This window comes from Pelodiscus sinensis, chromosome 5 (genome assembly GCF_052426305.1).
Source record: "Pelodiscus sinensis isolate ZL-2025 chromosome 5, ASM5242630v1, whole genome shotgun sequence".
NCBI lineage: Eukaryota > Metazoa > Chordata > Testudines > Trionychidae > Pelodiscus > Pelodiscus sinensis.
The window spans coordinates 117,928,784-119,082,216 of NC_143056.1; the positions used below are offsets into that span (position 1 = coordinate 117,928,784).

General features: G+C 44.1%; 5 protein-coding genes across 17 annotated transcripts; 2 read left to right on the plus strand and 3 right to left on the minus strand.

The window, feature by feature from the left end:
* The first annotated feature begins 21,035 nt into the window (after positions 1-21,035).
* MOB2 (MOB kinase activator 2) lies at positions 21,036-195,213 on the plus strand. 5 transcript variants are annotated; one of them, XM_075928198.2, is made up of 6 exons: positions 21,036-21,295; positions 172,131-172,220; positions 182,532-182,692; positions 183,624-183,717; positions 192,225-192,349; positions 193,965-195,213. In XM_075928198.2, the coding sequence occupies exons 1-6, from the start codon at positions 21,279-21,281 to the stop codon at positions 194,270-194,272; spliced, it is 795 nt and encodes a 264-aa protein (XP_075784313.2). In that variant the 5' UTR covers positions 21,036-21,278; the 3' UTR covers positions 194,273-195,213. The 5 variants fall into 5 exon arrangements, with proteins under 5 accessions (XP_075784313.2, XP_075784317.1, XP_006134998.1 ...); XM_075928202.2 differs by lacking the exon at positions 172,131-172,220 and having other exon boundaries at positions 21,042-21,295; XM_006134936.4 differs by lacking the exons at positions 21,036-21,295; positions 172,131-172,220 and adding an exon at positions 84,998-85,401.
* A 32,775-nt stretch (positions 195,214-227,988) lies between these two features.
* Positions 227,989-730,797, minus strand: BRSK2 (BR serine/threonine kinase 2). Of its 9 annotated transcripts, XM_075928205.2 has the most exons (22): positions 730,675-730,797; positions 729,251-729,685; positions 472,389-472,483; positions 392,134-392,219; positions 364,851-364,991; positions 346,331-346,447; positions 329,858-329,891; positions 328,897-328,965; positions 326,199-326,345; positions 308,391-308,422; positions 298,952-299,116; positions 297,652-297,749; positions 287,896-288,046; positions 282,492-282,557; positions 270,323-270,383; positions 267,064-267,271; positions 265,185-265,233; positions 260,092-260,215; positions 257,637-257,817; positions 255,657-255,746; positions 245,225-245,272; positions 228,480-228,897 (listed from the first exon to the last, which is right to left on the minus strand). In XM_075928205.2, the coding sequence occupies exons 2-22, from the start codon at positions 729,342-729,344 to the stop codon at positions 228,722-228,724; spliced, it is 2,232 nt and encodes a 743-aa protein (XP_075784320.1). In that variant the 5' UTR covers positions 729,345-729,685; positions 730,675-730,797; the 3' UTR covers positions 228,480-228,721. The 9 variants fall into 9 exon arrangements, with proteins under 9 accessions (XP_089634807.1, XP_075784320.1, XP_089634808.1 ...); XM_089778682.1 differs by lacking the exon at positions 282,492-282,557 and having other exon boundaries at positions 267,064-267,676; XM_089778683.1 differs by lacking the exons at positions 729,251-729,685; positions 730,675-730,797 and adding an exon at positions 474,505-474,785 and having other exon boundaries at positions 267,064-267,676.
* Positions 730,798-818,965: 88,168 nt separating this feature from the next.
* TOLLIP (toll interacting protein) lies at positions 818,966-862,267 on the plus strand. The gene is made up of 6 exons (XM_075928212.2): positions 818,966-819,123; positions 830,737-830,886; positions 834,612-834,794; positions 841,338-841,490; positions 843,158-843,248; positions 858,149-862,267. Exons 1-6 carry the CDS (start codon positions 819,091-819,093, stop codon positions 858,361-858,363), a joined length of 825 nt encoding a protein of 274 aa, XP_075784327.1. The 5' UTR covers positions 818,966-819,090; the 3' UTR covers positions 858,364-862,267.
* Positions 862,268-889,729: 27,462 nt separating this feature from the next.
* On the minus strand, positions 889,730-969,857 carry LOC102448196 (mucin-5B-like). The gene is made up of 57 exons (XM_089778830.1): positions 969,765-969,857; positions 969,180-969,372; positions 952,320-952,391; positions 951,643-951,904; positions 951,122-951,236; positions 949,819-949,909; positions 948,701-948,810; positions 948,255-948,471; positions 947,494-947,619; positions 946,818-946,935; positions 946,222-946,360; positions 944,607-944,717; positions 943,830-943,899; positions 942,834-942,971; positions 942,584-942,748; positions 941,637-941,731; positions 940,067-940,193; positions 939,039-939,294; positions 937,894-937,946; positions 936,317-936,417; positions 934,924-935,075; positions 930,952-931,090; positions 930,744-930,857; positions 930,038-930,217; positions 928,830-929,069; positions 925,711-925,867; positions 924,709-924,837; positions 923,732-923,876; positions 920,170-920,213; positions 919,874-920,068; positions 917,947-918,598; positions 917,352-917,479; positions 916,824-916,987; positions 915,659-916,089; positions 914,400-914,527; positions 912,924-913,051; positions 911,969-912,153; positions 910,956-911,083; positions 907,508-907,648; positions 907,404-907,456; positions 906,261-906,429; positions 905,479-905,723; positions 904,268-904,451; positions 901,998-902,199; positions 901,328-901,506; positions 899,956-900,025; positions 899,163-899,263; positions 898,281-898,312; positions 897,460-897,637; positions 895,850-895,954; positions 895,561-895,604; positions 893,425-893,547; positions 893,220-893,318; positions 892,619-892,747; positions 892,020-892,071; positions 891,566-891,671; positions 889,730-890,658 (listed from the first exon to the last, which is right to left on the minus strand). The coding sequence occupies exons 1-57, from the start codon at positions 969,855-969,857 to the stop codon at positions 890,460-890,462; spliced, it is 8,502 nt and encodes a 2,833-aa protein (XP_089634956.1). The 3' UTR covers positions 889,730-890,459.
* Positions 969,858-1,019,167: 49,310 nt separating this feature from the next.
* On the minus strand, positions 1,019,168-1,133,910 carry MUC5AC (mucin 5AC, oligomeric mucus/gel-forming). The gene is made up of 69 exons (XM_089778831.1): positions 1,133,775-1,133,910; positions 1,131,385-1,131,453; positions 1,129,490-1,129,564; positions 1,128,317-1,128,578; positions 1,124,787-1,124,901; positions 1,124,031-1,124,121; positions 1,121,206-1,121,315; positions 1,120,732-1,120,948; positions 1,119,797-1,119,922; positions 1,118,472-1,118,589; positions 1,117,744-1,117,882; positions 1,115,343-1,115,453; positions 1,114,248-1,114,317; positions 1,113,037-1,113,174; positions 1,112,256-1,112,420; positions 1,109,456-1,109,550; positions 1,107,779-1,107,905; positions 1,106,877-1,107,126; positions 1,106,245-1,106,294; positions 1,104,724-1,104,824; positions 1,104,427-1,104,578; positions 1,103,322-1,103,460; positions 1,103,104-1,103,217; positions 1,102,669-1,102,848; positions 1,101,646-1,101,885; positions 1,100,314-1,100,470; positions 1,098,170-1,098,298; positions 1,097,677-1,097,821; positions 1,096,517-1,096,560; positions 1,096,214-1,096,411; positions 1,085,214-1,094,159; positions 1,083,962-1,084,182; positions 1,081,369-1,081,543; positions 1,080,936-1,081,186; positions 1,078,869-1,079,052; positions 1,078,246-1,078,453; positions 1,076,790-1,076,968; positions 1,076,018-1,076,087; positions 1,075,595-1,075,695; positions 1,074,572-1,074,606; positions 1,073,893-1,074,070; positions 1,072,995-1,073,099; positions 1,072,700-1,072,740; positions 1,072,172-1,072,294; positions 1,071,987-1,072,085; positions 1,070,903-1,071,031; positions 1,068,457-1,068,514; positions 1,067,871-1,067,982; positions 1,067,016-1,067,266; positions 1,047,093-1,047,122; positions 1,044,809-1,045,501; positions 1,042,568-1,043,328; positions 1,041,563-1,041,731; positions 1,040,135-1,040,382; positions 1,037,095-1,037,278; positions 1,036,733-1,036,934; positions 1,035,947-1,036,125; positions 1,035,214-1,035,283; positions 1,034,293-1,034,393; positions 1,032,527-1,032,558; positions 1,031,978-1,032,158; positions 1,031,665-1,031,769; positions 1,030,811-1,030,851; positions 1,030,088-1,030,207; positions 1,029,470-1,029,568; positions 1,028,715-1,028,843; positions 1,027,419-1,027,458; positions 1,020,951-1,021,080; positions 1,019,168-1,019,613 (listed from the first exon to the last, which is right to left on the minus strand). Exons 1-69 carry the CDS (start codon positions 1,133,845-1,133,847, stop codon positions 1,019,346-1,019,348), a joined length of 19,248 nt encoding a protein of 6,415 aa, XP_089634957.1. The 5' UTR covers positions 1,133,848-1,133,910; the 3' UTR covers positions 1,019,168-1,019,345.
* Between the last annotated feature and the right edge of the window lie 19,523 nt (positions 1,133,911-1,153,433).

The window sequence follows — 1,153,433 nt, forward strand, 5'->3', positions numbered from 1 at the left end:
GAAACCCATAGGAATAGCTAGCAATTGAACTGCTGATCCCCAGGCTTAATGACAGGTCCTTCCCCACCTTTCTAGATGGAGTTCATACTTTCAAACATTTGCCTTGTTGATGACATAAGTCGATTGTATCTCCAGCGTGTTCTTAGCTCTGGGCTACCGTCCTTTGTTTTATGCAATGAGTTTTTTTCCTCCCCACAAGCTCTGAAAGACTTTCAGCGCTTGGGCAGACTTTATAAATGAATAACTAAAGGCTGCAGATATTAGCACAAACACTTGGTGCCAACAACTGACAGATCACATTTTCCCCTGCATCTACCAGCTCCAACCAGGAAATTAATCCACTGCTGACAGCAGCCAAATTAAGGAACACTCAGACCGAATAAATGTGTAAGGCATTCTAAACTGCCTCTGGGAAGCAACAGGAGTGTTTCAGGCTGTTAAGTGTTTCCTTTGTCATAGTAGCTTACACACGGGCAACTTCCATAGACACCACACGTTTAGTGGTGGTATTGGTAACATTCATTATTTCCCTTTAAGTGTTAGAACTGTAAGCTCTTTGGGGCAGAGATCATTATTTTGCTACGTGTGTGTACAGCATCTACCACAGTGGGGATCTCTGATGGGGACCACTGAGCAAAATCACAATACAAATGATAATCACATAACTAGCCACTATAGGGTTTCTTGTGTCTTCCTCTGAAGCAAACGGTAATGGTCACTGTTGGAGACAGGATACTGGCCTAGACGGACCGCTGGTCGGATCCAGAATAGGGCAATTCCTATCCTCTCATATCCCAATCTAGAGAACACCACACACTTGTTTTTAACTAGCAGAATATCCTTTTGGGCCCTTCTTAACCCAAACTGCACTGGGTTTTTTCTGTGAGGTAATCTTACTATATATTTTAGAAATGTGCATCTGTCTGTCCATCCATCCATCTGTGAGTCTACTTGTTCAAGAACTCCTCCTAAATGGTAAGAGCTAAGACCACCACATTTGGTACGTAGCTTCCTCTTACGCTAACTTAAAAGCAAGGCCAGGGTTTGGTTGTGCCAGGATAATGGGATGTGCCTGGAATTTGATTGTTTCTCTATGAAATGAAAGGGAGAGATCTGGCAGGAGGGAGTTATACTGTAGAATGACCACTGGGGGCATCAAGGGACCAGAGATGGGGACTGGGACAGCTATAACCCCACTGGGACAGCAGGAGGCAGAGGTGGAGAAAGAGACAGCTATCTACTATATATTTCAGAGACCTTGTCTATTTGTGTGTCTGTCTGTCTCTGTCTGTCCCCCAGCTGGAGGACCTGAGCAAAGCTGGGTAAATCTTCTAATGTAAGTAGTCTCACCAGACTCCTCCATTTGACTGAATAAATGGCACTGGGCAAAAGCTTTTCTCCTCTGTCAGATTCAACCCATGGTATCATGGTAAGAAGTGATGATCACTTTTAAGCTAACCCCTCAGTATAATGCCTCATAGCTATGTATTGCCAAAAGAGACTACAAAGAGGCAGCAGGTTGCTAACACTCTGTGTGGAATAAACAGAGTAAAACATGTACAGGGAGAGGCGTAGAAATATGCTGTGAATTTGCTCCAGAATAAAACTCTTTCTTATTTGTCATCCCCTGAAAAGAAGTCACACAAGAGCACAGAGCACTCGGACTGCCGATCCCCCAGCCCCAGCTGCTGTGAAAGGCCAGTCCCACTGTGTCTATACTGGGGTAGGCAAACTACTACAAACTGTTTCTGGAATCAGCAGTCCCCCGCTACACAGCAGCATGCCCAATCCCCTCCCAGTTCTATGGCTCCACCCTCAAGAGCCTTGAAACTGCCCAGGGCTGCACCCATCCCAGCTAGGGTGCCTCTTCCCATGGCAGTGCCTGATACGGCCACGTTGGTGTCACTACTGGCAGGGCCCTTAGGAGTCCCAGGTACCACCCCACTAAGCCCTTCCCCTGTGTCACACCTTATTAGTCCTCCCTCCCCCACCTTGGTAACATCCCTTATGCTACATCCCTCGAGCCATACTCCAAGAGTCCATCCGTCCCGCCTCAGCCTGCCATATCATTTCCATATGCAGATGTAGCCCTCAGGCCTATCCCTGGTCTATACTGAAGGCCTGATGATCACCCTTCCGTCAAGCTTAGGGTGATTGTGTGCCCCTGAAAATAATGAATGTCCCTGTTGGTTTAAAAAGCAGTCTTCCACAGCAAACACTCCTGCAGGCTTTGGCGAGGCAGCCAGAAAGAGCCATGGGCCAGCTGAGTTGGTGGAACTGACAGCAACAGGCCAGCTGAAGTCAGCTGAACCTGGCCTCAGGTGTCCCTGGCTGCTACTTGGCTGGACACCTTAGTTGCACATGCTGCTCTTTCTCTCCCTTGAGTAGGGTCCTGACCAGCCCAGTTTTGTGATGTTGTTCTCCCATCACATGGCAGCGCCTGTTTTCCTCCCTTCCTCCCTTCCATTTTCAGTAAACCTGCTTCAGAGCTGCCCCTTCTAGCTGCTGTGCTGCAGCACAAGAGAACTAAGAACCCCTCTTTGCCTTCCCCAAGTTGCCAAACCCCTCCCACATGCACCCTCCTGACTTCTGACCACAACTCTCCACTGTGCTCTCACCCTTCCATCACACCCACCTCCCGGTTCAGCTCCTGGGACAAAACAGTGAACTGGCTATGAAAATGGTATTCAAAGCCACTTCTCTCACCCCAACTCCCAACTATTCTGGGGGCGACGGGGAGCTTGGTTTTTAATGTGCAGTTGCTGTTTTTATATGACCACCAGATGGTGCCAGTGAGTTGCCTTTAAATTCTCTCTCTGTCTAGCAAACAGAATCCCTTCAGACCCAGATACAGTATTTACTGATGCAATACATTGGTCCATCAAAATCTGCTTCTTGGCTAGATTTACATTTTAGATTTCAATATTTTGATTTTTAGTGAAATGCTAGTGTAGTTATTTTGTACTGTTTTAATACAGGGCTCAAGCCATTGCTTAATTTGTAATGTATTTGTAATGTATTTTGAAATAATGGGCATGCTGTTAATATACACAGAACACTATTTCGGGATAACAGAGGTTATCCCGAAATAGCGCTGCTGTGTAGATGTACCCTAACAGTTACAGCTTAGATTGGGACTGAGACTGTACAGCACCAAAGCACCTAGTGGGGCTTTGGTCTATGACTTGGTTTCCTACACCATCCATTCCTATACAAATGACAATAACAACTGTTCTTAATTCCCTTCCCTATCTTCTGGCCTGTTTGCTCTGGCCGTCCGATGTTAGACTGGCTTGGATTGCTGACTCATGACATATTTATAGTGCTACACAAAAAGTTGGGCATTAGTTTTTCATTTTCAGTATTGTTTGTAGCACTCTCTTAGGGGTATTTTTTTCTTTTTTTCTTTCCTTATTGGTTTACACACACACACACACACACACACGCACACACATGCACATGCACACGCACACGGCATATTTAAAGCATCTGGAGATGCAATGTGGATGTGTGTTTACTCCCTTGCTTGTGCTCCAGCATCCATCATCAACAGGGGGGGCCCTAGACTAGCTGCCAGCAACGGGCGCCCTAGGTGAACCATGTAATGAGCACCCCCACCTCCAAACCCCTCAATGATATTGCGCCACCATTTGGTGCCCCATTTAACTTGGGGCGACTGCCTAGTTTGCCTATATGGACGGGCTTCCCCTGATCATCAAATTAAACCAGAGTAAGGAGGAGAAGATGCATCTTGCACCTCCTCTCTTCAGAGGCTATAGGACAATGTTTAGCCCCCTGCAGACTAAAGCCTCATTTGTGCCCAGGCTGCAATGGCTCCTATTGGGTTTTGCACAGACATAGAATAGCTGAATCCTAGGCATGCCCTAGCTAGAGATCTGCCCCCTTTCCTCTGTCCACCCATCATCTGCCCTCATTCCATCCTGTCTTGGAGCTCTTGCAGAGGCAGCGTAGTACTGGAAAAATGGGCTCTTTTTGCCTAGTGTAACTGGAGGCTATTCTCATTGGGAGTAGCTTTATATCTGCCCTACAGATACTTTGTTCCAAGAGGCAAGGCTGCCTCCCGCTTAATCCTGCCAGTGACCTCTCCCCCTGGAGCCACTTCCCCACTCCCAGCCCCAACTGTGGGAAGGGAAGATGTAGACGAGGGAAAGGAGGGGCAAGGTAAAAAAATACGGGGAACTCTGAGGTAAACACTAGTATTTACCTCAACCAAATAAATGCCTCATAGAATCATAGAGCTGGAAGAGACCTCAAAAGGTGATCAAGTCCAGCCCCTGCCCAAGGCAGGACCAATCCCAACTAAATTATCTTGTCAAGCCAAGACTTAAACACTTCTAGGGATGGAGATTCCATCACCTCCCTAGGTAACCCATCCCTCCTAGTGAAATAGTTTTTCCTAATATCCAACCTAGACCTCCCCCACTATAACTTGAGACCATTGCTCTTTGTTCTGCCATCTGTCACTACTGTGAACAGCCTCTCTTCATCCTCTTTGGAACCTCCCTTCAGGAAGTTGAAGGCTGCTATCAAATCCCCCCTCACTCTTCTCTTCTGCAGACCAAATCCCTCAGCCTCTCCTCATAGGTCATGTGCTCCAGCCCCCTAATCATTTTGGTAACCCTCCGCTGGACCCTCTCCAATGCGTCCACATCCTTTCTATAGTGGGGGCCCAGAACTGGACACAGTATTCCAATGTGGCCTCACCAGAGCCGGATAAAGGGGAATAATCACTTCTCTGGATCTGCTGGCAATGCTCCTCCTAAAGCACCCTGTTATGCATTAGCATTCTTGGCTACAAGGGCACACTGTTGACTCATATCCAGTTTCTCATCCACTGGAATCCCCAGGTCTTTTTCTGCTACTTAGCTAGTCGGTCTCCAGCCTGTAACAATGCTTGGGATTCTTCTGTCCCAAGTGCAGGACTCTGCACTTGTCCTTGTTGAATCTTATCAGATTTCTTTTGGCCCAATCCTCTAATCTGTCCAGGTCACTCTGGACCCTCTCCTTGCCCTCCAGTGTATCTACCTCTCCCCCTAGCTTAGTGTCATCTGCAAACTTGCTGAGGGTGCAATCCATCCCCTCATCCAGGTCATTAATAAAGATGTTGAACAAAACTGGTCCAAGAACTGATCCTTGGGGCACTCTGCTAGAAATCGACTGCCAACCTGGCATCGAGCCGTTGATCACTACCCGTTGAGCCCGACAGTCTAGCCAGCTTTCTATCCATCTTACAGTCCATTTATCCAATCCATACTCCCTTAACTTGCTGACAAGAATATTGTGGGAGACCGTATCAAAAACTTTGCTAAAGTCAAGGTATATATCACATCCACTGACGTCCTATATCCACAGAGCCAGTTACCTCATCACAGAAGCTAATCAGATTGGTCAGGCATGACTTGCCCTTCGTGCATCTATGTTGACTATTCCTGATCACTTTCCCCTCTTCCAAGTTCTTCAAAATGGATTCGTTGAGGATCCCCTCCAGGATTTTTCCAAGGCTGAGGTAAGGCTGACTGGTCTGTAGTTCCCTGTATCATCCTTCTTCCCTTTTTTAAAGATGGGTACTACATTTGCCTTTTCCAATCATCCCGGATCTCTCCCGATCTCCAAAGGCTCTGCAATGACATTTGCCAACTCCCAAAGTACCCTCGGAAGCATTAAATCTGGGCCCATGGATTTGTGTATGTTTAGCTTTTCTAAATAGTTCCTAACTTGTTCTTTCCCCACCAAGGGCTGTCCACCTCCTTCCCGTACTGCGTTGCCTAGTGCATTAGTCTGGGAGCTGACCTTGTCCGTGAAGACAGAGGCAAAGAAAGCATTGAGTACTTCAGCTTTTCCCACATCATCTGTCGCTAGGTTACCTCCCTCATCCAGTAAGGGCCCCACACCTTCTCTGATCACCCTCTTATTGCTAACATGCCTGTAGAAACCTTTCTTGTTACCCTTCACATCCCTTGCCAGCTGCAATTCCAATTGCGCTTTCACCTTCCTGATAACTCACCTGCATTCACGAGCAACATATTTATACTCCTCCCTAGTCATCTGACCAAGTTTCCACTTCTTGTAAGCTTCCTTTTTGTGTTTAAGCTCACCAAGGATTTCCCCGGCAAGCCAATCTGGTCACCTACCATATTTGCTTTTCTTGCTGTGCATTGGGATGGTTTCTTCCTGTGCCTTTAATAAGACTTCTTTAAAATACTGCTAGCTCTCCTGGACCCCTTTCCCCTTCATGTAAGCATCCCAGGGAATCCTGCCCATCAGTTCTCTGAGGGAATCAAAGCCTGCTCTTCTGAAGTCCAGGATGTGTATTTTGCTACTCTCCTTTCTTCCTTTGGTCAGGAGCCTGAAATCTACCATCTTATGATCACTACTTCCCAGGTTGTCACCCACCTCTACTTCCCCAACTAGTTTCTCCCTGTTTGTGAGCAGCAGGTCAAGCTGTGCATGGCCCCTGATCGGTTCCTTCAGCACTTGTACCAAGAAGTTATCCCCAACATTCTCCAAAAACTTCCTGGATTGTCTGTGTACTGCTATATTGGTCTCCCAACAGATGTCAAGGTGATTAAAGTCCCCCATGAGAACCAGGGCCTGTGATCTAGAAGCTTCTCTCAGTTGTCCAAAGAAAGCTTTGTCTACCTCATCCACTTGATGCAGCAGTCTATAGCAGACACCAACCACAACATCACCCCAGTTGCTTCCACCTCTGAATTTAACCCAAAGACTTTCAACAGTCTTTTCTCTCTCTAAGTACTGGAGCTCCGAGCAATCATACTGCTCTCTTACATACACTGCAACTCCTCCTCCTTTTTCCCCACACCTGTTCTTCCTGAACAGTTTATACCCTTCCATGACAGTGCTCCAGTCATGCGAGTCATCCCACCAAGTCTCCATTATTCCAATCAAATCATAGTTCTTTAACTGGGCCAGGGCTTCTAATTTCTCCTGTTTGTTTCCCAGGCTTCTCGCATTGGTATACAAACACCTTAGATAACCAGTTGATCGCCCTGCCTTCTCCATCTGAATCAGGGGTCCTCCTTTGTTGCTCGTTCCTTCTTGTGTTTCTTCCCGGTGTCTGACTTCCTCACTTTCCTCAGGGCTTTGGTCACCATCCCCCAAAGAACCTAGGCTTGCAAGCCTGCCCTCGAAGATGCTCTTTCCTCTCTTGGTTAGGTGGATCCCATCTCTTCCTGACAATCTTTGTGCCCGGAACAGAGTCCCATGGTCAAAGAAACCAAAGCCCTCTCTCCAACACCACCTGCGCAACCACACATTTACTTCCTCAATTCGACGATCGCAACCTGGACCTTTTCCTTCAACCAGAAGGATGGACGAGAACACCACTTGCACTTCAAATTCCTTGATCCTTCTTGCCAGTGCTACATAGTCTGTGTGACCCACTCAAGGTCATTCTTGGCCTGAGTGAAGACAAGGCTTTCCTCTTTGAGGGAGCATGGCCTCTTCAGACCGACACAGCTCTGGGAAGCAGCCATCAGGATGGTACAAATTTTCCCAGCCATTTGGAAGTAGGTTCCACATTTCCCAGCCTCCTCTTGCTCTTTTCCTCTCCTTGGCATTGGGGCACAATTTGGAAATGACCACACACAGAGATTCGTACCATTGGATACACTGTGTGAGGCTTTCAGACCAACTGTAACATCGTTTTCCCCAAGTTCCAATCTTCTCGTCCATTTGTATTGATAATACTCTGCTGGGCTAGGAACTGTCTTCTGATTTGTTCTGTATTTGTGCAGCATCTCACACAATGGAAGCCTTGATCTGTGAATGGGGCTGTGAGCCACAACCACAGTACAAATCAATAACAAGTTATTTTATTTTCAGAGTTGATTTTACGTATTACTGTCCATGAGGTAAGTAAAAATGTAGCAGCTCACTCTGGTAATGATTGTTTTGTCTCTGATATTTACATTAAAGATTTTAAACCTGTTAAAACTTCCTAAATAAATAATTAGTTGCTATATATAAAATTTAGCAATATGAGAAGATTGCCAGGGGTGGAGCAGGGAATAGGGAGAGAGATAAAATTGAGTTTATGAAAATGGCTGCTGGGCAGGACTGGATGACTTCCAAGCTCAGTGTGAGCCTGCTTCAATTTCACAGCATAATCTTTTGTGTGCCCTTAAAATAACTTCTCTTCTCAATGCGCTGTGGTCTCTCCGAAGCCCAAAGACAAACCTGTGCTTCTCCCCACACTTGGTGCTGAGTTGTCATCTGGGGGCTATTTTGAGAAAGGTGGTGTCACATGCATTGCAGACAGGCTACTGACTTTCATCCTGCAAGGCAAGGAGGCTGAGACTGAAAGGGGAGGCTCTGTAGATTCAAACCTGCCCTTAGTTAAGACGGTGTCAGGGGTTGGAAACAGGGAGAGAGAATTGTTCTACTTTAGACCTTGTCCCCTGCTAATGAAATACTGTTTTCCCTGATCCGATCTGCAGAGATGACACCCTCTTTACTCTCCGGACTACTGGCTCATGTGAGATGTATTTACAGAAGAACATGTTTGTGCAGAGCATTTTAGACAGATTCCTGTTCTCCTAGGCTTTCTTTGTTTTGGATGGGGTGTAGCTGGGGGAATATTTTAACACTGTCAGGGGAAGACAGTTGATCCTGCTGGGTCCAGTCCTGTGAGGCGCTCCTGAAAGGTGCTGAGCTCATTCAGGGTACGGCTACACTGCAGAGCTATTTCAGGATACCAGAAGTATCCCAGAAGAGCCATTCCACATCTATTGAAGCAGCCCATGATTTTGAAATAGATTTCAAAATAACGGGCCGCTTATTCTGACATCCCAGTAACCCTTGCTCCCAGGGCCGGCTCGAACCATTCCTGCGCCCCGGGCAGCAGGCGTGTGACGCATGTGCGGCTCCGCCCTGGGCGCACAGCGCATGTGCGGCCCCGCCCTCCAGCACGCTGCACCCCTTAGAGCTGCCACCAGGCGCCATGCACCCAGGGCCGGGGGCTGTGCGGCGCCCCTTAGAGCTGCCATCAGGTGCCACACGGCCCCCAGTCCTGGGCACGCGGCACCTGATGGCAGTTCTAAGGGGTGCTGCACGGCCAGGTGTGCGGTGCCCCTTACAGCTGCCATCAGGCACCCCTCAGAGGTTGGCACCCCGGGCAGCTGCCCAGCTAGCCCCCCCCTTAATCCGGCCCTGCTCGTTCCACGAGGTTTCAGAGACATTTCGGAATACCAAGTTATTTTGACATTTGGCGCTCTCTTGACAGCGCCAAATTACAAAATAAGCTATTTCAAAATACACTCGAAATAAGCTACACAATTTGCGTAGCACAAAATGCATAGCTTATTTTGAGCTAAAGGGTGCTGTGTAGAGGCACCCTCTATTCCCATTAGGGATGTTAGCGGCTAGCCGGCTAACAGTTAACCGATAAGCGATTGCCTGTTGGTTAACGGACCCAGATTCCCAGTTAACCACAACAAACCCCCTCCCGCCACGTGCTCTGCATTTAAAACTCAGGCCCCCCACTGATAGGGGCTGCTGCCCTGCACTGCTGCCTCTGTATCAGTGGCAGGAGCACACAGCAGCAGGTGGGAGTCCGTCTGTGCGGGGAGCTGATTTTTAAACCAGCAGCGCTGGTGCATTGGCTACTGGCCCTGACCGCAGGGGCATCGAATAACCATGTAACCGCTAATTGTTGCTATCACATGATGACTAAAATAAACTATTTCTAACATCCCTAGAGCCCATTGACTTCAGTGGTAATTCAAGTGCCCAGCAATTTGCTGGAGCAAGCCCTTTTATTGTCCTTCGACATATTGACTAAGTGCTGGCAGCCAGAGGAGCTGCGTACTTGTAGCTCTGTCTCTTGGAACTCTGGACACTCAGCTTGTCAGTACATCAAGCCCTTGGGCCAGATGCTGTCCAGGGGCCCATGAATCACATATGTCTCCATATAGCATGGCAATCCAAGCCCTCCATTTGGGCTTGCAGGTACAGGACCAGATCTTGCACGATAGGCAGCTTGCACATGTTCCTACACAGAGGGGCAGGACTGAGCCTGTAGCAACAGCAAGCTAAAAAACAATCCATGTGGCCAGAGTTTGGGAAGGGTGCTGTGTGGAGAACACCATGCAGTAGGTGCATGCATCCCTCTAGATTCGTTCTGGCTTCCGAAGGTGGTACTGGTGACTCAGTAAAGGGTGTTTGCCCTCTGGCTTAGTACAGTTCCAATCCCAAGCACAGGGCGTAAGGGGGTGCTATGCTGTAGGTTGTGATGCTGGCATCAATACAGGGCAGTGGGTCTCAAAGGGTTGTCCACAGACCACTAGTGGTTTGTGACCATCTTGCAGGTGGGCTGTGGGGCTCCCTCCCCCTGCAGTGGGGAGCCTTGCACTGGCGCTTGACAGCGGGTGAGAGGGGCAAGCCTTGTGGGCTGGAATCACAGCCAGTGGGATGGTTCCTGGGAGCATAGAGCAAGGTAAGCATCCCCCATCCTTCTCATGCCCAGACCCACACCCTCAGCCCACACCTGCACCCAACCTCCTGCCCAGACCCCCCCACCCTCAGCCTGCTCCTGCATCCTACCTGCCAGCCAGACCCTGCACTCTTATCCCTCCTGCATCCATTTTGTCATCATGGGTGTTTGGCTGGTAGTCTGCAGAAAGGCCTGTGTTGAGTGGGGTTGTCCAAAAAGTTCGAGAACCACTGATAGAGGGAAAGCAGTCACCTGACTTTCAACTTTATCAGACAGCTAAATTTGATATTTTCCATTGAACTTGATCCAGTACTTCACTGATCTTGTCTCTAACTTTATGAGAGACATGTCAAGAATCTGAAGTGACTTACAGGGTTTTGCAGTGGCAAACTATTGGAGGGAAATAGCCGAACGCTCTTCTTGCCTTCGCAAAAGTTTCCTGGGCTCAGTTTGGCTAAAGTACTCCGTACCTTGAAAAAGAGGGTAGCTGCTCCTTTTGCTGCCTGATGTGTCTTCGATGCCAAGTCCCAGAAGAGTTTCTGGCATGTGGGAGAGGGATGTTACAGTCATAAAACAATGCAAACAATTTCTGGGAAAAATCCAGTGTCTCCCTTCCCAGTTTTAGAGGAAGATGGAAAGCCCAAGTTTTGCTTCATGTGCAGAACATCTCACTTGATAGTGGCTCACATCCCACCCTCACTGAGGAGAGGATATCCTGGCATTAATTGAAAATTAAAGACTTTTTCTTAACATGTGCTTTCCTCTTCCTGGATGGATGCTGTGACAGGTTAAATAACACAATAGTTGATAATCAAGTAGGGTCAACCACAGTGAGTTACGTTGTATCATAGAGGCTGTAGCTGTAGGGTGGAGTGGTAGGTAGCAAATCCAAATCTGGGGAAAGGAGGAGCAAGTGCTTCCTGTGAATTACATCCCCTAGTTATGAAACTCCATGGGGTGTAGCATGCAGCTGATTGTTTTCCTGAGAAGACAAGTGAGGGCAAGCTGCTGAAAGTCTCCTGGGAGTGCTGAGTGGTCCATTTGATTCCCATTGAAATCAGTGGCAATCAGGGGACTTTAACATCTTGCAGATTCAGGCTCTAACACCATTTCCCATTTGCTGACTGTATGTATTCCAGTGCTGGATAAGAGCAGCAAGACAAAAGGTTTGTCTAGGCTTACAGCGCTACAGTAGCCCAGCTGCACTGCTGTAGTGTAGACACTATCCATGCTGATAGGAGGAATTCACCTGTCAGTCTCGTTACTCTAGCTCCCCAGAGGGAAGTAGCTTGGTTGCCAGAAGAATTCTATTGACCTAGAGCAGTCTACAGGGGGACTTAAGCTGATTTAACTGTGCTGTGCAGGGGTATGAATTTTTCACATCCCTGACCGGCGAAGTTAAGCCAACCTTTTTTTCTAGTGTAGACCAGGCCTAAGAAGTTGGATCCTAAACATGACCCTCGTCTTTAGCGCCAATAAAATCCACTCTGGTTCTAGCCTTGCCTGACTTTGTCGGTGTTCTGAGTGGCAAAACCTGACTGAAATGCATCACAGCTCTGGGCGTTGCTCTGTGCTGGCCCGTCACATTGAGGCGTGGCTTTGGAGAGGACTTGTTTCTCTCCCAGACCTCAGCGCATTCTTGGATAAGAAGGGGGCTATCAGATACTCTTCAGGAGCCAATCCGGAGGAGACTCATCACTAGGGCTGGATAAAGAGGTTGGTGAAAAATCATTCAGGTGGGCCAGTGCTGGGCAGACTATATCCAAGTCTGAGTTTGGTGGTGTCTATCTGGTCATTGCACATGTCTTCTTACCACCTGCGCTGGTAATAGTTCTATAGGACTGTCCCGTATAAGCAGCTCTAAGTAGGCAAACTGACCTCGCTAATGGGGACCAAAATGCACTAAGGTTGGTAGCATTTAACCCCTACACCTGAAACTGAATGTCGTTTACCTACAAATCACTTGATCTCTCCCTTCTTAAAATATCACTTCGTTTTCTTGTCAGAGGACACCATTTCCCAGGTGGTGAGATGTGCATAAATAATTCCATTACTGCACACTCCTTGATCTGGGGATCTGAAAGCACTTTACAAGCATTAATAGTCACAAGGTGAGGTAGGGAAAGATGACAGATAAGGAAGAAGAAGCAAAGGGTGGTTATTACTCACACAGTGGTTGATACAGAAATAGAACCCACAAGTCCATATGACCAGTCCCTTGCTTTAATCACTAGCAGTAAGTTCTCCTACAAAAGAGGAAGCATTTATTACTCTTTTGCTTCTTCTGTTGTCTCCAGAGGTTTACTTTAAGATGCTGCTGGTTTTGAGTAAAGTCTTAGCCTGACTTTCAGAAAGTCTGAGCGCCGACAAATCCCACATCAATCAGGGGGAGTTATGGAGCCCTGGGCCAGATTGTCAGGTGTTCAGCACCTTCTGTGGTGACCAGATTTTCAGAAGACCCAGCTCCCATTGGGACATCTAAATAAGAGCCAGGTTTTTTAAAGAAGGCCAGCACCCAGCATGCTGAGCTTTTAAAAAATTAGGCCAAAGTCTAGGTTTATTGTGGAACTTTGGTACACTTACCATCACCGGCTGCAACTAGTGTTTACAATCAGACATGATGATGATTTATTTAAAAAAAACCTCAAATGTTCCCGTTAGAAATAATGTTATCAATACCCAACATGATTAACAATCACATTTAGAGTTGCAGATAGTCCCATGTTGCAAACAACATGCACTTTTAAAAATAGCTATGCAGGAATTTTAATCACAACAGGAATAATAAACACAGAAAAAGGTGTTTTGTCCCAGGGAAGCCACATGTGGATGGTGCTGATTTAAAGAGCTACTGCCACATTCAAGACAACTTTGCAAAATATCCTCTTTGACCCCAAATCTATTAAATTGTTAGCACTTTTACTATATATTTATTTTCTTCCGTTACTGGATATCAAAATCTGAGTGTCAGCCTCAGATGACATAAATTGGTGTAGCTCCATTAGTTACTAGTTTAGGGTCTGGCTCTGAGGGTGCGTCTAGACTGGCAAGATTTTGCGCAAAAGCAGCCACTTTTGCACAAAATCTTGCCGCCTGTCTACACTGGCCGCGAGTATTTGCGCAAGAACACTGACTTTGTACTGTACAAAATCAGTGGTTCTTGCGCAAATACTCAGATGCTCCCGCTCAGGGATAAGCCCTCTTGTGCAAGTATTCCTGCGCAAGAGGGCCAGTGTAGACAGCCACGTTAATTTCTTGCGCAAGAAAGCCCGATGGCTAAAATGGCCATTGGAGCTTTCTTGCGCAAGAGAGCATCTATCTTTTGCACAAAAGCAAATATTTTGCGCAAAGGCACCTGCCAGTATAGATGCTCTCTTGCACAAATACTTTTAACGGAAAAACTTTTCCGTTAAAAGTATTTGTGCAAAATCATGCCAGTCTAGATGCAGCCTGAGTGTATAGTTAGTGGTAGTGGGATGAAACTAAGAAGAAAATCAAGTATAAGACAACCCTCCCCCCCAAAAAAAAACCCTTTCCTGACAGTGAGATACATTAGGCAGTGGAAGGACCTTGGTTTACCATCCAACCCCTGACTTTCAATAGATCAGTATCCTCCACCACCACTGTCTTTACAGGGTATATCACATATAATGGTCTATATGGTGGCAGAACTTTGCCTCCTCCCAATCCCCTAAGAATGTTTCTGAAATTCTACTCCTGGGCAGTGGAATACTCTGCCAATGGAAATACAGAAAGTTTCATTACTTGGGATGCGCAAAGCTACTTTGAACAAAACCCTAGTAATTATTCATTAGTACATACAACAATCTTGTACTGGCCAGGAGATGGACAGCATCACCTGCTAGGACTTTTCTCTGGGCCAGATTAATCTTTGGCAGCATCAATTACAGTGGAGCGGGACGGAAATCTTGCCGCCTGTCTACACTGGCCGCGAGTATTTGCGCAAGAGCACTGACTTTGTACTGTACAAAATCAGTGGTTCTTGCGCAAATACTCCGACGCTTTTGATGTGGAAACCATTTAAAATGGGAGATTCAAGGAATCCTTGCTAGCCACTCACCCCTTCTTTCTCTCAGCTGCTCTCTGTGGCTAAGTCTACGCAGAATCATTATTTTGGAATAAATGAGGTTATTCCGAAATAACAAAATGTGCATCTGCACAGCAAACCTTTATTTCGAAATAATGTCAAGCTGGAGGACTTCTTACGCCAACTCCTGTAACCCTCATTTCACGAGGAGTAAGAGAAGTTGGAGGAAGAGTGGTCTAACTCAGACTTCCTGCTGTGTAGACAGTGCCAAAAGCCGAGTTAAGCTATTTCGACTTCAGCTGTGCAATTGGCAGAGCTTAATTCGACTTTTGCCCTGCTGTGTAGACGTGCCCAGAGTCTCCACCCATCTGTGCGTGTGCGCGCGCACACACACACACACACACACACACACACACACACACACACACACGTCTACACAGCAGCTCGGAGCATATTTCCTAGCATGAGGAGACAGACGTGCGATTGCGCCGCTTGTCCCTGGCACACTAAAAACAGCAGTGTGGCCTTGATGGCACAGTCAGACACTCAGACTTGCCACTCAAATACAAACCAGTCTGACCCCCTGCTGCTATGTAGATATAGCCACCAAGGTGGAAGGGAGCGGGTTGTGGTTGGTCTTCTTCCTCTTTCCTCTTGAAGGGGAAAAAGAACCAGCCCTTATTTATAAGTTGTGTTGGAGACCCACCCTCACTTGTATGCTGCCTTCTGACTCAATCTGTCATTGCTGCTGTAAGACAGAATATTGGACTGGGTAGATCAGCTGATTGTCAGCACAGCACGGAGGCCATTTTTATTTTAATGAAGCGGGAATATTTAAATCCCCGCTTCATTGACTATGTCGAGTAAATTACTTTACATGGCTCCGTCGACAGAGCCATATAGTCTAGGCGCACCCACTGAGTCAAGTTATCAGATAGGGGGCAGGTTGGCAAGTTCCAAATACAAGGAGGGGTAGGCATATCTTCCCTCATGTAATAAACAAGTACAGAGGCAAAGTTCAGTTCCACTCTTTTGCAGCTGCCAATGCAAGATCAATGTTTGTTCACCTGTTAGTGCACCCACTGTGGCACGAAAAGTACAGTAATGATGATAAAATACACAGCCATGAATTAAAAGCAGTGATCAGGCGCAGCCTCGTGCAACCTACTACCTGGATGACTTCTTCCTGGCAATTTATCCTTTACAACTCAAGTTTTTTATCCAGCATGTGTATAAGCTCATTAAAAGCCAATACAAAGATCAGGTGAGAGGTCTTATGTGAGAAACATCTGTTCTCTTATCAGCCGCCTGTTTGAACAAATGTGGTTTGTGAGAAGCACAGCAGGAGAAACATTATGTTATTCAGATTGACTGTTTGATTTCAAGGTAACTCTGATAACACTGAGCTGTAATCAGTGGGGTGATGAACTCCTCTCTTCAGGAGTTATGGGAGATGATGTGGCTCCCCTGTTCAGCACTTTCACTTCTGCTTTACTGAGCCCTATGGGGCTTTGCACATGTGCAGAATCCCCATGCCACAGTTCTGGACTGATCATGCCCCTTTTCCCCTCCCCCTCCAGTCTGCCCTCTCCTTCCTCTGCCTATCCCAAGATGTCCTCTGTATCCAGAACAACTGCAGAGGTGGTGAAGTATTAGTGAAGCAGTTCTTCACTTGTTGCCAGTGTTAGGACCATGGTTTATGTTTGCACAGCAGACCCTTTGTCCCAGCTAGCCTAGGGAAAAGGGATCTTAGTATAATGATGAATCAATCCCCTTGTCAGTAAACATGGTACTTTATTGAATACATCCAAAGCCAAAGAGGTAATCGTCCGGACTCTGCAAACCCAGCATGCACAGGCCTCCTATTGACTTTTGCTCAGACTTGCTATTGAAGGATTTGCCTAACCGGTCCAAATAGAGACAAAGGGTAACAGTTCAGGTGTGAGCCACTGTAGAGATCCCATTACCTCAGATATGACCATCTCACTATTTTTTTCTGTTTGTCACATTTGATTGCTGCTGCCACACAAATAATGGCCCAGAAGATCAATGTAGGAAGCTTTCATGAAAGAAATGGGCTAGGGTTTTAATAAGACTTACAAATAGAAGAGGTTATGGGTAATAATTGAGGGAGCACGGCGCCCTTATGGCATCCGATCCTTTCCTGGGCTGGTGAGTGGAAGACATACCAGGTATAGGAATGTGAAACATTTTATCTGGCAGGTGTATTTCTGGAGTTCTCAATGCAATGAGATAGAATGAAGAAAAGGAAAAGTGTTTCTTAGTTATTTTGGCTTTTAGGAACCTTTGAACTTGTAATGTATATACAATAATGCTGTGATATATTGCCTGGTGTGATATACATGATTAATGAAATAGATGTCAATATTTCTAAATTCATATTGTACTGGTAATTTTCCTTTGCCATTGCCATATATTTTCTTTGCTGCAAACAGGCAGGAAATAGCTAATCAGGCATGACAAACTCATTGTATTAGGAGTCATTTATGGATTTAAATGGGTGTCATATGACTAAGCACCCAACTCCTGGTACAATGCACTCCATAGTGAAATTGGATAGAATTCATTCCTAACCACCCTGCCAAAACACCCGTAACAAAGAGAAACAAGAAAACATCATTCAAATGAGGGACATCTGTTCTTCAATGTTTGCAGATAATGACTGGATCAAGTGTGCATAGAGAATAATTCTTTTCCACAGATGATTTGATCTCGTATTTTACAAAATTATAAAAATTTAAAATAAAAAAAATCCCCACCCCACTTCACACTAGGTATATGGGATTTCACTAGAGAGAAGGGGAATGTTTCCTACTGCATGCCAAGTTATTTACAAATGAGAAACAGGAAAGACATTCAGGATATAAAGAAAAACGTTTTATCGGACAACATAGAGCACACACTTTGAACTTTGGTCTTTTCCGTCTCTACCATGCTATCTAATATGGCAGCAATGTCCAGAAAGGAGGTTTATTATGGACAAAGGAAAGGATCCCGTTTATGTCAATAGGATTCCCAACTGACTTAAATGGAGGATTCTGCTTAAAAACTGATGGCCCAATATAGCCCTTGGTGTAAAAATAATTCCATCATCTTTCCTCAGTGAAGTGAGGAATCATACTGCCAGCATGACAGGTACTCTTATCTTTGCAACTTCTTTTTAACTTTATGATAACACTATGACCTTCCACTGCATCTTTCATCTGAGCATTTATTACCCTTGGAGACCTAGCCTCAATTATCTCCTCTGACTCTGTGAGTGGAAGAGATCCGGAATCTGTTAAATTTGCTGTAAAATCAGTGCATGGAACAGCTCTAGAGTATGCAAATGTCCATGAAACTACTGTCCTTCTTTTTGTACACAGTTAGTTAAATAGTCAACAATGTTGACATTTGAACAGTGGTCATTAGGGTTCAAAATTATGACCTTGGTTTCTATGAACAAAACAAAGCATCCCTACCAGCAGTGGTTCCAGGCTGTCTGCAGACTTGGGCAGTATCATTGCATCTGCTTTCATCTGGTTTACTTGGAAGGTTCTCTTTGCACCCAGAGGGACTAAAGACTTCAATGTTTTAAATGAAAGATTAGATTCTGGAGCATGAGCTGCAGCTCATAAGGAAAAGTACTAGCTTGCTGACTACCCTTTATCCTGCTCACTTCAAGCCTGCTGTCTTCCTGGTAACTCTGTGGGGATGGCTACTGCTGATCCAGGGAAATTCACTGGTTTGCTGAAGGGACCTTCCAAGAGTGTTAAAGGGTTTGGAGAATAGAAATCGAGCCCCACAAATGAATAATTTGGAGAAAGTTTTGGGAGTTCTGTTTAGGGTACTGGACTAGCCCATTAAAATAATGTGAAAGTTCCTCACAATCTTTAATGTTTTTATTCTCACAACTCAGTTATGAAACAAGGAAGCACTGCTATTTAGGGGCTGCAGATGTGCATAAATATTGATGGTGCTCAGAATACCCAGAGCCCGTATCCCTCCCCCACTCAAGTTTCCTACAACTACCACCTGCCCAGGGCCCCGAGAGGAAGTTTGGGTGCGGGAAGAGTGTGGACTCTGAGAGGGAGTTTGGGTGCTGGGTGCAGGCTCTGAGCTGGAGCAGGGATTTGGGGAGAAGGAGAGGGGCACGTGCAAGAGGGAATTTGGGTGCAGGAGGGGTGAGGGGCTAGGCTTCAGGTGGGGCTCTGGGGTGCAGGCTTTGGGGGGGCAGGGAGGGTGAGGGATGCAGGCTGTGAGTGTGGGTTCTGGCTCTGGCCTGGGGGAGGGGGTTGGGATTCTGGGAGGGAGTTTGGGGGCAGGACAGGGGGGTGGGGGAAGAGTACAGGTTCTGGGGGGAGTGGAGTGCACAGGGAGATTTGGGGGGAGTAGGTAGAGGGATGCCACACTTACCTGGGGCACCCTCTCTGGCAATGAATCCAGGGACAGTGGGGGGTCTCTGGGTCTTGCTGCCCCCATGCACGCCCCTGACCCCTCACACACTCCCTTCACCTGTCCCCCAGCCCCATTTGCCTCCCCCAGGGGATTTAAAATGCCCTGGGAGCCCTGTCACTACCACCAGCAGCACAGTGGGGTTAGAGTATCAGGAAGCTGCTCTCATCCTGTTGCACTGCCAATGATGGAGGTGGGGGTCCCTGGGGCTTTTAAAATCACCTGGGGCAGCAGATGTGGACAGGGGATAATGAGAAGAGCAAGTGAGGCAGCATAGGAGGCAGGAGACACAGGAGGCAGGGAGTGGCTGGTGAAGATGAGTTTTGGTGGAGCCCAGCCCTGGGCCAGAAATATTCCTGGTGTCAGAGCACCACAGGCCCAATTTCTGAAGAGAAATTTTCTGGTCTTTGAAATTGATCAGCCTGCACTAAATGACAGATGTTAAAAAAATGCAGCCTTTCCCTATGAGGTTTGTGCATCAAACACGTCATTGTTTTTACAGTTGAGCACTATGCAGGGTCTATTAATGCAGGTCTTGATCATACAAGCTCTTATGTCCTTTACTAAATATTACCACGTGTGTAAACATTCATATGATTTGGGCTAGAATCAATATACTTTTCAGAAACCAAGCATAAATATTTAGAGCAAACACTTCTTTTGTGTTTATAAGAAATATGGAAAACAGATAAACAGGTTCATCAGTCTCTCAATCAGTTTTCTTTCTGAGTACACGTACCTCAGGCCTCTGGGATATCTCACACACTCCAAGCAGTGGTTCTCAACCAGGGGTATGTGTACCCCTGGGGTATGCAACGTTCTTCCCAGAGGTATATCAACTAACATAAGCTACATAGAAAGGACTAGCAAAGTTAGTACAAAAATTTCATACAATTTATGAAATTATATTGTTTGTATTGCACTATTATACAGTTAAATGTAAGTACAATAGTTATATACCAATTGAGTTGTTTTATAAATTAGGATTACCAGGTGTCCAGTTTTGAACTGGACAGTCCAGTATTTGACCTTTGTGTTTGGGAAAAATTGAGAAAATATAAATGAGAAAATATAAATGTCTGGTATTTTCTAAATAAGATGTAACGTAGATTGTGATATGTTAAGTGTGTCTGGTATTTTTGTTGAAACCATCTGGCAACCCTATTTCTAAGTATATGGGAAAATCATAAAAATGATAACATAAGCACTTTCTCAGTAATAGTGTGCGTCTGCTTGTTTGATTTTTGTAAGTAGATTTTAAGCAAGGTAAAACTTACGCTACATAAGGAAAATGAGACTTATGTACATGGGCGTTTGGAAAGGTGGAGAGCTACTGCTCTGTAGGCAGTGTACCTAGGGGTAGCAGGGACACCACTAACCTGAACTCAGGCACTCTGGCAGCCCCCAGCATGAGGTTTGACCAGCCAGGCAACTCTGCCTTCTAAAATCAATAACCAACTCACAGCGTATAATGATCATTAATAATTAAAACACCCATAAGTGATGGTAAATAATTAACTATGTAAAACCCATCACTTAGGTGGACTAATCCCCTAAAGGGCAGATCCGGAATAAAATCCCCTCGCAGGGATGGCTTGGCTGGCCCCATGCCATGATTACGCAGCAGCCCTATGGAACAAGTGGTTCCCAAACTTTTCGGCATCACGACCTCTTTCGGATTTTAGAGAAACCCCCGCCCCAAATAGCAGCAAAACTTAAGCGCAAAAAAAAAAAAAAAAAGTAACCGAGCGGGACCGAAAAACACAAATAGCAGCAAAAATTAGGGGGCGGAGAAATTGACGGAGGAGAAGGGGCTGGGTCGCCTCGCGCCCCCCAGTTTGGGAACCCATGGACTAGATGCTAGTCAGCTGGCCGGACTGGGGGCAGAGGTTCCGCACAACAGAGGTTCCACGTGTCCCCAGCCGCAGGCGCGGACTACATTTCCCACAGTGCGCCGGGCGGGGTCACGTCCGGGTTAGCCGTGGTGGGGGGCGGGGGCTTGTGTGTTTACTTCCGGCTTCCCCGGGAGTGTGGCTGAGGCTCAGGGCACCCGGCGCAGCCTGGCGGCAGGAGCGTGAGCGGGGCCGGGCCGGGCCGCCCGCAGGGGGCAGAGGAGGGCGGGGAAGGGGGGAGCCAGCGCCAGCCCCGCCGCCGGGGGTGGGGGACGGGGCACGGCCGCCCCATGCGCGGCCGGAGGGGGTGGTGAGCTTGGGCAGGACGCAGGAGCCCGCCCGCCTCCCGCCCCGGCTCCTCCCCAGCCCCGCGCCCAGCGCCACAGCGGAGCAGGCGGCACCCGCGAGAGCCATGGACTGGCTTATGGGGTGAGTCCCGGCGGGGGGGGGGGGCAGGCTGGGGCCGGGGGGTGCAGCCGGGGCTGCTGGCCTGGGTCTGGGGGGCTCGGGGGGGGGGGGAAGGGCTTCGTGAGTGGGGCTGGGGGCGCCGCCGGAGCGTGCAGCCCTGAAGCCGGGTGCGGAGCTGGGGATCCTCTTGCTGTGCCCAGTGGAGACGGGCTCTCTTGTCAGCACCCCAGGGATGGGTCCCGTGCAGGTTTCTCCTGAACTGGACCTGGCTTGGGAAGGACAAGGGCTAGGGGCAAGGTGCGTGTGGAGAGGCGGGTGGATCTCTCTCCTATCTGTGAATGCAGGCGAGACTAGCAGTGGCAATGTTTCCCTCTTACCTGGGGTCATGGGGCGCCTTTAAGCAGCTGGCTCCGTGAATGGGAAGGGACGCATTGCCATGAGCTAACTTTAGGTGATATGGGAACCCAGGGCCTTAGGTGGAAGTGCATAGGAGGACGCGGAGAACACAGAAATCAGTGCAAAACACCAGAGTGAAAGCCTCTTACTTAACCTTTCTCTGATAGTAGCAATAACATTTAATATAGAGACTGTTGGTTACACTTCAAAGGTGACAGTGGGTGAACGAAGGAGCATATACTGGGGTGGTAACAAACTTTGTTGTGCTGTGAGAAATATGGGCCACAGAGGTTGGGAAGCACAAGGAACAATGAAATAGCACAGGATTCCTCTTCCTGCTAAGGGACCAGAGAAATACATGACAACTCAATTGTTCAGGGCTGAAAGACAGTACGTGTGGTCTCCAGCAGTGACATTAAGAGAAGAAATACTGTATTAGAATATGCGTATAGGGCCACATAGTGTCAAGCTCATAAAATGGGATTATTTTTGGGTTCCTTGTCTATTGATTACTATTTGGAGGTTGCTTTACTGGCTTATACAGTAGGAGAGATGCAAAATAACTTTCTCTGTTCTGCAGATTAAACTGTATAAGAGCAACTAATTTCTCTCCTTTTTTGGATATAAAAAAGCAGGCATTGCAAGTCTCAACACATTTCTGTCAGCTAGTGAGATTGCTATTTCTGCAGCAGAACTTCAGCTTTGAATTAAGAGTTTGCCAAGATCTGATCTAAATGGCTTGGTGGGGAGTGGAGGAAGACACCTCAGCAGAGATTAAAACCAAATGAGTGCTGTGCCAGGAGACTTGGATAGCATGGGATTTATAGTGCTAATTACACAGAGACAGAAGGTAGAAAGCGATTTGCTGCTAGTTTTATGTTTAAAAAAATCTTAGCAAGAGGGACATACCTTCAATAGAAGGGAATGACCTGATATATTATCAGACTCCCAGAGAAAGAGATTTAATTGCTTGGTGCAGCAATTTTGCTGATGACCTCTACTCAGGTGAACTGTGAATAACTGTGTTGCAGAATCAGGTGGACAGTAAGTTTTGTGCTTTCGTGATGCTTGATCTTAAGTTAGTTGAGGTTGTACAATGTTTGATCCTTTGCATGCTACTTTATTATCTATGCTGCATCCTTGAGAAATTGACAGCTGTAGAAAATGGGATGACAAGTCTGCTGTGTTGCTGGTTATTTACTTAGAAAAACTACCAAGTTCTTCTTCTTTTCTGAGGATTATGACTAATAAGCTAATGGGCATGGACTCCTGAGTATTTGCTGGGAGATCATGTTCATTAGGCTTTCCTAGAACAAATGAAATAATAGAAGTATAGTGTTAGAAACATGCCAGACCTTTTTGTGTGGTATCCGTTGGAAAGCTGGCATCTTGCAGATTAGGTGGAAATACTTATTGGGTTCCTTTCGATTGTGCTTTTAGTGACTTCTAAGCCTACCATACTTACTTTATATAAACAAATCTAAAGAAACTTGAGTATCATTGTGGCAAGCTCAGTGGCAGGAAGCTTCAATTTTTTTTACAGTTTATCTCACTACTTACACAGAAGACTTATATGGCTTAAGATGGTTATTTTGCGCCCATTTTGTACGAACTGTGTCAACATAACAAAGTTTGGTTCTTGGCTAGTTGATACTAGACTTTCAGAGTATTAGACTATAAATTTTTCTCATCCCTAATCTTATAGCTGTTGGAAGTTTGCTGTGTATTACTGCTGTCATTGTACAGGTGATATTTCCACGGTGGGCGAATTCACATTGGAGAGGAGAACATCTCTATGACTACTGTATTCTAAATCCTGGCTTGTGCATGTTTGTTCTTTGCTGTTACTTGATATTTATGTTAATGACAAAACCTTACAGTGTGTACCTAGCAGTCTTTTGCATTGTCATAGGGTGTGTCTTCACAGCACAGTAATATCAAGTTATAACCCCCAACTTGATTCCTTTCCCACATACAAATCTATAGCTCAAGTAAACTGCTTTAAGCTCAAGATAGCTAGCCAGTACAGGGACTGAAGTAGAATGCTGCAAAAGTTCAAGCATAAGCTAGTAATGCAGTGGGGATACACCATGTCATCAGAAGACAGTGATTCGATTAGTACCATAGAATCACTGGACTGCGTGTAACTCATGTTTTGATTGTTGCTCTAACTCGAGCTAGGTTAGTGTCAGTGCAACTAAGCTGATTGTGCTAATTTGAACTAACTGTACTCTGGAGACACATTCTTTGTTTCAAAGTTTGTAGAAGTTTTGTGTATATGTTGCTGATAATGAGTAAAAAAAACAGTGGATATGTGGGCAAGGGAGGTGGTGGGGGAAGACAACAGCTTCTTGCAGTTTGTCAACCTGCAGCTCTTCAGTGAAGACACTACCTACTCCAGCAGGAGAGGTTCTCCAATCAATGTAGGTACTTCACCTTCCTCAGCAGTGGTTTGTTGAGAGGAGAAATGCGCAAGTGGTGTTAGGTTGGTTTAACTACATTGTTTAAGGACATGGATTTTTTTTTTTTTAACACCTCAGAGCAAGACAGTTTTACTGATCTAATTTTCTAGTGTAGACCAGGCCTCTGTCTGTCCAAGTTGTTGCTTCCCCCAGCAGTGTTCTGTGTGTTTGTGACAACATTCCTCTGTTTACTGAAAACTTAATGGGTTTTAGTTTTACAGCAGGGCTTTGCCTTATCTTCAACTAAAATTGCAACTGTTTCCAGCTCTTGCAAGGGAAGGGAGGAGCTGCAGAAAAGGGGCAAGAACAAAATGTTGCACTTTGGAATTCCACCGGTTTTTGAATGAATTTCCTCTCACTTCTGCATATCACTTCACCAAGTCTGTATGCTAATATCCTTCTGTATCAATGAGAGTGGTATGGAAAGAGTACTATTTTTATTCCTTCTCAATAAACTCTTAATACTGAATTAAATGTGTTAGGACACCAAACATTTTTTTCCCTCATGTTGTCAGTTCTTCTCCCCCCCCCCCCCCCTTCTCTTTCTTGAATGCTTTGGACCAGAAAATGCTCTACATGTTAAACTTCGTATCACTATAGAAACTAGCTTTCAAAGGCAAATGAGATTTCTTTGTTTAAAATATAAACTAGACAGCAGTTGCCGCTAATCATGTTCTAGCTTCCCACTATTCCGGCTCATCTCAGCTATATTGCACTTAGACCTCTTTATTCCTTAAAGGTCCTGTACAGTTGATTGTTGTGTTAGGCAGTGGGGGAAGGGGAAGTTCTAGTCATACCATGGAGGGCAGCAGCCTTAGTGTCTCGGATTGCTACAGAGCACTTAATACATAAATAGAAACTGGAGCCTATAAACAATAGTGAATTTGTCAAAGATTAGGCAAATAACAATCCTCAGGGCTGGCCACACACCAGAGCATTGCTGTGATCTGTTTGGTAAATTGTTGTTCTCTCAAATGCCTTAAAACTGTTCAAGTTCTAAGGAAAAAAAGCTGCATAATTAAGCGATTGGGATACATAGAATTGCATGTCAGTTTAAGATCCAAATAAATGTTAAATCTTTCCTTTCCCGCTTAGATGTCTTATCTTTCTGCTGAAGGGTTCCATAACAATGTTACTGTTTGAAGGGTGTGTTCTCTTTGGTATATATGTGTAATTACTATTAGTTACAGTCAGAGTTGGTCTGGAAAGAATAGAGCAATAAGTTGTGCAATATCTTGGATCTTTTATGAAAAGAAGGAAAGCTCAAAGTATTCCCATTGTACAAAGAAAATGGGTACCATGGTTTTGATTGGAGACTACAGATGTTTGGGGGGTAGTGTTCATTGATCTGATAAGAATCTAAGCTATACACTTACTATTTCATTTTGAAAGTAGACTGAATTGATAAAGATTTTAGCATTATTTATAACATTAAATGTAAAAGTAGCAACAAAGACCAACAATGTTCCTTCAGTTGAAGCCTTTTAAATTTGAATTAGGGGTGCAAAAACCTGTTTAAGGATATTTAAATTTAGATTAATCAACTAATCGAATAATCAGTGCAACTTGCATTGACTACTTGATGAATTGATAAGGGTGCCTCTGCCTTTGAAATGTGGCAAGAGCCCTGAAGCACTAGAGGAGTATTGGCCAGCAGGGAACTCAAGCAATTCCCCAATGGCCTGTGCTCCCTGCTTTTGAAATGTACAAGAGCCCTTTTGAAGGCAGAAGCGCTTCCAGTTCCCTACTGTGCCGCTCTGCCCATGGAGATGGTGCTGGGGAGAGCTGTTTTTTAAGCACCAGCAGCTCAGAGAGGCAGCAAGCTGGGGAGAAAGCGACTAACTGAATCACCAGTCGATTATCCAGTAAGCATATGCTTATTGGCAGGGCTTGACAAAATCTATCCAAATAAGCAGGCTCCTGTGGAGAGGAGGGGCGGTGCTACAGCCCAGCTGGGGTGGAGAGGAGGGGTGGTGTTACAGCCCAGCTGGGCTGGAGTGGTCCTGGCCTGCTGTCAGCCCTGCAAGGCTGCTGGTTATCTGGTTACCTGTAGAGGTGAGGCTTACCAGATAATCAGTTACCTGTTCACATCCCTAACTTGAATTTAAAACTTTTAATTGTAAAGGACAAAACCTTTTTTGAAAATGCTGTTGTAACAAGACTTAATTACTCTTTACATTTTGGATTCTGATCAGTTAACATCTATGCCAACTCAAGAGTGACTTATGCAGAGCAGCTTTACGTTCCACAGACTTAAAAAAAAAAAAAAAAAGAGAGAGAGAGAATCTAGTTTGCCAACACTACCTGTTAACCGCAAACTACTGCTTTATGGAAGGACTTAGGTGGTGGGAGAAAAATGAGTGTAAATAGTGAAATTAAAAAGAATGTAACTGTATTGCAGCAAGCTATAATGTTCCCTTGACTAACGTTTCTTTGTACTGTCATCTTTTACAACATGGAAGACCTTGCAACCTGAGTCAATTTGCTGCAATCAAATGCTGTCCTTAACACTTGTTTTCTTTTGACCATCCACAAAAGAGTGGAGTGAGTTGCAAATAGTCTCCTAAAACACAAACCTGCATAGTCTTATCAAAGAGTAATGTGTTCCTCCTTCACTTCCCATTCGTACTGAGGAGACTTTAGTGATTCTCCCCCCCCCCCCCAAAATAATTATAAGTTAGTTAGCTTTATCCTATAGTAAGAACCACTTGAAAACAAGTACTAAAGCAACTCTGTTCCTATTCCTTTTCATTTTGTCTCATCAGAACTCATCCTTGCAGCCACCAAAAGGCAATATTTGATAGCTCACAACTATGTCTTGGTAGCATTCATCTGTATCAGAAAAATGTCTTTAAAAAATATTTTAATAGGTTGTAACACTCGTGCAAAAAGGCTTGTTTGATCCAGGACTGAAGAGAGAGATGTCAGTCTACAGAGACTTGATACTAAGGGAGTTAAGAAGGATGGAAAATATCTGTTTGCTAAGGACTGAATGGCTAACTTAATATAGCTTCAGGGGGTAGTTGGGTTAGTCTGTACAGGGTAAACTTAAAAAACAAAAGGTCTGGTAGCACTTTATAGACTAACAAAACATGGTGGTGGTGATATGAGCTTTCATGGGCACAGCCCATTTCTTCAGATGACTGGAGTTTGTGCCCACGAAAGCTCATACCACCACCTACGTGTTTTGTTAGTCTATGAAGTGCTACCAGACCTTCTGTTGTTTTAAGTTTAACTAATATAGGCAAGTAAGCAAACTGCTGTAAAATGGTGTTAGCCTTTATTCATCTATTCCAGTAATGGGCAGCTTAGTCTAGTGATTTGGTGGCATGAGTGGCCCTTGCTAGACTGTTGAAATCAAGAGGGTCTCCTGGGATAGGGTAGTTTTACTATCTGCACTTGTGTACCTAGGATTTGTAGGGGGTGGTGACTGAGCTATAGCAGTGCTTTGTTTTAATGCAGAGGGAGCATATTGCTCTCTCATCAGTGTTGCATGCCCTTGTTTTATCTGCATGTCACTTTAGTAATATTGGGCGGGGCAGGGGTAACAATGTGGATGGAAATCAGTGGAAGCTGGCAACCTTGCGTGTGGACAGCACTGAACAAAATGTATCTTAGGCTACATATAGAAAATGGGCTGTATGTGGCCTTTGGGCCACAGGTTGCCCATCCCAGCTCAATTCAGGCTAATTACCTATATCCAATATCCAGTCCTCTGGACAAACAGACTTTTACCCTATAGGTGAGACTACTGTTTTCCAGATTCTTGTTTTGCAGCATTCAGTAGAAAACTAACTGGAGAACCTAGGACACAGAAGTTTCTTGGTATGTTTAGCTACTAGTTTTTCACTGTATTGTGAAACAGCAAGGCAAGTTTGTATCCGTTTAGTAAACCACAAACTATCTTTTATGACAAGATTGTCTTCAGTTGAACAAATATATGGGACTATCCATTTAACATTATTAGAAACGTTTCCCCAGGAAAGGACATGTTAAATCCATGCTCTTTGCGCCCAAATACACTTTTTGCATGTCACTGGACTTTGTACATACCTTTAAACGAGGGATTCTCAAATATCATTGCAGTGACCTCCTTATGCCAACAAAAATTACTACCTGACCCCAGGAGGGGGACTGAAGCCTGTATGCACCCAAACCCTGTTGCTCTTGGTGGGGCAGGCCAAAGCTCAAACCCCACTTCCCTGAACGGCCTGGGGGGAGGGGCAAGAGGGGTGGGAAAGAGAACCAAAGCTGATGCCCAAAGCCCGCATCTATGTATAACACGCACTTGTGTATTACCCACAGTTTTTCTATCGTGTGTGTGTGGCTTTTTTTAATTAGATTTCCCGCGGACGTACATAACCCACAGAGACTTCTGCCGCCTTCATAAAAGGCTGATTTTATCATGTTGGTCTTGTCATCTTTTAATATGAGTAAAAATCAACTTGCATAAGATGCAGACGTGTATACCCCATGGGGTGTGGGAGGGGCATGGTTGGTACAAACATGGATAACCCAATTATATTCGCTAATTCATGGTAGTGCTGATGCTGCTTTCATATGGCTTGGGGAGACTTACATCTACATTTGATACCCAGTGTGTTCATCAGCTCACTCCTGCAGCAATGTCTATCAGGCCCTAAGCAAAATAACTTGGATAAGATGTGCTCCATTATTTGTGGCCAGTGACCACGGTTGCATATAGGTGTCTGCCTCACTTTTCCATTTAAAGAGGGTTTGTCAACATCTCCCATGAGATGTTCTGAGGCAATTCAATCTATACCAGTCTTTTAGACATAAATCAACACTTGGTAGTTCCTCAGCAAGGTCAGTGACAAGCTGTTTGTTTTGAGCAGTTGAAATGCTCCATGTGACTGGCTCTCCATTGAATCTCAGCATTGATGCTGATGTTTGGCAAAAGTCAACATGGTTTCTGTAAAGGGAAATCATGTCATACTAATCTGTTAGAGTTCTTTGAAAGACTTAACAAACATGTGGACGAGGGGGATCCAGTAGATATAGGATACTTAAATTTTCAGAAAGCCTTTGACAAAGTCCCTCAGCAAAGGCTCATGTGTAAATTACATTGTCATGGGATAAGAGCATGAACGTGGTTGAGAAAGCAAGATGTCTGGGCAACTCGTCTACCCTGTGGAGGCTGGATGTGATAGAACTAGGAGCCAGTTGAATGGAGTCAATTTGAATGTCCCTGATGCTCTGCACATGGCATTGTTGAGTATCGAGGAGTTTAGTGTGACTGCTATGGAAACTGCACTGCACACAATAATTAGCTGCAGAATAGAGCAAAGCAGTTGATGTGGTTTGCTTATCAGATAGTTGACACACTAATCGACTAGTTGCTCCCACCCTCCTTGCTGCCTCTGTCAGAAAGAGGCAGCAAGATGGGGGGGAGAGGGAGAGAAGAAGGGCTGCTTTGGGGGACCCAGCTTAAAAGTTGGTTCCCTCCAGCTCTGACAGAGGGGGCGAGGCACAGCGGCAGCGTTCCAACTTTGAAATGTACAATAGTTCCCACTGGGGCTCTTGTACATTTCAAAGATTGAAACGCTGCGTGGAGCCCAGGGCAGGGGACTCCTCGCTGGCCCTGGTTTCCATGCAGCGTTTCAATCTTTGAAATGCCCAAGAGCTTCTGCTGGGGCTCTTGTACGTTTCAAAGGTAGAACGCCATGTGGCACTTCTGCCTTTGAAAGGTAGCAACAGCTGGGTGGCTCTTGCTATGTTTCAAAGCAGAAGCGCTCTTATTGACTAATCAAATAGTGGATGGAAATTACATCCACTATTCGATTAGTTGATAATCTGATTTTAACATCCCCAGTTTGTAGTCTGTGGACTGAAACCCATGATGGTCAAGCCAGTTTCCTGGTAAGCACAACATGAGACCTGACCTTGCAGTAGTGTTCTTCAGGTGTTGTCCAAGGGGCAAACTGTGGTCCAGTGTAATTCCAAGTTACCTTGGGTTAGCCTCATGGATGATGCTCTCACCACAGAACTGCACATTGAGTTCGGCATCTGCCTTTTTTATTGTTCAGATGGAAAGCTGTCACCATGGTGTTTTCCCCCTAACTTTGCAGTGTTGGAAATAATTAGCCATTGTACTTAGCTCTTGGGCTAGGATGCAGCTTAATGGTATGCAGGCAATTCAGCAGTTACTATACTAGGGATATCAGGAAAAGCTTGGTGCTTTTTCTGAGATATTAATCATTTTGCATGCTGGGTTTCGATTCCATTATTGATGAATTGTTTCCTCCTCTTATCACTGCAGTTGCATTACTCTGCATGTAAGTGTATTTTAGGTTTCCTGAAAAGAATGTATTTTGTGTGTGAAGCTGTTTTTGCTTTTTTCCTACCCAATACTCTCAATAGTGCTTGTATGCAGCCATACTTGGCTCTCTAAGTTTCTTTCCTGTTTGCTTTCTGTGGAGGGCATAGCAGCACAGGGATGTGCATGCCTGTGAAACACTGTTACTTTCCTAATTTACCCCTGCAACCGCACTGACAACATTGCAAGCGGTATATCTGAGATGAATGTGCCCCTCAGTCTATATTGAAAATACTTACTGTCACTGTGTTTCCTTGTTATATCTAACAGGATACATTTTATCAAATAGAATGGTACATTTCTGCTTAAATTCAGACACCTTGAAATGAAGTTCTTGCTGTCTTCACTCTCTTGTCAATGTGTTTACCCCCTATTCCTAGAACTTTACTGACCTCAGTAGTAGTGCATTAACAGATCACATCAGTTCCTTTGAAGCATGGACTATATTTCCATCAACTGATAAATAACTTTGAAGAAGATTCAGGCTTCTATCTGGGTATCAGAAATAAACTCTTTAAAAGCAGCTGGCAGTGTTTTAGTTTTATGGAGGACAGAGTATGAGGAAACAGGTATTTGTTAATTTAAGTTAATATCTTCCAGTTGACTCTTCAGACACAGGCCTTCACTTGGACAGATTCATTTCAAGGCTGTAACTATTAATGACTTCCACTTGCCCATTTCAATAGCATCTGGTTATATGGCAAATACTTGAAGCAAGTCAAGCGTTATATTAAATGGTCTACAATGAATAGTACAAACAACACATTTAAACAAACCATACTGTGCTGGTTCCCTGTACTGTTTACCTAATCATATACCTTAGCTTAGCAGGATACTGGAAAGAACTCTGACTAGCCAAAAACCAGGATTCTGATGTTCCCGCTCAGGAATAAGCCCTTTTGTGCAACTGTTCTTGCGCAAGAGGCCAGTGTAGACAGGCAACATGAATTTCTTCCGCAAGAAAGCCCTATTGTTAAAATGGCCATCAGAGCTTTCTTGCGCAAGAGAGTGTCTACTGGCATGGATGCTCTTGCGCAAAAGCACATGCCAGTGTAGAGGCTCTCTTCTGGAAGAGTTTTTGCAGAAGAACTCTTCCGCAAAAGAGTTCTTGCGCAAGAACCTGCCGGTGTAGACGTAGCCCTAGTGTATTACCCTGTGTCCTTTTCTGCAGCACACTATTTCTTTTGCCTATTTAACAAGGTGAGTCACTGAAACTTGTTTTCTGAATGCAGTTTTTAAACATCCTTGTTGTAGTATTCCACCCACTTGATTCTGCAATACAAAAAGCTAAGGCGGCTTCCCTTGCCTTAGCAATCTCTGAAATGAAGGCATGTGATGCCTTGGCAGTGACACACTGATTTTTAGTACTGTTGAGGATTGTTAAATCAGTGAACCACACGAGCTCTTCTTGGTGAATAAAGAACAAACTTGGTCCTACTGAAATTTTCCTGCCAGAGGTTGTTCACACATCATGGGCAGTTAGAGTCCTGGAAGTGTCACCATTGTCGAGACTGCCACTTCTGCAGGAGTTCTAAGTTGCTTCACTTCAGTTATGTGTGTCGTTTTGACTTTTAACCGTTCAATAGCAGTACAGAAAGTTTTGAGAAGTTTTTCTGCAGCTGCCTGCTGAAGGCAAGTGTGTATACAGGAGAGACCCTAGTCAGCGCAGCAATGCTTCATGGAAACTGTAAAGCTGGGTACGTGGCTCCTGTGTCAGAAGGATCAGTGGCAATAAAATAGGACAGTCGGCATTATCATTCTAGAGAATTATTTTTCTTATGCTTCTCTTACTAGTAAACAGATTTATATGAATTTAAGTTTCAGTTAAGTACTCGCTTTTCATCATGGTGTGGTAGCACAATAACAAGATCAAAAGAAAGGGGTAAAGAGGGAGAATCCTATCTGAATGTTGGATTTTTACTGTTACCATAATGCAAGAACAATGGTGTACTTTGATTAAATAAAAGGGCTGCAAGGATGTGACACCAATAAAACACAATACTTATTGTATGTAACACAATAAATCTGTGGAACTGAAAGTTGTATAATACCACTAAAGCAACTTGCTTACTCTAATTCTGTAAAGATTAGATCATATTAACCAGAGTGTTCTCTGCCTTTGCACTAGCTAGGATAAAAATGGCAAGCATTTTCAGTCCTCATGTGTCAAGGCATAAGCTGATCAGCCAGAACCAGGAAGAAACTTTCCCCTACAGAGGTTTATGCTGCCTTCTGAATCAATCCATCATTGCTGCTGTCAGACAGGATATTGAACTCGGTGGACCATTGCTCTTTTTCAGTATGTCTGGCCCTATGTTCCAGACATTTATCTGAAATATTCTTTCTTCCTGTTGGAGAATAGCCTTTCCTCCAACTTAACTGCAAGCTGAAATATTTTTACTATGTTCACAGTGGTATTAAGTGCACTAGTTCAGTAATTTATTATCTGGAAGTTTTAAAAAGTGGCAATTCCATGTAGGTGTTCCAAGTCTGACTTTTACGAGAAAGCATTTGCATTTCCTTGAGGTCTTTACTGGAGGCTTAAGAACCAAATATCCCTCTTTCCATGCTTTTTCAGAGAAGTTGAACTTTTGACAGTATCCTTGTTTTCGAGATATGGGTCAACTCCTATTGTCATGTTTCATGCCCATCCATGTTAGTCTCTAAAGATGCCAGGATAAGCCTGTGCTTCTGATGTTTTCTGGTCCCCAAACTTGCATTAAGTTTGAGACCGTGTCTGTCAATGAGCATATGTTAATTATTGTAATCATTTTATGATACTGGCAGAAGAGAATGGACAGAATTCAAATACATTCCGTTCCTCAAGTGACGATATCCAGTTGGATTTTCAGGAGATTGGGATATTTGTTCAGACTGTTGTATCAATCACTGTGGTATTTAAATTCCTCACTTAATTACATATTGAGAGCTATTGGTTGGCCAGTTGTGTTTATCCATTTTAATGTGTCCCGTGCTCATTTAAAAATTGAGATGTGAATGGTTAACCAATAGGAGCTGCTCCAGCTCCTCGCCTGCCACACCCCTGCTCCTACCCTTCAATCGCCTGAACACGTTTACCCAGTTAACCAATTAAGCAGGATTTTACATCCCTAATTCAAAATAAGAAAGATATTAGAATGTTCTGTGATATCAAATGCTTTACAGAAGTCTGGATTATATTAACACTACTCCCTTTCTTAACCAAACATGTAATCTCAAAAAAGGAGAGAGTCAGATATTAAGATACAGTTCCATAAACCCATGTTGGTTTGCATTCATTTTGTTCTCTTTTTTTTAATTCTCCATTAAGCAAATCCTATATCAGCTGTTCCACTAGTCATCCTGGTTTGTTTGTTTGTTTGTTTGTTTTTTAAAACTAGCATGACTTTAGCTTTTCCCAGTCTCCTGGAACTTCTGTGGTGCTCCAACACTTAAAGAAAATCAACATTAGTGGTCCAGCAAGCTTCTCCGCTATCCCTTCTTAAGCTCTTGGATGCAAAATGTCTGGACCAGTTGATTTTTTTTTTAAATGTCTAACTTTAGTACCTTCTGTGTTAACATTCTACACAACTAATTTCTGGAAAATGTTATCAGTACACACAGAAATTAGCAATCTTCTCTCCAAATACAGAAGAGAAATATTTATTAAACATTTCTGCTTTCTCTGCATTATTGGGATAATTCTTTTCCATTTAGTAATGGAGCAGTACTATTGTCAGGATTATTTTTGTTCCTTTACTTAGATTCTTACATTTTGTCCTAAATAATGGCCATGGGTTTATTCTTGTGTCCCTTGTCTTTCTCCGTCAATTTTCTACAATTCCTAACTTCTGATTTATGTTCATTACTCTGTGGGGAGGTACAGGCAGTCCCCGACTTACACGGATCTGACTTATGTCAGATCCGCTGTTATGAACGGGGCTGCCCCGGAGTACACGGACTGCAGGACCTCGCAGTCCCGCCGCCCGTGTACTCCGGGCGAGAAAAGCTGCTCCGCGTCTCCCTGGTCTTCAGACCAGGAAGACGCGAAGCAAAGCCCCGGAGGGGCAGCCCAGGCGTGCCTGGGTTGCCTCGCTGCCCGAGCCCCCCCACGGCTTTGCAAAGCCGCGTGGGGGCTCGGGCAGCCCAGGTGCCCCGCGGCTGTCCCGCTGCCGGCGTCCTCAGAGGCTTTGCTCCCCGTCTCCCTGGTCTGCTGGTCTCCAGCAGACCAGGGAGACTGGGAGCAAAGCCGCGGAGGACCCAGGCGGCGGGACTGCGTTGCGTCTCGGTCCGCTGCCCGCGTCTTCCTGGTCTGCTGGGGTGGGGGGGGCGCAGCTACTACGCCCCCCCCCCCCCCTGCAGCAGACTAGGATTTTCTCTGGACGCCTGTGGCAGAGCAGCTGGGGCGCTGCCAGTTGGTCCCGCAGCGCCGCTCTGGGCACTACTGGACCAACCCAGCAGCACCCCAGCTGCTCTGGTCCTGATTCAGCCGCTGCTGGTCAGTTTCAGCAGCGGCTGAATCAGGACGCCTGGGGCAGAGCAGATGGGGTGCTGCTGGGTTGCTCCAGTAGCGCCGCACCTCGGCGCTACTGGAGCAACCCAGCAGCACCCCAGCTGCTCTGCCCCAGGCGTCCTGATTTAGCCGCTGCTGAAACTGACCAGCGCTGACTACAGGAAGCCTGAGGCAGAGTTGCTCTGCCCCGAGCTTTCTGGAATCAGCTGCTGATCAGTTTCAGCAGCAGCTGACTTGGGGATGCCTGGGGTTCTTAGCTGAATCTTTATGTAAGTCAGAACTGGCATCCAGATTCAGTCGCTGTTGAAAATGATCAGTTTCAGCAGCGGCTGAATCTGGACGCCAGTTCCGACTTACATACAGATTCAACTTAGGGACTGTAGGTTTGTTCCTATCTTGTACGTAACCTGGGGACTGCCTGTATAAGGATCTTGTGCAAAAAGGGTTTTTTTTGCACAAAAAGAAAATGTCCACACTGCTTGTTTTTGTGCAAAAACCCCTTGCACAAAAACGGATTGGAAGAGGTTATGCAAATGAAGCAAAAGAAAATGCTAATCTGTGCTTCGTTTGCATTGCCTCTTCCAGCAAAGCGCATAGTGTAGACATAGCCTATATATCTTGTCAAAAGGAGGTGAAAACCCTCTCATCTTGATTTTTAGCTTATGTGCCTAATGCTGAGAGAAACTTTCCCCAGACCGGAATGGTTGATCCAGGGGGCTTGATGTGGGGCAGCAGCAGGGGTCACCCACACCCATACTCCAACTATGCAGTGGGAGCCAGAGCAATCTGACAGCCTGCTCCGCTTGGCCCCCCTGCCCATCTCCCAGCCTGTGTTATGCTTCACCTTGGCAGCAACAAGCAAGGTGTAGCGGAGCAGGCTGCCAAGTCAGTCTCACGTAGTGAATGTAGGGGAGGCCGATCTCTGCTGTCATCCTATGCCAGGCCCCCCTTGGAAATCCCCCAGGCCACCCAGGACTCGGGAGGGGGGGTTCATAGGAGGTCAAAGTGGTGGGACTATGGGGGCCCCCCCAAAGCATGTGACCTGGAGCAGCTGCCCTGAACTATCCTATGAAGGGGAGGACTCTGCTTAATACACCTGGTCAAAGGACCTAAATATTTAATTAGAACAAAGGGACATCCTTATTTTAAAGATGGTTGGAGGTTATTCCCCACAATTCCTCTCCATCCCCAAATGAATGATGAACCCATTGTCTAAATCCTACTTGTTCGTTCATTTCAGAGTACAAATCTAATATGTAAATTAAACTGAAACCTGTTTTGCAGATCAACTCTATTCCATAAATCAATTTGAAATGGATGTCTTTGCTGGTGTATTTTAAACTATACTTGTGTTGTTAACCAAAATGATGAGAGCTACAGCAAAAATTTACAATGAATTCCTGTGTGAAGATATTGGAGTGGTTGTCAGAATCTCATAATAACCTTGGGTGATTTAAGTTCTCATTGTCATACCCGTGAGGGAAACATTCACCAGTGAATATGTAATACAGTAGTTGCCGACCTTTTTTTTTTTTTTTTATTCTGCAGCCCGGTAAACCCATTCAGAAACTTTTTGGTCCCCCATTCAGACTGGTGACATTTTATTTGCATACTTGCATATTCATTATGCACATTTTTACCAGCAGTGTGCCATGGCCCGGCATCGGTTGGTGGACAGGCAGTTGGGAGCCACTGATCTAATAGAATTTTATGGTCTTTCCTTGTGTGTGTTATAAAATTAAGATATCTTGTAATAGGAGCAAAGGAAAGCTGTCGACTCTGGTGGGAATGTTAGTGGGGTATTAACAAAAGCCTTGTAGTTGTGGTGTTGAGCATGGTTTGTGTTTTCCCGGCTAGCGATCTTGGTTTGTGCATTCTGTGTGTTTGCTTCTGTATTTAAAAACAGACACAATAGGCAACAAGTTAGTCTGCTTCAAGCCTATATATTTCCTGCAGAGCTACTTGTCTAACCAGAAGGCAAAGCCAATAGCTTTAGCTTTATTTTTAAGCATAATCTTGTCACTCTCTTGCCTTAATGTTTTATCTGTTGTCAATATGTTATGTTCCAGGCTTGAAGCTCTTTCTTTACTTACCTTCCCAAAGCTCCAGAATCTTTGTAGCAGAATTAAGTTAACAACATGTATGCGGGAGTACTACCTGCACGCATCCTGTTTGCTATCAAACTGTAGCTGGATGAGGTCTTATTCTTGCAGCCAACATACTTGTTCAGTGCTGAGATAAAGATTCACATATTAATGTATTACTTACGAGTTTAGGAAAATACTCTTGTCTGTTGCTGGTGTGGGCTTTTTAGCTTGTTTTGAAATATTTTTTCAATATACATAAGCTTTTTTCAATTAGCATGTGATCTTGGGGATTGCCTCTGCATACACAGCAAGACTAAAACAATCTGACAGTGGTGTGAATATTCACTTTCATTATGAAACTACATAACCACAGGTAAGTGCAGAGAAAGCGCCTAGGGCAGGAAACTTAAATTTTGCCCTACATACAACTCTATTTATGTATTCTGTATGTGTAGATGACTGAGGTGAGCAACTCTGTGAAGTGCCAGTTAGCTGCAGTTGTGTGCGCGTGTGTGTACACATGAAAATAAAACTTTTAGTTACTAAGTTTTTCAACTGCCTGCTGCTGGTGACTCTCCTGTTGGAAATGACAATTTCTAATGGTATAGCATCCATTGTCAGTTTTTGTTTGTTTGGAAATTGTTTAATATATTAACAGATATTAAAGTTATAAATATTTTTTGTTGCTTGCAAACTCAATTCTAAAGCAACATGGAATCTCTATAAACTCATCGGTCTCCCACATTGGTCATATATTTCTCTGCTCTTTAGCAAGTTTAATGCCACTCGCAGGTATCTGAGAATTAAATAGTAATTTTAAAAACCTGTATTTTGAATGTTTATGGTATTTACCTGTTAGAACTTTGTCTGGTAGTCTGAACATCATTATACAGGAAAAACTAGCTAACTTTTTTTTTTTAATTGCATCTTATAACAAGTCATCACATTAGCAGTACACATTTTTATAGCGTTATTGGTCCTTTTTATTTTGTTACCTTTGTTTTTTATGGACAATATATATTGGGAATGTACAGAAGGTGTTGATTGGAAATTGTGACCCCCCTCCCAAAATAAATCTGTCTTGGTATTAAATTACTGATATGAGTTACTGATGAGTCATTCCATTCATTAAAATAACATTGTTTCATCTTCTAGACCATTGACAAACTGAACAGCAGTATCATATTAACATGTGATCTTTAGCCATTGTATTTTCTTTTGTACTAAGTGCTGCCTATATAATATCACTAAAAATAAAATAGACTTTCAGAATCACAAGTAAATGGAGCAAAGAACTCGGATGTTTTGCTGGCTCATTGTACAGCCAGAAACCTAAAGTAACCATTTGAGTACTACATTTATTGCTGGCCCTTTGACATTGCCTTAATTGTACAGAGTATATGGATTCCCTATAATATTGACACTTTTAATGTCTGATCTAAAATAGTCTTTGTCCAAAAAGAGAACAATCTTATATATACTTAGATGTTTCTCATACGTGCTTGAATGCTATTAATTTAAATAAGTTAAATCAGTGTTTTAATTTGTTTCAGTGCAGTAGTGGGTAGGACATGGGGGAGCTTAAGTTAAATTGCCAGTTCCCATAGTTTAGTTTCTTAAACTTATTCCTGTTGGGGGGGCTTAGAAGAAAAAACTGAGGCCATGTCTCCACCTACTGGAAAATTGACGCTCTGGCAATCGATCTTCTGGGGTTTGATTTAGTGGATCTGATAAAGACCCGCTAAATAAGACGCTAAGGGCACCTCCATCGGCGACTGTAATCCTTGCTGTTGGGAGGAGTAAAGGAAGTTGATGGGCATATTGCTTCCATCATCCACCTGCCATGGAGACAGTGCCAAGCTTGGCTTAAGGTATGTCTACTCCAGCTATGTTATTTATTTCCGTCCTTAACAACACTTTTTTTGTGCATTTTTGCAGACCGTACCACAATAATTTATGCTAATCTTACATCATGTGCTGGTAATTTATAATGTTCTGGGTTTTTGAACATAAGAATGGCCGTACTGGGTCAGACCAAAGGTCCATCTAGCCCAGTAGCCTGTCTGCCGACAGTGGCCAGCAGATTTGTCTCCTGCCATCCTTCTCCAGCCTCTGACAAACAGAGGCCAGGGACACCATTTCTAACCCCTGGCTTAATAAAAACCTCCATGAAATTATTAGCGTCTCTTTAAACTCTGTTATAGTCCTGGCCTTCACAGCCTCCTCTGGCAAGGAGAACCTTGCTTGTCCAAGGTTCCTATTAGGAATGTTAAATACCAGTTAATTTAATAGTTGAGTAACCTCATGAATTCTTTTCGGTTACTCAGCTATTCTGTAGTCCCTAGGGACAGGGCTGGCAGTCAGTGCACTCCAGCCCCACTCCCAAGGAGACCCCTGTCACTTTGCGCTGCAGCCTCTCTATCAAAGGCAGCAGCGTGGGATGTCAGGCAGGAGCTGGTCCATGAGGGGAACCAGCTTAAAAACCAGCTCCCCTTGAGAACCAGCTTCCTCCTCCCTCTTCCCTTCCCCCCCCCCCCCCCCATGCTGCTGCCTCTGATATAGGATGGCAGCAGCTTCTGGACCTGGTGTGAGCCGGAACTGTGCTTGGACTGCCTACCTCCTAATAAATGCAGAGTCGAAGCGAGGGTAGGTCTCTCACCCATCACAAACCAGGACTGAGGCTGCTGGCCAGCTTGCTTTAAATAAATAAATTACTGGCAGGGTGGGGGAAGGGAAATGCATGTAGTCTCAAGCAAAAGCTTGTCGGTTAATGCTAATTGGTTAATAGACTGCACTATTACATCCCTAGTTCCTATTACACATTCTGTGTCCTGTGAAGTATAGCAGGAATATACTCAAACTTTCACAAACAGAAATAAAATGCTGATCCTCAGATGAAAATGAGTAAATACTTTGCAGATCCCTAAGGTCTATCTCTTCCCCTATGAAATACTCTTCTGAATCTAGAAACCTCCATCTCTGTGATGGAATGTGTTGTCGCTGGTTTTACTGACTGTTAGTGCTCATGTTAAGGAAAAAAACTGAGGTTGTAGTAGATTTCTGACGTTGAGCCATACTTGGTCAATATCCTATCCTGGGGTGGGAAAAGGGCCTCAGCAGGCCGGATGTGGCTCGCCATGTGGGTTGATCCAGCCTGTGGAGGCCCCGCTGTTCTCCCGCCCCCAGGCCAATTAGGGCCTGGGGGCAGGGGGAAGCACATGAAGTTTCCTCTGCCCTGCCTGGAGCACGTGGCATTTAGAAGTGGCACATGCTCCTGGAAGGGTGGGAAGAGGCTTTGCGTACTCCCTGCCCTGATTGGCCTGGGGGTGGGGGGAGAGCATGAAGTTTCTTCCGCCTTGTCCCCGCCCTGTGAGAAGCCTGTGGCACTTAGAAGCGCCATGTGGTCCTGGCAAGGCAGAGACTTCACACAGTCCCCTGCCCCCAAGCCCTGATTGGCCTGGGGACAGAAGGGGGGGCACACACAGTCTCCTCCCAATGTCAAGGGCATGGGCACCTAGGGAGACCTTCTGGGGGGGGGCAAAGGTGCTCCCCCACGCCCAGACCAGTCATAGTCGGTGGGTGGGAAAGCAGGGAAGTATCTGGCTCCGCCCCTTCCTCTTGAGGCCCTGCCACTTCTGGTGCAGCCCAGGGCCACTTAAAAAATTTCTGAAGTGGCTCCTGGCAAAAAATTATTGCCCACCTCTGTCCTATACTAGAATTGGCAATCTGTCTGCCATCCAGCCTGTTTTTAGTGGAGGCAGATCTTGCAAAGCCCTATTTTTCTGTGTATGTGGGAGGGAGGGTGATGGTGGTGGGCACTTCTGGGAAAATAACAGTGAAATCGTTGTATTTAACATAAGCCCTGGCACGGTATCCAGAAATGTGCAGCACCAGGCTGATTAATATTTTTGGATTGGAGCAGCGGTTCATGGCATTTCAGTCCTTTTTTTCTTTTTTATCTGAAATTAGATTAGCACTTTGTTTTCAGTGTGTGCAACAAATTGTTCTTTTGCAAAGTGAATAAAGTATGACACCCAAGCTCTGCAATATCAGTAAAGTCCTACCAAATTCTCAACCATGGAAAAAACCTGTTATGGACTGTGAAATCTGGTCTTTTCTGTGCATTTACCCTATATGGCACCAGTTTCACCAGGGAGACTGGAATTTCTCAAACTGGGGGTCCTAACACAAGGGAGGCTGGTGGGGGGGGGGATCACAATGTTATTTTAGGGGGCATTGTAATATACTGTGCCAGGGCTTATGTTAAATACAATGGTTTCACTGCTGTTTTCCCAGAAATGCCCACCACCATCTCCCTCCCACATACACAGAAAATAGAAATTTGCAAGATCTGCCTCAACTAAAAACAGGCTGGATGGCAGGCAGATTGCCAATTTATAGTATAGGATGGGTGGGCAATTTTTTACTTATTTTTCTACCCTTATTTCTTCACTGCATTCAGAGCTGGATAACTAGAGTGGCAGCTGTTGCCCAATTCTGAAGGCAGCACCCCCAAATCCTGTCAGTATCCCTGCAATTACAACATTATGAAATTTCAGATTTAAATAGCTGAAATCCTGAAACTTGCTATTTTTAAAATGTATGACCATGAATTTGTTAGGGCCCTAAATATTAGACTCCAAGGCTATGTCTACATTATGTGAAAGATCGATGCTGTTGGGGTCAATCTTCCAAGGTTCAATTTAGCAGGTCTAGTGAATACCTGCTAAATTAAAACTGAGAGGGTGCCCCATCATTGCTTGTAGCTCTGCTTCTCCTGAGGCATAAGGAAAGCCAATGGGAGTGTCTGTTCCTATTGACCTCCTGCTGTGTGGACCATGATTTTTAAGGTACACATCTCAGCTACGTAATTATCTTAAGTCAACCTTATGTCTACACTTGCACCCTCTTTCGAGAGAGGGATGCAAATGAAGACATTTGAAATGGCAAATGAAGCCGGGATTTAAATATCCTGTGCTTTATTTGCATATTTGCATTATGGCTCTGTGACGTAGTGGGGGTACTTGCTGGGCTGTGGTGACCCCTGCTGTCTGGAGCAAGACCCAGCAGGGAAAGCCTCACTAGGCCAAGGTAATGCCAAACTTGTTGAACCAGTGGCCAGACACCCCCCATGGAGAGGAACAAAGGAAGGTGGAATGCTGCCCTGGCTGGGGGGCAGGGCTGGTAGAGGGTTAGTTAGTTCCTGGCTGGAAGGCAGGGAATAAGGAGCTGGGGAGGGGGCTGGGACTCCCCTATCTCAAGGGGGGGCACTGAGGCCTCTTAGCCCCAGTTCCTGTAACCAGATTACATCTGTGCTGCGCTGTGCTGGAGGAGCAATAAACCACCCTCAATTCCACTGTCTGGTGGAGTCTGTTTGTGCCATTTCGGGGTGCAGGAGACGGGGAACCCCCAACGCGCCGTCACAGGCTCTATTTTGAAATAACTGACGCTGTTAAGATGCGGTTATTTCGAGAGAAAACAATTCTCTCAAAATAACCCTTATTCCTCATACAGTGAGGTTTACCAGTTATTTCGAGAGAAGGATTTTTCCCTCAAAATAACCGCGTCTTAACAGCGTCTGTTATTTTGAAATAGCACTTTCAAAATAGTGCCATAACATGAATATGCAAATGAAGCATGGCATATTTAAATTCTGGCTTCATTTGCAATTTTGAATGTCTTCATTTGCATCCCTTTCGAAAGAGGTGTAAGTGTAGACATACCCCTAGACAATAAAGCAAGAAGGGACCAACATGATCATCTTCTCTGGTATCATTATCTCCTCTTCTTAGCATCAGATGGTGACAGAGCAATCCAACAAAAATCCCTGTTTCTAGTTATGGATGTAAGCGGCTAGTCAGCTATCTGATAAGCATAAGCAGAGGCAGCAAGAGGGAGTTAGCGGGGGAGGCAGGAATCCATGCTAGAGGGAGCTGGCTTAAAAGCCGGTCTTCTCTCTCTCCCTCCCCCCCCCCCCCCCCCTCAAGAGTCTCTGCAGCGGCAGGGGAGGCAGAATCACAGCAGGGAAATGGTGCGAGTGGGGACTTAAGCTGATACTGTGTTCCCATTGAGGTGCTTCAGTCTTTGAAATGTAGGAAGTGCCAGACAGCAGACTCTAGGATCAGATGCAGTGTAACTGGGCAGATATAAAAAGGAGGCCTATTGCACAAACTTTCTTTGGGGGAGGAGGGGAGCTGTTGATTTTATGCTCCTTTAAATGCAGAGAAATCTATAATCAGGTACTCTTAAGAAGAGTGTAATGAAGAAGAGAACAATGTTAAAGAACCCGTTTCCCCCACAGATCTCTCTGTTGCGCAGCAGATGGTGGTAATCTACTGGACACATGATGAGAGACAGTGAAACTGGGATGTGCAGCGTTTAATAGTATCCACTGCCCTACATTCCCAGACATCTTGTATGTGGCTATATGAGGCTTAACTCACAAAACAAACCCTCTCCCTGCTGTAAAAAAAACCCCTTCCCTTTACCTTAAACTGAAACTTAAACAACAAATAGTCTGGTAGCACTTTAAAGACTAACAAAACATGTAGATGGTACCATGAGCTTTCACGGGCACAGCCCACTTCAGACTGCCCCTCTGAAGCTCTTAAACTTAAAGAAACTGTTAATTCACTCTTTTCCCAGATGTGATGCAACATATTGTACAGTATGTAAGATCCATTCACAGAAGGTGCCTGCAATTTCTGGGTGCAAATAAATTCAAAATGGCCTTCAGTCAGAGAACTTTCTCTCCCCCACATCTGAACATTCTGGGTTTTGTGGCTTGAACTTTATTCCTATGCCGCTAGGTTATGAAAGGCACTTGTTGCAGGACTAAGTGTATTGTGAAACACGGTTGCGGAGCACAGCTCCCTAATGTACTGTGAGATGCAGCCCTATAGGTTTATCCTGAAGTGGTTGGCTTTTGTTCTGTAAAGGGTTCCATGGTTGGAAAGGGAGAGCAATGGAGCCCATAGCTCTAGAGCCAGGTTCAGTCAGATAGGTGAGAGATTTGCCTGGGAAGCCTACTAATTTTTAAGAGAGCTAGGCCAGTGAGGTAAGGAGAGTGGCAAGAAGTAAGTCTTCCTATTAAGATTTTTCTCATGGCACAAATAAACATTCTGAATGTGGGTATCTCCATGTTGTACTTATTGCGTCCCTGTTTAGAGAAGAGTATTACACTTGCTGCATCAGCTCAGGAAAAGTAAGTCAGGGACACAAGGCCTTGGTGGAGGGGTCAAAGCAACTGTGTCCTTGTCCAGAAGAGAGAGAGGATGTATGGCTTATAGGATTACCCTGTGTCAGATCATGGCAGTACATGCTTGCTAAATCCCTCTGCGTAGGCAGGAAGATGTAATGATGGATGGCTTATTTTAGGCCAACTGATTTAAACAGCCATTTTTGTGCTCTGTTTCTGCTGGAAAAACTTGGAACATTTGTGTGGCAAATTGCAATTTTAAATCTTCCAAATATTTATGTGGATTTTATTTTATTTTTTGAGCTGTGAGGGAGTAGGGGGTAAATCATTGGCTTCCGTTGCCATTCTTATTCTCCTTCTTCCCCCACTACACCTTTCTCCAGATATAGACTAGCTAACTTTGGACATAAAGGAGGACAATAAATCCAATTAAATTTATCATAGTATGACTTAAGGAAACCAAGTTTGTGAATGGAAATCTTTACTGTTGGTGATTCTTTAGTCTTCCCAAGAATTATTATATTTGGGGGAGATTATATCTTTTAAGGTGGGGTCTGCAGCCTGACAATCTATTACTGCACTACTATTCAACTCCAACAGATTCTCTTACGTGTGGAGTTTTTTTTCCGTGTGCTGTTTACTCAGCATGTGGAATAAATTGGTCTTTCACCATCCCACCAAAATTGAAAGGAGTTGAGGTGCTTGCATTGTAACAAATGTGTTCCTCCCCCCCCCCCCCCCCAAAATCAGCACCTGGGATTGTCTTGGTGTATGGGCAGTGTTCTGCAATATCCAGATAGAATCCCATTCCACAACCATGTTACCTTGTCTGTCAGCAGGTGGAATTGATATACAGGGCATGAGTTACTTCTCTTATTGTGAGTAAAGTGTAATGCTTCTCACAGTTTCCTCCCTGTATATTGACTGTCTCCAGAGGGTAGAAGAAAGACTTCAGCAATTTGGGGCTGTGGGTGAGACATGGATGGTACTTTCTTTAGGGCTCCAAAAAGCGGATGCCACAAGGAGAAGTATTTGTCTTGCAGTGGTTATGTAAAATAACCTCACTGTGCACTGTGAAAGTATAGGAACTGGGCTTATGCTGCATATTCGAGAGAACCCTGAACTTGCTCTCCTGCTTTTTTGCAAGTGATGCAGGTATAAAACTTGGAAAAGTTTAGAAAATGCTGAAATGGCTTATAGAAGGCTGACTTGTAACCGATACTGAACACTTATTATGAACATCTTGTATGTGAACTTCAAACATTGAAGTGTTTGTTACAATTATAAAATGCCTTTTCTTTAATAGTTCATACGTTCAGGTTTAAGTTCTTTGCAGAGATGCACCATACTTGGCGGTCTCACTTGAGCCTGGGAAGTGAGGCTCAAACTCCTGCAGCTCTAATTACAAACTTTGTTTTTCTCTCCACCACAGTGTAATTGGGAACATTTCACCCTGGGAGTGAATTTGGCATGGGGAAAGCTCTCTGCTTGCTGCCAGAGTAAAGCAAACAAACAAGGAAAACAAGAGAGGCTCCCTGCCTGCCCTTCCCCTTCCTCCCTCACTCTTCCCTCCATTTGTTGCAGTGAAGTGGCTGGCACCACTATGCTATGCTGTGGGGAAGATAGAATGTCCTGTCTGGCATCCACACAGATGGCCTGGAATCAGTCCATAGTTGGCAAGGGAGAAAATGCCACTCTCAGTCCTGTTCTCTTGATTATAGGGAGCAAAAGGCTAATGTCAATCAAATCTATTTCATGTTTTAAAAAAATGTATTGCAATTTTGTCTGTTGACTTCCCCATCTAATTGCCTAAGAGAACTGGGGCTTATGCACTGGATAAACAAACCCCTGGCTATTTATGTTGATCAAGGAAGGGCTCTATCATTAAGTGCCTCCCTATAGAGAAGCATACCCATTATCGGAGTAAAGGGCCGAATAGGTTTAAAAAAACCCACCATTTTTCTGCCTGTCACTTTTCTCCCGTCTTAAAAGAAACAGTTTGCCTCCACTTGTAATAATGATCACGTGAGCACCCCAGCCCAGCAAATACCAGTGCTGATCAGGTACCAGGTATAGCCAGTTGCTGTGCTTCTGGAGTATCTGAGTTTTTTCTGGTTTGGTGAGTTAGATCCACAGCTTGGATGAACCTAGGCTTTGGGTACCTTTAATGACTTCAGATCCAGCCCTAGCAAAATATACATAAACAATAACTTTGAGAGTCCAGAACTCTAAATCAGTTTTTGGTGTAGTACATTTTAAAAATAAGACTGCTTGCAAAAGAAGTGCATTAGTCATTCCAAGATTAAGTTCTTGTCAGGGTTGATTTAATTGAAGCCTTCCACACAGAACTGTGCTTGTAAACTCTGACTGTGTTGATCAAGTCTGTAGATAATGAGTAGGGAAAGTTTCTCTTTTGCTCTATCTCTTTTTTTATATTCAGACACTACTAAGAAAACACAAGACCCTACTTTTAATTGAAGGACGTGATAAGGCGATCTTATATCTATCCAGCCTGTGAAGTTTAGAGTCGCATATGGTTGTGGTAGTTAAAAAGGGAAGCTAAACTTTTGTCAAGTGAAGTGGATTTTAAAAAGAAAACTGGCAGTGACCTAATGGGCTGATGCCACAAACAGTCTTGGTAAGTAAATCTTTTAAAAATATAAGAACCTGACCCATAAAGCCGATTGAAATGACCGATCTTTATATGCATTTAGAATTTGTAAAATGCCCCCCTGCATACAAACGCCTAAGTGAAGTTAGGGAACTGGAGAACACTTTCCAGGGTACACTTCACACACTTTCAAACTTGCCTAGTCATGGTCTTCCCACAATCTATAAAGTCTTTTAAAAACAAAACAATGACAGAATCTTCTCATAGGGAACAGTGATCCCTAAATTAATGCATAAGGCCCCACAACAGATGAGCATGGTCGGCCTGAACACCGTTGCAGAGGGTTGCAACAAAGAAAGTGTTCCCTAACACCCATTCTTCCCTTGCCTGTAGCATGCAAAGTTAAACTGTGACCCCCCCCCCCCCACACACACACACACACACTTCTTGGCTCTTATAAAAGTGGATCTTCAGCTTCTATTGTCTGTGGGAGAAGGTGTGGTGTTGGCAGGCAGTGTAGTGTCATGGGTATGGAGGAACCTAGTCATAGATGTGGCGATGGGAACTGGAAGAGGCATAAGCATCTCTAGCTTGGCTGAAGCCTCCACAGAGCTTACTCCTGTGGGAACTCTGGATCTCAAATATAAAAATTCTACACACACTATTTGAAAATGCTAAATTATTTGTCATAAATTAACTGTGGAGGCTCCAGCATGACAGTGGGGAGAACCGGTTCCTGGGTGCACAGAGGTGGAAGATGACCCTGTAGTCGCCCCTATCCTGGGGACACTGGCTTGGTGGTAAAGCTGCACTTTCTCCTGACTAGGAATGTGTGACGGACCCTCCCCCCCGCTTTATGAAATGGACTCATGGACATGTATATACATAACTCAAAGGTGGTTTGAGCAAATTATTTCATGTAACCCATAGATCTTCATGTTATGATCTGCTGATTCTATTTATCTTACTCTGTTGTATGTATCATTTGTGTGTAAAATTATACACATGGACTGAGGAATACTTTGTGAGTTTCAAATGTGTGAATGGAAGACATGGAGGGTGTTACCTGCAACTTCTAGATGAGCCACTGTTAAACAATCTTTTGTCCTTAAGTATGAGCAGTGGTTGGTGGGAAGTGGCCTCAACTCCTTAAAAGGAATAGGAAAGGAGAGGCCTGGGTCTTTTGGCTGGGCTGCACCTGAAGGAAGGGGCCAGGGACCCCAGGGTGTGGAGGACAGCCCTGGTTTGGAGGGGCAGCTGGAAAAGAGGTTTTAGGGTGAGTTTAAGTATGTACTGAGGCTTCAGCATAGAATTAGCCAAGTGGTTTATTTCTTTTGATTTGTAACCTACTTTGCTCTGCATCTTTTCACTTCTTACTACAGGCAGTCCCCGGGTTACGTACAAGATAGGGACTGTAGGTTTGTTCTTAAGTTGAATCTGTATGTAAGTCGGAACTGGCGTCCAGATTCAGCCGCTGCTGAAACTGACCGCCAGTTCTGACTTACATACAGATTCAACTTAAGAACCCCAAGCATCCCCAAGTCAGCTGCTGCTGAAACTGATCAGCAGCTGATTCCAGGAAACCCAGGGCAGAGCAACTCTGCCTCGGGCTTCCTGTAGTCAGTGCTGGTCAGTTTCAGCAGCGGCTGACTTGGGGACGCCTGGGGCTGAGCAGCTGGGGTGCGGCTGGGTTGCTCCAGTAGCGCCGCTCCTCGGCGCTACTGGACCCACCGGGCAGCACCTCAGCTGCTCGGCCCCAGGGGTCCTGATTCAGCCGCTGCTGAAACTGACCAGTAGCGGCTGAATCAGGACGCCTGGGGCAGAGCAGCTGGGGTGCTGCCCGGTTGGTCCAGTAGTGCCCAGAGCGGCGCTGTGGGACCAATCGACAGCACCCCAGTTGCTCTGCCCCAGGGGCACAACAAAAGCCTGGTCTGCTGGGGGGGGGGCACAGCCTCAGAGGCGCGGGACCCCGCCGCGGCTGCGGCTTTGCTCCCAGTGCCCCTGGTCTGCTGGGGACCGTCCCCAGCAGACCAGGGGCACCGGGAGCAGCTTTTCTCGCCCCGGAGGTTGAGGTGGCGGGACCGCTGCCTGCGAGCTCCGGGGCAAAAACCCCGTTCGTAAGTGCAGATCCGACGTAAGTCGGGGACTACCTGTACTTAAATCCTATTGCTTCAACTTAATAAAACCATTTTATTTCTGTCAAATCCAGTGTAAGCAATTCATAGAGTCATAGGACTGGAAGGGACCTCGAGGGGTCATCGAGTCCAGCCCCCCGCCCTCAAGGCAGGACCAAGCTCCATCTACACCATCCCTGACAGATGTCTATCTAACCTGTTCTTAAATATCTCCAGAGAGGGAGATTCCACCACCTCCCTTGGCAATTTATTCCAATATTTGACCACCCTGACAGTTAGGAATTTTTTCCTAATGTCCAATCTAAACCTCCCTTGCTGCACTTTAAGCCCATTACTCCTTGTCCTGTTCTCAGTAACCAAGAGGAACAAGTTTTCTCCTTCCTCCTTGTGACACCCTTTTAGATATTTGAAAACCGCTATCATGTCCCCCCTTAATCTTCTTTTTTCCAAACTAAACAAGCCCAGTTCATGAAGCCTGGCTTCATAGGTCATGTTCTCTAAACCTTTAATCATTCTTGTCGCTCTTCTCTGTACCCTTTCCAATTTCTCCACATCTTTCTTGAAATGTGGTGCCCAGAACTGGACACAGTACTCCAGCTGAGGCCTAACTAGCGCTGAGTAGAGCGGCAGAATGACTTCACGAGTTTTGCTTACAACACACCTGTTGATACAACCTAGAATCATATTTGCTTTTTTTTTGCAACAGCATCACACTGTTGACTCCTATTCAACTTGTGGTCCACTATGACCCCTAGATCCCTTTCCGCCATGCTCCTTCCTAGACAGTCGCTTCCCATCTTGTATGTATGGAACTGATTGTTCCTTCCTAAGTGGAGCACTTTGCATTTCTCTTTATTAAACCTCATCCTGTTTACCTCTGACCATTTCTCTTAACTTGCTAAGGTCATTTTGAATTATGTCCCTATCCTCCAAAGAAGTTGCAACCCCACCCAGTTTGGTATCATCTGCAAACTTAATAAGCGTATTCTCTATCCCAATATCTACGTCATTGATGAAGATATTGAACAGTATGGGTCCCAAAACAGACCCTTGAGGAACTCCACTTGTTATCCCTTTCCAGCAGGATTTAGCACCGTTAACAACAACTCTCTGACTACGGTTATCCAGCCAATTATGCACCCACCTTATCGCTGCCCTATCTAAGTTATATTTGCCTAGTTTATCAATAAGAATATCATGCGAGACCGTATCAAATGCCTTACTAAAGTCTAGGTATATGACATCCACCGCTTCTCCCTTATCCACAAGGTTCGTTATCCTATCAAAGAAAGCTATCAGATTAGTTTGGCATGACTTGTTCTTCACAAACCCATGCTGGCTATTCCCTATCACTTTATTACCTTCCAAGTGTTTGCATATGATTTCCTTAATTACCTGCTCCATTATCTTCCCTGGGACAGACGTTAAACTGACCGGTCTGTAGTTTCCTGGGTTGTTCTTATTCCCCTTTTTATAGATGGGCACAATATTTGCCCTTTTCCAGTCTTCTGGAATCTCCCCTGTCTGCCATGATTTTTCAAAAATCATAGCTAAAGGCTCAGATACCTCCTATCAGCTCCTTGAGTATCCTGGGATGCATTTCATCAGGACCTGGTGACTTGCTGACATCTAACTTTCCTAAGTGATTTTTAACTTGTTCTTTGTGTATCCTATCTTCTAAACTTACCCTCTCTCTGCTTGTCAAGTATCAGAGGGGTAGCCGTGTTAGTCTATAAGGTGCCACAGGACTCCTCGTCGCTTTTGCAGATTCAGACTAACTGAAGTGTAGGAGCATAAGCTTTCGTGGGCAAAGACCCACTTCGTCAGATGCATGCATCTGACGAAGTGGGTCTTTGCCCATGAAAGCTTATGCTCCTACACTTAGTCTATAAGGTGCCTCAGGACTCCTCGTCTCTCTGCTTGTATTCACTACGTTAGGCACTATTGTTATCTGGGGGGGCACGCAGTGTGCACATTCCCCCTTCCATTGGTAAAGGTGGCTTACCTAATTCTTTGGGGTTTGATCCTATCTGGGGAGTGATAGCCTAGGAGGCTGGGCCCTTAACTGCACTCTCCTTGGACCTGAAGAGTTTCAGTGTCTGTACTGCTTCTCAGTGGGGGCTGGGACCTCAGCTTGGGACCTTGGCTGGAGGGGGAGATAGTGGAGCTGGCCCAGCAGGACCAGGCAGTGAGGAGCCCCAGAGATCCATAAGGCAAGTGGCTGTGGAGGCACCCCCGAGGGGCTGTTTGTGACCGCACCCCGTCACAGGATGTGAAGGGGTAACTGGCTACCTAGTAAGCATTGCCTTACCAGCATGCTTACTGGGGTATTCAGTTAACTGGTGCTGGTAGCACCCTGGCTATGGGCTACTCTAGTGACCCACTGCCTGTGTTGCAATGTGGTGGGCCGCTTAATATTTTAAGCGGGACATTGCATGAGGCCTGGGCCCATTCCAGAAACACTTCAGCATTCTGTCCCTTTGGAGTCAGGCAGGCTGAGCCCTGCTGGATCCCGATGTGGGGTAAAAGGATTCTGCATGGGGCATTCTGGATACAAGTGTCTCAAGGGGGATTCAAGTCCAGACGGCATCTGAATGCACAGGGGCTGGTTGCAGGGTTCCAGATGCAGGGGCAACAGGACTCCGTAGGGCATGTTCAGGCACAGATAGTTAGGGCTTGGCAGGGGAGGGGTGTGTGTGTCTGGAGAAGTGGAGAGGGTGTCTAGGTGCATCAGGCAGGGCTCAGATGGGTGGTCTGGATGCAGGGATGGGGGTCTGCACGCAAGGAGGTAGGGCTTGGGGGGCTAGCGTAGGGGGCTGGCTTCAATGGGGGGGACTTGGTGGGGGTGGGTCCAGATGGAAGGACACTTGGGGAGTGGAGGGCTTATGTGGGAGATGAGGCTCAGTAGTGAGATGGCAGAGCTGAAGCATTATATTGATTCTTTTAAAATCAACTGGGTTTGAACCAAGCTTGGATGCTGTGAGTTGGGAAGTTAAACGTTCATATTTTTTTTTTCAGACTTCCACCGACTAAAGACAAGTGTGTGTCACCCATTTTAGTATTTTAGGAAATTGACTTCAGTTGTCACTTTGTTTCAAAGAGGACAAACAAAAAGCCTCCAAGCTCCGCACTTTACCGTAAAGCATTTGATTTTTGCCAGGCAATTCCTCATCTCTGCCTTTTACTCCCATGAAAATACATAAAAACCAATACTGAAAGGGACATAAGAGATTCAGAGTCCTGAAAATCTCTTCTGCTCCCAGAAGCTTCTGTGCTGAATATCTCCTTAAACTAGTATATAGTGTCATTGTAGCAATGTCAGTCCCAGGAAATTAGAGCGACAAGGCAGGTGAGGTAATAGGTTGTCAAGCTTACATAGAGTTCTTCAGGTCACTTTGTGACCTAATTCAACAGACTATACTGTCTCCCAAGCCTAATAGGTGCACAACAAATTGCCATGTTCAGGAGTACAGTCTAATCTTGAGCATGAGCTGGTGTGCAGGGAAAGAGAGCAGTTATCCAGCAATACTTAACAAGTTCCCTTCGGACTGATGCTTGGAACAACATGGCCTAGCTATAAAACATGGAGGGAATATCTATGGTCATTCAAGTTCAAGTTGGAGCTCTGCAGAGGATGGCAGGTAAAAGGGAAGAGTGAAGAGTAATTCGGAGAATTGGAAAGGTTGAGAGACTGGAAATCTGATATACACCGTTTCACCTTGTTCACTGGAGTCAAGGATGGAAGTGACCTTAAAGCTACCACCATCAAATGGTGGTTGGGTAGGATGTCCATTTCCTATCAGAAAGGGGTACAGATAACGCTGAGCAACAAAACAGAAACCTTTCTTTGTATTCTCAGCGGAGGGCCAGGGATGAATGACTATGGGACTGAACTATGTTTTCATAGCAGCTCCTCCAGGTCCAGACTACGATATAGGGCCAGCATGGTGGAGCAAAGATCCATTTGTCACCCATTCTGTCTCTGTTTTATGGATAGAGAACTTCAGCTCTTAGAGCTACAAATTCAACAACTGTCATCAGCACTAAAGCCATTAAAATAAGATGGGGGAAATATTTAAATATTAAAGTGTTTATCATTATACTTCAGCACATCATACATTATTCAGTGTTTCTCCCAAATGGACAAACCTTACTGAACAGACTATAGAGAGACAGCCTGCCTGAGTAGACAAGGAACATTGCTGCAGAGCTTTGCCAGTTTTCCCTGCAAAGTGCTTTGACCCTGGAATGCTGCATTACTCTTTGGCAGTACTGACCAGAAAGAGAGTGGAGTGGGGATAACCAGAATCTGAGAGGAAGGACAGAACAGAGTTTAAAAGATTTGGGCAATTACAGTTAACACAAGTTTTCCACCACCATTTATAAAAGTGTGTGGAGGATCTATTGATGTTTGATTGCATAGGATGCAAGTGGGTCACTAAACAATTGTATTTTATTGTATGTAAGTAAATACATGGAATAGAAATGGTGGGGGCAAAATCACTTTTTGAAAAATTTCTGGAATACTTGGGTATTTACCCTCCATTCAGTGTAATACTGAGAGATAATTGATAGCAAAATAATGATTCCTTCCATTTGTGTTCAGGTATTTGACAGATGAGGTTTGTGAGGCAATATCTTTTATTGGACCAACTTCTGTTGATGAAAGAGAAACTTTTCAGCTTATACCGGGTTCTTGTTCAGGTCTAGGGAATGTGCTTAGGGTGTCATAGGTAAGGCAAAACAGATTCATTTTAGCGTGAAACCACATTTCAAGAGACTGTTTAAGGTGAAATGACCCATTAATATCTCTCCACACATGGAGAGTGTGTGTGAGGGGAAGCAGTGTTCAGATACAGGCATCCAGTCCAAAGGCCATCAAAGGTAAAGGGCGCCTTTCCGTTGACTTCAGTGGGCTTTAGAATTAGGCTCTCTGAATTTTTAAAGACAGTTTTACTTTGCATTGTAATAGCCTTGCTTACGTGCCTTATCAGCTCTCGTTTCTGTACATGCGCAGCCCTGAATCTTGGAAGATCTCTTGGAGTTTGCATGTGTTCTAAAGTAACATACTAAATATAAATTAGTGCCCTAACTCTCTAATTACCCAGCTAGCACAGTCAGCCTCTTATGACTAACACTGTGAGAGAGGACCTATACCTTATAACAGGAAGTGGGTGCTTCAAAATTAGGGATGTAAGCGACTACAGGCAGTCCCCGGGTTACATGGATCCGACTTACATCGGATCCCTACTTACAAACGGGGTGAGGCAACCCCGCACTAGCTGCTTCCCCCCAGCAGACCAGGGAGATGCGAAGCTAGCGCCCCCTCCCAGCAGACCAGGGAGACGTGGAGCGGCTTTTCTCAGCAGACACCTCAGCTTGAGAATAAAGGACTGAGGGAAGTGAGGTGTGTGAGAATAAAACTGAGCTCTGGAGAAATGTTTGGCTAGAGTTTCCCCTACAATATGTACCAGTTCCGACTTACATACAAATTCAACTTAAGAACAAACCTACAGTCCCTATCTTGTACGTAACCCGGGGACTGTTTGTAATTGACTAGTTGACTATCTTATAAGTTAAAGTGGAACGTGGAAATTCTTATTGGCTAATCGAATAGTAGATGGAAATCCCATTGACTAGTCTATTAGTTAATATTTAACATCCCTATTCAAAATAAGTCCACAGACACCTCCCATGACTAAGTCCTTAAATTTAACCAATTTATAATAAAAACCCTTGATGCAAGTGGTGCATTCTAATGTTTCTTCCTTCACTCTCACAGGTGTTTTTGTTTAAGAATAGAGACCCATTTCTTGGGAGGAGGGAAGGAGGAATAATTTGGTATCCTTTGGAGTAAACAAAGTTTAAAAGGCATGTTAAATATTGGACATAACCACCCTCCTGAATACCCATTCTGAAACCATCTCTGTACTACTTGTGCACAAGCATGCACAGAGACAATGAGCAGAATGGAATGCCAGACATACTCACGTGTTCCCGTGTAGTGGTTGCAGCCTAGAAAAATTTAAATCTAATATTACTATGCAAGTCTGAGTTTGTCACAGGTTTCTACGTGTATACACCTATACAGGCCACGTGAGGACTCTTTATCAAAGTATCGTATCCTATATATAGTTAAGAATAAAAAAGTGGTAAAAATAAGGGCTTTTAAGAGCCATGTAGCAATCATAAGGATACTCTCAGAAGTATTCAGCCGTATGCACTAATTAGTTGTTTGTTTTTACTGAGAATGTATTTTCTCTGTTTCATCACCTTAAGTTCCACCAGAAGGTAGAGTAACACTTAACTGTCGACCAGGAGCTTACAGTGTCTTAGCTTTCACTTGTTAGGAGTGTTCAGTTAGGGAAACCTTGGCTAGTGAGAAGGCACCCATTTTTATGAGCAAATACACATGATAGCTGCAGCTCATCTCCCCTTTCTCTTGACTTGGCAGGCAAAGGGACGCTGAAGTAGTGATGGAGAGAGCTGCATGGCTTGTTAGAACAAGGGCTGCTGCCCTAGCCCTATTGTGGTGAATAATGTGAATATTTTTAAATGAGGTGAAGAGGAAGGTAATATTAAAATAGTGGACCCCAGGCAATACCATTTGTGTAGTTATTAAACTGTGGTTTTACCCTGGTAATTACATTTGTGGTTTATGGAGCAAAAGAAGTGATGGAATACACAACAGGTAGAACAATTAAAGCACTAGACAGAGACTTGAGATTTGGGTTCTATTTTTGGCTCGGTCACTGACCTTTTGGGTGAACTTTGGCAGTTACTTCACCTTTTGGTAAAATGGGCAGTCTGCTTTGTAAGACTCTTTGGGTATGTATACACTAGCCCCCTAGTTCGAACTAGGGAGGCTAATGTAGACATTCAAAGTTGCAAATCAAGCCCGGGATTTAAATATCCCGCGCTTGATTTGCATCTTCCCGGCCGGTTGTCATTTTTTGAAATTTACAAGTCTGGACTAACTGCCCGTGTCTACACACAGCAGGGACCTGGTAGTTCAAATTAAAGCCCTAGTTCGAACTACCTGTTGTTCCACCTGCAAATCAAGCATGGGATATTTAAACCTCCTTGCTGGAGGAATAACAGGTAGTTCGAACTGGGGCTTTAATTTGAACTACTGGGTCCCTGCCGCGTGTAGATGCGGGCAGTTAGTCCGGACTTGTAAATTTCAAAAAAAAAAAGGTGACCGGCTGGGAAGATGCAAATCAAGCACAGGATATTTAAATCCCAGTCTTGATTTGCAACTTCGAATCCCTACATTAGCCTCCCTAGTTCGAGCTACGGGGCTAGTGTAGACATACCCTTTGAGAGTTGCTGAGAAACAGCTCAACTCGGGAATGGATAAAGCAGCCAACTTTTTTCAGAAGGTAACTTACATTGCTGTACTCTAAAAAAACAGACGCTACTGCAGGGTGCAGCACATCACAGACCTAAAGAAATGATACCACAAGTGCAGAAGGAAGACTCACAACACCAACAGGATGAAAATCAATGGCTGGAAGACACAGCAAGGACTAACATCTAAATGAGTCCTTTGCAGCAACCCGTCACTCATGCTTAGCAAGAGCAATATTTGTGCATCACAAAAGTAGAGCACTGCAAATTCATGGATGTCTGCTTTATATCTGCAGGTATCTTTATCGTCAGATGTGGATGCATCTGTCTGCAAAAATGAGCTGTGGATACAGAAGCGGATACACATTTTGTATCTAGAACCCTGCAAACTTTATATCTTTGGGTCTCCATATCCATGGATGTGGATATCCACAGATCACTTTTTCAGCTACAAAATTATCTGCACAGGTCTCTACACATGACTTTCATCCAGCTTTGGAAAGAGTGATCTGGTGATGGCAAAGAGATCCTTCAATTTAAGACTGATTCACTGAAGCTGAACTGCAGTCTGCAAACCTTTTAAGCCTCAAACTCTGTCCAGTGTTCTTGAAGAAATTTTGCTTCTGTCTCTCTCTGACTCTCAGAATCTCAGTTAATAGGTTGACTTGATTACTTTCCTTCTATTCATCCTGGCCTAGACACAACAGTTTATCATATTAATGTTACAGAGCAGTTAGAAGTTTTTTTGGTTTGTTTCATGAAATATGCTTACATGTACATGCACAGACCTGCAAGTCCATAAAGGCTGCAGGGTGATAAACTAACCAGCTCCTGTATTGCTCATGTTCTTTGGAGAGAAGGGATTAAGTCAGGGATGGGTAAAGGAGCCTCCACAGTCTGGATTCGGCCTGCCAAGCTGGTTGATCCAGCCCGTTGTTACGCTGGCGCTTCTCCGCCCCGAGGCTTATTGAGACCTGGAGAGGGGGGAGCGCACAAAATCTTCTCACCCTGCTAGGGGTGCGAGGCATCAGAGGGAACCACTGGCTGTTGTTTTAGAACAGCTGGCAGTTCTCTCTTGCCACCCTGTGCCCTGGCAGGGCAGGGGAAGGGAGTGAGAGACTTTGTGCACTCCCCCGCCCCCATGCCCTGATTGGCCTGGAGTTGGGGAGAGTGGGTGATGTCTCCTCCCACTGCAGCACCTAGAGGAAATTGCCAGCTGTTTTAAACAGCTGGTGATTCTCTCTAAGGGGGGGGGGGGGGTCAAAGACTTCACATGCTCCCCCACTCCTAGTGTCTGTGGGTGGGGCCATGTCCCTTTTGGGGCAGCCTGGGCCACTTCAGAAATTTGTCAAGTGACCCCTTTTAAAAATTACTGCCCACCCTGGATTAAGGAAATCAACCTGTGTAACTTACAGGTTTTGTTTTTGAAGTATGAAATCATTTACTTTATTTTTAGGGCTGCCACTTAATTGCTTGAGTGAACTGCAATTAACTCAAAACAAACTAACACAATTTAAGACAATTGCGATTAATCACATTCCTAATATAATGCCAATTTAAATGTATCCATATCTTAGGTGGTTTTTCTACATTTTCAAATGGATTGATTGCAATTAAAACATAATACAAAGTGTACAGTACTCACATTTTTATTTTGCACTGTAAAAAGATTTTTCAATTCAGCTCATACAAGTACTGTAATGGAATCTTTTTTGTGTGTGAAAGTGCAACCTATAAATATAGTTCTTTGTTTTGTTTCAGTGTAGTTATGTAAAAACAAATGTCAAATTTAGGAAATTACAAATCACTCTGTCCCACTTCTTCAGCCAGTTGCTAAGACAAACAAGTTTGTTTACATTTGAGAGAGATTTGTTTACAATGTCACTTTCAGGTGACAAGAAGCTCACTATACTATCTCCCATAAACTAATGGTGGTTAAATGTGATTAATTGTGGGTTTTTTTAATCATTTGACATACCTAATTTTTTTATGTTGAAGCTAATTTAGATAAGCTCTTTTGGCAGAATCTTTCTCTCTTCTCTTATTTGCCTGCTGGGTACTGCTAACCATGATTCTTTGTCAGTAACTTACTGAGACCTTGAAATTGCCTTCATCTGTTGAGTGGCATCGACTTATCTTCTCTTGTTGATTGTTTTAATCTACACATGCATATGGTGTATAGCAGGAGAGGTGGCATCTCTGAAAATAAGGATAGTTTCACCCTGAGGGTATGCCTACGCTTCAGGTAAACATTGCGGTTGGCCCATGCTGACTGGCTTGAGTTTATGCTGTGGGTCTGTTTACAGTGTAGACTTTGGGGCTCAGGCTGCAGCATGGGCCTGCAAGGCCACACTTGCAGTTATACAGTCCCCTAGTCCAACCAGACTGACTCAGCTGGCTGGGGCCAGTTCCACGCTTTTAATTGCAGTGTAGATGTACTGTGAATAATTCTTTCGTTGGACTTACTTTGTATCCACTCTTACCTCTGGCTCCAAGTAGCTCTTCTTGTGTGGCTGCACACTGCAATACTGTTTCCATTACCTCTCTAAACCAGGTAGAATAACTCTGAAAGGTAAATGCCTATTCCCAGCAAGCTAAGGCTCCTCTACGCTTGGAGCTCGGACTGTGATTCCCAGCTGAAGTAGGCACACAAGCATTAGCTAGCGTACTAAAAACAGAGTAGCCATAGTAGTATGGCCAGCAACCAGCAGTGATGGAATGGGCTAGCTGACCCAAATACAAATCTGCTTGAATCTTATGAGTATGTGCATTGGGTAGCTAGTCCCTGCCATCAGTGCTTGCCATTGTGCATGCTCCCATGGCTACACTACAATTTTTAGTGTGCAGCTAGTCTGAGTCCATGCCCAAACTGGAAATCACACCCTTATCTCTAAGTGTAAACATACCGTAGGCCTGCTTTGGACAAACAGCTGGAAAGACACAGCACCAGTGTGGAATACCTAAGGCTTGACAATCGCAAAAGGCTTCAGCGGTTGTTCAGTGCAGCTGATGAAGGCCCCTGGCATTAAACTATTCATGCCAATGGTCTTCAAGTTCAGCAGCCAAGAGACTCAGGTTGTTGCATGAGAAGGCAGTCTTCTCACTTAAAATGTGTCACACACAGGCTTTCATGCATAATCAAGAAAGAGTCCTATAGTGGTGATGAAGTGACTGGTATAGATGAACACTAGGAGTAATAGAGGTTGAATGTCTCTAATTCGGCTCCCTTGGAACCTGACGGGGGTTGAACCACAGGAGGTCAATATTATTTAGCAGCATTGCCACCATTTCTACTGGGCTCTTAGAAGACATTTGGGGTAAATTAGAGCTTCATATCCGCTCAGAACACTGAAAGCCAGGTCTAGTGGCTGTAATCAAACTATGGGACTGTGGGAAACTTGGCCGCACCCATAAGTGGACATCTAGTTAACTAAAATCTTGCCAGACCACAGATGTTGCTGGACCAGAATGCCAGACTAGAGGTTGAACCTAAAGTCATGAAGTTACATGTGACAAACTGGGATTCTGGTTGCTCTGTCTTGAATCCTGCAGCAGAGATATTTGGCAGTAATCCGATGACTGAGCAGACCTTTTCGTGGACGGTCCTGTGCATATTAGTAAGAGAAGTGACTAGAAAAGGTACCTAAATGTTGCCTGCCTAGCTTTAATCTAGATAGTTAACTGCAACTAGTGGATCATTATACAGTCGTTCTAAAAGGAAAAAAAACCAAGATTTCACCGGTAGCATGGAACATATGGCCCTTAATGTACAGCAATAACACCTCGAGGCATATGGCATTGTCTGCAAGGGAACTCAGAGTATTGACCTAGCTGCTGTCAGTGAAACCAGACTTGTAGCTGAAGGCTTCATAGAGGAATGAAGAGGTGGCTACACTTTTTTTTCTATTCAAAAGGGACAACAGCAGAGACAGATTTCATGGCATTGGTTTTGTTATTAAAAACAGCCTCATGAAACTGCTGAGAGACTTATCTGCGGGTGAAAAGGAATGCCTAATGATTCTGCAGCTTCCCATTAGAAAAGTTTAGGTTTGCAGCTCTTTTAATTGCTTATGCTCCAACCATGAACAATACAGAAGAAATAAACTGTTCTGTTCTGATTTGGATGAGATAATCAAATCTATACCCTATGGAAAAAAGCTCATACTTCCAGTAGACTTTAATGGCTGAACTGGAAAAGACTGAGGAGAGGAAAGGTATAATAAAGAACAGTAGAGTCAGAAAAATGAACAGCAGCAGTTTCTTTTGACTCAAAGTGTGCTGACCAAGGGCACATTACTATCCACAATCTTCAGGCAAGATTGCAAGCATCTGAGATCAAAGCACTGGCACCTGATTGACTGTATCATCATATTGCAAAGAGACATCAGGGACATAAAGATCATCAGAACGATGCACCACCCACATGATCAGAGACATTGTCAATTTATACATCATAGGGATATAAAATCCCAGTAAATAAGTTCAGTGGTTAAACATTAGGTTGACCTAACATTTAACCAGTTGACTAAGCGGGGTCCAGACTGCCAGGACCCAGTCCTCCATTAGGGTTAGGGCTGCCACTGGCTCCCAGCTCCAGGCTGGGATCAGCCTCTGCCGGATCAGCCCCTGCCTGCAATGGACCTGGATTCCTCGCGGACTGAGGCGTGATGTTTACTGGTTAACCTTTCACATCCCTAATACATTGCCCTTCAGCAGTGAAATAGCACTGAACAGATTAAACCAAAATTTAACATAGCAAAGTTGCACCAATTCATGCTATATTTGATGCTTTTATTGGGAAGCTTTGGGAAAGAACAGAGTGATCTGGAAGACTGATCTAATCATCTGACCTTTGTTCAGGAGTGGGATTCTTTCTAGGAATGACTATCCTAAAAATGTGTGTGTAAGCTTGTCTTACTGATGCCTATGAAGCATCTGATGCTCGTTTACCAACTTAGTTTTCAGGTGCTGTCAGTACTTTTTAGAAATACTATAGCACACACTGCACGTCAGTAGTTTTATTCACTTAGCTTGTGAAAGAGTAGGATCAGGACCAGGGTCCCTTTCATTAAGAAGATGGGATTAGCCCTTGAAGAATGTCACAGGAATTAATTCAATGTGGTATTCGAAGAAAGAGCAGACCGGAGGAGTGAAGCACATTTCTGCAAAAAAAAAAAAAAAAAAATTTAATGTAGCAGTAATCTTTTCCCAGCTTAAATAGGGAACAACATTTATTTTTAAAGGGAAAGATCAGTGGAATGTGAGAGAATGAGCCAAGGGAGTCATAGAATCCTAGAATACTAGGACTGGAAGGGACCTCGAGAGGTCATGGAGTCTAGTCCCCTGCCCTCATGGCAGGACCAAATACTGTCTAGACCAGGCATGTCCAAAGTGCGGCCCGCGGGCCAATTGCGGCCCGTGTTCCAGTTTAATATGGCCCCTCAGGTAATTTGGCACTATCTATTTTTTATGGCCCCCAACGAATCCATATGTATTGAGATTAATACATTGTAAAATCTCAGTTAATGTCAGTTGGTCTAAATCAGTTATAAATATATTTGGACACAACATATATACTTGGTGTTATGTTCCTGTTCATATTTTTTGAACTTAAAAGTTGACAGACAACCTTTATTACCAATAATATGTAATGTACTTTACAATGTTCCTGACATATATTTCAGCTTCCTGGATTTTTTTTTCATCTGGCCTTCAGATATGAAAGGCAGAGTGATTTAACACCTGTTTAGATTTGTCATCCATGTGACGAAATGAAAAGTATGCCGTTTGCAATAAACTTTAACTATTTTATGCAATTTGCATTTAATTTTAATGGTTCAAAGAATGTCAGGCAAAATGGTCGGCCCTCACGCATGTTCACTTCATCAAATCTGGCCCTCTTTGAAAAAAGTTTGGACACCCCTGGTCTAGACCATCCTTGCTAGACATTTATCTAACCTGCTCTTAAATATCTCCACAGATGGAGATTCCACGACCTCCCCGGGCAATTTATTCCAGTTAGGAACTTTTTCCTAATGTCCAACCTAAATCTCCCTTGCTGCAGTTTAAGCCCATTGCTTCTTGTTCTATCCTCAGAGGCCAAGATGACCAAGTTTTCTCCCTCCTCCTTATGACACTCTTTTAGATACCTGAAAACGGCTATCATGTCCCCCCTGTCTTCTCTTTTCTAAGCTGAACAAACCCAGTTCTTTCAGCCTTCCTTCATAGGTCATGTTCTCTAGACCTTGAATCATTCTTGTTGCTCTCTTCTGGACCCTCTCCAATTTCTCCACATCTTTCTTGAAATGGGGTGCCCAGAACTGGACACAATACTCCAACTGAGGCCTAACCAGCGCAGAGTAGAGCAGAAGATTGACTTCTCATGACTTGCTCACAGCACACCTGTTAATGCATCCCAGAATCATGTTTGCTTTTTTTGCCACAGCATCACACTGCTGACTCGTATTCAGCTTGTGGTCCACTATAATCTCTAGATCCCTTTCTGCCATACTACTTCCTAGAGAGTTGCTTCCCATTCTGTATGTGTGAAACTGATTGTTCCTTCCTAAGTGGAGCACTTTACATTTGTATTTATTAAACTTCATCCTGTTTACCTCAGATAATTTTGAATTATGACCCTATCCTCCAGAGCAGTCGCAACCCCTCCCAGCTTGGTATCATTCACAAAATTTATAAGCGTACTTTCTATGCCAATATCTAAATCGTTGATGATATTGAACAGAGCCGGTCCCAAAACAGACCCCTGAGTTTTGATTCCAATGGGACCTGACCTATCAGCTCTCTGAGCTTACCAAAATCCACCTTCCCAAAATCCATTGTCTCTATTTTGCTGTTCTCCCTTCTACCCTTTCTTAGAATTGTGAACTCTATGATTCATGATCACTTTCACCCAACCTGCCTTCCACTTTCAAATTCTCAACCAGTTGCTCCTTATTTGTTAGGATCAAATATAGAACAGCTTTCCCCGGTAGCTTTTTCAACCTTCTGAAATAAAAAGTTGTCTCAAATGCAGTCCAAGAACTTATTGCATAGTCTGTGCCCCGCAGTGTTGTTTTCCCAACATATATCTGGATATATGAAGTCCCCCATCACCACCAAATCTTGGGCTTTGGATGACTTTTTTAGTTGTTTAAAAAAAGCCTCATCCACTTCTTCCACCTGGGTAGGTGGCCTGTAGTAGACTCCTAGCATGACATCACCCTTGTTTTTAATCCCTTTTAGCCTAACCCAGAGACTCTCAACACCTCCATCTCCTATGCCCACCTCCACCTCACTCCAAGTGTGTTCATTTTTAATATAAGGCAACACCTCCTCCCTTTTTTCCCTGTCTGTCATTCCTGAGCAAGCTGTACCCTTCCATACAATCATGTGTATTATCCCACCAAGTTTCTGTGATGCCAACAGTGTCATAATTGTACTTTATTTATTAGCACTTCCTGTTCTTCCTGCTTATTACCCATACTTCTTGCATTTGTATATAGGCACCTAAGATACTGATTTGACCTTGCCTCCCAGTTTTGTCCTCACCCTCCTTTCTCTCTGCCATTATAGCCCACGCTCCCTCCCATTTCCCCCGTGGGCTTTGCTCACCTGTCCCTGTCGAACTTAGTTTAAAGCCTTCCTCACTGGGTTAGCCAGTCTGTGTCCAAATAGGGTCTTCCCCCTCCTCAAAAGGTGAACGCTATCTCTGCCTAGAAGTCCTTCCTGGAATAGCAACCTGTGGTCGAGGAAGACAAAGCCCTCCTGGCGACACCATCCTCGCAGCCAGGCATTCACCTCCAAGATGTCTTATAACAACCCAAATTCACTGTTTTGGAAGCCCAAATAAAGATTTTTTGTGATTAGAAATTCAGTTGTCAGCCTCTATAAGGGAATCTTGTAAATTTAAATAGGAGGTGTAATTTAAAAGGGGTCCTATGAACAGCTTATATACTGTTCAGTTTAAGGCTGTGCCCCTCTGCATAAGAATTGCTACTAATTTAAGAGAAACAATACTTCAAGTAAAATGAACCAGGCACTCTTACTGTCTCATATTTGCTGTTACAGTATGAACTGGCTAGTGCTAGACCTGAACGCGTCTTGCAGTGGCCACATCAAATGTTTTTAAAGTAAGCTAAATGGAAGGATTAAGGAACAAATAGTTTAAAAGAAGTAAGCTGAAATTTTTGTTTACAGATCTCTCTATTTGGGCTTCCAGAATATCAAGAATATACAACATGAATCATTTCCCTAAAATCGGAGAAGTGGATTTTTAAAGTCAGGTGGTCAGTGCTGCTTCCGCTTTGACTTTAGTTATGTACTTTGAAATAAGTAGCAGCCAAGTGGAAATAAATACATGCAAAGACACATTCTAAATTGTCAAAGGTTAGTGGTCCAACTTGGCTCATCTTGGGAAGTTGTTTATAGAAGTAAACAAGACACACAAATATTGGATCATATAAGTTAAGATATCTTGCAGTGTGTGGCTTCCCTATTATAACTGCTGCTGCCACCAGAGTCTTTTGGCCTTAGCCAGAGAGAAACAGATGACATCACCAGCTTCCTTGGCTGCCGCTATAGTTTGAACTACCACTGAATGTGAATCTGAGGTTCCTCCTGACATTCTCTCCCATTTTCCTTCTTCACATTATTTCTCCTTTATATCTGTCTTCTGTCTGGGTTAGGTGGCTGAGACAACTTCATGTTTGCAGCAATGTTGTGCTCTTATGACCCCCGCAAGCAATGTCTTGCAGTCCAGCACTGGTTCTGTGAGTGGACTGAGAGACCACATGCATGACTGTAATTTTCCTACTAACTAGGTTGGAAGCAGGAGTAAGCATCAGAGACTGAATGTGCATTACTATATATATAATATTTTTTATGGTAGTTGTGTTTTGTGTTTAAGGCTACAGGGTCTGACTTCAACAAATAAGATGTGTCTGAACTAACTTTCCCTTTTCTTCCAGAAAGGAGACTCAAAACCACCTAAAAATATAGTGAAATGGGGTTTCTTTCCTAGAAGAAAAAAGCACAAGAGAAATTGGTGTATTTTTAAAAAAAGACCTGCCTTCATTCCTTAAGTTCCAAGTGTACTACAGGTTTTCCATTTTCTGTACGTTTTGATAAAAGGTTAAAATGATTTTTAATTGTTGTTATAATGGCAGTAAGCCAGTGATAATTTTAACAGAATCCTGGGCCACAATTAATTTTTGAACATTGTATCAGTGAAAAGGCTTTCGCTGACTGGCATCTTGTCTGTTATTGGGAACCCCTTATCATAACAATAGCCCAAAGAACATAACAAACAATGCCATTTGTTGTTCATAGGAAACTTGTACAGGTTGTACCTCCCTTAGCTGGGACTTCCTGGGCCACAAAGCCCAGGAACAGGGAGGGTTGGTGTTGGGGCAGGAGCGCTGTAAGGGGCACTAGCAATTCGGATGGGAGCCCAGTGTCGGGGGAAAGGGGAGTGAGAGAATGGGCAGCATGGAGGGGAGCTTTGGCTCCAGTGGTGGCCATGGAGCTCTGCCCTAGCCCCGTTCTGGTTCCAGTGGCCAGGGAGCTCCAGCCTCAATAGCAGCCAGGCCGCAGAGCTCTGGCCCTTCACTGCACAGCTCCAGCCTCAGCCGTGGAGCCAGGCAGCTGCGGAGCTCTGGCCCTTCACTGCACAGCTCCAACCTCAGCCGTGGAGCCAGGCAGCTGCGGAGCTCTGGCCCTGGCTACAGAGCCAGGCAGCTGCAGAGCTGTGCCTTAGTTGGATCCCTAACCCAGTGGCAGTTCAGGCCAGGAGTGGGGAAGGGGACGAGGGGCGCCTCCCCTGGTCTGGCAAACCCCCTTTTTTTGGGACCAGTCCGGTCTGGAGAGTGCGGGACCAGCGAGGTCCAAGTAAGTTGTTTGCATGCCCACAAGCAAACACTCTTTTTGCTTAACCATTCATGAGAAGCGCCTTCACTTAAGTTTAGGCTTACCTCCTCTGCAAGAATGAAAGAACTGAAGTGATTCAAGGCTGCGATTTTTTTCCTTTCCTTCTTTTTGAGGGGGAGACTTTGCTACTAAGTGCCGTAGTTATAAAATATGAGTGGTGGTGTGTGGGATTTTTTTTTTATTTAAAACCAAATTCCTTTCTCACAATATATTAATAGCATCTAAATTGATGAGAAGCATAACACTTCAGTAAAGGAACTGAGGCATTTACCAAACAGGAAACTCTGTTATTCTCTTCTCTATTGCTTGTATTATTGCCTTTTAAGCATTCCTTCACATGTTGTTACTTACACAGCACTTCATAGATTCAGAATGCTTTACGAGAACTAAACAGTACTTCTCGCAACACCCTTGCAATGTAAATGTTACCCCATTGTAACAGATGGGGGGGGGGGGAGAGAGCCAGAGCCAGAGCCTGAGCCTGCCTGCTGGCCACAGAGGAAGTCCACGTCAGTTCTGTAGTTGTAACCCAGATTCCTAGCATCTGTTATATCTATCCAGAAGTGCACTGCCTCAAATGAGTCAAGAACAGCAGCACTGAACAGAGGATGCTGCTGATACTACTCTTATCACTAGAGTAATAGCATACCCCTGGAGGGTCGTGTGAATGGAAGCAAGTGGAGGACTGCCTGCATTAGTTCTTGTGGCTGTGTAACAATTTGGATAATCTCCCCTTCAGTAGAAATTGTTAGACTGAGGATCTATCAGGGCCGTTCTTAGGCATACACAGTTGTGTGGGGCACAATTGTACATAGTGCCCTATGTTTGTGCCTCGTGTCAGCTGAGAGCAGTGCCTGCTCAAACAGCCCCAATCCCCCACCTCTCCCAACCCCTGCTCCACCTCTTGGCCCAGGTGGCCCAAATCCTCACCTCCTCCCATCCCCTGGCCCCCTACTTCACCTACCTGCAATTCTGGTCCCAAACTCCTAACCCCTCCTCCTCCTTCCAGCCCAACAGGCTCTGGTGAGCTGTACCGTTCCCCCTTCTGTCTGTTCCCCCACCAGCCTCCCTGCTGTTTCTGCCCTCATAACTCTTGTCCCCACTGCCTTGAACACAGCCATTCCTGCGGAGCTGCTGCCCTCTCCCTGACAGGGGATGGAGGTATAGGTGCTCGGACTGCATAGGGCATCAGAAGTCCCGAGAATGGCCAGGGGATGTCTTGAGTGTGAAGCAGCATGTTTTGTCTGTCTGCCACATTTAGGATGTCCTGTTAGTCAAGAAGTCAGAATTATACAATTATGATGGCTTGCTAGACCAATACAGTATCTTACAGCTGCTTATCTCTTTGCTTTGGTCTCCGAAGGTGGGATTAGGGAGGCCTAAACAATAATGTACTATTGCTTAAAAGCACCCTATAAGGCAGAGGTGGGGAACCTTAGGCCCAGGGCTGGATGCAGCCCCTGGCTTGCCTGGATCCAGCCCTGCGGCTCAGCCTCCCCACAAGTATTGGAGAGCCCATGCTGGTGCTCCAGCCCCCTCCTCCCTCCTGTGGGGCTAGTGCTCACAAAATCTTCTAGGCTGGGCCCCCATGCTCTCATGTGCACGGGGAACGTGGGAGTGTGTGTCTCCTTCTCAGTCAAGGCCACGTCAGTGAGGGGTGTCTGTCTTTTCTCGTGTGGCCCCCAACTGCTTTTTCTGAGGCTCAGTAGCCCCAACCCAAAAAAAACTTCCCCACCCTTGCTATAAGAACTGCATCTGTGAATCTGTTGCCCCCTTATGGGAAGAGCATCAAATGGGAATTTAAATACTTGTGTACGTATTTAAGGTATGAGGGTGTATGTTTGCATAAGCATCTAACATAAAGGCCCCAATCACTCATTGGAGTCTTTGAACACCACAGTGATTAAAAATATTAATAAAAGGGAAAGATCTAAGTGTAGGTGGGACCACATTAAAGCATCTGTAGACAAATAGCTTTGATTGTTGCTGAATTGTGCTCATTGCTGTCCTTAGTCAGATTATGGACATCTACTAGGAGGCATTTGTTATAACTGTGGTACCAGAATTTGTAAACTGAATCCAATGAAATTGTGATACAGTCTCTGGCCTTTGGCTGGTGATAAGAGTGCTGTCACAACTGTTAATAGAAGTCATGTTGACTCTTCATTCAGTGTCCTGTACTCTTCACAACTTTTAAAGCCATCTAATAGTTGAAGCTCATTTGTGTCTGCAGTTCCCTGATCAACAGCAGTAACTTAATGCCTTCCCCCTCCACACCTGGTTCCTTTCAGTCAGTAGCATGGCTTTATTTAGTTCTGGGACACCACAAAACTTGGTAATCAAAAGCAGTTTAACTTCTTAAGCTGCACCCTATTTGCTGAGTTACGTCATCCCGAAACTTCATATGGAAGAAGAATTTCTAACATGTGCTCTTGTCCCTCTGTTATTTCTGACTTGTGATTTACTGTAAATGTGTCCAAGGACTGAAGTGAGGCATAGCTTACAAATCTATGAATAGTTCCTTGTCTACATTTTTAAAAAAATTCAGATTGAACTAGCTGAACCTTATGCTTGCAGGATCCAGTTGGCTGAAATGTGATCTTGGGTCCAGTGAATAAGGCACCAGCCAAAGAGAAAGGAGAGGTGTATTCCTTAGCTTGTGTGACCTTGGGCAAGTCACTTTATCTCTTTCTGTTGCCCTATCTGTAAAAAGGGGTACCTTTTGTAAATTGGTTGTAAGTCTGTGGATTGAAAAACCTGTGTTTCTGTTGGTCAAACCTGCAATGTGGTTCATTCACAAAGCCTTTTTTATCTTGTAATTTATTGCTGATTTGAATGATTAGGGTCTTAATGTCTAACCCTGATATTTTGGGGGTGATCACTAAGATCAATGGTATACTTGAGCTGTTTGTTTCAATACGAAAGATGATTGCTACAGTCACTTTCACAATGACTTATGCTCCTATTTAACTTGTGCAGAAAAATATTACCGCTAGAAGTCTGGCTAGTCTTTTCCTTCCATAAGTGAAACCTGTTGTAGCTGTGAATAACCCCTTGTGAATCATGCAAATTAGAATGCTAAGGGCTTGTCTTTACTTGCATATAACGAACATTAATTAACTATCCTGCTGTAAAAATATAGTGGAGACAAGGCACTTTTTCCTGTGAGATACACTAGACAAGTTCAACAAAGGCAATATTGCTGATCTTGCTTAGCTGTCTTTCAGTGAACTCTAGAAGTATCTTGCCTCAATTTCAGATTTTACAGCAAGATAACTATTGTGTGTTATCACTCTGTAGAACAAAACCCACCACCGCCATTGGTTTTTTGTTTTTTTTTTTAAAAAAAATTTTAGCGCTGAGGATGAAGAATGTGTGTGGGGTTGCACATGGTACTCCACTCGCACAGCTGCAGAGTGCGTCTATATGGAGGGAGGGAAGGGGAGAGGAACCTGTGGCACAAGTCTGCGTGTGGGTCAAATGTCACAGGTTCACAGGCTAACATTTAGCAGTATAAATGTGTTCAGTTACACTCTCTCCCTCTTCGCTGGGTTTCAGAGCCTGGGCTCCAGACAGAATGCCTATACACTAGGGATGTTAAATATCGGTTAATGGAATAATCAAGTAACCTCATGAATTCTTATCGGTTAGTCAACTATTCTATGGTCCCCAGGGGCGGGGCCTGCAGCTTCCTGTTGCCTTGCCTTGCTGCTATCTCTGATAAAGAGGCAGAAGCGTGGAGTGGCAGTAGCCGCTGTCTAAGAGGGGGAGGGGAGGGTGTCTGAGCTCCCAGACCCAGCCTACCTGCCCGGATCCTAAAACACTTTAAATGCACAGCTGCAGGAGGGGTAGGTTCTGAACCTGTCACAAGCCAGGACAGAACCGGGCTGCTGGCCAGCCTGCTAAAAAATGTAGTGGCAGAGGGAAGGGTGGAGGAAAATGGATGTAGTCTATAGCATTAACCTATAAGCTTTTGCTTATCAGTTAATTGAAAACGCTATTACATCCCTAGTTCCATTTTCACTTGCAAGGGTGAAGGAGCTATAATCCAATGTCTGGATTGGTGTCAGGGTGGATTAAAAGGAAAAAAAAAAGTGAAACTGGATTTGTGTTAATTTTTAAAAAATTATCATTAAAATACTTCATTTTTCATTTAAAAATAAGTTACAATTAAACCTCAACACAAATGCTTCTGTCTCTGTCTCTGTCTCTGTCTCTGTCTCTGTCTCTGTCTCTGTCTCTGTCTCTGTCTCTGTCTCTGTCTCTGTCTCTGTCTCTTACTTAGTTTCATAAATATAAGTCATGGCTCTAGATTCTAGTCTGTCCAGCCTCACTACCAGCTGTTGCTTCTTGAAAGTTCTGGACTTTCCATTTCTGTTTTTCAGTAGACCAATAAGTGCAAAGTAGGGATGTGAACGAGTAGTTGCTAGTAGGCTTATCGGATAATCTAGTTGGCTACTCACATTTCCCATCCCCCCTTGCTGCTTCTGTATTGTGACAGCAGCCCCTGCCGGGGGCGGGAGCAGGAGGGGAGGAGATCTGCACTCCCCACAGCCTCTGTCCGTGGTGAGCCTGGGCCTGCCGCAGAAGAGGCTGCTTCAAGGTAGCAGCCCCTGCTCACAGGGAATCCGAACTCCCCGCAAGCAGGGGTTGCTGTCAGAGCCTCTGTCTGCAGCCAGCTTGGGCTGCCGTGGACAGAGGCTGCTTTGGAGCAGAACCGCCTCCCCTCATCCCGCCCCTCCTCTAGCAGCCTCTGTTTTTTAAACTGGCTTCCCTCCTGGGTTGTCTCCCGCCTATCACCCTGCGCTGCTGCTTTGATAGAGGAAGCAATGTGGGGTGGCAGGGGGCTCCCCAGAAGTGGGGCCAGAGCACATGGGTTGGCAGCCCCAGCACTGGAAACTATTGAATAGTCAACTCACCACTAAAAATTCGTGTGGTTAGTCAACTATTCTATTACCTTCTGTGTAACATCCCTAGTGCAAAGACAGACACAAACTGGACAGGATTGTTTCTGTTCTGTGCTTATTATGTGGTGGACCTTGGGCAACCATGGCAGCGGAGCTAGTTAAGACATTGTTTTAAAGACAGACAATATATTGGAAAGGCCCGACAGGCAGCATAGAAAGGAAGAGTGAGTGGACTGAAAAAAGAGAAGGGAAAAAAAAAAGCGGGAGAGGGGCGGATGTTTTTCAGTACATACACACAGCTTCCTATATTTCCCCCTTGCTTTTGCCACTGAACTACACACAAATGATGAAAGTAAGAGACCCTATCTGGGAATATTTTGAAGAAATTATTCCCTGGGTAAAAAAGGAAAACATGTCAAGTGTAAGCAGTGCAAGAAGATGCTGGGCCTACTTGCAAGAATGAAACAGAAGGCTTGTTGGGAGAAAATGATATAGATGAAGATGTGGATATGGCAGAGTGGATCAACTGGTTAGTCTTGAAGAATGTGTTGCAAAGTGAATTAAGTTACTATCTCGTTTAGTATAAGTATGATTTGACAAGTAAGTTCAAGCTATTTGCAGTGTTGGATGTTGCTGGGGGGAGGGGCGGAGTTTAGCTTAGCGAATCCTTATGGCTTGTTTAATTAGCTAACCAGGTTTAGAATCTATCACTGAAGTATACAGTACAGGAAGCCGCAGTAAGAGAAATCTAGAGTTGCCATTCAGTATCACTTTCTTATTTAATCTTACATAATACATGTCCCTTATTTTGGAACATAGTGTGTATATACACACACTCTCAATCATCTGTCGACATTCTGCGGTAGGAATTAATTCCTAAGTAAGCCTTTTCAAGAGAAGGAAATCTGTGTCCTGAATCCATGTAAAATTGTTGAGAACAAAAGTTGGAAAACCATGTTGTCTGCAATAAACTCCTAATTATCAGATTTCTATCTCTTTAAAAGCTGTTTAAGCATTTGCAATGTTTAAAAATGGTATTTTAATACCTTTTTACAGCAATCACCTCCCCCCCCCCCCCACCCCCTACAACATTCGTGTGGGGCTGCCATGTGTTATTTCACTATCTCATGGTATGCGAGACCAGACTGGCTTTGTGCTATTTATAGATTTTGAATAGCTGAGCTCTATCTGTGGTTATGCACTCAGGTAACAGTCTCATTTGTCTACCCCATTGTTATAAATTTGGATTTCACTGTTGGATTTTGTTGCTTTGGTTCTATAAATGTGCCTCCTGTTGTTTTCAGTCAGTGGTGATAATTCAGTGGAACGATGTCCTTAGGAAGTATTCATTCCTCCAGCCGTCATAGGGAAGGTGACAAACAGGATTTTGTGTGCTCTGAGCCAAAGTGCAAACTGCATAGGACAGCTTATCTGAGGCGCATGTATTGATTTTGATTGAGGAGCTGTTTCTAGCAGTAAGCTCCTGAAACTGAGTGAACATTTGCAGTCATGTTCACATCTGTTGCTTGTGCAAAGAAAAATATCTCTTTTCACATTAGGGTTCATATCGCTATTCAGCCTCCAAATGTTTGCCTGTTATTACTTCATGGATATTGTAAAATGCTGTGCGACAGTTTCCCAGCTCATACAAGGGACATAAGATCCAAAAAGTAAAGTTCGGTTGCTTAATGCAGTAGTCCATGACTTGGTGTCCATATATTCGTGCTCATGGCTGAGTACATACAACATGAGCACTTCAGGCATGGGAAGACTGGCAGACAGAAGACACAAATAGCAATTTTTAAAGTAATTTTTATAGAACTAGTTCTGAGATTAGCAGGATGTGGAAGCAAGAATAAGGAGTAGCAGCTACTCCGGTTCAGGCCTGGATTTAGCAGTCTCAGGCTCAGTCTACACTGGTAACTGAATGACAAAACATTTGTGGTTCTGAGGTGTTAAAAATTACACCCTCACAGGAAAAACAAAAGTTTTGCTGACAAGCGCCTGTGTGAACAGCACTCCTTTGGCAGACGTGCTCTCCTGCCGAGAAAGCTAACACTGACTGTCAGGGGTGGAAATATTTGTCAGTAAAAAAAGAGACGACAGACAGCAGTTACTCTGCTCAATTTGTAGCTGTAGTGACACCAATAAAAAGCTGCATAGTGTACTGTAGACAAAGCCTTAGAAAACCATCAGTTCTGACTCTGCTGGATCCAGGAGCTCACCCGTCCCAGGGACAGGTATCGGAGGCAGCAGCGCAGGGTGACAAGAAGCTGGTCTGTGAGGGGAGCTGGCTTTTAAACTGGCTCCCCTTGCAGGCCATCTCCCACCTGGCACCCCAGGCTGCTGCCTCTAATACAAATGCAGCAGCATGGGGTGGCAGGGGGCTCCTTGGGAGTGAGGCTGGGGTGCCCTGACTGGCAGCCCCACTTGACTAGAGAATAATCGAGTAACCAATAAAAATTCACGAGGTTACTCAACTATTCAGTTAACTGCTACTTAACTTCCCTAGTGTAGAGCAGGCCTTAAATTAACAAATGGATTTGCTCATGAGCCTTCATGTGTAAAAACCCACTTCATCAGATGTTTTACCCACAAAGCTCATGACCTAATCCATTTGTTAGTCTGTAACAAGGAGCAGTCCTGTGGCACCCTACAGACTAACGTGACTACCCCTTTGAGACTTGTCCAAAATGGTAATACAGGCATGACTGGTGGTACTAATTTAAGGAGAGAACAAAAGGAATTCATGCAATTATAAAATGCAGTTTTAATCAGACTAGTTACTGTGTTGATACACTTACGTGGGCTTACAGTGAAAATGTGACTTTGAAACCATATGTCATATATATGCCATGTTGTGTAGATTGAACAGAGAAGATGAAGTCCTCTTCTGTGTGGCTTCACCAGGTGAAGTTTTATATTTAAGGGAGATTCTCTAGTACTGGGATGAAAGTTCTGCTCAACTTTACATAGGTCTGCTTGCTGGAATCAGTAATTTGGATCCTATTTTTCCTTAGCAAATAAGGCCTGAGGATGAGTGGTTTTTTTTTTGTTTGTTTTTTTTTTTTAAGGTAAAAGCTTGTTTGGATGATAAAATACTCTTTCCTTAGAGACAATATTCTTTTTAAAGAAACAGATACAATGGAAAAAAAGTTAGTGTCTAGGTTTGTACAGAATGTACCTACCCCCTTACATTTTCTGTGCATTTTAGGTATTTATGATGTTGTCCATCACCTTAATACCTGGGCACATTCCATATAAAAATAGATAGCAATTGTGAAGTTCCCCAGGGAACTTAAAGGAGTCTCTAGTACCTCAACTGTTTGAGGGCCAAAATTCTGCTTGGGCTAGGTTGTGGTATTTGGGGAGAAGGGTTGTTTTCTTTGGTTTTGGGGAAGTGTAGAGGGCTGGTAGGGGTTGCGGGGAAAAAATTGTTTTTTGAAGTTCCGTGTATGTGTTTTATTTTTTAACATGGGTAAAGTTGCAGCTCTTTAGCATATTTTAAAATCTTTCACAGTAAGATACTGAGAGGTCTGTTTGTGTCCATACAAACTAACCAAATGCTTTCTGCAGCAGATGTCAGAATGTTCAGCAGGTGAACTGTTCTAATTATCTTGAACATTCTGGGGTGTGGTTTTTATGATGAACTCACAAAGCCACAAAATACAATTCTCTGTCAGAAGGAAGGATTCCTACCTCTGAGAAGCCTTGCATGCAATGAAATTTCCTTGGGCCCAAGAGTGAGTACACCTCAAAAATAGTGGGAGGATACTAAAGCAGTAGAAGTGTTTTAGGGACCAGTCCCATCTGGTGCTGAGCACTTCTGACTCTCCTTGACACAGTAGATGCTGAGGGTGCATAGCACTGGAGAGAATCAGCCCTTATTTTCTCTATAACCAGCCACAGGCTCTGTTCCAACGAACTCTTGTATGTTCATTGTCAAAGACTGAAACTAAGCAATTGATTCTAAATAGAGCTATCGCTCTAGCTAGCATCACACAACCTGTTCTTTCCAGGAAACTGACTTCATTGCCCACAATGCAGCAGAGAGAGAGAGAGAGAACAGGCAAACCGCTCCCCCTGCAGCAAGCTAGTTGCCAGTGCTTCTATGGGATCAGCTCAGTATGATGAGCTTGGAGTGTTTTGGATAATTTCTTAGGAATGGAATCAGCCTGAAGCTATGGAAGCTTGCTGAAGTGCACAAAATGTTCTAACTTTGAATTTCAAGATAGATATTATTTATTATTTATTTATTTATTTATTTATTGTCAGCTGGGGATCTTGAACTGAGGACTTGAACTGAGATTCAGGCTTTTCAAGCTCCTGGCTAGCAGAAGCCAAATACACTCCCAAATATCATTGCTTAGCTTTGTTTGGAAAATGTTGTGCTTACGTCTTTAAAGACCTCACATTCAACAAACCCAAACCTTGTACTCCCTACCATTCCCAGCAGATCTGTCGTTCAGTAAACGTCATTTTATGCAGTTGAGAGTGGAGTGTTCTACTTTTCATCACTCTAAGGTGGTTCAGTATTTCAGGTAGCTAATATTTCAGAATATTATGAACCAGAGCCGATGAGAGACTTTGCTTGGCTCTGGTCTGTTGGAAGGAGCGAGTCTTGTCTAGAGCTAATCTCTCAGAGCCTACCCTTCAGTGCTGCCAGAGACACAGGGAACACTCTGCTGGGGACTCTGGACATGATATTAAAGGGCCTGCGTTCCAGCTAGGGATGTAAATGACTAGTCAACTATCCAATAAGCATGGGCGGCGAGGTATATGGGCTCATGGTGCCCATGCTCCAGCAGTATTCAGAGCCAGGGGCCCCGCTCCACCAATATTTGGAGCTGGGTCTCTTCCCGGCCCTGCCTGGAGCTCTGGCCCCCACCTGCCGGCTCTCTTGCGCGTCCTCCCACCCCGGCCCCCGTGACGTGTCCCCGCCCCCCCCCCCGGTCTGGTCCCGTCCCTGCCTTGTGCAGCTTTTGAGTCCGGCTGCTGCCGCCATGCGCGGTGTTTACAGGTGAGCGGGGAGATGTCCAGGTGTGATGTGACGTGACATCACGGTCCGGAACTTTAAAACTGCTCGGAGCGGCATTGCACCACGCGGCCTAGCTCCAGGTTCGGAGTCCGGGGACTTATGGGGCCTGAGTGCAGACTCCGGCCCCGCAAAGTGGAAGGCAGAAGCTAAGGTAAGGGGCTTGTGCAGAGGGGGAGGGGGAAATAGGGAAAGGGGTAGGAGAGGAAGGGGCTTGTGTGGAGGGGGAGGGGGAAGAAAGGGGAAGGCACCAAGGAACAGAGTGGAGGAGAGACAAAAGCCAGGGGGCCAAGTGCAAACAATGAGGAAAAGGGCAGGAGGGGAAGTGTCAGTGGGACGGGAGACAGGGTAATACGGGGAGAGGAGAGAGTAAGGGCATTGGGGCTAGACGGGGGAGCAGGAGGTGCTGGGAGAAGGCTTGAACCAAGGGGTGGGCATATGAGAGGTGAGGATGGAGCAAGTAATGTGTGAGGTCACAAATGGGCATGAGGAGAAGGAGGCAGAGAGTGGTGAGGGGGTGGGCATCAGGAAAAAGGGGGCAGGAGCAGTAAGAGAAGGGGGAGGCACTAGGAGGGTGCAGGGCTAAGGGAAGGTGCAGGTGCCAGGAAATTCTGGGGGTGAAGCAGAAGGGCAGACACCTGCAGGGGAGGGACCAGCACCAGAGGTGAGAGGCGGGGCAGGTGTGTAGAGAGAGGTGTTAGAAGAGGGAATAAGGAGGGGTAGCTCACATGATCAGAGTGGGACTGGAGGAGTGGGCACAGGGGGAGAGAAGGGCTGGTGGAGGGGGGCAGGTCGCAGGAGTCAGGACAGCAGAGCAGGGTGAGGAGTTGGGGGGCAGCAGGCACCAGGGAAGCTGATGGAGCAAAGGGAGGAGACATGGCAGCAGACGGAAAAGGTAGAGGTTTATAAGATGTTTATTAATAACTTGGGTGCCACAGTGGCACATCTAAACAAGCCACATGAACTCAGTACTGCTGCACAACACAAAATTCATTCTGCTCATGGGAGGAAAGTCTTAGGCTATGTCTACGCTGACGGCTTCTTGCACAAGAACACATCCACACTGCCATGTGCGAGCTGTGCTTTTGCGCAAGAGCATCCGTGGCACCTCTCTTGCGCAAGAAAGCTCCAATGGCCATTTTAGCCATCGGGGTTTCTTGTGCAAGAAATCCCTGCCTAGCATCCACACTGCCCTCTTGCTCAAGAGCTTACACCTGTTAAAGAGTGTAGCTCTTGTGCAAGACGCCTTCTCTTACCACGCCGTACTGTAAATTTTCTTGCGCAAGAGCAGGCAGGCAATGTGGATACTCTGGGTTCTTGCACAAGAACGGCTGTACTTGCGCAAGAAGCCGCGAGTGTAGACATAGTCTTAGAGGGAACACTTCCCCCAGCCTCTCTGCCCCTGAGTTAGTCACACACATTGGTTTAATTCAATTGCAGGGTAGTTGCATGAGGGGGGTTTGGTGGGGGCCAAACTAATCCCTGTTGGTAGGAGGATGGTGGGAAATGTCCTTCGAGAGGGGTGACATGACACCTTTTACTTCTGGTCATGTGTCCATCTTGCCCCGAGCGCGTTACCTCCAGAGGCCTGGTTAATGGGGGTCAGGGACGTGGTTAATGGGGGCCAGGGATTGTGGTTAACAGGGGCCAAAGGGTGTGGCTAATGGAGCACCACCAAAAATTATACAAACCTGCCGCCCCTGCCAATAAGCACATGTTTATCAGACAGTCGATGACTAATGACTCGACTAGTTGCTTCCCCAGACAGTGCTAGGGGAGCCAGCTTAAAAACCAGTTCCCCTTCTCTTCCACCCCCCTCCCAAATGCTTATTGGGTAGTTGACAGGCTAGTCCACTAGTCGCTTCCCCCCCCCCCCCCAGCTGCCTCTATCAGGAAGAGGAGTGGGTACTTAAAAGCGGCAGCATTGCACTGCCACTTTGAAATGCTGCCAGGAGCATGGAGCCAGTGGGAGATTGCTTGAGTCCCCTGGGCTGTAGCTACACTTGCAAGGCAGAAGCACCCTTATCGAGTATTCGATTAGTCATATCAAAATTTTACATCCCTAAAAAGAAGACTCTTTGGGGGTGCTTCCTGGGAGTGCTGACAAGGCCACTGATACTTGCCTTCCTGCTCTCTAGGGCTTCTCACCTCTGTGTCCTGCTGGACCAGCTGCCTGGTCTCCCCCAGCCAAGGCCCAGAGCTGAGATCACTGGCCCCAGAGAAGCAGTACAGACACTTAAACCATTCAGGTCCAAGGAGAATGCAGTTTTGGGCTCAGCTTCCCGGGATACCACTCCCCAAATGGGATCAGAACTCCCAAATGAATTCGGTAGGTAAGCCCCTTTAACAGTGAAAGGGGAATGTACGCTCTGGTTGCTCTCCCAGGAAACAATTTAAACTGGGCTTCATAGTAAAAAAAAGTGATTTTTATTAAATACAAGCAGTAGGATTTAAGTGGTGATAAGTGTGATCAGGCAGAGCAAAGTAGATTATAAACTTAAAATAACAGAAAACGCTTAGCTAACTCTGACACTAAAACCTCAGTACAAACTTAGTACAAACTCACCCTAAAACAGTTCCTTTTCCAGCTAAGCCTTCCAACCAGGGTCTCCCTCTCCCTGAGGTCTTTGGTTTATTCCTCTTGGGTGTGCTGTGCCATGCCAGCCTGCCAAAGACAAAGACCTGCTTGTTTCCTATTGTTTTAAAGATTTCCACCATTGCAGGAGAAGTTACCAGTTGGTTACCAGTCCCTACCAGTTAGGGAGGTCATGTGACTTCGCAAGACCAACCACTGCTAAGACTTAAGGAGAACTTACATATGATTTGCCCAGACATTGAGGCATCCCAGCATTGGAAACACCCTTCATGGCTTTCCTTTGCACATTCAAAACTATAAACCATTCCACACTCCATATCTCTAACTTTACCCACAGAATCATGCATGCACCAAAATAATACCAATAATGATACATACCCAGATAAAGCAGAATGAGACATTAGCATTGATGGGTTACATGAGGCAATTTGTCCCAACCGTCTTAGAGTTTTGTATATTTGTGTCCATAAGTCCATTTCATAAAGCATGCCGGGGAGGGCCGGGGGGCGGAGGGTCCATCACAGGGTTTGAAGCTGGAGTTGTACTTGAGAGCAGCTGTTGTCTCAGGCAGCTTCTTCTCCAGAGGGCCCCTCTTCCCTACTGGCCCTTCCACACTCAGGTGGGGAGAATTCATTTGGCAAACCACCTTCTGCTGCTTTTTCCTTTCATTGCTCAGGGCCCTCTGAAAATCCAAACAGGATTTCCTGCAGTGTCAGTAGGCAATCAGGGTGAAAATCCTGTTTGTTTCACCAGTTAAATGTAGCTTTAACTGGTTAACCAATTAACGCAGGGGCGGGAAAAGGGGAGGGAGCTACAGCTGACTGGACAGGAGCAGCCCTCCCCACCCACTGCTGGCTTGTGTGGGGTCCCAGTGGGTCTGGAACAGCCCTTCACCTATGGCTGGCCCTGAGTGAGGTAGTGAGCAGGGCTGCTCCCTGTTAAGTTACACATCACCTTTAAGGGTGGTGCTTACCGGCTAACAGATTACCTGTTCACATCCCTAATGGGCATCTGTTCCGTTTGCTGAAGGATGCAGCATTTATGCTATCTCCTTCTCTTGGTCCATACCCGTTTGGCAAGGTGAGAGGGCAGCTCTAGAAACTCCACCTTCTTTGAAAGTCTCCAGGTTCCAGGCCCTTAAAGATATAATAATGGATTGCTTTTAAATGCTGCTTCTTCCTGGGACCCCTCTCCTCCTCTTGTATCTCCTCAGGCTTTATGTATCAGAGCACCCCAAACTTTTACCGGGGCATGCTATGTGACAGGGAGCACTGACCAATAGGCAGTACTGCCCTTCGGAGTCAGGCTACCATGTCACAGCCCCCAACTATAAGATACTTCTGTGGTGGTTAAAACTCTATCTCTGGGGTGAGAGAAAATGAATAACTTTCAGCTTTTTGAAAAATTGTGTGCATTTAGGTAAATTCTGCTGTGAGGTGTGGGTGCTGTGGGTTGAGGGGTTTTTCTTTTGCTAAGGGGAGTCTCTTTTATAGGAAGATAGTGTAGCATAACACTGAATCAAGGTCTCCTACTTGGATGTAAGATAATATTAAGTAACTGGATCTTATTTGATTTATCAATACATACCAATGAGGTTCTTGCTTAGCACTTCCATAGTGCCTTTATATCTTTAAAGTACTTTTTATGAATATTTATTAGGCACATGAACAGATAACTGGGTAGCTGGTTTCCCTGCGTGTTGGGGAGGAGCGGCAGGGCGGGAACAAGGTCTGTCCACCTTGAGACTGCTGGCTCCCGCTGCTAGGCCCCTCTCCCCCATGCATGCGTGATCCTGCTTAATCTGTTAACTGGTTAACCGGTTCATTGATTAACTGGGATTTTACATCCCTAATATTTATAGACTTTGCTTTATTTGCTCATAAAAATCAGGGACATACTATGTGACTTCCCAAGGTTACATTAGGGGTTACATTAGGATTTATCTTAGAAAGTTCACTGCTAGGATGCCATGATAATAGATACTGTAAAGTACCTAAAAGTGAGGTAAGGACTTTAATGAAGAAACCTCTCTAATGCAATCTCATTACTTCCTATAAAACCTATAAAAAAATTAGTTCAATTCCATTCTGTTCAAGAGATTAGTTGCCCCAGGGAGCTTACATGATGGAAAGTTTTCTGTGAGCATGGAGAATGGAGGTTTATATTTGCATTGGTAAGGTGTGTGTATAAAGTTGTTGCATTTTCAATTGTTTCTGGTATTCTAGGAGCATAGTACTTTTTACTGCTTAATAGTTATAGCCATTGTGGAATCATCTTATTGATTTGTTAAGTAAGTGGGAAGATAAGAGCTCTAGTCCTGATATTGTGAAATGAAAGTGGCATTAATTTTATTTTTACCATGGAGTCAAGTTTTCATTGATACTCATATGAATGTTTAGAGTACAGTACAGGCAGTCCCCGGGTTACGTACAAGATAGGGACTGTAGGTTTGTTCTTAAGTTGAATTTGTATGTAAGTCGGAACTGGTACATATTGTAGGGGAAACTCTAGCCAAACATTTCTCCCAGAGCTCAGTTTTATTCCCCCACACCTCACTTCCCTCAGTCCTTTATTCTCAAGCTGAGGTGTCTGCTGAGAAAAGCCGCTCCGCGTCTCCCTGGTCTGCTGGGGAGGGGGGCGCTAGCTTCGTGTCTCCCTGGTCTGCTGGGGGGAAGCAGCTAGTGCAGGGTTGCCTCATCCCATTTGTAAGTAGGGATCCGATGTAAGTCGGATCCATGCAACCTGGGGACTGCCTGTATTGAGTGAGACTTGAGCAGTGTATTTTCAGTTAGTGAGAGAGCGAGCATGGGAAATGTTTACTCCCCTCCCCCCACCCCGTGGTGCCTAATAACTACCAAGGCAGAAGGAAGGCTCTAAATTCATTGTGAAACCCTTTTTATAAAACATGTATTTGGATAGCTTATAATTTTTTAAAAGAAGGTTGTTGATCAAACCTGGGTAGTGACCTTTGATCCAGTGCTTAAGAGATGTTTGCAGATGTATTTTTTTTTTAAGAATGGATAATAAACTGATCTGTGCATAACTAATACAAAGAACTGTTGCTGTTGGCACAAATCTCAAATAGCACCTAAAGAATTGCTCTGCGTAGCTCAAACTTGTCTCTTTTACTGACTGAAATTGAGCCAATAAAATATTCTCATCCACTTTATCAAATATCTTGGGATAAACATTGCAAATAGCTTCTAGTGCAAGAAGGTTGAGTCCCAACTTCTATCCCAAGTCCTTTTAGTTATTCATAATTTATTTTGGGGAAATTCCTCTTGGAATGCAAATTTGCATTGCTAATTCCAAAGGTTGTCATTTTCTTTAATTCTTCTGTTTGAACTATGATTTTGATATGGGTTGGAGGGGGAATGCTTCTCCCCCAATTTGTGATCATTTGGTCCTGGACAATTCAGTCTTAACTATTGGAATTTCTTGGGTTTTTTTGGTGTGTGTGTGTGTGTGTGTGTGTGTGTGTGTGTGTGTGTGTGTGTGTGTGTGTGTGTGTGTGTGTGTGTGTGTGTGTGTGTACACAGTACTTGGTCTCTTAATCTTGGTACTGTATTAACTTTAATTCATAGCATTTAAATTGATATCAGTTTTAAAAAATAACACTTTTAACCAGCCAGAATTACTATAACTGAATGTGAAGTGGGGGAGCTTGTCAGTTTGTTCACTTTGTGCATCTGACAGTGTTTCCCATATAGACTGCTCCTCTGTTTGGGATCATCTTTAACAAAGCAACAAGAGAGAGAAATTTCAAATAGATAAATTGGCAGATATGGTTTTGTGGTTTGCCACCCGTTAGTAATGAGAATGCACAGGTTTATTATCTGAAACTACATTAATCTCAAAACAAAATTAATAATACCAAATTGATGGTGTTGCTTTATGACATTGTTCCTTTAGATATTTCATTTATTCCTGTCCAAAAGAACTGCGGAAGGCTTAGTAACCATGATCTTAGATGACTTGTATGTGCCCTTTTTAGTTTGTTTGTACACCTGTTCTTTGTGCTTCCTTTGTCTGTATCCACCTGTTCCCACATCATATATTTAGATTACAAAGGGTGGACAGGAACCATCTTTTTATGCCTACCACTGTGGGTCTTTGATCTTTGAGGCATCTAGGCACCCAGCATGCTATAAAGTTCTAGACAAAACTTCTGATGCAGATACTACAATATGGAAAAACTTAAAATTACGAATAGTCTTACAGCACTTTACAGACTAACAAAATGTGTAGATGGTGGTATGAGGTTCTGTAGGCACAGCCCACGTTCATCTGAAGAAGTGGATTTTGCCCATGAAAGCTCATGATACTATCTACAAATTTTGTTAGTCTCTCAGGTGCTGCAAGACTTAGTCTGTAACAGAAAAAACTTAAATAACTAACACAGCTACTCTCTGAAACTACAGTATGGAAGTGTGTATCTATCTTTTCTACCCTCTAAACTTCAACATTCCCACAGGGAATGATATCCGCTAAATCTTACTAAACACATGGAATTACAGCAAAAAGAGGAAGTGCCAGTCACATTTAATTTTTCTACATAGAGAAAGGTGTGGATGTCACTGCTTTAGTTGTTACATTAATACTTTGTTCACTAGAGGGCAGCACTGGCCCAACTATCTTTCAAATAGGGAGAGAGGAAAAAGTTCTAGGTAGAATCCCTGTAATTCTTTTCATTTTCTAATTTCATTTTACTTATTGGAAATACAGTTTACATTTTATCTATGTTGCTTGGGGTGCTGGTGGTGGGGTTGAAGGCTGGGGGGAGGGAGGGTGTTGAGCAAGCCTGCTCCCTGTTCATCCTGAGGCAGCCAGTGACTTCTGTCCAGTGGGGCTGGGGCTGGGCCTGGGCCTGGCTCCCTGCTCCAGGGTTTTTACTGTGATTTGGTCTGGCTTGCCACTCTGTTATGATGACAGAGATAGCTGGGCCAAATTTGAATGAATGGTATTGTGGTTCTGTGTGCCAGGTTGTAACACCCAAAGTAGGAAGCTGGGTCCGGTCCCACAGGACAGTCACAGCTGCGGAGTGACTTGTGCTTTTTTATTTAGTTGGTTTTGTATGTGTGAAACGCAGGTGTCATTTCTAGCTAGAAGTGGGGTGTATGAAAGAAAGCTTGTTGGGGGGCTGTTGAGTTTTACACAGTCTAGCAAGAACAGAATAAACTTTGTGCATGTTTTCATTTAAATGGGACTTTAAGATTTTTGTCTTAATAAGTGGCCTGGGGAGAGGTTATGAAGGCTGCCAGAATGCTCAGGTAAGATCAAGATTGGTCTTGTTACAAAATTAATGAAGTCTATTTGACTATTTTCCTGCCCTTCTTAGCCCTTTAAAGTTTGGGCTGCCATATTTTCAGCCATGCGCAGAAGCAGTTTAGAAATGTCTGTCTTCGGTCCCACATCTTTCATCTCTGAATAGTGAGCCCCGTAGTTATCTGCTTAATGCTGTGCAGCAACATTCTGGAAGCTCTCTACTTGCTACATGCTAGGTCCAGGAAGCATGAGTATAATCACAGCTGCTTGCTGCTAGAGTAAACACAAATATTGACTCTAGGAGCCTATAATGTATTTGTAGCTATGGGTGAGCAGGTTCTAATGTTGACACTAGTGAATATGCCATTGAAACAGCAGACAGACATTTGGGCACCTGGTAGATTGCATGAAGAATTTTTCCTGACTGTTTAGCAAGAAAGCTGTGCCTGCAATCTTTTTTTTTTTAAATGATTTTTCTTTGCCATTAGTATCTTCCACAAGGTGGCACCATATAGATCTTCAACCAAAGATCTTCCTAAATTGAAAACAAGCTGAGAGGGGTGACTGGCAATTCTCTAAAAGCAAAAGCGGGTTTGGGGTGACTACTTGAGCACTTTCTAAATGTAAAGGAATGGGGTTTAGAAAAATCTCAAAAGGATACAATATTGAAATTCAAAATATTTACTGTATCAGACATAGCCTTAGGGTTTGGAAAAGTGTAAAATAGACAATGTGCTTATTATTCTAGGCACTGCATTGACACCTTAGCCTTGGGCATTGGAACTAACTGTTTATTTCTTTGCCCACTCTTGAGAGACTCAAATGCTTTTTAGGAAGGAGAGGACAAGGAGGTGTGGAGGGGAGTTTGCTAAATATTTTTTCTGATGGAAGCAGTGTGCTTTCTTGGAACAGACTGTCCTGAAATATGAGCTTGTAATTTTAGTGCCCATTAGGAAACTTACTGATAACAGCTACTCTGAAAGAAAAAAAGAGAGAGAAGCTACACCTTCATTTTTCTTGAGCAGCTCTCTTGTATGGAAGAAATCAGGGCAGGTATCTTTTACTGGGGAAGAGAGAATCCTTCTCCCAGTTCCCCACTCCTGCTAAAGTCCTGTTTTGCTGAAACCTGGAAAAGTGATCTTTCAAGCCCTATTCCATTTACCAGATCTTGAGGATTGAAAAGCTCCTGCACCTTTCCCTGAGGCTTTAGCACAGTACAGTCTGAAATATTAGCCTGAGGTTTTTTTAATCCCTGCCTCTATCATATTGGAAAATCCCTGCTGTTAAATTTGTTGGAATGGAATTCATCATCTGCTCATCCTGCCGTGGTTGGTAAGAGGATTCTTTTATATTCACGCGATACTGCAGACATGAATGGGCATGTATTGATACTCTATGCAGGCAAAAACTGGGAAGGGAGTTAGCTCAAAACTGTGTGGCGTAGGGTTGCCAATTGTCTAATCACATGAACCCAAACACCCTATGTATCCCCTTGCCCTGCACGTTCCACGAAGCCCTGCTTCCCTCACTCCATCCTCCCCTCTGTTGCTCACCCTCACTCACTGGGCTGGGTTAGGGGTTCAGTTTGTGTGGGGGTGGGCTCTGTGCACTGGGTGCAGAGGGCGGTGCAGGGCACAAGCTCTGGAGGGAGCTGGAAAGGGCTCAGCAGGGCCGGCCTTAAGGAAAACAGTGCCCTGGGTGAACTTGTGTGTTGGCCTTCCTGCCCCCTCTACTCTGGTCAGGGTGCCCCCATTTTCCTTGGCTGCCATGGACTCCCCTACCCTGTACCCCCATCCTGTGCCCCCTTTGCCATTAACTCCTGCCCCTAACTCCTACACTGTGTCCCTACCCCAGCATTTTGTCATCTTCACCCCAACCCCTGAACTTCCCTCCTACCTGCACCCCCAGCTCCAGCCCTGCATTGCCAGTGCGCCTACCACATGGACTCCCTGCCTGCCATCACCCAACCCCTTACTCCCAGGCACCCCCAGGGGCATCAGAGTGCTCCCCAGATGCCCTTAGCCCATTCACTTCTAGCTCACTGAGCCAGGCAATGCCCCCTCTTCCCTTGCCAGCCCCTCTCCTGTGGCAGCCATCCCCAACGTGGTCCCCTCCCCTTCCCCCCTACACACACAGTTCCCTGCAGTCCCCTGCCTGACTCTGTTCCCTGAGCTCAGTTTCCCCTCAACCCAGCCTTGCCCGGCCCCCACCTGCTCACTCACATGCTGCAGACTTTTGCTCCTGTCAGAGAGTGACACTGTCGTAGCTGAGGCTGGGTGGAACTGGGACCCTCAACTGGCTAGAGGGGCAGGATGGAAGAAGTGACTGGAGGGGAGGGGGCTGGATGGGAGGGGCAGAGAAAAGCCTGCTGGCTAGCAAGGAAACGGAAGCTGAGGGGAGGGGGAAGAGAAAAGCTGGCCAGCAGGGAAAAAAGAGCTGAGGGGAGGTGGGGTCAGACCCCATTTGCGGTGCCCCTGCAGCGTCCTGGGCCTGAGCCCGGATTGCCCAGCCCTATGGCCAGCCATGGGGCTCAGAGCTGAAGCACGGAGTTGGAGTGCTGGGGGAGCTTAGGGATGGGGTAGCAGATTGGGATGTGGGAGGGGGTAAGGAGTATACCCTCTGGGAGGGGACTCAGAAGTGGGCCTGGTGATTGGGTGTGCAAGGAGCTTTGGGATGCAAGTTTCTGCTGAGGCTTTTTCTTTGTGTGTCTCCCAGTCAGCACTGCTTTAGGGCTAAAGCAGATTCCCTGCATGGCTTGGGCCCATGCTGCTCCTGGAAGCAGCTAGCATGCCCCTGTAGCCCCATGTGGAGAGGGGGGGCTGGTGGTTCTGTGTGCTGACCCTGCCTACAGGCATTACCCCTGTAGTTCCCATTAACCAATGGGAGCTGTAGAATAAGTGCTGGTGGCAGGGCAGTGTGCAGAGACCCACTCCTTACCCCTTGCCTGATGACCACAAGGACATGCTGGCTACTTCTAGGATTGGCACAGGGTCCGGGCAGACAGGGAGCCTGCCTTAGCTCTGCTGCACCACCTGACTTTTAGTAGTTGAAAATCTCCTGGATTGGCTGCAGTCACTTCTGTGAGAGAGAACCCTATTACAAGAGACTCCAGGCAAAATCGGTAGGGATGGCAACCCTAGTATGGTGATGCTGTAACAGAAGAAGGGGAAAAAACAATAATCAGAATGCTTAACTAGTGTTTCATATCTAAGTTTCCTGCCTGAAAGTAGCTTTTTTTCTTGTGTCAGTAAGTGCTGGTGCCATTATAATAATGTTGCCATCTGTATGAAATAGTAATTCACATCTCTTAAATGTTCTGATATTGCATAAAGCTCTTACAAAACCTACTCCTTCACGTCTTTTGTAACCCACTGGTGAGGTCCTTTGTGAAAGAGAAAATTAAATAGCATTTCCTTTGGAATCTGTCTTGTCATTTACTAACTGGCTAGGGTAATCCAAGGACTGGGCTATGCTTCAAATTTTGATCAACAATAGTGATGTAATAAGAACGGCCATAATGGGTCAGACTCAAGGTCCATCTAGCCCAGTGTCCTGTCTTCTGACATTGGTCAATGCCAGGTGTCTTAGGGAATTAACAGAACAGTGATCATCCAGTGATCCATCTCCTGTTACCCATTCCAGATTCTGACACACAGATTAAGAACACCATCCCTGCCAATCTTGGCTACTAGCCATTGATGGACACTATCCTCCATAAACTTATCTAGTTCTTGTTTGAATCATGTTATAGTCTTGGCATCATCATCTGATAATGATTTCCACAGGTGGTGAATTGTGTAAAGAAGCTGAAAAGTCTCATCTTATTATTCTCTCCGCATATGGAAGCTGTTCTAAACCTCTTTATTATATTTTCCCTTTTCTGAATCTTTTTGAATTCCAATATATCTTTTTTTGGGGATAGGACAACCACATCTGTATGCAGTATTCAAGATGTGGGGGCACCATGAGTTAATGGAAAAGCAGTATATTTTCTTCTTATCTGTCCTTAATGATTCCCAGTGTTCTGTTCGTATGCTTGATTTCCGCTGCACATTGAGTGGGTGTTTCTTAGAGAGCTATGCACAGTGACTGAGATTTTTCTTGAGTGGTTGCAGTTCATTTAGATACCATAATTTTATATGTATCGTTGGGATTATGGTTTCTAGTGTGCATTACTGTGCATTTATCAACATCATTCAAGGCTGTAACAAATTTGCTCCCCGAGTGCTAACCCAACCCACTTGTAGATTTGGCAAGGTCAACAAAGGAATACTTCCATTGACCTAGCTACCACTTGGGGAGGTGGTTTACTTATGCTGACAGAAAAACCCCATCCATCACTGTAGAAAGCTTCTGCACTTTGGCACTATCACATCCCTATCTCTTAGTCCTCGCAAGGAGTCCAAGTATTGGTGCTGACCAGAGCAGCCCTCAGCATTTGATTTAGTGGTTCTTAACTAGACCTGCTAAATTGAACACTAGAACATCATGGCAAGTGGAGACATGGCCAAAGAGTCCTATCTAATACCCGTGTGAATATAAAGGGACTAGAGATGGCATATGTGTCTGTAGGGGAATTCAAGGGTAGAAGGAGAATGAGTGGTGGAAGTAAGGGAACTGAACATATTTAAAAGGAATGAATTTGTATGAAGCATTGCATAGTTGTTGTTCAGACCCATTCATAAGTGACAAGTAGATATGGCAAGAATGTCGGGATCAGGCTAACTGTTATGGCTCCCTTGAGAGTTCTAGAGTGCAGTTGTCGAGGAGCATAGGTTTTCTTGGGGCATAATAGCCAGCAGATGATAGTTAATTTACTTTAGATTTTGGTATGAAAGCATCAAAATAGCAACCGTAAAACAGGATCTTTCCGATTTTTTCCAGAGGGATTGATACAATGCGAGTCAATACCTGCAGCCACAACCTCCTTTTGAGAATTGACTTTAAATGGTTTGTTCAGTTAGTAAGTGATGGGCTCCTTCATTTTCTTTCTGTTCGTTTCATAGACTTCCTGTTCTCAAAATAGAATTTAACAGCAGTGCAGCTGGATAGTTTCCTAGCTGCAGATAAATGTGATAATCCCATTGCATTTACAGGCACAAGAGAGGTGATAGCATTTTGTTTAAAATAACAGTGGAAGGGGTCATGGCATGGATTGTGGGCACTGTCCATACAAAGCTGTTTGTCACTGCAACTTTTAATTTTTTTCCCACTTCTTCTGCCTTATTGATTTACTGCCTCATACTGCAGGTGCTTCTCTTTTTTCTTTTTTTCTTTTTTGCTTTGTGTTATTGATGCCTTTAGACTTTCATGAAACTAAAAGAGTAAACCAGACATACAATGCAAACTTTCTCTTGGCATTCCTGCTCCATCTATCTTAAACTAAGGATGTTAAGTATTGATTCATTTACCAGTCAAGTAGTTGATGGAATTTCCATCGACTACCTGACTAGTCGTTAAGGAAGGGCGCTTTAAGCACTGACTGCCAGCTCAGGCTGTGTCAGAGCACAACTCCTGGCTACTGGATCTGACGACAACCCTCACACTGTCACCCTGCATTTTTAAAGGGACACTGCAGCGGCAGCCAGGTTGTGCTGAGACAGACTAGCGGATAGGCTGCCGCTTTAAAAATGCAGAATGGTAATGTGAGGGAAAGGAGAGGAGGGGGAGGACAGCTGTTGCTTCTGTGTCCCTTTTAAAAATGCAGTGGCAGCATGAGGGTTGTCCTGAGACCAGTGGAAGATCCGAGAACGAGCCAGTGTCTTTGCACGCCTGCTCCTCTCTGTCCCTTTAAGAGTGGGGGGGAAGAGGCCGTGATTGAGTAGTCGATAGTGCTACCCGATAAGCTCCTGCTTATAGGGTAGTCGACTACTCCTTCACATCCCTATCTCGAACCAGTGCAGCGTTGCTGTTGCTATTACAATTCTGATCTTTATTTCAAAGGAAAATATCTTTGAGAGCAGACCGAGACTGCTTGGTTACCATCTGGATTTTAGTACAGGTGCAGGGTCCTGTTTTCCTAGTTTTAGCAAAGCTGATGGGCCACCCCTGTCAAGGTGCTGACGAATAGCATTCCCTCTAAGATTTTTCCAGGCATGAGCAGAGTGAGTTTTGGCTTATGCACCAATATTGAGGTCACGTGCGCTGGTTTGGATGTGTGCCACAATGGCACCCAATTTATTAACACACGTATTCCTGGCTGGGCAGGGCCCTGCCGCGCATCAGGTTGGTTCCCAGCCACTGGAGTAGATGCCCTCTAATGTGGCAGGTCCCTGCCCCAGAACAGGCCCCAGCCCCCCACCACGTGGCAGTCCTGGCCACCAGAGTAGGCCTCCCTGCCCCACCACATGGCAGTGGCAGGTCCCAGCCTCCTGACCCAGCAGCTCCCTCACCACTCTGTCTCAGCCAGTTCCACCTGCTAGAGCAGCCCCTGCCACGCAGCTCTCCAGAGAAGATGGGCGGGGAAAGAATTTTTTTGTGTGCAGGCGCGCACCTTTAGTGGGAACATTGCTGACGACTTGTTCCGTGCTATCCCTTTAAACGAAAGTGACTTTTCTCGTTACTGTTATCTCTGGTGGAAGAGTAGTTCTGAGTGTTAATATCAGAACCACCATTCTTCTTTCTCTCCCTCCTCAAATGTCTAATGCAATTAATTTTTTTTAAATGGTACCTCTTCCCACCATTTGCTTTCACATAGGTGTTGGATTTTTCCCCAGACACCTAATGGCTGAAAACTAAACCTACTATGCAAAGGCTGATATGAATTGATAGGGGTGGAGGAGAAGGAGAAAACCTCCAGGTCACAAGCTAAATTCAGTTTACTAGTGAAGGCTTAGGCCATGTCTATACTACCGCTTTTGTCTGTATAACTTTGTCACTCAGAGGTGTGAGGGAGGAAAAACACCCTGCAGAGAGACACAAGTTACACCGATATAAGGGCTAGTGTGGGTAGCAGTGTGTTGGCAGGAGACTTTCTCCCACCAGCATAGCTACTGCCACTCGTAGAGGTAGTTTTATTATGTACACAGGAGAGCTCTTCCAAGTGGCTACACAAGCAGCTTTATAAGTGTCACCGCTGCATCGGTAGATCTGTGCTAGGGATGTTAAAGACTAGATGACTATCCTATAAGCATTTCTTTATCGGATAGTCTTGACTAGTCGACTAGTTGATTTCCCCCATCCCCCCCTTGCTGTCTCTGAGAGGCGGGAAAGGGGTACTTCAAAGTGGCAGCGCCGCCCAGCTGTGCAATGCTACCGCTTTGAAACCCCAAGGTGGCATGCTGCTGCACAGCTGATCAGCAGGTCAGCTGTGTGGCGGCTGCCCCTTTAAAACTCAGACTTTGAAACATACTAAGAGGCAGCAGCAGAGCCGGGGGTCAGTTGGGGTCGCCTCAGCTGATTCTGGGCTCCGTGTGGCACTTCCATGGAACCTGGGACACATTCCGGGGAAGTGCCTCTCCGAGCAGGATCAGCTGGGGAGTCCCCTGCTGACCCCAGACTCCATGGCTTCGAAATTCTCTTTCATACATTTCAAAGGAAGAATGCAGAAGTGCGTATTGACTAGTCAATTAACCGCATTTTAATATGCTTAATCTGTGCTGGTGTAAATTTGTTAGTGTAAATATGGTCTTCCTCAGTAGGATGAGACCTTGAATAGTACTGTTAAGAGTCTGCAAGGAGAGGATCTTGGAGATTGTTCCTCCAAGTTAGGGTTTAAGTACATGAGCCAGACATCCTCGGGAAGTTTGTACTATGGCTGCAACCATTGGGTGAATAAGCAGAGAAGTCCAGCTTTACAAGGCTGTCAATCCAACACCTTTCAAAAGTTGTCCAATTTAAACAATTGAAGCAAACATAGCATAGCATATTTGGTAGGTTTTTCGTAGTTTGAACATACTCTGTTTAGCAGATTGAAGGGAGAAACACAAACTAATTCCTACATTAAACATGCCTGTATTTAACTGTTCTATTCACAATTACTAGCTCTCTTGTTTTGTTACAGGTATGTGCATAACCATTTAAAGAAATACACTTGAAGAATGTCCCTCAGACTTTTCTGTCCTTGGACCAGGAGCTCAGTTTCCTCTTTGCTGGCTTGAGCACTTCTTGGCCCACTCTGGCTATTCTCTCTGCTGCTCTCTGCAGTTGCAGATGCAGGGAATCTCCTGAGCTGGCAGGAAACAAGTTCCATTTCTGGTCTTGTGTCCACTCAGCAGGAAGGAGGTCATCGAAAAAGTAGCAAGGGCAGAGCTGGAACTGGAGAGCTGAGTACTGGAGTTTTTCTGCCCACTTGCAAGCCCTGTAAGGCCCCTTGGGGGATGGAACCTGTCAAACCTGCTTTTAAGGGATATTGCACTTTAACAGCTAAATATTGAGTAAGGACAAGACATAGTAAAAAGCTAAATATGAGGTGGAGGTGGGAAGGAAAGAGTATATTGATGGACATTCGTGTATTATTTTATGTAACAGTAGTCTCCTGCTGTTGTTGCACTTGAATAGTAGCTGCACTGCATTGGCATTAATAGGATTCCATCAACTCTAAAGTTGGCATATTTTTTATAATGATTCCCTATGTAATGTTTGACATTCAAACGAAGAAAATGCGTGAAACCCTGTTTGCTAAAGTATTTGAATGTTGTCGCACAAACAGTGTCTCATGCACCACACACAGAAAATGGGCCTACAGGCCACAGGTTGCCCACCACTGTGGTAGACCATTTGGATAGGCTTAGAGAGGTTAGAATTTAACAATGTACGGATTTGAGTGTCTCCATAGGAACGTTCCTTTTCTACCACATGTTACCAGTTAAAACATGAGTGGCTTTCTGGAACCATGATTTAGACATTCCTCTTTTTATTCGGGAAGTCCAAGTTGGCCTGGTTTTTAGAGTGGTGCTGGTGACTTGACTGATCTTTCCTGGGTAGAGTTGCTAACTCTGCCATTCTTAAAAGCAGTATTGTAATACAGTTGTATTGGGGCTGCAAGGTAGATGAATAGTTTGTTCATGATAAAGACCAAAATGACACAAGTAACACGTGACTTGGCTGGGGATAATTTGCCTGCTCATTAATGGGAGATGAGTGATTTAGCTGTTGAATAGTGAATTATTAAGCACCAGCCAAGGTGCATAGATGCCTGCTTGATGAGTGGTACTAGAATACTGGCTAAATGGTAGTCATGACTAGTACTCCAAGATGTTCTTGAAATAGTATGTGACTTTGTACATACTACAGTAAGTGCATGAAACTTGTACACCAAACTTCAGCATAATACTCCAGCTGTAAAATAACTGAAGAGAATATTGTAATGTTAGAAGATAGTGCCAAAAATGTGCTGGTATCTTGTCTTCCAAGGGAAAATACAATCCCAGCCCCAAGCACTGTAGCATTGTTTTTAATCTCTTAAGACATCCCAGTCAGACATAAAGTACTAGCATGTTTTCTCCCGCCTTTGCTGCCACACCTTTTGAAATGGTGCAATGAAACTTACATAAAGTCATTCCGTGATGCCGTGGATGGTGAAAAATCTTGTCTGTCTGTTAAGGTGTTGCTATTTGGTGCAATTGTCCCATGCTAAAGATGAAGAGGATGGTCAGAATACTATTACTCCAGTGAGTACATTTTAGTCTATAGTTCATGAAGTGTTTTTTCCAGGAGGATTTTTTTTCTCCGATGGAGACCAGAAACAAGGGCATTTCACTAAATCTGGAATCAAGAATGCTACTGAACAAATGGTCAGAGTTTTGGGAGAAACCGCTCACTATGCTGTGAAGAAGCTCAAGCTCTGGATGCCTCACACTGGTATCTGAGCTCCTTTGCTCCCTTGTTGGATTTTGCGAGAGAATCAGATCAGGTGTCTACAGGGCTTTGTGTCGGGAGTTTGTTGTACAGTGTGTGTCCCTGGAAAGCAGAGGCCATTAGAAGGTTTAAAATAACACTGCTGGAAGACAAAGAGAGTATTGAGGAAAGTTTAGAGAGAAATTAAGAGGGCTTCTGCAGTGCAACAGAGCCTTGTCTGTGTGATACTCAGCCTGCCTCCAACTGTTCCAATAGGCTGTGGAGAAGCCAGCCAAGAAAAGACTCTCCAAGACCTTGTTCCTTCTAAGCTGAAGGTTGCCATCTGGACAGAGGATGGCTAAAGGATTCCTGGAACGTATAGAAAGGAATCTTGAGGGCTGAAAATAAATGCACTGTGTCCAGTGGAGACAGGAAGTGTCTGAGACGTGGCAGGATGGCAAAGGGTAGCTTCTTAGCATTACTGTACTGTAGGTCAGTATAGCAGCAAGGATGAGAGGAGAGGCTGATGAGGAAAATCACTGTGTTGCACCAGCAGGCACACAGCCTTTCTTTTCAGGCCTAAATATAATCCATTTAGTGCTTGTGCATTAAGGTTTTTAATTCACAGAACTGTTTTATCTACCTTGTTTGTTACCAAAATACTTCTAAATGTTGTTGTTTTCTTGTATAGAAAAACCTCCTTTATCTGTCTAAAACAAACAAGCTTTTTAAAGCTCTTACGTTGTTAGCTGCTAGCAAACCAGTAGTTTGAGGGAATTTTTTATGCTCGTCATAGCATAAATCATTTTTCTCGCTACCCTAATTTTTCCTTGCTCCTGCCATTTAAAAATAAGTTTCACTGAATTTATGTCTAGAAAAGGCATCAGGCCTGATATGCTGGAATGTGGCCTGATGTTTTCATATGCAGCAGACGTTCTAACGTCTTTTTTTTTTCTTGCTCTGTCTCCCTCTCCCTACTCCATAGTAAGTCGAATGAACAAATGTCTATTATATTAAGGCATAGTAAGTGTGGGTTTAACAATACTTCTTTGCTTGTGAGAACAATGTCTAGAGGGTGTGTTAGTAAGTATAACTCGCTGGAGCGTAATTTTCACTTAGTCCTTTAAAAACTCTTTCCACTCTCAATGAAATATTCTAATGGCTATTTCTTCCTTGCTACACACAAACAATCCCCTCTTAAAGGGATTCTACTATAATCTGGGAAATGTTTGTTTTGTGTATTGTTTTATATTCTAGGAGGTAAAAGCTGAAATGAGTTAAGATTCATCCAATTTGATGGTCCATCCCTTTGCAGGAAGCCAAGCAGTGTTTGCGCAGGTGGAGGACAAAGAATTCAGGTGGGGTATGGTGGAAGTTAAGTATCTATGGGGAAGCAGTCAGGGCACACCTGAATTGGGGCAGAGTGGAGACAGGAGGGGCAGAGTGGGTCACACCACTTAGCTGGGGCTCTGGATTATCCAGAATGAACCATGCTGTAACTTTCTTTTTCCATGCTAATCAAGGACTTTCTATGCTGGGTTCCAGTTGACTAATAAAGCCATCCTGCTGGCTGAATCACTGTGAATGCCTGAGGAGCTGATTTGCTCCCTACGGATGTAAAAGTCACTGGTGACTATCCCGGTAGAACTCCGTGATCAGAGCTTACGACATGAAGCAGGGTAGGGGTGCTGGAGGTTCTGAGGCTCAGCCCGTGTAGGTGGTGAAACAGAGGGGCTTACCGTGGAGGAGGAATCAGATTCCCAAGGGGGTCTGGCCCACTGACAGAGTTCTCCCAGAGACTGCTCCAAGGATGGGGCCAGAGCACCAATCCCTGTGGGTCTGTGACACTGTCAGGTCATCACATCTATCTTGTAGATTTAAGAAGTTTTGTAACCTTTCTCAGATTGTGATGTATGCAGTTGTGCTTTAGTGCAGTGCTCTGACAGCTGGACTGGTCAAAAATGTCTTCAACTACCAGAAAAGGCCAATGTAGCTTAGTCACTACAAGAAGCTTCAACAACAAAAAGATTTCCAAGGTCCAGATGCTTATTCATGGTTCTGTCCTCACCTTTGTGACAGTAACCGAGCACCAGGGATTTTTTTTATGAAAGGGATTTGAAAATGAATTCTCTTTTGCCCTGTGTAGTGTTTAAAGGTTACTGTCTTTCCACTAGCAGACATTTCCCACAAACACAGCTTCCACTGGATTGCTGCTTTCCGGTCTGAGGCTACTGTGTCAGTGGATCTGTGGGATTTTTGCAGATGAAAGTTGTAATGGTCATGTATGGTATGTGTAAAAAGATGCATCTGTTTCTAGTGTAACGTCATGATTTTATGTTCAGCCTTTTGTTTGAGTGGCTTCGTTCCCTTGATGAATTCTCTGCGATAGTGAGGTTGCCCAGAGATGAGAATTTGCCATCACTTTGGGACTGTGCCAAGTGTTCTGTGAGCAGGGAGAGAGCAGGAGAAGGTGACCTTCAAACTGGACTTGTTTACTGGTCTGAAAACCATGCAGTGTTATCTCAAAGTAATGTAGGTGTGTAATACAAAAAATATAGTTCTATGTTTGTAAACTGCCTTTCAAACATTATCTACAGCAAGGGTGGACAGTAATTTTTGATGGTGGTCATTAAGTGGTCATGGGCCACACTTTTCTATGGAAGAGGTGCAGAGTCTGAGAGGGAGGTTGGGGTAGGTAGGGGACTGGGGTGCAGGAGAGGCTGTAGGATCTGAGAGGGTGTTTGGGTGAAGAAGGGGGTTATGACCTGGGGTAGGGGTTTGAGGGGCAAGGTCCAGGAGGAGGAGGTATGGGTGCAGGATTCTAGTTTAGGGGAAGTGTGTAGGAGGGGAGGCTCTGGGTGGGAGTTGTGACTTGGGGGAAAAGAGAGAGAGGAGAGTTTGGGTGATGATGTGGGGCAGGGAGAAGGTGTGGGGTGCCAGAGGCAGGCTCTAACTGGGAGGTACTTACCTAAGCGGCTCCTGACCAGCAGCCCTGCAGGACCCTGAGGCAGGCTTCCTGCCTATCACAGTCTCCAGCTGCTCAAATTGGCCAGCTCTGTGGATCTGCTCTTGGCGCTGATGAGGGGGGTGCAGCCAATAGAAGCTGATTTTGCTAGGAGGTGGAAGCAGAGCATGAAGCATCCCCCTTCCCTCAGTGCCTGAAGCAGAGAGCCATAGGGAGCAACCAGCCATTTAAAGCAGTCAGGAGCTGCTCTGAAGTGGTTGGCTGCTCTGTGCTTGGGGGTCGTGGTGGAGTGGCCTGCAGCAGCCAGATTAAGCTTGTGAGCCATATATTGCCTTCCCCAACCTACACAGTAGGCAGTTTTTGCTTAATTAAAATGCCTCCATTTTATGGATTGCGAGACTGGCAGAGCAGTTAAAAGAATTAGGCAAGGACATTGGCAATGCGGAATTATAACTTCATGCTTTGAGCCCAGTCAGACTGGCAGTTCATAACGCATTATTGGAGTAGAGGAGTATGTTCAATAACTTATTAGCATAACAGTGTTAGTAGGAAGAAAGTAAAGTGTAATAGAAATAGTTTGCTGAATAGTGATTAGGACATTTTCAAGTGAAAGATGGGATATTCGTTATCTGAGTGAAATGCAATACACTGGATTTGTGTGTAACATGTTGGCCGAAAACGCTTGATGTTCATGTCTTGGCAATGTGATCATAAATTGTCATTCAAGGAACGTAACAGTTGGTTATCTATTCTGGAGCCAATTCCGGTCTGAACTTAACATAAAATGGGGAATTTCCTCTTGAAAAGCTCTAAGATTATCTTAAAGAAATTTAAGAGGTTGATAAAGGGGATTGGGTGGGGACATATGTGATTTATTTTACAGGATCCCACTACTCACCAGTGATGGGTGGGTGGCTGGCGAGCAAGGATGAGGCCAGCAGCAGGACCCACCAGTATTGATGGTAATGGAAAAATATAAAAGTACGAGACTACGTTTTTAAGGAAGTTGGGACATTTGCAGGAGGGCTTAAATATGGGACTGTCCCTTTAAAAGGAGACTTTTGGTCACCCTAGTACTGGTTCAGGGACTCCGAATTTATTAGGGATGTGCCTTTTGCTGTTGCATTAAAAGCTACTCAAATATTGCCAATCTATGAACCATAGCAAACTGTTTGAATGTGCCCCGACTTGTTTAGAATTTGGCAGCTGAATTCTCCAGTTCAGACAATCTGAGTGTGCTGCAGCCTGGTGCAGAGTAGGTCTCTCCCTGTAATTGCTTCTCTTACTGGCCGGGGCCACTGTGGCATTGGGCACTGCAAAGGAGAAAAAACTTTCCTGTGCTCTCCACGCTCGGTCTTGGGCATCCAGGCACCACAGTAAAGGGAGAAACCATCTCTTTCGAATATGGGAGGGGAGGAGAAAAGAGGAAGAAAGGGTTGCAGGATCCTGGAGAAGGAGGGAGCTGAGAAGCGGGATGGGGGTGAGGGTGGGGGAGCCGGGGCTTGAGGGACTGGAAGAGTGTGTATGATGTCGTGAGACACTGTAGAAAAGCTATTGAATAAGGGAGGAGCACAGGGTTGCCAATCACTACAGTACTCTCCCCCGTCTCTGCACACTATTGCCACCAACAGATTACTGTGAAACTTACTGAGTGTGTGCTATGAAACCTCAGTTCCAGCATTTCCTAACTTGTCAGTGCTTTACTTTGTAACCTTAATATTCTTTTACTGTAACTTTTGGATGTAATACATTATAAGCCAGAAAGCCAAAAATTAAATGCCTGGAGAAACATTGGGAATCTTAATAAACTGAGGAGGTGCATGTTGCAGAGTTGCTATCTGACAGCTGAGTGAGAAGCACTATTGGGCAGTCCTAGGACACCCAATGCTGTATGTCTTTTGTTGAATCCTGCCCTCATACATTTGATATGAGGTTTGTGCCTGCCCAGAATCTGAAAGAGCTCACCTGAGGTTCTCTGACTTTTTCCTATAACCCATCATTTTTGAGTCACAGACTTTTACTGTTTCATTCCTGGATCTGGGGCAGGGATATATATATATATATATATATATATATATATATATACACATATACATATATACACATATACATATATATACACACACACACACACACACACGTAACTTTTTTTAGTCTTGAGGTTTACAGACAACGATTATTCAGGGTTGGAGGATGTTGAAAGAAACTAGCTTGTATTTATGAGATGTCTGACTGCAAGGAGGCAATGTGAGACACTTTCTAGTTTTCTCTATTTTTTTTTTTCTAGCTAACACAGATGAGGCTTTATCATACATAAGTAAATTTGTGTTTATACATCCTCAAAGCAGGATATTTCTTGCTGCCCCAGTTTGTCATTCTTCCAGTAAATGATCATACTCTCTCAGGTATGATGGAGACCTACAGTGAGGGACAAAGGTACAGTGTTTATAGGACTGTGTGGTCTGGGGACAGTCGCCCTATCAGGGGCGGCCCATCCATATAGGTGAACGAGGCAATCGCCTAGGGTGCCAAGTTAAATGGGGTGCCAAATGGTGGCGCAATATCATTGAGGGGTTTGGAGGTGCGGGTGTCGATTGCATGGTTTGCCTAGGATGCCAGTTGCTGGCAGCTTGTCTAGGGCCTCCCCTGCACCCTATAGTTGTTAACTTCGCTGTATTCACTAATGCCATCCTAAGCAATTTAATTCATTCTCTGCATCACTTTACAGAAAGAAAAGAAGGAAATATTTCACCTGCCTTGCAACCATGAATACCAACTGTTGGTTAATGATGTGCAAAGAGCTTTGAAAATCACTTTCTCTGCTGGCAGTGTTTCTCTTACTTGAAACAAAAAACAGGACTATGTAGCACTTTAAAGACTAACAAGATGGTTTAATAGGTGATGAGCTTTCGTGGGCCAGACCCACTTCCTCAGATCAAATAGTGGAAGAAAATAGTCACAACCATATATAACAAAGGATACAATTAAAAAAATGAACACATATGAAAAGGACAAATCAAATTTCAGAACAGAAGGGGGATGGGGCAAGGGAGGTAAATGTCTGTGAGCTAATGATATTAGAGGTGATATTTGGGGAAGCTATCTTTGTAATGGGTACGATAATTAGCGTCTTTATTCAAACTTGAGTGTAAAGTGTCGAATTTAAGCATGAATGACAGTTCAGAGTATTCTCTTTCAAGTGAAGTCTTAAAAGGTTGCAGGATGAGGTTGTAACATTCTCAGTACCTGGAGAAGTTCACGTAAACTATTGCATTCTTCAGGAACCAACAAACGGGGGGTCTCAATGCTTAGGGTAGGATTTGATGGTCTTTGTCTGGCTGAGGTGCCACAAGACTTGGGTGCTTGCTCTTAGCTGAAGCTGCGATAAACTTGTGACCACATAAAACACCCGTGTGCGACATTTAAAGAATTAGTCCCCAACCAGAGCCCTTGTTGGAGCCGTGGGTTATCTCTGGTCAGTTTATAAGCATGGGGATAGGTTTTTATTGTTCTTAACACGTTTTTGTCTGTAATGCTTTCACTTTAAATATACATGTGCTTGCTTATAAAGGGCTGCGTGGTAAGTAACTGTGGCAATTAAAATGTTTACCTTTGCAAAGTAGAGACATGAAGCAGGACTGCTTGGGCTATCTGTCTATTGCTGGAAGATATCCTAGTATAGCCAGGGTACTGTGCAGCTTGGAAATACACTGGTTAGAAGGGGGAGAGATGCGTATTTCCACCCAAGAGACCTAATAAACAAGAAGCGTAGAGCCTAGAGTAGGAATACTGGTGCAGTGGTCCTGAACGGTAACAGAAAGGCCATCAAAGAGCCACCTTAAAATCTTTTCATCTGAGTAGTTTAATGAAGGGTGCTTACACCCAACATGACTTGTCTAAATTATGAAGAGATCTAAGTTAGTTAAATCTCAATAGCTTTGCTTTCTGCCATGGCAATATGCTATTTCCCCATCAATCAACAGAAAGATTTAGGGTACCCTGTTTCCCCATCCCTTAACTCCAGCTCTGTAGGCATCGGGGGAGACCTTGCCACATGCCCACGTAATACCGTCACCTTGGAGCTGAGTTCCCTACCTCATTCAGGTCTATGGTCCACCCACAGCAGCTAATGGTTTTGTACGTTAGACTTGTAACAAAAAGGCATTAGGCTATGCCCTTCCCCTAGCCCAAGTAGGCTAGAAGTCGACAAGTGACTGCTTGGAACTTCCATTGAGAGAAGATCCAACTAAATGGAGAAGGGCAGAGGAAAAACACACAATTCAATCTAAAGTTGTGTGACAAGGTGGCAGGTAAGAATTTTCTGTGTTGGGGAATGGCTGGACCCACTGCCTGTCACACAAGGCACGCATTGTGTTACTGGAAAGCTTAGATAAAATGTTTTAGAAATGAGAGCTGAAAGAATATAAAAGCAAAAAGGAAGGGAGAGGGGGGGGGCAAGCAAAGTCAGGGCTGAGCCAAGCATATAAGATTTTATGTTTAAACCTTCCCAGCAACACCCAAGGCCTTTCTGAATATAACAATCACTGTGGTAACTCCAGCCTGTGGTATGACACTTCATGACCTAAGGGCATGGCTACACTACGTTTATAGCCGTGCAGCTGCCTGGCTTTAAGCGTTCTAATGTATCTGTTGTAAGCTAACAGGAGAGAGCATCCCACAGGGAGAGGACTCGTACCCCAGTCCTCTGGAGGAAAGCGGGGGGAGGGCATTCAGGAAAGTGCATGTGATTGGCAGATGCTGCTTGAGAGGAGGTGCTGTGGTTCCCTCCATTTCTTCCCCCTCGCCCTTTCAGCAGGCTCCCCTGGAAGGGGACTGGTTCCTTTTCCTCACCATGCTTGCCCGGGAGCACATGCTGCCTGAAGAGTGCAGGCATGCCTGTGTGCGGCACTGCTGTGTGTGTGTCTGTGACCTCATCCTCCTTAAGGCTGGCTTGTAGTGGGAAGGTGTCTCACCACAGGGTGGGGAGTCAGGCAGGCCTCTCCAGAACCTCTGTGAGCAGGAGTGCAAGGTTCCTGAATGGCTGCCTCGTTGTGGCTGTGCACTACGGTTTGGGGCTCCATGTGCACCCATGCACAGGCTGCTGTGTGATCCCCAGGCTGAGAAGGCTGGCTGAGGAGTGCACAACCCGGTGTCACCCACTGCCTCCTCCCACGTGTGTCCAGGGAAGTAATGCCACTCACCTGATGGGCCTTCCCCAGCTGTGTCCAAGCCATGGGTGACATCCTGGGAGGGGGCGGCACCGGCTCCAGGGACAGGCTGACCGCCTGGCTAGCGGGAATGGTGTCTGTGCTGGCCACCTCCTCCTCGTCCTCCTCCACAGCCACACCATCCAGGTGGCTGATGACAGGAACATCCAGGCTGGAGTTGACGATGAGGGGAGGGGAGGTGACTCTCCCAGGATGCCATCAAGCTGGGTGAAAAACTGGCAGCTCTGGGGTGCCATTCCCGATCGGGAACTTCTTTCCCTGGCCTTTGCATAGGCCTGGCACAGGTCCTTTATTTTCATTCTAACCTGGTCGAGAGTGTGGCCATGCCCTCTCTGGACCAGGCTGTCAGCCATCCAGCTGTAGACATCGGCATTTCGCCGTCTGAGGCAGAGATCCTGGATGTTGGAGTGTTCCCTCCATATCTCAGTGAGATCCAGGATCTCTGTGTCAGTACTTGAGGGCGCCTTCCTCTTTCAGTGCCTAGGCAAGGGTTTGGGAGGTGGTTGCCTGTTCCCCTTACAGCCGTGGGGGCTCGGAGAGAGCAGGGGATCTGTCATGACAACAGTGATAACTTAAATAGCAAAAAGTCTAGTAGCACCTTAAAGACTAAATAGTTCAAAGAGACTGATAAGAACCAGTAGTTTGCACTTGGAAAGGAAGATGATCAACACCAGATTCTACACAGGCATCAAGAATCATTATCACCTTCGTTGGTTGATAATGTGTGGTAATGTTAGGGCTCAGCTGTGTGGCGCTGGGCCTGCTGTATGCCACAAGCCTTTTCCCCTGTGGTTGTAGCTTTAAGGGCAATAGGGGAATTGGAACTATAGAGTTCTGATGAGTGTGGACAGAGTGGCTACCAGGGTATCTCTGGGAAGCTCTGGAGGCTAGTTACTTTGAAACAACTTCAGCTGCCCTGTCTATACACACACCCTATTTCAAAATAACTGTTTCGAAATAGCCATTTTTCCTTGTAAAATGAGGGTTACAGAATGCAGAATAAGAAGCCCGTTATTCTGAAATTATTTCAAAATAATGGGCTTGCTGTGTAGATGCTCAGTTTTTCAAAATAACGCTGCTATGTAGACATGCCCTTAGAGGCTCATTGAAAGTTACCATGGTTTAGAATAATGAAAATTGAGCTGGAAGCACTTCTAAAATCTATTCTTGAGTCTTTCACTTGCTGTGTGGCTTTACACAAGTCACTAATAATAAAAATTTAGCACTGGTACAGTCCCTTTTCATCCATAGATATCAGAGTGCTTCACAGAAGTGGGAAGTATAATTATCCCATTTCACAGTTGGAGAAACTAAGTCATAAAGGTTGAGATGTTCTCTTCTCTAGAAAGTGTGCTTACACTTTAATAAAAATAAGGCCTGTGTGGCTTGTCTGAGGCTACTCAATGAGTCTGGCAGAGATGGGAACTCCTTTCCCTCTGCCTTTTCTGCTGAACAATAGCTGTTCCCTGCCTCAATTTCCCCAACTGTAAATTGAGAATGTAGAATTCTGTATTCTAATGTTATTTCTTTGTGTGAGGCCTAGACTGACTTGTGTGAAGCATTTTTTTTCCTTTCCTTGAAGGCTGGATGATCTGGGTTATGTTTTTAGATAGGTCTGCAAAAACCTCATCTGGCAATGGAAACTTCAGTGCTTGTGAAAATATAAATAATAGCGGCCTAAGTCCAACTCAGTCATGGGTCTGTTAGTGTAAGTTTTATAAAAAGGCTAGTGTTGCTCATTTGGGAGATTCAGGCTGTTGCTTATGTCATCAACACATCATATATTGCTCACTCAGCGGTCACAAACTTTCAGAAAGGCTGTCTTGTATATGTGGGCATAGTACAGTAAACTTCCGATAATCCAGCACCTTTAGGACCCAGGGGGTGCCGGATTATCAAATATGCCGGACTATCAGAAGGGAGGGCTATGAGGGGTCTGGAGTGGGGTGGGAGGGGATGCCACCCCAGACCCCTCATAGCCCCCCCCCCCACGATAGTCCGGCTCTGCCCCAGGTGTCCCTGATTCAGCTGCTGCTGGTCACTTTCAGCAGCAGCTGAATCGGGGATGCCTGCAATAGAACAGCTGGGGTGCTGCCAGGTTGGTCCCGCAGCGCCGAAGGGCGGCGCTACAGCACCAACCCAGCAGCACCCCAGCTGCTCTTGGGGACGCCTGGGACAGAGCAGCTGGGGTACTGCCCGGTTGGTCCCGTAGCACTGCCCCTCGGGGCTGCGGGACCAACCCGGCAGGACCCCAGCTGCTCTGCCCCAGGGGTCTCCGATTCAGCTGCTGCTGAAACAGATCATAATGGTACACTTTTTTGGGGGGAGGGGGTCAAGGCACAAGGAGACCAGCTGTGTACAGTGCCCAGACAGACACACTAGAACAAAAGAATGCCCTTTTTGGTGATGGGCCATCGTCTTTCAGAGCAACTGGCAATGCTGCGGGAACAGGAGAGAGGCTGAGGGCCAGCTTGATTCATTATATTCCCTTATAGCTTTATTTATGATGTGAACTTTGTTTTTTACATAAACTATTGCTTTGATTTGTGTATTGGGCTATTTAATGTTTTTTATTAGTTTTAATGTCTTCATTATTTTTTCTGGATCCTAGGCTTACTGCTAAATAAACTGTAGGCTTTATTTCATGATCAAGGACAGGGAATTTCTAGAGCAATAGAAGCACATTGTCAGAAAATTCTGGAGGAAGGTAAATTTATAGCATCTTGAAATACTTTTTCTGTATTTACTTGAAAGAACCAGGGTCTGCCAAGTTTGCACTCAGTTGAGTGTTTCTGTGGAAAGGTTTTTGTCTTGCATTCAGGATTGGTACAGACAAACATTCTGCTTGTCTAGCCAGGGTTATTTTTGTATCTATTCTCAGTGGGTTGGACATTGCCCTTTGTGATGGACATGGAGCTGTAATTTAGGAATACAGTTTGTTGACTTGGTTATTTATCTGTTTACTGTATTAAACTAAACGAGTATATGAACAGCAGGCTATAAGGAAAAAATGAGCAGGAATGTAAAAGATCTACTTCTTATCAAACACTCCAGAAAGTTTAAGAGACAGTGGCAGAGCCATTGGCTCGGAGTAGCCTGGCTTGACATCCAGAGTTTCCTGGACTAGTTTTTGAGAAGCCGGGTAAAAGCGTGACAACTAATAAGACCAAACGCTTGAATTTCAAGTTGCTCAGTCGAAAGAAAAAATAGTTGTTGTGTAGCTGTTTGGAGAAACAAGCCTGACACAGGTGCACACTGGGGAATCTGAAAAAGCTAGTCATGCTTAGACCATCATCCCATGACTGTAGAATTTTAGGTAAGTTAGATATGTATAGGATGTCTTTTAAAAGTCCTTCACTAAATGATTTTTCTGCTGTTAAAACACTTTCGTTTTTTAAGATGTCTGTCTGGGCACTGTACACAGCTGGTCCGGGAAGAACTATAACACTTTTGATCTAGTGACGTGAAAAGGAATCGTGTATTAGTGTGCTTCAAAGAACTAGGAAGTACAATCCTGCACTCACTTCCTCCCCCTCCCACTCCAGCACAATTGCAAGGGATTAGTTTCTGTAAACTTGATTTTAGATTTTCACGTCTGATTTTTGAAAAGCTGTATGGAAAGTCACAAATAACACTACAGCCAGCTGTCTGTTTTGGCTAAATGGCTTAGGTTTTGGCGCTAGGTGGTGGGGCTCAGGCTTCAGCTTCTACCCTGGGCCCCAGGAAATCTAACCTCAGCCCTGATAACTACATTAAAATTGGATTGCGACCTACTTTGGGGTGCCAATCCACAGTTTGGGATCCCCCGTTCTAGATTGTTCTGCTAAAATGCTGCATTGCATTAAATGTATTATTAAAGACACTTATTATCTGTATTCATTTGACTAATTTTTTCAGATTTTAGCTTTATTTTGATCAGCCTCTGACACTTGAAATTAGAATCTTTCTCCCCCTTTCCCTCTAATGGGTCACTGCTGTGTGTGTGTGTGTGTGTGTGTGTGTGTGTGTGTGTGTTTAACTAACACCTAGACACACATGAAGACACATCTTCTTTCTGGGTTGAGAATCTGTATACTGTTTCTACTGCATATTCAGGATTTTTTTTTTAAAAAAATCACAGAATCCTATGGCTAGAGGAGACCTCAGGAGGTCATCGAGTCCAGTCCCCTGCCCAAAGCATATACAGCCGGTCCCCAAGTTATGAACAGTTGATTTACGACCAAACCTCCCATTAAGCGGTCGTAAAGGCGGTCCCGAGTTACGAACGTGACCCGCGCTTACGAACAGCGTGGTCGCAATGTAACTCAGTGGGGTCCGACTTACGAACATTTTGAGTTATAGCCAAGTGTTTGGTCCGTAACCCATTCGTAACTTGGGGACTGGCTGTATAATATTAGTTGCAAACTTTTTTTGTTGAAGTATAGTTGGGTGGATTTTACCAACTTAGTAATGAGTACTTAGCTAATGCAATAATCAGAAAGGTTGAGTTATAATGTGTAATCCAAAACTTGCTAGTGTTTTTTCCACTGGGTTTATATTCTGTAGAGCGTCATAAGTAATAGTCTCAGTCTGGCTTTTTTTAGCTAAACTCTCATTCTCAGAAATCTGTCTCCCACTCTGCCTCTGCAGTTCTTCCAGACTTCCCTCCTCCTGGATTGTATCATTAGCTAAATTTTGCAGCAAAGACTCTTATACCAACTGGGAAAACTAGGGTGGAGCAATTTGGCTTGTCAGACGGTTGCTTCCTGTTGGTCTGAAGGGGCAGTGCCTGCTCTAAATTACCTGCTTGCTGGTTTTGCACAAAATAAAGTACAAAAACCAATTCTTCCATTTTTTTTTCTTTTTATAACATTCTATGAACTTGTTTTGTTAGTTGGGATATGGGGGGGGGGGGAAGGGGAAGGATCTAATAGGTGTGTTCATGTATTTAATTTTCAGCTGCTTATTCTAGATACTTGTATAAAACTACTGTTAACATGGCCAATTATATCGCTATTCTTCTTAAACACTTTTTTCATGTGTAGCCCAAATATGTGAGTTTCTCATTAGGGTCTTGTCTTAACTCTATGTAGCCTCCTTTCAGCAGGGTAAAACCTGTTTTCTAACTCTTCAGGTGCACCTTGCTTATTTGTGTGCTTTTAGATATAAAGCTATAATGAAGGTCAACCTCATTCCAAGCAATGATAAGTATGCTTTAGCTCTGACATTAAATTTAGCATTACTAGAACTCGTCATGACATTCCCTCCAAAAGAGACCTGCCTATATTCATTCACTCTCAGACCTATCGCCAGAATACAGCAAAAAGCGTGGGATCAAAGCAGAATGTTTTTGTACTGTTGGATCCATGTTGAAAACTAGTTATTTCCTATGCATGGGATACCCGTTAAGAATTATAAGACAAATGATAATTAAGCTCTTAAATCGAGTTTTGTTTGCCTTTAGCTCTGAAACTAGATGTTTTATGTGTCTCCCCTCCCCAAACTTATAAAAATGTTGGCTTTTGTCCTGTATTGTCTGGACCCACCCTCTTCTATTTTCAGGCAGAGTGCACACTTTTTTTTCAGTTCCTTTCCTTTACCATAGACTCATAGGACTGGAAGGGACCTGGAGAGGACATAATTTTTGGACAGTGTCCTTGCTTATTCTGAAGCACTTGCATGTAGTAAGCTTTTCAGTATTGATGGCATCTTTACTTTCAACTAGGCAAACCCATTGTATATAGTCCCTTAAAAGTAGTGTGGATAAATAAGATACTACTCTGTGTGGCCTATTTTGTATAGGGCATGTAACTACAGGTGGGACTTCCCTGGTCCGGGACCTGAGTGGTCCTGAACTGGTTTTTGCTGGACCAGGAGAGGTCACGGCTCCCCTCCAGTCCTGCTCCCTGCCACTGGCCCCACTCCTGCCCAAGCAGTGCTCCTCACCACTGGGCGGGGACCAGTCTGGCTGCTCTCCCAGCCTCCAGAGCCTGCTGTCTCCAGCTGGACTGGGACTTCACTTCACTTTGTGCTGGCCTCCGTGGGGCTGCGCTCCCAGGTGCAGGCCCCACTGCTTTCAGCCTACGCTGGGCTGTGCCTGCCTGGCTGAGGCTGTGCTCCTGGCGCCTGCCGGCTGGTGCGCTCCTGAGCACCAGCCCTACTGTCTTTGTCCCGGGCGTAGGTGTGCTCCTGAATGGGGCTGCACTCCCCACTGTCAGCCCTAGCTGGGGCTGTGCTCCCCACCACACTGGTCTCACTGCTGCTTGGGGCTGTGCTCCCTACTGCCAGCCTAAACCTGGCCAGCTGGGGCTGTCTGGTCCAGCAATATCCATAGTTCTGCCGGACCATAGATGGACCATGGAAACTTTTCTTTTATCTTCTATACCCGTCCAGACCCCAGATGGGGGCACATCAGTTGGAAGTAATGGAGGAGGAGAGGGACCTTGGAGTCCTGGTTGATTATAAAATGACTGAGCCGCCATTGTGACATGGCTGTGAAAAAGGCTAATACGATCTTGGGATGTATTAGGCGAGGTATTTCCAGTAGGGATAAGGAGGTGTTAGTGCCATTATACAAGGCATTGGTGAGACCCCATTTGGAATACTGTGTGCAGTTCTGGTCTCCCAGTTTGAATTCATCCTTCTTAAACATGGAACAGGTACAAAGAAGGGCCACTAGGATGATCCGAGGAATGGAAAACCTGTCTTACGAAAGGAGACTCAAGGAGCTTGGCTTGTTTACCTTAACCAAAAGAAGGCTGAGGGGGGACATGATTGCACTTTTAAAATATATTAGAGGGATAAATACCAGGGAGGGAGAGGAATTATTTAAGCTTAATACCACCAATGTGGAACAAGACAAATGGATATAAGCTGGCTAGTAGGAAGTTTAGACTTGAGATTAGACGAAGGTTTCTAACCATTAGAGGAGTGAGGTTCTGGAACGGTCTTCCAAGGGAAGTAGTGGGGGCAAAAGATCTATCTGGTTTCAGGATTAAACTAGATGGGTTTATGAAGGGGATGGTTTGATGAGATAACATGATCTTGGTAACTAATTGACCATTCATTATCAGTGGGAATAGGTCAATGGAGGGATGATAGGAGTTACTATAGAGAACTTTCTGGGTGTCTGGCTGATGAGTCTTGCCCACATGCTCAGGGTTTAGCTGATTGCCATATTTGGGGTCAGGAAGGAATTTTCCTCCAGGGTAGATTGGCAGAGGCCCTGGAGGCTTTTCGCCTTCCTCTGTAGCATGGGGTACAGATCACAGCTAGAGGATTCTCTGCATCTTGGGATCTTTAAAGTATTTGAAGGCTTCAATATCTGAGATATAAGTGAGAGGATTATTCTGGGAGGGGTGGGTGAGATTCTGTGGCCTGCACTGTGCAGGGGGTCAGACTAGATGATCATAATGGTCCCTTCTGACCTTAAAGTCTATGAGTCTATCTACAGGGTGGTATTTCTTCACTAATCTGGGAAAGAAAACTCCAGTCTGAAAACTGAAGCAACACTTCCTTTATGTGCGAATTGTGAACTAGAGGAGCCTGCTAATTTTAAAAAAACCATTTTATACAGACCACTAGGATTGTTTTTTTCAGATAATTGGACCTTGATAGCACTCGGGGATCTAAACATCATTGTGGTGAGCTCTGGTTCTGACTGAGCATTTTATATTTAGATGCTGGTCTGCTATAATAGCTTTAGATAATGATATTAAAGAATGCATACCCTTGTGTTTCTGTAATCCCCAAAAAAGCACGGGCAAGTGGAGGGGAGGATGTGAAATGGAAAAGAGCATTGATAGGTTGCAGCAGGAGTAGAGTTTGGAAGGCTGGCAGCTGGTTGCTGCAGCTGAATACAGAAACATATTTTTAAAGTAGTGAGATAGTTAGTAAAAACAAAAGGCTCCTAAAATTGGTGGGTGGCTTACCATAATGTGCATCTCTTCTAGAGGAATTAAAGAACACCCCAAAATGGATATTTTTTAGCTAAGCTGACTCCTATCAACTTACAGTATGGGCTTCTGCAATGGCCCTGAATTGTCATCAGAACTAATGTTGTCTCCAACTCCATTTATTATTACTGCTGGTGCAAATTATTATACACTCAACTTCTTTCAGTCTTTTTGTTATGTCTGATGGATTCTATTTTCAGTGTTCAGTTGTTTCTCAATCCCCTCCATGTCATTCTGCTCAGTGGCTTGTTTCCCATCATGATAGCTGGGGAAAGACCAGATATTTGTTCTGATCCTGGGTTTAGGACTGCACCATTAGGAAGGACTTCCTAACTTTCTCTGCCTCCAAGTGGTCCACACAGCAAACTTCCTTTATAGGAGTTCAAACTCCTTTTTACAGCATTTTTGAAAGATTAACTGAATTGTCTCAGTCTCTTCTTTAGCAATCCAAGGAGAAAAACTGTGAAGCAGAACTAAAAGGGGGAAAAAATACCCTGTGGGTTTGAGGCAGGTCTGAAGGACATCATTAACTCTTCTTCCCCCTCAAATGGCTGGCAGTCAGCAGACTTCGGGAAACCAGCTTTCAGCTTTGGGTGTGGGCAAAGGTCTGTGCCAAGACAGTTAAGTAGACCATAGCAAAATTGCCTGCCATAGAGTGTGTGGCGGAGGCCTATGCTGAGATGTAGGCCACGTGAAAGCTCCATTCGCTGAATTTTGGAAGCCAACAAAGTTTCCTTGTAGCAATCCAAAGAAAGAAATTCCTGTTCCTAGCTAGCAGATCCAGGCTAAGATTGTTCAGACTACCACAAAACATCCCTCTTTCTGCAAGCTATTAATAATAATAATAATAATAATAATTAATAATTTATTATAGGTCCCTAGCAATCATGAAAAGTGCCAGGTCCTGTGATTTTTCTAATGGAAGTGATTCTCTTTGTCTCCAGTGGCTGCAGCTCGCTCATCAGCCTGTGCATTCAGTCCCCTCTCACGGTGGACCCAGGAGTAGAGGACATGGAGTAAAGTTAACATTCCCTTCCCTGGGAGGAAGATCTTCTTGCTTCCCACTTCCAGTTTCTAGGGGGGGAGGGTCCCACAGTAGGTCAGAAAGTGGCCACCCTTTTACTTAGGGAGCCCAACAAGATTCACACTGCTAGGATGTCCTTTCAGTCTCTCTGGTAATATACTTCCGATCACCTCCCTCACCCCCACGCCCTTCAGGGATTTGGACCAGGGACCAGTGAAGGATATTGTTCACAATCAGCTGTTAAGGAACAATACACGTTCTTAAAACTGATAAGAATCTCTCCGCTAAAAAGGAGAAATCTCTAAAACTTGAGCTAAGGGCCCGTTTCCTCAGATTCTCAACTAAACTTCCCAGAATTAAGCACAAGTGTGTCTGACTTCATAGATCTTCAGTGTCTTCAGAAAATGAAATGCCAAAGCCTGCACACCACCCCCAATAATCTGAAAACAAATCATGCTGATCAACCTCCTTCAGAGGGGCTGACAAGCTTGCAGGGCCCCTGGGCAAGACTGGGCCTTAGTACCTCAGGATGAGGCAGGGCCTCTGACAGAAGGGGTGTGTCTGGCGCTAGCTTTCCCCAGTCTGCTCTCAGTACTGCCTGAAGTGCACTGCCTAGGGCTCTGGAGCATGCTGTGCAGGGCTCCAGTGGTGATTTTAATGGTCTGGGACTCCAGTCACTGCTGCCACTGCCTCAGTAGCGGTGATGACCAAGAGCCCAGAGCCCTTTTGAATTGCCGGGTGCCAGACAGTTAGTTACCTCTTTGCCCCCCTGCCAGTGGGCCTGACATCATTAAACACCTTCGGAAACATGGTTTTGAGTGCACAAGTGGAGGGACTATTGCATTCCTCAAAAACTCCAGCATCCATTATTACCCTCGACTGTCCTTGTTTCAAAAGATGCTTACTGATCGTGTCTGAGAGATTGAGGTGAAATCTGTACCCCATAGCACTGACCTTTTAATTTTTATAACTGCTCTTTTAACTAGATCGTGATGTTTATAGTACCTGATTATTTCCATTGTTAGGTAATTTCAGTGCTTTTTTTGTGTCTATTAAAAAAAAAAGTGCTGGTACTCCAGGGGAAAAGTTGTTGAGCTCTGACTGAAGGTGCCGGTACTGTGTACTGGGCAGTACCATCACAAAAAAAGCACTGGGTAATTTCCTGCAGTGAAATAACTGAAATGTAATAATAGTTTAGTTCAGTAAATGCACTTCTACAGGTGTTGGGAATACGGCTGTCAGCCACAGCGTGACTGAGATATTGGCATACAGCATTTAATACGCTACTGTAAAAATTTACTGTACCTTTTTATGACTAATGCAGTAGAGTGAGATGGAACTAATTTATGCTTATTAACAGTAAAATGGTTCCATCTATTACTTTTCATTTGCTTTCAAATCTTTTAGAATTGATTCCAATTTTAAGTGCAAACTATTGTCATTCTCTTACCATAGTTCCAAGCATACTTTCATCACCATCACAAGTTTTTATTATTTAAAACAGGTGGCTATTGAATAATGAACCTCATAACAACTTCGACATGGAGCACAACAGAACAATTAGTATGTCGAGGCAATGAGAGAAAGGAAAAGAGTATCTGTAAACTAAAACAGCTAATGCCCATGTATGTCTTATTTGCCACCATAACTTGCATGTGAGTTTTTAATTGGAAGTTTTGCACTAACATTGCACAAGGAATTTCCTCTTGTATAAATGGCAATCACCATTGAGCTTGTTATAGTCTTCCCATTCCTCTGTGTGTCTACACTACAGTGTTTGAACTCAGGCTCATGCCTAACTCCTCTTCTGTATGCACGTGCATTGTGCTAACCCACGGGGGTGGAGAGTCCAAACTGAAGTCAAACCAGGACCCTGGGCTCTAGTCTTATTGCTTTGCAGTGTAGATACAGTCTTACTGGACTTGTGCCAAAAATATTCTATAATTCCATGGATTGATTTTTGTCAAGCATTCCTGGAGTGCAACACACACAAGGGCTAGAGGAGCAGCCACATTTTTGGTAGGAGTAGGAAGTCTGGGACATAGGTGGTTGTACTTGGGCTTATATAATGAATTGTAGATATTGGAGCCCCCGGTTGGGACACAGGATTCAACAAGTCCTAATGTGAGATTACAAATGAATGTAGACGCTCAGCCTGAAGTGAACAAACACAGGGTCTGTGAACTCGAGTTCTACTAACTTCAGGCTTACGTGGCAAGATAGTGGTACCCCTGCACATTTTAAGGCATGTGGTTATTTGTGTCTGTGGTGAGGTCCTCGCCTATGTCTGGGCACACACACGTATACACACCCTCCCACACATTTACACCCTTTCTGGTGATGCTCATTAAGTGCATTATGAAATGCAATTTTTTTTGTAATACTGAGAGAGATGAGAAGAGGGTTAATGTCTTTTACTGGACCAAGTTCTCTTGGCAAAAGAGAAGCTTTTGAGCTCCACAGAGCTCTTTGTACTAGTGTCAGTTAAAATAATAATTTGAAAACTGGTCATTTATTTACTGCTGGAGAAGTAGCTGGAAGAGTTTGCTAGTTACTAGTACAGCAGATCTAAAGTCATTTTTTAGATACACTTGAAAGTGTCATTACATTAAAAATATATCAGTGGCAAAAATATCCCCAAAGAGGATAAATATTCCAACATAGGTTGTGCAGTTTTGTAGCTTTTAATGAAGAAATTAAAAGGGTTCCGTAGTTTGTTCTTCACTTTAATACAATTTTTTCCCCAAGCTTACAGTGTTTGTGGGGAAAGCGTGTAACTTTTCGTCATTCCTGTCAACATCTTGATTTGTTCACAGGTGGTAAAATAATAAATACCTAGAGAAATGTATTTTCAATTTACATAATAAATACTATTCCAGGAATCGCATTGGGCAGCTGTGTATATATCACAGAAGGGTGGGCTAAGTGGGAAAGGAAGCAAAACAGCCTAATCAGACACAGTGTGATCCTGTGATGTATTCAGGGCAGATTGCCCAGGACTGGTTTGCTGGAAGATAATTTTCTCTGCAGTGTGCAAGTTTGACTACAGAGCTGCTTGTTTCAAACTAGCTTCCTACAAAATCTTTAAAAGGTTTATTTTGTAATTATATATGTCACCCTCCATATGGCTGTCTTTAGCTTGATATTTTTTTTTAAATGACTTGAAAGGAATGTGGATACTATTACTCTGGCTTTGTGCTGAATTCCCTTGTATTTTTGAAGCGGTGGTGAATATTTGAGTGATAAATAAGTGGAAGAGGAAATATCTGAAGATTTTCAGGCTAAATCGAAGAAGAGAAACCCCCATCAATAAACTAGATTATTGCACAAGATTTTTCCCTGGAAATCTGGGTCTGGTAGGACATCACACAACTCCTTAATCTTATTATCCAGTTGTCAAATTTCTGCTTCTCTTTTGAAAGGGAGGCTTTATGAGTTTTCAGGGAAGGGTGAGGTATTTTACACTTCAAGGCTCTTGTTTGCCTGGGCTGACTTCCTCTGCTTCCTGCTAATTGGCTCTGTTGGCTATTTCTCATTGTTCCTAATTGATGACTCAGAGAAACAGGAAAGAGAACCCTTGATTAACAAAAGAGAGCTCTACCAACAAACAGGTGCCTCTGTTCTGACTAAACAGAGGACAAACCATCATTCTGGATTTTTTCCTAAGATTCCTACCCGCAAGCATGAGGCTTAAAAGGAATGGGTCATACACACTGAGCAGGTAAGTAGACTACATGCATATTTACTTCTTTCACTCATTGAGATGGAATCTGCACAAAAATTCAAAACCTTTTTTCCGATGATAGGACATGTAAAACTGCAACAAAAATCAGTGTTTTGTCTTAAAAACCAAAGGTGTATGTCAGAATATTTATCATAGTGCATGGTTAAATTATATTTGGTGTTTTATGTTAGCCTTTTTTTAAATTATTTTTTAAAGTGTGCTCATCTAGAAGCAAAGAGGGGGAGTGATTGGTTGAAGAAACCGGCCCAGTTGAACATACAAAGCTTTAGGAAGTCTCTCTGGGAGAAGGATGAAGTTTAATTTTTTTCCTCTTTGTTTAACCTTTGTTTTGTAGTAAACAATTGTTGTTTGCTAATGAGCAAAATAAGAGCTTTGGACCGTTCAAACTCCTAGAGTCATCCTGCCAAATCTGTTTTTAAAAAGTCTGTTTTGTTATTTCACACAAAACAATTCTCTCATAAAAACAAGGGATATTAAGATGCAATGTTCTCTCGGTTAAAATCTCAGACCAACTTCTGTTAATGAGAGAGACTCGCTTTCTGGCTGCACAGAGCTCCTCTTGGGAAATAACACCATGTAAAGAAAACACGGCTTTAAAGGAAATATTGTTTTTGTGTTCTTCTAGCATGTTAGCAGAAAGATTTGCTCCTGATGTTTGCACACTTTAATTTGGAAGGCCATTTTTCTGTTTGTCAGTTGCATTGACAGACCTGTGGTTTAGGCTGCTTTGGAAGGCAAGCTGTAAAGGTCAACATGCTGGAATTTGATATGGTAAATGAGGACTTTCTGAAAAATCACTTTAAAAAATTGATTGAGGCTACTCCTGTCAAATGACTACTGAGGTATCTGTTTTCAGGTTGGTGCACAGAAGGTTGAAAGGGGGATTTTAACAGCTAGATGAGAGTATCCAAAAGTACTCAGTACATTCAGCGAGAACTGCACCCCCCCCACGCACATGCAATCTGCAGTTTAATAACCCCATTCAAAATATCCTGAATGAGTGGAGTACCCAGGATGACGTTAAACTGAATGAATAAAATATTAGTTTGGCTGTCAGTATAACTGATGTAACGTGAATTAACTTTTGATGTAAAGTCAGTTGACCTCTTTGAATCTAGCTGCTTAAATAGATACTTAACTTTCCTAATAAATAACCCACAGCTATTAAGCTAAATAAATTATGTATATTATTTACTGAAAGTGGGATTCGAACTTTGAAACATTAACCTTAAAACAAAAACACAGTTTTTGTTTGTCGTTTCTTGTATACACTGTGCCCCTAAATATTTTGAACTGACTATTATATTTTTCTAAATTAGCATAATTTGCAACAGTTTCTGAATTTAGTGAGCAGATACTGACTTCAGTGGAGTTTAGTGTTCAGATTTGATCATTATGCCAAGTCACATACATTCTGTTTTAATCAAAAATACCCACAAATCATTCCATGTATAATTATAAACTTCAAAAATGCATCACATTTAATAAAATACAGCATGCCAATTGGCAAATAGTTTTCTGCACGTTTAGTTGTATTACTGATTCCCCAGGCATGTATTCACATATGCCAACTTGTTTGTCAGAGGTAAATAATAAATTGTATTAAACTCTACTACAGTTGCTTAGGATAGAATTGTGATATGATTGGTTAACCAAGTTCCAGAGCTACTTATTTGGTAACAAGACGGTAAACAGATACTTATTCAACCCATTTCTGTCTTCAAGTTACAAGGCAGGATTTTTCTTGTGCCTAACATAATAGTTCTTTTCATTTTAGCATTTTTTTAAAATTATGAATGAATAAGTTGATGTTAGTGCAGTATGTTAAAGTTCTAGTTAATGAATCTTAACAAACATCGAAAGACCTATGTTGTTGTTTCATCAGAACCCTATTCCCTCTTCTCCAGCAGCTGAACTAGATTTTCCATGCCTTGATGTTATTTGTTTAATGTCTCTGAATTGGTCTGAGGCATGAGCAATAGAGATATTACTTTAGGTAGGGACACTGTATTAAGTATTATATCTTTTTGCTACTGTGTGAGCTTGTATCATTCTAGAAATCTAGGTACCGTTGTCTTGACTTGGTATCTTTTTGTGCTGAAACTTCAAACCCAGGTGTGAATCAACTTGTCTCATGCTACAGGATGGTTAGGTGCTGGCTCAAATCAGCCAGCTAACAGAAGTTAAAATACAGCTTGTCCCATTTACTCTGTCCTTTGCTGCCTCTTATTAAAGGTCAAAGGTTTCTTAATACCTCTTCAGGTATTTCATACAAACCATCCTAAGATGTCTAAACCTGTGGAGGTGAAGTAGAATAGAACCTTGGTGTTCAGTACAGCTGCTACAGGGGTTTTCTGTTGCTCTAGTTAATCCATCCATTCAGGAGGCAGTAGCTAAATTCATGGAAGAATTATTTGAAGTGCCTGAAATAAGAAATTTGAATTGTATTAAACATAATGTAATTAAACAATCACACTTGCTCCCTCCAGACTTCTCTCCTATTCTACTGCACTTTGTTGTTAATTAAGGGCAGAATGATAGCTGTTTGTTGTTAATTGAGGGCAGAGCCATAGCTGTGAACAGGAATCACTCATGAATAACCATAAGATTTCATACACTACATGGCTAGGGTTTTCACTGAACTGATATAGGAGGAGTTGTCGATTTGTGTGTGTGGTATGTTTTAAAAAAAATGGGGCTATGGCTACAGCAAGGAAGATCTTTATAAAACAATGAAATCTAGTTCAGTATATTTTTCAAAGAATCTGTCTTGAGGATGATTGCCTTCATTCTGCTAATAATGAAGCTGAGCCATAGGTGCCAGCATCATTTTATCACTTCTGTGATGTCAGCTTTGCCACTGAAATGCTGGTCTGCAATATGTTGCCCGTATTTCTTTGCATTGCATATTTTCCTGTTACAAATTGTAAGTTTTGAGGTTATCCTAACTCGGCTCATTTTGTTTGCTTACTGTTGTACTTATTGGCAATGAAAAATGCACCACTGCATTAACTTAATGTTTGCAAGTTCTGTGTTTTTTCAGTACTTCTTTCCCCTGATACCGTCTCATGCTGGTCAGCAGCTTTCTTGTACACGAGACTTGGGAAATCTCACCTGCCTCTCCTTCCTCCAGGTGTATCATTCTTCTGCTGGTTTAATTATAGCAGGATGTAAGACCAGCATGGATGCTGGGAAAAATAACTCCTGACCCACCTAGAGTAAGCATATACTCTGAAAATAATGGTGTGCTGGGCTCACTTAATCACTGGTGTCCTAAAATCCTTGCAATCTGGTCTGCTCACTTTTATACACAGTGATACAAAATAGGGATGTAAGTAACTAGTCATGACTCAACTAGTTGCTTTCCCCCACTCTTGCTGCCTCTGTCAAAGGCAGCAAGAGGAGGGAGCAGGAGCTGGTGCTAGGGGGAGCTGGCTTAAAAGCCAGTCCCCCTAGCACTGTCTCGGGGGGGGGGGGGGGGGGGGGAAAGAGAGACAGACTGAAGCAGTCCCTGCTTACACCGGGTCCCAATTGCTGTGCCTCTGCCTTTTAAATATAGGAAGAGCCCTCTTGAGGTCTTCCTCTTCCTGCACTTTTTCCTTTTAAATGTAGGAAGGGGCAGGCGGCTCCCCAGGAGCCAGTGCTTGCAAGTAGCCTGCTCAAAAGCTGGCTCCCTGCAAACACCGGTTCCTACCTGTGTCCCCCTCCCACCCACTGCTGCCTCTATATCAGATGCAGCAGTGCGGGGATGGGGGAGCTACATGTAACTGTTTGATTTTATCATATCCCTAGTCCACACTGTGGGGTAGTACCATTTTAACTATTCTACACATGAAAGACTTTACTGAGAGAGTTCTACAATACTGTCCCAGCAAAGAGGTTCCAGTTTTGCCAGCAAAACTGTGCTTTTGCTGGTATAGCATATTCTAGGCATACCTTCCCTTCCCTCCGCAGTGCAAAAAGCTGTATCAGCAAAAACGTAGTTTTGCTGGCTTAAGCTGTGTTTGTGCTAAGGGCTTTTGCTGGCACAGCTATGTTTTGTCACAGATTCTGTTTCATTACATCCCTAACCAACATAACTAATCAGAGAAAAGATTGTAGTGTGGTTGTGAACTAAATTGATAGTGTTACAAATGCTGCAGTCTTTTAGGGCTTCTGCAGTGTATGTATGGTGGTCTTCCCAAACTCAGTAAAATACTTCAGCACATCATATAGTACATACATGGTACAGGGTGAAGTGCTTCTCTTTTTCCGTTCACTCACCCATTTCTGGGAAATAGCCTATTACAGAAGGGAACTTTCCATTATTCTGTAGTGGGTGTGCAAGAGCTTGTGTACTTGCTCTCTGTTGCAGAAGTGCTGAATTTCTAATCTGTCTTGTGTAATTGGAGAATTGCACTAAAGGGATCAGTTAATTTAGTTACAACTGTTTTCTTTTCAGTAGTTCCCGAGTTTGACTTGTTGCTGCTAAGTTTATGATGGTTGGTTTGTACGAGCTGATGGAAAGAGGAAAAAAATGAAGAGTGATGCTGCATTGAGAGAGCTGGCAAGATGAAGCCTTGAAAATGAAGTGTTTGCTTTTAACCAGTCAATTAGTACCTTTAGTTGACAATTAACATTCATTTTTCTCTCTTGGAAAAATCTCTTTATTCAGCCTGCTGTGTCAACAGGCTTTATTGTAAATTTCAAATGCTGAGACACTAAAGCGGTGTGTTTCCCTCTCCAGTGCTATATTCTACAAGACTTTGATTCTTTTGTTTGGAAATGCTTGTTTGTGCCTTTTAATGTGTGGCTGGTGGTCTCTGATCGTTGGTGGCTGCTTTCAGAAGTGTACACAAGCCAGTATGAGGCACAAACAGCTCAACAAATCAATGACTCTACTTATGTATGATTCCATTGTATGGTATACAGCCATGTTGTCACTTCTTTACTTGTCTTGTGTCTTGTTGAGTTTGTTTGATCTAAACTTTTTTTCTCCCTGAAGAACATTTTAACTATCTAGAAATCATTCTCAAGAGTAAGTGCATTGAGAGTCTGTTGCTGTTTCTCTGGAAATGACATTCTCTGCTGTGATGTCTTGTTTCCAATCTAGTTAGCCCAACAACTAATAGTATGTTTGTTTGTTTTTTTTCCCTTTTAGGGTTTTTTCTTCCCAGCCTCCCTTGCTTGCTAATGATTGCAAAGGGCTAAGAGTTGAGCTTTCACAAACAATAGCCTTTAGTTACAATAAAAAATTTACAGGTAATGCACTGACTTTTGTAGATGGGGTAAAAAAGAGGGAATGGTTACCGGTAACTGGTGATTAACTGACTCCTGTTGCAATTAATTTCTTCAAGACCTTGCTTACTTAGGTCAGAACTATGGGCAACAATGAACATGGTGTGTGTACAGGTTTCCCACTGAGGAAACCTTTTTGAAGACTTTCTTTCAAAATTAGTTTAACAGCAAAAAGACCTAAGCGAAGGTGCAAAGGAATACCATGAAAAAAGTGAACACATTATTGAACTGACAAATCAGATTTAGTACAGAAGGTGGGGTGAGCGAGGGGGAGGGAGGGAATAGCTATTTAGAAGTCAATGAATGGCTAATCTGGGGTGGTAAGTGGGGAAGCTATCTTTGTAATGGGTAAGGTAATTAGCATCTTTGTTAAGCCCCATTTGTAAAGTGTCAAGTTGAATCCTGAAAGAGAGTTCTGAAGTTTCCCTCTGAAATCTGGTGTTAAAGTCTCTTTGAAGCAGGATGCATGTAGTAAGGTCATTAAGATTATGTCCAGGTAGGTTGAAATGAAAAGTAACTGGTTTTTCCTTGTGAAGATGTCAGATGTCTGACTTGTGGGCATTAATTCTTTGGCAAAGTGTCTGAGAAGTCTGTCCAATATACATAGCAGAAGGACACTGTTGGCACATGATGGCATAAATTATAATTCTGGATGAACAGGAATATGTGTACCTGATCATATAATTGACATGGTTAGGTCCAGTGATAGTGTCACCAGAGTAAATATGTGGACAAAGTTGGCAATGGGGTTGTTGCAAGGGAAAGTTCCAGGGTTGGTATTTATGTGGTATATATTCTGTGGTTGTTGGTAAGAATCTTCTTGAGGTTAGGTGGTTGTCTATAGGAGACGATGGGTCTGTCCCCCAGAGCCTCTCAGTGTAGTATCCTGTTCCAGTATAGGCTGTAGGTTATTGATAATGTGTTGGGGGCTATAGATGATGACTAGGGGTGTTCTGTTGTTGGTTTTCTTGGGCCTAACTTGAAGTAGATAGTTTCTGGGCATTAGTCTGGCTCTTTCGATTTGTTTTTTTTATTTCCCCCGGTGGGCAATTGATTTACAAATGCTTAGTAGAGATCTTGAAGTTTCTAGTCTGTCAGTGGGAGTAGAGCAGATGTGGTTGTAATGTGACCGATAATCTTCACGCCCTAAGGTGAGATTTCACTAGGATTTGCTCTGCAAATTGTAATATGGTATTAACAAAACTGCTTGACAATGTGGACTTGAAATTGGGCCTTCATGATTTGAACTGTACATTTTTGAATGATCAAATGTTTTCTGACACCCTTTTGATCAGCCAGTTACTCAGATCAGCAGAGCATGTAATACAGACTGCTACTGTAACTAACATAAGTCTGGAATGGTAATCCCTTAGTGCTAGACTTTGCTGAAACAATGCCAAGGTTTTTGACTTAAATGGAAAACTTGTTTTAAAGGCAAACTGTACAGTCTTCTCAAAAGCAAAAAGATCAGGACACAAGTGAAAGATGTGCATCCTTAATAGACCTCTGAATCTCTTGGGGCTTTTGTCACCCTCCGCAGGTCCCACCCCCATCATTTGGGAGTATTATAAATCTGTGATCATATTCTCCATGGATTATTTTTCCACTATTATGAACTGTACACAGCCTACTAATAATTCTAATATAGACTTAATTTAAAAAGTTTCCAGAAGTAGAAATTGGGCTCACAGCAGCAGCACCTGATACTTCAGGAATCCTCAAGTGTGTGTTATGTGCTGTCCCTTTTATCACACTGCTGCTGCTCCCCCCTACAAGTACTTGTTGGGCCTGGAAATCTTTCACTCTTTTGTATGTTAATAGTGCAACCTCTAGAAAGTGGTCATCTACATTTAATACAGAATCTAAACCAGTTAAAACGCTCTGATTAGGGCTGGGGTTTTATTTTTAAATAGGCACTTAGCATTTCAAGGTTGGCTCAGGATAGGATGGGAGAGAGAAATTATCACCAAGTTCAAGTCTTGGCATCTACAGCTGTAGGGATCACACCACATTCTGCACAGTGGAGAGCATTGTGGGAAAGGCTTATAGCAGGGTAAGGCATATCCAAAGGTGGAAGAGTACCCATTAAAACCCAGAAATGTACATATTGGTGTACACCAGAATCACCAAAGTCCTTAAATAAATTACCTAAGGAAAACAGGGGCAGCAAATTAACATTACTAGATTACTATCTTCTCTCCTTCGCCAGTGACCATGAATACTAAGAATGTGAGCAATTTCTTACTTCTAGGGCAATTTCTTACTTCTCTTCAAATGATATGCTTTAATGTTTTCAAGGATTTGGGTATTTAATGAAACAATACAATAACTTGCTTCACCTCTTCTCACACTAGACCCGATGTCTACATTTAGCATAAATGTAAGTTGCAGTGTCTTTGCCTCCTGCTATATTACAAGATTGAGGTTTGTTGTGATCTGACTATCGAGGCTCTTCTAGGAAAGGCAAAAAATGAAAATACAGATGCAAATCTCTTAATGATTTCTCTTATACTTCTCAATCCTCCTCTGAAGTTCAGTTTGCTGCCTCCAAAGAGACAGAGCACACATCAGCCTTTTAGTTTAGCTGAGGACCTTGCCCTTTAGTGCACAACACTGAGATGGTGGTTTAAACTTAAATTTTAATAAGTTACGATCTTTGTCTAAGCAGTGTTCTTATCTCTAGTCAGTTCCAGATATGCCTGGTTTTTGGGACAAGAGACTCTACTTTCATGAGTTTGAAGGGCACTGCTCCTCTTTTATCACCTAGCTTTTCTCTGGCTATGTCTACAGTGCAGTGCTATTTCGGGATAGCGGGGACATCCCGAAATAGCTATTCTGCGTCTTTTGAGCATGCCTGTTATTTTGCAGTATAACAGGCTTGCTCTTCTAACATCCCTATAAACCTCACTGCACGAGAAGGAAGGGACATTTCAGAATAGCAACTGATTTCAAAATAAGTGCTATGTAGACAGCACCAAATTTCAAAATAAGCTATTTTGAACTTAACTCAAAATAAGGTACGCAATTTGCATAGCTCAAATTGTGTAGCTTATTTTGAGCTATGGGTGCAGTATAGATGCACCCTCTTTGTGGTTATACTTCCCAATATTTCCCAAAACATGATGTCTCTGTTTTAAGGGCCAGGACAGCTTCCTGAGAATGCAGGCTCCATCCCCTATCATGATCCAGTAGCAGTTCCCCCCCGTTTAGCTTGATTGCTTTGTTCACTTTTATATGTAGATGTATTAGTGTCTGGTATTTTCTGGCTCAGTTTACATTGACACAGAAAAACAGGCGAAATATTCCTTTGTTTATGCGAGTTTGGGCTTCGGCTCCGCTTGTGAAACAACTTCCTGCACACATCTATAATTCTTCATATACTGTCCCTGTATACATCACACAGTATAATTAATGAGCAGCATGTCACCATCCTGCATATAATTACATGTTTCCTTTTAGATGTAGATTATGACAGTGTGTCAGGCCTGTTGTGGCATGGTTTATCTTCTGCAAGTTGGCATTGAGAAGACTCATCTGTTAACTCTGTTCTTTAAAGAAGAGATAATATTACTTTTAAAATATATTACTTGTAGTAATCATAGAATTCTAGGGTTGGAAGAGACCTTAGGAGGTCATGTAGTCCAATCCCCTGCCCAAAGCAGGACCAACCCTAACTCAATCATCCCAATCAGAGCTTTGTCAAGCCAGAACTTAAAAGCCTCTTGGGATGGAGATTTCACCACTTCCCTAGGTAACCCATTCCAGTGCTTCACCACCCTCCTAGTGAAAGTTTTTCTAATATCTAACTTCGACCTCCCCTACTGTAACTTAAGACCATTGCTCCTTGTTCTGCCATCTGTCACCCCTGAGAACAACCTCTCTCCATCCTCTTAAGTTATTGTTATCCTTAGAACATATCACAGACTGTTCTAATAGCATTTTTGAAGTTCACCATCCTTTAAGATAGGTCTTTGTTTTTTGGATCAGAAGTAGTCTCTAGAAAGAAATGTAGTGTTCATTTGGTATATGGTGTGTTCTCTGGCACTAAATCCTATAATTGAAACAGCATGGACTCATTTGCAAAATTGGGATGATAATGTCTTGTCACTTTCCTCAAAGGAGTGCTAATTGTTTGTACAGTGGTTTAAAAATGCAGATTGCTGTGTCAGTGCTATATGGTGTTGGTCCAAACTAGGCCTGTGACGTTCTGTTGGACATATGACATTTTGACATGCTAGACAGTGAGGTGGATTACAACTCAAAAACTAGACAGCTTTTTGTCCCTTTTAGATGGTGCGTGATGGAGAGAAACACTGAAAAGTCTAGTAAAAATATTTTTTTCAGATTAAATGAGCTTTAAATATTAAATAGGATTACGTGAAATATAAACAATTTAAGAACTATAGCAGAGCAAGAGGTAAACATCAGTAAATCCAGCCATCCTGTTGCTTATCTTAAAATAATTAATAGCCTTCATTTAACAACAAACCTTAATGGTGCCCAAACTCCACCTTTTCCCTGCAAAGTTTGTGTGGGAGAGACTTTTAGATCTCTCTGCTATTTCCTGTTTCCCAGACAAGGGAGGGGAAAATCTGGATGCATTTCCTCCTTTTGAGAAAGCAAGAAACAAAGAAGAAAACAGAAGGCAATGGCTATACATACATTTCAGCTCCTGCTAAAATAAGCTTGTGTTGAATGCACAAACTGTAGAAGACTAGAATATTTTGGCATTTAGCTAAAATGAGTATTATTATAATCAGTCTTACTAGAGGCACTTTTTGAAAACCTTATAAATTGAAAAAAATAAGGTTGAAACAGAAGACTGTCAGTTAGACCTAAAATAATTTCCCATCAAAACTGGGAAAACCTTACCTGGCAGGCTTTTGCCGCATGTCTTCCAAAAATACATTGCCCTTCTTTTTCACATACCACTCACTATACATCTAAGATTGTTTTAGGGGAATGAATGAATGAGAGAGAGGGAGGGGGAAGGGGGTAAAGGGAGAGGGACACCCCACATGCTCTTCATTGAAATGTAGTTTCTTCTAGGGTGTACCACAGAGGCTGTTTCCAATAGTAACCGTACACAACCATTTGAATAACAAGCAAAGAATAATATCTTTAACTAAAACTGTCTTGTAAAGTCTGAGTAGGTCCCCTGTAAAAATGACGAGTAGTCCTGTGGCACCTTTAAAGACTAACAGATATATTTGGGCATAAGCTTTTTTTGGATCAAAATTACTTTGTCTGATGCATGGAGTGGAAATCAGAGAGAGGGATATATAACCCTATATCTAGCTTATGGCTATACGTAATATAGATAGATAACTCTGATTTCCATTCCATGCATCTGACAAAGTAATTTTGACCCACACAAGCCCAAGTATCCTTCAGTCTTTAAGGTGCCACAAAACTACTCGTCTTGTAAAGTGATATTGAAATGCATGTTTAGGTTGGAAGCGTCACCCTCAAGCTTCCTTTTTCTGAGCCCTTCCCATCTCCCTCACTGATCAATAATTTTTCTCTTATGCCTTCCTTCCTTTTGTTTTGTTTTTTGTTGTAGCATAATCAAATTTACTTTAATCCCCAAACCCAGTACAGGTTCAACCTCTCTAGTCCAGAACTCTCTGGTCCAGCAACATCAAGTTGTCCAACATGATTTGAGTTAGGTGGATGTCCACTTACCATGTACTGTGGCCAAGTTTTCTGCAGCCCCATAATGTTTTTTTACAGCTACCAGTCCTGGCTCTCAGACTGTGTTTAGTTCTAATTTGCCCCTAAATGTCTTCTAAGAACCCATAAGCAGTGAAAAAGTTGGGTAATGCTGCTAGACGATATCGACCTCCTGTGATTTGGAAAATTCTCTGGTTCAGAACCATTGTGATCCAAGAGTGCCGTACTAGAGAGCTTCAACTTGTACACGCTACACGTATATTCTGTGGAAAAACTTAGCTGTGGCATTATTGCCATTCAACCATTAAATAAACAAATATTTAAATGAATAAATATAACTAGCCTAGCAAGCTTAGTTACTGCGCAGCAACCTGCTGAGTCCACTTTAAACTTTCTCACCCATATTCTCTACCATCATGCACTTTGTGCACTATGATGTAAAACACTAACAAATCAAAATGATAGTTTCATACTTTGTATGGGTATAGTTACTCTTGGTGTAGTTTAATTAGGGGTGTTAGCAAGTAGTTGACTACAGCCTGTCTCTGACTTACGAACCAGTTACGGACCAAGCAATTGGTCATAACTCGGTTTGTTCGTAAGTCGGACCCCATTGAGTTACACACGACTGCGCTGTTCGCAAGCACGGATCGCATTCTTAACTCGGGGTCCGCCATTTACGACACTTTTGGTCGTAATTGCGAGTGGTCGTAAGTCGACCGTTCGCAACTCAGGGACCGGCTGTATACCCCGTCCTCCCCACTGCCTCTGTCAGAGGCAGCTGGAGAGGGATAGGGGAGGCTGCTGTGAAATCCCCAAAAAAGGGATTTCAGAGTTGTTTTCAAACATGGGCATAATGTATCTTCCCCCTAACCTCATTCTCTGAAAAGGTTCAACCATTTCAGCTGACACTTTCCTTAAAATATTCAGCCTTGAGGTATACATTCAGCATGGGAAATTTCAACCCCAGTGGCTGAAATTTAGCAAAATATAAGCTGCTCAAAAGAAGATCTTTATAATGGGAACTGTCTGGCTACTTTAGAAGTGGGTTGTACCCACAAATGCTCATGATACCATCTGCATGTTTTGTTAGTCTCTAAGGTGCTACAAGACTATTGGTTGTTAAGTGTTTCCTATTACAGACTAACTTGGCTACCCCTCTGATACTTTAAATATAGGTAGGTTCTAGGGATGTGAATGACTAGTTGACTATCCAATAAGCATACGCTTATTGGATAGTCAACACGCTAGACTACTTGTGGCTCGCTTCCCTCCCCTCCCCCCCACTGCCTCTATCAGAAAGAGGCAGCAAGGTGGGGGAGAAAGAGAAGGGGTGCTTTGAAGCGGCAGCGCTGCGTGGAGCCCAGGGCCAGACCTTACCCTTGGTGTGTCGCTGCTGCTTTGAAATGCTGTATGCAGCCTGGGGTCAGCTGGGAGTCCCCAGCTGGCCTTGGGCTACACGAGGCATTTCAAAGCATCAGTGCCACATGGAGCGCAGTTCCAGTGGGGGACTGCTTGAATCCCACACTGAGCCCGTGCTCTCTGCAGCACTTTCGCCTTTGAAGTGTGGCACAGCCCTGGGGCTGTTGCCATACTTCAGAGGTGGAGGTGCCCTTATTGACTAATCGAATAGTCAATGCAAATGGCATCGACTATTCGATTAGCCAATTAATTGAAATTTTACATTGGTAATAGGTTCAGCACAACTGGATTTTTATTTTTATAATTCTGGTGATTAATGTTGAGTTTTTTATTTTTAATCATTTTTATTAGCTATCTTAAAGTTTACAGGTGCAGTAAGATAAGGGGAGGGGTTAGGGTTAGAACAGTTCTAACAGCCATGCTGAAGGGGGCCTGAGCCTTTTGGGGATTGGGGAGGCTGTGGTCCTGGCTCAGCAGAGCAGAGACCTCCAGCAAGGGCCACAAGGAGGAGGTAAGAAGGACAAGCCCATGGGCATGGGAGGGGCCACCCCAATTTTGAATGGCTCTTGCCTGAGGGTCCGCTGCACTCCCCTGGCTGAGTGTGAGCACAACCATTTCATTGGGGCTGCAGAGGGCTCCTTACATGGCTGCAAGGCCAGTGACATAAGGTCCTAGAGGGTATGAGGCAGGGCTGTGCTTCTTTGAAAATAGTCTGACAAAATAGGAGATGTGGTATCAAAGCAGATGTGCCAGTATACAGTAGGGCATATTTCCTGTCACATGAGGATACAATGGCTTTCAAGCTCATGTTGATTGACCTTAATGGAAATGAGCCAATAAACGAAGCACCAAAGAAGTGTTAACCTCAGTTTGCACTCGGGTATTAGTAATACAATACTTTGAAGGTAGAAGATTACATAAACAAGCTTTGATTTACCTGTTAAATAAAGGTTTAGTGTATAGTCATGTTTCATCCTCCAGTCAGAGTTCAGCAGTTCTTGGAGAATATGGGTGTGTGTGTGTGTGTGTGTGTGTGTGTGTGTGTGTGTGTGTGTGTGTGTTTTCAGAAGGGTGGGTTGCTGAAGCTTTCATTTCTATTTTTTTGTGGTTGAATTAATGTATTTTTCCAGTACACAGTTCACATCCTGTACTCACAATTAGGATGAGTTTTAGTATCTCTTTTGTTTCAAGTGTAAGCTTATTTGCTTCACCATGCAATTTGGTAGTTCTTTACAATTGCATCCTTTCTGCCCAAGAAAAACTTAATACTAGAATACAGGCAGTCCCCGGGTTACATGGATCCGACTTACATCGGATCCCTACTTACAAACGGGGTGAGGCAACCCCACACTAGCTGCTTCCCCCCAGCAGACCAAGGAGACGCGAAGCTAGCGCCCCCCTCCAGCAGACCAGGGAGACGCGGAACGGCTTTTCTCAGCAGACACCTCAGCTTGAGAATAAAGGACTGAGGGAAGTGAGGTGTGGGGGAATAAAACTGAGCTCTGGAGAAATGTTTGGCTAGAGTTTCCCCTACAATATGTACCAGTTCCGACTTACATACAAATTCAACTTAAGAACAAACCTATAGTCCCTATCTTGTATGTAACCCGGGGACTGCCTGTAGTTGGATAGTGCAGATCAGAATGCATTATACCTACCCACTGCTAGTTTTACTAATCCTGTCAGGAGCAACCTATTCATTGTCTCTTCTAGTGATTTCCCCCAAATCTCCTTCACCAAAAAATTAGACTAAAGTAGGCATGAGGCTTTTGAATGTGTTTGACTAACACTATAGCTTCACTGGAAAATTAATTTCTTATACTGTATACACTCAAAGTACTCCTCTCAAGTTAACATAATCTGAGTGAGAGCCACACTGCAATGCAACGTGCTGGTGCTATACAGGCAGTCCCCGGGTTACGTACAAGATAGGGACTGTAGGTTTGTTCTTAAGTTGAATCTTTATGTAAGTCGGAACTAGCGTCCAGATCCAGCCGCTGCTGAAACTGACCGCCAGTTCTGACTTACATACAGATTCAACTTAAGAACCCCAAGCTTCCCCAAGTCAGCTGCTGCTGAAACTGATCAGCGCTGATTCCAGGAAGCCTGGGGCAGAGCAACTCTGCCTCGGGCTTCCTGTAGTCAGCGCTGGTCAGTTTCAGCAGCGTCTGACTTGGGGACGCCTGGGGCAGAGCAGCTGGGGTGCTGCTGGGTTGCTCCAGTAGCACCGCTCCTCGGCGCTACTGAACCAACCCAGCAGCACCCCAGCTGCTCTGCCCCAGGCGTCCTGATTCAGCCACTGCTGGTCAATCTGCAGCGTCCCAGCTGCTCTGCTCCAGGGTCCAAAACAAAAGCCTGGTCTGCTGGGGGGGGGGGGGCACACTAGCCGCGCCCCCCCCCCCCCCCCCCCCGCCAAGCAGACCAGGGACACGGGGAGCAGAGCCGCAGCGGCAGCGGGGTGCCGCGCCTCTGAGGCTTTGCTCTGTCAAAGTCTCAGAGGCGCGGGACCCCCGCGGCTGCGGCTTGAGTCCCGGTGCCTGTGGTCTGCTGGGGACGGTCCCCAGCAGACCACAGGCACCAGGACTCAAGCCGCAGCAGCGGGCGGGTTCGCGCGCTTCTGAGGCTTTGCTCTGGCAAAGCCTCAGAAGCGCGGGAACCTGCCCGGTGCCTCTGGTCTGCTGGAGACAGTATCCAGCAGACCAGGGGCACCGGAGCAGCTTACGAACGGGGCTTTCTCGCCCCGGAGCTTGCAGGTAGCAATCCGCTACCTTGACCTCCAGGGCGAGAGAGCCCCGTTCGTAAGTGCGGATCCGACGTAAGTTGGATCCGCGTAAGTCGGGGACTGCCTGTACTTACATGTGGTGCTCCTGCTGAGGTAAGGTGAACTGCTTTGAATTAATTCTCAGTGAGTTATGGGAGAACTGTTTGTGTTTTCTGGATACCCAGGTGGAATTGTGGGAAGATATTGGTGAAGAGCGGCACTAACCTTTGTCCATACTACAGAGTGTTCATGTTAAGAGCTGATGAGTTCTGTTTTTTCAGGCTTTAGCCCATACCTCACTGTGGCTGGGCCTTATTAAGAAAGATGCTTTAGGGGCTGCACCCCAAGTCCCCAGGGTAACGAGGCTGACCCTGCAAAAACATGTACCAAAAGTCCAGATCTTTTTGCAAGGCCCCCTTAGTCCAGGGTTCTGGGGATGATGGCTTTGCATGCTGCCACTCCCCTCACTAGTGTGGAGCTGCATTACTGTACTAGGGGAAGCTCTGTCCCTGTACTGCCCTCACTTGCAGGCTCCACCCTCTACAGCTCCCATTGGCTAGGAATTGGAACCAATGGGAGCTACATGGGCAATGGCTGCAGGCAAGCACAGGGCAATGTGGGCTGTGCTGAGCCACCTGCTTCCCCTCCATGCATGACAAAGGGGGAGCTGCCCCAGGTAAATTCCCCATACCTTTGTCCCAGCCTTGAGCCCCCCAAAATCCTAACTCCCTCCTAGGTGGTCTGGGAGGGGTTCAGGGTTGGCATCTGGCCTAAACTATGAACCTACTCTAACTCCTACCCAGACCCCACATCCTCACTTCAATCTCCTGTTTTGAGCCCCACCCTAAAAGCCTCCTCCTGAGCTTCAGTTGGACCTTCACTCCCTCCCCCATGCACCCTCCTGCCTCAGCCGATAGTCTCCTGCACTCTGAACCCCTCATTTTTGGCCCCATCCTGGAGCATAGGATTCTGTTTTAATTCCTTAATACACCAAACTGCTGTGGTCCATGTACATGTGCTCCATCAATGTCTGGAGAATGAAGTACTAAGTACAGCATAATCCAAAACTTGAATACTCTGGATACTGGCCAGTCATTCTTTAATCTGAATCCATTGTACCATATTCCTTGGAACATATGAGTATTAGCTTGCACATTGAGTTAAAATGTTTTGTTCCCTAGAAAGTGCTGTACAATGAGTTGTGCCATTTCCAAGCATTTAAGATTTGAATTAAATGGATAATTGTGTACAGTCCAGTGTACCAACACCGGCCTCTTTAACATCAAAGTGAAAACTAAATTCATTTTTGTAATTAAGATTTCAGACATGTGAGAAGATGGGAAATGGTGGCTTACGCGTATGATGACGTGGGCGAAGGGTTTGTGTGTGCACACAATCTGCATGTGATAAGTTTACAAGTGCAGAAAGTAGAACATACCATGGACCCAACTTGCAATTGCTATGGGAGCCATGTCATTACTACTTTTGTATGTTCCGCTCAATTATGACACAGGGCATAGAGATGGCGTTTTTGTATTTTCTGTAAATACGCATTTTAAAGATTATTTTTTTATTTCAAAAGTTTAACTTCCCTATCACTTAAAAATACATTTGTAAGTTACCAAAAGTACTTCCTAGTCATACAGTAAGAACCCTCAAAGTAACAAACTTCAGAATTTGTACTTGGGATTGTATTTCTACCCAGTCCTTTCTGACTTGCATTTCGCAGTAAGTAGGTCACTGGAATGAGGTACTTAAATTCTTTCTGCAGCTATGTGTCTGCCTCTCTCGTGCCATTACATGCCCACTGTCCAAACAGGTTTTACATTGGGGTTGTAAAAGCAGTCCTTTCTCCCCTAAACTGGTTTTCTTCAGTATAAAAAGCAAAACAGTTCAAAGCCCAGCTGCAACTGGAAGCCTGGTTTCAGAAGTGCCTACAATTTTTGGTCTTAACTAGAGTGCTTATATATATTTTACAGCGTAGGAGCCTGGTGTGCACCTCTCAGCATGGCTTTAGGCTGGAAATTCTAGGTGTTTTGAAAATAGGCAAAGGTTCAGCATCCTGTTCTAGATTAAACTAATCCTGTAACGAGCCTAATTGTTAGGGAGGCAAACAAGTCCTAGGTTTGGGATGAACCAAGCTAATTCTGTGTCTTCAGAGTTCTGTGGCCTTGCTTTTAATGACTACTGTTAAGAAATTTGTTAGGTGCTATGAGTTGCACTGAATAGCTTCTACTGTTTAATCTTACATAATGTAAGCTGTGTTTCCACATGTATTTAATATAGCATGCCTAGAGAGAATTCTCCTCAAGCATATTAACAGTTACGTTTATGAATCCTTGTTTTCCCTGTGCTTCTTCAATGGTGCTCTGTGTCTGGGAAAACTCCAAGCTCGCTTAAGCAGTCTGCCCTTATTTCCTTCCGCTCCTTTCCCACCCAAAGCAGGGATAGGTTTGTCCAATGAGAACTGCTGACTCTGGGACTCTCCCCCTCTTTGCTGATTACACCTTGTTAACCCTCAGCCTAGAATTTCACGCAGCTTGCAATTTGGCTTCGTTTGCTATGCCATATCTATGTAAAATTGAAAACAGTAGTTGTGTTGTACACCTTACAGGGAGGAGGTTTAATGTATGTGTAGTAAGTAGTTCAGAATGTTAAATGACTCTGGGGAGAATTTCTTTGCCAAGTTTTAGAAGCCCAGCCTCTTTATATGAAGTTAGGGGGCCTGTGAGTTTGTGGGATGGAAGGAAAAGAGCAAGGAGTATTTCACTTTAGCTCTTCAGAATTAAACTACCTCATTGAGCAACCCATTTAAGCTTCAGAATTACGGCAAGAAAATTAAAGAAACAGTTAAGTCTGAGATGAAATTTCCTTCTACAAAATAAGTTATGGAAAAAAGAACAGTAGCTAGGACATGTGCTGGAGCTAAGGGTGCAGGGGTGCTGCAGCACCTCTGATTTGAAGTGATTTCCATTATATCCAGAGCTTGCAGTTTTGTTCATTGACTTCCAGCATCCATGCTGTAGACATTGATCCAGCACCCTTAAGGTGTGTCTACACAGCAAAGTTATTCTGAAATAACTATGTGAGTGTCTACACAGCAAATCTGTTTTGAAATAATTTTGAAATAACCGACGGCTTATTCTGACTTCTGTGAACTTCATTCTGCAAGGAATAACATCTGTTTCGAAATAAGGCACATGTAGATGCTTCGCTTCTGCTATTTCGACATAGCCCCTCACCAGTGCCATTCTAAGTTATTCCTCCTGCGGCTCTAAATCAAGATAGCATGTCTACATTAGGGAAGCCTGCCTCAGACTAATTTTGAGGCTTCCTTGCAGTGTAGATGTTCTATTTCAAAATAAGCAATTTTGGAATAACTATTCCGGAACAGCTTATTCTGAAATAGCCATGCAGTGTAGACCTATCTTTAGTTAGGAAAGACATAAACCCAGCACCGTATTTCTTACTGTCTGAAAGGACCGACTCACCCATGCTGCACTGAGGCAAATAATTTTTTTCAGTAAGATTGCTTCCTTTGACTTCTCCTAGTATTAAGCTAGACCTGTATTAATGCTTTCAGAAGGACATGTGTATTAGATCATCAGTGTACTTCTACTTTTTTAGTAGAAACTAAGTCTTACTTGTGGATTTTCTTTTCTGTTGAGGGAGAAAACATGGCTGTCTTTCTTCGAAGAGGAGAGAATTTAGAAAAATGCATTTTTATCTTGTCTATAGAGAATTTTGCCTTCCAGCCAGGTACTAGGGATGTTAAATATCAGTTAATTGAATACAGCCACTCTCCAAGTTACGAACAAGTTCCGGGCCAACACTTGGTCCGTAACACGAACTGTTCGTAACTCTGACCCCATTGAGTTACACGCGACCGCGCTGTTCGTAAGCACGGGTCGCGTTCGTAACTCGGGGACCGCCTTTACGACCGCTCCATGGGAGCTTCGTTCATAAGTGCGAACGGTCGTAACTCGGGGAGCAGCTGTAGTCAATTAACCTCATGAATTCTTATTGGTTACTCAACTATTCTATAGTCTCCAGGGGTGGGGCCAGCAGCCAGTGTGCTCTAGCTCCACTCCTGAGGAGCCCCTGCCACTCCATGCTGCTGCCTGCCAGGTGGGAGCTGGTTTAAAAAACAGCTCCCCTCACAGAGTGGCTGCCAGTGGGAGGTGGAGGCCTACCTCCCGGCCCTGGCATGAGCCAGAACTGAATTGGGCTGCGTGATTGACTCCCTAATATACGTTAAATGCTGCAACGGGACCCAGCGTGAGCCAGGACTAAGCAGGGCTGCTGGCCAGCCTGCTAAAAAATTTACTGGGGTGGGAGTGGAGGGAATGTGTGTCCTCTCTAGCATTAACCTATAAGCAATTGACTACACTATTACATCCCTACCAGGCACTAATGTTTGATTTGGCATTGAGCCAGTGCAAGGTTTTCACTAGAATTTGTAGGATATAGGTAACTTCTGTTGACTGCATTGAGACATACTCTAATTCAGAAGACTGGTCCTCCAATAGCATAGCAGCCCTTAACAACTCTTAGGCTTGTGCCATCTGGTGATGCATTATCTCCACTCTCAAACACCCTGCATGTTTTTTAGAAGTCTCCTATCCAAATTTGGGATGGAAGGGAGTACTCAACTACCGGATAAGCTTATGCTTAATGTGTAGTCAGGTTGGACACACCCACCCACAGCCCCTTCTCCCCCAGTCACATCAGAGGCAGCAAGGGGTAGTAAACAGGAGCCCATTGCTGGGAAGAGGGGGAGAGAGGTAGGGAAGTAGAGCTTCAGCATTCCTAGAGCCAGTGCAATTCGGGACTGATCAGTCCCAGCTTGCGCCGCCCCTAGGAGCTAACCCCACTGCAGCTCTGCAGTTTAAATGTAGTAGGAGCTGGGCTGCCTGCGCACTCAGCTCTTGATATGTTTAAACTGCAGAGCAGCAGGTGGGATAGCGAGCACTCTCCCTTTATCGACTAATCAAGTAGATGGAAATTCCATCCCGCTACTCAATTAGCTAGCTAATTGCAATTTAACATCCTTAATCCAAATACAAATCTAACTCCACTTAGCTTGAGATCTGACGTGATCTCAGCACAAAGTTATATAGGCACAGGCCTTTCATATGTGCTATAAGTTTTCTGATCAAATACTCGTGATTTATTTTTTGCTTAGTACTTGCAATAGCACTCGCATTGTTTCTGACGAGCTGGCTTTATTAAGCTGAACTCTTTTGTGGGTCTTGACTGCAGTGCAAACATTTTAATAATTTTTGAACAATATTTTGTGACTTTTTTGCAGGTTCATGTTGAGCTTCTTCTGACTTCTACACTCCAACTTGCTGCTCTTGCCCTCAACAGAATAGAAATTTGTTTCTAGTGTTTCAGATTTAATGAAGACATGATGTACCAGTCTCTTCTCTGCTAGGGGTGTAAGCGACTAGTCGACTACCCAATAAGTCTAGGCTTAGTTGCTTCTGCCCCCTCCCCCCTTTGCTACCTCTGCATCAGAGGCAATTAAGGTGGGGAGCCAGGAGCTGGTGCTGGGAACTGGCTTAAAAGCACTGTCTCCACAGGTGATAGGTAAGGGAGGCAGAGGCACAGTGAGGGAGCTCACGCTGGGTCCCAGATGCTGCGCATCTGTTTTTTTAATTGTGGTAAAAACCACCAGGCTCTTAGTACATTTAAAAAGCAGAGCTGCAGTGAACCCCCTTATCGACTAATCAAGTAGTCAATGGAAGTTGCGTTGACTGCTTGATTAGCTTACTAACTGCTATTTAACATCCCTCCTCTCTGCCTATTGCAGAGCAAAGCAATAGCTGAAGCTAAGGAACGTAGTTGCTGCTCCAAGTACTGACTCTTAACCATTGCCCCCAAGCTTTAAGAATACAGTAAAAGATTGATTGATTTAGATACGATGTTAGCTTTGGAAGTATTTATTAAATTTGATTAACATTCTAAAATCTTTGCATCAATTGAATTATGAGGCTTTTTTCTCAGCACACTTTGTGGTCAAGAAGGTATTTTCCCTTCCTGGAGTTGCAGGGTTGGAGTTGAAAGTACATTTCCGAAGTCTTTTCTCCTTATAGGGTCCCTACCCCAACACTAACCTTTTGGGCCTTTGGGTTGATTTCAGTCTTAAGGCCGATGTTAGGGTTGTCCTCTCCAAGGCGCAGAAAAATGGGCCACTGGCTGTGGGCCCCATCCCACTCTGGTTGCTGGTGAGACCTGTACCTGTGTGCTGGGACTGATCCCTCATTCAGCCCCAGCACTGAGAAGAGCTGCTGTGACCACAGCAGGCAAGGGCCAAGCACACGGCATGCATGCAGAACAGGGCCTGGGCATGGTCCAGACTAGGACTTTCCCAGGAACCAAGGCTGCTGCACAGGCAGCAAAAAGAAAAAGCAACATGCCACATCTCTGATGGGTAATGGGCAAAACAGCACAAAAACTGGCCACATCAGTTAAAAATAGGCAAGGTGGTGACCCTAAGTTGTCTACACAGAAAGGCAATGTGTTCTACAAGTGTATGGTGGTGTTTTTTTGTGTGCTTGTTTTTTTAAGCGCGCCCAGGTACTGCACCCAGCTAGTACCAACAAAAAGTTCCATAGTGCACTTTAAAATAGAACTGTGTTAAAGCACACTAGGGAACTTTTAATGCACAGCATGTTGGATCACTTTGCATATAAAGCCTGTACAGTGTGCTGCAGCTCTGTGTGGACAAGCCCTCAGTGTCTACCAGGAGCTGAGATTTTGGATTTGGATAAAACACAAAGTCCTTTTCCTCTCTTGCTGCTGTTGGGATGATCGCAGAATGAAGACTGAAATTACTTTCCAATGAAAATATAACTCAAAGGTAAACTAAATGATGCAAACATTGTTGCTGCTAATTCCTAAGTGGTCCCAGAGTGCTAGGGACACGTTCTGAGGTAATTAGAAAGGGTACTTGGCAAGGTAATAGCACAAGCACATTAAAATCAAACAAAAGGGGCAATTATCTAGCTGAATTGAAATATTATATGGCAGGCAGGGATACACAATCGACTGCAATTTAATTTAAAACAGAACTTTGCAATCTGACATTACAAGGCCTCACTTTTCATATAAATGCTGAGTTTCACTTTAATCAAAATAATGGCCTCTATTTTTGTTTCTTACTTTATTTGCGTGTCTGATTGGTTTTGACTTACTCTTTTCCAAGCCTCTTGATACTTCTATACTTCCCTGTGGTACCTGCCTCACATTGCTTTTATGGAACCGTGAAAGAGGCAAATAAATAGCTAATTGAGAAAGAGTTACTTATAAAATGGTTATAAATACACAAAGAATTATTCATTAGATGGCTAAATATCACTCCTTGGCTTGATGGATCAACATTCCCATCAGGGTGAGGTCTGAGTGTACATGGTATCAACCACAAAGCTCTTTGTCTTTGGTCTGGCAGTAGCTGGAGTTAATATGAAAAGTGTGCCTTCAGTACACAAAGTATGCATGTATTTTGGAACAGATGTCAGGGGTGCTCTGTCTTTGCCACTGTCTGCTAGATACCTTATGTCATCACTTGTGAGATTAACCTTAATAATTTATCTTATGTACTGGGGCAATTTATGCTCAGGTGTCTGATTCTGCTATCATAACAAAACACACTTTTAGCATACATAACCACCCTGCCACTCTCACACAGACTGTTGATAGCTGATAATTTTTAGTCTCTCGTTTCACCTTCCCAAAAAAACCTCATCCCTGAGTTGTAGGTAAGGGATATTGAGGAAGTTCCCATCTTACAAATGGGTTGTGTTTAAAAAGTTTGTTTTGTAAGTTGGTTGTTTGGAAGGCCAAATCCATTTTCCCATAGCAATAATGTTTATAAATGGTAGGTAGTTTCCCAGGCTGGCATACAAAAGCCTATTTACCACAAAATGTAGCTGAAATACTGTATATTTGCAATGAAAAATAGAATTTTTTTTTTAATTTAATCTTGAATGTTGGTGCTTAAGGAAAAGCAGGTTTAGGGGAGGATGAAAAGGTAGCTGGAGATTCTGAGGAGGAATTCTGGACATCCCCTGGTGCCACCCCTCCCCACAAGGGCTCTGTGATGGCTTCTGCGGCCAGTCCCGTCCCCTACTTGCCTCATCCCTTGCCTGCAGCACCCAGCCCTCGCTCACCAAGAGGTGGCAAGCAGCGTGAGTGCGGACCAAACGACTGCAGAGGAGCACAGGGGCTGATCATCTAGCTCAGGGGTTTCCAACCTGGGGTACGCATACCCCCAGGGGGTATGAGAAGCTTGTCAAGAGGGTACGGGGAATATTTGGTAAAGAACTAGATTATCCTAATTGAAATATTCCAAAAGTAGTAGTGTTAGTGAAAAAAGTTGTGGATTCTAGAGTCTAGAATTTATTTCCTTTCATATTGAATAGCGGGTTCGGGAAGGTTTACTAAAAGCCAAGGGGACATGGGGACCGAAAAAGGTTGGGAACCCCTGATCTAGCTAGTGGCTGGAGAGCAGTATTGGTTTCCCCTTAAAAGTACCGCTTCTCTCCAGCCACTGGCTGCACGACTGCTCCCTGCTCCTCTGGAGTCCTCTTCCTATCCCTGTTTAGTTAACTTAAAAATGAAAGTCTGCCAGACCTAGTAGAACCTTGAACCTGTGAAAGAGCTGTTCAGGTGGTAATGATGCCATTTAATAGGCATTTGCTAGCCCCAGGGATATATGTCAATATCATATTAGTCTACAACAGGACCTAAGTGTTAAAATTTGCTTTTAAAATATTTTGCTAGTGTGTTGCTGAAGTTTATAAAATCACATCTCTGCAGTTAACCAATAACATTACCTAATAAGCATCTATTTATGAGTTAGCCGGTTACACTCTGCCACCATGCATAATGAAACCCAGGTGGCTGAGATGTGCTTCCTAAACGGTTTATTTTCAGTTGAATGATTTTGAGGTATTTTAAATAAGAGCTGAGGCACAGCATCCTTAACTAAAAAGGTATTATGTACAATGGTACAGTACTGCCACCCCAAAGAAGAGATGCAGCTTGCCAAGTAGAAAACCGAAAGCTGGAGAAGTAAAGGAAAGGAAGGTTGCTCAGGGGCGGGAGGCACTGTTTCAAAAAGAACACTGAAAGAAGTGTGGTATAGAGGTTAACCATGTACAAATGGATTACAGATTGTGTGTGTCAAAGTGAAAAGATCATATCTTTTCAGATTGTTCACATCTTCGTCTCTTGTTTGACATCTTTCTTAAGAGAGATCACAAATTCCCAAATTCAGTGCTCTGTGTGAGGAGGTTGAGGTCTTCTATCACAGTGTGAATCTTTCAGCTTATTAATGAGGCAAGGAGAGGCCAGTTTTTTCATTAAAACCATGATGGTGGTGTCACAGCGTTTCATATTTATCTTTGTTTTGATCCATGAATTCTTCTTGCAGGTTCCCAGAGAAAACAAGGTTTTTCCTTAACGTTTTGTCAGTGCACTGCAAATTTTTTTAAAAGCTTACTGTTTTGCAAGGGCTAACTGTCAGTGTGGATTTTATTTGGTGAATAAAGTGTGGGGGTTTCCCTTGCTCCTGTTAGTTCCTTCTGTGGTTAGTCTACCTCACTCCATTAGTGTGATTTGACTTAAAGAATGCAAGCTTGTTCTATTATGGGGGAAAGTTTAGGCAGTATCATACTATTTCAAGAGAGGAGGATTTTGTGGTTATGGCACAGGACTAGAAGTTGAAGAGATGAATTTTGTTTCCATCTATTTCACAGACTACCTATGTGACATTAGAGAAGTCACTTGTCCTCTGTCTCAGCTGTTCACTTGGAAGAACAAGGATAAAAATACCTCCTGCTCTAATATTCCTCTACTTAATATGGATGTTGATGCTAAAGCTAATGCATTACAAACCCTTTTTAGATGTATGGCTAGAAGGTGCTGCATAAAAGCAGAACTGTATTCTTTCTCCCTGGGCTTTCTGATTGAGCCAATGGCTGGCTGGTGCAATTAGTTGTCCACAGTCTCCTGATGCACATTAATTAGTCATACTCTTATCCATTCTGATTCCTTAAAGTGGTGCATGCATGGCCATTATCAGTGGCATTGTCAGTGCTGTGCTTGGCCAAGGCAAGGTGCCCAGAACTGGACATAATACTCCTACAGGTGCATGCAGTAGTAAGACTGCTTAGAAAACCAGCTCTTACAGCTTCAGAGGAGTTATCCTGTCTCAGATTGCCACTTGTGGGTTGCGACTGCTCTGGAGGATAGGGTCATAATTCAAAATGATCTGGACAAATTGGAGAAATAGTCTAAGGTAAACAGGATGAAGTTTAATAAATACAAATGTAAAGTGCTCCACTTAGGAAGAAGCAATCCGTTTCACACATACAGAATGGGAAGCGACTGTCTAGGAAGGAGTATGGCAGAAAGAGATCTAGAGGTTATAGTGGACCACAAGCTGAATATGAGTCAGCAGTGTGATGCTGTTGCAAAAAAAGCAAACATGATTCTGGGATGCATTAACAGGTGTGTTGTGAGGAAGACACGAGAAGTCATTCTTCCACTCTACTCTGCGCTCGTTAGGCTTCAGTTGGAGTATTATATCCAGTTCTGGGTGTTAGAGAAAAGAAACTGCCCCCCCAGTAAAAAAGTTTGGCCAGGCTGCTCTTGTTCTGCAGTACTCCTTGAGAGAAACCGGCTGCACCCTTCCTGCATACCATTGCCTTTAGAAAAAGGAAAGGTGTGAAAAGGGGAAAATAGCCTCAGACTCTCCCACCCATCATCTTGGCGTGAGAACTGCGGGTCTTACCTGGTCGCATGAAACCTGCACAGTTTCTGCCCAACCCCTGGGACACAGACCCCCCACTTGGTGACCATTGGGCCATATATGGTAATATGCAAGCGCAGGAAAGCGATGTGCAGATTTGGGGATAAATACCCATGGCACAGTTCGCTCTAGGAGGTCTTCGCAACACACGTACCACCGTGCGTGTGCCTTCTCGTATACTTCAAAGTGCTGCCGGCCTGATCAACCGACCAGCCACCTCCCCCGACTCTCGGGCGTAACCAAGGCCTTCGCAACCGAACCGATATCTGTGAAATGTTCCGTGTGCTGTGTAAGTTGGTATGTATGATTTGATTTTTTTCTTGTTGTATAAGCTTAATGTTGTAGTTGTTTGTGGGTAGTACATAAGAGTTTATAGTTATCACTGTTATTTTATTACTGTAGCTGGATATTTTAAGATTAGAGACTATTCCCCTTGCCATTCCCATCCCTATAACTCTGACATGTTTTACTAGAAACCATAGAATAAATATAATAAATACTGTAAATTCATTATTAACACGGTCTATTAAAAATCTTAGAATAAATACTATAAATTCACCACTGTCATAAATAAATATTTTTTATTTGATAAAACTGTCTACCTGGTTCTGTCCTCCCCCCCCCCCCCCCCCCCCTTGGGTATTCATTATCGGACCTGTGATTCTCGTGACACTGGGCACCGCATTTCAATAAAGATGTGGAGAAATTGGAGAGGGTCCAGAGAAGAGCAACAAGAATGATTAAAGGTCTAAAGAACATGACCTATGAAGACAGGCTGAAAGAATTGGGTTTGTTCAGTTTGGAAAAAGAGAAGATTGAGGGGGGACATGATAGCAGTTTTCAGGTATCTAAAAGGGTGTCATAAGAAGGAGGGAGAAAACTTGTTCATCCTGGCCTCTGAGGATAGAACAAGAAGCAATGGACTTAAACTGCAGCAAGGGAGGTTTAGGTTGGACATTAGGAAAAAGTTCCTAAATGTCAGGGTAGTCAAACACTGGAATAAATTGTTCAGGGAGGTTGTGGAATTCCCATGTCTGGACATGATAAATGTGTCTCAGGGATGGTCTAGACAGTATTTGGTCCTGCCATGAGGGCAGGGGACTGGACTCCTATGACCTCTCGAGGTCCCTTCCAGTCCTAGTATTCTATGAGTATTCTTCGATACCCTGGAGAGGTTTCAGTCTGTGTTCTAGTAGAGATGTTAAATATTAGTTTATTGAATAGTCAATTCACCTCATGAATTCTGATCAGTTAGTCGACTATTCTGTAGTCCCCAAGGGTGGGGCTGGCAGCCAGTGCGCTATGGCCCCAGTCCCGGGGAGACCCCTGCCGCCCTGCGCTGCTGCGTCTTTATCAGAGGCAGCAGCGTGGGGTGCCAGGCGGGAGCTGGTCCGCGAGGGGTCCCAGTTTGAAAACCAGCTGCCGACATGTCGCCCCACACTGCTGCCTCTGATACGGAGGCAGCAACACAGGGTGGCTGCTGACCCCATCTGGGGGGAAAATGAGGCTTCTGAGCTCCCAGACCCAGTGCAAGCTGGAACTGAGCCAGGCCTGGCTGGCTCTTAATATGCTTTAAATGCAGAGTCACAGTAGACATAGGTCCCGGACCCAGCACAAGCCAGGACTGAGAGAGGCTGCTGGTCAGCCTGCTAAAAATTGTACTCGTGTGGGGAGGTAGGAAATGCATGTAGTCTATAGCATTAACCTATAAGCTTTTGCTAATCGGTTAATTGACTAGACTATTACCTCCCAATGTTCTAGCCTTGTTTAGAAGTTGATTGTGCTTTTCAGGGTCACAGTCTTTACTCAGAATTTTTTAGATTATGTGCACTTGAATATTTGAAGCCATTTTGACCCTCTTCCTTTTTAGTGATTTCACCATAAGATGATACCTTAGTACGGGGGCAGGCAAAATCGGATCCAGCCCACCAAATCTTCAGATCCGGCCTGCCATGATACTCTGCGCCACCAGTTCAGGTTCCCTGCCTGCTGCAACCCCACACATTACTCAAAATGACCAGTGATGAGTCCATGTGCATCTCTGCGTCACACACCCCAAAGGGAGGGGCCTCCATATACTGCCCCCACCCCCAACTCAGTCCTTAGAGCATACAAAACTCCTCTTCCTCTCTCACAGGGTGTGCAGTGCAGAGATGCACATGGCCTCAGCAGCTGGCCTCCGTGAGCTGCAGGCAGGGAGCCTGCCTGAATACCACTAGGCTAAATACTTTCTGATTTGAGCCTGCACCTAGCATCCCACCCCCTCATGTACCTCTACTCCTTGCCTCGGGTCAGTCTCTCTGAACCCCCTCCTATACCCATGCCCCTGGTCACAACCCAAACCCTCCGAACTGCCTCCTGATCAGAACTCCTTTGTCCCTCATCACAGCTCCTTCCCAGACCATATAACCTCTCCTCCACCCTAATCCCATGCCCTAGATTGGGGTGGATGAGATTTTTGCGGGGCCCAGGGCAGCACAATTTCAAGGGGCCCCGTTTGGAGGAAAAAATAGAAAAAAGGCGTCAAATGCGCAAATTGAAGACTGTTTCCATATTAAATGTGAATTGGGTAAATTGGATAGAAACTTAATTTTTATTTTAATTGCATTGTCAGTCATTCTTAAACAAAATTCTGCATTAATAATTAAAAATTTTCATTTGTATTTGTCTTCTTCCCCTCCTGCCTGCCTCTCTCTCTTTCTCTTCTCCGTCTCCTCCTGCCTCTTACTCGCAGAGCCCAAACGGAGCCCCAGCTGAGCGGCACAGAAATCAGCAGAGCGCCACGGCGGAGGGTGAAGGGGGGAGGAGCAGTGATGTACATGGCCGGGGGCGGGAACTGGAGCCTCTGTTACGCCCGTCGCTTCGTGTCTCCTGGCCATGTACATCTCCGCTCCACCCCTCTTTGCCTCCCGCCGTGACGCTCGGCTAAGTTCTGCGCCGCTCAGCAGGGCTGCCGCATGGGAGCAAGTGGCCGTTTGGGCTCGGCACAGGACCAGGGCTGCCAAAATTTATTTTGTAATAGTACCAAACTTTTCATGAAAAGGTACCAAAACACACACAAACCTACCAAATTTTAAACATCAATGTATAAATCTTATAAAACATCTTAAACAGGAAAAAATACATTTAACTTACATTACATCTTACTAAAACATCAAAATGGAGGAAATACATTCAACTTACCTTATATTTTGTTAAAAGAACTTTTTCGTCAACTGCTTCATTACTATACCTCTTTTTTGTTGCATTCTATCACAAAGCTCTTTTGGTGGATTCATGCAGTTAATGACTTGAAGTAAAGATGTCTTAAATTAATGCATTTAAGGTGGACATTTTTAGAGATGAGCAATTTTTAACTTTAATGTTGTTGAGTAAGGAGAAAACTCTTTCAGCAGCTGCTGTAGAGTGAGGCAATGAAAGAAGATTGATCATACATTTTGACAACAGAGAGAAGCGATATTCATCACCGCATTTTTCTTGAGATATGTTAAACCAAAATTTTTCAGGCATTTTTTCAGCATTAGGAGGTTGATCTTGCATTGTCAGCTCCCTCCATTCTTTATTTATTTGTTCATAATGTTCTTCATCGACTAGGTTAGAAAATTTCATAACTAGTGGGATAATTGATTTAGGCCTTCCCTCAATAACATTAGCTAGGTCCAACGCCTCAAGCAACTCCAATTTTGCAAACAATTCACAAGATAAAAAGCGCTGAAACATCTGCTTTGTAAGGCAAACATAGAAATTTAAAATTTTTACTCGAAATTCTTGCAATTCTTTCTGGGAAATTTTTGTTGAATTATCCAGGTAAATGCTTTCTACAGTGGCACCACAATAAATGTCATCTATTCTGAGGTGTTGAAGGATCATTAATATTGATTTTACTTACATCATTAGGTTTCAAAATTTCTCGCTTGATGAAATTACTGAGAATCCCTTTAACACTAGTATTAATAGAATTCCTTAACTTATCAATTCTAAATGTTTCTGCTTGATACTCCAAATTGAGCCTATTGATGTCAGGCAAAATGTAAGCTAAGAAAGCATAATACATTTTTGTAATGGGATTTTGTAATCCCTCTAGAATTCTTGAAGCCATAGGAATGCCATCTTCTAATGCAGCAGATGTAAAGAACAATACAATTGCAGGCCATTGTTCCAAAATTCTTTTCACCACTTGCTCAAGGGAAAGCCATCTTGTGCAGCTAATATGGAGAATTTTTTGAGGATTGGTATTTGTAAATGTTTGAAATTCTTTATATTCATTTAGGCGCTTAGGACTATTGCTCAAATATGAAAAAATATTTCTGGCTAACTCTTTTAAATAATGTGGCAGTGCAGTTCAGGCTTTAGAAGCACATGAGTGCAACGAATGGCAAACACAAGGTTGTATGAAGATATGAGGATTTTTCTGTTTTAAGAGATGCTGGACTCCTCCTTTGCTTCCCATCATAACACTAGCATTATCGCTGGCAAATCCTATTAGGTTGTCAAAGAGGATTTCTTTACTGTTAAAAAAAGCCTCTACGCAATTATAAATTCCAAGAGCAGTTGTGTCTTTAATTTCTAAAAGTGTTAGTCATTTGTCCACTGTTTTCTGAACTTCAGTATCATAATGTCTAGCTACTAGAACAAGTTGTTTGATAGTAGAAATGTCTGTTGTCTCATCAATAAGAGAAAATTTTGTCACCTTCAACTTAGATACTAGGTTACTGAAGTCATATTCACCGATCACATTAGAAAAAAATGTATGTTCCTTTGGTTCTAGCACACTTGATATCCTTTGCTATTTTTGAATCTGGACAAACATTTGCAACGAGGCCAGGCAAATGATCCAAAAGGGCTATAGGTAAATTGTGTTCTGCAATAAATCCACACAGTTTAAGCTCAGCAGCTGCTATGTGTGCTGAGTGAATAGAGGATGGACCAGGTTTCATAAAGTCAGTTACTTTTGAAGTTTGTTTTGTAGATTTTAGGTTTTTTTGATGCTTTTCTGTTTTCATTTCTTTCAATTTGACTTAAACTACCAGCAGTTTCGCAATTGCATAATTTGCAGAAATCTTTACCTGAGCTGTATTTACTAACTACTAGCCAGCCAGAAAATTTTTCATGTGTCAACAGTTTCGACGGCAATTTTCTCTCATAAGGTGTACACTTTTCTTTCTTTTTCTTAGGAGTGTTATCCTTATCATTTTCATCACTATCTGAACAAATATCCATATTTTTCTCTTCACTCATAATAGGTTCACAAAAAACGTGAAAACACAAAATGTTCACAGAGGACTTGTAAAAGTAAGCAAACAACGCCAAGTAACCGGAACACAGCGCTGTGTCACTGCAACTCAAACTGACGCCAGGGCGGCAGAGCCAGTGACGCGGCCACGTGAAGCGGGGAGGAATACATCACATGACTGCATCACATTACACAATACACAGTCTCCTCTCCCTAGTCTTCATTTGCATAATAAACCGAAGAGATATTAATGAACATGTATCAGATGTAAGAAATGTTAACGTTTTAAAAATGAGCATGGAACATAAAATTATAACTTAGAGGCTTCTGAGCAAAAATTTATAATAACACAAAATTCCTAAAACATACCAAAAATATCGGGCGTCGTACCAAACGTACAACAGAAGGTAAATAGTACCAATTTTGTACGAACGTACCAACTTTGGCAGCCCTGCGCGGGACCTATTGCAGCACTGGGCCCGGAGCAGCCGCCCCACTCACCCTGCCCTATATCCGCCGCTACCCTAGATCACAACCTCCTTCATCTAAACTCCCTCCAGGGCTGGCCTTTCCATGAGATGAACTGAGGCAGCTGCCTCAGGTGCCAGAATGTGTGTGTGTGTGGGGGGGGGGGGGGTGCTGCTAGGACCCAGAGTATAGAAAATTGTCTGTTGCTGGTGCATATGTATTCTCTCTTCTCTAGATGCACAGAGATGGAGTGTCATGAGAGGAATAGAACAGGAATAAGGCAGAATTGAGACCTTTCAAAGTTTTGGCCCAAGCAAGGGGGCATGGAGGTGTCATTTGAGCTCCCTGCCTCAGGTGCCAAAGTGTTGGCCCTGATTCCCTCACAGACCTCACGCTATCTACTGCACCCAATCTCCTACCCCAAGCTCCCTTCTACATCAAGCACCTCCTCCAGTTAATATCATGGAAAAGTGCAGCCCTAGACTACTTAGCAAATTCTTGGAGTGCCCCCTCCCCCATCAAAAATTGTCCACCAGTAGGTTACTGTTATGTGGGACAGTTTTGAATCACACTCTCGATTGTTAAAAGTAAGATAACTGGTTATTTGCCTTTAAGGGCACAGATAGATAGCAAATCTTAGAGGACTTATCAAAGTGTGTGCATGTATACAAATGAAAACTCTTGGCAAGATTTTTTTTCTAAATTCAATAAGCTAATTTTTTTCACAATGTATTTTTTCCCTTGGATCCCTGTTAAATCGTTCTCTGTCTTGCCAGAATATAATGCCAGTTAAACTATTGGCATACTTGTCCTCAACCTGCGAAGACTAGGCTTAGAATCCTAGAACACTAGAACTGGAAGGGACCTTGAGAGGTCATAGAGTCCAGTCCCCTTCTCCCACAGCAGAACCAAGTACCATCTAGACAATCCCTGATAATGTCTAGCTAACGTGCTCTTAAATATCTCCAGAGAGAGATTCTACAACCTCCCTAAGCAATTTATTCCAGTGTTTAACCACCCTGACAGGAAGGTTTTCCTAGTGTCCACCCTAAATCTCCCTTGCTGCAGTTTAAGCCCATTGCTTCTAGTCTTATCTTCAGAGACCAAGGAGAACAATTTTTCTCCCTCCTCCTTGTAACACTCTTTTAGATACTTGAAAACCTCTATTATGTCCCCTCTCAGTCTTCTCTTTTCTAAACTAAAGCCCAATTTTTTCAGTCTTCCCTCATAGCTCATGTTCTCTTGACTTTAATCATTCTTGTTGCTCTTCTCTGGACCTTCTCCAGTTTCTTCACATCTTTCTTTAAATGTGGTGCCCAGAACTGGACACAATACTCCAGTTGAGGCCTAATCAGTGGAGAGTAGAGCAAAAGAATGACCTCTTGTGTCTTGGTCACAACACTCCTGTTAATGCATCCCAGAATCATGTTTGGTGGCTGGTTTGTTTTTTTTCAACAGCGTCACACTGTTGACTCATATTTAGCTTGTGGTCCACTATGACCCCTAGGCTGTGTCTAGACTACATGGCTCTGTCAACGGAGCCATGTAAAGTAGTTTATCCAACATAGTCAATGAAGTCAATGTTTCACAAGGCATGAGGGAGCGGTTGACAAAGGCTTCACTTGTCGACCGATCCGCGTATAGACTGCTGTGCCGGATCAGCTGATTGTCGGAACAGCGCGGCGGCCACTTTTATTTTAATGAAGCGGGGATAATGTAAATCCCCGCTTAATTGACTGTCGGATAAACTACTTTACATGGCTCCGTCAATGGAGCCATGTAGTCTAGACACATCCCATGATCCCTTTCTGCAGTACTCCTGCCTGGACAATCGCGTCCCATTCTGTATGTGTGAAACCATTTCTCCAGTTTGTCCAGATCATTTTGAATTATGACCCTGTCCTCTAAAGCAGTTGCAACCCCTCCCAGCTTGGTATCATCTGCAAACTTAATACATAAGAACGGCTGTACTGGGTCAGACCAAAGGTCCATCTAGCCCAGTATCCTGTCTGCCTACAGTGGCCAACATCAGGTGCCCCAGAGAAGGTAGACCGAAGACAATGATCAAGCGATTTGTCTCGTGCCATCCCTCTCCAGCCTCTGACAAACAGAGGCCAAGGACACCATTTTATCCCCTGGCTAATAGCCTTTTATGGACCTAACCTCCATGAAATTATCTAGCTTCTCTTTAAACACTATTATAGTCCTAGCCTTCACAGCTTCCTCTGGCAAGGAGTTCCACAGGTTGACTACACGCTGTGTGAAGAAGAACTTTCTTTTATTAGTTTTAAACCTGCTACCCATTAATGTCATTTGATATCCTCTAGTTCTTCTATTTAGGGAACTAATAAATAACTTTTCTTTATTGGCCCTCTCCACACCACTCATGATTTTATATACCTCTATCATATCCCCCCCTCAGTCTCCTCTTTTCTAAACTGAGTGTACTCTCTATGCCAATATCTAAATCCTAAAGATTGCTGTAAAGGTTATAGTTGTGAAATCACCTCCCCCCCCCCCCCCCATTTTCCCTTCCTTTGCATACTCTTTCTGCCTCTTAAGGGATTTTTTTTTTAAGTTTATCATGTTAAAGTATATTTAGTGTGACTGGCCTGGACACTTTTATCATTTAAATTGGCCGTGCCCTTATGTCATGCTTAGGTCTAAAGAGCAGCATGATACCACAATACCTTAGTGATAATGAAGCATAATTATTCCCACATCTTGCAGGGCTTTCAACATGTTACTTCGTTAGACTTTGCACAAGCTGCAAACAATAGTGTGCTTGGTTACTGTCTTGAACAACTATGATCCTATAATGCCTACTTGGTCTTGTTTACTATTGACTGCCTGTGAAGAGGCAGATTTGACTTAATGCTCCTGGTTTTAGACTTTATCCTGACTCTGGGGGTAGCACCTATCTTTAGGGATTTCACTATCAGGACTTTGGTTATTAGGTAATTGTGTCTTTGCTGTGGATATTCTTGGGCTGTTCCAACTCCTTCACATCCACCTTAGCTTCTTCCTGCTCCACTTAAAAATACCTAACACTAACTATTTGTAGACGAAGTTTTCTTATGTTGTATTTGGAACTATTTCTCTTTTCTTTATATAGATTTTTCTCCCCCTCCCTGGGTTTTTCAGCTTGTTGAACTAATTAAAAATGATTGTGCAGTGTCTTGCAGGCTGGGGTGGAGGACTTCATAAGCTGATATTGTTAGACATGGGTTTTGCTGTGTACCACAATGCATCTTTGTCTAGCCTTTTGCACTGGGAAGAAGTGATAAAATATAAAGTTGGGTGTAAAAGTGCTGCTTCCTTTCCTCTACAGGGATTAGTTAATGAAATATATCTCCCAACACAGTACTGCAAAGAGTTTGGCTGAAAAAGTCTTGCTTATCCCCCACACTGCTACTCTTGTCTTGCTGCATGGCTGGCGCCTGTTTGAAAAGGCCAATTCAGATACTCCCTTATTGGCCCTGGCTCCTCAGGACTTGGCTCTAACTCAGAATATGTATTAAAAAGAAAAAAAGCAGCTGTTTGTCTTTTCCAGCTGAGCTTTTTTCCCCTCTTTTCTCGTGCTGCTTGCTAATTGGCTGAGGAAAAGAGGGAGGGAGGATTGGGTGAAGTAAGCTGTGTATACTCTGTGAATCTGGTTGGACTAGTTTTTACAGGGAGAGAGACTGAGAGGTGAGGCTATACTAGCCATTCCCCTCAGTTTTTCTCTCTCGTCCCTCATTTTCTCTCTATCATGGTTGGGGATCATTGTAACCTCTCTGGAGACAGACCTGTACTCTCCCAGAATCCCAAAACTGGATTAAGCTGCAAAATGGTTCTGCAGGCGGTGGGTAAAGTGTTAAGGTAACAATCAGGTTGTCATTTTAGAAATTATGGAAAAGGTGCAAGACAGAGTTGGGATGCACAGTAAAATGGGAAGACTTTTTACTGCGGGGCATACTTTTTCGTTTGATTTCATACACGAATAAGTGTGTAGTGGGGAAGACTGTAAAGATTATGTTGTAAAGTGAAGGTACATTGTGAGGGGGCACTTTAAACAATGTTGTGAGGCGGACAACTGGCGAAGTAACTATTGGTCTTATGCAACATTTTTAAGGAATATGAATCAAAAGCTGTGATTTGCCTCTAAAATTTGATAGTCATATAAATGTGGATTTTCTATTAGGCGTCTTGAATCTGCAGTGTTTAAAACTGTCCGATGTAATGCTGTGGTGAAAGAATTTAAAGGCATCCGAGAGTACAGAGTTTCATGGGAATGATTGGTGCATGGCTACTTGGGATTTTTTTTTTTCTTTCCATTGGTAATGTTACATGAGTAAGAAATTTAAGAAACTACATCATGCACGTGGCTTTTTTGTCTGTAAATTTAAAAAATATTTGGAGTAACAGGTTTGATGCTGGGGGGAGAAATGTAGCTTTTATTTCAGTGAACATGAGCCCAAATATTTCTAAATTGTGAAGAATCAGCACACAACCCCAAAGAGGGGCATTGTTGTATGCAGTTAACTGTATTTGGCGAGCCTGTGCTTGCGGCTGTTTCCTCTTATTGACGGCGAATTGTTAAAAATGTTTGTCAACAGAAACATTATCCCACGTCTTCCTTCCTTGACTTATGGGTCCTTTCACACCACAATCTGTGCTGTGAAGATGTTCATTGAATGTTGTGACAACTAAGTAAATATGGGAAAAGCTGGACTAAAGATCTGACTTTCACCTCTGCTAAAAACTGTGCTTAAGTTAGATGGGATGCATTTTTAATTGTTTATTTTAAAGAATAGGTGTTTTCCCCCTTCCCGCTTTCTATTTTGCTTGCTCTGGCATTCCCCTTTTCATGCTTTTTGTCTCATTGATACTTTCTAAGGGTAGGGTTTTGAGGAATAGAAAGTTCCTTTCCCACCTCTTCAACAAGTTTAGTTTACGGAACTTTTTCAGGTTCTGTTCTTTGTTTGAAAGTTGTTGGTTTTTTTTTTTAGAGTCTGTAATTCAGTGTGGTGGTATGCAATAAGTCCTATCTTAAAACACTTTAGCCAGTGGCTGGCTGTTTGTGTTGTGAATCTTTTTGAAGTTTTAGTAGCTGTTTTATTGGCCGTACTCCCAGATATGGCTAGATTGGTGCCTCTGAAGGAAAGTATTGCCAGAGCCATTGTTCAGGGTCTGTAATAGCTGGTTTTAAATATAGGTAACATCCCAGGACGAACAGTGAAACGTGTACATTTTTGTTTGGGAGCTGAATCATTTTGACCAGTCATAATGAACTTTGTCTTGCTGATTATTTTTTCCTATTTTGAGAATGTTTATTATATTTCTGCATAATTTTATTTTTGGTAGCCACAGTGTAATAATTTTGAGCTACTTGTGCCGTCCATGGCTTGTCTTTTTTTCCAAATTATATACCAGAATTCTAACGTGAAAGAAGGAAAAAGCTGCCCTTCTATATGTAATATTTGGGCCTGAATGATGTAGAAATGAGGTGGATTTTATCTTGACAAGGCTACTTGATTGGTTAAGTGTTTGTTCATAACATATGGATAAATTACTATATTTGATGTCATAATGCACAAGAACTTTCACCTGCTTAATACTTCCCATAAATTATTTTTCTTGTGTGTCACTATTGTGGCTTTTGTTTTGTTTTGGGGTTTTTTGCATGTCTGTTCTGGGTCATCAACTTCTGTATGCAAAAAGGGGAAAAAAAATTGAACTTGCCTCAGTCCCTGCCAGAGAGCAGTCCAGGTCAGCCTGTTTTGGATTTTGGACTGAGGCTCAGATTTGGGCTCACTTCCTGGATCTGCTGCAGACTCCTCATGTGACCTCCTATGAGTCACTTAATCTCACTCTGCTTCATTATGTGAAATTGAATAATATTTCCCTATCTCATAAGAGTGACAATACATTTGTCCCCCTATTAAGAGTTCAGATTCCAGAATAATGGGTAATATATAAGAACATGAGTTTGAGATTGGTCTAAGGTAGAGATAGTCAATAGGCGGACCACAGGCCAAGCACTGAGAGGCTTTTGAATAGACCATGGATTTTTTTATTTACTTGTCTATGTATTTTTAAAATATGCATCTGTCTGTGAATCTGTTTAAGAAGGTTAAGAGCTAGGATTACCAAATTTGGCATGTAGCTACCTCTTTTCCTAACGTAAGGCAATATCAGGGTTTGGTTGTTCCAGGAAAATTGAAAGTGCAGGAAATTGGACTATTTTCCCATAACATGGAAAGAGAAAGGCCCAGAGAGGAGAGAAATGTGATACTGAGAGTGGCCACTGGGGGCAGTGAGCACAAAGGAGAGCTATACTGCTGAGTGGCCACTCAAAGCAGCAGCACCACCAAAAGAGTGGAGGAGGAGGAGAGGGAGAGACAAACCCACCCACACCCTGGTGGGCAGAAAGGGGATAGGAGACAGAAGGCCCACCGGATGTGACCTCCAACCTTCACTCTTGTACCACACCCATGCCCCCACTCTCCTGCTCAGCTGCCCCCCCCCCCCCCACATCCCAAAGGCCTTGCCCTAACTGTTGCAGCCTTCACACTGCCAGTGCCTTCCCTGAAGGACCCAGGCAATGTCGAGTAAGTCTTCTACTTACCATATCATTACTACGAAATAAAAAATTAATAAGGAGTGAAATGTGCAGGTTTGTTACAAAAATTGTGTACAGGAAATCCTCACCATTTGTGGTGGATGCAGGAACATATCCACTGCAAATGGCAAAATCTGTGAATACTGGGAGCCACAGCTCCCAGTCCTCACAGTAAACTCCCTGTGGCTCCTGAACTCACTGCTTGGGATAGGGAATGGGGGGGAGGGGGAAGAGAGCCACAGGGAACTCATTACTGCTTCCCCACCCCTAGGCCAGGACCCCGCAAATATGTGGAACCACAAATAGCAATTCTGTAATCGCTGGGGTCTCCTGTACTAGCACTTCATAGCAACATGTGAGACCAATGATGCTCTTGGTGAAAGAGAGACATAGGCTTGGTTGTAGAAATATTTCTTCTTGATGATTGATGTCATTGGTTTGGTACTTGGCAGACTGCAAATGTAGGACGGAATGTATTCAGCATGGTTATAAATGTGAATTTCTTAAACAGTGCCAAGGTCTGTTCATTGTGATCGATGCCAAAGTTGATGTGAACTTATGAAAGACACCCATGATCGGTGACAGGTAACTTTTCGTGTGTAGATTGAGCCTTGAAACTACTTACGGTGAGCATCAAAGAGACTGAACTTAGCTGGGTGGAGAATTTGAATTTTGTGCATGTCGGTATTGAGTGTGTCAACAGTTTGCTGACCTTTAAAGGTTTTTCTCTGGCAAAATGAGAGCCTTACATTTCACACTGCTGCAACTCCACTGTTGGAAGCTTTGATGAAAAGGGGGCTCCTTTCAGAAGTGGCGTGCCCCAGCATACTCTCCTGCCCTGGGCCATGCCACTCTCCTGAGAGGGGCTCTTTCCACCAGCTGCCCTGGGTTACCAGGCAGGGGGAAGCCACACAGCTCCTATGTCCCGCCTCTCTGGAGCACAGCGGAAGGCAGGGTGGATAAGGCAGCAAGCATGTTGCTATGGGGAGGGGAGGGGAGGAGTAGCACTTCCCTGCAAGCAGGATCCAGTGTGGAGCCTCAGGGCTTCAACGTATCTCCCCCTCCACTTCCTCCTCCTCCCCCCCCCCCCCCCCCCACACACACAGAGAAAGCTGGCACTGGCTCCAATCTTGCTGGGGGCGCAATGCTGGATCACTAGCACGAACTCGCTGTTGTGTTCATTGCATTTGCGCGTGCCACTGAAAATCATCTTGCGGGCTATATGTTACCAGCCCCTGACTATGCCATTCCTACCTTTTAAGGAGCTGCGCAGGTTGAGAATTACAAGGGATAGTTTTTCTAGTGCTACTTAGAGCCTGCATTATGCTTCAACCACAACAAAATGCTTGCTTGTTTGATGTCATGTTTTACAATTAAGTTTTTCTCTGCACTGCAGTGCCCCCTCCCCACTCTGTTTTTACCTTCTCTTAGGCAGTAATATAAATTTAATTCCTCTTTGTTGTGAGGTGTCAGGTAATGTCTCCAAAACATGAGCGTGTGATGAGCAGAGAAAGATTAATGTGTAATTTTTTTTAAAGAGTAATAGGAGAGATTTTTGGGACAGAGGGGGAAAATGTGTTAGATAGCAAAGTAGGTGAAGAGAGAATGGGATGTCAAATGGTTGAATAGAGGAAAAGGAAGAAACAACAAATAATACAAGAAAATACGAATATTAATCCCTTATTGGAAAGAAAACGGGAAAACCCAGTGAAGCCAGGAAAGAAACATAAGTGCAACAAAAGTTGCAAATGTCAGACTACTTGCATTTTTTTAAATGAGACCTACTGTTATGTTTTAATATTCCTATGAGGGCCTTGTCTTTGGAGAGCTGTGCATAGTGCCTCATTTTCATCCTGTCTACATTTAGAGCCTGCAGACTTTACCCAAAACTTACTAGCCCCAGTGCAAAGCTTGGTAATTTTTGCTGAAGACACTGCACATTAAGAATACCATAACTTATCTCTACATAGCAACAACCTTTTTGAAATACGTTAATTTTACTTTTTCCCCCAAATATAGATGAAATTTAGACATGTATTTTTATGCCATTGTTGGAAAAAAATAAACAGATATAATTGTGTACCGTTTCTTCTCTTCTAGATAAGATGAAGATATTAGGGCTGGGTGAGTAGGGAAGGGAAAGGCAAAAATAATTATGCAGAAACATTGTAAGCACACTGAACTCTTCTTACCCATATCATATCATATGTATATACTCTTCAAATATTTGTAAAACTACGTGCACAAGAAAGCAGGAAGTTAGTATAGCCTGTTCATCAACACCTGCTTTTAGTCACCTTGAATAATTAAAAGATGAGAAAAAGTAGCAGTAATCTATCCAGCACACTTTTTTTATTCTGCTCCCGTTAGTCATTGACTTGGACTATCTGAACTCTTAATTCTTGCTCAGAGGTGTTTCTTAATAATTTTAAGACAGTTTTTTCTGCCAGTGTAAATATCTTTGCATGTGAATAGACACCCAAATGTGATTCAGAACCTGGTCTGTGGTATGTCTGCTTTTCCTCTGACAGCGTAGATCTTGTACAGACAATGTTCACAGATGACTTACTTCATTTATCATGTAGTATCTCTTCCCATGCCTCTGCATTTCCTTTTAAGTCTTTGCTGAAATCTAGTCATCCTGGGCAGTAGCCTTGTCACAGATATATTATTACGTAAATTGGGTCTGTCCTGAATTATGTCATCTAATGACCTCTGTTATACTTTATATCTACCTACATGGTTCACCTCCCGGAGACTTTGTAAAAATAGTTTACTTCAGACTCTTCTTTTTTGCTAGTGCTGCCCCTTTCTTTGTGGTCCGTTTTTTAAGGCCACTTGCAAACAGAAAAAGAAAATTATAAATGTCTGTCTGGGGTATCATCAAATCACCATAACTTGCCTTGATGCTTGATAAATGACTGCATTTTTTCATAAATTGATTTGTCTTTTAGTTTCAGATTCTGATAGTGTGAAGCACAGTAAAAAATATTGTAGAATTTAGGGGGGAAAAAACTCACACTCCTTTAGCTTTCTCTCTCCCAAATGGTGTTAAGGAGTTTAAAAAGCAAACAAAAAAATTTACAGCTGACATTGCAGTCTGTTTTTGATGGTATCCATACTATGATCTCCTACTGCACTGCTTTCTTATAGTTGAATGATCTCTTTGCTTCCTCTCCTTTCCCCACCTTTTCAGTTTGCTAAGTTAGTTTTCAGGTTAAGTGCTGGGGGAAGCAAAATGTTATCTGTGTTGGCCTTTTAACCATGTTAAAAAGCTTTATTTAAAAGCTGTTCTAACTGGTTTTTAATGAAGTTTGAAGTGTGCAGTGCAGACAGGGCCAAACAGGGTCTTTAAAAAAAATTCTAGCCTGGGTTAAAACACTAGCCTGGGTTAAAACACTATTTTAACTATTTGGGCTCGACTACAATGTTAACTATAAATGTGTTTTAATTGTGTTCCCTAGTATGGTTAAATGTAGATTGGGGCCAGAGACATGTAAGCTAAAAGCAGTTAGGACTGTCTAGGTTTTTGTCTAGTTTTTTCCTAACTTTTTTTGTGCTAAAAGAGTTTAAAGAGCAGTGCATGACGTATTGTCTGCAGTTGTAGTTCAACGTCTTACCTTTCAAAGTGAAACATGATTGCATTTTAATGAAAATTACTATTGGCTTCCTGAGTACATCATTGCAAAGAGAGAAGTGATGTGGGACTGAACCTTCTCTGACATTACAGAGTAGGCAAGATTTATTTTATTTGCCATTGCTTGAGGAGGAAGTAGTTTATAAGGGACTCTGTCTCTTTCTTAATTTGGTGTGTGAATCAAGTACTAGCAAAAATGAGCAATTTTAGATTAATCCTGGAGTCTGTAATGATGTTCCATGTATCCCAGAATGGATATGGTTAGGCAGAAGTAGTGCAGGCTTCTGCACACTGTGGATGAGACCATTATTTTAGGGGAGAGGGTAGCTAGTTCTCTAGATTGACTCAAAACATAAGAATGGCCATACTGACTCAGACCAAATATCCATCTAGCCCAGAATCCTGTCTACGGACAATGACCAATTCCAGGTGCCCCAGAGGGAATAAACAGAACAGTTAATCATCAAGTGATGCATCCCCTGTCATCCATTTATAGCTTCTGCCATACAGAGGCTAGGGACACCACCCGGGGGGGAAGGGGGGTTAAAATTGATTATTTAAAAAAATAATAATTGGATTTTATTTAAATCAGATTATGATTTTTTTAAATCAATGAAATACTAAATTTCTCATTTTAAAAATGATTTGCAGTCAAATCTCATCACAAACATGCTACACATATACTTAGTCTCATAAAAATGAATTAATAGCTTTAGTTTGTCCAGCCTCACTACCAGGTCTTGCTTCTTGTAAGTTCTGGTCTTCCAATTTCTGTTTCTCAGCAGATTTAAAAAAGAGCGAGAGTAAAGAAAGACTCCGGCTGGTTAGGATGTTTTTTGTTCTGTGCTTCTGTGGTGTACTTTGAGCAAGCATGGCAGAGGAGTTAGTTAAGACATTGTCTTAAAGGGTACGTCTATACAGCAGCACTATTTTGCAATAGTGGCCATTATTCCAAAATAACAATGAGTGCCTACAGAACAATTCCATTATGTTGAAATAAATTCAAAATAATGGACAGCTTATTCCGACTTCTGTAAACCTCATTCCATGAGGAATAACACCCATTCCGAAATAGCTATTTTGGAATAGCAGTAGTGTGAATGCTTCCCTGCTGCTATTTCAAAATAGCTTCTTCCCAGGGCCTCCTGGGGCTCCATATCGAGGTAGCATGTCCACATTAGGGAAGCCTGCCTCTGACTAATTTTGAGGTTTCCCTGTAGTGTAGACATGCTATTTTGAAGTAAGCTATTTCGGACTATTTCCTCCAGAATTGCTTATTTTGAAATAAGCATGCAGTGTAGATATACCCCAAAAATAGACACAGTACAGTATATAGAAAAATACTGAGGCAGCAGAGAAGGGAACAGTGGAGCAAACTGGTAAGAAAAAGGGAAGACATTATTCAGCAAGCACAGCTTCCTATATTCGCATACACTTTTGCCACAGAAAAACTGTCAGAGGGTCTTTCTTGCATCAAGAAGCCATCTGGAAATATTTTGAAGATTCCCCCCCCCCCCTCCCCCCCCCCCGGATAAAAAGAAAATGTGTCAAGTGTCCGTTGTGCAAGGAGGAGATGCAGGGCCTACTTACAACAATCAAACATCATAAGGAAAACTGCTCATTGGGAGAAAATAATGTAGATGAAGATGTAGATGTGGCTAAGTGGGTCAACTGGTTGGTTACTTAAAAAATTTGCTTCGCAATGCATCATTCTTCAAGTGTCTCTCACTCTCTATGCCTTTTAGGATAAGTGTGATTTGACCAAGTAAATTCCCAAGCTGTTTACTGTGTTGAATATTGCTAGAGAAAAAGTTTAGCTTAGCTAATCGTTATGGCTTGTTTCGTTAGCTAGGTTACTACTCAGGTATACAGTACGGAAAGCCGCAGTAAGAGAAATACAGAGTTGCCAGTTGGCCTCTGAGTGTATTTTCTTATTTTATATTACATAATATGTACCCCTTGTTTTGGAATGTCATGGCAACAGACCAGAATGGCGATACTATAAGTCTATTCCCTTGTTACTTTACCATAACTAAGCTATACAAGAGAACCCCTTTCTATACCTGCTTTCTCAAAAAACAGAAGTGCATGTGAGTTCACTGGGGCTTACTCCAAAATTAACTGCACTCGAAGAACACTCTTAGCTATTTTATTACTTGATTTAAAACAATAAATTTGTTTGGTGATTTAAGTGAGTCCACACTGACACCATGCCTGATTAATAGCCATTGATGGATCTATACTCTGTGAATTGATCTAGTTCTTTTTTGAACCCTGTTAGTCAAGGCCTTCACAACATCCTCTGGCAAGGAGTTCCACTGGTTGTGTGTTGTGTGAATAACTACTTCGTTCTGTTTGTATAGAACCTGCTACCTATTAATGCCATTTGGTGACTCCAATTCTCGTGTTTATAAGGAGGAGTAAATAAAGGAACGGTATTTACTTTCCACACATCAGTCATGGTTTTATCAATATCTCACATCCTCCCTCTCCCTCCCCATTCATCTCTTTTCCAAGTGGAAATGTCCCAGTCTTAGTAATCTCTCCTCATATGGAAGGTGTTCCACAATCCTAATTATTTTGGCTGCCCTTTTCTGAACTTTTTCCAATTCCAGTACAGGCAGTCCCCGAGTTACGCGGATCTGACTTATGTCGGATCCGCAGTTGTGAACGGGGAGTGCTCCGCGTCTCCCTGGTCTGCTGGAGACCAGCAGACCAGGGAGACGGGGAGCAAAGCCTCTGAGGACGCCGGCAGCGGGACAGCTGCGGCACATCTGGGCTGTCCCGCTGCTCGCGTGCTCCGCGGCTTTGCTCCGCGTCTCCCTGGTCTGCTGGAAACCAGCAGACCAGGGAGACGGGGAGCAAAGCCGCAGAGGACCCAGGCAGCGTCTCCCTGGTCTGCTGGGGGGGGGGGGGGGGGGGGCTAGTACACCCCTCCCCCCAGCAGACCAGGCTTTTCTCCGGACACCTGTGGTAGAGCAGCTGGGGTGCTGCCAGTTGGTCCCGCAACGCCGCTCTGGGCACTACTGGACCAACCCGGCAGCACCCCAGCTGCTCTGCCCCAGGCGTCCTGATTCAGCCGCTGCTGGTCAGTTTCAGCAGCGGCTGAATGAGGACGCCTGGGGCAGAGCAGCTGGGGTGCTGTTGGGTTGGTCCAGTAGCGCCAAGGAGCGGCGCTACTGGAGCAACCCAGCAGCACCCCAGCTGCTCTGCCCCAGGCTTCCCCAAGTCAGCCGCTGCTGAAACTGACCAGTGCGGACTACAGGAAGCCCGAGGCAGAGTTGCTCTGCCCCTGGGTTCCTGGAATCAGCCGCTGATCAGTTTCAACAGGCTGAATCTGGACACCAGTTCCGACTTACATACAGATTCAACTTAAGAACAAACCTACAGTCCCTATCTTGTACGTAACCCGGGGACTGCCTGTATATCTTTTTTGAGATGGCGAGACCACATCTGCATGCACTATTCAAGATGTCGGTGTACCATCGATTTATATAGAGACAATATAATTTCTTACTATTCATCCCTTTCTTAATGATTCCCAACATTCTATTCTCTCTTTTGATTGCTGCTGCACATTGAGTGGCTGTTTTCAGAGAACTATCCACAATGACGCCAAGATCTTTGAGTGGTATCAGCAAATTTAGACCCCATCATTTTGTGTCACTGCATCAGAATGTACTTTTCAATTATCAACATTGAAGGACCCAATTTAAGTTCCCTCCAAGCTGCACAACCATGCAGTTACCTATTACAACTCACACAGGATGAAGGCCACAGCAGACCTGCTGCAGAACAGACCTCACACAGCTCAGAGACAGGCACCTCTCTCCCAACCCACACCCAGCCTAGCTTGGACCAGCTGTGGAGTGGTGCTCCTCCCATGGCCTGGACCTTCTGCACCTATGGAGAGGTGCCTCTCACCTAATGCTGAGCTGCTGTGGTAAGAAAGGGCTGCAGGTAGTCCTCTCTGCCCAGGGTAGCCTGTATCCCAAAGCCCTCACCCCCAACCCAGTCTGCGTCCCAACCAGAGCTCGCTCTCTCACCTGCTCCTGAAACCTTTGCCCTAGACATGAGCCCCATCCCAAACTCTGGACCAGAGTGGGCAAAAGGGCCTCTGCGGTCTGGATCCTGCTCGCCAAGTGGGTGGATCAAGCCCACGGAGGTCCTGCCGCTCCCCTGCCCCCAGGCCAGTTGGAGGCACTGTGCTTTTGGATGGCCCTGTTTGCATGATGAAGAGTGGTTTTATAAATGTCAGCAAATAGGTTTTAGATGATTTTGATTCTAAAGAGGACTATACACATGGGGCAGGTAAGGGAAATGTATGTTCACAACATATTAGTTGGTTAATTAGCCCTATTTTTGAGCTATGGCTTTCAGAAAAGCTAGCTGTATAATAGTGCCTAACTACTTACCTCAATTTCAGCCAGCATATGCACAAGCTGCAGTATTTGTATATGCAGACTGTCTAATGACAAAACAAAGGAACAGTAGATGCATACATAACTACCCTGTCGCATGTGCAGTCATTATTGAACACACAAATTAGATGAAGAGTTGGATGCCTGATTTTGATTGGTTGATTTTTTTTTTTAATCTGATCCTTAAGGTAGCTTGTCTTATCTGTGTGTCTTTTTAATACAATCATGTTCTTGACATTTGATTAAATGAGTGAGCTCTTTGAGATACCTTTAACCTTGGGAAGCTAATTTTTTTTATTGCTAACAGTTTGAGAAATAGCTCTTAATTATTCTTTTAATTCTCCTATAGTTTGTAACTTTACACAGTACTCTAGGGATCACTTCTAATTTGGGATAATAAATCCCTACCCTCTCTCCATTTAAATAAATCCCTCCTTACCCAATTTACACATCAGTTGGTGAGTGTTGTGACTGGATCTGCAGGATTCCCCTTGGAACCACTGTCACTGTGCCTCCATAACTCTCCAGCCTGGGTCCTCAGTCACAACTATTCCAGTAAGCAGCAAACTCTTCCAGCCATTGTGATCTCTCAGCCATCAGCTTGTGGAGCCCCACACCCAGTTAAATTGCATGAATGCTCCCAGAGCCTCTCATAAATCATACAGAAAGAAGCTGCCCCAACCCATCACTCTAGCCCCTAGCCTTGTACCCTAGAAATACACCATCTTACATGCCTTAAGACTCCCTTGGATAGTGCAAGCTTTTTAGTTAGTTTGCCACTTCTTTAAAGGAAAGTAGACATACACCAGCCTTTGTAATCTGAGCTAGTATTCTCCAAACACTTCAACCAAAAAACGTTTTAATTTAAATATAAAATAAAATTAATTATAGAAAGATTTTTAAGTGAGTATAAGTAGCAGGCATAGAGATCAGAATTGATTACTTATGATATAAAAATAAATTGGCAGCTTAAATTCTGCAGACCAAGCTAGATTTAAATCAAATAGTCTGTCACTGTAATAGATGTTATCGGCAGCTTACAGTTCTCAATACCATTTCTCTCACTGTGTACTCCCTTCCAGTCGGGAACAATTCAAAGTCTTTTGTCTTCCAGATAATCTTTGACGATTTTCAGGGGGAGAGGGAAGAGGCCAAGTGACCCTGTTACTTTGTCCCTTGTTTATATTTTCTTGTAGATGCCAGAAAAATCTTTGCCCTGACTTGGAGTTCAGACTGTCCCCATTGCCTAAGTGCCATTTCCTAAGAAGCCTCTGGAGGAGAGGATTCTACTGGATGGGCCATTAACACCTGTTTGGGCTATCAACACCAGTGACAGTTGTTCCTTTCTTGCAACTGAAAGGCTGACTATTGGCATTTCCCAATCTCACAGCATATTTTAAAAAGTCTCAGAGGGGTAATAGAGAGGTAGCCGAGTTAGTCTGATCTTGCTAAAACAAAAGGAAAAACTATGTCGCACTTTAAAGACTAACATAACACATATAACAGGTTTTCAAACTCTGGGTCGGGGTTTGTAAGGGGCAGACCGCTAGCTGGCTGTGAGATGCTTAGTTGACTTGTGTCTCCGTGGGTATAAGTAATTGCAGCTCCTGCTGACTGTGGTTTGCTGTTCCCAGCCAATAGGAATTACAAGAAGTTGTATCCAAGTACCTGTGGAGGCACTGGTAAACAAAGCAGCTAGTGGCTTCTTGCCCTTACAAACCACAACCCAGAGTTTGAAAACCTGTGACACACAGCAATAGTTCAGATACAATGATAGTATAGTCAATTCAACAGGATATTAATGTGCAGCAGGTCAAGACTTTTAAATTATACCTTATGACATACATTGTACAAAACATAATCATATGGTAGTGGTGAATATTGGGATCTCAGGTGCTACTTTGAAGTATGGAGTGCTACAGTGTTATAACAGTTCTATTAGAAAGTTATCAACCATTCATAAGAATGGCCATACTGTGTCAGACCAAAGGTCTATCTAGCCCAGTATCCTGTCTGCTGACAGTGGCCAATACCAGATGCCCCAGAGAGAGAGAACACAACAGATAATCCTCACCTGATCCCTCTCTTGTCAGCCATTTCCAGACAAACAGAGGCTAAGGATACCATTCCTACCCATCCTGGCTAATAGCCATTGATGGACCTAACCTCCATGAATCTATCTAGCTCTTTTTGAACTCTGTTAAAGTCCTAGTCTTCACCACATCCTCTGGCAAGGAGTTCCAGAGGTTGACTGTGCGCTGGGTGAAGAAAAATATCCTCTGTTCATATATTTGGATATCTTTTGTTTTTAACCCTGATTCTGTAGGTAAGGTCAGGCCCTATTGGGATTAAGCGGGGGATAGAAGGTCCATTTGGCCCATGCCTCAGGAAGCAGAGGCCTCAAATTTTGACATTTTTCTACGATGTCATTTCCATTTATTATACACCTTCCAATTATCAGAGACGCAACAAAAGAAGCTATATATACCTGCAAAAAAGTGATTTAAATCATTGTGGGACATGAGTCCTTCCCCAATTTTTTGGTCACATCCAAGATTTCATAACTGGAGACACTTCTGTGATTAGTGATTCTGTGTTATGAAATGCTGTTTACAGTCTTTGCATAGTTTAGAGATTTTTAAAGTTGCAATTAATTCTGTTACCGTAAAGTGATTTTTTCCTTGCTCTGAAGATGAATAACTTTTAAATTAGATGTTTATCTCTGCATAGGAGACTTTCATGTTCCTGTTTTTTCTTGTCTTCATATACAATAACCATGTCAGGCTCAGCTGTAAGTTACCTCTTCATCGAGTTTTAGATTAATCTTTAAAGGCTTTTTTGTGGTCATAAACTTTTAATTCTACTTGTTTAATAAACTTTAATCTGTCAATAATTTGTGTTCATATTAACGCACCAGTTATTAGAGGAATTTAATAATGGGAACATGTTAGCAGATGAAATTTCAAGGCTGTAGGGGCTGTACTAAATAACACCCCCAAACAGTTATTATATAACATTCATTGTGAAGTATATGCAATTAACATTCTTTATAATCAATAGCCTTTAGTGAATTAATTTGTATCTTACTGTGTTTTAAAAGAACCCCTTTATAAAAATGAAGTGAAGATTTGAACGTGGTGCAAGTAAGAGGGTGAAAACAACAGAGTGCCATCAGAACCTGATATTGGACTTCTTGATTAAGAACAATGTTGCTCAAGTGCAGTTTATCAAAGTTAATTGTTTTGAGATTCCAAGTAATATACCAAAAGATGTTGAAAATCATGCTTTTCCCACTCGCCTTCTCACAGAAACTCTTCCAAATGGAGAGATCTACACAAAAGACTGGTTCTGCTGGAGCATGGAAAAGCAGGGTCTGTATTATGTACTCTGTTTCATTTTTAACAGTAATATTTCAAATGCATCAGTACTGTCTGATCCATCCAGTTGGAGCATCAGTAGAGGTTGGAGGAAGTTGAAAGACTGAATACCTGCACATGAAACTTCAGTATTGCATAAAGATAACTGTTACGTGGAAATCAGCTAGTAGAGCAGTACTAGCTGACAGTTCAATTGAAAACTTACTCCAAAGTAAAATAAACTCAGAAACTGATAACTGGAAAAAACTTGAGCGCATATTGAACGTCATTCTTTTTCTTTCTGAACAGGGATTGGCTTTGTAGGGTCACCAATACGTTGACTGGAACCAAATGGAAACTTTCTTGGTATACTTGAGCTTCTTAGCAAATATAACCCACTTTTATCAGGCCATGTTAGGCATGTTTGTGAATCACAAGAGAGCAGAAAATGCATGCAAGTCCATTATCTGTCTACCAGAATACAAAACACATTTATTGAGCTGTGGGACATTTGTGCAAACAATTCTTGAAGAGATAAGACATGTGGCATACTTTTCAACTCTTGATGCAACTCCAAACTTTTTTCATAAAGAACAGATGACCTTGGTTGTTCGATATGTTAAAATTGCAGGAAGTTCAAATTGAAGAATGATTCATTGTGTTAATTTCATGAAAAAAATGGAAAAGAAATCACTGCTCGTATATTAGAAATTCTGAAAGGTTTCAAATTAAATTTTCAAGTCTGCATTGGCCAATCTTATGACAATGGATCCAGTATGGCTGGAAAATACAATGGAGTACAAGCAATCCTTCTTGAGCAAAATCCAAACTGTATTTTCTCCAGTTGTGGCCACCACACACTAAGTCTCATAGGCGTTGCTTACGCTGAATCATGCAAGGAAGCAATCAAATACTTTGGAACAATCCACCTCTTCAGTAGCAGTCCTCAAAAGTGGCAAATTCTGAAGCAGCATCTACCTGTTTCCCTTCACGGCATGTCATCAATGAGATGGTCAGCAGGAATTGAAGGAGTTAAACCAGTTGCACAGCATTTGGACTCAGAGAGACTTTAAGTGAGCTTGAATCGCTTATACTCATAGCACAGGCTTGCACTGAGCTTAAGTAAATTCAGAAATATACCTGCAAATTTGAATGAATTTTCATGTCGTCCATGTGGCTAAGGCTGCTTGAAATTAGTCTTAGAATGTAGCTTTGTGTGCTTTAGTTACATGCTGAGTGGGATAACATTGAATGACTTCTTAAAGATATTCAAAAGATTCATGGTCAATGGGACACAATCCTTTGAGTCCAAATCAGAAGCACAGGGTATTGGTCAAATCTGGTTTTACATATCAATTAGAGTCACTGCAACCAATTTGTACTTTTTTTTTTTAATTCCTTTAGGAGTTCAGAAAACTAAGTGATGAGGTTCCATATTCAGCGGCTAAACAGTTTCAACAATGAAATTCAAAGATCTCTGAGATCGTCTTCCTGAAACACATACATTCTACCAACTTTAAATCTGACTACAAGCCAAAGGAACTGCTTCAAGAAATATTTGATCTCGGGCAGTCGATTGTATTTCCTAATATCACAATTCCATTACGTATTTTTGTCAGTCTCCCTACATCAGTGGCTTCAGGTGAATGCACCTTTAACATGTTAAAACAAGTAAAGAACTACAGTAAACGAACGATAATCTGGCACCTTTAGGACCCGGGGGTGCCAGATTATCAGATATGCTGGACTATCGGAAGGGAGGGGGCTATGAAGGGTCTGGTGTGGGGTGGGGGAGATGCCACCTCAGGCCCCTCATAGCCCCCCCCCTTCCGATAGTTCGGCTCTGCCCCAGGCATCCCTGATTCATCCGCTGCTGGTCAGTTTCAGCAGTAGCTGAATCAGGGACGCCTGCAACAGAGCAGCTGGAGTGCTGCCGGGTTGGTCCGGTAGCGCTGACCCTTGGCACTGCGAAACCAACCCAGCAGCACCCCAGCTGCTCTGTCCCAGGTGTCCCCAAGTCAGCTGCTGCTGAAACTGATCAGGGGCTGATTCCAGGAAGCCGGGGCAAAGCAGCTCTGCCTCCGGCTTCCTGGAGTCAGCCGCTGATCAGTATCAGCAGTGGCTGACTTGGGGACACCTGGGGTAGAGTAGCTCGGGTGCTGCCGGGTTGGTCCAGTAGCGCCACTCCTCGGCGCTGTGGGACCAACTCAGCAGCCCCCCAGCTGCTCTGTCCCAGGTGTCCTGGTTCAGCCGCTGCTGAAACTGACCAGCGGCTGACTCCAGGAAGCCAGGGGCAGCACAGCTCTGCCCCGGGCTTCCTGGAGTCAGCTGCTGGTCAGTTTCAGCAGTGGCTGAATCGGGGACAGCTGGGGTGCTGCCGGGTTTGTTCCACAGCCCCGAGGGACAACACTATGGGACCTACCTTGCAGCACCCCAGCTGCTCTGCCCCCGGCTTCCCTGATTCAGCCGCTGGTCAGTTTTAGCAGCGGCTGAATTGGGGAAGCTGGGGGCAGAGCACTCCAATGGTCCGGCTGCCCGGAGCACTTCCAGGTTCCTGATGGTGCCAGACCATTGCGAATGCCGGACCATCACATGCCGGACCATCAGAGTTTTACCGTATCATTCTGCAGTGAGACAAGAGCGTTTGAATTGGCTCAATACTTAACATTAACAGTGATGTTGCACATAATTAGTTTTTTCTTCAATTAAAAGCATTTCTAAAATAAAGAGTTTTGCGTGCAGTGGAAACTCACAATTAAAATTACATTTTTATTATACATGCTTTTGGTATAATGACTTAATTGTTAATAAATAAATGTCTCTAGTTCATTTTCATATATTCTTTTGCCTTTAGTGTGACCCTGTGGATAAGAAGTTAGATACATCTGGGGCTAGGCCCTCTAAACTCAAAGTGGCCCAGGCTTCTGTAATTCTCTGAGAGCCTGGGTAACGTTTTTTCATCTGTAATCCAGCAAAGCTAGTGGCAGAATTTTACTTTGCCTATTTTCCTTAACTGAGACTGCTACAATTTAAGAGTATCTTGTTACTTAATGTGTACTAACTGTGGTTTAAGCTCTGTAGCAACTTCTTCAGATACAAAATACCCTTTGTGTGTAAAGGGTTCTTACAGTCCAAATGTGATAGGTGACCAAACCCCTTTATTTCAAGACGTTTCATACCTGAATAGATGGGAACTTGCCCAGTGCTGCCAGAAGGGCTAAAGACAGCCCTTTACTGTTCCTCCTCTCTGGAGAGCCCCAGAGAGAAACAAAAACTATGACTGAGCTCAGCTGAGAGCTTATGTTGCACTGCTGGGGGGGGGGGGGGGGGGGGGGGGGAGAGAGGAGGGGAGAAGGGAGGCAATATTTTGGAATTGCTCAGCTCCTTGAAATGAATGTTAACATTAACTCCTTTGGACAGTATCACAGGAGCTGTATCGTCCTTCCTCATGAGTAAGGCACAAGTACTAAATTATCTTTGTGAAAGTAGATTTACAGACTTTTTAAATTGGGAAACTGTTTTTAAAATCCAATTACAAGTATATAGAATTATGCGCACACGCATCCACCAACCAAGTTGTTGGTAAGTAGAAATGACTGTTGCTGGCTTTGTCTGCATCACTAATGTTTTTGACTTGCAATAGATTGATTTTTTTTTTTTTTTTTTTTTTTTTTTTTTTTTTTTGCAGGCTAGTATAATGTTCAAAATTTGTGATGTATGATCATTGCTTGTAGGGGGAACAAGGTAACAGAAAATTCCAAAGAAAAACAGCTGCATCACAAAGACAAACTGGTCTAAACCCTGATAGCTGTTTGCAGAGGGCATTTGTCTTGAGTTATAGAGCAAAAAAGTCTCACTGCTAAATCTAGGTTGCCATGGTGAAATTATTCCCTGCTATTAAAAGCATGGTTCTACTCAACTCTGTCGGAATGGCAATGTGAAATTCCACATTTACGATGTCTCAAAGATTTCCTGATCAAATTTGCTCAGTGTACAAGTGGAAAAAGTAGCTTTGCTAACTGCCAGCCCTGTAAAGTCATCTGGGGTTCTGGGAGTCAAATTGAATCCTTTCTGGTGTGCACCGTGTCTGTAGCAATACGTTCTACATGCCACAGTCTCTCCGGGGTTACACCCATGCATCGCAATTGTCTTCAAATTCTGCCTTGAAAGAAAATAGGGCTACACATGAGTAACAAAGCAGAATTTGGTCTTGTAATTAGAATTCAAGTGATACATGAACTAAAATAAATCCTTCTCATTCTGCCATATATGTTGGCTCTGCAAGACAATGGGGGGTGGAAAAACAACAAAACTGTGTTAGTCATCAGATATGGCTGAATAAATGTACACAGGTAACAGATTCTTGTAAAATTACACAATTCTCCATCAATGTTAAAGGATTGCTGCAATCTAAAGAGATTTCATTACCGCAAGCTTTGGGGGGGGGCGGGGGGGCTGAAACATCTCTTTCCTAGCCCACAGTCTTCATATAGGTCTTTTGCCCAAGCTAGTCTCTGCTTTGAAAGTTCAAGTACTCCAGTTGTGGGATGCTTCCTATCTGCAGTCCAACCAGTTTGTGCATCTGTCATTCACGCTGTCGGTTGAAAACCTCTCTTTACCATTGCCTGAACCTCTCTTCTCTCCTGGTCTCATTTAACTTGGTAATTGTATTAACTCTGTAAAGCATTTTGGAGTAGCTATGAAAGACACTATACATAATAAAAGTATGCTCATATTTTGTTGCCATAACACAGTGCATATTCTCTCAGCAGTGAGTCTCTCTTCTTCTTGCAGTGAAGTTTTTCTGTGGTGCCTCCAAAGATAATTATTTTTTGTCCAATTTTTCTCATTTCTCGCACAGAGTAACTTAAGGGACGGAGCTGTTTGTGTAGTTTTTCACTGGTTAACCTGTGGTAAAGGTGCATGGGTACCAGTCATTGGCTCACACAAGTGCAGCACATCTACATTAGGGCTGTGCACCTATGTAACTACATTGGAGCAAAAATTGCCAGTGAAGATACATTCACTGACATTTTGTTCAAGTAGACTTGTAAGTGGTCAGTACTCCTGTTACATACCCCATTATAAAACATTACTAGATGCAAGGTGACCCCTGCCTCCCTTTGTCTCTCCCCTCCCCACCCCCAAGAAACTCTACCTACAAGATCTTTCTTTACCAGGCAAACTCTTCTGTCTAGTTGCAAGCTGGGGAAATTTTAGTTCACATTTTGGAGACTAAAAAGGAGCAGGTCTGTATTTGATATTACCGAGCCATTCTTCTACATGGGAAACTAATACAGTAAAATTCTTATCTTCTTGTTTTTTAAGTGGCTTGAATGTGTTAGGCAGGGGTACATGTCTAGTAGATTTCTTACGGAGATGCGCTACTTTGGTTAGTGTCCTGTTGACAAGTTGCAGGCACTTAGGAGTTTCCCAGCATTTGTGTTCTAAACTGATGGGATTTTGAGAGGTAAAGACAGTGATGCTGTTGAGAAGTTGCTGTGAAGAGGTACCTAGGACAAAATTCTCCACTGTGCCTACTTGATGCTACACTACTGATGCAAAGTGATAGCCCCATAGTAGGCTGTCATTCTAGTGTAGGGCAGGTGAAGCGGGGAGGGTAAGGTTCAAGTCACGCGACACATGCACAGTACAAATCATAAATATAGCTCATGTGGTCAGGACTTCACTAAACCTTGTGCCCTTTCAGATGGGTTCAGCAGGGTACACAGGAGGTGATGCAAGAGGCTTTAAACCCCTTTTGTAGTTATGATGCTGCTCAAACTAATGGGCTGAGCTCTTCTGCATGGAAAGGCCAAGTATCCTGACACTGTTACACTTCAGCTGACTTAGTTCTGTATGTTTTAAAGAAAAATATTTTACTCAATAGAAGCTTTTAAAAAATTATCCAGAGTGAGAAAAAACACAAATCTTGCATTTCTGGCAAGCTGCATTCAACTGAAGTTTGGGAAAAGACATTCTTGTGGGGGTTTTGTGGTGGTCAGGAACTGACACTATTTTGGATTTTTTTATCTTTTTTAATTCTTCTTTAGGGAAGCTAATTCTGATAAGTATTTATAACACTATTCCATTTGAACTATTGAATTTACCTTATACACAAACAGGTAATCTCTGGTCTGTGCGGAGACCTCTTGAGAATGTCCAAGTATTTGGAAGAGCAATAGCCCTCTTACTTCCCCAATGCTTGAATTAGTTTAACCATTAACTCACAGACATCCCACTCTCCCCACCCTAATATCATCAATTCACAGACACTTACCTTCCTTCCTTCCCTCCCCCCCCCCCCCCCGCATCCTCCTCCTGTTCTGAAATTTGATTTGTCCTTTTCATATGTGTTCATTTTTTTAATTGTATCCTTTGGTATATATGGTTGTGACTATTTTCTTCCACTATTTGATCTGAGGAAGTGGGTCTGGCCCACGAAAGCTCATCATCTAATAAACCATCTTGTTAGTCTTTAAAGTGCTACGTTGTCCTGAATTTTGAATTAGTTTAAGGTTTTATTGTAGTAGGTTATCTGGGTTTTAGTTAAACAGATTGCACTGCAAAATCTCCTTCAGGATAAGAAACCTGAACCCTCCATGTTTATGCTTATGGTTCCAACATATGAAGGCTTACTGGCTCATTGAGGAGGCTAACTATAGTTTGTGGATAGACGTTGGAAAGGAGCATTTAAAATTACTAAAGCAGAACTGTCATTGGGGCCATGCAGAATGCTTTTGTTTGTTTGGGTGGTTTCCTGCATTTTTTTGAGTTGTTCAAAGTATCAGTGTGAAAGTTTAACCCTATAGACAGTTAATGGGGCTTATCTGTTAACATTCACAATTGCACACAGGCGCCTAGGGAGTGGTCTGCCACCCTGTGCTGCTGCCTCTGTATTGGAGGCAGCAGCACAGAGATGGTAGCCAACTCCCTGGGAGCAGGGGTGCAGGTGTGCACTGGCAGCTGGTGCATGCCAGTAGCCAGTTTAAAAGCCAGCTCCCAGCACAAACCAGCTCCCAGGGAGCCAGTTGCTGCCCCGCACTGCAGGTGCATTTTTCAGCAGCTACAGGTTTACCCAATTACCTGCTTTTTAACATCCCCCAGTTGAAAGTGGCTGCATCTGTATTTCAGCACTGCCTCCTGGAAACATAGGCTCAAAAATATTTTGTTCTCCCCGGTAACCTTCCTTTCCTCACCCATGCACACAAATCCCTCTCCCCCACTCCATCAAAAGAGTTGATTAAAGGGGGAACACGAAGGAATGACATGTTGATTATACAGTCAAAAAGAGTAATCAACAGTAACTAAAAGGTGCATTCTCTAGTTTTGGGAGGAGGGGTGCTGGCGGATACTAGGCCCTCAGGAATTAAAAAGAGAGCTCTAGTTCAGTACATCTTTTACCACAAGAATGTTTTCTGTGTATTTTTCTAGAATTAACTGAGCTTCCTGCTAGCTCAGACTTGCTTCTGTAGTCATTCTTCCCAGGGGTAAACCAAAGGGGAAAGCTGGAATTACCTGGAAGGAAGATTAGTTCCAGAACCTGGGCAATAGGAAAGACTTATAATTGAGTCTCTTCTGCCAATAGACAACTGTTCTGATAGGCAGTTATATGTGGCTTGCCATGAATGTAACCACTATATTCCAGCAATGTAGTAAGTACATGTCCTCTTACCTCCTTCTCTGTTTTTTGTTTTTATTTTTGTTTTGTTAAAAGCAGGAGGAAAGAGCAGACAGGACTGGGAAGTTCTGCTGTATCAATATATTCATTTTGTACCAGCTGCACCCTGTTCCTCTTGCTTCCCAGGTGAGGCCAGCTGAAGCTTAATTTGGCCTCAAACTCAACATCTGTCTATAGAATGTAAGGGTTGCTTTTTTTAAAAGCAGCATTATGAAATAATGTTATGGCACTTGTCATCCTTAACATGCTTGCCATGCCTTGGCACCCGCTGTTTACAGCACAGCATCCGGAGACTAAGCAAAGATTGCCTTTTAAGGTAAAGAGCCGCTATGAGAATATGAGAGAGAAAAAGTTTCCCTGGCATGCAGGGAACATTCTTCCTTCCTCCTCCTCTTAAATAAACTATTAGTAACTTTTAAAAACAGAACAAAAATGAAAAAGCAAGGCCAGGGATGCTGCCAAAGACATTTTATTTTGAACAGCCCCCTTAGAGCTATTCAGTGACTGGGTTCTGGAAATGACTCAGGATGGGAGAAGAGAAGAATGAAACTTTGCGGTTTTGGGGTCTGTCAGAGGGCTAGAAAGGGTGGGAAATATAATAGATGCAAAAAGACTGTCTCTTTCCCTTCCCCATGCCCTTTGGAAATAATCTGGCCACAACAGTCTATGAACAAGAGTAATGGAAGTGGGGCTTCCTTTGTAATGATACTTTATACAGCCCTTCTATATTGATACTTTTTTTCCTTTCCACTCCTGAAAATGTGCGCACATTTTCAAACTTCTGTTGATATGTTGGGTTTAGCACCAGATGGCATCTTTCCTGATAGAGAGGCACTGACTTGGGTAATACAGACTGCTGCTGGTGAAAAAATGTATCCTAAAGTCTATACCTGAAATGCAAGGCCAAATATTAGTAACTGGGAGAGGTCTAAAGCTCTGCTATACAATATAGCAGAGTCCAAAGCAAAGGGAAGTTGTGGCTGCCACTTTGGCATTCTGGCAGATCATGAAGCCACAATAGTACCGTAGCGAATGTCCATGCTCTCATCTGCTATCCTGTGGAAAGAAAAGGAAGGGAGAAGCAATATTGTACGTTTTCATTATGGATAGTTAATAGTTGTGTAGGGAGAGGAAACATGAGAAGTGTCTCAGACTGTTGTCGGAGAGGTCAGAGTTAGTGGGTATACTTGCATCTTCAAATGCAACCCAGTATTTACGTTGCCATGTCTACCATAGAAATAAATTATTGTTGTTTTAAGCCTTTGATGATAAGGAGCTGTTCTGAAGTGCCAGAATTTTTTCTTGCTGCCTTGATGTTTAACTAAAGCAAGAAGCGTTGTTTTTAAGTGGAGGGAGGAGGAGGGGAAAAAAGGAGTAAATGGGGACTGTGGTTTGGCGGGAAGAGGAGGGTACAGGAGAGGAAGAGCTGAGAGTGGACTAGCGGCCCTCTCTCCTGTAAAAACATCAATGTTTGCTGCTTTATTGTTCTTGATGGGAGTTCCTTGTGTAGAATCTAAATGTTAGGTCATAAACTGTTTCCTTCTCTGAATAGATTCAAATCTCTGACACTTAGGCAGACTAACCCTATGCTGAAATTAATTGGTAAATGTGGTTTCCAGTAGAGGATGCTGCAGTTTTCCATTTTTAAAAATTAATCCCTCCTATAGATTATGCTGATTATGGGGGAAGGGATAATGGTAGTAAAGAAATCTGTTAATGGTTAACTTACATTTCACCATAAAGCCATGGACATTTTCCTGGATGGCTGGAATCTTTGGTATTGTCTTCTGTGAAGAGAACACATGAAGAAAAATCTTTTGCATCTTTTAAGTTGCTTATGCTTACTTTTTGCCTTTCACCTACCTCTCATTTGATTTATTACACAAGGGAGGTGGCAAGAGGAACTGAAATTAAAATATGTAACATAAACTTTTTGAATTGCATCCTTTTTGAGCTCTCATCCCTGCAAAATATCAAGGAAATCAAGACCTGAAAGACATGCTTAAAATATTGGCGCAGTGCCTGTATAACTCCACATTAGCTCATGTTTTAAGAGGTTAGCTTGTGTCTTTGGTGACTACTGAAAAGGTAGCATCTGACAAGAATGTTTCATGCAATAATTTTATCAGTTGATATTTTAAAATATCTAGATGAGTATTAATTCCTTTTTTTTTAATCTTAAACCTAAAATCCAGACATGTTTTGGCAGTGTCTTGGATTATGATGTCAAGATGTATAGTAGTATGGCAGTAAATGTGTGCAGGTGTGTAACGAATTACAGCATTTCTGGGTTGCTGAGTTTGTAAATCACTTAAACTGTTTCAGTTTAAAACTCAGCATTTCAATCCACATGTACATTTCTTTAATAGTTTTTGAAACCGTTAACATTTTGAAAATGTGCACATTTCAGACATTAGTATTTTGTACTATAGGTTGGACCTTCCTGGTCCAGCACCCTCCAGACCTGATTGGTCCCGGATGAGGGATTTTTCTGAACCAGGGGATTTATCATGATTTAGCCATTTTAAAATGCCTTTTTAAATTACTAGCAACAAATCAGTATTTCATTGGTCTCAACTCCAGATTCTTAATCCATAATCTCCTTTTCCTGGGGTTTGGAATGAGTTATGAATTTTGAGGTTTGGCTAATGGAGAGACAGGAAACCTGGCATAAAATGTCTATCACAGTTGCTGTGTCAATTTCCACTGAAGTGTCAAACTCTTTGGATTCTTGGCTTGGAATTTTGACATTGGATTACATTCTGGGGAGCCGAGGGAGTTGAGCCTTGCCTGCAGTTCTCTGCTCCTTTTCACTGTTCCTTTCTGCTCCTTTCTGTTATCACTATCACCTTAGATTTTTCAAGGCTAGTGATGAATGATGCTAGTAAAAACACCTCAGATATTGGTAGGGTTGATTGATTTAAATCCCGGATTTAAATCCTCAATAAAAAAACATTGATTTAAAATCAGGTTTCCCACGGACACGTTACATATTTCTTTAAACAATGGTGTAAATCTGATCACTGCAATATGTTAACTTACTCCACAGGACAGCTTTTTACAACATCTAAGAGGATATACTTTGGGTAATTTTTTTAAATAATTTGATGTTATTAATTAGGAAATAGTACATAATTCTCATTACCTGTGTCAAGCTGCAGATGCTGCAGAAGCAGTACATTAGGAAAGGTAAGAACTAAATCATACACATACAGTAACACTATTTTATTAAACTAAATATTAAATATTATATAAATGTTGCACACTTGCAATTGCAGCAGTCTTCTCAGTTGCTGGCAGACGATTGTCATTAAACTCTTTTTTTTTGTAAATTTTCAAATTATTAACTTTATCAGACAAGTCCTCAGAACACTAAATGTTTAGTGTCCTTTAAAACTTCTACAACTATCTCTCATTTTCCACAGCCCCACTTTCATCTGATTCCAAGTTACCAAAGAAAGCTAAGACAGACTGTGCTTAGAGTGCACTTAATTTGGAGTAAGCCCCACAGAAAGCAAGTATAGAATGGGGTTCCCTTTAATAGCCGAGTTATGATAAATCTATTCTCTATTTTATTTTATGGCATCACCATTATGGTCTGTGGCCATGAAGTTCCAAAATAAAGAGCATGTATTATTATGTGGTATAAAATAAGAGAATACACTCAGTGGCAACTGGCAACTCTGTATTTCTCTTACTGCAGCTTTCTGTACTGTATACTTGGGTGATAGATTTTTAAACCTAGCTAACTGATTAAACAAATCATAAGGATTAGCTAAGATAAAAAAATTTCTAGTAATATCCAACATAACAAACAGCTTGGGAATTACCTTGTCAAATCACACTTATACTAAAAGACTAAGAGAAAGTCTTGAAGAGTGATGCATTGCAAAGTTGATCCACGTTCTTCAGCCATATCCACATTTTCAGCCATATTTATTTTCTCCCAATAAGCAGTTTTCCTTATGATGTTTAAGTCTTACAGCCAGGCTGTGCATCTTCTTACGTTGCTTACACTTAACACATTTTCCTTTAAAAATTTCTTCAAAATATTCCCAGAAAGGGTCTTTTTTTATATTCAGAAGCCATGACAGTTTTTCTATGGCAAAAATGTAGAGGAATATAGGAAGGTAGGGGTGTGTGGGGGGTGGGGGAGAATAATGCCTTCCCTTTTTTTCTTTCCAGTCTACTCCATTGTTCCTTTCTGTGCTGCCTCCGTCCTTTCTTGTATGCTGTCCTCTGTCTTGAGATAATGTCTTAACTAACTCCTCTGCCATGCTTGGCCCAGGGCCACTACCACGTAAGCACAAAACAAAAACAACCCTATCCAGCTTGTGTTTGTTCACGTCAAAATCAGAAATGGAAGATCCAGAACTTCCAAGAAGCAAGATTTGGTAGTTAGGCTAGACAGACTAGAGCCATTAATTTACTACGGGTATGGGGTATGATGTTTGTGATTAAAATAAGTTACAATGAAATCTTAAACGAGGAATTTAGTAATTTATTTATTTTAACAAAATGAAATGAGTTGTAAATAAAAATCTGGGTGTTAAAAAAGATGTTTATCCTGGCCATTGGTGTCTGCAAAACTAATTAAGGTGAATTGGGAGCAATGGAGCAGAGTTTGCCTTTATTAAGTACATCCAAGTGTTAGATATATTCTGTGAATTGTGGTCTACAGCATCCTAGCAATAGGTACAATCAGTTTGCTGGATAAAACATTCCTAGAAGGACGTCTGCAGGTTACATGTTGGAACAATGGAATAGCATGATCCTCAACTTCTAGACCTCAGTGTAAACTGCTGAATTTGATTGGGAAGCCATTTAGGCCCAGTTTATGGGACTTAAATTTGTGAAAACCCCAATTGAAGATGCACGTCATCCTATTTAAATAACATCAGTTTAACACAATAAGTTTCTGGTGCAAGTTAAATTGATTTAAACGAGGTTAAACTGCATCTATGTTGGGTGGGGTGGTAGGGTGGTTGTACTAGTTTCACTAGATCAGTTTTAAAATCTGAGTTAAATTGATGCAACTTTTTAACATAGACAAGCCAGTTTCCACCTGTAAAATAGGGATAATGCTTACTTAACATGGTGTTGAGGCTAAGCAGTTGTTCAATGCTTTGTCCATGCAAAGCTCCAAAGTGGTATTTAGGCCAAAGAAGTTATTTGGCTTCTGGTTAAGGATATGAAAGAGAAGTGGAAGAGAGAGATGGGGTTTTAGATGCTGATTAACAGATATGACAGATGCCTGGGGAAAAGCCTTTTTTACTTCCTTTAACAAGCCACATTTTATTTTTCTTAAAGAGATTTAGTAAAATCAGTGACCCAGATGACTTACCACTCGTTGTGGTTGTCCTCTATCTCCTGTTTTTCAAGAGACATACTGGGCAGGCCTACAATTAAAATGTTTTCTCAGATGAATACAAAGCAGAGAGTATGGAAACCCTATGAGAAGAAGCATGGCTGTAATGAGCATCTTGTCTGGCTCAAGCTAGTCTGCTTAACCTCCTTCTAAAACATTTTACATAGTGACCTCCCTCCTGTCACCCTCTCTCTTTCTGCCTCCCCCTCTCCTGTGTGCTCCTTCCCAGTATGATTTGTGCCTGTGGGCATTTTCTTCAACAGAGCTCTTTTCTGATACAACCTTTACTGAGAAAAGTGTGCGCAATTAGTTTGCAGTCTTGCTTTACCTGTGAACAAACACAACTGAGCTATGTTTCCTCAGAGAGAGCAGGGGAAATGCAAGCTGATCTCTCATCACAACAGATGATGAAGAGAAAAATGCTTGGACTACCCAAGAAGGACCTTTTCTACTGACATTTAAGCACTGATGGGACAAATTTTCAGCAAGCCTCCTTCACTGTACCTAAATACCTATCAAGCAGCTAACCATAAAAAAAACAAATGCATGTGCAGACTCTGCAGGTACAGCTAAGGTTTGATACATTTAGACTGCAGAAAAGCGTAATTAGCAGAGTTCTCTCTGCTCTTTGTGTAGAAGGGTATAGATACAGAATTTGACTCCAGATTTAATTTACTTAGTGTTGACACTGCAGCACAATACTGTGAGTGCTGCTTTTTGATATGGTCAATCTTTTTAAGGGACTTTGAGACATTGGATCAAGCTCTTTAGTGATTACCCAGGTAGATGCTGGAGTCTGATGTTCCTTGAACTTTACTATGGCACTCCAATGCCCTGGTAATCATCCTTTCATTTTAATTAGCTTCTAATTTTGAAAGCCCCAAGAGCTACTGCTGCTCATACTTCTGGATAGACACCTCTATCAGTGTCTTCACCTGAGAATATGCTCTGGGATATCTTAAGACTGTATAAATCATTTTTTCTTATTTATGTGGCTTTTTATATTAAATCAAGGACATGGAAAGGGCTTCTGGACATGTGCTTTTTATAATTTATAAAAACCATGACAAATATTTCATCAAGAGCATTTGGATATGTTTCGTAGTGGGTGTTTTCCTAGAAGCAGCCTCCTGGCTGAAGTAACTCTAAACTTGCTGAAACAAAAGACAGGACTATGCAGTACTTTAAAGACTAACAAGATGGTTTAGTAGGTGATGAGCTTTTGTGGGCCAGACCCACTTCCTCAGATCAAATTGTGGAAGAAAATTGGCATGACCGTATATACCAAAGAGATACAATGAAAAAAAGTGAACACACACAAAATTGACAAATCAGATTTTAGAACGTGGGGAGGGAGGGAGGGAGATTAGTGTCTATGAGATAATGATATTAGGGGTGATAATTGGGGAAGCTATCTGATTTGTCAATTTTATGTGTTCACTTTTTTTCATTGTATCCCTATGGTATATATGGTCATGCCAATTTTCTTCCACAATTTGATCTGAGGAAGTGGGTCTGGCCCAGGAAAGCTCATCACCTAATAAACCATCTTGTTAGTCTTTAAAGTACTGCATAGTCCTGTCCTTTGTTTCAGCAAGACCAGACTAACACGGCTACATCTCTATTATTATTCTAAACTTGATGGAAGGATTGGGGAGGAAAGGAGGTGACCGCTTTTAAATCTGTGTTTGCAGATAACTATATTTGTCAACATTAAATTAATGTATGGGCCTCAGCTTGACCAGTTTATTTGAAATGTAGTATCAACATTTGTGTGGTTACTCAAGAGTGATGTTTGGTATTTTTGGTTCAACTGTCTGGCAACCCTATTAGCAGCATAAAACTGCTATTTGTATGCAGAGGTAAGCATTTTAAGATGGTGCATAGCCGTTTGTGTGGAGAAAGTTTTGAAACTTACAGACTCAGTAAAAGTAAATTGCTCTGTATTTAAATAGTATTATTTTGGATGGGAATGAGGGAGGAACAAATCATGTACTCACTGAGAAGCTGTCTCCAACCTCTGCACATCTCTTTCCCTTGTGACACCCCCCCACCCTCCATGCCACTGTCAGAGGGAAGAGGACATTGAATCCATCCGTCTTCCTTTTGCTCCAGTTTTAAACTGGTTTCAGTTTTGAAAACACCACATCTGTTGTCTAAATGCCCTGACCTATCCCCAAACAAGCTTTTATTTTGCATCTACGGTAATTTCCACTGAGACCCTGGACTGGTGTAAAGGTGCCTCTCAGAACCTGCCCAGGTTGTTTTGAGCAGCGGTAGCGTGATGTAGGTCTCTGCTTGGAATGAAGCATTTGTGGCCTTCCGTGCTTTGGGTTAGCTTGGGGCTAAGTATATAGTTTCACCTGGATTTATGCTGTCTACTGCCAGCATAAACTGGTTCCAAGACTGAGTATGGCATTCCTGCAAAAGAAAGAGGTCAAACAGGCTGCTTCATTTGTTTACAGTCAAGATACTTTGATTAAAAACAGTGACTCCTGAAAGACTTTTGGGGTGTTACTATAATTAATCAAAGATGAACACTTCAAGTTCTGTGACAATTCAAGTAGAACTAGAGACAAAGCATCCAAGTATATCTTGTGTGTGAGTGTGTATATATAGCTTTGTTTCTTAAAGCTGCAAATACATCTTTCCTGAACCTTTTTCTTGCCTGTAGCTTGACATATTTTTAGCTTCACGGCAACTGAAGAGATGAAGGCAATAGTTACATTTATCTTATCAAACCTAGAATGGTGTGGTTCTGACTTTGCAGGCCTCCAGTGTTGTACCTCTTTCCACTGTAAAACATAGGATTTCAACAGAGAAAATATATCCGAGTTGACCCAAAATGTCCCAGTCTAAAGAATTAGTTTTTAGGCCAGGTTCTGTTTGTTAGATTCAATAGAGAAAGCTTGTAGATTTTTTTTTTCTATTTAGTTTGAATTCGGTGTTCTGAATAACACAGGGATGGGCAATAAATTTTGACGTGGGCACACTCCAAGATTCTGGAAAGTGGTCGAGGCCGCACTCTTCCATGATATTAATGAAGGAGCTGCAGAGTCTGGGATGGAGGTTGGCTGCAGAAGGGAGCTTAGGGAAAAGGGGTGCGGGAGGGAGACTGGGGACTGGAAAGGAGTTTTGGTGAATGAGGCAGTTGTGACCTAGGGCAGGGACTGGGATGCAGGGAGTTGGTTTGTGGCCTAGGGTAGAAGGGGAGTGTGATCTGGGGCAGAGGATGGGGTGTTGGGTGTGGGTGCAAAAAGGGGGCAGAGAGTTTGGGTATGTTGAATGGAGGGGCAGAGGGTTGGGGAAGGGAGGGGCTGGGGTGCCAGAGGCAGGCTCTGGCCAGGAGACTTACCAGCCAGCAACACAACCAGCTAGCCTGCCTGCCTGCCCTGTGCCTGCATAGGTTGCAGAGCCATGTGCTTGTGTGAATAACTGAGTGGGAAAGGAGGGTGATGTGGTGCTTTGTGTGCTACCTGTTCAAACAGGCAGCTCCCATTGGCCAGTTTCTGGACAGAAACCGGCCAATGGGATTGTACTGGGGGCAGGAGCAATATCTGAAGCCTTCCCCTCAAGGATCACAGTTTTGAAAGAGAAATGGCCTGGCAGCTGCTTTTCTGAGCAGGCTGAGGGGCAAGCAGGGGAGTCTGCCTGAAGCTACAGCCTATGGAAGGCCAGCACTGTTCAACTGGAGTGGAAGGAGAGGAGTTAGGGGGCTAACCATAGACCTGAGTGAAAATCCCTGCTCTGCCCTAGATTTCCTGCATGCTTTTGGGCAAGTCCTTTAGTCTTTCTGTCTCTCCATAAAGCCACAAGGTGTTGTAATGGGTAGAAAAGATGATGAGGTGGCTTGGCAGGCCAGATCTGGCTCATGGGCCATATTTTGCCCATGATTCCTGGAATTACAGGAAGGCAGGAGCTGAGTGACGTGAGAAGTAGTATAATAAATCTGCCAGCCTTTGTATAGCTGGTTTTTTAGTTTACTTTCTTAGGCCATTCCAGCCAGTTAAAACATGCTTTAGTGCATATTTGCCTGCATAGTAAATGCTCAGTTCAGAACACCTGGTAGTCCCCACTCAGGAGAGGCGCAGAACTGGAGTAGAAAGGAGATTTGCAACTGAGGAAAGAGCTGCAATACACTGATAGAGCAGGGTTGGAGAGAAGCTTGCAAAGCATTTTCTTGTGCCATTCCTTCCTTTCCTCTGAATCTTTTTATTGCTTGCACCTAGCATCTTATCCCCTGCCCATGCCCCCTCACAAGTTTATATACAGCAAAGACTGTAGTAGTTTGCCTTGTGGTAGCTTCTGGAGGCCCCAACCAACCTATAGGTTTGTCTACGCTACTGGCCAGATAACGGGCAGTAATCAGTCCAGTGAGGAGTGATTTATCAAGTGTAATAAAGATGTGATAAATCAATTGCTGATCACTCTCCACATTGACTCTGGTACTCCACCTCAGTGAGTAGGAGTCAATGGGCAAGGATCTGTCAACGCACCTCAGTGAAGACACTGCAGTAAGTAGATTCAAGTATGTCAACTTCAGGTATGCTAATCACGTAGCTGAAATTGCATAATTTGGATCAATCTCCCCTAATAGTGTAGACTAGCTCTTGGTGCTCAAGATAAATAGTGCAAAAGATATATAAATTAAAACATCATGAAATTCATGAAGCATCCAAAAGGTTTTATAATGATATAAAAACACATAAAGTCACTAGATATGTGGTTTTTTTTAATTAGGTGAGCTTTATTATTGTGCCTTAATAAGGAAATTGGAGGAAAAAAGCAAAACACTTAAAGTTGTTTGCTTGGTGTTTTAGTTGCTGTAGGGTGGCATATCTTTTCTTTGCTAGTGCTGGGAGAAGGCTTTCCTGGAGCATACAAACAGCATAGACTCATTCTCTGTTTGCTAATATTAAAATAAATTAGACTATGCGCTACAAAAGAGAACACAGGCTGTTCACATGGGGGGTGGGGGCGGAGTTTGAATAAACCAGACCCTATCAGTGTTCTGTGGCTTGTTACCAGAAATAATGGTAACATTTCTTTCTTTTTCTGATCCATTGCAGGAAATCCAAGGGAAAACCAAATGGTAAAAAGCCAGCACCAGAAGAGAAGAAACTCTATCTAGAGCCAGAATACACAAAGTTGAGAATTACTGACTTTGAATTCAAGGAGCTAGTGATGTTGCCACGAGAAATAGACCTCAACGAGTGGCTAGCCAGCAATAGTAAGTAGTATGAACACAGCTAACAGCCTGATGCCCACATCCCAAAAGGGCATTTGTTTACATGTTCCTTTTTTTACTGGTTTCAACACTAAAGGTACATCTACACATCAGGGCTTAACTCGACATAAGCTATGCAAATTGAGCTCTGTCAGTTGCGTAGCTTATTTCCAAATAGTTTATTTCAAAATTGGGAGCGTCTACACAGCACTTGTTTTGAAATAGAGCACTCCTACTCCGACTTCCCTTATTCCTCATACAGTGATGGTTACAGGAGTCGGAGTAAAAAGTTCTCCAGCTTGATTGTATTTTGACGTTATTTCAAAATAGATGCCTGCTGGGAGCTCACCCCGCTCCCACCACTGCCACAGAGAGGAGGAGGCAGGGCAGTGCTGCCCCTCCCCCCACAGGGAGGGGAACAGAGAGGGCGAGTATGCACACGCACCCCAGCTTTCCTAGCCCAGAGCACTTGGGAGGGTGGGCGCTTTGGGGCAGTAACACTTTGCTCCTAGTATGCCTACAGCAGGCGATCTGGGGGCGGAGTATACGTGGGGCCATGCCTAGCCGTTGGGAAGGCAGAGCCTTCCCCTGCCTAGAATACCAGGCGCCCATGCTGCCTCCACTCTGGCCAGGGCTATGCCTCCCTGCTACCGGCCCAGCCCCTGAACTTGGCCAGCCAGGGCTTTCTCGTCCAGCAGTTTCCATGGTCCTGCCAGACCACAGATGTTGCCGGACCAGGGAGTCCTGGATTTTAGAGGTTCAACCTGTATTAAGACCTTTATAATGAGTATGTAATAGTTCTCTGCATTCATAGACCTACATACATTTAGGCCACTTTACCTGTTCATTTGCGAATTACCTGTCTGTGTTCTATTACATGATTTACATCTTGAAATTGAATTTTTCTTTTCTTTTCTTTTTTTTTTCTTTCCAGCAACGACCTTCTTCCACCATATCAATTTACAGTATAGTACAATCTCAGAATTTTGTACAGGAGAGTCGTGTCAGACCATGGCAGTGTGCAATACGTAAGTGACAGCCATCATGTGCTCACTGCTTAGCCTGCTCCAAAGAGCCTCTAGAATTGGTGGGGATGGATGTGTGGGTTTTTGAGGGGGCTAGATAGGGAACTAAGGGAGGGTTTCCTTATGATCTGCTCAGGACACAATAAATTCAAACTCTTCCTAGGAACGGCGAGGGTGGGGGGGGGGAGAACCCTGCTGATTCAGGAAAGGAGAGATGACCTCTTGGGAAAGCAACTTTGTGGCTTTGTAGAAGAGGAGTGGAAAGCAAAACTCTACAAAATGGGAAAGCTGATGGGAGTCCAGGAAGCAGGGACTCCCTCCCCATTCTAGCTGTTTCAGTCCCTGCCCCACTCTGATGAGTCCTGTCCCTGCTTCACCACTTCCTAACCTCATTGCACCCTTTCCCCCCGAAGCCATATGACCTTTTTTATACCGCGAACCAGCAAACTCATTCACAAACTTTTGGCATACCGGCAACATTTTATTCACATATATATTATTCAGATAATGAATATGCAAATAAAATGTTGCCGGTACACTTAGCCCCAGCCCAGCCTTTTGTTCCCCAGTGCCTAACACCCTTGGACCTCCACCACTATGCCCCATGACTTTTGACCCTTTAACATCTGACCCCTACAGCCCATGCTAACACCCTCTTGCCCCGTGACTCCACCCAACACCCACTTGTCCCCACCCCACCCCCACACTCCCCAGAGCAAGGCTGCCCCCACTGGGGGTTGGGAGTGTGGAGCCCCAACCAGACTGCCATGTTACCTGGGTGGGAAGGGGGAAACGTCTCCTGCTCCACTGCCTCAGCCCCGTACTACTGCCGGGCAAAATCAGCCACACTGAGCCCTGGCCAGGCTGGCCTCTTATCTGGAGAAGAGTGGGGAGCAGGGAGGGACTATCAAATAGTCGTGTAACCACTAATATTGGATGCGGTTATACAACTATTCGATTAATCACTATCTAGCCTCCCTAGACAGAATCTGAGAGCTCTAGCAGAGTCCTTCTGGCTTCTGCATTTGACTTGGACCCCGGTGAGTCTAATGCCAGCCCTGCTTGCTGAGTTATTTTGGCAGATCCCCTGAAACAGGTGCAGGAGGTCCCCCAGGCCCCCAGTTGAGAACTACTCTTCTAGTCTCTTTATTCTTGCAGTGGTCCTGGCCATCAGAGGAGCAGGTCTCAAGAGCTCTGCTTGATGGCAGAGGGAGTGTAGAAGCTAAAGCCACTATGACACAAATGAAGAAATAGGGCATACAGATTTTGGTGTGGATGTGTTAGTCTGATGCAGTGCGTTTGAAATGAGAGGAGAAAATTTAAAAACCCTCCATCCCTGTCACACCTCTGACTGACTTTTAATGAATTTTTTTAGCACTAAAAGCTTGATAGCACACTCTCAGTGAGGGAAGCGGCATGTCAGTGGAGCCTGTAACTTCTGAGTATTGATAGATGAGATTCCAAACTGATGAAGAGAGAGATCTACTGCATCTGGTCCCTCAAAGCTACTAGCCAGAAAGCACTCCACAGCTGATAGAAAGTGGCAAAAGGAAGTGAATGCAGATCAAGAGGAAGTTATTGGTAGGGTGCTATAGTTGATTATTGCAGGGCTAAGGACTGATATTAGCATGCCTGATGTTCTCACTTCTCCTTCATTGCTGAGGGAAACAGACAGGGGAGTAGCTGCATAGCTTAGGGCAGGGGTGGGAACCTCAGACCCAGGAAACAGATGCGGTCCCTGGCTTGTCTGGATTCAGATTTGGCCTCTGTGGCTCAGGGTTCCCCCCAGCATCTGTGAGACTGTACTGGCACTATAGCCCCCCTTATGGCCCCACCACAGGGCTGAAGCACACAAAATCTACTAGGCTGCCCCCCCAGTCTCTGGTGTTCCAGGGGAACGTGGAGAGTGTCTTCTCAGTGGGAGCCATGACAGTGAGGGTTGGTTTGGGGATTTTTTGCTTCTCACTTGTGTGCGGCCCCTGACTGAAAGTTTCCTGACTTCTGGCTAAGAGGGAACTCTATGGGTGGGGCAGGGTGCTTACTGCTTATGTTTTGTGGGAATTTTAGTATAGACGGTGTCCCTGGGCTCCAAAGGAACCACATCCTTGTGTAATATCTGAACTGAACCATTACCTTGATTTTTAGGAGTGTTCCATAATTATACTGTATTCCTGCAAATTCTAAGTTTTCATTTAAAAAAAAAAATTCTCTCTCTGCAACAAAACTGTCCCTGACTATGTAAATTGGTCCTGCTGCTGACTTTGGACAAATTTTTAAAAGGTCCCTAAGTGTCTAAGTGCCTAAAAGCCACCTTTATGCTGGACTAGTGTCCAAACAGGCAGCTATTCTGGAATAGCTGATTTTACTAGAGCTATACTGGTCAATTTCCCCATGTAGGCAAGGCCTAAACCCAATTGACTTCCAGTGGGAATTCATCTACAGTCATTTAGGCTGTTTTAACAATTCTATCCTTTGTTTCCTTGCATTCTGCCTGCTAGTTTAAATCTCCTAGTTCTGTCCACATGAAATCCCAGGTACTCTCTCGCCTCAGGCTGTTTTCCGTTTGCATTCAGGCATGCTGCTATTTCCTTTATCCTAAAGAAGCCTTGACATGAAGTAACTCGTAGTAGATTTTCTGTAACTTGAAATCTTTAAATCAAAATTTAAGGATACGAGTAACTCAGCCAGAGGTTACAGGCCTGTTGTGGGACTGGGTGGGTGAGTTTCTATGGCATGCGATGTGCAGACTAGATAATCATGATATTCCCTTCTCTTCTTAAAGTCTCTCTTTTTTAACAAGCCCTCTTAGTGATCTGCTTAGGTTTGGGGTTTTGATTTTTTTTTTTTTTTCTCCCAGCATTCATTCATTCATATTCTCTCTCTCTCTCTCTCTGACACACACACCTGACTTTTTTGCCTCGTCTACTCTACTGGAATTGCCATCATAAGTCATTAATGGCCCTGACCATTTATTTGTGTCTCCTGCTTCATAACCATTATCCTCTATCGTATGTGATAGCATCGGCTTCCTTTCTCTTCTTCAGACCTTCTTCCTTGGGTTTCAGGGCTGCCTGTCTTTGCTGGTTCTCCCTTTCCTTTTTGATTACTCCTTTGGCATTACCTGTCTTTTCTTCTTCCTCCCTGCCACTGTGAGTGCTCCTTAGACTTCTGTCTTTAGTACCCTCCTTTTCTTGTCTTCTGCCCACTTTCCATCACTTACTCCCATGGTGCATATCACCTTGCTGTGACTCAACTCCCCTTCCATCCAGGCTCAAGTCTCGCCCTCTGTCCAATCTCTCATTGCCAGATCAAAGGGTGCATGCGTGTAAGAGGGGCCACAGGGCTTTGCCCCAGTGTACCCTGTCAGAAGGTTCTGTCATATATGCCCTACAAAATCATCTCTCCCTGGCTTTAGAAGGGAACAGAATTTGGAATAGGACAGACCTTATCATAGTCTGGTACTGAATTCAATCAGGTGTATATGCACAGGGGCAGCCAAATTTTGACCCACTAGGTGGATGTTTCAGATGTGTGCAAGTGACTTACAAGCCTCAGTTCCCTTTTCAGAATTGACTTAGGACCATAACTTTCACTGACTTTTGAGAACAGGACTTAGGCTTCCAAGTAAATTTTTACATTGGCTTCAAGCGCTTTCCCTGCGTCCTTTTTGTCAGATGGGCTCTTTCTGTGCACTGTCCAAAGCAGGACTTTGCTCTCTCCCTGCCTGAGCTGGGTTCTTTGTGACTAACTCACTCTTTGGAATTCCTCCTTTGAATTTTAGTCTCTCTGTGGCTGTGGTGGTGAAGAATTGCACAGCTGCTTTTGAAAGCACAAACAAACCTTGATCACTCACTTACCAAGTGAAATCCGTAGCATGACCCCAAAGGTTTGTGTGTCCTCCTCACCTGGTCCCCACGATACATACAGTCTCTTTAACCCTGTCCACGTCCTACACAAATCAGAGCAGCATCAAGAGAATCTTCACACTTCAACATTATTCCCCTCTGGAGGGTTCAAACTCTGATTTTAAAATCAGGCCTGATCCCTCAGAATCCTTTGTGCTGTGAAGAGTACTTGGAGTTGCTCTCCATGGCTGTGGAGGATTTCTGCAGAATAGGCAAACCCTCTGCTGCTGTAAAGCTGGCATTGCCAGCTCTCCACAGCCACTCCTCCGTTTTGGCACGTGGGTCTTCCCAGGCAGAAAAGTGAAGCTAAAGCACAATGTGTTCCGCTGGCCCACAATTGCTGGAACTGCAAACCAGCATAAGTTAGCACCGACCTTGTGGCTGCCGTAACTTGAGCCAGGAGCTGATTTGCTCTCTAGCCGGTGACTTGTGCTCAGTGAAGCTGAGGATCCAACCCATTGTTGAAGAGAAGTGTGCTGGCAGTTTTTCAGGGAATAAAAGTGGTGGTGGGGAATACAGGTCCTTCTAGAGTACAAGATTGAGGGCACATAAAATGTGGGCCTTAGACACCTAGTATGGCTTTGCAGAGACTTGTTACTGCTGCTTTTCTGTTTGAACGTGTCAATAATGAATGCTGCTTTAGGGGATTCGGAACAAGATATGATTACTTTAGCACCATACAGTGAATAAGCTCAATAAACTAAAAAGCTATCTGCACAAGTCTTGAGAACTTCTTGCGAATTCACGAAAATCCTACCGTTTTTTTTCTAGTTTTCTCTTCTCTGATCGCTGAATGACACTGTGAGCTTACGTTGAAACTGCAGTTCTGTTGTGGAAAACAGGAGTAGTGAAGGTTGAAGGGGAAGTATTGCAGAAAGGGCTGCCAACCCTCCAGGATTATCCTGGAGTTTCCAGGAATTAAAGACGAGTCTTTATTTAAAGACTGTCATGTGATGAAATCTCCAGAAATCATCCAACCAAAGCTGGCCACCCTAATTGCAGAGCAGAACACAATAGCCACTAAGAGAATCTCTTGAGGTTTTCTTCTTCTGTTTAGCATTGGGGACATGAACAGCATCATTAGTGTTTCTAGAAAAGCATTGAGGACAGTGAAAACAAACTCACTTAATAGAACAAACCTAGAGAATGACTAAGGAATATGAATCCGAGTTTCTCAATGTGACCTTGGTCAAAATGCTTAATTTCTATGTTTCTCATTTGTAAAAATGAAGATACAGTAAAAGCTTTATCATCTGGCGCAGTGTTAACCAGAAAACTCTGTTACCTGGAGTTGCCCCCAGCTGATTAACAAAAGCTTGAATTTGAAAGAATGCTGGATCAGCTGCTGTCTCTGCTTCTGAGGTGAAAGCTTCCTCTTCCCCCAGAGTGGAGCCAGCAAGGGCTGCTTTATCTGGCACATTATCTACCCCTCTCTCCTACCATACCCCTCGAGTGTGGGATAGCAAAGCTTTCACTGTACTTCCTCTATCATCCCTTTGTTTAGGGTGTAGTTCTTATACATGTATCTGAAGAGACATACCCAAGCACTTAGAATGGTGGATCCCTGATTTTGGTTGGAGCCTTAGGTATTGCCATAATATAAATCAGTAATAAACACTTCACCTTTTAATGATTATAATTGTAACCCCCAATTGCACAACTACAAAAATGGGGCACAACTGATTAGGTGGTAGTATTGCTGACCAGGGTTAGTGGATCACAAATTAAATACAAGTCATCAATGTGAGGCAGTTGCAAGAAAGGCCGATATCATTCCTGGGGTGTATTAACAGCTGCATTGTATGTGAGACCCAGGAGGTAATTGTCCTCTGCACGGTGAGGTCTCAGCTGCAGTGCGGTGTCCAGTTCTAGGCAACACTCTCCTGAAGATATGAACAAATTGGAAGGAGTGCCAAGGAGAGCAGCAAACAGCGATAAAGGGGTTAGAAAATGTGACCTATCAGGAAAGGTTTAAAAAAAAAAAAACAGCAGTGTTTAGTCTTGAGAAAACTGGGGAGATGGTATTGTTTCCCCAATATGTTAGGGGTTGCTAGTAGGGATGCTAAAAAATGTTTAATACAGTAACTGCGTGTCCACTAAATATCTTAGTGGTTACAAACGCTGCAGGCTCTGCAGTTCAAAGCTTATCTTTATCTTGGAGAGCCTGCAGCAAAGCCACCCTGGGAGCAGGAACGCCAGCCTCTGTCGGCCCTGCTGCAGGGAAGTTACTTCCCCAGGTGCAGGCTGAGTGTAACCGATGAGCATCAGATTACCAGCTAAACCAGAGGTTTTCAAACTCTTTTTTTTCTCATAACCCAGTTGAAGGAAATTGTTGGTGCCCACGACCCAACGTAGTTTGACTAGAGTGTGGGCTCCTGTTGGGACTGAGGATGAGCATTTTGGGTTCTGGCTTTTGGGATATCAGGGCTGGGGCAGAAGGGACTTAACTTTGAGTGGCTCCTGGCCAGCGGTGCAGTGGGAGTGCTAAGGCAGTTTCCTGCCTCTCCTGGCACTGCAGACAGTGCTGCACCTCAGAAGCAGCCAGCAGCAGGTTCCTGGCCAGTGGGAGTGTGGAGCTAGTGCTCAGGGCAGGGGTAGTGCACAGAGCCCTGTGTGCTCTCTCTGCTTCTCTCCCGCCCTCAAATCTAGGAGCCAGGCCTACTACAGGCCACTTCTGTGACACAGCGCAATCCGCAGTGCCAAGACAGGCAGGTAGCTGCCTTACACCCCACCCCCCCACCACTAGTCACCCTGCGGCAACCCGGACCTGACATTCTGCCACCCAGTACGGGGTCCCAACCCGTAGTTTGAAAACCACTCGGTGAAATGGTTAATCACTTACAATCTAACATCCCTGGTTGCCACAGAGATTGGTGATCAATTGTCCTCTTTGTCCCCAAAGGACAGTACAGGAAAGAATGGGCTTAATCTACCATAGGAGAGAGTTTTAGGTAAGATCTTCACTAGTTATGAGGGGAGTTAACACTGGAATGGGCTTCCAAGGGAGCTTGTGGAATCCCTGTCTCTTCAGGTTAAGAAAAAGTTAGACAAACACCTGTCTGGGGTGGTCTAGGTATATTTTATCCTGCCTGGTGCAGGGAACTGAACTACACAATCCTTCGAGGTCTCTGCCAGCCCTACACTACAATGGTTCTACTCATTCTGTTGGTGGGAGGGAGCTGGTACCTCAGTTACAAACTGATCTGTCAACCACACGCCTCATTTGAAACTGGCAGTAGCAGACAGACAGATGAAGCTAATACAGGATACGCTGTGTTAAATGTAAATTACAAGTTGAACCTCTCTAGTCTGGTGCCAGACCAGAGAATTTGCCAGACCGGGGAGGTCAATCTTGTCTAGCGGCATTGCCAATACTTCCACTGCTTACTGGGCTCTTGGAAGATATTTAGGGGTAAACTAGAGCTAAATAACAGCACAGAACACTGAGAGCCAGGACTGGCCACTGAATAAACAAATGTTATTGGACTGTGGATAAACTTGGTCACACCCATGATAAGTGGACATCTGGCTAACTAAAATCATGCTGGGCCACGGATTTTGCAGGACTAGAGAGGTTCAATCTGTACCAAAAAAAGGGAAGTAGCATTTTTCTTCTGCATAATAAAATTTCAAAGCTATATTAACTCTGTGTAGTGTTAAACTTTTGAAAGATCAATGACGTTTTGTTCCGAGTTATGAACAGCCTCCATTCCCAAAGTGTTCAGCTGCTTCCCCCGCCCCCACCACTCACCCCATATAGGGCCCGATAACACACAGGGGCTGTAGTGCATGCAGCCCAGGGCCCCAAGTGAAGGAAGCCCCTGCAAAAAGGACTCCAGGCTGCTTAAAGCAAAAAGATCTGGACTTTTGGCAGCCCAAAGATTTCCCCCCCCCCCCCGCCCAGGGGCCCCCTTAGCCTGGGATCTTGAGCTGCCTGCACTACAGTCCTTTTCTGAACATGGAGGGTAAGTGATGTACTCAAGGCCTCCGAATGTGTCACTGTCAAGGTTGGGAGCAGAACTCAGAGCCTGTTTTAACCGTGCTGCTTCCCACCACTATTGCTAGCCCTTGTCTGTAGATTTTTCCTGTTTGGTGGTGGTGGGGGACCACTTGAGTGAGGCAGATCTTCATTCTGTGCTTGACTTAGAGAAAACTTGCCTTCGCTAGTTGTCCGTGTTGCTGGTATCGCTGATAGCACTGAGTGAGACTCTGAATGGTAAATGCTGCTGTTCTGTTTTCACAAGGGAGACAGCGTCAAGATTTCCTATCTAGGAAAATATCGTGGAAGGAGTGGCTAATAGGAATCCATGGCCTGTACTTCCGTAGTGTTATTGGCTCACTTAAAAGCCAAAACAGCTGGAAAAAATGTGTTTTGTCTCATGCCAGGCACTGGGTCTTGGAGTAAGTTTGTGATCAAGATGTATCCGATAAGCGTCCTTTTTAAAGGAAAAAACAGATTGCTGCTGCTGCTGCTGTGCTTACAGTTCAGTTAGAACTTCCAGCTGCTTGGCCCCAAGCCTGTGCTTGTGTGACCTGTACTTGTGTGCTGTAAATTGAACTGAGGGTCTTCCGTGTAACACGCAACACTGGCAATTCTTTCCACAGACAGTACTACTGGTATGATGAGCGGGGAAAGAAGATAAAGTGCACAGCTCCCCAGTATGTCGACTTTGTCATGAGTTCAGTGCAGAAGCTAGTGACAGATGAGGACGTCTTTCCTACCAAATACGGTATGTTTACTCCTGGGGGGAAGGTCGCCCGGTCTACATCGGTGAAAGGGGCTAGAGTTGGACTGTTCCATCATCCAGAAGTTAAAAATGGGGCCCTAGTGGTGAAGTGCACTGTGTCCATGCTGTCTCTTCTGAATTAGGGATGTAAGCGAATAGTCAAGTCACTACTCGACAACTTACTCCTCTCCCCCCTCCGCCTTTCTGCCTCTATTAGCAGGAGCCAGTGCTGCCAGGGTCTGGATTAAAAGCCTGTTCACACTCCCTACCCCCCCAAGCACCGTCTCTGCAGTGCGGGGGAGGAGGCAGGGGAAGCAGAGGTGCAGTAGTCCGGAACCTGGTGGCTCACACCGGGTCCTGGACCTACTCCTGCTGCGGCTCTGCAGTTTAAATATAGTAAGGAGCCAGGCTGCTACTACATTTAAACTGCAGAGCCACAGCGGGGCCCCTTAGCAACTAGTCGTGTACTTGATACAATTTGTATCGACTATACGATTAGTCAGTTACCCGCTTCTTTACATCCTTATTCTGAGTTGATTACTCGGAATTTGCTCATTTTTTCTTTCTGGGCTGAAATTTTGCATTTGATCTAAAGCCACCTAATGTCATCTGACAGCTTTCATAATAATGAAAGCCAGACATCTGGTCTGGGCTGCACCTAAATACTGGGTTCATGTTAGGAGCTGGGGTGGAAATAAAAAATCATCCCAATATTTGTGCCATCAAATAGCAGTTGTGCCCTGTATTGTGCTTGGTGTGTGTGCACACTTCTAGTTCTGCATGTGCATCATGGAGTCCAACAGGCTGAGCAGAGCCAGCCGAGGACTATAGCAACCTGAGCAGGCAAATCTTGGTTTGATGCTATTAATAACAGAGAAGTCTGTTAAAGGGAAAAGATTTTTCCATTTTGGGCTATGTACATAAGTTTGGCCATGGCACTCGGGTGCATATCCATGGGGCAGTATGCAACCGAAGTTGAGTTTGAGACATGTTTTGTAGCAGGGCATACCCTACTGCAGGGTGGCATCAGGCCATTAAAAATCCTTTTGTCCAGCAACCTAGACTAAGGAATCCTAATATCGCGAGTCTAAATCCATGCCTTTAGGTTATGTACTGCACACTAAAACGTGCAATGCACAGCTCTCTAGAGGATGCTCTATGTACTGTGCACACACCTGGGCTTAGACTTGTGATATTTGGTGACAGGTATGGAACTTTTTTCAGCTCCCCAGCATGGGTGTTCTCGCTGCCATATCTGTGCCCGGATGTGTGGACTGAAAAATTGGGGAGGTGGAGCGAAGCAGGAGGGTGGGAAGGCAGATAAGGAGTTGTCTGCCAGGTTTCAGACCCTCAAAGTAATGAATGTGGGGGGTTAGTCGCTTCTTGATAAACTTGCAAGAGTTGGCAGCCCTTTTTAATTTGGAAGAGGAATCAGGAATGGCACTTTTGACTGATGGATCTCCACCCAGTTAAATCCTGCATCTCCATTACTGCTTCTAAGATCCTGTCCTAAAAAGAAGTTGCACCTGTCTGCATTTTGGCGGGGACAAATGCTTTCCTTAGGCTGAAAGAATGGATTTGAGGTGTGTCTGAGGTTTCCCTTCTCTCCTCTTCACAGGCAAAGAATTCCCCAACTCCTTTGAGTCCTTAGTGAAGAAGATTTGCAAGTACCTTTTCCATGTGCTGGCCCACATCTACTCCTCACACTTTAAGGAGACTTTGGCACTGGAGCTGCATGGACACTTGAATACACTCTACATACACTTCATCCTATTCATCAGGGAGTTCAACCTGGTGGACCCTAAAGAAACCACCATCATGGATGACCTCACAGAGATCCTCTGTAGCAGCAGCGGCAGTGGGAGCAGTAGTAATGGGAGTGGCAACAGCAGCGCAGGAGCACAGAACCATGTGAAGGAGAGATGAGCCTTTCTATGGAGCAAAACTAACATTAACAAAAAAAACAATATTCTATATTCTGAGTGTGTGTATGTATATGTGCATATGTATATATGTATACAGACACACACAGCTGAAAGTTTAAGAAATTATGCTGCCACCGCAGGACGTGTATGGGACTGTATGGAGCTTTTGTTAATGCACCATCTGGTGGGAAGTTGCACCAATCCTATTTTATTGTTTTCCTCCTGCTCCTTCTTTCTTTTCCCCGTCAGATGGCTGACAAGTGCTGTTTTTAGAGAAGAACCATGTTTTCGAGTTGGGCTGCTGGTTTTTTTGTTTTGTTTTGTTTTTTGGGGTTGTGTTGAGTGCAAGCCCTTCTGTCTTTCTAGGATGGTGGTACTGCCATTTTAAAATATATATATTATGTTATAAAAAGTGACTTTTACTTTGAAGTGGCTTAAATGCAGATTGTTTTGGGGTTTGATTATTTTTTTGGTTGGTTTTTACATAGACTCCCCTCCCAATTTCACATAGAGTCCCCAGTCAATTGCATCTTGCCCTTCGCTGGCTTGGAACAGGAAGATGAGAGGCCTGGCTTGAGTGCAGTATCAGTAGAGGCTTGCTGCAAATGTAGAGGATGTGGTTCTTCATCTGTCTATGAACCTTCCAGGGGATCCATAAGCCTTTCTGCTTGTTGCTCCGACAAAACATACGTACTCGTTTCTCTGCCCTTTCCCTCCCAGCACCCATCTGAGAATAATCGCAGTGAGATTCCCGAGGGTCTGAAATCTGCGTGTAAAAGCCACCACCATTTATTTCCTTTCCGTGGAAAACGGGGCCGGGGGGTGAAGGGTGCACAGAGTCAGTCACTGGCTGTGATAGAGAGATGGCTGTTGGCATAAAATTATATTGTTGGCTTATTTTTAGTTCATCTGTTCAATAATAATAAAATAATTTCTATCCAGCACGAGTCTTATCTTTGTCTGGAGCGACACCCCTCACGACAGGTTTCCTTCAAGGGTGCAGAGGTTGTTTACCGGGTGATCACAGGGAGAATGGTTAGCCTGGGTGACTCTCGGTCGTCTGAGTTTGAAAGGATGTCAACCAACTTTTTTTTTTTTTTTTTTAAAGAACCTGTTTTTATTTTCCAACCCATAAACTGCATTTTGTTCACATTATGCATTGCTCTCGTAATAGAAATAAGTGCATACAGAGGGGGCCGCAGGCTAGGGATGTGAAAGGTTAACCAGCTAACTGGTAAGCACCCTCCTAAAGGAGTAATGCTCACTGGTTCTGGTTAACTGCAGGAGTTGCTCTGGCCGGCCAATCCATGGAGGGCCCAGCCCCACCCCAATCCTCCAGCCAGAGGTTACATGTTGGCTCCCTGGAAGCAGAGCTGGCAGGGGCTGCAGGCCTCGCTCCTGGGGAGCCAGCTACAGAGCATGCAGTGAAGCTGCCTCTCCAGGAGCGGGGCTGACAGCTCTTGCCAGCTCCGCAACCTTGGAAGGGGCTTTGCTGTGGCAGCAAAGCCTCCTCCCCAGATGTAGTGCCAGCAGGGGTTGGGGGCCCTGCTCAAAGGGAGTTTTTGCTGCAGGTATCGGTGTAACCACTGAGATTTTCAGTGATTACATGGTTACCTAGTTAGTGGACTTTTTACGTCCCTACCACAGGTTGCTAGGCCCTATACAAACAGGTTTGTGCAGTTCTTGTGTGGAACAGCTTATAGGGATGTTAGCTATCGTTGAACTGAATAATCGTTTAACTGCACCAAATCTTATTGGTTACACAAGTATTTGATAGTCCCCGGGGCGGAGGCAGCAGCCAGTGCACTCCTGGCCTCACTACCAGGGAACCCCCTACCATCCTGCTCTGCTGCCTCTGTATCAGAGGCAGCAGTACATGGTGGCAGCAGCAGCCTCTGTCCACAAGGGGCCTGAGCTCCCTGTGGACGGGCTGAGGTGGCACTGCAAAACTCCTGCCTTCCCTTCCCCCTCCCTGCTGCCTGTGTGGGAAGGAAGCAAGGGTGGGAGGCAGAGAGCTCTGTGGGAGCCAATACTTGTGGGGAGCTGGCTTAAAAGCTGGCTGCCCATGAAAACTGGCTCCCACCCTCTCACTCCCTGCTGCCTCTAAAACAGAGGCAGCAAGGTGGGGGGAGTGCATGTAGTCATTAGGATGAACTGATAAGCCCCGCCTTATTGGTTAATGGTTTATATGACTGTACGCTAACATCCCTAACCACTTATAATGTCAGACGTAACAAGGAGGACGGGGGAAAGAGATGCACACCGTTGTGTAGGCTTTCCATGCACCTTTGCACTTTCATCCCCAGTTTGCACATTGTTTCTTTCTAACTACATACATGATTTCTCACCTGTTGCTTGGCTTATTTCTTGCTGGCACTGTGGCAGAAGACTTGAGAGACCTTATTGATCAGTGCAGGGAAGATGTCAGCTTAAGATGTACACAAGTCTGTACCCTAACAAGGCTGTAGTAAGCCGTTATTTTGTATATACTCTCTTATTTGGACCCTATTGTACAACACCAGAGCAGATATTTGTCCAATAATTGCTTACCTCAAGGGACATTCAGGCTCTGATTGGGTGTCTTGTCAAAGCAGTGGCCATTTTGAGACTTTGAAGTGAAGGTAAGTTAACTCTGGGGGGGCTGATCTATTTGTGCTATCTTATTTCCTTGAGCATAAAGTTTTTATCATCCAGTATACTGGACAGCTCTATATTCAGAAATACCACTGCTATATTTCCCACAATGCCTGCTCAAGTTCAGAGACAGAAGACTTGTGACTGTTCTTAATTTAAAGGGGAAACCTCTTCCCTGATGGAAATTTCATTGCACAGTACCCTGCCTATGGTAAGTCAAGGGGAGACCTCTGCTATGAATCATATTAGCATTGGACAGTTACTTCCAGCCTGTACGCTGGTTTAGTAGGACACAAAGCTACTAAATAAATAAATTCCTAACATAGCCTAACTTTTGTAAAGGCACTAAGTATCTATGCATATGCCTGTGATGTCACCTAGCCCCACTTAAACCCGCCCCCCAAAAAATTCTTCCCATTGAAACGGGTGACTAAACAGTGTTATATGTAACACATTCTTCAGTTGCTGTCTCTGGAAGGAGAGGAGCAGTACTAAGTACGTAAGTGAGAGCTAAGAATTCATGAATTTTCATCCTGGCTGCACCGTAACCTCTAGGCAAGATAGCTAGGGCCAACTTCCCATAAGTAAATCGTAATTTTGGGTGCTGCCATTTTTGAGAGTTCAACCTGAGACGCTCCTTATAAGGGACTGATTTTTAGAACATGCTGCACATCCAGCTTCTGACAATCGGAGCCCATGAAAGTGTTGAGTTGGGCACCCTACAGCCTAGTGGGTTTTGAATATGTTGGTGCTAGAGCCCAGTTCTGCATTCATGAAAGGCAGGGCAAAGTTTCTGTTGACTTCATGGGTACTGGACTTTAACCATTCTGCTTGTATTTATCTGCATCTCGCATGGGACTGAATTTCTCTTGCACTGGTGTCTTACAAGCACTGTAGGGTAAGCTCATGCAGACGTTTACCTTAATTTAAAAGCACCTTCTGTGGTAAGTCAATTCCTTACCACCTTAAAGCATAATTAAACAAAACTCTTCTGTGTGCTAAGGCCCACAGCCCCTTTGGACTGAGACATGCCCTTTCAGCTGTAGGTTGGGGCCGAATCAGACCAGTCAGGCACTGCCGGTAAGCATCTCACTTCTGAAGTGCCTGTTCATTTTATCTATCTCCCCAGCAAGTCAGCCACACCTCCTGCCTGTAGTGGTTTACGGAGGAGACTTTCAAACTTCTCCCTAGCAATATTTTGGTCTCTGCCTTTTGATGACTTTGTCCTCAGTTCCAGCTGCCCTTTTCTGGGGCATGTGCTGCTTCAGGGAGAGAGCTAAAGAAGAAAAGCCAGAATCAAAAGACAGGCCTGTCTCTCCGAGGGGAGCCCAACCAGCTCCGGGATCGGGCTGCTCTTCCCAGGAAAGTAGCCAGACAAGACAGGAAAAACTGTCCCTAGGCATGTGCAGACCATTTCCGTGTCAGATGGAAGTTCTAGCCTAAGGCCATGGCCAGAGGTAGCAGTGAGCTCATAAGGAGCTTTCTCAAACAGCTCACTCTGTGCCTGCTGTCACCTCTTTTGTGCTTCCAGCTGATCCCTAGTGAGATGCCAGGGCTGGGACCTCAACAGCCCAAGTGGATTCCATGCACAAGAGAAGGCAGAGGGATTGTAAGTAGACCCTGATGACTCCAGCCAGTAAATCATTGAGAAGCCCATGCACAGAGGGGAGGGGAGATTAGGCTCTTTGAGGACAGGATAATGGCTAGTCAGGGGTTGGTCCTGCTGTTAGCAGGGGGTTGCACTCTAAGACCTCCTGAGGTCTCTTCCAATTCTGTTTCTATGATTTGAAATACTTTTTAGACCATTCTTCAGGGAGATGCTCCCAAAGAGGAGCTAACAATGAATAAAATCAGTGTTTGGTGTCCAGCTCCCCTCCTCAACTTCATAGAGTACCGCATGGCTGGAGAAAACACCCACGCCAGGGCTAGGTACTGATTCCGCTCGGCATGCACACTAGGGATGTTAGTGCATATATTCAGGTAAACTTGGCTGAAAATGTCCATGGTTACATATTTACATGTGGAATGAGAGGAGGTGGCTCCCTGAGAGCTGGTGCATGCGGGTAGCCAGCTTTTAAGCCAGCTCCCACACATACAGAGGCAGTGGCACAGGGGGAGGGGCAGGCAGTTACCCAGGAGCCGGTGTTCATGGAGAGCTGATCTAAAAGTTTGCTCCTACTTGCCCCTGCCCACCATGCTGCTGCCGCTGTATCCTAGGCAGCAGCAGGAGGGATTGAGGGGGGTGCTGCTTGTAACAGTGCATATTAACCGATGAGCCCAGGCTCATTGATGAACCATGTACACGTTTACACTGTCACATCCCTAATGCGCACACCTGAAAAACGGGACTCCTTAGGAAAGAAGGCAGGTGGGCCCAAACTCGAGTTAGGGGGATTGAATAATATATACATTAAAACAAATTCTATGTCCTCTTCCCCCCACCACCCCACACACAGGTTTTTAACCCCACCAGGCAAAGGACTGTGAAACCACACTTGGCAGATCTGTAGCCAGACAAGCCACGCTAGAGCACAAGACACTCTTTCTGCTCACTGTGAAGAAGGAAGAAAAGAATTTTCTACTGCACCTAAGTGGCAGGGAACGTGGGGAGCTGTGCTTCCCTGCTGCAGGGAGTCACTGTTCCTGGGTATGCAGGTTAATACCCTCAGCTTCCGTTGCAGAAGCCATGCTCCATTCCACCTGGCCAGGGTGAGCTAAGACGGGGAGCAGTCCAGCTATGAAAGAACAGAGAATGGGGTGGCTTTTCCTCCCTCCCCATTTCTTTCTAGGGGTGTTAAACAGTGGCTAGTTTCACCACGTAACCGTGGCGCAGGCTCTGCGGTATAAAGTGGGGGCAGGCAGAATCTGGTCCATGGGCCAAATCTGGCCCACCGAGCTACTGGATCCAGCTGGGCACACTAATCAGAGAAGCTCTGATTGCTGCAAAGTGTGGGGGCGGGAGGGAGCGGCTTTGCGCACTGCCCTTTCCTCCAGCACAATCTTGCAGTTCCCTTTGGCCTGTTTCTGGCCAATGGGAGCTGCCTGTTTGCAGAACTGGCAGCACACATGGTGCCCCTCCCCTTCCAGGCTCACAGTGTACAGAGCAGCCCACATGGACACACAGCTGCTTTGAGCAGCATGCAGGGACATGGAAGGCAGGGACTCTGGCTGAGGAACCTGCTAAGCAGGACTGCTGGCTGGGAGCCACCCAAGTAAGCACCTCCCAGCCAGAGCCTGACGCTGAAACCCTCTGCCCCTCCTCCTGCATCCCAATTCCCTGCACTCCTGCCACAGGTCCCAATCTCCCCAGACCTTGCAATCCAATCCCTTACCCCTTGGTCACAGCCCTGGTCCCCACAACCCTCCTGTGCCCCTCCTCCATGTCAGAATCCTTTCCTGCAGCCATATTCCCTCCCAGCCCCTGCACCCCCTTCAACACCCCAGTCTCCTGCCCCAAGTCACAGCCCCCTCCTTTCCCCAAACTCCCTCCCAGACCCCACAAGCCCCTCCTATACCCCAGTCCCTTACCCTAAGCTCCCCTTCTGCACCCAACCTCCATCGCAGACCCTGCATCTCCATTAATGACACGGAAGAGTGTGTAGCCCTCGACCATGTACAAACATTTTGGAGTGCTCCCTCCCACCATCAAAAATCATTGCCCATCCCTGCTATAAAATTTATACTGCAGAGCCTGCTGGTGGTAGCTGGTTCCCCAGGTGCCACTGCTCGTTGGAAGCAGCCTTGTAAAGGGGCTCCTGACACTCACCGGCTTCCACCCGCAGCCTTGCCCAGAAGGGCCAGCTACTGCCCCGTGTTGCTGCCTTTTATCCAGAGGCAGCAGCACGGGGCAGCAGCCAGCTACTCAGGAGCCAGTGCGCACTGGAAACTGGCTTTTAAGCCAGCTCCTAGCCCCACTCCCAGGGAACTGGCTTCTGCCCCATGCTGAGGGCTCTGATACAGAGCCAGCAGTGTGGGGTGGCAGCCAGCTCCCTGGGAGCAGGGCTGGGAGCCTGCATATAACCATTAACAGTAACCAATATGCTCAGACTTATTGGTTAACTGTTTCCTAGGGCTGTGATAGTATAACCATTTAAATACCTATTTAAGTTGATTGGTTAAATAATATAATTTTAATTGTTTAACCATGGAGGGCAGCAGGGGCTGCTCCAGGCAGGAGCCCCTGGCCGGGGTCTGGCCAGCCCATTGCAGGCAGGAGGGCTCATGCAGCCCAGCCTTCTATGGAAAGGGCTGCTCAGGCAGACCTGGGTCCATCCCCTCTCGGCTGTGGACAGAGGGCTGCTCCAGATGACCAGCTGGTATCCCACTGCACCGCAGGCGGGGGGGTGTTATTTCCCCCAGGGCCTGGCCCTCTGGTTAACCAGTTACCCGATAAGCACTAGCTTTATTGGCTTGCTTACCAGATAAGTTAACCTTTTACATCCCTATTTCTTCCTAACTCTCTTCCCACCATGACCACCTTCCATCTCTAAAGCCAGAAGGTTTCTCTTTGTGCACCAATCCTAACACAATTTGGTGACGTTACCACAGCTCTGTGGTGCTCAGGGACTCTGTTTTCACCTGGAAGAGAGGCTACCTTACTAGACGAGCCCTTTACAGGCAGGCAAGTCCTGACAGCCATCACCTGAGAGCGGGGTGGGGAACCCATGCCCCATAGGCTGGATCTGGCCCCTGGCTTAATCGGATCCAGCCCATGGCAAGTCGCTGTACCTTGGACTGGAAGCCCCAAGCTTTGGTGTCCCCCTGTGGGACTGGAGCACAGGGGGTGCAGAGTTAAAGGTAAGTGAGGGTTCTGTTTTGGCTTCACTTGGGAGCAGGTAAGAAGTGAGGTGGTGTGTTGGGGTTGATGGTTGTTTTGCTTGTGTGACCCTTGACCAAAACAAGGTTCCCCCACCTGCCTCAGACCCTCTCTTTCAGGGCATTATAGGAAAACAGAGACACAGTCCCCTGGCAGTCTACACCCTATGTACCTCCCCAGACTACCACAAGCATTACTTACGAGGGTGGGGAGAATGCAAGCATGGGCACGCTCAACCCAAGTGTCCCATGGCCGAAGGTCTTTCTGAAAATGATCATGGGTTATAAAACTGTTTCTCATGGGGGTTCGCTCCCTCAGATCACAGGCTTAGGCCGATCCAGACTCAATTATATTAGTGATGTAATGGAAAGAGAGGCTATTCCTGAGTTGTCTGTGTCCACTTTCAATCCTCACAGGACACTGTAAACAGAGATCACATGGCAAGGTGAGTTTAGTCCCTGAAGTAAAAGTCCCAAATGGGTCTCTGCAAACAAATGCAGGCAGGGTGCCGAGGCAAGAGCAGCGGCTGCTCTCCAGTCCTCACAGCTACCTGCATGACTCCCAGCCACTTCAAGCTGGAGTTAGCTCGAGAAAGGACCCAACAGCTTTCAATTCAGGAGCAAATGTGTCTACATTGTCCGCAGAGAATACCTAGCTGGGTAAGACCCCCAGGAACAGCTTTGTCTCCTTCCCAGTCAGGCCCAGCCAAAAGGTTTGCAGGGCCCAAGGCAGGACTCGGGGAGTGGGGCCCCGGGCCTGGCCAGCGGATGGTGAATATTCAGCAGCACGGGGCCTCAAAAGCTCAGGGCCCAAGACATTTGCCTTGCTCACTAGTTCCGGGCCTGTTTCCAGTAGCAAACAGCCCACAGAAATGCCACGACATGAATGAAACCCTCCATCAGCTACTTACATTGGATTGAAGAGTGTACCTGGCACCCAGAAATACCCTGATACGCTAAGTTAATTTGACAGGCTGGTGATTGACCTCTCTGCCTCTGGACCCAACAACAACGTGCGCTGTAGCCTCACCCTGTGCTAGGACCTCTCCCGTAGTAGAGATTTCTCTTTCCACCTTTCCCACTGCACGATGTACAATATCCAAACAAGAGGTTTTGTATGCTACTCCTTAGGACTTCCTGACTGCAGCAGCTGTGAAGGCTGCTTTGCTTAGCATTTGACCTTCTAGCACACAGGGCAGGGCTGTGACTCCAAAACCAATCATCCATCTGGGACCACACAAGTTTAAAATGGATAGTAGGATGAAGTGACTGTCGCTGTTGTGGACCCTAAAAAGAACATAGTCTGCTCCCCAGTGCAAAGTCCATACTTTATTGATGATGTTGAGTAAGTTGAAATGTGGCATTAAGTTCCCTTGGGGCACCTGAATATAGGCATCCAAGCAAAAAGGCCATGTCTCTATAGTCTACTGTTATCCACATATTGGAGGAAGTTTTATACAAAGGCCAACATTCCAGGCTTACATAGGGCTACAAATCTTATTCCATCCACAAAAGCACCTGGAACCTCATTCTGCTCCTTACGACAGGACCTAAATGGAACTTCAGCAGGATGGGTTATTCTATCCTCCTCCCCTCGCATTACAGCAGACCTTCTGGTAACCCTTGATCTCCAGATGAGTTTATGAAGCTGGGAGTCATCTTGGATGATATCCAGTACTGTACTTTGAATTGAGATGGGTAGTCCTCACAACTGGCATTGCAGTCATTCCCTAAGTCAAGAAAAATTCTTCTGCGGTTAAGCCTCAAAGTCCAGTCCTTTGGAGCATGGACAACTCAAGGCAGAGAACTCATGTCTCCTGTTCTTAGTTCTGTTTGGCTGCTACATGGCCATCAAAGCATGCATTCACCGAACGCATGTTTATATATTTGCGAGCGCTTGTCTGTCTTTGATAAAGAATTCCTCTGAAACAGTAAGAGCTAGGGTCACCAAATCTGTATACAACTTCCTCTTATCCTAACTTAAAACAAGGTCAGGATTTGGTTGTACCAGGAAAATGGGATGTGCCTGGAATGGGACTGGTTCAGTGGTTCTAGCTCTTACTGATTAGGAGGAGTTCTAGATCAAACAGACAAACACTCTAAAATAGTTGAAAGCAGATTAAAAAAAACCCCTCAAAATACATACAGGCAGTCCCCGGGTTACGTACAAGATAGGGACTATAGGTTTGTTCTTATGTTGAATTTGTATGTAAGTCGGAACTGGCTCCAGATTCAGCCGCTGCTGCTGAAACTGACCAGGGGCTGACTACAGGAAGCTGGAGGCAGAATTGCTCTGCCCCCAGCTTCCTGGAATCAGCCACTGATCAGTTTCAACAGCGGCTGAATCTTGAGCCTGGGACAGAACAGCTGGGCTGCCAGGTAGGTCCCTGCAGGACCAACCCGGGAGCACCCCAGCTGCTCTACCCCAGTGTCCACAACAAAAGCCTGGTCTGCTGGAGGGGGGGAGCGCACTAGCTGCGCCCCCACCCCCAGCAGACCAGGGACATGGGAAGCAAAGCCGCAGCAGACCCTAGCAGACCAGAGGCACCGGGAGCAAAGAGGCAGCGGCGGCGGTGTCCCGCGCCTCTGAGGCTTTCCTCTGGCAAAGCCTCAGAGGCGCGGGACCCCGCCGCCGCTGCCACTTTGCTCCCGGTGTCCCTGGTCTGCTGGAGACGGTCCCCAGCAGACCAGGGACACCCGGAGCAAAGCCGGGGAGGCGGAGAGGTCCCGCGACTCTGAGGCTTTGCTCCGGGTGTCCCTGGTCTGCTGGAGACGGTCCCCAGCAGGCCAGGGGCACCTGGAGCAGCTTTTCTCGCCCCGAAGGTCGAGGTGGCGGTACCGCTGCGCTCTGGGCGGTCCCGCTGCCTGCGAGCTCCGGGGCAAGAAAGCCCCCTTCGTAAGTGCGGATCCGACGTAAGTGCGGATCCGCGTAACTCGGGGACTGCCTGAACATACATAGAGTAGACAGAAAAGAGAAATGCAGAAAAAGTTTTGTAATCACTGTCGTTTCAAGAATAATGGTACATATGGTTCATTTCTAAACCTTGAAGTTTAAAAAAGCTTAACTGAGTTATGGACCTGAGCAACACCAGGTAAATTTGCTAGTTCTACATGTCACCTTATCCTTAGCCCATGCCATTTTATTTATTTTTTGGGTAGAAATCTTCATGCTTTAGTGCTCAGGAGAAGATGGTGGATAAAGACTACGCCTCACATTTTGGTGCCCCTATTTAAAGAATGATCCTGATTTCCCCCCCACAGGTACAGAGCTATGAAAAGCTGATTATAATGGATTTGTCGATTTTGGCCTGATAAACTCCCATATGGTTTTCCCCCCTTGTTTATCTGAAAATTTCCTGGAGATAACAGGATCAGCTAGAAGAGAGATGGAAATTGGCTTCCAAGGATTTGAGTTTGTCGTTGTTAGATGGAATTTGCCAAGGTCTACGATGTGAGAGATTGACGTGCTTTTTCTCAATGTATATTTCACAATTGGAATGTTGGGAAAGTAAATTTGAATTTTCTGGATGTGGAAGCTGCCTCCAACCAGAAGGGAACTGAGTGCAGAAGGAGAGATGGCAGGGGCAACGAATTCCCCAGATGCCGGTGCCTGCCAAGTCTAGTTCTGCCTGAAAACTGGCTGAAGTACCCATTCTAATATATCTGTGGACATTCTTATTCAAAGAAATGAAATTTTCAGGGAAGTTTTCATAAGAGCCTCTATACCAGGGATGGACAATAATTTCTGATGGGGGTCCGTTACAAGAATTTGGTAAGTGGTCCAGGGCAGCTCTCTTCCATGATATTAATGGAGGAGGTGTGGAGTCTATGATGGAGGTTGGGTGTAAGGTACTGGGTTACAGGAGGGGGTTGTGGAGTCTGGGAGGGAGTTTGGGGAAAGGAGGGAGCTGTGACTTGGGGCAGGAGACTGGGGTGCAGAAGGGGACGCAGGGTCTGTGACAGGGTATTGGTGCAGGAGGGAATTCTGACCTGGAGGAGGGGTACAGGAGGGGGTGAGGGACCTGGGTTGTTACCAAGGGGTAAGGGATTGGATTGCAAGGTCTGGGGGGTTATGACCATGGGGATCAGGGTACAGGGTCTGGAAGGGGGTTGGGATGCAGGAGGAGGGGTAGAGGGTTGGGGAGGGAGGAAGGGTGGAGCTAGTGTTCCAGCATCAGGTTCTGACTGGGAAATGCTTACATGGATGGCTCCCAGCCAGCAGTCCTGCCTAGGAGGTTCGTCAGTCAGGCACCCTGCCTTGCATGTCCCCTGCATGCTGCTCAAAGCAGTTTTGGGTCCATGTGGGCTGCTTTGAATGCTGCAGATCTGGAAGGGGAGGGGAACTTTGTGTCCTTTAAACAGGCAGCTCCCATTGGCCGGAAAGTGGCCAACAGGAACTGCAAGATTGTGTTGGAGGCAGGGGCAGTGTGCAAAGCCGCTCATCCCTTTCCCCAGGCTTGCAGCGTTCAGTGCTTTTCTGAGCAGTATGCAGGGGTGGGGCAGGCAGGGCTGGATCCAGTGGTCTAATGAGACAAATTTGGCCCGCAGCCTGGATTTTGCCCACCCCAGGTATAGTTGTTCAGAAGGGACAGGAGACCACCCTCCTTTTCTCTTAATTACTCCAGCCTCTGCAAGCAGCAATAGCTATGTTGGTAGGAGAAGCTCTACTTACAACACTACTTACACTAGCGCTTAAGTCAGCATAAGTTATGTCACTTGGGGGTGGCTAACTGGGGCCAGGTCTACACGGGTGGAAAGAATCAATGCAAGATGCGCAACTCCAGCTATGTCACTTACATAGCTGGAGTTGACATACCTTGCGTCAATTTTTTTTTCCTGGAACAGCCCCAAAAGCGGGAGGTCAACAGGAGAAACTCTCCCGTTGACTTCTCTTACTCCTTGTGATAGTGAGGAGTACCATGGTTGATGAGGGCACCCTCAGCATTCAATTTAGTAGGTCTTTACTAGACCTACTAAATCGAACCCCGGAAGATCAATTGACGGAGCATCAATCCTCCCATAAGTGGACACTTGGCTGGAGTGACATGACTAATGTTGACTTGAGCTGTAGTGTAGTCAAGCCTCAGACTGTGTACGTTCATGGGTTGGTGTGAATCCGAACTCCCTTCTCATTGTCCCTTCATAGTACTCCGTGGATTTAATAAGAAGATCGTGGCCATATGAATGAGGGTAATTGTTTGGGTCTTACTGCTCAAAATAAGAAAGGAACATTCCAGCTAGTTACAGGATTTTGATTGGATTAGCAACCCTCATTTGCTTTATTATAATCTCCCCGATGAAGGCAGATGCTGAATTACAGCTGGAGACGGAAGATTAGAAAATCCATTATAACTGTTTAATTGTCTGTAACTATTGGATTAATATTCATTTCTGATCCAGGTGCTACTGGGGTAAATGGCTTGGGTAGTTTGTGAGGAGTTTTTATTTTGCTTGTTCCCCATGTTGTTTTTTCAACACAATTGACCCCATTTTCTAAGTGCCTCCGCTTGTTTGTTTTTGATTTGTTTACTTGTCCCACAAGGAGGCTGCTTTGCAGCTGGTAGGAACTCGCACTTCCTCACTATTTGCTTGCTTCAGTGACACTGTTTCTTGTTCAAATGCTGCATAACAGAAGGGAGAAGAGAGATCACAGCTGATTCTTGGCACAGGATCTCACTGTATTTATTTGGCTTATTCAGTGTGGGCTCTAAGGCAATGCAGTGAGCAGGGAGGTCAATCTATGAAAGTGTCTATGCCCACCTGTCTCAAGGGGGTTTGTCCACTTGTCTCTTGTGTGAGGTCACGGCACGTGCTACTCTACTTGGTTGGGAACGAGACAGCTACTGGTAGGACAATTGCAATGCAGGAGGGAGAAAGCCTGTTCTTGAGATTAAGATGTTTCTAAATGCAAAAGGAATTGTTCTGGGAAAGTTCTTTGTGCAGGGTTAGATGTCATCACCATGGTCCTTCTGGCCTTGGAATTTGAATCAGGCACTGGACAGGGACTCCAACAATCTGGATTCAAACTTGTTCTGCAACAGAACTCCTGTGTGACCTTGGCCAAGTCACTTATCCTCATTTTTTTGTGGTGGGGAACTGAGGCAGAGAGAGACTAACACCGCTCTCTTTCCCTCAGTCCTTGTCTGTCTTAATTTTAGACTGTAAGCTCTTGAGGGCCAGGACAGTCCTTACTTTGTGTCTTTACAGCACTAACACAGTGGGTGAGCTCAGTTGTGCTTTTTTATGTAATAAAGCAGTTAATCTAGAGGACCTTGCAAATGGTTTGTTCCAGGATTCTCAGGACAGTGGTTGCTCTTCTCCATCTGTGATTAATTAGGAAGTTTTGCATCCTTTCCTCTCGTGTTTGAGCTGGATGCCTATCACGCACCTTACTGTGCCATTCTCAAAGGCTACCTGAAATCTGCTAAGTTAAAGTTACATGGCTATAGTGGAGTTAAGTTTAATTTGTTGGCATTCCAGACCAGCTGTGCCCAGACTTTAGCAGCACATGGAATACAGGGCATCCCCACTATGTCTCTCCAATATACATCAGTTCCATGCTAAAGTCAATGATGTTTGTAGGAACTGATGTGTTAGAAGTCCTCCCATTCCCTGCTCTTAAGTCGTGCAAAAAAAATGCACAACTGGAAGTCAGCTGTGGGGAAAAAATTCCTCACTTAAAGTTGTTTCGCTATAAGTCCAAGTTTTTCAGCACGTATCTTGGACTTACAGTAAGGACAGCTGGTAGCTGTATGTAGACTGTCACATGGGCATGTAGGCAATAATCTCAATGTTAATGCACAAATTGTCATTAATAAAGCTATTGATTCATGTTTGTTAAAAACTTGCCTGCATCCTTAATAGAATGGAAATACTTAAGTGCCTTCATATGCATGGTGCTTACGAGAAAAAATAGCTTTACTTTTCATTGTTTTATTAAGAGATGTATTTAAGCTAATTAAATAAACTACTTTCTACTAATAACTGACAGGCATGAGAAACATCAGCTAGAATCCCTCCTCCTCTCCTATAAATCTGTACTTATCACTCCGAGCTCCAGCCGCAGCTGCTAGAATATAGTTTTAGAGCTTCTATGTTGTTGTAATATTCAATGTAGGGTATTGTATGTGATATTTTGAAGATTTAAATGTTAGTTGTGATCTTTGTTTATAGTAGAGTGTTTGGGAGCAGTTTTAAATTGTGGGGGAAAGTTACTGGAGATTGTAATCTTGGGAAGCGTTTGGTTCAAAAGGCAAACACCCAACTGGAATGCATGCTCAGAGCCCGATGCCTCCCCCTCGTTAAGGAATGTGAAGCTATACTTTTCTAGGATCACAGAAAGCTGGGATGTGCAGCACCTGTTTGTCAGGACCACAAAAAGCTGGGTGAGCATAAAGCAAAACTTCAGCTTTAAACATACACAGAGAATTCTGATTCCTTTTATAAACATGCTGGAATCTTCCAAACGCAATTAGCGATGGCTGGCTATCAAACTGGAAGGCAGATCTAATGGGATACTGAAAGGATCTTCCCTGAGCCTAATGCTATTCAATACTTTTCTTAATGACTTGGACAATGAAGTAGAGAGTATGCTTATAAAATCTGTTGTAGGAGATGAAGCGAGGAGGAGTTGCTAGCACTTTGGAGGACTTTTAGCTAGATTCAAGGAGGTTAGGTCCACCAATGGCTAATGGGTAGTAATGGTATCCCTAGCCTCTGTCTCGAAATGGATGACAGGGGAGGGATCACGTGAGAATTCCCTGTTGTGTTCCCTCCCTCTGGGGCATCTGGCATTGGCTACTGTTGGCAGACAGGACACTGGGCTAGAGGGAACGTTTCTCTGACCCAGTATGACCGTTCTTATGTTCTTACGACAGGATTAGAATTCAAGATGGAGGACTGGTCTGGAATCAACAAGATGAAGTTCAATAAAGACAAGTGCAAAGTGCTTCCCTTATGAAAAAAATCAAATGCACAACTGCAAAACGGGGAATAACTGGTTAAGGAGGAGGATCACTGAAATGCAGTGGAGGGAGAGGTTATAGTGGCCCACAAACTGAATGAGCCAACAAAGTGATTCTGTTTAGAAAAGGCTCATATCACTCGGGGTGGTGGTATATGTATTACATGAGAGGTACTTGTCCCACTTCAGCTGTGCCTGAAGTTCTGTGGCCATTCTGGCCACCACACTTCAAGAAAGACTCAGACAAACTGGAGAGAATGCAGAGAGCACAAAAGGTTTAGAAAATGTGACCTATGGAGAAAGGTTAAAATATCTGGGAATGTTTAATCTCGAGAAAAGATGGAGGGGAGGGGGAGACAGACACACGCAGTAACAGGCTGCAAAATTGTGAAGAACTACTACAAAGAGGATTGCAATTGTGTTCTAGGCTGTGTGTTCCCAGTGAGGTGACGTATGCTAACCTTGGTCCACAGAAAATGCCTTTCAATTGAATATTAAATTCTTAATATTCATTACATGTGGAATAGTGGTAGAAATGTAGCCAGCCGTGTTAGTCTGGTGCAGCTGAAACAAAAAACAAGACTGTTTTTAATATTCATTAGGTTGCCTGTCTCAAGAGAGCTCCTTGTAAGTAACTGAATTTAAATACTCTTTAGTTTCATAAAAGTTAGTTTAAAATCACTCTTCTGCTCATTTATAGACTGTTTCTGTTATCCATGATAAGTCAAAGAGGACTCACCTTGCCTTAAACACAATTCCTTGGTCCACCTACAGAACTGTTTGATATGCTAAAACAGGACCCTCTACTAAAGTCTGCAGCATTATAGCATGGGTCTCAATTTACCAAGAGAAGAGTATCTCCACCAGAAACAGACACTCTAAAAAGGTTGATCTCTAAGCTCTCCATGAGAGAGGCGTACATGAGAGAGAACAGAAGCAATCATTGTTTAAAAGACAATTTTTTTCTTCTCTCTTTTCCACTTTTTCAAAAGGACAGTGTTAATAATTGGGATAGTTTTGCTGCTTTTTAAGATAACAAAGAAACCCCTGTGACTAAAATTATGAGTGTTGCATCCTTGAATTTCCATTAAAAAAGAATGATTAAAGTTTGGTCTACCATATTTCCTCTAAACGATAAGTCTTACTAAATTCAACTTAAAACACTCCCTTCTGTGCTATAGTCATGTCCCCATCCCATTTGTGACTATGCAACACTCCCACATCAAATGCATAGCTGGAAAAGAAACAATAGGAAAACGTTTCATATTTCCCATAGTGCTGATTCTCCACCTTGTTTCTCTGTTATGTGACCAGCCAGCTCTTGATCACCTATGGTTTGCAAGTCTATCACGAACACCTATTGCAATAGGCTGGGGGGTATGGGATAGGGATGTAAAAGGTTAACTGGTGGGGGCTGCCTGCCCTGAGCAGGGGGCTGCTCCAGCCCCGTGGGGCTGGTCAGAGCAGTTGTTGCCCATGGCGGGCCTGGCCACCCCTCCTCCCCTGCCAATGGTTACACGCTGGCTCCCCGGGAGCTGGCTGCAGAGTCTGCAGCGCAGCCTGCCCAGGAGTGGGGCTGGCATAGCACAAGCCGTAGAACTGCACAAAGTAATTCCTGCATCAAACCTAATCACTTGTGCTGGAGCTACAGCATCTCTTTTAAAGAGACAGCCTCTCATCCTCTCTGAATTTTGGAGCAGCCAGTTAAGCAGAAAGTGAACAGTTTTTCACTGGAACTGTGTCATGAGGCAGAGTTCACTGAGATAATTGCATAAATGTAACAGAAACCCAAACCAGAACTGTTCCTCATTCAGTGCCAGATCTGGTGCTGCAATCAGTATAATTCTACTGAGTTCAATATCTCCATGCTGGCCAGGCCTATAAAACCGATGTCAGATACACGACTCCAGCTACGTGAATTGCACAGCTGGAGTCGACGTACCTTGCATCGATATTCTGGATGGTCCCTCAGGAGATCAATATGAAAAAGTCTTTTGGTGGGGAAAAACTCTCCTGTCAACTTCCCTTACTCTTTGTGACAGCAGGGACTTTGGTTGATGGAAGCACCTTCTACATTTGACTGAGGTGGTCTTTACTAGACCCCCTAAATCAAACCCTGGAAAATCAATTGCTGGAGCGCTGCTCCACCAGTAATTAGAGTTAAGGCCTCTGCTTTATATTATAACGTGTGTTTGCTACGGCCTATGCTACACTGACTTCTAATCTATACTCAGTGGATTTGTCTTTTTCTAAATATTAAGAAGTGTCACTGAAATGAAATTCATTCAGAGAACCGAACAGAAGACTTATTACCTCGGTTTGTGTTTTCACTGTCTGAAGGGCTCGGCTACCTCACTAGCTGGGCAATGGGTATAAGGCAGGCTCTTCATGATTCCTTCTTGACATGGTGTGTTTGGTTAACTCTCACCTGACTTTGCCCTGTGTCCTGAGCTGAGCATGTCCTGCCCCAAGGCTCAGGAGAGCTTTTTGTACCAAGATGACACTGATCAATGGCTGAATGCTGCACAATGCACATGCTGAGCACTGCATGAAGAAGCACAAGGTAAAAAAGGCGGCGAGATAGGCAGGGGGAGTAAGGTGAACCTGACTCTGCATTAATGAGAGAGCTGCAGTTCTGACATCATGTTCCTCCTGCCCTAGCAGAACCTAGGCCAGCGCGGCGCAAAGGGCCTCATTAGCATAGGGAGAGCTGACTGCTTTTAAGCTCACCTCACTCCACCCCCATCCTTTTGCACCCATGTAAGGGAGACGACGTGCTGGGGCTTGGTGCTGGTTTGGGCTTTGTGACGCGGCCTGCACCTGCCACAGGACTTTCAGGAGGGTTCAGTACTAACCTACCTCGGCTTCCGCTGATGACTTGAGGAGTCTTTTTTAATGACTTCAGTGGGAGCAGAGGTGGGCCCACACTTGAAAAAAATCTCAGCCCCACTACTTACTCATTACCCCACTCTTCTCCTACGCAACCAAAGTCCTGTTTAAAACTACTTACTAACACCCCCCACACCCCTGCCACACACACAATACACTCATTATGGTGTGTTTCCATTTTTATGTTAAATTTACACCTGCCTCAACCCTTGTTCCAGATGAGCGCTCTGCAAGAGACAAAACAACTGCTGTTGCCATAGGATGTTGACTCCTCAGGCACATTTGTCATCCCAAAATAATGTTTAGGCGTCACAGTGAACTTATCATTTTTTCTCCTTCCCACATGCCCTTCTAGGCTGCAAGGAATGTGATCTTCAAACAGAGGACTATGATAAAATATACCCCCCGCACCATGTTATTTCATACCAGAAGGGTACACAGTAGGGATATGAAAAGTGAACCAGTTCACCCAGGGGTGGGAAAGATGGTATCTGCAGGCCGGATCTAGGCTGCAGCCGCCCTGATGCCCCCAGGCCAATCAAGACCAATGGACAGAGGAGCGCACAAAGTCTCCTCCCCCTACTGGGGGAGTGCAACACCAGAGGGCACTGCCAGCTGTTCAAACAGCTGGTGGTTCTCTCAGTGCCCTGATGGCTTCGGCAGGACAGGAGCAGAAGTCAAAGACTTCACATGCTCCTTCCTCCCTGGCCAATCAGGGTCTGTGGGTGAGGGAGCACCAAAGTCATCTGGCCCTGCCCTTCCAAAATTTGTAAAATGTGCCTCTTCCCTCCCTCCTCCCTCCCCCCTCCCCCCAACAAAATTATTGCTCACCCCTGGGTTAACCAGTAGGGGCTGGAACAGCTCCCCCTCGGGGGCTGTTTCTGGCTCACTGCGGACAGGTTTTCCAGGCATCCAGAGGAGTCCCTGTCTGCAGCGGGTGGGGGGTAGGGGGGTGGGCAGGGGTTGCTTCAGCCTGGCCACAATGGGAGTGGAGTTCCCCTCCCCTCCCCCCCCCTCCCCCCCCCCCGTTGGTTAACTGGTTAAATGTGAAGGAAACTTCATGGAAGGGCCAGTTTCAGAGGTCTAGACACAATTGGGTTAATCTAAGCCTACAGGGGGTTGATCTGCGTTTACATAGAACTCTACTGCTATCTGGTGGCCACAGGCCCCCACTGCACTCTGTCGGGTACTACTGACGTGGTCCCCGTAAGAGTCACTCCTGAGACTGGTTTGGAGATTTTAAAACTCATCTGTATTTTTCTTTTCTCGAAGTCTGCCATGCAAGGAACTATTAAGGCAGGACAAAACTCGGCCCAGCCAGACACTGTGCTACAAACAGCACGGAAGGGGTTTGAGTCTCCTTCCACTACTGGTTTTACACCAGTGTGACTCCAGAGTTACCTCTGAGTCACACCAGCATTAGAGAGACAAGGCCCATGTCCAGTAAGGTATCTGAGCATCGTATTGGGAATAAAAGCACCAGAGTCACACATGCCGAGGTGTCTCACGCCAGCTACCGCAGGGGCCTCAAGACAAAAACAGATACGTTTTAAAGTAAATTATATGTGAGATTTCCTAGACCTGCTTGCCCTTTCTGTGGGACAGGTGAGAATCAGGAGTAGTAATAACAATGCCTTGCTTTCATACAGTGCTTCTGATCAGCAGATTGCCAAGTGCTCAAAGTGCACTTTACAGACAGAGGCAGTGTGGCTAATGACTAGAACATTCGACCGTCCTGGACAAGTTCTACTGCAGATGTGGCACTGACCAGCTGTGTGACACTGGACAAGTCACACCACTTCTCTGTGCCTCTGATTTTGGTCCACTTACAAATAGCATGGGCTCCTAAATCCATTAGGCATTGGGACACTGAGTGCAGCAATGCCTAAATGCCTTTACAAAATTGGGACTGAGCTCTGGGGGGGGTAAGGATGGTTTATCACATATTTGGACAGAGTTGGGGCTGGTAAGCATTCCCATAATTCAAACTGTCAATGGAGTTACATCTGTGTGAGGTTTGAATCGGGCTGTTTGTGTACAGTATAATTCTGAAGCTGGTGCGTTACCCATTGCCATTTGCCAAACCTTTCTGAATTTTTACAAATAAATCCGTGAGTTGCATGTTGCTGATGCTTTACAGTCATCAAAACGATGGTTCAAAAACCTTTGCCACAGAAGCTATGTGTTTTGTGCAAAAAATGGGACAGACACCTATAGGACAGTGGTTGTCAAACGGCCGGTCATGACTCAGTACGGGCTCTTGGACTGTCAGACACTGGGTCTTGATGCTGCAGGGTGACCAGTGGGGGTGCTAAGGCAGCCTCCTGCCTGGCCTGGCATTATAGACTGCGTTGAGCCCCAGATGTGGCCAGCGACAGGCCCAGCTCCTAGGAGGTGGGGGGAAGAGCACACAGAGCTCTGTACACTGCCCCTGCCCTGAGCACTAGCTCCGCACTCGCACTGGTTGGGAACCTGCTGTTGGCTGCTTCTGGGGTGCAGCAGGAAGCTGCCTTAGCACCCCTGCTGCACCATTGATTAGGAGCTGTTTGAGGTAAGCCCCAGCCCTGACCCACACCCCAAAGCGAAGCTCTCATCCTCAGCCACACCCCAGAGCCCACACTCTGGTCAAAGCATGTTGGGTCACAAGCATCAACAGTTTTCTTCAACTGGGTCATGAGAAAAGAAGTTTGAAAACCAGTGCTATGGAACACTTTGCTGGAATAACAGCAGGGGTCCTGGCCCAATGCCGGGATAGCAGAATGCAGTGTTCTCCCTAATTGTTTCCATCCATGTGCAGAATAAATTTTATGTGCACTGAGGCAGGTGCAGATGTGCACCATCAATAGAAACAAAAAAGCCTAGCTGTGGGCACTCTGTTAATCAGCTGGGCAGCAGCTGAATCCCTTCTGCATGGCCGTGCAAGTGGATAGTGGACAGGGCACCCTGGCAAAATTTACACAGTTGATTCTTCTGCTCAGTTCAGTAAATGAAAGTACTTCCTGCTCCTGCAGTGTTTCCCTACATCGCCCTGCTCTCTTTTCATTTCTCTGTTGGTGCTGCAGTGCTACTGCCATCTGGGCAAAACTGCAAGGGAGGAGCACACCCAAGTCCTGCAGCCAGCCTGCAAGGGCTATAAAAAGGAGAGTGAAAAATTGTTGTAGGAGGACACGTTTCCTTTATACTCCCCAGCAGCTGCACTTACGAGTAGTTCCCACTGCTGAGGAAGAGGCCTACACCAGTGGTTCCCAGCCTGTGGTCTGCAGACCCCTGGTGGTCCGTGACAGTACTGCAGGGGGCCAATGGAAAGTTTAAAAATAAGGCTCCTTACTTTTCTTTTTCTTTCTTTCTTTTCCTCCCCGAGGGAGGCGGGAAGTCTGTGAAATCTGAATAGATTGAAAAGAGGTCCGTATGCTCGAAAAGGTTGGGAACCACTGCTCTAGACTAAAGGTGGCTGACATGCAATGGTTCTGTCTGCAAATAAACACGTTCCTCTCTCTCAGCTGACGAGAGCGCGTGTCTTCCCTGCCCTTGAAATCGCATTATCTGCTTTGGCTGGGTGCGCACGATAATAACTCCTGACAATGGCAAGAGTTGCTCTGAGCTGGTGGCACAGGAAATCCCATTTCTCAAGCCCTGTTCAAAGCCTGCCAGGCACTCACTCCTCTGTGGAATGGGCACTCAGTAAGATCATGGTGCTAAAAATAACCCGCACAATAAGGTGCACGTTAGGCCGAAGAAAAGGACTTACCCTTGGTCCAGTTTCCCCTCCGTGGATGGCCTCAAATGTCCCCAGCCAGTGCAGCTGCTGGGTTTTGTTCTCTGAATTAAACTAGAACTGCATCTGCTGAGGGTTTTATTTAATGAACTAGGAAGATTAAAGGGTGCAGCCAGAGGGGGAGTTACTTTCCAATGTTTAAACAAAGTGGTTGTTACTTATGGTTTCTATAATAAGCCCTTGGAAGTGAAATCTGCTTCCCTGTCATTATGAGCTCCTAGGCACATACAGGCAGTCCCCGAGTTACGTGGATCCGACTTATGTCAGATCCGCACTTACGAATGGGGCTTTCTCGCCCCGGAGCTCGCAGGCAGCGGGACCGCCCAGAGCGCAGCGGTCCTGCCACCTCGACCTCCGGGGTGCTCCTGGTGCCCCTGGTCTGCTGGGGACTGTCTCCAGCAGACCAGGGACACCTGGAGCAAAGCCGGAGAGGTGGAGGGGTCCCGCGCCTCCCAGCTTTGCCACAGCAAAGCCTCAGAGGCGCGGGACCCCTCCGCCTCCCGGGCTTTGCTCCGGGTGTCCCTGGTCTGCTGGGGACCGTCTCCAGCAGACCAGGGACACGGGGAGCAAAGCCGCAGTGGCAGCGGAGCAGAGCAAAGCCTCAGAGGCACGGCACCCCGCCGCCGCTGCGGCTTTGCTCCCCGTGTCCCTGGTCTGCTGGGGGGGGTGCAGCTAGTGCGCCCCCCCCCCCCAGCAGACCAGGCTTTTGTTGTGGACCCTGGGGTAGAGCAGCTGGGGTGCTGCCGGGTTGGTCCTGCAGGAACCTACCTGGCAGCCCAGCTGTTCTGTCCCAGGCTCGAGATTCAGCCGCTGTTGAAACTGATCAGTGGCTGATTCCAGGAAGCTGGGGGCAGAGCAATTCTGCCTCCAGCTTCCTGTAGTCAGCCCCTGGTCAGTTTCAGCAGCAGCGGCTGAATCTGGAGCCAGTTCCGACTTACATACAAATTCAACTTAAGAACAAACCTATAGTCCCTATCTTGTACGTAACCCGGGGACTGCCTGTATTGTGTTGGGCTGCAATGGTGTACAGGGTTGCTGACACACACGCTGGGCCCAAACCTGCCTGCTCACCATAGATGGCAGGTTTTCTGCTCAGTTTGCAGAATCCACTCCAAGGCCTATTGGCTCTGATCCCATTACTACTTTGAGTCCAGAGGTGTAGGATTCGGTCCATAATACATGAATAGTCAGAATTAGCACTGCCTGGCAGCCTTACAAATACTTGTTGCTGCTATTCCTTGCCTATGGACACATTCTGATTGTCTGGGCTGTTACAGATAATTGCAGTCCATTTTACTGGATCAATGTCATTACAGTCATCCTGATTATGGAGGAAATTACCACGGTCACTTGCAAAACCTGAAGCAATGTGCATTCTAGTGAGCTACAGCTGATTCTTTTTCATCCAAATTCTTCCTTCTTGAGTACTAATGACTAGTAAATAGTTATACCAAACCATGCCTGTTGCTCAAACAACCCATTTGTGGAATGCACATGGCTTATTCTATCTCTTAGACTACGCCTACACAGCGGAGCTTCGGGTCCCCAGGTGTAAAACAGGCACAATAATATCACCTCACATGGGTATTGTGAAAATAAATCTCTTAATGTTTTAAGGCTTTCTGAACACTATCTAACATCCCTACTGCAGAGGGAGGCTTCACTTACTTACTTACTTACGCTTTACACTGCAGAGCCCGCAGTGTGTAACTATGTAACCACTAGGATTTTAACAGTTACTGGGTTTCATTTTGAAGTGACTCTTTACTGAGCAGGGTTTGAATAGTGTGCAGTAAACAATATGCGGGGGGCTCACAGACTAAATGAGGAGGATGAGAAGAAATATTAAATAGCCACTCTTTTAATGAGCACCATCCATACTGTGTGCTGAATGAGGTAGGGGTGCTATCGAAATAAATTACTTATGCTTACGTAATTAAATACATGCATGACCACCAGGAGGCTGAGTAAGATTGCACTTTCAGACATATCCTAAATGTAGAGTGCTTGACTTGACAATTTTAATTTTCTTTTAATGTAGCACTTTGGCATGTAATTATGTATAAACCCGTATTGGGAGGATAAAGAAACCACTTGGAAGAACTTCCAAACAGCTGTTGTGGGGGGAGAGAGGAGAGAAATGAAACTTTTTTTAACAGTATGTGATCAAAATCTCTCAACTGACCGTCATGGTAAGAGTTACCTGCAATCCGGGCCAATCTGGCGGCATCTGTCACTTTTAGAGATGCAAATAATTTATATCAGAAAGGCAGACCCATGAACTGACGTTATAGAAAGCATCCTTAATGCGAAGAGATACAAGTCCACATTTCAAGTTCTCTGCATGAATGATTGTTTTGGGACCCTCGTTTTGGGTCTTTTCCTACGCACACCACCCCACCTTGGGCACTGACAGTTTAAATGATTTGCCAAGACTTCTAGGCTACGTCTAGATTGGCATGATTTTCCGGAAATGCTTTTAACGGAAAAGTTTTCCATTAAAAGCATTTTCGGAACAGAGCGTCTAGATTGGCACGGACGCTTTTCCGCAAAAACAAATCTGAGCTGTCTACACTGGCCCCTTTGTGCAAAAGCTTTGCGCAAAAGGGACTTTTGCCTGAACGGGAGCAGAATAGTATTTCCGCAAGAAGCACTGATTTCTTACAGTAGGAAGTCAGTGCTTTTGTGGCAATTCAAGCGGCCAGTGTAGACAGCTGGCAAGTTTTTCCGGAAAAGCGGCTGATTTTCTGGAAAAACTGGCCAGTCTAGACACAGCCTTATAGTACAATTATGACATTTCCTGAGTTTATATTTTTGTATGAACAGAGGAATCTGATTTAATCATAAACACCAAGCGTGATGACCTCGGGATGGCCCCTAACCCCAGGAGATGCTGTACAATGTCACCTGCACAGGGAATGTTGTCTGAAGCAGGCGGCCACACGCTCCACCATCTGCACTAGACGTTCACCCAAAAGACTTCCCCAGAAGAAATGCTGAGGCTACAAACATGACATCCTAGGAAACTGCACCTGCTATTGACTTTAACACGACATTCTTAAAACACCTTCCACCACTGAGGTTGCTTGGACCCTCTGAAAGTGCCTCCTGCTAAACAGTCTCTGTCTTGCCCTGCCCTCTAAGCTTGACTATCTTACTACAGCCGGTCCCCAAGTTATGATGGGTTATGGACTGAACACTTGGCCGTAACTCTCAATGTTCGTATGTCGGACCCCATTGAATTACAGTGCAACCGCGCTGTTCGTAAGCGCGGGTCGCGTTCCTAACTCTGGGACCGCCTTTACGACCGCTTAATGGGAGGTTTGGTCATAAATGCGAATGGTCGTAAATGGACCATTCGTAACTTGGGGACCAGCTGTAGTGTTAGTATCACCCCCAACCATGATGCGATCCACGTCCAGAGACTCAGGCTATGTCTAAACTATGTTTTATTTTCGAAAGAGAATTTGCGGAATTTGCATATCTTCTTCCGATCTCACTTTCGAAGATGGGTCTTTCAAAAGTGAAAGTAATCTGGATGCGGTTTTTTTCAGCGCCCCCCCCCTTCTGAAAAACTGCTCTTCCTTACAAAAGGAGGTTTATGTGGGGTTTTTTTTCCGAGAAAAGCGTTTTTCCCCCAAAAAACCCACATCCAGACTACTTTCACTTTTGAAAGATCCTCTTTCGAAAGTGAGATCAGAAGAAGATATGAAAATTAACATGGAATTTGCATATCCTCTTTTGGGACAAAAACATAGTTTAGACGTGCCCTCAATGTGAACCTCTTCCTTGGAAAATACCACATGCTACAAATTTATCAAGGCAACCTCAGGAGAGGGTATCTGCTGTAGTAACCTAACCCTCTCCGATTCTGAGAAATATCTTTTGCTACCAATATGGGCGTAATTCTCCATCCCATCCACTGTGGCCATCACTGTTCAGTGGCGGTGGTTCTCAAACCATGGTCCATGGACCGCTGTGAGCCTACAGAATATTTTCTGTTAGTCTGCAAAGATGGGCAGGTCACATGGTGCTGTCTCCAACTCCCCACTTCCAGCTGCTTTGACAGGTATGCAGGCACCTTTTCATTGCAATGAAGAACCCAAATCTGTATTAAAGCAGTAGGCGAGATGGAAAAGATGCCGGTTTGGCTGTTGGATCTATGGGAGAGAAAGCAAAAGTTTGCCCCCTGGACTGGAGCCGACAGCAGAACAGCTCCAATTAGCTCAATACTTTTCTCATCTCACTTCTCCAAATAAGCAACAACTGTGAGTGCCCCAAGACGGTTTTGTGAGGGAGGGGTTCTGTGAGATGGGGTCAGCAATAAGACTAGTTTGTTTGTCCCTGCACATGTAGCTCCTGCCTGATACACAATCCTGTAGAATTGGCACCTTTAGCACAAAAAGGGCTGTGCAGACAGACACACATACCTCACTATTTTTACCTTCCCCAGCACCTTCTGGAGGTGAGTGCTGACATTTGTCTTTTTTAAGACATACTCGCTGTAAACTAATTTGTTGCCGATTTCTCATGTCAGTCCTAGTTTAACACACATCACTGGTTTTCAGCTCTATGGGGTTTTCTAGCTATCGGACACAATAGTTACCTTGGGAAATACAGGGTGATGTAAAAGGTCCTTTCCCCGTTGCATCCTTTCATGCCCTCAGACTCATAGGGTACGTCTAGACTACAGGCTTTTGTCGACAGAAGTTTTGTCGACAGTATCTGTCGACAAAACTTCTGTCGACATAGAGCGTCTAGACACATTCAGTTCTGTCGACAAAGCAAGCTGCTTTGTCGACAAAACCCTGTAGTCTAGACACAACCCTACAGGCAATAACACCTTCTGTCGACAGAAGGCGTTATGCCTCGTAAAATGAGGTATACCAGCGTCGACAAAACTGCTGAGTTCTGTCGACGTTATGTCGACAGAACTCAACGGTAGTGTAGACGCTGGTATAGTTTTGTCGACAAAACTCGGTAGTCTAGACACACCCATAGAGAAAGGATCTACTCTTGTGTCCTGTATCTCACAGGTCACCAGCCCCTCCCCCCACCGCATACATACACTGAACCTAACAGCCACCATCAGGCCAAAGTATTCCAGCCCACAGTAGAATATTTTGTGCCACAGGCAAAGACTAGAAGGGACTGAGGCACACCAGTGCCAGGGGCCCCTTAGTCATTTGCCTGCTAAATATTGTGAGGATGACAATCCTCAGATAAACCCAGATAATCCTGGACGGAGGCCTGTACCCACCTACAAAGGCAGGTGATCCCTCCGGTCACTGGACATCTGACCGTGGGCAATTTTCTTCCTGAGCCCATGCAGGCGAGTGAGACCCCGAGCATGAACCAGATGAGCAAGAACCAGCCAGCTGAACACATGACCTGTTCCCAATGTTGTTTCAGGGGCTCATCCCACCTGACCAGCGGTTTGCTGCCCCATCCCCAGTGGGCTGGGTTCACCAGGTCAGTGGGGAGTTGGTGCCCCTCTCTCCAGACCCTCGGCTGTGCAGTCACAGGCCAAGCGTACATCCCATTTTTGCCCCCTGCACCTCCAGTCTCTTCAACAGCTCAGCCCCACACTCCTGCTTTGCTTGCCAAGTCTGTGCCTGCCCCCCTAGCCACAGCAGGTCCCAGCCCCTGTGCCCTGGTGCCCCTAGTCACAGGCCATCCCACCTGTGCAGCAGGGGTACTGGAACAATCAGTAGCATGGGCTGGAGGTGTGCCACGGAGCGCCCCTGCAAACCCTCTGACAGAAACCACATCAGAGTCATCCCAAACCCTTGGCCCCTCCCTCTCCTAAGCAGGCCACACCCCTCCCTTGCTTCTCCCCGCTGCCCATCACCAGGGTCCTGGCCTCTGCAGTCGCCAGCCCCTCCCCGCAGCTCCCTTGCATGGCCCAGGCAGGCTCGTCCCTCGCGCATGGTGCTTGTGGGCTGGGTCTGGCCCCATGTGGCCTAGACCGTGGGCAGGCCTGTGCTGGTAGCAGCCTCCAGCCCGAGCCCACTGTGCTGTGGGGGGGAGCAAGGCAGGTGGGTGGTTTGTTCCAAGAATCAAAAGAGTTGGCTGGAGGGGGGGGGAGGGGAAGTTGGCAAGGCTGCAGCAGGCAATCAGACACTCCCCCTCCCCCCTGCAAATCACGTTAGGGTTCAGTAGCCTCCCCCCCTTATGAATAGCTGTACGAGTCAGTGCAAAGGCAGCGCTCCTGCTTCCCACTGCAGGCATTGCCACACACTGCTCCCAGCAGCGTGGCTAGGGACGTGTGGCGCTCAAGGTGGTCTATGGGCCCTACTGCAGGCAGACATTGAGGAACTCAAGCTATCGCTTGTGTACATACAGACCCCAAGGGGAGACTGTCACCTCCTTCACTGGGGACTTCCAGAGAGCAGCCTACATCCTACTGTAAACTGACCGCTCCCATGGAGAATGCCTTAAAGGAATCCACACACATTCAATAACCAGGCAAGAGGGACACTGGCCATCAGAGCAATTTGTCTTCATGCGTCTTCTGTCAGCCTTCCATTGGGCAACCTGTTTATGCAAAGAGAGAATTTCACACCTATTCAACAGCTGGTTAAACACCCCTCAAGCCCATGACACTGGTCAAATACAGGGCCATTCTGCAGAGTGAAGACTAATCTAATCCCCGTTACACAGCAATTATCACTATACACGCTCATTACACTAACTTAGTTCCCTGGCCGATGTCCCAACAAAGTAGCACTATCGTCCAATGGACTGGGTGTCAGGAAACCTGGCTTCTCGTTTCTCCCCTGCCACTGATGCATTGTGTGATAGTTGATGTCACCATTTCCGATCTTTTCCTCTATCTTAATAGGAATAGTGACATACAGCTTGACTTGGTAAACTGTTTTGAGATGAAAGGTCAACATTTTTCAAGTGTCCATTTATATTGGGTGCATCTGTGTTCTAGCCTGATTTGCAGAGATGTTTGACAACTCCAGGCAAACTCCAATAAGAATGGTGGGTGCTTGGCACCTTTGAAAACTCAGGCTCTAGGTAGCTCAAGCTGGCTAGCCAAAAATGGAGGTGCTCAGAATGAGAAACATGCCTGAAGATTTTACCATGATTTGCCCAATCCCAAACAGAAGTTACATTCCCTAATGCAGGGGTGGGCAAGAGGTTACCAGCGGGCTGGATCTGACCTGCCAAGCCGCTGGATCTGGCCTGCAGCCGCCTTGCCAGAACCCTTAGGCAGAAAACAGCTCATACTTTAAAAAGCCAGTTGTTCTCTCTCATGCTGTTCCCGCCTCTTGGCAAAATCTCTTAGCTCCCATTGGCCAATATCTCAGTTTTCAGTTTCCAGCCAACAGAAGCTGGGAATTTTTGCTGGGAGCAGGGGCAGTGCAGGAAACCGTCTCCCACCGTCCTCCTTCTCCCCCGGAGCAGCCAGTCTGCCTCAGGTTTCTGCTGGTAAGCACCTCCCAGCCAGAGTCTGCCTTTGGCATCCCAGCCTCTCCCTTCCCCAACCCTGTGCCCCCCCTCCACTTACACTTACCCAAACCCTCTGTCCCCTAACCCCTCCCAGATCTGGCACTAACCCCTCCCAGATCTGGCACCCCAATATTGTACCCCAGCTCACAAGCCCCTCCTACCTTAGATCACATCCCAAAACACCGCATCCTAGTCCCCTGCCCTAGGTCACAACTGCCTCCTTCACCCAAACTCCCTTCCAGACCCCAGTCTTTTTTTTCTTTTAAATGGAGATTGCCTATCTCCTAGAATTGAACTGGAAGGGACCTTGAAAGGTCATCAAGTCCAGTCCCCTGCCTTCACAGCAGGACCAAGTACCATCCCTGATGAATTTTTGCCCCAAATCCCTAATGGTCTCCGCAAGGATTGAACTCACAGCCCTGGGTTTAGCAGGCCAATGCTCAAACCACTGAGCTATCCCTCCCCCCAAGTTTCCCTCTTGCACCCCAGTCCTTTACCCCACACTCCCTTCTGCACCCAACCTCCATCCCAGACTCTGCACCTTTTCCATGAATATCATGGAAGTGTGCGGCCCTCGACCACGTTCCAAACTCTTGGAGTGCCCCCCCCCCCCATCAAAAATTATTGCCCACCCCTGGCCTAACTGCTGTGCACTGGAGTGACCTTATGTTCAATAGAAATCCACGCCACACCTGGAGGAATGGGTCAGGCGTAAGCGCATGGGTAGCCATCAACGCGCACGCTGCCACTGGAGGCGTGGATACATGGTGTTTCATAAGGGCTACTGAGGAGCAGCTGGGGGAGGGAGTGGTAAAGAGGTGAATTTATGTTTTGGCTGATGGCTGTACAACTTCCCCCACTGTTCATGCCTCCTTTATCTGTCCTAGGCATGTGAATAGTTAACCGGTTAACTGGCGGCCCGCATGGGCCGGAGAAGCTCCCTGCCCGAGCTGGGTGGGGAGCTGTTCTGGCTAAGCCAGGTCGTGGTGCGGTGGGGCTGGCCGGAGCAGCTTGCTCCGCTGTGGGTGGGGGATGCTCCAACTTGACTGGGCCTATGGTGGGTCCGGCTGGACTGAAGCATCCCCTGCTCGTGGCAGGGGGCTGGGCCTGCTACACCATGCCTGGCTGTGGGCAGGGGGTGCTCTAGCCTGGCCTGGCTGGAGTGGCTCCTCCATCCGCCGCGCTTTAAACAGTTAACCGGTTCAACATACAATGTAACTGTCTGATTAAACAGGATATTACATCCCTGATCTGTACCCCACACGGCTTCTGTCAAGTCCTCACTCTCCCGCCTCCATGAAAACAACTGCAGTGTACCCCAATGGAAGGATTTAACACCGGAAAGAATCTTATTGGCTGAAAAGGAGCCAGGATGGTACCGGCCCAGAACAGATTGCTCGTCTCTCAAATGACCTGAAAGAAATGATTAATCCAGAATACAGGCTAATTTCGGAACGTTATAAAGTGAGCATTTTCAAGTGGGAAAAAATTCCTACCAATAAAATCCCAACCCAAGGCCATACCTCATAAGTCTCTCGAAATACACTTGACAAGGACAGTGCTTCAGAGGGAAAACAGAAAAAAATGGTTACTCTTCTCTTGACTCCAAAGTTGATAGAGATGGCTCAGATTAGTTATAGATAGCTCAGATTCCCACGGTATGGGGCTGTTCAGATCTGGGGCTTTGGTTTGTGCTGCTCTCTAATTCAGAGTCATCTTTCGCAAGTGTATTAATATAAGAACCAGATCCATATGGTTTAACTACTCTGGCTGTTTGTCCTTGCCCTGCTGGGTGGGTGCAGGACTCTGGTTGGTCAGGCCAAACATAAATCATGAAGTTATAACACACCTATGTTAATTAACATAATTTTATGATTAGGAGGAAGCTTGGATAAGTGCAAACTGCATTTCTCTGTCTAGATTTAAAAGGCCTCTGTACAGTCCTTACCTGAGCCTGGCGCAGGCAGGCATGGGGATGGATTCTCCACCGTAGACATAAACAGGACACTCCACAGCTAGTGTCTTTACTGAATGAATTTATTGGTTTTTGAACTAAAGTTGCTCACAGTTATTTAACAAGGGATACATCAGATCTTTTTGTCCATTTTAAACTGTTAAATAATGTCAGTTTGTGTCTGTGAGTGTGTGTGTGTGTGGGCGTGCGCGCATGTGTGTCTTCAAAGTACAAAATAGGAAGGCTAACAAGAGGTATTGCTTTCGTTTATTCTTATATCTTGTGTAAGTAATCCCCTTCCTGCTTGTACTTCATGGATTTTGCTGATATAGGTTTTTTTTTTTTTTGTAAATTATTATTATTATTTTGTATCGAAATCCCAGCCTTTTGTAGAGGTACAATGTAACAGAAGCATCAAAATCTATACACAAGGGAAGAGAAAAGAGGGAAAAGAGGATGGAGGTGGTTGCAGGAGATCCTGGAGGAGAGGCAGAGAGAGAGGGCAAAGGCAGGAACGACAACGAAAGCAAAAGAGACTAATTTACAGCAATGTCATGCAATTAAAACTGCCCCCCCTCCTGCACCCTGGCCTCCCCCTATTCCCAGCCATCACCCCCACGGCATCTGACATGCACACAGCAATACAATTTTAAGAATAGGAAAAAAAATAATAAATAAAAACAACCCCAAAATAAATAAAATAAATCTCTTCCATTGGGGGACAAGGAAAGGTCAAGAGTTAAAGGTCACCATCCCAATTGTGCCTTATTTTTTTTAAATCTTCAAACCTATGTACAAGTGAAACTGGTCAAAGGGGGAAAAACAAAGTAAACAACAACAATAACAACAAAAAGAGGGAAACTGTCCAATGTTATCATTTTAAAAAACCAAAAATTCTTGTGGTACAACATACACCCATAGGAACCCAACAAACAGCAATTGAAGGTCATCAGAGACTTGCACTCTAATGCTAACCCTACGTTCTTCAAACCTCAGTAAAGAAGGATTTCTCATTGTGTTTTTATCGTTGATGTGTACAACTGTGTTTGTTTTAACCTCTGAACTTGGGCCTGAATAAATTACACTTGGTCATGTAGCTCTCAGGGGGAAAAGAAAGACCCCTCCCCCCCAACAAAAGTCAAGTTTGCAAGAGGAACATTTAAGGGGTTTTTTGTACCTTTTTTCCCCCCTCTCCCCAAAATAAATAGGATTCAGTGTCGCCTCTACACAGTAATTAAACAAAACAGAAGATATATCTAACAGCTTATTTTTTAAATATATATGTATATATAAATAACCAAGACTAATAATAACTTAAACACAAAAAACAGTCCTCACCCTCACTCCCACCCTCTCCAGTCCCCTTTAAAAAAAAAAAGCTTTATAAAAATATCTTGCAGTAATTTTTAAAGTTTACAGTAGCTTTGTGATTAACTTGCCCATAGCATCGACCCCTCGTCTCAGACGAACGAAGTGCCAGTGGTATGCACATGCACACACATGGGGAAAAAAACCCTCCAAAATTATCCTCTTTTCTTCTTCTTCTGTTTGTTAAAAAACCCAATAAATCAAATAAATAAATTAAAACCAGCAAATAAATAATAATACTGATATTGATGCAGCACTAGCGACACGACAATTGTATCCAAATGCACGGTGTGGTGGAGGAGCCTGCTGGTGGAAGAAGGTCCCAACATGGCAGCGTGGTTGGAGGGAGCTGAAGAGTGGGGAGGCAGGTGAAGAAGGAGCAGCAGCAGCAGCAGCAGCAGCAGCAGCAACGGCAATTGGTGGCAAGAGAGACTGTTCTCGGCTAGGCAGAATCCTTTCTCTCCTCTTTTGCTGCCATATGTTGCCTTTTCCCTAAGCTTGAATGTTTGTTTGTTTTTCTATTTGTTCATTCCCCCCTCCCCGCCTCACAGAAGTATCCCCTCCCCCTCCAGCAGGTCGAAAAGCAAAATGATAAGAGTATAAAAAACAAACACAATTTAAATGAAAGGAAAAAGTGGGGACAGGAAAAAAAGGAGTTTGAGAAAATCCCACAGTGAAGCTCCCCGATATTGTCTTGGTTCGATGCTTTGTTTTTACTCACTCCTTGGTAGTTTTGGTTGAGACTGCTCCCTGGTTTCGTGGTAACACTTCCCCTTGTTTCTTCTCCCCCTCCCCCTGCCAGTCTGAGTTCACCTGCACAGATGAATGTTGTCAAGGACAATGGTGTCGCTCCAACAATTGCAACCTGCTTCCAGCCCAGACTGTACAATCCCATTACTGAGCCGATCTCCCTCATGGAGCACCAAAAAGAAAAAAAGAAAAAGTGTGTGTTGGGAAGGTGTTTGGGAGGAGGCGGGGGAGAAACCCATTTCCTGGGGGAAGAGGGGAGAGGCTGGGAACCTCAAACAGGACTGGTCCTTGGACAGTCTACATCGGTTTCCTTCCGTCAACAAGTGTCCGCAGAGCACAGAAGGTGAAGTCGTGGCTGACATGTTAACTTTTCGGGATAATTCCTGGTAGCAGAGCGGAAACAAGCGGTGTCGTCAGAAACAGAGAGAGCATGAACAGAACAAGAAACAAAAATAATAATTTAAAAAACCCAACAAAACACCAGGAGGGGAAAAATAAAAATAATAATCAAAATACAGGGAGATGAAAAAACAAAAAAACAAAACCAAAAAAGCCACAACCCAAGATCTGGTGAACTGGGTTTTGCCATCTGTGCTACCTTTTCTTTCTTTCTTTCTTTTCTTTCTGTTTCTGAGATATATATTATATATCATATATAAATATATATATGTATATATACACAGTCATTCCTTCTTACAAAATTTGTCTATAGACAGTTTTGTACTGTTGTGGAAAGGTATATACATCCTTCTAGTTTAGAGGCTAGCTTGCTAAGGAATATTCTTTCATTCTTGCTTGCTTTTTGTTTTTTAAGTTATTTAATTTTTTTAAATGTATTTATTTAAGGTTGGTCTTGTAGGCCGACTGATGAGACCATCTTTGCCTTGTCTTTGCCAGCAGGGTACTTATTGTCTCCTCTAGACCCATAGTCATTAGCATCGGAATCGCTCCGCTTGCTGTTTGCGCTATGCTTGGTTGGCGTGCCGGGGGGATGGCTCACCTGCCCGTTCTTCTCGTCTGAAAAAAGTTGTTTAATTACGTCAAAGAAGTTACTCAATGGGCTGCCTGGGTACACAAAACAGAAGAGACAAAAAAAAAAAAAAAAACACACACACACAGAGAGAAAGAGAGAGAGGAAAGGGAGAGAGAGAGAACAAACAAACAAATGAACAATGGGGTTTTTAACAAGAAGAACGTGATGAGAGATCCAGAGCCACGTGCATGGGGGTGTGTGGAGGATGAAGATGATGAGCAGGAAGAGTGTTAAGAGGGGACACCTCTGGCAGTGAAGAGGTGTGTTCTACTTGCATGCCATGTGGGTGGGAACAGAGATCCTAGCTAGCAGGGGAACTTCATGGCGACCTGATCCTGGCACACAGCACCATGTTGTGGATGCAGCTATGCATTGTGCTTAGATTGTGGAATTAGGTGTGAGTGGAATGTAACCCTCAGGAGATGCAACTCTTGTATAGCTGCACAGATAAAACGGGGGGAATTCATGCACAATCAGCTCTGCCTTGCCACCTGAGCAAGTGCTGGGTTAATAATGATGCTTTTCTTCCTTCAGGTATGCGGATTGGTCTCTCCCTGGCTGCCCGCGCATGCGCCTTCAGCCAGTCACTTGGCCTGGAACATCTGAGCATTGCAGGGGCCTAGCCAGATTGGAAAAGTTAGTAGGGCGGGGTTGCAAAGGAGCGATGCTCAGTTGCTGTGTGTAATAGGAGTCTGCATGGTTCTGAGCACCTTCAGTCCTCACCGACAACCGCAGGACTAGCGGGTGCTCAGCAGATTGCAAGACCAGGCTCCTGAGCATATGAGGTTTCTGGCCAGGATTTAACTGCAAGGACCACAAGCAAGAACTAGTACTGAGCTGACAGACGCCACTCTCTTACACACAGCTTTTGTTACTATGAGTGTCACTGTTACGGAGCTGAGAGCCAAAGGCATGGCTGGGGTATAGGCTAACAGAAAAAAGCGTTAGGAACCTTGGATGAATTCAGCACCAGATTAGGGCCAACCATGGCGCAGACTGGGTCCTGCACATCGGTCAGAACACAGCCTTTCCTGGCACCACCACAACTGCTTTGCCGTTGTGCCTTTTTAGAACACCCTAGAGCCATTTACTCATCATGCTCATTGCCATATGGTTCTCCATCACTGTCCCACAGCCACATTGTACTATGAGAGAATCCTAGGGTCTGATCCATACTGGTATAACGCCATCACTTGGGAGTGTGAAAAAGCCACAGCCCTGAGAGACTTATACACAGCCAATCTGCTGAGCATACGCGACTAGACAGTGCTGTCCCTGGGAGAGCCTCTGGGGAAGGGGACTAACTCTGCTAATGGGTAGGGCCCTGCACAGATACAAAATTTGTATCTGCAGCTGTAGCCTCAAAAATGAGCCAGGATACCTGCATCCACAGCTGTGGATACTGGAGGATATAAAGTGTATATCTGCAAATATACAACGTTCTAGATACAAAATTTGTATCTGCGGTCACATCCGTATCTGCAAAAATGAGCCTCAGCTATCCGCAGTCATACCTGCAGCTGCAGATACCCATGGCCATCCAAGGATTTGCAAGGCTCTGCTGATGGGAGAGCTCTCTCCTGTCAGCTTAAAAGCAGAGGTGGGGGACCCTTTTTTGGAGTCAGGGGGCTGCATACAAGAGAGAAGCAAAAAGACAATCCAAACCCCTCACTGACGTGGTCCCCGACTGAGAAGGAGACAGACACGCCCCACATTCGCCTTGCACACCAGAGCCTGGGGAGGTGGGGGTGTAGGTTAGTAGATTATGCTAGTAGATTGTGCTCTAGTTCCATGGTGGGACAGTTGGGGGGAGGGGCTGGAGTGCCAGCACCAGCTTCCCATTGCTGGGGGGGGGGGAGCGGGGAGCTCTGTGCCTCAGGGACTGGATCCAGGCAAGCCAGAGGAGGTGGGGGGGGGGGGGGGAAGCCCCCAGGCCTTAGGTGCCTCACCCCTGGCTTAAAGCATCTTTATTGAAGCACTACAGTGGCACAGCAAAATGCCAGGTGGCACACAAGTAGTAAATATTATAATGGACCATTCAGTGTAGAACGGTCCCTTACATTATGTGGTAAACAATCTGTTTGACTTTGCATTTTGCTGGTGTGTTTGCTGGTTCCTTTCCCAGAGCTGAGGAAGAGCTCTGTGTGGCTCAAAAGCTTTTCTCTCCTCAGCAGAAGTTGGTCCACTAAATGATATTACCTCACCCACCTTGTCTCTGTAATTTGGGGATTTCCTCACTTTACAAGGCACAAATATTATGTAAGGAGCCCTCATGAGCATGCATAACTATATGCCTGATTTTATTTGCTATGCACTATAGTATGTAACTTCATGGTGGACACATGCTTCCGCTGTGACATATCCCAAGAGGTTCACAGGGGCAGAAGTAATCAGGGTAGTTGGCCATGGATGGGCAGGTGATCACTATATCAGTCCCTGCTATTGCAAAGTGATTCAACTAAGAGCTAGACTGTGACTTTTAGGCACAGCCCTGGGCTAGGAGTGGTGCATGAGATGTGCAAACCCAGTACTAGCCCCAGGAGTCTTTGTGTTGCAGAGCCATGCCTGCGAGACAGTTTCAGGGGGCTGGGAGGTGCTTCTTGGCTGCTGGCATGGCTCAGCCACAAATGATGACGCCCCCACACTGCACAGATGTATTGCCCAGTGAACAGCTGCGGGAAGAGCCTTAGCACTATCCATTTGCCACCTCCTTGCTCCACATGCATGCATATCCTCACTGCTGCATGCCCTGACTCAGTGTCACGTAAGCCCATGTCAGGGCAAGGAGAGTTTCTCTTACTCTCTCATGCCAGCGTCTAGTCTGAGTCACAAGTCAGCGTTCTCATTGACTACAGCCACATCAGCATGAGCTCATGGGCTTGCTTTTCGCTTAAAAGCTAAGAAAGCTCTGGCCTGGTCATACATAAATAAGTGTCCACCCAAATCCCCTAGAAGTTGCAGGAATTGATGCTGGTGGTTCTACAAAGTGGTGCCCTTGGACTGATTTCTGAACCGCTTGCCTTGATGTGGTGCTGAGCTGCCCTCTTTCAAATAAAAATAAAATGGGTTCTGGTTGCTTTTTCTCTCAGTCATTGAGGGCACATCTAGGCAGCAGGGCAAAACTTGAATTAAGCTACGCAACTTGAGCTACTCAATTGCATCGCTGACATTGAAATAGCTCAAGTCAGCTTTTGGCGCTGTCTACACAGTAGGAAGTCGAAGGAAGAGCACTCTTCCTTCCACTTCCCTTATTCCTTGTGGAATCAGGGTTACAGGAGTCAGGGTAAGAAGTCCTCCAGCTCAACGTTATTTCAAAATAAAGGCTTGCAGTGTAGACACGCTCTTTGCTATTTTGGAATAACGTCCGTTATTACGAACTAATGCTGCTGTGTAGACATAGCCCCTAAGTCCCATGGCACCTTTCTTAAAAGCAGGGGCTGCTGGCTTCATTGTCCTAACAAATTTGGGTTAGGTAATGACATTCTGCCAACATAAACTCACCCTGCAGCCCCAATGCATAAAGAATTCTTTACTTTCCACCCTGCAGTATTGTTGTCTACTGTTACATGGCTGGTGCCTCTCCACCCGGAAATGGCTGCACTTCTGTTATGAGAGCAGGGATCTCTTCATATCAGTGGGCACCATTTCCCGCAGTTATCAGGGAGTAGTGCCTGAGCTGGCGTAGTGTTTCCTTACATTTTCAATTCAATACAACGTCAGTGTCTTAGATACTACCCTGGGAAATGTTGACATTTTAATGGCAATGACTCAGTTTGTCAAGTGCTTTTTCCTCCTTTTGAAACGTGCTAGACAGGCATCAATTGCGATTGTTAGCCACAGTTTTTAATTCAAGGAGCAAGGATGTATATGGTATTTGTGCCTTGTAAAACAGAGCTGCTAGTCTCTCTTCAACCCCAGAGTGACTGGCCAGCAGCAGTTCCCCCTCTGCATGCTAAAGGGCACTGTAAAATCCAAATGGCCGGCCTGCACAGGGTGAAGGATCCGCCTGTCTCTTCCAGTGTATCTCCTCTTCTGTCTCTATTTGCTGCTTTAAAAAATATAGTGTCTGAGTGCAGGTGCTGATTCTGTGCACTGATAAGCCAAGTCCAAGCCACCATTAGCTGCTGGACAGGTGGGACCTAGCTAAGATAGGACAACCCAGTCTGGATTCTGCAATCTCCCCAGCGTTCAGGAGGAGGGAGGATTCAAGTACAGGATTTTTACTGAAGCCCCTCATTAAGACTCAGTGAAGTTTTCCAAAGCTGGATGGCTTGTGGGCACCCAGTCTGCACAGACTCTTCTTTACTTGTAGGTGGTTACTCCCTTCCAATGGAAAAAACAAAGGGGGAGGGCAGGGAATGCAAGTAACACTCAGCCTTGAGTGCAGGACTGTGGACCAGGGCAAGTTCTTATGTGGCTTTGGACCCTCGTCTTCATACGCAAATGGAGTCAGCAGACAGAAAGAATGGAAGACAGCACTAAAAAAATGCTGGGTAGGGAAGGAAGCATGGGGGGGGGGAGTATTTCTAGTTATTCAGCTGAGTAGTTTATTCAACAGGCTTAGAGAGGAGGAGAGGGCAGAAAAAGCGGCGTTCTATGGGGATTAGTAAGGTTTAAGTTCTTTGCATAGACAGGTATAGAATAGACAAAAGTATAATTTGCAAGAATGGACCAATAAAACATGAGTACACTTTATATGTAAATGCTCTGCATTTGGTGAGTCCTGATACGGGATTTTAATCTTCACATTAAAATATGCAACTCCTTTGCATTCCCCACCCCCATGCCCTAGTGGCTTTCAAGTGTCTGGAGATTTACTGGGCCAACAGTATTTAATAGCCTGCCTCGTCTTTGCCGATATCACTACTGAATTCTTTATAATCAGCATTTTCAGTTAAAATTTTAATGGGAAGTGAGAAATCCTTAGGGATATTCAGAGAGAGCTATTAAAAATAGGCCATTTCTCTAACCCTTTCTTTCCTTTGCCTTTTACAGCAGCTGAGCTTGCAATTAAATAGTTTAGCTGGCAACGAAGAACGGATCCTAGGACAATCAATATGGACAACCACAGCATTCTATGGCATCCATATTCTTGCCTGTTAGACACTCATGGACTAATTTAGCTAATGGTCTTCGACTGACTAAGGACTTGCTCTATGGTGATATGGTTTAGAGATGTTGAGAACACCAAGATGAGTGTGGTTGTGTCTCCTAATGCCGGTTGTTAACTGCCTGGCCTAGTGGATTTCCTGGAAAATGGGTCATGAAAATGCAGCACTTAGTGGACCATCACTAGACTGTTTAGAAGTCTCCTGCTATTAGTACCTGGTACAAGCAGTGCTATATATCACATCCGCCAATCCAGCTCAGAGTCCCAAAGCGTTAGTGTAATATTTCTGAATGAGAAACAAGGTCCTGTGGCTGGGAGCTTTTTAAACCTCCAATGCAAACTCTGCTGGACACAGTATGAACCCCAGGGGAAGGGCAGCAAGGAGACTCAAGGGTGAGAAGGATCATAGTAACACAGGGTGTGTCTAGACTACATGCCTCCTTCGACGGAGGCATGTAGATTAGCCAGATCGGAAGAGGGAAATGAAGCCGCGATTAAAATAATCGCGGCTTCATTTAAATTTAAATGGCTGCCCCGACCTGCCGATCAGCTGTTTGTCGGCAGATCGGGGCAGTCTGGACGCAACGCGCCGACAAAGAAGCCTTTCTTCATCGGCACAGGTAAGCCTCGTGAAACCAGGTTTACCTGTGCCGATGAAGAAAGGCTTCTTTGTCGGCGCGTCGCGGCCAGACTGCCCCGATCTGCCGACAAACAGCTGATCGGCAGATCGGGGCAGCCATTTAAATTTAAATGAAGCCGCGATTATTTTAATCGCGGCTTCATTTCCCTCTTCCGATCTGGCTAATCTACATGCCTCCGTCGAAGGAGGCATGTAGTCTAGACACACCCACAGAGATTAGGTTTACAATCATGAGAAAGAGGAGACTGGACAGCGACATGATTGGGGCATGAGCATTTCCGAGCCGAATGGCAGGGCTGGATGTTGCAGATCTATTAGAGAAGGTAAACAGTTTGAAAACAAGTAGTGAAGCTATAGAGGGGCTGGGCACTGAAGAGGTGAAATAGAAATAGCTCTATGCAGAGGGTAATTTCTTGTGTGGCATAGACTCTGCGCAATGCTGCAAGAAGGCTGCAACCTGTGGAACTCCTTGCCAGAGGAGGCTGTGAAGGCTAGGACTATAATAGTGTTTAAAGAGAAGCTAGATAATTTCATGGAGGTTAGGTCCATAAAAGGCTATTAGCCAGGGGATAAAATGGTGTCCTTGGCCTCTGTTTGTCAGAGGCTGGAGAGGGATGGCAGGAGACAAATCGCTTGATCATTGTCTTCGGTCCACCCTCTCTGGGGCACCTGGTGCTGGCCACTGTCGGCAGACAGGATACTGGTCTAGAAGGACCTTTGGTCTGACCCAGTACGGCCGTTCTTATGTTCTTATGTTCTAACTGTGAATGGACTGGGTACAGCCAGCACTAAGAGGCAGGAATTGCAGACACCAGACCAAGGAAGTGAAGGGACACTGTCCAGATGGGCTGAGTGGACTCCCTCAGAACCCTATATTTCATTTGCCACTGCTAAGAAATCTGCTTGACAAGGACTTAGCAGCACCAACAACATCCCAGAGACCCTGGGCAAAGCCAACATGCTTCACGTGTTTATCGAAAGGGGAAGAAGAAGAGCAGGTGGTTATGCCAAGAACAAAATGGCTGCTTTGATCTCATAAAGAAACTCAGCTCCCTCTGCTGGAAATATCAGAAACAAAAAGAGGGTGGGAAGGACTTGCAGCAGCCCCAGGAAAGTTTTGGAAGCTGCTACCCGCTTACTGGTTCATAAAAGTCTGAGAGAGAGGAGGACTTACCCTGTCATCCAGTTAAGCAAATGGCAAATTCCCACAGAAATCAATGGAAACGTGTCCTTTAGAGCCATCTCTTTCAAATGTATGTGCTTTTAATAAACTCATCCGTGTGGTTTATAAACACAAATAAAATTACATATAGCAAATGTTGCGCCAGTGTTTTGTGTGTCTGTTAGGTAAAGCTCAAGAGGGTTTTGGCTCTATACAGCATTAGCTGTCTTGTTCCGGGGACGCTAATGAGAAGAGATGGATCTTACATTCCATGGGGAAGGTGGTGAGACCCAGGGTTAACCTGACCTCCAGTGTTCTTCCTGACTTCCCTTGCTGCAATTGTCTCTCTGACTCATGTCCTTTCCGACTGCTTCCTGAGTGCCTCTGCTGCTAGTGTTTCCTTGGATACCATGTGGCAAAAATCCAGCTCCCTGCACTAAAAGCATTGAGGCCCTTTCTGATGGGTAGTAACTTATTTCCCCTTAAACTCTTCTGGTCTGCTATACTCAAACTCTCTGGCTGTGTCTACACTGGCATGAATTTCCGGAACAGCTTAAAACGGTGTACTATTCCGTTTTCAGTTTTTCCGGAAAAGGAGCGTCTACATTGGCAGGCTGCTTTTTCGGAAAAGCCCTTTTTCCGGAAAAGCGTCTGTGGCCAATGTAGACACGCTTTTCCGGAAAAGAGCCCCAATCGCCATTTTCGCGATCGGGGCTTTTTTCCGGAAAAGACTACTGGGCTGTTTACACTGGCCCTTTTCCGGAACAGTGTTCCGGAATAAGGACTTATGCCCGAGCGGAAGCAGAATAGTTTTTCCGGAATAGCGGCTGACTTTGTACAGTAGAGCATCGTTGCTTTTCCGGAAATTCAAGGGCCAGTGTAGACAGCTCGCATCTTATTCTGGAAAAGCGGCTGATTTTCCGGAATAAGTGGCCCAGTGTAGAGACAGCCTCTGTGTGCAGCTGAGGTTTACTTTTTGTTTGCTTGTTTTGCACTGGCAGACTCCCTGCCTTTCAAACAGTGTGAACCCAAACTAGAGGACCTGCTGCAAGAGGCAATCTTGCGAGAAGTCTGAATTCCTGGCACCACGTGGGAAGAAGAGTTAAGCGTAACTTGTTCTTCCTCTCATAAATATTAATTAATTAATAATTAATTATTATTATTTTATTTCTCATCATCATCATCTAGGGGCCACAGTCAAGGATTAAAGCCCCATTGTACTAAGCCGTGTGGAAATACATAACAGAGAGAAAGTCTCTGACCCAGAAAGCTCAGGCATGGGAGGTGGGTGAAGGTAGGGCGGAAGGAGGCAAGCCCCCCAGCCCTGCCTCTTCTGGTCAGGCCTTACCCCGCCATCATCGTGGGGAGGTGGCTTGGCACATGGCCCCAGCCTCCTCAGCCCCCCAGAGCACGCTGCATCCAGCACCAGTTTCCCTGCCCCCAGTAGGCATTCTGGAGGCAGAGTATGGGCGGGGCCAGGCTGGCGGTTTGGAAAGGCAATGCCTAGCATACCCGACACACGTGCTCACAATCCAATAAAGCAAGACATGGGGGAATAAGTGTTTTCTCTCAGTTGCCCCTACCTCTAAGTCCTACCTATTCTAGAGGAAGATGATGAGGCCCTGCCTTTCTCTTTTCTGTCTAGCTGGAAGTCAAAATTTAAGAATCAGTGCAAATATTCACATTTTTCTCTTTGGTCTATTTGATTTATTTGGATTAACAAGTGAATGGGGAAGAAGCAAACATGTTCAGGTTGCCATCTTTTTGAATATGTAGCAAATACGATGTCACAGAGGCCCACAGCTACCACGTAGTTAGATTTAGATGGTGTCAGCGGCAGTTAAAGCCATTCCCCTTTTATTACTGCCGTGACAAATCTTCTACTAGGGCAGCTTTCTTCGTTTCATTGCAATTTGGTGTCCCTGCAAGGAGCTAGCCTATCTGATCTCCATGTGCGAGGCAGACCCCCCAGCAAATGGACATGGGTTGACAGTCCAGGAGATGGATGTCTATTTTTCCACAGAAGCGCTCCAGCTTTTCCAACAATGTGCCTGGCCTGGAAGGACCACTTCCAGAGGGAAGGGAAGGTCAGCTGCCGTGGTTCATTCAGTCATTAGCCTTTGCTGACACAGCTGATGACAGTGCCAGCTGAAAGCAGCTTTTGCAGGCGAGACAGCTATCTGCTAAGGACTGCACGGAACCCATCATATGCTATTTGTGTAGGTCTCAACCCCAGCTGCCGATGGTAACATTCGGTCCCTAGCCACCTGGGCAAGATGTGAACCCACGAACTAGAATTCGCCATAGCCCATTCTCCTGCCCAGTCCCCTAAATCACACAGTCTGCAGTGCAAGAGCCAAGTCCACAGTTTGCAAGTGGCCACATGTATTTGGGTGGCAATTTCCACCCCTCTTGTACGCACTCTCTATTTCACACGTACACAAAGAGAACCGGACTCCTAAATAACTGACATCCTGCTCAGCCTCCACTGAGTCAGGCAGGCCAGCTGCCATCAGGATTCTGTGTGGGCTGGGGTGGTGGCGGTTACACAGTGGGAGGAGGAGGGGTCAGAAATATGGGGCTCCTCTCGCATCTCCCTTTTCTGCTCCCATTTCAGGAGCTCCATCATCGAAGCCAAAAACCACTAGGAAAGATAGCCCTGGCCAAGCCACCACTGCCACCTAACAGTCCAGTGAACGGACTGGGAGGGGAGGGGAGGGGAGTGGAGGGAGCTGTGTGTGCATTTGAACTGCTGCTGCTAGCAATGCAGAGAGCATGCCAGGAGAAGGGGGGCGGGGATAAAATGCTTTTGGTGTTGCAAGATGACCTTGTAGCAAATGGGTTGGCCTTCAAACTTAGGAAATTCCTCACAGGGCATGCTTTTCATCACAGGATTCCGTTCTTCCTTAAACTCATGGCCATTGCCAGGAACACTGGTGTTGCCACTGTCCATTGTCTTCAAGGCCTTTGCTTTATTGAGCAATATTGTCAGCCAAGAACAGGATTTGTCCCATCCTACCAGATAGCCAGCTGTGAACTCACAAGTTCTAAGTTCCCCGAATGGTCCCCTTAAAGGCACCGGTGAAAATTTCCTCTCTCACCTTTCACCTCCTATTTCTTGTGAAGAAATCTCACCAAAAGTGTATTTTGTTTAAAAGGAAAGCCACTCCTATGCAGCATGACACGGAGACTTTTACATGGGGCCATGGGAGGCACTGGCAATGGCAATCCTCCTCATCCAAGCAGACATTTCTGAGTTTTCTGCAGGCTGACATACTGCTGTATTCAGAGAGGAAGGCTATGTCTAGACTGCAGGCTTCTTTCGAAAGAGCCTCTTTCAAAAGATCGCGTCTAGACTGTAGGCGGATCTTTCGAAAGAGAAATCCGCTTTTTCGAAAGAGAGCACCCAGCGAGTCTGGATGCTCTCTTTCGAAGACGGCCTCTTTACATTGAAGAACGCCTTCTTTTGAAAGAGGAGCTTTCGAAAGAAGGCGTTCTTCCTCGTGAAATGAGGTTTACCGCCATCGAAAGAAAAGCCGCGTTCTTTCGAAATAATTTCGAAAGAACGCGGCTTGAGTCTGGACGCAGGGGAAGTTTTTTCGGGAAAAGGCTACTTTTCCCGAAAAACCCCCTGAGTCTGGACACGGCCGAAGACACCAGATGTGGGAGACTTGAAAATCTGGCCTGAAGTATCACAATAGGAGCTGTTAGATGATCAGCTCCTTGGAACATTGGGCCCCAGTTGTAGGTGGTGAGTGCTTGGAAACCTGTTCTTGAGCTTTCTGGAAACTCTGACTCGTGTTTCTTGTGACAGTTAAATCCTGTTGGATTCTGATCTTTTATAGCAGACTTGTCCCCCACACCCACTCCCCGTATCAATCAGATTGGATCACTTACATTCGTAAAGGCCGAAAGCCTGCAGAAGAATGAGAAACGCCAGATTTGATTAAAAACCGGAAAGGTCCTTTCACTATAGCTCGCAGCATGAACATGGTGAGCCAACCCTTTCACTAGGGGAGAGCAGCCCACAGATACAGGCTCTTCCCTGCTAGTGCCCCTGTTTCGCCTCTCATGGGCGAGGGCAGAGCAAATGGCAGAGGGACTGCATAAGGAACAGAACTGCTCTGACCAATGCCTACATGGTCCGGGGTATTGTAAGGGAGCCACAGCTCAGGATATTCTCTGCCACCGCACCTCTGATTATTGATAACCCCGAGGGGTTCCACATTACTATCGCAAAGTTGCCCGCTTCAGCTGTAGTGTGAATATAGTCTAACCACGCTTCAACCACACAGCCTCTTGGAATGGTGCTCTGTGGTCACTGATACAGGCTGACACTTGTACACAGCCCAAGTACTGTCACTAGGAGACAGAAAGAGGAGCCTTCCCTGCAGTACAAGGACTATGCACAGAGATTCCCCGGGTGCTGAGTCAGAGGGGTGCTCACAATCCCTCACTCTGAGCAGGAAGCTATGGGAAGCGCTACAAGAAACAGGTGAGCGAGACATAAGAGTGAGACTGGGCTGGGGGGATGATGTGACAGGGAGCTGGTCACTGCTGTGCTTCTCCTGGGGTTGCACCATTTCCATAAAGGTCACTGACAAACCAAGGGCTCCAGAATGACTCGTGTTTCACCCACAGTGTCACAGTACAAATAGTCAGTGCAAGATGTATAAGGCCAGGTTTACATGGGGGGAGAAAGTCAAACTAAGATATGCAACTCAAGCTACATGAATAGCGTAGCTGTAATCGACGTACCTTAGCTCGACTTACTGCAGCAGTACCATTGTGGGAGGTCAATGGGAGAAACTCTCCTATTGACTTCCCTCCTCCTTGCAACCCCATGGAGTTCTGGGATCAATGTGGGTGCCTTCAGTGGTCAATGTAGTGGGTCCTTACTAGACCCACTAAATCGAATCCTGGAAGATTGATCTCCGGAGAGTCTCCGTGTAAGTGTAGACTGAGTGGACATGAAAGCTCTTGGACAATCTGGTACCAAAGGAGTTAGATTGAGTGCTTTGGGGCAGGTATATCTCTTGATATATTTCTGCGAAGTGCCAAGCCCAATAGGACGCTGATCTGATTTGGACCTTTAGCTGATACTGGAATATAAATAATCCTTTCTTTGTGTCCTCACAATCCACGGCCATAAAACTGATCATGATATAGTCTTGGGGCTTCCTGGTGGAGAGACGAAACATGAGAAAATAGGCAAAGACTGCTTTCCCTAGAGTGACAAAGAAGTCCGGTATGGGATCAGAAATCTTGGCTGATAAATGGCAAGCACTTCTCACAAAGAGAGGCAAGAATGGAAAATCAAGTTTTAGAATCAAAGGGACATTTCTGAGCTTCCTGCTGGCAGACAACATCCTGCTGAAAGGCGGTCATTTGTGACTCCAACAGAATTGGACATGGAGCGGAGAAGGCACTGTCAGCTATCAAACCCAGCTGCACAGTCAGCTGTAGTAATGGTTCCACATCAGAATAAAAACTGGACTTGCTGTTCTATAGCTCAAGTGAGGTTCTACTCTGAGGTAGAAACGGCCTGGAGCATTTCCATGTTTGTCATACTTCAGTGGCTCCAGATCAAATGTGTTCAGTTTACAAACATCAAGATTTATTTTTATAATCTTCCACACCTGAACCCAGATTCTTTCCAGGTGGCACATCATCACCAGTAAAAGCAAAACAAAATGGAGTCTGAAGGCTGAATTGGACCCTCTGCGTCCTCTATAGAACCCCTTTTTCTTCAATGGGACTGGCAGATGTAACAGGCTGGAACTTGGCAAAGAATTCTGTTGACGATGCCCCACATGGAACAGAATCCATTCTTTTTACATCTGTATTGGCTCTGCCTGACTTAACAAGAGTATAAAGTATAAGTATGAAGCTTATTTTGGTCAATGAAGTAAGCAGATTTGACTCTGAATACACACAAGAAACAAGTTGTTGAGTAAAGTGCCATTTTTCAGATGACAACTGCATTTTCAACATGAAGATTTTAACTTTTATGCAGTACAGGCAGTCCCCGGGTTACGTACAAGACAGGGACTGTAGGTTTGTTCTTAAGTTGAATCTGTATGTAAGTCGGAACTGGCGTCCAGATTCAGCTGCTGCTGAAACTGACCGCCAGTTGTGACTTACATACAGAATCAACTTAAGAACCCCAGGCGTCCCCAAGTCAGCTGCTGCTGAAACTGATCAGCAGCTGATTCCAGGAAGCCCGGGGCAGAGCAACTCTGCCTCGGGCTTCCTGTAGTCAGCGCTGGTCAGTTTCAGCAGAAGCTGACTTGGGGACGCCTGAGGCAGAGCAGCTGGGGTGCTGCTGGGTTGCTCCAGTAGCGCCGTTCCTCAGTGCTACTGGACCAACCCAGCAGCACCCCATCTGCTCTGCCCCAGGCGTCCTGATTCAGCCGCTGCTGAAACTGACCAGCAGTGGCTGAATCAGGACGCCTGGGGCAGAGCAGCTGGGGTGCTGCCGGGTTGGTCCAGTAGCGCCCAGAGCGGCGCTGCAGGACCAATCGGCAGCACCCCAGCTGCTCTGCCCCAGGGTCCAAAACAAAAGCCTGGTCTTCTGGGGGGGGGGGGGCACACTAGCTGCGCTCCCCCCCCCCCAGCAGACCAGGGACACGGGGAGCAGAGCCGCAGCGGCAGCGGGGTGCCGCGCCTCTGAGGCTTTGCTCTGGCAAAGTCTCAGAGGCACGGGACCCCGCCACGGCTGCGGCTTCAGTCCCGGTGCCTGTGGTCTGCTGGGGACCGTCCCCAGCAGACCACAGGCACCGGGACTGAAGCCACAGCCGCGGCGGGTTCCCGCGCTTCTGAGGCTTTGCTCTGGCAAAGCCTCAGAAGCGCGGGAACCCGCCCAGTGCCCCTGGTCTGCTGGAGACGGTCTCCAGCAGACCAGGGGCACCGGAGCAGCTTACGAACGGGGCTTTCTCGCCCCGGAGCTCGCAGGTAGCAATCCGCCACCTCGACCTCCGGGGCGAGAAAGCCCCATTCGTAAGTGCGGATCCGACATAAGTCGAATCCGCGTAAGTTGGGGACTGCCTGTAATGCTATTTTTTATTACACCACTATTAATTCATGTTAGAAACTGTGTTATACTTTGATTTGAGAAATTCCCCTTTCCCATAAATCAGTGGTTGAAATTAAAAAGCAAATTTTAGCTTATAAGGATATTATAAGTCAAAATATTTCATTTTTCCTCCAATAAAGTATGACAGCGAGCAGATGGCTGATTTTTAGTATAAATATGTAGGACAGCGATAGCTAGGGTTGCCAGGTGTCCGGTTGTTGCCCGGAAAGTCTGGTAATTGCGTTTTCTGTCTGGTAAAAAAACCCCAGAAAATACCAGACATGTAAAATGTTTTTCTTGGACAGAAGGCTGGTGGGGACATTTTTCCCCTGCTGTGTTTGGCGGAGGGTGTGGGGAAATGTAAAGGCAGAGTGACCTTTTTTTTTTTGCTCAACAAGTTTGGTAGTTTGGTTCCCTGGTTTTTTTTCCTCAACCAATTTTTTTCTATGCCATGTTTGGGATTTTTTGAGAAAGTATCTGGCAACCCTAGAGATAGCAGCATTGATATCATTAACAGACATGAAGCCCACATGGCAAGCTTCTGATTATTCACTACTATGAATAGTGATAACACTTTCTTTTTTAGTGTCGCGATTTGGGCTTATTTAGTCTGCAGAAGAGAAGAGTGAGGGGGGATTTGACAGCAGCCTTCAGCTTCCTGAAAGGAGGTTCCAAAGAGGATGAAGAGAGGCTGTTCTCAGTGGTGATGGATGGCAGAGCAAGGAGCAATGGTCTCAAGTTACAATGGGGGAGGTCTAGGTTGGATATTAGGAAAAATTATTTCACTAGGAGGCTAGTGAAGCACTGGGCTGGGTTACCTAAGGAGGTGGTGGAATCTCCATCCCTAGAGGTTTTTAAGTCCCAGCTTGCCCTGGCTAGGATGATTTAGTTAGGGCTGGTCCTCTGTTCTATTGTCTAGAAAATGCTTTCTTTCGCAGGGCCTTACTCCATTTTCTCTTCCCCTTGCTAGCACTGAAGCAAGCACTGTACCAGCAGGTGGGTGTGGCTGGATAGAAGGTGAACAGCAAGAAGGCATGCACTATTTAGAGAGAGCAGAGCACTGACAGGTTTTCTATGCAGTTCAATTGTAGGATGTTGCCAGTTCCAGGCAACTAGCTGCAACTTGAAAGAGAGGAGAGATTTCCTGTTCAATGATTTCAGAGAAAGAGAAAAACTTCTTCCATCGAAACTAATTTAATAGAAAGAGATCACGTGGATAAAAGGTAACAGACCGAATTCTGCTCTCAGTGACATCTCTGTAAATCCAATATTACGTCCATCATAACCCCACAGCAACTTTACTGAAGCTAAAGAAGTTACTTGGGATTGACAGAGTTGTAACCAAGAGCTGTATTTGACTGAGTGATTAGATACTAAACAGGTTTGGATTTTAGGCTCAGATAAAGAGCCGAATGTTTCAGGCCTGCCATCCTGGACTAGACACCTAAAGAGAAGAGGCTCTCTCTTGTGTTATTTCACGTACTTCCTGTTTCTGTTCAGGCCATTTGCACCAAGAGGAAAAACTCCCTCGGTGTATTTGGGCATTTCCACTTCTGTTCTCACTGAGAGGGGCAAATGCATAGGAGAAAAGGAAAAATCTCTCTCTCTTTATCTCTCTCTCTGTGTTTAAATTTAAATGAAATTCATGGAACCTCAAGCAAGGTAAAATGTGAGCTTTTTTGGGGAAAACAAGGGAATCCATCCCTAGTAAAAGAGCCTAAACTCTAATTGGTTCCAGAGGGGCAATATTGATCCTCAGAGTCAAAATATGGAACTATGCTAATTTACATCAGCTGAGGATCTGGCCCATAATGTGGGATCTGTCTTATGCAGTGGACTTCCAGAAGAAAGAAGGGATTGCCCCAGACAACATGGGGTTGGGAAAGGACAGAAGAGGGAGTGATAAGGAGAGGAATTAAAGTAGAATTCTCTCTCTCAGTTGCAGGAGAGACCAGGAGGCAGCAACTCAAAAAAGCAGGTATTGCAATGCACAGCCTCACCCACAGAGAGGCGACTTCAAAGTGAAGTCTGAGTCAAAGGCAAAAAAGCAAAAATGCTATAGCGGGCATGGAGTAAAGTGAGGGGAGCAACTCACAGGTTGAACAGCACATACTTGTGCTGTGCAGGGTGCAAGTGTGATGGGTTCTGTGCACAGGGGTATGGACGGGAAGGAACAGGTGTGCATATGCACAGAAGGTAAGTGAGAGGTAGAGGAAGTTGGTGGGGGGGGTGGTAGGTGTGCAAAAGGAGTGGGAAGAGAGGAGGATATTATGTTATTCAGCAGGGGTGGGAAGAGGGAGAGAAGGCAGAAGGCAAGTTCTTACCACATTTTGAAAGTCTGCCAGTCATCAATTCCACACAGTTAGTGGTGTCTGGATCATAGAATGGAAAGAGGAGGGAGGGAGGGAAAAACATAAAAAAAAAAAAAGGTTTCCATACCTCTGTGCATAAAGCAGTCACTTAGTGCATTATCTTCGGAAGCAGGAAACGCACAAAGCTAGGCGTTTACACAACCAAGCGCACCCCCATTTATGCCAGCAGAATCCCAATGGTGTCACCGAGAGCACAATCTGCCTCTTTCCGCCTCCCCCCATTTCCACCCACTCTCTTACCTTAGTGACCGATGTTGGACACAGGCATATCATGTCTTGGAACTATATCAACAAATCAAAACTCTCGAAACATATTGTTTCACTTGGCCAGTCACAAAAAAACGACCCTACGCAATCAAGATGTAGGGAACTATTCGACACTGCCCTGTTGGGAGCCCATCATGGCATATGCATACGACTGTGTATGTGGTCTAGGTGTCAGCCACACTCTTCTGGCATCCATCCCTCTCACAAAGTCACCTCATACCCTCTCAGTCACAAACAGCATTATGACTCCCTTACTCAGACAGAGTAGACCCTTATGCCTATAGATTTTAATGGGTCTTCTCACAGATCAAGGTGCAGTTAAATGTTAAAAGTGGCAGACTCCGGCCCTAAATCATTTTATGTATATTTTCTATCAGAATTGTCTATAGCTCCCATCGCCAGAGCATCCATGTGCTTCCACCCAAATCCAGGGAACGAGAAGGTGAACGTAAGCGTTAATGCAGCAAGATCACCCAGGCTGAGCATGAGCACATTGAAATTTCCATCAGGCAAAGCCCTCTCCCGAAGGTCAGCATTCCAGATTCCTCAGCATTTCGGAACCACGCTCAGAACCCAGGAACGTGGCTCCCAGAATGCTGGGCCGTCCGGAGTGCCCAATGGCTACTACGTAGCTAGATGATTTCTAATGCACTTAAATTCCACTGAAGTTGTCTTCTTGCTCTGACTCCGTACCCACACTTAGATACCGAAGTGATGATAGGCTTCCTGAGAGCAGCCAAGAAGAGGGCAGGTCTGGGTCACCTGTCAGCTCCCCTTTTCCCCAAAACACTGAGAAAAGTAATGAAAAAAGAATGTACAGGGCACCATGGCTACATCTACACTGGCATGATTTTCCAGAAATGCTTTTAACGGAAAAGTTTTCCATTAAAAGCATTTTCGGAAAAGTGCGTCTAGATTGGCAGGACGCTTTTCCGCAAAAGCACTTTTTGCGGAAAAGCGTCCGTGGCCAAGCTAGACGCACTTTTCCGCAAAAAAGCCCCGATCACCATTTTCGCGATCGGGGCTTTTTTGCGGAAAACAAATCTCTGCTGTCTACACTGGCCCTTTTGTGAAAAAGATTTTTGGAAAAAGACTTTTGCCTGAATGGGAGCAGCATAGTATTTCCGCAAAAGCACTGACAATCTTACATGAGATCGTCAGTGCTTTTGCGGAAATTATAGCGGCCAGTGTAGACAGCTGGCAAGTTTTTCCGGAAAAGCAGATGCTTTTCCGGAAAAAGTGGCCAGTCTAGACACAGCCCATGTGCCTGAGTAACATGTTTTCTTGATGTTAGCCAAGATGGGGAGATTACAACAGGTGTTTTCTAGAAACCATGGAAAAGGGAGAACATTTTGGGTCCACCGACACTGGTCAGAGTAGCAGAAAAGAACTTTCAGTGATCCCCAAAACAAAGCTTAGAGTCTGGCTGGCAGAAGTGACAGAGAAATCATACCCACCAGGCATGGGAGGCTCCTGAAAAAGGGTTAGGATTGGGGAAGAGAGGGAAAAAGGAAGGGGATCAGGGAGCAGAGGAGAAATAGGGTATATGAAAGGGACAGGGAGGGAGACTGTGATGGAGGCCTATGGCATGTGGTGGGGAACAGGGTACAAGGAAAAGGGGATCAGGCATGTGAGAAGGGCCAGGAGGTTTAATTGTCCTTTAGGCTCCTTGGCCATCCCGCCCTGGATATTCCTATGTGTGTGCTGCACAAACCACGTTCCTCACTGAAATCACATAACGTTTAGAATTTACTAGGATGCAAAGGTGAGTCTGCAAACAGCTTGGACAGAACTTCCTCAGCTGCCGCAAACTGTGCCCAAGGCCTCCAACAGCCAAACTACTGAGGGCCCACAGCACATTATTTATTTAAAATTTCATCCTTCACCATTCCCCTCAATACCCAGCCCCACTTGCATTGCTTGCTCCTGTTCTGGGGGAACGCTTGTCACTCCAGAAAGGATTGGGGTGGGGGCTGTTTGCCAGGTAAGTGCCTGTTCTACTGTGTGGTTTGGATTTACAAAGGTTTTCTTTTTCATGCTATTTTATACTCTATATTAAATAGTATTACAAACCAGTGATGGGACTGAGCTCTAGAATCTGGAGCCAGATTGCCAACTCCTAGATATTGATTCAGGCCCATCTCTGTTACACACTTCACAAAATTGCACTATTTAGTCAAAACGACTACGGCCCTCATGTGGTCCCCCAGGGTATGTCTACACTACCCTCCTAGTTCGAACTAGGAGGGTAATGTAGGCATACCGCACTTGCAAATGAAGCCCGGGATTTGAATTTCCCGGGCTTCATTTGCATAAGCGGGGAGCCGCCATTTTTAAAACCCCGCTGGTTCGAACCCCGTGCAGCGCGGCTACACGGGGCACGAACTAGGTAGTTCGAACTAGGCTTCCTAGTTCGAACTACCGTTACTCCTCGTGAAATGAGGAGTAATGGTAGTTTGAACTAGGAAGCCTAGTTCGAACTACCTAGTTCGTGCCCCGTGTAGCCGCGCTGCACGGGGTTCGAACCAGCGGGGTTTTAAAAATGGCGGCTCCCTGCTAATGCAAATGAAGCCCAGGAAATTCAAATCCCGGACTTCATTTGCAAGTGCGGTATGCCTACATTACCCCGCTAGTTCAAACTAGCGGGGTAGTGTAGACATACCCCCAGAGAGGAGGGACTGCCTCCGCTGTGTTCTTTGGGCGAAGTAACATCACCAACACCAATGCATGCTGGGACATTAAGCAGGACCAGTGATCAAATGAGGCTGGAGGAGAACATTTCTATGCCATAGTGTTCTACTTACTCAAAGTGCCCAGAACACATTCATCCTCACAACAGCCCTGTAAAGTACCTGAGTTTTATTATCCCCTTTCTACCAATGAGGAAACAGACACACAAGGCATAATGTATTCCCTGGAATAAATCCATGGACTTCAATGGATTTACAGTAAGGATTAATTTTACTTTGAGTTATTAAGGGATATTGCAAGATCTAAGAAAAACAGCTTTACACTAGCTGGGCTGGATCTGTCTTCAGTATAACTCCACTGATGCCAGTGAAATAACACTAGGGATGAATATGGGTATTGGGTTTTGATCCAAAGTCTTGATCCAAAGTCCAGTGATGTCCATAGAAAAGTTCCTATTGATATCAGCTGATATTAGATCAGGCCCCTGATGTGTATACTACCCCTTCTGCTCAACTGTTGGAGGTATTCACCACCTATTGCTAAAGCTCAGGGAATTTAGTCAACGATTAAGAGAGCCCCCCATTAAAGAAATTAAAACTAATTCTTAAATGGGACTTTTCATGCTTTTAAGTGCTGCTCCAACTCCCAGTGCAGTCAATGGGAGTCTTTCCATGGATTTTCCAGGGAATTGGCCTGGCCCCCTGAGCCACCAACACTCCACATGCAAAGGGACACATTTGGGTAATGCTTTGGAGGGTTTAGTTACTGGAGGTTTTCTCCTGAAATGGGTATTTCCATGCATTTGTGGATTTGGCTCAAAAACTTAATGTTACTTTCAATGGCTATTTTGGGCAAATATTGCTTATTTTTTAAAAGTCTCTTATGTCAGTTATCATAGATGTTTTTGCAATTTGATTTAGATCCCTCTAATTGTTAAATTGTTGTACTCTACATTAATTGCGTGATTCAACTGTAAAAAGGAAAATCCAGAAAACAAAAAATTATTGTCATGTGGCCTTGTGAATACAATTTGAACTTTAATATCTGAGCCATTATAAATATGTTTTTGTTTCTAAAATATTAATGGCAAATCATAGACCTATATGTGATGAATAGGGAAAAATGCAAAAAAAATGCAAAAACTCTTTTGGAGTAGCAGGAGCATGGAAAATATCTCAAGGGCAAAAACAAATAACTCATTTTGTTTCTTTAAAATGTTAATCCAAAATTGCAGTAACTGCATTATATATGTTATGTGGTACCAGTGATGGCATAGGGATCCATATTTAGTTCTTATGTCTGCTGCATGCACTACAATTTGTGTGTGTGTGTGTATTTTTTAACAAACACCACACAGATGCATTCTAGAAATTCTCCTGATACTGGCTGGCTAAAAATCCTTTCCCTGTCTTCCTTATGATGATCATCTGAATAGTCTAAGACATTTCTATCATACTGTAATGTTTGTCCTAATAAATATTCTATACTATAAAAGTTTCACACGCTAAAAATGGCGTTTTTATCCATAAAGCGTTTAACGAAAATCAACCCAGCAAATTCCAACTACATTTCTGTCCCTGGATAATGCTCCAAAACCCAATGCATGTACTATCCAGATGTTTTGCGAGGCACATGAGGGCAAACTCCAAGTGTTTTCTGCCATCTGAGAAGGGTGGGGATGTCATATTACTACACTTCTTAAAGTGCACAATAGATGTTAATTAAATCCAGCATGTTTCAGGAGGATTTGGATAAACTAGTTTGCATCAACACTAAGAGCAGACCTGAACCTTATTTTTTATTTTCATAATTTTGATGAAGTTCTGCACACACACACACACACACACACACACACACACACACACACACACACACACACACACACACACACAGGCTTAGTTTCCTGGTATTTCTGACTTCTGCTAACCCAGAATTATTTTCTTGTAAATTCCTGATGCTCCATTGTTATTTGCTCAGTCTTTCTAGACTGATGATTGAAATTTGCAATTCCTTTCCCACATTTGCATGCTGCAAGTTTCATAGCTATCTTCCTAGGTAATCTTTCAGGTTGTTACAGTTTCTGGGCAAAATGTGAGTGTCCAGCTATAAAAGGAGTCAGTATATTATATACTGGATACAAGTTGAGTGATATGACAGAAAGTATCCATACTGGTGTGTGTGCGCATCTGTGTGGTTTTTAACTCTGATGTATGGAGCTGGAATTTGAGAAGTTCGGAAGCCATCAGGTACCAAAGGGTTAAAACTAACATAAAAGAGAAAAAGGTAAACAAGCAGAAAGTCTACTGAAGAGAGGCAATGCTCAAAAGGTTATGTAGAGAACTCCCTTCTCAAGTAATAAGTCTCAGGAAGGAAAGGAAGGGAACAACTGATGCACAGTGAAATGATCACTGTCAGTTTCTGCAGACCGTCATTTAGCAGCGGTGTAAGAATGCATCAGGAAAGTGGAGTATACATTAGCAGAGAATGAGATTGTACTGGATAGAGACAAAGGCAAAGAGCTGAGATTTTTTCTCCCCATGGATATCCTTTTTGTTCCAGTATAGTGTAGTTTTGTCTAGGTCAAGTTTGAGTACTACAAGTGGAGTAGCATGTGGGTGGGATCAAGATGAATGCCCATGGAGCTGGTATTCTTCTCTGTCAAACTAGGAGGGAGTGATCCTTCCTGGGCGGTGCAGAGCATAATGGATTTATTGATGTTGCTGTTGACCCAGCAGTTAGAATGTACAGGACTTAATTCCTAGCACCACCTGGGGAGAAAGCTGATCAGTTGGGCTGACAGTGGCCAGTTGGGCTCTGTTTCTGTGTTGGATAGATAGAGTCATTTCATTTCTACTAGGGACTTCATTTATTTATGAATTTAATTAGGGAAAGGGTATTTTCTGACTTAAGTGAAGCTGAGAGGGGTTAAACAAAATGAGTCCCAAAAAAGCAAAATGAGAGTGCAAAGGGAGGATACTATCTGGGATGTGAGACCAAAGGGTGCAGAGGTGTGACACACTTATTCTGGACACACACACACACACACAGACACACACACACACTGACAATGCAACATCTGCAAACGCTAATGTGAGCTCAGGGAAATGAGAGACAGAGAAAGGTGAGTCCTGTTCTGAAACCCAGGCCAGCTGGTTTAGCAGGCTGGCATGTCACATAGTGATTCAAAGAAGGGCAGGAGAGAGAATAAACATCAGCGTCACGAGCCTACAAGTGCTCACTGATGCTGATGGAGTAAGACACTTTCAGCGAGGGTAATACTGCTCTAAACGTGATCCTTCCACACTTCCCACTTTATACATTTTTGTTCCAACGGCCCGCCAATAATGGCAGTTGACCTGGATGTCAGAGGACATAGTTGGTAGGTCTGTGACAGCAAGCAGGAGACAGAGGGATAGATCCTGCCAGACTTACTCATGCTGAGCTGCACCATGCTCTATGAGTCACACTGTTTTCAGTGGGACGATCAGCCAAGTAAGGTACTATCCAATGTGCAGTAAAACTGGAATGACCAGGGCTAGGATGCTAGGGAAACAGGCTCCCTCCCTACGTGGGAACCTCTGTCTTCAGCAGGCAGGTGCTGCTGTAGCCCCTGCCCCAGCCAGGCAGCTCCATGTGCGGAGCCCTGAGCCCCTGTCTGGGTGAGGCTCATTAAACAGCTGCAGGGCCGTGCTACCATGTAGCTTAGAGGGAACCTTGGCAGGTGTAGCTAACTGAGCCACCGCTCCATGCTGCAGAGGCCGTTAGCGTGAGAACACGAGCAGCACTGGGGACAAATTCTTGCTGCAGGAGAGGCTGACAATGCCCAGCCTGGTGTGTTAAGAATGTTCAGGCAGGCTCTCTCACGGCCAGCACCCCAGCAGCATGAAGCCAGCAGCCTTATCTTGCTGGCCTCAGTCGTTAGGGTTGGAAGCCATGGGAGAGGAAGGCAACTGTTTCTTGGGGCAGGAGGTAGGTGGGCTCAGTCTCACTCTCTCTTCCTTTTTAGTCAAGTACTCCCCTGGATTCTCCCTAAGATGCCGTCCTGGAGCAAATCATCCTTCTGAGTGAGCCTGGCTGAGCTTAGCCCCCTGCAAAACCTGCTCGGTGCCACTCCTGGGGCCACCATTCTGCTTCCCTGGCATCTCCAAGCCCTGCTACTAGATATTCTCAGCACAACTGCCTGTGTCTTCTGCGGGCTTTGGGGAGAGGGGGAGGAAGCAGAATGATCTTTGCCTCCCAATCAGAGAGACAGGCAGCTCATCCCATGGTGAGTCTTGGGAAGTTGCTCCATGACCGTCATAGCTGCCACCCATCAAGAAACATTCTTCTGCCCCACCTGAGCTCCTTTGGACTAGCTGATGGACCCTGTCACTCCCCTCGCCTCATCACATTTCACCCGCTCCAGTGCAGTGGGGGAGAGGTGCTCCATGGCTTGCCAGCATCAGATGCCGGCTGCTGCCTTAATGGAAACAATCCTCTTTTCTCTTTCTCCCTGGCCTGGTCCTTTTCTCCTGGCCCCAGACTCCAATCTAAATGTTCCAAGGGGCATCCTTTTTTCTTCATATTGAAAAAACACACACATCTTTTTGAGCAGACTATTTGACTGCAGGACTGTTTGACTTGGAGTCTCTCCTGTGTCCTTGTTATCTTCCCCTGCCCTGCTGCAGGGGATTCTCATGCTTCACTTCAGGAGCCCACCCATTCTGTTTCTGTGCTACGTTACATTTCTAGGCGTAATCCCCCCTGCTCAGTGACATGGAGCTGATGTTAAGGAATGGGCTGGGTGTCCATCGCTCCGGAGAGATTCTCAGGTGAAGTTTTAGACAGAGGAGAGAGATTCTGCATTTATAATTTGATTTCCCCATGAGAAAAGAGAGAGAGAGAGAGAGAGAGAGAGAGAGAGAGAGAGAGAGAGAGAGAGAGAGCAAAGCTGCGAGTCAGATCCCTTTCCCACAGCAAGGTTTGTGTAGAATGCTTTCCCTCACCTCTGAGACAGACAAATACATTTTGTTCCTCACACTGAGAAGACTCTCCAGTGGGAGCAACCTGGTTGTTTTAAACATGAAGGAGAAATAGGGTCTAAATATTTCTAGCTAGTGTCAGTAGAGGAAACACAGAGGATGAAACATAGTGCTGGTTAGAAGGCTCATGAATTTCTTTATGTGGGATTGCTAGGCTGACAGTGAGGGATTCCTTCCCCTTAGTGGCAAAGAAAGGGGGACCTTTTGGAAGAATAGCTGAAATAGTCTGAACTGGACAGATCTCTACCACAAGTGGCTTCTCTTACCACCTGACTCTCTCAACCTCACCAGAGAGGGCAGGGCACCAGGGCTATGTCTACACAGCAGTGTTATTTCAGAATAACTGATGTTATTCCAAAATAACATGGTCCATGTCTACACAGCAGGCAGTTATTTCGACATAATGTCAAAATGTCGTCAAGCTGGAGGACTTCTTACCCCGATTCCTGTAACCCTCATTTTATGAGGAGTAAGGGAAGTTGGAGGAAGAGTGCTCTAACTCGGACTTCCTGCTTTGTAGACAGCGCCAAAAGCCAAAATAGGCTATTTATACTTAAGCTACGCAATTGATGCAGCTCAAGTTGCATGACTTATTTTGGCTTTAGCTCTGCTGTGTAGACATGCCCCAGGTAACTGGTGAAGGAATGGTCTCATTTCTTCCTGGTATCCGGTTTAATATCATAAGGCTGGAAGTAAATAAAAAAGTACTTTGTTCCTTGAGAATAAGTTAACCTAAAACAAATCTACTCTAGACTTCCTGCCATTCTCATCTCATTTAGTGTCTCTTGGGTGGTGAAAAAAAATCTACAGTACTATGGAGGCAGGAGAAAGAAAGGTGGGAAATATCTGTCTAAAACTGAATGACAAATTCTGTCTTGTGAAAAACTCTCTACAAAGCCCTCCCAGATGGAACTGTCTCCAAATTTAATGCATTCACTTGCCATGCTGTCAGAGAAAGGGCAATCAAACCCATTCTTGGGATGGCCAAATTCCATTTTTAATTATAATCCATGGGCCAGGTATAAATTTAGGCCTCCATACCCACCTATGTCCCCAGCAAATCCCCCATTCACAGCAATGGCAGGTTTACACAAAGGTCAAGTACACAGTATGGCCCCTCTATATCTCTTTTGATTATTATCATTTTTCATTTGCTCAGTACTCAATGGAGTCAGTATCATTTAATGGGAAAATTGTCCCCATTGTTTCTTCCTTTTCCTTGTCTTCCTTTCCCATCCTCTTATCTCTGTGTCTCCTCTGCATGTCCTTCCCTGCAGTAACTCCAATTCCCAAACTTCCCACGGGTTTTAACTCTCACCTTCTACCCTGCTCTGGCCTCTTAAAAAGATCAGCAGTGACAGCTAATGTTGACATTTTAACGTGTCATTATTAGGCTTTAGGTTGAACACTCCACGGTGTATAATGGAGTGAGGGAGTTGGCCTATCTAAATGACCATTTCAGGCTCCCTGCAGGTATAGGCAGATGACACTGCATTAATTACACTGGGGTCTCATTTGGAAGAGTTTTTTTTTTAACAATCACTGGGGCCAGAAACTTGCTTCTTTTTTTTCTTTCAAAATGAAAGCTGAGATCTTGCTGAAGTACAATAGAAAGGCTACACCATAGGTCAACTGGGGAGGTATCTAACAGTAACTGGGGATGTGAATAGGTATGTGGTTACATGGTAAGCACCACCCTTACTGGGTAATGTGTGCCAGGTAATGGTTAACTGGTGCTCAGGAGCTGGCAGCCCAGCATGGGCTGGGAGCTGGGAGCCCCACACGGGGCCAGAAGTGTCAGACCCACATGGCCTGGCAGATGGAAGCAGCCGTTCCGTAGGCTGAGAGTAGGAGCCCTGTGGGCTGGGTACTGCTCCAGCCAGGCAGGAATTGTCCCCTGCCTGGGATTCCACTTAGTTGCTTAATCAGTTAAACCTAACGTTTAACCGGTTAACTGATTAAAAGGGACTTTACATCCCTAACAGCAGCACCCATAGCTGGTACCTAACAAGCCTTAACTGCCTGCTAAAGGCAGCTCCCAACTTTATTCCAGGAGTGGAGATAGGAGATCTTGGGGGAGGGGGAGGAGGAGAAGTGCTATAATCTGGTCTGTTTTAAAATGTCTCTATAGTTGGGGAGCTGCTGAAAATCTGCTTCCTTTGTGGGGGTTCAGATGGCTCTTGGGGTGGGAGGGTGGGAAGGGCTTCTCATTTTGGGACACTGGGGCTGGAATGTGGTAGGCAGGAGTAGGGTGGGTGGGTTGAGGAGAGTAATTGTTCTGTCTGAATGAAGCTAGTTTCTATTTGCAACCAGAGGGATGTGCTCCCTCTCCTCCCCCCGGCTGACAGGCACTTCACCTTCATGTCCTTGCTGAAGCAAATCACCGAACAGTGGAAACAACATACCTGATAACTGCTGCACTGAAGGCTGGTCATGTGTGCTTAACAACTGTGCCTGAATAGTTTCTACTACCCTCTTGAAGCGACGGCTGGGACCTGTGGGAAGAGAAAAGACGCAAACAGCTGTGAGAGGAACACTGCGGGAGGAAGAACCAGCATCTTCCCTGCAATCTCCTCCCCTCCCTTTATCAGACTGTGGCTGTGGTGCTGGTGTCTGACTGAAGAGCTACTGTACAAGCAGCACTTCAGAGCTATGATGTGAATGACTCCATGGAAGAGTCTAGCTTAGATGCTCCTTCCCCATCCTAGCACCTGAAATGTTCTGGAGGAGCTTCATTTTTTTTTCTTTTTAATCTCTCGCCTCCCTCAGATGGCTCCACAGCCCTCCAAGAATTAGGGTTCTCAGTGGGAATTACAGCAATTCCTTTCTCCAAAAGTTCCTATTGCCAGATCCATTCAAAATCTATTCTAACAGGGTTTTATTGGACTCTCTCAATTGTATCCCTCCTACCAACACCAAGTCTATCTGTATTCAGCCGACATTTATTTGCAGTCAACACCTCCACAAGGTCTAGCCCCTCCTCCGCCAGCCAAGGATTTAAAATCAGAAAGGTCTCCTCCCTCGCACTTGACAACCAGTCTGTGGAGAGCAAGTATGTGTCAAAAAGGAGGTGAAGGTGACACCAGTCAGATCTAGAGAGGAGGGGAGGCTCTGGTATTGGTGCACCGACTAGATTTCTGCAGCCACCCGCGAGATGGCTTGCTTTCATATTGGACCTGTTTGGGGAGCAGGGAGGTTAGATATTGTTTAATTTAATAATCGTGTAATCGCACCAAATCTTACCGGTGACATGATTATTCGATAGTCCCCAGGGGCAGGGCCGGCAGCCAGTGCTCTCTCAGCCCCACTCCCAGGGAGTCCTCTGCTACCCTGCACTGCTGCCTCTGTGCGGAGTGACAGGCATGTGTCAGAGGCAGCAGTGCGGAGTGGCAGGCGGGAACTGATCTGTGCTTACTGCTTGCCTACTGTCCGTGCGGCTGTCTCTGCATCCCGCATGCCCCTCTCCCCCACACTGCTGCCTCTGATACAGAGGCAGCAGCGTGGGAGGAGGGGGAGGTGGCTTCATGAAGCTCGCTTCCCCCACACCGGCTCCTGCCTGCCTTTCTCCCTGCTGCCTCTGTGGGAGGCAGCAAGGGGGAGGGGCAGATGGCTCCATGGAGCAAGCACACAGAGAGCTGGCTTAAAAGCCGGCTACTCATGCGTATCGGCTCCCTCCTGCCCACCCCAGCGCTGCTTCTCTATCAGAAGCAGCAGTGCGGGGGCAGGTGGCTCTGTGGGCTCCCACCTCCCCTACCTTGCTGCCTCTGATAGCTCAGGCTAATCAGTTAATCGTGTACACAACTGTACACTAACATCCCTATTGGGGAGAGAACTTACTGAGAACCTTTGCGGAAAAGGTAAAGGGGAGAGAGACTGCAAAGGGAGGGGGAGAGGACCCAGAAGAGAATCCAGGTTATTCAAGGGCCCAGTTCTGAGGCAGACTAACCTGCCTCTCTCACAGTGCGCCTGGCAGCCAGCTAAGACAGCAGAGTAGCTACACTGTTCCTTACGTGGTGGCTGGGTAAGGATAAAACCCTGTGAGTGGCTTCACAGCCCCTTGCTCAGAGACCCCATTATTTTGAAACAATAGGGCAGGACAGAGCATTTCAAGTCCAAAGCATGGCACAGCAGCAACTCTACCGCACCCATCTGTCTGACGAGGACAGCCGTAGCTGCTTCCCGTGACTTTCCCTTTCTCTCCCCAGTGCAGCCTAAACCACAGGATATCAAAACCATCACTCTTCCTTCCTATGCCCTCTTCTCCCAAGTGTCCCCTCTCTTCCCAAGTTCTAGGCTTTCATCGTCTCTGCTCCCATGTCTGCCGTCATACCCCAGCGGCAGGGCGAAGCCACCCTGCCCACGGGCTGCAGCCACTCCTTGGTTACCTGATAAAAGCGTGAAAGTGACTGAGTAGATCCCATTCTCCTTCTGTGCCTCACCCCCTTCTGTGTACGTTATGTCCACCTGGAACTTCACTGGCTTCTGGAAGACAGCAGGACCCCCCGTGGACTTGTACTCTGCGCGGAAACTTGTCTGTGAGATGACGCTGTGACTGAGGCTGGGAATCTGAAAGAGGGTGGCAGCAGCGGAGGATATGGTCAGAGGGCAAATGTTCTACTGAAGAAGAACTCTCTCTCTCTCTCTCTCTCTCTCTCTCTCTCTCTTTCACCTGTATGCCTGGACTCCCCAGCCACTGGAGAGAGCAAGATTGGCTGCCTATGGTCTCAACCTCGCAGTGCTGTGCACTCCTGTAAAATCGGTGGGAGTGGAGGCACTCAGCACCCCACAGGCATGCACAGCACTTTGCTGGATGAAGCCCTGTTGAAAGACTGCATATTTGTGAAGTGCCTGACACTCTTCGGTATTCCCCCTGCTGCGCAGCTGAATGTGGTGGGTTCTTTGACATCTCCCAAGCATGCATTTCAGTAGCTCCTCACAGTTGGGAGAGAAATATCAACTGGCGGTAGAGAACTCAAAGCAGCATACCAAAGAGAGATCAGGAAAATGGTTACTCCATAGCTGACCTGGACAAACAGGATCAGAGCCTGGGATTTCCATAGGGACTGTATACTACCCCCCACCTTGTGATCATAGGAAATAGACTGTGAGTGACTGCTAGGGCATTCCTGGGATTTTCACACTTGGGGGCAAAGTTTCAAACCTGTTCTGGACCTGGTTTTCAGGTGCCCAGGGCTGACAGCCAGGACCAGAATTCCAATAAGCTCAGCATCCAATAGTCTAAAAATCTTGGCAAGTTGACCACTTACCTGGGTGCCCAAAGAAGAACGGCATTCTTCTGAAAATCTGGCCCCAGAGATTCATTTTGCAGCTTGCTGCCTTATCTTTATTAGCAAGCCAGCTGTGAGAGAGCAGGTGGGGTATTCACAGTGACTGCTGGGCACTAAAAGCCAATGCATCAATCTCATATACAGAGCTGACTTCACAGACTTCATGTAAGGGAGAGGCATCGTTTAAATAAATGTTTGGTCATTTACAGTGGGAGATGCACACTAATGTTATACCCCATGCTTGCCGGTCTGTGCTGTGTGCAAAAAGGTTCAGGGGTCTTGACTGCTCTATGGCACAGAATTCATTACAGCATGTGTAACACAGAGATTGGTTTTCTGCAGACTGGCACCAATTTTCAATGTCATTTAGCAACATATATGAAATAAACTAAGCCCTACCCCAACTCCAATTAAAAAAATCTACCTAACTCTCTTAAAACAAACAAATAAAAAAACAAAACAAAACAAACACAAAAAAACCAAACCCAAACCCTCACATCTACTTCACTCTCATTTACATTTTCTTCATTTATACTTATAAGTAGGAGAGAATAAGTCTTTTGTGTCTGGGAGGAAGGGATGCCTTATGCCACTGATCTCAAGACCCCAAGGCTGCATCTAGACTGGCATGATTTTGTGGAAATACTTTTAACGGAAAAGTTTTTCCGTTAAAAGTATTTCCGCAAAAGAGCATCTAGATTGGCACGGATGCTTCTGTGCAAAAAGTGCTTTTGCGCAAAAGCATGCATACCCAGTGTAGACATGCTTTTGTGCAAGAAAGCTCCAATGGCCATTTTAGCCATCGGGCTTTCTTGCGCAAAAAATTAAGGTGCCTGTCTACACTGGCTCTCTTGCGCAAGTATACTTATCCCTGAGCAGGAGCGTCAAAGTATTTGCGCAAGAAGCACTGAATTCTTACATTAGAACGTCAGTGCTCTTGTGCAAATTCAAGCGGCCAGTGTAGACAGCTGGCAAGCAGCCACTTTTGCGCAAAATCTTGCCAGTCTAGATGCACCCCAGGTGTAGAGACCTTAAGCTGCAGACAGACAGTATCCCCAACCACTAATGCTTCAGCCCTAGGAGAAAATGGTTCATCTCGGTGTGCGAAGTACAAGGGAGATTTAAAATGAAGACAAGAAAGTCTGTTGTGAGACAAATTTCCCTGCCTGGAGCAAGGGGTGAAGGGAAAACCCCGAGTATAAGTGTGGGACCCAAAAAGAGAAAGGAAAAATAATGTGACATTAATCTAATGGAACAGTTGATTAAGGAATTGACTTTCTAGGCGCTGCAGCAGCATTTTAAGCTCTGACTGCATTTAAACCCCAAGCACTGTCAGGTCCATGGAAGACCGATTTAGTACTTTTCAAGTCCCCTTCGGAAATTTGGTACCTCACTAGGCTAGGTTTAAGTGGGAACCAGATGAGCAAAGGAAGTACTGCAGAAATGAAAACAATGGGGAAGAATTCCAGGAGATGGAGACACTGTCCAAGAATATGTGGGCTTAAGATGTCCTTGGAATTGAACGGTGAGATGAGTCTATAGTATGACTTACCGACAGGAATGCGTGCACAATGTCAGCCTTGATGGAGCTTAGTGGTTTATCTTTTATGACCACAAAGATCTGTTCTTCTTTCTCTAGGTTGATGAAGTTACCAAACCAGGATTTTTTGGCAAGTCTGGCATAAAGAAAAAAGAGAGAAGGGGGAGGGTTAGAACAGAAAAGCATTTCTTAGACAATTGACATTTGGATAAACATGAAAATGACATAAAGGGGCTGGGTTTTCATCACCCTACACTGGCCCGTATGCTGGAATTTCTGTGAGGTGTGAGTGCTTTTTCTGTAAATGGGAGCCTTGCTCCTGGAGAAGGGGGGAGGAATCAGCTCCAGCCTTCCCCTGGCAAGCCAGAGCATGGGGGAGCGAGGCTCGGGCAGCGTGCCGCTTCTGCCTTCCCTGATTGGCTGGGACCATGGGGTGCGTGTTTGCACCCTTCACACACACCCTGTGTGTATGGGTCTGCTACAGCTGGTGATGTGATGTGGGCTGGAAAACTGTAACTCCCTAAAATATTCATAGGCTGCTGTAACTAAGTCAGAGAGCCAAAGATTACCTCAGAGAGCAGTAAAAAGAAAGGGCCTCTCATTTAAATGGGTCATTAAGAAACTTGGGTTAGAATATGAAAAGAAATTACATACTAATTAGCTCCTGTGCCCCATGATGAAAGAACAACTCTGTAGGCCCCCTGTAAAGCTGGGGCAACCACTCCTCGCATGTTATGGGCTCATTAGCTGTTTCTACCTGGTTATCCATTTAAACTGTCCAGTTGTCTGAAGCTTGCATCCATCTTAATTTGAACTGGGAAATGCTCTCTCTCTTTCTCTTTTTCTCTTCTGGGGTGGGCCAAGATTTGAATATTTAACTGTGACACCATGTAAAACAATCTTTTTTTTTAAGTAAAAAATCACCTTGTAGGCCTCTATATTTATGGGTTTCTCGAGGACTATAATTCAAAAGGGCTCCATTTATAAGTACAAGAATGAGATCTTTGCCATCAGATCGGCAAACTCAGACGGAGAATTGAGTTCTCCGGAGAGGTCCAGCAGAGTTTTTTCCTTCTCATGAATTACCACCAGCAATAAAGGCTTTGCCCGAGGCCAGTTTAAGACCTCAGTGACACCTTACTGCCTGTAACTGACTGGATTTCAGTAATTTTGTAGGTGATGCAGAAGATGGAATAGACTCTGGCCGATCCTCCTGTCGCTATGTTGGCTCTGCAGAGCTAACAGGATCAGAAAACAGTACAAACTGGCCACTCTCTCTCAACTCAGCTAATCAGATTCTGCAAATAACCATGGAACAGAGCTGCTGAGTAAGAAGCTGCCCTTTCTACTTAATAATTTTTTCAGAGTAGAACTGCACTTTAAGGTCTGATTCTGTGAGGTGCTGAGCACCCTGAAATCCAACTGAAGCAAATAAGAGTCAAGTGCACTCAGCACCTTGAAGGAGGTGGTTAGCATCTTCCAGGATCAGATCCAAAAGCAGGCTTTGGGAGTCCAGCTGCCCCCTGTGCCCGGCAATACAAAAGAGACTGGCACTAGCAATCCTCTCTCTTGGCTGCCAGTCTCCTTCTCAAAGTAGGGCTTGAGGTAGGTGGACTCCTCTGGGGAAGCACCATGAGATCTTCAGCTGCAAAGTAAAACCAACCAAATGGGTGCCCACTTTTGTTGCTTTAAGAGCAGTAGAAATGTTGGAAAAGGCCAAATAGCCCAGGGGCATTTCTAGTCCATCCCCTCAGCCTGACTGTAAAGTTATTTCTCCCATTCAAAATTTGTCCATTCTCATGTTAAATAAAAAGGGGCTTTTTCCTCTTTCCCAGTTGTTTACTGCTGTTCACTCTGGTCTCTCAGGCCATGTCTACACTCAGTGCTTTTTTTGTGACAGTATTGCCTGGTACGCAATTGTCTTAAAGGGGCCGTGTCTCTTCAAAGGGCAATGTCGGCCCCATCCCAGCTTTTTTTTTCCTCAACAACTTTTCCCCTGGAGTATTAGCACTTTTTTTTTAACAAGAAAAGTACTATCTACACTACATGGTAGATCAATGCTGCCATGGTCAATCTTCCAGGGTTCGATTTAGAGGGGCTAGTGAAGATCCACCAACTCAAACTTATAGAGGTCGGCACCTGTATTCCTGCCCCTCACGGGGAGTAAGCAAAGCTGACAGGAGACATAAGCTCCCTGTGATGTAGTGGGGATTGTGCTCGTTTTGTTCACTTTGTTATGTTGTATGTGATTCCTACTGACCTGTACTGTTCTGTTGTAACCCTGTGTGTGTGCCCCAGTTTCCCTGGGCACTGCAGTGGTACCTGGCTAGAGATAGGAATGTTGGGTGTAGCTCTCCCTAAGGGGAGTCTGCTCCATCTTAGCACATACACAACAATAGCTCAGGTTGTCTTGTAACCTGAGTCTAGGTGGAAGATTCAACCAGGTGACACCTTCTACCTGGGAAGCTAGACTAAGGAGGAGGGGTTTGTGTGTGGCCTGCAGGGCTGGGACTGGTTGCATAATGTGTGAGTTACTCTCGGCTGGCTTAGGATGCAGGGAGGGGGCCCAGGGCGCTGGCCCTCGGCCCCCCTCTCCTCAAGTGGGATTGTACTGATGGCTCCTGGTTCCAGAGTTAACAAGCCTGTGCTACACTGTATCCCTGTCAATGAATAAACCTTCTGCTCTACTTGCTGGCTGGGAGTCACATCTGACTGAGGATAGGGGAGCAGGGCCCAGTGACTCCCCCACACTCCGTGACACTCCTGTCGACCTCTCGCTGTGTGGACAGTGATTTAAGATATGTCAACTCCAGCTATGTTGCCTATCTTAAGTCAACCTTCCTGTTTAATGTAGACCAGGCCTCAGTAACAAAGCCACAAACTCTTCCTCTCAGCTATCTAGTGAGGGACCCACACACTACAGACACTTTCACGATTTCTTTCTTTTAAAACGTATCAGGAGCAGCTTGATCAGCAGGTGGTTAGAGGCCGAGGGCACATATAGACTGCACTCTAAAATCGAAATAAGATATGTGATTTGCGCTACACAAATTGCGTATCTCATTTCTATTTTATTTCGAAACAGGCTATTTCAAAATTTGGTGCATCTACACGGCAATTTTGAGACATCTCTTATTCCTCCTGGAATGAGGTTTAAAGGGATACAGAAATAGAAAGAAAGAAAGAAAGAAAGAAAGAAAGAAAGAAAGAAAGAAAGAAAGAAAGAAAGAAAGAAAGAAAGAAAGAAAGAAAGAAAGAAAGAAAGAAAGAAAGAAAGAAAGAAAGAAAGAAAGAAAGAATCTCATTCTTTATTAAACAGCTACAGCAATTTGTCCTTTGTGCAAGCTCCTTATTTGGATCTTGATTAAGCAAGATACTTAAGCATGAGCATCACTTTAGATATATGATTAGCTCCATTGATACCAATGTGTCTACTCACATTGGTTAAGGTTAAATGTGTGCTTAAATGCCTTCCTGAATTGGGGCATTGGTTTAATACACCACTTGAGGCTCTATCCCTTTAGATTTTATTGCTAATAAATTAACTAAAACTTTTCATAAGAGAAAAAGACAAGCATTACTTAGATATATCATGATATATTAGCCAATCACTGGGAGCTTAGAATGAACGAGAAAGTCATTAAGAGATGCTATAACAGAGAAAGGAAACATATGTTTATCATAAAAAAGATGAAGTCAATAGAGTTCTTGATGAAGATGTCTTTTTTTCTCATGGAAAAAACCTCAAGATATGTGGAAGTAGGTGCTGAGAAACAAGACATCTATGGTTAAAATAAAATCTAGTTAATTTTTTTACAAGTTTTATTATTTTTTCTGCAGGGTACAACCCAATTGAACTCATTAATTCAGCAATTATACAGGAAAGAGATAGAGAGCCTTAAGCCTTGACTTGCATCCAAACTGCCTCAAATGACAAAGTCTACCTCACCACTGGCTCTTAAAGGAACAGTGTGAAGAAAAGATGGCAGGAGCTTCCACTGGTGAAAGAAAGAAAGCAAGAAAGAAACTTTTACAGCTTTAATACTCAAGACCATTTGGCATGAGTGTTTCATTTATTTCTTCAGGGTGAACCTGTTCTCTTTGCAAAGTTTCCCTAAGTCCAGCTTAACAGTAAACATCCCATGCTTTAAATACACAACTTGTTCTAATTTGCCTCCTGGACCTTTCTCTCTCTTTACTCCTCATTCCTGTCATCCTCCCCTCCCCTGACTATCCTCCACTCGCCTTGCTGGCGCAACATTGGAAATGGACTGCCGAGCTTTCACAAAGCAATGCCCTGGCACTGGTAAAACTGTTCAGGCAACTTTGAAACCCTAATCTTCATCTAGGACTCATGAATATTTCACACACATATTTCTAACAGAGGGCTAAACCGCATTGGTTGGCAGGGAAATTCGATGGGCATTGGATGTACAAACACAAGCTGTGAAAATAAAAAGGAATAATTTGGAATCTGTTGCATATACTAGGAAATGTTTAGAGTTCTGCTTCCTGGCAGCGTCTTCCAAGCACGCCGCGCAGTGACGCACATTAGAAATTGTTTAATTGTGCACTGATTTTTAGGAACATGCATGGTGAATATCAAACAGCCTCTGCAGCTCCTGGTGCTGCCAGGACCTATCACTGCATTCACTATCACAGGCAGTGAGTTTTTTTAATCTCTCCAGGAATGACTCTGTATGTACAATCCTTGGATCACACACTGTACCAGATGAAGTGGAATCCCTGTCATTGCACTGCTAAGGCCAATTACAAGAACTTCCTCCCCGAGATGATTTACTGGAGAAACACAGGACAACAGAGAGAGTGAGAGAGCAGGATCGTGTTTCAGAGCTGGCAAGCTGAGTGCCCCAAAGAAAATGAAGGAGGTTACGTGGCCTTTCATCCACACCTGTTGACTTGCACGGACTTCACTGGGCATTGGATTATGCCCATGGACCCTAGTGGAAGAGCCATTTTACACATCTAGACCACGTGCGAGAGCCTTTCAGGACCAGGAATGGACTGTGGTCATATCACACCATTCGGTACAGGAATGAAACGATAAGGTGGTGGGAGAAGTAGCATAATAGTGAATTACTTACTCTGGGGAAGATTCCGGGGTTAAATTGGACATCTCCTCTGGTGTAGGTACTGTATGATCGTGCACACACACAAAGACGGAGTGAGAAAAAGGAAATGGTAAATACATGAATCTTCCTCTTCCTGCTTCTATACCAATGAATAATCCTTGTACCAACCCGCCTTGCGTTTCTCCCATGCTCAGAGCTTCTAAAAACAGCAAGCTAGCCCTGATGTCTAGACATTGGTCTTGTGTTCCTAGATCACTGTGACTACTCTATTCTGAGGTAGTGATGCCTTCAGGATCTTACTAAAAGCCCACTGAAGTCTTCCATTAGCTTCCACCTGCTTTGGATCAGGCCCTTAGACTGAGCTTATCCCTGTGGTGTCTGAATCACTTTCTCCTTATTAATAAATACACGAAAATCAATGGTTTATATTTATACTTTGTACAATGCCTTTCATCTAAAGGCTCCCACATCCACTGCAAACACAGAGGGAATCCCTGGACTCATCAAAGCGCAAATGAGAAATTGGCATGCTGCTACATCAATCCAGCTGCATTAGCACTGTGCACGGAATCCAAAGAGCTCCTGTTAGAGGTACAGGCTGATGCTTGAGACAAAAATGAAAACTAGCTGATCAGCCCTTCCTATGAGCAGGATCTCTGGTTCACTGTCAGTTCTCAGTCCTGGACCGGCCATCAGAGTCTCTGACAATCAGGGCATCTATTTTAGATTGTCCTTAAGTGTGTTAGATGGTACTTTCCTCATAGGACAAACCCCAATACCTTGAGTGTAAAACCATAAGGACTTGGTTTAATTCTGACAGCTTCTGGCATTATGTATGTGACGTAATGTGCCCTTTACCTAAGAGGAAAAAGCCATCCAAATCTTGATGCAAACAACCATGTCCATCTTAGAACTCCAGGGTCTGTAAAAACGATAACTTTCTAAACAGACCTGATAGTACCGATTAATTAAGGGATAGTTTACAACAGTTAGGCTCAGGAGAAAAAAAAGAAAGAATTAAACAGGATTATGAAACCAGCTACCCTGTAGGGACAATTTCAGTCTATTCCCGCCAACTGGTCTCTCTTTGAGAGACAGCCAGTCCTGGAATAGCAGCAAGACTATAGCAGGGTAGGTTCCAGAAGTGAAGTAGTAGGAGATGCTGCAAGGCCATGATTGAGGAGCACTGGCAGCTACAGGATGGAGATAGCAGGCAGTGCGGCATGGGCGTTCAGGGTTGGAATAGGAAGATATGCTGCATCCCAGGATTGAGGAGCAGCAGCCGAGTACACAGAAGCTGTCCACTCTTGCTTTGGCCTTGCATCAGCTCCCTCGCTCTTTCCAACACTGAGGCTACGTCTAGACTGTAGACTTCTTTCGGAAGAAGCTTTTTGGGAAGAGATCTTCTGAAAAAACTTTTTCCGAAAGAGAGCATCCATCCTGCCAAAGCGCACTGAAAAAGTGATCTGCTTTTTTGAACGATAGCATCCACACTGAATGGATGCTATCTCGCATGTAAGCTGTGATTACTATGGACGGAATGGCCACCAGGGCACCTGTGCTTCTTCCTCTTCCCTCTTCACCCTTCCCCGTCCACACACGTCTTTTTCTGAAAGAGCTCTTTCAGAAAAAGGCTTCTTCCTCATAGAAAGAGGTTTACCAATGTTGGGAAATCCCCTCGGTTCTTTTGAAATCATGCAATTGCAATGTGGACATAAGTGAAGTTTTTTCGGAAAAACAACCGCTTTTCCAAAAAATCTCTGTGGTGTAGACATAGCCTGACAGTCACTTCTCTGCAAATGAGACTTGCTGAATCTCTTTGAGTTGCTAGTTCATTGCTGAACACTTGCTTCAATTAGGATATCCCCGTTCCTTTGGAGAAGAGACTCACCTTGCAATTTCCGGCGATGGAACCGAGGAGACCCCAGGAAGCTGTTCTTGATTGAGTTGAGCCGTGTTCTCCAGGGCATTCCTCCAATGCTGGGGCTGGATGGTGGCGTTGGATTGGGTGTGCCTGCAGGGCTCTCCTTTGGCGTATGGACGGGTGTCCCCTTGGGGGTAGGGAGGGGACTTCCCCTTGGAGAGGGGTGAGGGGTGACCTGTATGATGGGGATAGATTTGGTGCTTGGGTCAGTACTAGAAGGGAGTAATCTAACAGGAGACATAGGGTTGGCCTGCACTGTAGGAATGGCCAGCTGAGGGCTAAAGCCGGCAGTGGGTGGGCGGCCCTGGGCATTCTGCACAGGGGGATTCTGGGAAGAGGGAGCGCTGGCATTGCTGGCAGGGAGCGGGTTGGATTTGGTAGACTGGAGCGGTTTTTCGGCCAATTTGTTCTTGGATGGCAAAGTCTGCGTCTTTGGGTTGGACTGAAGTGTTGGCTTTGGTTGGAGAACATGTCCAGGCCTGGAGGCATTCCTACAAGCATCAGGGTCCAAGGAGACTTGGGGTCGGGGGGAGAAAGGGAGGTCAGGAGTCTGAGGGGGGATGAAAAACTTTCTGATAGGCTACAAGATAGACACAGAGTGTCCATGCACATCGAGAACAGTGAGACACGCACACAGCGGGCGAGCAGAGAAAGGAAAGTCAGAATAAACCCATATGAGTCACAAAGATGCATCATGTCACATGGAGACGTGAGAGATGGAGGTGAAGGGGAGGGTGGGTGGGAGGGTTGCAAAGAAACAAGAACAAAAAACAAACAAACAGAAAACAAAAAAAAAAAGACATGCAGTTAGCTGGGAACGCAGCATAATCAACAGCAGCAGCAGTGGCGGTAGCAGCAAGAACAACAGTGTCATAACAGGCTTTGTCATATTAACCAACTGTGTGTCAGCAAAGGAAAACCACAGAGAGAAAAGTAACATAAAGGAAGAAGGGAAAAAAATTCAAAATAACTAACGGGGGGGGGGGGGGGGAGGGGAAAGAGAGAGCGACATCCCCGGCATTGTTCTGATTGCCCCACAATGAGAAAAGCACAATGCTGAAGGGAGGTGAGGAAAGGGTAATAAGAGCCATTCAAGCCACACAGAAATTGAAGAGTGCCTAAGCTGGGCTTGCTTTTCTCCGCTCAAAGTGCCCAGGATCGAACACAGCAGAGAGATGCAATTCAAAATAAGTGTGTGGTGCACGGGGGTGGGGAAAGAGGTACACAGATTACTGCACACACCATTCGGAGACACCCACCCTACCCCCCGTCCTCTAACTCTGTCAGACTCACACATAGATTCCAGTCACCAATGAGGGAAAGAAAGAGCAAGGACAGAGCAGTACCATTTCATCCACCTTCCTCCCCTGGCCTTCTTGAGTGACATCACCCACTCCATTAGCTAGGAGGTTTTGGAACATGAAACAACAGGTATAGCCCTGGACCATGGGTCAGTTTGGGGTTTAATTTGCAAAGATCTATACAGAGAATTCCTGGGGGTCCCAGCAGGGCTAAATATCAGGAAAAGAAGCTTTCCCAATCAGCACTGAAAAGATACTCTCATGACACCCTGATTCTACTGTTCAGAAATTCACTGCTTAGTATTTGCTACAAAGTTCCAGTGTCGCATTCTATGGATGATGGAAGTGACTATGTAGGAAGACACAGTTTAAGGGGGAAAATAATTGCTCATAATGCATCAGTGAGAGAGAAGAATAAGGGAACAGAACTTTTTTAAAATAGATACAAAAGAAAAAAAACCCATCCGTATGTTTGTTACAGGAGCAGGCTGGGAATTGTAGTTCTGATGAATTAACAGTGTAATACACACATTCAGGGAGTAAAATCCTTTTGGAATACAGGAAGGATAAAATCCACATTTTAAAAACAAAATAGATATCCTTGCATAAAACATACTTGATTACAAGCACCGAAAGAATGGTAAGAATTCTCTGTCTATGCTCTTTGTTTATTTTGACCCTACATTCAGCTTGCTCATTTGGGGTCATAATAAATATATTTTATTATTCACTATTTATACTGCTGTGGCCTCTAAAAGCCCTAATTCAGCTCCTTTGTGCCAGGCACTATACATACATATGATGTAAAGACAACTGCAACCCCAAATAACTGAAAGGAAACCAGACTAGTGTCCATCCCTCTCCGGTTCTCATGTATTAGCACAAGCCTGCAACATTTAAAAATGCAGGGGAATGTTTTAAACCAAATAAAACTATTTGCATGACAGCCTAATTCAAAGTCCTCTGAAGCCAATGGGAAGCAGCAGGAGATGAACTTCAGGGGACATTGGATCAGACAAATTAAAGGAAAAGCAATAGATTAAAATATTTCTATTAACATTATGTTTTATAAAGACCTTGAAAATTAAGACAACCTGTTTCTTTTGATAAATTCCATATCACCATTAGGAATTAAAGGTCAAAGAGATGAGTAATGTGGATAATTTATGCTGGTCACTATCCGGAAGAGATTACCATCCATTTATAAGCAATTCCAACAAAAACAGGTTTAAAAGTAATAATTATAAGCACTCCCTTGCAAGTTTAGCAGCTCATATAATCAACGTATGATAGCTCGAGAATCAAACTTACAAGAAATAAAGCCATTCTGCTCCCTGTTAAACCACTAAATATCAGAGACTTCAGTCTTGTGATGTGCCAATTTCTTATTTCTTGTGAGCCCTCAAATCTATGTAATTTCCTTCGTTGAAGTCCTGTCTCACTGGAGGATGAAACCATTGTGCCTACTCCGTATTCAGTAGCATCCCCATTCTAGCTAGACTCATATCAGTCAAGCATGGTTCTGTACTAAGTAAAACCAAAGTGACTGTGGCTAGCATGATTTGAGGCTTCACTGTGGCTTTGTTTGAAGCAGTTGTATTAGCAGAACCTATGCTGGAGCTAACCCAGCAGGGTATTATGTGTCCCATCCCTGTTTGGTCATAAATATGGTTACAAGGCTGAGAATAAATGGGGCCATAGAGAGACTCCTACACCACTGCGGGTAGCACAGGAAATGTGTAGGATAAGAGATGCCGCACATGAATTTCTAAACAAAATCTCCCCAATTCAGGCACATTTACAACAAACCCAGGAAGAATAAAACATCCCACAACCAACCACAGCTCTACAGGAACAGAAGCCAAAAAACCACTGAGCTTGTCTGAGGGAACGGTACCAATAGATCCTGAAGTAATGCCACTTACCCTTGGACTGCTGAGGGGGCTGGTGGAGAGACCAGATGAAGCTCCGCTGATCGACCGAGACCTGAGTGGACACAACAGGGAGAGATGGCCCTCAGAAACCCTGGGCAAGGAACATCCACGGAGCACCCGCCACCGCATGCACAGGCATGATGTGAGGAGTGGAAGGGAGGCTCTCAATAGGCAAAATACCTGTCTCTTTCCTTACACTCTATCACGACACACCTTTCACCTCTCCCACCCGCCTAATAAAACTCTAAAGAAATTATGTTCACTCAGAGAGGACCCCATCACCCCAGAGGTCCTGTGTTAGCAGAGCTATGCAATGCCACCCCCTTCTGGGTCAGGACTACTTGCACATGGCCGGATACTGTTTCCTCCTGGGGTACACTAAACAGACCATGGCAAAAGCAGTCATCGTAAGCCCACTACCGGTGGTGAGAATTACTATCTGCAGAGTCTCACTTGCTGTGCCAGAAATAAAGACCCCAGAGATACAGAAAGCCACTGTCTGTGTAACTCACAAAAGCAGAAACTTCTACTGGGTGCCAAAGAAGGTTAAATCTGCAGTGCCCCAGATGCAACTATCTTCTCAAATCAGAGAACTGTCCCAGTGAAACCAAAGGTCTGGTCTATGGTGACTAGTTATTCAGTGCTGCACTACCATATCTAACTTCACCATGGAGCCCTCCCCTGGGCTCTCCAGTGAGACTTGCATCTGACATCACTGATCTCTGCTGCCCTCTGAGGAACTTCCCTTGGAGGACCACAGGCCCTTCTACCCATAGGAGTGCTCCTCACTTTGGAAACACTCCTGTTCACCTGAGTGGTTCCTCTCATGGAATCATCAGGCCTTTCCCCACCAATGAGATCACTCTGTTGGAGCAATGATCCTTCTGTCCATTGATTAAATTCATACAGGATCAGTGTCAGCCTGTCATTCATCGGGGTCCCATATGGTATAATGGATCATTTTAACCATCATTGAGCTCCTTCATGGGACCGCCTGATGTTCTGCTCACCAATGAGGTCACCCCATGGGCTCTCTAGTTCTCCTACTTGCTGATGAGATTCCCAATTTTGGGATCAACGGCCCTCATGCATTCAAAAAGTCCATTCTTTGGGACCAATCTGTCCTTCCCCACCTGCTGTCAAGGTAACCCACACAGAATCATCTGTCTTTATGCTCACCAGCAAAGGTCTCTGCAAAAACTGTCCACTGATAACAACAATCAAAACATACAAACACACTAGGCCAAAACCAGAACTGAAAGGCCATGCAGACCACACACATGAATAGCTCAGCAATGGAACTTCTCAAGAGCGAAGAATGTGACTACATGAGCAGTGACAATAACTGTCCCTCAGAACAGAAAATATTTCATGTAGCTTTTGAGCAAGTCCTCCCATGTTCGACTGATCCAGAGTGTTGACCATCTCTAGAGGTAGCTGCTTTGAACCCTCCTCAACTGGAAAGATTGATTATGTTGAAGAACAACAATTTTTGAAGGAGAAGACTATACTGGAGAATCAGCTCAACCAACAAGTGACAAAAAAAAAAATCTCTGTTCACAATCAGACCTATCAATGTGAGTACCATATATCTGTGTGCACACATATGGTGTGTGTGTGTGTGTGTGTGTGTGTGTGTGTATACAAGCATATACAGCTATTAGGGCTGGCAATTAGTTGCAGCTAATGCATGAGATTAATGCAAAACAAATTAACTAAATTAAAAAAATAGTTGCTATTAACTGCAATTTAAATCACATTGTTAAATAATAATAGAATACCAATTTAAATGTATTATACATATCTTTAGACTTTTTTCTGGAAAAAAGTGTACAGTATTCTGGAACACAAAATGTACTGTACTCACTTTAAATTATTTGTATTACAAATATTTGCACAGTAAAAAGATAAATAGTATTTTTTAAATCAAATATAAGTACTGTAGTACAGTCTCTTTAATGGAAAAGTTAAATTTACAAATGTAAAACAGTTTCTTATATAACTATATTCAAAACCAAAACAATGTGAAACTTTAGTGACTACAAGTCCATTCAGACCTACTTTTTTTTCAGCCAACTGCTAAGACAAAAAAGAGTGTCTTTCTATTTCTGGGAGATAACGATGCCTTTTTCTTATTTACAGTGTTACCTGAGAATGAGAACAGGTGTTTACATGGCATGGTTGTAGCCAGAGTTGCAAGGTATTTATGTGCCACATATGCTAAATATTCATATGCCCCTTCACGCTTTGACTTGTAGCTCTAAAGGTGAACTGAAATATATTATTACTTTTATCTTTTTAACAGTGTAGTATTTGTATATCTATCTATCTATATATCTATCTATCTATCTATAAAGTGAGCATTCTACATAATTATCTTGTAATTGAAGTCAATATATTTGAAAATGTAGAAAAAAATCCCAAAACATTTATAATCAATTTAAAATTGTATTTTATAATTATTAGTGTGATTAAAACTGTGATTAGTTTCACCTATTTTCAATCCTGAGGTTAAGATATTTTAAATCATTTGGCAGTCCATTAGTTATGTGCACATATACATTTTTGATAGTGTGTGTTTTGTAAGTATGAACAGCCTTCTAGAGAACACACAGCTAATTTAGAGTTAACTGTATCACTAATATATAAGAATAAGATTATAAATTTAGATTCGAAATGTTTTCACTTCCATATATTCTTAATAATAAATTATAACATTGTACAATGAGCACTGGAAGAAGGTTTAAACTAACATACAATAAACCCCATTCTGACAGTTTGTGTAGAATACAGAAACTCTCCATGGAATTTATTTCTTGCATCTTAATGTAGTCCATCACTGCATCTATACAAAACAAACTGGCCCAAACTTTGCATTTTCTTTTACCAGTGTAAACCCACATTAACTCCATTGCAGACTGTGGAGTTCTTTTGGGTTTACACCAGTGTAAATGAGAGCAGAATATGGCCTTCTTTATACTTGTGCTCCACTTTTGATGGACTGTTTTTATGTTACCTTTCTCTCTTTAGGCAACAAAGTACCTGGCCTTTGTTCCTCTCAACATTCAATCATGGTTGGAAGTTGATTTTTAACATTCACCTGAATTTCAGAATAGTTGCTTAAAACTTCTCCGTATGTTCCTCTTCCAAAAATTGTGATTTCTCCCATTATTCCAATTTTCCCCCATATTAAAAAAGCAAGTTGTGCTTTATATGGGGCACAACACAGCTGGCCCCATCTCCCACCCCTGTTCCTTAACACAAACAGTGGTTTTCAAGAAGCTGTAATGCAGTGAGCTTCCATCTATCTCAGGAGTCTGATGCAGGGATCAGAAGACAGGACTAGTATAAAATCTCATGTGAAATGCATTCAGTATTCACACTATTGCTAATTCAATTAGCCTTATTTCCACAGAGTGGCTACTGGTGATTTATAAAGAAACAAGTTAAGTGGTAAAGTGGTCCCTTTAATGTATCTTGACTTTTCCACATTGGAAATTCTGCTTGGGGTCAAAGGGCAGAGTTTAAGGGAGCTATGGATCAATTTTTAATGCCTCCAAAAAAAGAGAGATGACTCTTTTCAAATCTTTCCCCTTCACATAAAAGGGAAGGACCATTTCCATAATTCTCTCCTGTTTGCATTCCTCTTTCTAATGAGTCCCAGCATTTCAGTTTACCAACGGGATACAATTCCCAAGTAGCTATGAAATTTCACTTGTGGCAGGCTGTTCAGCTCTCACAAATAAAATAAAATAAAATGTCATTGAGTAAGAACGAGAGATTTTTCCCCTCCCAAGAAGACCACCTTCCTTGGGAAATCCATGAATCCAGCTTGTAAATCTATGGCAGAAGGATTATACACTGTTCTGCATCAGTCAGCCAGACACAGAATCAGAGCAGGGGCCAAGCATCTGTCATGAAAACTGGCCCAATGTTGCACTGTTACGATGAAAGCATAGAAAGTATGTAAATATCTGCATTTATATATTATCGTATAATGAAAGTGGAAGTCCCTGCAGGCAGTATATCAGCATCGAAGACTCCAATCGTACTTTGTGGGGAAAAAGGAGGAACATGGCAAACCACAGCAGGACAAATACCTTTTCTCTATTTAGCTGAAAATATCCATTAGTGTGTAACCATCTTAAAGTCTCTAGAGACATAAAGAGTCATTGGAAGGTAAGTATTATTTATATAATTACTCAAATAATCCCATACCTTATAATTAATAATGCCTTACATTTCTATAGATTCCCAAATGCAGGTAGTTCCCAAAGTGTTTTTACAGAGCGCATGCACCAATATTCTGTGCATCACGCTTTGGTCCAAACTACCCTGGAAGTGCTATATTGGCACAAAGCTACACTGATGCCTTTTTCACAGCCTTGAGTGATGCAAGAGAAATGGACTTAAGCAGCAAGTATTATCGCACAGGAGAGTCTGTGGTGGTTTACCACTACCCTAAATAGGTGCAGGAAAAAGCCTTTCGGGTGGCATTTTCAAAAACATCTAAATCAGGAATCACAACCAAGTAAGGGGGCATGGAATGTCAGGCACTGGGTCTCCTTGCTGCAGGGTGATCAGCGGGGGGTGCTAAGGCAGCTACCTGCACTGCACTGCAACCCAGAAGCTGCCTGCAGTAGGCCCAGCTCGAGGAAGGGGGGGTGAGGGTAGGTGGAAGAGTGCATAGGGCTTCACACACTGCCCCTGCCCTGAGCACTAGTTCTGCAGTCCCATTGGCATGGAAACTGCTGTTGGCTGTTTCTGTGGCACAGCCTGGGCTGCAGTGCCAGGAGAGGCAGGAAACTGCCTTAGCATTCCCACTGCACTGCTGACTGGGAGCCAGTCAAGGTAAGCCCCTCCTGTCCTGGCCCTGACTCCCCCCAAAACCTGAGTCCCCTCCTACAGCCCAAAGTACTCATCCTCAGCCCTATCCTGGAGCCTACACTCTTGTCAAATTACATTGGGCTGTGGTCATCAACAACTTTCTTCAACTGGGTCATGAGAAAAAGTGTTTGAAAACCACTGATCTAAATAATTTTTTAGGGGCACATATCCTGATAATTTTCATAGGGCCTTCTGCTCCAAAGCGCTTTTGAAAACCCTATCCTCATACAACACCATTCTATACAGGATATATATCTATTAGAAACAAGCTATTTCAGAAAGTTTTTAAAAATATGATGTTGCTATTTCTCAAACCTCTCCTCTGGTGAAGCCACCTTCCTTAGCAATCATCAGATCAAGTTGTGACTAAAATCAGTATGACACCATTTACCCTTGGATCGAAGTAATCTTCTTAGATAGACCACAGGCCTATTGATTTTCTCAATGGGCAACTTAAGTCAGTGAGTCTCTCCTAGTACACTGGAGTTCATTTGTTTGAATGTTTTAAAAAGCGATATAATTAAGAAAAGACAAGAGACGGGTTTTGTCTCTTTTCTGTCACCAGTTTCTGAAAAGCACCACCAAAAAATTGTTTTACTTCTGCTTAAAAACAGAATCCAGAGTTGAATCTACATCAGACTTTACATTCAGTTTCACTTTAAATAAAACTGGTAGATATTTAAAAATAAGATCAGTGATGAATTTGCTGCCAGGAAACTCATCATTTGGAATAAAGTGGTACATTTGGTCCCAGGGTCCTTGTACTGTGGCCTTCAAAAGTGCAGGATAATGTCCTGTAACCAGCATTTTAGCTGTTCACAAGCTGGTACTGTGCTTCCAAGAATGGGAGACTGCAGCATGCATGCAGCAGCATGCAGTCAGTGCATCCGACTTACATCCCTGGGTGGTGCAAACAGTGGCTGAGATTTTGAATTTGTCCAAACTCTGCTTTGAAAATCTAAGTGAAACATGTCCAGCCAGTCACTTGCTCATTTCTTTTAAAGCACAAATTAGGTCAAATTAGACATACCCTGAGCTCCTTCATGTTTTTTACCTGATCGTTTTAATTAAAATTCAAGATTCCCAAGCCACAAAAAAGGGTCTAAATCCCCCATAATGCCATAGGAACTGATACCCCAGAGACAACAGTCTTGTTGATCTGTGAACCTGTTAAAACAGGCTCTATCACCTAATCTCTCTTTAGCTTTTAAAATTGAGCACCAACTAGGGATGTAAAATACAGTTTAACCACTTAATTGGTTAAATGCTATGTTTAACCAGTTAACTGCTTAACTGGGATCCTGCTGGTGGGGTCCACTGCAGCCTGGATGGCCCACCGATTAACCAGTTACCAGTAATCATCACTCGATAAGGGTGATATTTACTGGTTAACCAGTTATATCCCTAGCGCCAACCAGAAACAATATTACAAGAGGAATAAATAGCGGGGATAACACCAATTATATAATATTAAGATGGCACCTCAGAGGGTGGTGCTGTATTGTCTTAATTTTTACTACAGGTTACCACATGCTGCTCTGAATTGCTACAGTGAAGTCACTGGGTCTAATCATAGTAATAAATCCTGCACCTTGTAGTATATGTCCACAGGATCAGGCTCTTGGACGCAGACACACATGGGGAAAAGAGTAGGGGAAGGAGGGAGTGTCTCTCCTCTGCGCACCGTAGGTGGTGTCATTACATGGCATCATCTTGTTTAATCAGAGTGTCATTGTTACACTTTATATTATGGTTCCATTTAGAATTGATTTATAAAAAGTTAATACATCACGACACTGTGGTGCTATTTCGGGATATATCTGGGATCCCGAAATAGCTATTCTGCATCTTGACAGCCCTCCCGTTATTTCAAAATATCTTTCGAAATAATGGGTGTGCTATTCCGATGTCCCTGTAAACCTCGTTCCACGAGGGTTAAGGGACTTGTTGGAATAGCGCTTTATTTCAAAATTTGGTGCTGTGTAGACAGTGTCAAATTACAAAATAAGCTCTTTCGAAATACACTCCAATTAAGCTATGCAATTTGCGTAACTCAAATTGCGTAGCTTATTTTGAGCTAAGGGTGCAGTGTAGACGCACCGTAAGAGATATTATATTCATGTTACAGATCTAGCATATGATATACATGATCATAGCTACATCATTAGAAGGTGCATTGTTATAACTAAGGCATCATTCTAAGCATCTACGGCTGGACAATCTATTACAATTATTATCCATTTATTAAAACATCAATCATTTATTATCTGTTTAATAACTATTAATAAATGAAACTTCATATAAAATGTGACTATATGCCTACTTGTATCAGAAAAGAAAGCACTTTGAAGGTGATTATTTCCTCATGGAAAAAGAATTTGTGATCAGAGGAGGGAAAATACCCAGGAATTATTTTAGACCATGTGTGGGTTTTAGCTTCATATTAGGGGATCAAAAGGACGTTGTTATTCAAATATCAATAATCAATCAGGTGTGCCATTCAGACATGAGAAGTGCAATAGGTGGGGAAGGCATTTTCATTCTCAAGGCATCTTAGTAGCTGCATAGTGTCAAAGATTAGTTTTGTGTTCCCTGAGATATTAAAAACAAACACAAGAAGTGCATAGAATCTCTCTCTCGCACACACACTAAAATGCTTCTTCCCACATCTCTTTCATTATCATAAAGTTTCATTTGATCAAAAACATACATTGATATTTGTTAACTGTGCAAGTTAAAAGATCTCTGCATAAGATATAACAAGTCCCACAACAGGTATAATCCAAAACTGAAGCTTACCCCAATTCATCAGCACTCGCCATCCTTGGAAGTGGGAAATAAAGAGGAAAGAGAGAGGGAGGGAGAGAGAGAGAGAGGGAGAGAGAGAAAGAGAGAGAGAGGTGGGTAGGGGGATGGGCGACGACATGGAGGCAGGTGGAGAGAAGAGTACGAAAAGCAAAGTGAAATACTGTTCAGAGAACTGAATGGTTAGAATTATTGGCACAGGTGCCTCCCGCTCAGGAGACCAGGAATGCTAGGGGACAGTTTCATTTACTACACAATGGTTTCCATACTGCACATAAACAATGCAGAAATGTCAGACTTTTGCATTTGGGAACTGGGGAAGAGAAGATGCTACGGTGTCCAGAGAAACCAACACTCAACTGAATTAGCTGGCAGAGCTGGTGAGTTGCGCTCCTTGTTTTGTTTCCACAGCATCTCCTAGGCTACGTCTAAACTGCATTGTTTTTCTGGGATACTGGAGGTAACCCAGAAAAGCAAAGCTACATCCAAGGAACGCATCCGCTTTTTTGGAAAAATTTTCAAAAAAGCGGACACGCTCTTTCGCCATCCCTGTAAACCTCGTTCTACGAGGAATACGGGATGGCTTGAAAGAGTGCCTTCTTCCTCAATTTAGCACTGTGTAGACGCACCAAATTTTGGAAAAGCCTCTTAGGAAAGTAAAGCATACCTCAGTCTAGACGTAGCCTAAGAACAGTTAGATCAGAGTGTTAAAAAGGAGGCTGATCTCATTACACCCATTCTGCTCAGTACAGTGTCTCTCTGGACCTCAAATTGGCCTGGTGAGAAGAATAATTCCCTATGCAATGAACTGTGAAAAGCATTGGTCCTTATAGTATGTATTCTGAGCCAGTCCATGAACCCAGTGGGTGAGACTAAGCTGAAACCATGCTTTGATAATAGTTTAATAGTCAGAGGGAGGCAGGACTTACATGCCAGGACTTATCCCTGGGGTTGCAAACCTGTGCTCCAAAATCTAATTTTTTAATTTAAAATAAATTAAGTCTACAGGCCTTAGAAGTTGCAGAGATATCCTTCCCATGTGAATAGAGGTGTGAACTGTTCATTAATCCCCATGGTATGTTGACTTTTAAGCTTGTTGGTAGCAATTCAAACTTTCAATGTTCTTAATTTTTCAAAGCAGACAAGCTCTCTGGTTGGGTTGTGAGCTAGACTGGGAGACTATCAATACTTATTATTTTTCCAATTGGATCTTTGGTTAATGTGAAAAGCTCTGGTTTTCTATTAAACCAAGCTCTTTCCAAGTAGTATAGAAATCTCTCTCTGTCTCTGTCTCTCTTTCTCTCCAGTTCCTGTAACAGGCTCCAGCTGCCAGAGTTACCCATGGTGGGTTAGTTCTTCACAAGATGATCACCACCATAAATGCCAAATTCAGCATTTGCCAGGTAGATTTCACAGTTTACTTATAAACACAGCCAGATGTGCTTCTTGTTATGGGAATGTTTCGAAGGCTGTGCCAGGCAACATGGGGGTGATCTTAAGAAAATGTAAGAGTCAAATAAAATAAAAAAGAAGACACTGCATTGTACGTTGACATAGAGGTGGAAAGAAGCATTATAGTGAGTGCTTTTTTATGTATGAGTGACACACCATTTACACTTTGGTTTGTAGTTAGAATTTGGACAAGATCCTAATTCATATGCATAGGACCAAATTCTGTTCTATCGGTGAAAATCCATCTAAGCTGATGTAACTGACAACAGGATTTGGCTTCTAATGTGTGTGTATATGTGTGTGTCTCTGTGTGTGTATTACATCCATACTCACAGGAAGTGTACTGAAATACATACATAATGTGTGCATAAAGATTTATCCAACTTTTCTTTCATTTTGAGTTGTTTTCCCCAAAGGGAAAGGCACTGAGGATTTTAACAAAGAGAACAGAAAGCAAATTGAGACTTGGGGAAAGGGAAAGATGGAAAACGAGGTTAAAAATTAACAAACCCAGGACACAGTAGACCCAGCAGTGCAGACATGTGCATTCCCTACAATATTGAAGCAAGTGAACTACGGAGCTGCAGCAAACCGGATACAGAAGAAGAAAAGCATTGAAAGGAGCAAGAGGGAGCTAAAAGAGAGAAAAGAGAGAGAGAGGAGAAGAGAGGGACAGTGGCCTCAGCTACTAAGACAACCATGTGCATCTAGAGGGGGAGGATCCTTAAAGATGCAGTATTCCTTTTAAAAAGATCAGTTAAAAAACTGGATAATGAAAGGCTGGCCAAAGGTTTAGTGACCACCATTAGTTAGCCCCAGAGGGGTCATTTTGCTGGGGGGGTCTCTTTGCTGCCCTTCCTTTCTCTCCCTGTTCTGTTAGCAGATCTGAAGACTATATCTTGTAGCAACCCATCCCACCCCCCATTCCAACCATGGAGGCCTTTTCATCCTAACACCCAGAAAGATGAAAATGTGGAGGGAGGTGGCAGGGAATGCGCCAATCCATCTCTTTCCTCATCGCTCTCCTTTCCGTAAATGGGCTCCGAGGAGGTTCTCCTGCATAAAGCCCAGCCCAGCATCTCTGAATACATCTCCTCTGTGAGGTAGCTGGAAGTGCAGTTGTGTCTTTAAGGGATTCTCCCAGCACTTCCTGAAGCGTCATAGTCTCCATCCTTTGCACAGCTGCAGAAGTGCAAAGGGACATGGAGCTGCGAAGAATTGGCAGAGAGCTCTCATGTCACAGATGAGATGAAAAGGCCTCTTTGTACCGATGGCCCAGTCCTAAATGCTGCAGAAAGGCTGTTTTTTTGTTTTGGTTTTTTTTAGCAGCCTTGGAATAATTTTGATAGGGCTCACCAGAAAAGCCCAGGCATTCAGGAATTCATCAGATCTTACTTTCTGCTGCAGCGAGGGATGAGCGTGGGGGGATATGAAACGCATGGATCTGTGAGAATGCTGCTGCAAGTTTTAGGAGCCGGGTTCGTGTGATCCACTGGCAATTCATTACCTCTGCCTGGATGTGAGCTTTCATGAGAACTTGACAGGTTGGGTGCACGGCTCATTTCTTGCTGGGACTCAGACACATAAGTGTCTGGGGTGCTGTCTCAGAATCTGTCTGTGGCAAACTCAGTGTTCTATTTGCTTCCTTTCTGTGGTTGTTTCTTAACAGGGTTCCATGGATTGATTGTCTCAGCCTGTGAAAGGCTGATATGGAGACTGTAACCCTCACACATGGGAAGTCTTCTCTAAAGGCTTGTATTTAAATGGCATGGATATATTAAACTGGAAAGGTTTCTATATAAAGGGAAGGATGGTCCTCCATATTTCTTCTGGACCCTTGAGAAACCCTCAACTTTCCTCCCACTTGAGTGCCATGGAGTAGCCTTCATCCTTCTGGCTGTGGATTTTGTTGCTGGCCCCTTTACTGGATGGATGTGTGGGTTAATGTCACTGTATAAATGCCCAGCATTATTGTTATTACAGACTGCTAATTGACAGTCTGAAATTGACACTGAAAACTTTGCAACTTATTTTCCCCATGAGACTTGCACATGGCCCAGTGGGCAGGAAATCCCATAAAGACATAATCACACTGGCTTGGGATTTAAGAGATAAGAACTAGGGATAAGGTTGAGTGTTTTTAAGCACTATCTTTATTGTGTAGCACATTAGGGCTCCAATATGGTGGGGAATTACTCATTGTGTAATTGGAGCACACTCTGGTGCTCAGAGTTTCACACTCTCCCTCCAACTAAAGTCTAAAATATTTTTTTTAATGAACCCAAGAGGGTCTATTTAAATTCCCAATCTTGGCTGCTTCTCTGCTCCTGCCCCACTTGCTTCTCTCCCTTCGGCAGGTGGGAACTGCCCTCCCACTTACTCTTTCCCATCTACCTGAAACTGTTTCCTGAGCCAAAGAGTTTGCAATGCCCTCCTTGAATCTCACCCATGAATATTTCTTTTCTTTTCTTCTCTGGCTGGTGACTCTACAACAGCCTTAAAGAGCCTGCCCCTTGGCTGAAGGCATTTTACTGCCGATTCGTCTGACAGATGGTGCCCCTAAAACTTCCCACCATTGCCAGCAGTGCCTCAGCTTCTCTGGAGTTAGCAATGATGGGAGTGTAGTGTAGACAGCGCTCCAAGTGGCGGCTGGACTTGTAAGGACAGTGTTTTCCTAAAGCAGGTAACATGGTGGTTTAAAATACCAATTCCCCTTCTACACTGATACTCCTTTCATTGGGAACACCCTGTGGTAGCAATAATGTGAAATTTTAGGGGGAAATCCTAGTACAGACACAGCCTGTGCATGAAAGTATTTGAGGACAGATTCATAGGAAGGGTTGTATATAAAAATACATAGCATGCTACTGTAGAAGACACAGAACCTCCCTCCCCCCACTCCCTAGCTCTCTCTAGGGCATGAGCAGCTGCATCCCCATATGGAGAAGATAAGTGCTGCATCTTTAAGGTCTCAGCAGTGAGGTAGAGGAGAGGAACAGATTGTCAGTGTTTATACCTTTCTTCTTTGTTGAATTTGGGATTGGCTTCAGAGATATCCAGGCTTTTACTGAACATTGTTTTACTATGGCAGGAACAAAGTGAGAAAACAGAGTTACTAATATGGACATTCACAAAAGAGATTCACTTGAAAGAGTCCCTGACACTAAGCCCTCCTGACCCAATGCTCCTTTATTAAAGCACATCTCCAAAACACCTTTCAGGCTCCTTTATAAATGGTCCCTCCGTCTCTAAAGGAGGCTGATCATTTCTTGAAGGTAATGAGCATCCTCAACCCCTCTGGTTTCACTGAGGTTAGTGCGAACGGAGGCCTTCAGCACACGTCAGTGTCAGACCACGATAGAAGAAGTATTCTCTCAGGGTACGTCTACACAGCAGAGTTATATTGGAATAACATCCGTTATTCCGAAATAATGGTATGCGCTGTCTACACAAGAAGCCCGTTATTTCAAAATAATGGGCTTCTTACTCCGACTTCCTGTAAACCTCGTTGTATGAGGATTAACGAAGTCCGCAGAATAGCAAATTATTTCAAAATAACTGCTGTGTAGAGAGCGCCAAATTTCGAAATATGTTATTTCAAAATAAGCGACGCAATTTGCATAGTTCAAATTGGGTAGTTTATTTCAAGGTACGCGCTACTGTGTAGACGTACCCTCACAGTTGACACCCTGTCAGTCATTGTCTGTGCCCTTCCCTACAACACACAAAACCTTTCTCCCCATTACTACACTGAAAACCCCACCCGGAGTTGCTCACACTTCTCACTGGAAATGGACCTTGCTAGAATGTAAAAATAGCAAAGCCCTCCTTGCTTCTGTTGGGAATCTGTAAGCCTTTCCAGGAAGCTATTAACACTAAGCACACTCTGGGCACACAGATTCAAAGCAGTCAGCAGATCTTCTTAAAGATAAAGGCTGCTTTTATTTTTCTACTCTTCATGGTTCCTTCCTGCCCATCCTTTGCCACTCCCCATCCTCAAAAAGGACCATTCTGCTTCCCAAACTGGGGTGAGAATCCCAGCAGTGGAGAAACAGGACTCTAAAAGCCTCACGGAAGAAGGTCTTTATTGTGCATGAGCTCTGTGTGATGTGGACAGCTGTTCTACACCATACAGCCTCTTCACCCCTCCCAATGTTCCACTGGTGCTCAGCAACCCACAAGGAAAAGAATGGAAGGAAAAGGAATAACTGATGGAATCCATGTTAGGATATTTGATCAAATGTTCCAAATCCTGACCCTTGCCACTGTAAAATTTTGCCACCCCAGCAGAGGTTCCAGCTGCTGAAGGCGCAACAGGCTCCACCTAGAGCAGGGGCTGTCCATTTCACAAGATATCTAGTGTCATGGGTTCTCGGATGTTTCTCCTGACAGGAGTGAGGTTTTGGCTTCTAGGAAGAGCCAAGCAATCTGAAATGGTGAGAACGACAAGTCCTGGCTGTAGTGAAGCTTAGGACCACTCTCTCCTGCTGTACATTTGGCCTGACTACTGGCTAGGTAAAACCAAACCCAATCATCAGAGATAGATGCCTTGGGGGTGTTGTGGGTTTTTGTTTGACACACACAGTTGGAGAAACAACAAGAGCGCACTTAGAAAGGGCACTCGAATTGATTCAAGCACAGCTGGATGGGCAGCAGCTTGTAACCTAGAAATCAATTGTGTGGGACTTCACTAGTTCTACTGTTCTTCTCCAGGACTAAGTCACCAAAGGACAATGCTTCCCACATGACAGGCCTTTTGCCAACCTGTTGCATGCGAGTCCCCTCGTTCAATATTAAGTGGCTACTCTAACGGGATATCAAACCCATGTCAAGATTAGAGGCTCTTCGGGCCCAGGCTGGGTGCAAGTATGTTGTTTATCCCTGACACATCCCACAGGTGGCTTGCCCATGCATCCCCTTCCTGCAAATAAACAGATGTTCACTCCAGTGGGACAAAAACACAAGTCCCAAGGGAGTGCTTTGCCCACTGAGCTAGAGACATGTTTCTGGTAGCTTGTGAAGGAAGCCTTGGGTGTTTATTTCCTGGTGCTTACACAGTCCTTCATCTCTAACTAGGATGGTCTCTTCACTTTCTCAGTGCAGTACAATCCTCCTAGAACAGAGCAGTGGGTATCCATCTGCCCACACTGAGAGTATCAGGGCAGTCCCACCCCAGGGCTAACATAAAATGCTGCAAAATCCACTCTCTGTGGGTCACTTGCAGCCGAATACTATCCAGCTAGCCTTAAACAACCTGATTCTTGGCTGCAGGCACCTGGCATTTTGTTACTGACTGTTCTGACAGATGGTGCCCCTGCCAGTAGTGCACTGTCCCCAAACACTCTCCAGGCAACAGCATTTGTTAATGAAGTCAGCTCATGTTATAAACGATCACGCTGCCAGCAGTTCACACTGTGCCCTCGTCATCCCCAGATGTGGAGAGTGTTTGAGTAATGAAAGCTAGAGCCTGAAACAGAACAGCGCCTTCCCCTTCCAGAATATGCACCACTGAATTGGACATCATCCCTCATAATGTCAGTGTGGACCCCTCCGCTGTCCTTGATCAGACCTGTATGTCTTGCTTCAGCTGAAATTGTCTGCTGCACACATATTCCCCATGTATCCCTTTTGGTAGCCCTGATGATTCTGGCTTGAGTCCTGTCTTCTTTAACCTGAAGTCATCCTTCATGGACATGGCGTCTATGCATTTCTCTCCAGTGTCTCTGAGATACTCTTAGACATTAGGGATGTGAAATATTGGTTAACTGAATAGCCGCGTAACCTCAGGAATTCTTATCGGTTACTCAACTATTCTATAGTCCCTGGGAGCGGGGCTGGCAACCAGTGTGCTCCAGCCCCACTCCCACAGAGACCCCTGCCATTCCGTGCTGCTGCCTCTGTGGGGTGCAAGACAGGAGCTGGTCCATGAGGGAAGCCAGTTTGAAAACCAGCTCCCCTCACAGATCAGCTGCCTGTCGCCCGCGCTGCTGCCTCCGATACAGTTCCGAACTTATAAGCTTTTGCTTATCGGTTACTTGACTACACTATTACATCCCTATTCGACATTCCCCTTGCGCCCCTTTCCACTGATCACTTCACATTGCAACATTTTTCAGTTGTGGGGGGAGAATGGGACATTGGAAGCAAAACAGACTAGGCAGGATAACATGAGCCCTTTCTTTAACTTTCTGACAACTTGGTATGGACTCACACGCAAAGGGGAGAGGTGACAGGGAGCGTGCCAACTATCAGAGCATATCAAGATCAGGCCAGGAAGGTTTAGGCTGGTCGAACGACTTGCTCCTAACTCAGTTTGTCTGTCTCATCATTATTCCCATTTACTTGTTGTTGTTCCACCTAAGTAAATGCTCCCTGCAAGCAACCGCAAAACAGTACAGAACAGCAACTTTCTAAGGCAACAAACTGTCCGTAGCTGGGGTGCTGAAGTCCACATGCTACGCCAGTGGCTGTCTTTTCTATGAGACATTCATGGGCAAACATGGCCTCCAGGCACCAGGACTGGATATTAAAGGTAAGATGGGGAAAATATGAATGTTTGATTCTAGTGACTACTGTTTGGTAACAGTTTGTTACCAAGGTGCTCAGCCTTATTCTTCATGCTACTTTTGACATCAGTGACCTATGTGAAATCCACTTTTCTCCAAAACAGCTCCTTGATCACTGGAGAGATCCTTTCATTTCACTGTCTTGGAGCGGGGGTGTCCTATCTCAGCTGCAATGAAGAACCTTCCAGACTCTAAAGGTACGTCTAGACTACATGGCTCTGTCGACGGAGCCATGTAAACTAGTTTACCTGGCATAATCAATGAAGCGGGGATTTAAATAATCCCCGCGTCATTAAAATAAAAATGGCCACTGTGCTGTGCCGACGATCAGCTGATCCGGCACAGCGTGGCAGCCTAGACACGGTGCAGTTGACAAGGGAAGCCTTTGTCGACCGCTCCGGTAAACCTTATTTCACAAGGCATACTGGAGCGGTCGACAAAGGCTTCCCTTGTCGACCGCGCCGTGTCTAGGCTGCCACGCTGTGCCGGATCAGCTGATCATTGGCCCAGCGTGGCGGCTATTTTTATTTTAATGAAGTGGGGATTATTTAAATCCCCGCTTCATTGACTATGCTGGGTAAACTAGTTTACATGGCTCCGTCGACAGAGCCATGTAGTCTAGATGTACCCCAAAGGTGCTACACTGCACCCTACACTCGAAATAAGATATGCAATTTGTGCTGCGCAAATTGTGTATCTTATTTTGATTGTATTTCGAAGTAGGTTATTTTGAAATTTGGCGCATCTACACAGCATCAAATTTCGAAATAACACACTAATTTGAGATATCCCTTAACCCTCGTGGAACAAGGGTTACTGGGATGCCGAAACAGCACACCCATTATTTTGGGATGGCTGCTTGTGTACATGCAGGGTAGCTATTTCGGGATATCTCTGGTATCCCAAAATAGCTGTGCAGTGTAGACGGACCCTCTATCTTAAGGATACCCAGCCATGAACCCCAGGAATAAATCCTAGCAGCTCTCGGGGAACAGCTCTCTTCACTGGAGGCCTAGAACTGCCGCAGCCATCCACCAAGAATCAGGCAATTCTAAGGACCTCTGAACTTCTTTATTCATGCTCTTCACCCAGCTGTCAGCCAGCAAAAAGGAGTTTCTGGGCACAGGAGACTCTTCCTGAGCAGATCTGAACAGCTGAGGGGAAAGACCATGTCACGAAAGCAAAATATAAGCTAAAACATTGACAGAATGTAAGTGTAATGTTCTTTGCTACAGACTGATACAGCTCTGTGCAATTCCAAACACACGTGCATTCTCTTAGCCATTCTCGGTGTGGGCCACCTGTAATGAGTGTGGAAGCTGTCTCTGTGGTGCGTCACAACCAGAAGGCCAACTCGCATAGCAGTTCCCCTGGCATCTTGGGGACACCATTCCCCCCGCTCCTCTCCAGCATATCACAACAGTAGCAGTTTCCTTGTGCATGAGAGAACTGGAATGATACGTACCCACCATGCTTAAGAAATCCAGTGAGCTGTGAGCATCAGGGGCATACGGAGTTTGAGAGCAGCTGTGGGAGGCAGCCAAGAGAGTCAGGCAGGGCTGCTGCAAGCAGATTCATACTGTTCTCATGACACCAGTGTCCAAGCTAACAGTAGGATCACGAGTAAAAGGGTTCAGTGGACAGGATCCTCAAGCCCTGGATAGAACTGATGCTATGACTGATGCCAGTACTAGCATCAGGGGTCAAGTAACCATGAGTGCTGCTGAATGTTTCTAGTGATGCTGGTGTGGATAGAAAATCTCTTCGAACTCCTCCTGTGTAGAGGGTGTAGAGGGGAAGTAAGGCAGGCAAGGAGCACCACGTGGGTCTTTCTTGACAATGGGAGCTACCTACCTCTGTCCATGCTGTGCCATTTCAATAGCTCTGCGAGCTGGGACCGGGGAACCGCCATCTGTCACGCTGAGCACTTCCATCGACTTCCTCTCTGGTCGCCGCTTCCCATGCCGGTTCAGCATGGGGGAGTCTACTCGCTTCCTGGGAGGATCTTTGTGCAGAGAGAATGAAGTCAACTGAATCTGGCTGTGACGCACCCCCCCATGCTTCAGGCTGGCACAGCTCAGCAGCCCCCCGCCCCTCAGCAAGCCCCCTCGCGCACCTCCCCCCACAGAGATAGGCCTGATTGTCCCCTGACAGAGGGGAAGAAACATCTGCAATCTCTTCATTCCAAGCCCCATGTTTCACCTCCTCACAGTGGCCAAGCATTCAAAAATCAGCCAACGCTGATCCACTGAGCATGGGAGGGGAGTGGAGTGAGTGGTGAGGGGGGAGGAGAGGGGGAGAAAATGATGTATGAAGAAGGCCTGAAAGTTTTGGGGTATCTTTTCCATCCACTTCCTTTTTACATTAAAAACTAAGGTCTTGCCTACCCTGGGTGACTCTATGGGGACTGGAGAGCTAGTGGAATGTATCTACTTATGGGCGCTTATGTGGTAGCATGACTGAACACTTCCCAGTCTGTAATGTGTCCATCCTCCCAACACTCTGGTGAGGCAGGCCAGTGCTACTATCCCTGTTTCATAGATGGGGAGCTGGGCCACAGGAAACCAAATTTCTAAAGGCATTTAGCCACAGGTACGTGCAGAGCAGCGCTGAGAGATTTTCAAAAGCACCAAAGTGCCTACTTCCCTTCAAAATCTGGATCTTTAGTTGCCTAAGTACCTTAAAAATCCAGCCCTGAAATGACCTGCACCAGGGTCACACCAGAAGTTTGTGGTGGCACAGGGGATTGAATCTGAGTCTCCTGAGTCCCCACCTAATGCCCGAAGCACTGGGTCATCCCGCCGCTGAAGGCAGCCCGCTCAGACAGAAAAGGGAAGCTAAGCAATTGAGAGGAGACAGGATTTTTTTTTATCTATGAAGACCAATCTAATTCCAGTGGCTAAGAAATACCTTAGAGCAGGGGAGGGGAAAATACAGGCAGCACCAGGCCGCTAGATCCAGCCTGTGGGAGCCTCCACCAGGTTCCCTGCCTACGCTGCCCCCACACACTGCTCTGAGCAGCTCTCTAAATGCTGCAAGCCCGGGGGGAAGGGGAGAAAGGCTTCTAGCACTGCCCCTGCCCCCAGCAAAGTCTTGCCCTTTCTGGCCAATAGGAGCTGCCTGTTTGTAGGCCAGAACTGGCGCAGGGGCATGGAAGGCAGTGACTCTGGCTGAGGAACCAGCTGGGCTGCTGGCTGGAAGCTGCACAGGTAAGTGACTCCCGGACAGAGCCTGCCTCCTGCACCCCAGCCCCTGCACTCTCTTCCACACTCCTCCTACAGGTCACTCTCCCCTCCCAGACCTTGCACCTCAATTCCCTACTCCCAGTCACAACCCAAATCCCTGCACTCCCTTATGCACTCCTGCTCTAGGTCACAACCCCCCTCCTTCCACACCCTCCTCCTGTACTCCAATCCCTTATCCCAGGCTCCCTTCTGCACTCATCCTCCATCCCAGACAACGCACCTCCTCCATGAATGTCATGGAAGAATGCGGCCCTTGACCACTTACCACATTCCTGGTGTAGCCCCCCATCATCAAAAATTATTGTCCGCCCCTGCCTTAGAGAGGATATGTTATTCCTCTTCCACTGAGATCGGTGAACTCACAGAAAATGTTCTCTGAGACCCTTCCCCCATAAAAAGTGCCTGTCATTAAACCAGGGGAAGTCAGATTTAACATCTCTGATGATAATAATAATAATTAATACATAGACTATCATCATCATCATAAATATTTATTCATTTTTGTTACCCTATCCTTCATTGCCATCTCCGCCCCCTTGCTTGTTTCACCTCTCTCTTATGTCTTGTCTTGTAGATAAAGGGTTCTCAATTTAGGGTTTGGCAGCTCTTAGAGGGTCATGAAGTTATTACATGGAGGGGGTTGCGAGCCATCAGCCTCTACCCCCACACCCCACGTTGCACCCAGCCGTTATAATGGTGTTAAGTATCTACAAGTATTTTTAATGTAGAAAGGGGAGGTCATACTCAGAGGCTTGCTATGTGAAAGAGGTCACCAGTTCAAAAGTTTGAGAACCACTGCTCTAGACCACAAGCCTTATGAAATAGGAACTATTATTTATTATATGTGCAAACAATGTGGAGCACAATGAAGTCCGACCATTTTTATTGTTTATTATTAACAATAATATTTCTTCTGTTAAAAAAAGAAAACAGAAAACCCAACCAATGGCTCACACAGGCAGCAAAATTCAATAGAACAATAATAGTGAATGACTTCAATTGTACTCGTATGAACTGATCAAATGTGACATTGGAACAAGGTTAACCGAAATAATTTCTTGACAGTTTTAATGAAGTGAACAGCTAAGTGAAGAAGAGAGGCTGTTCTCCGCATAGTCTTGCGTAACATACTACTGTTGGTTCAAAAAGTAACCGAAGCTGGGTCACTAAGCGACAGTGACCGGATAATGATTAGGTTCAATGTTTTCAGCAAAGGGATGATATCAAAGACTTGCCTGGGAACAATAAACTTGAGAAAGGGGGACTTAAAAATAAAATAAAAGACTAAGCCAGTCTGAGAGAGGCAATCTCAAAAGCAAGGAAAGGATAATCCTCCAATGTGGCTTGGGGGTTATTTTGGCAGAGTAACAGAGCCACACAAGGTCTGACTAACCCTCAACAACAAAGGAAACAAGAAGGGAGGAAGAAGCTTGGTCTCATTAAATGGCAAGGTTCAAGGGGGGGATTTGAGCCAAACCAGATTGAAATAGGAGACTTTCAGCAGAGGGAAATCCAGCCCAGGTGACATCCATAATATGGAACACTAAGTATAGCAAGTCAAATGTAATCTGGGCATTAGCAGAGAGCTAAGAGAGACTATGAAGAAGAATTAGCCAAAGACACAAATTATGAGACATATTGCAAATATATTAGAAGCAGAAAGTTTGTGGACGGGACCAGTGTTCCCTCTAAGATTTTCCATCCATGAGCAGAGTGAGTTTTTTCTTGTGCACCAATATTGATGTCACGTGCACTTGTTCGGATGTGTGCCACTGTGGCACCCCGCAGTTACTAACAAAATTATATATACAATTTAAATTATGTAAGGAAAAAAGTACTAAAACAAGGGTTAATTAACAAGGTGCATGACCCTGCACCCACCCACCCTGAAAACCACCCAACTTGTCACCCAGCTTTGCTCCCACCGTTCCTGCATCCATGGACTCCCCAACCCCTACACCCCCATTCTGTGCCCTTTACCACTAACCCTGCATTGTGCCCCCTATCCCCCTAACTTCTCCACAGTGCCCCATTCAGCCCTTACACTTTCCTTCCAACTGAGTCCCCAACCCCCTAATGCATATTTCCTGGCTTCTAAATGCTTAATGCAACTGGAGCAAGTAAAGCTTTCAAAATTTAAATTTAAAAAAAAAAGGGGGGAAACATTGAAAATACATGAAATCTTAGCTTTGTAGACAAAATGTAAATACAATTTTAATATTATCTTAAACTAGCTTTTGGAAAATTGACGATTGGTAAGGTGAGAATCAATATGTTGGTCAAAAGTACATAGACCAAGTAAAATGTGAGCACCTGAAACAAATCTTTACTTTCACCAAAAATAAGATATAGTTAACTTGTGAAGTAGTGAGTGGCAGCTTTTTTTAGACCCAAAAGGAGGTATACAGATCTTGCGCAAAGGGAGTTTTTGCTCAAAACAGACACGTCCACACCGCTTGTTTTTGCGCAAAAACCTCTTGCGCAAAAAGGATCGGAAGAGACTATGCAAATGAAGCACACGAAGCTGCTGATGAGCACTTCATTTGCATTGCCTATTCCACAAAAAGTTCATAGTGTAGACTTAGCCTAAGTGCATTTCCCTTTCAGAAAGCTAAAGGAAAATATTTACATTTAACACTGATTAGCAGGGAGAGAGTTCAGATCCATTTTAGACAAGCATTCAGACAGCATGTAATGATACTTTTATTCCTTTTATATTTCCTGTCTACAAGTCCCAAGCCTTAAAATTAATTGACCTTTCTGCAGCTCACCACCAGACAGCCATACACATGCTGGACTCACTTACACATGCACTGAATGACAATGCTCCTGACCTCTTATCTGACCACTGTGTGGGAAACTGAAGTTCATCACTTGACTGTTTGCAGCGAATCATTGGTTAGGATTTTTCTATACACAATACCTCCCTCTCAGGAGTTTTGGGCAATGCAGAGTGGTCTACGCTTGCAGGAAAGTCCCTCTACAAGGTGTCTGATATGTGAGGGAGCCTGGCTGTGCCCTGCAACTAAACCCTCAAAGGGGGGCAGCTGCCCCACCGCTACACAGCCCGGCCAGCTGGCCGTAGAGTTCCACCCACTGAGGCTGCCCCAGCTCCAGCCGGAGCAAAGTGGGGAAGCTGTCTGCCGCTATGCAGCCTGGCCAGAACCCACCAGACCACTAGGGTTGCCAGATGGTTTAACAAAAAATACCAAACACCCCAACACCCCGCCAAAATAAATAAATAAATAAATAAATAAATAAATAAATAAATAAATAAAGCAGCAGGAAAAAATACTGTCGAGGGAAAAAAAGGGGGGAGACCAAAGTTGTTAAGCAAGGGGAGCCAAAGTTGTTAAGCAAAAGTTGCACCACTCCCTCCAGTTTGGGACCACACACTAACTACCAATGCATCCACCCCACCCCCTGGGCCAGGCCCCCCAGTCTCCCCATCCCAATGCACTCACAACCACCTCATGTCCGGTATTTCCTGTTTTTTTTTTACTGGATGGCGCCCGCAAATACTGGACTGTCTGGGTGAAAACCGGACACCTGGCAATCCTACAGACTACTGCCACCTCCACCCCTCACCTTCCGTTCTAGCAGGAAAGTGATGGTGGTGAGCAGGTCCAGCCCACAACATTTTGGCACTGAGGCAGGGAGCTCAAATGACGTCCCCATGTCCCCTCGATTGGGCCAAAACTTTGAAAGGTCTCAATTCTTCCTTCTTCCTGTTCTATTCCTCTCATGGTACTGCAGAGAGAATACATATGCGCCAGCAGCAGACACAATTTTCTACACAATTTTCTGTGTCCTAGTGGCACCCCCCCACAGTCTGGCACCTGAGTCGGCTGCCTCAGTTCCCCTCATGGTAAGGCCAGCCCTGGTGGTGAGGGCTGTTGCACGGCTCTGCAAATGAGGTGGGCGGGCCTAAAATTTCTAGTGTGCGACCGTGCAGGCACGCAGCTTAGAGGGAACCCTGGATGGGACAGTGGGTCAGCTGAACCATCAGGAAGTAACAGGAGCAATGAAAGAAGATAGAGATGTTGTTGAGAAGCTAAATGATTGCTTTGCATTCAACTACACCACACAAGATGCTGGGACAATAGCTACCTCAAACCTCTTTTTAAAACATATTAAAGAGGCAAAAATGTCAAAAAAGGAGGAGCTGGAACAAATTCCTAACAGCAAAAAGTCCTAAGACTTCTGTGGAAAGACAAAGATAAAGTGGGGGAGCTGCTAACTAAAATATTGAATCTCTCCTTAAAAGCAGTTACTATGTCAGAGGGCTGGAAGGCAGCATATGTTGCACCTCAAAAAAAAGGGGGGTTAAGGGCGATCCTGGGAATTACAGGTCAGTGAATCTTACTTCAGTTTGGTGTTTTTCTTCACTGGTATAGATATATTTGGACCAAGGAATTACGAAGCATATTAACCAAGGAATATTGCGACAGGATGCCATTCAGGTTGTCACCAAAAGCTTAGGTGATGCGTAGGAATACCATGGATGGACACATACTGAACGTTCAGCCATACTGTCTTACAGATCGAAGTAGAGATCGATCTGTGGTGTGCTCAATCTGCAAGGAAGGTACTTCCTTTTGGGATCTGTCTTTCTGGTGCTGATGACAAAGGAACTAGCTTGCAGTCATAATTAAATACAGTTATCCTGCCCCAGGCTGAAGAAAGCTGCAAGCAAGTTGGAGGCAAGCCGGAATGTGTCATGGTTATGCAGACTTGAGGCAAGGCTGCTGGAGATTTGGAGGAAGCTGTGTGGAACCACACACGTTTTACTGTACAAAGAACTCCACAGTAGGAGGGCTAGCCCTGCAGACTCCTCACAGCTTCCCTACCTTCCACCACATTTTCCACTTAAAAGCTCCGTTTTGCACTGAAGTTTCCTGGGATGCAAGAGAAGACACGTCAGCTTGTCTCTCAGCTTCCAACCTCCCAGTTCCAATGCACCCTCCAAAGTCAGGGGAGAAACCCTCCCTGCAGAAGCTAAACCTGGGTTAACAAATCACCAACCAACAAGATTACACAGCCACGTGGAGAGAAAAAGGAGGAAGTTTCCCTGTGTGTGCACTTCTGCTCCTGGTAAAGCTTTGCAGGGAGAAAAGTAACAGAACTTTGATTCAAATGATGAAAAAGAAAAGCTCTTTTCCTACCTCTCTGAGAAAGAGATATTGGCACCCAGAGTGAAACAACCCCAAAAAGGAAACCAGGAAGGGAAGAATAGTTTATCTAGAGTCCAATTTCCCTGTTAGTGTCAGCTGCAATTCAGAAGCCTATGTTCACAGCTTGCATTTATTCTTCCCAAACCATAATGTTCAAAGAAACAGGAAGAGCTCAGTATGTGCGCATGTACGCCTATTTGACCAGTGCTCAGGCAACAGGCATCTCTGAGGAATGTCGCCTCTCAAAGCAGCTATGATTAAATCCATTATCATTTCCCTTTGCCCTTCCTCTTCTCTCTTTGTGCAAGGCCACTGCTAATGGCTAATGACAAGATATTCATCAGAAGCATGATTACTCTTAATTAAACTTTGCCCCATGTTCCCAGAGACACTGCTGGGAGCAGAGGCGACGGAAACCCCCTCTGGGAAAGAAAGTAGATCTGACTAACACTCAAATAATAATGCTTGAGGATTCTACAATGTGCTGTCTCAGCACAATGGTATATCTGGCTCAAAGACAGCCTACCTCTAATGGGGAACACTTTCTCACCCTGCGTAGAAAATTCTAATCCAGTATATGAACCAGCAAGTGAAAATGTTTTGGGAGTACAGGACTGGGAAATGGGAAGACATATTTAGGGCATAATTTTCAATTCATGGGAGGTAACAATTCAGTTACCTCAACTACTACTGTTCAACAGAAAAAGTATCTAGAGGGTATGTCTACACTGCATGGCTGTTTCGAAAGAAGCTATTCCAGAAAAAGCTTATTTCGAAATATCACGTCTACACTGCGGGGAAGCCTCAAAATTAATCTGAGGCAGGCTTCCCTAATGTAGATGTGCTATCTCGATTTAGAGCCCCAGGAGGCACTGAGGAGGAATAACTTAGAATGGCCCTGGTGAGGGGCTATTTTGAAATAGCAGCAGTGGTGTATCTACACATGTCTTATGTCAAAATAGCTATTTCAGAATAGGCGTTATTCCTCGTAGAATGAGGTTTACAGATTTCGGAATAAGCCGTCCGTTATTTCGAAATTATCTCGAAATAACAGTGAGCATAGATGCACCTTCTGTGACATAGGGGAGCCCTGTCCCTGTATTGCAAAACCACTTATCCAAGTCAAAAATCAATGAGTTGCTGTCGGAACACAGGAGGGGACACACACACACATACACACAGACACAAAACGTATGTGATAGTGATATACATGTGATTAAATAGATAAATTACAGAGGCATGTGATAAACTACATTCCAAACTCCCTGCAGCTTCAAGCAGGTCACATTGTTAAAAATCAGCCTGCCAGGTAAGTGTTTTATAGTTTCTTCCATATATGAGATTTCTTGGAAAAACTGCACAGATTTGAGGCCTAAAACATGAGTCTTAGAGCAGTGACAGATTTAAGGTTCAATATTTCATCAAACAGCAGAACAGGGAGAGTCCACGCATTTCAATAGGATAGGCAGCATATGCTTCTAGCCCTGAAGGTCAAGAAATACTAGACCTAAAAACACAACATCACTATGTATAAAAATGTTATTTTCAGGTCCTTTACTTAAAATGTTATAGATGCATAGTTTTGATTTTCTTTGAGTCATGCATAGTGAGTTGATAGCACTTAGGGAACGCAGCTTTTAGCTACAAGGCTGTGTCGACACAGTGCTAAAAGTCGACATGTTTGAATCCTGTTTTTTGGTACATTTGCCAATAAAACACTTCCTCCTATAAAGCCCCACTCACACGTGCATGTGCTGCAGCAAAACTTTTGTCATTCAGGCTTAAACACCTGTGAAGGACAAACATTTTCTCAATCAAGTGCAAGTGTATCCATAGCCTTAGACCATAAGCTCTTTGGAGCTGGGAATGTCTTTTTATTCTGTGTTTGTACAGATGCAGCATAGTGTGGTCTGGCCTATGTGGCTTCCCAATGCAAATAATAAGTAACAATAGTACTACTGGTGCACTACAGTGGTATAGGAGTACTTGGCTACATAGACAAAGGGATTCAGTGTATAAGCCCAATAAACATATTTGAAAATTGTTCTAAAATATTTAAAATACACTCAATAATAAGCTGTGTGGTGTAGTTAGTGGAGTGGGACTTATTTGGCATGGCCAATGTAACTAAAATGTGGTCAGCTGCATTTCAGACTGATTAAACTTTTCTAATTCACCACCATCTCTCCTTCACATATATATCTCTGAGTATCGTGTATATGTACATGTATGCCTAAATCTATGGTACTTGCCAATTTTCCCCTGTGCTCTTTTTCATTGAAATCTGATGAACACACTGACAAATCCAAATACAAGAAAAATAAAGCGCGTCAACATTTTTCACATTTTTTTTTTAAAAACATTTTCACCAAAATGTTGAATTTCAAAATTAATAAAAAAAAGAGAGAGAAAATTAGAATGCCATTTTGTGGATTTTTCTCCAAATGTTTTGAAATATTTCTGGTTTTAAAACTGTCTCAAAAATATTCCTTGACATTTTTGAAATATGGAAAAAACTGACATTTTCATGAACACACTCCAATTTTGTGGCCAGCTCTTTAGCAAAGTTTAAGTTTCCAATTTTTCAGACTTTTTTTGTTTTTTGTTTTACCTGCTTTTAACATTTACGGCAGGTTTCCTGATGTTCAGGAGGAGATGACCGCTGTCATTTCCTTGAAAGATCCTGATCCTACAAAGACTTAAATGCATACTAATCTGAACACGTGTGGCCAATCTATTGACTTCACTGGGAATACCTACCTGTGTAAAACTAAGTCTACAGAAAATTGGGACCTAACGGACAAGCTACTGAGCAGAAATACCTTGTCTAACTGATTAACTACCTTGTCTAACTGATTAACTACCCCTCTTTCTGTGCTTATATTTCAGATGGCGGAGAGGGTCTACACTCTAGACTGTGTTCTGAATTCTTAGTTAGCGAAAGCTCCTTCACACCACACTAGCAGTGTGAAGTAAATACAAAGGCCTGTTACACTGCCAGAGAGGTGTGTAGCTGAGAGTCAGATCTTTTACATTTAGGTCCACAGCAGAGCTGGCATCCTCAGGTTGTTGGAGCCTCACAGAACCTCAGTACTATCATAGCTCATGTCAGTCAAAGAGGGGAAGGAGAATGCCAACAAAAGGAAAGTAGGGACAGACTGAAATGGTGATGGCGATTATGTTTGATATACCTATTTCATTCCGAGGGGGCAGGTCCTCGTCCTCATGGCTGGGATACCTCTCTTTCCGATCAAGAAGAAGAAAATAAATCATTTTTTCTTGGTTTTCTCTGAAAAAAAATGAAGGAAGAAACCTTCTAATTGGCTGCAGATGACAGAAAAAATAGTGCAGATGACTCTTCCCCATCAAACACAAAGAGTTACAAATGCTCCAAATAACCCAAATCTAATTATCTCTTTTCTTATCTGGCCCTGGCACCACAGTATCTGAGTGCCTTGACAACATCAATAGATTTGATCCCCCCAAGGATCCTTTTAGGAAAGGAGGCGTACCACCATTTTACAGATAAGGAACTGAAGCTCAGTTTGAATACAAATGAGTGGCCGATGGTCATGAAGGAAGCTTGTGTTTGAGTCAGGAACTGAAGCTACAACACTTGACTCCTACTCTGGTGCCCATTAGACCAGTGGTTCCCAAACTTTTCGGCATCACTCCCCCTTTTTGATTTTTGAGAAACCCTCCCCCCACCCCCCAAAAAGCAGCAAAACTTGTTGAGGAAAAAAAATGGTTGCCCTTTTAAGAGCAGAGCAGGCATTGCCCTTTTAAGGTGGCTATTTTGAAGTCTGGCTGGGATTCTCCATCCTCCCCCTGCCCAGCCAGCCCGAGCTGCGCATGTTCTGGTGGACACCTGAGCCAGGAAAAACAGAAAATACTGGACATTTCACATGATATTTTCTGAAATTTTTTACCAGATGAACCAGGCTCTTTCTTTGGGGGTCAGGGATTGACCGGGGGCAGGGGAGGGGGAAAGGAAGGGGACTGGGTTGCTTCGTATCCCCCCATGAATTTCTTAATGTCCCCCACTTTGGGAACCTATGCATTAGACAATCCCTCACAACGCTTAGGAAAGCCGTCATAAGTATTTTATTTACCAACAGATGTGGGCACAGCACAGGGTATTTCCAACTTGGTGCGTATAAACGCTCACCTGCAGATATCAACTCTGGAGATTGAGAGAGGCAATTCTACCCTCAGTGGGCTGCTCAGACCCTGATCTCTGTAACCAGGATGCCAGTTGCAGTGGTAATTTATATGATGGGGGCACCAATGCTTTCAGAAATGCGCTGAGATCTCCCTCACTCTCCCAACTCATTAACATTGAACAGCCAGGAAAGGGGAAATGACACGCTCAATCTGGGCCATGTTTGCATCCGAGCTCTAGAAGTGAAAGGCTCCACATCCCATTGCTGAGCCTCTGAGCACTATAACCCTCTGACATGAAACCGATTTTACGAATGAGGGAATGCATACTCTTCCGACAACAGATCCTGTAAGAGTTTATTTCGGTCGCGGAAGCAGCCTAACGAGTGCATGCTGTCTAACACGTCTGGATCAATGTCCTCCAGGGAAGGGAGAGAACGAATCTGCACCTTTCGAGGAATGGGTTGCTCTGGTTCTGGTTCATTCTTACCACCTCTGCAATCAAGAAAGAGAGAGAGAGAGAAAGAGAAAGAGGTGAACAAGTGAAACAATTGCTCTGAAAACAACAAAGGGAAAAAGTGTCAAAATTCCACTGAGAAGTCTGACCTCACAAGGCAGACAGAAATTCCCTTCAGAACAATTTCACTAGGAGTTGAGAGTGATCAGCACCTTTCAGGATGGGGCCCTTAATGAGAAACTTCCCTGTCGAGGCAGAAAGGCAGCATGACTCCTCATTGTAACATGTGCCAAATAAACTAGCAGCTGTTCAGTGCCCTGAGACTCTACAGTGATGAATCACTCCACTCAGAGGTGCTGCATGAGGGGCAGATCAGCCCTTGGGCTTAGCAAAGTTGGACAATTTTCTCCCAAGTTGACATCATTCACCTCTAGTTACAACAGAGACAAGCTTCAGAGAAGTATCCATATAGGGGTTCAAACTTCCTAATGTGATTTAGGGTACCTCAATTTTCTGGTGCCCATCCTGAGAAATCTTAATAGGCCTGATTTTTAGAGGAAGGTGGTAGGCACATTCTAAAAACCCACATATGTTCTTAGGGTCTGTTTACAGTACACTGCCATAAGACATCCTCAGCTGGCCCATGTCAGCTGACTTGGACTTGCAAGGCTTGGCTTGTAGGGCTATAAAGTTGCACTGTACATGTTTGGGCTCCCTTTCATGGGATCCCAGTCTCCAGCCTGAGCCTGCATGTCTAACTGTGTATCTATTTGGGCAGTGCTTTACGGTCTATACTAACCACTCACCCCTGCTGTGGCCACGTCCACTGAAAACCACGAGATGGAGTCTAACCGTCCATAATTATAGCCCACAGCCTGAGCCCTCTGAGACCGAGTCCGCTGACATGGGCCAGCCGCTAATGTTTTACTGCAATGTAGACGTAACTCCGGCTACCTGTATTTAGACACCTATATTTGAAAATTCAAGCCCTAAAATGACCTGCCCAAGGTCAGACAACAGGTCAGTGGCAGAGCTAGGAATACAAAAGCAATCGGTAGCAGAAGTACAATGGTTTGTAGGTGACAAAAACAAGCTGACTGTACAACTATCTCCTTTCATTCACAGGAAGCAGGAAATATTGATTATTCACTGCAAAATAAAGAAATAAATAAAGCTCTGGATGTATATATAACATGCCAAGGTTTCATTCCAGATACAGTAAACTGAACAATATGACTTGAAAACACATTGAATAGCCTTTGAGTAAATTCACAGTGCATCAGCTCAGACAGATAGACTCAGGGCTGTGCGGTTCTTCCATGAGAAGGGCAAGGAAAAATCCTGTGCCTTCTCATGAGGCTCTATGGATGCCACGATAGTCGCAGGACTGCAGTAGCCTTTTGACATGGTGGTCTCCCTTCCTTTGCAGTAGGGTAAGGGTACCTGGGCAGTGCATTCACCTGTGGTACAGACCCCCGACTATGGGCTACAAGAACCTGCAGCAAATCTCCCTCTGTGCCCTTTGGGAGCATGCAGAGTTGGGGGACAGAATTTCCCCTTTGATGCTGGAGAAAATCATCCAAATACGTTCCACAAATAGTCACACAATTTAAACCATTCTGGGCTCATGCTAGTCCATGCATTCACACAGCAGAAGGATGGGGTATGGGTGTATGCTTAGTCCCTCAATGGGCTGCATTGCCAGTCACAATGCACAGGAGATAGCAGGCACCGCAGGGCCACACACGCAAGTGGAGACATGCTTTGCCCCACAAGGAACAGCCAGTGTAGTAGAGCAAAGTGCTGAGTGAGGAGCAAGCTGTGCTAGGAAAAGGCTCAGTACAGCTTATTCCTCCTCTATTTCCCGCCGCCCCTCCCAGTTTCCCAGGGAGCAAGGTCAAAGCAGAAACTGAACAGAGAGTCTCAAAGCCACAGTGAAGACTCTGTGTTGTGCTGGGGCAGGGCAAATGGTGGGGTGCCAATCCAGCCCATTATAAATGACTTTTGAGGCTGCTAAAATTCACTTCAAAGATGTATCCTCTGCAATGGTTCACAGATTGGGTGCATTACCATAGATCACTGAATGCACCTGCTGCCTAGAGACTGTTATTCTCTCCCATCTCGGTGTAGCCATTTTTAGCTCTGGAAAAAGAGTACTCAACAGATGCAGCACAGCAGCCACAAGTAAAGCCAGCTTACACAAAACACACGCAGGGCCTAATCCTAAACATATGGCCAGGCTGTGAATCCTTTATTCACTGAGGGTATGTCTACACTATCCCCCTAGTTCGAACTAGGGGGGGTAATGTAGTCATACGGAGTTGCAAATGAAGCCCGGGATTTGAATTTCCCGGGCTTCATTTGCACAAAGCCGGCCGGCGCCATTTTTAAATGCCGGCTAGTTCGGACTCCGTGCCGTGCGGCTACACGCGGCACGGACTAGCTAGTTCGGATTAGGCTTCCTAATCCGACCTAGCTAGTCCGTGCCGCGTGTAGCCACACGGCACGGAGTCCGAACTAGCCGGCATTTAAAAATGGCGCCGGCCGGCTTTATGCAAATGAAGCCCGGGAAATTCAAATCCCGGGCTTCATTTGCAACTCCGTATGACTACATTACCCCCCCTAGTTCGAACTAGGGGGGTAGTGTAGACATACCCTCAGTGAGCTGTTACTCATACAAATAATTCCATTGAAATCATGGGGTACTCTGAGTGAATTAAGTCAAACAGATGTGAGAGTCAGATAATGCTATTAATTACACTGATATGAATCCAGAATTATGCTAATTCAGGACTTACCGAGAGATTGACACTACAGAGATCTATCTCTTGGGGATTGATTTAGAGGGTCTAGTAAAGACCCACTCAATTGAATCCTGATCACGCACCCATTGACTTGTACTCCACCAGGTTGTGAGGAATAGAGGAATTGACAGGTAAGTTGAACTAAGGTCAATAAGGTACATTGACTCCAACTATATTATTCATGTAGCTGGAGTTGTGTACTTTAGTTTAACTTTGTCCCCTAGTGTAGACCTGGCTTCAGCATGCATCAGATTCTATCTCATTTACTCTGAGTAGTCCCTTTTATTTCAGTGGGTCTAGCTATGGAAGAAGGGAATACTTAACATCAGTAAAGGAAACAGAAACTTGCCTTCCGGATTTTCACAGGTATAAACAGGATCAGACTTTATGGGCACTACTCATCCAGGGTCAGATTCTGACTCCATTCCTCATGCTGAAGAGAGTCTTATTACACCAGTAGTCCTATGTAAGGAAATGGGAGCATCTGGAGGGAGGTTCTCCTCAGCATGAATAAGGGCACTAGAATTCTGATCTTAAGGGTCAGATTCTGATACACCTGCTCATGTTGAGTAATGTTCCACTTCTGGAGCAGTCCCAATCCTTTCCAAAGGACTACTCCTGCAGTAAATCGTTGCGCAAGGAGAGGCAGGGTTATCAGAAATCTAGCCCTAGGGCTGTGGTGAGCAAGCTGATGTCTCTGAACCCTCAATCATTAAAGTCAATGAAAGCTTTCTCATTGACTTCAGTGAGACCTATAGGATTAAGTCCTACGCCCAGCAGTAGAAGCCCACAGTATTTAGTTCTTAGGCAACTGTGGCTTTTGTTTCATCTGCCTGAAGTTCCCAACTGACAGGTGCTGGCTCAGTTAAACATTAAACATAAACATATGTTACAAGCAGATTTCCTCAGTGTAATTAACAGGGATGATAGAGAAATTAATATTTTTCAAAATCACCTGAGAATTTGCAGTCGCAACTAGGATCTCTAATTTGATGCAGCTCCCTACATGAAGCTTCATTTACATTAGTCAATGTCAGGCAATAAGCCACATCCACAGAGCGTTGGTGGCTACCCTTTGTGCACTGTGGAATGCCCTCTCCTTGTAAGCTGAACCTATCACGATCACACAAAATCAGAGTGTATATGTATGGACAAACTTTCAGACATCTTCATCAAGTACGTGGAAAATCAGTGGCAAAACTGCACATCACCTGCAAGGCAGTCACAGCATCAGAAGTAGAAAATCACCAGCTCTGTGCTATGATTGACATTATTGGATTGTCTGTTCTGATCCTCATCTGGAGTAAGGATGTTAAGGACTAGCTGTCTAGTTGCCTCTTCCCCCCCCCCCCCCCACTTGCTGCCTCCTCAAGAAAATGTTGACTAGTTGCAAATGTCGACTAAGCAAATGCTGACTAGTTGCTTCCCCCTCCTTGCTGCCGCTTCAAAGCAGCAGCGCTGTACAGAGCCCAGGGTATGGGCTTCATGCAGTGCTGCTGCTTTGAAAAGTCGTGGCGGTGTTTTAAAGGGGCAGCCCCACACAGCTGATCCTGGGCTCCATGCGGTGCTGCGCATTTGAAATCCAACTGTGGACTTCCTAGCGGACCCAGGGCTCCGTGCGGCATCTCCACAGAACCCAAAGTCAGCTGGGGAGTCCCCTGCTGACCCCGGGCTGTGCATGGCATTTCAAAGCGTGCAGAGAATCAGCTGAGGAAATTCCATCGACTGCTTGACTAGTAAATTAATCAATATTTAACATCCTGAGTCTGAAGCAAATGACATATTCATTGCACTCCAGCCCATGTGCATGCCAAACCATGTCATATATATATTGCACATACATTTTTTTTAAAGACTGGCTGAATGTAATACTGCTTTACAAATACTTCCTCCCTTGTGAGGGATGGTATGTGTAAAAGACATGATTCCAATTCATGGTGGGCTTTTTAAACCTCCCCACAAAATTTTAACCTGTATCTCCTAGATATGTACAATAAGCCTAATTCAGATCTCACTCATTTGCAAACTCAGTGGAATTATGCAGGTGCTAATCAAATCAGAATCAGTATCATTATTCCCCTTCCCCCTTTTTTAGTTGCTGAGCATGCTGCACTTTTGGTGCCATGATAGCTCATCTCATTCATCCACTTGGTTTACTGGCAAAGGTGAAAAGAATTAACGATCATCTGCTGATTTTTGGCAAGCTATGTTCTGGGTCAAAAACTCTCTTTCACAAAATCTAGCTGCATTTTGGAAAACTTATCTCAGATAAAAAAAATTCTCGAAAACATACACTCGAGTCAGTGGACTATCACATTACCATGGGGGTGAGTTGGACCAATACATGACAGTTTGGTGACTGGGCACTTTCTTTTGAAGGAGCTTGTGTTCAGGAACTTTCAGGGCCTGTAAGGGTGCGTCTACATAGCACTTTTACCTAAAAATAAGCTACGCAATCTACACTACGCACATTTTGAGGTTATTTCGAAATAGCTTATTTTGAAATTTGGTGCTATCTACACAGCACCAAATTGCAAAATAAAGTGTTATTCCGACAAGTCCCTTAACGCTCGTGGAACAAGTCGGTATAGCAAGCCCATTATTTCAAAATATATTTCAAAATAACGGGCGTGTTTAAAGAGGCAGAATTGCTATTTTGGGAGACTTCCAGTATCCCGAAATAGTGCTGCTGTCTAGATGTAGCCTAAGCGTGTGTGTTCATGTGCATGTGCATGATTACTCTGAACTACAGCTAAATGTTTTGCATTGATTTAACATGACTATGAGTATCCATTTCAAGAATTAAGTGAAACCACTGATCGAATGCTGAGTACAAGTTTAAAGTCACTCATCTGCCATCTTAAACTATCCGTGGCCATGAATAAAGGTTTTATATTGGAGTGTAATGTGCATTAAATCTAATAAATAGAAGCCTTAAGTGCTTGTGGTCTACACATAATTCCGTCTATAGCCACTCTCTTCTTGTTAGCATTGATAGACCATGCAAAGTGAGTGCAAAAAGGACACGAAACACTGCCCAGTCAGAGTGGTAAGCGGTTTATGCTCTATTTTCTCAGGTGAAAATGACTCCGTTAGGTGCAAGTTAATGGAGGACTGGGCACTCATTGCTAACTTTTATGGGTGTAAAATAAAGTCTTGACACTCCGACCCTTGTTTAAAGGGAAGCAGTGTAATCTTTCTGGGTCCACAGATGACCTGAACAATTTACATCTCACTGGGGCATTAACACTTATGCTTTAGTACAAAAATATAAAATGATCATAAAAATTTAATTTGAACTTCTAACCATTTCATTTCAGATCATGCAAGAAAGAAGGAAAAGGAACGTCATTCAGCTAATGGCGTTCCATACCGAGCATGCAAGAAACAAGTGGGATGATCCTATTATGAACATCTGCACAATCTATCATGAGCAGCATTTTAGTTTGGAATCTCAGAGGGTGGGATTTGGTTTGGGGGCACAGCGTGGGAGAATCCCGCTACATTCTGTTTTTTTCAATTTGGCCCATGATCATCAGTGAGGGTTTGAAACAAACAAAAAACCTTCTGTTAAAAAACCCCAAATCTTCCCTGATGTTAAAAAGTATCATGTCGACTGACGACTCCACAGAGCTTGAAAAATCTGTGGGCACAGTATTATATCATTTCGGGCAAGCTAGCAACAAAGCATGTGATCCTGCAAACTGCTGAACATCTTCAACTCCCATGCAGATCAACTGAGCCCAGTGCACACATTACACTCGTATAATAAAATCATAGGAAAAATCACTAAGGCTACGTCTACACTGCAGGGTTTTTGCACAAGAAGTCTTTTGCAGAAGAGTTCTTGCACAAAAACTTCTTCTGCAAAAGCATGTCCACGCCTCAAAGTGCATTGCTTTTGTGATGTGCTTTTGCTCAAGAGAGCATCCACACTGCATGGACGCTCTTGCACAAGAAATCTCTGATGGCCATTCACTGAATGGCCATCAGAGCACCTGTGCTTTATTGGATAGGCTCTATTTGTGCAAGAAACCACTGTGGAGTGTCCACACATGCCTTGTTGTGCAACAGCTTTAGCGCAAGAGGGAGTTAAGCCTTGTAAAAGGAGGTTTACTTACACCAGAAAAAGCCCTCTGTTCTGCCATTTTACTGAGAATTTACTTGCACAAAAGCGCGTTTGCGGTGTGGGCACTCCGCAGGTTTTTGCGGAAAACTGACCAGTTTTGCCCAAAAGCCTTGCAGTGTCGATGTAGCCTAAGAGGCTGTTTGTCTCCCAGTGAAAGGCTTAAAAAATAACATGACTCACAGGAATAACTAGCAGCATCCTCCAAAATATCTCGTACACTGTGGTGGTAAGGCTATTGAGACCTGGCTTTCTATAGCATAGAACCAGGTAACATACAGATGTACTAACCCTCCAGAAATGTGTAACAAAGAACCACCCCCTCCATTTATCACTTACAAAGGATTATTTTTAGTCTCACGGGGATATCATCAGTATGAAGCAAAAGTCTTATTTATCAATGTTTCATGAAGGACTATTAGAGACAAAAATGCAAGACCACTTTAAGAAGCCAGTAGGCTTCCATGTGCTCAAATAATCAGAAGCAAATGCTCTTTTCTATAGATTTCTTTCTTGTGACACGGCATGAGGCTGCTGCTGTCAGTCAAGCCATGGAGTTATCACTCATCAGCAGGTTATGAGGTCATGAGCTGGCATCTTAATTGATGGTGAAGAAGGGGAAGAAGGCCTATGAAATGATTGTTTACAAAAGCACCTTTTTTAGTAATGTCTCCTATAATTTCTCCTTATTTGGAGAAATGCCACACATGCCAGAGAGAAACCCTGGAAAGTCTGTCTGTCAAGAGGGTTTTACTAAGGATTTTGCTAGGGATTCTCTGCAGTTATTTGGGAATTCAAGAAAGTGTGTCTTCTAGTCTTTTGGGGTATGTCTAAACTACATCTCTTTTTCGATAAAGGGATGTAAATGAGACATATTGAAATTGTAAATGAAACTGGGATTTGAATTTCCTACACTTTATCTACATAATGGCAGCTGCGGCTTTTTTTTGAAAAGCCGCTTTTTGGAAAAAAAAAAAACAATGCTGTCAAAGCAGGGATCTTTTGACAGAAATGCCCTGTTTTGAAATGCCCTCATTTTTTGAGGGTTACATTATCTTTCAAAATGGGGCATTTCTTTCGAAAGATCTCCATCCAGACCACGTTTTTTTTTTGAAAAGCGGCTTTTCGAAAAAAAGCCGTGTTCGCCATTATGTAAATTAAGTGCAGGAAATTCAAATCCCGGCTTCATTTACAATTTTTATATGTTTAATTTACATCCCTTTATCGAAAAAGGGATATAGTTTAGACATACCCTTGCTGTTCACCCAGGAATTACCCTGGGTGAACAGCAAGAGACTAGAAGACACACTCAGACACAATACTTTCAGAAAAAAACAAGCAATTTGTTAGTGTGGGAAGTGGCACATAGTTAACCAGGGCCTATTACCATACATTCTTCTCTATGGCCTGGTCTATAGTAAACCAGGAAGGTCGGTTTAAGGTACACAACTCCAAACGCATAGCTGGAGTTGGCTTAACTTAAGACAAGCCTTGGACTTACCTTAAGACCAGCTGGAGTCAGCTTACCTTAAGACAAGCCTTGGAAGGTCAATGGGGGCAAACACTCCTGTTGACTTTCCTTACTCCTCACAAAGGGAAGGGTACCAGACATTGGAGGGGCTGCCCTTAGTGTTCGATTTATGGGTCCATACTAAGCCCATTAAATTGAATGCTAGAAGATTGACCTCCGGAGCGTTGATCTTGCACTAAGTATAGATGTGCCCTGTGAGGGTGGGTATACATTGCACCACTATTTCAAGATAACTTGTGTTATTTCAAAATAACAATATGTCTACACAGCCATTCCGTTATTTCAAAATAATTTCGAAATAACGGACGGCTTATTCCGAAATCTGTAAACCTCATTCTACGAGGAATAATGCCTATTCTGAAATAGCTCTTTTGAAATAAGTTTGTGTAGATGCTCCACTGCTGCTATTTTGAAATAGCCCCTCACCAGGGCCATTCTAAGTTATTCCTCCCCAGTGCATCCTGGGGCTCTAAATCGAGATAGCATGTCTACATTAGGGAAGCCTGCCTCGGACTTATTTTGCAGCTTCTTTGCAGTAGAGGTGTGCTATTTTGAAATAAGCTATTTCAGAATAACTATTCTAGAATAGCTTATTTCGAAATAGCCATGCAGTGTAGACGTACCCTGAGGATCCCTGGCCTGAATCTATGCAGAGGAGACTGTATTCACTCCATGGGCTAAAATCTCATCTTCATTGGACGTTCTTCCATTCACCTACTGGCCTATGCCTGCATGGAAGCTGTTTTCAAGTCTTCCAAGTCTATCCCTTTCACAGATTTCTGGATGACCAGATCCCTGTAAAAGGAACAATATTGAGGACAGTAAATAAGATTTTTTAAAATGTTACTTACATATACCATATGTGTTTCTGAATGTGTTCTAGCTACAAAGAAAGAGAAAACAAGGAGTTAGTACAGGGGAAAAAAAGAAGCAAAACCAAGAAAACTGCATAAAACAACCAAACATGAGGGTTGTCCGTAGCTAGGCTTAGGTCACCCTCCTTAGAGTCTGGAAGTAGGAATCTCAGTTGTGATGCCCTGGTGCAATGATCTGACTGCACCCAAATGATGAGTTTTACACAACACACAAAGCATCTGCTGTCTCTCCTGCCCCCTTCCAAATGGGCCTATTGCGCCGGACACCAAGAACAAAGGAGCAGGAATCACCAGGCATCGGTATAAAGGGTTTTTGTTTGTGTTGTTTTTAAATGGATACAGACAGTGTGATAGTCACAGGGGGGCCATAATGGATCTCCTGAAATGTAGGAAGGCACACATGCCATAATGACTGATCTACAGGGGAGGTGTAAAACATAGCTTCCATTAGGGTTCACAGGCAAGTGCTCTGAAAAGGAAGATTATAAATATTCCAGATGAAGTCAGCCCAAAACCTGCTTTCAACACATGCCTGCCTACAGGATGGCAGTGCTGCTATTCCAGAACCCAGGGTATTTTCTTATAGGATTTGTTTTCCTTTGTGATAGGAGATATGATCACAAATGTTAAGTCAGGTGAAGGCAGTGTGAGATTTGTGCTGCTTGATTTCCACCAGCGATTGATTTCCAGGTAGGCTACAAGTTCATCAAAACAGCTTTATCAAGATTCAGTGGAGTGAATGTATGGTACTAGAATTTATGGCCCCAGCACAAATCTTCCAGACTTCCATTTCCTCTGCTGGCCTGGCATCCTACCACCCCCTTTCCACTCTGCTTAGGGACCCATCACTACATGCTACACAAAAGGGAATGGCTGCTATGACTGACGGTGGACAGACAATGATAAATACAGTCAAGGACTGGCCAATTACTGAAGTTTGACAGTAGACATGCCTGCCTACAGAAGTTTCAGAGGGGTAGCCGTGTTAGTTTGTAACTGGAAAAACGTAAACAACCAATAGTCTTGTAGCTCCTTAGAGACTTACAAAATGTGTTGATGGTACCATGAGCTTTCGTGGGCACATCCCACTTCTTCAGATGAATGGAGTTTAAAGGGTCCAGTTTTCAAATAAATAGCACGGAGAGCCCTCTGTGCTCTTTAAAAACTGGACCCCTTACACTGCCTACAGAAGGCAAGCCCCAGAAGCTGTTTTGTGGCGGTAACATTTTCTCATAGCTCTCTTCAAGAAAGAAGCTCCTGACAAATTCTTTTCTACAGTCAACAGAGAGAACAAGCCCTGCTCAAATACACCTGGGCTATGTCTACACTGGCATGATTTTCCAGAAATGCTTTTAACGGAAAAAATTTCCGTTAAAAGCATTTTCAGAAAAGAGCATCTAGATTGGCACGGACGCTTTACCGCAAAAGCACTTTTTGCGGAAAAGCGTCCGTTCCAATCTAGACGTGCTTTTGCGCAAAAAAGCCCCGATCGCCATTTTAGCCATCGGGGCTTTTTTGCGCAAAACAATACTGTGCTGTCTACACTGGCCCTCTTGCGCAAATGATTTGTGCAGGAGGGCTTTTGCCCAAACAGAAGCAGCATAGTATTTCTGCAAGAACATTGATGATCTTACATGAGATTGTCAGTGCTCTTGCGGAAATTCAAGTGGCCTGTGTAGACAGCTGGCAAGTTTTTCCGCAAAAGCAGATGATTTTGCGGAAAAACTTGCCAGTCTAGACACAGCCCTGTAGAGAGAATATAAACTTGTGTGTCTGCAACAGCATCTTAGCAGGAACAACCTATTTGTAGATGCCAAGTGATTGTACCACATGAGGAACCTTTGTGTGTGTGCGTGTGCGTGTGTGCACGCAGGCTCACGTGCTTGCAGTGTAAACTCATGGGCTTCAGCAGTGTGTCAGTGAGAGGCAGAGGAGAGCTGGAAGGAAGCTCCTGTAATGTCTGTAAGATGAAATCAGAGGGCCATTAAACTGGTCAGAAAGAACGGAGACAGCTGTCCTGCCCTTATTACTTTCCACTTCATTTCCAGGCTAATGAGAACTGGCAAGCCAAAGAGAGAGACAGAGAGAGAGAGAGAGTTAGAGAGAGAGAGAGAGAGAGAGAGAGAGAGAGAGAGAGAGATGCTTGCAGACAGAAAGAAGGAGACTGACAGAGAAGGAGGAAACAGATTTTTGTATATTGCATAACAGTGGCTCTTCATCCTGGAAAGCCCAGCAGAGCACAGGCTGACTCTGAGAGGATCTGTTAAGTGTGACAGGGGTTTTCCTAGAATCCAAGGACCAGGAAGAAATGCAGCAGATGGGAGGGTAGCTAAGAGAGACAAAGGACTTTCTTTAGAACAGAGGAAGAAAGGGTTAAGCCTACTGCTTCTAACCGTATTAGCACCATCACACAAAAGGTTCCATCTGGCTTCCTCACCCTCCCTTTGGCCACCATAGAGCAGAAGCAGCAGCCATACTGGAGTGAAAATAAGAAGAGTAGGTGTGTCTGCCCCACTTACCACCTGGAGTTGTTCACTCACTGGAGCTCAGGTGTTTGGGCTCAAACAGGGAGAAGAGTCATGTTTGGTTTGCCCGTTTTGTTGGGGTAGGTGAAATGGGCTTAAGAGGAGTGGCCTTCCAACTTTTCCAATCTATGGCCCCTTCACCAAAACTCCTTTCCCATTCAGCCTTTAGTAAGGGCAGGGTGATGACCCGCCCGATTCCTATTTGCGAGCTGCCTCCCTGAATTAATTCATTCATGCACACCACCATGTTCTAGGACATGGGTTCTCAGCCAGGGGAACCCATGCTCTAGACAGGGCTGGGCAAACTACAGTCCGTGGGAAGCATCTGTCCTGTTGGACCTTTTCAGCTGGTTCCCAAGCTCCCGCTAGGGAGTGGGGTCAGAGGCTTGTTCCGCTCCGCCTGCCACTCCAGCAGGGAGCAGGGTCGGGGGCTTGCCTCACTCTGACCTTGCATCCCAGAGGGATCACCAGTGCGGAAAGCTGGGAATGGTCTGGGGACATGTTTCCAGGCTCCCCAGTTGGCTGGGGCACCTAGGTACACCCGTTTAGCCCAATGGCTAATCCACCACTGGGAGGAGGCTGGGCCAACAAACATGTATGGCCCACCATACAATTTGCCTACTCAGATGTGTTCCTCAGGCCTAAAGGTTTGCCCACCCCTGCTCTAGAAGATAGCAGCCTGTATTAATTAATTAGTATTATTAGCATTACAGTAGTGCCTAGATGCCCTAGATCTGAGCCAGGGCCCCTCTAGGCTAGAGCTGTACACACAGACAGAAAAGCCAGTCTGGCTTGCACTCGTCTGTTTCTTGTTTCCCTCCTAGAGCTCAGCAGCAGGGATTTCAGGTGGCCAATCACTACGCATACTTACATAAAGCCCTGTTAAAGGGCTATTATAAAGGTCCCCTTTACATTGTTGCAACAGCTTTCCCAGCATAGAATCATAGAATAATAGGACTGGAAGGGACCTCAAGAGGTCATCGAGTCCAGCCCCCCGCCCTCAAGGCAGGACCAAGCTCTGTCTACACCATCCCTGACAGATGTCTATCTAACCTGTTCTTAAATATCTCCAGAGAGGGAGATTCCACCACCTCCCTTGGCAATTTATTCCAATATTTGACCACCCTGACAGTTAGGAATTTTTTCCTAATGTCCAATCTAAACCTCCCCTGCTGCACTTTAAGCCCATTACTCCTTGTCCTGTCCTCAGAAACCAAGAGGAACAAATTTTCTCCTTCCTCCTTGTGACACCCTTTTAGATATTTGAAAACCGCTATCATGTCCCCCCTTAATCTTCTTTTTTCCAAACTAAACAAACCCAATTCCTTCAGCCTTCCCTCATAGGTCATGTTCTCTAAACCTTTAATCATTCTTGTCGCTCTTCTCTGTACCCTTTCCAATTTCTCCACATCTTTCTTGAAATGTGGCGCCCAGAACTGGACACAGTACTCCAGCTGAGGCCTAACTAGCGCAGAGTAGAGCGGCAGAATGACTTCACGAGTTTTGCTTACAACACACCTGTTGATACAACCTAGAATCATATTTGCTTTTTTTGCAACAGCATGTGAGGGAAGTGGTAGCTATTAATGATTTTGGCCAGAGGGAGATGATGTGGCCAAGATATGTTCAAGTCTCTTTCATGACTGTTTCTTTTACAGTCCTTCTTTCTGTTTCTCTGGGTCAGGTTGTCCTTGTGAGGCTGTGCTGGGCAGAAGTATCCGTATGGCTCAGGCAGTGTCAATTCAGTTTCCCAGACAAAGTGGGTCACAAGTTCATGTCCCAATAACAGGCCCTTCAGATAAAATGGTACCCAGAGGTTGGCCCTGCTGCTGGCCATTCCAATTTAAAAGATAACGATCCCTTTGCATTTGCCACAAAACCAGATCCAAGGCTGTGCAAGAGCTCTCTCCGGGTACGTCTACACTAAGCTAGTTCGAACTAACGCATCTAGAACTAAAAACTAGTTCAAACTAGCGTTTTGCTAGTTCGAACTAGCAAGTCCACATTGAGTGGACTCTGAACAGGGCTTAAGGATGGCCGGAAGCAGTGCCGGCAGGGCATAAAAGGAGGACTTAGAGCATGGAGATGCTGTCTCAGGCTAGCCGAGGGCTGCGCTTAAAGGGTCCCGACCCCCACCCCATCGGGGGCTCGTACCCCATTCCTCCCTCACCTCCTTCCACTTACCCTTCCTTAGCCCCCCTTCTTATTGATGTACAAAATAAAGATAACGTTTCTTCCAACATTGACTCTGCCTTCATTGAAAAAAAACTGGGGGAGACTGGGAAAAGGAGGTGGGAGAGGGGAAGAGAAAGGCTGGGAGAGAGGAGGGCAACTAACATGATCAGGGGTTGGGAACAGGTCCCAGATGAAGAAAGGCTACAGAGACTGGGACTGTTCAGCTTAGAAAAGAGGAGACGGAGGGGGGAGAGGATAGAGGTCTCTAAAAGCAGGGGTTGGGTGGAGAGGGTGCATTCAGAAAAGTTCTTCCTGAGTTCCCATAAAGAAGGACTAGAGGACACCAAAGGAAAGGAATGGGTAGCAGGCTTGAAACTAGTAAGAGAAAGTTGTTGTTCTTCCCAAAGCAAATAGTCAACCTGTGGAACTCCTTGCTGCAGGAGGCTGTGAAGGCTACAACTAGAACAGAGTTTAAAGGGAAGTGAGATAAAGTGATGGAGGTTGGGTCCATGGAGTCCTATTAGCCAGAGGGTAGGAGTGGTGTCCCTGCCCAAAGTTTGTGGAAGGCTGGAGAGGGATGGCACGAGACAAATGGCTTGGTCATTGTCTTCGGTCCATCCCCTCCAGGGTCCCTAGGGTTGGCCGCTGTTGGCAGACAGGCTACTGGGCTAGATGGACCTTTGGTCTGACCCAGTACGGCCATTGTAAGCTCAGGGCTCAGGGTCGGGGGTCTCAGTGGACCCCCTTGATTTTCATGCACACCTGGTCCTGGGTGGCCAGGCTGGCAGCTCTCCTGCCCTAGACGGCCACTTTCCTGTGCCTAGTGCGGAGATCGTGGACGAGGTCCACGATGTCCGCACTAGCCCAGGAAGGTGCCCGCCTCTTGCGGTCCAGGGCAAGCTCCCGGGAGCCGCCAGCCTGGTCCCGGCAAGAGGGGGTGGGCTGGGGGGCATCGGGTGGGTGGCTCTGTGCCGTGCCAGGTGCAGGGTCTGCTAGCTGGGTGCTGGCAGGCTTGCACCTGGCACGGGCACCGTAGCCAGCCCGTGCCCCTTTAAGGGGTCCGGGGCCGGGAGGGGGGCAGACGAGTTTCCCTGGTGTTGGCCAGAGTGGCCACCAGGGAAACCTGGGGAGGGCTAGCCTCCCACTAGTTCAAACTAAAGGGCTACACAGCCCTTAGTTCGAACTAGCTAGTTCGAACTAGGCGTTAGTCCTCGTAAAATGAGGTTTACCTAGTTCGAACTAAGCGCTCCGCTAGTTCGATTCAAATTCGAACTAGCGGAGCGCTAGTGTAGCACCTATTAAAGTTAGTTCGAACTAACGTCCGTTAGTTCGAACTAACTTTGTAGTGTAGACATACCCTCTGAGTGCACACTGGCTGCTGTTTGCCCACACAACTGCAGCGCTGCCCATCCTGACACAGTGATTGTGTGGTATGTTGGAGACCCCAAGTATGAACAGTGCTTTACAGACACAATCGCTATTCTGATTTGCATCAAATTGTTATGATGATACCGTACTGGTGTGTGTGCTGAGACCAATATCTTCACTGCTTCTTTTTTTTGAAAGGTAATTAATGAATGCTTTGTTGCTTTTCATCTGCATTAAAACGACAGGAGGGGTTATGGGAGGGCGATTGGCTTTGACAAGAAGGCTGTAGGCTTTTTAGGATGCAGTGCAGGAAAGGGTGAGCCACAGTGGGAGTTCATCTCACTCCGTCTGCCATCCTCTAAACACAATGTTGAAATGCATTTAAGTGACAAAGGCATTTAGCAGCTCTCCCAACAGGGAACTTATCACTGTTCTCACAGGGCTTTCCCCGAATGTAATGCCATTTTATGAAGGCTGTAAAAACGCTCTGTCCCCAGACCTCCTATCTAGTGCAGGCACTTGCCACAAGAAGCTACCTTTAAAACAAAACACCTACTACTTACACCGAGCCCATGGAGGCTTCCTCATGCTTGAATGGTGGCCCCAGGAAATGAGGGGGTGGGGATTTCCAGAAAAATGCACCATCCTAATTATTATGCTTATTTGTACTGCAGTAGCACCTAGAAGCCCCAGTCAAAGGTCAGGACCCCAATGTGCTAGGCACTACACAAACAGACCAAAAACATGGTCCTGCCCTGTGATGGGGTGAGCATACACTGCACTAGAATGTGAGGGGTGAAAACCCTGTGGGCAGAGGAAGTCCCGCCCCTTCAACCAGACTGGGCATGCTCCAAGTGCTGAGGAAGTATAAAAGGCCAGAGAGCAGCTCAGTCTGGGCATGCCAGCGAAGGGGAAAGTTCTCTAGACAGAGCTCCAGTGCTGCTGCAGCCCGTGTCCCACACTGAGGGAGCTGAAGTTCTAGGAGGCTGCCACAACTCAGCCCCTACGGAGACCCAGGGAGAAACCACCACCGGGGAGCTGGGAGAACCAATGGCTATGTGGGATGACGCCCCAGTAGGAAGTGACCCAGGGAGGGTGCAGGAGCAGCCTCTCCCATCCAGGTATTCTCAGTGTGTTTCAGTCGGATTCCCTGCTGACAGGGAGCAGTAGGCAGCCCCACCGCTCATAGGGCCCTGGTTTGGGACCCGGTGGAGCAGGGTGGGCTCAGGTCCCCCTACCAGGGGCTAACCCCAGTCATATGGACTCTGGCTGTTAGACCATACTGCCCTGAAGCCAGTAGGGCTTATTGACTCTGGCTATTAGGCCCTACTGCCCTGGCACAAGGACGCTCAGTAACTCTGGCTATTAGGCCCTACTGCCTTGAAGCCCAGAAGGCTTATTGACTTCAGCCAGTAGACCATTTTGACTGGCGAGTAGGACTACTCACAGACTTAGAGTTGTGTAGGGTACAAGAGGTTTATGGACTAGTGAGACAGCCATTGGTCCTACGGCCAGTCAAGCGGCAACCACACCCCAGAATAGCTCTATTCTGGTGATGGAGTGGGAATACACCGCCACATGCCTCAACAGCTCACAATCTAGGCACACAACAAGAGACAACAGAAGGAACCAATGAGACAATATTGGGAGCATGAGAGGCAGTGCCCCCGCAAATCAACTTCTTGACTGTCAGTGACAGGCCAGAGCTGCAAAGTTCTGATCCAAACCAGAACTCCCCCAAAGACTGTGGATTTTTTGGGGGGGAGGCTGCTGGTTTGGCCCATCTCTAATTTGTATTAATGCGAGAGTTCCCAATCTATACAAAAACACACAGTCAGTCCCTGCCCTGAAAAAATAAACAAGATAGACAAAGGGAACATCATTATTCTGCTTTACAGATAGGGACCTGAGGCAGAGAGATATTAAAGTAACATTCCCGGTGTCTTAACTGCAAGACCATATATAAAAATGAGGAAGGAGCCAAAGGATGTGTTCTCCTTTGTTAAATCTTCACCATTCAAACTCCGGGGTCCCAGGAGTTGTGAAAGCAGCAGCACTACATAAATTATCCTCATAAAGAAAAGAGACATGAGAGGGAGGGGGTGCAGGAAGATTGAGGGTTGTGGTGATTCAGGTTGGATGGTTTTCAGCAGGAATTCTTTCCTCAGACATTTGTCTAAATGGGGAAATTCACCAGAACAGTTATTTTAAAATAACCGTTCTGGAATGCCCTTTTGTGGACTTGCTCTTTTGTAATAAAAGTGACTTTTATTCCAGAATAGAATATCCACATAGGAGAGAAAAAACTTAATATGCACCAGCTATTCTGATCAATTTCCATATGTAGACAAGAACTCAGTAGGAGTCATCAGTCAAGAAAGGAAGCAAGAACAAACAGCTCCCTCCCTCCTCTACTTTTTTTTCTGTATCCTCTCTCCCCCCAAAAAAGTAGAATATCAACTAGACTCAATAGTGAGACCCCAAATGGTTCCTCCAAGAAGTAGGAATGGCCGGTGGCGGCAGCTATGAATAATTTTTTTGGTGGTGCCCAGAACAGTCCCAAATTCCTCAGCCTGACACCCATAACCAGCAGCAGCAGGCAAGGGAGAGCAGCCGAACTGCAGAGCAGCCACCAATTGCCCAGTGGGCAGGAAGGATGCTGCAAGTAGGCAGCTGGTGGGGCCGGAGGAGAGACCCATCCCCAGCATTGGTGAAGCCAGGCCCCAGGTCCAGAATATTCCTGGAGCCAGGGCACCACGAGCCCATAGAACTTGCCACCCCTGGGAACTGCCTGTAATAGAAAGACAGAACCTGCAACATAAGGCCTGGTAAAAGGCATAACTTACGAGGCATAACTTACGAGGAGAGGCTGAGGGATTTGGGCTTATTTAGTCTGCAGAAAAGCAGAGTGAGGGGGGATTTGATAGCAGCCTTCAACTTCCTGAAGGGAGGTTCCAAAGAGGATGGAGAGAGGCTGTTCACAGTAGTGACGGTTGGCAGAACAAGGAGCAATAATCTCAAGTTGCAGTGGGGGAGGTCTAGGTTGGATATTAGGAAAAATTATTTCAATAGAAGGGTGGTGAAGCACTGGAATGGGTTACCTAGGGAAGTTGGTGGAATCTCCATCCCTAAAGGTTTTTAAGTTCTGGCTTGACAAAGCCCTGGCTGGGTTGATTTAGTTGCGGTTGGTCCTGCTTTGGGCAGGGGGTTGGACTCGATGACTCCTGAGGTCTCTTCCAGCCCTGGGATTCTATGATTAAGCCCTGAACTAAAGTCAGGCCCTGCTGAGATAAAGCAAAATTAGCAAGAGTCAAGCTTGGAGCAAATGTCAGGCCCTGTTACAAAGTAAGGATGTTAAATTGCGGTTAATTGACTAGTCAAGTAGTCGAAGGATTTTCCATCGACTACTCGATAGGCACTTCCGCATTCCTCCATTGAAATGTACAAGAGCCCACCACTGGGGCTCTTGTACATTTCAAAAGAGGAATGTGGAACTCTGCCTGCAGCCCGGCGCCAGCAGGAAGTCCCGCTGACTCCAGGCTGCACGTGGTGTGCCAGCTTTGAAATGTATAAGAGTCCCCAGCGGCGGTCTTGTGCATTTCAAAGCCACAGCACCCTCATGGAGCCCAGGCTCAGCTAACACTCAGTCCCCCACTGACCTCGGGCTCCATGTTATGCTGCATGCTGCACAGAGCCTAGGGTCACCTGGGGATTCCCCAGCTGACTCTGGGTTCTGTGCATCATATCCCCAGAACCTGGTGTCAGCTGGGAAGTTCCCAGCTGACCCCGGACTTCACGGTGCTGCCCCTTTGAAATGCTGAGGCAGCATTTTAAAAGAGCAGTGACGCACAACTGAGCCGGGGATCAGCTATGCAGTGGCTGCCCCTTTGAAATGCCGCTTTGGGGTTTCAAAGCGGCAGCGCTGCACAGCTGATCCCTGGCTCAGCTGTGTGGCACTGCCCCTTTGAAGTACCCTTTCTTCCCCCTTTGCTGCCTCTATCTGGTAAAGGCAGCAAGGGGTAGGGGGATCAACTAGTTGACTAGTCCTTAACATCCTTATTACAAAGCAGATACCTGCTTGCAGTTCCCTGTCCAATACCAATACATGAACTCAGCAACAACAAGGTTCGCGGGGCAAAAACACAACCATTTCTAGGCACTAAGTAGACATTCCAGATGAGTGGCATCGCAGCACCCTGATACAAGGTTATGGTATAAATACACTCCTGGAAGATGATAGAAGAACACACTGACCCCTCTTAAAGATAAGGTCAGGATGCTGTGTGATGAATGGAGACGTATCGATCAAACCAACACGCACAAAGTAAAGGGTGGTAACAAACCACACCAGAATGGCAATACATATTTTGTTTGTATCAGTGTATAAAAGAGAAGTCATAGAGTGGATGTCTTTGTCTGGCCAGGGGAGAATGAAAAGTCCCGCTGTTCACCGAACTGGCCCATTGTTATGGGCACACATGTATTAAATGTGCTTCCAGCACTAATTCTGTGTTTTATCTGCTGTAAATCTGGCTGAGCATCTTCACCACCGAATGAAGACTTATGGCCTTTTTTTGGGCAGTTCAATCGGAGCTTACTGTACAGGCTATCAGGCCAGAGCCAGTGAGGCATGCAGAAAGAACATATACGCACAGATAATAGATAATCTTACACAAAAAATCATAGATCTCTTTTGCAGGAACAGCCAATCACTAGTGCAACAAAAATCAGTTTCCCATAGCTCCCAGAGACTTTAGTGCAATGAATACTCGCATCCTTCTTCATGGACAGTCAAGCGTGTCTCCTACTGCAGAAGTGTCAGACAATGGATGCACCTGACATATTTTGCAGGCTGCATAACACAACATATGCAGATTCTGCAAAATATAAGCCCTCATACTATTTTTTCCCTGACTCGTGGTTTTCAAAAATGAATGGTGTGTGAACAGAGGCACTGACTTCTTCTTAAATCTCAGAGGTGCGAACTGCTCCACTCCTCATTAATCTTAATGGGGTGTTGACACTAACACCCAATAAGAACAGCTTACAGATCAACATTAACTCCTTTGTTGTTGACCATTGTAGAGATGGAATGGGGAAGGGAGAGCGTGGAAAGCCCACAAGGCCGCGAGGTGGGAGTTACTATAAGGAAGAAAACTGCATTTGGAAGAAAAGAAGCGACATGGAAGATAAGGAAGAAGCAGCAAAACAGAGAAGGGATAAAAAAGGGCAAAAATAGTCGCACTCCCATGGTTGACATGTTTTCCCAATGAGTGATGCTGAACATGGCATTAAGGTACTGAATAAATTATAAATAGCAATAGCTTCAAACTTTATTACTACACACCATTGTACAGGCAGTCCCCGGGTTATGTACAAGATAGGGACTGTAGGTTTGTTCTTAAGTTGAATCTGTATGTAAGTCGGAACTGGCGTCAGCCGCTGCTGAAACTGATCAGTTTCAACCACGGCTGAATCTGGATGCCAGTTCTGACTTACATACAGATTCAACTTAAGAAACCCAGGCGTCCCCAAGTCAGCTGCTGCTGAAACTGATCAGCGGCTGATTCCAGGAAGCCTGGGGCAGAGCAACTCTGCCTGGGGCTTCCTGTAGTCAGCCGCTGGTCAGTTTCAGCAGCAGCTGACTTGGGGACGCCTGGGGCAGAGCAGCTGGGGTGCTGCTGGGTTGCTCCAGTAGCGCGGCTCCTCGGCTCTACTGGAGCAACCCAGCAGCACCCCCGCTGCTCTGCCCCAGGCGTCCTGATTCAGCCGCTGCTGAAACTGACCAGCAGCGGCTGAATCAGGACGCCTGGGGCAGAGCAGCTGGGGTGCTGCCGGGTTGGTCCGAAGCGGCGCTGCGGGACCAACCTGGCAGCCCCCAGCTGCTCTACCCCAAGGGTAGGCAAGAAAAGCCTGGTCTGCTGGGGGGGGGGGGCACTAGCTGCACCCGCCCCCAGCAGACCAGGGGGACAGGAGCAAAGCCGCCCAGGCGGGGGGAGTCCCGCAGCCTGGGCAGCTTTGCTCCGGGGCAAACGAGCAAAGCCGCCCAGGCAGCGGGACTCCCCCCGCCTGGGCGGCTTTGCTCGGGTGTCCCTGGTCTGCTGGGGGGGTCCAGCAGCTTTGCTGGACCCCCCCCCCCCCAGCAGACCAGGGGGACAGGAGCAAAGCCGCCCAGGCGGGGGGAGTCCCGCTGCCTGGACGGCTTTGCTCCAGGGCAAACGAGGGCAAGCCCAGGAGGACATGGGTGGCGATCCGCCTCCCGTGAGCTCCGGGGCGAGAAAAGTCCCATTCGTAAGTGCGGATCCGACATAAGTCGGATCCGCGTAAGTCGGGGACCGCCTGTATTCTACTTTGATCTTTGTGCAATCCCCTCATTGGCGTAAGTGGGAGATCTGATGTGGATTGGGCGTAGCACATTGTCCTACATTTATATGTTGCTCCATGGACCACAACTAACGTGGAATCCAGCTCTCTCCTTAGAATGAATTTGACACCCTAGCCCTAGTGCAATAAACAGACCGGTTCCATTTATATCTACAGCTTTGTCTACACTGACAATTTAATGACAAGCCCCGCCCCCTGAAAAACAAAAGTTTGGCCATGGAAAGTGACAATGTGAACAGCTCGTTGTTGGCAAGAGTGCTCTCCTGTCGACAATGAGAACTCTGCTCATGGGGAGGTGGGGGAAGTGTTTTGTCCTCAAAAGTATGGACAAACAGTGTTTATAGTGCCCGACTTTTTGTGACACGGCCGTGCCAACACAACCATGTTGTTAAAAGCTGTTTGGTTTAGACAAAGCCTAAGTGATGAAGATGCTTAATGGAAAGACAAATGTGCCATTGGCAGGCCGTGGGGACAGAAAACTGAGAGCCCCCAAAATAATGAAATACAGTTTGTGTCTAATGGGGAAGAGTTTTCTTGTCCTGCCCTGGCCCCCAGTAGCTTTTATCTCTTGAATAAATTCATTTCACATTCTTATTCCCTGTCCTCAAGATACCGTTTATCAATGTGCATCAGACCTGCTCACTTTTTCTGGTGGAAAAAATGAAAATAATTTTTTTGGTTTTTGATCAGGGATGAGGAGTAAGTCATTCCAGAATGACTTTTAACCATTTTTCTCCTTTATTGCATGTGCTTTGCTGCATTAAACAATGCCAAAACATTCAGAGCCTGCCCTATAAAATGAGAGAGCAAACCTTGCACAAAGGTGAACCTAAAGCCCTGACACATTGAAGAAGGTCCAGTAGTGTCTGACACCTGGTACCCTCAGTCTAGATTCCAAGACCAGAAGGTAACATTGTGATCATCTAGGCGTTCTCACAACAAATAGTGGCCACACTGATAAGTTTTCCTAAAATATTAAATTAACCATAGGAAAAAAATAAATATGCCAATACACACACCCAAATCGTTGTAAATTATTTATGTACGACTTTTTTTGCAGACTCAATAATAGAAACAATGTGCAGTTGTCTCTGTTCTTAACTGAACCTAACTACAATAGAAACACAAAGTGCTTTTCACATTCTTGTCTTTTTTCTTGTTTCTTTTGGTTCTTTGATTGCTTTCTTTAAAAGAAAAAAAAAAGGACTTGATAGCCCCCAAGTCTGCTGTGAAAAGGAATATTAACAAATTTACAAATATCACTTTTCACAGAATGTTTACTCAGCCCTGGCAAGCCTTGATGGGAAGGTGAGTAGGGAGACTGTAGAGGCCAGGGGCAAAAGCAGTGGGAGCCAGGGGTGATGTGGGGGTAGGCTCAGGGCCAGAGCCACTCCCCCCCACCCCCCCAACCAGGGAACAGAGCTCAAAGTCCTGTGGCTGGAGCCTGCCACCCTACCCAGGTCTGTACACAAGAATTTCTGTGCGGGTGCTTTTTTGTAAGCATGGGCAGGACTACAGCTCCCAGAGGCCCAAGGGCCTTCCCTTCAGTGCTGTCCAGGCATTGGCCGGTGCCTTTCTCTGTTAGCTCTAATTGGCCCCTGTGGCTGGCAGCCTGCAGAAGGGGTGGCTGCCATTTGGATCTGGCTGGATTTGCTGCAGGATGCTGGACATCAGTATCAGGGAGTGTGCTGGGGGCTAAGGATGTAGCTGGTGGGAGAAGGCGGGGTGTGTGCAGGGCCCAGCCCCGCCCCCGGCCTCGCTCCTGGGGGGGGAGGGTGGAATCAGCCCCAGCCTTCTCCCAGCCAGCCAGAGCACAGGGGAGGGAGGCTGGGGCAATGTACCACCTCAGCCTTCCTCAGCCAAGCCAGAATTGGCCCCATAGGGGAACATGATAGACAATGGGGAGAGGAAGGGTGCATTCACACCCTCTGTGTATGGGCGTGCTACCCCACTGGGTTGAAGCCTGAGCCCAGCAGTCTCAGGAAGGTGGGAGAACTCACTTGCTGCCTGTTCTTCCAGCTTTTATGTTTCTGGAGAGTCTGCTGCTTTGTCCTCCTCTCCTCCCACCACCGCCCAGGAGCCTGTGGCTGCAAGAAACCCCTGATGACTGCATGCAGCCATGGTGTCTACATTTGAGAAACAGCTTAACCTGACTGTATAACTCAGGCCATAGAATTTCCTCCAAACAGTTCCCAGACCATCACTTTCAGAAAGACATTCAAGCTTGATTTTAAAACGGTCAGTGATGAGGAATTCACCATGACCCTGGGGAAGCAGTTCCAATGGCTAATTACCCTCACTGGTGAAAACGTACCCCTTCATTCCACTCAGAACCTGTCTAGCTTTGCCTTGTGGCCACTGGGTTATGTTACATATTTCTTGCTAGGTTGAAAGAGCCCATTTTCAAATGTTTCCTTTGTAAGGAACGGGTAAACCTTCGAACTGCTCATCTTTGTGGTGGGCTCCAACACAAACTAGCAATCTCTGTGCGCAAACGAAACTCTAGTGGGGCTCTCACACACCCTTGCCTCGCGATCCCTGTCTGACAACAAAAATTACGGCAGCACCCCAGGAGCGGGGCCTGAAGCCTGAGCCCACCCGAGCTCTGCCATTTGCAGTGGGAGTGGGGGCAAAGCTGAAGCCCAAAGTCTTTAGCTCCCGGTATGGGACCTATAACGTGAGTCCTGCTGCCCAGGGCTAAAGCCCTTCTGGCTTTGGCATCAGTCCTGTGTGGTGGGGCTCAGGATTTGGCTCCACGCACCCAAAAGTCTAAGCTAATCCTGGTGACCCCATTAAAATGCACTGGCTAGATCAATCCCTAAATGAACAACATAGCCTCTACGTCAGGTACTTACATGGCCTCTACGTCAGGTACTTACATGGCCTCAGTTACCTTAGCATCTGAGCACCTTATCTTTAATGTCAGTGCTTTTTTTGTGACAGTACTGCCCGGTACGCAGTACCGGCACCTCCAGACACAGTACTGGCGCCTCCAGTCAGAGCTTACCGGGAAAGAATGGAGCATACCTGCACCTCTGTATGCAAATGTCTGACAGTCAGCTGGACTGTGTGCCTTAAAGGGGCCACATCTCTTAAAAAGGCAATGGCCGGCCCCACCCAGGCTTTTTTTTTTTTTTTGCTTTTCCCTTTGAGTACCGGCATTTTTTTTTTTTTTTACAAAAAAAGCACTGTTTAGTGTATTGATCCCCAGAAAGAACACCCCAGTGCGGTAAGGAAGTGTTGTTACCCTCATTTGAGATAGGAAACTGAAGCACAGAGACTAAGTGACTTGCACAAGGCAACACAGGTCTCTAGAAGGGCAGGGAATTGAACTTATGTCACCTAAGTAAGTCCGCGACTAGCGCTGTAACCACTGAGCCATTGTTATGGCAAAATTCCCATTGATTTTAATGGCACAGGATCAAGACCTTCTGGAGCTGCAAAATGCAAACCTCCATTTCCAAAATGCTTTTGTTTGAATGTATTAACCAACCCATTTTTTTGTTAAAAAAACCTCCCATTTTACCCCCTTCCTCCCCTGAATTTTACTGCAAACCAAATTTTCAGCAATGTTATATTTACCATTTTGATGATGTTTTCAATTAAAATATAGAAAAAAAAGCATGAACTTCACACACAGAATAAAACATGTTGACGATTTGTTACTTTTTAAAAAAAAGAAAAATGGTCTATTTTCAACCAATGAACATTTTTGTTTGAAAAATGTTGACCTGCTTTACTCATTCGTGGGGAGGGGGAAAGAAGCAGAGGGGAGGGAGGGAAGATAGCTCGGGATATCAATGAGAATTTGCAAAGCCTTTCACCTCTGCCTCACTGAATGGAACATGACCTGGTTTGGTGAGGAGTGAAACTTAAAGCCCACAGAGTATCTGTCAGGAAGTATTATAAAGTGAGTGTGGAGGTAGCAGGGGTTCAGTTACTTCCTCACAGACAGGTGTCTACTTTCCAAAGCCATCATCACAGCTGGTGAAGACTGATTCTGCTGTTAGCAGTCTCTGCAGAGGCACCAAGCACTGATCGGAGAGTTTATTTATAAATATTTTAACAGAATGAAGAAGCAGGAGGAGTTTTAAATTTGCATTTCTTTATACATCCTCCCACTCAGAATCTGCAAGCTTAGTAAATCTGTATAAAACCATCACTGGGGACTGACAATGTGATTTATGAAGGCCAAAATACCCACAGAGCCAGAAACCTCCACTGAACAGCAGGCAATCTTCCTCTTCAAAATTATTTTTATTGCTAGAATTTAAAAATGCTCCAAAACATTAACATGCTTTCAGTTATGGACATGATCATTCCAATACATTCAGGCCATGTCTACACTACACAGCAGATCAGTACTGCTGTGGTCGATCGATTTAGCGGGTCTAATGAAGACCCAATAAATCAAACTCAGAGGGTGCCCTCATCAGTACTAGTTCTCTTGCTACTCATGAGGAGTAAGGGAAGCCAATGGGAGTGCTGTGTGGACAGCGCAGAAATGTGACTTAAAATACGTCAACTCTAGCTACGTAATTAACGTAGCTGGAGGTGTGTATCTTAAGTCAACCTTCCACTATAGTGTAGGTCAGGCCTCAGAGTGCAAGGTCTCCAAGAGAGTGGTGGAGCCCACTTTGGGTACTGAATCTCAGAGGGTTCAACATGATAGGCTATGGTACCCTGGGCATTCTACATAAAGCATAAAGACTCTAGACGATATGGTTCCAAGGACCAGTATGCAGGCTTCCAGGGGATGCTATAAAGCACCCAGGACACAATACAGTGCACCCTGAAAGTCAGGAGTCCACAATGCACAACCACTGCTTTACTGAGAAATGCGAGAGATGCTGACCCCACACCAGGAAGGTGTGAAAGGGCAGTCCTGGCCCTTAACTAGCACATCGCATCTATGACAAGCCGACAGTCAGCCACGCTGAGGAGCCAGAGTACCAAGGCTGATTCCGAAATACACCAACAGAGTGGCAATGCCATCAGCAGGAGAGTTTTATTGCAAAAGCAGACGCATTTCAATAGAAAGGAAAATCAAAGCAGAGTAACAACACAAATCTAAAGTGACCTCATCATTTGTAAGCAAAGGAAGTCTGTGTCTTTCCTAAACCCTAATTCACTCCTTTCTTCCATGGTTCAAGGAGAGGAGCCTTTGGGCAGCTGCAATGTGGAGAATTACGTTAATTGTACAATAATATACATAATAGGGAGAGAATGTGAGGGGTGGGGGGGGGGGGGGAGGAAATCCCTCACACAGCAGTGCAGATAAAAAGTCCTGAAAGCATACTGCTCACATGATTTGCAGTGAATATTCTCTTACCGTGAGGCGTTTCGAGGCATCCACTTCAATCATCCCCCGCAAGAGGTTCTGACAGTCTGGAGGGATGAAATGTGGCATGTGGAAAACACCCCGTTTCACCTTCTCTAACAGCTGCCGCAAGTTGTCATCGTCAAATGGCAGGGCACCCTGCAGAGACATGATAATGCAATTGTGGGTGGGAGAGAGGGGAAAAGAGGGAGGGCAAAAAGTGAAAAGTTGAGGAATTTGAAGAAAAGAAAAGAAAAGAAAAGAAAAGAAAAGAAAAGAAAAGAAAAGAAAAGAAAAGAAAAGAAAAGAAAAGAAAAGAAAAGAAAAGGGTAACATCATCTGGAAGGTCACTATACTATTATAAAAAATGAAGCCCACCTTATTTACCTGTTAATAATTTCTTAGCATTGCTTTACTTTCTATTCCAACATGAAAACAGAATCTTGGACAAAGCCCTTTATAGCAAACTTTTTAAAATTGGAAAATGAACAAGCGAATAAAACATCATGCAATATATGGTGCTGCTTTCTTGGGCAAATTCTTAAAAGTCACAGGGATCCACTTAAATTCAACTTAATATTTATTAGCAGAGAAGGGGTCAGCAACATTCAAGTAACCACATCCAGATTAGTGAGAAGTGCTTGACCTAAGTCTGAAATGCCCCCCGCAAACAATCGAAAGTGGTCCCTAGGTTGCAGCTAGTGACCACAGTCACATTGTGCATTGTCTTTCTTTGTCTAGAGATGTAAGAGAGAACACTTGTCATGTGATTTTCTGAAATGATTCAATGCCGACTATTGTTTCTAAGGTAGGTTAAAAGCTGTGATTTTCTGGGGTCATCAACCAGGAGTTTGTTGGGACATTAGCAATATTCCAGAATTCCTTCCAGTATGCCTTAGGACGGCAGTAGGATGCTTTAAGAGCTTGAAGGTTTTGGTGGTCCACTGGATGGAAACATGATATTATAGTATCACCAGAAAATCGCTCTTCCCAAAAATTATTGGCATGATCTTAGTAGGTGTGCTGTGTCCTTGATTCCCGTTAAAATCCATGCAAGTTGTGTGTTCTCAGCAACACTTATAGCCAGGCTTATAGTCTGAATTTCAGTATTTCCACACTGTTTACTTTGATTCATGGAATGCTGGTGTAGAGTAATGCTATGTGTGTGTCAGACTGAGACCAACATATCTATTTACAGAAGCCACCAGAAGCCCATTTGATGCTAAAAATCATTGGTCATTACTAATCTATGTTTTTTTTCATACAGTGGACTAAGAAGCAAAATGCCTCATACAAATTACCTATCCCTCCAGTTATCTAGTTCCTCATAACTGTTCAGGAAATAAAGTGAAATCAATATTGAGAGTTAGGTACTTTGGTGAATGTAACATAATTCATGATAAAATACAGCATTTCCTGGAGATAGCAACTAAAGGCTGCTAATTACTAGCAATTGCTTTTATGGCCTAAGACTTTTTGTGGATGTTTCGCTTGATGTAATTAAGTTGGTGCTTGGCTCTGAGCATCAGTGATGGGCATGTTTTGATCACTCTACAGGGTCAGGTTTACACACAGAAACAACCAAAGACATTTTTCAGAGACCGTGGGGTACAAAATCTCAATGGGAAGCCTCTTGAGAATGGAATACGCACTCTGACAACTCCCGGACAGCTTTCCTGGGTCTCTTTTTCCTGTAGTTTGCAAAGGTCAAATCATGAGCTCCTGACTCAGCAATTCCCCACTCTCTTTACTCAGGCAAATTCCCATTGGATTTCAATAGATGTTTGTCTGAGAAGGAACTGAATAATAACTGTGCAAGGACAACAGAATATGTCTCAAGGAGTTTTATTGTTTGTAACTATAGATGGTCATTTGACATATTACACAAAAAGAAAAATAATTTCATACACATTACATTTATCCTACTTGCCACTTATGCTTATGTGAGTGTCATCCAGATTTTGTGTATAAAGCCAAATGGAGGTAAAACTCATTTGATTTCAAGTTCTGTTAAAATTTTTGTCTGGTTTTGGGGTTCATAACACCTCTGTAACTCAGGACCAGAAACCTTTTACTGAGCCAGGGACAAAATCTGAAACAGCATATTTTGGATGCCAGGAAAGGAATTATTACTTGTGTGGAAACCAGCTGAAAGATGGTACTTTTGGCTCAATTCTACATTCTCAACTGCACTAAATGCATTTTATGGAGGCTCAAAATTGGCATGAGCCACAGATGTTACACTTCACTCAGATCTTTACAAAAGCATTTGAATCAAGATGCATGCAAATGTAATTAAAACATATGCCAATCCAAACCACTTTCCTGATCCTGTGAAGTCAGCTGAGGATCTTCCATCCCCTCAAGTTGCAATCCTGACTATCCTACCCCTCGAGGGCCAAATTACATTAATGAGTATTTAAAAAGTTGCCCCACAATAAAAGAGTGAGTATACAGGGGAGCAATTTTCCCACAATCCCTTTTGCTCTGCTGTCCAGGGTGGCAGCCCTTCAAAGGAGAAGTAAAACATTTGTCAGGCATTTCCCTTTGGGACTGATGTAGAGAAATAGAAGACGCAGCTAAGAGTTACAGGAAGAGAGACGGAACTCAGGAGAGACTTACATGATGTCAGTAGACTTATGAAATACAACCTCACGGGGGGAGTAAGGGCCGTTTCTGTTTAAAGGAGGTAGCAAGGATGATGACTCACCACTAACAACGCAAATAAAATGACTCCACAGCTCCAGACGTCCGCTTTCCTCCCATCGTATTTTTCTCCCTGTGCAACAGAGATAGGAGTTTAGCTTATTAGTAAGAGAATTAGCCACCCTTGAATAATAGGGGAGAGAAGCGTGGGAGAGCTGAAGTTTTGATGCAAAAAGCTGCTTTCCTGGAGACCTATGTAAGTATTAGCTTTGGTGGGGCCCAGGGGTTCTTGGGAAACTCAGTGTTACAATCCTTGTTTGGAGGATGTGAGAAAGCAAAACCTGCAATATGGGAGGGAATGGCCACAGAGCAGTAAAAGCACTGAGGAGTCAGCACTTAATCAGAAATGTCAGAGATGCCTTGAGGACAGCAAGAAGCTGCTTCTCTCCTGGTTAGCTCTTTATGGAGCTTGGAATGGGTCATATTATTTGCCAGCATGTAATGTTTTCTGGCAATTCTCTCCTATTGATTTTCTGAGCCACTTGGCTTCATATTAGTGCAGAGCATCAGCAGTTGGGAAGCCTGGCCTTTGGTGTTCTGGGCCACCAGAGCCTAGTCAGCCAGCCTTCGAGGGGGAAAGAAAGAGTAGGAGAAAGGTGTAGCGCCTATGTACTCAACAGCAAGCCAGTGACAGTCCAGTCCAGCTTTCCCCAGCTTGAGGGGATATTCAGAGGCTCAACAGGGGACATGGAGACCAACGGAACACAAAACCATTGTACTTTTGGCTCATCATGCAACTGAAGTAGATGGGTCACCTGTGCCCTCCGAGAATGACATATGTTCATGACCTTTATGCTGCTGGTGAAACTCACTTTTGGGCCTTGTCACATGAATGGAAATGATGGTCCTATTAAGTATTTGCAGTGCTGACGGCTTTGGGATCACTCGTAGAGGGTGCCTGCTTGCATTCATATAATGAGTAATATGCTTTTATTTACAGATGCTGAGAGTTCAAGCTAACTTACCCGGATCACTTCAGGGCAGGCATAATGAGGTGACCTGTAAAGCAAAACAAAATCAAATGAGCATCTAAATCTATACGTATTAAATGCATGTGTAATCTGCCCATCACAGTGGTATCTGGGTGCTTCTGCATAATTTAGGAGATACAGAACAACATTCCTTTCTCTGACCTTTGCTTAAACCCCTTTGAAAGACAGAATCAGACCCAGGAAGTAGCCCCCCAGAAGAATAATCCTCACATATAAGTAGGTGAAAATCTGTGGTAACAAATGCAACTTCAGTTCGTCCTCTGATACATATCTCCCAGGAACAGATTTCTGAGTCCCGATCACACTTCAGCAAAGCCCATGGAGGACAATGAAAAGGTACTGATTTCAGTGGGCTTTAGAGGCCCATTGTGACCAGGGGTTTGCCGTGAAGAAACTCATGTTCTTGGGGACCCACTTGGAACCTAGAAGGTTTAGTTCATACACTCCGAAAAATGCATGAGCCTGTATTAGCCCACAACGCCCCAGCCTGGTGATTTACATTTCAGCACAGCACTTTTCTGCGGCGAGGATGCAACTACCAAAGATCACATATTCCTCTGGTCCACTTAGACTAGGATAGAGGCCACTGGGATGGACCCTTACGGGATTCAAATGCATCATGGCTCACAAGTGAAACTATTATGGCAAGTGACAGAGACCCTCACAGGAATTTCTACCCATTCTAAAACAACTGCAGAGTGGCCAGTCTTGGCTTAGGGGAGATTCAGGTCAGGGATGAAGACCAGTAACAGGCTTTGGGCTGGAGTCCAGGGCTGGACTAGCAAAGCAATTTGCAGATTGGAACTGAGGTGCTTAGTCAGAGCAGTGTGAGGACCCGAGGAGGGAGGTGAGTCAGTGCATGTGAGAACCAAAAACAGCCATTACAACTTGCAGCAGACAGGGTATAAAAACCAGGGCCATACGCAGGAATTTCTGTGTGTGTGTGTGGAGGGGGCGGGGTATGTGTGCTTATTTTTGTAAATGTGGACTGCAAGGGTGTGAATGCACCCACCTTTGTCCCCCCAGGAAGCGGGAAAATCAGTCCCAGCCTTCCCCCGGGTGGCCAGAGCATGGGATAGGGAGGCTCAGGCAGCACGGTGCTCCTGCCTTCCCCTGGCTGGCCAGAGCACGCTTACTTGGGAGACCATGGGGGTGCTTTCACACTCTTTGCATCCTCCCACGTATGGGCCTGAAAACAGTTTACATTTGACGTTCGACATTTGGTTCCTCCAGCCTATCGGCTAAGTCAGACAGGGCTGGCCTCTACTACAGATTAAGTCAATGTAACTTATATTGCTTGGGGGCTGTGTAAACAACCTCTCCTGAGCAATATAAATTACATTGACTGAAAGCACTTTCCACAGTGTGCTATGTTGGCGGGAGATGTTCTCTGGCTGACAGAGCTGCCACCTCTCATGGCGGTGGAGTCACTCTACCGAGGGGAGACTACTCTCCAGTTAGCATAGCTTGTCTTTACCCAACATGTTGTGGCACTGCAGCTGCTTTGGTGCAGCTGTGCTGAAGGAGGGTGGCAGGGGAGACTTGTTTGGAGTGAAGGAAATACTAGAGTCACAGTGGCTTTCTATGCAATGTCCTCTTGAAAAAGTGCATTAGAATGTAGGGCACCGTCAAGACACTTAAATGGACCCCATCACCATCGTAACTGAATTTCTCATGATTTTAAATGGACTTTAACCTCCTAACATCCCTGTGAGGTAGGGAAGTACTATCCCTGCCCTACAGATGGGGAACTGAGGCACAGGGTAGATAAAATGACGTGTCCATAGTTACATAAGAAGCCAGCCACCCTGCTAGGAATAGAATGCAGGTCTGTTCAGCTCCAGTTCTGTGCCCTGTGTGCTACACCACTCTTTTTACCCTGTAGTAGCAGACTATATCCCCAATCACATTCATATGATGACATTCATCCCTTCAAAAGAGAGGGGCCTCAGTACTGCAAAATCTCCATGTAACCTGCCTACCCACATATCTTCCTCTGCCTGCTTCCTCAAAGCATCATAGTCCTCTAATGGCCACCAGATTGGTAGGGAATCTTACAGGATTCTTAAAGGATTCCCTTTGGTGGAGTCTATTTGAGCTCTGACAGAAGCTAGGAGAAGAGGATGGGAAAATGACATAAAAATCCCATGGAACGCTAATCTAATCAGATGCATAGAAGCACTCACTAACCTTGTGCAAGGTGTAAAAAAAATTCCAATGAACTGTGGAACAAACTGGCTCACTAAATAAATGATGCCTGTGGAACTGGGGCATTTTGGGGGTTAGGATAGGTGGATAAAGCTGGGGGAGAGGAAGCTGGGTTAACCTGAGCATTCAACAGCTGTGTGGCAATTACCAAGAGAATATAGGCTTCTGGTATCACCACTCTGAATTCATGTCAGGGCAGCTGTATCTCTATGGCCTTATCTTGACTACATGCGATCCATGGGCTAGGCAGAATAGGTAGAAAAATTAATTTCCATGCTGCCAATCAAAGAGTAACGTCAACTGTTTTCAAGAGAAAAACTCAAATGTAATCAAAAACCTATTTCTCTTTCCACAGAGTCATGAATATTTCCTCGGCTCTTATCACTAATTATTCAATGTGTGTATGTCTAAGCAACTTTCTCTGCTTCTTCCCCCAGGCCATTCTCCTCATCTTTCGTCTACATCGCTATGCGGTAAAGCCACACTCTGCCTTTGATAACAAATAATATCACTCAGCAAGGTCAAGAAGCAGCTTTTGCCAGTGGGCTCTGCTGTGAAGAGGTACCCGTGCATTGCTTGGCAGGCCATGCTGACTTCCTGGGCCTTGCTCTGCCCAGGGTATCAATGGGTCACTGAATGGTCATTCTATTAGCCATGGCCTCTGGAGGACACAGTCGTTCTCGGTGTGGCCATTCTTCAGGCCCCAACAGCTGGAAGGAGTGTGTTCTCAGGAGTGAACTCACTCGGTCTCTGCTGGCCGTATGCCCCAAGTTTCCCAGGTGTGGTTGTGTTTTGCTCCTCCTGCAACTGGCTGGTGTTTCTGCTACTGCAGGGGCTACCAGAAGCTGCTTCTTCTTCTCCCCTGCTGCTCTTTCCTGGATCCCACTTGGCTTTCAGAAAGTCTGATTGCAGCTCTCTTGGCTGCTCATACCTTCTCCAACAGGTGGAGTGCTACGGTCTGAGAGAAAGGGGAGCCCCACAGGGAATGGAGCAAGAGGAAGAGAGTTCTGCCACAGGAAACTGTAGATGGGGGAATCCTACTACAAAGGAGACAAAGTGGCAGAGATGGACTTGAAAGGAGGATACCACAGTGAAGGTCTGGAAAGGTTTATGCGCAGGGAATTGGGCTATACTATGGTGGTGCTGGTCAGAGCTGGTCTTAGGGGCGAGCGAGCCGGGCAGTTGCCCAGGGCCGCCATTTTCAAGGAGCTCCCGACAGAGTCGGTCTTAGGGGCGGGCCATGACTGCATTTCGGCCCGACGTCCTGAGTCCTCCCCCCAGGTTTCTCTGGTTACTCCTCCACCCTTTTTTTTGTTTGACAAATTTTCCCCAGGTTTTTTTTTAAACTATATGGCAACCCTACGGGCGAGCTGAGCGGTCGCCTGGGGCCACCAATTGGTTAGGACCGGCCCTGGTAATAACTCTACAGGTAAGACTGAGTTCTGTTTTTCATATAAATCAAAGACTCAACCTGTTTGCTTTGTCTGAAAAAGACAACATATCCTCCCCGACTGTGCATCACTTCAGCATGAATGAGTTTGCGGAGAACTGCCAAGGAAACCCATTCATTAGTTTACACATTAAAAGACATTACGAATGGGGTGTTTTAAGAAATCCAGCATCTGTGGCAGTCTTTACATTGTCCCAAATGATCTTGATGAGACAATAACAAAGACACTTCCACACAACGATCCATAGAGTTAAAAGGAATGGACGTCGTGTACGGAAGAAAGTAAGTTGGCCTTCGTGGTGATGGAGGTGGGGGTGTGAAGTCCTGTCTACAGAGGTGTGAAATATAAGTGTGGGGGTATTGGAAAGTGAGCCCACCTTGCACTCACCTGCAGCAATGGCTCCTCTGACATGGGGTAGGCCTGGCTCCCTGCTCTAGTCCCTCAGCTCTCACCACAGTGCCATGTGACATGCGCATTTGTGCACAAGTGTGGCCCTTTCTCCCAATTCCCTGTTCCCTTTTTGGTCCCTGGTGGCACCAGATTCCCTGTCCTGAGCTGGGCTGTGGTGAACCAATACAATGATCTGCTGGACCAGATGAGGCCCATAGTGCCCCAGCTGCCCAAAGCTGCCTTACACTAACAAATCAGTGCGTTTGTCTTCACTGCAGTGTTAACCTGGGTGATCATTACCTGGGTCTGAGCAATTGAGCAATTGGGTTAGCCCAGCCTGGTCATGAGAAGCCCAGGCTAGCCTACAATGCCACACTTGAGTTATTTGGCCCACTCAGCCAAGTGTGTGACTAGCATTACTGGAAGCATATCTCATGGTTCTTCGCACTGCAGGAAGCTGAGCCATTCTATGACTCCTTTCCAATGAATTGCAGGAGAACTTGCCTGTCTTTCTGGGCACATGGTGGGAAGTGTGGGAAGGCCTTGGAGGACTATCAACACTTGTGTGGTGTAGCCTGCATCCCTACTGCAAAGTGGGTGAGATTTTAGTTCAAGTGCAAGCAGCACTTGAGTTTTAGACTATACATCAGGATAGACCCAACTAGTCCAGGTGCAAAGCACCATTTCACTCACGCCAGAAGACTGTGTATCTCAACAGGAGCTGGGTTGGGGCAACATCTGAGTTAACTTTACTTAGAAAATATGCCCAACTGCCATTTAAAGGCCATATTCACCTGTGCATATTTGGTACTTTGAGCTTTTCTGGTGTACTCGGCTATCTGTCTTAAGTTAAAATTGAAAAAATAAAAAGGTATAAGGTCGATACCATATAACTTAAAATAATTAGTAATATCACATGGTAGAATTCTATTTGGGTTTCTCATGCATCAACATCTTAATAAACCAAGAAAACCAAGAAAGTTTTTGCCAGGCAAAAAATCTGTATAAAGATGAAGTAAATGTTGAGAGACCATATTAGTAACTCCAGGTAAAAAACATTACAGAAATGTTGCAATTATCCCCAAACCAAGTATTGTAAACCTAGGAAATTCAGAGTTAAAGCTACTTACATTTTTGAAATGCAGAAAATTACTACCAATGTCACCTGCCCCCAAAAAACAACACACATACCGCACAAAAAGGACAATATAGCTGCAAAGTAAGTTTGTTAATTAATCATAGCTAGCTCATACATTCTACTAAAAAAATCACAAAATTAAAAAATTTATCATGATCAATAATACTGTAAAACAACAATACTAATTGAAATGTATTGTATGTTTTTGGATGTTTCTCTATATTTTCAAATATATTGATTTCTAGTACAACACAGAGTACAAAATGCACAGTACTCACTTTATATTATTTTTATTAGAAATATTTGCACTATAACATGATAAATGAAATAGTATTTTTCAATATGCCTCATAAGTTCTATACTGCAATCTCTTTATCGTGAAAATGAAACTTACTAATGTAGGATTTTTTTGTTATATAAGTGTACTCAAAACCAAAACAATGTAAAACTTTAAAGTCTACAAAAGTCCATTTAGTCCTACTTCTTGTTCAGTCAATTGCTAAGACAAATACATTTGTTTACATTTATGGGAGATAATGCTTCATGATTCCTATTTACAATGTCACCTGAAAACAAAAACAGGTATTCACATGGCACTTTTGTAGCTGGTGTTGGAAGGTTTTTATATGTCAGATACACTAAACATTTGTATGTCACTTCATGCTTCAGCTGCCATTCCAGAGGACATGCTTCCATGATGATGATGCGCCCTAAAAAAATAACGTGTTGATTAAATTTGTTACTTAACTCATTGGGGGAGAACTGTATGTTTCCTCTTCTGTTTTATCTGTGTTGCACCATGTATTTCATGTTATAGCAGTCTTGGGTGATGGCCCAGCACATTTATTTTAAGAACTCTTTCACATTGGATTTGACAAAACACAAAGAAGGTACCAGTGTGAGATTTCTAAAAAAAAAGTTACAAGTGCTGGATCCAGTTGTTCAAAATCTGAGAGTGACGGGATGTGGAATGTGCTGTCAGATGTCTTAAAAAAACAACACTCTGATGAGGAAGTTACAGAACCTGAACCACCAAAAAAGAAAATCAACCACACTGAATGGACACTATATCGCATTTAAGCTGTGATTACTGTGGATGGAGTGGCCACCAAGGCACCTGTGCTTTTTCCTTTTTCCTCTTCTTTTGAAAAAACTCCCTCTTCCCCATCCACACATGCCTTTTTCCAAAAGAGCTCTTTCGGAAAAAGCCTTCTTCCTCATAGAAAGAGATTTACCAATGTCGGATTTTTTTTCCAGAACACAATTGCAGTGTGGACATAAGTGAAGTTTTTCTGAAAAAACTCTGTAGTGTAAACATAGCCCCAGATGACGAAAAGAAACAAGCATCGGTCTGTTCAGTTTTGGATATTTATCGAGCAGAACACATTATCCGCATGGATGCATATTCTCTGGAATGGTGGCTGAAGCATGAGAGGACAGGTGAATCTGTAGCACATCTACCACATAAATATCTTGTATCACTGGCCACAACAGTACCATGTGAATGCCTATTCTCACTTTCAGTTGACACTGTAAACAAGAAGTGGGCAGCATGATCTCCTAAAAATTGTAACCAAGCTTGTTTGTCTAAACCAGCAGTAGGACTGAGTGGACTTTAGGCTCTAAAGTTTTACATTGTTTTATTTTTAATACAGTTATCTTTTGTACATATACATAATTAAACAGTTGTAAGTTCAGCTTTCATGACAAAGAATTGCACTATAGGACTTGTAATAGGTGAACTGAAAAATACGTTTTCTTTTGTTTTTTACAGTGCAAATATGTGTAGTAAAAATATACAAAGTGAGCACTATACACTTTGCATTCTGTGTTGTAATTAAAATCAATAGATTTGAAAAGGTTGAAGACATCCAAAATATTTAATTAAATGGTATTTATTATTGTTTAACAGTGCAATTAATTGCTTGATTCATCACAATCAATTTTTTAAATAACTTGACAACCCTACTGAAAAGTTAAGCCTTCAAAAGAAAGGAATTGCTGGAATTAAGACTGCACAGCACACACGGTGCTATTAGGTTGTTCAGTGGATGAAGTTACTGTTTGTAGTACTTCTGCCTCACTTGTTGTGGAAGTTGGAAGGCGTGTTATGAATGTGGGAACTGCAGAAAGAGAAAAGATACATTTCTGGTTAAGGCAGCTGGCTGCCACACAGGGGAAAAGAATTCTATCCCTGCCTGTATCACAGAGTTGTTATATAAAGCTGGGCAAGTTACTTAAACCACATTTAAACATGTGGACACTGTGTGCTTCTCATTTTCTGAGTACCCAACTTGAGACGCCTGCATACTCAGAAATGCTAACCACTCACAATTGCAACTGAGATCAATGTGAATTCTGCTTGTCACATACAGAATGCTTTAAAGTACTAACTACTATGAAAAACCAGGCACTAAGTGTCTCAAATTAGGAACTCAAAATTACTTGACAATTTTGGCTTTAATCTCTGTGTCTCAGTTTCCTATGTATAAAATAGGGATAATAATAGCATCTCCACTTACAGAAATGTTGTGAAGATGAAATTATTAATATTCATAAAGAACTAATATATTGTGGTGACAGCATCATCGAAAAGCCCAGCAATTGGAGCCAGGTCTGAAAAATGTGCAGTAAATAAGGCCAGAGGCCAGACACTGAATAATGAGGATAAAACAAAATATTGAATAGCTGCTCAATCAGTGATCATCATCCAAACAAGCACTGAATAAGGCAGGGGAATCCAGCAGTAAAAATAGTATTTGGTCACTTAATTAAAGACTGCATCATAATGCAGATACACAAGCGGGCTGAATTAAGGTTCTACAGGCAATCTTTAAAAAGGGCATTTCCTAATTTTTGAGTGCTTGATTTTACAATCTTGAAAATGTTCTTTTAACAGAGTTTCATAGGATGTGTTACAGGCAGGACTATTGCCTGATACTTCTGATTATAAAATCCGTTTGTCAAATGTTTGTCACTCTGTGAAACACACATGGTTGGTGTTTGCTTTTTGCTGAACGTTTTGGGAAAATTTCAGCCCCCAAAGTTAAGCTGTTTCCAAGAATGAGGGGTGTGAAAAATACATCATTTTGTCCAAGTTAAAAATTTCTGACAACCTTTTCTATGACAAGCTCCAGCATACCTATGTTTTGGAACAGGCACTTGAAATTTGGCTAGGGCATGGACTTTACATCATGGATGTGCCTTTTGCTTTCCCTGGAAAAATCTGTCCAAATATGGCAAAGTTTTAAGCCTTCAAAAAACTGCTCTTTGCATATGGCTCAATAGAGTTCCCATGTCATTCTGGGCAAATCATTTAAACAAAACTTTTCACAGATGGTCACATAGGGTGCGTCTACACAGCAGGGCTAAAGTTGAATTAAGCAATGCAACTTCAGCTATGTCAATTGCACAGCTTAAGTCAAAATAGTTTAATTCAGCTTTTGGCACTGTCTACACAGGAGGAAGTTGAAGGAAGAACACTCTTCCTCTGATTTCCCTTACTCCTCATGAAATAAGGGTTACAGGAATTGGCATAAGAAGTCCTTCAGCTTGACATTATGTTGAAATAAAGGTTGTAGTGTATATTAGTAACGGAATAATGTTGAAATAATGCTGCTGTTTAGAGGTACCCTAATTGTGGACTTCTCATTTTCTGGGTGCCTAACTTGAGATCTTGTGGCCTGATTTGCAAAAATTGCTAAGTTAAAACTGGAGTTTTGGGAATTCAGCTTTGAACAGAAGTGCTATATAATGCTAACTTCTCTGAAAATAAGGTCCTCGGTGCATCAGATTGGGCATTAGAAGATAGCAGGTACTTTTGACCTTAATATGTCTGTGCCTCAATTTCCCATCTGTAAATGGGAAAAAGAATACCAACTAATCCCACCGGGATGCTGTGAAAACCAATTAATTAGGAGTGTGAACAGCTCAGATATTATAGTGATGAATCAAAAAATTAATAATTCCATCTTTAGAGATAGGTCTGAATAGGGAGTAGTAAAAATGGCATGGGACCACACACTGAACAAGGAGAAGGAAAAAAAAAAGGAAATAGTTACTTATCAATTGGGCCCAGTTGGAAAAAAACAGTAGTAATTAAGAACTGGATCAACATGCATAACAAAAAGGGGCTGAGTTAAGGCTTCATGGAAAACCTTAACCCCATTTCCTGCCATCTAAATGCTTGAATCTGAAATTTTATATATGTAATTTTAACAAAGCGTGTGTGTGTATGTGTCTATATTTTATATAGACATTTATAAATAAAATGTATATATATTTTAGAGTATGTATGCATCTGTCTGACTAGCCGTGTCCATACATCCACCTGTGAGTCCATTTGTTCAAGAACTCCTTCTAATCTGTAAAAGCTAGAATCACCAAATTTGGTATGCAGCTTCCTCTTATCATAACTTAAATCAAGGTCAGGGTTTGCTTGTGCCAGGAAAATGGAATGTGTCAGGAATGGGATTGTTTCACATCAAACTGAAAAGGAGGGGTGTGATAGAAGAGACGGTTATATTGTAGAATGACCACAGGGGAGCAGCAAGCATGGGCCCAGTTCTACCCATGAATGACCACCGTGGGGCAACAAGCACCCCAGCCCTGGGGAGCGACTGCTGGCTAGAAGCATGGCCCCCACCATGCTGGCTTGCCCCTGGGAGCAGCTGCCAGATGCCTGTGGTCTCTGGGCCACTGTGCTGCCCTCCAGGCCACGGTGCTTGTGTAGTCCTCCCTGTCCCGGGCTGCCCCTGGGGAATCATGAATCTCTGCTGTGGCTTCATTCAGTTGAGTACTATGTTGCTTGCTGCAGATAAGAGAACACACCCTGTGCCTAAACTCATCTGATAATCAACCCTATTGATGGGGTAGACCAGGCCCTGAAGCCTCCTGCTTGAGGCCTGTGGCCTCTCAACACCCCTTCCCAGAATAGGACCATAGAGAAGACCTCCAACAAGCTAGAGTAGCTGTAGGAGGAACCAGCCAATCAGGGGTGAGGAAGGCCTATAAAAAGGAATTGCAGAACCAGAGCTCGGTGTTTCTGAAGCCCTGAAGGAGTGAAGGCAATGGCTGGCTGAGGGAGCAGCAGTACCACAGAGAGCTCCATATGGGGAGCTATTGGACTATAGTAGAATATGAAATATAAGCCCTGAGACAAGGGCGAGGAAGCTGTGTCCAGGAGGGGAAGCTCTGGAGGTATCACTCTCTCTGAGTGGGGAACAGACTTAAAGACACTGTGGGGACACACTATAAAGGGACACTAGCAGCAGGCACCAAAATGGGCCCCTGTTAAATGTGTACCCCAGAAGGGGTTTGTGAACTGCACGCATCCCTGTTGAGCAGCCATACTTATTTGATAGATCCAGTAAATCTGTAGGTCTGCAAGGGGTACTGGGAAATATCTAGTGAGAGAGCTGTGGGCAGGAGGCATTGGCTGAGCTGAGGTTAAAAGTAGCTGCTCTTTCTTCCTTCATTCTAAACTTTACTGGCACAAGACTTCCCTTCTCATTCTAAATAAACTTAAACTTAGAGATAATAATCATCCTTCATCCCATGGCCAGGGATTTCCCGTGGTGACAGTGATGTAAGGGGACTGCTGCATAGAGCCAGTTAATTGCGGAGCTGTCAATTGGAGCATAAGTTTCTGTACTGACTGCCTCTTGAGGGGTTGGAGCAATACGTTTATGTGTCTGCTTTATGTTAGCTACTGTTTCTTTTGGATACAAGGACTTGGAGCCAGTCATCACAGAGGCTAACACTGCTGCTGGATTGTCATTCACCCAGCTGCCTGCAGAAATCACCTTCCATCAGGGACTCAATTATTCTAAGCTGGGAGAAGAACTGGGAAGAGGAGGGGAACTGATTTTCAGGCTTCCAAAACAGCACAAGAAACAACAAGAAATCAGGAAAGATGATTACAAACTCCAAACAACCATAACTTAACGTTTCCTTTTATTCCCTCCACTTTTCTGACTCCCCCTCTCAGACCTTGAGATGGTGTAGGGTCCCAGCAAGTCCCCCAACCTCTTCTTACCCTTTTATGAGATGTCTGTAGAGATTATTATAACGTATACTATAGTAGCACTACGAGACCTCCAACCAAACCTGGGACATCTATGTTCAAGGCACAATACAAACCCATAGCAACAGACGTGTGTGCCCAACAGAAGTCACAAGCTAAGTAGATAAGACAAAGCATGAGAGATCAGCATGATCACCTCCCTCCCTTTTACAGATGGGGAACTGAAGTATAGAGAGATTAAGAGACTTGTCCAAGGTCATATAGGAAGCCTGTGATGGAGCAGGGAATTGAACCCTAAGTCTCCATACAGTGCTTTAACCAGAACCCAATTGCCCCTAGGAACAGACAATGTGCATTACATTTACCATTCTACAATATTACAACACAGCACAAGAGGAGAAATGGCTGAGGCTGGGATGAGGAAGCTCCTCTGTATTTAATTGCCTGGGGTTTTTTTGCCGGGAAAGTTAAAGATCAGAAAGAGATGAATACACCAGAACTAATAAAAGCTTGCATCCTGCAAGTCCCCAGCTCCAGCTGCCATCTGCTGGGTCTCATAGGGCTCCTCAGTTCTTGGAGAAATGCAAAGATTTGCTGTGCTACTCCTGCACTTGAGGGACTGCTTTTCCAGAAGAAAACTTGCTTTGTTGGACAGTTTCTGTTGCAAGTTGTGTTACCAGCCTCACAGTCATCCCTGCAAACCCTAAGCACTGTTCCACCTTGTCTCAGGGGTCTAGGGATGCCTGTCGGTTATTCCTCTTCATGGTGTATAATGAGGATTTGAGAGATACAGGTTTCTGGTAATGGGGATATATTGCAACCATGGTCTGACATACAGTCAGTTAGTGACAAATTATGTCAATGTAACAGCAAGTCCACCTCCCCCCTCCTCTTCCATGTCCTCCGACATGCATAAACACAATGCAATTGTACTTTTATCGTTTCCTTCAGGGACATTTTTATCCGTAGCCATCAGTGCTCCAGAAAACAATCTGTGCTGATCTAATGAGTAATTCCCATCAAACAGCAAAACTGAGGCATGGAATATTAAATTTCAGCAGCTACATGAAGGTAACATTCAGAGCCGTGTAACATTGTTTCTGATGCCAATTGAAGCTTGCTGACCTGAAATGCATCCAAATTATACACCGCAGTAGGAAGCTCGACCAGCATCGAAAAAGGGTCTGTGACTACGTACTCAAATGCTTATGCCGCACAGTTAAAAAGTAAGCTTCACCACCTCAGTGAATGCCATCTGATTCTCATGTGAGCATTGACTGGAGTACCTGGAGACTCTGTATGGATAGCAATGAACTTTCACAATTTCATGGCATTATCCATGTTCACAGTGCACATAAAAAGCCCTCTGCAAATCAACGTGGGGATGCCTGAAGAAGCCGATCGTTACAACTCAGTGGGTCAGCCACAATTCAGCCATTGTTTTGTATTTTAGCGATGGCTGAAAACACCAGCCACACACTGCAAGTAAAGGTAAAACTGTTGCCTTGAAAAGCTCTCACGTTGGTTGCTGAAATCTACAAGGGAAGGACAGACAGAATTCTACTGCTTTTCTTTGTGAATACGTGGTGTGCCATTATATATTCCTTCCCCTCTCCTTCCTTTCATCCCTAAACCAAACACATCGCAAAGCACCAGTATCAGCCATGCTGGGCCACATGCCAGGAGAATTAATGAAGTGGCGTAATAGCTCATATGGAGGCCCAATGGTTGCCGCCGTGCTTAAAATGCATCTGCAAGGCGGGGGATCACAGCATTGCGGTGTTCTGTTTATTACAGGCATGTCTCTTCCATTCCACTGATTTCTTTATTAGTGCGTTTTAGGGCAGCAACATGGGGGTTCACTCTGCTTGAGGCACTGAGGTTTGAATTCCAGCACTGCTGATGGAAGGGAGGTCTCCCTTCAAGGCGAGGATGCGCTGACAGTGCCATCCACTAACAATCACGGGATCCTTGCTGAGGGGTTCCCTAGGAATCTGAAAAATCCTGGAAGGCAGTGTAAGATTGTTTGGCTGGGGTGGGCGGGGTGGAGAAAGAGAGAGAGAGAAAGTAAGAGAGTTTTTTAGAAGTATATAGCAGTGTTGCAATAACTGAAGTGAGAATTTCATTTTTTGCCGGAGAAAGTAAGTTTAAGAACAGCAACTAGCAGTGAAATAGAGCCTCACAGTTAGACACAAGTGCACAAGTGTAAAGGAACAGGTGGATCTCAATCAACAGGTATTTGTCCACATCACAAACATCACCAATTATTCATTCATGCCTGGCATCCTTTACCCAGGAGAGGTTCAGGACTGTAGAAATCAGAGTGGAATGGGCCAGCATGGAAATGCAATGGCAGCCTTATGAAAAGACCCAAGACTAAAATGGCTGAATGTCCTGATGGAGACGCACAGACATAGTTGCGAGGGAACTGAAAATGGGAATAGCTGTGGCTACTGCATATCCAGACTAGCATAGTTGTGAGGGGAGGTTTGACTGGAAGAACGGGGACTATTGCAGGTCCGGACTGGTGTTACGCCGTGCGGGACCCTCGGTACTGCATCTGCAGACGTGCTGAAGGCAAGGAGTGAACTGAGCTGCATGGGAAGAAGCGTAGGAACCAGCCTGCACTGTGCATTGCTCGAAACACTGAGCTCATTGTGGTAAGAACCAAATTCATACCAGAATAGGGAATGAGTGTCGAGTGAAAACGCCCTATCTGGGCAATGCAGCTGTTTTTCAATCTGCCGCTTGTTTGATGAAACGCTCCAATTTAAAGTGGAAGCTCTTAGTGACCTTTCATTGGACAGCAACCGTGGTCAGGAAATCAATTCCATACGACGACCAGTAGGTGGTATCAGTGTACAGCAGGTTCCACAAGTGGTGAGTTTAAGTCAGTTGGGTTAATCTACAGCTGAGTCGCTGCCAGCACTGCCAGGGCCCTGAATAATGGGGGATCTCATTCTTACGTCTTTTAGTGATTTTTGAAGAACATTTAGGGATCCCAGTATCCAGTTTTTATTTAAAATATTTTTTAGTGTTTATTTTTGGCTGCTTTATTGTCATGGAATTTCCCAGAAAGACTGTGATTTCTAATGGGTTTAAATATGGATGGTAATGGTATAAACATGATCAGAAATCAGCTCCTCCACTGACAAATCAATGCAAGAGATTTTTTAAAATCTTCCATCTCATCTTATTGTTTGTATCCTACCTCCCCACCTTGTGTGTAACCACAGGCCCATACTCAGGAATTTCTGTGTGTGTGTATGGGGTGTGTGTGCTATTTTTGTAAATGTGCACCTCAATTTTTTTAAATATAAGAGTTCAAAATAGTCATGCAACAAGTGTGCATAAGAGAGGCTAATGAAAAATGTGAGTGGAAACAGTGATTGGTAAAATAATTTGGTTGTAACATACTAAAAATGTATTCAGTAATAAAGGTTTTATAGAAATTACCTTCTGGGATCTTGCTGTAATATTGTAAGTGAAAAAACAATATTCCAAAATACTGCAGTCTTTGTTGCAGTGAAATTATGACTTGTCACGATTATATGCATGGTTAACTATTTTGTCTTGGTGACATTAGTTGCCAATTTAGGATAATGTGGCTTGTGTCTCCATGATAGTGTTTAGAGCTGGTTGGAACTCTGGGATGAGATAATCAGCGTGGAAGTTCTGTAAGCTCCTTGCTAGGCATTTCTTTTGTTTGCCAACAGCCAGCGGGAAACGACTAACCCACTTCATCTGTTTCCTCCAAACTGGGACCCATCGGCACTGCCTGATATAGGGTACAAGGCAGGGATGTTAAATTTAGATTAACTGGCTAATAGAAGAGTCAATGCAATTTGCATCGACTATTCAATTAGTCGATAAGGGCATCTCTGCCCCAGGGCTGTTGCTACACTTCAAAGGAAAAAGTGTGGCAGGGAGCATGGGGCCAGTGGGAGACTCAAGCAGTCCCCCGCTGGCCCCATGCTCCCCACAGTGTTTCAAAGCAGCAGCGCCGCATGGAGCCCAGGGTCAGTGGAGGAATCCCCATGTGACCCCGGGCTCCATGCGGCACTGCTGCTTTGAAATGCTGTGTGCAGCCCAGGGCCAGCTGCATGCCCAGGGTGAAACATACCCAAAATGACTAAAAGAAAATGAAAAACTTAAAGAAAATTCATTTTGGTTTTGTCAAACATTTTGATTCAAATTTTGAAAAAAAAAATCTCATAAGTGTCTTAGGTTCACATCAATCTCCTCTCCCCCTTCAGGTGTGGGGGCCAAACAGGTTTGGGCTACGAGGGGGAGCCAGGAGCTAACAGGCAGGCAGCTCATCTGGGATGGTGAGGGGGCAGGGAGCTGGTGCACAGCTCAGCTGAGCTGCGAGGGGAGGGGCAGGAAGACAGCACAAGGCTCAGCTGAGCTGCGGGGGAAAGAGGAACGGGAGCTGGCACACATCTGGGCTCAGGGGGGGGAGGCAGGGAGCTGGTGCATGGCTCAGCTGGGTTGGGGAGGGTCTGGGAACTGGCACTTGGTTCATTTGGGCCAACTTCGGGAACTGCGAGGGGGGGGTTCATTTGCACCCTTTGCAGCCCCCCTGAGTACAGGCCTGAATCACGCAAAACCCAACTTCCTTCCATTCTGGTGCTTTTTGCTCCTGAGCAGTGAAACTGTGGGGAGAATGAGCATAAAGTGAGACCAGAGATGTGCAGCTGAGAGTCTGAGTAGCACAAAATTCCCTTACAAATCACTTACATTTTTTTCTCCCCGTGTATTTTTTTAAATCTACGTTTGAAAAATGATCACGACTGTGTATCCATTTTCAGTTCCCCAAGAATATTATATGGACAACGAGAGACATGCCAACATTTTCAGTAGTGGATTTTGGGTGTCTCAGTTTTCATGTCTACCTCACATAGCTTAACAGGGCCTGGCATTCACAAAACATTGAGCACTCACCTGCTTAAAAACCAGGCCTCTTTAATCTCTCTTATGGATTTACTGTTGTACAGAGGAAAGCCAAGCTTGAGGTAAGTGACCACAACTGAAATCACTGGACCATCTGACATATACATTGGTAATCTCGCCCCTACACACACACATGCATGTGCGTTCACCCTTTATCCCACAAAGAAAGTGTTAGCCCAAAGCTGGATGTGTCCAAATGCATCTCTACTTGGAGAGGGAGAAGCTGTTCCAAGACGTCTCTTCCAATCTCTGATCTCTGTTACACAGTCTGAGCCACTCACCCACAGCTGGTTTCTAACAAGCTGTCCCCGACCTGCAGTGACGCCATTCCAAAGTCTGCTATCCGGATGTTGTTCTTTTCATCTAGCAGCAGGTTTTCTGGTTTTAAATCCCTGTGGCTGTGGAGAAAGGATTGAAACATGGGTTAGAAGAATTCAGGGCAGCTCTCCTTCCCCAGCATCTGTTTATTTTGTTTCAGACAAGTTCACTTTTCTCCTCCTGGGGCAGAGGAACACACAGTCTTTGGAATGCTGCAACCAGCAGCTAACCATTACTGACCCTCTGAGGGCCTGAACCTGCCAGGCCCTAAGATGTGCTGAACATCTTCAGCTCCCTTTGAAAATGAAAGACGTGCATGGTACTCAGTTAGGAGTGGGATCTCAGAAGGCAGTCAGGGCTGGGATATCATAAACCAGCCCATGAAAGCAGGAAACAATAGTATCAACATGGTCTGTGGATGGAAGAAACGTCAGTGACTGATTTTCAGGTAAAGAAAGTCTGTCATATGCCTTGCTCCTCTCCCTGCCCAATAGAGCCTCTTTTTAGGAGTTGCTTGCCTAGGCATGGGGCCATAGGTAATTAGTTGGCATGAGACATTCCCAACAGGGGATGGGCAAGGTGGTGCTGACCTTTGGGTACTGGGTCATGATCCCCAGATGGGGAACTCCCACTATGGATAAAAGGTATAGATACCTGTCCCCGATCATGGCGGGGAAAAACTCTCCCAAAAAACTGGGGACCAAACTTGTTGAGTCACTGCGACTTTAAATCCCATGCTCCACTTTACACCCCACCCCCGCCAAACATGGCAGGGGAAGAATGTCCCCACCGGCCTTCCATCTGAGAAAAACAGAAAATACCGGACATCATATATGTCTGGTATTTTCTGTTTTTTTTTTTACCGGACAGGGGCAATAAATACCGGACTGTCTGGGAGAAAACCAGGCACTTGGCAACCCTCCTTGTCCCCACTCATCATCTCCTCTCTTACCCATGTCTGGGGCAGTTATGGAGCCACCATCTCATTTCCATGTTAGTTCTCATAAGTGTTTGTAACTAGCTCTTATCTAGCCTAGTAGTTAATTTTTAAAAATTTGGACAACAATTTGGTCAAAATTTGTGAGGTTTTTGTCAATTTTTTAAAATTGTGTTTGAGTCACCAAGATGACAAGTGCATCTTGACAACAAGGACGGGTTTTATGAGGGAATTCCTGTTGCCCATCCATGGTCTCTGCTTCGGTTAGGCTGAACATGTGCCTTTTGGGCCTGGGTGAGAAAAGGGCCAACTCTGAGACTAACTCTTTCTGCAGATAAGAGGGGCTCTTTCAATAACCAATCAGAAAATAAACCTACTGGAATCTGTTAGGGGGTGAAATTACTCAGCAGGAAACAAACAAACAGTCGCTGTCAGCAAAGGTGAGTTTTTATGACAAGAACTACAACCAGAAACCAAACAATAAATACCTCAGCTTGAAGGTCAAACCAGTCCAGTGACACTTAGGTCAGGTCTATCCTACAGGAAAAAGTCGACCTAAGATATGCAACCCTAGCTACGAAAATAGCATAGCTGTAGTCAACGTACTTTATGTCAAATTTCTGCAGCATCCTCACTGTGGGAGGTCAATAGGAGAAACTCTCCCGTCGACTTCCTTTAACACCTCACAAGCTGGTGGAGTGCCGCAGTTGAAGGGGGCGCCATCAGTGGTTGATTTAGCATACCTTTACTAGACCCGTTAAATCGAATCCCATGAGATTGATCTCTGGAGCGTCAATCTCAGGGTAAGTGAAGACAAACCCTTAGTGCTGACTTCAGCCTTCTCAAAGGCATTATCTCCCCTTTCCTCCCTTTATCCAATACTCATATAGTCCTGCTGATGAGAACAAGCACACGGGGAGAGAAGTTCAGCATTTCCCCTAGACCTTGTTGCAGAAACATAAAGGCTACGTCTAGACTGGCCACAAATTCCGGAAAAGGGATGCAAATCAGGATTTAAATTTAAAATTCCGGAAAAGGGATGCAAATCAGGTAAGTCAGCATAGGGAAATCCGCAGGGGATTTAAATATCCCCCGAGGATTTAAATAAACATGTCCGCCGCTTTTTTTCTGGCTTGGGGAAAAGTATTGCTCTGCAAGTATTGTATAAAAGTAGGAATAAGAGATCCTCCGGAAAAGGGCTTTATTCCGGAGGATCGCGCCAGTCTAGATGCTTTTTTTCCGGCTTTTCCCCAAGCCAGAAAAAAAGCGGCGGCCATGTTTATTTAAATCCTCGGGGGATATTTAAATCCCCTGCGGATTTCCCTATGCTGACTTACCTGATTTGCATCCCTTTTCCGGAATTTGTGGCCAGTCCAGACATAGCCAAAGTATATTATAATATTTTGGAAATTACCCTCTTTGCGTTCCAGGTCAGGCATCTAGAAACACCAATTAGAAAGGCAGCCCCCAAACAATTCAGTTCAGGTTTCATGTAAAACGCAGTGTGTGCTGCAGTAGGTCACATTGGGAGCACTAGGAAGCTCTACTCAGACCTCCAGCAAAGTGGGAAACATTCAATAAAACTGCTAGTTCTTTACCTTAAAAACCAAGACTTAACCCCTAATGTTTAAAAAGTGTTTGTACGTGTAATTACTATGCTGCCATTCTCATGCCTTATTGATGGGGGCAATGAGGTAACAAGATGACTGAGTGGTAGCATTTGTATCTGTAAATAATGGCAAACTGGAGGGCACTTTGTAAATCAAGCCCTTTGTGTATTGCAGTCTCCTGGTAACCTGGGACACCACAAGAATCAGACATGAAATGAATACCAGGATGCACTTAACCTTTGGTCAGATACCTTCAGCACATTCTAAAGCTTGTGAATGTGCAGTGACAGGCCAGGAAAGACCTACGGGCATGTCTACACTAGGAAATTATTTCAAAAAAACTTATTTTGAAATAATAACTACTGAAATAATGATTTTGAAATAGCATGTCCACACTACAGGGAAGCCTCAACATTAATCCGAGGCAGGCTCCTCTAGTGTATGTCTACAGTATGGAACAAAGTCGAATTATGATACTCAACTTCAGATACGTTAATTGCATAGCTGGATCGAAGTAGCTTATCTCGGCTTTTGGTGCTGTCTACACTGCAGGAAATCAAAGGAAGAACACTCTTCCTTTGTCTTCCCTTACTCCTTATGAAAGCAGGGTTATCAGCATTGACCAAAATAATCAGCCCCTTATTGCCAAATAATGGGCTTGGTAGTGTGGACACTCCACTTGTTATTTCGAAATAAGGGGAGTTACTTCAAAATAACTCCTTAGTGTAGAGCAGGGCTATCAATGCTGCCATCCAGGACAATGGTCTCTGATAGGTACAAGTTGCTTACACATGGGTCAGATCTGTACTGACCCAATGAGGAGAGGTTCCTGCCCTGACAGTTCATCATAATGAAGGACACAAAGGAGAAGCAGCCAGGGTCCTGAAGTGGGCTATGGCAGTTGGATAATAATGAGATGACAATGCATTATTTAATTCCTGTTCTCTAACTGGAATCCAGGATCGAGCTCATCTTGCAACTGAGTGCTGGGAAGGTTTCATCTAACTGAGAGCTGGATTAAAGGTTTCCTGTCTCAGCATTAGGCTATGGTGATGAATGACAACAGTGCTTGCAAAGTAAGTGTTGTTGATATAATGAAAGGTAACTGGAAACCTCTCAAAACCCCAGGCAGACTGTGTCCTTCTGTCTTTTGCAGTGGTTGTCCTTGTACCAGTCTCAGAGGCTTTTATTCAGGGCTAGTGTAGGCTTGGCAGAACTCTGGTGGGTTGTTTTTTGTATACTTATGAGAGATAATATCTATGTTTATTTCAGAGGGGTTTTTTAGATTTGTATTTAAATTTACACAATTGTGGGAAATTATGAGAAGATCAGTCAGGTATGTAATGGCAATAGATGTTGAGATTCAAAAAGTAAAAATGTTGTGAACCACTACAACACAAATTGTCAATATAACACCAAAGTATTGAAAGTACGTATCCTTAAATCAACAAAAAACCCTCTTTCACTATTCATTCCTTAGTACAGGAGTTCTGAACCTTTCTAAACTACTATACCCCTTTGAGAAGTTCGATTCATTCTGTGTACCCCAAATTATACCCAGAGCCGGCCCAAGCCATTTTTGTGCCCCGGGCGTGCGGTGTCACCCGCAGGTGTGTGGCACATGCGTGGCCCTGCCCCCATCCGGCCCGGCAGCACCGTGCGATGCCCCTTACAATCGGGCATCCTGGGCTATCGCCTGGTCAGCCTGTAGCTTGGGCCGGCTCTGATTACACCTCACTTAAAAGATACTTGCTTACAAAATCAGAGGTAAAAATAAAAAGTGTCACACCACAAAATTGCTGACTTTCTCATTTTTCCATATATTTATAAAATAAATCAATTGGAATATAAATATTGTACTTACAGTTCAGTGTATAGTATATAGAGCAATATCAACCAGTCATTGTCTGCATGAAATTTTAGTTTGTTCTGACTTTGCTAGTGCCTTTTTTGTTGTTGTAAAATGAGTCAAATATCTAGATGAGTTAATGGACGCCCTGGAAGACCTCTGCCCATTCACAGAGGTATAGGTACCTCTGGCTGAGAACTACTGCCCCGATTCCCTTTGTGACAAGCCTAATTCAAAAGTCTGCATTGTTGTATTTTCACTCTAATAGGTTTTCAAGCAGCATTTTCTCACTTTGCCTATCCGCAAATTTCTGTTATCACTGATGGAATTTTTTTGGTTGATTTGTGGAAGGTGAAATCGATGTTTACTGACATTTGCTGATAAAAATCTAATCCGTCCAAGCCTATTTATATGCCACAGAGGTTGGGGATGCCGCTTTTTGTTAAATTTGGTCTATTAGATGACTCATAAAGATGAAAGGCTAATAGCACTGGTAAGAACTGTGCCCCCTGTTCCCAAACTCTTATAATACAATATATGGAGACATACCATAGAACTGGAAGAAACTTTGAAAAGTCATTGAGTCCAGTCCCCTGCCCTCATAGCAAGACCAACTACCATCCCTGACAGATTTGCCCCAAATGGGCACCTCAAGGATGAAACTCACAACCCTGGATTTAGCAGGTTAATGCTCAAATCACTGAGCTATCCTTCCTCCCCCAAATCCAAATCTCCCAAACTCTTAGAACCTCGCCCTCGTAATCCCTACCAAATTCATGGCCATGAAAAACTAGTCACAGAACATGAAGTCTGGTCTCCATGAAGTCATGGGTGAGACCGGAGTTTCTCAGATTGAGGGTCCTAACCCAAAAGGGAATTGCAACAGGTGTCAAGATTATTTGAGGGGAAGATGGCAGTATTGCCATGCTTACTTCTGTGCTGCTTTAAGAGCCGGTGACATGAGAGCGGTGGCTGCGGGCTGAGTGTCCAGCTCAGAAGTCAGTGCCTTGCCAACAGCAGTGCAGAAGTAGGGACGGCATGCTGTGCTATTGCCACCCGCACTTCTGTGCTGCTGCCTTTAGAGCTGGATGGCCAGAGAGTGGCACCTGCTGACAGAGTGCCCAATTCTGCTGGCAGCAGCACAGAAGTAAGGGTGGCAAAAGCACACCATGTCATACTCACTGCTGCTCGCCAGATGCCCAGCTTTGGAGGTAGTGCCGGCACGAGCAGCAGCATGGAAGTAAGGAGAGCAGTGCTGCGATCCCCCTACAATAGTCTTTTGACCTCCCACACCTCTTTTGTGGGTCAGAACTCCTGTAATTACAACCCCATAAAATTCAGATTTAAATAGCTGAAATCATGACATTCATGATTTTAAAAATCTTTGCCATGAAACTGACTAAAACGGACCCTGAATCTGGTAGGGCCCTACTCATGACTATTCATCAATATTTTTCATTCCTGACCTGCATTCGACTCTAGTATTCCAATCCTCTCCCTCCCTCTTCAGGGGATACTATGCAGAAAGCATAATATGTGAGTGGAATGATACGTAAAAGAGCGCCACCTCCTATTAGTTCATATAAAAGCCATATATGCCCAACATGTGCTGCATATATATACTTTACATATGTAAATGAATGAATATAGTGCTGGTGAACAACTTGCAGACTGAAATCCTGTTTTAATCCTTTATTTTTTTTCCTGAGAAAACTATTTGCAAAATGCTTTCAAATATTTTTCCTGATTTTTAAAAATTTTGTAAAATTTAAATTAAATTTAGACATTTAAGTTTTGCCAGCTCTATAGTTAATCAAACATGGGGGAAATGAAATGAAAATTTTTCCCAATTTTTCTCCTTTACTCAAATTTTTAAATGTTGAAATTCAGAATTTCATCAACATTTCAAATTTTTTTTTAAAAATTGACCAGCTCGGCTTCATTCATAGATGACATGGACAATAGGCAGCATTGAGTCTTCTTGTACAATATCCCCTCAGGACACCCAAATCTGAAAAGCAAGGATCACTATCTAAAGGGCATAGTTAATCTATTGTTTGTGCCTGCTCGGCTCTTGGCCTTTGCGAGGATGCCAGTGACTAACAAATATGATGGTACAATAAATGGTCTGATAGCACTTTATAGACTAATAAAACATGTCGATGGTATCATGATTTCTCTAGGAAGTGAACTGGTAACATCACCACATTACTTTACATTAGACACTGGAGAGCTTTCATGTAGTTACAACTGTGGGTATGAATGATGGAGGCCAAATATGAGCTTAAAACAGAAGGCTCAGGACTATTTCTTAAGCTTGGATTCATCCCCATTATGAATGGTCCCATGATAAACAAACTCTCCCCTCTCCCCATGCCTCATATCTACCAGCCTTTCCAGTTCTATAATTTTTCACAATAGGAAGGAAACATAATATGAACTCTGAAGTAAGACTTATCCCCAGTCTCCTGATAGTGAGGTCTCTCCATGAGACCCTTTATAGCAGGGGAAAGTGAGGGGTGCTCTCTATGAAAGAGGGTAACCATGGCTCACTAGTGGCAGATATATCTTCTCACCCCACTCCCACAGCTACTGTTTCCTGGCTAGTGGGGTTGTGGGAACTGTAGAACTTTTATCCACAACCTGGACTTCATTCTTTAAATTAGACCAATTAGAAAAATTTGATGCCCGTGAAATAGCAATACATAAATAAATGTGCCACTCCTTTTCATTAGGGATGTGCAGGAGGCTGAGATAGAAAGGAAGTTACCCTGCTCTGCCCCTTCCTACTCAGACATAGGGCGGCTTTAGTGTTTTTGGCTTGCAGTAGTACTCAATGCATTGTAATGGAAAATTCAGTCCCCTCTGTTGGAGTTGCCTTGGTAAAGCCATAGAGGGATGGCCCACACCACAGCTGGCTCTTTGGATGCCATTGTCGGGGATGGGGTGGCATGGGCATGAAAGGAGCCCCTGACTAACAACAAGACTGCCTCAAACAATCTCTTTGCCCCAGACAGCTAGCAAAATAACATCAAAGGAAATGATTGGCCCTGATTCTCTCCTGTGCCAACATACACTTCGCAGTAGAGAGAGGGAGGGGCTGTCAGGGGCTCAAAAATTCAAATGTCCCAGCCCTGGCCCTGACTTAACCCTATTGGGAGTTACAGTTGGGGAGTTTTGTTTCCTCCAGTTCCTTTCTCATCCTGTTACTTTTCCCTCAATATGCCCAAATGCCAGTGCAAATTGCGTATCTTATTTTGATGCTATTTTGAAATAGCTTATTTCATCATTTGGCATTGTCTACATTAGGGTTGTTAAATATTGGTTAATTGAATTGTTGATTAGCCTCATGAATTCTTATCAGTTAGTTGACTATTCTATAGTCCCAAGGCAGCCACTGTCCAGAGGCGCGCGGGGGGGGAGGGGAAGGGGAGGGCGGGAAGGGAGAGGGTCTGTGCTCTCAGACGAGCCAGAACTGATCCGGGCTGCCTGCCCGCCTGGCTCCTAATACATTTTAAATGCAGAGCCACAGTGGGGATAGGTCCAGGACCCAGTGCAAGCCGGGACTGAGCTGAGCTGCTGGCCAGGCTGCTAAAAAATTTACTGGCAAAGGGTGGGGGGAATACTGGCAAAGGGTGGGGGGACCTATACGATTTTGCTTATTGGTTAATCAGTTAATAGATTATACTATTATATCCCTAGTCTACACAATGCTAAATTTTGAAAGAAAGTGCTATTCTGAAACGTCCCTTACTCCTCGTAGAATGAGGTTTACAGGGACGTTGGAATAGCGAGCCCGAAATTCTTGCTATGTAAACACAGGATAACTATTTTGGAACACTCGGGTATCCTGAAATAGCGTTGCAGTGTAGACGTACCCTCAAGGATCAGCTGCTACTGGGCTGAGCACGGTACACACATATGACAACTAGACAAACCCTGCCCCAAGTGACAAAGTTCTTAGTTATCCCTGTGATGTCTCTTTGTACTGCTCACGCAGTGTTAAGGGGATAGAATTAAGGCTGAAAATCTGGACCACAAGGGCAGGAACAGGATTGTTGCCACTGGAGACGGGACCCCTGCTCTGCATTTGCATTCCCCAACCTTGCTCTCATCAGCTCCTCCAAATGCCCAGGTTAGAAACGAGAAGGCGTGTGAAACAGGGGGATGTCTGCTATAATTTGCTAAGAACCCAGCAGCCTGGATGGCCTAACACATTAATATTCAGAAAGAACTCTCCTGTGCCAAAATGAAACAAATCGAAATAAAACCTCACCACATGTGATAATTACTTGGCATTTAATGGAACATTGCCGAATAAATGAACTTAATTTGGTCCTCTTCCAGCTGATCTCTCTGACTCCATGTCTTACACGACCTGTGTCACCTCTTTGCTCTGCAGGTGAATTGAGGACTCGTTACCCTTTCATCGTTCTAGAGGTCGAAATGCCCTAGGGCTTTCTCCACATTGGCTGGAAAGAAGGATTAAAGAAAGCCGCCTCTTTGGTGAACAAGCAGGGAAAATTCCCCTACAGAGAGCTACATACGCTGAGAAGGAACATGAAAGAGAGGGATGCCGCACGGCATAAAAGAAAGCTTGGTATAGTCCTATCTAGGCTAGTAGTATAATGCCCTGAGCCCCTTCGCCAAGACAACAGAGCAAGCAGCCAGCTACTAGAGCCTGAAAAAGGCAAGACTTCTGGAAGGTGCGTGTGAAAGAGAATGTCACAAACCACGCAATCACAGGAGGGTACACATTGTCTGACAGTCTGCAAGGGACTGCTGTAATACACGCACACAGACCCACAGACGGAGAGACATGCATAGACACATGGCACCAAAAGGGTGCTAAAAAATTTCATGCGAAGCGAAAGAGGGGTGGTGTAAGCATCCCAGGATTCCAAGGAGGCTCCAGGGGATGTAGTGTACAATTCTGTGGCATGCAGGAGGCAGAAGAGCAGAAGGATCTTCATTTGCATACATGCTTCATTGCTCCTCAACCACTGACTGTTCACACTTGCTCCCCAGTCATGCTCACTGATGCTCTCCAGGTGGCTGTCAATCTCCCCCTCACTCCATTTGTGAGGGTTCTGCTCTCCTACTCTCCGAAAACTAACTCATCTGTACGGCAGGCAGCAGCAGCATATTGGTGACGCTGGGTTTAATTTACACCTTTTACTGTCATCCAGAGCAGACAGCAGATCTTGGAGGTAAAGACAGATTTGTGGAATATTGAGCCCAGTGGAGCTATGCCAATTTACACCAGCTGATGAACCGGCCCATTATTTTAAAGTGATTTCAGAGCTGAAACATTCATATCGGTTTCTATGACAACTCTTTTTAGTTCACAGATTTCTAACCCAAGATACCCTTTAATTGGAGATATTGCCGGTCATTTCTAATACACAAAACCTTAGCCTCTTCACAAATGTTTTGCTAACTGACCCCTGAGCACCCAATAAAGTTAGATCACAGAATAACTATCCAACAGTATGCCTTTAAAGAGTGCTTCCCATACTGCTGAGTCTGCGTGAATAATTTATTATTAATAATTAATAATAATGAGGAACATCATTTTTTATTTACATGAGCACCAAAAATCTTTTTCATCTCATTTTCTATTGCTCCTGGAAACTTAATAATGGCTCCACAACTGCTGTGAAATTGAGATTTGTATGTGTACCCGTTTCCATATAAAGAAAAATCTATGGTATATCTTAATTAATGTTGCTCTGTTCTACTTTCTAACAATTTCATCAAGTTCTGTAAAATTAGTAGATACAGTTAAGGTCGGGGGGGAAACGGATAACTTTTAGCATATATTCATAGATTTTAAGGTCAGATGGGACCATTAGACCATCTTGTCTGATCTCACCCAGTTATGCCTGTACTAAGTACATGTCTTTCCTTCATTTGGGGCAATTTGTTTGAGAAAGAAACATGTTAAAAGTTATTCTCTTTTCTTCAAAGAAGTATAAGAAAGTATCCCTTCAAAGTTTTAATTATGCCCACATTTAACATGGTTCCTCCTTGTACTTATATTAGGAGTGCAGTATGGGAGGCAGATGACTAAGGATGCAAGTGAGTAGTGGAGTCAAGTACTAGACTATTCGCTTCCACCACCACTTGCTGCCTCTGTATCAGAGGCAGCAAGGGAGATGGAAACAGGAGCTGGCTTAAAAGCTGGCTCCCCCCAGCACCATGGTGGGGAGGCCGCAGAGTGTACCGGGAGAATTCCAGTCCCTTCCTAATCTCAGCCATCCTGCTGCCCTGTCCCATGCTGGGGAAGGAGAGCAAGAGGCATGCTTGGTGCCCCGTTCATGTGCATGGGCACAGTGGCTTTTGTGCTGGGCTGCAAGAGGGATAGAAGACACCCAGGTACCACTTGCTGTGGGGAAAGGTACAGTCCTCACTTTGCACCTTGCTTGAGGCAGGTGGGATGCACCCCAGCTCAGGCTGGGAGCACCATGCATGCTGGAGGGTCTTGTGCCTTCCTAGGGAAGCACTATTATATTTATTTTTTTCATTTTTTTACTAAAGCTGTAGGTGAGGGTAGGGGGAAAGGGACACTGAAGATACTGTGCGCAGAGACACATAGGCTGTGTCTACACTGCACCCCTTTTCCGGAAAAGGGATGCAGATGAGACAAGTCGGAATTGCAAATGAAGCGGGGGATTTAAATATCCCCCGCTTCATTTGTATAAACATGGCTGCCGCTTTTTTCCGGCTCGGGGCTTTGCCGGAGAAAAGCACCAGTCTAGACAGGATCTTTAGGAAAATAAACCCTTTTCCGAAAGATCCCTTATTCCTGATTTTAAGAGGAATAAGGGATCTTTCGGAAAAGGGTTTATTTTCCAAAAGATCCTGTCTAGACTGGCGCTTTTCTCCGGCAAAGCCCCGAGCCGGAAAAAAGCGGCAGCCATGTTTATACAAATGAAGTGGGGGATATTTAAATCCCCCGCTTCATTTGCAATTCCGACTTGTCTCATCTGCATCCCTTTTCCGGAAAAGGGGTGCAATGTAGACACAGCCATAAGGTGTAAATCTGGCCCTGCTTGCATGTTGACAAAGAGTTGTGCAAGAAAGGCACTAATAGGTACGAGCTGATCCATTTTATATTGATATCACAGGCCAATCGAGAAACAGAAGTGTGGTTGCTGACCTTGACTGCGTATTTGCTTGCTTCTCAGTCTGTAAACAAAGTTTTTCATGTGAATTTCCCTAATTTATAAAGCCACTGCAAACTGGAGCCAAAACATAAAATACCGTTAAGAAAGGGTCTTACAAAGAAAGATGAGAATGTGGTGAACACAAAGGCCGCAGTGTGAGTTTAGCTTTGGAAAAATGTCAATATTAGATTACTTGTGGCCACTGCAACCGAGCAAATCTGTAGTCATGTGTAAAACACACAGGACACTACCTAGCAAAGAACGTCACTAGTAGTTGACACAGTATTTTTTAATTGCCAATGCTGAAGTCAATGTTAATATTGAAGTAAAGAAGGCCACTGGAATCTGACAGATTTGCTGGCATGAACATGCATAGGTTGCTGGACAGTAAATTACGTCATCATAATGTTAACGCAGCACTTAGTGAATCAGCTGCCATGGACAAAGATTGCTGCTGAGTAAACAATGCGGCCCTGCTATTTCATTCCCACTACACTTTCAAACTGGCACAGCTCAAATCAGTTATGAAATAAAACTATTTTTTCTAAGACATTCCAACATGGAAAAAATATCTGTTTGGTATTTGTGTAAAGTACAACTATCCACACCCAAAGTCTAGTGTATAATCTCCATGGACACTGTTTGCAAAGGGGTTCTGGAAAAGAGTGAGGCATTAGGGACTCTATTTAAAAGTCCATCTGTTTTTATTTCCAAAATATATTTAAATACATTTGAATACATTTAAATATATTTAAATATGTGAGTCCTGCTTTGGGCAGAGAGCTGGACTCAATGACCTCCTGAGGTCTCTTCCAGCCCTATGATTCTATGACTCCTCTGTAAGTCACAAAGTAGACAGAAAATTAAAAGCTTCCCTACAGTCTCTTTTGTAGGTGTCTTTCTCTGAAGTAAATCACATAGCAGATATTCCCATTCTTTCACCTATTAAACACAATTCTCTGATGCAACGTTGACAATGACTTAGCTGTCACATCACTATAAAATAGAACAGGGATCTCAAAATCACGGCCCAGGGGCTATCTACGGGCTGGAGAATATTCATAATCTAGCCCGTGAGTCCCGGTGGCCAGGGGAACATATCTGTACTTGTTCTCTAAGCCCCGCCTCTTCCACCTGAGGCTCCACCTCTTCCAGGAGCACAGAGGTGCCCCACCCACCTTGCCCAAGGGCTCGGCAATTCTGTCAGCACCCCTTTTGGTGAGGCAGTCACAACGCGAAACTGAAAAGAGGGCTAATCCTAACCCCAACTCTTAGGGCTTTCTTTGTGGCATTTGTCACTCCCCCAGCATGAGGGGCAGCGTGGAGTGACACCAGAGAGCGCTCCTGGCAATGTTAGCAAGCACAGTCTCCCTGTGCATGGACTGCGTACATTTTGTGCCAGCCATGAAACTGGTCCAGGCTGTGTGCCAGTCCTACTCCATGGGTTAGTGAAGAAGTGGGGCAGGGCTATGACTCCGCCCACTTGCTACTAGGGATGTTAGGTAGTGTGTAATTGAATAGTTGTGCAACTGCACCAAAAAATTAGCAGTTACATGACTATTCGATAGTCCCTGGGGGAGATGCTGGCAGAAAGTGCACTCCCGGCCCCACCCCCGGGGTATCCCCTGCTAACCCATGCTGTTGCGTCTGTATCACAGGCAGCAGTGCAGGGTGGCAGGCACGCACTGGTATGCAAGGGAAGCCCATTTAAAAACCAGCTCCCCACTCAGACTAGCTCGCACTCTGCTACACCCTGCTGCTGCCTCTGATATGGAGGCGGCAACACGGGGTGGCAGCAGCCCTGTCTGTGGGGGGTCCGAGCTCCCCATGGACAGGGGCTGTTGCTGAGGAGCAGCCTCTGTTCACAGCAGGCCCAGGCTCACTTTGGACGGAGGCTACTCTGTGGGGTGCAGAGCAGCCTCCATCCGTGGTGGGCCAGGCTAGTTGCGGAGAGAGGCTGATCTACAGCAGCCTTCCCTTTCCCTCCACATGCTCTTGCCTCTTATAGAAGCAGCTGCGTGGGGGAGGGGGCGGGGCGGAGGAAGGCAAGCGGCTCCGTGGAGCTGGTACTCAGTGTTTGCTGGCTTTTAAGCCAAGTCCTGCCAACCATTGGCTCCTGCCTGCCCCCTATAGGAGGCAGCAAAGGGAGACAAGTGGTCCGTGGAGTCAGCATGTGTGGAGAGCTGGCTTAAAAGCTGGCTCCCCACACGTATTGGCTCCTGCCTGCTCCCCTTACCCTCCACATGGCTTCCTCTCTATTAGAGGCAGCAATGCGGAGGTGTGCAGGCAGGCAACTCCACGGGATCTAGTGCTTGTGGGGGGCCAGGTTAAAGCTGACTCCCTATGGGCACTGCCTCCTGACTCTGACATAATGGCAGCAAGGGGGAGGGGGAGGAGGAGGGGAATGCATGTAGTCGACATCCCTGCTTTCTACCTCTTCTGCCGAGCTTTAGTGAAGATGCAACTAGGTGCTTCTCCCGTCAGTGTGGTTACTCCACCTCACCAAGAGGCAGCAGCTACACTGATGGGAGAAGCTCTCCTGTCAACATGACGCTCTCTGGCCCGGGAGTTAGAGCAGTATAAGTACGTCACACGGGGTATGGATCAGTTTGTAAATGAGGCCACAGTCACCTCTGCTTCTTAAGGACACCCCTTTTTTCTCGCTAAGCCTTCCCTCCCCTTTAACAAACGTACACTGCAATATTCTACAACAGTTCTAGCTCACAGTGCTGTCACAAGTGCCACTGCTGTGACTCCCCAAGTACTGCTTGTATAATGACCCTTTCCCCACCCCATTAGTGGGAAGGATACAAAACAAAGCTCCTATTCATTGCCATAGCTCTCCTATGTCACACACATGCTCACACACTTTGGCATGAGTCCCCTCTGTATACAGCAGCAGACAGCCTCAGGCAGTGAAAGACGAGGCTCTAGTAATTGTCATTTATCAATATTCATACCGACCCTCAAACCTTGAAAAAAAGCCAAGCCAAAATCAAAATAAAAATAAAATGAAATAATAATCCTGCTGCTTGCTACCAGAGGGAATTTCCTCTCAATGTCACCACTGTGCTGCGCAGTAATTGGCATTATCAGTTATCTCTGAAGCTTAATAAGGTTTGCCATGGGCCCTTTTCCGTAATCATATTTTTATTTGTCAGTTCGCAAGATACAGATACCAAATAGGAGTCTGACCAAAAACAAAACAAAACAAAAACAAAAACAAAAACAAAAAACTCCAAATAAAAAAAACACAAAACAACAAACAAACAAACACAAAAACAAAAAACCCCAAACCACTTCAACATATATAACACACACACAACACAACTAAAACCAATCACAACATTGGTTGGTGATGTCACATACAGCCAATCAGGAATCTTTTAGCTGTTCTCTCCTATTTCCTTTCAGATTCTGTTCTCTCTGCAGTCTTTGCTTTTTTTTTTCCTGAATAGAAGGGTACTCCTCCCGGGAAAGCTTCCCCACAGCAGAGCTCCTAGCTCATTTCCTCCTGGGACTGGACTGGAGTAGCTCTCAGGTCCCACAAAGCCAGTGGCCAAGATGTTCACTACAGATTTTGGAGGTCCTACTTTGAGGCTCCTTACAGGACCCTGGTTTTCAGAGAGTGATGTCTCAGCACCTGCTGAACACAAGCTCCCTTTAAAGTGTATCAAGGTGGGCAGCCAACATCCTACGTCACCTTTGAAAAATGTGGTCACTGATGCTAGGACATTTCCCTGACTCCTGTCCTGAGACAAAAGTAGCTGTGAGCGCCCACATACCAGTGGTCCTATGCCATTGCCTGCACTCTTGAGAGAATCTATAACTGGGGTTGCTGTCAATTCTGCCACAGCCAAACTTACTACGACATCCTGTACAGTGACTGTGACTGACTGGGAGAAGCTCCAAGCTCCTGTGACACTCCCTGTTTGAAAAAAAAATTGGAACAGAAAGCTCATTGTGATTTACAGTAACATTCCAACAAACACAAGCACATTGCAAATCCATTTCGTGCCTTGCTGGGGCTGCTGACTTGAAAAACCTTCCTCACACAAAGGCAATTTCTAAACTATGGTTGAAGCAGAGCCCCTTGATCAATGGCCACTGTGGGGAAACCCTTTCAGATTCTCTCATCCAGCAATCCCGAGCCGTCAATAAATTCAAAGCGCTGAAAGAACTTACCAGGATGCTGAAGACACTGTAAACCTTAGGAATTTCTCTGTGCTCGGTTGCTCCCTCCTGGGGGTGGTGGAAGAAGACAAGGCATGATATTGGGTGGAGGGGCACAGAGCTATCAATCTATTCTGCTAGCGTGCTAGAGGCACTCACATCCAGTCATTAGCCAAAGGAGAAGCCTTCATTACTCAGCGCGGTCATAACTGGATAACCCGACTGATGAGATGATTTATCATCTTGCTGCCCCGCGACAGGGCAAGGTCAGGCTTCGTTGCTTAGGAAATCACATTAAATAGTTATATATTTAGAATCCTGATTTTTTAAAAACCTTTAGTGGTGACTGTTCAGACTCTCCCATCTAAGGAGTCCCACGGTTCTTATAGTGACCATGGAAGAGAAGCACTGACAGAAGTAGAGTAGGGGTTGAGGAGGAGACCAGACAAACAGACTCAGTTCTTCACAAGAAGAATAATGCCTCAACACTCAAATGTGTTTAATTTGAGGATCATTAAAAGAAGCAGTCATCAAGTCTTGAAAATTCGCCAGAAACCCTCCATTCTCCCGAATTACTTACTCTTTCTACAGCCTCAGCAACCTCCTCAGCCATGTTTATTAACAGCAGAGACACCAGAAGGCATCTGTCCATCTATCTACTTGTACCACACTTGTCACAGCAGTATCTAATTGCCAGGAGATGCATGTACAGTCCCACATGAGTCAGGCAAATGCCACAAACATCTGTCTGTAAATATTAATCTGAATTATTAAATGAATTACTATGAGCTGTGTTGGCACCTTTTTTGTGTGTGCTTCCTGCGAATATTGGAGTGAATGAATTTACCAGCAGCAATATTTGTGCAGACTGTCAATTATAAGAGAATAATGGAGAGTATTTGCAGAGTATGAATTCTGAATTTGTAAATGAGACTGTTGACACTTGAAACTTGATTCTGGGCAGATGACTAAGGAAAACATCCCTAATACAGGAAAGTGTTTAGGCACAAACTTAACTGGTTTCCTGAATCAGGGCTTCTAAGAGTTATGCTCTGCTGACCAGGAACAGAGACAACCTATGTGTCCAATCAAAACTAATTGTGGTCACACTAGCCAGCAAACAGCTCCCGTACAATCTACAATGAATTATTCTCAGGAATGTATTGCGAAAATCATGATTCTCCCACAAATGATTTACAAAGAAAAAAAGAAATGGAATTCACAGAACAAATTATTTGTCAAGAATTATCTGCCAACAGAGAAAACTTTCGGGATCTGAGCTAATGTTCATTGAAGTCAGTAGGGGAAGAGGGAACAGGCCATTAATTACAGTGGCGTTTCAATTGGACCCTCATGTTACTATTGCTCACGGTTGGCTCCCCCCAGCTCTATTGACAATCACAAACCTGTCCATGCTGACTGTGTACTATTCTTAGAACTCTGCAATATGGTCAGCTCAACCTCTGAACTGCTCCCCACTTTACCACCATTCCTAATATTGCCCTACAACTCCTTTTGACCTTTGAGAAAGGCTTATAGCCCTTTTCCCATTCATTAGTAATACATTCCCTTAGAAATGTCCACTTATTTAGACAATGAGGGGATCAGATGAGTCACTTTCAGTGGCCATTTCGCTATGGGCATATCTGCGGGCCATTCTGAGGATTGTAGTTAGTCAAACCAGAGGAATGTGGATAATCATTACACGATTATTGAGAAATAACTGTACAGTCTTTGTGCAAATCCCTGAGCTCTCATTGTCTAACAATGGCCCTCAGCCTATCAGAGGAGAGGAACATGCACGCTATACATAGTTATTCAGAAACAACTGTGCAGTCATTATGTAAATCACAGCACCTTAGCCAATCAGAGTGCATGGAATTGCATTATAGAGAAATAAGCGTGCAGTTACAGGTCAGTAACTGTAGAGAAACACCACGATTTGATTGGCTTGCAACAACTCAATTTCAGTATAATTTAAATTACCTGAACTTGTTAAAGCTGAAGTGGAAACTGGTTCAATTTAAAATGCCATCTGAAAGTTACAGGTTAAACCCTCACCACACTCAATGGTTAAATCATTCAGCTGAGTTAATATGTAACAATAACAGACTGATAAAGAAAATGACTCCCTACTGGAAAGGAAATTAAAGGCAACAGTGACTCAAATGCCCAGAAGGGGCCCAGCCAGGGCTGCCAATTGCCGGCAGGTTTCCCTATAACTAAAGGAGGCCATAAAATGACTTTGTTGTATTGATAATTGTCCTGAGCTTCTTCAGGGACTAGTCTTGATAAGGCACATATTATTCTCAGTTATTGGCAAGTGCCCCCAAGACTCATGGAAATGAAGTACTGGTCCCACAGGAATTTGATTTTCTTGGTTAAAGCACTCACTATAAACGAACGTGACAGCAGCTGCCCCCTCCCCTCATGCTCACCATGGAACAGCAGGCTTGCTTTCCAGTGGAAATCAGAAATGAGATTGTCTACATGCATCATAAACAGACCCAAAAGAAAATCACGGGCAATCTGCATGAACAATGATGGGTGTGACTGATGTGCACTCACAGAAACAGCCAAGAAGTCGAAGCAGCAGCATTTAGGTAGCACTGTTGCACCCCGACAGCTTTATAACCATAACTAATTAATAGCAAATAAAAATACAAGGAGCCCCAGCCCCAATGACTGCTTTGTAATGAGTTTTCATGCCATAGCCACCACTCATTATAAACTCGCGGTACTCACCATATTGAATGACTATGGCAGAAGTCTAAAGCGGAGATGATTTGTCGGAAGAACTTCCTGGCTTCTTTTGGCGTTAATCTTCCCTTTTTTACAAGATAGTCGAAGAGTTCCCCACCTGACACATGTTCTAGCACCAAATACCTAAAATAAATAAGTAAGTAAGTAAGTAAGCAAGTAAATAAATAAATAAATAAAAGTCTCTGGTAGCGCACACTCACATGGCTCTCACTCATGCTCTCTCACAAGGAATTACACTTTTGTGAAATACTGTGAAACAAGAGAATTGGAAAATTAGCAGCCGTGAACATTTTTAACAGGAGTGGAGTCAAGCACTGGATGGACTCCAGGCATTTCAGTGATTCAAAACAATGGAGCAAATTCAGTTTTCAGCATCCTCTGGGGAGGGATGATATCTGAAAAGCAATAATTCCCCAAAATACCAAGAGAGAAAGTGGGCAGCAAATTATATATGAGCTTCCAGCATAATATGGCAGCTGCAAAAACTAATGTAGAGTGAGGCTGCATATGCAGAGACATCAGGTCATTAACCAAAGTGGATGGTGATAGTTCCTTTTTGAAATGGCTTTGGAGGAACTACACTTACACAACTGTGCTCAGTTCTCGGCACCTCAGTACCACCCAATGTCAACAAACACGAGGGAATTTGGACAGCTGCTGAAAATAAATGGGCTGATTTATGAGAAAGTTAACTACATATGTATAGCACAAGAGCCCAGGTAAGGGCTCATTTCTGCAACCCTTACTCATGCTGAATAGGACTGTTTCACTTGTTTGGTCCTGCTGTGAAGGCAAGGCACTAGACTTGATGACCTCTCAAGATCTCTTCCAGTTCTAGTGTTCTATGATTAGCACCATTGACTTCAAGGGACATAAGGGATCGATCGGCAAAGGCTTTCATTGCTGACTGATCCCCGTCTTGACTGCGGGTTCATGCTGACAAATAGCTGAACCGGCACAATGCGGTGGCCATTTTTATTCTAATGAAGCGGGGGATATTTAAATTCCCACTTCATTGACTATGTCAGTATGTCTAATTTACATGCCTCTGGCGACAGAGGCATGTAGTCTAGACATACCCATAGATATCACCACTGTTGTTATAATAGAGATGTTATTGCTCTAGGACCAGGCTCTCTATCCTGCTCTATTGCTTTTGCACTGCTACATGCTGCAAAGGGAGAAAAGATGGCCTACAGATACATAACTGGGGATTCCCCTGGCTTGGGGAAGACTTGAGTGGGTGTACAGTCAATGTGCGTGGTTCCTATTCCACCCCTCCTGCAGCCTCTGGTATAAAGGCATGTCAGGGTGAGGGACAGGTAGTGGCATACCAGCTATCTGCATCCTATGCATAGTTTCTTGGGGTACAGCTACACTGCAAGCTAAAGTCGAATTAAGATACGCAACTTCAGCTACCTTAATTGCGTAGCTTAAGTTGAAGTACTGTAACTTGGCTTTTGGTGCCGTCTATGCTTCAGGAACTCGAAGGAAAGAACACCTTTCCTTCGATTTCCTGTACCCCTCATAAAATGAGGGTTACAGAAGTCAGAATAAGAATCCTGTTATTTTGAAATTATTTTGAAATAACACGAGTCATTTTGAAACAGCACTAAGGTGCAGACGTGCCCTTGGAGAATGAATTTGGATGTACTGACCCTTTAAGGGTCAGTGGTCCTACGCTACCCAAACCTTGGTAGGAAAGCATTCTGGAAAAGAGGGACTATTATATAAATCATTCCCTTTCTTGTACCAGAAACTGGCTGGTCTAGTCTCCCCTGTGGCAGTCCCAAAACTGGCTTTGGGATCAAGTGTAATTGGCTCCCTTGACTGCTCTTCCTTTCTGCTCTGCTCAGAAGAAGCAGGATACAACAGAGATTCTGACTTAGAGATTTCAGACATAAAACAGATGGATTGATTTTTTTTCCTGGGAGGTATAAAGATGTTTTTATGTACAAACTTGCAGACCCCCCCTCTACACATGTTTCAAATGCTCAGTTCCAGAAAATTACAAACCCAGCATTTCTGTCACCCACAGCAGGGACTGCAAAGCAATTTATTTTCATCAACTTCCTCTTATTAAAAACACCCAGCCAAAGTGCACCCAACATGCTGTATGAAAACTAAAACAAATGGAAAGACAAGGAGCATTTACAAGGGTATTTATTTTTGTTTACCACCCAGAAGCAGAAGATACAATAATGGAAACAGATGGGGGAAACATCTGAGAAAGATTTGTGCCTGAGATGAGTTCAGGGACCAGAAAAAAGCAGGAGACAAATGTATTCTGATCTGACAGATCCCTTCACCTGACAGGAGGAAGGAGGGAGACAAACACATTCCCAAATGCTGCAGGGGTAGCCAAGTTAGTCTGTTAGGGTATGTCTACACTACGCCGCTAGTTCGAACTAGCGGGGTAATGTAGGCATACCGCAATTTCAAATGAAGCCCGGGATTTGAGTTTCCCAGGCTTCATTTGCATAAGCGGGGCGCCGCCATTTTTAAATCCCCGCTCGTTCGAACCCCGTGCAGCGCGGCTACACGCGGCACGAACTAGGTAGTTCGAACTAGGCTTCCTAGTTCGAACTACCGTTACTCCTCGTGGAATGAGGAGTAACGGTAGTTCGAACTAGGAAACCTAGATCGAACAACCAAGATCGTGCAATGTGGCAACACGCAGCACGGAGTTTGAACGAGCGGGGATTTAAAAATGGCGGCTCCCCGCTTATGCAAATGAAACCCGGGAAATTCAAATCCCGGGCTTCATTTGCAATTGCGGTATGCCTACATTACCCCGCTAGTTCGAACTAGCGGGGTAGTGTACACATACCCTTACAGAAAAAACAACAAATGGTCGGGTAGCACTTTATAGACTAACGAAACATGTCGATGGGACCATGAGTTTTCACGGGCACAGCCCACTTCTTCACATGACCGGAGTTATGAATTTAACTTGTGGAGACCCAAAATAAATAGGAGAGGGGAAGGAGATGGGGGAGGGGAAAAAAGAGGGGGGTGGGAGATAGGGAGCTAGAGGGAATCAGTAAGTATCTGAAGACTGGATAGTTAAAACGAAGCAGATAAGAATCCAAGTCAATTGATAGTATCCTTCTGGACATAGGAGTCTACACAAAGAGCTGTTTGCACCTCAACGGCTGTTAAGTTGGTAGTGCCCCAACCAACTTTCATCATTCCCAAATGGTTAAACGTAAGAAATAAATACTGCCAGAACCACTCTACAAGTGCAGCACAGTTAAGGTTACAGCCAGAAGTTCTTATTTTCAAATTTGCTGCTGTACCAGGAAGAGTCACCAACCAACCCCATTCCTTGCATTGCAACTGTTTATTTTTATGATTACCCCAACTGGCAAGAAAGGTCATAGTTCAACTATCTCCTCTGTGCAAGCCAGTGTTTTGCTCTTGTTTTAAGTGCCGTGGGACAAGTACATTGTGGTATTTTGAATCATGCTGGAGATAGGACAGGGGTGAGGAATCTTTTTTGGGTTGGGGGCCACTGACTTACCAAAAATCATTCGGGGGCTGCACACCAGGACCTAGAGGGGCCAGGACCAGTAGATTTTGTGAGCCCCCAGGCTCAGGGCGGGGGGAGCAAAAACGAGGGATTCAATGTGTGGGAGAGGGCTTCTGTGAAGTGGGTGGGGGGTGAGGGGTCTGAGCCGGACCAGGATGCAGGAGCAAAGTAGGGCTGTGAGGTCTGGGTAAGAGGTAAGGTGCAGGAGCAAAGTGGGAGTGCAGAGTCTAGGCAGGAGGGTAGCTGGGGCTGAAAGGTCTGGGAGGATGGCAGGGTGCAGGAGTGGGCTAGGGACTGTAGGGTCTGGGCGATGCCGGTGTTGATGCTGGTGTTGGGTATGCACTGTGTGTGTGGGGGGAGCCCCCAGCCTTGGGGGCCACATCCAGGCAAGCCGGGGGCCAGATTCAATCCCCAGGCCTCAGGTTCCCCACCTCATCCATAACTAGGGCTCTGAGGTACTATAATAAATAAATAAATAAATAAATAAATAAATACAATCTGAGTGTTGCAGGACAGTTGTACCACTGTTAATTATTTTTATTCGTGCACTATCACTCAGATGGTCCCATGCTGTACATATATATCCTATCTTCAAAAGCTTACAGTCTAGACTAGAGTAGAAAGACAAAGAAACAGTATTGTCCCATTTTACAGATGGGAACTGAGAAATAGAGGCACTAAGGAGTCCACAAGACCAACCATCAACTTGCTCCACAGCTCTCCCTGATTTCAATAGAAAGAGACTGGAACCTTGCCTGGCTGTTCGCTGGTTCAGGGAGTAGGTGAACTACAGAATATATGCAGCTTGAAAATATGAACAAGGAAAGAGGAATTTTCCTGTGATTCCCTCCCTCCCTTCTGCCTCTTCCTATGATATTACCTCGTGTTATCATTTTGCTTCTTCTGTACTGCTTCCATTCAGTACATGGCCTGAGTTTCACATTATACAAAAGATAGAAAGCAGCATCTTTAAAGGGTGTTTTTCAACCCTGCCTAGGGTAAAACGGATGGTGTCAGTGATAAGCTCTCCCCAGTGGAAACCTAGCTGTAAAAACACACCATGCATCACTCTCTGAAAAGTCACCGCAGAGAAAACAGAGGCAAGAGACAGCCCCTAGGCAGCGCACTGTAGATCCACACACTGTGATAATCGCGATACACGAGCAGGGAGCCACCCTGAGGCTGAAAGACCCTGCCAGAACACTTAGCTCTCCTGTCTTGAAAGCACAGTACAAATGTTAACTCATCTAATCTTCTCACTTTCCTTGCGAGAGACACTTGGTAAGGGTCATCACCCTCATTTTACAGACAGGGGAGTGAATTGCCCAAGGTTACATGGCGAGTTGGAGCTGGGATTAGAACTCAAGATTTCCTGTGCTCATGTTCACTAGACCATACTGCCCTGAACATCAATCACCCCTGTTCCCTAGCTTTCACTCCTGTGACTATGGTGACTGCAGCACTGGTCTCTCTTTTTTGGAACACGTGGACTTGGACATAAGCAGCAGCTGTCAGGCATTCACAACTCCAATTGGCAGAGTGCACGCACCATTAACATGATTAAACATTTCCCCTACTGGGTGAATTCTTAAATATGGGGCAGATTCACTAATAGGCGAGGCCAGGGTTGCAGAATGCCAGCACCATGCATGCCCAGAATTTCTGTATGCCTCTGCTAAGAGCCAATACATGAAATGAAAAATTTCAAGGAAAGCTTCAGAGGCAAAAGAGACAAGACCCTGGTGTTTAAAGGAAAAGAAACTGCATGCTTAATGGGAGAAATTATTTCATCCATCGGAGGGGAGCAAAGAGATCATGTACAGCAGCCAAGTGATACTCCCCAACATGTTTTATTAATTTTATCTATCCCCTTTGCCACTTTTCCATCTGTATCCTAGATGCATCACCTCCCCAGTCAAAGCTAACAAGCTACTAACCTCAGACAGCCTTTAGGTATCACGTGAGAAGCCTGTGCAGCTTGGAAAAGAACTAAGGTTAGACTTTAAAAAAATCTTTGATAGAATCAAAGGACAGCAAGGGATTTTGAGAGGTCATCTAGTCCACTCCCCTGCACTCATGGCAGGATTAAATGTTATCTTTCAGTGTGGACCACAAGGGTGTGAATGCACCCCCATGATACCCCAACTAAGTGGGGAAATCAGCCCCAACTTTCCCCTGGCCAGAGCTCAGGCAGCATGTGGCTCCTGCCTTCCGCTGGCTGGCTGGAGCATGCTTATTTGAGGGACAATGGGAGTGGGGTGCTTTTGCACCCTTTGCATACATACCGCCCCCACATACGGGCCTGTCTCTAGACCTGTCTAATGCACTCTTAAATATCTCCAATGATGAAGATTCCTCAATCTCCATAGGTAATTTGCTCCAGTGCTTAACAGCCCCGACAGAAAGTTTTCCTAATGTCCAACCTAAACCTCCCTTGTTTCAATTTAAGCCCATTGCTTCTTGTTCTAGCCTCAGAAGATAAGAACATTCTTTCTCCCTCCTACTTGTAACAACATTTTATGTACTTGAAAATACTCATTATGTTTCCTCAGAGTCTTCTCTTTTCCAGACTAAACAAACCCAATTTTTTCCATCTTCCTCCATAGGTCATGTTTTCTAGAACTTTAATAGTTTTTGTTGCTCTTCTCCAGACTTTCTCTATTTGTCCACATTTTTCCTCTCCAGCTGAGGCCTAATCAATGCAGAGAAGAGTGGAAGAATTACTTTGGGTACATCTATACTACAAGCCTCTTTCAAGAGATCGTCTAGACAGCCACCGGGGTTTCGAAAAAGCGATCCACTTTTTTGAAAAAGAGCACCCAGGCAATCTGGACGCTCTCTTTCGAAAAAGCCCGGTTTGCATTCAAGAATGCCTTTTTTTCAAAAGAGTTTTTGAAAAAAGGTGTTCTTTTTGGTGAAAGTAGGTTTACCAATTTCTAAAAAAACCACCACGTTCTTTCAATTTAACTTCAAAAGAACATGACGGAAGTCTAGATGCAGATTAATTTTTTTCGAAAAAGGGCCACTTTTTTTGGAAAAACTCAGTAGTCTAGACACACTCTTCGTGTATCTTGCTTACAACACTCCTGCTAATATATCCTAGAATGATGTTCACTTTTTTTGCAACAGTGTCACATGGTTGACTCATTTGGTTTGTGGTCCACTATGACCCCCATATCCCTTTCTGCAGTACTCCTTTCGAGACAGTCATTTCCCAGTTTGTATGCGTGGGATTGTTCCTTCCTTATAGTCTGCGGATATTACCAAGCTGGGAGGTAACATTTGCAGACTTTATAAGTGTACTCTCTATGCCATTATCTAAATCACTGATGGACATACTGAACAGAACTGATCCCTGCGGGACCCCACTTGTTATCCCCTCCAGCCTGACTGTGAACCATTGATAACTACTCTATGGGAATGGTTATCCAACCAGTTTTGCACCCATCTTACAGTAACATAATCTAAGTTGCTTCTCCCTAATTTGTTTGAGAAGGTCATGCGAGACAAAAGGTTTGCTAAAGTTAAGCTGTATTACATTTACTGCTTTCCCCCCTATTCTGTTATCCTGTCAAAGAAAGCTTATGAGGTTGATTTGACATGATTTGGTCTTGACAAATCTGTGCTGATTGTTACTTACACCTTATTATCTTCTAAATGTTTGCAAACTGCTTGTGTAATTATTTGCTCCATTATCTTTTGGGGTACAGAAGTTAAGTGGACTGGTTTGTAGTTCTCCAGGTTGCCCTTATTTCCCTTTGTATAGAATGGTACTATATTTGCCGCTTTCCAATCTTCTGGAATCTCTTTTCAAAGAGACTAGCTAATGGCTCAGATATCTCCTTAGTCAGCTCCTTGACTATTCTAGGGTGTATTTCATCAGGCCAGATAACTTAAAGACATTTAATTTGTCTAAGTTAAAAATTACTCTTTTTCTATTTTAGCCTTTGATCCTATCTCATTTTCACTGGCATTCACTATGTTAGACATCCAATCAGCACCAACTTCTTGGTGAAAACAGAAACAAAGAAATCATTAAACCACCCAGTCTCAGCATCATGCTGAGAACTTTATAGCTGTGGGCCAGTTCCACGACGTTCGGGTTCTGAGCCATGTTTTCCTTCAGTGCTGTAGCTCGTGGCTCAGCTTTATTCCTGCTGTATGAAAAGTGACTACTAATCTGTGAGCTTGCTTTTCTTTTTCACTTGCAAACAACAGCAGCTGGGCCACACTTGGCCTGGCTTTTCCAGGTGGGCACTGTATGGGGAACGGAGCATGGAACCTCCTCCAGCCTTATGCGGCACAGCACATGAAAGAGCAGGTTCCCTGTGCTCAAAGGAAGGCTGGTGCAGCTCCCATGCTATTGGCACCCCAAAAGGGGAGAGGAGGAATGTCAACAGAGCCATAATTCCACTTCCTACTTGCTGGCAGACTGCAGGGCAAAAGAAGTTTGTTGCATCCCAGGAATGGCTGTATGGGCTCTGCTGCACCCTGGGGAGCTCTGGGAGAATGCCTCGGGGTGCTTGCTCTAGGGCAGGGCAGCTCTCTGACGCCTCAAGGCAAGGCTGTGCTTAAATCCTACAATCTAGCCCAGAGTAGTGTAAGGAAACGCAACTCTTACAGAAAGGCAGGCTGGCCCAAGAAGAACCAGATCCATGTCTCCCCAGGTACCAGGGGCACAATATCTAAGGATTTCATCCCAGTCCTGATGATTATAGAGAACGACGGGTTGTTTGCTAAGCCTTAGCAGTCCTGGCCAGTAATAACACATGCCTACCAGCAAAGTGTCCCCACAGCAGCTCAGCATTACAGCTTGGTAATGGATATGCAATTCATGTTTTCCCAGCCCTATAGATTTATAATACATCTGCCCTTATACAAATGAGATCCTGTGGGGCAGCACATACATGTATTATTTATTATTATTAGGGTATAAAGCAAAATGAGATCTTTCAATGAAACATTGTAACTGCAAAATAATAATTTACAATACTTAATAACAATAATTTGCAGTTCTGTGCCAGCGTTCATCAAAGGATCTCAATGCACCTTGCAAACATTTATAATGTGAGCCTCTCTCCTCCCTAGAATTAGGGAGATTTTATTATCCTCAATTTACATATGGTGAAACTGAGGAACAGAGAGGCAGTAATTTGACCAAGGGCTTTCAGCAAGTTAGCTAATAGTTGGGAGCACCCCTGACTCACGCTCATGCTCCAATACTGTAACATCATCTTCCATCCCAAAGAATTTGAAAGCACTTTTCAGATGACTGTCCAAACTATAATGTAATATAAAAGATATTGAAGGTACCTACTGCTGTAGCAGCCAGGCATCTGATGAACAGTAAACACTGCAAAAGAATAAATTAAATAGAACATCCCAAATGGGCAATAAACCAAAGCCATTTGGCCAGGAAAAAAAATCAAACAGGTTCTTCTTCTTCCCTCTGTCACTGTCACTAAAAACACAAATAAGTTAAAAGCTAGGCCAAATGGAAATGTCTTGCACAAAGCAAGTCTTGGGCTTTGATGGACGGCTAAAGAGACTGAATACATAAGACAGACCTTTGATGCTGCAGAGTTTAAGCTGATACCATGCCACCACAGAGTATAAGATGGGATGGTCTTTCTCTAAACTAAGCTCCAGACCATCAATGCTTTAGAGCAGTGGTCCCCAACGTGGTGCCCATGGGCACCATGGCGCCTGCCAGGGCATTTATGTGCGCCCACTGAGTGACCAGGACTGGCCCAAGCAATTCTTGCACCCCAAACCCCGGGCGTGGCAGGGCCTGCTCGAGCCATTCCTGCGTCCTGGACAGCGGGCGCGCAATGGATGCATGGCTCTGCCCCTGGGTGCACGGCGCATGTGCGGCCTTGCCCCCCGGCACGCTGCACACCTTACAGCTGACATCAGGCATGCAGTGCCTGATGTCAGCTCTACGGGGCGCCGCATGGTGCCTGATGGCAGCTCAAAGGGCGTGTGGCGCCCCCCCATAGGTTGGTGCCCCGGGCAGCTGCCCGGCTAGCCCCCCCCTTAATCTGGCCCTGCGTGCAGCACATGCGCGGCCCTGCCCTGGACGCGTGGTGCATGTGTGCCCCCCCCGCAAACACGGCACGTGAGCGTCCCCGCCCCCGGGCGCCCGGCAGCCTGAAAAGGTTGGGGACTACTGCTTTAGAGATTATTGTCAACACCTTGACCTGCCGATGGAAGTGAGCAGGAAGCCTGTGCAGGCATGAGACAGCTGTGTGATGAACTAGCCAGAGCTTCTGGGGATATTTCAAAGTTAGTCCTCGCACATAGTAATCCAGCCCAGAGGGGACAAAAGTGTAGCTGGTTATTACAGTGTCCTCTTGCAAGAGGAATGGTTGCTGATTCCCGGTTCACTGGGACTATCTAGGGAAAGGATTTGTTCTGCAAATCATTTTAGCAAAGGCTAGCATTCACCTTCCATGGATGATGCAGCTATACTGTCTCTCTCTAAGGCCCTCCTTTTCTCACTCCTCTAAAAACCTCTCATTGCCAAACAAGCACCGCCAAACACTAGGAGTTGTAGCCAGTTCACTGTCAGGCACATCACTTGATCAAGCACTGGCAGACTAATTCTGCATGAGAATACTCTCTGGATTTGAAGAGAAGGAAAATTAAAGCTGAGTATCATTCAGCCGGGGAGCATTAATCCACTATGGAAGTGCAGCAACTTCCGTAGCAAAATGCAGCATCAACACTACTGCAGATTTTAGGAAGGGAAAAGTAAGTGCTCCTGCTGAAAATACAAGAGAATGTTAACTAGTTTATCCAAACTGGATAACAACAGGATTTGCACCCTTACTCTCACAAAAATTGACTATGGGATTTTAAGAATCAGAAAAGTCACAGCTTCTGCTTAAGCGCCCTGCAAAAAGATGGCAGACCCATTAAGACAATATCCCCACCCCACTAGGGACCTGGTTACATACTGAGAGGGAAGATTGCCACTTCCTGCAGTACCTGAGTTATCTCTGAAGATTATGTCCAGTCCAAGCTGGATGACAAGCATCTGAGATTTTTATTACAAGATATTAAAAAAATATCTCCTCACTTAAACATTGGCAGGCAGGTGGTTCGTCTGTGCACGCCTCAATCTATGACTCACAGGGCGAGGGTCTATGGCTTGCAACTGGATGATCATAATAGTCCTTCCTGGCTTTAAAAATCTATGTCTTGATATCTGCACACCACTGTAAGGCAAGGACCTTTGAATAGATGCAAAGAACAACGTTCAAGATGCAGAAACTTAGCACAGATCCTATCGATTCAAACAGGCAAGGCTTTAGGCTTCTCTGGTTGAGCTGATGCCTACAGCCCATAAAGATCCTGCTTAAGAGTTGGCAGCATTATGGTGATGTTCAGCCATGAGGCAGGACACCTCACTGGTTAGTGTGGACACACTGGTAAGTGTGTTCTGGCCACCTTGACGTCTAACTATGATAAGAGACTGACGAGAAGAATGCTAAGAACAAGGAATGCAACACAGAAAATGGACAATCTACACTTGACACGGATTCACCATTAGATCAACATACCCAGTCTGCAGGGTTGGAGGCTTGACTCAAATAGTAATGGCAGATAAAAGGATGAAAAACATCTGTCTAAGCATCCGTCTTCCCCAAGTCCACCTCTTAAAACTTCCCAATCGTACCAGGTGCTTAGGCCACATGAATACCCACTTACAGTCTGTGTGAAGCTGTGGGCTGCATCAGGAATGCCATGCACCGGGCATACTCAGCAATGCCAGCAAAAGTCCAAGCAATCAGACAATTGCAACCCCCGCTAGTCCCCCAGCCCCAAATTCCCAGCATGTCACTCATGAGAGATTAACCATTCCTCCCAACCAACTCAGCCAAGAGCTAGAAAACTCATTATAGTTCAAAGCTACTATGCATTGATGAGGGTCTAGTCCCAAATGCCAGGTCTCTAGAGGTGAGCTCCCAGCAAAATACAGGCTTAAAGATTTCATCTGTAGGCTGTCGCTCTTTCTGCAAAAAGTTCTGCTCCCTCCAGCTCAGCAGGAAGAGGGTTAAAAACTGCCCAGCCTGGACTGACATATTGTAATTCTTTGATGGTTTTTTGCTGTGCCGTTTTCTATTGATTAAATAATCTCTATCAGATATTAAGCCCCTTGTTATTGGCGCAGCCAATAAATAATTCAGGAGCTATATAAATTCTTATGGCAGGCATGAATTTTTAAACCCTAATTTGGCACAGAGCCACGAGCGCTTCTTTCCCTGCCCCTGCAACAAAATGTTTGCTCCTGTGATTTTTTTGTAAAGGACCAATTTTAACCATAAGCTGATTTTTTTTTTGCTTTTGCTAATTATGTTTGGAATGGAGGGATGGGGGGTGTGTGTTGAGAGGTGGGTTTTGCTGTTGTACTGCTTCTACCTTTGATTTATTGGAGATGAGAGGTGTTTTGCGTGCTAACGTGGCTGCTATTTACAGTGTGTAGTCGTGCATGTAGCAGCCTCCTACATGGGCGCATGATGTGGAACGCATCTGGCTGGAGGGATCCTCAATACAGTCTGGGCAAGGGATGAGATGACACCCATTTGCTAGCATATCTGTCATTGCCTGATCTGGAACCCTGAAACCACCCCTAGTTCCTATTTTTAAGAGCGTGGTGCCCTTTTATTTCAAGACTTACATCTCTCTTTGACCTTCACTCAACATCATGGAACTGTTGTCACAAGGAGCAGGGTGCAACTCGATTTCTGAGTTAACCCCTTGCTGATGATGCACATGGTAGATCCAGGGGTCCAGTTAGATTCTCAGATGGAAGACTGGAGCAACAGACAATGAGGCAAAAGTTGTTGGGTAAGTCTAGTTCCCCTGACTGTACCTATAACCCAGGCTGGGCTTTTTCTGTTGGCCTTCTAGTCACATGAACGGGTTTTTGGTCTCTCTTGCTGTAACCAATGCATTTGAAAATCCTCAGAATAAAAGATCAAGACACTCTTCGGGTACTTCTACACTGCAAGCTTATTTCGGAAAAAGCTATTCTGGGAGATATCTTCTGGAAAATCTTATTTCAAAACAGAACATCCACACTACAGGGAAGCCTCAAAATTAGTCCGAGGCAGGCTCCCCTAATGTGGATGCGCTAGATCAAATTAGAGTCCCAGGAGGCACTGAGGAGGAATAACTTTAGAATGGCCCTGGTGAGGAGCTATATCGACATAGCAGCAGTGGAGAGTCCACACACACCATCTTCTGAAAGTGCTTTTTCGGAAGAGGCGTTATTCCTCGTGGGATGAGGTTTACCACTGTCAGAAAAAGCACTCTTATTATTTCGATTTTCTTTCGAAATAACGCAATTGCTGTGTGCATTGTTTTTCCAGAATAACGGCCGTGCTCAGTGACCTACTCCAATGTGATACAGATACACTATTTACAACGTCATTCCAGCTTTTGAAACCCAGGCAGGGTTTTCCCATGTGTGGGTCTAATTTTAGATGCCAGGGCTGTAATGAAAAAAAGACACAAACAGTGCCACTCCCCTCTGACATCCTCTTTCACCTCAGAATCAGTTCTCAGCAGAAATACTCATGATGAAAAGACAAACAATGTGTCGTAGTCTCATCTCGGAAGTCAGAAAGTTATAGGCTTTAAGCCCTACAGTGAGATGTGGGCTCATGCCCAATAGTGCCCTGCAGGATGGAGGAATGACTTCTTCAGTGTCTGGAGGGGGGAGTTAAAGAACAAATGGTGCTTTTCAAAGGAGTTGGGAATAACCGAAGCCCTCTGTTCAATAGGCTCCCTGCCAGTTAAAATGGGTTGTTGTATGGAATGCTTGAACTGGTTTGGATGAAATAATCAAACCTGAGCTGATATTTGGAATTGAGTCTGACATGTAAAGCTTAAAAATGTATGTCCCTCTATCTTACCAGGTTTCATAGCAAATTCTTGTGAGACAACCTGATTCTTTGAGAGAGGACCAAGCCTTTGAGGTTCACCCACCACTTGTAATAACATTCTGCAATGACATAGCATCTTTTATTTGGAGAGTGGTAAGGGCCAGGTTTCCCCATGAGCTCAGCATATTTGGTGCTCAACAGTTCTGGCCATGAATGTCCCAATTGAAGCTGATGGGGACTTCACAGTTTTGAGAACCTGGCTCTTGCTTAGGTACCCAATGGGACTTGAATTCTCCCCAAAAGGTGAGCCCCGGTCTAGAGATGAGGCACTTTGAAAACCTGAGCCCATGGCCTCTAACATAGTGACTGAATAATATCCTCTCCTCTCACTTCACAGAAAAGGAAACAATGCCCAAAGTCATCTGACTTGGCTGAGCTCAAGCTACGATTCAGAGTCATAGTCAAGAACAGAAAGCCGGTGCCCTGACGTAAAGACCCCGTACTCTGTGCCTGGACGCATAATGGCTTCTGAATTGTCATGCATGGTTGAAGTCTAGACGCTCTCTTTTGAAAAACGTTTTTTCGAAAGATTGTTTCAAAAAAGCCTCTTTCGAAAGAGGCTTGTAGTCTAGCCATAGCCAGAGAGAGAGAAAGAGAGAGAGAGAGAGAGAATGAATCATGAGCTTTCATGGGCACAATCCACTTCTTCAGATAAGTGGAGCAAAAGACACAGAAATCCCCAAATCTCCCCTCTTTTTCTCCTTTAAATTTGGGGGTTTCTGTGTCGTTTGCTCTACACATCTGAAGAAGTGAGCTGTGCCCACGAAAGCTCATGATACTACATATATATATACATTCTGTAAGGTGCTACAGGACCACTTGTTTTTTAAGTCTTTTTGGACTGTAGGGTGGCACCAGTTGATATGCTTAGAGCTCCTTGAATGGTAGATTAATTGCTTTTGTAAGATCCAAAGGAAAGCCCAGACTTACTGAATTATAAGATGCAGATCAGTGACTTAAAATATGATTTTAAATGGCTCTCCAGTAAAATATGCATCAATTGGTGCCTCAGGTGAAGGGCAGCATGTTTTTTGCTTTCCCTTATTTAATACACAACAGTTTTTAACAAGAAACCATTCCTCAGCGCAAAGGTGTAGTGCTATGAATGGTATGTACACAGCTCTCTTCTATCTACAAGCTACTTACATCATCTCTCCCCAGGTCTACTTCATGTGGGAACTTCTTTATATGCAGTAAGAGGGGGCAAAAATATGCCTTCAGATTTCTAAATGAGGTGTGTAAATCTTTTATATAATTGTAATCTGTGCGTATACCTAGACTAGACAGAGAATACTGAATAAGCAAGTACGAGCTATGAAAGAAATGGACATCCATCTGTGAATTATGAGGCTGTAATCCCACCACAGGGTTGTGACGGTGTTATAAACCATGAGGATTAAATAGAAGCCTCCAGAAAACCCCAGGTAGAAATCTAGCTCATGTATTTCTACACAACTCACCTATTTATTTTATATGATATCTAGACCTACTCTCTTGACCCAGGTTTTGTGCCTACTTCGATTTGCCTCCACCTCTCCTCAGCATTCCCAGCTTTGGCCCTCTACATCCCATGGAAAGCTTCGATTATTGTCCTATGAGCAAGAGAACTAAACTGTGCTTTCGGCTATACCAGTCTGAGTTGTTTATTTTGGAATTAGGTCCATGGCATTTAAAGTGACCTGCATATGGCCTGAGTGCCTGACATTCCCTCCAAGCACAAGAAGGATTAGAAGGGGCAAGGGAGGGAGGTGAGGAAGGGATGGCTACTAGCAAAGTTTGCTGGATGCTGTTTTTGGTAATGGATTTATATAGCAAACTCTACCACCCAGGCAGTACAGGAGCTTCCAGAGGAACCGTGGCTCAGAGGGCTGTCAGTGAGTTGTGATTCTTTTCTGGAGCTTCTTTTGGGGGTAGTGAGTAAGCTGCCTTCTTACCCAAGGCACAGAGGAAACGAAGCGGGGACTCTGGAGAGGTTTTGTTCTCAGCTTTGCTATAGACTTCCTGTGTGACCTTGGACAAATCACTTACGTTACGTCTAGACTGCAAGCCTCTTTTGAAAGAGGGTTTTTAGAAAGGCACTTTTGAAAAAGCGTCTAGACTACAACCAGTACTTCCAAAAAAGCAAGCCACTTTTTCAAAAAGTGGTCTGGATGCACTCTTTCGAAAAAGCACCATTTGCACTACATAGTGCCTTTTATCGAAAGAGCACATTCGAAAAAAGGCATTCTTCCTCGTAAAATGAGGTTTTCCGCAGTCGAAAAAACTGCCATGTTCTTTTGATTTACTTTCGAAAAAACAGAGCAGCAGTCTAGACACAGGAGAAGTTTTTTTAAAAAAAGGCCACTTTTTTCTAAAAAACCCTGTAGTCTAGACACACCCTTAATGTCTTTAGGACTAGGACTAACAGTGCTTTTTTAACGTTATGCGTTTAAATGATATGCTTTATCCCAGTCATGGAAAAAGGGACTTGTCAGAACAGATGAGACTTATGATCCATTTAGATCGGCATCCTAATTCTAACAGATTTCAGAGGAAGATATAAGAATCCCAAAGTAGGCAGATGTGAGATAATGTGCTGCCCATGAGGATCTTATCTTAATTTCTAATCATTAGAAAATACCTTATGCCCTGAATCATGATTTTATTTTTATCCCTTTCAAAACTCTTTGTTTGTCCAAACAGTTATACTTCAAGATAGTACGGATTAAATGTCCAGTCCCTCCTTGAATCTTACTGAATTCTTGATCTCAGTGTCATGTGAGAATGAGCTCCATAGTCTAATTGCATAATGAGAGAAAAAACATTTCCTTTTATCAGTTTTGAATTTGCTACCTTTCAATTTCATCAAACGCCCCCTTTTTCTTGGATTACAAGAGAAGGAGAAAGAAGCTGTGAGTCTACCATGCAGGGTACTCCAGAGAAATCTGCGCTAAGGCACAGTATCCGGGTTGTTCTCCATCCCATTCCTTATGCAGCCCGACATCTTGTTGGCTCTTTTTCCACAACAGTGGCACAATGAGCAGATGTCTTCACTGAGCTCTCCACAGGGAAGCCAGGGTCCCTTTTCTGAGTTGATACAGTTAATTTAGAACACTGCCAGGTACGTGAGTTCTTCAAGTATTTCCCTCCAGTGTGCACTACTTAGCACTTATCTGCAATGAACTTGATTTGCCATTGGGTTGCCCATTCACTTTGCTTCCTTAGGTCTCTCCCAAGTTCCTCAGTCTTTTCTGGACTCAAAATGGACTCAACTAGCTGAAATAACTGTGTCATCTCCAAATTTTGCTACTTATTGCTCATTCTCCATTCTAGATAGTTAATAAGTATATTAAACATCACTGGATAGAGTCTAGACAAGGCCACTGTTCCTCAATTCCCCATCTGTAAAATGGGGATAATACTTTTTTCTTGTTTCCCAACTTTGTCTTGTCTATTTAGATTATAAGCTCTTTAGGACAGGGACTGTCTCTAAGTAGGTGTCTATACAGCATGGAGCACAATATGTCCAGATCTCCACTGAGGGCTCTAGGTGAACCTATAAAACAAGTAAGAAACAACACTACTAAAACTATCTGTCACCAATGCTGTTGCTTTGTCCTATAACAATAGTGTTTTTATAGAGGGCACTGTACACAGTGAGACACGGGGTGGAGCTGTGATTTAGCCCTATGTATCTGGCATGATAGTCTGCTGTCATATGGTTAAATAAGACAAATCAGCGTGCTGGAAAGGAACTGAAAGCATTATAACCAACTTTGTCTCCTGAAATATCCCAATTAAAAAAACTGAACCAGAGTAGATATGACTGCCACAGTAACAGAGCCATGCTGCTGAATTTTTCTTATTCTTTTTAAACTCATTTTCAGCTCTAAACAAACTGTGGAAAAAGGATTTGATTCATGGCTGCATTAGGAATCTACTCAACCAAAGCCCCTTGTCACAAATTAAATCATAAACCAAAAGTCAAACATGATTTGTGAAATTAACATTTATCGAGGAAATACTCCCCAGTGCCACGCTGCGATTAGTCTCTGGCATCCGAAATATCAACCATAATTCATAAGCTGCCTAAGAAACCATGCCACTGCCACTGCTGTCAAGATGTCAGGGGTGATGGAAAGGCGCTGCGGCAAGCGGAGAGCAATTTGTTGCTGATGGTGAGGCTCACAATGCTTTATTTGTGCAAATAAAGTGCAAGTCACCTCAGCACCCTTCTTCATAACCTATTAGTACACACACGCACTTCCCCCACGCACACACACATTTGAACCTTGCACTGACCCCGTCTCTCTCTGCTCAATTTAACCCAAGGCCATGCCCAGTTCTAATTCTGACCAGTGAGAAGTGGCGCAGAACCAGCCATCCACCTTTTCTTTAAAATGATGACTAATAGGATTAATAATAATGAATAACCCTTTGCAGTTCCACAGTTATTGCCTTTCACTGGAAGGACCAAACATGTCTATGAAGTAGGCATGCATGATCAGTCCCATTTTAGAGAATGGGGAACTGAAACAGGGCTGGCAAACAACCTACTTTGGAGTTACACAGTGAGTCAGTTGCAAAGTCAGGATTAGAATCCAGGATTTACAGCCAAGATTTTAAAACCCGTCTTAGGGTATGTCTACACTACAGCACTAATTCGAACTAGTGCATCTAGACCTAAAAACTAATTCAAATTAGCGTTTTGCTAATTCAAACTAGCATGTCCACATTGAGTGGACCCTGAACCGAAGTTAAGGCTAGCCAGAACAGGTGCCGGCTGGGCAGCAGGTTAGGACTTGCGTGGAGCTGCTGCCTCAGGCTAGCCGAGGGCTGTGCTTAAAGGGACCCGACCCCAACCCCGGACAGACAGTTCTCAGGGTTCCCCGCTTGCTTGTCTACCTCGATAAGGGACAGCAAAGCAGTCCTGTCTTGGGAGTGCCCTGAGTGCCCGCACTCGGCACATCACAGCACTTGGCCATCAGCCCGGCTGCACTTGCCGCAGGCTGCCATCCGGGGGAGTCAATTGAGGGGCTGTTAGGATCCAGGAGACCCTGCAGGAGAGTTTCCACCCCGAGGAGCCCGCAGAACCACCCCAGTCCTCCCCATCGGGCGCTCGTACCCCATTCCTCCCTCACCTCCTTCCACTTACCTCTCCCTAGCCCCCCTTCCTGATGTAAAAAAATAAAGGACACGTGTGTTCAAAAATAGAAACTCTCTTTATTTAACAAAACTGGAGGCGGGGGGGGGGGGCGATTAACCTCTGGGGAGACTGAGAAAATGAGGTGGGAGAGGGGAAGAGAAAGGGTGGGAGAGAGGAGGGGGAAACCTGGGAGGAGGGAGCTGGAAGGGGGAAGCCAGGGGAAGAAGGAGGAGGGGAAGTATAAAACTATGGTATGCCTACATCTTCAGTACTGTGTACAGATGTGGTCACCTCACCTCAAAAGAGATGTTTTGGCCTTGGAAAGGGTTCAGAAAAGGGCAACCACAAAGATTAGGGGTTTGGAACAGGGACTGGGACTTTTCAGCTTACAAAAGAGGAGACTAAGGGGGGATATGATAGAGGTCTATAAAATCATGAGTGGTGTGGAGAGGGTGCATAAAGAAAAGTTCTTCATTAGTTCCCATAATAGAAGGACTAGAGGACACCAAAGGAAAGGAATGGGTAGCAGGCTTCAAACTAGTAACAGAAAGTTGTTCTTCATGAAGCAAAGAGTCAACCTGTGGAACTCCTTGCTGCAGGAGGCTGTGAGGGCTAGAACTAGAACAGAGTTTAAAGAGAAGTGAGATAAAGTGATGGAGGTTGGGTCCATGGAGTGGCATTAGCCAGGGGGTAGGAGTGGTGTCCCTGCCCAAAGTTTGTGGAAGGCTGGAGAGGGATGGCACGAGACAAATAGCTTGGTCACTGTCTTCGGTCCATCTCCTCCAGGGTCCCTAGGGTTGGCCGCTGTCGGCAGACAGGCTACTGGGATAGATGGACCTTTGGTCTGACTCAGGACAGCCATTGTAAGCTCAGGGCTCAGGGTCGGGGGTCTCAGTGGACCGCCTTGATTTTCATGCACACCTGCTCCTGGGTGGCCAGGCTGGCAGCTCTCCTGCCCTAGCCGGCCACTTTCCTGTGCCTAGTGCGGAGGTCGTGGACGAGGTCCACGATGTCCGCACTAGACCAGGCATGTGCCCGCCTCTTGCGGTCCCGGGCAAGCTCCCGGGAGCCGCCAGCCTGGTCCCAGGAAGAGGGGGAGGGCTGGGGGGCATCGGGTGGCTGGCTCATGCTGTTCCAGGTGCAGGGTCTGCTGGCTAGGTGCTGGCAGGCTTGCACCTGGCACAAGCACCGTAGCCAGACCGTGCCCCTGTAAGGGCTCTGGGGCCGGGAGGAGGGCAGAAGAGTTTCCCTGGTTTGGCCCAGAGTGGCCACCAGGGCAAGCTGGGAAGGGCTAGCCTCCCACTAGTTCAAATTAAGTGGCTACACAGCCCTTAATTCGAACTACTTAATTCGAACTAGGCGTTAGGTTCGCAGGTTTACCTAGTTCGAATTAAGCGCTCCACTAGTTCGAATTAAGTTCGAACTAGCGGTTTGTATGTTTAGCTGTTAGTTCGAATTAACTTTGTAGTGTAGACATACCCTTAGAGATTTGAGGGTGCTTCCATTTTTGGATGGTCAAACTCAGACACCTTAAAGGGGCCTGATTTTAATATGGCAGGTGTTCAGCAGTTTCTGAAAATCACGTCTTTTTAATATGGCATAAATTGGGCACCAAAAATACGACAGGTTGGATCTTCTTTGTCTGGCACCCTCAGGACCTAACCGGTCCCAAATGAGGATTTGCCAAACCAGGGGAGGTCTCTCTTCTCATGGCCTATGCTTCCCTGCTGCCACCAGACTAGGGCAGCCTGGCTCTGCTACTGACCCAGCCCCAGGGCCTTCTAGCTGTTGCCGGCCCTGCTGCTACCAGAGCTGGAGCGGCACGGCTGGAGCTCCACAGCCAGGGCTCTGCAGTCCTAGCAGCAGTTGGGGCCAGAGCTCCACAGCTTCTGCTGCGGTCACAGCTCCCTGGCCACGGCTGAAGCTTCATGGCTGCCACTGGGGCTAGAACTCAGTGTCATGCTGTGCCTCCCCCCATACTGGGCTCCCGGCTAAGTCGCCAGTCCCCCTCCCCGACCATGCTCCTGCCCCACCGTCAGACCTCCCTGTTCCTGGTCTCTGTGGTCTAGACCATGGATGTTGCCAGATCAGAGAGTCCCGGTTCAGGGAGGCACAACCTGCAGTGTCTTTTGAAAATGTTGCTGAAGTTACTTGGCTGGTACAGTCACATTGGTTCTTTGAGATGTGTGTCCCTTTGAGTGCTCTGTTGTGTCCCTGCACTACTGCTGAGAGAACTTTCCTAGCGATATCTGTTAGACCCACCATGAGGCCAACCATTAGTTACTTCTCCCCAAAGGAGTCATGGAGAACAGCTCGGAAGAAGAGGGGAAGATGGTGGACTGTGAAGCACCCATAGAGATACATGTTGAAGAACCATCGTTACTGCACCAGGTGAGTAACTTCTTCTCTGAGTAATGTCCCTATGGGTGCTCCACTGTAGGTGATTGTTAAACGATATCCCCGTGGGGGGCTGGGACTTCAGAGCTGAGTGAGGTACAGATGACAGCACCGTGAAGCCAAAGATGGCATTGGAGGAAGAGTCCCCAGTGACTGCATAATATTCTAAGAAGGTGTGGACTGACACCCATGTCACTGCCCCACAGATTTCTGAGACAGGGACATTCTTGTAGATAGTGACAGCTAAGGAAATCAACTTTGTGGAGTGTGTATTAATCGTATCCTTGCCAGAGGATGTGGTGAAGACCAGGACTTTAACAGGGTTCAAAAAAGAACTAGATCAGTTCATGGAGGCTAGGTCCATCAATGGCTATTAACCAGGATACGTAGGAATGGTGTTCCTGGCCTCTATTTGTCAGAGGCTGGGAACGGGCAACAGGGAAGGGATCACTTGGGGTATGTCTAGACTACATGCCTCTGCCTACATACCGACATAGTCAATAAAGCGGGGATTTAAATATCCCCCTCATCGTTAAAATAAAAATGGCCGCCACGTTGTGCCGGCTCAGCTGATCGTTGGCACAACGCAGCAGTCAAGTCGCGGATCAGTCAGCTAGGAAAGCCTTTGCTGACTGATCCCTTATGTCTTGTGAAACGAAGTTTACAGGATCGGTCGGCAAAGGCTTTCTTTAAATCCCTACTTCATTAACTATGTCGATATGTCTAATTTACATGCCTCTGCTGGCAGAGGCATGTAGTCTAGACATACCCTTGATGATTACCAGTTCTGTTCACTCCCTCTGGGATGCCTGGTATTGGCCTCTGTCAGGATAGTGGGCTAGATGGCCGTTCTTATGAGAAGTCCTATTACATATTTGCTAACATTGTCTAATGCAGTTTGAGACCCACTTGGAGAGCCTCTGGGCTGATATTGTAGAGCCCTGGGATCTTTCTGCAAGGGAGAGGAAAAGACCATGGAACTTCCTAAAAACATCTATCCTATCCAGATAGAAAGCTAATGCTCCCCTCACATCTAGAGTGTGTAAAATAGCCTCCGTATTGGGGAGGTTCAGAGTAGAAGGTTGGAAAGTGAATCACTTGGTGCATGTGAAATGGGGAGCTTAGGAATGAATTTTGGAGGTGGGCTGAGTGGAATCTTGTCCTGAAAGAATACCATGTAGAGGGGCTGTGCCATCAGAGCTACTATTTCTCTATTCTGTTAGCTGAGGTAATTGCTATTAGGAAGGCTGTTTTCATGGAGAGGTATGTAAGCAAATAGGAAGCCATGGGTTTGAATGGAGACCTGGTCAATCCAGGTTTAGAGTATCAGGGTTGTGGGAAAGGATTTACTATACCCCAAAGGAACTTTTCAGCGGTTGGGTGAGACAGCATTGAGTATCCTCCTACTGGCTGGTGGAAGGCTGCTATAGCCACCAAGTGTTAGGAAATTGTAAAAGTAGACTCCTTTACCTCTTAGATGTTGAGGTATTGGTTCTACGGCTCCTAATTGGAGAAAACAATCTACGTTTTGTGATAGTAGACTGTCATGAGAAAGGTCCCTGGACAGCGGGAGGGAAGGGTATTTCAGAGAGGATAGGGAGGTAAAATGGATAGATCTGTGAGCCCTACTGATCCAATGTTCTACGTTCTCAAGTTCTGTGGAACGTTGCCATACCGTCACCAAATGGGTGGATAGCGGTGGTCAGCTGCAGTGGTTGGGGATAGTGGTCTATTGAAGCTTCGAGCAACACATCAAAATTGGTGCTTGGAAATGGATAGCTGGGATGTGGAAAATTGCGGACCAGATGGTATATACCTTGGGAACTCAGTTGTCTTCCTCTGTGGTTCATAGTAGCACTGAATTGGGTGCATAGAATCCTTTTGTGTGTGAAGAGAGGAATCCATCTTCTCATCTTAGTGACTCCAAAGAAAGCTCTTCAATGCCAGTTGAATCTCTTTGGGGCAGCCTGACTGATGTAGCCCCTGCTGCGGAGATGGACCTGCCTGCTGTGTCAGCTGCACTGAGGGCAGGCAGTAGTGCAGGCATGGCCTCTAGTTGTCCCTTTTGAATAATGGTTAAAAATTGCTCATGGTGTGACTCAGGCAAACGGTTCAATGAAACTGTCCAGTTTTGAATAGGTTATGTATTTCACCCAGAGGGCTTTGTAACTGTCAATTCGAAACTGTAACATGGCCAAGACAAAAAGGTCCAAATACTTCTAGTCCCTATCGTAGGAAGTAGGCCTCGTCTGATGTTGATGGCAACGAGAATTAACAGCCATTCTCACAACGGAGTGAGATGGAAGGTGGGAGAAGAGGAATTCTGTCTCCCTTGGTAGGACATAATATTTTTTGTCCATCTATTTGCAAGTAGATGCCACTGATACTGGCATCTGCCATATGATTTTTGTGGGATCCAGGAGAGTCTCATTATTAGGGAGGGAATTTTTTTAGGAGAAGAGTGAATGGAGTATGTCAAGCAGTTTTTCATGTGTGTCCTTGATTTCTTCTAGTGGTATCTAAAGCGTGTCTGCCTCGCTTTCCACTGGGTCCTGGAATAAAAGAAAGTCATCTGCTAGAGATGGTGGTGGAGGCATAATGGCCTCATCTGGGGGGGAGGAGGAGGATATGGTCCTCAGAGCCACCTCTTCCTCCATGTTGCCCTCCTGACCCTTCATGACCTCATCTGGTGGTTTGGAAGCGCTGGGCCTCACAGCTGGGGGGGGGGGGTCTTGCAAGTTCTGAGGTGGGTCTAGAAGCCAGAGAGGCATGGGGGCGATAGGCAGCCCAATGGTTTCAGTATGGCTACTGGAGTGGTGGCATGGAGTCCAGTGGCGGTGTCCCTGGCTGACCATACCAGACATTTGTGGTGAGCTTATCTGAGGATATGCTCAGGGACTCTGTGGCTGTGTCTAGACTGGTAAGTTTTTCCGCAAAAGCACATGCTTTTGCGGAAAAACTTGCCAGCTATCTACACTGGCTACTTGAATTTCCTCAAGAACACGGACGATCTCATGTAAGAAATCAGTGCTTCTTGCAGAAATACTATGCTGCTCCAGTTCGGGCAAAAGTCCTTTTGCGCAAAAGCTTTTGTGCAAAAGGGCCAGTGTAGACAGCTCAGATTTGTTTTTGTGCAAAAAAGCCCCGATCGCGAAAACGGTGCAAAAGTGCGTCTAGATTGGAACGGACGCTTTTCCGCAAAAAGTGCTTTTGCGCAAAAGCGTCCGTGCCAATCTAGATGCTCTTTTCCGCAAATGCTTTTAACGGAAAATTTTTCCATTAAAAGCATTTGCGGAAAATCATGCCAGTCTAGACGTAGCCTGTGTGTACTGGGGCCATAAAGAGACTGGGAGGAGTCCTGCAATACCACTTTCATGGGTTTGCTGTCCAATGCTGCACTGCCATGTGGGGGAGCATGGCAGGGCAGTGGGGCAGACTCCTGTGGCAGATGAAGACTCAGTGCAGAGGTCCTGGTGCTAAAGAAGAGGAGACTCTGGTATGTCAGATTCGGGGCAATCCCGATACTGCTGGAATTCTGGTATTTCCAATCAACTTAGTGCCCCTGGCAGTACTGGGGTGCAAGAAGATCCTGCCCACACTGATTTCCTGGTGCTGGATTGGGCATCACTGACGATCCCAATGGATGATACCAGCTACATCTTATTAGAGGAGTACTTACTCCTGTCCTTGTTCCTTGGTGCTGTTCACTTCATGCCTGTGCCCACCAGCTCTTACAGGGGCATTACCAGCACCTGCTGCTGTAGTTCTTTGTGAGGCTTGGGTATACGGCTGGCATTGTCTCAGTGCTGACGGTACTGAGGACACTAAGCATGCCGAAGATTGCTTATGGCTAGCCTGGGGCTCACTATGGGGACTTTTCTTCAATGACTTAGTGGGCTCAGAGGCTGGTTTCTTCAACCCACAGTCTTTGGATGCTGAGGGCTGTGAGGAAGATTCACGTCTGCCAGGTGGTCCATGGTACAGTTCAGGAAAGGGTAGAAGTGCTGCCTCCATGAAGATGTCCTGACAAGACCAGGGCCTGAGACCACCATAGTCAGAGACCACCGTACTTTCGTGGCACATGGCCTTCCCCAACGCATTACATTTCTCAGGAGTGCTTGTCTGAGACAGGGATCACCTCTTTGCAGGAGAAGTAGTTCTTGAAGCCCCCTGAACTGGGACCACCCTGCTGGGGGAAGTGTCCCCCATAAGAAAATGCAGTAAAAAACAAAGTCTCTTTTTAAGTAAGTTTTTCATGGAGAAAAAATAAGAAAGCTACAATTACAACTGAGTGCTAGGAGATGAACCAGCTGTAGAAACATAAAGCAAGAGTGATGGTTGTAACAGACTGCAAATAGCTCCAGCTCTATCTGGGGGCAGCTGAAAAAGAGCTAAGGGGGGCTAGCCTTGTGACAGGGCCTGAGGAGAGAGAGCGGTTGTGCTGGCCTCACAGACACTGCTACCAAAGTTCTCTGATCAGCAGTGCAGGGACCTACAGCGGAGCATCCAGAGGGACGCTGTTTGAAGAAGAACCGAGAATTCTACGCTCTAACCATTAAACAGCACCATCCTCCAGGCAGTAAAAGAATCCTCTACTGTCCAGAAGGGGGTAAAAACGCAACCTACTTAGCAGTTATCTGCACACATGCACATAGACCATGTATTGACTGTTTATCCACTGGCTTATTTTTCTGTATCTAAGAGAAAAGTGATGCACAATGACTGTGAATGCTGAAAATATTAAGATCCTTTAATGCCAACTTCAACCAGCACTATTCAGCGTGGCCTTTGTTTTCAGTCCCCAAAACACACACAGCTTGTCAACGGACAGGTTGGAAATAGAAGAAAAAAGGGCTCACACATGAAAAAGACTCCTTTTCACTTAGCCAATAGGAAGCCTGATCCCTCCTTCCCCCGCAGCACTGAAATAAACAACGAGTTTTCCCATTAACTTCAACAGAAGAAAGATTGGGTCACTGCTTACCAGTGGTTCTTTTCCCCCAATTAAATCAGAATGCATTGGCTATAGAAATCCTATTCTTGTCTGTCATCCCACACTCCTATTACCACCCCTTCCTTGTAAAGAAGGCTGGATTATTAGGAGAGTTGGGGCTTCTACATCCTCAGCTGGTGCAAAATAGTCTTCAGAGGAGTCATGCCCAGATATACCAGCTGAGGATATGGCCCGTGGCATGTCAGTGAAGATATATGGGAGCCAATCTCTACCCAGAACCTGTGGCAAGCCATCTGGCGGCCATTGTTCACCACCCAGAGCAGGCTCTGTCCCAGAGGAGGCTTCAGAGTCCAAAAGAAATTACTGCCAGCTCTATTAAGCTAACCCTTGAATGCTGAGGCCTTGCTTCTTGGACTAGGAATAGGAATTCATTGCTCTCGTAACAAGTTTGGTCGTATGGTCGATGTGGAATTATTACATCCATTCAACACACATTCCTTGGTTCAGTGATTACACCCTTATACTGCTGTGACATTAAGGGGGGGGTCACTGTTGGAATGTGATTTTCAAAAATAGTTTAAAACACTCTTCCCTTGCTTGTAATACCCTGTTAAAAACCTGGAAATCTCATTTAACTCCCTACTGGATTTTCCATTTTCCATTTGGAAAACATTGATTTTTTTTTCAGTTGAGCCAAGATTAATGTGTCCTGTTTGTTTGACAACAATTTTAAATTATCTGGTACCTTGTCAAGCTAAAAAAAAAATCTGTCTGAGGACCAATATCACTGAAAGGTGTACTCATGTGGGCCTTACAAAAACCGTAGTTATCACTGAACTTATTGAAAATTAAATTAAATTTCTTGGTGAAAGAGTTGAGGTTTTAATTTAAAATATTTAGAAAAATATTTAAATTTAAAATATTTAGAACCTGGAGGATTTTATCTACCAGATTTTATCAGTTTTGAGGCAGGTCAATTTTGCAGTCTACAAACCTGGATTATGCCCCGTTAGATCAGCTAAATATTATAGAAAAGGTTTGTTTGCGATCTTACTTATTTTTAAAGACAGTTGAAGGGAGAAAACAGAGACAAAAAGGGGGAATGAGGAAATCAAGTAAATGAAAACCATTCCCTTCTTAGTCAAGTGCAACATATGGGCAGTAGAGTTCAGAGTGATCTCATTATGCTAGTCCATTCTACTTGCACTGTTATGCAGTCTCCAAACATTTCTTTCCACCCCCTCCCCGCACTCTTTCCCTTCCATTTCCATCCTTATTGCCCAACAAAAACTAATAATACCTACAAATATTTTTTATTTTCATAAACGTCATGCAGCTTTAAAACGTGGGGGTGTTCTATCAACTTCAGGATGGCTATTTCCCTCTCCACCTGGAAGAGAAAAGAGAAACAGAAGCGAAGGTTACAAGACATGTCTTAGGTTATATTTGAAATCATAACACACATTGTCTCCTCTTATCCATTTCCCATCTTTTTCTGAACCTCTCCTTCATGCACCAACAAGCAAATCCACAGAAACTACAATAAAAAAAACCTTTAAAAAACCAACAATGATCCTGGATCACCTTAGGGCATGTCTACACAGCAGCGTTACTTCGATATAACTCATGTTATTTCAAAATAACGAGGTGAGCAGCCACACAGCAAGCCCATTATTTCAAAATTATTTCAAAATAACAGGCTTCTTATTCTGGAATAATAAACCCCTCATTTCACGAAGAATAACGCCTATTAGAAATAATGCCTAATAGCTATTTCAAAATAGGGAGTGTGTGGACAATGCAACTGTGCTTATTTCAAAATAATTGGCCTCCAGGGTTTCTCACAGCTGCCCTGGTGGCCACTCTGTCCATACCCCTCAAAACCCTATAGTTTCTCTTCCCCTGCAGGGTTTAAAGCTGCAGCTACAGGGGAAATAGCTTGTGGCACAAGCTGGCCCTGACAGCCCTGTACCATACTGCAGGACCCATTTCTGCAGCAATAGGTTGACCACAGTGCTCCCATCAAGCCCCTCAGGGCTGCTAGTGATCTGGCAGGCAGCTCCCAAGCCCCTGCCCAGAGGCAGAAAAGGGCCTCTTCTTCCTGGTCTGGTGTGGAGATCCTGGATCTCATTGAGGTCTGGGGAGAGGAGTTTAAACCTCCTGGATCTCAACACCAGGCGCAGGAATGCCAATGTGTACAGCTGGATGGCCACCAACCTGGGTGAGAAGGGCCACTTGCGCACCCAGGAGCATGTGTGCATGAAAATTAAAGGACTCAGGCAGGCCTACACAAGGGCCAGGGAGCAGAGTTCCCACTCGGGGGCAACACCCCAGTCATGTTGCTACTTTAAACAACTGCACCGCATCCTGGGAGCGAGGGTCAGTCCCTTCCCCCCCTTGATTATGGACTCTGGACTGGAGACACTCATTGTGAGCCTCCGGGGGCAGGAGGAGGGGCGAGAGGAGCTGTGCATGAGGAGGAGAAAAAGGAGGTGGAGAAGGAAGACAAGGCCAGCCAGGACATGATGCCTACCAGCCAGGAAGTCATCATTTCCTTCGAGCCGGTGTCTCCCTCCCAGAATGTTGCCCAGGGTTTGGTCGAGGCTAGGGAAGGCCCATCAGGTGAGTTCCACTACTTTCCCTAGACACAAGCTGGGGGAGCCGGTGGGCTGTGAGGGGCTGCATGCTCCTTGCTCAGCCTTCTCGGTTTGGGGCTCGTGCAGCAGCCTGTACATGTGGGTGCACATGGAGTCCCAGTCCAGAGCGGACAGACGCATGAGGCTCCCACACAGGAACCTTTCACTCCTTCTCACAAGGTTGCTGGAGAGACCTGCCTTACTCCAGACTCCGTAGTGGGACACTTTCTCACCACAAACCACTACCAAGGAGGCTGGGGTCACGGACACACAAAGCAGAGCCGCACATGCCACAGGCTCATGGCTGCACTCTCGGGGCAGCACCCGCTCCTGAGCAAGCACAGTGATGTGTAGGACACCGAGCCCCTGCATGGGAACCTGCCGGGAGGGGGAAGGATGTGGAGGGGACCCCAGTAGCACCCTGCCTGGCAAGCGGCCTCTGCTGTTCATGCACACCTCCCGCAACACCCTTTCCCCCTGGCCCAGCGACCAGTGATAGAAGTTTTCTCTGTGGATGCAGCCACTGCCCACCTCCCACTTGCAGTCTCCTGGTCTGGCCGGCACCTTCCCAGGCTTGCTTGTCCCCAAGATGTGGGGGTAGTGAGGCTCCCCTGGGACGTCTGTGCCCCTGCAGGACAGTGCCCAGTGCCTAGGCCACAGATGGCCTTGCTCAAAGCACATCACCATCATGTGAACTGAGACCTTTCGGTATCAGCTCACACATGAGGGATAGGCTTCTGGCAAACTGTCTCCTGGGATGACTGTCCTTCTCTCTGTTCTTCACAGCTAGAGGGCCCCTCAAGTAAGGTGGTGGGACCACCTGAGGCAGGTGCAAGTCCCAGCCCCATCACTGAGCCCCTTCTCTCCCCTCCTCCTCCTACCCCCCTCTTCCATCCTCCCAGGTTCTTTCCCCAGTCCCTCCCCAGTTATATTTACCCCAAATAAAAAAAAAGACAGTTGATGGTTTAAAACCAAAAACTCTGGTTTATTGTATCTGCAGAGGAGAAGAGGGGGAGGAAGGTGGAACAGGATGGCAGGGGATGGGAGAGGTGGAGGAGGAGAAGCACAAAGGGGCCATGCAGAGGCCCCTTCTGGGGAGGCCCAGGGGAGAGTCTCACAGCTGGCATTGTCTGAAACTCTCCCTCAGGGCCTTCCGGATGCGCACAGGCCCCTGATAGGTCTGCCAGATGGCAGTGGTGTGTGGCTGCTCAAAGGCTCTGGCCAGCCACTTAGCCTCTGACCCCCGCTCTGGCAGGAACATCTCCCCCTTGTCCTTGCACAGGTTGTGTAGGACACGGCAGGCCGCTGCCACTTAGGTGATGTTCTGTTCGCCAAGGTCCAGGCAGGGAAAACGTGCCAGCGTGCATCCTCTGGAAGAGGCTGGAGTTGTAGAATACGCGGGCACCGTGTGCTTTCCCCAACCACCTGACGTTCATGTTGGTGAAGTGGTCTCGGTGGTCCACAAGGGCCTGCAGCACTTTGAAAAGTACCCCTTCTTGTTGATGTAATCGGAAGCTCAGTGGTCGGGTGCCTGGATGGAGATGTGGGTGCCATCAATGGCCCCTCCCCGCAGTTGGGGAAGTCCATGGAAGCAAAGCTGGCAATGATGGGGTCCACGTTGCCCAAGGTGATGACCCTGTGCAGCAGGATGACATTGATGGCCCTCACCACCTACGGGAGGATACAAACAGAAAATCACAGGGTTGCCAGAGCTCTCAGGAGGTCTCTGAGCCCAAGCCCCTTCTCACAAGCAGGAGCAACCCCAAATACCCCATCCCTGGCCGGGCTTTGTGAAAGCGGGACTGAAAATCTTCCAGGGAGGGAGAGTCCACCCCCATTTCAGTGGTTCACCACCCTCCTAGGACAATCGAAAGAGAGTCATACCTGCATGTGCATGGCCCCAACAGTTGATCTTTCCATGTCGAACTGGTTCCCAATGGAACAGTAGCTGTCCAGCAAGCTTCCAAATAGTGATGGCGACCTGCTTCTGGAGGGGATGGTGAGTCACATGCAGGTGTCCCCTAGCCTGAAGGGCAGGGCGAGCCACTTGCACAGCTCCAGGAAGATGTCCTTCCGCATACGGATGTTCTGGAGCCACTGCTGGTCATCCCACAGCTCCATGACGATCTGGTCCCACCAGTTGTGGTGCATGAGAAACATGCTGTGTGGGGTGAGGAGGTGCCCCAGAATGAGCTGCTGGTCCTGATCCTACAGTGCCAGGTGGGGAGCCTGCATCAACTGCACCAGAAGTTGCAGCAGGAGGTCTAAGAGCTGGCAAGTGCTTTGCAGCAGATCCAGCTCCATGGCAGAAGTGCTACGATGTCCGCCAGAGCGGGCAGTGAGAAGAGTTTGTTGTCCCTCAAGGAGGCAAGGCAAAGGTGAAGAGTCTGAGACACGGCTGTAGAGGGGAGCCCCTTTAAGCAAGAGCCTCAGATAGCTTCAGCAGCTTCAGGAAGTGACTGCTGTCCTGACGCCCTGCCTGTAGTGCTTCCAGGGGGCCTTAAATGCCATTCAGCCTCCAGTTAGTGTTGACGCGCTCTTTCGATATAATTCTGCACTATTTCGATGGGTATTTGTAGTGTGGACGCACTATTTCAAAATAATTATTTCCAGAGTTATCATTTCAAAATAGCTTATTTTGAAATACACACTCAGGGTATGTCTAGACTACACGCCTCTGCCGACAGAGACACGTAAAATAGGCTACCTGACATACTCAATGAAGCGGGGATTTAAATATCCCTGGCTTCGTTAAAATAAAAATGGCCGCCACACTGTGCCGCCTCAGCTGATCGTCAGCATAGCGCGTGAGTCAAGACACAGATTGGTTGACAAAGGAAGCCTTTGTCAACTGCTCCCTTATGCCTCGTGGAACGAGGTTTGCAGGAGCGGTCGACAAAGGCTTCCCCCTGTTGACCGATCCGCGTCTTGATTCGCGTGCTGTGCTGACTATCAGCTGTGCTGGCACAGCGCGGCGGCCATTTTTATTTTAACGAAGCCGGGGATATTTAAATCCCCGCTTCATTGACTATGTCAGGTAGCCTATTTTACATGCCTCTGTCAGCAGAGGCATGTAGTCTAGATATACCCATAGTATAGACATGCCCTTAGAGATTAACACAAATATATAAATAGTATCATGAGCTTTCATGGGCACAACCCACTTTTTCAGGTGACAAATATTTGTCATCTGAAAAAATGGGCTGTGACCACGAAAGTTAATGATACTATTTATATATTTTTGTTAGTCTCTAAGGGCATGTCTACACTGGAGAGTTATTATTTCAAAATAATAATTCTGGAAATAACTATTTCAAAATAACAAGGCAAGCAGCCACCCTACCAAGCCTGCTATTTTGAAATAATTGGCTTGTTATTTCAAAATAATAACTCCTGCTTGTGAAGAGGAATAAGCTTATTTTGAAATAGTTATTTTTGGAGTTATTATTTCAAAGTAACTTATTTTGAAATAACATGGTAGTGTAGACATAGCCTAAGGTGCTACAGGACCATTGTTGCTGTTTCTGTTTTTTTAGTTACAGACTAACACAGCGGAGTCCTAGAAACTACAATAATAATTCCCAGCATTCGAAGTGGCCTTTAGAAAACATTAATTCATCCTAACCATCCCCTCCCCTATAAAAGTTGGTAAATAATACTCTCCCTATTTCACTAAGCACTTGTCTACACTACAAAGAAGATCAAAGACACCACGGTTGATTTTCCAGGGTTCAAATTAGCGGGTCTAATGAAGACACGCTAATTCAAACTGAGAAAGCAGCTCCATTGGTGACGGTAGTCCTGCACCTCATGAGGAGTAAGGGAAGTCAACGCGAGTGTGTGCTCCTGTCTAACTCCCGTGGTGTGGATGGTGCCAAAACACGATTTAAGATACTTTGACTCTAGCTACATAATTAACATAGCTGGAGTTGTGTATCTAAATCAACTTTCCTCTTTAGTGTAGACCTGGCCTAACAAGCAAATTGAGGCAGAGGACTAAGCGACATGCCCAATCCAACAGAGGGTGGCAGAATTTGGCACAGAATGCAAGAGATTCCTGGCTCACAGACCTATTGTCATGCCAGGCCTGTCAAATGACAGAAGGGCTAACTCATCGGCCCAACTCCAATAGACTTCAGTTGGCCTTCAATGGGCCCCACTGTGCTAGGCCTTGCACATACACAAAGCAGGAGAGAGTCAGAGCATAGGGAGATTACAGTCTAAACAAAGAAGACAGATAAGTGATTGGAGAAAGGAAATACTACATTTTACAGCAGGTGAAGTGAGACACAGAAAGGGCAAGGTATTTGCCCATACTGCACAAGAAATTTCTGGCAAACCTGGGAACTGACTCCAGATTTCTGCAGACCTATTCCAGTGCCTTAATCCTAAAGTCATCCTTTCTCTCAAGCCTCGACTTATCCAAAACATACCTACTCTGAGGACTTGTCTTGATTGCAGAGTTAACTGTAGTTATAAATTGAGCTTTGCTCCCAACTTGAGTCCTAAACCTGACCCCACACACAAACTAACTCAGTGCTTTTGAATTGGGTTGGCTGGCCCTTTGCAAGTACAAGCTGCAGCTCAAATTAGCGCAACTCATCATCAGCTAATACATTCAGCCTGTGCTGCTAATACAATCCCTTTGTGTTGCTGGGTTGTTATACTGCAGTGTAACCTTTCTCACTCAAGACAGGCTAGCTAAAGAGGAGTTAATTCATGCAGGTGACTTTGAGTGGTGAGTCTAGATAACTCGAGTTAACTCTGCAGTGAAGAGATAGTTTAAGGCCAGCAATGCATGTGCAAAACAAGGCAACATGTACAGCAGCAAGACTAGTTTCAAAAGTCCATGAGGGCAGGCTGAGCCAACCATCCAAAAGAAGGATGGAATCTAATCAGATTTCACTCCCTTCCCCTGGAGAACAACTAGTTCCCCTGCAGCCACCATCCTCACAATCAAACCATTAGCACACTGCAGTGCTGTGGCAGAACAGCAACCCCCTAGAAACCTGACAACCCCCCAGGAACGTCTTCCCACACAGATTTATTTCTTGGTGTCCCTTAATTTGCTGAGTATGTTCCTTTACAAACTCTTAAGTCTAGAACTTCTCCTGACAGATGGGTGGATCTTTCTACATGGCACTTTGGGAGCTCGGGGTTCTCAGGCCTTAGTGATGAGGTTATGCCTCGCAGCAAACTCCTTGCCCCATAAACAGTCTCTGTTCTTCCAGCCTATTGAGAGAAACCAGTGAAATCATCCGCCTCTCTCACATTGGAAGAAAGGGTAGGTGCGCCTCTAGGCTCTTTCTTATTCTTTCAAGGGGTTTATTCCTAACAGAGCCAATTCCACACATGTGATCTCAGGAAGTATCTACTTCATAGCTGGGTTGGGGGAGATATATTAGCAGCCTACAAGGGAATCAATGACAGTCAGAGAGGAAGCAAGAAAGAGAGAGACAGTGTTTATGTGTAAATATTCATGTGGTGCTGCAAATCTCATAGAACTCCCCCATGAACCAGATTCAATGACACACATTGCTTGATGGTGATCACTCACAGACATCATCTTCCTATTACCACCACTAAGCAGGAAACAGAAATCCGTTCTATACAGTTTTATCCTGCAGCAATTTCATACCCAACACCCCCCTCCCCCGCGCAGCTATTGTACTACTGAGAAGAAGCTGGCTCACCCTGAGCTCTGCCACAAAAACCCAATGTCCTTCATCTCCCAAGGCACCTGTTGGTATTTGGAGGGGCCTCATTGGGTTCCATTTAAGGAAAAAATACCCCTAAAACATACTCATATTTACGAAGATTTCTCTGAAACCAATTCCCCCTTCGGTCTTCAAGTCAGAACCTCAGAGGAAGAAGCTGCCTACATGCAGCGTGGCTTGCGCCACTGATAGTGACGTGCCATTACTGGAGTGCAAAACCCTGCTAATGCTCCATGGCAGTTCAACCGCTCTGCATTCATTCCACTCGCTCTCCAAGGTCAGACCAGACCAGGGCAGGAGGCTGTGATTAGCGCTGTTGCGCCACATTCGGTAACCAAACTGCCAACTTTTCTGATGACTGCCTGATGAATCTGAACACATGTCCACCTGTCCATGGCAGAGTCTATCACTACCATCACAATTCATTCTCCATTCTATGTTTTATCTGGGGGAGTGATTTTCGCCTTATGGACACTCTTGAGTCATAATGCTATATGAAGAGCAACAGCTCTAGCTAATAATATTTGCAAACATATTTCCTGCTTCTGCTATTTCAGTGGGGAGGTGCCACTGAGGGTGTGTCTAGACTACATGCCTCCGTCGACGGAGGCATGTAGATTAGCCAGATCGGCAGAGGGAAATGAAGCCGCGATTAAAATAATCGCGGCTTCATTTAAATTTAAATGGCTGCCCCGCTCTGCCGATCAGCTGTTTGTCGGCAGATCGGGGCAGTCTGGACGCGCCGCACCGACAAAGAAGCCCTTCTTGATCGGCACAGGTAAACCTGGTTTCACGAGGCATACCTGTGCCGATCAAGAAAGGCTTCTTTGTCGGCGCGGCGCATCCAGACTGCCCCGATCTGCCGACAAACAGCTGATCGGCAGAGCGGGGCAGCCATTTAAATTTAAATGAAGCCGCGATTATTTTAATCGCGGCTTCATTTCCCTCTGCCGATCTGGCTAATCTACATGCCTCCGTCGACGGAGGCATGTAGTTTAGACGTACCCTGAGATAAAATGTATCCACGGAGCAGCAGGGATCTTCCATGGGGCAGTATCATGTCCTCTTCCCTTCACAGTGCAAACATCCCCTTGCACTTTGACAGACGGACGGACGGACAGAATGAGGGGCTAGCGCACCCTCAGCTGAGAAGAGGAATGGAGTGATCAGAGGTTTGAGGCATGCAGTGGACATGCACCTGACTGGCCAGTGGGTGGACTCCATCAGGGAGAAGAAAAAAGTACTGTAACTGCCTGCAGGCAGGTTTGAACATAGGACCTTGGGGTGGGGGTGCTCTTTGCAGCTTGTGCTATAAAACCAGCTGGCTCTCAGCTTAGGCTGTAGTGCTCACTCATTCTTATACTTTGCTGTAAGTGGTGTAAGTGCCACCACATGGGGGAATGACCCACACCCCATAGGTGTGTGGGTTACAGTACTACAACCTGATGAACCACTAACAGGAGGGAAAGGCAAGCGCAAAGATGCAGACATATGACATCTCAAATTAGACTAAACCACGCAGCCATTTTCAGGATGAGAACACAACTGTAGTGTAGGCTCCCAAGGTTATATAGAGCGTCCCCAGAGCTTGGTACTGGGCACACAAACTCACCTAACTTTTCAGTGGTTCAGATACTAGCCCTGCCTATACACAAGTACAATGACCTGTCCATATAGATAGAATTTTCCCAGTGCCTAGCACTAGACACAGAAAAGCTGCCCAACTTTTCAGCACATTCCCAGAGCTCAGACACTGGCATTCGGCACTAGAGCGGAGAGACTGACACCAGACAAACAATAAAGGCTACAAGAGGGTGATGGGGGGGACAAAGCATTTCTTGAGACGTCAAACAAGCCCCCACTTGTAACCAACACGCCCCTACTGGCTATGGAACGAAACAGGTGATCGTCTCTCTCTTTAGGGGCTCCCAATGACTGTGAAGGATGTTACACCTTGCAGATGACAAGCCCCGTGTTATCTAATCACAGCGGAGCTTCACTGCTTTTGAAAAAACCCCGCTGGTGGCAGCTCCTGCCATATATCCAGCATGAATGAGTGATGGATGGCAGCACCCACCCAAGGTACTCCTTGGTTACTAGCTAAGAGCGTGAGAGGACTGGGGGGCATGAAGAAGCAGAGATTTATCGCTATGTCACTTGGAAGAAAGGAGTCAGTTATATTACTAGCTGGTCTTGAAACAGGCAAAAGTAAGACATTAAAGCGATTATTCACTTGCAACTCCACAGCCTCATGCTCGGAAGCACTCCTTTAGCTTGGCTTCTGCCGGCTTCAGTAGTTTTGGTACAGGTTTAAGGAGGGCCCCGTGCTTATTTCTGCAGGAAAATGTATAACGACCTTCTGGTATCTGAAGTCTGAGGGGGGATTTGAGTTTTTATCTACATTTAGACCCCAAATCTGTGGGGAATGCCAAACTCGATACCACAACACCGTATTTCAGCACAATACTGGGTCACGCTGCTGCACTGCAGTCAGAAAGTCATTCTACAAGGCAGCATTTCCCAGTGGTTGGAGCAGGGAACTAATATTTTTGGGCTCCATTCCAGAGTTTGCAACCAGCTTGCTTTGTGACACTAGGTTGCTCTGTCCTTTGTCTTCCCCATCTGCAAAATTAGAGCAATAAAACTTACTGATGAAAGGTGCTTTATGAGTGCAAAATATTATGTGTTTATTATTGTCCATGCCAGGAGCCTGTGTAAAGGAAGTAGGCTCTGAAGGGTGTGTGTGCTAGGAGGGGAGAGAATGACACAATGTCTGTCCAGCAGCCTAAATATAGTTCACTCCGGGAACTGTTACAGCAGCATCCTACCCCTTCTCTCTGGCACCACAGAGCTGCAACAGACCACTCAATTCTCAGCTTACCACTGCAGTAATGAGCAATGTGTCTCTTAGACCCCGCTCTCCCATTCCCAGGGAGACACCAGGGGTTGGTAGGGGCGAGACAGAGCATGTCGCTCTGAGGAGTGGTTCTACTGACACAAGGGTGAGAAGGGACTACTAGCAATCCACACAGTCAGCAAACAAAATAGCCTAAGAGCAAATAAAGCAAAACAGAACTGGCCTTAAAGAGGGCACAACTCTGCTTTCTTCTCCTCATCCTTGCCAGCTACTGGCTTCACTTTTGCAATCTCTGCTCCAGCAAAATGCACGTGTCTCCACCCAGCTCTGCGCCGGTGAGGACAGGGCTAGGGACAGCCCTGCGGGGGGTATTTTCTGTAAAATGGATAAAAACAGAGGACCCCATGAGAAGTTCCTGGACACAGCCTGGGTGCCCCCAGCCTGCAGGAGACTATATCTGTGCAGCACTCCAAATCCTCCATGCTGGGAGATGAGTTACAAAAGACTGTAAGGTCAATAGAGCCACATTGCTGCCTTGTGACCTGGCAGGTGCTAATCACTGGGTTTTAAGCTGATTAGCTGTCCGGGAGCTCTGGCTAATAATGGAGACCAGCCCAAAGCCAGTGTAGCCCTTGGCAGGAGTAATGTAAAACGTTTACTTGCCCCCCTCCACCTCTATTTCTTTCAGAACGTGAGTGCCTCGGGCACGGACTGTGTGTGAGGAACACGGTGTGCACAGACCCAGCTCCTGTTGCAATCTCCTGCACGACACATACTCTGTTCTTTCTGGCACTGCCTTTGCAATACAGGAAAAAGGATCAACCAGGGACAGATTCCATTCCAGCCCTTGGAACTCTCCCAGGGTACGTCTACACTACAGCGCTAGTTCGAACTAACTTAGTTCGAATTAGTTAATTCGAACTAAGCTAGTTCGAACTAACGCATCTAGAACTAAAAACTAGTTCGAACTAGCGTTTTGCTAGTTCGAACTAGTAAGTCCACATTGAGTGGACTCTGAACAGGGCTTAATGATGGCCGGAAGCAGTGCCGGCAGGGCATAAAAGGAGGACTTAGAGCATGGAGATACTGTCTCAGGCTAGCCGAGGGCTGCGCTTAAAGGGTCCCGACCCCCACCCCGGACACACAGTTCTAAGGGGTGCCCCGCTTGCAAAGAAGTTCTGGCTTGGAGTGCCCTGAGTGCCCACACTGGGCACATCACACCACTCGGCCATCAGCCCGGCTGCACTTGCCGCAGGCTGCCATCTGGGGAGAGGGAGTAATTGGGGGGCTGCAGGAGAGCTTCCACCCCCAGAAGCCCGCAGAGCCAGCCCAGTCCTCCCCATCGGGGGCTCGTACCCCATTCCTCCCTCACCTCCTTCCACTTGCCCTTCCCTAGCCCCCCTTCTTATTGATGTACAAAATAAAGATAACGTTTCTTCCAACATTGACTCTGTCTTTATTGAAAAAAACTGGGGGAGACTGGGAAAAGGAGGTGGGAGAGGGGAAGAGAAAGGCTGGGAGAGGGGAGGGCAACTAACATGATCAGGGGTTGGGAACAGGTCCCAGATGAAGAGAGGCTACAGAGACTGGGACTGTTCAGCTTAGAAAAGAGGAGACGGAGGGGGGACAGGATAGAGGTCTCTAAAAGCAGGGGTTGGGTGGAGAGGGTGCATTCAGAAAAGTTCTTCCTGAGTTCCCATAAAGAAGGACTAGAGGACACCAAAGGAAAGGACTGGGTAGCAGGCTTGAAACTAGTAAGAGAAAGTTGTTGTTGTTGACAAAGCAAATAGTTAACCTGTGGAACTCCTTGCTGCAGGAGGCTGTGAAGGCTACAACTAGAACAGAGTTGAAAGGGAAGTGAGATCAAGTGATGGAGGTTGGGTCCATGGAGTCCTATTAGCCAGAGGGTAGGAGTGGTGTCCCTGCCCAAAGTTTGTGGAAGGCTGGAGAGGGATGGCACGAGACAAATGGCTTGGTCATTGTCTTCGGTCCATCCCCTCCAGGGTCCCTAGGGTTGGCCGCTGTCGGCAGACAGGCTACTGGGCTAGATGGACCTTTGGTCTGACCCAGGACGGCCATTGTAAGCTCAGGGCTCAGTGTCGGGGGTCTCAGTGGACCCCCTTGATTTTCATGCACACCTGGTCCTGGGTGGCCAGGCTGGCAGCTCTCCTGCCCTAGACGGCCACTTTCCTGTGCCTAGTGCGGAGATCGTGGACGAGGTCCACGATGTCCGCACTAGCCCAGGAAGGTGCCCGCCTCTTGCGGTCCAGGGCAAGCTCCCGGGAGCCGCCAGCCTGGTCCCGGCAAGAGGGGGTGGGCTGGGGGGCATCGGGTGGGTGGCTCTGTGCCGTGCCAGGTGCAGGGTCTGCTGGCTGGGTGCTGGCAGGCTTGCACCTGGCACGGGCACCGTAGCCAGCCCGTGCCCCTTTAAGGGGTCCGGGGCCGGGAGGGGGGCATAGAGTTTCCCTGGTGTTGGCCAGAGTGGCCACCAGGGAAACCTGGGGAGGGCTAGCCTCCCACTAGTTCGAACTAAAGGGCTACACACCCCTTAGTTCGAACTAGCTAGTTCGAACTAGGCGTTAGTCCTCGTAAAATGAGGTTTACCTAGTTCGAACTAAGCGCTCCGCTAGTTCGATTCAAATTCGAACTAGCGAAGCGCTAGTGTAGCGCATAGGAAAGTTAGTTCGAACTAACGTCCGTTAGTTCGAACTAACTTTCTAGTGTAGACATACCCCCAGGGATGAATTTGGCTCCTGGACATAAATACCTCTTAACTTTACTGGAAGGACGGAGATTTGGGATCTGAACTTAGATTGAAACAGAGTAGAAGAGCTGAGTCCCGACAGCTGGGGCCAGATTATTCAAAAGAACTCAGTACCTTTTGGCGCCTATTGGGTGCTGATCTCTTGAAAAATGTGGTCTCAGCTTGGGGTGCTAAGCATTTGAAAATCTGGCCCCACACCTATAATGGGATGAATTATATTGGAACTACTATCATGGGATAAACAATAAAGCCAGTACTAAGCGCTCCCAACCCCTGCTCTCACACAGTTGGGGTACATCTACTCTGCACAGCTATTTCGGGATAGCTACCCCACGTCTATGCAAGCCCGCTCGTTATTTTGAATTTTGTTTTTAAATAACAGGGGCACTATTTCGACATCCCGGTAAACCTCGTTGCACGAGAGTTAAGGGATGACTCGAAATAGTGCGTTATTTTGAAATCTGGCGTTGTGTAGACATGCCAAATTTCAGAATAAGCTATTTAGAAATAGATTTGAAATAAGATACGCAATTTGCATAGCGCAAATTGCGTATCTTATTTTGAGTTTAGGGTGCTGTGTCGATGCACCCTTGGGGTATGTCTACACTACCCTCTAGTTCGAACTAGGAGGGTAATGTAGGCATACCGCACTTGCAAATGAAGCCCGGGATTTGAATTTCCCGGGCTTCATTTGCATAAGCGGGGCGCCGCCATTTTAAAAACCCCGCTGGTTCGAACCCCGTGCAGCGCGGCTACACGGGGCACGAACTAGGTAGTTCGAACTAGGCTTCCTAGTTCGAACTACCTAGTTCGTGCCCCGTCTAGCCACGCTGCACGGGGTTCGAACCAGCGGGGTTTTAAAAATGGCGGCGCCCCGCTTATGCAAATGAAGCCCGGGAAAGTCAAATCCCGGGCTTCATTTGCAAGTGCGGTATGCCTACATTACCCTGCTAGTTCGAACTAGCGAGGTAGTGTAGACATACCCTTGGAGACTCTCATGGGTTAAAATCCAGATCCAAGTTTGAAACACAGTCCCACTTCTGCAATCAACCCTTCTTTAAAAGTGACCTTGTAGAAGGGGGTTGGATGGTTCTGGTGATTTTCAATCAGCTTGAATAATTTCACCTCTAGGCCCCTTGTCTGAATCCAGCTAAGGGGAATAGTTGTCCAAAAGCATATACTATCAGCTGCTTGATGACTCACTGTAGGAGGAGTTCTGTGGTGGAGTCCAGTTCCCAGATGGGAGGTGTCCACATTACAGAAACCCTCAGCACAATCACCACAGCGAGGCCTCCTTGCCAGCCATCGCAGCAGAGATGCAAGCATTTGGATACTGGGGCGACAGGCACTTCAGAAACACAGAAACTCAACAGAGGCCAATGACTGAATTGGCTTGGAAACTGAACCACCTTCTTAGCCCTTGAAGTGGTCCCTCACAGCTAAAGCAGGATGTGGACAGGATGATTGTGTGGAGGAAGCCTGCACTGTTGTTGTGGATAAATAAGGTTTTCGTATCCAACACAATCAATCCAGCAACTTTGATCCGCACCAGATTTCATTTAGCAAACAAATAGAAATGAGCTGCTCTTGTGATTGTTCCTCAGCCGTTTCCTTCCCACCATGCCCACAGGAGAAATGGGCAGCACAAGACTATGTCACATTGGAAAGTAACTTCCCTACAGCCACACGCTGCAGCTCATGGGTGCCTGGCAAGCTAATCTCTGCTGGTTGGCAGCTCAGAACTCCCCCTTTTCATCTATTAGGGTATGTCTACACTACAGCGCTAATTCGAACTAACTTAGTTCAAATTAGTTAATTCGAACTAAGCTAATTCAAACTAACGGATCCAGACTAAAAAACTAGTTCGAATTAGCATTTTGCTAATTCGAACTAGCATGTCCACATTAAGTGGACCCTGAACCGGGGTTAAGGATGGCCGGAAGCAGTGCCGGTAGGGCATCAGATTAGGACTTAGAGCGTGGAGCTGCTGTCTCAGGCAACCCGAGGGCTGTGCTTAAAGGGTCCCGACCCCCACCCCGGACAGACAGTTCTCAGGGGTGCCCTGCTTGCAAAGCAGTCCTGGCTTGGATTGCCCGGAGTACCCACACTGGGCACATCACAGCACTCGGCCATCAGACCGGCTGCACTTGCCGCAGGCTGCCATCTGGGGAGAGGGGGCAATTGGGGGGCTTCAGGAGAGCTTCCACCCCCAGAAGCCCGCAGAGCCAGCCCAGTCCTCCCCATCGGGGGCTCGTACCCCATTCCTCCCTCACCTCCTTCCACTTACCCTTCCCTAGCCCCCCTTCCTGATGTACAAAATAAAGAAAACGTGTGGTCAAAAATAGAATCTCTCTTTATTGAACAAAACTCAGGGAGACTGGGAAAAGGAGGTGGGAGAGGGGAAGAGAGAGGAGGGCAACTAAAATGATCAGAGGTTTGGAAGAGGTCCCATATAGAGAGAGGCTAAAGAGACTGGGACTTTTCAGTTTAGAAAAGAGGAGACTGAGGGGGGATAGGATAGAGGTCTATAAAAGCATGAGTGGGGTAGAGAGGGTGCATCAAGAAAAGTTCTTCATTAGTTCCCATAATAGAAGGACTAGAGGACACCAAAGGAAAGGAATGAGTAGCAGGCTTCAAACTAGTAACAGAAAGTTGTTCTTCACAAAGCAAAGAGTCAACTTGTGGAACTCCTTGCTGCAGGAGGCTGTGAGGGCTACAACTAGAACAGAGTTTAAAGAGAAGTGAGATAAATTCATGGAGGCTGGGTCAATGGAGTGGTATTAGCCAGAGGGTAGGAGTGGTGTCCCTGCCCAAAGTTTGTGGAAGGCTGGAGAGGGATGGCACGAGACAAATGGCTTGGTCACTGTCTTCGGTCCATCCCCTCCAGGGTCCCTAGGGTTGGCCGCTGTCGGCAGACAGGCTACTGGGCTAGATGGACCTTTGGTCTGACCCAGGACGGCCATTGTAAGCTCAGGGCTCAGGGTCGGGGGTCTCAGTGGACCACCTTGATTTTCATGCACACCTGTTCCTGGACATTATTCCGAAATAATGTATTGCGTATCTACACCGTAAGCCAGTTATTCTGAAATAAATTTGAAATAACGGGCTTTTTACTCCAACTGCTGTAAACCTTATTGTATGAGGAGTAAGAGAAGTCGGAGGAAGAGTTCTCTATTTCGAAATAAGTGCTATGTAGGGGTATGTCTACACTGCAGTGCTATTTTGGGATATCCTGAAATAGCTAGTCTGTGTCTTTTGAGTGCGCCCGTTATTTTGAAATGTAATGGGCTTGCTATTATGACGTCCCTGTAAACCTCATTCCACGAGGAAGGGACGTTTTGGAATAGCAATTTATTTTGAAATAAGTGCTGTGTAGACTGCACCAAATTTCAAAATAAGCTATTTCAAAATTGACTCAAAATAAACGATGCAGTTAGCATAGCTCAAATTGTGTCGCTTATTTCGAGCTATAGGTGCAGTGTATATGCAGCCTAGATGTGCCCAATTTTGAAATAAGCTATTTCAGCTTATGCTACGCTTATGCATAGCTTATTTCGAGTTAGCCCTGCTGTGTAGCCGTACCTTAAGACGCTTGTAACAACTGCTGATCCATCCAATATTAGGGACCCAGGAAGCAGTAGCAATGCCTCAGTGCAGCCTACAAGTTTCCCATGGGCTCTTACTGTGCCACAAGAGCTGCTAAACATGACACAGCAAGGAAAGGTACAGAGAGAGAAAGAGAAGCAAAATAGCGTATCGCTCCATCAGTCTCAAAGACATCTGTTCTCACCCGCTGCATCTCCCCAGGCACACTCCACAACAAAGCACATTACAACAAACCTCCTGCCCCCCTCAGTGAAGACAACATTGTCCTTTGCCTTGTGCAAGCAGCAGTAACGGCAGCAAATTAGCCCTTTGCTGCCGTCACCATCCAAGATCTCTCCTGGCAGGGAGCTGAGTGATCAAAGGCAGCAATGAAGGATAATTTTGTTTCTTGGTTATTTTGACTCTGTTGTTTCTCAAGTGCACCCTTCTCCTCCCCCATTCACTCCTGGAGATGCTGGTGACATGCCACAGTCAATCCATATTAACCAGAGGTTCCAGAGGCCAGGGTATCACCATAAATGGGAACTTCTGAAAGTGGCATTGTGGAAAGAGGCTGTTGTGTGTTTGGGAATAGAGAAAATAGCTCTGTGATGTTTAGGGCATGTCAAACAACTCCAGCTCTATCCTCTTTGCCTTTTTCCTCCTCTCTTTGGAAGCAAGCTCCTGATGCCCCTGAGTATGTCCAGGTAGACGAGTCAATGAACTGTAGTGAGCAAAGGAGATTTTGTGGCTCCGGCCAAACTAATGCTGTGTGAAGACCTCTCCTCTCTTTCCCACTCACAGTACCACGCAGACACAGACAGCTGTAAAAATGCATCTATGTGCATTCCTGATGCGTTTCCAATGAAGCAAATTTCTCCATCCTTCTTCCCAGGGACCGTCACATGAGAGACAATTTGTTCTCACATGAGTGTGCTACTGAAACCCTACAAGGCTTGGTTGAGATAAGCTGGACAGGGGCACAAGAGGACAGGGCGAGGAACAGGGGACAGATGTGAATCTCCAACCCCTCCCTCCATGTTAATGTGTCTCTCAGAGCATTCCCCCATTTTACTATCAGTGAGCAGTAATCACTGCTACTTTCACTGGGAGGTCAGTAACAGGACATCCAGTGACCAACTAATGACATTGGTACGTTAGTGAGTTTTGCACAAAGCACGAAAATCAGCAACACTTAACAGAAGCCCCACGCAAAGACTGTCGTCTTGCTTCCTAACAACCCCTCTTTAAATGGAAAATGAGGCAAACACTGGTGTGCAACAGTGGCCACTAGGCACAAATGATGGAGCATGTGATATCTGAGTGTCCCTTGGCACCTGAAGGGCATTCGCCAGCTCATGTGCTGGCTGTTAAACCTAAATATAAGTCTGTAGTTGTTGCTACCTATTGAAGCCATATGAAAGAAGAAGTGAGTAGGAAGCTTGGTAGCAGGGCTGTATTGACAAAGAGCCAGGGGAGAAATATCCTTTCTGCTCCAACAGAATATATATAACTAATAAGGATATAAAACCGTATATATTAGAAATGGGACAGACCTACAGAAACTTCTAGTCAGTCCACTAGAGAAGAATGCAGGATGGTTTCCTGCCTTTCATTATATCCTCCCGGGCTTTGTCTAGTCTCGGGGGGTATGTCTACACTACCACCCTAGTTCGAACTAGGGTGGTAATGTAGGCAACCGGAGTTGCAAATGAAGCCCGGGATTTGAATTTCCCGGGCTTCATTTGCATAAAGCCGGGCGCCGCCATTTTTAAAAGTCCGCTAGTGCGGACTCCGTGCCACGCGACTACACGCGGCACGGACTAGGTAGTTCGGACTAGGCTTCCTATCGTTTCACGAGGAGTAACGGTAGTTCGGACTAGGAAGCCTAGTCCGAACTACCTAGTCCGTGCTGCGTGTAGCCGCGCGGCACGGAGTCCGCACTAGCGGACATTTAAAAATGGCGGTGCCCGGCTTTATGCAAATTCAAATCCCGGGCTTCATTTGCAACTCCGGTTGCCTACATTACCACCCTAGTTTGAAATAGGGTGGTAGTGTAGACATACCCGGGGAGATTTTTAAAGGCATTCAGTGGCATTGGCCTCACTCTGCTCCTACTGAAGTCAGGGAGATGGTTAGTACTGTCTTCAGTGAGAACTGAGTTAGTCCAACTCCAGATCTCCAGCGGGGCCGACAGACTCACCAGGCCACTAAACAGATCGGGGTAGAAGTCGGCTCCATGGCCCCGGAAGGGGCAGGCCCTCAGCTGGAAGAGTCAGGGCCTGGGGCTAGCATTCCTTATCAGTCCTTCAGCACGGGGCTCTGGCAGCGATTTAAAGGGTCCAGGGCTCCAGCCGCTGCCACTGGACTTAAAGGAGCCCCAAGCCCTTCTGAATTGCTGGGCCTCGGGGTAGTTGCCCCCCTACTATCAGTGGGCCTGTCTAACTCTAAATTACTGCCCTTTACTTTTAAATCTCTCAAGTGATGGGGCTTTAACCGCACTTGCTAGCTAGCAGGCAGGAGCTTCACAGCGGGTTCTGCACATCTTTGGACATTTACTTTGCAGATCTAGTTCATGCCGGACTGACTGGGCAAGAGGCAGGAGGGAGAGTAACTTCATTTCTTACAGGTGCTGGTGTATTGCAACCTCCCCCCGTTAGGGTGTGGGCTGGAGTGCAAGGGGTTCAGGGCAGAGAGTTGGGCACTGTGAGGGGGCCCAGCGCAAGAGGTGGGGGGTGCAGGAGTCAGGGTTGGGGTTGTGGGAGGCTCAGAGCAGGGGGCTGGAGTGTATGTGGGGGGGTGCAGGAGTCAGAACTGAGGGGTGTGAGCAGGGGTTTAGGCAGAGGGTTGGGAGTGTGTGGGGGAGGGATTCAGGATTGTGGGTGGGCGGGGTGCAGAAGTCAGGGCAGGTGGCTGGGGAACTCAGGGCAGGAGTTGGTGTGTGTGGAGCGGTAGGGAGGCAGGGGGCTGAAGCACCTACCCTGAGGGCCCTGCTTGGTGCTCCCCTTCCTGTCACTGTCAGGGCATGAGAGGACAGCACACAGCTTGGTCACCCACTCCTCTGCCCTCAGCAGCCAGGAGGGAGAGGAAAACAGGGACGCTGTGAGCATCCCCCTCGCTCCCTGACAGTGATGGGAAGGGGAACAGCAAGCCAAGCAGCGCCCTGGTAGGAATCTCAGGGGAGTGGTGCTTCAGCCCCCCCACTCCGCCCATCTTAACGGACGCCCGGGGGAGGGGCTGCGGTGCTGAAACTATTTTTAGGGTGGGATGCTGAGCTGGCTCCCCACACACACCTGTTCGTGCCCCTCACTACCCCAGGCTGGGGGTCACACCGCGGGATGCCAACTCTCACAAACCAGACACCAATGCCACAAATGGCGTCCAGGATATCCATGCTGCCCTCCTGGGGCTGGCAGAACCGGCTGCAGGTCATCAGTAGGACCAGCGCCTAGGCATGAGGAAGCTGGATACAAAACCCTGGGGGTGCTGCAGCACCCCCTATGCCCTTACTTGCCACACCTATGCCGGGGGGAACTTTGGGCTGGGGCAATCCTGGACTAGTGGGGAGTGCACGCCCCCCGTCAGCCCTTTTACCCTGCCTGGCTGCCTGCTGCTAAGTGCGGCAGCCTGCAGGGGAGTCCCAGAAACCCAGCTGGAAATGTGCCACACCTCCTTCTGCAACGAGCATCCCAGCCAACTGGCTCCGTCTTGTCATAGCAGCGCACCGGGGTGCACTGCCTTGCTTTCATCTCTGGCACGTTGTCAAATTCTGTCTTTCCAAGACCTTTCATAAATGGGAGACTGTCCCTGCGTCTTAGCAGAAGCCACCTGACCTTCATCAGAACAAATTCATGATGAAAAGGAACCACAAAGAACTCATCTTCTCAAGCCCAAACACACTGGCTGCCGGTACTGAGGTATTGATAACTTTCTCTCTTCAGCTACCCATGTCTGTTGCAAAACAGGCTACCGGCACATCACAGATAGACTGCGGTAATGGAAACACCCCATCCAACATGCCCTTAATGCTCGGAGCCACAGCATGAGGAAGGCTCTAGGAATGTTTTGTCCCATTTTCTTTAGTTTTTCTCTCTTCAGCCGGGAGTACTCTAGTCTCAGAATAGCATATGTATCCTACTGAGTCACTGTTTACCTGTGCTTGCCCCAGAACTCTCCTGTCCCCCCTGTACAACACTATTGCAAAGGCTCAGAGTCGTTTGTTCCCCTGAAGGGGGGAGGTTTTCATGTCCTGGAGAATTAGTCACTGGCAAAGTGCTTGCTACTCAGAGGTCACACGGAGAGAGAGAAAGTAGCAAAGTTGTAATGATAAACAAACTAGTTTTCTCCAGTCTCTGACAGCTGCAGGGCTTGAGTGGCCTCACTTGTCCCAGGTTCCCTCGGCTATTACTGAAGGGAGCTGATTCCGCATAAAGAAGAAAATGAAAAAGATGCAGCTAGCTGGCACTAGCTCCCCCAACTCAAAGCAGGCCAGGATTCTCTGGCACTTGCACTGATTTCCTGCTGCCATTCCACCGTGCTTCCCGCAATCCTTTGCACTCTGCAACTACTTACAAATTACATTTGCAGAATGCAGGATTGGTTTGCTAATGATCTGCTCACCAACGAGGGGGTTAGACTTGACACAAACATCACCTGCACTGGAGAGCTAGATTAACTCTGTCCCCCAGTACCTCTCAGCCCCTCCTGCCAGCATCCACATCTGTCATCTGAGGAGTGCCTTGCTCCTGGATGCTTGGAATATGTACCGCATGGGCCTGAGAGTCAGGGGAGCTTTGCACAGCAATAAAATCACATCAGGGTTTCAGCATCAAAAGGCAGGGGCTGCTGTACATGTCGTCTTCTGTAAAAGCAGCAAAGAAAACTAATTATATCTCTTCATACGAGGCACAATTAGATTCTCTCGCCAACAGAGAAAACCCTTCCCTGAATGAGAACCTTTCACTGCCTCCCACACAAGCAAGGAAGAGGTGAAAAATCTGCTGAGGTTTGAAACCATGCTGGGAAAATCCAGCAGCCGCTTTAGCTGGGAGGAGGCAGTGTCCATGCGGCTAGGCTTACGTACAGAAACCTAATGCCGACATGCATTGCAAAGGAAAGTAACATGGAGATGTTGGCTCCATTCTCTACAGTGTTCTGCATGCTTGGGCACAAACCACCCAGTGGCACACAGGGGAAGGCTGATCGCTCCACCATCATATGTACACATAATTTGAGAGTGTGATGCTACAAACAGTGTTGCCAACCCTCCAGGATTAACCTGGTGTCTCCCGGAATCAGCACCAAACTGCCAGCGCCGAATGAAAGCAATCCTGGAGGTTTTATTAGGATATGTTAAGAAAATGACATGATGCCATGTTGGAAAAAAATCTTGGAATAGCTTCAGTCAGAGTTGGCAACTCTAGTTTCGAGAGCAAAATATGGCTTTGCACAGGGAGCAAGGGGTGGGGTGGGGTTTAAGGACTGCTGCCAGCCCACATATCTTCTCCCCCCATAAGCTGAGAGTGACACCTCCACAGCTGTACCTCTCCCTGCAGTCCTGGCTCTCAGAACAAGAAGCCCAAATTCTTATTTGCAAAGGCTAGTGAAGGCTGTTCGGAGCCCATAGAAGTGGGTGCAGGATTTGGCCTTTGTGGTTTGTTGCCAGTCTCAACTTAACAGCAAAACAGGATCCTTCCCATTGGTAGCAGCAGAGTGGCTGCAGTTTGCCAGGCTGAGGGAAACTGGCCTGTGTTTAGGATTTGTGCAAATGCTTCCTATAATGGATTTGGAAGGTTTCACAGAAGTTTCACTTGACTCCACATTTTGTTTTGTTTGCTCCAAGAGATTCAGTGACATTGACAAGTTTCTCCCATTTCCGCTGGGTCTCTAATTATTGCTGCATGCTGTTCTATTGAGGACAAGCTGTGATGAGATTAGCAGAATCCTGCTCTTGGTATGTAGGGGTAAATTTACACAGCAGGGCAAAAGTCAGATTAAGCTACGCAACTTCAGCTACGTCAATTGCGTAGCTTAATTCAGCTTTAGACGCTGTCTACACAGTAGGAAGTCTAAGGAAGAACGCTTTTCCTTCAATTTCCCTTACTCCTCGTAAAGTGACGGTTACAAGAGTTGGAGTAAGAAGTCCTCCAGCTTGACAATATTTTGAAATAAAGACATGTAGTATAGACACTCACTATGCTATTTCGGAATAACGTCAGTTATGCCGAAATAATGCTGCTGTGTAGACATGCCTTAGCAGTTAATGGGAGCTCAGTTGATTTCCTCCAGTTTTCTGGGTGTGTTATTCCGTCCTATGTAGAAGACTTTTCTGATTTACTTCTGAAAGAGGCTTTTGCGAAATATGATCCATCTACATGGGGCCAAATTTCAGAAAAAAACCCTCTTTCGGAATATCCCTTCTTCCTTGTAAAACAAGGTTTACAGGGATGCCAACAAAATGCGTTCGCTTTTCTGATTTTTTTTCAGAAAAGCGGATGCATTACTTGGACCTCTGGTATCCCGGAAAAGCTCTGCAGTCTAGATGCACAGTTGAGGGAGTTCTTCTTCTCAGTTGCCTGTAATTCTCTTTCCTGAAGTGTCTGGTAGTACCTTTTTGAATGAGAATGGCATCTCCCCATTTCCTGCCTTGGAATTCAGTATGTGATCGATTTTTCTACTCTTATCACAAAACTCCTTTTGTACCTTGCATTTTTGTGGTTCCATGTGCTCCCAAGTGCATTTCTGGGAGCATACCAATAGAACGGTGCATATTTATCAAATGGTAATTTTTCCTCTTTTGACAGGATTGCTGACTCCTCTAGCATTTAGGCCTATTATGATCAGATGTCCTGTCACTAGTGTTTTTTTGTTTTGTTTTGTTTTGTTTTGTTTTGGGGGGTTTTTGGCCAAGATTTTCAAAATGACTATTTTGGGGTAATCAACTTGAGACCCATTAAAGAACCTCAGAGGAGAGGTATGCAAAACATTCAGAAAATCAGGACCTTTTAAGGTTTCTCAGATGGGATACTAAAAAACTGAGGCACACCAGTCAGTTTTGAAAATGTTGGAGTGGACAAAACATGGTTCTGTCAATTTTCCTTTGGCTGAATCAGATCTTTCTGGCCCTGTTATTAAATGGTGAAAGTATGAAGAGTACTTTGTCTTGGCTTTTGCAGGTTTGCACTTCTTGCTCAGTTTTATAGCGCTTTACAATTTTTGGTATTCTCTTTCTCTTTTGGGTCAGGGATTTTTTACTTGTATGTCTAATACAGATTCTTCTGTTTTAATGTTGGCCCTGTGTGTGAAATAACCCTGTTTTCTCCATGCTCATGCAACTCTCTCTCTTTTTTGATGTTGTTGTTGTCTTTCCTTCCCAACTCCTAGCAATTCCTGGGCTGTGTCTACACTGGGCCACTTATTCCGGAAAATCAGCCGCTTTTCCGGAATAAGCTGCGAGCTGTCTACACTGGCCCTTGAATTTCCGGAAAAGCAACGATGCTCTACTGTACAAAATCAGCCACTATTCCGGAAAAACTATTCTGATCCCGCTTGGGCATAAGTCCTTATTCCGGAACACTGTTCCGGAAAAGGGCCAGTGTAGACAGCCCAGTAGTCTTTTCCGGAAAAAAGCCCCGATTGCGAAAATGGTGATCGGGGCTCTTTTCTGGAAAAGCCCGTCTACATTGGCCACAGATGCTTTTCCGGAAAAAGGGCTTTTCTGGACAAGCAGCCTGCCAATGTAGACGCTCCTTTTCCGGAAAAACTGAAAACAGAATAGTATTCCGTTTTAAGCATTTCCGGAAATTCATGCCAGTGTAGAGACAGCTCTGGTGTTTACATCAAGGCAACAAGGTAAACTACTAAACAGGCCACTACCTTGTCAGTCTTCTCATGTGTCATCATGAGAACTGTGGGGAACCTGAAGTGTTCCTCAAAAGTACCACATGCACAGCAGCTGTCACTCTTTGTGTTGCTGACCTGAGAGAGGATGTTTCCAACGTTACAGTTGAGTAGAGAAATTTTCTATTGTTAGCCAGTCTACTGTCTCTGCCATTAAAAGTCCATTCTTAGTCCCTTTAAAGTGGAATATACATGGTCCCGAAACATAGGAGTGCTGGTAGCAGTTGATAGTACTTAGTAGTAACTGCCATTGCCGGGATACATTGTTCCTTTAATTTTAAAATGGAACAAAAACAAACAGAAAGCAAAAACCAAAATGCAGCATTATGGGTAATTATGGGCTACATACGAAACCCTCCTGCTAGAGGACTGGGAGAGACGTGGTGACAGGAGGAAGGAGATGGATGGGTGAGGCATGGCTGTCCACGTCTTGCTTGAAATCAAGTTCACCGTCCTCATCTCACAATAGCGTTGTGAAGTTCTCGCCCTGGTTTGGCAGCAGTGTCAGTGTCTGCCTTCAGAAATCAAGTGGGGGTCAGATTGCTCTTCTTTTGATCCAGATGTCTCTCCCACCTGTGTTGTGACAGTTCTCTTTCTGCTCTTTGTGACCCCAGTCAGAATCGGAACCCAAGATTCCAGAGGCAACACATGAATGTAAGAACCAACAGCTGCCTCGGGAGTGAGCTTGTGTCTTAGATTCTGAACTCCAGTCCATTGTATGTTCGCGCTAGCTTGCCATACTCATTTATTCTGCCAAAGAGGTTTTCAAGTGATGATGTAGGGGGTTGCATGTGTGGGCGAATATATGCTTACCTCATAGGGGTCTTTCATATTTTTCTCACTAGGGATACTTCTATCCCCCTCCAAAGGTGCCCTGCTACAAGGCTGCTGCTCTCTGCCTTGCAGCTGTTCCCATAAAACCTTCCCTTTTCAGAGCCTACCAATAACGGTTCCAATTCACTGGGAAGCTCCAGTGCTGTCTAATTCCACTTACCACACACCTGACTGGGGATGAAATGCAACTCCAGGTCTGTTGCATACATCTGGTACCTGTCTACCAATGGCCTAATTTTGATGGCTTCAATACGTATTAGCCAGGATGGGCAGGAATGGTATCTCTAGCTTCTGTTTGCCAGGGGCTGGAAATGGGTGACAGGGGAAGGATCACTTGCTGATTCCTTGTTCTGTTTACTCCCTCTGGGGCATATGGCATTGGCCAGACAGGATAGAATACTGGGCTAGAGCGACCTTTGGCCTGACCCAGATTGGCTGCTCTTATGTTCTCTTAAAAATAAAACTGCTCGGTTTTGCAGCACTGACGCAGCGACAGCAGAATGCAGCTGTCGAGGGGTTAAAACGGGATTCGTATTTTATTGTTAACCAAGGTTAGAGAATTCCCCTCTCTCCTCCGCCCCCACCCTCCCCTGTGGCTCCCTGCATTTTCTTTAGCGTTGCTTTTTTCGTCTCCAAACCCACCCAATGCCAAAGGGTCAAGCCATGCTGCTCAACTCCTTTGTTCAGTGGAACAGCATGGGGGCGTGAGATAAGTCTTTGCAGGAGCTACCAGCACAACTATGATGATTAAGACATCAGCACCATTAAGAACTGCTGCCTTCTGTGCAGTCAGCTTCTCTATACCGCCCCCATTCCCCTGCTGTACCGGAGCAGCCTGCCTCTCCCTGGGGATCACCTCAGCTAGTTCTGCATCAGGGCTCGAGATCCCCTCCTCACCAACAGCCTGTCCGCTCATTAATCATTGGAGATGTGGTGGCTACTGCAGCCGCCGCCGCTAAACACCGAAGATGTTGTTTCTTCAAAGCTGCACAAAGCTTTTTCTGCTCTACTCTCCCTCCCCGGATGCCTTTAAAGGCAAAATCCTGTTTTTTTTTTGTGCCAGAGCACAGAGAGACTGATGTTCTGACCATAACCTTCTCCTTTTTAGGACACCTGTGATTCCCTCTGAATTGCAACCCTTCTAGACTCTGGGCTGCAGGCTCAGTTACAGAGAGACCCTTTTAAACTTCTTAGTCTTTGGCAGCATTAAGAGGCTTTAAAACACATTGAAATGACCCTTTAAAAAGGTCTCCTATATAAAAGGCCTCCCTGATTGGTGCAGAGGCAGTGCAGGGTCTCTGTGTTGACCCTGGGCCCAACTCCCAGCACAGGATATGGGCCAAGAACATGGCAGGGACATGCTGGGGATTATGGGTAGGGTGTATAGCATTATAGCTATTCTCTTTCTCCCTCAGAGTATGGGGCAGAGAAGATAGGTTAGAGGAGCTATGAGGCTGCTCTATCTTACACTGGAGTCCAGGCAGCCCCTGCATGGCCCCAGAATGTTCAGAGGGTCTTAAAGCTTAAGCCATATTTTCCCATTGCCTGCACTGGAAGAACGTAACTAAGAATAATTTCCTGCTACATTTAAGATTCTATTAGAGCAAATGTAAACCCTTTGCAATCTACGGGATACAATACCAAGGGAGATTCTGTGCTCAGCAATGAATTAGAATATGCTTTCCTGGGTAAGCGGTCCAGCAAGCAAGAGGTGGCTGCTACCCATCCCACATTACAAGGTTTATTTCTAATTTTTCCCTAGCCTATTGGACAATTATGGAGCCCTACATTTATTTTAGGGTGTCACTGAAGAGCACCCACACACTGGTTTTTGCTAGATACTGAGCTACCTGTACTAGAGAGCCAAGCATGAGCCAGTCCTTTTAAAGCTCCCCCTGATTGGTTTCTTTTCTTCATCCCTTTCCTATCCCCTTTCTTCTCATTCAGGAACAGTCACATCAGAACAGTGGTATTACCATGAGGCCATAGAGCCCAGGCCCAGATCAGAACAAACGAGCAGGTAGTGTGTTTTGGAAAGCACTATCATTACACTTCTCCCGATCGGGGATTGCTCCCAATCACTGTAAAGCAACCTGTCTATGTTGGTATAATTCAGAACTGGCATTTGAAATGCACATCCCTTCTGTAGAAAATGTCTTTTGAACTGGAATAGTTGAGATTTTCATATTTTATAAGCTGAACACTGAATCAAAGCAAAAGAACTGGTAGGCAAAATTTCTCCATAAAGGGAGAATATTTGTTAAAACCTCCACTGCAGAATTAAGCAATTTTACCTTTGAAAAATGCCTAAATGCTTTCAGTAATATGCTCCATTTTAATCGGCGTTTTTACCTATCTCTGGCATTTGTAGATATCCAGAGCCGCATTATGACTTTTGTGGGCCCTAGGTACTTTCGCCTTCGTGGGCTCCTTCCTCCATAAAAAAAAATATTAAAAATTATTTTTGATATAACTTTAAATACTTCAACCTTTTTTTTTCTGCTTTAGGCAAAATTTAATAGATTTTCGTGGGCCCTAAAAGTTTCATTTTTTTCTGATGTGATAAAAAAATTAAAACATTTTCTTTGACCCTAAAACTTCATTTTTTTCCTTCTGTTTTTAAAAGAATTTAAAACATTTTTGTGGGTCCCTAAAAGTATCGTGGGCTCTAGGCACTGTGCCTACTGTGCCTAATAGATAAGTCAGCCCTGTAGATATCCCATTGGGAAGTCTCTCGAGATGCTGAGAACTCCCCACATGGATTCCCCTGAGATGTGATATTTGCCTTTCAAAAGATGTCCTGTGGGTGGCAGCAGAAGTTAAGGCCTCTGTTTGCAGAAATGCTGACTATTTTTGGGTGCCCAACTTGAAACAGCAGGGCCAGAATTTCAAGTGCTCTGCATAGGGTTGCCAACTTTCTAATAGCACAAAACACGAACACCCTAGCCCCGTCCCTACCCCATCACTTTCCCAGGCCTCACCCCCAGTTCCCTGTCCTGATGGCTTGCTCTCCCCCCACATCAGGCACTTTCACTGGCCTGGGACAAGGGTTCTGATGAGGGAGGGAGGGCTCTCGCTGGGAGTGCAGTATGGAATGGGGCCAGAAATGAGGAGTTCAGGGCTTGGGCTGAGTAAAGGGTTTGAGGTGCAGAGGGATAAGTTGGAAGTGTGGGAGTGGGGGCAGGGCAGGAGGCGAGTGGTTTGGAGTGCAGGAGGAGGTGTCAGGTTTGGAAGGGACCAGGGCTGGGGCAGGAGGTTGGGGCCTGGGCTTACCTTGTGCAGCTCCCACTTAGTGAGGCAGTGAGGCTAAGGCAGGCTCCCTGCATGTCCTGGCTTCGTGCGGAGCCCCAGAACCAGCCAGCAGGCCCGGTGCCTGGGCCAGAGTGTGTGTGTTAGGATGCTCTGCATGTTGCTCTCACCCAGCGGAATCACCTTGCTTTCTCCATTAGGCCACTTGCAGAGCCAGTGCTTGGGGGCAGGGACATGGTGCAGAGCCCTGTGACCCCCTGCACAGGAGATGGACCTGCTGGCTGCTTCTTGGTCACAGTGGGGACTTTTAGTGGCCTAGTCACTGGTTGAAACCAGACACCTGGTCACCCTAGCTCCACACCCACCCTGGAGGTCAGATGTTCAGAAGAGCACAGCAGTCAATGAACACCAAATGTACTGAACTCTTAAAAGTCTGGCCCCTGCTGTGGGTACTGATACCTGAAATGTCTGACCCAGTGACTGCCAGAGAACACCTCAGGCACTAGGTGTCTCTGGGGAACACCTGGAAATGAAGTCACTCAGGATAAAGGGGCACTGAGGCTATAGTATCGTATATACTCAATAAGAAGCCCATTCGTTCAAAAGCTGCCGAAGTTAAAAAAAAAAAAAGTGTAAAAATCGCAATGACCTGTTCATAAGCCAACTCTATATCGGCGGTCTGCAAACTTCCGGTCCTAGATCATCAGCATAAGCCGCTGGCTTGTTGGGATGTTTTGTTTACCTTGAGGGTCTTCCAACATGGAGCTTCTCTGCTTCCATTGGCTGCTGTTCGCTGTTCCCAGCCAATGAGAGCTGTGGGAAGCAGCGCGGACCAAGGGACTTGTTGGCCACCAATTCCCGCCACTCCAGTTGACCTGGAATGGCGAACAGCAGCCACTGGAAGATGAAGAGCTCCATGGCTGCAGACAGTGCAGGTGCATAAAACATCCCGGCGTGCCAGCAGTTTGCCCTGCTGGGCTGGTCACTGCAGTTTGCCGACCCTTCCCCCCCAAGTTAAAAACAATTTGGTAAAACGCAATGACCCATTCATAAGCCAACCTCCGCTTTTTACTGCATCATTTTTACCCCCCAAAATCAGCTTTTGATCAAGTATATACACGGGACATTACAAGCACTAACAATCTTCTGTCCACAGCCCAGAGAGAATGGAGGCTTAAGGCAGCACGTTCAAAAGATGCTATTCAGGCTGGGAAGTTTGACCAGACTCTGTTGTGATGGATTTTCCTTGTCACTTGTTTCCTGTTCTACACTCACGGGCAGGCAGGGGAGAAGAGTCCCCAGGAGTCATCAAAAGCTGCCCACCCATAAGAGGGAAGTAGGCAGTAAGGGACGGTGCCATCCCAGGGAAAGACAGTACAGAGGGCTTGGGGGATGATCACAGGTCACAGAGAACGTGGACTCCTTAGACAAGTGAAAGCCTCATTCTGACAAGCAGGAAGCTTTTTCCTGACCACAGAGGAAGTTTAAACTATTCAAGAGACATGGAAATTTATAGGAAGGCAGCATTCTGTGTCTCCTTCTCTCAGCAGCAACATGGCGTAGGAGTAAGAAATGAGGCTTTATTTTTAACAGTTTCTAAAACAAGACCTTGGTTCGTTTGTCACTTTTTATTCCCCTACAAAGCCCTGGATAGAGACGGCTTCCCTTTACTTGGTATTTTGGATTGCTCTTGAAGCAGGAACGGCAGGTGTCGAGCTAAGTACATTGAAAAGTTTGCTTAGTTTTCAGGTGCAGTTTTCCCAAGTGCCTACTGGAGCAGGCTCCTTGGGGAAGTACCACAGTTACGGTATTCTTCTATCTCCCATCACAACAGCGCTCAGAGACAGGGGGAGGGATGAGTGGCACACGCAGCAGAGCTGTGCTAACCAAGGTCTTCGGACCACTGCACACCAGGCCCAACCTTGCACCTAAACCATAACCCTTAACTTGCTGCTCATTGTCATTCAGTGCCATGTGTCCATCAGGCTGCATGACACGGCTGGCTGTGCACTCACCAGCCACTTTGGAACTGCCGTGGAATGTGTTCTAACACAGGTGTAGCAGAGGGTTGAGAGCAGCTACCGTCCAGTAGTCTGAGGAGAAAGATCTGCCAGTACGTGCAGCTTCATGAATTGCGTGTCAGGAAGCGGGAGAGCATAATTAGGCAGCAGAAAGGAGGCCAACTGGGGAACAACACAGTGCAAGTGCTGAGCACTGTAATCTGCAATAAGAGTGAGTCAGACTGAATATTTATGCTTCCGTCCTGGTGAAAGTAGGAGGTAATTCAACGGGTCAGCTAAATCGTGGTTTTTAGACGTTAATATCAATAAGCATATTTAGGATCTTGGACCTTTTCAGAGGTGAGGACTGTTTAACCCAGAACAGAGAGAAGGGACAACTGAGAACCAGATCAAGGTTTGGATTCCACACACGCCCAAAGTTTGGGATGGGGTGTTCAGATTTGAGTGCAATTATAACAAAGGTCTGTGTATTCTGAGTATTTTTTACAGAGCCCTTTTTGTAGTAACTAAGCACTGAATGGGGACGGGATGGGAGGGCTGATGGGACTGATAATGGGACAGAGAGTCTTACATCTCTGAGTTACCAGCTCAAAGCTAGGCCAGATTGGTAGTGACCAAAAGTTGTTACTATTTGAAAACATGACCTATGAGGGAAGTCTGAAAGAACTGGGCTTGTTTAGTTTAGAAAAGAGAAGACTGAGAGGGGACATGACAGCGGTTTTCAAGCATCTAAAAGGGTATTATAAGGAGGAGGAAGAAAAATTGTTCTCCTTGACCTTTGAGGATAGGACAAGAAGCAATGGGTTTAAACTGCAGCAAGGGAGGTTTAGGTTGGACAGCAGGAAAATCTTCTTGAAAGTAGGAATAAGGGGTCCTCCGGAAAAGGGCTTATTTTCCGGAGAATTGCGTCTACACTGGCGCTTTTCTCCGGCAAAAACCCCGAGACGGAAAAAAGCGGCAGCCATGTAAATGCGAATGCCGTGGGGGATATTTAAATCCCCCGCGGATTTGCAATTCCGAAGTGTCTCATTAGCATCCCTTTTCTGGAAAGGGATGCCAATGTAGACACAGCCCTGATGTTCTGGTTTTTACACATCACAAAGGATTTGGGGATTCCATTCCAGACCAAGGGCTTGACCAAAAGTCCTTTGAAGTCAACTAGGAAAAATGCCCATTGGCTTCAGTAGGCTTTGGATCAGGCTTATTCTCACTAACAGACCCAGGGTTACTCTCACTGCTGCATCTGCACCAGGGGCCATTTCTGCAGCCATCATGCATCTGGAATGAGACCTTGGACAGCTGTTTGGCTGCTGATGTGAGGGGCTGAGCAGAACCAGCATCTCCCTTCTGTAGCTCTCTTGGCCCTGCAGTGCAGACAGGAACAACAGCTTATTTCTGTCAGCAAACTGAGCAGGTCTCACTTGGGAGATGAGTCGGGGCAGACACAGGCTGCACGAGGGTGCTATTTTCAGTTATTCTTTTTTCCGATTGGAATCACGTTTCTGGGAGTGGACCCATCTCGCCGTGAAGTCTAGTGGGAGGAGAGGAGATGGGATTCTCAGCTCAGACCAGACAGGCCGGCTGCTCTCTGTGCTGCACTGCTCTTTGTTGCTGTCTTTTTGCAAAGCTGCAGCCTCCGCTCCCCTCCTCCCTTTCCCAAAAATAAAGCTCCGTGATGTAAAACAATCCTTCAGGGCTGGAGGTGGAAAAAACTAGGACACCGTCATTTGGAAAACGCTCAGTACTGCATGAAATATTCACTATCGACTAATGCGGGTTTATCCGGAGGAGGTGGGGATCATTTTCACTGTCCTATGGATTGTTCTTCTGGATTCTTTTGATCAAAATAAGCGAAGTGCCTTTGTAAGCGTCTGTCTGACCCAGTTCTTATTTGCTCGCCTTTCAGTCCCCATCTCCCTCCTGGTTTATGAGCAAACTAACACTTGTCCTAAGAGTATCCTTGCACAACCCTAAATACTGCCTCTCTTCGTAATGGGACTAGAAAAAAAACAACCAACAATAATGCAGCAGAGAGAACATGCCACCAGGGCGATCCATCATATGTGCACCAGGGGGATGGGAAAGCATTGCAAATAGCTCACCAGTCCCTTAAAGGACCTTCCAGTTCTCTTGGCAGAAAAGGAAGGAACAAAATAAAGGGCATCAGAAGGACTTGCCTCACCCAGCCCCCTCTCTTCAATTCCTCATACTGATTATGCTGTATCTTGGGATTTCAAAGTGTATTGAAACTCTGATGCTTTTTTTCAATAGGGGAAAGAAAGTTTGTAGAAATGCAGATCACAGGGAGAGGACCAGAAGACACGGCGAGGAGGAGGCAAGACACTGGCGGCACATTGGTTTGATACTTCAGTTCAGCCTTTTACTGCTGGGATTGCAGCTCCAGCTGTACATGAAATGAGTTTGGTGGCCTCATCTCTGGACCAGTTTGAGATTTATCCACATCCCAATAACACATGTACCAGGTGTCATTTGTCAGCACAGTAGGCAGTTTTTCCGCCTTAGTAACGTGGGGTATGTCTACACTACCCTCCTAATTCGAACTAGGAGGGTAATGTAGGCATACCGCATTGCAAATGAAGCCCGGGATTTGAATTTCCCGGGCTTCATTTGCATAAGCGGGGCTCCGCCATTTTTAAATCCCCGCTCGTTCGAACCCCGTGCCGCGCGGCTACACAGGGCATGAACTAGGTAGTTCGAACTAGGAAGCCTCCTGGGTTCATGCCCCGAACTACCTAGTTCGTGCCCCGTGTAGCCGCGCGGCACGGGGTTCGAACGAGCGGGGATTTAAAAATGGCGGCTCCCTGCTTATGCAAATGAAGCCCGGGAAATTCAAATCCCGGGCTTCATTTGCAAGTGCGGTATGCCTACATTACCCTCCTAGTTCGAATTAGGAGGGTAGTGTAGACATACCCAGGGGGACTACTTGGGCAGAGAGGATGCTGCAGTTCAGAATCAAGGAGTACTGACAGAGCAGAGAGGGTGGGGGATCGGCCTAGATCAACAGTGCTGCATTAGCAGAGCTATATGGGGGACCCCTCAGAGCAGGGCAGCAAGGAGTACTGCAAAACTGAAGTACACTGAGAGAGCTGTGAGGGGGAATCATGCAGAATGCCTCTCTGCATATACCCCTCAGTGCAACCAGACTATAACTCTCATCTCAATTCAAATATGAACTAGTATTTGATGCACAAAACAAAAACCTACAGGGAAACCAGCAAAGTCTTCTAACAAAAAGCTTTTTCATGGAACAAACTCCCAAACCACTGAAAAGTAAAATTAGAATAGACAGATAATCTGCAATGAATCCATTTTCCACTCAACCAAACCCCAAACACATTTAATCAAACAAAGATGCAAATGATCACCTGCTCCAAAGAGCATTTTCTAGTGGCAGTGAGCTTGTGTTGCTGGTGGCTGTGCAGAGGAAGGAGCTATATTCTCCTCTCAAAAGAACAGGGAAGTCGTGATCATCTCATCTGGCATATCAAGCCTTCTCCTGCCATCAGAGGCAGCTGTTTTATTGCTCTCCTGGGCCATATTCTGAACAGCTGTCAGTTTCCCCATGCTCAGCAGGAAGGGGATATTTTATGGATTGATCCCTGGGTCGTTTAATGTCCATAAAGAGGCACGGATGGGCAGCATGCACCCCAAGTAATGGGCTGATCAGTGGTGATTCTGCATCTAATTGAACTCAAAGGCTGAAAGCCAAAGGTCACTACTAAAGACTGCCTCGCTATAATGACAGCAGCATCTATGGATAGAGCCCTGCACGGATGCAACATTTGTATCCGTATCCGCACCCACAGCCACAAAAATGAGCAGAGGATATCCATATCCACATCTACAGATGTGGATACCCGCGGATATAAAGCAGATAAACCTGTACATTTACTGGGTTCTAGATACAAAATTTGTATTCACATCCACATCTGTGTAGGCAAAAATGAGCTGTAGATATCTGTAATCACCCCCATGGATGTAAATACCTGTGGATATCTACAGAGTTGCAGGAGTCTATTGAGTCCTCTTTCAGTGGGAGGCTCTCAGTTTAATTAGAGGTGGGGTTATTCAAAGACTGTACTGCCCAGGTGAAGTTTTTGAGACAGTTGCCACGTAATGTTGTTATCTGTAGTGTCCAAGGGCTCCAGGGTCCTTTCACATCAAGTACCTAGAGCCAGAGAGAGTCCCTGCCCTGAAGAGCTTACAACTGAAATAAACAAAAGTGTGGAAAGGGACAGAGAGAAGCAAAGTGACAGGCTCAAAGCCAGTGGCAGAGCCAGGTCTAGCCAGGTTTCCTAAGTCATCATCTCATACCCTAGATCCGGTAGCATGCTCTCTCTCTAAAGACCTCCCTGGTCTGGCACTCTTGGTACCTGACCAGTCCTGAATGAGGGGATTTGTCAGACCAGGGGAGATCCCCTGCTACTGGCTTCTCAGCCCACCTCTCCATGTGACCCAAGCTGCCCCGCTGACCTTAGGCTAGGGCTCCGGCCCAGCCCTGCTTCTGTCAGGCGCCAGCCCCCCTGCCTCCTTAGCCGCAGCCGGCCCTGGACTGCTGCCAGAGCTCCATGACTGGGGCCAAGGCCAGAGCTCCACAGCTGTTACCAGCCCCTCTACCGCCAGACTGGAGATCCCCACCATGCCGCCCGCCCCTCTGACATGGGGCTCCCAGCTGAGTCACGGCTCCTCCTGCCATGCTCCCAGCACGCCGCCAGCCCTCCCTGTTCCTGGGCTCTGTGGTCCAGAAACATCCTTGCTCCAGCCAGAGAGTCCCAGTTTAGGGACGTGCAACCTGTACTGGTTTCAGGAGCGAAGTCACTTCTTCCAAGCTGCCTCTCCAGTCACATGTATGGCGCGAAAGAGAGAGAGAAGCCCCTGGCAATCCTTAGGACTGACATCCTTCAGATCCCTAGTGTTTATGGTCTTGAGGAACCACACATGTTCACTGTGCAGGCCACTGCCTCACTGCACAACAGGGGTGGGGAACCTTTTCTGGGTCGGGGCCACTGACCCCTAGAAAAATCAGTCAGGGGCTGCACACAAGTGAAAAGCCAACCCCCCGCAAAACACACTCACCCCAATGTGGCCCTCCCAATTGAGAAAGACACTCCCCACATTCTCCTCACACCGCAAAGCCATGGGGGGCCCAGGCTAGTAGATTGTGTGTGCTCCAGCTCCACGGGGGTCTGGAGCACAACTGTGGGCTCCCCAATACTGGGGGGGGGGGCGGATCTGGGCAAGCTGGGGGCTGCATCTGGCTCTTGGGCCTGAGGTTCCCCACCTCTGCTGTACAACATTCAGAAGATGAGGAAACCCACTCCTCAATTCCTATATACTTACTGAAAGCCTCCTCCCACCTCAAAAAAAAAAAGTCCTGGTACACGATAACAAGACTGAGGAGCTGATCAGAGGCAGCGCACAGCTGCATCCTGTGTTAATCAGGAGATCCAGTTCATGGCAACACACTCTGAGTCAGCCAAAACAGCCAGCGGAGAGCACCTCTCCGCTTGCAGCCTGCTGTCACTTAGTTGGCAGCCGAATGCTCTCTTGCGAATAGGAGCCTCTGGAACAGGGACAGCAGCTAGTAGACACCTGAAACACAGCTCCCAGCAGACGTCAGGTGTTTATGTAACATTCCTCCGAGCTGAGTAACATGCATTTTCTTTGAAAATAAAATCAGTGCATGCTTGGAAGGCCTCCTGCTAGTGACGGAAGTGCCTCCACTTCTCCCATCTGAAGGCAGCGTGTGGGGAGACCTGGTAACCATGACTCTGCTATCCTGGCATGTCTTGTCTGAGGGAGGCTCCACAAGAAGGACTCCGCTGCCCCACCAACATGATTCTTCAAGGAGGGTCTGTAGTTCGAACTTCCCCCAGCAACAGCAGGCAACAGTGCCAGGCTGCCCATTTTGAACAGAATGCCCTCTGCACCGCCCCCAGCAAGGGGGCCTCAGAGCACTCACAGAATCTGCAGCACTGGGAGGTTGGGTGTCTCTGGCCTTCAGCGTGATGGGGGGAACAGCAGGGAGGACCTACACAGGGAGCTGTCATATGGGGTCAATCAAAACCGTCTGGAACTTCAAGAAAAATGGAAGTTCAGGCTTAATTTTACACTGGTCCAGAAATTCCTAGTCATGTGTGTGTGTGTTCATTCCGGACAGGCTCTTTAGTGAAAAGTAAGTTTCAACACAGGTGGGGGGGAGAGGAGAGGGGAGAGAACACACAAAATCATTGGGTTTCCACAGAGTGCTGTGCACATGGGTTGAAATGGTCCAAGTTGCATGGGACTGAGCTTAGCAGTCTGTCCTCTACTGGCTCCCTCTATACGAAAATGGGTGTCAGTGGCATTGTCATCATCTAACATTTAAATAATATTGAGAGGGAGGAAAGCTCTAGGGCTCGGGAGAGTTGGGTTCACCTTCTGCTTGACCTTGGGCTAGAAACATCTCTATGCCTCTGTTTCCTCATATGTAAAATGGGAACAATGCTACTTACCTCCCTGATAGGAGAGAGGTGAACCTTTGTAAAGCACATTGGAATCCTCTAGAGAAAGGCACTGTGGTCTAGTGGATAGGGTGCTGGACTGGGCGTCAGTCCTGGGAGTCAGTCCTATGTTATTCTACTCTCCTGACCTGCTCTATGATAGTACAGCATGTAATGTCACCTCTCTCAACCTCTGTTTCCCTTCCTACCCTTTATCTGTCTAGGCTGTTTAGCCTGTAAACTCTTCTGGAGCACAGACTCTCTTGTTCTATATTTTTACATCACCAAGCACAATGGAGGTTTCAAACTTGATTAGGTCCTCAGGCAATAGAAATAAGTATGATAAATTAACATACATAAGAAACAAAGTAATGGTCCCTCTTTAGCCTCTTCTCCCCCACCACACGAGTTCTGGAGATAAGTAACTCTCCTCTTTCTAACTTGCACAGGGTGTCCTATGTGATTACTAATGCCGGCGGCAAACTCAGCTTCCTGGGGGTGACTTCTCTGGGGGTCACTAATGCTCGCGAAGCTTTTCGTATGCAGAAGGTGTGAACGGTGCCAAGTTACAAGCAACACCTCTGATGCCAGTATTCTCTTGGGGATTTCTGCAGTTGGCTCTTGGTGATGTAATTTATTAGTTTCTCTACCCCTCCTCGCAGTGAGGCGCCCTGTAACCCTCTTTCCTCTCTTCCAGGTAGACAAGCAGGGAGCACCCACAAACAGGGGTTCCTAATCCAAACGGAATGTACAGAACACCTGGGACAGGTGCAGAGTTCAGGGCAAGGAATAGCCCAGCCTGGAGTGAAATGCATCAGCCCTGGATTAGACAATGTGGCACTTTGCCAAAGAGCATTATCCGGGGAGATACAATTCCTGTCTCTGAATGCAGCAATGTCAAAAGTGCACATGGTTCAAAAGGGGAGGAAATTTGGAAACACGCAAGAGTACCAAGTTTGATGGACCTTAAAAAAATGGTACCTGTTCAGCACACCAATTCTTATTGAACTTTCACACACATACAGGTCTGCTCTTAACATGAGTCTTTCTGGAGTGAAACCCAGAAGAATGCCATTCAGGCCAGATGGAGGATTTCAGGGAGTGCAATGAATCTTTACTGCCAGTTAAATTGTTTTATCATTGGCTGAAGTGTAAGCATGAATACCACGCTAAACCCCATCTCCTGACTGGCTGATATACCTATCTGCATTGGCAGTAAACCCCATATCCAAGTAAGTCAGAGAAGAATGAAGGGAAGAAGGAAGAAAAGGAAACCCAGCAGCACTGACACACCAAGGCTGTGTCCAGACTCAGGGGTTTTTTCGAAAAAAGTAGCCTTTTTTCGAAAAAACTTCACCTGCATCCAGACTCAAGCCGCGTTCTTTTGAAATTAAATCGAAAGAACGCGGCTTTTCTTTCGATGGCGGTAAACCTCATTTCATGAGGAAGAACGCCTTCTTTCGAAAGTTCCTCTTTCGAAAGAAGGCGTTCTTCAATGTAAATAGGGCTTCTTCGAAAGAGAGCATCCAGACTCACTGGATGCTTTCTTTCGAAAAAGCAAGCCGCTTTTTCGAAAGTTCAACGTGCAGTCTAGACGCTCTCTTTCGAAAGAGGCTTGCAGTCTAGACATAGCCCAAGACATTAAATAGGTTATGCTGCTGTTCAACACCATCTCCATTGTAAGTGAGGGCTCTGCCTGCCCCATGTGCAGAATGCAATCAGCCCCTGGCACTCTCTCTATATACACATTATCGCTGTGTACCACACTCTGTATGTACATGGGCACCGACGAGTGATGCTGGCTGGCACACTCCGTCACCCAAATCCTCTTGTGACACAAAATCCCAGAGCACTCAATACTCACCTTGCCATTTATCTTTCCCAAGGACAACTCCGCTCACACACAGCAATGAAGTTTCTGCTTTTTACCCAATTTTTCCAGCTGAGTGAGCTGAGGCACATAGAGGTCAAGTGACTTGCTCAAAGCCACACAGTCAGTGGCTCAGCCAGCATTGGTTGGAGGCAGCATTAGGTGACTACTGTCTAGAGTGCCTATGCTCTATCCATTGGACTGCAAGGCTTCCTGGTGACTTCTAACACGACATGAATAACACCCAAGAGATAAAAAGATCCTTCTTTTTGCATGTCGGCTGTAACATGTGCAAGGCAAGAGGGAGCACAGAGATGCAACCGTAATGAGGGCAGGTGTGGGAATTTTCATTTAGGAGACAAACAGCTGCAGTTGATGACAGACGGTGCTAGTAAGTGATCAGCATTAATGAAAATGGCTTTTAAGTACACACCAGAGTCTTGGACAGGTAGCATCAGACAATTCCCTGAAAACATACTTTACACAAGCCAAAGAAGAGACCGCCAAGTGGAAACCAGACTTAGACTACAAAAGTGACTTTTCAAACAGCCAAGCTGACCTTGGCTTGTAGGAAAATCAGCTCCCACAGAGAAGAGAGACAGAGAGTCTACAGCACATGTGTTTTATTAATGATAGAGTTGTAGGTAAGGAAAGCTTCACAGAACACACCCAGAGAATGTGTCTATCTCCTGGGAGCAGCCCAGCTAAATGCAGTCTTTTATTTTTAAATACAAAGAGCAAAATATGCCAAAGAAACATGAAGAAGGGTAGCAACGAGAAGGCAAAGCTTATATTAGTTTTGAGCACCACTCCCTCCTTGCCCCCTTCTAACGTTTTGTCTATATAGGCAAATTATTCCTGAATAAGGTAGGATTTGAATTTAAAGCATATTAACTGCTCTGGAATAGCTTCCTTCATGCACACTCTTATTCCAAAACAAGGACGTTCACTTAGGCCTGGTATACACTAGACCAGGCAGGTTGGCTTAAGGTACGTAATGCAGCTATACAAAATGTGTAGCTGGATTTGGCTTACTGTAAGCCAAACCACCCAGGTGTTTACACTGAGGGAGGCCAATGAGAGCACACTCTCCCACTGGCTTCCTGTACTCCTCACAGAGGGTGTGTCTACACAGCACTGTACCTCGAAATTGAGCTATGCAACCTGTGTATCTTATTTTGATGCTATTTCAAAATAGCTTAGGGTATGTCTACACTACCCCGCTAGTTCGAACTAGCGGGGTAATGTAGGCATACCGCACTTGCAAATGAAGCCCGGGATTTGAATTTCCCGGGCTTCATTTGCATAAGCGGGGAGCCGCCATTTTTAAAACCCCACTGGTTCGAACCCCGTGCAGCGTGGCTACACGGGGCTCGAACTAGGTAGTTCGGACTAGGATTCCTATTCCGAACTACCGGTACACCTCGTGGAACAAAGCACCAAATTTTGAAATAAAGCTCTATTCCAAATGTCTCTTATTCCTCATAGAATGAGGTTTACAGGGATGTCGGAATAACAAGCCCAAAATAATGGGCTTGCTGTGAAGATGCAGGATAGCTATTTCGGGATACTAGAGTATCCCGAAAGAGTGCTGCAGTGTAGACGTACCCAGAATGAGGAGTACACAACACTGGCAAGAGTTGCCCTCAGCATTCAACTTGGGAATTTACATCAGACCTGCTAAATTGAACGCTAGAAGATCAACCTCCTGAGGGTCGATCTTCTCCGTAGCGCATACAAGCCAATGGGGAGCTACTGAGGAATAGTTACTGTGGACTAGCTTATCAAGTCCGTACGCAGGAATTTCTGTGAGGGGGTGCGAGCTGTGTGAGGGGCTGGTGGCTGTCCTGCCCCCGTGGCCCAGCCCTACCTTAGGCCTTGCTCCTGTGTGGGAGGGGAATTCAGCCCCAGCCTTCCCCAGCTGGCCAGAGCACAGGGGAAGGAGGCTGGGGCAACACGCCGCCCCCGCCTCACACTTATTTGGAGGACCATGGGGGAAAGGAGCGTTTGCACCCTTTGCACCCCTCCCCGCGTACAGGCCTGCTTATTCTATTAGCAGGTATTCTGACTAATTTCCCTGTGCAAAAAACCCCAAAAGGAAACTCCCAAGATCTCAAGCAGTCAGTGAGTTGGAGAACATGATCCTCCTTTTCCTTCAGAAAGACACCACTCCAGCCACTGTGCAAGGCCACCCACGATGACCAGCATGTACATCCAGAGGACGTACAGACCTAGGCTTCCGGATATCTCAGTTCTACAGCCATTTTGCGGCCTTGAGTAAAATCAGCTTGTCCCTCTTTGTTTCTGCGCCTGTAAAATGGGGAATATTAACGGTATGGAGAAAAATAAGTGTCACAGGAATGCACAGTCTGAAATGAAAAGTGCCAGGGCTGCAGCAGGTATTTGGGGTTTTTTACTTTCATAACTGATGCAGCGAGCCTGGAGGTGCCAGGCTATTTAACCGCCAAGTCCAGGGGTGCCAGGGCTCAGCCTGGGAAAGCCTTGGCACAAGTTAAACACTAGCCACATAGGATTATTATTTCATGTGAAAGGAGCCACAAACGGGGCAGGGTGATCTAGGCAGGGTGTGGGTATTCATTAGTGTGGGAGGCTCTGAAAAACAAACCCGTTGTGTCTTACTCACATTTAATGGGGGCAGCGGGGAGCGAGAGACTGTGTTCATACTACTGTCTGGCAAGTTATGTGACGAGCAGAATTCGGAAACCAATTATCCTCTCACGCTCAGCCACTCTTTCTCTCTTGAGTAAAATAGCATAAAAATGAGTTGACTAAGCAGATTATAACCCTACAGTGTTACAGAGGCACTGAGAGATGCAGAAGTTTTGAGAGCTTTGTGCGAAACGCAAGTGCTGGCGGGAAGTGTTGTGTAAGTCAGGTTGGAGCAGAAAATTCTCTGTCCCTTCCAACTGCAATGGGCAGGACCTAGAAGGGAAATCTCCCTGCCCTCTCTTCTCACCTCCTCTCCCTCCCATTCACATCATTCTGCTATTTCTGCATCTGCAGTTCTTTCTGTTACTCAACACAGGCTGCTAAACAGTCTAAAAATATGTCAGGCAATTAAAATGCCTGAGTCACAGCCGGTAGGCTCAGACTAGCAAGTGGGATTGCTGGGGTTTGGCACTGGCCTCTATTGGCTGCAGGTCCTAGTTGTGCTGCACCATCGCCAACCAACCACTTACACTTGCCTAATTCCATTTTCTGTAACAGGTGTAATTTCTATTAAATCACGCCAAAGGTGGAATCAGACACTTAGTGGACACAGAGAGGTCAGGGACAGTGTCATTATGAAAGAAAGGACATGACCTCTGGCTTTGCGTGTACATGGTGCATCGACACATTTCTAATGGTGCTTTGCTTTTGCCTGGTGACAAGACAGCTGTGGGTTTCTTTCTGGGCCAGCCAAAGCCAGACTCACTCTGCTATTCTGTTCTTGTGCGAAAGACACCCAGCTCATTAGGGGTAACAGTTGGTCAAATACTGCAAAAACAGAGCTTGTGTGGAGTGGACTCTAATGGCTCTTCAATTCAGCTACATTCGTGCCTTCTTTTGCTGACTCTTTGCAAACATGAATTCACAGGAAAGCCTGTTTGCCCAATTACTTAGGGAAGGGCTATTTCCAGTGGGTACTTCTACACTGTACGCTTACTTCAAAATAAGCTATTCCGGAAGAAATACTCCGAAATAGCTTATTTTGAAATAGCCCATCTACACTACAGGGAAGCTTCAAAATTAGTCCGAGGCAGGCTCCCCTAATGTGGACATGCTATCTCGATTTAGAGCCCCAGGAGGCACTCGGGAGTAATTACTTTGAATGTCCTTGTGGTGGAGCTATTTTGAAATAGCAACAGTGGAGTGTTTAGGGTTATTCCTCGTGGAACAGGCGTTATTCCTCGTGGAATGAGGTTTACGGAAGTCGGAATAAGCCAACCCTTATTTTGAATTTATTTTGAAATAGCAGAATTTCAGTGTAGATGCTCACATTGTTATTTTGGAATAACAGCTGTTATTCCGAAATAACGCTGCTGTGTAGACGCACCTCAAGTGAATAATACCACTCATGTGAGAACAAGAGCATCTGCTATTTGTTATTCATCATTCCTAAGTCTTTACTCTCCTGTTTAAAAAATTGTAGTCAGCCAGTCAGTGAGCTGAAACAATGCCCATGTGACTGGGGAAACCATGCCCCCACCACGTAATAATAAATAGCAAACAGCAAGGTCCTAATGCAAAGGGTTTGCAAGTAATCTATTTTGGGAAAATTGCCAGGACATGTGAATTCCTCAGATTATTTATTTTCAATGAATAACTCAAGCAACTTTGCCGGACAGTATTCTGTAGGGAACAATCCCGCATTCAGGTCAGTGGGATGGACAAGAGGAGATAAGAGGTCTATCCCAGCTGTCACTTTTCTGATCCAGTGAATAGAGCACACCTCAAAACTTGAGATGAACCCAATTCAGGTAGGATATGGCATGGCAGAGAGAACTAAGTATCACTGAGTTGTATATGACATCACTGATAGCCAGCCAAGGAGGTGCTCCTACTGCATAGTGAGATCCAAAGCCAGCTAGTAAATTGCAGGAACTAAGGATGCGTCTACACAGCAGGGCTTAACTCGAAATAAGGTACCCAAATTGAGCTACGTCAATTGCGTTGCTTATTTCAAAATAGCTTTTTTCGAAATAGGAAGCATCTACACAGCACTTATTTAGAAATAGAGCACTCTTCCTCCGACTTCCTTATTCCTCATACAGTGAAGGTGTGTCTAGACTGGCAAGTTTTTCCGCAAAATCAGATGATTTTGTGGAAAAACTTGCCAGCTGTCTACACTGGCCACTTGAATTTCCAGAAAAGCACTGACGATCTCCTGTAAAATCATCAGTGCTTTTCCGGAAATACTATGCTGCTCCCGTTCGGACAAAAGTCTTTTTCCGAAAGACTTTTGCGCGAAAGGGCCAGTGTAGACAGCATAGTACTGTTTTCCAAAAAAAAGCCCCGATTGCGAAAATGGCGATCGGGGCTTTTTTGCGGAAAACCACGTCTAGATTGGCCATGGACGCTTTTCCGCAAAAAGTGCTTTTGCGGAAAAGCATCCTGCCAATCTAGATGTGCTTTTCCGAAAATGCTTTTAACGGAAAACTTTTCCGTTAAAAGCATTTTCGGAAAATCATGCCAGTCTAGACATAGCCTGTGGGTTACAGGAGCCAGAGTAAGAAGTCCTCTAGCTTGACAGTATTTTGGCACTGTTTCAGAATAACTGCCTGCTGTGTAGATGCGGACTAAGTTATTTCGGAATAGAGCTAGTTATTTCAAAATAGTGCTGTGGTGGAGACGTGCCCTAACAAGGGAAAACCTCATAGATGGGGAGGAGAGAGAAATTTATTTTGCTGCATAACTGCAAGCTGGCCAAGCACAGGAATAACCCCTGGTAGCACACCGAGAATTCACACAGTATCTCAGAGCAAGTAAGCAGCTACAGTGATCTGTAGGCTGGCACAGGTGTGGGTGCTGATTACAGCTGTGCTGATAGAGGCAGAATTAACTCCTGGAAATGAACTGCCTGCCAGCATCTCAGGGAAGCCTGCCAGCATCTCAGCCCTAGAGCCCCTCAGATTGGGAATTCCACCTTCTTCCACCATGCATATGATGGTTTGGTGCCCCTTAACGATCTTCTCTGCTGCTTTCATGGCTTCCCTGATATACAATCCACCCGTTATTACCAATATTAAAAAGTCAAATCATTATTAAAGAAGCACAACTCTCTATTTATCCTTGGAGGCAGGCCACTGAACCTTTCCTGCCTTTTGGTTATAAAGTCAAGAGAGGGAAGGCTGCAAGAAATATACAACAGAACAAGAAACACTACTGCACCTGTCAAAGTCACCAGGAACCCTCCTAACACTGAAAATTAGCTGCTTTTAACTCAAAATGTCTAATGCTTCTTCTTGCAACAGAGTTTCTGTTCAACAGTCTGGTCCACACATTTGCCTTTCTTTCAAGAGCAGCATTTCAGGACTGCTATTTAAGATGCAGATCCTGCTTCAGCTTTGAGGGCTGGGGAGGGGCCTCTGGTGATCAAACGGATAGTTTCCATGCAACCCTGAGATACCCCACATCATCCCTAGTCACGTGTAAAAATTTACAGCTGGGACTCCAGGCTCTCATGGGCCATTTCATCCACTGCACTGAGCTTGATTCATAGATCGAAACGGAAGTGCGAAAGTGGCTTTGTACCTCTTCCATCCTGGGGTCTGCACAGGATAAGCCAGCCTAGGAGCTGCATTAAATTTCACCTACGTGTCGGGCGCTGAAGTAGCAAGGAACAGTTGAAGCACTGGAACACTGCAGCTACACAGATCCTCCACTCCCAACATGTCTCTTGGAGGTTGCCTATGAGGGCTGACACAGAGATTATTACACTTGTCAAGGACTCCCTCAATGCTAAGTGAATTCCCTGGGAAAGGGGGCTGATAGCAGCCAGTATATGCTGGCTCCTTTGATAGAAAGAGGTGGCAATGCAATGACAGAATTTGTTCCTCCGTTTGATGCTCAGTTTACCATCTAGTATGGCTCTGAACAGCGATATCCGTATAGTAAAGATGTACGCAAAAGAGAGATTCACTTTCTTGTATCCACTGCAGTGTAAAACCATAGTTATCACAAAGTTTCTCTCTATTCTGATACCAACAGGAACTGAGCTTAAGGGCAAACTCTTTTCATTCCCACTCATGTCAATGCAAACAACACACTTGCATCCCAGAGCAGAAATTCACTCAAAGTGCCAACCTGAAAAGAAATGACAAGTGAACTCTGAAAAGAAGAAGGGATGCAAAGAAAAACAAATGAAATACAAGAGATCTCAAGGTGATACTAAGGTGATGGACATGTCAAAACTTCAGAGACAGAAAGAGTAAGGAGAATGCTTTTTATATGTATAACGTTGTTTCTAGAGAGCCAGAGTTAAAAAATAAATGAAAACCGTTAACTAACCCAGCAATCCCCTTGTGTTAGCTAGGCATAATCAGATTAAAGAAGGCAGAAAAAAATCATTTTAAAATACATAAAAATGAATAATATAAATTAAAAAGCACCACAGAAGTTATGCAAATTGCATGCCACAAGGTTTTGTTTTTTGTTTATGAAGAATGTTTTCAATTTGATGGAGAGGCATCATTAAGGAGGGAATTCGAGGCATTTTAAACAGCACTGGCATTCATTAAGAATTCATTTTCAACAGGAAGGCTGGAAAAAAATTAAAATTAATGAGCAGGATGGGGGAGAGAGGAGGGAAACTTTGAAGATGACAGCTTCTTGCTAATAAAAGACATACTTGATGTTAATCAGAGGTGGTTCATGGCCAAGCACTACCCTCTAACTCATGATCAGCGTCTCCACGCCCAAGTCAATGTTCCCGTACAGTCCCTCTGCACCAGCCAAGTTTGCCCAGGCAATAACATAATTAATACCCCATTTTACAGCCAGATACTTCTGCACCAGCAGGTTGTTACAGGACAGGAATATGCTGGGGCCATGGGCATTCTTATAATCTGGTGACTCTCCACTGCTGCAGTGGCCATTATGTGGGCTATTGTGAGAGGCACAAATAAAGCCCATGCCAACAGGCTAAACTAGTCCCAGCAACATCTCACCAGGGAAGGTTCAACACTCTACCATTCTTCCTATTTTGTTGGGAAAAAGTCAACATGGTTTCTGTAAAGGGAAATCATGCCTCACCAATCTACTAGAGTTCTTCGAGAGGGTCCACATGCATGTGGACAAGGGGATCCAGTGCATATAGTGTACTTTGATTTCCAGAATGCCTTTGACAAATTCCCTCTCCAAAGGCTCTTATGTAAACTAAATAGTCATGGGATAAGAGGGACTATCATGGATTAATAACTGAATAAAAGATAGGGAACAAAAGTTAGGAATAAATGGTCAATTTTCAGAATCAAGAGAGGTAACCAGTGGTGTCCTGCAGGGGTCTGTACTGGAACCAATCCTATTCAACATATTCATAACAAATGTGGAAAAAGGGATAAATAGTGAGGTGGCAAAAATTGCCATTAATACTAAACTGCTCAAGATATTTAATTCCAAAGCATAGTGGGAAGAGCTTCAAAAAGATCTCACAAAACTAGATGACTGGGCAACAAAATGGCAGATTAATTTTAATGCTGATAAATGCAAATTAATGCATATTGGAAAACACAGTTCCAACTATACGTATAAAATGATGGGGCGTAAATTAGCTGTTAGTACTCAAGCAGTATTTGGAGTCATTGTGGATATTTTTCTCAAAATATCCACTCAATGTGCAGCATCAGTCAAAAAAGCAAACAGAATGTTAGGAATCATTAAAAAAAGGGATAAAGAATATTTTATTGTCTCTGTATAAATCCATGGTAAGCCCACATCTTGAAGATTGCATACAAATATGGTTGCCCCATCTCAAAAACATATCTTGGCATCAGAAAAACTTCAGAATAGGGAAACAACAATGATTAGGGATACGGAACAATTGTCATATGAGGAGAGAGTAATAAAACTGGGATGTTTTATCTTCGAAAAGAGAAGACTAAGGGTACGTCTACACTTGCATGCTCTTTCAAGAGAGGGATGCAAACGCAGCTGAGCGAAATTGCAAATGAAGAGTGGATTTGAATTTCCTGCGCTTCATTTGCATAATCGCAGACCGGCGCTATTTCAAAATACCCTATTTCGAAATAACTAACACTGTGTAGATGCGGTTATTTCGGGAGAAAACCCTTCTTCCAAAATAACCCTTATTCCTCATACAATGAGGTTTACCGGTTATTTCGGAAGAAGGGTTTTCTTCTGAAATAACCACGTCTACGCAGTGTTTGTTATTTTGAAATAGGGTATTTCGAAATAGCAGCAGTCTGTGATTACGCAAATGAAGCACGGGAAATTCAAATCCTCGCTTCATTTGCAATTTAGCTCAGCTGCATTTACATCCCTCTCTCGAATGAGGGTGCAAATATAGACATACCCTAAGGGGGAATATGGTCGAGGTCTATAAAATCATGACTGGTGTGGAGAAAGTAAATAAGAAAATTGTATTTTCTTGCTCCCCTAATACAAGAACCAGGGGTCACCAAATGCAATTAATAGGCAGCAGATTTAAAGCAAACAAAAGGAAGTATTTCATCACACAATTCAGAGACAATCTGTGGAACTTCTTAACAGAGGATGTTGTGAAAGCCAGGACATTAACAGGGTTAAAAAAAAAGCTAGATATATTCATGGAGGATAGGTCCGTCCATGGCCAGGATGGGCAGGAATGGTGTCCCTAGCCTCTGTTTGTCAGAAACTGGGAATGGGCAACAGGGTAGGGATCACTTGATGATTACCTGTTCTGGTCACTCCCCCTGGGGCAGCTGGTATTGGCCACTGTCATAAGACAGGATACTGGGCTAGATGAGGTTTACAGGCTCTGTCAAAAAAGGCTTTATTTTCGACAGATCCGCATCTAGACTGGCATTTTTTTTCGAAAAAACTACGTTTCCAAAAAAAGAGGTGGCCATGTTTTATGCTAATGAGGCATGGGATATTTAAATCCCTGCTTCATTAGCAATTTCAACGTGCCTAATCTACATCTCTCTGTCGACAGAGAAGTATAGTCTAGGCACACCCATTAAGTCCAGTTTCTCCTTATGGAAAGTGACAAGTGCCTAGACATCCCAGTTTAAATGAGACAGTCTCTTGCTATGTCTACACTATGGACCTTACAGTGGTGCAGCCTTACCACTACAGCTGTGCTGCAATATGGTCTCCCATATTATTGGTTTTTGTTGACCTAAGAGAGCTCTCTTACTTGCATAATTAAACCACCCCCAATGATTGGCATTAGCTATGCTGGCAGGTGAACCTCTCCTGCCGACAGCAGTGTCTGCACCAGCATTTTTACTGATCAAAGTTTTTTCACACCCCCGACTGATAAAATGTTTACAGACAAAAATGGTAGTCCAGACAAAGCCCCGGGGTTTTGTATGATACAACGGTGTAACAAGAATTTCTTTAGGGAAGTAAAGAGGTGTTGGGGTCACTGGGCATGAACCTAGGTAACTCGGGGGAGTGGAAGATCACAAGGATCGATGAAGCCCCCCTGCTCTAGGCCCAAGCACCTTAAAAGCCCCCCCTTCCGCCCCTTCCCTCCCCAGGCATAACTTTTCTCTGGCTCGCTAATAGCTGGGAACAGCAAGACAGACAGACCTTGAAGTTGCCTAGTTACTATCAGTGGTATAGAAGAAGAATTCAGATGTGTTTCTGTAGAGGGGAGGAGGCGGATGTCCCAGCGTGGGAACCTTGCTACAGTTCACTATATTTCTGCAAGTAAACAACCTGGGTATATAAGGAGGAAAAACTGCTTACGTTAGTGTGCTTGATCTGAGATGTCTAGTCTCCTGGCACCTATTTGAGCGTTCAAATAAACTTTTTTTGCTTCTCCACACTGGTTTGTTTATTCGAGCGCACACACCGGGCAACGAACCCAGCTGTTGCCCCCCTCGGGCACTGTGTGCCGGCAACAGAGGTGCTGGTTTTTCATTTCATCAGTGCAAACATTCTTTTTTTTAATCAACACAAAAGATTTGTTCTGATCATATGGTTATAGTTATACACAAAACAGGGCCATTCTGCTAGGCCAAAGCTTGTCAGACACAATGTAATAGGAGCCCAAATCCATCCTGTGCCCATGTGGGGAGCAAACAGATGGGTAGTCTTTGGTAGTCTCGCTGTTCCTTGCTTCCTGCTTTGCTATGGTGAAGTGAGGGATACCATGGCAATGGGAGAAAAATGCAGAGATTAGCTCTAAATCAGGCATGTCAAACTAGAAGCCTACTGAGGGCCACACAAATGAAAACTGATAGCTTTCGGGGCCACCTAAGGTTCCCAGATGGTTTTCAAGAAAAAAAAAAAGCATTTTAGGTGCAAGGCAGAAAGCACCAATATCGGACACCGGGCCACCGAAGAAAATGCATTTTGTTGGAAAGTCATAGCTATTTATTATTATAGATTATGTTTTAGGTATAGTTTATAATATTACAATAATTTGATGTGTAAAATTTTTATTTGCTCATATTAAATAATTTTAAATTAATTTTACATAATTTGTAATTTAAATATAAATTTAAGGTACTTTTAAATTTTGTATATGATACATAACTTGCTTTGTTGAAATAAAAACATGTATAGACCATGGTTAATCAAATAGAACAGGCTTCTGTGAAAATGTCAGATACTTTGTAAGTTTGAGATTTTGCATAAAGATATAATTATTCATGTAATTGCAAAAAAATGACATTTATTGATATAAAATTAATATAGATTATGTGATTTTATTTGGGAATAAATAAATAAAAACCAAAATATTAACAAAATAAACTCCTCCTCTCCCCCAGAGCCAGGCACTCCCATACCCCTGTTCTAACCCAATCCCCCTCGACTCCCCCAGAGCCAGGCCCCCCCAACCTAATGCGTCCCTCCTCCCCCAGAGCCAACCTTCCAAACCTAATGCCTCCCTCTTTCCCCAGAGCCAGGCTCTCCCAGCCCCCCAACCTAATGTCTCTTCCCTGCCCCACAGCCAGGCACTCCCAGTCTCCCCCAACTGAAGAACGGCTCTTGCACAAGAGGGTTTTCTGCGCAAAAAGGAGCTCTCTACACAGTTGCTTTTTGCACAAAAGCCTCTTGAGCAAAAGCGACTGCTAATTAATTATGCAAATTAAGCATGGTGATATTCCACACTGTGCTTCATTTACATAAGCTTTTCCGGAAGAAGGCTACAGTGTAGATGTGGCCAGAGGGTGGATGGGAGCTCCCTTTCAACTCCTAGGCCTTCCAGCGGAACTGTTACATGATAAAAACCTTTATTGCACTCTATCCAGTCCTCCCTCTCCATTGAAAGGGTTTCAGTGCCCTCAATGACAAGTTCATGCCTTAATAGCCATACACAATACCATGAGAAGAGGCATTTTACAATGCTATGTATGGACATGGCTCTGAAAAGAATTCGGGGCCAGACTTAAAGCCCACAGACATCAAGGGAATAACTGTCATTGACTTCAGTGAGTAGAGGATCAGGACCTTTAGTGAACATTCATCAACATACCAGTGGCTAAGTTAAAGTTACTTTGAAATAATAGGTCACAGTAGCAGAACAGACAGGTTTACAATTATATTATTACTTCTTATTAATATTTGCACAGCTTCCTTTGTAGTTTAACATCTTCCACAATAACGTATGAAAATGGGTTGAAAATTTCCCTTAAGGACTCAGTTGACCCAAATAGCTATTTCTCCTGTTCTTTGCTCCCCTATATGGTGCAGAGAGAGAAACTGCTGTTTCTTCTCCTTTTCAGTCCTGCAGTGCTACAGTGTGGAATTAATGCCTGGTTATCATGCAGTATTTTCTTTTGATAATGCTGGTCCCCAAACTAAAATAACTCCAGAGCTCCAGAACTTTCAAAAAGATCTGTCTCCTTTTTTTGAGAGAGAGGTAGGGGATGTTAGTACCTGCCTGCAGTAGGTGTGCTTAAAGCAGAGGTTGGGTGGTAGAGCGATAAGAAAAATGACTACATAAAAATGGTACTTTCTTAACCAACTCCTCTTGCTTGTTGTATATTCAGACTTAGTTCTGCTTAGCCAAGGGAAAATATCATTTTCAATACTTCAGTTAGCCCCACAGAAGTAGCACAAGCATGACAGAAGGAGCTGGTTTCTGTTCTGGCTCACGTACCCTCAATAAAACAAATTAATCATCAGTTGCAGAATCTTTGCCTTGAGGTATACAAAGATGCACCCTTGAGCTGCTACTTAACTACTCCAACAGTACATATGAGTTGGGTTAAGAATCCTGGTGGTAATGGATAAGTCAAGAAGAACCAAACTTGACTTTCAGAACCCAGGTTGGGTAATGTGTGAGACAGGAAATGAGGAAAGCCACAGTTTTTCTATTAAACTTGGCTGTGTCTACACTGGGCCACTTATTCCGGAAAATCAGCCGCTTTTCCGGAATAAGCTGTGAGCTGTCTACACTGGCCCTTGAATTTCCGGAAAAGCAACGATGCTCTACTGTACAAAATCAGCCGCTATTCCGGGAAAACTATTCTGCTCCCGCTCGGGCATAAGTCCTTATTCCGGAACACTGTTCCGGAAAAGGGCCAGTGTAGACAGCCCAGTAGTCTTTTCCGGAAAAAAGCCCCAATCGCGAAAATGGCGATCGGGGCTCTTTTCCGGAAAAGCGTGTCTACCTTGGCCACAGACGCTTTTCTGGAAAAAGGGCTTTTCCGGAAAAGCAGCCTGCCAATGTAGACGCTACTTTTCCAGAAAAACTGAAAACGGAATAGTATACCGTTTTAAGCATTTCCGGAAATTCATGCCAGTGTAGACATAGCCCTTGAGTTTAATTCATCTGGCAACACTTAAAACATGATAAACAGGGAAATTCATAATGCCATTCATTTTTATGGAGTCCCTTTTCAGAACTTTGCTGACCGTGGTTCAGATGATTCCCTATATCCCAATTTTATTCAATGTAGGGGAGAATCTAGCCCATGGGCAATAAAAGCTCTTATTTATATACCTTGCTATCAGATCTCAGTCTTCTGATATAGATATTTCCCAGTCTTCCCATTTGGGATAGTCCTAGCCCTACTTCCAGAATTCAGGAGGAGACTGTAGTTAAAATACGTTTGGTTGCAATTTTGCAGAGTCTTAAGAAATGATATAGGTCCACCTTATAAGCTAATATAAATCAGAGCAGATCCACTGAGTTCAATGGAAGGGATTTACACCAGCTGACAAGCTGGCCAATGACAACACAGACATTAACTATGCAGGGCGGGGCACTATGGTAGAGAGGATGATGAAAGAGTCAAGGAAACCAGTGTGAAGTCAGCACATAAAGGTGTGGGGGAGCACAAGGATAATATACTACAATGGAAAGGAACACTGATGGCAAATGGAACTACACATAAGAAGAACACAGGACTTAAAGGCAATGCTTGATCTGTGACCCTTGCTGTTGGCCATTATGTTCTGGAGGTCTCAGCTGAGATGGGAACAAAAGTTATAACCCGTGTGTGTAGAAAGCATACATGGAGCCCACTTCATCAGTCACACTATGCCTCTCTGAGGTCAGCAGATGTGTTAATGAAGTTGCTCTAATTCCCGCCCCACATATGCATTTGGCCCAGTGCGGTATCCTGAAAGTTCAACAAGAAAAGAAGCATTTTTTTCATCCCTTTTTAAAACTGAATCACACCCCATATCATACTTTCACAGGGCATCTAGTTTAACACTTCACAAAAGACACACACTTTCTGACATTGTGGCTTGAAAGCTCAAACATAGGTAGCAAACAGGTCCCTGTCATTCACTCACACTGGCTTATCAAGTCAAAGAACAATATAAGAACACAAATACATTACACCTCCAGAATAATAGGAATTTTAAGCAGAGGGGTGAGGAGATGCAAAAGGATGAGAAGACTGAGATTCACAAAGAACAGGGAAGGATCAGAGACTACATTGCTCTGTGAAGAAGAAAGTTTAGCTTAGCTTAGCTTATAATTGAGTGAATGACTGCACAGCCAGGAAGTGTCAAGAGCTGTTAATTGGGGACAAGAGGGAATCAGAGGGCAAACTGGGAAACAAGTTGTAGGTGAGAGGAGAAAAGCAGCTGTCAAAAAGCCTATTTTCCCCTTGGATTTTTATTTACCATTTAAGGATGAATTGTTGCAGAGCTAAATCCCTGGAATTGTTGGGAATTCACCACTGCCACTCCATGTAACACCTGGGTAACTCTACTGATCTCAAGCATGTTATATCTGTATGAAAGCGGAATACCACACTGGTGAATCAGGCTTTATAAACATAAATGTATTGGTTCTTCTTTGGCAACCACAGCGTGCATTCAAAAATCACCACCAGACTTCAAAGGTCTTTGGAGCAAGCAGGCAGAATTTAGAGATTGAGTCGAATCCCATTTCAGGAGGGAAAAAAGTTTGCTTTTGAGGCTTTCCCACTGTGGACACAAAGAAGGAGAACATCCCATTTTATTTAGAAAACTATCATTCCTGAGGGGTATTTTTAGCCCAGGCAGCTGCCTTCCTTCTCCTTTTATTCAGGCAGAGGGGAATTTTTAGAGTAATTATCAGATGAGTAAGAACCTCAAGATTTAAACCATTGTTATTTATAAAGCATCAAGTGTGGTGCACTGGGCATATGTTACACTGCAGTGTATTTTAGCAGCCATACCTCTGATCACATTCCCTTTCTAAACTTAATTTCCAAGAGCATTTACAACTCATATAATTTTACACTGAATTTACAAGTTCCTAGAAGGTTACATTACGTGAGATTTCATCTTTTTTTTGTCCTTTTTGGTAGTATAAACATATCACAAGGCTCATATGGAACACTGGACTCTGTAGAGAAAGAAAGACTAAGTTTATAAACTATCATTTACTATTGCAATCAATGCCCTTTGGTGCTTTGGGTGGGATGTCGAGATGCCACAGAACTCTCTGCATTCTTCTTGCATCACTGTGGCATGGACTGAGAAGGAGGTGCCCAGAAGCATAGCTGCATTTACCATAATGAGTCAAATTGGCTTTAAGCAGCTTAAACCAGCCACTTGACATTACCATAATAAAGTTTCAGCTTCTAAGGTTAACAGTCTTTGTATATGCACAAAGATTCCCCCTGGAAATCACTTAAAAATAAAAGCAACAAAAATCAACTAATCTCACTGGGAAGATGGTTATTATGTCTGAAAAATATATATAATGGGTGGAGCAAAATTGCCCGGGAATGAGTAAAGATCGTCTCTTACAGCAACAGGATCAGAATATCTACGGGATTTATTTCTCTTAAGGGATGTCAGAGGGGTGGGCACTTTGGGGCCAAATGCAGTCCTGGTGCAAGTAGTTGAAATTCCATTAGACTAGTAGGAGCTGCATCTGCTTATGCTAAATCTGACTTTGTTGTAACATCTTTCATTGTAGTTTTAACCCATGGGATTGTTGTATTAAAATAAATTAAAGACATCTGTGTGATAATTAGCAAAGTAACCTCACTTTTTACATCTTTGCCAGCTAACACATTTTAACCTGCCTGGGCACTCAATTGTGGATTTAAAATTAGCTATTCTTCTACAAAGAAATTTCACAAGCCAATTGCAGAGACAGCAAGAGGAACTGGTATTCATCTACAAATTTGACACTGTTTCCCTGGGCTTGAACAAAGACATCAACTGGATGTCCCATTATAAAACCAGTCTTCCCTGCCTTTAATAACTGCATTTTTACATCAAAACCTAAGAATGGGACACTTCCAGCCCATTTAATTAGCCTCATTCGCACACAACTGACAGATCCTACAATTAGCACACAAAGACAGGTCCTACAATTGATAGGTACTTTTTTTGGCTGTTATATATATCTTGCTTTCTGTTATTTCCACTCCAGCTCATCTGATGAAGTGGTTTTACCCATGAAAGCTCATGAAACTGTATATTTTTGTTAGTCTCTAATATGCCACAGGATTAGTCATTGTTTTTAAAGTTACAGACTAACATCGTTACTCCTTTGAGACTAGCTAACACAAAGTTATTCCTAATTTCCTGGCTATGAAAAATCAAGGTAATTGTCTCACTCTACTCAACACCGGTGAAGCATTAGCAAGAATACTTGGTCCACACACTTTAGGATAGACGTGAGCAAGTTGGAAAGAGTCTAGAACAGAGCAACAAAAAATATAAAAGTGTTTAGAAGACCTGACTTATGAGGAAAGATGTAAAAAACTGGGCATGTTTAGTCCTGAGAAAGGAAGACTGAGATAGACCTGTCTATATGGTAAAGGCTACTCTAACAAGGACAATGATCAATTGTTCTCCATGCCCAATGAAAGTAGGGCAAGAAGTAATGGATTTAATCTGCAGCAAAAGAGACTGAGGCGTATAAGGAGAATTGTGCAATCCCCATTATCACAAGTTCTTAAGAACAGTTCAAACAAACAGTTGTCAGGGACAATCCCAATTGTACCTACAAAATGATGGGGACTAAATTATCTGTTACCACTCAAGAGAGAGATCTTGGAGACATTGTAGATATTTCTCTGAAAAAATCCACTCTGTGCAGTGGCAGTAAAAACCAACCAACCAAACAAAAAACAGAATGTTAGGAATCATTAAAAAAGGGATAGAAAATAAGAGAGAGAATATCTTACTGTTTCTGTATAAATCCATGGAATGCCCACATCTTGAATACTGCATACAAATGTACGCGCCTCAGCTCAAAAAAAGATATTTTAGCTTCGGAAAAAGTTTAAAAAATGGAAAAAAAAAACCCCAAAACAATTAGGGGTTTGGAAAGGTTGCCATATGAAGAGTGATTAAAAAGACTGGGCTCCTCAACTTAGAAAGAGGAGACTAAAGGGGGTTATGATAGATGTCTATAAAATCATGATTGGTATGGAGAAAGTGAATAATGATAAAGTTATTTACTTTTTCTCATAACATAAGAACCAGGGGTCACCAAATGAAATTAATAGGTAGCAGATTTAACACAAACAAAAAGAAGTATTTCTTCATGCAGCACACAGTCAGCCTGTGGAATTCCTTGCCAGAGGATGTTGGTAAAGTCTAGCACTTTAACAGAGTTCAAAAAAGAGCTAGATAAATTCAGGATAGGTAGAAATGATGTCCCTAGCCTCTGTTTGTCAGTGGCTGGGACTGGATGACAGGGAAGTGATCACTTGATGATTATCTGTTCTGTTCAGTCCTTCTGAGGTATCGGACATTGGCCACTGTTGGAAGACAGGATACTGGGCTGGAGGGACCTTTAGTCTGACTCAGTATGTCCGTTCTTATGTTATGTTCTTATGTGTGTTCTAGGTTTACTTGATCCTGCCTCGGTATAAGGGGCTGGCCATGATGACTTTGAGATACCTCCCAACCTTATATTTCTATGATATTAAAACATCTACATCAAATTCAGTTTGGGTGCATCCAGGAGCAATCTTGAAACTTCTAGTTACCCTGGTTCTTAAGTTTCTGAATCAGCAGGACACCAATTCAGCACAATATACTTAATTTAATGTTCAAACTCATCCCTTTTGAAAAAAGTACTTAAACTTGTGCTTAAGAACCATAAGTCTTAAGTATAGGCTTAAATGCCTCGCTGAATAGGGATAAACTTAAGCACATGCACAATCAAGACCTGTATTCCTTCATTTCCTGCATCCTCCCAGTCTGCTCAAACCCAAATCCTGGATTTCTCTACAATGGACTCAGTTAAAAAGGCTTTTTAACTTTTTTTCCGAGTAGGTAAGAACTACTTACCAATACTTATCATACAAAATATTACCAAAACCGTCAATATCTTGCCTGTTTGTTAAAAAATGTAACTTTTTACTGCATCTTTATATTTACTAGGTATATTATTTTGATTGGCTGTTAAATTATTTTCTTTCAAGTCCTCTACTTTGTTCATGCTGGAAAAAATTCTTTCAGTAATACTGAAATCAACTGAATTACTCTGAATTCATCCCAGAATAAATGAGAGTAGAATTTATTATATGATGTTATATGGTTCTCAAATGGCACAGAAAATGCACTCTAGTTCTGCCTAAATTACATAAGCTCTTAGAGAGATAATAAAAACACAAGCATTTAGCCTGCATATATATGGTAAAAATCACAACAAAAATTGTTACATTTTCCCTAAACAAAGGCATCTAGTGAGGATAAGAGCAATGGCATCAGAGGAGCTGCTCCAGAAGGAGCAAATGTGGGATATTAGAAGGAAAAAAGTTGTATATTCAAGGCCAGAAAGTACTGGGCATGCAACATTTCAGAGAGTTAGGCAGTATAGTTTGGTGGGATGAGCACATGGTAAGGAGTCAAGGAGTTATGGTCCTGGCTTTGCCACTAAACTTTCTGAGTGGGCTGGGGCAAGTCAGGTCACCTTTATGGCTCAATTTCTGTAAAAGGGGGATAACAACTATTTGCTCCCCTTCTTCACAGGGGAGTTCTAAGGATTAGTTAATCTCTGTATAGTGTTTTGATCATGTAATGGGTAATATGAATACTAAGTATTGTTATTCTTATTACCACTTATTCTACTGGAGTGAAAATTGTATTGAAAAATCATCCGATTAAGCAACCTACTCTCTTAAGAGATCACCTTGAAGTATCCCAAGCATACGGAATATATAGGGGAGTCTTTCCACTGACTTACTGGATTTAGGATTATGTCCATATTGACTGTTAACTATGTTGTATCTTTATGAGAAGATCATGAAGCAACTGATTTTTGGAGGTTCTTTGTTAACTTTGCCAGTTTCACTGTATAGTGAATATTTATAACAGATACAGAAAGCATTCAGTACAGGATTTTCCCCTTTGCCTAAATAATCCTGTACTAACCTACATCAGAATACTGAATAAAGAAATTCTGAATAATAAATGGAACACTAATCATACAAGATTTAGGCAGGAAGAGAAAAATTAGGAAATACTATACTGTTATTCGTAAAGTCATGATTCACCCACGCACAAGTTCAGATTCTCATCTAGTATAACTTGGCAGAGCCCAAAGGAAATAAATGCAGCTTCACCGATTTTCACCAGTTACACATAAAGATGTGGCCCACTCGCTTTACAAGCCAGCTCACTCTGAAAATTAACCCACCTACTCACACAGTCAAACCTATATATGAGAGGCACCCTCTTTTCTAATGGCCAATCACCACATTCCACACACACATTCTAATATGATTGTATCTACCCTTCTTGTTAATATAGCATCCCACTCTCTCACTGTTGCTAAGGGCTTTGGACCATTATATAAGCTTATTAAGTAGCAGTCTATTCCACATTCAAATAGCACCCTGTCCACATTGGATTTTTTTTCTGAATAAGTGGGAGGAATTCTGCTGCTTATGACAGGACTGACTGCTCTAGAAATTGAAGTTCCCTAATTAGCCACAGAATAGGAACACGGGGTAGCTGCAGTGAAAGTCTGCCCAAACTAGCATATTTCAAGTAGATCTGGTTAAAAATGTTCTGACAAAAAAAGGAGTATATTAACTGGAAAATAGGTTTTCACAGAAATGGAAATTTTTCAAAGAGAAAAAACAATTTTGATGAAATGTATAGATTTTCCTGGGTATGTGTTCATTTGGTTTTTCTTTCCAGTTTGGGATTTGTCACTTTCCCACTCTTTGGCTATGTCTAAACGACATCCCTTTTCTTGAAAGAGGGATGTAAATTAGACACTTCGAAATTGTAAATGAAGCCAGGATTTAAATTTCCCATACTTCATTTGCATAATGGTGGCTGCATTTTTTTTCCCGAAAAGGGGCTTTTTGAAAGAAAAATCGCTATTTAGACGGGGATCTTTCAAAAACAAAACCCTTTTTTGAAAGATCCTGTACTCCTGAAAAAATGAGGAGAACAGGATCTTTTGAAAAAGGATTTCATTTTCAAAAGATTCCCATCTAATCAGGAATCTTTCTTTCGAAAAGCCCCTTTTTGAAAAAAAAACGTGGCTGCCATTATGCAAATGAAGCCCAGGAAATTTAAATCTTGGCTTCATTTACAATTTCGAAGTGTCTAATTTACATCCCTTTTTCGAGAAAAGGGATGGAGTTTAGACATAGCCTTTGTAACTATCTTCTAACTGGCAAAAGTGGGAAGACAATTAGGAAGTGAGGAAAAGTAAGGTGTGAACAATGGAGTTTCCCCACTTTATCAAATCTTGAAAATTCCCATTCCCTTTTCCCAGTGAAAAAAGGGAGGGAGTAAAAAGGCCACGAAAAGGGAATAGAAGGAACACTCTGAAAATTTTAAAAAAATAAGATTTTTTTTGGTTCACAAATCTAACCAAAATGACATTTGAAGTTGAGGTTTAATATATTTCAGTCCATTTCATTTCAAAATTTCCCATAGAAAAATGGAATGCTTTGACTGAATAATTTCAACATGGAATTTTATTCTCAGGAAAAATTCAGTGGAAAAATAAAACCTATTTTACTTTACAAGTTTTAATCTCAAACCTGAACCAAAGATGCTGCCTCTAAAGGCACATCTATATTCACAAATGGACCAATTCACAAACAGATCGGTCAACAACGGGTCTTTTTATACCAACACTTACAATTCTATGAGGACTTGTCTACACTACAAGAAGATTGAAGCTGCTGCAGTCGATCTTCTGGGGTTCAAATGATTGGGTCTACTGAAGACACACTAATTCAAACTGAGAGGGCACTCCCGTCAACACAGGTTGTCCTGCACCTGTGAGGAATAAGGGAAGTCAATAGGAACATGTGCTCCTGTGGACCTCCTGCTGTGTGGATGGTGCCAAAATGCAATTTAAGATACTTGGAGTCCAGCTACACAATTAACATAGCTGGATTTGCATATCTTAAATCGACTTTCTCCTTTAATGTAGACTAGGCCTTAAAGAAAGTGCGGCTGAAACTTGATTTCATCAAGTCTGTTGGGATGCTATTTCTGAAAAGAGATATATCTACAGTCCACACTGTACTTAAAGCAACAACTTTCACTGAAGATTCAGAAGAAACCATTACTGACAATAACAGGCAACAATGAGTCAATTTCCTTTTATACACAGAGCTAATAGGTCTCAGCTTTTCATAATGGTGCTGAAACTGCTCGTTCTTTCTATACTAGCAATTCAACCATTTTTAGCACTAACTGAAAGGAGACTGGAAAAATCCATTATTATAAAAACAACAAGCAGTCCTGTGGCACCTTAGAGACTAACAAAAATATATATAGTATCGTGAACTTCCATGGGAAAAACCCACTTCCTCAGATGATGAGCTCAACATGAAGTGGGGTTTGCCCATGAGAGTTCATGATACTCTCTCTCTCTCTCTCTCTTTCTGTACAGGAAACCCCCGAGTTGCGACCCCCTACACTTACAACCGTTTTTTAAGTGCAGAAGGGGCCGAAAACTCCCAACTTACGTCCTTGGCCCACATTTATGACTGTGCACAACTCCTATCGTAAATGAGGACTCGCGTTACAACGCCACCGACTTGCGATGCTTTCCCAGGCACCAATCGTGTTGCAAGTCAGGGGATCGCCTGTATATACTGGACTACTTGCCATTTTTAAAGTGACAGACTAAGACGGCCACCTCTCTGAGACCATTCCTGTAAGTTTGTAATAAACATGTATGCAAGTGACAGAAGCACAAGTAAGTTACTCAAGTGGCAAGAAAAAGATTATGCTGCTGTGTAGCATACTGCACTGGTACTTGGGCGATATGGGTTCAATTCCTGGCTCACCTAGTGGCTTTCTGGAGGTCTGCGGTGAGTTCCTCCCCATTCCTCTGCCTCAATTTTTCCCATGTGCAAAACTGAGATAATGATACTGACCCCCTTTGGAAAATTATTTTGCATCTGTGGATGAAAAGGGCTAAAAAAGAGCTAGGAATTTTTATTATAACTATACACTCCCATTTGGTTTATGTCGTGTCTGCAATTCCTCTTCTTGGGGAGCCCTAATTCCCAACAGTGGTACAGTCCCTTTATTTACCCTCCCCAGACAATGGGTGACTCACAGACCAGTGGGTTCTATGTTCTTAGCACTCAGTACAGGGGAGACCTCCTAGTCTCAGCTAAGCTTTCAGTTCTCACACTTCCAAAAGCAACTTGGGGCTTGGTTTGTCTCTTGTAAAGCAGAGCACCCAACATCACTCACGGGCTCTCTCTCAGGAAGAGTCACATATCTCCCTTTGATAGCAGGGAGAAGCTCTAATCTCTGCCACCTCCCCACCAGCCTGATTCATGGTGCCCAGCTCTTTCTCCTTGATTCCATAGTCCCTGCCAGGCTCCCATATCCCAACCTTGTACAGACTTTCCAAGGCCCACCCTTGGTCACTCAGACATACAAATCAGGTACCAGGTCCAGCCCCAAGGGCAGTGGAAATGCTACACTGAATGCAGATTTTCCTTCCTTGACGAATGTCCCCTCCTGTTAACTTTCAAGCAAGACCACTTCTGAAAGGGACAAGACAGTACAGTCAAAGGCTGCTAGCGGCTGGATTTAAAAATGAAGGGGGCTACTATAAAAGATAGGGAGGGGGATAAAATGAATATGTAATAAACAGAGAGGATAACGTTCACTTTATTCACTCACTCACTTTCTTCTGTTTTGAAAGTGGTGCCCGGGGCAGTGAGGGACAACAGGAGGTTAATGAAGGACAGAAGGGATTGAGGAAGGCAATTCAGGGACAGCTGAGAGAGTAGGAGGGTAGAGAGAAAATTCATCAAAGAAAAGAGATAAGAACATTAAAATGAGGGGATTTATTTCAAGGGTATTAGGAAGGAAATCTGAGAAGGAAAAAAAACTTTAAAAGTAGCTTTAGCACAAAAAAGAGATGGGTGATATGGCACTGACTTCCTCAATAGTAAGTTATTTATGCTAGACATCCTCCCTTACACACACACTTCATTTCTGCCTACTGATCAACACTATACAGCAGCCTCTTATATAGAAGTCATTGCAACAATCTCCTCTTCGATTGCCCGGTGGTACCTCTGAATCATTGTAGGATCTGACCCGGGAGTGAATTCTTTTAGGGAAGCCATAAACAGTTCCACTTCGGAGTGACATCCCTCCTTTTTTGACTTGCTTGCCCTGGTTAATCAGTTATACAAAACATCAGTCTGTTCAACAGCAAGCAACAGACAGCCACCAAACTGGTGAGAAAAACTAAAAAGCAACAACCCCAGAGGTTCCTGGCTGACAGGCATAAAATGAAACAGCACTGTTGTCTGTTGATTAATTTTGCCACTGCTGAAGTCTACTGATGTCCTTTTTGGCAATTGGGCCTGTCCTCTTCTCTGCTGAGAGCCAGCAGATGATCGTTCTGAGCATGCTTCTGCCTGTGGAAGCAGTAGAAAAGCTGGAGTCAGAAAAAATTCAGGACTGACATGCTGGCCTGTTAGCTGAATGTACAGAAGAGGCATCATGTGGGAAGCGTATCTTTAGCACTCCAGGTGTTTTAAGAGAAGCTCCTGCAAGTGGCACCTTCTAGAAATAGGAGGAGGAAACCTAACTCAGGTCTTTCTTATTAAGACTTTCCCATTTTAAAGGTTCCCTAACTTACTAGGAAGGTGGAAACCTCCATAGGCATTTCAATAGAAAACCATTGGGTGACCTTAATTTAGCCTGACATATTTGCCCTAAATTTTCAAAAGTGAAGAGGGAATTTGGGTGCCCAACTTAAAACACTTCAAAAGAGGCCAATTTTTCAAGCTATGTGTCTGTCCAGATCTCAAGTCGCTTTTGAAAATCTCCATCAATGGTCAACCATTGGAAACTCATGCAGATGCTATGGAACAAAAATGACACGGTAAGATACTGGTGCAAATGGCAAAGTTTAATCTTAAACTCCTTTGCATTTTCCTAGTGGTCTCTGTGAACATAGACATCTCCTCCCCACCCCCCGTATTTCTGCCTACTGATCAACTCTCAGGATGACTCTTGAATATGACTTTTTCGCTGATGTATGCTGATGCTACCATTACCCCTCAGCATGGAGCCATTTCATAGTCAACGCAGAGGCACGGATTACCATAATGTATTAAGTAGCCAACAGGAGAGGAAAGCAAGGTGTCCTAATATACAGACGATCAGTTATGTTTACACTGCTTTCTAAGAAGGCAAAAAATGTGAAGTCTATAATTATGTCAGTGTCTAGCACCTGGCCTAAAAAGAGAATAGGTGTTACCTTTTAGCTCTAATAAATAAAAAATGGTCTCCTATAGTGCAAAAAGGGGGATGCCAGTGATTTTGGAACTAAAGGTTACGAGTTCTAGGCCCCACTGCAATGCAGTGTGCGCAGTGTAGCTGAGGATAATAGTATCTGCCTGAAGAATGCCTCTGGACATAGGTCACTGACACGTGAGCATGCTTTATTGTATCCACAGCGAAGTTAGTTTCTCCAATATGCCAGGAGGCTGGAGAACATGTTCAGACCTGTTTGGTGCTTCCCAGAAGCAAAGAGGAAGCATACAAATCTGCCATTAGACAGATGAGCAAGCCCGAACAGCTGCAAACTAAAATGATAGCTCCATCTGATTGTTCTGGGCCTAACTGTTAACTGGATCAGGAGTCAGCCCTTGCAGTTTTTTCCTCATATTCTTGCCCAGTTTGTATGGCCATGTGCAGAGTGAGGTCTGGGCTATGCTGAAAAGCCTTGCTGGTGTAGCTTTGTCAGTTAGCCGTATGAAGACTCAGCCCATGCTGGCAGAAAAGTTCTTTTAGTGGCATGGTTTATACCCAAACCAAAGGCACTGCGGGGTTTGTAGCACAGACAAAACTAAAATAAAGTCTTTGTTTCAATGGCTTGTGTCTGATAAGCAGGAGGTACATTATAGTTCTTAGTGGGGCCTCGAAACATTGTGATGCTTGTGTCAGGACTCTATAGGTACGTCTACACAGCAAGCTGTTATTTGGAAATAATGTTGAGCTGGAAGACTTCCTACTCTGACTCTCTGTAACCCCCATTTCACGAGGAATAAGGGAAGTCAAAGGAAGAGTGTTTTTCCTTTGACTTCCTGCTGTGTAGACAGTACCAAAAGCTGAAGTGAGCTATTTTTACTTCAGCTACGCAATTGACATAGCTAAAGTTATGTATCTTAATTTGACTTTTGCCCTGGCCTCCAGTGTAGATGTGCCCTATGTGATCAGGAGAGCTTCAAAACTCAGTCATGGATCTGTGCTCGGTTCATCAAGGTAGGGAAGTCTGTTTAAAGACCAATGCAGCATTATACTGAGAAGCAACTCTTGCTATTCTAGTCCCATCTGTCTCCCAAACAAACGCTGCCAGTAAGGATTTGGGGCTGTGAAATATGGATTAACATGAACTGAGACCACCAAGGTAATTTCATTTGCAACATAGTGAGAGATTTTGAAGTGGAGGAGAAAAAAAATGGCATTCAACTGTTGCTCTTGCTTCCTATTGAAATCTGCTCCTGAAGCATGCATGCAGAGGCATGGCCCCCTCCTGTAACTGCTTACAGTTGTGCTGGGAACAGATACCAGCATTATGATTCCAGGCATGGCAAGACATGAAAGCAGAGAAGAGTTGCCTTTGATATATAAATTACATCAAGCCAAAATAGAGACTTTTTTGGCCCAGCACCGAGAGGAATGTCAAATGGGAGCTGTGGTGCATCCAGGGCTGGCATTCCGATTCTTTGGTCAGCACAGTACTCAGCTTACTAACTGCACGTGAAACCCATTCTGGGCTTTGTTTTCATGGAAGCTGGGTAGAAGAATCGAGAACAAGGAAAGGATGTGACAAACCACTCTGTCTTTCTGGTGAGATGCAAACTGAGATCCTGGCCCCTTGTGGTTATTACAGACCTCATAGGGCTTTCCATAAGAATTTGGGCTTCCTAAAATTTCCCACTGCAGAGTCAGGGATTAAACTGAAAATGAGCTGTCAGGAGCAGAGCTCTGGTAAATATTTGCAAACCTGTGATGCAGGAGCCCTGAGCTCCAGTGGCCCCATGTCATGACAACCCTCCCTCCTCTTCGCAGTCTCCAGGAAATACTCTATGGGTGCATCTAGACTGGCATGATTTTGTGCAAAAGCAAGTGCTTTTGTGCAAAATCTTGCCGCCTGTCTACACTGGCTGCGAGTATTTGCACAAGAACACTGACTTTGTAATGTACAAAATCAGTGGTTCTTGCGCAAATACTCCAACGCTACCACTCAGGGATAAGCCCTCTTGTGCAAGAGGGCCAGTGTAGACAGCCACATTAATTTCTTGCGCAAGAAAGCCCGATGGCTAAAATGGCCAGTGGAGCTTTCTTGCGCAAGAAAGCATCTACATTGGCACGGATGCTTTTGCGCAAAAGCAAATCTTTTGCACAAAGGCACATGACAGTATAGACACTCTCTTGCGCAAATACTTTTAACAGAAAAACTTTTCCGTTAAAAGTATTTGCGCAAAATCATGCCAGTCTAGATGCAGCCTTCGAGAATCTAAGCCCTATGGAGAATATCTTCTGAACCTTTCCACTTCAAAATTTAAAACCCTAGTGCTATTACAGAACGGCCGACACATTTCTTCTAAATCTCACTGGCATGGCAATGATTCATATACACTATCTATAAAGCATTTTCATCAGGGAGAGATGGATCACAGTCACATAAGGTGCCTGTACAGATGATCAATGCTGAAAAGATGGTATAGTACTAGGACTCTACCACAATCCAGTCCCTTGCCTGCACATACTGGATAAAGAAGTGTGTGACATGGATCAGGCCTGTTCCTGGGCTTATTCTGCAGTCTCAGTGAATATTAAAGAAACCAGTCTGAATCCTAGCTCCCTGAGACAGAAGTTTGGTGGGGATATGATGGAGGTGGTCAAAAAGAATGGGTAAAAAGGTGGCTTTTACAACACTCTTGCTTGGGCAGGGTGTTAGTATGGAAAGACACAGATGATAGAAAAGAGAAAGCCAGGCTTAGCTAAAGATACCCAGACTGTCAGAACCTTGAATTCTGAGACCCAGTTATATAGGGAGGTTCTATTTGACTACTGAGGCATCATAAGCCTGATCCAAAGAACATTGGAATGAATGAAAAAGCTCCTATTGACTTCAGTAAGTTGCAGATCAGGGTCTTGCACCATAGGTAATTGTAGGACTCAGAGTAATGCCTGATGGTGGTAAGCAGATTGTATGTGTGTTTGCAATTGGTACCATAGTTGTTTGAGCCAGACTGTTGTTATGTCAATTTGTGGAACTAAAAGCCGGAGAAAAAATAGGTCCAATTATTGCTATAACTTGCCCGAATGCGTCAATGGATCACTCTAAATTTAGAGAGCGAAAGGCACCCTGTATTGTTGACAGGTTTGTTCTTCTGACAGGTACAGCATGTGCTCCTGATTCTTGTTTAATTCTCCTACTAAAGAATAGCTCAAACTGTGCTGAGTTGTGGGTGTGGTGGAAAGAGGAGGAGGAGAGCGATTCTTCTCCGCAGGAAGATGCAATTATCCAACTTCTTTAACTGCTCAAACAGATGACAAGTGAGTGAGCTTTCAGTTGCACTTGCCAGCTCCAGATTAAAACAAAACACTCTCCATTATACATTCAGTAACAGATCCCTAGTCCCAAACTCCCTGCAGCAGGAGGGAGCCAGGGAAAATAACCCTTTTATTTCCCCATGTTTTCCATACACAAAGGTGTTTTTTTGTTTCTTTGAACTTAGAAGACAGAATCCCACTTACGAAGTTGTGCTGTGCTAAATGGGTTGTTGCTGGAATACAAACTAGGGTCGCAGAGGGGGGCTATCTCTGTGTTTGTGCACTTGAGCTCTTTGATGAGTGCCAATCATTCCTACAGTTTGTTCACCACCTACGCGCTGTCAAACACGCACACAGGCATGCACACGCTTCTAATCCGCTCTCCTCCAGAGGTACAAGACGACAAGCAAATTGTAATTCTCTAAGCTAAAGATAAACCAGAAAGATTGTTTGTGTGCGATGGGGTGTATGCACACAAGTGCAATCAGCAACCAGCAAAATGCCACCTGTATAAATGTGAGCTCAAATTTCTGTGCATGTGCATTATAACAGGGTCCACCCATCATGCAAGCATGCGTTGGGGGCTATAGGGAATCTTACAATCTCTACTCGCCAGTCTGTGGGTAAAGCAGCGTCCAGTAAGTGGCCGGAAATCAGACCTCTTCTTTTACCCCCTCCCGGGTGCGGTTCGCAGGTGGGTTGGGGGAGACCTAGGCCCGCTCACTCCTCTGGGTCCCGGCCCAGGGACCCCACAAGCAGCAGTTACCTGCTGAGTTTCAAATAATTAGTTGCTGTCACGTCCCTGGGCCACTTCTCTGGGATGCTGTTCCATCCAGCCCTAGGGCCTTGTGGTTGAGTTGAATTCCCCTTATCCGGAGCTCTGCAGGGTTGTCTTTGGCTTCTTAGCTAACCTTCAGCCACAGGACCTGGTTCCAACCAGGCAGGATGCCCAGCTCCCACTTGGAGCTGTCCAGTGTGCTGGTGTTCCCCAGTCAGCCCTGAGGTCTTCCTGGGTCAAGCTCCAGGAAGGAACTGACAGGCCCTGGCCTAGCAGCTCTTTTCATATCAGCCTGCTGCACCCTGATTGGCTGCAGCAAAGGCTGCCACTCTGTTCTGCTCGGAGGACCTTTCTACTCCTCCTGTTGCTGGCCAGGGTGCTGAAAGGCCTCCAGCAGGGATGTCGGGCTTTGTCCACTCAGCAACATGTAACTGATTTTCATATAAATCTGAGCATGTTAGCGTGAATGTGCACACTCAACAACATGGAAGAGATTGCCTGAAAACCTTGTGATGGTGATTCCAAACTCCACCCCACAGCGGTGGAAGGGGAAAGGTTAGATCAGTGTTCAGCCAGGAAAGCTCTGTGCCACAGGCACAATGGAGCATGCTCATGGGGAAAGAAGCAGTAGAAAGAGAGCTTCCATCCAGGAGTGCAGGCAAGGGGGAAGAGAGAAGTCATTTCCTGAAGGAACACTGCGCTGCAACAGTAGGGGAAGTTGCCTTTACTGAGGAGGTCTGGTTATGAGTCTTTCCCCCCATCTTTTTAGGCATCATCCGAGAGGTAGGAAGAACCCAATGAGGGGCACGTCCGTCAGCCCTGAGACTCTGGGGTAGAGCCCCGCAGCGGGACAGGGATCCCACAACAGGTCCGACAAGATCTATTTCTGTAATAGTGGGAACGGGTAAAATGTACTTTGTTGTGGGCAGAATTGGGTTGCTAAGAACCTCTCTCCTCCCACCCCACCAGACTGCAGTAATTTACAGGAAAACAAAATAAAGTTTAGCTATACCTGCAGTCTAAGCTGACTTTATTATTATTTACTTACTCGGAGTCTCTTTTTAAAATCTATTTCTATCAAACGCCTAGCACTGCGAGCAGTTTTTCTGTTAAAGGTTTTTCAAAAAGGAGTAATAATCCTGACATATAAATAACTTGTACAATATGTTTCAAAGTTCTAAAAACAGTGCTTTAAATGGTTTAAAAATCCATTTTTTTGAACAGCTTACTTTTTATAATCATTTAAAAAACAGCACTTTTTAAGCAAAATTGTGGTGTGATTTGTTTTGACATTCCATGCAATATACACGAGAGCAGCTTGTCATAAATAGATTTTAGCAATGTTAAGCAAGTTTTTCTTTTTTTTAAAGTAATAGGTGTAATATTTAAATTTAAGTTAGGAATAGAAAGATTTGATGCCTATTATAACAGGATTAAAAAGTTTTTACACGGCTTTAGCAAGATTTGGGTTTTTTTAGTAGTAAAAATTATGTCTGAATTATTTATCTCTATCTCTGTTAATTACCTTTTTTCATTTTAGTAGCATGAGGGAATCTGTCTCTCTTGCAGGAATTGCAGGATCTAAAGATTTTTTGCAGGCAGGAGTGGGATAAAAATGCAAGAAATAATGAGGGACCTTGTGGGAGTGGGTACTGCAGGCTGGACTGGGAGCAGGATTAAAAAAATAATCTCACACAAGGGCTCTAATATGGGGTTTGAAGCAAAGGACTATAACTAAACAGTTGCCATATCCCAAACCGAGACATTGGTGTAGTACAGGTTGGACCTCCCTGGTCCAGCACCTTTGGGATTTGCCAGACCAGGGAGGTCCCTCCCTTCCTGGCCCATACTAAAACGCTGCCTCCTCCACCCCCAGGCTCTAGCCTGACCCGCTGCTGCCTGGCCAGCTGTCTCTCACTGGGCCAGAGCTCTTTGGCTCCCACTGGCCCCACTGCTGCCAGGGTCGGGGCTGTGTGGCTGGGACTGGAGCTCCACAACCGGGGTTGCAGCTCCCTGGCTGCCACTGGGCCAGAGATGCATGCCACTGCCCACCCCCCTGCTACTGCCCAGCTGCTGGGGCCAGATCTCCTCGCTGCACCACTTGGCCCCGACACGGGGCTCCCAGCTGAGTCGCCAGCCCCTGCTGCCATGCTCCTACCCCACGGCCTGACCTCCTTATACCTGGTTCTGTGGTCCAGAAACATATGTGGTCCTGCCAGATCATGGATGTTGCTGGACCAGAGAGTCCCGGTGAAGGGAGGTACAACCTGTAGGACATGATTTAGAGGAAGGTGAGCAGGAGGTGCCCTGAACATAGGCCCACCCTACTGTTTCACGGTTTCACTTTCAGTAGGAGAGCCAACATCCCCAGGCTGGCACCCAGTGGAGCAGGAGTCCCCAGATCTTCCGACCCATGCTGGATTCCTGGGACAGGCAGGACTAGGGGGTAATCGACAAGGAAGCGCACCTAGCTGAACACCATTCAAGGGGCTCAGGACACACTGATCTAAAAGAGAGACTGAAGCAGCAGGCCCTGACCACAAGACTTGCTTGCCGTACCACTAATCCACCTACACTTAAAATCAAGCTCTTCATCATGAGAATAGTAACTCATACAAGCAGGCCAGTACAGTTTTTCTTAATCAGCAACTCTGACAGGTTTGTGGGCGGTTTTTTTTTTTACTTTTTCCTTGAGGCTTTTTAAGATACATGGAAATACTATTTTCCCTGTTATTTATTATTTTTAGTACATAAATGTCCTGGGTCTCCTGTGTCCTAGATTCACCTGAACGCAGTACATTGGTGAAATAAACTGATTTTCTGCTTCTCTGATCCTCTGTACCTAGTGGGAAAGATCTTCAGAGGTGCCCTAACATTCTTCCCACTTCAGTCATACAGTCAGAGAGACTAAAGTCTTGCATCCCACAGGAGATCAGAGCAGTATGAGGCAGAGAATAGGAGGGATTGAGCTGCACCAGTGCGTAAGGCCCCTGCAATGGTAAGGAAATGATTACATGAGATATACATCCAAATATATTCTGGCAACTGACTCATACCCACATTCTGCAGAGGAGCGTGAAAAGGTCACTGCCCCTCTTACCTGTGAGAAACTGCCTTCCGCACTCCTCATTTGGTGGTCAGTTATACCGGGGGTGGGCAATAACATGGTGACAGTTTGCCAGGGGTTAACCCCTGGTGGGCCGCCACCTCCATATTTACCTGAATGGCTGCAGTTACCAGCAATCGCAGCTCCCATTGGCCGCAGGTTGCCGTTCCCAGCCAATGGGAGGGGCAGAAAGCAGTGTGGACCAGGACACTACATCCCACAGTTCACGTTGGCCAGGAATGGTGATCCACACCCAACAGGAGCTGCGATCACCAGTACCTGCAGCCATGAAGGTAAATATATCAGGATAAGCGGGCTGCCAGGACCAAACCCTGGTGGACTGGATCCAGACTAGGGGCTGGTATTTGCCTGTCCCTGAGACACACCCAAAGCACGTGAACAGGGCCCAGCCAGCCACACCCCTGAGAGAATACTTGGAGCCACCTCAGAGTCCTGGCTCTCCCTATAAATGGTAAAACTCCAGTTGACTGCAACTGAGCAAAGTTATGCTAATGGTGGGACCATTTGAAACCCACTCCACTGGGTCTAATTCAACTCTGGTATAAGAGAATGTGACTCCACTGAACACTGAACCTTCTTACACTGGGGTTGAATTTGGCCCTGATGGGATCTCCAGACAAGTCTACACTCTCCTGCAGTTCAGATTACAGGGGATTGTATAGACATGTCCTAAAACAGAGAGAGAAAGAGAAAGAGATTAGCTTCTGTGTACCTTTGAGACCAAATCCTTCTCTGTATTCTCATACACTGATCCAAAGCCCATCAAAGTCAATCAGGAGACTTCCACAGATTGCCTTCAATGGGTTTTGGATCATACCCTAACTTAGCCATGGTGGTCTGCTAGTACAGCTGTGCTGATAGTCCAGAAATTAACACATGTGGAAGCTAGGCATTCCAAAAGAAAACTATGGGTTCCAGAATTTTTTCCCCCTCCTTGGATTAACAGGACTGGCCTTTAGGGCATGTTTCAAGGGCAATTTATTTATTCAGTCTTCCTGAAGGAAGGTTTTCTGTGGAGGTTGGGGAACTGAAGGTTTTTTCGGGTAGAAGGTCTTTATCATTATTAGTTTAAACTTTGTCACTTATTTAGAGCAAGTATGCCTAATTTTATACTTTTTTGTGCCTGTGTCTAGAAAGGACCACAATGTTTATTTAGCCTCAGCTTCCACATAACACAGGCTATAGGACTTTGCTGAATGTATAGTTGCCGTAAGCCAATAGCTGTGGTGGAATTGGAGCTTATCTGGTAGAAAAATATGTTCAGTCTTGATTTAAAATTTGGTAAATTGTTCCAATGGCTAATTACCCTCAATGGTAAAAATGTATGCCTTAGGTCTAATCTGAATGTGTCTAGATTCAATTTCCAGACACTGAAGACACACTTTTTTGTCTACTAGATTATACAGCTATCTCATATCAACTTTTGGTTTTCCATGTAGGGACTTAGAGGCTGTGGTTAAGTCACCCCTTAACCTTTTCTTTGATAAGCAAAATGAATTGAAATCATTAAGTCTTTCAACATAAAGTCTGCTTTCCAACCCTTTCATCATTTGGCTTTCTTGTCTCTAAAACCTCTCCAGTTTCTCAAAATCCTTGTTGAAATGTGGATAGTAGAACTAGACATAATATACCACTAACAGTGGCAATACTACCAAAGACAGAGGTAATATAACCTCTCTACCACTACAGGTTGGACTTCCCTGATCCAGCACCCTCAGCACCTGACTGGTCCCCAACAAGGGATTTGGCCAGACCAGAGGAGGTCGATTTCGGAACCTCTGCTGCTGGCTTCCAGACTCTCCTGGAGGGCAGCCAGCTTCCCAGCTGGGCTCCTCTTCTGGCTGCTGACCCCAGCTCCCAGGTTCCCCTCATGACCATGGACCCTGCTACCAGTGCCTTAGCCCCAGCTGGGCTCCTTGCCCCCAGCCTCCATTCCAGGTTGTGGCTGGGATTCCAGCCACCAGACCAACTCCACTCCTAGCTCCAGCCAGCCTCATGGCTGCCAAACCAGCTCCACTCCCAGCCCCAGACAGGTTCCTGGCTGCTGGCCCTCCTGTCGCTGGCCCCCAGTCCCAGCTCCACCCCGGCCACTGGTCTTCCAGGTGCTGGACTGGCTCTGCTCCCAGCCCTGGTTGGCCCCTCTGCACTGGACTCCCAGCCAGCCCCCACTCGCAGCCAGATGGGGTTCTCTGGGCCAGGGGTTCTCTGGTCCAGCCACATCCATGATCCTGCTGGACCAGGGAGTCAGCCTATACTTGAATTTCCCTGCTTTATAAATTCAGGGATTGCATTAGTCCTTTTGGTCACAGCATCACTCTGGGAGCTCAAGTTCAGCTGATTTTCCACCAGGACCCCTGAGGCTTGTTCAGAAGTCATTGCTTCCCAGGATAGTGCCCCTCATCCTGTAAGCATGACCATGCTCTTTGCTCCGAGATGTGTGACCTTACATCTTACAGGGACAATGATGAAGAGGGTCCACTCTTCCAACCCCCTTGAGATCGCAGCCTCAATTGAACGCCAACACACAAGGCAATATTTAAACTAAATATAGGACACATGCACACAAAGAAAGGCAAGTGGAGGTCAAAATCTCTGTCGTCAAGCCTTTTCCCACCTCTGGCTCTCAGGAACCCTGTGTTTCCAGGCAACTAATCAAAGGCCAGCTGTCTCTTTCCCGCTCACCTCTTACCTTCGCCTTGGTGCAACAACTGCAGCCTTTCCAGAAAAAAAACCAGCTAGGCATATTCTGACTGTCAGGTGACTTTCCTAATACAACTCAGTCACATCAGAGACTGCCCCCCACATACCGCCCTAACCCACAAGTGTTGATCACCGCTGCTTAAACCCAGAAGGGCACCTTCTTCTGCAATGTGGGGAGCTGTCCTAATCAGGATGCATACCTTACTTCTTGTTCTGAGAGTCTCCTTGTGGGAATGGGTAATACTACCATTGGTAAGCTGTTGCTCCAACTGCTGAAATCCAATACCTGTGCCCTTAGTATTGGTGATCTGGGCTACAATTCAAAATGATGATCATTGAACAAAGAAGCATGATTTGCTTTTAAGTTTCATTACCTCTGGATAGTTACCCCATCCTGAATTCTCCATTGCACTAAGTAGGGTTGCCAGATGGTTTCACAAAAAATACCAACCCCCGCCACCAAAAAAAATGCTAGGAAAAAATTCTGTTGAGCAAAGACAAAAAAAAAAAAAGCCCACTTTAATTCCCCCTCCTTCCGCCCCAGCATGTCCGGTATTTTCTGAATTTTTTTACTGGACCGAAGGCGCAAATACCGGATACCTGGCAATCCTAGCACTAAGACCACGTCACACCACTGTGGCAGTGAGTTATGTTCAATTTCCAGCTCCTTTAGACTGCCTTTCCATTGCCGCGGTAGTGAAAAGAGGCTGTAACGTAAGTGTAAATCATGTCCTATGAGTCTTCCCTATATTCCTGTAACACTGCTCTTTCTCTGGAGAGATATATAATGTTTCAGCTTAAGGATAATAGTGCTGACAGGATGCATTCACCAGTCTGTGGCAGTAACTTAAAGCTGCAAGTTAGCCAATCAGCTAGAAGGCCAATGCTTTATAATAATACTAGTACCCCTTGCTGCATTTATTCAGGGTCCCATGGGCTCCATGATTCCACTGCTTGGAACTTGCTGTAGAGTCCACCCCTTGAGGAGAAATTGTGCTCCAGAATCTAAACTTCCATTAAAAAGACCCCATAACTATGTTTCTAGCCCTTACAGTCACGTACACAATCTTGGATTCATGAACAAAGTACAACCCCATGCCTGAGTCTGCAGATAGGCTGAAACATTAGCTCTGAGCAGGGCTGTTCTTTGGCGCCCTATGTGATACTAGTAAACTGGTGCCTATATGCCTGTCTTGCTCTTAGCAAAACAAACGTTAAGTTTACAGTACTAGAAAACTTGCCACCAGCACTTTATTAAAACCAGTTTAAGCAAATTAAGCACACTACAACGCCGATGGACTAAGCGCTCTATTTAGCAATAACAGGGTTTTAGGAAAGCCCATCAAAATTTTTTGTTTCCTTCATGAAAACTGGCCCACTCCTTTCCCCAAAACATACTTGTCACAAACAACTGTCATCTGAATTTTCTATTTTTGGCTAAGGCATTGATTTTTTAAAAAATATTGAAATTGGATTCAGGATTGTTAGCAAGCATCTTTGTCATCTAACAATTTGGTTGCCAATCTCACATGATTTTGATAAAGGGATTTAAAATGTCACCAAGACGTTGGCAAAAAAACAAAACAAAACAAAAACAAGAGAACCGGTCCATTCTGAACTCTGTACAAAACATATGGTTGAAAAAAAATTGTAAAGAAGAGACAATAATCCACAATGAAAAACATCTCTGACCTGACAATAAAGTTCTATTGCTAACAACATGTTCGGGCTCAAAGCTGATCAATGGCAACATGGTAAACTGCTTTCCTGCATGGCTCACCCCCCAGCCAGCTGGTCCAATAGCTGCAGTGATGGAGATAGGTGGACAAATCCACCTCTTGGGGTGCAGAATTCCAAGAGCAGCAGCAGGTCAGGTCTTACCACTGAGCCCCAAAGCGTGGCACCTTGGGGACGGGGGAAATTGTGGGGATGGGGCTGCTACTCCTGCCCCAGGCAGTAAGTGGGGAACAGGGAAGTGAGGGGGATGAGGGGAACAGGAACAGCGAGGAGGCTGGGGGGCGGGGTGGCAGGGGAACAGGAGGAGGACAGTGGGGGAAGGAAAGGCAGTGAGGGGGCACGCAGGACAGCCGGGAGGCAGTGAGGGAGGCAGGGGAACCAAGGGAATGATGGGGAGAGGAGAGACAGGGAGCAGAAGATGAAAGAGGGGCAAAGAGGGGAGGAGGAAGCAGCTGCATGGTGCCCTCAAATGTCCTGGGGCCCCACACACTTGCGTGGTTTGCGTATCGGTAGGGACGGCCCTGGCTCTTAGAGTGGTGAAATAGTCATAGTCAACTCTAAGGGGGTATTTATTAACTCTGAAACCAAATAATAATAATAACCTGTCCCTACTGTTAGCAAAACTCATTTTTATCAGAAACATCCTACTTGTCTGTTTCTCTCACATCCGTCACATTCTTTCCACTTCTCTGTAGGGGCTCAACCCCACAATTGTTCCCAATCTATCTGCCAAAAGCTCCAACATCACCTCTGACAACTGATATGATGCAGGGAGGCACTAACAGTAGACAAGTCCATACACAACTTCCAATCTGCAGCAACACATGGACTGCTGAAGAATGCTAGCGATGAAATTCAAAAGGTCTTTTGTAGATTAAAGCACCAGGTAGCCACGAACACCATGTCCTGGCAGTGTTTGGAGGACAATAAAATTAACAACTCATAAAGTAACCAAGATCTAGAGGCTATAAATTTAACACGCAACAGACAGGCTGAGATGTTCAGAACTGACCGGGCGATTTAATCACACAACTCCTGTTAATTTCAATGGGGGTCGTGTGGCTCAAATCCCTGCTTGACATTGAAAATTAAAACCACAAGTTCCATATGTGCATGTTCATTAGTGGCTACTGATTCATGGACACTGGACTCTCCGGGCCAGGTTCTCCTCTTGCTTACACATAAGAAGTAACTCCACTGAAGTTAATGAACCAGGTCCCTATTTGGAGTGAACTGCCATAACACCATTGACTTCAACAGAGTTATTACCAATTTGCACAAATGTAAGTGAGATAAAAATCTGGCCCACTGTGTCCACAAATCAATGGATGTTCTGATTAACCCCCCCACCCTCAATGCTTTAGAAAATGGACTTGTGGACACAGATATGCCTAACTTAAAGGTGCTTGGGACAAATTATCTCATGTAATCCAACAAACTTCATGTCATAATTCGCTGGGCCTGTATATCACATTTTGGTGCATGTATCATTCTTGTGCGTGAAGTTAGAGATATGGAGTATGGAATGCGTTATGGGTTCAAATGTGCAAAGGAAAGCCATCAAGGGTGTTTCCAATGCTGGGCCACCTCAATGTCTGGGCAATCATGTGAAAGAACCCTCTTTTGTCCTTTAAGACTTAGCGGTGATTGGTCTTAGGAGGTCACATGACCGCCTTAAATAGTAGGAACTGGCCAGGTAACTTACTCATGTAAAAGGGGATCCATAAAACAATCGGAAGCTTAGCAGGGTCTTTGTCTTTGTCTGGCTAACATAGCATACCCAAAGGAATGAAGCAAAGACCCCAGGGAGAGGGAACGACCCTGGCTGGAAGGCTTAGCTGGAAAAGAAACAGTTTTAGGGTGAGTTTGCAGTAAGTTTGTACTGAGGTTTTAGTGTTAGAGTTAGCTTAGCCTTTACTGTTATTTAAAATTTGTAATCTACTTTGCTTTGCCCATTCACACTTATTACCACTTTAATCCTACTGCTTGTGCTTAATAAAATCACTTGTATTTACTATCAAGCCCAGTGTAAATAATTGTTACTTGGGAGAGCAACCAGAGTGTACTTTCCCCCTTTCATTGTTAAAGGGGGCTTACCTACCTAATTCATTAGGAGTCTGATCCCACTTGGGGAGTGGTAGCCCAGGAAGCTGGGCCCAAAACTGCATTCTCCTTGGACCTGAAGGGTTTCAGTGTTTGTACTACTTCTCGGGGGGCAGTGATTTCAGCTCTGGGCCTTGCCTGGGGGAGACCAGAGAGGTGAGAGGCCCCAGAGAGCAGGAAGGCGAGTGGCAGTGGCCTTGTCAGCACCCTGGAAAGTACCCCCAAGGGGTCCTCTGTGACCACACCCCATCACGGATGTTACCAAGATGGACGATCCAGCTCAAATCAGTTACACCAGTGCAAACATGGACTGAAGTCAAAATCAGGGCCTCTGTCTTTTGAACGGCTCTAAGACATACTTGTTGCTTCCACGTAAAAACAGTGTTGCAAACATGACAGATATAGTCCTGTGCAAGGAACACAGCTCTCGGATTTATCCACCACACAGAAGCATAACACCACCAAGTGCACACTCTACAGACAACCCAGCTTCGCAGTCTGCTGACAACCCAGTCCCTTTGATGAGGCAATGCATGCTCACACTGCACATTTACGGCAGCTTCATGCTGCACCATGCCCGCTCATGTGTCATCTCCACAGCGGCAGTTCTGTTAATTGAGACCAGCTGCTTCAATTCTGAATTATTCTCTCCAGAAATATTGATAGTATTACGTTATGATTAGAAAGCACTTTACCAAATGCCTCTCAATTCTGCAAAGCTCAGATGAGGAGCAGCTGTGGAGAGAAGGGACAGTTCCCTGAACATACAAAACAAACAAACAAACAAAAAGCGCTAGCTGAAAAAATACTGGAGAGAGAAAGGCTCTAAGAAGCAGATCCAGGCAGAATGACAATGGCAGCTCCCTGTAGGAAGGAGCAGCTTGCTGGGTGAGCTTATTTTAGTTTCTGAAGGGCAGATTTCTTCCTAAAGGGCCACAGTTCTGCACCCTTAATAGTGCAGGTGGAAGTGTCTGTTACATCCATTACAAAAGTAGATCCCATGGATCTGGGCCCTGGTTTGGGAGAATGCCTGAGGGCTTGCCACATTTAGATCCATTGACTGAGGTGAGTGGCCTCTTGGCAGAGAGCCAAGGTCTGTGTGGGGACTGAGAGGCCAGAGGGAGCTGTTGCAGGGTGGGACTGCCAGCTCTGCCCTGTAGGCTCTCAGCCAGCTGGCTGGCTGGCTGCAGCTGCATTGTCATGCTGGAGTTTGAATTGGGAGCAACTGAATTCCTCTCCCCTCAGTTAATCTCCTGAAGAACGGAGGATTAAAATAGCGAATAGGACAGTCTTCTTCAACTGAAGAGAAGCAAAGTTTTGTCTCTAATTTAAGACAATGGCCAATCCTGAAAAGACATTTGGTCACTACACTTATGTAACAGATACCCACTCCACTTCCTTATGCTATCGCAGCCTTTTTGAGTATGTAGTGGGGAACCCTAGGAAGAGAAAGCTCTGTGGGCAGTGGTGTGAAAGGTTCAGCAGGAAATCACAAGACAATAAGTGGTGTCCTGCAGAGAAGAATTTTGCAGAATCACACAGGGAACGTGGCATTCTTCAGCACTCACCCCTAGAAACAAGGTTCTGTTGCACCAATGCATCAGTCCAGTTTTACACTAGACCCATAGTAACAGAACAGTGAATCAGTTCAAAGTAAAGGGACCACTCTGCAATGTAATAAGTTCTGCTTCATCCCTCTCCATGAAACATCAGTGAGCTAAACAGTAGCTTTGATTCCAGTCACAGCACATTAAAAGGGTCTCACAGTTAACATAAAATTTACATTAAATAAATTCCTTAGCGATGTTACTAATTAATCGAAGTATTAAAGGTCTAGTTTAATGTTGCAGTCCATGTGTGCAGTTAGTTCGTGTTTTCATTTTCCCCCTCTTAGACGATGAAAATAGACTGTATAGTTGCCTTTTAAGTTTTAATTTTGTTGCCAATCTATTTCAGTTCCTGGATTTTGTGGACTAGCACCCATCCGTTTACGTTTGTAATGGTTGTAGGAAATATATCCTACAATGCTGCAGGTGGTTGTAGGAAATACATTGCTGAAATTCCAAAAATTAAAGGTTGAAAATACTTCAATTCATGTTACCCTCTTTTTTTTTTCTAAACCTAAAGCTTGGACCTAAAATTAACAATATGTTCCTTCAATGCCCATTTTCCTTCCACTTCCAGAGAGGTTGTTGTAACTATCAAGTACTGGAAAATACCTGCCACACATAAGCACACATACAACAAACCTCCCACAGTGATAACATATAAAGATGCATGTGTTCTTCCACTAGTGTCCAACGTGCCATATTTGCTTAGCAATGGGTCCGTAAACTGCACACCCATTGGCCAATTCACTAGTGCAATTCTATTGAATCCAATGGAGTTGCACTCGCTCACCTCAGGGCTGGATTTGGGGGAATTTCAGATAAATAAAACAGCAGGTTTCTTTTCTTTTGAGTATCTAAGATTGCTTAATGATGTTAGTTTAAGCAGCTGGCTGGTATTAGTTTGGGTACAATTTGTTAAGTAAGTTCTCCCAGGAATGAAACTCACTGGGCTATCCTTAGATGGTTTAAAATGTCCTGGCTCCATTGACAGGAATGTACCAATTTAGAAGAGACGAGGATCTGGTGCAGAGAACAGAAGGAACCATTCAACAGAACAGCAGTAAGAACACTCACGTAACCGACTAGATGTCCTCACCTATAGGCCCTCCTGCTGGAATGCACATGTCCAATCTCTGAGAGGAATGGGCATCACACACCCTCTGGTGGAATTTAGAACCTCAACACATGCATCTGCCATAGCACAGCAGTAACAGCAGCACTGAGGTTGGCTGTTAATTTTGCTCTTAATTAAAGCACATGCATACGCCTTCTCTTTAATTGCAGCCTCCTCCACCCCTGAATTATTATTATTATGCACCGTGCAGTTCTAGAACTGACAGGGGATGTTTGTTAAATATAATTAAAGATATAAATTTTGCATGGAACAGAAGTCACAGAGCCAAGAACTTTAGTCCTCCTCCCTCAAAATCTCCCATTAGAAAATTACCTTCATTAGCACTGACTCGCTGAGCTTCTCTCTGTTGACAATTTTTATCGCGACCTTTTGACATGTTACACAGTGAACCCCCAACTTCACAAGCCCTGTAGGAGAAACAAGGAAAAAGAGAAAGAAAAAGGAACAGTTAGAGACATCCTCCATTAAGCTCTTTGCCGTTAGCATCTTCTATGGCAGTTTGGCTACTTATAAGCTAATGTTTTTCCATTAGTCCTTCTTCCTCACCCTGAAGAGTGAATAAGCTGTAGAAGACCCTGCAGCACTAGGAGTTAACCCATGTCTACACTAGAAACGACAATGTATAGCTATATATCCATACACTACATTGGCAAAGCACTTCTAATGCAGACATCGCTCATACCAGTAGAATTGAGCTTTTGCCAGTGTGGCTTATTCCAGCCCCCACTGAGAGAAAGAGCTATCTGTCTCAAGAGCAGTTCTGCCCCTATAACTGTGTCTACACAGGGAGCTTTTGCCAGAACACCTATATATGCATCTGGGATCATACTCTTCACTCCACTGATTAACGGAGCTGTGCTGGCAAAACTCCCTAGTGCAGTCAGACCTGGCTTAAGGTCACTTCCAGTGCTGCCACAGTTCATGGGGGCTGTCACCTTTCTACTTCAGTCTCTCCCGCTGCACAAAATGGACATTGTGATGCAATGTCATCACAGCATGCAAAAACATCAACGTGTTCTGAGGCAATATTGCAACCCCATGATGGTTTCCTGGCCCAAAATAATTTGCAGGGCCATTGTATTGCTATACATGGAAGAAAAGGTGGGAATTCCTCTCCTACCATTTATCTAAATGACACCACAACAAAATAAAAATAAAACCAACCAATACCTGGCACTAGGCATATCAATAGCTATTACAATCTATAGGTCAAATTCTTCTTTCATTTACAACAGTGTAAATCTGGAGTGAGTCCAATGAGATCACCCAATTTATACTAGAGTCAGACTAGCATTTGTTCCTTTACCTCTAAACTTTCCTTCCATAAATTATAGTTCTGCTCTGAAACACAGCAGCAGAAAAACACCTTCTTACTCAACTAATCTACTTCCTGCGTGTATTCAGTCATATCTACTTGCCTGAGGGACTAAAATAAGTTTTTACTGCTTTTTACTCACATCAGCAGTGACGAGTCAACAGCTGCAGGAAAGTATGTCGGATTTTATTATTTCGTGAGCATCATCTACTGAACTGTCTAGTAAATGCAAATCAGTGCAACCAGAGCCAGTTTGGCCTATAAAGCCTTTATTATTGCTGGTGTTGCGTAAGATGGAAAGAATCCTGCTTAATTCTCAGAGCCCAGACTGGGATTACAGTTAGGAGGAAAAATCCATATTTTTTACTTATAAGCGGAATATAGTGGATTTGGAGCCATTAGAGACAATGAACAGGGGGACCCACAAGGTCTTTTCACACAGTAAGTATTCAGGGCAAAACCATACTTCCAGATGAACCCATATCAGCCCGTGTCTCGCAAAGATCTGGCTCTAATGGAGTGAATGGGATTTCTACCACTAATTCTACTTTTTATGTGACCGTAAGCCATAATTTGTGAACTGTGAAACAAAGCGTATGGGGAAAATACCCTTATTTGAGCCCAGGAAATGAACCCCACCATCTTTTTAGTTCCCTCCCTCTCAGGGGTGGCTCTAGACTAGCTGCCAGCAACTGGCGCCCTAGGCGAACCATGCAATCGGCGCCCCCACCTCCAAACCCCTCAATGATATTGCGCCATTATCTTGGCGCCCTCGGTGACCACCTAGTTCACCTATATGGACGGGCCACCCCTGCTCCCTCTTCTGCCATCTCCTCAAGTTTGTTGCAACTTTCTCTGTAAACACCACACGGCCCATGTTCAAAACTCAGCTGAACAAGAGCCGACACTGCACAAAGCAGCTTTATTTTTCAGACGTAACATAAACAAGTCACAGAAACAAAGAGTTCAGCAAGGACAAACCCCTTTGAAAGGAAGTACAGCAACAGCCTGCCCACTGCTTTGGGCAATTCCCAGTGCTTAGCTATGCGAGCATGCTGGGCTGACAGGCAAGATCGCACTGCCACATCTAAATTCAGTCCAATAAATTAGTACCATTGCTGATGCCTCTCATGGCAGCTATAATGCAACTGCTGCTACTTCTCTTTGGCTCCACTCCTTTGACTGGACAGCAACTTCTGGACACTACTCAGCTTTACGGGGTTTTACTCTGTGTCCCTTACTCTCCCCTTGCCTCCAATGTGAGTCAGAGCTTTGGATGGCTTTTGAAGAAAAAGTGCATAAACTCTTTGCATCGTCCTTAACTCTCTTCCTATATAAATTATTCTGGCTTATCTTCCAATTGAGTCCTTTGTAGCTGGATTCCCAGCATCCCACTGTTGCCACGGCACCACACTGCATTGTTGCACCACATAGAACATTGCCCGGGAGAGGAAAGTTAAAGTGACAAAAGACTAACCGGAAGCTGCAGTCCACTCCCCTATGGTTCTGTACTGAATTGCTAGTACCCAGGGACGGCCCTAGACTAGCTGCCAGCAACTGGTGCCATAGATGAATCATGCAATCGGCACCCCCACCTCCAAACCCCTCAATGATATTGCCCTACCCAGGGCCAGACTAAGGGGTGGGCTAGCCGGGCAGCTGCCCAGGGCGCCAACCTACGGGGGACACCCGGCTCCCAGCGGGCTGCAGCGGCTGCCTGGAGCGGGGGCCATGTTAACCCCCGCAGCACCGGCCAGCAGCGCCCTTCCCCCTGCGGCCGCAGAGCCCTGCACGGCCAGGCGCAGCCCACCCTGGGCAGGCCCGGGCTGCGCGCCATCGGCGGTGGCTGGGCCGACTGGGCAGCGCATGCACCGTGCATCCGCCCATGCGCCCTGGAGGCAGGCCTGCGCATGCACCGTGCGCCCGGAGACGGGGCCACGTGTCCCGGGGGTGGGCCCGCACATGCGCCGTGTGCCCGGAGGTGGGGCCATGCATCCCGGGGGCGGCGCCGCGTGCCTGGGGTCCAGGGCGCCAAAATGGCTCAGGCTGGCCCTGGCACCACCATTTGGTGCCCCATTTAACTTGGCACCCTACGCGACCGCCTAGTTCGCCTATATGGACAGGCTGCCCCTGCTAGAACCCTTGGCTGCAGGACTTGACTTTAAATGTGTCACTGGGAGTTACGTGAGATGTGAGTTTCCCATCTGTATCCCACACATGGATCAACATGTGCCATACAGCCAAGTCCGTAGGCTCTTAGGGTATGTCTACACTAGGACATTATTTCAAAATAACTAAATTCGAAATAATAACTCCCAAAATAAGAAAATTGAAAAAGCATCTCCTCGCTACGGGGGAGGCTCCAAATTAGTCCGAGTCAGGCTCTCTTACTGTGGGTGCACTACCTCAACGTAGAGCCCCAGGAAGCACTGGGGAGTAATTACATCGGATTACTCTGGGAGTAGTTATTTTGAATTAGCAGCAGAGGAGCATCCACACTACAGCTATTTCAAAATAAGTGTTATTCCCCAAGGAAAGCAGGAATATAGATTTTGAAACAACCAGCCCATTATGAATATCTCCCTCTCTAGTGCAGACCAAAGCTGAGTGTATTCCACTTGTGGATGATTGCCAAGCAATATACAAACTAGAGGGGGAGGGCAAGGTTTCAGTCAATAAAGATGCTTGAAGAACTGCAGTCCCTACAGCCACATCTGCAGAGGAGACCCGAACTAGCACGTAAATACATAAATAATATTTTGTGAATGGAACTCCAGGTAGCTGTCCAGTATTGGTACCTTCTGTGGAGGCAGCTTGTGCTCTTGTGGAGGGAACCCTTACTCCTTTTTGGGGAGGGATATGTGATGCTGGGTAGCACATAATGATGCAACCAGAAATCCATTTAGAGATTCTCTGAGAAAATATTTTTCCTCGTGGCCTTTCTGCTATAGTGATAAATAATCTTGGTGATATTCTGATTAGTTTGACCCTTTGCAGGTAGAATGCCAGTTCTATCTGACATCCAGAGAATACAGTCTTTTCTCATCAACAGATGCATGGGGTTTTTGGAAGAAAACCAATAAATGGATAGATTGGTTGACATGGAATTCAGAAATTACTTCAGGGAGTAAATAAGGATGATGGAGAAGAGAGTCTTTCTTTCTCCTTGTGAAAAATGAAAAAATGAAAAAACTTGCTCACCATTCTGGCCAAAGTAAAGTGACTAAAAATGTGACCTTCATGGAAAGGTGGAACAGAAAGCATGTGACCAAAAGTTTAAATGGTGGTATTGTAATTACTGGCAAGACAAAACTCAAGTCGGCTTTACAACTGGCAGCTAGGGCTTGGGTAAATCTTTATGGCCATGTCTACACTAGAAAATTATTCTGAAATTACTAATTCAACTTTTTAGTCGTGGCCTATCTCATATTTACTCCATTAATAAATGTTAAACACTGAGAAACACTACACATCTTGTACAAACCACAACAATGGGCCGGATTGTACTTTCACACTGGTTTCACATTGGGTTAACTCAATTTACTTCAAGGAATTTCTCAAAATTTACACTGGAGTACGAGAACAGAATTAGGCCTTACATATGTAAGCAGGGTCAGGATAAGCTCTACCCTGACATCTGTTGGTGAACTGTGGCAAGTCAGGGTCAGGATAAGCCCTGACATCTGGGGGTGAACTGTGGCAAGTGATGCAAAAAGACTTCAGGGGCTGATTCATTTGCATAGGCACGCCCATCCTGCCTAGTATGTGCTCTCAGCAGCCAAATGGTCACTTTGGCCACTGTGGGATCTCAAGTTTCTCTGTTATTGAGGCAGGGAAGATAAAGTGTTGATACCCTGATTATGTGAATCAAATAGTGGAACTGTTTCGCCATAACTAAGTAGCACTCGCTAGACAAAGGGCATGGGTTCCAAACCCAGTCAGACTGAGAGAGGCTGGGGATAGGTCTTTGTATCTGATGGTGGGGGCCCCTGTCTGAGGGCTCAAAACACACCAATTACACTGCCTCCTCTCTTGCTGACTTCACTGTGGGCCAATGGTGCACTTGCACAGAGGCTCTTCTACTATGAGCTGAAATCACTGTGTACTAAGGGGAGCCTGGTGCCATACTGCTGAAGAGTTGAAATTTACTGTGAGCTGAAATCACTGTTGCTGAGCTACTAGCAAAGCAGATTGTGGGACAGCTAGCAGAGCAATTTGAGGGGATGACTGGTGGATGCAGGTGAGCTGCTGGTGGGGATGACTGACGGGTGGCTGGTGGAGCAGCTGTGGGACCTACCAGCTGGTGGCCGGGGAGCATGGACCAAGGCGGGCTGGAGGAGCAGACACTGCTCTGTGGAACGGCTGGAGCGGCTCACAGGACAGCAGGTGGAGTGTGGCAGAGTGATTTGCATCAACGGCGGCAGCAGAAACCTATGGAGAGGCGGAGCCACCGGTGGACCGCATAAGGTATATCAACTCCTGCCCCCTCCATCGCACCCAGGTTGGAGGTAAAACCCTGCCAGGTGAACTTTTGAACCCAGGGCAGCACTGACCCGGGGCAGAGACTTTTGGGCTGCCGGACTTTGGAACTTTGGGTGATTTTTGGGTTGCTGGACTCGAGAGACTTTTGGGTGTTGGACTTTCGGGGACCTTGGGTGATTTGTGGCTGGGGGGTGGGTCTTTGCTCGTGAATTCAGATTCATGAATCTGAGTTGTGGTGTTTTCCCACTTCAATGCTGATGTCGGTTACCTTGTGTTATTAAAGATTTTCTGCTATACCAAGGCTCTGTGCTTGCGAGAGGGGAAGAATTGCCTCTTTGAGGCACCCAGGAGTGTGTGTAAGATTTCCCAGGTCACTGGGTGGGGGCTCGAGCTGGAGTTGTATTATGTTGTTGGGAGGAGACCTCTAGACATTGAACCCGGCCTTTGCTGCAATTAACTTGTCCTGGCAGAAGGGTTACACATATTTGAGAGTATTGGAATTACTCTCTCTCCCTCTAAGCGAAATTTAAAAATAGTAGGGGGCTGCACTCCCTGCTCATTATATTTGCCAATCCCCCGGCTCTCCCCTCACCTCCCCCGGCAACTGGGAGGGCTGGGCCAAGTCTGTGGCAGTCCTGGATCTCCCCCTTGGGCACCAGGGAAGGCCAAGGTCATGGCGTGGCAGCCCCGACTCTCCCCTTGGAGCACTTGGGAGAGGAGAGGGGGAGGCCATATGGCACCCCCCCAAGCACCGGGGAGGGGGGAGGGAGGGAAGAGGCCACGCGGCTGAGGGTGGAGGCAGGTAGTAGGATGCAGAGTGATGTGATGATGTCACTCTGTTGTCCCACAGGAATTTTTTTTATATATATAGGGAGACAAATAAAGGAAGGTTGCTCTAGTGCTTTTTGTGCTGTGCTGGATCTGCAGCTGTAAAGAAGAAAACATTCTCAAGAGTAGGGACGTAAGCGAGTAGTTCGGCTAACCAATAAGCCTAAACTTATTGATTAGTCATGTTGACTACTCATATTCCCCCTCCCCTTGCTGCCTCTGTATCAGCACCATCTCTGCGGTGCTGCCTCCCTCCGCTTCCTGCGCTGCTACCTTATCAGCAATCAGTGTTTGTGGCCAGCCTGGCTCCTACTACATTTAAACTGCAGAGTTGCAGCAAGGGGTAGCTCCTGGGCCCAGCACAATCCAGGACTGAGACTCCCTCCCTTATCAACTAATCATATAGTCGGTAGAAATTCTATCAACTACACAATTAGCTAATTATTCGCTTCCTAACATCCCTACTCAAGAGCTGCCAATCCAGCACTTTTTCCAGCTGCAAATTCACAGAATGATCTATATTTGAAAAAGAAATATTAAACATTTCCTTCTGATTTTTGCTTGCCAATGTAACACAATGGATGAGTGCAAGAGACAGAGTGGCTCTGTCTAGACTGGCATGATTTTCCGCAAATACTTTTAACTGAAAAGTTTTCCATTAAAAGCATTTGCGGAAAAGAGCGTCTAGATTGGCACGGACGCTTTTCCGCAAAAGCACTTTTGCACAAAAGCATCCGTGGCCAATCTAGATGCGCTTTTCTGCAAAAAAGCCCCGATCGCCATTTTCGCGATAGGGGCTTTTTTGCGCAAAACAAATCTGAGCTGTCTACACTGGCCCTTTTGCGCAAAAGCTTTTGCGCAAAAGGACTTTTGCCCGAACAGGAGCAGCACAGTATTTCCGCAAGAAGCACTGATTCTTATATGATATCGTCAGTGTTCTTGCGGAAATTCAAGTGGCCAGTGTAGACAGCTGGCAAGTTTTTCCGCAAAAGCAGATGCTTTTGCGGAAAAACTTGCCAGTCTAGACACAGCCAGTGCGTGTATGTGGCCTGCTAGTGGCTAGTGCACATAAAATATAAAAACCTACTACTAGTAGTTAAGTGAGTTGCTCTTTTAGTTCAAGCAGTAAAGGCTCACACTTCGGAGCTGAAAAGTCCCGACGGCTATTCTTCCTGATAACCCGTAGTGGGGAGTTGTTCAACATGGGTGGCTGGCAAGGGGATTTGGAGCAGAAAATCCAGGGTTCTATCGATCCTAACAGGCCATGGCAGAGGTGTTGTTATAAAATCCCTGGATTGGTTCCTGTTCAGCTCCTATTCTACAGTAAAACAGGCCAGTTATTAGGAGGCAGAGTTAAAGGAGTTCATTAATTCAAAGTGTGTTTGTACCACTTTGGAGTACTAAAGTGATTCATAGATTCTGGCCATCCACTGGTGCAGCTGCAGCAATGCAATCCCTAGAGTAGACAGTATGCTGTAATTTGCACTGGCACAGCTTCTCTGGGATTTGGGCAGGATGCAGCTGTGCAAACCATGCCATTGCCAATCTATCTTTAGAGCTTGAGCCGGTGAAGCTATACCAGGAAGAAAGCCCCAGTCTAGCCAAGTAATCAGTATTTTATCACAGAGACCATGCAGAGACAGTGACATTGTGGGAATCAAGTGCATACAAAGGTCACAAAACAATTCATCTAAACATTTCCCTCTCCCATACTTTGCTCCCTCCTTACTCTCCCCTAAAGGGATTTCCACAATCTATTTAGGGTTGCCAGATGGTTTAACCAAGAATACTGAACACCCTCTACCCAAAAGAAAAAAAAAACCCACCAGGGAAAAAACTGTTGAGGAAAAAAAAGGGGGGAGACCAAAGTTGTTGAGCAAAAATAAAAAAGGACCCCGAGAGTTATTAAGCACAAAAAAAATTAAAAAAATTAAAAAACAAACAGCATGGCCCCTTTAAGGAATGCCTTTGAGGCTTTTTGGCCCTAAGAGGCTGCTGGCGGCCATCTGTCATCTTGTCTTCCTGCTCCGGGCTAGACAGCTCCCCTGCGGAACCAGGTAAGCACCCAGGATTTTTGCTTCCTGGCTGGGAAAAAAAAATCAGAAAATACCGGACATTTTAGGTGTCCAGTATTTTCTGAATTTTTTTTACTGGACAGGAGGCAAAAAATACCAGACTGTCCGGGTCAATACCAGACACCTGGCAACCCTAGTTCTATTCCTGGATACTCAGGAACTCTGATGTACCAACATTCAGGTTCTACAAAGTGGGCTGCTACAGATGATTATATGATATGCAGACATTTGGCCTCAGCTTCAGCAGGGAAGAATTCCTCTAATTTCAGCTCGGAGGAAGTGAGTGAAAGGCTTCTTTTATAATTAAAAGTCATACACTGAAAATTCATAAAGAGCACATTGCTTCTTTCCACCAAACAGAAACAACCCCCTTAGCCCTGTATAATACAAAGGAAAGGCTGACAGGAGAACGAGTGAGGAGAAATATCTATGCATTCACATCCTAATGCTACAGTGTCCTACTAACAAACCTTTCGTTAAATCTTAGAGAGAGAGCCTAAGGCTGAACTTGCGCTGCAAAACAGAGTTAAAAGCTAAAACGCTAAGTCTTCTCTGCTATTCTAACCTGAGTTAGCTAACCCAAATTAAGAACACACTTTCTTTTTCAGTGTACACAACTCATCTATATGGGATTTAGTGCACTTGGCTGCCCCCGCATGACTGTTCAATCCAGAGGAGGACTCAAGGGCACCTTAGGCCTGGTTGGCCACTTCTTTACACCTTGCATAGTCATTTATATATCAGTAGGAAGTCAGTATAAAACCAAACCAGTAAGAATGGATACCACCTAACCTCAAGATGATTCTTACCAACAACCACAGGAAATACCACACTAATACCAACCCTGATACCTTCCCTTGCAACAAACCCCGTTGCCAGCTTTGTCCACATATTCATTCTGCTGATACCATTATTGGACCTAACCAAGTGAGTTATAAGTTCAAGAACACATATTCCTGCGAATCCAGAAATATAATTTATGCTATCATGTGCCGAAAGTGTCCGTCTGCTGTGTACATTGGACAAACATCTCAGACACTTCGCCAAAGGATTAATGCCCACAAAACAGATATCAGACAAGATCACAAAGAAAAAACAGTTTCTTGCTATTTTAACCAGAAAGGACACTCTCTCAATGACTTAACCACCTGCATTCTGCTACAAAGACCTTTTACATCTGCACTTGAAAGGGAATCCTCTGAACTGTCATTCATGTTAAAATTCGACACTCTCCGAGAAGGAATGAACAAATACTCAAACTATCTTACCCATTACCAAGATAGCTTCCCCAATTATCACCTCTAATACCATTAGCTCACAGACATCCCACTCTCCCCACCTCTAATATCATCAATTCACAGACACTTACCTTCCTTCCTTCCCCCCCCCCCGCATCCCTCTCCTGTTCTGAAATGTGATTTGTCCTTTTCATATGTGTTCATTTTTTAAATTGTATCCTTTGGTATATATGGTTGTGACTATTTTCTTCCACTATTTGATCTGAGGAAGTGGGTCTGGCCCACGAAAGCTCATCGTCTAATAAACCATCTTGTTAGTCTTTAAAGTGCTACATTGTCCTGCATTTTGCTTCAGTACAGAATGGTGATTCTTGCACAGGCCTAAATGACAACATAAGGTATATGGCAGTGGAAAATAAAGTCCCCTGTGTAATGTGGTAACGTAGGAGCTAGTGAACCAGAGAAAAGCATAGAGTCTTTCTGTGTCCATCAGTCCCACCACTGTCTACTGTGGGAGACAGGGGCGGATATAGGGCAGGGCGAACGGGGCAGCCGCCCCGAGTCCCGCGCTTCAGAAAGCCCCGCGCATGCGCCGTGGCACTGCTGCGCATGCGCATGGCGTCACTGCGCATGCACCGTGGCAAAGGGGGGGCCCCACGGAATTATGCTGCCTAGGGCCCCGCAAACGGTCATCTGCCCCTGGTGGGAGACATGCCAGAAATAATAGGGCAGTTATTTTTTCAGTTATATCAAAATCTTTGCCTCTTCTAGGATGCCAATAGGAGGAAAATTATCTTTTTCGGAAAGGGTCAAGTAAAGATCATGAATCAAGAAATAACACTGTTCTTTAAATATTGTATTTATAGTACATTCTGTGTTAATACACACGAGTCCTCCTGTTCTTCCAGTGTAACGGGAAACTTCATGTGTGTTTCATGATTCTGATTTTTAAAAAAAAAACAATTATGTAAATGATTGCATTATAAACATAAATAGCAATTTAGTTAAATTATGCCCCACTAATTAGGGGAGATGTGTTCAGATCTCTGGAAACAGAAAATGAATCAATGTGGTATTTGTAAATAGTGATAATTGCATGTATTAGGAAAACTTGAATTGCTGAAAAGATTTTAAATAATTTGATTCAAAAATATTGACTATAAAATGAGCACTGCATACGGTCCTTTTCTTGGAATTTAAATTTCTGTGAGCATGGAGTACTGAAGAGCAATCCCTTACAAGAGCCAGTTGTGGGAGCTGTTTTAGAAGCCCTCTTGGTGACCTGTCTGCCCAATTTGTTTTAATGTTTTTTTCTAATTGTTGGGAAGTGCCTTAGCATATCCAGGGCATTATTGCACCTTTTAAATCTTTGGTCAAGATAAACAGCTAATAGAAATGAACATAGCTTCACTGAAATCAATAAAGATGCTCCCATTTATATTAGCGAAGTTTCCATATGTATATATATGTTTTTAATATCACTTACTTTTTTTTCAGAGCTTCTGGACAGCTTTGGCTTTTTTACATCAGTGCCATACAGGCAGTACCAAGTTAGTGGAGAAGGGACACTTTAAATTATGTCCAGATAGCACCTTAAGTACAAGCATTGTTAAAATTAACAAGTGTGTTATTAACTGCTAGTCCCCAGTGGCAACTAAGTGGATAAAAATGCTTGTTTTATGCTAGATAATTTCTGGCACATGAATCAGCACAAATGCTGTACAGCATATTCAAAGAAGCAATACATAAGCAACTTTGAAGTTCTTGAACATTCTAAATGAAATGCTGAAGCCCAAGAGCTACATATGGCCACAGGGTCAAGTACTTCATGGCTATTAGAACCCGTCAAATCCCATCTCCACCCAAAGTAATGACAAAACTTAGAAATAACTGACTGAACCTAGCATGTCAATATTCAGTTCTACCTCAGGAAAAATTCTGACTGATTTCAATGGGAGTTTTGTCTTAGAAATATCAGGAAGGACCTTCACTTCGGAATAGTGTTGCCAGATAGAGACAATAGAAATAAAAAGTGCTGGTCACTATTAGATGTTCTGGCAGCTGTTTCAGGAAGGGTTGTTTGGAATGTTGAGCTGGTTCATGCAATTCTATGTCTAGAAACAGCAGTGGTCTTGCTCAAATCCATATGGGACATCTATGAATACATCAACACTCACAAAACCTTGCCCAGCTACCGCTCTCTGGAGAAACCCAAAGACTGGAATTGCAGGGACAGAATGATTTCTGTAGATAATGAAAATCAGAAAATGCTAATTTGCCAGAACAGTGGCGCTACTCACTGCCTTACTTAGGCTATGTCTACACTGGGAAGGTTTGGTGACAAAAGTGCTGTCGACATGCAAAAATAGCCAAAAGTGAAAACCGGTCAAACCGGTCAAAGTTTTTCTGCTTCCCAATGTCAACATTCCATGGTCACATTGCTAGCACCCTGTCGAAAGACAGAGCAAAGCGATGTGGGTAAGCATTCCATAGTGCAGTGTTGTAGGAAAGCAGAGCTGATCCCTGTGCTTAGCTCTGTGAGCTCTCCGTGCTAACGATTGTCAAAGCAGCACAGCAGTCTCTCCAGCCCTGCCCCTGCAGCAGCAGTCTGCCTGCTGCTGTTTTTCTAGTGCAGCAGCAGAACAGGAGCATTCCAATGATTTGTTCTTTGTTTATTCCCCAAACAGAGCAGCTCCATCAGAGGTCAGCTACTCTGTGGAACTTTGAAAGGGGGGGGGGCACATGTGTGCAAGGCAGCAGAGATCACAAAACACTGAGCACAGCCTTCAGGGACGGCATTGAGGGATACTGGTGGAAGCCAGTTCTCTCAACAAAACCAACAACAGAGTTCACACTGGCTCTTTGTCTACAATAAAGGGAGGAAAAATGACAAAAGTCTCTCGCAGGGGTGGAAGATTTTGTCGCCAAAACTGGTTGTTTTTCCCAACAAAAGTAGCATTGCAGTGTAAACACTGTCACTGTTCTGTTATCAACAAAATATGCCAACATAGACAAGCCCTTAGTCAACACAGGCAGCAGGCAGACAGACTCTGTCTTGTATCTTATGCCCAGCTTGTCCATCCTGGGCATGCAGGATAAGAATGAGGGAAAAAGTATCAAGAATTATATCAGACCTTGTAGTTAGGGGGATTGGCTACATTCCAGACAACTATCCTGCTCAGTTGAATTAGTACTTAGGAGTCTGTTCAGACTAAAGATATTGCTTTTGTTTTAATTTTAGTAAACTAATTGCTAATGTTGAGCTACACACGCCAGTATACAAATGTTTGTGGTTTACCCCAGGGCTTAGCCTAACACTGGCAATGAATTAGTCTGACTTAAAACTAGAGCAAAACTATATTAGGCATGCCCCTAGTAGTTGTATTTTCATAGGGGCCTGAATATGGCTCTGATAGTTTATATGCATGAATGTGTGTAATCACCTGTATGTGTACTTTTCAAGCACTAAACGCTGTGCATATAAATTTACACACACAAACTGGGGTTGGCTTTTGTATATCTTATCAGGTATTCCTGCCTGAAAAGTACATGCACAGATATGTATACAGATGTGCATCCCCTAAAACAGACCACTTCAGAAAATCAAGGCCTATAGCAAACCAAACTACTCAAACACACTTGAAAAGGTTTATAAATGGTGAGATTTCTACCCCTTTCAACAAATATCTTCAGATATGTTCGTTGGCTTCTTTGGGGTTAAATCAACTCAGTTACACCAGATGGCAATGCTGACTTCAATGAAGTCACTTAGGATTTACACTGATGTAACAGGGATTAGAATTTGGCCCACAGCAACTCAATTTCCACAGCTGTAAAATAAGGATAATACTTACTTACCTACCTTGCAGGGATTCTAGGGGGATTAATTGATTAATCCTTATAAAGAACTTAGAAAAAAAATCTAAAACCCTATGTAAATTCTAAGTATTATTACTAGTAAAATTGCATCTAAATACAAGTCTGAAAAGAAACATCTATTTCATTTCTTGTTACCAGCTCCTGTTCCATTCACCACATTTTTCTGGACCATGGCTCTCCACACTATGTTTCCTACTTAAATAGCTGCATTTGCAATAAGTTTTGTCAGAGTGTCTTGCTTATGGAAACCAATAATTGTCCTTAATTACTCTCTCCTCTCATTGAGCAGATGTTTATTTTTCTATAGCAATTGTTATCTCTAATTATTGTCTTTAAAATAAACACAGTTTTATAGCAAGTGATGTACAAATTATATGGTGTCAGTTCATAATTGGAAGTGGGGGTGTGGTGGGGTGGTTTAATCTATAAATCTAAACAGATGCGGATGGAGGTACCTTGCTCTGTAATGAAGTAATTTGGCCCACGAGCTGTTCTACAAAGATTCCAGTCTTGGAAAGCTGTTCTAAGGAGCCTGTGCAATAAATGCCTCTAAATTGAATAAACTGTAATTATAGTAGGAGTAATGCCAGAGTTCAAATTTTCAGCAAGAGCGTGGAGGGAACTGGTGCTCATTCACACCTCCTGGCTCAGAATACAATAGGAGGCATATATCAAATCACTACAGCTTGGATTCCTTCTCTTGGGGCTCAGAGCGGGGAGGAGAACATATCTCAGCTCACCAGTGTTAGGTTTGTGCCTTGACACAGCAATGCAGGATCAAAACGCACTGAAGTGAAATCAGCTCTAGTGATTTTTATCTTGCTCTCTTACTTACAATATTTTGCATATCAGTACTTCTTGCAAAGCCTTTATACCAGCTGCACAGAGCAAAGAATGCAACGAAGGAGTTCCTTTGACACTGTGCCTTCCTCAAGTTACTACGCACATGCACACATCCAAAGTGTTCCCCTGGGAAACCAGGGCAGAAACCTCAATGAAAACATTGCTGCCACCATTATTAAAATATGTTTGTTTCACCAGATGGAGAAAGAAAAAAAAAAGCTAATCTAAATAAGGCTGATGTTCCTTGGAATTTTTGACAGCTCGTGACTTCCTGTGATTTGGGCTCTTATTTCTGATCAGCTCTTCATTTCCTCACAGAACACTTGAGAAACCAGCCTTTGCTGCCACTGAAGAGGCACAGGTGACAACTTTCAAAGGACGTGTGAAAACCAAAGCTCCTCATGGAGTAGAGGAGAGGACAGTGGCTTGATTTTTTAATTAAACAGATATAACACTACAAAGATCTTCATGACTGCAAGAGTGAAAACTGCCCTTTTGACAGCTCTCATCCCCATTGGCCAGGCCTAGAAGCTGAGAGAAAAAACCCATACCTATAGCTGCTAGATGTATGCACCTCCTTGAGATCAAAGTCCACCTTCAGTCCTCATTAATCCATTACCAGTAGGTACCTAATGGCAGCTATTCTCAAGTACAAAGGGAAGTAGTTTGTAGTACAGCCCTGACTGTCTATGCCTCACACAATAGCTTTTAAAAAATAAATCAGTGTAATTAGGCAGCATCTAGGTAATGAGCCAGGTGTCCAACCTTGGTCTAGTGATCCTTTGAGAGGAGGATTGATGCTCTAACATGAAGGGAACATTATGGGACAGGAGGGAGGGTGATGGGGGGAGCACAGAGATTGATCTTCATATGTTTATTGAATTGATGTTTTAAGTCTTTGTTTCCTTTGTTCATTTCTCATGTTCCTTGCTCCCTTCATTATCATTGCTTTCATCCTGCATGGGTGTGGCTCCCTCACTGGAAAGGGTCTTCCCTGTCTTTCAGGGACTTGCCTTATATTTCCTTTGTTCCATCTGCCCTCTGTGAGTCCAATGATGCAGTCCCAGGCCTTGTTACATTAGCCTAGCCCTTCTCAAAATGGCCAAAATGTTCTTCATCCTGCAAGTCCTGGCAGTGAGCACAACAGAGCTGTGTAACTCCTGGCCTCGGGCACAGCACGGCAGGGGCAGTTTTTTATGCTCCAGTGCAAATGTGAGTGCAGGGCACACTTGACACCTCAGGGTCAGCACTCGAGGCCTGACCCTGCACAGCAGAAGTAAGGAACACTGTGCCTACGTCTAGACTGGCATGATTTTCTGCAAATGCTTTTAACGGAAAAGTTTTTCAGTTAAAAGCATTTGCGGAAAAGAGCATCTAGATTGGCACAGATGCTTTTTGGCAAAAGCGCTTTTTGCGGAAAAGCATCCGTGTCAATCTAGACGCGGTTTTGCGCAAGAAAGCCCCGATTGCCATTTTCGCCATTGGGGCTTTTTTGCGCAAAACAAATCTGAGCTGTCTACACTGGCCCCCTTGCGCAAAAACATTTCCGGAAAAGGGCTTTTGCCCGAACGGGAACGTCAAAGCATTTGCGCAAGAAGCACTGATTTCAGACAGTAAAACGTCAGTGCTTTTGCGCAAAATCAAGCGGCCAGTGTAGACGGCTGGCAAGTTTTTGCACAAAAGCGGCCACTTTTGAAGAAAAACTTGCCAGTCTAGACGCAGTGTGAGTATAAGCATCAAAAGTAAGGAACAGGATGGGGAGCACAGGGGATCCAAATCTTAAATCTAGTCCCGATCCAGCACTCACTCATGTCAATGGAAAGCCCCCTGCTGCTTTCAGGGGGCTTTGGCTCAAACACCTGTTAAGAACATCACAGTGTGGTCCCCCAGTTACTGGCAGGAGATATGGCCCAAGAGGAGAGAATACAGCTATTTCCCTTATTTGTATGATTATGATAAATGCACCTTTTCAGACTCAACTATCTTTACTCACATTGTGTCCCTTTTTAGTCTGGGCTCTTGAGCATAAGGGAGTAGGTGTGTCAAGGAGATTGAGATTTACTGTTGGTCCATGTGGATGACTACCTCTAGTGCTTACTGTATGTCAGTAGTGCCCATAATATTAGCTGCAGCTCAGTTGGATGGATGATTAGGAGCCAAAGCTTGGGGCAAATGGGTGGAATGCCCTAGGTTTATCTGGCAGGACAAGTTGGGAACACTTTAGCATCCCAGGAGCCTGTAATACATGCAGGAGTTTTAGTCCATTAGCATATATTCCTTTCAAAAGATTTCCATCAGAAGTGGGATCTGTGTAATCAGGGAACTTTTACAGGTAATTATCAAACAAGTTCATCTCATTGTTGATTTCACCAGCCTTCCAGGTTCAGTTTAGGGAAAGCCTGGCATTTAGAATGAATTTAAAAAAATGAGAAAAATACTTGACCATTCTTCATCTTCAATCTCAGGATCCCAAATTCTCAGAGAATAAAAAGTTACCAGTAATGGATATGCCCAGGTACACTACAAACAAGGTCTGAAGATTACCTACTCTTCATCTCAAATTTTCATAGGCCCTCATCTTTCTGACACCAACCAGATGGCCATTTTAAAAGCCTACTATTTATTCTACACGTCACAGCACAGGGATCAAACCTTATGATTCAATAGCATCACACAGAGATGTAGTGTTACGTTATTTCAGGGTCACAGGACAAAGAGGTTGCAATCTGAAAGGGAATCCTTTCCAAGTTTTTAGGCTGAGATTTTTTTTAAAAAGAGGCCTAAAGTTAGGCCAAAGCCCATATTTATACCATATTTAGTCAGTCATCAGGTACTGCTGCATCCTCTCTCAAAACCCACTGCTTTAAAAAGAGACTTACAGACTTCAGTTGCTTTCACACTAAAGAAATATATACAATAAATAAAAATGAAAGTGTACCCTCCATGCAGAAATGAGAGCCACACGACATACTGAGGAATCACATTATATATTTCAGAGCCATGTGATACATTTATTTACCACGAACCTTTGACCAATCCACATCTCCTTCAACCGTTCTTTTGACTCCATTTGGATTTAGCATTCTGCAGCCACAAGCATCTTCTAACAGCTGAATTTCTTCCCCCAAATGATCCCTGCCTGAGGCTTAGAACTGCTAAGATTCAGTCCTTGTTTTTTTTTAATATTTAAAAATGTCATCACCGTAATGGCTGATAGCTTGTGGCTCTCTACAGAGCTAGAAAAAAGAACTTTATCCTATTTGGAAGAGACAACTGCCGGCTTCCCAAAGGGGACTAATATGTCTTCTTGCCTAGATATGGCCAGAGATACCTGCCTTTACATTTGTGACACTTCTGAGATACACAAAAGCTACTTTAGGAGATTTTTAGACCTTTGTACAGTTTCATCTGAGTCCTGCACAGCTGAACTCACAGTAACTGAGGCATCAGAATTTATAGGTGGAAGGCTAAAAGAAGTAATTCCAATGCTATTTATAAGCCTCTCTAAAATCTTCCTAAAATAACATATGTGGTATATACATGATCATCATTCGAAATAGTGGGAATAATTCAGTTGTGGCTCGACCACTCATAAGCAATGTACCCATCTCAAACTCAAGCCAATAAACCCTTTATAGCACACTAAGCCTAGGTGTTATGGCAATACAAATAAAGAATAATGATAACCTCCCCCCGCCCGACTATATATTAAATTCAACAGTGTAAAGAAAATCTTCACTATCACCGCCCTCTAGACACAAGTTTCCTCTGTGACTGCATCATTATATTGTCTTTTCTTCATTCTTCCCATCTGTGACTGCTCCCTGTGTTGTTTTCACCTCCTGTTCTTGATTTGTCTTAGGTTGAAAGCTCTGTGGGAGATGAGATGCTGCCTTTATTTGCTTTCTGGGGCACCGTGTAATCATATGTCTGTGTAATAATAATACCCTGTAATATAAAATAGCTGACTTTGCGTCTGACTCAGCGTGAGACCTTGAGAAAGTCATTTAATTTTTCAGTGCCTTAGTTTCCCACCTGTAAATGGCTATATTTGCCTATCACAGAATGTTGAGAGACATAATTAGGATCTGACTCCTATTCTCATTGAAGATGGCAAAAGACAGAGCATTTGCTTCGATAGTATCAAGAATGGGGCTTCATGTTTATAAAGTTTACAATGCTGTACCAGTGCACAGTATTGTTACATAACATATTTATGAGATGCACAGTCAATATAGCCCCAATTGAGCAAGATACTTAACTGACTTCAGTTGGACTACTCTCATGCTTAAAGTTAGACATATGCTTAGGTAACTTGGGGTACGTCTACGCTGCACGCTTATTTTGAAATAAGATATTCCAGAATAGATATTTCAAAATAGCACATCTACACTGCAGGAAAGCCTCAAAATTAGTCCGATGCAGGATACCCTAATGTAGATGTGCTATCTCAGTTTAGAGCCCCAGGAGGCACTGGGGAGGAATAACTTAGAATGACCCTGGTGACAGGCTATTTCAAAATAGCAGCAGTGGTGCAGCTACACATGCCTTATTCCTCATAGAATAAGGTTTACAAATTTTGGAATAAACCATCTGTTATTTTGAAATTATTTTGAAATAATGGAATGGTTTTGTAGGTGCTCACAATGTTATTTTGAAATAACACTAGTTATGTCGAAATAATGGTGCAGTGTAGATGCACCATTGGTGAATCAATGTCTAAATCAAGAAGGCAGTAGGGAAAAATTGTTAATAAAACCCCCCTGTGGTTAAAAAAGTATTGGCTGTTTAATGTCAAGATCTACTTTTTCTTTAAATACAGCTCAGATACAACCTAGTATTAGTTTAAACCCAGAACAATCAAGCTTACCATTCATGGTATAGTCACAAAACCAATGAGATCTTCCATGCCCTTTAACGCTTCAGCAAGTGAAGATTTTTAAATTCCAACTTAATTAATATCACAACAAGTCTGATATCCCCCAAAATGGGAAATCTCTTGTGGTAGGTACTGGAGGTAGGCGTTTGGTACTGACAACCTCTATAAAAAAGCCAGAGGAGTCGTTCGCCACAAAATGAGGCCAACAGCTTAACACTTCACCCAATGGGCTGGTGCTGCTATAGCCTGCTGTGCCCTTCTGACTTTTCTTAATCCTCCACTGATAGATCCCTAACAGGATTTGCACTGACGGAAGAGATGCTGCTCTTCAGTAATGACCCAGGAGAAAATGTGGCTAAACTGCTCCTGCATCTAGGTTATGAACGAAATGCCATCGACTATAAGCTCTCTCAGTGCACCCAACTTCATTGGGTTTCTGAATGAAAACCAGGCTGACATGAGGGGTGGGGTTTGACTCCAAAACCTAGAAAGGTGCCTGTGTGTATCAACTAACTCACCCAGCGGAGGAGGCCCCACCCCCATAACTCTGCTGGGCATGCGCCAGGTAGAGGCCAGCTCTAAAGGCCTGTGGAGCTGCTCAGTCTGGGCTGACCGCTGCTGGGGAAGGGGGTGCTACTGGAGCTCCAGAAGAGGAAACATAAGCAGAGAAGCCACAAAAGCCCATCAACTGGAGGTGGCAGCCAAAGCCCCAGTCCGTAAGGGAGAAATGGAAAGGATTACCCAGAGGACATTGGTAGGAAGTAGCCAGGGTGGGGAATTGAACCCTGGAAGCTTGGCATGCTGAAGTGGGATTCCCAAGTGGGGGTCCATTCCACCCTTGACAGTGACCTAGGCTGGGACCCAATGGAGCAGGTGGGGTCTGGGTCCCCCTACTTCCTCCTCCTCAACCCCAAGAGGGGGCACACCCTTGTTGTTACAGAGTTTGGCTATTAGAAAGGGGCATTGTTAGAGACTGACTGTAAAGCCGTGCTGCCCTGTGAGAGAGGGGTACTACTATAGAGTCCTATAAACTTTGGCTGCCAGACCGCACCACCCTGAGAAAGGAGGACATTGTTATAGACTCTGGCTGTTAGGCCACACTACTCTGCGGGAGAGAGACATTACTGTAACAAGGAAGAAGGTGGGTTAGAAGCTTGCCCAACAAGGGCAAGGGTCGGCAAAAACTGCAGGTGACATGAAAGCACATGGGGTGGATGCTTTTTGAGGGGCCACTGAGGCTGGCCACCCTTCCCCCTCGGGAGTGGGCAAGGTGCCCCATGACAGTGCCCAATCCATCTTCCACGCAATTCAATGGAAAGAATCCCATTAACTTTGAATGGGAGTTGGATCAGGCCCTTCATCAGTACTAGATAGGCGCCTGTGCCCCTCTCTCAGGGCAAGAAGGTTACAAAGTAGAGAATGGCTTCGATCAAAGCTCTGGATGCAAAGAATCATAGAATCATAGAGTTGGAAGAGACCTCGGGAGGTCATTGAGTCCAGCCCCTTGCCCAAAGCAGGATCAACCCCAACTCAATCATCCCAGCCAGGGCTTTGTCAAGACGGGACTTAAAAACCTCTAGGGATGGAGATTTCACCACCTCCCCAGATAACCCATTCCAGAGTTTCACCACTCTCCTACTGAAACAGTTTTTCCTAATATCCAACCTAGACTTCTCCCACTGTAACTTGAGAACATTGCTCTCCTATGTGCCATCTGTCACTACTAAGAACAGCCTCTGTCCATCCTCTTTGGAACCTCCCTTCAGGTAGTTAAAATCTGCTACCAAATGCCCCCTCACTCTTTTCTTCTGTAGACTAAACAAGCACAAATCCCTGGGTACGTCTAAACTACATGGCTCCGTCAACGGAGCCATGTAGATTTGTTTTTTTGGCAAAGGCAAATGAAGCCGCAATTTAAATGATCGTGGCTTCATTTAAATTTACATGGCTGCCGTGCTGAGCCGACAAACAGCTGATCAGCTGTTTGTCGGCTCAGCGCGCTAGTCTGGACGCTCCCCTGCCAACATGAAAGCCCTTTGTCGGCAGCCCCGGTAAACCTCATCCCACGAGGAATAACGGGGCTGCCGACAAAGGGCTTTGATGTCGGCAGAGGAGCGTCCAGACTAGCGCGCTGAGCCGACAAACAGCTGATCAGCTGTTTGTCGGCTCAGCACGACAGCCATGTAAATTTAAATGAAGCCGCGATCATTTAAATCGCGGCTTCATTTGCCTTTGCCTATCTGTCTAATCTACATGGCTCCATTGATGGAGCCATGTAGTCTAGACACAGCCCCACAGTCTCTCCTTAGAGGTCATGTGCTCCAGCCCCCTAAGCATTTTGGTTGCCCTCCACTGGACCCTCTCCAATGTGTCCACATCCTTTTTTATAGTGGGGGGTCCAGAACTGGATGCAATATTCCAGATGTGGCCTCACCAGTGCCGAATAAAAGGGAATAATCACTTCTCTGGATCTGCTCTTCCTAATGCACCCTAATATGCCATTAGCCTTCTTGGCTACAAGGGCACACTGTTGACACATCCAGCTTCTCATCCACTGTAATCCCCATGTCCTTTTCTGCAGAACTGCTATTTAGCCAGTCAGCCCCCAGCCTGACTGTAACAGTGCTTGGGATTCTTCAGTCCCAGGTGCAGGACACTTGTCAAAATAAGGGGAGTTAGAAATAACTCCCCAGTGTAGACCATGGCTGACAGACTGAATTAATTATACTGAACCAGGTTGTGAGGCTAGAGCCATCATGATACAATTGTAAAAGACAGTTTTTCTTATCCCATGGGACTCTCCTCCACACAAAGAGCAGGAAAGCCAAAAAATTCTGATCACACACGTAGATCACAAACCAAATAATAATAATAATAATAATTAATACAATGGCTCTGTGACTTAGGGGAAAGAGAGAGCTAATACCCCAAATCCAGTTTACAAAAGGAAAGTTACTGGAAAAGGATTAAAGGTCCAAACAAACCTTTCTCATTTGAATGAACAGCAAAAACAGGCATATCACCCCCTCCACAACCTCCAAATGCACTACTTTGAATTTGGGAGAAATGGTTTGGGTCGTAATTTGGAAGTCACCTGTCGTTATCAAGGCTGGAAAGAGCAAAAACTGCTAGCTTATGGTACAAACTGCACAGCTCCTGGCTCACCATGTTTCTTATACAGAGAGCAGGGCATCAGAATCAATACACCTGGAAAGTAGAAAAGACCCCCAACTCCTCATTCTTTTACGGTAGTGTTTATGAAATACAATATATTATCACCTCCAGAGCTAGATCAGCTGTGTCTGCAAAACTAGAGAAAGAATTTCAATTTCCTTTCAGAGGAAACATGATTGAGCAAACACCGATACACAGGTGCACATGCACACACAGAGCGCTTCTGATGCATAGACACAAAACTAGGAATTCCTTCCCACAAAGTACAAGACAAAGAATACCAGGTACACAGAATCCACTTCGGCTCAAGAATTTGAAGTCACAACAGAGACCACTGGTTTTTAAACCACCCACAGCAGTTTGAAACAATGCTTCTTGGTAGCGTATCCCTATTCCAATTTTTCTCCCCAGGAATGCCTTACTGCAAGGCTACTCAACGTTGGAAGCCCCAGGAGCTATAATGATACAGCACATGCCAAGGGCTGCAACTTAAGTGTGGTTTCATATACATGCAAATATAAATGAAAATATATGCAAATAGCCTCTTTCACACTGATGGGGATGAATACAAAGCACTTCCCACAGTGCCCCAGCGCTCCTGGCACCTCCTCCCTGGGGGCTAGAAACACTGACACCCTGTACCCGTCTGTTCCAGCCAGCCCATCCACTTGCATCTTTCAATGATCACCCTGCCTGGGAGACGTCTCACCTTTGTGAAGCGTATTCCCAGTGAAGGCCATCTTCAAAGGATCCCACCCGCGAGCCCATGTTGAGCCCTGTGTAAACCCAACCTGCACTGCAGGCCACAAACAAATGGGCCACGGGCTGACCGCATGTTGAGTAGCTCTGCCTTACTGGAAGGAAAGTCTCAGGGGGTAGCCAAGTTAGTCTGCACAGGATAAACATCTGAAGAAGTGGGCTGTGCCCACAAAAGCTCATGGTACCATCTACATGTTTTGTTAGTCTATAAAGTGCTACCAGACCATTTGTTGTTTTTAAGTTTTTACTGGAAGGAGTGCAGGCTGGAGAAGATCTCACAGCTAGCCTTGTCTCTACTTCTCCCAGCAGAGCTTATGGGAAAGACTGGTATCGGAGAGATCTCAGGGCCTGATCCAAAGCCCAATAAAGTCAATGGAAAGCTTCTCATTAATGTCAGTAGATTGTGGATCAGATTCGCTGTCAAGAACTCACAGCTACTCAGAACCTGCACACCCTAAGAGATGCTACTGTAGGGAATGAGACAGAAGTGTTGATTGCAGAGGCACTCAGCTATGCCAGTCCCAGCTGTTCCTAAGAGTGGTCAATGTAGATAACCCTCAGTAAGCGTTAACTACTGGCAGAGGGAAGAAGTCTGCATTTTTAGACTAATCTATAGGGCATTTAACTTAAAATATGCAGCAAGCCCTGACAGAGAGGGGATTATGCTCCCCTCTGATCTCTGTATAACATTCTGACCCAGGCGATGCATTGGGCTGCTCTAAACCACTCTACATCAACCTCTTTGCAAATGCTAGTGCAGGGCTGAGGGATATTACTAAGGACCAGTGTTCTGGGATGATCCAGAGAATCTTCTTTTTTTTAATCCTTGGCTGGTATGCTTTGAGGAAGGAATACTCTCCCAGGTTAGACTGGCAGGGACCTTGTGGGGTTGATGTCTTTTACTGCAGCCTGCAGTGTCAATTGCCTACGGGGGTCATCTGGACAGAGCCACCTAGTCAATTCCCTGCAGTTGCAGAGGGCTCGGGCACTAGTGCATCTCAGTCCCGCCTGTTTTCTGCGGTGGCACACGAGAGCTGAAACTTCCGAGGATTGAAATGGCTTTGTCCAACTGATGTCATAAGGGTATCTCTGAGAAATGTAATGTCCTGTGATGTACCAGAGGTCAGACCAGATGGTATAATAATGATCCTTTCTGGCCCTGAGCTCTATGAAGTAGGTCAGCAACAGAGCCAGACAGAATTTAGATGCCCTGTGTCCCAGTCCAGAGTTCCACCCACTAGACCATGCTGCATCTCAATTACAAGGAGAGGGCTGCACAAGTGAATTGTTTGTGCCTTAAGCTCCTTAACAACGGCATGGCTTCTCGCTGTTCTCCAGCAGAGATTTCAGCTGCAGAAGGGCCTGGGCGAGGTTTTATGTGGACCCTTTTTACCTGGGGATCTACACTTTTGTGTATTTATGACCTCAACAGCACCCACAGCCAGTCTGTGACAGCTCACAGACAGAGGCTTTACTTCTCTCTCCTTCACCGCTCTGCAAGCCTCTGCAGGTGCTGGGAGGCAGTCCGGGGAAGGCAGGAGGAAGGGAGAGAGAAACACAAGGAAACTCTGCCCCTACATGGATTGTTCCTTTGGACAGGTAACCAAAGGGAAGATTAGGGGGAGGATATTACGAGAGATGGAAGTCGAGGAGCATACTGTTATGGCCCTCGTGGACTCCGGGTGTGGGCAGACTATGGTAAGGGCCGGACTAGTCCGGGAAGATAGCCCAAAAGGGTCCCCGGTGTTAGTCCAATGTGTCCACGGACATGTGGAGTCCTACCCCACGACCTGGACACAAATTAAGGAGGGTAAAGAGGAGGGCTGGTGCTATGTGGCCCTCGTGCCCCGCCTGGCGTACCCGGTCTTACTGGGGAGGAATTGGCCAGGGTTTGAGCGGGCCCTCTGGGAGTGGACAGATCCGGGGGGGGGGGCCATGCAGAAGGAGGCCCTTGTCGGGGAGGACCGTACAGAGGCCCCTCCGGCCCCGCACCCCGTAAGAACCGGACCGGTGCGCCCAACTGGGCTGCAGGGTCTGGGGCTCGATATAGGGGAGGTGGAGTGGGGGGGGACTTCGTCCGGGAACAAAGGGAGGACCCCCGGGTGGGGCCCGCCTGGGAGGCAGCCAGAGCCAACTTGGACCGGGGGGAAGAAGCTCACCCGGCCCCGCCCTACCCCTATTTTGAGATCCAGGGGGACCGGTTGTACCGCGTCACAGTGGGGAGGGGACCCGGGGAGATAGTGTCCCAGTTATTAGTCCCGGGGAAGTACCAGTACCGTCTCCTAGAGCTATCCCATGATAACCCCTGGGCCGGGCACTTGGGGTACGAGAAGACGGTACGGCGGCTGCTCCAGAGGTTCTATTGGCCCGGGATCTATCGGGCCGTGAAAGACTTTTGCAGCTCCTGCCCCGAGTGCCAAAGAACCGGGCCAGAGACGGTGCCCAAAGCCCCACTAGTCCCGCTCCCTGTGGTGGACGTGCCCTTCCAGCGGGTCGCCTTGGACTTCGTGGGACCGCTGGAGAAAACGCGCAGCCGCTACCAATACATCATGGTGATAATCGATTACGCCACAAGGTACCCAGAAGCCATCCCGTTAAGGAACACTACAGCACCTGTGGTGGCGGAGGAATTGGTGAAAGTCTTCGCAAGGGTGGAACTGCCCGTGAGTGAGGGCAGGCCCGGGCCCCCCTACTCCCTCCCTTGGCTGAGGACCCATGGCCGAGCGGTGAGGGTGTGCCGCTGCACCAGCAAACGCGCTACGCTCCCAAGTGGCGTGAGCCGCCATCTAGGACCCTGACATACGGGGTGAGGGGTTGAACCTTCCCTGTTGTGGACTGGAGTTAAGGGAGGTCGGACCCTGACACTTGGACTCGGGGGGGGAGTCCGCACCCCAGCAGAAGGAATGAGGGAAGCATTCCTACTTGGCAGCAAGACATGGTCATCTGGTAAAACTTCAGCTTTGTTGAGTTCAGTAGTGCTACAGTGGTTTACACCAGCTGAGGATGCAGCCCTCAGAGTTTAATTGATCAGTGTACTGTCTGATGTTGGCTGAACCAACTGGTGCAAGTGATCCAGGATCTACCCTTGGGGAACAAGTCTACAGTCCACTACGGACTACAGCTTATCTGCTTTTCTTTGTCTGTCTTCCAAATCAGCACTATCTTGAACACAATTTATTACAGTGGGGAAGGCACAAGGAAGGAAGATGGATCATTTAGTTCCCACCCCAGCTGCAGTCAGACAGGATAATAGATGGAGAATCAAGAACGGTGTTCTCCACGGGTATTATATGGGATGTATGGAAGGGCAGGACTCTGAGCAACTGCATAGTCCTTGCGTTACCCCAGTTAGGGAAATACCTTATCACATGCACTCCATTCTCATTTTAACCATCTTCTCCATTAGATGCAACGGGTCATGCACTGAAAATTCACGGAGCACTTTCTTGTCTTTGACAAATGCTTAACTCCATAAAGGAAGAAGCAAGTGAATCAAAACATCAAATGCAACTCTGACACTGCCTTAAAGCCACCCTTCTCACCAGCAGTCCCCAAACTAATAGTCTGCTGGACTGTCTTCAGATTTGGATGCAGCTGCAGACTAGTGTATTTTTTTTTTGCAAAAGTGTATCATGTTTGGTCTGTTCTCAGACTATTCTAATAAAAGAACAAAAGAACCATCCAGTGAGTTATTTAAGCTACCCGCAACATACTCTGTTAATTAACCCTTTGGTCACTGGATTACCATATTTATAGAAAGCACAAGGCCAGCATGAGATAGTCCTTCAATACCAGCTGCAGAAGTTTACAAGACAAATCCTCCTTTCAAGGTGCATTCCCCAAAAGGGCACTGAGATATTTCTCTTCCTAGGCTATGTCTAGACTGCAAGCCTCTTTCGAAAGAGGCTCTTTCGAAAGTATCTTTCGAAAGAGAGCGTCTAGACTGCACGTTGAACTTTCGAAAAAGCGGCTTGCTTTTTCGAAAGAAAGCATCCAGTGAGTCTGGATGTTCTCTTTCGAAGAAGCCCTATTTACATTGAAGAACGCCTTCTTTCGAAAGAGGAACTTTCGAAAGAAGGCGTTCGTCCTCGTGAAATGAGGTTTACCGCCATCGAAAGAAAAGCCGCGTTCTTTCGATTTAATTTCGAAAGAACGCGGCTTGAGTCTGGACGCAGGGGAAGTTTTTTCGGAAAAAGGCTACTTTTCCCGAAAAAACCCCTGAGTCTGGACACAGCCCTAGGGTTTTTCATGGCCTTTGGCGCTGCGAAAGATCAGTTAAGTCAAAGAACCACTACTTACCCTTCTCCCACTCTCATAACATTTCATTGCTCCCCATCAACCCATTTTCTAAATTACTGGAAGGAGTAACACAGTTAGCCCAGGAGGAGGATTATCAGCCCAAGAGGTTGAAGCTGGGATTTTCACTTCTGAAGTATTAAGTTCCAATTCTGGCTTAGGTTAGAAGTTAAATGAGTTTGATGGCCTGATCCTTGTTCCAAGCAGAGACATGAACTCATGACAAACCCAAGCACAATTCAGTTTGTAAGCAGTAAGTCCAGAAATGGAAGCTCAGGATTGAAACAGAACAGCACACAGAAACCTGCACAATGTCTGCTCAGTGCAGTTGTTGCTCTGTCTTATTTCATTTAAGTGCTAAATTGGCACGCCCTCTCTTCTGACCATGCTTGAGCCATTAGCCAAAGGAGGAGCTGGTGACCAGGTTGGTCTTGGAGAAACCGAAGTCAGTGATGCATTCACTGAATGTGCATCACAGCAGGAAAGGATGCTTTCAGAAAAGCAATTGCTTCACTGCTTGTCTCAAGCCTCAAAAAGATAACGCAACTCTTCAGGGGAAATGTCTTTAAAGAGAAAAACTTTTAATAGGTTAGAAAAAAGCACTGGACATATCAGTGCTGTATCAACCTATTATTACTATTAATTGTAAACTATTAATTGGAATCAGTAGCAGTTAGAGACACCAACTGAGGTTAGGGCCCCATTGCATGAAACACGGTATATAGACACATTGGCTGTGTCTACACTGGCACCCTTTTCCGGAAAAGGGATGCAGATTAACCAAGTCGGAATTGCAAATGCAGCAGGGATTTAAATTTTCCCCGCTGCATTTGCATGAACATGGCTGCCGCTTTTTTCCGGCTCAGGGCTTTGCCGGAAAAAAGCGCCAGTCTAGACAGAGATCTTTCGGAAAATAAAGCCTTTTCCAGAAGATCCCTTATTCCTGCTAAAAAATGTACTAGCGGGGGAGAGGGAATGCGTATCATCTGTAGCATTAACCTATACGCTTATCGGTTAATCGACTCCACTGTTACATCCCTAGGCTGTGTCTACATTGGCACCCTTTTCCGGAAAAGGGATGCTAATGAGACACTTCGGAATTGCAAATGCCCCGGGGATTTAAATTTTCCCCGCTGCATTTGCATGAACATGGCTGCCGCTTTTTTCCGGCTCAGGGCTTTGCCGGAAAAAAGCGCCAGTCTAGACAGAGATCTTTCGGAAAATAAAGCCTTTTCCAGAAGATCCCTTATTCCTGCTAAAAAATGTACTAGCGGGGGAGAGGGAATGCGTATCATCTGTAGCATTAACCTATACGCTTATCGGTTAATCGACTCCACTGTTACATCCCTAGGCTGTGTCTACATTGGGATGCTAATGAGACACTTCGGAATTGCAAATGCCCCGGGGATTTAAATTTTCCCTGTGGCATTTGCATGAACATGGCTGCCGCTTTTTTCCAGCTCACGGCTTTGCCGGAGAAAAGTGCCAGTCTAGACAGGTATCTTGCGGAAAATAAACCCTTTTCTGGAAGATCCCTTATTCCATTTCTGATTTTAAGAGGAATAAGGGATCTTCCGGAAAAGGCTTTATTTTCCGAAAGATCCCTGTCTAGACTGGCGCTTTTTTCCGGCAAAGCCCCGAGCCAGAAAAAAGCGGCAGCCATGTTCATGCAAATGCAGCGGGGAAAATTTAAATCCCTGCTGCATTTGCAATTCCGACTTAGCTAATCTGCATCCCTTTTCCAGAAAAAGGTACCAGTGTAGATACCAGTTTTATCACCTAAATAGATCAGACCATTAAAGGATAAGAGAAAGGAAATATTATTATCCCTGTCTGAAAGATAGGGAATTGAGAAACAAAGCGATTTAGTGACTTGGCAAAGTCGGTGGCAGTGCTGGAAATCCATTCTACGCTATAACCGTGTGACAGGCTGGCTATGGGTTTAGGTTATCACTTTAAGCAGGGGTCAGGGATAGATCAACAGAAGAGAATGAAGGGAAACTCTGGATTCTAAGGGGCATAGAAATGTCAAACTGCAGCATTTAGAGTCTCTCATAGAAAAACAATAAAGGCAAATGGACCCAGTAATAGTGTATTTTCAATTACAAAAGTTAGAGGCATAGGAGAAATACTTGGGTAATGGACCATCATTTCTATCACATCGTGGGCCAGACTCCACTCTCAGTTACACGGGTGTAAAGAGACAGTAACTCCGTTCCAGTCATTAGTCTTCCTCCAGACTTACACCAGCGTAGCTGAGAGCAGATTTTGACCAGCTCTTTCTGTACGGATGTGTGTTAATATATAAATTTGGTGAATGGCTTTACAGTTTATGTCCCATTAAAAAAATGAAATGGTAAATTGTGACAATAACCTTCAGGCAGGGGAAGAAATGTTGGTTTGTGGATGCAACAGTGGAAAAACAGTAAAAGCCATAAAGGAAAATCTCCGTCCTTTTCACTTTCACTCCTTCAGCCCCATCCTAGCAATAGGGCAGATTGGCAGCAAATTGACAGACAATATAGTTAAATGTACCTATTAGAACGGAGAAAGTTAAAGTGCTCCAACCACTGAAGCAGGGAGAGGGTATAATAATGCTCTCCACATATGTTTCTACAGACAGTCGCAGAGTGACTGTTGGGGCGAGCTTTATGTTGGTTTAGATTGCCTGAATATCGCCTCACCTCCAGTGTACTGGTAGGGCAGGTTTATTGTGCTGCATGTGCTCTGGGACAGAAAGGCTGCTGTAGAGCAGCAGGGATACTGACTGGCATTGAGGGGAAGTACATTACAGTAATCTCCATCTGCACAACACAGCTTTTGAGTCACTTCCTTTACAGCTCAATGGGCGCATCTGCTGCCCCTTTGCTAATCCTCAACATTGTTTAAAAATGCAGATGGGTGCCTGATCATGCCTCTTCTCTCACAGCGTGGACCCAGGAACAATAAAGTGGCTTGAAAGCACATGGACAGTCTTCCCTGACAGTCTGCTCCTCGCTCTTCCCGACTGGCCTTTGTGTAAAACCAGAATCTTTGTTTGTTAAGCGTTAACCAGCAAGAAGAGATTATTTAGCAACAAAAGTCAGAACAAGCAGTGGGAGAAATGGCTGTGACATTTGCAATGGCAATTTTCCACTGGTAGAAGCAAATAAACAGGAGACATTCAAGTCACTGGAACCCCCTGAGAAAATACAGCCACAAAACCCGAATGCTTTTTAAAAAAAAATATGGACTGCAAAAACAAACAACAAAAACCTAAATCCTATGTTAATGGGCCATGCACAGAAAACTGTTTTTAAAATCAGGAAATACGAGAGCTAAAGGGCTGCTAAATTCTGCCCCCTCGTTACACAGATGTAAAGCCAAATTTCATTGACTTGGTGTTACTACAGGTTTCTAGCTAATAAACAAGATCAAAAGTTGCTACAAGTGTCCTACAATAGTGAATTTGGCCATTTTGCATATAAAGGAAGCCACACTCAGCATGCCAGATTCCTCTCCAGTTGAAGTCAATCGGAGTCTGGGCAAGTCTGGAGAGGAGAACTCAGCCCATTGTATTTACTATTTCCTTTTTTATTGTTAAATTGATTAAATGACTTTCAGTCACATTCAGCGATCAATACTAACAAGTTACAGATTACTTTATTGATGGGGTCAGTGTGTCTCCCACAAATTCTCAATGTACAGTATTTGTAGTACAGGTGACGGCAAGAGAGACAACTGTGCTGAAGCAGCACAACCATGGATCAGAAGATGTCTCTGGAAAGGAGGTAAAGCATCAAGTTCTGGGTCTCACAGTACCATGATATTGTCACAGCGCTGTCATAATACATTCTGCTCCTGTGGGAAGCCATATAAGTGACAGGCTTCCCACTGGTGCTCGTTAGGAGGCAGAGCACACAGCAGGCATGCTCTGGCCTAGTTTAACACCCAAACACAACTTGTTGGAAGAGGCCTCCTTCCCCTGCAGTGTCCTCCTTTATTTGAGCCCACCAGAGATCATACCAGTAACTCTGTGTAGTCCAGATTTGCTGATCAAGGGCAGCCCAGCACGTGGTCGTCTCCTGCCAATTGCTTTCAGGGCAATTAAAGGGAAAAAGACTATGGGGCGAGACATTTCATCAGTGCACAGACACATACATTATTTGTCTCATTATGCAGATACAATGTGATTTTCAATTAGCTGTCTAACAGTTTGATTGAACACAAGATACTTTAATTATGTATTTCATGGACATGCTTCAAAGGTGCTGTTTCCATCTCAAAATAATTAGCCACATACACAGATAACTTGGAGAATTCCAGAGGGCCTGCAGTTACTTTCCATTCTTAAAGACGCAGAGTGTTATTCGAGCTTCTGAAAGAGCATGCACCAACTGGGGACTAAGGCTGGTTTATTTACTGCACCTAGGATGGTTGGCAAGGATGTCACAGGGGAAATGTGTGCATGTGTTTGGCTGTACTTTCCTCCCTGCCTTGAGAAACTGGGGGGAGACAAATCACCTTGATTTGATAAATGAGTAATTCAGAGTGCTTCTTTACTCTTGATTTTTTGATGTTCTGGGGGAATCAATCATGCAACTGCAAAATTGTAAGGGCTAAGTGTGCACACACACAAGGGAGTATAAAGGAGTAAGAACTTCTCCTGCCTAGACTGTAAGCTTCTATTGCTATGGACAAATATATTAATTATTATTATTATTTTATTTATTAACAAATAATTAATACTACATGTTTCCTTGAAGCCAAAGTCCATCAGTGCGGGAGTAGGCAGGACTCCCCAAAGCAGGTGAGTGGGGTATGGTATGGAATGAGGCAACAGCGGCAGATATAGGGCAGGGTGAGTGGGGCGGCTGCCCCAGGCCCCACGCCCCACGCTTCAATAGGCCCCGTGCATGCGCTATTACCTGGGGAAAACCAACGCCTACATCCTTCATCGGAGTAGTGATGCTAAAGCACGGGTATAACAATCTGCTGTTCGTATGGGCCAGCAGGAAATTATCTTGGGGCTATGTCCACACTACACATCTCTGTAGTGCATGTGTAGCTACACCCTACACTGCAAATCACACCCTGGCCACATTGCAGCGCTTAGCAGCTCCCTCCCGCCAGAACCTTTCCTCTCTGTCTCTCCCCTTCTCTGACCAGAGTCTTTCCTTGCGGTGTGAAAAAGCCCAGGGAAGCGTCAGGATGCTGCACTGCTAAAAATAACCATGCGGCCAGGGAAGAATGACATAGGCAAGTAGAGAGCCATACAGGGAATGCACTGAATAAATACCCACAGCTTTCAGGCATACCCTGCAGAAGCTGTGCCATGCTGTCTATGCTGCTAATTTTATCTGCGTGAACTAATTGCATGTGTATGTACATTAGGGTTGTTAAAAAGCGGGTGTCAGAGCCAGCAGTGTGGGGCAGCAGCCAGCTCCCCAGGAACAGGGCAGGAGCCTGCATGTAACTGTGAACGTTAACCGTTCAGCCCAGGCTTATCAGTTAACTGATAACACGGTTATACGTTCACATCTCTAATGTACATGACACAGCACTGAAAGAAAGGTGCAATCTAGATACATCCTGGGAGTAAGGAGGATTCAGAGAACAAACTGTGACCCACAGGTGAATTATGATGCACAATGTCTCCCAGTGTTACTTAAATGGCTGTTTCTAAAGTCACACTCTAATCCTCTACGTAGCTAAAGTAAAGTAGCATAAACTCTGGAAAGTCAAGTATAAAAGTAAGATCAGGCAGACTCAAAATAATTTGAAGAGCAGCTAGCAAAAGACACAAAAACTAACAGCAATATTTTTTAAAAAAATACATCAGAAGCAGGAAACCTGCTAAATAGTCAGTGGGGCCACTGGCTGACCAAGGTGCTAAAGGAGCCCTCAAAGACAATATGGTCACTGTGGAGAAGATAAATTAATTTGTTACATTGATCACTGAAAATGTCAGGAGGATTCCTGCACCTGAGCCATTCTTTTTAGGTGACAAATATGAGGAAATGTCCCAGATGAAGAGGTCAGGTTTTAGAACCAGAAATGTGAACAGGTAACAGATTACCCAGTAAGCATCACCCAGTAAGCATCACCCAGGTTACCAGATACTGGGCTGGGAGCTGGCAGTCTCCACTCCTCCGACCCCCCACTGGAAGTAACTGGGCTGGAGCAACCTCTGCCTGCAGTGTGGCATCTGCTCCAGCCTGCTTGCCCCCATTTAACCAATTAATCTATTAAACTTAATGTTTAACTGGTTAACTAATTAAATGGGATTTTACATCCCTATTTGGAAAAAAAACGATAATATAAACAGTAATAACAGGAGCAGTGGCATGCACCTCAAGGTTCTGAAGGAATATAAATACGAAGTTTCACAATTACTAATTGTGGTTTGTAACCTATCACTTAAATCAGTCCCTGCATCAGATGACTGGAGGGTGGCTAATATAATCCTGATTTTTAAAAAGGCTCCAGAGGCGATCCTAGCAATTACAACCCAGTAAGCCTAACTTTAGTACCAAGCAAATTGGTTGAAATTATAATATAGAACAAAATGATCAGACACATTGACAAACATAATATGCTGGAGAAGAATCAACATGCCTCCACTAAAGGAAATTCATGCCCCCATCTTTGGAATTCCTTGAGACCGTCAACTAGGATATGGACGAGGATGATCCAGTAGGATATGGACTTTCAGATAGCCTTTGACAAGGTTCTTTACAAAAGGCTCTGCAGCAAAGTGAGCAGTCATGGGATAAGAAGGAAAGTTTTGTCATGAATCAATAATTGGTTGAAAAGTAGGGGGAAAGGGTTAAATGAAATGATCAGTTGTCGCACTGAGGAGCAGTATCAGTGGGAACCTCCAAAGGCAGGGCTGCAGGGCACACAGTTTTCGACTAGAACACCTGGTTGACTGGCAGCACAATGGGGTCTAGTGCTAAGAAAAGCTCTCTCCAGCCCTGGCTCTGCGCAGTTCCCAGAAGCTGCCACCAGAGTCTTTTGGTCCTTACGGTTGGGGAGGCCAGGAGACTCCACACGCTGCCCTTGCCCCTGCCGGCACTGCCCCTGCAGCTCCTATTGGCTGGGAACTGCGACCACTGGAAGCAGTGGGGACAGTGCTTGTGGACATAAGGGCAATGTGCAGAGCCTCCCTGCCCACCCATTGTGTACCTAGGGCTGCAGGGATTTGGTATCTACTTCCAGGAACCGTGGTAAGTGCCACTGGAATTCTGCACCTTAGCCCTCTCCCATACTCCAACCCCCCCATCCCATCCTGGATTCCCCGCTGCACCCAAGCTCCCTCCTGGAGCCCGCACCCTGCAGCCAACTCACACCCTAACCCTCTACCCCAGCCCTGAGCCCCCTCCTATACCCCAAACCCCTCATCCCTGGCCTCACCCTGGAGCTTATGCCTCCAGCCAGAACTTTCACTGCTCCTACACCCCAACCTCTTACCCCAGCCCAGAGCCCTCTTCCATCCCTCAAAACCCTCATCCATGGCCCCACTCCAGAACCTGAATCCCCAGCCGGAGCTCTCAACACCCCTCCCACAAGCTAAGACAGTGAAAGTGAGTGAGGGTGAGGGAGAGCAAGCAATGGAGGGAGGGGGGATGGAAGGAACTGGGGACAGAGCACAAGGGTTTGTTATGGCAATTACAGACCTGCCAACCCTATCCCCCAAAGGGTTACTGAATCTGAGGCAAACAGAATTAGGCGCATTCATGGGGGATGAGGGAGCCATGACAAGTGTAAATGCTGCCAGGGGGATCATTCATTTCACTATAGTCGCAACACTGGTTGACATCTCTTTTACGAAACAGTCAACTTTTACACCAACTCCTTGGCAACTCAGCTATCTGTGTCAGTGTCAAGGCTCCGCTCTGCCCTTTCCCATCTGCCTTGGTACACAGGCATCTCGCTCTGCATCACACCAGCAAGGCCAGCCCTGGGAATGAGCTCCCTTTATGGAAATGAGAGCTGACAGGAAAGCAAGGCTCAATTTTGAAGGCATAGTGGCATCTAGTGCAATTAAGGATTTCAGTCATTCTTGCAGAAGGATTTTTTTTAATGCTTTTTTCCCCCTAATGTGGAACCACTAAGCTTCAGGGAATCATTTCAGAAGTTGTTACCGCTTCAAATTAGAGAGGCGCTTTGACACCGAGGAATGTTCTATGGACTATCATGCTGGAAAACAGAGGTACAGTTTATCATTTTAGTGCATCTATCAAGTCCCCATGCAAAGAAAAAGATAGAAAACTCTTCCACAGACAGCCAACCATCCCTGCATTTGCTAAATGGGATGGAGGGATTAGCAGGTGATCCTCCAAGAAATATGAATAAGCCTCATTTATCCATCTTGTCTTTACAACTCTTTGACAGGGGCTCTCTCTCACTATAATGTGAACAGAAACTACTACTGTGGAGCCCCAATCTTCGTTGGTGTCTGTAGGCCAGGCCTGGGCAACCTAAGTGCTGAGTGGGCCGCATGAGTGGCCCTCCTTCATCTCAACAGGCCGCAAGGTTGTCGTAACCAAGATGGTCTCCCAGGATAGGGTAGTTTTGCTAACTGCACTTGCGTACCTAGAATCTGTGGCGTGTGCCGACTGAGACATACCAGTGCTTTGATTGGATGCTGCAGGAGCGCACGGCTCTCGCAGTCAATGTTGTGTGCACTCAGCGCTCACCTCAGTTCACATGCCCTTACAATCCCAGAAGGGAAAAAAGTGATGCGGACAGAAGCCTGCAGAGTCTGGCAATCCTGTGTGTGAATAATGGTAAACAAAGTATCTCTCAGGCCACGCACAGAACCCCGAGGGGCTGCATGTGGCCCTCAGGCTGCTGCCCACCACTAGTTTAGGCATTTCTGTAATGCACATAATAATTAAAAGAGGGAGAATCAAGAGCTGTGATCTTTTTACTCCAAGGTTGCGTCTAGGCTGGCATGATTTTGCGCAAAAACTTTTAACGGAAAAGTTTCTCCGTTAAAAGTATTTGCGCAAGAGAGCGTCTATACTGGCATGTGCCTTTGCGCAAAAGATTTGCTTTTGCGCAAAAGCATCCGAGCCAGTGTAAACGCTCTCTTGTGCAAGAAAGCTCCAATGGCCATTTTAGCCATCGGGGTTTCTTGCGCAAGAAATTAATGTTGCTGTCTACACTGGCCCTCTTGCGCAAGAATACTTGCACAAGAGGGCTTATCCCTGAGCGGGAGTGTCGGAATATTTGCGCAAGAACCACTGATTTTGTACATTACAAAGTCAGTGTTCTTGTGCAAATACTCGCGGCCAGTGTAGACAGGCAGCAAGATTCTGCTTGCGCAAAATCATGCCAGTCTAGATGCAGCCCACGTCCATAAATCTATGCGATCCCGTTACTTTGAGAGGTGGCTGAGAGGAGCCCTATCCTATATGTTTGTTCTGGGCTACAAAGAAGAGAAGGTATTTCCTTTAGACCAGCAACAGGCAACCAAGGACAGCAAGTGGGACGCATGAGTTGCCCTCCATCTCAGTGGGCCACAGCAGCCTGTAGCCCACTGGGGTTTCACCTGCAGACCTCTGTCTGCCCACCTCCCCCACGCGCCTCTTGCACTGGAGCTGCAGTTTCTACTCCTCCCCCTCCCTTCCAGCACTTCCAGAGCACCACGAATCGCTCCTCCCTCTCTCTCCCAGAGCCTGAACAGTCGCAAACAGATTCATGCATTCCAGCTCTGGGAGGAGCAGGGACGGAGTGAGACTCAACAAGAGGCGTGTGGGGAAGGGTGAAAGGGGCAGAAAGGGGGTCTGTGGGCTGCAGGTGGAGCCCCAGTGGGGGAGGTGTAGCCCACCAGCCGCAGGTTGCCCACCACTGCTTTAGACTATAGCTGGGGAAAGAGAAGAGGAAAGATGGTTTTAGACACAGGATTGGAATTCATGAGGCCCATGCGGAAAAGACCCGAGATACCAAATCTGACAGCCTGGACTCAGGCTTGCAGTGCTCAGGTGGTGAGCCTAAAAATAGCAGTGTAGAAGTTTGGGCTGAGTCTGGATCCTGGGCTCCGAGACCCTCCTCACCTCAGGGCCTCAAAGCCAAGGCTCCTGCTGAGCCCAAACGACTTCACACTGCAATTTGACAGCCCCATAGCTCAGCCCCATGAGATGTGTGCGTGAGTAGGTCTATACCATGCCAGCCAACTCAGGCGTGTGGAGCTGTATCATATAGGTTGCCGAGCTCAGATTTAAACCAGAACTCTATGACCCTGAAAGGGGGAGTGTCCCTGAATGAAACAGCAATGAAACAGCCCTGCAGCCCAAACACTTCATACCCTCTGTGAGATGGGCTTTTCCTTTACCTTCAGATATTGCCTAGTATTGCCTAACTATAAACTACATCTCTTGACATGCCTCTTTATGACTGAGGGAGTTCCTCTTCTGAACTTGTTTATTCTCTAACCCTACATTCTGTTCTTCCCGTAGGAAAGAGAGCAAACAAACCTTTTTCCAAATGGCACATTATACATCAAAGTAGAGGGCGATGTACAAGCTTGCACAGAATATGGTTTGCTCCACAATGGATACATTATATGTGTGGTGCTGATATCAGTAAAATAAATGAGACTGTAAACAAAGCAGATACGGTTCTGCAAGACACATTTTGCTAAAATCTCGTCTTGGTTACAATGGCAAAAATCAGGTATAAGATAACTATAATCAGTGGAGTTAATCACAGTTTAAATCAGGGTAAATGAGAAGGACTTTTGCTTAATGGGAGTATGTCCAGCCTCTGACAAGGCAGCTGTAATTTCACAGTCACTTTTTCGACCATGACTGTACTCTGAACAATGACAGTGCCAACACTGCTTTTTAGAGTGATAACCCAACTCCTGAGCGGATAAAACTATTCACAGCATAGATCCTAATAAAAGAACCAGGGGCTAAAGCTGGATGCACTCAATTCACTTACAGCAGGGAAATCTGCTTTAGGACCTAAGCTTAGTGCACTGACTAATATGAAGTTTATTTTGAAATAAACAAACAGACCTTTGAAAAATGTTTCAGTCTATGGTGCAAACAGGAATTGCCAGCTGATAATTGGGAAGTTTTCATGCTTTTTTTGTGAAAGATACAGAACACGCGCGCACGGGTGGGCACACATACACACAAGATTATGCAAATCAAACAAAAGAAAAGATTATGCAAATGAGGACTACTCTGTTGCACACAAGCTCATGCTAGTGAGGAAGACTGCTCTCTTTCTGTGACAGCTAAAGATCACGCTAAGCCATGTTCTTGCCAATTTAAAAAATAGAATTCAGGCTCCCAGTTTCAGAATCACTCACGGAGAAGCCATGAATGCAGACTTGGTGCATCTTAGCCAAGGTGCCAATACAGCACTAAAAAGAGTCCAAAGGAAACATTTACCCCTGAACTGCAGAGCTTAATTCTCCCCATAGCCACAACCAGAAATGCTGTTAGAGGGTCAAATTCTGTTCTGTTATACCAGTGTTAGTCCAGAGTAACTCCTCAGATATCAGTTGACATCAGATTTGTATTAGTGTGATTAACACTGAAATTGTGCCTACTAAAACGACTATGTCTTTGAATATTGTAGGATTCCCTATTTATTCCCTCTGTGATTTCCACATTATTTTTGCTCAATTTACAAATCAAATAAACATTCCCCAGCTAGCTATTTTCTATGCTTTTATCATTATTAATAATCATCCTTTTGGGGGGATATCTTCACCAAGCTTGTAGCAAGGAAATTCTGGCATAGAGGTCTCTGATTTCCTAGCACCCTGTCCATTTGGTTTTAAATCTGTTTATAGTACAGAGACTATGATTGTTGCATCAATTGATCACTTTTTCTGGTAATGGGTAAAGATCTAAAGTATTTATACCAAATTTCTCAGATCTATGAGACACCATGAGGCACTGTTGACACACCTGTACATTCTAACAGAGGCAGATGAAGTTGCTCCTGCATGACTTGCTAAAGAGGTTCAAGTAGATAGTATTGGGATAATTCTCATCTGCCCAAAGGTCCCTCCATAGAGGGTTCTGTTACCTCACTTCTCCAATGATCAAAAGCCAGATAGAATTAATGGGAGACTTCCCATTGCTTCAAAGGCATTTGGATTAGACACCATTAGAGCACCGAGGCACTGGGGGCATGGTATCTTCAATATGCAAATGACATTCAACTCTGTGGCCTGACTGTACTGGGTAAAAGCCCACAATAGTTGGTTCTGAGCACAATAGTGGCTTTGTGCACCTTAGATTAACTCACTTTGCAAGTACCTAAATGAAACTGCCTGAAGACACTTTTAGAGCATGTCTACACTAGGAAATTATTTTGAAATAAATTAATAACTCCCGAAATAACTATTTAGAAATAAGCTTATTCCCCAAGGCTATGCCTAAAATAACAATTCCAAAATAACAATTCCACATTTTAAAACATGCCCGTTATTTTGAAATATATTGAGAAATAATGGGCATGCTATTCCAGCATCCCTGTAACCTTTATTCCATGAGGGTTAAGGGACTTGTCAAAATAGTGCTTTATTTCGAAATTACCTCAAAATAAGCTACGCAATTTGCATAGTGCAAATTGCGTAGCTTATTTTGAGATAAGGGTGCTGTGTAGATGCATCCCAAGAAAAACAGAAGTTATCATTTTGAAATAACTAGCCCCTTATTTTGAAATAACAGGCTTGGTAGTGTGGACGTTCTGCTTGTTATTTCAAAATAAGGGGAGGTATTTCAAAATAACTCCCTAGAGTAATCCAGGGCTGAGTATGCAGTAAGAGCATCCACACAGGGAGCTAGCCCAGAATAGCTAGTTCACTTTCAATTCACACCTGAGCTTGAATTTATACCCCGTGTAGACAAAATCCCTATGCCTTCATTACATCCGGTTCAGACACTGCTGTTGAGAAACTTACCAAATGTGTGGCGGAGGCTGTGACTAAACAAGATAAGAGGAGGTAGACTAGGAAAGATATAGATCCAAAGGACAGGTTGGGATACTGCCAACAACTTTAGTATGTCAGTAAATATTTACCAGAGAAGACGTAGCGTTGTCCCTTCAGAATCTTTCTCTGTATTCCCTGAAGCAGATAGCTCAGTGTGGAGCTGCATGATTTTACTCTCTAAATTATTAGAGGTTTCCTCTCAACAGGAGTTACAGAAGAAAGGCAGTTTGAATTACCCATGCTGTCTAGCACTTAAAGCAAACCCACTGATTGAGATTTCTTTCAAATCCATTGTCACACTAGCACTTCCTCAGTTTGCTGGGCATTTCCTTATGCTCCATCCATACTTTGTGTGACTGATGCGTCACTCCTGCTTCACAAAATATTCAGGTCAAAAGAAAATACTGATGACAGCAACTCACTCAACAAACCACAGAGATGGCGTGAGCCAGGACAACTAGCAGACGTAGACTGAATTCAACAAGAAGGCATAACAGATAGTTAGAATGGTTCTCTTTTCCTTCCCTAAACTTCTCTATCGTCAGCTGAAGGTAAATGGGAAGAGGGGATATTAACATACTACTATCAGTGCCTGTAAGAGAACTTCCCTCTCAGACAAAAGTTGTTCAAATGATCGCATTTTACTATCTGACAGCAGCAGTGAGCAGCTATGTTTGGTCAAACAATCTGGCAAGCTCAAGCTTTGTGGACAAAGGTCTAAAAAAAAAAGAAAAGCCAGTGAGTAGTCAGCAGAGATAGCCACCAAACTGGTCTCTTTACTGTGAGATCCTCCATCAGCCACCAACTTCACTTCCATTTGCTCTGCTCAGGAAAAGGCGAACTATGAAATAGTTCAGTTCTCCCTGAACCTTCTTTCTCTCACCTGCCACTACTGCAGATTTATAATAATTTTTTCACCTTCCACCCCACTACTCCCTCCTATCCTCTAGCACATGCTCTTTCCCCAAACACCACAACAGCTTCATAGCAGTTTAAAGCTCCTTTCAAGAAAACAAAACAATAATACTTCCTGTTAGATTCTGTCTATAGATGGAAGCAGCACTGTACACCCCAAGAAAACGAGACACAGCACCATTTGCTTCAAACTCAAATCCTCTTAGATCAACTTGGAAAAGGATTTTCCTCTGACAAGTAAGTAGGGCTTCAATTCCACAATCTTTCATACAAAGGGGCTCAAAGCCATCTATCCTCAAATCCCTGCATACACATAGGATCCTAAACTAGCCCAAACAACAACTCACCAGGTAAGCACAAGATGAATCAGAGAAGCAACACAGTTCAGTTTCCTAGGCAGCCGAATTGCCAATTTAGCACATAGTTGGGCAAAAAATAATCAGTGGGGGGGAAATAACTGCAGTTTCCCAACATACCACACCTCACCTCTCAGTAGCATCTGAGTCCTTTGGGATTTTTACTTCTCCAAAAAAAGCAGCTCCAAGGCCTGAAAACCAAGTCAGCAGAAATTTATCAAAGAGGCATCTTAAAACCTCTTATGAAGAAAAGTGAGTTATTTCTGTATGACGAGCGGAAGATCTCATTCTCATTGCCTCCCAGCCTCCTTCAACCAAATGTGCTGACAAAGAAATACGATTTTTGGGAATTTTGCTATCAGAGACTGCCTGTGAGGATTTGGGATTTTAGGAAAAACTATGTCACTAGGGGTGTGTCTAGACTACATGCCTCCTTCGACGGAGGCATGTAGATTAGCCAGATCGGAAGAGGGAAATGAAGCCGCGATTAAAATAATCGCGGCTTCATTTAAATTTAAATGGCTGCCCCGATCTGCCGATCAGCTGTTTGTCGGCAGATCGGGGGAGTCTGGACGCGATGCCCCGACAAAGAAGCCTTTCTTCATCGACACAGGTAAGCCTGGTTTCACGAGGCTTACCTGTGTCGATGAAGAAAGGCTTCTTTGTCGGGGCATCGCGTCCAGACTCCCCCGATCTGCCGACAAACAGCTGATCGGCAGATCGGGGCAGCCATTTAAATTTAAATGAAGCCGCGATTATTTTAATCGCGGCTTCATTTCCCTCTTCCGATCTGGCTAATCTACATGCCTCCGTCGAAGGAGGCATGTAGTCTAGACACACCCACTGAGGGTGGTGAAGCACTGGGCTGGGTTACCTAGGGAGGTGGTGGAATCTCCATCCCTAGAGGTTTTTAAGTCCCAGCTTAACAGAGCCGTGGCTGGGATGATTTACTTAGAGTTGGTCCTGCTTTGGGCAGGGAGCTGGACTCAATGACCTTCGCAGGTCTCTTTCAGCCCTAGGATTCTATGATTTGTAGGGCCAAGGGCTTGTATCCAGGACCAATTTTATCTGAACCAAATATTAGGTTAAAAGGCCCTTATTTCAATCCTATTAAGCATTATCACTATACTGTTTCGTGCCTTCCATCCACCATCATATAAGTGCATGACTTTAGTATATAACTGTAAAGCAACAGTTCTCAATCTTTTGCATAAAATGAGCCCATATTACAACAAAGGATCGTTTGGTGACTCCCTCCCATCCAGCCATTAAGTCCTTGGTTAAGCAAAGCACTTAAGCACATGTTGAAATTCCATTCAAGTTCACGTGATTTAAAACAGAGCATGGATTTGTTGAAGAAGGTTGATTTGTTGAACCAGGGCCAAAGAAAGGGAGGGAAGTCATGATTGCCACTCCCCCATCTCAGATGAGAACCCATGCTATAAAACACTTAGGGATTCATTTAAAGGAGGGGTTTGCAATCTCTGGGTTGTGGCTTGTAAGGGGGATGCGAGATGCTTTGTTTATCTGCACCTCTGCAGGTACGGGTGATCGCAGCTCCTGTTGGCAGTGGACTGCGATTCCCAGCGATTGGGAGCTGAAGAAAGCAGTGTGGACTGGGTTAGGCACGGGCAAACAAAGTGTCTCATGGACAGCTAGTAGCTTGCCCTTACAAGATGCAACCCAGAGTTTGAAAGCCCCTGATTTAAAGAAAGGCACTAGTGCACAGAGAATAAATATATGATCATATATGCTTTTGCTGTGTGGTAGTTTAACCTCTTTAGATTTTTCACTTACCTAACACCATAATTATGTTTTCCCTTTCCATGGAAGTACATTTACAGAATGCTGATATTAGGGTATATGTTGAAAAACCTGACTGGCAGTGGGACGTAGAAATCCATTCTGTTTTATTTATGCTTTTTCAGTATCTTTTTTCCCTACACATGAACTAGCTTCCATCTGCCAAAGCATCTCAGGATTATCAAACAGCTGAACTTCTTATGCCATTAGCTCTTCGGGGAACAGATTATGAGTACCGCAATATATGTAGCACAATAGGGCCTGATACTGAAAAGTTCTAAAAACAGACATTCAATGAATTGCACCCTTGATGGTGCGTTAAATACCCAATAGACTGTATACTGTAGTAAGATGAGGGCCTGAAACATAAACCCAGGTATCACAGGCCTAATATAAGGCCTGAGGATTGAGCCACAATGGTCAAGACTTCACTAATAGAAACAAAGTTAAGCTGTGAACAAGAGATAGGCCCTGCTCACAGAACTTGGCAAGAACAAGGCTGATATTATAGAAACACCCATACCTAAGAGGTGTTAGGCACAGGCCGTAAGCACACTCTGGAGGTTCAGAAAAGGGTGTAAACTGACAGCATGATAGATAGTGATCAAACCCCCATGTACAAGGTAAAGTCAGAGGGAGGCAACCTGAAACATCAGGGGTGATGTATAACTTGTTTGTACAGGTTGAACCTCTATGGTCTGGGACTCCCTGGCCCAACAACACCCGTGACCCATCAGGACCACCGAATTGCTGGACTAGAGAGCTCCATTGGTAAAGGCTGCCAGTGGCTGGGACAAGAGCCGCAAGTGGGGCCAATGGGGCAATGGAGCTCATGGAGCACTAGAGCCTGATGCCGGAGGGGCACGGAAAGTGGAGCCTGTGGGGCCACATAGCTCATAGCCAGTGGGACTGTGGGGCCAGCAGGGGTGCTGGAGCTCCTAGGGCAGCAAAATTGGTGGGGCCGTGGGAGCTCACGGGGCCCCGGAGCCCACAGGACTGCCGCAGCCATGGGGCAGGAGGCAGCAGTGCCAGCCAGATGGCCGGGGAAAGGAGCTCAGTGGGGAGGCTGCCCCCTCCACCAGACCTTCCCTGGGTCCAACCAGTACCTGTGTATAAAAGTGTACCCCAAAGAGTTGTCTTTATTCAGCTGAGGGGGCAGTGTCTCATTCCTGGCATTGACTGAACTGTGTCCATTGTCAGGGGATACATAAGCATTGAGGTTTAGTACAGTCTACCAACTACTATTATTGTACTTCGTTTGACAATAAACCTGGCCTGGTGTCTTCGATACTTACCTCATTTTGTGGTCTTTGAGGACCCTCTCGGGGTCTGCCGTGTTAGCTATTTGCCCAAGCCAGGATGATACACAGAGGAGGCAGCTGAACGGTTATTATCATTAATGGAGCGGGAGACCTGTCGCAACACCCCACCAGTGACACCTGACTACTGTGATAAACACCTCAGATATAGGGTCTTTTCCCCTAAAACAAACTGCAGCACTAACATTCCTTTATGCAAAGGCTCTTCTAGTTTTTGGTCACAGAGGGTGCATCTACACAGCACCCTCAACTCAAAATAAGATACGGAATTTGTGCTATGCAAATTGCGTATCTTATTTTGATTGTATTTTGAAATAGCTTATTTTGAAATTTGGCACGTCTACACAGCACCAAATTTTGAAATAATGCACTATTTCGAGACATCCCGTAACCCTCGTGGAATGAGGGCTACAGGGATGCTGAAACAACACACCCGTTATTTCAAAAAATATTTCAAAATAACGGGCAGTTTGTTAAGATACCTCAGGTATCCCGAAATAGCTGCGCTGTGTAGACATACCCAGGGTCATTTGATACTAATGTCAGCTTAAAAAACATGCCCTCAAACTCTTGACCAATTTAGAACATGGTAGTGCAAAATGTTCAGGTCATACAACCCTACCTTTATCAGTTTGAACATGTTTGCAATTCCAAGGACAGAAATTTGTTACAGAGACAGACTATAAACGAATAGCCACACATGGTAATAAAAAATATGCAGATTTGTTTTGACTGCCCACACTCTATGTGTATGACTACTTGACCTAGAAATCACTGATATCATCACATAGTCAGTGGGTCAGGAAAGCTGAGAGAATCATTTACAATGAATAATGTGCTCAATGAATTCAGCCTGTCATTCTCCTTGCATAATGTCTAGTAGCAGATCATAGTTTCCTCTCATTATATGTTACTTGCAAAAGCCCATGATGTAATATTCTTACCCATACTAACTAGCAGCCCCACTGAAGTTAATGAGACCTCTTCTGGAGTAAGATTCTCCTCAGTATGAATATGGATATCACAGTCTGGCCGTGGGTTATTTATTAGGGGTTTTAATTACTCTACAGACAGATTGAAAACACTTTGTGGTAAGTACTTGACTGAGTTTTTCAAATTCAGACTATGTTGAGTATTTGTGAAAGATTATGTAAATCATAAGGAATTGGTCTGTTCTCAAACTGGATAAGCAGAACTCATAACAGTAGAAGCATGTCTTTAAGACATCACTGAGGCTTGGCCTCTCTCAGGGAAAGAGAGAGATCGGTTCACCGAAAAACAGCAGGTAATCACAGTAGGGATTTTTACAGTATTTCAATCTTTTGCCTTTTTGAGACACTCAGACCTTGCCCAAGGTATCAATTCTAGAAAAATACAAATGTGTTAGCTGAATGTTGAGTATCAATGTATTTTTCTCTTGTAACTTTCACACAAAGTAACTGCATGTGTGTGGGCAGTCCTATATGGAAAGGTTCATTCAATGGTAGAATTGTTTAATCAATCTATGTGCCCACAGATTTCCAGCAAGGGCTCATGGAACCCTCACCCACACACTATGTCAAGCAGTGTTTCCTCATGTGTAAAATACCCCAACTGGGTTATTGATCTGTAATTCTCCACAAAGTAATTCATTGTACATGACCCTTGCCTCGCTCATATAATTGCTTCTTCTCCAGGGTTCTCCAAAGGGCTTGAGGAATCCCTGTCCCCCTGTTGTGTTATGTCCCATAAAAAAGCAACTACTTGGTGAAGAAATTTCTAAATATTTACGTGTGATGGCTGCATTTTGACCAGCACCCACAAACTGAGCCAATGACCTCCAAAGCTAACGGGCCAGTCTGTGGATCAACACAGAGGTGAACCTGTAAAATGCAAGCATGTGTTACATACTTCTTCAGCTCAAAGGAAACTAGGCACACAAGCATCTGAGGTTCACAGCAGTTTGAATCTCAGACACATCCTCTATTTCAGGACATCTGAGATGTAGGCCAACACACCATGGGCCTTCAGAGCTAAAAGCTTGAGCTGTGGGAGCTCGAGCTAAAGAACCACTGTGCTGGAGCTGGGGGCTGTGACAATTCATCTCCTATGCTGACTGGCTCAGATGAGGCCTGTAACATGCCCTCACCAGTGGGTTACTTGAGACACACAATTACAACTCTGGTGTTCATAAAAAGTAAGGCCAAAATGGAAATGAACATGTTTAAAACAAGTTAATTTTAAAATCTGAGCCAATACTGTGGAAAATTTCTGAAGGAGGTGTTATTATGGTTTCAGATTCATTATACTCATAAAAATAAAAAAAAAGTAGAAAAGGCAACGGAAGACTAATGGTCCCATATCTGCTAAAACTGAGTTATTTTCAGGAGCAGAGAGGGAGAGAGAAGGGAGAGGTAAATCTTTATACACTTAACCAGAAAAGAGGGAAAGGTAAAGATGAGAAGAGACAGAAAAAGAAAAGTGTGACTTTTCATACACTAAGAATAACAGACCAAGTCAGCTCAGCTCAGCCATTATTATAAATCTAGACTTACAAAGCGGTTATTAATGAGCCTGTTGTACAATACTATGATAGTACTGAAAAATATGCCCATTTCCTCCATAAGATAAATAGATGTAGTTACCTCTGTGTATACAGTATTTAGCTATGCCTGCTCTAAGAAATTCCCTTAATACAACAAATACCAGGGTTTGTTGAATTCAAATTTTATTTAGTTATCTAAGTCAGTTGGCAGTTCTATGCCATATGTTCACATCTTCAGCAATTGGGTGTTTGTCTCTTTCTGCAAAATGTGCAAGTTTTCAGAGAAGTCACAAATTGCTACAGTTACAGCCCCATTGGAATTCTGTTTGAGTCCAGAAGCTAACAAATTCCCTGATATTTCCCCCCCTAGGATGCCCTGGTGATTACATAAGTCCAATTAAACTTGGGTAGTAACCCATATCGACAAAGAGGGAATACAGAACATTTCTGGTGCCCAAGTGAGAACAGATGAGCCAGGCCTCTAACAGGGGCACTATGTTTCCTGTAGCAATTATCCAGCTCTGCTTAGAAGCAACATGCCTGGCAAAGTCCTTCGAATGATGCCATTAGGTAAAACAGGTCCCTGCAGCTTTCAGCTAACTTGAATTCGGACTATCACCTTACAAACACCTCTGAGAAAGGGCCAGGAGCATAACTACACCAGCAGATGTAGACAGTCACAATTTCTCCCTTTATACCACTTGTTTGGAAGAGGGAAATCTGAAATGTATAGATATAAAATCATAGAATCACAGAATCAAAGAATACTAGGACTGGAAGGGACCTCGAGAGGTCATCGAGTCCAGTCCCCTACCCCTATGGCAGGACCAAAAACTGTCTAGACCATCCCTGATAGACATTTATCTAACCTACTCTTAAATATCTCCAGAGATGGGGATTCCACAACCTCCCTGGGAAATTTATTCCAGTGTTTGACTACCCTGACAGTTAGGAACTTTTTCCTAATGTCCAACCTAAGCCTCCCTTGCTGCAGTTTAAGCTCACTGCTTCTTGTTCTATTCTCAGAGGCCAAGATGAACAAGTTTTCTCCCTCCTCCTTATGACACTCTTTTAGACATCTAAAAACTGCTATCATGTCCCCCCTCAATCTTCTCTTTTCTAAACTAAACAAACCCAATTCCTTCAGCCTTCCCTCATAGGTCACGTTCTTTAGACCTTTAATCATTCTCGTTGCTCTTCTCTGGACCCTCTCCAATTTTTCCACATCTTTCTTGAAATGAGGTGCCCAGAACTGGACACAATACTCCAATTGAGGCCTAACCAGCGCAGAATAGAGTGGAAGAATGACTTCTCGTGTCTTGCTCACAACACACCTGTTAATACATCATGTTTGCTTTCTTTGCTACAGCATCACACTGCTGACTCATATGTAACTTGTGGTCCACTATAACCCCTAGATCCCTTTCTACCGTACTCCTTCCCAGACCATCACTTCCCATTCTGTATGTGTGAAACTGATTGTTCCTTCCTAACTGGAGCACTTTGCATTTGTCTTTATTAAACTTCATCCTATTTATCTCAGACCATTTCTCCAATTTGTCCAGGTCATTTTGAATTAGGACCCTATCTTCCAGATTAGTTGCAATCCCTCCCAGGTTGGTATCATCTGCAAACTTAATAAATGTACTTTCTATACCAATATCTAAATCGTTGATGAAGATATTGAATAGAGCTGGTGCCAAAACAGACCCCTGCGGAACCCCACTTGTTATGCCTTTCCAGCAGGATTGTGAACCATTAATAACTACTCTCTGAGTATGGTTATCCAGCCAGTTATGCACCCACCTTATAGTAGCCCCATCTAAGTTGTATTTGCCTAGTTTATTGATAAGAATATCGTGCGAGACCGTATCAAACGCCTTACTAAAGTCTAGGTATACCACATCCGCCGCTTCTTCCTTATCCACAAGACTCGTTATCCTATTAAAGAAAGCTATCAGATTGGTTTGATATGATTTGTTCTTTACAAATCCATGCTGGCTGTTCCCTATCACTTTGCCACTTTCCAAGTGTTTACAGATGATTTCCTTAATTACTTGTTCCATTATCTTCCTTGGCACAGAAGTTAAACTAACTGGTCTGTAGTTTCCTGGGTTGTTCTTATTTCCCTTTTTATAGATGGGCACTATATTTGCCCTTTTCCAGTCCTCTGGAATCTCTCCTGTCTCCCATGATTTTCCAAAGATGATAGCTAGGGGCTCAGATACCTCCTCTATCAGCTCCTTGAGTATTCTAGGATGCATTTCATCAGGCCCTGGTGACTGGCAGGCATCTAACTTTCTAGGTGATTTTTAACTTGTTCTTTTTCTATTTTACCTTCTAAAATTACCCCCTTTCCACTAGCATTCACTATGTTAGGCATTCCTACAGACTTCTTGGTAAAGACCGAAACAAAGAAGTCACTGAGCATCTCTGCCATTTACAAGTGTCCTGTTACTGTTTCTCCCTCTTCACTGACCAGTGGGCCTACCCTCTCCTTGATCTGGTCACATATATTTTTAAAAACCTTTCGGCTGTGTCTACATTGGTGTGATCTTGCGCGCGCAAAAACTTGCTGCCTGTCTACATTGGCCGCGAGTTCTTACACAAGTACACTGACATTCTAATGTATGAAATCAGTGCTTTTTGCAGAAGAACTCTGATGCTTCCACTCAGGAATAAACCCTGTTGTGCAACTGTTCTTGCACAAGAGGCCAGTGTAGACAGGCCACATGAATTTCTTGCGCAAGAAAGCCCTATGGCTAAAATGGCCATCAGAGCTTTCTTGCACAAGAGAGCGTCTACACTGGCATGGATGCTCTTGCGCAAAAGCACATCTCTTGCGCAAATGCACTTGCCAGTGTAGATACTCTCTTGTGGAAGAGTTTTTGAACAAGTACTCTTCTGCAAAAGAGTTCTTGCACAAGATCATGCCAGTGTAGACGTAGCCTTGGATTATAAGGTCTTTGGGGAAGGGACCATATTTTTGTTCAGTAAGTGTCAGCACCAGGCCCCATGACAGGGGAAGGAGGGAAAAGGGCAACTGCACTGGGGCCCAGTGATTCAAAAGGGCTGGGGGCTCCCGTTAATAACAGCAGAAATGACAGCCAGAGATCTGGGCCCTTTAAATCACCATTGAAGCACCGCAGAGCACAATCCGGGAGACACTGAGGGCTGGCAGAGAGAGGCCCGGCACAGTCCGGGTGCCACTAAGGGCTGGTTTCCCACATCCCACCTCTTCTGACCAAGGCCCTGCTGCTTTTTGGAATGCAGAGCCCCATCCACCTATTCTGTTGGCTACCCTGGTTAACGCCTCGCACAATGGGGCCTTTTCCATGGTTGGGGATTCTAGGAGTTGCAAAAATGATAAATAATAATTATTGCATATGTGTCAAAGAAGAAATGTATAGCCTGAGAGTTTCAAATCTCAGTTTACCTTGCGCACATACACACATGTTGCAACATATAGAATAAAAAATAGCCTCATTTCTCCACACTGGTGCATGCAAAGTTCCAACTGCTGCACTGATTCAGATTGAGTTTGGATTTAAAGTAAAAAAATCAAATAAAAATTAAACGAAGGACAAAATATGCACACAGGACAGCCTGTAAAATTCAAAAGGATCCTTCAAAATGTAATTTTCTGACGCTTTCTTAATTTTAATTAAAAATAAAATAAATGCCAATTTTGTTTTTCTTTACAGTAATTAGCACACAAGAAGCTTAAGGGCTTTTATTAATGCTGAAAGAATTTGTGTTTGTGGTAGCAGTGTTGTTCTTATTCCCTTAAAAAGATATTTATAAATCAGAGGGAAAACTTTTTGAAGTGTGCAGTAGGGACTTCTTCTGCCCCATTCCTTGTGTATAACTTTACCAACGTGGTTTGACCAAAATGTAATTTTCCCCTCTAACCTTCTGTAGCATGAATCTTATATCAGTCAGAACCACTGGACCTCTCAGCCCAGTGCTTTACAGTTTCACTGGAGAAAGGGATGAGAAAAGAATTCAGACTCTCTGCGGATTGTTTTGGTATTCTGATCACCTTAGCACTCTCTGTACATTCCAGACGACTGCAGTTCAGTTCATGATGTAATTCAAGCATGAGGTGCCAAGCACTCTTCTCTGATGCGATCTGCATAGACATGAGCAAAATTGGTGGTGGGAAGGGACATGAGGGGATTTTGCAGAATGCTCCAGTTAATTTTTGGTTATTAAAAGCTTGCATCAAAGTCAGGAAAAATTTAGACCTAGGTCCCATTTGACCAGAACCACTGAATTTGAAAAAAGGTAGAAGAGGAATTTAGATAAACGATTTACAAATGCAGACAGGAATTTGATTTTTAGGGAGAAAAAAGCCACATTCAATGTCCACATCTGAAAAGTTCCAGGGTGGGGGCAGTTTGGGGGACTGAGCCGTTTCTACCACATTCTGGCCCTCCTGATGTCAGTGAAGGATTTGGGCTCCCGTTCCAGCAAAGCTCTTTAGCACTTAAGTTTCTAAGTTCATCCCTATTCAACGAAGTCCTAAAGGCAAGTGCTTAAATTTAAGCAAGTGCTTAAGTTTCATTGAAGTAAGTCAGCATTTAACGTGAGTGTTTAAAGTTAACCAAGAGCTTAAGTCTAACCAAGACTGAGACGATTCTATTAATGACATTCACAAGGAAATACAGTGTCCGCAAAACAAAGAGCTGAACTGCGAAGATGAGGTCAAGGAACAAATACAAATGGCAGGGAGGAATCTATCTGTTTATGACCTTCCTGATATAAACCCCATAGAATATGAGACTCATTAAACACTGGTGCAACTCTGGCTAGCGAAGTAACTCATCAACAAAAAGTCCAGTGTAGGCCGAGCAACTCATGCCTCTTTTCAGGGATAGAATAGTTTGCCAGAGAGAATAGTTAACAAAAACAGTTAACAAAAACGTATTTAATAAAGAATGTTCCCAACATGGGGATTCAAACTCATCTCTACAATCCTGAGTTCAAAGCCCAGAAACTGCTCGGAGTCAGTCTTTTCCTCCTGTTCCTGTAGTAGCTGCTTACATGGTCAGTCCTTCCTAGAGCACCTGCAAAAACCTGAGTTGTTTGACAGGCACAAGATAATGCTCTGCACTTGTCACACTGAATATCACTACTGCAAGCAATAGAATCATCCAGATTAACACAAGTGCAACTGCAAACAGAGCTGGGACCAATGCTCATAATAATTAATATTAATGCATAAATTGTTCCACAAGAGCTTTGATAGTACTCTGCAACAGAAAATCCCATGGTGCCCGAAAGGTTCCACAAAGAGTATCACATTTGCAATTCTGGATCAGGCTATGGGACTGCACCTCACAGATGAGTGGTTCTACCTTTGGATGAACTACGACAGTCTCTAATTAAAAACAGAAATGCAGAATATATGCTATAAAACACTGACTATACAATAAATAATAACATGGAACAATGAAGTAGAGTTCGTTTTATTACGATCCAAAATGTTTTCTCCCCCAGTGCAAATCTGCAGTTGAACAACACATCAAAATAATTTAGGGCTGAATACGCTATGGAGAATATACCTGCATAGCTATGCCAGCATAGTCCCTTCATGCAACCTACACCAGTGGAAGGAGTCATTCTGTTGGTGTAGGAACATTACCTCCCCAAACAAAGCTAGCTACTGTGATGGAAGCACTTTTCCATTGACATGTTTATGTCTAGACTGGGGTTGTGTCAGCACAACTATGTTGAGCAAGGAGTAGTTTTCTCACACCCCTGACCAGAGGTAGGTTGATATAACGTTCAAGAGTTGGCCAAGCCTAAGAGAAGAAGAAGCTAGGAAGATGCACTTACCTTTCATACAAAACTACACGATAGGAAACATTCACCCCGCCCAGAGTTCAATGAGCTGGTTCCTATTACCTTAGAGTATATCAAATATATATCTCAAAGCATTGCAATAAGCTTTTCAGACCACATGGCTTATTGTGTGCCCCAAATATTTCCCTGGGAAATATTTCAGAAAAAGCAATGATAATGACTTTAGAGCTAAACAAATTAGATGTGGGAAGAACTTACCCTAAATGAGTACCAGGAAGGACTGTTTTTTCTCCAGCAGGATCAGTACTGAGAAAGTCCCCTCTCCTTCAATATCACATCCTCTCTAGTGACCACAGGGCATTCTCCATGTTCCAGGGAAGTACAAATGTTTAGCTGTGGGGCCATTATCAGATTGGCAGCTGTGCTGGCAGGGACACATACTGGCTCTCTTGACAATCTGTGGGCCACTCAGAAATGAATGCAACCTTAAGTTATGCTATCTTTAACATAGGGCCTCTTCCATTCTCCTCTTCAGAAGGATTCAAGGGGCCAAGGAGCCCCTGGGAACGATAGCACCAATGAAGCTTCAGAACTAGAAGACTGGAAGTGGCACGGGGAGCTCAGAGCTGGTTAAAGGCAGGTCTCTTTGGTCTAGGAACCCCACACTGCATCCTTTTTGTAAGGGGGAAAATTCCCAGGTGCTTCTCCCCAATCCTCCTAAAGAAATGATTGAGGAGGGGGAGCCTGTCTCTCAGACTCCCTTCTCTGTGGGCTTTTCCATAGGAGCAGCATTTGAAGAGAAGCTGCTTCACATTTATAATCAAGTCCAACACAGCTGTATAGAAGATTAGTGGTGGGAACTCACGGATTCCAGGCCAGTAACTTAACCAAAAGACCATCCTTTCTCCCTACAAGTCTTATTAACACCTTATAAAACAGGAGCTGAAAGGTATGTGGAAGAGAGAAGAAAAACAAAATGGTCCTTTTGAGTTGTTTAGTTCTTTCAGCCCCTGTAGGATCAAGCCTTAGCTCTCCTAAAGGGAGGTCTCTCTTGCTTTCTTTTATCCTGAACACTAACCATCACCCAGAATCCGAAACTGCTTTCCCCATCCACCCCCCAGCCATCTGGCTATTGGCAATGATGCACAAAGCAAGAGGACAACAGCTCAGCTCTCACGAACCAGGTTAGTGCTTCGGGCAGAGGGTAGCAGAAACTGGTTTTGACAAGTTAACCATGCAAATATGACATGCAAGTCATTGAGCAAGTATCTATATGCAACTCTACAGAAACATTTTCACAAAGACTGATTTGGTGTGACACCTTTCATACTCATAGTTAAACCAGTCTCATTTCAGTAACACTTCAGAACAAAACACAAATACTGTTATCCTACCCTGCTTACATTTCACAGCAGCAAAATATCATGAGAGGCAGGGTTGCCAGCTTCCTAATAGCAGAAAACCCCAAACACCTTAGCCCAGCCCTTTCTCTGAGGCCTTGCCCCTCCCTCCACCCTTTCCCTGAGGCAGTAGCCCTCGCTCACTACACTCCCAGTCCATTGGTGGCTTGCTTTCCCCCACCCTTACTCACTTAGGTTAAGTCTAGATAGCGGTGCTATTTCGGGATACTTCCAATATCCCAAAATAGCATTTTCCGTGTCTTGAAAGTGCGCCTGTTATTTTGAAATATCTGAAATAATGGCCGCACTATTCCGATGTGCCTGTAAACCTCATTCCACGAGGATTAAGGGACATTTCAGAATAGCACTCTATTTCAAAATGTGGTGCTAAATTTCAAAATAAACTATTTAGAAATTAACTCAAAAGAAGAGATGCAATTTGCATAGCTCAAATTGCACAGCTTATTTTGAGCTAAGGGTACAGTGTAGGTGCACCCTTTCACTGGGCTGGGATGGGAACTGGGGTTCAGGAAGGGGGTGAGGGCTGACTAGGGGTATGGACTCTGGGGCTGAAGAGTTTGGGGATATAAGAGGGGGCTCCAGTATGTGGGCAAGGAATTCAGAAAGTAGGAGGGCTCTAAGTGAGGCTGGCAATGAGGGGTTCAGGCATGGGGGCTCTAGGTTGGTCCAGGTGTCGGGGTGCAAGGGATTCAGGCTCTGGCTTAGGAGCTCAGGCTCTGGGGTGGAGCTTAGAGAAAAGAATAAGACGCCAGGCACAGGATTTAGAAACAATGGATCAAATACATCTATGAAGAGCAAAGGGCATCACTGCCACTTTGTTTTCCACAGAGGTCTTTTTTGCGGGGGGGCAGGGGAAGGGGTTGAAGTTGTTAAAGGACACAAATCATTTCCCATATATTTCAGGACTCCTCCCTCTGTGAATTGTGTTTATGCACAGAAATCATAGCCATATTCCACACAGCCTTAAAACAGAGATGCACCGCACTTTAAAGCCGTCTAAGGCAAGCACTCATTATGTTTCTGGTGGAAGTCCAGTGACACATCTCGGCAGGATGCCTCTAATTCCCTCCCCTTCGCACTTCACGTTGAAAGCCACTGTCACCATCTCAGTCTGTAATCGAGGGCAGATAATCTGCCACAGCAGGAAGTCCAATAGGCTTCTTTTCTGTGCCTCCTTAGTGATGGACGCTCAATTGCATTTCACTGGAAATGGGAAATAACTTGATCCTGTGACCTTCTGTTTAGGATGGCAGGGTGCTGCTTACAGTATTGCCAACATTTTCAACTGAGAGGTATCCCTGACATTTTCCTTCAAATTCAAGGCAACCATATCCAGGGAAGGAAGGAAATTCCCAGGGGATATATGATTTTTCATGTTTATTTTCATGCTTTATTTCCTTTGTACTCTTTCCTATTGGAAAAAGAGAAATGTTCAACTTGTAAAGTATAAAAATACTATTGGAGAGAGGTAAGGATCAAAATAAAAGTGGGGAGGTTTGAACCTGCTACAAAAGACAAATCAGAAGACAAAAACTCCTACCAAATCAAATGGGCATCCAGGTATAAGCTTTATAATTATTACAGATATTCTGGAGGGTCAGGCAAAGCCATTTCACATGGTGAAACTCTGCTTAAATTCACTGTCCATAGTGAGATTTTGCAAAGACCATGGCAGCAAGGCAGGTTTTTTTTTACTGTTTACATATGTAAGGAAACACAAGATGGATCTTGGCTAAATGCCTAAAATATTGTATCGGTAAACAAGAAAAAGCTTCTTCATCACCATTAAATTATTTCTATACAGAAGTTTACTTGTTTGGCAGGGCAGAAACTGAGAAGAGAGTGGGAGAAGAAGAGAACAAAGCATAGAAAATTTGGGTTTGGGAAAGGAAGGAAGAGGGCTGTGGACCAACTGAATGAAATTTTCAGTTATATTAACTCCTTTCTGCTTCAAGAATCTTAATTTTGAAATGTTAGAACACTCCACTCAGAATTCTATTACATTCTCCTTGTGCCATTGCACCTGAAACAGAAGGTTTCAGTAATGTGTGAGTTTTCATGATTCCGTCCTTCTTATTGGATGCCTAACTGTTTAAAGGATTTAACAACAGTATCATTTTACAGTTATTACAGTTATTTGCATTCAGTATATTGCAAATCAATTCGAAGTATGTGATGGGTGCAAACAGCAGGAAGTAGTGGCAAGGGAGAAGAATTATTTAGTGAGGTTTGGGGTTATAACTCAGTTTAATGAGATAAAATTCAGCAAAATAAAATTTAGATGGAATATTAAGAACTATTTCCTATAAGCAATGTCTATTAAGCTGAACAACAATCTCCCAAGGGAAGTGGTGGAATCCCTCTTGCAGAAGGATTTAAAGTTCTGGTGAATATACTGTAGAAAACAATCTTTCATTAGCTTCTGGAGAAGGGGCAGGGTGATGTAATAGAGTTTTTCATCCTCCATTTCCAGTATTCTGTAATGATGCACCATGTTCAACTTGAAGCGAAGAAACCTCCTATAACACATCACACCTTAACATTATTAATTATGTGGAAGACTGATGTAACCAAGTCACCATGAAATATACAAGGGTCATACATCTCTTGCTGAAGCCAATAGCAAAACGGCCATTGATATAAATTTAAACAGAAACAGAATATAACTCAGCTGCCATAAATATCAAAGGTTCTGAACCACTCTTAGCATTTTACTTTATTCTGCTTCCTTACACTCCAGTTCAGGAAAGTACACCATTTCAGGACAGCATACTCTTAAATCCCCCTGAAGTCACTGTGGTCCTCAACAGAACGCACTTGCCTTATTCCCTAAAAGTCATTAATCAATACCCGAACTCTGAAATGAATGCAGCATCTGACAAAAGAACCAGGGGCCATCATTCTGGAAGAGATACAATCGAGTTGGGAGGGGGGACAGAAGTGGGTATTAAAACAGAACACTAAATCCTAGCTACAGTTTTAAGGGTTTAAAGAGAGAGAGAGAGAGAGAGAGAGAGAGAGAGAGAGAGAGAGAGAGAGAGAAACCTGCATGTATTTTCTCTTTGACCGTTATAAAACCTGGGATTATTTTCCATTATATAACTGCCATTCTATATAATTCCTGTGCAGCCATGGAACGGGGGGAGTGGAGCTAGAGAAGGAATCCTTTAAGGGCTCTATTAAGCATGGCTTGTGTGACCCTCTCTTACATTTTGTTCCACGTGGATCACAAACCAGCTCAAAAGCTCAAGTTGAAAGGGACAGACAGAGCTAGCAACTTTCGCCTGGTTTGGGGTCAAAGTCACGTGGAACTGCTGAGAGTTGCATTTGTCAAGTGTTGCATCACAGCTACAACACCCCAGGTTTGGTTACCTCGTTCCCAGGGTTAAACTTATTACTCATTGAGGGTAAGCACAGAAGCCTGGGATATAAACAGAAGTAAGCAGTCTTTGCTTGTGTAATACCACTGTAATTTGTTCGCCAGCATTTCCTTACCTCAGGGTACTAAAGTACAGAGCTTGAATAAGTGGTAAGAAATATGTAAACTTGCAAGTTTTTTTTCTTTGTCTCCAGCAAATAGCTCAGAGAACCTCAAACTGTTTGATGTTGTAGTATTGCAATATATCCCCTGGCATGAGCTGGATTTAGAGAACTGGCTACAGTTCTACTCAATACCCAAGGTAACTAAGCTTAAGTAACTTCATGCTGTAACGATGGCACAGTTGATAGCATTAGTAGATGGCCAGAGGTGAGTTTCTCAAACTGCTGATCCAGGGATAAAAGCAGACCTGTAGTCAGCTACTGGAAATGCTCACAGGGCATCACCTTCTCAGAATTGCGTTGGGTCAGATGCCACAGCTCGGTCGGCACAATAGGAACCAACTGCCCTTTGCTTACATGTCTGCTCCTACATTTCACTAGTCCTCAGACTGGTCTTCTGTTTTGTTTTGCTGGAAGCACCTGGAACCTGATATTCACTGCCATGCAGCTCGTGCAGTCACTCACAGCCCCTGTGCACCAGCATAAATGACAACACAAGGTGTGAAGTAAGGAAAAGTCAACCCCCTAAAGTCAAAGCTTGCATTAGTGTATACACTTTGCCTTAAGGTCATAGCTTCCTCAACAATCTGGTCCTTCTCAGGTTCCCATGTGCCTTAGTCCCTCTGTCGTTTGCACAGTAGCCTAGTCTAGTAATTACATGGGCCCCTTTCCGTCTATCAGAAAAGGCAGGGCGGTTCGATTCCCCTGATAACTGTGTCTGTGAACCCAAGACTGAGAACCCATGTCTAGGTGGTATGTACAGCACCTGCAACCATGAATTCTACACCCTCAGTAGCCACAGTGCAGTGACATATTTGGCAATAGCACAAGAAGGAAGGGGGGTTACATAACTGACCCTCATGATGAAAGTGCACAGTGAAATAAAAGGCCTCTTTATTCCAAGATCATGTTCTTACATAGTGGCAAATTCAAAGGTTGTTTTTTTTAACCTCTTCACAGCAGACTGGCTAGCCACAAGATACAGAATTGCCACCTTGCATTAAGAACTCTTATCTTAGCATCAAAACTGTAGCCACAGTCCTTGCATTCAGTAACAGCACACGATGCACATAAAGCAATGATTGGCTTTTCAGCCTCTGGGGATCTCATCATTTCAGGGGGGAAAAAACCACATTATCAACACTTCCTTCTGGACTAATCCTCATTTAAACTAGGCATTTTCTTTCCCCCCTTTCTCTCTGTATCAGGAATAAAAAAGACCCGCTGGCCAAAAATTAATATTTTTCTTTTAATTACTGGTGTAAAGCTTCACAAACTACCATGAGTGTTTTTTCTCTCTCTCTCTCTCTCTCTCTCTCTCTCTTTGAAAGTATTTGCTTATTAATTTGATTGGCAGCCAAGATGATGATGTGCTGCCAGCTTCTGTTGTTGATTTAGTTGCCTCAGCTAATTGAGTCCTGCAGATCAGGGTTGTATCATAAAATCCTTTGCTTCCCCAGTGTAGGATGGGCTGAAGCTCAGTTATGACATTAGGGTTTTCCCTCCAATATTATTTTTATTGTACTTTCAACCCACACAACACGTTTAGCTATAAAACACTCATTAAAAGCGAAGGGGGGGGGGGGGGATTGCATGGGCCTCTCCTGCCATCGCTCCCTGGGCCAAACCCAGGGGAAGGGGGGCATGCAGGCCTCCCCGCACTGGAGCTCCCCAGGCTCAACATAGGTGTAGGGGAGCCATGCAGGCCTCCCTCGTCGGCTCTCCCCAGGCCCAGGGAGTGGAGGGGAATGGGAGGCCACACGGGTCCCCTATCAGCGCTCCCTGGTCCAGGCGTGAGGGGAGAAAGGGGGGACCATACAGACTGGGTCTTGTGGGGGGCAGCTGGCGATAGGTTGGCTGGTCCCGGTGGTGCTCGTGAGGGGAGGGCCACGGTGATAGGGCAGAGGTGGGGAGGAGAGGTTTGAGACAAGGAGGCCACTTACCAGTTGCAGGGCAGATAGCAGAGCTCCAGCCTCAACTGGCTACTCCATTGGGGGGCGACTACACAGAAGCGCTAGCTTGAAATAAGCTATGCCGTTTGAGTGACACTTTGCGTAGCTTATTTCAAGCTTATTCTGAGATAGTCTATTTTGAAATTTGGCACTGTTTACACAGTGCCAAATTTCGAAATAGACCGCTATTCCAACAAGTCCCTCAGTCTTTGTGGAATGAGGTTTACCGGGATGTCGGAATAGCAAGCCTGTTATTTCAATTGCATTTTGAAATAATGGGCGTGCTGTTAAGATACGGAAAATGCTATTTCAGGATACCAGAGGGTATGTCTACACTACAAAGTTAATTCGAACTAACGGAGCGCTTAGTTCGAACTTAATTCGAACTAGTTAAACCTCATTTTACGAGGACTAAGCCTAGTTTGAACTTACTAGTTCGAATTAAGGGCTGTGTAGCCCCTTAATTCGAACTAGTGGGAGTCTAGCCCTCCCCAGCTTTCCCTGGTGGCCACTCTGGCCAACACCAGGGAAACTCTATTGCCCCCCTCCCGGTCCCGGACCCCTTAAAGGGGCACGGGCTGGCTACGATGCCCGTGCCAGGTGCAAGCCTGCCAGCACCCATTTAGCAGACCCTACACCTGGCACGGCTCGAGCCAGCCAACCGATGCCCCCCAGCCCTCCCCCTCTTCCCGGGACCAGGCAGGCAGCTCCCGGGAGCTTGCCCGGGACCGCAAGAGGCGGGCACCCGCCTGGTCTAGTGCAGACATCGTGGACCTCGTCCATGACCTCCGCACTAGGCACAGTAAAGTGGCCGCCTAGGGCAGGAGAGCTGCCAGCCTGGCCACCCAGGAGCAGGTGTGCATGAAAATCAAGGTGGTCCACTGAGACCCCCGACCCTGAGCCCTGAGCTTACAATGGCCGTACTGGGTCAGACCAAAGGTCCATCTAGCCCACTAGCCTGTCTGCTGACAGCGGCCAACCCTAGGGACCCTGGAGGGGATGGACCGACGACAGTGACCAAGCCATTTGTCTCGAGCCATCCATCTCCAGCCTTCCACAAACTTTGGGCAGGGACACCACTCCTACTCCCTGGCTAATACCACTCCATGGACCCAACCTCCATGAATTTATCTCACTTCTCTTTAAACTCTGTTCTAATTCTAGCCTTCACAGCCTCCTGCAGCAAGGAGTTCCACAGGTTGACTCTTTGCTTTGTGAAGAACAACTTTCTGTTACTAGTTTGAAGCCTGCTACCCATTCCTTTCCTTTGGTGTCCTCTAGTCCTTCTATTATGGGAACTAATGAAGAACTTTTCTGTATGCACCTTCTCCACTCCACTCATGCTTTTATAGACCTCTATCCTATCCCCCCTCAGTCTCCTCTTTTCTAAACTGAAAAGTCCCAGTCTCTTTAGCCTCTCTTCATATGGGACCTCTTCCAAACCTCTGATCATTTTAGTTGCCCTCCCCTCTCCCACCCTCTCTCTTCCCCTCTCCCACCTCCTTTTCCCAGTCTCCCCGAGTTTTGTTCAATAAAGAGAGATTCTATTTTTGACCACATGCTTTCTTTATTTTGTACATCAGGAAGGGGGGCTAGGGAAGGGTAAGTGGAAGGAGGTGAGGGAGGAATGGGGTACGAGCCCCCGATGGGGAGGACTAGGCTGGCTCTGTGGGCTTCTGGGGGTGGAAGCTCTCCTGCAGCCCCCCAATTGTCCCCTCTCCCCAGATGGCAGCCTGCGGCAAGTGCAGCTGGTCTGATGGCCGAGTGCTGTGATGTGCCCAGAGTGGGCACTCAGGGTACTCCAAGCCAGGACTGCTTTGCAAGCGGGGAACCCTGAGAACTGTCTGTCCGGGGTGGGGGTCGGGTCTCTTTAAGCACAGCCCTCAGCTAGCCTGAGGCAGCAGCTCCACGCTCTAAGTCCTAATCTGATGCCTTGCCAGCACTGCTTCTGGCCATCCTTAACCCCGGTTCAGGTTCCACTTAATGTGGACATGCTAGTTCGAATTACCTTATTTCGAATTAACTAATTCGAACTAAGTTAGTTCGAATTAGCGCTGTAGTGTAAACATACCCTGACATATCCCGAAATAGTGCGACTGTCTAGAGATACCCTCGGTGGTGTGGCTGCCCCTCGGTGGAGTGACCTAGAGGTCGCTCTGTAGGATAGCTCTCGTCTGTGTTCACCGCCCCCATTGGTCACTATGAGGATAGTGTCCCTCCAGTGTCTCCCCCTCCCTTTCCATGTAATGAAAAACAATCACATTCAAGGCACATCCCATATTCCTGGCACAATTCAACTTTGACCTTGATTTAAGTTAGGATAAAAGGAAGCTGAATATCAAATTTGGTGGTCCTAGGTCTTAGGCTATGTCTAGACTGCAAGCCTCTTTCGAAAGAGGCTCTTTCGAAAGATACTTTCGAAAGAGCCTCTTTCGAAAGAGAGCGTCTAGACTGCACGTTGAACTTTCGAAAAAGCGGCTTGCTTTTTCGAAAAAAAGCATCCAGTGAGTCTGGATGCTCTCTTTCGAAGAAGCCCTATTTACATTGAAGAACGCCTTCTTTCGAAAGAGGAACTTTCGAAAGAAGGCGTTCTTCCTCGTGAAATGAGGTTTACCACCATCGAAAGAAAAGCCGCGTTCTTTCGATTTAATTTCGAAAGAACGCGGCTTGAGTCTGGACGCAGGGGAAGTTTTTTCGGAAAAAGGCTACTTTTCCCGAAAAAACCCCTGAGTCTGGACACAGCTTTATTGTTTAGGAGGAGTTCTTGAACAAACGGACACACAGAGGCTGTGTCTACACTGGTGCAATCTTGTGCAAAAGCGCCTGCTTTTGCGCCAAAACTTGCTGCCTGTCTACACTGGCCGCGAGTTCCTGCGCAAGAACACTGACATTCTAATGTATGAAATCAGTGCTTCTTGAACAAGAACTCTGATGCTTCCGCTCAGGAATAAGCCCTCTTGTGCAACTGTTCTTGCACAAGAGGCCAGTGTAGACAGGCAACATCAGAGGCACTGCGCTTGTTGATATTGCTCTTGAAGGAAAACTTTGTGAATAGGTTAAAATAAGGGCTTGATGTTTTATATTTAACTTCATCTTCTTCTTTGATTTGTATAACCTTAGATGTTCACAATGCTGTATGCAATATTGTTGTAGCCATGTTGGTTGGTTCCATGATATTAGAGAGACAAGGTAGGAGAGGCAAGTTTTGGAAGAGTATTCTGAGTGCCACAGCTAAATAAATATAAGATCAAACAAATAGTCTAGCATAAGTAGTTAGCACATATTCTAATACTGTTCCTAGACCTGAACAAGAGCTCAATGTAGCTTGAAAGTCTGTCTCTCTCACCAACAGAAGCTGGTTCGATATAAAAGATATTACTTCACCTCCGCCATCACTCTATGTTTCCAAAGTACCATATTATATTACTCAATATATGATAGGTGAATGAAAAATGTTATAAAATAAAATTTAAGGCTTGGTCTATGCTTAAGTCTTTTTCCTCACTCTCCACCAACCAAGTCTGACAGCCAAAGCCCTAGTGTAGACACAGATATAACAAGAAAAAAGTAAATTTGCTGGTCTAATTTTTGAATTTGGAGAAACCACTAGAAGCTACATCTCCGCGAAGAGAATTTGCATGTATAGCTACAGCTATACTAGAGTCCACAAGTCTGAGGAAGCAAAGCGGAGGCTACTGTGAGAACTTAAAATCAGAATTTCAATCCTTTTCTACAATTCAAATCTCATTTTTAATGTTTCACTACTATAGTTTTTAGCAATTAGTTGTGCGTGTTTGTTTAAACTACCAACACTAAAAAGTGAAAAAATACATTACTTTTATCATGGTAATGCTTAGAAGCCCACATCATGTAAAGTGTTAAGCATAGGAAAAGACAGCTTTGTACCAACAATTACATATGCATTTATTTGAAGGTCTGAGCCTCCAAAATAGATAAACTCTCCTTAAACTTACCATAAATAAATAAAAGAAAGATAGTTAACAGAAATTCATCTCTGTGTTGAGATTAAGCATGAAACACCCCCAACAAAAGATATTTGTTTTGTAATGTTAAAAGGCCACTGAAATAGAAGTCTGGAATGAAAATGCCATCTCAAGCATAACTATAATAAAAACACTCATGAATAAGTGCATTCCGCTATGAAATAAAAACGGCAAAGTCAGATATAGACAAAGAAGAATTCTGAAAGGTAACCAAGACAGTAAACATTAAATGAAGGATTATTTTTATTTGACAAGAATCCATTCCAGGAAGAAATTGAACCATGGACCTACGACTCCAAAAGCAGTAAAGCAGCCTACTGAAATGAAGGTAAATCTGCTTTCTCTGCTAATAGTCCTATTTGAGACCTGTAAATTAGAAGAGAGGGAACAAAAGATACATGTATAACAAAGACTTTTTTTTAACCTTACAGGTCTTCCATTTGAGTACTGTCCAGAACTCCTCCTAATTATCTTTTGAAACTAATACAAATCAAACACATTCAGACCACTATTCGTGCACTGTCAATTATTCGGCTTCTGCCTCTTCACTTGCAATCCACTGTAGCTACTTTCACATAACATCCATGCCTCTGCTGTGGAATCAGAATGTTACAACTCTACCTTTAAAAATGTACAAGTCACACTTTAGGTGACAAGTTAAAGAAGGTTGCTGTTGCAGGAGAAGAATCAAGAAATGCTAAAGCTCTGTAAGTATATGAACTGGCAGGATAAACAGTGAGATTTCTTGGCCTGAAACTTTACTAGGTCCTAAGCTTCCTCTCCCTCCTTCCCTGTAGTCAGTGAAATACATCTGTACAAAGATGAAGATTATCATGCTTTAATACACCCTTAGGCTCCAATTCAGCAAAGCACGTAAGCACATGCTTAAGAGATTTACTGAATTAAATCCATAAAGTTACAGAAATTAACTTTCTTAGGACTAGACTAGGTCTTTAAGATGCAGCCCTGAGTAAAGGATGGTATGTAGAGACCACCCGTCCACGGGCAGACCAGGGGAGCATTCCGTTAGTGTATGGAAGGTGGGTCCATAAATCATAGAAATAAAGGGCTGGAAGGGACCCTGAGAGATCACCTAATCCAGCCCCCTGTGCTGAGGAAGGACCAAGTAAACCTAGACTAGACCATCCCTGACAGTTTGTTGTCCAACCTGTTTTTAAAAACCTCCAGAGACTGGGGTTCTACAACCTCCTTTGGAAGCCTATTCCAATGCTTAATTATCTTTGTTGTCAGCAAGTTTCTCCTAACCTCTAACTTAAATATCCCTTGCTACAGATTAAGCCCATTACTTCTTGTCTGACCTGCAGTGGACATGGAGAACAACAGATCACAGTCCTCTTTATAGCAACCCTTAACATATTTGAAGGCTGCTCCCCCACTCTTTCGTTTCAGTCTGCACATGCCCAGGTCTGTTTAACCTTCCCACAGAGGCCACTTTTTCTAAAAGTTTACCCATATCTGTTGCTCTCCTCTGGATGGTCTCCAATGTATTTTTTCAAAGTGTGGTGCCCCAAACTGGACATTGCACTTCTGCTAAGGCCTCACAATGCCAAGTAGAATAAGACAGTTAACTCCCAAGTCTTACATATGTCAATCCTGTTAATACACCTCAGAATATTTCCCTTTTTCCCAGCTGTATCACACTGACGGCTCATATGGCTCCTATTTAATTTCTGATCCACTATACACCACTTTACAGCATACTACTGCCCAGGCAGTTATGTCCCACTTCGTAGCTGTGCATTTGGTATTTCCCTCCTAAGTGTAATACTTTGCAATTGTATTTACTGCTTCACCTTGCTTATTTCAGACCAATCCTCCAATTTGTCAAGGTCATTTTGAATTCTAACCCAACCACATATCCTTTTATTCTCTGGCCCTCATGGTCCAATTTCTCCCAGGGAAAAGCACATCTGGTTCAAGCCCTAATCACCCCCCCAACTACACAGCGCCATGACATAAAAAACCCTAATGCAAGTAGTACAAGGGGAGTGAGGAGGAAGGCCTTATTCCTTCCCAAGCCTTTGAATAGCCATGTAGACCCATGTCTCGCAGTGAGCAATTATCAATCAATTTATTTAAAACAAGGCAAAGGCATTCATTCTCCTTCTGGATATAATAACATGCCAACTAAGATGGCTGTGAACTATTGTGGATAGGTCCCTGAAAACATCCACTCAGTGTGCAGCAGCAGTCAAAGAAGCAAACAGAATGTTAGGAATCATTAAAAAAGGGATAGAGAATAAGACAGAGAATATCTTATTGCCTCTATATAAATCCCTGCCTCCATGAATACTTGACTCTTGAATCCTGTGTACAGATGTGGTCACCACCTCATCTCCAAAAGAGATATTGGTATTGGAAAAGGTTCACAAAAGGGCAACAAAAATGATTAGGGGTTTGGAATGGTTGCCATATGAAGAGAGATTAAAAAGACTGGTACTTTTCATCTTAGAAAATAGGAGACTAAGGGGGGAATATGATAAAGTCATGACAGTTATGGAAAAAGTTAAGAAGGAAAATTTATTTACTTGATCTCATAACATAAGCACTAGGGGCCACCAAATGAAATTAATAGGTAGCAGGTTTAAAACAAACAAAAGGAAGTTTTTCTTCATGGAGCATACAATCAACCTGTGGAACTCCTTGCCAGAGGATGTTGTGAAGAGCAGAACCTTAATAGGGTTCAAAAAAGAACTAGATAAATTAATGGAGTCCATCAATGGCTATTAGCCAGGATGATAGGACTGGTGTCCCTAGCCTCTGTTTATAAAGGGCTGGAAATGGATGACAGGAGAAGGATCACCCCATATGGCCATTCTTATGTTCTTATATTCTTATCCTGCCACCTTCAATGCAACATCAATTAAAAAATTTAACTGAAAGGGGGAGGGGAAGCACCTTACCTATGCACACATTTATTTTTTGGCAGAGGGCAAGAATGGGGAATTTCTTCCTGAGAGGTATCTTTTGGAGAAAGGTATAAGCCTTTCTCCTCAGATGCTTAAGAAGGAAAGTGCCATCTTGACATTAACCATAGCATTGCTACTGCAAGGCTATAATAAAATGTTAAAGTGGCTGTGAACAAAAAGGGAGATGGAGGACTAAGCCAACACAGGTGAACAGGCACTACTTTGCTATTCAAGAGTAAAAAAATATATATTTTTCCATGTGACAGAATTGTGTCTCTAGGTTATAAATCTCAGTAGGTTAGTGTCAATACCAGGTCTGTTCATTCATTCTCCAGATGACATTTAAAAAGAATAGTATTAAGTGCTCATACAGAAGGCTTGTGAGATTAGACACTGTGGATATAAAAAGCCCATCTATTTACTTGTAGGCTAGATACAACACAATAATGATACTCGCCATCTTGGATTCCAGAATCTTCTGCCTGCCGATACTAATATGGTATAACATGGTAGGACACAGACACTTGTCACAAGTGCGATCAGACATGCTACATGCACTAATAAGGAAGTGTAATCTTCTCCAACAATACTGTTTAACTCATTTTCCAACTCTGAGACAACACTTCTAACTTGTGTCTAATTTTTATTTCCTCATGGGTAAAAATAAAACCATTCACAGTAATTTTAGTGTTTTAGGGTTGGTTTGTTTGGTTGGTTTTTTTAATTACCTCTGTGATATCTTCAGGCTGGGATGTATCCAACAAAGAACCATAAAGGAAACAGGAAGTGATTAGATAATAATTAAACACAGGGCTGTAATGGGAACAGGAAGTGGTGATTGCTACTAATACAGGACCTCCATGGGCCAATACAACACTTCCAGATGACATGTGGGAAAGTTTTTTCCTGCTGTCATCACTTACAAGATGAAATGAAAGACTTGGATGAGAATATCAAAGAGCTTTTTTTTAATGTTGATAAAGGCTTACAGTGGCAGAGCCCCCCTACAATTTAATGCTAGCAGAGACACACTTTTAGCCTGCTCCTGAGAAAAGTGGAACATCTCTTGACTCAAGCAGCTGTCAAGGGTGCTCAGCATCAGCACCGATAAAAATCTAGACTTTTGTCTTATAAATGTTATGGATTGACACTAAAACCAATCCAAGTGGACAATTATCTGTACTTGTGCACAATGGGGAGCCTGAACAAGTGGTGTGAGCCCCCCATTTGTGAAGCAGCCCCTCTCTCTTGGGGTGGAGAGGGCTTGCACATTGCTGTGCAGGGGAGCCCGGTGGATCTGGCACCAAAGAGCTCTGGAGCTGTGGATCCTCAGGTCTATAAGGGTACGTCTAAAATACATGCCTCTGTCGGCAGAGGCATGTAGATTTGTTTGTTCAGCAAAGGCAAATGAAGCTGTGATTTAAATGATCACGGCTTCATTTACATTTACATGGCTGCCGCGCTGAGCCGACAAACAGCTGATCAGCTGTTTGTCGGCTTGCGTGCTAGTCTGGACGTTCCCCCTGTCAACATCAAAGCCCTTTGTCGGCAGCCCCGGTAAACCTCATTCCACGAGGAATAACGGGGCTGCCGACAAAGGGCTTTGATGTCGACAGGGGGAACGTCCAGACTAGTGCGCGAGCCGACAAACAGCTAATCAGCTGTTTGTCGGCTCAGCGCGGCAGCCATGTAAATGTAAATGAAGCCGCGATCATTTAAATCGCGGCTTCATTTGCCTTTGCTGATCTGTCTAATCTACATGCCTCTGCCGACAGAGGCATGTAGTCTAGACACAGCCTAAGTTGCAGCTGCAGAGTGACTCCAGGTCTACTCTAGTGCACAGGGACAAAAAATTTTCTCTTGTCCCCGTGGAACCTCTGAGGGACTCAGGCAAGTCTGCTGCTCACTGTAAGTGGAACAAAGGATGGAGAAGCAATCTGAACTACTGCATAGCCCAAGAGACTATTTCTGGAACCCAGCTGCTACCCTTCCATTAGATCAAAGGGTGCATGGCCATTCTGATAATAGTTGGAAAGGAGGGTGACTGGTGTCATGCAGCTGGCTTACTTGTCAAAAAGGTACATGGGTCTGAGTCATGAATGCCTCCCTATATGGTCCTGGCTAGGATCTGTATCTGTTGAAACCACATACTTATGATCTTCTAGACTGTCTGAAATTAACCTGAAGTAAAAACCCTGTCTGATAAAGCTGTCTTTGGTTGCTTCTCGAGCTGGAAATCATGCTTTTCTGTGTGATCGCCTACTGCCTTTCTGGTGGGCTTTCCAAATATCCAGAAATAGCCAGATGACAAGTTATGTCTACACTACAGAGTTCTGTCAGAAAAACATCTGTTTTTCTGACAAAACCTGAGTAATGTCCGTATTGCAATCGCGTTCTTTTGAAAGTAAATTGAAAGAACAGAGGGATTTTTCCAGCATTAGTAATCTTCTTTCTACGAGGAAGAATCCTTTTTCCGAAAGAGTTGTTTTGGAAAAAGGCGTGTGTGGATGGGGAAAAGGGAGTTCTTTCACAAGAAGAGGAAAGAGGAAAAAAGCACTAGTGCCCTGGTGGCCACTTTGTCCATAATAATTACAGCTGACATGCGAGAGAGCATCCATTCAGTGTGGACGCTATCTGTCAAAAACGCAGCTTGCTTTTTCGATGTGATTTCACAGTGTGGACGCTCTTTCGGAAGAAGTTTTTTCAGAAGATCTCTTCTGGAAAAGTTTCTTCCAAAAGAAGCCTGCAGTCTAGACTTAGTCTCAAGGATTTGCAGTGGGAGTCTCTTCTCTATGGCTGTGTCCAGACTAAGGGTTTTTTTTTCAAAAAAAGTGGCCTTTTTTCGAAAAAACTTCACCTGCGTCTAGACTGCAGCCACGTTCTTTCGAAATTAAATCGAAAGAATGCGGCTTTTCTTTCGACGGCGGTAAACCTCATTGCACAAGGAAGAACGCCTTTTTCGACGTAGATCCGTCGAAAATAAGTGAGTGTGGACGCGGGGAGGCCATTTTTTCGAAAATAATGGCCTCCAGGAAGAAGCCCTGGTGGACAATCTGGGACATGCCTTGCATGTCTCTGGTTCCTGTCTGCAGCCATTTCTTAAAGGGACAGGCACCCTCACAGCCACTTGTGGCAGCAAAGCAGCCAGAGCACACGGCTGGTGAAGTGCAGCATGTCCCAGCCCCAAGACCCTCCTGGCCCTTCTAGAGAGCCTTCTGGGGACCCAACCAGGGGCTCCAAACGCCGGGCACCGTCATGATCTCGGCCAGAGCTCAAGACCCTTCTCGAGCTCTGGGGAGAGGAGGAGGCCTTACAAGCCCTAAAAAGCCGGCGGCGAAATGCAGACATTTATGGCTGCATGGCAGAGGCCCTGGCCCAGAAAGGACACTACCCCCGCACCCAGGACCAGGTGCACTCCAAAGTTAAGGAGCTGCGCCAAGGGTATGTGAAGGCCAGGGAAGATAGCTCCCGTTCTGGGGCAGCCCCCCACTCCTGCCCCTATTATACTGAGCTGGGCCAGATCCTGGGTGGTGGTGAAGCACGCACACCACGGCGTCTCGTGCAGTCAGGCTTGGCGGACCCTGTGGTGGACGCACCAGAGCAGGACCCAGAGCAGTCTGGAGACGGGGACATGGTGCCAGAGGAGGACAGTGAGGAGACGGTGACCCTCACCCTGGAGCCAGTCACACAGACCCCAGAGGCCTCCCAGGTGTCATCTGGTGCCGGAGATGAAGCAGCAGGTGAGTGCAGTGAGGTTGTGTAACACCTGGGGGGGGGGGCATAGGTGGGTGCACAGTGGGTGATGCACAAGGGAAACCTGTAATGCTCAGGCTGATGCCCAGGTCACACACGGTGTGACCTTCAGAATGTCTGATTCCCCTGTCTCAAGGAGAGGGCATGCCCTTTTGGACAGCTGTTGCACACATGACTGATTGTGATAGAAATGTAGCCGTGTTACTCTGATCTGAGGAAGTGGGTCTGGCCCACGAAAGCTCATCCCCTAATAAACCATCCTGTTAGTATTTTAAGTGCTACAGAGTCCAGTTTTTTAGGACTGATTGTGTCTTCCTCTTTTCCTCCACAGCTGGACCAGCCGTGCAAGAGGGCTGCAGCACCCCAGCCCCACCTCCATCTTGGGGACATGGGAGCCGCAGACACAGGCGTGTGTATGCGGACATCCTGAGGCAGCATGTGGAGGCCGTGCAGGAGCTCAACAACATCCTGCAAGAGAGGGTGGAGGCAGAGGATCGGTGGCATGACCGGCTGATGGAGGAGCTGGTCCAGCAGCGCACGTCCCTGAGTGCCACTCTCAGGGAGGTCTGTGGCTTGCCTGCTCCTGTGCCTGGTCCTGCTCCTCCAGCACCCCATGACCCCGCCCCACCAAACCCCCCTTCCACAGCAGCATCCCTTTCCCCCCTTGGACCTCCCTCTCCCCCAGTCCCCCCAGTTCCCCGGCCCCTCTCTCCCCCTGGCCCTCCTCTCCCCCAGGCCTCCCAGTCCCAAGAGCACCTACCCGCTGTTATCCAGCCAACCGACAGGTGCACCACTCGATCCCGTGGCCATGGTGGACCCAGAACACGAGGCCCAAGCAGGAGACTGAGATCAGGCAAGCACCGTGCAACCTGATCCCCTTCCCCCCTCCAGGTTTCAAGTCCCCTTCCCCCCTCCAGGTTTCAAGCACCCCCATCACCCCAGTTAAATGACAAGGAATGTGTTAAACAAAATGTTTATTGTACATAGTTTGCCATGAAAATATATTTCCTACATCAAAAATGAACAAAAGCTTTTTTATGTTTGCAACACTTATACTATTTTCCAGTGAGTGATATTTTAAAAAATAAAACAGAACTTATTATTTTGAGACAAACCCTGGTGTTTATTTCTCCAAACAGAGTCAGGAGATGGGTTGTGGAGGGAAGCTTCTATTGGGCCAGAGCCCAGTCCCCAGGCAGAAGCCCCTCAGTAGAGTCAGTGGCCTCCAATTGAGAATTGCTCCCGTAGGGCCTCCTGTATGCAAACAGCAGACCGGTGAGCCTGGCGGATAGCAGCTGTCTGGGGCTGGGCAAAGTGCCTCTCCTGACCATCAGCACCTGTACCCCACCCTGGTAGGAAGGCCTCCCCTTTCCTCTCCACCAAGTTATGGAGAACGCAACACGCGGCCACCACCTCAGGGATGTTGCTCTCCCCCATGTCTAGGCGTGTGAGCAAGCACCGGAATCTGCCTTTTAAACGTCCGAACGCACATTCCACCTGGTTGCGAGCCCGGTTAAGGTGAGCATTAAACTGCTCCTTGCTCGCATCCAGGTGGCCGGTGTAGGGCTTCATCAGCCACGGCATCAGGGGGTAGGCGGCATCAGCCACTATGCAACCGCAAAGTTGTGATGCGGGAAAAATGTTCCTGCCTGAAGCCTCCGGTAGAGGTACGAGTTCCTGAAGATGCGGGCATCATGTGCCCACCCTGACCACCCAACACAAATGTCAGAAAACTGGCCACAATGGTTGACCAGGGCCTGGAGGACCATAGAAAAGTAGCCCTTTCTGTTAATGAATTGGGCTGCTCGATGGGGCAGTGCACGGATTGGAATGTGTGTCCCATCGAGCGCTCCTCCACAATTCGGGAAGCCAAGGGCAGCAAAGCCGGCCATGACGCTGTCCAGATCTGGTAGACAGATGAGCCTGTTCAGAAGCTCCGAATTGATGGCCCTCACCACCTGCAGAACGAGACAGACAACAAAATGTTAGAAGGGGTGCCTTATCTCTTCGGAGGAGAACCCACCACCCACCTTCCCTCTCAAACACCCCGGGAATCCCCCCCTCAGAACTCCTCCCCCAACAATTCAGGGTGAGTGGAGTAGCTCCCTCCCACTCACACTCCACTTTGCCCTTCCTGACAGTCTCCCTTCCCCGCACCCCAAACTGTGACTGTCCCCAGACAATGACTTACCTCCATCAGGATGTATCCAACAGTAGACCTGCCCACTCCAAATTGGTGTCCCACGGAGCGGTAGCTGTCGGGGGTTGCCAGCTTCCAGAGGGCAATGGCAACCCTCTTTTCAACGGGGATAGCGGGCCGCAGGTGGGTGTCTTGCCGTTGCAGAGCAGGGGCGAGCCAGGTACACAGCTCCTGGAAAGTGGTCTTTCGCATCCGGAAGTTGCGTAGCCACTCTTGGTCATCCCAGAGCTGCATAACGAGCCGGTCCCACCAGTCAGAGCTGGTGTCAAGCCTCCAAAAACGTCTGTCCACAAAGAAGTTTGGAGGCAAGGGCAGTGGGGCTGCATGACGGACGATCCCTTCGTACCTCTGGTCTGGGTCCAGATGGGGAAGTAGCCTCATGACTGTGTCATGCAGATGCAGGAACACTTGCAGTATGATGGTGTGGGGCCATCGCCTGCCCAGGGGCAGCTCTGGCTCCATGCTGAAAAAACGGGTCTAAAACAGAAAAACCTCCACAGAAAAAACCTGCTGGGGTGTCCCAGGAAGCTGAGCACTCCAAACCAGCACTGCAATGCCTTGCTTACCTCCTAGAGGGACAGCAAAGGCAGCTGCAGAAGTAGAGCAACGGGTGTTCAGGGGCGTCCCTTTAACCACGCGTCTCTGCAAAGGGCAGGCAGCAGCACCAGGAAGGAAATGCTGCCCCCATGCCCTGACAGAAGCGGTTCCGGGTGGCTTTTAATTTCGAAAGAGCGTCCAGCAGTCACGACGCTCTTTTTCGAAAAAGCGGATCGATTTTCCGATCCGCATATTGTAGTCTAGACGCGCTTTTTTGAAAGAGGCTTTTTCGAAAGATACTTTCAAAAAAGCCTCTTTCGAAAGAGGCTTGCAGTCTAGACACAGCCTATTGGTGAAGTCCCAGTGCCCTCTAGCCACAAGAAAGAAAAAGGATTTCACGGATAACTTTACAGCTTCCAAGGAAGTATCAGCAATGAAAGAAGTAGCCAAAGATACTTTAGCTTAAGCAAAAGCAGTAGAAGAAACAAACATTGTCAAGAAGGCCTTAACATTTCCTCCTTGGGTGACATCTCAATCTTTCTGTCTTTATGACCCTGGAAGACAAGTCTTCCTCCCAGAGAATTTCAGTGTCTTTAGATGTTGAAGATTTCACCGCATTTTGTAAAATTAAATAGACTGCCTGTTATAATAGCAACCATCTTAAGGTGTTCTCTATCAGCTAAAATAATTCCTCTTGCTGCGGAAAGATGGCTCAGACTTAGAGGAGGAAAAGAGACTTTGGGCATGTCTACACAGCAGGGCTAAACTTGAAAGAAGCTACGCAACTTGAGCTACACTAATTGCATAGCTTAAGTTGAAATAGCTTATTTTGACTTTTGGCACTGTCTACACAGCACTTATTTTGAAATAGAGCACTCTTCCCCCGACTTCCACTACTCCTCAATGAGGTTTCTAGAAGTTGGAGTAAGAAGCCCGTTATTTTGCATTTATTTTGAAATAATGAGCTTGCTGTGTAGACACATACTGACATTATTCCAAAATAACACTGCTGTGTAGATATGCCCTTGGGTTGTGGTTCACTCTTCCTGAAGCTACAGATACAGTATTGATTAGCTTATCATTCACAGAGATCAGTGGGGTGTATTTATAGGGAGAAAGGGGCTGAGCGCCAGAGCAGACTAAAAATGGATCACTGGATTGGAAGAGAATGACCGACTTGCCTTTTCTAAGTCAAAGTCTTTGTGCTTGACAGTAATTAACTCCATCCTTTCTATCAGGAATGGTGAATGACTGAAGTGTTAAGAGAAATACCTATCTTTGTTGTCATTGGCAGCTCCCTTCACTGTGTAGAGATCTCCCACCATGGAGAATTTTCTCTATATGGTGACACGGGGGGAAAAAGGGAAACCCAACTAGAAGGAGTAAGAAAAATTTGTTGGGTAGGGAATTCCTGCTGCTTTCCACACTGCAAGAGAAACCTACTTTAAAACCTCTAGGAGAATCCCAGGAATATCCACAATTGAGGGCTGACTCTCCAAGTGCCTGACAGACACTAGTGACAGAATTTCACCTGGTTTCTAATGACAGTCACAGAGAGATGCATCTCCTTATCTTGGTCCTTTTTCTGCTCCGCTACCTCAGGCATAGCACAAAATAGCAGGTTTGTTCTGGTAGTGGATGAAGAGGCTTCAGCACAGATAGTGTATCAGCAGACTTCTGCACAGATAGTGTATCAGCAGACGATGCCCACTTCTGTTAAGATTCTGAGGTATTTTGGAGAAATCTTGTCATGGAGAAGTATTGTCTGGACAGCCGGTGTGGTAATTAGACTAGCAGACAGCCTTGGTTTGGTAGGACTTTCTACCATTTTTGATGCCACAACTGAGGATAATTAGAGTATGTAGAGGCAGGCCTCTCATCTTGCAAATAAAATTTTTTCAAGGTATCACAGAACCTGCTATAATTAACATAAACTCAATGGCTTCTGGTTACTTCCAAGGAAACATTATTGAAAAATAAAATGCTGTTGAGAATGTCCGAAATTGCAGAGTGGACTCTCTCAGCCAGCATGGGTCAAAATGAGGTGAAGGGCAGAATCAAATCAGATGTGACTGCAGCTTTTCCTTGTAGGAGTGTAAAGCTGGGTGACAAAATACGGTCCATGGGCCAGATCCGACCTGCCACTGTCCGATGGCCCTATGGAATGCTCTGCCGTGACCCCGCACATCAATCAAAGTGGCAAGGTGCAGGGGCCACGGGCTTGCTGAATGCTCTTTAGGAGGAGCCTTCATGCACTGTGGTTTCTGGCCAATAGATTGTGCCGGGATCAGGGTCAGTGTGCAAAGTATGTGGTGTGCAAAGAGCACATGGCCCCCACAGCCAGCCGCTTTGAGCAGCTTGCAGGGGTGCAGCAGGCAGGGATCCTGAAGGTCCAGCTGGGCAAGAGGCTGCACCTGGCACGCCACCCTCTCCAGCACCCCAACCCTCTGCCCCCTCAAACACATCTACACCAGGTCACATCCCAAACCCTCTGCATCTCCCACTCCCAGACCCTGCACCCTCATCTGCTGCCCTAGGTCACAACCCAACCCCTGCATGCCATCCTGCAACCCTGCCTCAGGTCACAACTCCCTCCCACATGGTGCATCTCCTCCTACATCCCTCCTCCAGGTCAAAATCCTCTCTTGCCCCCAAACCTCCTCTTGGACCCTATCGCCTGCCCCAGGGGATAACCACCACCTGTTCTAGGTCACAACCCAAACCCCTACACCCTCTCCTGCACCCATACCCCCTGCCACACCCTGCACTTCAATTCCTGCCCCAGGCTATAACTCCCTCATTCACCCAAACTCCCTCCCAGACCCTACACCCCAACCTGCACTCCAATCCACTCCCCCAAGCTCCCTTCTGCACCCAATACTCCATCCGAGATCCTGCACAACCTCATCAATATCATGGGGAAATGTAGCCCTTGACCACTTACCAAATTCTTGGCATGCCCCCCCCCATCAAAAATTATTGCCCGCCCCTGATGTAAAGTTAAGCCAACTATGAGAATTTCTGACCATGATCTCATTGGAGAATGCAGTAATTGATGGCAGTGTTATTAAAATTCACTGGTCTAAATTACAATGCCATTGAGAACAACAAAGGACCTTGGATCCATCACTTCTCAGGACTATTTTATTGAGCTTGCGTAACATCTAAAACTTTTAAAAAAAAGGTGGAGGTGAGGATATGCAGAAGGATATAGGAGTTATTTTTATTTGTATTTTCTGGAATTATAGCACATTTCTCTTTCTTTGTGTTTCTCTTTGAGAAGAAAATAAATAAAAAATAACAGAAAAACCTCTTATCCAAAAACCTCCAAAGCTGTAAAGTCCAGCTGTCCAAATGCTGCAGAGAAGGGCCAAAACTGGAATCTCATTTTTGAATGTCATAAATAAACAATAATTAAAATAGATGAATGATCAAGACTCCGGTGTTTCCTTAATGGTTTCAGGGAAGGTGGGGTTTTCCATATTTAGTTAAGTTGGGTATGAAAAATCTATCTGACCTTGTTTCAAGATACAGCACTTGTTTAACCAATTGAAAACATTGCTAATTGGCCCTGTGCACATACATGGTCACTTAATGGGAGTGGAAAGCCATTTGGTGTTGGAAGAAATAAGAAGGTCAAGGGCTGAAACATTCTAAGCCAACTGTGATGTGAACACACAGAACAAAGTATGTAATTATCTCAGGGCATGATTCGACCACCCGTACGTTGCCTGCGAAGTAAGTACATTAAGCAGTCCCATTGAAATCACAGAGCTAGGCACTATTTTATTAATGAAGGTGGCAGGATCTAGGTTTCAGTGCTGCTAGACTCCTTGAGCTAAATTTATCCCAGCTGTAAGTTCATTTATTTCTAGAGTGTATGCGAGGGATGAATTTGGTATACTATGTAGCAAAATACAGAGGTGTCTGGCATTTGATGCCTCTCTGGTATCACTATGTGACCCTTGAATAATACATCCTATGCCTTACTTGGAATAGGTACTGCATACTATTTATTTGGTCTTGTGGATAATTCAATAGCAATATGGGGGGGGGTGGTTTTTGTTTAATTATGTAACACAACTTTGATTATTTTCCAACAACTAACACAATGAAGGGCTTGAATGACACTTTCTGTTGTTATGTGCCACTTAGTAGGATAAAGCAATGACTGAGACCGTGAAACTGGGTTACTGTTCTTCAGATGAGGAAAAAACATATATGGAAAAAGAAAATCACACCAATGAACAACCACCACATTCTTCTGTTTGCAAAAGCCAAAGGAGTCTGACATGCCATGCAGTGACTGCTAACATTAGTGAACTCACCTTCTGAGATGACTGCAAGAAAGCCCCATATCTTAAAGCATTTTCTCATAATGGGCCATGGGCCTACTTTGGGAAAGCTACTACTGGGCCCACACTGCTTTGTTTACCTAAACAGTCCATAGCCATGGAGTCTTGTGGTCACCTCTGGCTCCAGTTCACCGTTTGCAGCCAACAGGAGATGCAGGAAATGGTGGCCTAGGCCATGTTGTTTTCCTTGGCTCCCCTTAGTTGGAAATGGTGCACCAGAGCCAATGGAAGCTATGAAGCTCTGTGGCTATGGACCCTTTAGGTAAACAAAGTGATGTGGGCCCGCTAGCGGTTTCCCCAAAGCGGGACCGTGACCCTATTTGAGAAACACCCCCTTAAGGAATCAGGAGCTCAATGTTCCAGAACTATTAGATGACTTTGTATTCCACTAGTAAGTATATTTATAACAGAGGATGTTTATGGGACAAGGACTGAGCTGAATTCACAAATTAAAACTAGAATTCCACTAGGTAAAGCGTTTCTTCAGACCTGACAGCATTATTTTGAAAGCCTGAGGTTTTGCTATTGCATTAAATCCAAGATAGCCCTATCTCAGGTAAATCACCACCACTCCTTCATTTTTTCTTAAAAGTAAAACTGAAATGAACTCTACTTGTCTCAGCCTGCAGATTTTAAGATGGAACGAGATAGGCTACAATTAAAAACAGAGATCCAACACCCTTGAGTTTTGTGTAGTCAATGAAGCATAGGTGCCAGCTTTAGTGTTCACAATAAGCAACTCACAAGGTGATGTGTGATCAACTCACCCACCACAAAGGACTGGCTTTTTGGGGTAGGAACTGTTTTTTCCCCGCTGTACAGAACCTAGCACAATGAAGTCACAAGATCTCTAAACAGTACTGCAATATAAATCAACAGTAATACTACTCGATTTGAAAATGCCACATGAATACCAGAAAAGCAAGATGGCTTACTACGTAAAAAAGTAAATATTGCTATTTTATATTAGGAGCTGCCTGCCCCACTGAGTGACGGTCGAATGAGTGAGTCCAACAAATTACCTTCTGGAGCAATGGTCTGAAAGACAGCACCTGGCGGGCTCAGTCATGGTGATAGAGTCAAGTGGAAAGATGAAGAGGAGTAGCGTTAGGAAAGTATTAGCGCTATAGTGGGCTGCAAATGGCTGATATGGATGAAAGAAACTCCTTCCTAGAATTCTTCATAGATCATACTGTAACACCTGTGCATGGAACGATACCTGTGGAACAGTCAGCATTAGCTATTTCTACCCCAGATCTCTCTGGTGCTCTCTAACAAGCCAGGGTTGTGCAATGGTACAGCTCTTGATAGGCTTGACTTAAACAGGACACAGGAATAGACTTTAAAAACAAAAACAACGGTTTAAACATTTGGGCAATTCTCAGGCCTTAGCCCACAGCACTGAGAACTCTGCATTATTTAGTTAAAAGTCTATTTGGGGATGTCTACACTACAGCACTAATTCGAACTAACTTAATTCGAATTAGTTAATTCGAACTAAGCTAATTCAAACTAGTGCATCTAGACCTAAAAACTAGTTCGAATTAGCATTTTGCTAATTCGAACTAGCATGTCCACATTGAGTGGACCCTGAACTGAGGTTAAGGATGGCAGGAAGCAGTGCCGGCAGGGCATCAGATTAGGACTTAGAGCGCGGAGCTGCTGTTTCAGGCTAGCCGAGGGCTGTGCTTAAAGGGACCCGACCCCCACCCCGGACAGACAGTTCTCAGGGGTTCCCCGCTTGCAAGCAGTCCTGGCCTCGAGTGCCCCGAGTGCCCACACTTGGCACATCACAGCATTTGTCCATCAGCCCGGCAGCACTTGCCGCAGGCTGCCATCCGGAGGGGGTCAATCGGGGGGCTTCAGAAGAGCTTCCACCCAGAGGAACCCGCAGAGCCACCCCAGTCCTCTCCATTGGGGGCTCGTACCCCATTTCTCCCTCACCTCCTTCCATTTACCCCTCCCTAAGCCCCCTTCCTGATGTAAAAAATAAAGGACACGTGTGTTCAAAAATAGAAACTCTCTTTATTGAACAAAACTCGGAGAGACTGGGAAAAGGAGGTTGGAGAGGGGAAGAGAGAGGGTGGGAGAGGGGAGGGCAACTAAAATGATCAGGGGTTTGGAACAGGTCCCATATGAAGAGAGGCTAAAGAGACTGGGACTTTTCAGCTTAGAAAAGAGGAGACTGAGGGGGGATATCATAGAGGTCTATAAAAGCATGAGTGGTGTGGAGAGGGTGCATAAAGAAAAGTTCTTCATTAGTTCCCATAATAGAAGGACTAGAGAACACCAAATGAAATGAATGGGTAGCAGGCTTCAAACTAACAACAGAAAGTTCTTCTTCACAAAGCAAATAGTCAACCTGTGGAACTCCTTGCTGCAGGAGGCTGTGAAAGCTAGAACTAGAACAGAGTTTAAAGAGAAGTGAGATAAGTTCATGGAGGATGGGTCCATGGAGTGCTATTAGCCAGCGGGTAGAAATGGTATCCCTGGCCTCTGTTTGTGGAAGGCTGGAGATGGATGGCACGAGACAAATGTCTTGGTCATTGTTTCGGTCCATCCCCTCCAGGGTCCCTAGGGTTGGCCGCTGTTGGCAGACAGGCTACTGGGCTAGATGGACCTTTGGTCTGACCCAGTACGGCCATTCTAAGCTCAGGGCTCAGGGTCGGAGGTCTCACTGGACCACCTTGATTTTCATGCAAACCTGCTCCTGGGTGGCCAGGCTGGCAGCTATCCTGCCCTAGACAGCCACTTTCCTGTGCCTAGTGCAGAGGTCGTGGACAAGGTCCACGATGTCCACACTAGACCAGGTGGGCGCCTGCCTCTTGCGGACCCGGGCAGGCTCCCAGGAGCCGCCAGCCTGGTCCCGGGAAGAGGTGGAGGGCTGGGTGGCAGCGGGTGGCTGGCTCGAGCCGTGCCAGGTGCAGGGTCTGCTGGCTGGGTGCTGGCAGGCTTGCACCTGGCATGGGCACCGTAGCCAGCCCGTGCCCCTTTAAGGGCTCCAGGGCCGGGAGGGGGGCAGAAGAGTTTCGCTGGTGGTGCCCAGAGTGGCCACCAGGGAAAGCTGGGGAGGGCTAGCCTCCCACTAGTTCGAATTAAGTGGCTACACAGCCCTTAATTCGAACTAGGCGTTAGTCCTCATAAAATGAGGTTTACCTAGTTCAAATTAAGCGCTCCGCTAGTTCAAATTAAGTTCAAACTAGCAGTTTGTATGTGTAGCGCCTATCAAAGTTAATTCGAACTAACTTCTGTTAGTTAATTCGAACTAACTTCTGTTAGTTTGAATTAACTTTGTAGTATAGACATACCCTTTTAGTTTTCCTACAGCTTAAACACTGAGGATTTGGCTCTGAATAAATATCCAGCACAGGATCCCATTGCATGAGGTGTATCATAGGTCAGAACTTGTCCCCCAAGGACCTGCTCCTTCAGCATCCATTGAATCAAAGATAAAATTTCTACTGACTACATCAGCACAGAATCAAGCCTTAATGGGCCAATTCTGCAAGTTACTGGTGCCATCTGAGAGATGTCGAGGCCCCTATTACTTTAGTGAGAGCTGAGAGCACTTGCAGGACTGGGTCTGAAATTACTGGGATCAGCTCTTTCAGTTACCAGGAAACGTGTCATGGTGCTTTGGTCCAGAGACAGGCTACAATATTTAATGAATTGGTAAAAATAGCTTAGAGCCTGTCTCACTACAACAGTTTCCTTATGAGGCTAAAGGCTATCCATACATATTCAATATGATTTGGAATATTTATCTGGACTATGCTTCTGACTGTTGAAAGGTGCTTTTGCTTCATGATCCATAATGTATCGTGCTACAGATGTTCTGGCACGCTGCATAGTGAAAATAAAGTAGAATACAAACAGCTCAACGTTGTTTGTTAAGTGGCACTCCCCTCCTGGCTGGCAGTTTGGGAGGGAAAAGAGCAGGCGTTAATTAAAAACTGCTAATAAAATCATTAAAATAAAAAGAAACAGTATGTGGTAAAGATCACAGCACAACTTCAAATGCAATATTTAGGGGGAGGAGCAGGAGAGAGATCTAAAGGAAAGGGAAGTATGAATAAATAAAACAGCAACAGTTTTATCCACTTCCCCCGACTTGCAATGTGGGAATGGGGAAAGGACGTTGCTATATTACATTCCTGTCCTAGACAGCCTGAATAATTAGTACTTTGAAATAGTGTGATAGGTGTTCCAATATCAACTATTCATCCTGGGGAACAAGCTAGGAGATACTGTTAGAAAAAAAATTAGGGGGAAGCGCCGCAAAAGAAAAGGAAGAAGCAACAGTGTTTGAATTTATTTGTCACTGATTCAGCATGTTGGCTGAAGTCAACCCTGTTACATGTAAGTTTAACAGTAAAGGCTAGTCTCTTCCATTACCACTTTTATGGTGTCAGACAGCCAGAAGAAAAATATTTGTCTAGGGGTAATAAAAACACTTGATTTCAGCACCATGGACAGGAGAAACCTTTTTGATCAGCCTAGAAATCAGAGGCAGAGCCTCTGAAGTAAGCAAAGCATTTAGCCCTGAATATCTCTGCCCTAAACATTAAAGGAATATGGTGAACCAGGGCTCACTCATCAATGCCACCTGGCAGATATTGATTCTACATATATTAATACACAGAATGACAGTTGGTGACTGAATAGAAGCTACTGAGCCTAAACATTTCTTGTTAATTCATGCATGTTCTTTTATTCTCTTCTTCTAAATGTCAACAGCTTCCAAATGGACCCTAACTCCGGGGCTTCTCAGTCTTTGTCATACTCTGAGCAGTAGAAGCACCACCATCACAGAGAACAGTATTTACCAGTTACAATTATGCATTTGAGAACTAAGATTCCTGGCTTCAATAAGTACAGTAGGTTTCTCAAAGCTGAGCGTCTGTGTTGAGCCGCATGCACCACAACTGTTCTTCATGCCTTAAAGGGCTAATGCTCTAAATTAACATGGATTTAGGTTTGCTCTTCACTATGGTTTCACAATCACAAGTGTTTGAACAACTCTAAGATGAACAGAAGTTTAGAGAGCACACAATTAAATGTGAGGTTGAGGTGATACATTACAGCTGCTTTGCATCACTCAGTGAATCCACTAAGGTCTTAAAGTGATAATTAAAACCATTGCCCATAAAGGTTAGGAAACTCTCACGAATTCATGTAAGCTTTCCTACCAGATTTTCTGAATGAATACAGTCCCCTTCTGCAGTCCAAATATGCACTTCCTGTGAAGAAAAATAGACTCACAAAACTAAAACTCACCTAAGTCAGTTTTCACCTATTTAATACTTCGCATTTTACAGCACCTTTCATGTCAAGATGACAAAATGTTTTAGAAATATCAACAAAATATATCTCACAACGCTACTGTGTGATTAGTTAAGTACCATGCCCATTTTGTCGAGGGGAAGCCTGAGGCACACAGAGGTTTAGTGATTTATCCGATGTCACAGAGAAAGATTTTGGCAGAATCAGGAACAGAATCTAGATATCCGGGCTCCCAGCTGTGTGTCCTCACCACAGAACAATCATTTTCTGTTATATATCACTTATTCTTCACCCAGCAGAATACTGTCACATTTTTCTCAATAAAAGCAAGTAAGAGCTCCCTGAAGCCTTCTTGATGGCAGTCTCTCTCTATTTTGAGCAGCTGATTTAGAAAACAACATTACTCAGCTCAGATGAAACACCTTCCAAACATGAAGTATTTTTCCATCATTTTATTCAAAAAAATACTGAATGAAATTTCAGGGGATTATAAAAAAAGTGAGCAACAGTTTTCTGGGGAAAAAAACCCACCATAGTTCTAAGCCATAAAAGAAACGTTCAAGAGGAAGATTGTCAGTACTGTAAGAATATTTCAAGTTCTCACATATCTATGTTGGAGAAGACGGAATTCTACTCTTCAGAGGCAAATCTCAGAAAAAAGAAGGTGTGTTCATAAACAAAATCCAGGAGACTAAGTTCCAACCTGGACCAGATTCAGTGGACATAAAATTGTTACCCTCTTTTTTTTTTATTCAAGGCCATTTGCACCATTAAAGTAATTACGAATATATATTTATGTGTATACATACACACACACACACACACACACACAAAAACACACACACACAAAGAAAATCTGATAAATACATAGAAATGAGCAAATTATTTGAAACAAGCCCTCTCTGATGTATTGTCCCTTTCTTCATCTTTTCTCAAACAAACTGTCAAATTAGAGAATTTATTTCCTAAACAAAATGATACATGATTTTTTTTTTAGCAATTACTTCTTGATGTGCAGTTTGGTAGAACTGTAGCTATTATAAGAAAATACATAATCTGTGCTAAAAACAACAACAAATGGTCTGGTAGCCCTTTATAGACTAACAAAACATCTGTGCTGTAACTTACATAACTTGCTTAACCAAGCAAACACCAGGAGAGCTGACAGCCTCCATGGGATCCTGGGCAAGCTGAGGCAGGGCAAGTGGCTTCATGCCCCTGGAAGTCATGGGGCCTTAGACAGAAGGGGCAGGGCTGGGGCAGCCAGCCTTAAACACTGCCCAGAGCATGGCATGTCCCTCCCATCCCTCAGAGCCACTTGGAGAACACTGTGTAGGGCTCTGATGATGATTTAAAGGGATGCGGCTACCGCAGTGTCAGTGGCTGGGAGCCCCATGCCCCTTTGAATTGCCAGGCCCTGAGGCAATTGCCCTTTTTGCCCCGTCGGCAGGCCTGCCAAACACAAAGGAAGCAGTGTCACGTAGCACATAACTAATCAACACAACAAACTGTGCCTCTAAATTTGCTTTTGGAAAACATTCAAACTAACAGTGCACTTTTCATGAGAGTTAATGGCTAGCGAAGCTCAAACACCTGAAAGTCGCCAGAAAGCACACACAAAAGCACCTGTCACACTACCAAACTGAAAGTTTGCTTGTTGGTTTGAGTCAATCTTTGCAGAAGAGTTTGTTTTCACTCTCTGCTCATCTTTAGCAAGAACCCTGAAATCTTGAAGGCTTTTACAGTATTGAAAAGAACTCAACAATTTAGATGCTTGATTCTCTTCCTATAACATTTCAAAGAAGTGATGTAGTGATGATAGATGGAACATTTCAATTTATAGATCATATTAATAGTTAAATAACTGGCACGCTACTAATTCTTTCTCTATTCCCTCTCCTACATGTTCTTTAATCTTCTAACTGTGAGGAGATAACATTTTCTTGTGGATTCCTACAGGCAATAAAATGTAACCCTACTTCTCTTTTGTAGTCATTCCTGTTTTCCTGCCTCCCAGAAAGACAGAACCACCTTCCCCTTTCACTCTTGCTACTCATGTCTCAACGCAGGTAATCTTAGCTCTGGAGTCCAAAAGGAAATAACAGGCAAAACCAAATGATGAAGATATAAAACCAGAAATCAAGCCAAGAAAGCCTCATAGCTGTGTCCCAGTAGGAGTATAGCAAGCAGCTGTCATTTGGCAGGTGATAGTAACCATTCAAAGAAGATGAAAAGAGGTACAGATTGTCATTCGCTATTTGCTTTAATACTATTGATGACCATTTCCCTGCAAGCAAGTTACTGACTTAATTAGACTTCCACAATCATCTAAGAAAGGGGACAGCACCCCGTTTTCCTCCTCTGTATACTGTGCAGTAGAAGCACAAAGCACTTTCCATGAGCCTGACGAGGAAGGTGTTTTTCTTTGATAGGCTTACAACACAGCAAGAAGCCATCTGCAGCCTGTGAAGACACAGGGCAGAGCCTGATTAGTAATTCTGTGCAGGTTTCTTATCTTCCATCACCAGCCTCCCCTCCCCCTTATTCCCTAGGAAGATGAGCTCCATATTCAAAGCAGCCTGGGGTCTCCAGGCAGAGAAATGTGCATGATTTCGAAATGGCATTAAAGCTGGAATAGAACTCCCAAATTACAGCAGCTGCTTACGCCCCTTGAGATGGTCAGCACCACCAGGGATGCAGAGGGTCTCATAATTCATTTCACCAACAGCAGCAGAAGCAGGGGAGGTTAAATGTGTCACTCCATCACAGCAAGGCACTGGGATGGGAGAAGCCATCATTCATTCTGTCAGCTGCCCACCTCCCTTCACCTAGCATCAGCAGGAGAAAATGGGGAAGATTTCCTATAACCATATGAACAACACAGTGGGGTACTGGAGGAGCTTATGCGTTTCCCTTCTAATTCATGCATTAATTGTCTGCAACTGCCCTGCTTGGTTCCACCAGCTCTCTTCAGACTGCTTCAGCTTTCTCCAAATTCTACATGCCTGGTCCTGCAACTGTTACTAATATGTGTAATCTTGAGGGCCTCCGTGAGACTACCTGTGTAAAGGACTCTTTGCATGATTAAGGACTGTAGAACAGGATCCTATCTGAATACAAGCAATTATAATTAATGTGGCATGTGGCATTTGTTCCAGCATTTTTAAACCCTTCTCTCTTGACTACCATGATGGACGAGGAAGGATTTTTACTGAATCTTTTTTTTTATTCAAATCAGTTTGGGTATGTCTACACAGCAGGGCTAAATCTAAAATAAGCTATGAAATTCAGTTATTTCAATTGCGTAGCTTTAGTTGAAATAGCTTAATTCAGCTTTTGGCGCTGTCTACACAGCAGGAAATCTGAGGTAGAGAAAACTCTTCCTCTGACCTCCTTTACTCCTTGTAAAATGAGGGTTACAGGAATCAGAGTAAGAAGTCCTCCAGCTTGCCATTATTTCGACATTATGTTGAAATAACAGCTTGTAGTGTAGACACGGACCAAGTTATTTTGAAATAACAGTTACTCCGAAATAACACCACTGGGTAAGCGTACCCTTTGGGACTTACTCCCTTATTAAGAAGCCTTTTTAAATGGATTGCCTCCCGATCATGTCTCCACACATTTCTATGCCTACGCTATTGTCCTGTGCATTTCTTTATTTGCCTGAGTTCAACTGAGATTTTCAGAATAGGGAGCTTGTTCTTTTAAAAAATTGTAAAGGTTTAGGGACATGTATAGCGCTATATAATTTCATTTAGAAGGATTAGATTTTTATCAGTAAATATTGATAAATGTCAATTTCACCACACACACACACACACACACACACACACACACACACACACACGAGATATTCCATCAATAATAACTGACATTTGTGGTTAGGTCAAGTGAGAAAAATTAGGCTTGGGAACTTATTAGAGTTTGATTTAAGGATATTTACTTTGTATCTTTTGACATGTAATAGTCACAATTTGTGTTTTAATGGTTACAAAGGTTTAACTTATTGAATTTCAATACCTGCAGTCATAAAATAATTATTGTCTGCCCTCCCAGAATTTCCTCTGTGAACATTTAAATCCATACAAAATGATTAAAATAGATAATTTTGCACAACGGTGAAAATTTAAATTGATAAAAATGGAAAAATGCTTAAAAATAAACCTTGATATTATTCATCACAATTATATATAAAATAAAAATCAAATGATTCCAAGCCTAAGTATAATAAATAATAATAGCATGACAACAGCACAGACTTTGGAAATGCACTAGCCTAATCTCAGGATTTTCACCCAACATTCTGGTTTTGGAGGACTACTACCCATGGGTCACAAATGCAAAAAGACAATGAATAAAAAAGAAGGAAATTGGGAATTCTGAAAAGATTGCATGTCTTGAGCCCTACCGTGATCCAGATGCACTTGAAATAGGAATAAAATAAATCCCTTCTTTTATTAATAAATTGAATTTTGTTTTATTAGTTTTCCCCTAAATGTTAGAAATGATGGATTGTCAGATGAGATGAAAACTCAAGCATTTCAATTTACCAGTGCAAACAGATACACAAGGAAGCAGCCAATTTCTAGGAAACTTCAGAAGCTAAATAGGATATTTTCGTTTTGTTACATAATTGCAAAAATACACACAGAGAGAGCCACTAAAACACAGAGACAGCAAATGAAATCTCTCTCCAAACCATGCACATTTGCCTTTCTTTTTCCTCCTATCCCAAACATAGGCAACTCTATAAATAAATTGAAATATTAACTGATGCTGTAATGCAGGTTCTGTTCCTCTACTTTAACTCTTCACACATTCATCAAGAGCTAATTTTGCGATATTCCGGTGACAGGAATCTTAGGGTATGTCTCTGCTATTTCAGGATACCACAGGTACACAAGCTGCCCATTATTTCGAAATATTTTGCATGAGGGATATGCAATGGCTAGAAATAGCTCGTTACTTTGAAATTTGGCACTGTGTAGATGCACCAATTTTCGAAATAATCTATTTCAAAATAGTTTTGAAATAAGATATGCAATTTATTTCGAGTTTAGGGTGCTGTGAAGATGCAACCTTAAGGAAAGAGTTAGTCCACTAACTTATTGAGAAAGCAGTCCTAACACAAAAGATTTTTTTCCTTGACAAAGATAACACTGAAATCTCATTTGTAACTAATTAATAACTATTTTTTTCAAAAATAAATGTTTCATGAGTTATGGCTAGATCAGATTTGCACTGTATTTTTTCCTAAGGCTTGACCACTGAATTCAGTAACCTTCGGCCTCTGATGATATGTGCCACGTACTCTTGCATAAAGTATGGGCAGACACTATGGACAATTTAAGGAAGGAAGAAGAGTTACATGAACAAATGCATCCCTATGTCTGCCAGTTAGCCACTAATCAGGTTCACACAATTGTACATTTTTTTTGACAGAGACAGATCCAGAATCCAAAGCATCTTTTCTTCCAGGTAGAATTTAACAATAGGGTTATAGCTAGAGATGTTAACAATTTTTTTTGTAAACCTGTAACCTCCAAAATTTTCAGGGGTTACATATTTACATGCGGGAGAAGGGGGCGGATCCATGGAAGTCAGTGCTCGCAGGAAGTAACTACTTGAGTTACTACTCAGCTATGCGATACGCATTTGCTTATCAGGTAGTCGACTAGTCGCTTACATCCCTACTCCCTGCATGTACCAGCTCCCACCTGCCACCCACCGCGTTGTTGGGGGAGCAGGCAGCAGGTGCTCTTTGGGAGCCTGCTTAAAAGCCGCCAGCCTATGAGCACCAGCACCCACCTGCTTACCCTTCCCGCCCCCCACACTACTGCCTCTGATACAGAAGCAGCAGCTTGAGGGGGTATTGTGTGTAACCATGAAGGTTAACTGATGAGCCCAAGCTCATCAGTTAACTGCTTAAATGTGTATCCTAACACAATCCTATATACAGCACCAAATGCAATATGAACTGGTTTTCAACATGATAATCTAAATCAGAGACTCAGAGGTGGGCAGAGTAGGATGTGTGAGAAGAGAGTTTCCAGCCCCTTCTTCCTCCAGAATATTTGAACTTTTGTGAATGAGAGTGGATTAGTGACACAAATCAGAGTCTTTCCATTGGCTTCAGTTGGCTTTCATTTGGGCCCAGAGGGAGATGGCTTCAAATCTGTTTCATGACAAGTGTGAAATGAGTTTAGAGGGTAATAATAACGTGAAAAGGTGGGAATATTCAATAAATATTTCTGTTCTGTGTTTGGGGAAAATAGATGCTATAAACATATAGTATGATAAAGAACTCTTTCATTTCTGCTAGTATCTCAGGAGGATGTGAAACAGCAGCTACTAAAGTTAGACATTTATAAACTAAAGACAGACATTTTTAAAGTAACTCTTGCATCCAAGAGTTTTAATAGAGCTGACTGAGGATTCTGATGGACCATCAATGTCGACTTTCAATACATCTTGGAACACCAGGAGTATTCCAGAAGACTGGAAAAAAGCTAAATGAATATTTGAGACAGGCAGCTATGCCATCATTGCAAGGGAAGTTGATGCCCAGTGAGATGACATCATTCCTACACATATTTACAAGAAAATGGTAATGGTATTCACCCTGAACTCATTGCCAAACTCATCCATTTCATCCACACCCATAACAATTTTACATTTAACAATAAACACTTTATCCAAAAATAGGCACATCCAGGGGATCGCCAGTATGCCAACAGACAACTTCAGCTACCACCTTCAGGCCATTATATTCTCTCTGGAACATGCCTACACACAGCATCAACTTCCCAGATACCACAATGAGCTTCAACAACGGTACCTTACAGTTAGCTATACAAGAAATCCACAAGTTACTACACCTACCTTCAAAAATGAAGTAACCACCCCCAAAACACCACGATAACTGTTATGTACAGCCAGGTACTCAGATACCACAGAATATGCTCCAGTATATACACCCTTGCTCACTGAAAACTACCTTCACCAATCAAAGACACTTCTCCAGAGAAGTACATCACATCATAGAATAGGATAGTCAGAACCCCCAAGAGAATCTGCTTCAATACAGAAATAAAATCCTTCTGACTTCGTATCCTCAAGTCTCATTTACAACCCCTTATTGAACCCTACAGAGGTATCACCAAAATATACAACTCATACTTGAGGGATCCCATCTCGGGATGTAACAGTGTAGTCAACTAACCAATATGCAAAAGCTTATAGGTTAATGCGATAGACTACATGTATTCCCCCCACCCCTGCCAGTAAATTTTTTATCAGGCTGGCTCAGTCCTTGCTTGTGCTGGATCCAGGACTTAGCCCCGCTGCGGCTCTGCATTTAAAGTGTATTAGAAGCCAGACAGGCAGAAAACCTGGCTCAGTTCCAGCTTGCTCCAGAACTGTATCAGAGACAGCAGCGCAGGGTGACAGGCAGCCAATCCGTGAGGGGAGCTGTTTTTTCAACTGGCTCCCCTCATGGACCAGCTCCCACCTGGTACCCCATATTGCTGCCTCTGATACAGAGGCAGCAGTATAGAGTGTCAGGAGGCGCCTTGAAAGTACGGCTGGAGTGCACTGGCTGCCACCCCCACTCCCAGGGACTACAGAATAGTCAAGTAACTGATAAGAACTCATGAGGTTACTTGACTATTCAATTAACTGATATTTAACATCCCAAATCACATCCAGGAAAAAAAAAATCTTTTCCTGAAACCCCCTCTTCTGTCCTTCAATCACTGTGCTCTCAGATGGACTCACACAGGAAAATGATAAAAGACAAAAATGCCACATCGCCTGTGGGTGAACCCTGCTCACAAAGCAATCACTCCATATCTGACATCTCAGTCTGCGTCCTCAAAGGAAACCTGCACAGCCCTTTCAACAGATGAGCCTGGGAGCCTAAATTCATAACTTTGCTAGACACTAAAAATCATGGACTGAATAGAGACAGTGGGTTGCCTCTTATTACAACAATCTGTAATCCACTTTCAGCTACCCTGGCCAGCTGCTCCCCCTCTTCTCCCACCTTCTTTTACTTCCTTGTACTAGAGAGGTGCTAACAGGCCTCTTTGTCTTGAATTGTCTCTTGAAATACCTGTTAACTGCTCAGGCTAAACAATCTGTTCCACCTTGTGTTTGGCAATGACACTAGGAGTTAGGCTTCCTCAACACTCCACAGTTGTGTGGCTAAAAGTCAAGCAGTGTCAGGGGAGCCAAAAGCCTGCAAGATCCCCTGGGCAAGGTGGAGGGAGAGCTGGCTCTGCAGTCCCAGAAGAGGCGGGGCCACAGGCCAAAGGGACAAGGCCAGGGAAAGCCACTCCTCCATGCCACCCAAACTGTGGCTCCCCCGGCTCCACAGTGTGTACAGTGTGGTGTTCTGGCAGTGATTTAAAGGGTCTGGGGCTCTGGCCACTGCCACAGTAGTGGCAGCAGCAGCTGGGCACCCTGGACCCCTTTGAATCACCGGTCCCCAGGACAAATGCCCCCTTTGCATCCTCCACCCCCCCCCCCCACTGGCGGTCAGGGTAGTGTAGCCTCTGTTTGTCAGTTCCTTTGCTGACAAAATACTTCCATCCCCAATGAGCAGTGTTCATGTTGTCAACATAAGAGCAGTCCTGCCAACAGTGTGCTATTCACACTGGCACTTCGGGAGGAAAAACTTTTGTCTTTTGAGAGGGGGATTTACTACCTCTGAAGAACAAAAATTTTGCCAGTGTAGACATAGCCTCAGTATTCTAGACCTGAAGAAAAGCACCATGTCAGCTTCAAAGCTCACCTCTCTCATCAACAGAAGTTGATCCAATAAAAGATATTACCTCATCCATCTTGTCTCTGATATCCTGGGACCAACATGGCTACAAAAATGCACAGACTTCTGTAAGGCATTTGATTTGGTAGTGCAGGATATTGTGATTTAAAAGCTAGACCCAGTTACATGATTAACTGGCCTGACTCAAAATGTAACTGTAATGAGAGAATCATCATCAAATGAGTGTTTCTCTAGTGGAGTACCACAGGAATCAATTCTTGGCCCTATGTGAGTTAACACAGTTTGTTAACAACTCATCACTGTTTGTGGATGAGACAAAAATTGGGTGAGTGGTCAATAATGAAGAGGACAGGTCTTTGATACAAAGCAATCTGGACTGCTTGGTAAGCTGGACACATGCAAATGATATGTATTTTAATATCAGAAAATATAAATGTATACATGTAGGAACAAAAAATGTAGGCCATATTTACCGGAAAAAGGACTCTATCCTTGGAAGCAGTGACTCTCTAAAAAAGATTTGGAGGTCATGGTGAACAGTCAGTTTAACATGAGCTCCTAGTGTAACATGGTAGCCAAAAGGGCTAGTGCAATCCTTGGATGTTAAACACAGAGCAATCTTGAGTAGGAGTAGAGAGATTATTTTACATCAGTATTTGGGACTGGGGCCACTGCTTTCAGTTCTGGTGCCCACAACTCAAGAAGGATGTTGATAAACTGTAAAGGGTTCAGAAAAGAGCCATGATAATAATTAAAGGATCAGAAAACCTGCCTTTTCTAGATAGACTCAAGGGACTCAGTCTATTTAGCTTTAAAAAAGAGGTTTATGGGCTGATTTGAATACAGTTTACAAGTATCTGTATGAGGAACAAATATTTAATAATGGACTTTTCCATCTAGCAGAGACAGATAACCGATCCAATGGTTAGAAGCTGAAGCTAGATAAATTCAGACTGGACATTTTTAGTAGAGATAATAATTAACCTTTGGAATAGCTTACCAAAGACTGAGTGGAGGTGGATTCTTCATCACTGACAATTTTTAAATAAAAGTTTTTCTAAAAGATACTTTCAGAATTAATGTAGGAAAGTTCTATGACTTCTGTTATACTTATAGCCAGTGGATCATTTTGCATCCATTTATCACTGTGTTGAGTTTTATGGTCAATTCACATGGTATTTCGTATGTAATAAATGTTTGAGAAATAGATTTAAGTTGTAGGATTATAGAAGTATGAGAGAGAAAGGTATTCAAGAGTGATGAGTGTATATTAGCTATTTAAGTAAAGCATGGCTGTAATTCAAGGCCTACAGGCTTTTAGCTTAGCCATACTAGGCCACACAGTTTAGAACAGTGTTTCTCAACCTTCTTTTATAAAGTACCCCTTTTTTTAAAAAAAATTATAAGTACCACCAGTACCTACAGTTTTCAGACACACAAAATTTTTGTCTACCGTTGCTATACATTGTTTAAACAACTTAATCGTAGCCGGGCGGGCGATGAAATTTTTGGATGTAGAAAAAAAAAAAAAACAATAAAACGCTGTAAAACTTAAAACAAAAATTCAGTTTTCTCCAAATTTCAGTTGTGTTGACGTACCCTCCCAGACTTCTCTCGAGTACCCCTAAGGCTAAGTCTACACTGCAGGCTTCTTGTGCAAAAGTTCTTGCGCAAGAGCGCATCCACACTGCCATGTGCTTTTGCGCAAGAGCGTCCATGGCAGGGTGGACACTCTCTTGCACAAGAAAGCTCTGATGGCCATTTTAGCCATAGGGATTTCTTGCGCAAGAAACCCCTGTTGCCCATCCACACTGCCTTCTTGTGCAAGAGCTCTTGCACAAGAGGGCTTATTCCTCATGGGGAGAGGAATAACTCTTTCGCAAGAAGCCCTCTCTTCTGATGCTTTACTGTAAATTTACTTGCGCAAGAACACGTGTGCAGTGTAGACTCTCCGTAAGTTTTTGCGCAAGAAGCCTTCAGTGTAGATGTAGCCCATGGGTTCTCATACCACTGGTTGAGAAACACTAGTTGAGAACACTTGACATGAGAAGGTGACCTAGGAATACCCTTCTGCCAGTAAGGATATATGATTATTGGAAAGAATGAATGAATGGGTAAAGTTCCAGTCTATGTCTAGATTACAGAGTTTTTTTCTGAAAAAGTCCATTTTTCTGAAAAAAACTTTTCTTAAATACACGCTGCAATCGCGTTCTTTTGAAAAAAAATCAAAAGAAAAGGAGTTTTTTCTGACATTGGTAAACCTCTTTCTACGAGGAAGAAGCCTTTTTCCGAAAGCGCTCTTTTGGAAAAAGGTGTGTGTGGATGGGGAAGAGGGACTTCTTTTGCAAGAAGAGGAAAGAGGAAAAAGCACAGGTGTCCTCGTGGCCACTCCATCCATATTAATCATAGCTTATATGCAAGATAGCATCCATTCAGTGTGGACGCTGTCAAAAAAGCAGATGGCTGTTTTGATGCACTTTGGCAGTGTTGACACTCTCTTTTGGAAGAAGTTTTTTTGGAAGATCTCTTCCGGAAAAGCTTCTTCCAAAAAAAGGCTGCAGTCTAGACATAGCTGCAGAAAAATATATTGCAATATTCTGTCCAAGAGCACATGACACCTGATTGTAACATCATAGTATGTCCTACTTTGACTGCAGGATACCATAGACACAGCAAATATAATGAAAATAAGTGGAACTAAAAAACTGCAATGAAAAATGGGGCATCCCAATATTAATGTGCAATGGAAGTACAGATATGGAAAAGTGCTGAAACCCTCATCCATACATGTAAGACATTAGGTATAGTCAGAACAACAATACAAAAGAGGTTCCCTGGCTGGGTAAAAGTGGGACAGAAGATCCCAGCATGAACCATCCCTCTATCAATGATCATTGCTGGACAGATCCATCAGACGCTAGAAATCTTTGGGGCTGTGAGTATGGCGACAGTATTAGCCACTGAATAGGTTTTTGAAGAATTTATACATGCAAGGGTAATAATTGTAACTTTATTTGCTGCTTTAATAAAAGCTGTAGATCAGATAAAACTTTGTACTGCTGATTGTATCTATGGTCATTATCAGGGCTCGACAAATAATACAATCTACTCGCCCATGGCAAGTAGATTGCAACCTGGAAGAGCCGGGTTCGGGCGATCTGCACATGCCCTGGTCATTATCCTCGGTCTTCATACATTCCTGGAGTCTCCAAATTTGAGAAAAGCACCAGAGACGATTTTCACTCTGGTGAGCTTGAAACTGTCACAACAGGAGCGGAACCCACTGTGAATTAATACAGACTCATTCGATTCAATTCAAATAAAGAAAAGGCTACATATGGACTGTCAGACTATATGATTATCAGCCTTTCTGCCCTTGGAATCTGCAGAAGTAGCATTGCATGAGTGTCAGTCCACTTCACAGAACTGCTGAATAATTTGGGACAATTACAAGCCTCTGATCAGGGCAAGGATTGAACTATAGTAGTGTGTGGCACCCCAGGACTTGACTACATTATCAGGACTATATAGAGACCCACTGTATCAGATAACAGCATATACTGCAGGTCAGCAATGAGATGCACTAGGACAGTACATGGTGGCACTTTCAGGTCCTCACTTTCTGAGCACTGACATATACACCACTTAAAAAAACTCAAGACTGTAACTCCTGAAACTTGAATAAAAAGAAGGCAGGCTGTATCCAACCAGAAGAGTCCATGTCTGCCAGAGAATCAAGCCTTCCCTGCCACCATATGGCAGGAGTGTTGAACCACGGCATGGCCTGGAGCACTCCATGTATTAGCAGTGTTGTCCCTACTGGCTCAGGTTGCCTGAAAGGACTGACATTATTTCTCGTGCACTGAAGCTGTAAGAGCTATCTCTCATTTGGTCCTCCACCAGAGACCCTCCTGCCTCTGTTTTCATTACTGTTACAAGAACCACGCTGACATAGTTTGAAAGGAAAAATACCATAGACACACTGCATTAAATATGATGACCAAGACTGGGATTATAAAAGGGTTTAAAAGAGGTCTTCTAAGGCACCTTTGAAAATCTCATCCTAAAATTGTTGTTAGTGGGAAGGTTCCAGTCAGGACTGAGGCCTCGCTCTGGGATACAAACACTTAGGTAGGTAGGACCACTGCTCTGAAGAGCTTAGAACCTATTTTGAAACAAAGTGCAACAAATGAGGGGAAAAGACAGTAGGATGAAAGCTGGGAGAGAAGATCATACAGTTATATAGATGGGATTTCCAGCATCATTGGAATATTTAATCTTACCCAAAATACATGAATAAATAAATGCCATCGACTACCCTGCCTGCCACTCCCCTCAGCCATCCTTAGCTGGCAGAAAGCTGGTCGGTGCCAAGTAGAAATGGCTGCTGAGGAGAGTTTTGAAGAAGGAAGCAGCCTTATGAATCAATTCGAGGAAAAGTGGTAGAGATGTAGCCGTGTTAGTCTGGGGTAGCTGAAGCAAAGTGGGTCTGGCCCACGAAAGCTCATCATCTAATAAACCATCTTGTTAGTCTTTAAAGTGCTACATTGTCCTGCATTTTAATTCGAGGAAAGTGATCCAAGCATAAAGGGTATGGTAGCAGGGAAGCTGACAAACAAGCACAGCAGGGATGCAACAAAGAAGGCAGTGTGTGATGCAGCGAGAGGAAGAAGTGGTGATGGCTTTGAAGGTGAGGAATGGGTTAGTTATTACATAATCCTATGTAGGATTGGGCTAGATGTCCAGGGGTGCACTGGATCCCTTCCAGCCTCACGCTTCTCTGATTTGGTAAGAAGCTTGAATCTGATATGTTGGAAAGTGGGGAAAATGGAAGGATTGAAAGAGGTGATGGTGTCAGAGGAGCAGACGCTGCTTAGGCTGGAATGGGGTGATTCAAGTCTCTGGGAGGTCAGATAGGGGAGGACATTGCAGTAATCAGTTTGAAAAATGAAGGAGGATATAACAAGGAAGTCTATAGTATGTTTAAAACATTTAGGCAGTGGAAGGACCAGTTAAGTTTTTAGGCAAGGAGATTGAATGAAGCCAAGCAGACCAACAATTTATGAAGGGTTCCCACAAGAAATCCTATATTAGTGGTACAGACCCAGGAAAAGAGTACTGTATTTTATGGGCCATTTTCTTTAGATAGTTTTATTCCCCAGTCTGGACATGATGAAACGTGGAATCCATTAGTAATCCTTGGCTCAAATGTGAACACCTACTTATAGAAAGTGTAGTGGGGAGTGAAATGGTCTTTTACACAGCTTCCTTCCTTCCAACATATGATCTTTTAGCATTACCCATTTCAAATGCTGAGAGGGAAATCCAAACAAAGGCTAGAATAAAGATTGATAAGTGCTGGCCAGTGTTTACATGAGATTTCTCCCTAGTAATAAAAACATGCCAGGTATAAGCTTCCACCAGAACCATTTTCCACTAATGAGTAATTATCTCTTCAAGTACTCCACGGGCACAAATACTAATCATTATGAGATGTTTACAGAAATAGCCAGGTGCCAGGGATACCAAGGCACTGTGGTGACCTTAGTGAGCTCTAAACAGAAGCTATAAAACAAGAGAGAATACTCACAGAGATAGGCCCTCTCACCAAAATTTTATCTTTCATATTGATTTATGAGGTGAGGATGCACTTTTAATGCTTCTGCATTTCTTTGAAGTGAAGATCGTGGGGTTTTCTTCTGCTTGTTTGTTTTTAATTGTGGTCTGTTTTTTGTATACGTTAACCAGCTGCTGAGTGTGGTAAAGCTCATAGAGGACAATTATCTTGACTAGAACATAAAATCATATATATACTAGCCCAGTGTCTGAGAGTCTGTAATGTTGAAATGCTGTCTGTTCCCTCTGGGGGGGCGCTGTTGCCTGAAATGCTGTCTGTTCCCTCTGGGGGGCGCTGTTGCCTGAAATGCTGGCTGTTCCCTCTGGGGGGCGCTGTTGCCTGAAATGCTGGCTGTTCCCTCTGGGCAGCCCGTGCTGCATGGGGAGTGCTGGGCCCAAACGGCTGCTTGCGCTGCTTGCTCCCCCGTGGCGGCCCGGCTGAGCGGCGCATAAGTCAGCCGAGTGCCATGGTGGGAGGCGAAGGGTGGCGAGGCGGTGACGTGCAGCATCACAGCGGCTCCAGGCTCTGCCCCCTAGCCGTGAACGTCACCGCCCCGCCCCTCTTCGCCTCCCGCTGTGGCGCTCGGCTGACTTCTGCGTCACTCAGCCAGGCTGCCGTGTGGGAGCAAGCAGCGCAAGCGACCGTTTGGGCTCCACGGTCCCCCAAGTGAGAAGCAGGAGGGGGAGGAGAAGTGAAAGAGAGAGATGGAGAGAGAGGCAGGAGGCAGAGGAGAAATGAGAGAGAGGGGGGGGGAGGAGTGGAAGTTGGAGGAGGAGAGAGAGAAACGGAATGAGACACCGGAGGCTCAGGAGAGAAGACCGACATGGAGGAGAGACTTTAAAATCCTGTCTTATGACGGGCTAATTGGCTAGTATATATAAAGAATAGCCATATGATGTGCAGGGTATAATTTTGGTCTGTGCTGTGCATGCTAAAATTCCCAGAGTACCAACCACTGGCTATCAAACAGTGGACTAGTCAGTCTATTAGCTTTGTTGAGTTGTCTTTGAACGGGGTAGGTTCCCAATAGCCAAAAGTCAATAGTGTTTTCAGTGGAAAGCCACGAGGGAAGTCACTGGAAGTTGTAATCTCTTTCTTCTCAGAGGTTCTACGACTGCTGCACTTGATAAACAAAGTATGGCTAAGAGTTTAGTGGTTTTAATTGTATTGCCTGGACTTGTGTCCAGGACTGCTGGACAGCATCTTTTATTTATTTTTTTCAGAAGTCCTCTAATTTCTTTTGCATGAAATTTATCTCTGAATGTCATATTCACAGTCATCTGGGTCTCCAACTGTGGATCTTTAGAGCTGTTCAGCCTCTCCTTAGCACTGTTGATGGGATGGCATTTACACAAAAGACCCAAAAAAGACACCAGAATGTGTGAGTGGAACCATGTCCCTCTGAGTTGAATGCTTGGTTGGCCAGCCAGAAGAGATTCAAATGCCGCCCAGTTGATTCTTGGGGTCTTCAAGGTATTTGAAGTCTTCAATATCTGAGATATAGGTGAGAGGATTATTCTAGGAGGGGTGGGTGAGATTCTGTGGCCTGTACTGTGCAGGGGGTCAGACTAGATGATTATGATGGTCCCTTCTGACTTTGAAGTCTATAAGTCTATGAGTCTATGATTAGCAAAGCACCCACAGTGCCCACGGTCAGCAGTGTGTGTTTCCACTGCGGTGCACCTCCACACAAGAGGCTGCTGGATGTGTGAGACACATGAGGTGTCTCTGAGAACAGTGTTCACAATGCCAAGGGAGGGAGAAGGGGTACCAATAAGAGAGGATTTGGGTAGATCGTGGGTGCAGGTAAAATGAGATCTGAGATGTAGCTGGGGAGCACAGCTGTGCAGAGCCTTGGAAGTAAGCATAAGGAATTTGGACTTTATACAGAAAAAGAAAGGAGTCATAGGGAATCAGTCAGAGCCGTAATGTGGAAGATGAGTTTAGCAGGGGCATCTGTGATGGGGGTGGAAAGATCAGAAGTGAAAAGAAGGGCTGGAAGCAAAGGATGCAGAAGTGGAGGCAAAAGCTGACTAAAACAGGGGCTAAAGGTTTAGTTGTAGTGATAGCCTGGAAGGGGCATGTTCTAAAGATACTACAGAGGAAGAGACATCAGACTTGACAAGAGACAGAGGACTTGAGAACATCAAGATTGCTAGCCCAGGAGAAAGGAAAGATAATGGAGTTACCAACTTGAGAGAGAAGGGCAAGAACAGGGAAGGTTTAGTAGGGAAAATCATTTAATTATCAATCAGGAAATTATAAACAGGGCCAAAGTGCAAAAATCTGGTCTATACAACAAAGATAAAAAGTCATGAAGAGAGAAGTAAAAAAAACCTTTCTGATAGGCCAAGGCAACCCTTTTAAGGGTGCCTACTGCCAACCACAGATTTTGTAAAGCATGTGAGTTTGCAGTGTTTTCCTTTAATCTACGTATCAATAAATGGGAAAATGTTGATGTATTTAATTTTCTGCCCATGTCATGTCACCCTTAGGCCTCTATATAGTGCCAATACCCCAAGCCAGATTGTGACTTTTAGGCATACCCATGAGAATGGAGCATATCTCCATAGGAGTGAATACACTACAATCCAGAGCTACAGTTTCCTCTTTGGTTGCTCTCTTATTACAAGAAGGAAGTAAACTGTTACTGATCTATACCAGTCCCCACTTTGCATTGGCTTAGCTGTGTTAGCCACAAAGAAAGACAAGGCTTTACCCAACTATTCAGGAGAGCTAGTAAGCAGAGGTTAATCCCATTTACACTTAGTAAGCCTAGATCCAATGTTTTAGTAACCTGGGAAGAAGTGTAAGAGGTTGCATCCTTACTCACTTGGGGAAGCACGTAGTCCAAGTCACAAACAAGCCCTTAAGAATTCCAGAGCATACAAATAAATCATATTTCAGAACCAGCTACTAGATGGGAAAGTCACTAATAGAATCCATTTAAGACTGAGAACAAACAATAGAAGACAAACTGTGCTAATTCACTATTAAAAACAAAACAGCTACCCATTCACAAAATACAAATATAAGAGAATCTAGAAATGCCTGACCAAAATATCTGCTCTCTCCCTTGTAAAGCAAACAATGCTCACAATTTGTTCCTGAACAATGTTCTTCTTAACAATAGCTACTGGATGTTGCTAGAAATACAGGCTATCATAAAAAGTTCTAAAGCTGACATGAAGTCCTCTGTAAACAGACAGAATGTCTGACAGGCTGATAACATTTCAGCCAGATGCCAGAAAATATACTGTAACAAATAACCTTGCATCGGCAGGAGATTAGAGTAGAACAATTCATATAAGTATATTATATCTCTAACTCCCATCACTCAGTGCTGGGTGCTGGAGTTTCACTATTATCCGTAGGAGTGAAAGGAGTCAGAAATGGTTTGGTGCTGACATTTTGAAATGCCTGGTCTCTGGCATTCTTGGGCCGCTAAGAACTTTACAGGCATGGGCGAGGCAAAGCATGCAAAAAGCAGGCAAAGCCAGATTTGGCTTTGTGGTCAAAGTTAAAGACTTCAGGGGTCTGATCTAAAGCTCACTGACGTCAGTTGAAAGGCTCCCATCACCTTCAAAAGGTGCTAGGTACGGCCTTATCTTCTGGTGAGACTGTTGACTCTAGTTTAGTTCTCTGGCCCTTCTCTAGTACTAAGTACATGCTCCTTGGGTCCTCTACATGAGTGATTAGTTTCATCCTTTCTTCTGTTTATGCAGTGCCTGCTATCATTTCCACTGCAGGCAGGAGCCTCATTTTCTGATAGCACTCTCATGTCTCCTAACCAATTTAAATGATCCACCAGTTAGGAAACTGCGCTGTTATCAAGACAGACATTTGTCAGTAGAGGATGGGACGGGCATTGAGGTTTGTAATTAAACATAAGCATTAACTGTCATCGCCATGCACCAGACAGTGATACAACCCTCTGCATTTGTCAGGTCAACATCTCTAGTGTGGAGGTTACTGTGGGGCACAAGTTGTATGTTTCTTCTTGTTTGCTTCCTTTTGTGTCTCTTCTTCTCTTGCCCCTTTCTGGTTTTTTGGAACATGATTGGTTTTAATATGTATTTTTATGTATTTATTACATTCACTTAGGGTGCTTCTACACAGCACAATTAATTTGGAAAAAACAATGCGCCAGTGTCTACACAGCAATTCTGTTATTTCGAAATAAATTCGAAATAGTGGATGACTTATTCCAACTTCTGTAAACCTCATTCCACGAGGAATAATGCCTATTCTGAAATAGCTATTTCAAAATAGCTGCAGCATGGGCTTTCCACTGCTGCTATTTTGAAATAGCTCCTTCCCAGTGCCTCCTGGGGCTCTAAATCTTGGTAGCATGTCCACATTAGGGAAGCCTGCGTCTGACTAATTTTGAGGCTTCCCTGTAGAGTAGATGTGCTATGTTGAAATAAGTTATTTTGGATTATTTCTTCTGGAACAGCTTATTTTGAAATAAGCATGCAGTATAGACGTACCCTAAATTATAGAGTAACCAACAGGCATCTGTTACACCTTATTGAGAGAATGCCCTTCAGGGTGTGTCTAGACTACATGCCTCCTTCGACGGAGGCATGTAGATTAGCCAGATCGGAAGAGGGAAATGAAGCCGCGATTAAAATAATCGCGGCTTCATTTAAATTTAAATGGCTGCCCCGATCTGCCGATCAGCTGTTTGTCGGCGCATCGCGTCCAGACTGCCCCGATCTGCCGACAAACAGCTGATCGGCAGATCGGGGCAGCCATTTAAATTTAAATGAAGCCGCGATTATTTTAATCGCGGCTTCATTTCCCTCTTCCGATCTGGCTAATCTACATGCCTCCGTCGAAGGAGGCATGTAGTCTAGACACACCCTCATAGTGGGCACAAAGAACTTTGCGAACGGAATGTCCTTTATATTATTTTTCTTTTTGCATAAAAAGGACATGACAAGGCAAAATAAAAGGATTAACTTTGACCCTTTTCCTCAGGCAAAGCTCTCCTAGTGCAGGATTGGCTCTATAGCTATTCAAAGACCAACAGAGTGCAAACCATAAGCATTATTGGGAATCTGCTCTTTGGTTCTTGTGTTTCAGGCCAATGCAGGGTTTTGCAACGTACTACAAAATTAAAAGAAACCTTACATATTCCTGATGGCAGAATCTGCACCTGTGCATTCCAACTACTTTGCAAACCCTAGACAAGACACCTGATTTCTTTTTGCATAAATGACCAGATTACAAAATCAGTCCTTCTCCCTTGGGACCCATGCACCAGAATGGCTGCAGGAGTTAAGATCTGATCATTCTGACAGGCTGTTTGAAATGAAAGGGTCAGTTACTGTTCTGGTCTGGGCAAGGGAGAAGTGTGGAAGCTGTCAGGAAATGACCTGAAAGACGCAACGGTCCCTGGGGGTATGTCTGGATGTGCGTCCCCCACAGACACACATCATCTCAAGGGCACTGCAAATAGTTCCAGCATCTGCTGGAGTGAATTGAAAGTGGTTTGCTGCACTTTGCCAATTATCCAAACTGTAGCGCTGAACAGTATTTGAACTCCATTCATGACTACATCAAAACTCTTGGTTGTTCCTCTCCCCGAGCCCCTGAAACCACAAAGTTAAGCTTAATGAAATATCCATACTCACTAAACCAAACTGAAAATGTTCTTTTTGTCTGAGGTTTGGAGGCTGATGAACCAGGGCCATCTCTTTGATGTTTTGAAAAACATCAAAAGAACAGACTTCTTACCAACATCATTAGTGAGGCGCGAAGATGTTGTTTAACGCACTGAAAATGCAGCATAGTATCCCCCAATGGACCTTGCCTTGTTTTTATTCCTTTTAAAATTTTTATGTGTAAATCTGTTTTGCAATTCTCATTTCCTGCCCCCTCTCCCCAAATCCCTCATTAAATCACTAGCAGAATTTTAGAGTGGTGACCAACTCTTCTTCCATCCTCAGGGGGTTTCATAAACTGTGCCATCTTCTCCACTACATGGAATGGTCACCAATCCTGCTGCAAGCTCTTGATGTCCTAGATTATATGTCGTTATATATGCATACACACCCAAACCAGTTGGCTACAGTAGTTTGATCAAAGATAAATATACTGGCATGGGCAGTTGGTATTATAGGAGGGGGGAAGGAATTGCCTTCCCACACCACCAGCCTGGCCCCACCCATACTCCACCCCCAGAATGCCTTCTGTAGGCATATTGGGGGCGGAGTGTTGCCATCGCCAAGCACCCGTCTTCCCTGTGCTCCACAGCTGGGGCCAGGTGCCACCCAACCTCCCTTTGGTGCTGAGCGGGGTGGCTTGGCTCCTGTGGAGAGTAGGGCATAGGCAGAAGGGGTGGGGCTGAGGATGGGGCTGGAGGCTTGCCTCCTCCAGCACTATCTTTACCCACCGTCCATATATACTGGCTATTGGATGAATACTTTTCGGTTCCCTCAGGCTGTGTCTAGACTACATGCCTCTGTCGGCAGAGGCATGTAGATTAGACACATAGGCAAAGTCAAATGAAGCCACAATTTAAATGATCGCGGCATCATTTACATTTACATGGCTGCCGCGCTGAGCCGACAAACAGCTGATCAGCTGTTTGTTGGCTCAGCGCGCTAGTCTGGACGCTCCCCTGCCGACATCAAAGCCCTTTGTCGGCAGCCCTGTTATTCCTCGTGGGATGAGGTTTACCGGGGCTGCCGACAAAGGGCTTTGATGTCGGCAGGGGAGTGTCCAGACTAGTGCGCTGAGTGGACAAACAGCTGATCAGCTGTTTGTCGGCTCAGCGCAGCAGCCATGTAAATTTAAATGAAGCCGCGATCATTTAAATCGCGGCTTCATTTGACTTTGCCAAAACAACAAATCTACATGGCTCCGTCGACGGAGCCATGTAGTTTAGACACACCCTCAGTGACCAGGGCAGAGGCACTGCAGAGCAATGGGGAAGATCCTGGTGCCAATTAACAGCTTGCCAGGAGCAAGAGAGAAACGGGCTAATCAGAACACCTGCAGCCCATTCAGGACCTGTAGGGCTAGTTTAAAAGGCTTCCCTTCAGGGAGGGCCGGGAGCCAAGGACCTGGAGTGAAGAAGTGAGTTGTGGAAGACTGGCTAGGATGTGGGGAAGAGGCAGGAGAAATGTACTGGGAAGGATTGGCTGGGGAAGTGATTCAGGGAAGGGCTGCAGCTCTGGCAGAAGAGGCAACCTATAGGAGAGAGTGTGCCTGGGTTCCCCCTCCAAACCTCCCCACACCACACCAGAGACTACCCTTGAAAAGGGAGGTTGGGACTAAGGAGGGGTTTCACCCCAAACCTCCTTGACTTGCTTCTGATGAAAGTGGCTCAGTTGTCTGTGACCCCTGGTCTCCAGCAAAGGGAGAAAGGCCACGCTGAGGGTCGCAGCAAGCCTCTGAGGCAAGCATTAACTGCCTAGGAGTGCAGGGTGCCTCAGGCAAAGCCGGAGCAGTGGCACAACACAAGTACCTACATAGCTCACAGCTCTCCATTTATTTCCTGAAACACTTCTCGGGAGAGATAGATCGCACGGAGAAGTCAAAGGAAGTCGGTGGAGCTTTTAAAAAACCCATTATAAAGCCAAAAAAGGCCCAATTCATCAATCTGAAAATGAATGACACTACTTGAAGGAACGGAGGAAAGCTCAGAATCCTCCAAACAAGCGAAAAAGAGTCTGGGGTGGTCAATCTCTGGGCGTATAAACCTGTAGCTCTGGAAAATGCATCTCCTTTCAGGATTTTAATTGTAAATATCAATTTAAAATGACCAAAAGATGAATATATGAATGAAATACATTGGGCAACTCAACACAGGTATCTAATATTAAATACTCCAATGATAGATAGATCTCAGCTTCTGATCAGACACATGTAAAAGATGCCTTTTCTTGTCAAGGAATTTAAGAAGTGCCTCAGCTATGGAAGAAGCACCATGTCAGCTTTCTTGAGTGGTACTGGCCTAGCTTTGAAAGAGTCCAGAGGAGAAAATTACCAAAAACACTGGGGAATCAATAGGACTCAGTAGGTGAAAGGCTTTGGAGCAGGATAAAGGAGCAGCTCCATAGGATACTAAAAACATTCCTAGAACCTCTTAGAAGACTCTCTGAGGGCCCTCCAAGAGGGTCCAGTACTGCTAAAATAATTCAGCTGGAGCTTGAAAAAAAATGGGTGAAACCTCTGGTTATCCAGTGGGAAACATAACATTCATTCCTGCACATAAGCTCCATCATTATGGGCTGCAGCTTTCCCTATCTACATACAATAAGGCATTGATGCAGTTACATGAACAGCTGAAATTGGGGTACACTACAAGGGTAGACTGAAACTGTTCAGTGCCATCCTTTCTTCTCGCTGTACTACTGAAGTCCCCAACTCTTTTCACAAGAACAAGCACAATTACAGTCTAAGAAAGATAAATACATGCAGCTACTTTTATCTCAGCAAAGATTTTATCAGGCAACCATGTAGAGTAGTCAAACAAACCCTAATTCAAAGGTGCAGATACAGCTTCCCAGACAAAAATGGGAAGTCTCAATTTGCTCAGAAAGTAATAGGCCAGTACTCTCTATTTGTTCTGTACCACTAGACATTTCTGATGTATGCTATAGGATGATTAGCTGCTGAAGGCAAAGGAAAAAATCTACCACACTGTTATCCAGCACTTCCAGCTTCAGCCCATGAAAAAGACTTTCCATTCTCATGTGGAAGAAACTGCTCCTAGAAATTATTCATCCAGACTAACCTGCAGGGATAGCATACATGCCAGATCCCACCCAGGTCTCCTGCAGGACATAGTGCAATCACAGGATAGTGAACTTACACCACAAGGCACTTTCACAGCATACACACTCATCGGCTACATCTACACTGGCCCCTTTTCCGGAAGGGGCATGTAAATTTCACTAGTCGTCGTAGGGAAATCCGCGGGGGATTTAAATATCCCCCGCGGCATTTAAATAAAAATGTCCGCCGCTTTTTTCCGGCTTTTAAAAAAGCCGGAAAAGAGCGTCTAGACTGGCCCCGATCCTCCGGAAAAAGTGCCCTTTTCCGGAGGCTCTTATTCTTACTTCAAAGTAAGAATAAGAGCCTCCGGAAAAGGGCACTTTTTCCGGAGGATCGGGGCCAGTCTAGACGCTCTTTTCCGGCTTTTTTAAAAGCCGGAAAAAAGCGGCGGACATTTTTATTTAAATGCCGCGGGGGATATTTAAATCCCCCGCGGATTTCCCTACGACGACTGCTGAAATTTACATGCCCCTTCCGGAAGAGGGGCCAGTGTAGACGTAGCCATCGTGTAAGAAGCAGACATCTGAGACAAACTCACTGCATGAATGGCCTGTATCCAGATTTCAACTTGGGCCATCTTCAGGAATTACTGCACTCAGTTCACTTTGGCTGTCTTAGGGCTTCCTGCTTAAGCACTTGGTTATTGAGGGTATGTCTAGACTACATGGCTCCGTCGACTAGACATAGGAAAATGAAGCGGAGATTTAAATAATCGCCGCTTCGTTTACATCAAAATGTAAAGGGAAGCCTTTGTCAAACGCTTCATTATGCCTCGTGAAATGAGGTTTACCAGAGCAGTCATCAAAGGCTTCCCTTGTCGACCGCGGCGCATCCAGACTGCCCCGCTGTGCCGCCAAACAGCTGATCGGCACAGCACGGCGGCCATTTTAATGTAAATGAAGCGGCGATTATTTAAATCGCCGCTTCATTTTCCTATGTCTAGTAAACAGTTCAATAGGAGGTGCTCAGATGTGAGGGTGAAGGCAACAGTACTGATCCAATCCACACTTCACCGACCTTTGGTTCAGTGTTTTTTGGACTGAAATTCCCATGCTGGTCCTGCACAGCTCTACTGCTGCCATTTTTAAATCCCAGTTTACAGAGGAGAAAACTGAGGTATAAAAGGAGAATTGAAGTGACTTAGATGCAGTAGTTTTAACATATTGACTTTTCCCCTCTAGAGATGTGGATTCAAATTTGCTTTAGGCAACAAATGAAAGGTATCCAGACAGTCTTGGTACAGTACCAAGGAAATATATGCCTGCCCCTCAAAACCATTTCCACATGAGTGCCGGTCCTTGCCACAGAGAGGCACAGATTGGATTATTGGGGGGCGGGGTAGTGCAGATCAGGAAGAAGTGTATGCATTTGACAAAGCATATGGGAGAAGTTTGCACAATAGTAGCCTGAAGTACTGCATGCCTGGCCCTAAAAGTTACCACTCACTCAGGGTATGTCTACACTACCCTCCTAGTTCGAACCAGCGGGGTAATGTAGGCATACCGCACTTGCAAATGAAGCCCGGGATTTACTCCATGAGGAGTAACGGTAGTTCGAACTAGTAACGAACTAGTAACGGCCTAGTTCGAACTACCTAGTTCGTGCCCCGTGTAGCCGCGTGGCACAGGGTTCGAACGAGCGGGGTTTTAAAAATGGTGGCGCCCCGCTTATGCAAATGAAGCCCGGGAAATTCAAATTCCAGGCTTCATTTGCAAGTGCGGTATGCCTACATTACCCCGCTAGTTCGAACTAGCGGGGTAGTGTAGACATACCCCCGGGCATCAAAAATCAACTAAAATGCTTAAAACAACAGAGACATAAAGGAGAGAGCCTCTATTTAAAGATAAGAGCAAGCTATTGCCACAGTGTTCATCTCTGTCACACATTTGATAAGAGAGTAGCCATGATTGGTATGTTTCAGAAGTACTCTATGGTTATAACAATATAGCTCTTCAATATAAATAGATCACTTTATAAAGTGTCTACTCTGCTCTTAAGAGCTGTGTTCTTCCTATCCAATACACTCAGTTTAATAGCACATTGTCCAGAACTGCTGAACTGGGGATGGCTGTCATCCTTCACACCCTGAACATACCCTTCTGACTGACAGATCAAGAAGCAATGCTGTACCCCTGCTAAAGAGGAAGGGCCTGGCATATGTGCACCTATATCTTGACCTCAGCATAGTCAGTCAAGTACACTGGAGCTACGCCTAGACTGCCACTTTTTTTTCCAGAATTTGCATACCTTTTTCCGATTGTTTTTTCGGAAGAGGCTTTTCCGAAATTTGGCCCGTCTCTGAAACATACTTCCCCCAGGCACTGGGAGCAGCCAGATGCTTAAACTGGCATAAGGCTGCGCTGAAGCAGTTGGCTGCTTTGTGCCTGAGGGTCCTGGTGGGGCAACCCATGGGCTAGATCGGCTAGCCTTCAGGCTGGATCCAGCAGCTTGGCAAGCTGAAAGTGGCTGCAAGCCGTATCTTGTCTGCCCCCTGCTTAAGGGTGCCTGCTGCTGATTGGGACGCATGAAGAAGATGAAGACACAAAGTGGTCCTAGCATTCACTTAGATGCAATGAAAGACCCTTCAGATGCAATAGCCATCACAAAATGGCTGAGGATGAGGCGGAGCCATGAGCTTTCCTACTGTATGAATTGGTAGCCACTGGAAAGCATGCCATACTCCCTTGTGGGCTTATATGCTCCCTATGAGGCAGCGTGGAGTGAGCTTAAACATCAAGCATGCAACATGGACCGGAAGGCCAACTGACAGGCTTTCCAAAAGCAGCCTAGTGATTTCCCTTTGCCTCGGCTTCTAGGTGTCCTATTTGAGACACCTTTAAAGAGACCAAAATTTTCAGAGGTTGAGTGCTCATCACTAAGAAAATCAGGCTCCTTTAAAGTGTTTCAAGTTGGGCACGCAAAAATAGAAACACCAAAAATTGCTAGGCACTTCATACAATCTAGTCTTAATTGTTTAAATTCCATAAGCTGGATTCTTCTATCTCTACTCACTGAGCTCAGTCAAAGCATCTCTCAGGGCAAACACTTGTGCTCCAAGAAGACACCTCTTATGTTAATTAAAAATGTGAAATGTTTCACATGATAGCTACACAGAAGGTCAGATTCCTTCCTCTGTGCTCCTGGAATCTCAGAGAGTTTATTTTTATACATCTAGATCCCCCAAATATGCCTATACAGCGATACAAAGGAGACTAGGATTCGCTGTTGCTATGTCAACAGTTACTACCCAGAAGGGAGAGGCAGGTACCGTAAAGGGGCGGGGGCAGGAGGCGGGGGAAAAGAAAAAAAAGGAGCCTTAATTAGCAACTTCCTCTTTTAAGCACAACTACAATGGAAATGTTCTGAGATGTGGAAATAAAACAAACCTTTCATTAGCATTCACAGTTAGTGGAGGTCTCTTTGCAAAACTCCTTGGCACTGACCAGCTGCATCTGCACCAGGAACAAAACACATCACGCTCACGCACTCCACTCTCCCAACACTCACATAAAAGAGAGAGAAATGTAAGAGAAGCTCTTTCTTCAGGAGCCTGGAAGAGGAGGCGGGGGGGATAGAAGGCAGGAGCATGGCTTCTATTTGAGACAGTTGCAAAGACTGATTCAAAGAGCGGCCAAACTGCATGTTCTAAACCCCAAAACTAAATCTCGGGGGGATTCCTGTCTCTAAACAAGATCCAGCCTGTTAAGATGGGCAAATACTGTTAATGGGCAGGAAGCACCAAAATAAACCAAAAGAATGGAATGGAAATTACTTTGGGGAATCTTTACAGAAAATAGGCAAAATATACTACTCAAGCAAAGAGTGACAACTTCACTAACTTCAGCCAGCTTCCGTTGGCCATTAACTCATCCCAGCATGTGAACAATATACAAAATTGAATTAGAACAGGTAAGCACAGCAGGTGAACAGAATTTTTATCTGGGGGAGGCAGAGCATCAGCTAGAAAGGGGAATATTTTAGATATTGTTTTTAGGCTATCATTTTTAACTTTTAACCAAACATCTCAGTCACTATAACCGTGACCCAGTAACAAACAATGCTGAACTTCACTTTCCATGTCTACAATTTGGGCAGATCTTCGAGATCTAAAGGAACAGGAGTCATAGTATTAAGAATTATTATTATTTATTAGTATTGAGGAAACATTAAAAATTCTTCTGGGTATCACTTGCAAGCACAGCACAGACCTTGCTCTTAACCAGAAGTGGGCAATAATTTTCACAGGGAGGCCACTTTGTAAATTTTGATATGTAGTCTGGGCCCCCCAGAATAGGCAGGACCTCAGTCAGAAGGGGTGGGTTGGGAGCTACAGAGAAAGGGAGAGAGAGAGAAAGAGAGAATGTGAAAGAGATATACTCTGTGCATGGGTGAGAAGAGACAGACTTTGTGATACATATTGAGTGTGTGTGGCAGTGTATGTGTGACAGTGACTCTGTATGTGTGCAACAGTGTGGCACACACCGGGTGTGTGTGAAAGTGACAGAGTGTGTGTGTGTGCTGACTGCTAAGGGGTAAGTTTCTGAGGGAAGCCATGCTTTGTCTCTTTAAGACAGGGAAAGCTGTCCTGCTCTGTTGTCTCCTCCCTCCCCAGCCCTGCAAAAATGGGGTATGGTGGGAGAGTGTGCATGTGAGAGAGAGAACAAGAGAGAGAGAACAAGAGAGAGAGAGAGAGAGCACAAACACTGAAATCTTAGAAACAGTGCACTGCCTCTTAAGACAGACACTCCTCTAAGTCATTTACCATTCATGACTCAGGATATGTCTACACTACAAAGTTAATTCGAACTAACAGACGTTAGTTCGAATTAATTTTGATAGGTGCTACACATGCAAACCGCTAGTTCGAACTTAATTCGAACGAGCGGAGTGCTTAATTCGAACTAGGTAAACCTCATTCTATGAGGACTAACGCCTAGTTCGAATTAACTAGTTCGAATTAAGGGCTGTGTAGCCACTTAATTCGAACTAGTGGGAGGCTAGCCCTCCCCAGCTTTTCCTGGTAGCCACTCTGGGCACCACCAGGGAAACTCGTCTGCCCCCCTCCCGGCCCCGGAGCCCTTAAAGGGGCATGGGCTGGCTACGGTGCCCGTGCCAGATTCAAGCCTGCCAGCACCCAGCCAGCAGACCCTGCACCTGGCACGGGATGAGCCAGCCACCTGCTGCCACCCAGCCCTCCGCCTCTTCCTGGGATCAGGCTGGCGGCTCCCGGGAGCCTGCCCACATCCGCAAGAGGCGGGCGCCTGCCTGGTCTAGTGCAGACATCGTGGACCTCATCCACAACCTCTGCACTAGGCACAGGAAAGTGGCTGTCTAGGGCAGGATAGCTGCCAACCTGGTCACCCAGGAGCAGGTTTGCATGAAAATCAAGGTGGTCCACTAAGACCCCCGACCCTGAGCCCTGAGCTTAGAATGGCCGTACTAGGTCAGACCAAAGGTCCATCTAGCCCAGTAGCCTGTCTGTCAACAGCGGCCAACACTAGGAACCCTGGAGGGGATGGACCGAAGACAATGACCAAGCCATTTGTCTCGTGCCATCCCTCTCCAGCCTTCCACAAACAGAGGGCAGGGACACCATTTCTACCCCCTGGCTAATAGCACTCCATGGACCCAACCTCCATGACTTTATCTCACTTCTCTTTAAACTCTGTTCTAGTTCTAGCCTTCACAGCCTCCTGCAGCAAGGAGTTCCACAGGTTGACTATTTGCTTTGTGAAGAACAACTTTCTGTTGTTAGTTTGAAGCCTGCTACCCATTCATTTCATTTGGTGTCCTCTAGTCCTTCTATTATGGGAACTAATGAAGAACTTTTCTTTATGGACCCTCTCCACACCACTCGTGCTTTTATAGACCTCTATCATATCCCCCCTCAGTCTCCTCTTTTCTAAGCTGAAAAGTCCCAGTCTCTTTAGCCTCTCTTCATATGGGACCTGTTCCAAACCCCTGATCATTTTAGTTGCCCTCCCCTCTCCCACCCTCTCTTTTCCCCTCTCCTATCTCCTTTTCCCAGTCTCCCCGAGTTTTGTTAAATAAAGAGAGTTTCTATTTTTGAACACACGTGTCCTTTATTTTGTACATCAGGAAGGGGGGCTAGGGAGGGGTAAGTGGAAGGAGGTGGGGGAGGAATGGGGTACGAGCCCCCGATGGGGAGGACTGGGCTGGCTCTGTGGGCTCCTCAGGGTGGAAGCTCTCCTGAAGCCCCTTGATTGACCCCCCCCCCTCCGGATGGCAGCCTGCGGCAAGTGCAGCCGGGCTGATGGCCGAGTGCTGTGATGTTCCGAGTGTGGGCACTCAGGGCACTCGAAGCCAGGACTGCTTTGCAAGCGGGGAACCCCTGAGAACTGTCTGTCCGGGGTGGGGGTGGGGTCCCTTTAAGCACAGCCCTCGGCTAGCCTGAGACAGCAGCTCCACGCTCTAAGTCCTAATCTGATGCCCTGCCGGCACTGCTTCCGGCCATCCTTAACCTCGGTTCAGGGTCCACTCAATGTGGACATGCTAGTTCGAATTAGCAAAACGCTAATTCAAACTACTTTTTAAGTCTAGATGCGCTAGTTCGAATTAGTTTAGTTCGAATTAACTAATTCGAACTAAGTTAGTTCGAATTAGTGCTATAGTGCAGATGTACCCTCAGATTGGAGCAGCTCCACTGTGTCCCTCCTTGACTCTGCTCTGCAGAGATGAGTTACAGTGCAGGGGGACACCCTGACTTCAGCACTCCCTCTCCCCTCCAGTCTCCCTCCTCCCCCCACAACTCTGCACAGCAAGCAGGAGAATCCTGGGAGCAGCTCGGCTGCAGTATGGAGCAAGGTGGGGGCAGGGGCAGCTGTACACACGCTGTGGGCTGTAAGTATGCACACTCTGATAATCAGCTGGGCCAGCCTGAGAAAAATGATTGGCAGGCTGGATCCGGCCCCTGTGCCTGATTTTCCCCATCCCCGCTCTTGACTCTAGTTGGACATTTGAGTACAGACAGGTGTCTTCCGCTATACAGGCAGACCCCGGGTTACGTACAAGATAGGGACTGTAGGTTTGTTCTTAAGTTGAATCTGTATGTAAGTCGGAACTGGCGTCCAGATTCAGCCGCTGCTGAAACTGATCAGTTTCAACAGCGGCTGAATCTGGACACCAGTTCTGACTTACATACAGACTCAACTTAAGAACCCCAGGCGTCCCCAAGTCAGCTGCTGCTGAAACTGATCAGCAGCTGATTCCAGGAAGCCCGGGGCAGAGCAACTCTGCCTTGGGCTTCCTGTAGTCAGCCACTGGTCAGTTTCAGCAGCGGCTAACTTGGGGACGCCTGGGGCAGACAGCTCGGGTGCTGCTGGGTTGGTCCAGTAGCATGGCCGCTCCTCGGCGCTACTGGACCAACCCAGCAGCACCCCAGCTGCTCTGCCCCAGGCGTCCTGATTCAGCCGCTGCTGAAACTGATCAGCAGCGGCTGAATCAGGATGCCTGGGGCAGAGCAGCTGGGGTGCTGCCAGGTTGGTCCAGTAGCGCCAAGGAGCGGTGCTGCGGGACCAACTGGCAGCGCCCCACCTGCTCTACCACAGGCCCCGGGCTTTGCTCCACGTCTCCCTGGTCTGCTGGGGGGGCACTAGCTGTGTCCCACCCCCCAGCAGACCAGGGAGACGCTGAGCAAAGCCGCGGAGGACCCGGGCTGGACATGCGGCGCTTCCAGCTGATCTGGAAGCGGCCGCGGGTCCGGCCCCGGGTCCTCCGCCGCTTTGCTCCCCGTCTCCCTGGTCTGCTGGCTCCCCCAGCAGACCAGGGAGACGGGGAGCAGCTTTTCTCGCCCCGGAGGAGGCGGGCGGCGGGACCAGGCGTCCCGCCGCTCCAGTCCTCTGGGGCGAGAAAAATCCCCGTTCGTAACTGCGGATCCGACGTAAGTCAGATCCGCGTAACTCGGGGACTGCCTGTACATGACAAAGTATGTAATGAAACGTTATAGTCTAAAAATCCTGCTTCCTGGCCATTCAGACGTAAGAAACAATAGATGCGTTGGAATCTCCTACAAGGAGTAACAACAGTTTCTTGCATTTACAGAGTAACCTATCACCCTGATGTGATCTCAAAATGCTTTCCTAAACTGATTGTGAGCCACTGCTACAATATTTCACTCATGCGCCAGGGTCTCACCATTAAAATCAATACCTTTGTAAACTGGAGTTATACATTGATGACTCAGGCCCTGCATATCCAGTTCTCTCATTAGTAATATGCCGCCTCTTTTGGAAAGAAATGTGGAAAATGTTTAAAAGCGCACAGTAACACTGCTGCACTGCTTATGGCAGGAAGATAGGGTATGTCTACACTACCCTCCTAGTTCGAACTAGGAGGGTAATGTATGCATACCGCACTTGCTAATGAAGCCCGGGATTTGAATTTCCCGGGCTTCATTAGCATAAGCGGGGAGCCGCCATTTTTAAATCCCCGCTGCTTCGAACCCCGTGTAGCGCGGCTACACGGGGCTCGAACTAGGTAGTTCGGACTAGGGTGTCTATTCCGAACTACCGGTACACCTCGTTTCACGAGGAGTAACGGTAGTTCGGAATAGGAACCTAGTCCGAACTACCTAGTTCGAGCCCCGTGTAGCCGCGCTGCACGGGGTTCGAAGCAGCGGGGATTTAAAAATGGCGGCTCCCCGCTTATGCTAATGAAGCCCGGGAAATTCAAATCCCGGGCTTCATTAGCAAGTGCGGTATGCATACATTACCCCGCTAGTTCGAACTAGCAGGGTAGTGTAGACATACCCATAAAGAATACCACATCCAGAAAATTCCGCAGGAGGAATTTTAGACAGGCAGGATATATTTACCATCCTAAGGACTGGGTCAAATATGCCTACTTTTGAGAAACGTGCTGTGAGATCTGTATGCCCCTGAGTAGTCAGAGGGTCAATTTAGTGCATCATCTGAAAAGTGGCATCTCATGAAGCAGTGTCTCCAGCATCATACTGGCTCCTATTTATCTGATATTTGTTCCCTGGGGAGAGTGCTATCTTCTGAATCATCTGACCCCTCTTTCAACAGCACCTGGGCTTTGGTGTAATCCCACGCCAGTGGCAACCAGGAGTGATCCTGTTTAACGTGCAAGATTCAAGAGAGGCTTACACTTGCCTGTTCACATGGGTAACAATAAAGTATCCAGTTCTGGGCGCCACATTTCAAGAAAGATGTGGAGAAATTGGAAAGGGTACAGAGAAGAGCGACAAGAATGATTAAAGGTCTAGAGAACATGACCTATGAAGCCAGGCTTCATGAACTCGGCTTGTTTAGTTTGGAAAAAAGAAGATTAAGGGGGGACATGATAGCGGTTTTCAAATATCTAAAAGGGTGTCACAAGGAGGAAGGAGAAAATTTGTTCCTCTTGGTTACTGAGGACAGGACAAGGAGTAATGGGCTTAAAGTGCAGCAGGGGAGGTTTAGATTGGACATTAGGAAAAAATTCCTAACTGTCAGGGTGGTCAAATATTGGAATAAATTGCCAAGGGAGGTGGTGGAATCTCCCTCTCTGGAGATATTTAAGAACAGGTTAGATAGACATCTGTCAGGGATGGTGTGGACAGAGCTTGGTCCTGCCTTGAGGGCAGGGGGCTGGACTCAATGACCTCTCGAGGTCCCTTCCAGTCCTATGATTCTATGATTCTAAAGCTTAAACTGTAAAATAGCTACCTGAGCTCCATGTGATGGCCCAAAAATAAATTCATTCCACTATAAGCCTGATTCAAAGCCCACTGCAGTCAATGGAAAGACTTCCATTGACCTCACTGGGCTTGGAATCCGGCACTAAATGGGCAAAGTGAGATTGATGGTGAACGCAGGATCCCATAGTCTGTGCTGGCAGGAGCGGGAAGTAGAACAACAGCTTTCACAACATCACCCCTACGAGCAGCTCACTGAGCAACAATGAGCTGTTGATACATTCGCGGATTTGTTCTGTGAAGTGAAGCAACACTGAGCCTGCAGCGGACAGAGCACCAGATTTGGGACTAGAGAAGTGTGTGGTTCATTGAGAAGAGTGTTGGAATGGCAGGTTATCATTTTAAGATTAGAAAGGCTTCTTAGTCCTGTTTGCAACCTAGGGGACTCCTCAGGGAAGCATCTGGGATAAACAGTCAATTGGGAGCTAGCAAGCCAACCATAATTTAGGGCACGCTATGCCTCTCTGCTTTTAGAGCATGGGTTCCCCGCCTCCCATCAATTCTCCCCCCTCCCCTCTCCAAGTTGTGCTGCTATTTTTGTTCTTTGGCATAAAGAAGTAAGTTACTTTTTTTTTTTTTTTTTTTTTTGCTCAACAAGTTTTGCTGCTATTTGGGGGAGGGGGACATGAGGGTTTCTCAAAAATCAAAAAGGGGGCGTGATGCCGAAAAGTTTGGGAACCACTGTTTTTTTTTAGAGAGAAACCTGCTTTGTCTCTCTCTTTTGGATTTTTGGCCGTTACCATTCTGAATTCTAAGAACTATCAGTGTTACATTGCAATCCTCCAGCAAGAGTATTGACAGTTTTTAATCTATCTCCTCTGTCTCTGTGATGTCAACTCAACAAAAGGGAGTAAAGGAAGACATCAGACAGAGGACTGTGAGAAAAGGGTAAAAGAAAGCGCAAGATACGGCATTTGGTAACAACTGGAGAAATTGAGGGCACCAGATAAACACTAGGGCAAAGGCAACCAGGAAAGAGAAAGGGAATTAGACCTGGGATAGGGAGAGACAAAATAAATGAAGGCGAGAGGAAGAATATGATGCTGCCAACTTAAGAGAATGCAGCTGAAAAGTATAGGTGGAATGGAGCTAATATTGTGACTCTGCCTTGTAACATTTAATATCTGACTAGCGAAGGAGATCCATGGTCATCTCCTGGGGCTCATATCTTACCCATCCTCCTGCCTCCATAAGTGAAATACAGGTAACAATGATATCTTTATGGCTTAAATTATTCCTTCTAGAACAGGATAAAGAATGATATTTATTGAGTCCCAGTGACCTCTGCTTATTGATTCGGTAGGCTGAACAAATATTCCAGCAAGAAAGACCCACAAATCAGTTAGATTTCTCATTCACTACAGCAAATGCTTTCCTCAGATGGGTAGCTGAGGTATTGATAACTAGAGCTGTGAGAATAACCAATCTTCCAGTTCAGTCATTAAAACAATAAATAAATAAATAAATAAATAAATAAACTATTTCAGATCAACATGAATTTTTTTTTAATCAAAAGAGATAAAAAAAATCTTGTCAGGTTGAATTACATATACTATTCAATGCAAAACAAAACATTTTATTTTGTTTGAATTTTGGGAGTTTTGCTTTCATTTTGCCAAAAAATAAAGTAAAATTCAAAACAAATTAATTTCAAATAAAAAAGTCAAAACTTCACTTTGAAAATAACAAAACAACTTTTTTGAAATTTTTTGGTTTGGTGTTTCTGTTTTTTGACCGAAACAATTAAGTTTGACAAAAGAATTTGTGAATTTCTTTGTTTGACCTAAATCTGTAATTTATAGCAAAAAAAAGTTGTGTCTAAAAATTTTTACCAAGAAACAACCAGCTAATAGGAGCTGAGAAATTGGCTTGGGGGATGAGAGGCAGCACAAGCCTCTCCCGTCTCCCGGAGCTGAGAGGCACATGGAGGGAGCATACTGTGTTTTCAACTGGTCTGGGGCTGCAGCAGGCAGGGAGCCCAGCATGCCTTGGGGGTGCTGCAGGGCTGCTGGCTTAGGCCTCCCAACCAGAGCCTGCCTCTGGCAACCCTGCCCCTCCCGTACCCCAACTTCCTCTGCCCGAGGTCACAACTCCCTTCCAGATCCTGTACCCTCTCCGACACCCCTCCCCCAGGCCAGAATCCTCTCCTGCTCTAATCCCCCCTCCCTGACTCTACACCCCAATCCACTGATCCAGGTCACAACCTCCTCCTTCACCCAAACTCCCTCTCAGACCTCACACCATCTCTGGCACCCTAGTCCCTTGCCCCGTGTGTGCTTCTGTGCCCAACCTCAATGCTAGACCCCACACCCTCTCCACAGAAAAATGTAGCCTTTGACCACTTTCCAAAATCTTGGAGTGACCCCCCACCAAAAATTATTGCCCATCCCTGATCTAGATAATACTTAATCTTGCCATGAGTGCAAGGGACTAGACTAAGATTACCCCTCGAGGTCCCTTCAGTTCTACAATTCTACGATACTATAATATATTTCCTTTTGTTTCTTTTAAATCTGCTGTCTATTAATTTCATTGGGTGAACCCCAGTTCTTGTGTTACTTGAAGAAGTAAATAATACTTCTTTGTTCACTTTCTCCATACCAGTCATGATTTTATAGATCTCTATCATATCCCCCCTTAGTGGTCTCTTTTCTAATATGTACAGTCCCCGTATTTTTAATCTCTCCTCATATGGAAGCTGTTCCAAACCCCTAATGATGTCTGTTGTTCTTCTCTGTACCTTTTCCAATTCTAATATAACTTTCTGAGATAGGGTGACCAGAACTGCACACACTATTCAATGTGTGGGAATACCCAGAATCTATATGGTGGTATTATGATATTTTTCATCTTATTTATTCCTTTCCAATGATTCCTAACATTCCATTTGCTTTTCTGACTTGCCACCTGCCAGTTTATGGGAGTAATCCTGTTTACTTCATTGAGTTCTGGAAAAAACCCTTAACCTAAACCCTCTCTGTCAAAAATGTGAAGCAATTTCACAACCCCTTTATGGAACTGCTTGTAACCATTTGGGGGGAAAAACACCATTAAGCAAACAAGCAAACCTGAAAGTAGCCTGTCTATGATGAAAATGTAAAATGAATGAGGTGTAATATGTGTGTGAATGTTCTTTGAAACACTCAATAAGTGTCTTCAGACTTTGAAACAATGGTGTTCTGCTAAGTGCTAATCCTCCAAATGAAGAGGAAGGAGGCTAAGGGGGAGACTGTTTAAATTATTAATATGACCCCATGCTTGTCTGTCTGGTTTGAACAAGGAGATGAATTATGTTGAGGGCAATGTTATTTTAAATTACTCTCAGCTAGGTTCCGCAAGTTGTGGAGCTTTTATTCATTTCCCAGAGGCTTATAGCTACATGTGTTCACAATCCCTTCCCTTCCTACATAGGTATTTATCCGATTCAAAAACATTTCACATATTAAAAAAGCATCAAATAGTGAAATTGCTCTGCCTGACCCAAAGATGAGAGGTCTAGAGCAGTGGTTCCCAACCTGTGGTCTGCAGATCCCTGGTAGTATGTGACAGTACTGCAGGAGATCCATGGAAAGTTTAAAAATGACAGTGGGCCCAATCCTTTCTTTAGTTTTCTTTTTGTTTTTCTTTTTTTTCTCCCCCAGGGAGAGAGGTCTCTAAAATTTTACTAGATTGAACAGGGGTCCGTATGCTCTAAAAGGCTGGGAACCACTGATCTAGAGAAACAGCCATGTTACAAAAGGGACAGGGCTCACGAGCTTTTAAGGCACAGCCCCGGTAGGGACAACAACATTGCCACAGCCCTGGGTAAGGTGGGGATGGGCTTGCTCCACGCCCACCGAAGGGGAAGAGCCTCAGGCAGAAGGGGGCAGGGTGAAGACAGCCAGCTCTCATTACTGCCTGGACTGCAGTGTGTCCCCCCCACGCCCTCCCCAGCCTTCTTTGGCAGCCATTTAAAAGGCTCTGGCCACTGTCACAGTAGCAGCGGTGGCAGTGAGGAACTTTGGGCCCATTTGTATCACTGGGCTACGGGGAAGGTGCCCCTTTTGCTTCCCCGTTGGTGGGCCTGCCCGGTCCTGTATGACAGGTGGCAATATGTGGGCAGAAAGCATAATTCATTGGATTGTCTACTAGACTAGGATTCAGGAAACCTGGGGTTTAGACCCAGCTCAGCTGATAATTTCCTCTGTGACATGGAGGAACAAGACACTTCACCTCACATGTCCTCCAGTTTCCCATTTGTAAAATAGGGATATTATTTCCTTACCTCACACAGGTGCTATAAGCATAACAACTGTGAGATGATCAGATACTACAGCTGCTACTGATTACTGTGGACTTTGCTATGCCAAAGAAGCTAGTACATGATGAATTATTATTCCAGAAAAGCTGCTACGGCTGTATGATGTTTGTCAGCTAGAATTTCTGCTAGCAGGTCTTTCCATTTGTCTGTAGTTCCTCCCCAGTAAACACCTCTCAACTCTTTAAAAAAAAAGATACCATTACATTGCAATTAGCTACTGGGTCAGATGCAGTTTATAAAGGACTGTTGGTGGTGAAGATAAAAGCAATACAAACCATTGGGCTATTTTTTCCAAACACAGCCTCCATCTATGTATGCACTTCAAAGGAGCTATAAAGATATGCGATAAGGCTCAAGATTGGGAGACAGAAAACCTCTCCACTTCCCCAACCCAACAACTGAAGCTATTAATCAGTCCCAAACTGCTTGGGATCTTTTTAAATATTTGTTCAAACAGAGATCTACTGTTCTATTTTGATTCCACAATTAAAAGGATTTGGAAACAGCAACTTGTCGTCATGGATTTGGGGGAACCATGAGATTGATGATTGCTATCCTTGCTATTGTGGCTACATTGCTATTTATACTAGCATAAGCTAGCTCAGAACTAGTCCTAATAAAATGTACATGAGCAAGGGAATCACACCCTGACATTGCTACACCCTGGCTTGTAGTGTAGATCATAGAATCATAGAATATTAGAACTGAAAGGGATCATGAGAGGTCATCAGGTCCAATACACTGCACTCACAGAAGAACTAAGCACCATCTAGACCATCCCTGACAGATGTTTATCTAACCTGCTCTTAAATATCTTCTGTAATGGAGATTCCACAACCTCCCTATGCAATTTATTCCAGTGCTTAACCACCCTGACAGTTAGGAAGTTTTTCCAAATGTCAAACCTAATCCTCCCTTGCTGCAATTTAAGTCCATTGCTTCTTGTCCTATCCTCACAGGCCAAGGAGAATATGTTTTCTCCCTCCTCCTTAAAAAACACCCTTTTAGGTACTTGCGCGTCTCCTCTCAGCCTACTTTTTTACAAATTAAACAAACTAAACAAACCCAATTCGTTCAGTCTTCCCTCACAGGTCATGTTTTATAGACCTTTAATTATTTGTGTTGTTCTTCTCTAGACCTTCTCCAATTTCTTCACCTCTTTCCTGATGTAGCCTCAGGGTCCAATTTGATCTTAAAATGGCTCTAAAGCAATGTAAAACCATTGACAAGGGTGTTTTCTTCAGATTTCCACTGATATAGGTGAGAAGAGACTCAAGTCCTCAGTTCTTTGGATCCTGACTTTTTACATATTCAGAAGAGAACTGTTCCTATTTACAGCATTAACTAAACAAACAATTTGGTAACTGTAACTATTGTTACAAGAGGTGCACAATATACCAGGTACTGAGATGAAACTTAAATAAGAGTTTATTTTTTCTTCCAATTACCAATTCAGCAGCTGTATATTTTAGAGCAATGTAAATTGCACTTCCACTAAGATCTTGGTTCCATTCTTGCTCTCCCACTGGCCTTCTGGGTAACTATACACAAGTCACTTCCCCTCACTGTGCCTCAGTTAGCACCTCTGTAAAATAGGGATAAAGATACTGACCTTCTTAATAAGGGTCGTATTATTATAATGTAGGCCTCTCCCTAAACCCATATAGATACTACACCTAATAACCCACTGACTCCCATTTTTTATCCTATAATTGCAGAGGTGTTAACTAGCCATTTCACTGTGAATGGTCCCTTGAAATATGTGTTAACTAGTTATGCTAAACAATCGGTGCCACCTTGTACTAGCAGTAAAAACTCTGAGTGCCTTTCTCAGACCTGAAGAAGAGCTCTGTATAGCTCAAATAGTTTGCCTCTCATCAACAGAAATTGGTCTGATAAAATATATTATCTCACCCACTTTGTCTGATAGATAATCTATGGGCTTATTTTTTCCAAACATAGCCTCCATCTATGCATGCAGAATTTAGCATATGCAAGTATTTGCATCCACATTTTTTGTGCACCAAGTATGAGAAAAATTTACACACTGTTGCTTGTCACATTTTGAAAATTAGACCTTCTCTCTCTCAATCTCTCTCACTTTTAAACAGATAGCTATGGATAAGTGTGAATCGTCAAACCTTTGTGCCTAAAGTCAGGCTCCTAAATCCATATGGTCTGTCATGGAAAACAACTTTGTTCTCTAAAATATGGTATCCTCCTGAGATGAAGGCCCAGCCACACCTCCGTTGCTGTGTTACTGCTGCTTGATGTAGTCTATTCAACTTATATTTGCTCCATTTTCAGACTGCATGCAGCACAGTTCAAAATCAGTAATCCTTTGGGGACAACTACACATTTAACAGTGGTAGGAAGCCAATTTGCTTGGGAGACTTGCTTGCTTACCACAAGTCATAAATGTATATCTCTTTATTTTATGGTTTAATACAGCATTCGTTATTATAGTATGAAGTCTGATGTCTGTTTTCTTCATGGAGCATCTCAGTACAAAGTTGAGCATACCTGTTTGTGAATATTCTTGTTTTGTGTCCAATTACATGATATGGTTCTTATACATGGAAAAAGACCACTGCTAACTTAGGGTATGTCTACCCAGCACACTTATTTCGAAATAAGCTATTTCAGAATGTTTTTTCTGAAATAACTTATTTCGAAATAGCACGTCTACACTACAGGTAAGCCTCAAAATTATTCGAAGGCGGGCTTTCCTAATGTGGACATGCTACCTCGATTTAGAGCCCCAGGAGGCACTGGGGAGTAATTACTTAGAATTCCCCTTGGAGAAGCTATTTCTAAATAGCAGCAGTGGAGCGTATTTTGGTGTTATTCCTTGTGGAATGAGGTTTACAGATTTTGAAATAAGCTGTCCGTTATTTCAAATTTTTTTTTGAAATAACAGAACTGCTGTGTAGATGCTCAGATTGTTATTTCAGAATAACGGTCATTATTCCGAAATAATGCTGCTGTGTAGACGCGTTCTTATGGTCCACATTCTGTGCAATGAAACATAACAGTCTAACCATATTCCTTGTGCAAGTTAAATTATCACTAAAACTCTGTAATAAGCCTCCATCCCATTCTTCATCTTCTGCACTTTTCTCTATACTTCAGAGAGCTAAAGAACCTCTCTCTTCATCTCAATCTAAAGAACAAAAATCTCAGAGATGGTCACTGTTCCACTATTCACGAGTTTCCAAGTTTGGATATCTAAGAAAGCCATTGTAATGCAGAATAACGAATCAAATGCATGAAAATAGTATAAGCAATGTGCATTAGAAACTTCTCAGAAAAAACCCCCACCCCAAACCCTTTCAAGTTGCTGCCTTCACCCTGTTTTAACGTCAAACCTTTGACATTCCAAGCGCAAAATACAATATGGTCTCACAGTGTGTCACATTACTGAATTCAAGGTATGTGTCAACTCCTCAGAGGAACTGGTCAGCTAATGTCAACAGCAGATGCCTGTGGTTGTTTCTATCAAAGCCCATGTTGCTTGAGGAAAAAACAAAACAAAAATATATATATATTTTACATTGTTTTAAGTTTTTATTTGTTTTCACTTATCTCGCAAATACATTTAAAATTGCTACTAAATGAAATAAGATTCCTCTACCAAAGAGGGCATTCCATAGCATGAGCAACCGAGTCAACAATTTCAGCTGCTGCCAAATTTGCAGTTAAAAAACCCTGTTCAACACAGTTCACTGTGCTGAATCTTGAAAGGAATGATTCCCAACTGCAGAGTTCAGACCTGAATGTGCAGGCCTCCCGCACACCACTGATCCAAAACCATGGCAGCTACGCATCTGTGCTCTCTAATCAAATCTCAGTTCAGGAAAAAGTATTCTGCCTGTCTGCCTCCTTCCCAGCTCCCTAAACAATACTTTGTGAGAGGGATGGAAGGCAAGAACAGACTCTCCACGCAGTATCTGCTCAAGAAAACAGTTTCTTGGCCCTCTGCCATAATACACTCATTCTTAAGAATGCTACTGTCTGCAACCATACCACTCAGGGCTGTGATCTACTCTGCTTTCACAAACAATATAGCGACAAGACCTGGTCAGCACTTGGATGGGGGATTTCTAAGAAAGTCTCAGGGAGACAGAAGTGATAGCATACTCTTCTTTCCTACAATAGGGAGACAGCCAGGTATAGCAGCGGTATAGACAGGACTTACTCCCAAGTTCAGAGCTTGCCAATCGGCTCAGAACCCTCCCACATGCACTGGAGCAATGCAGCATCCCACTGACCTTGTGTTTTCTCTCATACAACTTAAAACTTTTTAATTGTTAATCTCTATCAGGGGGCTGCGCCCCCTGCACACTGCACTCACCAGCCCCCCTCTCTCTGGGGGCAGGTGTCTGGCCAGGGGGCAGGAGTGAGCTGGGAGGTCAGGGGGTCTCAGCAGAAGGGGTGAAGAGGCAGAGGAAAGGGGGTTGGGTTCAGATGGCAGAGGGGATGTGGGACATCTCGGGGGGAGGGTGTTCAGATGGCGGAGAGGACCCAGTGCAGCCCAGGAAGGGAGGGATCAGGCTCAGATGGCAGAGGGGACCCGATGTGGCCCCAGGGGAGGAGTCGGGCTCAGGTGGCGGTGAGGACCCAGTGCAGCCCGGGGGGGAAGGATCAGGATTAGGTGGCGGAGTGGACTTGGAGCAGTCAAGGGGGCATCAGGTTTGGATGGCTGAGGGGAACCACCACAGCCTGAGGGAGGGCGGTAGAGGGTGGGGTCAGATGGCAGAGGGGGTTGGGCTTGGATGATGGAGGGGACCTGGTGTGTCTCTGGGGTGGGGGAGTTGGCTCAGATGGCAGAGAGGACCCGGCGTGGCTTGTAGAGGTGATTGGGCTCTGATGGCAGAGGGAACCAACCCCCATCAGCTCCTCCCCGTCAGCACAGCCCCCCCGGGTGTGAAGCGGGAGCTGGAGCTGGAGTAGCCGGCACCGAGGCTGGCCACAGCAAGCAGCTGAGGATGGAAGCGGAGGCAGGCGGCAGTGGCAGCATGAGAACGCAGATGATGTGATGACATCATTCTCTCACCTGGCAGGAAAAGTGTTTCTATAGAGAGAGAGAGAGAGAGAGACTATATATTTTAGTGAGTTAGTGTGTCTGTATGTCTATTCGCCTGAGAGTCCGTTTGTTCAAGAACGCCTCCTAAATGGAAAGAGCTAGGACCACCAAATTTGGTAGGCAGCTTCCTCTTATCCTAACTTAATATCAGGGTTTGGTTGTGCCAGGACCACAGGATGTGTGTAGAATGTTATTGTTTCCCATCAAATGGAAAGGGAGGGGTGTGAGAGCAGGGACAATTTTACTCATGAATGACAGAGAGGGAGGGGGCACCAAGTGCACCAACTCTGGCCCCTACCATGCCAGCCTGGCCGGAGAAGCAGCTGCCAGCCACTGCATGGCCTCTGTAGCATTTGGCCCCCACCGTCCCATGCTGTCCATAGAGAGCAGCTGCCAACCGGTCTGCACAGCCCTTTCCTCCCCAGGGAAAAGCCAGCGGGCAGCCTCCATGGCCCCTGCTGCCCTGGGTCAGCCCCAGGAAAAAGCTGGCAGGCAGCCTGTGCAGCCCCCGCACCATCACATGGAGAAGCTGGCAGATGGCCTATCTGGCTCCCCACTTCCTTGGGCTGGATCTAGGGAGAAGTCAGCCAGGAGGCTGTGCAGACATATACCCCACGCCTGGCCCCAGACCCAGGCAACACCAGGTAAGTCTTTTAGTGAAATATAAAGCAGGAGTCCTCACAGATTTTGCTCTTTGAAGATCCTTGTGCTCTCTTCCTCACAGCAGAGATGCAAAACCAGGTGTCCTGGCAAATACATTCTGCCTAAGTTCATTCCTATTCCTGTCTTTTCCCAAACCCTTATATAAAGGTAATGGGAGCCGCCACAGATCACCCCAGAGCTGAGAGAACTTCAGAGATAAGTAACTTGATTCCTGTATGTACTTTGGCATCTTTTAAATTTAAAGCATGGTATAACTATACTGAAAATACCTCCCAACCACACGCTGATTTCACATACACTAATGCAATCATCATGTGCTTCAACAGGATTTGCCCCATGATGATGGGGGGGCAGATTTTGGTCCATTGTCTTTGCCCTCACAAATAAGGATGGGAAAAATAAGTCCCAATACAATAGTGATTTTCTCTATAAAACTTATTAGGGAAGAGATCAAGGCTTTTTTTCCATGCCTTTTAATAAATAACCTCATTATAAGGCTCTTACACTAAGCTTCTTTCACTCTCCAGCAACCGGACCTGGCTCTCAATCACAGTAGACTTCTGCTTATCCAAAATCATCAGGTCTTGAAGAGAATTCTGATCTGAGAAATTTTAGATTGAAACAAAATGCTAGCTACAGTTTACTGGATTTCTTGCTTGACTGAGAACACAGCGGCCAGGAAGCACAGAAGTGCACAGTAAGCAGACTCCGGGCTCTCTCAAATAACCCATTTCAGATATGAGAGCATCCATCTGATGCCTAAGTCCCTGACCACATCTGCATAATGCAACCATCTGAAGTCAAGAAGGAGGAATGGAAGAAGAGAAATGAATAAGTAATGCATGCAGGGTGGTACTGTCATTTTCCACACTCTCAGGTGTGACAATGTAAATGAAAATGATCAGTGCTGCTGATCTGGTATCCAAATATATGAGCCAATCAAACTTGGTATGTTTTTAGCTGGCTCGGCAACTTCCACTCTCATCACTGCATCACAGACAGTGATACTCAACTGAATCTCCTTCTTCCTCCCCATTGTACCCTTTACTCCTCAACTGCCTCTCCCCAAAAGGCACGGGCTGGGTAGAGTGAAAATTGAATACACCCATAAAAACATTTTTTTATAACAACCCAGCCATGAAATTCATTTTGCTTCACTACCACTGGTAAGTCAGAAACTCCACGCAGCCTTTAATAAACTTCTCCAAGTGAGTGTGCTAATAACCAAATAATGTGACATTTCCGATAGTGAAAACTAAAAGGCAGAAAAACAGAAACAATTACATTAAAAAAATGAAAAGGGGGGGGGGGGGAGCTGAAGAGCTCTCCTGCTGCAAAGTGATTCCTGAACGTTGTGAACCAGCATGCCCAGGGGAGACAGATCTCCTTGGCCTAGAGGTGGCCAGGTGTCAAGATTCCAGTTTCCCCCATGTGATGACCTCATCCTGACATTACAAGAAGAGAATGGAGTGGTAACCAAGTGAGGTCCCAAAAGGTGTCAGAGCTGAAGGATGTTCCTTGGCTTCACTCAGCCATTCCTGCATGTTGTCAAATGGAAGGAACATCTCAATTATCACCAACCATCCTACAAAAAGTGTCTTGCCTTAAAGAAAAAAACATTTTAATGGAAGCTGCTGAGTTATCAAGACTTTTGAAAATCAGGTTGCTAGTCTTTAAATTAGTAAACATGGCAAGAAAAATTCATGTAAATAGGTGAAAATTATTAATTTATCTTGATTCAAAATTCATTGACTAATTTTAATTTTTCAAAACCATTTTTGTTCACGCTGAAAAAGGGGCTTTTTTAAATCTTGAATTCTTTGCAGAAATTCATTTTTGACCCAAGAATGGTCAGATGAGGGGAGACCAAAAGTCCAGCTAGTCCAGTGTCCTGTCTTCCGACAATGGCCAACACCAGGTGCTTCACAGGGAACGAACAAAGTGATCCCTCCCCTGTCACCCTTCACTAACCAAGTTGGCTAACAGCCATTGATCGATCTATACTCCATGAATTTATCCAGTTCTTTTTTTTAACCCTGTTATAATGTTGGCCCTCATAACATCCTCTGGAAATTTGCTATTTTTCAACAAAATTGGAAAATGAAAAACAAAAACTTTTTTGGTTTTATTTTTTTCTTTTTTCCTTATCTGCTCCTCCTTTCTTCCTTCTTTCCACTTTTCAGCAACAAAAATAGAAAGAGAAAAAATTGAGAGAGGCAAAAGAAAAAGATGAAGGAGTAGAAGATAGGAAATACCCCAAAATACCCCAAACCAGAACCTCCCCAAATTAAAACACAATTTTTAAATTAAAAGATTAAAATATTTTGCATAAAAATTGTTCACTTTTGAAACTGGAGTAGCAAAACTTACTTAGAAATTTTCAAACATTTTTCATAGTGTTTTTTTTTAATCAACTCTACTCTTGAGCTGAAGTCTTAACTGAAACTATGCCAATTTACATTAGCTCAAGGTAAGGCCCATCATCTTAATTATTTGCAGCATGAATATCTTTTTAAGTTAAGTAATAAGGACTTTTATGCAACTATAGATAGCTTGTGGCATCAGGATTTCAGCTTCCTGATTAGTCCAAACACACAAGAAAGAGGTCCAAAGTCAAGTTCTAAATTTAGATAATTTCTTAGATTTGTTTTTATATTATGAACTAGCAGATTTAATTTTTTTTATTTTGGAAAATAAAAGGAAAATGTACTTGTTTATTTAAATTACTGTATTTTTCAAAAAATGCAGTGTTATTTTCCTGAAGTTCATTTTAATTTCAGATTTCTTAAAAATGACTATTAATTTTTTTCTGTGGTTTTTTAGTAAATTTTTTAAAATGGGAATTCCATCTAGTGTATTTTTTTTCACTCCTATGATCTCTTATCATCTGCTATGTTTTAACAAAAAAGTGCTACAGTGAATATGATTTCCAATAACATTTTCGTTTAGTTTTCAAACCTTAAGCATTGATTTAGCTGTGACAAAACAGAGCACTGTTTTATCTCTTTTCTGTAAGGTTTATTAAGAAGCAATAATTTTCCAGGTTCATCCTATTTTTCTAACTCATCTTGGTTCAGTCTCTTTCAACATTTTTCAGGACTGTATCTTACTTGATGATTCTGTGGCTACAGGCTTCTTTCGGAAGAAGCTTTTTTCAGAAGAAATCTTCTGAAAAAACTTCTTCTGAAAGAGAGCGTCCACACTGCAGAAGTGCATCAAAAAGCGATCTGCTTTTTTTTGAAAGAGTGTCCAGACTGAATGGACGCTCTCTCGCATGTAAACTGTGATTGCTATGGACGGAGTGGCCACCAGAGCTCCTGTGCTATTTTCTTTTTCCGAAAGAACTCCCTCTTCCCCGTCCACACACACCTTTCTGCAAAAGAGCTCTTTCGCAAAAAGGCTTCTTTCTCATGGAATGAGGATTACCAATGCTGGAAAAACCCCTCTGTTCTTTCAATTTTCTTGCGGAAGAATGCAATTGCAGTGTGAACATTACTCAAGTTTTGTCGGAAAAACAGCTGTTTTTCTGACAAAACTCTTTAGCGTAGACATACCCTGTCTCTCTTCTGTTTGGTTTTTTTAAAAGTAATCCCACTTCAGGCACATCTTATTTTCATGGCACAACCGAATACTTACATTGCTTTAAATCATGATAAGAGGAAGCTGTATACCAAACGTGTTGGTTCTGGCTCTTATCACTTAGGAGGAGTTCTTGATCAAACAGAAAGATAGACAAACTCTGTAATATATATCAGTGGGGTAGCCGTGTTAGTCTGAATCTGCAAAAGCGGTGAGGAGTCCTGTGGCACCTTATAGACTAACCGAAGTGTTGGAGCATAAGCTTTCGTGGGCAAAGACCCACTTCATCAGATGCATGTACATCTGACGAAGTGGGTCTTTGCTCATGAAAGCTTATGCTCTAACACTTCGGTTAGTCTATACAGGGGTGTCCAAACTTTTTTCAAAGAGGGCCAGATTTGAAGAAGTGAACATGCGTGAGGGCCGTCCCCGCACTCTCAGCCCCAAGGCGGAGAGCCCGCAGGGCACACCGGCCTCACGGCGGCCCGGGGGCAGGGCGAACCCGCAGCCGAGCGGGGGAGCGGGGCTGCGGACGTGCCCTACAGGGCAGGCTCTAGGACCGCGGAGGCCATGGGCCGGACTTTGGACATGCCTGGTCTATAAGGTGCCACAGGACTCCTCGTCTCTAATATATATATATTCTTAATTTCAGTGTATTCAACTAGTTCAGTTCAATGATTAGTTCATTCAAAGTTGAGAAACAGATTGGGAGCTGAAAAAAGCAGGAAAACTTCTAACCTCTGAATAAAAATTAGGTTTGCGAGGATGAGATGTATTTTAAAATCTTCAAAGATATGGTGGCCAGAAATAATCAGTTCAATTTACGAACTACACAAAATACTTCCCTTATGTAATAAATCAGTTAATTTTAAATCAAAACATATTTTGATAAAACTTTCTTTTGTGTAACTAATACAAAAATTAAAATGTTGGCTTTGCACCTTTGTAACTGAATTCCTATTTTCATACAAATCTAGCTTGACACCAATCAGAAGAAAAAATATGAATCAACAAGTTTGAAGCAACAGAAAGAGTTAACATTTTATTGATATTCTCCATTAATTTGGAAAACAATTTGAAAGGATAATTAAAATATAACATTTAAAAAAATTGTGGCAGGGAGAGGAAAAGTAGATCTAAAGCCCATCAAAGTCTATAGGAGTCTTTCCATTAAGTACAGCAGATCTTAAATCAAGTCTTTTATGAAGTTCATGGAGTTTTTAGAGCTTTTTTTTTCACCTGATTGTTATTTTATCTTCCTTTGCTGCAAGATCCTGCTCTTATCCTTTCTTGTTATATCACAGAAGTGCTGACACACAACACTTTAGTCCATAAGCATTCTCAACCAAGGAAATTATTATATGAGTGATAAAGGAAACAGGTTAAAACTGGAAAGAAGACAAAGCAATTTTTTGGCTCATCATCATCAATCATCATCATCGTCAAAAAGTGACCAGAATGGAAAAAAATGTAAAAGAAAGTATTTTTACTTGGCAAAGGAAAAATCCATGGCTGAAGGCAAGTTAACAAATATTTCTACTTCAGTTCATGCTGGTGGCAATTTATTTTCCCAGCATGGCCTCTCAGCTTTAATAACCTGATGTCTCAAAAGCTTTTATTTCTCCACTCCGTGTGTCACTGCAAACTCTGGCAAACTGCTTGACCACAGGAAGCTTGTAAAACAACATCAGGACATTCAAAAGCACGAAGAAAGGAGAGGGAAGTAACTTTTCCAAGATCACTCTAGGAGTAAAAATTATAAGAATAAAAAAGGATAATACATTCACAACATCACAGGCAGAGGTTGGATTAAAAAGAAAAGAACTAAAGGTGACTCAAAACTAGAATCTTTTGTGTGAATCCCCCTGAACTTTTGAGGCTCAGATAAATTGATTTTAAGGCTTCAAGGGACCATTATGATAATCTAGTTTGACCTACTGAAAAACACAGGCCATAGGATTTTACCAAGCAATTCCATCAAAGCCTGTAACTTCTGGTTAAGATAGAGTGTATTTAAAAAAAAATCCAACCTTGATTTAAAAACTTCAGATGGTGGAGACTCCACTTCTTCCCTAGCTAAGTTATACCAATAGTTAATTGCTTTCACGCAAAAAATTGCAATTTCTAATCTAAATTTGTCTTGCTTCAGCTTCCAGCTACTGGATCTTGTTGCATCTTTATTTCCTAAATTAAAGAACTCTCTACTAAAACAGAACATTAATCAAAGCAAGGCTTAGTATCATTTTGCTAATTCAAAATCTGGTTGACAAGGTTTTCCAAGACCAAAACCACTGCAACTAGCTCATTATAAAGATGAGGCAAAAGCAAAATCTTTCACTCAAACTCCTCTAAACTTTGCTGGTTAGGATAAAATGGGACCTGGATTCAAATGACACCTGGTTTTGCAAAGTGAAACCCCAAACAACAAAATTTTGCCAAACCAAATGTAAAACAGAAAAATATTGGGAATTACTAAAGAAAAATGGGAATGAGAAAAGTGACAGGATGGCACTAATAAAAGGGCACATTTATTTAATAAAGGGAGGGGGATGAATTCTAACATTGTAGCCCACACATTCTGAGAACTTTAGTGATATTCATGGATTATTTGGTAGAAAGCTACTTCCAGCAACCACTAGCAGCTGTGTGGCAATAATAACCTCTCTCCTTTCAGAACATAAGGGGCAAACTTTATCTTAGATATTAGATCATCAATTTAGAACATCCATCTCCTAACTTAATAAAACAAACAAACAAACAAAAAACCCCACAGCAACTCAAATTGTTCAACCACACCTGTCCACGTCTTGAGCTGTGGCTGTCCACTTACAGCAAAGCTTTTTATAGAGAGACATATTTAGGACCGATTTTCAAGATGTGGCTTTTCTACATGTGATACAAGCAATAGGATTCTAAAGAAATAAATTCAAAATATCTACAGAACCTCATAGAAAATTAGATCCCTGTTGTATAATTTTACAGATTGGTTTAAAGATTCCATAGGTTATCATTTCCTAATCAGTTCAATAGGATTTTTCTATTAGGTTCATTTGCATATGGAAATAATTGCTCACAGTGCGGAAAAATAGAGGTCAGGATGGGCCCATTTCAAAATCTGGCCTATGGCATGCAATTATATATTTTCACATGCAAGCTAAATCATGCTGTTCAGCCACCCACTAGGGATTTCAGAACAGGACATTCAGAGCTAAGCCCCAAAGCAGAATAACAGAACAATATTTGCCCTTATGTACTCTAGGTAACCCTAACAGTTTTTTGATGTACCAGTTTGATACAAAACTGCCACATTTTTTACACAACCTGGTAAAGTGGTGTTGCAAAAGACTATAGGGAAAGAATAACTCTGGCAGGATATGTTAACTTCTGTGATGAGGCTGCATATATCTCCATAAAGCAAAATGTGTGGGGCCAGGAATGAAATGAGATGAAAAGAAAAAAGAAATATGCAAGCATGAAGACAGAAGCAGAGAAAGGTTCGGGCACAATTTGAAGGAAAAAAGGCCAAAAAAAGGAAGAAATGTTTTATATCATGGCTAGAGCAGAGGATTAAGAGCAAGGACTCTTGGGGTACGTCTGCACAGCAGCATTATTTCGGAATAAATGACGTTATTCCAAAATAACATAGTCCGCGTCTATGCTACAAGCAGTTATGGCGATATAATGTTGAAATAATGTCCAGCCGGAGAACTTCTTACTCCGACTCCTGTAACCCTCATTTGACGAGGATTAAGGGAAGTCAGAGAAAGAGTGCTCTATTTTGAAATAAGTGCTGTGTAGACACGCCCAAATTAGAAATGATATTTCGATTTAAGCTACGCAATTTGCATAGCTCAAGTTGCGTAGCTTATTTCTAGTTTAGCCCTGCTGTGTAGCTGTACCCTTGGGTACCAGCTTTGTCACTGATGCTCTGTAATCCTGGGCAAGTCACTTGCAGCAGCATCCTGTCTCCCGTCTTCAATCAATAGGACCACCCCTGTGAGTGAATGCTACAGGATTAGGCCCATTACCCTACGTCTCTCAGCTGCAATGTTGATTATAGGGTCTTATTTTCAAATGTACTGAGCACCCTCAACTTCATGTTAAAGCAATGAAGCGGCATGTATTCTAATGCTTCCTGCCTCACTGCAATGTTGTGAGTGTTAATTAACTCAGGCCTGTAAAACGTTTAGCTTTTCTCAGATAAAACAAAGTGGATGTGTAGAATAACATTTTTAATGGCTTGCCTTGCAGTGCAACCACTGTACTTCATCTTGGGGAAGGAGAGAAAAGTGGGTCTTCCAAACCAAATGAAACAATACATGTGAAATGCCACGGAGTTGCGGTTTTGTTTTGGATGAAAAAGAAGCTGCTCTATAAAATTAAAGAACTGAAAGGGAAGAAGAGGGGCTGGCCTGTTTGAAATGTGTAACCCATTTTCTTCCGGTTTTCACAGTGGAAATTAAAGGAATAAACCTTCTGCAAGAGAGGTGGTGTGAAAGCAGCTCTAAGAGCATGACAAAAACAGCACCTGAAAAGATGATAGCAGCACCAGCTGCCCACCGTCTCTACCCCCCTTCAATCGGGAGTGCACACACACACACACACACAAACACACAGATTGACATCTTTCACCTGATTAATCCTCTCCCAGGACAGATTAACGCTTATCTGCTCAATATCCATCTGCTTTGTGATTCCAGGAGATTGTAACCAATCCCAGGGCCTTATCAGTGCCACTTCCCCCCATAGGCAGATGGGAAAAGATGGAAATCATCATGGTCTATTTGTGATGGCTATGATGACACGCTATCACAGCTGCCTCTTCTCAATTGAGACTACAGAGCACGGACATGTTAGTGCATGGTAGCATAGTGAAAGCCTTCTTATATCTTTCTTTTTGGTTGCTGTTTCTCAGAATTAGTGAATGTAATGAGGAAGACAACTGCTGAACATCCTATTTCAAAATCAGGTTAATCCAGAAGGACCAGCATCTCTGCCATCACAAAGAGTTTGAATGAATTATCTAGGGCTGGACACAAAAAAGAAAACCCTGAACTATTAAAATACATCCTTGCCCACACCTTTGGAATTTCATTATAGAACTACCAGAACAACTGCCATTTTCTACAGCAGACTGTTATGCTATGACCTGCCCCTTCTTACACTGATGTAAAGCAGTGATCTAAAGGTGTTCCTGACCTATGTAACCACCTGCTTCTCCTTGCCTGCTCTTCTCGTGAGAGTCTCAGTTGAATACCAACATTTTATTTTAAACATTGAGAGGAGGATGTGTTACTTGTTTGCAGAAGAGTCCTGGTACATATCTCAGAGAGTCAAGCAAATGCCTTAGAAATTTCATACAAATGAAAAAACTTATTTCTCTTCCTTCCCATTCATCACCCTTCTGTGTTCCCTCTCTAGAAATAGTCTAGTAAATTACTTTACTGGCAAGAGTGTGCAGGGAAACAGCAAATTTTAAAGGGAGACCATCAATTTAATAACAAAAAAATCACATTTCTGTCTGAAAATCTCTTCCATACTATTGTTATAAGCAATATCCCAGACTGCTATATTTGAAAGATATTATAACGGAGAGGGGAAATATTTTTAAGTTTGTTTATTTAGGCCAATTCTGGGCACAGTTTCTTTCTTTCCATCTGCATGGTCCTATAGTTTCATAGTTTGTATGGCTCTTTCACAGTTTTTTAAACCTATATGGACATATTCTCAGTCAATGAACAAAGCCCTCAAATGCACTAAGCCTGAAGTCATAGCTGGCATCTCGTCAGAACTGAGACAAGCTTGCTTCTTTGAAGGTAGATCTGGCTAAACAAACCATCCACTGAAACACATCAACATATATTTATTTGGTAATCTCATCTCTGAAGATCTCAAAGAACTTTTCAAAGTACAAGTACAGGAATCACTTCATCCACCACTGAAATGCAGCCAACTCTGAGGTAAAATACAATTGTTTAGCAACACAGGGAAATATTATAACACAATTTAAGGCAGAATTTAACATATATTCAAATGACATTGCAGGTGGAATTAATACACATTGAACATACTTTGCCAAATTGAAAGTTTGCCATGACACTGGGTCTAACAACTTTTTTATGTTACATGCTCCAGTGGTCACTAGACACTCACACAGCACAGTGAGAAATGTGATAGTCTCAAAGAAAGAATACACAATTTAACTAGAGATACTGTATGTGGACCATTGTACAGTATATAATACCTGAAGGGAGGTGGAGAGAAAGAATGAGAGCTTATGATGATACTTTCTAAAATGGCAACTAATAGCTCTTTTCCATCAGACTTCCTGCATTTCTTCATCCATGTGATAAAGCTAATAGATTACAGGGAGCATTATATTTTCAATTATGCTGCATACTGCAGTATACCATACCATTAGTCCATTAATTCCCCGATGAAAATAGTTTGTGGACTGTAGCAGCTCATACATTTTAATGGGATATTCAATCTGTATAATATGTCACTTATATTCCCACTCCAAATATCACTGGGATGTCTGAGTGCCTGACAATTCTTAGTGTATTTATCCTTGCAACAGCCCTGTGAGGTGGGGAAGTGCTATTATACCCATTTTACAGATGAGAGACTGGGGCACAGAGAAATTTAGTGGCTTTTCAGAGATCACACGGGCAGTATGTGGCAAAGGAGGGAACTGTACCCTGGTTTCTGTATCCTAAGCTAGGAAGCAAATCACTGGAACATCCTTCATCTGCTTCCTACTAAGCATTTAAGACGGAGGCTTTGTCTACAGTTTAAAGCGCTGCCATGACATGCTATAATGCTATACCGTACTCATGGCAGAAGCACTGGGAGAGGAGGATGAATTACTTATATGTAGAGAAGATGAGTCCTGGTACATATCTCAGGCTACATCTACACACATGCCTCAAAAAAGGAGGTATATAGGATCTTGCGCAAAAGGGGGATTTTTTGCGCAAAACGGCCCCGTCTACACTCCTTGTTTTTGCGCAAAAACCTCTTGCGCAATAAGCATCGGCAGAGAATATGCAAATGACAGCACAACAATTGCTAATGAGCGCTTCATTTGCACCGTCTCTGCTGACAAATGGCTACAGTGTAGACGTCACCTCAGTCAAGCAAGTACATTAGACATTTCACACATATGAAAAAAATTATTTATCTTCCTCTCCATTCATCACCCTTGTGTGTTCCTCCTCTCCCAGCGCTCTATGTAAGCCACCTCCATGAGGGGAGTAGTTAACGGTGCTGGAAACATGGCTCCCCGCACAATTTCACTGTCCACACTGGCACTTTCCAGCACTGTAACTTGCTCAGCTCAGGGAGGGATGTTTTCCAAACCGCGGAGCAAGACAGTTCTATTGCTTATAAAGTGCCAATGTAGACAAGACCTAAGAGAGAAGTGACCAAGGATTTTCTGTAATTACCAATTCAGGGGGCAAAAGATCAATCGCTGAGAGAAAATTGTTCCTTGGGAGGCTGTTCGTGATCTAAGAACTCAGACAGTTAACAATGGCTAGGACTGGACCAATGACCTGTGACTGGTACAAGGCTTTCCTTTCTCTCTTGGGGCATGTCTATACTACACAGAAGATTGCAAAAGCGGCGAGGAGTCCTGTGGCACCTTATAGACTAACTGAAGTGTAGGAGCATAAGCTTTCGTGGGCAAAGACCCACTTCGTCAGATGCATGTAGTGGAAATTTCCAGAGGCAGGTATAAATATGCAGACCAGAATCAGGCTGGAGATGACGAGGTGGATCCAATCAAGGAGGATGAGGCCCACTTCTAGTAGCTGACTACCTGCCTCTGGAAATTTCCACTACATGCATCTGACGAAGTGGGTCTTTGCCCACGAAAGCTTATGCTCCTACACTTCAGTTAGTCTATAAGGTACCACAGGACTCCTCGCCGCTTTTGCAGATTCAGACTAACATGGCTACCCCTCTGATACTACACAGAAGATTGAAGCTGCTGAGGTTTGAATTAGCGGGTCTATGAAGACACGCTCATGCAAACTGAGAGGGCACTCCCATTGGTGCTGGTAGTCCTTCTCCTCAGGAGGAGTGAGGGAAGTCGATAGGAGCGTGTTGCTCCCATCAACCTCCCACTGTGTGGACGGTGCCAAAACACAATTAAAAATACTTCAGTTCCAGATACATAATTAACATAGCTGGAGTTGCGTATCTTAAGTCGACTTTCCCCTTTAGTGTAGACCTGGCCTCAGAGAGTTGAGAGAGTCCTGGAATACGTGGTCCCAGGCTGCTGTGGTTCATAGTCCTTCCCAGTGAGCATGATGGGAAAGGAGGCAGGATAAAAACTACCTCATAAATGAGGGAGACTTTGTAGAGCGTTGGTAGTTTTTCCCAGGACTAGAAAAAAATTAAATCTTTCCTCATTTGCACTTGTTGCTTCCAGCATCTGTGAGAGAATGTGGTTTCCAAGCATGACTTTAAAAAAAACCTGCTTGAAAGCTTTATTGGCTTTTAAAGAACACTTGGGCATGGTCTCTTTGTGGATCTACACCTGCTACATACTGCCTCTGGTATGTTTTTTCTCCCCTCACTTTCAATACAGGGCCATCAACTTCTGCACTGAGACCAATATGCCCTGTACCTAAAGTGCCAGCCTGGAAAATAAAATACAGTTTTAATGGAAGCCTGTAGATTATCAATTCCTCCCTCTACCAGAGTGTTGCAAGGTAGGCACGCTCTATCAATAAAGCAGCCATTCCAGCTGGGGCAGTGTGGCCTGATGGCCAGAGTCAATAACAAAGTCCTTTAAAGGCAGGACTGCATAGCTGAAGGGCTGGAGTCAATAACACCACTCACTTCTGGGGCGACGAGTGGCCTATATTGACTTACTGGGGTTGGAGGGTGCCACCTAGGGATGTGTAGCACTCAGTGAAAGGGGTCTTGGACCCTCCCTCCTCCTCCAAGTTCCAGCCCAGGGCTATGGCAGTGGTGGGGTTGCTCACCACAGAGCCAGCAGGGTTCCTCCTGAAACACTCTGACTGGTTCCTTGGTTCACTCACTAGAGAAAAGTCTAAGTCCCCAGGGCTGCTTCCTACCCTTTCTCCCTTGGCAATGCTCCAGGTCCCCAAGTACCCCCAGGTCTCTGGGGTCCTCAAATGACATAGCTCCTGCTGGCATGGTCTTTACTCTGGGCTCATTAGGCAGCCTGGAGTCTATCTGGGGCTTTGAATACCATGGCTCTGTCGTCAGGGCCTTTGGCAGCTCCCTGGAAACAGCTTGCAGTCTGTGTCCTCCTGCTTCAGCAGCTTCCCCACACTGAGGCTAGGTCTACACTACAGAGTTTTTGCGCAATAGCTCACATAGTGTTCAGACCTCAAGCGTGTTTTTGTGCAAATAAAAGGAAAGAACAGAGGGGTTTTTCCGATGTAGGTAATCCTCATTCTATGAGGAATAATTCCTTTCTGAGAAAGAGTTCTTGCGCATAAAGGTGTGTGTGGACGAGCAAGAGGGGAGGTTTTGCACAAGAAGAGGGAAGAGAAAAAAGCAACTTGTGCCTTGGTGGGCATTCTGTCCATAGCATCACTGCTTACTTGCGAGAGAACATCCAAGAAGTTTGGATGCTCTCTTGTGCAAAAGCACATAGCTTTTTCGATGAACTTTTGCAGGGTGGTCGCACTCTTGCGCTTGATCTTTTTGTGGAAGATCTCTTCTGCAAAAAGCTTCTTGCGCAAGAAGCCTGTAGTCTAGACATAGCTTGAGTTGGGCAGCTTCCTGTTATACTTTATATGTTCAGCAGAATCGGAAGCTGCCTCAGCCTGCAAGGTACGCTTCACTCTTTCAGGGCTGGTGTGGGGTAGGTACACCATGGCTGTGTCTAGACTGGCAAGTTTTCCCGCAAAATCATCTGCTTTTGCAGAAAAACTTGCCAGCTGTCTACACTGGCCGCTTGAATTTCCGGAAAAGTACTGACGATCTCATGTAAGATTGTCAGTGCTTTTCCGGAAATACTATGCTGCTCCCGTTCGGGCAAAAGTCTCTTTCCAAAAGACTTTTGCACAAAAGGGCCAGTGTAGACAGCACAGTACTGTTTTCCACAAAAAAGCCCCGATCGCCATTTTTGCGATCGGGGCTTTTTTGCGGAAAAGCGCGTCTAGATTGGCCACGGACGCTTTTCCGCAAAAAGTGCTTTTGCGGAAAAGCATCCTGCCAATCTAGACGCGCTTTTCCGAAAATGCTTTTAACAGAAAACTTTTCCGTTAAAAGCATTTTCAGAAAATCATGCCAGTGTAGACGTAGCCCATGTGACACAGAAAGAGAGAATATAGTCCCATTATAAGGCACTGATGCTCTCAGAACTACAGGTATATCTGTTGGGGTTAACTGAGCTCAGCTTTAAGGAGTAACAAAATGGTATTTCAGTACAAAAAGTTGTGTTAGCAGTGGAGCCATTAAATAACTTGCCCAGCTGTGTATTAAAGCTCACAGTTCCCTTCTTCAAAGCTGGTGAAACTGCAATAATTTATTCACTCAATATTTAAACTACTTATCCAAAGCACTATAACAATGTAAACAAATCTAATAAAGACTGATTAACCCATTAACTCCTGCCAACTATTTTAAAAATGATGTGAAAGGAAACCAGTAGAAAAACATGGAAGGCAGTTTTCCAACTGTTGCAATGTGAGTTACCAGCCAGAATCTCTCATAGTCTTATTACCTTTAGGAAACTTCCCATTGTTCTTTAATTTAAAAAGTTAGTTCTGCTTGGTAGCTTTTGAAATGCTCATTGTCTGCATCTTGCAACTTGTGATCCAGTACAACCTCATGTCTTCACTATTTACAGACTAGCTGGCAAACTGAAACCTTCTACACCTTATTTGCTGCCTGGCAGTTGAGTCTTGCCTATGGAGGCCAATCAGTTTCACAGGTTCACTCAGGTGGACAAAGGGAAAACATTTAGCACCACCCGCTTATTTTGTTCATTAAGTTGAGTTTTCTGGAAAAGAGAATAGTTTCAAGGCCTTGCCAATGGCTTGCTTCCTTGAATGCCCCATGGTTTGAGCCATTTTTATTTCCATCACTACCCTGCTTAATGACCCTGGGAAGGCAGACAGCAATGGAGGCTGCAGCATGGTTATCTTTCTCCTGTGGATTTGTTCCTATTTCACACTGCCGGTGAGCTCTTTCAATCTACTCCTCCCATGCGTTGTCTTTGTGCTGTCAATTGACCTAAGACACACAGTGCTCATACAGCTCATATGCCCTGCAGTTCTTATTGGTAACTTCTGGTACCTGTCTGGTCAATTCTTAAGGAGTACTTTTTGGATTCTCAGTGCACTGCCGTCTCTGCAGAGAACTGAGCAAGTGAGGCTGTCAGTACTGCATGGCCGCAATGTCACAAGTTATAACAGCATTTGCCCTCCAGGGAGTGTCCTCTTTCTTTTTCACTGTTCTAGCCATGTCTTCACCCTTCCTGAATCCCTGCTCTTGCGTCTTCTACTCTCCGATATAACATTCAAGCTCCAAAACACTAATTATTCCACAAACAGCTGCTTCTCTGACCTCTCCCCCAATAGCTTCTCTAATCCTCCTGGTCCACTCAAGCCTCTGCCTTGTCTACACTTTCACCTCCTTCACTTTCTCATGCCTTTGGACCTTCTTTAACAACATCCTGCATGGCTTAAACAGTTTTCAAAAACATGTACATCCACACACACCCCTTCCTTTGTGCTCTCAGAGGGTGCATCTACATTGCACCGTAACTCAAAATAAAGATAGGCAATTTGAGCTACGCAAATGGCGTATCTTATTTCAAAATAAAGTGATATTCTGAAATGTCCCTTACTCTTTGTAGAATGAGGTTTACTGGGACGTCGGAATAGCGAGCCTGAAAAATGGGCTTGCTGTGAAGATGAGGGATAGCTATTTCAGGATACTCCAGTATCCTAAAGTAGCGTTGCAGTGTAGACGTACCCTAAGAAACTTCTGTAAATCCAATTGTTTTGCCATGAATTCCAACAACAACGACTACATCACATTGTATCTGCCTAGATAGTAGTTATTTGTATTAAACCCTCTTGTCTCTTTAGTGTGTCCCTTCATCCAACAAATTGACTTGTTGAAAAGCTGTGTGTGCACACCTAATGGCACCACACACATGCAACAGCACAGTATACTTAGTTCTCAGGTTTCCAGGATTGACATGAACACAGAGGTCTTGCAGACAGATATGTTAGTTAACTTGCTAAATCTCAGGGCTTGTCCACTCGGTTCTGCAAAGGATGACAGAAGAGCTTGCTGTGATTTGTAAAATGCTCTGACGTGCCATGTTCTAATTGCACCCTGTAGACAACTGCTAGCGCAGGCGTGCTAAGTGGTACCGAGTTTGTGTTAACACAGGCCCTGCTGGCGGACTCTGTGAGGACTATCCAAGGCAGTTAGAGCACAGCATGTTACAGCATTTTACAAAGTGTATACCTCCAGTGTACTTTGCCAATGCCGAGTAGATAAACCCTTTCTTTTTGGAGACCTGTTAAATTTCTACGACTGTCAAATTTTATTTCCACTTGCTCTTTAAAAATATTTTTAAAACATCACGGTCTCATGCAGCTGAATTCTACGCAAATATATTATTTGTTCAAGGTATTTTAGGTCTTCTGTTGCCAGATACTATATGGAGCATTATTTTGTGGCACTGCCTACAAGGCTCTCCATCACTGCTTATCTCACAACAGTTTGTTTGGCAAGAGAATCAAGCTGTAGGCAACATTCCATATTTCCTGCTCTCTCTGAGAACGGTTTGTGCTTTCCCATCTGTTCGTCTGACTGGATAGATGTCTAGGAAGAGTAATGGCTCTCTCCCCTTCTCCCACTTCCTACATTTATTAAGGTTTCACTGGGGAGGGATTGTGGCATTTTTGCACTATTTATGTCCTGGGGACCTGTGTCAGGGACATGCGCTGAATGGCAAAGGAGCATCCGAGGAGCATCTCTTTGAGAGCTTGGTTGTATACTTTCCCCTGTATCTTTACAAAACACTGAATGCAAATTCTTTTCTTCTATGGAGGAGGGTGCTAATGGCCTCATGGTGGGCGACACCATCTGTGTCTGTTCGCTGAATGTGTTCCTGTTCGGGTGATTTGAACAGAGGCTGCACACACACACTGGCAAGATGCACAATGAGTTCTGGGCGCCCAGTTCACATTCCCCATTGGGCATTTATCACACGTGGACTGGCAGTGCATTTCTGGCATTCAGAGGCTTCTCTTGAGACAGTGTTAGCATTTTAAAGACCATACGCCTGATTCTGTTCCACTGAAATCAACAGAGTGATGCAGATTTATTGAGATCAGACTCAATGGTTTCTAAAGAGAAGAACTGGGCCTTGCCTGGCAAATCATATTGCATCCTCTTCTTGAAGAATCCCATTTCTAATGCAGTTAACGGCACAAAAATTTTGACTTTTCGCCAGGGCAGCTATTATATCTTATCTCTAAGCTAGTACCACTAACTGTGAAGTTAATTGATTTTCTTATGCACCTCTGGCTACAGCACTTATTGTTTCACTCTGTCGGGATCTCTGGTGTACAGTATTACAGGAAAGGAGAAATAGGCAGGGTCCAGCATTAATGGAATCAATCATTTATGAGTTTTACTGTTTCCTATACTTGATCACATCGTTCTTCTGTTATTGTCTGATACAGTGCACAGTGTGTCACCCTTAGGAGGCTTTGATTAAGACAGGGGGAGAAAAATGGACTTTCAGTTTTCATGGAAGGATAAATAAGGGAGACACAAGTCTGATCTGACCTGTCCAAGGGGGGAAAATCATGATGAATTATTTTAAAAATAAAAACACAAAGCTCTATTGTAGCCATAGAACAGGGCCATACTGAGATATACTGACTCTTTCCAAAAGAAAAACAGTATCTCTGTCAATAATCCATCATCTTCTAGGCTTCTTGCTTGTCTTACACCTTTACAATGATGTCACTCTATACTCATTATTGCATCCTTTCCTGGCTCTGTACATACACACCGCATGTGTGATTCTCACACAAAAGCACTTTTGTTAGGCTGAAGTTGAGGTTGCAGGCACATGTCAGTGGTTTGAATGCATATTACCTTATAAATGCAGAGTGTCATCACACCAATTGTTATTCTTTTCAAATAAGTCCGGTGCTAATGATACTAGAATAATTATCCTCCATGTAGTATCATGGTGTACCGTTGTGACAGAATGAACCCCTATATTCACACCCTACACATCACTGAAATAGTCTTTGTATAAAATATGCCTTCTTAAGGGATCATTTGGAAACTAATAATTCATTAGTCAGTAATAGCATATGAAATGCATGTAGCAACATTATATGTAAAGTTATGATTTCCCCCTGAATGATGCTGATGGCACATGTTCAAACCCATGTAGCTCTGATTAAGAAGAATTTAGTCAAGTAGGCCTATCTTAAACAAAGGGATGTGTGTTCACCTCAGTTTACATATTAGTAGGAAACAGGGACCTCAGACAGCAAGAGAAGAAAGACAGAGACAAGAAAAATCTGCATTTCAGCAAACACAAGTAAGAAGAAACACCTCACAACCTTTCCCCACCAGACACCATGGGCATATCTACACTGGAAAATTATTTCAAAATAACTAAATTCAAAATAATAACTCCGGAATTAACAAAATCGAAATAGTGTGTCCCCACTATGGGGAAGCTTTGAAATTGGTCAGAAATATTTTGACATAGTGTGTCCACACTGATTGGAACGTGCCTCAGATTTAGAACACCCGAAGGAGGGCCCCAGGAGGGCGGACACTTCCTGTGGCTGCTTGATCAGGCAACCTGTGACACGTGCTTTCAGGTGCTCCTCTCTACGACCACTTCTCACACACCACTTCTCCACTGCCTCCCCCATTGTGGGGCACCACATGCATGCAGTGTGCTCTGCTTGCCCTTGCGGACACCACAGCACTCACAATATGAACTGGAGCTGCTGCAAAGCAGTGCCAGGCTCACAGGCCTCATGCTGCGCATCAAGCAGTTGGTCCACACTGCTTGCATGCTGCTCCAGCAGGACAACGACCAGACCCAGCTGGAGGACCCCTTCACTCAGGTCCTGGTGCTCCTGCTACTGCAAATGCCCCTCAATTTCCTGGACACTGTCGAACACTGCTTCTGGCAGTGGGAAGACTAGTTCAGACTGCTGAGACCACGTCATCCTGCAGCGATGGGATGACCAGCAGTGGATGCAGAACTTCCGCATGCGGAAGGCTACCTTCTTCAAGCTCTGTAAGTGGCTCCCCCCGACCGTCAGGTGACAGGATACCCGACTGGGACCCACCATCCCCCTGAAGAAGCATGTCGCCATTGCCCTGTGGAAGCTCATCACACCAGACACCTACCGCTCCATTGGGAACCAGGTCGACGCGGGGAAATCCACAGTTGGGGCCGTGCTTCTGCAGGTAGCCAAGGCCATAAACCATGTGCTGCTATGGAGGGCTGTCACTCTGGGAAATGTGGACACTACCATTGATGGCTTTGCCACCATGGCCTTTCCCAACTGCGGAGGAGGGAGCCCAGATACGGCACTCACATCCCCATCCTGGCCCCCAACCACTGTGTCTGGGACTACATAAACAGGAAGGGGTACTTCTCCATGGCGCTGCAGACCCTTGTGGATCACGAGGGATGCACCGCCAACATCAATGTGGACTGGTCGTGGAAGGCACCCTACGCCTGCATCTTCCAGAACTCCTACCTGTTCTGAAAGATGCACGCCAGCACTTTTTCCCCCTGACCGCACCATCAGGGTCAGGGAGGTGGACATGCCCCACATCATCCTGGGCGATGCAGCCCATCCCTTGCTCCTCTGATTCATGAAGTCCTACACAGGCAGCCTGGACCCCACCAAGCAGCACTTCAACATCAGGCCGAGCAGGTGCTACATGGTGGTGGAGTGTGTGTTTAATTGTTTAAAGGAGAGGTTCAGGAGTCTGTCTCCTCACCCACCTGGACCTCAACGAGCACAACATCCCCTTCGTGGTGGCGGCCTGTGGTATATTCCACAACCTCTGTGAGATCAAGAGGGAGACTTTTGTGCCAGGGTTGGGGGGAGAAGCTGAACAGCTGGCCAGGGCTTACGAGCAGCTGGACACCTGTGCCATTTGACAAGCACACGGAAGGGCTATGCTCATCAGGGAGACTTTGAGGGAGAGTTTCAGCCAAGGCCAGCTGTGAGACTCTCCCCTGTGCCTCTCCACAAGGGGCCCTGGCATTCCCCCTGTTTGCCTTTCCTCCCCCACCTCTCCCTTCCCCTACCCTCCCGTGCCAACTTTCCCCCCACCCCTCCAGAGCAAATAAAAAAGCCTTTTTTTGTTTGAAAAAACAAGTCTGTTTATTTGGGTGATACAGAACAGGGGAGGGACTGGGGAAGGAACCTGAAATGGGTGGGCTCAGGGATGGGGATTGGACTGGGGTTCTCTTCCTCTAGGGGATCCCACGGAGTTGGAAGAATGGTGTGGGAGTTAGTGGATGCACCACACTCGCAGCTTCCTCTAGGGGATCCCACGGAGTTGGGAGGATGGTGTGGGAGTTGGTGGACGCACCACGCTCGCAGCTGGCCCAACTGTGAAGAAAAGTTACAAGGGCAGGCATCCCAGGAGACACCATGTATGAAGCCTAGCCCTGATCTCTTAGCCCACACCAAAGGTCTCAGTTCAGATGATGGTGATGTGCTTCAAGACCATCTGTTGCCTAGACAGCGGGCACTTTCCTGCAGAGGCACAGATGTCCCAGGGGAAAATGTCTCCACCCACAACTCAGGGACAAGCAGGCATGGGAAACTGCTGGACAGGCCAGGAGCCTTCAGGTTGGGGGGGGGAGGAGGAGGAGCAGGGAGCTCAGCTTCTTTCTGTGTCCTGCACATGCCTGGCCTGGCCCTGGTGGCATCCCACAGAGAGAGAGCTTTTATCCCTGCCCGTTAGAGGAGGTGGGTTTTGGGGGAAGTGTGTAAGAGCAGCAGATACTGCTTGCCGGAGACAGTGCTACTGGGGTCCCGTCCTGCTCCTCTCCCCAGCAGGATGAATCTCTTCTGCATTGCTGCGCCTGGCCGGGAGCAGATGCTGCCTGAGAGCGGGCATGACTCTGTGGCATGAGCGGCACTGCTGTGTGTTTCCATGGCCCCAGCCTCCTTAGTGGTGGCTCGTTGTGGGAAGGTGTGGGACAGGCCTCTCCAGGAATCTCGTGAGAGCATCATGAAGCTGAGTGCTATGGACTGACATTGCATGTGGACACATACGCACAGGCTGTTGTGCAACCCCCAGGCCAAGTAGACTGAGCAAGGAGCATGCTGCCCCTCACAGCCCATCGCCTGCCCCTGCTTGTGTATAGGGAAAATTATAGAAATCACCTGAAGTGCTTTCCCTGGGTTTCTCCTACACCTGGGAGAAATCCTGCGGGAGGAGGGGCTCGCTCCCGGGTGAGAAGCAGGCCCTGGCTGTTGGACCTGGTCGCCTGGCTGGCCTACCTCTCCTCTTCTTCCTTCTCCTCCACAACCCTGACCTTGTGAAGGCCAATGCCGGGTGTGTCCTGGCTGAACTCGATGATGACGAGGCTGAGAGGGAGGGAAGGTGACCAGCCCCCCTCACAGGATTGCATTGAGCTACACGTAGTAGCGGCACAGGTGAGGTGCCAACCCAGAACATCTGTTCTGTTCCCTGGCCTTGTTGTAGGCCTGAGAGAGCACCATGACATTCAGCCGGACCCGGTCAAGGGTCTGGGTGTGGCCTGTGTCAGCCAGGCTTGCGGTCATCCGGTTGTAGATGTCACTGTCGTGCTTTCTGGTGCAGAGATCCTGGAATTTGGCCTCCTCGCCCCAGACCTTGATGAGGTCCAGGAAGTCTGCACCAGTCCAGGCCGATGCTCTCCTGTGTCCTTGGCCAGTAACAACCAACGGTGTTGTGGGAGTGCTGTCAGCCATGGGGGGCTCAGAAGGAGCAGTAGGGTCTGCCAGGTCTCCCTCTACTGAAGCTGTATGGGACAGTGTTGGCAAAGCTCTCCACATGCCCCAAGCCCTTTTCCTGCAGCCTGCTGTGTTAAGCTCTGTAGAAGAAGGGGAGCAATGGAGCTGGCTGGTGTGGCCAGAGCAGCCACAAGTGCAGCTGTGAGAGGCCTCTGGAGGCCAATTATTTCGAATTAGCAGCACTGGATCACCCACACTAACGCTATTTTGAAATAACCATTATTCCCTGAGGAAAGCAGGAGTTACTATTTTAAATTAACCAGCTCGTCATTTCAAAACAACAGGTGTGGTAGGATAGACACTCTGCTCGTTATTTTGAAATAAGGGGGGGGGGTTATTCCAAAATAACTCTCTAGTATAGACCAGGGCCAAGTTGCCTATTTTAACTAGGGGCAACTCTCAGGCAAATGCATTTCAAAGGGTGACAGAACTATAAAAGTGAGGTGAAAACACCCCAAAGCATCTCTCCCTCGGCAACTCTCTCTTTTTCACCTAAGATGACAAAAGAATCAGCCTATGCTCTTTGGAGCATATTGTGACCAATATTACTGGGAACCTCTGGAAAGAATGTCACCTTGATCCAAGTCTAGTTTGGAAAGCATTTTATCTTTATTTTTCCTGTGACCACTCCTGACTTTATTACTTTATACTTATACTTACCTAAAACCTATCTCCTTGCAGTTAAATACATTTGTATTATTTCTTTAATTAATATTAATCAAGTGTGGGGAACTTTTCTGGGTAACTCCATTTGGGGTAGAAGATTCTTGTATGTTCATCCCCTGAGAGTGACAATGGACTTAATATATCCAAACTTTCCATGGGAGGGTTGGACAGTGCAGCACACATTTCTGGAGGAAAATCCAGGTCTGGAAGTGTGTGGGGATCACCCTGTAGGTAAAAAACAAAGTTGCCAGAAGCCAGAGCATGGCTGATTTTTGCTGACAGACTGCAGGGGTCAGAGCCGTGGCTATATACAGACACTCAGTAGGTGACCGGCATGCTATTTGTAGCAGCCCAGGCGGGAACTACAGCAGCAAAGCGTCATGAGGCACCCCATGTTGTAGGACAGGTAGTGACAAAGCCCCTCACTAGGCTGAATTGCACCTGGGAACGTTGAAACCATTCTATAAAATTATGAACAGTTCTATAAGATAGTTAGTGCTTTGAGAAAGAGATGAGCCTAAGCCTCCATTGCAGATCAAGTAAAGATCCCCTCTGTTCATATTCACAAGCATTAAAGAGCAATTTACAATAATTCTGTTGGTTTTTAAATCCTTCTTGTGACTGCACACAAAAATAAAGCAAGCAGAGATGGTCTGTGTGGGAAAGTGGAAAGGTATGGTACATTTCTCAAAAACACCTGTAAACTAAACCACAAGTAAGATCATACCAACCTGGACTGTTCCTTTAAGAAAAAAAACATTGTCTCCAATTGCATCATATTTTCCATGAGAGTCTCTTTGGCGTTAACTCAGACATATTGTCTGACTGTTAATTCACTGAAAACCTCATGTCACCAGAGTCCCTACTAGTCACTAGAAAGGCAAGCAGTGATAGAGCACCCCATTATTTATTATTTTATAGTAGCAACATCCAGCCATCAAATCAGTTCAGCGGAAATGAACTTCGCTGATTCCAGTTATGACTCAGAGCAAGGAAAGTCCAAACTCCTTCCTTCTGGGATCCATGCTGCATTCTCTGTCTGAATGAAACTGTAGCCAGAGCTGGAGACTGTGGCCCCATGGGAAGCTAAGTGCCACTGTGTAAAATTGCTTTGCAGTGCACGTGTCCTGCACAAAGCTGCCTCTGCTCCCTGCACCTTGAGTATCAGAAGGGATTTAATTTTCCTGCAAGAGCCCGTGAGAAATGAACAATACAATGTGCACAGTGGGCATAATCCTTGACTCTTGTTGACGCCACACAGAAATCCATTCTGTCTTCTTATAATCCTAGCACACAGCCAAAGCTTGCATGATGAAGCTGAAAGGACAGGAGCTATTTATAGCCTTTAATTTCACCCTGCATCAGTGGATTTTCAGGCACAGGAAACAGGGCTTTTAGCTTTTTCCTTTTTTAACCTGTTCAGTTCTCATAGCTTGTGGAAGACAAAATAGGTTATTTCAGAGTGGGTTTTTAGCAGGAACAAAAATAAACACAAAGAGAGTGCTGAAGGTGCGAACCCACTTTTTATTTACAGAACAGGAGGAAAGTGGCATTTCCCAGTGCTGCCCCTAGAGCTCTACAGATGTAACATGAACCAGGAAATGGAAAAGTAATGAAGATCATCACAGCTTCAGCCACTAAGGAGATTACGGATGAGTCTTTATTTCTCCCCCTCCCTTTTGCTATCCTATTTCTGTTCTCTCATTGTACTGTTAAGGCGGCTGTTCCATTCTTCCTCCTGCCCCTCAACAAATCTTTCAAATGTGGTTGCACCACTGCAGAGAAAGTGTGGTTGCACCACCTGCAGCTGCGTAAAGCAGGCAGTGAGCTGCCTGTAGAAGATAACAGACCTCCAGAGAGATGGGTGTTTCTTGAAACCACTCATTCACAATGCACACAGCACCAATCCCTTGCTAACAAAGCAGACAGAACAATTCAGAATGGTTAAGATAGTGAATTTCATGCTTCTGACTGCAAACTAAATGGTCTGGGCAAACATATTTTTTATTCAATGGTATTTTTCACTATTTTTGTTTTCACAATGGTTTGCTATTTCAGATGCAAAATGCAAGCTGTATTGTTTAGTTAGGACTGGTTGAATCAGACACATGCTATTGTATCTGTTCCCCTCGTGGGAGGACCACAAATTTTACAATCCAATTTCTGGTGAAAACTGTTGTGGAAAATTAATTTCATATTTATTGGCTATGGACATCCATGACAATAAAATGAGACAGAGACAGAGACAGATGCGTGTGTGTGTGTGTGTGTGTGTGTGTGTGTGTGTGTGTGTGTGTGTGTGTGTGTGTGTGTGTGCAGAGTCGGAGAAAATACATGGAAAATATTTTACAATATTCACCTAGCTTTAACTGCTAAGTTCGTGGAGTTCTCCCTCCTCTGAGTTCAGCTGAGAGCACATGCATCACAAGGGAAATGGGCATAAAACTGATCAAGCTTCTTACTTGGGCCAGAAAACGAAAAAAAGGCCATCATTGTTAGCTTGATTGGGTGCAGCCAAGATCAGAAAAGTGCTACCAACACCTTCATGGTGCCTCAGGGTACTCTATACAGCTTCATGTTCTTTTTAGTCAAACAAAAAGGCTGTACCTACATTAGACTTTTATTTCAGAGCAAGGTTAGGTAACACAAACCTTGTTCTACACAAACCCCTGGTGTACAGTAGGGAGTTATTTCAAAATAACCCCCCTTATTTCAAAATAATAAGCAGAGCATCCATGATCCCTGGCCCGTTATTTTGAAATAACAGGTTGGTTATTTTAAAATCTCTACTCTTGCTTTCCTTGGAGAATAAGCTTATTTCCAAATAGTCATTTTGGGAGTTATTTCAAATTTAGGTATTTCGAAATAATTACCTAGTGTTCGCATGCCCTAAAATTCCTGCTCCTGCTACCTCCTGTGGGGCTGCTCCAGTGACAGCAACCACGAAAAATGTTAACAAAACCATCTAAGCATAGACAAAGCATAGGTCATCAGGCAATGTAACATCTGATATAAAGTTGAAAAACTAGATAATTTCTTAGCAAATATCAAATTTTAAAAAATGCAGCTTAACCTGCAGCCTCACAGGGACTTTCAAAGGAAATACACCACTTATAACCTTTCCTAGATAACTTTGCTCTCTTTTGCACTTGCAGCTTTCACTATTGAGACAAAATTTGAGGTGAAAGTTGGAAAGAGATGAGAGCCCTTGAAAGTCAACCACATTTTCAGTCATAGTTACAGAGACATTTATTTTCTGTTATATCCCAAATTTGGGTCCTATGTTGTTATTGCAGCAATGTTAAAAACCCCAAGTGAAGGTAGGGAACAAATTGTGCTAGGTTTTCTACAGACAGGAAGATATGATCTGAAAAACATACAATCTAATGTTTTAAAAAACTCAACTAGCAAATGTAACAAATAGTAAGAAGAAAACGGGAGGAGGAGAAGTGTGATGAAAAGATAATTTGTATAACCATTTGATCTATGTGCAGATTGTGATGATCTTAGAATCATTATAAAGGTTTTTTGTTTTTGTTTTCTTTTATGAATTGTGCTAGCTGCTATCCTTAATCGCCACTTAACCCAGCCATCTATAGTTGGCTTATTTCCTGTAGGTGTCTCAGCAGACATAAGTCTTGAGGAAGGATTAGAATGAGAGAGTAGTGATTTTATAAGTTAGCTCAAGGAGTGTGGTTCCAGTGTGTGAAAACACATTGACATTTGGTAACCAAGTGCACTAGCTCTGAATTCTGATGCAGCCAGTTGGAATGCAAAACACAACAACATTCTTCTTGTACTTAACCACCAATGGAAAATCACTATAAAGTGAAATTAACTAGCTTAGCTTCCTCAACTAAGCTGAGTGATGTGCAATGAGGTAATACCATCAGTGATGAAAACAAAATGAGAATTTAAAAAATAAAAGTCGTTCCACGTAAAAGTGCTAGAAACAGAGTTACAAAACCTTAATTCAAATACACAGTAACATCTATCCTTTTATAGCAGCTATGTATTTTACACTGTGTGTGTGTGTGCCAGATCATTTTGCCTCTTAATTTATCATGTGAGGTCAGCTACCAACCAGACACATTTGATGTGGTACCCCCCCCATGCAATCAAAAATGACAGATTCTTCCAACACATATGTAGAAAATAATTGGTTATGGATCTATCTGTGTTGCCAAGAAGAAATGAAAATAGGTCATAACAGGTAATTGCTATCAATGTACTGCTGAGAATCAGGGCTACAATTACTAAATTTGCTGTGGTTTACATGAAACTTGTGAGAGGGCTGCTTTACTACAGCGTTTCTTGGTTCTGACTCTGAGATACCTTTGTGGAGGGTACTATCAGTTACTGTGAAGACTGATACACTCTGTAATGATAACACAAACTTAGATCCACTAAAGATTCAGTATCTGCCTCTTGAGCTGTCACGAATGGAGGGATCCGCTAGTGTGGCTTGCATTTCACACACAGAGATGTGCCTGAGTCCCATGCTGGTAGCCAAGTACAAACTTCCCAAAGCAAAGTGGTGTTTAGAATCAGGGGTTTTGTTTGGGACTATCCCTAGTTTTCAGCTATCAGGTATTGTAGAGGTGCAGATGTAACTCAACTCATTGGTAAGCATTTCACAGTGAAGTACTGTAAAGATACAAACCTCACATTTGAAAATTACAAGGAGGTATTGGAGAAATGCTGCTTTGTAAATTCATCATCAAGGATTCAGAGGGGAAAAGAGAGGAAGTTTCTATGTGCTAAGAGAGTTATGCATCTCATGCCTCATTATTATTTACAATAGCATCTTGAGGCCCCAAATGATATGGAGCCTCACTGTGTTAAGCACTGTACAAACATATAATAAGAGACAATCCTTGTCCCAGAAAGGTGAAATAGACAAAACAGACAAAAGATAAGAGGAAACACAGAGAGGTGAAGTGACATGCCTGAAGTCTTACAGCACTTCAGTGGCAAAACCTGGGAAATAGGACACAGGCCTTTTGGATCCTAGTGCAGTTGCTCTATCCACTGGGACATGTCTTGCTAAGGCACTTTCACTGAGGTACACTGCATAGATATGGCATGATTTGAAGGGATATGAATTTCTTTAGTGTTATTAAACCCAGTGGCTGAGTAGACCCACCCTGCACTTCCATACTGATAGGTACTGAGAAGTAACACTGGATTCCTGTTGGTCATAGGTGCAGGTGCAATGAACAATAATTCAGTATTATTCTCCTAACCAATGTCAGAAAGTATGGAATGCAGGATGATGCAACCATGCCACTCAACTTACCTTCAAAAAAATAAAGAACCAGAAACATTCAAAAAATTTAAAAAACAATGAATAGTCCTGCAGCACTTTAGAGACTAGCAAAAATGTAGATGTAGCTTTGGGGGCACAGCCCACTTCTTCAGATGAAATGAGTTAAGGGGCCCACGTTGTAAAATATATATAGAGAGAGAGGGTATGGGGAAGGAAAAAGAAGGGGAAAAAATAGGATAACATTTCAATTAGAGTGTCTATGCTAAATGAAGCTGATAGAGTGAGTACTAAGTAGTCTTAAGTACCCAGTGCTTGGCTATTTATGTCATTAGGATGTGGAATGTAACAGGTAATCCAGTTAAGGTCTTTGTTTAAACCTCTATTGCAGGTATCAATTTTGTAAATGAAATTAAGTTCTGTAGCTTCCCTTTCAAACATTCAGTTATTTCTATTTCTCATCTATTATATTTGGCACTTGCATGGCACCATCCATCAAAGTATCTCAAGATGCTTTACAAACATTATGGACTAGATTCCCTAGCCCCTTTCTGTAGTGCAAAGTGAGGGAAAAGCAGCCAGATCCTCCTGGCATGGGTAGTCTCCAGTGAGTGCAGAGGTAGATGGGGTAGGTGGTTCCCTGGGTTCTGCTCTAAGCTACACTGGAGCTACAGACAGTGTAGAACTGAGTCTATGAGCAGGGAGGGGCAAGGGACTCACGTGTGGCACATCCCTCTGGCTGCATTTAAGAATCTGATCCATAAATCCTCATAACAAGTGTGAGGTAAATTTTATGACTCTCACAGTAAAGAGAGGGAAGACAGTACAGGGAAGGTAAGTGTCTTGCCAGAGGCCACAAAAGCAGTTTTGTGGCAGAGCAGGGAATAAAATGTCAGATCTCTTCCTTCTTACTACTTTGTTTTAGACACAAGCTCATCCATTATCTACAGAATCTTCCACTATCCACACACAGAGGCTACATCTACACTGGCATGATTTTCCGGAAATGCTTAAAACGGAACAGTTTTCCGTTATAAGTATTTCCAGGAAAAGCATGTCTACATTGGCAGGATGCTTTTCCGGAAAAGCCCTTTTTCCAGAAAAGCGTCCGTGCCAATGTAGACGCGCTTTTCCACAAAAAAGCCCCGATTGTCATTTTCGCGATCGGGGCTTTTTTGCGGAAAACACTACTGTGGTATCTACACTGGCCCTTTTCTGGAACAGTTTTCTGGAAAAAGGACTTTTGCCCGAATGGGAGCAGCATAGTATTTCCGGAAAAGCGGCTGATTTCTTACAGTAGATCGTCAGTGCTTTTCCGGAAATTCAAGGGGCCAGTGTAGACAGCTGGCAAGTTATTCCGGAAAAGCGGCTGATTTTCCGGAATAAGTGGCCAGTGTAGACACAGCCAGAAAGTGGATAGTATCATATGTGACTTCACATTCTGCATTGGAAAGAATTTTGAAAGGCTTTTTCAAAAATGGTTGTTATTGCAATTTGGGGCACCTGTTATCTGATATTTTTATGTTTTTCATTTAGATTTTTCAAGCCAAGGGAGTGGGAGGCACTTCTAATATCTGAAAAATAAAACTATACCCCTTATTCTTCTCCTCACCCCATGCCTTCTTTATAATTTCCAAGAGTCTGATTTTAGGAGATACAATCCTAATTTATAAGATAAATTTACTGGGCCAGATCTCCGTTAGAGTAAATTGATACACCACCACTGGCACTAATGAAGCTTTGATGAGAGCTGGGCACCCTACTCTCTCAGGAACTTTTGAAAATTCCACTCGTGGCCAAATTCTTTTAATTACACTGCTATAAATCCAGATTTGCTCAGCAGAGTTACTCGAAATTTACAGCAGAACTTGATTGGTACAGTGCGTTCAGAATTAATTACAACAGAGGGATATGTGCAGTATGCTTTTCCTGACCTGGAACATTTCAGGACGTATTGATCAGAGTAAATCAGTGGACTGGAAAGAAGATAGGATTTTGGAGCAGAACATATAAGACGCCATATGAAAAGCTTTTTGATTTCATATCCACAATCACTAGTTATGTGAGATAACATGGTCATATACTTGAAGTGCCATGCCTTACCTTCCCAATAGATTTTACCACATCTTAGTCTGGCTGTTTAGATGTCCAGTTAATTTGAAATATGCAATCTACACCACGCAATTTATTGACTTCCCCTCACTCCCCTAAATGTGCTCTTGCTAATTGCAGTTCAGACAAACTTGCCACCTCCTGTCCTTAGTGAAGGGAATGTGGTTATACACAGTAAAAACAAATCAAGGCATTTCGTATGGATCCCCAACAGAGAACCTGCTGTAACATAGAAAGAAGCCTGCAGGGATGGCCTTGCTTTGAACAACAACAACAAAAATCAATGAATACACAAATGGAAATTGCATGACCACACTTGGAAAAATATTTTGTTAAGATGCACCAGCAAGTCAATTCTGTGTGCATCTTGTTATCTGAGTTTGATACCAGCAAACTTTACATAGAAGCTTGTGTTTTAATGAAGAAGTTTCTCGCCCCCTTTCCCCAGTCCAGCCCTTTCTCTCTTGCTGGTTCAGCTAAGAGGTCATAATCTGCTAGTTGTAACATCAGTGTCTATTGCTGGGGGGGGGGGGGGAGGGTGGTTGGCAACATCACAAAGAAAGGATTATGGTCAGCATGTGTATGATGCTGAAGCCAGCACAGAGATGCAGGGGAAGGCTTTGAAGTATGTACCAAGCTTTCATAAATAAATAAACCTAGAATATTTGGGAGCAAGGATTACAATAGGTTGATGGAATGATTCTGCATAAGCAGGGTTCTGTCTTGCAGGGGAAGCCATACAATTTGTGGGGGCCCAAATATTCCACAGGCCAACTGTGCAGGGCATTTAGGCTTTGAATAATTTCGCCCCCCTACGAAGGAGAAAGGACTGGCTACAACTTATTACATGGCTTTGTTAGAGACAAGTAATATTCGGCGACATACACATCTCCCTTTGCCACCTTTATCCTCGCTTCTCCCATTTCCAGTTTGCCTAAGACTGGTCAGTTTGTAACAAACCTTGCGCTCCCTACCTATTCATGAGGTTTTCTAGCCTGCAACGTCTGCTCACAGGTGGATCAAAACACCAGCAGGAATAGGAGCAATACAATTTTCCAAGAAGGAAGGGCAGCTAGGATATTTCATCTGTGAACATGAAGTTTTGCACTTTCAGCACAAAACCAGGTGAAACTCAGCAGATTCTACTGAGTTTGTTCACCCCCACTGCAATTAGTGACACTCAGGCATTTTAATAAGAACATAGCGTCACCACATGAGAGCATTCAACATAATCTACACACAAAATGGAAACTACTCCAACACTTAGCAGTCCCACCAAGTAAACACATATACGTGACAAGTCTTCATTGCTAGGCGTCTCCCTGAATGTACAGTGAGCACATTTGAGAAGTGCATTTGGGTTTTAGTGGCATTATTGATTCAAAAGACAATCCTCACACAGGTTGGACTTTCCCAGACTGGCACTCTCGGAATCTAACTGGTCCTGAATGAGAGAGTTTGCTGGTCGAGGGGAGGTCAATTCTGGCCCCTCTGCCTCCCAACCTGGCTCTGTTCCTCTTCTGACACCAGCCTGCTAGCTGGCTCCCCCCATGCCACTGGCCCAGCTGGGCTCACGGCCACAGCAGGGCAGACACACTTCCTGGTCACTGGCTCTGCGGGAGCCCACTGCCACACCAGCCTGCCACACTCCCAGATACCAGCCCCACCAGGCTCCCTGCCGTCGGTTCCACTGTCCTGCTGGCTGCAGTGGAGTCCCGCTGCTGTGCTGGCCCCCTGGCCGCTGGCCCAGCCGGACTCCCATGGCTGACTCCCCTACCGCCAGCCTGTCTGGGCTCCCAGACCACATGGAGCTCCCTGCTGCTAGCTCTCCACTAGGACTCTCTGGTCCAGGAACATCCATGGTCCGCTGCCAGACCAGAAAGTCCTGGTTTAAAGAGGTTCAACCTGTATCAAAAATGGAGAAAACCCCTGCCTCTTGTAACAGCTTTAAAAGTGGGATATCCTTTTTAAGTGTGCCTGCTGTACAACCTCAAACAGACCTGCTTGTTGTCATACTAATTTCTCCATTTCACACTGAGTAATTTACCGAGTAATTTTTATTTGGGGACACTGTCATAAAGAATACAAGAAATCATCCCACAGGAGTTTTATGCAGCTAGATGTATTCCCTTTAACAGATTTTCATTTCAAGATACTTACATGGTGACACACAGAAACTATGCACAGGTAACACAGAGATCATATTTATGACACTTTTTAACAAGATCTCCACTAAGTGTTCCAATAAGGAGTAAATGCCTTTTACAAGTTAGTTCACAAGGGTTCCATGTTCTACTGCCCTGGATGCAGTCTTATTTCTGCTACCGTAAACACTTTGAACATTGTGAATAATTAAAGATGTTAAATTAAATGAGTATTATTCATATGAATGAAAATAAGCCAGGATTCCTCCTCATCCCCATATTTTTTTCTGTCTGGTTCCTCTCCCTTTTTCTGACTCTTAAAGCCTCTTATCTAACTTTTCAGAGATAGCGCATCTCTTTGAGACATGCTGGAACAAGTGAGTATGACTGCCTAGACCAGGGCTACTCAACTTTGGAAGCCCTGAGGGCCACAATGATACTCACAGCACATGCCAAGGGCTGGAATTTGAGGCTGTGTCCAGACTCAGGGGTTTTTTCGGGAAAAGTAGCCTTTTTCCGAAAAAAACTTCCCCTGCGTCCAGACTCAAGCAGCATTCTTTCGAAATTAAATCGAAAGAACGTGGCTTTTCTTTCGATGGCGGTAAACCTCAATTTACGAGGAAGAACGCCTTCTTTCGAAAGTTCCTCTTTCGAAAGAAGGCGTTCTTGAATGTAAATAGGGCTTCTTCGAAAGAGAGCATCCAGACTCACTGGATGCTTTCTTTCAAAAAAGCAAGCCGCTTTTTCGAAAGTTCAACGTGCAGTCTAGACGCTCTCTTTCGAAAGAGGCTTGCAGTCTAGACATAGCCTGAGTGTGGTTGCATAGAAATAGCTTCTTTCACACTGACGAGCATGAGTACAGCCTCTCCTCAAGTTATGAATGAGCTACGGCAAACACTTGGACGTAACTTGATCTGTTCGTAACTCGGATCCCACTGAGTTACATAGCGACCGCGCTGTTCGTAAGCGCGGGTCTTGTTCATAACTCGGGGACCGCCTTTACGACTGCTTCATGGGAGCTTTGGTCGTAAATGTGAACGGTCATAACTCGACCATTCGCAACTTGGGGACTGGCTGTACAAAGCACTTCCCATAATGCCTCAGTGCTCCCGGCACCTCCTCCCCGGGGGCTAGAAACGCTGCCGCCCTGTACCCTTCTGTTCCAGTCAGCCTGTTCGCTTGCATCTTTCAATGCTCACCCCCCTGGGAGACACCTCACCACTGTGAAGCATGTTCCCAGTGGAAGCCATGTTCAGAGGATCCCACCTGTAGACCACGTGATGAGTCCCACATAAACCCAAACTGCACCACGGGCTGCAAACAAACAGGCCACGGGCCACATGCAGCCCACAGGCCACTTGTTGAGTAGCCCTGGCCTAGACTGAACATGAATCAGTACGGGTGCTAGAACTGAGGAAATAGGGTGGAGACGAGGGTAGCGTGAATATTCTCACTGTCAGCCCAAGAACAGCAAATACCTCATGCAAAATCTGTGTAGAAATACAGCTTATATTTCCTATAACAACTAAACTCTGGCTGAAGAGATGTTTCTCACAATTCCCAGACTAATTTCTTCTTTAGCACAGCTCAAGAAAGGGAAAGTTCAACTCCAAGTCAAAGGGTTCAGACACAAACAGGGGATTATAACCAAAACTTGTTTTGCAACAAAGGGGAGTAAAACCTTTCAAGAACCCTTTGCTCTGTATTCCACTCTACAGCCTGTCAAGACCATGGTTACAGGCAAAGAAGGGGAAGCTCATCTACTTGTCTCAGGGGCAGCCCGTGCATAGAGGCTGACAAGGTCATCGCCTCAGGCACTGCGTTCCAGGGAGCGCCCAATAATGACGTCACAGCATGGAGGGCCGCGCAGGCGGGGGCGCCTATCACGCATTCCGCCTGGGGCGCCACCTGCCGGCAGCCCGCTTCCAGCCGCCCCTGACTTGCCTGCTTGCTCCCTTCTCAGACCAGTTGGGCAAGAATGGTTGGTTAAAAAAAAGTCTGTATAGCGTTAATAGACAAGGTACCAGCAGATGGCACTCAAGAATATGCAACCTACTTCCTGGGCTTTGTAGGACCAATAAAACTTCTTCTAGTAGCACACTAAAAAATGGCTTCCTCTCTGCAGCTCTTTGTTACCTCTATTAGGGCAAGGAATGGACAATCTTGGCTTTGCTACCTTGCTTGCTGGCAGATTGCCCTGAAGGCAGCTAGTGATGACCTGCAAAACATACACACGTTTAACTTTATGCACTGCAGAAGATACATACAAAGGTAAGCACATGCTAAGTTTGTGCAAGATCAGAGTCTTAATGTTGATATAAGCCAGAAGTATATTACTAGCACCTGGGTACAAGGAGGAGGAACTGTAACTCAGAACTGTGTGTCTGAATCACAATTTCTTCCATGACTGTACCTGCTGCAGTCCAGCTTGACTGGCATCCTTGCACAGGATTGTGCCTAAAGATATAGTCTAGTCCATAATCAATTTATATTACAATAAACTGATCTTATTGAAAGAACTGTGGTGTCAAAACGGAGAACAAACTGAATTTGTATAAAATTGCATTCAATATTGCAATACTGGTCTGGGGAAATGGACCATCTTTGCCAGGAAAAACAGATCTGTTGACAGGTTTCTAATCTATACTGGCCTTACCCTGTGGGCCTTTTTGCCTCCACTTTATCACAACTCAGCCTACAAAATATATCAGGAAAACCATTGTAAATCCAGTTTAGAGTCTTGCAGGTGCAGAGCCAGCATGCTCCCTATCTGGCTCCATGTGATTCCCTGGAAGCAGCAACATAATCCTGCTGCTCCTAAACAAAGGAATGGCCATGGGGCTCTGTGTACTGCCCCCACCCCATGCTGAGTGCTGGCTCCACAATTCCCATTGACTGGGAAGTGTGGCCAATAGGAGCTGCTAGGGTGGCGACTGTGGGTAAAGGCAGCGCTAGGGATGTTAAATATCTGTTAACTGAATAGTCAAGTAATCTCATGAATTCTATCAGTTAATCGACTATTCTCTCTCCCCCGTGGGTTGGGCTGGCAGCCAGTGCGCTCTGGCCTCACTCCTGAGGAGCCCCCTGCCACTCCACACTGCTGTCTCCATATCAGAGGCAGCCGCGTGGGGTGCCAGGCGAGAGCTGCTAGGGTGGTCTGAGCTCCCAGACCTAGCACGAGATAGAACTGAGCCAGGATGCCTGCCCGCCCAGCTCCTAATACACTTTAAATGCAGAGCCGCAGCAGGGGTAGGTCCCAGACCCATCGCAAGCCAGGACTGAGCTGAGCTGAGCTGCTGGGGTCAGCCTGCTACAAAATTTATTGGGAGGAGGGAGGGAGAGAGGAAAATGCATGTAGTCTATAGCATTAACCTATATGGGTTTTTTTCTTTTTGGTTAATCAACTACACTATCACATCCCTAGGCAGCGCTCAGAGCTGCCTAGCTGCACCTCCACCTATAAGCAGGAGGGAGATGTTGTCACTTGCAAGGAGCTGCCCAAGGTGAATGCCGCCCAGATCCAGCACCCCAAGCCCATCTTGCACCCATACTCCTTCACAGCGCCCACATCCTGCAGCTCCACATGCTCCATCCCCTATTCCTGAGCTCCTTTCTGAACCTCAAATCCCTGCATTCCCAGCCTCACCCCAGAGCGGACACTGCCAGCCAGAGCCCTTACTCCTCCCACATCTGATCCCCGGCATTAGCCAGGAGCCCCCTTCTGCACCCTGAACCCCTCATTTCTGGTCTTACTCTGAGGCCCAGAGCCCATACCCCCATCCACCTATTTTAGCCTTGAGTCTCCTCCCACACTCCAAACACCTTTGCCCTAACCCAGAGCCTCTGCTCGCACCCCAAACCTCTTGTTCCAACCCTAGCCTACCCCCCTGCTTCAGCACAGAGCCCCCTCTGGTAAGTCTAATTCTTAGTTAACCAGAATATTTGACTAACCACAACACCTTATTCCCCCCAACGTGCCAGATGACAAAGGTTTTACTGTACAGTGAGGGAAAAGTTACAGGCATTGGCTCCTGCAGCACCAAAATTCACATTCCAATCATATCTAAATAAGGGTATGTCTACACTACCCTCCTAGTTCGAACTAGGAGGGTAATGTATGCATACCGCACTTGCTAATGAAGCCCGGGATTTGAATTTCCCGGGCTTCATTTGCATAAGCGGGGAGCCGCCATTTTTAAATCCCCGCTGCTTCGAACCCCGTGTAGCGCGGCTACACGGGGCTCGAACTAGGTAGTTCGGACTAGGGTGCCTATTCCGAACTACCGGTACACCTCGTTTCACGAGGAATAACGGTAGTTCGGAGTAGGACCCTAGTCCGAACTACCTAGTTCGAGCCCCGTGTAGCCGCGCTACACGGGGTTCGAAGCAGCGGGGATTTAAAAATGGCGACTCCCCGCTTATGCTAATGAAGCCCGGGAAATTCAAATCCCAGGCTTCATTAGCAAGTGCGGTATGCATACATTACCCCGCTAGTTCGAACTAGCGGGGTAGTGTAGACATACCCTAAGCTACCTGATCTTCAGAGGTTCTGCGTGCTCCACATAAGCCAACTTCAGACATTAATCTTTGAAAATGTTGGTCTTGAATCTGAGATATTATCAAGTATCCTCACTATAAAATCTTTACAAATGTTTTCAAAACTTACTCTTGTTAATATATCTGATTGAAAAATTCCAGAAGCTTCCCAGATCAAATCATTTTTACTTCAGCCTGTACATTTGTTAAGTTGTATTCTATAGATACATCTATACCAGCATCTCTGCTCAGAATATTGCTGCTTCATCAGCATTTTCAGCTTGGTGTGAGCCATTCTTTAGTCAAGACATACATTTGTCCGATGCTAGGTCCCTTACTTATTCATTGAAGAAAATAGTGCAGTGATTAAACGAAAGACAAAAAATGCTTTTACACTGTCCCAGTCTAAAGCAGGAGTAGGGATGGAAGGCAATTTTCAAAACAACAAAAGAAGAATTGTTTGTATTTAGCACCACCAGGACCATGTTTAATTGAAATCAATGTAAGCATGAGTCTGGGAGAATTATTCAATTAATCAATAAGCTAACAAATGGAGCAATCCTCTCAATGAAACATTCAAAGCCTCTAGCCCAACAACAGAGCATCCAGAATTTTCAGATTACAAAAAAAAAAAAAAAGTGGGACAGACATAGTACAAAAGTTCATAGCTGAAGTTGAGAGGGGCAGCAAAGGGATTATTTCTGGTCATTGCAACAAAGGGAAAGCTCCAACCTGACTTCCACTGTCTGTTGTTATATGGGGAATGTTTTTAGGATATTAAAGAATAGCTAAGTGTATCACTTGACACTATAAACTGAAACTATCAAATTGCATTAACATTCGGATGCAGTTTTTCTAAAATTCAATTGATAATCCAGCCTAAATCAGGCACAGGAACCTCCCAATGCAAAACCACACACTTTCACAGATCTCAGCTAATAATAGCAGCAGCTCTTCCTCAGCTACCAGAGGTGATTTTACTCAGGATATAGTATACACGTTACAATGTCTGCAGACACTGAAGGATGCAGATGATGTCTGTGTACACACACATACACATGAACAGATCTGCTTTTATGCAAGCAGTCACAACTCTTGAGTTCAGAAGAAAAATGCACCCACCTGAGCTGATTTTTGTCCCCCAGTGTCCGCACACTTTCTGGGCCATATTATCAACTGGTGTAAATCAGCCTAACTCTACTGCATTTAATGGAGGTATGTTTGTTTACAACACTGTTGATCACACCCAATAATATTGTTCTGTCTCCATTTGTTGAAGGGGTCTGTGGGAGTTTGGGATGTGAGGAAAATTCCTTTTTTTTCAACTAATTGAAATGACCCTCAGTTACCATGGTTACTCTGAAGGTATTTGAAGCCCGCCTGCATGATGCAATCGGTGAAATGACTAGGCACAAAAACTGATGTTCCCCTGAAAGAGACAATTCTTCCAGTACGGTACTGAAAAGCAAAGGGTTGTAAAAAGCTGACAGTGAGATTGTAATATTTAGCCCAGTACCTCCACCTCAAAGGCTTGCAGTGCTACTGCATTAGCATTTCCACTGTAGTTCACTTGGTGACACAGGGCACAAGTGCCTTTGTTTCAACAAAGCCTGGCGTGTTCACTCCAATGAGGCTTTAAGACAATGGAGAAATGCCATTCAAAGAGCAGGAAACAATGAGCTATTATATCTATCCCATTCATCTAACCTATCAGACAGAGAGCAAAAATGCCTTATTTCTTTAACATATTATGTCATAATGTGTATAAGAGTCTGTGGAAACTCCCTGCCATGCTGCTCCCCGCAGACTCTTAAAGAGACAGGATGCAGATACCGATTATTTTCTTCCCACCCCTCCACAATAGAATCATCAACCAAGACTGCAACAAAAGCACTGTTAAGCCATATTGAGTAGAATATATTAGTACACAAACAGCTCTCCATCTCTCCATAGCATGGCTATTTTTACACAAACACCAGGGTGGGTATGTTCGGCTCAATAAATCCCGTTATTTTAACACCCATCTAGAAAGTGCCAGAGTAACATTTTTTTAACACATTTTAATTCACTAACCTGCCCCAGGCTGATTACGCAATAACTTTACCATTCTCTCCTCCTCATCCTTTACCCTGGTACCATCTGTGATACCAAAACAAATAGGCAGAACAAGGAAGCATTTGTAAATAAAAGCCTACTGGATGAGTTTAGCTATATGATTTCCATTAATTAAGAAGGGTTTTTTTTGTAAAAGCTGTTCTAAAGTTACAGCATTGACTAAAATAAATTAAAAAACAATAGCTGTTGTTTCTTCCTTTGTTCACTAGAAAAGGCTTGGATTCAAAATACCACGTGTCACCCTGCAGTAGACGAAGATATAGTGACAACCCTGGCAGCAGGACAGAAAATTGCTGTTTGAGGCCCCAGTCCTGCACGATTGAAGCAATTGCATCAATTGCATAGCTGAAGTTGAAATAGCTAAATCTGGCTTTTGGTGCTGTCTACACAGCAGGAAGTCGAAGGAAGTACACTCTCCTTTTGACTTCCCTTACTCCTTGTAAAACGAGGCATACAGGAGTTGGAGTAAGACATCCTCCATCTTGAAATTACTTTGGAATAACAGCTTGCTGTGTAGATGCGCACTTTGTTATTTCAAAATAACATCAGCTATTCCAAAATAATGCCACTGTGTAGACATAGCCTATGGTGCCACAGGACTGCTTATTGTTTTTAAGGAAGCCTTGCAGTTCACCATTAAAAGCTGAGTCCTGGAAGTCTCTAATACTTCCACTTTTGACACCTCTACTCTAGAGCTGTGGCATCGTTTGAGGCTTGCAAATAAATTAGGTGACAACAACGCACCCATTCTATATCCTCTTTGTGTTCATCTCTGTAGGAACACTGAGCATTAGATGAAATTTGAGAGTCAAGCCAAAGGGCTCTGCATGGATTTTGCAAGCATGATCACCCACAGGGTCACATTTTCAAAAGTAACCTTTGTCACTGTGCTCAACAATTTTCACACTCACATTTTTGCATGTACCTCTGATCTGCATGGGCATATACTTCAATGAACGTGCTTTTTGCTTGAATCAAAGCTTGGTCACAAAAAGCATGAAAGTGCCATTCGAGAGGTGAGGATGAGCTCCCTTTGAAAACATGGCCCTGAACATTCAAAAGTAGGGATTTATCTTTTGAGGGCGGAAGGAAGAAAAAAGCTCCACAGAAGAAAAGTCTCCAAATATTAAGTTGTACATCTAGAAGAGAAGGTAAAAGACCTGAATGGTATCTTTTTGGCCATAGAGCTACATATAAAAGAAGCCCTTCCTCCTTCTCAAGATCTCAAAGCTGCAAACCAAGTGAAAATAGGTGAGCCCTTCTGACTGACTAATTATTTCCTTTCAGAAAAAATAGACATGATTTCAGCCCATCAGACAGATACTTCCGTCTACATCTGTCTTCTTTTAATCTCTGCTGACCATCTCCTCCTTACCCCTTCCAGTTCTATCAACTTTTTGTCACAGATGTCCTCAAGGCTGGCCAGTAAAGGCTGCTTCCATTGTAGTGGAGGAAGAAAGTACAGCTAAATGGAAGCTCATATTCCTATTTTACAGCACAGTGACGGAAGGCGGCAGCAGCAGTGCCAAGGGTTCAGGCACAAAATCGCTTCATATTATCAGCCTCCGCAGGGCAGAGGTGTGTTAACAGGATTTGGTTTGCTTTCCTGAGCTATGCACCACCGCAGATGAGGGAAAGCAAATGCACTCAAGAGTACCCCTTGGGTCCCTCTTCCGTGGCACACGGGTTTTCTGAACAAGTTGCAAGGCATCACCCAGGGGCTTACACACATTTCCTAGGGTTAATAAAGCCCAAACCCTTCAGCAACCTTCATACAGGGATCTTTATATGTACATATGCAATTCCTGTAGGGGGGCAGGGGTGAAGAAGGGGAATTTGAACATGTCCTCAACATTTGCATAACATGCTCTATTACTGAGCAGCAGCAGGAGTGTGAATGCCCTGGCTGTCCAGCATCTGTTCTTGTTTTAGCAGACAGAAGATGGTTGGCTAGGCTGCAGAATAAGCAGTAGGAGATCCCTGCCTCACCAAGCCATTCATACCTTACAGAAAAGGAGAGGAGCAGGGACTGCATTCATTTTCTGTGCCCTCCCAGTCATTGTGACATGGAGACTGCATTCAGCACTTATTCCTGCTCTGAATGACTATCCGGAGGGCTGCTCACTAAAGGATGAAGTCCAAAGATCTTAAGAGGAACAGAGAATTGTTGAGAAAAAAAACCTCTTATAATAAAGCCCTGTTTCCAATACAAAATCATATATTAAATGTCTGTGAAACCATTTCTCTGTGCTAAGGATCATAAGGTGGGCCTCTCAAGTTGTGCTTGTAACACAACCTCATGGAGGCACCAGGCAGTGCATAAAGCAGATCTGATACGTGCCCACTTCTGGCTCTTAATGCTTGCGTATGGAAGGAGGGACTGTTTTTAATAAACCTAAACTTTTCTTTTGCCATTTCCACCTGAGATGAGAAACTTGTACATGCTCTTTTTAATATTATCTTCACTGCAAATATAACACATTTCCTTGTTAAACAAACATTTAGGCTTTGTCTACACTGCAGGGTTTTTGCACAAGAAACTTTTTTGCGGAAGAGATCTTCTGCAAAAACTTCTTGCACAAAAGCGCGTCCACACTACAAAAGTGCATCGCAAAAGCAATGTGCTTTTGCGCAAGAGAGTGTCCACATTGCATGGACACTCTTGCACAAGAAAGCTCTGATGGCCACTTCTGTGCTTTTTCTGATAGACTCTTTTTGCACAAGAAACCCCTGTTGAGCGTCCACACACACTTTTGTGCAAGAACTCTTGTGCAAAAAGGAGTTATTCCTCGTAGAAGGTTTACCTACACTGCAAAAAGCCCTCTCTTCTGCCGTTCTACTGTAAATTTTCTTGCGCAAAAATGCGCATGAGGTGTGGCCACTCCGCGGGTTTTTGCACAAAAATGGCTCTTTTTGCGCAAAACCCCTGTAGTGTAGACATAGCCATACTGGAATTAGAAATGTGCAAAGCTCATTGGTTACTCACTTCTCAGGGGTTTCATACAATGATTCTTTCTAATTGTAATGTCTGTGGTACTTGCATCCTCCTATTTTCCTAGATTTTTTTTAGGGACCACCTCCAAGCAGGAGGTCTTGAAACACCTCAACATTGTAATTTTCCTCAAGGCTGCCAGCAGGTGGTGGGAGGGCAAAGTGCGCAGCTGCCCTGGACCTGGCGATTTAAAAAAGCCCAGGGCTCCAGGCTGCCACCAGCAGGAACCTCACGTGGCGCAGTCTGGGCAATGGTACAGTCTGGGCAATGCTGAGAGTTTGGTGGGGGAGGCTGCCCAAGTTCTGTTCCTTCTGTTGGAGACCCCACTGACTTCCCCTACCTTGCCCCCGGCCCAGCGAGGTCTGTCACCAGACCTGATCTGACTAGACTGCAAGATGATTCAGGTAAGGGCCATCTTTTAATCATGGGTGCATTCGGAGCCTCGCAACAATAAAGCCCAGACCCTTGACAGGGGGCCTTCCAGTATCATCCCAATTCGAATTAATAACAAAAATAATTTCTTGCGAGAATCAGAATAACTCAAAGTGAAACTCAGCCAAAATTAACAAAAATAGCTGGTTTGATGTCAAAACTGAAGGAAACTACAATACTTCTCACTGTCTCCCCCAGACAATGTTCAGCTTACATTCACCAAAAGGTCTGCAAAACATGACCTGAATTTTAGCTTTGTGACAAAGCCCCAAAGTGGCCACTGTCCCGTCCATCACAGGATCAGCACTGCACGGGACTTAAAAAAAACCCTATATTGATCAAGAAAATAATTATGCAATTTCATTTTCTAGTTTCATTAAGTGATGGAGAAAGATAAAGAAGGTAACTAAGCAATAGAGGAAAGGAAGAAAAGAATAAAAAAAGGGAATGAAGAAAAAGGAGTTCATTCAGAGGCCTGATAAAACTAATGCTCGGCATGCTGTTTTGCCATATGCCTCGTTATCTGTTGCTCTCCTTCTCAGATATGCACAACATCATTACATCCACCTTCTCTCTACCTACTTCCAGCTTCATAAAAAGGGAGGAAAGGACCATCAAATAGAGAGGGAAATAGCCTTATATTCCATAATAATTAGGGGTATGTCTACACTACAAAGTTAGTTCGAACTAACAGACGTTAGTTCGAACTAACTTTCATAGGCGCTACACTAGCGCTCCATTAGTTTGAACTTAATTCGAACTAACGGAGCGCTTAGTTCGAACTAGGTAATCCTCATTCCACGAGGATTAAGCCTACTTCGAACTTACTAGTTCGAATTAAGGGGTGTGTAGCCCCTTAATTCGAACTAGTGGGAAGCTAGCCCTCCCCAGGTTTCCCTGGTGGCCACTCTGGCCAACACCAGGGAAACTCTTCTGCCCCCCTCCCGGCCCCGGACCCCTTAAAGGGGCACGGGCTGGCTACGGTGCCCATGCCAGGTGCAAGCCTGCCAGCACCCAGCCAGCAGACCCTGCACCTGGCATGGATCGAGCCACCCACCCGATGCCCCCCAGCCCTCCCCCTCTTCCCGGGACCAGGCTGGCGGCTCCCGGGAGCTTGCCCAGGACCGCAAGAGGCGGGCACCCGCCTGGGCTAGTGCGGACATCGTGGACCTCATCACGATCTCCGCACTAGGCACAGGAAAGTGGCCAGCTAGGGCAGGAGAGCTGCCAGCCTGGCCACCCAGGAGCAGGTGTGCATGAAAATCAAGGGGGTCCACTGAGACCCCCGACCCTGAGCCCGACCCTGAGCTTACAATGTCCGTACTGGGTCAGACCAAAGGTCCATCTAGCCCAGTAGCCTGTCTGCCGTCAGCGGCCAAACCTAGGGACCCTGGAGGGGATGGACCGAAGACAGTGACCAAGCCATTTGTCTCGTGCCATCCCTCTCCAGCCTTCCACAAACCTTGGGCAGAGACACCACTCCTACCCCCTGGCTAATAGCACTCCATGGACCCAACCTCCATGACTTGATCTCACGTCCCTTTAAACTCTGTTCTAGTTCTAGCCTTCACAGCCTCCTGCAGCAAGGAGTTCTACAGGTTGACTATTTGCTTTGTGAAGAAGAACTTTCTGTTGTTAGTTTGAAGCCTGCTACCCATTCCTTTCCTTTGGTGTCCTCTAGTCCTTCTATTATGGGAACTAATGAAGAACTTTTCTGTATGCACCCTCTCCACCCAACTCCTGTTTTTAGAGACCTCTATCCTGTCCCCCCTCCATCTCCTCTTTTCTAAGCTGAGAAGTCCGAGTCTCTTTAGCCTCTCTTCATATGGGACCTGTTCCCAACCTCTGATCATTTTAGTTGCCCTCCCCTCTCCCTGCCTCTCTCTTCCCCTCTCCCACCTCCTTTTCCCAGTCTCCCCCAGTTTTGTTCAATAAAGACAGATTCCATTTTTGAACACAATTGTCCTTTATTTTGTACATCAAGAAAAGGGGCTAGGGAAGGGTAAGTGGAAGGAGGTGAGGGAGGAATGGGGTACAAGCCCCTGATGGGGAGGACTGGGCTGGCTCTGCGGGCTTCTGGGTGTGGAAGCTCTCCTGCAGCCCCCCAATTGTCCCCTCTCCCCAGATGGCAGTCTGCGGCAAGTGCAGCCGAGCTGATGGCCGAGTGCTGTGATGTGCCCAGTGTGGGTACTCCGGGCATTCCAAGCCAGGATTGCTTTGCAAGCGGGGCACCCTGAGAACTGTCGGTCCGGAGTGGGGGTCGGGACCCTTTAAGCACAGCCCTCGGCTAGCCCGAGACAGCATCTCCATGCTCTAAGTCCTCCTCTGATGCCCTGCCGGCACTGCTTCCGGCCATCCTTAAGCCTGGTTCAGGGTCCACTTAATGTGGACATGCTAGTTCGAATTAGCAAAACGCTAATTCGAACTAGGTTTTAGTTCTAGACGCGATAGTTCGAATTAGCTTAGTTCGAATTAACTAATTCGAACTAAGTTAGTTCGAATTAGCGCTGTAGTGTAGACGTACCCTATGAGAGAACTGAGTATAATAGGGTGAGATTACCATGTTATCACATAATATTAAGAGAACTCTGTGTAAGCTCAAAAGCTTCTCTCTTTCACCAACCAAAGGTGGTTTAACCATCTTGTCTCTCTAATACTCCATTTGCGAGGCAAAAATACCCAGACAACATTTTTAAAGAGTTTGCAGAAGCATCCAGCTTTATCCTAACCCTGATCACACTGAACTCAATCTTAATACTCAGAGGGAACAGGGGTAGACAAACACAAAGCACTTGTGAAAATTCATCTCCTAGTCTTTTGCATAATTCGGTAGACAGAAGGGACAATTCCTCTCCAACTGGATAATCTAATCTTTATTTATTATGCTCAAAATCTGGTTATTCCCAATGCGTCACACCTACAAATGAATGCATCATGAGCACATGTGGCAACAGCCACAGTACTTCACACCTTCTCTTTTCTGCTACTTACTTCACAAAATCCAGTGAACCACATCTCCTCCTGTTTACAGAGATCAATACGTGTAAAATTTGTAGCCGACTCTGGATTGTGGAATTTAAATAGAACAGAAAACTCATCTCCACTAGTGAGGTATAGCTTTTCAAAATTGTGACATCCATACCTCAATGTGGGTGAATCCAGGAGAAATGAAAGATTTCTCTTTAAAAATATGAATCAGAAAGCCAATTCATTTATTGATAAAAGATGTATAGTAGGTGAGTTGATTTGGGGGAGAAATATCTGAAGTAATAGTCTAAGTGTGCAGCTGTCCAGGGGAATGATCAGCTATTTGAGAGCTAAAGATGCTACTTTCACAACTCAAGTCAGCAGAATCTCTAGTATACTTTGGCCTCCGTGATTTCTTCACAAGACTTATGATTATGACTTCAGGGTTTGTTAAGCAGAGAGCAATAATAGAAGAAATGAAACCAATACAATGACACTTCAGACAGGTTGATCCCCAAGAACCTAAATGCTTATCATGGACAAGCAGTACATAGGTAATTTCTGTCTGTCTGTACATGACTATGCAGCTGAAAGAACAGCTGAAAAGCAGTTGAAGATGGAATAACTCTTCATTCCATGTGTTGTTTTCTTTGCTCTTATTTCTAAGATTAACCAATATTTCAGTTTGCATGCCCCGAGTTTCTATTCACATTTTGCTTTTCTCTTTCTCAGGCAAACTTCCTATTTATGACAATATATTTAACTGGGTCAGGACTAAGTAAAAACTGAGCAGGGAATACAGAATTTGGCTTCATGTTAGCAAAAAGGTCTCACTGGTATTATTGGAAAACTATGGGCCAAATTTTATGTTGATGGAACACCACTCTGTTCAAAGAAGTGACTCCAGCAAAAAACACTTTAATACTATTGAGAGAAGAAAACAAAGGAAACTGACTACAAAAAGGCAAGTCCACGGAGAAAACATAAGGAGACTGGCAAACCCACACAAGCAAGGAAATTCAAAAGACGTACAATAATTACATTCTTAACGCACCTCATTCTGTGCAGGGACAGCAACCCAAATATTATTATTATTATTATTATTATTATTTATGTATATTGCAGTAGTACCTACAAAGCCCAGCCAATAAAAGGGCCCATTTATGCCAGGCTCTTACATGGGCTAAGAAACAGTCCCTAAAAAGATTACAAGGTGTGTATTATTGTGGAATTCCTACAACAATGGGACATGAAGTAATGCAAGGACACAGAATAAGCTTCCACTATACAGTCCCTCAGAGTAATCAGGTTAAGATAGAAGCTTGATATTATTTGAACTTTGGGTATTTTATTATAGTACCTCAGGCAAGATACTTGAGTGAAGGTTCTTATCAGCATTTCCATTAGAAACACCGGCTTTTGGTTTAAAAAATTCCCTCCGGACTAAGAGAGATATAATAGATATACACCCAAATATCTATACATATACATACTGCCAGATATTCCAACCGAGGCAGTGAAGAAATGGCCTCACTATGCACACGACTCCACAGATTTCATGAAGGGGCATTTTTTATAAGAGAAAACAGAAAATGTTTAGTGCTTTTCATCTTCCTTCTTCCTTCCCAAAATGAACAGAACTAATCTCTCCACCACCACACTTTCTCCTTCCCTGTCAATAATAGGGAGATGTGACTCAGGGAGGGTTCTTTGGTGCCCTGACAGCTCTGACAGCCCTCATGGTTACAGCTCATTAAAAACAGTACAGAGCGTGACACCAGTGCTTTAGAAATCCCTCCCCTATGCCACCCTTTTCACATACATCTCCCAACCCTGGCTGGCTGCTCACTTTTTCCTCTTGGGATTGGGTGCCTGTCACTCACAGAAACAACATCACCACCAGTGAGTTAAAAATCATATCAAATTAAAACTCTGCTTTCTTTTATCACACATTAATTCAAAGGAGAAGCAGGAGACAAAGTAAAATATACACTAAAGGTTAAATTGAAAGTCCACTAAAGTTAGTGGAAATCTTTCCATTAAATGCAACTGGTCTTGGATCAGGCCCAGGAACACATCCACAATAGGAAATACCTTGTCTTAAGTGACCACTTTAAAGAATCACTAAGATTCCAGTATTAATTTGAATGACACTCCTCTAAGAGCAGCTTTACTGTCTGATTAATCTTTACTGGCCCTTAGACGGTCATTTATGAGAGGTCTCACAGTGTATGCCATAGAACTCTGATGCTATGGCAATAAATACTATAGAAAAACCAGAGATAGAGAGATTAGAGTTTGGGAAGGCTGGAGAACCAGTAGAACTAGAAACTTTACTTTGCTTTTATAGTCTTCCACACTTACCAGTGTGCTGATATTGGCAAAGGAGACTTCGAAAAACCACCCAGAAAATGTGCTCTATTCTATTCTATATAGAATCACATATTGCACTAAATGCAATGGCATCCGAGCCTTACAGGTAGGATTCAAACTCACTGATTTAATTCAGGTTCAATGATAACTTTAGGAGGTAACCTAATATTTAGTGTGCACATTCCTAAAAAAAAAAGCATTGATTTTTCTGTTTAAGACCTTGCATTAAAGAGTTGGTAGCTAGCTCAAACAGAGAAGGGGGGGAAGGGAATCAAGACTCATGGGCTAAACTCCCATTCCATTTCCACTGCTAGACTGAGACTTTTAATGCTGCTAAAAGAAAAAGAATGTGGGTGCCCACTTTTCATTAAAATCTCAACCCCAGGTTATAGGATAAACTATAACTGCCAGGTATTTTGTTCCATCAGACCTTATAATGCTCTCAGTGTTTTTAAATCACTAACTTCAAACTGCATCTTGGTGCCTGACCTCCCAGCCCTGGTTATCCAAAAAGTACATGCATGATTTGTTTGGACTCATTTTATAAGCATGAGAAGGATACGAAGAGGCTAGTAGGGACTCTGAAAAATTACACTGAGGCTTATCCTATTAAACACTCTGCTCTTGAGGGGACTTATTCTACCACTTATTTTTAAGCATATCTCCCCCACTGTGTTAATCAGGAGTTCTCCTGTATATCAAAGGCATGGTAATGGCCCCTCATTTTCCCATCCTGTTTAACTTTCCTTTCCCTCTCTCAAAAATCTTTTAAGATCTGTCCCCTTTTACAGCCTAGACATTGCATTCCATGTGCTAAATTCTAACATAAGCCATGAAACTCAAATGTCCTCAAGGAAGTTATTCCCACTTACACCAAGCCTGAATATCTTCTTAGAATGATGGTCCTTTTATCCACGCCCTATGTGCAGAAAGAAAATGGAAACTCTACACAAATATCGAAGATATTTTCTCACTGGTGAGTAATGATTCTATATTCCTCCCTCCTTTTCTTTTCTCTATCCACCTCTGAGAGTTTGGGAGGAAGATTAAGAATTTTGTTTTTTCTTTAGACACCTACTCATATCACAGCACAAAACTAGGGTTCCAGTGCACTCAACACACACTTTTCCTCCATCAAATACAGTCAGATACAATACACAGTTTAAGAGTATACAAAAGTAATATTAGTTCCCTCCATAAGCATCTGTATACTGTAATGTGCCAGATTAACTATTTATATCCACAATTTCATTCCAGATATTATACCTTCATCTTATACTCTTTCTATACTGCTTCTTTTCATACCTTGTTCTGCCTTGCACACAACTGCTTAATGAAATGACTAAAGTACTAATAAGAATCCTTGATCAGCCACTCAACTGGTCACAGGAATAAGGATATTTGTTATAGTTGTACTCATTTGATATTACTTGTTCCTTTCTAACATTAGAGATGGAACTAAACCAAAATCTCTAATGAAAATACTCCAGACTTTAGGGTATTTGAAAACTTGATGAGAATCCAAATTATGGGCCACATGGCCATCTTTAGTGAAATTGAATAAATAATATTTAATCCCATAACCTGATTAAACCTGAACCAGCTAGCATCTGCCTTTTTCTCTCTCAGGCAGGCCAGACGTCTGTGAGCCAGAGACAAAATTCACTGTCTGCATCATGCCACAGGCCTTTTTCATGAAAACATCTGTGGTTGTTATTTATCACACACAGAGCTGGCTACCAACTCTTTAGCCCAAGGCCTTAAAAAGAAGAATCACTGACTATTTAAGAATGTGCAAACTGAATACTAGGTTAACACCTGAAGTTACCAGACCAGTGCTGCAATTTCATGAGATTACTGGTTGGAAATGAGAACACAGCTATTATACCAGAAAAGGGAGGGGGGGGTGTAGGAGGGGAACTGATGATAAAAGGTTCAGTAAGAGGCTGAGGGGAAAGTGAGCAGGCGCTATGGTGATAATGTGCCCTATGCCATTACCTCCATAACAGAATGATAATCTCATTCAATAAATGGATAAGAGGAGGCACTGACAAGGCAGACATTTTATACACAGGCATTTTTCAACTTTGTTTTGTGTGTGGAATTGTTTAAAAATGATCCACAAAGCAACTCCTTCCACTCCTCCAAAAGAAAGCAGGTTTTTTGTTTTGTTTTCTTCCTTTCAGGCCAGCTAATTATTTGAATAATGAAAACTATTTCTTATCACACCTTCCTAGAAACCTCAACTTACAAATACTCTTCATGTTGATGACTGGTGCCACAATTTTGACAAGCAACACACAACTCTGGTAGAGACTCATTTCCTCAGATGAATGCAAACAAAAGTCACTTCACTGAATTTGGTACCAATTTAGATGGTAAAAATTCAGCACATGAAATTACCTTGGAAGTACTTAAGGGAAATAAAAGCCCTTAAAAGAGTTAACAGGAGTCTACTGGATAAGAGAGTGCTCATGGATGATCTAAACTGAAAGGCTGTGTCTAGACTGGCCAGTTTTTCCGGAAAATCAGCCTCTTTTCTGGAAAAACTTGCCAGCTGTCTACACTGGCCGCTTGAATTTCCGCAAAAGCACTGATGATCTCATGTAAGATTGTCAGTGCTTCTTGCAGAAATACTATGCTGCTCCCGTTCAGGCAAAAGTCCTTTTGCGCAAAACTTTTGCGCCAAAGGGCCAGTGTAGACAGCCCAAAGGCGAGCAGGGCTTTTTTGCGGAAAAGCGCGTCTAGATTGGCACAGACTCTTTTCCGCAAAAAGTGCTTTTGCGGAAAAGCGTCCGTGCCAAGCTAGACACTCTGTTCCAAAAATGCTTTTAACGGAAAACTTTTCCGTTAAAAGCATTTCCGGAAAATCATGCCAGTCTAGACGTAGCCAAAGAGTCTCTGTGCGCTGGAGGAAGAGATAGAGAGATTTTCTAAATAGAGAGATATCTCAGTTCCCCATCCCTGTCAAAAATGTAGCTAATACTTCTCTCCTTCACAGGGAAGTTCTGTGGATTAAAAAATAGTGGGCTAATTTAAATAGTTAATAGACAAATTGCATAACTTGTATAACTCCCTCAAAGTCAAAAAAGGTTACCCTAGGGCTGAATAAATCACACTGATTGAAACACACTTTGATAATGAAACAGGTTGTGCAACTACTAAATATTACTGATTGCTTGCTGACTACTCCTTGAATCCCAAAAATAAAACAATGTACTGTATGAAGAAAGAGGAGCCAGAGCAAACTGGTTCAGAAGAAAAATAAGATTGTCTCCTCTTTACCTAGATCACCAGTTTTTAGAGCTTTAGTCAGGGTTAGCTTCTCACCAGAAAATGGTAGCACGTACTTGGCTCAGTCCAAAGCTATATTTGAGCAAAGAAATCCTTGCAGCATTTTTATGCCTTCCTCTCTCAGTTCTGATGCTAGTCAAGACAGCAATGCAACACAGAGGCAGAACCAGATTAAGAAAGGGCCTTTGGGGGCTTAAGGGCAGGGCCCTGGCCTAAGGGAGAGCCCCACAAAAAGATCACCAAGCTGCCAAAAGTGCAGGTCTTTTTGCAGGGCCCTCTTAGCCCTGGGCCCTGGGCTGCAGCCACTGAAGCCCCTGTATTCTGGCCCTGCACAGTGGGGGAAGAAGTAGAGGATGCAGCTCCTTGTGCTGCTGTCCCACCCCTCAGGGGATGGAGCAGCAAGCTCTGGGAAGTTCAGTCCACACTCATACCACACCTACAGGCTCTCCCCTCAGGGATTAGCATCCAATGGAAGCTGTGGGTGGAGGAGGAATGCCTGAAGATGAGTGCAGGGTAGCAGGCGGAGCCACCTGCCTTCTCCATGGGGCCTGCACCACCCAAGAGGAGTTACTCCAGGTAAGCGCCTGCACCCCAACCCTTCTCCTGTACACCCCACATCCTACCCCGAGCCCTCTCTTGCACTCCATACCCCTTAGGCCCAGCCTGGAGCCCCTTCCTGCCCCCAAAACACCTCATCCCCAGACCCAGCCCAGAACTTGCATCCCCGGTTGGAACCTTCACCCAGCTCCCTATCTCACCCTGCCCCCCCGCCCATGCTCTGAACCCCTCATTTTGGCTCCACCCCAGAGGCTAAGGGGAGGCCACAAAATCTAATAGCCCCCCAGGCCTCCAGAAGAGTTAATCTGGCTCTGCACAGAGCATCTTAAAGCTACTGCTAGTTGAACTTGCTCCTAACAGCCATCAAGTTGTTCCACCAACCAGACATTTCTAAAGAGATGCACGGCTCCAAATATACACTAGTCAACTGATCATTTCCCATTCATCTAACTTGTCAACAACTCGTTGGACGTTGGGTTTCTGAAGACAAACTTAGATGAAGTTTTCCATTTTCTTTTTTTTTTTTCCTTAAAAATGTCTCCTGCAGAAATTAGGGAGACCTATTTTGTCTCCACAGCAGGAGATGCCAGTTGGTGCTCTCGACAGCATTTGAAAGAGACTCAGAGAACGTTGAAGATTTACTTTTGAAGGTCCCTGAGACTTGGTTATAAACTTTGTCTGCTGCAGGGCCTTGCAAATCCCTCACTGATTTTCTGTCTAGCAAGGTGTTACTTTGCCTGCATCTGATATTCCTGCTGCTGGTTTTGTTTCCCTGCTTATCTCTTTATAGTTATTCAGTGATAAGCATATGTGGCTTTAATTATGACTTCTGATTATGTAGAATGTCATAGTGAAGTAGCTATGGAGATATATAGATATAGAAACAAAACATTCAGTGAGGGACCTTATTTATAGCCCTGCAAATCCGCAGATATCCACTGTGGGTACATCTAGACTACAAGCCTCTTTCAAAAGAGAGCGTCTAAACTGCAATCACTTCTTTCAAAAAAGCGCTGTCTGGATGCTCTCTTTCGAAAAAGCACTGTTTGCATTCAAGAACACCTTTTTTTGAAAGAGCACCTTTGAAAAAAGGCGTTCTTCCTCGTAAAATGAGGTTTACCGTGGTCGAAAAAACCACTGCGTTCCTTTGATTTAATTTCAAGTAAATGCAGAGGCAGTCTGGATGCAGGGGAAGTTTTTTCGAAAAAAGGCCACTTTTTTTCGAAAAAAACCCTGTCATCTACACACACTGGCTACATCTAGACTGGCATGATTTTCCGCAAATGCTTTTAACGGAAAAACTTTTCCGTTAAAAGCATTTGCGGAAAAGAGCATCTAGATTGGCACGGAGGCTTTTCTGCAAAAGCACTTTTTGCGGAAAAGCCTCCGTGCCAATCTAGACGCGGTTTTGTGCAAGAAAGCCCCGATCACCATTTTCGCCATCGGGGCTTTTTTGCGCAAAACAATACCGCGTTGTGTACACTGGCCCTCCTACACAAAAGCATTTGCGCAAGAGGGTTTTTGCCCGAACGGGAGCAGCATAGCATTTCCGCAAGAACACTGACAATCTTACATGAGATCGTCAGTGTCCTTGCGGAAATTCAAGCGGCCAGTGTGGACAGCTGGCAAGTTTTTCCGCAAAAGCAGCTGCTTTTGTGGAAAAACTTGCCAGTCTAGACGCAGCCACTCTGTATGTCTGAGGACCATTTTTTCCAGATCACAGATTGGATGCAGATACACAGCCTTGCCAATGGGGAGAGGCAATGCCACAGGGCCCGGTGACTCAAAGGGACTCGGGTCTCCAAGTCACCACCACTGCTACTGCAGCAGTTGCTGCAGTCAGAGCCCTGGGCTCTTTAACTCACTGCCGGAGCGCCACTCCATGCAGCTCTAGGGGCTGGGACAGGGGGCTCATTGCAGACAGTACTGAAGGCTGGCTGCCCTTAGCCCATCTCTGCTGCCTGAGGCTCCACCCTCCCCACCTTGCCCGGAACCCCCTAAGGATACAAATTTTGCATTGACACCGAGCTCTACCTTAGTGACAACTCCCAGGATTCAATGTGCCTCCCTTCTCCAGCCCCCGCATATCCAAATTCCTGAGCCATGCCAGAGGGTAGTGGGGAGGGGTCAGAGGCATGAGAAAATAGGGAAAATATGCAGAATTAAGGTATGTAGTTGTGAAGAGGATTAGAGGAATAGTGCTTGGAGGTTTATGTGCTACTGTAACACAAAATAAATAATATTCCTAATAAAGTTGAGGAAGGGCATCTGTCAGGTACTCCAGCCAGAGACAAGTTAAAGAAGTAACACATAGTTGGCATCATGATTCGTCAGGGAACTCATGTTATCATTATTACAGAGCTCACAGCCCATGCCATGGAGCCAGTACTGGAATATGATCACAGCAGCATTATAACCTGGTGAGGTGAGGGTGTGGAAATTTGGGAGCTGTAGGGCTGGCAATGTAGCAGCCCTGACTTTGCCACACCCACTGTCCCATTTCACTGAATGGGCCCACACATCTTACTGAATTATCTCCCTCCTACTTTGAGATGTATTAATAGTGTGTGTTTCTGATGATCTACTTGGAATTAGTGTTTTCATTTGGAAGCCGTTTTCCAAGTCGCAGGGTGCCCATCGGAAGAAGTGGGTTGAGCTCATGAAAGCTCATGATACCATCTACATTTTCTGTTAGTTTCTAAGGTGCTACAGGACTTCAAGTGTACGTCTAGACTACAGGCTTTTGTCAACAGAAGTTTTGTCAACAGATGATGTCGACAAAGCTTCTGTCGACAAAGAGCGTCTCTAGACTACATCCAGTTCTGTCGACAAAGCAAGCCGCTTTTTTGACATGACAGTGTAGACACAAAGGACAGTGTAGATGCAATAATGCCTTCTGTTGACAGAACTCTCTCGACAAAAGGCGTTATTCCTCGTAGAATGAGGTTCACAGCCGTCGACAAAACTGCTGAGGTCAGTCGACTTTATGTCGACAGAACTCAGCAGCAGTGTAGACGCAGGTATAGTTTTGTCAACAAAACCCTGTAGTCTAGACGCACCCCAACTGTTTTTTAAGTTGTTAACCTCCAGAATAACCACAAACCATGTATGCCACCACGAGCCCTCTCTTCCACTCATCCACCCACTCCTTCCAAACCCAAAGCATAAAGCCTCCAAGCAGACAAAATTCCTGGATTGCTACATTATTGGAGGTATTCTGGGGTCATGCTCCCAGTTTAGATTGTGCCTGATTTTATTAGGTTATTATTAACTGTTTTTTTTTTCAATTTGATATTTTTAAATTAGCCCAATTCACTAACAATTTTGTAATTCAATACCGCAAGTTGTTTTTAGGCAGGGTGCTAATTTATGCCACACAATTTTGTACTGTATATTTTGTTTATTGTGATCTAATAAACATGGAATAAATAGAGAATTTCCAGTGGGAACTCAGTGATTTGGTGAGTTTAAAAGGTGCATTAAAAAGATATCTTAAAATGAGTCTGAGAGCTTGGATCACAAATTAGTTCACAAGTTAAATAAATTTGGCTATCTTAGTCTGGTACTGATGGACATTTGCCTGCCTCACATAAAATTCCCACGCGATGGGAACAGTTTTCAACCTTTGCTTATGAGACATGGGACTGTACTATAGGTCACTTTAGGCCAAGGTACATCAGCAGGGCTGTATGACTTTCCAGCAACGAAACAATGTCAGGTTGAAATTAAGGTGCATCAACTCAGCAGGGTAAGAGAACCTTACATACCAGCTGCCCACATTATGCCTAGTTCTACGTGCCATCAGTCTTGCATGTTCATGAATGCTATGTGTTCCCAAAATATTATTCCAAAGAGAAAATATAGGATAAAGAAGATCTGTACAGGGCTAAAATCAGGCATGGTTCACTCCAACTTCTGCAGACAACCCCTGGCACAATGAGAAGGATGGTCTGTTAAGACACTGATATGAGCATTCAAGAAATTTCAGTGTGACTCCTACCTGTGCCACAGACTTCTTGTGTGGCCCTGAGCAAATCACTTAATATATTTGTGCCTCAGTTCCCCATTTGTATAACAGGGAAGTTAATCATTCCTTTCTCTGTCTTTTTTGTTTAGACTAAACTTTTGGGGCAGAGATAATGTGTAGCACAATAGCATCCCAACCTCAGTAGCCTTTAAGTGCTACTGTAACACAAAATAAAAAATATTGACAGAGGCCCTGACATGGGAAAGTCGGCCAGAGGAGACAGTTTTATTAATAGAAAACTGCTGCAAGTGTGTTACCAGGTAGTCAGCACAGCAAAAGAAGTGGGCCGTGGTCACTGGGAAAAGGTTGTATCAAGGATTGTTGGGACTTTTTTTAATTCAGCTCACCTCCTCAACAATTTTGACCAGTGAGTCAGAGGAAGGCTGCAATTCAGAGCGATGGGGGCCTGCATTAGTAAATCTGGCCCCATTATTTAAAATTATACTAAGTGCTAAACTGGAAGAGTTGCAGATCTGCAATCCATTACCTCAAATTGAAGTAATAAAGCAACAAGAAAAAGCTCCAAGGTGTTGTGGGGGGAAAGAAGAGGTTTGCTCATTCCCTCCAACCCCCTAAAAAAGAGGAGCTCTATTCCTCGTCAGCATATTATTATACTTATTCCTCATCAGTATATTATAATAGAAGAATATAGCAAGAGAAGATAGAGTGATGCTCTAAACACTGTATAAACACCATAAACAAAGGAAGCCATTTAGATTTATGATTCTACATAAGCATGGTCACAATGCCAGGGATAATATGAATTCCTTAATATCCACACAGACATGACACAGATTTCCACTGGGATAGCTCCCTTTTGGAGACAGCAAGTAATTGAGAGTCTGTCCACTGCCAAAATATCATACGGTAATTTTAAGGTGACACACAGTTGTCTACAAGTAATAACAAAGAACAGCATCTCAGTCCAGTAGCCTTAACATATAGAGTCATGAAAGACAATTCAGTAAATTGTGGCTGTATACAAAATACAATGGAAGGGTGAAATAAGGAAGCAGAGACAAGAAGAAGAAAGATAATTCTATCTAGGCACTGATTTTGTGTTCTCTTTTGCTTGCTGCTCTCTTTCCTTTGTTCTCTATCCGTGTCTCCTCTTTCACCCACCGTGAAATAAGTCTGTTAATTGTTCTGTAACCAAAGTTGTCTTTCCCTTGGATTGACTGAGAAGGCAAAACTACTTTGATGACATTTTTAATTCTGGTCAGAGAGAAGAAGTCAATAAATTGTTCTTGCAGAAGTTGTTAGTGACCCTCAGTAAGCCCTGGGAGAAAAGAAGCAATCTCCATCCATTGGTATGTAGGTCTATATGTTTGTATGCATACATAAATAAATAAATAAATATCCCCAGTTCCAAAGCAAGCAAACAAAAGCAAATCAGGCAACTAACGATTCAGAGGAAGAGGAGGTACAGAACATGTGCAATCTCCATCAGTATGACTATTGGGGAGGAGAACAGTGTTTGATAAACTCGGTGGCTTTGGCACAGATCTAACCAAAGCAAATACCAAACAATGTAGCTTGAGGACAGAGCTTGTCTACCAATTGTGGTAACTGGAATAAGATGACAAGATGTCTCTGGGTGCCTGTGACATGCAAACCAATCCCATAAAATACTGTCAAGCTAGAGGACTTCTTACTCCAACTCCTGAAACCATCATTGTACGAGGAATAAGGGAAGTCGGCGGAAGAGTGTTCTATTTTGAAATAAGTGCTGTGTAGATGCTCTCTATTTCGAAATAAGACACACAACTGATGTAGCTCAATTTGCGTAGCTTATTTCAAGTTAAGCCCTAAGAAGGAGGCATTCTAGTTTTTGTAGAACTGATAAAATAAAATTAATATTGACAAATAAGGCTATCTGAGATTGTGATTTCATGTAAGGACTATCAATGATATTATCAGCTTGAAATGATGGCAATGGAACCTCTAAAACTGCCATGGATAGATATGATAACTATTGATACACAGGTAAACACTGTGGTGTAGAAAATAGCATCATTTTATAGAATCCACCGCGCTGTATCAATTCTAGGTGTCAGATTCCCAAGTCGATGGGAATTTTTAGACTAATGTCAATGGAGCAGGACTGAGGGCTTTAAGAACAGAGAACCAAGAAAAATCTTTGTATATAGTAAGATGACATAAGGAACAAAGAGAATGAAAAGAAAATACACACATGACCCTTAAAAACAAAAGAGGAAGCAAGCAGCTAAATCTAGTTACTTGTGTAATTCTAAATTGTTTCCTCTGGGGAAAAATATTTTTCTATTGTACCTGGCATATCTTAAAAAAAAATTACAATTCTGTGTCCAAGTCACAGTAGAGTTTAAAAAAAAAAACACCACCATCCAGCACATACACAGTTTGTTATTGCTTCACTTCATCATTGACTGTAACGTGAAAAAAAATCAATAAGAAGCTCATACAAACACATCCACCCTAATAAAAGTTATGGCTTACATATATCAAAACCTAACAAGTACGCTTGCATGCTCAGTGGAGAAAATCGCCACATAAAACAATTCCCAGAGAAAACTCCAAAAAGGTGCCCAAGGAAAGGACGAAACTGAGCGATGCCTCCATCAAAGTGTAGAGAGATAATAACTGGAACTTGCTATTACTATGCTGGACCTGATAGGCCCATGGTCTGATCCGCTGTTCAAATCCTATTTCACAAATGCCCCCAAACCTCCAGATGAAACTAAAAAAGGAGCCTAGTCTATAGTGGTAAGCCAAAGACCTGGGGTAAAAATTCTGTATCCCATTACCAAAGCTCTGAGCCATCAGTTTCTTAGAGGAATGGCCAAGTTTAACAAAAAAAGCAAAGCAACTACCCTACCCCTTAAATGACCTTTAGCAAGAGTTAGGGACAGTCACAGTCTCTGTTCTCAGGGCAACAAAAGAAGCTATGGAACAGTGAGCAGAAAATGTATGAGTATCAGGTTTTTTTTTGCAGATTCTGTTCTTTTAAAAGGGAAGTATATGGTTGAGAAGGGCCCCCCCCCCCGTCTGTGCATAAATATTACACTGCCTTTGAACTGTTAAAGGAGATCCCAGTGCAATCTAACAGATATTCCAATGACTATATTTAATTAGAAAAAGAGTAAATTACTCAAGAATAGCATGTCTCAGCTAAAAAAAAAAATTTCAATCAGCTAGTAAGCTGTAATATCAACTGCTCGATCATGCAGATCAAGAAGAAGAGAATTTAGCTTCCATGAGAAATCAGAGACTTTGAAAACTGATTTAAGGTAAGTTCTATATAGTTTTTGAAACACTGGTTATTTAACAAGTGGGTTAAGCATCTATTAAATCACAAAGGATCAGGCCATCACCTATGCAAGAAATACCCATGGGTTGAGATAGGAAAACATCATGAGGTTCTCTGACAATGTCCCCTTGGCATCAAGTAGGTTTGCTCCTCAGAACAAGTAAAAGATATGGCCTCCAAACTCAGTGGATCTTCTACAATTCACGGGGAGTGAGAGGTAGAGCAATCTGCATGAAGGCCCTGCTTCTCTGCACTGGCCATCCTTAAGCTCCCCTGCCAGCTCCAGGAAACATCTCTGGCTTCTCAGATTTTCAGACAAGAGCTGTACTCTCTCTGTTCTATTCTGCATAAGAGTTGGGGAGCATCATACAGGGGAGTAAATGGATGAATGTCCTTCCCTTCCTTAGATGGCCTACCCTGGCACCACAAACCTGTTACTTTGCAGTCTGGAGAGAGACAGAGATTTCGTCCCAACCCTCACAATGTGCTGAGACAGGAAAAGGTTACATTACATGGTTAATGAATTTTTCCATTATTCCAAAGGTAACTTTTCGAAGTATTTTACCATGTTCAAATAGGATAATCGGAACCTCAATTATCTCTCTTGCTGGTTCCCTATAAGCCATTGCAGACCTAGCATCTACTGAATGATCTGTGATATTTAAAAGAACATCAACTTGAAGATTACTTGGCTATCTGAAAAACTTGCATCTACTATTGTTACAATAGTGATACAAATAACGCTAAAACTGCTATAATTGAAAGATCTTAGAGAAGCGTTTTTTGTTTGGAGTTGGTTTGCTTTGATTTGGGTTGGGGAGAGGGATTGTTTTTCCCACTCTTATTTTTCAGTCTGTTCGTTGTGCATTTGTGATAGCACTTTATGTTTTCACTGCTTCATTGCTGGAACATACCGTGCAAAAGTTTTACTGCTAATGGTAGCAACATAGCTGAAACTGAAGAGTCATGCAGATATGTACTGAGAGAAAGCAGAGAGGAAAAGCAGTGGTCATGAGCACATCAGGTGTGTGCTGCTTACAGACCTGCCCAAAAAGCACTTCTAAAAAGCGAAGCAAAAATCTTTTAGCATGGTGGGTATTTTTAATGTAAGGCATAATGCTTATTGTACATACTACCAAAATGTTTTTAAATTAGATTGCTAAAAAATAACTTATTGTTCAGAGTGCCCCTTGAATGTTGTTCTTTCTTGGCACTGGGTACTACCTATTATTCCTGGTTGCTTTCCTCATATCCTATTAATAAATTGAGCTTTCTTTGTACTATTTTCCCAAAAGGCCAAAGATGTTTTTCAAATCAATTCTTCGTGCATCAAAATCAATTTCTGAATCTCGCATATCAGGGCAGCAACCTTCCACCCATTGAAGCTAGTCATATGCGTGTCTACTGCATGTTATGGGATTTAAAAAAAAAATTATGTAAGTGCCAGTGTTTAATCCTAGTACAAACAGGAGGCGTAACATTCTTTTGTAAAACCAGAAGCGAGAGGGATGGTACTGCGTTACAGACTCTGTAGTGTACACCCTAAACAACAGTCCATCAGCACTGACAAAGGGAGAATAGGATGGACCTAACTTCTCATCAGAATTGGGCATCAATACTAAAAAACCCACAAACGTGTGTACCATCTGGTTCCTATATTGGCTAACAGTGCCTTGAGTTGCTTCTAGATGCAGCAACCCTAATCTACTATCATTGAAGCCAAGAACAAAAATCCCATAGAGGTCTGTGGCACAGGACACAGCTCTGAGTCAATTTCCAAGAGAAAAACGTATAGGCATGTGGGGGAGAGGAGAAAGGTTTTCTGGTTGGTGTTGTTTGAGAGATACTATTGGAGGCTTGGGTGTTTTGCAGAAAGCTGAATGATATATGGTTTATATACAGGCAGTCCCCGGGTTACATGGATCCAACTTACATCGGATCCCTACTTACAAACGGGGTGAGGCGACCCCGCACTAGCTGCTTCCCCGCAGCAGACCAGGGAGACGCGAAGCTAGTGGGCCCCCCCCCCCCCAGCAGACCAGGGAGACGCGGAGCGGCTTTTCTCAGCAGACACCTCAGCTTGAGAATAAAGGACTGAGGGAAGTGAGGTGTGGGAGAATAAAACTGAGCTCTGGAGAAATGTTTGGCTAGAGTTTCCCCTACAATATGTACCAGTTCCGACTTACATACAAATTCAACTTAAGAACAAACCTACAGTCCCTATCTTGTACGTAACCCGGGGACTGCCTGTACTAACAAAAGCCCAGAGCTGCAGCATATCTAAGCTCCACTGGAAGATTTTCAGAGATCTTTAGTGCTCCTATCCTATTCTAAACCTTTATTTCCCAGGGAGCAATCAGGTAAAGACACAGTCCAGACTCATGGAGTTTCTAATCTTGTCCATGTGAAAAATCCAGGTATAAGAGATGATTTGCCCTAAAAGTTTCCACTCCAAAATGATACCATTGCCTCAGTGCTTAACAGAATATTTATTTATCACTAGCAGATTTCCCAGCATTGCTTGGGAGTGTAACTCAGGAAATGGTTGACTAGGTTTTGTTGGGAAGCAAAAGGAGGAGCAGAGGGGGGAGCGGGGCAAGGGGACCACAGTATAACCTCGTGAGGAGCTACACGGGAACGAGGGGAGACGGAAGGGAACCCCCAGGTCCCAAGAGGAGTTGCTCAGGGGAAGAGCATCCTCGGGCCCCAAGAGGAGACACACCAGAGTGTGGGGAAGGGAACCCCCAGGACCCAGGTGAATCAGTGTGGGGGTTGAGAGGAGGAAGGAATCCCCAGGTCCCATGAGTAGGCACAAGGCAGGGCAAAAGGAATCCTCGTACTCCATGGCGGGGTGGCGGGGGGGAGTGATACAGGGGAAATCACTAGAGCCCATAGGAGCCTCACAGCAAGGGGGCAATCTCCATATGCCCGTGTGGAGCAGTGGGAAGGGGGGAATGTGCAGGCCCCTGTAGGCAGAGGTGGGGGGTAATCCCCAGTACCTGTAACAGAGTGGTTGGGTGATGCCCAGGCCTTATAGCTGCAAGGGGAGGAATCCTTACTGGTAGAAGTTGACCTGGCCAGCAACATGCAGAGCCCGTTCCCAGTATTCTCACACGTTCTCTGTGACAGACAGCCTGAGGGACAGCTCTCCTTTTATAATAGTTTAGATTAGATTAGATTTTCCACTACTTTCAGTAGAAATGCTAATTTTCACAATATGCAAAATAACACGGTCCCAAGTCAGGAAACATACCAATTACCTCCAGTCATTTAATTGTTTCACTCTATCAGGCAGACCTTCCTCACATTACCCTGGCACATTTACTACTTCCCAAAATGCCATTCCAACTTACAAATGAGAAACGAAGAACAAATTGTTGTGAACCATGACATGGAATCTTTAATACTACAGCAGCTTTAAAACATGCTTGCCCTATAAGGACAAGTGTTGATGAGTTTCAGTAATAATTGAATGTTACCATAGGAAGCGTTTTTATACTGAAGCAGATATCAATGACCAAATCTAGTTACAACACATGTCTAGGGTATGTTGGCTCAATGGATTACTGCACTTTCTGCATTTGTGGTCAAATCCTGTTTTCTAACTGGTAGTGTCTGTTTCAAAGAAAACTCAGGATCAGGCCAGCAGGAAAGATGCAAATCAGGACTGCAGGTGAACTAGGTGAAATATAGTGGAAGTTTGCATTCACATTATATTTGGTTCAGGCTAATGTGAATTCTTCAGTACTTCATTTTCAAAATCACTAAATTCCCCCACAAATTAAAAGAATTACAGTGACTGCTACTTTATAAACGTTTACGTTGCTATTTAGATTAAGGTCCAATATGTACAGTGTATGCATGTATATAAATACATACATAAAGACATCTTGCTTTTTACATTTTCCAGTATCAGTCTCTTAAATACTATAACTATGGAAACTGGGTTTGTGAAAAAGAGTTGAGAGAAATCTCCACTGGGAAAATACATACATTGTCAGAATGTTGCCTATCACAGTATAACAGAGTGGTAAAAGGCAAAGAGAAGAATTTCCAGTGATGTCAAAGTGATAGCAGAGAAGGCTTTGAGAGGGTTTTAACTCAGTGAAGATTTATACCTGCCCTTGAAGAAAGCCAATTTGAGACCTAAAATAATCACAGCCTTTGTTTGTTTGTTTTTTAAATGTGAAGGGCTAATTAAAATGTTCAGTATCACAGATTGAAAAGGAAAAAAACCCTCTTCTATGGCTTTTTCAATACTTTATCTGAAGTCACATGGCTTTGGTTTGTGATCTCATTAGCTCACATAAATGAAAGAGGCTTGAGCCAGGACAGTACTTAGGTGAGTCCTCCAGGGAAAACTCACATGCTGCAGGATGTGATACTGGTAATATTTTTCAGTATTAGTACTGAACTAAAATCCAAATATGGTGATAAGGGACATTGCTCAATGGAAGGGGCACAATTTCAAAAGCAACAAAAATTAAAATCCACCTGTGTTCATCAAAGATTACAAAGCGGCATGTGCTTACAGTTCCCTTGCAGTTTTGATTGAATTCCATATCTATTACTTTCTGTTTGATATTTCCTTCCTACTTAGCTATTGCATTACATTTTTGTGCATTGTTAAACAATCACCACGTCTCAGTTCAAAGATGGCTGCACTTCTTCTGCACGTTGCCATGATTTATAGTCTGCTGTAAATGTTCTGGGTCGGTAGGTTTGTTTGTTTTCTAAATGAAAGGGGCTGTATAAATATAAGATCATTATCACTAGCTAAGCACAGTTCTCTCTCAGTTACAGAGCTCAGTTGATACTCTGTAGATTTATTCACTTAGAACAGGTTTACATGCATTGAGAGCAGTTAAGGACTACGATCATCTCCACCCAAGAGAACAGTTATTTCTTTATCAGACAGCTACCTAGCACCGTCTCCTAAGTAACAACAGTGTTGGGATCAATCGCTTCTCCATAAATATATTCCTTTAAAAATAGATTACTTCTCTGATTAGGGCTGATTTAGTTGCCCTCTTTCTCTGGTTAATAAAAGCCCCTTGCTGGCAAGCTCAAACCACAAGCACAGATGAAGGCGGCTAGTGGCAGTGAAGGGTGGAGGAAAAAGGAGGGCAACATATTGGAGATGAGAGAGTTTGACAGCCCATAAAGACAAGGAAAGAATTTAAGAGGGCATTTCTGGCCAGAAGTGACATTGATTCAATGAAGAGCAAAAACATCTGTTTCCTCCTCCTTTCACTTAACAAGCAAATATTCAGCTAACCAGACAGCTGCATTAGATTCTTCTGATTTTTGTCAGCAATATAAGCCTCTGGAGGAACCTCGAGTTCAACCCATTCTGATTTATCTCAAATATTTTATTACTAGGAGGATTTTTTATTCAAATTCGGCTGACCCTATGCCCCCCCCCCCATCTCCCCCGCCCCCACACATATTACAAAGTACATGCTGTTGTTATTCTCTTGAACTGTCTGTGTCACAATATGACAAACACACGAACATGGAAAATAGGGACAGGAAAGGGAATCTAGGAAGCAGACCCTAATTCCTGACTCCATACACACAAAACTAAACCAACTTTATTTCTGCTGGTTGAACTAAACTCCTAAAAGGTATGTTGCATGTACTTTCATGCTACCTCAGACCTTTAAGTGATCATAAGAGGAAGCTGCATACCAAATATGGCGATCCTAGATCTTATCCTGTAGAAGGAATTCTTGAACTCAAGCAGATGGACAGACAGACACACATTTCTCAAACAGTACTTGCTCAGATATGTAATTCACACATGTAATCCCATTGACTTTAGTGGGACTACATGCTTAAGTACTAGGCAACGTAAAGGATCCAAAATCACACTCGGTATGATGTGCAAAGCCCTTGTGTTCCTCTTTGCAACACATCCAGATGCAACTGTTCAGATGCTTTAAAAGTTAGCAACCAATGCCAGATTCTTATTTATGAGTAGTATGGATTTATCTGGGGGTTCAAGCTTCCAGCCAGCATTCTCTATGCGTGCTCATGTAATTTTCATGGCTAATACACTGAAATATACCAGAAAGTGAGGATATCATATAAGGCAACATAACTACAACAGAATTTCAACAAGAGCTCTGGCCTGCACTGAGCTTCATGCCAACAAACTCCTGCAACCATGCAGAACACCATTTAAGTCAATAGGACTTTATGCAGAAGCAGGAATTAGTACAGAGCTAAGTACATTGCTGAGGCCAAAGTGTCCTGGACTGCTAAAAAGTGCAAGTCTGTCAGTAGGTGAACAAACATGGTTTAAAAAAGAAAGCAATGACACTGCATCACAAAATGTAAGTGGCTAATTTATATCTCCAGTGCCATAAATGTGCATGGTACATTGACTTCCCTGTCTTCAGGAGCTCATAGTCTAGATTCAGTCATATGATAGCACTATGAGATGATATGTACTTCTTAACATATATTAAATTCATCATAATATTGTTTTTAGAAGAAGTCTTAGAATATGAGACCTTGAAATGATCCCAACACAATACCATACTAATCTAATGCACAGTTCTCTCTATCTGATGGCACTTAAGCATCAGCAAAAATAGCAATGACTCATGCCTTGCACTTTTCAACAGGAAGTACCTCAAAGCTCTTTATAACTTACATACCAAATATGCAGGAAACATTTACCCATTAGTCAATACAGAAATGCAGCCACATATGTAGTGGCACTGGACAGATTTTTAACATCACACAGCTATAGTACTAACAGTTTAGAATACAAACTAAGAATGCAGAGTCCAGCAGAGGCAACAGGATAAAATCAGGATGGGGTGGAGGAAACAAAGACTAAGATACAAAAAGATATTTCTATTGACTTGGACATGAGTTGGGCTGGATGTCTAAAAACACTAGAAACATGGTTAGAAAAATAACAAAATAAGAATTTATTTGGAAAAATGGAAGTGCATACATCTGGAGAAAATAGAAACACAAATAATTCATAGAAGGGAGAAATATGTGAAGCAATATTGCTGAAAAAGGCCTATAGGTAACAGCAAACTAGACATATGTTTGCAACGTGAAGTTTCAGCAAAAGAGGCCAGTGCAGTATGGGTTTTGGATTAGATACTGTTCCTGTAGTATGACTCTGCTAGAGTATTTCATTGTGTTCTAAGTTCTATATTCCCAGAAAGATATTGACAAATAGGAAGAGGTCCAGAGAAGAAAATCAAAATGATCACAGGGCTGAAGGGACTGCTTTATGGAAAAAAAAGTTATTAACTAAACATGGAGACTTGGCTAAGAGAAAACAAAAGGGAGACATGCCAAGAACATTCAAATGATGGAAGGTTGTAAAACCAATGATGGAGAAGAATGATTTCCTCTGGTAAACAGGAATTTAAGAGGGAGTAATGGGAAGAAATTAAGGAAGAGAAAAGGTAGGCCAATCATCAGGAAAAGCCTCCTGAATGTGTGATATATTCAGTTGTAGAATAGCCTCCACAGGAAAGTGGGAGAAGTCACAATGTCTGAAATTTCTAAAACTAGACAGGAAAAAAAACCTAGAAAATGTATATTAGGCAACAGTCATGCATTGGCAGCATGATGGACTGAGTGTCTTTTCCATTTCTAATTTCTATTCTTTGAAAATACAAGTCTAATGTAGGCCCATTAGAATGCAACTATGTAATCTGGAATTTGTCAATACTGGAATAATCTCCCCATTTTTGTAAACAATGCTATGGGATACCATCCATGAATCTCTAATATTATCAAGAAATATGTATGCAAATATATAAGCTAAAATACACATAGAACCAGAAAATACATCAATATTCCTTATTTCAAAATTTAGGAAAATGGAAGAAAAAAAACAATAAATTACTAATATACAAAACAAGATACTTTGAGCATTCCCATGAACCAAACATGCCAAAAAGTTGTTACATTCCTTTAAAAGGAACAGATTTATTATAAAAATATATGACATGAGTTGATCTACCCTATAATTTTTAATTCACACACTCATACATACACACTATTTAGGAAATTTGTTGAATTACACATGTAGAAGATTACATGAAGAAAAGAAGAAAAATAAATGAAACTCAACAGTATAAAGACAGATACTGTACTAAGAAAAATGCTCTTAACATAATGAGATCATAACACTAAGACCCCAGAACTTGTAATTTACAAGTCATTCCCTCGCTTTACGGGATATTTCCCTTCATTCATACATATACACCCAATCCATTACACGTTACAGATAATGTACATAGAAGACTTAATGGGAGAAATTCCAATAAGCATTTCATACAAAATAATAGAAATTATACATGATATAAGGGAGACTCAGCATGGATGGAGAAATCTGCTTATCAGGTACTCCACAGTATTCCAGCTATTTATGTAAAGTTCAAGCTTTATTATCTAGGAAAGGGGAAAAAGGGAAGTCATAGGGGAAGAAGGTTGCTCATGTGCTCTAATAATCCTGTGTGATAAAACATTACCACCAGCAACTCTTTAAATTCCAAAGAGTTCTCCCTTCAGTCAGATTCTGGACTCACTCATCCCTAAGGCATGTCTACACTAGGAAATTATTTCAAAATAACTAAATTTTATTTAATAACTCCCAGTTTTACAAAATCAAAATACTGTGTCCCCACTACAGGGAAGCCCCAAAATTATTCCAAGTCAGGCTCCATTAATGTGGATGCGCTATCTCGACTTAGAGCCCTAAGAAGCATTGGGGAGTAATTAGTTTGAATTAATCTGGGGAATAATTATTTCAAAATAGTGGCACCGAAGCATCCACACTAATGCTATTTTGAAATAAATTTCAAAATTAGCATTATTCCCCGAGGAAAGGAGTACAGATTTTGAAATAATGGGCTTGGTAATGTGGACGCTCCGCTTATATATTCGAACTAAGGGGAGATTATTTTTAAAAAATGTCCTAGTGTAGACCAGGGCTGAGAAGTCATCCCTTGCAACAAGGATGGATTTGGAAGAGGGGGTTATGCTGTTAGCACACAGATAGTGATGTGGCAGTACAGGAGGAAACTCTTTTACAATAGCCTTCACTGATACACAGCAGGAAAAATGTTTTAACATTTCAAAATCCATACTTCTTCCAGATCTCTGCTAGCTGTTGGTTGTCTTTAAGCAGCAGCTGTAAATCAAAGTTCGTATGCTGGACAGTAAATAGAAACAATGAGATGCCACTCATCACTGTGTCCATAATTCATTAGGAGTCCAATCCAAATTGAAGGTAATAAGATTCCATCCATTGATTTTAATGAGAGTTGAACGGGGCTATAGAACTTTTGACTCAGCCCACACTAGGATCAGGACCCTGAAAGATACAACTCGAGTTCATACTTGAGTTATTGATAGTATGGGTTTAGCATGTCTTCCTGATGGGGTGGTCTGTGTTCCTCTCCCCTCAGATATTAACCCATTACTATAATGAATTGTCTCATTAGAATCCTCATTTCCACTGCAAGGAACCTATCTCGCAAATTACAGGTTTCATCTGCCGCTAAAATCAATGGGCGTGGAGGGAGCTCAGGACCAATGTTACCTGTAAACTGTGCACTTTGGGAGCCACCCAGGAGAATTCAAATGCTGCCCAGCTGATTAGCAGAGCACCCACAGCTGGCAGCAGCTGGCAGCATTTGTTTCCACTGGTGGTGCACATCTGCACATTTCTTGGTGCATATAATAAAGTGTATTCCACACACGGATAGAAAAAAATTAAGGGAACACTGCTCAGGGCCTCCAAAAGGGCAGTCCTAAACTTTTAACCACATGACTTTCCTTACACTGCTTCCTCTGGAAACACAGCAGGAACCACTTTTCAGAACATGTTTTATGAAAACATTCAGGCTATAAGAACTCATTTCCAGGGAATAATGTTCTGTTTGTAGTTTTCATTTATGGAACACACTTAACTGGTGAAAGCTGCCAGGCCGCTAATCTTGAAGACTAAGTGCATGTCTACCTAAGACACTGGGGAGTTATTTTGAAATAACTCCCTTTATTGTGAAATAACAAGGGGAGTGTCCATACTACCAAGCCTGTTATTTCAAAATAATGGGCTTGTTATTTCGAAATAGTAATTCCTGCTTGTGAAGAGGAATAAGCTTATTTTGAAATAACCTGGTAGTGTAGACATAGCATAAATGTCGTCTACTTAATTGATCATTCTCAGTTGGGTTTTACAGCTTATGAAAACAAAGAACCCGTGAATGAGGACTTTTTGAAAATCAGACTGTGGATATTTATTTCTAATCGCCTTTTTTTGACTTTCATGTTCAGTTTACCATGTCTTTGTGAAGAGTGTCCTATTCTATCCACGTTCATCAACTTTGGCACATCTTATATCACTAATTTACCCAACAGAATGCTTGATTGTTGTATGGCCTTCATGCAAACTCCACTAAAGTCAATACAAAACTCTCACTTGACTTCAGTGGAGGCTTCAGATCAGATTTTATGAGAGCCTTGTGCTGCTTAAGCCTGCAGGATGATGCTCCTTAATGTACTTTCTGGAGAAAAGGACACGAGGCCACGTCTTGACTCCACTAAGAGAATGGGAGTTTTGCCACTGGTAACAGCAGGACCAGGTTATTAAGCCCACATATTCAGCAATTGCTTTCCAGGGCACTCTTATTAAAGGTGCCAAATTCAGAAAAAACATAACAATAACTGCAGTTTTTAAGAGATGACTTTCCCCATTTTTCCATATTTAGGTTCAATTTTTTATTTTAATAAAATACATCCCAGTATTTCAAAACAGAGCCAAGATCCAAAACCTTGTCTCATTTCTGTATTTAAGTCCTGATGTGGAAAAGTGCTTAAGCATGCAGTTAAGCATTTTGCTTGATCAGCGCATTATACATAAGTAGGGACATAATACTAATACTTTGCATTTACATAGCCTCTTCCAATCAAGGTCCTCAAGGCACTTGAAAAACATTAAAGAATAAATCCTCACACCATCTCAGTGAAACAAGTAACTATCCTTTTACATACAGTTATGTAATTTGCTAAATGTCACATCGTCAGGGGAAGTACAGCAGCAGAACCCAGAAGCCTGGACTCTCAGGTCCCCGTTCAGAGATGCGGATGGACTTGCTGGGCCCTGGACAAGGTGAGGTGGAGTGCTAGGCTCTGCACTCCCAAAAGGGGTGGGGCTTCAGGCAGAAGGGGCAGAATTCGGGGCAGAGCATGCCGCATGGTTCTCAGGCAGCCATTTAAAGGGCTCAGAGCTCCAACCACTGCCACTCCTGCAGAAGCAGCTGCCGGGAGCCTGAGGCATTTCTGAATCATCAGACTCTGGGGCAACTGTCCCCTTTACCGCCCTGCCTGTCGGCAGGCCTGCTCCTTTTTTAGCTAGTAGGAAGACCCAATCTGGATGGCCTGACTTTTTTACAAAAAACAGACTATTAGCACATACTTAACAGAAGCTTAAAATGGGGAAAGTTGTCCGCACCTCTCGTCTGCAAAGCACAGACAGAACGCCCTTCCTATCCATTTCCCAAGGAACAGGCACCAACGCATTGTTTTGAAATAGCCACCAGCTGAAAACGTGTTTTGGGGACAGGCCATGCAAATAAGCATGCTGGGCACTGACAAATGCAAATGAGTCCACCAAGCATTCCACTTTTGTTTCCCAAATGCCCTTCATTCTAGACTGCTACAACATAATTTTCAGCCACAAGATAAGGGGCTTCTAAGGTTACAAAATCTGTATTTAGTTTTTTAATCGATAAACACCTGATCAGACTATTATTTATTTGCGTTAGGGGTGGTACTTCAAGGCCCCATGTAATTGGGGTTTATACATATTCATAAATGGATATACTTGCTGAATATTCTCAGGGGCTGAATATTTTTTTTAAATTAACATAGACCGCCACTGTCAATAACGAAAGGCTATCATCCGTTATTAACTACTGAACACCCCCAAACAAAATCACCCCTTCAGCTCAACCTCTATGAGGAGTGATGAACCCTGAACATAAACAAAGCCAGGCCCTGGCAGAGCAGGAGGGGAAGCGAGCACTGGAACAGAGGCTATGTTTGAAACACCGTGTCTCCACTTCCTAGGCCTTCAAATCTAGTGACTGTCAGCAGCTGTCCTAGCTGATTTCAGCCACCACAGTGACACAGAGAGATAGCTCTGCCCTCCTGCCCCCCGCCAGGAACCACCAGCCGGGGGGGGGGGGGGGGGGCTGGACTGTGCAGCCCCAGCCCCTCCAGGAGGAGTTGACACCACAGCAGTGCCACCTTTGCTGCTCTGGGTTGCCCCAGTAAGGCCTCCCAACCTTCCAGCCCTCTGCCTTGACACCTCTGCCCTGAGTCCCCCCACACCTCCAACACCCTGCCCCCCCATACCCTGAGCCCTCCCATTTCCCAGCCTTCTGCCATGCGTCCCCCACCTCCTGCCCTAAGTCCTGTACCTCCAACCCCCTGTCATGAGCCCCCCATATCTCCCAGCTCTCTGTTCTGATGGCTACACTTCCCACTCCCTACCACAAGCCCCTACAAAGACATGGCTAATGCCAGGAAAATCATCTAATTGATTTATATTTGAATGCAATTCTTAGTACATAATTCTACATTCATAAGTTCAACTTTTGTGATAAGGAGACTGCACTACAGTACGGCTGTGTCCAGACTGGCAAGTTTTTGCGCAAAAGCACTTGCTTTTGCGCAAAAACTTGCCAGCTGTCTACACTGGCCACTTGAATTTGCGCAAGAGCACTGACTTTGTAATGTACAAAATCAGGGCTTCTTGCACAAATACAATGATGCTCCCGCTCAGGCAAAAGCCCTCTTGCGCAAATGCTTTTGTGCATGAGGGCCAGTGTAGACAACCCAGAATTGTTTTGCGCAAAAAAGCCCTGATGGCGAAAATGGCGATCGGGGCTTTTTTGCTCAAAACCACGTTTGGATTGGCCACGGATGCTTTTGCGGAAAAGCATCCGTGCCAATCTAGATGCGCTTTTACGCAAATACTTTTAACGGAAAAACGTTTCCATTAAAAGTATTTGCGCAAAATCATGGCAGTCTAGATGCAGCCTACTTGTATTAAGTGAATTGAAAAATACTATTTCTTTTGTTTTTACAGTGCAAATATTTTGTAATAAAAAATATAAAGTGAGCCCTGTAAAATTTGTATTTTGTTGTAATTGAAACCAATATATTTGAAAGTGTAGAAAACAAAAATATTTAATCACACGATTAATCACAATTAATTTGTTAATCATTTGATAGTCCTAGTTATGTCACTTCTCAGTTGGAAAGCTTATTTTAGCCAATTAGGGTACATCCATACTGGCCCCATAGTTTGAACTAGGGATGCAAATGTAGCTGACCGAAATTGCTAATGAAGCAGGGATTTAGATATCCTGTGCGTTATTAGTATAATCTCACCCGCGTGCTATTCCGCTCGCCAGCTGATTATAACCAGGAAGTGCGCTCCAGGACGCATTAGTTCAAATCAAACCCCTTGGTTCGAACTAACGTTACTCCTCATTTTTTGAGGAGTAATGTTAGTTCAAACCAAGGGGTTTGATTCAAACTAACACGTCCCAGAGCGCACTTCCTGGTTCAGATCAGCTGGCGAGCGGAATAGCACGCAGGCAAGATTATGCTAATGAAACATGGAATATTTAAATCCCTGCTTCATTAGCAATTTTGGTCGGCTATATTTGCATCCCTAGTTTAAACTAGGGAGCAAATGTAGACACACCGTCATACTACTCCTTTAAACTTTTAATAGTCCTGTACTATATATACAAATAACATTATTATAGAGCCACAACTACACCTCTGCCAACAGGCTCGCAAATCAAGGAAATTAGAGATCTATATATCTATATTTTAGAAATGTGCATCTGTCTGTCCATCCATCTGTAAGTCTTTTGTTCAAGAACTTCTCCTAAACAGTAAGAGCTATGACCACCACATTTGATATGAAGCTTCCTCTTATCATAACTTAAAGCAAGGTCAGGGTTTGGTTGTGCCAGGAAAACAGAAAATGCCTGGAATGGGATTGTTTTCTATAACATGCAAAGGGAGGGGGCTGATCAGAGGAAAACAATACTGCAGGGCTGGGTCTTGCCATCTTACTGGTCACTGGACCAAGCAAGTGCTGCTCCTGCCACCTCCCCTCCCCACCCTCCGCAGATCTTGGCTGCAGCGCCAGACGGGGAGGGGGGTGGAGGGAGAAAGGGGAAGAAATACTTGCTGGATGGGTAGGGAAGGTCCCTGCCAGATGAGAGGGAGAATTGGGGAGTGCCTACGCTGTCCCTGCCCCCATCTTGGGCCTTCCCCACAAACAAGCTGGTAGGTAGGGTGCATAGCCCAACACCCAACACCCTGACTCCTGCACCAACCACACCCCAGCCTCCTGCCCTGAGCCCCCACATCCCCAAATTCCTGCCCTTACTCCTTAACTCCCCATACTACCAGCCTCCTGCCCTGAAGGACTCAGGCAAAGCTAGACAAGGCTTCAAGTCTGACATATTGCTGGAGTAAAACGACTACAAAGGTATTCATCTTTTCTAAGAAAATCTGAATATTAAATCCTTGTCTTTTAATCACAATTGGAATCACCTTTAAATACATCTTAAACATAGTTCCAGTTAAAGCTATTTCTACCACACACAATCTAGGCTAAATTTTCAAAAAGGGCTGTCTAAAATTATTCTCCTGGACTAAAATACTCAAAAAAGACCCTAAGGCTAGCCTCCTATGTCTTATTTAGGCACCTATGAGTGGGATTTTCAAAAGAACTGAAATTTGGGCACTTAAACACAGACCATTCAATACCCGAATGGAACAAAATGGATATCCCTACTACCTATGAGTGTCACAAGTTAGAATTAGAACCATAACATACCTGCATACTGCTTCAAAGACATTTTAACACCAGACTTGAAAGAGAAACCTCTGAACTGTCATTCATGCTTAAATTTGACACTTTACGCCGGGGTCTTAACAAAGACGCTAATTACCTTACCCATTACAAAGATAGCTTCCCCAATTATCACCTCTAATATCATTAGCTCACAGACATTTACCTCCGCCCCCCAACCCCCTTCTGTTCTGAAATTTGATTATATGTGTTCACTTTTTTTGATTGTACCCCTTTGGTATACAGGCAGTCCCCGGGTTACGTACAAGATAGGGACTGTAGGTTTGTTCTTAAGTTGAATTTGTATGTAACTCGGAACTGGTACATATTGTAGGGGAAACTCTAGCCAAACATTTCTCCAGAGCTCAGTTTTATTCTCCCACACCTCACTTCCCTCAGTCCTTTATTCTCAAGCTGAGGTGTCTGCTGAGAAAAGCCGCTCCGCGTCTCCCTGGTCTGCTGGGGGGAAGCAGCTAGTGCGGGGTTGCCTCACCCCGTCTGTAAGTAGGGATCCGATGTAAGTCGGATCCATGTAACCCGGGGACTGCCTGTATATGGTCATGCCTATTTTCTTCCACAATTTGATCTGAGGAAGTGGGTCTGGCCCACGAAAGCTCATCACCTAATAAACCATCTTGTTAGTCTTTAAAGTGCTGCATAGTCCTGTTTTTTGTTTCATAACAAATCAGGCTCTATGTAAGTGTGTAAATCCTACATCTACTCAGTGGGCAAGACTTTCTGCTGTGAGGTTACAAGTTGCTTAGATTTTAAAACTATCTGACCTTGAAAGAAACAGGCTTCTTTTATCTAACAAACTCATGGCAAGTTTATTCCTGCTGTTTCTAATACTGAAACCAGTTATTTATATTTCTTCTCAGAAAGACATCATGGAAAACATGGGACTCATACTATTGGTTATAGCTTGACACATGCTTTGAGCATACACCAGTCACCTTTCACCACAGAGATTTGCTAATGCCACTCAGAACTGTATTGCACCTTCATGCTGATCTACAGACTGAGGGATGGGAGAATAATATTCACATGTAAGCCAATGAATAAATATGTATATGGAACACCAGGCCATTACCTATTAAAAGCCTACATGCAGTCTGGCACTGCCTCATAAGAGCATCAGAAAGAATCTTGAATCTTTCCCTCTGACACGTAAAAGGAGACCAAAGAAGCCCCGATCTTGGAATAGAAAAGATGCGGAAGGGGATCCTCTCCTGCTTTCAAATCAATAAGGGTATGTCTACACTGCCACCCTAGTTCGAACTAGGATGGTTAATGTAGTCATTTGAACTTGCAAATGAAGCCCAGGATTTAAATATCCTGGACTTCATTTACATGTTCCCGGGCTCCACCATTTTTAAATGCCCGATAGTTCGAACTACCTGCCCGCGGCTACATGTGGCACAGGCTAGGTAGTTCGAATTAAAACTCCTAATTCGAACTACCGTTACTCCTCCTGCATCTAAATGACAGTGCATTTCCAAAAGGTTTATTCCATTTACTCCACCCTTGCTTTCCTTGTACGCATTTCCCCCTTAACCTGTCAGTCACTCTTGCCATGTATATACAGTAAAGCTAAAGTAGGTGTACTAATAACTTCAGGAAGTCCATTACTATCTCCTCCCTTTAATAAGAAACACCATCCTCAGCCCACTCAAAGACAGAGCAGCACAGACAGTGCAGCATACTGTGAAAACTGTGGTAGTTTAAATTTACTCCCTGACATAATAAGAAAACAAGGAAACAACCGACTGCCAAGTATGTGTGTATTCTTTACAGGTTTTGAGACCTTTTGGTCTTAACATCTTTTTGTTTCTACAGCCTCCCAGGCACTGAAAGTTTAATTGAAATGTGTTTTATTCCAAGCTTCTCATTTAATCCCTTAAAAATAATAATAAAAAAAACCCAGGTTGCTGCTCCACAATGGATTTTTTAAAAAAAGCTGTATGTATGCATGTGTGGGCCAATTCAGGTGGTGTTGCTTGCAAAACAACAACAGTAATATAGTAATAATATAGAGAACAACCCCCACTGGGCTGAAATGGAACTTCAATGTGCAAAGCAATTTTATATCATTTTTCCCACCCACTACTCAAGTAAAAAATAGCTCCAGCCCAGCTGCAGACTAAACACACTGAGAAGGTGGTAACGTTATTTTTCTCTATAAACACCTTTGGTTTTGTTCTTTGCCTAGTGCTTTTTCCTATTATACACTTAATGGGAACCAACCCCATGGGCGGGGTATAGCACACACCAGCTTCTGCATCAGTCAACACAGGCCTGTTCTTCGCAGCAGCATTGTGGGTCCACTCACACTCACACTCACACCCACGTGTTTTTGAAATAATTGCTCATTTATCATTATGGTCACCACCTGGGTCCCTGCCAAAACTATAATCCAATCTCAAACCATGCATTCCTCCTCTTTCCTATCCCATTCTGGAATCAGGATGCATGGCCCTTGCAATGTACTGGTACAAGGCTAGTATTCATTCTAACTCCTCATTTTAAATAAACGAAGCACGTCAGAATGACTAACCATGTTCAATAGCATTCCATGACACTGCATGCTACTTTTCTCCCACTACTGAGAAATTAATATAATTTGAAATAAAGAAATATATTAAAAGGTGTAGCAGTGGCAGCACCAGACATCATGCAGGGATAAAGAACTTAATGGAGTTTACAGCAGCAACAAAAAGCATACATAGCAAGTAAAAGCTGAAAATATTATGGCAAATATCAATCAATTCATACCTATGCAAATGTTTCCTCACTGCTGTGTCTGCCCCACCAGCCTGACTTTCAGGAATACAGGGCTAGGAGCGATTTCAAAATTTTGGACATTTAAAAAAATGTTCTTTAATTATGTCTTCGAAACAATCGGGAGGAAGAAACTGGGATTTCCTACAGAAGATAGAGGGTGATGCAGATATTCTACATCCAGCTTTCAATAGCCATTCACAAGCACCTGCTCCCCACCAGCCCCTAGAGCACGAGAGTGACCCAGGTTAATTTCATGCCCATCACTGGGTCAGGATAATGGGAGGTGTTGTTTCCACTAGGGACACAGGGCAGTCCTTTTGGCCACAGTTACTCTCAGCATCACGTTATAATGTGCAGCAAAGTCTTATGGCCTGAGTGATAGAAACTCATGTCACTGTTCAAAATTCTCTCTCTCAAAAAAACGCATTAAGGACTCTTCATTATTTAAAAAAATGAAAATTAAGAATGAATTGAGAAAGAGAGAGAAAATAACCTTGTGCTTATTACCTGACCCTGAAATGACAGACACTATTTTGCTTCTTTCTAGAGGTTTAAGCTTGATGGTGAATCCAGAGTAAGGAAGACTATAGACTTGGCTAACAATACTGTGCCCTGAGCAAAGAGCCAAACCTTTCAGCATCCAGAGCTTTGCTTGGATATATTAAAACTAATTGCATTGTTGTGGAATGCAATTACCAGTAATTCATATGAAAACAGTCATACTACATGAGTGCCTCAGATTTCACTGTAGTCATAAAGACAAAATTTTCAACTGATGTAAAAATCCTATGCAGCATAGAGAGGGAGATATTAGCCAGGTTACTGGTTTCTCACAGTTTATGGAAGGGGACACAGAGGCCTGACTTCAAATATCTACATAGATTGCCTTTATTAGGCTTGTGATATTCATTACCTTATACTGAGGTCATCTTGTTCTGCCTGCTTAGGGTCTAGCATACCTCTCAACCACCTTATTCCACCAGTGCGTAGATGATCCAGCCAGACAAACCAAGCACTTATTAACTAGGAAAGTTTACAGTGAATACTTGTTCTTCAGAACCACAGCAGGCAACCAAGAAGGAAAACTAAAAATAGGCCAGGCAGAAACAAAACGACATTAAGACCAGTTCCAAGATCCACATGGCAGAATTGTTATGTGAGGGGAAAAGAAGCTGAAGTATTGTTTATGCTGGATTGACTTGAACTAGTAGCAGCCACTTTCTGAGTTTGGGAGGGGTAGCTGGGTTAGTCTATAACGTTAAAAACAAGAAGTAGTCCTGTGGCACCTTAGAGACCAAAACAAAAATGCTGAATCATGAGCTTTTATGGGTAAAACCCACTTCATCAGATGAATTCATCAATTCATCTGATGAAGTGGGTTTTACCCATGAAAACTCATGATTCTATATATTTTTGTTGGTCTCTAAGGTGCCACAGGACTACTCGTTGTTTTGCGAGTTTAGGGCAAGCAAATGTCTTCCAAATGAGATCTTGAAATGAGCCACGTCACCATAAATCACTGATTCTGTTTCACTAGCTAGCAAAGATTAAATTTGTCCCTGAGATAAGTCTATTGATTTCCATGCAGCTACAACACCATGGAATTTATTCCAATGACTGCAGCAGCGTTTATCTATGGCAGGAAGACACTCAGAGATCTCCAGTAGTATACTTAATATGCAGCCCTATGCTAAGTCACAGAACTGTGCATGCTGTACTGTAATCTATCAAAATAATTCTAAGTGTGCTATATGACTGTGCAATACACAGATACATTGGCAATAAAAAGTTCTGCTGAATTCCTCTTGCCAGTAGAGCTATTTATTAATGGCACTGCATTTGCAGTATAACTACACCTGCTTCATAAAATACGGAGCATAATAATAGCACTGATTTGGGCATATATGAGACAACAGTGACTCTTCTAAAAATGGGACAGAGTACAGGCAATTAGCACAATCGCTGGCCACCAGCTGCAAATATTCATGCCTTTTGTCCTTCCCACCATATTTATATTGTATTCTACTGCCACCTTCTTCCATTCCCGAGCTACATCTAGGATGCAGAGGAGGGCTTTTGTGATGATATCTCCACTTTGTTGCAAGTGAAGTAACGGTCCCCTCGTTGTATTCTGCATTTCAAAGCTGACCTGAGAACTTTAGAAAATCGAATACAGTCTGCCATGAAAATGAAGATGAATTGCGCAATCCTATCCTCCATTCCCTGACTGCCAATCACCTTTCATTTTCAATAAAGAAGGAAGGGAATGGACAAAATGAATCTACTGAGGACAGAGAGGAATGAAGTTTATTCCAGCCATACAGCTCATCTGAAGGCTTTCAGATTGAAGAAAATTTCGCTGTCTTGCCATGGGGAAAAACAACGGCCTACTACCACAGTGCAATCAAAGTTATGATGGAGACATATCAGTCACTGGTGCAGCACCTAGTGTATACTGCAAAGCTAGAACTACAGCTCTTTCCCCTCATTCTAGTTCATTAACAGTCATTAAATTCTGAGTTTTAGTTGCATAAAGTAGTCAAAGTGGCACCATTAACAATTAACAATAAAAATTACTAGTGATTTTAAGTGTGTCAATATTTTCTGGGCAACTATTTTCTGAAAATCAATGCCCCTTTAAGGTGTCTCAAGTTTGATTACCCAAAAATTACTAGTCTCCTTTGGAAATCTTGAACTACTTGTTCAAAGCACTTTGCAATGATTAACTTGTGAGGCATGCATATAAGTAGTTTTAGCTCTATTTTATGAAATAGGAGGCTGAGGGGAAATATTATTTTAAAATGCATGCAACTTTTCAAAATTTTAACTTACAGGAAACTGTATATCTGTTTGCAATACCATCTACAGAAGACTGGAAGCAACAATTTTCTCCATTTCAATGTTGACCTTTTCTGTTTTTCAAGCATGGGGCTCAGCCTGCCCTGTATTTGTATTACAGCAGCAGTAATCAACCAGCAGATCGGGATCTACCAGTAGATCTTGGAGCCTGTGATAGGTGATTCTGACTGGTATGGCCGGGAAGCTATCAAACACTGGCACTTCAGTTGCCTCTCCACCCACTGTCATGCTGCTCTGCCCTCTGCCTTGGAGCTGCCCCCGTGGGAGCCTCCTGCTTACTATGCAGGATGTGGGAGGGAGAAGGGAGGAGGGTGCTGATCTCAGGGTGTCCCTCCTCCCCCCACTTCTGTACCCTATCTCCACACATACAAAAGGGGATGGAAGGAGCTTGGCAATGCAAATCTCTGTCACTCTCCCACACTGTGCGTGTCTCTGTCATTCTCACAAACACACACTGTCCTGCACTCTCATCTCCTGACCCAACACGTATATAAGGGGTTGTTATTACTTTTACTGCTTGCAAAGTGGGTTATTTTTGGGTTTTGACTGGTCTGTGCATCTCATAATTTTCATTTCTCTCTTGCACTTACATTTAATCCTTTGAGTAGTGAATTCTAAAATGCCTAACCTGCTGTGGCTGGAGTCATTATCCCGATGGTAATTGCTGCTCATGGACGTGGCTGGCATGTCCCTGCAGCCCCTGAGAAAGGCAGAGCAGGGGGTCTCCACATGCTGCCTTTGCATGCAGAAACCACTCCTGCAGCTCCCACTGATCAATAACGGGGAACCATGGCCTGTAGAAGCTGTGGGCTCAAGTGCCTGTAGATGAGGGGCAGCACATAGCACCATGGAGCCATTGCTGTACATGCCAGCTTCTTCCAGGAGGAGTGCAGGGGTGCCCCGCTGCTCCACCATCCGGAAGCCATCTCAGTGACGTGGTGCTCAGCCAGATCCTGCTTCCTGAATCCCTCTCCCAGTCCCGAATCTCTTCCTGCACCCAACCTCCTGCCCCAGACCTGAGTTCCCCTGCATCTAAACTCCTTCCTAGAGCTTGCACTCTGAACCCCCTCCTGGGCCCCACTCCCCAATACTGGACTAAACCCAGAGCCCCTCCCACACTCTGAACCCTTTATCCCAAGACCAGAGCTTGCACCCCAACCCCATACCTCAGCCTGGTGAAAGTGAGTGAGGTTCAGGGAGGAAGGGGGAGGAAGTGAGCAAGGAGAGGCCTCAGAGAAGGGGTGGAGCAGAGTCGGAGCCTCAGAGAAGGGGCAGGAAGGAAGCTGGGCAAGGGATGTGGGTTTCAGGTAGATCTTACATTGCACTTACATTGAAAAAAGTGATCTTGTGGTTGAAAAGGTTGGAAACCACTCACTGTATTACAGCAAAAGACATTTTGTTTCCTAGCTCATTCGTGTGCCATTATCCCAAAAAGTGATAGCATTACTCAGGGAACAGGACATGATAGCTAACTACTGATTCAGAACCAAGAAGAGGGAGCAGTAACATTTTGTAGAATCTCCATCAAGACAATAATGGTGGTAAATATATATATTTTTTAGCTTTCATATAATTCATTCAAATAAAAACATGTTTTCAAAGTATGTCAAATATTGTCTAAATTGCTTGACCGGAGCTCCTTTACGAACTCATTATTAAGCTAGGGCTGATTAGGAAAGCTATAGGACAATTATCTGGAAACATTTTGCTATGAAAAGAGAGGAGAATACCTATTCTTTCTCCCAGTAACTTAATTATTCACCTTTCATAATATCTTTATTTTAATTGTGATCTGCTCTGAGTCAGGGTACCAACACTCCATTTATTTTCATAATCAGGTATGTGTATCCACTGTTTCTTGTTTTCTTCAATAGGATCATTGGTAAAAGGAAAGTTAGTAAAATATCATGCAAATGAAAAGAAAATCGACAGGCAATCGTTTTTGCATTTGTTGCCAAACAGGGATCAACTGTGAAATTCCACAGGCACTCAACAAAAGGGACAAATCACTGCTCATTAGCACACACTACACTTTGATTAGTAGAAAGCCATACAAAAAAGCAACTTGAGCAATCATAAAAATTGAGATAACTTCAACAGCTCTGCCTTGGAAGACACCATGAATTTGCTATGCTCATACTAGTCAGGGGCAATAAAGGTTTCAGAGGAGGCAGTTTTCATGGCTCTATCTTATCTATTCCTCATTGGTTTTTATATCAGGTAGGGTTGGTTGGTGTCGAACTGAAGGCATCCTTTGTTGGCTGCTGGCATCTACAGTAAGCACAACCAAGTAAATGAAGTGAGGGAGCTTAGAGGCAGGAAAAAATGGTAATCTAGAATAAAGGAGTTGGTGATTAATTTCATAATGTGACTCTTTGCTTCTGATAGTTGATTGCTCCTTTTGTCATAGTGCTAGGCACAGATGGGAGGAGAGCAGAAACCCAAGCACATGAGCATTTGATAACCTTTAGCACAGGACCAACCTAAAAATTCATTCCAAAACGGCACAACTTCAAATTTCCCATTTCTTTTGCAAAACTCTGCTATTCGTACATGGAATGAGAGCTTTAAATCTGATCAGTGTCTCTATTTAGCTAAAAACAAATCATGTTGGCAACATCACCTCACAAACATTTTGGAACAATGGGAAGGACAGAGAACAATGGCACCTGCTCATTTGTATGCTTTTGTTTATTATTGAAAATTAGAAGATGTACATGGCATTGCCCGAATCCTTCAGGGCAGGGGGCTGGCAGGGTGTGTGTGTGCAGGAGTTGGTGCAGAGCCTGGGGGATGTGGGGGACTCTGGACAGAAGGCTGAGGACATGGGGGATCCAGGAATCTGGGAGGAGGCTAAGAAAGGGTTCAGGACAGGGAGCTGAGGATATGAGAGGGTGCGAGAGTGAACGTTGGGGTAAAGAGGGGTTCAGGATGGGGATGGAGGGTGCAGGAGTCAAGGTAGGATGCAAAGATACACTTGGGACAGAGGATTGGGAGAAGGGGGTGCTCAGGGGAAGGGGGCTCACAGTAGGGGATGGGGATAGCTGCCTGCTTTTCCCCAGGGGTAGCCTGGGGGAGGAGGAGGAGATGGGGTTGCACAGGCCAGTTTGGTGGTGATGGGGGAGGGGCTATGGCTCCTCCAGGGGATGGCGGGGCTTTTTCCACTTTGCCATGGAGCTTTCTCTCCTCCCTTATTCTGGCACGGCTTTCTCTCCCACCCTCCATCTAGTGGGGCCTTTTTCCCCCATCTGGCACATGCCTTTCCACCCCATGCTTGTTCTCCCCCCAGTCTGGCAGGGGCCTTGTTTCCGCCCCTCAACCTCTCCCCCCTCCCCCTCGCAGCTGGCAGGGGCTTTCTGTCTCTCCCTGCCCATTATGGTATTGCAGCCAAGTGCTGAGGGGGGGAAGGGTTTGAATCATGGGGGGGGGGGGGGAGAAGGGCGTCTACCTGGTCCTGTGGCTGGCCAGATGATGAGCCCCAGTCCCAGCTAGTACTCCCCTGGAAGTGTGGCTGCACCCAGTGGTCACTCTGCAGTATAGCTCTCCCCTGTGCTCACTGCCCCCAGAGGTCTTTCTGCAGTTTAGCGTCCCTCTGAACAGCCCCAACCCTTTCCATGTTGTGGAAACCAGTCCCGTTCCAGGTACTTCACGTTTTCATGACATAACCAAACCCTGATCCTGCTTTAAGTTAGGAGAAGAGGAAGCTCCATACCAAATTTGGTGATCCTCACTCTTACCATTTAGAAGGAGTTCTTGACTAGATTCTTATATAGAAATATTTTTGAGAGGAAAAGAAAAACAAATGCATTCACACAACATGAGAAGAGAGAAGAACAAAGAAAAGAGCTAGCGTGGCAGCCAAAGCCAACCCTTCCCTTGTCACATCAATTCCATTTCTGAACAAGGGGACAGGGCTGTGATTTTATATCACGGACTCTATCTCTGCAGTGACCACAGTCACAGAACAATATTGACGAAGAGATGGAAAGGCTCTGATACGTTTAGGGAAATCTTCCTACTCTGACTAGTTTTGCTTTGTGAGATGATAAGTAAAGGTGTTATTGTTTTAACCCTTCGAAATCAAGCAGAATTACCTTTCAAAGCCTCTTCTTAGGAAATCAACAGCATGGCGTTCTGTTGCGAATGAACATGGCCAGTGCTTCTTTGGATGTGTTAGAAGTTTTCAAAATAAGTCTTAATATGAATATAAACATGTGTCCTAGGGAAATCATGAGACCATCCTCCCATAAGTGTTTCTGTCTTCCCTCAATTTCATTATTATTTAATTATTTGTATTACTGTAGCCTGTAGAAGCCTCATCCATGATCAGGGCCCCATTGTGTTAGGCATTATGTAACTATGTAGTAAGAGACAGAAGTCTTTGCCTTGAAGAGCTTACTATTTAAATAGAGAAGAGAGGCCATGGGTGAGAGAAGGGAAGTATTATTACTTCCACTTTACACATGGGGAATTGAAGACGGGAGAGAGATTAAGTTATTTACCCAAGAACATCCGTGATGGGTAGAAACTGAGCACAGATCTCCTGCTCCTGTTCTTTAAGCACAAGGCCATTCTTCCTCTCATTTCACCATTTGGAAATAGAGGCCATTTTTATAAAGTGAGGACCCAGTCCTGACTATTACTCAAGGCACACAAAAGAAAAGAAATTCTCTCTTGAGCCGGCTCATGTATGTCACTTTTTTAGGCTGTTTTGTTTTTCAGTAGCTCTACATCTATCCCGGACAATGGGATGCTCCTCTTTTTGCTGTTCTTGTTGGTGAAAAATGATGACATTTTCCTGCTGCCACAATCCCACTCTGCTTCAGTGAAGCTGGAAAACTGTGCTTTGGGCAGGACTAGTTGTTTCTTAAGGGTATGATGGTCAAGATAGCTTTCATAGCACATAGCATTCAAATAAAAGGATAAAGAAAGACAAATCATAGAATCATAGAATACTAGCACTGGAAGGGACCTCGAGAGGTCATCGAGTCCAGTCCTCTGCCCCCATGGCAGGACCCAGTACTGTCTAGACCATCCCTAATAGACATTTATCTAACCTACTCTTAAATATCTCTAGAGATGGAGATTCCACAACCTCCCTGGGCAATTTATTCCAGTGTTTGACCACCCTGACAGTTAGGAACTTTTTCCTAATGTCCAGCCTAAACCTCCCTTGCTGCAGTTTAAGCCCCTGGGAGATGGTTCAGAAATGGGAGGGAGCATGGGCTACAATGACAGAGAGAAAGGAGGGTCAGGGCAAAACTGGGAGGCAAGGTCAAATCAGGATCTTAGATGTCTATATATAAATGCGAGAAGTATGGGAAATAAGCAGGAAGAACCATGGATGAGATGTATGAGAGTGAGTGAGAGAGACTTCATTAGCTTGGTCAGGATGACCAAGCCACTTCCTATATGACCATTAAAGAGACCTCAGTCAATACTATACAAAGACACCAGCTACAAGCAATCAATCTGTTTTTTTGTGAGGCAATAGGAAGATGGTCTTGGTTCCCTCTGCAGGGCTGGAATAAATATTCCAATTATTCACAGTCCTTACATTTTTGACCCAATATAAAATTGGTGCAAGCCACAATGGAATCAGTATTTTAAAGGGGCATAGAAGGTTGCTTACTGATAAGAGCTATAAGGATGGAAGGACTTCAGAGAAAATTGAGAATTTTTATAATAGGCAGCCTCCGAGATAGCGATAAGGGATAGATGAATGGATTTGTATGGGTCTGAAAAGGCCCCCATTGATTTCAGTGGGCTTTAGATCATGTTCCTATATTTTATTCCTACCTCAGCCACAAATTCCTATGTGACTTTGGACACATCACTTAACATTTCTGATTCAGTTTCCCCATTTGCAAAATACTGATAATGATGCACATTTTACCTTGAGAAATTATGAAGTTGAATTAATTTGTGATTGCAAAATGCTTTGAGATCCATAGAGAAGGTGCTGTAGAAACACAATTAATACATTACTTCTTATTAAGAGACTGGCAATTTCTGTGTGAGAGCCTTATCTGAAACCTAGACACAGGATTAAAATACAGGCTGTACCTCTCTGGTCCGGCACCCTCAGCACCTGACTGGTCCCAAACCTGGGAATTTGGCAAACCAGGGTGGGTTAATGCTGGTTCTTCTGCTTCTGCCAGCTGCGGGGATGCACTCTTGTGGCAGCAGCAAGGCTGGCATTCAGCAAACAGGAAATGAGGGGAGGGTGCCTGGGAGAAGAGGGAGAGTGTCTGTGGAGCCCCACGGCCGGGAGCACAGCTCTTCCCTCAAGCATCCCTCCAGTCCCCACTCCTTTTCCCACCTCCCTGAGCTTGAGCGCTGTCCATGAGCTATTTGCGGCACTCCAGAAACTCTGACAGGCCGGGGTGGAGTTGGTGAACATGGGGTCTGGGCAGCAGAACCCACAGGGATGCCGGACCACAGATGTTACCGGATGACAGAAGTCCCGACTATAGTAGTCCAGCCTGTATATATAGCATCCATATACAAGCAAGAAACATGCAAGATTTGAGACATCTTTAAGTACATAGCTGTCACCAACCTACAACATTCAGATCCTCAGTGCTAAAAACTTAGAAAACTTCCTCTTACGAAAAGGACTGCCCATTATATATTAACTGACATCACTCTACTCCTTCCTTTGTTAAGTGGCAGTTCACTAAGAACTGTCGAAAGCCCCAGCTATGTCTCAAGATTTCTGTACACAATAGAAATCTCTTGTAAAATAATGTGATGTTTACATCACTTGTAAAATAATGTGATGTTCAGACCATTTTCATTTAAGTTAATGTTTATACATGCCATGCAAACACGGACAGACCCATGGTGCACTTGTTAATGCATAGAAACTCTCCAGTGCTCCACAACAAAGCTGAAACTAACAGACCAATAGACTTTAAGGTCATCAAAAGTGACCATTGTGATCATCTTGCCTGAGCTCTTGCACACTGCAGGCCATAGAACCTCATCCACTGGTCTCCTAACTTCTGGTCAAGTTACCAAAGTCCTCAAATAATGGTTCACCATTTACACCAGCTTAAACCTGTAAGGATATTTCTACACAGTAGGGCTAAAGTCGAATTAAGCTATGCAACTTCAGATACGTCAATTGCGTAGCTTATGTTGAAATAGCTTAATTCGACTTTCGGCACTGTCTACACAAAAGGAATTCGAAGGAAGAACACTTTTCCACTGACTTCCCTTACTGCTTGTAAAATGAGCAGGGCTCGACAAATTATACAATCTACTCGCCCGTGGCGAGTAGATTGTAACCCGGAAGAGCCGGGTACGGGCGATCTGCGCATGCACAGAACGATCTGCACATGCGCAGATCGCCGGACAGCGCGGCTGGCGAGCAGGGCTTGCCGCGGTTCAACGAGCCCTGGAAATGAGGATTACCATGATTCAAAGTAAGAAATCCTCTAGCTCAACATTATTTTGAAATGAAGGCTTGTGGTAGACATGCACTATGTTATTTCGGAATAATGTCAGTTATTCCAAAATAGTGCTGCTCTATAGATGTACCCCAAGGGACCAGTGCTCCATGCTGTAGAAGAAATCAAAAACTTCCCAGGGTCTCTGCCAAGTGTGGGGGGATTCCTTTCTGATCCCAAATATGGAGATCAGTTAGACCCTGAACATATAGGTAAGACCCACTGGCCAGACACCTGGAAGAGAATTCTCTGTAGTAACTCAAAGCGCTTCTCATCTAGTGTTCCTCCTTGTAACCATTAATAGTCATTCTCATCACAAAATGAAAAGTCTCAGATTGTAGCAGTATTGATATGGCGACATTAGAATATACTTAGTTGGCATCATGTCTGAAATGAACAAAAGTGCAAGAAAAAGAAGAGAGGAAAAATAGAGTGAGATAAGCAGAGAGGAACAGGATTTTAAATATTTCCCACCTTTTATAAAAATGCAAATTTTTATAAAAATAAAAATAAACACCTTTCTTGTGAGGATCTCACAGCAGTGTTCAATTATTAATGAAATAAGCCTCTTGACATCGCTGTGAGATTGATGAGTTTTATACCCATTGCACATATGGAAAACTGAGGCTAAGATATTTTCAAATTTGGGTAACTGTATTTATTTATTTAATCCCTGAAAGTCTCAATTCTCAGCAACATTGAATTCAGGCCACTTTTATTTAGGTGTCTGTGCACCTAGTTATGATACAATATGGATATAGGTACCCAGCTTTAGACAGCCAAGGTTGATGTGCTTGACATAAGTATTTTTTCACAGTCACACTGTGAGTCAATGACAGGTAAGGAATAGTACTCCCTTCCTGACTTCCCAGTCTTTTGCTCCTGTCATTAAACCACCTGTTCTCCATAGCTTGAAAGTGGGGTCCTGGAAATGCAGGGCATGTTATAAAGATAAATTGAAAAGAAAAGAGCTAGATTGCCAAAGCAGCCTTAAATTAGCATCCATTAGCATCTACTCTTCGAGCACTGTGTGCAAGTGACAATTCTACACCTAATTCCCATTATGAGTTTTGTGCGGATAAATTATTTTACTTGCATGCACAAGAAACAAGAGTCTCTCTCCCAAAGGCAAGAGGCAAAACTGCTCAGGGAATGTTTATGCAACAGAAGTTGTGCACAGACTAGCCTATCTGAGCTAGCTTGAACCCCTCTAGCACAGGTAACAACAGTAGTGAAGACAGCACAGCACGACTTTCAGCCGAGTAGTACAAGTCTGGTACAGGCATTGAGTACACACTCTGCTTTCTAACCTGTGATGCCCCCTTCACTGCTACATATGCATCAGCTGGAATTAAGCTAGTTTAGGTAGGCTACCTCATGCACAGCTTTTGCTCAGCAGACATACCCTCAAGTGGAGTTTATATTTAGAACACATGGACCTCACTATCCATGGCTGATTAGCTGATTATGCCACGTAAAAGTGTGGGCTTAGAGAAATGCTCTTCCCATTCTCAGTGGACATTTGCACATATACACTTATGACAGGAAATAATCCTTGGTATTAGATTAGAAAAAACTGCAATAACATTTCAAAATCTCAGGGTGGTTGGTCGGTGGGAAGGAAGTGACAGAAGACTACGAACAAGATCTACATTGACTATGTTATTGTACATCAACAATATTTTACATCAACAATCCATCCTGAGTCAATTAAAACCAAAAGCAAAACGATCACTGATTTCGCTGAGAACAAGAAAGCACCAGAGTTTTATACCATTTTTATACACTAGAAAAATTAAAATATTTTGGCCAGTATTTTCTATATTGGGTGCCATGATTTTAAAAAATAGAAGCCCAAATTCAATTCTGAAATTTAGGCAGGAAATTTTTAAGTAACCTGATTTTAAAAGGTGCTGAGCAATCTGAGCTTTCACTGAAGTGAATGGGAGCTGCAGACGTTTAGCACCTTTGAAGCTAAGAGCATTTTTATTTAGGTACCTACATATATTGCCTAATTTTGAGCACCCGTATTTAAAAATCTTGGGCATTACTAGATGCATTTATAAGGCACTCATCATCATAGTCTCCTTGTTCCTTGTATTATATAAACACTATCAGTGCATATAGGATAACTCTTCCTAAAAAGCTGCTATTATTTTTGTAGTTCCTACAAAAACTGAAACTATGTATAATTTTATTTGTCTCAGCAACAAAATGTTAGATTACTTTTCAAAGGCTATCATCATATTTACAATTGGGGATATTTTACAAATCTGATTGTAAACAGCTTTAAAAATAAAACAAATTTGAAGCAATACATGTTAATGTTGTCCCTTTAACAGGGTCATGCCTAGTTGTGGTGAGGCTGTGTGTGTTTACGAGGCCTTGCAGAAGTTTTGTAAAAATTAAAGGCTTAATCCTCCGCCCACTGAAGCAAACAAAAGTTAACCAGCAGCATCTCCTAATACACTCCAATTATACTTGTTTTATTACTACTAGATAATGAAACAGGGTTTAAACAGCTCTGTGTAGATAACCCCTGGCAACTAGCAGGATATTAGGGGGGGCAGGTTCACTAATTAAAATAACAGTGTTCCAAAAGATGGTGCCACATATGGAATTACAAAAGAAATTTTCTATCCAAGAAATGAATAGAAAGCTGGCTTTAAACATCCAGAATCTTTCCAATAGCTGGTTGGAGGTTGTTGGCTTTTAAAAAAAAAAGTCTTCGGGGATTATTGGGCATTTTATAATGTTCCAATTGCTTTTTCTGGGCACTGAAGAGCTCATGATGTCTTTGTATTACCCTATGCCCAAAGCCAGACACAAAGCAATGTCTCAGCTGACCCATCCCTGGAAGCAATTGGCTACATCTATAAATCAGCCCCATTCTCCCTTTCTCTGCACATCAATGTCACCAGAAAGTATCCTGGGACCAGAAGGGCAGTCAAGCTAGTGACAATGTTCAAACCACGTCAGTGGGTTAGTGAGCAACAGTGTAGGTGCTACAGTCTAATGAATCTGATATGTTTTCCCCTAAGGTTACCTGTGTTTCCCCAGAAGGATACCTGGGGATTTCATATGAAGTGGATCATCATGAAAACAATAGTGTAGAGAAGCTTTCATATCATTCCATCCATTGTTTCAAGAACTACCTACTGCAGAAGGTCAATGTGTCAGACAAGCTTCAAGGAGGAGGAATATAACTAAAGCTACTAACATATGTTTATATGGGACATAATGTTAACTCCTACTCAAATAAACACTCTATTGTCTCATTTGAGTTCTCTAGGCAGCAAGACACTAATCTTCATCATTACCATAATAACAGGCACTTCCCTCATATATAAATAAAATAATTAAAACTCCATCTTCCCTATTTTTTGTGTAACACAAGTATCAATTACTCCAGTTACTTATTAACCCAAGTATCACAATTAGAACAATCAGGGAAGCATAATGAGAAGAAAATGGGACAAGCTAACTGTCCTTCCAAACACTACAAGATGCAGGGCTCAGCCAGAAGAGGGGGAAAGGGAAGATGAAAGAGAAAGAGAGAGGAAAGTGGATTTCTAGAAAATGGAATTATCAATAATAAGTGATAAAACGAAACTATATTCCACTTTAATCTTACAAAGCTTGATCCAAAGTCCTTCAAAGTGTGAGTCTTTTCTTCAACTTCAATGGGTTTTGGATGAAGCCCACAGAGATTTAGAATCAAAAACTTAGGGCTTACTTGAGCTAGGGACTTAGCACATCCTGCAAAATGGTGAGTGATCTCCACTCCTATCGACTTAGTTATCTCATAAAATCAGGTCTTTATTCGGCAAGCTACCACCGAAAGTCTGGAGGAATGGCGCTCATGAATCAGCTCCAACTCATAAAATGTCTTATTACATAATAAAGATACCGAAAGAAATCCTTGGCACATGTTTCAATAAACCCCCCTTCCTTCCCAATAAAAAAACCCCATTTGATCTGAAAAATTAATCAGGAACTCAGTAGTATACAATGAATCATCCAGGCTATGTTAAAACTGCCCTGAGCTCCATGCAGTGGAGGAATCTTATCCTGCAAAGCTTTTCAGTGTGTTCATGGCTCCAGGTGCCTCTGCAGCATCCTGGTGGACTGCATTGGCCTTGCAGTAGTTTTATGAGATTATGGTTGGCCTTGCCCTGTGCTTTGGTTTGGTCCAATGCACAGCTACTGCCGCTTAATGCTCTGCAGGCTTCCAGTTTTTACTTAACAAAGGTTGCCTCCCACATGTCATATGTATTCAGGCTACAGACTGTTTAGCTAATATCTCCCCCTTTCTTTTCCCCTTCTCTCTCTCCCCGACTCCCACCTCCTCTTCCCCAGGAGAGAATATCCACAATGTGCCTATCGCTTGCTGAAACAGACAGCTCTGTTCCCCCTTGCCATCTGGTCATCCTTTGGTTTCTCAGCTGTCGCCAACATATGAATCCGTTGTTTTGACTAGTGGGGTCCTAAGGAACAAGCAACAGTGCAGATTGCAGTGAATCAGGATGCCCTTTTCTCTCTTCCTTAAAGCAAAACTCTCCCTCTAATTACGTGGGCTGCTTGTCTGTGAAATGCAATAGAAGGCACAATTCTTCCACCTTGTTCATGAGCTGGGAACTATGCCAGCCACACCATGCTACCCTGTATCTCAGCAAATTAGCGCATTTAGACAATGACTTAACTTTCTTAAGACATGTGTTCTTTCTCCTTAATCACCAGCAGGAGACCATTCCCTCTGTACTAATCACTAGCCTTCTACCTCCTCAAATTTAGCCCCCACCCTTAAACTAAAAACTACAGGAAACACACAGCTGGGATGCATACAACTATGTTTTCCAGAGGGGATGATAGATTTCCTAAGTCACTTCCTGCTAAGCTACCCCAAAGTTGGCTCCTTTTGTTTGAACAATTAAAAAAACTGATGCTGAGCAGCTTATGAAATATATCTAATTATGGTGAAAATGATTATGATGAAGTGAGAAATAATAATAGAAGAAGAATATGCTTGCTGGTGCTACAGCTAAATGGTGATGAACTGCACTGTCATGTAGGAAACACAAATCAGATCCCTCGCCTTGGTCCTTCATTTAGGCTGTGTCCAGACTCAGGGTTTTTTTCCGAAAAAGTAGCCTTTTTCCGAAAAAACTTCACCTGCGTCTAGAGTGCAGCCGCGTTCTTTCGAAATTAAATCGAAAGAACGCGGCTTTTCTTTCGACGGTGGTAAACCTCATCTTACGAGGAAGAACGCCTTTTTTCGAAAGTGCTCTTTCGAAAAAAGGCATTCTTGAATGCAAACAGGGGTTTTTCAAAAGAGAGCATCCAGACTGCCTTTCGAAAAAGCGGCTTGCTTTTTTGAAAGTTCCACTTGCAGTCTAGACGCTCTTTTTCGAAAGAGGCTTTTTCAAAAGTATCTTTCGAAAAAGCCTCTTTCGAAAGAGGCTTGCAGTCTAGACATAGCCTTACTGGGTTGACAATGCAGCAGAGGTAGCAGGTTCTGAACCATTCACCAGCAACCCTTGTGGCTGATTAAAGGATGACATCAACAGAATCCAAACAAAGGCCTAAATCCCAATGTCACACATATCCTTTGCAAGTTCAAGGCCTTGTATGAGGAATTTCACAACGCATGTAAACTGTAGAATCATATGTGTGGTGAGGAAAGGAAGGAACAAATAAGATTTGTAGGGTTTCCATAAAGGAAAATAAAGAAAAAATGTTTTTATTACTATTGCATTTGAAGCAGGCTGTGCTTTCATAACCCAACTGCACAGCTCTTTCTGAGATTCATTTCTAAAGCCCAGGATTTACATAAATAAATTTACTGCATTCCCACTGTATCACTAAAATTATTCACCTGTTATTCAAGCAGAAGAGTCACTTGTGCTACAACAGTTCAATGTATGTGTGTGTGTTTGTATGTCTAGCAACTATTATAAATTTAAACCTGTGTCTTTGAATATGTTAGCAGAATGCACAGAAACAGGGATGTGTGGAAGGAACAAAGCAAAAGGGAATTTTAAATTATATTGAAACAAAATGCTTCCTTTACTCTTATACTGTGAAAGGGACATTGTCAAATTTTCCTGTGCCATCATTAGGGGTATGAATCATTCATTGCCTGTGGGTATTAGTAGCAGAAGCACCAGGCCTCACACCTCCGGTACTTTTGTTCAAATCCCAGCAGGCAGGTAATAACCAAAGATATTTACACTGATATCTGTTCACTGACCTTTAGGAATTGAGTTGGTGGTCTCCCTTCAGCCCTTAGCAATATTTCATCTCACAGAAACAGCACTACAGTTTTGGCATGAATGAGCCACAGAAATTAAACTGCCCCCTCACGTCTAAAGATGATGCCTCCAGTGTCTTGAGTTACTGCATAGCAATGAGGCGTTGTTTATACTACAGGTTGGACCTTCCTGGTCCAGCAACTGTGGGATCTGACTGGTCAGGATGAGGGATTTTCCTGGACCAGGGGAGGTCTTCTGGTCCCGTACTGCCACTAGCCCCTCTCAGTCCTGGTTTTGCTACTGGCCGGAGGCCAGGTCCTGCTCTGCTGCCAGCCCCACTGCCACACACCGGGCCCTGGCCTCACCAAGCAGCCCTCTGTTGTGAGTTAGGCTTCCTGGCCTCACTGGGCAGTCCCACTACTGTGAGCTGGGCTTCCCAGTCCACAGGACTCCTGACCACCAGCCAGAACTTTCTGGTGTTGCAACATCCGTGCCGGACCATGGATATTGCTGGACCAGAGAGCCCCGGTTAATAGAGGTTCAACAACTGCCCCTGCTGGCTCTGTTTTGTAAACAAACAAACAAAAATAAATTCAGCAACTTTCCTAAGCACCAACCTGTTTACTTAAAATACAAAAATGAATAACCAAACCTGAAATACTCCTTTGCTAGGTGCAGAAATAGATTGGAAGGGAGCATAAGCAGCTTTAAGCTATGTTTGTACCTTCTGAATACAGTTTAGTGCAGTCCCAGAGTTACAGTGGCTTCCCACAGTATAGAAAGCTATGTTACAAGCATCCCCCTTACATGGGGGGCTATGAAGGGGCCAACCTACATCATGGACAACCAGGGGAAGGGGCCAGACTAGTTGGTTTATAGCCCCTTTGGGCTATTAAAACTGGGCGTTCAAGGAGATTTTTGTTTTTTTTCTCCAGCAAATGAAAACTAGAGAAAGTAATTTAAAACCTACTTGCTTAAAAGTATAATTAATTTAAAGAAAAATAATTTTAAAAAATGAGATAACTCTTTAATCCCCACCACCCCTCCTTCTCACAGCTTAAGTTCCAGCAGGCACAAATTGTGCCTGCTCACTTCAGAATGAACTGTCAAAATGAAGTTGCTCTTCTTGAGGGTAGAGAGAATGGGGTTTGGAATTTAAAGGCTAACTGGAGGCTTAGAATGCAATGAACTTTATTATACAGCTCCCTCAATTATACAAGCCCTTTAAAACATTTCATCATGCTTCCCCCTGGCACACCTGTATTTATTCCCCATAAAAGCCACTTGAGGTGTCCTTCGCTGGTACAGCAAAATGACCTTTAATTCACACAGGCAGGCACGTATACATAAATATATGTTTTATGTCCATTTATATACAGCATATATCTCTCTATAAAATTTTGTCAGAGGATATTTTATCTGTACCACTTTATGATTAGCTGTAAATCCCTTGGGGTTTTTTGGTTTAAATTCAATACACCACAAATCTGAGAAGAGCCCTTCGTCTCTTTATAGATAAACCAGCATATGACCCCCCTTCTTATCTGCCCAGCACAGCAGCCTCTCCCAACCTCCCTCGCCATCAGAAAATATATTTTCTATCTCCACAAAGTCAAGCCTCTGACAAGGCTTTTCCCCTTTCAAATGTCACCATCATTTCAGGCTTTTTTTTAACTTTGTCATTTTGCTAGGAAAATACTTTCCCTGAAAGCTGATGAATGGATGTGTTCCAAAATTATACTTGTGGAGAGAATGGGGTTCGGAAACTATATTTTTTCTCTCTTTGTATCGCCTCCTGCTCTTTCCACATCCTTCTCACTACACCCAAGTATCCAACACAGGATAAAAGAAAATACTCGGTTATTAGGTCTACTGTGGAAACAGTTGGATAATAACAATAGCATAGCATTGCAAGCTGTCCTATTAAAAAGTCTAACTGACTCATACTAATCAAGATATTTAGGCTCACAACTTTTCATTAAGACATACTGAAATGAGCAGCCAATTTGCCTATTAGACTGCTTTGGTATAAACCAACATCTCACTCCAGGGGGCAGACAGTACATCTATTTCTACTGTAGCTCATCACATGAAGGCTTAATACCAAAGTGGTGAACATAATCCAGAATGACTGGAAAGTTATGCTCAAAATGAGCATGAATATGAATACTGAAACCGAACCACTCGTCAGTCCTAGAAAGACGAGGAATGATGGTTCATTCTTCTCAGGGGACCGAGGTACATTTGGCAAAGCATTGATGGAAATTTTACTCTTCCAGCTGGCTGCATGATACCTGGCTTGTAGAGAGAGAGAAGGATTTCAATTTCCAGAGATACTTTTAACCATTCAGGATGACAGTAAATCATGTACTGTACTGCAATCAGACTCTTCCTTACCCAACTATAACTTACTGTAAGTGAATATATCTGAGTTACAACACATGGAAGGCCTACAAAATCTAACTCCACCATATTGCAGTGACTGCCCACTTTTTCTACCATTTATTTCACCCCTTATTTGCTACAGTAATAGTTCCAAAATGACAATGTCAAGAATTTAGATACTACTGTGATGAGCATGGGACAGATGTTAGATACTGGTAGCAAGCCAAAAAAAACAGACATTATTGTAGACTATGGAGTTCGGTGCAGTTACTGTACAATACTATTGTACATTTTAAATAAACATGTCACTCCTCATTATACAATTAGTGATGGAAATTAGACGGCAGACTAGCAACAAATGTACCACTCAGCAAGAGGAAAATCTTTATTGTGTGGGCTACTATGCCAAAAGGCATGTTTCCAAACCAGTAGGTGAAACCATCTCAGAATCAGCTTTTCAAAGAAAAACATTCACAGAAATCGGTGAAGTGATATTTGGTTTACCTCAGCACCTCAGGTACGATTGCAGTGGCTTCTGTTCACAGTTCACGGACACCTTCCCTCATCACCTAACAAATGTGGTTGTTGGGAATCTTTTTCACACCATAGAAAACAACAACAACAGAAAGGAGGAGGAAAGAATTTACCTAAGTTTCCCATTCATTTCTATAGGAAATCTACACAAAGAACTTTACCTCTATAAGTCATTGCTCTTACCAATTAACAACACTTGACATTAGCTATACCAAGTTGGTTCTAGCACCCCTTTAAAGAGTGTTGGATTTCAACATCTTTCTTTTATCATAAAACTAGATCCTGCTCCCTCTGAAGTACATGGAGTACTTCTGCTGGTGACTCCAGGGATTGGATTGGGTCTATAGCTGGCACCGATCATCGTTAATTTTTCTGACTGAAAACTAATGAGACCAATGTTTGGCTTTCACGTCCTTAAAGTTCTTTACTAAAAGAGAAGCCAAAAGGTATGTCCCTTGCTAAAGGCAAGTCACTTTCTAAAAGCCATGGTTTTTGTGTAGGAAAATAAAAGACAAGTAGATTTTTAAAAAATAGATACACAAATTACAAAGCATGTTAAGACTATAGTGACACAAAGTATGGGAAAATGAAGAGTTATTGAAAATACAAAATGAAACATATATTACAACAAAGTAAAATAACAGGTAGAAATCCTGTAGGTTGGGGTCAAAGAAAATATGTAACATTAACAGGACTCTGATGCAGCAAAGTATTTGAGTACACATTTAAGTCCATCCCTATTCAGCAAAGCATTTATGAGCATGCTTAAACTAAGTTAATGGGATTTAAGCATCTGCTTAAGTGCTTGCTCTAGCAGACCCTGAATTTCCAGGCTTTTCTTATGTTGTGCAGTTTCTCCCATTTAATTTATAGAGCTTGATCTAAAAATCAAGGACTTCAATAGAAATGTTTTTGCTCACTTCAGTGGATTTTGGATCAGGTATTAAACACACACACACACACACGGTTTAAAAGTAATGCACGCATTAGAGTAAGAGTAAGAAAGTCCATCTACAGCAAATCTGAATGCTTTAGTGATGAACCCATCAATCCAACTTGCAATAAAGGTCAACATGGGGATCAGATCATCCCCAAGGAAGCACATCTCTTTGAGTTACGTTCTTCCTGCTTTGAAGTGGATTGCAGTGAGAGCAAGAGGAATATCTTTGCAAGTTACGCCATTCAGAGCCCAGAGTGATGACAGGCTGATTTATCGCAGTTTCTGCCAATGATTTGCAGACAATAGGAAATTGTCAAAAAGATGTCAATGGAGCTTTAAGGGTTGCTTTGTGGAGTCATTCTGAATTAACTGCTAATAGTATGCTCTTCTTTCCTGGCTGATGAAAATCAAGCACAAAAGAGGAAAGCGCTTTTATAGAGTCATAGAATCCTAGAACTGGAAAGAACTTTGAGAGGTCATCAAGTCCAGTCCCCTGCCCTCACCGCAGGACCAAGCACCATCTCTAGATCATCCCTGATAAGTGTTTGGCTAATCTTCTCTTAAATAGCTCCACTGATGGAGATTCCACAACCTCCCTAGGCAATTTATTCTAGTGCCAGTTAGGAAGTTTTTGTGTATCAGTGGTTTTGAATTTTTCAGGTGTAAGTTGTCATTAATTATTATTATTATTGTTCCTTAGTAGCCATCAGAAAACCTATCCCAGACAAAGAGAATCCACTGAGTGCTCCTTTTTTCCCCATAAGCTTTTTTTTGATATCACATCACAGTTTTGGCACTTTATATTTCTGATCTAAATCTGAATACCTAGACATGCCATGACAACTGCAATCTCTTTGGGTATGATGGAGTTTCTTCACATTGTGAAGCACTTCTCACAAATCAATAGTTTATGGTATACCCATGAGGAAACTAAAAAATTAACTTGTGTCATTGTCACTGGGCCAGGCCCCTGCACTCCCCAGGTCTCTTCTCTAGTGTCTAGGTGCTTTACTATACCAGTGCAGTTGTCCCAGCCCTGCTGCTCAGCTCTGAATTCCTGTCTCCACAGGGGTTGTCAATTAACATGAACAGAAACACAAATGAACTGTCCCACCAGTGTGGTAAAGCTTTCTTCCTTCAGACAGGCTTCTGCAAAGCTGTGACCAGAACTTGGTTCACAGACTAACATGGAGAAATAGTCCCCTCAAAAGATGGGTCAGAATTAGGCCTTTCCTACCTTCACAGAGAGGCTGCTGGGCAGCAGTCATGAGAACAGCTCTTGCTTTCCATGGTTGCAGTTCTGCTCTCCTCTCTAGGATGCCACCAGTTGTGGTGTTTCCCTCCCCACCCCCCTTTAAACTTCTCCACCTCCAACCTGGTATCTCTCATAGGTGTGGCAGAGTGGTGTCACCTAACCCAGCATTAGATTACTGACTCCATGTGTCGGGTATGCATGCTCCTCACAATCACCTTTACACAGTAGTGTCTGGAACCAAGCTAAAAACAATATTGTACCTTGCATGAATTCACTGAATAGTTCAAATACAGGTGTGTGCTGTGTGCAGATAGGACTGAGAGAGAGGAGAAAAGTTTGTATGGCTGAAAGACAAGCTTAAAAGCCACTTTACCAGCGCTTTAATATGTTCAGCCTGGGAGATGCTGGACAGTTCCTTTTGTCTGCTAGAGACAAAATCATTTTCTCACTAACACATGATTTCCTGAAGTAGAAAATTGTTCAGACAGGTTACTTCTTAAGGGTCAAAAACAGTATTAGGGAGCTGAAAATGGGAGCAAATGCAGTGCAACAAATCATAGTGGTACAAGCCCATAAAATCACATGTATAATGCCAAAATCCTACTTTTGGGTCTGTACTTTAAGTGAAGAAGCTTGTTTGTATTCATGAAGAAAGTGGTAATACCCAATGTGCTTATGATTTTTGTGACACAAGTGTACTCTCAGCACTGGAAGAAGAAGATAAAATATCCCCCACCCTCCTAAAGTGTACAGGTGCTGTGAAAGGGGAGAGAAATATATTGCATTTCACTGAGTACTGATGTAGTTCAAGAAGCTACAAACAGCAATTCAGCACAGAACACAAGGAAGGAGTGATAGAAACTAGTGATACTAGACAATCTTTTAATCCATTTATTAAACTACTAGCAGTTCTCATTTAAAAGCACATGAAAGATCAAATACTTAGGAAAGAGAATTAGATTATCAGAAAGTCACAAATTATTGCTTATTGTTTGTATTATGGTAGCACTTATAGATCAGCACCTTGACATGCTAGATGCTTTTCAAAAGAGTAAAAAATACAAAAATAAATACATATTTTTAAATCACTGCAGACTTGTTAGCTTTGCTCTTGACAGCTTTTGCTGTTTACTAGATTTACTATGTAAATGATAAACTCTTCAAGGCAGAGATTGACTCTTACTATGTGTAAGTACAGTGGAGCACTGATCTAGACTAGAGCATCAAGACATTACTAAAATACAAATAATAAATAAAATGATCAAGGTGTTTATAACTGAATGAACTGCCTGCTCATTCCTTTTGTTCCAGATGTTCTGAGAAATCAGGAAGTGTGCAGAGGGTCAGTGAACGTAAGTGCTTCAGCCAGACATGTTTAATATTGGCTGCAAGTGAATTCGATCAGAAGAAACATCCAAAAGTGAGGACAGGTAATGAATGAAAGAGAAAAAGTAGTAATTTGACAGCCAAACCAATGGTGTCAGAGACCACACTGTATCATAAAAGTGACCCCATCATGCCATAACACGATTTGTTCTCACCTACGCAGGCAGGATCAATCCATGTTAAAATCATGTTATGTAAGGGTACTGCAGTTGCGGGATATGAAATAACTCGCACTGAAATCAAAGGAAATTCTATGAATCTTGCCAGTGGGAGAGGCAGAAGGGGAAGAAGAACTGAGCCCCAATGCTGTGACAATTCCACATCATAGTTATAACATAGTTTGCTCCCATCTAAACCTGGAAGAAGACCACTATGGTAAGAAGACTGAGATACTATTCTCTCCTAGCATGGCCAATGAATAAACGAGACTGTAGGAAGCACTAGGGACTTGTTTTTGTTATCACAGTTTTTAAGCATATTGAATTGGTGTGGCTCCTGGTTTACACTGGCATAAGTGAGTGAAGTATCAGTCTCTCACTACCTAAAATAAGGATGTGACCACTGCTGCCTGAGAATTCTTTAACCTGTCCACCACCATTTATAATTTTTTTTAAATCAACTTACTAATTATTTCCCTGTTCTGACAAAAAAGAGCTGCCACTGTTGACAAGGCTAAGGGCCCAATCCAAATCAATTAAATCACTGCAGAGACTCCCAGTGACTCCAGTGGAGTTTGGATTAGGGCTCAATTTAGTGAGTCTGACATGTGAAGAACAGGAACATAAAGTTCTACGCTGCAGTATTTCTGAGGCACAGACGCATGCCAAAGAAGATCCCTTCTGGAATTCAAATGTCAGATCAGAGGAAGCGCTGATCATCCCGCCAGTTTGGAATACAGTCAGGTAGAAGCAGTCTATTACCAACTTCATAGAAGCCTAAGAGGACAGTGTGAAATGCAAGCTACATCTTAGCTGGAGAACTCCACAGAAAATAATTTCTATAGACATTTAAAAGAACTTAAGAAATAAAATGTACAAATGACTGCAGAATGGTCATGAAATTAAGTGTCATCCCTATGACTGAAAACTAGAGCAAGAAAACATAATGCTGAGAAAAATCTCTGCCAGCAGCTGTTTTATTTATCAAGTATCAGCTACAAAAGAAGCTACTGCTGCAGCTTTGTAACCACATGCTGCACAGACAGAAGCCAAGGCGTAGTGATTTTATTAGTTTAAAGTGCTAAACTGGGCAAGAGATTGTTACCTTTCACCATCTGATAAGTGGCAGCTGGTGAGTCATTCTGAAGACTGTATTCCTCTCCCTCTCAGCGCTACAGTTATTGGAAAACTTAGAGAACCCAAAGGGCAGGACACATTTCACCTCCAAACCTATCAGTGTGGCTACTGCTAATGTTTTTGGGAAGACCATATTCCTCCTAAAATCAGGTAAGCGCTCTCAGAGCTAAGAAGGAGCAAGCAGTAAATGGAATTTGTCACCCCAGGGGTGAGAATTTATACTATAACAGTAATATTTAGCATTTATACAGCACTTCACGTGTTCAATGCACTTTACAAAACATTAATATAACAGTTCTCATTTTAAAATAATAAAGTTGAGCATGTGTTGAACAATAAAGGAATACACAGTAACACAGGTGCAGAACTTCCATGGGGGTTAAGCACCGACATCACAACACCTTGTTAAATACAGAAAGAAATACAGAAAGAAACCTTTTTTAAAAAGGTTTATTCTTCCAGGGTATGTCTACACAACCCTCTAGTTCGAACTAGCGGGGTAATGTAGGCATACCGCACTTGCAAATGAAGCCCGGGATTTGAATTTCCCAGGCTTCATTTGCATAAGCCGGGTGCCGCCATTTTTAAATCCCAGCTAGTTCGAACCCCGTGCCGCGTGGCTACACGCGGCACGGAGTAGCTAGTTCGGATTAGGCTTTTAATCTGAACTAGCTATACTCCTCGTGGAATGAGGAAAAGTCAGAGCAGTGCTGGGGCTGCTGTAACGTCCTACACACACCACTCTTGGGCCCTACAAGGGTGAAGGAGCTCTGACACGATATATGCCCTTCCTCTCCACTAGCTTCACTCTGGCAGGGGATTTTCTGATGCGTGGGGAGTTTCCTGCTACCACTTACAGCCAAGAACAGAGGCTGCTTCACAGCAATCTCAGGTAATCTGAGCCTTCAGGTTTATTACGAGTAAACAGTGAGGTTCTGCTGATGCTCTACACCCTCCTTCTTCCCATGCACAATAGGGTTGCCAGGTTTGGCCGGACATGTTTCTGGAGGTTTCATCACATGACATGATCTTGAATTAGAGAGTAAACTTTAATTCCTGGAGATTCCAGCCAGCATTACAAGTAAACCTCATTTGACTTCCCCACTTGACCCCGACATGACTCCTCCCCATCTCCAGCTTGGGACCTGTGCCGTCCTTGCCTCCTTCCCTTTCCACATGACCTGAGGTGATCTGATCTCCTCTTGCCCTGAATACCGATCTCTGAACCACAGGGCTCTCCGGAAATGCAGCTGCAAAAGAAGCAGAATATGGGGCTACCAGGCAGCCCTCCCCCGGCACAGCGGCATCACTCCCCAGCCTCTTCCATGCAGCTGCATCAACTTTCTCCTGTCTGGGGTCTGCACAGTCCCACTGCAGGACAGGGCTGGGGACAGTACACCCAGCGGTACCCTGTTCTGCTCCTGTGTCTTTCTAGTATGGCATATTGGCAATAAATATCTTAATGATACAGTGTACATGGCTGTACCAACCTACTTGCACCACTAATTTCAGGATAGTCCTGGAGGACTGACAACCATAGCAAGGCGAAGAGGGAGTGGTGACAGCCCTGTTTCCTGGCTTCAGTAATTCTCAGGGTCAGACCCAGGCGATCACACAGCACTCCTTTACTGATCTCTAGACACAGTGAAGTACTCTATACTGGCCCCATCAGAAGATTTACTAGGCCACAGACCTTCCCAAGCTGCAGGGGAGCTGTCATTCCCACAGTTGTATCAATTAGAAAGGTTCCACTTTACATTGTGGAGTTTTAATCCCAACCAGTGGGGGGGGGGGGGGGGAGAGTCGGCTCATCCAATCAAAACTCCAGGACTCAGTAGTGTAGGTCTACAAATCTTGACCTTTACTGATCATGTCTGCACCCTAGGTGAAATTCATCCCTTTGCAGACAGCTAGTACGAATCTTGTGCATTATTTAAGTGTCTATTTTATGGGCTCAAGTGGTGCATAACCCTTATGGTGGCCCTCTGCCCAGGGTTGAATTTCACTCAATCTGAGCACCCATGTAATCATGCATTCAAAAATTCCTGCGCCAACAAATACTAAATTCAAAATAATACCCAAGAAGAATTCTCTGGGATCAGCCTCTTTTTTTAGTTGTTCCAAAGTCCTGGGGCCTGATTCTGATCTCACTTATTCTAGTGTAAAAAAGAAATAATTCAAGTCAATGAGTTACCCGAGTGTAAGTAAATCAGAATCAAGACCCTCACCAGAATTTTGCAGGAGACATTCCCTGCCTAATACAGGGCATTCTGCATAGGGTGGTATTGGTGAATATTCATTCCAAAGTTGCATTGTAATCAAATCAAGAACTACACTTGTAAATAAGAAGTGTAATACTTCCCTACATACATGTGTACAGTCCCACATCAAAGAGAAATGAAGCACTTTCATGCTCAGTCAAAAAGATTAAAGAAAGGTGTTGTTTAAATACCAATCCATACATTCTTTTGTTCTTCCTAACTGCACTGTTCCAAAAATACTAGATGTTAGGAACTGCTCTTGTGTGACAACTGTACTTTCTTACACCTGGGTAATGCTATTATCTCCTGTGAAGTCCAACTCATAATCCCTGATTTGTGACATCATAACTATCCCCAAAGCAACAGATTGTGACGCTGGGAGCAGAAGACTGTCCTGTCAATTTGAATAAAGCGAAGGAAAAATGGATTTAGGAAAGGATGTGGGACAGCTTTTCAAATGCCTTCTATCCAACATGATAAATAAATAGTAAATATAAATAACAGATAAACATAGGGCAACTAAAATGGCTTGTTTAAAAAAAAATCATATATGATCTACTGAGTCTTGGAATTAGTTTACTTTTGAAAAGATCAGGGATCCGACCAGAAGAGGATCTTCATCCTAGAGATTTAAAAAAAATAAAGTTTTTATTTTCAGATTCATGGACCCCTGAATTGGATTTATTCTTGGTGGCACCTGCTTACATTTAAGAGAGGATATGCCAAAAACACAGACTGTGGAATATAATTACTACTGGTCTTGTTGTTTATTTTCTTGCATACGACTAAAGATGAAGTCAAGAAGCAGCATAGTCCATGGGTCATTCTAACCAGAAGGTGCAGGGGATGCACTCTTTTAGCAACTTTTTTTTTTAAGAGAGCTAAATCCATCTTTATTTTCTTTCTAAGCATGACAGAGACCTTCCAAGATGCAAAGTCAATTCTGAACCACAATTATTATTACCGAAAGCCTCTAAGTCCTGAAAATGCCATGTCAAAGGTATCCATCAGTGGTCAAAGGGTTCTTTGGATTGCCATTTAAAGGTCTCACCCCCTCAATTTAATTAAAATAAAAAATAAAGAGACGTAAATATATCATACCTAGGGCAGGAAAGCATACAGGCAAGCAAGCCATGCGTTACACATGTCCTGATAGATCGAGGGCAGAAAGAAAAGGATAAAATGGTCAAGAGAGGAGGTGGCTGGAGTTTGTTCATTAAATAATTATGGTTTTCAGTCCAGATTGCTAAGTAAAAGAGTGACTTCATATTTAGCAGATGCTGCTGTACAAATCTGAATTCACACAGATATCAACATGTTTCTCTGTCCTTCTCCAAACAGTGCTTCACAAGCAGGATTTTCAAAATCAGACAAGCATCCACTGAACAGCTGGACACAGACTCCTGATTTTAAAGCAATCAGTGATCACTGACCCCAGAAACATCCCTTCTCAAACTGAACCACCAACATTTACAAATAAATACATTAATTAAATAAATAAATAATCAGCTTGAGGGGATGATAAACAAAGTCTTCCATCTGTTCACAGTTTTCCCCCTTTCAACTATTCATTTGTTAAGTTGGGTTATTATTGTTTGGAGGAAGGAAGAAGAATCACTACAGCCAAATTTTTTCATGAATGTATTGCTCTGTTGTCAGGTGGGATAGGGAGTCTTGGGGGAAGAGGATTGGTTGTTGCTGCTGTTACTGTTTTTAAGCTTTTCTGGCACTGGAAAAAACAAATAAACACTGTTACACGTTGTCATATTCTGGCTGTTCCTAAAAACATCAACTAGCTCTCATAAAGTTTTTGTGATCTGCCACTCTAAAAGCACTTTGCTTACGAGGTATCATTATTACCATTTTATGGATAAGGAAACAGAGGCAAAATAACCAGAAATGATTTGCCCGAAGTCACACAACCGTCAAGGCAGAGATGGGAATAGATCTCCGGAGTCCCAGTCCTGTGCCTTCTTACTTGACCACTCTATCTTTCATTAAATAGGAAATAGGAACTAATACAGTTTTCTAGTACCTGCAAAGAGATATATAATGGGAGAAAAATTAAGTGACTCAATTAAAAAAACACAGTGGTCTCAGTCAAGGGCTACTTCAAAATATATTTTGTTTTAATTTTCAATTTTTTACTTTGAAAAGTATGATAAACTATGATTACATAACAGAAAGAGAATTAGCAACTAAACACAACAGTAGTTTCATTTCCCAAATATATTATATTAAGTATTTAGCAAATTATTACTTCCCACTATGGCATTAGTGATACTGAACACTGGAATCTTTAAACCCTGGATGATGATGTATCAAATTTGCGGTACACATTCTAGTGGTGGCAAAATTTCATTCAGGGAAGAAAGGGTTAAGAGGGAAATTTGATCCCTTATGCAGCCCCAGGAAATATACAGTGCCTCTGTAATTAATCTGACAGGCTACATCAGTTCATAAAGGGTGAAAAGCACCCCTATGCAGGAAGCTAGCCTAATGTCAGTCTCACTCTGAAGTTTCTCTTAAGCCCTCAATACAGGGATATAACAAAGCTAGATGAATGGGTAGCATGATTGCAGATGAAATTTAGCATTGACAAATGAATATGGGAAAGAACAATGTGAACTACTCAAAAACACTGCTGGGTTCTAAACTGTAGTCATTCAGGAAAAGACCTAGCTGGCCATCACTTTGGAGGCTTAATAAAAGTATGTCCTCAATGTGTAAGGGTGGTCAAAAAAAGCATTAAAATGTTTCAGGTTGACTGAAGAATGAGATAGAAAATTATACTTGAAAATCTGATAATGTCATCATATGTAGCCAATGAATACATCCTCACTTGGAATACTGAGTTCAGTTCTGGCTATTCAGAAAAACTAACATCAGAACTACAAGCTTCTCAGAGGTGAGCAACAAAAACAATTTAGAAGCAAGAGGATATTTCCATATGAAGGTGGAAGTGGGTCTGGCCCACGAAAGCTCATCACCTATTAAACCATCTTGTTAATCTTTAAAGTGCTACACAGTCCTGTTTTTTGTAAAGATTAGGGTTGTTCAGTTCACAAGAGGGGACATAAAAGACAAACAGAAGATGATGACTGGGTTAGAGAAGTTAAATCAGGCATCCTTATTGATATTTTTCCCTTTTTTGTTTACATAATTAATAACAAACCTATAAAACTCCTTGCCACAAGATACTACTGAGACTGAGAATTTAGTAGGTTTCAAGAAAGAATGATACATTTAGGTGGCTAATGATGAGAATATCCATTCCTATGTTAGGCTAAATTAAAAATCTAGTGATAAAAACTTTTATATTTCAGATTATAAACTAACCATTAACTAAGGGTATGTCTACACTGCAGTGTTTTTCCGGGAAAATGGCCATTTTTCCAGAAAAACTCTACTTAAATCCATATTGCTATTGAATTCTTTCGACAAAAAGTTGAAAGAACGGAGGGTTTTTTCCGACAGCAGTAAACCTCTTTCTATAAGAAAGATGCCTTTTTTCCAAAAAAGCTTTTTCCTGATGGCCACTCCATCCATACTAAGCACAACTCAAATGTGAGATCGTGTCCAATCAATGTGGATGCTATTTTTTGAAAAAGCACATCGCTTTTTCCTTGAGCTTTTGCTGTATGGATGCTCTCTTCCAGAAAAGCTTCTTCCGAAAGAAGCTTGCAGTCTAGACATAGCCTAAAGGAGGTTGGGATTTATTCCATAATTGTCCACCATAGGGTTTCTAGCATACTCTGAAGTATCTGATACTGGCCACTACTAGAGGCAGGTTACTGGATAAGCACTTTGATCCAGCATGACAATTTCTGTTCTTGCAGTGCCCAACAACAGCTGAAGGTGAGCTCCGAAGGCTGTGTCTGAACTCAAATACAATGTAATGTAGTGTTTGGGTCAGAGATCAAAACAGGGCTGCAAGGCCGGGGTTCAGTTTTGATGGTTCTGAATTCTCATGGGTTGTTCACGTGATTTTGGCCATATCCAAAATAGGTTCAGAAGACAGGACCCTTCCATTTTTGGATCTGACCATCATCAAAATCCTGTACATGGCTGGATTCAGATCTCAAATACAAGCCTTTCCATTTACCCCATTACACTCTGGAAATTCAAAAGAATTCAGGGTGGAGGTTTAAACTTTGGCCCTGGGCTAAGAATGTAATTTGTCTACCAGTTCACTTTATCACCTAAGTAAAAAGTTTGTTAATAGGTAAATGTTAATTTTCAAAAATTAAAACCCCTCCAGTCTTTTTAGGAAAAATATATACAAATTACAAAACCTGATATGGACAGTGCTGAATATAGGGAATTACTCATATGAATAACCATAAAATGAAGGATTATCCTTATTTTTCCAAGACTTATTTCCAACATGGAATTGAAACACTGCAGTTCATGTGCTTCTTACCTCCTGCCTCGTTCAGTCAGGTAAAAATCAGTTTGGCTAGCTTAAAGTTATCAGGATTTATGAGTGGGGGAGATAAGTCACTTCTGGACTAAAGACCAAGTATAAGAAATGTCAGCTTCTAGACTAATTCTCTCAAGGTATGTCTACACAGCAGTGTTATTTCAGAATAACTGACATTATTCCAAAATAACAAAGAGCTCATCTACACAGAAAGCCATTATTTTGAAATAGTGGCAAGCTGGAGGACTTTTACTCTTACTCCTGCAACCCTCATTTCACAAAGAGTAAGGGAAGTTGGAGGAAGAGTGTTCTTCCTTTGACTTCCTGCTGTGTAGACAGCGCCAAAAGCCTAATATAGCTATTTCGACTTCAGCTACACAACTGACATACCTGAAGTTGTGTTGCTTAATTCAGCTTTTGCCCTGCTGGGTAGACATGCGCTGACAAAACTTAAAGGCTGTGTCTACACTGGCACCCCTTTCCGGAAAAGGGATGCTAATGTAGACTTTGGAATAGGCAAATCCGCGGGGGATTTAAATATCCCCCGCGGCATTTGCATTAACATTGAAAGTAGGAATAAGAAATTCTCCGGAAAAGGCTTTATTTTCCGAGAATAACGTCTAGACTGGCGTTTTTCTCCGGCTTTTCCCCAAGCTGGAAAAAAGCGGCAGCCATGTTAATGCAAATGCCGCGGGGGATATTTAAATCCCCCGCGGATTTGCCTATTCCAACGTGCTACATTAGCATCCCTTTTCCGGAAGAGATGCCAGTGTAGACACAGCCAAAGTGTCTGTAAAAAAGGTGTTTGGATTGGAAGCAGTATCTAACTCCTAGCTAAAACGTCATTTCTCTGATGCTATAAGATTTCTGTCAGTTCAAAGAAAGTTTACTAAGGGGGAGAGAAAGAAAGGAGACTGGAGAAAAGATTATGGAAGTGATTTCCAGAGAAGGCAACAAATAACCATACTAGGAAGACATGTATTTGTAGAAAATGTTTTCCCTTATCTATATCTTTAGAGTCATAGAATCGGTGGCATAATTGTTTTGTAACTAATAGTTGGAATGAAAGTGGTGGCATAAATTTCAAAGGGGACGAAAGGATCTTGAGCCAAGCCTAGATTGCTCCAGCTTGCCTTTAAATAGACTCCACTGCTTTTCAATGGTTCAGTTTTGCAGCGCTGTCGGTAAGGCTGGGAATTAAGCTAAATTCAGATACGTCCAGCAAGGAGTGTTGCTGTGGGGAAAGAGGAAAATCAAAGGGTGAGAGGTAATGCAATCCTGTTTCACTGACCCGGTGAACACCTGTCAATGGAATAAAGGCCTCATAGCTGGTGAATAGGGAAGGGAGGGAAATCAGACAGTAGTGATATTTCCTGACACTGTCAGTAGCTCTTAGTATGGGTGCCAGAAACACAGAAGGAGAGAGAGATTTTTTGAAATCACAAAAGTAGGAAAAAAGCAGCTAAAAATCTGATCTCTCTTAGTCATCCACTTAGGTTTAAATAATTAAACTCTGCATTTCTGTCATCTGGATTACTTTAAATAAACAGCATGGTGATATTAAAAGTTTCTTTTTCTGTCACAGTTATAATGACATTGCTTTTGACTAGTATTTTCATATGTATTCTATATGTTAAAGTATTGGGTGTAGATCTGCAAATGCAGCAGATTAGCACCCAGAACATCTTAGGAGAGTTAGGTGCAAAGCTATCTCATAAACCGCTTTGTTTTCCCATGATATTAAGTCGTCAGTGTGCAGAACTAGCGCCACAGAGTAATTTAGAGCAACTTCTGTACTGCTCTAACTTATGTCAGCTGCTAATAATCTCAGGGGGCAGATACAGTAGCCATCATTCACCAGGACAAGGGAAAACTCTCCCTAGCCATGCACCTTTCATTTGCAATCAGGATACAGCTAGTATACAAGACACTAAGATGACTCTACATCATAGGGAACTCTAAGCTCTGGTGGTACAACACAAAACAACCACGGTGAGAGAATTAGGCCCTTTGTAGAACAATTGAACTTAGAACTGATAAATTCTGAGTTACATAAGGCATCATGAGAAACAAATTACACAGTTCTCCTCTCACAATGGTTTTCCACTGGTGTTAACTCCATTGACTTAAACACAGTGACTCCTGATTACATGGACTTTAGCAAGAAGAGAATTAGGCTCAATCTAGGCCCAATACTGCTGTCACTTATACCACTGCAAATTAGAAGTAATTTCATTTGAGTTACAGCAGGGGAAAACAACAATGTAATATCAAAATCCAGCCCAACTAACGTAGGATTCTCATGTAAAACAGCCTATTCCACCAAAGAGGCTGAAAGGTTCAGCACAGTAACATCACCATGTGAGACCTTATGATCAAAGATTTCTGATTTCCAGATGAACCAGTTCAAGTTAAAAAACTTCAAAACAATAGAGAAACAGCAGCTGTGTAATGTTCCCTAACAGGGCAAGTGTCAGGAAGGCCACATTACCACAAACTTCCAGGTATGAGAACAAGGTGTGGGAACAGTGAAGAGGAACTATTTCAGGGTTAGACAATTATGGAAGAATAGAAGGAAAAAGCACTTCAGACAGACACATAGTTATCACATATAATGAAGAACTGTTGAGGGAACATCAAACTAATGATGTTACTATCATAACTGAGAGGCACTTCTGTTATGTATCCATTTAGGTCATTATAACTTACTGAATATTCATTAATTAAACCCTTTGAGGTATAATTCCTCATGCCTGTTTACAGCCTAAAGTTGAATTTTGCTTGGGAACATGAGAGAAAATTTCATTTTGTCATTTAGAATAATCAAAATGTTCAATATAACCTATTTCTTACCAGTTGAGCTATGACTCACTTTCCTCACAACACCCCTCCCCAGTCTAATAACTAAAAAAGAGCTTCTTTAAGCTTTGAACTTGCCATGAGCTTCAGGCCATTTTTGCTCTCAGGGAAAAATCCAAAGGGTTTAAATAACCAAAGTGGCCTTGTGTTGGCCTTCTTCATCAGGGTGAATTTCACCCTTGGTTAGTCACACCAGCATAAATGAGAGCAGAAAAATGGCCCAAAGTCATCATTTAAGACAAATGCTATGAACACATTCCTTTGGTTTGGGGATAAAGTTATAAGCATTCCATATCTCTGTACCAAGCATGCACAGAAGTGATCTTCCACTATTCGCATGCACAGAGCATGTACTTAGAGCACAAATACCGGTGACAGCTCTTACGCCACTAACTTGCATCCTCACCAATATTGTCTCACTGTTCCTTATATGCCCCTGTTGGTGTTTTTACACCCACGTGTTGTCCCTTGTCTTATACAGGTTGCATCTTCCTAATCCAACACCCTCAGGACCTGACTGGTCCCAGATGAGGGATTTTGCCAGAGCAGTAGAGGTCATTTCTGTCCCCCCTGCTACGGGCCCCCCAGACCTGGCTCTGCCACTTGCCCCAGGGCCCTGCCAGCCCTACCAGGCTTCCTGGCCCCACCAGGCAGCCCCACTGCCACACACCTGGCTTCCGGCCAGCCTGCAGTGCTCCCTACTGCCAGCACTCCACTGGGATTCTATGGTCTTGGAACATCCATAGTCCTGCCATACCATGGATGTTGCCAGACCAGAGAGTCCCAGTTTAGAGAGGTTCAACCTGTACTTTGATCGTAAGCTCTCAAAGAAAAGAAGAATCTTTTTTTTTTCCCTGTATGCCTGTGAAGCACATTGCACAATGGCATTGTAGTTTGCATGTATTACTACTACTAGTAGTACTAATACAGGCAAAACTGTAATTGCCCATGTCCTGGCTACTGTGCATCTTAAATTTTCACCTTATCTTTGCATTATTATGCATTTAGTTAAGATAGCTTCAGTCAGGTCTAATGAATGCATTGCTTCTGCTTTTCAACTCCAATGTGACAAAAAGTCATTCTATTAAAAAAAAGATATCCAGGGGCCTATTTTTTTTTAAAGTGACATTCTAATAGCACTTCCTGAAATTGTAATAGTTTGGTCTGACTCTACTTACAGTAAATGACCAGCAACCTGCTGTAACCATGAGCTACAGTGAACTCATTTTTTAAGCGACAAGCAAGAAACTGAATAACTGAAACTGTAATGTTTTTGGTGGGTTAAAGGAAGAATATGATTTTCTTCTGGAAGAATATGATTTTCTTCTCATATCCTACTCGTCCCATAAATACATAAGAGTAAAATAAAAATAGTGCAAGATGTCCAAAGGCTTGTAGTCTTTGAAACTAAGGTTACGTCTACACTGCAGCGCTATTTCAGGATACCAGAGGTATCCCAAAATAGCTATTCCACGTCTTAACAGCAAGCCCATCATTTTGAAATATAACGGGCTCACTATTCCAATGTGCCTGTAAACCTCATTGCACAGGTAAGGGATGCTTCAGAATAGCAAGTTATTTTGAAATTTGGCATTGTATAAATATTGACTTGAAATATTTCAAAACTGACTTGAAATAAGCAACGAAATTTGTGTAGCTCAAATTGCATAGCTTATTTTGAGCTACAGGTGCAGTGTACATGTACCCTAAGAGGGCCAGACTCTGTGATTGCTCATACAATTTTTATACCTGAGTAATTCCATTGACTTCAGAGGGGCTACTTCCAATTTACACTAATGCAACTGAGAGAAAAACCAGGCCCCATTGGCATTTGCTTTCTCTAATCATTTTTCATTTATGTTTCAGATTACTGCACTCCTTTCACTTTCCCATTTCCTATTACTTTCTTTCCTCACCTCTATGTTAATATGCAACACAGATTAAAGGGATATACCAATTCAAAAATCATGGACCAGATTCTGGCCCAAGCAACAGGCCCTTTGTGCCATTTTGGCAGCACAAATGGGTTGTACAGGTGCCCTAATTAAACTGCTCAAGATTCCCTTGGCTTGGAGGCATACTTTGTTTGAAGGCTTATCCAGCGCTGGCACAAGGTGTATCAGGGACATGCCCAGCACAGATGATGTGACTGGTGCACTGCTTCATTCTGGTATACTCCAACTAGCAAAATGCCCCTTAAGAGGGAAAGCCTGAGGCTGTTCAAAATTATGCTGGGGGCTGTACAGTATATATCACCTTCCACATCCAGATCTCGCACTGAATACAACTCAGACACATTTGAAGATCAAGCCACATTAGTTGCCTGTCCCCAAATATATATATTTCCCATAATTTTATAACCGTGAAGTAGTTCCTCTTCACTGCTCCTACCACCCCATCCATTCTCATACCTGGAAGTTCAAAATAATGTGGCCATCTTAGCACTTGCCCTGTTAGGGAGCATTACACAGTTGCTGTTTCTCTAGTGTTTTACAGTTTTGTAACTTGATCTGGTTCATCTGGAAATCAGAAGTCTTGAATTGTAGCTCTCCCATGGTCACATTACTGTCCTAGTAATATAAGCATCTATATTTCTAATAACATTTTAGGTGGTTAAAAGTTTAAAGAATTTTTAAAATCTAATTTACTTGTCATAAGAACATAAGAAGGGCCATATTGGGTCAGACCAAAAGTCCAACCAGCCCAGTATCCTGTCTGCCGACAGTGGCCCAAAGGCGAGGACCAAAGACAATGATCAAGCAATTGTCTCCTGGTATCCTTCCCAGCCTTTGACAAACAGAGGCCTGGGGCACCTTTCCTTACCCCCTGGCTAATAGCCTTTTATGGACCTAACCTCCATGAATTTATCTAGCTCTTTTTTAAACTCTGTTATAGTCCTTCTTATTGCTTGTTGCATACCTTTCCTATTAGTAATGAACAATAGAAATCAACGCAGACACTTTCACTTTTGTTTAGAGCCAATTTCACATTTAGGCTCATGGTGGGTTTCAAACACTGCAGATGAATTATTATTGTTTTAAAACAATTGTTTTAATCGGGTTTTTTTTTTTTTCAAAAAAATCCTCTGGAAATCATCATTTCTATCGGCCTTGGGCTTTATAAAACTTGTTAGAAAATTTCAATTTTGGGCCATGTTTAAGTTGTTCCTGTCTCTTTATCTATCTTATATCTGAATCTAGCATTTCCTTTTGACATTTACTATAATGCTACAAAACAAAGGGAATTGGTCAAATTCATTCCTGATGTAGCTGCAAAAATTCCAGTGTAATTACACCAAGGATGAATTTTGCTCACCATCCCACAAATAGGAATAAACTACTGCAGTATTCTGTATCTTCCCGAGCCATTTCTGAGCTCCCCCTTTTGTTTCTCAATGGAAAGAGTCACCATAAGGCCAGTTCATCACTTAATCCCTTAAAATAGGCCTAAAGTAATACCTAGACTTTGAGCTGGCAAAGGAGTAAATTTTACCGTGTGTATGTGTGTGTGTGGGGGGGGGGGGGTACTGATGGGAAGGAAAAGCCACCAACTCACTTTTCCCATTATCAGGAATAATTCTCCAGCCATAAAGGTACAGTATAACCACCATTAACATCTGTAATATAGATTTTCAAGGTTACCCTTTATCAAAATTCTTGGATATTTCAATTTTCTGAACTTCATCATCAGCCCCTTCAGAAATGCCTGCATTCCGAACAATTCAGTCAGCCTTTAAAAATAACTCACCAGCCTCTCCACCCACCTCACTCCCACCCAATCCCTGCACCAGTGACATTTCTGGAAGCCAAAGCTTTCTGAAACAGAATCTGGTGTAAGCATCACACTGCAGGAGAAGCCTGTCACTCTTATACAGTGGCTGTTTTATTAACTTGGATTCACCTTTATTCTGGTGGCAGTAAGCAGCAATTTAAAAATTCCAAGGTCTTTTTAAAGTTTCTCAGCCGCCTGTCAGAATCTCCAAATTGCATTCTCAAAACACCAGAGGGCTCTTCCCTATAGGAAAATGAAGCTTTTGCATTTTAACACTGTAGTATAATTCTATCAGCTTTATAGGACCATAAATAAAGCTGACCAAATTATAAATCTTTCATTAATAGACCACATAGCATCATATAAACATAGTTTACTCAGTGACATTTTGTTTTACAGATCAGGGACAAATGTCCCCAAAGAAAGAAATGATGGAAATCAATCGGGCCAGGAATTGTCAAACCAGGAACATCGAAGTAATTTCTCTTGTTTATGTAATGGACTAATATAACTTTAACTTTAAATTGCAACAGTGGAGATTTCTGCATTTGTGCTGTCAAAATTACCATCCCCAAAAGGAGAGGCTGTGGAATGAGCGGGGAAAAGCTCAGGGAGACAAGAAGTTCACTTGGAAAAGAAGAAAGAGTAGTCTAGTTCCTCAGCTGGTATAAATCAATGAAGACAGGGGTATTAACGCTAGCGGAGAGAGTGGATCATCAGATCTAAAAACTAAGGCTATCCCGTAAACTGTAATAATGCTTATTACATTTCCATAGTTCATAATCACCCTGTTAATTAATCCCCACAGTGTTGTTATGAAGCAGGCATATATGTACTATATTATCAGTCATGGGCATAGTTTGGGATGTAGAAGGGGTGTTGCCTCCTGCAAAAAGAAAGCCTCGAGCCGGCATGAAATTCCCCCCATGCAAACATGGCCCCATTGACCTGACTGGAGCGGCTCCCCAAAATACAGACATTAAACTACCCCTGGGTATGTCTACACTACCCCGCTATTTCGAACTAGTGGGGTAACGTATGCATACCGCACTTGCTAATGAAGCCCGTGAAACGAGGTGTACCAGTAGTTCGGAATAGGCACCCTAGTCCGAACTACCTAGTTCGAGCCCCATGTAGCCGCGCTTCACGGGGTTCGAAGCAGCGGGGATTTAAAAATGGCGGCTCCCCGCTTATGCTAATGAAGCCCGGGAAATTCAAATCCCGGGCTTCATTAGCAAGTGCGGTATGCATACATTACCCCGCTAGTTCGAACTAGCGGGGTAGTGTAGACATACCCCCTATGATTATCATCTCAATTTTAGTGCTGGGGAAACCAAGAGAGAAAGATTAAATAACTTTTTTAAGGCCGCAGTGAGTCAGTAGCTGAGCCAGGATTAGAATTCTGAAGCCTCTAACTCCCAGTTACGTGCTGGTTCTGCTAGACTGCATTGCCTTCTGGTTGTGGGACAAGAGAGAAGTGGAACCTTTACCAATGCCTCTGCTGCCCTCCCCCAAATAGTTACTTAACATAAAACAAAATCCTGTGTGTTTAGTGTCATAGGACAATTGCGATTATCCTCCAACATCCCCAATGGGAATCTGAAAGCACAGCTTGGTTCAAATCCCCCAGTGGTAGCAGTAGTGGAAAAAGTAGTAAAGCCACTAGCACTTTTGCCACAGTCTCACCTAGGCTTTCTCTGAACAAAGGTAGATGATATAGTCACAAGAACAGCTCTTGTGCTCCCACTATTGCTACCACTCAAGAAGCTGCAATGTTGCTTGATCATCAGCAGGATATTTCACACAATGTCTAGTGCAGACTTCTCAAGAGGATTCACTGTAGGGGAAGTGGATTAGGCTATTGTAACAGCAATTCTGTTATAGTATTACTTGCTATGTCTGCTCTTCTGTATTGGCCTCATAGTTGAGCCTAGACTGACTTGAAGCACACTTAAGCACATGCATCAGCGTTAGGGGCACGGAGGGCTATCAGACTCTTAATAATTTGTAAAATGTTCTGGCCATATTTTCAATCTAAACTGAACTACTCCACAAAAACTGTTTATTCCGTAGTCCTAATTTACTCAGTTATTCACTGCAGAGGAAACAAAATGCAAATCTGGGCTTCTCTTAACTAGAATTTGGCCAGCAGTCTGTGTCTGACATCATCGAGAAATGTGTTAATGGGCCAAATTCTCCTCTCATAAGCAGATCTAAACTCCTTTGAGTGAGTAGGGTTGTACGAGTGCAACGGAGAAAAGAAACTGGCTTATCTACGCAATCAGTGGCAAAGATGCAATTGCACAAATGCAAGTAGTGAAATAAGCTAACGAAACCAAGAAACCCTGGGCTAGATTTCTCAATGGTATAAATCAGCACTGATTCCAAGGGTGCATCCCTCATTTACAACAGCTGAGGATCTAGCCTGCTTTTTTAATATTTGCATTTAAACTATGCTTTGAAAAGCAAATGAGAGGAATCCTGCTTACATCTGCTGTGCACTGCAGAGCATACGGATTCCCAAAAGCTATGCAACTCATGGCCATGCCTTTCCAGCAAAACAAATGCCTGTGTTTAACTGAGCTATGGTGCTTGTGTCATTGCCAAGTCTTAATATAATGCTCAGCTTTGTCTTTAGTGACCATTATTACATAGACATGCATAGAGAACTCACACACACAGAGAGATTCAATCTTCTTTCATGGCCTTCTGCAGCAAAAGCCTACTGAAGATAATGGCACTGTATCCAAATGTAGGCATAGTGAAAGCACAGAAAAAGCTGCCTTCCTTCCCACTCTCCCCTATGAGTGAGACTCAGGGCTTGTCTACATGATGCATTAGTCCACATTAGAGAGGTGTAAATTCTAGTGGGCACTAACATGTTGCTTACTAATTGGCCTGCTGGTGTGAGCAAGAAGTTCACTAGAGTTCATTAAAATAACTTTCTTACACTGAGGCCAGTTAATTCACAATACACTAAGGGTATGTCTACACTACAGCGCTAATTCGAACTAACTTAGTTTGAATTAGTTAATTCAAACTAAGCTAATTCGAATTAGCGCAGCTAGACCTAAAAACTAGTTCGAATTAGCGTTTTGCTAATTCGAACTAGCATGTCCACATTGAGTGGACCCTGAACAGAGGTTAAGGATTGCCGGAAGCAGTGCCGGCAGGGTATCAGAGGAGGACTTAGAGCGTGGAGCTGCTGTCTCAGGCTAGCCGAGGGCTGTGCTTAAAGGGACCCGACCCCCACCCCGGACAGACAGTTCTCAGGGGTGCCCCGCTTGCAAAGCAGTCCTGGCTTGGATTGTCCGGAGTACCCACATTGGGCACATCACAGCACTCGGACATCAGCCCGGCTGCCAGGGAAAGCTGGGGAGGGCTAGCCTCCCACTAGTTCGAATTAAGGGGCTACACAGCTAGTAAGTTCGGACTAGGCTTAGTCCTCGTAAAATGGGGTTTACCTAGTTCGAACTAAGCGCTCCGCTAGTTCTAATTAAGTTCGAACTAGCGGAGTGCTAGTGTAGCACCTATCAAAGTTAATTCGAACTAACATCCGTTAGTTCGAATTAACTTTGTAGTGTAGACATACCCTAGTACTCACTAGAATTTACATCCCTGTAATGAGAACTAGTGTATCATGTAGGTCAGCCCTCAGTTTGCAAATTTACAGGGCTAGATCTCGACCTTCATTCTACCAGCTTTGTATTTCTCTGGTAGCACAAAGTATAAAGAAATCCAGTTTAACTGGTTGGCTGGAGATTCCTCAAGCATTGGGAAATCCCCTCATGGCTCTGTACCACACTTTCTTCCTAAATGTGTGATCCTGGGATATGACCAGGGTGAGGAGGAGTTCCTAAAAAGGGTTGCTGCAATAGTCTCCATTTCCCAAAAAAGCTTCTTGTGGCCTTTGTAACTAGCTGCAATTTAGAGCTGCTATACTATTCACCTCAACTTTAGCTTTATTAATGATTTGTAGTAGTGTAAAACGAACAGGTCTCCACTGAGATCAGGGCCTCACTATGTTAGGCACTATACCAGTGGTCCCCAATCTTTAAAGGCTCCCGGGCGCCCGGGGGCAGGGCCACTCACGCGCCGGGCGCCCGGGAGTGGGGCCACTCATGCACCCGGCGCCCAGGGGCGGGGATGCCCTTGCACCCGGCACCGGCACGTGCCCCAGGGCTGGGGCCGCCCAAGCGCCTTGTGCCGTGGGCCCGGGGCCGGCGCCGCCGCCCGAGCTGAGCACCTGGGGCCGGCACCGGTGCCCGCATGTTCCCTGGGGCTGGGGCCTCCCGAGCACCGCGCACCAGGCGCCGGTGCGTGTTGCGCGCCTGAGGCCAGTGCCTCCAGTGCGCCGCGCGCCGGGGCCGGCCCAGGTTGTCGGCGGCGCACACAAATGCCCCGGCGGGCGCCATGGCACCCGCGGGCCCTGCGTTGGGGACCACTGCACTATACCTACACATAGTAAGAGGACAGACAAAGGATGCAAGTGGAAATAAAGCTACAGAGAGGCGAAGTGGCTTGCCCAAGGTCACTCAACAGGTTAGTACTTGAACTGGCAGCAAAACCCATGATTCCCCTGACTGTCCATTCATTGCCTTATCCCTAGGATTACACTACAACTTTCTCTCCATCTGGATCCTTGCTCTCTACAAATGTCTACCTGCTCCTCCTCCATTGCTGAGTGCATGAGGGTTAGGTGATAAATGTTGCCCTTGAAACCATGTCATTGGAAGATTGTCTAGAAAAGTCTTTTCTTCCTTAGGTCTTCATTGGCATGTGTGAAGCAATAATGATGGGGAAAGCCAAATATGGTTTCATCTCCTGCTCCATTCCCCAAGGAGTGCCTAGACTTGAGAGCAACAAATGTTGCACATCATGAAACTTTCCTGTTAAGTGAGATGACACTGCCCTAGAGGTAAAAAAACATCAGTACAACAACTGTAAGAGGGAAAAGGGGGCATCCGTTTGGTTTTCACTAAAGTTAGTGGCAAAAAGAATAAGGAAGTCAGTGAGGATCAACTAGTCAGGACCCCATGGCTTAAAAAGGGACAAATAACCTGGAGATGAAAATGTTGGTTGAGCTGAAGAAAGCTAGTCTGACAAACTCATAGGGTACATCTACACAGCAGTGTTATTTCAGAATCTCTGACATTATACTGAAATAACATAGTCTGTGTCTACACTACAAGGAGTTATTCCAACATCATGTTGAAATTATGTCAAGCTGGAGGGCTTCTTACTACGACTCCTGTAACGCTCATTTTACCAGGAGTAAGGGAAGTCGGAGGAAGAGTGTTCTTTCTCGGACTTCCTGCTGTGCAGATAGTGCCAAAAGCCAAAATAAGCTATTTCGACTTAAGCTACACAATTGACATAGCTCAAGTTGCATAGCTTATTTTGGCTTTAACCCTGCTATGTAGACGTGCCTATGGGGTCAAATGTATCCGTCAGTAGAGTTACCCCAAGGATATGCTTTCTCAAGGTGACAGTAGAGTTACCCAACGGATATGTTTTCCCTAGAAGGTTTAAGCAGGCCACAGGTGTTGTGCTGGCTTCTTGCACAGGGGTCAGTTTTCCCTCATAAAAACCTGCAAGCTGAAGTCCTCTTTTCCTTGCTGCTTATAATTTTTTACTATTATTATTTTATTTAACTGTAATACTCTGCTGTTCTGCCAAGTTTCACCTTGCAACTTTAATAGGTTGGGATGTTTTGAAGGAAGATTTCTCTAGACCAAATAATAAAATATGTTTTGCCAGGTTATCCCTCAAACATAATTACGATTCATAAATGGCTCTGTGTTTGGGTGCCAACAGGCAGAGCTGGTATGTGGGAGGCCCAAATTCAGATGTGACCTTGAGACTTATCTTGGTGGTAAGGCCTTGTCTACACTGGCATGTTTTCTTGCCAAAACCCACCTTTGGGTGACAAAACAGTGAGAGCGTTTACACTGTAATGTGACTTTTGTTGGGAAAAACATTGATTTGTGTGACCAAAAATAAAAAAATCCATCCCTCTGAGGGGCTTTTGTCTTTTCCCCTCCCTTTATTGTCGAGAAAGAGCCAGTGTAGACTCTGCTGTTTGGTTTGTCAGGAGAACTAGCTGAGGGAGCTGCTCCGGTTGGGGAATAAACAAAAACCAAATCATTGGAATGCTCCTGTTCTGCTGCTGCAGGAGGAGGGCTGCAGACACTACTGTGCTGCTTTGACATTCCTTAGCACAGAGCTCCCAGAGTGCCCCGGGAATCCCAAGAAATGCAGTAATCAGCTCTGCCTTCTCAAAACACTGCACTGTGGGATGCTTACCCACAGTGCTTTGCTCAGTCGACAGAGGAGCTAGCAGTGTGGCCATGAAGGGTGCATCTAGACTACATTCTTCTTTCGAAAGAGGAATGCAAATGAGGGAAATCGAAAATGCAAATGAAGAGCAGATTTAGAAATCTCGCACTTCATTGGCATAATCTCTTCCAATCGCTTTTTCAGAAAAATATGTTTCCAAAATAAGCGCAGTCTAGATGGGAATCTTTTGAAAAAAACTCTTTTTCAAAAGAACCCTGTAAACCTCATTTTTTCAGGAATAAGGGTTCTTTCGAAAAAGGGTTTTTTTTTTCAAAAGAACCCATCTAGACTGCTTTTTTCTTTCCAAAAAAATCGCTTCCGCAATCGTAAGAGATTATGCAAATGAAGCACAAGATTTGTAAATCAGTGCTTCATTTGCATTTTCGATTTCCCTTATTTGCATTCCTCTTTCAAAACAGAAAAACTGGTTTGACCGGAGTTCATTTTTGATGACTTTCGCATGTTGACAGCACTTTATTCGCCAAACCTTCCGGGTGTAGACACAGCCTAAGAAAGCGATGGCCATGCTATTTTCTCTGAATCCTTGCTACAGCCCTCCTCCCTCATTGTTTTTTTGTGGGGCAGCAGCATCAACAGTGTCTCTGGCTAGAAATACATATATATTGCTGGCCAAACATTGAATGTGGGAGAGGAACTGGATGAGAAGAAGAGAAGGAGCTGCAAAACTGGATCTAGAGTTATCCCTGGATCAAAATTAAGGCCCAGCAAAAAATGATTGCATCACTCTCTTGTCAATGCACCCAAGTCCATCTCCTGGCAGATTAGCATTTACAAGGCCTCACAGTAGGTTTCTTAGTGCCTATCAAAAGCAGGGCATTTCTGGACCAATACAGCTCACCCCCCAACTCCTGAGACCAGCTACTCCATAATTTGTTCATTTAATGGCACATTGGCTAGAGGACTGAGTGTATGGAGTGTGGGGCCCTATGCAACTACACAGGAATGACCCTGTGGAAACAATGCCTCTTAATATATTTGTAAAACATTACCGAAAACACACAACAAGCACACAGATATTTTCTGTCTTCCCAGAAAGCTTGTACTGCAAAACAGTAGTGAAACAAATCACAAGAGCCTCAGGAAAGAGAGAGCACGTTGCTGATAAATTGTGCAGGCAGCTAAAAAAGCACTTACTGAATGGATGCCTGAAACTTGTTTTCCACCAACCTCTGAAAAGTTAAAAAAGGAAGGTAAACACGTCACTTCAAACACAACCAAGATCCCAATATATAGCTCTGGATTGGATAAAAATATTAAAAACCACACACATGCACAGAGCTACCTTATTAAGACGCTGTTTTGCCACAAACCCAACCAAAATCTTTAAACGTTACAAATCTTGGTGTTCAGTTGCTAACAACAAAAATCCTTCCCAAGTTAACCATCAGAATGCAAACTACAAGGCTCTTCCATTGTCAAACCAGCAATTAACAAGGCAACAGATTCCCCTCTCTAATTTCTTATCTAATATATGCCCTTAGGTAATTATATTGGGAATCATTCCATAAAATCCTAGAAAAAGATTTAAAGGTGAAAGAAGTTGAGGCTTTTCTCTAGACATCTACAAAAGTCTTTATTTAATGAGGCCACATCTGTAACAGTATGAGCCAGATCGTAAGCCAAGGAATGCTTGTTGCACCTGGGGATAGGTGTGTATATAAAAGCTTTATGGCACCTTTCTGTTTCTCCAATGTTCAGTTCAGGTGCAGGACTAGTCCTAGTGTAATCCAGAGCAGCCTCAGAGCTACTCGAATTTACGCTGGCTGGCAATGTTCCAGAAGCTTCTGTTGCAACTGGGGACCAATCAGGTGTAAGGGGAGCCCTAGCTATATGCTCTTTTCCCATACAATGCTTTTATACATTGACAGCTGTAGGTAACCTTTTAAGAATTATTATGGTGACTCTATATCACTTGAACATCCCCCTACAGTAAGAGAAGCATCCAGTGCCTGGCTTGGCTGATTTTAGGGTTGCTTTCTGCCAGAAAAGTACAAAACTGTCCCATTCTACATAAGAATCATCATCTATGCTTAGCTTAACTTCTAAATATAAATATAAATATAGAGTAATTTTTATTTCCTCCTCCACTCATTATTCTGAGTCCCCCCTTCAAAAATCCCCTAACTCACCAGCCTCTGAACAGAATAGATTATTTTGCCACTTGCTTTGTTTAGAGGCTTTGTGATATTATCAGCTGTCACAGAATAAAAATTACTTGGTGTATACATAAAGAAGGAATTCATTTCAAATACGTTGCTTAAAAAAATAAAGTATACCACAAGTTACTTCAGACAGACATTGCATCTTCCTATGAATTTATACAGAACCTATCCCAAAAGAGCCTCTTGGTGCTACAGTAACACAAACAGCACTAAATAATATGTAAGTATACTTGGAAATAACTCTATATCTACAGTATGGTCTATTAGGGCATGTCTTCACTTGTTGTGTCGGAGATCAACATTCTGGTGTTCAATTTAGTGGGGGTAGAATAGACCTGTAAATCGAACACTGAGACGGTGTCTGGATTCCTTGCAGTCATGAAGAGTAAGGGAAACCGACAGGGGCATTTGCTCCGTTGGCCTCCCACAGTATGGATGGCGCCAAGCTCAGCTTAAGGTAAACCAGCTCCAGTGACGTATTCTATGTAATTGAAATTGTGTACCTTAAGCCGACCTTCCAGGTCTAGTGTAGACCTGACCTTAGAGTGTTATTTGCCCCAATGCAGATGGCCATCTTAAGTCCTATGCACAAATTAATATTCACTTAAACCCAATTTTGAGAAATTAAGTTGGGCTTTGGTGATTGCATTGATCTTGTGCTAGACTTCTGTACATGGGTGAACTTTTCCCATAGTGACTTGATTATGTAAACAGATTTAAAATAAAACCAAATAAAACTTTTGATGCTCATCATTATGTAAAAGTCACATATACTGTTCATGATTCATACCAACAGAACTGGGCGAATAATGTTCTCCAAATATTCAGTTGAATTTTTAAGTGAATTTTATTTGAACACATTTGTGACCCTTTTGTGTTTGTTATCTGCAAACATTAGATCATTTGAGTCTTACTGGCACAAATCATTATGGGAAACAACTCTTGAAACTGTCTACAGGAAACCAATTTTTAAGTTTGCACATGGAAATATTCATGCTAGAAATGGTCGCACACTCATCCAACCAGCAAACAGAAAACAGCCACTCCCTAATTACAAACACACAGTGACTGACGACCATCCATACTTATGACCAACCTCCCATTAACCCCATTATAATATTTTCTAGTTGAGAACCATGTACGTCAAGTTTTTCGAACAGCGCAGGCGGCGCGTTTAAGGGTATTTCCAACTTATGACCAAATCAAGTTACAACCAGGTGTTCGGAACGTAACCCATTCATAAGTCGGGGACTGCCTGTAGTACTTTGTAATGTATCCAACCAATTGCATCTAAATCTAAGAACACAACTCAATTCTTTGATTATTGATTAAGCAGGCTCAATCTATTTAGGTGAAAACAATCAAAATAAACATTTATCCAATAAACTAAAATGACAAATGAGTTTGAGGAAATTGCAATTGGCTCATGGACATTCCAGAGGAAGGTAGACTAAATTCATTGAACAAATTATTTGTGATAAAGTATTTGCTTCATTAAACAAACCTTGTGATAGAAGAATGTTGTCTGATGTATGAGAACTAAAAAGCTGAGCTATTTTGGCACTTTCCCACCAACAAAATGAACAGTTTTATCATTTAAGAATGTTAACACCAGTGCATTATTTGTAATAAAAAAACACACACCTGATGGATAGTTTCATTATGTAGTTTCTTAGAGAAGTAAAAAGTTCAATCCTTATCCATTATAATGGGCTTAATCCTGTTTCTATTGAAGTTAACTGAAGGCATATCTCATATTGATTGACTTCTGTGGGAGCAGGAACAGTACCTATAAACTAACTATGCATTCATAGAGCAGCACACTATGAACATCCCAAAATTAATATCTATAAATTCAACGCCTGTAATATCAAACATGTATGCTCCTGCCTTCAGTTCACCTTTGCTCAAATTGTCATCCATGTTTTCATCTCTTCGCATTTTGACTATTGGAAGAAGTCCCAGCTCTGCTGTAGCATGTGCAGATCTTACTGCCCACAGTCTCAAACATACAAAGAAATAACCTCCAACAGTCAATCAACTAAATTAGTTCCACATGCATTTCAGGATTTGATTCAAATTTAGCCTTTTCATTTTTAAAACTCTCAAGCAAACCTCTGTCTCTGTTCTGGTCTCTCCATTCACCAAATAACTTACTCACTATCCATTTATGTAATCTCAGTACTGTAAATGCAAGAGCCTTCTTTTTCGGTCCATTACTCTGGAATGACCATCCTGCATCCTCCTTGTTTGGTAGCCAATACAACTCAATTAGAAGTCAATGAAAACTACTTCCTTGGATTTTAACAGGAGCCGGATCAGACCCCCAGATCCTTTTAAATTTCATGTGAAAACCATTTTTTCTCCTTTGCCCATACCACTTCATTTCTCTCTGCTCTTTTTATGTTATTGATTATTATTATTATTTCAACAGTGCATCTATTATTTAATTCTGTAAAGCATTCAGCATCACGGTTTGCACAAAAGACTCTGTATGAAATTGACATACGCTATACTGAAAAAAGTGTTTCAGGATGTTGGGGAATCCAGAACATTCACTGGCTCATGACAACATCATAATATACAAATGCAGTTGTAAGGACGCATTTAAAATACTACCCTGGTTCTTCCAATGAAGCTACAAGTTATCTGTAGATCAGAAATAATTTCCCTACAGAGATAAATTCTACTGAGAAATGTTTTTATTTTTCTCTTCCTCCCTCATCATTCTAATGTATGGCCTTCCCCACTGTAGTGACACTAAATGTCATTACAGTGGTGATGGAAAGTAGGAAGCTTCTTGAGCAGCATGAAAACTGTGTTTGTGGAACAGCTAGTTCTGCAGCACTTTGTGACGTCTGAGATATAAAAAGAGTCACATATTCCCACTCATTTGCCAGTGTATCAGAATTTTAACAACTCTTGAGCAAAAGGCTAGCTGTGACTTTAAAGATCAATTAAGAGCCTGTTTTATTTTCACTGAATTCAGTGGCAGGTAGTAACATTTCCAATATTAAATGGAAATAAGACCGGGTCATAAGGCCTTGATTCAACCATGTGCTTTGTGCAGTCAGACCCCTATGAGCATGCTGGGCATAAAGGAATCCCTTTGCATATCGCACATTTCACGATCGGGACCTTAAATTAGATCTCTTTTACCTATCATTTGCACTAAATTTGGCAAAGAGGTGTTTGCTGGAATAGTTTTAAGAAAAAAAACTTTCAGAAGGCATATTTTTCAAATCCACTAACCATAGTAGGACCCACTTCAATCAGAATTGTAGAGCCTCAGCATATCTCTGAAAATCAGACTGGGGGTATCTCTTTGGGCACCCAAAGACCAAGTCACTGGAAATCAATGGCAGCTTTTTGACAATTCTTCCCTTATTGTATAATGACCTCATTTCTATCCATATTTAACATTGAGGGTCCAGCCATATATAATTGATTCTGATGTCAACATATCCTAGCAACATTTCATTAAAAACTTGTGCTTGTAAAACCTCCATTGCCTGAGACACTTTCCAATATTATACTTCTCATTGTGTGATTACTAATTAGTTCATCTCTTAAGTGAGAGATGCCCTAACAAGTTATCACTGAAAGGTATACAGATTCAAATAAGGCTCATTGCTATAAAGATAGCCTCTCTAATTAAAAACCAAGAGAGAAATGAGTTTAAAGATATAAATGGAATTTGCATGCATTTGGAAAAAATGGGTGTGAATGGAAACTTCAAATGATTTACATCACTCTGGCTAGATCCTCAGCTGGGTCAGGGACACCAAATTCAATGGAACCATGGCAGTTTACACCAAGTGTGGGTCTGACGCCTAGACAGAGTGGCCAGTTCTACCAGATCAGACAGACCGGATGCCACTGACGCAAGTCGTGTCTGGTTGGAAGACTTGGCAACCCTACAGAGTCCATAAAACTATTCATGACATTATGGATAACACTGGCGATACATATTTTTATAAAAAACAGAAGGAGCAGCAGGATCATGATTCTGCAACTATATAGCTCAATAACATACACGTACGTGATTGATTATTGGCTGTTAGATGTACCCTGTTATTTGTACAAATTGCTGTGCTTTATATACAACTGAGTGTACCCTCTCAATACAAAAGGCTCATCATGCAAGCTGTCCCAAGGCAGAGCTCCCATTGGCTTCAACTGGAATTCTGTGTATGGAATGCCTGCAGATTTAGGTCCAAATATCAGAGAAGTTGGGCAAGTAATACTAAATGGATTTCTAATGTTATGCTCTTTGCTTTCAAAGAAACTTGATCAAAGACTAAACTCCCAGTGTAGGACAATGTTGCTTTGCTTGCAGAGAAAGGAACATTTCAGAAATTTCAAGTGTGCTATCATTTGGTGCCAGGACAAACAAACAAAAATAGTACTGAAGTGTATAAGTTGCCCTTTAAATGAAAGTGCACACTGATTCACTGAAATGATGAAGCACTTAGCAAGGAATACTGCAATTCCTCATCTCTGCCTTCAATAATAAAAATTCACTGTAGTCAATCTGAATCATTGTAAAAGGTTTCAAGGGGAAAACAGAGGTTAACAAGGGCAAAAGAAAACTGATGAACAAAATACATTTCTGGAATTTAAAAAAGTGTCAAGAATACATGAAAATTTGATTTCACACAGAATGAGTGGCAAATGGAGAGCGGCTTCTGTTTAATCTGAATAATAAACTTGAATTAGTGTTCACATCCAATCTGTTTTCTTCTGGCGTGTATTGTACTACAGAGCGCATTCTTTTTGCTTATTACTGTTAATTACAATGAAAAATTATGATAATTAACTGCAATACAGTGTAATTCGATGAAATTTACAGAAACCAACCCCTCCATACACACCTGCATACATCATATATTGTCATTTTTACTATGATATTTCCTTATAATAAAATGTTATGAATATGATGATAAATTATTATACTGCGCCTTATATTCCTCTTCTCATATCCTACTACATATTCCATGAGCTACTAGTCCAGTTGCCAGAAACAATGAGACTAATACAACAACAGAAGGGCAATAACCTTACTATGGCACTCCAAATTATTCACATGTAGAATTCTTATGGTAAATTATTAAGAATTTCTTTTCTTAGCTCTTGTCCTCCTCCCAATATTACTGGAATGAAAACATTTTTCAGCATTGAGCTGCACCTTCCTTCCCTGCTTTCCAAACTAAGCAGCTTTAATCCTCTCTTTGTGACATTAATCATCCTCAGAAAGCCTGATATCTTAGCACTGTAGGCTCCTCAGGGCAGGCTTTACTTATCCTGCTTTAAATCAAAATCAGCATGGGTTAGCCAACATTTTGAACTGGATCAGAATACACCTTTCTGTGTCTGTTGTACCCATTCCCTTCCCATAATTAGATGTCATCAGCTTCCACTGAAATCATGGCACAATATCTGGGCCTCTTTGCAGGAAGCCGCAAGCTCTTGTTGGAAACACTTCTCTTTCACAGATGTTGAGAAAGAAACAGCTATAGCAGCTACATGGAGGCCTGAAACATGCCATTTGGAGTTCAGCTGGACATGAAAGCTCCCCTTTCATAGCCTCCTTTGTGAACTGTGGCAGATTCTGTTCTTGAAGCCCTCCCTTATTGCTCTTCCTTTAATCTTAAAAATTATCCAAGGCAGGTGAGAGCTACTAAGAGGTTTGTATAATATTTAATACAATTGGGAAGAAGAACAAGAGCCACATATCTGAAATAACTTGAGAGTAAAGGAGTTTCCATTTTAAAGAAAAATGAGTGATGTGAAGATCAATGAAGAAGGAAAAGGAGTTGATATAACTGGATTGTATATTTTCTTTCAGCTCGTAATTATGTTTTGCCAAATTTTCTTTCATCAGGCCCCCTGCAAAAACAAAACACACGCACACCCCACACAACCAAATAAGCCTTTATTTCCTAACCTTCCCAGCCTTAAACTCTTCAAACAAACTAAAGAAATTCATCATTGTGTTCTCCATCCAATTTCATGGAGTTATACTAGCAAATCACAGTGATCAAGCAGGTCCTCACACTACACTGTTGTCTTCTCATAAAAATGCTGCAGGTTCCCCATCCACTCTCCAAGTTAGCAGAGTGAGGGCTACATGCATACCTGCTATTCTGTATGTTCCCAAATCTGGCAGAGAAAATGCCAGAAGACCAGAAAGCATCTTTCCTATGTTTAACCAATTTAATGTTTAATGTACATTTAGCACCAATTCAGATTTCACTTCCATGCATAAGCTATATTATGAGGCAGATAAGATAAGGAAGACAGAGACTGGCATCAGCCACTTTTAAGCTTTATCCCTCCATCTTCCCTGAAACAGTGCATATATGTTATGTTTGTGGTTTGCACATACACTTGTGCAAAAAGCAGAGACATGTCTCTATAGATATGCTATAATATACAATTATAAAAGGCAACTTTCCTGCTAGTCCATTTGGTCAAATAACTGCAAAGCCCAAGAGCAACAACCCTGAAAACACACTCTCCTCTCTCTCCCCTCCTACCCTGCTGCCTGCCTGCTAGCCTCTCTCTCTCTCTTTCTCTCTCTCTCTTCTTCTCTCTTTCTCTCTCTCTCTCTAATCACTTAGGAAGAAGATAGGAAGATTATCAAGGGGAAAAAATTAACCAAAGCTGCAGATAACCCTTTAGAACCATAGTATCAGGTTGTGATATGGAGCATAAAGGTTAATGCAGATGTACTTGCATGAATCTCAGATGCAATTATATATGGGGGGTGCTGAGATAGAAATGGTGATGAAGGTAAAAAATAAATTTGTATCCGTAGGGTTGAATTTACGATCAGCTAGAGTACCAAGCAAGAGACCAGCTATGGAAACAGGATATGGATTTATCACCACCAAGACACTGACATTTTTGGTGGGTATTTTTATCATCATCATCAACATCAGGGCAGATTTTATGGAAACTACATCTGGAGAGATATGGGTTCACTCAGTAATATGAAGAATAAAGGTGGTGACCAAACAAACAAAAAAGACAGATACCTTCAGCAGTCACAGTATTTTAAAGATTTGGGGGGAAACAAAATAAAAGTCACTTTCATTTCAAGCCTATGTCATCCTCACATCCCATCCATATATTTCAATGGTTGCCATGGGGTTTGTGGAGAGAAGAAGAACGAATGAGGGGGGGTCATAATCAATCATCTCAGAAGAGCATTTCTTCTTACAGAGAAAGATCTGGATTTTGACTGTGTCCCTAAGAAAATTGCATACTGCAGAGCTGCTGCCATGCAGGGCAGCAAGGAAGCAGGCAGAGGAGAGGCAGCAGCTGGGGATGGAAACGCCTATTAAATCCTTTAGACAACAGATGGGCAAAGCTTGGCTGGGTTTTTAAAAAACACAATGCATCATGTTTTATTGTCCCACCATAATGAACAACACTTAACACCCACAAGCCCAAAGAAGCCCCCTATGACTGATTCTACCTCCCCCCTCCTTTCTAAATTATAACCTGGAGACTCAATCCACTTTTAGGGGTCCCCCAACCAAATCAATTTGTCAGACCCCACTGCTCACTGCACCTGTCACTAAAAAAGAACATTAAAAGAGGACAGGCTTTTGGCTGGTTTTTTTTAATTGCTCTTCCTTCCAATTACTGCTCCCCTGCCCTTGAAGTAAATATAACATCCAGGAAGGCAACCAGTGAGTCCAAATCTTGAATGCATTCAGGAGATCTAATTATGTCACGTAGGGCACAAGCACCTGCTCTCTGCTAATTCCCTCACTAGGTTTCCTTTTAATATTTCTTACCATTGTTCTTTTCAGGAAAGAAATCTGATGGGAGCCAGTTTCACAAACGGGGGGGGGGGGCTTTTGAAAAATAAATAAATAAAACCTCACACAGCTAGAGGGAATTCTGCGGCTGGCCACTTTAAAGAAAAATTCAAACTATGCCACACCAAAACATACCCGAGGACCTCCTCCATTCATATTTCCCAAATAACTACAGCAGCCAGTGCCATAGACTGCACTGTACATATTCTCTCCCACCAACTGCACCTTCAGGACTACACCCTTTTCAATCATGATGTCATGAAATACTGCTGGTGACTCTCCCGCCTCCCCACCACGTCCTTCTCCTCCTCCTCCTCTCCGGTATACACAGTGCACCTCTCGTTTCATTTTAATTTGATTAAAAAGAAAAGAAAGCAAAGTGGGGCAGTGAAGTACGGACATGAAATTGAACAGCAGCAGAGCCTCCCTCGTTTCCTCTGCATGCACTTTGACAGTCATCAGAACAACACCCCTTAGCAGGAGCGAATCCCACAAGGCAACCTATGCTCTAAAAACTAAGTAAATACATAAAGGCAGCGTGAACTACATAAATAAAGGCACGAATCTATTAGGAAGAGTTTCTCCACGGCAGCAACCAAAAAGGGAAACCCCAGAGCCTCACAACTCTCCATCCCCATCCGCTGGCTACCGCACCTCGCCAGGCTGCTGCAAAGGAACCAACCTGTCTGTCCTTTGCCCAAGGTTTTCTCCAAGCGATAGGGTCCAACGTATTGTGCATGTTGAGCTGCGCTGCCTTCTTTCCCCGTTGATGTCATTTCTACCCGGCTCTATAATTCTGCGATGCGCGGGTGGCGGGGAGCTGGGATCCCTCTCCGCTCGGCTCTGCAGTTCTTTAAATTCCCACTCCTGCAGCTGTGTAAGCAAAGCACCCCTTCCTTCGCCCTCTCTCCTGGCTGCTCCAGTCCCCTGGGCTGCAGCTTTTCTCTCCCTCCTTTGCCTTTGCCGCCTCTCGCTCGCTCGCTCAGTCTGTCAGTGTGGGATGCTGATGGCCAGAGCAGCAGCTATTACCAGTGGTCAAAGAGGGGAATCTAGGACCCAAGCCCAAGGAGCATGGTGCTGGTGATCGGAGCTCCGCACGCCTTGTTCTCACTAGGAGCTGTTCAAGGGAAAGCTAGAGCTAAAGCAGCGGAAGAGCTGGGGCCCAGAGCTCTGAGTGGCATCATAGGCAGCCAATCTCCAGCAACAATTCAGTCCCCCTCTACTCTCCCTCCCACTACCTTTCCTTTTCCATCAGTATCAGCAGCAGTTGCTGCCCCTGTCTGATACAGAGCATCATAATCAATGGAAATATCAATAAACCTATGGGTGTTAGTCTATTAATAAGGGAAATAATGAATGATAAATAGGGATTTTTTTAAAGTCATGTGCTTACACATAAAAATTTGTTTCTCTAAAAGACCCCTCCCCACAAGGCACCCGTCACTGCAATACACCCCTCAAAAGCTACAATTAAAAATAATGCTGAGGTTGTGGCATGATTTATAGGAGGAAAGAAACCAAAAGGCGCTTGTAAGATTTATGGATGCTGTTTCCAATGGGAAGTATTTCTATTCTTTTTTTGTTCTGTAAGGAGTCTTTCTTCAGAACCAATGAATATTCCGAAAACCAGGGCCTGACCAAGCTCCCAATGAATTCAGAGGGGGATTTGCTTTGGATTTCAATGGCACCATGTAGGACTTGATGTACAAACAAAATAAAATAAATGAATTAAAAATCCAGCATAAATGGTAGGTTAGTTTGTACTCACAAGTGAAATGCCAAAGATGAAATGAACATGGAAACTTTAAGCTCTACAGGTGGCCTATCCAGGATAGGGTAATATAAGGAAAGCTTGTACTGCTGCAGCCCACACTGTAACTGTTCTGCAAAGGGATGCCCTGATTCAGCAAAGTGTGTAAGCACATGTGTAACTTTAAGTATATAGGTAGTCTCAATTAAGTCCATGGAATTACTTATGTGCTTAAAGTTAGACACATGCTTATGTACCTTGTAGATTCAGGGCCATATAAAGGACTTCGGTGTCCAGGATTATTAAGATAATGCCTCTCTATGCCAAGAAAATTCACCCCAAACCCCTATACTTACTCTTTCTCTTCATGGGCAAAGCACCATTTTCCATCTCAGATAGCATCATGGTTGTACCTATATAAATGGATTTAAAGTCCATGGAAGAATCCTTCTGTGGATCACATCCACAGTGATGTAAACTGGTTGTAGTTCTACATTGCTAACACAGGCAATGGAGTAATTTTGCCCAAAAATAGTAGGAGAGCAGTGAGGGAAGGAACATAGAAACTATGAGGGTAGTCTATGTGAATGCAACATAAAAATGACCCCAATACAATTTCCTTTCTCCCCAAAAAACAAGACCCCAAAACATACCTTGACCTTCTCCTACCTCTCTTTTTATAGTGCTGCCTTGGATTAGCTACTGTCCTACACTGCTACAGCAACCTTCATTGTGTTGAATTTCCAGTTCTTCCAAAAGATACAGTTTCTCCTCTTTCCTCTCTTCCTTTCAAACTTTACAGTATCTGAAACCTTCTCAGGCTCTCCCACTGCCCACAAACTCCTCCAGGATCGTCTCTTCTTCTCCCAAGACTCTCCTCCCTGCCCCTCCTTCCTGCCAGATACCAGTATTATCTGTCCAGAAACCCCCTGGTGGGCAGTCCCCAAATTCGCCTCATTCTCTCCCTCATCTCCAAGACCCTCATTCACTCTTTCTCAAACTGCCTCCCCTCTTTCCTCTTTCCCCAAATTCCCCTCACAGCAGCCTCATAGTGCCTGTCCTTCAGTACCTCTCCCTCCTTCTCAGTGGCCACACATAGCTGTGTCTCCTTTGGCCTCCCCTGCAGTAATGTCCCATTGGCCTTGCATCCTTAACCCTCCCTCCACAGCACTGATCCTTTGCCCCTCCCCCACAGCCGTGCTTAAGGTTGCCTACTCAGCTGGACTGGACAGCTGCCATTGCCTGGTCCGTTGAGTTCGATTGCGATGGCAACCCTAGAGTGCTCCTTGTGCTTGCCCCCTCTCCCTCACCCCATAACACTGCCCCCTGTCCTTCCCCCCACAACCCAGAACACTTCCCCCTTGCCCCTTCCCCACAGCAGTGCCCCTTGTCTCTTCTCTCTTCTCCTCCCTCACACTACAGTACTGCTCCTTTGCCCCTCCCCCACAACCAAAACCAGTGCCCCTTTGCTCCTTCCCTACAGCAGTGCCCCCTTGCCCCTGCCCCTTCCCCTGCCAACAATGCCCCTTTTCCCCCTGCCTTGCCCCTCCTCCATGGCAATCCCCCTTGTGCCTGCCCCTTTTCCCTCCCCCCACACAGCAGTGCCCCCTTGCCCCTGCCCCTGCCCCTTCCCCTGCCAACAATGCCCCTTTCCCCCCTGCCTTGCCCCTCCTCCATGGCAATCCCCCTTGTGCCTGCCCCTTTTCCCTCACCCCACACAGCAGTGCCCCCTTGCCCCTGCCCCTTCCCCTGCCAACAATGCCCCTTTCCCCCCTGCCTTGCCCCTCCTCCATGGCAATCCCCCTTGTGCCTGCCCCTTTTCCCTCCCCCCACACAGCAGTGCCCCCTTGCCCCTGCCCCTGCCCCTTCCCCTGCCAACAATGCCCCTTTTCCCCCTGCCTTGCCCCTCCTCCATGGCAATCCCCCTTGTGCCTGCCCCTTTTCCCTCCCCCCACACAGCAGTGCCCCCTTGCCCCTGCCCCTGACCCTTCCCCTGCCAACAATGCCCCTTTTCCCCCTGCCTTGCCCCTCCTCCATGGCAATCCCCCTTGTGCCTGCCCTTTTTCCCTCCCCCCACACAGCAGTGCCCCCTTGTCTCTGCCCCCTTCTCCCTCCTCCACAGCAGCGCCACCTTGTCCCTGCCCTTTCTTCCTGCCACTTCTCCCTCCCCCACAGCAATGCCTATTTTCCCTGTCTCCTCCCCCACAGCAATGCTCTCTTCTCTCTTGCTCTTCCTGTCACAGCAGTGCCCCTTTGTCCCTTCCCCTTTCTCACTCCCTCCTCAGCAGTTCCCCCTTGTCCCGGTCCCCTCCTCTTCCCTCCACAGCAATGCCCTGATGTCCCTGTCCCCTCTCACCTTCCTCACAGCAATGCCCCCTTGTTCCTACCCTCTTCCCCTTCTCCCACAGCAATGCCCTATTCTCCCTCATCCCACAGCAAAGTTCTCTCTAACCTTTTCCATCCATGTGAAGGATACATTTTGTTATGTGCACCACTAATAGAAACACATGCTGTCAGCTGTGGGTGCTCTGCTAATCAGATGGGTGGCATTTGAATCCCTCCTGGGTGACTGCCCAAACACTCATCTTAAAGGGAACATTGCCCCTCAGCAGTGATTCTTTTTCCCTGTCCCCTCCCCTCTCCACCCACAGCAATGCCCCTTTCTCTTTCACCCCACAGCAGTGCCTCTATTTTATGTCCGCCCACCCACAACAATGCCCCTTTTGTCTCTCCCCCCACAGCAATGTACCCTTGTACATTATAAAATCATGAGTGGTGTGAAGAGGACCGATAAAAGTTATTTATTAGTTCCCTAAATAGAAGAACTAGAGGACACCAAATGAAATTAATGGGGAGCAGATTTAAAACTAATAAAAGAAAGTTCTTCACACAGCGTGTAGTCAACCTGTGGAACTCCTTGCCAGAGGAGGCTGTGAAGGCTAGGACTATAATAGAGTTTAAAGAGAAGCTAGATAATTTCATGGAGGTTAGGTCCATAAAAGGCTATTAGCCAGGGGTGTCCTTGGCCTTTGTTTGTCAGAGGTTGGAGAGGGATGGCAGGAGACAAATAGCTTGATCATTGTCTTCGGTCCACCCTCTCTGGGGCACCTGGTGCTGGCCACTGTCGGCAAACAGGATACTGGGCTAGATGGACCTTTGGTCTGACCCGGTTCGGCCGTTCTTATATTCTTATGTTCTTGTTTCTGCCCACTCCTACCCCTCCCGTTTCTATAAACAGGCCTGGGGGATGCATGGTAGAAGAAAGTGCTGTCCCAGTGAGAGTGCCTCTCTCCAGACTGGGCCAGGCCCCTGAAGCTCCCCAGACCCTCACTCAGAATCAGCCAGGGAGAGATGCAGACATGAGGGGAGTGGAGCTGGCTATGACAGAAGCCACAGCTGCAGCACAAAAACAGCAGGGGGCAGAGAGGAGCCGCCGGGGGCACCTTCCTCTGCCTATTGACCCTAAGCCTTGGTGTACACTAGGGAGTTATTTTGAAATACCCCCTTTAGGTCGAATTAATAAGCAGAGTGTCCACACTACCAGGTCTGTTATTTCAAAATAACAGGCTGGTTATTTCGAAAGCTGTACTCCTGCTTCCTCAGGGAATAATGTTTATTTCAAATTGCTACTTCAAAATAGTGTTAGTGTGGCTGATCCGCTGCTGCTAATTCAAAATAATTGGCCTCCAGAGGCCTCTCTCAGCTGCAGTTCTGACCACTCTGGCCACACCTGGCATCTCCACTGCTCCCCTTCTCCTGTGGAACTTAAAACTCCAGGCAGAAGGAAAGGGGCTTCTCACATGTTAGAGAGCAGTGAGAGCCATGTGTGAGACAGCAGCCACTAAGGGAGCCATGACTGACCTCAGCACTTACTCCATGGCTGCCAGAACTCCTGCTGTTCCCTGAGCTGCCACTGGCCAGGGACACAGGAGAGCTCCTGTCCAGACTGGTGCCAAAATCCTGGACCTCATCAAGATCTGGGGAAAGGAGACCCAATTCCAGGATTTCCATACAAGAAAGAGGAATGCAGAGGTCTACAGCCAGATCAGCACCAGCCTGGATGACAAAGGCCACACCCAGACCCTGGACCAGGTCCTGATGTAGATTAAAGAGCTCTGACAGGCCTATCACAAGGCCGGGGTGCAGAATGGGCACTCCGGGGTGGCACTGCACAGCTGCTGCTACTTCAATTAGCTGGATGCCATCCTGGGAAGGGGGCTGGTCACTTCCCCCCACCCCTGTCATCATGGAGTCCAGTCAGGACATGCCCGGCCTCAGCCTCCAAGATGGTGAAGTAGCAGACGAGGAGGAGGAGCAGGAGGAGGCCAGCCAGGCTACCATGCCCACCAGCCAGGACCTGCACTTCACCCTGGAGCCTGTCCACCCACCCTCCTCATCCCAGGATTTCTCCCAGGCTTCAGACAACCCAGGGAAGGCACTTCAGGTGAGTTCTATAATTTTCCCTATCTACATGTGGGGGCAGGCAATGGGCTCCTTGCTCGGCCTACTTGGTTTGGGGGCTTCACAAAAGCCTGTACACATGGGTGACATGGAGCACGAGGCTAGAGCACTTAGCTCCATGATGCTCTCACACAGGAACCCCTCAGTCCTTCTCACGAGGTTCCTGGAGAGGCCTACCTTACTCTGGCCTCCGTGGTGGGTCACCTTCCCACAACAAGCCACCACTAAGGAGTCTGGGGTCATGGAACCACACAGCAATGTCGCACACAGGGTCATGCCTGTACTCACACAGCATTTGCTCCTGGTCAAGTGTGGCGATGAGGAGGAGACTGATCCCATGCCTGGGAACCTGCCAAGGAGAGTAACAGGAGGGGACCCCAGTAGCACTCTCTCTGGCAAGCAGCATCTGCCGCTCACACACACCTACCCCAACACCTACCCCCTCTAGGGATAGAAGTTTTCTTTCTGTGGGACACCACCAGTGCTAGGCCCAGAGTATGCAGGACACAGAAGGAAGCCAAGCTGCCCCTTCCTCCCCTCCCGCCTGCAGGCTCCTGGCCTGGCTGGCACCTTCCCATGCCTGCTTGTCCTTGGGCCATGAGTGTAGTGATGTTCCCCTTGGTTGTCTGTGCTCCTGCTGGAAAGTGCCCACTATCTAGGCAACATATGGCCTTGCTCAAAGTACATCACCATTGTCTGAAGAAAGATCTTTGATGTCAGCTCAGAGATCAGGGCTGGGCTTCATACACAGTGTCTCCTGGGATGACTGACCTTGTAACATTTTTTCACAGCTGGGCCAGCTTTGAGCTTGGCACATCCCCCACCTCCCATGCCAACTCTGTGGAATCCACAGGAGGAAAAGAACCTGCGAGGACCTGATGCAGAAGCAGATGGTCTGCCTGCAGACCCTTATCTGGGGGTTTGAGGAGGAGCACCAGGAGTGAGCCACCAACTGGGAGGAGTGCCAGGCTGACTGGGAACAGCAGAAGGCCACCTGGGACCAGCATGATGCCATGTGTTCCTTCCTCACTTCAGTGATGAAGTGCATGGTGTGCATGCAGCGGGCCACCAGCCATCTCCCTGCTTTCCCTCCTCCCCCATGGCTTCCCCTATTACCCCCCCCCCAAGGGTCCACTGGGGTCCCAGAACACGGGATGGTGGGACTTTTGGGCAGCCAAAGCCTCCCGACCACCCAGAGGCAGGTGCCACTCCCAGCCCCATCCCTGAGCCATCATCCTCCCTCCACTACTGTCCCCCATTCCACATTCTTTACCCAGTCCCTCCCCTTTTGTATATCCCCTCAACAAACAGTCCTGTTGTTTCAGAAAAGAAAGCTTTATTATTTGCTCTGCAGGAGAGAGGGGAAGGTGAGAAGGGAAGGCAGGGGAAGGAAAGGCACACAGGGGGAACACAGGGGCTCCTTGTGAAGAGGCACAGGGGGAGTCTTACAACCAGCCTTGAACCAAATTCTCCTTCAAGGCCTCCCTGATGAGCACAGTCCCTCAATGTGCTCTCTGGATGGTGCTGGTGTCCGGCTGCTCAAATGCCCTAAAAAGCTGTTCAGCCTGTGCCCCCCATCCTGGCAGAAAAGTCTCCTCCTTGTTCTTGCAAAGGTTGTGGAACACACAACAGGCCGCCACTGCAAAGGGGATGTTACAAGTCCATGCGGGTGAGGAGACTCCTGAACCTCCCCTTTAAACAGTTAAACACACACTCCACCACCATGTAGCACCTGCTCAGCCTGGCGTTGAAGTGCTCCTTGGTGGGGTCCAGGCTGCCTGTGTAGGACTTCATGAAGCAGGCGAGCAAGGGGTGGGCTGCGTTGCCCAGGATGATGATGGGCATGTCCACGTCCCTGACCCTGATGGTGTGGTCAGGGAAAAAAGTGCCAGTGTGCATCTTTCAGAAGTTCTGGAAGATGTGGGCGTTGTGCGCCTTTCCCAATCATCACACACTGATGTCGGTGAAACGTGAGTTGTGATTCACGAGGGCCTAAAGCACCATGGAGAAGTACCCCTTCCTGTTAATAAAGTCTGAGGTCTAGTGGCCGGGGACAGGATGGGGATGTGTGTGCTGTCTATGGCCCCCCCCAGTTGGGGAAGCCCAAGGCCAATGCAAAGCCATCAATGAAGGTGTCCACATTTCCCAGAATGATGACCCTCCAGAGCAGGACTTGCAGGAGCACAGCCCCGACTGTGGTTTTCCCCATGCCAAACTGGTTCCCGACAGAGCAGTAGCTGTCCGGCGTGGTGAGCTTCCACAGGGCGATGGTAACACACTTCTGCAGGGGAATGACGGGTCTCAGTCAGGTATCCTGTCACCTGAGGGCAGGGGCAAGCCATTCACAGAGCTCGAGGAAGGTGGCCTTCCACATGTGGAAGTTCTGCAACCACTGCTGGTCATCCCATAGCTGCAGGACAATGTGGTCCCACCAGTCCAAACTCGTCTCCCCACTGCCAGAAGCGGCGTTTGGCAGTGTCCAGGGGATTGAGGGGCATTTGCCGTAGCAGGAGTGCTGGGACTTGGGTGATCGGGGCCTGCAGTCCAGGTTGGTCTTCATCCTACTGGAGCAGAATGCAGGCAGTCTGGATGAACTGTGCCATGAGGTGCAGTATGAGGCTTATGAGCCTGGGCACAGCTTTGCAGCAGCTCTGGCTTCATGCTTTGAGTGGTGTGGTGTCCACAAGGGCAACTAGAGCACACTGTGTCCCTTTGGTGTCCTGCCAGGGGGAAGGCAGAGGAGGAGCAGTGTGTGAGATGCAGCTGTAGAGAGGAGCACCTGACAGCACACATCACCGCTTGCCTGACCAAGCTGCCACAGGAAGTCTCCATCATCCAGGTGCCCTCCTCTAAGGCAGGCTCCAATCAGTGTGGATGCGCTATTACAAAATCATTCTCGCATTTTGATGCTTCCCTGTAGTGAGGACACGCTATTTCAATTTTGTTAAATCTGGAGTTATGATGTCGAATTTAGTTATTTCAAAATAATTTCCTGGTGTACACATGCCCTATGAGTGAATTATCGAGGGCGGAGGGAGGGAAGCCAACACTCTCAGCCTTGACTCCCCCAAGTAGCCTATACTCTCCGCTTTGCCCCCTTGTCTGCCTCTTCTCATCCATCCAAAAATCATGAGAGAAGAAGCTGTTGTCTCCAGACAGAAAGTGTGTGGCATTTGGGGGACAAAAGAGGGAAGTTTCTTCCCCTATCATTAGGCCCATAGAGGCATATAGGAATTACACTTCTTCTTTCACACCACTGCAGCTACTCAGATCCCTAATTTAAGAAAGTGTTAGATCAGAATCAGCTCCCAGAACCTAGAAACAGCTGAGTTATAGTCAGAGCATTAAAAAGAAAATCTATTCTAGGTTGTACACAAGTCCCACCAGCCACAAGCATTTAAAAAATGAAAGGCAGTATCCAAAAAATCCTGAGACTGCCTTAAAAAAATTTAAAAAAAATCTTCAAATGAAACATATAGTTCATGTTCTTTTTATTCGCTTTTTATGTTTTGAGTCTTTAGGGCTCACATTTCCAATCTTTTATCCACAGCTATGAGGGCTAGAAACTTACTTTAAAAAGAATAAAAGCTGAGATGCTAACAAACACATGACCTCAGGAGCTAGGCATATAAGAAAAATACAAAATATATTAAAACATGGAAAAACCACAAGCTGGCAACATTAGTATCACACGCTTTGGGAGTTTTACTCTAGTTCTGTGTAGACATCCTGCTCCCCAGACCCTAACTCAGAGCCAGACAGGGAGAGATGCAGAATACATCAAGTCAAATCACTATTCACTTTAAATAACCAGGCCAGATCCTCAGCTGCATTCAGCACAACTAAGGGGGATAGGTTAAGGTAACTGGAGCCATCCAACCAACAATTGAGCCATCATGCTACTTAGAGCAGCTTCAGGGCTGCTTTATACTATGCCTGGCTACTGTGCCCTCTTGGGTATGCCTGTATGCACACTAAGCCTGGCTCTGGTTTAAGACAGGCCCTCTTTCTGTCCACGCATAAATCAGCCTGACTCGGTTCAGGAGCCCCTTTGGATTCTGCCCTGCTCCCCCTAAGGGCTTCCTGGTGCTCATCCTGCAGCCATCTGAACTGCTGCCCCCTCTCCCAAACCAGTTAAACCTCGTGCTGGCTCCCACATCTGTTCCCCCCACCCTCCAAGCCCAGCTGAATTGCATGTCACCCTGCCTCTGCATCATGCCAGGTTCTCAGACCCCACCATCTCCTGCAGTGTGCTGGGACTCTCTAATCTTGGAACATCCACGGGTCCTGCTGGACCACAGCTGTTGCCATACCAGAGAGTTCTGGTTTATAGAGGTGCATCCTGTAAAACCCAGTGAGGTTATACCCACAAAAACTCATATTATTATATATTTTGGTTAGTCTCTAAGGTGCCACAGGACTACTCATTGTTTTTAAATTTACATTCTAATAGGGCTACCCCTCCGAGACATGCCTACAAAGTTATATCTGAGCAGCTAGCCTTGTTGGGGATCAAAAGGAACAGCAGAACTATGCAAAGAGCAAATCAAGCAGCTGAGCACAATCGACTGCAAAGTCAAAGATTCCAGTGGCACCTCCAGAGCTCCTTGTCTTCCTGCTTCTTTTATGAGGAATTTGACCGGGTACTTGGGATGATAGTGAGCACCGAGACCATAGTGGTGCCTGCCAATTTGCTGAGCTGGGATGGCCTCCTTACAGTTCCCCAGACACAGGCACTGCCAAAAGAAAGCCAGCCAAGGGCCGAAGAACAAGAAGTGATTCTGCTGCTGAGGCTGGTAACTGAAAAGTCTATGCTGACTGCATGGCTACAGCACAACCTAGGTCTGCCCTTCAAGGGGGTTGTTTGGGGACGGCCCTGAGGAGCAGCCTGCTGTGAAACTAGCATCAGAGCAAGTGCTAGAGGCAGAGTCACATAAATTCTGCTGCCGTGTTTGTTGTGACTAATTTATGGATATGAGGGATGTTTGGCTTGGGTTACTAATACAAGCCTGGGTTTTGGTATTCTTCCTGTCACCATTCTGCCCATGTCGGCGATAGGATGCCAAACTGTAAGACACTATTCAGCCACTAGGTGGCGGTGTGTGTGACTTATCTAAGGCAAGCTTGGCCATACTCGGGGATGTATTAATAATTAAAGCAGAGGTCTTAAACTCAATTTACCTTAGGATCAGTGCCGGTCCTCAAAGCCTTCTAGTGGGCCAGTGGGCACCGAGGACGGGGAGAGTTCTCCATGCATTCCCTACCCCCGTGCATCTCCTGGCCCCAGCTGCTGGTCTGCGTACCCCCTCACTTGCATGTCCCCTAGCCCCACCCGCCACTCCCAGGTGATTAAAAACATGCCAGGGGCCCCTGCCACTGGTGCCAGCAGCACACTTCTGGCTGCTAGCTCTGTGCTGCTGCACCTCCCTGTGGCCAAGGGGAGGTGCGTGCAAAGCCTCCTGTCCATATGTGGAAGCTTTGAAACTACGGACTCATTTTGAGAAAATGACTAGATATTCGTGATGCCAGCTCACCTGCTTTGATCACAAGTCTCCTGATAAATGGGGATTTTTTTTCTGGAAAGCCTCAGCCACGTCCACACACTGGGATCTCCCACCCTTGCCTGGGGTCACCGAAAGCAAAACCCCGTGGCCTCAACCCCTTGGCTGCAGAAGCATGTCAGCTCAGGAGGCTTCCTGGCCAGCGAGGTTCACACTGCAGCAATGACAGCCGGCATGGCTTCCTAGTCCAAGCGGCACCCTCTGCAGCTGGGACTATTGGATGTTGGGAGCCTTGATATCACTAGGAGCCGTGCATGCAGGTGAGTCCCTATGCACCATCCGCTCCCACAAGAGGCTGGCAGCTGCATAGGCCTGATTAAATAACTTTTTCAAAATATTTGTGGGCCATATTGGGGAAGCATTTGGGCCATGGATGGTTCACGAGACAGGAGTTTGAGATCCATGAATTAAAGCATCTCACAGAAGACAAGTGTTTTTTATCTCTGGGATGAAAGCTCTGTAACCATACCTGGTACACGACACCTTTCTCCTGACAGCACATGGGACTCAAAATGGATATTGCAAATGAGGAAAAAAGTTAAACAAGCACTTATCATGACATTTTTACTAGTTGCTTGCTGATTGTTGTAAGTTTGGGTTGAGCTCTGTTCCACCATTAACAGCCTCATGTACCTCTCTGGCCTTAGACCATGCCTGCACTGTCCTAGACCATTTGCAAACTGAGTTCCCCAAAAATCTCGCTGTTATGAGTCCAAAAAAACCGGAGCATGTATCTGGATCATTGCAGGCTTAAATATATGAGTCTAAACTATAACAAAGGGTAGCTAGCAAGCAGTGTTAGGACTTCCTATGGCTGGCAGTCTAATGTACAGACTCAGTGCATGGACGCTGGGTACTCATAAGAAGACTGTAGTGTGTCTCCATGATAAGACAGCATCCTGTTGATATGACCACAAGTTTTCACCCGTTGCTAACTGGTAATGAAAGTGAACTTCTCACAGAGGAGGAATAGCAGATGTTTGGTTACTTTCCAAAACAGGGCATACTTACGTCACTTCTGTAACTCAAGAGACTCCTCCATTCCCCAGATGTGCTGGCCAGTCACTAGATTCCTAAATATCACCTCCACTGGCCTGACACAGAAATCCACACTTCCACTCAGGTGATTCCAGAATATAGGTTGGATCTCTTTGGTCTGGCACTCTCAGGACCTGACCAGTCCCAGACAAAAGTGTTTGCCAGACCAAGGGAGATCTGGGAGAGAGGGGGCACCGGCCTCCCCACTGGGCTCCTCTCCCCAGCCTCCTCTCCCGTGAGCTGTGGCAGTCCTGCCGGAGCTCTTGGCCCCACCGGTCTCGCAGCAGCCCTATCACCCCACTGGACTCCCTGTGGCCCTGCTGGCCTTGGGGCATCCCCATAGCGTTGCCAGCTGTTTGGTTTTGAACTGGATAGTCTACTATTTGAGGGTTCTGTCCAGGAAAAAAATTAAGAAAATACCGGACATATAAAAGTCTGGTATTTTCTCATTCGGTAAGTTTTATCATTATTAGGTGTATCAGTACCTAGTTGTGAAATGCCTGGCTGGTAGACATGCTTATGCTGCGTGAGCTTGTCTACCAGCCAGGCAGTATGCAACTACGCTGGGGGGGAGGGGGGAGGGCGGGGCTGGGTCAGTCCCGCTCTCCACCGGTCGATTCTCTCCTCCTGATCCTCCTCTCAGCCAGCCCCGCTTCCCATCAGCTGGTCTCCCCCCCCCCCCCCCGATCTGCCCCAGCTAGCCCCGCTCCCCCCGACCAGTCCTGCTTCCCGCCAGCCGGTTTCACTCCCCCCCCCCCCACACACACATACACATCCTTTTGGCCAGCTCCACTCCTCTCCAGGCTGGTGTCCCCCTCATCTGAGATCAAGTCTGTCTGGTATATTTTTTAAGCCACCTGGTAACCCTACGTCCCCACCATACCACAAGAGTTCCCGGAAGCCCCCGGTGGCCCCGCCAACTATTGGCTTTGCTCCCCCACAAGTTCTGGCCCCTCTTCCAGATTCTCTGCCCTGCCAGCTGTGGACTCCGGTGCCCAAGATGGTCCAAATTGAGTTGATGGGAGAGTCTAGACCAGTGTTTCTCAGTCAGTGGTATGAGTACCCTTAGGGATCATCAAAACAAGTCTGGGGGGTACGTCAACACAACTGAAATTTGGAGAAAACTGAATTTTTGTTTTAAGTTTTACAATGCTTTATTATTTTTGTACTCTTTATACCCAAAAATTTCATTGCCTGCCTGTCTATGATTAAGTTGTTTAAACAAATGTGTTGCAATGGTAGAAAAAAAATTTGTGTGTCTGAAAACTGTAGGTACTGGGGGTATTTTTTTTTAAAGGGATACTTTATTTAAAAAAAAGGTTGAGAAACACTGGTCTAGACAAAACTAATCAGCAGATAGAGTTCCAGAAGGACCAGACTGAGTATGGGAAGAATAAGGGTGGAAGAAGGGTGACTAGAGTCAGAAAGGGATGCACATCATGAGGAGGGATTGACGATGGGATTCACAGGGCATGATCACATTTTCTCTAGACACACCACTCTAATATCCTTTGGGTTCTACAAAGGGATGGTAGAGAGCTGTTATGCCAGCTATACATAACCCAGGGATTCTCCTTTCTCAGCCGACGGTCAGGGCTCCCTATATCTGTCCCTTTATGACCGGCTGAAGTTCTTTTAAATTGTGCTTGGTTCTGTTACAGCAACTGAAGGAGTCAGGTTAAAACTTAAACAGTTACAGGTTTATTTGAGGAAGCTTATAAATCATATGGTTGCAATGGCTATTGTTCTATTTCTTAACTACTAGCAAAATATAGATCTTAAAAATGGTTACAAAGAAGGTAAAGATAGAAAAATAGAAATAATGGTACCAAGTAACAGCTTACTCTTTCTATGTGTACACTTAAGACAGAGGACCACATCCAGGTACAATTTTTACCCCCTTCTGGGCCTCTCGACTCCAGCATGTCAGGCCAGGGCCGGTCTCTCAATTCCTAGGAAAGACGAAAATACGAGGTGGGCATCCCCATAGAACCTCGGGAGGTCAAACACCTAACCCGACCAGCAGGTAGAGGGAAGAATGACACTCAAAGGGTATGTCTACACTACCCCGCTAGTTCGAACTAGCGGGGTAATGTAGGCATACCGCACTTGCAAATGAAGCCCGGGATTTGAATTTCCCGGGCTTCATTTGCATAAGCGGGGAGCCGCCATTTTTAAAACCCCGCTGGTTCGAACCCCGTGCAGCGCGGCTACACGGGGCTCGAACTAGGTAGTTCGGACTAGGCTTCCTATTCCGAACTACCGGTACACCTCATGGAACGTTCCATGAGGTGTACCGGTAGTTCGGAATAGGAAGCGTAGTCCGAACTACCTAGTTCGAGCCCCGTGTAGCCGCGCTGCACGGGGTTCGAACCAGCGGGGTTTTTAAAATGGCGGCTCCCCGCTTATGCAAATGAAGCCCGGGAAATTCAAATCCCGGGCTTCATTTGCAAGTGCGGTATGCCTACATTACCCTCCTAGTTCGAACTAGGAGGGTAGTGTAGACATACCCAAAGTGAGTATGTGCTGGACCCATCTTTTATACTCATGGGGTCACGTATTTCTCTTTCTTGTCTGTCATGCCAAATGGGGCTGGTCTGTCTTTTGTGAGACCAGTTCTTACAAGGGAGTTGTGAACTTAATTTACACTTGTAAGAGAGAATTGAGATGATTAAATTGGAAGTACTGGGGATTCTTTTCTCAGCGGGAAATTCCTCTCCCAGGGACTGTGTATGTGTTCGAATCAACATGGGTGCCAGCCAGGGGCAGTTCTCGCAGCCTCGAGGCCAGCTTATTGACTTGATCGCTCTCTCTCTCCACATATCTGTTTTTTCAGCTTCTCAGGATCAGATGAGCCAGCATAGACTATGCTGATTTTATTGCTCCTTCTCTGCCCTGTATGCTTCAGAGAGGCAAATAAGATGGATGATATGGGGGGTTAGTCTGTCTGGCTACATCCTTACACCAGGGAAAGTCCAGGTAGCTGATTACTATAACTCCATCACTGTAATGTATTCCAATTAGAATCCAAAGGTCTAGTGTTAGGTCTTAGTATAGTTTAAAAATTTCATAGCAAAACTAGGACACTACATGGACCACAGTAACAATTCTGTTTATTAAACCATCTACTGTGTGTCACACACAGGGCATGTCTACACTAGGAAATAGCTACATTTGAAATAACTGAATTTGAAATAATAACTCCCAAAATAACAGAATCGAAATAGCATGTCTCCATTATGGGAGAGTCTTGAAATTAATCTGAGACAGGCTCCATTATTGTGGATACACTATCTCAACTTAGAGATCTGGGAAGCAGTGGGGAGTAATTACTTTGAATTACTCTGTTTATAGTTATTTTGAAATAACACAGCAAAGTGGCCACACTACTGCTATTTTGAAGTAAATATTTCAAAATAAGCATTTTTTTCCCCGAGGGGTATGTCTAACCATTAGAGGAGTGAAGTTCTGGAACAGCCTTCCAAGGGAAGTAGTGGTAGCAAAAGACCTATCTGGCTTCAAGATTAAGCTAGATGGGTTTATGAAGGGGATGGTTTGATGGGATAGCATGATCTTGGCAACTAACTGACCTTTCACTATAGGTGGTAAATCAGCCTATGGTGGGATGATAGGAGTTACTATAGAGAACTTTTTCCTGGGTGTCTGGCTGGTGAGTCTTGACCACATGCTCAGGGTTCAGCTGATCGCCATATCTGGGGTCAGGAAGGAATTTTCCTCCAGGGTAGATTGGCTGAGGCCCTGGAGGTTTTTTGCCTTCCTCTGTAGCATGGGGCACGGATCACTTTCTGGAGGATTCTCTGCATCTTGGGGTCTTTAAACCATCATTTAAGGACTTCAATATCTGAGATATAGGTGAGAGAATTATTACAGGAGTGGGTGGGTGAGATTCTGTGGCCTGCATTGTGCAGGGGATCAGACTAGATTATCATAATGGTCCCTTCTGACCTTAAAGCCTATGAGTCTACTCAACAGCATTATTTTGGAATAACTGGAGTTATTCTGAAATAACATTGTGCGCGTCTACACTACAAGCCTTAATTTTTGAATAATGTTGAACTGGAGAACTTCTTACTTTGACTCATGGTAACCTTCATTTCACGAGGAGTAAGGGAAGTCAAAGGAAGAGTGTTCTTCCTTCGACTTCCTGCTGTGTAGACAGTGCCAAAAGCCAAATTAAGTTATTTTGACTTAAGCTATGCAATTTACATAGCTGATGTTGCGTAGCTTAATTCGACTTTAGACGTTTTCTGTGTAGACGTACCCAAAGAGAGAAGGAGTACAGATTTCAAAATAACCATCCCATTATTCTGAAATAACAGGCTTGGTAATGTGGATACTCCACTTATTATTTCAAAATAAGGGGAGATATTTTGAAATGACTCCCTACTGTAGACCAGGGCACAAACCTCACAGTTTAAATATTCAATATACATTAAGCAATCAGGTCAGCCCTCCAATCAATATGGACGGATTCACGATATGTGTTCCCAAATACAGATTGCTACTGTGACAGTCTTGTTTGGATAGTTTGGCGTTGAGTTGTTTTACTTGGTTTTGGTGACTTCTGAAAGAAGCAAACTTACTTAAACTCAGGCTATTGGTTGGAAGTTTTTCAGTTTACTTCTGAATTTCTACACACATTTCCTATTAATTTTATTGGGATTTGTGTGTCTAACTCCGCCTGTCAGCTTTGAAACTCTCAACCCAGGATTTTGCATGAATTCTCAGGTGGTCGTGACTGCCTCCAAAATCTACGATCTTTTGGCACCACCACAGTTGCCATTATTGTAATGCTGTAACCACAACTATGATGATGTGAGGAGTATAAAAAAGAAAGTAGCCTGTCCCAGTTGCCTTCAAATAAAACAAATCTTGAATTCTGTCTTGATGTTTTCCCTCAAATTTAATTAAAATAGGGGATACAGTAATCCTGATTTTATAATTATTTTTTACCATCTTTCCCCCAATATATATACACAGAAAAACCTGATTTGTGAGTCTGTGGGTGTGAACCAGCCAAGTGGAAAATCCCAGGATTTCATTTTCCCATTGTAGCAAGGTATGGCTGGAAGCCAAGAGGGCCAGCTGAAGAATTTGGTAGACATTGTTAGTTGATTCTGTTTTAGCTCTGTACTTTATTTGTTGCTCCCTATTGTTTATAGTACCCTGTTGACAGAGTGAACACAGCAAAGCTATGTTGTCCCTTTCTTCCTGGTAAAAGTTAAAGTTTGCTGTAGTTCAACAGAAGCTAACATGGCTGCCACATATACTTCTCTGGTAACTGGCATCAGCGAAGCTGACAACCTCCGCGGGGCCCTGGCCAATATGTGTGGGAAGGGCTCTGCACTCCTGGAAGGGGTGGGGCTGAGGAAAGAAGGGGTGGAGCTGAGAGCAGCTGGCCCTTATCTCTATTCAGAACACGACACACCCGTCCCAGCCCTTAGTGCTGGCCAGAGCATGTGGTGCTGTGCTCCGTCAGCGATTTAGCTGTGGCAGATGGCAGAACCCTGAGCCCCTTTGACTCATCGGGCCCTGGGGCAACTATCCTGTTGTTCCTCACCCCCCATCAGTGGGTCTGACTGGCATCACTGGATGAGTGACACCATATGTTGGTTAGACTGTCAGGATTGTTTGTACACAGGATCTTGAGTAATGAAAGCTTAAGTGTCACCTGCTTGAGCTAGAGGAATAAACTGTTGCAGATTCATTACCTCTTACATGGGCCATCCAATAAAGAATGACAAAACCTACTGTTTCCTTCTCTGGGTTAGAGCTAGCTGTGGGCATAGTGTTAATTAGCATATGTTTTCCAGCTCTGGAGTAAGTTGGTCTTCTGGGCCAGAAACTCTGCTCACGCAATGACATAACAACTTTACACTAGCTGAGAATTTGGCCCACTCTTTTTAGTATGTCACACCTAATAGTGACTTTCCATCCCTCCTCCTCCCCACTCCTCCCCCCCTTTTAAAAGTGTTACATAAAGAAAGCAGTAGAAAATTCTAAAATACAAGATTATGGTCCTGATTTTCAGAAATATTTACAGATGCAAATGACCAGTTATTTATTTAAATTGTCATTTGCATGTGCAAATATCTAAATTGTCTACACAACTACATGAACAATGTTCTGGGTGGAAATGAACAGATATGGACACTTGCAGCTTCTGAAAACCAGCCCATTCATTCTAAAAGGCATTTGATGTTAGATGATAGCAACTTGTAGACAGACCTTACATGTGGCTGGAAGTGAAGGTCAGATTTAAAGGCAATAATATCTGATGATACTGCATGATGGTATGAACCTTCAAGGAAAAAGTGAGAAAAACATCAATATTGTCCATATATAGTCCTATTGATGTTGTCTCTAGTTTGTTCCTGGTGGCTTCTGGGGGCCTTATTGATCTCAGGGTATGTCTACACTGCAAGCTTATTTCAGAAAAAGAGAAATTCTCTTTTGTTGGTTGAGGGTGGGGCTTGGGCCCTTAACTTTTGGCTCTGAAGGGAGGTACCTTATCCATTGTGCTACTGGAGGAGCCCTTCAACATCCTGGGCCCACCTTAGCTGTTCTTTGTTCGAAGGGTGCCAGGTCCATCCATCACCAAGCTTGTGTTGGATGACCACATTGGATGGGGGAGGGCTTGAACCTTTGACTCCAAAGGCAGGTACCTTATCCCTACATTCAGGCCCCCCCCCCCCCCCCCTTGTCTGAAATAGAGCATCTACACTACAGAGAAGTCTCACAATTAGTCTGCGGCAGACTCCCCTAATGTGGACACAATATCTTCATTTACAGCCCCAGGAGGCACTGGGAAAGAATAACTTAGAATGGGCCTGGCAAGGAGCTATTTCAACATAGCAGCAATGGAGCATCCACCCACACCCTCTTCTGAAATAGCCTTTTTGGAAGAGGCGTTATTCCTCGTGGAATGAGGTTTACCAATGTCAGAAAAAGCCGTCTGTTATTTTGATTTTCTTTCGAAATAACGCAGTTGCTGTGTGGGCACTAGAAAAATGGTGCAGTGTAGACGCACCCTTACTCTTGCTAATCCACACTCCTCATCACATGATACCTACATTGTGAAAATCAGCATCATGAGTGGAGCATCCATGACAACTTGGTTTGTTTCTCACTTGAACCCATGAAAGCAAAGCCTCCACCAGAACACTTGTAAATATGAAAAACAGTGAGGTCTCAATTATTTATTTGTTACTTAGATTTCACTGGAGGCACATAGTACCTTGCTTTTGGGATTGACCCAACAGTTTTGGCCTCTCTTCCTGAGCAGCTTGACCCTGCTCCCCCCCCCCCTCCACCTCTCAACCCTCTCCCCTAAGCCACCCACTCACAGAATCATAGATCCCAGGGTTGGAAGAGACCTCAGGAGGTCATCGAGTCCAGCCCCCTGCCCAAAGCAGGACCAACCCTACTCCTTCCCCTCCCTCACCTCTGAACTTTCACTCCAGCCTCGGGTTGCCAGATGGTTTCAGAAAAAATACCAAAAAACAATAACAACAAAACATGCCAGGAAAAAGTTTGTTAAGCAGAAAGAAAACCTCCACACCATGGCCCCTTCAAAAACCATGTCGTGAGGCTTTTTGGCCCGCCATCTTGCCTCCCTTTACTGGGCCGGACAGCTCCCTGGTAAGCACTAGGGTTGCCAGGCTGCCTCTGTATTGAGCTGGACAGCCTGGGATTTTCGCCTCCTGGCCTGGAAAAAAATCAGAAAGTACCAGACATTTTAGGTATTTTCTGATTTTTTTTTTTTACCAGACAGCAGGTGAAAATAATGGACTGTCCAGTTCAGTACCGGACACCTGGCAACCCTACTCCAGCCTTCATTTTCCTCCATTTTTGAAAAATATAATCATTGAAATAAAGAATGCACATTTTTCATTTATTTTTCAAAACAAATAAACAAAAAAATAACAAACTTCAGTTAAAGACCTAGGCACATCTGCTAGTTTATAATAAAATTTGGACACCTTTGATCTGAAACTTGCTGTTATTTGAATCTAGGTTATGTCCCCTTAGTGTGAATTACTTATACAATAACTCCCTCAACTATCTAAAGCCCTGTACATCCATGTTTTTGATGTCCCAGAAGTAATTTGAATAAAACAAGACTATGTTGTCATTGGATGCATCCGTTATCTTTGGGGATGAATGTAGGATGATTCCCTTATTCTGTATCGACCTGTGCTTAAATGAACAGGTAACATACATTTAGGTGTGTCTTTTTGTTAATTATGCTGGTGCGGTGTTTAGTGCTTTGACTTGTGTCCTCATTAACACTTGGTTTTACTTTTCTGTTTAAAAGGATCACTCAGAAGCCAATGGGAGAGTTGCCTGAATAAAAACAAGAATTTTCAATTAATTATGGTCAAGTCACACGATCAACTCAAGAAAATTAACCACAATTTAAAACATGAATCACGAATCATCATGGTTTGAATCGGACTGTTAAAAAGCAGACTACCAATAGAAATGTACTAAATATTTTTGATATTTTAAAAAATATTTTAAAATATAATTGATTTCAATTACAACACAGAATACAAAGTGTACAGGGCTCACTTTATATTATTTTTTTATCACAAATATTTGCACTGTAAACATGATAAAATAAATAGTATTTTTCAATTTACTTAATAAAAATACTCCTTATTTTGAAAGTGCAATTTAAAAATCTAGAGTTTTTTGTTGCATAACTACACTTAAGGATGGGGGAAAAAAAGTAAAACATTAGAACCCACATAAATATCAGTTCTCACTTTCAGGTGACATGGTAAGCAAAAGTAGTCAGCATTATCATCTGCAAATGTAAACAAACCTGTTCATCTAAGCAACTGAGGAACAAGAAGTAAGACTGAGTGGAATTGTAGACTCTAAAGTTTTACATTGCTTTATTTTTAGTGCAGTTTTATTTTCGTTCATAACTCTACATTTGCAAGTTCAGCTTGTATGATAAAGAGATTACACTACTGTAGCTCCATTAGGTAAATTGAAAAATTGTATTTATTTTATTTCTTTGTTTAGAGTGCAAATATTTGTAATAAAAATACATGTAAAATGAGGATTGTACCCCTATTCTGTGTTGAAACTGAAATCAATGTATTTGAAAATGTAGAAAACATTCAAAAATATTTAAATCAATGCTATTCTATTATTGCTTACAAGTGCAATTAATCTCACAATGAATCATGCTTAATTTTTAAATCATGCAATTGATTGTGATTTTTAATCACTTGACAGCCCTAGAATCACTATATTAATGGCTGAATTCTATCTAGGTTAAACTGTAAAGGCCCATTTTATGAGGGGGGGGGGCTATAAGTGCAGGAAGTAGGGTGCAGGGATGCTGTAGTATCCCAAGGTTTTGTGCCCAGTGTTCTAGCCTGTGGGCCCGCTGCTGCTCAGGGGCGTTGCTGCCGTCCCTGGAGTCCCAGCATTTGGGATCCTGGCTGCTGGCCCCAGCTCTAGGAGCAGTGAAGGGCATGGACAGGGCTGAGGGGGAGGGGTGCGCTTCAGCAGCACCATTCCAAGAATTGTTCCCGTGCTGCTGGGAAGGGACCTCCAAGTTCCCTGGGGCATGATTTGAAAAATGTGGCAAACCCTTATCCTAATATTTGTTAAAGGGCCCGCAGCTCTGGCTGCCACCACAGAACCCCAGGCTGTTTAGAATGACTGCAGGCGCACTGCACGGTGTGCTCCAGAGCTCTGTACTCAGGCCAGCTCTGAGGGCCAGCGAGGAGTGCCATACCATCCAGGCAGTGCTGGCTGCACCATCCCTGACTCTTCCATCCCATGCCCCGCCCCTTCCAAGAACAGGGAGCTGCCACCCCATCTCCCTCACATTGCCTAGAGGCCCAGCAATCCTGTCAGCTCCCCTGTCAGAGAAAAGAGGATCTCCTACTGAATCACCAACACCACTTCCAGTAGCAGCTGGATTTTCCTTTGAGGTTTCCCTTCTGGTTACTGATCAAACTCAAAGCTCTTTAGCTTGTGAGATGTGAGAAAACCATGAGCTGAGATGCTATGACCATCACATTTCTCAGTGGGGTAGATTTAGGGGCAATGAACCCCAGAAAATATGATTTTGTAATGCAAGGTTTTTCCTTCAGCATCACAAATGTAATGCTGTGTTTATGTCTGGCACTATCAGGATGTGCTATTGCTGCTAATATTATTGCTACAGATGCTCTTTAAAAAGAGGTTGAAAAATGTCTTAAATTCTAAACCTGAGGAATTATCAAACAGAGCCTCTGCAGAATATCAAATGCTGAAGCACTTTATTACCACAGAGCAGTGGTCAGTGAGATGGAATTTCAGCTCCTTTGAAGTCTGCACGTGAAAGACTTTTTAAAAATAAATAAATTTAAAAAAACCTTTCATATTTATAGAGCCATTTGAACACAAGGGGTGTGTCTAGACTACATGGCTCCATCGACGGAGCCATGTAATTTAGTTTATTCGGCATAATCAAAGAAGTGGGGATTTAAATAATCCCCGCTTCATTAAAATAAACATGGCCACCGCGCTGTGCCGACGATCAGCTGATCCAAGACAGCGCAGCAGTCTAGACGTGGACCTGTCGACTGGAGAAGCCTTTGCCGACCGATTCTGTAAACCTCGTTTCACAAGGGATAAGAGATCAGTCGGCAAAGGCTTCCTCACCCGACAGATCCGCATCTAGACTGTCGCACTGTGTCGGATCAGCTGATCGTCGGCACAGCGCGGTGGCCATGTTTATTTTAATGAAGCGGGGATTATTTAAATCCCCGCTTCTTGACTATGCCGAATAAACTAATTTACATGTCTCCGTTGATGGAGCCATGTAGTCTAGACATACCCAAGAAGATCACAATTCCTGGTTCTGCAGCTGACCCAACTTTTCAGAGGAAACAGCCTGTTGGAAAAGCCTATGGCAAAGTACAAGAGTGGGGAGATGAAAGTTATAGAGCCAATCAAAAGAAGAACAGCACAGTTCCTTTCAAATCCCCACCTGCTGGCTATATAAACGAAAATACACCCCACAACATTACACTGATTAAAATGCTAGAGGAGGAGGGAGACAGCATTGCCTACAGGCTGAATAACGGAGCTATAGGAAAGCCAGGACTCCTTTGTCCCTACTCCTGGCTTTGCCATTGACTCACAGTATGAGCCTGGGTAATCACGAAGCTTCTCTGTGTCTCAGTTTATGTCCCTCACGGGGGATGTATGAGGCATGACTGATATTTATAATAGATTTTGAAATCCTTGAATGAAAGGTGCTTGAGAAATGCAAAGTGCCGTCGTAGAGATGAACATTGTTCATTCACTGTTTATTTGTGTTTCACCAACTTAGAAGTGGAAACGACAGGCACTTAGATAAGTGGACTGGAAGACTGTCTAGTCTGAACTCTGTCAGTTCCATGGCGACTGAGGAATCCTCTTGCTGAAATGCTGCTCTGCAACTTCTTACAGCTATGCTCAGTGAATCCTAATAGATATCCCTACAGCTCTACTGCAGTAATAGCAGCACATTTGGAGGCATGGTTGGTTCCTCTTCATCAGGGAAAGAGCATTATTTTCTTAAAGAAGTAATACACCAGGTTTCCCGCTCTTTCTCACTAGGTCACACTCTAGGGGCAAATTGTTCTCATAGGTGTGGGAAGTAGAGGTATGGCAGGTGCTTCAGCACCACAAAGTTTTCCACCCAGCTTCCCCGCACCAAGGGGCTGGCCCCACCGCTGGTAACCAGCCCTCTGTCCCCTGGCCTCCAGACCTCTGGGGTCCTGCTGGCCCTGCCGGCTTCAGCAAACTTTGGAGTCCTGCCACCCGCTGTCCCTGTGGGCTCCACAGCTCACTGTGCGTGGGGTCCAGGCCACCAGCCCTGGAAGTTGTGTTGCCACTTCAGGTCCTGCCACCAGCCTGATGTTCTGCCACTGATTGCTCTGATTAGGCCTGGGGCTGCCTTGGGTGAAGAGTGTGCACCATGTGGAGAAATTCCAGGAAGCACTGTGCTTTGTCCTGCTTCCTGCCAACCAACATGGCTATATCTCTCCTCTCTTCTCTGCCAGTTCCCTCCTACCCTTTTGGGGTGGCAAGAGCTCCAGAAAATGCTGGGGATCAGTTTTGTGCCTGCAAGATGAAAGGACTGAAATTGTGCTTGGCCCCTGTATAGCGGCACAAGGGGGATCCAGGGTTACGGTTTCTTCTCTTTCTTTCCCTCACTGCCACCAAGACCAGGCAGGTTGTTGTAGGCCATTATGTGCAGACCTGAAAAAAATCTTCTAAGATCCATTCTGATGCATTTTATTATTTGAGACTTTTTAATAAGACCCTGCCACTGAACTGCTTTATTTTGTAATTACACAGCTATAAAGTACAAAGAGAAAAAAATAGCTTTAAGAAGTCCAAAGATGCTTGCTAAATCTATCTGGCTCATTCCTGAAAGGGAAAAAAGGTCTCAAGCGTTTACAGCATCTGCATGACACTTTGAAATAAAGAAAGTCCGTTCAGTTTGTGGCCTCATCAGGACATACTCATAGCTCCAATGTGCTAATGTGTTAATGTTAATGGAGATTAAGGAGAGACAAGACAGAACTGGGGTGGGTGGAACTGTTGTTGCCTTATATATTGAAAAAGTATACACTTGGACTGAAATTGAGATGGAAATAGGATACAGACCTGTTGTGAGTCTCTGGGTAAGGATAAATGAAGTAAAATACAAGGGTGGAATCATGGTAGGGGTCTATTACAGAGCACCTTACAAGAAAGAAGTGGTTGGTAAGGCTTATTTTAAACAACTGACAAAAATCATCCAAAGCACAGGGCTTGATGGTTATGGGGGACCTCACCTATCCAGACATCTTCTAGGAAAATAACACAGCAGGGCATGGACTATTCAACAAGTTCTTGGAATGGACTGAAGACATTTTTTTATTTCAGAAGTTGGAGAAAGATACTAGGGGGGTGGCTGTTTTAAGTTTGATTTTGACAAATAAGGAGGAGCTGGTTGAAAAATTGAAAATGGAAAGTGATCATGAAAATAGACAAGGAGTCCTGTGGAACCTTAAAGACTAACACACTTATTAGGTCATCAGCTTTTGTGGGTAAAATCATAAAATGAATTGAAGTAGAAATTATAGAATTATATATAACAGCAAAAGAAGTTACCTGTCAATTTTAAGACCAGTGTTAATAAAGCTAATTAAGTCAGGCTAAATGTGTCTCATTCATAGCATGTGATGTGGAAATGTGAATATCAAAGGCAGGAAAATTGCCTTTGTAGTGTGTTAACCAGTTAAGATATTTATTCAAACCTAAATAGATAGTGTTGAACTGAACTTTACAGTTCAGTTGAACTTGTAAATGAATTCCAGTTCTGTAATCAAGTGATAAAATTCCTTTGCAGAAGACTGGCTACTTTTAAATCCATTATTGAATGTCCAGAGAGGTTAAAATGATCCCCTACATGTTTATGTGTGTTACCATTCCTGATGTCTGATTTGTGTCCATTTATCTTTTGAAGACTGGGTTTCGCCGATATACATGGCAAAAGGGCATTGCTGGCAAATATCATATTAGTGGGTGTGCAGGTGTATGAGCCCCTGATGTTGTGGCTTATGTGGTTAGATCCTGTGAGATTATCGCTTGTATAGCTATGTGGACAGAGTTGGCAACAGGGTTTGTTATAGGGGTAGATTACTGAGTAAGTGTATCTGTGGTGTTGTGTGTGGCTGCTGGTAAGTATTTGCTTCTGGTTCAGAGCCTGTTTCCCAAGGTCTATGAGTGAGGGATCATTTTCCAGGATAGGTTGTAGATTGTCAATGATGCACTGGAGGGGTTTAAGCTGGGGACTGCAGGTGAAGACCAGAGGTGTTATGTTATTTTCCTTGCTGGGCCTGTCTTCAAGTAGGTGACTTCTGGGTACTTGTCTGGCTGTGTCAATCTATCTCCCTTAGGGTATTTCTAGACTACATGGCTCCGTCGATGGAGCCATGTAGATGAGTTTACTAGACATAGGAAAATGAAGCGGCGATTTAAATAATCATTGCTTCATTTACATCAAAATGGCCATCGCGCTGTGCCGATCAGCTGTTTGGCGGCACAGCGGGGCAGTCTGGACACTCCGCGGTCGACAATGGAAGCCTTTGTCGACTGCTCTGGTAAACCTCATTCCACGAGGCATAACGGAGCAGTTGACAAAGGCTTCCATTATCGACTGCGGAGCATCCAGACTGCCTCGCTGTGCCGCCAAACAGCTAATCAGCACAGCGTGGCGGCCATTTTGATGTAAATGAAGCTGCGATTATTTAAATTGCTGCTTCATTTTCCTATGTCTAGTAAACTCATCTACATGGCTCTGTCGACGGAGCCATGTAGTCTAGACATACCCCTACTTTCCCAGGTGGGTATTTAAGTTTTAAGTATGCCTGATAAAGATCTTGTAGGTGTTTGTCTCTGTCTGTGGGATTGAAGCAAATCCAGCTGTATCTTAGGGCCTGGCTGTAGACAATGGACCGTGTGATGTGTCCTGGAAGAAAGCTAGAGGCATATAGGTAAAAACAGCGGTCAGCAGGCTTCTGGTATAGGGTGGTGTTTAAGTGACCATCATTTATCATGAAAATAGAGTTCATGATTCTAAGGAATGGTAGTGTAGTAATATGAGAGCCTAAAACAAAAGCCCATATAGCTCAGGCCTGGTCTGAGGCCTCAGGCCTACCTAACAATGGACAAAACATGGCTAACATAAAGCAAAGCTAAGCTGTGAGAAAGAGGCAGGCTCCTGCTCATAGAACTTGGCATAAACAGGGCTGAGAGAGCAAAACACTAATTGGTAACAGGCCCAGGTGTAGAACAGTAATTCGTGCTAGATATCGACTATAAAACAGTAATTGGTACTGGGTATAACTTGAAAGCACATGGTACCCACACTCCCCACAGATACAGACTCAGGTTCAGGAAAGGGTCTACAATGGCAGCATGATGGATAAAGATGATCTAATCAGATCACAAGGTATGTGGTGATGGGTGGTATCTAAGCAATATCAGAGGGTGGCATCCTGACACGTCAGGAGTGATGTGTAACTTGTTTGTACCTGTATATAAAGTGGTATCTTGGGGGGACAATCTTTGGCCAGTGGGGGTGCGGGGGGAAGAGGGGAGCAGTGGAAGTTTCCCACTGGTTGAGCTGAGTCCGTTGTTAAGGGTACATAAGCGTAGTGATTTGGTAGAGTCTATTAATAACTATTACTGAACTTCGCTAAACAATAAACCTGGCCGGGCACCTTTGACCCTCATCTGATTTGTTGTCTTTGGGTGCCCTCTCGGGATCTGTGGTGGTTATTGGGCCCATATCATTGAGCACACACACGCAAGCAGCCTTTTGGTTATCATCATCAACAGAGCCAGAGACCTGTCCGGACACCACTGCAGTAAATCCTAACATGTGTTCCCTATAAACTGCTCAGCAGCACAGCTTCACAGGTGATTAATTAGCTCCAACCAGTCAGAGACTCAGGGCTCTGTGCACAGACCTCACTGACTGGGTGGGGCTGATTAATCACCTGTGAAACTGTGCTACCACACAGTTTAGAGGGAACACTGATCTTGACCCTACTCTATCAGGGTACGTCTACACGGCACTGTTAATTTGGAATAGCTGACGTTCACGTCTAAACTACAAGCAGTTATTTCGACATAAAGTTGAAATAATGTCCAGCCGGAGGACTTCTTACTCTGACTCCTGTAACCTTCATTTTATGAGGGTTAAGGGAAGTCCAAGGAAGAGTGCTCTATTCTGAAATAACTACTGTGCAGACGCGCCCAAATTCGAAATAAGCTATTTCGAGTTAAGCTACACAATTGATGTAACTCAAGTTGTGTGGCTTATTTCGGCTTTAGACCTGCTGTGTAGATACGCCCTTAGTGTTCTGACAACATTGGTGAGCCCAATCTGATTACCACAGCAGTAAATCCTGAACCTACTCTATCCGTGACCTAACAACAGGTAGTAGGGAGAACAGCAAAATAAAGATAGGCAAGAAGGCAGACTTTAGCAAACTCAGGGATTTGGTTGTTAAGATCCCATAGGAAGCAAGTTTAAAAGGAAAAATACTTGAAGATCTTTGGCAGTTTTTTTCAAAGAGACATTATTAAAGGCACAAGAGCAAGCTATTTCACGGCATAGGAAAATACGAAGAATAGCAAGAGACAACCCTGGCTTAACCATGAAATCTTGAAATGATCTGAAAATCAAAAAAGAGCCCTTCAAGAAGTAGAAACTAGGGCAAATTACAAAGGACAAATATAAACAAATAACACAAGTATGTATGGGTAAAATTAGAAAAGCCAAGGCACAAAATGAGCTCAAACTAGCTAGAGATACAAAGAGTAACAAGAAAACATTCTACAAATACATTAATAGCGATAGGAAGACCAACATCAGGGTAGGACTGGCTTTCCTCAATGAAGAGGGAAAAACAATAAGAGAACATGTGGAAATGGCAGAAGTGCTAACTTACTTGTTTCAGTTTTTACCAAGCTTCCTAATGGTCAGGGTGGATAAGCACTGGAATAAATTGCCTAGGGAAGTTGTGAAATCTCCATTATTGGAGATTTTTAAGAGCAGATTAAACAAACACCTGTGAGGAATGGTCTAGATCAGGGTTTCCCAAAGAGTGCTCCGTGGAGTACTGGGGCTCCATGCAATGGGTCTAGGGGCTCTACAAGAAAATATTAATGACAGTTGTATGACTCGACTATTTTGTTACTAATTTTCTAATAGTTTTCTTAGGGGGGAAAAAAAGAATTTATAAGAAATAAAAATAGAATCCCAAAACTTAGGATTTATTTTTATATTTATTTGGGTACCTATTGAATTAAAAATCACAATCTTTTAAGGGATCCATCAAATTTTCAGGACTCCATAGGGCAGGGATGGGCAAAAGGGTCCCCATGGGCCGGATTCAGCCTGCCAAGCAGGTTGATTCAACCTGTGGAGGCCTCTCCCCCGCTCCCAGGCCAGTTAGGGCTTGGGGGTGGGGAGAAGCACACAAAATTTCCTCAGCCCTGCCAGGAGCATGTGGTACTTGGAAGCACCACATGCTCCTGGCAGGGTGGAAGGATACTTTGTGCACTCCCCCGCCACAAGTCCTGATTGGCCTGGGGGCAAAAGGAGGAGTGTGCAAAGTCTCCTCTTACCGCAAGGGGCACGGGCACCCAGGGGGAATCTCGGGGGGAGGGGGGGAGGCAAAGACTTCACAGGCTTCCCCTCCCCGGACTAATCATGGTATCCTAATCATGGAGGTATCCTAGCCCTGCCCCTTCTAGTGCAGCCTGAGGCCACTTCAAACATTTCTGAAGTGGCTGGCCCCTGGTAAAAAATTATTGCCCACCCTTGCCATAGGGGCTCTGCAGCTGAAAAAGTTTGGGAAACCCTGGTCTAGATGGTGCTTAGTCCTGCCATGAGTGCAGTGGACTGGGCCTTAATGACATCTCTAAGTTTCTTCCAGTTCTGTGATTACATGCAGGCATTAATGGGACACTAGACCTCTGTTCTAATTAAAGCTCATGGCAGAAAAACAGCAACAAAATAATCATCTCTGTTATAGTCTCTCAACTTTTCCCTTTGCTCTCGGAGGTGATTTTAAATACCCTAAATTGATAGTTGCTTTGTGAACTGTTTGCTTTCCCACCAGTGGAAATTTCTAAACCTTGCGTTATTTCATTGGACAACTCTACTTGTAGTTAGAATGTCAGACTCAAGCTGCTTTCTGCAGTGCAAAGACTGAATTCGGGAAAGTTTTATAGCATCGATTAACTGCATCCACTTATAGAACTGACAAAGAGCCATGTAAAATGTTTATTCTGACTTTTAGATGTGAGCATTGTGCATCATTTTTATAACACACAATCCCACAATGATGTACTTTGTTATTGCAGGTCAGAGCAACTTCACCCTGCCAGGTAAATCATACAGGCTGACATCGGTAGTTCCTAGATAGAGTCATAACTTGTGAGACACGGGCTGATGGAGGTCATATAAGAGGTGCTTCAGTGGGTTTTTTTCCATTTACTTTCCTTCCACAGGGAAAAGGGAAATATATTCCTGCTCAAGTACCAACACACAAATCATATGCAAAGAACTAACATCAATACATAGACCTTTATATAAGCGTTGAAAGTGAATGAAATATTCTCAGTGACGTTAAACATACTCACGTTAGGAGCAGATCAATATTTTACTGAGAACCCAGCTGCCAGATCCTTAACTGCAGGAGCATCATTTCATAAAAATTCAACATGGGGCAGCACAAATTGTTCCAGCATATAGAACATAATATTATAGCCTGCAAAGTTAGGGGGAGATGTAGGAATGGAAGATATAAATAGATAATAGAGACCTATGAAAAGTCTTGGTGGGACAAACCAAGATCTGGGAGGAGGGGCAACTATCTCCTTTTCCCAATAAAGATTAAAGCCCCCACTCAGCTAGTGTAAAATGGCTTTCTGAAATTGGCCCAGTTTGACTTCAATTGATGTACATTGCCTGAAGATCTGGTCCCATCTTGGTGAATATTTTCACTAGAAAAAAGTGCGTTTTTACTCAAAATGAGGGTGCTATAAAAATGGTTTTCACTGTATAAACATGTTAAATGACTTAGAAACATTTTTATATTATGACATTGCAATGGGGTGTTCCAGGACTGGAGGCCCTGGTGAAGGCTTTATGATTCTACCACACCCTGCCCCAAGAAAGAGCAGCAGAGGTGAATCCCCACAAGCTGTCTAGAGAAGCTGAAGGGAAGCAGTTAATCAGAGACCAACAAGCCCATATAAAAAGGAGTTGCTGGCCAGAGCAGTTCAGTTGCTAGCTAGAGTCAGAGGAGCAAGGATGATGCATCTGGCAGGCTGTAGGGCTGGACTGACCAGTGCTGGCTAGAGCTGGGATGTAAGGAAAGCACTGGGGCTAACAAGGGAAGTGTCCAAGGGAAATGCAGTAGCAAATTGTTAAAGTGAAACTATAGGTGGCTGCTCCTTGTAGGGTCTCTGAATCAGGGACGAGAGTCATGGGGGAGTCTATGTTTCCCCTCGCTCCACCGGCCCAGTCATAGTTGAAGTGGCTAAAAACGTGAGCAAGGGAGTATCCCAGAAGGTATATGTACATAGCAGCATTATCATAGAATCATAGAATACTAGGACTGGAAGGGACCGTGAGAGGTCATCGAGTCCAGTCCCCTGCCCCCATGGCAGGACCCAGTACTGTCTAGACCATCCCTGATAGACATTTATCTAACCTACTCTTAAATATCTCTGGAGATGGAGATTCCACAACCTCCCTAAGCAATTTATTACAGTGTTTCACCACCCTGACAGTTAGGAAGTTTTTTCTAAAGTCCAACCTAAACCTCCCTGGCTGCAGTTTAAGCCCATTGCTTCTTGTTCTATCCTCAGAGGTCAGGAAGAACAAGTTTTCTCCCTCCTCCTTGTGACACCCTTTTAGATACCTGAAAACTGCTATCATGTCCCCTCTCAGTCTTCTCTTTTCTAAACTAAACAAGCCCAATTCTTTCAGTCTTCCCTCATAGCTCATGTTCTCTAGACCTTTAATCATTCTTGTTGCTCTTCTCTGGACCTTCTCCAATTTCTCCACATCTTTCTTGAAAGGTGGTGCTCAGAACTGGACACAATACTCCAACTGAGGTCTAATCAGCACAGAGTAGAGCGGAAGAATGACTTCTTGTGTCTTGCTCACAACACACCTGTTAATGCATCCCAGAATCATGTGTGTTGTTTTTTTTTGCAACAGCATCACACTGGGGGGCTGGACTTGATGACCTCCTAAGATCTCTTCCAGCCCTATGATTCTGTGATTCTATGACAATCCAGGAAACTATAGACTGGTCAGCCTAACCTCACTCCGCGGAAAAATCATGGAGGAGATCCTCAAGAAATACATTTTCAGACACTTGGAAGAGGGGAAAGTGATCAAGAATAGTCATCATGGATTCACCCAGGGCAAATCATGCCTGACCAACCTGATTAGCTTCTGTGATGAGGTAAATGGCTCTGTGGACATGGAGAAGTCAGTGAATGAGATATACCTTGACTTTAGCAAAGCTTTTGATACAGTCTCCCACAATATTCTTGCCAGCAAGTTAAGGAAGTATGGATTGGATAAATGGACTGTAAGGTGGATAGAAAACTTGCTATATTGTTGGGCCCAATGGGTAGTGATCAATGGCTCACCGTCTGGTTGGCAGTCGGTTTCAAGTGTAATACCCCAAGGATCAGTTCTAAGGCCGGTTTTGTTCAACATCTTTATTAATGACCTGTATTGCACCCTCGGCAAGTTTGCAGATAACACTAAGCTAGGAGGCATAAAGGATCTGTCGAAAAAGGCTTTCTTTTTCGACAGATCCCCCTCTAGACTGCCTCTTTTTGCTGACAAAGTGCTGAGTTGGCAAAATGTGGCAGCCATTTTTATGCAAATTAGGCACCGGATATTTAAATCCCTGCCTCATTTGCAATGTCGACCTGCCTAATCTGAATCCGTCTGCAGACATACCTGTAGAGAATAAGGGTGCTGCTTTTCTAGGTGCTCTACAGACATAGTAAGAGACATTCCCTGTAACCAAGAGATTATAAATTAAATAGACAAAGGGTGGGAGAAAGAAACGATTATTACCCTATTTTTACAGGTAGGTAACTGAGGCTTAAAGAGGTTAAACAATTTACCATGGTCACACAGGAAGACTGTGACCAACCCAAGAACTGAACCCAGATCATAGAGCTGGAAGAGACCTCAGGAGGTCATTGAGTCCAGCCCGTTGAACAAAGCAGGATCAATCCCAACTAAATCAACCCAGCTAGAGCTTTGTCAAGCTGACACTTAAAAACCTGTACGGATGGAGATTCCACCACCTCCCTAGGTAACCCATTCCACGGCTTCACCACCCTCCTACTGAAATAGTTTTTCCGAATATCCAACCTAGACCTCTCCCACTGTAACTTGAGCCCACTGCTCCTAGTTCTGCCATCCATCACTACTGAGAACAGCCTCTCTCCATCCTCTTAGATCTTACGTCCTAACTCTCAAGACCACACTGTTCATCATGACATCGCAGGAGGGTATACCCTAATTAGGTTACAACATCATGAAACATTTTCTTCCAAAGCACACAGACTTAATACACACTATAATGCCAGGAATGTGGGAAAATTTCCATCTGACTACTGAAGATTTGTAAACAAGCTGGAACTCTTTGATAGGAGGTGGATTTTTGCAAATAAAACACAGAGTGAAGAATAGAAAAAACCGAGGAGCCAATATGTTAGTCCCATCCATACTATAGCTGAAATGATGCCAGCAATAATCCTGTTTAGAGATATCTGTTGCTTGCATTGTCTGAAATGTGCTGTGTGTAGGGCCTGAGGTGACACAGATAAAGGAAAACAGGGGCACACAAGATAAGGCAGATGAGAATAGGATAAACAAGGAAAGAGACCATATGAGGTAAGGCTGAGGTAATGCTGCAGCAGACAAACTGCACAGAATCTTAATGTTTTAAAAGTCCTTCCGCAACTGTAGCATGTACACATATGTCATCGGCAAGCTATGGACAGGGGTTGCCAATGCCCACCTTCCCCGTGCTTCTGGCTGTGCGCCCTCCTCCCTCCCTGGTGATCCGGGCCCTGATGCTGGACCCGCCTACCACCTACCCTCCCTGTGCTCTGGGGCTGGGGAGGATGAAGCCGCGTACCTTCCCTCCCTGTGGTGGTGGGGGGTGCATGGTGCACTGCCCTGCCTCCTCGTGGAAGTGGGAGGAGCCTCAGCAGTAGGGGCTGGGACTGGGAATGAAGGCTTGCCTTCCTCAGCCCTACCTTCACTGACCACCCCTGGCTAGCCTCTTCGCTCTTTAGTTGTCTTGCATCCCTCCCTTTTATCTTTCACATTTTTATCTTACATTTCATTGGTTCACATTGGCCTCCTATCACCCTACCCGTAATGCATTTACCTTGGTATTGGGAAAGGTTCAGAAAAGGTCAAAAAATGGTTAGGGGTTTGATATGGGTTCCATATAAAGAGAGATTAAAAAGACTGGGACTTTTCAGCTTCGAAAACAGGAGACTAAGGGAGGATATGACAAAGGTCTATGAAATCATGACAGGTATGGAAAAAGTGAATAAGGACAAATTATTTACTTGTTCCCATCACATAAGAATGAGAGGTCACCAAATTAATAGGTAGCAGTTTTAAAGCAAACAAAAGGATGTTTTTCTTCATGCAGCTCAACCCATGGAACTCCTTGCCAGAGGATGTTGTAAAGACCAAGACTTTAATAGGGTTCAAAAAAGAATTAGATAAATTCAGAGAGGATAGGTCCATCAATACTTATTAGCCAGGATGGGTAGGAAGGGTGTCCTTAGCCTCTGTTTGTCTGAAAATGGATGACAGGAGAGAGATTGCTTGATGATTACTTGCTCTGTTCACTCCTTCTGGGGCATCTGGCATTGGCCACTGTTGGAAAACAGGATACTGGGTAGATGGACCTCCAGTCTGACACTGTATGGCCGTTCTTATGTTCATTGGTTGGTTAGGCATACATGTAAGAGTGCCCTTCCAAAATGAAAAGCCCTCTGTGATAGGGGTTTGCAAATCCCACATGAGAACAGGGGGCCAGGGAGCAGTTCTGGGACCAGGCAGCCCCACCCAGCCATCCCTGCACAAGCTGGAGCTGGAGCTTACAATGGGAAGCAGAACAGTGCAAAGCAGCAGGCCATGGAAAGGAGCAGACCTCTGTCCTGAATCCTTGGGAAGGGCTATCTTGACCTGATCAAGCCTGTGAAGGAGGAACTGGTGACTCCTGAGACTTTAATTTTGTATTCCATTTTTAAATTTACCCTGTGAGAAGAGAGGTCACTGGTAAGCAGCAACTTAGCAAGTCAGCTGCATAGCACCCCAAAGTGTTGATCTCTGCTGTCTACCATTGGGGGCTGGATTGGAAGCCAGTGTAGGATGCAGGTTTGGGCTTCCCTCCAAACCAGTGTTCCCTGCAAACTGTGCGCTTGGGTGGCTACCCAGGAAAGATTCAAATGCCACCCAGCTGATCAGCATAGTGTCCAGAGCTGGCAGTACATGTTTTTACTGGTGGTGCACATTTGTACATGCCTTGGTGCATATGACAAAATTTATTCTGCACACAAATGGAAAAAAATTACAGGGAACTTGCTCCCAACCCTGAATGACAAGGAGACAAGAAAGACAAGCCTGACCTTCAATGGGGAGGCCTGCTAGAAGTGCCAGCGTCCAGATTCTAAAACTCCAACCTAAGGGAGGAGGCCTGGAATCCTGGCTGCTGTCCAAAACTTCCACATCACCGGAATTTTGTGTTTCTCCAAAGGGATGGATTTGAATGTGACCTGGCTGGCGGGATGAGTCGCTGAAAAGACAGACCCTCACACAGCAGTTCTGTAGTGACAAGGGAGAAGCCTGGGATGAAGACCACCCACCACACCCTGGTCTGACCACTAGCTAGCACTGCTCTTCCCACTCCCCTATTAGGGTACGTCTACACTACAGCGCTAGTTCGAACTAACTTAGTTCGAATTAGTTAATTCGAACTAAGCTAGTTCGAACTAACGCATCTAGAACTAAAAACTAGTTCGAACTAGCGTTTTGCTAGTTCGAACTAGTAAGTCCACATTGAGTGGACTCTGAACAGGGCTTAATGATGGCCGGAAGCAGTGCCGGCAGGGCATAAAAGGAGGACTTAGAGCATGGAGATACTGTCTCAGGCTAGCCGAGGGCTGCGCTTAAAGGGTCCCGACCCCCACCCCGGACACACAGTTCTAAGGGGTGCCCCGCTTGCAAAGAAGTTCTGGCTTGGAGTGCCCTGAGTGCCCACACTGGGCACATCACACCACTCGGCCATCAGCCCGGCTGCACTTGCCGCAGGCTGCCATCTGCGGAGAGGGAGTAATTGGGGGGCTGCAGGAGAGCTTCCACCCCCAGAAGCCCGCAGAGCCAGCCCAGTCCTCCCCATCGGGGGCTCGTACCCCATTCCTCCCTCACCTCCTTCCACTTGCCCTTCCCTAGCCCCCCTTCTTATTGATGTACAAAATAAAGATAACGTTTCTTCCAACATTGACTCTGTCTTTATTGAACAAAACTGGGGGAGACTGGGAAAAGGAGGTGGGAGAGGGGAAGAGAAAGGCTGGGAGAGGGGAGGGCAACTAACATGATCAGGGGTTGGGAACAGGTCCCAGATGAAGAGAGGCTACAGAGACTGGGACTGTTCAGCTTAGAAAAGAGGAGACGGAGGGGGGACAGGATAGAGGTCTCTAAAAGCAGGGGTTGGGTGGAGAGGGTGCATTCAGAAAAGTTCTTCCTGAGTTCCCATAAAGAAGGACTAGAGGACACCAAAGGAAAGGAATGGGTAGCAGGCTTGAAACTAGTAAGAGAAAGTTGTTGTTCTTGACAAAGCAAATAGTTAACCTGTGGAACTCCTTGCTGCAGGAGGCTGTGAAGGCTACAACTAGAACAGAGTTTAAAGGGAAGTGAGATCAAGTCATGGAGGTTGGGTCCATGGAGTCCTATTAGCCAGAGGGTAGGAGTGGTGTCCCTGCCCAAAGTTTGTGGAAGGCTGGAGAGGGATGGCACGAGACAAATGGCTTGGTCATTGTCTTCGGTCCATCCCCTCCAGGGTCCCTAGGGTTGGCCGCTGTCGGCAGACAGGCTACTGGGCTAGATGGACCTTTGGTCTGACCCAGGACGGCCATTGTAAGCTCAGGGCTCAGTGTCGGGGGTCTCAGTGGACCCCCTTGATTTTCATGCACACCTGGTCCTGGGTGGCCAGGCTGGCAGCTCTCCTGCCCTAGACGGCCACTTTCCTGTGCCTAGTGCGGAGATCGTGGACGAGGTCCACGATGTCCGCACTAGCCCAGGAAGGTGCCCGCCTCTTGCGGTCCAGGGCAAGCTCCCGGGAGCCGCCAGCCTGGTCCCGGCAAGAGGGGGTGGGCTGGGGGGCATCGGGTGGGTGGCTCTGTGCCGTGCCAGGTGCAGGGTCTGCTAGCTGGGTGCTGGCAGGCTTGCACCTGGCACGGGCACCGTAGCCAGCCCGTGCCCCTTTAAGGGGTCCGGGGCCGGGAGGGGGGCATAGAGTTTCCCTGGTGTTGGCCAGAGTGGCCACCAGGGAAACCTGGGGAGGGCTAGCCTCCCACTAGTTCGAACTAAAGGGCTACACAGCCCTTAGTTCGAACTAGCTAGTTCGAACTAGGCGTTAGTCCTCGTAAAATGAGGTTTACCTAGTTCGAACTAAGCGCTCCGCTAGTTCGATTCAAATTCGAACTAGCGGAGCGCTAGTGTAGCGCATAGGAAAGTTAGTTCGAACTAACGTCCGTTAGTTCGAACTAACTTTCTAGTGTAGACATACCCTTAGAGACTTCTAAAAGAAATCCTCCTTTGCCTTAACTGGCAGAGACTTATGTTTTGGAATATAAGGTCTTGGGGATGCTGCCTTTTGGTTAACAGTTATGAGGTCTACAAGCACACACAAGAACACAGCTCTGTTGTGCACCTTTCAAACATTCTGCGTTTCAGGAGCAACCTGTATCCTGTTGAGCTTTAGGAGTTAGCCCCTCTGGCAGGGAGACATGCTTCAAAATCCTCTTTGCTAGTGTAATGAAACTTCTCAGAGAAGATGGTCTGTCTGGCATTTTCAGAGTGCCGCTGGAGTCTCTTTGTTGACTGCTGTGGCACTTTGCTGAAGAGAATCCTGTGCCTGCAGCTATTCACAAGCCACTGTCAATCATTCTTCAGCACGGGCAGCAAATCATTTTCTACTACCAGCTCCAACTCCCCACAGCACTTGTGAAATAGATAGCACTGCAGGAGTGCTGCATGTATCTGGAACCACGTGACCTCCAGGCTAGATCCTCAGCTGGTCTCCTTTGGTACTGTTCCACTGATTTGAAGGAACATGTTATTTCAGCTAAGAATTTTTCAACTTCTCGGTTCAGTTTTGCCTTTTAACAAAGGAACACCCTTATCTAGTGGATGTCCAGTTCCAGTCTCCCCCTTATATTGTTTATTTCCACCTGTCAATAAACTCACATACAGTGTCTTCATTATGGCAGCTGCTACCTAAGGTGTACTACTGATGAGGCTGTTTGGTCCAAGCTACAAAAAGGTCTGTGGTTGGGAATTTCTTGATCGCATGACACTGCATTATAGCAAATCCGAATGCATGGTTTACTTTTCCTGAATGGACTGGTGATAAAATCAGAAAAATCTACCCCTTGCCCATGGTGACAAGTAGGGATCATTTGTAAGAGCTCTACGTTGCTGCAAGTCTGCAGCTGATCACATTCGTGGAAACCATAGCAAAGCCAGGACATAGGCAGGGATGCCAACAATGCATTGGGATAGCAGGGTTACAGACAATGCAATGGGATAAACACTAGTTCCTTCCTTCACTATTGCTTCTTGGTTCCTCCCACCAACTGAATTACAGTGGCGGAGAAAGACACTTGCAAATGCTCCTGGTGCAGACCAAAAGCCAAATAGTGTAACATGGAAAAGAATAACACTATGTGTTTTACTGGTTATGTCTTTTGGGGACACGGGAAGGACAGCACGGAATGGCATTTCTCTGCAACCTCTCTCCTCTGCCAGTCAGTAGGGTTTTCCTTCAGTGTAGCTGGCAATACAATGGTTCCTTCACATTTGTAGCATAACGTGCTACACACCCAGGACTGGCTTCTCCCATATTAACTCTAGGGCTGCGTCTAGACTGGCATGATTTTGCGCAAAAGCAGCTGCTTTTGCACAAAATCTTGCCGCCTGTCTACACTGGCTACGAGTATTTGCGCAAGAACACTGACTTTGTAATTTACAAAATCAGTGGTTCTTGCGCAAATACTCTGATGCTCCCGCTCAGGGATAAGCCCTCTTGCTCAAGTATTCTGCGCAAGAGGGTCAGTGTAGACAGCCACTTTAATTTCATGTGCAAGAAAGCCCGATGGCTAAAATGGTCATCGGAGCTTTCTTGCGCAAGAGAGCGTCTACATTGGCACGGATGCTTTTGCTTTTGCGCAAAGGCACATGCCAGTATAGATGCAGCCGGGTAAACATACTTTAACTAGCCTAGGTGAAAAGGTGAGAAAGAATTATTGCACAAAGAACCAAAATGTGGGATGCACAACAATGATTCAAGGACAAAACTTCAAATGCCAAGGGGTGCATCCTTGTTGGGCAAATAACTTTTTCTATAACCTTAGGCTTATGATTCTATATTTCTGGTGTAGGAGACTTTCAGTAATAAAAGTGAAGGCTCACCAAATTTTGTGAGGAACTTGGGTGACTTTTGGACTAATCTGTGCAACAGCCTTCATAATTAGGTATGCTTATGATGAAGAGGTAGAGAATAAAATGTCATAAACAAAATACAGTCCCCCCCCACACACACCTCAAAAAAACCCCACAAAACAAGTTGCTTATAGGCATTTTTAGTCCTTTTACTTTTGTTTTCCAGCAGTTATTGTACTTCTACTTTGCAAAAAATAATTGTAAAGAAATACCCTGTGTTTTCAAAAGGAAGAGCTTTTATTTTATTTAAAGATTTAAGTGCAGTTGTGATTGAAGCTCTTGCAAATCAAATAGTTAGCACATAGTGGATAGTCTAGTGTTTGAGCTGTAGGTGGTGATGTTGTTTTATGGGAGCTTAAGTTCAAAGAGGATGGACTTATTTAAAAGAACAGAAGAAAATTAGGAATAAATATATTGTATTCCTTTCCCTTGGCTAAGGCAGTAGAACCCTCCTCCTTTCATACACTCACTGACACATTAGAAATGAGTATAAAATATGGAAACCCTTAATTTGATTTAGAAAGGGGCAGTTACACCAAAAATGAGGTAAACCAGTCAAAGATTTGGGTCTCATCAATAAAGTTATGGTCATGTTTATCACCCGTTTTTCATTTTTGCATATAAAAATACTTTGCAATAATGTGGTCTCTTAGATTGCAAAGCACTTTATAAAATAGCTTGTGTACATTTATTCTGATTTCAATAAACAGACTCAGTCTTCTTGACAGAGCCTAATTTGTTGCCTTCCCTAGAATGAACTGGCTTCAATGGGCTTTGCACACTGCATACATAGGATTCCCATTGATGTCAGTGGACACAATGTGTATGTAGGTAAGTTGAAGAATTAGCCTGGCAACTGTATGCTTTCTTTGAGCCTGCATAGATTCTATTCCCACCCTGAAGTTTTGTGCTAGGCTTATGGGGAGAAGGAGCGTGCACTAGATCTTCCTTGTGAAAGTACTGGGGGCTGGTGCGGGGAGGATTCCCCTACAGTTCGTTTCAATTACTTACAGGCAGTCCCCGACTTACGCGGATCCGACTTACGTCGGATCCGCACTTACGAACGGAGCTTTCTCGCCCCGGAAGTCGGGGCGAGAAAGCCCCGTTCGTAAGCTGCTCCGGTGCCCCTAGTCTGCTGGAGACCGTCTCCAGCAGACCAGGGGCACCGGGCGGGTTCCCGCGCTTCTGAGGCTTTGCCAGAGCAAAGCCTCAGAGGCGCGGGACCCCCCGCGGCTGCGGCTTCAGTCCGGGTGCCTGTGGTCTGCTGGGGACGGTCCCCAGCAGACCACAGGCACCCGGACTGAAGCCGCAGCCGCGGGGGGTCCCCGCCTCTGAGGCTTTGCCAGAGCAAAGCCTCAGAGGGGGAACCGCCGCTGCTGCCGCTCCAGTCTGGGTGCCTGTGGTCTGCTGGGGACGGTCCCCAGCAGACCACAGGCACCCTGACTGAAGCCGCAGCCGCGGGGGGGTCCCGCGCCTCTGAGGCTTTGCCAGAGCAAAGCCTCAGAGGCGCGGGGAACCGCCGCTGCTGCCGCTTCAGTCAGGGTGCCTGTGGTCTGCTGGGGACCGTCCCCAGCAGACCACAGGCACCCAGACTGAAGCCGCAGCCGTGGCGGGGTCCCGCGCCTCTGAGGCTTTGCCAGAGCAAAGCCTCAGAGGCGCGGCACCCCGCTGCCGCTGCGGCTCTGCTCCCCGTGTCCCTGGTCTGCTGGGGGGGGGGGGCGCAGCTAGTGTGCTCCCCCCCCCCCCAGCAGACCAGGCTTTTGTTTTGGACTCTGGGGCAGAGCAGCTGGGGCGCTGCCGATTGGTCCTGCAGCGCCCGTGGGCACTACTGGACCAACCCGGCAGCACCCCAGCTGCTCTGCCCCAGGCGTCCCCAAGTCAGCTTCTGCTGAAACTGACCAGCGCTGACTACAGGAAGCCCGAGGCAGAGTTGCTCTGCCCCAGGCTTCCTGGAATCAGCTGCTGATCAGTTTCAGCAGCAGCTGACTTGGGGACGCCTGGGGTTCTTAAGTTGATTCTGTATGTAAGTCAGAACTGGCGGTCAGTTTCAGCAGTGTCTGAATCTGGACGCCAGTTCCGACTTACATACAGATTCAACTTAAGAACAAACCTACAGTCCCTATTTTGTACGTAACCCGGGGACTGCCTGTACTTTGAAGTAATTAGATGAATGCCAGTCCCATTGTTTTTCTCCGCATGAAAAAATCACACTTAGGCCCATTCCTTTAATTGGATCCACTAGCTGTCGCGCCCCCCCCCCCAGTTCTAACTGAATCTTAACCAATGGGCTTAAGAGGACTCAGTATTATTTTAAGCATGTTCCAGGGAGGTACTGGCACTTCCCAGTGCCCACAGAAGTTAAGAGGTGTTCTGCATCCTTAGCAGCAGGCAGGAGGTTATGGGCAGATGCTTGCAGATCAGATCAGTAAGTCTTGCGTCTCCCCAATGCCATGAACCACAAAACACACTTTCAAGTTAATTTTTATCAAAAAACAATTAATTGTTTAAACCAAAGAAGGCCCTTTGGGAAGGGGGCTTAATTTTGTAAAAGTATAGGTCAGCCAAATTAAATACTATGGATATTAATAAGCAGTAATCAAATTTAACAGGGATTAGTAATGTATCATCACAGACCACAGTTCTATTCTTGTGAGCAGCAGAGTCACCCTTGGAATCCATATACAAGCTTGCTTTCATCCTCTTGACAGCCTTACAGGTTAAATCTGTCTAGTCTGGCACCCTTGGGACCTGACCGGTGCTGAACCAAAGAATTTGCCAGTTCACAGGAGTTCAATATTGTCTAGCAGCATTACCAGTACTTCCACTGCTTTCTGGGCTCTCAGAAGACATTTAGGGGTAAATTAGAGCTAAATAACAGCACAGAACACTGAGAGCATGGACTAGTAGCTGTAAACAAACTTTATGGGACCGTGGGAAACTTGGCCGTACCCATGATAAGTGGACATCTGGCTAACTAAAATCATGCCACAGATGTTGCCAGACCAGGGAATGCCAGGCTAGAGAGATACCCTCAAATCCCGTATTAGCCAGCCCAGATCAGGGTCCATATTCTTTGCTCATTGCTGTAGCTCAACCACAGTTCCATTAACTGCTAAGACAGAAGGTCTTCTCCAAGACTTGGGGTGAAAGGGTGCAGGACACAATGAGGAGACCACTGAAGAGCACACTGCAACCCCTTGTAGAATGAGAGCCATTTAAACTGCCAGTTGTTTAGTCTCATGTATCTTTGTGGCAACTATCGGACTTTAAGGTTAGAAGGGACCATCATCACCGTAGCTTGACCTCCTGAACATTGCAGGCCACAGAACCTCACCCATCCACTCCCATAATAGACCCCTAACTTCTGACTGAGATACTGAAGTCATGCAATTTAAAGACTTCAAGGCAACAACCTCATACCCGGATGAAGCATAAATCACTTACATTTGGACTGTTTGCTTTCAACCCGAGTGCCCAGCAAGCTGCCAGCTGCATTGCTGGTGCCCAGTGAGGTGCTGGCATGGCCAAGGCTTCCACATGACCCCCTGTTAGGGTTGCCAACTGTTTAATTGCACACACCCAAAGACCCTTGCACTATCCATTCCCGGAGGCCACTCCCAATCCCACACCTTCTCTAAGGCCTGGCCCCTGGCTCACTCCATTTCCCTCCTTCGGTTGCTCACTGTCCCACACCCTAATCACTTTCATGCAGGGGCAGATGATTGTGGTGTGGGAGAAGGTGCAGGGGGCAAGCCTGGGGAGGGAGTTGGGTGCTGGCTCTGAGCTGGAGCAGAGGGTTGGGGTGCGGGGAGGGATGAGGGGTAGTGTTTACCTCAAGTGGTTCCTGAAAGCAACTAGCACACCCCTCTGGCAGTGGATTTTGGTGGGGGTAGGAGGAAACATGGAGTCTCCATGCACCACAGCTCATATTCACTGCCTCAGCATCTCCCATTGGCTGTAGTTCCTAGCCAATGGGAGCTACGGAGTTGGCACTTGCGGTGGAGGCAGCATGTGGAGACACCTCCCCAGGGCCTGCAGCCACTTCTGGGAGCGGAATAAAGCTGCAATCAGCCTCCCTTAGCCCTGACGTGCAGCTGATGGTGGTTGCCAGGGCCCCCCACCCCAAACCCTGTTTAATTGCCCTGAGCAATTGCCCTTTTCACCTCCCATTTCCCCCCACCTTCCTCAATGGGCCTGGTAGCAAGAATCTAGACTCCTCCAATCCTGGCTTGGATGAAGTCGTTGCAGGATTGCTGACTACACTGCAGTGCAATGGCTTTTACTGATGCTCTACCCAGCTAACAGGAAAAGAAAGATTGTTCTAAGGAGTGTGCAGCCACCAAAACAACACAAACAGCAAATATAGGCTAGCTAGGAAAGACCTGTTTAAATTACACGTATTAACACAAAACAACTCATGCAACAATATAGCAGTAGACATAGAGGAGCTGACTTCATTCTTCTCTGTTTATCCCGTGACTAGACTGAAAATAATTGATGTATAAAGGAACTGTGGCAAAAGCAATTGGGCATGAAATAAATGGAGTTGTTTATACTCATCTGATTGATAATGGGTTATATCAAAACCTAATATTGTTTATACGCATGTGAAATGTGGCTTAATATTCCATGCATTTCTGCTATGACTGTCTTTGTATTTACTTGTTTAATGAAATATGGATCTCGAGACCTGTGCAGTGTTCCTGCTTCTGAGCAAGCTCCGTGGAGTGGAAGGTGAATGTGCTCAGCCTTAACCGCACCATGAAATGGGATCATTTATTTATGTTTTCAATTTATTTTTGTATTACTTTTTCAAAATTAGGAGAAATACATCACATGTCAGACGTTTCATGAAAGAAAATGTGTGGAGGAGCAAGAGGGCAGAACGGAGTGTTCTTTAATTACAGGAAATAGAAAAAATATCTAATAATTATGCTGAGTGTTAATAGTTAAAATTAAGCTCATTCCATGCATGAAGATTGTCTTTCTTTAAGGTTGCCTGATTTATCAACATATCACTATATATCCCAATTCCTAATATTTAAGCAGCTTGCAGATTTCCTGTAGGCTTCGGGGGTTTTATTTCAACCCTACAGTATTTGCGTTTAATAGGCTTGATCCAAAGCTTGCTGAAATCAAATGGAAGAGAGTGGATTGGTCCCAGTAGTAATCTACTAGGGTGTTTATCATGTTTATAGCATTCGGTTAGTATTATAAGCATTCATTTCCCACTCCCCAAGACTCATGCAATCCATTTCAAAGGCTTGGCACATTTATTGGGTCTGTCTTGGTTTTGATCACATAGTCATTGAGTAGGCAAACAAATCTGCCCTTTTACCCTTCTTTACTATTCCTTTCCCTACAGGAAACAATTTCTTAGGCAAGAGTCAAAGCTGAACGGTATATTTCTTTGGCTCTGCAAGTCCTATAGGCTCATTCCTCAGCTGTGGTCAATTTGCCTTGGCCCCTAGAGCCCTTTATAGCAGTCTCAGGATTTCTTTGAAATTCCACTTGGCTTCAAAGACCCTCCCTCTACATGGAGGGGGAGAAGGGGAAGCATTTCCCCAGCTATAGGTTATTGGTGCACAGTAGTGTCCATTCTTCTTCCCTGGGCAGGTGGGCAAAAGTTGAGTGGAGTACAGTCAATCTGCCAGCCAGTGATTCCAGTACACTAGATGAATCCCTAGAACGCTGTCTAAGACAGGATCAAAATCAGCACCAAGATCTCTGTCATGGGAATATGCAGCTTAGGGATGTAGGGCAGTGGAAATGGGAGTGAAAAGACCTGCTGTGACAGGTAAGACAGTTTCTTGCATTATCCTTGTAAAACCCTTCTCAATGACATTTAAGTATCTCTAAAGTCCATTGTATTAAATACAAAGGTTATGTATGATTGTGGGCCTTTAGGGTATGTCTACACTAGCCCCCTAGTTCGAACTAGGGAGGCTAATGTAGGCATTCGAAGTTGCAAATGAAGCCCGGGATTTAAATATCCTGGGCTTTATTTGCATGTTCCCGTCCGGGCGCCATTTTTAAATTCCACTGAAGTAACTGCCTGCAGCTACACACGGCAGTGAAACGGTAATTTGAACTAAGTCCTTGAGGAGTAACAGTTCATTCGAACTAAGGACTTAGTTTGAATTACCGTTTCACTGCTGTGTGTAGCCGCGGGCAGTTACTTTGGGCTAGTGGAATTTTAAAATGGTGACCAAACGGGAACATGCAAATGAAGACCGGGATATTTAAATCCTGGGCTTCATTTGCAACTTCAAATGCCTACATTAACCTCCCTAGTTCGAACTAGGGGGCTAGTGTAGACATACCCTTACAGAATTATATTGAAGACAAGAATTCAGTCAAGAATGAAATTTTGGACAAACAGGGTTCAGAGGCTTCCCTGGAAAATCTCTAAGGGGAAGTGGATGCACATTTCCACCTCCAGTTATGCAAGAGCCCAGCCATTTGATGTTCTGCCATAAAGTGGGAGCCACTGGCAGTTGTTTACCTGTTCCTGAAATCTGAAGATCAAAGACCTGAGCTGTAGTAAAAGAATAATCTACACATGAGTAAGCTTGTTCTGAGGTAAAGCTGGTCTGAATTTGTAACCGCAGAAACCCACCTGCTGGAGCTGATCTCTGGGAAGCTTGTTAGCATGTGGATAGGGTTTTTTTTAATTGTTTTTATGATTTCTCTGTCATGCTTGTACCTTAACAATAAATGTGCTTGCTTAGAAAGAGAAGGGTGGCAACTTATAACTGTGGGCCATCACAGTGTTTATAGCCTCTAAAGAGAAACTAAAGTGCAGATGGTGGCCTGTTTAGACAGGCTGGCTTGCTTGGGAGAGTGCTGTAAAAGCAGGGCACGGTGCAGCCTAGGAAGACCCTAGTCAGGAGGAAGGAAGACAAGAGTCTCTGCCCAAAAGAAGAGATGGCTGAGGAGCCAGTCTAGAGAGGATGGACCATGAGGAGGAAATACAGGTGAAGTTGCCTTAAACTTGGCATCTGCTAATTGACCGTGAGCAAGTCACTTCACCTCTCTGTCAATATTTTTCTTCCCACTCTTTGTTTAGACTGCAAATTCTCTAGGCTTGATTGGGGTTTCTAGATGTAATTGTAATGCATACAATAAGGATGCCCTTGCAGAGAATAATTCAAAAATAAAGTAATACTAATACTAAATTAAAGGTCTAAAGACCCCCAACTTATTTAAGAACTATATACATGAATTTTACACTGGGACTAAGGTTTACACAACTTTGGAGCAAAGAGGTCTTCTTTTTAACTTGGAATTCATTTGTCACCAGCAGCTTTGATTTCCTAAGATGACAAGAGACCAGTCTGTCTAACCTGCAATTAGGGAATGAAGAAATCTCAAACAAAAGATTGACTAAAAGATCTGACCTTAATTTAAAAAATCAAGGCTGTGGCGAAAAGCAAACGAAGTTCATTTTCAATTTAATTAAAACGCTGCAATTACAATGTAAATAATTGTGTTTTATTAATCATCAGCATTCAAGCCTGAGACTGCCGCGATACTAAAGATAATTAAGTTGCTGGTGCTGAGTATGGTGTCTTAATAATGACACAGTAGTTAATACAGAATGCTAACTAAAACTGGGAAGTTCTGCATAGCAATTATGTTATCTAAGGCTGCTAATTATTCATGTTAATTTAGAATGACTTTGGTTGCCTGTGTAGACTAGGCTTGTTAAACTGCAGGTCCCTCTTGTTGCTTCTGTCAGATGCAATCTAACTGGTGCTTTCTTCATTTTCTTTCACCCTAGTTTAACAACGTACACAATGATGCTTCTCATCAAGTCAATGATGCAAAAAGGGGAGAGATTTTTAAAAACACTATGCCATATTTGTCTGATTTAGCTGGCACACTCAAGAGAACATGCATTTGGCATTGAGACTGTTTGGACGTTAAGAGAACTTTCTCAAGACATTTTAAATAGTTTTTTTCTTAGTGATTTTCATTCTAATATTTAGATAACACAGTGATTAATCTTTTCTGCTTATGTACCATCTTCCCTTCAAGAATCTCAAAGCATTTAAAATACTAATGAGTTAGCCTCCTATCACCTTACCAGATAGGGATTATTATCCCTCATTTTATAGATGGGGAAATTAGCATATGGTGAGGTTTAAATTATAGTCTCACTTTAACAATCTGTCCCTAGGATGGCATGGGAAACAGTGGAGGTGCCTAGGAACAACAAGGCTAAGTGAGAGAGACAGTTACAATTATTTCCCTGCCTCCTTCTCCCTTCTTGATCTGAGTGGAAGTTTACTTCACTTCTTTTTGTGGAGCAGTTTACTTTCCACTATAAACCCAGACAGCTACTCTGATTTGCTAGAGAGACAGTGGGGTGAAGGCAGGCTACTCCTACTCCCTGCTCATCACAGCTCTCTTTCTCCAATCCTTGGGGAGAGAACACCAACAGAATCAAGCAGGGAATTAAGGGGACAGTATTTCCCCTTCTACGACTGTCTGGCAGGATAAGGGCTGTGGCAATCTAGCCCAAAGTCACACACTAAATCAGTGGCAGAGTCAGGAATTAAACAGCAATCTTCTGCTTCATCCACACATTCACCCTGTGGGCTGACCTCACCTGTCTACTTTAAGAGTATCTTTTTAGCCAGCATTTGATCATGTGCGGTATTGCTTTCAGCTTCTTTGAAAAGACTGCTGTGACTGCAGAGAATCTCCAGAGGGTACGGAACAAAAGAGGAAAACACCTCCCTCCTCATTCACACTTTGTGCATGGAGGATCTATTTTTAATATTGCAAATTAGTACATATGGGGAAACAGATCTTTTTTGCAATAGGCTGAGTGTCAGCACTATCTAAGACTGTACCACAAAGAGAAACAGGTTTGGCTCTAGTAGTTCTGCTGTCCTAGGCAAATCAGCAAATCTCTAGCCTATAAGCCTGGCACCACCCACACATGCTGTTACTTAACAATTGATGGCTCCTAATATTGTGAAGCCCTAAGGGACCCCCCCGGAAGGTAGGCTTAGACCTCCAGAGAGTCTAAATACATCAGCATAGATAGACCAATACTTCTCTTCGGCCAGTCACATACCCAGAAGTCATTTCTGTCCTTTTTCATTAATTGCTCCATTGGCCAGATCCTGATGCCCTTTCAGTATCTTTATTCACTCTTTTCTCAGAAAATGCTCATAGATTTGTGGGTTTCTGGATGTGAATCTCAGGATTTCCACCTGATATTAAAGAATAAAATATACACAGGCAGGGGAATTAGCTCAAGTGGTAGAGCGCTCACTTTGTATGTGAGAAGCAGTGGGATTAATGCCCACATTCTCCAGTGATGGGGGTATCCCCATTTTATTTTTTATCAGGGATGATGTAGCTGATGCATGGTCCTGCTGTGAGGACAGGGGACTGGACTTGATGACCTCTCGAGGTCCCTTCCAGTTCTAGTATTCTATGATTCTATAAGTTACGTTTTCATAGAACATACATAATGGGTTTACAGGACAAATTGTTGCTGTCAGTCACTCCTACGTAATCCAATGTAACTCAAGATGGCTACACTGGTATAAATGAGAGTAGAATTTAGTTCAATATTGGACAGATAAAACTATGCCCACGGTATTATAATCAGGGTAAACTTACAAGTCCTTGGAGGAAGTCATTAGCATTGTAAAACTGTCAGCTTTGGTCTCCTCCTGAAGGCATTGCTAAGTGGGGATGAAAAACTTCAGTCTGCCATATTTCCACAGAGGTCCCCCTGAGCCTGTTTTTTGTGGAAGCAAAGCTGTTTTTCAAGGAGCAATCAAGAAAGAGGAAAACAAGTATTTGTATACTTTGGGCAGTTCCAGATTTGCCTAACCTTCCCCCACCAGCATTAATCCTTGACCTCATGAAATCTCCCACTCAAAGTGCTAACACGGCTACATTTCTATCAAAGTGCAAAGAAATTGTACTACTGCAGTTTTCCAGAGCGTATGGATGATAGGGAAGAATAAAAAATATAAGCGCATATGGCCCCTCCCCAACCCTCTGGTGGAACTCTAAAGACGCTAAATGGCCATATTCTTGTACATGCAATAACAATATCTTGCAATTACACAGTAACGTCTCTGAGGATCTCAGAGCTCTTCACAAATATCAGTTAACTGAAAAAACAACAAATAGTCTGGTCGCACTTTATAGACAAAACATGTAGATGGTATCATGAGCTTTCGTGGGCACAGCCTACTTCTTCAGTGGATCTCACTGTTCCAATGTCACAGACAGGGAATCTGAGACACAGGGCAGTTAGGTCACCTGCCCAAGGCTGCACAGGAAGTTGGTGGCAAAGTCATAAACAGAACCCCAAAATTTAAATTGTCTGCCCAGTACTTTAATGCCTGAACTGTAGTCCATTGACGCCCTGCTATTGCTGCTGCTGTGGAGACTCTCCCTGGATATCTGCCACACATTATAGATCATTTGAGAGGCTGTCCCTGACTAAATGCTTCATCTGGAAGATGGGACTGCTGAATTATTAAAGGTCTGAATCAGAGGCCATTGAAGTCAAGGGGAATCTTTCTATTGGTATGAATATGCTCAACAACTACAAGTGTATAAATCATGCAGGCATAACAGAGTCCAGTTTGCGATCACATTGAAAATGTGGCCCTTTAATTAAATAGAAAGACAGGCCAGCCTCTCCTCTTCTTCCTTCCTTCAGCACAAACACACAGAGATTTTCAAAGGCACAAAGGGCTATCAGGTGCCACCTGCCACTGAAAGTCAGTGAGAGTTGGTTACCTTTGAAAATCTCCCCCACAAACATTTAGAAAGAGATACTGGAGCTCAGTCTGATCTCCCTCTCGAAGGTATTACACACTCTAACATGGGGGCGAGGGGAGAAGCAGACCCAGTGAGTGGTCTTTCTGCACTGCTAGGATGAAAATGAAGCCGTTAATCATCACACTGCATGGTGATGAGCTTCCTCTGCCAGACTCACACCCTGATCCAGTGTGGCATGGCTGCACAACCAGATGTGTTCCTGCCTGCATAGGCAATGGAGAGAATTCAAGGTCTATGGAGGGTCTGCTGGTGACAGAAGCCATTAACAGTGTTAGCAATTTGAATAGTCAAATTGATGAGGGGCTCGGGGAAAACGTCAGTAAATTAGAAATAATTGGAGACATTCTAAAAACCATTGAGGTTAAGCATTTTTTAAAGGATGTGTTTATTGCAAAGATGACCGAGCTATGATAGAGCCTGATAGAACTAAAAGGGCTTTGTTTAATACCACCTGACTGAAATGCTATGTTACACATATTTTTATATAGCATGTTAGACATGCAAAATGAGAACAGGACTATGAGAAGGATGGGGGCATTGAGACAGAATCTTTTAATTGCTTCCTGATTGCCTAGGTCAAATGCTGAATATGATAAAAAGTCAAAGCAGAAGTACTAGGTTTTCCATTTGATTCTCCCTCATGCTGTTCTTTGAATGGATTTGGAGAAGCTTTGGCTAGTTTTTTGGGGAGAAAAGGCTTGTTAAGTCTTCCTGGTTCTGGGCCTGGAGGGTCCGAATATGTTGTAAGACTACCAATTATTTTAGGAGAAATATGTGAGTATATTCTGTAAATATTCCCTTTTTACCCTAATCAGCAGAAATCACTGAGCTCCACTTTGCTTTCTACCTTCCTGATAGTTAATTAGCTCACTAAGTTAATTTTGTGCTTATCAGTCCAAAGCAAGAGGAGCATGAAATTAATTTAGAGGCCAAATCTTGCTTTTCTTACTCGATCAAATTCTTCTTGATTACCGTGAGGGATTTGCTTAAGTTAGGACAGAGTTCAAATTGGGCCAGGACTTCAGGATTTGGCCCAGTAGGTACTAGTTCCATGTAACATGGTATTTTGTTTTCATTTTCTCCATCCTCCCCCCACCTCCAAATGGAGCCACAATGAGACAACTCCATAAAGACAGCAGGCACCTTCTGTAATTCCATTGATTTCAGGAGTGAAAGTAGCACAATGCTTTTAGAGTATTTTAGGGTTCCATTCCTGGCACTACCACAGTTGTTTCCAAGATTCTATTTTACTGGCATTTTCTCATAGTAGCAATGATAGGCATTGTCTATTCTGTTTTGCCACTAGACATCCTTTTTCCCAGTACAGGCACCCTCTAAACTTGACCAGTGCCAAATCAGAGAATATGCTGGACTATGGGAGGTCAATAACGTCTAGCAGCATTACTAACACTTCCATGGACTGGTGGCTGTAAATAAACTTTAGGGAACTGCAGGAAAACTGGCCACACCCATGTTAAGTGGACATCCGGCTAATTAAAATAATACCAGACCCCGGATGTTGCCAGAACAGAGAGTGCCAGATTAGAGAAGTTCAACCTGTAATGCCATTTGGTTTTAGGCTTGGGAATTCCTCCCTTGCACCCCTCTCCTCTGCTTAAGTAATAATATAGCTCCTCCTCCACCTCTTTTCTTCTCTTCAAAGTATAGCAAATCTTAACCTTCTGAACTAGCCACACAGAATCTTCCATGAACAGTTTGCAGCCACACTGAAGAGAGACAGGCTGGATTTATTAGGGATGTTCTTTCTCCTTAGTTTCTTCCTTGTACTTCATTCTGCCACCTGAGTCCTGCTTTATTTGCTCTCAGCCAGTGATAAATAAACCAACTCCACTTAGAAAAGACTCAAGCCAGAGCCTGAATTTCCCCTTGTCTAAGTTCTTCCTCTGCAGAGTCACTAAATATTTCCCACTCTCCTGTTTCTTTTTCTCTCTTCCCCCCTCTGTTTTGCACTGTTCAAAGGGCCACTATTGAAGGATATTACAATAAAAATGAGTGGCCTGATTTGCAGAGCTGCTGAGTACCCCAAATCCTCATTAAACTCAGTGAGGACTCAGCTCCTGTGAAACAGAGATCAGAAATGTCAAGCTTTACAAAGCAAAAATTAACAAAAGCACCCTTTTCCCACACCATCTTCTTCCTGCCCCTCATGGGTTGATGGACATTCCCCTTTAGGAGGCATTTACATATGACAGTTTCTGAAGCCAGTCAGAATTGGCTTTATTGATGCACCTGGGATCCCTTCAGGGATCTAATTTGCAGCATGGGATTTTGTAATTTCATGCTAGAACAACAGAAAATGGATGACTAACTCATCCAGAAGGAAGGCATTATATAACAGGAGAAAAGAAGAATCTGTAGTGACAGTGAAGAACCTTTGGAACAATCACATTGTTAGTTTTGGAATGCGGTACACCCTCTAACCAGTTTTAAACAACAAGAAAATAAGATGCATGTTGGGGTGGGGGGGAAGGAGGAAGAAAATAGACCAGTATTAATAAACCTCCTCTTCTAAATTCACTTGGACAAAAATTAAGCATACTTATTGTATATTGTTGAATATAAATACCATATATTGTCCAAGTATCTTCTCATTAGTCCCAGCTTTCTTTTGAAGAGGCTCTGAGAAGGATACCTGTTCTGACACACATAGCATCTATAGTACCACTGGAGAACCCCAGTTAACAATTCCGACCAGTGGGACTTTTGGCTCAGGGATGCATCCAGTGTGGTATAGGTCATGTCAGGGGAGCAATACATTTGTATTTTTACATGCCGTCACTACACTTTGTCTAGTTCAGAGCAGAGCTTGGTTCAGAGTAGAGCTTTGTCCATGAAGAGCTGTGGGTGATCTTTTGGAATCAGGCCTTGGAAGGATTTGCTGACATCTCATGGAAAACTTCAAAAGATGCTGAGCCAGATGACGGGGCTAGCAAATCTTAACCTTCTGAACTAGCCACACAGAATCTTCCATGAACAGTTTGCAGCCACACTGAAGAGAGACAGGCTGGATTTATTAGGGATGTTCTTTCTCCTTAGTTTCTTCCTCCACAACTCCACAACTCAATTATGCAGTGGAATAATGTAATGGGACTTGGACAGCCTCATGGCTGGTCATAGGAGCAGTGTATACAGTCCTACATTGACTACTTTGCTGCACCTACATAGGAACCTATCAGGGTAGGGCTGGTGGGAAGAGGAGGAGCAGCAATACTCAGAGCTACAGCTATTTGAGCTGACGAGCAGTCTGTAGGCATTGTGGGAAGAGACTGCATAAAGTACAGCAGTTTTGGGTCTGCTCTAAATTTATTTTTAGGCCTGCTTCAGCTCCCAGCCAAGCCTGGAACCTGGAAGGCACAAGGGTGACAAACAAAATCTTTGCCACTCTTTCCGCGAGCTGCACCCTTTCTCTTTAGTCTCTCAAAAGAGAAAGCACATGATCTGATCTGTGTAGAAATCATTTTGGTAAGGATAACTTACTGGTCTTTGCATCAGGTTTGAAGCACCTAAGATTTCTAATCAGTGCTTTTCTGTGTGATGGTACTGCTGATACGCAGTACCAGCACCTCCAGTCAGAGCTCAATAACTTTTCCCCTGGAGTACCGGCACCTTTTTTTTTTTAAAACAAAAAAGCACTGTTTCTAATACACCAGAGGCAGATAGATCAGATCTCGGTGAGGGATTTTATATTAAACCTTTAAACCAGGATCCTGCTAGCTTGCAAATGCCATGCTTCAACTTCCATTTCTTCAGCCTGAGGAGCTGAAGGCAATGGATCTTCCTTCCTAGCCTGGTTGAAGCGGTCACCAGCTGAGCTGATTAATTGCCTCCAACTACCATCTTCAGTGCTTTAGGCTCTATTAAGTCAGAAGAGGCGCCTCTTTATTTTCAGGGTGCCCTCTCTTTGTGTGAGATTCCATATCTGAGTTGATATTGAATGTTATTCTCAATGAAGTGTGTGTTTTCCTTCCAGGTGGAACGGTCTCTTGCCATGTACTACAAGGCCTCCATGTACCAATGAATATTCCCTCTGGTCAATATATGAGTAAATGGGAACACATTCTTTACATCTCCATACCATTGTGATCTTTTATCATAACCCCAGTTATAAGTCTTCTCCCCAATCCATCCTAAAATGAAATCCTAGCCCCACAGAAGTCAATGGCACCAATATTTTACCTCTAATCTCTTTTGATGTCATTATTGATGATTTTCCATATCACAAATAATGTTTGTCACAAGACTCTGGAATCTTTTGTATTTCTGCTGCATTTTTGTGATGATGGATGACCAGAACTGAACACAATGCTGCAGCTGAGTACATATCACTTATTTAAGGAAAGGCATTCTAACTCAGTTTATTATTTTCTATCCCATTCTTTCTGCAACCTAACTTTCCCCCTTTCTCTTTAACTGCCATTGCACATTGAACAGAGTTTTTTATTGAGCAGTACACAGTGAGGTCCAGATCTGTTTCCTAAGTGGTTATCGTTATCCCCAAGCACGGCAATGCACATGAGTAGATCAAATTATTCTGTTCAATGTCCATTTCTTTTCATTTGTCAAAGTGAATTCCATTTGCCATTGTGCTGCCCAAATGTGCTGCCTTGTGTTATGTTCCTTTGGAATTTCTCAGCCTTCACTAACCTACATAATTGTGTGTCATCTGAAAATATTGCTACTTCACAGTTCCTACTGTTTCCCAGATCATTAATAAATATATTAAGCAACAGTAGTCCTAGTATGAAGCCTTCAGTCACTGCTCTGTTAATCTTTAGCTGTGTTGGGAACTGACCATTTATTTCTGCTCTTTGTTTACTATTTCCTAGTCAGCTTCTAATCAATAACAGAACTTTACCACTCACCCCTTTGCTACTTTGTTTCCTTAAAAGTCTCCTTTAAGAGTTTCAAGTGTACAGGAGGAGCAGCTGGTTGAATCATGGGATTGTGACATCAGAGTTCTGTCATGCTCTTAACAGGATGAAAGTTCTCAAGGTATGCCAAGGTTCATTCCGGTCAGAGTCAACAGCCTCACTTGATTGCTCCATAAACACCCTCAAGCCAAGCAAATGGAGACTTCCTTGATTCACAACCTGTCTACTGCAAACAAAAATTTACAGAATCAAATATGGGATCTCAAAGAAGCCGCTGTAGAGCTTGATGCCGAAAACCAGAAATTGATGAAAGATAACAAAGAGATAAAAGAAGAGAACAGGAGACTGCAAGCCAGAGCAGACTGTTTCAAGACATTAGTGGAAGACCTGCAAAGAGAAGTAGACAATGCCAGGGAGATGGTGGAAGGAAGAGAAGACAGAATTAATACATTAGAATTCCAAAATAAACACCTGGAGAAAATAAACGAACAACTAAACATGGAAATCATGGAAATGGCCTGCCAGATTTCTGCGTATCATGATATTGACCAGGAAAAAGACACATGTGGGGTAAGAAACATAATATATGAAAACAAGCAGTACCTGAAACATCTAGAGACCAGTCTAGAAAATGAACAGCATCTGTATGAAAAGGAAAAGCTTGAAACACACCAGTTAAGGAAGACATTGGAAGAACTTGATAAAACTGGGGAGTCTCAGAAAAATGACATCACGCAACTGGACGGGCAGCTGGTAACGTCAACCGAGGAAACATCATCAATGAGGGTGGAGAATGAGGACAAGTTTCAGGCTGGTTCATTATTGAGGCAGGCTGTTGAAGTCAAGTCGGGGGAGAACTTGCTTCACAGTCCTAAGAAACACAATTTCCTCTGTTACATTTGGAATCTCTTAAAGCTCTTGCTCATAATAATGGCTTGGTTGGGACTTGCAACAGCTTTGGTATTATTATACACTTATGTGTTCAACAACAATTTTATATCTGACAACCTACCACGATGGGTTAGTGACCATGACCTAGACATGCTGAGACAGATCTTGTCTCCGTATCTTATCTGGAAAAATGATGGACTGTTGCCATTTTGAGCAAAGCTGCATAGCTCAGCTTAGCTCTCCATGTCAGCTTAATTGACTCTATTTCAGTGCCTTCATGCATGAGTTCAGCTCCACATTAAGATAATACCCCTTTATAAATTTTTATTTTAGAAATCCAAATAAACTAGGTAATTCAGGTCTCCTTTTGCCAATGTCTGGCTCACATACAAAGAATTCCGGTGGAGTGGAGAGGTAAGATTTCACTTTACAGCAGCCATGCCCATTTGTCTCTCTCATACCATGACTGCTTAAGCATTTTATAATCCTCTTTCAACCAATTTTCCTGGTGCTTGATGATCTGTAATTCCCATGATCATCCAAGCAAAGGAACCAGTAGCTCAGAAATGAAGAGAGAAGAGGAAGGCTGCTTCACTGCTCTGAGATCATTTTTGTGTGGATACAAAACAGTTTTTATAGAAAACAAAAACTTTTCCCCGTGTAGACGAGTCCTTATTTCTAGAGAGGACCTGGTGATGAGATTAGACTGCAAATCTCCAGTATGATGGTTCTGCAGACTATTGAGCAAAAGTAACACATACTTTTTGCCCAAGTAAGCATGAATGTGTTGTACTTCAGTATGCACTTCATCATGGAAAGAGAAAGCTCTATAGCCATCATAACATGTTTTTTATAACAGCAATGAATATATTTCCCTTAAAGGTGCACATAACAGAGGGCCCAGTACCACTGCCTCTTATGTCAATAGCAAACTGGGCGTTTTGGTAATTATCTACCTCCAGTAAAAAACCAGGGGAGCACTTCTTGCCTCGGGCAAGGGAACATAACATTTAGTTTGTGCTAATCTGGCTAAGATTGGGTTAAACGGGATACTTGATTCTGGAATTCACTTCCTTTTTGGTCTTCCGGTCGCTACATTTGTTCATTGCAAAAATCTATTTCCTCAGGTTTGGAGGAAGGGTGTGGAAGGAGTTTAGAGATGTGGATGAAGGGAGAGTATACAGCTGTATGGGTTAGGATTACATTTTCATTATGGACATTAGTTCAGCCTGTGCAATGTTTTTACATTTGGCTAATACATTTTGTATGTGCATCTAAAGCAATGAACAGAGGCTTTTTAGCGAAAACAAAGCAAATGTCATTTTTGTGGAAAGAAAATCCTAAAGACCAATATGGCAATGAGCCAAATGACAGCCATCTTGAGGCTTCAGAATTATCCCTGACTTTTATGCACCAAGCAGATACGCCAACCCTGCCAAGCAGATGCTAGCAAATAAACAGTCAACTGAACAAACTTGATACCAAAGAGAATCTGAAGGGGAAGGAGAATTGTGACACCACAGCATCACTTTTGCCAGGAGATATGTGCAGTGAGTGGCTGGTAGTAGTAGAGGCAGGAAAAAATTCCAAAGATGAAAGGGCAGCAAAACCCCTTTAATCTCCTTCCCTCTTAGATTGTGTGACAAGGAAGAAAAGGTTGTGTGGAACAAGGAAAGAAAGAGATAATCTGGGAGGAAAGAGGGCAGGTGGAAAGCATGAAGATAATTTCACAGGTAAGGTGAAGTAAATAAAAAGATGGTCTTATGTTTAAGATGTTGAAGCAAGACTCTGCCGCTTGTTTCTTTGGTTATGTCAGGAAAATCAGTTAATCTCTGTGTCTGAGTTCTCAATTTGTAAAAAGGGGTAATAATATTCTATTTGCCTCTTGTGTGTATTTAGATGCTAAATTATTTGGGTCAGTGATGTCTCAGGGGTATGTGCAGTGCTTTGACAAGGGGACCCAATCGTAGTTGAGGTCTTTTTGTTTCAAGCATGATGCATAACAGTGAGAGGTGAACTACAAAAGCTGAAGTTGTCTAAGATGCAGGAAACTGCAATTTGTCAGTTGTGAATTAAAAAGACTACCTTCACTTAGTCACCCCTAGCTATGGTGTGCCATAGGTTGTGAAGCAGAACTCTCCACTCCAGTCAATTGGTTGCATATGTTCACCAGAGAGAGGGTAATAGCTGGAAAACAGGGAGACAACAGATTTGCTAGACAAGGTGGGGAGGGACTGTCTCTGTGCTCCCTCAGAGCTGTCCAGAGCACGCTGTGTGGGGCTCTGACAGCCATTTAAAGGGTCCGGGGCTCTAGCCACTGCTAGTGCCACAGTAGCAGTGGCAGCAGTTGGGAGCACCTCGCCCTTTTCAATTTCCAGAGCCTGGGGTAACTACCCCTTTGCTCCCTCTCACCGCATCAGCAGGGCTGCAGTGATTAAAAATTAAGAAGGTGTAAGATAAAACCTGACCCACGTCCTGCTGCAGCCTACACCCAGAACACAAGAGTTATCTGCTACTTTCTCAACAATTTACACAAAACTCTAATGGGCTTCTGAGGTCAGCTGTCAGCACAAGTAGCATTTCAGCATTGCAAATGTGTTTTAAGTATTGTTGTCCTTTCTCAACCCAAGTGTCGAGTCAAAGTTCAGGACCGTGGGGATGTCCTAGTTGTAAGCGGAAATTGATGGAGCCTGGTATTTTCTTTGACACAGTCTTATTTATTTACAAGGAATGTGCCAAGTCCCATCTCTCCAAAAGCAGAAGCCACCAAGAACAATAGGGATGGTTTCTTTGCTTACAGTCAACAAACCTCATTAGCCAACACCAGACTCTAAAGCTTTCTCTGTTTTGCTCACTTTTTCCAGAGTCACACTGTGCTAACAAGCTTCTTCTTGCATTTCTTGCCTCTCCCTCTCTCTCTGTTCTGGTCTGTTCTCAGGGCAAGTATACGCATAAAACACTGCATCGGTGTAGCTGTGCTACTGTATCACTTAAATGAAGATGCTCTAAATCAATGGGAAAGAGAGATCTCCTGTCAGTAAAGCTACCATCTCTAGGGAGGTGAATTAGCTGTGTTGATTGGAAAAGGTCTCCTGCCAACAAATCACTGTCTATACAGGAGATTAAGATGGTACAGGTTGAAACTCTAAAATCCAGTACTCTGGTCCAGCAACAACTGTGGTCCAGCAGGTGTTTCCATTGCAGGATCCATTGCAGTCCACATGCTCAGTAAGAATCACATTTTCAGCAGCAGCAGCTATTGCCTTTAATTTTTTTTTAACGTTTCATATATCTTTGCATACACTAGTTGGCCTGAACCAGCTTTTCTGAATGTGACCTATTTAATTTTTGTTGGTTGGTTCATGGGCATTTCTGGAATTAACACATTTCAGAGACTTCCTCACACACAAGATGTTAGCGAGAGCTTATAGGATTGCTACAGAAATACACGGGTATGCTCTGATCATGTGATTCCCACTTGCTCTGTATTAATTCCTGGTTTCTCAGAAAATATATGGGATTGGAGCACGATTTCTGTTTCTATTGTAGGAGAGCTCATTGGGGATTGGGACTGCCACACATTGTGCTTCGCACCATACCACCCTATTAAAAATAATCCCTATCCTAAAGAGTTTTAAAAACAACAAATAGTCTAGTAGTACCTTAAAGACTAACAAAACATGTAGATGGTATCATGAGCTTTCATGGACATAGCCCACTTCTTCAGATGAAGTGAAGTGGGTTGTGCTCCCTAAAGCTCATGATACCATCTACGGCTACGGCTACCCTACATGCTCCTCGTGCAAGAAGCCTTTTGCACAAAAACTTCTTGCACAAGAGCACATCCACACTGCATGGATGCTCTTGCGCAAGAAAGCTCTGTGAATGGCCATCAGAGCACTTGTGCTTTTTCCTATAGGGGTTTCTGGCACAAGAAATCCCTCTGGAGCATCCATACAGGCCTTTTTGCACAATAGCTGTAGCGCAAAAAGGAGTTATGCCTTGTAAAAGGAGGTTTACCTATGCCGGAAAAGCCCTCTCTTCTGCCATTTTACTGTTGATTTACTTGTGCAAAAGTGCATTTGAGTGGACTCTGCATGGGTATTTGTGCAAAGACAGCTAGTTTTGTGCAAAAACCTTGCAGTGTAGACAAAGCCTACATGTTTTGTTAATCTTCAAGGTGCTACTACACTATTCGTTGTTTTTTAAGTTTTTCCAGTTACAGACTAACTCGGATACCCCTCTGAAACTAAAGAATTTAGATCCTTAATAGACTGGGGAAATAGTCTCCTTGGTTTACACACAGCAAAGTGAGGCAGACAGAGAGTAAGTCTTTTATCCAAAATGACACAGGAAGTCTGTAGCAGAACTAGAGTTGCATGCAGATCTCATGAACTTTAACCTCAAGACCAACATGCCCCTCTATAAGTCTACGTCATAGATTTTGCCTCCCCTCGAACACTCATCCAACCAAATTCTAAGGAAATTCTGGTCCAGCTAATGGCCAGAGCTCAAAAAAGGGAGCTGGGAACACTGTGGTATGTTTAATGATGGACTTTTCCTGAACTCGGAGAACTTCAGGGTCAGGGCTGATTTTGATCTGAACTCTGCAGCTCAGGCCTATTTCTACACGTGATTGTGACTCTGCCACTGAAGAGTGGCAGAGTCATACTTAGGGTATGTCTAGACTGCATCCCTCTGTAGGCAGAGGGATGCAGATTAGGCAGGTCGACATTGCAAATGAGGCAGGGATTTAAATATCCTGTGCCTAATTTGCATAAAATGGCCGCTGCATTTTCCCGACTCAGCACTTTGTTGGCAAAAAGCGGCAGTCTAGAGGGGGATCTGTCGAGAAAGAATGCTTATGCCTCCTGCAAGAGGGATGCAGTCTAGACATCCCTTAGGGCCAGGGTTTAGCTCCTCCTGCATGGGGGTATTGAAACAGAGGAGGAAAGAGGGTACAGCCCATAATTTGTCCATAGATTCTGAGGAATGCAAAAGAGAGGGGAGTGGGTCTCAGCCAGTAGGGCAGGCAATGCTAGGGTCTCAAAGTATGTGGGGTGGGAGGAGAGGAAGGGAGGAGATTGAGGGGGAAGCCATGCATTCGCCCATTCTGCTTATTCATAAGTCTGTGCTGAAATGAAGGCTGGCTCCATCTGTTGAACTGGCATCACAAAGGGCCCCCTTGCTCCTCACAGGCATAGGCCTAGATTTTTAGCAGTATTTAGACATTGTTGCCTAAACCTAATTTTCAAGAACCTAAATCCCATCAAGTGTCAATGGGATTTGGGTTCCTCAAGGCCTGAATCCCTCTTGAAAATTAGATTTGGGATCCCAAATCTGTTAGGCGTTGCAATACTTAGAACAGCAATGCTTAAGTATTTTTAATATCTGAGCTCTAATCCCTTCACATATCACTATGTGGGTAGTGGTCTCCTTTCCCTCCCCAGTGCAGCTCTGACTCTTAGGAGCCATAATTTTACCTTGGCCCTGTCTGTGTTTCAATTTCTCTTGTGAATAACACTTCCCCATCTCATAGAGGCATTGGGGGACTTAATTCATTTCAGCTTGTGATGTATTTTGAGGTTCCTGAAAGATGCTCCACACACAAAGGTCTGAGCACCTGCACCTCCCATTTGCTTCCCCTGGAGAGGTGGGTGCTTTGCATGTCTGACAATTAGGCTCACCAGTCGTTCAAACACAATTGGCCAGGTTCTCAGCTGATGTAAATCAATACTGATTTCAATGGCTATGTGCTAGCTGACATCACATGAAGCTCTGGTCCAGATGAGATGATCCCTCCTCCCCCCACAAGCAAAACATACAAGCAGACTTTCATTGCAGGCATCAGTTCAAGACTTTTAGAATGAACAGCTCTTTTTCAAGTGGCTCTCTCAGTTCCTCGATAACTGCAATATTTAGCAGGGAAAGCCCACGAGAAAGCTGGTAGTAGAAAAATCAGACCACATGTGCCCTACTGTACTTTTAAAAATAATCTTTTCCAAAGGAACTGTAGACTGGGGCCTTTTAAGGAGATAGGGCTTTTAATGCTGACAAGTGTACTAGCATGTCAACGGGGTAATGAAGTTAGTTCTGCTCTGAGTAGAGCCTGGAAAACAGAAAATTTGCTTGCAAGGTTTGTGATTAAACATCTAACAGAAAGTAATGATTTGCTTGCAGGCAGCAAAAATAAAGAGACTGAGGGAGAGACAATTAGAGCAAAGAACCTGCCAAATATCACTATTGGAAGCCTTCCTCATCTTAAAATCTTTTTAATATTCACCGTTAATTATAAAAGCTAATAGCTATAACATTGAAGTACCCAGTGGGGGAATGCATGACATTTAACTTGCAGAATTCCCTTCCCCCCCTCGACTCCATCTTCACTCATGAAACTGGAGTTTATTCTGAAAGGGGGGTTTGCTGATTTGCATGTGTTTTCAGTTAAGCCAGTGATAGCATGGGATTAGCTAAATTACAAAAGAGAAACAGTTTCACAGCATATAAGCAAAGACTCTGTGTAATGAACTAGAGTGAAAAACCCATGTTGGCTTGTGAAGAAATCCATTTCTTCACAGTGTAATGACAACAGTGCTTCTCTAGTGAAGAGACTCATTAGACCGTCTAGCCAGGTTCCAAAACACTGGTTACACTAGGGACATTGGTGGGAAATTTCCCATCACTGTTGGAAGCCTTAGAGTCTGAATCTCATTTACACTATGCTCCCTTTATGCTGTGCTGGCAGTGAAAATGGGCATTGAAGATGGTGTAAAGGGGCTTCAGTGTAAATTAGACTCAGGTTCATGGTATCTAAAATCAAAATGTGCCATTGCCAATAGTGATTTCAATACCCTGTCATCCAACCCTGATCAGAACAAATCTAACAAACAAGGTGCATTAAACAGTGTCAGCAGCCAGATTCCCTATTTACGCTAAGCCTCCTAATATCAACCCTACAACTGGGGTTAGCAGTAATGGTGAAATTGCCAAACATTTCCCTAGTGCAAAGTCCAAGGGACCAATGCAGAACTGTATATTTCTCAGTGCTTTGCCCAGTTTCAAATCTCTCATGTGATGGGGCATCCTGAACTTCTGGACCATTGGACTAAGTTAAATTAGCCTCTCCTCCAATTCCCACCATTATGTCTTGCCTCTAATCTTCAGTTCTTAGACCTGGCTGTGATGCTGGCCTCTGACTTCTGACTAAGACTCTGGCTAATACTAATAAGCTGTGTCTAGACTGGCCAGTTTTTCCGGAAAATCAGCCGCTTTTCCGGAAAAACTTGCCAGCTGTCTACACTGGCTGCTTGAATTTCCGCAAAAGCACTGACTTCCTACTGTAAGAAATCAGTGCTTTTTGCGGAAATACTAAGCTGCTCCCATTCAGGCAAAAGTCCCTTTTGCACAAAACTTTTGCAAAAAGGGCCAGTGTAGACAGCTGAGATTTGTTTTGCGAAAAAAAGCCCCGATTGCGAAAATGGCGATCGGGGCTTTTTTGCGCAAAAGCGCGTCTAGATTGGCCACGGCCGCTTTTCGGCAAAAAGTGCTTTTGCGGAAAAGCGTCCGTGCCAATCTAGATGCTCTTTTCCGAAAATGCTTTTAACGGAAAACTTTTCCGTTAAAAGCATTTCCGGAAAATCATGCCAGTCTAGATGTAGCCATACTTAATACTTCCAAATGTAAACTACATCTCAGGCCCATCTCTCCAATGGGAAGAACTACATCGCTACTTCACTAACTTTGGGGAGATTTGTATTAAAGTACAAACTGGAATCTGATCCTCATTTAAACAGTCCCTGGTAAATTTTGAAATTCACACCTTCTGGAAGAAAATGGAATAAAGAGGAGGGTGAATTCTCACCATCGCTTTTGCCATAGTTTAGTTGGAGACAGTTGCCTCTAAGGATGGGTAAAAGGAGAAATTGCATGTTGGCTGATCCAATTATGACTGTTTCTTTAAACAGGAAATGTGCATGCTGTGGCCTACGTTAGGTACAAATTAGGTTTTGGGCCTATGGTAGTCTAAATATAGAGGCGTATGGGAAATTGAATTTGCTAGTGAAAGAGTATGAGAAAAAAGTTGGATACACATAGCTATGGGAAAGAAAGAGTTAGCAACATATCCCTGATCCAGGGATATGTTACTGTTATGTTTTACAGGCAGTCCCCGAGTTACGCGGATCCGACTTATGTCGGATCTGCACTTACGAACGGGGCTTTTTCAACCCGGAGCTCGCAGGCAGCGGGACCGCCCAGAGCGCAGCTGTCCCGCCACCTCGACCTCCGGGGTGAGAAAAGCTGCTCCGGGTGCCCCTGGTCTGCTGGGGACCATCTCCAGCAGACCAGGGACACCTGGAGCAAAGCCGGGGAGGCGGAGGGGTCCCGCGCCTCTGAGGCTTTGCTCTGGCAAAGCCGGGGAGGCGCGGCACCCCGCCACCGCTGCTGCTTTGCTCCCCGTGTCCCTGGTCTGCTGGGGTGGGGGGCGCAGCTAGTGTGCCCCCCCCCCCCAGCAGACCAGGCTTTTGTTGTGGACCCTGGGTAGAGCAGCTGGGGTGCTGCCGGGTTGGTCCTGCAGGGACCTACCTGGCAGCCCAGCTGTTCTGTCCCAGGCTCGAGATTCAGCCGCTGTTGAAACTGATCAGTGGCTGATTCCAGGAAGCTGGGGGCAGAGCAATTCTGCCTCCAGCTTCCTGTAGTCAGCCCCTGGTCAGTTTCAGCAGCAGCGGCTGAATCTGGAGCCAGTTCCGACTTACATACAAATTCAACTTAAGAACAAATCTATAGTCCCTATCTTGTACGTAACCCGGGGACTGCCTGTAGTTATAACTCATTTGAGCAAGGTCTGTAATGAGATTTTTAAAAGTTGTTAAAATGCTACCTATACTTATATTATGAGAAATACATTGGTGCACATATTAATTTAAATAATGTGAAATATAAAGAGACAATGAGGAAGTGGGGGGAAATATAATTATGGTAAGAGGTAGTATAATTTTACTTGTTATAATGGATTATAAAGGAATAGCCTTGCTAAAGTAAAAAAGAGCTCCAATTAACATCAAAAGGGTACTTTAGGTTCCAGGATAAGGCTGTACTTCATTCTGTTGTCAAATAGTCTGGTCACCTCCTGATATGCTAGTTCATGTTGGACTATAATTGCAGTATTATGTAAGTAGTAATTACATGCCTATTGGCTTAACTAATCATTTTTCTTTTAAATAAAGTTAGGTTTTATCATTCAAGTGTCACCTTGTGGCCCTTCACTAAATACATTTTCTGTACCCAACTTTGAGGCTTGCACCTAAGTTGAATTTCATGGCAGCCTTATCTTTAGCAACTTAATATTATTGGAAACATTTTCACCATAAAAGTTACAAAGGGTAACACTGCTGAATCCACAACAGCTGAGATTTTTGTGTGAACTTTCTCTCAAAAAATGCATGGTAAAGCAAGGTAAAACTGCTCCATGACTGGAGCAGTCTATGGCAGGGGTGGGCAACCTGTGGGCCACGGTCCATGCACCCCATGCCTCCCTCCCCGCCACTTTCTCCCATGCCTCTCAGGCGCTGGGGGCCCTGCACTTATGGAGTACCATGAATTGGCACCCAGCACTTCTGGAGTGTCATGAATTGGCTAATTTGCACCCCATCCCTGTTCCTACTCTTCTGTCTCAGAGTTTGAACACCACAAATCAGCTCTGGGAAGGAAGGGGAGGACTAGGGAACAGATGCAAATCAGCTGATTCATGGTGCTTCAGAAGTGCTGAGGAAGCCGGAGAAACAAAGACAGGACGTGCTTGGGAGAGGAGGCAGGGATTTGATATTGTAAAGCAGGAGTGGGGAACCTAAGGCACAGAGGCCGGATGCAGCCCCCTGGCTTGCCTGGATCCAGCCCTTAAGGCTTGGAGCTCCAATTGGGAAGCCCATACTGGTGAGGGGTATTTTTGGTTCTCACTTCTGTGCAGCTCCTGAATGATTTTTCTGTGGGTCAGTGGCCCGTGACCCAAAAAAAGATTCCCCACCCCTGTTGTAAAGTGTAAATGTTTCTTTTTTTATTTGAAGTTGATGACAGTTCTATTAACATATGAATGATTAACACATTTTTACTTAGTTAAAAATCTTCACTATGCCAGATATTAATGTATTTAATCTTATACTTGGGATCATGGTTAGTGCACATGGCTAATTTCAATCTTGTGGCCCACTGAGATGAAGGAGGACCACTCATGTGGCCCACTTACTAGCCTTGGCTGCCCATCTCTGGTCTGTGGGATATACATGTGTAACTCACTGTTCATGGGTGTTATGTGTCTGATCCACAAGGGATAGGAGTCTAATAGCATCCAAAAACAGACATTAATCTTTTATCTTAAGCTATAAGAAGTGCACCCTTTTTGCTCTGACGGTGGTTGACTCAGTCCTTAATCATAACCAAGATGGCAGTTCCTATACTTTCATGGAACATTTGAAGTTGTGTGTGTAAAAATAAAAGGTTACAAGGTAGACTAATTTTACACCTTTTGTATCTTAGCTGCTAAGAGAACCCTATAAGAGAAACAATTAGCCAATGTGTCTAATTATATTGTCATCTTTGCAATTACTGGGTGTTCAAGAAATGAGCATGTCGTCACCAGTCAACCATAAAGTTCCTAATGCTTACACAATTCTAAAGCTCTTCTATAATTAAGGCTAGAATTATTGTGGACCAGGTTGTAAGCATTCTGGCCTAGTAGTCAGAAGGGGACAAAGTGAAGGTCTGCACCAGAGTCAATGGTCTAGTATCAGAGGCTGGGGTGGAGCCGGAGTCGGGAATCAAAGCTGAAGGGCTGAAACCAAGTGCCAGAGCCAAGGGTCAAAGCAGTGTTATGTTCAGAGCCAGGCAGGAACAAAGATTGGCACACAGAGCCTGAAGAGGAGCACAACTGGAGCAGGAGAAAAGGCTAAGGTGTGTGTAAAGGGCTTCCCTCTCATGAGTACCCCTTTGTGGCTGAGGGCATGTGTCCACAATCTCCTCTACTACAACTGGCTCTGGAGATGTCCCAGATGGCCTTTCTGGGAAGTCACTTGGGACCAGGCTTTGTCTCACCCCCTTTTTGCAGCTACTGGGGAGACAGGACCCAGGCCCACTCACTCCTCTGGGTTCCAGCCCCTGTAAGGAGCAGCTGCCCACTAAGTATATCTGCTGTCCACTGCTACCTCACTCCCTGGGCCAGTTCCCCAAAAAGCTGTCCCTTCCAGCCCTATCTCTCTCTCAGGGCTTCAAGGTCAAGTTCTTACCACATTCTCTCCAGGGTTCTGCAACTTGTTGTAGCCTATAGAAGCCAGTCTTCAGCCACTGGACCTGAGTTTCAGCCAGGTCTCAAGTCTACCTCACACTGAGAGCTGTCCAAGGTGCTGCTGTGTTCTCAGTCAATCCCTGGGTCTGAGTGGGTTGAGCTCCAGCAAGGAACAGGCAATCCCTGGCCCAGCAGCTTCTTTTATACAAGCTTGCTGGGCTCTGATTGGCTGAAGCAGAAGCAGCCACTCTAGTTTTCTGAGAGGACCTCTTTTCTGCTCTTTTCTCTAGGGCAGGGTACGGCAAGGCCACCAGCCTCCTGCAGGGGGCTTCAGGCCTAATCCATCGTGTCACAGTGAGGAAGGAGCAGAGCAGGAATTAGGAAAAGGTTTGGGTATAGGAAGCAGGCACAAGCAGGGTCCAATTCAACCACAACTGGAAATCACCTTGCCTCCCCCAGACAACTTACTGCGATCCCTTCTGGCTTAAATAGCATGTTTTGACCAATCAGTGGAGCTGGGCAGTCTTCCAGTGAAGGCTCCATTAGGTGGTACGTTGGCTGAGGCTATGGTCCTGCTAGCTTCTCAGTCCACCAGGTTTCAATAGATATTGGGTGGAGGCCAGGATGCAGTGGCTGTTTGGGTGTTTCTAGCTTGGGGGTCAAGAGCTCCTGTGTCAGACAAATACATTTAACTCTACAAATGGAATTGTTAAAGCCTTTTATTATCCTTCCTATAAGACTGCAATGCAAATATTCCACCTATTGCCAAGACTATATAACTCAACCCTGGGTGAGAGAAGCTGCAATCACCAAGGCTAGGGTCTGATTAACCAATGAGTTACTGAGTTTTGGGCCATGGCACAAGAAGACAGTGGTGAACTATGACTATAGTCCTCACCCAAGCTAAGTACCAGGCATGCTACATTATTACTTAACTTTTCATCTAGGGGACAGTAGAGGCAGAGGAATAGAATGAGAAAGTCAGAAACATTTGGTCCTGTTAGATTTAAGGTCAGCCATAGTCAGTAGAAATTAATGGAAACACTCCTATAGATTCTAATGGGTATTGGCTCAGGTCCATAGCATGGGAAGGAATGTGTCTTGACACAGACTGGCCAATGCATTCAGTCTTCTCCCATGGTGATCCTGTTTTTCTTGGCCTTATTCTTTCCCAAACTGAACTCGTTGTTTATACTGAACCGTGTAGGGGTTTGCAGAGACTGGACTAGCAAACAGGCACCCCTAAGAAGGGGTGGTGCAAAAGGTGGTCTACAGTACAAGTTGGCTACACGTTGGGTTCTGGGCCACCTGTTCGAATTAGAAAGACTTTGAGATCCACTTTACACTGCTGTAAGTGACTACACAAGATGCAAGCCAGAGGAGAATCATTGTAGTATTTTAAATGTTTGCAAATTACCATGTATGTGAATGATGCTCTCCAAAGAATCAAAATACATATGAACCCGCATAGCTTTTGAATTTCTGTCTCCTGAGGTAGAAGCCTCATACAGTGATGCCACAGTTGTCCTGAGCGAAGCCCTGCAGAAAACTGTTATTTTTATTGGCACAAACACTGCTTTCCAATAACCACTGCCCAGACACCCTTGTAATGATTACTGCACCAGTGATCTGGATGCAGCTATCAAATACCAAAACTAAAGATGGACCCAATTCCAGAGATCCCTGAACTCTGGAGGATGTTAGAGACCTGGATTCCAGCTGAAATTCTGGATCAGAACTGCCCCATTGGTACCATCTCTATAATGGGGCAAACCAACATCCTAGCTCACAATAACAGATCTGGATCAGAACTTATCCACATTAATATAATCTGTAGGTTTTTTCCTAAGGCACCTATAATTATAATATCTATGCTGTCCCTGTTTCTATAATAAACTGCATCAGATCCCTGAATCCAAATACCCTGGAACTCCTGGAGGATTCAAGTTCAAGATCTGGGTCTGACTTGAGCAGCTTGGGGCAGCCTCTGTCCCAAAGGCAGTTTCATTCATAAAACCGCCCAGGCAATATCTAAAAAAGGAAACAGAAAATTGCGCCAGTGCTTGAATGTTCCTGACATCCCGTTGTGCCCTGCCTGCCTCAGCCTTCTTTGCTTTCCCAACAATAGGTGCCATTGCTTTTGCTGGACCAGGCGCTAGCCAAGCTTGGAAATTGGCATTTCCTTCCAACAGTGCCAAATTTAATCCTCCTGCTGATCCCATTTATTCAGCATCTTGCACTGAAAAAAAAGCGCAAACCAAAATGCAGGAAAGACAAAGTGGGGTGGGAGATGGGGATAAAACTCCTTCCCATGATTACAGACCATGCCACTAATCTGCTTGGTTTGAAACAACTGCCATCTGAAATTGTTTTTAAAGAGCCTGCAGGAAGCCTGGTGTGAGCCAGAATGATACTGAAATAACTCTCATTTTGGGGTGGACTGTGTGATGAAGATGTAGCCATAAAGTAAATAATGATTCAGCTGTAACTTTCAATTTTGTCCCTCTTAAATTGCGCAACCAGGTGTGGAAGCCAATAGAATTTGCTTTGTCCCCCTTTGGAAAACTATTCTGAGTTCAGCATGACCAAAGAACAGCCACTTATTAACTGCCAGGCAGTGCTCTTGGCTTTGCTACTAGAATCCCCAGCAATTGCTGGAAGAACACTTTTGCCAATACTAATCTAGTTCAGTCAGTAACTATGGCCCTGTGATATGAAATTATGTGGTGATGGGGCTCCTGCTGTTTGCTCTAATATCTCTGTTTTATAATACTGTGTCTGAGATAGATGTGTGAGGGAGGCAGCACTGATTTTTGGCATTTGTTTATATTTAATTATTTCTCACTTTACAGAGCTGTATCCAGAGGCAGCTCTGTGCAATATAGCAGGTAATTCTGCAGCCATCTTTCATTTCTTCTTTCCCATAGCAAAGCGGATCTTGACATGACCATATGACCTTGAATTTGTAATATGCACATGGCTACAGATATATAGTTGCTATGTATTACCCACTGGAGATAGAACCAAGGAAAAAAAGTATTAAAAAAGTACAAGCTGCCACCATTTGAACTATAAGAGTGGCTTTATTACATTTACATTACAGCAGAAAGTCAACTTAAGCTCTGCAACTCTAGCTACGTAAATAACATAGCTGGAATATATCTACTTTAAGCTGAGTTGCTGCGGGGTCTACGCCCTGGGAGATAGACAGGAAAAACTCTTCTGTAGACTTTCCTTACTCTTACTTTTAGATTAACAGGGTCAATAGTAGCATGTTCTGTGGTTGATTTGGAAGGTCTTCAACAGACCTGCTAAACTGACTGCTGATGGATCGATCTCAGAGAGTTGATCAGGGCTGTAGAATAGATGTAGTCTAAGAATAAGTCTAGACTGTAGAGCTTTTCCAGGATACTGGAGGTTTGTATTTTCCGTGTAGATGGGCCAAATGTTGGAAAAGCCTCTTTCGGAAGAAAAGCGGAAAAAGATATGCAAATTGTGATTCACAATTTGTGTATCTTTTTCCAACTTTTCTTTGTAGTGTAGACATAGCCCAAATGTGAATAGTAGCAGGCTTATTCTCTTTGGAGACCATTACTCTAGAGAGACGTAATCACAGCCATTCAGCCAGAGTGTTTCACTTTGATCATGGCACAACCCATCTTACAAGCTAAGTTAGATCAGTGCTTGGATGTAAGACTTCCAAGGAACACCTGTTTAGGGCTAGCAATTCTGTAAGTATCACTCTTCCCTTTAGGTCAAATTTAGACCAGGGCCGAATTTCACTTTCTGAATCAGTACTGAACTAATCAGTCAACATGGGGCTAGAAGGGCACCATGCTGCTAGAGGTGCAGTCTTTGAAATGAGAGAGAAAAATGAGGCCCAGAAGACTTGTGCTTGCAAAGAAACAATAGGGGTTGTTTTTTTTTTTGTCAGAGGAGGGATGTTGATTGTGGCGTTTTAGTCAAATCCTATCTCAGATATCAACCTGTGTGCCCGTGCAATTTCTGGGCAAGTTTGTCCTGATGAAAAATGCTGTGCACTAAAAATAAAAACTTTGCCTTGTTTCATCCCCGAGGTGTCTCCATTTCAGTGGTGGGAGAAATGGTTCCTCTGCATCCCAACTAAGTTGCAAGGCTTAATGAACCTTTGCAGTGCACTGTGAGATCCTTGCATGCCATTGAGGTGGTAATTATTGTTCTTTAGGGACAGCTTGCAGGCAGTCTGGGCTTTCTCTGGTGTTATTTCATTGCTGTTGTGCATCACCAAGCTTGAGTCAGTACCAGAAGCGGGAGGTGTGCACTTAGCTATTATTTATTATGGGCGTCTCCCTATCAGTGCTTTTTTTGTGACAGTACTGCCCGGTATGCAGTATCAGCACCTCCTGATGCAGTACCGGCACCTTCAGTCAGAGCTAACCTGGAAAGAATGGCGCAAATCCGCTCCTCTGTATGCAAATGTCCGAAAGCTAGCTGGGCTGCGTGTCTTAAAGGGGTCATGTCTCTTAAAAGGGCAATGCTGGCGCCACTCTGATGGGTTTTTTTTCTCAACAACTTTTCCCCTGGAATATCGGCACCGTTTGTTTTTTTTTTAAACAAAAAAGCACTGCTCCCCATTATTCATATTTAAGGATAAATCCCACACCTGAAGAGCCAAGTTTGTTGCAGTATGGCTTCATGGACACTACTATCACATTGAGCTGTAGTATTCCTCTGCTTTGCCTCCATTTCCACTCATGGGGTGTGTTGGAGCCACAGAGGAATGTACCCATCACTCCTACTTCTCTACAGCCCACCCTTTCCACCATCCCAAAGAAATCCCTGTGGACTTGGGCTCTGAACAAAGGGTGCTTTCTCTTTCCTGAGCAGCAGAATTATACCAGTTGTGTGGCAATCAAGGCCCTTTGGAGGAGGGGGCAGGACTAGCCTGAGAGCTAAGCACATAGTGATTCAGATAAGGTTGTGTGAGCCCGTCATGTAATTTTCTCTGGGTTGTGTTAATGATTTGAAGCTCAGCACGAGATTTATTCTGATGGTCTGCTGTAGATTTCATCATTCTGTCTCTGCGTTGCCTAAATGAGCTGCTTTTGTGACCTAAACAGCACAACCGGGTTTCATTGTTCTGCCTCTGCACTGCAGCACTAGGTCAACTAAGAGATGCTTTAAAAGGGGCACTCTTATGTAGCGGTGATGCGTAGGGGAGGGTATGTCAGGTCATGTGCCTCTCTGCATATGCTGCTGGGCAGGGCTGCCCTTACCTCTACACAAAACACACAGCTGCAGAGGGCACCAAGAAATGTGAGGCACCAAATTGCCCCAAATGTCACGGTACCCCACGCAGCTGCCTCTTTTGCATATGGGCATCATGCTCAGTAACATCTGCTGAAGCCAGTGCCGGCACTCTTGCCCTCACTATCAGCAAGTACAAGTCATTTCTGCTTTTATGCCTTCATTTTCTTTTCTAACCCCCTCCCCCCCCCCCCGTACAACACTGGGTTTAGGAGTGTGCATGAACCACAGCGATGCCCACATTCCTGAGTAGAACTCGTTGTTGTTGGGAAAGATGATATCAAACTCCAAGCTGCATTCCACTTGTGTACAGAGTGTTAACTGATACATTGTTTGCCATAGATTTAAAGACAGTGTTAAACCCCAGGCCTGACGTCATTAAAAGGGTACTTGAGAAAAGCTTATTCTATGCAGTTGTTATCATCACTATTATTATTATTGCATTGCAGGAGCACACAAGAGCTTCAGTCATGGGCTAGAATCCCACTATGCTAGGTGCTGTACAAACCTGTGGTCCCTGCCCAAAACAGCTTACCATCTTCCCTCCCTGCAAGTCACGCTGCTCAGTCCCCATTCCTTTGGCCTCTCTGCTTCATTCTTGTGTGTGGTATATCCTGTGCCTGGTATAAGAGAATAGTGCTATGTGTGTTAGCATTTCTGCATAATGTGAGCTTGATGTCCTGTGATCAGAAACTCCTGAAGCCAATTGGTTCAAGCAGAGCAGTAGCATAGAATCATAGAGCACTAGAACTGGAAGGGACCTCAAGAGGTCATCGAATCCAGTCCCCCATCCCACCCCCATGGCAGGATCAAGTACCATCTAGATCATCCCTGATAGCTGTCTATCTAACCTATTCTTAAATATCTCCAGTGATGGAGATTCCCTAACCTCCCTAAGCAATTTATTCCAATGTTTGACTACCCTGACAGTTAGCAAGTTTTTCCTAATGTCCATCCTAAACCTCCCTTGCTGCAGTTTAAGCTCATTGCTTCTTGTCCTATCCTCAGAGGCCAAGGAGAACAATTTTTCTCCCTCTTTGTGACACCCTTTTAGATACGTGAAGCATAAAGGTACCTGTAGCATAAAAGGTATATAGTCTGGCTGTATGCCACATGAGCATTTCCTCATGCAAAGGAACCTCCAGGTAACTAGCTCTGCCAAGTTTCCTACAGCTTTCTATTCTGTTCAGGATTTTATGCCACACCCATCACCCTGGTATTAGAGCACCTTTGCTGCTCTGAACCACAATAGCCAGAGCAGGGATGCTGAGGCTCTGTGACAACATAGAGCAAAGTATACAACTAAAAAATATACATTTAAATTGCATGAACATGACTTTGAATTAAGTGTGGCCTTAGAGGTGACTGATGTAATTTTTACCTTAATTGTTATTTACATTCAGGCTTGGATTTTTACCAATAAATGTTGATTTTATTGTACATGTACAACCCAATGAAATTTTTTTAGGTATTTACAGATGGTCAAAGTAAAAAAAAAAATGCTGCTTGAGAACTTAGAGTGACAATCCAGTGCTTTTGACTTTTGAATGAGGCTTGTAACAAATGGGCTAGCTAATGAATGGTAATAGCAAGTACGATGTGTTGATCTAAGGATATTTAGTTTGCATATTTTGAAATGTAGAGTTGACAATTTGTGTTTTAGCAATTTATAAATTTTAACATTTTTTAAATCTCAATATATAGGGTCATTACATTGTCTAACCCCTAATAATTTTCCACGACTGTGAAAATTTAACAGGTAAAAATCTAAGAAAACTTCCACTGGTATTATCTAGCAGAATTATGAAAAATATTGAATTCTGTCAAGCCTACTTATATTACGTCTGATATGACTGTCACATCCAAGGCTAGATGAAGGGGGAGAGTGCAGCCCTAACCACCTAACCTCATTAAAACACCACACACATTATAGAAACAAAATCGGGAAAAGACTGGTTTCTGCCCAGTGCACCAACATTGGTGTGGAAAAGATGTTTAAAACAAAATTAAAAGTAACATTAGGAGCCCTGTTTATGAATCAGGACCCCCTTTTGATAGGCCATTTATGAGAAGAAGATGGTCCCTGCCCCAAAAAAGTGTACACACTAACTAGTAAGTTTAGTCTTTTGGCTGCTGCTTGTTGGGGATATTTTTCAAGCTCTTTATATATGTGAGTATCAAATAAGAAAATTACCAAAGTGTGTATATGCGTAAGCTGGGTGCTGCTGTGTGGTTGTATCACCGTGACCTGCATTTTCCTCACTCCATGTCTTGTGAGTTGTCATATCTATAAGTTTTAGATTATAATCTCTTTGGGTGAGGGGTTGTGTTTTTGTATGTCTTTTGTGAAGTAAGTACCCTACACACTTTTGGACATTATAATTAATCGATAATTATAACAAAGGAAAGTGTGAGAGGCAACACACAAAGTCAAAGCAGAAGAGAAAATGGGGGAGAGAAGGGAAAGAAGAAGAAGAAAGAGACAAAGAAGAGAAAGGAGCACACCAGAGACTAGCTAGAGGACAAAGAGAGAAAATGAGGAGCAGATGATGGGGAAGAAGACAAAGGGAGATATCACAGGAGGGAAAAGATAAAGGACAGAGGGGGAAAAAATGAGAGATGGAATGAAAGTGAGATGGGAGAAATTGGCATTTAAACTTTTATTACAAAATAAATTTAATTTATTGTCATTTTAGCTTCTTTAATTACTTTTCAACCTTTTTTTTAAATTATGCCCATATGTTGCTAGTAACAAGGTTTTATGACTTTTGTTCTCTCACCTTTCCCTTGGCTTCCATTTCTACTTTAATTACCATATTCACAATGCATTCATCAGATGCCTTGCATAATGTTTTTGCACCAGTGCTTCATGGTTGTAGTGATACTCCACTTGGGGAAACAGTAACACCTGTCTCTCCTAACTAAAGGCTACTTGCAGTTCTCTGGGATGCTCACAAGATGGCAAAGCTGAGATTTTTCAGTGGTTTCAATGATTCATAAGATAATAGATATGCCGAAATTTAAGTAGTGTTTTATTTATTTTAAAGTATTTTGCAGCACAACTTAAAATGATAAAATTAAAATGAACATAATTTGGGTGGAGAAAGTTTATTCCCTTTGAGTAGAAAGGAAATTATCTGCTCAACAAAAGAGGAAAATTGACAACAATAAGAAATAATGATAGAAAAAGCAGGAAGCTACAGTGTTAACCTTTGTACTGCAAAACTATACCATGTAAAGCACAGAAAAGTCGTAGGATAATTGATAACATGATTGTTTGGTTTGTTTTCTTTTTTTCTGTTGGGACACATTTTGTAGTTTCAAATCTAATCTATTTGAGATTCCTGTGCTAACCCATGTATCTTTAATTACAACATCCTGATATCTCAGAGGATAAGGTAGTTAAGCCAGTTGTGCTTATAATGAATTAATATTTCCCTTGCTTGCATGGCAAAGAAATGTGAATAGTTATATGGTCTTTTAATTCCACTTTATCCACCAGCTCCCTTAACGTGGTATATCTATATATAGCTATATGGATATATCTGGAGAAGTGTTGATTTTCCTTCTCTTGGGGAAGCTCTACACACAGTTTTCATACTTATTTAACTATATTGGAGCAGCCTCTGTTGGTGGCAGACAGAGCTGGACATGGACAGGGGCTACCACCAGGGTTGTTCACCGCAAACAGGGGCTGCTAGATTCAGTGTGAGCTGGGACTGAGCAGTCCTGGCTTGCACTGGTCTGCAATGCTGTGCCTCTGTATTTTAAATGTAGTAAAAGCCCGATGACTCTTACTACATTTAAAATGCAGAGCTGCAGCATGGATGGCTCCCAGAGCCGGCATAAGCTGAGACTGCTCAGTCCCAGCTCGAGCTGGCTCTTGGAGCTACCCTCACTGTGGCTCTGCAGAGGGGTCCTTATCGACTGCAAATTGTATCAACTACACGATTAACCAGATAATCACAATTTAACGTCCTTACTTTATACCACTACAAAGTCCTACTCCAGAGACAAGGCAATGGAGAATCAGGCCCATCAGCAGTGAGGGTACTTGGTTTCTTCCCAGATCAGGCTCTCTCCACATAAAAAGTGAGTCCACAGGTTTGTTTACAAGTGTGTGTGAAGGTCCAATGGGGTATTTGGGGCCTACTGGTCTGTCCAGCAGTCACCCTTTCTTAAAAGAAATCTGCATTCCCAACAGGTTACTTGACCTCCTAAGTCTAAATACTGTCTTTTGCCACCGCTTGCGAGGCCTTGGAAGTTATATCTTTCCATGGACCAGGCTATGAGAGGGGCTTTCACTAAGAAACTCTTCTGTGGCCCACTTTTCTTCATTTCACAGCTTCCCATAACATGGCCCAGCTGCATGCTCCGCCATCTATGACTGATAGATTGCCCCTAGGGTTGCCAGGTGTCCAGTATTCACCTGGATGGTCTGGTATTTTCGCCTCCTGTCCGTTAAAAAAATTCAGAGAATACCAGACACCTGAGAAGTCCGGTATTTTCTCAATTTTTCCCTGGCCAGGAGACAAAAATGCCGGGCACCTAGCAACCTTATAAATACTCAGCACCCAGCCTCCCCCGCCCCTGATCCTCCTCTGGCCCCCCAGCCCGCATGCTTACCTGGTTTCCCAAGGCTACTGGCACAAAATGGCTGTGGGCCAAAAGACCTAGGGGAAGCAATGCTTTCTCTGGGTCTTAGTGCTCAACCGCTCCCCTGTTCCTATCCCTGCACTCTTAAAGAGGACATGCTTAATAAGTCCTTGGAGTCCTTTTTTTTTTTTTTTGCTCAACAACTTTGGTCCCCCCCCCTTTTTTTACCCTTCAACAGAATTTTTTCCCAGTTTTTTTTGAGGGGGGGGGGCAGATGTTCAATATTTTTGTTTCAACCATCTGGCAACCCTACCTTTGTGGTGTGTCAAGGATTTTTTTCCCCTTTGCAGAAATTTGATTCATCCTTTCTTCCCTTGCTGGGGGCAGGTACATAATATACCTCCACAGGGTGCTTTGTGGGACTCAAAGATGAAATCATCTCCACAGCCCCTGGGAAGGAACTAGAAGATGGATTCATACATCAGTGAATCCACCAGCTATGCCTCTGAAAAATCACCCTCATGTCCCAGAGCTAACACAATAGAACCCTTGTGAAGCAGAGCAATATGGCATGTCTGGGATATGAATCTAGTCCTTCTTGTCCCCTCTATGGGGACACCTGGCAGCTTACCGTGTACACCAGAATCCTGCCTGTCCCACTGCTACTCCCAGTGGAAAGGCCTGTCCCCACTCCAGGCAAACTAAGATGGGAAGGGACATTTCTAGACTGTGCTGTAAAGTAGACCCATTCACACCTTTCTCTCCCCCTCAGAGTTCTACCTTTGTTTTCTGCTTCTGTGGAACTACAAAAGGTGCAGCAACTTCACATCACACTCGCAAAAGCAGCAATAGTAATGAGAGAGCATTGCTCCTCCCTGTCATGCTGGTTTAAATATATTAAAGCGCTATCTCAGCACAAGTGTGGGCCAAGCAAATCAGAAGTTGCCAATTACAGACAGGTTTATTATGTTAGGGTGACAAGGATACTATCGCTACGTCTACACTGCTTCCCTCTTCTGCAAGAGCCTATGCAAATGAAGTGCAGATTAGCATATTTCTGCACATCATTTTCATAATTAATTAGGAGCCTCTTTTGCGCAAGAGGTTTTTGCGCAAAAAGGCACCGTCTACATACCGCCTTTTTGTGCAAAAACCTTCTCTTGTGCAAGAGCCATTTTTCCTCATTTTTTCAGGAAGAACGGCTCTTGCGCAAAAACCTCCTGTGCAAAAACTGCTCCTAATTAATTATGCAACTGAAGTGTGACAATATGCTAATCTGTGCTTGCTAATCTGTGCTTCATTTGCATAGGCTCTTGTGGAAGAGGGAAGCAGTATAGACATAGCCTATGACACCACTGACACAGTTGCCAAAAAGAAGTAGACAAAAATATCTGCTATTGAAATGAATGTCTTCTATATTTTATATGAGAACAAGAGATGCTTAAATTCAAGTTCAGACCATTATTGTTTCATAGCGCCCCCTCCCTCTTGTCTGCAGCTGTGGTGTATTGAAAACTGTTAGCATTTCAAATGATTGCTTTAAGGATATTCTGGACTGGTTTGCTGACTAGGGGGCTCTGTAGAGAAGTGTGTGATCTGGGGCTCCAGCAATCAGCCAGCTGAGAACCAGACATCCCAATATTATCAGAGTGATCCCAATATTAGGGGGTTTGTCTTGTATATGTGTGACCCAGCAGCACTGAAACCACTGAGAGAGAAATTCCAAAATATATATCCTAGCTTAGCAGCTGGGGATAGCTCATTCGTTTGAGTGTTAATCTGATAAGCCCAGGGTTGTAAGTTCAAACCTTGAGGGGACTATTTAGGACTCTGGGGCAAATCTATCAGGGAAGGTACTTTGTCCTGCTGTGAAGGCAGGGGACTAGCCTCAATGATCTTTCAGGGCCCCTTTTCTTTCTATGAGATAGGTATATCTTGATGCATAACCTTGGCTCAGCACTTCCTTGTGACCTGAGATTCAGCTAAGTGCTATGTTGTTTATGTGACCCCCCAAGTGTGTAGAGCTGACAGACTGTGGACGTTGACAGGTGGAAATGAACCTATGACTTGGGGGCTAAAGCCTTGTGTCTCTACCCCAGTGGTCCCCAACACGGTGCCCACGGGCACCATGGCACCCGCTGAAAGTCACCGGCCCCAGGCGCGCAACATGCACCGGTGCTGGGTGTGCGGTGCTCAGGCGGCCCCAGCCCCGGGGCACATGTAGGCGCTCGGGCATACGGTGCTCAAGCGGCGCCGGTGCCGGCCCCAGGCACGTGGCTCGGGTGGCAGCGCCGGCCCTGGGCCCACGGCACAAGGCGCTCGGGCAATCCAGCCCCGGCCCTAGGGCACACGCCGGCGCCGGGTGCAAGGGCATCCCAATCCCCTGGCGTGCCCCCGGACGCGCGGCCCTGCCCCCGGGCGCCCGGTGCGTGAGTGGCCCCCACCTCCCGGGCGCCCGGTGCGTGAGTGGCCCCCACCTCCCGGACGCCCGGCGCGTGAGTGGCCCTACCTCCCGGGTGCCCGGGAGCCTCTAAAGGTTGGGGACCACTGCTCTACCCCATGAACTGAAAGCCAGCTGCCTCTTAGCTAAGGCTATACAGAAGATTTCACTCTCCTTTTCTTAGTGGTTTCAGTGTCTCTGGGTTACATATGCAACTATATTACCCCTATCCCCTGAAAAAAATGCATATCAATTTTTCACACTTGCTATATGGTCATTTGAGGGAGCAACTTTCTTTCTCGCTCTATGGGTTTGTTCGTGTGTATTAAGGTTCTGACTTTAAGAAAAAAAGGAGTGCTGTGTTGGAACTGCAGAAAAAGTGCCTTATGCTTTATTTTTTAATGCATCTTCTCAGTTTGTTTGCTGTGAATGTAACAGCATACCTCTGTTGTCTCCTGTCTTATACTTACAATGTAAGGTGTTTGGGGCTGGGAATTGGCTTTGTTTGTACAGCACCCAGCACAATGGAGTCCTGGTCCATGATTATGGCTCCTAGGTTTTACAGATAATAAAGGAAAGAGGCAGGATTTGAGCCTTAATTTTCGCATTACTACTATGCTCTGTGAGACAGGAAATACTTCAGTATGTATCCTGGTATATGTAAGGCACATTTACACCCCCATTTTATAGCCACGATTCTGGGTTCTGCTGCAGTCCCTATATGTTGGTTTTATGGTCATAGAGGGATTGCAAAGCCGGCAGATCATCCAAATAGGGAATATCTTTTGCCTGAGCGCTGATAAAACAACTCTGCCCTGCACCTTCTTTGCAGCCTCTGGTTTAGAGATGAGCTGTTGGTCTGGAAGTGTAATGGCCACAGTTATTAGCTATTTGGGGCTGCTGAATGGCTCCAGTATGTTGAAGTCTGAATCTACTTTAGCTTATGGCCCTAGTATCTCCAGATGCACAGCCAGCTTGACCTATAGCTTGGGCTATGCTGGCTCACCTTGATTGCAGTCCAGAATCTTCTGAGTGATTATGTAATTGTTAACAATGCTGCTCATCTGCTATCTCCCATTTTTATTGAAAAATTCACAAAATATTAATTTTAGATACTTTTGTTTTCTCCTTGGAATCCTTCTCCTGGTAGCTTATAATTGAGGAGGGTTTCTTGGAATGGGAGAAACTTTACTGCTCACTTTTTTATGTTTATGTAAGCCTGACATCCCCTGCTAGGTGACATTCCGGCATTTATTACTGTTACCATTTTAATGAGGCAAAGAAGTTTTGCATTACTTAGATTCAAATGTGTCAAATGAGCTAATAAGCACACTCAGATTTAATCTTTTTTACCTCTTCAGCAGAAAACCCACAGTAAATAAATTAATAACATTGATCTGAAGTGCTGGAAATTACTTTAAATGTTATTAGAACACAAATTAACCCCAGAAAGGAAATAAATACAATCCAGATCATATTTAAATATTTTAAAATTGATTGTACATTTTTCTTACAAAAACTTTCTTTATAAAATCATAATAACTCAACACACACACACACACACACACACACACACTTCGTTAAAGTAATATCTCAGAGTATTCCCATTATGACAAGTGCACACAAGAAATGATCACAAAAGCATAAAGAATTATGCATGCTAGGAGCATTTGCAGAAAATTCCAACAAATATATCACTACCTACAGCCAGTTTCTAACCCTCATTCAAGACTGGATTAACTCTTCTGTGGGCCCAGGGATATTAGATTGTGTGGGGCCTCCTAGGTTCTGGGATGGGGCCAAAAACTTGAGGCAGGAGGGTGAGAGTAGTGCAGGATGAGGTGAGGGTTCCAACTGCCGGTGAAGGCTGTGAGAGTGGGAGGGGGCTGGGGATGAAGAGTTTGGGATGCAGGAGCTCCAGGCTGCAATCAAGGGACTTGGTGTGTGGCAGGGGCTCAGGGCAGTTGGCTGGGTCTAGGCAGGTGTTTGGGTACAGGACGGGGCTTAGGGTTGGCATCTGGGATGTGGCATCTAGGAGGGAGTTAGAGACTTAAGATGGGGATGGCGCTGAGGGTGCAGTGTCTGGGAGGGAGTTTGGCATGGGAGGTGTCTGGGGCATAGGGTTGGGGTGAGGGTGCTTAACTGCACTCCCCTTTCGCGGTGGGGAGAACAGGAGGCTCCACGCAGGCTCCCTTACAGGCACCGCCCCCCCTGCAGCTCCCATTGGCTGGGAATCGATGCAGCTCTGGGAGGATCGGAGTGAGGAAGAATGGCAGCGTACAGAATTGCCTCCCCCCACCAGGCAGAGCTGGCCAGGAGTGCAGCACACAGAGGCTTAAGGGCAGGGGTCTCAAACTCCCCATCCCCAGCCACAGTCCCACTCCTTCTCACCACTGCCCTGCCCTCCCACCCCCATGGCACTAATGATTAGGGGGAGCTTGCCAGAACTAATTGCCAGAAACTGTACTTAGGGGCAGATCTGTAGACCCCCTATTCTGTGTTCTTTTGCTGTTGTAAAACAATCAGAAACCTTGCTGAACTGGCCATTGGAGGATACCCCCATCTTACAGAATTCATGGGTGGCCCCTCGCCCAGATTTTCTACACAGGGGATGTCTCTAGAGGCAAGGAGGTGTTGCTTCATGTGCTTACGATCCTGTGTTCCAGGATCAACCCTTTGGGATTTGGGCAATTGGCAGAATTCCAGGAAAGTGACTCAGTGCTACTGATTGCAACTCCAGGAGAGAGCAAAACTCCCTTTGTATAAACCCGACAAAAGCTGACCCTCACTCATGAAGACCAGACCCAAGAAACTGTCTCTTAGCTAGAGAGTATTCTTGGGCCAAATTCATCTTTGGTGTAAGTCAAATGAGTTGCACTGGAGTGACTAGGGCCTTCTTTGTGTAAATCTTAATGGGGTTTTTTTTTCTAGCTCATTTCCACCTGTAAAAGCAGGCAGATAGACAAAGCCATTTAATCCATGTGGTTGCTCGGTGCTATTGTTTGTTGATGATAGATGTATTTTTATGGTTCAGTCACAGGGAAAGGATGCTTTGCTTCATTCACGATCCCATAGTCTGAAATGAATTCTAGTTCTAGCAGAGGATCGGTTGTAAAAATATCAGAGAGTGTGCCCACTTCTGTTAGTATCTAGCTACTTGGCTTATATCTGGCATCAACTATTTTATCTTTCCCCACTCCCCCCTCATTTCAGAGTACATCTCGACTGCGTTCTTTTTTCAAAAGGAGATATGCAAATTTGGCACTAATTTGCATATCTTCTTCCAATTGCTTTTTCAAAAGTGTTTTTTTCGAAAAAGAAAACAGTTTAGACATGGTTCTTTTGAAAAAAACTCTTTTCCAAAGGAACCCTGCACACCTCATTTTTTGAGGAAGAAAGATTCTTTCGAAAAAGGGTTTTTTCCCCGAAAGAACCGCATCTAAATGGCTTTCTTTTTGGAAAAAAAATGCTTTTGAAAAAGCGATCGGAAGAAGATATGAAAATTAGTGCCAAATTTGCATATCTCCTTTCGAAAAAAGAAAATAGTCTAGTTGTACCCTCAGTTATGTACCATCTTGTTCATTTTCTGTGCTAGCAAGGCAACAGCAAGAAGTTGAGGCCTCGCTTCCTCCAGTCTAGTGCTATGGTTGTGCTGAAAAAAAAATCTGTTATATATTTGGAATGCTCTAATTGCACTGTTCTATTTCCAGCTGTTGGAATCTGCACTAGAATTTTAATTAATGATTAAATTCATGCAGCAGATCCTAACAGCAGGAAACAGCTATGTTATTTAAATAGGCTTTGAAATGATCAGATTTTATCTCCCAGAACAGCACTCAAAAGCTGCCTTTGTTCTTCTGAAAAGACTCAAATTGCATAATAGTTTGGAAGAGGTCAAACACTGAATATTCAGAAAAATTACTATAACTGGGCTAGCTACCATACAATGGTGACACACCTGGCATGTGGGCACAGGTGTTTCCTAACCAAGAGCCAAAAGTCCCACCTGCAGAATACCAGGAAGGAATATCTCCATAGAGAGTTTCCAATAAATTATTCTCTGACCAAATGGGAGGATATCTACTGAATGGGCAGGGAATTTGGACTTTGGAATCTGTGGGCTCTTAAGATCCACACACTGGGGCTATCTATTAGGTGGGCCTGTGCCTCCATGCGACCTCATGTAACCCTGTGGCTCTTATCCACTCCTCTGTCAGCATAAGCTTAGTCAGGATATGATGACAGAACTTCCACCGCTAGCTGCTGCCCCAGATCACCCTTGAAAAAAACATTCTCTTGAGGAGAGAGAATCTGTGGAAATGCTAACAACATAACTTGGGAGGTGATGTACCACTGCCATATTTCTGTGCGGTACTATGGTGACATTTTGTAGCAGTATGATAGGGCTATTCCACTACTATGCCCACATCTTCACTTGCGGGAAGATCAACACTGCGGTGGTCGATCTTTTGGTGTGTGATTTAGTGGGTCTAGTAAAGACCCACTAAATCGAACACCAAGGATGCCTCTGTCGGCACCGGTACTCCTACTCTTCGTGAGGAAGAAAATATTTTTCCTATTGACCTCCCTGAAGCTCAGCTTAAGGTACATCAACTCCAGTCACATTTTTTACATAGCTGGAATTGGGAACTTTAAGCCAACCTTCCCCCGTAGTGTGGACCTGGCCTATGTCACTGCATAGTATCAGGTTGCTGTGTTCAACACAGTGATAACATTTCAGCATAAGGTGACAATGATGATGTTTCCCCACTACATATCCTCGCTGCATTACAATGCTGTTTCAATGCAGTGTTTAGCTGCCATGATTTTGTGCCACATTGTAATATGCTGTAGACATCTTAATGCCCTGATGCAGTGGTGCATCACAAAGTTTCAGTGGAAAGTGATGGTGATATTTCCTCGTCCCGTTGCTCTGCTGTGGCACCGCAATGCTATTTCAGTGCAGTAGAACAGATTTCTCAGTGCCCTATCACACTGATGCATTGCCATGATCATTTGGTGCAAGGTGATAGTTATGTGGCCAGCTTTCACATAGTTGTGCTGTGTAACCATGGTATTTCAGTGCAATGTTTCATTGTTGTGCCACCGTAACACGTCATAATAGCCACATTTCAGTGCAATGTGAGGATGATGTTTCATTATCCCATCACTGCATTATGTTGTAATGATGTTTCTTCATCGAGCAAGGGACACGTTTTACCCTCACGTCACCACGCTTTATATGGATGGGGTTTTAAAGTAATGCAATGTAGATGTTTCACCTTCATTTTGTAGCACTGCATCACTATGAGGTTTTGGCACAAGAGAATGGTAATGGTGATCCCCACACCATCACCCTTGTGTCACGTTGTATGATGCTGTTTCTGCACGATGTGATGATGATGTACTATATTGTTGCACTGCATCACAATGATTTTTCTGTGCAAGGCTGTAGCGATGTTACACTGTTGCCTTGTTCTACTATCCCACAATTACATTTGGTTCAAGGCAATGGTGTTCAGCTGCTATATTGACATGCCACATCATAGCATTTCAGCAAACTCCGATGGGAATGTTTCTAGGGGTTTTGGCTATTGGTTAACTGAATAATCGTGTAACCGCATTAAATTTTAGCAGTTACACAATTATTTGATAGTCCCTGGATGTGGAGCCAGCACTCAGTGTGCTCTTGGCCCAACTCCTGGGGAGTCCCCTGCTAGCCCACACTGCTGCCTCTGTATCAGAGACAGCAGCATGGGAGAGCGGTAGCTCCTCTCTGTGAGGGACTTTGCTGCAGCCTCCCCGCTCTGCACTGCTGCCTTTGATAGAGGCAGCAGTGTCGAGGGAAGAGGAAGGTGGTGGCGGTGCACATGAGAAGCCGGGTTTTAAGATGGCTCCCCCCGAGCACCGGCTCTTGCCTGCCCCCCACCTCCACCCCCGCCCCTGCAAGAGACCACAAGGGAGAAGCAGGCGGCTCTGTGGAGCTGGCACACGTGGAGAGCTGGCTTAAAAGCCAACTCCCCACATGTATGTGCTCCTGCTTCTGCTCCCTCTTCACCCTATGCTGGTGCCTCTGATAAAGAGGTAGTAGGGTGGGAGGGAAGGGGCAAGTGGCTCTATGGGAGATGATACATGTCAGTCAGCTTGAAAGCGGCTTCCCATTTGTACCAGCTCCTGCCTGTCCCTCCTCCCACTTACCCTCTATCAGAGTCAGCAGCATGGAGGGGGGAAGGGAGGGCGAGAACAGGCGACTCTGTTTGTGGGGAGCTAGCTTAAAAGCCAGCTTCCCATGGGCACCAACTCCCACCTCCCCACCTTGCTGCCGCTATATCAGAGGCAGCAAGGTGGGGAGGAATGTGTATAGTCAATAGGATTAACCAATAAACCCAGGCTTATCAGTTAATCATGTAGTCAGCTACACATTGACATCCCTAGATGTTTCGTGGTCAAATTGATGTGTTGTTTTAATGCAGAGGGATAGTGATGATGTTTTAGTGTCACGCTGTCACCCTCTCCTAATACTACTTGGCTACGTCTACACTGGACCCTTTTCCGGAAGGGGCATGTAAATTTCAGCAGTCGTCGTAGGGAAATCCGCGGGGGATTTAAATATCCCCCGCGGCATTTAAATAAAAATGTCCGCCGCTTTTTTCCGGCTTTTAAAAAAGCCAGAAAAGAGCGTCTAGACTGGCCCCGATCCTCCGGAAAAAGTGCCCTTTTCCGGAGGCTCTTATTCCTACTTTGAAGTAAGAATAAGAGCCTCCGGAAAAGGGCACTTTTTCCGGAGGATCGGGGCCAGTCTAGACGCTCTTTTCCGGCTTTTTTAAAAGCCGGAAAAAAGCGGCGGACATTTTTATTTAAATGCCGCGGGGGATATTTAAATCCCCCGCGGATTTCCCTACGACGACTGCTGAAATTTACATGCCCCTTCCGGAAAAGGGGCCAGTGTAGACGTAGCCCTTCAGTGCAAGCAGATGGAGGTAATGTTTTACCCACATATGGCCATGCCGTATTCCAATGAGTTCAAGCACCTTGTCGTCATGACATACACAATAATATTACCTTGGAGTAGGATGGTTGTGTTTCAGTGCAAGGCAGGTGATTCTGAATAAGTAGTGTCTTAGGGTGTGTCTAGACTACATGCCTCCTTCGACGGAGGCATGTAGATTAGCCAGATCGGAAGAGGGAAATGAAGCCGCGATTAAAATAATCGCGGCTTCATTTAAATTTAAATGGCTGCCCCGATCTGCCGATCAGTTGTTTGTCGGCAGATCGGGGCAGTCTGGACGCAACGCGCCGACAAAGAAGCCTTTCTTCATCGGCACAGGTAAGCCTCGTGAAACCAGGTTTACCTGTGCCGATGAAGAAAGGCTTCTTTGTCGGCGCGTTGCGTCCAGACTGCCCCGATCTGCCGACAAACAGCTGATCGGCAGATCGGGGCAGCCATTTAAATTTAAATGAAGCCGCGATTATTTTAATCGCGGCTTCATTTCCCTCTTCCGATCTGGCTAATCTACATGCCTCCGTCGAAGGAGGCATGTAGTCTAGACACACCCTGAGTGTGGGATCATTGGTGTCTCTCTGTGAGAGGGATCTTGGAAGAGGCTGTATTGGGGCAGGGTGGAGCTATCTCAGATGGAGGCATCTTGGGGTGGGCAGTGGAGTCTTAGCATTCAGTGGCAGTGTCCCTGTGTGGCATAATGAACATTTTGGTGATCTGGAACAAAGACACCACACACAGAAAGGTAGTGTTCCAGTGTGGTGGCTCTTTCTGGGTGGCGGATTGTGCTGAATGAGGTCGTCTCACATGAGGCAGTCAGTGATGTATTTAGCAAGGCATGTGAGTGTCTGTGTACAGTGTGGTGGTGCCTTAGGACAAGGCAATGGTCATTTTGGCAGGGGAGGATGGAATCACAATATGGGACTGTTGAGTCTGATGTCTCTGCGTAGGTCTATCTTGGGATGGAGGAAAGTTTTCTTTACACAGTAGCATTTTGGCAGGTGAGCAGTGGCCTTTTTGGTGAGTGATGGCAGAGTGTTGGTGCAATATCACACCAGCATAGAGGCCATTTTACTGAAGGGTGATTTTGCCTGGATGTTTTTGGTAGGTGTAGGGACAGTGGCTGTTTTAGTATTGGGCTCTTTTTGGTGCAATGCAGTGACATCTGGGTGCAGTGGTCTCTCACAGTGGAGTCCTTGCCTGGAAAGTGCTAATCAGTGAACATTTCCAGATGAACCTTGGAGAGTTGCTAGAAGGCACAAAACATTGCTAAACTTCAGATATCCTGTATTATTAGTGTGTGGAAAACTAGGTGATTGTTTTCTTTTGGCCATCAACATGTGCTCCAAAGATGCAATATTTTGTTCACAGCTTGCACTATAGGCAAGAATATTATGAGATCTAGAATTGTTACAGCTGTCAAAACACATATATTTCAAATGGTTGTGGTTGAATTAAAGTACTGATGGGTTTCATGTGTTTTTTTTAAATAACGTGGATATTAAATATATTGTTTAACAACAATGATGAGAATATATTTTTCAAAATGGGGAGGGCTCTTTACTTCTAGTCTTTTCACATGACGTGTTCCAAAATAAGTTATAGGGAAAATATTACATAATTAAAAACCTGTTTTTGCAGTCTTGTAAGATGAATTTATTTTATACCACTGTGACAAAATAACTTTGTGGGAAAGTATGTGCCCATTTATAAGTCTCACCTGGACATTTGCCCAATACCTGGACATTTGCCCAATTTTAATTTTTCAGAAAAAATATAATTACAGTATATCTTTTTTTAAATAAAAAACTTTCAAAAAAGTCAAATAATACTTCTGTTAACCTACAGGTGTATTACTACATGCTACTTCTTGCACATCAGTATCTGATTAAAGAAATGTCAAATGTACAGAAAATTCTAATTTAGGTTTATTGTCCTGTTTAAGATGTAGAACAGAAAACCAGTATTTCCTTCTAGTAAAGTGAAAAAACCTTGCAGAAAATAACTAAGTACAAATCATAGACAAAGCACAATAAAGTATTCAGCAAGCCAATATAGCTGGCAATAAAAACATTTCATGCCAATAATACTTAGCAATCCTTATATTTAACAAACCATGGGTTAAGACTTAATATATTACCGTAAGTGTAGAAAATTCCCTAGATATAGAACGGGGTTGCGTTGTTGTGGAAAGGAGTCTGACTATGTAAGCAAATGGTTGTTTCATTTTTTAAAAAAAAGTATTACAATCATCTGCTGTTATCTTCTCGGGGGAGGTAAGTAAATAAGAGCAGATTTATTTCCGCAAAAGAGACTGTGAAAATTGCAGAGGACACACACACAGCACACGTGTCTACCACGTCACAACACACACACACGTTCCTCACACAGTACACACACACACACACACACACAGACACACACGTGACAGTGCACACATCCATGCCCACGTCACAGCGCACACGTGTCACGGTAGCCACTCCATAACTAGTGCTACGAACAGCCCTCTCCAGATCTCAACAGACGTCGCATCTGAGCGACCTAGCACCTCGGTCCCTGGCAGCAAGGGCCAGAGTCCCTGCTGCAGCCCAGCCCCATGCCACATCCCCAAGCAGAAGCCCGGCTGCACCGTCCCCTCGCCCATAGCTAATGGCACAGCGCCCCCTGCAGGCCCAGCGTCTCCTCCGTGCCGGCTGGCTCTGCGCCTGTCGCCCGCGAAGAGCGAGGCGGAGGGAAAGGGCACTCCCCGGTGCACAGGCGTAGTCGAGCCGTTTGAGAGACATTTCGCACGAACGCTTTGTCCCAACCATGTCGCATGCGCATGCGCCAACCGCAGGCTCCTCTCGCCCACCCAACCCTTCTCAAAGGCAGGGGCCGGAACCACCTGAGCTACGCACGCGCATTACCCCCAAAGGAGGCGGGATCAGTGGCAACCCGCCGGGCGGCGCGTGCGCATGGGCTATCTAGCGGTTTGGGCGTGGAGGCGGAGTTTAGAGGGGGGAAAAGCCGTTGCGCCGCGCAGGCGCAGTGCCGAGTAAGCGGGGCGAGGCTTGTGCTCAGCTGACGCCGGAGCGGTGGGGCTGGGGGTCGGTTGGCGGCGGCCTGCTCGGGCAGAAAGGGGGTCCCGCTATGGCGACCACTGTCAGCACCCAGCGGGGCTCGGTAAGTAATCGCTGCCCAGGGCCACGCGGGGTGGGAAACAAGGGGTCTCCTCCGGGCCCGGTCTCCGTCCTTCCCACCATTGGCCGTGGGCCCCAGCGGCTGCCCTCTCGCCATAGCTCCCCCCCCCCCCCCGAGCTGTGCGGCCCCCGCCCTTCGCCCCTAGTGTTCGGGCCAAGGGGCCCCCACTGCCAGCAGCTCCCCCCCCCGTGTGTGTGTGTGGGGGGGGGGGGTCTGCCCCGTCTTCCCACCGGGAGAAGGGCCTTTAGGGGACTCTGCCCATCGTCCCCTCCCCCCACGAGGCCCCGGGGGGCTCTGCCCCTTCCCCCAACGTAGCCCTTAATCAGGCAGAGGAGGCGAAAAGGGGACCCGGGGGGAGCGCAAAGCGGCGTGCGGCGCCCTCCCTGCTCCCAAACGGCTGCCTGCTGCTGGGAAGGAAATGAGACGTTAGGGGGCAGCTGTCTGTCTCTGTTCTGTCGTGGGGACATCTGTGGTGGAGGGGTGTGTGTGTGTGTGTGTGTGTGGACGGGAGGGGGCTAGATAGCTTCCCCAATTATCACCTCTATCTTGGTAATGGGTAAGATAGTTTGAGTGACACTCTCGGGGAAGGAATGAACAAACACTCAAACTATCTTACCCATTACCAAGATAGCTTCCCCAATTATCACCTCTAATACCATTAGCTCACAGACATCCCACTCTCCCCACCTCTAATTTCATCAATTCACAGACACTTACCTTCCTTTCCCCCCCCCCTTGCATCCCCCTCCTGTTCTGAAATGTGATTTGTCCTTTTCATATGTGTTCACTTTTTTTTTAATTGTATCCTTTGGTATATATGGTTGTGACTATTTTCTTCCACTATTTGATCTGAGGAAGTGGGTCTGGCCCGTGAAAGCTCATCATCTAACAAACCATCTTGTTAGTCTTTAAAGTGCTACATAGTCCTGCATTTTGCTTCAGCTACCCCAGACTAACACGGCTACATTTCTATCACTCTTGAGAGAAGTGATTAATAGACTTCTGTTGATTCCTAAAACTGCTCTGTGTCTGGAATACATAATTCCCCTTTCTGTTCCTCTTTCCATAACAAAAGATAAGACACAATTTCTATATTTCTCTCCCTATAGTTTGAAGGGTGACTTCTTCCCAAACTGTAGTACAAGTAAATAACCACTAAAGGGTGCTAAAGCACTAAATATTAGGTTCCTCCAACCCTATTCTGTAGACTAGAGAATGTGACCTTTGTGTTGATGGTAGTTTATCCAAGCAGGAATAGTTCCAAGATTTTTCAAGTGTGGGTACCTGGCAGCACACAATAGCATTGGTGTCAGCAGTCAGCATATTCAATCTTATGTACATGCTTCCCAATTTGTAGCTCATTTATACATATTTAATAAGATACAAAGCTTGTCATTTAGTTTATCGGATGATGAAAACTGAAGTTCCTTTTGACTATCAGTAGCAAATGCTTAAGTGGAATATTCCTGAAGCTCTTGATAGTCTGGTGTCTTGACTAATAATCTTCCTTTCACAACAATATAAATTCTAATATGTGAGCTATGGCTGAATTTTAGTGGCAGCTGTATTTTTCTTTGTAGTTATTATATGATCAGTATCTTGTATCTTTAACAAGTGTGGTGGATATGAGAGGTGCCATTAAAAAAATCTGTTGGTTGGATTTCAAATTATATCTGCGAGAATACAAAATTAATGATTCCTTAAAATGCTCCTTTTGCAGTCCATTTTATGTTTGTTGGTGACACAGTATCTCATCATTAAGTTGGAGCTCCTGACTGTTTTATCACTCAGAGCTCTTTTACTAAAGATGTGCTGCTTTTTCTGGATATAAATTAACTTTTGACTTACTGTTCTCTCATGTTCTTAATGGAAAGAATGTATGAGGAATCCTAATTTAACTGTGTTGCAGAGGGATGCACTTAGACCTGAAATGCCAGTGCCCAGTGATGGTAAATATCATCTAGCTATCCTGCTGCTGCTTGGTCAAGGATAAAGTTTGGGTTCTGCAATAAATTTTGGTTCAGAATTTCTGATTGGAAAGAAGTGGATGCTTATAATGCCTCTATGCACTTAATATTTTTCAGCAGTTAAGGCAAACATTTACAACTTCATCGTAGTTGTGATATAGTGGTGGTCTCTGTGGGAATACTGCTGTCAGAAAATGTGCAAACTAATGTAGATAGAGCTACTTAGTGCTCATTTACTGAAGAAATATGTTTTCAGAAAGTTACCCTGATTGACTCAAAGGCTTTCTGTTAGCAGACAAGACTTTTGGATCTACGCAAAAAACTTTGGAAGAAAGGAAGGTTTAATGATGCATGGGATGATGTGGAAGAATTCAAAACTTCTCAGTGCAATCAGTACTGAAATTCTGAGAAGCATTTCCTCCTCTCCTCTCTCACAGACACATACTTTTAAAGCAAATCTCAATGTGAATTAGAAGCCTAGTCCTAAATCAACATTTTTCACTAAAGGAAAGTAAGACACAGAGGTTCACTATCTTATTAATGAGTTACTCAGTAAATCTGTACAGGTTGGAACTCTTTTAACTGGGATGGGAACATTCATGCTGCAGCATGGATGCTGCAGGAGCAGAGCGTCCCAGTGGAGGGCCAGTGACAAGGATTCCTGCAGGGCCGACAGAGCAGTTGGGGTGCCCACAACAAGCCTGCTATCAGCGCGTGGCAGCAGGTCTGGCCAGCGGGATTGGGGAGACATGCGTGTATCTGTCTGGTGGGGTTGGGAGCTGTGGTAGCTTGGTGGGGCAGGGATCCATGGCATGCAGCTATCTGGCGGGTCTCAGAGCCCCAGTGCAGTGTGCATGGCTGCCTGCGGGACCTGGAGCCCCAGCTCAGCATGTGCAGTTGCCTGTCGGGATCTGGAGTCCAAGGTTGGCATGTGAGATGTGGCCCAAAGCCACCGAAGTGATGGCTGCCCAGCAGGGTCCGCAGGGCATTTGGGCCAGCAGGAGGTGAGGAGCTGGCAGCAGCAGGGGGTCCACAAATGACCTCTTCTAGTCCAGCAAAATCCCTCAAGGACTGGACAGGTCGTGAGGGTGCCAGACCAGGGAGGTCCAACCTGTAGCTGAGCAGTAGAGCCCAGATGTCACGGAGCCCAGAGCTTAAATCTCTAAAAATACACATTTTATATCAATCATCGTAATGGAACATTAGTTTTGAACTTATTCAAAACGTCAGTGATGTTTTTTTTTATTCTCCAAAAGCTGTAGTTGTTCTTCACGCTCGTTTCATAGATAAGATGGCCTTGATCTGGATGTTGTGAGACTCATATGTCTATTTGTAAATAGCTACAAAGATTGTTTTGAGTGAGATCCTGACTCCTATCAGACTTGATCAAGGCAGTCATTTCTGTATTTGTAAGTAAGCATTACAGAATCTAGTTGGTCTCTGATCTAGCTGTCCATATAATTAATTCAGCAGAAGTAAAATAATACATTTTAACTAGTGCCTTTATAGAATTTTTTATTGATAGAATTTTTTATTGAAAGCACTTGTGTCCAGAGCTTGAATTTATGCTGATAGTGCTTGACCTTTTCTATTGACCCAAGTTGGCAAAAGCCAGAAATTTTAAGATGTCAGTTCTCCAAAATGCTGTTTCCTCATAGGAATAGTTAAACTGAGGATTGTGAAGAGCGGTAAGTAGTGGAGAAGCAATAGGTAAATTGGATTTTTCATGATGTAAAAAGCCATGCCCTATAATACTAACTAAATAGCAACCCTCGTATTCTCCCCCTTGCCCCACCCCAAAAAAAACCCTCACTCAACCTTAATTCTGTATTAACAAAGGGGTTCTTGGGTATTCTAGAGATAGCTAGTGCCTTTCCAGAGTATCAAGTAGGGATGCTCGCAAACATTTGTTTTTGTAAATCTGTAATTGCTGACTTTTTTTCAGCAGTTCCATGTTTACACATGGGGGGCAGGCTGGAGCTGATGCTTGCAGGGAGCTAGCTGAAACAGAGGTAGCTGTGTGTGGGGGGGGGGGAGGAGAGGGGAGGAGACAGCTCTATGGGAGCCAGTGCTGCCTCTGTGGGAGGCAGTTAAGAGGGGGTCAGGCAGATCTGTGGGAACTGGCACGTGCAGGGAGACAGCTTAAAAGCCAGCTCCCCATAAGCACTGGTTTCCATCTCTGCCCCCCCAAGAGGTCATTAAGTCCTGTCCCCTACCCTCACAGCAGCCCTCTGAAGCTCCTTAACATTTGGAGTTAGCCCTGTAATCCTCCTCCTCTTCAGAGCAGGACCATGCACTATCTACATCATCCCTGACAGATGCCTGTCTGACCTGCTCTAAATATCTCCAGTGATGGAGATTCCATAGCCTCCCTTGGCATTTTATTTCAGTGTTTCATCACCCTGAAAGTTAGGAAGTTTTTCCTAATGTCCAACCTAAACCTCCCTTGCTGCAGTTCAAGTCCATTGCTTCTTGTCCTATCCTCAGAGGCCAAGGAGAACAATTTTTCTCCCCCATCCTAATAACACCCTATCTTTACTTTTGTGCTGCTGCTGGTGCCAGCACTGTTTTCAGAGCTGAGTAGCTGTAGAGTGGAGGCTTCTGGCCAGGAACCTCATTGCAAAGGCAGAGCTACTACCAGCAGCAATGCAAAAGTAAAGCTGACCTGATATATGGCATGGGGCTTCAGTCATAGCTGCTACTCTCCCGCTGCCCAGCTCTGAAGGCAACAGTGTGGAAGTGAGGCTGACATAGTATGTATTGCCATTCTTCTGTGCTCCTGGTGGTGGGATGCTGCCTTCAGAGCTGGTTACCTGGCCAACAGCTGCTGCTATCCAGCTGCTCAACTCTGAAGAACTATGGTGGCAATGTGATGTAACCCCCGCCCCCATAACCTTGAAGCTCCTTTTTGGGTTAACCCCCTTATTTTGAGAAACATTGGTGTGACAAAGTGGGGGCTTCATTCACCTTGTTATGTTGCATGTAGGGCTGTAAGCAAGTAGTCGACTATCCGATAAGCTTATTGGATAGTTGACACACTAATTGACTATTTGCTTTTCACTCCCCCCTCCTCCCCTGCCGCTGTCTCTAGCAGAAAGAGGCAGCGGGGGGCGGGGAGGAGGGAGTGCTGGGGGGAGCTGGCTTAAAAGCCAGTTCCGTGGGAGGGGTAGGGGCACAGCGGCAGCGTTTCACTTTTGAAATGTACAAGAGTCCCTTTCAAAGTGAAAGCGCTGCATAGAATCTTGGATCAGCGAGGGACTTAAAGGCCCTCCTGGGGCTCTTGTACATTTCAGAGGTGGAATGGCGCATGGCACTTCCACCTTGGAAATGTAGCAACAGTGGGCTCTTGCTAGATTTCAAAGCAGAAGTGCCCTTATCGACTAATCGAATAGTCGATAGAAATTCCATCAACTATTCATTTAGTTGATCTAATTTTAACATCCCTAGTTGCATGTGATTTCTACTGTCCTAGAGTAACTTCTGTGTGCCTTGGTTCTCCTGGGCACTGCACCAATACCTAAATGGTGATGGGAATTTTGGGTGTGACTTCCAGTAAGGGAGGCTGCCCCAGCCTCCTGTGCATACACAATGGCTGATACCCTTTGTAACTTGAACCCGTAAGGGGGTGTGATTAAGTGACACTTTTTGCTCAGGAAGCAGGATAGAGGCTTGGAGAAGGAGCTGGGCTGGGACTAGTAGCTGGGAGTGGGTCAGTCTTGGCTGGCTTGGAGTACAGGGGGAGGATCAGGGCCCTCTTCAAAGATGCTTCTGGCTAGTGTCGACAAATCTGTTCCACACTGTGTCCCTGTCAACCAATTAACCTTCTGTACTACTTGCTGGCTGAGGGACATTTGACTGTGGATGGGGTACAGGGCCTGGTGACTCCCCCACACCTTGCTGACATTGGTCTGGTCTCTCATGAAATCCATATAGTATAGGGTGAAAGGCCAGATTTCACAGGTGGGATGAGATGAGATTTCATGATATGTGAAATGTTTTTTTCATGGCTGTGAATTTGATAGGGCCCTACCCACAGAATCATAACTCTGTGGTAACAAGGGTTTTGTTTTGGCCACTTAACTTTCTAATTGCTACTTTAACAGGAAAAAACACCACTTGTTGGTGGAGTGAATGGTCATTATGGCCAGGGCTCGACAAACAACCCGGAAGAGCTGGTGCAGAGCGATCTGCGCATGTGCAGAACCACGCAAAACCGTGCGGCTGGCAAGTGGGGCTCGCTGCCGCTTTGCAAACCCTGATTATGGCAATTGTAGATCCTATGTAGACCAAGTTGACTATAGATCTTGGTCATATGTTATCTGCCCTGTCCTTCCAGTTTAGCCAGCTTATGCACCACCTTACTGTAGGTGTGTGTGTGTCTGATGCATCTCTGGCATTGTATCAATTTTTCTAACTGGATCTGGCCATGGAGAATCCATAGGAGTCACAACAGTTTTCTCTCATCTTCTCCCACATATTCTTGGTAGGTGCAGCAGCGCTCCTGCCGTGGCCACGCTTTCCCTTTAAGGTGCTGCCACGATTGTAGGATATCGGTTCCCTCAGCTACTGACTAGGGATGTTAGATATCGTGTAACTGAATAGTTGTGTAGCTGCATGAAATTTTAGCGGTTACATGACTATTCGATAGTCCATGTGGGCAGGGCCAGCAGAAAGTGCGCTCCTGGCTCCACTCCCAGGGAGGCCTCTGCCACCCCATGCTGTTACCTCTCTATGGGTATGTCTACACTACATCCCTAGTTCGAACTAGGGATGCAAATGGAGACAACCAAAGTAGTTAATGAAGCGGGGATTTAAATATCCTCAAAAAATAGCCTAAAAAAATGAGGAGTAACATTAGTTCGGACTAAGGGCTTTAGTCCCAACTAACGCATCCCAGCGCGCACTTCCTGGTTCGAATCAGCTGTGATTCGAACTAGGGTGCCGGCGAGATCATGTTACTGGAGCGCGGGATATTTAAATCCCCACTTCATTAACTACTTTGGTTGTCTCCATTTGCATCCCTAGTTCGAACTAGGGATGCAGTGTAGACGTACCCATACAGAGGCAGCAGTGCGGGGAGGCAGGTGGAGCCAGTCTGTGAGGGACCCGAGTTCCCTGCTGACAGAGGCTGCTCTGTGACAGCAGCTCCTGTCTCTGGGGGGGGGGGGTCCGAGCTCCCCATGGACAGGGGCTGCTGCCAGGGAGCAGCCTCTGCTTACTGCGGGCCCAGGTTCTGTGGGATGTGGCACAGCCTCTGTCCATGGGGAGCTCAGAGCCCCCAGCAGACGGGCTGCTGCTGCGGACCAGCTTCTTTCCAAGGTGAGCCTGGGCCGCTGCAGACAGTGGCAACCCCCTCTGCCCCCACACTGCCTGAGGCGATGAAAATTCCATCGACTAGTCAGTTGATTAAATTTAACATCCCTACGCTCAATGCATAATAGTTGCTTCATCTACCATTCTTTATAGCCAGCTCTGAAATGAAAATATGACATACATTTTTCAGTCAAGAGTGTTCTTAGTTAAGAATGTATAATATCATATCCACTTCAAATGTGAAAGTATATAGCTGCTAGAATATAAATATTAAGGAAATTGATACATTAAATTAGATTTTAAAGTGCAAGAAAAGCCTAATCAACTCATGACATTATTTACTAATGCCATTTTTCAGATAAATTCATTCTACTGATCAGCTCAACTTTATAAGAATAAACAGAATGTGATAAGTACTTCTTCCTAAACAAATCATTATACAAGTAGATTTTTTTTGCTCTGTATTTTTTAATTTAGAAATGAAAACTGTTGATGTTTGCCATTTGAAAGCTTTTCTAGTTCTACTCAACTTCTGTTACTATTCTTTGACTAGTACTTCATATTCTGAATTCTGTTTAGAACTGGTTTCAAAGCACAACATTGACAACACTCCAATTGTGCACTTTCATTGTGGGAAACAAACACTCTCTGCAAGTCTTTGTTGCTTTATATAAACCTCAACAAATTGATACAGAAAATGTGCAAGTCTGTGCCAAGGGGACAACAGAGAGGATTTTGTAGTCAGTCACCAGCTTGCTGGTGAAACATGTAGTGCGCTAGCTGTTACCACATCACTTAAACAGTATTGTTTAGAAGATGAACTGCAAACATCTTGATTTTTTTTTTTAATAAATGGAAGGAGTAAGATTTTTTTTTTAAATGGAGATTGTGGAGATCTGTTTTGGTTACTTCACAGATGTAGATTCACAGGGATGCATATGCCATGCTTCCCCCTCCAGGAGCCATACGTGAGGAGAAAGGCTTCAGATTTCCCAGCCTACTCATAGTGGCTACAGGGGATGCCCGGTTCTGGCAGTGGCTTCCCAGCATATAACAGGAACAGCTGATCCAAGAGACAGCAGAGATTGGCTGCTTAAACTACAAGGGCAACAGCAGCAAAGGTCTTTGTTTTCAGGACCTGATCTCGGTTTTGGATTTTCATTGGATAGGAGAGGAGCGAGATTGTATTTCTAGGTGTTTTGAAGCCTACTCACACTTCTCTTTTGAAGTTCATGAGCAAACTTAACTGTGCCTCATAATGATCTTGAGGGCTCGACAAATAATGTAATCTACTCGCCCGTGGCGAGTAGATTACACCCTGGAAGAGCCGGCGCAGAATGATCTGCACATGCACAGAGCGCAGAACGATGTAGCTGGCAAGCCCTGATGATCTTGGTGGGGGAGGGGTGAAAAACTTCAATTTTTTTCAGTTAATTTAATTTGGAATCTCAAATGCTAAAATGATTCAAGCCTAACTATGGTATTGCATAGAATTTCTACAAGGCATACTTAAAGATGTTTGATGTGCTAACTTTGTGTTTGTGTATCTTAACATCAGAGGGGTAGCCGTGTTAGTCTGAATCTGCAAAAGCGGCGAGGAGTCCTGTGGCACCTTATAGACTAACTGAAGTGTAGGAGCATAAGCTTTCGTGGGCAAAGACCCACTTCGTCAGATGCAAGCATCTGACGAAGTGGGTCTTTGCCCACGAAAGCTTATGCTCCTACACTTCAGTTAGTCTATAAGGTGCCACAGGACTCCTTGCCGCTTTTGTATCTTAACATGTTAAGGTAAACTTGAAGCAAATCTGAATTTTCTAGGTTTATAATGTCTTTCTTGGGGATAATTTCAATATTTATATCCTGTATTTTACTGTTAATCTCAACTATGACTGTTTTAATAGTGTTTTTGTCTGGAAATGTAGTCCTTTCAAATGACTGTATCACCTGCCCTCCATTATTATTTTTTATATCACTGTGGTACCTAGAGCCGTCACTCAGGATTGGGGTATTTATTATGTTAGATGTTGTATAAACATGTATTGAAGTCTAGATCTATAGTTTAATGTTTTGCCAGTATAAATATCAGTCCATTATAGTACTCTGGCAAAGCCCTTCCATTGTAGATGCAGTTTATGCTATAAGATAAGTACTTTTGCTGGTATAGCTTATCTTTATTTGCTAGCCAAACAAGCTATACTGATAAAAGCACTGTTACACTAAGTTGCCAGCATAGAAATGCTATAAATATCTCTCAAACTCCTGACTTGTAGAGGCAAAAGTTCCTAATACTAATATGGCCTAAAACAGTCCTTCCTTCAAAGAGAACGGTAGGTGCCCAGCACTTACAATAGTCTTGTTTATGAAGAAAAATTGCTAAGCCTATAGGTCTTCAGTTTCTTTATTACCCTATTCTAGTTGCTAGGAATTTTTTTTTTTTTAATTCTGGCTTGTTGGACTGGTACTGAGGGCAATTGTCATGTTACATAGACTTTAATCTTAGTTGTGGTGACAGATTTTCCATTCACACCCTCTAGCACTGACTTCCTTTTGGTGGAATCTGTTTATTCTAACCCCACCTTAAAACCAACAAGCGAGTTTGACTAAGAGCTAGCTAGTGATTTATTATAAATTCAAGCTTTCTTGTTGAATAGTGAAAATATTTTTGGATTGTACAGCTGAGTACAGGCTGAACCTCTTTAGTTTGGCACACTCTGGTCTAGCAACACCCATGGTCCAGCATGATTTTAGTTAGCTTGATGTCCACTTATGGTCGTGGCCAAGTTTTCCGTGGTCCCTTAAAATTTGTTTACAGCCACCAGTCGTGGGTCTGTGTTCTGTGCTACTATTTAGCACTAATTTACTCCTGAATTTCTTCTAAGAACACAGGAAGCAGTGGAAGTGTTAGTAATGCTGCTAGAAAATATTGACCTTCCCTGGTTCGGAAACTCTCCAGTTCGGTGCCAGTCAGGTAATGAGAGTGCTGAATTAAAGAGGTTCAACCTGTACTTTCAAAGGTGACGGCTTCTGTCTTTTTTTTTTTTTTTTTTTTTTTTTAATATTGAAAGCTGGACTGAGAGGTGAGTAATGGGAACAGATTTTTACCTAGATGTTGCAGCATTACGTATATGTGTTTATCATGTCTTTTCAACTACTGCCCCTTCTCTTTTTAAACTCTAAGGTGAATGAATGTACCATACAATAGCAGTTTGCAGTTTCTCTTCCAATTTCATCTTAGTGTATCTCCAATCTCTAATGTCACTGTTCTAGCCAGCTCCATTGTTGCCCTCCTTGATGGGTCAGCCATCTTTGACACAATTGACCATGGACTACTTGAAATTTTGTCCTCTTTTGACTTCTGTCTGTCTGTCTCCTGGTTTTCCTTCTACCTCTCTAATTGCTCTTTCTTTGTATGTCTTGTAAAGGATTCTCATTATTTCCCCCTTCCACCAGCTTTCTTCAGGGGTCCCACAGGGCTTTGTTCTTTTCTTCATGGCCTTCTCTTTTCCTCTACATCTTATGTCAGGTAATCTCATCCACAAACTGCATTCAACTAATACTGTTTATCACTTTATCTTCCCACTTTCTGCATAACATCACCGAGGTGTAGTAGTTATTCGTTCATCCATGCAGCTAAAACTCTCATTCGCTTGCATCTTGATTACTGCAATCTTATCAAGAATGCTGCTGCAGAACACTTTTCTCGTCAGTTTCTTTGACTATGTAATTTCTCTCTCTCTGGAATCCCTTTATTGTCTCCCACTTCTTTCACATTTAACAAGTTACCTAGCTTCATTTTAAGGCCTTCAGGCCTTATCCCTGCCATATCAATCATCTCCCATTTGCTGTTTTGCTATTTGACACTAGCATCTGATCAACGCATGATCTTAGCCTCCATGGCCCACTTGTTAAATTTTCAGATAAACTCTGTGCTTTCTCCTGTGCTGTTCCACATTCCTGAGAGAATATCCATAAAACTATCTCGCCCACCTTCAAATCCTAGTTCAAAAATCTTTGCTGTGATAGCTCCAAAATACTTGACAATGCTTATGGTGTGCAATCATCACTGCCTATCATTCTGACCATGTGGTCTCATTTTCTGACTTAGCGCGCGTTATGTGTGTGTGTATACATCCACACACCCTATATTCATTGGTTATCTCCTATCTTATTTAGACTATAAGTTTATTGGGGCAGCCACTGTTGGTTTTGTTTTGAGTTTGTGCATCAGCTGCTATAATGGAACCCTCATTTTCTTTTCACTAGCGGAAAGGAGCTATAAATTAGAATCTGATTGTTTTGTTTTTTTGTTCTACAGGTTTATATTGGTGAGCTTCCCCAGGATTTCTTACGTATCACCCCAACGCAACAGCAGCAGCAGATACAATTGGATGCACAGGCAGCTCAACAGTTACAGTATGGAGGACCGATGGGCACAGTAGGTAGACTCAGCATCACTGTAGTACAGGTATGATTTGTAGCTCTCTTCTAATACATTTGTTAATCTGTTACATCTTCCACCAGTGGCCATCCGAGATCTGGTGCTGAAATTGAAGTTGCTGTGCTAATTGGATATGAGCGATGAGAACAATATTAAAGCAATAGCCATGCTTTGCAGCTAAGTGGCTCTGTGTATTGGTCTCATTATGAAATAGGACCTGCGCACACTGTCCCTAGCAGTGTTTACACACTAAATTGCACGGTATTAACTATAATGCACAGGACTACAATCCCCTATTTAAAATGTCTCATTAGTACTTACTATTTTGGCCACCTACAGTAATTAAGTGGAAATGTGTTTCTGTCATTGCTAAACTATCAGGAGCAGCAGGTTCCATATTTTCTTCTCAAAAGTTATTTTGACGCAAGCTTTTTTTCCCCCCCAAATCCAGGAATAAGATCAGTTATGCATATGTAAAATACAATACTCTGTAACTGCAGCTTATAATATTGGGGCTGAATATACAGTTGGGGCTGAACTAGAGTATCTCTGGGGATCCTTTCTAGCCCTATGTGTCTGATTCTGTGATGTATATTACAATTGATATGATAATTTTCCCTTTCTCATTTTATTTTAATTGTATTAACATTCAAAGTGATAAGTTTTGGTGTTTCTTGGATTTGGTGTTTCTGGGATAGGACAGTGTGTGCAGGTCCTATTTCATAATGAGACCAATACACAGAGCCACTTAGCTGCAAAGCATGGCTATTGCTTTAATATTGTTCTCATTGCTCATATCCAGTTAGCATAGCAACTTCCAGTTATTTCTCTGGATAACTACTGTATCATCTTAACTTGCTAAACTTTCCTACAAATTGAAACTTGCATTCCCTTCATTCAACAGTTATCTTGCCATCTAGCATTGGTTAAATAATAGGGATGTCAACATGTAATCAGCTACATGATAAACCCAGGCTTATTGGTTAGTCAGTTAATCTTATCAACTACATGCACTCACCCCTCCCTTGCTGTCTCTATCAGAAGCAGCAAGGGTGGTGGCGGGAGCCAGCTTTTAAGATGGCTCTTTGCATGTGCTAGCTCCACAGAGTAGTATACCCGTCTCCTTTGCTGCCTTCCACAGAGGCAGCACTGGGGGAATGGGGTGGTGAGTGAGACGGCAACTGGCATGGGCAGGGAGCCGACTCTGCGGAGCTGCCTGTTTATACCTCCTTGCTGCAAAGCAGCAATGGAGGGGGAACAGGCAGAAACCAGCGCACACAGGGAGCTGGCTTTTAAGCTGGTCCTGAAGCATGTGCCAGCTTCTGTGGAGCCGTTCTCTCCCTCCCTCCCTCCCTTCCTTCCTCTGCTCTTTTCTTCTCCTCTCTTTCTTTCCTCCTCCTCCCCTCCCTGAGGCAGTAGAGGGTAGGGCAGGCAGGAGCTGAAGCTTGCAGGGAGCTGGTTTAAAAGCCAACTCCCATGGAGTCCCCTCCCTCTACAGATGGGGAGGGGTGATAGGTGGGAGCCGGAACACACAGGAAGCAGCTTTCAAGCTGGTTCTCCTTGCATATCGGCTCCTATGGAGCTGTCCGCCCCCTGTGCTGCTGCCTCGTTATCAAAGGCAGTAGGGGAGGGGCAGGAGGGGAGCTGGTGCTCATGGGAAGCCGGCTCCCTGTGAGCACCACTCCTCCCACCCCCACGTATAAATGTGTAACCACTAAAAATTCAAGGAGTTACATGTTTACACACATATCCAGTAGCTAACATCCCTGTTAAACTCTTCCCATTTAGCTCCCTATATATGGGGGAGAGTCCTTACACTTGACACAAGGTTAGCGGGAGCTGTTAACATAATTTCAGGGTTTGAGTCAATGTTCCTTCTAATCTTTTTTCATCCATGTGTGGAATAAACTTATGTACAATGAGGCATGTGCACCACCAATAGGAACAAAAAAACTAGCTATGGGTGCTCTGCTAATTAGCTAGGTGGCATTTGAATCTCCTGAGTGACTGCATAAGTGCAGAACTTGTAGGGAACACTGGTTTGAGTACTTTCTAGCTGGTAGACAAAATAAATGATTTTTGGTCCAGCCTTTCAGACAGACTGAAGTGAGAAAAGGCAAGAGCCTTGAAGACCAGAGTTCAGGAGGAACAACAAATTTGATGGACTTTTACCAGACAAAACATTGACTTTTTGGAATCTTAAAATGTTTTGCTGCTTCATAGAAAATAATCTGTGCACATCATTGTTTAGAAGTAATGTGATATATTTTGCTAATCAAACCCCTTGTTAGTTGTATAAATAGCATTTGGTTCTGTCTCAATGTCAATATGACTCTCTTTAAAGAGGAATTTTACTGAGTCTTGTGCTATTAATGCATAAGAATACTGTTAGTCCAAGACTTGCTTCTAGCCAGCCTTTTATTACCTTCATTGCAGACCCTATCCATATTTTGTGTGTGTCTATAATCCAAGGGGAAATGACTTGACAGTAAACTCTCAATCTTTTAGGAAGAGTGAGCAGTGTAAACCATTGTGGCTTGGCTCTGAAGCCTAAGGGTGAGACCCTTTATCAGTACAGCAATATCATGCTAGCAAAGTGCTCTTAATGTACAAAAGGATTATATCAGTAAAACCATTGTGAATCAGAGATTATGCCTCTTCATGTTCCTGACCAGTATAGGTGTGCTGGCAGAAGTCTGTAGTTTAGATACTGCTGTAGGAGCCTCACATCTGATCAGCTTGTTATGAAAACCCTCACAGTAGATGAGGCTCAGGCATTACATGAGGTATGTGACAGTTGTAAGTGATGACAAGGAATTCCAAATCCTTTTAGAGGGGTTGAAGGGTCTAGGCCAGGCATGTCCAAAGTCCGGCCCGTGGGCCAATTGCGGCCCGTGTTCCGGTTTAATACGGCCCCCGCTTCCTCCCCCTCTCCTGGCTCCCCGGCGCTCTTTTGAACTGGCGCGCCCAGCGCGCCGCTTCCGGCCGCACCGCCGCCACCGCCCATGGCCTCCGCGGTCCTAGAGCCTGCCCTGTAGGGCACGTCCGCAGCCCCGCTCCCCCGCTCGGCTGTGGGTTCGCCCTGCCCCCCGGGCCGCCGTGAGGCCGGCGTGCCCTGCGCTCTCCGCCCGCCTTCGACCCCGCGGGCCCTCCGCCTTGGGGCTGAAAGTGCGGGGACGGCCCTCACGCATGTTCACTTCTTCAAATCTGGCCCTCTTTGAAAAAAGTTTGGACACCCCTGGTCTAGGTAATGGGGGGAGGGAGACGCTTCCCAGGGACACACATGGCTCCATGTTCCCTGCCTGCTCCCAGGTATCATCTCTTGCTGCTGCTTTTAGCCAAGATTACGGTGCAGCAGTGGAAAAGCCTCCAGGTAGCTGTGCTGCTGTTCCCTCAACAGGAGGTGGAGAAGGGGCAGGAGGAGCAGCAGCGTGCAAAGATGCTTCCTTCATCCATCAGGCATTGTCTGTGGATCATATTCATCCTCTGTTTGCCTGACTCCGGCCAGTGAGGCTCGGGATTCTCCCTTTCTCCTCTCCTCCTGTACCAGGGAGCTGGTGCTTCAGTGCTTACTCCCTAGTGCTGGGAGGAGGAGCCTCTGGGACCAGATCCAGGTGAGCTGGCAGTAGGTTCCCTATCCCTTTAAACTAATATATTGTTGCACTCATAAGAATTAATAAGAGAAAATGACAAACTTCGATTTAAAAAAAAAAATCTTTTATTTTCTTCATTCTTTATTGGTTTCTTCCCAGGCAAAACTGGCCAAGAACTATGGCATGACTCGCATGGATCCATACTGTCGAATACGGCTTGGTTATGCTGTGTATGAAACTCCTACAGCACACAATGGAGCCAAAAACCCACGCTGGAACAAAGTTATCCAGTGCACTGTTCCCCCGGGTGTGGACTCCTTCTATCTTGAGATATTTGATGAGGTTAGAGTTTTTTTTGCTTGGCTTCATTGAGGTTGGGATGGGAACTTACAAAGTTAGACTGAGCAAACATACCTTAGTGACTTATACCAGCCCACAGAGCAGGGGCAGACAAACTCTTTGGCCTGAGGACCATATCAGTGTATGGAAATTGGAGGGCCATGAATGTTCATTAAAATTGGGGTTGGAGTGCAGAAATGAAGAATTCAGAATGTAGGAGGGGGCTAGAGATGAGGGGTTTAGAGTGCAGGAGGGTACTCTGAATTGGGACTGAGGCCTGCAGAAGGTGGAAGGGTGATCAGGAATGGATCAGGGTGAGGGGTTTGTCTCAGGGTGCAGACTCCAGGCTATGCTTACCACCTCCAAGCAGCTCCTGGAAGCAGCAACATGACCCTCTTTCCAGCTGGTTCCTATGCAAATGCATGACCAGATGACTGTGTGCTGTTCCCCTGTCAGGAGGCACTGCCCCTGTAGCTCTCATTGGTCATGGTTCCCAGCCAATGGGAGTTGTGGGGGCAGTGCATGGAATCCTCTAGCTGCCCCTACTTGTAGGAGCCTGCCAGAATGGGGAGATGCTGCTGCTTCCAGGGGCTACATGGAGCCAAGGCAGGCATGGAGCAGGACAAGCCCAGGATCCTGCTCCCCAGCAGAAGTTCAAAGGCTGGATTAAAATGGCTGATGGGCTAGATATGGCCCATGAGCTGTATTTTGCCTTGCTCTGACCTGGAATGTTTCTTTTTGTGTGGGTGGATCTCACTTTTACATTTTTTTCAACCACAACAGACAGAGAAACACTGTCTTTGTGTTTTTTTTTGTTTTTGTTTTTTTTTTTTAAAAGCTGAGAATCTGTAATTGTTCTGAAGGAATGACACAGGGGTTGTCAGAAGGTTATGTTAGCTTTAAAATCAAGTGGTTTCTGAATACTCTGTTTAAACTACAGTGCAATATGTGAGGAGCATTCTTATGTTCTGCACTTTATGGATACTAAAAATAGGCTGCTGATGCAGTTCTTTGGGAGATACTGTTGCAAGACTTCAAGTCAGATTAAAGCTTTAATCCAAGATGTAAGAGTTTTGGTGACAGTAAATCAGTAAAGTGTTGAATAATCTTTGTAGACAAATTTGAATTAAGAAATGATTCCATTAAAGGGTTCTAGTGACGAAAATTAATTTTACATTATTGAGCCAAAATCACTGGTTCTCTCCTAGGAGGTATAGTTTCCTTCTGATTTTTTTTTCCTGTTGTTGCCTCCTGCTTAACATGTTAAATAGCTCTTCCTCCCAGCTCCTCTGCTGCTTGTACTTACTACCCTTGGTGCCTAAAATTTCCCCTGCTGCTACTGGTACGTGTGTGGGAGAGGAAGTTGCTTTAGAAAGCTATCTATAATGGAATATTGCACCTTACAGGTATGAACCACATCTATGGGTTTTCAAACTATTCAACAATTTTCTTTGATGGGCCGCCATATGGTGGCCAGTCCTCTGGCCAGCAAGTGCCGGATAGTGCACTTTGGAACCCTAAACTACTCAAACTTGTGAATGGGCAGGGTAAGAATACTTATTCTTAGTGAATAGATACTATCAACCTATCTTTTGAAGGGAATCTGCCACCCCTCCCAAGTAGTCTGACTAGCAGTAAAGAAACCATCCCTTTTACATTAGGGATGTCAATATGTAGACTACAGTTGATTGGTTAATCTTATCGACTACACATACTTCCCTGCTCTCTCCCTTGCTGTATCAGAGGTAGCAAGGATTGTGGTGTGGGGGAGAAGAGCAGGGGAGCCAGTGCTGTGAGGAGCTGGTATAAAAGCTGGCTTCCCACAAGCACCAGAACTGCCTCTTCCCCACCCCTCTTGCTGCTGCCTCTAATAAAAAGGCAGCAGTGTGGAGGGTGAGGAAGGCAGGTGGGAGCTGTTGTGTCTGGAGTTGTCTTTCAAGCCATCTTTCTGTGCATATTGGCTCCCATGGGTCCATCTGTATTCCCCCCCCCACCTTGCTGCCTCCTACAGAGGCAGCGGAGGTGAAGGGGAGGGACAGGCAGGAGCTGGTGCTGGGAGAGAGCTGGGTTAAAATCCGGTTTTCCCCCCCCAGCACCAACTCCGTGGTGCCACCTCTGCCCCTGGCCACATGCTGCTGCTTCTGTTGGAGGTTGGGAAGGCTGCCACGAAGCAGCCCCTATTTGCAGGGGGTTCAAGCTTCCTGCTGGCAGAGGCTGCTTGAACCCTCTCCCCCCATGGACAAGGGCTGCTGCCACCCCACACTGCTGCCTCTGATAGAGACAGTAAAGTGGGGTGTAGGGGGCTCCCCAGCAGTGGGGCCAGGAGCTCACTTGCTGCTGGCCCTGCCCTGGGTACTGTCAAATAGTCGTGTAACTGCTAACATTTGATGCAATTACACTACTATTTAGTTACACGCTGTCTAACATTCCTATTTCACATACGAGACCTCTCACACAGTCTTCTCTGTTCTGAGCAAGATATTAAAAAGCCAACAAGTTTCCAAAATCTTCTGTTCTCTTGGTCCTGGATTCCTCAGTCAGGGTTCAAGACTTGATATGGTACTTAAATAACACTTCTTTTTGTGGATGGTCCCCTGTCCATAGACAAGGGAGTACATCTACACTTACTGGATCTCTGACACTTTATACCTGATCTTAAGAAGCTGCAAAGCCAAACAGAAATGCATTGAAATGGCCTAAGTCTTTTCTCCTTGAACTGCATCCAGAGAATTATTGGTGGGCATTTGATCATCTTCAGGGCTTTCTGTTTGCAAAATTCAAGGTTTCATTCTCTCCCTTCACGTTACTCAACGTCTGTATGAAGTCATTGGGAGAGCTCTCTTTTACCTGAAACATAACTTTTTAGGTTCATTACTCAATACATAAGTAAAATTGGCTCGCTACAAAGCAGGTGTCTTAATCTGAATCCAAGACAAGACTAAGGTGTTGCTGGTGGGAAGCACATTGAAGAACTTGCACATGGTGCAAAAGGAAGCCATTATCAAAAGTATTTTTCCTTTAACATAAGTTGATTTATAGCTGTGGGGTTCTTTTGAGCTCTTTGTGGTTATTTAGGCATCCAAGAGCAGCAAATAAATAACTGATTCTAAAGGATTCAGACCTGACTGTGGTGGTCTGTGCATTTTTGACGACTTGCCTTGGTTATTGAATTTTGTTAGAGAAGTTCATCTTTTTTTTTTTAAATGCAATAGCCCTTCTCCTGAACCAAGCCATTCACTTTGAATATGTCAGCCCAGTGCTTTGTTGTCTGTGTTGACAGCCTCTTGAATAAAAAAAAAGTTCATTTTCATGGGAGAGATACTTCTTTGGAGTAGTGGCCCAGTGATATATGGAAGCTTGTGAAAATTGTCTCCTGCAATCACAGGAGCTGAATCTGTGGAACTCACTCCCACAAGAGAAATGACCACCATCCTTATTAATTGACAACTATACATAGATTTCATTTCTGCCTAGGTTACCCTCAGTTTCTCCACACAGGCCTATGCATGTGCACACACAGAATCCCTAAGAACTAATCAAGTTTTATCTTTTACTTTCTTGGAATGAAGAATGTGTTTTCTGTCTTAGTTACTTGTAGGTGCTCACATGCTGTGGTATTAGGAATCATAAAAGAGATGTGGATATATGGTAACTGGCTAGGGAGGTTGTAAACGAGTCAAGGCATATGATTCCTCAAAAAGGAGACAGTGTTAGTAGGCTCATAACTTTTTGTTTTGTTGAGACACTAGTATATTTACCTGGCATTGCTCAGGTCCTTAACTCAAAAGATTTTTTTTCTTCATTTAAATCATTGTTTTGGGGTGGGAGTGGGAATGAAGAGTGCAGTATGGAGGCTGCCCTGGGGCGACAGGCCTGGGGTTGTTCTTTCTCACAGCAGCTTGGCGCCAGGTAAGAAGTGCCTGCCCAGGGCTGTTGCAGCTGGCTCGCTGGGGGAGGGGTGCATGTCCCTCCCCCACTGGGAGACAGACACACACAAACTATCTGAAATATATAGTAGATATGTAACTTTTTCCATTTCTGCATCTTGCTGGTCCAATGGGGTTATAGCTGTCTTGGTTCCCATCTTTGGCCCGTTGCTGCCTCCTTGTAGTCATTCTCAATATAACTCCCTCCTGCCAGATTCTTTCTTTTGTTTCTCATTAAATGGAATTGAATTCCAGGCATATCTCATTGTCCTGGTACAACCAAACCCTTACCTTGCTGTACATTATGATAAGAGGAAACTGCATATCAAATTTCGTGGTCCTAGCTCTTACTGTTTAGGAGGAGTTCTTGAACAAATGGATGGACAGACACATTTCTGAAATATTTAGTAAGATTCTCTCCCCTCACCTAAGTTTTCCTGCAGCTCTACCCATATTAGAAAGTGTAAGGAAAAATTCTGTTTTGGCAAATATATTTAGTGCTGGTTTAATATGTCTGTTCTGGCTTAGAGAATTGTGAAAATAACTGGTTATCTAGTCTGTCTAGATATGATGCCATTGTATGATTGCTCCTTAGAATATGTTCTGCTTTGCTTTTGTCCAGTTCTGAGTTAAATGTGTCAAGTAATTGAGTTTTCTCTGCTTCCTGTTTGGAAGATGAATTTTGTCTCAGTCCTCTCTCCAAAGAGATTTGATGCAAGCAGTCAAGGCATTGAAAAGTAAAACAGGTTTTGCTGAGGGTAGATTTGGAGGCTTCATTGTAGAATTCCAACTGTAGGGAACAATATTCTGTGCAACAGTTCATAATTTCTCAGAAAAAGCTAGTTGAGGACAGGATACAAGTAAATAGTCTGAGACTGTAAGAAGGAAATAGCAACTAAAATAGCAAAAGCAAGAGTGAGTTTGAAGGATAATATCTGGGAAAGTAAAGCGATTAGCATAGGAATGAAGCTGAGTGTCTTGAAAAACGTGTATTTAGCAGCATGTTGTACGGATGTGAGACATGGGTGATGATGAAAGATTCGAAGAGAGAGGATATTGGCATTCGAGAATTGTTGTTTTAGAAAGATCCTGAGAACAGGATGGATGCAGAAGGTCACCAATGAGGAATTATATAGGGAGATACAGCCAAAAGAGAATCTACTACAGATGGTTATACAACGAAAGTTACAGCTATTCGGGCATACTTGCAGAATGAACAATGAGCGAATAGTTAAGACTCTGGTATTCAGCATAATGGATGGTCTGAATAGGAGAGGCAGACCCCACAGAGAATGGGTAGATGATATAGTAGATTAGTGCGGTGCTAGTCTAGAGAAATTAAGCCACTCTGCACTGGACAGGGAAAGATTGAAGGAAATAGTGAGGGAGGCATCGAACACCAACAGGTGCTGAGCCCATGGTGGTCGTGGTGGTGGTTGTTGATGATGGACCTCTCTGGTCTGGGGCTTTCTGGTCCAGCAACATCCATGATTTGGCACGACCCTGAATGTTACTGGACCAGAGAACCCCAGCAACTGGGAATCCAGTACAGGGCCCGCAGCTGGGAAAGATGGCAGTGGCCTGGAGCGAACTGGTCTGAAGGCCTGGGGCAGGGATCCTGGCTGACTGGTAGTGGAGCCTGTTGGCCTGGGCCAGCAGCGAGGTCGGTAGCTGTGAGGAGAGTCTGGCTGGAAGGCTTGAAGACTGGCGGCAGCAGAGGGACCAGAGTTGGCCGGTCCTGGACTGGGAAGCTCCCTCCTTTGGGACTGGATGAGGGAGGTCCAACCTGTACAGGTTTAAACTAGGGACTAACCATTTAACTGATAAGCAGATGCTTATTTGTTAATGGTGTCGGTTACACTCAGTGAAGCCTCCTCCCCATGAAGTGGGCAGCAGGGGCTGGTGGCCCCACTCTCGGGGAGGCTTCCCTGCAGGCTTTGCAATAAAAAGCTAAGCTTTGTGCTGCAGAGCCCACAACATGGGAAACAGCGTAACCACTGAGATTTTCAGCGGCGATTACATGGTTACCCTGTTACGTGATTTTTAACATCCCTAGTTTAAACCCGGAAATTAGGGAAAATAATTGCATCTGTATCCTGCAAATCTTTTCACACTGGATAATTCCATTCAAAAGTGAGGCATAGGGTCAGTCTATCCACATCATCAGAGTTGGTCTTCTGCTGGTGAATGTTGTGTAGCCAAATTGACTTGGGCTGGTAGTCTGCAACTCTGCATGCATCTGCTTAATCCTTCATGCCTACAACTCTGCTGTATTTTCTAATGGAATGTGTTTGACGCTTGTTTATGTAATAATGAAAACTGAAATGGGTCATGACTTGTATGACTTCCTTGAGAAAATACCAAACCAACATATGTACACACGTTCTGATGTTTAGTATTATGTCCACTGCAGTTTACTTTTTATTTGTATTGGCTGAACAGCCCATTGTTTAATTTCTCCTGCCAACATTGTGTTGCAAGCAATGGCTTAAAACTGAAATGGATAAAATGTGACACAGAGTTAAGTTCAAAAGTACATTAATCAGGAATCCTGTTGAGCGAATTTTTTTTGGAAGGCTATGAAGCTGATCAGAAATATTTTATTTCTAATGCCCTTCAGAGAGCCTTTTCAATGGACGACCGAATCGCCTGGACACACGTTACTATTCCTGAGTCTCTGAAACAAGGAAAGGTGGAGGATGAGTGGTATAGCCTGAGCGGAAGGCAGGGTGATGACAAAGAAGGAATGATTAACCTAGTCATGTCCTATACGGTAAGCCAAATGGGTTGTTGCCTTCAAGATATGGTGAGCGGCTTTCTTGGGATAGGCGCAGAGGAGAAGTCTGACATGGTTTTATTGAACTGTTCTATTATGTTTTGTCATGTTGACTTTATATTGTTTAAGCTTTTTGGTATAAGTGAACTTAATATTGTAATGATTCCATCAATAAATACTGCCAGCACAACCTATTGAGTGAGGTAGCTGGATATTGTACGTGCTGTATAGCACATACATCCTTAAAGGTGGGTACGCTGTGAGCTGAAAGGAGAAAAATTGTATCCAGATTCTTTCAGGCACTTCATATTTTCAGGTTTCCAAAAAAGGTAAGCCCTCCACGCTGTTCTGTCTGAAATTGTTGCTGCTTGTAAAACAATGTAATCCATCACCCCTATAAGCTTTTAAAATAACCCGAATAATAGTGTTCCTGACTGGTTTTGAATAAGCTTAACTAATCTTTCTTTACTTTGATCACTATCCTGGCCTTTGAGCGCTCCTAAAATTTTCAGTCTGTTATGCTGAAGGCACAGACAGTTCAAATTTACAATTAAGTTTTACTTTTATTTTCACGTGGAAGACTGTAGGTTTTGCATTACAAATACAAAATTAGACAGATATTTCAGATCAGATTAATGCTCAACCAGACTTTCAAATATGACATCAAAAATCTTATAATGCTAACAATGGGTTAGAAGGTTTTGTAAGGGGAAGATGCTGAGAAATATTTGTGCTGGGAAAATTAGATGGCTTTTGGTCCAAAGGGCACTCTTCAGATGTGAGTCTTCCACCTGTACTTTCAATGAGTGGTGGAACTACTCTTAAGTACTATTAATTAGGAAGTAAGAGTAGCAAAACTTAACTAAGAAACACTCTGCAAATTCAAGACCAACTTGATTCTGTGAATGATTTGCTCAAAACCTTGGAATTGGAATTATTTTTATTGATCACGAAAATGATTCCACAATTTTTATAAACAATTTTGATCAGTTAAGGTAGGTATTGAGTGATTTAAGTACTGCCTGCAAAAATTCCTAATCATGGAGAAAAAAATGAGCAAGATCAGAATGCTGAAGGAGCCTTGGACTGTAACCTTCAAAACACCAAGGTGCTGTACACCCCCTTCTGGACATGGATAGCATGACATGAGTGAGAATATTAGTATTAATGAAAGTTGTTGAGAGTCTAAATTTAGATGGCTTTAACCACGTACTTACATTCTTTGACTCTTCTAAATAAATCCATGCTGGATTTAGAGAAATTGCATACCTTTTAGTAGTAATGGATTAAAGCTCTTTAAACAGAACTTACTCTATTGTGTAAACTTCAGTTTGTGAAATGAAGTGCAATTCATGAACAGATACACAGAAATAATTTTGGAAATTCAGATGATTTCCTTCTACTTACTCATGAATACCTCATTTTTATCTGGGGATTGTTACAAAAAGGCATCTTAATTTGATGTTACTTCCTGGATTATAGATTCATTACTTCAGATTGCAAGTGCTCAAAATGAATTGCTGTTGACTTTCTGAAAAGGGATATTCATATTATTGTCAACGAATGGCTTGCTATCAATCGGTGTAGAGACTGGTAGGACTTGAAGGTTTTGCTCAAACACATTGTCATTTTAGTTGTTTTTCTCTCATCTTTTTGGTATCCAGTCTTTACCAGCTGCCATGATGATGCAGCCACAGCCAGTGGTCCTGATGCCTACAGTATACCAGCAAGGAGTTGGCTATGTACCTATTGCAGGTATGTGCTCCATCCTTCCTTAACTGTTTTTAAAAAATATTTTAGAGATCTGACGGAATAGTTACTGAATTTCAGTTGTTCTGGCTAGTGGGAGCTTAGCAGTATCTGTTCTGTGGACCTTTTTCAACTATGTAATGTTGAGAGGGGATGGAGGGCGACGAGAGCAGTTCAACCCAGCGAGTTTTGGGTCTACATGATTTATATTAACTAAATATGTTATTTGTAAAAGGCTCATTTAATTTTAAACCAAGGCTGTGGTCTATGCATGAAATAAAGTAGGGTATGAATTTCTAGCAGAATAGCTATTCCGGAAAAACTCCATGCACTGACAAACTGATAGATTAGAAATCTGTTTGTCAGGTGGAAAGGGGAAAAATGTGATGGGAGTGTGTTTTTGTATGGGATGGGGGCAGTGTGTTTTGGTGGATGTAAGTCCTGCCATGGTCTGAAAACAACCCCTCCTGAGGCAGGAGGAGGCAGAAACCCCAACATCTCAGGAACTAAAAATGGGGGGGGGGCAGAATATTGTTATTCAGAAACATGTTTAATGGATACCAGCAACCGGTGAGCGACTTTTTGGGAGTCTGGCGTGAATGCCACCTTTCCACTTTAATATGCAAATATTATTTAAAAAAAAAAGCTGTTGAAAAACTTTTATTGGTGAAACTCCAGTAAGCAGAAAATTGCAGAAATCTGAGATTTAGTGCATCTGGGACTATTAATTTCCAATATTAAACATTTAGTTTCCTAACTCTTATTCTCACAGTACAAAAATGTTGGTGTGGAGGAGTAGCACACTAGTCCCACAGCCATGGCATATTTGTACTGTTCTTATTACTTCTGCACTTGCTTTTAGAATTAACTTGTTGCTTCAGTTATTACCGTGAATGAAAGTATTAGAAAATCCTGCTTCTCTAACAATTCTTTATTTTTCAGACCATCATAAGTTGCTTTTCTTTAACAAATGTCTGATTTTTTTTCCCCACCCCTTAAAAAAAAAAAAAAAAGACTTCAGAAGTGACTTAGAAGAAAAATATTACCAATAGCATTTTTATAAAATGCTTCTGATTTTCTGGGGAGAGGATAGAATTCCAAATCAACTTTTTTTTCTCAGACCATTCTATGCTGTTTTCACATTGCATGCTTTGAAGCTCTATTACCTAACTCAAGCTTCCATGCTGACTATTGGCTGGCTAAAACCAAAAAGCAAGCTTTTTTTAATTTTAATTTTGTCCAAGCAATCTCATTTCAAAATGTGCTATTTCATTTTTTAAGCATTTCTTCATATGGGTGGGAAGCAAACATTTCTTTCAGAGTAGACCCTTAGTTCTGGAGGGTAGAATTTTTTTTTGGAAGCTAGTATTTCCAGGATGCATTGTCACATCAGTCTTTCATATCCTAAGCTAGACCTACCCTTTGAGATATGAGAATAATTTAGAGTTGCACCTCTTTCAGAAGGTATATATATTTCAGATACGATATTTATCCAAGAAAATATATTTGCAAACTTGCCTTGAATAGTTTTCAAATCATGCTACAGGTAGAACTTCTCTAGTCCGCAATTCTCTGTTTCAACAGCATCCATGGTCTTCATTTTAGTTAGCTGGATGTCCACTTATGAGTGTTGCCAAGTTTCCCACAAAGTCCCATAAAGCTTGTTTATAGCCACTAGTCCTGGCTCTGTGTTTTGTGCTGTTATTTAGCTCTAATTTACCCCTAAATGTCTTCTAAAAGCCCATTAAGCAGTAGTTGCGTTGGTAATGCTTCTGGATAATATTCACTTCCCGTGGTTCAGCAAATTCTCGGGTTTGGCCCCAGTCAGGTCCCAAGGGTGCCAGACCAGAGAGGTTCAATCTGTATATTTTAGCTATGAAGAATAATTTGGTCAAATTCCCTCTTTCAAGGTTTTGCATTTGGTAATCTCTGGAATCTGACAGAATCTGAGTGTCAGAACAGTAGTAAAGAGATACTGAATATAAAGAGTAATTGATATTCCACTTGCACTTCATTTATTTTTAAAGTGATAGTAAGCAATATAAAGTCTAACCTGTTCAGTTACTTAGTGGGGATAGGCATAAACAGAATGATCCAGGGAGGAAAACTTCAAGCATTGCCTGTATTGAATCCTCCTTGAGGAGGCTTGTGAGCTTTGCCCTCTAGTATTGGTCATATGGAAGAGCTGTCATGTAGGTGCTAGCTTCTGGAACTTCCCATGAGAATGCCTGGGCTCTGGAGAGACAGTTCATAGTGCTGACCTGTGTAATGCGTACCCCTTCTTGACAAGCAGAATTCCTTTCCCTGCCAGCTCTGTGCTGCTCTTTCTACTGTGTTTCTTCTGTTTCCATGGGTCAAATTAGGAAACCTTGTCCTCTATTTTATGGGTTGGTTGTACCACACTTGGGAGAGGAGCGTTCTGTGGCCCAAGGGTGTCAGAAATCAATCTCTATTGTTCAGGATACAATTAAAGCTTTCCCTGGAGTCCAGTCCCCTCAGGTGATATCTGCTTATCTCAACTCTAGATGATACTGTAAACCAACTAAAAGCTACACCTTGGAATCCCTCAATTCAGTAGTGAATCAACATACCATATTGACCAGTACCATCTTGTCCTGGGCGATGTCTCAGCCACTGCAAATTAAGTTTCATCTGCAGTGTAGGAACAAGAAAAGAACTGCTAGAATGCCGTTGGCTCTAACCAAAGGATGGAATAACTTATCGTGTTCAATTCCAATGTCCACTTTTACTGAAGGGATATTTCTCCAGTTTGAGATACCATATATAACTGAGGGCACAGCCTGATTATTGCTTATACTTAAGGATATGACTGTCACAGTGGTTGACATTGTGACAATCTGAACTTTCCTACTTATATGGACGTTGCTTGCTGCACATGAATAGTTTTAGTTCATTTTGCTCAGGTGCAATACATTAACTGTTTTTCCTGTTTGAAACAGGAATAGCTCAAAGTGAACTAATCAACTGTATGGCAGCACAGTCCCCAAGGTCAGGGGCAGATGACCATTTTGCGGGGCTCAGGGCAGCACAATTTCGCAGGGCCCCCCCTTTGCCATGGCGCATGGCTTCTTGCCCTGCCCTATATCCGCCCCTGCCCTTTACCTTCATGGGCTAGGTAACAGTAAAAATTTCCAAGTAGATCAGACTCTCTCCACTAGTTCATGACATAATACAATGCATTTGAGGCTGGTGAAATGTATGCCTTGGAAAAATCTCCATTGCTAAGAGATGCAAAGACACTGCCCTAAAGATCTAACCATATTTTTATGTAGTAGTACTCCAAGCATTTGTTCTGTAGATCAGATACAGGCAGTCCCCGGGTTACATGGATCCGACTTACATCGGATCCCTACTTACGGGGTGAGGCAACCCCGCACTAGCTGCTTCCCCCCAGCAGACCAGGGAGACGCGGAGCGGCTTTTCTCAGCAGACACCTCAGCTTGAGAATAAAGGACTGAGGGAAGTGAGGTGTGGGAGAATAAAACTGAGCTCTGGAGAAATGTTTGGCTAGAGTTTCCCCTACAATATGTACCAGTTCTGACTTTCATACAAATTCAACTTAAGAACAAACCTACAGTCCCTATCTTGTACGTAACCCGGGGACTGCCTGTACTCTTAAGGCAAACAGCATTGCAGCTGTTAGTCAGATAAGACACTTCACTGATGTGGCCCTTGACTGAAAAGGAGAAAGACAGTCTTCACATTCCCCTTGCACACCAGTGCCTAGGGGGGCCAGCATAGCAGATTGTGTGCTCCAGCCCATGGTGAGGTGGTAGGAGAGGAACAGCTGAAGTGCCAGCATGGGCTCCCCAATGCTAAGGGGGAGCTCTGAGGCTCTGGGCCAGATCTAAGCAAGTTGGGTGCCGCATTCAGTCCCCGGGCCTTAGGTTCCTCATCCCTGGTGCAGGAGTTTTGAGCTGCAGCTGGAGCTTTGGGACTCTCGCTTCTCAAGGTCTGAGAGCCTTGGCTGCATCTTGAGCTATGTAAGCCTATATCAGGTAGGTGAGCTGGAGGTTTTTAATTGCAATGTAGACCGTTTAATTTCAACCAGTGAACTACATCTGCAACTTAGAAAATAGCCACTAGGTGTCATTCTGTTCCAGCAGTGATCTTACAGGACAGATTCCTAAGTGATCGTTTTAGTGATATCGCTTTTTTGAGACTGAAATATAGTAATAAACACTTCCTTGTGATTGGGTTGAAATTTCTGTTCAGATAGGTTAAACTGCTATTCTTTATAAAAACATCATCACTATCTGATTTAAATAAATCCAATTGAAAAGAGAAGTTCTTTTCTAATCAGACTAGGGGTGTAAGCAACTAGTCGACTATCCAATAAGCAAACTTATTGGATAGTCGACTAGTCTCCCCCGCACATTGCTATCAGAGACAGCAATGGGTGGGGGGAGAAGAGCTGGTGCCGGGGGCTTAAGTCATTCCCCCCCCCCTCCCCCCCCCAGCACAGTCTTTGCATGGGAAGAGGAGGTAGGGATGACTGGGAGCAAGCCAGGAATTGCCCGATTCCCAGCTCACTCTGTCCCAGACACTGTGCCCCTGATTTTTAAATGTATTTAGAGCCTGCCGGTTCTTAATACACTTAAAAATCAGAAGTGCAGAGGGGACCTAGTGTGAACCAGCACAACTGATTCCTGGCTTGCGCTGCTCCCCCTTCCCCCGCTGCACTTTGGCCTTTTAAATGTATTAAGAGCAAGCAGGTTCTTAATACATTTAAAAGGCAGAGCTGCAGCAGGGTTATCCCTCCTGCAGCTTCCCTGCTTATCTACTAATCAATGGAAAATCCATCAACTAGTCGATTAGTTGATTAAACTAAATTTAACATCCCTAAATCAGACTCAACCTGTTATCTTAGAGCCGAGCTATGATCTTTCTGGTTCATTCATTAGTAGAAGACTTCATTTGAAACTTAGTGCAGAAAGGACTGTCAATCATGTTGAGCAAGACAGAATAGAATCTCTCACTGCCTCAGACTTCGTAGTACTAACTAGAGTAAAAAGTAGGAAGAAACTGGTTTGTCACTACTGTAAGTAGATAGTCAACATATACACAAAGAAAATGTTTACTAAGGTCATTTTTATACTGTGAAGGGAAGATGCGTAATACTGTTCTAGAGCACAAATAATACCCTGCATGGTGTTATACTTCACTTATGACCGTTCTTTTTGTTAGCAAGAAAAACATTTTTATGCCATTCAGTGACTAGGATTCTCTCCTTAATTGGCATAGTGGGACTGTGGTGGAGGTCATACTAGTGTTTTGCTGAAACATTTAGCTTCCAAAGTACAGTAAACTTCCGATAATCCGGCACCTTTAGGACCCAGGGGGTGCCGGATTATCCGATTTACCGGACTATCGGAAGAGGGGGCTATGAGAGGTCTGGGGGGGGGGGAGATGCGAGGAGCGGCGCAACTGGACCAACCCGGCAGCACCCCAGATGCTCTTCTCCAGGTGTCCCCAAGTTAGCCGCTGCTGAAACTGATCTGCGGCTGATTCCAGGAAGCCTGAGGCAGAGTTGCTCTGCCTCAGGCTTCCTGTAATCAGCCACTAGTCAGTTTCAGCAGCGGCTGAATCGGGGCAGCACGGGGACAGCTGGGGTGCTGCCAGTTTGGGTCCCGCAGCCTCGAGGGGCAGTGCTACGGGACCAACCCGGCAGTACTCCAGCTGCTCTGCCTCTGGCTTCCCCAATTCAGCCGCTGGTCAGTTTTAGCAGCGGCTGAATCAGGGAAGCTGGGGGCAGAGCAGCTCCAATGGTCCGACTGCCTGGAGCACTTCCGGGTTCCTGATGGTGCCGGACCATCAGATGCCGGGCCATCGGAGTTTTACTGTAGTGTGCTTTTAAAAACAAAAACAAACAAGCCCCTCTCCCAACTCTGCCTTTCGAGGTCATCTAAGCCAGTGATCATATAGTGTTGTATACTTTCACAGTCCTCCTCACTTAGGCACAGACCCTTAAAAGGATGTAGGTGCCTAACCCCCAGGTTACTGGACTGATGAGCTAATGGTCTAGCAGAGGCAGTAGATTAAGCCACAGGAGCTTTCTTAAAGAATAGAACCTCTACAGCTAGCTAAGGAATAGTGATAATGGACTCTGAAGGAAGTTTACGCCTGATTTTAAGTCAGAACAACAAGATATGAAGTGGATCTTTAGGACTCCAAGGGTGTGGAGTACAGCCGGTCCCTGACTTACGAACGAGTTACATACCAAACACTAGGTCGTAACTTGATCTGTTTGTAAGTCGGATTACGTTCACTTACGTACAGCCACACTGTAAGTGCGGGTTTCATTTGTAACTTGGGGACTGGATGTATAGGAGGTTGGTCGTAAATTTGAACGGTTGTAAGTCGATGCATTTGTAATTCGGGGACCGGCTGTATCTCTTACTATGGAGCCTAATTTTATCATCTTGTCGCGGCAGCTTATGTATTTTAACAAGATATACCTTAATTTATACAGATTCATTTTTCTGAAATTGTAAAGTTTGATTGCAGGGATCATTTTTAACAAAAAGCTCTCTGGAATTAACATTTTGAAGTATTATAGTGTAAAAGTTGAGGACCAGTATAATGTGTGTCAAGATCTGCAAGTCACCTTGTTTTCTTAATTTAGTACACATTAGTGTTTAATATTTGTATGCAGCGCTATACAATGTTTCCTCTAATATTTTCCATCCATGTGTGGAATAACTTTTTATATGCACCAAGATATGTATAAATGTATACCACAAATGGAAACAAAAAGCCTACCTCTGGACACTTTGCTAATCAGCTGGGTGGCATGCAAATCTCTTGTGTGGCCACACAAGTGCATAACTTACAGGAAACTCTGGTGCTATAGTGATATTTTGCCTTTCATGGAGTTAAGAAATTCACTGCCACAAGGAAATTGCAGTCTTTGTTAGCCTTATTTCTGATCACCACTTCTGCAAACCACCTACTGAAGACCTGCTAAATCAACCGCCTGTTGCTTTCTCATTAACTCTGGTACTCCACCCGAACAAGACGTATAAGTGAAGTCTATGAATTTCTCCTGTTGACTCCCTTAAGTTATGTGCGGGAGACTCCACATAACTTAGATATTCACATAGTTGGAGCTGCATAAATTAGGTTGACATTGTCCAGTAGTGTAGACCTCCCTTTACTATATCTGATTTATTACAAGTTATATCTATGAAGACACTGTGAAATATGATGGCTGGCATCCATTCTCTAACTGCTTTGTATCTGAATTTGCCTGACTCTCATCCTTGGAGGGTAAACTGTTCATTTCCTGGTAAAAAGAAGATTAATGTTTCTTTTCCATGTCTTATTCCTTCCCCCATTTTCCACCTAACTTAAGGGCTTGAGTACTTTGCTCTGGGTAAGTCTTCTGAGCTCTTCTCTTACTCCCTCCGTATTGGATCAAGAATCTTTGCATGAATTCATTGAAATTGCTTTTCCTTTATAAACAGCATTCCACAGGGCATTGCGCTTGGATGTCACAATACAACAGTTAATACGTCTATTTAAAATAAAGGCAGCTTTGCCCTATTGCTGTTGCTAATGGCTTTTAGAGGTTTCTTTTCTTTTCAGACATGTCAGAAATGAACAGGATTAGATATAGTAGTGTTTAGGGGTAAAATTATTTGTTTTAGAATTTTTAAACTAATACAGCATGAAAGCAGTAATATTTTCCTATATACTCATAGCATCTTTAATGTTATCAATACACAAAGTCATGCTGTGCTCGAAAGAAACTAATTCCAAAGTCATTGACAGTATTGGGTTCAAGGAGCCTTGTGAACTACTTCAGGTATTAAACATTCTTGGTGTTACTGAACACTGATATTTGCACTCATAGCTTTTGTAAAAAGAAAGAGGACTATCCTAACCCCTACTGCTGTAGGAGGGTGGGGTATTTTTTGTTTTGTTTTTTTTAGTGTGAGTGGGAGTTAAAACTGCTTGGAAGCTCACGTACCAAAAGATTTTCCAATGACACATTGACAATGCTTCCTATCCTTTCTTTTCCTTCCCTACCCCTCTTACCTTTGCAGGCTGAAGCCTTATATTTTGCGTTCTCATGGCTAACGTTTTTCACCATCATGTGCCTTTTGGAAGCAGTATTAATTATTAGCCTTAGCCAATCTGATATCTATTTCTTTGATTGCACTAATCAAGGCACTTGGACCTAAATTCACAAAGGAACTTCAGTGTTGTGATGCTGAGTGGTGCAGCACCCAATTTTTAATTTTTGTGAGCCTAGAAAATCACAGGAACACACTGATTTGTAAAGCCCACGTTAGGCACTTAAGCTCTGTATACACTGAATGGGGGGAGAGAGGTGCCTTAGACCACTTCACATAGACCAGGATGCTAGGCAGAGAGCTATCCAAATTAGCCAGTGAGCTATCCAAATTAGCCAGTGGGAGATGCCACTAAGAGGAGTATGTGTAAAGTCCCTTCCCTCAGAGGGATGCCTCCGTTAGGCACTCCCTTCAGTGTAGTCTTTGCTAGCAGTTTTCAGATGTGAACCTTCTGAAGTTAGGCACCTTAGGTGTTTTTGCAAGAAGTTAGTCAGTGGAGGACACTCACCTGGGATATGGCAAACCTCCATCTAATGAAAACAGATTTTAACACGTACTTGCTACCTCATACATGAATGCTCTAACCAGTGAGCTATGGGATATTGTAATGACCTCCCTTCATTTCTTGTTGAAACTGTTCTGCTCTGGATGAATAATTAGTTGTTAGAGCAGGGAATTGGATGCTGGATCTCCAATATCCCTTAGCCACCAAGCTATAGAATCATTTTCATATACTTATGTACCTGTGTACATCCCTGTGCTCTCCCATTTTGCTCCGTCAATCCCGCTGACTAATCATTTCACCACAGTAGAATCAATCACTGTGCTACACGTTTTGTGAGATCCGCTGCCAGTTTTATGTGTACTTGTTTGAGGTGCCCAATCCATTGGGCTGTCTCGGAGATGCTCAATAGGTCCTGTGCATGAGCTATCTGGCTGAATACCTTTCTTCCCTGATTTGTGAATCATTCTGTTGCTTTAGGTGGGAAATGAGATCTGGGTGCTGTAGAGTAAGGCAGCATTTTGTATGGCAAGAGGCAAAGAAGCATCTAGGGAACTTTTTACTGCAAAACTGAGTCTCTGTGAGTTTAGGAGCATATGAATTCAGTAGGAATTCTGTGACACTCACTGAAGCCAAAAACTAGGGTTTTTGTTCTTAGCACTGGGACTGAGTTTGTCAGGTGCTGAAGTAGCTTTGTGATCCAGGCCTCAAATCACTAATTTAAAAGACAACTCCTTCCTCTTGAATAGCTTGTCAGTGATATACATTGACAGACTTTTAATTTTGAATTCTGAAATATTGTGACATCCTCAATTTGAATTTAGTATAAAAAGTCCATTCAAGTGCCTTCATATGGTAGGCTGATTTCTTAAGTAAATCAAGTGTCATTTACTAGCATCCTGAATTCCTCATAAAATAAAATGTGTAAAACTTGTTTGGTTTGGTTCTACCATCTTAATTAACCTTGCTAGAGTGCCAGAATTATTGTGGGATTTGAGAATGTTCATGTTTTCCATATAGGATTAAATGACCTCTAACTTGGTATATTGAGACCCAATTTGCTGTTCTAAAAAAATTATAGCCTGTAGATTTTTAGCATCACAAATCCTGACACAAGTGAATCTTTGTACAAAACAAACATTGAGTTTTTCAAAGGTATGAATGAGATAAGCAAAAATGAGTTGGATGCCTTCAAAGAGTTCCTTCCCCCTTCCTCTTATGGCATTTCCACAGAACTGTTAAAATGGTGTGTCTCCTGTAATGAACTATTTTATGTAGTGTCATATTTTATTTTGTTAGACAAAAATCGAGGGGGGAAAAAATGAACATAAGGCACTTGACTGAACTAGAAACTAAAAAGCAAAATATTTGTGTAATGTGCACGATTTGGATTAAAAAAAAATTTGCCTTGCTGCTTCCACTGCTGTTCATAAATGGTAACAATATTCTATCAATTGACTTGCTATTTTACATGTTCGTTTTATATTATTGGCATGTCATTGCTTGTGCCAGCATGTTTCTCATGGCAGTTGTGCTGATGCTTTCGAGAACTGACTCTCCACTCTTAATTTATAATACTTTCTACATAATATTAGAAGCAAGAACATAATGGCTGTGCACGATCCTAGTGCCACTGAAACATTTTAATACTGTTTATCTTCTATACTTGTCAATGAAAAATGAGCTGTTATATAATATTTAAATGAAGCGGCATCTTACTGAGTCTTTATAAAATTGAAGCTATTTAATGTCAAGTAGTTGAGTTAAAGACTGGTCATCTTAAATTTGTATTATTTTAAAGGAAGCTTATCTAAATTGGGAGTGATATTCGACTTAATTTTGAAAAAAATATATGGAGAATATACAGTAAATGAGACCAAACTTTCATCATGGTACTAAAACATCACTATTGCTTACTTTTTTGGTGCTCAGTTGAGTTATGCTTGTACTATTTTTCTGCATCCAAAAAATTAAAGGGAAATAACATTTTCAAAACCACATGTCTGCAGTATGTGCAATCAGGAGAGAGAAATTGGGGTGTTAGGTGGACCTATTTAACAATAACTTAGTCTAAATGTAAATGTGAGGCTGTCAAAGTAAGGCAATGTAGTGGAAGATAAACCTGCTCAGATGCACATGTGTATGTACTATTAATGTACACTTCATGAAATGCATCACAGCATTAAAATGCTTTTACTGTCAGTTTTTATGTATCTGTTTTTCCTTTCTTCCCCTCCCCCCCATATTAACTTGGGGGACAGATGTATGCCTTTGAAAAATGAAGAAAATGGAACAAAACACATTTTTCAATCACAGAAAAAGGAGGAATGATTGGAATTGGAACTATTTGTGGTCCATTGGAATGGAGGTTCACTAACTGAAAAAGATTCTTGTTTAACTCCTGCATGTCATGGGCTTGTTTATGGAAAAGTTTGTGCAAATGTCTGGTTTCCTGCCTGCCTTGCTTCAGGGCTCTGATGTAGAGAAGTTTTGGTGAAGTTATTTTTCATTTTTGGTTAAGTGTCTAATGTATCTGAAGGCCTGTGCGAAAGAGACCCTCATTGACTTGCTTTTGTTACATCAGTCTTTCAAAATGTAAAAATTCATACTGGTAAAGTGTCAGGTCTTATCATCACTAATTCAAAGATGATGACTTTTTTAAAAGGACAATTCTTATTGGCTTTCATCAGCATTCCCAATATAAGAGTGTCCATACAGAGTCAGACCAGTGGTCCATCTGGCCCAATAATCCTGTCTTCTGATAGTGACCAATGCCAGGTGTTCTAGAGGGAATAAACGGAACTAGTTTGTCAAGTGATCCGCCCCCTGTTGTTCAGTCCCAGTATGTGGCAGTCTGAGGCTGCGACATCCAGAGCATGTTGTTGCATGCATGGCCATCTTGGCTAATAGCGATCATTGGATTTGATCTTCAGGAACATTTTTAGTTCTTTTTTTAATCGGATTAGAGTTTTGGCATGCAAAACATCCCTTGGCACAGTTTCACAGATTACCTATGAATTATGTCAAGTATTTCCTTTTTGTTTTTTATAAACCTACTGCCTCTTAATTTCATTGAGTGGTTCTTACGTCTTTTGTTTGTGTTCACTTTATCCATGCCATTAATGATTTTATAAACCTCTATTTTATCTTCCTTTGGCCATCTTTTTTTCCCTCAAGATGAATAGTCCAAATATTTTTTTTTAATCTCACTTCATGGGGAAGCTCTTCCATACATTTGATCACTTTTGTTGATCTTCTCTATACCTTTTCCATTTCCATATGCCTGTTTTGTGATGGGGCAACCAGAATTGCATATACTGTTCATGGTGTGAGCATTTCATTGATAGTGTCATGATATTTTCTGTTTTATCTATCTATTTCCTAATGGTTCCTAATGTAACATTTTTTACTGCCATTTCACATTGAGTAAAGGGGTTCAGAGAATTGTGATGTCTCCTAGATCTTTCTTGAGTAGCAACAGCTGAATTTAGACCCCATTATTTTGTATGTATAGTTCCCTCTAATTTTTTATGCCTGTATGTGGAATGAATTGTGTACCAATATGGAGGTGAATGGTGTGGCAGGGATGGGCTGAGGGGTTTTGAATGGTGGGGCATAGTAGTGTATGTGGGGAGGGAGGTAAGGATTCTGCGGTGGTGCTGGGGATGAGAGGTTTGGAATACATGAGGATGCTCTGGGTCTGCAGTGAGGAGGGGAGAACTCCCCTACCCTCTTCCTTGCCACAAAAGCTTAGGGCTGGGGGAGGAGCACCTCTCTGCAGCAGCTCTGGTGAGCTTAGGCCGGGAAGGGGTGCTTTCACAGGTAAGCCTGCCCATTCCCCTCGGGAGTGGGCATCAGGCCTCAGAGGCCCCTCAACTCATGCTCAGCCACGTGTGTGTCCTAGTGGGCAGAGTCTATAGCTCCCTCTCACCAGGGCAGTCAGGATTAGTGGCCAGAGTCCATAGCGATCTCCTTCTCCCACCATGGAGAGGAAGCCTCAATGTAAGATGATACACCGTTGTGTGGGAATTGCATTCAGAGCTCTATCACTAACATGTCTGGTAATATGAATTGTTGCAGTTTTTTGTACTCTGGCTCTTCTTGATAAGTCTGGTTTAGCAACTCAAACTCTTTGGATTTGACAATGCAGCTACAAATATATCTACGGTGTGACATTTTTGGATTATGGAAGGGCATTTTAAATAAAAAATTATCCATAAAATACCAGTTTAAAATAACTTGTTCTTCTGACTGTAGTTAACTTCTCTAAGTTTAAAATTAAATATAATATAAGTTTTTTCTTTTTGTAAGCTGCATAAGTAGGAAACAGATTGTGACCAGTACTAAAGTATTTTAGTCAAATGACCTCTTCTATGACAATATCATAGTTTAGAATGCAGTTAATTGAAATAATTATAAATTATTTGTAGAGCACTTCAGTCCATCATCCTTGACTACCAAGAATAGCTTTATAAAAATGTCATAACTTTGCAACTCTTTTTCCCCCCCTGTGTTTCTTAACTGCCAGTATGATTTTAATTACTTTAAGGTCATCGGCTGGTGAAAATATACTTTTTTTATGGGGAACGAGCATCATATTTTTTAGGAATTTGTTTCAGATAGCCATAGTTTTAAAAATTCCTCTCAATCTTACGCTGTAATTGTATTTTCTTTGTTGATTCTGACACAAACAACAGGAGTCCTGTGGCATCTTAGGGTACGTCTACAAAGCAGTGTTATTTTGGAGTAACCGATTTTGTTCTGAAATAACATAGAGTTCATCTACGCTACAAGCCTTTATTTTGAAATAATGTCAAGGACATTATAATGGAGGACTTCTTACTCAGACTCCTGTAACCCTCATTTCACGAGGAGTAAGGGAAGTCAAAGTGTGTTCTTCCTTAGACTGTAGACAGCTCAAAAGTCGAATTACGTGATTTCAACTTAAAATATGCAATTAACGTAGCTGAAGTTCCATAGTATAGATTTATTAGTAAAAACCCACTTCAGATGAATTCGAGTGGAGATTAGAGGCATGTATGTGTTAAGGGTGTTAAAATGCGATTATCTGGGTAATCGTATAGTTAATACTATTTGTATCGACTATATGATTAGTCGATAAGTGCTGCTGTGCAGAGCTGCAGTGGAGGTAGCTCCAGGAGTGGCTCCAGAGCCACTCGTGCTGCTGCTCTGCATTTTAAATATAGTAAGAGCTGCTGGGCGCGCTCCACACTGCGCTTCTGCATTTTAAATGATCAGCGTGAGCCAGGACTGTTTAGTCCCAGCTAGCACTGCTGCAGACAGTCCTCTGTCTGCCAGGAACAGGGGCTGCTTCTGACTGGTTGCTAACATCTCTAGTGTGTGTATAAACACACACAACAAAGGGAGGGCACTTGTGTAAATGAGGCTGATCAGTTTGGGGATGGGGGGGCTGTACTGGGCCTGCTGGTTAATTAGTTAACTCAGTAAGTGTGTCGGTAAAGCTAACTGGTTAACCCTTTAGATTCCTAATGGAAATCCCCTTTTATGAGAGCTTTCTTTATTTCCCTTTTCAGGAACGTGACTTCTGGCATCAGACTATTGGTAGAGGATTGTAGTTTGTCCTTAGCTTATTTTGTTTTCAGCAATGAAGTTTTATTGCATTGAATTGATTAGTTTTATGGCCTTTATATACAACAAAGAGATCCTGCAAACCATGATATAAACTCACAAGGACCTAATAAAAATGTGACCATTGTCTTTTTTAATTATATTTTTTGTGTAGCCTGTACTCATAGCATGTAGATGCCTCTTCTAAAAGAGTCTTATCCTGCCTTTGCTTTGCCTTAATTTGTCTGTCTAGGTCTTTGTGTCACGCCCATCACCACATTCACTGAGCACTTCTGGAATATTACAAATTATGTAGCGGATAATAGTTAGGGATGTAGTTAACTGGTTAAACGGGGATGGGTGTGGGGGCCTGCTCCAACCTGGCTGGGCTGCAGTGGCCTGCTTGTCTGTTGTATGATAGGCCACCGGCTAACTGGTAAGCGCACTCAATAAGGGTGATTCATACCAGTTAACCATTACCACCCCTAGTAATAGTGTGGGTAGTAACAAAATGTAACTATAGGGAAAGTCCTGTTTATAACAGTCAGATGGCTTTCCAAATCTCTCATGGTTTTTGAACATGTAAATAAAGGCAACACTTTTCTCTGAAACATGTTGTGTAAAGGTCCTTTTGTGCCTGTTTCCTTTGATCAGGAAAAAGCGTTTTATTCACATAGGAAGAATCTTTAATTATCTTTGTACACTTTTGTTTTCAGGAATGCCTGCAGTCTGTAACCCAGGCATGGTACCAGTGGCAGTGCCACCTCCTGCAGTCAACCCTCAGTACCTGTGTAATGAAGAAGATCTGAAAGCAATCCAAGACATGTTTCCCAATATGGACAGGGAAGTAATTCGTTCAGTGCTAGAAGCCCAGAGGGGGAACAAGGATGCAGCTATCAACTCATTACTTCAGATTGCAGAAGAGTTATAGATCCCAACTCCTGCATTGTCTCTGCTCTTGATGCCACCTTTATTTTGACTTGCCAAGCCCAGGATTTAGCTAGAAGAAGAATTTCCTAACAGATTCCTGTGAGCATTCTGTCTGAAAGAGATTGTACCCCTTTTTTGTCGTTGGATAGTTGCACATGTTTCGTTTTTTCTTTTACACTGTTTTACATATGTTCTGCAGATGCATGAGGCTTTTTTGTTCATACCAGCCTTATCATATGTGGCTATATCTTTGTCTGGGGGTGGTAGTGGTGCTGTTTTTTTATTCCTTCTCCCTGTTTGAAAATGAGCATTGTTTGTATGATCTCTACACAGTTTATAGCACAGGATTTACTGCTCTGTCTGTTAGATCGGAAAAGTTAGGGAGTTGGGTTTTTTCTTTACATACTGCTTTTAATAAAATGTTTGTTTCAGTAAGCCAAATGTTTCTGCTAGAGATATAAAAAATGATTACACAATGCCCTTTGGTTTGTCCTGTGGTGTTCTGTCATTGCTCTGAGTAGACCAACTATCCGTAACAGTTTTAAATCTACTAACAAACTAGCTTTCTTGTTGTAGCCTTTTGTGTTTCTAATTAGGCAGCCCCATCCACGTATCCTTGTGATTGGGCACCGAAGCAATATATATCAGTTTGGGCATTTTGGGGCTCAGTCCTACTACGGACATGTCTAAACTACATCCCTATTTCTAAAGAGGGATGTAAATTAGACATATCAAAATTGCAAATGAAGCCAGGATCTGAATTTCCTGCTCTTCATTTGCATAATGGCGGCTGCACGTTCTTTAGAAAAAGAGCTTTTCGAAAGTGAAGCCGCTATCTAGAAAAGGGGGAGGGACCCTTTTCGAAAGATCCTACACTCAAAAAATGAGTACAGGATCTTTCGAAAAGGGTTTTTTCGAAAGAATCGCGTCTAGACAGCAGTTTCACTTTCGAAAAGCTCTTTTTCTAAAGAACGCGCGGCTGCCATTATGCAGATGAAGAGCAGGAAATTCAAATCCCGGCTTCATTTGCAATTTTGATCTGTGTAATTTACATCCCTCTTTTAAAAGAGGGATGTAGTCTAGACATGCCCGACATGACGTTGCTGTATTAGTGAAATCTGTGTAGGATATGGTGTTCCAGATGTGCAATGTGATTTCTGAGCACTAGATTGGGCCCCAATGTGTTCCTGCTGTTACTTGCACTCGTCTTGCTTCTACATTCCTGTGATTCTTCCAAAGGATGAATGCAGAAGGAAAAATTTTATACCTGGAAAATTATGTATAAAATAAGCATTTAATTATTTAAGGAGCTGTCTTGTAATAAGAGATATTTTTTTACATATAGCATTTGTTTTAAGAAGAAATATGCTACACTCACTCTTGTTTTTTTCAGCAAAACTATCTTTTTGCATGGAGGAAAAAATACTTTTAATGAGGAAAAAAAATTTTGGTAGTCTGGAATATGGAGTAGCAGAGAGCTGCAGAATCTTCAGTAGGTATAAAAAGTATTTAAAGAGCTGTTTTAATTATTCATTGTTACAGTTGATCTTAACTAATTCAGTTGAATTTTAAAATATAGAAATTCTTTTCAATGAGTTACAATGGAAAATCAGACCTATCCTAAATTGGCAGATCCTTGTAAAGGAGAAGGAGATTTCATGTGTTAATGTGTATGCAACATTATAGCACAGAACTGCCAAGTCTTTGGAGAGAGGATAGATTTATACCTGTGATAAATTTCTGCAGCTTCTTAATTTTTTTAAACTGCAAAATAATGCACTTTAAGTATATACACAAATTTATTTTCAATATTGTGCAATGTCACTGTTCTATCTTTTGGTGTTTTAAAAACTGTTTTACAATACTTTGTACAATAGCCATAGCTTGTATTTTCTTTGTATTTGAATATACACTTGAAATACAGGATCCTCAAGAGTGGTACATGAGAACTTTAAGCCAGATTTGGCATAGGAAAGAGCCCTTATTCTGTCTCCTTCCTCTTTTTTTGTTCTTCCCAAGCACAAGATTTTTATTCACAAATAAACTGCTTTCCCCAATGCCTTCAGGAAGCTTCCTGCCAAAGCCAGTGATGGCCCATGAATATTTTTTTAGTTTAAAGAGTCGGGGGTTGAGAGATTTTGAATATAGTACCAAAATTGCTCCGGGTTTTCTTTCATTGGCTGACTTTTTTTTTTTTTTAAACTTCTTTTTATGTTGTCAGACGCTCACTTTGTATTCATGACACAAATTCCCCATTGTCTGAATTGGCAGACTTGTATCTTGTAAAAATTTAATTCTGTCTTTTTATTCTGCTGCTGGTTTTACATTTCCTTGGGAATTCAAGGCTATAGTCTCTCTGCATTTTACCTGCACAAGCCCATTACATCATTTCCATTTGCTTCTCTAGAAACAGCTTTTCCTTTTCTAGCCTTGCTCCTCTTGTTCGTACCGTGTCCCATTGTGTATTAATCGCAAAACTCAATACTAGATTAAGCATCTGGTTTTTGTCTGCATAGCACAATGACTTCTTTTGGCATTGACAGCATACATTTTCAAGCAAAAGATCATCACTCAACTTCTTGGTAAAAATTTAGGGATGGAGTCCCTTGCTATAACTTTCTCATACAAATGGGATGATTTGCTAGGATAGAACAATTCAGGGAAAATGTACATAATAAAGATTTATATATAATTACTTGGAGTCTACAATAGTAGATTTTTTTTCTAAGGCAAGTGGTCTTCGTTTGCTCTGTGGCTGGGGAAAATCGTTTTGCTGTCACCTGATATGTAAGAGTAGAACAAAGAGCTCCTCTTAGGAGGAGGAAGTGAGAATGTTAGACTGACTAGATTGGGGGAACCTCCAGTTTTCCATGGGACATCAAGACCAACTTTTAGAAGTCCTTTTTTGTATGATACATTTGTTTTATGAAATATTCCAGAGAGAAGCTGCATAGATTGAAGGTGGTTAGTTTAGGAGCAGTGTCGCCAATAAGTTGGCCTTTGGATTAAAATTTACTTATGTTTTCATATTAAGAAATATTTGACCTGGGTTTTTAATTTAATGGAGCTTGAGCATTATGAGTGTGAAAAGAAGCCTCCAATATAGACTACTGTGTTTTCTTTGCCATTAAAATAAATAAAACAAAAATCATGAGCCTATTCAGTTTTTCTCAATATACATATCCTCCACAATTGTTTTGCTGTTTCTTGTTAGCTTCAGGTCTTGAGGGATTTTGAACTTGCAAGGAATAATTAAAGCGAGCAGTTGAGGGTCCAGAAATGCAGAACTGAAAGGTAATACTTTGCTGGGTTTTGTTTTAAATTACATCCATCTCACATTCTGTTGCAGCCTGTGACATATATGCTTCATTTAGTAGAACAATGTGTCTTGATTGTACTTGTTGCACTCAGTAGCTTACAACAGCCTGGAACCAAAGCCAGCTGCGTAATACTTGCATTTACTAAAAGTTTATGCTGTTCACACTAGCTTCAGTTCTGCCAAAGGCCTGTACTGGCTAAAGATAGGAATATGTTTGTCTAGCTAGATCCTTGCTACTTTCTCATCAGCTGCTGTTCTTGTGTGCTGAAGGTACTGAATGTTTTCCCTTTATAAATATTACTTGTATCGGTTGACATGTAATACTGTACAGAGGATGTTTCCTGTAATAATTATGGAGGCATTGTTTCTCACTGTATTGAGGCCTGGTGTCCATGTTTTTCTTTTCTTGTAAAAATATATTTTTACTTTTTTCATTCTAATTTAATAAATGTATCGTGTATACCAAAACAGAAGAATCAATCCTTTATGAGAGAAGCTATACCTCTTCACCTGTATATATTGAGACTCAATAATCCAGCTTTCAATTTGAGATCAATTATCAAAATAAAAATGAAGACAAATCTAGGATGGTGTGAGAAATTTCACTTAAGATGTTTGTAAAATATTTGACCTCAGTGATGTTTCTATACACATCACTCTTCCTCTGGATGAGTTATTTTATATTCTACTAGAAGATTTTCCTAGTATTACTTGGATCCTGAGCTCAGTTTTTGCTTTTTGAAAAATAAAATGAAAATGTTCATGCTTCGCTTAAATCATTCCTCTGGGGTGAAACTGGGGATGAGGGGTTCAGTATGCAGGCTACCCCAGGGAGAGAGGACTTGGGGCCAAGGTAAGAAGTTCTTCTCTGGCTGTTGCAGTTCCAGTGCGTGCATCTAGGGGAAGGCTATGCACCCCTTCCCGAGCTGGGGCAGGTTCAGGTCCGGGTTCGCCTGCCTGCCTGTACTCCCCAGCTAGAGTGAGGAATACAATAAATGGCACAAAGGGAAACAGCAATGTTCCTATACAAATGTGTGGGAGGGGGGCACTTCAGCCCCCCTGCCCTCCCTAAAAGATGCTTATGGGATGGAAAGCTTGGGGTTGGAGCAGTCCCCAATGTTGGGGGTGCACCTCCAATCAGCCCCTTTCACATGCCTGATGATTCTCTTTTTTTCTGTATGGATCTATGAGAAGCAATCCCTTTCTAGGCACATCCCATTTTCTTAGCACAACCAAACCCTTACCTTGCTTATTATAAGAGGAATCTCTATATCGAATTTGGTGGTCTTAGCTCTTATTAATTAGGAGTACAGACAAACTCAAATACAGTAAAACTCCAATTGTCCGGCATCCAGCAGTCCCGCACTCCTGATAGTCCGGCACCAACTGGAACCCGGAAGTGCTCCGGCCAGCCGGACAATTGGAGCTGCCCAGAGCAGGGGGTGAGAGGCAGGCAGCTGTTTAAGGCGGGCAGGCGGGGGCTCGGCGAGGGGTGAACCTTCTGCTGTGTTGCAGGGATGCAGTGGAAGCCCCACGCAGCTTGCTTGCAAGTGGGGAAACTCAGCTGCTGGCTTGTAAGCACCAGCTGCGGAGAGGGGGTGAGAGGCAGGCAGTGTTCCCTGCTGACTCCCGCCCGCCTTAAACAGCTGCCTGTCTCTTGCCACTGCCACTGCCACTTGCAAGCCGGCTGCACAGGGCTTCTACCGCCTCCCCCGCAACACGGTGGAGGGTTCATCTCTTCCCATGCTGTTCCCTGCTGACACTTCCCCTCCCCCCCCCATGCAGTGCAGGTCCCAGAAGCCCCATTACAGCACCCTGCCGGAGTACCTCCGGATACTCTGGCATATCCGATAGTCTGGCATCCCTTGGGTATCAAGGGTGCTGGATTATCAGAAGTCTACTGTATATAGTAGAATTGGACAGTTATTTGATTAGTGTTTGCATTTGAATTCTTGTAGAACTGCAATCCTCCCCCGTTGTTAGCACAGTAAGTGTTTGAAAATGTCCCAAGGTAGTTGCATGCACCATTCCTAAACAAATGTGAAATGACTAACATAGGACAGACTTATAAGATGTAGTACTCTATCATAGGAAGCAATGACTGAAAACAATTTGAGAATTATGATAGAAAATGAGCTCCTGGTGCATTATGGCCAAAATAATTAAGTGTAAGTTTAATAGGTGCGTGTTTGTTCGTTCTTGTATTCTAGATGCTGTTCTTTTCCTATAATATCTTTATCTTCTAGTATTGTAACACCAAAGGAATTTTTCTCAAAATAAAGCAGCAGTCTGCATAACTGATTTTTCAAGTTTTTCAACTATTTCTGTGCACGAATGACACATGCAGGGAGGAGAATGGGTTCCATCATTTCAATGAAAAGAAATATAGTTAGAGAACAGTGGTTTCCTGCTAGTAAGTGGACAAATGCATACTAATTTTTAGTTGTAAACAAACTAGTCCTCAAATATAGCTGACAATTTTCAGTCAGTAAAATTACTAAAGATACTTAAAGGTATTGTAAGCTATTAACCAGCTTGTTTGCAAGGGTGGGGTGATTTTTTTGATGGCTAGTTCATTCAGCAAAAACGCAGTTCCATTTCAGCCTAAAAATTAAGGGTTGAGTTCTAGTCCCTATTTATTCCTTATGTCCTCCATGCACCTGAGACCAGAGATCTGTAGCAACTCATCATGCCTGTTGGTCTGCACATGCACAGCTGTTCTCATCATCCTCTGAATGAAGAGCATAAAGTGCAGTGCAAACTAATGCCCCTCCAGTTACTTCTGACCACTTCATGCTGTAAGTGAGAATTGTGTCCTTTATGATCTGCCTGGTTGAAGCAAAATGTTTCATTTCAACTCAGTGTTTGGGTTTAGACTTTGGACGCATAACAAAAGCCAGGGATATTAACTATGTGGCTTTTGCCGGTGGTGTGGGTCCTCAGGTGGGTGACTCCAGGATTCAGTTGCTTTGCTGTCTGATATGGAGAAATGATTTCAAATTGTTGCTCCCATATTGCAGGAGAGTGCTCTAGCCATTGGGCTATGGGATGTTATTGGGGCAGGGACAGGAACTTGGGCCTCATATTCTAGGTGAGTCCTGCAATATCATTCATGTCCTCTTATGCAAGTGACCTAGTCCCCTGGCATACTCATTCACGCATTTTTCCTAACAAAATGATCATTCATTGACATGGGTGGACTCACCTAGGATGAGCCCAATTTCAAGTGCCTGCTCCAGTAGCTGTTTATAGAAAGTAGGACAGCTTCAACAGGAGAGATTGAGGGCCTGAGACTTGGGCCTAAATCAGGTGGGGTTGGGAGACTCTAACCCAGGATGCTCTCATCCCCAGTGAGTGCCCTCACCACTATGCTAAAAAGCTGTATGGAAAGCAGAAGCTCCTCCCCATGCTTCCCCATTTTGTGAATCCAGTTGTCAGGGTGGTGTTCGTTTTTTTTTTTTTTTTTTTAGTGCCTAAATCAAAATGTTTTTTCTGGGATTGGCTCAAGAGCAAATGTTTAAAAAAATTGTATTTGGCCAATTTCATTTTTGGCTTGACCCAAAGTAAAACTTTTAAAACAATGTTGTGTTGGAATTGCCAGCACACTGGAAAAGCCATTCACCCAGTTGTATTCAAGGGTACCTTTTAAAATTATGATTTACTTGTTTTTTGATTCTGACAAACTAAAAATTCTTTCTCAAAGTTAACAATTGCTTTACCCAGCAGCCATCACTCCAATATCCATTCTTTATTTTAGATTTATTATCTCACTAGAAGACTTAAATGGTGTTGCCCATGGCAGCAGGGTCATGTGACTGGCCCACCCACTGGCTTCTCAGGGTGGGCCTGGGATAGCAAAGGTCATGTGGCTTCCCTATGGGCTTTTCCCCAGTGTGGGACTTCTCCACAGGGCTGGGATCCTTGCTGCATGCTTCCCCCCCCCCCCCCCCCCGGGTCATTTGTGACTACAGTTTGGACCTGCCTGGTCCAGCACCCTCAAGATCTGACCAGTCCCGGATGAGGGGTTTTGCTGGATATGGGGAGGTCATATCTGGTCCCTTTGCTAATGGCACCCCCAGATGTGGACCAGTCCTCTTAGCTGTCTCCCTGCCACCAACCCTGCTGTGCTGCTGGTATTTCCTCTTCTTCTTCTCCCTTCCCTGCTAATCTAGGCAGCCCAGCTCCCAGCATGTCCAGGCAGCCCTGGTCTTGGTCCTGCCAGGCAGAGCCATTGCAACAGGCCAGGCTCCCAGTCCCACTGGGCAGCCCTACTGCAGTGTGCCAGGCAATGGCCCTGCCAGAGAGCCCAGCTGCCAGCCCTCCACTGGGACTTTCTAGTTCTGGAAAATCTGTGGACCTTCCATGCCACGGATATTGCCAGACCAGAGTTTCCCAGTTTAGAGGTTCAACCTGTATAACTCTCTCCACTGTCATATCCTTCCCTTTCCTTTAATGTGAAACAATTGCATTCCACATGCATCCCATTGCCCTGGCACAATCAAACCCTGACCTTGCCTTTAATGATAAGAGGAACCTTCCTACCAAATTTGGTGACCCTAGCTCTTACCGTTCAGGAGGAGTTCTTGAACAGACTCCTGGACAGATGCCTCCACAGATAGACACACAAATTCTCTAAAATAGTAGATGTTCAAATAACAATGGTTCTGGATTGAAATTAGATGTCTGTTTTATAATGTTTCCAATTTTCATTCTGAGCTCAATCACTTGTGTGGCAGAAGGAAGGTGCATTGTTGGGGGAGATGGTGGGTCTTTGACACTTCTTTCCCGTGGTGTATTTCTTAGCCTGAGGACTTACTGCTGTGGCAAGGTCCCCTCTTCCCCATGCCACTACTGGGGTTTTGCAGCAGGTCTCAGTGGTAGGGAGCCCAAGCCAGGGGCCCACAGGCTCCCTCCTTTGCTGCCTTTACCTAATGCTGGTCCAACTTGTTCTCCCCATTTCTTCCTCTCTGCCTCTCCACCACCTTCCTTTCGTCCTCTCACTCCTCTCCCCAGCCTCCAACTGCTGAGGCTTTTAAAGGTCCTCAGCGAGACAGCAGAGAAGTCAGCTGGCCCCAATTTGCCTGAGCCAGCTCCCTCCCAGCTGCACCTAATTGTGCTGCAGTTCTCTGCTTTTCTAACAGGAGTTTTCCCTTTGGGGCTGCCTTTTCGAGACGCTCTCCTGACCTTTGGGTCGGGGAGCGGTCTGCTGCAGGGCCTGTGGGGGGCCGCTGATTCACCTGCCCGCGAGGATCCACCCCAGCCCTCATTATGACTTACGCCACCATCGCGACACTGAACGCCCGGGGCTGTAGGGCGGGTCTCCGCAGGAGCCGGGTGCTCTCCTTCCTCCGGGAGGGGGGGGTACTCGGTGGTTTTCCTGCAGGAGACCCACACGACTCCAGCCGTCGAGGCTGGCTGGCGGCTGGAGTGGGGGGACGGGGTGTATTTTAGCCACCTCAGCGCTCGCTCGGCCGGGGTGGTCACCCTGATCTCCCCTGCCCTACGGCCCGAGGTGCTGGGGACTGCCGAGGTTGTCCCGGGCCGCCTGTTGCACGTCCGGGCCCGCGTGGAGGGGCAGACGTTGAACCTGGTCAACGTCTACGCCCCGAACGCGGGCCCGGACCAGGTCAACTTTTATCGTCAGGCGGCCACCTTCCTCGGCACTTTGGATCCTCGCGAGTGCCTGGTCATGGGCGGGGACTTTAACACCACCCTCGATGACTGGAACCGTGTAGGACACGCGAACTGCCAGGCCACGGCAGACGTCCTCAGGGAGATCGTGGAACATCACTCCCTGGTGGACGTCTGGCGGGACCACCACCCGGACGACAGTACCACCTTCACTTACGTCCGGGTGGGGAACGAGTGGTCGAGCCACTCCCGGTTGGATCACATCTACCTCTCTCGATTCCATCTGGCACGAGCCCACTCCTCCAGCGTTCGGCTGGCCCCGTTCACGGACCACCATCTGGTGGCCGTGAAAGCCTCTCTGACATTGGAGAGGCTGGGGCCGGCCTACTGGCACTTCAACAATAGCCTGCTGGAGGATGTAGGCTTTGTGGCGTCCTTCCGGGAGTTCTGGCAGGCCTGGCGGGGGCAGCGGCCCACCTTTCCCTCGACGCGGCGATGGTGGGACGTGGGGAAGGTGCGCGCCCGGCTCTTCTGCCGTGACTACTCCCAGGGCGCCAGCCAGCGGAGGGATGCGGCGATAGAGCAGTTGGAACGGGAGGTTTTGAAGCTGGAGGGGCGCCTGGCGTCTGCCCCCAAGGATCCACTGCTCCGCAAGGCGTACCGGGAGAAGCGGGAGGAGCTCCGGGCCCTGGAAGATCACAGGGCCCGGGGCGCTTTTGTTCGATCTCGCATCCACCTCCTTCAGGAGATGGATCGTGGCTCCCGTTTCTTCTATGCCCTGGAGAAAAGGAGGGGGGCTAAAAAGCACGTCACCTGCCTCTTGGCGGAGGACGGCACCCCCCTCACGGATCCGGCGGAGATGCGTGGAAGGGCCAGGGCCTTCTACGCCAGTCTGTTCTCCCCAGATCTGACCGAAGCCGACGCCTGCAGGGCGCTCTGGACCGAGCTCCCGACGGTCAGCACGGGCGACCGAGACCGGCTGGAGCTGCCTCTCACTCTGGCCGAGTTCTCGGAAGCCCTCCGTCTCATGTCCAACAACAAAACCCCGGGCATGGACGGGCTGACCGTGGAGTTCTACCACGTGTTCTGGGACGTCCTCGGCCCAGACCTCGTCACCATCTGGGCCGAGTCCTTGGAGAGCGGGGTCCTCCCTCTGTCGTGCAGGCGAGCGGTGCTCGCCTTACTGCCGAAGAAGGGGGAACTCCGCAACCTACGGAATTGGCATCCCGTCTTGTTCCTCAGCACGGACTACAAGATTGTAGCGAAAGCCATCTCGCTGCAACTGCGGTCCGTGCTGGCGGACGTGATCCATCCTGACCAGACCTACACCGTCCCGGGCCGTAGTATATCTGATAACTTGTATTTGGTCCGGGCTCTCTTGGAGCTCGGGCGTAGGGACGGCTTGTCGTTCGCCCTCCTGTCCCTGGACCAGGAGAAGGCGTTCGACAGGATGGACCACGGGCATCTCCTGGGCACCCTGCAGGCCTTCGACTTCGGGCCCCGTTTTGTGGGTTTTCTCCGGGTGCTGTACGCCCTCGCGGAGTGTCTGGTCAGGCTCAACTGGACCCTGACTGAGCCGGTCAGCTTCGGGCGGGGGGTACGTCAGGGGTGTCCGCTGTCAGGCCAGCTGTACGCTCTGGCGATCGAGCCCTTCCTCTGTCTCCTCCGCAGGAGGTTGACGGGGTTGGTGCTTCGGGAGCCGGAGCTGCGGCTGGTCCTGTCGGCGTACGCCGACGACGTGCTCCTCGTGGTCCAGGACCCGGGCGACCTGGCACGGGTGGAGGCTTGCCAAGCCGTCTACTCGGCAGCCTCCTCCGCCCGGGTCAACTGGGTCAAGAGCTCTGGCTTGGTGGTCGTGGACGGGTGGCAGGCCGGCACCCTCCCACCCGCGCTTCAGGCCATCAGGTGGAGCGCGGGTCCGCTGCTCTATCTGGGCGTCTATTTATCCGCCACGCATCCCTCTCCGCTGGAAAATTGGCAAGGTTTGGAGGCCAGGGTGGCTGAGCGGCTGCGGAGATGGGCAGGACTGCTCCGGTGTCTCTCCCTTCGTGGGAGGGCACTGGTGCTAAATCAGCTGGTCCTGTCCATGCTCTGACACCGGCTCAACACCCTGCGCCCGTACCCGGAGGTCCCGGCCAAGCTCCAGAGGGCAGCTTTGGGGTTCCTTTGGCCGGGACTGCACTGGGTCTCTGCAGGGGTCTTGTCTCTCCCCCTGGAGGAGGGGGGCCAGGGCCTGGTCTGCGTGCGCATCCAGGTCTGGACCTTCCGCCTCCAGGCCCTGCAGAGACTCCTCTTTAGTGCAGGTAGTCCGGCATGGAGCATTTTGGGGCGCGCCTTCCTCCGCCGCCTCCGAGGGCTCCGATATGACCGGCAGCTCTTTTTTATCCACCCGAGGGACCTTCTGCGAGACCTCTCAGAGCTGCCGGAATTCTACCAGGACCTCCTCCAGACCTGGAAGCTGTTTCTGGCGACCAGGTCCGTTGTGGCCTCCGAGGGAGCAGACCTCCTCGCGGAGCCCCTGCTCCACAATCCAGCCTTGCGTTTGCAGGTGGCGGAGTCTCCCTCGGTGCGCCGGAGGCTGATCCTGGCAGAAACCACCATGGTCGGGGACCTTCTGGACTACGACAGGGGGGACTGGGTGGATCCCCGAGCACTCGCTCAACGCATGGGGCTCTCCACCCCTCGAACCCCCCTGCGCCTACTCCAGGAGGTGAAGGCGGCTTTGTCGCAGCCCACTCGCGAACTCCTACAGAGAGCCCTGCGAGAGGGGACCCCCGCCCCTCCCTTCCTGCAAAGCCTCCGTCCCTTATTATTGGGCCCCTATCCCGCGGGCCCCCCCGGTCTCCCCACTCTTGGACCCCCAGCCGGCTGCAAAATCTGTAGCCGGTCTGTTTCCGAACTGCGCCCAGGGAACAGCTGTACACGCTCGTGCTCCACCCTTTGCATTTCCCCACCCTCGTGTCCCGCCCCGATGCAAAGTGGCGGGACTATCTCAGACCTATAGAGGGCGGGGAACCCCGATGGGCCAGCGTTTATTCCACCTTAATCCTGCGGCCCGTCAGGGACATCAGTTGGTGGCTCCTTCATGGGGCCGTGAGCACGGGCGTGTACTTGGCCTGGTTTACCCCAATCCCGGACACCTGCCCCTTTTGCGGCGTGAGGGAGAACCTGGCGCACGCCTACCTTGAATGCACCAGGTTGCAGCCCCTATTCCGGCTCCTCCAGAACCTCTTATTGAGGTTCTGGCTGCACTTCTCCCCTCACCTTTTTATTTACGCACACTCAATCCGTGGCCCCACAAAGTCGCGAGACCTCCTCGTCAACCTGCTTCTGGCCTTAGCGAAAGCTGCCATCTATAATAGCAGGAGGAGGAAGTTAGATGACGGGGTTCTCTGCGACTGTGGGGCCTATTTCCGTTCTTCCCTCATGTCACGAATCCGGGCAGAGTTCCTCTGGTCGGTGTCCACTGGCTCCATCGACAGCTTTGAGGAGCAGTGGGCGCTGTCCGGGGTTCTCTGCTCGGTGTCCCCATCTGGCTCCCTTATTTTAAACCTGTGACCCGCACTCCTTGACCCTATTGTCCAGCTCACATGTGCCTAAAGCAGGAGAAGGGAGCTCTGATAAGTACTCCGCTCCTCCTAGCAACACAGCTGTATTGCTCCCTGCCTTGTCTCCAGCTGCAGCGTCTCCTGTCTTGGGTCCTACAGCCCTGTCTGGGGACAGTGGCTTCTGGGAGCAGAGCCTTGTGGATCCCAATGTCTATTCGCAGATATCCACATCTATGGGTAGACGTTTCTATCTGTACAGGGCTCTAAAAATTTGTCCTATCAACCGGCTATTACCTCTGCAAGAAAACAAAGCACAAAGGCGAGCAGCATACAGATGCAGTCGGAAGCCACATACATGCAGGAGATGCAGCCTTGCAATTTTGGCTACCCTCAGTAGTGCAAATTCAGGTTTGATCATCCACATCTATGGAAAATGGTGGTAGTATTCAAAATAGTGTCCCTTATACTGATCCCCATCTGAAACCACCCAGACCCTTTGTCCCATCTTGCAGCTCTCCCCCAAAGTCCCAGAGTCAAACTCACCACGTTTAGTGCTCAGGTGGTGCTGCATGCTTACCAAATGAAAATGAGCAAATGTGACTGTATTATTTGCTTTGCTTCTGAGGATGTGCCTTAGTGCCACCCCTACACACCAATGGAGTGCCTCCATCAGATAAAAAGGCACACCACGAGGGGTAAGGAGGACATGTTTCACAAAATGCTGCTATAGTCAGGTCAGGCCAATAGTGAGCACAGAGTGAGGAGAGAGACAATAAATGAAAACTGGAAATGGACAGCCAGGAAAGGAGATGAGCAGGAACGGATAATAGAGTATCAGGAGAGGATCATAATGCTCATGTGAGTCAAAGTAAACTTAAAATTTAGTAACCTTATGTTGAGGCTTTTTCCCCACTCTGGCATGATAAATGCAGAAGTGGGGGCCCGCAAAAGTACCCCAAAATCTTCTTTCCAGGCTTTGGTATAAAACATCCCCCCAGAATCTTAAAAACCTAGATTTTGGGGATAAAATTCACTGCCACCACCCAAGTAATGATAAGAAAAATCAGGGGGGAGATCACCTGGTTTTTACTTTAGGGATGAGATTGCCCAAGACACAAAAATTAACCAATACCAGGTTAATAAGAAAAGAGAGAACTTTTATTATCACCACAATATTCCTATTGCAAGCATAATGACTAGATGGAAAAGTCACAAATTAATACAGGCAGTCCCCGGGTTACGTACAAGATAGGGACTGTAGGTTTGTTCTTAAGTTGAATCTGTATGTAAGTCGGAACTGGCGTCCAGATTCAGACACTGCTGAAACTGACCGCCAGTTCTGACTTACATACAGAATCAACTTAAGAACCCCAGGCGTCCCCAAGTCAGCTGCTGCTGAAACTGATCAGCAGCTGATTCCAGGAAGCCCGGGGCAGAGCAACTCTGCCTGGGGCTTCCTGTAGTCAGCGCTGGTCAGTTTCAGCAGAAGCTGACTTGGGGACGCCTGGGGCAGAGCAGCTGGGGTGCTGCTGGGTTGCTCCAGTAGCGCCGCTCCTCAGCACTACTGGAGCAACCCAGCAGCACCCCATCTGCTCTGCCCCAGGTGTCCTGATTCAGCCGCTGCTGAAACTGACCAGCAGCGGCTGAATCAGGACCTGGGGCAGAGCAGCTGGGGTGCTGCCGGGTTGGTCCAGTAGTGCCCAGAGCGGGCGCTGCAGGACCAATCGGCAGCACCCCAGCTGCTCTGCCCCAGAGTCCAAAACAAAAGCCTGGTCTGCTGGGGGGGGAGCACACTAGCTGCGCTCCCCCCCCCCCCAGCAGACCAGGGACACGGGGAGCAGAGCCGCAGCGGGGTGCCGCGCCTCTGAGGCTTTGCTCTGGCAAAGCCTCAGAGGCGAGGGACCCCGCCGCGGCTGCGGCTTCAGTCCGGGAGCCTGTGGTCTGCTGGGGACGGTCCCCAGCAGACCACAGGCTCCCGGACTGAAGCCGCAGCCGCGGGGGGGTCCCGCGCCTCTGAGGCTTTGCCAGAGCAAAGCCTCAGAGGCGCGGGGAACCGCCGCTGCTGCCGCTTCAATCTGGGTGCCTGTGGTCTGCTGGGGACCGTCCCCAGCAGACCACAGGCACCCAGATTGAAGCGGCAGCAGCGGCGGTTCCCCGCGCCTCTGAGGCTTTGCTCTGGCAAAGGCTAGAAGCGTGGGAACCCGCCCGGTGCCCCTGGTCTGCTGGAGACGGTCTCCAGCAGACCAGGGGCACCGGAGCAACTTACGAAAGGGGCTTTCTCGCCCCGACTTCCGGGGTGAGAGAGCCCCGTTCGTAAGTGCGGATCCGACGTAAGTCAGATCCGCGTAAGTTGGGGACTGCCTGTATACTCACGGGGGGAACCCCACCATGAGCCAAGAGCTTAGTCGTGAAAGAGAGAAAAACCCATTTCTAAATGCATAGACATCAGATTCCCATTCCCAAACAATAAAACCTAATGGAGTTATTTAAACTTTACCCTATTTACAGATAGTGAAGAGTCTTTTCTTGGAGAGGGAGACATGTCTGTCCCCCTCAGTAGCTGGAGAGAAACTGTCCAGGGATGAAGGAGGGAAAAACCAAAAATTCCTTTGTCCCAGTTTGAAATTCCTACCCACATTCTTATTGGCTGACTCTACCTGGCTTAAGTATAGTTAACCCCTTATAACCCAGGCTGCTGGCCATCTCTCATGATCATGATACCTTAAAATCTAGTTTGCTAGCCACAGTTTATGATCATGGTTTACTTCTTGCTTTATTCTCAGTTTGGACAATAAAAAACTTCAGTATTGACAGTGTCTCTTTGGCTTCCAGACCCTTAGGTCTGTGAGGTGATGTTGCAGGTCAAGTGGTGAGCATGTAGAAGGTGTGACTTAGTAGATATCATTTACATTTTTTTAATCTTGTACCATTTATCTTTTTCAACCTGCATCTTTTCGCTATCAGGTGGGTTAAGCTACCTGATTGTATAAAGGTCCTGGATCTAATTAAATATTTTTAACATCAGCTTTGAGTTGTACTAACAGTGAGAGAACAATTAGGCTACCTCTACACTGCACAGTTATTTTGGAATAAGCTATTCTGGAATAATTTATTTAGAAATAGCACATCTACACTGCAGGGAAGCCTCAAAATTAGTCCGAAGCAGTCTTCCCTAATGTAGACATACTATCTCGATTTAAAGCCTCAGGAGGCACTGGGGAGAAATAACTTAGAATGGCCCTGGTGAAGGGCTATTTCGAAATAGCAGCAGTGGATTGTCTACACACGCCTTATTTTGAAATAGCTATTTTGGAACAGGCATTATTCTTTGTAGAATGAGGTTTATAAAAGCCAGAATAAGCCATCTGTTATTTTGAAATTATTTCAACATAATGGAATGACCGTGTAGACGCTCATATAGTTATTTTGGAATAATGGCCGTTATTCCGAAAGAACTTTGCTGTGTAGACGCACCCTTAGAGGAACAGACTAAAGGTCTCTCTCGTCTGTTAGCCTGCCTCTGACAGTGGTCTATAGATGATGACTTTGTTGATGGTTGAAAAAACCCATAATGCACCTGTGATTTCCCCCCTCCCCCCCGCATGGTGGTGAAAGATGTTTTGACAGCTGAATTAAGGAGTCGGCTAATGGCCTGAAGCATGAGGATTCAGTGCCCTTGTGTTTTTATCTTTGCTACTGGAGTTGTAGATGCTATTTTTATTAATCCTAACCAGTCCATCTCCAAATGGTAAAACCATGGGTGCATTTCTAAAAAACATGTAGCACGCTGGTCCCCAAATAACAGTGATAAATCTTCTTTATGACATTGAAATCCTGTGGGGTAACTTTAAATCTAATTTTAAATAGTTGTCATTTTTACTCCATTGCTTGAAACAGCTCGTAATGTAGAAAGTCAGTTAAACATGTCCCCTGCAAATGTCTCTGTGGGGTGCATTTTACTTCAGAGAAAAAGGAAGGATGATTTATGGTGCTTTTCAGGGCTTTGACATAGTTGCACAGCATGGAAGTGAAAAAGTTAAGAACCTCCTGGTAGAGCTCTGGGCTTACCCATGTGATACAGGTCCTATAAGGTCAGGAGGAAACCTTGCTGCTGCATGTATAGGCTCCTGCAGAAATTAAACCAGAAAACACATTGTTTCGCTTTTGTGCCTCTGTTATATTCAGTGTACATCAGAAACAATTCAGCTCAGCGTGAATGCCAGTGGCATGAAGACCAATTCTATCACCTCGTTTCAGCCGACAAAATAGCCACAGCAGCTGGGGAAATCGAGGGGCTTAATTAATTTAGTGGAGCAACACGGGCGGTTGTCTGCAAATAGCATGACTATAAGGACTGCATTGTGACCGTATCTGCATAAAAACACCCACAGGATTGCTCTGATACAAGACACCAGAACACAGCGTCTTTGTTTCTTTGATACTGCTTTTATATTTTAAATAAGAATGACTCATTTGTGCAATGATGAGGGAGGGAGAGAAAAAAAACGAAGCTTACATGGGGGTGAACAATGAATCTTGAATCCCTTTCTGCTGGGCATGATTTAAAACCCAATTTGGGCTTTCCCTGTACCTGATTTAGGAGAGGGAGACTAGTCTAGATAGAGGCTAACCTGCAGGTGGATTTTGAGATGTAAATCTTACATTTTCTAGGATTTTGGATTTGTGGATTTAGTTTTGGTCTTTGTCTCCTCAAACTGGTTAAAAAATCTAATTTCTCAATAATGTTCAGACCAAATTATTTGTTTGAAAAAAAATTGAGTTGGATTATGACATTTAAATATTTTCCTTTTTAATTCTTTCATAGAAAAATTGAAAACTTTGTCATCATCAAACATTGTTTTTGCCAAAACTATACTTTTCCATACAATAAAATGGTTGAATAATTTTAACCAGCTCTAATGGCTGCATTTAAGGAGAAGAAATAATTAAAATGAAGCACTGTATGTGGTTGGGCAATCTCTGTTAAAGAGAGAACCAATGGTTTGCTACTGATTCCAGGGGTTTCCTTGTATGTTTTCTTCCTCCATATCAAAACCAATATTTCAATAAAAGGTAAAGATGGGCCACAGATTAGGACACCTTCCTTCCCCTCACCCCCATGGATTCTGTGAACCAATGTTGCTGTTTATCTGCATAGACAAAGCCTGCTGTGATAATGTCAGGTTGTCTTTCACTTTATACATAGTTTACATAATCTGAAGGAACCACACAGGCATAGTGAGGTCCCATTATCTGTGTATGCTAACTGTGAGTGATACATACTGCTACCTATATACTGCTGGATTCTGGAACATAGCATAAAGAACAGACAGCAGCTACTGGAATTTCCAGAGTATTTAAAGAATAGAAATCAGTTTATTTATGTTGTCACAGAAACTAAGGAAGAATCCTTTAAAAAGTCCTCTGTGAGAAGATGTCCATGTATTATTAAAAAGGAAATTTAAGGAGACTATCCATCCCTTGGTGAGTGGAAATGGAAGTGAATTTTTATGAGATGGGTACGCTAGGCTTCAAAGAACTCCTGTATTTTGAGTCTGTTTTGTGTAAAGGGTAGCTTTTGGCGTGCATTTAGGGGAAAGTTAGAATGGAGGAGTTTTGTGATGCTCTGAGAACCAACACAGGCAATGTACCAAGTAGTGCTCTGCTTCATAGAGAACATCAAATGTAGGGGAACACAGCACACTCAACTAGCAACTCAACATGAGTTCCAAATGCAGAGCTGTGGCAAAAAGGGTGAATTTGGTCCATGGACATATACAGTGGAGCAGTGATGTGATTTTTATCCCAGTATATAGAAATGGAGACCAGACTAACCAAGTACCTGGTATGTCAGGGACACTTTACATCAAAAACATTCCTGATGTCTGACTTAATAATATTATCTCCTGCATAAAAACACCAGGGTCTGAGGTCGGTCAGCCTGGTGCATGGGATAACAGCCCTGCTTAGGTATGGCTAGATTGTTGCTGAGGATCGTGCCCGCCTGGGATTGGAGGAGGGCGACACTGTGAGGGAATGGCAGAGCTAATGCTGAGAGATGGTTGGTGGTCAGTGATGCTGGTGGCTGTGCTCCTCCTTGCTGTGGCTCAGCTCCTTCAGGCGGCAGGTAAGCAAGGAGGGCATGGAATCAGCCCAGGTGAGCAGGAGGCAGTGTGAGTGCCACGTGCATTCACTTCTGGGGCCTGAGACCCCCTCCTTGCCCTGCACACACTCTTCTGCTGGGAGGCAGAGTTTGGGGGGAAACCTCCTGTTGCTAGTGGGCTACTCTGTGCAGCGTATTTGGGAGGTAGGAGCCTCCAATTGAGCAGAAGCTGGGGTTGAAAGTTACAGAGCTGCCTTGGCTTGCCTCCTTTTCAGGTCTGGTTTGAGTCTTTCAAGTTGGGACATAAGGGTTTTGAATATGTTGCAATAAGCCCCTCGAGCTCCAGAGCCCTGGAACCAGGGCTAGGTCTACCCTGCAGCACTACGTGGGCACTGAGCACTGGCATGTCAGCAGAAGCGGTGTTGACAGGATAGTGTCTCCCACCAACTGGTGAGACTGCATGAAACTTGTGCCGCTTGGAGGGCGGGGAATGTTTTCACACCCCTGAATGGCGTAAGTTATATTAACGTAGGGTTGTATTGTAGATCTGCCTTACAGGAATCACTGTGAATTGTTCTCCCCCCACAGCAATGAAGGGAGGGAGATAAACTGACCATACGAAGCATATTGAATTCAACATCCTTTGTATTTCACTAAATAATCTGATTGAAAAGTTTATGATCAACTCTCTTGCCTTACACCTGTTATAAAGGGCCAATGTTCACTGAAGTTAAGGATCTTACCCTAGGCATGAATTTAGTCCCCAAAGTTTTCTTGCTTACTTCTCCCTCTTCAACATATAATTAATAGCTGGAAGTGGGTGGGTGTTTCATGCAGAGAGAAAAGTCAGTTTTTTTTACAGGATGCACAAAGTCATTCAGAAATCTAGAGGTTTAGATTTAGATACTTGGCCCCACCTCTTCAGTTAAACAAAAAAAAATGTTTTGGAGAAAGATGCAAAGAAAACACCATCCCAAATTAACAACCCTACAGTCTTTAGTCCACTGCCAAATACAAAAATATTTTTAAAACAATACATAAAATCAAGAGGCTCACGTAGTGACATAAACCAGTATTTTTTCTCTCTCAAGATGGTTACTCCCTGCTTTGCTTTTGTTTCCTGTGCTGGTGCTGATATGCAGAAGTGATCTGAGTAAAGCTATTGGCCACTATTGCCCCAGGCTCTCTTCTATTCTCCTGCTCCCTGAATTCACTTATTGCCCCAGGCTCCCTTCTATTCTCCTGCTCCCTGAATTCACTTATTGCCCCAGGTCCCTTCTACCCTAAACAGCCCACACAGGTTCCTATGACTCTTCCCTCATGTGCCTGCTCTTGTTGTCCAAGGTGCCTGCCTGACACCATGTAGCCCTTCCCGGATTTGTCTGATTCTTTTCTCCTTCCTCCAGACACCAACAGCTCCTCCTCTAAACTCTCCCATAGCAATTTGCTCACAAGAGCTGCTGTTTCTTCCAATACTCATGGCCTTCATTTACTCCCCCAATACCTATGGTTTTCTGAGTGCATCCCTTGCTTCTGAAGCCTAAATGTTTCCCTGGCACTGATGGGTTCTTGGAGGGTGAGGCACAGTGACATTTTCTCATTAGCAAGAAATGTCACACATGTAGCTACAGAAAATTGGAGGGATTGTCTGGTTTTTTTGGGGGAGGGACTTCAGGTTGGAATTCCCTTGCAGAACAGTGAAGGGGATTTTCATCAGGAGTGTCTCTCATTCTCTCTTGGCACAAAATATTTTTGAAATGTTTTAAAATAATATAGAATAGGGTTGCCAGGTGTCTGGTATTGACCCAGACAGCCCAGGATTTTCACCTCCTGTCCAGTAAAAAATAAATCAGAAAATACCAGCCACCTAAAGTGTCCAATATTTTCTGATATGTTTTCCCTGCCAGGAGGCGAAAATACCAGACACCTGGCAATGCTTTCATACTCAACAACCTTACAACATTCAGCAACTAGGCCCAGCCCCCGGCCCGCACCCCCCAACCCAGCCTCTGGGCCCCTCCCAGACAGCTCCTCAGCCCCCCCCGAACCGTCTTTCTCCCCACTTACCTGGTTTCACAGCGGAGCTCTTTCCCCCACATAGAGTAAGAAAACAAGATGAGGTCATCGGCAAAAAAACCCCCAAAAGCCTTAAAGGGGTCATGCTGGGTTTTTTGTATATATTTTTTCCTTAATAACTGTCGGGGTCCCCCCCCCCTTTTTTTTGCTCAACAACTTTGGCCTCCCCCTCTTTTTTTTCTCAACAGTGGTTTTTTTTGGGGGGGGAGGGAGGGTGTTCGGTAATTTTGGTTAAACCATTTGGCAACCCTAAATACTGTAGAGAAAACAAAAATGCCAAGCATGGTCTTGCAGATGTGGATGATCAATGCCCTGCTCTATGAAAACAATCTGTTTGAAAGAACAGAAATTAGGTATAAAAAGATCTATCGTGAGATTCTTTGTAATATTAGTCTTCTTTTCGCATTTTAAAATCTTAGAAAAATAGCAAGCATTAAAAAACAAAGAAAAACCCCTCAAAACAAAACAAAACCCTTAAATGTGGAAAGCAGAAAAATTACCTTGAATCCACGTATGTGTTCTGCGCTTCATTTGATTTTAAATGGAGTTAGGGCAAAGCAGTAAAGCCAGACTTTCCTGACAAACTTTTAGATATGATATTTTGGTTCTGTCTTGTGTCTTATGTGAAACTTAATCTTTGTCAAAGCTGTGAAAATTTGTATATTCCCACCACTGCTAACATTACTTCTCTGTGGTTAATGCTGACGGTAGCTCTATTGAAGACCAGCATCTCTGGCCAAATGTATTTTACCAATGTGTCAAACCTCCTTTTCACCTGGTTTAACTAACAGAGTGATAAAAATGTTGACATTTGCCAGAGCTTCAGCTATATTAAGATCGAACTTCTGGGCTTGCACCTGTGAAAATCATTTTTATAAATTTCTTGTGAGTAGACTTGTGCAAAAATCAGGGTGTAGACACCCCAGGAGGGAACAAGATTTCAAAAGCTCAAAGAATAAGCAGTTGAATCACTGTAGAAGTGCATTGAGTAAGGTCTTTATTTAAAGTTGGTGACACAATGCTGATTGGTATCATTGTGAAATGTTTTTATTAATGAGGAATTATGAATATTCATTGATATTGTGCTTTAAAATCTGTGACCAAACTAAAGGAGAAACAGGGTTTTTTGCAGACAGAGGGAAGACAGCTGTCTGTCTCTCTCCAGTGTAAATTAAGCAGTATGGGATCAAAACAACGGAAGCCCTATTTACAATGAATCAGCAGTGGGATGGAAAGTCAATAAGAAGGGAAGAAGAGCAGGAGATCATCCTGACTCTCGGGGACAAAACAATGCATTTTAAGAAATATATGCGGAAGCAAAAATCTATTTTGACATTCATCTCCTGAGGAAACAAAGAACTTTGATTCTGTGAGGGTGAGATTCTGGCTAGAACAGCCAGTCATGCTGGAGAATGCTAACAACTTGTAAGTAAGAAACTATGTTTAGGCAAAGAGATATCTTTCTAGAATGAAATTTTAGTGGTTAGAAAGAATGTTAGGTTTGTTTTGTTTGTAACACTTTCATATTTCTTTCGCTGTTGCTTGAAATCACTTACATCTCTTTTTTCCTTAATAAACTTAATCTTGCTTTGTTATAAAACCAACTCAGTGCTGTGTATTAAACTGTCAACTGAAGTTTTCAGCTAAAGTGAAAGGCTGGTGTATTCTGTCTCTTGGAAGTCAGTGAACTTAACTTCTATGTGGATATCCAATGAGAAGGACTGGACACTGGAGGGGAGATGGACTGTGTAGTGAATCAGCTCGGCTTCCCTTTGACTGGGAAGGGGAAGGACTCCCTAAGACCCCTCCAATGGGAGAGGTCAGAGCAACCCACCCACAGGAAGCAGGCTGCCCAGACCCCTGACTGACCCCATCCTGGAGCCAATGGAGGCTCTGCCAGTGCTGTTGTCCCTGACAGGTCCGGAGGAGCAGAGGTAAGCCAGGTAGGCCCCCAGGAGGAATTGGGAAGCCGCCCAGGGGTAGCTGACCTAGTGCCAGCTGAGGAGATGGAAGTCAACTGGTCAGCGTGTTGCGGGCAGGATCCTTGCTGACCCAGTGGTAGCCAGCACTGCCGCTGTTAGGACCCTAGGATGGGACACAGTAGAGCGGATGGGCCTGTGTCCCCTGCTGCCACCCCACACCTTGGGTGGCAGGTTCCCCCTCTTGTGGGCAAAACGCCTGCGCTTGTCAGCTCTGCCAGGGCAAGGAGACCTGAGCACTTCTCAGCCTGCAGACAAGCCCTAACCCCTAAACTGTTTGTTTGTACTGCTTGTTACCTCGCCCTGAACCAGGGCTGGACTTGTGAATTGCTGCTTGACCAGACCATTGGCTTGAGCCTTAGGGCACTTTATTGCCTGCCCTGAGCTTGAGCCAGGGCACTAGACTACTATTTAGCTGGACTAAGGCTGGAGCCCACTAGACCATGGTGGGCCAGCCCTGAAGCAAGGCTTTATATGCCTACTAACTGGTCAGTACGCTGTGTAGTACAGCAGCTTGGCCTCCCTACTGGCTGGAACCAGTACAGACTGAAGGGCTGTTGGTGTCACTCTGAACCAGGCTGATAGAAGCCACGCTGTGGCCATTGTGTTGGAAACATGTTGCTGATATCCGGGCTCTGAGCCAAAGCTCCTCAGCACAGAAGCAGCCACCGTTACAAGGCAAGTAGTGACAGAACTAGCCTGAGTGAACGCTCATAGCATCGTAACGTGACCTTAAGTGTCCGTATAACTGTCTCATCTGATTGAAATTCCACTATGGAAATTGCTTATATGTTGGTAAAACTAACAATGTAAAAATCCTAGTTGCACCTATTTGCAACGAGAGAGAGGAGGAGGAGTAGAAGAGTTGAACAAATGGATCTAATAGAATTCTTAGCCATGACAATATTCCATTCACAAAAATGGAGAACAACAAATCTTGCCATCGGAAACAGCCACCACATCCTAGTGAAGAAAGTGGTGTTGAGAGGTATTCTGTGCCTAGGATTAAAGAGAGTTTGATTCATTTTCAAAAGAGGGAATTGTCTCAAGTAGCATCAGTTCACTATCCCAAAGGAGCAGGATAGCAAAACTTTAAATTTATTGCTACTCCAACTGAGAGAAAAATGAGAGTGCACAATAAAGGGAAAGAAAGAAAATGGGAGAGCAAGAGTGGAAGGGACAGGAAGACCGCATTAAATTTCTGCTAGCATCCAATTACATTACTTATTGCCTGATTACATTAATTAAAAAAAAAAGCAGAGGATTGAGAGAAGATTGAAAAATAGAGATGAGCCAAATCTGCAAAATTCAGGCCCATATTTCCTTAATGTTTAGGAAGGATTGATTCTATCTTTTCTTCAGAGTGAATCTAATTTGGTTAGTCTGTGACTTCCCAAACCACCAGCAAGTTGAGTGTGATTGTCAGCTGCTATTCAAGAGAAACTGGGACAGGTACAATGAGGCATGTAGCACATCAGGACTGAGATGAGCTGTGGGAAAACACTGCGCAAACATCCCCCTCTCCACCGCCTTCCCTTGTTCGGTAGTAACAGCTCCTCTCACATTCATATGCACTAAAATTCACCGACTAAACACAGAAGTTTACAAAAGGCACAAAATTAACCTTGACATTTTCAATTAATTGTTTTAGATAAGGAACTTATAAAAACTGTAAAGTATTATTTGCTCGTAGGCAGCTGTTTTGGGACTAATACTGTAGACTATATTAAACAGCTTACAGATTTGTTTACATAAAGGAACAGGCAAAACAAACCTTGTGCAGAGAGACCAATTAACGGTGCCCAGCTGAGTAATAGAAGCATATATGTGCATATTTTACTACAAGGCCATTCCTAACAGTATCCAAAAGCACCTTCCTCTAACCTTTGGATTGAATAAACAATCCTACCACCCCATTTTCTGTTGCTGATAGTTTTTAATGAAACATCAGGACATAAACTCATCTTTTTGGAAGGTAAAGGGCATGTTTTCTAAACAAACCTAGTGTATTGCAATAATTGTTAGCAAAGCTGTCCAGTGTCGATTTTATCTGATACACTACTGTTGCTTTTTAAAATACAGTATCCTCACTAATCTGTAAGCGTATGTCTACACAGCAAAGTTATTTCAAAATAACAGCCTTATTTTGAAATAACTTTCCTAGCATCTACATAGCCAAACCACTATTTCAAAATTAATTCAAAATAGTGGAATGCTTATTTCGAATTTGGTAAACCTCATTCTACGAGGAATAACGCCAAATTCTAAATAGATATTTCTAAATAAGTGCTGTGTAGACACTTATTTCGAAATAGGGGGCCTCCAGCCTTCCCAGGGTGCCTCAACCAAGAACACTCCTCTCCCTCCCCTCCTCCCCGGAGCCCTTAAAGGGGTAGACTCTGGCCACAGTGCCTCTGCCAGCTCCAAACTTGCCAGACCAGAGCCAGCAGTCACTGCCTCTGACCCAGTGGCCCCAAAACATGAGCCAGCAAGCCACTGGCACCCAGCCCTCCACCGCTCCTCAGGAGCAGCCTGCTAGGGCCTGGAGAAAGTGGGTGCCTTCCTGGTCCAGGGTGGAGAACATGGACCTTATTCGGGTTTGGGGGGGATGCCCCCAAGGTCCATGATCTCTGCATTAGACAGAGGAATATGGCCGTCTATGGCAGGACAGCTGCCAGCCTGCCCACCAAAGGCCACATGCGAATGCAGGAGCAGGTTTGCATGAAAATCAAGTTGGTCCGGCGAGATCCTGAGCTTCCCCTCCCCCTTGTTTCACTTGCTTTCCCCTTCCAGCTTCTTCCTCCCAGGTTTCCTCCTCCCCTCTCCCACCCTCTCTTCTCCCCTCTCCCGCCTCCTTTCCCCAGTCTCACCAGTGTTTCATTCCCTCCCCCCAAGTTTTGTTAAATAAAGAGAGTTTGTGTTCATGAAAATACGTGTATTTTATTTGACATCAGGAAGGGGGGTTAGGGAGGGGTAAGTGAAAGGACGTGAGGGAGGAATGAGGTATAATCCCCCAGTGGGGCAGACCAGGGAGGCTCTTAGTGCTCCTCAGGGTAGAAGCTCTCCCACAGGGCCTCCTGGATACTGAAGGCCCCCAATGGACCTACCGGATGGTGACCTGCAGAAAGTGCAGCCAGGCTCACAGCAACGTGTCCAAGAGAAGCACCAGAGTGCCCAGGGGCAGCTCCGGCTCCATGTTGCAGAGTGCTGTGGTGTCCTGCGTGAGGGCAACCAGAGCATGCAGAGACAAAATACTTTGCTGTGTCCCTCATTGAGGTAGACAAGCAAGCAGGTAAACCTGAGAACTGGCTGTCCGGAGTGCGGGGGGGGGGAGGGGATCCCTTTAAGCACAGACCTCAGATAGTCTCAGGCAGCAGCCCCACACAGTAAGTCCTGACCTGGTGCCCTGCTGGAACTGCTTCTGGCCAGCCTTCAATGCGATTCAGAGTCCACTCAGTGTGGACGCGCTATTTCAAAATAAGCTATTTTGAAATAACACTGTAGTGAAGACATACCCTTACTGTGCTGATTTGCAGCATGAGTACACAATAAGCATTTTCAAAAATTTTGCTATGAGATGGAGGAAACACATAGTACTTGTTTAACTGTACCTCAGAGATTAGGTTTCTTGTTCTGATCAACTAGATTAAAAGAAAAGACAGTAGCTGACTATATAGTTTTGACAAAAGATGATGATTCCTTTGTCCACTGTAAGTTTATATCTTCATGTTATGGTTATGCAGTTATTGATAAATCTGTATCTGATTATCACTCTTTCTTAGAAATTCCCAGCTATAGATCTTAAAATGTAATTTTTGGAACTGACTTAATCTCAGATATTCCAGTTTGTGTGGAATTTTGAAATTTCCCACAACATGAATATTCTGTGAAATTTTCATTTTGGAAACACTGGGCCTGCTCCAGTGGCAGAGGGATTTTGCAGTTGTTGCCTGCCTGGACAGACAGACAGACACAATCTGCACAGTGCTGTCTCCTCTTCAGTTGCAGATCTTCAAGTGCTCCCATGCAAGCAAGAGACTGGGACTCTGAGACCCAGAGGAGTGTACTCTCTGGGGTGGGATAAATGGTGGCAATGTAAATGCAGTTAGATAAGTATTTCTGTGCACTTAATTGGTTGATTTTATTCACTTTTAGTCTGTTAAAGTTGATTTCTTTAAGTTAAATAAAGGAGTGTTAATTCTAATGTAATCAATTAGATGTATATTATTTGTAATTGTTTTGGAATTAGATCCAGGTTATTACTGGAATAAGTTTATTTCTGGAGGCTCCCAAAGCACACCATTAAGTGTGTACAGGGGCATCCAGGTGGGGGCACCACCATTATATATTCCTTTAGAAGCAAGGGACTGTAGCAAGAGGGTGGATCACCACTGGGATACTCAGATGCCCAGGCATACAGGTGAGCATGGCCTGCTCTTGAGTAACACCGGGAGGAAAAAGGAGGTTGCACATATTTTTGAAGTTACAATCTGCTAAGTGATGCATGCTCAGAAATAGAATATACATTCTTCTACGTGAATTTAGAAATAGGAAGTGTGGATCTGTTTATAATTCTGAATGTGCTAATGAGAGTCATTAATGATGTTGTGGAAAATAACAGCTGGGTATTCAAACCAATGATCTGTCAATGGTCCTGCCAGGCCACCTGATGCTGGAACCCATTTTGGGTCTTGTATTTTCTCATTCAAGGTGAGAAAAGTTTGAACACAAAGAATTCCCATTTTGGGCAAAGGGGATATGAAGGTGGGAAACTAAACAATAGGGAGTGGCCAGATGCCAGGTGACCCCTCCCCTTACCACCCAAGATGCTTGTTGGAAACATATAAGACTAAATATGGGAAGGATCAGGACCAAGACAGGAGGCTGCCTAGCTTGTGAAGAAGGTGATTAGAACAACTACCAGGGTCTAAGAATTGGCATGTAACAAATATCTTAGTGTATTAATTGGCATGTTTTGTTTTTTTGGCTTAGTTACTTACTTTGATCTGTCTGTTTTCATTTGCAATCACTTAAATCTCAATTTTTATACTTCATAAAAACACTTTTTGTTTATTATCAAGCCCAGTGTAAAGACTTGTTACCTGGGGGGAGCAACTACTGTACATATCTCTCTGTCATTGATAGAGAGCAAGCCTTATGTGCTTTCTCTGTGTGAGACTTTTTTATACAGAGTAAGATGGATTTATCTGATGTTTGGTCTCTTTTGAGGGTTGCGTTCCTGGATACTGTCAAGATCTTATAGCTGAGATGAGCTAGTTGATGAGCTAGTTCAATGTCTGTGCTGCTCTGCTGGGGGGCTCTTACCCCAACTCTGTGTCTTCGCTGGGATGATCAGAGCTTCTGGCCCAGCAGGACAGGTGGTGGGATGCTCCAGAGGGCAGGTAGACATGCTCAGTGCCATGATCAGTACATCAGGCAGAAACTATGACTGTGACAGACTGGGGCTATCTCAAGAAAGTAATTTGGTCCCTATGCCCATGTACTCTTTATTCTCCTAGCTGAGGCTACCAGCAAAAATACTAGGTAGAGGACTTGCTATACAAATATTGACAGTAACTATTTAAATAAATCAATACAAATGTGTTTATTTCCATCTGTTACCTGGTTTTGGGATGTCTACAGCACAAAACCCACCACAACTGGCACTAAGTACAGTATTGCCACCACCCCACCATCAACCTTAATCCGGACCAGCCCACACAAGAGATCCACTTCCTTGACACTACAGTACAATTACATGACAGACATTTTCACCACCTTATACTGGAAACCTACCGACCGTTACACTTACCTAAGTGCCTCTAGCTTCCATCCAAGACACATTTCCCAATAAATTGTTTACAGCCAGGCCCTAGCGTACAACCAAATTTGCTCAAACCCCATAGACTGAGACAAACAAAACTGAAACTGAAATACCCACCTGGAAAAGTGGAAAAAAACCCACAGATTGACAGAGCCAGACAAGTAGCCAGACATCAGCTACTTCAAGATAGGCCTGACAAAGAAAACAACAGAATACCACTTGTTATCACCTACAGCCCCCAATTTAAACCCCTCTAACATATTATCAACAATCTACAACCTATCCTGGAAAATGACCCCTCACTTGGGGGAAAGGCCAATCCTTGCCTACAGATAACCTACTAACCTCAAACAAATTCTTTCCAATAACCATGCAGCACACCTCCTTCATAATCATCCAGGAACCTACCCCTACAATCAACTCTGATGCCAACTCTGTCCACACAAATGTACAAGTGATATCATCACAGGACCTAACCATGTAAACCACCACAGCAGAGGCTAATGTGATCTACGCCATCAAATACCAGCAATGCCCCTCTGCCATGTATATTGGCCAAACTGAACAGTCTCTACAGGAAAGAATTAATGGATATAAATCAGATATCTGAAAAGACAATTCACAGAAACCTGTTGGAATATTTTAACTTACGTGGGCACTCACTAATGGATTTTAAAGTCACTGTATTATTTCAAACCATTTTCAAAAGCCAGATCAACAGGGAAGCTACAGAACTTAATTTCATTTACAAGTTTGATTCCTACAACAGAGGCATAAACAGACATTGGCTGGCTGGCCCACTACATTCTACATCCTAATTAAATAAAAAAACAAACAAAGGGTACTTAGAGTGGGTACTAAGTGCTCTTATCAGCTTCATTTAGCATGGACACTCTAATTGACAATTTCTCTCCCCTTTTCCCCCTCCTTTTTCCTTCTCTCTCCCCACCATTTACTTTCTATGCTATTTGTTTGAAAACTGGACCCCTCAAACTCCATTCATCTAAAGAAGTGGGTTGTGCCCACAAAGGCTCATAATACCATCTACATGTTTTGTTAGTCTCTAAGGTGCTGCAAGGCTATTCATTGGTTTTTAAGTTTTTACAATATTGCCAGTTACAGTTTTTTTATGATGTGGCAACATGTCCACTGAGGACTGCACTGAGATATAATCACATTCATTTCACTTGCCACTGAGCAGCCAAGTGACAGAAATTAACTTTGGTCCCTACTAACCCAAGATGTACCCTGTAAAATAATAAATACTTTTAGTGACAAAGGTGAAGCGATTTATATTTCATTGTTTTTTCCCTGAGCCATCCAGTCTCCCTTTGTCTATTGTATTTAAATTTTGTATGTGCTGTAGGATTTCAACCCTCTCCTGAGATTAGCGAGTAATTAATAGTCTCACCTGTACTGGCATTTGGTCTCCTAGGAATACAGTACTTTGGCAACTGAAACAGGAGGGCAAGTGAGCCACATATGAAGTGAAAGTACTAAATGGGTCATTTTATAAAGTAGCTTCAAATAATTCTAAGAAGTCTAGTATCAGAGGGGTAGCCGTGTTAGTCTGAATTTGCATAAGAATGAGAAGTCCTGTGGCACCTTAGACCAACAGATTTATTGGAGCATAAGCTTTCATGGGCAAAGACCCACTTTGTCACATGCATGTAGTGGAAATACCAGAGGCAGGTATAAATACACAGGCACATGAAAAGAAAGGAGTACCAATCAAGAGGAAGGCCAGAGATAAAGAGGTCAATTCAGTCAAGGAGGTTCTGTGAAGTAGTCTGGTTTCCTGGGCCTTTGTGCTCAATGCAGCCATATGGTTTAACTCTTTCCTGCCCGTGCTTTAGCCAGGAGGCAGCTGGGTTGTGTCGGTTGCCAGCCGCAGCTTGGAGCTGTTTGCTGATCTCTGGAAAAACATGGGCCAGACCATCCCCATTCCACTGGAAGCAGCTCCCATCCCTTCCCTCCTGCACAGTGACAAAAAGCTGCTGCTTGCCGTGTTCTGGAGTGAACCCTGACAAAAACCTGGGGAGGGGTCATGTGACCCTGTATACCCTCCTCTCCCACATAAGAACATAGGAATGGCCATACTGGGTCAGACCAAAGGTCCATCCAGCCCAGTACTCTGTCTGCCGACAGTGGCCAATGCCAGGTGTCCCAGAGGGAGTAAATCGAACAGGTAATGATCAACGATCTCTCTCCTGCCATCCATCTCCACCCTCTGACAAACAGAGGCTAGGGACACCATTCCTTACCCATACTGGCTAATAGCCAATGATGGACTTAACTTCTATGAATGTATCTAGTTCCCTTTTACCTTGAGAAGATGTCAGGTCCCATCAGGAGGGGAGGGTCCATCCCAGGGGCCAAGCCAAACAGGGAGGTTGGAGAGCACCATGCAGGAAAGGTTGAGTCAGGTCAGTCAGTCAACCCCATCCCCGTGTGAGAGAGGTGTATGGAATGTGTGTGTGTGTCACATCTTCCACGCAAACCTCAAAGGTAAGTAGGTAAATCAAAAGGCTCTAGCTATGCAGATGTTCTTTTTTAACAGAGGCTCCGTCAACTTGATGCTAATTTGAACATTTGTATTGCATAGTTCTGACTGATTGCCATTGATGAAAATGAGTAATTTTACCAGGTGTCCCATATTTAGGAAAATATGGTCACCCTATGCCCATTGGCCTATGGTCACCCTACAGGCCAATCAACAGAGTTGGTCAGGTGTGTGCAGGCCAGGGAGTATGTTGCCCTTGAAAAGGATTTTCACAAAGGATTTGCCTCCCTGCCCCAGTGTAATTAGGGAGTGGATTTGTAGTTATCTGAGGCATGAACCCTCCTGAGGTACAACCAAAGTCAACAAGTGAAAACAGCAAAGTCATCAAAGTTGAAAAATGCTGCAAGTTTTATTAATCACATAAGAACAAAATGAACAAGAAAAGATTGCCACATTGCTAACACCATATAAAATCTTAAGTCCATAGACAGTGACTCCCTCAATAAAATTATTTCTCTACTCGCAAATAAATAGCAAAGGACTGTGCACTGTAACTACAAAATTAAGTTTTCTATAGAAAACATTAGCTCACTATCACCATTTTTTTAAAAAAAGAGCCAGCCTTCTATTTCTTGCCAAAACAATGTTGTAAACAATTTACTGGAATGATTGCAAATTCCCATACTGTTAAGTAGGGATATTTTTAAGCGGTTTTCATTTTTAGACACTCCCTCTCTCAAACCCATATTGGCTGATTCACTGAAACAATGAGAAGACTTAAAAAAATGTAAAAAAGATATAACTAAATGGCCTCCAAACTTCAGAGAGGAAAGGAAAGTAACTTTAGGCTTAATTCAAGACTCTAACAATACAAGCTATACTTTTGTTCATTCTTTCCCTTCACAATCTGTTTAGAAATAAAAAAATATATAAAGACCTAATTATTTGGCAAACATTCTCACATTTAACAAATGAAAAATGGTGATAATGGAAGCTGGAAAAAGTAAGAAGCAAGAGTTTTAAGATTGCTCATGGGTTATTTTTTCTATGTTATTATTTAAATGCTGTAGAGCTCTTGGGTTTCTTTTCCCTCTGATCATCTTGTTCTTCACTGCTAATTTTCATACTGGAGCTGTTGTGTGATAGTGGTTTCAGAAATGCATGCAGCCGTGCACTGGCACTGTTCCACGTAGATGTAGTCATAATTCATTGTTGTTCCACTGCGGCATGTCAGGGTCACCTGTTTCTTGTGGCTCTTGAGTTCCTGGCAGCAGGAACAGTTGGGTTGCAACTGCTGTGTTGCGAAGGAATACCTGCCCCGACAGATGAAGAAAGAAAATTACACCCTTCTGTGAGCATCTTCATAGAGCATACAACCTCTGCTAACTATTGCCAACTTAAAAAATGGCCTGCTCTGGCTGAGCTCTCTGGCAAAGCCCCCTTGAATTTTAACAGGAGCAAGATTGGGCCCATTATTGCCAGCTTTCAAGCATGTGTGTGTATAGCTCAATAGAAACATGAAAGAGCAAATTTTGCACTGTTAGTCTGAGTTTTCTAGTCTCTCCACTGACTTTCATCATTATTTAAGGGCTGAAAGTTCTGAGTATGTATGAGAGAGGGAAAAATCAAGGCAGCCTAAAAAATAACCAGTAGGAAGAATGAGGCAATTTATAGATGATGGCATCTACTTGCCAAATAGCAGTAATGGCTTGTTCCTAAATACAGGATCTGATTCTCTTTAGCCACTCTGATAGAGCAGGTGTGACTGCACAATGAAGTTCTATCAATTTTACAATGGTATAAGTCAGAGGAGATTCAGAAGCACAATGTGCATCTTTTTCACTATTGTACTTTTTGTTCCTCGGGATGCTTTGCTATCAGATATTCGACGTGCTGCTTTGTGACTTGAACAAGTTTTTACCTCTGTGAGCCTGCCTGTTTAACACTGGGCACTACATGTTATATTGTGTGTCAGGCAAAGTGACAGGAGATAACTGCTGTAGTATAGCATGAGCACTCTTCTGCTCCCTCGAACACCAAAACATCCTTCAGATACACACGCCAGCCCACTCAACAAAGCCACTTGCTTTTCGAGTGTATATTAAAGTAATTGAAAGTGAATAGGCGACTTGGTGCTCAACTCCACTTGCGCAGTTGGATGAAAAGAGGTGACAAAGAAAGACACAAGTAAGGGGATCTAATGAACTCGCTGCCACTTACACGGAGGAGCTGGCACAAGCACCTTTGCAGTATGTCAGTTCAACAGGGTTAGGAGATTCACAGTCATTGTGGCGGATCATAGTGGAGTTCTTGTAAACCCTGCAGTCTGGTGATCAAGAAAGAGGGGAAAAAATAAATAGAAATGCTTCATGTCCCTTCATAGTTGCAGCTAAGCTTCATGTTCTGAGAGGACGATGTTTGATTCTGTCAGATTCCTGCATAACATGCTATGGTTAGGACCTTTCAACTGCAGAGGCAGTATAAACAGAACTTGGATAGGACAGGGAGTATCTTTGGGAGGCTTAGTCAGTGTAATGGGGGCCTTTGGAAAGAAAATCTGAGTGGGGATTCCAGAGGAAACTTCCACCTCCCCATTCCATGCAAAAATAGTTAGAAATACTATAATTATACATAATCTCTTGAAGGCAAAGCATCAGAAAATAGCTTCACTTACTTTTAGGGTTACACGTTTTGCAGCAGCCATCAGGAGTCAGCTGTACTTCATCCTTCAGTGCAGGAACAAAGAGATAGGCTTCAGAATTATTGTATGGGATGACAAGTCAAAAGCTTTCTAGCATTAGCTATGTATGTGACTGAAGCTCTTTGAATTGCCACAGGAACACACTGCTCCATGTGGCTCTAAAGGCTGCGCAGGCAGGGGGAGGGGTTCACAGTGCCATGGCCTGGGCGGTGCTAAGGACTGGCGGTCTGTGGCCCCACCCCTTCCGCATGAGGTCCTACCCCTTCTGAGGGCCAGAGAACCTCCCTCACACCTTGCCTCAGGGCATTCAATGGCTGTCAACCCTACTGACAGGGCTGTTGGGGGGGAGGGGCGTGACAGGGCTGTTTGGGGAAGGGGAGATTGTTACAATTGATACTGGCCGAGTTCAGTCTGAAACCATTGGTGATAAATGACTGTTTACACAGTGGGAGCCATCAATAACGAGAGATACTGGTTCCATGTTGTCTGAGATTGTATTGTATCCATTGCCCCTGGTTCTGCTTCATAGCACTCAACAACTAGCAAACAATAAAGGACTGATTCAAACTTACAGGCTCACAGTCCTCTGGGTTAAAGACAGGACACGCTGTCCGAATAGTGACCGAAACAAACTGATTTTCAATTTCTTCACATTTGTAAGATGTGCACGGATCCCCTGCAGGCTTCCATAGTTCACCTGGCTGACATTAGGAATAAAGCAAATTTAGCATTATTTCTTTTCTGAGGTGATCAGTGATATAAATGTGGTAAGTGCAGTACGATTACTGTGACAAAGACTGGTGCAGACTTTTCTGATGAGTAATTTCATGATCTTACCTAGAGGGGATTCATTTGTACCCTCTTAACTTCCTCGGAAACACTAAACATGGGTGGCTGTTTCAAATTTCATTGCCTAGGTGGGGAGACTACGACCTAAATACTGAGGTCTGGAGTTAGAAGCCTGAAATTGATATTTTACCCCTTTCACTGTTCATCTGAGCATCAAAATCTGGTGTGAGCCACATGTGAGTCCAGCTAGAATAAATGTACAAAATACCGGCTGTAACTAAGAATGGCCATAATTTGGTTGAGAGTTGTCTCTTGCTTTTGTCAGTGCTTACTCTCTGTTATGGTCTAAAACAAAGCAAAGTGAGACTCAAAGGAAATAGTTACCTTGAGCACCTGGCCAGTGGTATTCTCGGGTTTGATTGTGCAAGCCACCTGAATGCAGTCTCCGCAGCACTTTCCATCTTTTATCATATATTCAAAACCCTATTCATGAAATGAGAGAGAGAAAATATGTTGAGTCCATAAGAGAGACTGCCATGTTTGTCAGTTTAGAAACTAACAGGGAGGGGAAAAAAGAAATGGCACTTACCAGGGCGCAAGTGGTGTTACAGTAGACTGGCTTGCATTGCAGAAGGTTTTTGTTGGAGGCTGGATCTACTTCAGAACTGCAGTTGCATGTCTCACAAACATCTCTTGGAACAGACATTCCAGGCTGGGAGAAGCCAAAGACAGAATGTTCAGTCTGAGCATATCTCATTATTTTAAGGAACTCTATGGTACATTATCTCATAATGCCTGGAGGTGATGTAAAGCAATTCTGTGGACATAGAAGATGCTGAAGCACAGGTGAAACTGAATTACTCAATGGACAGCAAAATAGCAATTGTGCTACATGGGACATATAAAAATGTGGGGCCAGTGCAGAAAGCATGGAGAGGGATAAGCCAGTTGAAATAATGCAAAATACTTAGGCTAGTAGAGGATTGGTAAGAACATACCAAGAATGTTCAAAAGAATATGCTGAGTTTGGATATAAGGTAGGACTGGTTTGAGCCACTTCAGTATTTTGCACAGAAGCTTTCCATTATGAATTGTCTTCAGAGCAGGTGAAGCAGTCATCACTTGCAAATAGATATTAAAACATCTACCCACTGCAGTGGATGTGTCCAACTGCATAAGCATACATATGTACCCATTCTTTAAAGAGGGACTTCGGGCCTCTTTTGAAAATTTGACCCAACATCACATTCCAAGATGGCAGCTGTAATCTCGAGGAGTAGCTCTTGACTGAGACATTAAGGTCTCAGCTTGGATGTCTAGGTCTAAGTCCTAGATTTATTTCTGAGAGACTTCAGTTCTTTTTTCCCTTCTCCCTCCCCAAAAAAAACCAACAAAAAGACTTCTAAAATTCTGCTCCAACAGCAAATTGTCTCTCTCTCATCTAGAATGGACAAAAAAACTAATTCACCCCCACCCCAGTAAAAATGGTTAAGTTTTTACTTTTGCTCCTCGTTCAAAGGGAGTTCCTCTAAAACATATTTTTTTGGGCACTTGAAGAAACAAAATCTACTTCAGATCTGGCTTAGCAACCAAAAAGCAAACATGATACAAAGGTTATTTAATATGCAAGAGATAAAGAACTCCATCCCAGAAATTCCTAATGAGGAATAATTCCTAATGCTGTGGAACAGTGGTCCCCAACCTTTTTAGGTTGTCGGGCGCCAGGGGGCGTGGCCGTTTGCCCGCCGGGCGCCAGGTTGCGGGGACCGGGGGCGCCCCCCCATCCACGTGCCCGGGGGCGGCCCCCCCATCCACGCGCCCGGGGGCGGGGCCCCACCTAGCCGCGTGCCCGGGGGCAGGGCCCCCTCCAAGGGCCGCGCGCCCGGGGCCGGCGCTCCCCGCCCCCCCCCACTCCCTCCCGCCGAGTGCCGCGCGCCCGGGGCCGGCGCTCCCCCCGCCCCTCCCGCCGAGTGCCGCGCGCCCGAGGCCGGCGCTCCCCCCCGCCGCCTCCCGCCGAGTGCCGCACGCCCGGCGCTCCCCCCGCCAAGCGCGCTCCCCCCGCAAGCGCCTGTGCGCCATGTGCCCGGGGCCAGGCCAGCCCCGAGCACCTGGCGGACGCATTGAAATGCCCCCGTGGTCGCCATGGCGCCCGCGGGCACCGTGTTGGGGACCACGGCTGTAGAAGTCAGTCTATAGCAGGGTATATGAGGGATGTAATAGTGTAGTCAATCAACTAATTACTTGTTGAGCAAAAGCTTATTGGTTAATGTACGCATCCCCCTTCCCCTCCTCTTCACAGCCCAGCACAGTCCTGGCTTGCAATAGATCCAGGACATACCCCTGCTGTGGCTCTGTATTTAAAGTGTATTAGGAGCCAAGTGGGCAGGCAGCCTGGTTCAGTTCTGGCTTGCGCTGGGCCTGGGAGCTCTGACCCCTCCCTGTATCAGAGGCAGCAGTGTGAGGCAACAGGCAGCTGGTCCGTGAGGGGAGCTGGTTATTAAACTGGCTCCCCTTGCGATCCAGCTCCGCCTGGCACCCCATGCTGCTGTAGGGGGCTCCTCAGGAGTGCGGCCAGAGCGCACTGGCTGTCAGCCCTGCCCCCTGGGGATTATCGAATAGTCGTGTAACCGATAAGAATTCATGAGGTTAATTGATAATTCAGTTAACGAATATTAAACCTCCCTAGTGTATATTAGTATGTTTGGTATAATAGGACTGTTCTTACCCTGTAAATAGTTCCATTAAGCACACAGACATCTGGTATTGGTTCTGAAAAAAATCAATTCATTAGAGAAATGAAATAAAAATTAAAAAAAAACCTTTAAAATTTCCAGAGTATGAACATACACACACACTTTTTTTATATATATAATTCAGTGAGGTGTTTTTTTTAAAAAAATGTAAAATGCACTCACCTAGCTTTCTTCTCGAATATCTTCTAACTCCCTATCCCCTTGGAAATTGAAATTAAAGCCTTTTATAACCCAGACGTCAGAAGCAGCAAAGCAACTTACCACATGTATAGTTGACACAGCAGTCCCCATCTGAAAGGGTTGTGGCTAGCTGGTACCCTGGCTCACATGTTGTCTTGGCCGGGGAGCAGGCGCTTGTATTGCATCCTGTGGAATGAGACAGAAGACAGAGTGCATAATGGAATAATCTTGGCAACATGTTTCATTATTTTCCTGCTTAGAAGTAATTGGTGCTTAGGCTGCATGGGCCTGTGGAGAGTCTAATACAAAGAGGGGCACAGAGAGATTATTTATCACCTATTTATTACCTGGATGTGCATAAAAATCAAATTACTTTCTAGCATATGGCTAAAGCCAGAAGAAGTCAGAGGGACATATTCCTGAAGGAAAAGAGACTATTTTAAAAGGATAAATGGCATTGAACTAGACTGGAAGACAGAGAAAGCCCCCTCTTTCCCTACTGCTATCAAACTCTTCCCAAAGTTAAAGTAATTCATCTCTTATTCTAAAACCACAGCAATATGATACATTCAAAAAACATTTCTGTTCCTCTGTTGAGTCCTCTGCAACCTGTCAGCATGTGGCTTGGATGGAAGACTGATCCTCATAGGAAATAAAATATTCTACACTATGAAATAATTTGGTGGCATCTCAGATCCCACTTATGTTTTTCACAGGACCACGTCGAGCTTAGCCCTCCATTGGTCGTTTGTTTAAATTCTCAGTTCCAGGCTAATAAACTATGGATACATTCTCCCTTTTGACTTAGCCACATCAGTAATAATAATAAAAAATCTCTAAGCAGATAGTACTATGCCACATATAGTTATTGGCTTGTGCTTTATGTTTGTCCATCTGTTTAATTCTACTTAAATACATATTTCCATTCTGCAACATAAAATCTGTGTATAAAGAAACACTATTTAACCCAAAAATATGGAGCTAATTTATCAGCTATTCTAAAACTTTAAAAAAATCCCACCAAAATCCTTTTACCTCTATTCTTCCCCTTCTCTGCAATACACACACCAAAATATTTTTTTACCAGCTATAATGTACATCTTACTGTAATTCAGAAATCTATTTCTGGTATTTAGGCATAGTTATGAATCTATTGAGGAATAGAACTTAATTTTAAGTGCTCTTAGATCACTGGTGGATAACCTACAGCCCAAGGGCCACGGGGTCTCATTGAGATTCTGTGTGTAGCCCCACAGGACATTTTGCTTACCATTGTTCATGCACAGGGTTGCCAGATTTGTTCACATAGTTCCCCCCCCCCCCCCACTAGGATACAAAAGTGATACACACTTAAAGCGAAGGGCATGAGAAGTGAGGTGAGTACCAGTTGTACACAACGTTGTGAATTTGCCATACACTCCCTCTGCATCCAATCAGTGTGTTGCTACGGTTTGATTGGCACAGCCCACAAGTTCTATGTACGTAAGCGCAGTTTGCAAAACTACCCTCTCCCAGGAGACCGCCTTGGTTATGACAATCTTATGGCCCACTGAGACGGAGGGCCACGCGTGTGGCCCGCTCACAGTCTAGGTTGCCCTCACTGTCTTAGATAGGACTAAGAGGTTGGAAACCAGTGTTCGGCCTACTATACTTTTACGAGCTGGCTATAAAAGATAGTTGCTGGAACTCACTGCATTCAATGTCAGGACAACATGGGTCTTCTGGTGTTAACACTGAGACGGGGATGAATCCTTCTTTCTCACACACACGTGTTTCAGGTGTCTGACATGTAAGTGGTGTACATTGTACAGTGACAGAGAATGGATCACAGACACAGTCCTGGCAATTACTTCTCCATTGGGCTCCAGGCTGTAAACACAGAAAAATATTTGATCTTAACTGTTCTCTGATGCTTATGGGCCAGAGGTCTTTCAGGGCCAATTTGGATGAAAGATTCAAAGGAGTCTATCACAGTAAGATAGACTGTTCATGGGGCCTAATCCCAAGCCTATCAGTTTCAATGGAGTTTGAATCTGGCCCTAAGATCAGGCTGAAACTTTTCAGACAGACTGTTTTCAATTTGCCAAACAGGAGTCCCAAAAATAAATATTTCCCATACTTGGCAATGATGATGCGTCAGTGGAATTGAAGTGCTAGCAATTCATCTGAAGGAATATAGATGCACCGTTGTGCAATTTGAAGTTGTTACACATAATTCATATGAGCTCTTTTGGGAGTATTTCAGGGTTTTAAAATATGATTCCAACTACCCCCCCACTCCCACCCAAACCCTGAGTGCAGTTGGCTACAGAATATAAGTTCTTCATGAAGTCAGTACTCCTTCCATTTTATTTCTGCTAAGAACTTAACCTGCCACAGTCTAGCTTATTTCATAACAAAATGAGGACTAAGGTTGGAAAAGGCATGAAGGCTGAAATCCTGGATAAAGCTTATAGCTGGGAGAGGTTTGTGGGAAAGATGCCTTGAAGAAAGTGCTGATTGAAATACTCACTGGTTTGGGCATTCCATCTGGTCCCACACAAGCTGCAGGGAATGAAAGGATAAAGATTTATGTTGATGCCATTCTGATGACCCAGGTGATAGACGAATGAATCTTGCTTACCCTTTTAATTATGTGTTTAAGACACTTTTCAGATTATTATTATTGCCGCACACTTAACCCACAAAGGATTTACTTTTAAAACTTCAACTTGTCTCATGATTCAACTTGGGCTCATTTTTTTAATGAGTAGACACAAATGCAAATGCCATTTTCCAGACACTTTCTAAAAAAAACTTAAGTGGAAATAACTAACAATTCTCGTGGTGAAGTCAGTTTTGGCACTCAGAATTTACTTGTTAAGTGGCTGGTGTATTTATTCAGATGACGATGGTTCAACACTAAAATCAGATATTAGGCTGAGTCTGAAAACAGATTAAGGGGCATTTGGCTGGCAGCATAAATATTATGCAAGTTCACTGAATTCGAGGAATGTAATATAAAAAGGAGAGGAGGATAAAATAATGAGTTTAATATGCTATTCTTAAACAACTGGGGATCAGTCCTTAAATGTGATATAAGTGAAACATGATTGGTAGTTTTAGTCCATAGTGTGAATTTGTCAAAATTACAAAATTACCCATCAGATGGGTTCAGCTACACTAGCTGATTCACTGGATATTCAAGAACTAGAACGACAATTGGTAAAGATGAGTGGGATTAAAGTCTGTGAGTGGCGTTGTGTGATAGATGCTTCCACAACATCTTTTCATATTCTACCTAGAACTCGGTTGTCCTGTCTGTCTCTTTCTTTCATAAACACTAACATCTGAGTTATTTACATACCCCTCCAACCCTTTTTCTTGCTCTCCTTCCCATTCCCCCCACACTTACAGCATTCTAAGACACAGACATCAGTGTATGAATTGAAGAGTATCTTATCCTTCGGGCAGAAGCATCCTTCAGCAAAATGTGTGCTTGTAAGGTTAACAGTTCTACATGGAAGAAAGGAATGGATATTACAGTATATTTGTCCAGCATTATATGATCAATAAATTTTTACAGCATTAATATAATCAATGAGGTAAAGTTTCATAAAGGTTTCATATAAATACATATATAAAAATGTGTATGTATACACACATACTTACATTTACACAGTATGGGAGTCCTTATCCCCAAATGTTACATAATGCTTAAGACACTGTGTATGTGAATTATTTTTTACCCACCACTGATTTATGGCAAGCTCTGAGGTGGAGTATTACATCTACCTAACAGCACACGGCAGTGTTGTACATGATTTTCTGTTTAGGAATAGCAGCAAGTGAAAGTGTTTCACTCATTTGAATTTGCAGAGGGAATTTAGGTAGCACAATGTAATTATCCAAAGAGGAAATTGGCCAGGCCCTAAATGCTGCTCTTCCTACTTATGTGAACAGTGCCACTGGATTGTTAATAATCAAAGGAATCAAGCCTTTAGTTTGAATGTCACAAATAAAATATAACTCCTCCGTAACACGTTGTCCCCTGCTATACCACACACTCAGAATTGATTCAATCATCAAAGTGCCACCATGTCCTCAAGCAGCTGCCTTTTACTCGGGAGCCTCCTGTTCAAAGACAGACAGAGATGTACACACTGATATTACACTAATATAAAGCTATTTATTTCATTTAGCCTTACCCAGAATTGCAGGTGACAGGAGCAAGAGGGCCACACGCATCATACACCTTGCCTATAGGACAGTTGTATGCTGTGTTGGAGCAAGAATAAAATTATTATGAAAATGAAATATTGTATGATGGTAAAGAAGCAGAGATGATTTCCAATTGCTTTCAGTGTTATGTATGTGAAGGGGTAGCAACCATTGGCGCTTTCACTTCATAAACCCTTTGGATCAGGAAAATACAAAAGTACAGATAGCTAAAATACTATAATGGCCACTGAATGATTTTGAGCCTCATAAAAGATTTGGGTATGGGTTTGGCTGAATTTGAGAGAACAGCAAAGATTGTTTATGTTTTATCGGAACTAGTTCAACCATCTCCACATGAATGAAATTAGAAGTGAAGTTTAGATAGGTGTATTTATTCCTCCATGCCCAAAATTAGGGAAAATGTTTACATTTTCAGAATAATAATAGATAGGTAACTGTGTTAGTCTGATCTTGCTAAAACAAAAGGAAAAAACACGTAGCACTTTAAAGACTAACAAGATGGTTTAATAGGTGATGAGCTTTTGTGGACCAGACCCACTTCCTCAGATCATATTCTGGAAGAGAATTGGCATGACCATATACAGGCAGTCCCCGGGTTACGTACAAGATAGGGACTGTAGGTTTGTTCTTAAGTTGAATTTGTATGTAAGTCGGAACTGGTACCTATTGTAGGGGAAACTCTAGCCAAACATTTCTCCAGAGCTCAGGTTTATTCTCCCACACCTCACTTCCCTCAGTCCTTTATTCTCAAGCTGAGGTGTCTGCTGAGAAAAGCCGCTCTGCGTCTCCCGGGTCTGCTTGGGGGGGGGCACTAGCTTCGCGTCTCCCTGGTCTGCTGGGGGGAAGCAGCTAGTGCGGGGTTGTCTTACCCCGTTTGTAAGTAGGGATCCGATGTAAGTCGGATCCATGTAACCCGGGGACTGCCTGTATACCAAAGGAATATAATGAAAAAAGTGAAATGGTTAAGGTAATTAGCATCTTTACAAAGATAGCTTCCCCACTTATCACCCCTGATTAGCCATTCATTGACTCATAAATAGGTATTCCCTCCCTCCCTCGCTCTCCCTCACCCCACCTTCTGTACTAAATCTGATTTGTCAGTTTAATAATGTTTTCACTTTTTTCATTGTACAGTATTCCTTTGGTATATATATGGTCATGCCAATTCTCTTCCAGAATATGATCTGAGGAAGTGGGTCTGACCCACGAAAGCTCATCACCTATTAAACCATCTTGTTAGTCTTTAAAGTGCTATGTGGTTTTTACTTTTACTTTCAGAATAAGAGGGCAATAAGCACATAATAGAGCCAAAGAAAATTGTTTCTTGATGCTTCTTACGGCATTTTCCTTCAGTTTTGCTTCTCCAATCAGCACAGGCATCAAAAACACTGCAGAAGGAGGCGTATGTTTCCACACTGTTGCACGATATAGATTCATTGGTCATGTTGCATGAATTGGTGACACAATCCTCATAGTATATTGTTGGCTCCAGCACTTTATGACACTCTGCAAAGAGGCTTTAAATACAATGGAGGAGAAGTTAGAGCTGCCGTGCACAACTACTGTAAAAATTGAAACTTGTCAGAGTGAAATAATTAAAGGGTAGAGAACTGCCTAGATGGTCTTTTAGGGTTAAAATATACAATATTAGCCCCAAGTGAGTGTTTTATTGGCAATATAATAATAGCACTTAGTGGGGCACAGTTTATATTTTATCAGACTTCTTCAAGGGCAGACTTGGTTTCTAGATAGCATAACTCTAAAAAGAGACTAAAGTGATGCCCAGAGTAACAGCTTTGCTATGCAACAGAAACAAGCTACACACAGCTTTTCTATAGTCTTAACAACTAAATACATTAAACTACTTTGCTATTGTTACAATCAATAATGTAGTATATATTTCTGTTACTTATGGCCACTTCAGAGCCCATTTGTAAAGCTTCCAAAGCACTTTTTTGCTTTTCAATACACAAGTTTCCAATATAACCTCAGTCTGAATTTAACTTACTTGCTCAAAATCAGCTCACAAAGAGGAGAAGGAAAATTGCAGGGCACAGGTGGAGCTGGTGTGACAGGTGGAACTGGGGGCCCTTCACAACTGGGCTTATTTTCATCCTGAATCTTCCAGGCGGAAGCCATTTCTGAACAAGAGGCAATTACTTCGCCACTTGGGAGGCGGCACTCATCCACTTGGTTATTTGAACATGTGCCTAGAAGAAAACAGATGGAAACAAGTCTGGTGGAACTGAAGCATGGGCAATAGACCAACTCTTTGTTTCGGTCTTCACCGAGACGTCTGATGAAGGAATGCCTAACATAGCGAATGCTAGTGGGAAGGGGGTAGATTTAGAAGATAAAATTTAAAAAAAGAGCAAGTTAAAAATCACTTAGAAAAGTTAGATGTCTGCAAGTCACCAGGGCCTGATGAAATGCATCCTAGACTACTCAAGGAGGTGATAGAGGAGTTATCTGAGCCTTTAGCTATCACCTTTGAAAAATCATGGAAGATGGGAGAGATTCCAGAAGACTGGAAAAGGGCAAATATAGTGCCTATCTATAAAAAGGGAAATAAGAACAACCCAAGAAGCTACAAACCAGTCAGTTTAACTTCTGTGCCAGGAAAGATAATGGAGCAAGTAATTAAGGAATTCATCTGCAAACACCTTGAAGATAATAAGGTGATAGATAACAGCCAGCATGGATTTGTAAATAACAAATCATGTCAAACCAATCTGATAGCTTTCTTTTATAGGATAATGAGTCTTGTAGATAAGGGAGAAGTGATGGACGTGGTATACCTAGACTTTAGTAAGGCATTTGATATGGTCTTGCATGGTATTCTTAACAATAAACTAGCAAAATACAACTTAGATGGGGCTACTATAAGGTGGGTGCATAACTGGCTGGATAACTGTTCTCAGAGAGTAGTTATTAATGGGCACAGTCATGCTGGAAGGACATAACAAGTAGGGTTCCGCAGGGGTCAGTTTTGGGACCGGTTCTGTGCAATATCTTCAATGATTTAGATATTGGCATAGAGAGTATACTTATTAAGTTTACAGATTATACAAAGCTGGGAGGGGTTGCAACTGATTTGGAGGATAGGGTCATAATTCAAAATGATCTGGACAAACTGGAGAAATGGTCTGAGGTAATTAGGATGAAATTTAATGAGGACAAATGCAAAGTACAGTCTCACATATACGAATAGGAAGTGACTGTCTAGGAAGGAGTACTGCAGAAACCAATCTAGGGGTCATGGTAGACCACAAGCTAAATATGAGTCAACAGTGTGACACTGTGGCAAAAAAACCCAAACATGATTCTGGGATGAATTAACAGGAGTTTTGTGAGCAAGACACGAGAAGTCATTCTTCTGCTCTACTCTGTGCTGATTAGGTCTCAATTGGAGTATTGTGTCCAATTCTGGGCACCACATTTCAAGAAAGATGTGGAGAAACTGGAGAAGGTCCAGAGAAGAGCAACAAGAATGATTCAAGGTCCAGTGTACATGACCTATGAAGGAAGACTGAAAGAATTGGGCTTGTTTAGTTTGGAAAGGAGAAGACCGAAATGGAACATGATAGCGGTTTTCAGGTATCTAAAAGGGTGTCATAAGGAGGAGAGAGAAAAATTGTTCTCCTTAGCCTCTGAAGATAGGACAAGAAGCAATGGGCTTAAATTGCAGCAAGGGAGGTTTAGGTTGGACATTAGGAAAAAGTTCCTAGCTGTCCTGGTGGTGAAACACTAGAATAAATTGCCTAGGGAGGTTGTGGAATCTCCATCTCTGGAGATATTTAAGATCAGGTTAGATAGACATCTATCAGGGATGGTCTAGATAGTTCTGGGACCTGCCATGAGGGAAGGGGACTGGACGTGACAACCTCTCAAGATCCCTTCCAGTTCTAGTGTTCTATAATTCTAACTCAGCATGGTGTGTTATGTAACAGCGGGACTGTCCAGTCTGAATGTAACAAATTCACTCCTGGGTGGGTTGCCTGATTTTCAGATTACAATGAGCGTGCTAATCTTACTTGGTCCTTACACTTTATTAAAGACTGATGTTAGAAATGTTTGTGCTAATGTAAATTGCATCTGGAGGGGAAGCTGAGACTGTCAGCTCATCATTGCATGTTTATTATTTTATTTCATTTGCTGCAGCACCTAAAAACTTAAATGATCAGGTAAAGTGCCCCTGGCCATAGCATAAATAAGGAAAACAATCTCATGGGAATTGCCTCATGGAAAAGGTGACCAAGATTAAACCACTCTACTTACCACACTGCCCCTCAGTGTTGTTTCCAAATATGCCGAAAGGCATTTCTATACTGAAGGAAGCTTCCGTGATGAAGATGAAAGTCTTGATGTCATGAAATTCAACCCACATGTGTGTTTCACTATTGATAACTAAAATGCCATTTTTGCTGAAGCTTCCATAGATTGGCTCTTCATTGACATAAATCTAAAACCCAACAAAATAAAAGCAGCTAAATCACAGGTTTATTTTAAGGTCATATGTTTTAGGCAGAGAGTCAATACTTTTAATAACCAATGGTAGTGTTAAGAAAGGGCCAACATCCTTTCAGTACATCTTAAAATCCCCATTATGTTCCTCACAAAAAAGAGAAATATAATCTATGCTATCATGTGCCGAAAGTGTCCGTCTGCTATGTACATTGGACAAACATCTCAGACACTTCGCCAAAGGATTAATGCCCACAAAACAGATATCAGACAAGATCACAAAGAGAAAACAGTTTCTTGCCACTTTAACCAGAAAAGACACTCTCTAAATGACTTAGCCACCTGCATTCTGCTACAAAGACCTTTTACATCTGCACTTGAAAGGGAATCCTCTGAACTGTCATTCATGTTAAAATTCGACACTTGCCAACAAGGACTTAACAAGAATTTGAACTATCTCACCCATTACCAAGACTTTCCCCAATTATCACCTGTAATACCATTAACTCACAAACATCCCATTCTCCCTACCTTTAATATCATCAATTCACAGACACTTACCTTCCTTCCTCCCCCTCCCCCCCCCCCCGCATCCCCCTTCTGTTCTGCAATGTGATTTGTCCTTTTCATATTTGTTCATTTTTTTAATTGTATCCTTTGGTATATATGGTTGTGACTACTTTCTTCCACTATTTGATCTGAGGAAGTGGGTCTGGCCCACGAAAGCTCATCATCTAATAAACCATCTTGTTATCTTTAAAGTGCTACATTGTCCTGCATTTTGCTACAAAAAAGAGAGAGAGAGATCACAAAATGACCTCTTCCACTCTCTTCTCTTTCTCCCTATCTATCTCTCTCACACAGAAAAATATGGAGTTCTTATGGAATTAAATATAATTACCACCTTTCTAATGTTATGTGTTTATAATCTTTAGTTTTTATATAATATTAAAATACCTTTCTCTTATTAAAATATTTTAATATTAAAGCAATTTATAAAACTTGGGAAATCCATTCAGGTTTACCTTGTTTTTCTCGTTTTGGTCTCTCCCACTGCTCAGCACTATTTTCATGGAGTTGTAATTCACAATGATGGATCTAGAGCAGGAAAGTGCATCAGCCACATCGCAGAAATGATTGTCAACAAGAATGCTGAAATTGTATTTTGGCACAATCTGTTTCATCAGCACATATGTGCAGTTGTCCTGGAATGTGTAGTGAGTTCCATCGAAAGTCTCATAGTGGGAATTGCCCCAGCCAGTGCAAATACCTATCAGAAAGAAAGCAAAAATATGTGTTCATAATCAAAACTAAATATAGCAAATGTCTTTAAGTTACCAGTCAAAGAAAGATTTGTTGCTGGTACGAAACTTGAGATACCATATTTAAATGCTAATTTTGTTGCATGACATCTGTAAAAATAAAGATTCTAGAAGCACAGTTTAACTGCTGTTAAGTATCCATATTTTCTTTTCTTTCCATTTAGCTTTATTCTTTCTGATGACTCTTACTTAGTCAGATGCTACTGCAATGGATGTGTAATAAATACCAAGCAAAATAGAAAAATCTATAATTTAATGATCTAATATTATAATTCAAATATTTTATCCTGCTTCATATTCTGAGAAAAATAAATACCTGAAGCATCAATTCATCACAATAATATCATAAATTTGCAAACTATAATTTGACGAGTGTTATAGGTAAAACACTAAATTAATCTAGACACTCTGAAAACCTCTCTTTCTGCAATATTAAAAATATGATGTGCATTGTTAGTGCTTTGCTTTTATCTTGATTCCCTTACAGTCACACTCATAGTGGTAGTTGCAGCCATCCTCATCATAGACTTTTTGTGGCTGGCGTCCACTTGCACAAGTAATCTGCTCTACAGCTGGAGGAAACACTAGAACAATTCTGTTGTCTCCTTCACAAGTTGCCATAGTGCAATTGTTTAACATCCAGGATTCATTCATCTAGAAAACATAAGGAAATGACTTGTACAGATGGTTTAAGTTGAGCCAGAATTTAGATGTCTATCTTAAAATAATATAATGATCTTTAGGATGCAGGTAGGATTGTCTATGGGTGCTTAGCAAGAATGGAATGCAAAGAAAGTTGGTCACACATCTGAAAAAGCAGCTGAATATGAGTGATAGCCTTTACATGTCTGGGTTTAGAGCAGAATTAATTCTTAGAAAAAGTGTTGATGGACATCTCGTTGACTTCTAGGATAAAACTTTGCTTCACCCCAAAAAACAAACATGTTTTGGGTGACAAAGGAATTAGTTTATAAAAGTTAGGTCATCCAGTTTTGGAATGACAAATATGCTATATGACTTCAGCGATCAATCATCCAGCTTGAATATCAAATATGCAAGGGAATACTTACAAGGAACCCGGCCTGCCAACTGGTTTGGGGACAACGGGGGCAGTTGCCTTGTATCCTAGTGACACAAAAGGGCCTGGGGGTCCTGTCCGCTGCTACTATAGGCCTGACAGGAGGTGCAGTGTGGCATGCTCAAGGCAGTGCTGAGGACTTACGGCCCAAGCACGGCCTCTTTCATCTGAGGCCCCATCCCATTTGGGATCACAGAGCCAACCCCCTCCCCCCCACATCTTTCTCAGAGGCCTGGCAAGGAACACTTTGTAAACAATCTTTAAACTGAAATGTACTTGCATACATAGGAGAAATTCTGAACATTGAACATATTTGGAAAAAATGTTGAGTCAGTTGATGGATAATTTGTAAACAAAAAGTTTACAACACACGTTCACAGAAGTTACATTGCACCAGGTTATTATCAAATATTCAGATTTTGACTGGAAATGTACATGAGCAAATCCCAATAAAAATTAAGGACAGTGATGTGAGTCATCTGTTGGCAGGTTTTGGGACAATTTGGGGAATGGTGGTGATGCAGAAAAAGTAAATACATAATAAGATTACCTTTCTCGGAGGGTCAGCATCAGGGCAACCTAATATTGGAGTAGGTGTAGATACTTCTGGAGTTGCTGATGCTGAAGAAGATATAGCTGTTGAGGTTGATAAGCTTGGTGTTGTAGGTGATGGGATTAATGAAACAGGAGATGTTGTAGGGCATGGCCCCTGGAATCTTTCAATGTTGCATGTTTCATTACAAAGTGCATAAAAACTACAACCAGCACTATCTGTTTTGTTGTATATAACTTGCCCTAGAAAACAAATTAACAAAAATGAAACAAAATGGCTGAGGAAATGCGAACATAAAAAATATCTATTTTAAACGCATGAAATGCTAAACTCACCAGGAAAAAACAAATCACCGGAAACATGGCATAAACATGGAGTTACTTTGCTTGCAGTGAAGGGTGAAATTTTTTTGCTTGTAGTATAGGTATTAATGGGGCCGATAGTTGTTGCAACTAATGAAGAAGAAAGGCTGGAAATAGTAGATGTTCCAGAGGTTCTCATGTTCAAAGGTAAGGACACCAAACCAGAAGTGGAAATGGTGGTTCTCCATGCTGTGGACACTCCGGGAATTTTGGAAACAAGTGTAATACTCCCATTGGAGGTAGACCTCTCACTAGTGGTGTATGAACTTGTGATCTCCAGAGGCGTAAGCCTAATGGTTGGAGTTGTGCCTATTCGCACTGATGTTGTACGAAATGATCCTGTCACTATCGATGTCCCTGAAATTAGATGAGAAGTACTGGAGGTCACTGATACTGTAGAGGGAGCTGAGGGCACAAGCGTGGTTCCCTGTGCTGTTGGCTGTGCTGGACTTGTGGAAAGATTTTTAGAACTTTCAGTCAGTGTAGATCCCTTCACAGTTGAGGATAAACCTGCAAATATTTCTGGAGTAGTGCCTGTAGTGCGTGAATTAGGGACAGTTTCTCCTGATGTTTTACCAGCTGACACTGTTGATATTGAACTTATTGGAGATGGAGAAGAAAAACTGGAGGTAACTGATACTCTAGTGGGACCTGGAGGTAAAGCCGTGCTTCCCTGTGCTATGGGCTGTGCTGAACTTGTAGAAAGAAGGGTAGTACTTTCAGTCAGTAAAGATTCCTTCACACTTGAGGTTGAAACTGCTGTTACTTCTGGAGGAGTAACTGAAGTCTGTGAGTTTGGGCCTGTGTGTATTGACGTTGTACCACCTGAACCTGTTGGTACTGAAGTTGGTGGAGCTGGAGAAGAGACACTGGGGTTGACTGATACTGTAATGGGGCCGAGTGGTACAGTTGTGGTTCCTTTTGCTGTTGGCAGTGCTGGACTTTTGGAAAGAAGTGTAGTGCTTTCAGTCATTGTAGATTCCTTCACTGTTGAGGTTGAACCTGTTGTTTTTTGTGGAGGCGTAAGGGTGGTGCTTATATTTGGACGAGTTTGTGCTGATGTTGTACCAGCTGACCCTGCTGGTATAGATGTTGCAGGAGTTGGGGGAGAAGAAGTGGAGGGGACTGATACTGCAGTGGGACCTGGGGGTACAAGCGTGGTTCCTTTTGCCTCTGGCAGTACTGGACTTGTGAAAAGTAGTGTAGTGCTTTCAGTTACTGTAGATTCCGGAGATGTTGCTATTGAACCTGTTGTCATTTCTGGAGGCGTCACTGTAGTCTGTGAGTTTGGGCCTGTGTGTATTGACGTTGTACCACCTAAACCTGTTGGTACTGAAGTTGGTGGAGTTGGAGAAGAAACACTGGGGTTGACTGATACTGTAATGGGGCCGAGTGGTACAGTTGTGGTTCCTTTTGCTGTTGGCAGTGCTGGAGTTTTGGAAAGAAGTGTAGTGCTTTCAGTCATTGTAGATTCCTTCACTGTTGAGGTTGAACCTGTTGTTTTATGTGGAGGCGTAAGGGTGGTGCTTATATTTGGACCAGTTTGTGCTGATGTTGTACCAGCTGATCCTGCTGGTATAGATGTTGCAGGAGTTGGGGGAGAAGAAGTGGAGGGGACTGATACTGCAGTGGGACCTGGGGGTACAGGCGTGGTTCCTTTTGCCCCTGGCAGTACTGGACTTGTGGAAAGTAGTGTAGTGCTTTCAGTTACTGTAGATTCCGGAGATGTTGCTATTGAACCTGTTGTCATTTCTGGAGGCGTCACTGTAGTCTGTGAGTTTGGGCCTGTGTGTATTGACGTTGTACCACCTGAACCTGTTGGTACTGAAGTTGGTGGAGCTGGAGAAGAAACACTGGGGTTGACTGATACTGTAATGGTGCCGAGTGGTACTGTTGTGGTTCCTTTTGCTGTTGGCAGTGCTGGACTTTTGGAAAGAAGTGTAGTGCTTTCAGTCATTGTAGATTCCTTCACTGTTGAGGTTGAACCTGTTGTTTTTTGTGGAGGCGTAAGGGTGGTGCTTATATTTGGACGAGTTTGTGCTGATGTTGTACCAGCTGACCCTGCTGGTATAGATGTTGCAGGAGTTGGGGGAGAAGAAGTGGAGGGGACTGATACTGCAGTGGGTCCCGGGGGTACAGGCGTGGTTCCTTTTGCCCCTGGCAGTACTGGACTTGTGGAAAGTAGTGTAGTGCTTTCAGTTACTGTAGATTCCGGAGATGTTGCTATTGAACCTGTTGTCATTTCTGGAGGCGTCACTGTAGTCTGTGAGTTTAGGCCTGTGTGTATTGACGTTGTACCACCTGAACCTGTTGGTACTGAAGTTGGTGGAGCTGGAGAAGAGACACTGGGGTTGACTGATACTGTAATGGTGCCGAGTGGTACTGTTGTGGTTCCTTTTGCTGTTGGCAGTGCTGGAGTTTTGGAAAGAAGTGTAGTGCTTTCAGTCATTGTAGATTCCTTCACTGTTGAGGTTGAACCTGTTGTTTTTTGTGGAGGCGTAAGGGTGGTGCTGATATTTGGACCAGTTTGTGCTGATGTTGTACCAGCTGAACCTGCTGGTATAGATGTTGCAGGAGTTGGGGGAGAAGAAGTGGAGGGGACTGATACTGCAGTGGGACCTGGGGGTACAAGCGTGGTTCCTTTTGCCCCTGGCAGTACTGGACTTGTGGAAAGTAGTGTAGTGCTTTCAGTTACTGTAGATTCCGGAGATGTTGCTATTGAACCTGTTGTCATTTCTGGAGGCGTCACTGTAGTCTGTGAGTTTGGGCCTGTGTGTATTGACGTTGTACCACCTGAACCTGTTGGTACTGAAGTTGGTGGAGCTGGAGAAGAAACACTGGGGTTGACTGATACTGTAATGGTGCCGAGTGGTACTGTTGTGGTTCCTTTTGCTGTTGACAGTGCTGGACTTTTGGACAGAAGTGTAGTGCTTTCAGTCATTGTAGATTCCTTCACTGTTGAGGTTGAACCTGTTGTTTTTTGTGGAGGCGTAAGGGTGGTGCTTATATTTGGACCAGTTTGTGCTGATGTTGTACCAGCTGACCCTGCTGGTATAGATGTTGCAGGAGTTGGGGGAGAAGAAGTGGAGGGGACTGATACTGCAGTGGGTCCTGGGGGTACAGGCGTGGTTCCTTTTGCCCCTGGCAGTACTGGACTTGTGGAAAGTAGTGTAGTGCTTTCAGTTACTGTAGATTCCGGAGATGTTGCTATTGAACCTGTTGTCATTTCTGGAGGCGTCACTGTAGTCTGTGAGTTTGGGCCTGTGTGTATTGACGTTGTACCACCTGAACCTGTTGGTACTGAAGTTGGTGGAGCTGGAGAAGAAACACTGGGGTTGACTGATACTGTAATGGGGCCGAGTGGTACTGTTGTGGTTCCTTTTGCTGTTGGCAGTGCTGGACTTTTGGAAAGAAGTGTAGTGCTTTCAGTCATTGTAGATTCCTTCACTGTTGAGGTTGAACCTGTTGTTTTTTGTGGAGGCGTAAGGGTGGTGCTTATATTTGGACCAGTTTGTGCTGATGTTGTACCAGCTGACCCTGCTGGTATAGATGTTGCAGGAGTTGGGGGAGAAGAAGTGGAGGGGACTGATACTGCAGTGGGACCTGGGGGTACAGGCGTGGTTCCTTTTGCCCCTGGCAGTACTGGACTTGTGGAAAGTAGTGTAGTGCTTTCAGTTACTGTAGATTCCGGAGATGTTGCTATTGAACCTGTTGTCATTTCTGGAGGCGTCACTGTAGTCTGTGAGTTTGGGCCTGTGTGTATTGACGTTGTACCACCTGAACCTGTTGGTACTGAAGTTGGTGGAGCTGGAGAAGAAACACTGGGGTTGACTGATACTGTAATGGTGCCGAGTGGTACTGTTGTGGTTCCTTTTGCTGTTGGCAGTGCTGGACGTTTGGAAAGAAGTGTAGTGCTTTCAGTCATTGTAGATTCCTTCACTGTTGAGGTTGAACCTGTTGTTTTTTGTGGAGGCGTAAGGGTGGTGCTTATATTTGGACCAGTTTGTGCTGATGTTGTACCAGCTGACCCTGCTGGTATAGATGTTGCAGGAGTTGGGGGAGAAGAAGTGGAGGGGAATGATACTGCAGTGGGTCCTGGGGGTACAGGCGTGGTTCCTTTTGCCCCTGGCAGTACTGGACTTGTGGAAAGTAGTGTAGTGCTTTCAGTTACTGTAGATTCCGGAGATGTTGCTATTGAACCTGTTGTCATTTCTGGAGGCGTCACTGTAGTCTGTGAGTTTGGGCCTGTGTGTATTGACGTTGTACCACCTGAACCTGTTGGTACTGAAGTTGGTGGAGCTGGAGAAGAAACACTGGGGTTGACTGATACTGTAATGGTGCCGAGTGGTACTGTTGTGGTTCCTTTTGCTGTTGGCAGTGCTGGACTTTTGGACAGAAGTGTAGTGCTTTCAGTCATTGTAGATTCCTTCACTGTTGAGGTTGAACCTGTTGTTTTTTGTTGAGGCGTAAGGGTGGTGCTTATATTTGGACCAGTTTGTGCTGATGTTGTACCAGCTGACCCTGCTGGTATAGATGTTGCAGGAGTTGGGGGAGAAGAAGTGGAGGGGACTGATACTGCAGTGGGTCCTGGGGGTACAGGTGTGGTTTCTTTTGCCCCTGGCAGTACTGGACTTGTGGAAAGTGGTGTAGTGCTTTCAGTTACTGTAGATTCCGGAGATGTTGCTATTGAACCTGTTGTCATTTCTGGAGGCGTCACTGTAGTCTGTGAGTTTGGGCCTGTGTGTATTGACGTTGTACCACCTGAACCTGTTGGTACTGAAGTTGGTGGAGCTGGAGAAGAAACACTGGGGTTGACTGATACTGTAATGGTGCCGAGTGGTACTGTTGTGGTTCCTTTTGCTGTTGGCAGTGCTGGACTTTTGGAAAGAAGTGTAGTGCTTTCAGTCATTGTAGATTCCTTCACTGTTGAGGTTGAACCTGTTGTTTTTTGTGGAGGCGTAAGGGTGGTGCTTATATTTGGACCAGTTTGTGCTGATGTTGTACCAGCTGACCCTGCTGGTATAGATGTTGCAGGAGTTGGGGGAGAAGAAGTGGTGGGGAATGATACTGCAGTGGGTCCTGGGGGTACAGCCGTGGTTCCTTTTGCCCCTGGCAGTACTGGACTTGTGGAAAGTAGTGTAGTGCTTTCAGTTACTGTAGATTCCGGAGATGTTGTTATTGAACCTGTTGTCATTTCTGCAGGCGTCACTGTAGTCTGTGAGTTTGGGCCTGTGTGTATTGACGTTGTACCACCTGAACCTGTTGGTACTGAAGTTGGTGGAGCTGGAGAAGAAACACTGGGGTTGACTGATACTGTAATGGGGCCGAGTGGTACTGTTGTGGTTCCTTTTGCTGTTGGCAGTGCTGGACTTTTGGAAAGAAGTGTAGTGCTTTCAGTCATTGTAGATTCCTTCACTGTTGAGGTTGAACCTGTTGTTTTTTGTGGAGGCGTAAGGGTGGTGCTTATATTTGGACCAGTTTGTGCTGATGTTGTACCAGCTGACCCTGCTGGTATAGATGTTGCAGGAGTTGGGGGAGAAGAAGTGGTGGGGACTGATACTGCAGTGGGTCCTGGGGGTACAGCCGTGGTTCCTTTTGCCCCTGGCAGTACTGGACTTGTGGAAAGTAGTGTAGTGCTTTCAGTTACTGTAGATTCCGGAGATGTTGCTATTGAACCTGTTGTCATTTCTGGAGGCGTCACTGTAGTCTGTGAGTTTGGGCCTGTGTGTATTGACGTTGTACCACCTGAACCTGTTGGTACTGAAGTTGGTGGAGCTGGAGAAGAAACACTGGGGTTGACTGATACTGTAATGGTGCCGAGTGGTACTGTTGTGGTTCCTTTTGCTGTTGGCAGTGCTGGACTTTTGGAAAGAAGTGTAGTGCTTTCAGTCATTGTAGATTCCTTCACTGTTGAGGTTGAACCTGTTGTTTTTTGTGGAGGCGTAAGGGTGGTGCTTATATTTGGACCAGTTTGTGCTGATGTTGTACCAGCTGACCCTGCTGGTATAGATGTTGCAGGAGTTGGGGGAGAAGAAGTGGAGGGGAATGATACTGCAGTGAGTCCTGGGGGTACAGGCGTGGTTCCTTTTGCCCCTGGCAGTACTGGACTTGTGGAAAGTAGTGTAGTGCTTTCAGTTACTGTAGATTCCGGAGATGTTGCTATTGAACCTGTTGTCATTTCTGGAGGCGTCACTGTAGTCTGTGAGTTTGGGCCTGTGTGTATTGACGTTGTACCACCTGAACCTGTTGGTACTGAAGTTGGTGGAGCTGGAGAAGAAACACTGGGGTTGACTGATACTGTAATGGTGCCGAGTGGTACTGTTGTGGTTCCTTTTGCTGTTGGCAGTGCTGGACTTTTGGAAAGAAGTGTAGTGCTTTCAGTCATTGTAGATTCCTTCACTGTTGAGGTTGAACCTGTTGTTTTTTGTGGAGGCGTAAGGGTGGTGCTTATATTTGGACGAGTTTGTGCTGATGTTGTACCAGCTGACCCTGCTGGTATAGATGTTGCAGGAGTTGGGGGAGAAGAAGTGGAGGGGACTGATACTGCAGTGGGTCCTGGGGGTACAGGCGTGGTTCCTTTTGCCCCTGGCAGTACTGGACTTGTGGAAAGTAGTGTAGTGCTTTCAGTTACTGTAGATTCCGGAGATGTTGCTATTGAACCTGTTGTCATTTCTGGAGGCGTCACTGTAGTCTGTGAGTTTGGGCCTGTGTGTATTGACGTTGTACCACCTGAACCTGTTGGTACTGAAGTTGGTGGAGCTGGAGAAGAAACACTGGGGTTGACTGATACTGTAATGGTGCCGAGTGGTACAGTTGTGGTTCCTTTTGCTGTTGGCAGTGCTGGACTTTTGGAAAGAAGTGTAGTGCTTTCAGTCATTGTAGATTCCTTCACTGTTGAGGTTGAACCTGTTGTTTTTTGTGGAGGCGTAAGGGTGGTGCTTATATTTGGACCAGTTTGTGCTGATGTTGTACCAGCTGACCCTGCTGGTATAGATGTTGCAGGAGTTGGGGGAGAAGAAGTGGTGGGGAATGATACTGCAGTGGGTCCTGGGGGTACAGGCGTGGTTCCTTTTGCCCCTGGCAGTACTGGACTTGTGGAAAGTAGTGTAGTGCTTTCAGTTACTGTAGATTCCGGAGATGTTGCTATTGAACCTGTTGTCATTTCTGGAGGCGTCACTGTAGTCTGTGAGTTTGGGCCTGTGTGTATTGACGTTGTACCACCTGAACCTGTTGGTACTGAAGTTGGTGGAGCTGGAGAAGAAACACTGGGGTTGACTGATACTGTAATGGTGCCGAGTGGTACTGTTGTGGTTCCTTTTGCTGTTGACAGTGCTGGACTTTTGGAAAGAAGTGTAGTGCTTTCAGTCATTGTAGATTCCTTCACTGTTGAGGTTGAACCTGTTGTTTTTTGTGGAGGCGTAAGGGTGGTGCTTATATTTGGACCAGTTTGTGCTGATGTTGTAGCAGCTGACCCTGCTGGTATAGATGTTGCAGGAGTTGGGGGAGAAGAAGTGGAGGGGACTGATACTGCAGTGGGTCCCGGGGGTACAGGCGTGGTTCCTTTTGCCCCTGGCAGTACTGGACTTGTGGAAAGTAGTGTAGTGCTTTCAGTTACTGTAGATTCCGGAGATGTTGCTATTGAACCTGTTGTCATTTCTGGAGGCGTCACTGTAGTCTGTGAGTTTGGGCCTGTGTGTATTGACGTTGTACCACCTGAACCTGTTGGTACTGAAGTTGGTGGAGCTGGAGAAGAAACACTGGGGTTGACTGATACTGTAATGGTGCCGAGTGGTACTGTTGTGGTTCCTTTTGCTGTTGGCAGTGCTGGACTTTTGGAAAGAAGTGTAGTGCTTTCAGTCATTGTAGATTCCTTCACTGTTGAGGTTGAACCTGTTGTTTTTTGTGGAGGCGTAAGGGTGGTGCTTATATTTGGACCAGTTTGTGCTGATGTTGTACCAGCTGACCCTGCTGGTATAGATGTTGCAGGAGTTGGGCGAGAAGAAGTGGTGGGGACTGACACTGCAGTGGGTCCTGGGGGTACAGCCGTGGTTCCTTTTGCCCCTGGCAGTACTGGACTTGTGGAAAGTAGTGTAGTGCTTTCGGTTACTGTAGATTCCGGAGATGTTGCTATTGAACCTGTTGTCATTTCTGCAGGCGTCACTGTAGTCTGTGAGTTTGGGCCTGTGTGTATTGACGTTGTACCACCTGAAGCTGTTGGTACTGAAGTTGGTGGAGCTGGAGAAGAAACACTGGGGTTGACTGATACTGTAATGGTGCCGAGTGGTACTGTTGTGGTTCCTTTTGCTGTTGGCAGTGCTGGACTTTTGGAAAGAAGTGTAGTGCTTTCAGTCATTGTAGATTCCTTCACTGTTGAGGTTGAACCTGTTGTTTTTTGTGGAGGCGTAAGGGTGGTGCTTATATTTGGACCAGTTTGTGCTGATGTTGTACCAGCTGACCCTGCTGGTATAGATGTTGCAGGAGTTGGGGGAGAAGAAGTGGTGGGGACTGATACTGCAGTGGGTCCTGGGGGTACAGGCGTGGTTCCTTTTGCCCCTGGCAGTACTGGACTTGTGGAAAGTAGTGTAGTGCTTTCAGTTACTGTAGATTCCGGAGATGTTGTTATTGAACCTGTTGTCATTTCTGGAGGCGTCACTGTAGTCTGTGAGTTTGGGCCTGTGTGTATTGACGTTGTACCACCTGAACCTGTTGGTACTGAAGTTGGTGGAGCTGGAGAAGAAACACTGGGGTTGACTGATACTGTAATGGTGCCGAGTGGTACAGTTGTGGTTCCTTTTGCTGTTGGCAGTGCTGGACTTTTGGAAAGAAGTGTAGTGCTTTCAGTCATTGTAGATTCCTTCACTGTTGAGGTTGAACCTGTTGTTTTTTGTGGAGGCGTAAGGGTGGTGCTTATATTTGGACCAGTTTGTGCTGATGTTGTACCAGCTGACCCTGCTGGTATAGATGTTGCAGGAGTTGGGGGAGAAGAAGTGGTGGGGAATGATACTGCAGTGGGTCCTAGGGGTACAGGCGTGGTTCCTTTTGCCCCTGGCAGTACTGGACTTGTGGAAAGTAGTGTAGTGCTTTCACTTACTGTAGATTCCGGAGATGTTGTTATTGAACCTGTTGTCATTTCTGCAGGCGTCACTGTAGTCTGTGAGTTTGGGCCTGTGTGTATTGACGTTGTACCACCTGAACCTGTTGGTACTGAAGTTGGTGGAGCTGGAGAAGAAACACTGGGGTTGACTGATACTGTAATGGTGCCGAGTGGTACAGTTGTGGTTCCTTTTGCTGTTGGCAGTGCTGGACTTTTGGAAAGAAGTGTAGTGCTTTCAGTCATTGTAGATTCCTTCACTGTTGAGGTTGAACCTGTTGTTTTTTGTGGAGGCGTAAGGGTGGTGCTTATATTTGGACCAGTTTGTGCTGATGTTGTACCAGCTGACCCTGCTGGTATAGATGTTGCAGGAGTTGGGGGAGAAGAAGTGGTGGGGACTGATACTGCAGTGGGTCCTGGGGGTACAGGCGTGGTTCCTTTTGCCCCTGGCAGTACTGGACTTGTGGAAAGTAGTGTAGTGCTTTCAGTTACTGTAGATTCCGGAGATGTTGCTATTGAACCTGTTGTCATTTCTGGAGGCGTCACTGTAGTCTGTGAGTTTGGGCCTGTGTGTATTGACGTTGTACCACCTGAACCTGTTGGTACTGAAGTTGGTGGCGCTGGAGAAGAAACACTGGGGTTGACTGATACTGTAATGGTGCCGAGTGGTACAGTTGTGGTTCCTTTTGCTGTTGGCAGTGCTGGACTTTTGGAAAGAAGTGTAGTGCTTTCAGTCATTGTAGATTCCTTCACTGTTGAGGTTGAACCTGTTGTTTTTTGTGGAGGTGTAAGGGTGGTGCTTATATTTGGACCAGTTTGTGCTGATGTTGTACCAGCTGACCCTGCTGGTATAGATGTTGCAGGATTTGGGGGAGAAGAAGTGGTGGGGAATGATACTGCAGTGGGTCCTGGGGGTACAGGCGTGGTTCCTTTTGCCCCTGGCAGTACTGGACTTGTGGAAAGTAGTGTAGTGCTTTCAGTCATTTTAGATTCCTTCACTGTTGAGGTTGAACCTGTTGTTTTTTGTGGAGGCGTAAGGGTGGTGCTAATATTTGGACCAGTTTGTGCTGATGTTGTACCAGCTGACCCTGCTGGTATAGGTGTTGCAGGAGTTGGGGGAGAAGAAGTGGAGGGGACTGATACTGAAGTGGGTACTGCGGGTACAGGCGTGGTTCTTTGTGATTCTGGCAGAGCTAGACTTGTATAAAGTAGTGTCCGGCTTTCTGTTATTGTAGATTCTTTAAGTGTTGATGTTAAACCTGTTGTCATTTTTGGTGGTGTAACAGTAGTTGAACTTTCTTCAGTTCTTGTAGTAGTTGGATTTGAAATTGTTTTTGATTGAACTGTAGTAGTTGTTGCTGTTGGATATTCATTAATGGTGACTGATGTGGTGAATGGTGAAGACACACATGGGAGATAACTACAACATAATATTTTGATCTCGTAGTTGTCGCAGATTGATGTAGTCTGGTCCTCATTATTACATATGAGTCCAATATTTTTGCTACATGTCACCGTTTGGTTCAGGTCTTTTAGTGGAGTCTCAGGGTACTGTGTTGCTCTGCATTCAACATCTCTTGGATGTTTGCAAACTCTATAGCCCTTTTGTCTTAGATTGTCAAATGTTTCAAAATCTCCAGTTTTGGAACCTTCGGCTGGAGAGCTGATGTCGTACCATGCTGACCAGTGGCATTCTTCATGAACACATACAGTTGTAACTGGTGGCATCATTGTTGTTCCTGTGGTACAAAGAAAAAAATGCAGTTGCTTAGCCTCAGATTCGGAATCCTTTTTAATTATGAGGGTCTAATACTTAGTTAGAAGTTCTACATTTGGAAAGATTGGGGCAATTGTCTTGCACAGTTTAATTTAAGACTGCAGTGGTGACCTTTATTATCTTATATTGTCATCTGGTACAGTGTTTTGGAAGAAAAATTTTGATCTCCTGTGTGAGTGTATGTAGTATCAAAGTTTAATGTGATTTACAGTCTGTTTCTTTCTGCTTTTGTAGTTACAGATATTCAAAATGATCTTTATGTATCAGGTTGCAAGATATAAAGGATGTGTGTGAATTTTTAAGATTCACTGTGTAGAATGTAAGGAAAGGAGAGCCTGAATTTCCACCGTATTATTTCTTTTGTAGTTATTTACAATTGAAAATTAAAATGGTACACTCACTTCATCGTAAATACACAAGAAACAAGTCAAAAGGAATCAAGACTGTCATATTTATAACCCTTTTCTTTATTTTAATCTAGGCTTCTATAGCATCTTGATATCATTGAGACGTTTTTGTTGAATAAATACCATTATCTGCCCAGTATGGCTGCTTCTGTTTAATCTCACACTGAATTAATCACGTTATGTTCATTAGATTACTGAATGATGCTATGGATATATTTGCAAGTTTTGCATGTTTAGCATGATACAGTAACTGCAGGACCAAGCAGAAATAAATGAGCTTTTTAGGAGAGATTACTGCAAGATTACAGAAATCGTTAGCAATCAGGAAGAGTGTCAAAGGACATACTGAAATATCTTGAAAGTTCCTTGGATTTTTTTAGCTTTAGGTTTTTTTTTTTTTGGTGCTTAGTTGATTTTAAAATGGTTGCTATTCATTGTCCACTATATATTTAAGGAGATGTAGTAAAGATACCCCTGTATCTAGAAGTGTCTGAGAGATGTACTTAGAGGTGTTTTCCCTCATGCTTATGACAGTCAGTGATCCCCCAGGCATAAAGATGAATTAGACACACTACCTTTCCTCTGGGAGCCATTAATGGTATTGTTACCCAGGTGAACAGTGGGGGCACTGAGGGAGAGAATTTGTAGACGCTGACGTGGTATCTCTCTACACTAGCAATGCAAAGAATCCTCAGGGGATAGCACTGCTAGTTGTGTTTCTATTTTTGTAGCAGTTACCAACTTATAGTACACGCATGTACTATTAGAGGCCCTTACCCCCAGGCATGCAAAGATTTTTTTCAGCTATTTTGAGAAATGCACAGAAATACCTGCAGAACTTGTAGGTTGAACTGTACTAAATGTAAACGGGGTGGTGGTTGTAATTCCACTGCATTCAAATACTTCTCTGTTTATTGTTCCATTGATGTCACAAGTTGCACTCATACACCCTCCAATCCCATCTGTGGTGTTATAAATAACATCCTTATATTTATATGTGTGCCCTTCATAGTAGCAATAACATGCTGTAAAACAGAAGAGATGGAATGGCATTGCCAGTTAACCATCAAATACAACAAAAGCTCAAGGATTTGTTTGCATTCATAAATCTTCTTTGCCAACTTACCTTCAGCATCAAACGTGCACTCTGTGCCTTCCATTGTGCATGTACTGAAAGAAATAACAGAGAGTAGAAATGAGAGACTGAAGATGCATGAAAAGGGATCAACTCCTTTTACTGTTATGGTATCTCTACTAAATTTCTCATCATAATCCAGGGAGAAGTTCTTCTGAATTGGGGTTTGACTGAACTACTTCTCTAGATTCTAGCTAGGCAGCTCTGATTAAAGTATCTCTTCAAAGGTGAATAGCTAAGAGGAGGGTGCTGCTCCCTGTCCACCATACACACAGCATGTCCTGCTTAGAAGCTGTTTTTTTTTCTTCCTCCCTACAGTCAATTCTGACATTGGAGCCTCATGGATCAGAGGGAGGTCAAGAAGTGGGTCCATTCTTTCCCCCATTACCTTACTGTTAGATCAATCTCTTTGTATGCCTTCCCCTTTGAGCCAGTTCATGTTAGCCCCTCTGAGTGCCCTTCTTTTACCCAATCATCTGCCTGAAATCAGACCTCAGCTCCTTTATGAGAATCATAGAATCATAGATTACTAGGACTGGAAGGGATCTCGAGAGGTCATCAAGTCCAGGCCCCTGTCCCCATGGCAGAACCAAATACTGTCTAGACCATCCTTGATAGACATTTATCTAACCTACTCTTAAATATCTCCACAGATGGGGATTCCACAATCTCCCTGGGCAATTTATTCCAGTGTTTAACTACCCTGACAGTTAGGAACTTTTTCCTAATGTCCAACCTAAACCTACCTTGCTACAGTTTAAGCCCATTGCTTCTTGTTCTATCTTCAGAGGCCAAGATGAAAACATTTTCTCCCTCCTCCTTATGTGACACCCTTTTAGTCTTATGACACCCCTCAGTCTTCTCTTTTCTAAACTAAACAAACCCAATTCCTTCAGCCTTCCCTCATAGGTCATGTTCTCTAGACCTTTAATCATTCTTGTTGCTCTTCTCTGGACCCTCTCCAATTTCTCCACATCTTTCTTGAAATGCGGTGCCCAGAACTGGACACAATACTCCAACTGAGGCCTGATCAGCGCAGAGTAGAGCGAAAGAATGACTTCTCGAGTCTTGCTCACAACACACCTGTTAATGCGTCCCAGAATCACGTTTGCTTTTTTTGCAATAGCATCACACTGCTGACTCATATTCAGCTTGTGGTCCACTATAACCCTTAGATCCCTTTCTGCCGTACTCCTTTCTAGACAATTGCTTCCCAGTCTGTATGTGTGAAACTGATTATTCCTTCCTAAATGGAGCACTTTACATTTGTCTTTATTAAACTTCATCCTGTTTACCTCAGACCATTTCTCCAATTTGTCCAGATCATTTTGAATTATGACCCTATCCTCCAGAGTAGTCGCAACCCCTCCCGGCTTGGTATCATCTGCAAACTTAATAAGTATACTTTCTTAAGAATGAAGCCCAAAACCATGGGAAACTAAAGGAACGAATTTTTAGAGAGGTCACTTGTCACATTCGTCACTCTTCCAATGATTTTTTTGGCCGTAAGGCTAAGAAAACTGAATATTGGCTCATATCAGTTATGAATTATATATGGACATTGATAGATAGATAGATTTCTGAGGTTTTATCTATCTATCTATCTATCTATCTATCTATCTATCTATCTATCTATCTATCTATCTATCTATCTATCTATCTATCTATCTATTTTAGAGGTTTGTATTTGTCTGTGTGTCTGTCTGCGAGTCCGTATGTTCAAGAACTTCTCCTAAAAGGTAAGAGCTAGGACCACCAGATTTGGTATTCATCTTCCTTTTCTCCTACCTTAAGCAAAGTTGGGGTTTGGTTGGGCCAGGACAATAAGAAGCCCCAGAAAAGGGTCTGTTTTCCATACCATGCAAAGGGGGAGGGTTTACTGTTCAGAGTGATGCAATAATAAGAGTGGCCACCAAGGAAGTAGCCAGCAGGGCTGGGGCTCTGCCATCTTGCCTGCCAGAACAGCAGGTAAGTAGCCTCCCTTCCCCGAACTCTTTTCCTCATCCCAGGGCTCATCCAGACTATGCTAGAGTGTTGAAAGAGGATATGGAAATTCCGTGGGAATCTGCATATCTTCTTCCAGTCTCACTTTCAAAACAGAGATTGCTTTTTCAGCGACCTCCCCCTCGCCTTTGTCGAAAAGCCACGTAAACCTAATTTTTTGAGGAAGAGCGGCTTTTCGACAAAGGAGGGAGGTTTGCTGAAAAAGCTGCGTCTAAAGGCACATCTAGCTTACATCCCTTTGTCGACAGAGGGATGTAAATGCAGCACTTCAAAAGTGCAAATGAAGCCGGGATTTAAATATCCCACACTTCATTTGCATAATCACATAATGGCGTTCTTTCGAAATTGAAACCGCAGTCTAGACGCGATTCTTTCGAAAACAGGGTGCTTTTTTTGAAAGATCCTGTAAACACAGGATCTAGCCTTACTTTAAATTTTGAAAGCTCTGCTCACAAGTCATATGAAATAGTAATAGAATTGCTCACAAGTAATATGAAAACTGGCATGTGACAATAAGGGATCATTTTTGCACAGAGACCATGAACTCACCTTACTCTGGGTCCGTGGCCCACAACTTTCAAATGCTGCTTTCAAAAGTGAGATCAGAAGAAGATATGCAAATTCCCATGGAATTTGCATATCCTTTTTCGACACTTTAGCATAGTCTAGATGAGCCCCCAGAGTAAAAGTCCCTGGCAGCCAGGAGACTGGGGTGTGTGTGTGTGTGTGTGTGTGTGTGTCAAAAAAGACTCCTGGCAGCAGGGTGGGGTGAGCTGAGGGGGAGCTAGGGGGAAGAGAAAAGGCCACTGGCAGCTGGGGGTGGGTCATTGGGGGCAGAGAAAAGGCTTCTGGCAGCCAGGGGGAGTTGGCTGGAGAGAGAGAAAAGGTTCCTGGCAGCTAGAGTATGGGCCGGTGTGTGTGTGTGTGTGTGTGTCTGTGTGTGTGTGTCTGTCTGTGTGGAGGGGGATAGAAAAGGCCCAATGGGACCTCCTGTCCTGAGCCCCTCCTCAACCCCAACCCTCACTCTCTCATCCCCCACCCTCTGCCTCCTGCACTGTCCCCCCATATTCTCAAGGCCCTGCCCTGACTGCTGCATTCCTCCAAACCATCAACCCCCGACCTGAAGGATCCAGGCAATGCCAGGTATGTCTGCTAATAGTATATATTATATAAATTATAGATATTATAAAATCAGGTTTGTATTATTTTGCACTCTTATTTCATAGTGATGAGTGCCCTTATAGGAATATCACCAAGATATAAGAGTATAGAACTGAACAAACCTACTTATAAAATACACAGTATTTTTTCTGTCCTACTAAGATGAAGAATTTATTGTGATAATCAGAACAAATTCAACAGAATCCAAAATTGATTCCACAGAATAGAATTGCTCGCAAGTAATATGAAAACTGGCTTGTGACAATAAGGGATCATTTTTGAATAGAGACCATGAACTCACCTTACTCTAACTCTGAGGCCCACAGCTTTCAAAAGCTGCTTTTGATCTTTTCCCCTTAACACCATCAGACTCTATGTTATATCTTACCATAACTGACAGTTGTCCCTCAAGTAGAAGCTCACGCCTGGTTCGTGGTAGTTTCCTTCAGCATCATAACAACCACACGTATCAACACACTTCATTTCATCCTCATTGAAATATGGCTTGTTTGCAGGACAGTTTGGATAGCAGCCTGAACCAAAACAAATCGAAAGTTTAAGCTAGAACTTTACACAGAAGTCTCAGAAGGGTAGCCATATTAGTCTATAACTTTAAAAACAATGAATAGTCCCATGGCACCTTAGAGACTAACAAAAATGTATATAGAGTCCCATATGGATGCTAAAACAGTATGTCTAAATCATATGTTTGGTCATTCACATCAGTAGATTTGCAAACAATTGCAGATTTGAGCCCCAAAATTCAGGCTTCGATGATCTTCCATTTAGTGGGTTTTGCCTTGAAAAGCTCATGATACTAGTCTTTAAAGGTGCCACAGGGCTACTTGTTTTTTCACAGGGGGTAATTCCTTTTCATTTTTCTTTTTGGGGTTATATTTCTCAGGTCCAAGAGCTTTCCAAATTTCTTCTCCTTCCCCTGGCTCAATCTCTTTGGCTTGCCTTCCTTATAGTGTGATAGGTCCTTCCAAATAAAAGGGAAACTGCTTCTGCTAGGTTCTTGTTAATGCCTCCTTTCTTGGTGTTATTATGTAGCAAACAAGGCTCCTATAGTTCCCTTCATATGTGGATGTGATGTGAGGCTATGTACCAAGATACTAATACAGTTCTCTCATGCAGCATACAGGGTATTACCATTAGGAGATTCCACAGGGACTGATTCCTACAAATGTTTTCAAATGTTGTAGACCAAACTGCCCTCACTTATGCCAATGCAACCCATGGAAGAAGATGAGAGAGTATGGGGTGTATCTGAAGGGAGAATTTGGTCCAACAGACTGAGCTGAAAAAACATGATAACCAGTTGTCTACCGCAAGTGATATATACTGGGTGCCTGATCCTTTTACCTTCTAAGCCTGGTAACTTATGAAGGCATATTCCACTTGGATTCCTACAGGTCTTCATGCAGGGGGCTCCACAAGGTTTGTAGTGCCAATCACATCCTCCTTTTACGTTGTAATAATCACAGAACATAGCTAAGGGGAAACAGGAAAATAGACATGTTCAGAATAAAATGCCTTGGTGTTTTGTTCAGAACCCTCCATTTTACCACTACAGGTATGTCTATGCTGAAATAATATCTTATTTCGATTATATTTTGAAATAGGCTATTTTGAAATTTGATGTGTCTACACAGCACCCAAATTTCAAAATAACACACACTATTTCAAGACATCTCTTATCCCTTGTGCAACAAGGTTTGCAGGGATGCCAAGATAGCGTGTCTGCTATATTTTGCAATAGTGGACACATTCAAAAGATGCGGGGTAGCTTTTTCGGGATACCTCTGATATCCCAAAATAGCATACCCTACCATGCTATTTGGATAGTCCTGAAAGTCATGAATCAAGAGCTGAAACTTTATAATTGTCAACCCTGTTTGACATGAAACACAGGATTGAGAACAAGTAGTTATTGTACATTTAATACCATAGGCTATGTCTACACTAGCCACCCTAGTTCGAACTAGGGTGGCTAATGTAGTCATTCGAACTTGCAAATAAAGCCTGGGATTTAAATATCCTGGGCTTTATTTGCATGTTCCCGGGTGCTGCCATTTTTAAATGCCTCATAGTTTGAACTCCCTGCCTGCGGCTACACACGACACGGGCTAAGTAGTTCGAACTAAAGCCCCTAATTCGGACTACCATTACTCCTCTTGAGGAATTACTCCTGATGTTTTAATCCTGGGCCTCATTTGCAAGTTCGAAAGACTATATTAGCCACCCTAGTTTGAACTAGGGTGGCTAGTGTAGACATACCCGTAATTAATGACATTCTCAAAACAATTGCTATGAAATGGACACATCATTTTTTCAATTTCCATTGAACTATAGGCAAATACTCACGACAGATTGAGGGAGTTCTCCAGGCTATACAAACACCAAATTCACTGCATGCTTGAGCATATGCAGCTACTGCTGTGCAGAAGCATTCACAATCTCCCCCAGTGTCACAGGCACAAGCATCAGCCACACATTCTTCATAATACTTAGCTGGGTTAATCTGTTAGACCAAGAAAACAGTAAGTGTAAGTTTTACTTTCTTCAGGTTCATCTTGCTTTTCCAGGGTAAGTCTTCTAGAATCTTAACATCCCACAACAAGGCAAAATCTGTAATGTTCATTTTCTTGTACTTGTATTGCTAGACAAACTATGCCCGGGTTTCCCATGTGGATGCTAAAACAGTATGTCTAAATCATATATTTGGTCATTCACATCAGCAGATTTGCAAACAATTGCAGATTTGAGCCCCGAAATACGGGCTTTGAGCAGGTAGGCAACTATGTTTGGAAATTAGGGTTTGTATTTATGAAAAGAATTAAAGTAAAAGAACACAGTTATGTAAAACAATGTAGATTGTTTTATCAATAGTTGTTGATGTCTCAATCAATACTTTCCACACACCGCGACCCTAGCATGTTAATAATTAACTCAGGGATAGATGCTGAATATGTTATATTATGAAAATATTAGTTAACAAACATTAAAAATAAAGCTAAAACCCCTCAAAGTCAGTACTTAAGATTATCCTTCTTTTATGCAAGAAAAGTAAGATTTTTTTCTATAAAATAAGCAGTGCTGTATTGGTCTACTGGTCCAATGTCAATTCCTATCGGGTAGAATAATCCAGCCTGAAATTCAAGATAAAACATGTTAGCTGATGAACTGTGCACCTGCATCAGAATGCATGAGAACTAACTTCAGTGGGGATTAGTTCATTTGGAATAGGGAGAAAATGGATCCAAATGAAATTTCTGAATAGCCAGATATTTAGTTATCAATTGGCTCTGACTCCCTTCTTCTAGTGGATGGGTTCTTTCAGGACATAAGAACATAAGAACGGCCATACTGGCTCAGACCAAGGGTACGTCTAGACTACCGGGTTTTGTCGACAGAAGTTTTGTTGACAATATCTGTCAACAAAACTTGTCGACAAAGAGCTTCCAGACACATTGAGTTCTGTTGACAAAGCAAGCTGCTTTGTCGACAGAACCCTGTAGTCTAGACGCAACCCTACAGGCAATAACACCTTCTGTCGACAGGACTCTGTCGACAGAAGGTGTTATGCCTCGTAAAATGAGGTATACCAGCGTCGACAAAACTGCTGAGTTCTGTCGACGTTATGTCGACAGAACTCAGCGGTAGTGTAGACGCTGGTATAGTTTTGTCAACAAAAGTCCACTTTTGTCAACAAAACTCAGTAGTCTAGACACACCCCAAAGGTCCTTCTAGTCCAGTATCCTGTCTGCCGACAGTGGCCAGCACCAGGTGCCCCAGAGAGGGTGGACCGAACACACAATCAAGCAATTTGTCTTCTGCCATCTCTCTCCAGCCTCTGACAAACATAGGCCAAGGACACCATTTTATCCCCTGGCTAATAGCCTTTTATGGACCTAACCTCCATGAAATTATCTAGCTTCTCTTTAAACTCTATTATAGTCCTAAACTTCACAGCCTCCTCTGGCAAGGAGTTCCACTGGCTGACTACACGCTGTGTAAAGAAGAACTTTCTTTTATTAGTTTTAAACCTGCTACCCATTAATTTCATTTGGTGTCCTCTAGTTCTTTTATTTAGGGAACTAATAAATAACTTTTCTTTATCGGCCCTCTCCATACCACTCATGATTTTATAGACCTCTATCATATCCCCCCTCAGTCTCCTCTTTTCTAAACTGAAAAGTCCCAGTCGTTTTAACCTCTCCTCATATGGGACCCGTTCCAAACCCCTAATCATTTTAGTTGCCCTTTTCTGAACCCTTTCTAAGGCCAAAATATCTTTTTTGAGGTGAGGAGACCACATCTGTACACAGTATTCAAGATGTGGGCGTACCATAGTTTTATACAGGGGCAGTAAAATATTCTGGGTCTTATTTTCAATCCCTTTCCTAATAATTCCTAGCATCCTATTTGCCTTTTTGACCGCTGCTGCACTCTGTGTGGAAGTTTTCAGAGAACTGTCCACGATAACTCCAAGATCTCTTTCCTGATTTGTTGTAGCCAAATTTGCCCCCATCATAACGTACTTATAGTTGGGGTTATTTTTCCCGATGTGCATTACTTTACACTTATCCACATTAAATTTCATTTGCCTTTTTGTTGCCTAATCACTCAGTTTGGCGAGATCTTCTTGGAGTCCCTCACAGTCTGCTTCTGTCTTGACTATCCTAAACAGTTTGGTATCATCTGCAAACTTTACCACTCACTGTTTACCAATTGGATAGAAGGGTGGGGGAGGAGGAGGGGCATAGTGGGTCAAGAGGGCCATTTGGACTGGTCCTCAAGCTCAAAGGGGGCCTCAAATTTAGACACTTGTAAATATTTTGGCATTTGATAAGTTTCACAACTTGTTTTTATGTGCATCCCTATCGGACCAAAATGTGACACATTCAGCTTACAGCTGCAAATTTATTCATTCATTTATTTAAAAGGTTTTTACCGCATCTCTCTATTTAAAATATTTGAGGCAGCTTACAAATTTTTTAAAACACAATATAAATATATATAAAAAATTAAAATAAAGTTAATCAAATAAAAGATGTGAAAAAGGCTAGAAAGGCATTTGTTCAATTAAAAATATATGTATATATATTCAGATTATGCGTCACTCTTTTTTGTTGGTGCCTTATTTTATTTTCACATGTCATCATTTTAAATTTGTATTATAGCTAGAGGACCCAAAAGCTGGAAATGACCTCTGAGAGGGTCTGAATGGGTTTCTTCAACCATGTAGTGTATCTATTAGAGATGAGCCTTTGTTGTAAAATTCAAAGCAGACAGTGTAAAGTGTGGGACTGGGTTCAGTTGCTGTTGTTCATACCCATGTCTAGGATGCATACACTAGCATGCTCGCAGACCATATATACTCAATGGAATGTAGGAAGTGATAACAATGCCAAGTGCACAGACACCTGAGGAATATAAAAACATAGTCTTTCAGATAATTTTGCTTTAAGGATTTGCTGTACCTGAGAGTGACAGGCAGCAAAGACTTCACTGTTGATGATGCTGCACTGCTTCTGTGACCAGGACTTCCTATAAGGGTTGGTGGAGCATGGGTCCTTTGGATAGTTGGCATCAGGACAAGTAAGAGACACTTTCCAGCTGTTTCCAAACTCCAGTACATTTTGTACAACAGACTGACTCCTGGTGGTAAAGTCATTAATGGCATTGCCATCGTAGTTCCCACACAGTCCACAGATCTGGCTCTGTACGCGCACACAAACAAAAAAAGGGTGATAGAAAGTTTGTAGCAACATTGCCAACTAAAAGAACCTCCAAAAATCCCTATTTTGCTTGGCATTTGTAATGGCTTGGTAAAATCCTGATGCTTTCTTTGGCATGTATGTTATCTTAGAAAAACAATCTGTGTTTTTTCCTCAGTAAAACGATTTGATGACTGGTCTGAGGGGTATATGACTAGTAATAAAAAAAAAAACCTGAACAATAACTGCTTAGTTACTGTGCCTATCACTAGTGAGTTATGGCAGCAGTATGGAAATGATGAACCCACTGTTAGCTAATTGCATATTCCATATACAAGGGACATACATAAATTATCCTTACAAAACAGTCATGAAAACGATCAGCACAGGCACAAACGCTTACTTACTTGCGCTTTATCAAAATGATTGACATAGATAAAAATGAGTATTTTGCTTCCCCATCCAAACAATGTCGGCCCAGATAAGTTAGCAGGGCTGAAATAAATACTATGCTGTAGGAAGGAATTTAAAATACACACCTTCCTAGTTTGTGAGGAAAAATAAACGTATCTGACTGTGGGTTACTATTTAGCCGAAGAACTTATGGCTTTCGAATATACCTTTATATACATTTCTGGGGCTGGCTGAATCGCTCCTTGATCCGTTTCCCTTATGGAAAAGTCAGTCATCCTATTTGAAGAGCACACTAAGTACCCATTTCCTATGGTATGTTATAACCTTTTCATAAATCAATAGCTATGAGAACAAACTCTACTATAGTACCATACACTGCCTTTTAATATTTGTATTTGAGACATGATTAAACATACTTCATATCATTTTACGAGAAGCTTTCAGACCTACTGGCAGTTTCATTTCAATCAATATTACTTTCTCACTCAAGAGGTATGATAATGTATCATTTGTGTCAATGATAGTTGGCAACAAACTCCTGCCTTCTTAAGCCTTACCTTGAAATCAGGGCTGAGTTTGATGAAGATGTTGGTTTTCTTATCCCACATTAGAATCAGTCCATTGTTGGTTTCAATAACCAAATACATGCCCATAGAGCGGACCTGGTATGGCATTTGCCTTCCATTTTCTCTTTTAACTACTTCAAGGTGTTCCTCACTCAGTATCAACTCATAGGCCTAAAATGGGGAGAAAAATCAAAGGAATGAATAAGAATCAGTTTTCCTGTAACTGTTTTTTCTTTTGGTATAGGAGATGTCTGCCAACAGCAAATGGGTCTGATCTTAACTATGTATTTTGTCTATTTTAAAGGTAACAATACTAGTTACCCAGCATAGATTAGTAATTATTTATTTTTGAGGCAAATGTGATAACTCTAATTTATACAATTCAAATAATAAAACTTTTTTAATAACATACATTTCAAAATGTTTAAGCCAATTAAAGGAGAAAGTGCTTACAATTATAGAGGCCCTGTAGGGTGTGACATAAAACGATTTATTTTATGTAACTACTCTGAAAAATTGAATTTGGCCCAAGTCTATAAACAAATAAATAAAGAGTTGTAGCATTTTTTTTTTACTTAAGTTGCACTGTACAAACTTTGGACAGTCTTCTCTTACGAAGCATCTAGCTCTTCCTGAGTACCAAATGGATACACAATAAAACTCTTGTTTTAAAAAATGTGCCAAAAAGGCTACTCACCTCTAGGAAGACTTTAATAGACTTAGAGCAGGTGGTCCCAGTGGAACCACAGGGGATGTTTTCAGTGACAACTCGGAAGGTTCCATTGACTGTGCTGTTATTTCCACAGTGGTCCTGAAGAAAGAAATGAAGTTAGCAGATGGATAATTGCCATAGGGAGGATAGAGGTGACTCCACAAATAACAATGCTAAGAGAAAAGCCCAATACCTGAACTAATGTATATTCACAGTCTCCATTGAAGTTAAACCGATTGCTATCAAATGTGATGTAATGTCCATCACCATAAACAGAGCATGTACCCAGGCATTGTTCAGTGGTGCATATCCACTTCCTGTTCTTACACACGCTAAGATGGAGAAGAAAACATTTTAATAATAAAATTACACACTTGATGTACAGGTAATTCCTACCACATATTTATTTAATTCAGTATGTATCAGACCTGGTAAAAAGTTGTGTTCTCTATAATGCTAAAATTCGATTTCTCCAAGCAAACAATGAATGCAAAAGTTCCATACCATTAGTAAGAAGGCGTTATAGCAATATAGGTAATAGTACATGATACTACTACTCAGGCCTGGTACTAATGGGAATCTTTAACCACCAAGACATCTGTGGAAAAGGCAATATGGCAAAACATAAAATGCCCAATAAGTTCTTGACTTGTGTTGCTTTTGTTTTAGAAGGTGCAGGAAGTAACCAGGGGAACAGCCATTTTAGATTTGATTCTGACCAACAGGGAAAGAACTCGTTGTGAATCTAATGGCTAAAGACATGTGGGTGAAAGTGATTATTGCATGATAGATTTCATTCTTCTAAAGAATGGAAGGAATGAGACCAGCAGAATAAGGTTAATGGACTTCAAACTTTTTAACAAACACAGGGAACTGGAAGGCAAAGTCCCATTGGAAGATAATCTAGGGGAAAAGGAATTCAGGAGAGTAATCAGTTTCTTGAGGAGACAATATTAAAGGAGCAACAGCAAACTATCCTGATGCAAAGGAAAAATAGGAGACTAGTAAAAAGCCAATATAGCTTTATGGTGAGCTCTTTAATGAACTGATAATCAAAAAGAAAACCAACAAAGTGAAAAAAATGGACAAATTGCCAAGAATCAAATTGCAGCAACATGTAGGGACAAAATCCAAAAGACTAAGGCACAAAATGAGTTTTCTCAAGCAAGGGACATAAAAGGCAATGAAAAGAGGTTTTTATAAATAGATTATGAGCAAGAGAAAGATGGAGGGCATCTACTTAGCAGGAAAGGAGAGCTAATAATGGACATAATAGGTGTTTAATGCCTATTTTGCCTCAGTCTTAATTAAAAACATAAAATGTGATCAGATAGTTAACACAATTAATATTAACAAGGAGAAAGGAATGCAAACTAAAATAGGAATAGATCAGAATAGGTTGTTAAGTTAGTTATATTCAAACTGGAGGGCTTGATGAACTTCATCCTACAGTACTCCAGATACTAACTGAAACAATCTTGGAATGATGAGTGATTATCTTTGAGAATTTCTGCAGGAGTAGTGCAATCCAAGATGACTGAAGAAGGGAAAAGGGGAACAAAAAGGATCCAGGGAATTATATATTAGTCAGCCTGATTGCAGTGTCTGGAAATACACTGGAACAAATTATTAATCAATTTATAAGCACCTTGAGAATAGTAGGGCTACAAGTAATGGCCAACATAGAATTTTGTCAAGAACAAACCATTCCATGCCATTTCCTTCTTTGATGGGATTACTGGCCTAGTGGATTCAGGAGAAGCTGAAGATGTAATGTATCTTGATTTTTAGAAAGGCTTTTGACAAAGGCCCATATGATAGTCTTATTCATGAAATTACTATAAATTGTGTGCAAAACTAGTTGAAGGACTCTACTCAAAGAGTAGTTATAAATGGTTCAGTGTCAAACTCATGGGGATGTCTCTAAAGAGGAGCTGCAGGGGTCTGTCCTAGATTATTACTGTTCAATATATTCATTATTGACTTGGATAATAAAATTCTGAGTGTGCTTATAAAATTTGCCCATAACACCAAGTTGGGACAAATTGTGAGCGCTTTGGAGGACATGGTTAGAATTCAAAATGACCCTGACAAACTGGACAAGTGTTTTGAAATCAATAAGATGAAATTCAATAAAGACAATTACAAAGCAAGGGCTCCATTTTGGGCCCGTGGTGGGGAGGGGCAGAAGTCGTGAGCTCCCTTCATGAGCCAGGTGTAAGAGGCATGCATGGAATGCAAGCACTTTCCCCTTGCTCCCTTAGAGTCCAGGGAATGGGATGAAAAGCAAGCCATGTCCCGGAGCGCACGGCTGCTGCCCCACCCCTCACATGCCCAAAATGGCGCCCTTGTACTATATTAAGGAAGGAAAAAATCAAATGCACAACTACAAAAGGAGGAATAAGTGGCTAGGAAGTAGTACTGGTGAAAAGCATCTGGGCATTAAAGTGGATTACAATTGAATATGCATCAACAATGTGATGCAGTTGCAAAAAAGGCTAACAACATATTGGGATGTATGAAGAGATCTGATGTAATTTTTCCTCTCTACATAGCACTAGTGAAGACTCAGCTGGAGTACTGTGTCCCATTCCGAATAGTGCACTGTAAGAAAGATGTGAGGGTATGTCTACACTGCCACCCTAGTTCGAACTAGGGTGGCTAATGTAGGCATTCAAAGTTGCAAATGAAGCCCGGGATTTAAATATCCCGTGCTTCATTTGCATCTTGCCGGGCGCCGCCATTTTTAAATCCCTGTTAGTGCGGACTCTGTGCCCGCGGCTACACACGGCATGGAGTAGGTAGTTAAAATTAGGCTCTCTAATTTGAACTATCGGTACACCTCGTTCCATGAGGAGTAACGGTAGTTTGAATTAGAGAGCCTAATTCGAACTACCTACTCCATGCTGCGTGTAGCCACGGGCACAGAGTCCGCACTAACGGGGATTTAAAAATGGCGGCGCCCGGTAAGATGCAAATGAAGCCCGGGATATTTAAATCCCGGGCTTCATTTGCAACTTCGAATGCCTACATTAGCCACCCTAGTTTGAACTAGGGTGGCAGTGTAGACATACCCCGAGAGAGTAGAGTAAAGCAGGAAACGTGATACAAGATTTAGAAAAACAGAACTATGAGGAAAATTTAAAAAAAACATAGGCAGGTAGGGTGCATCTAAACCTCACTGTTATTCTGGAATAATGACTATTATCCTGGAAAAACAATACTAGCGTCCACACAGCAATTGCAGTATTTTGAAAGAAAATCGAAATAATGGAGGGCTTTTACCAATGTTAATAAACCTTCTTCCACAAGCTCTTTCAGAAGAGGTTGTGTGTGGATGCTCCACTGCTGCTATTTTGAAATATCTCCTCACCAGGGCCATTCTAAGTTATTCCTTGTCAGTGCCTCCTGGGGCTCTAAATCAAGATAGTGCATCAATATTAGGGAAGCCTGCCTTGGACTAATTGTGAGGCTTCCCTGTAGTGTGGACACTCTATTTTAAAATAAGCTATTCCGGAAGATATCTTCCACAATAGCTTTTTCTGAAATAAGCTTGCAGTGTAGATGTACCTGAAGTCTTGAGAAAAGAAGATAGTGAGGGAACTTTCTAAGAGTCTTCAAATATGCTAAAGACTGTGCTCAATTGTTCCTTGTGTCCTCTGAAGGTTGGGCAAGTGTAATGGGCTTAATCTGCAGCAAGGGAGATTTAGGTTCGATATTAGAAAAAACCTTCTAACCACAAGGATACTTAAGATCTGGAATAGATTATCAAGAAAGGTTGTGGAATTTCCTCCCCCTCCCCCATCTTTGGAAGTTTTTAAAAATAGGTTAGACAAACACCTGTCATGGATGGTCAAGTTATACTTATTGTGCCACTGAAGAGGGGGATTGACTAGATCATATATCAAAGTCCCTTCCACCTCTATTTTTTTGTGAATCTGCTTCTAGGAAAACCTTAAATCAAAAGAATTCCTGGTTCCCACTTTTTGCTTTTACCGTGTGCTTTGAATGACAGAAAACTGTCGTGTTATGGTTAATATATTGAAAGGTCCAGCTGCCAACACAATTCATAATGAAAATTTCTTTTTGCTCTTGTGGTGCTTATGGATCTTTGGAAAAGAAAATGGAAGGGCTCCATGATCCACACAATTCAATGAATACATACCAGGTGTTGCAGTCAACTTTGATCTCTTCCCCTGGTTTGTAGGTAGCCTCATTGTGAATACATGGGCATTCTTCTTCAGCAATACAGCCACCTTTACCATCCGACACGAGACCAGAGGGGCACATGCAACCAGATATACACTGTGTACTGTACTGCAAAGCCGAATAGAAAATGGAACTTCAGAAATTAACTTAGGGTGTGTCTAGACTACAGGGTTTTGTCAACAAAAGTGGACTTTTGTCGACAAAACTAAACCTGCGTCTACACTACCGCTGAGTTCTATTGACATAACGTTGACAGAACTCAGCAGTTTTGTTGACTCTGGTAAACCTCATTTTACAAGAAATAACGCCTTTTGTTGACAGAGTTCTGTCGACAGAAGGCATTATTGCATCTAAACTGTCCTTTGCGTCCACACTGTTATGTCGACAAAGCAGCTTGCTTTGTCGACAGAACTGAATGTAGTCTAGACGCTCTTTGTCAACAGAAGCTTTGTTGACAGTATCTGTCGACAAAACTTCTGTCGACAAAACCCTGTAGTCTAGATGTACCCTTAGAGTAGGTAAGAGTATGAGTAGGTTCTTAGAACCAGTCTCTGCACTGGGTTTAGTTACGTCCAGTTTAAAGCAAAGATGATGTGAAGGAAAATGTTTTGCTCAGACATATGGTTGGTTGCTAAAGGAAGATTTAGTGGAAGATAAACCCATTCAAAGTAAACATGTCATGTGTCCCTGCCTCAAAAGGTGGTCTAGGAATTATGAAAACGTGAAAGATATTGAACTGGGTACCAGCCTTAATTGTGGATGAACCTGCGGATGTGCTGATCTATGTCTGAGTGGATGGAAAGTTTAAAAAAAAACACGTAAGATGCATTTTTCTGATGTATTAAGTTGGGTTGCCACTTGTCTCATGTGATGTTGTCTCATAAAATGACACAGCCAATCAGGCTGCTATCATGTTCCTAGCCTTTGTAATATAATTGGATGTGTAAGAGATTATAAAAAATGTGTCATTGGACACGAGGGATATTTAACAGTTTAAAGCAAAATTACATACAGTAATTTTCTACTGAATGGGTTGTGCACATAGCAAATCTCTGGATGTTTGGTTGAAAACTAGTTCTTGCCTAGGTATTGTTATCTGAATTGGATCTGCAAAATCTGATGCATCTCCAATCAGTACCAATGCGAGAGATTCAAATAAAGCGCACCTTTATTTTCTCATAAACTTGACCTTCAGTGATCCCATTCTTAATGCTTCCAAGGTTTTTGTTGCAACACGTTATCAGTATTGCAGCCTCACAACCATATTTATGAATAAGTCTAGTGTGCAGGAGTGGGAACAAACATTAGTTTTTGGCAAAGGCTATCCCGTTGAGCCACTTCATACTTACACACTGTATGTCAAGAATCTGGCAGCTCTTCTGGCATTCAGCTCCAGTGGTGCCCACAGGAAAATTTTTGCAGTCAAAGTAAACCATGGGAAGAGCACAAACTAAAGGAGAGAATGATATATGAGAGATAAGAAAAGGCACCAGAGTTTTCACAGCAATAGAAACAAAGGGAACTTTCTGGGCTGTGGGTGCTTTGAGTTCTGCATGTTTTCAATTTGTTATACATGAGCTCTTCATAGCTACACTGCAGGGCTACGTCTACACTGGCCCCAAATTCCGGAAAAGTCATGCAAAGCAGGTAAGTCAGAATAGGGAAATCCGTGGGGGATTTAAATATCCCCCGCGGATTTAAATAAACATGTCCGCCGTTTTTTTTCCGGCTTGGGGAAAAGCCGGAAAAAAGCATCTAGACTGGCGCGATCCTCCGGAATAAAGCCCTTTTCTGGAGGATCTCTTATTCCTACTTAAAAGTAGGAATAAGAGAGCCTCCGGAAAAGGGCTTTATTCCGGAGGATCGCGCCAGTCTAGACGCTTTTTTCCGGCTTTTCCCCAAGCCGGAAAAAAAACGGCGGACAAGTTTATTTAAATCCGCGGGGGATATTTAAATACTTGAAAGTAGGAATAAGAGATCCTCCGGGAAAGGGCTTTATTCCGGAGGATCGCGCCAGTCTAGACGCTTTTTTCTGGCTTTTCCCCAAGCCGGAAAAAAAACGGCGGACATGTTTATTTAAATCCGCAGGGGATATTTAAATCCCCCGCGGATTTCCCTATTCTGACTTACCTGCTTTGCATGACTTTTCCGGATTTTGGGGCCAGTGTAGACGTAGCCCAGGGTTTTTGTGTAAGAGGGTTTTTGTGTTAGAGTTCTTGCGCAAAAACGTCTTGCACAAAAGTGTGTCCAGGCCTCAAAGCACATCGTAAAAGCATTGTGCTTTTGCCCAAGAGAGCATCCACACTGCATGGACATTCTTGCGCAAGAAAGCTCTCATTGCCATTCATAGAATGGCCATCAGAGAACCTGTGCTTTTTCTGATAAGGGTTTCTTGTGCAACCTCCCTCCCTCCCGGAGCGCCTTTTTGCTCAAGAGCTGTAGTGCAAAAAGGAGTTATTCCTTGTGGGGAGAGGAATAACTCTACCGCAAAAAGCCCTTTGTTCTGTCGATTTTCTTGTGCAAAAATGTGCTTGAGGTATGGACACACTGCTGGGTTTTGTGCAAAAATCTTGTAGTGTAGACATAGCCATCCAGTACAACTTAAAAAAAAAGAAGAATGCAGTGGCTTATGTGACAGAATGCTATGCATTCCTTAGGAAGTAGCATTTTTAAAATTTACATAATCTTTTAGAAATTGCAAGTCATTATTATTGCATTACCATCATGTTCATTTGTGTGTACTTTATTGTGTGCACTGGATAGAGTGATATTTTATTTTAAATATAGCAGATGAAATGAAGCAACAGTTTCCACTCCATTAACTTTCCTGTGTGTTTCAAGTTTGTTTTGTTGCTCCAAGAGGGAACATACTCAAAAACCAAGGACAGGCTAAGGAGCAAAGAGAAGCTAAAAAAATGGTTTTTACCTGACGTTTGGTTCTGAGCTCCAATGCAGCTCAGCTTACCCTGGGCACAAGTGCTGTAAGCAATAAAGGGGAATAATAATATTTAGTATTTAATATTACCATGGCACCTTCTGTTCTTAGCTCCACTGATTGAGATTGAGAGCAGCAGCTATCTTGCTGTTTCAGAACTTTCCAATAGGACATGGAATTCTAACATGCCACCTTGTGGTTAGAGAAGAGAGTTTCTTATCAACCCGACAGCTGGTTAAATTTCCCTATGATTTCAACTGTAGATGTCTTGGGGAAATTGTGACTGAAAATGTGAGCTCCATTGTTTCTCTGTGAGTTTGATGTTTATTATACTATAAACCTCTCACTGTGTACTTTTGTACTTTATGCTGGGGGAAAATCATTAAATGTAACAGCAATCTTGCCTAAATACAGGCAGTCCCCGGGTTACATGGATCCGACTTACATCAGATCCCTACTTACAAACGGGGTGAGGCAACCCCACACTAGCTGCTTCCCCCCAGCAGACCAGGGAGACGCGAAGCTAGCGCCCCCCCTCCCCCAGCAGACCAGGGAGACGTGGAGCAGCTTTTTTCAGCAGACACCTCAGCTTGAGAATAAAGGACTGAGGGAAGTGATGTGTGGGAGAATAAAACTGAGCTCTGGAGAAATGTTTGGCTAGAGTTTCCCCTGCAATATGTACCAGTTCCGACTTACATACAAATTCAACTTAAGAACAAACCTACAGTCCCTATCTTGTACGTAACCCGGGGACTGCCTGTACTACAGTTCCCATAAGCCTGGAAAAACTCACTGCTCTCAAAGAATAAGAAAATGATTCTGTAGATGGGCATTGTTTTGAAAATCATGCAGGGCTGGGTACATACAGCTTAACAGAGACAGGGGCGGATATAGGGCAGGGCGAACGGGGTGGCCGCCCTGGGCCCTGCGCTTCAAAAAGCCCCGCGCATGCACCGTGGCACCACACGGCAAGTGCATGGCGTCACTGCACATGCGCCGGGGCAAAGGGGGGGCCCCGCGGAATTAAGCTGCCCGGGGCCCCGCAAAACGGTCATCTGCCCCTGAACAGAGATATGTTCTTTTATGAAGAAAGTTCATACAATGCAGTTCTTGCATTTTACAAAAGAATCTCTTACCACACAAGACCATCATCATGAACAACTTCCCCAGCGGAAACAGGAGATCCTTTGTAATAACAAGGACATTTTCTAGCAGCCACACATTTGCCATATTCATCCATGTAGGTTTCTTTTTCACAGGTGCAACCATCAACTGGAATGAACTTGATATTACATGTGATATCAGGCTCACTCAGAGACCGGCAAGTAGGCTGACAGGAACTGATGTCATAGCTGTAGCTCAGGGATTTGGGACACGAGGTTGGATATTTGGCTTGAGAAGGAAAAACAAACCAAATTATATTAACAGATTTATTGGTCCCATCTAATATTATTTGGTCAGGAAAGAGGGGAAACATGTAATATGAATAACAGATAAATAACAAAGCTATAACATGTTTTGTGTATCACATTTTTCAAACAAAATACAGCATGCACAGCATTATATTAAAAGAAAGTAACAGTAGCTGGGGAATAAAAGACGTGATATATGTAAATGAAATGTTGGAAAGGGAAACCACTCATCCTGTTGGCCATTATAACAGAAACCTTAAAACTTTGGTGCACTCTGAAGCATGAGGCCTTCTGAGATAAATAAGTAGATAGTCCTGCTGCTATATTAGGAACAGGCATATCGGATCAAAGAAAGGAGGCTGGTGGCTTTAAACAACCCTTTGTTTAAACATTTTTCTATTTTTGAAGCATTCTGTTTAGAACTAATATTGTTTTTGTGAGCTGACACTTTTGTTTCCATGGCAACTTGCAACAGCGGAAACTCAAGCTTCAAGACTCTGCAGAGAGAGGCAGAGCCATTTCAGCAGCAGTTGTCATTTCCTAGCCATAACCATGTCTTTCACCTGTTTATATTTGCTATAGCTAACTTCTATTATCTTATAAGAAATAGGGAATGATTGCTAGATTTTTACTTTTCAATACTTTTCCCTCAGAATTGAATGGCTTGGCTAGAAATTGATATTTGATTAATAAATTCTATTACTTTTTCTTTCAGAATAGCAGACTGAAGAAATGGCTCTATAAACACTTACAACAAACATCCGTCCTCCATCCATTCAGCTGGATTCCTTTGGCAGCACAGGCTCTCACGTAGGAAGAGAGGGCAGCGCACATACAGTCTTCACTCTTTTCACAGTTACAGGTGTCGAACAGACAGTTCTAGGAGCGCAGAAAGAAACTAACATAAGAATGGCCAAACTGGGTCAGACCAAAGGTCCATCTAGCCCAATGTCCTGTCTTTCAACAGTGGCCAATGCCATATACCCCAGAAGGAGTGAACAGAACAGGAAATTGCTATGTCTACATAGCAGTGTTATTTTGAAATAACATCATCCATGTTTACACAACCGGCATTTATTTAGACATAATGTAGAAATACTGTCAAGCTGGAGGGCTTCTTACTCCAACTCCTGTAACCCTCAGTTTATGAGGAGTAAGGGAAGTCAGAGGAAGAGTGCTCTATTTTGAAATAAGTGCTTGGTAGATAGCACCAAAACTTGAAATAAGCTATTTTGAAATAAGCTAAGCAATTGACATAGCTCAATTTGCATAGCTTATTTTGAATTAAGCCCTGCTGTGTAAATGTACCCCAAGTGATTCTACCCCTGTTGCCCATTCCCAGCTTGTGATAAACAGGCTAAGGACACCATTCCTATCTATCCTGACTAATAGCCATTAATGGACCTAACCTCCATGAATTTATCCAGTTCATTTTGAACACTGTTAAGGTCCTGACCTTCACAACATCAGCTGGCAAGGAGTTTCCCAGGTTGACTGTACATTGTATGCAGAAATAATTCCTTTTTTTTGTTTTAGACCCGTTATCTAATAATTTCATTTGTTGACCCCCTAGTTCTTATGTTATGGGAACAAGTAAATAACTTTTCCTTATTAACTTTCTCCACACTAGCCATGATTTTATAGACCTCTATCATAGCTCCCCTTAGTCTCCCCTTTTCTAAGATGAAAAGTCCCAGTCTTTTTAATTTCTCTAATTAATAATCTCTCAAAATAATTATCCTAGAACTGCCCATTCAAAAACTAGATCCTGTTAACGTCTGATCTTATGTATCAACTTCTTCATATACTTTTACTTGTGAGTAGTGTCAACATACCTTTAATATTTTCATACCTCCTTTTAGGATTATTTTTTAAGGTGATGATAATGGAGATCTCCAAATAATGACAGTTTTTATTGTAAAATAAGAACCTAAATATGTGTATTATTCTAAAGTTATACTTTGGGGTAAGAAAAAATTTATGAGGAATTTGTATATTTTACATACTTTATATGTGTAACGTCCTCTTCATATATTTACATTTTGGTTTACTTTCTCTGTGGCAAATTGCATTTCTACTTTAATGTAGAGTGTAAGAACAATTAAGTGTGATGAAACAAAGAGTGCAGACTGAAATAAGGGTAGGTTACATACACATAAAGTAAAAAACGTATAAAAGGAAAAAGAAGTAATGTATTGTGCAGATTGAAATATAGACACAGCATAATCTGAGAGATGTATTTGGGGCATTTCTTTCCAGACAGCTAGTTTTAAGTCTCTAATTTTGATTCACTCTTAAAGAAAAAGAAAAGTAGCTAAGTACCGTGTGGTAAACAGTTGGATTCACTGTGGAGTGGCATTTGGCAAAAGGCCCACTGCTGTCCACCAGCAAGCCACACCAGTGTTGAGCGTACTTTTCTGTGAAGAGAAGAAATGAAAGGAATGTGTGTTACTCTCCTTATTTTATTAGGCTCAAAAACTTGTGGCTAATGTGAGCTGTGAATTCTTGTAAACTTGGATCTGAAATTGTAACACAGCAACCACATTCTTTTGCTCACTGCAATATTTGGCAAAGACTTGTTAAAATCAAAACCAAAAAAGCAGTTTCTCACCGTGGATTGGACAAAGAATTCTCCAAAACCTTATAAACATAGAGCTATTTATACACTTACGGCATGTCTATATTTAGGGCAAGATCGATACTCTGTAGGTTGATCTTCTAGCATTCAATTTAGCAGGTCTAATATAGATCCCAAAATCAGAAGCTGAAGGCAGCCCCTGCCAGCATCTGGTACTCTTCCTTCTGAGAGGAGTAAGGGAAGCCGACAGGAGTGTTTGCTCCTATCAGCCTCCCACTGTGTGGATGAGCTCAGCTTCAGGTAAGTTGACTCCAACTACACATTTTGTGTAGCTGGAGTTGCATACCATAAGCCGACCTGCCTGGTCTAGTATAACATAGACCAGGCCTTATTCTACACCAAGTTGTCATCTTGTACACTAGATCTGAAGTGACAACTGTGAAGATGAACTGTTGTTGGACATTATCCATGATTCTTGCAATTATTTTGTTTACTTTCTCCCTAATTTTTTTTCTTTATTAACATTTCTTCCTGATTCCAAATGTATGTCTTACAATGTTTATAATCTCTCAATTCTTGTAATTTTTGCTTTAAGTCAAGTATTTTCCATTAGCTCTCCAGGGGAAAAAAACCTAGGAATCTAATTTTAAATTACCTGCATGTCATGGAAAATTTTCTATAATTCATTTACCATTTTGTACACTGAGGGCACAAGGGTTCTCAAAGTTGTTTTGGATGTTAGGGCATGACGCTTGCGTTTTCCAGGTATTAGCGAATGCAGCTGCTGTTCCTTCCACTACACCACTTATGGCTTTGAAGTCGTCAGCCTCAATACTATTGAAGTTTCCACAGAGACCTGTTCAAAAAGCACCAAGTTGAATCACTCATATAAGACCAGTGTGTATTTCAGGCAGGTCACTGGTTTTGTTACATTCACTTACCGCAGGTCTGCCCTTTGAAAGATGGATCCAGCCGCACAAACACTTGCATGATAGGTACAAGTTGTACCTCAATCACGAGTCCAAAGTTTGTCACCACAAAGATGAAGAAGGTTGAGGGTCGGAAAACGATGACATTAGCTATGGATAAAGAACAGGATCATTAGTTTTTGGAAGAGGTCAAATGTTGCTAACGGAAACCCTTTGTTATGACTGTTTTTCTTGGATTACTGTTGCCACTATAATGAACCCTTGTGTGGAGTGAAGTCAAAATATGTCTAAAGCTGAATAAGATTTGCTTGTGACTGCATAGGAGTGAGCCAGTGAAATTAGTGTTAAAGTTACAAAGCCCCTTTTGTCTTCTCCTTCCCACAGAAAAATGGAGGGAAATATTAGAACATAACAACGGCCATATTGGGTTAGATGAAAGATTCATCTAGCCCAGTGTCTTGTCTGCTGACAATGGCCAATACCAGATGACCCAGATGGAGGGAACACAACAGGTAATAATCATATGATCCCTCCCTGAACATCCATTTTCAGACAAACACAGGCTAGGGACTTCATTCCTTCCATCCTGGCTGATAGCCATTGATGAACCTAACCTCCATGAATCTATCTAGATATTGGATTACATCAAGCATTAGCAAGAAAAAATTATTCTAATTTCTAATCTTGTATCTTGATCATTGCAAATCCATTATGGAGAGAGGAATGAGTAGGGTATGGGTGGCATAAAAATCTTCAGTGAGGATCATTCTTTATGAGGATAGATAGAACGAAACTAAGTTAATATAGTGAGTTGGACAAAAGGCTGTAATGTATCATGAGACTTTGGATCAACATTTGGGTCAGGAATCATCTAGGGTAAACATGCTAAGCTATGGGATTCTTCAATATACGAACACCACATCAACTCCTCTGAAGCTTAACGTAATAATCAGGCATCTAAGTAAAGTTTTGAGAATGTCACACATTGCCCCTGGGAGAGAAACATACGTGCTGATACGGGCAATTGAGTGTAGATCCAATTCACAAACACACCGCCTCCAGATTTGATCACAATGATCTGGGAAGGAAGATAAAGAAAAGGAACATTATGTCATGCCTTGGTAATATCAGCATGATAATACAGTTGAACTTCTCTAGTACGGCACCCTGTGGACCTGACTGGTGCCATACCAGAGAATTTGTCAAACCACAGGAGGTCAGTATTGTCTAGCAGCATTACCAACACTTCTACTGCTTACTGGGCTCTCAGAAGACATATATGGGTAACTTGGAGCTAAATAACTTCACAGAACACTGAGCACTAGAACTGGTGGCTGTAAACAAACTTCATGGAACCATGGGAAACTTGGCCACACCCATTTTGACTGGACATCTGGCTAACTAAAATCATGCCGGACCAGAGAGTGCTGGACAAGAGAGGTTCAATTTGTAGAAGGGGACAAACATTTTCAAAATACATGTTGTATTTGCCAAATTATTTCAATAAAAGAAAAAAAGTTGAAACCTTTAATTTGGATATATTCAAAATTAAATGTTTAGATTTGTTGATTTCAAATGATTTTGCAACTTCAGTTTTATTTTTTTAAAATAAAATATACTTGAAAATGAATCAAAATGTTTCATTGTGTCTTAAATGAAATGTTCTCTTTGACCTGAATTGAAAAATCAATGATTGACACCATTCGATCTCTGACACAGTCGGGCTTCCCCTCATTTTTATAAAGCCTTCTTACCGTATTTTCGACACTTGTTTTGAATACTTACAGTTTGCCCTCCATTAATGCTGAGGGCTATTGTCTTTAAGCATGTCTCAGTGAGTGTCAAGCCACAATTGCTCAGCTCTCCCAGAACAGCAAAAGTTTCATTTTCACAGAGCTGAAAAAAACAATACCAACAACTATTGTTTGCAAGGCTTGTTCATGAGTCTGAAAAATATTTATTTTGTAGAGATGGGTCCAAACTTTCCCAGTGCTCAGGGCTACTTGAAACTTGTGTTATAGTTAGAGACTGGGACTAAGCACTGAATTTGGATTTGGTTCTGGTTTTCAGATACAAAGTTCTGATTCAACCACTGTTAAAATATTTGCTTCAGCTCCACTTTCTTTCCCCCTCTTTTCCTGAATTGTATGGCAGTTTTGAAAATAGACCAAATACAGCAGTTGATTGTAGCTATTCATCATATATTAATGATTACCACATCCTGGAATTTGAAACACATCAGCATTCATGACTTGCATGTCAGGACTCCCAACATCACAACTAGTCAATACATTTGGCATGCATTACTATATATCCTTGTGTGATGTAGTGGGGGGTACCTTGCTGGTTGCTATGCTGGGCAGTGGGTTGTGAGTGACCTCCACTGGCTGCCATCTGCAGCATGGCCCAGCGGGGCAGGGAATGAGTCATTATGCAAGGGGGCTTCAAACCTGTCTGACAAGTTGTCTCCCGGGGAGCGGAACAATGGGAAGAATGGGAGTGGAGCCCTGGCTGGGGACAGGGCTGGAAGTGAGTTAGTTAGGTTTCTGACTGGTATCATGGAGGAAGCAGCCTAGGCAATGGGCTGGGATTTAGGGGGCCCAGGCTCCCTCATTTCAAGGGGGGCTGAGGCATCCTAGGCCTGCCCTGTAACCAGATTACATCTGTGCTGTGCTGTATCCTGGAGAAGCAATAAACTCCCTCTATTCTACTGGCTGGTGAAGTCTGTCCGTGCCATTACGGGGGTGCCGGAGACGGGAAAACCCCAACGTGCCATCACACCTTGCTCGGTACACCTGTTTCTATTGCTTTAACAGGAAACTCTACAATGTTTTTCCCTTCAGCCTTCTCTCCACTTACCAGGAGATCGATGCTGCAGAGATCGATCTCCTGGGGTTCGATTTAGAGGGTCTAGTAAGGACTTGCTAAATTAACTACTGCTTGTGCTCCTGTCGACTCTGGTATTCCACTGGGTCAAGAGGAGTAAGGGAAATCAATGGAGTATGTCTACACTACCCCCCTAGTTCGAACTGGGGGGGTAATGTAGTCATACGGAGTTGCAAATGAAGCCCGGGATTTGAATTTCCCGGGCTTCATTTGCATAAAGCCAACCGGCGCCATTTTTAAAAGCCGGCTAGTTCGGACTGCGTGCCGCGCTGCTACACGCGGCACGAACTAACTAGAGATTCTGCCAGTGGAGATGTGGCAGAAATTTGAGCTAAAGTTACGTTAATTTGAGCAACACCATTCACATAGCTCGAGTTGCGTATCTAAATTTGACTTTCTCCCCTAGCTTAAGTGTAGGTCAGCTTCTCTAATCCTGAATGAGGCACTCTTCCCACTCCTTCCTCCATATAACTGTAAACGACTTTATCACCTATTAATAGCTGATGGTGTTTACCTTAGAGAGAACATAAGTGCAATCTCCATGGACATTGTAACGTTTTTCATCATATGTAGAGATGTGTGAACCTCCCTCTACTGTGCAAGATCCAGGGCATGGAATGTCTCTGCATTCCCACTTGCCTCTATTGCAGGTACTGGAAGAAAGGTGGAGAAATTAATCACCATCAGTGATAATAGCCTGGAGGGAAGGAGGTACAGTGCTAGTAAGTTTTGTGGTTTTGCCACGGATGTTCCCATCAGATTATTCTTGGCTTCTTCAGAGGAAATAAATATTTGCAAATATGTGAGTGGCTGCAATTTCTTTTGTCTTGGAGAAGTCAACATATGTCAAGGGAGCAAACAAGGAGCGAGAATTTTAATTGAAGGTAAGAAATCTATATAACACAAATTCGTATCTTAACTTGAGTCAGAATGCAAAGCCTATTAAATAATGACACTAAAGGAGAGAAAGACTGGTTTTTTAGACTGAACTAGAATGGCAGGGAGCTCAGTAACATGCACTCAGAGGTTGTTAATGATGAAATGTATGTATATGAAACCATTAAACTAGTTCATTTTACCAAAAGGAAATGGCAAAAGTAGATAAGTTACCAGGACTTGCAAGTGGTGTTAAAAGATTTCCCTGGAGCATAAGAGTGGCCATTGTAAGTACAGGAGCACGTCTCAAAGGGAATGCAGCCAGTATTGTTAATGTCATCAAACACAGTTCCTAAGTGAAGACAGAAATTGATACATTACAAAAGGATTTTATACATATAGACAATATGCAACTTTTTTGTTTTAAATAGTTGGCTACAAATATAAAATACAATCTTGAAGCAAGATCATCAGCTGTTGTAAATGGCCATCGCTCCACGGAAGTCAGGGGAGCTATGACTAATTGCACCAGCTGAGGATCTTGTCCTTGGAGTCTTAAATCCTCATTGGACTTTCTAGGCATTACCGTCCCTGTAAGGTGAACTCAACTCAATGGTATTGAGTTGCTGTAGAAAAGCCACCTCATTCCTATGAGACAGGCATCGATTTATGCTGCATTTTGGTTCCTGAGTGTTCCTCACCTCTTGGCAGATGTTGCACATCTTCAGGAAATAAATTATTCAGTCATGTGTTTTGTCACTGGTTGTGCCTAGAGAAAGGCCTACCGCTTGAAGTTGTGAAGCGAGCAGTTGGAGGAGCCCTGACCCCTGAGAGAGCTACTAAATGCCTACGTATAAATCTGATGGTGCTCTTTACTGAGATTATGAGGTGGAGGTAAATAAAAACTTGCCTGCAGGACAGAAGCAGCCATCCACACAATGGTCTTCACAGATTTGAGAGCTTTCAAAATTGGAGCAAGTGTCAGTGCAGGGGGAGCCACATTCCTGGTACTGCATATTGAAAGGACACGTCTTGGCTGGAATTTTAAAAGACGTGAAATTTCAGAATTCAAATGTAATTCCCATCTCCTGTGTATTAGAATGCATATTCATTCAACCTTCACTACTAGAGATGAGGCCACACCAAACCCGAGGTCCAAGGTTCCCTTGGATTTTGGTAATTCCAATCTATACTTTGTAGTTTGTTTTTCAAAATCTTGTGCATCAGAGAGAAACATATAATCCTGAGCTTGTGACCTGAAGTCTGGAATTCTATGGACTCTTAGTAAGTGTCTGAAAGGCTTATACTCTGGTGCATTTGTTTTGTGGTCCCCTCTTTTCAATAATCTAAATTTCTAGTGAAAATTTGGGTGTTATTTTCCTAGTGCATATACATATTTAAGTTCTGTGGAAATCACTGAAGTATCCAAGTATATCTTGAGGAATTTACTCTGGAATTAACATTGATAAATATTGCTGAACACAGTTTAACCATGGGTAGATCAGCTGCACCCCAGGATCTGGTCCCAGTTATAGAATTCATATTAGGGCCCTCTGGAATCCACCCTTGTACTTACTAACATTTAATTCCCATGAGTCCCCAACAAACTACAGAACACTGTTGCTGACTAATAGGCAAGCACAGATGATGGCCATTCATAAAGACACTTACGACATAGTTCTGGTGTTCGCCAGTTCTGAGGATGCCCACCGGCATGGGCGCATTGCCGGGAGTATTCACCAAAGGTGTTACAAGTACAGAAGTCAGTAATAGACTGGTCACAGTTGCACAAGTCTATAGCACAAGACTTAATGTACTCTTTAAACTCAACTAGTTTATTACATGCTGAAAATGCAGGGCCAGTCAATACTTGGTGGCAAATGTCATCCTAGAGAGAAAACAAAATGAAACGATGTATTAAATCCACAAATTCTTCCAAAGAGAGAGGATGAATTAATACTGCCATCCACTTGTTAAAATCTTTATTTAATGACATCTTGAAATCTTCCTCTGCCTGCAATCCAATCCTAGTTTTCATCAAATGCCCTTCCTGAATCAGGAGAAGAGAGTGGACACATTTAAATGAAAGACACATCAATAAACAAAAAGATCCTTACAAAATTGTCTGTGCAGTTGTTTAGGGGGGATGGGTTAGGATTCTCGCAGACTTCTGTTGGCCCATCCATCTTCTGCATATTTCCAAACTCTGTGGCAGTAAGCTTGGCATCTAAATAAATACATTAATAATACATAGGGTTTTCAATGGAGTGGGTTCTCTTTGAATTCTTTCATGCAAACATGTAGACAAAATGAACACCGTGACACCGTAGGCAAAATTAACTCTGTGGCCACCGTAGACTCAATTTACTTCAAATGACTGTATCCTTATGTGAGAAAACAATTTCAAGAACGTACAAACTGAAATTTGTGTTGGAAAATGACAAACTCATTCAAAGTTAGACAGGCCCTTAGTTAAATAACAGAGGAGAAAGTGATAGACAGGTTATGAATAGAGCATACTGTTGTGAGAGACAACTCAGGAGAAAAGGTGTGATTGAATAAATTGCCTAAAAGCCATGCAAGCTAACCAGTGATACTAAGAGTGAGAAAAGAGAGGTAGATGGATGGAGAGCTAAAGGTGTATAGCCAGCTGATTGGAAAATTACAGAGAGAGAAGGGAGTGATAAAGATGGGAGAAAGTAGTGTAAAAATTATGTAAATCAGTAAATAAATCTAGATTTACACTGGAATAGGATCAGGCAACTAAGGACTGAGATGTGCTGATGCTTGCATGTTAATTATGGGCAAAGACGTGTCTGTCAGGCTTTGCAAATGTAGTTTATATATTAAATTATACAAATATAATTTAGAAGTGACATCTTGGAGTATGATAATATAGAACAGTCCTGACTAGAAATTGCTATGATTACTTTAGTTGGTCTCATTATTGTGTTTTGGTTTGTGGATGTATTATTATATTTAATCTTGCTTGAAAATCAGTATTTGTCTCTCATTTAAATGGCTAACAAATGAAATAAATAAACAAATGGTATACATGAATATTTATATGTATAAATTTACTTAATTCCCAAATATGCTGATGTTCTGAGCAAATCCTTCAACAGGAGGGAAGAGAGACACGCTGAAGGCGTACAGACTTCAGGACAAAAAAAATGCATGTGTAGAAACTGGAGCTACTGGAAACCAACCATTTGTCATTATTTTTAACACTTACTGTTTGAAAAGAACTCATTGTAAGTTGGAATACCATTGTAGTCCCCACAAAGCCCACAGGTATAATTGGCATATTTTTCATTCAGTTCCAGCTAAAAGTATGGAGGAAAAATGGAGATGCAATTTAATACACATACTCTACAATGTATTCAAAATAAGTGAAAACAGCTGTGTCTGCTACACCTAAGTAATTTTTATTGGTTCTGTGTAAATGTTTTAGGAGACCAATTCAAACCTGGCTGATAGAAAGTGGACTGGGTTCAGATATGATTTCTGATTCATAGAAAGCAAGTTATGTATGTATACCGAGTTTTCACCGCATTATCTGTATTTTATCCAGCCTTTTTTCTATCCATTGGTTTGTTTGTTTTTTTCAGAAAGAAAATCAAATCCACTATGAAACTGAAGTCCTAGGAAAGTGGAAATCTACTGGAAAATAAAATTTGTGAGGGTGAGTGGTGTAATGTAATGACACTGCTATATTAATGATGTGAGGGAAGTGCTTTTACGCAGAAGACCTGATTTCCACTAGGAACACAGCACAAGTGCTTTCTTCAGGCGTGAATGTAGCTCTGTGTAGGGAGAAATAATCTGTACTACAGCAGGGGAAACAATAGCCCCTCCCAACTGTTGGGAGCAGGTATATCCAGAGACCAACCATGTATCTCCATACCACCTCTTAAGATATAAGGTTATGGCCAAATATTTAGACAGTTTGTCTTTTGTACACATTAACCTATTTGATTTGTGTATGCCCTGGCTGTTTGGGTGCGTCTAGACTGGCAAGATTTTGCACAAAAGCGGTTGCCAGCTGTCTACACTGGCCACTTGAATTTGTGCAAGAACACTGATGATCTAATGTAAGATTGTCAGTGTTCTCGCGCAAATACTATGATGCTCCCGCTCAGGGATAAGCCCTCTTGCACAAATGTTTTTGCGCAAGAGGGACAGTGTAGACAGGGAAGAACTGTTTTGCAAAAAATAGCCCCGATGGCGAAAATGGTGATCGGGGCTTTCTTGTGCAAAATCGCATCTAGACTGCCCATGGATGCTTTTGCGCAAAAGCACTTTTTGCACAAAAGCATCCGTGCCAATCTAGACACTCTTTTGCGCTAATGCTTTTAATGGAAAATCATGCCAGCCTAGACGTAGCCTACGTGTAAACAAATATGAAACCAGTGCGGGCAAATGGATGCCCAAACAAATTCTCTGATCACCTAAAATTGAATCCAGTCAAACAGTTGACTCTAAATATTTTAATAGACCATTTCGTATTCTCTGAAGCATGTAGAACTTATTCTTACCAGGATGCTGTCATCTTCATTCCACATGAACAACAGGCCCATTTTAGCAGTCACTTTTATGTACATGTTGTTTCTCTCAGCTGTGATTCCAGACTGGCTGTAAGGCAGCTGAACCCTGGAGAAAAGGCATCAGAGGTGCTAAGTATTTTTATGCCACACAGACTAAGAAGAAAAGGTCGCTTGTGGTATCAGGTGTCCATGTGGGTTCTTCCACAATGCAGTCTTGTGGAAGAAAAAAAAAGTGTAAGGAAAAGATAGGCAAGCCACAAAATATGGAACTGGATTCAAGCTTCCTCAAAGTTCAGGGGTATTTTGATCTGGTGTTGTGGTTTGGGCCCATCTCTGAAGGGAAGTACTATTTTATAGTGTGACATCTTAACATATGAATGCTGAGATGCTTGTATGATTAAAGTTACCTGGCTTATCAAAATATAGGGCTGTTTTCCCAAGAAGGTGTTGAAATATGTACCCGATTTGAGAAAACAGCTATGTTAAGCAAACCGCGATGTGACTAAACCTACCTGTTGCCATTGACAACAACAAGGTTCTTTGCCATTTCAAAAACCACCCCATCGAGCTTCATGGTAATGTAGTTGATAGTAGGAGCATTCTTCACCACAGTGCGCCTGATCTGGATGTTGAAGTCCTCATAGGCAGCTTTGCAGTGGGAGGCATAGACATAATTGCAGAGCCCAGGGAAGTAGAAAATGTCCCCATCAAAGGTCTTGTAGTGGAAGTTGCCCCACGTACTGCATACGCGGCCATTGTGAGCAGGGTTGAAGGCTGTGGATTGAAAACTCCCTGTAAGAATTGACTATGAATTCCCCACATTAACATGAATATTTTAGACTGCTCAAGCCTTCATTTCTTCAGTTTATTCACCACTGTCCATTTCCATTTGTTACTTTCTGTCCGTTTATCAATTGTGACACTATGCATCATTTCGTCCATCTATCCACTTGCTTATTCAACCCATTTCTGTTTTCCCACCCATCGATTGTCTGGCATATATCTGCACACCAATCTATCTAGAAATTAATCAACTCATTGGTTTGCCATCCTATTGTGTTTATCCAGCTATTTGTTCCTTACTCCACTTATCTACCTATCTTTCATTAATCAGTCTTTATTTATTTTAGCTTTCTGATCAGCACTTCAGAAAGGTGGAGCAATTTTTGAGACTATTTGCTTAACTTACATGATATTAGAAGATTTGTTGTCAGTGGTGGGATTAAGTTCACTGTTGTAGCTGGAGCATTAGTAGTAGTAGCTGCACACAGATAAGAAAAAAAATCATATTACAGAAAATTTATGGATGGTGGTAGTGGGAGGAATTTATTCGCCTTATATGGTAGTCATTTTTTTCCGAGAATGTGAGAAAGAGACACTTGCTTAACAGTAGGATGCAAGAGAATAGGAATATAGTGTCCCCAGCTTAGTCTTCATCTGTCCATATCAAAAAGTCACCTGTCAAGTTAACACTATCCAATAGAAATAATTTGGGCAGAGGTAGATCAGATATTTCAGTTTACCCTGTCCAATTAAATAAAACAGCAGCAACAACAACAACAACAAAACCAAACCAAAAACAAGGGAAGAATCAATATAAATAAGAGGTGGCAAATTCAACTCACAATAAAGCCAGGAACTCATTGCCACAATATCACTGAATCTCAAAGAGTTTAACAGAAATAAAAAAAAGAATAAGATATTTATAAAGATCATAAGAATAACAAGAATTATAATAACAGATATTAATCCATACATAAAATTTAGAATGGATATAAACCCCCATGTTGCAGAGCTTCAGACTACCTCTAGTTATTGGGGGTGAGAAGGAAAAATTTCCTTGGGAGCAGGTTACCCTATAGCTGTCTACTGCAGGATTCCTTGCACCTTTTTCTGAAGCATCTGGTACTGAAGAGTGTCATTGAACTTGATGGACCATGGGTCTGATCAAGTATAGGATAGTTCCTACATTTTTATGAAATCATAAATGTAAAATTCAACAACAATCCTAGTGGAAAACCCCCAAAATAAAATGTTTCAAAACATTTTACACTGTTAGTGAAATCACAACATTTCACGATCGTTATTATTTTGATTTAATCTTCAAAGCCATCTTCATCCAAATGATAGTTGTACTGGCCAGAGACAATATGAAATTCAATCAATCCAATTATATACAAACATTAAATATTGAATGGAAATAGCACAACAATAAAAAGGCACAAAAAATCTTGTTTAAATACCATTTAGAAGGCTTGCAAAATAACAGAAGTAAAACTGTTTAAAATATATCAGTATCAAGCAAATTAAATCAGACCTTTTCTGTTCTTTTCCCCGAGGAAAATGAAATGTGAATGGGTTCTTACCTGTTGTAGTGGGACAACAGACACCTAACATAATGGTGCATATGGAGACCCATATCCCCCTACCAAACTCCATCCTGAGTGGAGTTTGGCAAAAGGATATTGAGTCAGCTGTTGGTCAGGAGAAATAGTTCACCTGTGCTGTATGGGTCTTATATAGCAGGAAACTTTGGCTTCACTCTCAAATTGTTTCACAGGGTCTGTGAAGGTGGGGTTTTGGAGGTTTTAACAGAGGCACAGTAAACAGAAGATGCTCTTTTTTTTCCCTCAGGGACTGACCAAGCATGTTTACATTTTGGGAGGAGTATTATTTTTCTAAAGGCTTAGTCTAATAAAGGAACATAAAATGAATGGCAGTAGAACAATTCCTCTCCCATTAACAGCAGATCCTGGAAAAACAGTCAAAGATCTTTTTAGTCACTTTGTGGTTTTTTGAAAGACAGGCAGGTCACCTTTTGGGTTTCTGGTTACTGTAAATGATACCAGTTACCTCTCTGGTGAAAACCAGTTCTTCCTTAGCCGTCAAGAAGAGGCAACATTTCAACATAGGAGACCCTCCTTGCTTTAGAAATTATTTGATGTTTCATGATGTGGGTATGAAATAACATGAGAATGGCTATACTGGGGCAGATCAATGATCCCTCTATCCCAGTTCCCTGTTTTTGGACAGTGGCCAAAGCTAGGTGTCCCAGGGATAATGAATAAAATAGGCAATCAAGTGATTCATCCCCTGTTACCCATTTCCAGCCCCATCAAACAGAGGCTAGGGACACCATATCTGACCACCCTGGCTAATAGTCATTGAAGGGTCTATCATCTAACTCTTTTGTAAACCCTGTTAAAGTTCTGGCCTTCATAATATCTTGTCAACGAGTTCCCCAGGTTGACTGTATGTTATGTGCAGAAATACTTCTTTTTGTTCGTTATTTGATAATCTATAAAACTATACATAGATTAATAAAAATCTATACATTGATTTTGCTGAAGATGGGAATCCTTTATATTCAGTTTCAACCCTTTCACATTCCCTTGTAAAAATACCACATCCAAAATGGGTTCCAGCATCAGGTGACCTGGCCACATGTCTTGACAGGACCAATCATAGTCCAAACTTACAGGAAAAGCAAGGCTATTCACAGATCTTTGTCATGAGTACCGGGCCATTGAGTTCCTTAAATACGACTACTGATTCGACCTCTATGGTCTGGCACCAATTGTGGTTTGGCATCCCCGAGACTGCATCTGGAATAGGGCACTCACAGGCTAAAGTCAGCCCCTGCTCAGGGAGTCCTGCCTATCTCTCCCAAACTACCAATGCACTGCAAGCTCAGGAAAGAGAGGGGGAGAAGCGGGATGGGAAACACTTAAGGGAAGAGGCAGAATGGATGTAGAGCCCCACAATTCGGGGCCAGGAGTGTAGCCTCGCAGCTCGTGCTGGGGTTCCGAGTGCAGGAACCTTAATGAAGGCACTTAATGGAATATGTTATTAAACTAAAATGAACAAAAGAACTTTGGGTATGTCTACACAGCAAAGTTATTTCGAAATAACAGCTGTTATTTCGAAATAACTTTACCAGCATCTACATAGCGAAATCGCTATTTCAAAATTAAATCAAAATAGTGGAGGGCTTATTTTGAAATTGGTAAACCTCATTCCATGAGGAATAGTGCCAATTTCAAAACTGCTATTTCGAAATAAGCGCTGTGTAGATGCTTATTTCAAAATAGGGGGCCTCCAGCCCTTCCCAGGGTGCCCTGGTGGCCATTCTGGGCACAACCAAGAAAACTCCTCTCCCTCCTCCCCGCCCTGGAGCCCTTAAAGAGGTAGACTCTAGCCACAGTGCTTGTGCCAGCTCCAAGCCTGCCAGCCCAGAGCCAGAAGTTGCTGCACATGACCCAGTGGTCCCAGCATGAGCCAGGCAGACAGTGCCAGCCAGCCCTCCACTGCTCTCCAGGACCCATCTGCCAGCTCCCAGGAGCCTGTCAGGGGCTGGAAAAGGCAGGAGCCTGCCTGGTCCAGTGCAGGGATCAGTGTTTGGGGGGATGCCTCTAACGTCCATGATCTCTGCACTAAACAGAGGAACGCAACTGTCTACGGGAGGATAGCTGCCAGCCTGGTCACCAAAGGCCACGTGTGAACCCAGGAGTAGGTTCTCATGAAAATAAAGGAGCTGCGGCAGGCCTATGCCAGGGCCACAGGGGGCAGCTCCCAATCGGGGCAAACCCAAACCTCTGCCCCTATTTTGATGCTGTGGACCGCATCCTGGGGGGTCATCGACTCTGGGGCAGAGCTTGCTGCCTGTTGCTGCTCCAGCCCCTGCTGCCTTCCCAGCTACTGTGCACCTCCCACTCCTTCTCCCCCTCTCACTTCTTCCTTCCCACCCCCCCAGGCATGCCGAAGCCCCTGCACCTGTGGTGCTGGGAGACAGTTGGCCCGGCGAGCCAGGTCTTGAGCCCTGAGCTTCTCCTCCCCCTTCCTCCCCTTGCCTCCCCCTGCCTGCTCCCTCCTCCCAGGTTTCCCCCGGCTCTCTCCTACTATCCCTCCTCCCCTCTCCCATCTTCTTTCCCCAGTCTCACCTCAGTTTCATTCCCCTCCCACCCCAATTTTGCTCAATAAAGAGGCTTTGTTGTAATGAACACATGTCTTTTATTGTACAGCAGGAAGGGAGGTTAGGGAGGGGTAAGTGGAAGGACATGAGGAAATAATGAGGCACAAGCCTCCAGTGTGGCACCCAGGGATACTGTTACTGCCTGTAGAGCATGCTTCCAGGCTCGAAGCAACACGTCCAGGAGAAGCACCAGAGTGCCCAGGGGAAGCTCTGGCTCCATGCTGCAGAGGCCTGTGGTGTCCTGAGTGAGGGCAACCAGAGCATGCTTTGCTGTCCCTCAGTGAGGTAGGCAAGCAAGCAGGGAGACCTTAGAACTGGCTGTTCGGGGCGGGGGGGGGGAGGGGGAGGGGTGTGTTCCTTTAAGCACAGGTCTCAGATAGCACACAAGGTAACTCCTGACCTGATGCCCTGTTGGATCTTGTTCTGGCCGGCCTTAAATGCGATTCAGTGTCAACTCAGTGTGGACGCACTATTTTGAAAAAGCAAAATGCTATTTCAAAATGCATTTTGTGTCTAGATGTGTTATTTTGAAATAAGCTATTTCGAAATAACTATTTTGAAATAAGATATTTCAAACTAACACTGTAGTGTAGACATACCCTTTGAAACTTTATTCTAATCGATTTTTTGACTGAATTTCAGATAGTGCTGAAATGCGCCAGAGTTAGTCATAAGGTCAACATGCTAATCTTTGTATTATACCACTGCCTCTGATCCCTATCAAGACATTCAGGATGTTTGATGAAATCGCATCTTCAGAGTCAGTTGTTTATACACCCCAGATTTACGTCTTCATGGTTCAGAAGCCCTGGAAAATGGAATAAAGAAAAGAAAAAACTCTGGACTTCCTTCCCATAGCACATTAAGTTACTCTGTGCCAGTAACTATGATTAATGTAAATACATTTGTATGTGGAGAAGGACAATGCCATCTAGTTTTTATGTCAGCTCAAACCAGTTCAATGTTTTAGATAAACAAACTTTAGGTTTGTTTAGAAATTTGAACAAGCTTCCTAATCTTACATACTGTAGATATCCCGCTACTGTTGTACATGCCCTACAATTCTACATAGTTAAATCAGTGTTCCAAGCTGTGCTCAGAAGTGATGGAGCTGGAATTTCTATTTGCCCTCTTCCCTATTAGTGTCTGTCGTGGTCTCAGGCAGTGGGTGGCCTTGCCACCTCCCCAGAACCCATCTCAGAGTCCCATTGAGGGAGGGGAAAACAAACTAATAGTTGCAGTTTATAAGCCTGGGCCCTGGGGTCAGGGTGGGGCAAACAGACAAACAGTTTATGAGCCAGGCCCTAGGATCAGGGCAAGGCGAACAGACAAACAGTCACAGTTTATGAGCCAGGCCCTGGGATCAGGCCAGGGTGAACAAACAGTTAGTTTATAAGCCTGGGCCCTGGTTCAGGGCGGGGCTGGAGGCAAGCAGTTTATGAGTCAAGGGTCGGATTTTCTTGCTGGCGGAGAGCTGATAGGTGCAGGTGGTTTCTCCCTTCGGGGGGGAAACCTGCCACCCAAGGGGAAAGGGTGGCGGGGGGGGGGGGAGCTCAGGCCCACCCTCTCCACTGCGTCCCAGTCCAGGACCCTATCAGCGGCAGCACTAGCTGCCTCTGGATCGGCGGGTCCCTTGGCCACAACACACCGATCCAGTCAGTGGGCTAGCGAGGGTCCAGGCTGCAACCCACATCCCAGCTGACCTCCATGTCCTCAGCCAGCGCTAGGTTGGCTCCCCCTGGGTTACTTTACAGTCCCCCCCCCGGAGTCCTACTTGGCTGCAGCTCTGGTCAGCAGGCTCTGCGGGGCAGGGGGGGGGGGGTTTGAAAGAGCTGCTAGGGTGTCCATAGGTTCCTCCGGGGTCAGCTCAAGCAGAGGTCCAGGGGGTTCAGCCCAGTCTTTGGGGCCTGGTCTGGGTCCTGGGGGTCCAGGGTAGGCCTCAGGCCTTAGCAGGGGTCTCTGCAGCCTCCCATGGTCACTGGGCTCTCTCAGGGGTTGTGGTAGCCTGGAGCAGTCCTCTGGGTACGGCAGTGATCCCACCTCTACATTCACCAGCGATGGTACTGGCAGTGGAAAGTGGAGTGACCCAGCCACAGTCCACTCTACCCTGCCAGCTTCCTCCTGCATTGCTGTGCTTCCTGCTTCCGGTGAGTGCAGGGGGTGGTTCCACCCCTTCCTCCAAGCCCCCTCACTCAAGCATCATGGTTGGGAGCCAGAGGAATGGAGTGGCTTAGGTGGGGTTTCTTCACTTCTAGCTTCCAGTGGTACGTGCTGGTAGGGCTTGGGGAGGGGAAGTCAACTCAACTCCTGCTACCAGCACCAGGCACCCCATTAATCTCGCAGGCCACATTGCTCGGGGGAGGAGGCTTGGGGTAAGGAATTGAACTGCCCCTTGAACCTATAAGTGATGGTAGTAAGTGAAGCAACACAGCTGGGAGCTGGTGGAATTGAGCAGGCTGGGATTAGGTTGCTCCTCTTCTCGCTGCCATTGCTGGTGAGTGTAGGTGTGGGCTGGGTCCCTCACAAATCCCCCAGATGCATTGCTAGGTGGAGGTGGTTTGGGGGAAGTGGTGAAATGGGGCCAGTGAGGGGTCAGCAGGGACTGGAAGAGTTGGAGTGTGGGGGGGCAGAGGTAGGAAGAGGCAAGGTGGAAGAAAGGCCTGAAAGACCTCCCTAGGGATGGCCCTGATCAGATACCCCACTACATTAATTCAGTTTTAAGACATTATCGTTCCTCTGAACTCAATGGAATTAAACCTGTCTCAAAGTGGAATGACACAGCTGGTGAGTCAGGCCTAGGTGTGAAGTGGATATAAAAAAATCTGCCAGCCATATATAAATTCTACACTGTAGGGGGAAGCTGGCTGAAGGTACGCAACTTCAGCTGCATAAATAATGTAGCTGAAGACATACCTTAAGCCAAGCTTGGCACCATCACCACAGCGGAAGGTTGAAAGGCGAAACACTCCTATCGACTTCCCTTAGTTCTTGCAATAGTGAGGAGTATCGGTGTCCTCAGCATTTGATTTAACGGGTCTTTACTAGACCCACTAAATCAAACCCTGGAAGATCGATTACCAGAGTGTCGATCCTCTGGGAAGTGGAGACATGGCCTAAGAGTAATACTTATCAATAGAATACCAATGTTTAAAGAACTAGAATATGATAAAATGAATGAAGTATACGGTAGTATACATGTGCTTACCAATCCAGTAGTAGTACTGCACTGCAGGGTGGTTGGTTTCTTGAAGCACTTAGGTGTATACAGCACGTTGTCTTATGATACTACATATCACTATGGGCAGCACATGGCATACACCCAGATCACCAAAAACATACTTAATACTAAAATGATACTGGACATAATTTATTCTTTTTTGATGATTCAAAAGCCAACTTCATAATCTTGTAGTGCCTCGAGGTTATCATTATCACCATCCGTTATTATTGTAGTTGTAGAATGTTTAGGAGCTTGGGATGAATCTCTAATGACTCTGACACACCCTGGAAGTGGCTTTTTTGAATAAATCCTTGATATCAACGTATCTGCTTGTCTTCTGCCTCTTTGGCATAATAGTAGAGTTCAGCATGTGCATTTGCATAACCCTCTGGGCTGTATACTAGTCCTGGTTAACAGATTGAAGATTTGTATTGGGAGATATTAGAAATGCTGGCGAATAGAGCGTTCTGGTTGCCAAAGGGCAGGATAACACAGCTTTTACTGTATTTAAAAAAATTATCCTAACACAGTGGATTTTGTCAGGGCTTCAAGGAGCATAGGGTTCCAGTTGGGATAAGAGCCAAAGAAGGAGAAAACAGTAAAAAACTACAACTGCAATATTCATGAGTGTCAGATTTTAATTAAGATCACAGAAGTCAGTGATTCCCAAACAAAGTTGTCTCTGGGGTAGCTGAGATGCTTATTATTCAGGAAATAACATTCAGTGCCACTGAAAGCTATTAACACTGATGTAGCAAAATACTTGCTTCTCTTGGGAAGAAGAGAAAAATGTGTGGAGAAGTGAGAACATGAAACAGGCAATAGAGCTAGATTCTGTCCTGTCCTGTCCTATACCTTGTGTAGCCATTTATAGTGCTGCTGAATATATGTAAAGTGTGATAAAAATGTCATGAAATAAGTGATAATGACTTACACATCCTTTGCACAGGCAGGTTTCTTGGTGTAAATGACGAGGTCAGTGGAGAACGTGGACCAATGTCTTGGCAAGGGAGCAAAGGAAAGGCAAAACCTATGCTTCAAAAGATAAAGAATGCTGGCTATAGAGCTCACCATGTCAGCACTAGACAGAGCAGTCACAAGGGCCCAGTATCCTCTCATTTACACCAGTTTCGTATCAGTGTAGATGAGAGCAGCAATGGGCCATACTCATCTGTGGGATTTATCTGTTACTTTAAACCAGTGATGGGCCACCTGGGCTAGTGAGTGGACCAATGAGTGGCCCTCCTTCATCTCAGTGAACCGCCACACTGTTGTAACCGAGACAGTCTCCTGGGATAGGTTAGCTTTGCTAACTGCGCTTGTGCACCTAGAATTTGCACAAAATATTTTTACATACTATTTTCATAAATTTTTCACATAATTACTTGTCTGTTGGATATGGGGCTTTAATTAAACTATCAAATATCACAAGATTTGTGATAAAATCGTAAGAGTTGGCAACACTGACAGACTCCATGTGTCCTTGCTTTAAGCATGTCACTTTTGTAATACTGGTAGGAAAACGACGACAACAATGAAGTCCTGCAGAATCTGACAGCTTTGTGCATGAGCAATGGTAAACAAAATGTTCCATGGGCTACATATAGAACCCCAAAGGGCTACATGCAGCCTTCGGACTGTAGGTTGCCCACCCACTACTTTAATCCCTGGGAGACCAACTTTGTCTTAGTGGGTGAAGGGGCGGTGGAGATATAGAGAGTCCATCCCTCACTGAGCAGTGGATGCACTCTAAGCTCAAGTGGGGAAAGGCCTGGATGTGAAGGACATCAGCAGTAGGTACCCAAACAGGATCGGATCTGACTTCCTTCCACAGCAGCTTGTGAGTTGGGGATGATGCTAGGCGGAGCATTAATATCGTGACTATCTCAGCACCTCATCTTCAACTGTGGGTCTTCATTACTCTTTGTGGCTACAGGGATGAATGCTGATCTTTAGCGTGCTCTTTTAAGGTGCTCAATATTGCCTGGTTTCAGTAAATTGCTGCCCATTAATCTCTGCATGAGTGGGTGTTTTAAAAATACTCCGCTATTTTGGCTTGTAAACACCAGCTCTAAGTGTCATCTGCTAAGGAGTACCTTTGATATCCAAGTGAAATGCCAATGTTCATCCCACACAGTGGTGCAGAACTTTATTTCCAGTCTCCTCTGCCATGAGGAATCAGGAACTTGTACTCATGGTTGAGGGATCTGGAGAAATTTCCATTTATTCCTTCTGATGGAAAGTGAATGGCAAAAGATGTCAGGTTGTAAGAGTTGACTCAGAGCAACTAAAGAGTCTGCAGCAAAAAAAGTTTATTAGTCAAATGGATAGTGGCTTAAACTGAAGTGTGTAGGTTAAAGAATACATTATTTTAGATGCTTAAAGATGCTCAAATACTATGGGGATAAGGTCCGTACAGAGATGTATATAGTATAATAAATTGCCAGGGGAAAAACTCTGAAAACAGGGTTGAAAGTGTTCTAGTAATGGAAATTTATTCTGTGTGTTTGCAAGACCTTATCTTGGTTTATAATTAAGAGGTACTCTGGCTCTCTCTCTCTCTGGGGTTGTCCTCTAGTATTACAGCCAGGAGTGAAACGGAAATGGTCTTGATATAAGTGAATGCTATTTGTTTAGCCAGGCAATGATAATTTTTCCTTTCTCATATTTTCAGTTTTCTCATGTTAATGTTTCAAGAAGCCTGGAGCAGAATAGTGAGATTCTCATTGTCAAAATAACATGCAAAATATGTTTGGGCCAAATCACTGGTTGTGTAAATTAGCATGGATCCATTGAAACAGATGGAATTCAGTTTAGATTTTTTTTTACCTTTTACATCTAGACCTAACTCATAAAATCTACAGTAAGAGATATTGGTCATTAATACTGGCTTGTATAAGAATAACTATAACATTATTGGTTGTTCTCTGATCAGTAATTCCAGCACTTGATACACTTTCTCCTTTTTTATTCAACTTTATTTTTTCTCTTTGTTGAAAACATACAAGATAAAAGACACCGCTTATACTAGCTTAATACAAAAGTTCAAAAGTCACATAAGCTTTTTATATTACCTTTAAAACCAGGTATAATCGTAACTACTTAATTTATATACTCATATGTAAGTGTAAGAACTTAAGAAAGCCCATACTGGGCCAGACCAAAGGTCCATCTAGCCCAGTATCCTGTCTGCTGACAGTGGCCAATACCAGATGCCCCAGAGGGAGGGAACACAACAGACAATCCTCACGTGATCCCTCTCCTGTCACCCATTTCCAGACAAACAGAGGCTAGGGACACTATTCCTACCCATCCTGGCTAGCCACTGATGGACCTAACCTTCATGAATCTACCTAGCTCTTTTTTGAACCTTGTTAAAGTCCTGGTCTTTGCCACATCCTCTGGCCAGGAGTTCCACAGTGACTGTGCACTGGTTTAATTGTGTGCACCCATTAATGGCAAGCAAAATCAAATGTGCAAATTTGAATAAATGGGACTTGGATTCAAACCAATCCTTGATATAGATTTCACAAAATCAAAACCTATTCCAGTTTTGACCATCTTTATTTTTCTGACCTTGCAGACACTTAAGGGAGTTTTTTTAAATGTAAGTTAAGTTCAATCCATTTGAATTAGCAACAACCAAACCAGCGATGTAAATTTTTCAAAATGAAACAAAGTTTAACTTCAGTGTGTGCAGGGGTCTTAGTGATCCTTGCAGTGTGCTTGATCTTGGAGGGAGAAGAGAGAAGTTGCTGCCATACTATTGCAGAAATAATTTGGCTCTTACTGCCAGCCACAAAAGAGCTGCATCTTCTTATATTGCTTCTTGAAAAGCATGTAGTTATTTTGTAAAAAGAAAAATTAGAAATCGTCATGCTATGTTGGCAAAACCACACAAAGCAACCAAAAGGTCTTCTTTTCATAGATTTTTCATTAGGGATGTTAAATACTATTAGATAAGAAAAGTCTGGACTTTCCACCTTTGTTTGCACTGACTAAAATGTCTCACGCAAACAGAGATGAGCAATTCACGTTCCACCCTTGTATACTTCATCATGGTGATTAAAACAATAAATCACGAACAAATATACATCCTTCTTTAAAATAAAACTATTGACATAAACCATAAGGAAACATTTAAAGGTGACAGTGACATATTCACTGCGAACACATCATACATTTAACCAACTTTATTGTCATATATGAAATCAGTGGGACTACTTTTGAGAGAAACTGCTCCCCAATGATAGCTGGGTTCCACAATTTGGCCCACTGTATGAGACTCTGCAAATAATCTCAATTAAATTAAAAAATGGCTTGTGAAATAAAGGCCAGAGTTTTAAAGGTATTTAGGCACCTAAGGATTCAGATAGGTGCCACGTGGGATTTTCAAAAGTGCCTAAGTCCCCTTTGATTTCAAAATCCTACACATTTTACTATTCATAGGTTTACTATCTTACTATGTGAATCTATCTGTCATCATTTCCCTTTCTTCTATAGGAGATAGCAAAATTAAACATGATTACAACTTGCTCCTTCAGAATCTTCCATTATGTATTACAACACAAGAGTGCACTGTTATGTGTTCAGATTTAATAAGTCATGGTGTCAAATAACTGTCTGAAGTCAGATAACTGTTGAAGTTTTATTGAAGTAAGGCATTCAAACAGAACTTAATGCAGCACTACACAAAATACAGAAAATGAACATAATCTGAAACTGGAGAAGTGAGACAGCCTACTTGAGTTCACTGATGACTAACTCCTTGAAACTTACTTCTTACATACTGTTCAGATCAAAGGAAAATCCCCTCTCATGTTTAATCTTATTTTGAATAAATACTTCAATGGCATTTGTAGCTAATTTATCACTAAGGAGACCATCTATAACCATAATTAGCTCTTAATGCTTTTAAACTTTAATCCATGCATTAAGGTTTTGCTGATACAGGTACATTGATTATAGAATACACTCATGTTCATTCTGTCAATTACTGTTTTTATTATTACAGAGCATTTGTGAGCCTCCCTTATCAAAATGACACCATTTTGTCCATTTCAACATACATCTGTAATAACAGCGTTTCTTTATATACTAGATGGGTTCACAGAAAAGAGACAAAAATATGAAGTATTGACTGTGAACTTCTTTTTGTGGATCTGATTTATATAATCAATACACTAAAAACATCTGTTCAACCATCCATTTTTTATTAATTGCAGAAGATATCTATAACCCCAGTCATTATGTCAGAAATAATCTGTTAGAATAATTACTGACATGAGACAGTTGCTGATCTCTCAAGGGCTACAAAGTGAGCCCCAAAAGATGAAAGCAAGATCACAGTTGCGTATACCTGAAGATATTAAACCAGTACAGAAATGATATTTGTAAACTATCTGACAGAAATTATTCCAGGCATCTTCTGACTGACCTCTGAGGTGATTACTGGACAAAGATGCAATACATATATGGCTTCCTCAAAATGATGTCGTTTTCTGTGACTAACCATCTTCTCATAAAATACTATGATGGCAATGAAGAGGTAAACATGCATTGGGGAGCCGGTGAGATGGGAAAGCAGGGGCGTCACGCCAACAAAAGGAACAGCAGGTAGTTTACACACACCAAGGCTACATCTAGACTGGCATGATTTTCCGGAAATGCTTTTGAAATAGGAATAAGAAATCCTCCGGAAAAGGCTTTATTTTCCGGAGAATAACGTCTAGACTGGCGCTTTTCTCCGGCTTTTCCCCAAGCCAGAAAAAAGCGGCAGCCATGTTAATGCAAATGCCGCGGGGGATATTTAAATCCCCGCGGATTTGCCTATTCCAAAGTCTACATTAGCATCCCTTTTCCGGAAAGGGGTGCCAATGTAGACACAGCCTTTGAGTATAAAATAGTAATAAGCCCCTAGAAAATCCTTTTTTAAAAAGCCATAGCTTAAAGTTTAGGGGAAGGAGGCATAGTTTCATAGCCTAGTACCATGGTTGTGGCTGTTCGAAATACAGCTTTGGCTGTCCGAAATACAGCTTTGTTTGTTTCCTGGTCAAAATCTTCAAAGGACAAGCTGTCAGGGCATGTCCTGGTGCTTCACACTAAAAGCATAAATCATTGTATTGGTACCAGTCCTTTCCTTCAGAGTAAATCATTGGAAGATCAGACCAACCTGCATCGGTTTGTGGTTGGGTCTGGGGTTTTCAGTCTGGGGTATGGACGAGGTTCCCCCGCTCTCCTCTTTTTGTTCATGCTGCCAATTGTGAATGTGGAGAAAGAGGATCTAAGCTGATGGGGTCTCAACACAAGCTAGCTCATCCTTGACCTTCTCATTAAGTCCACACCAAAACTGGGGCTGTAGGCCCTTGTCCTTGCTGGAGCCTTCATAGTGTGATTTCTGCTGAGTGAGTGTGATGAGAGTTGTCAAAAGTGGCAGAAAATGCTCACAGGAAAGCATTTCTACCCACTAAGACTGGGATGACCTACTCTTAGGGGGGAGGAAAGGGAAAGGCCCAAACCAGTGCTTCTCCAGCTAGCAAGCTGATTGGTGGGATACATGTGACAGCAAAGTAAGAAAGTGAGACAGCATTGGTTCAGGAACTTTTTGGATTCCCAACAAAACATTTGGATAGGAATAGTGAGGAGCTCCAATCAGAGGGCAGTTGCCTGACCTGAACCCTGGAACATAGACTTTTCTTCCTATAAGCATGCTAGCTGCTCACATGGCATTTGATTTTCGGCTCAGAGTTGTGCCACTTGGCACTGCAGACTGTGGTTCATTGCAGTTGAGTGGTCCTTTCCTGCAGATATGTTACCCCATGGAGGTCTGGTGGGTAGTAGTAGATCCACACCTTCAAATTCCTACTAAGAGGCTTCCATGGAGGGGGCTGAAAGGTATTCTGAGCAAGGGACTGAAGATCAGAGATAGCTACCAGGCTGAAATCAGGAGGCCAGTGTCAGTCAGTGAGGGTACATCTAGACTACATGCCTCTGCCAACAGAGGCATGTAAAATAGGCTACCCGACATAGTCAATGAAGCCGGGGATTTAAATATCCCCAGCTTTGTTAAAATAAAAATGGCCTCCGTGCTGTGCCGACTCAGCTGATCGTCAGCACAGCGTGCGAGTCAAGACGTGGATCGGTCGACAAGGGAAGCCTTTGTCGACCGCTCCTGTAAACCTCGTTTCACGAGGCAAAAGGGAACGGTCGACAAAGGCGTTCCCTGTCGACCAATCTGCGTTTTGACTCGTGCGCTGTGCCGACGATCAACTGAGTTGGCACAGCACAGCGGCCATTTTTATTTTAATGAAGCTGGGGATATTTAAATCCCCACTTCATTGATTATATCAAGTAGCCTATTTTACATGCCTCTGTCGGCAGAGGCATGTAGTCTAGATGTTCCTTGAGGGTGGGATGAGAAGCCAGAGGTCAGAAAGCATAAGCTGTTCCAGGCTCTTTTAACCTGAGTTCTGTTCCCATGGATCCTTAGGCTCTGCAGTCTGATCCCACAGAGTATTTATTCTCAACCAGCTGTACCTATCTGGTAGTGTCCAATGGCAAGGTAGCTGCTTTCTTTATCCAATAGCCATATTTGGCATCAAATACTAAGAATATTTTTGCTTTTGCCAAGTCAGGAAATCATCATTGTCCTTGATGCCTGCTAGCGTATAGGGCAGCAACAAAAGTCCTCCACGTCTGTCTGTCTCTGGCTAGCCTCTCAATAGTGCCCCAAGTGTAATTCTTGCTCTTCATTTCTACTTCAATGGTCCGGCGCCATGTTGTCTTGGGTCATCCTCCTTTCTGCTTCCCTTCAGGGGTCCAGTATTTCCTAAGTCAGGAAATATTTCTTCAAAAGTACATGTTTTGTAGTGAACTCTTTTTAGGACTTTGTTTAAATTGCTTGGTTCTATGTAAATGCCCAGCCTGCCTAGTTTCTCAAAGGCAATCATACTCCTTATCCAGCTTCTTGCTCCCTCCTTGATTTTAGCAACAATACTTTCTTTTTATCATGTGCTTTATTGTTGCTGTTCTAATTTTATTTCCCTTTTTATAATATTCTATTGCAATTTCATAGGTTGCCCATTGTGATAAAAAACTATCCAGTTGCTAAACCTGTTTCCTGTTGACCTCCCGTGGTCTGGCAAATTCTCTGGGGGTATGTCTACACTACCCCGCTAGTTCGAACTAGGGGGGTAATGTATGCATACCGAACTTGCTAATGAAGCCCGGGATTTGAATTTCCCGGGCTTCATTAGCATAAAGCCGGCGCCGCCATTTTTAAAAGCCGGCTAGTGCGAACCCCGTGCCGCGTGGCTACACGCGGCATGGACTAGATAGTTCGGATTAGGCTTCCTAATCCGAACTATCTGTACACCTCGTTCCATGTGGCACGGGGCACGGGGTTCGCACTAGCCGGCTTTTAAAAATGGCGGCGCCGGCTTTATGCTAATGAAGCCCGGGAAATTCAAATCCCGGGCTTCATTAGCAAGTTCGGTATGCATACATTACCCCCCTAGTTCAAACTAGCGGGGTAGTGTAGACATACCCTGGTTCAGCACCGGTCAGGTCCCAAGGGGGCTGGGCAAGAAAGTTTCAACCTATAGCTGGAGTAACCGGATAGAGGTAATGGGAAAGCAAACAGCCCTTTTTAAGGGCTGCAGTAGCAGGAGGCAAACAGAGTTGTTTCTGAGGCATGATGCCTGCCAGGATTGTTGATGGCGCAACTTCTTCACAAACCATTGCAAAGGGACTCTATCTATAACCATACTGTAGCCTTTCATGTTTGCAAAGATCTTGGTATTCTTGGAAGAAAAGTGCTATACAAAAATAACTGTATTATTATGTCAGCTGATTTTTAACTTAAAAAGTCTTTGTCAGCCTTATATTTCAAATAAGGCATGACGCAATGGATGTTAGGTTTAAATTAATTAACATACTGCTTACGATATTTCAAAGCCTGATTAAAAGAGCAATAGATTGTCAACAGGATGTTATGCAAACATATTTCTTTGCTTTTGGGTGGAACTGTAATCTATCCATTACGGTGTTTAGTATTTGCTTAGCAAAACCTTTTGTCTCTGTGCGCACACGAATGCCATTCTGTTATTTTAACTATACATGAAGACATTGCAAACTGCTGAAGCAAATTTACCTACTAGCTGTGACTATGGTAAGGGGGGTTGTTTTCTCCAGTTTTATTTGCAAGCCCCCAGACAATAAGAACATTGAAATTAGTTCTGATAGCAATTGTCCACTGCATCAATCAGAGTTTTATATTTTAGGGTTAAGTGCAATAACAGTGATGACTGGTTTCTAGACTCCAAAATGCCTAGCACAAGAGCAGAAAAATCTACTGCGTATTTCTTAATCAACATGAATCATATTCGCATCTCAGTTATACCATTGTCATGCTACCAAAGCCATTGGCATTGAAACGCCCTGCTGAGGGGTCCAGAATAAGACCCTAGATGGACACATTAAACGTAATCACTTTTGATTCACCCTGCACTTTTAGGGGAGGCAGGATGGGCCTATAGTTAGGATATCAGCCTGGGACTCTGAAGACTCAGATTCAGGTGCCAGCTTCATTGAGATGTGGGGGGAGGGACCAGCCATGCCTGGCTGTCTGGGTAGGCATGACCTCCCCTAGCCTACTTTACCAAGCACCCATGGCGGCAAGCCCAACTGCTGGGATACACTGTGGGACCAACTACAGTCCCCTAAGTGCCAGCCTCCTCGCTCTTTGGCTCCTGAAACCAGAATCTTTTGGTTTCCTACAGCCCCATTCTCGACCCAAGACCTCAAAATGGCCCTTACAGAGCTGCCGATGCTACATCCAATAAAGTCCCCCTCCCTACCTTGGTAATGTCTGCATCCAGGGCCCCCGGTGGCAGAGTATGCACTCCCTGTGACTGGGCTGGCTATATTCTCAAGTTCAGGCACCACCTCCTCAGCCACGAGGTAGCCAGCCATCTCTAGAATCCATGAAATAATCCTCGTCTCCAGGCAACCCCAAGTCCGTAAGTGGCCCTGTTCACTGGGTAGCATGGCCTAAAGGCCCAAGTCAGTCAAGAACCCTCAGTTCAGGATAGTATGTCCCCTGACCAGAGTCAATAAGGAGCCCCCAATGCAGGGCAGTATGGCACCCTGACCAGAGTCAATAAGGAGCCCCCAATGCAGGGCAGTATGGCACCCTGACCAGAGTCAATAATACGATGCGCTGTCCAGAGTCAATAATATTGGGGCTAATACCCTGGTAGGGAAACCCAGGCCCACTCTGCTCCATTGGGTCCCAACCCAGGGCCCTGTGAGCAGCAGCACCGTCTGCCACTCCCTCGGTGAGGAATCCGGCTGAAACATGCCAAGTAACCTAGGTGGGAGAGGTTGCTCCTGCACCCTCTCTGGGTTACTGCTGTGGTCGGATCAATGTCCCATGTAGTTACTGGGTCTTTTGTGTCTCTGGCAGCAGCTTCTCCTTGGAACTCCACGGGGGTTGCCTTGCAGCTGTCTCCCGGGTTTCTGGTTTCCACCGCCATGGGTTGTTGGCTGCAGCAGTTCAGGAGCTCCAGCTGGAAGTCCTTCTCCTCCACTGGCCAGCCCAGATTGAGCTGCTCTGCTATCTTTTATACTGCTCCAGCATTTGGAGCATGCCTAGTCTGGGAGAGAGGGCCAGACTTCCTCCACCCACAGGGCTTTAATCCCCCTACTACAGTGTGCGGTATGCACACCCCGTAACACCCCCTATATAATTTCAGTACCCAGATGTGGTCCTACACAACACAGTGAAAGGAAGGCTGCATCCATTTTTGTCAATGAGGGCTTCATTCTGTCACTGAGGACTGCTTTGTGCAGCTAAGGAGATGGGAGGAAAGGATGGATTGAATGCATCTATATTGTTCCCTGATTCTTGGGGCCCGCCAGGGATTAGCTTGGTCATTGTCTTAATTTAGAGCAGTCTCTGGGCTGTTCTCATTACCTCAACTGCCCTAGGTCTGAAAGGGCTAGTCTGGGAGCTAGGATTGGTGGAGAATAGCACTGATCTGGACATCTCTCATGCAACAGGGAATGCACAAAAGGGTAACATAAAGTCATTGCATTGGAAGAATCCTCTAGATTCACTGTTGCAAATCAACACAGCTAACCGCCTCCACATAACACGATTTCAGTATATCTAATATACATCCCTCTCCATAATAAGACACAGAAAACTACTTTCCTTAAGACAAGTGCTATAGAGTAAGATATCTTTATCCTAAATTATTTTTTAAAGATTATGTATTTCACTATATCAGTGTTTTCCACTTTTATCTGGCCACAGAACCCTTTTAAACTCAAAAGAATTTTGTGGAACCCCTAATAACAGTCTAATATATGGAGCTGAAAAAGTAGACCGCAAATAAGTAAGGATAATAAGAAATCAATGCTAAACAAAGTCATGAGATCAACATTTAGTTTAATTGCACATATTTACAAACAAAAATCACATAATATTAATTATTACTTATTTTAAATAATAAAATGTTGTTGTAATGGAATTTTCTCACAGAACCCTTATTTTCACTTTGTGGAACCCCGGGGTTCCGTGGAACACCATTTGGGGAACACTGCCCCATACATTTGTGTTTAACAATAGTGAAGAATCGATCCAATCCTGTGATACTCATTTACCCCAGAATCCTAGTTGGTCTTTTGTTTGTCATAAACTATAATGCCAATTTAATAGCTGGGACATCCACTTTCTGAAGACCATGTTCTTCTTCTGCATCATCATGGACTCAGTCTTGTGAGTTTTTCCATTCTGAACTGCTAACATCCAAAATAGTAGTTAGCTGTGCTGTTGTGGCCATGTTGATTGTAGATCCACACAGTATAATGTTGTGCATATGCCAAGGCCAAAAAAAGCAGTTTTATAAAAATAATTGTAATACTTGGCTCCTACAAAGTACTTTTCATCTGTATATATTAAGGTACTTTATTAAAAAGTCTAAACATGACATGTGTAGCTATAATAATATTAAATATAATAATGAATATATATCTAAGGAAACCCAATATTCCAGATTTATTTTCAGAGGGGAAGGAATTTATCTTAAGATAAAATTTAATTACATTTTTCTTTATTTGTTTTGGGGTATATGGCTAATGTAGACGTAACCATTTATAGGGGAAGAAGAGTGACAGTTGTTCATTGTACCATAAATGATTTTTGATAGTCTGATTGTTTTGCAGAACTGCTCTGTGTTTCAACCAGCTACAGACATACAGTTCTGTAAGTGTGTATTTTTGGATAAGCTGTTTTTAAAGTGACTAAAGTATTTTTTTTAATTCCTGTATCAATGGGATGCTATCCTGATTCCTTTTTAATATATTATGAATATATGTTTCATGAACAATAATAGCAGAAGAGACAAGCGCTAAACAGACAAGAAAACCTCATAACAGTGTGTTACTCATAGATCCAATATATAATTGGAAGCAGTGGCTTTTTGCATATCAGGTTCAACAACAGTGGTTGGTGAGGGCACAACCTGTGAGGGCAGGTTGGTCATGGCGCTCATGCTAAGAATCTAGATTATGAAGCACACAACTTTCCATGCAATATACAATTTTTGTATGTGCATCAATGATCGAGACTACGTCTAGACTACAAGCTTCTTTCGGAATAAGCTTTTCTGGAAGAGATCTTCTGGAAAAGCCTGGTTTGAAAGAGAGCATCTACACAGCAAAAGTGATGTACTTTTCCAAAAGATAGCGCTAATTGGATGCTATCTCACATTTAAGGCCACCCAGAAACAGTTCAGGCCACCTCAGCCGGGCCCGAATGCCGGTGGAATGAGCCTTCAGGTGCCTAAAGGTGAGGTTCAGGTGGCTCCTGACCCGCTTGGACGTGGGAGAGCACAACATCCTCAAAGTGGTCTCAGCCTGTTGTGTTCTCCACAACATCATGGAGAGGAAGGGGGAGGACTTCCTACCAGGGGGGAGGGCAGAAGCTGGCCAGGAGGGAAGGGCCTTTGAGCAGCCGTGCACAGCTGCAATCTGCCAGGCCCATCAGGTGGGGGTGTGCATCTAGGAGGCCCTGAGGGAGAGTTTCTCTCAAGGACCCTAGTAACTCTCCCCAGGGCCTCCCCACTAGGGGCCTGTGCCTTGCCTTCCCTCCCATGCCTTTCCTACAACAACCCCTCCCTTTCCCCCTTCCCTGTACAGTCAATAGACACCAGTTTTGAGTTGAAAACCAAGAACTGTGTATTTTTTTCATAATAAAAATAACAGGGGAGGAGGGGGTTCAGAACCTGGATAAGGGGAGGGAGAAGGGGGGCTCAGGGCTGGGAGTGGCATGTGGTGTGGCTGGAAGTGCCACCTCAGGTCTGGGGATCTCGGCAACCTCGGGAGTCGGTGGGGACTGGGACAACAGTAGGGTGATCAGGAGGGAGGGCTGGAGCAGAGTCAGGCATGGCAGGTAGGGCAGGGGAGGGGGCATAGGCATGGCAGGGAGGACAGGAGCAGGGGGAGCAGGAGCAGAGGGGCAGGAGCAGGGACAGGAGCCGGGTGTATTATCATTTCGTGGATGGTGGCCCACATGTTTTCGCCTTGCCACAAAGCTGCACCCACTTTTAGGTCCGCCTCTGGGCATCATCCTGGACCTTCTGTGCCAGGGTTTGCTGCATATCATGGAGGACAGCCACATGCTTGTGGCTCCCCTGGGGCCAGGCAGCTGCCTGGGCTGGTGGTGATTGCCCCTCAGTGACGGCTGGTCTGGCTGTGGAAAATAAAGAGGGAGAGGTGGTCAGTCATCCTTGCAGACACTGTCCCTGAGGCCGTGCCCTCCTCTGAGCTGCGAGCAACAGATCTTGGGCCAGAGGATGGGGATGTCCTGGGAGCAAGGCCATTTGTGGCCTGCACAGTGGGCCCTGCCTCAGAGGGGCCCTGAGGTGCCCAAGGGACCATGCTATCCACTTCCCTCTCCCCCCGCCCCCATCCCGTGAACAAGCAGGCAAGAGAAGTGTCTGGCCACACTGGGATCCCACTAGTGGGAAAGGGGCATGGAGCAGCCTGGCCCTCCATGGGGCCGGCACATACACCTGTGTCTAGCAGCGCTGTCCGCAGGAGTGGGTGGTGTCTTGCGCATGCAGGCATGCCTGTGTGCCATGTGTGGCACGCCTCGGTCTGTGTGCAGCCCTGCGTGTGCCCTTGTGCCCAGCCTGCTTCCAGCAGTGGCTGGTGGTGGGAAAGCATCGCCCCCAGGAGTCAGATGTTTGTGTGGCCTCCCCAGAGCCTGTGAGCAGGAGGCCAGTGGTGCTCTGGGGCTACCTCCTGAGGCTGCGTGGCACAGACTGGTGCAGCACAGGTATCCATGTGCACGGAGTGCAGCACGATGTCCAGACCAAGCAGGCCGAGTGACGATCGCACCCCATCCCCTCTGTGCCCACCTCTCCCGCCCTGTGTGAGTGAAAAATTGAAAGCACTCACCTGCTGATCCCTCCCCGCCCTCAGAGGATGCCTGGGGGATATCCAAGACCTAGGGTACTGGCTCCAAGGTGAGGGTGACCATGCTGGCCATCTCCTCCTCCTCCTCCAGCTTGTCCTCATCTTCTTCCTCCTTCTCCTCTCCAGGGAGCCCCAGACAGGTGACGACGGGCATTTCTAGCCCTGAGTCCACCACCACAGGTGGGGAAGGGGCTGCACCATCACCCCGGATTTGGTGGAGCTCGTGGTAGTAGGGGCAGGAGTGGGGTCCTGCCCCAGAGCGAGAGCTGAGCTCCCTTGCCCTGGCATAGCCCTGGTGGAGTTCTTTGACCTTGCTCCTCACATGTTCCATGGTCGGGGGTGGTGGCCTCTCACAGCCAGAGTCTCAGCCATCTGACCATATATGTTGGCATTGCGCCACCCCAGAAGCGGAGATCCTACAGGGTCTCCTCCTCACCCCATACTTCCAGGAGGGACAGGATCTCCACCCCAGACCACGATGGTGCATGCCTTTTTGTGCCTCTGGCTGGGTCCTGGGAGCCATGGTCATGCTCCCTGTGAAGGCCAGAGGGGTTTTCGGGGAGCTTGTGGCTGGGCCATGGCTCTAAATTCGGATGGCAGTCAGAGCCGCATAGTGACGTGCAGTTCTCTGGGCTGGCTTCCTGCCACAAGGCTTGTCCCGGTTCTATAGAGTTCTGATTAGTTTGGACAAAATGGCCAGCAGAACACCTGTGTTATTTCCTGGAGGCCTCTTTTTTCGACAGAACTCCCTTTTCTGTGTTCACACATGCCTTTTCCCAAAACAGCTTTTTCCGAAAAAGTCTTCTTCCTCGTAGAAAGAGGTTTACCACTGTCAGAAAAATCCCTCAGTTCTTTCAACTTTTTGTCAAAAGTACGTAGTAGCAGTGTGGATGCAAGTATTGTTTTTCCAGAAAAATGCTGTAGTTTAGACATATCCTGACATTTGAATAACTACCCAACATCACCACTGCAAACGAAATGGAATACATGTTATAAACACTGGGCAAACAAACACAGCTTATTTCAGCCAAGTGATATCATCCAGAGATATCCGTCAAAGGAAACCCCTAACACAATTAAATATTGTCTTAGAATTTTTTGGAAGAACAACCCGAGTTAAGTGCTGCTGAATTTGGTTCCTTAACAAGGGAGTTGAAAGAAATCTAAACAACCATTCCTCCTGTTGTATCTGACTGTACATATAAAAGATAAGAAACACGATAAGGGTGATTTTGACCAAGAAATACCTATTTATAGCATGCCAGATGGAATGTTGGGATTTTTGGTTGTAATCATAATAACAGAAAGGGCATTAGGCAGTAGGTACAGGCTATATTTTGAGGCATAAGACTTGAACCCCAGTTCAGGAAAACATTCAATTCTTCCCTGTTCAGAACAATGCTTATGTTTCATAAAGATACTTCCCTGAATTGTGTCTTGAGTGTTTTCAGTCACTCAAAAAGTGCACTCAATAGCAAATAATCTTTAAGCAGCAAAAGTGTCTGGCACCAGTTCTGGGTGGTTTCTTGTCATTCTGGAGATATCTTTACTTCATACAAGTAATTCAACATTTTAAAATGGTTGGCAGATTACTTTGGCATGATCTTTTAGCATAAGTAGGGTTTTTAACCCATGTGTCAAAGTAAATAGCATTTTATGTCTCATGTAACTTCTTTTTATATTTGAGAGTGAAAGGGAATCATCAAAGAAGTAGCTTAGTTTTACAGGCCCCTTCTTCACAGTGCATGGAGCCAAGTTTAGAAAATGTGTTTAAACAGTTCTAGCTAAACTGGTTTCTGGTGTAGCTGACTGGTGTGTATGTCTGTTAGAAGAGAAACCAGGCAAACTGTTTTTGTCTGATCTAAGAACAATAAGAACACCTTCAGTTTGAAAGTTTAACTTGAACGCAAATATTTCATGGTGAAAAAAAATGCAAATGGAAAAAAACAGATAAATAAAATTGAAATGGGGAAACAAATTCAGAGCAAGTGTGGGAAAAGGAGCAGAGAGAAGGAAAAAGAAATTCTGATGAAAGTAAATATATCTATGCTACATACAAGAGCTACAGTAGGTTGCATTGGTTTCTTCTACCCAAATAGACACCAAAAGCTTTAGCTAAGAAGATGTAATTTTGTTTTAAATTGAATCATATTTGAAAAAATCAAACAAGCATGGTTTTAAACTGCAAGAAAAAAAAGTCCTGTGACCACAGCCTAATTTTGTGAATCCCCACTGAAATGGTTTGTAACATTCTGAGTTTTTGAATTTCACAAAATTATTTTATCTCTAGTTAGAATGATAGTTGTAAACTGCCTTTTAACCTTTGCTCCTACCTAATCCCTTATCTAAACTAGGCATGATTCTAACAAGGATTGGGGGAATATCTCTAATGAATAATTTCTTCAACTAGTTTCACCTTTTTGCTATTTAGTGAATTAGCCGGAACAATGTTGTAATAATTTATATGAACAATGATTCATTTATAGAATGTGTGCAAAATTTGAGAAGTACTCTGTAGTTTTCATTAGATTTGTCAATGTCAGTTGTTTGATGACCTGTTTTTGCCCCCAGATTAGATTATCCTTAGTTCTTGTCTATGGCTGTGTCTAGACTACATCCCTCTTTCGAAAGTGCAAATGAAGTGGGTATTTAAATACAGGCAGTCCCCGGGTTACGTACAGGATAGGGACTGTAGGTTTGTTCTTAAGTTGAATCTGTATGTAAGTCGGAACTGGCGTCCAGATTCAGCCGCTGCTGAAACTGACCGCCAGTTCTGACTTACATACAGATTCAACTTAAGAACCCCAAGTCAGCTGCTGCTGAAACTGATCAGCAGCTGATTCCAGGAAGCCCGGGGCAGAGCAACTGTGCCTCGGGCTTCCTGTAGTCAGCACTGGTCAGTTTCAGCAACGGCTGACTTGGGGACATCTGGGGTAGAGCAGCTGGGGTGCTGCTGAGTTGCTCCAGTAGCACCGCTCCTCGGCGCTACTGGACCAACCCAGCAGCACCCCAGCTGCTCTGCCCCAGGAGTCCTGATTCAGCCACTGCTGAAACTGACCAGCAGCGGCTGAATCGGGACGCCTGGGGCAGAGCAGTTGGGGTGCTGCCGGGTTGGTCCAGTAGTGCCCAGAGCAGCGCTGCGAGACCAACCGGCAGCGCCCCAGCTGCTCTGCCCCAGGGTCCACAACAAAAGCCTGGTCTGCTGGGGGGGGGGGCACACTAGCTGCGCCCCCCCCAGCAGACCAGGGACACAGGGAGCAAAGCGGCAGCGGGGGGTGCCTCGCCTCTGAGGCTTTGCTCTGGCCGGACTGCTTTGCTCCCAGTGCCCCTAGTCTGCTGGAGACGGTCCCCAGCAGACCAGGGGCACCGGGAGCAGCTTTTCTCGCCCCGGAGCTCGAGGTGGCTGACCGCTGCCTGTGAGCTCCGGGGCGAGAAAGGCCCGTTCGTAAGTGCGGATCCGACATAAGTCGGATCCACGTAAGTCGGGGACTGCCTGTATCCCATGCTTCATTTGCATAATTGTGTCATGGCGCTCTTTTGAACACGCGCCATTTCGAAAGGAAAACCGTGGTCTAGACATGGTTCTTTTGAAAACGGCAGGGTTTTTTTGAAAGATCCTGTACTCCTGAAGACTGCCGTTTTCAAAAGAACTGCGTCTAGACCGTGGTTTTACTTTCGAAAAGGCAATTATTTGAAAGAGCACCACGTCGCGATTATGCAAATGAACTTTCAAGGCCTCTCACCAAAAGCTCTTAAGGAAAGTAAAAAGTCATGGGATGAGAGAGAAGGTCCTCTTGTGTAACTGATCAAAATATAGGAAAACAAAGGACAGGAATAAATGGCTGATTTTCACAGTCAAGCAAGGAAAATAGTGGGATCCTTAAGAATCTGAACTGGGAGCTGTAGTGTTCAATGTATTCATAAATGATATGGAAAAAGGGGTGACCGTGAAGTGGCACAAATTGCAGAGGACACAAAATACTTAAGATAATGAAATCCAATGCAGTTTGTGAATTACAAAGGGATCTCAAAATACCTGGTGACTGGGCAATAAAATGGCAGATGAAATTCAGTGTTAATGCACATTGGAAAAAATAATCACAACTAGACAGACAAAATGAAGTATGTGTGTGTCTAAATTAGCTATGCCTACTCAAGAAAGAGATCTTGGAGTCATGGGAATATTTCCCTAAGAAGATCCTCTCAGTTTTCAGAGGGAATTGGAAAAGATTACAGAACATTAGGAACAATTAGAAAGGATTAGGTAATTATATAGAAAATATCATAATACCATTACAAAAAATCCATGATATGCCCACATCTTCAATAATGCATGCTGTCATATCACCTCATCTCAAAAAAGTTGCATTTAAATTTAAAAGGAGCAGAGAAAGACCACAAAATTATTAGGGTTCTGCAACAACTTCCATATGAAGAAAGATTAAAAAGACTGAGACTGCATTTAAAAAAAGAAATAAGTAAAGTAGAGGGAATATGATAGAGATCTCTAAACTCATGAATGGTATGGGGAAAGCAAAGAGGGAGTGTTATTTATCCCTGCACATAACACAAGAACAAGGGGTCACCTGATAAATTAATAGGCATCAGGTTTAAAACTACAAAAGGAAGTACTTCTTTACACAACACACACAGTGGAACTAATTGTCGTGAGATGTAGTGAAGGTCAAATTATTCAAAGAAGAATTAGATAAATTCATGCAGGACACAGTTATCAAAGACTATTAGCTAAGATGGTCAGGGAAGCAACCCCATGCTCTGGGTGACCCTACACCTTCAACTTCCAGAACCTAGCACTAGAGGGTATAGTAAGAGATGGATCACTCAAAATCGCCCTGTTCTGTTCATACTCTCTGAAGCATCTGTCACTGGCCACTGTAGGGACAGAATACTGCAGAAGATGAGTCTGACCCATTGTGGCCATTCTTATCTTTTTATGTCATGTACAGCATTTGCTGGCCACTGTTTCATGAGCTAGGGTGATCCCAAATAGAAATATGAACTCAGAATTCAGTTTCCAATGTGAGTAATGCACGTTTACTCTCCAATGCGCAAAGAAAATTTGCTGTTTCTGTGAATATTGCTGCACTAAACTTACTTTCTAGGGTCATGTCTATACCACAGGGCAAAAGTCGAATTAAGATCAGCTACATTAATTGCATAGCTGAAGTTGAAATAGCTTCATTTGGCTTTTGGCACTATCTACATAGCAGAAAGTCGAAGGAAGAACACTCTTCCTTCGACTTCCCTTACTCCTCACGAAAATGAGGGTTACAGAGGTCAGAGTAAGAAGTCCACCATCTCAAAATTATTTTGAAATAATGGCTTGCTGTGAGACGTGAACGTTGTTATTTCGAAATAACGCTGCAATACAGACATGCCCTGGGATATTTGTGCAGAGCAAACAAAGGAAGGGTAGGAACATAGTAGAAGAATGATTGTTAAAAAAATGAATGATCAGGCTCTAATTCTAACACAATGTGACCCCATTTAACTAACTTGGTAGAACTGCGTTTAAATGATATTTAAGCATCCATCAATACTTGGTTTTTGGCTCATGGTGAATGGGGCCCAAATTATTGTATAGAACATTGCAAAATCTGGGAAAATCTGTGTAGAATGTCAGAAAGCTCCCATCACCAGAAGATCATTCTTTTTGTGTGTAACCATTGTGCAGCCGTTATTTTAGCTAATATTTGCTCCTTAAAGGTTAGGGGAATGTGTGTGCGTTCATGCATAACATTCTGTAGTTTTAATGTATATGAACACACCAAAATTCATAAAAGCACACAAGCCTAGTAGGGAATTGTTCTACTCACTGGCTCCCATGTGTTAAAATGTAGAGCCCTTCCTAATGGTTTATAGACAGAAACTTTTTCTTTATCAGTTAATGGAGATTTGTGGAGTTGGGAGAGGAAGTTGTCTATTAGATAATCTTTCTCTTACAAAGTACTCCACATAGTGAAAAGTGACCCATGAGGACAAGTGTATACAAACTATCCTTTTCTCTTGAAGGTTGGTACCAGGAACTCATAAGGTACTTAACCGGCACCTCTACTGTGCAGTAGGGATGTTAGTGTGTACCCGTTTACACGATTAACTGATACACTTAGGCTCACTGATTAATCCTAATTGCTACACACATTCTCCCTACCCCCGTAGCTGCCTCTGTACAGGGGCAGCAGAGTGGAGTGGGGAGCAGGTGGGAGTTGGTACACGTGGGAAGCCGGCTTTCAAGGACCGGCTCCTGTGGAGCTGCCTGCCCCCTGCGCTGCTGCCTCTTGGGCTGTGTCCAGACTCAGGGGTTTTTTCAAAAAAAGTAGCCTTTTTTCGAAAAAACTTCCCCTGCGTCCAGACTCAAGCCGCGTTCTTTCGAAATTAAATCAAAAGAACGCAGCTTTTCTTTCGATGGCGGTAAACCTCATTTCACGAGGAAGAATGCCTTCTTTCGAAAGTTCCTCTTTCGAAAGAAGGCGTTCTTCAATGTAAATAGGGCTTCTTCGAAAGAGAGCATCCAGACTCACTGGATGCTTTCTTTCGAAAAAGCAAGCCGCTTTTTCGAAAGTTCAACGTGCAGTCTAGACGCTCTCTTTCGAAAGAGGCTTGCAGTCTAGACATAGCCTTGGTGATGGGGGGGTACTAACACCAGCTCCCGCCTGCCCCCTGCATGCAAATGTGTAACTGATAAAAAAATTCAGTGGTTACATGTTTACAAAAATAAACATTTGTTAACATCCCTACTGTGCAGACAGTGACTGCCAGGGTCTTCACAACTGGATAAGAATTCTGTCCACCCTACATAGGACTTCAAGTTCCACTGAAAGCATTGGAAAGATTTCTGTGGAAGTTCATGGAAGTTTGATCATCCCCATAATGATCTACACTTTGCTTATTCCTTTTGCAAAGGATTTTAACCAACTTAAGTGGACTACATAGTACCTAAGCACACTTCTTGTACTGTGAAGAACAGTGTGAATTGAATGACTGCATATTTGAAAACTGGATGTAAATTACTGCTCCTAACTATAAGTTATGTATTATTTTGGATAGGTCTTAGCTAACTGGTCCCCATTTGTTCAGAGATCTTTTTTTATCATAGGCAGAATTGGTATTCATGTCTCATTAATAAGGCAGCCTGAAACTTCCCATTATAAGAACTTGTTCTTACAACGTTGCCAAACTGAAACAATTTGGATAAAAAATTCTATTCTGGGTATCTTCCATGGGCTTATTTTTTTGTTTGTTTGTTTGAAAAATTCTGCACATTAGTTCAGCTTCTTTTGAGAGCAAGACTTGGGAAAATATATTATGTTGCCCATTGTAAAAATTATTTTTTTTTTATTGAAAAGTCAGAGGAGCAAAGACTTGAAATTTGTCAACATGTGTTGGCCTTTGTGGCAAGGAAATGTTGTAAGCATCCCCATGAAAATCTGCCCACATTTGGCCATATTACAAACCTTTGAAAAAACACAGATTTGATAGAGGTTTGCTAGAGCATTGTAGCTAAATTCCCAAAAGATTCTGGGCAAGGGCTGAACAAGACTTTCCCTGAAATTGGATCTCTTGCAGGGATGATGAAATATTTTGGCCAGAGGACCACATTTGGGTAGGGAAATTGTATTGTGGGCCATGAATATAGGGCTAGGGCAGGGAGTTGCGATGCAGCAAAATGTGCAGGATGCTTCTTATTCTATCCTCAGAGGTTTTTCTCCCTCCTCTTTGTAACAATTTTTTATATACTCGAAAACCGTTATCAGGTCCCCTTTCAGTCTTCTTTTTTCCAGACTAAACAAATTTAATTTTTCAAATTTCTCTCATAGGTCACGTTTTCTAGACCTGTAATCATTATTGTTCTTCTCTGGACTTTTTGCATCTAGTCCACAATGTGGCACCTAGAACTGCACAACAATTTAGATTTCTAAGCTAAAAGGGGGTATGGTCGTGTAGTCACTGCTAAATGGAAGAAGACTGGCAAATCTAAAGATTGAGATAAAGGAGTGGGGGCCTTGAAGTTTCACTAACTTCTTCCTCTTTCCCTCTTATATGTGGCCAGCTTAGCTCATGTTGACATGATCAGCCTCCTCTTCAACCTCCCATTCACTCTTCATTGCTGTTGCTGTTGTCAACGGCTATGCCAGTACTGGGCCCTGATGCTGAGGTAAGAGAGGAAATGGAGTGACAGAAAGAAAAAATGGAAAGAAAAGTGGAATATGGTTTGAGGAGTAGGAAGAAAAAAGGAGAATGTGTGAGGGATAGACAGGGAGGAAGGTGTCTGAGGGAACATGTGCATGACCGGAGAGTATATGAGAGAGTGTAAAAGGCTGGTTGAAAGACAGTGAGCACAAGTGAGTCAGAGGCCGTTTAAAGCCTCTTGCTAGATAACCACCTCTGTCAACTCACAGGGGCAGGGCCCAACAGGGTTGTGGATTCTCTTCAAGACAGAGTCAATTAGGGATAGTTGCTTTTATTAATCTTACTACGTCACTACTATTACAGGCTTAATCCTGCCAGTTGATTACACTGCTACTGCAAAGTAATATGCCAATAAGCACAGGCAGTACAATGAATAAAAGAGTAACAGGCACTTGGAAATGCTCATACACCCTCAGGTTTGTGATGAGTCCTGTTCTGGTCACCTCTCACCAGGACGTGGCTCCAGCAGGGGACCCAGAGCACCCTTCGAGGTCTAGGTTCCTGTTGAGACTCACAGAGGGGCAGGAGTCCCAGTGATCTTATACTATAGGGCTGTGTCTAGACTGGCCAGTTTTTCCAGAAAATCAGCCGCTTTTCTGGAAAAACTTGCCAGCTGTCTACACTGGCCACTTGAATTTCCGCAAAAGCACTGACTTCCTACTGTAAGAAATCAGTGCTTTTTGCGGAAATACTATGCTGCTCCCGTTCAGGCAAAAGTCCCTTTTGCACAAAACTTTTGCACAAAAGGGCCAGTGTAGACAGTTCAGATTTGTTTTGTGCAAAAGGGCGTCTAGATTGGCCACAGAGGCTTTTCCGCAAAAAGTGCTTTTGCGGAAAAGCGTCCGTGCCAACCTAGACGCTCTTTTCTGCAAATGCTTTTAACGGAAAACTTAAAATGCTTTTGCGGAAAATCATGCGAGTCTAGACGTAGCCTAGTTGTTTACTGGGTGTCCTTGTGTCACATTACCGAATTGGAGGGAAGCAGCCAGATCGCTGCTGCACCCCTAGGTGGGGGTATTGGCCCCAGAAATTGGAATAAAAGGGAGCCATGTGGGGTATTGAATGGGAGCTTGTTGTCTTCTGATCCTGTGTACACTGCTTATGTGAGTATATAATGTCTGTGTTTGTAGGTAGGAATCTGTAATCTGTGTGGAAGCTGAATATTTCTTGGAATGTGGTTAAGCATTGCTATGGACAGGCTGAGTAGGGAAGCCCTGTGGGACAATGGCTCTCAATGGGCTATGGACACACCGAAAGAATGGGGTTTGTCACCTGAGGGCAGCCAGCAGGGAACATAGAGATTGGCCTCTGACCAGGTGACTTGCTGCATACGAGAAGAGGCCAGGAAGGGGGTATAAAGAGGCCATGTGGACGATGCCATTTTGTTCTCAGCTCAGCACTTCATCCCAGAGGCAGCATTGCAGGGATTGAAGAGCCCGGAAGACCTGTGAACCCATCCTGATCGTAGGATGTGCAATGAGAACTTTTAAACCAGCAGCTGCAACATCTCTGCTAGAGCCTGCATCGAGAACTGGGAGATTCGGTGCATGTAACGTACTGTACTTTAATAACCTTACTCTCATGCTTTTCTTTCTTGTGATAATAAACCTTTAGATATAGATTCTAAAGGATTGGCCCAGCGTGATTTGTGGGTAAGGTCCAGAGGGTAAATTGACCAGGGATCTGTGGCTGGTTTCTTGGAACCGGACAGGACTTGTTCGGGGTAGGTGGGATTGGGTGTTAGGACCCCCCACCTGTGTATGAGGCCCGGGGCCATCTGGAGCACGGATATTGCTGGGGTGTCGGAGGGGTTTTGCTCGGGAGGCTTCAGGCAGGCAGCTGAAGCGCTCTGTGGGACTGGTTTGTGGCCTGTGTGGAGAGGTCACCAGTCGGGGGCTGTAAGGAGCCCCTGATTCGAGCAATTCACCCTGAGCGGACGCCCTCAGCTGTGCCCAGACATGGCCCGGTCCGTCACACCTTGTACCTGGCTCAAAGCCATTCTTAACACTTTTATGGGTTGAGACCAAGGTCAAACTTGTTTATCACTTAGTAGTTGCCCAGCTTAAGACATGGGTTAAAGTTGATCAAGCCCAGCTGCTGTTTGGGTTGCAGGGTCCCAGGCTATGCTAAGCTGGGTACAGCAGAGATGGAAACTTCCATCCTAGGCCTGCTAAACTGCAGGACCCACATATGACTTTTATGTGACAACCTCTGGTCCACAGCCCTCAGTTAAAGTTGTCAGTCAGCCCTCACTACAGAAAGAGTTAAACCGCTTTCTGTAACTATTTCTGTCCTGTGTTGTTCTGGCAAGCCATGGAAAGAATGTCATGCTAGTGCCTTTTATTTATCTTGTAGGTGGTGTGCAGACATCCTTGTATCTTGAAGACTCCTTTAATTAAATGATACTTTTATGATCCTTTCTAGGGTTAAGAAGCAGTTCTGTTTGTAATCAGAATCCTTTTCCTTTGTTCTCCCACAGTTTGATGAAGACCATCTTCTCCATGGGCACCATGTTTGGTGTACCACAACCAGCCCTTGGGGAACCATTCAGTGACCAAAAAAAGACTTGCAAAGAGGCCAGTTGTCCCCGCACTGTGCATTAGTCATCTGCATATGCAACCGTACATGCCATTTAATATCACCTTTGTAGCCTGTCTTGTGCTGTCTCCACCCCACTCCACTCCCCTTCACTTCCCTTGTGTCTCTTGTCCCAAGAAACTAGCCCATATTTTATGTCTGTACAGTACCCAATACAAAGGTTCCTGTTCCTGACAGGGACTGGGTGCCATTGTAGAACAATACAGACAGGACTAAAATAGTCATAAGAGGGCAATAGACAGCGATGGAAGCAAAATTAAGCCTTGATCTATCAGTTCTCAGTTTAGCCAAGCATTTAAATGCAAACTTAAATATATCCATGATTACTTCAGTGAGACTTAAACACGTTCTCCAAGGCTCATCCCCTGTTCCCTCTATCCCTGTTCCCTCCATCACTGACTATTCCCCCCGGCCCCCGCTCAATCACTCATTTTCACCCGTCTGGGGCAGTGGGTTGGGGTGCAGGAGACGGGAAGGGATCCAGCTGGGGTTGTAGGCTCTGGGGTGAGGCCAAGGATGGGCAGTTTGGGTGCAGGCAGGAGTGAGGGCTGGGGCCAAGAGGTTTAGAATGGTGGATGGAGGCTTCAGGGCTGGGGCAGGACACTGGGGCATGGGAGAGGGTTTCAGGCTCTGGGTGGCTCTGGCTGGTGTGGTTTGCAGGGGCTGTAGGATGAGATCAGGCGGCTCCTTAAATAGCAGCCTCACCAGCATTGTCCTGCCAGTCCCTGGGCCACAGTGGCTGCTCTGCCCTGAATCCTGGACACTGGGCTTGGCCAGGTCATTGAGGATGAAAGTTTTTCCTGTTCTCAGGAATGGGGGGGGGAGAGCGGGAGAGAAAGAGGGGAAGCAAATTCCTCACTAGTGACATACACCCACCTCCCTGCTGCCCTGGATCACCGCACTCCCAGTGTAGCACACATCACAAAAGCCCCAGGCCTCCGATGCACCCTCCTGCCATTGGCAGCAGCCCTCAGCCCCTCTCTTCTGCCCCTTCCTTTGCCTCCACACTCAGCTGCTGCCTGATTCTGCTCTGACCCTTCCTGAGGCAAAAATCCCAGTGTGAGACCATGGTTCTGTGCAGCTCTTTTATCCCTGGGGGAAGAGTGACAAGCCCATAGCCTCTTATCTGCTGGTTGCAATGTCCTGAGACAAGCCTGGTGCAGCAGCCTCCTGGGAGTGGGTTATGGGGCAGGCGTTGGCGGCTCTCCTTACCCCTCATCTGCCACTGGCAGCATGCAGCTTGTGGGGAGCTGGGCTGGCTTCTCTTTCTGCTCCCACCAGCCAGGGAGCAGTGGGTCGTGCAGGGGGAGGGCTGAAGGTACTTCCTCAAGGCCACGATGCCCACTCTGCAGGGATCCCCTAGCCACTACAGTGGCTGGTGCTGGGGCTTAACTCTGCCAGCCTCAATCTGCAGCCAGCTGCCTTTCCCAGCCCCTCTGTGGGGATCTTCCCCTGCCTGCCACAGAGAGCTGCTGCAGGCCCTCGCCTCAACCCCCTGCCACCAACCGGACTTTTAATAGCCCGCTCAGTGGGATGGTCTGATCAAAACCCGGACACTTGGCCACCCTAGAAATGGACTCCGAGGATTTGCTGAGCACAAGGGGTTTGCTAAATTGGGGGCATTAAGGATGATCTTAACTTTAAACGTGAGTATTCCCCATGATTTCAGTGCTCAAAGTTGATGTGCTTGAAGTTAAACAGTCTTATACGCTTTGCTGTATCAGGGCCCCAAACTGGAGGAGGCTTGCAAATTCTGAATGAAAGCCAAACTGAACCACACCAACCATCACCCACAGCAGAGAGAAAGGAGAAACATTCTTAATGAATTGACACGGAAATCTGAAAAGGAGCAAAACAAGTGGGAATAGGGACGGGTGGGGGGCAGATTCATCTTCGGAGGCTCATTGTCTCCCTAAAGAAACTTTAACAAAAGTTTCTGTCTTTACAAGAGATGACAGAATCATAGAATCATAGAGCTGGAAGAGTCCTCAGGAGGTCATCAAGTCCAGCCCCTTGCCCAAGGCAGGACCAATCTCAACTAACCACATGGAAACAGTAAAGACCCCCAAACCTTCAGGTCCGCTTCAGGTCTGAGGAGCATGCCCCTCTCTGGTGGTTGGCACACATAGTACATCCCTATTACTCATACCGTGGGATCTTTTCATCTGACAGTTGTATTTTGATAGGGATTTGCTTGAGCTCCCAGCGATTACGTTAAAGCACTCAGATGTGACAGCATATGTATGATGCTGGGGGACAGCCAATGCCACACCTTAAGTGCGGTGTTAGACATGCGGTTGAAAGCTGATACAGGGCAGGCCACAATAGCAGGACCCGTTGGACTGTTTGCTTTGCGTGCATTCTGTGTGTGTGAAGCCTGTTAAATATTTAAACCCTTCTGAGGCTGAAAAGATTTATTAACAAGAATATATTGACAGTTTTTCACCTCCCACCATTTTTGGAGCATTTGAGAGTGAAGCTGTTTTTCCTGTTAGGACTTCAGCCATCCGTATGGGCTAAATTCACTCAAGGTTTACATCAGATTTTTTGTTGTCATAACCCCTTGCAGAGGCTCCTGCAATAGAAGAACCAGGCTGCAGCACAACCAAGTAGCTGCACTTTTCCCAATGCTAATGCCAGAGCTTATCAGCACAGCCCCAAAAAGGAGCTTGCCTTGTCTGGGAAGAGATCATGACTCAGGAAGAAGTGTGCGAATTCTGTGCCTGCCCTCAGTGCCTGCCTGTAGGGGAGTGATTATGAAACCCCATGGCAGGAATTTAAAGGTGCCTTTCCTAAGAAACCCAGGCTACATCAACACTAAAACACTATTTTGAAATAACTAGCGCTATTCCGCAATAGCTTAGTCCACTCCTACACAGCAGGCAGTTATTTTAAAATAGTGTCAAAATACTGTCATGGTGGAGGACTTCTTACTCCGACTCTTGTAAAACTCATTGTATGAGGAATAAGGGAAGTTGGAGGAAGAATGCTCTCTTTCAAAATAAGTGCTTATTTTGAAATAAGCTATGCAATTGACGTAGCTCAAGTTGCATAGCCTATTTTGAGTTAAGCCCTGCAGCATAGCTGCACCGCCAGAGACAGCTCAGGGTCTGTCTACACTGCAAGTTTATTTTGGAAATAGCTATTCTGGAAGATATCTTCCAGAATAGCTTATTTTGACACAAAGCGTCCACACTACAGCGTAGCCTCAAAATTAGTGCTCCCCTAATATAGATTTAGAGCCCCAGGAGGCACTGGGGAGGAACAACTTAGAATGGCCCTGGTGAGGAGCTATTTCGACATAGCAGCAGTGGAGCGTCCATACACACTCTCTTCTGAAAGAGCTTTTACGGAAGAGGCATTATTCCTTGTGGAATGAGTTTAACCAACGTCAGAAAAAGCCCTCTGTTATTTCAATTTTCTTTTGAAATAAAGCAATTGCTGTGTGGATGGCAGTATTGTTTTTCCAAAATAATGGTGCAATGTAAACACACCCTAAAACTGCCTGTTCTCTTTTGGGAGGAAGCCTGTATGAGAGGCTTATAGATCTTGTGTTGATCATATTTGTAGCGCTTGTCTATATTAAGGCTTTTTGCATTCATGTAGGTCCATCAGTTTAAGTCTGTGCTTTTCCTCTTTCCTCTTCTTTCGAAAGAACTCCCTCTTCCCCATCAACACACGTCTTTTTCCAAAAGAGCTCTTTCACAAAAGGCTTCTTCCTCATAGAAAGAGGTTAACTAATGTTGGAAAAACCCCTCTGTTTTTCTGAAACAACTCTGTAGTGTAGACATAGCCTTATAGAGGCATACCATGGACAAGTTCTGAACCAGTTACGTAAGTGCAAACCTTCTGACTTCAGGGGGTGAAATGCAGGATTAGACTCATTTTTTTTTCAGTCTCTCAAATAAACAAGGTTGTAAAATAAATTATTCTGATATACAAAGAGGTAAGTTGGCTATGTCAGAGGTACAAAAGAGCATGTGGATTTTAGTGCCAAAAGACATGAAATGAAATAGTTCAAATTAAATCTGTTAGTTTAAACATTGACTGTAATTAAAAAGATATTAAATCTTGACATTTTCTATGGAACCCCCTCTCACCTTTTGGAAATTCACTGGATCTTAACCCCATAGGGTAGCTAAAATATCCCTAACCTAAAGGTTATCTACATCAGAGTACATTGTCCAGCATAACCAGAATCTCTGATCTATGAGTTATTTTCTAGAATAGATTATAAAGGATTCTTAGGGAGAAAGGAGCAAAGTAGTTTGTAGCCCTCAAGCATAATAATGTGTTTGTTTCTCTTTACCATAAATCTGAATTTCAAGAAACAGAGCAGTGGCTCTTTCTAGGACCACTGAGTGGTAAATAAACCAATTTTAATGTTTGGTGGTGAAGAAGCTTCTTATATTAGTTTGAAATCAACTACATGTACTTCTAGGGGTTATAATCACATGGCTTCAGCTTCTTTAGAAAAAGTATAAATGGTAATTGTGAAGATGGTCCACAGTATCTTTGAGATATCTTTGAAATGAAACTGCAATTTACCAATCAGAAAAAGAAAAAGATCAATAGCATGGAACATAAAAGATGCAATATAATATTCAGTAAAAATATAAGTAGAACTAAACTATGCAATAAAGTGAAGTGAAGAAGTGATAACAAGAAAAGAAAAGAGAGATTGCTGCAAGGAGAGAAGAGGTATAAGAATAAATAAACATAAATACTATTTTAGAAAGAAAGGTTGGGAATTGTTCCCCCCATACAATCTCATTGTTATGGTCCTTGTAATACACACATTAGTCTTTCATATGAATCCTTTTCCTGTAAAATATGACATAGTCTATCATGATAGGCTTTGAATCTGTTTTTAACCTATTTTTGGCAGCCATAATGATTGTATTTATTTACATTAGATATTATGGTTTAGATCTTAAGCTGAGGCAGAGTTCAGTTCACCATTGTTTATGGAGGGGGAAAAAAATTCCTTAAGCCTTCTTTGTACTCTCCCGATTCCAAGATATGGCAGGAGCCAATTCAACCACATGGACCAACCCCAATGATGCTTTAAGTTCCCGCCCACGTTAGACAAATTTGCACCGGTGTATGAATACCAATGCAGACAGTAATGGAACACAGTGCACTGGTGTAAAATGGAGCTTGTGCCAATTCACCTTAACTTGATAAGGAACTTAGAATAGCCCCAGTGTTTCTCTGAAGCATGCCAATGGTAGCCAACTATATATCTCATTCTCAACTGATGGAACCATCACCAGTGCTTCCAAAAAGTCAGGATGATGACCAGAAGTCATCTCTTGGATGAAAAGCATCTGTTTCAATCTGAAACCAGGCAAGACTGTGAAGTGGGGTGAGTTGGAAAAGGAGACACTTTGAAGAACTCATTGAAATGTTCTCTCCCTTCCACTGAAATCTTTCAGGCCCATTCATCAAAGTAGAATCAAACCCTGGGATCTTGTTCAATGCTCCACTAAGTATGGATGATCACGTAGCATCAATATCTAAACATCTGATCAGTGGATTGGTCAGCTCCAGGACAGATGATTGCCATTAAAGCTGAATATGAAGACAATAACCAGGCTCTCTAGTTGGTGTAGAATGTGACTGCCCCCATTCTCTATGACTTAGACTGCTATCTATGCTATATCAGGCCTGTGCTTAAGTCCTTCCTTCTTAACTTCTAGTGCCTGTTTTAGTACTAATCTTCAGAACAGTTAATGGATCTAGCTTCAGCTGCATCAAAGGCTGAATTTCAAGCTGTGCTTCAACTCACAAAGCCAATAGCAAAGCATGTGAGAGCAGGAGACACAGCATTTGAAATCAGGTCTACCACTGGCATGGGGAGACAAAGAGGTCAGCTACTCTGGGGCCTGGAGATTCAAAGGGGCCCAGCCTTGGGCCCTTTAAATTGCCCATGGAGCCCCATGCTGCATAGCCCCAGGCAGCACACTCAGGGTAGTGCTGAGAGCTGGCTGCCCTGGCCCCACTCCTGAGGCCTGCCCCTTCTGCCTGAGGCCCCGCCCCTTCTGGGACCATACAGCACCCTCCCTCTTTCTGTTCAGGGGCCTGCCACATCTGTCAGCTCACCTGTTTTTGGTCACAGTAATCTGTCTATGAATCAAACTTCTGGAATGTAAGTGAATCCAAAGTCTGACTGTCTACAGGAAATGCTGCAAATTTTTCCTCTCCCAAAAGATCTTTCCGTCATAAAAAATGTCATAACACGAGTGTTGACCACTTTCCTGGGGCCTTTTAGCCTTGCCCATGAACCAAACTTCCATGATTCTTTGGGAGTCCTGCAAGGAAAAGAAAATGCTAGCTTGCTAAGAATTGCCAGAAGGATATAGCCTTTACAAGAAATGTTAAGTAAGGAATATTATTTTTAGCAATGTCCTTACAAAAAAAAATGATGGGCTTACTGGAAAAGATATAAGTAAATAACAGATGGCTGATGGTGTAATTAGAAATTCATCCAAAAATGTGCTAAAATATAATGTGTCTATATGTGGGGTATGCATGTGGGGGGAGGCGAGGAAGGGGGGTGATAAACTGAGGATGAAACTGTAATCAGCTCCTCTTCAAGATTATTGAAATCTCAGCTGAACACAAAACTCAACAGGAGGTCAAGCTCTCTTTCCCCAGCTGCAGCGAATGGTTTCTCACAGGCTGCAGTGATCTCTCTCTCTTTCTATTCATTGTTGCCTAATTAACTAAACACTTAATAAATCTAATCAGGCCAACGGATCCTGGGGTCTCTCTAAATCAGGGGTGTCCAAACTTTTTTCAAAGAGGGCCAGATTTTATGAAGTGAACATGCGTGAGGGCCGACCATTTTGCCTGACATTCTTTGAACCATTAAAATTAAACGCAAATTAACTATTTTATGCAAAGTTTATTGCAAACGGCATACTTTTCATTTCGTCACATGGATGACAAATCTAAACAGGTGTTAAATCACTCTGCCTTTCATATCTGAAGGCCAGATGAAAAAAAATCCAGGAAGCTGAAATATATGTCAGGAACATTGTAAAGTACATTACATATTATTGGTAATAAAGGTTGTCTGTCAACTTTTAAGTTCAAAAAATATGAACAGGAACATAACACCAAGTATACATGTTGTGTCCAAATATATTTATAACTGATTTAGACCAACTGACATTAACTGAGATTTTACAATGTATTCATCTCAATACATATGGATTCGTTGGGGGCCATAAAAGATAGATATTGCCAAATTACCTGTGGGGCCGTATTAAACCGGAACACGGGCCGCAATTGGCCCGCGGGCCGGACTTTGGACATGCCTGCTCTAAATACTGAATATATTGAAACCTTTACCCAAGCCCTTGTAGATAACACTCATACCGCATTTGCCAAAAAACCCTGCCAATGACAAAACAGAACATAAAAGGAGGGCGGGAAGAAATGAATAGTTTTAAAAAAAGAAAGCAAAACCCAACCCCAAGCAGATTTTTGCCCCAGAGGGGAGGATGCCAGATGATCCATAAAATCCACTAGGAGTATTGCTGTTTCTATTGATTTTTACATGGAAGATGCTCAGATACTATCATGGTTGGAGGCAGTATAAGTCATGAAAGAGAGAGGTCCTATCCGATTCTAGCTTGTCATGGGGACCATGGGAGCACAGTGCAGTCCAGCCATGCCCTCTTCCATCCCAAGCCTTCTTCCAACATGCCCCCAAGCCAAGAATAAATGCAGTCCTGCTGACAGCAATGCCAGGTCCTGGGGTACAACAGTCAATGGCTCCCTCCCAAGCTGCCTCCATGGGGATGGGTCTGCCTGACATTTGGGTGGCACTGCACTAGGGCTCTCTGGTGCTCAGCAAGCTGCTGACTTGCTGCTGGGCATGATCTTCCCCTGCCTGGTAACTGTCTAATTGTCAAACCCAAAGCCCCTCGCCTCACCCCTTCCCATTCCCCACTCACTCCATGCCCACTCTCTCCATCACTCGCTGTTCCCCACCCTTGCTCAGTTTTACCAGGGTGGGGCAGGAGGTTGGGCGTGTGAAGTGCAGGTTCGGGGAGGGAGTTGAGTGTGGGAGGCAGGGTGGGGTGCAGGCTCTAGGAAGGAATGTGAGAGTGGGGGTGGTCTCTGTGCTAGGGCAGGAGGTTGGTGTGCAGGAGGGGGTACGAGCTCTTGGAGGGAGTTTGGGTGCAGGAGGGTAAGTGGGGTGCGGGTCAATGGGAGCTGTGGAGTCAGCGCAGAGAGCAGAGACACCTTCACCTCAGGGGCAACAGGGATGTGCTGGTCACGTCTGGGAGTAGTGTGGAGTGAGAGTGGATAGGAAGTCTGCCTTAGGCCTGCTCTGCTGAGGGAGCAACAGCTGGGGGCTCTTGGGCCCCTAGGAAATTGTCCCATTTGCCCCCTTATCAGCAGGCCTGAATAAAGGACTACAAAAGGTCCAAACTGCTGAAGAATCATATTCCTGGAATTATTTAGACATATCACTTTCCCTCAGATCAATAACATAACCACAAATGAGGAGAGGCAACGCATCTTGGAACATAACAACTCCCCCATACTGAGTCAGACTAGTCGTCTATCTCAGCCTGTGTCCTATCTCTAGCAGTGACCTCTACCAGAGTTTCAGGGGGAGGGTACAGAACAAGACAGAATGAGCCATCCCTGTTATCCTTACCCAGATTCTGGAAGATGGAGGTTTAGAGTTGTCCCATGCATGGGGCTGCATACCTGACCATCGTGCTTAATAGCATGGATGGACCTATCCTCCTTGATCTTTAAATATTTAATCTGCTGTCTTAATTTTAAATGCATTTACTATAAAAATTATGAATCGATAATTGCCATATAACCCTAAATCCAATCCAAAGCCCAATGAAATCAAAGGGAGTCACTCCACTCGATCCTATTTCTATTCTATACCAGATTTTATTTTGCCCTCCTCACTGTGGTTTAGTTGTTCATTGACTTTGGTGGCCTCTGGATCAGACCCTAAAACCTCATTCAATTTAGCTGCCCAGAGAAATGTGCTGCAATTTCTAGCAGTAGCACATTTTCAGCACATTTGTACTTATAATTGTCATATTTTGCACTAACTCTGCTCTTTGAAGGAACTAAAGATTATTTCCCCTGCCACAGAAATGGTATGTATCATAAGCCTCCCTATTATAACGTATTTAAATAAATTAATTCAATTTCATTCTTTTGATTCATAGCCATTGCAACAATGCTGTCAGGCTGAAAGAATGCTGCTAGGCTGACTATGTGGCTCGAGTCTCTGTTACTTAGTGGAATCTCTGACTAAATAAAATGAGAAGAGAAATTACTTTTAATGCATTATAGTGAGTTTATCCATGATGCAAATGCTAAAGCCTGTAATCCTCTGACTGAAGCAATGTGCCTCACAGGCAGCTTTGTTACTGACAGATTCAGGATTCTTCAGTGCCTGAGGTCATCACTTTTTATATTAATTTCAAGGTATTTAAAATTAGTAAATGATATGATAAATCCTTCTTTAAAAAGTTGTCAGCGTCTAACTATCATGTGCGGTTGAAAAAGAGCATAATTATCATGTGTTCTTTCAATCATTGGGCAACAGCATGACTCTCCTCTCACTGATGCTAGTGGAGTTCAGAGGCAATTCCACTAATGGCAGTGGAATTACCCCAGTGGAAAACTAGTGTACGTGGGTATGTCTACACTACAAAGATAATTTGAACTAACAGCCATTAGTTCAAATGAACTTTAATAGTGGCTATACATGCAAACTGCTAGTTCGAATTAAATTCGAACTAGCAGAGTGCTTAATTCGAATTAGGTAAACCTCATTCTACGAGGACTAACGCCTAGTTTGAATTAAGTAGTTCGAATTAAGGCCTGCGTAGCCACTTACTTCGAACTAGTGGGAGGCTAGCCCTTCCCAGCTTGCCCTGGTGGCCACTCTGGGCCAAACCAGGGAAACTGTTCTGCTCCCTCCCAGCCCCAGAGCTCTTAAAGGGGCATGGGCTGGCTATAGTGCCCGTGCCAGTTGCAAGCCTGCCAGCACCCAGACAGCAGACCCTGCACCTGGCACAGCATGAGCCAGCCACCCGCTGCCACCCAGCCCTCTGCCTCTTCCCAGGACCAGGCTGGCGGCTCCCAGGAGCCTGCACGGGGCCTCAAGTGGCGGGCGCCCACCTGGTGTAGTGCGGAGATCGTGGATCTCATCGAGGTTTGGGGGGAGGCCTCCAATGTCCATGACCTCTGCACTAGGCACAGGAATGAGGCCGTCTAGGGCAGGATAGCTGCCAGCCTGGTCACCAAAGGCCACATGCAAACCCAGGAGCAGGTTTGCACGAAAATCAAGTTGGTCCAGTGAGATCCCCGACCCTGAGCCCTGAGCTTAGAACATAAGAACATCAGAATGGCCGTACTGGGTCAGACCAAAGGTCCATCTAGCCCAGTAGCCTGTCTGCCAACAGCGGCCAACACCAGCTACCCTGGAGGGGATGGACCAAAGACAATGACCAAGCCATTTGTCTAGTGCCATCCATTTCCAGCCTTCCACAAACAGAGGCCAGGGACACCGTTCCTACCCCCTGGCTAATAGCACTCCATGGACCCAACCTCCATGAACTTATCTAACTTCTCTTTAAATTCTGTTATAATTCTAGGCTTCACAGCCTCCTGTGGCAAGGAGTTCCTCAGGTTGACTATGTGCTGTGTGAAGAACTTTCGCTTATTAGTTTTAAACCTGCTGTCCATTCATTTCATTTGGTGTTCTCTAGTCCTTCTATTATGGGAACTAAAGAAGAACTTTTCTTTATTCACCCACTCCACACCACTCATGCTTTTATAGACCTCTATCATATCCCCCCTCAGTCTCCTCTTTTCTAAGCTGAAAAGTCCCAGTCTCTTTAGCCTCTCTTCATATGGGACATGTTCCAAACCCCTGATCATTGTAGTTGCCCTTTTCTGAACCCTTTCCAAGGCCAAAATAGCTTTTTTGAGCTGAGAAGACTACATCTGTACACAGTACTGAAGATATGGTGTATCATAGTTTTATACTTCCCCTCCTCCTTCTTCCCCTGGCTTCCCCCTTCCAGCTCCCTCGTCCCAGGTTTCCCCCTCCCCTCTTCCACCCTCTCTCTTCCCCTCTCTCACCTCCTTTTCCCAGTCTCCCCAAAGTTAATCCCTGCCCAGTTTTGTTAAATAAAGAGAGTTTCTATTTTTGAACACACGTGTCCTTTATTTTTTACATCAGGAAGGGGGGCTAGGGAGGGGTAAGTGGAAGGAGGTGAGGGAGGAATGGGGCATGAGCCCCCTATGGAGAGGACTGGGGTGGCTCTACAGGCTCCTCAGGGTGCAAGCTCTCCTGCAGGGCCTCCTGGATCCTGACAGCCCCCCGATTGACCTCCCTGGATGGCAGCCTGCGGCAAGCACAGCCGGGCTGATGGCTGAATGCTGTGATGTGCCGAGTGTGGGCACTCAGGGCACTCCAAGACAGGACTGCTTTGCTGTCCCTCATCGAGGTAGACAAGCAAGCGGGGAACCCTGAGAACTGTCTGTCCGGGGTGGGGGTCAGGTCCCTTTAAGCACAGCCCTCGGCTAGTCTGAGGCAGCAGCTCCACACCCTAAGTTCTAACCTGATGCCCTGCCAACACTGGTTACGTCCAGCCTTAACTTCGGTTCAGGGTCCACTCAATGTGGACTTGCTATTTGGAATTAGCAAAACGCTAATTTGAATTAGTTTTTAGGTCTAGATGCACTAATTCGAATTAGCTTAGTTTGAATTAACTAATTCGAATGAAGTTAGTTTGAATTAGTGCTGTAGTGTAGACATACCCCATGAGAGTAGAATTTATGATTTAATAACATGCCTTTAGAGGCTATTGTACCTCCAGAGGATCACAGGTGGTGCTCAATTTGCAAAGAGGCCACACTCCTTTCAGAGTTGCCATGGTGACAATATCTGACTCCTCAGGGTCAAATTCTGCTCTCATTTGCTGTGGTGTAAATCCTACCCCATCCCACCCCTGCCATGGCCTCTGTGCTTGGAGTACTAAGAAGAATGGAGTGGGGTAGATGTGGTGACAATGAATGTTCATTAGTCAAAATCACCCCGTGGCAGAGAAATCCTCAGTTGTGTATTCAAGGCTTCATAAAGGAATTTTAGCTTGAACCAAGATCTAGCCAGAATGTGCTCAAAAGAAATGTGACATACATCAAAGGGTATGTCTAGACGACATGCCTCTGTCACCAGAGGCATGTAGATTAGGCTACCAGGCATAGGAAAATGAAGCGGCGATTTAAATAATCGCCGCTTCATTTAAATTTACATGGCTGCCACGCTGAGCCGACAAACAGCTGATCAGCTGTTTGTCGGCTCAGCGTGGTAGTCTGGACGCGCAGGTGTTGACATCAAAGGCATTTGTCGACCACCCAGGTAAATCTCATCCCAGGAGGCATACATGGGTGGTCGACAAATGCCTTTGATGTCGACACCCGCGTGTCCAGACTACCGCGCTGAGCCGACAAACAGCTGATCAGCTGTTTGTCGGCTCAGCGCGGCAGACATGTAAATGTAAATGAAGCGGCGATTATTTAAATTTCCGCTTCATTTTCCTATGCCTGGTAGCCTAATCTACATGGCTCTGGCGACAGAGGCATGTAGTCTAGACGTACCCAAAGAGACTGTAAGCGTGTGTCTAGTATGAAAATCCACTAACTGAAACGAGTAATCTAAGGCTACCTGGTGGGGTCTGAAGAGGACTCCTATGTCTTACATCAGGGGTTGGGAATCTTTTTGGGGTGGAGGTTTGATGACCCACCGAAAAGTCAGTCAGGGCCGCACACAAATGAGAAGCAAAGACAAACCAAACCAAACCAAAATTAAACCCTCACTGTCATGGTCCCCAACTGAGGAGAAAGACACTCCCCACATTCCTCTTACACACCAGAGTCTAAGGGGGCCCAGTCTAATGGATTTTGTATGCTCCAGCCCCTCTCCCCAATATTGAGAATGCGAGGGGTGGAAGTGGGGGAGTTGAGCCTTGGGGGCCAGAGCAAGGCAAGATGGGGGCAGCATCTGCCCTTCTGTTCATTGATGTTCCTTTCTGATTCCTCAGAATGCTGTGTTCTGTCAGCATGGTTGTTCAGTATCTGCATGGATTGGTTGATGGATACGTTTGGAAAGGCAGCTGTCAGTAGTGTTGAACAGAACATCATTCTTCTTGGAGATCTTGATTACACCCATACCATTGTCTCGTTGACTCAGGTGAGTGAATTGCTGAAGCTGATATCTGATGTGGTCCAAGATGAAGCTGTGCACAGCTTATTAATAGGGATAAGACTAAGTCCCCATCTAATACCATCAAACAGCCTCTAGCCTCAGATTACTACCAGCTCAAGATTAACCTCTCTGGATGGGACAGTAAGCAGGAGGCAGCCATCAAATATTTTGGGAAGGGTTATAGCCAGGGCTAGAGGAAGCTTGAAAGTTGTGCACACTTAGGGTATGTCTACACTACCCCCCTAGTTCGAACTAGGGGGGGTAGTGTAGACATACCCTTATATATCAGTGGCTGCTCCCTTATTTTGGGTACTTCATGGCCTCTAGGTGGTCACAGTGACATCAAGTGTGTTACAAAGCTGAAGATCCATAGAATCGTAGTTATACCCACTCTGCTGAACAGAAGTGAAAAAAGGGGGCTGAGGAAGGCTGAAGAACACTGGATTGACATTTTTTGATTCTCGTAATCTTTACCTGCTCCATATCAACTGGCAGACCTAGGACAGAAATGAAGATACCCAAACAAGCCATGAGCCCAGAATAGTCAGTCAGCAAGTGGTTAGGGCATTATGCATGGAGGTGGGACACCATGGCTATGTCTAGACTAGCCAGTTTTTCCAGAAAATCAGCCGCTTTTCTGGAAAAACTTGCCAGCTGTCTACACTGGCCACTTGAATTTCTGCAAAAGCACTGACTTCCTATTGTAAGAAATCAGTGCTTCTTGCGGAAATACTAAGCTGCTCCCGTTCGGGCAAAAGTCCCTTTTGCACAAAACTTTTGTGCAAAAGGGCCAGTGTAGACAGCTCAGATTTGTTTTCTGCAAAAAAGCCCCGATGGCGAAAATGGCGATTGGGGCTTTTTTGCAGAAAAGTGCGTCTAGATTGGCACGGATGCTTTTCCGCAAAAAGTGCTTTTGCGGAAAAGCGTCCGTGCCAATCTAGATGCTCTGTTCCGAAAATGCTTTTAACAGAAAACTTTTCCATTAAAAGCATTTCTGGAAAATCATGCCAGTCTAGATGTAGCCCATGGGTCAAGTCACTTTTGATTCAGAAATTCTGATACTGGGAGGTATCTTGAATCTCACAACCCAGCTGGGTGGACTTAGCCACCTGCCAAGTCCATATTTGCTGTATTTTTGCAGAAAACTTTAAATGGTCTTGGTTTCCTCACCATGGACAATGAGAATTTTTTTTGAAGCTTTGAAAAATGTTGTGGGATGGGAAAACCATTTCCCACCCAACTGTGTACATGATGCGTACAGTGCTTCCTAGGCAGTTAGCTGTTTCACACTGACAGTAAAGGAAGAGATAGATGTTTGATAAACTGCAGGGAGAGTTGTTAAAAAATTGACTCACTCTATCCTTGTGCTGGTCTTGAATTCTACCTGATAGTTGCTGCCAAGTTTTAGCCTTTATAAAAAACAGCAGTGCATTAAGAAACAGAGAAAGGTTTATGCTGAAAAATTACCTTTCTTTGGAGAAGAAAGTACAGTCTAAGGTTACTCATTGTGTGTTAAAAACTCTGCATGGGAATATTGTCAAAAGAGCTGTCTTTAATTGTTGATCCTATCCGTCTGGTAACTTCCTTGCTAAAGACAAAGGTTTCTTAAAATTCAGGGTCAGGTCAGGTAGTCTTGTGGAGATGTTTCATACAGATATGAAAACTGCTTAATTGTACCTTGACACAAGGTATGTCATTTAGTGTAGACTCAAATTTATCTTCATTTAGCACAAACCAGCTATGACATGCTGCTTATTACCTGTAATAAGAGAATAATGGGGCAAAAATGCTATTAGGATTACTAATAAAATATGAGAGCTCTTATAGTTAGATAATATTAAAATGCATAAGGAAAAATAATCTCATACTTCTGGCCATAAAGGAATTACTAACTGACGGGGATTAGAAAACAAATTCCTTTTGGTGGGTTATATTATAACTGTCTATGAGAGTCTTATATCTTCCTTGGTCATTATTATAGAGGCTGCATATGGACTAGATGGATCTCTGATCTGTTTTTGGTCTGGTAATTCTTATCTTCATATGGCTTGAGCAGAGTGCCTGCCTGAGGCAAAGTCTAGACTTCAGGCTTCTTGCGCAAGAAGCCTTTTTTGGAAGAGATCTTCTTGCACAAAAGAGGGCCCACACTGCAAAAGTGCAACGAAAAAGCGATGTGCTTCTTCAAAAGATAGCGTCCAGACTGCCTGAATGCTATCTAGCATGTAAGCAGTGATTGCTATGGACAGAATGGCCACCAGGGCAGCTGTGCTTTTTCCTCTTCCCTCTTCTCCCCAAAAGACTCCCTTTTCCCCATCCACACACACCTTTTTGCAAAAGAGCTCTTTCTCGAAAAGGCTTCTTCCTCATTCTATGAGGATTACTAATTGTGCAAAAAGCCCTCTGTTCTTTTGATTTACTGTCAAAAGAAAGCGCTTGCAGTGTGGACATAACTCAAGTTTTGTTGGAGAAAGGGCCGTCTGTGTTCCTGACAAAACTCTGAAGTCTAGACATAGCCTGACACCAAAACATGGTATCAAGAGAGCAGTCAGAAGCTGTCTTACCTGCTGGTCGGAGCAGGAGGAGTCATGACTAGTGATCAAAGCCAGTTGTATGAATTGGAGTCAGTGCCTGCATGCCAGATCCAAGGGTCAAGACAGAGTCAGAATCACAGCTGAATGTGAGAGCTGTGGTCAGAGTCCAGATGCCAGAGCCAACGATTAGGACAGAGCCAATAATTGGAGCCAACAGTCAGAACCAGATCTAGGAGCAAGGCTAGGACAGGACTGGAATAAGACCAGGTACAAGGCAGGATCTAGGTCAGTGCAGGCTGGGTTCTATGCTAGGGATGTGAATGATTAACCAGTATGCATTACCCTTACTGGGTGACGCTTACCAGCTATGGTTAACCAGCAACTAGGCTAGAGCTGCTCTCAATCTGAGGTGTGGTGCGGTGGGGTAGGCCTGGCTGGAACAGCCCCTGTCTGTGGTGTGCCTGGCCTGGCCGGAGCAGCCTGCCCACTGTGTGGTGCAGTGGGCCCAGCCCCACCAGAAGCAGCACCCACCCACGTTGGGTTGGGGGGCTCTCCAGATCAGCTAGGCCCACTGTGCCACAGGCAGAGACTGCTTCAGCCCAGCCAGAGAAGCCCTTCCTGTTCTGGGGGGATGGAGGCACTTTAGCCTGCCCCCCGCCACCCTCCCGGCCACTCCAACCCGAGCACATCCCTAGTCTAACCTGGAGCAGAGCTTAGAGGATGCAAACACAGAGAAGCAGAGAGTCCATGGATATAAGCACTGAGTAGCCAGCATGCTACTGCTGATGACGATCTTCAGAACCATCCTGCTAGCTTCCTTAGCCAATCGGACAGAGCAGTACACCAGGCTACCTAGCTGACTCCTTAGGCTGTCAGGACAGATACTGAAAAAAACACACCAAGAAATAAAATGCAGGACAATGTAGCACTTTAAAGACTAACCAGATGGTTTATTAGATGATGAGCTTTCGTGGGCCAGACCCACTTCCTCAGATCAAATAGTGGAAGAAAGTAGTCACAACCATATATACCAAAGGATACAATTAAAAAAATGAACAAATATGAAAAGGACAAATCACATTGCAGAACAGAAGGGGGATGCGGGAGAGGGGGGGGGGGAGGGGGAGGAAGGAAGGTAAGTGTCTGTGAATTGATGATATTAAAGGTAGGGAGAGTGGGATGTTTGTGAGTTAATGGTATTACAGGTGATAATTGGGGAAACTGTCTTGGTAATGGGTGAGATAGTTCAAATTCTTGTTAAGTCCTTGTTGGCAAGTGTCGAATTTTAACATGAATGACAGTTCAGAGGATTCCCTTTCAAGTGCAGATGTAAAAGGTCTTTGTAGCAGAATGCAGGTGGCTAAGTCATTTAGAGAGTGTCCTTTCTGGTTAAAGTGGCAAGAAACTGTTTTCTCTTTGTGATCTTGTCTGATATCTGTTTTGTGGGCATTAATCCTTTGGCGAAGTGTCTGAGATGTTTGTCCAATGTACATAGCAGACGGACACTTTCGGCACATGATAGCATAGATTATATTTCTGGATGCGCAGGAATATGTGTTCTTGATCTTATAACTCACTTGGTTAGGTCCAATAATGGTATCAGCAGAATGAATATGTGGACAAAGCTGGCAACGGGGTTTGTTGCAAGGGAAGGTACCAGGGTTGGTATTAGTGTGGTATGTCCTGTGGTGGTTGGTAAGAATCATCTTGAGGTTAGGTGGTTGTCTATAGGAGACTATGGGTCTGTCTCCCAGAGCCTCTTTGAGTATGGTATCCTGTTCCAATATAGGCTGTAGTTTATTGATAATGTGTTGGACAGGTTTAAGTTGGGGGTTGTAGGTGATGACAAGTGGTGTTCTATTGTTGGTTTTCTTGGGTCTGTCTTGAAGTAGATGGTTTCTAGGTATTCGTCTGGCTCTTTCAATTTGCTTTTTTATTTCTCTGGGTGGGTAGTTGAGATTTATAAATCTCTGTTACGAAGGGTTTGAGAAGAGTAACCAATACCCCCAGCTATCTCCGAGACACTACTGACTTCCTAAGGAAACTACAAAACATCGATAACCTCCCCAATAATACCATCCTTGCCACCATGGATGTAGAAGCTCTATATACCAACATCCCACATGAAGACGGATTACAAGCAATTAGAAACACTATCCCAGAGGACACTACTGCCAACCTGATAGCAGACCTATGTAACTTTGTTCTCACCCACAATTATTTCCAGTTTGAGAACAACTTATACCTCCAGATCAGCGGCACAGCCATGGGTACACGCATGGCCCCACAGTATGCTAACATCTTTATGGCTGACCTAGAACAACGTTAATTCTTGTTTTATATGCATTTATATTTTTGGGCTGCAAAAAACAGTACTGAAAAAAAACCCAGGTTCTAACTAAAGTAAAAAGTTTGGGAAAGCCTGGTCTAGCCAGCCTTCTATCCATCTTGTAGTCCATTTATTCAATCCATATTCCCTTAACTTGCTGGCAAGAATATTGTGGGTGACTGTATCAAAAGCTTTGCTAAAGCTGGCACAGGGGGCTTTGGGAGGACCAGAAACTACTTATTTGGTCCCCATGTCAAAAAGTTTGGGAACCCCTGCTCTATTTATTGAGAAACTGAACCTTTCATAACTCCATTCATCTGAAGAAGTGGGTTGTACCCACGAGAGCTCACATGTTTTGTTAGTCAGGGAGGTGCTTCAAGACTGTTGTTTTTTAGGTTTTTTCCAGTTACACACTGGGGGTGTGTCTAAATTACATGGCTCCATCGATGGAGCCATGTAGATTAGGCTGATCAGCAAAGGGAAATGAAGCCGTGATTTAAATAATCGCGTCTTCATTTAAATTTAAATGGCTGCCGTGCTGAGCCGACAAACAGCTGATCAGCTGTTTGTCGGCTCAGCGCGCTAGTCTGGATGCTCCCATGGCCAACTGAAAGCCCTTTATCGACCTCCCCATTATGCCTCGTAAGATGAGGTTTACCGGGGAGGTCGATAAAGGGCTTTCATGTCAGCAGGGGAGCTGATCAGCTGTTTGTCGGCACAGCGCGGCAGCCATTTAAATTTAAATGTAGCCGCGATTATTTAAATCACGGCTTCATTTCCCTTTTCCAAACAAACAAATCTACATGGCTCCGTCGATGGAGCCATGTAGTCTAGATGTACCCTAACTGGGCTACCCCTCTGAAGCCTTAGGTCAAATACTGAGGAGGCACAGCTGCCCGGCCTTATTTCTCAGAGCTGGGAGACCTTTCTTGGCTCTAAGTCAGGGAGTGTGGGAGCCCCCCAGTCCCAAGCACTTTGGTGTCCAGCTCAGCTATGGCTCCTGATTCCCCAATCCACTTTTTGTTATGAACTAGAACTAATTTTTTTCAACTGCCTGCAGAATCCTTCATACCACCCCTCAGCCCCGAACTCTTGCCCCAGCTCTGAACCCCTTCTACCCTCCAAACCCTCGGGTCCAGTCCAGGGGTTCAAGCCATCCCCTCACCCACACACCAATCCCCTAGCCTGTCCTGGAAGTGAGGAAGGGTGGGGAGAGACAGTAACAGAGGGAGGATGGATGGAGTGAGCAGGGACGGTGCCTCAAAGTGGGGGCAAGGCAAAGGTGTTTGGTTTTGTGACTAAAAAGTTGCGTAACACTATCTGACTTCTGCTCCAGATCCCTTCTGACAGGTGATATGGCTGGATTAAGACCCCCCAACACTGGGATTAGGTTATATATAAAATGACTGCACAGTGTATTAGTGCAGAGTTGCTAACTCTCACAGCACTGTCAATAGTCTTGCAATTTTACATTTTTTTAAAGCCGTTCATGGTGTGAGGAGAAAACTGTTTTTGTGGTTTTGCCCTTGCTAAAAATGGATACCCATGGAACCGAAGCCAGAAGATGCTCTAAAACAAAATGATATCCCTCTGTTTACAACACTGCAGCTGTAATTCCTTCAGTAAAGATGGCCTTTGGTGCTCAATATTTCTAATAAGACTAAACCCAGGCAGCCCTCAACTGTTAGGATCCTCCAGAGACAGGGAGGAGAGAAAAACGTGGAGAGGCAGGGTAAGAAACGTGCTCATTTAGGGTATGTGGAAATAGGGAAACTTTAGGGAGAATGAGAGGGTACGAGAAGGAAACTTGAGGAGCAGAGGATAATATGGGGGGAGAGGGAGCAGTAAAGAGAAACAGGGATTCTATAGCAAAGGAGCAAATGTAGGAGACTGTTGACTCTTTAATAAAACTCAGTGGGCTATGTCTACACTCGTGGCTTCTTGCGTGAGTAATCTGCAAATGAGGCTAAGCATGGAATATCAGCCGAGTCTCATTTGCATACCTAACGAGCCACCTTTTTTTCAGAAGAGGCTCTTGCACAAGAAGGAGCATCTACACTGGCCCTTCTTATGCAAGAAAAACCCTCTTGCGCAATGCCGTTCTTCCTGAAAAGTAATAGGTGTAACGGCATTGCGCAAGAGGGTTTTTCTTGCGCAAGAAGGGGCAGTGTAGACGCTCCTTCTTGCGCAAGAGCCTCTTCTGAAAAAAAAGGTGGCTCATTAGGTATGCAAATGAGGCTTGGTGATATTCCACGCTTAGTCTCATTTACATATTACTTGAGCAAGAAGCCGCGAGTGTAGACATAGCCAGTGGTGTTTTTCACCTTGGTCGGCTCCCAGTCCCAAAAGGAAGGAGAAGAGTTGATGGGAAATCAGAACCAGGAGCCTGAGTCCCCAGGACCAATGGGAAAAGGCCAATGCACCAGGTCATCCTGATTGCACCAGGTCATCCTGATTGATAGGGTGAGCAGGCTAAAGAGGGAGTCAGAAGACCAGGGCAGGGTCCTGTCCTCTGTGCGAGCTGGAATTGCCGGGGTCAGAGCAGGGGCCCAAGCAGAGCGGTGCTAGCCAGCCAGAACCTGAGAAGTAGCCTGGGAACAGATGTGTGCAGGGAGTAAAGCTGCAGCAACTAAAGCCAGAAAAGCAGCCCTGGAGCTGATGCAGGCTGAGAACAGGGCTGCTGTGACAAAAGCCAGAGAACTTGAAGCAGCCCAGAGAGCAGACCTGTGCTGCAAGGAGAACTGCAGCAACCAGAGCCAGAGGCACCAGAAAAAGCAGCTCAGGGAGTCAGAGGCAGAGCAGCACCAGTGCTGAGGCAGAGTGGAGCTGAGCCTGGAGCAGGTGCAGTCCAGAGCTAGGTGTGCTGAGCAGCTGGGGAGTGTAAGGAGGGGCCCTGGGCAGAAGACCCAGCACAGGTAGATGCCACCAGCCAAGAGGCCTTGGCCAGACTTAGAATGGGGAGGGCTGACGTGCTAGTGTATAAGCCAGGAAAGATGCGTACTATAGCAAGACCAATCCCTTCTGATGACACATGGTTGGGAGGAGGCAGGGAGAGCAGGATGGGGCAGGGAGACTCATAATACTGCAGGAGACTATAATAGAGGAAGAGGCAGGGATGGGGCAGAGAAGGGGAGATAGGCACATGAGGATACAATGTGGCATTGCTGTGAAACCCAGCCAGCTGAGTCCAGGGACATATGAGGGGGTCAGCTTGTGAGTGCTGAGTACCCAGTCCTCTCAGACATGCACTGTTAGTGGGTGTGAGTGTCTGTGTGTGTTGCTAAGGTGGTAAGAATCCCAACCTGAGGAACCTAGTTCCTGCAGGAGAGCTCCAGTGGGAGGAGGAATTGGCAGCAGGGAGAATTCAGCTCCATATGAGAGCACAAGTAAGCACAAACAGCACACTGATAGAATGGTTAACCTTCCCCCAGTCCCATAAGAGTAACCCTGATAAATTAGCATACCCCAGAGTATTGGGCAAATGTGGTAACACCAGTATGCCACCACAAAGAGAAGGATAGACAGGAGAGCATCAGCTGCTGACTTACCACATTGAAGATACCATGGTAGATAGATCTAAGTACGCTACTTTCAACTATGTTACTCCCATAGCTGAAGTTGTGTAATTTAGATTGACAGGCTGCGGTAATATGGACTAAGCAACTGTCTCTAAGGGTATGTCTACACTACAAAGTTAATTTGAGCTAACAAACGTTAGTTCGAATTAACTTTGATAGGCGCTACACATACAAACCGCTAGTTCGAACTTAATTCAAACTAGCAGAGCGCTTAATTCGAACTAGGTAAACCTCATTCTACGAGGACTAATGCCTAGTTCAAATTAAGTAGTTCGAATTAAGGGCTGTGTAGCCACTTAATTCGAACTAGTGGGAGGCTAGCCCTTCCCAGCTTGCCCTGGTGGCCACTCTGGGCACCACCAGGGAAACTTGTCTGCCCCCCTCCCGGCCCTGGAGCCCTTAAAGGGGCACGGTTTGGCTACGGTGCCCATGCCAGGTGCAAGCCTGCCAGCACCCAGCCAGCAGACCCTGCACCTGGCACGGCACGAGCCAGTCACCCAGCCCTCCGCCTCTTCCCAGGACCAGGCTGGCAGCTCCCAGGAGCCTGCCCGGGGTCTCAAGACGCGGGTGCCCGCCTGGTCTAGTGCGGACATTGTGGACCTCATCCAGGTTTGGGGGGAAGCCTCCAACGTCCACGACCTCCATGCTAGGCACAGGAAAGTGGCCGTCTAGGGCAGGATAGCTGCCAGCCTGGCCACCCAGGAGCAGGTTTGCATGAAAATCAAGATGGTTCAGTGAGACCCCCCGACCATGAGCCCTGAGCTTAGAACATAAAAACATAAGAATGGCCATACTGGGTCAGACCAAAGGTCCATCTAGCCCAGTAGCCTGTCTGCCAACAGCGGCCCACACTAGGTACCCTGGAGGGGATGGACCGAAGACAATGACCAAGCCATTTGTCTCATGCCATCCATCTCCAGCCTTCCACAAACAGAGGCCAGGGACACCATTTCTACCCCCTGGCTAATAGCACTCCATGGACCCAACCTCCATGAATTTAGCTAACTTCTCTTTAAACTCTGTTCAAGTTCTAGTCTTCACAGCCTCCTGCAGCAAGGAGTTCCACAGGTTGCCTATTTGCTTTGTGAAGAAGAACTTTCTGTTATTAGTTTGAAGCCTGCTACCCATTCATTTCATGTGGTGTCCTCTAGTCCTTCTATTATGGGAACTAATGAAGAACTTTTCTTTATTCACCCTCTCCACACCACTCATGTTTTTACATACCTCTATCATATCCCCCCTCAGTCTCTTCTTTTCTAAGCTGAAAAGTCCCAGTCTCTTTAGCCTCTCTTCATATGGGACCTGTTCCAAACCCATGATCATTTTAGTTGCTTTCCCCTCTCCCTGCCTCTCTCTTCCCCTCTCCTACCTCCTTTTCCCAGTCTCCTCGAGTTTTGTTCAATAAAGAGAGTTTCTATTTTTGAACACACATGTCCTTTATTTTGTACATCAGGAAGGGGGGCTAGGGAGAGGTAAGTGAAAGGAGGTGAGGGAGGAATGGGGTACAAGCCCCCGATGGGGAAGACTGGGGTGGCTCTGCGGGCTTCTCAGAGTGGAAGCTCTCCTGCAGTCCCCCGATTGACTCCCCACCCGCGGATGGCAGCCTGCGGCAAGTGCAGCCGGGCTGATGGTCGAGTGCTGTGATGTGCCGAGTGAGGGCACTCAGGGCACTCCAAGACAGGACTGCTTTGCTGTCCCTCATTGAGTTAGACAAGCGAGCGGGGAACCCTGAGAACTGTCTGTCCGGGGTGGGGGTCAGGTCCCTTTAAGCACAGCCCTGAGCTAGCCTAGGCAACAGCTCTACGCTCTAAGTCCTAATCTGATGCCCTGCCGTCACTGCTTCCGGCCATCCTTAACCTCGGTTCAGGGTCCACTCAATGTGGACATGCTAGTTCGAATTAGCAAAATGCTAATTCGAACTAGTTTTTAGGTCTAGATGCACTAGTTCGAATTAGCTTAGTTCGATTTAACTAATTAGTGCTGTAGTGTAGACATACACTACAATTAGGAAAGTGAGTCCAGAGTATTGCCTGCTGAAGCGTTCAAAAATCATCAGCCAGGCTCCCCAAAACAATGAGATTGGTTTTATAATCATGAAATGTTTTAAAAAATAATAAGTGTTTGGTTCTTTTTATTTTTCATCTGGGTGCTGAGCATTTTGAGGACACTTCTTTCATATTTTCAAGGTTTTCTAACCACAGAGGCTAGACGGCTTAATTTATTTTCTAATGCAATCTAAGGTTCTCAAGTAATCATTTGACTCCATTAAGAAAAACACTTGAAAGTGGTGGTGAATTAACAAATAAAAGTAATGGGGTAGGGGGGCAGGAAGGAGGAGGAGGGCAAAATTAGCACAAAGCACCCAATTGCTTGTTTGCCAGTTCTTTGGGAGAGATGACCAGTCCATTGCAGTGGTATTTAATGACATATTCTGGTGCCATCTTGTGGTGCTTTAAGACACAATCCATTAACTGAAAGATTCATCTTCAGTGTGTGCACTGTAGTAAGTTTAACCAGAAGTAAGTTGTTGCTGGTTAGTATAGACTCTGAAGAGACGAGTGAAATTTAAATTGACATTGCTTTTACATACTGCACATAGTTCTAAAGAGGGTATAATGAATGTCAAACATTTGGTTGCATTTTAGATTCCTGGGTGAAAACTACAACATATTGGTCAGTCACTCTAACTATGGTCTAGATGAGCTGTCTCTACAATGGGGAGACAGGTCTGGCTGGTGGCCTGTCCTCAGCCAACAATAATATGCTTTAGAGCAGAGGTGGGCAATAAAAAAGTGATAGTTCACCAGGATTAACTCTGGTGCGCCACTGCCACTGTATTTACCTGCACCACCACAGGTATGGGCTACTGTGGCTCCCAATTGGCTGGCGATCTGCAGCCAACGGGAGCTGCCATTCCCACATACCTGTAGAGGTGCAGGTAAATATAGTGGTGTGGGCAATTGCCTGGAGCTAACACTGGCAGACTGGGTCCAGCCTGCAGGTTGATGTTTCCCACCCCTGCTTTTGAGGATATTAACTACAAACGTTCTGGAGGAATATGGGGAGGATTGTGTGATTAGGAAGATTTCTCAAAACTAGGCCGAAATGAAAGACTCTGCTACAGCTGAAATAATTTCTTTCTTCAAGGAACCATTTTCAGACCTGATCTCTTTGTATCCCCAGGATCATATTATGTGACACTAGTTATAGATTAATGTTAAGTTGTGCTAAATTCAGCCCTTGTCCTCCATGGTAGTTGAGCTGGACATAGTCAAAATCAAAGTTTAATCAAGGGCAGAATTTGTCCAAGTGTAATTAAGCTAACTTACAACAAATGAGTAATTCCTTCCTTTTTCTAAATAAAACAGAATTCAGGTGCATTATTTGTAAGCCTGCTGCCCTCTCGTGTCCACTCTGGTGTATTGCACATTCAGATATTGTATCTGCACAAGAGAGTCACTGTGACCTGCACAATACTCCAGGAGGCATTAAAAGATCATGTTTATACTTTATTTTTGGTTGAATTCTGCATTTAATGTCTGTCATCTTTAAATGTCTTCAAGTTGTGAGGGCTCCAAACAGAGAATATCCCTTCTTGAATGTAAGGGAAGATCCTAGTACATTATGGACACTATCATCTACTATGTATCTGAAAGAATTTATCTGTCCATGCTTCTGTTGGTCTGTCCATTTGTTCAAGAAATCCTGCTAAACGGTAAGAGCTAGGACCACCAAATTTGGTTGGCAGCTTTCACTTCTCATAGCGTAAAGCAAGATAAGGGTCTGGTTAACTACAGTGTTATTTCGAATTAACTTATTTCAAATTAGTTAATTAGAAATAAGCTAAGTCGAAATAACGCGTCTAGACCCAAAATCTAATTCGAATTAGCGTTTTGCTAATTTGAATTTGCGCGTCCACACTGATTGGATGCTGGATCACATTTAAGGGCAGCTGAAACAGGTTCCAGCAGGGCATCAGGTCAGTAGTTGCTTTGTGTGGGTGCTATCTGAGGCTCGTGCTTAAAGTGACCCCCCTGGTCAGCTGGTTCTTAGCTTTTCCATTTGCTTGCCTACCTCGCCAAGAGATAGCAAAGCATTCTCCTCTCTGCCTCCCTGTTTCGGTCATTCTCATTGGGGACACTGCAACAGTTGGTACCATGTAGCCAGAGCTGCCCCTGGGCATTCTGGTGCAGTTTTTGGATTTGTTGCTGCAAGCCTGGCAGCAATGGCTGGAGGCTGCCTGGCAACATCTGGTGCATGTCAGCCCCCTGTCCCTCCCCCTGGCCTCCCTGGGGGCCATGGAGGATCCACAGCAGTGCCCGGATGCCAGTGTGCCCTGCCACATTTGGCGTCTGGACACCAGCAGTGACTGGTGGGACCACATCATCCTGGAGTGCTGGAGAGACCAACAGTGGACCCAGAACTTCAGGATTAAGAAGGACACCTTTCTGGAGCTCTGTGAGTGACTCACCCCTGCTCTGTGGTAACGGGACACTCGGATGAGGCCCGCCATCCCCCTCCAAAAGTGGGTGGCCATCGCCCTATGGAAGCTCTCCATGCCGGACAGCTACCGATCCTTCGGGAACCAGTTCAGTGTGGGGAAATCCACCATCGAAGCAGTGCTCATGCAGGTATGGCACTCACCGGCCACTGGGCTGAGGGGAAAAGGGGGTTGCAAGGAGGGGATGGGCTGCCCCAGGGAAAACGGGGGGAGGAGGCGAAAGTGCCCTGCACAGGAGGGTTTGGTCTGTCCCAGCCATACTACATACCGCCCGCGGTGGCCAGGATTGCAGCGGGGGTTGCTTCTAGGAGTGGGGCACAGGGCAGTGTTATATATAGGGCTTGACTTTTACAGTGACTCTGATGGACTTTCATTCAGATAAATAATGCTTACAACTCCCGTTCCCTCCACATCCCCTAAAGTATGTCTACACTACAGCGCTAATTCGAACTAACTTAGTTCGAATTAGTTAATTTGAACTAAGCTAATTCGAACTAACGCATCTAGAAATAAAAAGTAGTTCGAATTAGCGTTTTGCTAATTCGAACTAGCGCGTCCACACTGATTGGACGCAGGGGGGAATTAAGGGCAGCTGAAACCGGTTCTGGCAGGGCATCAGGTCAGTAGTTGCTTTGTGTGGCTGCTGTCTGAGGCTGAGGCTCGTGCTTAAAGGGACCCCTCTTCAACTTCCCTGTCTGCAGTCCCCTGTCCGCTTCGTTCCCCTGGTCGCACTGCTCTGGCTTTTTAAAGCCTGCTTGCCTAGGTCAGCCTTTGCTTTTCCCTGCACGGGCCCCCAAACACTCTCACGCAATTTGATTTTCTCTACACCTGAGTAATACAAGATAAGTGAGCCATTTTCTTTCTTCCTCATTTGTTTCATTTCCTCTATCATTCAGCGGCTCCAATAAGAGACATGTTCAGGAGATGGTTTGTTCTCCAGACTAACATTGAAAGGCAAGCGTTAAAATGCTTGACCTTTTTGACAACTTTTCTGTTTGAACTGCAGTTATTTCAGTATTTTAGTGACAGATGGCAGAACAAGGAGCAATGGTCTCAAGTTGTGGTGAGAGAGGTCCAGGTTGGATATTAGGAAAAACTATTTCACTAGGAGGGCAGTGAAGCACTGGAATGGGTTATCTGGGGAAATAGTGGAGTCTCCATCCCTAGAGGTGTTTAAGTCTCGGCTTGACAAAGCCCTGGCTGGGTTGATTTAGTTGTGATTGGGCCTGCCTAGAGCAGGGGGCTGGACTTGATGACCTTCTGAGGTCTCTTCCAGCTCTATGGTTCTATGATTCACATCCTGTGATGAAGCAACATGATGCTTTTGCAGTCATCTGATTGAAGGGCATTACCTCTTTTTTTCCTCATAGGCATACCCCAGGACACTCCATTGCCATGTTCTGTCACCAGAAACCTGGAATATATCATCCACAATCGCTGCCGCTCTGTGGAGAAGGTCGTTCTGACTCACTGTGAAGGATCATGTGGAACTCTCTCAATGTAAGTAAAGTGAATCAGTCAAGGAGATACTGAATTTAATTGACATATAGACTGCTTCCATGAAAGGGGCAATACATAGCCAGGCTGAAGAGTCAGTAGCTGAAGAGCTAGAACTGGTCAACTCCAAGTCTCACAAGCACTGACGTTTGTAACTGGTTTGGGGATACTGGCCAAAGGGCTGATTCACGTACGTAATGAAGTCCATAGAAAAGGGACAAGTGACTCTGCAGTTTTGCTTCCAAAGAGCTGTGTAGATTCCTTCTTGTCTACACTGTGAGAGCCGGATCACTTGCCATTTGCGTTAGAGCAGAAAACATGCTGCCTTCTACACTGGCCTCTTGTGCAAGAATAGTTGCGCAAGAGGGCTTTTTCCTGAGCAGCAGCATCATAGTTCTTGCGCAAGAAGCACTGATTTCACACATTAGAACGTCAGTGATCTTGCACAAGAACTCCCTGCCAGTGTAGACAGGCAGCATGTTTTCTACAATCTAAAATCATGCGAATGTAGACACAGCCTTTGTCTTTTGCTCTGAGGCTGAACCATTTTGCATGTGTATTGAGAAAGAATAGTAGAAAGGAAGACTAGCAGTCAGGGCATGCCTACAATAGGAAATTATTTTGGAATAACTAAATTTGAAATAATTACTCCCAAAATAACTATTTTGAAATAAGCGTTATTTCCAGAGGAAAGCAGAAGTACAGATTTCAAAATAACCAGCCCCTTATTTCAAAATAATGGGCTAGGTGGTGTGGATGCTCTGCTTATTATTTTGAAACAAGAGGGATTATTTCAAAATAACTCTCTAGTGTAAACCAGGGTTCAGTTTGCACTAGAGCTCTGCACAAGGCTTCTGATATGAAGAACATTTAATCAAGAAAGGCAAACTGGGTGTCCAGCTTCCCAAGTAAGTTTGAATTCATTTTTGGGGGACTATTCTAAAGCCCCTTGAAGGCAATGGCAATAAACTTATTAATTTCATTGGTGTTTGGATCAAGCCCCATGTTGAGACTTCCAGTAGCACTAATTAAGTGGCATTCTCTAGAACGAAAGAATCTTTCAAATACTATCTTGCATTGGCAATGAACGCCCAATTTCATTTACCTTTGTCAGGATATAGCTGCAATCTCCAAAGAAGGACTAATGTTTCTCATCAAACGTGGAGATGTGGGAACCACCTTCAATAGAGCAAGTGCCAGGGCACGAAAGGCTGACACACATCCACTGGCCTCCAGTACAGGTACTGAAATAAAAGATGAGAGAAGTTTGTTAAGTTTGAGTGACAGAAGCTTAAGGAAAATATTGGAAAATGGGGACCGATGGCCACTTCATTTCCTCCTCTGCTTTTGATCTCTGCAGGTAGATTAACTGATATTGCACTAACAACTCGGAATGAATAAGGGGAAAGCATTTCTGTCTTCATGATAATTTAGTTTCAATCTAAAGCTATTCATTGCAAATCTCTAAATCAAATGCAACCCTTGTGAAAGTGGAAGCAATTCTGTTCAATACCAAAATGGATCATATCTAGAATATTCATATTTCAGGCTGGAGTCCCCAATGGCTTTATGTTACTCAGGGCTGATTTGAGCTTCCAGTGACAGGATTTGATTCTCCTGGGTTTGAAAATGAGGTAACTTTTGTCTTATTCAAGTTTTTGTTCTCCTGCACAGGAACAGTATGTCTAAACTACATGCCTCTGTCACCAGAGGCATGTAGATTAGGCTACCAGGCATAGGAAAATGAAGCGGCGATTTAAATAATCGCTGCTTCATTTAAATTTACATGGCTGCCGCGCTGAGCCGATCAGCTGTTTGTCGGCTCAGCGCGGTAGTCTGGACGCGTGGGTGTCGACATCAAAGGCATTTGTCTACCACCCAGGTTACGTCTAGACTGCAAGCCTCTTTCGAAAAAGAGCGTCTAGACTGCAACCAGTACTTTCGAAAAAGCAAGCCGCTTTTTCGAAAGAAAGCACCCAGGCGGTCTGGATGCTCTCTTTCAAAAACGCCCTGTTTGCATTCAAGAACACCTTTTTTCGAAAGAGTACTTTCGAAAAAAGGCATTCTTCCTTGTGAAATTAGGTTTACCGCCGTCGAAAGAAAAGCTGCGTTCTTTCAATTTAATTTCGAAAGAACGCGGCTGTAGTCTAGACGCAAGTGAAGTTTTTTCGAAAAAAGGCGGGGACGCCATGTGGGAGGGCGGCCCCAGCCCACCGGGTCAAAAGGGCGGCTGCAACACTGGAGAGGGGGGAAGCCAGGAGGGAGCAGGCACTGGCGGTGTTCTCCCCTCCTCCACAGGTGGCCCCAGCGGAGCAGCAGCCAGAGGGCTCTGGGCAGAGCGGCAGACCACCCGGGACCCGGGACCCGGCCGGGAGCAGGAGGACCAGGTCCAGCGGCCGGGGAACTGTGGCAGGGAGCAGGGAGCCGCAGCCACCGCGCCTGGGGACCAGAGCGGGCTGAGCCCAAGTAAAGACATCCCGGCCTCGGCGACCTGTGAGAGCAACCCGGGAGCAACCGCTGGGGAGGACTGCGAACCAACGGCCTGGGAGCCCACCAGAGGGTGAAAAGGACAGAGAGTGAGAGGCGAAGGGGTGACAGCGAACCACCTCGCCACACTGCACATAACAAAATCCATTCTGCACATGAATAAAAAAAATAGAGGGAACATTGGCAGCTACTGTACCTAGACTTATAGATGAATGTCTGTTTATCATGTATAAATCCTGAAAATAGCTGTTCTTATAAACTGAGTGCTCCCAACTCCCAGTGTTTACAAACGGAGATGAGAACAGTCAGCGCTGCACAGAATCAGTTTCTAATATCAGGAAACGTTTTTGCGGGTGGATGGTGACTAAATATAGTCGACTTATTACAAACAGTGGCTAAGGAAGTTGCCAGGTTTAGAGAGCTCCATCTCTAGGATGCTGTCACATACTCATTTCAGTCACTTTGTGGCACATTGGACGCATGTCCTGAGTAAACCCCTGTCATGGGAAAGAGTATTTCCATTAACATGGATAGAAGGAAGCACATGTATCAAGGAAGGAAAATAGCTCTTACTGTAGCTGTGGAACAAGCACTAAAACGTACCAAGTAGCCTAGGAGAGCTGCGCTACGTATACAGATACGTGTGCTGATGCTTTTGAATATGAAAAAGAGATGAATGTTAACTTGCCTGGGGGGCAGACGCAGCCATCGGTACAGTGATCTTCACAGAGCTCTGACCTTTCCGGGTTGGTGCAGGTGTTGGCGCAGGGAGAGCCACATTCCATGTGCTGCATGTTGTAAGGGCATGTCTTGTCTGAAAGTAGGGAAAAGGACAGAGAGTTCTTGAGTGAATCCTCCTTTAAACCGTGGCGAGGTGGCATCTGTATCTGATGATGAATTCTTTAGGAGATGTGTTAATACTGGTAATTTGTTATTGACTCCCGCAGGGAAGCCTGGAATCCCCAGTCACTGGAAAATGTTTAAACCCTTTAATTCTTGTAAGGCCCCGAGGCACTTAGGTTAACACTGACTTTGTGAAAATGAGCTGCTTAGGCCTCTTGATGGACGTCTGCATAGGAGTACATTTCCAAAGTTTGGAATTTGTTGCACGCAGGCCCAATGTCAGCATTTCTGGGCCCCAGGGCAGAAATCAATGGGCTGTCTGCCCCCCTCCTTCAACTGGGGTCACAAGCTCCATCCTGCCTGGAGAATCCCCAAGTACCCCCGTCCTCTACCAGAGGAGCCCTCAGCCAGCCCAGCTCCTTCCCCCATTTGCTTGGATGAACCCCAGGGCAGCCGCATTGCACCAACCTATCCTTTCCCAGGTCAAGCCCACCTGCTGTGGGAGAAAAGCTGCAGCAACTTCTGATTGAAAGCAGTGTCTGATTGAAAGACATTTTCGATATGCCCCATGCAGGTTTCAGGGCCTAGTAATCTAGCTCCAGAACCTGCATGGGGCATATCAAAAGCATCAAGACTCAAGAGATGCTTTCCCCCAGAGCAGACAGAGCTATCGCGGCAGTGGCTGGAGTCCCCAGGCCCTGGGCAGTTGCCCCCTTTGCTCTCTTGTGTGGCGGGGCCTGGAGGCAAGCACAGAACAAAGCCTCTTCTTGGGATACTTACTGCACAGTCCTTCAGTTCTCCAGTTCAGAGGTTGCCCGCCAGCATGGGAACACTGCCGAGAGTATTCAGCAAAGGTGTTACAAATGCAGAAGTCAGTCAGGGTATGTCTACACTACCCCACTAGTTCGAACTAGGAGGGTAATGTAGGCATACCGCACTTGCAAATGAAGCCCGGGATTTGAATTTCCCGGGCTTCATTTGCATAAGCGGGGAGCTGCCATTTTTAAAACCCCGCTAGTTCGAACCCCGTGCAGCGCGGCTACACGGGGCACGAACTAGGTAGTTCGAACTAGGCTTAAATAGAACTAGCAGAGCGCTTAATTCGAACTAGGTAAACCTCATTCTATGAGGACTAACGCCTAGATTGAATTAAGTAGTTCGACTTAAGGGCTGTGTAACCACTTAATTTGAACTAGTGGGAGGCTAGACCTTCCCAGGTTGCCCTGGTGGCCACTCTGGGCAGAACCAGGGAAACTTGTCTGCCCCCCTCCCGGCCCTGGAGCCCTTAAAGGGGCACAATCTGGCTACGGTACCCGTGCCAGGTGCAAGCCTGCCAGCACCCAGCCAGCAGACCCTGCACGTGGCACGGCACAAGCCAGCCATTCGCTGCAACCCAGCCCTCTGGCTCTTCCCAGGACCAGGCTGGCGGCTCCCAGGAGCCTGCCCGGGGCTGCAAGAGGTGGGCGCCCACCTGGTCTAGTGCGGAGATCGTGGACCTCATCGAGGTTTGGGGGGAAGCTTCCAACGTCCACGACCTCTGCACTAGGCACAGGAAAGCGGCTGTCTAGGGCAGGATAGCTGCCAGCCTGGCCACCCAGGAGCAGGTTTTCATGAAAATAAAGGTGGTCCAGTGAGACCCCCGACCCTGAGCCTGAGCTTAGAATGTAAAAACATAAGAACGGCCGTACTGGGTCAGACCAAAGGTCCATCTAGCCCAGTAGCCTGTCTGCCGACAGCGGCCCACACCAGGTACCTTGGAGGGGATGGACCGAAGACAATAACCAAACCATTTGTCTCGTGCCATCCATCTCCAGACTTCCACAAACAGAGGCCAGAGACACCATTTCTACCCCCTGGCTAATAGCACTCCATGTACCCAACCTCCATGACTTTATCTAACTTCTCTTTAAACTCTGTTCTAGTTGTAGCCTTCACAGCCTCCTGCAGCATTGAGTTCCACAGGATGACTATTTGCTTTGTGAAGTAGAACTTTCTGTTATTAGTTTGAAGCCTGCTACCCATTCCTTTCCTTTGGTGTCCTCTAGTCCTTTTATTATGGGAATTAATGAAGAACTTTTCTTTATGCACCCTCTCCACACCACTCATGCTTTTATAGACCTCTATCATATCCCCCCTCAGTCTCCTCTTTTCTAAGCTGAAAAGTCCCAGTCTCTTTAGCCTCTCTTCATATGGCACCTGTTCCAAACCCCTGATCATTTTCGTTGCCCTTTTTGGAACCTTTCCAAGGCCAAAATAGCTTTTCTGGGGTGAGGAGATCACAACTGTACACAGTACTGAAGATGTAGGCATACCATAGTTTTATACTTCTCCTCCTCCTCCTTCCCCTGGTTTCCCCCTTCCCGCTCACTCCTTCCAGGTTTCCCAATCCCCTCTCCAACCCTCTCTCTTCCCTTCTCCCACCTCCTTTTCCCACTCTCCCCAGAGGTTAATCCCCCCCCAGTTTTGTTAAATAAACAGAGTTTCTATTTTTGAACACACATGTCCCTTATTTTTTACATCAGGAAGGGGGGCTAGGGAGGGGTAAGTGGAAGGAGGTGAGGGAGGAATGGGGTACGAGCTCCCAATGGGGAGGACTGGGGTGGCTCTGCGGGCTCCTCAGGGTGGAAGCTCTCCTGCAGGGTCTCCTGGAAACTGACAGCACCTCGATTGACCCCCCCCGGATGGCAGCCTGCGGCAAGTGCAGCCGGGCTGATGGCTGAATGCTGTGATGTGCCGAGTGTGGGCACTCAGGGCACTCCAAGACAGGACTGCTTTGCTGTCCCTCATCCAGGTAGACAAGCAAGCGGGGAACCCTGAGAACTTTCTGTCCAGGGTGGGGTTTGGGTCCCTTTAAGCACAGCCCTAGGCTAGCCTGAGACAGCAGCTCCACATTCTAAGTCATAACCTGATGCCCTGCTGGCACTGCTTCCGGCCAGCCTTAACTTTGGTTCAGGGTCCACTCAATGTGGACATGCTAGTTCGAATTAGCAAAGTGCTAATTCGAACTAGTTTTTAAGTCTAGATGCGCTAATTCAAATTAGCTTAGTTCGAATTAAGTAATTCGAACTAAGTTAGTTCAAATTAGTGCTGTAGTGTAGCCATACCCTCAATGAAGATATCTGCAGCTCCGTTTTGTGGATGCAGATGTGGATACGGATACAAATGTTGTATCTCTGCAGGGCTCTACCCAAATCTTTCTAGTAAATTAAACCTGATCTTTCCATTGTTTTGTTGCAGCAGATATAATGGTGGTACAGAAGAGTTACCCTTTGTAACCTTTTGAGACCCAGAATCTAGATCTCGATAGATTTGAGCACTTAGAGAGCCAAAAATAGGTATCCAGTTGACTTAGAAAAGCTGGCACTTTACTGCTTACGCTCGAGAGCAATCTTCCTTCCCTTTCAAGGGCAGAAGGCTCAAGTGTGCAGATGAATAAAGACAAGGAGTTTTCACTTTTGAAATATGACTTTAATCATTGAAAGCAAAAGAAACTAATTTAAGACCAAACAAAAGAGACTTGGTGTAATAGTTTCTCTTTTGTACACAAAAAAATAGAGTTCAGTTAAAAATAATCAGAGAATGTGAGGCAAAGGAAGAAATGGGAAAAGGCAAAGCATTGAATTAAGATGAGATTGGTGCATAAAGCCTCCTTGTCTTTTTTTTTTCCTGTGTGTCGTTACTTTTCTGCCCTTCACTGCATTATTCTCTGAATGGCCCGCTTGACTCGTTCGATGGCACCCTGTTCTACATTTTCCTTTGAGCGTTCGCTGCTTTTGGCCTCTTCTGAGGAGCCTGGTACGGTGCACTCAGTGTCGAAACATTTACAGTTGTCCACATGTAGATATTTGTATGTTTTAGTTTTCCCATCGGGGCATCTCAGTAGAACTTGCTTCTTGACGGTCTCTGTCTCCCTGCAGCAGGAACATTTTCGCTGCATGGAGCTGGCCTCAGCTGAGTATCTGTTTGAGAGCACGGAAAAAACCACTGTCACACTATGCTATAAAATAAATGAATGGAGATGCCTACCTCCTTGAAATAGAAGGAACCTTGAAAGGTCATTGAGTCCAGTCCCCTGCCTTCACAGGAGAAGTGAGCACCACCCCCGACAGATTTTTGCCCTTGATGCTTCCTCAAGGATTGAGCTCATATCCCTGGGTTTAGCAGGCCAATGCTCAAACCACTGAGCTATCCCTCCCACCCTTTACTTATGGTGTAAGTAGAGGTGGAAAGAAAGTGAAATGAGGCACGATGCTATTTGAGGGGATAAGCTGCTGTAAGAAACTGGAAATAATAGGTTTAAAAGGCTTCTCCAGTGGTATGAATTAGAGGAGCTGCTCCCTCAGCTGAGCTGGCAGTATGCTAGGTACCAGGTTCAAGTATAATGTAGCCTGCTGTTTTTAAAAAACAAGTCATCAAGGTCTGGAATTTGAGAGGGGCCTAAGTGAATTAGGCACCCTATTCCCATTGGAAGTCACTGGGAGCTGAGCGCCCAATTCCCTTAGGTGCTTTGGAAATTTCTGCCCCAAACCATGTACTCTGGTTGCTTTCCAGTTACAGAAAATCAGATGGGAACACTGATTGGGGCCCGCTTTTCATCACAGGAACCTGTTTGGGGCCAGTCGTACTGCAGCAATTCAAATAAATAATCCCCATAAGGAATGGGCTTTCCTCCAGGTAATTGTTTTCAGTGGTAGACTGCCAAAGATCATTTCAGTGGGAAATCAGGGTTATACTCTTAACCGCTGGTTTCTTCAAAGTTCTCTCATTTCAGAGCAATACTAACTTCATTATCTCCACAATTATGAAAAGCCCTTTAGCACACATTTTTTCACTTCTTTACCACACAAGTGTCTCCCTCTTATAAAAGAGTCTCTCGTTTTTCCCTCCAGTCCTTTATACATTCATCTTTGGAAAGTAGCATCTCTGCTCATGATGTTCCGATGTGGCTATTGTTAACGTATTGCCTACATCAGGAATTGACTCAGTGCTGCTCTAACGCAAATGGCAAGTGATCCGGCTCTCACAGTGTAGGCAAGAAGGAATCTACACAGCTCTTTGGAAGCAAAATGCAGAGTCACTTGTCCTTTTTCTATGGACTTCATTACGAACGTGAATTAGCCCTTTGGCCAGTATCCCCAAACCAGTTACAAACGTCAGTGCTTGTGAGACTTGGAGTTGACCAGTTCTAGCTCTTCAGCTACTGACTCTTCAGCCTGGCTATGTATTGCCCCTTTCATGGAAGCAGTCTATATGTCAATTAAATTCAGTATCTCCTTGACTGATTCACTTTACTTACATTGAGAGAGTTCCACATGATCCTTCACAGTGAGTCAGAACGACCTTCTCCACAGAGCGGCAGCCATTGTGGATGATATATTCCAGGTTTCTGGTGACAGAACATGGCAATGGAGTGTCCTGAGGTATGCCTATGAGGAAAAAAAGAGATAATGCCCGTCAATCAGATGACTGCAAAAGCATCATGTTGCTTCATCACAGGATGTGAATCATAGAATCATAGAACCATAGAGCTAGAAGAGACCTCAGAAGGTCATCAAGTCCAGCCCCCTGCTCTAGGCAGGCCCAATCACAACTAAATCAACCCAGCCAGGGCTTTGTCAAGCCGAGACTTAAACACCTCTAGGGATGGAGACTCCACTATCTCCCCAGATAACCCATTCCAGTGCTTCACTACCCTCCTAGGGTATGTCTACACTACCCCGCTAGTTCAAACTAGCGGGGTAATGTATGCATACCGAACGTGCTAATGAAGCCCGGGATTTGAATTTCCCGGGCTTCATTAGCGTAAAGCCGGCTCCGCCATTTTTAAAAGCCGGCTTGTTCGAACCCCGTGCCGCGCGGCTACACGCGGCACGGGCTAGATAGATCGAACTACGTAGTTGTTTTGAACTATCTGTACACCTCGTGGAATGAGGTGTACAGATAGTTCGGAACAACTATGTAGTTCGAACTATCTAGCCCGTGCCGCGTGTAGCCGCGTGGCACGGGGTTCGAACAAGCCGGCTTTTAAAAATGGCGGAGCCGGCTTTACGCTAATGAAGCCCGGGAAATTCAAATCCCGGGCTTCATTAGCACGTTCGGTATGCATACATTACCCCGCTAGTTCGAACTAGTGGGGTAGTGTAGACATACCCCTAGTGAAATAGTTTTTCCTAATATCCAACCTAGACCTCTCTCACCACAACTTGAGACCATTGCTCCTTGTTCTGCCATCTGTCACTAAAATACTGAAATAACTGCAGTTCAAACAGAAAAGTTGTCAGAAAGGTCAAGCATTTTAACGCTTGCCTTTCAATGTTAGTCTGGAGAACAAACCATCTCCCGAACATGTCTCTTATTGGAGCCGCTGAATGATAGAGGAAATGAAACAAATGAGGAAGAAAGAAAATGGCTCATTTATCTTGTATTACTCAGGTGTAGAGAAAATCAAATTGTGTGAGAGTGTTTGGGGGCCCGTGCAGGGAAAAGCAAAGGCTGACCTAGGCAAGCAGGCTTTAAAAAGCCAGAGCAGTGCGACCAGGGGAGCGAAGCGGACAGGGGACTGCAGACAGGGGAGTTGAAGAGGGAGAGCAAAGTGACCCCACTGCCGAAGAGGCTACCCGGTGAGAGTACAAGCTGTGGTGTGAGTGTGTGCCTGTGCCTGACTGTTTGAATTTTACAGTTTGAAGTGTGAATTGAGAGTCTGATTCCAGGTGAGTGCTAGCAGTTTCAGTTTCAGCTTCTGTGGCAGATGGGACTGAGAGCCTGCCATTGTTCCCTTGATTGCCTCTGATTAGCCTCAGGCTCAGCCTTCCCCTGTGTGACTCAGAAGGGAGCAGGCCTGACCTAGGCAAGCAGGCTTTAAAAAGCCAGAGCAGTGTGACCAGGGGAGCGAAGCTGACAGGGGACTGCAGACAGGGGAGTTGAAGAGGGAGTTGAGCAGAGGGAGTGACTGATGGTGATGAAGACCAGAAGCGCTTGCGCCAGTACTTCTCCTGTCTCCTCCACCTGTGCCTGTATCCAGACAGAGAACCTGATCATGGATGCCTCAACCCAGGTCCTGGTGTGGTGTTGCAGTATTTGTGGCTTGCAATTCCCACTGAGTGATCTCCAGGCTGGGGGAGACAACCGTTGTGAAAGGTGCCTGCTGGTGGAATCTCTCAGGCAGCAGGTGGGAGAGCTACAGGAGGAGGTGGCCAGGCTGAGGTGCATTTGAGGCCATGAGGAATTCCTGGACAGTATTCCTGTGGAGTCCACTGAGGTCACTGTCCTAGGATGTGGGACTGTTGACCAGCCACTTATGAAGGAGGCGGTGATGCAGGGTGAGCACTGGCAGCTGGTTACTTCCAGCAGCAGGCAGTGTTCCACCCCTGCTCCTAACCCTCCCACTGTGTTGTTACATAACCGTTACACTTTACTTTCTGCAGGAGACAAGGAGTCACCCCCCACAGTGGAGGAGACCAGGCCTTACACCACCAAGGTTGAGCCGTCTCCTGCCACCACTGCGAGGAAGAAACGTAGGGTAGTGGTGGTTGGAGACTCTCTTCTGAGGGGAACGGAGGCACCCATCTGTCGCCCTGACAGTTCATCTCGAGAGGTATGCTGTCTGCCGGGGCCCGTATCCGAGATGTTATGGAGACATTGTCGAGGATTATCCGGCCCTCTGACTACTACCCCATGCTACTCATCCACGTGGGCACAAATGATACTGCCAGGTGTGACACTGAGCGGATCAAGTGTGACTACAGGGCTTTGGGAGTACGGGTGAAGGAGTTTGGCGCGCAGGTGGTATTCTCTTCGATCCTTCCTGTCAAAGGTAGGGGCCCAGGCAGAGAGAGGTGCATCCTGGAGGTGAATGCCTGGCTGCGAAGATGGTGTCGCCAGGAGGGATTCGGCTTCCTTGATCACGGGGTGCTCTTCCAGGAAGGACTGCTTGGCGGAGATGGAGTTCACCTTTCCAGGAGCGGGAAGGCCTTGTTTGGACACAGACTGGCTAACCTTGTGAGGAGGGCTTTAAACTAGGTTCGACGGGGACAGGTGAGCAAAGCCCACAGGTAAGTGCTGAATGTGCGGGACTGGGAGATGGGTTGGAAATGGGGGGGACTACGGCCTATAATGGCAAGGAGAAAGGAGGGTCAGCGCACAACAGGGAGGCAAGATCAAATCAGTATCTTAGATGCCTATATACAAATGCAAGAAGTATGGGTAATAAGCAGGAAGAACTGGAATTGCTAACCAATAAATACAACTATGATATCATTGGTATTACAGAAACCTGGTGGGATGGGACGCACGATTGGAATGTTGGTATGGAAGGGTACGGCTTGCTCAGGAAGGACAGACAGGGAAAAAAGGGAGGAGGGGTTGCCTTGTATATTAAAAATGTACACACTTGGACTGAAGTGGAGATGAACGTAGGAGATAGCTGTGTAGAGAGTCTCTGGGTTAAGCTAAAAGGGGTAAAAAACGAGGGTGATATCATGCTAGGAGTCTACTACAGGCCACCCAGTCAGGTGGAAGAGGTGGATGAGGCCTTTTTTAAACAATTAACAAAACTATCCAAAGCCCAAGATTTGGTGGTGATGGGGGACTTCAACTATCCAGACATATGTTGGGAAACTAACACAGAGGGGCACAGGCTATCCAATAAGTTTCTGGACTGCATTGGAGACAACTTTCTGTTTCAGAAGGTTGAAAAAGCTACCAGAGGAGAAGCTGTTCTGGATTTGGTTTTAACAAATAGGGAGGAACTAGTTGAGAACTTGAAAGTGGAAGACAGTATAGGGGACAGTGATCATGAAATAATAGAGTTCATGCTCTTAAGGAAAGGTAGAAGGGAGACCAGCACAATTGAGGTAATGGATTTCAGGAAGGCAGATTTTGATAAGCTCAGAACTTGTAGGTAAGGTCCCATGGGAAGCAAGACTGAAGGGAAAAACAACTGAGGAGAGTTGGAAGTATTTCAAAGGGTCGTTGTTAAGGGCCCAAAAGCAAACAATTCCGCTGTGGAGGAAGGATAGAAAATATGGCAAAAGACCAGCTTGGCTTAACAAGGAGATCTTGCATGATCTCAAAATAAAAAAGGAGTCGTATAAAAATGGAAACTAGGACAAATAACAAAGGATGAATACAGGCAAGCAACACGGGAATGCAGGGGCAAGATTAGAAAGGCAAAGGCACAAAATGAGATCAAACTAGCTACAGGCATAAAGGGAAACAAGAAGACCTTTTATAAATACATTAAAAGCAAGAGGAAGACCAAGGACAGTGTAGGCCCACTGCTTAGTGAGGAGGCAGAAGCAGTAACAGGAAACTTGGAAATGGCAGAGATGCTTAATGACTTCTTTGTTTCGGTCTTCACCGAGAAGTCTGGAGGTGTGCCTAACGTAGTGAATACAAGCAGAGAGAGGGTAAGTTTAGAAGATAGGATACACAAAGAACAAGTTAAAAATCACTTAGGAAAGTTAGATGTCAGCAAGTCACCAGGTCCTGATGAAATGCATCCCAGGATACTCAAGGAGCTGATAGAGGAGGTATCTGAGCCTTTAGCTATGATCTTTGAAAAATCATGGCAGACAGGGGAGATTCCAGAAGACTGGAAAAGGGCAAATATTGTGCCCATCTATAAAAAGGGGAATAAGAACAACCCAGGAAACTACAGACCGGTCAGTTTAACGTCTGTCCCAGAGAAGATAATGGAGCAGGTAATTAAGGAAATCATATGCAAACACTTGGAAGGTAATAAAGTGATAGGGAATAGCCAGCATGGGTTTGTGAAGAACAAGTCATGCCAAACTAATCTGATAGCTTTCTTTGATAGAATAACGAGCCTTGTGGATAAGGGAGAAGCGGTGGATGTCATATACCTAGACTTTAGTAAGGCATTTGATACGGTCTCGCGTGATATTCTTATTGATAAACTAGGCAAATATAACTTAGATAGGGCCACGATAAGGTGGGTGCATAATTGGCTGGATAACCGTAGTCAGAGAGTTGTTGTTAACGGTTCTAAGTCCTGCTGGAAAGGGATAACAAGTGGAGTTCCTCAAGGGTCTGTTTTGGGACCTGTACTGTTCAATATCTTCATCAATCATGTAGATATTGGGATAGAGAGTATGCTTATTAAGTTTGCAGATGATACCAAACTGGGTGGGGTTGCAACTTCTTTGGAGGATAGGGACATAATTCAAAATGACCTTAGCAAGTTAGAGAAATGGTCAGAGGTAAACAGGATGAGGTTTAATAAAGAGAAATGCAAAGTGCTCCACTTAGGAAGGAACAATCAGTTCCATACATACAGGATGGGAAGCGACTGTCTAGGAAGGAGCATGGCGGAAAGGGATCTAGGGGTCATAGTGGACCACAAGTTGAATATGAGTCAACAGTGTGATGCTGTTGCAAAAAAAGCAAATATGATTCTAGGTTGTATCAACAGATGTGTTGTAAGCAAAACTCGTGAAGTCATTCTGCCGCTCTACTCTGCACTAGTTAGGCCTCAGCTGGAGTACTGTGTCCAGTTCTGGGCGCCACATTTCAAGAAAGATGTGGAGAAATTGGAAAGGGTACAGAGAAGAACGACAAGAATGATTAAAGGTTTAGAGAACATGACCTATGAAGCCAGGCTTCATGAACTGGGCTTGTTTAGTTTGGAAAAAAGAAGATTAAGGGGGGACATGATAGCGGTTTTCAAATATCTAAAAGGGTGTCACAAGGAGGAAGGAGAAAACTTCTTCCTCTTGGTTTCTGAGGACAGGACAAGGAGTAATGGGCTTAAAGTGCAGCAGGGGAGGTTTAGATTGGACATTAGGAAAAAATTCCTAACTGTCAGGGTGATCAAATATTGGAATAAATTGCCAAGGGAGGTGGTGGAATCTCCCTCTCTGGAGATATTTAAGAACAGGTTAGATAGACATCTGTCAGGGATGGTGTAGACGGAACTTGGTCCTGCCTTGAGGACGGGGGGCTTGACTCAATGACCTCTTGAGGTCCCTTCCAGTCCTATTTTTCTATGATTCTATGATTCTATTATTATTAAATCAAAACTATTAGGTGCTATCAATGTTACTAGTGCTAAATCAGGACTAAAGGGTTTTGCCAAGCCACACATAGTAGCCAGTTAGAGATGTTTTAGATAAGCTGCTGAAAGGACTTTTAACATAGCAGCTTGTAAGGCAAAGTTTCATCTCCAGGCCAAAAATAAAACTATTATTTTTATTTATATACTTCACTGCTTTAGGCACTGAACTCAACAAATCAGAAGGAAAACTGAAAAGAAAAACACAGACATAAAAATACAGTAGGTGAGCTACATTATCTCCATGTCTTCCAATCCCAGTGAGTTAGGCCCTTTCATCCACCTGCCTTTTCTTTCCCAAAAGGCACTTCTGCTGAAAAGCCCCCTCTGCAGCTATGTTGATTGATTAATAACACCAAACTGTGCTGTGTGGCCATATACTCAGTCAAGTCATGTCTACACTAGATCTGCCAGGAACCACTCTGTGTTTGATTTAGCATGTTTTACCTAGACCCTCTTAATCAAATGCCAGAAGATCTATCACCAGCGCTGTAAGTATAACATGGCCCCAGTGTCTAACTTTCTTCTGGGCATGCTTTATGTGCTCCACAGAACAACTAGTAGGAGTATACTTCCATCTGATTAAATTAATGTAGTTTAGCAATAACTTTTAGAGAGGAAAAAATCAGTTCCTTTTTAAAAAAATGCATTTCATTTTTAGTTAATATATGAACACTGGGTAACGGTACTCACATGTTTTACAGCAACCATTCGGCAACAGTGTAATAGTGCCCTGAAAACAAATCAGAAAAAATATATTGTCTATATTTTGAAATTTTATTATTTACATGCACAATCGAGGAAAATAATTTGTTCTATAGCATGAATTACTGGTTGTAATTGTATGGCCTGTATTATACAAGTGGTGACAATAGATGACCATGATAATTCTTTTTTGACCTTAAGATCTGTAAATTCACAATGGATTCTCTTGCACTATGTAATTCTTTGAAGGAAAGGCTTGTGGCATACAAAGGTTGTCACTTCCAAATTACTGTTTTCCATGGAATTCCACGCTTTTTTATCTGACATAACCACAGTATTTTCTCATTCTTTCAGTAGAAAATAAGTATGTTGTATATCAAATTATTTATTGAAACTATTGTGTCCACAGGACACTCATGAAAATATGCTGCCTCATACAAAGATGATCCTGCAGATTACGGTGTGTTAGAACATCGTAGTTCACTATTGGTCAGTTTTTAAGCTATGGGACACTAATTGCTTACTATAAATCTCAGGACCCATCAATAAGTAAATAGTATATGCACCATATGTTCCTTTAGTTTGATGGAAGAATGTTTCAAGAAATTAGTGCAAACAAAAAAAAAATAGAATAACCAGGGCTTACATTCCTATATACTATTTCCCAGAACCCTTCCATGTCCTCCCCAGGTGGAGCTCTGAAGTTCCCCATGAGGCACATCAGAGCACACCTCACAGGTTTGAAGATATGTGCTAGTGCTCCACTGCAGACAGCACCAACTGAATTTGAGCTCCAGTAATAACAGTTAAAGCTGCTCCTCTGTCCAACACAGGTTGGACCTCCCTGGTCCGGAACCCTCAGCACCTGACCAGTCCTAGATGAAGGATATTGCTGGACCAGAGGAGGTCATCTCTGGCCACTTTGCCACTGGCCCCTTCAGCTCTGACCCAGACTGCTGGCCTTCCAGCTGGCTCTCCACTGGCTACTGGCCCCACTGCACTGGGCAGCTGTTACTGCCATGGCTCTGTGCACTCCATTGCAATGTGCTGGCATCCCCACTGGCAGCTCACTGAGCTGCCAGCCTCACTGGGCTCCCTGCTACTCACCCTCCATTGGGACTCTTTGGTCCTGCAACATCCATTCCTGACCACAGATGTGCCAGACCAGAGAATCTCAGTTTAGAAAGAATCAATCAAAGTAGAGTCTTTTGTTTATAAGAGGGCTGGATCAAACTAAAATGCATTGTCAAACAGGAAGAGGGTGAATGTCCCAAATGTACTTACAGGTTTACAGTTCTCCTCACTGAACGCTGGGCAGGTAATCTCTGAGGTGAAGGAGATGAACTGACCTTTGATCAGCACACAGCTATACACCGTGCAGTTGTTCGTTGGATCAGTTTGCATTTGCCCAGGCTGTATACAAAAAGGAAATGCCGCATACGCAGAAACATTCAGAATAGGTTCAGACAGAAATCTTCCTATCTTCTTTATAGACACTCCTCATTTCTCAGCATGAATATACTAGACAAATATCTGTCTTGGCTAGTGACTATATTATGGGGCCCCATGGGTGAAGGGGATCTTTGGAATTTCCATTGGGAAAGAAAAATCCCTGTGTGGAACCAATAGATCCCAAGTCAAGGAAAAATAACAGGGTGAGATTCTGATTTGGGATACTAAATAAGAAGAGCCCTTTACTCAAAACGAGCAACACAGTCGAATCATATTCAAGCTCTTCTGTCACCTTTCTACTTCTTGGTCAGAAAACTGCAAGAAAGACTCTTCTCATAGTTTTCAGATACCAAAAAAAACCTTGTGAGAAAATCTGATCTCATAAGCTCTCCAACCCCATCTTTCAGAACCCAGATCAGAGAAATTCACATAACTTTCTTTTAAATGAGTAACTGGACTTGCCAATGCACATTCGAACGTAAGCTCTGATTCTTCCCTGCCCTCCACCGCTAACTTCCATGTCTTTTCTCCCACACAATAGGAATGCTACAAGGTTGGTAGACTCCTAAGAACTGCAGCATACTTACACTTAAGACGAGGGAAATGCCGTCACTCTTTTTGACAATACATTTGGTCTGCACAGATTTTGGACAACATTCTCCTTTCATATCTTTAAGTTCATATCCCTAGGAATTAAAAACAAAGCTCTAGGTCAAAAGTGTCCTTGAGAAACACATGCAAATGTAATAATGTAAGGACCAGATTAAGGATGTCTGTAAAAACCCAGCTAAATTGAAGCACTGTTTTTAATGATTTTAAGGTTTTAATGGTTTTAAGGATAATCTAAATCTGTTGCTTTTTGTAATAGATGGAGATCATCAGGTGAAGAGAAAAGGGATAATGAAAGCAGACAATAAATGGAGACAACAAAGGCATTATATTAGCTTCACCATGCTCAGACATTACTTTATCTACAAAGTATTTTTTTACATCATTAGTTAATCCTCACACTGTGACTATGATGCTCATAAGCATTATTATCACCATCCTGAAAATGAAGAAAATGGATTGCCCAAGAAGATTCAGCATCAGAGCTGGAATTAGAACCTAGGATCTCCTGCCTTCCTCTCCTTTGCTTCGAATACCCCTCTCTCACTCACAGCTACTTTGCAAGGAAACGGGACGAAGAGATTTTCATGACTTACTTGTGGGCATCTTGTATCGCAAGGAATGTGATGACATGTGACGATATTCTGACCAGTACTGTTCACATTCTCAGTGCACAAGCAAGTCTCGCACTTATCACCAAGGACTGGGAAACCAGGCTGGATTTAAAAAAAAACAGAGTTCTGGTATTAGCAGGGCATGATGTGCCTGGAGACATATTTCTAATATCCAATACTTCTCCCCTCTCCATAAACAAACAACTTCTAAGGAAACACAACACGGATTCTTAGAGGACAAATGTTCATCTTATGCATCTGAATGGAATAACTTAGTACTTGCATGTATTAAATAAATAAAACAGAGCCAGCAGAATTATGGGGGGTTGAAATGTGGCCCTTGCTCATTTCTTTCCATTTGTGACAGCAAGGCCTTAACATAGAGAAGCAAAGTGCTAGTGTGAAAGGTACACTGACTTTCTAGGGGTATGCACATTGAATAGTAAAATCAAATCTTTACATCCACAGTCTGGCTGATTAGAACCAGTGCTTCAAATACTCATGAGAGACTTTCTCTGAAAAGTGTTTAGCTCAGTGTAACACATTCATCCCTGATGACAATTTGTGTGTGTGTGTGTGTGTGGGGGGGTGCTTTAAAGGTGTATTGTACCAAATGCAAACTTCCTCAAAATACATCAGTAAAAGGGTGCTCTTGACACAAATGTTTCATCTAAAAGTCCTTTGAATGAAGAACTTGAAACTTACCAAGTACTCCGCATTGTCATGCACACAAACCTTCTTGGGGGCTGTGAAACGAAGCAGAAGCAGTGTGGTTATACATGCAAGGAACTTGCCAGATTTTATAATCCCAATCATGCAAATTTCTTCTAAGCACAACACCAATGTTCAAAAGGGTAACCCAGATTCAATTTTTGCAATGTCAATTGTGCCATACATGGACACAAACATTGCAATGTACAATTTGCACTTATAAAAAAGGAAGGCTATCTGGTTTGAATATCAATAGTCCAGATTTTACATCTCAGGTTGCTCACTGGGCAATTACAAACTGGTTCCTGCTATGTTTACTGGAAATGGTTGGTTCATCTGCCTTTCTGGTTTGTCGGCCGCTTCGGTTTCACAAGGCATACCGGAGCAGTCGACAAAGGCTTCCCTTGTCGACCACGGTGCATCTAGACTGCCCCGCTGTGCCCATCAGCTGATCGTCGGCACAGCGCGGCGGCCATTTTGATGTAAATGAAGCGGCGATTATTTAAATCATCGCTTCATTTTGCTCTGTCTAGTAAACTCATCTACATGGTTCCGTCAATGGAGCCATGTAGTCTAGACATACCCTAAAGTTTGTAAGAGGACTGAAGTTCTGGTCAAAAATCCCATTATTCTTGCATAGGCATATAACCAGAAATATTTAATGTGACAAGGATGAGTGATACCTCATCCACCTTACACCATTTTCTCAACTGCTTCCTGGGACGAAGCATGGTTGCAACCTAGAATCTAAGCTTGGTTTTGTTTCCTCCTCCTAAAGAGAAGCATATACTACCAGCCTTAACGCTCGCGGGAAATGCAATACTGTTATATGTTTAAAAACGACTTACCGCATTTATACACAGGACAGCACATGCCATTTGGAATGCTCGATTCAAGTTGATAACCCAGTTTACATTTAGGAGGAATGGTTGTGCAAAGGGCCACATCGCATCCTGCAAAGTGAAAAAGCCAAGAGAAATGTAAAATAACTGCTACGGAGAGCAATATGCCACTTAGCAGGGCTCAGTCTAGGCATTTAGCAGTCCTGGGGCTCACCAAATATTCTCAATTAAGTTAGCACAAATGAATAATGCAACTGTTATTGCAAAAGAATGTGGGCGGGGCATTGGTGTGCTGTAAATGAAGCAAAAGGGAACTTACTGCAGAAAGTTCTGTTGCAGCAGATGTTGTCAGGATTGACTTCAGTTACCTCGTAAAAGCCTTCATTCTTGCAGCTTGTTTTATCTTCTTTTTCTTCACATATGAGGGGCTCACATTTAATGCCACTTCCACCCTCCAGGGAAATGCAGTTCTTACAATCAAACTCAAAACGTTCCCCAAACTGTCATTAATAAAAGAGAAGAAAGCGACTGACTGAATAGAACAACAACTAATAAAAACAACATAAATCTGTTAAGTGTAAGCATGGATACGTGTGTATGTGTTAGGAGGGAACAGAGTGGAATTATAAATTAACTATTTTGTAGTCCGGAGACTGATTATCAAGAACTATCTAACAGCAAGTTTTGCCACTAATGTGTAAGTCAAACCACAATAAATATAAAATCAAGGGTTTTCAAAATTCCACTCATCTACTAAATATGTGTATGGATGAAAACCTGGGAGTCTATACAAAACAGAGCTAGTTGGGAGGAGACACAAAATATGTAACTCCCTTTCCTCCCCAAAAAAGGGAAATGTGTAACATACCTCTCTAGGTTCATTATCTGGTCCGACACATCCTGTAAATAGAGAAAAAATAAATCTCCTTATAATTGATATCATGGCAGATAACCAGCTTCAGAATTATATTGTATTCATGACCTGGTCACAACAAAAAGGAAATACACCTAGAATCATAGAATCATAGAATCATAGAATAATAGGACTGGAAGGGACCTCAAGAGGTCATTGAGTCAAGCCCCCCGCCCTCAAGGCAGGACCAAGCTCCGTCTACACCATCCCTGACAGATGTCTATCTAACCTGTTCTTAAATATCTCCAGAGAGGGAGATTCCACCACCTCCCTTGGCAATTTATTCCAATATTTGATCACCCTGACAGTTAGGAATTTTTTCCTAATGTCCAATCTAAACCTCCCCTGCTGCACTTTAAGCCCATTACTCCTTGTCCTGTCCTCAGTAACCAAGAGGAACAAATTTTCTCCTTCCTCCTTGTGACACCCTTTTAGATATTTGAAAACCGCTATCATGTCCCCCCTTAATCTTCTTTTTTCCAAACTAAACAAGCCCAGTTCATGAAGCCTGGCTTCATAGGTCATGTTCTCTAAACCTTTAATCATTCTTGTCGCTCTTCTCTGTACCCTTTCCAATTTCTCCACATCTTTCTTGCAATGTGGCGCCCAGAACTGGACGCAGTACTCCAGCTGAGGCCTAACTAGTGCAGAGTAGAGCGGCAGAATGACTTCACGAGTTTTGCTTACAACACATCTGTTGATACAACCTAGAATCATATTTGCTTTTTTTGCAACAGCATCACACTGTTGACTCATATTCAACTTGTGGTCCACTATGACCCCTAGATCCCTTTCCGCCATGCTCCTTCCTAGACAGTCGCTTCCCATCCTGTATGTATGGAACTGATTGTTCCTTCCTAAGTGAAGCACTTTGCATTTCTCTTTATTAAACCTCATCCTGTTTACCTCTGACCATTTCTCTAACTTGCTAAGGTCATTTTGAATTATGTCCCTATCCTCCAAAGAAGTTGCAACCTTGTTAAGCCAAGCTAGTCTTTTGCCATATTTTCTACACAGCGGAATTGTTTGCTTTTGGGCCCTTAACAACGTCCCTTTGAAATACTTCCAACTCTCCTCAGTTGTTTTTCCCTTCAGTCTTGCTTCCCATGGGACCTTACCTACAAGTTCTGAGCTTATCAAAATCTGCCTTCCTGAAATCCATTACCTCAATTGTGCTGGTCTCCCTTCTACCTTTCCTTAAGAGCATGAACTCTATTATTTCATGATCACTGTCCTCTATACTGTCTTCCACTTTCAAGTTCTCAACTAGTTCCTCCCTATTTGTTAAAACCAAATCCAGAACAGCTTCTCCTCTGGTAGCTTTTTCAACCTTCTGAAACAGAAAGTTGTCTCCAATGCAGTCCAGAAACTTATTGGATAGCCTGTGCCCCTCTGTGTTAGTTTCCCAACATATGTCTGGATAGTTGAAGTCCCCCATCACCACCAAATCTTGGGCTTTGGATAGTTTTGTTAATTGTTTAAAAAAGGCCTCATCCACCTCTTCCACCTGGCTAGGTGGCCTGTAGTAGACTCCTAGCATGATATCACCCTCGTTTTTTACCCCTTTTAGCTTAACCCAGAGACTCTCTACACAGCTATCTCCTACGTTCATCTCCACTTCAGTCCAAGTGTGTACATTTTTAATATACAAGGCAACCCCTCCTCCTTTTTTTCCCTGTCTGTCCTTCCTACCTGCATTTAAATATGGTAACACAACCTACCGCAGGTTTTTACACAGACATCCACACCTCCACCATAAGGCATTGTTCCATCAGGACAGAAGCAACCTTCCATGTGATTGGTGTGGTTAACTGCAACTTGGCTATAGAAAACAAACAAACAAAGCAAACAAACTATCAGCATTTATAATTAATTACAGACACACAGTGGAAGGTGGACCAAATATATTGAACCCAAAAAAGATCAGGGAAAAATGTGCATATGTAAAGTTTACAGATTGTAAATTATTTTGATTCTAATCTTAGTTTATTTCACTATACAATATTTGATTCAGCTGTATGGGATGTGCAGTAACAAGATCCCAGGGCAGATACAATGATAACCAGGTTAGAGGCTGTTTTGCAGATTTTTCAGATTTCTATTTTACATCAAGGCTGCGTCTAGATTGGCAAGAATTTGCGCAAATACTTTTAACAGAAAAGTTTTTCCATTCAAAGTATTTGCGCAAGAGAGCGTCCACACTGGCATGTGCCTTTGCACAAAAGATTTGCTTTTGTGCAAAAGCATCCGTGCCCAGTATGGACGCTCTCTTGCGCAAGAAAGCTCCGATGGCCATTTTAGCCATCGGGTTTCCTTGCACAAGAAATAAACATGGCTGTCTACATTGGCCCTCTTGAGCAAGAATACTTGCACAAGAGTGCTTATCCCTGAGCGGGAGCGTTGGAGTATTTGCGCAAGAATCACTGATTTTGTACATTAAAAAGTCAGTGTTCTTGCGCAAATACAAGTGGCCAGTGTAGACAGGCGGCAAGATTTTACGCAAAGCATGCGCTTTTGCGCAAAATCATGCCAGTCTAGACACAGACCAAGATTGTTAAATGTAGAAGTTCCTCTTTTCTCTGTGGAGTATCTATCCATGGCTAGATGCATTGGACATGACTGGCAGGAAAGTTGCTATTTACCTTGACTTGCAGGTCACCTCTTCAATAGGACCACAGGCTTTGTATACTCTATGTGATGGGCATTTAAGAGCTTGAATGAAGAGATATAGAGAAAAATATTTCAGCAAGACCATCAGAAGCAACCCAAAACGTTTATACTTTTGCCAATCTTCAAAATCACATTGGAAACAAATAGATTTTAAAATGTCAGAGTCATTCAGTAAGAATGAAGATCTGACTGAGAACCTTAAATTCTAAGAAACTCAGACTTAAGGGAAAAAGCCATTTATGAAAGGTATCGCAGGATCTGCAGGTCATCAGCGATTTTACATAAAACAACATATGCAAAGCAACATGCCATTTTGCTGTGCCAACTTAAGGGCAGGATTTGCTTTTTGAATACAAACACTTTGGATGGTTAGGGTTTCTTAGAGCCAAATTTTCAAAGCAAAACCAAAGCACCAGCAAAACCAAGTTTGTTTCCCATTAAATATGTAGGCACCCCTGTTGTGTATTCTCAGGGATTTCCACAAATGGATTTAGAGCTTTTTGGGCACAAGAAACATAATATACGTTTTTACAGGATTATCTATTTTCTCCCCTTTGAAATCTAGGCAGCAAAATTATTTCAGCACAGCTTTTGAAGTTTATTACAGTCATTATGGACTTGGGGAAACCAAATAACACATTAACACAGGGGAATTGAAGCAGACAAATTATTTAAGTGAAATGACAGAAAAATGTCTCTACTTACCGCAGATGCCATCGGTATAGCCTCTCCAGTCAACACAGACACCCTGGTCAGCACAGATGGTAGCGTAAATTTGCAAACTAGCACACTCGAGTTGGGAGTTTGGAATAAAACAGCTGTCATAAATGCAGGCACGATAGTAGTTATGGTAGTCGACAAGTCTATGGCACTTTTCAAACACACTAGAAGCAGAAATATGTAATTAGTTACTGTGCTTAGTTCAAGGTGCTGGATGGCATATTTTAGCATGGGGTTGTACTGGGACCACTGAAAAGGACTCATCCATGACAGAGCAGCATTTCACTGGAGTACAACCTTCCAATACACTGAGACCTTAATCTTTATACTATCTCTCGCTCCAAAATACTGCATCCCCCTAGTGGCTGGAGGAATCTAGTGTCACCATGAATTAGAGTTGTCAATAAAACTTGGTTTGAAATGTCCCGTCTTTGAAGCCACATTGTGAAACTTAAGCACGAGCTCCCTTTGGCTTGTCAGGGGATCCATATCGGCTGCTGAGACAGCACAGTAGAAGAGCCAAGTGGAAAGGGCTGGAGAAGGCCAAGGAAGCCCAAAAGTGTATGAGAGTGCCAAAGAATCAGTAAGAAGCCTGAATGGCAGTGAGGAAGTTGCAAAGATGAAAGCAGAATAAGAGGGAAGTTAGAAAGAACAGAAGATAGGGAGGGAGCAGAAGCAGCTGCAAGAAATGATGAAGCAACAGCAAACCTGCATTTCAGATTGCCACGGAATTCCAAAATTATAGGTCTGTACCACTGCTGGTGTATTTACCTTCCGTTAAAGAGCTCACAGAGAGCAGATGGTTTGCAGGTATCTGGGACAGGAGGAGGGCCCGGTGTCGGAATTACGGATGGAGTGCACTGTGGCTTTTTGGGGTCATGAACCACCCAATGATCCGCCATGGTTTCACAGCTACCTGGGAACTTTCCATTAGGTAGCATACAGTCATCTGTTTTGTTGTTGTTACAAGTTCCTAAAATTGACAAGAAGAAGAAGGATTCACACCTCAGTTTTCCCCGTCACATAATCATATTTACATCCATCACAATGAATCAGCAACAAGTCTCTCTTACTGCCAGAATTTTCATTTAACTTTTATATTTCGGTCTGAAGGTAGAAAAATAGATCCTTACCACACTGTCCTTGGGTGTTATTGCCAAACAATTTGTACGCCAATCTAACCGAGAAAGACAAGCGATTGTAGCTTACCTTTACCCCAATTCGCTCAATTTCCACTACGTAATTTACTCCTGACTTAAATACTTTCATGCCATATTTTTCGTAAGGGGTAGCGACTTCCTGACCATTTACCTTCACCTAATGTGCAAAGAAAAAGGAGAAGAAACATACCTTTACATTATGTTCATTAAAATAATCTATTGATCATTAACTTGCATGGGAAATGCAATGTAAAGGAAAGTAATGTGCTTATGACTCTAAACTTCCTTGCTATCTATTTCTGATGTGTTGTATGTTTCTTTGCATGTGACAGGAATGTTGAACTCCCTCTCTAAGGCCCAGCAAAGGGCTACCTCCACCTGGGGATACATGTTCAGAATATGGGCCTCAGGACAAGGTGTGCCATACTCTGACTCTGAGCCTCTATGGGTCGACCTGCTGCCAGCTGCCAAGGCAATCCTTTCCCCCCAGCTCTAACCCCTCTTCAGCCCCACTATGCCACAACTTGTCAGGGTGTGCAAGGGTTCCCTAGTCTTCAGTGGGTCTGGCACCAGAGTGCTGCCCCCATCTCCTAAGACCAGCTGGGAGGCCTTGACGTCCCATGGGCAATGTCCCAGACTGCCTGTGCTTCTCCCCTCCCTCTCAACCCTGAGGGAGCTGCTGCAGGCAGGTGCATGGGGAGGGGGAGTGACTGCTGCCTGCCTACAGGGGAGGGGAGTAGAGTGAGGGCAATTGGCTTGCTGCTTGCCATTTGCAGAGAATGCTCAGTAACACTGCTGAAATCTGACTAGGGCGACTCTCCTCGCCGCCCCTTTCCCTAGCTGTGGATCCCACTTAGGCCATTTCCTTCAGCCTCTAATGCCATGGCAACCCAGCCCCGATAACTATCTGGCTTCTCATTGGCTGTCTGCCCACTTAGATCATGCAATGGCAGAGCTGGTTGCTCCAAAGAAAGGGAATCCTTTGATCTACAGTCATGCAAAAAATGAAATGGAATGAAATAGGGGGAGGAAAAAAATCTTATTATTTACAACATGTGGTAGGCAGAGTGCAGCAGTTCCCACATGAAGGGGTGGGCCACCCAAGAGAGGCGTAAGAATATGACAAGAGAGGGATGAGCTGTGAGGGAGTCTTTGGTTAGTTTAACGACCTTGGGCCGTCAACCACAGAAGGCTGGAGCTTGAGCAGAAGGGGCATGCACACCCAGGAGGCAGGGATAAATGGGACAGCTGGAGTCCCACCATCTCCCACCATCCCTGGGAGGCAAGCCATGCTCAGGCTCCCCCCTCATCTCTGACAGGGAGGAAGGGGGGCTCGAATGCTCAGCCCTGGAATGGCAGCCATAGCGCCGCCAAAGCTAGAGCACAGAAAAATAATAACAGTCATTTGTCACGTTGCCTCCCTTATTTCTGCAGTGAGGTGAAAAGTGATATTGACGCATATCACTGCCACCCTGTGCTGGTGTAGCGCTGCCTGGGTGGCCGTGTATGTACTTGGTGGGAGGGCACATAAATGACTGTCTATACAAAAAAGCTGGGCCCAATCAAATAAGTGTGAGAACTGCTGGCCTAGTACATTCCCCTTATGCTCATCTAGTACTGATAAGTTTTGCTCTGTCTCAGGAGCCAATGGGGAATTTAACCAGACTGTTGTTGTCTTGCAACATTCTACATGTAGTGACACTTCTACAATTGCCCACCTTAATAGTCCAAAATCCAGCAAAGACCTGATGATGAAAAATAAGATGAAGAATTCTAAAAGTAAGCACAGATTTAACCTCATTAGTCCAGCATCCTCAGGTGCCGAACCAGAGAATTTGCCAATCCACATTAGGTCTATATTGTCTAGCAGCATTACCAACACTTCCAGGCTACGTCTACACTGGCATGATTTTCCGGAAATGCTTAAAACGGAATACTAATCTGTTTTCAGGTTTTCCGGAAAAGCGCGTCTACATTGGCCCCGGAGTTATCGTCATAACGAAGCGCTTTTCCGGAAAAGCTGTCTACACTGGCCCTTTTCCGGAAAAGCTTTTCCGGAAAATGGACTTATGCCCGAGCGGGAGCATCGTACGGTTTCCGGAATAGCGGCTGATTTTGTACAGTACAGCATCGTTGCTTTTCCGGAAATTCAAGGGCCAGTGTAGACAGCTCGCGGCTTATTCCGGAAAAGCGGCTGATTTTCCGGAATAAGTGGCCCAGTGTAGACGCACCCACACTGTTTATTGGTATTTAGGGGTAAATTAGAGCTAAATAGCAGCACAGAACACTGAGAGCCAGGACTGGTGGCTGTCAACAAACTTTATGGGAAGTTTGGCCACACCCATGATAAGTAGATATCTGGCTAATTAAAATCATGCTGGATCATAGCTGTTGCAGGACTAGAGAGATTCATCCTGTACTTCCAACATATTTTGAAGAAGACAGGTTATAAAACATACCACATCCCAATCCTTGGAAATGGGACTAAACTGATGACGGCTTTTGAAGTATATAAAAAGGAAGCATTTTCACCCATCATGAAGTGTGAATACTATCAGCAAAGCCATTTGCCAGATACGAATGTATTTTAAAAATATTTTGGTCTACCACTCTGATTCCCATCTCTAATTCAAATGTAATTTCTTGTTCAAACCCTAATATGATTTATTGCCCTCCCTCAATCCTGCTTTCCAAGGACAATCGGATGCTTCTTACTCATTGGATACCACTTGGCATTTATTATTATTATTAGTATTATTATTATTATTCCTTTAGGGTGTTATCCACATTAAAATCCTTAAAAATAAGCAGAAGAAGAAGTGTTTCTATAAAACTCCATTAAAGCAACCCACAGAGCAATTATTCTATTTTCCTAACATGGTGTTCAATGTGATCAGGTCTGAATGCCATTAGCTTATACAGGTTTGAATCTGATTAACCGAGGGCAGGTACAGCTGCACATCAATATCAATCTGAGCAAATACATGTAGGTTTATTAGTCACTTTCCAATACCTGTATTATGAAAGGAAACATTTTCAGAGTCTTTACGTGCACTTCCTGGGTCTCGTATTTCACAATGAGCGTGTGTGGACAGGACACTGTTTCCCGTGCATCACAGTGATAGTTGTCAATGTAGACCCCAAAATTGTCAATCTTTTTGTGAATTTCTTCTACCAGGACATGTGTGCAGTTCCCTTGGTAATTATAGTACTGTCCATCAAAGGTCACATAATGTGGGTCTCCCCAGCCAGTGCAGTAGCCTGCCAAGAGATTGAGAGTTAGTTTAGCTGCAGAGTTAGAGCATGAATAAGGGTGTTAGTAAGTGGAAGACCAATTCATCCTACTTGAATGGGCATCAAATAGAAATGAGAGAACCTGCATGCAGTGAACAACAAATAAGTAAAGAGAATTAATCTAAAATCTCAGTTGGAACATTTTCCATATTTAAAGAATCAGAACTATTTGTTTCTAAGTTTACAGGTTCCATTTCTGGGAACTTCCAGTTTCAGGCAGGACAAACAGAAATACCAAAAATTCTCTGAACAAGGCTGTGCTTGTGCTATTTCCTACCAACTTGAAACCCAGTAAGTGCCATGAATCTCTCTAGTAGGCCTGTGTGCTTGAGAGAGCTCCAGCCAAGCTTCTGGATCAAAGAGCTCAAGATTGTTTCAAGCAGCTGGCTCAGAATCCAAATTTAGCAGCGTAGGCCCATTTTTAATGTTATCATGTAGGGTCACCTTCCATCACTCTACTCTTGCTATGCAGCCCCTTGCTATGAACGACTGCAATGGGATTACTTGTGTACTGAGCTACCAGTCAACCTGAGTAGCTAAGTGGAAGAATCAGGTCTGTACAGATGGCATCATTCAGGGAAAAAAGGGGCCAGAACCAAACAATTTTGAAGAGCAACATACTAATGCGTTTTTCATTGTTACCCTTAAGGTATGTCAAAGGCTCTCACATAGGGTATGTCTACACTACCCCGCTAGTTCAAACTAGCGGGGTAATGTAGGCATACCGCACTTGCAAATGAAGCCCGGGATTTGAATTTCCCGGGCTTCATTTGCATAAGCGGGGAGCCGCCATTTTTAAATCCCCGCTTGTTCGTACCCTGTGTAGCGCGGCTACACGGGGCTTGAACTAGGTAGTTCGGACTAGGGTTCCTATTCCGAACTACCGGTACACTTTAGAATAAAAGCTAAAATGAGAGAGTGAAGAGTAGGCTTCTTCACAAAATGTAAAAAGCTGGTGTTGGGATGGAGCTAGGTAGGGAACCTATGACTAATCTAGCAAGTGGTCCTACGGTTGAGACTGAATTTCATTGCTAGAGATATGAGGAGTTGATCTTGCACAACATCTGTCCCCACTACAAACATTGCAGTTCTTATAACTATTATTGGTCCCTCAGAGATAAAAATACCCTTCAAACAATACACTTACAGTCACACTCCCAGTGCCAACAGCATTCATCCTTCACCCTCACGGGAGTGAGCCCATTGCTACAATTAGGCTTAGGGACATCTTCGCATATGATCGTATTCAGCACCCATGTATCGTTGTCCTTGCATATTGCCTCCGTGCAGTTACATGGCCAGTAGCTCTCACCTGGCTGGATTTAAGACAGAAGAAGAAAAGAAAGTGAGACTCGGAATAAAGCCATCAGACTACTAAGGGGAAAAACTGGAGTTCTGGAGATTTTACATAGCTTTATATTGACAACATCTTTATTCCAAACACATTTTTGAAAGTGAGAATAAAGCACCACATGGCCATCAAGGTTTCTAAAATGAGATTTCTGCATTGATATGGATTTATTATAAGCACAGGGCCAGTCACCAGCTTTTTGTCCCTTCACTGGGGCACAGTGTAAAACGGCAGCTGCATCGGAGGTATTGAGTACTAATAGACCTTTTGGAAACAGTATCATCAGTCAGCCAATAGAGGCATCCCAATTTATTTTGATGTCACATTTCACAAGGGAAAAGTAATGGTGCAGTGACTATGCCATGCCTGTAAAAGCTGTGTGCACTTGAATAAAAGTCCTTAGTGCAGTGATTCCAATCTGCTGTGGCTAGAAGCAAATGCAGCTCTTCAGAGCATTTTAAGAGGTACTACCCACGCATGTTTGATTTGAGCGCCCCTTTCTGTCCTTGGCTTCAGAGGCCTCATCACAGTGAGACAAAATAATCCAGGAAAGTTTATGCCCAAATAAATTTGTTAGTCTTGCACAGGATTCCTCATTGTCTTTACAAATACAGACTAACACGGCTACCCATCTGATCAATAGCCAAATTAATATGAGTTAGATGGAAAAATCTTTATATACCCAAAATATTAGAGGATCACTGTGCTAATGAATTAATTAAAATATCCTTCAAACTGCACATATGCTAGAACAAAATGGTCTGCTTTCATAGACATGATAAAAATGAAAAATCTACTTACTGGAATGGTAATATTACCAGGTATCACACATCCAGGTGGGGGAGTAGATGTCACTTTGGGGGTGGAGGTGGTGGTAGTTGTTGTTGTCGATGGAATGGGTGTTTCGGTGGTGGTGGTGGTGAGTGTTGTTGTCGATGGAGTGGGTGTTTCTTTGGTGGTGGTGGTAGGTGTTGTCGTCGATGGAGTGGGTGTTTCGGTGGTGGTGGTGGTGAGTGTTGTTGTCGATGGAGTGGATGTTTCTTTGGTGGTGGTGGTAGGTGTTGTTGTCGATGGAGTGGGTGTTTCGGTGGTGGTCATAGTGCTGGTGGTAGGTGTTGTTGATGGGGTAGTTGTTTCTGTCGTTGTGGACGTGGTGGTAGGTGTTGTTGTCTTTGATGTGGTCGTTTCTGTGGTAGTGGTAGAAGCTGTCATTGTTGTAGTAGTAGGTTCACATATGACTGAGCAGCAGTTAACGCGGATCTCATAATTGAGACACTTAGATACTGGCATTAAGGTTCCTGGCATTTGGTCTTTATTGTTACAGACAAGCCCAGTGGAAACATCGCATTTCACTATTTGTCCTAATTCTTCAATTGATAAGTCAGGATATCTCTCAGCTCTGCATTCTATATCAATTGGCTGGTCACATATTGCTGAGGCGTTCCATTTTCTTATGTTTTCATAGGTTTCATAATCACCAGGGTTTGTGGTAAAATCTGGGTAACTCACATCAATCCAGTCAGACCAGGAACACACAGTTACAGGGTTAGGAGTGCATGGTGCTGCAAGAGAACAATGGAATGACAATTTTAGAAAGAACAGAAACATGCATGACATAATAGTGATGTTAGTGGTGCTAAAAATGACACACTGGATGCACATTGGTCCAAAACAAATAATTAGTGCAACCTACAACAATTTGGAATGAGAGCAGGGTTATGAGCTACTCTGCACCAGTTGAAATTGTTAAGTGCTTCAGTTCAAGTCGATGGTGAAAAACAGCATGATCCGAATCAGGCTCTGCATGTGCTAAATTGGTGTTTCTTATGCACAGAAAAGAATGGAGCATGAACAGTAGTTTCATGTGAGAATAACATGGAAGAGGGAACAAGATTGAGCAGACACTCTACTTTATCTCACAGCCTCCTGTTAATTGCTTTTCCAGCCATTTACACCTAAATTTATTATTGCTACAACAAATTAATGAGTATTATATAGCATAAAGACACAGAACAAAGCAGCTATAGAGCCATGTTTCATGGCCAAATGCAGACCAGCAGCTGTTCACTGGACAAAGAAAAAGGATTCTGAGGTAATTCATCACAAGGACAGAGAAGAAACCGGGAGGCACAACGAGATATTGAAATCCTGAGTCTTGGTCTACAACTGCTATGCCAGAGAAATGCTGAAAATATAGTCACTCGGTCCTCTAAAAATCCCGTCTAGGACTGGTGGAAGCAAGGGTTGCATATATCAAGGAATACAGGCAGTCCCCGGGTTACGTACAAGATAGGGACTGTAGGTTTGTTCTTAAGTTGAATTTGTACGCAAGTCAGAACTGGTACATATTGTAGGGGAAACTCTAGCCAAACCTTTTTCCAGAGCTCAGTTTTATTCTCCCACACCTCACTTCCCTCAGTCCTTTATTCTCAAGCTGAGATGTCTGCTGAGAAAAGCCGCTCCGCGTCTCCCTGGTCTGCTGGGGGGAAGCAGCTAGTGCGGGGTTGCCTCACCCCGTTTGTAAGTAGGGATCCGATGTAAGTCGGATCCATGTAACCTGGGGACTGCCTGTACATGCAAATATGATAAATATTATGCCTGTGCAAGGATGCAGTAATCACTCCTCCCACTCAAGACTTACATGTGGAAGAGTCATTGTCACAATAGTCAGAAGACCAGTCTAGGGCAGAAAAATGGTGTGTTTAAGATTAACTCCTTAGATCCATGAGCAGCTCAGTATCACCTGCCTACAGAGCAGTCCCTCTGCCTACTCCTTAATACCAGTTTCAGCATCCTGAGGTTTGGTGGGACACATGTTTGGTGGGACTTCTTATCCAGGAATAAGGAACTTACCAGTCTTCTTATTCCCATGTAAATCAGGGGCAGTCAGACCAATGCCTGATGTTTCCCTTAATGCAGATTAGGGCAACTGTTAGCATTTAAAAAATGTCTTACTTCACCATGAAAAAAACATGCAAAAGCATAGCTATAAATGGTCATGAGGCACCAAAGGTCTATGCAATCTTTCTGTAAACCACTTACTTGGAGTAGTCGTCACTGTGGTGGTGGTGGTAGGTGTTGTTGTCGATGGGCTGGTTGTTTCTGTAGTGGTGGTGGTGGTAGTAGGTGTTGTCAATGGGGTACTTGTTTCTGTGGTGATGGAGGAGGTGGTGGTAGGTGTTGTTGTCGATGGGGTACTTGTTTCTGTGGTGTTGGAGGAGGTGGTGGTAGGTGTTGTTGTCGATGGGGTACTTGTTTTGGTAGTGGTGGTGGAGGTCGTGGTAGGTGTTGTTGTTGATGGGGTACTTGTTTCTTTCGTGGTGGAGGTTGTGGTAGGTGTTGTCTTTGACGTGGTCGTTTCTGTGGTGGTGGTGGAAATTGTCGTTGTTGTAGTAGTAGGTTCACATATGTCTTTGCAGCAGTTAACACGGATCTCATAATTGAGACACTTAGATACTGGCATTAAGGTTCCTGGCATTTGGTCTTTATTGTTACAGACAAGCCCAGTGGAAACATCGCATTTCACTATTTGTCCTAAATCTTCAATTGGTACGTCAGGATATCTCTCAGCTCTGCATTCTATATCAATTGGCTGGTCACATATTGCTGAGGCGTTCCATTTTCTTATGTTTTCATAGGTTTCATAATCACCAGGGTTTGTGGTAAAATCTGGGTAACTCACATCAATCCAGTCAGACCAGGAACACACAGTTACAGGGTTAGGAGTGCATGGTGCTGCAAGAGAACAATGGAATAATGATTTTAGAAAGAGCAGAAACATGTATGACATAATAGTGATGTTAGTGGTGCTAAGAGTGACACTGGGTGCACATTGGTCCAAAACAAATAATTAGTGAAACCTACAGCAATTTGGAATGAGAGCAGGGTTAGGAGCTAATCTACACCAGTTAAAATTGTTAAGTGCTTCAGTTCAAGTCAATGGTGAAAAACAGCATGATCCGAATCAGGCTCTGAATGTACTAAATTGGTGTTTCTTATGCACAGAAAAGAATGTAGCATGAACAGTAGTTACATGTGAGAATAACATAGAAGAGGGAACAAGATGAGCAGGCACTCCCTGCATTATCTGATAGCCTCTTATGCTTTTCCAGACACTTGTACCTAAGTGCTTTTATTGCTGCAATTAATTAACTATTACAGTATAAAGACCTCAAAGTATCCATAAACAGTATTTAATTCCCAAAAAGATGCCTGTAGTGGCTCACTGGGCAAAGAGACAGTATCCTGAGGTAATCGGTCACTAGGACATAGAAGAACCTATGGAGCACATGAAATATTGCATTCTTGAGCTTCAGACTCCAACTGCTGTTCCATGTAAATACTGTCAATTAAGTCTCAGAGGGGTAGCCATGTTAGTCTGTAATTTTAATGCACTGAGTTATCCCCTGTGACACCTTAGAAACATATATATATATAAGCTCATGATACTCTGTGTCTGTGCGTGTGTGTTTGTGTGTGCACACATGAATGTGTGTACATACATATATATATATATATGTGCGCCTCTAAGGTGCCAGAAAACTACTGGAAATAAAGGCACTTTATTTCTCTCTGTTTCGGAGATTCAAACAAATATATATTCATGCTTGTATGGAATCAATACTTCTTGTAATAGAATGTGTAGTTGCTATTGATGGAAATGATACAAAGGGGAAAGGAGAGCAGATGTAAATATCCAAATTATTATAAAACAAATGCAATGGTAGTAACTAAATTCACCGCTTCCTACACACACACAGAGTATGTCTACAGAACAGTCTTCTCTCAAGAGAAGACTGCAAAGTAGGCATACCAGAGTTGCAAATGAAGCAGTGATTTATATATCCCATGTTTCATTTGCATACTCTCACCTGCGCGCTGTTTTGAAACACAGCTGTTTCAAAAGTGAAAGTGCGCTCTGGGCCGTGTTAGTTTGAAACAAACCCCTTGGTTCGAACTAACGTTACTCCTCATTTATTGTAATGTTACAGAAGTAATGTTAGTTCAAACCAAGGGGTTTGTTTCGAGCTAATGCAGCCTGGAGCTCACTTTCACTTTTGAAACAGCTGTGTTTTGAAACAGCGTGCAGGCGAGAGTATGCAAATGAAGCATGGGATATTTAAATCCCGGCTTCATTTGCAACTCCGATAGAAACTCTCGAGAGAAAAATGCAGTGTAAATATACCCATACATAATTTTCTGAGGTAATAATTTGTCTAAATGAAAATGTAATTTTTTTACTGCCTGGCTTTCTCTTTTTCTTCCTTTTCCCTTGTTTTCTTCCTTCCATAATCACAAAGATGATTTTACTTTTTAAGAAACTTACTTGTTGCAGGTGAAGAGGTTGTGGTGGAAACTGCAATGGAAAAATAATAAGCATCACTTTACAATCCTAAGACCTCCAGGAACACTTTCTTGGTTCAGCATCATCAAGCCATTCACAAAAATAATTATAAACAGTTACGAGAAGCCAAAAGTCTATGAAATCTCTCTATAAAACATTTTCCTTTAGGAGAAAAACCATTGGAAGTGCATTCAAATTGGAACTTGACCAGTATTACAAAACACATACAAATGTTAATTATAGGGATTTTTGTTTGGGGAGGATATTCCATTTAGAGAAAAGGGAGAATTGGGCCATATCACAGGTTTCTCTTTGAAGAGAACAGTTTAAGAACATAAGAAACTGGCCAGTTTGTGAGCACGGTTTCCTGCTGTGGATTCAAAACAGATGTTTCCATTTACACTGAAAATTCCACTATTAGTTCCTATACTCAGTATGTATTTTTTTATGTATTTACCCATCCATCTAAATAATAAACCCACTCTCTATTTTGTCTTCATATCTACTTATTTTTGTATAGATTGTTCATTCAATTACATGTTTTCTTAATCTATCCCTCTCTTCATTTATTCCTCACAATACAGTTCTGATCAATCTCCCATAAAGTCACGGGAATCTGAGCTGTGACATCCATGTAACTTATGCTTTACTAGCAGTGTTCTCCTCAGTGGTGAGATGATTGTCACTTCTTGTGGTTTAGTTACGGGTACAGAAAAATCTAAACAAAAGAAATACAGTTATCACTAATCCAAAGGTTCAGTAAATATGTGGACAGACACAGATATGGATCTCCTACCCTCATTAGTGGCTAAGGTTTTTATTGCAAGTAAACAAAAAACACTTGACTGCAAAGTTTCCAAGGGAGTCTACTGTTGGCTTTAATGTCACTGCATCAAATTCTGGCTTCCAGTGTGAAACTGTCACTAATATGCTGATCTGCTAACCCTTCCTGATGTCAGTAGTTCTCTGTAACACAAGGAGCCTAACTGAATCTGACCCCATCTGCCCGAAGTAAAGGTAGCATGCTGATACCGATTTAATCCTGCATCTACAATAGGAGCTATACAAAAAACCTTGGAACACAATGGAGATTAAAGTTATTCAGGATCTTTGGCTCCCAGCATAGGTAGAATTGGAAAAACTGTAGGAAGGTTTCAGTGGTTGGTGTTGAGAAACCACAGCAGGGCTTGTTTAGATCACACATTCTTTTTTTAGCTGAAAGTGCATGTATATACACACACTCATATATAGCCAACATCAGTCACACAACAAATTCTTGCAAAATTTTGCAAACCCTTAATCATGTACCTCATGTTTTTCCATGTAAGAACTCCCATTTGCCGGATCTGGCCCTATATTTACTGTATTTTTCTTGCCAATATTTATTCTTCGGTTCCCGTATTGGATGCATTTGAAATTCAGAGAAGGTGCAACTTTCAGTGTGGTTTCTCAACACCTCCTGCTGAATCCTCACTACTGCTTTCTACTCACACATACACTGGGAGGCAAACATTGAGGCGGTCTACACTGGTGCGATCTTGCGCCAAAGCGGCCGCTCTTGCGCAAAAACTTGCTGCCTGTCTACACTGGCCGTGTGTTCTTGCACAAGTAAACTGACATTCTACTGTATAAAATCAGGGCTTCTTGCACAAGAAATATGATGCTCCCACTCAGGAATAAGCCCTCTTGTGCAATTGTTCTTGCGCAAAAGGCCAGTGTAGACAGGCAACATGAATTTCATGTGCAAGAAGGCCCTATGGTTAAAATGGCCATCAGAGCTTTCTTGCACAAGAGAGCATCTACACTGGCATGGATGCTCTTGCACAAAACCACATCTCTTACTCAAAAGCTCATGCCAGTGTAGATGCTCTCTTCTAGAAGAGTTTTTGCACAAGAACTCTTCCGCAAAAAAGTTCTTGCGCAAATAGCTGCCAGTGTAGACATTGTGGCTGTGTCTACACTGGGCCACTTATTCCGGAAAATCAGCCGCTTTTCCGGAATAAACTGCGAGCTGTCTACACTGGCCCTTGAATTTCCGGAAAAGCAACGATGCTCTACTGTACAAAATCAGCCGCTATTCCAGAAAAACTATTCTGCACCCGCTCGGGCATAAGTCCTTATTCCGGAACACTGTTCCGGAAAAGGGCCAGTGTAGACAGCACAGTAGTCTTTTCCGGAAAAAAGCCCCGATCGCGAAAATGGCGATCAAGGCTCTTTTCCGTAAAAGCGCGTCTACATTGGCCACAGACGCTTTTCCAGAAAAAGGGCTTTTCCGGAAAAGCATCCTGCCAATGTAGACGCTCCTTTTCCGGAAAAACTGAAAACGGAATAGTATTCTGTTTTAAGCATTTCCGGAAATTAATGCCAGTGTAGACACAGCCAGCCTGAGAGAGGTTTTAATCTCCCTTATAACCTTTTCTGAGATGTTTTTAAAGCCCTTGCAGCAAATGAAGGATGATACCTACATTCATAACTTCATACATTTGAAAGTCAAAGGGGACCTTTATGTGGCTGTAACCTGATCTTCTGCATAGCACAGGCCACACAATATCACCCAGTGGTTACTCAATCTCTACACCAATGATTGTGGTTGAAATAGAACAACTGTTGTAGAAAGCCAGTGAGTCTTGATTTAAAGACTTCAAGGGCCAGAGAGCCCTCCATCTCCCTTGATAAGTTGTTACAGTGGTTAGTTACACTCAAAGTTAATAGTGTTTGCCATTTTTCCAGTTTGACTTTATCAGCTTTCAACTTCCTGCGGTTGGATTTGTCAAGGTGGCTAATTCCTGGTAGAATGAGGTTTACCGCCATCGACAAAACTGCTGAGTTCTGTCGACATAACAGTGTAGACTCAGGTATAGTTTTGTCGAAAAAAGTGCACTTTTGTCAACAAAACCCTGTAGTCTAGACACACCCTTTCAGTCTTGTCCCTGGTGGACATATGAATAGTCTTCATAATTTGTTTGTCAGTCCTCATACTGGACTTGAACTGGAGAAGAAAAGAAAAAGGTTACTTTGGAACACTGTGCTCATAACTTCTTCAGTAACATCTGATTGAACAATAGAATCCATGAAAGTCGCATTCTTTTAGGCATAAAAACTGACTGGCAAGGATAGGTATTTATCTAGCCATAAAAACTCAGGGATAGACTTCTTGAGGAAATGTTTAACTAGAAGAAATGGAAATCACCATGTTGTCCATTTTCTCTCTATTCTTACTATTTAGCATCTTGCTAATTCCCTTACTCATTACAAAGATAGCTTCCCCACATCACCCCTGATTATCTATTCATTGACTCATAGATAACTATTACCTCCCTCACTTTCCCTCACCCCACCTTCTGAATGAACAGGAATATCAAGGACACATATTCCTGTTCATCCAGAAATATAATTTATGTTGTCATGTGCCAACAGCGTCCTTCTGCTATGTATATAGGACAGACTTCTCAGACACTTCACCAAAGAATTAATGCCCAGAAATCAGGCATCAGACATCTTCACAAGGAAAACCAATTCATTTTCATTTCAGCCTACCTGGACATAATTTTAACGAACTTACTACTTGTATCTTACTTCAAAGAGACTTTAACACCAGACTACAAAGAGAAACTTCAGAACTGTCATTCATGCTTAAATTTGACACTTTACGAATGGGCCTTAACAACAATGCTAATTACCTTACTCATTACAAAGATAGCTTCCCCACTTATCACTCTTGATTAGCCATTAATTGACTCATAAATACTAGTCCCTCCCTTCCACTCCCTCACCCCACCTTCTGTTCTAACTCTGTTTATCGTATTCCTTTAGTATATATAAAAAACAACAAATGGTCTGGAAGCACTTTATAGACTAACAAAACATGTAGATGTTATCATGATATTTCGTGGGCGCAGCCCACTTCTTCAGATGACTCAAAATAAACAGGAGAAGGGAAGGCGGGAGGGTGGGGGAAGGAGAATGATGCTCTGTCTCTCACCGCCCTTCCTGTTTTCTTTAAGTATCTGGAGAATCTCAAGACAAATCCACAGGGAAAGCTTGGAATTACATTACATGCACAAATTCAGTTCACATGCTAAGAGTCTCAATCTTGATATAGGGTGGTGGGGACTCTACCACTGAAGGTGCTAACAGTTTTCTGAATGATATCCTTCCTGTCTTAGCAACCTGTCTACTGACTTTGATTTTTATCTCCTTAGGTTTAGCACCCATTCTCCAGATACTTAAAGAAAACAGAAAGGGGGTGGGAGACAGAGCATCATTCTTTTCCCTACCCCTCTTTCCCTTCTCCTATTTATTTCAAGTTTTTATATCCCCTGGAGGTAGGGGTACAGGGAATTCTGCAGCACCCCTTGTCTTGCAGTGTTTTCCATTCTTTACAGGATTTACAATTTGGTTCAATGGCTCACAGCACCCTCACTATGAAAAATGTTCCATCCCCCACTCCACTCCACTCCCCTCCCCACCCACAGTAGCAGAAAAGGAAAAGCTGAATGTAAAGATTAATAACAGAAAGAAGACTATCACTAGGAGCCAATACCAAATCCTATGTATAGCTTGCCAGCTGTGTTCTGAACATACTGCATGTTGAGAAACTTTCTATGTTTATATCTGAAAAAAAGTCCACAATGATTGACATTCGTAAAAGCACAAGAATAATTATATGACTAAACTGTACTCTCAGTAATGCCATGCAGCTCTATTGACCACAGCTTTTCAATTCATCCAACTGCTTTTGTTGGGCTCAAGGGCAATATGAAATCAGTGAAGCGACATTAGGAAAGAAAGTAATAGGAAAAAAAGACAGGGAAATCTCATTTAAAAACAAAAGCTTATTAGTTTCACAAAGCAAACCAGAAGCCACTGAAAAGTCTTTCTAACTGCAGAGCAAATGAGAAGTAGTCTAAAGGAATAAAAATAAAAAGCAGCTACAGCCTCCTACCTTTGTTCTGCATAAAGGTGACCACTAATATTGGTATCCATAGTGGTATTCGTCCCCCCCAGACTATGCCCATCTTGATAGGAGTTCGGTAGAAGGTACCGAACTATAGGCTTCTGAAGAGGCACTTGTCCTTTTACAAGTCTTATATTGGCACAGTTTCCAGACTGTTTCACAAGGTTCTAAAAAGGTGGAGCTTCAGAGATTTTAACTTTCCTCTGCAGGTGCATAGGTAAACAAAGGATGCTCCAGCTTCCTTAGGGGCTGGCCAACCGTATTTGCATTCTGGGAGAAGTGTTATTTTCTAAAAGATTTTTCAACTAAAGGAATTCCAAGTGACCAGCAAGGAGGAACAATTGTTCTGTGTTACTGTCTCCAGTTATTACAGCTCTTGCGATCAATATCATTCAAGATGGGATGGGATCATTGGGATGGGATTCAGGATGAGAGAGAGGCAGTTCTTTATGATCCCGACTACAGAAGGCAATTTCAAGCTAATTTCTGCAGCAAGCAAAATTCTAACTCCTCCTGATCCAAGTTGTGGGATAAAACTTGTTATGTTTGGATCTTTCATCTTTTGAGAGAAGATTATGTGCCTTGGTGTGTGGCATTTCTGCTGCTGAAGATGAAGACACCAAAAACCCTGAAGGCTGACAGTTTATCCATATGCCAGGCGCAGAGTAGGGATATGCAGGGAAGCTCTTCAGTCAGAAACTAATACCCTCCCTAGAAGGAATTCTTATCCTCAGAGGGTGCTCCGGTCACTGTGTTGGATCATATCTGTATCCTTTCTAAGAGCTCATCTACCCAGGAATTCATTCTGGAATAGCTATTGTCAAAAAACTCCACAGATTAAAGCTTTTATGGAGGAATAACAGTTTAGTTTAATTCATTTTGGAAGTGGATTAACTTTTAAATTAGCAATTTATCTTATTCTGGATTGATGTTCATGCATAGATAAATTCCAAGTAAACATAGCTAATTGAATAGAAATATTTCGTCTCAGAGGGGTAGTCGTTTTAATCTGTAGCTTTAAAAAATGAGTAATCCTTTGGCACTGTGACTAACAAAAATATATAGTATCATAAGCTTTCTTGGGTAAAACCCACTTCCTCAGGTTAGTTGGAGTGGAAATAACAGAAACCAAGAGATATGTATTTATATATTTATACATATACAACAGCAAAAGAAGTACCTGTCAATTGTAGGACCTGTGTAAATGAGGCTAATGTGTCCCGTTCATAGCTTTTGATGCGAAAATGCAGATGTTAAAGGCAGGATAAATTGGCTTTGGTATATGTCTGAATACTGAATATATGTATATCTTTTGCTCCATATAATAAAATGGAGGTGAGACACTTCTTTCCCTGCATACTTTTAAAGTCCAAATGGTTTAGTGGTGTTAGAATAAATGTAGCACAGGTAAGTAAATACAGAGTACATGAAGAAAACAATCTATCAAATTCTACCTTGAATTATATTCTGTGAAATTCTATTCAGTGGAAGATATAAATCAGAATAGCATTTGGCCCAAAATCAAAAGGTGACATATATGACTAAAGATACTTTCAAGCAAGAATTGTACAGTACAACAGTTCAATAAGTTTCTTGTCATTAACTGAAATATATGTATTTGTAATGACAAGAGCTATAGGGATGAAGAAACAAAATATACTTGATGGAATACCCGAATTATGAACCCAAGCACAACGCTGGGTAAATGAATTATGAACCCAAGCACGAGATTTTTTACTCTACAATTCTTGCTTGAAAGCCATATTTGTCATCCTTTTATTTTGGTCTAAATGGTATATTGATTTATTCTGATCCATAATTTGGGAAGTCCATCAAATCTATTTTGTTTCTTCATTCTTTAATTCACCGTATTTTGACAACAACAACAAAAGGCTATAGTCTATTTTTTTCACATATTATTTTCTTCTAGGTTTCAGATCTTAAATATTGATTTAATTGTGCCAAAAGATACTCTGCTCCAAATGGCTTCTTTTTGTCTCTTTTCTGTAAGGTTTGTTGAGAAACAGTCCTATTGCAGGTTCATCCTATTTTTCTGGCACATCTTGGTTCAGTCTTTTTCAGCATTTGCTCAGTTATGTAAATTTTCAGGATTGTACTTGCTTTGGTGTTTTTGTCTCTGTTCGGTATGGTTTTCTGAGAAGCAATCCCTTTCCAGGCATATCCCATTGTCCTGGAACAACCAAAACTTGACCTTGACTTAAATTACAATAGGAGGAATCTGTATACCGAATTTGGTGGTTCTAGCTCTTACCATTTAGAAGGAGTTCTTGACTATAGAGACAAACTCTCAAATATGTATATCTGGACATTGAATATATGTATATATCTATATATGTATATCTCTCTATATTATATCCTCCTAAATGGTAAGAGCTAGGACCACCACCAAATTACGTATATGAAAATGCAGTTTGAAAGGAAGAATATATACATATATATATATATATATAGAGAGAGAGAGAGAGAGAGAGAGAGAAAGTCTACCTTTCAAACTGTACTTTATTATTTCATATATATATAATATATATAACATTTTTCAATATCTTAATGATGAATTAAATCAGCAAGTATGATCAGCTTTTCATTCATTAGCATTACAGATATTACTTAGTTCGTTTTCTATCCTGATGATAATGTAAATTGCTCTACAGGTCCAAATGAAGCCTGAGACCATGGCCTTGAGAACATGAGCTATGAGGAAAGACTGAATTAATTGGGCTTGTTTCGTATGGAAAGAAGATTGAGAGGGGACATGATAGCGGTTTTTCAAGTATCTAAAAGGGTGTCACAAGGAGGAAGGAGAGAAATTGTTCTCCTTGGGATCTGAGGATAGCACAAGAAGCAATGGGCTTAAACTGTAGCAAGGGAGGTTTAGGTTGGACATTAGGAAAAGCGTTCCAACTGTCTGAGGGTATGTCTACACTACCCCCCTAGTTCGAACTAGGGGGGTAATGTATGCATACTGAACTTGCTAATGAAGCCCGGGATTTGAATTTCCCGGGCTTCATTAGCATAAAGCCGGCGCCGCCATTTTTAAAAGCCGGCTAGTGCGAACCCCGTGCCGCGCGGCTACACGCGGCACGGACTAGATAGTTCGGATTAGGCTTCTAATCCGAACTATCTGTACGCCTCGTGGAACTAAAACCCCAAACACGATACTGCCTAAAATTGGAAATCCCATCCCACACATGTAGGTTTAGCCTGTCCATTAAGTGCACCTTTCCCTTTGTGCTGGTTGTAGCCAGACAGGAACCACCCCCATAACATCCATCTTGCTTGCCCCTCTTAGGTGCCTGGAGCACACAGGGCACACAGAGCAGTAAAATCAGCATAGTCTTTGAAGCCTTGACAGAAGATCCAGATATGCTGGCTGCTGTGACCCTAGATGGCTGTAAACAGAGATACGCCAATTGTTGACCTCGAGGCTGCAAGAATTGCCTTGGCTGGCACCTATATTGACATGAACACACACTCGTCCGGAGGGATGGGGGGAGAATCTCCCGCCCAGTACTCCCAATTTAGTTATCTCTCTTACAAGTGTAAATTAAGTTGAAACTCCCTAGTAAAAACTGGTGTCACAAAGACGGACCAATACAATTTGGCATCTTAGATAAGAAAGAGGATACGGGCTCCTATGGATATAAAGATGGGTCCAGCAGCACACTTAGGGTATGTCTACACTTCAGCACTAATTCGAACTAACTTAGGGTATGTCTACACTACCCTCCTAGTTCGAACTAGGAGGGTAATGTAGGCATACCGCACTTGCAAATGAAGCCCGGGATTTGAATTTCCCGGGCTTCATTTGCATAAGTGGGGTGCCGCCATTTTTAAAACCCCGCTGGTTCGAACCCCGTGCAGCGCGGCTACAAGGGGCACAAACTAGGTAGTTCGAACTAGGCTTCCTAGTTCGAACTACCGTTACTCCTCGTGGAATGAGGAGTAACGGTAGTTCGAACTAGGAAGCCTAGTTCGAACTACCTAGTTCGTGCCCCTTGTAGCCGCGCTGCACGGGGTTCGAACCAGCGGGGTTTTAAAAATGGCGGCGCCCCGCTTATGCAAATGAAGCCCGGGAAATTCAAATCCCGGGCTTCATTTGCAAGTGCGGTATGCCTACATTACCCCACTAGTTCAAACTAGCGGGGTAGTGTAGACATACCCTTAGTTAATTTGAACTAAGCTAATTCGAATTAGCACATCTAGACTTAAAAACTAGTTCGAATTAGCGTTTTGCTAATTCGAACTAGTGCGTCCACACTGATTGGACACTGGGGCACACTTAAGGGCATCTGAAACTGGTTCCAGCAGGGCATCAGGTCAGTAGTTGCTTTGTGTGGCTGCTGTCTGAGGCTATCTGAGGCTTGTGCTCAAAGGGAGCCCCCTGGACAGCCGGTTCTCAGCTTTTCTGCTTGCTTGCCTACCTCGCCGAGGGACAGCAAAGCCTTTTTCTCTGCGCCTGTCTGTGTCGGTGGATCCCTTTGGGGACACCGCCGCAGTTGGCAACATGGAGACAGAGCTCGCCCTGGGCTTTCTGGTGCAGTTTTTGGACTTGCTGCTGCAAGCCTGCCAGCAATGGCTGTAGGCTGCCTGGCACTACCTGGTGCATGTCAGCCCCCTACCTCTCCACCTGGCCTCCCTGGGGGCTGTGGAGGAGCCACTGCAATGCCCGGATGACAGCATGCCCCGCCGCATCTGGCATCTGGACACCAGCAACGACTGATGGGACCGCAATGTCCTGGAGCACTGGGGAGACAGACAGTGGACCCAGAACTTCAGGATGAAGAAGGACACCTTCCTGGAGCTCTGCGAGTGGCTCGTCCCTGCTCTGTGGTGATGGGACATTCGCATGAGGCCCGCCATCCTCGTCCAGAAGCGTGTGGCCATTGCCCTCTGGAAGCTCTCCAAGCCAGACAGCTACCGATCCATCGGGAACCAGTTCGGCGTGGGGAGATCCACCATCAGAGCAGTGCTCATGCAGGTACGGCACTCACCAGCCACTGGGCCGGGAGGCAGGGGGGCTGCAAGTACGGGATGGGCCGCCCCAGGGAAAATGGGGGGGAGGAGGCGAAAGTGCCCCGCACTGGAGGGTTTGGTCTGTCCCGGCCGTACTACACGCTGCCCGGGGGGGCATTGCTTCCGGGAGTGGGGTGCGGGGCAGTGCCAAGGAATGTACACTCCCAGCCACCTGGGCGCCCCAGTGATTCACAGTTTGCTCTGTCTCTCTGCAGGTGGTCAAGGCCATTAACCAGGTGCTGATCTGCAGGGTGGTCCGCCTCGCCAACCCAGACACCGTCATCTGGGGGTTCGGCACCCTCGGCTTCCCCAACTGCGGGGGGGCTATCGACGGGACGCACCTCCCCATCCATGCCCCAGAACACCAGGCCTCCCAGTACGTCAACCAAAAGGGGTACTTCTCTGTCCTCCTGCAGGCTGTGTGTCACCACCGGGGCCAGTTCATGGACATTAATGTGGGCTAGTCCGGCAAGGCACATGACGCACGGGTGTTCCGGAACTCCTCCATGTGCCAGAGGCTGCAGGCTGGGTCCTTCTTCCCTGACCACCACATCAGGGTCGGGAACGTGGACGTACCTGTGTGCCTGGTGGGGTATGCGGCCTACCCCCTACAGCCATGGTTGATGAAGCCGTACACAGGGCACCTCAACCCCTCCCACTGGGCCACTAATGCCAGGCTGACCAGGGCCCTCATCGTGGTGGAGGGGGCCTTCGGCCAACTGAAAGCCAGATTTAGGTGCTCCTCACCCACCTTGACCTCGCTGAGCACAATATGCCACCCATGGTGGCAGCATGTTGCGTGTTGCACAATTTATGTGAGCGAAAGCAGGAGGTTTTCCTGCCAGCCTGGATGGCTGAGGCTGAGCGCATGGCTGGCCACTACGCTCAGCCCCGCACTGCCGCCATCCGGGAAGCCCAGCGGAGGGCCGTCCGGATCCAGGAAGCCCTGCGGGAGAGCTTCCAGGTGGAGGAGGAGGACTGAACTCTCCCTTAATGCACCCTTGGGCCTTCTTCCATCCTCCCCCCCCTTTCTCCTCCCTAGCTCTCCTTCCTAATGTCAAATAAAGACACCTGTTTTGACAACCAAAATCTCTTTTTATTTTACATAACTGGTGTGGGGGGAGGGAGGAGTGAGGGTGGAAGAGGGGAGGGGAAACCTGGGAGGAGGGAGCTGGAAAGGAGTGGAAAGGGAGGAAGGGAAGGGAAAGGTCAGGCTTGAGCATCCTGCTGGCTCTCCTGTCTCTCAGGACTGCGGGTACTGGGGCGTCGGGGGGGGGGGAGTTGGTGTGGAGGGTGCGGCAGGAGGGACAGGGAGTGTGGAGGAAGCGGGAGGAGGAGCAGGTTTGGGAGGAGGAGCAAGAGCTAGGATGGCCACAGGGGTTGGTGCAGGAGGAGGCAGGAACCTGTCCACCAGGGTCTGGAGGTGGCCTCTGAGGGCACGGCCCTGCTCCTTCAGTGCCTCCAAACTCTGCTGCTGCAGCCACAGGTCCTCCCAGAACCAATGGTCCTGAGTGTGGAGCTGGTGCTCCAAGAGCCGCAGGTGCTGCCGCTGGTACTCCTCCTGGTTCCTGGCGTGCCTGTTGGCCCAGGTGCAGGTGGCTGTTGCAGGCGGGGTGGTGCGTCCTGCAGTCCCAGGTGCTGCGGCTGTGATGAAACAAGAGCAGTGGTCCATTCTCCCTGGGGACAAGGTGGGTGAAACCCAGCCCCCCTCTGCAAGCAAAACTGTTGTAAGCAAAACTCGTGAAGTCATTCTGCCACTCTACTCTGCACTAATTAGGCCTCAGCTGGAGTACTGTGTCCAGTTCTGGGCGCCACATTTCAAGAAAGATGTGGAGAAATTGGAAAGGGTGCAGAGAAGAGCGACAAGAATGATTAAAGGTTTAGAGAACATGACCTATGAAGCCAGGCTTCATGAACTGGGCTTGTTTAGTTTGGAAAAAAGAAGATTAAGGGGGGACATGATAGCGGTTTTCAAATATCTAAAAGGGTGTCACAAGGAGGAAGGAGAAAATTTGCTCCTCTTGGTTTCTGAGGACAGGACAAGGAGTAATGGGCTTAAAGTGCAGCAGGGGAGGTTTAGATTGGACATTAGGAAAAAATTCCTAACTGTCAGGGTGGTCAAATATTGAAATAAATTGCCAAGGGAGGTGGTGGAATCTCCCTCTCTGGAGATATTTAAGAACAGGTTGGATAGACATCTGTCAGGGATGGTGTAGGTGGAGCTTGGTCCTGCCTTGAGGGCGGGGGGCTGGACTCGATGACCTCTTGAGGTCCCTTCCAGTCCTATTATTCTATGATTCTATGAGTCTATGATTCTAAGGCCAGGGCCCCTGCATGACACCCAGCTGCTGCTCCATGGTGGGCAAGGCCAAGGCACATGATCCCTTGGCTCCCTCTCTCCCCACCCCGCCATACACATAAGGGGAGCATGACGGTACTCACATGTGGACCCCTCATCGGCCTCGGACGACACAGCCGATGTGCTCTGTGGGATGCCTCGAGGGTCCTGGGCAGGCTGCCTGTAGGATCCTGGCTCTCGGTGTCCTCCTCCTCTTCCTCGGTGTCAGGGATAGGTCCCTCTGCCCCGGGGTCGATCACCACCCGGGGGGCATAGACGGCATGAGCCCCCCAGCATGCGGTCCAGGGCCTCAAAGTGGGGGCAGGTTTCTGGGTCAGCCCCTGGCTGGCATACCCTGGAATAGGACTGCTGCAGGTCCTTGATTTTGCAGCAGACATGCTTCTGGGTCTGCATGTGGCCTCTGGCGGCCAGGCTGGCAGCCATGCGGCTGTAGACAGCTGCGTTCCTGTGGCTAGTGCGGAGATTGTGGACGTTGGAGGCCTCCCCCCAAACCTGGATTAGGTCCACGATCTCCGCACTTGACCAGGCGGGTGCCCGCCTCTTGCGGCCCCAGGCAGCTCCTGGGAGCCGCCAGCCTGGTCCTGGGAAGAGGCAGAGGGCTGGGTGGCAGCAGGTGGCTGACTCATGCTGTGCCAGGTGCAGGGTCTTCTGGCTGGGTGCTGGCTGGCTTGCAACTGGCCCAAGCACTGTAGCCAGACCGTGCCCCTTTAAGGGCTCTGGGGCCGGGAGGGGGGCAGATGAGTTTCCCTGGTTTGGCCAGAGTGGCCACCAGGGCAAGCTGGGAAGGGCTAGCCTCCCACTAGTTCAAATTAAGTGGCTACACAGCCCTTAATTCAAACTACTTAATTCAAACTAGGCATTAGTCCTCGTAGAATGAGGTTTACCTAGTTCAAATTAAGCGCTCTGCTAGTTTGAATTAAGTTCGAACTAGCGGTTTGCATGTGTAGTGCCTATCAAAGTTAATTCGAACTAACGGCTGTTAGTTCAAATTAACTTTGTAGTGTAGACATACCCTTACTCTGAGCGTCAATCTACCATCTAACTGCTGGTTAGGTTAGGTGATTGGCCTCCCGAGGTTCCACAGGGATGCCCCCTCGTATGCGTCTTTCCTAGGAATTAAGGGACTGGTCCTGGCCTGATAAGCTGGAGTCGAGAGGCACAGAAGGGGGTAAAAATTGTACCTGGATGTGTCCTTTGTCTTAAGTGTACACATAGACTTAGAGCTCTTTAAAGATTAAGCTGTCACTTGGTACCATTATTTCTATTTTCTATCTTTATTTTCTTTGTAACCATTTTTAAGATCTATATTTGCTAGCAGTTAAGAAATAGAGCAATAGCCATTGTAACCATATGATTTATACGTTTCTTTAATAATCCTGTAACTGTTTAAGCTTTAACCTGACTCCTTCAGTTGCTGTAACAGAATCAAGCACAAATTAAAAGAACTCCAGCTGGTCATAGGGCAGACACAGTGAGGGAGAGCTGGGCGTTTGGGTCCTGTCACCTCCATGGGACAGACCCTTTGGGGTATCCGTCAGCCTTCTCTAGGCTGCCCTCTGCGAAGGGACCCCGGTCCTAGCAGCTAAAGACATGGATGAAATAAGCTCTCCCTGCACACCCTTGGGGTGCCCATCAGCCTTCCCTAGGCTGCCCGGTGTGAAGGGATCTCAATCCTAGAAGTTGAAGACTCGGGTTTATAACACATACACACACCACGCACTGCCCTGACCATCGGCTGATGCTGGTTCAGCTCCAGATTTCTTTTAGGGTACTGTATAGCTACAGTGGAGTCTGAGTGAGTCAGCAGCTTAGGCAGATGTGTCCATGCTAGATCTACACTCCCTGGCATGGGTAAAAATAGCGGAACACATGCTAAGGTGTGGACTTCAACTTAGACTGTACAAGCACACTTGAACACTCTGTACCTATGTACACTATTAACACTGCTTTTCTGTGCATATTAGTGCAGGTAAAGCCAGTATGGCTGCATCTAGATTGGCATGATTTTCCGGAAATGTTTTTAACAGAAAAGTTTTCCATTAAAAGCATTTTCGGAACAGAGCATCTAGATTGGCACAGATGCTTTTCTGCAAAAGCACTTTTTGCGAAAAAGCATCCGTGCCAATCTAGACACGCTTTTCCACAAAAAAGCCCCGATCGCCATTTTCGCGATCGGGCTTTTTTGCAGAAAACAAATCTGAGCACTCTACACTGGCCCTTTCCAAGGCCAAAATATCTTTTTTGAGGTGAGGAGACCACATCTGTACACAGTATTCAAGATGTGGGCGTACCATAGTTTTATACAGGGCAGTAAGATATTCTTTGTCTTATTTTCTATCCCTTTCTTAAAAATTCCTAACATCCTATTTGTCTTTTTAACGATGCTGCACATTGCGTGGACGTTTCCAGAGAACTATCCACAATAACTCCAAGATCTCTTTCTTGATTTGTTGTAGCTAAATTAGCCCCCATTATATTGTATGTATAGCTGGGGTTATTTTTTCCAATGTGCATTACTTTACACTTATCCACATTAAATTTCATTTGCCATTTTGTTGCCCCATCACAATGTGGTGAGATCTTTTTGAAGTTCTTCACAGTCTGCTTCCGTCTTGACTATCCTGAACAGTTTAGTATCATCCGCAAACTTTGCCACCTCACCGCTGACCCCTTTCTCCAGATCATTTATAAATAAGTTGAATAGGATTGGTCCTAGGACTGACCCTTGGGGGATACCACTAGTTCCCCCTCTCCATTCTGAAAATTTACCATTTATTCCTACCCTTTGTTTCCTGTCTTTTGTCTAATGGTGGAAGGCAGTGAATCTATGGCAAGTCTTGACCATTATCGACCAATCCCTACCAGTGAATGACCCACAGAATGACTGAAAGGTCTACCGGACCTGAGGAATAGAGGATGAGAGAATTCAGAAAACAAAACCTTTCCAGAGATTGGAGCGGTGATGGCCCTGAAGCATGAGGGTCTCAGTAATGGGGAAGATGCCCAGCAAGGCACTGGAAAATGGGAATCACAATAAAATCTCAAGACAGGGAGGCCAGTGGCTTCAAGCTGAGTCAGAGCAATAAGGATGGATGAGTGAACTTCCCAGAACAAGCCACAGAAGACTCCAGTATCAGTCCTCAGCCATTCTTGCCAAAGGATGTTTGGTTAAGAGGCTAAGGACAAAAGAGGTAAGCATGGGCCACCACAATAAGGGATACAGTTGAGAATTGAGGGTCAGTATGTGGTACAGAGTAAGCAGAAAAAGTGGAATTTTCCAAAGCAGTGCAGAGCTTCTTTTAATAGCCTGACTGGTACACATCTCTCAAGACCTGATACAGGGCCACCTCTTCCATTCCATCATGTGAAGTTATGGGTGGCATGTTCAGAATACACACTCTTGTCATGTAGTGAGAGAGGTGGCATGGCTGAGACTCAGGCTTTGGATGGAGAAAGGATTGAGAGTCGTATGGCAACCCTCGGACACAAAGTTGTGCGGGTGGATTGAGTTTGGATGAGGGGTAGCTTCCTCTCCTGCGGAGGCCTAGTGTAATTAGCTTACTTGTTCATTACAAGATATCCCACCCTCCCCCCTCCTTCCAGAATGAACTGGAGGAAAAGCATCAGGTTATATTTAGAGGGAGAGAGACCCAGGTCAGCAGCTACCCAGTAGAAAACGCTGTGTTACCCTGAATAAGTAGGAAAAAGGAGTGTCACAGTACAGGGCAACAGCACCGGTATTTTCCTTTTGTGGTCCACCTAGGGAACCCGCTATTCCTGGCCATCATCTTTCTTGCGCTGAGACTTGTGTTTTTCTCCCCCTTTGCTGGTTTTTTTCTGGGCTACATAGTTTCCTGCCCACATTGTGTATTTCCCAGCAAGGTAAGCTGCATATGTAGGCCTGCTTTGCCTTGTGTTTCTGAGGCAGTAAACTCGTAGTTGAGTTATCACACTGCTCTTTCTAAGCAAGCAAGTATGTTGCTAAGGGTAAAACATTGAAAATAAAACACATTAAAAACAATCCCACAATGTACAAATATGCTAATAAGCCAGAGATCACCTCCTGATTCCAGCAACTGTTTGGGCCTGAGAGATTTTCTGTGGTCACAGGTTCCTAATATCTGTTAGTTCAAAACAAACACACCCTTACATCTATGAATCCCTCCTTCACCCAAATCATGCCTTTGATCTGCAGACACCATGAATAGGTAGCCAGCCAGACATGAGTTTCTCTTTAAAGCATAGCTTCTAAAGGATGGGTCTGGAGGTGGGTAACTTCCATCCCCTCTTCCCAGGCATTTTCTAGGAAAACCACTTCCCTAACAATTCAGTCTTCTTTGGCCCATTGTTATCAAATGGGCCTTTGAAATGCATAACACTCCCCTGGGTTTCCCATGTAATCCCACAATAACACATAAACGCTTGCATTTTTAATACAGTGAACTCCTAAAATACTTTAAGGGTTCTTCAGGATATTGCAGGAAATTGCCATATGTGTCACAGAGTGCAACATCCAGAGGCCATTTGGACTAGGCCCAGGGAAAGAGACAGTATGCTGCTTGTGAAGATGACCAGAATGCTCAGGTAGCAGCCAGAGAGCTGATTATGAAAGGAAGGCAGCCTGAAAATTGAGACAAAGTGTTTGGGTTAAAAAAAAAAAAGACCCAAACAAGGATACGGGAAGATGGCTGGCAGGGAGCTGGAAGCAGCAGAGGTATGGAACCGGAACAGTTTGGAAGTGTGAGACTGCCACTCACCAACAATGAGAGAGAATGCTGAGGGGGCCCTTAGGATAACACAGAACTGAACTCTGACTGGTGGGATCTGCAGCCCAATATTTATTGCCCTGTAAACAAGAGATGCACCAGAAGAACAGCCCGGGAGCTAAGTCTGAGAAAACTCATAGAATCATGGGAGTGCAGGGTCTGAAGGGCATAAAAGACATGATCTGGTACAGTCTCCTGCATTGAGGCAGGACCAAATGTACGTAGATCACTGTTTCCCAATTTTATTTGACCACAGAACCCTTCTGAACGTGAAAGAATTTTGCAAAACCCCCGACTGACTGCACGCCCAGCGCTGAGTAGTGACATCATCGCCCCCACTCTTTGGCTAATCTGGCAAACACAAATGAAAATTGTTTTCAATAAAATTAATAAATGAATGTAAATTCCATTGTATTATAGTAATTTGGGTTGTAATGGAATTTTGTCGTGGAACCTTCATTTTCACTTTGCGGAACCCTAGGGTTCCGCAGAACACTATTTAGGAAACACTGACCTAGATCATTCCTGACCAGAAGTTGGCTAACTTGTTATTATAGACTTCCACTGACAGGATTCCCCAGCTTCCGTTAGTAAACTGTTGCAGTACTTAACACACCTGAGGAGACACAGTTGCCTTAGGCTACGTCTACATTGGCATGATTTTGCCCAAATCTCTTTTACGGAAGAGTTCTTGTGCAAAAACTCTTCCACAAGAGAGCATCTACACTGGCATGTGCCTTTGCACAAGAGATGTGCTTTTGCGCAAGAGCATCCATGCCAGTGTAGATGCTTTCTTGCGCAAGAAAGCTCCGATGGCCATTTTAACCATAGGGCTTTCTTGTGCAAGAAATTCACGGTGCCTGTATATACTGGCCTCTTGCGCAAGAACAGTTGCACAAGTGGGGTTCTTCCTAAATGGGAGCATCATAGTTCTTGTGCAAGAAGCACTGATTTCATACATTAGAACATCAGTGAACTTGCGTAAGAACTCATGGCCAGTGTAGACAGGCAGCAAGTTTTGGAGCAAAAGCGGCTGCTTTTGTGCAAGATCGCGCCAATGTAGACACAGCCTTAGTGTTCCCTCGGTTGGCTGGTCCAAGGACTAAGCTAGGGGTTATCTTTTATTGGGACTGTTGAAAATGTTGATCCTAGCGCAACAATTCTCAAATTGTGGTACATGACATACTGGTGTTGCCCAGGCTGCAATCGGGTAGTATGCAGGTCAGTTACAAGTGTCGTATCAGAATAACATCCATGAAAATTATATTAAAGGGGGCAAGGTGATTGTGAGTTTTAGATGTGGTACAGTAGACCTTAAAGTCTGCAAACAGGTGACATTTGCGCAACTTCCATTCTGTGAGTCCTCGTAAAGAAACTTCTGTTAATTACAAAAAATGTGCACATTTATTGCATCCAGGGCTAGCAACTAATGCTTAGCACCACCTGCACAAAGCACCCTTCTAAATCTCTAATAAAGACTGGAAAGCCACTACACCCAGTGACATTCTGACCTGGGGCTGGTTAAAAAAGGCTACAGTAGAGGGGGGTAGTAAATAAACTGCTTGTGAAGGATTCAGTAAAATGGAAAAAACCAAGCAGAAGGCACAAAAGTTGCAAAATGCTAAAAGTTTATTAATCATCAGAACTTTTCTTAAGAAATAAACAAAACCCAAAACAAAACAGAAAAAGAAAACATCCCACAACCAGATACCCACTGATGCTAGAAAATGGGGACAACATTAATTGTGGAGGAAATGATCCAGCATGGTTATTTTCCCAGAAACAAAATAAATAGCAATGGTACAATATTTTTTTAAAAATCTCTGCTTCCTAGGAAAGAATTTATATTACTATTATTATTTGGCTTACAAAAATCCTTCATATACCCCTTTTGGCAAAAAATATATTTCTTCTGTAAACAGTTAACCAAAAACAATAATACAAAAATCCAAATTTTAATTCATTTACTATGTTGATGATCTCATGTAAACATAGAATATTCTGCAGCAGCCTTCTATGACAGGGTTTATTTTTTTTCTTCCTTTTTCCCTACAATCCCATGAAACCCCCAGTATCTTTAAAGTTTCATGTTTGAGAAGATGAAGTTTCTACAACCTAAACTTTCCTTAATGGTAAAACAAGAAACAAATGAACAAACAAAAAGGTAAGATGGGGAGAGTGATAGTCTCTATATTTCCTGGACTTGAATTGTTGACACCACCTAATTGAACTAGAATTAAAGGAGACTTTAGAAGTCTTCCATTCCAATGTAGTGACTAGTGAGTGTCAGGTGATGTGGAACACACTATAATGAGTATGGCTAGTGAAAAATTATCATCTATGCAATGATGTTAGTTCTGTGCTTGGCCTTGGGCAGTCAGTGTCAGAATTACAATAGAGAAAATTTCAAGCCAAAAAAGAAACTATATTTACAGCAAGGACTTTCTAAAAGTGTTGTGGAAATAGTCACTATATAGTTTCACTCACCCCATTCCATTGAAAGAAAAGTTGAGAGTCATATAGTATAGCATTGCTGAGAAAAAAGAAACCTGTCAAGATTTCCTAATCCTTCGTCTGTCAAGTGGAAGGGAGAAGACACTCAAAACAATGAGACCCTTTGATAATGGAAAATGAAATAATTGGGAAACAGAAATTTTTAGCATGCACACAGGAATTTCATCCATATGTCCAAGATTCTAGCTGCTTTGGATATTTGTTTATTATTGGGGGGGAAAGGTAGAAGGATTTATTTTAGTCTTTCTCACTCTTCTTGGTTGTGGTTTCTTTCTAATCCTCTTTTTCGTCCTGCTTCTGGATCTGTTGCTGTTGCTGCTCTTCTTGCTTTTGCTGTTGTGCTGGAGTGGTAGAAATGGTTTGTGGATTGCACTCTGTGCTCACACAATCGCATTGGTCCACTTGGGTGTATGAGTAATTAATGCTCTTTCCACCAGGGCAGCTCAGGGTCACCTGTCTTTTGCTGGTTTTAACCTCCTGACAGCACTTGCAACTGTGTTGCATCACGTTCGCTTGAAAGGAATATCTGATTGACCACAAAATAGAGGCAATAAGAAAAAAATATTTAGAAATAGTGCTGCAAAATCAACAGTGAAATACACCCCCATTGCTAAATATCACTGAATATGTCACATCTTTGTTGGAAGTAATCTGTTTGACACTAATTCGGTGATAATACTGTGGTGAAATATAATTTCATTGGGACTATTTATGGAAGAAGTTATTGCTGAATGTAAGAGTAGCTTACATGAATACTGTGCATTTATCAACCAAAATTGCAAAAATACTTTACAATGGTGCCTAAGTGTTATTATGCACATTATGCAGGTAGAGAAATAGATGTACAGAGGACAACCTAATTTTCCAAAGGGCAAAAGTTCAAGTCAGAGGTTAAAGGCATTTGCCACTCTGCCACTAGCTCTTTTCTAGTAAAAACTGCTAGGCCTTAAGGTAATTAACATCTGGTAACATAGCAGGTGTCAGAAACAAACTCCTGCTTGCCAGGTGGCTATTGGATGCATTAAAAATGCATCATTTGCTCCCTGCCCCCAGTATAATGAATATATGCAAAGAGGGCAGAGGGACAGTCATGAATAAGGAGAGCGAGTAATGAGCGTGCAGCCACTTACATTGAAGAAGTATTACAGTTGCCATTGCAGTATGTTAGTTTCACAGGCGTAGAAGAGTTGCATCCCCTGTATCTGATGACAGTGGCGATAGTTTGCGGTGCACACTCTACACCTACAGTAATAAAGGGAATATAATTGAATATGTGTATGTATTTACCAGATCCAGTAATTAACAGAAAATGGAGAGAGGTGGAGCTGAACGGGCGAGATATGACATGGTGTGTTCACCTGTTTTAATTACATATGGCTGAATTGTGGCTCTCGCTTCTTTTGTTTTCAAGGAGGAGAGAAGGCTCCCTCTCCCTTAAGTTCTGGTGCATGGGCTAGGCTGAATTCAGCCACTGGGCAGCTCTTAAATGCATGACCAGTGCCCATGATTTGTGTATCACGCTCTCCTTTGAAGAGAGCATGTCCAGGTATGCTGTCTTGCCTCAGCAGAAAGTCCGAACTTACCCTCCACAGGCAAAATGCCCCAGATCACCTCTGCTCAGCCATTGTGTTAGCTCACTGGCCACCCAACGTGACAAATATGCTTTAATTCACTACTTAGACCATGTGTTTGCACCACAAAAGTAGCTTGACTTACTTATAGGTTTTGATGGACATATCTTGCAGCAGCCATTTTCAGTTATTTTGATGTCAGCCTGTAATGCAGAAAAAGGGGGAAACGCCTCAGAATTGGAGTGTACGTAACACCCTGAGGGCCTTCCCTGCTACCCATGTTTCCTTGGTGCCAGCAAAAGATCTGCATTAAGATAGATACTGATTCGAAGCAGGGCTGGGTGGAGCTTGATGGTATTCCACTGAGGGGTAACTTCTGTCTCTGTATACCATTAATAGGCAGTTTCTTAAAGGCTAGGGTTAAGTGGGGCTCATTTTCTACCCTCAGAGTTAAGAATTCTAGTATTGTACATGTTAACCCAACTTTTACATACTTCATGCTGCAGATACAGGACATTCTGAGTGACTGAAGTTAGAGTGTTGAAATTTAGGAATTAAACCAGCATTGATCACATAGTTAATAAAATACTGGCCTTCCACGTATTCAGTCCTGTTCGAGTCTATCCCAAAATCTTGATTTGAATTTGGTGACTTAATTTCAATCAATTCCCCCTTCAAAATAATGTATTCTCCTTCACCTTACTTAGTCTCACTGGGTAGGATTTTTCAAAAGCATGTAAGTGATTTAGAGCAATTAACTTTTACTGGAACTTATGCTCCTGTATCACGTACATTCTTTTGAAAATCCCACTCCTTTATAGGTGTTCTATACTACCCTCAATCCATTGTAATTCAGTGCAGAATAAACTTTGACTCAAGTCAGATTCAAAGGGATCTTATTTGAATAGACAATGAGGAGTCCTGTGGCACCTTGGAGACTAACTGATTTATTAGGACATCAGCTTTCGTGGGTAAAGCCCACTTTGTCAGGTGAATTGGAGGGAAAGTTACATGAGCATGTGTATATAGATGAAGAAGAAGTTGCTTGCATTAATAAAACTAATCAAGACAGGGTGGAGATGGGTCATTCATAGCATTTGATTGGAAATGTGAATATTTAGCAAGGAGAAATTGCCTTTGTAATGTGTTAACCAGTTGACATTCTTATTCAGTCCTAGGCTTATGTCCTAAAAGATCTGTTCATCTCTTAGAATACATCTACACAGCAACATTATTTTGAAATAACTAGCAATATTTCAAAATAATTTAGTCCGCGTCTACAAAGCAGGCAGTTATTTTGAAATAACGTTGAAATACTGTCAAGCTGGAGAATTTCTTACTCTGACTCCTGTAACCCTCATTGTATGAGGAGTAAGAGAAGTCAGAGGAAGAGTGCTCTATTTTGAAATAAGTGCTGGGTAGACATTCCCAATTTTAAAATAAGCTATTTCTATATAAGTTACACAATTGATGTAGCTCAATTTGCGTAGCTTATTTAGAGTTAAACCTGCTGGCTACGTCTACACTGGCCCCTTTTTCGGAAGGGGCATGTTAATTTTGAACTTCGGAATAGGGAAATCTTCGGGGGATTTAAATATCCCCCGCGGATTTAAATAAACATGTCCGCCGCTTTTTTTCCGGCTTGGGGAAAAGCCGGAAAAAAACCCGTCTAGACTGGCCCGATCCTCCGGAATAAAGCCCTATTCCGGAGGATCTCTTATTCCTACTTTGAAGTAGGGCTTTATTCTGGAGGAATAGGGCTTTATTCTGGAGGATCGGGCCAGTCTAGACGCTTTTTTTCCTGCTTTTCCCCAAGCCGGAAAAAAAGCGGCAGACATGTTTATTTAAATCCGTGGGGGATATTTAAATCCCCCGTGGATTTCTCTATTCCCACATTCAAAATTAGCATGTCCCTTCCGAAAAAGGGGCCAGTGTAGACGTAGCCTCTGTGTAGATGCATCCTAAGGGTACATCTACACTGCACACTTATTTTGAAATAAGCTATTCCAGAAGAAATACTCCAAAATAGCTTATTTTGAAATAGCACGTCTACGCTACTGAGAAGCCTCAAAATTAGTCAAAGGCAGGCTCCCCTAATGTGGACGTGGTACCTCGATTTAGAGCCTCACGAAGAACTAGGTAGTAATTACTTTGAATGGCCCTGGGGAGGAGCTGTTTCGAAATGGCAGCAGAAGAATGCCGACACTCCAGCTATTTTGAAATAGCTCTTTCGGAATAGGCATTATTCCTTCTGGAGTAAGGTTTACAGAAGTCTGAATATGCCAATCATTATTTTGAATTTATTCCGAAATAATGTAATTTCTGTGTAGACACTCGCGTTGTTATTTTGGAATAATGGCCGTGTAGATGCCCCCTAATGTGCCACATGACTCCTCGTTGTTTTTGCAAATACAGACTAAAATGGCTACCCCTCTGAGAGTTTTCATATTTGAACAGGCTGTAATCAGAATTGTAACCCATATAATACTTGGGTCCAAGTATAATCTTTGGACACGGTGATTCTACTGTTTGTGCCTATCCTTCACCAAGACCACAGACATGAGATTTAGAGGAATATTACTAGTACTTACTGGATCACAGTCTTCTGGGTAAAAGAGTGGACAGACTTTCTTTATATAGATAGGAACAAACTGATCCTCAATTTGTTCACATTTATAGAAAGTACAATTATCACCAGGCTCATGCCAGACTTCTCCAACCTGTAAGCAATTAACATTTGTAAAAGGTTAATGCAAATCTACAAGTTATTTCTTAAAAAAAAATTATATTTACAAACCATTTACTACAGGGTGATTATTTTGCCAAAAGCTGATGTATAGTTCTTGAGGGCTAAGTCAGGTGAGTTCCTGCTGAGGGCATTTGTAATGTTAGCAGCATAGCTATTATTGTGTAATTAATAAAGCCCAGTTCATTAAGGCTACATGTACACTGCAGTCTTCTTGCGCAAGAAGCTTTATGCGGGAGAGATCATCCGCAAAAACTTCTTATGCAAGAGCGCGTCCGCACTGCAAAAGCGCATCAGAAAAGCAATGCGCTTTTGCGCAAGAGAGCGTCAAGACCGCATGGATGCTCTCTCACAAGAAATCTCTGATTGTCTTTAACAGAATGGCCACCAGAACACCTGTGCTTCTTTTGATAGGCTATTTTTGCACACACACCCGTTTCCTGTCCCCACACACCTTTTTGTGTAAGAGCTCTTGCGCAAAAAGGAATTATTCTTCATAGAAAGAGGAATACCTATACTGCAAAAACCCCTCTGTTCTGTTGATTCACTGTAAATTTTCTTGTGCAAAAATGTGCTTGAGGTGTGGATGCTTTGCGAGTTTTTGTGCACAAACAACTGATTTTGCACAAAAACTCTGCAGTGTAGACATAGCCTAAGTGTGAGGAGGCTATAATTCTACCCCTACACTTTCAAGATCACTTTAATAACAGATTCACATATCCCTATTTACTCAACTACCTCTGAATTACTGTCAAGTGATAATCACACAATACAAACTAGCGTTACCACAGAAATGTAGAGAGTGTACAGGCTGGTTTGGGAGGGAGACAACCTAACACGGGAGCAGATACAGTGAGTGAATGCAATCAACACAAGGACAGACAGAGAAAGGAGAACGGAGTTCTCAAAAACATTAAAACAGTAGTTACCGGAAGCACGTGGACTTTGTCATCGTTCACCTTCACTACACAAGCTTCTTGTACACATTTGCCACAGCACTGTCCATCTTCCATCTTATATGCATAGCCCTGTTTATAAAGGAATATAAAAGGAATTGCACTGAGTCAAGGATGCTCATTTCCTCTCAGGCAGGTTTTTAAACTGTGACACTCACCAGTGGGCACTCTGTGTCACATGCAATGGGCTGGCAGGCCACCATGTTCCTCTGGCTCCCTGGCTCTACTTCATCAGAGCAGACGCACTTTTCACAGGTACCTTTTGGAATGACCGCTCCAGGCTAAACAAAGTCAAAGGAGGCTTGTGAATAGTCAGTAAAAATCAATGGCTTCATGTAGGTATTTCACAGATGGGAAATACTGGGCTAAAGTCTTTAACCCACTTTCTTTATCCACAGTCCCATCGTTGGTGATATGGGCATGTTATTTTTCGTGGCGAAAATTCCTTATGCAGAGGGCGATGGAATGTTGGTTTTTGAGGAAGTAATGACCAATGTTTAACACAGCCTTTGTGCAAATAATATACATTTTAGATCCCTGCTAAAATTCAGAATCACTTTTTGTTCTATTACACTGTTATTTAGTGTTATGATCATGCCCAGGATGCCCAGTCATGGGCCAATACCCCACTCTTCTGGGCACTGCACACTACTACGTTTTAGAATAAGTAACATTTATGTACATACCTTGTAGAAAATTCCATTGCTTACACAGCCTGGTACTAGCTCTGCAAGGAGAAAAAAACAAAACAATGTGATACAAATGAAGTTTTTAAAAAAGAAACAGAAAGATATGAAAAGCTAAGTCGGTTGTGAGGAGATACAACAACAGAATATAACTCATTTACGCTGTGCTGCTCAGACTGCTTTCTTCAACATCTTGGCTACGTCTTGGCAGCTGCTTTTGCGCAAAATCCTGCCTGTCTAGACGCACCTCTTGATGGGCGTAGATAATTCACAAAAAGAAGAACTTAATACTTACTACAGCTGAAGATAGTACAACAATTTCCTTTCAGAACTTCTGTGATTAACTCATATCCTGGTTCACAGCTCTGCACTGATTTTGGGCATGCCTTTGTGTCACATCCTATATGAGAGAGAAAACAAGGAGTTTGACTTAGTTTAGTACAGAAGATTTTGTATTATATGAACAAAAACTTCTGAAGTTTCCTCCCTCCCTAGTCCATAATTGGCATCCTAGCTGTGTGAGTAAGCATGAAGATGGGGTTTCCTAATGCATATCTTATGAAGAAACATTAGAAGAACCTCTGTAAAACCTTATTTCAAGTTCATGAGCTTTATTCTTAACCTTAATTCTTAAATAGTTTAAGGTTGTGGCCCAGAAGAGTGGGTTAGTAGAAACTTCTTTTTCCAGTCAGACACAGGTTTGAAAAGGAAAATTTATAGGGATCGAGAATCTAGTTACTTTCAGGAATTCACAGAATCTCTACTCTGGCTTATAAAAGTTCTGGAGATTTTTGTGAAATAGCTTAGAACTTTCGGTAACAGAGAGTTTTTTGGTGGGATTGAATGGTGGTAATAGCACAGTCTTGTTGGTGGAGGTATTATTTACTTATTAAGGGCTGTACACTTTGTTTTTTTCCCAATATTTAAAATAATTGGAAATTTCAAATGGCTTTTTGGGAGGTATGGTTTCCCTGTAGGGGTTATATCCTGGGTTCTTTTTTCTTTCTTGGAAATGAAATATATTTCTTTGGAAAGGGGCTCAGTTCAGCCATTTTACAGATGCTGTGCAAAAGATGTGGGGTGTTGTGATGGGACAAGTGGGCACAATATGAACAAAACAAAGTTCAAATTAAATTAAATTCCCCACAATCTAAGCAATATTTTCCACATGGACGAGCTGGGAGAATTCTTACGGCATTCAGTCTGGACACAGCATGGGTCTTCTGGTGACAGCGACTGAACAGGTACAAACCCTGGGTCATCACAAGAGACTGGTGGTTGTGGTTTACATGTGTGCTTTTTACACTGCACTGTAAGAGTGTAATTGTCACAGAAACAATCTTGGCAATTGCTTCTCCACTGGTCTCCAGCCTGTAAAAATAAATTATTTAGAACTGAGTCAGACTATTTGCCCTAGTTCACTTGTTCATGATATAAAATGGGTCTTGTAGAACTAGATGGAATTAAAAAACCCCCCTGAGATTGCAAACTTTGATAGCTATAACTAAATTTTCCTCCATGCGGCCCTTCATTTCTAATAAACTTTCCATGCATAATTCCAGAAAATAAAAGAAACCTATATGCGGATCCTTTAGAACGCCTATTTGTCCTTTATTTTCAGACTGTAATGGCAAGATTAGAAATTGAAGAACCCATTATCTGTAATTTAGGCACTCATAAAATTACACAGAGTTCCAGAATTCAGACACATGCATATTCTTTTTTAAGATTTAGGAGGGACTCATGTTTTACAAAAATAAATATTCTTCAAAATCTATTAAAATGTTTGGCAAACCCAGTGTTCCTAAACCCCAAATGTTGCTTTGGCTTGCCAGTCTATATCTGATAAAAAATACTGATTGTATTACTCACTGCTTTGGGCAGTCCATCTGGTCCTATACAGATATCTGAAAAAAAAGAAGAAAAGATAGATCTTAACATTAGTGCTACTGAGATGATGTAGAATAAATGTGATGGGAGTAGGTGAAGCTACTGCAACCAGAAACAGCCTGCAGATAAATACTAGAAGAAGAGGGCTGACAGATTCATGCAGACATTGGTGCAATTCTTCAGAGATGAAAGGTGGGCATATTTTCCAGATAAATGCTGAAAAGAACACACCAGAAATACCTTTTTGTCAGTTTGAATGTGTCACAGGTTCATAATACACTGAGGACACACTTTAAAATTAATATACCCAGTAAAGTAGGGGCAGGGATCATGATAGAAGAAATGCAATGTGTTAGTTTTTCACTCCAGAATACAATGGCTGTAATTAAGGACATATATGTACAATGAATTCTCAGCTCAGTGACTAGTGCACATTTAGCCATACCATAAAATGACCAAACTGGCAATTATGATGATCAGTCTGTGCCCAGATGAGGCAGAGCACGCTAAAAGGAGGAGGTTTACAAGGCAGAATTAAGGTTCTTTGGCAGAGTGGTGTATAGGAATCTTGCATGGGCCATAACAGCAGTAGCTCTGGAATTAGCCTGCATTATTAGTTATTGGCTTTCATAACCAATAATAGTTCACATTATTCAACATTCTTTATAAAACTATCAAGGGCCCAATCTAACACCTATTGAAATGAATGGGAAGGCATGCATTGATCTCAGTGGACATTGGATCAAATTCTAGATCAACAACAATACTAACTCTTATATAGAATTTTTCATCAGTAGATCTCAATGAGCTTCACAGAGGAGGATAACTGTTATTATTTCCATTTTACATATAGGAAGACTAAAAACTCAAGAGACTTTTCCAGTGTCAGTGGCAGAGATGGGAACTCATGCCTTCTCATTCCCAGTCCAAAGCCCTATCTACTCCCAAAGTTTAAAACAAACAAACAAACAAACAAACAAACAAAAAACCCAATAACAAACTTACTGCAGCTTGGGACACAGACACCACTGTTTGCATTGAACATAATCTTTCCTTCAGGACAGAAACATCCTTCAGTTAGGCCAGTGCCATTGTGTTGAATAGCCCTAGAGTGAAGAGAGACATATGTTAGTGTACAGATCTCTTACACTTTAATAGCCAAGTGCAATCTATGCAGGAAGTCACATATAGATGATGCGAAGAAGGAAAATAAATCAGCTCTTTTAAGAAGCAATAGGAATTTCAGATTAAGTTCTTTATTAATTAACAGATCTGGTGGAATAATGATACCCGTATATTTGATTCATGAAAAAATGCCAAAATTCACTATGGATACTTTGATTAGCTCCATTTATAAAGGATCCCAAATGAGAAAAATCCATAAATACACATTGATCTAAATGGTTTGCTTGTACGTTCTTTTCATACCTTTGATCACAGGTAGGAGGATTAAGAGGTCCACATGGTTTATACACTTTGTCAGCTGGACAATTATATGCTGTAGGAGAAAGGGAAAATGTGAGAAGGTTAAACAGATGACAGATGGCATTTCAGTTTGGGTTATATTTTGTAGAAAGAGGTCCCATGCATCTAAGGCCCCAAACTTTTAAGTGGTCTTTCCAATCCCTCCCCTTATTCATTCTGGCTTTCTGTCAATAAGGCACTCACTGAAGCAGTGAGTAAGACTCATGAGCTAGGTTGAGTTGGGATGTAAGAATTTTAGTTTATCCATTCATTTTATATCATTTTTCATCAGGAACTTTCCAGTCCTCTCTTCCCCTCTCTGAAATCTCATGTTATTCATCTATAACGAGCAAGCAAGTGCTATCACAAAGCAAATTAGTAGCTTGCACTTTCACAAAACGGCTCATCAGATTCTAGTCTTAGTGATACCTATGTAAATTCACAATAACTTCCCTGTAGCTATGCTGGATTTACATTAGTCTGGGATGAGAGTGTGACCTTTACAGTATTACTTCTGTGACACTCCATGCTGACAACAATTTGTGAACCAAATCTGGTTAATCTGATTATTGTGGCCATATTCTATCCAAAAAAAAACCAGTGAGACAAACCTATTCAAATTTTTATAGGGACATTAAATACATTGAGGAAGCATGAAATGCATGACTAACTAACTAAACAAGTCCCCAGATATCACTTCATTAACATAAGTATTTGTTAATGCTGCAGTACTTACGGCATTTGCCTTTGGTCTCTCCTCTCCAGTCAATACAAACACCTCTAGTGGCACACAGAGTGGCATATATCTCCAAGCTGGAACACTGAATGGATGAATTGGTAATGTGACACGCATCAAAGACACAGCCCTTGTAATAATCTTCTGGTGGTATCACCTTGTGGCATTCTTCGAAGGCTCTTTAAACACAGCAAAGAAGAAGAAAAAAGTTTAATTTCCCAGTTTCTATAGAAAAGTGATTCTTGTCAAAGAGGAACATCATAGTGTGAGGATATCATCCTTCTTCTTGGTATAAGTTTGACTGAAATTTAACTCGGGACTGCTCGAAAAGTGGGCACAAATGTGGGAGAAAGACTCCAGAATAGAAAGATGGAGAAGTCTGAAACCATGATGTAGAATGTATTTTAGATTGTTTTATGGATCAAGGAATCTGATTTTCTGTCTAAGTCTTCCTAAACAAGACTCATCGGCATCTTACAAATGTAAAGTGCTGTTATTGTTTGAAAAGCATGAATTGGTGTGAATAGATACACTTGTGGAAAGCAGGTGGGAAGTAGATGATTTTGTGGTTAAAGTACATAATTGCAAGCCATGAGATTTAGGTTTTCTTACTTGCCAGGCCCCTGACTTGCTGACAGTATCCAAACCCTCTCCCCAGAGAGCTATGGAGATTTCCTTGGTGTAAACAGAAATGTGGTTTCCACTTGCAGAGAACTTCTATTACGTTTGCCTCTTTGTGCAGCTGTCACATAATTGTTTGGCCTTCAGATATGAGTGTAAGGCCAAAACCACTGGGTTTGTGTCTGTATTTGTTGATAAAGGCTTGTTGGAGATATACAGGTTGTACCTTCAGAAACAGGCACTCTCTGGTCCGGCAACATCTGTCATCTGGTAGGAGCCTAAGGGCAGGAGGACCAGCTGGGGCCAGGGAAACATGCAGGCAGCGTGGGGCTGGGCCAGAGACCCCAGAAGCAGTGCGGGGCTGGAGTCTGTGGGCACCTTCCCAGTAGCATGGGGCAGAGCCACTGTGGCAGCCCCCAGGAGCATGGAGCTGGAGTTGGAAGCCCAGAGTAGCATGAGGCCAGAGCCCTGCGGCAGCCAGCTGGAGCATGGGACTGGGGTGGCCTCAGATGTGCGGGATCAGAGTCCTACAGCAGGAGCCAGAGCCTGTGCTGCCCAGGGAGCCAGTAGCAATGGGGCAAGCAGCCCAGCCAGGTTGAAGGGTGGAGAGCAAGGCAGGGTGCCCGCTGGGACAGTCTGCCAGCAGCAGGCAATGGGTTTGGGAGCCTGTGATAGGAGATCTCCCTGATCAGGCAAATTCTCTGGGACCGGTTAGTTCCCGACAGTACCGGATCAGGGAGGTCCAACCTGTAGTTCTTATCTTCATCCCTTTAATAAGATTTTAGATTACTTTTGCTTATTTAAGGAACAGCAAATTAATTCATTTGTATCTTACTCGCTCAAAATGATCTTGCACAGAGTAGGAGGGGCACAGCTGGGAGATGGAGTGGTGATGTTGGGTGCTGGTGTTGGTATTGGTGTTCCTGCACAGTATTTCTTCTTGTCATCATCAACCTTCCAGTGGTGAGCCATTTCGCTACAGGAAGAAATGATCTTACCACTTGGCAGGCGGCATTCATCTGATTTGTTATTTGTGCATGTACCTGGAAGAGATCAAATGTAACCAGATCAGAAAGGTGTGAGCCATTGGCAAAGTGCACAACATATTAAGTTAACATCAAATTCAAAACGGATAAGCACAATTCAAGGATCAAGCACCTTGTAAGTTTAGATCACTTGATCTAAACACAGAGTGCATCATTTTTTTGAGTTTACTTAATAATTGTTTATGTAGGATTAAAATTATAAAACAAAAATTAGCTCATTGCAGTATTAAGCATTTAAACATATTTGTTAGAAGCAGAGTAAAGTTATATAAAAAAGTAACAACGGATGAGACCCAAATTCTCCCTAAATCCATTTACTTTACTTTGAGGAATTTCACTTGATTATAACTACGAGGCTCAGGGAATACACATAGGAAGAGAGTGAGAAAGAGGATTAATGCATCTATCTTACCGCACTGTCCTTCAGTATTATTGCCAAATTTGCTGAATGGGAGTTTCACTGAGAAGATCATCCCACTGAAAGTGGCGGTAAGTCCAATCTCACGTATTTCAACAACCATGTTGATGCCAAGCATGGAAACAGAAATGCCATCTTTCACAAAGCCTGGTTTGACAACTGATTTATTGAAGATAATCTGCATATGGGGTTAAAATTACATCACCGCTGGAGTAATTTTTGTTAGACACATATTTTAAAACAATTGGTTTTCTAATCTTTATAATCATATAATTTCACAAAGATCTATCCCATGTTCCTCCTATCCCACCTGACTCCCTTATAATAACTGTTTTAAAAAATTTTTCCTTTCTGTGTTGCTTTGCAGTCCTGAAATAAAAATGTCACCCATCATTTTTATATAATTACTTTTTTCATCTTTAAATTAAGCTATGTCTTGCATTTGCCACATATACATTCCAGGGACTATCAAAAGGTATGGAGCCCTTGGTTGGTGATACTGTTCTTCGTAAATTATTTCTATATTAGGAACATAACTCCTTTCTTATTTGATTGGGATGGAGGAGAGAGAGTTGCAGATCCTCACAACCATTCTATTTCGATTGGGAATCATTGGGTTACATTTTACAATATGCTCTATGCTATCTCTGGCTGTGGCTAATGAATGCTTGGTACAGACCTACACATATATTTGCATTTCCCCTCCCCCATCCTGGACTATCTGAGTGCCAGGTCTGCCCCCAAAATAAAGTAGGGTTGCATGAAGCCACTTCTAATTTTCATCAATTGCCAACAACAATTTAGGATTACTCGGGTAAATGGATTCTCTAGTTCATCTCTTTAGCCACATCTGCTTTTCCACCAAATAGGAACAGAGTGGAGAAGGAGCTATGAAGGAGTCCATTCAGCTAGCTTACATGGATTGGGTGCTGGTTTTCCTCATCAGGGGGGAACTCATCTTCTAGTGTACACTTGTGCACCTTTGTATCTATCTTTTGTGCACAACACACGAGTTTGCATCAGACAGAAATCCCTGAGCAGCAAGCATTTCCACTACCGGTCTCACAAGAGATTGTGTCTTAATTGAATAAAAAAATAGAACACCTTGTTTAATTCATCTGCATCAATGACATATCCCATGGGCTGGTGTCTCTTGCTGGAACTCATAATTTAACCTTGTACTTACAATAGCACATGTCCCCTTGTCTTTGAACCACCATATACTTGGGAATTTACCTCTGTCAAATGCATCCACTTTTTCCATAACTTTGTATTTTTCCACTACAGATAGCTCTAACTCCCTAAGCTGACTATAATGCGTTAGCTTAATGAGAATCAGAGCCATCCTATCTGTAGGATGAATTGGGGCAGCTGCCGCAGACCCAACACTTTTGGGGGCCCCATGGCAGCCATCCTGATCATCCTATGGATGCAAGGGACCTGGGAGGATTACGGGGTCTGGTGCAGAGGCAGCAGAGGTCCCCCCATGCAGGGAGTGGGAGCCAGAGTGGCCCTGCAGCCTGCCCTGCACCACTGCTGCCTGCCACACTGCTCTCTCCCAGCTGGTTGTGCTCATCTTCTCAGTGGCAGCAGGAATCAGAGCACTCCAGCCCCAGGATGCTCCACTTCTCATTGCCACAGAGAAGCAAGCTGCTGTGGGCTAGGAGAATGGTGGGGCAGGATTCTGGCTCCCGCTGCCCACATGGTAGAGTATGGGGAGGTGACAAGCGCTGCTGCCACAGCATTAGGCCCCCTGTAATCTGGCCTGCATTGTTTGGGAGAGAAGAAAAGGAGGTAACGGCACAATGGAGCCAATGCGGGGGTTGCCTTGTGTTTGGACACACAGTAGAGGGGAGGGGAGGGTTGCTCCAGGCCACATGCTCCACTTGAGAACTGGCATAATATTTTTTATTCTATGATGTCCTCTGCCTATGCCATTTCTATGCTACAATGAACACAAATGGACTCAGTATTACAAATGCCTGTATATCTTATTTCTGCTTAGCTGAAATAGAAAGCTTAATAGAAACCCTGCAAACACTTTAAAGAATGATATTTTACCTTATTAGTCATTGCTCCATTAGAGAGTTCACGCGTCATCACTACCTGGGTGGTATTGTAGTAAACAATAATGGCGTGTGGACAGGAAAGACCATCTTCCGCATCGCAGAAGTAATTGTCAATGTCAATACGGAAGTTGCCATATTTAGGGATAATCTGCTTCACGAGTACATATGTGCAGTTGTCAAGGAATGTGTAATATTTTCCATCAAATGTAATGTAGTGAGGATCACCCCAGCCGCTACAGACACCTGGTAAAGAGGAAAAATGTAGCAGTTGAGACTAAAATAGGTTTACAAGAAAGAGTTCAGAAAGTTAAGCCAGTAACACAAACTTCTAGGTAGCCCTGGAACCATGAGAACCAAATTGCCACATATTCCATTTAATTGTTTTCTATATTTTCAGTGATGTTCTCTCTTCATTTGTCACTTACATTCACATTCATAGTGGTAACAGCAGCCATCCTCACTGAAGATCTTTACAGGTGGGTACCCATTGGCACAGGTAATTTTCTCAACAGGTGGACATTTCACTTGCTGTATAGCAATTTTGTTGTTTCCCTCGCAAGTTGCAGTGGTGCAGTTGGATAACTTCCATGTTTCACCTATCTGTTAAAAAACAAAGAATTGGTGTCACAAGAGCTTGGAATTAGGTTTGAGCTTTATACAGATTTTTAGTTCCAAAATGCTAAGATGCTTGCAATGTTTGTGAAGTTACTTTTCATATAATGTATGTCTTCTTTCTTATAATGCAATCCTTCTTCTTTGTTTGTTGTGCAGGACATTTTACCTGAGGATGGACAGTAGTGGCACCATTTTTTTGCTCACACTTTCTAAGGCAATTCAATCCAAAGTGGTTAATCATTGAAAATGTCATAATTTAAAAAAATTGAAAACAGACCATTATAAAAAAAGGGTTAATCAGCCCTGACGACAGACTTTGATTCCACTCTGACTTATGATAATAGTCCTAACACTTTTGTGTCTGTGGGAAAAAGACTTAAGACTAAACCCTTGCATTCTTGCGTTACATGGCAATGTGGTGTTCCAAAGTATAGTCTGGTTTCTTGACCACACGGTGCCACAGAAATTCTCAGGAAGGTAGGGGAGGTTCTGTAGCTTCCTTTGTACCCTAAATCTGGACTGTGGCAAGAGGATAGGAGTTCATGACCCTGCATATTCCTTGCAGAATCCTTGTAGATGACACCAGTGCACTGGTTGTGCACAGAACTTCCACTATTTTTTATATGTGCGGAAAAGCATTCTGTTGAGACTCAGCCAAGGGTAATACATGATCAACAAAGCACAAAGATCTCCTTCTGAAGAGTCTGTTTTATACCTCAGAAAATGGGCTGCCAGACAGGATATGAACAACCCATGTCCGCATGAAAGGTCTTTCCCCAATGATGACCAGAGTGGTGGGAAGTGACAACCCTCTCAAGCTCCCACCTATACCCACGTTGCAGAGGTAATTGTTGAAGGTATGTTTTAACCTACAGGAGCCAAATTCCCATTGTTGTACCTGCTCCATGTATGATAACCCAGTCTAAAGCACTTCATGATAGAGTTAGAGCTTGGGTTATGCAAAGAGATGTTGGTCAGGGCACAGAGAAGATTACCGCACCCTAAACATCTCTGGGTTACTGAGTAGAGTAGGCCCAAAGTGTGGAAAAATCTGTGTCCAGAGCATACTCAAGATTTATCAGACCAGTGTAGAGCTAATAAACACAGGAGAAAGAGGCATCCCCATCCCTTACTTCAGTGTAGAGCTGATAAACACAGGAGAAAGAGGCATCACCATCCCTTACTCCAGTGTAGAGAAAGGACAAGACTGGCCATTACAGAATGGAGAGAATAAAGAGATATGCATTGCAATGAAATATTTTGGAAGATTAATTCTCTTTCAAATTAGTAGGTACCAAGTTGCACAAATGAACATGTAATATTGAGATTTGTCTACAAGTGTTTTATACCAATTTTGCATAAACTGGGGCACATGGTCTACTATGAGAATCCATAGAATCATAGAATATTAGGGATGGAAGAGATCTCAGGAGGTTATCTAATCCAGCCACCTGTTCAAAGCAGGACCAGCCCCACCTAAATCATTCCAGCCAGCGTTTTATCAAACCTCACCTTAAAATCTTTTAAGGATAAAGATTCCACCACCATCTTAGGCTACACATTCCAGTGTTTCACCACCCTCTTAATGAAATAGTTTCCCCAAATAGCCAACCTAGACCTCCCCCACTCTAAGTTGAGATGGTTGCTTCTTGTTATCTATCACCAGAATAGCCTAGTTTCATCCTTTTTGAAACTCCCCTTCAGGCAACTGAAGACTCCTATGCAATCCCCCCTCATTCTTCCCAAGACTAAATAATTCCCAATTCCATCGGCCTCTGATATAAATCATGTGCCACAGCCCCCTAAACATTTTCATTGTCCTCTGCTGCACTCTGTCCAATTTGTTCACATACTTTCTGTAATGGGGGCCCCAAAATGGGACACAGTACTCCAGATGTGGTCTCACCAGTGCCAAATGTAGGGGAATAATCACTTTCCTCAATCTGCTGGCAATGCTTCTATTAATGCAGCCCAATATGCAGTTGACACACTGTTGACTTATATCCAGCATCTCGTCTACTGTAATCCTGAGATCCTTTCCCGCACAACAGCTGCTGAGCCAATCAAACCCTAACCTGTAGCAGTACATGGGATCCTTCCATCCTAAGTGTAAGACTCTGCACTTGTCATTCTTGAACCTCACCACATTACATTTGACCCAATACCCCAATTTGTCTAGGTCTCTCTGGACCCTATTCCTACCCTCCAGCATATCTACCTGTCCCCGCAGCTTTGTGTCATCTACCAACTGCATAAGGATGCAAACCAGCCCATCATCGAAATCATTAGTGAGTAGTTTAAGATGGTTTTTAAATTTTAAATATTTTATATTGTACTTTCTAGTGACTCCAATTATTTTTAAAGGTATTGTCTAGGTTGTACAAGAAGGTAAGAGGTAAATACCTTTCTGGGAGGTTTAGCATCTGGACACCCAATTACAGTGGTAGAACTAACTGTTGTGGTAGGAGTTGTAGTTGGTAAAGAGGTTGCAGTTGTAGGTGTAGTTGTTGTTGCTGGAGTTGTTGAATTACATGGCCCCTTAAATCGCTCCACTGAACATGATTTACTACAAATGGCATAAAATATACATCCATCCTTGTCTATTTTGCTGTAAATCAATTCACCTATAAAACATATAAGAATACAAAGAATACAAAATACACAAAGAAAACAAAAAATAACTTACAAATGATTTAGTAAAAAGAGACTGTAACATTGTCAACTAGAAGATTCACCTAGTGTTGCTTGAGCCTCAGCTCAATTAATTTTTGTTTTTCTTCATTGAAATCACTGCTCTGGGATGGAGCTGGGAATAAGGGTTTCCTTATGCAGGCTTTCCCGGAGAGAAAGGACTACCCTAGTCCTTTCTCACTGCAGAAGCTTGGGGCCAGGTGAGAGGTGCTTCTCCATGGACAATGTAGCTCCAGCAGGTACAGCTGAGGAAGGAGTTCATGTCCTCTGGCTGGGGTACATCCAGGTTCATCTGCCCCCCTGCACTCCCCAGCCAGATCGAAAGGAATGGAGAAAACTGTACTTTTCCCTTGCTCTATGTCCCATATGAATGGGGGAGGGAAGGGGAGTTTCTAACCCCTAGCATACCTAAGGCACCAGGGGATGAGAGCACCTAAGGCATCTGGGGATGGGAGACTCAGGGCTGGAGCAGTCCCAGATGGGGGTAGACGCTCCATGCCAGCCTTTACCCCTGCTTGGGGATTCTTTCTCTTCTCTGGATGGTTGTATGCATCCCGGATGCATCGGGGGAGGGGAATGTGAGGCTCCTCCCCCAATCAATTTGCAAATTTGGTGATCCTAGCTATTACTGTTTGCAAGGAGTTATTTTTATGTGTCCCCATACAAATCGGGAAAGAAGGAGGCTTCTGCTTCACTCTCACTCCGCACAATCACGCGCTTGCCTTATTTTAAGTCATTATAATAGGAAGCTGCGAACCAAATATGGTGATTCCGACACTAACTATATAGAAGGAGTCAATGAACAAACGGATGGAGAGATAGACAAATAATATTGGTTCCTCACAGACAAGCACTCTCAAACATAAAGTAGATAGAATATTCCAATCTGCACTTTAAAAATCCACTCAAAAGCCATGAAAAATATCAATATTGAATGAAAACCAATCAATTGTAAAACACTTACCAGAGGCATAGACAGCATCTCCAATTTGGCAAAAGCAGGGTGTGGTTCTGGACACCGGTGATGTTGTGGGAGTTTCTGTGGGAGGCAGAGTAATGATAACTGTTGTGCCTCTGCTTGCACTTGTTCCTGCAGAGGAGATGGTTGGTGATGTTGTGGAGATTAGTGATGTTGTGCTGGTTACATAAGAAGTCGCTGTGCTTGGGTTTGTGGTGGTAATGATTGGAGATGTTTCAGAAGTGGTAGTCTCTGGTGGTTCGGTAACTGTTGTTGGAGTGGTAGATGTGACTCCGATGGTTGTTTCTGTGACTGTAGTTGTTGGTGAATGTGTAGCTGTGGGAGTGGCAGTTGTAGTTCTAATTGAGCACTCAGGGTTTTCTTCACAGCAGAAAATACGTACCTCATAATTTAAACACATTTCACTTTTCCCAGTTTGGTCCTCATTTTTGCACACCAGCCCGTAATTCACATCACACTGCACTACTTGACCAAGTTTGTCGATACTAACGTCTGGTTGGTTTACTGCCCTACATTCAATATTTTCAGGCTTTCTGCAAATTGTTCCTTCTGCTAATTTTATGTTGTCATAGGTTTCAAAATCTCCTTCTTTTGGACCAGCAAATGGGAAATCAACATCAAACCATTCAGACCATGTGCATATCGGCTGACATGGTGTAGTGGAAGAAATGGTTGTTCCTGGAGTTGTGGAGACTGGTGATGTTGTGGGAGTTTCTTTGGGAGGCAGAGTAGTGGTAACTGTTGTGCTTCTGCTTGTGCTTGTTCCTGGAGTGGAGGTTGTTAAGGTGGTTGGTGATATTCTGGAGGTGGGTGATGTTGTGGTTTTTAAAAAACGAGTCGTTGTGCTTGGGCTTGTGGTGGTAATGATTGGAGATGTTTCAGAAGTGGAAGTCTGTGGTGCTTCGGTACCTGTTGTTGTAGTAGTGGTAGACGTTACTCCGGTGGTTGTTTCTGTGACGGTTGTTGGTGTTCGTGTAACTGTAGTGGTGGGAGTTGTGGTTCTAACTGGACACTTAGGGTTTTCTCGACAGCACAACACACGTATCTGATAATTTAAGCACATTTTGTGTTTCCCAGTTTGGTCCTCATTTTTACACACCAGGCCGTAGTTCACATTGCACTGCACAACTTGACCAATCTGGTGGATGCTGAGATGTGGGTGGCTTTCAGCCCTACACTCAATATTTTCAGGCTTTCTGCAGATTGCTGCTCCTGCTGCTTTTATGTTGTCATAGGTTTCAAAGTCTCCTTGATTTGATCCGGGAGAGGGAAAATTGACATCAAACCATTCGGACCATGTGCATATCGGCTGACATGCTGTAGTAGAAGAAATGGTTGTTCCTGGAGTTGTGGAGACTGGTGATGTTGTCGGAGTTTCTTTGGGAGGCAGAGTAGTGGTAACTGTTGTGCTTCTGCTTGTGCTTGTTCCTAGAGTGGAGGTTGTTAAGGTGGTTGGTGATATTGTGGAGGTGGGTGTTGTTGTGGTTTTTACAATACGAGTCGTTGTGCTTGGGCTTGTGGTGGTAATGATTGGAGATGTTCCAGAAGTGGTAGTCTGTGGTGGTTCGGTAACTGTTGTTGTAGTAGTGGTAGATGTGACTCCGGTGGTTGTTTCTGTGACGGTTGTTGGTGTACGTGTAGTTGTGGTGGTGGGAGCTGTGGTTCTGACTGAGCACTTAGGGTTTTCTCGACAGCACAACACACGTATCTGATAATTTAAGCACATTTCATATTTCCCAGTTTGGTCCTCATTTTTACACACCAGGCCGAAGTTCACATTGCACTGCACAACTTGATCGATCTGGTTGATGCTGAGATGTGGGTGGTTTTCTGCCCTACACTCAATATTTTCAGGCTTTCTGCAAATTGCTGCTCCTGCTGCTTTTATGTTGTCATAGGTTTCAAAATCTCCTTGATTTGGTCCGGGAGAGGGAAAATCTGCATCAAACCATTCGGACCATGTGCATATCGGCTGACATGGTGTAGTGGAAGAAGTGGTTGTTTTTGGAGTTGTGGAGACTGGTGATGTTGTGGGAGTTTCTTTGGGAGGCAGAGTAGTGGTAACTGTTGTACTTATGCTTGTGCTTGTTCCTGGAGTGGATGTTGTTAAGGTGGTTGGTGATATTGTGGAGGTGGGTGATGTTGTGGTTTTTACAACATGAGTTGTTGTGCTTGGGCTTGTGGTGGTAATGATTGGAGATGTTTCAGAAGTGGTAGTCTCTGGTGGTTCAGTAACTTTTGTTGTAGTAGTGGTAGATGTGACTCCGGTGGTTGTTTCTGTGACGGTTGTTGGTGTACGTGTAGTTGTGGTGGTGGGAGTTGTGGTTCTGACTGGGCACTTAGGATTTTCTCGACAGCACAACACACGTATCTGATAATTTAAGCACATTTCATATTTACCAGTTTGGTCCTCATTTTTACACACCAGGCCGAAGTTCACATTGCACTGCACAACTTGATCGATCTGGTTGATGCTGAGATGTGGGTGGTTTTCTGCCCTACACTCAATATTTTCAGGCTTTCTGCAAATTGCTGCTCCTGCTGCTTTTATGTTGTCATAGGTTTCAAAATCTCCTTGATTTGGTCCGGGAGAGGGAAAATCTGCATCAAACCATTCGGACCATGTGCATATCGGCTGACATGGTGTAGTGGAAGAAGTGGTTGTTTTAGGAGTTGTGGAGACTGGTGATGTTGTGGGAGTTGCTTTGGGAGGCAGAGTAGTGGTAACTGTTGTGCTTCTGCTTGTGCTTGTTCCTGGAGTGGAGGTTGTTAAGGTGGTTGGTGATATTGTGGAGGTGGGTGATGTTGTGGTTTTTACAATACGAGTCGTTGTGCTTGGGCTTGTGGTGGTAATGATTGGAGATGTTTCAGAAGTGGTAGTCTGTGGTGGTTCGGTAACTGTTGTTGTAGTAGTGGTAGATGTGACTCCGGTGGTTGTTTCTGTGACGGTTGTTGGTGTACGTGTAATTGTGGTGGTGGGAGTTGTGGTTCCGACTGGGCACTTAGGGTTTTCTCGACAGCATAACACACGTATCTGATAATTTAAGCACATTTTATGTTTCCCAGTTTGGTCCTCATTTTTACACACCAGGCCGTAGTTCACATTGCACTGCACAACTTGACCAATCTGGTGGATGCTGAGATGTGGGTGGCTTTCAGCCCTACACTCAATATTTTCAGGCTTTCTGCAGATCACTGCTCCTGCTGCTTTTATGTTGTCATAGGTTTCAAAGTCTCCATGCTTTGGTCCAGGAGAGGGAAAATTGACATCAAACCATTCGGACCATGTGCATATCGGCTGACATGGTGTAGTAGAAGAAATGGTTGTTCCTGGAGTTGTGGAGACTAGTGATGTTGTGGGAGTTTCTTTGGGAGGCAGAGTAGTGGTAACTCTTGTGCTTCTGCTTGTGCTTGTTCCTGGAGTGGAGGTTGTTAAAGTGGTTGGTGATATTGTAGAGGTGGGTGATGTTGTGGTTTTTACAACATGAGTTGTTGTGCTTGGGCTTGTGGTGGTAATGATTGGAGATGTTTCAGAAGTGGTAGTCTGTGGTGGTTCAGTAACTTTTGTTGTAGTAGTGGTAGATGTGACTCCGGTGGTTGTTTCTGTGACGGTTGTTGGTGTACGTGTAGTTGTGGTGGTGGGAGTTGTGGTTCTGACTGGGCACTTAGGATTTTCTCGACAGCACAACACACGTATCTGATAATTTAAGCACATTTCATATTTACCAGTTTGGTCCTCATTTTTACACACCAGGCCGAAGTTCACATTGCACTGCACAACTTGATCGATCTGGTTGATGCTGAGATGTGGGTGGTTTTCTGCCCTACACTCAATATTTTCAGGCTTTCTGCAAATTGCTGCTCCTGCTGCTTTTATGTTGTCATAGGTTTCAAAATCTCCTTGATTTGGTCCGGGAGAGGGAAAATCTGCATCAAACCATTCGGACCATGTGCATATCGGCTGACATGGTGTAGTGGAAGAAGTGGTTGTTTTAGGAGTTGTGGAGACTGGTGATGTTGTGGGAGTTGCTTTGGGAGGCAGAGTAGTGGTAACTGTTGTGCTTCTGCTTGTGCTTGTTCCTGGAGTGGAGGTTGTTAAGGTGGTTGGTGATATTGTGGAGGTGGGTGATGTTGTGGTTTTTACAATACGAGTCGTTGTGCTTGGGCTTGTGGTGGTAATGATTGGAGATGTTTCAGAAGTGGTAGTCTGTGGTGGTTCGGTAACTGTTGTTGTAGTAGTGGTAGATGTGACTCCGGTGGTTGTTTCTGTGACGGTTGTTGGTGTACGTGTAATTGTGGTGGTGGGAGTTGTGGTTCCGACTGGGCACTTAGGGTTTTCTCGACAGCATAACACACGTATCTGATAATTTAAGCACATTTTATGTTTCCCAGTTTGGTCCTCATTTTTACACACCAGGCCGTAGTTCACATTGCACTGCACAACTTGACCAATCTGGTGGATGCTGAGATGTGGGTGGCTTTCAGCCCTACACTCAATATTTTCAGGCTTTCTGCAGATCACTGCTCCTGCTGCTTTTATGTTGTCATAGGTTTCAAAGTCTCCATGCTTTGGTCCAGGAGAGGGAAAATTGACATCAAACCATTCGGACCATGTGCATATCGGCTGACATGGTGTAGTAGAAGAAATGGTTGTTCCTGGAGTTGTGGAGACTAGTGATGTTGTGGGAGTTTCTTTGGGAGGCAGAGTAGTGGTAACTGTTGTGCTTCTGCTTGTGCTTGTTCCTGGAGTGGAGGTTGTTAAGGTGGTTGGTGATATTGTGGAGGTGGGTGATGATGTGGTTTTTACAATACGAGTCGTTGTGCTTGGGCTTGTGGTGGTAATGATTGGAGATGTTTCAGAAGTGGTAGTCTGTGGTGGTTCAGTAACTGTTGTTGTAGTAGTGGTAGATGTGACTCCGGTGGTTGTTTCTGTGACGGTTGTTGGTGTTCGTGTAACTGTAGTGGTGGGAGTTGTGGTTCCGACTGGGCACTTAGGGTTTTCTCGACAGCACAACACACGTATCTGATAATTTAAGCACATTTTGTGTTTCCCAGTTTGGTCCTCATTTTTACACACCAGGCCGTAGTTCACATTGCACTGCACAACTTGACCAATCTGGTGGATGCTGAGATGTGGGTGGCTTTCAGCCCTACACTCAATATTTTCAGGCTTTCTGCAGATCGCTGCTCCTGCTGCTTTTATGTTGTCATAGGTTTCAAAGTCTCCATGCTTTGGTCCCGGAGAGGGAAAATTGACATCAAACCATTCGGACCATGTGCATATCGGCTGACATGGTGTAGTAGAAGAAATGGTTGTTCCTGGAGTTGTGGAGACTAGTGATGTTGTGGGAGTTTCTTTGGGAGGCAGAGTAGTGGTAACTGTTGTGCTTCTGCTTGTGCTTGTTCCTGGAGTGGAGGTTGTTAAGGTGGTTGGTGATATTGTGGAGGTGGGTGATGTTGTGGTTTTTACAATACGAGTCGTTGTGCTTGGGCTTGTGGTGGTAATGATTGGAGATGTTTCAGAAGTGGTAGTCTGTGGTGGTTCGGTAGCTGTTGTTGTAGTAGTGGTAGATGTGACTCCGGTGGTTGTTTCTGTGACGGTTGTTGGTGTACGTGTAATTGTGGTGGTGGGAGTTGTGGTTCCGACTGGGCACTTAGGGTTTTCTCGACAGCACAACACACGTATCTGATAATTTAAGCACATTTTGTGTTTCCCAGTTTGGTCCTCATTTTTACACACCAGGCCGTAGTTCACATTGCACTGTACAACTTGACCAATCTGGTGGATGCTGAGATGTGGGTGGCTTTCAGCCCTACACTCAATATTTTCAGGCTTTCTGCAGATCGCTGCTCCTGCTGCTTTTATGTTGTCATAGGTTTCAAAGTCTCCATGCTTTGGTCCAGGAGAGGGAAAATTGACATCAAACCATTCGGACCATGTGCATATCGGCTGACATGGTGTAGTAGAAGAAATGGTTGTTCCTGGAGTTGTGGAGACTAGTAATGTTGTGGGAGTTTCTTTGGGAGGCAGAGTAGTGGTAACTGTTGTGCTTCTGCTTGTGCTTGTTCCTGGAGTGGAGGTTTTTAAGGTGGTTGGTGATATTGTGGAGGTGGGTGATGTTGTGGTTTTTACAATACGAGTCGTTGTGCTTGGGCTTGTGGTGGTAATGATTGGAGATGTTTCAGAAGTGGTAGTCTGTGGTGGTTCGGTAACTGTTGTTGTAGTAGTGGTAGATGTGACTCCGGTGGTTGTTTCTGTGATGGTTGTTGGTGCACGTGTAATTGTGGTGGTGGGAGTTGTGGTTCCGACTGGGCACTTAGGGTTTTCTCGACAGCACAACACCCGTATCTGATAATTTAAGCACATTTTGTGTTTCCCAGTTTGGTCCTCATTTTTACACACCAGGCCGAAGTTCACATTGCACTGTACAACTTGACCAATCTGATGGATGCTGAGATGTGGGTGGCTTTCTGCCCTACACTCAATATTTTCAGGCTTTCTGCAGATTGCTGCTCCTGCTGCTTTTATGTTGTCATAGGTTTCAAAGTCTCCTTGTTTTGGTCCGGGCGAGGGAAAATTGACATCAAACCATTCGGACCATGTGCATATCGGTTGACATGGTGTAGTGGAAGAAGTGGTAGTTTCTGGAGTTGTGGAGACTGGTGATATTGTGGGAGATTTTATGGGAGGCAGAGTAGTGGTAACTGTTGTGATGGTGCTTGTGCTTGTTCCTGGAATGGTGGTTTTTGTGGTGGTTGGAGATGTTGTGGAGATTGGTGATATTGTCATGACTGGAGTTGTTTCTGGTATTATTGTACTCCTCAGTGTACTTGTTTTTGTTTTACTTTCTGTGGGTGTAGTAGAATATTTCTGGACAGGCTGCGTCTGGTGTTTTGTCGTTGTCTGCAGTTGTGTAATTATTTTTTTTGTGGTTTCTGTCGAGCTTGATTTTAATGTAGTTGTTATCGTGGGTGGGGTGGTTGTTTCTTTTGTAGTCTCTGGGGTGACTGTTACTCTAGTTGTAGTGGGTGAAGTGGTTTCTGAGCATGGTATAATTAAATGCGTGCAACACTGAATTTTGATCTCGTAATTATAGCAGATTGGTGGACTTTGATCTTTGTTATAACATATCAATCCCTTTGTTTTGCTACATGTTACGTTTTGCTCCAGCTCATTTAATGGTGTGTCAGGGAACCTTTCTGCTCTGCATTCAACAGCCTTTGGAGCTTTGCATACTTTGTATCCTTTTGCTCTGATGTTCTTAAACGTATCAAAATCTCCATCGTTGATACCAGAACCAGGGTAACTTACATCATACCACTGTGACCATTCACATACTTCTTTAGTGCAAGTTGTCATGGCTGTTGTCGTTTCTAAAGTTGTAGTTATTCCTGGAGTAGTAGTTATCATTATTGATGATGTAGGTTTTTGTGTTATAGTTGGTGTAATAGTTGCAGCAGTTGTAGTTTCAGTTCTTAATGTAGTGGACATACTTCCTGTTGTTGAACTTATAGTACTAGCATAAGGAGTTGTCACAGTTGCAGAAGTTTCTGTTGTTGTGCCTGTGGTGGTTGTAGTTTGTGTGGTTGTGGTTTTTAAAGGAGTAGTTATTTTAACTTCTTTGGTTGTGGTTTCTCTTGCAGTTGTGGCCGAAATTTCTACTGTTGATGAAGTTGTAGCTTCTGTAGTTGTTGAAGTCAGGGTGGATGCTTCTGTTGAAATGGTGATGTTTCCTGGAATTGTAGTTTTTGTGGTTGTTGTACTGAAAGGTGTAGTTGTAACTGTTGTAGGTTCTCTGGTAGTAGTTGTTAAAGGAGTTGTTGTTTTAATTTCTTTTGTTGTACTTTCTGTTGTGGTAGTTGTTGGAGTCGTTTCTATTGTTGATGAAGGTATAGTTTCTGTAGTTGTAGGAGTCAGGGTGGAGGTTTGTGTTGAAACAATAGCTAGTCCTGTAGTTTTTGTACTTTCTATAGTAGTGGTTGTGGAAGGGCAATGACTAAAATCATCACAGCAGAATACTTTTATTTGATAGTTATAACACATTTGGAACATTCCGTCCTGATCTTCATTCCTGCAAACAAATCCATAGGATACATTGCACTGGATAATTTGGCCAATGCTGTTAATTGATTTTTCTGGAAATTTCTCTGCTCTACATTCAATATTTTCAGGTTTGTTGCAGATCACATTTCCTGCTGCTCTAATATCATCATATGTTTCAGAGTCTCCTTTATTGTCCAGACTGGGAAAATTGACATCATACCATTCAGACCACTTGCATTTTGGTGTACAAGGTGTTATGGATGTGATTGCTGTTGTCGTTGATACAGTTTCTGTTGAAGGGCTAGCAGTTGTTTCAGTGGTTGCTGTTGATGAAGCTGTGGTTCTAAGAGTTGAAGTTGACACAGGAGTTGTTTCTGTGACTAGAGTCGTTGAAGCAGTTTTGGATGTCATGGTAGTTGTTGCAAGAGTAGTTTGTTTTGATTCTGTGGTGATAGGTTTTGCTGTAGTTGTTGCAGATAAAGTTGTCACAGGAATTTCTGGAGTGGTAGGTTTTGTGATGGGTGTTGTAGTTTCAGAAGACTTTGTGGTAGAAGGAGTTGTATATTCACATGGTACAAAGCTACAGCATAAGACGCTGATCTGGAAATTCAGGCAGATCTCTGGATATTGATCTTTATTATAACATATTAGCCCCATTGTTGTGCTGCATTCTACTTTTTGCTCTAGTTCATTTAATGGAGTGTCGGGGAAATCCTCAGCTCTACATTCAACAGCCTTTGGAACTTTACAAACTTTATACCCTTTGGCTTTTAAATTATCAAATGTGTCGAAGTCTCCATCATCGATCCCAGACCCAGGATAGCTCACATCATACCATTGTGACCACTGACATACTTCACGAACGCAGACGGATGTAGTTGGTGCCACTGTGGTTTAAAAAAAAGGAAAATTTAGTACTAAATCATCAAGTTTCAGTGAAGTGTACTAAGAAGCTCTAATGAATATTATTTTTTCTGTTACACTAAGTAGACTAAGTGTGATGATCAACCATCAGCTATAGGAAGAGGTTCTTGTCTAGGCCCTGGTATAAGGGCATGAGCTAGTATATTGATCTCAAAACATATTTATTAAGCTAGTTGAATTGTAATTGCTATCCATTCAAATAGAGAAAACAACACCTAACATATGAATTTCTTGCTATTCTTCGATTTATTACTTTTAAGGTTCAGTCCATTATTTCTTGTGATGTGCTAGAATAAAGAATAATTATCAAAATTATAAAAATAGTTGCATGTTACACATGCATAATTTGCACATTTGGGGGAAAAACATCTTTGAGTGTAATTTTCCATTTTGTGCAGCCTGGTTGCATCTTTATGCACTTTCTCATGAATATTAAGGCCCCAGTCAAAAGCCCACTGAAACTATGGAAAGAGATAACTGAGCTCAGTAAGCTTTGGAGCAGGCTCAATATGCATCTAATTAATTTGCTATATAAATTTATTGTTCAGGAATATGTGACATTGCCTGCACTCCTCTATTTATTCATAAAACAGTTAAGGAATGACTGAATCAGGGATCTAAGCTTCTCTCTCCTGCCCTAATGTGCCTCAAGTTTGTATGAAAGGGGCCCTCTTGTGGGAGAAGAGAGTAGTCCATACTCCTCAAATGATTAATTTCACACATGATACCAAACCACCAGGGCTGCCAATGTGGAGTAAGGAGGAGGGGGCAAAGGTGTCAGTGACCCCAGTGCTTGACAATTTAAAAGGACTTGGCGCTCTGGACCCTTTAAATCTCCACTGGAGACCTGCATGGTGCTATGGATTGGCTAACGGAGGCAGTGCTGAGGGCTGCTTTTTCTAGTCTTGCCTTTCCACCTGAGGCCTGGCCCCTTCCAGGAAGGGAAAGACCTTCCCTTTGCTGATGAGGTCTGGGCAAAATCCATTACTAGCCCTGCAAAAAGCCATTGGTCATGACTTTCAGGCCAGCTTCATCCAGAGAGCTAGAGGTGAAAAGCATGGTATCTCAGTATTGCAGTCTGAGGAGCAATCTATTTACCAACCTTGTTTTCAAAATATTGTAATACCAAGAAAGATTTTAGGAGAAATTAGTCATTCTGCAATTTAATAAGTGAAAAACAGAGAATGATTCTATGGCTGTAGATTTTTTTTTAGTTACTAACTAGAAATTTTCTATATAGCAGTTTAACAAAAATGGTTTAGAAACAGTTGCCACAATGGTTTATAAAATACACGCGGCATTGTTTTTTTTAATGAATCTGTGGGAATTTGAGCAAAGATAGTATCAAAAAGAACATGCACAGTGGCTTTTATTTACTGTGTTTTCATGTTTCAGTTTGTTTTCTACTTATGGTAGAAACTAAATGCAAATATACAACATGCAAATAAAGAAAGAAGTCTTATTAGGTTCTACGTTTCTGATCCATTTGTTAGAGTTATGAACATTTACAATGAAAGCTTTGTTATCCAGCACTTGAATATCTGGAAAAACTTGGTTAACCGGCAGTGCCTCCAGCCACTATACCCGCTTATATTCAGGCACACGTGCCCGACTCCTGCCTGTACAGCTGGAGAGTTTGATGCCTCTGGCTGCTGCATTGCACTTCTGTCAGCAGCTGGCACTGCCATCATCATCAGGCACCTCTTTCCCCATCAGCCTGCCTCAAGCTGTCAGGAGTTGGATCTTCCAGATGGCTTCTGGGCTCTCTGGCTCAGGGGGAAAGTTAAAGCTTGCTAGGCCATTCCCAAGGGAACAGGGGTCGGTTGCTGTAGTTTCCTCTGGTTAGGGGAAGGGGCAGAGCAATAAGCTTGAGTATTCAGCACATTCAATTAACCGGCAGCCCTCATTCCTCATGAGTGCCAGATAACAAAGCTTTTACCGTACTTGGTTTGGTAGGGAAATTTCACTCAATAGCAAGTCACAGTAGAGCAAACTCATGTATTAATGTAACATATACCTGTAGTGGTGAATGTCGGTGTTGAAGTGGAAAATTCAAATGTGGTTGTGGTTGTGGTTGTGGAACATTGGTAGACTTTTCTATCAATTGTTCCATTGTGACCACAAGTTGCAGTGATACACCCGCCAATACCATCTGTAGTGTCGTAAATGACATCTTCGTAATTATATTTCTTCCCATCATAGATGCAGTAACATTCTGTAAATCAAAAAGAAAATGTCATCATTAGATATTCTGAAATACAAAATTTTTGTTTTTTCCCCAAAACTTCATGTTCAGATAAAAGATGCTTTGTCAACATACCATCTTCATCATATTCACACTTAGTGCCTTCCATTGTGCATTCGCTGGAAGGGAAAAAGAGAAAAGAAAGATGGAACTGAAGATGCATACAAGATAATCACATCATTTTACTGTTTTAATTGTTTCTGTCCAATTTGTATTGCCAGGAACAAAATGAAGCTCCCAGAGAAGATTTGTTTAAGGTTAAGTTAAAAAAGACCCAGTCTTTCTCTAAGCCATGTTTCCATCCTTCCTGTGATAGGAGAGCCCCAAGCTCTCAAACCAATACAGTTCTGCTGCACAAAGGCAGTGTGGGATTTGCAAGACCCACTGAGTGCATAACAACACCCTGCACTGAATCCTTTCTATGATGCCACTGAGGAAGGCTTTGGCAACTGCAGGAGGGTATCTCCTGACCATTCCCCATTCTCCTGTGGAGGCGGGAGATGCAGGAAGGTTGGTAGTGAGGGAATTACTGGCACTCTGAGGTTGAAATAACTGCCAGTCTCTGGAGCTGCTTTATAGGCTAGTGAGGAGGATTCCGTTTCCACAGATCTCCATGGAACCCTCCTGAGAAAAAGGTCTGTTTATTCAAGCTGTGCACAGGATGGGGATTTCTCACTGATTAATTAAGGATCAGATTCTAGGATCTTTGTTCACATTGACTAAAACTGTACTCCACAAGTACTCCAATTGACTTTGTGGAGAAAACTGCTGTTCAGCATGAGAAGGTTATCAGAATATACCCCTAGGTAAATAGCTGTGTAAGGAAGAAATGAGTTGCAACCCCTCCCCACAAAAACCCCAAAACCAAAACCAACACCTCCTCCAGCCCCTTCCAAACCTGAAGGAATCTAGTGGACAGGTGCATGTAAAGATAATAGCAACAATTAACTGAATTAAGCTACAGAACAAGTTTAGATAATGATTTCAATAATATTTTGCAGTGCAAAGAAGGGGGAAAGTACCATTTTTAGGTTAACACAGAATGTTCAATCATACAGTAACAAATGCTTCGAGCAAATCTCTCCAAAGAAAAGAATTTCAGATCATGATCCTTTCCCTTTCCAGTCTCAGATGTAAGAGAGGTTTTTGTAGTCGTTAGTAATTTATGCACAGTAGTCACAAGGTCAATACATTTGGTTAGGATTCTCCTAAACTCTGCGTACAGCTATTCTTACCATGAGTGACAGTTCTCTTCTGAAGGAATGGATGCTCCTGGCTTGTAATATTTTCCCTTGTCATCGTAACAGCCACAGTTATCTACACACTCCATATCATCTTCATCAAAATAGGGCTTGTTCTCTGGACACTTTGGATAGCAGCCTGCAGGAAAAAAGAGAGTTATATCAACCCAGGATCATTGAGATTGCATGTGATGCTAGCTCCTGCAACTAAGCTCTGCATTGTTTTCTTGTAGAAGGGGGGAATTTTATCCTTAGTGACATGAGGCACGTTGCTGCCATAGCATACATTTCTCTGAGGTTAAGTGCAATAATTTGGATCTTAATCCCAAAAAGTTCATGACCTCATTAGAGAATTATTCACACTTCAAAAAAATCCATAATCACTAATCTGGCTTGCCCTTTCTAACGAAAATATTAAATATATTGAGAATCAGGAATTTTGATTTACCATTTTAAAGCATAATGAGATATACAAAATGTATTTTACCTTCCAAGCCTTGTAACTCATGAAGGCATTTTCCACTTGGGTTCCTGCAGGTCTTCATACATGGGGATCCACAGGGCTTGTAGTGCCACTCACATTCCCCTTCTGGGTTGTAGTAATCACAGAACAGAGCTGGAAGAGGAGAAAATGGGTAGAAATATACATTTAGCAACATTTTTATATTGTTTCATTTTTATAGTGTTTCATAGCCAATCTTTATGATTTCTACAAATCCCGTAACACTGGCATACTTCTGCAAATAGTGAACAATAGTTATCCTGTTTTTAACTGAACAGGGGTTTTTACTTTTTCAGTTGTATTGAGTACAAAGATTCTACAGAGTAGCTACAAAACACATAGGCTGTGTCTAGACTTGCCACTTTTTCCGGAAAAGCTGCCGCTTTTGCGGAAAAACTTGCCAGCAGTCTACACTGGCCGCTTGAATTTCCGCAAAAGCACTGACGATCTCATGTAAGATTGTCAGTGCTTTTGCGGGAATACTATGCTGCTCTTGTTCAGGGAAAAGTCTTTTTCCGAAAAACTTTTGCGCAAAAGGGCCAGTGTAGACAGCAGAGATTTGTTTTCTGGAAAAAAGGTCCGATCGCGAAAATGGCTTTTGCGGAAAAGCGTCCTGCCAATCTAGACGCGCTTTTCCGAAAATGCTTTTAACGGAAAACTTTTCCGTTAAAAGCAGTTCCAGAAAATCATGCCAGTGTAGACGTAGCCATTCAGAAAGCATGAAATTAAATTAACTGGACCTCATATTTTCAGCTGCTAATATACATTAATATTTACTTACCCTGGACAGAAAATAACTAGGGGTATGTCTACACTACCCCGCTAGTTCGAACTAGCGGGGTAATGTAGGCTTACTGCAATTGCAAATGAAGCCCGGGAAATTCAAATCCTGGGCTTCATTTGCAAGTGCGGTATGCCTACATTACCCCGCTAGTTCGAACTAGTGGGGTAGTGTAGACATACCCTATGTGTGTATATAAAACTTACTAGGATGCCAGTGGTTTCTGACTAAGATCACAAGTCAGTAACTAGATAATACTGTAATTTAACAACTAAGACAATCATCAGAGCACAGTTTTATTTCACTCATATCTACAGTTAGAAATGTGTGGAAAGATTAGAAAAGGAAGAAGTTTTGTAGATAGTTCTGTAATTTTCTCTGTGTTTTGGGCTATTTTCCTGGTTGTAGTGTATCTCAGGAACAGCACAGGTTGGGCCTCCATGGTTCGACACCCTTGGGACCTTGCCAATCTGGAGCAAGGGAATTTGCCAGCCTTCCAGGCACCCGTCGGCTCTGCTTCTACCCGCAGCCAGCTGTTCTGCCAGCCCTGGCTGGACCACTCAGTCCTGGGACTTCCAGTTCAGCTGCCTGAGCCCCCTGCTGCAGGGCTCCTAGCCACACCTTGGAGCTTCCTGTGCTGCCTATGCCCCTGCCATGCTCCTGGCTGTGCTACTAGAGCTCCCTGTGCTGGCTGAGTCCCTTGTCAGGGGCTCATTATGCCGCCAGAGTCTGCTGCCACAGAGCTTCCTCCACACCGTGGGACTCCCCTCGCCACTTGAGCTCCCTGCCATGCTCCTGGCTGCACTGCTGGTGGCTTGTAGTGAGCTGCTCCCTGTAGCGATGTGCTATCAGTAGATGTGCTACCAGTAGAACTCTAAGTTCTCCCTAAGTAGCACATTGCTACAAGGAGCAGCTCTGTACAAACCTCTGTGCCGCCTGAGCCCCCTGTGCTGTGGGACCCCCTGTACCTCCCACAGGACTCCTGGCTGAGCCACCGGTCCTTTGCATGCTGGCAGACCCCCTGCTGTGGGGCTCCTTAGGTCTCCAGAGTTCCCTGCCGCAGGGCTCCCGGCCACACTGTGTGATTCCCTACGCAGCCTGAGCCCTCTAGCGCTGTGCTCCCCATATTGCCTGAGCCCCCTGCCCACCACTGGCCTCCCTAACTCTGGGCTCTCTTTTCCAGGAACATCTGTGGTCCAACAGAAGAGTCCCAGACCAGTGAATCCCAGTTTAGGGAGGTACAACCTGTACTGTACCCTTTTTTCATTTCTTCTTCTGCCCTTTTTCCTTTTCATTCTTTATTTCTGTTGTTCCCTCTCCCTCCATTAAATTAGGGTGTAATACTTACGGCAGATAGATGGGGTTCTCCATGCCACACAAATTCCAGCCTCGTTACATGCCTGAGCATACGCGGCTACTGCTGTGCAGAAACATTCACAATCTCCCCCGGTGTCACAGGCACAAGCATCAGTCACACAAGCGTCATAATATTCATGTGGTTCAACCTGTGAGAAAATGAATAGATGACACTTTCCTTTTTGTTCCATGTGCTTGTCATTCTGCTTTGCAATGGTAATTCTCCTCTCTCACTACAATTTCAGTCAAGTATTTGAAATGGACAAGTTTTTATTCTTTTCCTCTTTTAACATCATCCACTATAGCAATGGGACTACAGGCAGAATAAATGATGATTTGTAAGGTGGGGGAAATTAGATAAATACTGTTATTACAAAGTCAAATTAGGATATCAAATATAGGACATGCATAGCATTAGTAACCATAAAGGAAATGGGAACTCTGGAAAAAATAATACAATTAGATTAGACATTCTGTCGCAACAATTGTTCTGTTATCAATTAAACGTATTATCAGAAGCTAATCGTGCGGAACAGAATTACAAAGCCTGTAAATGTCCCATTTAAAAGGGTCACCTGATAACTGTTTAAATGTCACTTGCTCTTTTGGTGCACCAGCTAACTTGGGTCAAAATAGAAAATGAATCTCGGGCTATATCTACACTGCATGCTTATTTCAAAATAAGCTATTCCAGAATACTTATTCCAGAATAGCATATCTACAAAGTCTCAAAATTAGTCCAAGGCAGGCTTCCCTAATGTAGACATGCTATCTCAATTTAGAGCCCCAGGAGGCACTGGGGAGGAATGGCCCTGGTGAGGGGCTATTTCAAAATAGGAGCAGTGAAGAGTCTACACGCACCTTATATTGAAATAGCTATTTCGGAATAGGAGTGATTCCTCATAGAATGAGGTTTACAGATTGCAGAATAAGCCGTCCCTTATTTTGAAATGGAGTGGCTGTGTAGACACTCATATCGTTATTTTGAAATAGCACTAGTTATCTCGAAATAACAGTGCAGTGTAGGCGCACCTTCAGTGAAATGTCTACATAGTCCTCCTGGAATAAGCTGTGACTTCACGTTGATCTTACAGCATCTGATCCACCTCCCTTTGAAATATATGGAAAGATTGCTATTGACTTTAGTGTGGAACTGGATCAAGCCCAGGATGCTTCTTCCACAATCAAGTGAATATAAAACACATAGAAAACTGGTATTTGTATGGTTAGAGTACGGAGTGGCATTGCAGTGTGCATTACTAAGGTATTCTGTGTATAGCATCATCCCTGCATAGAAAGATTCCACCCAAGGATTTTGATATACCTGAGAGTGACAGGCAGAGAACACTTTGCTGTTGATTATGCTGCACTGCTTCTGGGCCCAGGAGTTCCTGTAAGGGTTTGCAGTGCAAGGATCCTTGTTGCTTTTGGCATCTGGGCAAGTAGGAGACACCTTCCAGCTGTTTCCAAACTCCAGCACATCTCCTACCACAGACTGGCTCCTGGTGGTAAAGTCATTAATGCCGTTGCCATCGTAGTTCCCACACAGGCCGCAGACCTGACCCTGCATAGAGAAACATAATAAGGGGTGCGCATAACATGTGTCTGGCAACATCTGTGATGAACAGAAATGCCAATTTTTCAGATTTCAAATGGACTTTGTCTGTTCACTGACAGGCTCACACTTTCCCCAGAAGATGCCTTTACTAAAAACGTTGCCACTTTTACTGTACTCAATCCTGCTGAAGGAAGAAGTAAACTGGGCATAATTTTGTTTTTAAGGTTTTTTTCTTAAAAAACCCACATGAACCATTTTTTACTTAATTTTGAACATATCTGAAAGGTATTTTGAAAGGAAAGGAACCTTTCATGAGTATTCTGCTACTAGTTAGTTATGAAATTATTATGTAATTTATGCACGTGATTGATGTATTCAGATTCAGTCTATCACCCCGGTATGTTCTATCACAATGAAAGATCAATTCTGAGATGCTACTGAAAGCCTGAGTCTAGCAGTTACATTCTTACTTTTCAAAGTTTCAGAAGGGTAGCCAAGTTAGTCTGTAACAGGAAAAAATTAAAAAACCACAAATAGACCAGTAGCACCTTTAAGATGAACAAAACATGTAGATGGTATTGTGAGCTTTTCATCTCAAGAAGTGGGCTATGCCCACAAAAGCTTATGATACCATCTACATGTTTTGTTAGTCTTTAAGGTGCGACTAGACTATTTGTTGTTTTTTTAAGTTTATTCTTACCTTTGTTTACTTCCATTTGCTCCTTCTAAAGCTAACACCAAAGTGTATCCATAAGAGTTGATCCTAGTCACACAGCTTCTAAAACTCACCTTAAAATTTGGGCTGAGCTTGATGAAGATGCTGGTTTTCTTATCCCACATGAGAATCAACCCAGTATCGATGTCAAAGACCATGTAGATGCCCATGTAACGGATCTTGTATGGCACTTGCCCTCCATGGACCTTCTCTATCACTTCAAACTTTCCATCGCTGAGTATCAGTTCATAGTTCTAAAAGTGAAAGAAAAGTCACAAGTCAGTAAAAAAGCCAACAGATTTAATATACACATAATTCAATCTACGTCATTTCTTCTATAGATAAGACACAAATGCTGGCATTAAATTTGGAAGTCTGGGAAAGCTTATCTTGTTCAATTGGTTATTTTTATAATGTGATCTACGTTGGGCAGACAGTTGTGCATCCTACTCATACCAGAGACCAGGTACACAGGTTTTTCCCAACTGTTTATCAAAGAAGGTACTTACTTCTACGAAGACTTTAATGGCCTTTGAGCAGGTGGTCCCAGTGGTTCCACAGGGGATATTCTCAGTAATAACTCGGAAGTTTCCAAAGCTGGTACTGTTTTTACCACAGTAATCCTGAGAAGAGGAATGGTAGTTGGTGTTAGTAATGTAAGGTCACCACATACAGGAACACAAGATACTTTTAGAGGTATAATAATCCTAGGAAAGCAGCTTAGTACCTGGACCAGGGTGTATTCACAATCTCCACTAAAGCTGTAGCGTTTGCCATCAAAAGTAATGTAATGACCATCTCCATAAACAGAGCAGGTTGCCAGACAAGGTTCATTGGTACATTGCCACATTCTGTTTTTACATGTGCTAGGAGGGAGAAAAAAGTTCCAAATATAACAAAATGTACTTCAATGTATTCATTTCTCATCACCTAGCCAGATGTAAATTTGATTCAGGATTAAACCTATTCTCCTGGGAAATAGGGCTTACTCCTGCTAAACATTAATGTAACAGCACATAATTTCCAAAGATTAATTTATATTACGATGAAATGGGTAATATGATTGAGAACAATTTAAAAAACTCTGGGTATTTCAAAAACCTCTAAGAATTTTTTTAAATGGATGCACCATTTAGGGACTGCACATAGACTGAATGGGCATAAACTTTCCCCATGCATCTTTAAAGGAGATGAGGGTATGTAAAGCCCATTATTGTCCTAAACATTTAGGCTATGCCTACACTACAAAGATAAATCAGAAAAAGAAACACAATTTGTGGTACACAAATTGCGTATCTTTTTCTGATTTACTTCTGAAAGAGGCTTTTCTGAAATTTGGCCCATCTATGTGGGGCCAAATTTCAGAAAAAAACCCGTCTTTCAGACCATCCCTTCTTCCTTGTAAAACAAAGTTTACAGGGATGCCAAAAAAACTGTGTCTGCTTTTCCGACATTTTTTGTTAAAGGGATGTGTTCTTGGTATACCAGAAAAGCTGTGCAGTCTAGACATAGCCTTACTGTCCCTGTTTGGCTTCTAAAAGAATGAAGAGAGCCTATTTTTTATGATGAATATTGGATTTCGGCATTAGATTCTAATGCTGAACTAACTACCAACCCTCTTACACTGAAGAACCCGATTACCAACCAGATTTCAGTGTACAGGCCACTTGCATATTTATCATCACCTTCTATTGGATGGAATATAAGCTCCATGCAAGTGAGTGCTGTAAGTCTCAATTCTGTTACAGCAAAATGAGATTCTCTTCTAGTGTAATGAAATGGACATGTAACTATTAGGACTGTGAAAACCATACTATTCAACGTATACATACCAGGTATTACAGTTGACTTTGATTGTTTCTCCTGGTTTGTAGGAGGCCTCATTGTGAACACACGGACAGTCCTCCACAGCTATACAACCCCCTTTGCCATCTGACACTAGATCATTAGGGCAAATGCAGCCAGAGACACACTGTGTGCTGTACTGTAAGAACCAGAGTGAAAACACCCTTTGTGAGATCATGTCAGTGAAAAAGAATCCTTCTGCTCCACAGCACAGTGTGTGTGAGATTTAATTTTGGTGAGGACACAAAAATGTTGTCAAGTGGGCATAAGGAATTGGCACTTACGCATCCCATGTCAAGTGTCTGACAGCTCTTCTGGCACTCAGATCCAACTGTGCCTGCAGTGACATTGCTGCAGTCAAAGTATACCATTGGCGCTGCACAGACTGCAAGAGACAGAACCCCATATGATAGTTGCGATCAAACACAGAGTTATCAGTTATTGCTATGGTGATTATTGCCATGAACAGGTCTGAGAAGCGTCTTGATTTAAGAGTAAAGCCAAGGAACACAATCTAACATGAACACTGCCGTTACTGGTAAATAACCTTGATTTGCTCTGTAACGTGTTTTAACTCACTGATGAAATCATTGTACCAGTATAGCTGAGCATAAGGATTGGTTTAGAATGATGAATGACCTCAGATATAGGAGCTCATTTTCTTTGGTGGTAAACTTTGAATACAATTCTTTGTTAGTGTGAATTGTTGGCAAAGAACATTTGCAGCTAATTTACGCATTACTTTGACTAAAAAATCCATGTTAATCTTTATATAATATCTTGCAATTCAGTTTATCCTCTTGTAATTGTACTATAATTAATGGGTCACATTTTAGTATAGCATATGCAGAGTTTTCGCATTCTATGCGATGCCATGCACAAATGGCCAGTTAGTTACAGAACTGGTCATTTGCATATTTAATTACCACCTCTGCAAGAACAGATATGATAACTGGAGCCAAATCCTGCAGTCTTTATTTAATTAAAACTCCGACTGAAATATTGTGCAAGTACCATTGTAGGGTTGAGTGCCATATCTTGAATTACCACCTGATAATAGCTGTACTATTAAACATATGAGCTAGAAGTATGGCCAGATCCTGGTTATTAATGTCATGTAAAAAAATTGGTTGGCGCAAGCCATTGGCACCTGAGAGATCATTAATGTTTTTTTTTCTGCTGAATGGAGAATGGAGTCTGTGGTATGTTATATTTTAGGTTTTACTGGGTACTTGGTGACATATGAGATAAGTACTTTGAACCACCTTTCAGTTACTAAGAATTACATCTTATCGTCATTTCTTTGTTCAGAAAATAAACCGATTTTTGTTACTGTATTAAGAGTTGTATTGTTTTTATTTATTTTTGGCTTCCTTTTGTTGACTTTCATTTTTAATAAGTCCTATGGAAATTTGCCTTTTGGAGCACAATTGACAAAGGATGTTCTTCATCTTACATTTCTCAAGTTACTGGCTTCAAGTAATTTTTACTTTTTAGGAAATTCAGTGGTTATTTTATACTGTCTTGTGGCTGTGTTCTTTTTTATGTTACACTATGACCTGATCTTATCTTGCTTGGAATTAGATTGTTTATTTATTGTCATATTTTGTTTCCACTATGCCAAAATATATGCTTTGCATTTCAAGAATTGCATCCTCAATACTACAAAGCTGCTATGCAAATAGTTTCTCATCAGTTAATTTCCCTGCTAGGTTTCAGATGTTTCCCGTCTTCAACACTGTAATAAAACAGAGTTCACTGAAAAGTGTGTGTGGGAATGAAAATAAAACTTAAAGGGGTTATACCTGGCTCTGGTTTTACTCTCATGCAGTCCAGCTTTCCATGTGTGCAAGAGCTGTTGGAAAGAGAAGAGAATTATGTTTGTTTAAAATTGTAATTAGCTACTTGGAGAACAACTTCTACCTTGCCATGCATCCAGTCTTTCCTATGGAATTTGGAATACTGAAATACCACCTTTTGGACAGAGTTAGACATCCTTTCAACAGAACTGCATATACTGTTTGCATACAATTTTTGCTGTAATTGTCCAGAAAGCAAATACACTTGTGCCTCGTGCTAAACCAGCGCCACCCTGTCAATTTGTCTACATACGATTATTACTCTTAAAAAGGTTCTCCCATAATATTATTGGTTTCAGCAGCATTCTTCATTTTTCAGTACAGGGGATATCAAACTGGTAGACTTTTTTTTTTTAAACCTGAAAGAAACTGTTTAAATTCAGGGAGAAGTTAGTTGATTGGATTAAAGAAAAACTTCTAAACAGAGACAATCCTAAAAACTGAAGAGTATTTGTGGTTTTCAAATGGAAAATTCTTAGAGGGAGAAAAACACATTTGAGTTGACTAGATTCCATAAGATGTACATGATTCCATGATTGCAGGTATACAGCTCCATGTTTTATTAAAGAACCTCTTACCATATGACACCGTTGTCGTGAACAACCTCCCCAGAAGGTAACATGGATCCTTTATAATAACAAGGACAGCTGGTAGCAGGAACACATTTCCCATGTTCGTCCAGGTAAGTTCCGTTTGCACAAGTGCAGCCATCAACTGGAGAGAATTTGATGTTGCAGGTGACATCTGGCTCACTCAAAGACCGGCAAGTGGGTTGGCAGGAATCAACAGCGTAGCTGTATGTCAGGGATTTGGGGCATGAAGTTATGGCTTGAGAGAATAAAATAAAGTAAGTTACATATCTTATTTAATTATTGCTATCAATGCCATATTTCGAATATATGGTAAACAATAAAACAGATGCTGACCATACATAGATTAACGTGCAATGGACTAAACTCTGTACTGAAGTCAACAGCAATGTAATTTACATGGCTTTTGTATTTCTACTAAAAAATATCCCCTAATTTACTATCTCAGTTAAACTAGAGAATCTCCTTGCTAACAACAAGGTTCCTCCAATTTAAACAAGAGAATTAAACTCATATTTAAGTGTCTAGTTTATTTTTGTTTGTTTGTTTATTTTCCTCCTTCCACCATCAGCACATTAAAGAAATGAAACTGGAAGCATCCTAGTTTATATTAAGCCCACAGAAAAAGCCTTATGCTCACTTATATGTCCTTATGACTCATGCATTGTAGTCATAATTCTCAAGAAGCATCTTCTTTAAGTAACTTCCTACTTATTGCTCATTACATTCCCCCATTATTCATACACCTTAGATTCTATTGAGGAATTGTTTCTACATCATCATCAAACTTTTGTTTAAGATATGACTGGTTGAGCCCTGGATTTCTTGGAAACAGATATAAAGTACCCACTGGTTGATCATTTTTACCAGTAAATGGTTTAACAACTTACTGCAGACATTGGTCCTCCATTCCTTCAAAAGGACTCCTTTGGCAGCACAGGCTCTGACGTAGCTAGACAGGGCAGCGCACATACAATCTTCACTCTTTTCACAGTTACAGGTGTCAAACAGACAGTTCTAGGAATACATATAAAACTCATTAGTAACTATTGAACTGCTCAGTCAAAGAAATTTCCCTTTAAGCTTTTACATTCACATGCCAAAATCACTAGCTAAATTTAGTCTTATAATGGATTATAGAGCCAAATTCTGCTTTGTAGTACTCACCTTGCAATTTATTGGACCAAATTTGTGCTCTGATTTACCCCAATATAGATATGAAGTATGTCAATTGGTTTATTCTGAGTTTCTGTCAGTGTAGTTGAGACTGGTACATTGATATCTGTGCATTTTTATCTATATAAAATTTAACTATTTCTTCTCTGTAGTCATAGGTATTTCAGAGTGGCTGGCTACGTCTAAACTGGCATGATTTTCCAGAAATGCTTTTAACGGAAAAGTTTTCCGTTAAAAGCATTTTCAGAAAAGCGTGTCTAGATTGACAGGACGCTTTTCCGCAAAAGCACTTTTTGTGGAAAAGCGTCCGTGGCCAATCTAGATGCACTTTTCCGCAAAAAAGCCCTGATCGCCATTTTCACGATCGGGGCTTTTTTGTGGAAAACAACTCTCTGCCCGAATGGGAGCAGCATAGTATTTCTGCAAAAGCACTGAAAATCTTACATTGAGATTGTCAGTGCTTTTGCGGAATTCAAGTGGCCAGTGTAGACAGCTGGCAAGTTTTTCCACAAAAGCAGATGATTTTGCGGAAAAACTTGCCAGTCTAGACACAGCTGCTACGTCTAGACTGGCATGATTTTCTGCAAATGTTTTTAACGGAAAAGTTTTTCCATTAATAGAATTTGCGGAAAAGAGCGTCTAGATTGGCACAGACGCTTTTCCTCAAAAGCACTTTTTGTGGAAAAGTGTCCGTGCCAATCTAGACGTGGTTTTGCACAAGAAAGCCCCGATCGCCATTTTCGCCATCGGGGCTTTTTTGCGCAAAACAGTTTTTAGCTGTCTACACTGGCCCTCTTGTGCAAAAACATTTCCGGAAAAGGGCTTTTGCCCGAAGGGGAAAGTCAAAGCATTTGCACAAGAAGCACTGATTTCAGACAGTAGAATGTCAGTGCTTTTGCACAAAATCAAGTGGCCAGTGTAGACAGCTGGCAAGTTTTTGCTTTTGCGGAAAAACTAGCCAGCCTAGACGCAGCCAGTGCGTATAACATGCAAATCTGGATTACTTCCCTGCAAGGGAAAATTATTCTGAGTACCTGCAAAAAAGATGCAATCCTTTACAAGGAAGTTAAATAGATGACTGTAGCTGTATTTTTTATGTATTTTTTTTTATTTGAGGGGAAAAAATAATTTTACTATTTATATCAGATGTTTACAACCAATGCAGAATTGTATACAAAGTGAAACAAGTTAACCTACGTGGAGAAGGAGCAGATTACATGAAATCAAATTATAATTAAACATTATTATAGCTTGATGAACCTGTCAGAAACAAACCTGGTGTTTAAACCAGCTCCTCCTTGTCTGATTCCTGGTTTTCTTGGCATTTGGTATCAGGGATCAGACTCTTATTGGTGCTATTATAAAGGTGAAAGAAATAACTAGCAAAGTACCGTGTGGTAAATATCTGGATCCACTGTCGAATGGCATTCAGCAAAAGGGCCTTGAGGATTAGTCAGCAATCTACACCAGTGCTGAGCATATTTTTCTGTAAAAAAACAGAAAATGAGATTAATTCATGTTTCATACTATGGGATTAAATTCTCTTTTCACTTACATCCCTGTAATCTCATTGGCTACGTCTACACTGGCCCCTTCTTCGGAAGGGGCATGCTAATTTTGAAAGTGGGAATAGGGAAATCCGCGGGGGATTTAAATATCCTCCGCGGGATTTAAATAAACATGGCCGCCGCTTTTTTTCCGGCTTGGGGAAAAGCCGGAAAAAAGCGTCTAGACTGGCCCGATCCTCCGGAATAAAGCCCTATTCCGGGGGATCTCTTATTCCTACTTTGAATAAGAGATCCCCCGGAATAGGGCTTTATTCTGGAGGATCGGGCCAGTCTAGACGCTTTTTTCCGGCATTTCCCAAAGCCGGAAAAAAAGCGGCAGCCATGTTTATTTAAATCCCGCGGGGGATATTTAAATCCCCTGCGGATTTCCCTATTCCCACTTTCAAAATTAGCATGCCCCTTCCGAAGAAGGGGCCAGTGTAGACGTAGCCAATGTGTTCAGTGGACTTGCAGAAGCATAATGGAGAGTAGAATTTGGCTCTGTATTTCTTCAGACACAAAAAACTGCCCTTTCTCTTTTGTACAGAAATATGAACATGTCATAAACTGACTGAAGCTAAATCAAAGTGTCTGACTTTGATTAAGCTGTCAGAGGGATTAAAAAAAAACTTTAAAAAACAACAAAGGTCCTATAGCACCTTAGGGTACATCTACACTGCATGCTTATTTCAAAATAAATAATTCCAGAAGACATACTCCAAAGTAGCTTATTTTGAAATAGCGTGTCTACCCTACAAGGAAACCTCAAAATTAGTCTGAGGTAGTTTCCCCTGATGTGGAAGCGCTAACTCGATTGAGAGCCCCAGAAGCTACTACAAAGTAATTTTTTTGAATGGCTCCGGGGAGGAGCTATTTCAAAATAGCGGCAGTGGACCATCCGCACTACAGCTATTTCAGAATAGGCATTATTTTTCATACAATGAAATTTACAGAAATTGGAATAAGCTATCCATTATTTCAAAATTATTTTGAAATGACGGAATTGCTGTGTAGACACTTGCATTGTTATTTCAAAATAATGTCATTTATTCTGAAATAATGGTGCTGTGTAGATGCACCCTTAGGGTATGTCTACACTGCCACCCTAGTTTGAACTAGGGTGGCTAATGTAGGCATTCGAAGTTGCAAATGAAGCCCGGGATTTAAATATCCCGGGCTTCATTTGCATCTTGCCGGGAGCCACCATTTTTAAATCCCCCTTAGTGCGGACTCCATGCCCGCGGCTACACCCGGCACAGAGTAGGTAGTTCGAATTAGGCTTTCTAATTCGAACTACTGGTACACCTCGAGGAATAATGGTAGTTCGAATTAGAGAGCCTAATTCAAACTACCTACTCCATGCTGCATGTAGCCGCTGGCACGGAGGCTGCACTAAGGAGGATTTAAAAATGGCGGTGCCTGGCAAGATGCAAATGAAGCCCGGGATATTTAAATCCCGGGCTTCATTTGCAACTTCGAATGCCTACATTAGCCACCCTAGTTCGAACTAGGGTGGCAGTGTAGACATACCCTTAGAGACTAACCAAAAACATATAATTAATATCACGAGCTTTCATAGACAAAATCCACTTCTTCAGTTTGTCATCTGAAGAAGTAGGTTGTGCCCATGAAAGTTCATGTTACTATCTATCTATATCTTTGGTTAGTTTCTGAAGGTACATCTACACTACAAAGATGATCAAAGCTGCCGCTGTCAATCTTCCGGGGTCGAATTAGTGGGTCTAATTAAGACAGCTAATTCAAACGGAGAGGGGCTCTCCCGTCAATGCCAGTAGTCCTGTTTTCATGAGGAGTAACCAAAGGCAGAGTGTTTTCCTTTTGACTTCCTGCAGAATGGATTGTACCAAAAATCAAGTTAAGGTACTTCGACTTCAACTATGCAATTAACGTAGCTGAAGTTGTGTATCTTAAAAATTCAACCTTGTCCCATAATATAGTCATACCAAAAGATACTACAGAGCCATTGTTGTTTTTTAAGTTTTTTTTTAAATTAAGCTGTGAAAGCCTGAGATTGTGTTTTGAAAAAAGAGATCCTCAATATGGATTACCAGTATCTCAGTCCATATTAAAGGCAGAGTGGCTTGTGGACTCAAAGCATGTATGTACTTTATTAGCAAAAAAGAAAGAGAGTCATGAACCAACAAATTCTAGGTATGATTTATGACTCACTTTGTCCAAATATGCAAAATTCTGAGCACACCATGTCTCTTAGATGTTACTCATCATCTTACAGAATGGAATGATAACCTCTTCGGTGCCTCACTTTTTCCATATGCAAAATGGGAATATTAAAACCAAACTTCTTAACTCACAGGAATACTGTGAGACTGTACAATGCTCTATTAGTCATAAGTATTATTATTTATTAGGAGAAAACCTAAGTCATGTCTGACTGCAAGTGGATGAGTGAGATTGGATGAGTTAAAATGAATCATAGCATCCTGTTAATATTTCTTGAAGTTAAATAATTGCCTTGTTTTTCAAGCTAATCTTCTAAGATTTAATTTCTAAAACCGCCTATGTGTCACATGGAATTTAGAATCTGAATTTGTTTCTATTACATATTTTTGTCAGTTTTGTTTGTATTTCTAATTAGAGAAGAAAAATATTATATCAAACATACCATTTTCTATGCTGAGGGAACATGGGTTCTCAAAGATGTTTTTTACATTAGGACAATCAGCTTGGGTTTTCCAGGTGTTGGCAAAGGCGGCTGCTGTTCCTTCCACTACACCACTTGTGGCTTTGAAGTCATCTGCCTGGATACTGTTGAAGTTTCCACAGAGACCTTAGTGGCAAACAAAGGATTTTGAATCTCATACTAGATCAAAGGTCATTTCAACATATGGGGGTCAGAACCTGTGCCTTCCAAGTTACACACCTCGTTGAAGACCCATGTCTCCAGGTTGACGTTACTTCTTAAAGCTACCTCTAAAAACAGTTGCCTGTGAATATTGAACAATTCTGGCTACTTTTCATATCTCTATTTTAGGGACCCTACAAAACACTTCAAGACCCACTGATAGGCTATGCTTTTGACTTCTCAGCCTGAAAAATGTCTATACTTTTATTTGACCAAAGTAAGCATAACATAAAAGTAAAAATTGTATTCTTGCCCTTATACATCTTACGCCCAGAAAAAAAGCTTAATCTTATAAAAGCTCAGCAGTGCTTTCCTTCCTGAGCACAATCTTACTCTCTGATTGTCTCCCACCCATGTAAGCTGTTTGTGTACTCCTTCTATTTCAGAGTCCAAGGCTCTGTGTCTTCAGCGCTAAGAGGCACAGGTTCTTTTAGTCTGTGTGAAGCAAAACTATGTACGATGTTGTTGAGCCCTTATAATAGGCCCTCACGTAATACTATTTCACAGTAGGAAAGACATTAGATCTCATAAGTCCACTTACCACATGTCTGCCCTTTGTAGGATGGGTCTAGGTTAATAACAAGTTGCATGATGGGTACAAGCTGGATCACAAGCTGAACGCCAAAGTTTGTTTGTACAATGATGAAGAAGGAGGAAGGCCTGAAGATGGTGACATTGCCTACGGACAAATGACAAAATGAGCATGTTTTTGTAAGTGATCAAAAATTGCAACAACTGTCCTATATTTACAAAGATTCTCTTTATGCCAAGCTGCTGCTACAAGAAGTATGATTTTATCCCTCAGGGAAAAAAGGGAGAGTTAATTTGAACTGGATCTAAAATCAGTTGCAAAGTTAGTCTACGGCTACTCTTGGCAGCAGGCGTGCAGAGCACTCATCCAATCCGGAAATTTCTTTGGAACAAGAGGATGAACATGAATTTCTGTGTCCGGCAGAAAAAGGACTTTTGCTCTGTGAGAATTACCTAACAGGATTTTTTCCAAATTTCCCTTCCCTCCCATATGGAAATATTTGATACGTGTATGGTAGCTATACTCTGTAAATGTGAGGAAAACGAAGGAATTCTCGATAGCATGAACGCCTTTATTGCTGAATAATCTTCATGAAAACAGGCAGAAGAAGCACTGGGCCACTTAATGGCTCAGTAAATTGTAGACCAGTTTTTTTGGTCCCTGTGTACACCACAAATATGTATTTTGCTCCTGCGATAGTACTTGATCCTGGAAATATCAGAGTGATGTGGTATCAGCAAATTGAAGAGGTACTCTCTGATTATCATAAAACTCAAAGATGTGGAATGAGCAACACTAATTATTTTAAAAATATGAGTTTGCTACAGGGTAACTCAGGGCTTTTCTACACTATGGAGAAGATCGACTCCATAGTAGTTGATCTTCTGGAGTTTGAATTAGCGGGTCTAGTGAAGGCCCACTGATTCGAACTGAAAGGGAGCTCCCCTTGGTAGTGCTAGTCCTGCTCCTCGGGAGGATTAAGGGAAGTTGATGGGAGCATGTGCTCCTGTTGGCCTCCCGCTCTATGAATGGCACCAAAATGCAATTTAAGATACTTCAGCTATGTAATTAACATAGCTGGAGTTGCGTATCATAAGTCAACTTTCCCCATTAGCGTAGACCTGGCCTTTGAGCAGAATGTAACTGAGAGTGGCAGCAAAGCATTAATCCACCCATGTGAAAGTCCATAAATCCTACACTTATCTCCTAAGAAAACATACCTGCAGAGAGGGGCAGCTGGGTATACATTGTATTCACAAACACACTGCCAGAAGGTTTGATCACAACAATCTGGAAAGAAGAAAAAGACAATTGGTAGGCAGGCTTAGGGATAGTATAAAGCTTTTCAGATATTTCATATCAAGTATTGCTCAGGATGAAGAAAAAGTCAGATGTTGGATATAGTGATAATCCATTTTCAACACAATAATGTTTTTATTACTATCCTATTTTCTATACGCTTGATAACTAACAATTATTTAGAAAACTGTATAAAATGTAAACATCAGACAGCTACCAATATCTTGACTTCCGTTATCTGCACTGTGGTTTCTTTTTGCTTGATCAAGGCTATACCTTATTTGATTAAAAAATCAATGTTGACTTCCTATGTGTGCTTTTATGTGTGTGTATGTATCCATCACAAACAATACGGCTACATATAGACTGGCCCCTATTACGAAATAGCCATGCTAATTTCCAACTTTGGAATAGGGAAATCCGCGGGGGATTTAAATATCCCCCGCGGGATTTAAATAAACATGTCCACCGCTTTTTTTCCGGCTTGGGGAAAAGCCGGAAAAAAGCGTCTAGACTGGCGTGATCCTCTGGAATAAAGCCCTTTTCCGGAGGCTCTCTTATTCCTACTTTCAAGAGATCCTCCGGAAAAGGGCTTTATTCCAGAGGATTGCAAGCTGGAAAAAAAGCGGCGGACATGTTTATTTAAGTCCCGCGGGGGATATTTAAATCCCCCACGGATTTCCCTATTCCAAAGTTGGAAATTAGCATGGCTATTTCGTAATAGGGGCCAGTCTAGACGTAGCCTACATGTGTACATTCATGAGCACAGGATTTGAATTCAAGGGCATCTATGTTCAAAATATTATTGACACAATCTAAGGCTGAGCACAATTCTTCAGGAGTAGAAGTTGGGGTGAATTTAGTTGATGATGGATAAACACTTCTTGCAAGCTACAGATGACTAAAATTGTATATTAGTTTAAGCACAGCACACCCCCCTCTCACCAACCTACCCAACAACCCTCAGTTTTAAAAACATGAAAGCAAAAGGTTGGGTATCTGTTTTTACTACTTACAGTTTGTCCTCCACTTATGCTGATGGCTACACCTTTCAGGCATGTTTCGGTGTCAGTTAGGCCACATTTGCGTACTTCTCCTAGAACTGTGAAGGCATTGCTGTCACAGAGCTGAAAAAAATAAAAACAAAACCCATAATGTAAAAAGGGACCGGTGTCAAATAGCATTCTGGTCATAGTAAATTTTGTTCATTCCTTTTCTTCGTTATTCTCTCATATACATATCTGTTGATATTGACCAAAGTAAGCTGGTGTATACACATGCAACACAATGAAGAGTTTCAGCTGACCATGGCATTAAATACTTGACGTACCCGGGGGAGATTTCAGGGGTGTTAATGTTCAGACATTCCTAGATTAGCAGCAGATATTTTGTGGCATTCTCTTTTCAGTTAAAATTTAACCTGACCTCATTGAAAATGAGGTGATTGTAGCTGATGAAAAGGATTTCTAGCACACAGCTGTTAGATGAGGAAAGATAACTTTTTGTGGCTGTTTTTTATTTTTAATATTAAATGTTATTACTTTTTTTAACCAAAGTTTCTATATATAAGTCACTGAGGGTATGTCTATACTACAGCATCATTTTGAAATACCTTATTTTGAAATTGCATGTCTAGACACAAAATGCATTTCAAAATAGCATTTTGCTGTTTTGAAATAGCGCATCCACACTGATAGGATGCTGAATCGCATTTAAGGCCAGCCCGAATCAGTTCTGGCAGGGTATCAGGTCAGGAATTACCTTGTGTGGCTGCTGCCTGAGGCTATCTGAGACCTGTGCTTAAAGGGACCCCCTGGACAGCTGGTTCTAAGGTTTCCCTACTTGCTTGCCTACCTCGCTGAGGGACAGCAAAGCATTTTTTTCTTTGCGTGCTTGGTTACCCTCACTCAGGACACCTCAGCACTCTGCAGCTTGGAGTCAGAGCTGCCCCTGGGCACTCTGGTGCTTCTCCTGGACGTGTTGCTGCAAGCCTGTTCTGCAGGCAGTAACAGTTTCCCTGGTGTGCCCCATTGGGGGCTTGTGCCTCATTCCTCCCTCACATCCTTCCACTTACCCCTTCCTAACCTCCCTTCCTGCTGAACAATAAAAGACACATGTTCATTACAACAAAGCCTCTTTATTGAACAAAACTGGGGTGGGGAGGAGAATGAAACTGAAGTGAGATTGGGGAAAGAAGGTGGGAGAGGGGAGGGGGAAACCTGGGAAGAGGGAGCTGCCAGAGGGAAGCAAGGAGAGGAAGGGGGAGGAGACGCTCAGGGCTCAGCATTGAGAGTCTCGCTGGCCCAACTGTCTCCCAGCACCATTGGTGTGGGGGCCTCAGTGTCTCTGGGGGTGTGTGGAGGAAGAAGCAGGGGGGGGAGAAGGAGTGGGAGGAGGAGTGGTAGCTGAGGAGGCAGCAGGGACTGGAGCAGCAGGAGACAGCAAGCTCTCCCCCAGGGTCAATGACCACTTGTGTGGCATGGACCATAGTGTCCCCAAAGATGCGGTCAATGGCATCAAAATAGGGGTAGGGGTTTGGGTCTGCCCCTGATTGGGAGCTGCCTTCTGTGGCCCTGGCATACGCCTGTCACAGCTCCTTTATTTTCAGGTGAACCTGTTCCTGGGTTCACATGTGGCCTTTGGTGGCGAGGCTGGCAGCCATCCGCCTGGAGACAGTTGCAGTCCTCTGTTTAGTGGAGAGATCATGGACATTGGAGGCATCCCCCCGAACCTGAATTAGGTCTCTGATCTCTGCACTGGACCAGGCAGGCACCTGCCTTTTCCAGCTCCTGGCAGGCTCCTGGGAGCTGGCAGACTAGTCCTGGGGAGCGGTGGAGGGCTGGCTGGCACTGGCTGCCTGGATCATGCTGGGGCCACTGGGTCAGGGGCAGTGACTGCTGGCTCTGGGCTGGCAGGCTTGGAACTGGCACAGGCACTGTGGCCAGAGTGTACCCCTTTAAGGGCTCCGGGGAGCGGGGGAGGGAGAGGAGTTTTCTTGGTTGTGCCCAGAATGGCCACCAGGGCAACGCTTATTTCGAAATAGCAGTTTTGAAATTCGTGCTATTCTTCATGGAATGAGGTTTACCAATTTCAAAATAAGCCCTCCCCTATTTCGATTTAATTTTGAAATAGCGGTTTGGCTGAGTAGACACTGGTAAAGTTGCACTAGAGCTCTGCACGAGGCTTCTGATACGAAGCACATTTAATCAAGAAAGGCAAACTGGGTGTCCAGCTTCCCAAGTAAGTGTTTGAATTCATTTTTGGGGGGCTATTCTAAAGCCCCTTGAAGGCAATGGCAAGAAACCTATTAATTTCATTGGTGTTTGGATCAAGCCCCATGTTGAGACTTCCAGTAGCACTAAGTAAGAATCTTTCAAATACTATCTTGCATTGCAGTGAATGCCCAATTTCATTTACCTTTGTCAGGATATAGCTGCAATCTCCAAAGAAGGAATAATGTTTCTCGTCAAATGTGGAAATGTGGGAACCACCTTCAATGGAGCAAGTGCCAGGGCACGAAAGGCTGACACAAGTCCACTGGCCTCCAGTACAGGTACTGAAACAAAAGATGAGAGATATTTGTTAAGCTTGAGTGACACAAGCCTAAGGAAAATATTAGAAAATGGGGACCGATGGCCACTTCATTTCCTCCTCTGCTTTTGATCTCTGCAAGTAGATTAACTGATATTGCACTAACAACTCGGAATGAATAAGGGGAAAGCATTTCTGTCTTCATGGTAATTTAGTTTCAATCTAAAGCTATTCATTGCAAATCTCTAAATCAAATGCAACCCTTGTGAAAGTGGAAGCAATTCTATTCAATACCAAAATGGATCATATCTAGAATATTCATATTTCAGGCTGGAGTCCCCAGTGGGTTTATGTTACTCAGAGCTGATTTGAGCATCCAGAGACAGGATTTGATCCTCCTGGGTTTGAAAATGAGGTAACTTTTGTCTTATTCAAGTTTTTGTTCTCCTGCACAGAAAGACACCAAGAAGAAAAAAAACTTTACCGAGGATTTTAAGTTTCAGACTAATATATTGATTCCCACATCCTATACAATCGGTGATTTCTTCCCCACTGACAACAAGGATTAGGTAATGCATACAAAGGGAAAGGATTTGAAAAAAGTAGTAGATTACCATGAAGTGCACTGGGATGCAAAAGAAGCTCCTGGACTGTATGTTTCACCTTTGTAGGTACAGGGGCACTCAATAAGAGGAATGCAGCCTGAGCTGTTAATGTCATCAAACACGGTTCCTAAAGGAAGAAACCAGTATGTAGTAATTCACTTTGTTATGCATTCCAGGAGTTGTTTTGGAGCACACCTGTGGAAAGCATCCTAAAACATTTTGTGTTTCTTTTTTATTACAGATGAAATGGAAAAATGAAGCATTGTTGGACACTGCTATCCACTTAAGAACTGGCTAAAATCCTAGAACTTCTTTGCTCTGTAATTCTCTGGTAGGTGCCTTTGTGAGATGGGCCTCGTTGATTTGAATTAGAAGATGACAGAGCAGCAGGATGTAATAGCTCAAACATCTGTACATTTTCATTGGGACCTATTTGAGGTGTAAACAATACACACCCTACAGCACATAGTAGCTTCAGGGAGGATAGTTAATTTATTCTGATAAGAGATAAGGACACAAGGGAGTGCAACATGGGCCAAAGAGCAGTGATGGGAAATTAGCTGAGAAAGATAAATTCACTCTAGTCAGCAAAAATCCTTAGCACGAGAACTTAGTTTTCATGAAAATAACAGGCAGTTTTGAATGTTCCCTATAAGCTGAGGAATTGGGTGGCTGCCCAGGAGAGTCACATGCCACCTAGCTTATTAGCAGGGCACCCACAGCCTCACACAATCAGCAGCATGGGTTTCTATTGGTGGTGCACATCTGCACATGGCGTGGTGCACATAACAAAATTTATTCTGTACACAAATAAAAAATAGAGGGAACGTTGTCAGCTACTGTACCTACACTTACAGATGAATGTCTGTTTATCATGTATAACTCCTGAAAATAGCTGTTCTTATAAACTGATGAGTGCTCCCAACTCCCAGTGTTTACAGAGAGAGATGAGAACAGTCAGCGCTGCACAGAATCAGTTGTTAATGTCAGGAAACATTTCTGTGGGTAGAAGGTGACTAAATATAGTCGGCTTATTGCTAACAGTGGCTAAGGAAGTTGCCAGGTTTAGAGAGCTCCATCTCTAGGATGCTGTCACATACTCATTTCAGTCACTTTGTGGCACATTGGACGCATGTCCTGAGTAAACCCCTGTCATGGGTATTTCCATTACCATGGATAGAAGGAAGCACATGTATCAAGGAAGGAAAATAGCTCTTACTGTAGCTGTGGAACAAGCACTAAAACGTACCAAGTCGCCTAGGAGAGCTGCTCTACGCATACAGATACGTGTGCTGATGCTTTTGAATATGAGAAAGAGATGAATGTTAACTTGCCTGGGGGGCAGACGCAGCCATCGGTACAGTGATCTTCACAGAGCTCTGACCTTTCTGGGTTGGTGCAGGTGTTGGCGCAGGGAGAGCCACATTCCATGTGCTGCATGTTGTAAGGGCATGTCTTGTCTGAAAGTAGGGAAAAGGACAGAGAGCTCTTGAGTGAATCCTCCTTTAAACTGTGGCAAGGTGGCATCTGTGTCTGATGATGAATTCTTTAGGAGATGTGTTAATACTGGTAATTTGTTATTGACTCCCGCAGGGAATCCTGGAATCCCCAGTCACTGGAAAATGTTTAAACCCTTTAATTCTTGTAAGGCCCCGAGGCACTTAGGTTAACACTGACTTTGTGAAAATGAGCTGCTTAGGCCTCTTGATGGACGTCTGCATAGGAGTACATTTCCAAAGTTTGGAATTTGTTGCACGCAGGCCCAATGTCAGCATTTCTGGGCCCCAGGGCAGAAATCAATGGGCTGTCTGCCCCCCTCCTTCAACTGGGGTCACAAGCTTCATCCTGCCTGGAGAATCCCCAAGTACCCCCGTCCTCTACCAGAGGAGCCCTCAGCCAGCCCAGCTCCTTCCCCCATTTGCTTGAATGAACCCCAGGGCAACCGCATTGCACCAACCTATCCTTTCCCAGGTCAAGCCCACCTGCTGTGGGAGAAAAGCTGCAGCAACTTCTGATTGAAAGCAGTGTCTGATTGAAAGACATTTTCGATATGCCCCATGCAGGTTTCAGGGCCTAGTAATCTAGCTCCAGAACCTGCATGAGGCATATCAAAAGCATCAAGACTCAAGAGATGCTTTCCCCCAGAGCAGACAGAGCGAACGCGGCAGTGGCTGGAGTCCCCAGGCCCTGGTCAGTTGCCCCCTTTGCTCTCTTGTGTGGCGGGGCCTGGTGGCAAGCACAGAACAAAGCCTCTTCTTGGGATACTTACTGCACAGTCCTTCAGTTCTCCAGTTCAGAGGTTGCCCGCCAGCATGGGAACACTGCCGAGAGTATTCAGCAAAGGTGTTACAAATGCAGAAGTCAGTCAGAGACTCTTCACAGAGGCACAAGTCTTCTACGCAAGAGTTAATATAGTCTTGAACTTCAACCAAGGCATTGCAGTTCACAAATGCTTCACCAGTCAATACGGTCTGGCAGATATCGCTCTGGAAGGGAAAATAGCAGTGTTAAAGCTATAGAGATTAGAAAAAGACAAAGAGCTATTTTTTTATTGAGATATTTCAAAGTGTTTCACTTCGAGACATGCCGTTGATCTCATTTTGATTTGTGTTATGCTTTCCTTCTCTTCCAAATTTCCCAGCTATTAATTGAATGATATGGAAGGAAGCACTTTTAATTTAATGATAGGAGGAAGCACATACATATCAGTGGGAAAAAAAAACACTCCAGAAAAGATCCTTACTAATTCATTAGAGCATTTTGTGGGAGAGGAAGGTATAGGGTCCTCGCATTGCTCTGTGGGTCCATCCATCTTCTGCATATTCCCAAACTGCAGTTCTGTCAGCTTGATGTCTGCAATAAACAGGTTTTTACAAATTATTCTGGTGTTTTTATTGGCTTTGAAAATGAAAGGCAGGATTCATTTTGGGTGGAGGTTGGTGTACTCATAACAATGACATTGATGAGATTTGTAGTGGTAATCACAAGGGGTACGTCTAAACTACATGGCTCCGTCGACGGAGCCATGTAGATTTGTTTGTTTGGCAAAGTCAAATGAAGCTGCGATTTAAATGATCGCGGCTTCATTTAAATTTACATGGCTGCTGCGCTGAGCCGACAAACAGCTGATCAGCTGTTTGTCCGCTCAGCGCGCTAGTCTGGACGCTCCCCTGCCGACATCAAAGCCCTTTGTTGGCAGCCCCGGTAAACCTCATCCCACGAGGAATAACGGGGCTGCCGACAAAGGGCTTCCATGTCGGCAGGGGAGCGTCCAGACTAGCGCGCTGAGCGGACAAACAGCTGATCAGCTGTTTGTCGGCTCAGCACGGCAGCCATGTAAATTTAAATGAAGCCGCGATCATTTAAATCGCGGCTTCATTTGACTTTGCCTATGTGTCTAATCTACATGCCTCTGACGACAGAGGCATGTAGTCTAAACACAGCCCAAGATAGCAAAAATGAAGAGTGATGAAGATAGTGTGAACAGCTGTCTCAAGTTTGATGTTGAAATATATAAAAAAAAAATAGGAAGTCACCTGTGACAGATTTATCCCTAGGCCAACCATAAAAATATTAGTTCAAATGACATGAAAATAGTCCATGCCAATATTAAACATTGGTGTAGTTTAATATTAAATGTCAGTAGAGTATCACAATTTATCTGTGGATCAGTGCCACATTGTCTATGAAGGAAATACCATTCTGGATTTCAGAAGACTGGAAAAGGGCAAATGCAGGGCACATCTTGTTTGAAAGAAGAAGAAAAGGATAGAGAGTTCTTAATTTAATCTGCATATATTGGCGTTCTCATTTAAAAGCTTGGAGAGGTGACATCTATATCTGAAGATGGATTCCTTAATGGTACGTCTACACTAGCTCACTAGATCGATCTAGGGAGGCTAATGAGACCGAAATTTCAAATTACGCTCAGGATTTAAATATCCCGCGCTTGATTTGCATGTTCCCAGCCGGTCTCCATTTTAGAAATTGACTAGCCCGAAGTAACTGCCCACGTGTACATGTGACAGTGAAACGGAATTCCTATTTAAAGCCCCTAATTCGAATTAGGTGGTAAACCTCATTGCAGGAGGAATACCACCTAATTCAATTTAGGGCTTTAAACTGGAATCTGTTTCACTGCCACGTGTAGACATGGGCAGTTACTTTGGACTAGTCAATTTCTAAAATGGCAACCGGCCGGGAACATGCAAATCAAGCCCGGGATATTTAAATCCCAGGCTTGATTTGCAGTTCTGGTCACCCTCATTAGCCTCCCTAGATCGATCTAGGGGGCTAGTGTAGACATACCCTGAGAGATGTGTTCATATCTGCCATTTGATATTGATTCCACTGGGGAAAACTGGAATCCCAGTCACTGGAAAATGTTTAAAACCTTTAATTCCTGTAAAGCCCTGGTCTATAAAAAGGGAAATAGGGACAACCCAGGGAATTACAGACCAGTCATCCTGATTTTTGTACTCAGAAAGATTATGGAGCATCTAGTTAAGCAATCAATTTGAAAACACACAGAAGATAAGGAGATAAGTGACAGATAAGTAACATGGTTTTGTCAAAAAACAAATTGTGTCAAATTTACCTGATAGCTTTGTTTGAAGAGTAAAAAGGTCTTGTAGATATAAGGGGTGGGGAGGGGGGAAGCAGCAGACTATTATATCTTGACTTTAAGAAAGCTTTTGATACTGAGTCACATGGCAATCTCATAAAAATAAAACTAAGGATATGCAACCTATATGTTCAAAACTGATTGGAAAACCATTTCTAGACAGTAGTTATCAATGGTTCACAGTCCTGCTGGAGTGACATAATGAGGAATCCATTCTGGGTCTGGTTCTGTTCAATATCTTCATCACTGATTTAGATAATGGCATAGAGCAGGGGTCAGCAACCTTTCAGAAGCGGTGTGCCAAGATTTTACTTATTCACTTCTATTTATGGATCTGTGTGTTGAGAGTTGGAGAGTGGGGAGGAGGGAAAGGAACAGGCTGCGGCAGGCTGGATAAAGTGCCCATATTTTCTGAACCAGCTGCGGCTAGGGAGAATGGTTTAATTTAAATACTCTAGAGCAATCTAAGCTAATGAGTGGGCTCCATGAATGGCCCTCCTTTGCCTCAACGGTCTACAAGATTGTCTTAACCAAGACTGTCTCCAAGGATAGGGTAGATTTTCTAACTGCACACGTACCCAAAAGTTGTGGGCTGTGCCAATTGACCCTTAGCAGCAGAGGGAGTGCACGGCTCTCAGTCATTGTTGTGGGCAGTCAGCGCACACCTCACTTCACGTGCCCTTGCTTTGTGTGCATGCCACCCTAGTAATACTAGTGGTAGATAAAGTACATGGACAGAAGCCAGCAGATTCTGTGTGTGGGCCACACAGAGAACCCAATCAACTGCGTGCAGCTTGCGGGCCACATGTTGCTCACCACTGGTCTTGATAAGCCTGCAATTAGTGCAGGGGCTTGGGCTAGATGGCCACTCGAGGTCCCTTGTATGACTCTATTACAGGAAGTGAAATCAAACTGCAATGCTGAACAATGTGTTTGTTACTTACTGTTTGACAGGAACTCATTATAAGTTGGAATGCCATTGAAGTCTCCACAAAGCCCGCAGGTTTGATTGGCATATTTCTTATCCAGTTCCACCTGAAAAAAATGGGGCGGGTTACACACACAGTTAAAATGTACAGTATATTCAGTGTTAAGGATAAAATTCACTACTATCCATAGGTCCATCATAAGATCCATGTAAGTTTTCAAAATCTGTAATGCATAGAAATGGTGCTGGTCCTTGACACGGGGTGAAGTTTAACAGACAGGTTTTACATAGAGATGGGTATTTGGGAGAACCCTATGATGGAGAAAACTAAATCTGATCTATTTTATAACCATTGATTTTTTTACGATCACCCCAGGACTTCAGGATGGGAGTTATTGCTAGTTTCTTTACTGAAGTTTCCTCCCTGGATGGACATCTCACTATTGCTGGACTTCTGCTCCATTGTTTATACCACTGAATACCAGTAAAAACTCAGGGTGAATCTAGCCCATGGGCTGTGAACATCAAAGCAGTGTGCATTTAGTAGCTAAGGAAGATTACATTTAACTAAAAAATCTGTTAGTGTCTTGGGGAGAATGGTGATCGCAAGGTAAATTCAGAGAAAAGCAGGGACATTAGAAGCATAATAGGGTAACACAATGCATTGAAAATGGACAAAAATGCCAAATTACCTCTCTCTGGCTCATGACAGGCATTAAGAGGATTAATTTACAAATAGGTGTTCTTTGCAACATCTGGAATGCATACTTACCAAAAAGCTATCCAGTTGGTTCCACAGGCAGACCAGGCCTAACTTAGCAGTGATTTTCAAATAGTCATTTGTTCTCTCAATCAGGGTTCCTGACTGGCTGAAGGGCAGCTGAATTCTGGAGATAAAGCAAACTACAATTAAAATGAGAGTGCAACATTTGAGAGACACTATTTGAGACATTTTTCATGCAAATGACTAAGGAATTTGTTACGAGGTAAATCTCTCTAATCTGGCACTCTCTGGTCCTGCAACATCCATGGTTTTGCATGATTTTTGTTGGCCATATGTCCACTTATCATGGGTGTGGCCAAGTTTTCCATGGTCCCCTAAAGTTTGTTTATAGCCACCAGTCTTGGCTCTGAGTGTTCTGTGCTGTTGTTTAGCTCTAACAGCCGCGTAAGCAGTGGAAGTGTTGGTAATGCTGCTACAATAATGACCTCACATGGTTCAGCAAATTCTCTGGTTTAGGCCCTGAGAGTGCTGGATTCGAGATGTTCAGCCTGTAGTTATACATGTTGCTAAATGTGAACTGCGGAACTTTCTAACAATCTGGAAACCTTGAACGATGAGGTGGTTAAGTTCCTATGCAATTGCTTCCCAAAGTGCTGTGAAACCAGTGTTATGTTTTGGTGCCATTTCTTTTCAGTGAATCTAGAAATGACACTTTTTCAGTGTTTCCCAATTGGTGCTCCGCGGAACCCTGGGGTTCCATGAAGCAAAAGTAGGGGTTCCATGAGGAGCCAGTACTCCCCCGCCCCCTCTGAAAGAGAGCGAGCTGGCTAGCCAGCTTCTTAAAGAAGCAGCACACTTGTTTCCTGTTCCTCCCTGGTGATGCAGAGTCGTAGGAAGGCGGGGGCAGAGGGGAACAATTGCTCCCAGCTGGCACACTAGGGGGGGTGCCAGACAGGAGTGACCCCACATGACACACAATGGGGAGGGAAGCACTTCCCCTCCCCAAAGGAGCTGGTACGCGCTGCCTGAACAGCTGGGGCTGTGACACCCAGCAACTTAGTTTCGCTGCCTTTCTGTGCAGTGCATGGTAGGGAGGTCAGGAAACCTGGGTCTGCACAGCTCCGACTGTGCAGGCAGCAATCTCTGCCCTCCCTCCCCGTGCAGGACGGCATCACGGAAGTAAGTTGCTGGAGTGCAACAGCCCCTGCTGTTCAGGCAGTGTGCACACCAGCTGTTTGAGGAAGGGAAGTGCAGTCGCACACTTCCCATAACCCAGAGGTGCTGCAGGATTGCCAGGTACTGCTTCTAGCTGCCCCTATCCCCTGCCCAGACCCCCCATGAGTACCTTGTCCTCTGCCCCCACCAGCACTGTCCTCAGCACCCAGCAGCACCCTGTTCCTTGTCCCAGCACCCTGCTACCCACCGCAGCACCCAGCACCACCCTGTCCCTGGCCCCAGCATTCTGCCATCTACCCTAGCACCCAGCAGCACCCTACCCCTGGACCCAGCACCCTGCCACCCACTCCAGTGCCCAGCAGGACCATGGCCCTGACCCCAGCATCCTGGTCAGCACCCCACCACCTGTGCCAGCATCCTGCCACCCAGAAGCAACCTCTCTCCGGCCCCAGCACTCACTAGCACCCGCACCAGCACAGTTGGGACCACATTAGTGAGGCTTGGGGGATTTTTTATTTGCATCTCACTTGTGTGGCCTCAGCTGACTTTTCTGTGGATAAGTGATCCTTAACTCAAAAGAGGTTCCTCACCCATCTCATAAATAAAGGCAATGCTAAAACCTTTTGAGTTTGACATAATATTTTATTTAAAAATGAAGCCTGACCAACATGCCCCAAATCCCCATCTCACTGCAGCATCATAACACTCCTGCACCACCTGACCCCAAATCTGAGCCAATCATACGATGGAACCCCCTGTCTTGAGCCTCTTACATCCTCAAACTCCTGCAGCCCCACATCCTCAGTCTTCTGCCACAACATTCCTGCACCATCCACATACTGCAAATCTGTTTTCTGAGCCCATCATACTCACAGCCTCCTTGCCCTGAATCCCTCACATATCCAACCCAAACTCCTGCACCCTCACATCCACAAGCCTGTGACTTGCTCGGCATCCCAACCTTCCACCTGAGCCCAACACTCCCCAGCTTGGAATCCCCTCCCCGAGCCAGCATCCTCTTCTCCTGCATCCAAATTCCCTTTCAGAGTTTGCACTTCTCACCCCTTCCCACACCCAAATCCCTCATTTCCACCCCAAGGCCCGCACCTCCTGTCTCAACACAGTGAGAGTGAATAGGGGCTGGGGATAGCAAGTGATGGAGAGGAGGGGGGAACAGAGAGGATGGGGCCTCAAAGGGGTGGTGTTTTGAGGAAGGAATGTGATTTTCATGCATTGGTGGATTACCCTTTTTTTTTTTTTTTTTTTTTTTTTTTTGCTGGACAAACCTAGGGTTTCCTTGAAATTCTGAAAAAGGTTTCATGGGCAAATAAAGTTGGGAAACACTGCTTTAGTGTGCATAAAATGCTGCCTTATTGGCTATATTATTTAATTCAGGAAGTGCTACGTCTGTTTAGCAAGTGCATTTCAAGTGCTATGCTGTTATTATTGTAATGCTTATATAGGACTAGCCTCTCTGAAAGACATTTTTTTATTGTTCTTTCTTTGTAATTAAGACTAGCTTAGTTGATATGGGAGAGCTGGGATTGACTGATTCCCCCTCTCCCCTAAACAGTCTTAAAGGGACAATATGAAAGGCTTTCTAGTGTGGTACTAGAATCACTGAGATGCTTTCCCCCTTCACAGCATCCTTTAGGAAGGAAGACTCTGGACTTTTGTTCTTTTGCTAATATGCACTCTTCCTTCCTTCCTTCATTCCTTCCTTCTGTAGTGTCACTTTTGTATCCTGATCTTGGATTTATTTATATGTTTTGCTATATTTGCTTTTATTCTAACTTTATTTTGTCACATTTAGGGCACGTCTATACAGCAGGGCTAAAGCCGAAATAAGCTACGCAACTTGAGCTACGTCAACTGCGTAGCTTAAGATGAAATCCCTTATTTCGGCTTTTGGTGCTGTCTACACAGCAGAAAGTCCAAGTTAGAGCAGTCTTCCTTCTGACTTTCCTTACTCCTCATAAAATGGGGCTTACAGGAGTTGGAGTAAGAAATCCTCCAGCTCGACATTATTTCAACATTATGTCAAAATAACTGCTTTCTATGTAGACACAGGCTATGTTATTTTGGAATAATGTCAGTTATTTTGAAATAATGCTGCTGTGTAGACATAGCCTTAGAGGCCTCTAATTTACAACAGTAGGGCAGTGTCCGGAGTACAACTGAAATGTATGGAACATAGGACAGGAGGTAACCTGTAAAGGGTGAATAAAGCTCAACCCTTCATCTTCCTGTTTCTGCTGCTCCTCTAAGAAGGACCTATCTCTTTGTGCTGGGTGTTAGAGCAGCTCGAGAGAATGAAACCAAAATAGCATGCTTTCAAACAGACAATTAGGAGCAATGCCTATGTTGACAATTTCAGTAGATAATAAGACACCTGGACTTACGGATTGTCATTGACCACAATGGAGTTTGAGGTCAGTTCAATCACCTCTCCATCAAGCTTCAAGGTGACATGGCTGATCACAGGAGAATTTTCCACCACAGTGCGCCTGATCTGGATGTTAAAGTCCTCATAGGCAGATTTGCAGTGGGATACAAAGAGATAGTTGCAGAGCCCAGGGAAGTGAAAGATGTCTCCATCAAAGCCCTTAAAGTGCGAGTTGCCCCAGGTGCTGCACACACGTCCATTGTGAGCCGGGTTTCCAGCTGCGGATTCAAAACAAATTTTTCCATTTACACTGAAAATTCCAGTGTAAAATTCCTCTACTCACTCAGTGACTATACATTTACATATTTATCCATCCATCTAAACAATAAACCCATTCTCTATTTTCTCTTCATATCTGTAGTGGTCAATTGTGGAAGAACTTTGTATGTGCTAGTTTAGGGGTGGTGAGGCCTGCATTCTTTCCCCCTTTCCCTTTTCCCTACATCTGATGAGCCAGAAGCAAGTCTTTGGGAACATACGCCACTTAAGATAAGCATTGTTGCCAGTATAGCAAGAACAAGTCTGATATAAGGGTAAAGGGCAAGAACACATAAACAATTCTGTTTACCCTAACATACTGATCACATAAACAGGGTCAAAGAACAAGAAGATCCAGATCAGAACCAGATCGATAACTAACAGCTGAGGCCTACATCAGCACTAATGAGTGAGCCCTGGAAATTTCCAAACTGCCAAACAAGGCAGGAAAACTGTATTTAAGGCTACCGCAGAGCCTAGCAAATTGGACTTCATGGATGGGCTTTGGGTACTGGCGCCTCGGAAGCTGAGACAACCTCCCACTTCATCTGCAGCCTACCCAGGGTCCCAGGCTTGCAGGAAGGGATGTAAGATATGCCACTTCTTTGTTATATTGTTCTTCCATTTACTGGGCACAGCTGTTAGCTGTCAAGAAATAAACTACTTGTGTTTGACAGATACCTGTGTAGCATCCTTTGTACTTTGGGAACCCAGTGTCGGACCTGAGACTTACTCTGGCCGGCTACAATATCTAACTGTTTATTTGTCTATAGATTGTTCATTGAATTACATTTTCTCTTAGTCTATCCCTCTCTTCATTTATTCCTCACTCTACAGTTCTGATCAATGTTCCATAAAGTCACAGACTTACGCTTTACTAGCAGTGTCGTTCTAGGTGGTGAGATGATTGTCACTTCTTGTGGTTTAGTTACGGGTACAGAAAAATCTAAACAAAAGAAATACAATTATCACTAATCCAAAGGTTCAATAAATATGTGAACAGACACAGATATGGATCTCCTACCCTCATTAGTGGTTAAAGGTTTTAGTGCAAGTAAAAAATATATATTTGACTGGAAAGTTTCCAAGGGAGTCTACTGATGGCTTTAATTTCACTGCCTCAAATTCTGGCTTCCAGGATGAAACTGTCACTAATAGGATGATTTGCTAACCCTTCCTGAAGTCAGTAGTCCTCTGTAACACAAGGAGCCTAGCTGAATCTGACCCCACCTGCCCAAAGTAAAAGTAGCATGCGGATACCGATTTAATCCTGAATCTACAATAGGACCTATACAAAAAACCACAGAACACAATGGAGATTAAAATTATTCAGGACCTTTGGTTCCCAGCATAGGTAGAACTGGATAAACTGTAGGAAGGTTTCAAAGGTTGGTGTTGAGAAACCACAGCAGGGCTTAGTTAGATCACACATTATTTTTTTTAGCTGAAAGTGCATGTATATACACACACTCATATATAGCCAACTTCAGTCACACAACAAATTCTTGCAAAATTTTGCAAACCCTTAATCATGAACCTCATGCTTTTTCACATAAGGATTCCCATTTGCCAGATTTGGCCCTGAATTTACTGTATTTTTCTTGCCAATATTTATTCTTCGGTTCCAGTACTGGATGCATTTGAAGTTCAGAGAAGCTGGAGCCTGCAATGTGGTTTCTCAACTCCTCCTGTTGAATCCTCACTACAGCTTTCTACTCACACATACACTGGGAAGCAAAAATTGAGAGAGGTTTTAATCTCCCTTACAGCTTTTTCTGAGATGTTTTTAAAGTCCTTGCAGCAAATGAAGGATGATACCTACTTTCATAACTTCATACATTTGAAAGTCAAAGGGAACCTTTATGTGGCTGTAACCTGATCTTCTGCATAGCATGGGCCACACAATATCACCCGGTGGTTTCTCAATCTCTACACCAATGATTTGTGGTTGTAATAGAACGTCTCTTTTAGAAAGCCAACGGGTCTGGATTTAAAGACTTCAAGGGATAGAGAGCCCTCCAGCTCCCTCGATAAATTGTTACAGTGGTTAGTTACACTCAAAATTAATAGTGTTTGCCATATTTCCAGTCTGACTTCATCAGCCTTCAATTTACCATGGTTGGGTTTGTCAAGGTGGCTAATTTCAGATTAGGTTATGGTTCAGATTTTCAGGCTGATTAGTTAAATTATATTGTAATACATTTACTGGAGAAAGGAATAAGAGTCAATTTGTTATAATTTTTATACAATATAAGTTTTGTTCCTTCACCAGTGTTACACTAGCAGCCAGTACATACCCTTTGTATTATTACATGTAACTAAAATAGTACTTTTTATTACTGATTATCAGGTATCTTTGTGACACATGTACATGTACACGTACACGTACACGTACACGTACACGAACATGTACACACACACACACACACCTCATAAAATGTCCTTGTAAATATACATTGTGTACTTATTACGTAAATATAGATTAGATAACAGTGTAGCTTCAGTGAACCAGATCCTCAGCCAGTGCCCATCAGCATAGCCCCACTGACATCAATGGAGCTCCACTAATTTACACCAGCAGAATATCTGGCCTGACAGTCCAATTCTGGGGAGCTGAACATTGCATTTTGGTAATTGTTCCTCTCCCTTCACTTCAAGGCACAGGACCCTTTAATTACTCTATGCCCATTGCAATGAGTTTTCACAACAACATTGACTGAATTTATATTGTTAAATAAATAAATAAAATAAAATGTAACAACTTACAGTCTTGTCCCTGCTGGACATATGAATCATCTTCATAATTTGTTTGTTGGTCCTCATATTGGGCTTGGACTGGAGCAGAAAAAAAAAGTTACTTTGGAACACTGTGCTCATAAATTCTTCAGTAACATCTGATTGAACAATAGAATCCATGAAAGTCTCATTCTTTTAGGCATAAAAACTGACTGGCAAGGATTGTTTGTTATGCAGTGGCAAATACAAGCACCTCCCCACACAGAGTATAGAATGACTGCTAGCACCACTACTTCTGATGCTAGTATAACCCACACACTTAGTGTGGTTACTGAGCAATGCAAGTGGTACCTAGACCACTGCAACAGTTAAGATCAAGAGACCTCTACAGTGTGGGCTGGAAGTCAGCTGACTTTTAGCTCAGAGGGTAGAGGCTCCTATAGTTTGCTTCAGAAGTGCCAAGTTCAAATCTGCTTTGGGGTGGTTACACTAGTCATCCTAAATGGGTGAGGCTGATATGGGCCCTTCTGCACTTGCTGGATGCCTGAGGCTAGTTCCTGACTAACATACTCTGCACCCTTTGGAAAGCTGTATGGTTTGATCCTACTGTGTGTCCTTTCCTAGCTTTCCAGCCCATGGAATCATCCTACTTTCCTCTCTGCATGCGTACAGTGTCTATGCCATGCCAACTTCCCATGTCCATTATCAGTGGCTGGTAATGGCGCAATTTGTCTCTATGTTTAATAAGGTTTTAATAAAGACTAGTGCAGACGTGCATAGTAGTTAGGAAGAGGTAAAATTATTCATTAGGATTTGTGCATCAGATCAGAAAACACTAGGTAATAACATTTTGTTAGTTTTGCAATGGAGTGAATTAGCAAAGGACACAGTGAATAAAAGATTCTGCAGGATGTGACTATCAAACATCTTCTGAAAAGATAGAAGGCTAGACCTGTGCACTCTGAATCCTGGTTTCATAGGTTATTAAAATTTCTCCTTTCAAGGATAAACTTTGAACAAACTCCTAATGTTGCCTTGACCAACACTCTCAATGATAATTATGCCACACATGAATGTCACTCAGTAGCAGCTTATTTTGCCGATTAAAAGTTAACAATAAAATCCTAAACGCCTTTGCTTTGGACCCAATTCAGCTCTCCTTAAAGATCAACGGAAAGACTGAATTTGACAGGAGTTGGATTGAGCCCTTTGTTTTTACATGGACCTTTTGCAAGCAAACTGCTATTGAACCAATTTTTTATGGCATTGGTGGATTTTAAAAGTGGATCTAACAGGGTGACGTTTGGCAGGAGCATTGCCCTTCATAGATATATTTTGCTCCATCACAGACTTTGGTTACAACTAAAATCTTGGCATTATTGATGGCCTGTCATAATACACTCTGTAGTGGTTCTTTTTGTAGCCTACAACTGTTCTGTTATAGCTCAATTCATTAATCAATCACATTTAATGCCATGTCTATAAATGCAGGCATTATTTGTTGTTGTAAATTAGGTCTCAGCAGGATTATTCAGAATAATATTAGCATTATGAAGTTGTCTGGTTCAGAATACTAGAAAATTGAAAGCAAAAGAGAACTGGTGAGATGGGTATTTATTAGCCATAAAAACTCAGGGATAGACTTCTTGAGGAAATGTTTAACTAGAAGAAGTGGAAAACACCATTTTGTCTATTTTCGCTCTATTCTGTGGTCGGTTAATACACATAACATGCATACACATTCTTTGACCATTCTTGCAGAAAAGTCAGCATCTTGAATTAATGGAGTGGAACAGCAGCACATAAATGCTGAAAGTTGGGGTACAGTGGGTGCTGCAGCAGCCCCTATCTTGCAGTGTTTTCCATTCTTTACAGGATTTACAGTTTGGTTCAATGGATTACAGCACCCCCACTATGAAAAATGTTCCAGCCTCCCTCCCCCCCCCCCAGTAGCAGAAAAGGAAAAGCTGAATGTAAGGATTAATAATAGAAAGCATATTATCACCAGGAGCCAATACCGAATCTTACGTACACCTTGCAGGCTATGTTATGAACTTGCCAAATTTTGAGCAGCTTTCCATGTTTATATTTGAAAAAAAGCCCACAATGATTGACATTGGTAAAAGCGCGAGAATAATTATATGACTAAATTGTACTCTCAGTTATGCCATCCAGCTCTATTGACCATGGCTTTTCAATTCATCCAACTGCTTTTGTTGGGCTTGAGGGCAATATGAAATCAGTGAAGCGACATTAGAAAAGAAAGTAATAGGTAAAAAAGACAGGGAAATCTCATTTAAAAACAAAAGCTTATTAGTTTCACAAAGCAAACCAGAAGCCACTGAAAAGTCTTTCTAACTGCAGAGCAAATGAGAAGTAGTCTAAAGGAATAAAAATAAAAAGCAGCTACAGCCTCCTACCTTTGTTCTGCATAAAGGTGACCACTAATATTGGTATCCATAGTGGTATTCGTCCCCCCCAGCCTATGCCCATCTTGATAGGAGTTCGGTAGAAGGTACCGAACTATAGGCTTCTGAAGAGGCACTTGTCCTTTTACAAGTCTTATATAGCGACAGAATAGACTTTGGCACAGTTCCCAGACTGTTTCACAAGGTTCTAAAAAGGTGGAGCTTCAGAGATTTTAACTTTCCTCTGCAGGTGCATAGGTAAACAAAGGATGCTCCAGCTTCCTTAGGGGCTGGCCAACTGTATTTGCATTCTGGGAGGAGTGTTATTTTCTAAAAGATTTTTCAACTAAAGGAATTCCAAGTGACCAGCAAGGAGGAACAATTGTTCTGTGTTACTGTCTCCAGTTATTACAGCTCTTGCAATCAATATCATTCAAGAATGACTTTTGGGGGGTCAGGGATGGGATTCAGGATAAGAGAGAGGCAGTTCTTTATGATCCTGACTACAGAAGGCAATTTCAAGCTAATTTCTCCAGCAAGCAAAATTCTAACTCCTCCTGATCCAAGTTGTGGGATAGAATTTGTCATGTTTGGATCCCTCATCTTTTGAGAGAAGATTATGTGCCTTGGTGTGTGGCATTTCTGCTGCTGAAGATGAAGACCAAAAAACACTGAAGGCTGACAGTTTTTCCATATGCCAGGCATAGAGTAGGAATATGCAGGGAAGCTCTTCAGTCAGAAACTAATACCCTCCCTAGAAGGAATTCTTATCCTCAGAGGGTGCTCCAGTCACTGTGTTGGATGATATCTGTGTCCCTTCTAAAAGTTGATCTACCCAGGAATTCATTCTGGAATAGCTATTCTCAAAAAACTCCATAGATTAAAGGTTTATGGTGGAATAGCAGTTAAGTTTAATAGTTTAATTCATTTTGGAAGTGGATTAACTTTTAAATTAGCAATTTATTTTATTCAGGATTAATTTTCATGCGTAGATAAGTTCCAAGAAAACATAGCTAATTGAATAGAAATATTTAGTCTCACAAGGGTAGCTGTGATAGTGTGTAGCTTTAAAAAATGAGTAGTCCTGTGGCACCTTCGAGACTAACAAAAATATATAGAATCATGAGCTTCCATGGGTAAAACCCACTTCATCAGATGAGCTGGAGTGGAAATAACAGAAAACAAGAGATATGTATTTATACATATATAACAGCAAAAGAAGTACCTGTCAATTTTAGGACCTGTGTAAATGAGGCTAATTAAGTGGGCTCAATGTGTCCCATTCATAGCTTTTGATGCAAAAATGCAGATGTTAAAGGCAGGATAAATTGGCTTTGGTATATGTCTGAATAGTGAATATATGTATATCTTTTGCTCCATATAATTTGATGGAGATTTCCTTGCTGTACAAATTAAATGTTTTGGCAGGAATGAATTTATATTGGGAACAATGTGAATGTGAACAGTGAGGTTTTGTAAATAGGTCAGTTCATTGTTTAAAGGACTATTACGTTTCCAAGTTGTCTTTTCATTGTGTTTTACCTCTCCGTCTTTCAACAGGTCTAATATAGTAACAGGTAATCTTTCTAGTGGACTCTGTTTATATTTGGTGAATTAGTTTCAGCAGTTAGGGGACAAAGGAAAAATGCTCATGTTTTATCCATTTCCAAAGTGATAGAATGCAGGTGAGACACTCCCTTCCCTGCACACTTTTAAAGTTCAAATGGGTTTAGTGGTGTTAAAATAAATGTAGCACGGGTAAATAAATACAGAGTAAATGAAGAAAACAATCTATCAAATTCTGCCTTGAATTACACTCTGTGAAATTCTATTCAGTGGAAGATATAAATCAGAATAGCATTTGGCCCAAAATCAAAGGGTGACATATATGACTAAAAATACTTTCAAGCAAGAATTGTACAGTGCAAAATTTCAGTAAGTGTCTTGTCATTAAATCAAATATATGTATTTGTAATGATAAGAGTCTATAGGGATGAAGAAACAAAATATACTTGATGGAATTCCCAAATTATGAACCCAGGCACAATGCTGGGTACTTATTGAGACACCTATTGAGATTTTTCACTGTACAATTCTTGCTTGAAAGCCATATTTGTCATCCTTTTATTTTGGTCTAAATGGCATATTGATTTATTCTGATCCGTAATTTGGGAAGTCCATCAATCTATTTTGTTTCTTCATTCTTATAAACTTTTTTAATTCACCATATTTTAACAACAACAACAAAAGGCTATAGTCTATTTTGTTTCCCATAACGTTTTCTTCTAGGTTTCAGATCTTAAATATTGATTTAATTGTGCAAAAACAAACACTGCTCCAAATGGCTTCTTTTTGTCTCTTTTCTGTAAGGTTTGTTGAGAAACAGTCCTATTGCAGGTTCATCCTATTTTTCTGGCTTATCTTGGTTCAGTCTTTTTCCACATTTTCTCAGTTATGTAAATTTTCAGGATTGTACTTGCTTCAGTGTTTCTGTCTCTGTTCTGTACGGTTTTCTGAGAAGCAATCCCTTTCCAGGCACATCCCATTGTCCTGGAGCAACCAAAACCTGACCTTGCTTTAAATTACAATAAGAAGAATCTGTATACTGAATTTGGTGGTTCTAGCTCTTACCATTTAGGAAGAGTTCTTGACCATAGAGACAAACTCTCATATATGTATATCTATATATGTAGATATCTCTATATTATATCCTCCTAAATGGTAAGAGCTAGGACCACCAAATTATGTATATGAAAATGGAGTTTGAAAGGAAGAATATACATATATATATATATATAGAGAGAGAGAGTGAGTGAGAGAGTCTACTTTTAAAACTGCACTTTCTTATTTCATATATATAATATATATAACATTTTTCAATATCTTAATGATTAATTAAATCACCAGTATGATCAGCTGGACCACAGATGTTTCCAGACCAGAGAGTGCTGGACTAGAGAGGTTCAACCTGTACTGTCATTTGAAACTGAGAACCTACCTTAAAACATTTTTGAGAATCTTTAGTTACCATGAGATTCTAATAGGTCTGGAATGATCTCTGTCTTTATTTGTTTGTTTGTTTGTTTGTTTGCATGTGTGTGTTTGTGTGTGTGTGTGAGAAACCATAGTACTAGGAATTCATTGTACCAGGTATTGTACAAAGAGACAGTCCCTGTGCCATTGAGTACATCTAGACTACATGCCTCTGGCAACAGAGGCATGTAGATTAGGCTACCCGGTATAGGAAAATGAAGCGGCAATTTAAATAATCGCTGCTTCATTTAAATTTAAATGGCCGCCGCGCTGAGCCGATCAGCTGTTTGTCAGCTCAGCGTGGTAGTCTGGACGCTCCGCGGTCAACATCAAAGGCATTTGTCGACCCCCCAGGTAAACTTTATCCCAGGAGGCATACCTGGGAGGTCGACAAATGTCTCTGATGTCGACTGCGGAGTGTCCAGATTACCGCGCTAAGCTGACAAACAGCTGATCAGCTCGAGTGGCAGCCATTTAAATTTAAATGAAGCGGCTATTCTTTAAATTGCTGCTTCATTTTCTTATGCTGGGTAGCCTAATCTACATGACTCTGTCGTCAGAGGCATGTAGTCTAACCATACCCAGGCTGTGTCTAGACTACATGCCTCTGTCAGCAGAGGCATGTAGATTAGACACATAGGCAAAGGCAAATGAAGCCGCGATTTAAATGATCATGGCTTCATTTACATTTACATGGCTGCCGCGCTGAGCCGACAAACAGCTGATCAGCTGTTTGTCGGCTCGCGCGCTAGTCTGGACATTCCCCCTGTCGACATCAAAGCCCTTTGTCGGCAGCCCCGTTATTCCTCGTGGGATGAGGTTTACCGGGGCTGCCAACAAAGGGCTTTGATGTCGACAGGGGGAATGTCCAGACTAGCGCTAGCCGACAAACAGCTGATCAGCTGTTTGTCGGCTCAGCGCAGCAGCCATGTAAATGTAAATGAAGCTGCGATCATTTAAATCGTGGCTTCATTTGCCTTTGCCAAAAAAACAAATCTACATGGCTCCGTCGATGGAGCCATGTAGTCTAGACGTACCCCCAGAGAGTTTACAATCTAAGTAGGAGAACAGAGATGGCAGCTGGCGACAGCTGGCCAGGTGGGGTTAAAGCACAAGATTAAAAGTCAGCAGATCTGAGCTCTGTCCTTGGCTCTGCCTCAGATTCTGTGGGTGATCTTGGGCAAGTGTCTTGACTTCTCTATACTCCACCTCGGGGATCCATCAGAATTGTCAGGCCCCTGGGAAAGATGGGAACCCCACTATGCACTCCCAGAAGGGTGGAGATGGGCAGAAAGGGTGGAGATGGTCTGCATGGGGCTCAAGGGGCGATTTAAAGGGCCCTGGGCTCCCACTGCTGCCACAGTAGCAGCAACGGGAGTGGTAGCCAGAAACCCCAGGCTCTTTTGAATCTCCAGACCCTGGGATAGCTCCCTGCTTTGCCCCTCTCATCCTTCATCAGTGGGCCTGACTCCACCTTTCCCATCTGTAAAATAACATACAGATAAAATAAACAAAACCTTATCCAAAATTTTATCCCCAAAATAGTGACATACTATTTTGCTGCCATCTGTCACCACAGCTATCTGGCACCCTGCAAGAGAGCACACCATGGTACCTAATAAAAGATAAAAACAGAGCTTTTTTTTCAGGATTTTGAGAAGCAAAATGGAAGCATCTGTGTTCTAGTTCAAAGACAATATAATATTAGAAGTCCATCCTTCCTTCTGTGTTTGGAGGAAAACATAAAAAGCCAAATGCTGGTGGGTAGCCGTTATTTTAAAACAAATAGGACAGAAATAGGGAGACAAAGAAATATTCTGTAAGCGCCTTTTACACCTTAAATTCTATTTAATTACTTGTTTCGTAAGTCCACTGTACTGCCCAGAATATCTGCACCACTGCATGCTACACCTCTCCTTTGAAAGTATCTGCTCTTCTAGGGCTTGTAAGGCCTTTTGGCTGTCTCCAACAGTAACTTTGATCTATCTGTCTGTCTGTCTGAGCAGATTCATATATATTTTCTGCAAAAATAAAATTAAATAATATTAACATTTTTAATTTTGTTGACTTTTTTTTACAAAGCAAACAAAAAATAAAATAAATTCAGGGTTTTATAAAAATTTCGCTCCAATTCTCTGTAGTAGAAAAGAGAGGAAAAAGGAAGTGGTAGAGGGGAATGAAAATTGAGAATGTTTTATTTTTTTCACCAGAAAATAGCCATTTTTTACCAAAATGAAAATTTTATCAGAAAATGTTCATTTTGCTGTTGAAAAACCATTTTTCATTTTAAAAAGTGTATCAATTAATAGTTATGCCCACCTCTAGTAACTATCTATTGCCACCATACTATTTGAATGCCTCCGTGATATCTGAGCATATATGCAGATGAGTAAACACAATTGCTCTTGTACGTTTTGTAAAGTCAGGTGCTGAAGTTGCAGGATACACACATTCATCTGTAAGAGCAAGAAGAAGTCCTTAGAGATAATTGGTAAATATTCATAGGCAAACAGAAGTACATTACATTCGTAGGGCATTGACTAAATTGTTATAGGAGTGTGAAAGGGCAGTACGTACGGTATGCACAAACACTCAAGAGGGCTGGTAAGTGACGGACAATCCTCAACAGTTTGTGAGATTCTGTAGAATATAGAGAATTATCCAAAAGCTGGGATACTCTGCTAAACATTATTCTAACTCACAGTTTTTAAAATCCTGTAGAGCACTAGTGGGTAAAGATTGAAGACCTCCTTTCCCACTGTGAGGAAATTTCCTACCTGTAAGGAAATAACAGTTCTTTCTTTCCTGACAGTTTCTTCTGAAGGAGGAAGCCTTCCTTTCTCATTCTCAGTAACACCTGTTTGTGGTGTGAAGGGAAAAGACTCAGGGCCATCTTTTCATTTGTCCTGGACAGGCATTGTGTTTCCCACCTCTTACCGCAATGGCAGAGTAATTCCAGAGGCCTCTCTTTCACTCTCTGCTTGTGGCGATTTATACTGGTTCCTAGAGACAATACAGTAGGGACCCTCAGAGTACAGAATATTGATTAAGCAACTCTTGGGGCCACACACAGAGACTGACATGGCATTGGGCACCAATGCACAATTTCAGGAACTGTAAAAAAGCTTGGGAATTTCACAGAGGAAGCTTTGAGGATAGCAGGTGGTCAGCAGCAGGGCCAGAACGTAGGGCCGTGCAGATAATATGAGGCAACACAGCTTATGTAGAGGTTCTCTCCCCACCCCTCATCCCATCTGTAGATCTTAACTGAACTTTTTTAAACCTTAAAAATAAAGAGACGCAAAGAGGGTAGTGTCATGTCCCATTATAATCAAACCTCATTTTTCATAACTAGAGGATGGGAAGGATACATAGGAACATAGAAGTACATGGTCCATGTGCACAGAAACAGGGCAAGCTGGTTGGCGAGACCTCCCATTATTTGTGAAGGGTGTAGATTAGTTTTTATTTCCACAATGCCTTACAAATATATCCGTTAGTGTAAAGAACTAGCCCCCCTTGCCTTTTCCTAAAAGTGCTCCCCATCAGTAGAGTTAAGAGTAAATGTAAACTAACAAATGTAGATAAAGGAGGGCAGAAACTGAAGCGTATCACAGAGAAATGCTGTATCTGTCTAAAGAGTTTGAGAAATGTATTGCATTTTTAGGTGTGATTGTGGGTGCTAGTGGGGTCCCCAATGGAGCTCTTTATCACTTCTACTCAGATATTAGTATTTATTATAATAAGTAAAGCATTGTACTGTTCTGGTGTGCTCTTGAAAGGCACTCAGAACTACTGCACTGGATGGGTGAAATTGCAGTTTTTCATGACGTTTTTGGTTTGTTATTCAGCACTCAGCTATTCAATGTACAAAATGATAAGTTGATACAATATCGATAAGAAATAGCCTTTGCATTCAGATTTAGTCTCACATTCTTCTCCCTCTAGAATAGTGATAGAAATGTAGCCGTGTTAGTCTGGTGTAGCTGAAACAAAAAACAGGACTACACACATGTTTTTTGTTTCATTCTTCTCCCTCTTTTAATTGTGGGGACAGAAGGAAAAAATCACAATTGTACAAAGATAAGACTATTTTAGCATCTTGTTTTCTAAAGTCCATATACTGTTAGGGTTGCGTCTACACGGCACCCCTAGCTTGAAATAAGCTACACTATTTGGGTATGTCTACCCTACCACCCTAGTTCGAACTAGGGTGGCAATGTAGGCAACCGGAGTTGCAAATGAAGCCCGGGATTTGAATTTCCCGGGCTTCATTTGCATCTCGCCGGGCGCCGCCATTTTTAAATGTCCGCTAGTGCGGACACCGACTAGGTAGTTCGGACTAGGAAGTAACGAGGAGTAACGGTAGTTCGGAATAGGAAGCCTAGTCTGAACTACCTAGTCCATGCCGTGTGTAGCCGCGTGGCACGGAGTCTGCACTAGCGGACATTTAAAAATGGCGGCGCCCGGCGAGATGCAAATGAAGCCCGGGAAATTCAAATCCCGGGCTTCATTTGCAACTCCGGTTGCCTACATTACCACCCTAGTTCGAACTAGGGTGGTAGTGTAGACATACCCTTTGAGATATGCAAATTGCATAGCTTATTTCAAGTTAATTTCAAAATAGCTTATTTCAAAATTTGGCACTCCACAGCTCCAAATTCCAAAATAACCCACTATTCCAAAAAGTCCCTTACTTCTCATGGAATGAGGTTTACAGGGAAGCAGAAATAGCACCACTGTCTAGACACAACCTTACGGTGCATTTGCTTTACCAATTTATAACGAGAACCCTACCTTCGTACTTCAACCTCGGGGACCTCCTACACAACCTTTGAAATCCTGTCAGGAAAGCGGATTTAGGAGACAATAATTGTAAGTTTTCTGGCAGTCTTAGAACTGGAAGACAAAGTTCAAGCCAAATGCAGACCTGGAAGTTAATTCTGTTGTTCTTCCATTTCATTCATCCACTGGATGAAGGTTGTGAAGTGCAATGCAGCACAGAAGCCTCTCATGGTTATGCCTTAGCTCCCATACCCAGAATGACTATACTTTCTCAGAATTGGAGATAGTGAAAGAATCAAATGAAAGAGAAAGAATTAAGCAGTCCTCTGATAACAGTGACAGGAGAATCTCAGAATTGCAATGAATGAGACAACTATGAGACTGCAGAAGATTTAGAAGAAATTACAATAAAAGAAGAAGCAAAGAAACAAAGATTCCATATTGAAACAATATCAGTTTATCCTGACAATCTTCCGGATAAGTTTTCTTTATGTTTTGATCTATTTCAAGAGAGATTAAGTGGCTATGGGAACTGGTACTAATTTATATTGGTCACTGGCTCAAATATTCACTAAGGGCCAATCCTACAGGTCCTTAGAAGTAACTTTGAAGTCAATTACATTGTGCATGTGGTCAATTACAGTGTAAAGGTGTAGACCTGAGGTCCAGCTCTGCTTGAAAGTTGCCACAATTTAATAGCTGTTTGATCATCTATGTGAACTGGAGTAGTTGAAAGTCTCACCAGAGAAAACAAAGAATAAATGGGCCTGGAGAAAGAACCAATTACAGCCTCAGTCTAGATCAGAGTTGAAGCACATTAACACAACTGCCTGTGATGTGCATTTTCTATTAATAAACATGGAACTTCATTCTAATGCCTCTGATTAGAAATAGCTTCTTTCTATGATTTTATCATGACACAGTTGTTAAAGGGTTTCCAACTTGCTAACATCCTTATAACCACATGGGTGCAAAGTGCATATCTTTTAATGTACCAATTCCGCCTCGGGTCTCCTCAGTTCCTCTTTTTGTCCAGTGGAGAAAAATAAGGTTCTATAGTGGTAGCTGCATGAAAGGTCTGGCTAAAGGATACCAATTTCATTCATGCCATCATGTAAAAACATCTAACTGGAGCAACCCAGCCATGGACACCGGTATGCTAGGCGAGGGAAGGCATTGCCTTCTCAAACTGCCAGCCTGGCCCCGCCCACACTCCATCCCCAGAATGCCTAGTGATTAGACATTCTGGAAGCAGAGTGTTGCTGTCCCAGAGCACCCACCCTCCCCATGCTCCAGGGCTGGAGAGGCTATGGCCATGTGCAGCCTACCCTCCCTGTAATGGGGGGACATGGCCTGGGAAGAAGGCTGGGGACAGGTTTGGGGGTTTGCCTTCCCTAGCCCTACTTTCACCAACTGCCCGGGAACCCAGCACTGCAAATTGGAAACAAATCTATAATTTGGAATAACTTACTGAGCAGGACTGATGGAGCAAGATTTTCTGATTAGTCAGTGATGAAGCCTTGATCCCATTTCTCATGATAAAAGAGCACTACGGCCTGCCACTGTCTGCAGACTACCATTGCTTACAGTTAACTCACAGGCAAACATAATAGTTTGGTCTACACACCCAAGGACTGTCAGAGGCTCCAGAAGGGCTAGTAACTTGAAAAATGCTTCATAAACTCCACAGACCCATGATGACTACATATGTACACTTTGTTACTAAAGAAGAACTCCATTAGTTTGGAATTCTTTGTAAACGCACAGGAAAGGGGGTTATCAGCGCTCAAAAGAATTCCAAGGGCGGAGAATATTACATCATGTTAAAAATGTCTTTGTGGATCTCAGGTTTCACTTGTCAGAAGATTTGATTCAAAATGTAGTGGGGCCCTCAAAGGTTGCACATGATGTAGGCCTTATCTTCTGATGCTTCTTGGCACTGTAATAAAGAAAAAGGGACCATGATGCACATGGTGTGGGAATGTCCAACAGCTATGCAGCCGTGGAAAGAGGTGGACACACAAATCCAGATGGTGCTCAGGAGTGAAATCCTGGCCCTATTTAAATCAATGGGAGTTTTGCTATTAATTTCACTGGAGCTGGGATTTCATTCTGCATTTTTAGGCTTAGACACGGCAATTCAATAAAGAAATGCAAGTAATGTTTATTTATATTTTTTCCCAAGGTAAATTTTTTTTAAATGTATTTTGATCTTCTCTGCAGCAGACCAGGAATTCCTAATATAGTGAATGCTAGTGAAAATGGGGTAAGTTTAGAAGATAAAATACAAAAAGAACAAGTTAAAAATCACTCAGAAAAATGTCTGCAAGTCAGCAGGGCCTGATGAAATGCATCCTAGAATACGCAAGGAGCTGATAGAGGAGGTATCGGAGCCTTTAGCTATCATATCTGAAAAATCATGGAAGATGGGAGAGATTCCAGAAGACTAGAAAAGGGCAAATATAATGCCTATCTATAAAAAGGGAAATAAGAACAATCCAGGAAACTACAGACCAGTAAGTTTAACTTCTGTGCCAGGAAATATAATGGAACAAGTAATTAAGGAATTTATCTGCAAACACTTAATAGGGTGATTTGTAGCAGCCAGCATGGATTTGTAAAGAACAAATCTTGTCAAACCAATCTGATAGCTTTATTTGATAGGATAATGAGTCTTGTAGATAAGGGAGAAGCAGTGGACGTTCTATACCTATACTTTTGTAAGGCATTTGATATGGTCTCGCATGATCTTCTTGTCAATAAATTAGGCAAATACATCTTAGATGGGGCTCCTATAAGGTGGGTGCATAACTGACTGGATAACCATGCTCTGAGAGCAATTATTAACGGTTCACTATCATGCTAGAAGGGCATAACAAGTGGGGTAACACAGGGCTCTGTTTTGGGGCCAGTTCTGTTCAATATCTTCATCAACGATTTAGATGATGGCATAGAGAGTATGATTATTAAGTTTGCAGATGATACCAAGCTGGGAGGGGTTTCAAGTGCTTTGGAGGACAGGGTCAAAATTCAAAATGGACCACAAACTAAATATGAGTCAACTGTGTAATGATGTTGCAAACAAAGCAAACATGATGCTGGGATGCATTAACAGGAGAGTTGTGAGCAAGGCACGAGAAGTCATTCTTCTGCTCTAGTCTGTGCTGATTAGGCCTTAATTGCAGTAGTGTGTCCAGTTCCGGACACCACATTTCAAGAAAGATGTGGAGAAATTAGAGAGAGTCCAGAGAAGAACAACACGAATGATTAAAGGTCTAGAGAACACGACCTATGAAGGAAGACTGAAAGAATTGGGCTTGTTTAGTTTGGAAAGGAGAAGACTGGGAGGGGACATGATAGTGGTCTTCTGGTATCTAAAAGGGTGTCACAAGGATAGAATAAGAAGCAATGGGCTTAAACTGCAGCAAGGGAGGTTTAGGTTGGACATTAGGAAAAACTTCTTAACTGTCAGGGTGGTTAAACACTGGAATACATTGTCTAGGGAGGTTGTGGAATCTCGATCACTGGAGCTATTTTAGAGCAGGTTAGATAGACATCTATCAAGGATTGTCTAGATAGTACTGGGTCCTGCTGTAAGCGCAGGGGACTGGACTTAATGACCTCTCGAGATCCCTTGCAGGTCTAGTTTTCTATGATTATATGACCATGGGAAACCTGCTCATGATGGAGTTGGGGTTTTCATTAATCCCTAAGGGTATGTCTACACTAGACCCCTAATTCGATCTAGGGAGGCTAATGAGGGTGACCGAAATTGCAAATGAAGCACGGGATTTAAATATCCCACGCTTCATTAGCATGTTCCCGGCCGGTCGCCATTTTAGAAATTGACTATCCTGGAAGAACTGCCTGCGTCTACAAGCGGCAGTGAAATGGGATTCCAAATTAAAGCCCTAAATCGAATTATCTGGTAAACCTCATTCCAAGAGGAATAACAGCTAATTTGATTTAGGGCTTTCATTCAGAATCCCGTTTCACTGCCGCATGTAGATGCGGGCAGTTCTTTCGGGCTAGTCAATTTCCAAAATGGCGACCGGCCGGGAACATGCTAATGAAGCACGGGATATTTAAATCCCATGCTTCATTTGCAATTTCGGTCACCCTCATTAGCCTCCCTAGTTCCAACTAGGAGGCTAGTGTAGACATACCCTAATAGATTACATAGCTAATTAAATGAAAGTTTTTTTAAGGATGCGGATCTTTGTTGAGTCTTATACAAATGGGAAAGATTTATGTATTCTTAATAATGTCCATTTATCCCAAAGCTGAGCCTGCAGTCATTATCCATGTACATAAATATTTTTGCAAATAATCCCATTAACATGAATGACCCTATTTAGGTAAAGAAGGATTTCTCATGAGAGCAAGATTCTAGACCCTTGATTTTAGTAATCTCATACTGTAGTTTTTAATCTCACAGTCATATTAAAGATGACTACTTGGTCTGCTTGTTTTTCTAAGGTATGCTAGGAACATTCTTGCCAGCCTGGGATGCTAAGGTATGATACACATAAAAAAATGTTGTAAGACTTGAGCAACTAGATATGTACTTTATTAATCATCTCCTAATGTGTCAGTCAACCATATGTCTATTGATTACTTTGAGGGTCATTTTCCTGTTTTATTGAACTAATAGTCATGGAATCCCTTATTTGCCTTAACATATTATCTTAATTGCGACTTATTCATATATATTATATAGTACAGGTTGAACTTCTAAAATCCAAGACTCTCCGGTTTGGCAACATCCGTGGTACAGTAGCACCATGGATATTACTGGACCAGAGAAGTTGCCCAGTTAAAGAAGTGCAGCCCGAGCCAGGTTGGTGGTGGGGAGCACAGCCCTGGCCAGGACTGGTGGCTAGGAGCTCAGCCCAAGACAAGAGTAGAGGCAGCAGGGTTGGCGGCCAGGATCACAGTCCTGCTGAGGCTGGAGAGGTGGAGAGCACAGCTGTGGCTGGAGCTGGCTCCATGTGAAACTTTGGCGAGGTGGGGAGTGCAGCTCTGTTGGGGCTGGTGCAGTGGGGGAATGCAGCCTCAGCTGAGGCTGGAGGCAGCAGAGCCAGCAGTCAGGAGTACAGTCCTGGCTGGGGCTGCCAGCGAAGAATGCAGCCCTGGCCAGGACTGGAGTTAGTGGAGCCAGCAGCTAGACACGCAGCCCGGGAAGGCGCCATGGGGGGGTTCAGCCCCAACCAGGGTTGGTGGCAGTACGGCCAGCCCCATCCGAGGTTGGCACAGTGAGGGAGGCAGCCCAGGCTGGAGGCAGCAGCAGGCAGCAGGAAGCAAAGCCCTACACCTGGGTAGGGAGACTTGACCTTCACTTGTCGAGCAAACTCTGTGGTTCAGGTCCCAAGGGAGCCGGACAAAGGAGGTTTGACCTGTGGAATTTTTATTGGCTGAAAATTCCTCCATTGACAGTAGAAGGTGATTCTATTCTATTCTATTCTATTCTATTCTATTCTATTCTATTCTATTCTATTCACATCTAGACCTGAAGGTGAATGTTTAGTAGGAAGAGAAGGGGGCCTGGAATATTTGTGATTGTTACTGACGTTATATGAACTTGGCTGACCAGATCTTCAAAGTCTGCAGTAGTTATTCAGCAATGACCTTTTTCTATCTTAAGAACATAAGAACATAAGAATGGCCATACTGAGTCAGACCAAAGGTCCATCCAGCCCAGTATCTTGTCTGAGGACAGTAACCAATGGCAGGTGCCCCAGAGGAAGTGAACCAAACAAGTAGTGATCAAGTGATCTCTCTCCTGCCATTCCTCTCCATGCTGTGACAAACAGAGACGAGGGTACACCATGCCTTACCCATCCTGGCTAATACCCATTAATGGATTTATCTAGTTTGCTTTTAAACCCTGTTATAATCCTAGCCTTCACAACCTCCTCAGGCAAGGAGTTCCACAGGTTGACTGTATGCAGTGTGAAAAAGAACGTCCTTTTATTTGTTCTAATTTCATTTGGTGGCCCCTAGTTCTTATATTATGGAAATAAGTACATAACTTTTCCTTATTCACTTTCTCCATGTCTACACTAGGAAACTGTTTCAAAATTACTAAATTCGACTTAACTCCCAATTTAACAAATTCGAACTAGAGTGTCCTCACCATGGAGAAGCATCAAATTTTGTCCAAAGCAGACTCTGTTAATGTGGATGTACTGCCTTAGACTTAGAGCCCCAGGAAGCCCTCTGGGGAGCTGCGGGAAGCCTCCCAGAGGTGAATACGTTTGAATTAGCTGCTCTGGAGCATCCACACTACTGTTATTTTGAAATTATTATTCCAAAATTAGCGTTACTCCTCATGAAAAGCAGGAGTATAGAGCTTGAATTCCATGGTCTGTTTTTTTGAAGTAACAGGCTTAGTAGTGTGGAGACACTGCTTATAAATACAACTTTTGTTGTGTGTGTGTGGGGAGGAGAGTTTATTTCAGAATAAGGTCCTAGTGTAGACTAGGGATGTAAAAGTATAGGCAATTAACCAATGAACTGATAAGCAAATGCTTATAGGTCAATGCTACACACTACATGCATTCCCCACCCCCAATTACCAGTAAATTTTTTAACAGGCTGGCCAGCAGCCTGGCTCAGTCCTGGCTTATGATGGGTCCAGGACCTACCCTCGCTGCGGCTCTGCATTTAAAGCATATTAGGAGCTGGGTGGGCAGGCAGCCTTGCTCAGTTCTGACTTGCACCGGGTCCAGGAGCTCAGAGCACTCCCTTGACAGGGGCTGCTGCCACCTTATGCTGTAGCCTCTTTATCAGGGTGACAGGCAGCCAGTCCACAAGGGGAGCTGGTTTTTAAACTGCCTCCCCTCGTGGACCAGCTCCCACCTGGCAAGGGTCTTCTCAGGAGTGAAGCCAGAGCGCACTGGCTGCCAGCCCCGCCCCCAGGGACTATAGAATAGTTGACTAACCGATAAGAATTCATGAGGTTACTCGACTATTCAATTAACCGATATTGAACATCCCTAGTGAAGATCAGGGCCATGGAAATTATTGACAGTTCTGATGGCAAAATCCTCCTGGATGGCAATAGACAGGAAGAAATTCTATTTAACATTCAGATTTCTGACTGAGCTTAGATTGCCATCAGTTAGAAAAATTACATATCATACTTGTAAACTTTTCAGAAGCTATCTAGAAATCAAAGAGTTGATCCCTATTAAAAGTATGGTCGATGTAATTTTTTTATTGTTACTTTTTATAGTAGAATCACACCTTATCTACTTATTTTTTGTTTAATTAGATTTATCATTTACAGTTTTGCCTCTTGATTGTCAATATCTGGTCTACTTTAAGCCAATATATTGCTATGGCTATAGCAGACATAGTGTTAAATGTGAGCATTCTGACATATGGGCCCTAAGCTACATTATCTCAAGACCTGTTTGGTGGGTAGTTAGCTGCAGCATGTGATTTTGAGCTGGGGCTACTTGTTTTTATTAAACTGTTCTCAGCTTTAAAGAATTTGTTTATTTTAAGTTGCTTGTGCCACTCAGTTTTATTCAGCACTTTGTTCTTCATTTCAGGTGGTCATATATTGTAGTACTAGATTACTGAATCAGCATAAAGTAGCTGTAGGGTTGCCAACGTTCTAATTGCAGAAGAACGAGCACCCCTAGCCTGTCCCTCCCTGGAGCTCCACCCTGCTGCCTCCACAGATCCCATTGGCTGTGGCTCCAAACCCTATGGGAATCCTAAATCACACTTCATTTTTGTTTGACCTTTTTATTTCATTTTCATGTTTGCACCTTTCTGGCAGAGATTTTGCCTGTGGAAAAGAGGTCTGGCTGAGACCTGCAGAATGACTGTCACTGAGAAGATGACATTCTTGGAAATAGAAATAGAAACACAGGGTTTCTATTGTGCACCAGCAGGCCATGCACGAGAAGGTTATCGCATTTTAATATTGACAAAAAGGGTTGTCTTTGGTTGTTGGCCTTATCAAGTCAATAACTTTCTTGATAGAGACAAAGGTGCCTTAAAGTGCCTGATCCCCTTTGTCTCATTTGTAAAGAGGAGCAAAGGCATTGATTTGTGCTATGTGCTATGACTCCATGAAGAAGAGGAAAACTTTTCAGTACATTTCAGAGTAAATGCTTAGATACTAGACTATCTGAGACCAATGTAGCCCAGAAATTAACTACCTCCCTGTTCTGTTGCTGACTAGCAGGACAAAGAACCAAAAAGGTAAATTTGCTTTTATGGTGTGGATCCAAGTGATTTGGAACACCTTTGTATGTTCATTCATTCTCTGAATCATTCAGGCAAACAGGTGGGAAACAATTTCTTTCATGTTTTGGATTGAATCCAAGACATCTAGGAACTTAGTTCACCCACAGTTTCTACTCTAGTGTAAATCTGGAGTGAACCCTTTGAAGTCAGTAGAACTAGACAGGAGTAAAGCTAATAAGGCTGTTAACACTGTCCCACACAGCAGGGAAATGTCTAGATGAAATTATCACAATGAGGGTGCGAAGCTAACTGAGGAACTGTATTAAAGGAGCAGTTGGTTTTTTCACTCTCAAACTAGGTAGACCTATCTAATGGGAAAACTTTAAAAAAAACCAATGAATAGTCCTGCAGCACCTTAGAGGGGAGGATGGGCAAAGGGAGCATTTGCCTCAGGGCCCAGCACTTCAAAGGGGTCTGGAGCTCCTGAACACTGCTGCCACTACCACAGAAGTGTCAGGGCCCGGATCCCCAGGCCCTTTAAATTGCCGCCAGAGCACCATGCAGTGTGCTCCGGGTAGCTTTGAAGGCTGGCAGGGAGCTCAGCATGTCACAGTCTGGGTGGCACTGAAGGTCACCTGCCTCAGCCCCATCCCTTCAGGAACACAGAGTTGGACCCCCCACCTTGCCTAGCAAGTCTGTCGACCCCCCTGCAACTACTACAGTGAGGAAGGAAAAGTCAAGTGCACAACTACAGAATTGGGAATACCTACCTAGATGATTTCATCTGAAGAAGTGGGTTGTGCCCACTTGATGCTCATGATACCATCTACATGTTTTGTTAGTCTCGAAGGGTACGTCTAGACTACACCTCTCTGTCGACAGAAAGATGTAGATTAGGCATGTCAAAACTGCTAATGAACCATGGATTTAAATATCCCACACTTCATTAGCATAAACATAGCAGCCGCTTTTTTCGAAACGGAGCTTTTTAAAAAAAAACCCGGCAGTCTAGATGTGGATCTTTCAAAAAATAAAGCCTTTTTCAAAAAATCCTGTAAACCTTTTCAAAAAAAAAGTGGCAGCCATGTTTATGGTAATGAAGCGTGGGATATTTAAATCCCTGATTCCTTAGCAGTTTCGATGTGCCTAATCTACATCTCTCTGTCGACAGAGAGGTGAAGTCTAGTCACAGCCAAAAGTGCTGCAAGATTATTCATTGTTTTTTAAGTTTTTCCACTTACAGACTAATTTGGCTACCCCTCTGAAACTTTTTAGCTAGATGGTAGAAATGTTAAAAAGAATCTTGGGGTTATAACGGATCTCAAACTGAATATGAGTCAACAGTGACAGAAAAGATTAATAACATTCTGTGGTGCAGGAATAGGAGTGTTGTACGGAAGAGATAAGAGGCAATTATCCCACTCTGTTCAGCACTGATGACGTCTTAACTGGAGTACTGCATCCAATTCTGAGCACCACACTCTAAGAAATATGTGCATAAATTGGAGAGAATTCCAGAGCAGAGCAGCAAACATGATAAAAAGTTTAGAAAACATGATCTTTGAGGAAAGGTTCAAAACCAGGGTATGGTTATGCTTGAGAAATGAAAACTGAGGGGGGGAATGCCAAAATAGTCCTCCAATATATTAAGGGCTATTATAAAGAGGTTTGGGTATATCTACAGTACAAAGTTAATTCGAAATAACAGACATTATTTCAAATTAACTTTAATAGCGTCTATACATGCAAACCGCATTTTCGAATTTAATTCGAAATAGCAGAGCACTTAATTCGAATTTGGTAAACCTCATTTTACGAGGAGTAACGCCAAATTTGAAATAGCTGTTTCAAATTAAGTGCTTTGTAGACACTTAATTCGAAATAGGGGACCTCCAGCCCTTCCTAGGAAGCCCTGGTGGCCACTCTGGGCACAACCAGGAAAACTTACTCTCCTCTCCCCCAGTCCCGGAGCCATTAAAGGGGTAGACCCTGGCCACAGTGCCTGTGCCAGCTCCAAGCCTGCCAGCTCAGAGCCAGCAGTGGCCACCGAGGCCCCTGACTCAGTAGCCCCAAAATATGAGCCAGCAATCCACTGGCAGCCAGCCCTCCACCGCTCCCCATGAGCACTCTGCCAGCTCACAGGGGCGCCTACCTGGTCCAGGGTGGAGATCATGGACCTTATTCAGGTTTGGGGGGGATGCCCCCAACATCCATGATCTCTACACTAGATAGAGGAATGCGTCTGTCTATAGTGGGATAGCTACCAGCCTGGCCACCAAAGGCCACATGTGAACCCAGGAGCAGGTTTGCATGAAAATCAAGTTGGTCCGGCAAGAACCCCCAACCCTGGTCCCTGAGCTTTCCTTCCCCCTCTTCCCCTTGCTTCCCCCTTCCAGCTCCCTCCTCCCAGGTTTCCCCCTCCCCTCTCCCACACTCTCTCCTCCCATCTCCTGCCTCCTTTCCCCAGTCTCCCCAGAGATTCATCCCCTTCCCCCCGCAGTTTTGTTAAATAAACTGAGTTTCTATTTTTGAAAAAAAGTGTATTTTATTTGACATCAGGAAGGGGGCTAGAGAGGGGTAAGTGGAAGGACGTGAGGGAGGAATGGGGCACAAGCCCCCAGTGGGGCAGACCAGGGAGACTGTTAGTGCTCCTCTGGGTGGACGCTCTCCCGCAGGGCCCCCTGGATCCTGACAGTCCCCCGATGGACCTCCCAGATGGCAGCCTGCAGCAAGTGCAGCCAGGATGATGGCAACAACCCCACGAGATGCACCAGAGTGCCTAGGGGCAGCTCTGGCTCCATGTGACTAAGTGCTGTGGTGTCCCGAGTGCGGGCACTCAGGGCACTCCAAGACAGGACTGCTTTGCTGTCCCTCATCGAGGTAGACAAGCAAGCGGGGAACCCTGAGAACTGTCTGTCCAGGGTGGGGGTAGGGTGGCTTTAAGCACGGAGCTCAGTTAGCTTCAGGCAGCAGCCCCACACTCTAAGTCCTAATCTGATTCCCTGCTGGCACTGGTTCTGGCCAGCCTTAACTTCGGTTCAGGGTCCACTCATAGTGGACACGCTGTTTCGAAATAGCAAAACGCTATTTCAAAATAGTTTTTGTGTATAGATGTGTTATTTCAAATTAACTTAATTCGAATTAAGTATTTTGAATTAAGTTAATTCGAATTAACGCTGTAGTGTAGACATACCCTTTGTGATCCATTGTTCCTCATCTTCCCTGAAGAGTGGACAAGATGTAATTTCCTTAATCTGCAGCATAAGCAATTTAGATTAAAACTTTGTAACTATAAGAATAAAGTTCTGGAATAGGCTTCTAAAGGAGGAATTGCAATCACTGGAGGTTTTTAAGAACAGGTTGGACAAAAAACCTTCAAGAATGGTCGAAGTATACTTGGTCTTGCCTGAGTGCAGGAGGCTGGATAAGTGGGTCTTTCAAAATTCTTTCCAGTATACATTTCATGATTCTATCTAGCACACTTAGAAAAATTTTACAGTTAATGATGTGAATGAAGTAATTTTATGAACTACTTGTGTTGTTAGACATTGTTTTCAAATGCAGAATACTAGTACCTGTATTTCTCAAGAGCCTGAGCCTACTTCCATTTGCAATCAGGAGCAGGCCTCAAATAAATGCAACAGAAAC

Excerpts from the sequence above, each read along its gene's own strand:
- MOB2 (XM_006134934.5), top strand. The coding sequence starts at position 150,147 with ATGGTTGGGGATCATTGTAACCTCTCTGGAGACAGACCTGTACTCTCC. Across the intron at positions 150,257-182,531 it reads GCGGTGGGTAAAGTGTTAAG|GAAATCCAAGGGAAAACCAA; the intron begins GTAACAATCAGG and ends GATCCATTGCAG. Across the intron at positions 182,693-183,623 it reads CGAGTGGCTAGCCAGCAATA|CAACGACCTTCTTCCACCAT; the intron begins GTAAGTAGTATG and ends TTTTCTTTCCAG.
- BRSK2 (XM_089778678.1), bottom strand. The coding sequence starts at position 472,999 with ATGAACTGTGGCAGCACTGGAAGTGACCTTAAGCCAGGTCTGACTGCA. Across the intron at positions 392,220-472,388 it reads GCGAGTCAGTGCTAATGAAG|GTGGAGAGGGAAATAGCCAT; the intron begins GTAATTTTCTAA and ends TTTCTCTTCCAG. Across the intron at positions 282,558-287,895 it reads ATGGCACAGCATGGACAGAG|TAAAACAATGTTCAGTAAAA; the intron begins GTAGGTAGCTCC and ends TTCCTGCCATAG.
- TOLLIP (XM_075928212.2), top strand. The coding sequence starts at position 819,091 with ATGGCGACCACTGTCAGCACCCAGCGGGGCTCG. Across the intron at positions 819,124-830,736 it reads TCAGCACCCAGCGGGGCTCG|GTTTATATTGGTGAGCTTCC; the intron begins GTAAGTAATCGC and ends TTTGTTCTACAG. Across the intron at positions 830,887-834,611 it reads TCAGCATCACTGTAGTACAG|GCAAAACTGGCCAAGAACTA; the intron begins GTATGATTTGTA and ends GTTTCTTCCCAG.
- LOC102448196 (XM_089778830.1), bottom strand. The coding sequence starts at position 969,857 with ATGGCGGTGGAAACCAGAAACCCGGGAGACAGCTGCAAGGCAACCCCC. Across the intron at positions 920,214-923,731 it reads AGGGACAACTGTCAGTTATG|TACATGCACAATGGAAGGCA; the intron begins GTAAGATATAAC and ends TATTTCTTTCAG. Across the intron at positions 920,069-920,169 it reads GTGCACGTTTGATGCTGAAG|CATGTTATTGCTACTATGAA; the intron begins GTAAGTTGGCAA and ends TCTGTTTTACAG.
- MUC5AC (XM_089778831.1), bottom strand. The coding sequence starts at position 1,133,847 with ATGGGCATAGGCTGGGGGGGACGAATACCACTATGGATACCAATATTA. Across the intron at positions 1,103,461-1,104,426 it reads AAAGTCAACTGTAATACCTG|CACATGTAAAAACAGAATGT; the intron begins GTATGTATACGT and ends TCTCCCTCCTAG. Across the intron at positions 1,081,187-1,081,368 it reads TTACCACTATGAATGTGAAT|GTGTCTGTAGCGGCTGGGGT; the intron begins GTAAGTGACAAA and ends CCTCTTTACCAG.